The sequence below is a fragment of the Brienomyrus brachyistius genome, chromosome 4 (genome assembly GCF_023856365.1).
Source record: "Brienomyrus brachyistius isolate T26 chromosome 4, BBRACH_0.4, whole genome shotgun sequence".
Classification (NCBI taxonomy): domain Eukaryota; kingdom Metazoa; phylum Chordata; class Actinopteri; order Osteoglossiformes; family Mormyridae; genus Brienomyrus; species Brienomyrus brachyistius.
Window position 1 is genome coordinate 24,632,139 of NC_064536.1, and position 860,000 is coordinate 25,492,138.

General features: G+C 44.8%; 19 protein-coding genes, 6 long non-coding RNA genes and 5 other non-coding genes across 85 annotated transcripts; 15 read left to right on the plus strand and 15 right to left on the minus strand.

The window, feature by feature from the left end:
- Window positions 1-28,526: 28,526 nt before the first annotated feature.
- LOC125739860 (uncharacterized) lies at window positions 28,527-437,799 on the minus strand. Its single transcript, XM_049010379.1, has 27 exons — window positions 437,637-437,799; window positions 430,820-431,143; window positions 430,089-430,409; window positions 392,653-392,979; window positions 375,233-375,541; window positions 313,149-313,463; window positions 312,428-312,745; window positions 308,084-308,407; window positions 298,810-299,082; window positions 216,376-216,417; window positions 178,641-178,672; window positions 107,264-107,552; window positions 102,118-102,441; window positions 94,649-94,963; window positions 85,494-85,808; window positions 76,065-76,379; window positions 44,179-44,493; window positions 43,340-43,648; window positions 42,619-42,933; window positions 41,468-41,501; window positions 40,761-40,843; window positions 40,430-40,476; window positions 40,178-40,246; window positions 39,585-39,644; window positions 39,234-39,320; window positions 38,074-38,095; window positions 28,527-28,774 (listed from the first exon to the last, which is right to left on the minus strand). The coding sequence occupies exons 1-27, from the start codon at window positions 437,680-437,682 to the stop codon at window positions 28,527-28,529; spliced, it is 5,778 nt and encodes a 1,925-aa protein (XP_048866336.1). The 5' UTR covers window positions 437,683-437,799.
- LOC125740071 (uncharacterized) lies at window positions 62,736-64,076 on the plus strand. The gene is made up of 3 exons (XR_007397435.1): window positions 62,736-62,831; window positions 63,214-63,415; window positions 63,873-64,076. It is a non-coding gene; the product is annotated as an uncharacterized LOC125740071 (long non-coding RNA).
- trnar-ccg (transfer RNA arginine (anticodon CCG)) lies at window positions 64,680-64,752 on the minus strand. Its single transcript has one exon. It is a non-coding gene; the product is annotated as a tRNA-Arg (tRNA).
- LOC125740072 (uncharacterized) lies at window positions 122,183-123,723 on the plus strand. The gene is made up of 3 exons (XR_007397436.1): window positions 122,183-122,278; window positions 122,661-122,862; window positions 123,320-123,723. It is a non-coding gene; the product is annotated as an uncharacterized LOC125740072 (long non-coding RNA).
- trnar-gcg (transfer RNA arginine (anticodon GCG)) lies at window positions 124,127-124,199 on the minus strand. The gene has a single exon. It is a non-coding gene; the product is annotated as a tRNA-Arg (tRNA).
- LOC125740074 (uncharacterized) lies at window positions 131,788-133,846 on the minus strand. Its single transcript, XR_007397440.1, has 3 exons — window positions 133,703-133,846; window positions 132,988-133,062; window positions 131,788-131,832 (listed from the first exon to the last, which is right to left on the minus strand). It is a non-coding gene; the product is annotated as an uncharacterized LOC125740074 (long non-coding RNA).
- trnar-ccg (transfer RNA arginine (anticodon CCG)) lies at window positions 206,787-206,859 on the minus strand. The gene has a single exon. It is a non-coding gene; the product is annotated as a tRNA-Arg (tRNA).
- LOC125740073 (uncharacterized) lies at window positions 235,302-246,547 on the plus strand. 3 transcript variants are annotated; one of them, XR_007397439.1, is made up of 4 exons: window positions 242,747-242,835; window positions 243,226-245,692; window positions 245,791-245,950; window positions 246,054-246,547. It is a non-coding gene; the product is annotated as an uncharacterized LOC125740073 (long non-coding RNA). The 3 variants fall into 3 exon arrangements; XR_007397438.1 differs by lacking the exon at window positions 242,747-242,835 and adding an exon at window positions 235,302-235,419 and having other exon boundaries at window positions 245,791-246,547; XR_007397437.1 differs by having other exon boundaries at window positions 245,791-246,547.
- Window positions 335,389-340,094, minus strand: LOC125740070 (CMRF35-like molecule 1). The gene is made up of 8 exons (XM_049010784.1): window positions 339,780-340,094; window positions 338,638-338,671; window positions 337,934-338,016; window positions 337,239-337,285; window positions 336,989-337,057; window positions 336,754-336,813; window positions 336,397-336,486; window positions 335,389-336,070 (listed from the first exon to the last, which is right to left on the minus strand). The coding sequence occupies exons 1-8, from the start codon at window positions 340,021-340,023 to the stop codon at window positions 336,068-336,070; spliced, it is 630 nt and encodes a 209-aa protein (XP_048866741.1). The 5' UTR covers window positions 340,024-340,094; the 3' UTR covers window positions 335,389-336,067.
- trnaw-cca (transfer RNA tryptophan (anticodon CCA)) lies at window positions 366,276-366,348 on the minus strand. The gene has a single exon. It is a non-coding gene; the product is annotated as a tRNA-Trp (tRNA).
- Window positions 417,594-417,666, minus strand: trnar-ccg (transfer RNA arginine (anticodon CCG)). The gene has a single exon. It is a non-coding gene; the product is annotated as a tRNA-Arg (tRNA).
- A 7,126-nt stretch (window positions 437,800-444,925) lies between the features above and the next one.
- pycr3 (pyrroline-5-carboxylate reductase 3) lies at window positions 444,926-451,071 on the minus strand. 2 transcript variants are annotated; one of them, XM_049011806.1, is made up of 8 exons: window positions 450,864-451,071; window positions 450,495-450,587; window positions 450,182-450,264; window positions 449,737-449,801; window positions 449,142-449,321; window positions 448,836-449,048; window positions 448,666-448,758; window positions 444,926-447,148 (listed from the first exon to the last, which is right to left on the minus strand). In XM_049011806.1, exons 3-8 carry the CDS (start codon window positions 450,261-450,263, stop codon window positions 446,966-446,968), a joined length of 816 nt encoding a protein of 271 aa, XP_048867763.1. In that variant the 5' UTR covers window position 450,264; window positions 450,495-450,587; window positions 450,864-451,071; the 3' UTR covers window positions 444,926-446,965. The 2 variants fall into 2 exon arrangements, with proteins under 2 accessions (XP_048867763.1, XP_048867762.1); XM_049011805.1 differs by lacking the exon at window positions 450,864-451,071 and having other exon boundaries at window positions 450,495-450,850.
- Window positions 451,072-451,118: 47 nt separating this feature from the next.
- Window positions 451,119-455,659, plus strand: bmb (brambleberry). 3 transcript variants are annotated; one of them, XM_049011802.1, is made up of 13 exons: window positions 451,119-451,239; window positions 451,573-451,818; window positions 452,349-452,477; window positions 452,572-452,757; window positions 452,941-453,163; window positions 453,327-453,443; window positions 453,555-453,734; window positions 453,857-454,063; window positions 454,153-454,297; window positions 454,382-454,449; window positions 454,835-454,950; window positions 455,066-455,169; window positions 455,322-455,659. In XM_049011802.1, the coding sequence occupies exons 2-13, from the start codon at window positions 451,573-451,575 to the stop codon at window positions 455,494-455,496; spliced, it is 1,896 nt and encodes a 631-aa protein (XP_048867759.1). In that variant the 5' UTR covers window positions 451,119-451,239; the 3' UTR covers window positions 455,497-455,659. The 3 variants fall into 3 exon arrangements, with proteins under 3 accessions (XP_048867759.1, XP_048867760.1, XP_048867761.1); XM_049011803.1 differs by having other exon boundaries at window positions 454,863-454,950; window positions 455,322-455,460; XM_049011804.1 differs by lacking the exon at window positions 451,119-451,239 and adding an exon at window positions 451,971-452,041 and having other exon boundaries at window positions 451,682-451,818.
- A 784-nt stretch (window positions 455,660-456,443) lies between these two features.
- Window positions 456,444-460,758, minus strand: gfus.1 (GDP-L-fucose synthase, tandem duplicate 1). 2 transcript variants are annotated; one of them, XM_049011358.1, is made up of 11 exons: window positions 460,633-460,758; window positions 459,524-459,683; window positions 459,321-459,435; window positions 459,047-459,175; window positions 458,820-458,893; window positions 458,359-458,492; window positions 457,940-458,004; window positions 457,728-457,794; window positions 457,319-457,398; window positions 457,055-457,154; window positions 456,444-456,836 (listed from the first exon to the last, which is right to left on the minus strand). In XM_049011358.1, exons 1-11 carry the CDS (start codon window positions 460,739-460,741, stop codon window positions 456,781-456,783), a joined length of 1,089 nt encoding a protein of 362 aa, XP_048867315.1. In that variant the 5' UTR covers window positions 460,742-460,758; the 3' UTR covers window positions 456,444-456,780. The 2 variants fall into 2 exon arrangements, with proteins under 2 accessions (XP_048867315.1, XP_048867316.1); XM_049011359.1 differs by lacking the exon at window positions 460,633-460,758 and adding an exon at window positions 460,467-460,586.
- A 2,839-nt stretch (window positions 460,759-463,597) lies between these two features.
- Window positions 463,598-515,166, minus strand: arhgap39 (Rho GTPase activating protein 39). 2 transcript variants are annotated; one of them, XM_049011356.1, is made up of 11 exons: window positions 515,034-515,166; window positions 483,839-484,273; window positions 478,593-479,877; window positions 476,751-476,915; window positions 476,086-476,485; window positions 475,407-475,499; window positions 472,231-472,304; window positions 469,777-469,976; window positions 468,953-469,044; window positions 467,951-468,120; window positions 463,598-467,310 (listed from the first exon to the last, which is right to left on the minus strand). In XM_049011356.1, exons 1-11 carry the CDS (start codon window positions 515,042-515,044, stop codon window positions 467,116-467,118), a joined length of 3,120 nt encoding a protein of 1,039 aa, XP_048867313.1. In that variant the 5' UTR covers window positions 515,045-515,166; the 3' UTR covers window positions 463,598-467,115. The 2 variants fall into 2 exon arrangements, with proteins under 2 accessions (XP_048867313.1, XP_048867314.1); XM_049011357.1 differs by lacking the exon at window positions 475,407-475,499.
- A 2,898-nt stretch (window positions 515,167-518,064) lies between these two features.
- On the plus strand, window positions 518,065-520,416 carry c4h8orf82 (chromosome 4 C8orf82 homolog). The gene is made up of 3 exons (XM_049012364.1): window positions 518,065-518,447; window positions 518,563-518,611; window positions 519,775-520,416. Exons 1-3 carry the CDS (start codon window positions 518,250-518,252, stop codon window positions 520,257-520,259), a joined length of 732 nt encoding a protein of 243 aa, XP_048868321.1. The 5' UTR covers window positions 518,065-518,249; the 3' UTR covers window positions 520,260-520,416.
- A 5,172-nt stretch (window positions 520,417-525,588) lies between these two features.
- LOC125740147 (1-phosphatidylinositol 4,5-bisphosphate phosphodiesterase gamma-1-like) lies at window positions 525,589-560,391 on the plus strand. 3 transcript variants are annotated; one of them, XM_049010990.1, is made up of 34 exons: window positions 525,589-526,561; window positions 526,648-526,774; window positions 527,115-527,462; window positions 535,280-535,429; window positions 535,928-536,021; window positions 537,302-537,349; window positions 539,978-540,062; window positions 541,890-541,970; window positions 542,111-542,145; window positions 542,533-542,605; window positions 543,381-543,476; window positions 543,731-543,849; window positions 544,099-544,184; window positions 544,589-544,709; window positions 545,169-545,337; window positions 545,724-545,843; window positions 546,110-546,217; window positions 546,371-546,555; window positions 546,671-546,871; window positions 547,063-547,182; window positions 548,304-548,487; window positions 548,576-548,653; window positions 549,078-549,181; window positions 552,204-552,318; window positions 552,488-552,554; window positions 552,883-553,049; window positions 553,144-553,240; window positions 553,947-554,171; window positions 554,597-554,742; window positions 555,169-555,283; window positions 555,377-555,538; window positions 557,562-557,650; window positions 557,738-557,916; window positions 557,989-560,391. In XM_049010990.1, exons 3-34 carry the CDS (start codon window positions 527,237-527,239, stop codon window positions 558,047-558,049), a joined length of 3,906 nt encoding a protein of 1,301 aa, XP_048866947.1. In that variant the 5' UTR covers window positions 525,589-526,561; window positions 526,648-526,774; window positions 527,115-527,236; the 3' UTR covers window positions 558,050-560,391. The 3 variants fall into 3 exon arrangements, with proteins under 3 accessions (XP_048866947.1, XP_048866946.1, XP_048866948.1); XM_049010989.1 differs by having other exon boundaries at window positions 525,589-526,774; XM_049010991.1 differs by having other exon boundaries at window positions 525,589-526,774; window positions 552,204-552,300.
- Window positions 560,392-561,584: 1,193 nt separating this feature from the next.
- Window positions 561,585-576,283, plus strand: rhpn1 (rhophilin, Rho GTPase binding protein 1). Of its 2 annotated transcripts, XM_049011854.1 has the most exons (16): window positions 561,585-561,885; window positions 562,026-562,183; window positions 565,076-565,191; window positions 568,645-568,773; window positions 569,247-569,322; window positions 570,310-570,387; window positions 570,557-570,681; window positions 570,809-570,975; window positions 571,111-571,301; window positions 571,431-571,587; window positions 571,850-571,969; window positions 572,253-572,447; window positions 572,538-572,614; window positions 572,815-572,961; window positions 573,235-573,393; window positions 573,510-576,283. In XM_049011854.1, exons 2-16 carry the CDS (start codon window positions 562,127-562,129, stop codon window positions 573,708-573,710), a joined length of 1,995 nt encoding a protein of 664 aa, XP_048867811.1. In that variant the 5' UTR covers window positions 561,585-561,885; window positions 562,026-562,126; the 3' UTR covers window positions 573,711-576,283. The 2 variants fall into 2 exon arrangements, with proteins under 2 accessions (XP_048867811.1, XP_048867813.1); XM_049011856.1 differs by lacking the exons at window positions 561,585-561,885; window positions 562,026-562,183; window positions 565,076-565,191; window positions 568,645-568,773 and adding an exon at window positions 568,912-568,971.
- An 18,338-nt stretch (window positions 576,284-594,621) lies between these two features.
- On the plus strand, window positions 594,622-668,200 carry LOC125740572 (mitochondrial nicotinamide adenine dinucleotide transporter SLC25A51-like). 24 transcript variants are annotated; one of them, XM_049011876.1, is made up of 5 exons: window positions 594,622-594,712; window positions 595,299-596,018; window positions 620,123-620,332; window positions 621,169-621,292; window positions 621,460-621,553. In XM_049011876.1, exons 2-3 carry the CDS (start codon window positions 595,299-595,301, stop codon window positions 620,258-620,260), a joined length of 858 nt encoding a protein of 285 aa, XP_048867833.1. In that variant the 5' UTR covers window positions 594,622-594,712; the 3' UTR covers window positions 620,261-620,332; window positions 621,169-621,292; window positions 621,460-621,553. The 24 variants fall into 24 exon arrangements, with proteins under 24 accessions (XP_048867833.1, XP_048867837.1, XP_048867836.1 ...); XM_049011880.1 differs by lacking the exon at window positions 620,123-620,332 and adding an exon at window positions 608,400-608,639 and having other exon boundaries at window positions 595,299-595,988; XM_049011879.1 differs by lacking the exons at window positions 620,123-620,332; window positions 621,169-621,292; window positions 621,460-621,553 and adding exons at window positions 608,400-608,639; window positions 609,476-609,599; window positions 609,767-609,904 and having other exon boundaries at window positions 595,299-595,988.
- On the plus strand, window positions 618,837-668,200 carry LOC125740573 (mitochondrial nicotinamide adenine dinucleotide transporter SLC25A51-like). 8 transcript variants are annotated; one of them, XM_049011886.1, is made up of 5 exons: window positions 618,837-619,242; window positions 630,406-631,419; window positions 641,859-641,939; window positions 642,779-642,902; window positions 643,070-643,209. In XM_049011886.1, exons 2-3 carry the CDS (start codon window positions 630,571-630,573, stop codon window positions 641,865-641,867), a joined length of 858 nt encoding a protein of 285 aa, XP_048867843.1. In that variant the 5' UTR covers window positions 618,837-619,242; window positions 630,406-630,570; the 3' UTR covers window positions 641,868-641,939; window positions 642,779-642,902; window positions 643,070-643,209. The 8 variants fall into 8 exon arrangements, with proteins under 8 accessions (XP_048867843.1, XP_048867844.1, XP_048867849.1 ...); XM_049011887.1 differs by lacking the exon at window positions 641,859-641,939 and having other exon boundaries at window positions 630,406-631,500; XM_049011892.1 differs by lacking the exon at window positions 642,779-642,902.
- On the plus strand, window positions 640,722-641,852 carry LOC125740575 (mitochondrial nicotinamide adenine dinucleotide transporter SLC25A51-like; the record flags this gene model as incomplete). The annotated part of the gene is made up of 1 exon (XM_049011895.1): window positions 640,722-641,852. A coding segment is annotated over exon 1 (843 nt), but the record flags the coding sequence as incomplete, so codon positions are not given.
- Window positions 652,022-668,200, plus strand: LOC125740574 (mitochondrial nicotinamide adenine dinucleotide transporter SLC25A51-like). 2 transcript variants are annotated; one of them, XM_049011894.1, is made up of 3 exons: window positions 652,022-652,112; window positions 666,404-667,333; window positions 668,061-668,200. In XM_049011894.1, exon 2 carries the CDS (start codon window positions 666,404-666,406, stop codon window positions 667,259-667,261), a length of 858 nt encoding a protein of 285 aa, XP_048867851.1. In that variant the 5' UTR covers window positions 652,022-652,112; the 3' UTR covers window positions 667,262-667,333; window positions 668,061-668,200. The 2 variants fall into 2 exon arrangements, with proteins under 2 accessions (XP_048867851.1, XP_048867850.1); XM_049011893.1 differs by lacking the exon at window positions 652,022-652,112 and adding an exon at window positions 665,727-665,817.
- Window positions 668,201-674,544: 6,344 nt separating this feature from the next.
- On the plus strand, window positions 674,545-678,330 carry LOC125740785 (uncharacterized). Of its 3 annotated transcripts, none has more exons than XR_007397768.1 (4): window positions 674,545-675,759; window positions 676,068-676,226; window positions 676,599-676,728; window positions 677,634-678,330. It is a non-coding gene; the product is annotated as an uncharacterized LOC125740785 (long non-coding RNA). The 3 variants fall into 3 exon arrangements; XR_007397767.1 differs by having other exon boundaries at window positions 674,545-675,400; window positions 675,593-675,759; window positions 676,068-676,728; XR_007397766.1 differs by having other exon boundaries at window positions 676,068-676,728.
- A 12,899-nt stretch (window positions 678,331-691,229) lies between these two features.
- On the minus strand, window positions 691,230-699,455 carry LOC125740652 (NLR family CARD domain-containing protein 3-like). The gene is made up of 5 exons (XM_049012106.1): window positions 697,699-699,455; window positions 694,845-695,018; window positions 692,862-693,035; window positions 692,697-692,743; window positions 691,230-691,879 (listed from the first exon to the last, which is right to left on the minus strand). Exons 1-5 carry the CDS (start codon window positions 699,453-699,455, stop codon window positions 691,347-691,349), a joined length of 2,685 nt encoding a protein of 894 aa, XP_048868063.1. The 3' UTR covers window positions 691,230-691,346.
- A 31,560-nt stretch (window positions 699,456-731,015) lies between these two features.
- LOC125739882 (NACHT, LRR and PYD domains-containing protein 3-like) lies at window positions 731,016-760,390 on the plus strand. 4 transcript variants are annotated; one of them, XR_007397361.1, is made up of 14 exons: window positions 731,016-731,167; window positions 735,172-735,282; window positions 738,669-738,761; window positions 738,887-738,964; window positions 739,063-739,132; window positions 739,730-739,997; window positions 740,161-740,202; window positions 740,371-742,135; window positions 743,362-743,535; window positions 743,956-744,129; window positions 744,244-744,290; window positions 744,393-744,416; window positions 756,781-757,386; window positions 759,015-760,390. XR_007397361.1 is itself a non-coding variant. In XM_049010416.1 (13 exons), the coding sequence occupies exons 5-13, from the start codon at window positions 739,118-739,120 to the stop codon at window positions 757,311-757,313; spliced, it is 3,042 nt and encodes a 1,013-aa protein (XP_048866373.1). In that variant the 5' UTR covers window positions 731,016-731,167; window positions 735,172-735,282; window positions 738,669-738,761; window positions 738,887-738,964; window positions 739,063-739,117; the 3' UTR covers window positions 757,314-757,605. The 4 variants fall into 4 exon arrangements, 2 of the variants coding, with proteins under 2 accessions (XP_048866373.1, XP_048866374.1); XR_007397362.1 differs by having other exon boundaries at window positions 759,885-760,390; XM_049010416.1 differs by lacking the exon at window positions 759,015-760,390 and having other exon boundaries at window positions 756,781-757,605.
- A 10,677-nt stretch (window positions 760,391-771,067) lies between these two features.
- On the plus strand, window positions 771,068-842,804 carry LOC125739881 (NACHT, LRR and PYD domains-containing protein 12-like). Of its 2 annotated transcripts, XM_049010414.1 has the most exons (16): window positions 771,068-771,120; window positions 795,580-795,664; window positions 795,790-795,867; window positions 795,967-796,036; window positions 796,620-796,887; window positions 797,047-797,088; window positions 797,321-799,073; window positions 801,927-802,100; window positions 804,244-804,417; window positions 830,054-830,227; window positions 832,725-832,898; window positions 833,614-833,787; window positions 837,770-837,943; window positions 839,978-840,151; window positions 840,266-840,312; window positions 841,664-842,804. In XM_049010414.1, exons 4-16 carry the CDS (start codon window positions 796,022-796,024, stop codon window positions 842,191-842,193), a joined length of 3,873 nt encoding a protein of 1,290 aa, XP_048866371.1. In that variant the 5' UTR covers window positions 771,068-771,120; window positions 795,580-795,664; window positions 795,790-795,867; window positions 795,967-796,021; the 3' UTR covers window positions 842,194-842,804. The 2 variants fall into 2 exon arrangements, with proteins under 2 accessions (XP_048866371.1, XP_048866372.1); XM_049010415.1 differs by lacking the exons at window positions 771,068-771,120; window positions 795,580-795,664; window positions 795,790-795,867; ... (4 more) ...; window positions 801,927-802,100; window positions 804,244-804,417 and adding exons at window positions 825,292-825,525; window positions 825,685-825,726; window positions 825,926-827,678.
- LOC125739899 (uncharacterized) lies at window positions 790,870-792,277 on the plus strand. The gene has a single exon (XM_049010453.1). It carries the CDS (start codon window positions 791,046-791,048, stop codon window positions 792,117-792,119), a length of 1,074 nt encoding a protein of 357 aa, XP_048866410.1. The 5' UTR covers window positions 790,870-791,045; the 3' UTR covers window positions 792,120-792,277.
- LOC125739903 (uncharacterized) lies at window positions 820,167-822,564 on the minus strand. Of its 9 annotated transcripts, none has more exons than XR_007397371.1 (4): window positions 822,215-822,564; window positions 821,753-821,844; window positions 821,605-821,678; window positions 821,363-821,456 (listed from the first exon to the last, which is right to left on the minus strand). It is a non-coding gene; the product is annotated as an uncharacterized LOC125739903 (long non-coding RNA). The 9 variants fall into 9 exon arrangements; XR_007397370.1 differs by having other exon boundaries at window positions 821,435-821,530; XR_007397365.1 differs by lacking the exons at window positions 821,363-821,456; window positions 821,605-821,678 and adding an exon at window positions 820,167-820,790 and having other exon boundaries at window positions 822,215-822,563.
- A 5,397-nt stretch (window positions 842,805-848,201) lies between the features above and the next one.
- Window positions 848,202-854,142, minus strand: LOC125739885 (uncharacterized). The gene is made up of 7 exons (XM_049010420.1): window positions 854,108-854,142; window positions 853,593-853,698; window positions 853,310-853,380; window positions 851,192-853,151; window positions 850,931-851,116; window positions 849,985-850,038; window positions 848,202-849,155 (listed from the first exon to the last, which is right to left on the minus strand). The coding sequence occupies exons 4-7, from the start codon at window positions 853,053-853,055 to the stop codon at window positions 848,905-848,907; spliced, it is 2,355 nt and encodes a 784-aa protein (XP_048866377.1). The 5' UTR covers window positions 853,056-853,151; window positions 853,310-853,380; window positions 853,593-853,698; window positions 854,108-854,142; the 3' UTR covers window positions 848,202-848,904.
- Window positions 854,143-854,179: 37 nt separating this feature from the next.
- Window positions 854,180-859,776, minus strand: LOC125739864 (histone-lysine N-methyltransferase set-1-like). The gene is made up of 6 exons (XM_049010386.1): window positions 859,202-859,776; window positions 858,953-859,115; window positions 858,577-858,769; window positions 856,784-856,855; window positions 854,994-855,065; window positions 854,180-854,200 (listed from the first exon to the last, which is right to left on the minus strand). Exons 1-6 carry the CDS (start codon window positions 859,305-859,307, stop codon window positions 854,180-854,182), a joined length of 627 nt encoding a protein of 208 aa, XP_048866343.1. The 5' UTR covers window positions 859,308-859,776.
- Between the last annotated feature and the right edge of the window lie 224 nt (window positions 859,777-860,000).

Below are 860,000 nucleotides of genomic sequence, written 5' to 3' on the forward strand. Positions count from 1 at the left end.
TCCTATCAGACTGAGAGCTGTTTGTGTTTCTCTCAGCCCCCGAAAGACACAGATGCCCAAATTCACAGCCTGTCGTTTCATTACAGATTATGATTCTCCATACTGTCACTGTTTCTCTGTCTGTGACCCATGACTCCTTAAATCCAATGAAAAACCGACTTTCTCCCCTCCGCTTGGTTTATACAGGTTCTGCACTCTTCTGTTCTGTACATGGGGTGTCGCTCCTTCTCTCCAACTGACCACAAACTTTATCCTCATGCTGCCTTTGCACAGCCCACCTGACCAACATCATCACTTACAGCAATGGCTGGCTGTGGCATGTGTGGCTGGGGCTCTACATCAGCAGGAAACTGTCTGCAGGACAATAAACCCTGCAGCTTGCAGGTAGCTTATTGGCTGGGGGGTGGTACCTGGTCTGGACTGACTTCCTGTCCTGAGAAGCTGGGGGGGTCAGTGCTGGTGCTGGATCAGTGTCATTCTTAGTCTTAATGCAGCCTTTGGCAAAGTTCTCTTAGGATCCCATTCCTGCTGGATTTCCTGTTACTTTAACTATGCAACTATGCAATTTTGTTCCTAAAGAAAAGTGCATAATATAATTCTGTCATACTTTAATATACTGTACATATACTATAATATACTGTAATATACTATACATAATTTAATATACTGTTGTAAGTAATTCGCTCCTGCCTAGATCGAAGACACAAAGCTGGAGGCAAAATTCCATGCTATCAGGGTATATGAATGTATACACACATCAGCCAGACAGAATAAGACCATTCCTGTATACTGCTGCCACATGGTGGACACAAACAAGACTGCAGTCAAGTGTAAAATCATTCTGTCAGGCTGCATTTAACCTCTGCACTACAAACAGGAAGTGTTTAAACCACAATAGGTCACACATTATTCTATACTGTATGTAATGAAAAGAAATTGTTCAATAAACATCTACCTTTTCTGCTTATTTGTGACTACAGATTACTGTGAGTATTTGATTATACAGCAGAGGTCAGAGATATTACCTGGTACCTTGGGCGGAGCTTAATTCTCCGCTTCTGACGTCATAAGAGGAAGTGGCTTATCCTTGATGCTGATTGGTCGAGGGTTTATGCCCATATATGGTATCAATACATGCTTATGCCACGTTTTGCCGATAGGGGGCGATATGGTTTTGGGAGATTGCCGTTATGTCCATATATGGTATCAATACATGCTTATGCCACGTGTTGCCGATAGGGGGGGTTTGGGAGATTAAACTTTAATAGAATAAAAATACATTACATGTATTTTATCAATGTGGTTTTTTAATTACGTTTTTAAGGAATAATAAAACATAGAGCAGGATAATGGCAAGCTAGCGCATACACGTTCAGCGGGGGCGTCCGTCCGGCCCTGTGTTGTTAGTAAGCACCGCGGCGTATTTTAAAAGAAAGCACCCAAATGTTTTAAAAGAAGAAAGCACCAAGTGTGTTAAAGAAGAAAACCCTTAGGGTTATTTTAAAAGAAAAAGCAGGGGTGAATTTAAACAATCATGCCCGAAAGAAGCAGCAGAAGAGCAAATGTAAACAAGCGAAACCAACAAACATACACCCCGCCGTTTTAAAAGAAGAGTACACTCATTACATTTAACCAACACGAAAGACTTTAGTTATATTTACCAGGTTGAAGAAAGCATGCAAGCGGCAAACTTTTAGAAGAAATAAGACGAAACGATCCCGGAGCTCTGCCACATGCGACTACTCTGTTTGAACAACGCGGGGCGGAATGGCCGATCGCTAGTCCGGCGCTTGGCGCATGCGCACCCACGCCGCCTCCCCTTTCAAAATGGCGACGCCGGCGGAGCGCCTGTTTTAGCAAATTAAACCCCTATAACCGTAATGTTTTTAAGTAATGAAGCACATTTCTGTCAATGTGAATAATAAAGTAAAGCGCTCTGAGCGTTTTCGATAGCAATAATCGGTGAATAACGCGGTTAATTCTTGTTTAAACGAATGCATGCTCTCACTCTTGTGTGGCGCACGCGCGTAGATCCACACAGCATTTCCTTTATTGAGCCAGCTCGTTGCGTGAAGCAGCGGTCAAATGGCTACCAGCGGAAATTGTTGTCGTGATGCGAACCGTTGGCCTGGATTGTGAGAAGCATGCTGCCATTCTGGCAGAATGCACACTAATTCTATATTTTATATGCTTATTTGTAAATAGTGTAAAATAATATATTTCTAATTTAAATAAAAGTCGATCTCTAACACAACACCCCCGGATTGCTTAGCTACATTTAGCTAAATTTATCTACGTATGGTTAATCAAAAGGTATAAACAGAACTTGAAAAGATGTATGACAACACATGCTGATCTTTTATTTCAAATAAGCCTCTTTAACCTCATCGTTTTTAAGCAATGAAACTCTTTTCGGCTAATGTGTTATTTAAAATAAAACAGCTTAAGCATTTCGACAACAAGAATCAAGGAATAACGCTGGCGATCCTTGTTAAAATAACTCTCCATGTCGCGCTTGTGCGGGCAGCCACGACACCCACACACCACTGTCTTTTATTGAAAACAGCTGAGGCAAGTCGTTTTCGGAACTGTAAAGTGTGTATACAATAAGTAAACGTGTGTAAAAGAAGTATAAAATGTGTTATAAAGTACATAGCCAACATTAATTAATAAAGAATTTAAGCATAATAGCCCAGACGTACCACGGCCTATAGCCGGTAGAAAGAGAGCTATCCTACGGCCTACAAGATAAAAGCATATGGCACCAAATTGGAATCAGTAGTCTTTAAAAGAATAAAATACATTATATGAATTTATCAATGCGACATTTTAAATACGTTTTAAGGCATAATCATTTTAAGGGGTCACCGGACGCGTCGAGCTTTTCTAGCTAGAGAGGAAAGAGAGTCGGGCAGTTTTGAATGGTAAAAGCAGTAGTTGTGTATTGTTAACGGTTTATTTTTAACAAAATGTCCTATTTTATAACGATAAAAACACAGCAATCCTGTTTTTATGGGGATTTATGCGTATTGCATGTCTAGACATGTCGATCAGCTAATGTCCGCGGCAGTGAGCGATAAGCCTATGAGAAGGAAGCGTCAATTGACAAATTGACAAATTGTTGCAGAGTGCGTGTAACATCTCGTTTAACCGCTGGTCCTGAGTGTGACAAGCAGACAGACAGCGTTCACGCCCCGGCAGAAAGCACATTACGTCTATTTGTTAATCTGTTTTATTCGTAAATAGTATAAAATAATATATGTCTAATTGAAATAAAAGTCGATGTCTAACACCACAGCTCTGGGACTCTAGTATAGCCCCGGGCGCCCCGCTGCGGGCCTGTGGGGCTGGATGAAGTATCTAACTTCAATGGCTTAATCAGCAGGGTAAAGTGCCGTAACTTAAACGGGGGTATGACAAATTATTATAAAGTTTAAGCCAATAAGATTTAATTAATAAAATAATTTAGTTGTATTTTGTTCGTTTTATTTTCAATAAAACACACCCAGCACATTATTAATGTAATAGATGCAGGAACTAGTGAGCGGTATTTAGCTACGTACTTCAAAAACATTTAAAAAACTTTCTTAGACTAATACCTTAGTTATTTTAATAATTTAAGGGATAAAAACATTTGTCGTGTTTGTCAATGTGTTATTTTAAGTAAATGCGTTATTTTCCAACGCCAAAAGCCCTGTCATGTTTTAAGTGAGAAATGATATGGACCAGCAACTCTCTCTGGGGGGAGCAACCCCGGTTAGGTACTATTAAGCAGCATTTAGTGACATGCATCAAAACACATTTGTAAAAACTTTGAAAGAATAAAGTCTTAGTTATTTTAATAAATACGTTTTTCAGTAAATACTTAGTCGTTTACTAACTTATCGTGAAAAACAGACAGAAATAGACTTGTAAATTCTAAAGAAAAGACATTAACTGTATTTTGTTAATGTTTAAAGGTATACAAACTACAGTTGTATCGGACACGCACACAAAAACACTAAAAGAGTTTTGCTCAGTCAAAAAAACACCAAACATGTATTGTTCATGCTTTTTATTAAAATGTATAAGGATTGGTTTGTTATAGGGAAATTTTAAATTAATATGAGTGGGATATAAGTCATTTAGGCAACAAGATTTGAGGAAGAACCTAAATAGTGGCTGGAAATTACCAACAAGGCAGGCAGAAGTGTGCTTTCCTTATCTCACAAGTCATGGATGGGTGGGGTGGGGGGACACATAAGTGGGGGGTAGGAACTGTGGAATCAGGCAAGAGTGTAAGAATTTAGGATATAGTCTTGTTATTTTAAAGAAGGTGTACATGATTATTTAATTACTTTTAATAGGAACCAGTAAGATGCATTTAGCACCATGTTGCAAATACACATTAAAAACTTTAAAGAATAAGGTCATAGTTATTTTAATAAAGGCATCCTACAAGGTGCCCACGGCCCTAACTTATTAAAGTTAGGCCCTAACTCTACAAGCTTGATCCGAGATGCTTGCTGGAGTACAATGCTAAGTTGACATCGGTAACGGAGCTGCAGCCTGTTTGATAGTTAATGAAACATAGTTCAAATTCAACAGTGTCAGCAGTCATCCACGATGCAGGGAGACTACAGATTGACTATAACGACCCCGTTTATCAGCTGGCATTATTTAATTTTTTTTGACAGAATAAAGCCTTAGTTATTTTAATAAATATGTTTTTCAGTAAATGTATACTCATGCTCATGTGCACAAACACACACACACACACACACACCGGTGGTCAGGAGCTTTAGAGTTTAACTTTAGGTCTGTGAAAGTATAGGACTGCAATGTGTATACAGACCCCAAAGCACCCTAACTTAGTCGTTTACTAACTTATCACGAAAAAACAGACAGAAATAAACTTGTAAATTTTAAAGAAAAGACATTAACTGTTTTTGTTAATGTTTAAAGGTATACAAACTACAGTTGTATCGGACACGCACACAAAAACACTAAAAGAGTTTTGCTCAGTCAAAAAAAAAAAAACACCAAACATATATTGTTCACGTTTTTTTATTAAAATGTATAAGGATTGGTTTGTTATAGCGAAATTTTAAATTAATAGGAGTGTGATATAAGTCATTTAGGCAACAAGATTTGAGGAAGAACCTAAATAGAGGCTAGAAATGACTGACCAGGCAGGCAGAAGTGTGCTTTCCTTATCTCACAAGTCATGGAAGGCTGGGATGGGGGACACATAAGTGGGGGGTAGGAACTGTGGAATCAGGCAAGGGTGTAAGAATTTAGGATATAGTCTTGTTATTTTAAAGAAGGTGTACATGATTATTTTAATTGCATTTAATAGGAACCAGTAAGCTGCATTTAGCACCATGCTGCAAATACACATTAAAAACTTTAAAGAATAAGGTCTTAGTTATTTTAATAAAGACATCCTACAAGGTGCCCACGGCCCCAGCTTATATAATCTACAAGCTTGATCTGAGATGCTTGCTGGTGTACAATGCTAAGTTGACAACGGTAACGGTGCTGCAGCCTGTTTGATAGTTAATGAAACACAGTTCAAATTCAACAGTGTCAGTAGTCATCCACTATGCAGGGAGACTACAGATTGACTATAACGACCCGTTTAACGGGCTTGTTAGAGGATTAGAGGAGATAGAACTATGTTTTGGCTCTGCTCTCTCGATTATCTGAGTTCTGGACAGACATATTCAAAGCCATTGAGCAGGACATCAACATAGTTCTATCTCCTCTAATCCTCTAACAAACCCGTTCGACATTCCACCATCCGATACCATACCTCTCTTACTGGCCAGGCACTTCATTCTTTTAAAATATACACCTTGAAATGTTACAAATTTCATTGCAGGGGTCATCCCATCAAGTACTTAAACAGCATCAGTCTCCTATAGTGTAAGAACCTGGTCTTTGATAAACCTCAGGACCTGGCCTCCAAGTCTTATGAAAGGTCTTTAAGGACCATCCAGTTCTGGTGGCCGTTTGGGAAATGAGGAAACAACTTTTGCACAAAGTGTCTGCTTTGAAATAAATGAAAGAGATGTTTCTTTGGCATGTTATGCTTGCCTGCTAGGATTGTGACTGTTGCGAACACCCCATCCTCATATAAACTAATAGTGTTGATCCAATTTTTCTGGCCATTTAAGAAAAGCAGCTAAAGTTTTTATACATTTCAACATTAACAAAAGCTGTTAATGTCTTTTCTTTAAAATTTACAAGTCTATTTTGTCGGTTTTTCACAATAAGACTCATGAACGACTAAGTTAATATGTTTTGGGGTCTGAATACACATAACGATCCTATACTTTCACTGACCTAAAGTTAAACTCTAAAGCCCCTGACCACCGATGTGTGTGTGTGTTTGTGCACATGAATATGAACAACCATGTACTGGAAAAAAAACGTATTTATTAAATTAACTAAGGCTTCATTCTGTCAAAATTCTTAAAAAATAAGGACCAACGGTTAAATGGGGTACTATAGTCACTCTCTAGTCTCCCTGCATGCAGGCTGCATCTCAGTTACCATTGTCAACTTAACATGGTACTCCATCTAGCCTCTCAAATCATGATAGTAGACGCTATAAGCTTGGGCCGTGGTGTACCTTGTAGGATGTCTTTATTAAAATAACTATGCCTGATTCCACAGTTCCTACACTCCCCTACACTTCCATGACTTGTGAGATAAGAAAAGCAGACTTCTGTCTGCCTGGTCGATCATTTCTAGCCGCTACTTCCTCAAATCTTGTTGCCTAAATGACTTATATCACAATCATACTAATTTAAAATTGTGCTCTAACAGAGCGATCCTTACACATTTTAATAAAAAACATAAACTATATGGGTCTGATGTTTTTTTGATTGAGCAAACTCTAAAAGCCCACCTTTGGTTGTGTGCTTGTGCGCATGCTTGGGGCTTTGCTGTGTGTGTGTGTGTGTCTGTCTGTCTGTGTTTGTAGGTTGTTCATCTTGCGTCCAAAGTTAAGGTTATATTTTATACTACTTTAAAATAACACATTTTTGTTTGACTGTTTAACAAATACATCTAAAGTTTTTATACATTTAAACATTAACAAAAGCAGTTAATGTCTTTTCTTTAAAATTTACGTCTATTTTGCGTGGTTTTTCACAATAAGACTCATGAACAACTAAGTTAATATGTTTTGGGGCCTGTATACACATCGCGGTCCTATACTTTCACAGACCTAAAGTTAAACTCTAAAGCCCCTGACCATCGTTGTGTGTGTGTGTTTGTGCACATGAGCATGAATACACATTTACTGAAAAAACATATTTATTAAAATAACTAAGGCTTTATTCTGTCAAAAAAAATAAATTAATTAATTAAATAATGACAGCAGATAAACGGGTCATTATAGTCAATCTGTAGTCTCCCTGCATAGTGGATGACTACTGACACTGTTGAATTTGAACTGTGTTTCATTAACTATCAAACAGGCTGCAGCACCGTTACCGTTGTCAACTTAGCATTGTACACCAGCAAGCATCTCAGATCAAGCTTGTAGATTATATAAGCTGGGGCCGTGGGCACCTTGTAGGATGTCTTTATTAAAATAACTAAGACCTTATTCTTTAAAGTTTTTAATGTGTATTTGCAGCATGGTGCTAAATGCAGCTTACTGGTTCCTATTAAATGCAATTAAAATAATCATGTACACCTTCTTTAAAATAACAAGACTATATCCTAAATTCTTACACCCTTGCCTGATTCCACAGTTCCTACCCCCCACTTATGTGTCCCCCATCCCAGCCTTCCATGACTTGTGAGATAAGGAAAGCACACTTCTGCCTGCCTGGTCAGTCATTTCTAGCCTCTATTTAGGTTCTTCCTCAAATCTTGTTGCCTAAATGACTTATATCACACTCCTATTAATTTAAAATTTCGCTATAACAAACCAATCCTTATACATTTTAATAAAAAAACGTGAACAATATATGTTTGGTGTTTTTTTTTTTTTGACTGAGCAAAACTCTTTTAGTGTTTTTGTGTGCGTGTCCGATACAACTGTAGTTTGTATACCTTTAAACATTAACAAAAACAGTTAATGTCTTTTCTTTAAAATTTACAAGTTTATTTCTGTCTGTTTTTTCGTGATAAGTTAGTAAACGACTAAGTTAGGGTGCTTTGGGGTCTGTATACACATTGCAGTCCTATACTTTCACAGACCTAAAGTTAAACTCTAAAGCTCCTGACCACCGGTGTGTGTGTGTGTGTGTGTTTGTGCACATGAGCATGAGTATACATTTACTGAAAAACATATTTATTAAAATAACTAAGGCTTTATTCTGTCAAAAAAAATTAAATAATGCCAGCTGATAAACGGGGTCGTTATAGTCAATCTGTAGTCTCCCTGCATCGTGGATGACTGCTGACACTGTTGAATTTGAACTATGTTTCATTAACTATCAAACAGGCTGCAGCTCCGTTACCGATGTCAACTTAGCATTGTACTCCAGCAAGCATCTCGGATCAAGCTTGTAGAGTTAGGGCCTAACTTTAATAAGTTAGGGCCGTGGGCACCTTGTAGGATGCCTTTATTAAAATAACTATGACCTTATTCTTTAAAGTTTTTAATGTGTATTTGCAACATGGTGCTAAATGCATCTTACTGGTTCCTATTAAAAGTAATTAAATAATCATGTACACCTTCTTTAAAATAACAAGACTATATCCTAAATTCTTACACTCTTGCCTGATTCCACAGTTCCTACCCCCCACTTATGTGTCCCCCCACCCCACCCATCCATGACTTGTGAGATAAGGAAAGCACACTTCTGCCTGGCTTGTTGGTAATTTCCAGCCACTATTTAGGTTCTTCCTCAAATCTTGTTGCCTAAATGACTTATATCCCACTCATATTAATTTAAAATTTCCCTATAACAAACCAATCCTTATACATTTTAATAAAAAGCATGAACAATACATGTTTGGTGTTTTTTTGACTGAGCAAAACTCTTTTAGTGTTTTTGTGTGCGTGTCCGATACAACTGTAGTTTGTATACCTTTAAACATTAACAAAATACAGTTAATGTCTTTTCTTTAGAATTTACAAGTCTATTTCTGTCTGTTTTTCACGATAAGTTAGTAAACGACTAAGTATTTACTGAAAAACGTATTTATTAAAATAACTAAGACTTTATTCTTTCAAAGTTTTTACAAATGTGTTTTGATGCATGTCACTAAATGCTGCTTAATAGTACCTAACCGGGGTTGCTCCCCCCAGAGAGAGTTGCTGGTCCATATCATTTCTCACTTAAAACATGACAGGGCTTTTGGCGTTGGAAAATAACGCATTTACTTAAAATAACACATTGACAAACACGACAAATGTTTTTATCCCTTAAATTATTAAAATAACTAAGGTATTAGTCTAAGAAAGTTTTTTAAATGTTTTTGAAGTACGTAGCTAAATACCGCTCACTAGTTCCTGCATCTATTACATTAATAATGTGCTGGGTGTGTTTTATTGAAAATAAAACGAACAAAATACAACTAAATTATTTTATTAATTAAATCTTATTGGCTTAAACTTTATAATAATTTGTCATACCCCCGTTTAAGTTACGGCACTTTACCCTGCTGATTAAGCCATTGAAGTTAGATACTTCATCCAGCCCCACAGGCCCGCAGCGGGGCGCCCGGGGCTATACTAGAGTCCCAGAGCTGTGGTGTTAGACATCGACTTTTATTTCAATTAGACATATATTATTTTATACTATTTACGAATAAAACAGATTAACAAATAGACGTAATGTGCTTTCTGCCGGGGCGTGAACGCTGTCTGTCTGCTTGTCACACTCAGGACCAGCGGTTAAACGAGATGTTACACGCACTCTGCAACAATTTGTCAATTTGTCAATTGACGCTTCCTTCTCATAGGCTTATCGCTCACTGCCGCGGACATTAGCTGATCGACATGTCTAGACATGCAATACGCATAAATCCCCATAAAAACAGGATTGCTGTGTTTTTATCGTTATAAAATATGACATTTTGTTAAAAATAAACCGTTAACAATACACAACTACTGCTTTTACCATTCAAAACTGCCCGACTCTCTTTCCTCTCTAGCTAGAAAAGCTCGACGCGTCCGGTGACCCCTTAAAATGATTATGCCTTAAAACGTATTTAAAATGTCGCATTGATAAATTCATATAATGTATTTTATTCTTTTAAAGACTACTGATTCCAATTTGGTGCCATATGCTTTTATCTTGTAGGCCGTAGGATAGCTCTCTTTCTACCGGCTATAGGCCGTGGTACGTCTGGGCTATTATGCTTAAATTCTTTATTAATTAATGTTGGCTATGTACTTTATAACACATTTTATACTTCTTTTACACACGTTTACTTATTGTATACACACTTTACAGTTCCGAAAACGACTTGCCTCAGCTGTTTTCAATAAAAGACAGTGGTGTGTGGGTGTCGTGGCTGCCCGCACAAGCGCGACATGGAGAGTTATTTTAACAAGGATCGCCAGCGTTATTCCTTGATTCTTGTTGTCGAAATGCTTAAGCTGTTTTATTTTAAATAACACATTAGCCGAAAAGAGTTTCATTGCTTAAAAACGATGAGGTTAAAGAGGCTTATTTGAAATAAAAGATCAGCATGTGTTGTCATACATCTTTTCAAGTTCTGTTTATACCTTTTGATTAACCATACGTAGATAAATTTAGCTAAATGTAGCTAAGCAATCCGGGGGTGTTGTGTTAGAGATCGACTTTTATTTAAATTAGAAATATATTATTTTACACTATTTACAAATAAGCATATAAAATATAGAATTAGTGTGCATTCTGCCAGAATGGCAGCATGCTTCTCACAATCCAGGCCAACGGTTCGCATCACGACAACAATTTCCGCTGGTAGCCATTTGACCGCTGCTTCACGCAACGAGCTGGCTCAATAAAGGAAATGCTGTGTGGATCTACGCGCGTGCGCCACACAAGAGTGAGAGCATGCATTCGTTTAAACAAGAATTAACCGCGTTATTCACCGATTATTGCTATCGAAAACGCTCAGAGCGCTTTACTTTATTATTCACATTGACAGAAATGTGCTTCATTACTTAAAAACATTACGGTTATAGGGGTTTAATTTGCTAAAACAGGCGCTCCGCCGGCGTCGCCATTTTGAAAGGGGAGGCGGCGTGGGTGCGCATGCGCCAAGCGCCGGACTAGCGATCGGCCATTCCGCCCCGCGTTGTTCAAACAGAGTAGTCGCATGTGGCAGAGCTCCGGGATCGTTTCGTCTTATTTCTTCTAAAAGTTTGCCGCTTGCATGCTTTCTTCAACCTGGTAAATATAACTAAAGTCTTTCGTGTTGGTTAAATGTAATGAGTGTACTCTTCTTTTAAAACGGCGGGGTGTATGTTTGTTGGTTTCGCTTGTTTACATTTGCTCTTCTGCTGCTTCTTTCGGGCATGATTGTTTAAATTCACCCCTGCTTTTTCTTTTAAAATAACCCTAAGGGTTTTCTTCTTTAACACACTTGGTGCTTTCTTCTTTTAAAACATTTGGGTGCTTTCTTTTAAAATACGCCGCGGTGCTTACTAACAACACAGGGCCGGACGGACGCCCCCGCTGAACGTGTATGCGCTAGCTTGCCATTATCCTGCTCTATGTTTTATTATTCCTTAAAAACGTAATTAAAAAACCACATTGATAAAATACATGTAATGTATTTTTATTCTATTAAAGTTTAATCTCCCAAACCCCCCCTATCGGCAACACGTGGCATAAGCATGTATTGATACCATATATGGACATAACGGCAATCTCCCAAAACCATATCGCCCCCTATCGGCAAAACGTGGCATAAGCATGTATTGATACCATATATGGGCATAAACCCTCGACCAATCAGCATCAAGGATAAGCCACTTCCTCTTATGACGTCAGAAGCGGAGAATTAAGCTCCGCCCAAGGTACCAGGTAATATCTCTGAGGTCATTCATTCATTCATCCGTCCTCCAGCTGCTTATCCTGTTTCTTCATCTTAATCATGAAATTGTGATTTAGTGCAAGTACTAATCTCCCATGACCATTTTACTTTATGTTCTGGTGACATGCAGTAATTTTCATTTCCATAGATTTATTGTGGAAGTAATTTACATCGTTTCACCGCCAGAGGGCTGACATTTTCATTAACATGTTTACAGTGGATATAATAGTTACACAACCCTGTTAAAATACCTGGCATTTGTAATGTAAAAAATGAGGCCAAAATGAATCATTTCAAACCTTTTCCCACCTTTAATGTTACCTGTAATCTGCACAATTCAATTGAAAAGCAAACAAATCTGTTAGGGGGAAACTATAAAAATATGCAAGTTGCATACAGTAAGTCTGCACTCCCTTAAACTTATACTTTGATGAAGCACCTTTTGATTTCATTACAGCATACAGTCTTTTTGGGTTCACACCTGCAGGCAATTAAAGTGACGCTAATTAACCCCAGATGAAGTTCAGCTGTTCTAGTAGGATTTTCCTGACATGGTTCACATAGAGCTTACAAAGCATCAAAGGGATCTCATTCCTGAAAGGTATCAGTCAGTAGAAGGGTACAAAAAAATTCCATGACATTACCATGGAACACAGGGAACGGGACAGACAGAACCGGGAGGCGAAATAATGAGGGAGGTAGGACAGACAGGGTAAACAGGAACTGGGATGGGGCCACCAGATGAGGGAACACAGTTGGGAACAGACCTTGGGGACCAGGGACCTATAAACTGGGAACAGGACACGGGAACTGAGGGACAGAACCAGAGAGAGACCAGTTGGAAACAGGATGTGAGGACTGAGGGACAGGAACAGGAACAAGAGGCCAGGACCAGGAAAGAGAAGGGGAACTGAAAGGGAAAGGAAAGAAAATGAGCCTGATGGGACAACAGGCTCAGGAACCGAGGAGGAAGGGACTGGGTAGTAATAGACTGGGGTCAAAGGGACACTGGAAGGTTGCCAGAGTGGGGACGAGATACACAAGGATGGGGTGAATGGATCACCACAGGCCTAGATGAAGAATGAGCAGCTGCAATTTAGGAGATGGAGGCAAGTCAAGTGTGTGGATGGAAACCACAGCATGGGAACTGGAGGGCGATGAGGAGACTATAGAATGGGAGCTGGAGGGTGACAGGGGGACTGGAGGGTGACAGGGGGACTGCAGGACGGTAATAGGCAGGAGAGTTGGAAACTGGTCCTGGACGGCTGGCATGAGTGATATGTCCCTGTCTCCCCCTTTGAAAGACAGAGAACCAGCCTGGCCCTGTACTGCTCCCCTGTCTGCACCACAGATAGAACAGGTGCTTGGGGCCTAATCAGCCCAAGCCTCAGGTGGAGGCTGGAGCCTGAAACGTGGGACTCAGGACCAGGTCCAAGGGTTCCCACTCCAAGTCCTCTGGAGTGGTATCCTCCACGTCCATCCCCACTAGGATGGGGGTGACCTCAGGCCAATATGCAGGGCCCAAGGCAAACTCGGGTGGAGCTACAGGGGCAAAGTCAGGATGAGTGGCCTCCTGTCGGCCGGAATCAATAGTTAACAATGAAGTCAGAGGGAAGTTCCCCGAATTCTCTCAGAAACAAAGTGTATGATCCCGGTGGTCTGTGTACTATAAGAATATAGATGGGGGGGTCGGACACCATGTGAATTATCATTGAAATCTTTGATAATCTTGGGTTCAATTTTCAACAGTGAGTTAAAATAGCTGCCAGGCCACCTCCGCGCCCAGAGCCATGTGGTTTCTGTATAGAACTAAACCCATCAGGTGAGGCTTCAACAAGAGTTACAGTGTCTGTGTGTCTCAGTCAGGTTTTAGTTAAAAAGCACAGGTCTGCACCAGTGTCCAGCACCATATCATTAACAAGAAGTAATTTACTTCCCAAAGAGCAAATGTTCAATAGTGCGCATTTTATGGTGGGTTTATGTTGTGACTCATTCAGTCTTATTAATGGGATTGATATTAAGTTATCCACACAAAAGCCCCCAGTGGAACATTTAGATCTAAGTCTTGGTCTAACAATACTTACAATATCCTTTCTATGCTCACTCAACTGTTTCTAAATAGTTTCCGTGTGATGGAGCACCTGGGTGAAGACCGAACATGATCTAAAGATGGGAGAATAAACAGCCTTTGATTTAAGATGGCAAAGCTGAGGTCTGGATGCTGCTTTCAGTCAGGCAGGTAATTTACTCGCCATTCTGGGATAACATAAATGATCCTCTCCAGTTAGGGTGAAGACCGTCCCGTTTATAAAAACCAGGCTGTTCCCAGAAAAGATAAAATCTTTTATGTATTTATATATTGAATTTTTCTTTTTTACTCCTACTTTACTTTTTACTTATTTTTTCTTATATTTTTGCGCAGCCAAATAGGGTGACTCAGAGACTGTATGTGACGAATAAACCTCTTGAATCTTCAATCTAATTATAAATGAAGGCAATGTTTTGAGATGTGCACCAAGTCTCTAAGCAGCGGTTTAGGGAGAGTAGGGTACTATAGGTTACATCCTCTCTACAGAGAATTGGTAAGTGGGGCAGGGGGGAGTGATGGACAATCCATGTTGCAGCTCACAGAAACAACAAGGGACTTTATTGTATCTGAACTCAAAACAAAGAGAAACAAAAGGAAGCATGAGGGGTATAAAGACAGGCAGGTAGAAGACAAGAATGAAAGCAGGGAGAAGCACAGGAGAAAACAATGCAGAACACAGAGAAAGGCAGGGAGTGAGCAGCCGCACGCAGCAACAAATACAATGGCCGACTCGGGAACAGGGTGGGGGCAGGCACTTAAATACTAGGGATGCAACGGTACTCAGTAAAATACCGGACTTTACGCGCTAAACGGTCCAGTACGCCCTTTGTGTACCGCGGTATTTTGGTTTTGCAGTTCCTTTTGAAAATGGCACTTAATGCTTATCAGGTTACTGTTATGCAGTAAGCGCCAATGAGAGGAAGCCCTCCACCGTGAGTTAATGTACAATCACTGTTGTGGCTCCACCCACTCGCCCTCTCTCACACTGACGTAACTGGAGCTGAGCTCGCAGCTCGGTACACAGACACGGAAATAAAGGAAAACACACAAGCATGACCAGCACTAGCGGAACAGCTGAGAGGCACAAGTCTGAAGAAGCACCGGCTTCGTACAAATCTCCAGGATGGATTTTTTTCGGGTTCACAGCAGAATACAATGACCAGGGAGTCAAAACAGTTCATAGAAATGTCACTGTTTGTAAACATTGCCTAATACGTGTCCCATACGTTAATGGAAACACGAGCAATATGGCTAAGCATCTCAAGCATAGTCATGCTGATATAACGGTTCCTGAATGAAGGACAGACGAAAAGGTAACTGCAGGTAAACAAGTATCTATCGAAAAAGCTTTTCAACAGACAGACCCTGCCACATCCGATAAACATAAGAAAATAACCCGTGCAGTGGGAACATTCATCGCTAAAGATTTGCAACCCTTTTCTGTTGTCGAAGATGCGGGGTTTTGCCATGTAATTAAAACGCTCGAACCACGTTACGTTGTGCCCTGCCGTACACATTTCAGCGAAGTTATAATTCCGGACCTCTATGACAAAGTGCGCAAAGCCATCTAAAACTATTTGGCTCAAGCACAGAGCCTTGCACTGACCACGGATAGTTGAACCTCCTGAACAACAGAGAGTTACTTGTCTGTGACGGTCCACTATACACTATACAGATGAAGAGCGCAGTACTGCAGACTCGTCCCCTGTGTGAAAGCCACGCAATTGCACACTTGGCAGAGGAATTGAGAAATGTAGTGACTGATTGGAAGCTGGAGCAGCCCAATATGACCATACCAGTTTCCACAGATAACGCAGCAAATATTATGAATGCAGTCAATGAAACAGACAGATGGGGACCAGATATAGGCTGCTTTGCTCACACTGTAAACCTCGCAGCCAAGAAAGCACTGTCAATCAATGGGGTGTCCCGCCTCCTTGGGAAAGTTATGAAAGTTGTCACCTTTTTCCACAAAAGCACCACAGCCCACCAGGCACTGACTGTGAAACCAGAGATGTTAAATCTTCCTAAGCACAATTTAATTCACGATGTTACAACTCGGAGGAACACAGCACACGACATGTTGGCACGATATGCAGAACAGCAGCCTGCCATCTATTCTGCATTAACAATGGACAAAAACCTGAGGAATCACGTGAACGAGGACATGGCAGAACAACTTATTGAAGTACTCAAACTACTGAAAACTGTGACAACTCTCATGAGCAGTGAAACAAACCCACCATATCAATGATCCTCCCTCTGAAGGAAATGATGAAGACAGTACAGCAATCAAAGAAGCCAAAGTAGCCATTGGACGGGACCTGGAATAAAGGTACACAGATCCTGATCTTCAGAAGTACCTCCAAAAGGCTACAGCCCTCGATCCCAGGCTTAAATCCCTGCCTTCTCTTGATGAACCCTACAAGGATCTCGCCACAGAAATCCTGGAACATGAACCACAGGTATTATTTGATTATCATGTTTTGTGTGATTTTTTGATTGCAAATTTAATTATTAATTTTGTATTGTAAAAAATGCATATAAATTATTCACCATACATACTTGTACATACCTGTCAATACGATAGAACACAAAAAAGCAGTAGACATTTATGGCTTTTAATATATATTAAATATTTGTCATTGTTCTTGCAGAGCCAAGCAGAGTCAGGGCCTTCCACAGAGGGACAAGAGCTATCACCCCCCCTTCAAAGAAGAAGACAGGCATGGCAGAGATATTTGGAGAGGTTTACAAAAAACATGAACAGGTTATTCCCCTTTCCCAGGTAGTTGAGTGTGAAGTCATACAGGTTAGCAGACTCTATTAATGTAGATGCTGATCCTTTCATGTGGTGGGGGGCAAATGAGAGCAAGTTCCCCCATGTCGCAAAAGTTGCACGATGTCACCTCTGTGTCCCAGGAACTTCTGCTGCAAGTGAGAGAATTTTCTGCACTGCAGGGGACATTGTAAGTGCAAGTTGCTCTCGACTTGCAGCTGGCAATGTTGACAGGCTTATCTTCTTACAGAAGAATCTGATAATAGCAGAGGAATAAATACCTCATGCCCATAATGGTAATGAATGATAGTGCACTTTACATCGTGAATGTAGCCGATTCTGAAAGTATGTTCACTCTGATTACAGTGTTGTGTTTAGAGCACTTTAAGAGGCACTTTAACATTTTTTAAAGTATTTTTGTTTACATTTTGTAAGTTTGAGATTTCTACATCTATACATATTTTATACGCACATAATAAGTTTATTTTTTGTTTTGTTGTGTTTAAACTGAACCAAAACCGTGACCCAAATGCCAAGGTACGTACCGTACCGTGGGATACCAGTACCGTCGCACCTCTAATACTGTACATATACTGTATATTATTATCACTATAGCAAACTTCTGCCAGAACATATGTAAAACGGGTTACATGTAAAAACTACACTGAGAAACAAAGTTAAGATAATGTCACCTTACACAGTCTGTTGTGGAATTTCTGGGATTTCGAATCTCCATTTCTCCAACTGGGCCCAGCCTAACACCCAATATGGCATAACAATAGCTATAATGTATACAGTTGACATGTTAAATGACATACCAGTGTCCTTGGTTTATGCCAGATCTGCTCAGGGTCTGTGCAGCTGTGTACCGGGGGTGCAGCAGGGATGTTTATCTGCGAATAATGAGCAGTCTGATAAAGAAGGGCAACCAAATGATTGCATGAGGCACAGCCCCCACACAGGAACAATGGGTGCTCACCAAAACATCAGGTTTTGAGTGATTTAATACTATCTAGGGAGAAAAAGAAGCTTGGATGAGATATTGCTTTACAGCTATAGCATTAATAAGAACAATTATACTGAATTCTACATGAGGCTAACAGACAAAATATATTAATTCATAGAAATATCATATATTTTGCTTGGATAATATTACTTTTAAGCTGACAAGCACTTTATCAGCTTGCCTAATCATTGCCCTAATAATGACCCTGCTCTCAAGTCGTGTGGCTTTTCACTTTTCCTCATCGATCTATGGCAGACTGCCCTCACGCTGAGCTCTCCTGTCACCTTGTTTATCATTGACACTGGGAGGAAGGACGGTGAGCACACAATTTGAGACAGTAACGTTACATTTTTATACAGTATCTTGATAGTATTTGTATGAAAGAAAACACACCAACTCACAATCAAAAGTTAGCTAACAAGTCTGTCGGTCATATTCAAACAAAACAGCTACATTTTACTTTAGCTATCTAAACAACAACAACAACAACAACAAATTTATTTTTATATAGCGCATTATCACAACATTACATTGTCTCAAAGCGCTTTACAGTATCCTCACCCAAAGCCCCCAGTGAGTAAGCCATAGGCGACAGTGGCAAGGAAAAACTCCCTAGAAGGAAGAAACCTTGAGAGGGACCAGACTCAAAGGGGGAGCCCATCCTCCAGGGGCCGGCAGGGATAGTCAAATAGAGAGAGGAGAGCAAGGAAGATAAGCCAATGCCGAAGCCGAGTCTTCTTCCAATTGCCAGGCAACCAGAGGTAAGGCAGCGGGTCATACATGGAAGATCAGAACGGCGAGCTGGATGCAGGGACGTCACTGGTGGTAGTTGGGTGTGCTGGATATCTTGATAGATTGAGGTCTCCAGGCATCACCCCCCAGGAGGAGTAGGGGAAATAAAATGTACAATTAGGCATAGTAGAGGAGGCTATTGGCAGTGCTAAAAGCTAGGTGAGTACAATATGAAGTGCAATCTGCAAGCTCCGGCAGATATGGCTATGGCAGCATCAGTAGGAGGGAGAGGCAAGTGGGAATGCCGGCATGGGGAGTCCCTGAAATGTCAGCACTCCAGTTCCACAAGAGATTGCAAAGCTAGAGTGACAGCACTGACAATCCAGTTCATCCAAAGCCAATGGCACCGATCCCCACCCAGCTCTACACCTCACACTACAGGTCTGACTGGGAGTGAAGAGTTAGCTAGGGCTAGAACTAGTGTCCCTATACGCTAAACTAAACAGGTGTGTTTTTAGTCTGGACTTGAATATTGAGAGTGAACCTGAAACCCGCACATCCGGTGGAAGACCATTCCACAGCTGAGGAGCTTTGTAGGAGAAAGCTCTGCAGCCTGCCGTAGCTCTTTCTACCCTAGGCACTAACAGATATCCCATGGCTTGAGAGCGAAGCAAGCGTGGAGGGTTGTATGTGGTCAGCAGTTCACTAAGGTATTCTGGTGCAAGGCCATTTAGTGCTTTATAAGTTAATAGCAGTATTTTATAGTCAATTCGAGACTTAACTGGCAGCCAATGAAGAGAGGATAAGACCGGTGTAATATGATCAAATTTTTTAGTGTTTGTTAGAACTCTGGCTGCAGCATTCTGTACCATCTGAAGTTTATGCAAGGATCCAGACGGGCAACCCGATAGGAGGGCATTACAGTAATCCAGTCTGGAACTTACGAAGGCATGTATTAGTTTTTCTGCATCATTAAGTGAGAGCATCTTACGAAGCTTGGCTATGTTCCGTAGATGATAAAATGCAGTTCTAGTAATACTTCTTATGTGAGCATCAAAGCATAGATCTGAATCGACAAGAACGCCAAGATTTCTAACTACCATGTTAGGTTGTGTAGGAAGGTTACCAACGTTGAGGTGGTGGAACTTATTTCTAGCAGCCTTGGGACCAATTACCAGAACTTCTGTTTTTTCTGTGTTTAACATAAGGAAATTTTTTGCCATCCAGCACTGGATATCTAATAGACAGTCTTCTAACCGAGATAGCAGTGATATATCATCAGGGTTAACAGATATGTACAACTGTGTATCATCTGCATAACAATGAAACCCAATACCATCATTTCTAATAATGTTACCAAGAGGTAGCATGTACAGGGTAAACAGTAGCGGGCCCAGGACTGATCCCTGTGGGACACCATATTCAACTTTAGTGGCCTTGGATGATTCATTGTTCACATGGGCATACTGATAGCGATCAGACAAATATGAGCGGAACCAAGAAAGTGCTGTCCCTGTAATGCCAACTACACCTTCTAACCGGTCCAAGAGGATATTATGGTCCACAGTATCGAACGCTGCAGTTAAATCTAGCAATACCAACAGAGATACACAGCCACGGTCAGAAGCCACAAGTAAATCATTCATTACTTTGACTAGAGCAGTTTCTGTGCTATGGTTTGGTCTAAAGCCAGACTGATATAATTCATTGGCATTTAAACGATAGCATTGTAACGCTAGCTGCTACGACGTAACATTTCAGCGTAACGACTTACCCTCATAATTGTCGATGTTGCTGCTGATTGTCATGCCCGGCTCGTCCGCTCCTCCTGTGTGCCACGCCCCCTGATTACCCACGTGTTTTCTCCCGATTGTACCCAGCTGTATCTAGTTCATTTGCTCAGTCCTGTGTATTTCAGTCCGTGTCTTACCTGAGTCCTTGGTCCGTCATTGATGTTACCTAGTGTACGTCTACGAGCGATGTTTCCTGTGTCCGGTCCGTCCAATAAATCCCCGTTTACCCTTCTTTTGCCTGCTCGCCTGCCAGCGCACTCGCTCTGCCCGCGATCTCCCGTGACACTGATATACATCTTAAATCCCTTTTCCCGTTTGCTGGAGGGAGTGAGGCATGATGTCCTGACAAGTCTGTCCACATCATTGACTGTCAGACGAGGTCCGTCTTGAAGAGCCATGTCTGTCGCGCCGGTGTAACCGGAAGTTAATCAGCTGGTATAAACCAACCCGGAACTGTGACGTGCACTGAGCATATTAGCTGCCCCCTACTATGTCACGAGGTCACATATGGGTTAAATGCAGAGGACACGTTTCCTCGTTGTGCACTGTGTGCTGTGGTGTGTCAACAATGACAATTAATCACTAAATTCTAGTAGTCATGAGTAAACAAATATACAGGGTATATAAAAGCAACTAAAAGAAACTTTCTTTGGGGTCTTGGGTGAGTTCATAGTATGTAAGGCAGGATGGACGGGGAGGAGGATGTGTGCTAAGTCAAGGGACCCCTGTCCTTCAGGTCCACTCTGCTGTCCGTAGGTCGCTAAATTTTTGGTGCATAAAAGTTAGAATGCTGGCCTCCCTTGTTATCTGTGTGTCGGTGTGTGTGTATGTGTGAGATCACTAACCCCCCTTTTGTGCCTTGGCCATTGAGTACCTCTCATACCAGACTGGTCCTTGCCTCAGGCGCACTGGAATCTCAGCCCTGTTGTATGTGCGTGTGTGATCCTACTGTACAACTGTAGGTGCACACAAGGATAACCAGACACAGGTACAAAAACAAGAACCAATACAGAGACAACCAGAATGCAAGGTAACAATGGGAAAAAAACAAAAACTCAAAATGTCAAACAAAATGAAGCTGGGCTCTGGAGAGCCTCAAACCCATGGCAGAGAAAATGTTTGGTTTTCTGCTAAACATTCAGCCCATTCAGCCACACAGCAGCCCAGGTAGCAGTGGAACACACTAGGACCTGTGAAGCATAATAGACCAGGGGAACAGAAAGTGGAATGACCAGCGACACCAGCTGGACAAAGAGGGAAACAGGGACAGATATTGACAGCTCTGTGTTACATCACTCTCTGACAGGGTCACTGATTGGTGGCTCTGGCATGGAAAAGTTACCCGAAAACCACAAAAACATTCACTTTAAGCTTGAAAAATTCTTCTTTTTAATCATTTTAATAATCCCAGAAAATACAAAATGCATGGTAAACCATATCTATATCAATCATTTATTAAATCAGAACAAATAATTTTACTTTCACTAATGAGTAAATTATTATTAACACTTATACTACAGTTATACCAGCAGGTGGCAGCAAAGCGCATGTGAAGCAAAGGCTATCGGTCGTACAAAGCACTGGCTCTACTGGTTCCCATCCGATAATCCAACACTGCAGACCAACCTCTCTATATTCCACTGACTCTCATGGTATGACTGGACAGACTGAGCAGGGCCGTGTGAGAGAGGCCTCACTGCAGTTAGCATAACCATTAATTTTCCTGCTCTTCTGACTCATTCTGCTCCACAAAGGTCCCCCCCCCCAGATTCCTCTGCAACATTGAGATTCATGCACAAAAAATGGCTAAAACATTAACAGAGCTACGTATGTGAAGACACATTTCATACAAGCACAGCATGACCCTGCTGATACAGCCTTAAGGTTTGTTCATTTACAGTATATGAGCTAATAGAGGCTGTAGGCCTCATTTTATCAGGATAAACAAGCTTGTATATTTAATTAGAATTTCTTAAGACCCGTGGTTTGTTTTGGCTCCTCCCTCTGCTTCTCTCTGATTGGATCCCCTCTTTCTACAGGAGCTCCAGTGCAGCTGAATGGCGATGATGGTGCAGATCAGATAAAACACACCAGTCCCAGCTTTCAGTACAGCATCCAGAACCTGCTCCCACCTGTCAGAGAGCGTCACATCAGTGTGTCTGTCAGTCACACGTAACAGTTTAATCTGAAGAACAATGCAGTGAATCTATTCTGATAGAATTATAAGCATGAACAGCAGCACCAATAAGCCCAGTCCTACATACAGAGAGAGCTGGAGCAGAGAGCTGAATTAGAGGCTGGATTTGAACAGTAAAGTCTGACATGCTTTATAACAACACGGTACAGCCACATCTGTACTATTACACAGGCTGCATGTGAGTAACAGGAGACATTAACAAAATAATATGAAAATAGCTACAGAATTTTAACTGCCAGTTAGGCACAACTGCCATACAGTAGGGCACAAAGCAGGGCCTCAACCTGGATGTGATGCCATCACAGGGAAATTATAATTAAGGAATAAAAGAAAAACAATGTTCCCATAAAATAACAGAAGTTTCCCATCACTGTGTGATCAGGGAGACGCTCATAGCTGGACACCACACTGCTGTAAGTGCTGCTGGATGCTTACCTCTGTTTTTCATTATTTCCTCCTTCTTCATCATCTGCCAAAAATGGACAGCAGTGGAAACAAGAGAAAGGATTGTTACATAAAAAATAAACATCCCTCTTTGCGGGGGCCACTACAGATTTTGGGCCCCTGAAAGCATATCAGATTGGGCCCCCAGCCCGGACCAATCCAATCATGTTCCTATTTTCTTAGCGCCCCATCAATTGGGGATCCATGAAATCATCTTAACTCTACCCCCCCTTTTTACAGCACCTCTGCCCTGATCTGTCAGTTAGTACAGACTGTGCAAGGTCATTTCTAAAACTGAAAATGAATAACCAGAAATATTCTTAAAATATCTGTTTGGATGCAGAATAATAAATTAGGGCTGTGACCAAAGTGTCCACATCCCAGGGCCCTGATAGTGGGCAGGTGAGATAAATAATGTTATTAATAAATCATAATGTATTTATGATGGAACTGGGTCAGATATTACAGAGTGTAACTGTAACACTGGCCTTTGCTGCAGTTAGAAACTACCTCCAGACAATCACCCAGTCTGTACAGCTTTAGTAACAACTAATCCCTACAAATGTCTGAAATTTGAAGGGAATAAAGTTTTTGATGTATGACGGTAAAAACCTACATGTAACGTTTTCCAAACATTGCACACATGATAAATGGCTGTAAGATGAATATGTCTGTCTGTCTGTTTCCTGTAAGCTGATGCCTGTGATGTTTTATGAAAGACATCTGACTGGGTGTCTGACTGAGAAAATAGATCTGTAATATTTTTCATATTATACAAATGTGTCATAAACTAGAAATATGTGAATCCTGAGGCCTCTGTACAGCTGCCAGGTGTAACATGCAGATCAGACACTCATGTATTTGATAAAGGGCAGAACCTGTATCTGATGAGGTTATCAGGCTGTATTTTGGGATGTCTCTCATAGAGTTAATACTAATGTCTAAGTTAATCTTTCTGTACATTCATAGATACACTAACAGTATAGTATAATCAATCAGTAACTGACAACAAATTGTTTCAAAATATTAATATTAAAAATATTCTCTCCTGTGTTTGTGTTAATGTCCTTCCTTTCTGCCTGAATGACATGTTACATAATGTCCATCTCATTGGCTACAGTCTGCAGTACAGACATCTTACCCTCAGTGACTGACAGGTAAACCCGTGTTCCCACAGCTGAACCTCTGCTGATCTCCACACCACACCAGTAGTAACCAGAGTCCCCATCTGTCAGATTGTTCATGGTCACAGTGAAGACTCGCTGGTCAGGATCATCTCTGATTGACACTTCACTACTTATCTTTGAAGAGTCAGTGCGTACTATGGGAGTACATGAACTCCAGTCACTCCCATTGCACCAGTATTTCACATGTGCTTTATAACTGTCATCATAGGGACATAGGATGGTGACAGATCCTCCTCTCTGTACAGTCACCGTTTTCAGTGTGGACACACCTGCAGGGACAGTATGAAAATTGCTGAACTGAACCCCGTGCAGAACTTTAAACTGCATGAGCCCCAATCAAGTCAAAGTGAACTTTATTGTCAAAATTCAGTTCATTGCAACTTTGTCCATTTTATTACCTCATATTCATGTAATAAATATACAAATGTTACTGCATCCCTCACAAGCTCCACAACAATCATTATTCCCTCCCGACTGACACAGTATCCTTTAAGTAACGCAGCGTTCCTTTAATGTATCATGATATTGCGATGTGATTTGCCAGCAGCCATTTGCTGCTGTTTGTGAAATGCTCTTAGTGACTTAGGAGTTCTCTCAATTACTTTTTAGTCCTCTTAGACTTAGCTGCTACATTGAGCGCTAAGGGGATTTGTGAATTGCTCTTAGGACTATCACAGACACATTATTTTGTAGGAGTTTCTCCTAAATAGGCAACTTAGGATCAACTTTTAGCCTTAAAAATTTGAGCACAGCACAATTGGATTTAATTTGTACTGTAGGGTTGTCACTATGGATTAATTAGTCATAGTCCATCCATCCATCCATTTTCGAAACCACCTATCCTACTGGGTCACGGGGGGTCTGGAGCCTATCCTGGAACCTATGGGCACAAGGCAGAGAACAACCCAGGACAGGGGGCTAGCCTGTCACAGGGCACACTCACACACCATTCACACACCATTCACACACACACCATTCACTCCTAACTGGAGTTTAGTAACTCCCATTAGCTTCAGTATGTCTTTAGACTGTGGGGGGACACTGGAGTACCCGGAGAAAACCCCACGACGACATGGGGAGAACATGCAAACACTACACACATGCAACCCCGGCAGAGACTCGAACCCAGGTCCCAGAGGTGTGAGGCAACAGTGCTAACCACTGTACCCCCATGCCGCCCCCTTGCATCCATCATCTAGAGTTTATTGCATCATTTTCTGATGCAATGCAGTACTGCTGCCAGGAGGCTGCTGAAGTAAGCTGACGTCAGCAGTGTACTATATAAAGCCCAGTCGGAAAGGTTGAGCATTTAAAATATTTCAGACTTCGTGGGATACAGGTTAGGCTACTGTTACATAAAACTGTTATTACTTTATCCATTTAGTTACAGTACAGAACAGTAATACCGTGGACAGTCTTTGCTACATTTGTAGGGAAGGGACATTTGTCAAGCAGAAGAAAAGTATCACTTCTCAAGTGAAGAAGGCATATCATCTATACTGGGATGAGAAGATTGGCGACCAAGACGAGCCTCTAGCCCCACATATATGCTGTGCTACATGTACAACACAGCTTTCACAGTGGTTGAACGGCAAAAGACCATCAATGCCGTTTGCAGTCCCCGTGGTGTGGAGAGAGCCAGGCAACCGCACAAATGACTGTTTCTTCTGCTTGGTTCCTCCTCTTTCCGTTGGGATAACGAAGCAAAAGACGTCGAGAAAGTCTACCCCAAGACTTCGTCTGCATTGAGACCAGTTCCACATGGTGAGGGACTTCCTATTCCAGAACCTCCAGCAGAATATTCTCTTGATTCAGCTGCTGAGGACGAGGGTGAGCCGACCTGTTCTTCTCCTGGTCCGTCAGCATGCAGTGATCCAGATTTTCACTGTGGTGCATCATCATCAACCATACACAGAATAACACAGGAATTTGGGATGTAAACAATAATTATTGCAAATTACAAAAAAACTAGAACCAATTTTGCATTTTCACTGTCATATTCGTGTTGAGCACATAAAAATCGATAAAGGAATTTTATCTCAGTAACAAGAATTTTGTAAAAATTTGTTGAATAGTGTTAACTTCCGGGTCAAAACATTTTGTGTAATGTAATTTTGTCATACTGTCTTTAGTATGAAATTCACTCCTGCCTAAATCCCTGACATAAATTTGGAGACAGAATTCCATGTTATCAGGGTATATGAATTTATACACGAGACAGAATAAGACCATTCCTGTATACTGCTGCCACATAGTGGACACAAAGAAAACTGCAGTGAATTCTAAAATTACTGTCAGGATACAATTTAAGCTAGGTACACTACAAACAGGAAGTGACCAATTATACTATAAGAGGTATAACTGTTTTGCATGTAATAAAAAAATTCAATAAATGTCTGTCTGTTCAGCTTATTTGTGATTACAGAATAATTGATTTTACATCCATGCCTCCTCCAGCTGCTGGTCAGGGCACCAGTTTTCATGATTGGTTGCAGGGGCAGAAGTCAGGGAAAACCAAGGAAGTTTATTTAAACAAATCAAACAGGAAACAAAACAGGATCACACAGGAACAAAAAGGGACCCTAGACATGGACAACAGGAATGCACAACATCAATGCTGGAACTGGTCCCCCACAAGACTGGGAAGCAGTTAAATACTGGATTAATGAGGGAGCAAACAGGAAGCAGCTGGGCATGATCAACATGAGTACAGGGGTGGATCTCAATACCAAGAATGCAAAGACCGTACTTGTGGTCTTGGCAAAACTGGTCTTGTGAATTTTCCTTCCAAGCATGATCTCACAAGATCATGAAAACAGAGAACACTATGAGTCTTCAGCTTTTAAGAAGCACAAGCTGACTGATGCCACTGGACATCTGCAGGACAAGGTCTGTTCCCAGCATGACAAACCCCTGGAGGTCTGCTGCCGTACCGACCAGCAGTGTATCTGTTATCTCTGTACCATGGATAAACACAGAGGCCATGATACAGCCTCAGCTGCTGCAGGAAGGGCAGATATACAGGTCAGACCAGAAACTGTCTTGTATGTATTATATTGTATGTTTAAAATGAACATGAAAATGTAAGGTTATCTGTCTGTTTCTGTGTTAGTGTGTCGGCTTTGAAGACACAGAAATTTAGTTTGGCTATATAAGCTGCAAGGATGATATACAGAAAATGAGTTACTGTGAATTTCCTATTACTATAATCAGTTGCTGTTTTTTCAATGATGCAAAATATCTGATGTTACTATAAAGTGCAAAATGGTCTGACTGAATTCATAATGAAAACTGCTTCAAACAGTCAAAGTTATTAACTGTGGTCATGCTAACCACACTTTATTGCTAAGCACACATTTTAAGTGCGGAGGATTTTACCAAGTATCAGCACATACAAAATTACAGTATCAAATCACACATAGGAAAATGGTTCACGATGTACTGTCATATGTATGAAGTACAGGATAAAGCACAGGACTTCACTATACTTGGATTCCTTTAACAGTAACTGTGGTTTCAGCTTGAAACATATGAAACAGATTATGTGCCACCTTGAAATGCGAACACAACTTACTATGCGGAAGAAAAACAATCGACAAAATGTATTAATTTTCAGTACGCGGCATGCAGAAACCATGCTGTACAATAAACTAGCATATCAAGGCAACACCCCAACAGAAGTAGGAGCAACGGCGGAAAAACACACAGCAACAAAACGCAATAAATTGAACCCATGACTGGAGGGTTAACAGTACCCACTGAGCTATGCCGTGGTGTGGGAAACCGGGGAAAACACACTAGGGACTGAAGGGTAGGAGACATGAAGGGTGGAGTCGGATGGGTGCTGGCCTTGACTGTACCCCCCCACCAAAGGCGGGAACACTGGGCATGCAAGGGCACCGCCAGGGCCAGAAAGACTAGGAGAATAAAAAACTTAAAGCACAGAACAGGAGGTGAAAAAAACCCACTAACGGGAGCTAAGGAACTGGACAGACAGAGCCAGGAGGTGAAATAATGGAGCATGGACAGAAAGGCCAAACACATGGAATTGTGGTAGGACCACCAGATGAGGGAACCAGACAAGAAACAGACCAATGGGACCAGGAACACATAAATTGGGGACAGGATGAGTGACATGAGGTGGGGACTGGGATGGAGTACAGGAAATGGAAGGGTTAGGGTACAAAAGGTGCTCGATGTGGGGGCCAGACTCGGGAACAGAGGAGGAAGGCACTGGGTAAAAACAGACCAGGGTCGAAAGGACACTGGAGGGTTTGATAGACCGGGAATGAGACACAAAAAGACAGGGTGAGTTGACCGTCATAAGTCTAAATGAAGGATCTCCTGGGCTGAGCGGCGGCATGGCTGGATCCAGTGGGCGCTTGGGGACAACAGGACAGGAGCAGAAGGGTGATGAGGGGACTGCAGGATGGGAACAGAGGGCCGATGAAGAGACTGCAGGACTGCAACAGGAACTAGGATCAGAGGGTATTGAAGGACCTGCAGGATGAAGACAAGGCAGCCCCGAGGGCCCTGCAGGACAGGAGTACTCCAAGGGGACTGCAGGGCTGGAGCAGGAGGGAGACATGAGACCTGGGTCAGGGTGGCTGGCCCAACTCCTCCAGGATTCCGCATCAATACGTACCTTTGCCAGAAAGTTTGCTGTGTCTCTCAGCACAGTCTGAAAAGCATGGAGGAGATTCCAGGAGACAGGCAGTTACTCTAGAAGAGCTGGACAGGGCAGTAGAAGGTCCTTAACCAGGGCTGGACTGGGACAAAAAAAGGGCCCTGGCATTTTCGCTTAGTCCGGCCCACCACAATCGGTCGGACACAACCAACAAGTACACCATCGTTGCGGTCCCTGTAGATATGCATATCTACTGTTCCATTCCCAAAAATTGACTATACATAAGGACAGAGAGAAATGATTGAATAATTAAAATAATCAAATAGCATCATCTAAGTTTTTCTAGAGAAGGGCTGTCGACGGCCGTTATGTGTTTTAAAGGGTTACCATTAGAATAGTCAGCAGAAGTTGCAATTGAATAAGTTAACTCTGCTAACCTAGCTACAAAAACAATGCAAAATAGCTTATGCTGTGTAATTTGACATTAGCTGACTGAGTCGCTAGTGCAGTAACAGACTGATAATATGACAGACTTTATAATAGTGACAACGATTAGTTTGTTTTATTATAATTAGGGGTGGCCATGGATTATTTTTTTTAATCTAGATTAATTTAGAAATTAATCATTTGAATTCTGCCAAAGACATTCAGAATATCTGTGCTACCTAAATAATGATTAAAAGTAACTAGTGTTTCAGGGGGTCGTTAGAGAATGTTTTGTTTCACAGACGTACTTGGTGATTTTAATCCCTTCCGAATCTGCTATGTCTGTGTTTTTCTCTCACAACCTCTGTGATAATTTCCAAATGCAATGTCTTTGATATACTTTTTCATTCTTTCATCATAGCTTGCATAGTATAAGACCCAGCTCCCAACTTTGTGAATAGATTAACGGCAATATTTTTTTTTAATCGCGCAATAAGAGAATCGCATTAACACAGCACGTTAACGCCGATAACGGCCCACCATTAATTATAATATTCATTAATTTAGGTAAATCATCATCTTCCTCGAGGCCCAGCCAGGCCCACACACGCTATCCTGCTGCATCCGCCCTGTTTAACACTCCCTCCCTGTTAAATCATGTAGCTACCATGCTTACCGTTTCAACTACACTCTCCTCCTGCTCACTCTGTCTCTGTCCCTCCTTGACTTCACTGTCAGACACCTGCTCCTCTGCCTGGGTGCCGCCATGACTAGTCACCTCTCCTCCATGTGCTATGTTCACCTGTTTAGTGTCGTCAGGCAACGTTACTGTTGGCTTGGAAACCGAAGCTACAGCACTAAACATGTCGGTTATTTTTGCACATGTTGAGGCATCAACCTCTAGATTTTATTTTTTTTTTGGCCCGCAACTTCTCTGCACCCCCCTTGCGCTTTTGCTTCTCCATCCTAAATCCACTGATTTCTGGCTCTGGCCACTGACTGCATCTGACACAAGAAACAGAGGGGGAGGGGTGGAGCCTGTTAAGAGATGATTAGATCAGCCCAGTGTCAGTATAGAAAATGAACCAATGGGCCGATGTCCCTGCTTTATGGGCCGGTCGTTGGCCAATTAAAAAAATATATATATTCTTATTAAATCAACCAGCCCCCAAGTGCGTCGGCCCACCGGGCATTTGCCAGGTATGCCAGATTACCAGTCCAGCCCTGTCCTTAACTCATCTGCAGGCACTGTGCTCACTGCCCGGCACCATGCACCCTGAGCACATGTGACAGATGTGAAAGGGTATGGAGAAGCTGTGGAGAACATTATGCTGCCTGTATCATTGTTCAGCATGACCGGTTTGGTGGTGGGTCAGTGATGGTCTGGGGAGGCATATCCATGGAGGGACACACAGACCTCTACAGGCTAGACAACGGCACCTTGACTGCCATAAGTTATTGGGATGAAATCCTTGGACCCATTGTAAGACCCAACACTGGTGCAGTGGGTCCTGGGTTCCCGTTGGTGCATAACAATCCCGGCCTCATGTGGCAAGATGTATGCAGGCAGTTCCTGGAGAATGAAGGAATTGATACGATTGACTGGCCCCCATGCTCGCCTGAAATCCAATATGACACCTCTGGGACATTATGTTTTGGGCCATCCGGCCCTGCCAGGTTGCACCTCAGACTGTCCAGAAGCTCAGTGATGCCCTGGTTCAGATCTGGGAGGAGATCCCCCAGGACACCCTCAGTCGTCTCATTAGAAGCATGCCCCGACATTGTCAGGAATGCATACAAGCACGTGGGGGCCATACAAACTAAAGAGTACAATTCTGAAATGAAATTTCTGCAAGACACATTACCCAGTCCGTATCTGTATAGATATCCAGCATTATTTTTTCCCATTAAGATCTGATGTGTTTTCAAAGTGTTCCATTTTATAATGTTTACACAAAAAGAGCTTTTACTGTGTTTACATTTTACACATCCTAGAACGTGCTTACAGTATGCATTTTATTATTCTTTGATTGGAAGGTGATGAGATGTGACAGAATTTGATGATCCACATTTTCAGCACCATGGACAGCATCCACTTACTGTGTCATTTATAATCAGAAATCACTTTGTGAGAATTCACTGACCAGGTACATCTGCATGTTCACCTGTTTTGGCAATGTGGGTACATACATTCATAGACAACACAGAACATAAATTTAGAAAAATAGAATAAGTAAAAATAAAATAAAACCAATAAAATAGATGTGAGTATGGAACAAGTATTACTGTACTTAGACCCAGGTCGGTAAAAAATACAGATGGTCAATTTATGGTTCATCCATCCATCCATTTTCTGTAACCACTTGTACTATTTAGGGTTGGGGGGGATCTGGGATGCCCAGGATGGGGTGCCAGCCCATTGTAGGGCAAACTCACAGCTATGAACATCTTGGTAACTTCAGTTAACCTCAGTGGGTTTTTGGACTGTTGGGGGACACCGGAGTAGCCAGAAGAAACCCCACAACATCACGGGCAGAACATGCTAACTCCACACACATGGAGCCATTTCAGAGAGTCAAACACTGGTCCTGTGTGAGGTAACAGTGCTGACCACTGCACCACCGTGCCGCCCACAATTTATGATAATTATATTATATATATATATATATATATATATATATATATATATATATATATATATATATATGTGTGTGCAGACATAGCAGCAGCAATATGCAAAAACTGCAAAGGATCTGGAGATAGTGTGTGGGCAGGACAGTGCAAACAATGTGGGGATAAGCTCAAGCCTGATCAGCATTATTACACATAGAAGTGGCTGTTTAAATCATGTTTTGATTTATGTTTGCTTTGTCAGTTACTGATGAGGTCATTTAATGGGTGTTAAACCAGAAACCAATAGATTACACTTGGATATTTTCATTTGGTGTAGACAAATAGGTGTATGATGTCTTTATTTAAAATTTTGATCTGTCCCCCATGGTGGTGCAGTGGTTAGCACTGTTGCCTCACACCTCTGGGACCCAGGTTCAAGTCTCCACCTGTGTCACATGTGTGCGGAGTTTGCATCTTCTCCCCATGTCGTCGTGGGGTTTCCTCTGGGTACTCCGGTTTCCCCCACAGTCCAAAAACATGCTGAGGCTAATTGGAGTTGCTAAATTGCCCATAGGAGTGAATGCGTGAGTGAATGGTGTGTGAGTGTGCCCTGCGATGAGCTGGCCCCCCATCCTCGGCTGTTCCCTGCCTTGTGCCCATTGCTTCCGGAATAGGCTCCGGGCCCCCGCAACCCAGTAGGGTAAGCGGTTTGGAAAATGGATGGATGGATGGATGGATCTGTCCCCTTTTCCCCTTGATTTATGGGCTGCTGTTAGCTGACATGGGCTGGCATGGATTTACTGTAGGGTGACAAATGAGTGGTCCTGGTTTTGCGTGTTACATCACACTCTGAGAGGCCCACTGATTGGTGGGCCCTGGCTGGGAGGTGTGACCTGAAAACCACAAACCATTTACTTCACGTTTGAAAGATTCTCCATTTTTAATGGTGCTTCCTCCTAGCCAGGGAGACTGTGGTTTATGATTATGACTGAGAAAACTCTGCTCTGCCAGTCAGTAAGGACTCCTAAGAAAAATATTTTAAACCTGAAATGCGAATAATGTGAAATATACAGTAGAGCAGCTGGTTGGATGCAGAATAATAAACGAGGGTTAATGGGCAGGTGAGATGAAGCATTTCATACATCATAATGTGTTTCTTTGTCGGGGCTCGTGACCCGGGACAGTCACTGTTTGGCTCTGGGAACATTCCAGAAAGAAAGAGAGAGAGAGAGAGAGAGAGAGAGAGAGAGAGAGAGAGAGAGAGCAGAGCCAGTGCCTGCTACCGTGCTGTCAGTGTGGGAACAGACTGCTCTGTCCTGCCCGACTCCCGTGGGTTTGCTGGATGTGTGGCAGGACAGAGCAGGAGAATGGGCATGTGGGAAGCGCTCCAGGCTCCCGCTGAGGCCACAGCAAGAGGGCGCTAACATGGAACAGGCGATGACATCCCGGTTATTACTCAGAAACATAGGCGACTGTAGGCTTTCCTCCCAGGGCGTGAAAGGGGAGAGAGCCCAACCAGTTATGCATCCATAGTAAACATGGTATATAGTCCCAAATACGTATTCTGACACATTGACATTGTCAAATATAACTTTGCACTGTAACTTTATTTAATTTAACTTAATATATAATAATAACATTTTCATCAGACCAGTAGGGGGTAAATTTCACCTTGCAACCTTGGCACAAATGACATATTCATGAGTGCCCCGCACAAGTCCTTAAGAACACGCAGAACACCAGCTAACCTTTTCTCTATCACTTTTTCACCACCATCTTTCTTCCAGTTCTCGGCTCCTGCTTCCTCCCATGCTCACTAATGCCCAGCCCACCTTGGCTGTATCGGCCTGCTTTTCGCTTGATGGAGTTAATCTCCCATCCTGTGGATATGCGGCAGCCATGTTTAACAAGCATTTGTGTTTGTATGTGTGGGAAAGTCATTCCAACGTTTATATCTACAGAGGCTGCTGAATCCCAGGATCCTATAGCTGTGGACAAAAACAGACAATTTTAGTATAAAATAAAACAAGCAGTCAGTATTACCCAATGCATACACTTCAAGTCTACAAAGAGCCTTAAATAATTGTTACTTGGTGGGAGACCATAATACCCCATAACACCACAGATTAACAATCCCAGTTAAATCTTCCAGTTTTCCCATTGTGTACTTCCATGGTGCTAATTGGAAAATACAGAACTTGGTGTAAAAGAACTCCTGAAGAGTCACTGTGGGAATATTAGCCGGTCAATACGCTCAGCTCTGCCTGTAAAGTACCATGAATTTTAAAAGGATTTAATATGCTGTGCACATTTTGATCTGAGCATAGAGCAAGAATTTGTATTTTCTGATTTTTTTAATTATTTGTTTATTACTACCCAATGCCCATCCCACACTCCACAGCACTGCATCAAAAAAAAATAAAAATTGACAAATTTAATACCAGCAGTATCACTTTACAGGATCTTGCAGATAGAAGCACACAGGACTGCAAAGTCTCCAGAATCTGTCTGATTTATGGTTCAGATCATGTGTCAATTTCTCCTTCAGGAGAAGGGCTGATATCTGTGACATCCTCATATAGGAACATGGGGAATGGATCTGAGAAGCAAAATGCATTTTTGCTAAAAACAATAGTGTCAGGATCGCGGGTGTAGTGACAGGCTGGCTGGCAGGAAGGAACAGGCAGGCAGGCGGAATACGGGAAAACTGGGGATTTATTAGGGGATAGAGGGCTAAGGGAATAGCAGGACATCGCTCAGACACTAACATCAATGACGGACAACCAGGCAGGGCAAGACGTGGACTAATAAAGAAAAGACATGGCGAAATAACAAGGAACAGCTGGGTACGATCGGGGAAGCACACGTGGATAATCAGGGGGGCGTGGCACACATGAGGATCAGATGGGTCGGGCATGACAAATAGAGTAGTGAGCAAATTTTAAAATCCCCTGGTCCAATATATAAAAGAGAGAGGATATTGTAAATTGCTTCTCAAGAATGTCTTGCATTAGAGACTGAACCTCTTTCCAGAACTTTTATATATGTTCACAAGACCAAAACAGGTGGAAAAATGATCCAGCATGTGCTTTGCATTTATACCACAGATTTGAAATATTAGGGAACATTCTATGGAGGCGGGCTGCTGTGTAATATGTCTTATGAAAAAACTAAACATTTTGTTCATGTATTGAAATCGAGGTATATTTGGGAAAGATCTTGGTACAAACCGTGTTCCAGTCTGCAGGGCTAAATAATACATCCAGGTCATGTTGCCAAATTGGGTTAAAAGCAGCAAAAGACGATGCATTACAGGAGTAAGAAATAAATCTCAGAAATATTACTTGAAATGTTCTGGCAGAGAGTAAGAGATTTTCAAGTTCTGAAAGCTTCTAACATGTCCCATTCTCCTTTAACAGAAAGTCAATAAAGTCTCGTATCTGAAAGAACTTTAAAAAAAAATCATTATTTGCGATGCTATAATTGGTCCTAAGTTACTTAAAAGACTTTAGGGAGTCATCAATCAGTAGATCTGAAATATATAACAGATTGTTCAACAAATAAACCAGTGATTCTTAACTGTACATGAAAATCAGGATGTAAAGTCAAAGGTGAATGTAAGGAGAAAGTCCAGGGGATTTTAAAATATCTTTTCTCATCTCTACATAGCAACAAATTGTAATATGTAATAATATTATCTCTAACAGAGATTGCCTGATGAAAGGTTGAGATTTAAGCAAATGCTGGTGGCTGGGTAAAGACTCCAAACCAATCCATAAAGAATCGTGTTGATTCATCAACCAAGTCAACACTATATTGGACCTGTGCCTCTCCACTACATATTTCAAGTACAATGAATGTTTTTACAGACAAAAACACGGCTGTGCCATGAGTTCACCTGTGTCCCCTATTGTGGCCAATCTCTACATGGAAGAAGTAGAGATCAGAGCCCTGAGCTCGTTCCTAGGGATCATACCCTACCACTGGTTCAGGTACCGTATGTGGATGGTACCTGAGTCAACATAAAAACAGGGTGAGGTGGAGAATTTCACCACACACATCAACGCTGTGGACATTAACATCAAATTCACTCGAGAAGATGTCACAGGCAATAGCTTGGCCTTCTTGGACTGTGCGCTACACATTGAGGAGAACAGGAACCTCAACACTGAAGTGTACAGGAAACCCAGACATGATCAGGAGGATTTTCAACAAACACGGCATCCCTGTATATTTCAAAGCAGGCAACACACTGAGACAGAAACTGGTCCACACCAAGGACAAGACACACGGACACAGAGCAACGTCGTATATGCAGTTCAGTGCAGTGTGGAATGTACATATCTGTACACAGGAGAAACCAAACAGCAGCTCCAGAAACGCAAGGCTCAACACAGAAGAGCCAGCTAATCAGGACAAGACTCAGCAGTTCATCTACATCTGAAAGTCAAGGGCCACTCCTTTGGTGACCAGGACGTTAAGATTCTAGACCGGGAGGCTGACTGCTTCAAACGAGGTGTGAGAGAAACAGTTTACTGCAAGATTGAAGGACCCTCGTTAAACAGAGGAGGTGGCCTTAGGCATAATTTATCACCCATTTACAATGCAGTTCTTTCATCTCTACTGAGACGGTTTCATAATCATTCACACCCTGGCCCAGGTGGTCACAGTGACATACATGAAAGCCAAAGGAAACAACAACCCACAGGTGACCATCAAGTATTAACGACTTGAGGGCTTTATAAAGGATTTATAAACCTGCTACTCTAACCAGTCAGGCAGAATTCAGAAAGTCCTCTGGGTTGAAGGGAGAGATGTTTTCAATGAACTAAACAAGTCCAGTTGTCACTGAATCAGCGTTCTTTGGATAACCATGACCTGGATGACTGAGAATCTTCACAATCAACATATTTTTAATTGTGGCAGAACAACAGTAGTGTTGTAAATCAGGCAAGGATAATCCCCCAGATCTGTTGGTTTGGTAAGTTTATAAAACTTGACTCTCGGGTGTTTATTGTTCCAGGCGTAACGATAAATGAAAGAATTTAAAATAAAAAAAAAATGTCTTCATGATACAGCATGGGAAATTCTGAAATAAATAGTTTAGTCAAGGAAGTAAGTTCATTTTTATAACATTAATTCTGGCAAGAAAGGAGGTTGGTGAAGATGGACATTTCTTCAAATCCCTTTTAATTCTTTGTACTAAAGGAGAAAAATTTAACTCAAATTCTTGTGCCACCTGTGGTTTTCTAAATTGTCACCTACTAGCAGAAGCCAGTCCCCTGTTTTCTGCAGGCTGAGTAAGTCGATGTTGTGACGGTCGTAGCTATCATCCTTACTGGAGATTCTACTCTCAGCCTCGCATAAATGCCTTTCTACACTAGTCACTAGGTTATAAAGGTTTGAAAGAGAATGTTTCAGTGAGGTAGCAGACGTCTTTATGTCGTTTACGGCACCATCCATGCCCTCTAGAGGAGTTCTGACAGATTCCTCCAAGCAATTTAAACGAGTGGCCATGGGTTTAACCTCCGACAAAATCTGCTCCATAGTTACTGGACTAGCTGTCTGCAGCATACTGACCTCAACAGCCTGACCGTCATCAGCAGTGCATGCAGCTACCTGCTGAGCTGCTCTTCTCTTCCCAATGTGAGAATGAGTGAACGATGAAAGTGGGCAATCGTTGTGAGCAAGACTCTCTGCAGCATGCAGAAAGATCTGAATTTGTCTAATGACCGAAGCAGAGCAAATTCAAGTCACCTGCCTTTCCGACTTTAATATTTACATTGTACCATAATATCTCATACCTCATAAAAACAAACCAGATCCATCCATTCACTAAGATTCCAGCTGTTTATTCTGGTCAGAATGGTGGCCATCAATGATCCATATGAATATGAAGATTTACATATAGGAAGAACCCAAAATGCATTGAAACGTTTAATTTACTTTCTGTTTGTATTTCTGTATAAATATGCTGGAATGTGGAGTAAGAGAGGGTGAGACCCTGTCCCAGAGTAAGTGATCCTCACCTGGAGGCCCATCAGTGAAGAAGAGGAGCATCAGAGGAGCCTTATGTGTGTGCCGCTGACCTCAGATCTGTGCAGACTGACACTCACTTCCTGATTCCCTGTAACTTCACTGCCTCCCCTTTTATGGGTTTTAAATGTTTAAAAATCATCCATCTATCTTTCTCCCTCTTACCCAGGCTGGGGTCACTGTCAGTCTGGGGCACATCCCAGGAAGAACGGGACACAAATCGGGGGACTCAACACCACACTGAGATCCGAGGCAGAATTCAAACCCAAACCCCAGAAAGTATGAGGCGTCCGTGTTACACACTGATACACCACTGCAGCTTGTAGGATTAATGAAAAGCATCTTTATTAACAGTATGTATGATGAGCCACACAGTCTGTGGTCTGCATTTTAAATAATACTCAATTTATCAATAAGCAAATGTCTAAAATTCTGTGGAAACCTAAAGCTAAAGCTTTTATCATAAAATGTGACATAATGGTAACAGGTCAGCTTCTAATTCCACAGTCAGAGGAGAGCAGGGAGGCAGCGAAATAGCAAAGCTGCTCCAGCAGGGGGCAGTGAAGTGCGCAAGAAGAGCATAAAATTAAAGCCGGAGCCCTTAGACCTCAGTAAATGCTCAACAGTACAAGAGACAAACAGACACTGGCAAATACCCTGAAAATGATGCATATTGAAATAGCAAACATTTTATTTTATACTAAACAAACAGCATAGCTAATGATAGTTTTTCCATTTATATGAATGAAAAGTGACAATTCACAGACCAAGATAATACCTTACATTTACATTTATTCCATCATGTCCAAAGCAACGTACAAGTGAGGCAAACATTGATCATACTATAATGTGAGAGAGCTGCATGCTATTTAAATACAGCTCACATCACTGTAAGATGCTCCTGTCTGGTGATGATCACTGCAGTATCTGTGTCTCCCTCACAGCCCTCATCCAGAGCAGCAGCTCCCCATATGTAGAGGAGCCTCTCTGTGTTGCTGCCCCCTACTGGAAAAGGAACAGATAAGCATTAACATCGGCTACTTGATTCATCATTTCAGCTTCTGAGGCAGCTTCCTTAGCATTTCAGGCAGTGTGGTGTGTTAATGTTACTGCTACAGGAACCGGAAATGAACCAGAGCAATAGATTAATCTAGGAAGCCTCTTTAGTTCACTTTCATCTGGTTTATAATTTGAAGCCGAAGTAGCTGCGTATATGATGTTGGAATTGTGGCTCTATGCAGCGTCAAAGGAAACATACGACATACATGAAGCATCACGGACTAAATGTATCACAGCTCATGTTAGAGCAGATTCTCCAAACTCACCTCTCTGTCCTTCAGGGTGACTGAGCTGTAGACCACATCACTGGCTGGGGTTACAGCAGGACGATGTGAAGAACATCTAGAGGACACCTGCTGAGAGTATTTAGCTGCTTACAGTGGAGGTACGAGACCAACCTTTGCACAGAAACCACAAATCCATGAATTCCCAAAACCTCCCCTCCAAATCACTGTGAAATATCAGGGGTATCATGGTACATTACAGCTAATTCTGATACACATGGATCTGACAGATCAGCTGAGGTGTAGATGTAGCCAGTGAGGACATTATTGATATATGTTTTACTCTCATTGTGACACTCATGCTGAACACTGATTTACATAAAACCATCTTACCTGTGGATCTGGCAGGAGAATGGAGCTGTAGGTGACATCAGCACCAGGCTCCACAGAGGCCTGAGAGAGGAACATGTTATTTGCTTTTAGAAAACATTTTAACTGCAACTTAACAACTGGCTTATGAGAATGTGCCTTATAAAATGCTGTCTGTTCATACAGTAATAACATCACATGTTTGCAGATGGAACGGTATGGTGTTGCAGTGGTTAGTACTGTTGCCTCACACCTCTGGGACCCGGGTTCAAGTCTCTGCCTGGATCAAACATGTGATGTTGCATGTTCTCCCCATGTTGTCGCGGGGTTTCCTCCAGGTACTCCGGTTTCCCCCCCACAGTCCAAAAACATGCTGAGTTGCTAAATTGCCTGTAGGTGTGCATGTGTGAGTGAATGGTGTGTGAGTGTGCCCTGTGATGGGCTGGCCCCCCATCCTGGGTTGTTCCCTGCCTCGTGCCCATTGCTTCCGGGATAGGCTCCAGACCCCCACGACCCAGTAGGATAAGCGGTTTTGAAAATGGATGGATGGATGGATGTTTGGAGACAGGGGCTACAGTCATAAATACCAGCATAAGTATGTTATTTCTGTGCTTTACCTGCTCTGCCGGGTCTCCCTTGGTGATGCCAGTTCTGTCTATGACGGCGTATTCATGGTCTGGGTTCAACTAGAAAAAAGCCACAACTCAGCGTTCAAACCAATCACTCCTCACATCAGCGTTATTTACAGAGATAAACTTCTTAATGAGTTACTGGCTGTTAACAGTTTCGTTTCTGTTTTTGTTCTTTTTTAAAAGACAAAACCTTGTTGAATTTTCTACAGTTCCTCCCCATATTAAACATGAACTCACTGTTAATTCTGTACTTCCTGCATTTTGGTTCATGGCCCTTTTTTTCTCTACAGGGAAAGAAATGAGAAATAAAGTCAAAGAAATTTATTCTGATCACATCACTCACTTTCAGCTGATTCTGTTAATTTGCTGTATGACAAACACACGGTCATTTCCTCTTGGTTATCATGTACATATGTGTGTGTAAATGTGTGTCTGTGTCTCTGTCCAGCCGTCTTTGGAAAAGGATAAAAGCATGAAGTAGCTGCTGCTTACAGGAGTGCAGAGGGACATGCATCACTGCATAGACACTCAGGTCACTTACACACCGTCTGCATCAGCAGATACTCACTGCGTTTGTCCCACACTTTCCATGTGATGATGATGATGATCAACAGCAGCACCAATGAGCCCAGCCCTACATACAGAAACAAGCTGGACCAGAGAGCTGAATGAGAGGGTGGATGTGAACAGTAAAGTCTTATATGCTTTATAGCAACACGATTCAGCCACATCTGTACTATTACACAGGACACATGTGAGTAACAGGAGACATTAACAAAGAGTATGAAAAGAGCCAGAGAATTTTAACTGTCAGTTTTACTGTTAATGTTGTACATATATTAATATTTATATATTTCCACTTGTACATATATAGTTTTTATCATATTGTTGTTAATTTTTGCTGCTCTATTCTTGTACTGTCCACTTACTGCCATGACTATGCAAATTTCCCACTTGTGGGACCAATAAAGGATTATCTTATCATCTTATCTTATCTTATCTTATCTTATCTTATCTTTTTTACTATGATTTTAAAGAACATTTTATATCTATCCATCCATCCATCTTCCAAACTGGCCTTCAGCCTTTCCCCAGCAGCATAGGGCACAAAGCAGGGGCTCAACCTGGATGTGATGCCATCACAGGGAAATTATAATTAAGGAATAAAAGAAAAACAATGTTCCCATAAAGTAACAGAAGTTTCCCATCACTGTGTGATCAGGGAGACGCTCATAGCTGGACACCACACTGCTGTAAGTGCTGCTGGATGCTTACCTCTGTTTTTCATTATTCCCTCCTTCTTCATCATCTGCCAAGAATGGACAGCAGTGGAAACAAGAGAGAGGTTTGTTACATAAAAAATAAACATCCCTCTTTGCGGGGGCCACTACAGATTTTGGGCCCCTGAAAGCATATCAGATTGGGCACCCAGTCTGGACCAATCCAATTATGTTCCTAATTTCTTAGCATCCCATTGATTGGGGATGCATGAAATCATCCTAACTCCGCGCCCCCCTTTACAGCACCTCTGCCCTGTTCTGTCAGCCAGTATAGACTGTGAAAGGTCATTTCTAAAACTGAAAACAAATAACGAAAATTATTCAATTAAACATCTGTTTTGATGCAGAATAAATTAGGATTGTGAGCAAAGAGTCCACATCCCATGGCCCTAATAGTGGGCAGGTAAATAATGTTATTAATATATCATAATGTATGTATGGTTTAACTGGATCAGTTATTACAGAGTGTTACTGTATCACTGGCCTTTGCTGAAGTTAGAAACTACCTGCAGACAATCACCCAGTCTGTACACCTTTAGTAACAATTAATCCCTACAATCCCTACAAATGTGTGAAATATGAAGGGCAAAAAATAAAGTTTTTAATTTATGAAAGTAAAAACCTACATGTAACGTTTTTAAAACATTGCACACATGATAAATGGCTGTAAGATGAATATGTCTGTATGTCTGATTCCAGTAAGCTGATGCCTGTGATGTTTTATGAAAGACATCTGACTGGGTGTCTGACTGAGAAAATAGTCAGATCTGTAATATTTGTCATATTATACAAATGTGTCATAAACTAGAAATATGTGAATCCTGAGGCCTCTGTACAGCTGCCAGGTGTAACATGCAGATCAGACACTCATGTATTTAATAAAGACCAAAACCTATATATGATGAGGTCATCAGGCTGTATTATGGGATGTCTCCCTTAGAGGCAATACTGATATGCAAGTTAATTTTACTGTACATTCATACAGACACTTGAAATTATAGCCATCAAACATACGTAACAGTGAATTAAGTTTCATGAAATTGATATTGAAAACATTTTCCGCGTTAATGTCCTTCCTTTTTACCTGAATGACATCTTACATACTGTGCATCTCATTGGCTACAGTCTGCAGTACAGACATCTTACCCTCAGTGACTGACAGGTAAACCTGTGTTCCCACAGCTGAACCTCTGCTGATCTCCACACCACACCAGTAGGTACCAGAGTCCACAGCTGTCAGATTGTTCATGGTCACATTGAAGACTCGCTGGTCAGGATGAACTCTGATTGACACTTCACTACTTATCTTAGGGGAATCAGTACGTACTATGGGAGTACATGAACTCCAGTCACTCCCTCTGCACCAGTATTTCACATGTGCTTTATAACTGTCATCATAGTAACATGTGATGGTGACATTTCCTCCTCTCTGTACAGACACCGTGTTCAGTGTGGACACACCTGCAGGGACAGTATGAAAATTACCCAGCTGATTAACTCTCACTCCCTCTTACACCATTTATACGCATATTCACTTGTCTTTCTACTCCTCACCTGGTTGCTGCCACACTTTTGTTGCCAGAGGTTTAGCCATTAATGGCTGTGTGTTTAGGGGACAGCAAATTTACACTGTTATACAAGCTTTACACTGTCTACTTTACATTGTATAAAGTGTCATATCTTCAGTATTTTCCAATGAAAAGACATGATGAAATATTTTAAAGAATTTGAGGGGTGTCCTCACTTTTGTGAGATAATATATTAAAATATTATTTTCTGTATTTGTGTTAATGTCCTTCCTTTCTGCCTGAATAACATCTTACATACTGTGCATCTTATTGGCTAGTCTGCAGTACAGACATCTTACCCTCAGTGACTGACAGGGAAACCCGTGTTCCCACAGCTGCACCTCCGCTGATGTCCACACCACACCAGTAGTAACCAGTAGCTCTCAGATTGTTCATGGTCACAGTGAAGACTGGCTTAACAGGATCATCTCTGATTGACACTTCACCATTTTTCTTTGGAGAGTCAGTGCGTACTATGGGAGTACATGAACTCCAGTCACTCCCATTGCACCAGTATTTCACATGTTTTTGATGTATGTTGCCATAGGGACATGGGATGGTGACAGATCCTCCTCTCTGTACAGACACTGTGTTCACTGTGGACACACCTGCAGGGACAGTATGAAAATTACCCAGCTGATTAACTCTCACTCCCTCTTACACCATTTATACACATATTCATGAAGTCAATACCAGTATACTGTAGGCTGCAGTACTTTACTCTGCAGAATATTAACATTTGTTTTGAGTGAATGTTGTATTTAATATCACTATAGTTGCAAAAATATGAAATAGCTCAGGTAAATCTTAGTCATTACATAAGAAAAAACTTATATGATTCTTCATACAAGTAAAACTTCAATGAAAACAAATCAAATTGAGGACGACTTCCTTCCTTGAAATTCTCGTGTTCATCTGTTCCACCTTTAGGCTTTTTCCAGGCCACAGATAACAAAGGTCAAGCAAACCATTAAAAATTATGCCAGCTCACTTCATGCTGAAGCCGGAAGTCCCCAGTGAAGCTTTAAAATATTGAAACATAATATTTTCTAAAACATTTTCTCCTTCCTTTCTACCTGAATGACATGTTACATACTGTGCATCTCATTGGCTACAGTCTGCAGTACAGACATCTTACCCTCAGTGACTGACAGGGAAACCCGTGTTCCCACAGCTGCACCTCCGCTGATGTCCACACCACACCAGTAGTAACCAGAGTCCACAGCTGTCAGATTGTTCATAGTCACATTGAAGACTCGCTGGTTAGGATCATCTCTGATTGACACATCACCACTTTTCTTTGGAGAGTCAGTGCGTACTATGGGAGTACATGAGCTCCAGTCACTCCCTTTGCACCAGTATTTCACATGTTTTTGATACATGTTGTCATAGTAACATGGGACGGTGACAGATCCTCCTCTGTGTACAGTCACCGTGTTCAGTGTGGACACACCTGCAGGGACAGTATGAAAATTACCCAGCTGATTAACTCTCGCTCCCTCTTACACCATTTATACACATATTCATGAAGTCAATACCAGTATACTGTAGGCTGCAGTACTTTACTCTGCAGAATATTAACATTTGTTTTGAGTGAATGTTGTATTTAATATCACTATAGTTGCAAAAATACGAAAACTGATCAGATAAAATAAAATTAGCCTGCAAAAAACCTTATTGGCTTATAGTTGCTTCTTTATGTCAGCAGCCATGACACATGCAAGTTAGGACCTGGCCAGTACTTGCATGGGAGACCAAAATAAGTAACTGCTGTAAGAGGTGTAGGTGTGACCAACAGGTTAACCCATCCTGTGGTCTGTGTGGGTCCCAATGGCCCAGTTCAGTGACGGGGACACTGTGCTGTAAAAATGGTGCCGTCATTCAGATGTGATGTAAAACCCAGGTCCTGTATCTTGGATGTCATAAGTGATTCCTCTGCATCTTTCAAAAGAGTAGGGCTGGAACCCGATGCCCTGGCTAAACTGCCCACTGCGGCCCTTTCAAATCTGGCCTCCTAATCATCCCCTGTATCTAATTAGTGAGTTCTCTCCTACGCCTTCACCACCTTATCTACTGTGTGGTGAGCAGAATGGCTACCATTGCATCATCCAGGTGGGGGCTACACAGTGGTGGTGTTTGAAGCGGCTCCCCTTTGCTTCCATAATATGGTGCTTTGGGTGTCATGAAAAGTGATATATAAATGCAACATTCATTCTCATACATTATAGTTATTTAAATTTACATATATAGGTCAAATATAAGACCCTCCAGCACAAAACCGTACGGAAGTTGCATGGCCGTATGTTTTATATATTTTTTGTGCTCTTTCATTTGATACCATAATCCTAATTTTTGACCCAAGTGTAGAGATTTGTGCTGGAAGGTCACAATTATGATGGAAGGTAACCCCCGAGTTCAGTGACACGTGCTGTCTAACACGGCGGGGGGGGGGACGCGCCGCCCGTACCTCGCAGAGGGTGGGCGTGGCTACACGTCAGGAAAGTGCTCCGGGCGCGAGCCACACGTTCCCCGTCTGCTGATTATCGATGGTCGTCGCGCGAGGAACCGCAGATCTCAGAGCGCGAGGCAGCTTGTAGCGCTGGCGGCACTATAATGTGACTGTTACCCACGTGCTCTGCTCGAGAGCAAAAGGAACAAAGCTCTTTGTGTGTGACCCTACAGCACAAAACTGTACCTTAGCGTAAAAAATTAGAAATTAGGATTATGGTATCAAATGAAAGAGCAGAAAAAAACCTCAAAAAAATATCTAAAAATACAGCCATGCGACTTCCGTACGGTTTGAGCTGGAGGGTCACAAATAGTCAGATCTGTAATATTTGTCATATTATACAAATGTATCATAAACTAGAAATTTGTGAATCCTGAGGCCTCTGTACAGCTGCCAGGTGTAACATGCAGATCAGACACTCATGTATTTGATAAAGAGCATAACCTGTATCTGATGAGGTCATCAGGCTGTATTATGGGATGTCTCCCTTAGAGGCAATACTGATATGCAAGTTAATTTTCCTGTACATTCATACAAACACTTGAAATTATAACCATCAAGCATCAGTAACTGGCAGTAAATTATGTTTTAAAATGTTGATATTGAATGTATTTTCTCCGGTGTTTGTATTAATATCCTTCCTTTCTGTCTGCATGATATTTTACATACTGTGCATCTCATTGGCTACAGTCTGCAGTACAGACATCTTACCCTCAGTGACTGACAGGTAAACCCGTGTTCCCACAGCTGCACCTCCGCTGATGTCCACACCACACCAGTAGTAACCAGTAGCTCTCAGATTGTTGATGGTCACAGTGAAGACTGGCTTAACAGGATCATCTCTGATTGACACTTCACTTATCTTTGGATAATTACTGTGTACTATGGGAGTACATGAACTCCAGTCACTCCCTTTGCACCAGTATTTCACCTGCTGTTGATACATGTTGTCATAGAAACATGGGATGGTGACAGATCCTCCTCTCTGTACAGTCACCGTGTTCACTCTGGACACACCTGCAGGGACAGTATGAAAATTACCCAGCTGATTAACCCTCACTCCCTCTTACACCATTTATACACATTAATAAAAAGTCAGTCAGCTGTAGGTTGCAGTACTTCATTTAGCAGAATATTATCATTTTGCGGCACAGATGCCAGACATGGTGATCCCAGTGATAATAAAGAGTCACAGACAGGTACTGATTTATGCCGTATATACTCACAGCACACAGACACTGGCCACTGTGCTGAGGGTCCCAGCTACTCTCACTACACATGGTGGCCCAAACAATGATATTTACAATAATTAACATTAATACTATACCTGACATTAACGTACAGCACAATAACATCACAATACATGATAAATACACAGAGCTTTTTACATTATTCACAATATTTACATTGCTGGCACCGGTCCAGCACGCCACTGCGCTGCCTGACAGGAATCTCCAGTGCTACACTGCCCCCCTTCTGGGAGGGACCCAACCTGGTACCCCCACAAAGTCCTGGCAGTGCTCCAGACAGCACTGAGCCCTCTGTGGCCACTGGGCCCAAGGTTCCCCACCGTCCTTCTCAGTTCCAGCTGCTGGGAAACTCATCCCAGGTCCTGCTGATAGTATCACCAAATGGGCCAAGGGTTGGTATGGAAGCAGCCGGTCTCAATACAACATGACAGTTCTGCTTCAGAGATTCACTTCAGGACCTCCTGGGGGTCCCTCCAGTGGCTGTCCAGCTTGGGTAACCACCCCTTTTTCCAGATGGGCCAGTACACCCAGAGTCCCCAGTTTGAAAGACCTGTCCCCAGCAGCGGATGTCATAGGCTCACCTCTGTCTGACTCTGGCCATGTCCTGATGTGACCTGGCCAGCTCATGCACGGTCCGCACATGGTCCTGGAGCTGGAGCAGATAATCCAGTCCTGGTGTCTCCGGCAGCTCCGGGCCAGGGGGTGAGGCAAACACCAGCTCTACTGGGGTCCACAGCCTACAGCTATACATGAGGGACGCAGGGGCACAGCCAGTGCTCTCCTGTACTGCTGCATGATAAGTCCACAGAACCAGGGGAAGGTGAGTGTCCCAATCATGCTGGTGCTCACCAACGAGGATTGTCTGCTGGGGAGCTGGGATGCGATTCAGCCTCTTCACCAGCCTGTCACTCTGCTGATGGGGGGGGGGGGGGGCGTGTGTGTGTGTGTGTGTGTGTGTGGGGGGGGGGGGGGGCGTGGTACGGGTCTTCACAATCCCTAGCAGCCACTTTGTGAAGTAGTCCATGACCACAAGAATGTACTGATTCCTGGCCTCAGTGTGGGGAAAGGGGCCCAGGACATCGACCCCCACATGCTCCCCTAGGTACAGCTGGAGGGCAGACCGGCACTGCCAGCTAGGACCCCTCTGAGCCGCACATTCAGCACAGCAATGCAGGAACATCTGGGCGTCCTGCTGGCAGCCGGCCAGGTGAAGCGCTGCCACAGCTTCCTCAGCATCTTCTTTACGCCGTACTGCCCGGCCCCGACGGCTCCGTGCACTGACCTCAGCATGAGAGAGTACAGGTGTAGCGCCCCCTTCAGGCCTTTTGCTGGGCCCCAGTTAACAATCACTTGACGGGGGCCCTGAGTTCACTATGGTGTCTGTCTGTAGGCTATATGTTCCCTTCAAAACTAACCCAGGGCTAACATGCCCACCCTAAATACTTTAGTTACCTTATTGAACAACTACACAATATAAAATTATGCAGTTAAATTTAAGAACTTTACTACATAAAGGCTAATCTTAAGACAAAATATTCATAAAATATATACAATGTAAACAGTATTTATAATAGTTCGCACTCCATTATTGCCCACTGAAAAACCTAAAATTGCAGCCTGATCTGGCTGCTCTCAGGAGCCGTAGCAAGTGACTCGTCAGGCACTCGGTCCCTCACCGCCGTGAATCGAATAGCTGTCTCTCATCTTGCAGATGTACTCTGGAATTTAGTAGCTTCAGCAGTAAGCTTGCTGAGAGTGTGGAAGAAAGACATGCAGTCTTATCACTTCTCCCTCGTGTCCCCTGTCTCCTGGGTCGATCCCAGACCTTAGCGTGGATTCATGGGATTACTCCCATTGGCACATATTAAATGAATAAGTCATTAAATTATATTTAACAAGCAATGAAAAGAACATAAAACACAAGTGATGCCGAGCATGTGTCAGCTCAGTACATAAGGAATTTATAAACGAGAGGAGGCCATTCGGCCCATCAAGCTCGTTTGGGGAGAACTTAACTAATAGCTCAGAGATGTTAAAATCTTATCTAACTCTGATTTAAAGGAACCAAAGGTTTTAGCTTGCACTACACTAACAGGAAGACTATTCCATACTCTAACTACATGCTCTGTGAAGAAGTGCTTTCTCAAATTCAGTTTAAAATGTTCTCTCGCTAATTTCCACATATGGCTAACACTGAAGTAGCCATTTGGCTGAACAGCATCCAGACCTGTTAGAATCTTATATACCTGGATCATGCCCCCTTAGTCTCCTTTGCTCGAGGCTAAACAGATTCAGCTCAGCTAACCTCTCCTCATAAGACATTCCTCTAAGACCAGGAATCATAGAGTGGGACATGGAAGCATCAACATATACTGTAGAATCGAAGTCTCTCACACACACCAAGATCTTTCTCATAATCAGCTACCTTTATTTCAGTGGAACCCATAAAATATCTGTACTTTATATTTCTGCTCCCTGCATGGATTATCTTACATTTATCTGTGTTAAATTTCAGCTGCCAGGTATCAGCCCAGCCACTAATTCAAAATCATGTTGTAGCCTCTGTGCTGCTAGTTCAGTATCTGCTGCATCCTCCCCAACACAATACAAATCAGATTAATCATATACACTTTACCTAAACAAAAGAACCAGACACTGGGTTACACAGGCTCTGGGGCACCAGCAGCTGCTCCCCTGCACCGTCCAGCGATCAGCTGAGGCTTAACAGCAGGCCCTCGTGTTCCTCAGGGTGCCCCACTGGGTGTGGTAGGCCTTGTTCTCTGGACCAGAGGCTGATATCACCTCCCGACCCAGTAACCCTCCTTCATCCAGCTGCTCCCTCACCCTGGCCAGCATGGGGCTGCTCTGCTGCTCTGTGATGATCTGCTGGCAAAAGAAGTCTTGGTGGTGGCCTGGTTCTCCTGCACTGTGAGATGCTGCAGTGGCAGTGAGACAGAGTGTCCACGTTTCCATGCAGCTTCCCAGGGTGATGTTGGACCTCAAACTCAAACTCAGCCATTACCTCCAACCAACAGACCAGCTGTCCCTCTGAGTACCAGAAACTCAGGATCCCCAAGTGATTTGTGGTCCTTCCACAACCAGAACCACTGGCCACTGAGGTACAGACGGAAGTTCTTGCCGGCCTAGATAGAAGCTCCCTTCACGGTCCTGCCTGTGATTGCACAGCACCCAGCCCCTCGTTGCTAGTGTCCATGTCCAGAATGAAAAGGAGATGAGGGTCCAGGTACTCTAGCATGGGGACATCGGTGAGCGTCACACAGAGCTGGTTAAAAGCCGCGGCTCAGGTATCTGTCCACGCAAACCACTTCCCTTTTCTGTAGACGGTGCATTGTGTTTGCCATGCTGGCGAAGTCCTTACAAAGTGTTATAATATGACACTAACCCCAGGAAGCTGTGCAGCTCTGCTACAGTCTGTGCAGGGGGCCAGTCTCACACAGCAGCCGTCTTCTGCGGGTCGGTGTCCACGCCCTCCCTCTGATGATGTGGCCCTGGAAGAGCATCATGCACTGGAGGAGGGAGCACTTCCGGGGGTTCAGCCACAACCCTGCGCAGAGGGTCCCTGCAAACACTGTCTTTAAGTTCCACAATGTCCCGGCAAAATCAGCGGCATGGAGTAGCAGATCATCAGTGTTGATGACACATTAGGTCCAGGTGAGCTGGAACATTAGCCTCCATTAGCCTCTCGAAGGTGACCAGGCTGTTACAGGGGCTGAATGAAACTGACTGAACTGTCATAGCCTGTGACCGATGGTGAACACAGTCGTAGGGTGGTTTACTGGGGACAGTTCGACCTGCCAGTAGCCACTCCGGAGGTTTAAGGAGCTGAACCATGTTGACCCAGTGATGCATGGAAGCACATAGGAGTCCCTCCTTGTCACCTCATTCAATGGTTGATAGTTGAAGCAAAATTAACATGACCCGTCCTTGTTGGTGACAAGGTCCGTGCCACTTATGGACTGTGGGAAGGCTTCATGACTCTTGTCTGCCATTTCTTGGATCTGCTGCTCAGACACTTGTAGTGTCACCAGAAGCAGTTGGTGCAGATGCAGATGGATGAACAGGGCTAATTGCTGTACTGCCACAGTTGCTGCACAGCCTGCACTGTCTATGGAGACGGTCCTGCTGTGGTGCTGCCGTTCAGCGCAGTCTGGACTGGAGTTGCAGTCATTTGGCTGGTGGAGACTTTCCCTCAGGAGCTGTGGGCAGATCTTTTCCCCCCACCGGGTGGACGGCTCTCCTCCTCTCTTCCCCCATCGCTACCCCTGGCCGCTGCTCTCATGCTGGAGGACCCCCACATCTGTACCCAAAGCAGAGGGCTGCCTCCAGCAGATTGATGGTGACCCCTAGCTGTACTAGTAAGTCCAGTCTGATAACACAGGGGTCAGCAGTGCTGGCTAGTCAGACCTCTTGTACCACCGACTGTCCTGTCAGCGTGACTTTCAGCTGCCCCCCCCCCATGGCCATGCGCACGATGGGTGCAGCTCAGCTGTAGGGGTAGGGCTCTGCTTAATAGAGCTCGCAGTGCCTCCTCTTCCAGTGGCATCACCAGGTGCCCCCATCTTGGGGGACCAGTGATTGGGCCGTGCCACCAGCCGGACCGGAACTTGGGAGGGTTCCAGGGGCCATTACCCACTGTACCGGGGCAGCTTTAGGGGGGTCTTCACTGCGATCGGCCGTGTCCCACGTCATGCTGCTCCCTGCTGAGCTCTGTCACCTTTATCCTCAGGTCTGACACCAGTGTGGTTCAGGTACCAGAGTCACAGATAAGCACAGGAAGGCTACAAAGATGGGGTTTCCTGATGTCTGCCAGTCATACTCACAACAGACACACAACACAATACATGGTAAATACACAGAGCTATTTACACTATTTACACTGATGGCACCAGCCCAACATGCGATCTTGCTGTCCGATGGGCCCCAGTGCAACAACTTGTTTTGATTAAATGTTGTACTTACTATCACTGATTATTTAGTATAGAATTAGCCTGCAATAACCTTTTGCTTGCTTACAGTTATTTAAATTTACATTTATATGCCAACAAAAGTAACCGACAGCCCAATTGACGCTCTTTTACAGTATGTTTATTTATATATTTATGCTTTTATGAATTTAACATTCACTTAAAAATATACCAAAGATTATAGCTTCTCATATTAAACCCTCTGAAGTAGCACATTCATTGTTATTTCTCCCAGGTGTCATTCAATCAAACTAAAATTTGGTTCCTCTTGTATATTAAAATATTTTCTCCTGTGTTTGTGTTAATGTCCTTCCTTTCTGCCTGAATGACATATTACATACTGTGCATCTCATTGGCTACGGTCTGCAGTACAGACATCTTACCTTCAGTGACTGACAGCTGGATCCGTGTTCCCACATCAGAATCTCCGCTGATCTCCACACCACACCAGTAGTAATCAGAGTCCCCAGTTTGCAGATTGTTCATGCTCACAGTAAAGACTCGCTGGTCAGGATCATCTCTGATTGACACTTCATTCCTCTTCTGTAGAGAGTCACTGCGTACTATGGAAGTACATGGATCTGAAGAATAATAATCTCTGCACCAGTATTTCACATGTGTTTTATAACTATCTTCATAGGAACATGGTATAGTGACAGATCCTCCTCTCTGTACAGACACCCGTTCCACTGAGGAGACACAGTCAGCACCTGTGGGGAAAACAACCAACTTAATTCACATTTTCAGCATCACAGTATCTCTGGTTAATATTATATATTATCAGTTTGTGTAACACTTGTACCAGGAGTCATGGCACAGAGAGATTGGTTTAAGAGGACAGTGAGGAGGTGAAACAGCAAGACTGTCATTTTGCCATAAGAACAAGGGAAAGACACAGGAAAACAAAGCAGGTGTGTTCTAGGGGAGGGTCACTCAGCTATCATCCCCATCAGGGGCACATAGCCAAGGTCCACATCATTTACTGACTAGGGATGGGGGGGATGCTTTGAATTCTGTTTCAGTCCAGAGCTTTCCATTTGGGCAGCCCTCTTTTAGGGTCTGAGAGGAAGCCAGGACCTTTCTTCCAAAAGTTTATCCATTACAGGGTCAGTACAGTACAGGGAGCATGGAGCTGATCTGAGGCAGCACAGGGCACAACACAGGGGAACATCCAGGACAGCATGCCAGTCTGTCATAAAGGCAGGGGAACACCCAGGACAGGATGCCAGCCTGTCACAAAGGGAGGGGAACACCCAGGACAGGATGGCAGTCTGTCACAAAGGCAGGGGAACACCCAGAACAGGATGCCAGTCTGTCACAAAGGCAGGGGAACACCCAGGACAGGATGCCAGTCTGTCACAAAGGCAGGGGAACACCCAGGACAGGATGCCAGTCTGTCACAAAGGCAGGGGAACACCCAGGACATGATGTCAGCCTGTCACAAAGGCAGGGGAACACCCAGGACAGGATGCCAGTCTGTCACAAAGGCAGGGGAACACCCAGAACAGGATGTCAGTCTGTCACAAAGGCAGGGGAACACCCAGGACAGGATGCCAGTCTGTCACAAAGGCAGGGGAACACCCAGGACAGGATGCCAGTCTGTCACAAAGACAGGGGAACACCCAGGACAGGATGGCAGTCTGTCACAAAGGCAGGGGAACACCCAGAACAGGATGCCAGTCTGTCACAAAGGTAGGGGAACACCCAGGACAGGATGCCAGTCTGTCACAAAGGCAGGGGAACATCCAGGACAGGATGCCAGTCTGTCACAAAGACAGGGGAACACCCAGGACAGGATGCCAGTCTGTCACAAAGGCAGGGGAACATCCAGGACAGGATGCCAGTCTGTCACAAAGGCAGGGGAACACCCAGGACAGGATGCCAGTCTGTCACAAAGGCAGGGGAACACCCAGGACAGGATGCCAGTCTGTCACAAAGACAGGGGAACACCCAGGACAGGATGCCAGTCTGTCACAAAGGCAGGGGAACATCCAGGACAGGATGCCAGTCTGTCACAAAGGCAGGGGAACACCCAGGACAGGATGTCAGTCTGTCACAAAGGCAGGGGAACACCCAGGACAGGATGCCAGTCTGTCACAAAGACAGGGGAACACCCAGGACAGGATGCCAGTCTGTCACAAAGACAGGGGAACACCCAGGACAGGATGCCAGTCTGTCACAAAGGCAGGGGAACACCCAGGACAGGGTGCCAGTCTGTCATAAAGGCAGGGGAACACCCAGGACATGATGCCAGCCTGTCACAAAGGCAGGGGAACACCCAGGACAGGATGCCAGTCTGTCACAAAGGCAGGGGAACACCCAGGACAGGATGCCAGTCTGTCACAAAGACAGGGGAACACCCAGGACAGGATGCCAGTCTGTCACAAAGGCAGGGGAACACCCAGGACAGGATGCCAGTCTGTCATAAAGACAGGGGAACACCCAGGACAGGATGCCAGTCTGTCACAAAGGCAGGGGAACACCCAGGACAGGATGCCAGTCTGTCACAAAGGCAGGGGAACACCCAGGACAGGATGCCAGTCTGTCACAAAGGCAGGGGAACACCCAGGACAGGATGCCAGTCTGTCACAAAGGCAGAGGAACACCCAGGACAGGATGCCAGTCTGTTACAAGGCAAACACTCATACACAGTCACTATGGGCACTTTTAGAGGCACCAATCCACCTAGACCATGTGACTTTAGATATGAAACCAGAGACCTCATTGGAAACCAGTATATATACAGGAAGAACATGCAAACTCTACACAGAGAGCTGGGCCAGATACCAAAACCACAAGCCTGGAGGTGTGAGGCCCCCACGCTGCCTCCAGTGTCTAACAGCTAGAGCTTAACTAGCTCTGCAAACCTGCTGCAGAGCGAAAGACAAGCAGGTCTAATCTCCACCACTGAAGACCAATTTATACTTTCAGTATCACACAGGGTGAGGTGACATAAATTTCGTCATCAAGGGATTACGCCAGATGGCTGTTGATGATGCATGTTTATCCCTGATTTTTTGTTTGGTGGAGATCATGGTGCATATTGACTGTTTGTAAAAGATAACTGACTAGATCTTTCCAGTAGGTGGCAGCACTGACTTTCAGAGGGCAACCAAAAAATAGCAGAGGAAGAGGAATTGTTGTAAGAGGTGAGGAGCTATCTATTTTTACAATTTTACTGTGCAGACAATTTATACTGTCATTATACAGCTATATATGGTCTTTTGAAAAGCAACTGCCCAAGTCTCTACTATAAATTAATATACTATTTGTAAAAAGTTTACCCATTTCACTTCACTGCTTTTGTGCTTTTTGCAACATATCTGCTCTCTCTGGGTCTGGTGGAATATCACTGCTGCATGCAGACACAGACCATGATAATCTGCATAAAGAAATAAATGCAGCATGAACACAAGCTGCTGCGCGCATGACCGCCTGCAGCCTGAAAGCCACATGGAAAAGGGAAGAATGAAGTGGGCTTGAGGCTGATCTTGAGCCCTGATAAGCAGAGACCTGCTGCAGCAGCACATGAAGCTGGGTGTTTAGACCCCTCTGACTGTACACACAGAAATGACTGACGGCATCCCGGCTGTCTGCTCACATAACCACCTGTGCTGCTGAAATGACCCCAGTAAGATAATCGTACACAACACAGAACATCAAAGCATACAAAGGACAAGGGCATTTTATCTGCACTAACGGTTCTTAACTCCCTCACTTTTCTCTTGTGCATGAGCATAAAGCACCTAAATCATTAGCATGATATAGAAAATATTCTCAGACACTTATTCTGAAAAGCAGAAATGTCGTCATACAGGATGTGAGGGTGAGACTCTGCAGAAACACTGTGTGCTGTATACAGAGGGTCTGTCCTCAGGCCTTTGGTTCAGCCTTTATTATGTTTTATACAGTTTTCTATAGTGCCACTGTAGTAGGTCCTTTTAATATCTGTGGATTAGTAGAAAACAAGAGGCCTAATAAGAAGGTGTCACTGTAAGACAGGGGTGGGGGCTGTCCTGGGGGGGCAAAGTCAGATGATGAGCACATGGATTCACTTCATCTGGACCTTATCAGCAGTCCACTCAGATTGAACGCTTTGTGTTTCTCTCAGTCCCTGACAGACACACGCAGACACAGATGCTCAAATTCACACCCGGTCATTTCATTACACAGATTATGATTCTCCATACTGTCACTGTTTCTCTGTCTGTGACCCAGGACTCCTTAAATCCAATAAAAAACCCACTTTCTCCCCTCCGCTTGGTTTATACAGGTTCTGCACTCATCTGTTGGGTTTACATGGGGTGTCGCTCCTTCTCACCAACTGACCACAAACTTTATCGTCATGCTGCCTTTGCACAGCCCACCTGACCAACATCATCACTTACAGTAATGCCTGGCTGTGGCATGTGTGGCTGGGGCTCTACATCAGCAGGAAACTGTCTGCAGGACAATAGACTTCCTTTGCAATTCCTTTTTCATTCATCCAGCCTTCCTCCATCCTTCTTAAGCTGCTTATTGTCTTCAGGGTCCTAGTCATCAAGAATAATCAGTCACAATTTTACATGACGCACACATACAATGATCTTCACTATTTCCATTTTCATGGACTTACTGCCGAAGTAGTTTACATTGTTTCACCACAAGAGGGCAGACATTTTCATTTTCTACATTTACATAGAGTGTCATATACTCTGCCTTTCTCCACCCTTTCAAATCCCTTTCTAAAACTGAAATAAAAGTTATGAAAATATTTAATAGAGTAGCTGACTGGATACAGAATAATAAATTAGGATTATGACAAAAGTGTTCATATGCCATGTCACCCACAGTCAAACTGAGATTAATTATTTCATTAATATATCATAATAAATTTATGATGGACCTGGATTAACTAATACAGAGTACAACTGTAACACTGGCTTTTGCTGTAATTATTAACCATCTATAATCACCCATTCTGCAAAGCTTTAGTAACAATCCCTACATGGCAGAAAAATGTCTGAAATAGTCTTTAACGTCTGACAATAAAACCAAAATTTTTACTAAATTAACAAGTTTTAAAATATGGATTTAAATGAATATACACAAAACACATGGCTGTATCACTGGTGTCTGTCTGTGGGAAAAGTCTGAGTATTTGTCATTTTACAAAGATTTATCATACTGTAAACTAGAATTAGCCAAATCCAGAGGTTTTAGTTCAGCTCCCAGGTGTAACATGTAGATCAGACACTCATGTATTTGATAAAGAGCAGGACCTGTATTATGGGATGTCTCCCTTAGGGGTAATGCTGATATGAAAGTAAACCTTTTATTCCAGTCATACAGACACATAAAACAATCAGGGCACAGGGATGGAGTACATCCTGGATGGGACACCAGTCAGTCACAGGGCACACAGACTCACATTCCTATTTAGAGACACCAATTAGCCTGACTGCATGTCTTTGAACAACACAAGGAAACACACACAACTTACAGAGAACATGCAAACTCCATAAATACAGCATTAGTGAGATTCAAACATGGAGGTGTGAAGCAACAGCACCATCTACTGGGCCACTGGGCCACTCGCATAGACACTATTGTCTCAGCAAATTGCCCTATTCAACAACAGTTGAAAAATGTTAACAATTCCCATCCCTACATATCCCTGTATCCTTACCTCATATTCAAGCCACTCGGACAGGTGACAGAGGGCCAGTATGGGAGTGACAATAGGGTTAACCCACAGGCATGTTTTCGGAAACAAACGAATTATGTATACATTTGTTTCATCCATTTTGGAAGATGAGATGCAGGGTGGCAGTGATAACTCCTCTGAGGCAGCAATCGCGTCATGCCCAGAAAAACGAAACCCGTTCATGGTAGCTTTCCAGGCAGCGAAATGTGATGAGCAGAGGGTGAAGCTGCCACCGGCTGTGACAACGTTCGTGGTGCAAGGTTTGCATCCTTTCACCACAGTAGAGCAAAAAGCTTTTTGGTTGGTACTAGTAGTGAAATGCTTTCATTAGTAAGTTTAAGTAAGTTTAACATGTTCGAGTGCTAAGAAGATGGCCTGGTTTTGTGGTAATGTGCCCGTGTGCTTGTTACTACAGTGTAATACGAAATATTGGTACCACTTTACAATAAGGCTCCCCTTTGCCACTTAGAAATGGTACTGACTCATTAATAAATAGAAAACTGTAGTATAACTTGTTTATAATTGTCTATTAATGATTTATGAAGTGTTACAACTTAATTTATAACCCGCTTATAAACCATTCATAACCCCTTTATAAGGGTAGCCTTATTGTAAAGTGGTACCGAAATATTTTTATTTTAACTTACTCATAGCTGACTCTTAGAGTAACAGCCAGTACCCATACAGTGACACAATGAGAGCCCACATTGAACTGTATGGACAACCACAGCCTTACAGCATATTGTTATGCTGGTAGATGGGCCTAACATTAGATCCAGAGATCTTAGAGGGTTCAGCAAGTTGTCATTGACTGTACGGACACTCATAGAAATGCCAAATCAGCTTGGTCAAGAGGGTCTGACAGAGTTGAGTTGTGGGTCTCATGTCTCCACATTACTAAATCTGTTCAACGTGAAATGCCCCACGAGAGGGAATAACACCTTGGACCATGTATACACAAATATCAAGCGAGCCTACAGATCTGTTCCCCTCCCCCATCTGGGTATGTCTGATCACCTCTCCCTGCTTGCTGTCCCAGCATACATACCATTGAAGAAAAAGACAAAGCCCATCACCAAGACTATTAACACCTTGTCTGATGTAGCTCTGGCTCAGCTGCAGGACTGTTTCGCCCTTACAGAGTGGAGTGTTTTTGAACATGATGACCTAGAGACTTATACCTCTGCAGTGCTGGGTAACATCACGCATTGCATGGACACTGTCACCATGGAAACACGGGTCCGGGTCTACCCCAACCGTAAACCCTGGATGACGGGTAAGGTTCAGGCACTGTTAAAAGCACGTAATTCTGCTTATAAATCTGGGGACCAGGATATGTACAGGAGAGCAAGAGCAGACCTTAAAAAAGGCATCAGAGAAGCAAAATGGGCCTCAAGTAAGCTATCGAATGACCTCTCAGACAATAATCCCAGAAAGGTATGGGAGGGATTGAAACAAATTACTAATTACAAAGGCAGCGGGACATTATGGGAAACATGGACATTTCATTAGCAGAGGAATTAAACCACTTCTTTGCTCGCTTTGGGAGAACTGTACAGTAGATACTCCTTCCATGCAAACTGCCCTGCCCATAGCGTCCTCTGAGCTCAGCCCAGACACACTCACCCTTCAAGAATATCAGGTCCGTAATATATTCAGAGCAGTAAATCAGAGGAAAGCTGTTGGCCCTGACGGAATACCTGGGAGAGTGCTCAAAGTCTGCGCTGAGCAGTTGTCTCCTGTGTTCACCACACTTTTTAACGTATCCCTGTCACAAGCCAGTGTCCCTCACTGCCTGAAATCTGCAATAATAGTTACAGTCCCCAAGTCCTCCACTGTCAGTAGCCTCAATGACTACAGACCCATTGCACTGACAGCTGTGGTTGCAAAGTGTTTTGAGAAGCTGGTCCTAAAGCACATAAAGGACTGCCTCCCACCTGGCTTTGACCCATTGGCCTCCACTCTGCTCTGCAACATCTAGAGAATCCTAGGACTTCAGTAAGGAAGCTCTTCATCGATTTTAATTCAGCTCTTAATGCCATCATCCCGGACATCCTTATAGCCAAGCTGGTTAACATGGACACCCCCCCCCCCCCCCCCCCCCCCCCCCCCGCTACATGTGCATGGAACAAAAACTTTCTGACTGACCGGCAACAATATGTCAAAGTTGATGACGGGAGATCATCCACCCTGTCACTCAGCACTGGCTCACCACAAGCATGTGTGCTGAGCCCTCTTTTGTTCACCATCTACGCCAGCGACTGCATCCTCATGCACTCTTACAGCACCATTATCAAATTCGCAGATGGCTGGGGGGCAAGACCTCGCCTGGGCTGACTTCCTGTCAACGTGGGGGGTCAGTGCTGGTGGTGGGTCAGTGTCATTCTTACAGTCTTGATGCAGCTTTTAGCAAATTTCTCTTAAGATCCCAATTCTGTTGGATTACCTGTTACTTTAACTATGTATACCTACATCAAAAGGTGGAGATTTCAGGTCCAGAGAGTACAAATCCAGACCAAGATTTTGTTTCAAGCAACCAGTTGAGTACTCTGTGACTATGACTATTTATACTCAACTGGTTGGTTGAAACAAAATCTTGGTCTGGATTTGTACTCTCTGGACTTGAAATCTCCACTTTTGCATAGATCTGCAAATCTGAATAATTTTCAGATTAATTTCCTGGTGAAAACATTTTGTATAATTTAATATACTGTTGTTAGTATGTAATTCGCTCCTGCCTAGATCCGAGACACAAAGCTGGAGGAAAAATTCCTTGCTATCAGGGTATATGAATGTATACACACATCAGCCACGAGACAGAATAAGACCATTCCTGTATACTGCTGCCATATAGTGGACACAAACAAGACTGCAGTCAAGTGTAAAATCATTCTGTTAGTCTGCATTTAACTTCTGCACTAAAAACAGGAAGTGACTAAACCATAATAGATCATCCGTTTTTCTGTATGTAATAAAAAAAAAAAACATTTAATAAACGTCTATCTGTTTGGCCTATTTGTGATTACGGAATACTGAGAGTATTTGATTTTACAGCAGGGTTCATTCATTCATTCATTCATTCATTCATTCATCATCCAGCTGTTTATCCTGGTCAGGGCACCAGTCATCAAGGAGCAATTAGAAATTAAACATATAAATCTATTACGAATGTTATTCGTAATGTATTGAAAAGTCTCTGTTGTCTGTATGTTTATCTTAAACATGCAACTGTGATCGAGAGCGGGTACTTGTCTCTAGTCACTATTTTATTTTACGTTCCCCAGCGCCCGCATACAATAATCTACAGTACCTTTCATTTCCATAGACTGACTGCAAAGGGCTGTGACCAAAGGGCTCACATTCTCATTTACTACGTTGACACACAGTGTCCATAGCTTTGCTTCCCTCGTGTGGCTGTGAACTGTAATTTCAGCCTGTGCTTTTCTTGAAAGTACTCAAGGTAGTAAAAGCTATTTGTCCATTAGACTGACAATATTTTCATTAGTCATGAAATATCAAATATCATCTTAGATAAATCCAAGACATTTCTCTGGTAAACTGTAAGTTATGCATGAAAATCAGGTGACAAACCAAAAAAATGTATATAATGTCAGTTTCGAATTCAAGCAGGCTTTTTATGCATTGATAGCGATAACATGCATTGATGCCAAGAGCAATAGAATGGATAATATATTCATTATTTTGCTGATACTGGAACAATACAATTTGTATAGATATTTAAAAAAAAGATGTTTTATTTGCCATATTCTACAACTGCATTGGAAAGCTCACTTGTTCAGACATAGTATACAAAGAATGACAAACAGCACCCAAATAAATATTAACAGACAACTGATAGACATGCAGAACTGCAGAGAAATACCTTTGTAACTCCACAGATGCAAACATCTAAAGTCAAAATTTGTGACGCTGTGAAATATCCTATGAGGCCCCAGGGCTGAGAGCAGCTTGTGGTCGCTGTGGTTTGGGTCCCGTGATGCACTTTGCTGCAGCAGTGGTCAGTGTATATCCATGAAATGGATGGAAGTTGTCAGGGGTAACGCTAGACCCCTCAATTTTAAGTAGATTATGCAGAAAATATGTAAAAATCAAATCTGTGGATTAACAAAAGTTATATTATAAAAGCCACTTCTATCTAAATCTGACACAGTCCATATTACACAGACCTGCATATTGTACCTGATACCACGTGATAGTTTCAAATCCCGTGACCCTTTTGCTGTAAGTCTACATCATCTGGGGAATCATATAATAATATATGATCAGATGAACTTAATTGATCCTGGGGGGAAATTTTTCATACAGCAGCAAGATACACAAACTGCAAACGTGATCGGAAGGTCGCCAGTTCGAACCCCGGTCTCGGCAGAATAGTCACATGTCTGTGGGTCCTTGACCAAGGCCCATAACCCCCAGCTCCAGGGGGCCACACATCGGCTGCCCCTGTACCATCAGCCCTGAGCTATGGAGAGCAAGATGGGGGAAGGCAAGAATTAGATTCCAACTCGTACTCATGCAATGTGATATTGGCGATTAATAAATGTGTGCAAATAATTAATAAAGGTCTACACATATTTTAGATCATTCATTCATTCATTAATTTTCTACATACTTATCCAGTACAGAGTCAGTAAAGTACAGGGAGCATTGAGCTGATATAAGGCAGCACAGGGCACAAGGCAGAGGAAAATCCAGGACAGGATGCCAGTCTGTCACAGGGCAAACACTCACACACAGTCACTATGGGCACTTTTAGAGGCACCAATCCACCTAGACCATGTGACTTTAGATATGAAACCAGAGACCTCATAGGAAACCAGTATATATCCAGGAAGAACATGCAACCTCTACACAGAGAGCTGGGCCAGATACCAAAACCACAATCCTGGAGGTGTGAGGCCCCCACGCTGCCCCCAGTGTCTAACAGCTAGAGGTTAACTAGCTCTGCAAACCTGCTGCAGAATGAAAGACAAGCAGGTCTAATCTCCACCCCTGAAGACCAATTTATACTTTCAGTATCACACAGGGTGAGGTGACATAAATTTCGTCATGAAGGGATTACGCCAGATATCTGTTGATGATGCATGTTTAGCCCAGATTTTTTGTTTGGTGGAGATCATGCACATTGGTGCACGTCGACTGCGCTTGTGCAAGATAACGGACTAGATCTTTAAAGTAGGTGGCAGCACTGACTTTCATAGACCAACCAAAATACAGCAAAGGAAGAAGAATTGTTGTAAGAGGAGGTATCCGTTGACGGGGTATGAATAGCCTGGGGATTTCGTGTAAGCCGTTCTGAAGGGAGCGGACCGTACGTGGAGAGACGTGCGATACTGAAATGTAAGTTAAAAAGAGCGCTATTGTTCATTACTGTGTTAAATGACTGTATGTCTTAGTATTTACAACCAACGGTTGTACGTATTTTTGTATTTCCTTGTGCAGTTCCAGTCCACTGCCGTATTTTACACACGGTAAAAAAAAGAAAAGTTAGATTTATTTTTTTTAGAGTATTTGCTGCTGGGGAAAGCTGATTTGCACCCGTGTGTTGTAGCCATTGTACCGCACGGTAAAACTTATAAAGGAAAGAACGGGAAAACTCCACTCAGTTTCCCTTCTATTTTCTTTTAGGCATCTAGCAAATAAAGAACCCCAAATTATTTGTGTTTGTCTGTGTGATGTTAATTGCACTGGCTACATATATTTTTATATTTTTACTGTGCAGATAATTTATGACAGCCTGCAGCCTGAAAGCCACATGGAAAAGGGAAGAATGAAGTGGGCTTAATTGAGGCTGATCTTGAGCCCTGATAAGCAGAGACCTGCTGCAGTAGCACGTGAAGCTGGGTGTTTAGACCCCTCTGACTGTACACACAGAAATGACTGACGGCATCCCGGCTGTCTGCTCACATGCTGAAATGACCCCAGTAAGATAATCGTACACAACACAGAATATCAAAGCATGCAAAGGACAAGGGCATTTTATCTGCACTAACAGTCTTTGTACTGTTTGGTTACTAAAGAAACACATGGCAGTATTACAGTGAATACTTAGATATTAAATTTATATTATCAATAACCTGTTACATGCAAATATTAGCATAGCAATTACAAATGTTTTGATACAAACACCCAGGGGAGTTTCCAGCTACTGAAAAGATCAGGGACTGAGTCAAGTTACCAGGGGTTTGACTATTTTCTCTTTTAAAGGAAGATTGACATTGGGGGTAAAATACTCAGAGCTACAGCCCTGACTGATCTGGCCTAACGACGCCCATGAATACAACCATAGGAATCCAAAAAATATTCAAAATTTCCAAGACAACGTTACACAAGGCAGGTGAATCTCTTCAAAATTGATATTTTGCTATTTCTCCTGACCAGATCTCCATCCTGATCTCCATACTGTGGCTGACAGTGTGTGAGGAGCAGGAGAGAGATCTCTACTCAGTTCACTGTAATGAGTGACACTCACCTGTGAGCCCAGCGATGAGAAGAAACAGGAGCATCAGAGGATCCATACGTGTGTGTGTCACTGAGCCCAGATCTGTGGAGACTGACTCTCACTTCCTCATCCTCTGTACCTTCACTGGCTCTGTCCTTTCTATTGTTACACACAGCAGGCAGAGTGAGCGGGGAGTGTACATTTTAAAGAGGAAGTGAGAAAACCAGAAGGCTGAATGTTTAGCCCTTCAGAAAGTCAGACCATTATTATTAGTGTGTAGAGAATTAAATCAACTATCAATGCACAGACTCAGTTCACAAAATAAAAAATCTGCATGAATAAAGAAGACCATGAATTTCTCTGTTTATCATAGTTATTTATTATTAGTATAATTATCTGGATCCTAATGCTGGAAGCACACAGTGTAAAGTGAGGTAAACCTTCAACAGCACGTCAGTCCATCGCAGGGCACTGGAAGGTGGAGAAATGCCATGTGATAATAATAATAATAATAATCATTGATACTTTATTGATCCCCATAGGGAAATTGTCTTTACACCTCCCACAACTTGTTCTTTTTTCATAGGGTAAGTTGTCTACTAAGGGCTGCCACCCATAGCGGCGCCCAGGGAGCTGGGGGTTAAGGGCCTCGCTCAAGGACCCACAGGCTGAGGCTGGGTTTGAACCTGCAACCTTCTGATTATAGGCACACAGGCTTAGCCCACAGAGCCACACGCTGCCCCCAATAACCCAGATGGGACTCGAACCCACGATCCCCAGCTCCGGAGGCTGATGCCTTATCCATTAGGCCACTGGGTCAGTGATATCAGTGATCAGAGGAAGGATCAGAGGAAGCCTGCAAACTGCAGAGAGACACAGTCATGGTCACATTCAAAGCCAACACTCAGGAGTGCTGAGATAGCAGGTGTATCAGTCAGATATCTAATATCATGATGAGCTAAAGACACAGAGGGGCTTTGAGGAAGCACAGCAAGACCAACAGAAGACATGGGCTCCTGACAGTAAGGCCTCAAGATCCATCATTTCACTGTTGCAGTCCAGTTGCTCTTAGCTGCAATTGCAGCCAAAGAAAAAAAAACGTAAATCTTCAGCTTGCCTACTTTCCTGTGTTAGTCATGTGACTCACAGCAATTTTCTGCAGCTTCACAAGTAAACTGAAATAAACTGCGAGGTATAAAACAGTGATGTCACATCCTGCCTGCCATGTCTGCCTGACCCTCCTGTCTCCTCCCTCACGTGACCATGATGGGCTACACCTGGTGCTTGTTGCCCCTCATTAGTCTATGTATACAAGGACCTGTTTGTCTCACCATTGCTTGTCTGGTGATAAACATCACTTGTCCTGTCAGTCCATGTCCTTCTTTGTCCTAACCTTCTCATTCTGATCCCTGCAGTCGTGTTAATTTGCAATCCCTGTGTGTTTAGTTTAATAAAAACCCCCTTTTTGTTTTGCCAAACACCTGTCATGGAGTCCCGCATGTTGTGACGGAATGATTGAACAATTCAATTCAATTCAATTCAATTGTGCAGTACATTTCCCATTACAGTGTCTCTGGGCACTTTATATTATCGCTGCCCAAACCCCACAGTGAGGAAGCCAGAGGTAACAGTGGCAAGGAAAATCTCCCTAGAAGACAGAAACTTTTGAGGAACCAGACGCAGAGGTGGAGCCCATCCTCCAGGGGGCCGGCAGAGGACATCAAATGAGCAAGATAACAGGTATCCCTGGGAACCTCCTTCGCTTCACCTCTCCACCTGCACACTTTCCACTGACCTCCTCCTAGTATTTGAGCTTCACGCACAATGATGGTTGGTAGACAATCCCCTCATTGACCCACTGAGCGAGAGCGACCTCGAGGACCCTGAGGAGTCGCCCGGCGGGTGGATCACCCCACCCATGTGGGGGTCATACTGGGCTCACCTTCACTACGGAGAAGACACCCCCACATTGACCCTCCAGAGCCCCACGTCTCCAAGGTGGGCTGGTTTGACACTCTATCCTCTATCCTAAGTCCCGGTGCAGTCAGCAGTATCTCCTGGGCTGCAGTAGAGGGGCTGGCTGAGTCTCCGTCTCCAACAGAGGGAGATGTGGGACACACTGTCTGGATCAGTCACCCAGACTCTTGTCTAATCGACGTTATCCCGCCTGACGACACTCCTGCTGCGGCTGAGAGGAGAGGAGCCACGCCGTCCTCCTGCTCCTGCCCTGCAGTTCTCTCAGCACCCTGCGGCCTCACTGGCCCTCTGAGCCTCTCAGGTCCTCTCGAGAATCATTGTAGCTCAGAGAATAAAAATACATGCAAGTGAAGCAAATATGTCAGATTTATCTCTGAACTGTTTGATTTCCTTGTTTTTCACTCACGCATGAGCAGAAAGCAGCTAAATCATTAGCATGATGCAGAAAATATTTTTACACTTATTCTGAAAAGCAGAAATGTCGTCATACAGCATGTGAGGGTGAGACTCTGTATAAACACTGTGTGCTGCATACAGAGGGTCTGTCCTCAGGCCTTTGGTTCAGCCTTTATTATGTGTTATACAGTTTTCTATAGTGTCACTGCAGTAGGTCCTTTTAATCTCTGTGGATCAGTAGGAAACAAGAGGCCTAATAGGATGGTGTCACTGTAAGACAGGGGTGGGGCCGTCCTGGGGGGGGGAAAGTCAGGTGATGAGCACATTGATTCACTTCACCTGGGCCATAGCAGCCGTCCTATCAGACTGAGAGCTGTTTGTGTTTCTCTCAGCTTCCGACAGACACACGCAGACACAGACACTCAAGTTCACAGCCTGTCGTTTCATAACACAGATTATGATTCTCCACATCTTCGCTGTTTCTCTGTCTCTGTCTGTGACCCAGGACTCCTGGAGTCCAATGAAAACCCACTTTCTCCCCTCCGCTTGGTTTATACAGGTTCTGCACTCTTCTGTTCGGTTTACATGGGGTGTCGCTCCTTCTCACCAACTGACCACAAACTTTATTGTCATGCTGCCTTTGCACAGCCCACCTGACCAACATCATCACTTACAGTAATGGCTGGCTGTGGCATGTGTGGCTGGGGCTCTACATCAGCAGGAAACTGTCTACAAGACAATAGACTTCCTTTGCAAGAGAGACAAAGTATAGCAGCACTGAGATACAGTGACTGATAATTAAGTTAGCTGTCCTCATCCTGCACTTTACACTTCTACTTCCTGTTGCTTCCCCCTCTATTGTGACCATGCTGCTCCCAACACCCAGATCACCCAGTGCTGTCTAGCTGAACCACCCTGCAGCTTCCAGGTAGCTTATTGGCTGGGGGGTGCTGTTTGGTCTGGGCTGACTTCCTGTTGTGTGAAGCTGGGGGGGTCAGTGCTGGTGGTGGATCAGTGTCATTCTTACAGTCTTGTTTCAGCTTTTGGCAAGTTCTCTTAGGATCCCAGTCCTGCTGGATTTCCTGTTACTTTAACTATGCAATTTTGTTCCTAAAGGAAAGTGCATAATATAATTCTGTCATACTTTAATATACTGTACATACTGCTATAATATACTGTAATATACTATACATAATTTAATATACTGTTGTTAGTATGTAATTCACTCCTGCCTCTGAGGCACAGAGTTGGAGGCAGAATTCCATGCTATCAGGGTATATGAATGTATACACGAGACAGAATAAGACCATTCCTGTATACTGCTGCCACATGGTGGACACAAACAAGACTGCAGTCAAGTGTAAAATCATTCTGTCAGGCTGCATTTAACCTCTGCACTACAAACAGGAAGTGTTTAAACCACAATAGGTCACACATTATTCTATACTGTATGTAATGGAAAAAAAATTGTTCACTAAACATCTACCTGTTCTGCTTATTTGTGACTACAGATTACTGTGAGTATTTGATTATACAGCAGAGGTCATTCATTCATTCATTCATTCATTCATTCACCCATCCTCCAGTTGCTTATCCTGTTTCTTCATATTCATTATGAAATTGTGATTTAGTGCAAGTACTAGTCTCCCATCACGATTTTACTTTATGTTCTGGTGACATGCAGTAATTTTCATTTCCATAGATTGATTGTGGAAGTAATTTACATCGTTTCACCGCCAAAGGGCTGAAATTTTCATTTACCATGTTTACAGTGGATATAAAAAGTTACACAACCCTGTTAAAATGCCAAGCTTTTGTAATGTAAAAAAATGAGGCCAAAATGAATCATTTCAAAACTTTTCCCACCTTTAATGTGACCTGTAATCTGCAAACAAATCTGTTAGGGGGGAAACTATAAAAAATATGCAAGTTGCACAAGTCTGCACTTCCTTAAACTTATACTTTGTTGAAGCACCTTTTGATTTCATTACAGCATACAGTCTTTTTGGGTTCACGTCTGCAGGCAATTAAAGTGACGCTGATTAACCCCAGATAAACTTCAGCTATTCTAGCAGGATTTTCCAGACATTTATTCAGTTGCATCCTGCAGCAAAAGCCATGGTTCACATAGAGCTTGCAAAGCATCAAAGGGATCTCATTGCTGAAAGGTATCAGTCAGTCAGTAGAAGGGTACAAAAAAATTCCATGGCATTAGATATACCATGGAACACAGGGAATGGGACAGACAGAACCAGGAGGTGAATTAATGAGGGCGGTAGGACAGACAGGGTAAACAGGAACTGGGATGGGGCCACCAGATGAGGGAACACAGCTGGGAACAGACCTTGGGGACCAGGGACCTATAAACTGGGAACAGGACACGGGAACTGAGGGACAGAACCAGAGAGAGACCAGTTGGAAACAGGATGTGAGGACTGAGGGACAGGAACAGGAACAAGAGGCCAGGACCAGGAAAGAGAAGGGGAACTGAAAGGGAAAGGAAAGAAAATGAGCCTGATGGGACAACGGGCTCAGGAACCGAGGAGGAAGGGACTGGGTAGTAATAGACTGGGGTCAAAGGGACACTGGAAGGTTGCCAGAGTGGGGACGAGATACACAAGGATGGGGTGAATGGATCACCACAGGCCTAGATGAAGAATGAGCAGCTGCAATTTAGGAGATGGAGGCAAGTCAAGTGTGTGGATGGAAACCACAGGATGGGAACTGGAGGGCGATGAGGAGACTATAGAATGGGAGCTGGAGGGTGACAGGGGGACTGGAGGGTGACAGGGGGACTGGAGGGTGACAGGGGGACTGCAGGACGGTAACAGGCAGGAGAGTTGGGAACTGGTCCTGGACGGCTGGCATGAGTGATACGTCCCTGTCTCCCCCTTTGAAAGACAGAGAACCAGCCTGGCCCTGTACTGCTCCCCTGTCTGCACCACAGATGGAACAGGTGCTTGGGGCCTAATCAGCCCAAGCCTCAGGTGGAGGCTGGAGCCTGAAACGTGGGACTCAGGACCAGGTCCAAGGGTTCCCACTCCAAGTCCTCTGGAGCGGTATCCTCCAGGTCCATCCCCACTAGGATGGGGGTGACCTCAGGCCAATATGCAGGACCCAAGGCAAACTTGGGCGGAGCTACAGGGGCAAAGTCAGGATGAGTGGCCCCCTGTGGGCCGGAATCGGGAGTTAATAACTAAGTCAGAGGGAAGTTCCCCGAATTCTCTCAGAAACAAAGTGTATGATCCCGGTGGTCTGTGTACTATAAGAATATAGATGGGCGGGTCGGACACCATGTGGATTATCTTTGATAATCTTGGGTTCAATTTTCATCAGTGAGTTAAAATAGCTGCCAGGCCGCCTCCGCGCCCAGAGCCACGTGGTTTCTGTATAGAACTAAACCCATCAGGTGAGGCTTCAACAAGAGTTACAGTGTCTGTGTGTCTCAGTCAGGTTTCAGTTAAAAAGCACAGGTCTGCACCAGTGTCCAGCACCATGTCATTAACAAGAAGTAATTTACTTCCCAAAGAGCGAATGTTCAATAGTGCGCATTTTATGGTGGGTTTATGTTGTGACTCATTCAGTCTTATTAATGGGATTGATATTAAGTTATCCACACAAAAGCCCCCAGTGGAACATTTAGATCTAAGTCTTGGTCTAACAATACTTACAATATCCTTTCTATGCTCACTCAACTGTTTCTAAATAGTTGCCGTGTGACGGAGCACCTGGGTGAAGACCGAACATGATCTAAAGGTGGGAGAATAAACAGCCTTTGATTTAAGATGGCAAAGCTGAGGTCTGGGTGCTGCTCTCAGTCAGGCAGGTAATATACTCGCCATTCTGGGATAACATAAATGATCCTCCCCAATTAGGGTGAAACCAGGCTGTTCCCAGAAAAGATCCTAATTTTTATGTATTTATATATTGAATTTTTCTTTTGTACTCCTACTTTACTTTTTACTTATTTTTTCTTATATTTTTACACAGCCAAATAGGGTGACTCAGAGACTGTATGTGACGAATAACCCTCTGGAATCTTCAATCTAATTATAAATGAAGGCAATGTTTTGAGATGTGCACCAAGTCTCTAAGCAGCGGTTTAGGGAGAGTAGCGTACTATAGGTTACATCCCCTCTATAGAGAATTGGTAAGTGGGGCATGGGGGAGTGATGGACGATCCATGTTGCAGCTCACAGAAACAACAAGGGACTTTATTGTATCTGAACTCAAAACAAAGAGAAACAAAAGGAAGCATGAGGGGTATAAAGACAGGCGGGTAGAAAACAAGAATGAAAGCAGGGAGAAGCACAGAAGAAAACAATGCAGAACACAGAGAAAGGCAGGGAGTGAGCAGCCGCACGCAGGAACAAATACTATGGCCGACTCGGGAACAGGGTGGGGGCAGGCACTTAAATACTGCAACGGTACTCAGTAAAATACCGGACCGTACGCGCTAAACGGTCCAGTACGCCCTTTGTGTACCGCGGTATTTTGGTTTTGCAGTTCCTTTTGAAAATGGCGCTTAATGCTTATCAGGTTACTGTTATGCAGTAAGCGCCAATGAGAGGAAGCCCTCCACCGTGAGTTAATGTACAATCACTGTTGTGGCTCCACCCACTCGCCCTCTCTCACACTGACGTAACTGGAGCTGAGCTCGCAGCTCAGTACACAGACACAGAAAGAAAGGAAAACACACAAGCATGACCAGCACTAGCGGAACAGCTGAGAGGCACAAGTCTGAAGAAGCACCGGCTTCGTACAAATCTCCAGGATGGATTTTTTTCGGGTTCACAGCAGAATACAATGACCAGGGAGTCAAAACAGTTCATAGAAATGTCACTGTTTGTAAACATTGCCTAATACGTGTCCCATACGTTAATGGAAACACGAGCAATATGGCTAAGCATCTCAAGCATAGTCATGCTGATATAACGGTTCCGGAATGGAGTACAGACGAAAAAGTAACTGCAGGTAAACAAGTATCTATCGAAAAAGCTTTTCAACAGACAGACCCTGCCACATCCGATAAACATAAGAAAATAACCCGTGCAGTGGGAACATTCATCGCTAAAGATTTGCAACCCTTTTCTGTTGTCGAAGATGCGGGGTTTTGCCATGTAATTAAAACGCTCGAACCACGTTACGTTGTGCCCTGCCGTACACATTTCAACGAAGTTATAATTCTGGACCTCTATGACAAAGCGCGCAAAGCCATCAAAAACTATTTGGCTCAAGCACAGAGCCTTGCACTGACCACGGATAGTTGAACCTCCTGAACAACAGAGTTACTTGACTGTGACGGTCCACTATACACTATACAGATGAAGAGCGCAGAATATTATGAATGCAGTCAATGAAACAGACGGACTGGGACTAGATATGGGCTGCTTTGCTCACACTGTAAACCTCGCAGCCAAGAAAGCACTGTCAATCAATGGGGTGTCCCGCCTCCTTGGGAAAGTTATGAAAGTTGTCACCTTTTTCCACAAAAGCACCACAGCCCACCAGGCACTGACTGTGAAACCAGAGATGTTAAATCTTCCTAAGCACAATTTAATTCACGATGTTACAACTCGGAGGAACACAGCACACGACATGTTGGCACGATATGCAGAACAGCAACCTGCCATCTATTCTGCATTAACAATGGACAAAAACCTGAGGAATCACGTGAACGAGGACATGGCAGAACAACTCATTGAAGTACTCAAACTACTGAAAATTGTGACAACTCTCATGAGCAGTGAAACAAACCCACCATATCAATGATCCTCCCTCTGAAGGAAATGATTGTCAAATCCATGACACCAGGAGATGAAGACAGTACAGCAATCAAAGAAGCCAAAGTAGCCATTGGACGGGACCTGGAATAAAGGTACACAGATCCTGATCTTCAGAAGTACCTCCAAAAGGCTACAGCCCTGGATCCCAGGTTTAAATCCCTGCCTTCTCTTGATGAACCCTATAAGGATCTCGCCACAGAAATCCTGGAACATGAACCACAGGTATTATTTGATTATCATGTTTTGTGTGATTTTTTGATTGCAAATTTAATTATTAATTTTGTATTGTAAAAAATGCATATAAATTATTCAACATACATACTTGTAAATACCTGTCAATACGATAGAACACAAAAAAGCAGTAGACATTTATGGCTTTTAATATATATTAAATATTTGTCATTGTTCTTGCAGAGCCAAGTAGGGTCAGGGCCTTCCACAGAGGAACAAGAGCTATCAACAAGAGCTATGTCGATGTTGCTGCCGATATACATCTTAAATCCCTTTTCCCATTTGCTGGAGGGAGTGGGGCATGATGTCCTGACAAGTCTGTCCACATCATTGACTGCCAGACGAGGTCCGTCTTGAAGAGCCATGTCTGTCGCGCCGGTGTAACAGGAAGTTAATCAGCTGGTATAAACTGTGACGTGCACTGAGCGTATTAGCTGCCCCCTACTACATCACGAGGTCACATATGGGTTAAATGCAGAGGACACGTTTTGTCATTGTGCACTGTGTGCTGTGGTGTGTCAACAATGACAATTAATCACTAAATTCTAGTAGTCATGAGTAAACAAATATACAGGGTATATAAAAGCAACTAAAAGAAACTTTCTTTGGGGTCTTGGGTGAGTTCATGGTATGTAAGGCAGGATGGACGGGGAGGAGGATGTGTGCTAAGTCAAGGGACCCCTGTCCTTCAGGTCTACTCTGCTGTCCGTAGGTCGCTAAATTTTTGGGGCATAAAAGTTAGAATGCTGGCCTCCCTTGTTATCTGTGTGTGGGTGTGTGTGTGTATGTGTGAGATCACTAACCCCCCTTTTGTGCCTTGGCCATTGAGTACCTCTCATACCAGGCTGGTCCTTGCCTCAGGCACCCTGGAATCTCAGCCCTGTTGTATGTGCGTGTGTGATCCTACTGTACAACTGTAGGTGCACACAAGGATAACCAGACACAGGTACAGAAACAAGAACCAATACAGAGACAACCAGAATGCAAGGTAACAATGGGAAAAAAACAAAAACTCAAAATGTCAAAGTGAAGCTGGCCTCTGGAGAGCCTCAAATCCATGGCAGAGAAAATGCTTGGTTTTCTGCTAAACATTCAGCCCATTCAGCCACACAGCAGCCCAGGTAGCAGTGGAACACACTAGGACCTGTGAAGCATAATAGACTAGGGGAACAGAAAGTGGAATGACCAGCGACACCAGCTGGACAAAGAGGGAAACAGGGACAGGTATTGACAGCTCTGTGTTACATCACTCTCTGACAGGGTCACTGATTGGTGGCTCTGGCATGGAAAAGTTACCCGAAAACCACAAAAACATTCACTTTAAGCTTGAAAAATTCTTCTTTTTAATCATTTTAATAATCCCAGAAAATACAAAATGCACGGTAAACCATATCTATATCAATCATTTATTAAATCAGAACAAATAATTTTACTTTCACTAATGAGTAAATTATTATTAACACTTATACTACAGTTAAACCAGCAGGTGGCAGCAAAGCGCATGTGAAGCAAAGGCTATCGGTCGTACAAAGCACTGGCTCTACTGGTTCCCATCAGATAATCCAACACTGCAGACCAACCTCTTTATATTTAACTGACTCTCATGGTATGACTGGACAGACTGAGCAGGGCCGTGTGAGAGAGGCCTCACTGCAGTTAGCATAACCATTAATTTTCCTGCTCTTCTGACTCGTTCTGCTCCACAAAGGTCCCCCCCCCCCCAGATTCCTCTGCAACATTGAGATTCATGCACAAAAAATGGCTAAAACATTAACAGAGCTACGAATGTGAAGACACATTTCATACAAGCACAGCATGACCCTGCTGATACAGCCTTAAGGTTTGTTCATTTACAGTATATGAGCTAATAGAGGCTGTAGGCCTCATTTTATCAGGATAAACAAGCTTGTATATTTAATTAGAATTTCTTAAGACCCGTGGTTTGTTTTGGCTCCTCCCTCTGCTTCTCTCTGATTGGATCCCCTCTTTCTACAGGAGCTCCAGTGCAGCTGAATGGCGATGATGGTGCAGATCAGATAAAACACACCAGTCCCAGCTTTCAGTACAGCATCCAGAACCTGCTCCCACCTGTCAGACATATAATACATCAGTGTGTCTGTCAGTCACACGTAACACATTTTAATCTGAAGAACAGTGCAGTGAATCTATTCTGATAGAATTATAAGCATGAACAGCAGCACCAATAAGCCCAGTCCTACATACAGAGAAAGCTGGACCAGAGAGCTGAATAAGAGGCTGGATTTGAACAGTAAAGTCTGATATGCTTTATAACAACATGGTAGAGCCAAATCTGTACTGTTACACAGGATACATGTGAGTAACAGGAGACATTAACAAATAATATGAAAATAGCTACAGAATTTTAACTGCCAGTTAGGCACAACTGCCATACAGTAGGGCACAAAGCAGGGGCTCAACCTGGATGTGATGCCATCACAGGGAAATTATAATTAAGGAATAAAAGAAAATCAATATTCCCATAAAATAACAGAAGTTTCCCATCACTGTGTGATCAGGGAGACGCTCATAGCTGGACACCACACTGCTGTAAGTGCTGCTGGATGCTTACCTCTGTTTTTCATTATTCCCTCCTTCTTCATCATCTGCCAAGAATGGACAGCAGTGGAAACAAGAGAAAGGATTGTTACATAAAAAATAAACATCCCTCTTTGCGGGGGCCACTACAGATTTTGGGCCCCTGAAAGCATATCAGATTGGGCCCCCAGCCCGGACTAATCCAATCATGTTCCTATTTTCTTAGCGCCCCATCAATTGGGGATCCATGAAATCATCCTAACTCTACCCCCCCCCCTTTACAGCACCCCTGCCCTGTTCTGTCAGCCAGTACAGACTGTGAAAGGTCATTTCTAAAACTGAAAAAGAATAACCAAAATTATTCAATTAAATATCTGTTTTGATGCAGAATAATAAATTAGGGCTGTGACCAAAGTGTCCACATCCCAGGGCCCTGATAGTGGGCAGGTGAGATAAATAATGTTATTAATAAATCATAATGTATTTATGCTGGAACTGGATCAGTTATTACAGAGTGTAGCTGTAACACTGGCCTTTGCTGCAGTTAGAAACTACCTGCAGACAATCACCAAGTCTGTACACCTTTAGTAACAATTAATCCCTACAAATGTCTGAAATCTGAAGGGAATTAAGTTTTTGATGTATGACGGTAAAAACCTACATGCAACGTTTTCCAAACATTGCACACATCATAAATGGCTGTAAGATGAATATGTCTGTCTGTCTGTTTCCTGTAAGCTGATGCCTGTGATGTTTTATGAAAGACATCTGACTGGGTGTCTGACTGAGAAAATAGTCAGATCTGTAATATTTGTCATATTATACAAATGAGTCATAAACTAGAAATATGTGAATCCTGAGGCCTCTGTACAGCTGCCAGGTGTAACATGCAGATCAGACACTCATGTATTTGATAAAGAGCAGAACTCATATCTGATGAGGTCATCAGGCTGTATTATGGGATGTCTCCCTTAGAAGTAATGTTGATATGCAAGTTAATTTTCCTGTACATTCATACGAACACTTGAAATTATAGCCATCAAACATACGTAACTGACAGTAAATTAAATTTCATAAAATTGATATTGAAAACATTTTCCGCGTTAATGTCCTTCCTTTTTACCTGAATGACATGTTATATACTGAGCATCTCATTGGCTACAGTCTGCAGTACAGACATCTTACCCTCAGTGACTGACAGGTAAACCCGTGTTCCCACAGCTGCACCTCCGCTGATCTCCACACCACACCAGTAGGTACCAGAGTCCACAGTTGTCAGCTTGTTCATAGTCACATTGAAGACTCGCTGGTCAGGATCATCTCTGATTGACACTTCACCACTTATCTGTGTAGAGTCACTGTGTACAATGGGAGTACATGAACTCCAGTCACTCCCTCTGCACCAGTATTTCACATGTTGTTGATACATGTTGTCATAGTAACATGGGATGGTGACAGATCCTCCTCTCTGTACAGTCACCGTGTTCAGTGTGGACACACCTGCAGGGACAGTATGAAAATTACCCAGCTGATTAACTCTCACTCCCTCTTACACCATTTATACACATATTCATGAAGTCAGTATCAGTCTACTGTAGGCTGCAGTACTTCACTCTGCAGAATATTAAAATTTGTTTTTAATAAATGTTCTGTTTACTATCACTGTATTGGTAAAAAACAAAACAGTGTAATGAATGATTAACTGAACTGATCATTCAGCAGAAAATTAGCCTGCAGAAACCTCATTTGCCAGCTTACACATTTAAGTTCATATATTTACGTCACCAATTAACAGCATGCATGCATGCATGCACCAATTAACAGCATGCATGCATGCATGGCCACCCCTGTGCCCCCCCTAAATGCACATATTGCTTGGGTGTGAAATAAATGTAATATTACTGGTAAAAAGTATAAAATGTAACTGCAAAGCTTTTCATAAAGAGCTGATCGGTATTCAAAAGATTGTCAGACAGGTACTGATTTTTGCCATATATGCTCACAACACACAGACACTGGCCACTGTACTGAGGGTCCCAGCTACTCTCACTACACATGGTGGCCCAAACAATGATAACTGCAACAATTAACATTAATACTATACCTGACATTAACGTACAGCACAATAACAACCACAATACATGATAAATACACAGAGCTATTTACATCATTCACACTATATACACTGCTGGCACCGGTCCAGCACGCCACTGCGCTGCCTGACAGGAATCTCCAGTGCTACACTGCCGCCCTTCTGAGGAGGACCCAACCTGGTACCCCCCAAAGTCCTGGCAGTGCTCCAGACAGCACTGAGCCCTCTGTGGCCACAGGGCCCCAGGTTCCCCACCGTCCTCCTCAGTTCCTGCTGCTGGGAAACTCATCCCAGGTCCTGCTGATGGTTTCTCCAAGTGGGCCAAGGGTTGGTATGGAGCCAGCTGGTCTCAATGCAACATGACAGTCCTGCTTCGGAGATTCACTTCAGGACCTCCTGGGGGTCCCTCCAGTGGCTGTCCAGCTTGGGCAACCACCCCTTTTTCCTGATGGGCCAGTACACCCAGAGTCCCCAGGCTGGGAGACCTGTCCCCAGCAGCGGATGTCATAGGCTCACTCTGTCTGACTCTGGCCATGTCCTGATGTGACCTGGCCAGCTCATGCACGGTCCGCACATGGTCCTGGAGCTGGAGCAGATAATCCAGTCCTGGTGTCTCCGGCAGCTCCGGGCCAGGGGGTGAGGCAAACACCAGCTCTACTGGGGTCCACAGCCTACAGCTATACATGAGGGACGCAGGGGCACAGCCAGTGCTCTCCTGTACTGCTGCATGATAAGTCCACAGAACTAGGGGAAGGTGAGTGTCCCAATCATGCTGGTGCTCACCAACGAGGATTGTCTGCTGGAGAGCTGAGATGCGATTCAGCCTCTTCACCAGCCTGTCACTCTGCTGATGGGGGTGTGTGTGTGGGGAGGGGGGGCAGGGGTCTTCAGCAGCCAGCTCCCTAGCAGCCAGCTGACCTCACAGAACACCAGCACCTTGAAGTTTTTCTCCTGGACACTGTACAGCTGCTCTGAAGCCCCAAAGCTCCTAGAGCTGTTTTCTGCCATGGTGGTCAGGTCACACTCTGCTCTGGAACCATGTGACCCTCAGCCCACTTTGTGAAGTAGTCCATGACCACAAGAATGTAGTGATTCCCAGCCTCAGCGTGGGGAAAGGGGCCCAGGACATCGACCCCCACATGCTCCCCTAGGTACAGCTGGAGGGCAGACCGGCACTGCCAGCTAGGACCCCTCTGAGCCGCACATGCAGCACAGCAATGCAGGAACATCTGGGCGTCCTGCTGGCAGCCGGCCAGGTGAAGCGCTGCCACAGCTTCCTCAGCATCTTCTTTACGCCGTACTGCCCGGCCCCGACGGCTCCGTGCACTGACCTCAGCATGAGAGAGCACAGGTGTAGCGCCCCCTTCAGGCCTTTTGCTGGGCCCCAGTTAACAATCACTTGACGGGGGCCCTGAGTTCACTATGGTGTCTGTCTGTAGGCTATATGCTCCCTTCAAAACTAACCCAGGGCTAACATGCCCACCCTAAATACTTTCGTCACCTTATTTAACAACTACGCAATATAAAATTATGCAGTTAAATTTAAGAACTTTACTACATAAAGGCTAATATTAAGACAAAACATTCATAAAATATATACAATGTAAACAGTATTCATAATAGTTCGCACTCCTTTATTGTCCACTGAAAAACCTAAAATTGCAGCCTGATCTGGCTGCTCTCAGGAGCCGTAGCAAGTGACTCGTCAGGCACTCGGTCCTTCACCGCCGTGAATCGAATAGCTGTCTCTCTACTCGCAGATGTACTCTGGAATTTAGTAGCTTCAGCAGTAAGCTTGCTGAGAGTGTGGAAGGAAGACATGCAGTCTTATCACTTCTCCCACGTATACCATATCTCCTGGGTTGATCCCAGCCCTTTACGGGGATTCATGGGATTACTCCCATTGGCAGATATTAAATGTCACGATCGGGGTGCAGCAGACGGGCGATCGTGCGGGTAAGGAGCAGGCAGGCAAGCGGGATACGGGAAAACGGGGTTTTAATAAGGATATCCGGGGCAGGGAACACTGGACGGCAACAGACATCAGGAAACATCAATGACGGACAAAGGACTCGGGTAAGACACGGACTGAAATACACAGGACTGAGCAAATAAACTAGATACAGCTGGGTACAATCGGGAGAAAACACGTGGGTAATCAGGGGGCGTGGCACACAGGAGGAGCGGACGAGCCGGGCATGACATAAAAGAAAAACTCATTAAATTATATTTAACAAGCAATAAAAAGAATATAAAACACAAATGATGCAGAGCATGTGTCAGCTCAGTACATAAGAAATTTACAAACGAGAGGAAGCCATTCGGCCCATCAAGCTCGTTTGGGGAGAACTTAACTAATACATCAGAGTTGTTAAAATTTTATCCAGGTCTAATTTAAAGGAACCCAGGGTTTTAGCTTGCACTACACTAACAGTAAGACTATTCCATACTCTAACTACACGCTCTGTGAAGAAGTGCTTTCTCAAATCCATTCTAAAATGTTCTCCCGCTAATTTCCACCTATGGATAATACTGAAGTAGATATTTGGTTGAACAGCATCCAGACCTATTAGAATCTTATATACCTGGATCATGTCCCCCCTTAGTCTCCTTTCCTCGAAGCTGAACAGATTCAGCTCAGCTAACCTCTCATCATAAGACATTCCTCTAAGTCCAGGAATCATTCTCGTAGTCCTACGCTGCACCCTTTCTAAGGCAGCAATGTCCTTTTTAAGGTAAGGTGACCAAACCTGCACACAATATTCTAGGTGGGGTCTTACAGTACCAAGGAATTGTATAATTGTAGCATCACCTCCCTTGACTTAAACTCCAGACACCTAGAGATGTAACCTAACATCCTATTGGCCTTTTTAATTGTTTCCCCACACTGGTGAGAGTGGGACATGGAAGCATCAACATACACACTGAAGTGTTTCTCATAATCAGCTACCTTTATTTCAGTGGAATCCATAAATTGTCTGTACTTTATGTTTCTACTCCCTGCATGGATTACCTTACATTTATCTACGTTAAATTTCAGCTACTAGCTATCTGTCCAGCCACTAATTAATTCAAAATCACGTTGTAACCTCAGTACTACTACTGTAGTTCAGTATCTGCTACATCCTCCCCAAAATTATACAAATCAGATTAATCATATACACTTTACCTAAACAAAAGAACTAGACACTGGGTTACACAGGCTCTGGGGCACCAGCAGCTGCACCCCTGCACCGTCCAGCGATCAGCTGCGGCTTAACAGCAGGCCCTCGTGTTCCTCAGGGTGCCCCACTGGGTGTGGTAGACCTTGTTCTCTGGACCAGAGGCTGATATCGCCTCCCAACCCAGTCACCCTCCTTGATCCAGCTGCTCCCTCACCCTGGTCAGCATGGGGCTGCTCTGCTGCTCTGTGATGATCTGCTGGCAAATGAAGTCTTGGTGGTGGCCTGGTGGTCCTGCACTGTGAGCTGCTTCAGGGTCAGTGAGACAGAGTGTCCACGTTTCCATATAGCTTCCCAGGGTGATGTTGGACCTCAAAGTCAAACTCTGCCATTACCTCCAACCAACAGACCAGCTGTCCTTCTGAGTGCCAGAAACTCAGGAGCCACCCAAGCGATTTGTGGTCCTTCTACAACCAGAACCACTGGCCACTGAGGTACAGACGGAAGTTCTTGCCGGCCTAGATAGAAGCTCCCTTCACGGTCCTGCTTGTGATTGCACAGCACCCAGCCCCTCGTTGCTAGTGTCCGTGTCCAGAATAAAAAAGAGATGAGGGTCCAGGTACTCTAGCATGAGGACATCAGTGAGCGTCACACAGAGCTGGTTAAAAGCCGCGGCTCAGGCATCTGTCCAAGCAAAGCCACTTCCCTTTTCTCTAGACGGTGCATTGTGTTTGCCATGCTGGCGAAGTCCTTAACAAAGTGTTATAATATGACACTAACCCCAGGAAGCTGTGCAGCTCTGCTACAGTCTGTGCAGGGGGCCAGTCTCACACAGCTGCCATCTTCTGCGGATGGGTGGCCACGCCCTCCCTCTGATGATGTGGCCCTGGAAGAGCATCATGCACTGGAGGAGGGAGCACTTCTGAGGGTTCAGCCACAACCCTGCACAGAGGGTCCCTGCAAACACTGTCTTTAAGTTCCACAATGTCCGGGCAAAATCAGCAGCGTGGAGCAGCAGATCATCAGTGTTGATGACGCATTAGGTCCAGGTGAGCTGGGACATTAGCCTCCATTAGCCTCTCGAAGGTGACCAGGCTGTTACAGGCGCTGAATGAAACTGACCAGAAGTGTCACAGCCTGTGACCGATGGTGAACACGGTCTTGGGGTGGTTTACTGGGGACAGTACGACCTGCCAGTAGCCACTCCGGAGGTCTAAGGAGCTGAACCATGTTGACCCAGTGATGCATGGAAGCACATAAGAGTCCCTCCTTGTCACCTCATTCAATGGTTGATAGTTGAAGCAAAAGCAACATGACCCGTCCTTGTTGGTGACAAGGTCTGGCTGTGCCGCTTACGGACTGTGGGAAGGCTTGATGACTCCTGTGTGTCATTTCTTGGATCTGCTGCTCAGACACTTGTAGTTTCACCAGAAGCAGTTGGTGCAGATGCAGATGGGTGAACAGGGCTGATTGCTGTACTGCCACAGTTGCTGCACAGCCTGCACTGTCTATATGGAGACGGTCCTGCTGTGGTGCTGCCATTCAGCACAGTCTGGACTGGAGTTGCAGTCGTGTGGCTGGTGGAGACTTTCCCTCAGGAGCTGTGGGCAGATCTTTTCCCCCCACCGGGTGGACGGCTCTCCTCCTCACTTCCCCCATCGCTATCCCTGGCCGCTGCTGGCCACTGCTCTCATGCTGGAGGACCCCCACATTTACATTTACATTTACATTTACATTTACAGGATTTGGCAGACGCCCTTAGCCAGAGCGACTTACATAAGTGCTTTGAGACTCTGCAATGAATTTCCGATTACTAGTGTTGAGTTTTAGCTGGTGAGTGGTCATCCAAGATGAGATGTCTGCCAAGCATGTAGAGATCTTAGTGGAGACATGAGTGTCTGAGGGAGGGAAGGAGAGGATGAGTTGAGTGTCATCGGCATAGCAGTGGTAGGAGAAGCCATGTGAGGATATAACTTCGCCAAGAGATTTAGTGTAGAGGGAGAATAGGAGAGGGCCAAGAACCGAGCCCTGAGGGACACCGGTGGAAAGACAACGTGGAGTAGATGTGGATCCATTCCATGTCACTTGGTATGTTCGGCCTTCTAGGTAGGAAGCCAGCCAGCGCCAGGCCAGGCCACCAATGCCAAGACTCCTAAGGATGGATAGGAGAGTTTTGTGGTTGACCGTGTCAAATGCTGCTGATAGGTCAAGAAGGATGAGGACAGATGACAGTTTGGCTGATCTGGCAGTATGTAGCTTCTCAGTGACTGCTAAGAGGGCAGTCTCTGTAGAGTGAGCTGCTTTAAAGCCAGACTGATTAGGATCCTGGAGGTTGTTCTGAGAGAGATAGAGAGAAAGCTGGTTGTAGACTGTACGTTCGAGGATTTTTGAAAGGAAGGAAAGAAGCGATACTGGTCGGTAGCTGCAAGTGTCTGAGGGATTTAGAGTGGGTTTTTTTAGGATGGGAATGACCCTGGCTATTTTGAATGCTGTTGGTACATGACCGGAGGTTATGGAGCCATTAATGATAGTCGTGATGAAGGGGAGAAGGTCTAGAGAGATTGTCTGAAATAATGCAGAAGGGATTGGATCAAGTGGGCAGGTGGTAGGGTTGGAAGATGAGATGACTTTCATGATCTCATCTGCCGTAAGACCAGAAAACTGGGCCAGTGAGGGGGGAGGGAAATCCTTAGTGTGTAGTGTAGTGGATGAGGGAGAGAATGTCTGACAGATTCTGTCAATCTTCTCGGCAAAGAAGTTGGCAAAATCTTCAGCAGTCAGGAAGGAAGGAGCAGGAGGAGGGGGAGGGTTGAGAAGAGACGAAAAGATGTTATGGAGTTTGCGAGGATCTCGTGAGGATAATTCTAGTTTGTCTTTGTAAAAGGAAGTTTTAACTGCAGTCACGTCCATAGAGAATTTGGATAGCAGAGTATGGTAGGAAGACAGATCTGCATCAAGCTTAGATTTCTTCCACGTTCTCTCTGCTACCCGCAATTCTCTTCGGTTAGTACGTAATGCAGCTGAAAGCCAAGGAGTAGGCCGAGTTTTCCTTGGTTTGGAAGACAGCGGGCAGAGGTTGTCCAAGGATGTGTAAAGTGAGGAGGTGAGAGTATCAGTTGCAGACTCCAGTGCCAAGGAGGAAAAGGAGTCAGGGTCAGGAAGGTGAGACAGGGTGCAGGAAGCAACAGAAGAAGCGGAGACAGAGTGGAGGTTTGGTCGAGTGGGGAGGAAACGTTGAAAACTGGGATTGGGCAAGACGGGTAGGGCAATGGTAAAGGATACAAAGTGGTGATCAGAAATGTGTAGAGGAGTAGAAGAGATGTCAGTAGCCGGAGAGGGCCGGATGAAAACCAGGTCGAGGATGTTACCTCCTTTGTGTGTAGGAGAGGAGCTGTTGGATGTTAGAGAGAAGGAATCGAGAAAAGGGAGGAGACCAGAAGAAGGGAGCTTGTCATGGGGGAGGTTGAAGTCACCAAGGAGAATGAGAGAGGAGCTGTCAGTGGGGAAGAGACTGAGGAGAGTATCAAGCTCCTCTAGAAAGCAGCCTAGGGGGCCAGGAGGGCGGTAGACAACAATGATCCGAATATCAAGTGGAGAGGTAACAGCAACTCCATGGAATTCAAAGGATGAAATGTTGAGATGGGGCAGAGAGAGGGGCGTGTAGCACCAGTTCCGAGTTACTAATAGACCTGTGCCACCGCCCCTGCCAGTCTGGCGAGGAGAGTGAGAGAAAGCATAAGCAGAGGAGAGAGCTGCCGGGGTAGCCAAGTTCTCAGGCGATATCCAGGTCTCCGTCAGAGCCAGAAAGTCAAGAGAGTGGTGTGAAGCAAGGGCGGAAATGAAATCAGCCTTCTTTACAGCAGACTGGCAATTCCAGAGGCCACCCAACACGCTTCGCTGGGACTGGGGTGTTATGGGAGGGTAGACAAGATTACTGAGAGTGCGGCGCCTGGATGTTGGATGAGATATTCTAGGTCTCAAAGATAAGCGTACTGGTATACGTCTAAGGCACATGTCTGTAGTGATGGTGTGAGAGATTGCGAAGTAGAGGATAGGATAGAGTAGGAGAGAAAGGTTTAGAAGCAGTAGTAACAACTAGACCGTTTACCTTTATCCGCCACAGACACTGTGGCGGTGTCCCTTCAATTTAAACTCAGTAAGCCCTGCCCCCTAATTAACATCTTCAGGGAGACCGAAACTACACACAACAACAGTTCAGGGAGACCGAAACTACGCTTGATTGCCAGAAACTACACACAACCACATCTGTACCCAAAGCAGATGGTGGCCCCCAGCAGATCGATGGCGGCCCCTAGCTATACTAGTAAGTCCAGTCTGATGACACAGGGGTCAGTAGTGCTGGCTAGTCAGACCTCTTGTACCACCGACTGTCCTATCAGCGTGACTTTCAGCTGCCCCTCCCCCATGGCCATGTGCACGATGGGTGCAGCTCAGCTGTAGGGGTAGGGCTCTGCTTAATAGAGCTCGCAGTGCCTCCTCTTCCAGTGGCATCACCAGGTGCCCCCATCTTGGGGGACCAGTGATTGGGCCGTGCCACCAGCCGGACCGGTACTTGGGAGGGTTCCAGGGGCCATTACCCACTGTACCGGGGCAGCTTTAGGGGGGTCTTCACTGCGATCGGCCGTGTCCCACGTCATGCTGCTCCCTGCTGAGCTCTGTCACCTTTATCCTCAGGTCTGACACCAGTGTGGTTCAGGTACCAGAGTCACAGATAAGCACAGGAAGGCTACAAAGATGGGGTTTCCTGATGTCTGCCAGTCATACTCACAACAGACACACAACACAATACATGGTAAATACACAGAGCTATTTACACTATTTACACTGATGGCACCAGCCCAACATGCGACCTTGCTGTCCGATGGGCCCCCAATGAAACAACTTGTTTTGATTAAATGTTGTACTTACTATCACTGTATTTGCAAAAATAAAAGTTTAATGAATGATTAACTGATTATAGTATAGAATTAGCCTGCAATATCCTATTTTGCTTTCCTGTTTATTTCGATTTCCATGTATATGCCAATAACAGTAACCGACAGCCCAACTGAGCCTCTTTTACTGTATGTTTATTTGTATATTTATGCTTTTATGAATTTAACATTCACTTAAAACTAAACCAAAGAATGTTACTCCTCATATTAAACCCCATGAAGTAGCACATTAACTCTTATTTCTCCCAGGTGTCATTTAAGGTGTTGTTCAATACTAAAATTTGGTTCATCTTATATATTAAAATATTTTCTCCTGTGTTTGTGTTAATGTCCTTCCTTTAAGTCTGAATGACATGCTACATACTGTGCATCTCACTGGCTACAGTCTGCAGTACAGACATCTTACCCTCAGTGACTGACAGGGAAACCCGTGTTCCCACAACTGAACCTCTGCTGATCTCCACGCCACACCAGTACGAACCAAAGTCCACAGCTGTCAGATTGTTCATGATCACAGTGAAGACTGGCTGGTCAGGATCATCTCTGATTGACACTTCACCCTTCGTCTGTGGAGAGTCACTGCGTACTATGCGAGTACATGAGCTCCAGTCACTCCCTTTGCACCAGTATTTCACATGTTTTTGATATATGTTGTCATAGGAACATGGGATGGTGACAGATCCTCCTCTCTGTACAGTCACCATGTTCAGTGTGGACACACCTGCAGGGACAGTATGAAAATTACCCAGCAGATTAACTCTTACTCCTTCTTACACCATTTATACACATATTCATGAAGTCAGTTGCAGTCTACTGTAGGCTGCAGTACTTTAGTCTGCAGAATATTAAAATTTGTTTTTAAACAATGATCTATTTACTATCACTGTGTTTGCAAAAACAGAACAAGTATATTATTTCTCATATTTAACCCCTTGAAGTAGCACATTTACTGTTATTTGTCGCAGGTCTCATTTATGGTGTCCGTCTTATATATTAAAATATTATTTTCTTTATTTCTGTTAATGTCCTTCCTTTCTGACTGAATGACATGTTACATACTGAGCATCTCACTGGCTACAGTCTGCAGTACAGACATCTTACCCTCAGTGACTGACAGGGAAACCCGTGTTCCCACAACTGAACCTCTGCTGATCTCCACACCACACCAGTAGGAAACAGAATCCACAGGTTTTACATTATTAATGGTCACGGCGAAGACTCGCTGGTCAGGATCATCTCTGATTGACACTTCACCACTTATCTGTGTAGAGTCAGTGCGTACTATGGGAGTACATGAACTCCAGTCACTCCCTTTGCACCAATATTTCACATGTGTTTTATATCTGTCACCATAGGAACACGGGATGGTGACAGATCCTCCTCTCTGTACAGTCACCGTGTTCAGTGTGGACACACCTGCAGGGACAGTATGAAAATTACCCAGCTGATTAACCCTCACTCCCTCTTACACCATTTATACACATATTCATAAAGTCAGTACCCATCTCCTGTAGGTTACAGTACATTACTTCCATTTGTGAATTTGAATATTAGTTTGTTTTGATTAATCACTGTATTTACTATCATTGAGTTTGTAAAGGTTAAGCAGTGTAATAAATTATTAATTTTATCATTTTAACTAAATAAATTATTGTTTTGTTTAAGATTAACCTGCAAAAACCTCCTTTGCTAATGTGCAATTATTTTAATTGAAATGTACATGGGGCGGCATGTTGGTGCAGTGGTTAGCAATGTTGCCTCACACCTCTGGGACCCGGGTTTGAATCTCCGCCTGGGTCACATGTGTGGAGTTTGCATGTTCTCCCCATGTTGTCGTGGGGTTTCCTTCGGGTACTCTGGTTTCCCCCCGCAGTTCAAAAACATGCTAAGGCTAATTGGAGTTACTAAACTGCCCATAGGAGTGTGTGTGTGTGTGTGTGTGAGACTGGTGTTTGAGTGTGCCCTGTGATGGGCTGGCCCCCCATACTGGGTTTTGCTCTCTCTTCCTGTATATATTAAAATATTTTCTCTTCTGTTTGTGTTAATGTCCTTCCTTTCTGTCTGAATGACATGTTACATACTGTGCATCTCACTGGCTACAGTCTGCAGTACAGACATCTTACCCTCAGTGACTGACAGGGAAACCCATGTTCCCACAGCTGAACCTCTGCTGATCTCCACGCCACACCAATACGGACCAAAGTCCACAGCTGTCAGATTGTTCATGATCACAGTGAAGACTCGCTGGTCAGGATCATCTCTGATTGAGACTTCACCCTTCGTCTGTGGAGAGTCAGTGCGTACTATGGGAGTACATGAACTCCAGTCACTCCCTTTGCACCAATATTTCACATTTGTTTTATATCTGTCATCATAGTAACATGGGATGGTGACAGATCCTCCTCTCTGTACAGACACCGTGTTCAGTCTGGACACACCTGCAGGAACAGTATGAAAATTACCACGCTGATTAACTCTCACTCCCTCTTACACCATTTATACACATTAATAAAAAGTCAGTCAGCTGTAGGTTACAGTACTTCATTTCGCAGAATATTATCCTTTTGCGGCACAGATGCCAGACATGGTGATCCCAGTGATAATAAAGAGTCACAGACAGGTACTGATTTTTGCCATATATGCTCACAACACACAGACACTGGCCACTGTGCTGAGGGTCCCAGCTACTCTCACTACACATGGTGGCCCAAACAATGATAATTACAACAATTAACATTAATACTATACCTGACATTAACGTACAGCACAATAACAACATAATACATGGTAAATACACAGAGCTATTTACATCATTCACACTATATACACTGCTGGCACTGGTCCAGCACGCCACTGCGCTGCCCGACAGGAATCCCCAGTGCTACACTGCCGCCCTTCTGAGGAGGACCCAACCTGGTACCCCCCAAAGTCCTGGCAGTGCTCCAGACAGCACTGAGCCCTCTGTGGCCACTGGGCCCCAGGTTCCCCACCGTCCACCTTAGTTCCTGCTGCTGGGAAACTCATCCCAGGTCCTGCTGATGGTTTCTCCAAGTGGGCCAAGGGTTGGTATGGAGCCAGCCGGTCTCAATGTAACATGACAGCCCTGCTTCATATATTCACTTCAGGACCTCCTGGGGGTCCCTCCAGTGGCTGTCCAGCTTGGGCAGCCACCCCTTTTTCCTGATGGGCCAGTACACCCAGAGTCCCCAGGCTGGGAGACCTGTCCCCAGTAGCGGATGTCATAGGCTCACCTCTGTCTGACTCTGGCCATGTCCTGATGTTACCTGGCCAGCTCATGCACGGTCCGCACATGGTCCTGGAGCTGGAGCAGATAATCCAGTTCTGGTGTTTCTGGTAGCTCCGGGCCAGGGGGTGAGGCAAACACCAGCTCTACCTGGGTCCACAGCCTACAGCTGTACATGAGGGAAGCTGGGGCACAGCCAGTGCCAGTGAGTGTCCCAATCATGCTGGTGCTCACCAATGAGGATTGTCTGCTGGGGAGCTGGAATGCGATTCAGACTCTTCAGCAGCCTGTCACTCTGCTGGTGAGTCGGGGGGGTGGGTGGGTGGGGGGGGGGCTGGTGCGGGTGTTCACAATCCCTAGCAGCCAGCTGACCTCACAGAACACCAGCACCTTGAAGTTTCTCCCCTGGATGCCGTACAGCTGCTCTGAAGCCCGAAGCTCCTAGAGCTGTTTTCTGCCATGGTGGTCAGGTCACACTCTGCTCTGGAACCATGTGACCCTCAGCCCACTTTGTGAAGTAGTCCATGACCACAAGAATGTAGTGATTCCCAGCCTCAGTGTGGGGAAAGGGGCCCAGGACATCGACCCCCACATGCTCCCCTAGGTACAGCTGGAGGGCAGACCGGCACTGCCAGCTAGGACCCCTCTGAGCCGCACATGCAGCACAGCAATGCAGGAACATCTGGGCGTCCTGCTGGCAGCCGGCCAGGTGAAGCGCTGCCACAGCTTCCTCAGCATCTTCTTTACGCCGTACTGCCCGGCCCCGACGGCTCCGTGCACTGACCTCAGCATGAGAGAGCACAGGTGTAGCGCCCCCTTCAGGCCTTTTGCTGGGCCCCAGTTAACAATCACTTGACAGGGGCCCTGAGTTCACTATGGTGTCTGTCTGTAGGCTATATGCTCCCTTCAAAACTAACCCAGGGCTAACATGCCCACCCTAAATACTTTCGTCACCTTATTTAACAACTACGCAATATAAAATTATGCAGTTAAATTTAAGAACTTTACTACATAAAGGCTAATATTAAGACAAAACATTCATAAAATATATACAATGTAAACAGTATTTATAATAGTTCGCACTCCTTTATTGTCCACTGAAAAACCTAAAATTGCAGCCTGATCTGGCTGCTCTCAGGAGCCGTAGCAAGTGACTCGTCAGGCACTCGGTCCTTCACCGCCGTGAATCGAATAGCTGTCTCTCTACTCGCAGATGTACTCTGGAATTTAGTAGCTTCAGCAGTAAGCTTGCTGAGAGTGTGGAAGGAAGACATGCAGTCTTATCACTTCTCCCACGTATACCATATCTCCTGGGTTGATCCCAGCCCTTTACGGGGATTCATGGGATTACTCCCATTGGCAGATATTAAATGTCACGATCGGGGTGCAGCAGACGGGCGATCGTGCGGGTAAGGAGCAGGCAGGCAAGCGGGATACGGGAAAACGGGGTTTTAATAAGGATATCCGGGGCAGGGAACACTGGACGGCAACAGACATCAGGAAACATCAATGACGGACAAAGGACTCGGGTAAGACACGGACTGAAATACACAGGACTGAGCAAATAAACTAGATACAGCTGGGTACAATCGGGAGAAAACACGTGGGTAATCAGGGGGCGTGGCACACAGGAGGAGCGGACGAGCCGGGCATGACATAAATGAAAAACTCATTAAATTATATTTAACAAGCAATAAAAAGAATATAAAACACAAATGATGCAGAGCATGTGTCAGCTCAGTACATAAGAAATTTACAAACGAGAGGAAGCCATTCGGCCCATCAAGCTCGTTTGGGGAGAACTTAACTAATACATCAGAGTTGTTAAAATTTTATCCAGGTCTAATTTAAAGGAACCCAGGGTTTTAGCTTGCACTACACTAACAGTAAGACTATTCCATACTCTAACTACACGCTCTGTGAAGAAGTGCTTTCTCAAATCCATTCTAAAATGTTCTCCCGCTAATTTCCACCTATGGATAATACTGAAGTAGATATTTGGTTGAACAGCATCCAGACCTATTAGAATCTTATATACCTGGATCATGTCCCCCCTTAGTCTCCTTTCCTCGAAGCTGAACAGATTCAGCTCAGCTAACCTCTCATCATAAGACATTCCTCTAAGTCCAGGAATCATTCTCGTAGTCCTACGCTGCACCCTTTCTAAGGCAGCAATGTCCTTTTTAAGGTAAGGTGACCAAACCTGCACACAATATTCTAGGTGGGGTCTTACAGTACCAAGGAATTGTATAATTGTAGCATCACCTCCCTTGACTTAAACTCCACACACGTAGAGATGAAACCTAACATCCTATTGGCCTTTTTAATTGTTTCCCCACACTGGTGAGAGTGGGACATGGAGGCATCAACATACACACTGAGGTCTTTCTCATAATCAGCTACCTTTATTTCAGTGGAATCCATAAATTGTCTGTACTTTATATTTCTACTCCCTGCATGGATTACCTTACATTTATCTACGTTAAATTTCAGCTTCCAGGTATCTACCCAGCCACTAATTAATTCAAAATCACGTTGTAACCTCAGTACTACTACTACTGTAGTTCAGTATCTGCTACATCCTCCCCAAAATTATACAAATCAGATTAATCATATACACTTTACCTAAACAAAAGAACCAGACACTGGGTTACACAGGCTCTGGGGCACCAGTAGCTGCTCCCCTGCGCCGTCCAGCGATCAGCTGCAGCTTAACAGCAGGCCCTCGTGTTCCTCAGGGTGCCCCACTGGGTGTGATAGGCCTTGTTCTCTGGACCGGAGGCTGATATCGCCTCCCAACCTAGTCACCCTCCTTCATCCAGCTGCTCCCTCACCCTGGTCAGCATGGGGCTGCTCTGCTGCTCTGTGATGATCTGCTGGCAAATTAAGTCTTGGTGGTGGCCTGGTTCTCCTGCACTGTGAGCTGGTTCAGGGTCAGTGAGACAGAATGTCCAGGTTTCCATGCAGCTTCCCAGGGTGATGTTGGACCTCAAAGTCAAACTCTGCCATTACCTCCAACCAACAGACCAGCTGTCCTTCTGAGTGCCAGAAACTCAGGAGCCACCCAAGCGATTTGTGGTCCTTCTACAACCAGAACCACTGGCCACTGAGGTACAGACGGAAGTTCTTGCCGGCCTAGATAGAAGCTCCCTTCACGGTCCTGCCTGTGATTGCACAGCACCCAGCCCTTCGTTGCTAGTGTCCGTGTCCAGAATGACAAGGAGATGAGGGTCCAGGTACTCTAGCATGGGAACATCGGTGAGCGTCACACAGAGCTGGTTAAAAGCCGCGGCTCAGGCATCTGTCCACGCAAAGCCACTTCCCTTTTCTGTAGACGGTGCATTGTGTTTGCCATGCTGGCGAAGTCCTTACAAAGTGTTGGTAATATGACACTAACCCCAGGAAGCTGTGCAGCTCTGCTACAGTCTGTGCAGGGGGCCAGTCTCACACAGCTGCTGTCTTCTGCGGGTCGGTGGCCACGCCCTCCCTCTGATGATGTGGCCCTGGAAGAGCATCATGCACTGGAGGAGGGAGCACTTCTGGGGGTTCAGCCACAACCCTGCACAGAGGGTCCCTGCAAACACTGTCTTTAAGTTCCACAATGTCTTGGCAAAATCAGAGGCGTGGAGCAGCAGGTCATCAGTGTTGATGACACATTAGGTCCAGGTGAGCTGGGACATTAGCCTCCATTAGCCTCTCGAAGGTGACCAGGCTGTTACAGGGGCTGAATGAAACTGACCAGAAGTGTCACAGCCTGTGACCGATGGTGAACACGGTCTTGGGGTGGTTTACTGGGGACAGTTCGACCTGCCAGTAGCCACTCCGGAGGTCTAAGGAGCTGAACCATGTTGACCCAGTGATGCATGGAAGCACATAGGAGTCCCTCCTTGTCACCTCATTCAATGGTTGATAGTTGACGCAAAATTAACATGACCCATCCTTGTTGGTGACAAGGTCCGTGCCGCTTATGGACTGTGGGAAGGCTTGATGACTCCTGTGTGTCTTTTCTTGGATCTGCTGCTCAGACACTTGTAGTTTCACCAGAAGCAGTTAGTGCAGATGCAGATGGGTAAACAGGGCTGATTGCTGTACTGACACAGTTGCTGCACAGCCTGCACTGTCTATGGAGACGGTCCTGCTGTGGTGCTGCCGTTCAGCACAGTCTGGACTGGAGTTGCAGTCGTGTGGCTGGTGGAGACTTTCCCTCAGGAGCTGTGGGCAGCTCTTTTCCCCCCACTGGGTGGACGGCTCTCCTCCTCTCTTCCCCCATTGCTACCCCTGGCCGCTGCTGGCCACTGCTCTCATACTGGAGGACCCCCACATCTGTACCCAAAGCAGAGGGCTGTCCCCAGCAGATCTATGGTGGCCCCTAGCTATACTAGTAAGTCCAGCCTGATGACACAGGGGTCAGCAGTGCTGGCTAGTCAGACCTCTTGTACCACCGATTGTCCTGTCAGCGTGACTTTCAGCTGCCCCCCCCCCATGGCCATGCGCACGATGGGTGCAGCTCAGCTGTAGGGGTAGGGCTCTGCTTAATAGAGCTCGCAGTGCCTCCTCTTCCAGTGGCATCACCAGGTGCCCCCATCTTGGGGGACCAGTGATTGGGCCGTGCCACCAGCCGGACCGGTACTTGGGAGGGTTCCAGGGGCCATTACCCACTGTACCGGGGCAGCTTTAGGGGGGTCTTCACTGCGATCGGCCGTGTCCCACGTCATGCTGCTCCCTGCTGAGCTCTGTCACCTTTATCCTCAGGTCTGACACCAGTGTGGTTCAGGTACCAGAGTCACAGATAAGCACAGGAAGGCTACAAAGATGGGGTTTCCTGATGTCTGCCAGTCATACTCACAACAGACACACAACACAATACATGGTAAATACACAGAGCTATTTACACTATTTACACTGATGGCACCAGCCCAACATGCGACCTTGCTGTCCGATGGGCCCCCAATGAAACAACTTGTTTTGATTAAATGTTGTACTTACTATCACTGTATTTGCAAAAATAAAAGTTTCATGAATGATTAACTGATTATAGTATAGAATTAGCCTGCAATATCCTGTTTTGCTTTCCTGTTTATTTCGATTTCCATGTGTATGCCAATAACAGTAACCGACAGCCCAACTGAGCCTCTTTTACTGTATGTTGATTTGTATATTTATGCTTTTATGAATTTAACATTCACTTAAAACTAAACCAAAGAATGTTACTTCTCATATTAAACCCCCTGAAGTAGCACATTAACTCTTATTTCTCCCAGGTGTCATTTAAGGTGTTGTTCAATACTAAAATTTGGTTCCTCTTATATATTAAAATATTTTCTCCTGTGTTTGTGTTAATGTCCTTCCTTTCTGTCTGAATGACATGTTACATACTGTGCATCTCATTGGCTACAGTCTGCAGTACAGACATCTTACCCTTAGTGACTGACAGCTGCATCAATGTTCCCACAGCTGAACCTCTGCTGATCTCCACACCACACCAGTATGAACCAGAGTCCACAGCTGTCAGATTGTTCATGATCACAGTGAAGACTGGCTGGTCAGGATCATCTATGATTGACACTTCATCCTTCGTCTGTGGAGAGTCAGTGCGTACTATGGGAGTACATGAACTCCAGTCACTCCCTTTGCACCAGTATTTCACCTGCTGTTGATACATGTTGTCATAGAAACATGGGATGGTGACAGATCCTCCTCTCTGTACAGTCACTGTGTTCACTGTGGACACACCTGCAGGGACAGTATGAAAATTACCCAGCTGATTAACTCTCACTCCCTCTTACACCATTTATACACATATTCATGAAGTCAGTTGCAGTCTACTGTAGGCTGCAGTACTTTACTCTGCAGAATATTAAAATTTGTTTTTAAACAATGATCTATTTACTATCACTGTGTTTGCAAAAACAAAACAGTGTAATGAAAGAATTACTGATTATTCAGAATAAAATTAGCTGCAAAAATCTGCTTTGTGGTATTATTGTCATTTAATTTTCATATATAGATCAAGCATCAGCAACAGAGTCAAACTGATGCTCTTTTACATTATTTTAACATATATTTATACTTTTCAATTGAATTTATGAATTTCTTTAAAATTCACTTGATGCTAAGCCAAAGTATATTATTTCTCATATTTAACCCCTTGAAGTAGCACATTTACTGTTTTTTGTCCCCGGTCTCATTTATGGTGTCCGTCTTATATATTAAAATATTATTTTCTTTGTTTCTGTTAATGTCCTTCCTTTAAGTCTGAATGACATGTTACATACTGAGCATCTCACTGGCTACAGTCTGCAGTACAGACATCTTACCCTCAGTGACTGACAGGGAAACCCGTGTTCCCACAGCTGAACCTCTGCTGATCTCCACACCACACCAGTAGGAACCAGAGTCCACAGCTGTCAGATTGTTCATGGTCACTTTGAAGACTCGCTGGTCAGGATCATCTCTGATTGACACTTCACCACTTATCTGTGTAGAGTCAGTGTGTACTATGGGAGTACATGAACTCCAGAAATTCCCTTTGCACCAGTATTTCTCATATTGTTGATACATGTTGTCATAGAAACATGGGATGGTGACAGATCCTCCTCTGTGTACAGTCACCGTGTTCAGTGTGGACACACCTGCAGGGACAGTATGAAAATTACCCAGCTGATTAACTCTCAGTCCCTCTTACACCATATATACACATATTCATAAAGTCAGTACCCGTCTCCTGTAGGTTACAGTACATTACTTCCATTTGTGAATTTGAATATTAAAGTTTGTTTTGATTAATCGCTGTATTTACTATCATTGAGTTTCTAAAGGTTAAGCAGTGTAATAAATTATTAATTTTATCATTTAAAATAAATTATTGTTTTGTTTAAGATTAACCTGCAAAAACCTCCTTTGCTAATGTGCAATTATTTAAATTTAAATGTATAGGGGGCAGCATGGTGGTGCAGTGGTTAGCAATGTTGCCTCACACCTCTGGGACCCGGGTTCGAGTCTCCGCCTGGGTCACATATGTGTGGAGTTTGCATGTTCTCCCCATGTCGTCGTGGGGTTTCTTCCGGGTACTCCGGTTTCCCTCCGCAGTTCAAAAACATGCTGAAGCTAATTGGAGTTACTGAATTGCCTGTGTGTGTGTGTGTGTGCGCATGTGTGTGCGTGTGTGAGAGAGAGAGACTGGTGTCTGAGTGTTCCCTGTGATGGGCTGGCCCCCCATCCTGGGTTGTTCCCTGCCTCGTGCCTATTGCTTCCAGGATAAGCTCCGGACCCCCCGCAACCCAGTAGGAAAAAGCTATTTGGAAGATGTATGGATGTATAGGTGAAACATGAGTAATAGAGCCAAACTGATCTTCTTTTACAGTGTGTTAATTTACATATGTGTGCTTTTCAATGAAATTGATTAATTTATTTTAAATTCACTTAAAAAAAAATAAAGGATATTTCATAACATATTACTTATCATATTTAACCCCTAAAAGAGCACATTTAAACTGAAATTGTTATTACTCCCTGGTCTCATTTATGATATTGATCAAAACAAAAATTTTGCTCTCTCTTACTGTATATATTAAAATATTTTCTCTTCTGTTTGTGTTAATATCCTTCCTTTCTGTCTGAATGACATGTTACATACTGTGCATCTCATTGGCTACAGTCTGCAGTACAGACATCTTACCCTCAGTGACTGACAGGTAAACCCGTGTTCCCACAGCTGCACCTCCGCTGATCTCCACACCACACCAGTAGGAACCAGAGTCCAAAGTTGTCAGCTTGTTCATGGTCACAGTGAAGACTCGCTGGTCAGGATCATCTATGATTGACACTTCACCACTTAGCTGTGTAGAGTAAGTATGTACTATGGGAGTACATGAACTCCAGTCACTCCCATTGCACCAGTATTTCACATGTGTTTGATACATGTTGTCATAGGAACATGGGATGGTGACAGATCCTCCTCTCTGTACAGTCACCGTGTTCAGTGTGGACACACCTGCAGGGACAGTATGAAAATTACCCAGCTGATTAACTCTCACTCCCTCTTCCAGCATTTATACACATTAATAAAAAGTCAGTCCACTGTAGGTTACAGTATTTCATTTAGCAGAATATTATCATTTTGCAGCACAGATACCAGACATGGTGATCCCAGTGATAATAAAGAGTCACAGAGAGGTACTGATTTTTGCCATATATGCTCACAACACAGACACTGGCCACTGTGCTGAGGGTCCCAGCTACTCCCACTACACATGGTGGCCCAAACAATGATAATCACAACAATTAACATTAATACTATACCTGACATTAACATGTGGCACAATAACAACATAATACATGGTAAATACACAGAGCTTTTTACATTATTCACACTATTTACACTGCTGGCACCGGTCCGGCACGCCACTGCGCTGCCCGACAGGGATCCCCAATTCTACACTGCCCCCCTTCTGGGGGGGACCCAACCTGGTACCCCCCAAAGTCCTGGCAGTGCTCCAGACAGCACTGAGCCCTCTGTGGCCACTGGGCCCCAGGTTCCCCACCGTCCTCCTCAGTTCCTGCTGCTGGGAAACTCATCCCAGGTCCTGCTGATGGTTTCTCCAAGTGGGCCAAGGGTTGGTATGGAGCCAGCTGGTCTCAATGCAACATGACAGTCCTGCTTCATAGATTCACTTCAGGACCTCCTGGGGGTCCCTCCAGTGGCTGTCCAGCTTGAGCAGACACCCCTTTTTCCTGATGGGCCAGTACACCCAGAGTCCCCAGGCTGGGAGACCTGTCCCCAGCAGCGGATGTTATAGGCTCACCTCTGTCTGACTCTGACCATGTCCTGATGTGACCTGGCCAGCTCATGCACGGTCCGCACATGGTCCTGGAGCTGGAGCAGATAATCCAGTCCTGGTGTCTCCGGCAGCTCCGGCCCAGGGGGTGAGGCAAACACCAGCTCTACCTGGGTCCACAGCCTACAGCTATACATGAGGGAAGCAGGGGCACAGCCAGTGCCAGTGAGTGTCCCAATCATGCTGGTGCTCACCAATGAGGATTGTCTGCTGGGGAGCTGGAATGCGATTCAGACTCTTCAGCAGCCTGTCACTCTGCTGGTGAGTCGGGGGGGTGGGTGGGTGGGGGGGGGGGCTGGTGCGGGTCTTCACAATCCCTAGTAGCCAGCTGACCTCACAGAACACCAGAACCTTGAAGCTTCTCCCCTGGATGCTGTACAGCTGCTCTGAAGCCCGAAGCTCCTACAGCTGTTTTCTGCCATGGTGGTCAGGTCACACTCTGCTCAGGAACCATGTGACCCTCAGCCCACTTTGTGAAGTAGTCCATGACCACAAGAATGTAGTGATTCCCGGCCTCAGCGTGGGGAAAGGGGCCCAGGACATCGACCCCCACATGCTCCCCTAGGTACAGCTGGAGGGCAGAGCGGCACTGCCAGCTAGGACCCCTCTGAGCCGCACATGCAGCACAGCAATGCAGGAACATCTGGGCGTCCTGCTGGCAGCCGGCCAGGTGAAGCGCTGCCACAGCTTCCTCAGCATCTTCTTTACGCCGTACTGCCCGGCCCCGACGGCTCCGTGCACTGACCTCAGCATGAGAGAGCACAGGTGTAGCGCCCCCTTCAGGCCTTTTTGATGGGCCAAAGTTAACATTCACTTGACGAGGGGCCTGAGTTCACTATGGTGTCTGTCTGTAGGCTATATGTTCCCTTCAAAATTAACCCAGGGCTAACATGCCCACCCTAAATACTTTTGTCACCTTATTCAACAACTACACTATATAAAACGATGCAGTTAAATTTAACAACTTTACTAGATAAATGCTAAAATTAAAAAGAAATATTTATAAGAAAAAATACGTACAATGTAAACAGTAGTTACAATAGTTCACACTCCATTATTACCCACTGAAAAACCTAATCTGGCAAATAATTAAACTAAAGAAAAATTGTAGCAGGCCTGATCTGACTGCTCTCTCGATCGTCCTGGAGCCGGAGCAAGTGACTCGTCAGGCACTCGGTCCTTCACCGCCGTGAATCGAATAGCTGTCTCTCATCTTGCAGATGTACTCTGGAATTTAGTAGCTTCAGCAGTAAGCTTGCCGAGAGTGTGGAAGAAAGACATGCAGTCTTATCTCTTCTCCCTCGTATCCCCTGTCTCCTGGGTCGATCCCAGACCTTAGCGTGGATTCATGGGATTACTCCCATTGGCACATATTAAATGAATAAGTTATTAAATTATATTTAACAAGCAATGAAAAGAACATAAATCACAAATGATGCAGAGCATGTGTCAGCTCAGTACATAAGAAATTTATAAACGAGAGGAGGCCATTCGGCCCATCAAGCTCGTTTGGGGAGAACTTAACTAATAGCTCAGAGATGTTAAAATCTTATCCAACTCTGATTTAAATGAACCAAAGGTTTTAGCTTGCACTACACTAACAGGAAGACTATTCCATACTCTAACTACACGCTCTGTGAAGAAGTGCTTTCTCAAATTCAGTTTAAAATGTCCTCTCGCTAATTTCCACCTATGGCTAATACTGAAGTAGCCATTTGGCTGAACAGCATCCAGACCTATTAGAATCTTATATACCTGGATCATGTCCCCCTTAGTCTCCTTTGCTCGAGGCTAAACAGATTCAGCTCAGCTAACCTCTCCTCATAAGACATTCCTCTAAGACCAGGAATCATAGAGTGAGACATGGAAGCATCAACATATACTGTAGAATCGAAGTCTCCCATACACACCAAGATCTTTCTCATAATCAGCTACCTTTATTTCAGTGGAACATCTAAAAAATATCTATAAAATATCTGTACTTTATATTTCTGCTCCCTGCATGGATTATCTTACATTTATCTGTGTTAAATTTCAGCTGCCAGGTATCAGCCCAGCCACTAATTCAAAATCATGTTGTAGCCTCTGTGCTGCTAGTTCAGTATCTGCTGCATCCTCCCCAACACAATACAAATCAGATTAATCATATACACTTTACCTAAACAAAAGAACCAGACACTGGGTTACACAGGCTCTGGGGCACCAGCAGCTGCTCCCCTGCACCATCCAGCGATCAGCTGCGGCTTAACAGCAGGCCCTCGTGTTCCTCAGGGTGCCCCACTGGGTGTGATAGGCCTTGTTCTCTGGACCAGAGGCTGATATCGCCTCCCAACCCAGTCATCCTCCTTCGTCCAGCTACTCCCTCACCCTGGCCAGCATGGGGCTGCTGTGCTGCTCTGTGATGATCTGCTGGCAAATTAAGTCTTGGTGGTGGCCTGGTTCTCCTGCACTGTGAGCTGCTGCAGGGTCAGTGAGACAGAGTGTCCATGTTTCCATGCAGCTTCCCAGGGTGATGTTGGACCTCAAACTCAAACTCTGCCATTACCTCCAACCAACAGACCAGCTGTCCCTCTGAGTACCAGAAACTCAGGACCCCCAAGTGATTTGTGGTCCTTCCACAACCAGAACCACTGGCCACTGAGGTACAGACGGAAGTTCTTGCCGGCCTAGATAGAAGCTCCCTTCACGGTCCTGCCTGTGATTGCACAGCACCCAGCCCCTCGTTGCTAGTGTCCATGTCCAGAATGAAAAGGAGATAAGGATCCAGGTACTCTAGCATGGGAACATCGGTGAGCGTCACACAGAGCTGGTTAAAAGCCGCGGCTCAGGCATCTGTCCACGCAAAGCCACTTCCCTTTTCTGTAGACGGTGCATTGTGTTTGCCATGCTGGCGAAGTCCTTAACAAAGTGTTGGTAATATGACACTAACCCCAGGAAGCTGTGCAGCTCTGCTACAGTCTGTGCAGGGGGCCAGTCTCACACAGCTGCCGTCTTCTGCGGGTCGGTGGCCACGCCCTCCCTCTGATGATGTGGCCCTGGAAGAGCATCATGCACTGGAGGAGGGAGCACTTCCGGGGGTTCAGCCACAACCCTGCGCAGAGGGTCCCTGCAAACACTGTCTTTAAGTTCCACAATGTCCAGGCAAAATCAGCGGCGTGGAGCAGCAGATCATCAGTGTTGATGAAACACTAGGTGCAGGTCAGCTGGGACATTAGCCTCCATTAGCCTCTCGAAGGTGACCAGGCTGTTACAGGGGCTGAATGAAATTGACCAGAACTGTCATAGCCTGTGACCAATGGTGAACACGGTCTTGGGGTGGTTTACTGGGGACAGTTCGACCTGCCAGTAGCCACTCCAGAGGTCTAAGGAGCTGAACCATGTTGACCCAGTGATGCATGGAAGCACATAGGAGTCCTTCCTTGTCATCTCATTCAATGGTTGATAGTTGAAGCAAAAGCAACATGACCCGTCCTTGTTGGTGACAAGGTCCGTGCCGTTTATGGACTGTGGGAAGGCTTCATGACTCCTGTGTGTCATTTCTTGGATCTGCTGCTCAGACACTTGCAGTTTCAGCAGAAGCAGTCAATGTGGATGCAGATAGATGAACAGGGCTGATTGCTGTACTGCCACAGTTGCTGCACAGCCTGCACTGTCTATGGAGACGGTCCTGCTGTGGTGCTGCCGTTCAGCACAGTCTGGACTGGAGTTGCAGTCGTGTGGCTGGTGGAGACTTTCCCTCAGGAGCTGTGGGCAGCTCTTTTCCCCCCACTGGGTGGACGGCTCTCCTCCTCTCTTCCCCCATTGCTACCCCTGGCCGCTGCTGGCCACTGCTCTCATACTGGAGGACCCCCACATCTGTACCCAAAGCAGATGGCTGCCCCCAGCAGATCGATGGCGGCCCCTAGCTATACTAGTAAGTCCAGTCTGATAACACAGGGGTCAGCAGTGCTGGCTAGTCAGACCTCTTGTACCACCGATTGTCCTGTCAGCGTGACTTTCAGCTGCCCCCCCCCATGGCCATGCGCACGATGGGTGCAGCTCAGCTGTAGGGGTAGGGCTCTGCTTAATAGAGCTCGCAGTGCCTCCTCTTCCAGTGGCATCACCAGGTGCCCCCATCTTGGGGGACCAGTGATTGGGCCGTGCCACCAGCCGGACCGGTACTTGGGAGGGTTCCAGGGGCCATTACCCACTGTACCGGGGCAGCTTTAGGGGGGTCTTCACTGCGATCGGCCGTGTCCCACGTCATGCTGCTCCCTGCTGAGCTCTGTCACCTTTATCCTCAGGTCTGACACCAGTGTGGTTCAGGTACCAGAGTCACAGATAAGCACAGGAAGGCTACAAAGATGGGGTTTCCTGATGTCTGCCAGTCATACTCACAACAGACACACAACACAATACATGGTAAATACACAGAGCTATTTACACTATTTACACTGATGGCACCAGCCCAACATGCGACCTTGCTGTCCGATGGGCCCCCAATGAAACAACTTGTTTTGATTAAATGTTGTACTTACTATCACTGTATTTGCAAAAATAAAAGTTTAATGAATGATTAACTGATTATAGTATAGAATTAGCCTGCAATATCCTGTTTTGCTTTCCTGTTTATTTCGATTTCCATGTATATGCCAATAACAGTAACCGACAGCCCAACTGAGCCTCTTTTACTGTATGTTTATTTATATATTTATGCTTTTATGAATTTAACATTCACTTAAAACTAAACCAAAGAATGTTACTTCTCATATTAAACCCCCTGAAGTAGCACATTAACTCTTATTTCTCACAGGTGTTATTTATGGTGTTGATCAAAACTAAAATTTGGTTCCTCTTGTATATTTAAATATTTTCTCCTGTGTTTGTGTTAATGTCCTTCCTTTCTGACTGAATGACATGTTACATACTGTGCATCTCATTGGTTACAGTCTGCAGTACAGACATCTTACCCGCAGTGACTGACAGCTGCATCCATGTTCCCACAGCTGAACCTCTGCTGATCTCCACACCACACCAGTAGTAATCAGAGTCCCCAGCTGTCAGATTGTTCATGGTCACAGTGAAGACTCGCTGGTCAGGATAATCTCTGATTGACACATCATCCTTCGTCTGTGGAGAGTCACTGCGTACGATGGGAGTACATGGATGGCTATAAGCCGATCTGCACCAGTATTTCACATGTTGCTGATATCTGTTGTTATAGAAACATGGGATGGTGACAGATCTTCCTCTCTGTACAGACACCCATCTCACTGAGGACACACTGTCAGCACCTGTGGGGAAAACAACCAACTGAATTCACATTTTCAGCATCACAATGTCTCTGGTTAATATTATATATTATCAGTTTGTGTAACACTTGTACCAGGAGTCAAAGCACAGAGAGATGGGTTTAAGAGGACAGTGAGGAGGTGAAACAGCAAGACTGTCATTTTGCCATAAGAACAAGGGAAAGACACAGGAAAACAAAGCAGGTGTGTTCTAGGGGAGGGTCACTCAGCTATCATCCCCATCAGGGGAACATAGCCATGGTCCACATCATTTATTGAGCAGGGATGGGTGGGGACTGGATTGAATTGTTTCAGTGCAGCATTTGCCATTTGGGCAGCCCTGTTTTAGGGTCTGAGAGGAAAACCAGTAGCTTAAGTAGCTGGTAATAAAGGCACAGTGAGGAGAATGAATGGGATCATCACTTTGTGGTGACCACACCCCTTTAACACTAAGGCTGTAATTGTAAATAAATCAAATTCAGTTCATTTTTTACTTTTGAATGGCATACGGTAAGTACTGAACTGCATTTTAGCTTAGTGATCCATTTTCCACATGCGTATCCAGTACAGAATCAGTGGAGCTGATCTGAGGCAGTACAGGGCACAAGGGAGGGGAACACCCAGGACAGGATGCCAGTCTGTCACAAACGCAGGGGAACACCCAGGACAGGATGCCAGTCTGTCATAAAGGCAGGGGAACACCCAGGACAGGATGCCAGTCTGTCACAAAGGCAGGGGAACACCCAGGACAGGATGCCAGTCTGTCACAAAGGCAGGGGAACACCCAGGACAGGATGCCAGTCTGTCACAAAGACAGGGGAACACCCAGGCCAGGATGCCAGTCTGTCACAAAGGCAGGGGAACACCCAGGACAGGATGCCAGTCTGTCACAAAGGCAGGGGAACACCCAGGACAGGATGCCAGTCTGTCACAAAGGCAGGGGAACACCCAGGACAGGATGCCAGTCTGTCACAAAGACAGGGGAACACCCAGGCCAGGATGCCAGTCTGTCACAAAGGCAGGGGAACACCCAGGACAGGATGCCAGTCTGTCACAAAGGCAGGGGAACACCCAGGACAGGATGCCAGTCTGTCACAAAGACAGGGGAACACCCAGGCCAGGATGCCAGTCTGTCACAAAGGCAGGGGAACACCCAGGACTGGATGCCAGTCTGTCACAAAGGCAGGGGAACACCCAGGACAGGATGCCAGTCTGTCACAAAGGCAGGGGAACACCCAGGACAGGATGCCAGTCTGTCACAAAGGCAGGGGAACACCCAGGACAGGATGGCAGTCTGTCATAAAGGCAGGGGAACACCCAGGACAGGATGCCAGTCTGTCACAAAGGCAGGGGAACACCCAGGACAGGATGCCAGTCTGTCACAAAGGCAGGGAAACACCCAGGACAGGATGGCAGTCTGTCATAAAGGCAGGGGAACACCCAGGACAGGATGCCAGTCTGTCACAAAGGCAGGGGAACACCCAGGACAGGCTGCCAGTCTGTCATAAAGGCAGGGGAACACCCAGGACAGGCTGCCAGTCTGTCATAAAGGCAGGGGAACACCTAGGACAGGATGCCAGTCTGTCACAAAGGCAGGGGAACACCTAGGACAGGATGCCAGTCTGTCACAAAGGCAGGGGAACACCCAGGACAGGCTGCCAGTCTGTCATAAAGGCAAGGGAACACCCAGGACAGGCTGCCAGTCTGTCATAAAGGCAGGGGAACACCTAGGACAGGATGCCAGTCTGTCACAAAGGCAGGGGAACACCTAGGACAGGATGCCAGTCTGTCACAAAGGCAGGGGAACACCCAGGACAGGCTGCCAGTCTGTCATAAAGGCAGGGGAACACCCAGGACAGGCTGCCAGTCTGTCACAAAGTTCTCTTAGGAATCCATTCCTGTCAGATTTCCTGTTCTTTTAACTACGCATGGCTATATCTGCAAATCTGAATATTTTTCTGATTAACATTATGGTCAAAATATCGTGTTACGCGCCGTAAGGTTTGGGGAGGGATTGTCCTGATCGTTGTCCGGCTGCCTGTGACTCCGCCTCCCGGACCTGGCCACGCCCCGAGCTTCGACGCTACTTCCGCCTTTATGATTGAAAAAGCCGTGGCGGGAGAGTAGCAGCAGCTCTGCTCTTGGTTGGTTTTTGTTGTTGGTTTGATTGCATTCTTTTGGATTACTCGTGTGTGACAGTTTTTGGTTTCCTGGTTTTTGTCTCTTGCCTTATCCTTCTGTACCTTTGCCTTCAGTTTTGACTACTTTCTGGTTTTTTATCTCTTGCCTTCCTCCTGACTACTCTCTTTGCCTCGCCCCTTTGGTTACTGTATTTCGGCTTTGGTGTTCTGTATGTTCGTTTCTGTTAAGTACGTAGGGAGTGACTGCTATTTTGTTTTGTGTACGAGTGGCTTATTCTGTGTTTTGGTTAGGGAGTCAGGCTTAGTCTGTATCATTTCTTTTCTCATCTTTTTAGTTTTGTTTAGAATTAGTTTAGTTGTGGATGGGTTCGGTAGTGCTGTTTTGTTTATTGTTTTGGCGGTGTCACTCCTGAAGTCTGTTACCCTATTGTTTGTGAAAGTCTTTGTGAATAAATATAAAAAAATACAAAAAAATATCCCTGTGTTTCCCGTGTTCCCTTTTCCCATACCCTGGTTGTCTCGTTTTCCCCTCTCCTTTCCCTTTACCTTTCTGACGGTCCTCAACCCTAGACTGAGGATCGTAACAATCGTGTATAATATAATTCTGACATACTGTTGTTAATATATAATTCACTCCAACCTAAATCCGTAAGACAAAGTTGGATGCAGAATTCCATGCTATCTAGGTATATGAATTTATACACACATCAGCCACAAGACAGAATAAGACCATTCCTGTATACTGCTGCCGCATAGTGGACAAAAAGAAGACTGCAGTCAGTTCTGAAATCATCCGGTCAGTCTACATTTAACCTCTGCACTATAAAGAGGAAGTGACAAAAACCATAATAGGTGATCCCTTGTTCTGCATTTAATGAAAAAGAGAGAGAGTGGTAAGGAGCGTATGCTGATACAGCAGATTACCTCAGCACCACACTGGTTTGGATGGAGTGGAACAGTATTACGTTGTTTTTTTTCCAGTGGCTGGAGGTCATTACCAATCCTTCACTGCCCCAGTGAAACCCGTTGCTCAGCAGTCTGACAGGGCAGCCAGCAGAGGCTGCAGCCCCATGGCTGATGATTTTAGAGCAGCTGAACTGAAACTCCTCTGACGTGTGGAGATTGAGTCTCCCTGAAGAGTACGCTTGTCTTGAAGCTCTACCTATCAACAGTAGGTTGGTGTAGCTCACACCTTAGTTTGACACAAGCCTAATTAGGATAGGAAGCCGCCTACACACATGCCATGGCAGAGCCCAGGATGCAGTGTTAGTGAAGACTGGTAAGAGACAGGAGAATTACTGGGAAATCATTTATAAGTGTCTCACTACAAGAGTGCTGTACCTAGATGTCATGCTTAGCCTTGACACAGACTCATTCCTCGTCATTATGTAACTGTACTGCATGGAGAGGGAAGCCAGGGCACAAATTTTAAGGGAGCCACTGTAGTACTGTGCTGAGAGGCTCTTAATGCTTTAGGATCCTCTATAAAGGAGCAACTGGCAGCCCAGAAAATCATTTCCCCGCATTAATCCACCTAGTGCTCCACCTGCTCAGTGAAGGCAGCCTTGTACAGCACCTTAATCCCACATGCTGCGGACTGTACTAGCTAAGGAAGAAGGGATTAAGTATCCTAGGATGTAGCTGATCCTGATCCCATCTCACCCAATACTCCCCTGATGGGGCGGCCAAATTCAGCCCTTCCTCAGGTGATCTACCCCACATCAGAGCGACTCAGCCGAAGGAGATGGAGCCAGGTACTTGCTGACCAGCTCTGGAGGAGCTTCATCAGGGACGACCTGCTAACCCTCCAGACCAGGTATGACCTACTAACCCTCCAGAACAGGCAGAAATGGCAGATGGACGCAGCCAACCTGGCGAATGGGACTAAGGTTATGATTGTGGATCCTCAAACAAGGTCAGTGTGGTTAACATGGTTAACATCCACATATGTGTTCTAATCGGCTCCCTGCTGAGATCATCTCCATGTATAAACTGGCATCTCCAGTATCTAAATTGTCCTCCCCTCTTTACATTTGGTTTCACTTATTTCTCAGTTTACGGGAAAGTGTCTCTGTATAATGTACTTTTTCTGGTAAACTCCAACCTGGCTCTTCCCTGTTTCTCATTGATGAAAAGCCTCTTACTTGCTTTATTCCTTGCACTTCACACCATTTAATGTTCTTTAAGGTCACATGAGGTCATACTCTGATTTCTGAGTCACAGCCGTATAAGCTGACAGTCGTCTCTGGCATTAAAAAGCTGCTTCTACCCTCTACATGGATACTGTAGTTTCTGGTCGTTCCCAGTGTCTCCTGCTTTGTTTTGTTCTTGTTACTGCTGTCTTAGTAACTTTGAGCCTGGAAGCAGCCTACTGCGCAGTGTAACCTTCTGCCAGCAGATCCAGGATTAAACCAGGATTTTAAGAAGCTGATCGGTTTAAAAATATAGGAGTGATATCTTAATTTTTTCCAGAGCTGTATAATATAGAGCCTTGTGCTGATTGGGTGTCAGACAGCGGTTGGATCTGCCCTGGTTATTCCCTGGAAAACAACCCCCCCACCACCAATTTATCCAGCAAAACACACAGGCCCCCTTCATGAGAAAGGCTGTTGGGCTCATTTACTATTTATCTAAGCAAATTTAAGCATAAATGATTCACAATCATATTTTAGGTAAATACTTACGTTCAGTGCTAGTTGTGGTTGTAGTTCTCAGACTGACAGTAATATGAACTGGGATCTGCCAGTATCCATCATCATCACACCAGTACCAGCCTGTGTCCTTCCTCTCCAGTCCCCTCATTGTCACACTGAAGACTTTCTTTACTTTGTCATCCCTGATCAGGACAGGCCTCCCATCCAAACCCGAAGACCTTGATACACAGGAGCGCCTGACCTTACACCACCGCTTCTGACTGTAACTGTCCGTATAGCGACACTGAACAGTGACACTGTCTCCTTCCACACCCGTCACCTCCTGTTTGTCCACTGACAGCCCTGGGGAACCTGAAAACAGATTAGGAAGGAACACTGTGACATTTACATAACAATAAAATAGTCATGAATATGAGCCAGTTATGTTAATTTTATACACATATATTTCATACGCATATGAAGCTAAAGCAAAGGACAAAAGGATAAAAAATAAAATTCTCTCTTTATTCTGACATTTAACAAAAACAAAAAAAATTGCTGATCCTAACTGACCTAAAACAGATTTACTCTGATTAAATGTCCGGCAGTGAGAAAAAACGTTTTTGTGTCTTTTTCTGAAGGTTATGTAAATTTTTGGTTTCAACTATTTATTAAAATATTTTCTCCTGTATTTGTGTTAATGTCCTTCCTTTCTGTCTGAATGACATGTTACATACTGAGCATCTCATTGGCTACAGTCTGCAGTACAGACATCTTACCCTCAGTGACTGACAGGGAAACCCGTGTTCCCACAGCTGAACCTCCGCTGACCTCCACACCACACCAGTAGTAACCAGAGTACCCAGGTTTCAGATTGCTGATGGTCACAGTGAAGACTGTCTGGTCAGGATCATCTTTGATCGACACTTCACCACTTATCTGTGTAGAGTCACTGTGTACTATGGGAGTACATGAACTCCAGTCACTCCCTCTGCACCAGTATTTCTCATGTTGTTGATACATATTGTCATAGGAACATGGGATGGTGACAGATCCTCCTCTCTGTACAGTCACCGTGTTCAGTGTGGACACACCTGCAGGGACAGTATGAAAATTACCCAGCTGATTAACTCTCACTCCCTCTTACACCATTTATACACATATTAATAAAAGGTCAGTACCAGCCCACTGCATGTCACATTATGTCATTCTGTAGATTATTTAAATTTGTTGTATTAATTTCCTGCCACTATATTTGCCAAAATAAAAATGCAATAAATTATTAACTTATCATTTAGATTAAGATTAGTTCACAAAATCCTCCTTTGCTGGAATACACTTATTCAAATTTATATATATTGGCCAAACATCAGTAACAGAGCTGAACAGATGCTTCTTTGCTGTATGTTAATTTATATATTAATCTGTTTCTATTAAATTTATTTAAAATCAATTTACACTAAAGGACACATCTTAGCACATTACTTATCATATTTAACACCCTGAAGTAACCCATTTAAACTGACACTGTTACTTCTCCCAGGTCTCATTCATGGTACTGATCAAACGTAAAATTTGGTGCCTCTTGTATATTAAAATATTTTCACTTGAATTTTTGTGTTAATGTCCTTCCTTTCTGCCTGAATGACATGTGCATCTCATTGGCTACAGTCTGCAGTACAGACATCTTACCCCCAATGACTGACAGATAAACCTGTGTTCTCACAGCTGGACCTCTGCTGATCTCCACACCACACCAGTAGTAACCAGAGTCCACAGCTGTCAGATTGTTCATGGTCACAGTGAAGACTCGCTGGTCAGGATCATCTCTGATTGACACTTCATTGCTCTTCTGTAGAGAGTCACTGCGTACTATGGGAGTATATGAATCTGAAGAGTAATAATCTCTGCACCAGTATTTCACATGTTGCTGATATATGTTGTCATAGAAACATGGGATGGTGACAGATCCTCCTCTCTGTACAGACACCCATCTCACTGAGGACACACTGTCAGCACCTGTGGGGAAAACAACCAACTGAATTCACATTTTCAGCATCACAATATCTCTGGTTAATATTATATATTATCAGTTTGTGTAACACTTGTACCAGGAGTCATGACACAGAGAGATGGGTTTAAGAGGACAGTGAGGAAACAGCAAGACTGTCATTTTGCATAAGAACAAGGGAAAGACACAGGAAAACAAAGCAGGTGTGTTCTAGGGGAGGGTCACTCAGCTATCATCCCCATCAGGGGCACACAGCCAAGGTCCACATCATTTACTGACTAGGGATGGGGGGGCGACTGGACTGAATTGTGTTTTAGTCCAGAATTTGCCATTTGGGCAGCCCTGTTTTAGGGCCAGAGAGCAAACCAGGTCCTTTCTTCCACATCTTACACAGGGTCAGTACAGTACAGGGAGCATGGAGCTGATCTCAGGCAGCAAAGGGCACAACGCAGGGGAACACCCAGGACAGGATGCCAGTCTGTCATAAATGCAGGGGAACACCCAGGACAGGATGCCAGTCTGTCACAAAGGCAAGGGAACACCCAGGATAGGATGCCAGTCTGTCACAAAGGGAAGGGAACACCCAGGACAGGATGCCAGTCTGTCACAAAGGCAAGGGAACACCCAGGATAGGATGCCAGTCTGTCACAAAGGGAAGGGAACACCCAGGAGAGGATGCCAGTCTGTCACAAAGACAGGGGAACACCCAGGACAGGATGCCAGTCTGTCACAAAGGCAAGGGAACACCCAGGACAGGATGCCAGTCTGTCACAAAGGCAAGGGAACACCCAGGACAGGATGCCAGTCTGTCACAAAGGCAAGGGAACACCCAGGACAGGATGCCAGTCTGTCACAAAGACAGGGGAACACCCAGGACAGGATGCCAGTCTGTCACAAAGGCAGGGGAACACCCAGGACAGGATGCCAGTCTGTCACAAAGGCAGGGGAACACCCAGGACAGGATGCCAGTCTGTCACAAAGACAGGGGAACACCCAGGACAGGATGCCAGTCTGTCACAAAGGCAGGGGAACACCCAGGACAGGATGCCAGTCTGTCACAAAGGCAGGGGAACACCCAGGACAGGATGCCAGTCTGTCACAAAGACAGGGGAATACCCAGGACAGGATGCCAGTCTGTCACAAAGACGGAGGAACACCCAGGACAGGATGCCAGTCTGTCACAAAGGCAGCGGAACACCCAGGACAGGATGCCAGTCTGTCACAAAGACGGAGGAACACCCAGGACAGGATGCCAGTCTGTCACAAAGGCAGCGGAACACCCAGGACAGGATGCCAGTCTGTCACAAAGACAGGGGAACACCCAGGACAGGATGCCAGTCTGTCATTAAGGCAGGGGAACACCCAGGACAGGATGCCAGTCTGTCACAAAGGCGGGGGAACACCCAGGACAGGATGCCAGTCTGTCACAAAGGCAGGGGAACACCCAGGACAGGATGCCAGTCTGTCATAAAGGCAGGGGAACACCCAGGACAGGATGCCAGTCTGTCACAAAGGCAGGGGAACACCCAGGACAGGATGCCAGTCTGTCATAAAGGCAGGGGAACACCCAGGACAGGATGCCAGTCTGTCACAAAGGCAGGGGAACACCCAGGACAGGATGCCAGTCTGTCACAAAGGCGGGGGAACACCCAGGACAGGATGCCAGTCTGTCACAAAGGCAGGGGAACACCCAGGACAGGATGCCAGTCTGTCATAAAGGCAGGGGAACACCCAGGACAGGATGCCAGTCTGTCACAAAGGCAGGGGAACACCCAGGACAGGATGCCAGTCTGTCACAAAGGCGGGGGAACACCCAGGACAGGATGCCAGTCTGTCACAAAGGCAGGGGAACCCCCAGGACAGGATGCCAGTCTGTCATAAAGGCAGGGGAACACCCAGGACAGGATGCCAGTCTGTCACAAAGGCAGGGGAACACCCAGGACAGGATGCCAGTCTATCACAGGGCAAACACTCACACACAGTCACTATGGGCACTTTTACAGGAATCAATTCACCTGGACTATGTATTCTTGAATATAAAACCAGAGAGCTCATAGGAAACCAGTGCAGATACAGGGAGACCATGCAAACTCCCCACAGAGAGCTGGGCCAGATACTGGAACCAGAAGCCTGGAGGTGTGAAGCCTCCATGCTGCCCCCAGTCTCTACCAGCTAGAGCTTAGTTACTTCTCCAAACCTGCTGCAGAATAAAATACAACCAGGTCTAATACGAAGGCCAATTCATACTTTCCTTTTCTGCAGGTGATGTAAGATCTGGTGAGGTGACGTAAATTTCATCATCAGGAGCCTGTAGCCCAGATTTATTTTTTTATCTGCCGGAGATTGACTAGATGTTTCCAGTACGTGGCAGCCCTGACTTTTACAGAGCAGAGGTCAACCAAGAAATAGCAGAAGAAGAATAATTGTTGCAGGAGATGTGCAGGTATCCGCTTATCTATTTTTTACATTTTTACTGTCCAGATCATTTTTACTGTCCAGACATTATACCACGGTATACGGTATTTTCAAAAACAATACTACTCTGCCCAAGCCCCTACTAACAACTTTAAAACTGTTTGTAAAATTCAATTCAAAAGCAGCCTCACTAAAATAAAAATACATGCATACATAGTTATGTAGACAAGCATGTGACATAAAGTTTAGTTAAAGTGCAACTTTACAAGCTACACTGACCATCACCTGCACTGTTACTGTTCACCAGTCTGATGGCTTCTGGAACAAACACAAACTTCCTCCTATTTGTTTTACATACATGGGGTCTGAATCACATTCCTGATGGCAACATCTGAAAGTCACCATATAGGACATGGGTGGGGTCATTGATAACCTTACATGCCTTTTAAGGACTTGTTCAGAATTAAACTGCACTAGAGATCTATGTGTTTGTCAAATAAAGGTTAACAACGCCATGTAGTTGATTGTTATCTATTTGACAGATTTAAACCAGCAAATAAATAAAAACATTAAAATACTTTCAATAAAAGAAGAATAAAACATTGTCTGTAGTCTTTTATCTACTCCAAAGGGGTTTAATTTACGTAGGAAATACAGTCACTGCTGGACTTTTCCACAGTGATCTCTGTATTGTCACTAAATCTCAGTCTGTTATCAAACACAGTACCCAAGTATTTGTAGGTCTGGGCAACTCTGACATTAGTGCCATGAATTGCTGTTGCGGGATGTGAATGTGGTTTAGTGAGAGGATCATATCTTTTGATTTGAACACATTTCAATCCAGAAAGGATTTATCACACCAGTCTACAGATTCTTGTATTATGGGTTCATGCGAATGATCTGACCAACTGAGAAGAGGCATGATGACACTGTTATCAGCAGTATGCAGAGTAAAAAGTAAAGGAGAAAGTACACAACTCTGCAGTGAGCCAGTGGAGGCAGAAATGGATTCAGATGTTCAGTCATATATAACTACTGTCTGAGTTCTGTTACAGAGGAAACTGATAATCCACCTCATGAGCTGACGATCCAAATGAAAACAAGATATAAGCTGTCTGACAAGTATGTGAGGTTGTACTGTTGTGCTGCCCTCATTACACGTCCTGTATGACTAGACAGCCAGCTAACTCTTTCCCACATCAAGACTCTGAAGACAGCGTGTTCCTTTGTACACAGGTTTACTGAGCAGGGAAAGTGTAAAACTGAAAGTACAAAAACGCTACCATTTACTTACAGGCGAGTTTGCGTTTCATGTACATACCTAAACAGTGCAATATACAAATATAAGTTTATCGCTCTGTTCTTTACTGCAAATATATGTTTAACCAAAAATATAGTGCTACAGTATCAAACATCAAAACAAGGATCGGTGCTCGCAGATAAAATAACACTACATACCCACGATGCTACTGAAGGCGCAAGATGTTTGCAGACGCTGTAGTAAGAGCAGATTTAACAGTGTTTGTGTGCAGCTCATTCCACTACTAGCTCTAATGCGCAAGTGTGATTACGTGGTGAATACGCAAGCAAGTAGTAGTGATGGGAATTCCGGCTCTTTTAAAAGAGACGGCTCTTTCGGCTCCCAAGTGGCTCTTCAGAATTTTTTTGGTGCTTAAATGAATTTATTACCAGAAATAATGTAAATTTATTAGTGAAATGAATTACTATGGTTGGAAATCACGTGCAATCATTTTAGCCAGTTCCTCATCAATTGTTTTCTGTTTTACTGGAGTCATAGCTTTTTGCACAAACTGTCTCTTAAAGCTCTAGGTTCTTAACTCCCTCACTTTTCTCTTGTGCATGAGCATAAAGCACCTAAATCATTAGCATGATATAGAAAATATTCTCAGACACTTATTCTGAAAAGCAGAAATGTCATCATACAGCATGTGAGGGTGAGACTCTGTATAAACACTGTGCTGCATACAGAGGGTCTGTCCTCAGGCCTTTGGTTCAGTCTTTACTATGTTTTATACAGTTTAAGTACCACTTCAGTAGGTCCTTTTAATATCTGTGGATCAGTAGGAAACAATATGTGTAATAGGAAGGTGTCTCTGTAAGACATGGGTGGGGGGTGTCCTGGGGGGGCAAAGTCAGGTGATGAGCACATTGATTCACTTCACCTGGGTCTTATCAGCAGTCCCTTCAGACTGAGAGCTGTTTGTGTTTCTCTCAGCTTCCAACAGACACACACAGACCCCCAAGTTCACAGCCTGTTGTTTCATTACAGAGATTCTTACAGATAAAACACAGATAAAATACACTTATTTGGGTCTTACTGACCTCAGGTCTGTGGAGACTGACACTCCCTCCTGGATTCTCCATATTTTCACTGTTTCTCTGTCTCTGTCTTTGACCAGGACTCCTGGAGTCCAATAAAAACCCACTTTCTCCCCTCCGCTTGGTTTATACAGGTTCCCGGTCAACTGACCACAAACTTTATGGTCATGCTGCCTTTGCACAGCCCACCTGACCAACATCATCACTTACAGTAATGGCTGGCTGTGGCATGTGTGGCTGGGGCTCTACATCAGCAGGAAACTGTCGGAAAGACAATAAACTTCCCATTCAAGAAAGACAAAGTATAGCAGCACTGAGATACAGTGACTGATAATTAAGTGAGCTGTCCTCACCTTCTGCTTCTATACTCAGCAAAAAAAGAAATGTCCCTTTTTCAGGACTGTGTATTTCAACAATAATGTTGTAAAAATCCAAATAACTTTACAGATCGTCATTGTAAAGGGTTTAAACAATGTTTTCCATGCATGTTCAATTAACCATAATCAATTAATTAACATGCACCTGTGGAATGGTCGTTAAGACCTTAACAGCTTACAGAAAGTAGGCATTTAAGGTCACAGGTCTAAAAATGCAGGACACTAAAGAGACTTGTCTACCGACTGTGAAAAACACCCAAAGAAAGATGCCCAGGGTCCCTGCTCATCTGCGTGAACGTGCATTGGGCATGCTGCAGGGAGGCATGAGGACTGCTGATGTGGCTAGGGCAATAAGGGCCATGTCCGCACTGTGAGACGCCTAAGACAGCGCTACAGGGAGACAGGAAGGACAGCTGATCATCCTCGCAGTGGAAGACCACGTGTAACAACACCTGCACAGGATCGGTACATCCGAATATCACACCTGCATGACAGGTACAGGATGGCCACAACAACTGCCCGAGTCACACCAGGAACACACAATCCCTCCATCAGTGCTCACATCACCATCGGACTGAGCTTGTTGTCATTGCAGGCAATCTCAATGCCTTGCGGTACAGGGAAGACATCCTCCTCCTTCAAGTGGTACCCTTTATGCATGCTCATCCGGACATGATCCTCCAGCAGGACAATGCCACCAGCCATACTGCTCGTTCTGTGCGTGAGTTTCTGCATGACAGCAATGTCAGTGTTCTGCCAAGGCCAGCGAAGAGCCCGGATCTCAATCCCATTGAGCACGTCTGGGACCTGTTGGATCGCAGGGTGAGGGTTAGGGCCTTTCTCCCCAGAAATGGCCAGGAACTTGCAGATGCCTTGGTGGAAGAGTGGGGTAACATCTTCCGGCAAGAACTGACAAATCTGGTCCAGTCCATGAGGAGGAGATGCACTGCAGTACTTCAAGCAGCTGGTGGCCACACCAGATACTGACTGGTACCTTTGATTTTGAGCCTCCCTTCATTCAGGGACACATTGTGAAACATTTTTAGTTTATGTCTTATGCTGTTGACTCTTAGTGTTCATACAAATACATTTATTTACACATTCAGTTTACTGAAAGTAAAAACAGTTGAAAGAGGACGTTTCTTTTCTTGCTGAGTATACTTCCTGGGGGGAACTTCTCCCTCTGTTGTGACCATACCCCTCTCCCCCCGCGCCCCCAACACCCAGATCACCTAGTGCTGTCTAACTGGACCAGCCGTAAGCTTCTAGGCGGCCTGTTGGCTGGGGGGCAGGGCCCGGTCTGGACTGACTTCCTGATGAACAGCTCATTCAATAAACAACTATCTGTTCAGCTTATTCATGATTACGGAATATAAAGAAGATTTGATTTTACAGTCTGGGTCGGTCATTCATTCATTCATTCATCCATCCTTTGGAGAAAAATATCTGCGGGGAACAAGGATACGTATTTCACTATTATACATTGTTTCACCGCAAGAGGGCAGACATTTTCATTTTCTACATTTACATAGAGTGTCATATACTCTGCCTTTCTCCTCCTTGTCAAAGTCCTTTCTAAAACTGAAATAAAAATTCTGAAAATATTTAATAGGCTGGTTGGATACAGAATAATAAATTACGGTTATGACAAAAGTGTTCATATGCCATGTCACCCACAGTCAAACTGAGATTAAATATTTCATTAATATATCATAATAAATTTATGATGGACCTGGATTAACTAATACAGAGTACAACTGTAACACTGGCCTTTACTGTAATTATTAACCATCTATAATCACCCATTCTGCAAAGCTTTAGTAACAATCCCTACATGGCAGAAAAATGTCTGAAATAGTCTTTAACGTCTGACAATAAAACCTAAATTTTTACTAAATTAACAAGTTTTAAAATATGGATTTAAATGAATATACACAAAACACATGGCTGTATCACTGGTGCCTGTCTGTGGGAAAAGTCTGAGTATTTGTCATTTTACAAAGATTCATCATAAACTAGAATTAGCCAAATCCAGAGGCTTTAGTTCAGCTCCCAGGTGTAACATGTAGATCAGACACTCATGTATTTGATAAAGAGCAGGACATGTATTATGGGATGTCTCCCTTAGGGGTAATGCTGATATGAAAGTAAACCTTTTATTACAGTCATACAGACACATAAAACAATCAGGGCACAGGGATGGAGTACATCCTGGATGGGACACCAGTCAGTCACAGGGCACACAGACTCACATTCTTTTTTAGAGACACCAATTAGCCTGACTGCATGTCTTTGAACAACACAAGGAAACACACACAACTTATAGAGAACATGCAAACTCCATAAAGACAGCATTAGTGAGATTCAAACATGGAGGTGTGAAGCAACAGCACCATCTACTGGGCCACTGGGCCACCCGCATAGACACTATTGTCTCAGCAAATTGCCCTATTCAACAACAGTTGAAAAATGTTAACAATTCCCATCCCTACATATCCCTGTATCCTTACCTCATATTCAAGCCACTCGGACAGGTGACAGAGGGCCGGTATGGGAGTGACAATAGGGTTAACCCACAGGCATGTTTTCGGAAACAAACGAATTATGTATACATTTGTTTCGTCCATTTTGGAAGATGAGATGCAGGGTGGCAGTGATAACTCCTCTGAGGCAGCAATCGCGTCACGCCCAGAAAAACGAAACCCGTTCATGGTAGCTTTCCAGGCAGCGAAATGTGATGAGCAGAGGGTGAAGCTGCCACCGGCTGTGACAACGTTCGTGGTGCAAGGTTTGCATCCTTTCACCACAGTAGAGCAAAAAGCTTTTTGGTTGGTACTAGTAGTGAAATGCTTTCATTAGTAAGTTTAAGTAAGTTTAACATGTTCGAGTGTTAAGAAGATGGCCTGGTTTTGTGGTAATGTGCCCGTGTGCTTGTTACTACAGTGTAATACGAAATATTGGTACCACTTTACAATAAGGCTCCCCTTTGCCACTTAGAAATGGTACTGACTCATTAATAAATAGAAAACTGTAGTATAACTTGTTTATAATTGTCTATTAATGATTTATGAAGTGTTACAACTTAATTTATAACCCGCTTATAAACCATTCATAACCCCTTTATAAGGGTAGCCTTATTGTAAAGTGGTACCGAAATATTTTTATTGTAACTTACTCATAGCTGAGTCTAAGAGTAACAGCCAGTACCCATACAGTGACACAATGAGAGCCCTCATTGAACTGTATAGACAACCACAGCCTTACAGCATATTGTTATGCTGGTAGATGGGCCTAACATTAGATCCAGAGATCTTAGAGGGTTCAGCAAGTTGTCATTGACTGTACGGACACTCATAGAAATGCCAAATCAGCTTGGTCAAGAGGGTCTGACAGAGTTGAGTTGTGGGTCTCATGTCTCCACATTACTAAATCTGTTCAACGTGAAATGCCCCACGAGAGGGAATAACACCTTGGACCATGTATACACAAATATCAAGCGAGCCTACAGATCTGTTCCCCTCCCCCATCCGGGTATGTCTGATCACCTCTCCCTGCTTGCTGTCCCGGCATACATACCACTGAAGAAAAAGACAAAGCCCATCACCAAGACAATTAACACCTTGTCTGATGTAGCTCTGGCTCAGCTGCAGGACTGTTTCGCCCTTACAGAGTGGAGTGTTTTTGAACATGATGACCTAGAGACTTATACCTCTGCAGTGCTGGGTAACATCACGCATTGCATGGACACTGTCACCATGGAAACTTGGGTCCGGGTCTACCCCAACCATAACCCTGGATGACGGGTAAGGTTCAGGCACTGTTAAAAGCACGTAATTCTGCTCATAAATCTGGGGACCAGGATATGTACAGGAGAGCAAGAGCAGACCTTAAAAAAGGCATCAGAGAAGCAAAATAGGCCTATTCAAGTAAGCTATCGAATGACCTCTCAGACAATAATCCCAGAAAGGTATGGGAGGGATTGAAACAAATTAGTAATTACAAAGGCAGCGGGACATTATGGGAAACATGGACATTTCATTAGCAGAGGAATTAAACCACTTCTTTGCTCGCTTTGGGAGAACTGTACAGTAGATACTCCTTCCATGCAAACTGCCCTGCCCATAGCCTCCCCTGAGCTCAGCCCAGACACACTCACCCTTCAAGAATATCAGGTCCATAATATATTCAGAGCAGTAAATCAGAGGAAAGCTGTTGGCCCTGACGGAATACCTGGGAGAGTGCTCAAAGTCTGCGCTTACCAGTTGTCTCCTGTGTTCACCACACTTTTTAACGTATCCCTGTCACAAGCCAGTGTCCCTCACTGCCTGAAATCTGCAATAATAGTTACAGTCCCCAAGTCCTCCACTGTCAGTAGCCTCAATGACTACAGACCCATTGCACTGACAGCTGTGGTTGCAAAGTGTTTTGAGAAGCTGGTCCTAAAGCACATAAAGGACTGCCTCCCACCTGGCTTTGACCCCCATCAGTTTGCCTATAAGGTAGACAGGGCCACCGAGATTTCCATTGGCCTCCACTCTGCTCTGCAACATCTAGAGAATCCAAGGACTTCAGTAAGGAAGCTCTTCATCGATTGTAATTCAGCTCTTAATGCCATCATCCCGGACATCCTTATAGCCAAGCTGGTTAACATGGACCCCCCCCCCCCCCCCCCCGCCCCGCTACATGTGCATGGAACAAAAACTTTCTGACTGACCGGCAACAACATGTCAAAGTTGGTGACCGGAGATCATCCACCCTGTCACTCAGCACTGGCTCACCACAAGCATGTGTGCTGAGCCCTCTTTTGTTCACCATCTACGCCAGCGACTGCATCCTCATGCACTCTTACAGCACCATTATCAAATTCGCAGATGGCTGGGGGGCAAGACCTCGCCTGGGCTGACTTCCTGTCAACGTGGGGGGTCAGTGCTGGTGGTGGGTCAGTGTCATTCTTACAGTCTTGATGCAGCTTTTGGCAAATTTCTCTTAAGATCCCAATTCTGTTGGATTACCTGTTACTTTAACTATGTATACCTACATCAAAAGGTGGAGATTTCAAGTCCAGAGAGTACAAATCCAGACCAAGATTTTGTTTCAAGCAACCAGCTGAGTACTCTGTGACTATGACTATTTATACTCAACTGGTTGGTTGAAACAAAATCTTGGTCTGGATTTGTACTCTCTGGACTTGAAATCTCCACTTTTGCATAGATCTGCAAATCTGAATAATTTTCAGATTAATTTCCTGGTGAAAACATTTTGTATAATTTAATATACTGTTGTTAGTATGTAATTCGCTCCTGCCTAGATCCGAGACACAAAGCTGGAGGAAAAATTCCTTGCTATCAGGGTATATGAATGTATACACACATCAGCCACGAGACAGAATAAGACCATTCCTGTATACTGCTGCCATATAGTGGACACAAACAAGACTGCAGTCAAGTGTAAAATCATTCTGTTAGTCTGCATTTAACTTCTGCACTAAAAACAGGAAGTGACTAAACCATAATAGATCATCCGTTTTTCTGTATGTAATCAAAAAAAAAAACATTCAATAAACGTCTATCTGTTTGGCCTATTTGTGATTACGGAATACTGAGAGTATTTGATTTTACTGCAGGGTTCATTCATTCATTCATTCATTCATCATCCAGCTGTTTATCCTGGTCAGGGCACCAGTCATCAAGGAGCAATTAGAAATTAAACATATAAATCTATTACGAATGTTATTCGTAATGTATTAAAAAGTCTCTGTTGTCTGTATGTTTACCTTAAACATGCAACTGTGATCGAGAGCGGGTACTTGTCTCTAGTCACTATTTTATTTTACGTTCCCCAGCGCCCGCATACAATAATCTACAGTACCTTTCATTTCCATAGACTGACTGCAAAGGGCTGTGACCAAAGGGCTCACATTCTCATTTACTACGTTGACACACAGTGTCCATAGCTTTGCTTCCCTCGTGTGGCTGTGAACTGTAATTTCAGCCTGTGCTTTTCTTGAAAGTACTCAAGGTAGTAAAAGCTATTTGTCCATTAGACTGACAATATTTTCATTAGTCATGAAATATCAAATATCATCTTAGATAAATCCAAGACATTTCTCTGGTAAACTGTAAGTTATGTATGAAAATCAGGTGACAAACCAAAAAAATGTATATAATGTCAGTTTCGAATTCAAGCAGGCTTTTTATGCATTGATAGCGATAACATGCATTGATGCCAAGAGCAATAGAATGGATAATATATTCATTATTTTGCTGATACTGGAACAATACAATTTGTATAGATATTTAAAAAAAAGATGTTTTATTTGCCATATTCTACAACTGCATTGGAAAGCTCACTTGTTCAGACATAGTATACAAAGAATGACAAACAGCACCCAAATAAATATTAACAGACAACTGATAGACATGCAGAACTGCAGAGAAATACCTTTGTAACTCCACAGATGCAAACATCTAAAGTCAAAATTTGTGACGCTGTGAAATATCCTATGAAACTCCAGGGTTGAGACCAGCTTGTGGTCGCTGTGGTTTGGGTCCCGTGATGCACTTTGCTGCAGCAGTGGTCAGTGTATATCCATGAAATGGATGGAAGTTGTCAGGGGTAACGCTAGACCCCTCAATTTTAAGTAGATTATGCAGAAAATATGTAAAAATCAAATCTGTGGATTAACAAAAGTTATATTATAAAAGCCACTTCTATCTAAATCTGACCCAGTCCATATTACACAGACCTGCATATTGTACCTGATACCACGTGATAGTTTCAAATCCCGTGACCCTTTTGCTGTAAGTCTACATCATCTGGGGAATCATATAATAATATATGATCAGATGAACTTAATTGATCCTGGGGGGAAATTTTTCATACAGCAGCAAGATACACAAACTGCAAACGTGATCGGAAGGTCGCCAGTTCGAACCCCGGTCTCGGCAGAATAGTCACATGTCTGTGGGTCCTTGACCAAGGCCCATAACCCCCAGCTCCAGGGGGCCACACATCGGCTGCCCCTGTACCATCAGCCCTGAGCTATGGAGAGCAAGATGGGGGAAGGCAAGAATTAGATTCCAACTCGTACTCATGCAATGTGATATTGGCGATTAATAAATGTGTGCAAATAATTAATAAAGGTCTACACATATTTTAGATCATTCATTCATTCATTAATTTTCTACATACTTATCCAGTACAGAGTCAGTAAAGTACAGGGAGCATTCATTAAGCTGATATAAGGCAGCACAGGGCACAAGGCAGAGGAAAATCCAGGACAGGATGCCAGTCTGTCACAGGGCAAACACTCACACACAGTCACTATGGGCACTTTTAGAGGCACCAATCCACCTAGACCATGAGACTTTAGATATGAAACCAGAGACCTCATAGGAAACCAGTATATATCCAGGAAGAACATGCAACCTCTACACAGAGAGCTGGGCCAGATACCAAAACCACAATCCTGGAGGTGTGAGGCCCCCACGCTGCCCCCAGTGTCTAACAGCTAGAGGTTAACTAGCTCTGCAAACCTGCTGCAGAGTGAAAGACAAGCAGGTCTAATCTCCACCCCTGAAGACCAATTTATACTTTCAGTATCACACAGGGTGAGGTGACATAAATTTCGTCATGAAGGGATTACGCCAGATATCTGTTGATGATGCATGTTTAGCCCAGATTTTTTGTTTGGTGGAGATCATGCACATTGGTGCACGTCGACTGCGCTTGTGCAAGATAACGGACTAGATCTTTCCAGTAGGTGGCAGCACTGACTTTCATAGACCAACCAAAATACAGCAAAGGAAGAAGAATTGTTGTAAGAGGAGGTATCCGTTGACGGGGTATGAATAGCCTGGGGATTTCGTGTAAGCCGTTCTGAAGGGAGCGGACCGTACGTGGAGAGACGTGCGATACTGAAATGTAAGTTAAAAAGAGCGCTATTGTTCATTTCTGTGTTAAATGACTGTATGTCTTAGTATTTACAACCAACGGTTGTACGTATTTTTGTATTTCCTTGTGCAGTTCCAGTCCACTGCCGTATTTTACACACGGTAAAAAAAAGAAAAGTTAGATTTATTTTTTTTAGAGTATTTGCTGCTGGGGAAAGCTGATTTGCACCCGTGTGTTGTAGCCATTGTACCGCACGGTAAAACTTATAAAGGAAAGAACGGGAAAACTCCACTCAGTTTCCCTTCTATTTTCTTTTAGGCATCTAGCAAATAAAGAACCCCAAATTATTTGTGTTTGTCTGTGTGATGTTAATTGCACTGGCTACATATATTTTTATATTTTTACTGTGCAGATAATTTATGACAGCCTGCAGCCTGAAAGCCACATGGAAAAGGGAAGAATGAAGTGGGCTTAATTGAGGCTGATCTTGAGCCCTGATAAGCAGAGACCTGCTGCAGTAGCACGTGAAGCTGGGTGTTTAGACCCCTCTGACTGTACACACAGAAATGACTGACGGCATCCCGGCTGTCTGCTCACATGCTGAAATGACCCCAGTAAGATAATCGTACACAACACAGAATATCAAAGCATGCAAAGGACAAGGGCATTTTATCTGCACTAACAGTCTTTGTACTGTTTGGTTACTAAAGAAACACATGGCAGTATTACAGTGAATACTTAGATATTAAATTTATATTATCAATAACCTGTTACATGCAAATATTAGCATAGCAATTACAAATGTTTTGATACAAACACCCAGGGGAGTTTCCAGCTACTGAAAAGATCAGGGACTGAGTCAAGTTACCAGGGGTTTGACTATTTTCTCTTTTAAAGGAAGATTGACATTGGGGGTAAAATACTCAGAGCTACAGCCCTGACTGATCTGGCCTAACGACGCCCATGAATACAACCATAGGAATCCAAAAAATATTCAAAATTTCCAAGACAACGTTACACAAGGCAGGTGAATCTCTTCAAAATTGATATTTTGCTATTTCTCCTGACCAGATCTCCATCCTGATCTCCATACTGTGGCTGACAGTGTGTGAGGAGCAGGAGAGAGATCTCTACTCAGTTCACTGTAATGAGTGACACTCACCTGTGAGCCCAGCGATGAGAAGAAACAGGAGCATCAGAGGATCCATACGTGTGTGTGTCACTGAGCCCAGATCTGTGGAGACTGACTCTCACTTCCTCATCCTCTGTACCTTCACTGGCTCTGTCGTTTCTATTGTTACACACAGCAGGCAGAGTGAGCGGGGAGTGTACATTTTAAAGAGGAAGTGAGAAAACCAGAAGGCTGAATGTTTAGCCCTTCAGAAAGTCAGACCATTATTATTAGTGTGTAGAGAATTAAATCAACTATCAATGCACAGACTCAGTTCACAAAATAAAAAATCTGCATGAATAAAGAAGACCATGAATTTCTCTGTTTATCATAGTTATTTATTATTAGTATAATTATCTGGATCCTAATGCTGGAAGCACACAGTGTAAAGTGAGGTAAACCTTCAACAGCACGTCAGTCCATCGCAGGGCACTGGAAGTTGGAGAAATGCCATGTGATAATAATAATAATAATAATCATTGATACTTTATTGATCCCCATAGGGAAATTGTCTTTACACCTCCCACAACTTGCTCTTTTTTCATAGGGTAAGTTGTCTACTAAGGGCTGCCACCCATAGCGGCGCCCAGGGAGCTGGGGGTTAAGGGCCTCGCTCAAGGACCCACAGGCTGAGGCTGGGTTTGAACCTGCAACCTTCTGATTATAGGCACACAGGCTTAGCCCACAGAGCCACACGCTGCCCCCAATAACCCAGATGGGACTCGAACCCACCATCCCCAGCTCCGCAGGCTGATGCCTTATCCATTAGGCCACTGGGTCAGTGATATCAGTGATCAGAGGAAGGATCAGAGGAAGCCTGCAAACTGCAGAGAGACACAGTCATGGTCACATTGAAAGCCAACACTCAGGAGTGCTGAGATAGCAGGTGTATCAGTCAGATATCTAATATCATGATGAGCTAAAGACACAGAGGGGCTTTGAGGAAGCACAGCAAGACCAACAGAAGACATGGGCTCCTGACAGTAAGGCCTCAAGATCCATCATTTCACTGTTGCAGTCCAGTTGCTCTTAGCTGCAATTGCAGCCAAAGAAAAAAAAACGTAAATCTTCAGCTTGCCTACTTTCCTGTGTTAGTCATGTGACTCACAGCAATTTTCTGCAGCTTCACAAGTAAACTGAAATAAACTGCGAGGTATAAAACAGTGATGTCACATCCTGCCTGCCATGTCTGCCTGACCCTCCTGTCTCCTCCCTCACGTGACCATGATGGGCTACACCTGGTGCTTGTTGCCCCTCATTAGTCTATGTATACAAGCACCTGTTTGTCTCACCATTGCTTGTCTGGTGATAAACATCACTTGTCCTGTCAGTCCATGTCCTTCTTTGTCCTAACCTTCTCATTCTGATCCCTGCAGTCGTGTTAATTTGCAATCCCTGTGTGTTTAGTTTAATAAAAACCCCCTTTTTGTTTTGCCAAACACCTGTCATGGAGTCCCGCATGTTGTGACGGAATGATTGAACAATTCAATTCAATTCAATTCAATTGTGCAGTACATTTCCCATTACAGTGTCTCTGGGCACTTTATATTATCGCTGCCCAAACCCCACAGTGAGGAAGCCAGAGGTAACAGTGGCAAGGAAAATCTCCCTAGAAGACAGAAACTTTTGAGGAACCAGACGCAGAGGTGGAGCCCATCCTCCAGGGGGCCGGCAGAGGACATCAAATGAGCAAGATAACAGGTATCCCTGGGAACCTCCTTCGCTTCACCTCTCCACCTGCACACTTTCCACTGACCTCCTCCTAGTATTTGAGCTTCACGCACAATGATGGTTGGTAGACAATCCCCTCATTGACCCACTGAGCGAGAGCGACCTCGAGGACCCTGAGGAGTCGCCCGGCGGGTGGATCACCCCACCCATGTGGGGGTCATACTGGGCTCACCTTCACTACGGAGAAGACACCCCCACATTGACCCTCCAGAGCCCCACGTCTCCAAGGTGGGCTGGTTTGACACTCTATCCTCTATCCTAAGTCCCGGTGCAGTCAGCAGTATCTCCTGGGCTGCAGTAGAGGGGCTGGCTGAGTCTCCGTCTCCAACAGAGGGAGATGTGGGACACACTGTCTGGATCAGTCACCCAGACTCTTGTCTAATCGACGTTATCCCGCCTGACGACACTCCTGCTGCGGCTGAGAGGAGAGGAGCCACGCCGTCCTCCTGCTCCTGCCCTGCAGTTCTCTCAGCACCCTGCGGCCTCACTGGCCCTCTGAGCCTCTCAGGTCCTCTCGAGAATCATTGTAGCTCAGAGAATAAAAATACATGCAAGTGAAGCAAATATGTCAGATTTATCTCTGAACTGTTTGATTTCCTTGTTTTTCACTCACGCATGAGCAGAAAGCAGCTAAATCATTAGCATGATGCAGAAAATATTTTTACACTTATTCTGAAAAGCAGAAATGTCATACAGCATGTGAGGGTGAGACTCTGCAGAAACACTGTGTGCTGTATACAGAGGGTCTGTCCTCAGGCCTTTGGTTCAGCCTTTATTATGTGTTATACAGTTTTCTATAGTGTCACTGCAGTAGGTCCTTTTAATCTCTGTGGATCAGTAGGAAACAAGAGGCCTAATAGGAAGGTGTCTCTGTAAGACAGGGGTGGGGGCTGTCCTGGGGGGGGGGAAAGTCAGGTGATGAGCACATTGATTCACTTCACTTGGGCCTTATCAGCCGTCCTATCAGACTGAGAGCTATTTGTGTTTCTCTCAGCCCCCGACAGACACAGATGCCCAAATTCACAGCCTGTCATTTCATTATAGATTATGATTCTCCATACTGTCACTGTTTCTCTGTCTGTGACCCAGGACTCCTTAAATCCAATGAAAAACCCACTTTCTCCCCTCCGCTTGGTTTATACAGGTTCTGCACTCATCTGTTCCGTTTACATGGGGTGTCGCTCCTTCTCTCCAACTGACCACAAACTTTATGGTCATGCTGCCTTTGCACAGCCCACCTGACCAACATCATCACTTACAGTAATGCCTGGCTGTGGCATGTGTGGCTGGGGCTCTACATCAGCAGGAAACTGTCTGCAAGACAATAGACTTCCTTTGCAAGAGAGACAAAGTATAGCAGCACTGAGATACAGTGACTGATAATTAAGTGAGCTGCCCTCATCCTGCACTTTACACTTCTACTTCCTGTTGCTTCCCCCTCTATTGTGACCATGCTGCTCCCCCCCCCCCCCCCCCAACACCCAGATCACCCAGTGCTGTCTAGCTGAACCACCCTGCAGCTTCCAGGTAGCTTACTGGCTGGGGGCTGGGGGGTGCTGTTTGGTCTGGGCTGACTTCCTGTTCTGAGAAGCTGGGGGGGTCAGTGCTGGTGGTGGATCAGTATCATTCTTACAGTCTTGTTTCAGCTTTTGGCAAAGTTCTCTTAGGATCCCATTCCTGCTGGATTTCCTGTTACTTTAACTATGCAATTTTGTTCCTAAAGGAAAGTGCATAATATAATTCTGTCATACTTTAATATACTGTACATACTGCTATAATATACTGTAATATACTATACATAATTTAATATACTGTTGTTAGTATGTAATTCACTCCTGCCTCTGAGGCACAGAGTTGGAGGCAGAATTCCATGCTATCAGGGTATATGAATGTATACACGAGACAGAATAAGACCATTCCTGTATACTGCTGCCACATGGTGGACACAAACAAGACTGCAGTCAAGTGTAAAATCATTCTGTCAGGCTGCATTTAACCTCTGCACTACAAACAGGAAGTGTTTAAACCACAATAGGTCACACATTATTCTATACTGTATGTAATGGAAAAAAAATTGTTCACTAAACATCTACCTGTTCTGCTTATTTGTGACTACAGATTACTGTGAGTATTTGATTATACAGCAGAGGTCATTCATTCATTCATTCATTCATTCATCCATCCTCCAGCTGCTTATCCTGTTTCTTCATATTCATTATGAAATTGTGATTTAGTGCAAGTACTAGTCTCCCATCACGATTTTACTTTATGTTCTGGTGACATGCAGTAATTTTCATTTCCATAGATTGATTGTGGAAGTAATTTACATCGTTTCACCGCCAAAGGGCTGAAATTTTCATTTACCATGTTTACAGTGGATATAAAAAGTTACACAACCCTGTTAAAATGCCAAGCTTTTGTAATGTAAAAAAATGAGGCCAAAATGAATCATTTCAAAACTTTTCCCACCTTGTTACCTGTAATCTGCACAATTCAATTGAAAAGCAAACAAATCTGTTAGGGGGAAACTATAAAAAAATATGCAAGTTGCATACAGTAAGTCTGCACTCCCTTAAACTTATACTTTGATGAAGCACCTTTTGATTTCATTACAGCATACAGTCTTTTTGGGTTCACGTCTGCAGGCAATTAAAGTGACGCTAATTAACCCCAGATAAACTTCAGCTATTCTAGCAGGATTTTCCAGACATTTATTCAGTTGCATCCTGCAGCAAAAGCCATGGTTCACATAGAGCTTGCAAAGCATCAAAGGGATCTCATTGCTGAAAGGTATCAGTCAGTCAGTCAGTAGAAGGGTACAAAAAAATTCCATGGCATTAGATATACCATGGAACACAGGGAATGGGACAGACAGAACCAGGAGGTGAATTAATGAGGGCGGTAGGACAGACAGGGTAAACAGGAACTGGGATGGGGCCACCAGATGAGGGAACACAGCTGGGAACAGACCTTGGGGACCAGGGACCTATAAACTGGGAACAGGACACGGGAACTGAGGGACAGAACCAGAGAGAGACCAGTTGGAAACAGGATGTGAGGACTGAGGGACAGGAACAGGAACAAGAGGCCAGGACCAGGAAACAGAAGGGGAACTGAAAGGGAAAGGAAAGAAAATGAGCCTGATGGGACAACAGGCTCAGGAACCGAGGAGGAAGGGACTGGGTAGTAATAGACTGGGGTCAAAGGGACAGTGGAAGGTTGCCAGAGTGGGGACGAGACACACAAGGATGGGGTGAATGGATCACCACAGGCCTAGATGAAGAATGAGCAGCTGCAATTTAGGAGATGGAGGCAAGTCAAGTGTGTGGATGGAAACCACAGCATGGGAACTGGAGGGCGATGAGGAGACTACAGAATGGGAGCTGGAGGGTGACAGGGGGACTGGAGGGTGACAGGGGGACTGCAGGACGGTAATAGGCAGGAGAGTTGGAAACTGGTCCTGGACGGCTGGCATGAGTGATACGTCCCTGTCTCCCCCTTTGAAAGACAGAGAACCAGCCTGGCCCTGTACTGCTCCCCTGTCTGCACCACAGATGGAGCAGGTGCTTGGGGCCTAATCAGCCCAAGCCTCAGGTGGAGGCTGGAGCCTGAAACGTGGGACTCAGGACCAGGTCCAAGGGTTCCCACTCCAAGTCCTCTGGAGCGGTATCCTCCAGGTCCATCCCCTCTAGGATGGGGGTGACCTCAGGCCAATATGCAGGACCCAAGGCAAACTCGAGTGGAGCTACAGGGGCAAAGTCAGGATGAGTGGCCTCCTGTCGGCCGGAATCGGGAGTTAATAACTAAGTCAGAGGGAAGTTCCCCGAATTCTCTCAGAAACAAAGTGTATGATCCCGGTGGTCTGTGTACTATAAGAATATAGATGGGCGGGTCGGACACCATGTGGATTATCTTTGATAATCTTGGGTTCAATTTTCATCAGTGAGTTAAAATAGCTGCCAGGCCGCCTCCGCGCCCAGAGCCACGTGGTTTCTATATAGAACTAAACCCATCAGGTGAGGCTTCAACAAGAGTTACAGTGTCTGTGTGTCTCAGTCAGGTTTCAGTTAAAAAGCACAGGTCTGCACCAGTGTCCAGCACCATGTCATTAACAAGAAGTAATTTACTTCCCAAAGAGCGAATGTTCAATAGTGCGCATTTTATGGTGGGTTTATGTTGTGACTCATTCAGTCTTATTAATGGGATTGATATTAAGTTATCCACACAAAAGCCCCCAGTGGAACATTTAGATCTAAGTCTTGGTCTAACAATACTTACAATATCCTTTCTATGCTCACTCAACTGTTTCTAAATAGTTGCCGTGTGACGGAGCACCTGGGTGAAGACCGAACATGATCTAAAGGTGGGAGAATAAACAGCCTTTGATTTAAGATGGCAAAGCTGAGGTCTGGGTGCTGCTCTCAGTCAGGCAGGTAATATACTCGCCATTCTGGGATAACATAAATGATCCTCTCCAGTTAGGGTGAAACCAGGCTGTTCCCAGAAAAGATCCTAATTTTTATGTATTTATATATTGAATTTTTCTTTTGTACTCCTACTTTACTTTTTACTTATTTTTTCTTATATTTTTACACAGCCAAATAGGGTGACTCAGAGACTGTATGTGACGAATAACCCTCTGGAATCTTCAATCTAATTATAAATGAAGGCAATGTTTTGAGATGTGCACCAAGTCTCTAAGCAGCGGTTTAGGGAGAGTAGCGTACTATAGGTTACATCCCCTCTATAGAGAATTGGTAAGTGGGGCATGGGGGAGTGATGGACGATCCATGTTGCAGCTCACAGAAACAACAAGGGACTTTATTGTATCTGAACTCAAAACAAAGAGAAACAAAAGGAAGCATGAGGGGTAGAAAACAAGAATGAAAGCAGGGAGAAGCACAGAAGAAAACAATGCAGAACACAGAGAAAGGCAGGGAGTGAGCAGCCGCACGCAGGAACAAATACTATGGCCGACTCGGGAACAGGGTGGGGGCAGGCACTTAAATACTGCAACGGTACTCAGTAAAATACCGGACCGTACGCGCTAAATGGTCCAGTACGCCCTTTGTGTACCGCGGTATTTTGGTTTTGCAGTTCCTTTTGAAAATGGCGCTTAATGCTTATCAGGTTACTGTTATGCAGTAAGCGCCAATGAGAGGAAGCCCTCCACCGTGAGTTAATGTACAATCACTGTTGTGGCTCCACCCACTCGCCCTCTCTCACACTGACGTAACTGGAGCTGAGCTCGCAGCTCGGTACACAGACACGGAAAGAAAGGGAAACACACAAGCATGACCAGCACTAGCGGAACAGCTGAGAGGCACAAGTCTGAAGAAGCACCGGCTTCGTACAAATCTCCAGGATGGATTTTTTTCGGGTTCACAGCAGAATACAATGACCTGTTTGTAAACATTGCCTAATACGTGTCCCATACGTTAATGGAAACACGAGCAATATGGCTAAGCATCTCAAGCATAGTCATGCTGATATAACGGTTCCTGAATGGAGGACAGACGAAAAGGTAACTGCAGGTAAACAAGTATCTATCGAAAAAGCTTTTCAACAGACAGACCCTGCCACATCCGATAAACATAAGAAAATAACCCGTGCAGTGGGAACATTCATCGCTAAAGATTTGCAACCCTTTTCTGTTGTCGAAGATGCGGGGTTTTGCCATGTAATTAAAACCCTCGACCCACGTTACGTTGTGCCCTGCCGTACACATTTCAACAAAGTTATAATTCCGGACCTCTATGACAAAGCGCGCAAAGCCATCTAAAACTATTTGGCTCAAGCACAGAGCCTTGCACTGACCACGGATAGTTGAACCTCCTGAACAACAGAGTTACTTGACTGTGACGGTCCACTATACACTATACAGATGAAGAGCGCAGTACTGCAGACTCGTCCCCTGTGTGAAAGCCACACAATTGCACACTTGGCAGAGGAATTGAGAAATGTAGTGACTGATTGGAAGCTGGAGCAGCCCAATATGACCATACCAGTTTCCACAGATAACGCAGCAAATATTATGAATGCAGTCAATGAAACAGACGGACTGGGACCAGATATGGGCTGCTTTGCTCACACTGTAAACCTCGCAGCCAAGAAAGCACTGTCAATCAATGGGGTGTCCCGCCTCCTTGGGAAAGTTATGAATGTTGTCACCTTTTTCCACAAAAGCACCACAGCCCACCAGGCACTGACTGTGAAACCAGAGATGTTAAATCTTCCTAAGCACAATTTAATTCACGATGTTACAACTCGGTGGAACACAGCACACGACATGTTGGCACGATATGCAAGAACAGCAGCCTGCCATCTATTCTGCATTAACAATGGACAAAAACCTGAGGAATCACGTGAACGAGGACATGGCAGAACAACTTATTGAAGTACTCAAACTACTGAAAACTGTGACAACTCTCATGAGCAGTGAAACAAACCCACCATATCAATGATCCTCCCTCTGAAGGAAATGATTGTCAAATCCATGACACCAGGAGATGAAGACAGTACAGCAATCAAAGAAGCCAAAGTAGCCATTGGACGGGACCTGGAATAAAGGTACACAGATCCTGATCTTCAGAAGTACTTCCAAAAGGCTACAGCCCTGGATCCCAGGTTTAAATCCCTGCCTTCTCTTGATGAACCCTATAAGGATCTCGCCACAGAAATCCTGGAACATGAACCACAGGTATTATTTGATTATCATGTTTTGTGTGATTTTTTAATTGCCAATTTAATTATTAATTTTGTATTGTAAAAAATGCATTTAAATTATTCAACATACATACTTGTAAATACCTGTCAATACGATAGAACACAAAAAAGCAGTAGACATTTATGGCTTTTAATATATATTAAATATTTGTCATTGTTCTTGCAGAGCCAAGCAGAGTCAGGGCCTTCCACAGAGGGACAAGAGCTATCACCCCCCCTTCAAAGAAGAAGACAGGCATGGCAGAGATATTTGGAGAGGTTTACAAAAAACATGAACAGGTTATTCCCCTTTCCCAGGTAGTTGAGTGTGAAGTTATACAGGTTAGCAGACTCTATTAATGTAGATGCTGATCCTTTCATGTGGTGGGGGGCAAATGAGAGCAAGTTCCCCCATGTCGCAAAAGTTGCACGATGTCACCTCTGTGTCCCAGGAACTTCTGTTGCAAGTGAGAGAATTTTCTGCATTGCAGGGGACATTGTAAGTGCAAGTTGCTCTCGACTTGCAGCTGGCAATGTTGACAGGCTTATCTTCTTACAGAAGAATCTGATAATAGCAGAGGAATAAATACCTCATGCCCATAATGGTAATGAATGATAGTGCACCTTACATCGTGAATGTAGCCGATTCTGAAAGTATGTTCACTCTGATTACTGTGTTGTGTTTAGAGCACTTTAAGAGGCACTTTAACATTTTGTAAGTTTGAGATTTCTACATCTATTATACATTTATACTATTATACTAGTTATACATTTCTACATATTTTATACGCAAATAAGAGGCAGTTTATTTTTTGTTTTGTTGTGTTTAAACTGAACCAAAACCGTGACCCAAATACCAAGGTACGTACCGTACTGTGGGATACCAGTACCGTCGCACCTCAAATACTGTATATATACTGTATATTATTATCACTATAGCAAACTTCTGCCAGAACATATGTAAAACGGGTTACATGTAAAAACTACAAAGTTAAGATAATGTCACCTTACACAGTCTGTTGTGGAATTTCTGGGATATCGAATCTCCATTTCTCCAACTGGGCCCAGCCTAACACCCAACATGGCATAACAATAGCTATAATGTATACAGTTGACATGTTAAATGACATACCAGTGTCCTTGGTTTATGCCAGAACTGCTCAGGATCTGTGCAGCTGTGTACTGGGGATGCAGCAGGGATGTTTAGCTGCGAATAATGAGCAGTCTGATAAAGAAGGGCAACCAAATGATTGCATGAGGCACAGCCCCCACACAGGAACAATGGGTGCTCACCAAAACATCAGGTTGAGTGATTTAATACTATCTAGGGAGAAAAAGAAGCTTGGATGAGATATTGCTTTACAGCTATAGCATTAATAAGAACAATTATACTGAATTCTATATGAGGCTAACAGAGAAAATATATTAATTCATAGAAATATCATATATTTTGCTTGGATAATATTACTTTTAAGCTGACAAGCACTTTATCAGCTTGCCTAATCATTGCCCTAATAATGACCCTGCTCTCAAGTCGTGTGGCTTTTCACTTTTCCTCATCGATCTATGACAGACTGCCCTCACGCTGAGCTCTCCTGTCACCTTGTTTATCATTGACACTGGGAGGAAGGACGGTGAGCACACAATTTGAGACAGTAACGTTACATTTTTATACAGTATCTTGATAGTATCTGCATGAAAGAAAACACACCAACTCACAATCGAAAGTTAGCTAACAAGTCTGTCGGTCATATTCAAACAAAACAGCTGCATTTTACTTTAGCCATCTAAACGATAGCATTGTAACGCTAGCTGCTACGACGTAACATTTCAGCGTAACGACTTACCCTCATAATTGTCGATGTTGCTGCCGATATACATCTTAAATTCCTTTTCCCGTTTGCTGGAGGGAGTGGGGCATGATGTCCTGACAAGTCTGTCCACATCATTGACTGTCAGACGAGGTCCGTCTTGAAGAGCCATGTCTGTCGCGCCGGGGTAACCGGAAGTTAATCAGCTGGTATAAACCAACCCGGAACTGTGACGTGCACTGAGCGTATTAGCTGCCCCCTACTACATCACGAGGTCACATATGGGTTAAATGCAGAGGACACGTTTCGTCATTGTGCACTGTGTGCTGTGGTGTGTCAACAATGACAATTAATCACTAAATTCTAGTAGTCATGAGTAAACAAATATACAGGGTATATAAAAGCAACTAAAAGAAACTTTCTTCGGGGTCTTGGGTGAGTTCATGGTATGTAAGGCAGGATGGACGGGGAGGAGGATGTGTGCTAAGTCAAGGGACCCCTGTCCTTCAGGTCTACTCTGCTGTCCGTAGGTCGCTAAATTTTTGGGGCATAAAAGTTAGAATGCTGGCCTCCCTTGTTATCTGTGTGTGGGTGTGTGTGTGTATGTGTGAGATCACTAACCCCCCTTTTGTGCCTTGGCCATTGAGTACCTCTCATACCAGGCTGGTCCTTGCCTCAGGCGCCCTGGAATCTCAGCCCTGTTGTATGTGCGTGTGTGATCCTACTGTACAACTGTAGGTGCACACAAGGATAACCAGACACAGGTACAGAAACAAGAACCAATACAGAGACAACCAGAATGCAAGGTAACAATGGGAAAAAAACAAAAACTCAAAATGTCAAAGTGAAGCTGGCCTCTGGAGAGCCTCAAATCCATGGCAGAGAAAATGCTTGGTTTTCTGCTAAACATTCAGCCCATTCAGCCACACAAGAGCCCAGGCAGCAGTGGAACACACTAGGACCTGTGAAGCATAATAGACCAGGGGAACAGAAAGTGGAATGACCAGCGACACCAGCTGGACAAAGAGGGAAACTGGGACAGATATTGACAGCTCTGTGTTACATCACTCTCTGACAGGGTCACTGATTGGTGGCTCTGGCATGGAAAAGTTACCCGAAAACCACAAAAACATTCACTTTAAGCTTGAAAAATGCTTCTTCTTTTTAATCAGTTTAATAACTCCAGAAAATACAAACTGCACAGTAAACCATATCTATATCAATCATTTATTAAATCAGAACAAATAATTTTACTTTCACTAATGAGTAAATTATTATTAAACCTTATACTACAGTTATACCAGCAGGTGGCAGCAAAGCGCATGTGAAGCAAAGGCTATCGGTCGTACAAAGCACTGGCTCTACTGGTTCCCATCAGGTAATCCAACACTGCAGACCAACCTCTCTATATTCCACTGACTCTCATGGTATGACTGTACAGACTGAGCAGGGCCGTGTGAGAGAGGCCTCACTGCAGTTAGCATAACCATTAATTTTCCTGCTCTTCTGACTCGTTCTGCTCCACAAAGGTCCCCCCCCCCCCCGCCAGATTCCTCTGCAACATTGATATTCATGCACAAAAAATGGCTAAAACATTAACAGAGCTACGTATATGAAGACACATTTCATACAAGCACAGCATGACCCTGCTGATACAGCCTTAAGGTTTGTTCATTTACAGTATATGAGCTAATAGAGGCTGTACGTTACTCATTTTATCAGGATAAACAAGCTTGTATATTTAATTAGAATTTCTTAAGACCCGTGGTTTGTTTTGGCTCCTCCCTCTGCTTCTCTCTGATTGGATCCCCTCTTTCTGCAGGAGCTCCAGTGCAGCTGAATGGCGATGATGGTGCAGATCAGATAAAACACACCAGTCCCAGCTTTCAGTACAGCATCCAGAACCTGCTCCCACCTGTCAGAGAGCGTCACATCAGTGTGTCTGTCAGTCACACGTAACACATTTTAATCTGAAGAACAATGCAGTGAATCTATTCTGATAGAATTATAAGCATGAACAGCAGCACCAATAAGCCCAGTCCTACATACAGAGAGAGCTGGAGCAGAGAGCTGAATTAGAGGCTGGATTTGAACAGTAAAGTCTGACATGCTTTATAACAACACGGTACAGCCACATCTGTAGTATTACACAGGCTGCATGTGAGTAACAGGAGACATTAACAAAATAATATGAAAATAGCTACAGAATTTTAACTGCCAGTTAGGCACAACTGCCATACAGTAGGGCACAAAGCAGGGCCTCAACCTGGATGTGATGCCATCACAGGGAAATTATAATTAAGGAATAAAAGAAAAACAATGTTCCCATAAAATAACAGAAGTTTCCCATCACTGTGTGATCAGGGAGACGCTCATAGCTGGACACCCCACTGCTGTAAGTGCTGCTGGATGCTTACCTCTGTTTTTCATTATTCCCTCCTTCTTCATCATCTGCCAAAAATGGACAGCAGTGGAAACAAGAGAAAGGATTGTTACATAACAAATAAACATCCCTGTTCCTGGGGGCCACTACAGATTTTGGGCCCCTGAAAGCATATCAGATTGGGCCCCCAGCCCGGACCAATCCAATCATGTTCCTATTTTCTTAGCGCCCCATCAATTGGGGATCCATGAAATCATCTTAACTCTACCCCCCCTTTTTACAGCACCTCTGCCCTGATCTGTCAGTTAGTACAGACTGTGCAAGGTCATTTCTAAAACTGAAAATGAATAACCAGAAATATTCTTAAAATATCTGTTTGGATGCAGAATAATAAATTAGGGCTGTGACCAAAGTGTCCACATCCCAGGGCCCTGATAGTGGGCAGGTGAGATAAATAATGTTATTAATAAATCATAATGTATTTATGATGGAACTGGGTCAGATATTACAGAGTGTAACTGTAACACTGGCCTTTGCTGCAGTTAGAAACTACCTCCAGACAATCACCCAGTCTGTACAGCTTTAGTAACAACTAATCCCTACAAATGTCTGAAATTTGAAGGGAATAAAGTTTTTGATGTATGACGGTAAAAACCTACATGTAACGTTTTCCAAACATTGCACACATGATAAATGGCTGTAAGATGAATATGTCTGTCTGTCTGTTTCCTGTAAGCTGATGCCTGTGATGTTTTATGAAAGACATCTGACTGGGTGTCTGACTGAGAAAATAGATCTGTAATATTTGTCATATTATACAAATGTGTCATAAACTAGAAATATGTGAATCCTGAGGCCTCTGTACAGCTGCCAGGTGTAACATGCAGATCAGACACTCATGTATTTGATAAAGGGCAGAACCTGTATCTGATGAGGTTATCAGGCTGTATTTTGGGATGTCTCTCATAGAGTTAATACTAATGTCTAAGTTAATCTTTCTGTACATTCATAGATACACTAACAGTATAGTATAATCAATCAGTAACTGACAACAAATTGTTTCAAAATATTAATATTAAAAATATTCTCTCCTGTGTTTGTGTTAATGTCCTTCCTTTCTGCCTGAATGACATGTTACATAATGTCCATCTCATTGGCTACAGTCTGCAGTACAGACATCTTACCCTCAGTGACTGACAGGTAAACCCGTGTTCCCACAGCTGAACCTCTGCTGATCTCCACACCACACCAGTAGTAACCAGAGTCCCCATCTGTCAGATTGTTCATGGTCACAGTGAAGACTCGCTGGTCAGGATCATCTCTGATTGACACTTCACTACTTATCTTTGAAGAGTCAGTGCGTACTATGGGAGTACATGAACTCCAGTCACTCCCATTGCACCAGTATTTCACATGTGCTTTATAACTGTCATCATAGGGACATAGGATGGTGACAGATCCTCCTCTCTGTACAGTCACCGTTTTCAGTGTGGACACACCTGCAGGGACAGTATGAAAATTGCTGAACTGAACCCCGTGCAGAACTTTAAACTGCATGAGCCCTAATCAAGTCAAAGTGAACTTTATTGTCAAAATTCAGTTCATTGCAACTTTGTCCATTTTATTACCTCATATTCATGTAATAAATATACAAATGTTACTGCATCCCTCACAAGCTCCACAACAATCATTATTCCCTCCCGACTGACACAGTATCCTTTAAGTAACGCAGCGTTCCTTTAATGTATCATGATATTGCGATGTGATTTGCCAGCAGCCATTTGCTGCTGTTTGTGAAATGCTCTTAGTGACTTAGGAGTTCTCTCAATTACTTTTTAGTCCTCTTAGACTTAGCTGCTACATTGAGCGCTAAGGGGATTTGTGAATTGCTCTTAGGACTATCACAGACACATTATTTTTCTCCTAAATAGGCAACTTAGGATCAACTTTTAGCCTTAAAAATTTGAGCACAGCACAATTGGATTTAATTTGTACTGTAGGGTTGTCACTATGGATTAATTAGTCATAGTCCATCCATCCATCCATTTTTGAAACCACCTATCCTACTGGGTCACGGGGGGTCTGGAGCCTATCCTGTAACCTATGGGCACAAGGCAGAGAACAACCCAGGACAGGGGGCTAGCCTGTCACAGGGCACACTCACACACCATTCACACACCATTCACACACACACCATTCATGTGGCCCTCACTATACTTGGATTCCTTTAACAGTAACTGTGGTCTCAGCTTGAAACATATGAAACAGATTATGTGCCACCTTGAAATGCGAACACAACTTACTATGCGGAAGAAATACAATCGACAAAATGTATTAATTTTCAGTACGCGGCATGCAGAAACCAAGCTTTACAATAAACTAGCATATCAAGGCAACACCCCCAACAGAAGTAGGAGCATCGGCGGAAAAACACACAGCAACAAAACGCAATGAATTGAACCCATGACTGGAGGGTTAACAGTACCCACTGAGCTATGCCGTGGTGTGGGAAACCGGGGAAAACACACTAGGGACTGAAGGGTAGGAGACATGAAGGGTGGAGTCGGATGGGTGCTGGCCTTGACTGTACCCCCCCACCAAAGGCGGGAACGCTGGGCATGCAAGGGCACCGCCAGGGCCAGAAAGACTAGGAGAATAAAAGACTTAAAGCACAGAACAGGAGGCGAAAAAAACCCCACTAACGGGAGCTAAGGAACTGGACAGACAGAGCCAGGAGGTGAAATAATGGAGCATGGACAGAAAGGCCAAACACATGGAATTGTGGTAGGACCACCAGATGAGGGAACCAGACAAGAAACAGATCAATGGGACCAGGAACACATAAATTGGGGACAGGATGAGTGACATGAGGTGGGGACTGGGATGGAGTACAGGAAATGGAAGGGAAGGGTACAAAAGGTGCTCAATGTGAGGGCCAGACTCGGGAACAGAGGAGGAAGGCACTGGGTAAAAACAGACCAGGGTCGAAAGGACACTGGAGGGTTTGATAGACCGGGAATGAGACACAAAAAGACAGGGTGAGTTGACCGTCATAAGTCTAAATGAAGGATCTCCTGGGCTGAGCGGCGGCATGGCTGGATCCAGTGGGCTCCTGGGGACGACAGGACAGGAGCAGACGGGTGATGAGGGGACTGCAGGATGGGAACAGAGGGCCGATGAAGAGACTGCAGGACTGCAACAGGAACTAGGATCAGAGGGTATTGAAGGACCTGCAGGATGAAGACAAGGGAGCCCCGAGGGCCCTGCAGGACAGGAGTACTCCAAGGGGACTGCAGGGCTGGAGCAGGAGGGAGACATGAGACCTGGGTCAGGGTGGCTGGCCCAACTCCTCCAGGATTCCGCATCGATACGTACCTTTGCCAGAAAGTTTGCTGTGTCTCTCAGCACAGTCTGAAAGGCATGGAGGAGATTCCAGGAGACAGGCAGTTACTCTAGAAGAGCTGGACAGGGCCGTAGAAGGTCCTTAACCCATCTGCAGGCGCTGTGCTCACTGCCCGGCACCGTGCACCCTGAGCACATGTGACAGATGTGAAAGGGTCTGGAGAAGCTGTGGAGAACATTATGCTGCCTGTATCATTGTTCAGTATGACCAGTTTGGTGGTGGGTCAGTGATGGTCTCGGGAGGCATATCCATGGAGGGACACACAGACCTCTACAGGCTAGACAACGGCACCTTGACTGCCATAAGTTATTGGGATGAAATCCTTGGACCCATTGTCAGACCCGACACTGGTGGAGGAGTTCCCGTTGGTGCATAACAATCCCGGCCTCATGTGGCAAGATGTATGCAGGCAGTTCCTGGAGAATGAAGGAATTGATACGATTGACTGGCCCCCATGCTCGCCTGACCGAAATCCAATATGACACCTCTGGGACATTATGTTTCGGGCCATCCGGCCCTGCCAGGTTGCACCTCAGACTGTCCAGAAGCTCAGTGATGCACTGGTTCAGATCTGGGAGGAGATCCCCCAGGACACCCTCAGTCGTCTCATTAGAAGCATGCCCCAACATTGTCAGGAATGCATACAAGCACGTGGGGGCCATACAAACTACTGAGTACGATTCTGAAATGAAATTTCTGCAAGACACATTACCCAGTCCGTATCTGTATAGATATCCAGTACTATTTTTTCCCATTAAGATCTGATGTGTTTTCAAAGTGTTCCATTTTATAATGTTTACACAAAAAGAGCTTTTACTGTGTTTACATTTTACACATCCTAGAACGTGCTTACAGTATGCATTTTATTCTTCTTTGATTGGAAGGTGATGAGATATGACAGAATTTGATGGTCCAGGTTTTCAGCACCATGGACAGCATCCACTTACTGTGTCATTTATAATCAGAAATCACTTTGTCAGAATTCACTGGCCAGGTACATCTGCATGTTCGCCTGTTTTGGCAATGTGGGTGCATACATTCATAGACAACACAGAACATAAATTAAGAAAAATAGAATAAGTAAAAATAAAATAAAACCAATAAAATCTATGTGAGTATGGAACAAGTATTACTGTACTTAGATCCAGGTCGGTAAAAAATACAGATGGTCAATTTATGGTTCATCCATCCATCCATTTTCTGTAACCACTTGTACTATTTAGGGTTGGGGGGAGATCTTGGATGCCCAGGATGGGGCGCCAGCCCATTGTAGGGCACACTCACAGCTATGAACATTTTGGTAACTTCAGTTAACCTCAGTGGGTTTTTGGACTGTGGGGGGACACCGGAGTACCCAGAAGAAACCCCACAACATCACGGGCAGAACATGCTAACTCCACACACATGGAGCCATTTCAGAGAGTCAAACACTGGTCCTGTGTGAGGTAACAGTGCTGACCACTGCACCACCATGCCGCCCCATATATATATATGTATATATATATATATATATATATATATATATATATATATAGAGAGAGAGAGAGAGAGAGAGAGAGAGAGAGAGAGAGATATAGAGATATATATATGTGCAGACATAGCAGCAGCAATATGCAAAAACTGCAAAGGATCTGGAGATAGTGTGTGGGCAGGACAGTGCAAACAATGTGGGGATAAGCTCAAGCCTGATCAGCATTATTACACATAGAAGTGGCTGTTTAAATCATGTTTTGATTCATGTTTGCTTTGTCAGTTACTGATGAGGTCATTTAATGGGTGTTAAACCAGAAACCAATAGATTACACTTGGATATTTTCATTTGGTGTAGACAAATAGGTGTATGATGTCTTTATTTAAAATTTTGATCTGTCCCCCTGGGCGGCATGGTGGTGCAGTGGTTAGCACTGTTGCCTCACACCTCTGGGACCCAGGTTCAAGTCTCCACCTGTGTCACATGTGTGCGGAGTTTGTATGTTCTCCCCATGTCGTCGTGGGGTTTCCTCTGGGTACTCCGGTTTCCCCCACAGTCCAAAAACATGCTGAGGCTAATTGGAGTTGCCCATAGGAGTGAATGCATGAGTGAATGGTGTGTGAGTGTGCCCTGCGATGAGCTGGCCCCCCATCCTCGGCTGTTCCCTGCCTTGTGCCCATTGCTTCCGGAATAGGCTCCGGACCCCCCGCAACCCAGTAGGGTAAGCGGTTTGTAAAATGGATGGATGGATGAATGGATGGATCTGTCCCCTTTTCCTCTTGATTCATGGGCTGGCATGGATTTACTGTAGGGTGACAAATGAGTGGTCCTGGTTTTGCGTGTTACATCACACTCTGAGAGGCCCACTGATTGGTGGGCCCTGGCTGGGAGGTGTGACCTGAAAACCACAAACCATTTACTTCACGTTTGAAAGATTCTCCATTTTTAATGGTGCTTCCTCTGAGCCAGGGAGACTGTGGTTTATGATTATGACTGAGAAAACTCTGCTCTGCCAGTCAGTAAACCTGAAATGCGAATAATGTGAAATATACAGTAGAGCAGCTGGTTGGATGTAGAATAATAAACGAGGGTTAATGGGCAGGTGAGATGAAGCATTTCATACATCATAATGTGTTTCTTTGTCGGGGCTCGTAACCCGGGACAGTCACTGTTTGGCTCTGGGAACATTCCAGAAAGAAAGAGAGAGAGAGAGAGAGAGAGAGAGAGAGAGAGCAGAGCCAGTGCCTGCTACCGTGCTGTCAGTGTGGGAACAGACTGCTCTGTCCTGCCCAACTCCCGTGGGTTTGCTGGATGTGTGGCAGGACAGAGCAGGAGAATGGGCATGTGGGAAGGGCTCCAGGCTCCCGCTGAGGCCACAGCAAGAGGGCGCTAACATGGAACAGGCGATGATATCCCGGTTATTACTCAGAAACATAGGCGACTGTAGGCTTTCCTCCCAGGGCGTGAAAGGGGAGAGAGCCCAACCAGTTATGCATCCATAGTAAACATGGTATATAGTCCCAAATACTTATTCTGACACATTGACATTGTCAAATATAACTTTGCACTGTAACTTTATTTAATTTAACTTAATATATAATAATAACATTTTCATCAGACCAGTAGGGGGTAAATTTCACCTTGCAACCTTGGCACAAGTGACATATTCATGAGCGCCCCGCACAAGTCCTTAAGAACACGCAGAACACCAGCTAACCTTTTCTCCATCACTTTTTCACCACCATCTTTCTTCCAGTTCTCGACTCCTGCTTCCTCCCATGCTCACTAATGCCCAGCCCACCTTGGCTGTATCGGCCTGCTTTTCGCTTGATGGAGTTAATCTCCCATCCTATGGATATGCGGCAGGCATGTTTAACAAGCATTTGTGTTTGTATGTGTGGGAAAGTCATCCCAACGTTCATATCTACAGAGGCTGCTGAATCCCAGGATCCTATAGCTGTGGACAAAAACAGACAATTTTAGTATAAAATAAAACATGCAGTCAGTATTACCCAATGCATACACTTCAAGTCTACAAAGAGCCTTAAATAATTGTTACTTGGTGGGAGAGCATAATACCCATGAACACCACAGATTAACAATCCCAGTTAAATCTTCCAGTTTTCCCATTGTGTACTTTCATGGTGCTAATTGGAAAATACAGAACTTGGTGTAAAAGAACTCCTGAAGAGTCACTGTGGGAATATTAGCCGGTCAATCCGCTCAGCTCTGCCTGTAAAGTGCCATGAATTTTAAAAGATTTAATATGCTGTGCACATTTTGATCTGAGCATAGAGCAAGAATTTGTCTTTTCTGATTTTTTTAATTATTTGTTTATTACTACCCAATGCCCATCCCACACTCCACAGCACTGCATCAAAAAAAAAAAAAAAATTGACAAATTTAATACCAGCAGTATCACTTTACAGGATCTTGCAGATAGAAGCACACAGGACTGCAAAGTCTCCAGAATCTGTCTGATTTATGGTTCAGATCATGTGTCAATTTCTCCTTCAGGAGAAGGGCTGATATCTGTGACATCCTCACATAGGAACAAGGGGAATGGATCTGAGAAGCAAAATGCATTTTTGCTAAAAACAATAGTGTCAGGATCGCGGGTGTAGCGACGGGCTGGCTGGCAGGAAGGAACAGGCAGGCAGGCGGAATACGGGAAAACTGGGGATTTATTAGGGGATAGAGGGCTAAGGGAATAGCAGGACATCGCTCAGACACTAACATCAATGACGGACAACCAGGCAGGGCAAGACGTGGACTAATAAAGAAAAGACATGGCGAAATAACAAGGAACAGCTGGGTACGATCGGGGAAGCACACGTGGATAATCAGAGGGGCGTGGCACACATGAGGATCAGAGGGGCCGGGCATGACAAATAGAGTAGTGAGCAAATTTTAAAATCCCCTGGTCCAATATATAAAAGAGAGAGGATATTGTAAATTGCTTCTCAAGAATGTCTTGCATTAGAGACTGAACCTCTTTCCAGAACTTTTATATATGTTCACAAGACCAAAACAGGTGGAAAAATGATCCAGCATGTGCTTTGCATTTATACCACAGGTTTGAAATATTAGGGAACATTCTATGGAGGCGGGCTGCTGTGTAATATGTCTTATGAAAAAACTAAACATTTTGTTCATGTATTGAAATCGAGGTATATTTGGGAAAGATCTTGGTACAAACCGTGTTCCAGTCTGCAGGGCTAAATAATACATCCAGGTCATGTTGCCAAATTGGGTTAAAAGCAGCAAAAGACTATGCATTACAGGAGTAAGAAATAAATCTCAGAAATATTACTTGAAATGTTCTGGCAGAGAGTAAGAGATTTTCAAGTTCTGAAAGCTTCTAACATGTCCCATTCTCCTTTAACAGAAAGTCAATAAAGTCTCGTATCTGAAAGAACTTTAAAAAAAAATCATTATTTGCGATGCTATAATTGGTCCTAAGTTACTTAAAAGACTTTAGGGAGTCATCAATCAGTAGATCTGAAATATATAACAGATTGTTCAACAAATAAACCAGTGATTCTTAACTGTACATGAAAATCAGGATGTAAAGTCAAAGGTGAATGTAAGGAGAAAGTCCAGGGGATTTTAAAATATCTTTTCTCATCTCAACATAGCAACAAAGTGTAATATGTAATAATATTATCTCTAACAGAGATTGCCTGATGAAAGGTTGAGATTTAAGCAAATGCTGGTGGCTGGGTAAAGACTCCAAACCAATCCATAAAGAATCGTGTTGATTCATCAACCAAGTCAACACTATATTGGACCTGTGCCTCTCCACTACATATTTCAAGTACAATGAATGTTTTTACAGACAAAAACACGGCTGTGCCATGAGTTCACCTGTGTCCCCTATTGTGGCCAATCTCTACATGGAAGAAGTAGAGATCAGAGCCCTGAGCTCGTTCCTAGTGATCATACCCTACCACTGGTTCAGGTACCGTATGTGGATGGTACCTGAGTCAACATAAAAACAGGGTGAGGTGGAGAATTTCACCACACACATCAACGCTGTGGACATTAACATCAAATTCACTCGAGAAGATGTCACAGGCAATAGCTTGGCCTTCTTGGACTGTGCGCTACACATTGAGGAGGACAGGAACCTCAACACTGAAGTGTACAGGAAACCCAGACATGCTCAGGAGGATTTTCAACAAACACGGCATCCCTGTATATTTCAAAGCAGGCAACACACTGAGACAGAAACTGGTCCACACCAAGGACAAGACACACGGACACAGAGCAACGTCGTATATGCAGTTCAGTGCAGTGTGGAATGTACATATCTGTACACAGGAGAAACCAAACAGCAGCTCCAGAAACGCAAGGCTCAACACAGAAGAGCCAGCTAATCAGGACAAGACTCAGCAGTTCATCTACATCTGAAAGTCAAGGGCCACTCCTTTGGTGACCAGGACGTTAAGATTCTAGACAGTGAGGCTGACTGCTTCAAACGAGGTGTGAGAGAAGCAGTTTACTGCAAGATTGAAGGACCCTCGTTAAACAGAGGAGGTGGCCTTAGGCATAATTTATCACCCATTTACAATGCAGTTCTTTCATCTCTACTGAGATGGTTTCATAATCATTCACACCCTGGCCCAGGTGGTCACAGTGACATACATGAAAGCCAAAGGAAACAACAACCCACAGGTGACCATCAAGTATTAACGACTTGAGGGCTTTATAAAGGATTTATAAACCTGCTACTCTAACCAGTCAGGCAGAATTCAGAAAGTCCTCTGGGTTGAAGGGAGAGATGTTTTCAATGAACTAAACAAGTCCAGTTGTCACTGAATCAGCGTTCTTTGGATAACCATGACCTGGATGACTGAGAATCTTCACAATCAACATATTTTTAATTGTGGCAGAACAACAGTAGTGTTGTAAATCAGGCAAGGATAATCCCCCAGATCTGTTGGTTTGGTAAGTTTATAAAACTTGACTCTCGGGTGTTTATTGTTCCAGGTGTAACGATAAATGAAAGAATTTAAAATAAAAAAAAATGTCTTCATGATACAGCATGGGAAATTCTGAAATAAATAGTTTAGTCAAGGAAGTAAGTTCATTTTTATAACATTAATTCTGGCAAGAAAGGAGGTTGGTGAAGATGGACATTTCTTCAAATCCCTTTTAATTCTTTGTACTAAAGGAGAAAAATTAAACTCAAATTCTTGTGCCACCTGTGGTTTTCTAAATTGTCACCTACTAGCAGAAGCCAGTCCCCTGTTTTCTGCAGGCTGAGTAAGTCGATGTTGTGACGGTCGTAGCTATCATCCTTACTGGAGATTCTGCTCTCAGCCTCGCATAAATGCCTTTCTACACTAGTCACTAGGTTATAAAGGTTTGAAAGAGAATGTTTCAGTGAGGTAGCAGACGTCTTTATGTCGTTTACGGCACCATCCATGCCCTCTAGAGGAGTTCTGACAGATTCCTCCAAGCAATTTAAACGAGTGGTCATGGGTTTAACCTCCGACAAAATCTGCTCCATAGTTACTGGACTAGCTGTCTGCAGCATACTGACCTCAACAGCTTGACCGTCATCAGCAGTGCATGCAGCTACCTGCTGAGCTGCTCTTCTCTTCCCAATGTGAGAATGAGTGAACGATGAAAGTGGGAAATTGTGGTGAGCAAGACTCTCTGCAGCATGCAGAAAGATCTGAATTTGTCTAATGACCGAAGCAGAGCAAATTCTTAAAGTCACCTGCCTTTCCGACTTTAATATTTACATTGTACCATAATATCTCATACCTCATAAAAACAAACCAGATCCATCCATTCACTAAGATTCCAGCTGTTTATTCTGGTCAGAATGGTGGCCATCAATGATCCATATGAATATAAAGATTTACATGTAGGAAGAACCCAAAATGCATTGAAATGTTTCATTTACTTTCTGTTTGTATTTCTGTATAAATATGCCGGAATGTGGAGTAAGAGAGGGTGAGACCCTGTCCCAGAGTAAGTGATCCTCACCTGGAGGCCCATCAGTGAAGAAGAGGAGCATCAGAGGAGCCTTATGTGTGTGCCGCTGACCTCAGATCTGTGCAGACTGACACTCACTTCCTGATTCCCTGTAACTTCACTGCCTCCCCTTTTATGGGTTTTAAATGTTTAAAAATCATCCATCTATCTTTCTCCCTCTTACCCAGGCTGGGGTCACTGTCAGTCTGGGGCACATCCCAGGAAGCACGGGACACAAATCGGGGGACTCAACACCACACTGAGATCCGAGGCAGAATTCAAACCCAAACCCCAGAAAGTATGAGGCGTCCGTGTTACACACTGATACACCACTGCAGCTTGTAGGATTAATGAAAAGCATCTTTATTAACAGTATGTATGATGAGCCACACAGTCTGTGGTCTGCATTTTAAATAATACTCAATTTATCAATAAGCAAACGCCTAAAATTCTGTGGAAACCTAAAGCTAAAGCTTTTATCATAAAATGTGATATAATGCTAACAGGTCAGCTTCTAATTCCACAGTCAGAGGAGAGCAGGGAGGCAGCGAAATAGCAAAGCTGCTCCAGCAGGGGGCAGTGAAGTGCGCAAGAAGAGCATAAAATTAAAGCCGGAGCCCTTAGACCTCAGTAAATGCTCAACAGTACAAGAGACAAACAGACACTGGCAAATACCTTGAAAATGATGCATATTGAAATAGCAAACATTTTATTTTATACTAAATAAACAGCACAGCTAATCATATTTTTCCATTTATATGAATGAAAAGTGACAATTCACAGACCAAGATAATACCTTACATTTACATTTATTCCATCATGTCCAAAGCAATGTACAAGTGAGGTAAACAGCACATTGATCATACTATAATGTGAGAGAGCTGCATGCTATTTAAATACAGCTCACATCACTGTAAGATGCTCCTCCCTGGTGATGATCACTGCAGTATCTGTGTCTCCCTCACAGCCCTCATCCAGAGCAGCAGCTCCCCACATGTAGAGGAGCCTCTCTGTGTTGCTGCCCCCTACTGGAAAAGGAACAGATAAGCATTAACATCGGCTACATGATTCATCATTTCAGCTTCTGAGGCAGCTTCCTTAGCATTTCAGGCAGTGTGGTGTGTTAATGTTACTGCTACAGGAACCGGAAATGAACCAGAGCAATAGATTAATCTAGGAAACTTCTTTAGTTCACTTTCATCTGCTTTATAATTTGAAGCCGAAGTAGCTGCGTATATGATGTTGGAATTGTGGCTCTATGCAGCGTCAAAGGAAACATACGACACACATGAAGCATCACAGACTAAATGTATCACAGCTCACGTTAGAGCAGATTCTTCAAACTCACCTCTCTGTGCTTCAGGGCGACTGAGCTGTAGACCACATCGCTGGCTGGGGTTCTAGCAGGATGGTGTGAAGAACATCTAGAGGACACCTGCTGAGAGTATTTAGCTGCTTACAGTGGAGGTACGAGACCAACCTTTGCACAGAAACCACAAACCCATGAACTCCCAAAACCTCTCCTCCAAATCACTGTGAAATATCAGGGGTATCATGGTACTTCTTGGTACATTACAGCTAATTCTGATACACATGGATCTGAGAGATCAGCTGAGGTGTAGATGTAGCCAGTGAGGACATTATTGATATATGTTTTACTCTCATTGTGATACTCATGCTGAACACTGATTTACATAAAACCATCTTACCTGAGGATCTGGCAGGAGAATGGAGCTGTAGGTGACATCAGCACCAGGCTCCACAGAGGCCTGAGAGAGGAACATGTTATTTGCTTTTAGAAAACATTTTAACTGCAACTTAACAACTGGCTTATGAGAATGTGCCTTATAAAATGCTGTCTGTTCATACAGTAATAACATCACATGTTTGCAGATGGAACGGTATGGTGTTGCAGTGGTTAGTACTGTTGCCTCACACCTCTGGGACCCGGGTTCAAGTCTCTGCCTGGATCAAACATGTGATGTTGCATGTTCTCCCCATGTTGTCGCGGGGTTTCCTCCAGGTACTCCGGTTTCCCCCCCACAGTCCAAAAACATGCTGAGTTGCTAAATTGCCTGTAGGTGTGCATGTGTGAGTGAATGGTGTGTGAGTGTGCCCTGTGATGGGCTGGCCCCCCATCCTGGGTTGTTCCCTGCCTCGTGCCCATTGCTTCCGGGATAGGCTCCGGACCCCCACGACCCAGTAGGATAAGTGGTTTTGAAAATGGATGGATGGATGGATGTTTGGAGACAGGGGCTACAGTCATAAATACCAGCATAAGTATGTTATTTCTGTGCTTTACCTGCTCTGCCGGGTCTCCCTTGGTGATGCTAGTTCTGTCTATGACGGCGTATTCATGGTCTGGGTTCAACTAGAAAAAAGCCACAACTCAGCATTCAAACCAATCACTCCTCACATCAGCGTTATTTACAGAGATAAACTTCTTAATGAGTTACTGGCTGTTAACAGTTTCGTTTCTGTTTTTGTTCTTTTTTAAAAGACAAAACCTTGTTGAATTTTCTACAGTTCCTCCCCATATTAAACATGAACTCACTGTTAATTCTGTACTTCCTGCATTTTGGTTCATGGCCCTTTTTTTCTCTACAGGGAAAGAAATGAGAAATAAAGTCAAAGAAATTTATTCTGATCACATCACTCACTTTCAGCTGATTCTGTTAATTTGCTGTATGACAAACACACGGTCATTTCCTCTTGGTTATCATGTACATATGTGTGTAAATGTGTGTCTGTGTCTCTGTCCAGCCGTCTTTGGAAAAGGATAAAAGCATGAAGTAGCTGCTGCTTACAGGAGTGCAGAGGGACATGCATCACTGCTCAGACACTCAGGTCACTTACACACCGTCTGCATCAGCAGATACTCACTGTGTTTGTCCCACACTTTCCATGTGATGATGATGATGATCAACAGCAGCACCAATGAGCCCAGTCCTACATACAGAAACAAGCTGGACCAGAGAGCTGAATGAGAGGGTGGATGTGAACAGTAAAGTCTTATATGCTTTATAGCAACACGATTCAGCCACATCTGTACTATTACACAGGACACATGTGAGTAACAGGAGACATTAACAAAGAGTATGAAAAGAGCCAGAGAATTTTAACTGTCAGTTTTACTGTTAATGTTGTACATATATTAATATTTATATATTTCCACTTGTACATATATAGTTTTTATCATATTGTTGTTAATTTTTGCTGCTCTATTCTTGTACTGTCCACTTACTGCCATGACTATGCAAATTTCCCACTTGTGGGACTAATAAAGGATTATCTTATCATCTTATCTTATCTTATCTTATCTTATCTTTTTACTATGATTTTAAAGAACATTTTATATCCATCCATCCATCTATCCATCCATCCATCCATCCATCTTCCAAGCTGGCCTTCAGCCTTTCCCCAGCAGCATAGGGCACAAAGCAGGGGCTCAACCTGGATGTGATGCCATCACAGGGAAATTATAATTAAGGAATAAAAGAAAAACAATGTTCCCATAAAGTAACAGAAGTTTCCCATCACTGTGTGATCAGGGAGACGCTCATAGCTGGACACCACACTGCTGTAAGTGCTGCTGGATGCTTACCTCTGTTTTTCATTATTCCCTCCTTCTTCATCATCTGCCAAGAATGGACAGCAGTGGAAACAAGAGAAAGGATTGTTACATAAAAAATAAACATCCCTCTTTGCGGGGGCCACTACAGATTTTGGGCCCCTGAAAGCATATCAGATTGGGCACCCAGTCTGGACCAATCCAATGATGTTCCTAATTTCTTAGCATCCCATTGATTGGGGATGCATGAAATCATCCTAACTCCGCGCCCCCCTTTACAGCACCTCTGCCCTGTTCTGTCAGCCAGTATAGACTGTGAAAGGTCATTTCTAAAACTGAAAACAAATAACGAAAATTATTCAATTAAACATCTGTTTTGATGCAGAATAAATTAGGATTGTGAGCAAAGAGTCCACATCCCATGGCCCTAATAGTGGGCAGGTAAATAATGTTATTAATATATCATAATGTATGTATGGTTTAACTGGATCAGTTATTACAGAGTGTAACTGTATCACTGGCCTTTGCTGAAGTTAGAAACTACCTGCAGACAATCACCCAGTCTGTACACCTTTAGTAACAATTAATCCCTACAATCCCTACAAATGTGTGAAATATGAAGGGCAAAAAATAAAGTTTTTAATTTATGAAAGTAAAAACCTACATGTAACGTTTTTAAAACATTGCACACATGATAAATGGCTGTAAGATGAATATGTATGTATGTCTGATTCCAGTAAGCTGATGCCTGTGATGTTTTATGAAAGACATCTGACTGGGTGTCTGACTGAGAAAATAGTCAGATCTGTAATATTTGTCATATTATACAAATGTGTCATAAACTAGAAATATGTGAATCCTGAGGCCTCTGTACAGCTGCCAGGTGTAATATGCAGATCAGACACTCATGTATTTAATAAAGACCAAAACCTATATATGATGAGGTCATCAGGCTGTATTATGGGATGTCTCCCTTAGAGGAAATACTGATATGCAAGTTAATTTTACTGTACATTCATACAGACACTTGAAATTATAGCCATCAAACATACGTAACAGTGAATTAAGTTTCATGAAATTGATATTGAAAACATTTTCCGCGTTAATGTCCTTCCTTTTTACCTGAATGACATCTTACATACTGTGCATCTCATTGGCTACAGTCTGCAGTACAGACATCTTACCCTCAGTGACTGACAGGTAAACCTGTGTTCCCACAGCTGAACCTCTGCTGATCTCCACACCACACCAGTAGGTACCAGAGTCCACAGCTGTCAGATTGTTCATGGTCACATTGAAGACTCGCTGGTCAGGATGAACTCTGATTGACACTTCACTACTTATCTTAGGGGAATCAGTACGTACTATGGGAGTACATGAACTCCAGTCACTCCCTCTGCACCAGTATTTCACATGTGCTTTATAACTGTCATCATAGTAACATGTGATGGTGACATTTCCTCCTCTCTGTACAGACACCGTGTTCAGTGTGGACACACCTGCAGGGACAGTATGAAAATTACCCAGCTGATTAACTCTCACTCCCTCTTACACCATTTATACACATATTCATGAAGTCAATACCAGTATACTGTAGGCTGCAGTACTTTACTCTGCAGAATATTAACATTTGTTTTGAGTAAATGTTGTATTTAATATCACTATAGTTGCAAAAATACGAAAACTGATCAGATAAAATAAAATTAGCCTGCAAAAAACCTTATTGGCTTATAGTTGCTTCTTTATGTCAGCAGCCATAACACCTGCAAGTTAGGACCTGGCCAGTACTTGCATGGGAGACCAAAATAAGTAACTGCTGTAAGAGGTGGGTGTGACCAACAGGTTAACCCATCCTGTGGTCTGTGTGGGTCCCAATGGCCCAGTGCAGTGACGGGGACACTGTGCTGTAAAAATGGTGCCGTCATTCAGATGTGATGTAAAACCCAGGTCCTGTATCTTGGATGTCATAAGCGATTCCTCTGCATCTTTCAAAAGAGTAGGGCTGGAACCCGATGCCCAGGCTAAACTGCCCACTGCGGCCCTTTCAAATCTGGCCTCCTAATCATCCCCTATGTCTAATTAGTGAGTTCTCTCCTACGCCTTCACCACCTTATCTACTGTGTGGTGAGCAGAATGGCTACCATTGCATCATCCAGGTGGGGGCTACACAGTGGTGGTGTTTGAAGCGGCTCCCCATTGCTTCCGTAATATGGTGCTTTGGGTGTCATGAAAAGTGATATATAAATGCAACATTCATTCTCATACATTATAGTTATTTAAATTTACATATATAGGTCAAATATAAGACCCTCCAGCACAAAACCGTACGGAAGTCGCATGGCCGTATGTTTTATATATTTTTTGAGGATTTTTTTGTGCTCTTTCATTTGATACCATAATCCTATTTTTTAACCCAAGTGTAGAGATTTGTGCTGGAAGGTCACAATTATGATGGAAGGTAACCCCCGAGTTCAGTGACACGTGCTGTCTAACACGGCGGGGGGGGGGGACGCGCCGCCCGTACCTCGCAGAGGGTGGGCGTGGCTACACGTCAGGAAAGTGCTCCGGGCGCGAGCCACACGTTCCCCGTCTGCTGATTATCGATGGTCGTCGCGCGAGGAACCGCAGATCTCAGAGCGCGAGGCAGCTTGTAGCGCTGGCGGCACTATAATGTGACTGTTACCCACGTGCTCTGCTCGAGAGCAAAAGGAACAAAGCTCTTTGTGTGTGACCCTACAGCACAAAACTGTACATTAGCGTCAAAAATTAGAAATTAGGATCATGGTATCAAATGAAAGAGCAGAAAAAAACCTCAAAAAAATATCTAAAAATACAGCCATGCGACTTCCGTACGGTTTGTGCTGGAGGGTCACAAATAGTCAGACCTGTAATATTTGTCATATTATACAAATGTATCATAAACTAGAAATATGTGAATCCTGAGGCCTCTGTACAGCTGCCAGGTGTAACATGCAGATCAGACACTCATGTATTTGATAAAGAGCAGAACCTGTATCTGATGAGGCCATCAGAGCTGTATTATGGTATGTCTCCCTTAGAGGTAATACTGATATGCAAGTGTGGAATTAAAATTGGACGTCGGTAGGCCCAGGAGGTTGGCATATTGGGTCTGTGTGTGTCTTAGGCCTTAGGCAAGAAGAGATTGTTTTGAATACAGTGTGACCTCGCTTCGCGATAGCTGCCTGCAGTAAGTTCCGCAGACCCTGAGGAAAGTTCGGGCCTTGTAGAGGCAGACAGCGGAAAAAAAGGGGGAGAAACCACTTGCAGGAAGAGATTCGAAGCTGCCCCAACTGGTGCACAGCGAGTTATAGCTTTATAGAATAGTTGTGGCAGACAATATATAGCAAGCTATGCGGTAGTGCAAATGTATAAGTAATTGTTAATCATACTAATCATATGTTAACCATGTATTGGCAGTGATTCAATGACAGTACGTCAATACGTTAATCATTAATCAAAGGACAACCGAGTATTTACAGTGATTCAATGTCATGTAATCAATATCTATATTCATATCTCCAGTAGGAGCCTAGCAGTCGAGACATGTTCTGGTAAACTGAGCAGAATGGGTGGACTTTACCTTGCCACCAAGGTGAACCAAATAGAGTTACACCAATAGAATTCGAGAACTGTGTTTGTTATATGTTTGAGCTTGGTTCATTGGTGGTTTGTGACCAATCAGGATTTAGACACCCTTACTGTGAAGTGGGAGTTATGGTTTATCAACTGGTTGCTCGGAGAGCTCCGGAGGATTTGGTACCGAATGCCAGAGTGTGATGAGAGCGCTTTGCTGAGTTGCTAGAATAAAAGAGATTTCCTTTACCTCATCAAACTAAGAGGTCCGACTTTTATTGTAAGTATTATATTTAAAATTTTTCTACCACACAAGTTAATCATTCTCTAAATTCATAGAGACACTTGAAATTATAACCATCAAGCATCAGTAACTGGCAGTAAATTATGTTTTAAAATGTTGATATTGAATGTATTTTCTCCGGTGTTTGTATTAATATCCTTCCTTTCTGTCTGCATGATATTTTACATACTGTGCATCTCATTGGCTACAGTCTGCAGTACAGACATCTTACCCTCAGTGACTGACAGGTAAACCCGTGTTCCCACAGCTGCACCTCCGCTGATGTCCACACCACACCAGTAGTAACCAGTAGCTCTCAGATTGTTGATGGTCACAGTGAAGACTGGCTTAACAGGATCATCTCTGATTGACACTTCACCGCTTTTCTTTGGAAAGTCAGTGCGTACTATGGGAGTACATGAACTCCAGTCACTCCCATTGCACCAGTATTTCACATGTTGTTGATACATGTTGTTATAGAAACATGGGATGGTGACAGATCCTCCTCTCTGTACAGACACTGTGTTCACTGTGGACACACCTGCAGGGACAGTATGAAAATTACCCAGCTGATTAACTCTCGCTCCCTCTTACACCATTTATACACATATTCATGAAGTCAATACCAGTATACTGTAGGCTGCAGTACTTTACTCTGCAGAATATTAACATTTGTTTTGAGTGAATGTTGTATTTAATATCACTATAGTTGCAAATATACGAAAACTGATCAGATAAAATAAAATTAGCCTGCAAAAAACCTTTTTGGCTTATAGTTGCTTCTTTATGTCAGCAGCCATAACACATGCAAGTTAGGACCTGGCCAGTACTTGCATGGGAGACCAAAATAAGTAACTGCTGTAAGAGGTGGGTGTGACCAACAGGTTAACCCATCCTGTGGTCTGTGTGGGTCCCAATGGCCCAGTGCAGTGACGGGGACACTGTGCTGTAAAAATGGTGCCGTCATTCAGATGTGATGTAAAACCCAGGTCCTGTATCTTGGATGTCATAAGCGATTCCTCTGCATCTTTCAAAAGAGTAGGGCTGGAACCCGATGCCCAGGCTAAACTGCCCACTGCGGCCCTTTCAAATCTGGCCTCCTAATCATCCCCTATGTCTAATTAGTGAGTTCTCTCCTACGCCTTCACCACCTTATCTACTGTGTGGTGAGCAGAATGGCTACCATTGCATCATCCAGGTGGGGGCTACACAGTGGTGGTGTTTGAAGCGGCTCCCCATTGCTTCCGTAATATGGTGCTTTGGGTGTCATGAAAAGTGATATATAAATGCAACATTCATTCTCATACATTATAGTTATTTAAATTTACATATATAGGTCAAATATAAGACCCTCCAGCACAAAACCGTACGGAAGTCGCATGGCCGTATGTTTTATATATTTTTTGAGGATTTTTTTGTGCTCTTTCATTTGATACCATAATCCTATTTTTTAACCCAAGTGTAGAGATTTGTGCTGGAAGGTCACAATTATGATGGAAGGTAACCCCCGAGTTCAGTGACACGTGCTGTCTAACACGGCGGGGGGGGGGGGACGCGCCGCCCGTACCTCGCAGAGGGTGGGCGTGGCTACACGTCAGGAAAGTGCTCCGGGCGCGAGCCACACGTTCCCCGTCTGCTGATTATCGATGGTCGTCGCGCGAGGAACCGCAGATCTCAGAGCGCGAGGCAGCTTGTAGCGCTGGCGGCACTATAATGTGACTGTTACCCACGTGCTCTGCTCGAGAGCAAAAGGAACAAAGCTCTTTGTGTGTGACCCTACAGCACAAAACTGTACATTAGCGTCAAAAATTAGAAATTAGGATCATGGTATCAAATGAAAGAGCAGAAAAAAACCTCAAAAAAATATCTAAAAATACAGCCATGCGACTTCCGTACGGTTTGTGCTGGAGGGTCACAAATAGTCAGACCTGTAATATTTGTCATATTATACAAATGTATCATAAACTAGAAATATGTGAATCCTGAGGCCTCTGTACAGCTGCCAGGTGTAACATGCAGATCAGACACTCATGTATTTGATAAAGAGCAGAACCTGTATCTGATGAGGCCATCAGAGCTGTATTATGGGATGTCTCCCTTAGAGGTAATACTGATATGCAAGTTAATCATTCTGTAAATTCATAGAGACACTTGAAATTATAACCATCAAGCATCAGTAACTGGCAGTAAATTATGTTTTAAAATGTTGATATTGAATGTATTTTCTCCGGTGTTCGTATTAATATCCTTCCTTTCTGTCTGCATGATATTTTACATACTGTGCATCTTATTGGTTACAGTCTGCAGTACAGACATCTTACCCTCAGTGACTGACAGGGAAACCCGTGTTCCCACAGCTGCACCTCTGCTGATGTCCACAGCACACCAGTAGTAACCAGTAGCTCTCAGATTGTTGATGGTCACAGTGAAGACTGGCTTAACAGGATCATTTCTGATTGACACTTCACCGCTTTTCTTTGGAAAGTCAGTGCGTACTATGGGAGTACATGAGCTCCAGTCACTCCCATTGCACCAGTATTTCACATGTGTTTTATATTTGTCATCATAGGGACATGGGATGGTGACAGATCCTCCTCTCTGTACAGTCACCGTGTTCAGTGTGGACACACCTGCAGGGACAGTATGAAAATTACCCAGCTGATTAACTCTCACTCCCTCTTACACCATTTATACACATATTCATGAAGTCAATACCAGTATACTGTAGGCTGCAGTACTTTACTCTGCAGAATATTAACATTTGTTTTGAGTGAATGTTGTATTTAATATCACTATAGTTGCAAAAATATGAAAACCGATCAGATAAAATAAAATTAGCCTGCAAAAAACCTTATTGCCTTATAGTTGCTTCTTTATGTCAGCAGCCATAACACCTGCAAGTTAGGACCTGGCCAGTACTTGCATGGGAGACCAAAATAAGTAACTGCTGTAAGAGGTAGGTGTGACCAACAGGTTAACCCATCCTGTGGTCTGTGTGGGTCCCAATGGCCCAGTGCAGTGTCAGGGACACTGTGCTGTAAAAATGGTGCCGTCATTCAGATGTGATGTAAAACCCAGGTCCTGTATCTTGGATGTCATAAGCGATTCCTCAACATCTTTCAAATAAGTAGGGCTGGAACCCAATGCCCTGACTAAATTGTCCACTGTGGCCCTTTCAAATCTGGCCTCCTAATCATTCCATATGTCTAATTAGTGAGTTCTCTCCTACGCCTTCACCACCTTATCTACTGTGTGGTGAGCAGAATGGCTACCATTGCATCATCCAGGTGGGGGCTACGCAGTGGTGGTGTTTGAAGCGGCTCACCATTGCTTCCATAAGATGCTTTGGGTGTCTTGAAAAGTGCCATATAAATGCAACATTCACTGCGCAGAGGGTGGGCGAGGGCACACGTCAGGGAAGCACTGGGGGTGCGATCCGCACATTCCCCGCCCGCTGATTATCGATGGTCGTCGCGCGAGGAACCGTAGGTCACTCCCTCTTACACAATTTATACACATATTCATAAAGAGTCAGTACCAGTCCACTGTCGGTTACACTACTTTAATTTTCAGAATATTAAAATTTGTTTTTAATCATCTTACTATCACTGTATTGGTAAAAACCAAAACAATGTAATGAATGATTAACTGAACTGATCATTCAGCAGAAAATTAGCCTGCAGAAACCTCATTTGCCGGCTTACACATTTAAGTTCACATATTTAGGTCAAAAAATAGGAATTGAGAGCCAAACAAATGATAGGATATTCTCACCCCTGAAGTAGCCCATTGAAAAAGACACTGTTACTTGCCCCTCCCATATATCAATGAAGTTTTATTTTTTGTTTATTTTCCTATTAAGGAATGATATGATGCATGTACAATAATGCATAACATTCCCATTTCAGCATTTATAACAGGAGTCCCCTCACCCGACCCAAATGGACCTTGGCAGCAGGGCCGTTTCAGGGCGAGGGGACAACACACATGGCCACCCCTGTGCCCCCCCTAAATACACATGCTGCTTGGGTGTGAAATAAATGTAATATTACTGGTAAAAAGTACAAAATGTAACTGCAAAGCTTTTCATAAAGAGCTGATCGGTTTTCAAAAGATTGTCAGACAGGTACTGATTTTTGCCATATATACTCACAGCACACAGACACTGGCCACTGTGCTGAGGGTCCCAGCTACTCTCACTACACATGGTGGCCCAAACAATGATAATTACAACAATTAACATTAATACTATACCTGACATTAACATACAGCACAATAACAACCACAATACATGATAAATACACAGAGCTATTTACATTATTCACACTATTTACACTGCTGGCACTGGTCCAGCACGCCACTGCGCTGCCCGACAGGAATTTCCAGTGCTACACTGCCCCCCTTCTGGGGGGCACCCAACCTGGTACCCCCCCAAAGTCCTGGCAGTGCTCCAGACAGCACTGAGCCCTCTGTGGCCACAGGGCCCCAGGTTCCCCACCGTCCTCCTCAGTTCCAGCTGCTGGGAAACTCATCCCAGGTCCTGCTGATGGTTTCTCCAAATGGGCCAAGGGTTGGTATATAACCAGCTGGTCTCAATGTAACATGACAGTCCTGCTTCAGAGATTCACTTCAGGACCTCCTGGGGGTCCCTCCAGTGGCTGTCCAGATTGGGCAGCCACCCCTTTTTCCTGATGGGCCAGTACACCCAGAGTCCCCAGGCTGGGAGACCTGTCCCCAGCAGCGGATGTCATAGGCTCACTCTGTCTGACTCTGCCCATGTCCTGATGTTACCTGGCCAGCTCATGGTCCGCACATGGTCCTGGAGCTGGAGCAGATAATCCAGTCCTGGTGTCTCCGGCAGCTCCGGCCCAGGGGGTGAGGCAAACACCAGCTCTACCTGAGTCCACAGCCTACAGCTGTACATGAGGGAAGCAGGGGCACAGCCAGTGCCAGTGAGTGTCCCAATCATGCTGGTGCTCACCAATGAGGATTGTCTGCTGGGGAGCTGGAATGCGATTCAGCCACTTCGGCAGCCTGTCACTCTGCTGGTGGGGGGGGGGGGGGGGGGCTGGTGCAGTTCTTCACAATCCCTAGTAGCCAGCTGACCTCACAGAACAGCAGCACCTTGAAGCTTCTCCCCTGGATGCTGTACAGCTGCTCTGAATCCCCGAAGCTCCTAGAGCTGTTTTCTGCCATGGTGGTCAGGTCACACTCTGCTCTGGAACCATGTGACCCTCAGCCCACTTTGTGAAGTAGTCCATGACCACAAGTATGTAGTGATTCCCGGCCTCAGTGTGGGGAAAGGGGCCCAGGACATCGACCCCCACATGCTCCCCTAGGTACAGCTGGAGGGCAGACTGGCACTGCCAGCTAGGACCCCTCTGAGCCGCACATGCAGCACAGCAATGCAGGAACATCTGGGCGTCCTGCTGGCAGCCGGCCAGGTGAAGCGCTGCCACAGCTTCCTCAGCATCTTCTTTACGCCGTACTGCCCGGCCCCGACGGCTCCGTGCACTGACCTCAGCATGAGAGAGCACAGGTGTAGCGCCCCCTTCAGGCCTTTTGCTGGGCCCCAGTTAACAATCACTTGACGGGGGCCCTGAGTTCACTATGGTGTCTGTCTGTAGGCTATATGCTCCCTTCAAAACTAACCCAGGGCTAACATGCCCACCCTAAATACTTTAGTCACCTTATTCAACAACTACACAATATAAAATTATGCAGTTAAATTTAAGAACTTTACAACATAAAGGCTAATATTAAGACAAAATATTAATAAAATATATACAATGTAAACAGTATTTATAATAGTTCGCACTCCATTATTGCCCACTGAAAAACCTAAAATTGCAGCCTGATCTGGCTGCTCTCAGGAGCCGTAGCAAGTGACTCGTCAGGCACTCGGTCCTTCACCGCCGTGAATCGAATAGCTCTCTCTCTACTCGCAGATGTACTCTGGAATTTAGTAGCTTCAGCAGTAAGCTTGCTGCGAGTGTGGAAGGAAGACATGCAGTCTTATCACTTCTCCCACATATACCATATCTCCTGGGTTGATCCCAGCCCTTTACGGGGATTCATGGGATTACTCTCATTGGCAGATATTAAATGAATAACTCATTAAATTATATTTAACAAGCAATAAAAAGAATATAAAACACAAATGATGCAGAGCATGTGTCAGCTCAGTACATAAGAAATTTACAAACGAGAGGAGGCCATTCGGCCCATCAAGCTCGTTTGGGGAGAACTTAACTAATACATCAGAGTTGTTAATATTTTATCCAGGTCTAATTTAAAGGAACCCAGGGTTTTAGCTTGCACTACACTAACAGTAAGACTATTCCATACTCTAACTACACACTCTGTGAAGAAGTGCTTTCTCAAATCCATTTTAAAATGTTCTCCCGCTAATTTCCACCTATGGATAATACTGAAGTAGCTATTTGGTGGAACAGCATCCAGACCTATTAGAATCTTATATACCTGGATCATGTCCCCCCTTAGTCTCCTTTCCTCGAGGCTGAACAGATTCAGCTCAGCTAACCTCTCATCATAAGACATTCCTCTAAGTCCAGGAATCATTCTCCTAGTCCTACGCTGCACCCTTTCTAAGGCAGCAATGTCCTTTTTTAGGTAAGGTGACCAAACCTGCACACAATATTCTAGGTGGGGTCTTACAGTGCCAAGGAATTGTATAATTGTAGCATCACCTCCCTTGACTTAAACTCCACACACCTAGAGATGTAACCTAACATCCTATTGGCCTTTTTAATTGTTTCCCCACACTGGTGAGAGTGGGACATGGAAGCATCAACATACACACTGAAGTGTTTCTCATAATCAGCTACCTTTATTTCAGTGGAACCCATAAATTGTCTATACTTTATATTTCTGCTCCCTGCATGGATTACCTTACATTTATCTACGTTAAATTTCAGCTACTAGCTATCTGTCCATCCACTAATTAATTCAAAATCACGTTGTAACCTCTGTACTACTACTGTAGTTCAGTATCTGCTACATCCTCCCCAAAATTATACAAATCAGATTAATCATATACACTTTACCTAAACAAAAGAACCAGACACTGGGTTACACAGGCTCTGGGGCACCAGCAGCTGCTCCCCTGCGCTGTCCAGCGATCAGTTGAGGCTTAACAGCAGGCCCTCGTGTTCCTCCACGGTGCCCCACTGGGTGTGATAGGCCTTGTTCTCTGGACCGGAGGCTGATATCGCCTCCCAACCCAGTCATCCTCCTTCATCCAGCTGCTCCCTCACCCTGGTCAGCATGGGGCTGCTCTGCTGCTCTGTGATGATCTGCTGGCAAATTAAGTCTTGGTGGTGGCCTGGTGGTCCTGCACTGTGAGCTGCTGCAGTGGCAGTGAGACAGAGTGTCCACGTTTCCATGCAGCTTCCCAGGGTGATGTTAAACCTCAAAGTCAAACTCTGCCATTACCTCCAACCAACAGACCAGCTGTCCTTCTGAGTGCCAGAAACTCAGGAGCCACCCAAGTGATTTGTGGTTCTTCTACAACCAGAACCACTGGCCACTGAGGTACAGATGGAAGTTCTTGCCGGCCTAGATAGAAGCTCCCTTCACGGTCCTGCCTGTGATTGTACAGCACCCAGCCCCTCGTTGCTAGTGTCCGTGTCCAGAATAAAAAGGAGATGAGGGTCCAGGTACTCTAGCATGGGAACATCGGTGAGCGTCACACAGAGCTGGTTAAAAGCTGCGGCTCAGGCTTCTGTCCACGCAAAGCCACTTCCCTTTTCTGTAGACGGTGCATTGTGTTTGCCATGCTGGCGAAGTCCTTACAAAGTGTTATAATATGACACTAACCCCAGGAAGCTGTGCAGCTCTGCTACAGTCTGTGCAGGGGGCCAGTCTCACAGAGCTGCCGTCTTCTGCGGGTCGGTGGCCACGCCCTCCCTCTGATGATGTGGCCCTGGAAGAGCATCATGCACTGGAGGAGGGAGCACTTCCGGGGGTTCAGCCACAACCCTGCGCAGAGGGTCCCTGCAAACACTGTCTTTAAGTTCCACAATGTCCGGGCAAAATCAGCGGCGTAGAGCAGCAGATAATCAGTGTTGATGACGCATTAGGTCCAGGTGAGCTGGGACATTAGCCTCCATTAGCCTCTCGAAGGTGACCAGGCTGTTACAGGGGCTGAATGAAACTGACCAGAAGTGTCACAGCCTGTGACCGATGGTGAACACGGTCTTAGGGTGGTTTACTGGGGACAGTTCGACCTGCCAGTAGCCACTCCGGAGGTCTAAGGAGCTGAACCATGTTGACCCAGTGATGCATGAAAGCACATAGAAGTCCCTCCTTGTCACCTCATTCAATTGTTGATAGTTGAAGCAAAATTAACATGACCCATCCTTGTTGGTGACAAGGTCACTTATGGACTGTGGGAAGGCTTCATGACTCCTGTCTGCCATTTGACACTTGTAGTTTCACCAGAAGCAGTTGGTGCAGATGCAGATGGATGAACAGGACTGATTGCTGTACTGCCACAGTTGCTGCACAGCCTGCACTGTCTATGGAGACGGTCCTGCTGTGGTGCTGCCGTTCAGCACAGTCTGGACTGGAGTTGCAGTCGTGTGGCTGGTGGAGACTTTCCCTCAGGAGCTGTGGGCAGATCTTTTCCCCCCACCGGGTGGACGGCTCTCCTCCTCTCTTCCCCCATTGCTATCCCTGGCCGCTGCTCTCATACTGGAGGACCCCCACATCTGTACCCAAAGCAGATGGCTGCCCCCAGCAGATCGATGGCGGCCCCTAGCTGTACTAGTAAGTCCAGTCTGATAACACAGGGGTCAGCAGTGCTGGCTAGTCAGACCTCTTGTACCACCGATTGTCCTGTCAGCGTGACTTTCAGCTGCCCCTCCCCCATGGCCATGCGCACGATGGGTGCAGATCAGCTGTAGGGGTGGGGCTCTGCTTAATAGAGCTCGCAGTGCCTCCTCTTCCAGTGGCATCACCAGGTGCCCCCCATCTTGGGGGACCAGTGATTGGGCCGTGCCACCAGCCGGACTGGTACTTGGGAGGGTTCCAGGGGCCATTACCCACTGTACCGGGGCAGCTTTAGGGGGGTCTTCACTGCGATCGGCCGTGTCCCACGTCATGCTGCTCCCTGCTGAGCTCTGTCACCTTTATCCTCAGGTCTGACACCAGTGTGGTTCAGGTACCAGAGTCACAGATAAGCACAGGAAGGCTACAAAGATGGGGTTTCCTGATGTTTGCCAATCATACTCACAACAGACACACAAGACAATACATAGTAAATAAGCAGAGCTATTTACACTATTTACACTGAGGGCACCAGCCCAACATGCGACCTTGCTGTCCGATGGGGCCCCAGTGCAACAATTTGTTTTGATTAAATGTTGTACTTACTATCACTGATTATTTAGTATAGAATTAGCCTGCAATAACCTTTTGCTTGCTTACAGTTATTTAAATTTACATTTATATGCCAACAACAGTAACCGACAGCCCAACTGAGGCTCTTTTACAGTATGTTTATTTATATATTTATGCTTTTATGAATTTAACATTCACTTTAAACCAAAGAATATTACTTCTCATATTAAACCCCATGAAGTAGCACATTCATTGTTATTTCTCCCAGGTGTCATTTATGGTGTTGATCAAAACTAAATTTTGGTTCCTCTTGTATATTACAATATTTTCTCCTGTGTTTGTGTTAATGTCCTTCCTTTAAGTCTGAATGACATGTTACATACTGTGCATCTCATTGGCTACAGTCTGCAGTACAGACATCTTACCTTCAGTGACTGACAGCTGGATCCATGTTCCCACAGCTGAACCTCCGCTGATCTCCACACCACTCCAGTAGTAACCAGAGTCCCCATCTGTCAGATTGTTCATAGTCACATTGAAGACTCGCTGGTCAGGATCATCTCTGATTGACACTTCATTCCTCTTCTGTAGAGAGTCACTGCGTACTATGGGAGTACATGGATCCGAAGAATAATTTTCTCTGCACCAGTATTTCACATATGTTTTATAACTGTCTTCATAGAAACATGGGATGGTGACAGATCCTCCTCTCTGTACAGTCACCCGTCCCACTGAGGACACACTGTTAGCACCTGTGGGGAAAACAAGCAACTGAATTCACATTTTCAGCATCACAGTATCTCTGGTTAATATTATATATTATCAGTTTGTGTAACACTTGTACCAGGAGTCATGGCAGAGAGAGATGGGTTTAAGAGGACAGTGAGGAGGTGAAACAGCAAGACTGTCATTTTGGTATAAGAACAAGGGAAAGACCAGGGGCGCCGCTAGCAATTTTGGGCCCTATGACAAAATATGAGGTTGGGCCCCCCTACCACACCCATTCAGATCTCTGGGGGCCCCTAAAGGGCGTGGGCCCTTAGAATTGTCCCTACTTTCCCCCCCTTAGCGGCGCCCCTGGGAAAGACACAGGAAAACAAAGCAGGTGTGTTCTAGGGGAGGGTCACTCAGCTATCATCCCCATCAGGGGTACATATTGTAACAGAGTTGAGATGGGGGGGTGGTGATTCCCAGCATGCACTGCTCCTGCTACGTTTGTTCGGGTTGTTTTGGGTCTGGTTTTAAAAGGTTAAATTAGTTATTGTTAAAGTTCTTGTGTTTCGTGTCATGGGGAATGTGTAGGAGATCATTTCACTTAGTTTCATTTAAAGTGTGGAAGTCACCGTCGGTGAACTGCCATGTTGTTTGTATGCCTTGGGCAATGTTTCGGCCAAAGGGAAGGCAAGTGTGTGCTGAGCGTGAATTTATCCAATTTATCTGCTTGGTGCTAGTTGCAAAATAAAAGCGGAGGATTATTTCTTTTTGAAATTATTCAGTGTTGGTGTCATTTTATATGACGATGTGTGGAACAAGAAAAATCATCACAATATTGACCAAAGATTGGTCTCCCAACACCCCTGCCTCTGACTATTGCCCGATCCACAGAGCACCAGACCCCCAGGGTCCAACCCAGAGGTGTTGGGCCCACAGGATGACAAACCCATATAACTCTTTTGTGCTATGCCCAGGTTTTCGTCCTGGTCCTTGGACAGAGCTCCTTACCCTCATAAGGATTCTGGAAGGAGATTGGGAATGTGAATTGGCTGCAATGAGGACCAGCACCTCTAAGTCGGAGGTCATGGTTCTCAGCCGGATAAGGGTGGACTGTTCCCTCAGGATAGTGGATGAGTTACTGCTTCAAGTGGAGGAGTTTAAGTATCTCAGGCTCTTGTTTACATGTGAGGGAAGAATGGAGCTGGAGATTGGCAGTCGGATTGGTGTGGCATCAGAAGTTATACGTTGTTCCGGTCAGTGAAAAGACCCGAAAAATATAAAAATAAAAAACATGCGATAAACTATCTGCATAAGTGTGCACACCCTTAAAGTAAAACACTTAAAGTGTTTTGTTGGAGCACCTTTTGACTTAATTACAGAATTCAGTCTTCTTGGATATGAGGAGTCGAAGGAGGAGGAGGAGGAGGAGGAGGAGTACAAAGCAGCGCCGTCGCTCCTCCTCATGGAAAGAAGCCAGGTGAGATGCTTCAGACATCTGTCTAGGATGCCTCTTGGACGTCTCCCTGGGGAGGTGTTTCTGGCATGTGCAACCTGGAGGAGATCCTGGCAACCCCAGGACATGCTGGAGGGATTATATCTCTCAACTGGCCTATGAATGCCTTAGTATCTCCTAGGAGGAGCGGAAGGGGGGGTAGCTGGGGAAAGAGAAGTCTGGGCATCTCTGTTCAGACTGCTGCTCCCATAACCTGGAACTGGATGAGCGGCAGAGAATGAAAGGATGGATGGATGGATGGATGGATGGATATATGCATATATAGCTCTGAAAACATTTACTGGACCATAGCAGCATATTTAATGTTACAATGGCCAGCTCTTCTGGATTCTTCTGCTTGATTCACGTCTGCATGCTGAGACTGATAATGCGATGCTGTATCACATGTGCATCTGTATGTAGGACTGTGACACCATGTGACAGAATGTGGGGTCACGTTGGGGGTCACCTCCACCCTGATAATTACATTTTCAGTTAGTTTGCGTGGGTTTTCACTCTGTGCGGTTCAGGTTAGAAGTGTGTATGGTCTGTAGGTTCAGGGTTTTAGTTTGGGTTGCTGCAGTGGGATAATAAACTCCTGGGTAACACATCCACCTGTGTGCTCTAATCAGGGCTCTGCTCAGATTGTATCCCAGTATAAATCAGCATCTCCACTATCAAAATTCTTCTCCCCTCTTTATATTTAGTTACACTTATCTCTCTCTTTATGGGAATCTGTCTCTGTGAAATTTATATTTTATACATGGCTGTTTCATGCTTCTCACTGATGGAGGGTTTCTTCTTTGTTTTATGGATCTTTAAGGTGCTAGCAGTGCTGACTGTCCTAGCAGTGTTGACTCTCCTAGCAGTGCTGACTGTCCTAGCAGTGCTGACTGTCCTAGCAGTGCTGACTCTCCTAGCAGTGCACTTCACACCACTTAATGTTTCCCATTCTTTCTGAAGGCCACTTGAGGTCATCCTCTGATTCATGTTGGATAAGTTGACAGTCATCTCTGGCATTAGAAAGTTGCTTCTGCCCTTTACCTGGCTGATTTTTGGTTATTGACAGTGTCTCCTGCTTCACCTTGCTCCTGCTTCACCTTGCTCCACTGCTGCCTTAGAAATTTTGAGCCTGGATGCAACCTGCCGTGCATTGCAGCCTTCTACCAGCAGAACTGGGATTAAACCAGGATTTACAAATGCAGATTCGTTTAAAAATACACAGTGGACTTGTAATTTTTCCCGTGTATAGTATGTATAGTATAATATGTATTTTATATATTTTTATGACTTTGTCTATTGCTGATCGTGCCCCAGACAGCTGTTGGATCTGCCCTGCTAATACCCTGTAAAACACAGCCACCAACCCCCCCCCCCATTATTTACATTTACATTTACATTTACAGGATTTGGCAGACGCCCTTAGCCAGAGCGACTTACATAAGTGCTTCGAGACTCTGCAATGAATTTCCGATGCTAGCTCAATAAGGACCCAAGCTATGAATACTATCTCTGAGAACTCCATTGAGTAGTGCAGAATTTTTTTTTTTTTTTTATTATTTTTTTTTTTTTTTTAAACACACCAGAATAAGAGTCGAGAAAGAATATAGAAGTTCTACGTCAAGTATTTCTGAAAAAGAAATGTTTTGAGTCGTCGCTTGAAGACAGTCAAGGATTCAGCTGTTCGGACATCTAGGGGGAGTTCATTCCACCAATTAGGTGCCAGGACAGAGAAGAGCCGAGATGCGTGTCTTCCTTGTGCCTTGAGGGGAGGAGGGACCAGTCGAGCAGTGCTGGAGGATCGGAGAGATCGTGGTGCAGAGCGTGGTACACAGAATACACAGAATTCATGGTGCAGAGCGTGGTACACAGAATACACAGAATACACACACCCCCTTCACGAGTGACACTGTTGGGCTCATTTAGCATTTACCTATGCAGACTTAAGCATAAAAGATTCACAGCCAGATTTTAGGTAGTTACTTACCATTAGTGCTGGTTGTGGTTGCAGTTCTCAGACTGACAGTAATATGAACTGGGATCTGCCAGTATCCATCATCATCACACCAGTACCAGCCTGTGTCCTTCCTCTCCAGTCCCCTCATTGTCACACTGAAGACTTTCTTTACTTTGTCATGCCTGATCAGGACAGGCCTCCCATCCAAACCCGAAGACCTTGACACACAGGAGCCCCCCATCCTACACCATGACAGACTGTAATAGTAGTTAGAGTGACACTGAACAGTGACACTGTCTCCTTCCACACCCGTCACCTCCTGTTTGTCCACTGACAGCCCTGGGGAACCTGAACACAGATTAGGAAGGAACACTGTGATATTTACATAACAATAAAATAGTCATGAATATGAGCCAGATATGTTAATATTATACCCATATATTTCATACCCATATGAATCTGAAGCAAAGGACAAAAGGATAAAAAATAAAATTGCTGAACCTAACTGACCTAAAACAGATTTACTCTGATTAAATGTCCGTCAGTGAGAAAAATAAGTTTTTGTGTCTTTTTCTGAAGTGTTTGTAAACTTCTGGTTTCAACTATTTATTAAAATATTTTCTCTTGTGTTTGTGTTAATGTCCTTTCCTTCTGCCTGAATGACATGTTATATACTGTGCATCTCATTGGCTACAGTCTGCAGTACAGACATCTTACCCTCAGTGACTGACAGGTAAACCCATGTTCCCACAGCTGAACCTCTGCTGATCTCCACACCACACCAGCTGATTAACTCTCACTCCCTCTTACACCATTTATACACATTAATAAAAAGTCAGTCCACTGTAGGTTGCAGTACTTCATTTAGCAGAATATTATAATTTTGCGGCACAGATACCAGACATGGTGATCCCAGTGATAATAAAGAGTCACAGACAGGTACTGATTTATGCCATATATACTCACAGCACACAGACACTGGCCACTGTGCTGAGGGTCCCAGCTACTCTCACTACACATGGTGGCCCAAACAATGATAATTACAACAATTAACATTAATACTATACCTGACATTAACATGTGGCACAATAACAACACAATACATGGTAAATACACAGAGCTATTTACATCATCCACACTATTTACACTGCTGGCACCGGTCCAGTACGCCACTGCCCTGCCCGACAGGAATCCCCAGTGCTACACTGCCCCCCTTCTGGGGGGGACCCAACCTGGTACCCCCCCCAAAGTCCTGGCAGTGCTCCAGACAGCACTGAGCCCTCTGTGGCCACTGGGCCCCAGGTTCCCCACCGTCCTCCTCAGTTCCAGCTGCTGGGAAACTCATCCCAGGTCCTGCTGATGGTTTCTCCAAGTGGGCCAAGGGTTGGTATGGAGCAAGCTGGTCTCAATGCAACATGACAGTCCTGGTTCATAGATTCACTTCAGGACCTCCTGGGGGTCCCTCCAGTGGCTGTCCAGCTTGGGCAACCACCCCTTTTTCCTGATGGGCCAGTACACCCAGAGTCCCCAGGCTGGGAGACCTGTCCCCAGCAGTGGATGTCATAGGCTCACCTCTGTCTGTCTCTGACCATGTCCTGATGTTACCTGGCCAGCTCATGCACGGTCCGCACATGGTCCTGGAGCTGGAGCAGATAATCCAGTCCTGGTGTCTCCGGCAGCTCCGGCCCAGGGGGTGAGGCAAACACCAGCTCTACCTGGGTCCACAGCCTAAAGCAATACATGCGGGAAGCAGGGGCACAGCCAGTGCTCTCCTGTACTGCTTGCATGATAAGTCCACAGAACCAGGGGAAGGTGAGTGTCCCAATCATGCTGGTGCTCACCAATGAGGATTGTCTGCTGGGGAGCTGAGATGCGATTCAGTCTCTTCACCAGCCTGTCACTCTGCTGATGGGGGTGTGTGTGTGGGGAGGGGGGGCAGGGGTCTTCAGCAGCCAGCTCCCTAGTAGCCAGCTGACCTCATAGAACACCAGCACCTTGAAGTTTCTCCCCTGGATGCCGTACAGCTGCTCTGAAGCCCCAAAGCTCCTAGAGCTGTTTTCTGCCATGGTGGTCAGGTCACACTCTGCTCTGGAACCATGTGACCCTCAGCCCACTTTGTGAAGTAGTCCATGACCACAAGAATGTAGTGATTCCCAGCCTCAGTGTGGGGAAAGGGGCCCAGGACATCGACCCCCACATGCTCCCCTAGGTACAGCTGGAGGGCAGACTGGCACTGCCAGCTAGGACCCCTCTGAGCCGCACATGCAGCACAGCAATGCAGGAACATCTGGGCTTCCTGCTGGCAGCCGGCCAGGTGAAGCGCTGCCACAGCTTCCTCAGCATCTTCTTTACGCCGTACTGCCCGGCCCCGACGGCTCCGTGCACTGACCTCAGCATGAGAGAGCACAGGTGTAGCGCCCCCTTCAGGCCTTTTGCTGGGCGCCAATTAACAATCACTTGACGGGGGCCCTGAGTTCACTATGGTGTCTGTCTGTAGGCTATATGTTCCCTTCAAAACTAACCCAGGGCTAACATGCCCACCCTAAATACTTTCGTCACCTTATTTAACAACTACGCAATATAATACAATGAAGTTAAATTTAAGAACTTTACTATATAAATTCTAAAATTAAGACGACAAAATATATACAATGTAAACAGTAGCTACAATAGTTCACACTCCATTATTGCCCACTGAAAAACCTAAGCTGGCAAATAATTAAACTAAAGAAAAATTGCAGCAGGCCTGATCTGACTGCTCTCTCGATCGTCCTGGAACCGGAGCAAATGACTCGTCAGGCACTCGGTCCTTCACCACCGTGAATCGAATAGCTCTCTCTCTACTCGCAGATGTCCTCTGGAATTTAGTAGCTTCAGCAGTAAGCTTGCTGCGAGTGTGGAAGGAAGACATGCAGTCTTATCTCTTCTCCCTCGTATCCCGTATCTCCTGGGTCGATCCCAGCCCTTCATGGGGATTCATGGGATTACTCCCATTGGCAGATATTAAATGAATAACTCATTAAATTATATTTAACAAGCAATAAAAAGAATATAAAACCCAAATGATATAGAGCGTGTGTCAGCTCAGTACATAAGAAATTTACAAATGAGAGGAGGCCATTCGGCCCATCAAGCTCGTTTGGGGAGAACTTAACTAATACATCAGAGTTGATAAAATTTTATCCAGCTCTAATTAAAAGGAACCAAAGGTAATGCTTGCACTACACTAAGAGGGAGAATATTCCATACTCTAACTACACGACGTGTAAAGAAGTGCTTTCTCAAATCCATTTTAAAATTATTCTAATTTCCACCTATGGCTAATACTGAAGTAGCTATTTGGCTGAACAGCATCCAGACCTGTTAGAATCTTATATACCTGGATCATGTCCCCCCTTAGTCTCCTTTGCTCAAGCATGAAGAGATTCAGCTCAGCTAACCTCTCATTATAAAGCATTCCTCTAAGTCCAGGAATAATTCTTGTAGCCCTACGCTGCACCCTTTCGAAGGCAGCAATGTCCTTCTTAAGGTATGGTGACAAAACCTGCACACAATAATCTGGGTGGGGTCTTACAGTACCAAGGAATTATATAATTGTAGCATCACCTCCCTTGACTTAAACTCCACACACCAAGAGATGTAACCTAACATGCTATTGGCCTTTTTAATTGTTTCCCCACACTGGTGAGAGTGGGACATGGAGACATCAACATACACACTGAGGTCTTTCTCATAATCAGTGGAACCCATAAATTGTCTGTACTTTATATTTCTGCTCCCTGCATGGATTACCTTACATTTATCTACGTTAAATTTCAGCTACTAGCTATCTGACCAGCCACTAATTAATTCAAAATCACGTTGTAGCCTCTGTGCTGCTAGTTCAGTATCTGCTGCATCCTCCCCAACACAATACAAATCAGATTAATCATATACACTTTACCTAAACAAAAGAACCAGACACTGGGTTACACAGGCTCTGGGGCACCAGCAGCTGCTCCCTTGCACCGTCCAGCGATCACCTGTGGCTTACCAGCAGGCCCTCGTGTTCCTCCATGGTGCCCCACTGAGTGTGATAGGCCTTGTTCTCTGGACCAGAGGCTGATATCACCTCCCAACCCAGTCACCCTCCTTCGTCTAGCTACTCCCTCACCCTGGCCAGCATGGGGCTGCTGTGCTGCTCTGTGATGATCTGCTGGCAAATGAAGTCTTGGTGGTGGCCTGGTTGTCCTGCACTGTGAGCTGCTGCAGGGTCAGTGAGACAGAGTGTCCACGTTTCCATGCAGCTTCCCAGGGTGATGTTGGACCTCAAAGTCAAACTCTGCCATTACCTCCAACCAACAGACCAGCTGTCCTTCTGAGTGTCAGAAACTCAGGAGCCACCCAAGTGATTTGTGGTTTTTCTACAACCAGAACCACTGGCCACTGAGGTACAGACGGAAGTTCTTGCCGGCCTAGATAGAAGCTCCCTTCACGGTCCTGCCTGTGATTGCACAGCACCCAGCCCCTCGTTGCTAGTGTCCGTGTCCAGAATGAAAAGGAGATGAGGGTCCAGGTACTCTAGCATGGGAACATCGGTGAGCGTCACACAGAGCTGGTTAAAAGCCGCGGCTCAGGCATCTGTCCAAGCAAAGCCACTTCCCTTTTCTGTAGACGGTGCATTGTGTTTGCCATGCTGGCGAAGTCCTTACAAAGTGTTGGTAATATGACACTAACCCCAGGAAGCTGTGCAGCTCTGCTACAGTCTGTGCAGGGGGCCAGTCTCACACAGCGGCCGTCTTCTGCGGGTCGGTGGCCACGCCCTTCCTCTGATGATGTGGCCCTGGAAGAGCATCATGCACTGGAGGAGGGAGCACTTCCGGGGGTTCAGCCACAACCCTGCGCAGAGGGTCCCTGCAAACACTGTCTTTAAGTTCCACAATGTCCGGGCAAAATCAGCGGCGTGGAGCAGTAGATCATCAGTGTTGATGACGCATTAGGTCCAGGTGAGCTGCGACATTAGCCTCCATTAGCCTCTCGAAGGTGACCAGGCTGTTACAGGGGCTGAATGAAACTGACCAGAAGTGTCATAGCCTGTGACCGATGGTGAACACGGTCTTGGGGTGGTTTACTGGGGACAGGTCGACCTGCCAGTAGCCACTCCGGAGGTCTAAGGAGCTGAACCATGTTGACCCAGTGATGCATGGAAGCACATAGGATTCCCTCCTTGTCACCTCATTCAATGGTTGATAGTTGAAGCAAAATTAACATGACCCATCCTTGTTGGTGACAAGGTCCGTGCCGCTTATGGACTGTGGGAAGGCTTCATGACTCCTGTCTGCCATTTCTTGGATCTGCTGCTCAGACACTTGTAGTTTCACCAGAAGCAGTTGGTGCAGATGCAGATGGGTGAACAGGGCTGATTGCTGTACTGCCACAGTTGCTGCACAGCCTGCACTGTCTATGGAGACGGTCCTGCTGTGGTGCTGCCGTTCAGCGCAGTTTGGACTGGAGTTGCAGTCATGTGGCTGGTGGAGACTTTCCCTCAGGAGCTGTGGGCAGCTCTTTTCCCCCCACCGGGTGGACGGCTCTCCTCCTCTCTTCTCCCATTGCTATCCCTGGCCGCTGCTCTCATACTGGAGGACCCCCACATCTGTACCCAAAGCAGATGGTGGCCCCTAGCTGTACTAGTAAGTCCAGTCTGATAACACAGGGGTCAGCAGTGCTGGCTAGTCAGACCTCTTGTACCACCGACTGTCCTGTCAGCGTGACTTTCAGCTGCCCCCCCCCCCCCCAATGCCATGCGCACGATGGGTGCAGATCAGCTGTAGGGGTGGGGCTCTGCTTAATAGAGCTCGCAGTGCCTCCTCTTCCAGTGGCATCACCAGGTGCCCCCATCTTGGGGGACCAGTGATTGGGCCGTGCCACCAGCCGGACCGGTACTTGGGAGGGTTCCAGGGGCCATTACCCACTGTACCGGGGCAGCTTTAGGGGGGTCTTCACTGCGATCGGCCGTGTCCCACGTCATGCTGCTCCCTGCTGAGCTCTGTCACCTTTATCCTCAGGTCTGACACCAGTGTGGTTCAGGTACCAGAGTCACAGATAAGCACAGGAAGGCTACAAAGATGGGGTTTCCTGATGTCTGCCAGTCATACTCACAACAGACACACAACACAATACATGGTAAATACACAGAGCTATTTACACTATTTACACTGAGGGCACCAGCCCAACATGCGACCTTGCTGTCCTATGGGCCCCAGTGCAAGTTTATTTATATATTTATGCTTTTGTGAATTTAACATTCACTTTAAACTAAACCAAAGAATATTACTTCTCATATTAAACCCCATGAAGTAGCACATTCATTGTTATTTCTCCCAGGTGTCATTTGTGGTGTTGATCAAAACTAAAATTTGGTTCCTCTTGTATATTAAAATATTTTCTCCTGTGTTTGTGTTAATGTCCTTCCTTTAAATCTCAATGACATGTTACATACTGTGCATCTCATTGGCGACAGTCTGCAGTACAGACATCTTACCTTCAGTGACTGACAGCTGGATCCATGTTCCGACATCTGGACCTCTGCTGATCTCCACACCACACCAGTAGTAACCAAAGTCCACAGCTGTCAGATTGTTCATAGTCACATTGAAGACTCGCTGGTTAGGATCATCTCTGATTGACACTTCATCCTTCATCTGTGGAGAGTCACTGCGTACGATGGGAGTACATGGATGGCTATAAGCCCATCTGCACCAGTATTTCACATGTGCTTTATAACGGTCTTTATAGGAACATGGGATGGTGACAGATCCTCCTCTCTGTACAGACACCCATCTCACTGAGGACACACTGTCAGCACCTGTGGGGAAAACAACCAACTGAATTCACATTTTCAGCATCACAGTATCTCTGGTTAATATTATATATTATCAGTTTGTGTAACACTTGTACCAGGAGTCATGGCACAGAGAGATGGGTTTAAGAGGACAGTGAGGAGGTGAAACAGCAAGACTGTCATTTTGCCATAAGAACAAGGGAAAGACACTGGAAAACAAAGCAGGTGTGTCCTAGGGGAGGGTCACACAGCTATCATCCCCATCAGGGGCACATAGCCAAGGTCCTCATCATTTACTGACCAGGGATGGGGGGGCGACTGGACTGAATTGTGTTTTAGTCCAGAATTTGCCATTTGGGCAGCCCTGTTTTAGGGTCTGAGAGGAAAACCAGTAGCTTAAGTCGCTGGTAATAAAGGCACAGTGAGGAGAATGAATGGGATCATCACTTTGTGGTGACCACACCCCTTTAACACTAAGGCTGTAATTGTAAATACATCAAATTCAGTCATTTTTGACTTTTGAATGGCATACGGTAAGTACTGAACTGCATTTTAGCTTAGTGATCCATCTTCCACATGCGTATCAAGTACAGAATCAGTGGAGCTGATCTGAGGCAGTACAGGGCACAAGGCAGGGAAACACCCAGGACAGGATGCCAGTCTGTCACAAAGTTCTCTTAGGAATCCATTCCTGTCAGATTTCCTGTTCCTTTAACTACGCATGGCTATATCTGCAAATCTGAATATTTTTTTGATTAACATTCTGGTCAAAATATCGTTTTACGTGCCGTAAGGTTTGGGGAGGGATTGTCCTGATCGTTGTCCGGCTGCCTTCGATTCCGCCTCCCGGACCTGGCCACGCCCCGAGCTTCGACGCTACACCCGCCTTTATGATTGAAAAAGCCGTGGCGGGAGAGTAGCAGCAGCTCTGCTCTTGGTTGGTTTTTGTTGTTGGTTTGATTGCATTCTTTTGGATTACTCGTGTGTGACAGTTTTGGTTTCCTGGTTTTCGTCTCTTGCCTTATCCTTCTGTACCTTTGCCTTCGGTTTTGACTGGTTTTTGATCTCTTGCCTTCCTCCTGACTACTCTCTTTGCCTCGCCCCTTTGGTTACTGTGTTTCGGCTTTGGTGTGTTCTGTATGTTCATTTCTGTTAAGTACGTAGGGAGTGACTGCTATTTTGTTTTGTGTACGAGTGGCTTATTCTGTGTTTTGGTTAGGGAGTTAGGCTTAGTCTGTGTCATTTCTTTTCTCATCTTTTTCGTTTTGTTTAGAATTAGTTTAGTCGTGGACGGGTTCGGTAGTGCTGTTTTGTTTATTGTTTTGGCGGTGTCACTCCCAAAGTCTGTTACCCTATTGTTTGTGAAAGTGTTTGTGAATAAATATAAAAAAATACAAAAAAAATATCCCTGTGTTTCCCGTGTTCCCTTTTCCCATGCCCTGGTTGTCTCGTTTTCCCCTCTCCTTTCCCTTTACCTTTCTGACGGTCCTCAACCCTAGACTGAGGATCGTAACAATCGTGTATAATATAATTCTGACATACTGTTGTTAATATATAATTCACTCCAACCTAAATCCATAAGACAAAGTTGGATGCAGAATTCTATGCTATCTAGGTATATGAATTTATACACACATCAGCCACAAGACAGAATAAGACCATTCCTGTATACTGCTGCCACATAGTGGACAAAAAGAAGACTGCAGTCAGTTCTGAAATCATCCGGTCAGTCTACATTTAACCTCTGCACTACAAAGAGGAAGTGACAAAAACCATAATAGGTGATCCCTTGTTCTGCATTTAATGAAAAAGAGAGAGAGTGGTAAGGAGCGTATGCTGATACAGCAGATTACCTCAGCACCACACTGGTTTGGGATGGAGTGGAACAGTATTACGTTTTTTTTTTTCCAGTGGCTGAAGGTCATTACCAATCCTTCACTGCCCCAGTGAAACCCGTTGCTCAGCAGTCTGACAGGGCAGCCAGCAGGGGCTGCAGCCCCATGGCTGATGATTTTAGAGCAGCTGAACTGAAACTCCTCTGACGTGTAGAGCTGGAGTCTCCCTGAAGAGTACGCTTCTCTTGAAGCTCTGACTATCAACAGTAGGTTGGTGTAGCTCACACCTTAGTTTGACACAAGCCTAATTAGGATAGGAAGCCGCCTACACACATGCCATGGCAGAGCCCAGGATGCAGTGTTAGTGAAGACTGGTAAGAGACAGGAGAATCACTGGGGAATCATTTATAAGTGTCTCACTACAAGAGTGTTGTACCTAGATGTCATGCTTAGCCTTGACACAGACTCATTCCTCGTCATTATGTAACTGTACTGCATGGAGAGGGAAGCCAGGGCACCAAGTTTAAGGGAGCCACTGTAGTACTGAGCTGAGAGGCTCTTAATGCTTTAGGATCCTCTATAAAGGAGCAACTGGCAGCCCAGAAAATCACTTACCGCATTAATCCACCTAGTGCTCCACCTGCTCAGTGAAGGCAGCCTTGTACAGCACCTTAGGCCCACATACTGTGGACTGTACTAGCTAAGGAAGAAGGGATTAAGTGTCCTGGGATGTAACTGATCCTGATCCCATCTCACCCAATACTCTCCTGATGGGGCGGCCAAATTCAGCCCTTCCTCAGGTGATCTACCCCACATCAGAGCGACTCAGCCGAAGGAGATGGAGCCAGGTACTTGCTGACCAGCTCTGGAGGAGCTTCATCAGGGACGACCTGCTAACCCTCCAGACCAGGGATGACCTGCTAACCCTCCAGACCAGGTTTGACCTACTAACCCTCCAGAACAGGCAGAAATGGCAGATGGACGCAGCCAACCTGGCGAATGGGACTAAGGTTATGATTGTGGATCCTCAAAAACCTCAAGCAAGGTCAGTGTGGTTAACATGGTTAACATCCACATATGTGTTCTAATCGGCTCCCTGCTGAGATCATCTGCATGTATAAACTTGCATCTCCAGTATCTAAATTCTCCTCCCCTCTTTACATTTGGTTTCACTTATTTCTCAGTTTTTGGGAAAGTGTCTCTGTATAATGTACTTTTTCTGGTAAACTCCAACCTATCTCTTCCCTGTTTCTCAATGATGAAAAGCCTCTTACTTGCTTTATTCCTTGCACTTCACACCATTTAATGTTCTTTAAGGTCACATGAGGTCATCCTCTGATTTATGAGTCACAGCTGTACAAGTTGACAGTCGTCTCTGGCATTAAAAAGCTGCTTCTACCCTCTACATGGATACTGTAGTTTCTGGTCGTTCCCAGTGTCTCCTGCTTTGTTTTGTTCTTGTTACTGCTGTCTTAGTAACTTTGAGCCTGGAAGCAGCCTGCTGCGCAGTGTAACCTTCTGCCAGCAGATCCAGGATTAAACCAGGATTTTAAGAAGCTGATCGGTTTAAAAATTTAGGAGTGATATCTTAATTTTTTCCAGAGCTGTATAATATAGAGCCTTGTGCTGATTGGGTGTCAGACAGCGGTTGGATCTGCCCTGGTTATTCCCTGGAAAACAACCCCCCCACCACCAATTTATCCAGCAAAACACACAGACCCCCTTCATGAGTAAGGCTGTTGGGCTCATTTAGTATTTATCTAAGCAAATTTAAGCATAAATGATTCACAATCAGATTTTAGGTTAATACTTACTTTCAGTGCTGGTTGTGGTTGTAGTTCTCAGAATGACAGTAATATGAACTGGGATCTGCACTTTTCCAGTATCACACCAGTACCAGCCTGTGTCCTTCCTCTCCAGTCCCATCATTGTCACACTGAAGACTTTCTTTACTTTGTCATCCTTGATCAGAACAGGCCTCCCATCCAAACCCCAAGAACCTGATACACAGGAGTGCCTGTCCTTACACCACCGCTTCTGACTGTAACTGTCTGTATAGCGACACTGAACAGTGACACTGTCTCCTTCCACACCCGTCACCTCCTGTTTGTCCACTGACAGCTCTGGGGAACCTGAACACACAGATTAGGAACAAACACTGTGATATTTACATAACAATAAAATAGTCATGAATATGAGCCAGTTATGTTAATATTATACACATATATTTCATACCCATGTGAACAAAGGACAAAATGATAAAAAATAAAATTCTCTCTTTATTCTGACATTTAACAAATACAAAAAAAATTGCTGATCCTAACTGATCCTAAAAACAGATTTACTCTGATTAAATGTCCGGCAGTGAGAAAAAAACGTTTTTGTGTCTTTTTCTGAAGGTTATGTAAATTTTTGGTTTCAACTATTTATTAAAATATTTTCTCCTGTATTCGTGTTAATGTCCTTCCTTTCTGTCTGAATGACATGTTACATACTGAGCATCTCACTGGCTACAGTCTGCAGTACAGACATCTTACCCTCAGTGACTGACAGGTAAACCCGTGTTCCCATAGCTGAACCTCTGCTGATCTCAACACCACACCAGTAGTAACCAGAGTCCCCAGGTTTCAGATTGTTGATGGTCACAGTGAAGACTCGCTGGTCAGGATCATCTCTGATCGACACTTCACCGCTTTTCTGTGGAGAGTCACTGTGTACTATGGGAGTACATGAACTCCAGTCACTCCCTTTACACCAGTATTTCACATGTTGTTGATACATGTTGTCATAGGAACATGGGATGGTGACAGATCCTCCTCTCTGTACAGTCACCGTGTTCAGTGTGGACACACCTGCAGGGACAGTATGAAAATTACCCAGCTGATTAACTCTTACTCCCTCTTACACCATTTATACACATATTAATAAAAGGTCAGTACCAGCCCACTGCAGGTCATATTATGTCATTCTGTAGATTATTTAAATTTGTTGTATTAATTTCCTGCCACTATATTTGCCAAAATAAAAATGCAATAAATTATTAACTTATCATTTAGATTAAGATTAGTTCACAAAATCCTCCTTTGCTGGAATACACTTATTCAAATTTATATATATTGGCCAAACATCAATAACAGAGCTGAACAGATGCTTCTTTGCTGTATGTTAATTTATATATTAATCTGTTTCTATTAAATTTATTTAAAATCAATTTACACTAAAGGACACATCTTAGCATATTACTTATCATATTTAACACCCTGAAGTAGCCCATTTAAACTGACACTGTGACTTCTCCCAGGTCTCATTCATGGTACTGATCAAACGTAAAATTTGGTGCCTCTTGTATATTAAAATATTTTCACTTGAATTTATGTGTTAATGTCCTTCCTTTCTGCCTGAATGACATGGGCATCTCATTGGCTACAGTCTGCAGTACAGACATCTTACCCCCAATGACTGACAGATAAACCCGTGTTCTCACAGCTGGACCTCTGCTGATCTCCACACCACACCAGTAGTAACCAGAGTCCCCATCTGTCAGATTGTTCATGGTCACATTGAAGACTCGCTGGTCAGGATCATCTCTGATTGACACTTCATTGCTCTTCTGTAGAGAGTCACTGCGTACTATGGGAGTATATGAATCTGAAGAATAATAATCTCTGCACCAGTATTTCACATGTTGCTGATATATGTTGTCATAGAAACATGGGATGGTGACAGATCCTCCTCTCTGTACAGACACCCATCTCACTGAGGACACACTGTCAGCACCTGTGGGGAAAACAACCAACTAAATTCACATTTTCAGCATCACAATATCTCTGGTTAATATTATATATTATCAGTTTGTGTAACACTTGTACCAGGAGTCATGGCACAGAGAGATGGGTTTAAGAGGACAGTGAGGAAATAGCAAGACTGTCATTTTGCATAAAAACAAGGGAAAGACACAGGAAAACAAAGCAGGTGTGTCCTAGGGGAGGGTCACACAGCTATCATCCCCATCAGGGGCACATAGCCAAGGTCCTCATCATTTACTGACCAGGGATGGGGGGGCGACTGGACTGAATTGTGTTTTAGTCCAGAATTTGCCCTGTTTTAGGGCCAGAGAGCAAACCAGGTCCTTTCTTCCACATTTACACAGGGTCAGTACAGTACAGGGAGCATGGAGCTGATCTGAGGCAGCACAGGGCACAAGGCAGGGGAACACCCAGGACAGGATGCCAGTCTGTCATAAATGCAGGGGAACACCCAGGACAGGATGCCAGTCTGTCACAAAGGTAAGGGAACACCCAGGATAGGATGCCAGTCTGTCACAAAGGCAAGGGAACACCCAGGACAGGATGCCAGTCTGTCACAAAGGCAAGGGAACACCCAGGACAGGATGCCAGTCTGTCACAAAGACAGGGGAACACCCAGGACAGGGTTCCAGTCTGTCACAAAGACAGGGGAACACCCAGGACAGGATGCCAGTCTGTCACAAAGGCAAGGGAACACCCAGGACAGGATGCCAGTCTGTCACAAAGACAGGGGAACACCCAGGACAGGGTGCCAGTCTGTCACAAAGACAGGGGAACACCCAGGACAGGATGCCAGTCTGTCATAAAGGCAAGGGAACACCCAGGACAGGATGCCAGTCTGTCACAAAGACGGGGGAACACCCAGGACAGGATGCCAGTCTGTCACAAAGACGGGGGAACACCCAGGACAGGATGCCAGTCTGTCACAAAGGCAGGGGAACACCCAGGACAAGATGCCAGTCTGTCACAAAGACGGGGGAACACCCAGGACAGGATGCCAGTCTGTCACAAAGACAGGGGAACACCCAGGACAGGATGCCAGTCTGTCATAAAGGCAGGGGAACACCCAGGACAGGATGCCAGTCTGTCACAAAGGCAGGGGAACACCCAGGACAGGATGCCAGTCTGTCACAAAGGCAGCGGAACACCCAAGACAGGATGCCAGTCTGTCACAAAGACAGGGGAACACCCAGGACAGGATGCCAGTCTGTCAAAAAGACGGGGGAACACCCAGGACAGGATGCCAGTCTGTCACAAAGGCAGCGGAACACCCAGGATAGGATGCCAGTCTGTCACAAAGGCAGGGGAACACCCAGGACAGGATGCCAGTCTGTCACAAAGACAGGGAAACACCCAGGACAGGATGCCAGTCTGTCACAAAGACAGGGGAATACCCAGGACAGGATGCCAGTCTGTCACAAAGACGGGGGAACACCCAGGACAGGATGCCAGTCTGTCACAAAGGCGGGGGAACACCCAGGACAAGATGCCAGTCTGTCACAAAGGCAGGGGAACACCCAGGACAGGATGCCAGTCTATCACAGGGCAAACACTCACACACAGTCACTATGGGCACTTTTACAGGAATCAATTCACCTGGACTATGTATTCTTGAATATAAAACCAGAGAGCTCATAGGAAACCAGTGCAGATACAGGGAGACCATGCAAACTCCCCACAGAGAGCTGGGCCAGATACTGGAACCACAAGCCTGGAGGTGTGAAGCCCCCATGCTGCCCCCAGTCTCTACCAGCTAGAGCTTAATTACTTCTCCAAACCTGCTGCAGAATAAAATACAACCAGGTCTAATCTGAAAGCCAATTCATACTTTCCTTTTCTGCAGGTGACGTAAGATCTGGTGAGGTGACGTAAATTTCATCATCAGGAGCCTGTAGCCCAGATTTATTTTTTTTATCTGCCGGAGATTGACTAGATGTTTCCAGTACGTGGCAGCCCTGACTTTTACAGAGCAGAGGTCAACCAAGAAATAGCAGAAGAAGAATAATTGTTGCAGGAGATGTGCAGGTATCCGCTTATCTATTTTTTATATTTTTACTGTCCAGATCATTTTTACTGTCCAGACATTATACCACGGTATACGGTATTTTCAAAAACAATACTACTCTGCCCAAGCCCCTACTAACAACTTTAAAACTGTTTGTAAAATTCAATTCAAAAGCAGCCTCACTAAAATAAAAATACATGCATACATAGTTATGTAGACAAGCATGTGATATTAAGTTTAGTTAAAGTGCAACTTTACAAGCTACACTGACCATCACCTACACTGTTACTGTTCACCAGTCTGATGGCTTCTGGAACAAACCCAAACTTCCTCCTATTTGTTTTGCATACATGGGGTCTGAATCACATTCCTGATGGCAACATATGAAAGTCACCATATAGGACATGGGTGGGGTCATTGATAACCTTACATGCCTTTTAAGGACTTGTTCAGAATTAAACTGCACTAGAGATCTATGTGTTTGTCAAATAAAGGTTAACAACGCCATGTAGTTGATTGTTATCTATTTGACAGATTTAAACCAGCAAATAAATAAAAACATTAAAATACTTTCAATAAAAGAAGAATAAAACATTGTCTGTAGTCTTTGATCTACTCCAAAGGGATTTAATTTATGTAGGAAATACAGTCACTGCTGGACTTTTCCACAGTGATCTCTGTATTGTCACTAAATCTCAGTCTGTTATCAAACACAGTACCCAAGTATTTGTAGGTCTGGGCAACTCTAACATTAGTGCCCTGAATTGCTTTTGCGGGATGTGAATGTGGTTTAGTGAGAGGATCATATCTTTTGATTTGAACACATTTCAATCCAGAAAGGATTTATCACACCAGTCTACAGATTCTTGTATTATGGGTTCATGCGAATGATCTGACCAACTGTGAAGAGGCATGATGACACTGTTATCAGCAGTATGCAGAGTAAAAAGTAAAGGAGAAAGTACACAACTCTGCAGTGAGCCAGTGGAGGCAGAGATGGATTCAGATGTTCAGCCATATATAACTACTGTCTGAGTTCTGTTACAGAGGAAACTGATAATCCATCTCATGAGCTGACGATCCAAATGAAAACAAGATATAAGCTGTCTGACAAGTATGTGAGGTTGTACTGTTGTGCTGCCCTCATTACACATCCTGTATGACTAGACAGCCAGCTAACTCTTTCCCACATCAAGACTCTGAAGACAGCGTGTTCCTTTGTACACAGGTTTACTGATCAGGGAAAATGTAAAACTGAAAGTACAAAAACGCTACCATTTACTTACAGGCGAGTTTGCGTTTCATGTACATACCTAAACAGTGCAATATACAAATATAAGTTTATCACTCTGTTCTTTACTGCAAATATATGTTTAACCAAAAATATAGTGCTACAGTATCAAACATCAAAACAAGGATCGGTGCTCGCAGATAAAATAACACTACATACCCACGATGCTACTGAAGGCGCAAGGTGTTTGCAGACGCTGTAGTAAGAGCAGATTTAACAGTGTTTGTGTGCAGCTCATTCCACTACTAGCTCTAATGCGCAAGTGTGGTTACGTGGTGAATATGCAAACAAGTAGTAGTGATGGGAATTCCGGCTCTTTTTAAAGAGAAAGAATTCCGGCTCTTTCGGCTCCCAAGTGGCTCTTCAGAATTTTTTTGGTGCTTAAATGAATTTATTACCAGAAATAATGTAAAATTATTAGTGAAATGAATTACTATGGTTGGAAATCACGTGCAATCATTTTAGCCAGTTCCTCATCAATTGTTTTCTGTTTTACTGGAGTCGTAGCTTTTTGCACAAACTGTCTCATAGAGCTCTAGGTTCTTAACTCCCTCACTTTTCTCTTGTGCATGAGCATAAAGCACCTAAATCATTAGCATGATATAGAAAATATTCTCAGACACTTATTCTGAACAGCAGAAATGTCGTCATACAGCATGTGAGGGTGAGACTCTGTATAAACACTGTGCTGTATACAGAGGGTCTGTCCTCAGGCCTTTGGTTCAGTCTTTACTATGTTTTATACAGTTTAAGTACCACTTCAGTAGGTCCTTTTAATATCTGTGGATCAGTAGGAAACAAGAGGTGTAATAGGAAAGTGTCTCTGTAAGACATGGGTGGGGGGTGTCCTGGGGGGGGGGGGGGCAAAGTCAGGTAATGAGCACATTGATTCTCTTCACCTGGGTCTTATCAGCAGTCCTATCAGACTGAGAGCTGTTTGTGTTTCTCTCAGCTTCCAACAGACACAATCACACACAGACGCCCAAGTTCACAGCCTGTTGTTTCATTACAGAGATTCTTACAGATAAAACACAGATAAAATACACTTATTTGGGTCTTACTGACCTCAGGTCTGTGGAGACTGACACTCCCTCCCGGATTCTCCATATTTTCACTGTTTCTCTGTCTCTGTCTGTGACCAGGACTCCTGGAGTCCAATAAAAACCTACTTTCTCCCCTCCGCTTGGTTTATACAGGTTCTGCACTCATCTGTTCCGTTTACATGGGGTGTCGGCTCCTTCTCACTAACTGACCACAAACTTTATCGTCATACAGCCCACCTGACCAACATCATCACTTACAGTAATGGCTGGCTGTGGCATGTGTGACTGGGGCTCTACATCAGCAGGAAACTGTCGGCAAGACAATAAACTTCCCTTGCAAGAAAGACAAAGTATAGCAGCACTGAGATACAGTGACTGATAATTAAGTGAGCTGTCCTCACCTTCTGCTTCTATACTCAGCAAAAAAAGAAATGTCCCTTTTTCAGGGCTGTGTATTTCAACAATAATGTTGTAAAAATCCAAATAACTTTACAGATCGTCATTGTAAAGGGTTTAAACAATGTTTTCCATGCAATTAACCATAATCAATTAATTAACATGCACCTGTGGAATGGTCGTTAAGACCTTAACAGCTTACAGAAAGTAGGCATTTAAGGTCACAGCTCTAAAAGCGCAGGACACTAAAGAGACTTGTCTACCGACTATGAAAAACACCCAAAGAAAAATGCCCAGGGTCCCTGCTCATCTGCGTGAACGTGCATTGGGCATGCTGCAGGGAGGCATGAGGACTGCTGATGTGGCTAGGGCAATAAGGGCCATGTCCGCACTGTGAGACGCCTAAGACAGCACTACAGGGAGACAGGAAGGACAGCTGATCCTCGCAGTGGAAGACCACGTGTAACAACACCTGCACAGGATCGGTACATCCGAATATCACACCTGCGTGACAGGTACAGGATGGCCACAACAACTGCCCGAGTCACACCAGGAACACACAATCCCTCCATCAGTGCTCACATCACCATCGGACTGAGCTTGTTGTCATTGCAGGCAATCTCTATGCCTTGCGGTACAGGGAAGACATCCTCCTCCTTCATGTGGTACCCTTTCTGCATGCTCATCCGGACATGATCCTCCAGCAGGACAATACCACCAGCCATACTGCTCGTACTGTGCGTGAGTTTCTGCATGACAGCAATGTCAGTGTTCTGCCATGGCCAGCGAAGAGCCCAGATCTCAATCCCATTGAGCACGTCTGGGACCTGTTGGATCGCAGGGTGAGGGTTAGGGCCGTTCCCCCCAGAAATGTCCAGGAACTTGCAGGTGCCTTGGTGGAAGAGTGGGGTAACATCTCACGGCAAGAACTGAGAAATCTGGTCCAGTCCATGAGGAGGAGATGCACTGCAGTACTTCAAGCAGCTGGTGGCCACACCACATACTGACTGGTACCTTTGATTTTGAGCCTCCCTTCATTCAGGGACACATTGTGAAACATTTTTAGTTTATGTCTTATGCTGTTGACTCTTAGTGTTTATACAAATACATTTATGTTACATTCAGTTTACTGAAAGTAAAAACAGTTGAAAGTCAGAGGACATTTCTTTTTTTGCTGAGTATACTTCCTGGGGGGAACTTCTCCCTCTGTTGTGACCATACCCCTCTCCCACCGCGCCCCCAACACCCAGATCACCTAGTGCTGTCTAACTGGACCAGCCGTAAGCTTCTAGGCGGCCTGTTGGCTGGGGGGCAGGGCCTGGTTTGGACTGACTTCCTGATGAACAGCTCATTCAATAAACAACTATCTGTTCAGCTTATTCATGATTACGGAATATAAAGCAGATTTCATTTTACAGTCTGGGTCGGTCATTCATTCATTCATCCATCCTTTGGAGAAAAATATCTGCGGGGAACAAGGAGACGTATTTCACTATTATACATTGTTTCACCACAAGAGGGCAGACATTTTCATTTTTTACATTTACATAGAGTGTCATATACTCTGCCTTTCTCCTCCTTGTCAAAGTCCTTTCTAAAACTGAAATAAAAATTCTGAAAATATTTAATAGGCTGGTTGGATACAGAATAATAAATTACGGTTATGACAAAAGTGTTCATATGCCATGTCACCCACAGTCAAACTGAGATTAAATATTTCATTAATATATCATAATAAATTTATGATGGACCTGGATTAACTAATACAGAGTACAACTGTAACACTGGCCTTTGCTGTAATTATTAACCATCTATAATAACCCATTCTGCAAAGCTTTAGTAACAATCCCTACATGGCAGAAAAATGTCTGAAATAGTCTTTAACGTCTGACAATAAAACCTAAATTTTTACTAAATTAACAAGTTTTAAAATATGGATTTAAATGAATATACACAAAACATATGGCTGTATCTCTGGTGTCTGTCTGTGGGAAAAGTCTGTGTATTTGTCATTTTACAAAGATTCATCATAAACTAGAATTAGCCAAATCCAGAGGCTTTAGTTCAGCTCCCAGGTGTAACATGTAGATCAGGCACTCATGTATTTGATAAAGAGCAGGACCTGTATTATGGGATGTCTCCCTTAGGGGTAATGCTGATATGAAAGTAAACCTTTTATTCCAGTCATACAGACACATAAAACAATCAGGGCACAGGGATGGAGTACATCCTGGATGGGACACCAGTCAGTCACAGGGCACACAGACTCACATTCCTTTTTAGAGACACCAATTAGCCTGACTACATGTCTTTGAACAATACAAGGAAACACACACAACTTATAGAGAACATGCAAACTCCATAAAGACAGCATTAGTGAGATTCAAACATGGAGGTGTGAAGCAACAGCACCATCTACTGGGCCACTGGGCCACCCGCATAGACACTATTGTCTCAGCAAATTGCCCTATTCAACAACAGTTGAAAAATGTTAACAATTCCCATCCCTACATATCCCTGTATCCTTACCTCATATTCAAGCCACTCGGACAGGTGACAGAGGGCCGGTATGGGAGTGACAATAGGGTTAACCCACAGGCATGTTTTCAGAAACAAACGGATTATGTATACATTTGTTTCATCCATTTTGGAAGATGAGATGCAGGGTGGCAGTGATAACTCCTCTGAGGCAGCAATCGCGTCACGCCCGGAAAAACGAAACCCGTTCATGGTAGCTTTCCAGGCAGCGAAATGTGATGAGCAGAGGGTGAAGCTGCCACCGGCTGTGACAACGTTCGTGGTGCAAGGTTTGCATCCTTTCACCACAGTAGAGCAAAAAGCTTTTTGGTTGGTACTAGTAGTGAAATGCTTTCATTAGTAAGTTTAAGTAAGTTTAACATGTTCGAGTGTTAAGAAGATGGCCTGGTTTTGTGGTAATGTGCCCGTGTGCTTGTTACTACAGTGTAATACGAAATATTGGTACCACTTTACAATAAGGCTCCCCTTTGCCACTTAGAAATGGTACTGACTCATTAATAAATAGAAAACTGTAGTATAACTTGTTTATAATTGTCTATTAATGATTTATGAAGTGTTACAACTTAATTTATAACCCGCTTATAAACCATTCATAACCCCTTTATAAGGGTTGCCTTATTGTAAAGTGGTACCGAAATATTTTTATTTTAACTTACTCATAGCTGATTCTTAGAGTAACAGCCAGTACCCATACAGTGACACAATGAGAGCCCTCATCGAACTGTATGGACAACCACAGCCTTACAGCATATTGTTATGCTGGTAGATGGGCCTAACATTAGATCCAGAGATCTTAGAGGGTTCAGCAAGTTTTCATTGACTGTACGGACACTCATAGGAATGTCAAATCAGCTTGGTCAAGAGGGTCTGACAGAGTTGAGTTGTGGGTCTCATGTCTCCACATTACTGGTTAAGCTGCCATATGATCTGAGAGCTAACTTTAGGAGATACATTAAGGCACCGTAGGTAAAGTTACCCGTGACTATGGAGACACAGAATATCCTAGACATGCATGATATCCTGGATGACAGCTGGTGTTAAGGAAGCGAGGCATAGTGCAGGCAGAAAAAGAAGGTGACAATCCACTGGCAGCTCTGAGACATGGGGGGGGGGGGTTATTACAGAAACTAAAGCACTGGTAAAACTACAAAGGAAAGGACCACAAGGGGTCAAAAAGCAAAATAGGGAAAACAATGACTAACTACAAGGAATGACAAGGAAATAAGATCTAGGAACAAAGCAACACAGGAACAAGGAGCAGGAACAAGGTAGGGAACTCATACTGCACCACACGGTACCATCTAACATTCCAACACAATAACCTACTCAGAGAAAAGAACACAAGCAGGCACTAAAATACACAGATAACGAGTGCTAACAAAAGGCAGTTGTGAATACACAAAACAATCAATAAATTAGAACAGACACTTTAAATAGGACACAGGTGGAATTCACTAGCAAAATCACAGAATAAAGATACTGACAGAGAAAAATGGAAACAAGGCTCATCACACAGTACAGACAGGAGACTGAGGCAGTTAAGAGACTCGAGGATTGTACAGTTAAAGTTTCAGTTAAAGGCGTTGACCGATATGAGACTCGACTTCAGTGGAAAACCAGTTTTCCTCCTTTAGCAGTCAATATGGAAGCTATTCCTGCTCACCTTAGAGGAGCTGAGAAGCATCTAGCTAGAGGCTCTGATACAGCTACAGATTATTGTAGGAAAATCACTAAATTAGTTGAAGCTGGCTATGTGTGTAAGGTTCCACCAGCCACCGCTGAGGGCAGTCCTGGGTGGAACATCCCACGCCAGTTAGTTTAGCATAACGGCAAGAACAGACTTGTCTTTTATTGCTCTTTCACCTACAGGGGAATGAGCCTAAATGAATATCTTTGGCCGTCACTTGATGCTTTGCTGTTTTGATTCCTCCTCCGTTTCCAGGAGTGCAAAGTAGCCATTAGTGGTGATGAAAAGAGCATGTTTCTCCAGCTGTGAATGCTTAAGGAGGACCAGCCCCATCTCAGCTTCCTGTGACACAATCTGAACATGGTAAACCTACCTGATGTTTATCAGCAACAGTTTCTGCACTTTGGGACTGCCTGCAGTCCGTGCTACACCACCTTCGTGTATTATAAGCATGTGATGGAGCAAAGTCAGTCGGGAGTAGATTGACGCTCCTCACTTGAACACTGTTTTTATGTAGACAACTGCGTTCAGATCTTAGCTACACCCATGGAGGCTAAGGAACATGGGATATAACAGCCAGATTCCTGTTACCAATCATTATCCGAGGCTCAACAACATCCCCCCGGAGATAGCGAGATCATCGGGCGCTCCGTGGATTGTTATCGTTCCGCCAAGCGACGGAGGCGGCGGAAGGAACGAAAACAAAAGCGGGGCTGCGGGTCAGGCGTGTTAGTCAGGCCAAAGAAGCAGCCTTCTAATCCTCCGCTTCCCAGCATCTTTCTGACCAACGCACGGTCGATCGTCAACAAAATCGACGAACTGAACCTCCTACTAACCGGACATCCACTCGTCCGCGATTGCTGTGGCTTGGTCGTCACGGAGACGTGGCTACGAGAGGAAATTCCCGACGCCTCGATGCAGCTAGCAGACCGCACAATGCACTGCAGCGACATGAAGGCTGCAGCCGGAAAAAGCAGAGGTGGAGGTTTGTGCATTTACACACATAACAACTGGTGCACAAACACTAAGATCATCACCACAGTCTGCTCCCCGGACATAGAGGCAATGTCTGTTGTGTGCAGACCATTTTACTTGCCTAGGGAACTGCCTGTAGTGTTAATAACCGCTGTTTATATACCTCCGGATGCTATTGTTAGCTCCGCCCTTGCCTATCTGCATGATTCAATTTCTGAACAGCAGCGGACATATCCAGAGGGAGTACACATCATCGTAGGGGATTTTAAAAAAGCATGCTTAAGCACTGTGCTGCCTAAATCTGTTCAACGTGAAATGCCCCACGAGAGGGAATAACACCTTGGACCATGTATACACAAATATCAAGCGAGCCTACAGATCTGTTCCCCTCCCCCATCTGGGTATGTCTGATCACCTCTCCCTGCTTCCTGTCCCGGCATACATACCACTCAAAAAAAAGACAAAGCCCATCACCAACATTTTACATTTACATTACATTTACAGGATTTGGCAGACGCCCTTAGCCAGAGCGACTTACATAAGTGCTTTGAGACTCTGCAATGAATTTCCGATGCTAGCTCAATAAGGACCCAAGCTATGAATACTATCTCTGAGAACTCCATTGAGTAGTGCAGAATTTATTTATTTATTTATTTATTTATTTATTTTTTAAACACACACCAGAAAAAGAATCGAGTAAGAATATAGAAGTTCTACGTCAGGTATTTCTGAAAAAGGAAAGTTTTGAGTCGTCGCTTGAAGACAGTCAAGGATTCAGCTGTTCGGACATCTAGGGGGAGTTCATTCCACCAGTTAGGTGCCAGGACAGAGAAGAGCCGAGATGCGTGTCTTCCTTGTGCCTTGAGGGGAGGTGGGACCAGTCGAGCAGTGCTGGAGGATCGGAGAGATCGTGGTGCAGAGCGGGGTGTGATGAGGTCCTTTAGGTAGGATGGTGCCAGAGAATTTTTGGCTTTGTATGCGAGCATCAGTGTTTTGAATCTGATGCGTGCAGCTACAGGAAGCCAGGGAAGGGAGCGCAGCAAAGGAGTGGTGTGGGAGAACTTGGGAAGGTTGAAAACAAGACGAGCAGCTGCATTCTGAATCAGTTGGAGGGGACGGATGGTGCTCAGTGGTAAACCCGCTAGAAGCGAGTTACAGTAGTCAAGGCGTGAGATGACGAGGGACTGGATGAGTATCTGGGTAGCCTGAGTGGAAAGAAATGGACGTATCCTCCTGATGTTAAAGAGGAGAAACCGACAAGAGCGAGAAAGACTGGCGATATGTGAGGAAAATGACAACCGATCATCTATGGTAACTCCAAGGTTTCTAGCAGAAGCCGAAGGACGGATCAGGGAGTTTTCAAAAGAGATCGCAAGGTCCTGGAGGGGGGATGAGTCAGCCGGGATGTAAAGCAGCTCAGTTTTACTAGTGTTGAGTTTTAGCTGGTGAGTGGTCATCCAAGATGAGATGTCTGCCAAGCATGTAGAGATCTTAGTGGAGACATGAGTGTCTGAGGGAGGGAAGGAGAGGATGAGTTGAGTGTCATCGGCATAGCAGTGGTAGGAGAAGCCATGTGAGGATATGACTTCGCCAAGAGATTTAGTGTAGAGGGAGAATAGGAGAGGGCCAAGAACCGAGCCCTGAGGGACACCAGTGGAAAGACAACGTGGAGTAGATGTGGATCCATTCCATGTCACTTGGTATGTTCGGCCTTCTAGGTAGGAAGCCAGCCAGCGCCAGGCCAGGCCACCAATGCCAAGACTCCTAAGGATGGATAGGAGAGTTTTGTGGTTGACCGTGTCAAATGCTGCTGATAGGTCAAGAAGGAAGAGGACAGATGACAGTTTGGCTGATCTGGCAGCATGTAGCTTCTCAGTGACTGCTAAGAGGGCAGTCTCTGTAGAGTGAGCTGCTTTAAAGCCAGACTGATTAGGATCCTGGAGGTTGTTCTGAGAAAGATAGAGAGAAAGCTGGTTGTAGACTGTACGTTCGAGGATTTTTGAAAGGAAGGAAAGAAGTGATACTGGTCGGTAGCTGCAAGTGTCTGAGGGATTCAGAGTGGGTTTTTTTAGGATGGGAATCCAAGACTATTAACACCTTGTCTGATGTAGCTCTGGCTCAGCTGCAGGACTGTTTCGCCCTTACAGAGTGGAGTGTTTTTGAACATGATGACCTAGAGACTTATACCTCTGCAGTGCTGGGTTACATCACGCATTGCACGGACACTGTCACCATGGAAACGTGGGTCACGGGTCTACCCCAACCGTAAACCCTGGATGACGGGTAAGGTTCAGGCACTGTTAAAAGCACGTAATTCTGCTTATAAATCTGGGGACCAGGATATGTACAGGAGAGCAAGAGCAGACCTTAAAAAAGGCATCAGAGAAGCAAAATGGGCCTATTCAAGTACACTATCGAATGACCTCTCAGACAATAACCCCAGAAAGGTATGGGAGGGGCTGAAACAAATTACTAATTACAAAGGCAGCGGGACATTATGGGAAACATGGACATTTCATTAGCAGAGGAATTAAACCACTTCTTTGCTCGCTTTGGGAGAATTGTACAGTAGATACTCCTTCCATGCAAACTGCCCTGCCCATTGCGTCCTCTGAGCTCAGCCCAGACACACTCACCCTTCAAGAATATCAGGTCCGTAATATATTCAGAGCAGTAAATCAGAGGAAAGCTGTTGGCCCTGACGGAATACCTGGGAGAGTGCTCAAAGTCTGCGCTGACCAGTTGTCTCCAGTGTTCACCACACTTTTTAACGTATCCCTGTCACAAGCCAGTGTCCCTCACTGCCTGAAATCTGCAATAATAGTTACAGTCCCCAAGTCCTCCACTGTCAGTAGCCTCAATGACTACAGACCCATTGCACTGACACCTGTGGTTGCAAAGTGTTTTGAGAAGCTGGTTCTAAAGCACATAAAGGACTGCCTCCCACCTGGCTTTGACCCCCATCAGTTTGCCTATAAGGCAGACAGGTCCACCGAGATTTCCATTGGCCTCCACTCTGCTCTGCAACATCTAGAGAATCCTAGGACTTCAGTAAGGATGCTCTTTGTCGATTTTAATTCAGCTCTTAATGCCATCATCCCGGACATCCTTATAGCCAAGCTGGTTAACATGGACCGCCCCCCCCCCCCCCGCCCCGCTACATGTGCATGGAACAAGAACTTTCTTACTGACCGGCAACAATATGTCAAAGTTCGTGATCGGAGATCATCCACCCTGCCACTCAGCACTGGCTCACCACAAGGATGTGTGCTGAGCCGTCTGTTGTTCACCATCTACACCAGCGCCTGCATCCTCATGCACTCTTACAGCACCATTATCAAATTCGCAGATGACACCACCCTGGTTAGGCTCATCACTAACGATGATGACACCGCCTATAGAGATGAGGTCCAGCGTCTGACAGAATGGTGTGACTACAAGAACCTAACCCTCAACACTAGGTAAACCAAGGAAGTGGTCATGGACGTCCGTAAGGCAAAAGCTGATCCCCCTCCCCTCTACATAAAAGGTGATTGCGTGGAGAAGGTGTCCTCCTTGAAGTTCCACGGGACTTACATCTCCAAGGACCTGTCATGGACTACAAACACAACCGCCCTAGAGAAGAAAGCCCAGCAGCGCCTCCATTTCCTGAGGGTCCTGAGATGGAATAGGCTGCAGACCGATCTGCTGGTGTCCTTCTCCTGAGCCACAATCGAGAGTGTGCTGATGCACGCCATCCCCGTGTGGTATGCTGGTTGTACAGGTACCGACAAGAAGAGACTCCAGAGAGTCAATAGTACAGAAGAGAAGGTGAGTGGCTGCCCACTCCCCTCCTTAGATTCCATTGCCAGCTCTAGATGTCTCTCTAAAGCTAGGGCGATTATAAAAGACCATTGACATCCAAACCATCACCTATTCATCAAACTGCCTTAAATGCGTCAGAACTATAAATGCATCAGACCCATGACATCGTTCCTCCCCATTATTGCTATCTCTGGGAACATACGGTGATCGTAAGTGTATGTGGGTAGGTGAGTGGGAGGGAGTATGTGTAGATCTGCTCCATATAGTCATTTTAACAGCTGCTATTTTAACTGTTGTGTTATTTATTTATTTATTTATTTATTTATCTATTTATTTATTAATCTTGTAAAGTCTCTGTCACTTGCATCTTTGTGGTCTGTCAGTTAATTTTGTTGTCCAGGCAACTGAACAATGACAATAAAAGTCTTGAATCTTGAACCCCTCAGTAAGTTGCAACGCCTTCTACCTGTGGGAGGATTTAGCTAACGCAAATGGGCTTGTAACTACCCAGAGGTCACCCAAAATCTCAGTCTAGAGCCCAAAGCAAAGAGTACTAAGGTCTGGCTCATGCAGCCAAGCTCTGACCCACAGCAGCACATCCTCAGGTTACGCTGGCAGTGCTAATCAGACACCTTGGGATATGAATATAGCCAGACAGAGAGAGCTGAACCCACAATGTGGGGGGTTTACCAAGTCCTCACCAGCCAGTATGACCCACTTGGGTTCATAGTCCCATATACCACCCGAGACAAGGTCCTGGTCTAGAAACTCTGGAGCAAGAAAAGTCTGCCTTCTTAGCCAGGAGGTCCAGAGCTGTACCTAAGCGGCAGCAGTCAATCTGTAGACTGGAGCTCTGTGCAGCTCTGACTGCAGCCGAGTTAGTGGCAGTACTACAGAAGGACCGTACTGTAGGGATCCATGACGTCAGCTACTGGACGGACTCTATGACTATTCTTACTTGGCATCAGTTCGAATCCTTTCATTTTAACGCATTTGTAGGGACTAGGATTGCGGAGATACAGGAGCTGACAGATTGTCAGTCATGGCGAAATGTCGATAACAATATTAACCCAGCTGACGACATCACCAGTGGACTGACACTATCTCAGATAGCTGGAATCAACTGGTGGAGCCGAGGTCCTGAGTTTCTACAGAGGTCTCGGTCACACTGGCCCCCAGGACCCACGGTGGTTCAGTTGGATGAGTCTGAGGAGCATTAAAGGGTCACCTTCTGCAGGTCAGCATCAGCAGGGCTGAACAGTCAGGTTCCATATATCGGTCCCAGCCACACGGCTGATGATTTTTGAGCAGCCGAACTGAAACTCCTCTGACGTGGGCAGACCAACAGTTTCATTCTCTCCTGTTGGGTTTACATGGGGTGTCGCTCCTTCTCACCAAATGACCACAAACTTTATGGTCATGCTGCCTTTGCACAGCCCACCTGACCAACATCATCACTTACAGTAATGGCTGGCTGTGGCATGTATGGCTGGGGCTCTACATCAGCAGGAAACTGTCTGCAAGACAATAAAATTGCCTTGCAAGAGAGACAAAGTATAGCAGCACTGAGTAACAGTGACTGATAATTAAGTGAGCTGTCCTCACCCTCCATTTCTTCTTACTTCCCCTTCTATTCTGACCATACTGCCCCCCCCCCAACACCCAGATCACCCAATGCTTTCTATCTGGACCAACCCTGAGCTGTTAGGCGGCCTATTGGCTGGGGGGCAGGACCTCGCCTGGGCTGACTTCCTGTCCCAAGAACGTGGGGGGTCAGTGCTGGTGGTGGGTCAGTGTCATTCTTACAGTCTTGATGCAGCTTTTGACAAGTACCCACTATAATTCACAAACTCCACAGATGCAAACATCTAAAGTCAAAATTTGTGACGCTGTGAAATATCCTATGAGGCCCCAGGGCTGAGAGCAGCTTGTGGTCGCTGTGGTTTGGGTCCCGTGATGCACTTTGCTGCAGCAGTGGTCAGTGTATATCCATGCAATGGATGGAAGTTGTCAGGGGTAACGCTAGACCCCTCAATTTTAACCAGATTATGCAGAAAATATGTAAAAATCAAATCTGTGGATTAATGAAAGTTATATTATAAAAGCCAGTTCTATCTAAATCTGACACAGTCCATATTACACAGACCTGCATGTTGTACCTGATACCACATGATAGTTTAAAATCCCGTGACCCTTTTGCTGTAAGTCTACATCATCTGGGGAATCATATAATAATATATGATCAGATGAACTTAATTGATCCTGGGGGGATATTTTTCATACAGCAGCAAGATACATAAACTGCAAACGTGATCGGAAGGTCGCCAGTTCGAGACCCAGCCTCAGCAGAACAGTCACATGTCTGTGGGTCCTTGACCAAGGCCCATAACCCCCAGCTCCAGGGGGCCACACATCGGCTGCCCCTGTGCCATCAGGCCTGAGCTATGGAGAGCAAGATGGGGGAAGGCAGGAAGAAGATTCCAACTCGTACTCATGCAATGTGATATTGGCGATTAATAAATGTGTGCAAATAACAATTAATAAAGGTCTACACATATTTTAGATCATTCATTCATTCATTCATTCATTTTCTACATACTTATCCAGTACAGAGTCAGTAAAGTACAGGGAGCATTGAGCTGATATAAGGCAGCACAGGGCACAAGGCAGAGGAAAATCCAGGACAGGATGCCAGTCTGTCACAAGGCAAACACTCACATACAGTCACTATGGGCACTTTTAGAGGCACCAATCCACCTAGACCATGAGTCTATAGATATGAAACCAGAGACCTCGTAGGAAACCAGTATATACAGTTGAAACCAAAAGTTTACATACACTGTATAAAAAGACATATAACTTTTTTTTTAAGAAAAAAATCTTAAAAAATCTTTTTTGAGAAAAAAAAAGTTAAGTCTTTTTATACAGTGTATGTAAACTTTTGGTTTCAACTGTATACAGGAAGAACATGCAAACTCTACACAGAGAGCTGGGCCAGATACCAAAACCACAAGCCTGGAGGTGTGAGGCCCCCACGCTACCCCCAGTGTCTAACAGCTAGAGTGTAACTAGCTCTGCAAACCTGCTGCAGAGTGAAAGACAAGCAGGTCTAATCTCCACCCCTGAAGACCAATTTATACTTTCAGTATCACACAGTGTGAGGTGACATAAATTTCGTCTTCAAGTGATTACGGCAGATATCTGTTGATGATGCATGTTTAGCCCAGATTTTTTGTTTGGTGGAGATCATGAACATTGTTGCATGTCGACTGCGCTTGTGCAAGATAACGGACTTCCAGTAGGTGGCAGCACTGACTTTCATAGACCAACCAAAAAACACAAAGGAAGAAGAATTGGTGTAAGAGGAGGTATCCGTTGACGGGGTATGAATAGCCTGGGGATTTCGTGTAAGCCGTTCTGAAGGGAGCAGGCCGTACGTGGAGAGACGCGCGATACTGAAATGTAAGTTAAAAAGAGCGCTGTTGTTCATTTCTGTGTTAAATGACTGTATGTCTTAGTATTCACAACCAACGATTGTACGTATTTTTGTATTTCCTTGTGCAGTTCCAGTCCACTGCCGTATTTTACACACGGTAAAAAAAGAAAAGTTAGATTCATTTTATTTAGAGTATTTGCTGCTGGGGAAAGCTGATTAGCACCCGTGTGTTGTAGCCATTGTACCGCACGGTAAAACTTATAAAGGAAAGAACGGGAAAACTCCGCTCAGTTTCCCTTCCATTTTCTTTTGGGCATCCAGCAAAGAACCGCAAATTATTTGTGTTTGTCTGTGTGATGTTAATTGCACTGGCTACATATATTTTTATATTTTTACTGTGCAGATAATTTATGACTGCCTGCAGCCTGAAAGCCACATGGAAAAGGGAAGTATGAACGGGGCTTAATTGAGGCAGATCTTGAGCCCTGATAAGCAGAGACCTACTGCAGTAGCACGTGAAGCTGGGTGTTTAGACCCCTCTGACTGTACACACAGAAATGACTGACGGCATCCCGGCTGTCTGCTCACATAACCACCTGTGCTGCTGAAATGACCCCAGTAAGATAATCGTACACAACACAGAATATCAAAGCATGCAAAGGACAAGGGCATTTTATCTGCACTAACAGTCTTTGTACTGTTTGGTTACTAAAGAAACACATGGCAGTATTACAATGAATACTTAGATATTAAATTTATATTATCAATAACCTGTTGCATGCAAATATTAGCATAGCAATTGCAAATGTTTTGATACAAACACCCAGGGGAGTTTCCAGCTACTGAACAGATCAGGGACTGAGTCAAGTTACCAGGGGTTTGACTTTTTTCTCTTTTGAAGGAAGATTGGCATCGGGGGTAAAATACTCAGAGCTATAGCCCTGACTGATCTGGCCTAAGGACACCCATGAATACAACCATAGGAATCCAAAAAATATTCACAATTTCAGAGACAATGTTATGTAAAGCATCTGAATCTTTTCACAACTGACATTTAGCGATTTCTCCTGACCAGATCTCCATCCTGATCTCCATACTGTATCTGACAGTGTGTGAGGAGCAGGAGAGAGATCTCTACTCAGTTCACTGAAATGAGTGACACTCACCTGTGCGCCCAGCAATGAGAAGAAACAGGAGCATCAGAGGATCCATACGTGTGTGTGTCACTGAGCCCAGATCTGTGGAGACTGACACTCACTTCCTCATCCTCTGTACCTTCACTGTCTCTGTCGTTTCTATTCTTACACACAGCAGGCAGAGTGAAGGGGGAGTGGACATTTTAAAGAAGAAGTGAGAAAACCACAAGGCTGAATGTTTAGCCCTTCAGAAAGTCAGACCATTATTATTAGTGTGTAGAGAATTAAATCAACTATCAATGCACAGACTCAATTCACAAAATAAAAAATCTGCATGAATAAAGAAGACCATGAATTTCTCTGTTTATCATAGTTATTTATTATTAATATAATTATCTGGATTCTAATGCTGGAAGCACACAGTGTAAAGTGAGGTAAACCTTCAACAGCATGTCAGTCCATTGCAGGGCACTGGAAGGTGGAGAAATGCCATGTGATAATAATAATCGATACTTTATTGATCCCCGTAGGGAAATTGTCTTTACGCCTCCCACAACTTGCTCTTTTTTCATAGAGTAAGTTGTCTGCTAAGGGCTGCCACCTGTAGTGGCGCCCTGGGAGCTGGGGGTTAAGGGCCTCGCTCAAGGACCCATAGGCTGAGGCTGGGTTTGAACCTGCAACCTTCTGATTACAGGCACAGCCCACAGAGCCACACGCTGCCCCCAATAACCCAGAAGGGATTCGAACCCACAATCCCCAGCTCCGGAGGCTGATGCCTTATCCATTAGGCCCCAGGGTCAGTGATATCAGTGATCAGAGGAAGGATCAGAGGAAGCCTGCAAACTGCAGAGAGACACAGTCATGGTCACATTCAAAGCCAACACTCAGGAGTGCTGAGATAGCAGGTGTATCAGTCAGATATATAATATCATGATGAGCTAAAGACACAGAGGGACTTTGAGGAACCACAGCAAGACCAACAGAAGACATGGGCTCCTGACAGTTAGGCCTCAAGATCCATCAGTTCACTGTTGCAGTCCAGTTGCTCTTAGTTGCAATTGCAGCCAAAGAGAAAAAAAAAAACGTAAATCTTCAGCTTGCCCACTTTCCTGTGTTAGTCATGTGACTCACAGCCATTTTCTGCAGCTTCACAAGTAAACTGAAATAAACTGCGAGGTATAAAACAGTGATGTCACACCCTGCCTGCCATGTCTGCCTGACCCTCCTGTCCTCCCTCACGTGACCATGATGGGCTACACCTGGTGCTTGTTGCCCCTCATTAGTCTATGTATACAAGTACCCGTTTGTCTAGGCATTGCTTGTCTGGTGATAAACATCACTTGTCCTGTCAGTCCATGTCCTTCTTTGTCCTAACCTTCTCATTCTGATGCCTGCAGTCGTGTTAATTTGCAGTCCCTGTGTGTTTACTTTAATTCAAACTCCTTTCTGTTCTATTCCCGCATGTTGTGACAGAATGATTGAACAATTCGATTCAATTCAATTCCAATCCATTTATTTATACAGTGCATTTTCCCATTACACTGTCTCAAGGCACTTTGTATTAACCCTGAAAAAGCCCCCAGTGAGCAAGCCAGAGGTAACAGTGGAAAGGAAAATCTCCCTAGAAGGAAGAAACCTTTTGAGGAACCAAACTCAGAGGTGGAGCCCATCCTCCAGCGGCTGGCAGAGGAAGTCAAATGAGCAAGATAACAGGTATCTCAGGGAACCTCCTTCGCTTCACATCTCCACCTGCACACTCTCCCCTGCACCTGACCTCCTCCTGGTATCTGAGCCTCATGCACAGTGATGGTTGGTGGACAATCAAGCGACCTCGACGACCCTGAGGAGTCGCCCGGCGGGTGGATCACCCCACCCATGTGGGGGTCATACTGGGCTCACCTTCACTACGGAGAAGACACCCCCACATTGACCCTCCAGAGCCCCGTGTCTCCAAGGTGGGCTGGTTTGACACTCTATCCTCTATCCTAAGTCCCGGTGCAGTCAGCAGTATCTCCTGGGCTGCAGTAGAGGGGCTGGCTGAGTCTCCGTCTCCAACAGAGGGAGATGGGGGACACACTGTCTGGATCAGTCACCCAGACTCTTGTCTAATCGACGTTATCCCGCCTGACGACACTCCTGCTGCGGCTGAGAGGAGAGGAGCCACGCCGTCCTCCTGCTCCTGCCCTGCAGTTCTCTCAGCACCCTGCAGCCTCACTGGCCCTCCGAGCCTCTCAGGTCCTCTCCAGAATCATTGTAGCTCAGAGAATAAAAATACATGCAAGTGAAGCAAATATGTCAGATTTATCTCTGAACTGTTTGATTTCCTTGTTTTTCACTCATGCATGAGCAGAAAGCAGCTAAATCATTAGCATGATGCAGAAAATATTTTAACACTTATTCTGAAAAGCAGAAATGTCGTCATACAGCATGTGAGGGTGAGACTCTGCAGAAACACTGTGTGCTGTATACTGAGGGTATGTCCTCTGGCCTTTGGTTCAGCCTTTACTATGTTTTATACAGTTTTCTATAGTGCCACTGTAGTAGGTCCTTTTAATCTCTGTGGATCAGTAGAAAACAAGAGGCCTAATAGGAAGGTGTCACTGTAAGACAGGGGTGGGGGCTGTCCTGGGGGGGCAAAGTCAGGTGATGAGCACATTGATTCACTTCACCTGGGCCTTATCAGCCGTCCTACCAGACTGAGAGCTGTTTGTGTTCTTCTCAGCCCCCGACAGACACAGATGCCCAAATTCACAGCCTGTCGTTTCATTATAGATTATGATTCTCCATACTGTCACTGTTTCTCTGTCTGTGACCCAGGACTCCTTAAATCCAATGAAAAACCGACTTTCTCCCCTCCGCTTGGTTTATACAGGTTCTGCACTCATCTGTTCGGTTTGCATGGGGTGTCGCCCCTTTTCACCAACTGACCACAAACTTTATCGTCATGCTGCCTTTGCACAGCCCACCTGACCAACATCATCACTTACAGTAATGCCTGGCTGTGGCATGTGTGGCTGGGGCTCTACATCAGCAGGATACTGTCTGCAAGACAATAAACTTCCTTTGCAAGAAAGACAAAGTATAGCAGCACTGAGATACAGTGACTGATAATTAAGTGAGCTGTCCTCACCTTCTGCTTCTACTTCCTGGGGGGAACTTCTCCCTCTGTTGTGACCATACCCCTCCCCCCCCCACCCGCGCCCCCAACACCCAGATCACCTAGTGCTGTCTAACTGGACCAGCCGTAAGCTTCTAGGCGGCCTGTTGGCTGGGGGGCAGGGCCTGGTCTGGGCTGACTTCCTGTCCCAAGAACGTGGGGGGTCAGTGCTGGTGGTGGGTCAGTGTCATTCTTACAGTCTTGATGCGGCCTTTGGCAAAGTTCTCTTAGGATCCCAATTCTGTTGGATTACCTGTTACTTTAACTATGTATACCTACATCCAAAGGTGGAGATTTCAGGTCCAGAGAGTACAAATCCAGACCAACTCTCTGTACTCTCTGGACCTGAAATGTCCACTTTTGCATACATCTGCAAATCTGAATAATTTTCAGATTAATTTCCTGGTGAAAACATTTTGTATAATTTAATATACTGTTGTTAGTTTGTAATTCGCTCCTGCCTAGATCCGAGACACAAAGCTGGAAGAAAAATTCCTTGCTTTCAGGGTATATGAATGTATACACACATCAGCCACGAGACAGAATAAGACCATTCCTGTACACTGCTGCCACATAGTGGACACAAACAAGACTGCACAAAAATGTAAAATCATTCCATTAGTCTGCATTTAACCTCTGCACTAAAAACAGGAATTGACTAAACCATAATAGATCATCCGTTTCTCTGTATGTAATAAAAAAAAAATTCAATAAACGTCTATCTGTTTGGCCTATTTGTGATTACGGAATACTGAGAGTATTTGATTTTACAGCATTCATTCATTCAATCATTCATTCATCCATCCATCATCCAGCTGTTTATCCTGGTCAGGGCACCAGTCATCAAGGAGCAATTAGAATTTAAACATATAAATCTATTACGAATGTTATTCGTAATGTATTGAAAAGTCTCTGTTGTCTGTATGTTTACCTTAAACATGCAACTGTAATCGAGAGAGGGTACTTGTCTCTAGTCACTATTTTATTTTACGTTTCCCAGCGCCCGCATACAATGATCTACAGTACCTTTCATTTTCATAGACTGACTGCAAATGTATTTATACTGTTTCACCACCAGAGGGCTCACATTCTCATTTACTACATTGACACACAGTGTCCATAGCTTTGCTGCCCTCGTGTGGCTGTGAACTGTAATTTCAGCCTGTGCTTTTCTTGAAAGTACTCAAGGTAGTAAAAGCTATTTGTCCATTAGACTGACAATATTTTCATTAGTCATGAAATATCAAATATCATCTTAGATAAATCCAAGACATTTCTCTGGTAAACTGTAAGTTATGCATGAAAATCAGGTGACAAACCAAAAAAATTTATATAATGTCAGTTTCGAATTCAAGCAGGCTTTTTATGCATTGATAGCGATAACATGCATTGATGCCAAGAGCTATAGAATGGATAATATATTAATTATTTTGCTGATACTAGAGCAATAAAATTTGTATAGATATTTAAAAAAAAGATGTTTTATTTGCCATATTCTACAACTGCATTGGAAAGCTCACTTGTTTAGACATAGTATACAAAGAATGACAAACAGCACCCAAATAAATATTAACAGACAACTGATAGACATGCAGAACTGCAGAGAAATACCCTTGTGATACATTTATCATTATAATTCACAAACTCCACAGATGCAAACATCTAAAGTCAAAATTGTGACGCTGTGAAATATCCTATGAGGCTCCAGGGCTGAGACCAGCTTGTGGTCGCTGTGGTTTGGGTCCCGTGATGCACTTTGCTGCAGCAGTGGTCAGTGTATATCCATGCAATGGATGGAAGTTGTCAGGGGTAACGCTAAACCCCTCAATTTTAACCAGATTATGCAGAAAATATGTAAAAATCAAATCTGTGGATTAATGAAAGTTATATTATAAAAGCCACTTCTATCTAAATCTGACACAGTCCATATTGCACAGACCCGAATGTTGTACCTGATACCACATGATAGTTTCAAATCCCGTGACCTTTTGCTGTAAGTCTACATCATCTGGGGAATCATATAATAATATATGATCAGATGAACTTAATTGATCCTGGGGGGAAATTTTTCATACAGCAGCAAGATACATAAACTGCAAACGTGATCTGAAGGTCGCCAGTTCGAACCCCGGCCTCAGCAGAATAGTCACATGTCTGTGGGTCCTTGACCAAGGCCCATAACCCCCAGCTCCAGGGGGCCACACATCGGCTGCCCCTGTGCCATCAGCCCTGAGCTATGGAGAGCAAGATGGGGGAAGGCAAGAATTAGATTCCAACTCGTAATCATGCAATGTGATATTGGCGATTAATAAATGTGTGCAAATAACAATTAATAAAGGTCTACACATATTTTAGATCATTCATTCATTCATTTTCTACATACTTATCTAGTACAGAGTCAGTAAAGTACAGGGAGCATTGAGCTGATATAAGGCAGCACAGGGCACAAGGCAGAGGAAAATCCAGGACAGGATGCCAGTCTGTCACAAGGCAAACACTCACACACAGTCACTACGGGCACTTTTAGAGGCACCAATTCACCTAGAACATGTGACTTTAGATATGAAACCAGAGACCTCATAGGAAACCAGTATATATACAGGAAGAACATGCAAACTCTACACAGAGAGCTGGGCCAGATACCAAAACCACAAGCCTGGAGGTGTGAGGCCCCCACGCTGCCCCCAGTGTCTAACAGCTAGAGCTTAACTAGCTCTGCAAACCTGCTGCAGAGTGAAAGACAAGCAGGTCTAATCTCCACCCCTGAAGACCAGTTTATACTTTCAGTATCACACAGGGTGAGGTGACATAAATTTCGTCATCAAGGGATTACGCCAGATATCTGTTGATGATGCATGTTTAGCCCAGATTTTTCGTTTGGTGGAGGTCATGCACATTGGTGCATGTCGACTGCGCTTGTGCAAGATAACGGACTAGATCTTTCCAGTAGGTGGCAGCACTGACTTTCATAGACCAACCAAAATACAGCAAAGGAAGAATTGTTGTAAGAGGATGTATCCGTTGACGGGGTATGAATAGCCTGGGGATTTCGTGTAAGCCGTTCTGAAGGGAGCGGACCGTACGTGGAGAGACGTGCGATACTGAAATGTAAGTTAAAAAGAGCGCTATTGTTCATTTCTGTGTTAAATGAATGTATGTCTTTGTATTCACAACCAACGGTTGTACGTATTTTTGTATTTCCTTGTGCAGTTCCAGTCCACTGCCGTATTTTACACACGGTAAAAAAAAGAAAAGTTAGATTTATTTTATTTAGAGTATTTGCTGCTGGGGAAAGCTGATTTGCACCCGTGTGTTGTAGCCATTGTACCGCACGGTAAAACTTATAAAGGAAAGAAAGGAAAGAAGGGGAAAACTCCGCTCAGTTGCCCTTCCATTTTCTTTTGGGCATCTAGCAAATAAAGAACCCCAAATTATTTGTGTTTGTCTGTGTGATGTTAATTGCACTGGCTACATATATTTTTATATTTTTACTGTGCAGATAATTTATGACTGCCTGCAGCCTGAAAGCCACATGGAAAAGGGAAGTATGAACGGGGCTTAATTGAGGCTGATCTTGAGCCCTGATAAGCAGAGACCTGCTGCAGTAGCACGTGAAGCTGGGTGTTTAGACCCCTCTGACTGTACACACAGAAATGACTGACGGCATCCCGGCTGTCTGCTCACATAACCACCTGTGCTGCTGAAATGACCCCAGTAAGATAATCGTACACAACACAGAATATCAAAGCATGCAAAGGACAAGGGCATTTTATCTGCACTAACAGTCTTTGTACTGTTTGGTTACTAAAGAAACACATGGCAGTATTACAGTGAATACTTAGATATTAAATTTATATTATCAATAACCTGTTACATGCAAATATTAGCATAGCAATTACAAATGTTTTGATACAAACACCCAGGGGAGTTTCCAGCTACTGAAAAGATCAGGGACTGAGTCAAGTTACCAGGGGTTTGACTATTTTCTCTTTTAAAGGAAGATTGACATTGGGGGTAAAATACTCAGAGCTACAGCCCTGACTGATCTGGCCTAACGACGCCCATGAATACAACCATAGGAATCCAAAAAATATTCAAAATTTCCAAGACAACGTTACACAAGGCAGGTGAATCTCTTCAAAATTGATATTTTGCTATTTCTCCTGACCAGATCTCCATCCTGATCTCCATACTGTGGCTGACAGTGTGTGAGGAGCAGGAGAGAGATCTCTACTCAGTTCACTGTAATGAGTGACACTCACCTGTGAGCCCAGCGATGAGAAGAAACAGGAGCATCAGAGGATCCATACGTGTGTGTGTCACTGAGCCCAGATCTGTGGAGAGTGACACTCACTTCCTCATCCTCTGTACCTTCACTGTTTTTGTCATTTCTATTGTTACACACAGCAGGCAGAGTGAAGGAGGAGTGTACATTTTAAAGAGGAAGTGAGAAAACCACAAGGCTGAATGTTTAGCCCTTCAGAAAGTCTGACCATTATTATTAGTGTGTAGAGAATTAAATCAACTATCAATGCACAGACTCAATTCACAAAATAAAAAATCTGCATGAATAAAGAAGACCATGAATTTCTCTGTTTATCATAGTTATTTATTATTAGTATAATTATCTGGATCCTAATGCTGGAAGCACACAGTGTAAAGTGAGGTAAACCTTCAACAGCACGTCAGTCCACTGCAGGGCACTGGAAGGTGGAGAAATGCCATGTGATAATAATAATAATCATTGATACTTTATTGATCCCCGTAGGGAAATTGTCTTCATGCCTTCCACAACTTGCTCTTTTTTCATAGGGTAAGTTGTCTACTAAGGGCTGCCACCCATAGCGGCGCCCAGGGAGCTGGGGGTTAAGGGCCTCACTCAAGGACCCACAGGCTGAGGCTGGGTTTGAACCTGCAACCTTCTGATTACAGGCACACAGGCTTAGCCCACAGAGCCACATGCTGCCCCCAATAACCCAGATGGGACTCAAACCCACGATCCCCAGCTCCGGAGGCTGATGCCTTATCCATTAGGCCACTGGGTCAGTGATATTAGTGATCAGAGGAAGCCTGCAAACATCAGAGAGACACAGTCATGGTCACATTCAAAGCCAACACTCAGGAGTGCTGAGATAGCAGGTGTATCAGTCAGATATCTAATATCATGATGAGCTAAAAACACAGAGGGACTTTGAGGAAGCACAGCAAGACCAACAGAAGACATGGGCTCCTGACATTAAGGCCTCAAGATCCATCATTTCACTGTTGCAGTCCAGTTGCTCTTAGCTGCAATTGCAGCCAAAGAAAAAAAAACGTAAATTTTCAGCTTGCCTACTTTCCTGTGTTAGTCATGTGACTCACAGCAATTTTCTGCAGCTTCACAAGTAAACTGAAATAAACTGCGAGGTATAAAACAGTGATGTCACATCCTGCCTGCCATGTCTGCCTGACCCTCCTGTCTCCTCATTCACGTGACCATGATGGGCTACACCTGGTGCTTGTTGCCCCTCATTAGTCTATGTATACAAGCACCTGTTTGTCTCACCATTGCTTGTCTGGTGATAAACATCACTTGTCCTGTCAGTCCATGTCCTTTTTTGTCCTAACCTTCTCATTCTGATCCCTGCAGTCGTGTTAATTTGCAATCCCTGTGTGTTTACTTTAATTAAACCTCTTTTCTGTTTTGCCAAACACCTGCCATGGAGTCCCGCATGTTGTGACGGAATGATTGAACAATTCAATTCAATTCAATTCAATTGTGCAGTACATTTCCCATTACAGTATCTCTAGGCACTTTACATTATCGCTGCCCAAACCCCACAGTGAGGAAGCCAGAGGTAACAGTGGTAAGGAAAATCTCCCTAGAAGACAGAAACTTTTGAGGAACCAGACGCAGAGGGGGAGCCCATCCTCCAGGGGGCCGGCAGAGGACATCAAATGAGCAAGATAACAGGTATCCCTGGGAACCTCCTTCGCTTCACATCTCCACCTGCACACTTTCCACTGACCTCCTACTAGTATTTGAGCTTCACGCACAGTGATGGTTGGTAGACAATCCCCTCATTGACCCACTGAGCGAGAGCGACCTCGAGGACCCTGAGGAGTCGCCCGGCGGGTGGATCACCCCACCCATGTGGGGGTCATACTGGGCTCACCTTCACTACGGAGAAGACACCCCCACATTGACCCTCCAGAGCCCCACGTCTCCAAGGTGGGCTGGTTTGACACTCTATCCTCTATCCTAAGTCCCGGTGCAGTCAGCAGTATCTCCTGGGTTGCAGTAGAGGGGCTGGCTGAGTCTCCGTCTCCGACAGAGGGAGATGGGGGACACACTATCTGGATCAGTCACCCAGACTCTTGTCTAATCGACGTTATTCCGCCTGACGACACTCCTGCTGCGGCTGAGAGGAGAGGAGCCACGCCGTCCTCCTGCTCCTGTCCTGCAGTTCTCTCAGCACCCTGCAGCCTCACTGGCCCTCCGAGCCTCTCAGGTCCTCTCCAGAATCATTGTAGCTCAGAGAATAAAAATACATGCAAGTGAAGCAAATATGTCAGATTTATCTCTGAACTGTTTGATTTCCTTGTTTTTCACTCATGCATGTGCAGAAAGCAGCTAAATCATTAGCATGATGCAGAAAATATTTTTACACTTATTCTGAAAAGCAGAAATGTCGTCATACAGGATGTGAGGGTGAGACTCTGCAGAAACACTGCTGTATACAGAGGGTCTGTCCTCAGGCCTTTGGTTCAGCCTTTATTATGTGTTATACAGTTTTCTATAGTGTCACTGCAGTAGGTCCTTTTAATCTCTGCGGATCAGTAGGAAACAAGAGGCCTAATAGGAAGGTGTCTCTGTAAGACAGGGGTGGGGGCCGTCCTGGGGGGGCAAAGTCAGGTGTTGAGCACATTGATTCACTTCACCTGGGCCTTATCAGCCGTCCTGTCAGACTGAGAGCTGTTTGTGTTTCTCTCATCCCCAGACAGACACAGATGCCCAAATTCACAGCCTGTCGTTTCATTACACAGATTATGATTCTCCACATCTTCACTGTTTCTCTGTCTCCATTTGTGACCCAGGACTCCTGGAGTCCAATGAAAACCCACTTTCTCCCCTCCGCTTGGTTTATACAGGTTCTGCACTCTTCTGTTCCGTTTACATGGGGTGTCGCTCCTTCTCACTAACTGACCACAAACTTTATTGTCATGCTGCCTTTGCACAGCCCACCTGACCAACATCATCACTTACAGTAATGCCTGGCTGTGGCATGTGTGGCTGGGGCTCTACATCAGCAGGAAACTGTCTGCAAGACAATAAACTTCCTTTGCAAGAGAGACAAAGTGTAGCAGCACTGAGATACAGTGACTGATAATTAAGTGAGCTGCCCTCATCCTGCACTTTACACTTCTACTTCCTGTTGCTTCCCCCTCTATTGTGACCATGCTGCTCCCCCCCCCCCAACACCCAGATCACCCAGTGCTGTCTAGCTGAACCACCCTGCAGCTTCCAGGTAGCTTACTGGCTGGGGGCTGGGGGGTGCTGTTTGGTCTGGGCTGACTTCCTGTTCTGAGAAGCTGGGGGGGTCAGTGCTGGTGCTGGGTCAGTATCATTCTTACAGTCTTGTTTCAGCTTTTGGCAAAGTTCTCTTAGGATCCCATTCCTGCTGGATTTCCTGTTACTTTAACTATGCAACTATGCAATTTTGTTCCTAAAGGAAAGTGCATAATATAATTCTGTCATACTTTAATATACTGTACATACTGCTATAATATACTGTAATATACTATACATAATTTAATATACTGTTGTTAGTATGTAATTCACTCCTGCCTTGGTCCCTGAGGCACAGAGTTGGAGGCAGAATTCCATGCTATCAGGGTATATGAATTTATACACACACCAGCCACTAACACAAAATAAGACCATTCCTTTATACTGCTGCCACATAGTGGACAGAAAGAAGACTGCAGTCAAGTGTAAAATCATTCTGTCAGTCCACATTTAACCTCTGCACTACAAACAGGAAGTGTTTAAACCACAATAGGTCACACATTATTCTATACTGTATGTAATGGAAAAAAAATTGTTCACTAAACATCTACCTTTTCTGCTTATTTGTGACTACAGATTACTGTGAGTATTTGATTATACAGCAGAGGTCATTCATTCATTCATTCATCCGTCCTCCAGCTGCTTATCCTGTTTCTTCATCTTCATTATAAAATTGTGATTTAGTGCAAGTACTAGTCTCCCATCACGATTTTACTTTATGTTCTGGTGACATGCAGTAATTTTCATTTCCATAGATTGATTGTGGAAGTAATTTACATCGTTTCACCGCCAGAGGGCTGAAATTTTCATTTACCATGTTTACAGTGGATATAATAGTTACACAACCCTGTTAAAATGCCAAGCTTTTGTAATGTAAAAAAATGAGGCCAAAATGAATCATTTCAAAACTTTTCCCACCTTTAATGTTACCTGTAATCTGCACAATTCGATTTAAAAGCAAACAAATCTGTTAGGGGGGAAACTATAAAAAAATATGCAAGTTGCACAAGTCTGCACTTCCTTAAACTTATACTTTTTTGAAGCACCTTTTGATTTCATTACAGCAGACAGTCTTTTTGGGTTCAAACCTGCAGGCAATTAAAGTGATGCTGATTAACCCCAGATGAAGTTCAGCTGTTCTAGCAGGATTTTCCAGGCATTTATTCAGTTGCATCCTGCAGCAAAAGCCATGGTTCACATAGAGCTTGCAAAGCATCAAAGGGATCTCATTGCTGAAAGGTATCAGTCAGTCAGTCAGTAGAAGGGTACAAAAAAATTCCATGGCATTAGATATACCATGGAACACAGGGAATGGGACAGACAGAACCAGGAGGTGAATTAATGAGGGCGGTAGGACAGACAGGGTAAACAGGAACTGGGATGGGGCCACCAGATGAGGGAACACAGCTGGGAACAGACCTTGGGGACCAGGGACCTATAAACTGGGAACAGGACACGGGAACTGAGGGACAGAACCAGAGAGAGACCAGTTGGAAACAGGATGTGAGGACTGAGGGACAGGAACAGGAACAAGAGGCCAGGACCAGGAAAGAGAAGGGGAACTGAAAGGGAAAGGAAAGAAAATGAGCCTGATGGGACAACAGGCTCAGGAACCGAGGAGGAAGGGACTGGGTAGTAATAGACTGGGATCAAAGGGACAGTGGAAGGTTGCCAGAGTGGGGACGAGATACACAAGGATGGGGTGAATGGATCACCACAGGCCTAGATGAAGAATGAGCAGCTGCAATTTAGGAGATGGAGGCAAGTCAAGTGTGTGGATGGAAACCACAGGATGGGAACTGGAGGGCGATGAGGAGACTACAGAATGGGAGCTGGAGGGTGACAGGGGGACTGGAGGGTGACAGGGGGACTGCAGGACGGTAATAGGCAGGAGAGTTGGAAACTGGTCCTGGACGGCTGGCATGAGTGATATGTCCCTGTCTCCCCCTTTGAAAGACAGAGAACCAGCCTGGCCCTGTACTGCTCCCCTGTCTGCACCACAGATGGAACAGGTGCTTGGGGCCTAATCAGCCCAAGCCTCAGGTGGAGGCTGGAGCCTGAAACGTGGGACTCAGGACCAGGTCCAAGGGTTCCCACTCCAAGTCCTCTGGAGCGGTATCCTCCAGGTCCATCCCCACTAGGATGGGGGTGACCTCAGGCCAATATGCAGGACCCAAGGCAAACTCGAGTGGAGCTACAGGGGCAAAGTCAGGATGAGTGGCCTCCTGTCGGCCGGAATCGATAGTTAACAATGAAGTCAGAGGGAAGTTCCCCGAATTCTCTCAGAAACAAAGTGTATGATCCCGGTGGTCTGTGTACTATAAGAATATAGATGGGCGGGTCGGACACCATGTGAATTATCATTGCTTCAAATGTTGTGAAATCCTTGATAATCTTGCGTTCAGTTTTCAACAGTGAGTTAAAATAGCTGCCAGGCCGCCTCCGCGCCCAGAGCCGCGTGGTTTCTGTACAGAACTAAACCCATCAGGTGAGGCTTCAACAAGAGGTACAGTGTCTGTGTGTCTCAGTCAGGTTTCAGTTAAAAATCACAGGTCTGCACCAGTGTCCAGCACCATGTCATTAACAAAAAGTGATTTACTTCCCAAAGAGCGAATGTTCAATAGTGCACATTTTATGGTGGGTTTATGTTGTGATTCAATCGGTCTTATTAATGGCATTTATATTAAGTTATCCACACAAAAGCCTCCAGTGGAACATTTAGATCTAAGTCTTGGTCTAACAATACCCTTCCTATACTCACTCAACTGTTCCTAAATAGTTTCCGTGTGACGGAGCACCTGGGTGAAGACCGAACATGATCTAAAGGTGGGAGAATAAACAGCCTTTGATTTAAGATGGCAAGGCTGAGGCCTGGGTGCTGCTCTCAGTCAGGCAGGTAATTTACTCGCCATTCTGGGATAACATAAATGATCCTCCCCAATTAGGGTGAAGACCGTCCCGTTTATAAAATCCAGGCTGTTCCCAGAAGAGATCCTAATTTTTATGTATTTATATTTTGAATTTTTCTTTTTTACTCCTACTTTACTTTTTACTTATTTTTTCTTATATTTTTACACAGCCAAATAGGGTGACTCAGAGACTGCATGTGACGAATAAACCTCTTGAATCTTCAATCTAATTATAAATGAAGGCAATGTTTTGAGATGTGCACCAAGTCTCTAAGCAGCGGTTTAGGGAGAGTAGGGTACTATAGGTTACATCCCCTCTATAGAGAATTGGTAAGTGTGGCATGGGGGAGTGATGGACGATCCATGTTGCAGCTTACAGAAACAACAAGGGACTTTATTGTATCTGAACTCAAAACAAAGAGAAACAAAAGGAAGCATGAGGGGTATAAAGACAGGCAGGTAGAAAACAAGAATGAAAGCAGGGAGAAGCACAGAATAAAACAATGCAGAACACAGAGAAAGACAGGGAGTGAGCAGCCGCACGCAGGAACAAATACAATGGCCGACTCGGGAACAGGGTGGGGGCAGGCACTTAAATACACATAATAACGAGGGCTTCCACAAAGGACAGGTGGGGGCTATAACTAAACGAGAGGCTGTGGGCAATGAAGAACAGGTGAGGGTAATCACCATCAATTACACACTAGGGAGTAAGGCTACACTGGAGATAAAGGGAACACAGGTGAAATAATTACAAAACTACTGCAGATAACCAGACACAAACAAAAACAAGATCCGATACAGAAATAACCAGAATGCAAGGTAACAATGGGAAAAAAACAAAAACTCAAAATGTCAAACAAAGTGAAGCTGGGCTCTGGAGAGCCTCAAACCCATGACAGGGAAAATGCTTGGTTTTCTGCTAAACATTCAACCCATTCAGCCACACAGCAGCCCAGGCAGCAGTGGAACACACTAGGACCTGTGTAGCATAAAAGACTAGGGGAACAGAAAGTGGAATGACCAGCGACACCAGCTGGACAAAGAGGGAAACAGGGACAGATATTGACAGCCCTGTGTTACATCACTCTCTGACAGGGTCACTGATTGGTGTGATCTGGTAGTGCAACGTGAGCTGAAAACCACAAAAACTTTCACTTCTTTTTAATAATTTTAATAACCCCAGAAAATACAAAATGCACAGTAAACCATATCTATATCAATCATTAATTAAATCAGAATAAATAATTTAAAATTTCACTAATGAGTAAATTATTATAAACTACTTATACTACAGTTAGCATAACCATTAATCACCCCCCCTCCCCCCAAAAAAAGTAATCTCTAACAGGGAGATTTATGCACAAAAAAAGGCTATAACATTAACAGAGTTACGTATATGAAGACACATTTCATACAAGCACAGCATGACCCTGCTGATACAGCCTTAAGGTTTGTTCATTTTTATGTGCTAAGAGGCTGCACAAAAGATAAACAAGCTTGTATATTTTAACAGAATTTCTTAAGACCCGTGGTTTGTATTGGCTCCTCCCTCTGCTTCTCTCTGATTGGATCCCCTCTTTCTACAGGAGCTCCAGTGCAGCTGAATGGCGATGATGGTGCAGATCAGATAAAACACACCAGTCCCAGCTTTCAGTACAGCATCCAGAACCTGCTCCCACCTGTCAGACATATAATACATCAGTGTGTCTGTCAGTCACACGTATCACATTTACACCTGAAGAACAATGCAGTGAATCTAGAATTATGGCCATCAACAGCAGCACCAATAAGCCCAGTCCTACATACAGAGCCAGCAAGTGATGGCTTCCGGTTTGGAACCGGATCTTATTGCTGCAAAAAACCGGAATCATACACCCCTGATTCCTCTAACGATTCATCAAGAGAGTCTAGCTGCAGATGCCTGTAGAGTGGAGCTCCACCGGAAATACGTCACCTCCACAGGAAACACGTGATCTTTAAGGACGTAAAGTGGAGCTCCGGTTAGGGTTAAGGTTAAGGTTAGGGTCTATTCGGTGTAACACAGAGTTGAGGTCACGTGTTTCCTGTGGAGCTCCACTCTACAGGCGTCTGCAGCTGGACCCTCTCCGATTCATACGGACTTTTTGAGTCGCGCAAAATGATGCTGCGACCTGAAATCCACATGATGAAGCGCAGGAAACGGTCCAGGGCATGGCAGCACTTTACAAAGAAGGACGACCATTGTGCAGTGTGCAGCCAATGCAAAGCCGATGTCACCTCTAAGGGTGGTAACACTAGTATATATAACACTAGTATATATAACACTAGTATATATAACACTAGCTTAAGCATTTAAGCTGCCAACACGGCATTACATTTAAAGATCGGCATGTGTTCCCCTCTCTGCCGAGCGCAAGCTCCGTGGTCTCCATAGTCACGGGTAACTTTAACTACGGTGCCTTAACCTACAGGCACCTTTTCTGAAACATCGATAAGAAGAATCAATGATGGCACCGATATCAATAATTTCTTAACGATTCCAACTCCTAGAGCCAGCTGGACAAAGGAGCTGAATAAGATTGTGAATTTCAACAGTAAAGTCTGACATGCTTTATAGCAATACGATTCAGTCACATCTGTACTATTACACAAGCTGCATGTGAGGAACAGGAGACATTAACAATGAATATAAAAATAGCTAGAGTGTTTTACTATGGTTATTTAAAAACATGGTATATTATTTTGTAAAATCAATCCATCCACCCATCTTCCAAACTGGCCTGCAGTCTTTCCCCAGCAGCATAGGGCACAAAGCAGGGGCTCAACCTGGATGTGATGCCATCACAGGGAAATTATGATTAAGGAATAAAAGAAAAACAATGTTCCCATAAAGTAACAGAAGTTTCCCATCACTGTGTGATCAGGGAGACACTCATAGCTGGACCCCACACTGCTGTAAGTGCTGCTGGATGCTTACCTCTGTTTTTCATTATTCCCTCCTTCTTCATCATCTGCCAAGAATGGACAGCAGTGGAAACAAGAGAAAGGATTGTTACATAAAATATAAACGTCCCTGTTCCTGGGGGCCACTACAGATTTTGGGCCCCTGAAAGCATATCAGATTGGGCCCCCAGCCCAGACCAATACGATTATGTTCCTAATGTCTTAGAGGCCTGTCACTTAGGGGTCCAAGAAATTATCTTAACTCCCCCCCCCCCCCCCTTTTACAGCACCCCTGCCACATCTGTCAGCCAGTACAGACTGTGAAAGGTCATTTCTAAAACTGAAAAAGAATAACCAGAAATATTCAGTAAAATATCTGTTTGGATGCAGAATAATAAATTAGGGCTGTGACCAAAGTGTCCACATCCCAGGGCCCTGATAGTGGGCAGGTGAGATAAATAATGTTATTAATAAATCATAATGTATTTATGATGGAACTGGGTCAGATATTACAGAGTGTAACTGTAACATTGGCCTTTGCTGCAGTTAGAAACTACCTGCAGACAATCACCCAGTCTGTACACCTTTAGTAACAATTAATCCCTACAAATGTCTGAAATCTGAAGGGAATAAAGTTTTTGATGTATGACGGTAAAAACCTACATGTAACATTTTCCGAACATTGCACACATGATAAATGGCTGTAAGATGAATATGTCTGTCTGTCTGTTTCCAGTAACTGATGCCTGTGATGTTTTATGAAAGACATCTGACTGGGTGTCTGACTGAGAAAATAGTCAGATCTGTAATATTTGTCATATTATACAAATGTGTCATAAACTAGAAATATGTGAATCCTGAGGCCTCTGTACAGCTGCCAGGTGTAACATGCAGATCAGACACTCATGTATTTAATAAAGAGCAGAACCTGTATCTGATGAGGTCATCAGGCTGTATTATGGGATGTCTCCCTTAGAGGTAATTCTGATATGTAAGTTAATCTTTCTGTACATTCTTAGAGACACATGAAATTAATGCCATCAAACATCAGTAACTGGCAGTAAATTATGTTTTCAAATGTTGATTTTGAATGTATTTTCTCCGGTGTTTGTGTTTATGTCCTTCCTTTCTGTCTGCATGATATTTTACATACTGTGCATCTCATCATCTTATCTTACCCTCAGTGACTGACAGGTAAACCCGTGTTCCCACAGCTGAACCTCTGCTGATCTCCACACCACACCAGTAGGTACCAGAGTCCCCATCTGTCAGATTGTTCATGGTCACATTGAAGACTCGCTGGTCAGGATCATCTCTGATTGGCACATCACCCTTTGTCTGTAGAGAGTCAGTACGTACTATGGGAGTACATGAACTCCAGTCACTCCCTCTGCACCAGTATTTCACCTGCTGTTGATATATGTTGTTATAGAAACATGGGATGGTGACAGATCCTCCTCTCTGTACAGTCACCATGTTCAGTGTAGACACACCTGCAGGGACAGTATGAAAATTACCCAGCTGATTAACTCTCACTCCCTCTTACACCATTTATACACATATTAACACAGAGTCAGTACCAGTCTACTGTAGGTTACACTGCTTCAATTTGCAGCATATTAAAATTTCTTTAATTAAATGTTCTATTTACTCTGTATTTGCAAAAACAAAACAGTGTAATGAAACATTAACTCATTATTCAGAATAAAATTACCTGAAAAAACCTGCTTTTCCGGACTATTGTCATTTAATTTTCATGTAAAGGTCAAGCATCAGCAACAGAGTCAAACTGACTCTCGATAATGATGATGATGATGATGAAAACCCTTTATTGCTGTTGCAATATACCATGTCACTAGTTACGAGTACCAGCAAAAAAACTGGCCATCAACCCGACCATACATATACACAAACATCACAGTAGGGGGTTGACCAGTCGGGAGACAGGGGCAAACAGAGAGAAGAAAAGAAACAGAATAACGTGAGGAGAGAGGAGGAGAATAAAAAAAAAAACAGCCCCCAGGCTGTACTCCAGTGGGGAGGACATTGTGGGAACCGAAAAAAACACCTCAGCAACATAAGCACATGATCACTACACCTTACAACATAAAAATGACACGACTCGCAACGGGTGAGGGAAAAGGGGTGGTGGAGGTAGTCCAGCAGAGACAGACAGCCATCCGGTCCTGCAGCCATGGAGGCGCTGGTCAACAGACATTTGACAGTGTCTGTTCACGCTGGGGGTATGAAGCGGCGAAGGCGTTGGATGGGGGGAGGGTGCGGTAAGTCCTTGGGATCGGGGGAGAGGAATGCAAGAGAGTCTCACTGCCTTGTTCTTCTGGGGGAGTTGTTAGTTCAGCAGCGGCCTTGGCCGAGGCCAGTGCTGATTAGGGGGAGCCAAAACCTGATAGAATAGGGTTGTTTGGGTTTCCGTACGAGAAGCTGTAATTTCCAGCTCCACTAATGTCCACGCTGGTCTCTGCCATCCAATAAGTTTTGCAAAGCTGTGAGCTTCTCCATGATGTTATCCAGTTTCACAGTCTGAGTGCTAACAGCTCTGCCCACTCCATCAATCATTCCGGCCAGCCTAGTGGGGCTTTGAGCGGCTGTCACCGTCTTCTTCAATCTTTGATAAACCAGGGCAATGCCTAATCCAATCAGCATAATACCTGTAATCATAGTTCCGAATAGGTAGATGTCTTCAATGTCCTCCACGGAAAGAGCTGCCAGGCACACGACCCTCCACCGCTCCCATCCGTCCATCGTGTAGCCAGCCGCGTACGTTCCCGCTGGACAGTTAGGTTCCCCCGAACCCAGGCTTCTCGTTGAGAAGATGGTGTCAATTGCGTTGAGAGACCAGCTGATCAAATCCATCGTTTTTCGTAATTTGGAGAGCAGGGCTGAGAGAGTCTCTCAAGTATAAGACAGTAGACTAGACGAGACGAGAGGAGCGAAGCAGGGAAGATAAGGGGAGGGAGAGGGAGAGAAGTGCGACCGCCTCCGCTGAGAGCCAAACGAGACTCTCCTTATGCTTGCACTCACCTAACTGTCTGCACTGCCTCTAATTTCCTCTACTTTAGCTAATTGCAGGGCGGCATGATGGTGCAGTGGTTAGCACTGTTGCCTCACACCCCTGGGACCCGGGTTCGAGTCTCCGCCTGGGTCACATGTGTGCGGAGTTTGCATGTTCTCCCCATGTCGTCGTGGGGTTTCCTCCGGGTACTCCGGTTTCCCCCCACAGTCCAAAAACATGCTGAGGCTAATTGGAGTTACTAAATTGTCCATAGGAGTGCATGCGTGAGTGACTGGTGTGTGAGTGTGCCCTGCGATGGGCTGGCCCCCCATCCTGGGTTGTTCCCTGCCTCGTGCCCATTGCTTCCGGGATAGGCTCTGGACCCCCCCGCGACCCAGTAGGATAAGCGGTTTGGAAAATGGATGGATGGCTAATTGCACTTTCCTCTACCCTTCCTGGAGTGTGCTGCACTGACTCGCACCCAGCTCTGCACCTCACACTATAGGTCTATCTGGGAGTGAGCAGTTAGCTAGAGCTAGACGATACAAATGTGCTTTTTATCCATGATGATACGTTTTCATCAGCTTCAGGTCTGCAGTGTGCTGCCTGGAGACCTCATAATATCAAGATATTCTGTTGTCGGAGACGCCTCTACTACCTGTAGTGTCTTTTCCTGCCTGCTTGCTCGTCTATCTGAGGTGTCTCTCCTGCATGCCATGCTGCTGTACCACTGTTCCTCCTGCCATCAGAAGCAGTACCAGCACCTGCCTGCCTCCCGCTTTAATACTCAAATGTGAAAATTTGGTCTGTGTGAATTGAGACTTTGTCATCCTGCTCATTTGACTTCCTCTGCCGCCCCTGGAGGATGGGCTCCCCCTTTGAGGCTGGTTCCTCCCAAGGCTTCTTCCTTCTAGGGAGATTTTCCTTGCCACTGTTGGCTCTGACTTGATCACTGGGGCATTGGACTTTGAGCAGGGATAATGTAGGCGATGTAATCTTGCGGAAATGCAATATACAGATAAAATGGAATTCAACTGAATTAACACTTTATACATCCCAGTGGAGAAAATATCCTTGCCACTGTCCCCTCTGGCTTGCTCACTGAGGGCTTTGGGTGGGGATAATTACAATTTTATTTATCTTTTTTTAACCACAAAATCCCATTGAGATTAAAATCTGTTTTACAAGAGAGAACTGGAGACGGTAGCAGAAATATGGATGTAAAAACTGCCGCTCCAGTGTGGTAATTAGGGCCCCACAGTCCTCCTGCTCTCAAGGAGAGAAGCGTCAGCTCCCCCCTCCAGCAACACTGCCAGGTGACCCGCTGTTTGCTGGGGGATTAGACACTGAGCCTGAACTATGTACAAGGTTGGCGCCAGTCCAATATGCCGCTCTGCCCTGTGGTACCTACTGTGCTATAATATATCCATGTATATGCATGTTTCAAACAAATTAATGTGTTAAAATGATATGGTTGTCATGCCCAGCTCATACGATCCTCCTGTGTGCCACGCCCCCCTGATTATCCACGTCTGCTTCCCCGATCGTACCCAGCTGTACCTTGTTGTTTTGCTCTGTCTTGTCTATTTCAGTCCCTGTTTTGCCTTAGTTCATTGTCTGTCATTGATGTTAGTCGATGTTCGAGCCACTGTTTTGTCCTGCCCATCCCGTACCTAATAAATCCCCAGTTTACCCCGTGCTTTGCCTGCCTGCCTGCTCCTTGCTTACTCGCCTGCCTGAATGATCACCCATTCACGCACAGGATCCTGACAATGATAGTTATTCTTTTCAATTTTCTTCTCTTATTTCTGATTTTTTTATTTGACGTGTTAATTTATTTTTCACAGAGGGCTTGTGAACATGAACAGGAACCTTGTGTTCATTCCCAGTAATATGTGAAACTGCGCCCCCTGGAGTCACACATTGTGACAGCCACAAAATATGGTGTAACACTGGCATTCATAAAGGAAGTGATAAGCTCAGAGGCGCACGATTCTGATGCTTTGGACAATTTGGTTCTCAATTCCCATCCCTAGTACTACGTCCATTAAGCCCCTTTACTTTCCAAGATATAAACTTCACAGGATGGCTCCTATAGCAACAACCATGTTAGCCATAATAAAAGACATTCACAGCCTGTGACCCAAAACACTGCAAGGGTACAGACTGCATGTGAGCACATGCAATGAAAAATAAGTCTGGTCCCTTCATAACACTGAAAAGGAGACGCTGCCATGGTAACACCCAGAACATCCCCCCCCATCTCCTTATAAGGACAAGAAAGAACATTTAACCCGAAAAGCTGTATCTTCTTCCCCAGCTGAGGTAAATCTTAGCCATTACATAACGAAAAACGTATATGATTCCTCATACAACTGAATCAAATCAAATTGAAGGTGCCCCCCCCTTGATATTTGTATCTCTTCTACTTTTATTTACAGGTCAAAGAGAATGCAGGTCAAGCAAAGTATTAAAAATTATATCAGCTCACTTCATGCTCAACCTGGAAGTCCCCAATGAAGCTTTAAAATATTTAAATATAATGTTTTCTAAAATATTTTCTCCTGTGTTTGTGTTAATGTCCTTCCTTTCTACCTGAATGACATGTTACATAATGTGCATCTCATTGGCTACAGTCTGCAGTACAGACATCTTACCCTCAGTGACTGACAGGTAAACCCGTGTTCCCACAGCTGAACCTCTGCTGATCTCCACACCACACCAGTAGTAACCAGAGTCCCCAGTTGTCAGCTTGTTCATGGTCACATTGAAGACTCGCTGGTCAGGATCATCTCTGATTGACACTTCACCACTTTTCTGTGGAGAGTCACTGCGTACTATGGGAGTACATGAACTCCAGTCACTCCCATTGCACCAGTATTTCTCATGTTGTTGATACATGTTGTCATAGAAACATGGGATGGTGACAGATCCTTCTCTCTGTACAGACACCGTGTTCAGTGTGGACACACCTGCAGGGACAGTATGAAAATTACCCAGCTGATTAACTCTCACTCCCTCTTACACCATTTATACACATATTCATAAAGTCAGTATCCGTCTACTGTAGGTTACAGTACATTACTTCCATTTCTGAATTTGAATATTAAAGTTTGTTTTGATTAATCATTGTATTTACTATCACTGAATTTGTAAAGGTTAAGCAGTGTAATAAATTATTAATGGTTTCATTTGTATAAGATTAACCTGCAAAAACCTCCTTTGCTGGTTTGCAGTCAAATAACTTTAAATGTATATGTCAAACATCAGTAACAAGCCAAACTGAAGCCCTTTTACAGCATGTTTATTTGCATATTTACGCTTTTCAATGAAATTCATGAATTAATTTTAAATTAAATTAAATAAACAAACTAAAGGATATTTCATAACATGTTACTTATCATATTTAACCCCCTGAAGTAGCACATTTAAACTGACACTGTTATTTCTCCCAGGTGCCATTTATACTGTTTATCAAAATAAAAATTTTGGTCCCTCTTATATATTAAAATATTTTCTCCTGTGTTTCTGTTAATGTCCTTCCTTTCTGACTGAATGACATGTTACATACTGTGCATCTCATTGGCTACAGTCTGCAGTATAGACATCCAAAGACATGCTGAGGCTAATTGGAGTTGCTAAATTGGCCGTAGGAGTGCGCATGTGAGTGACTGGTGTGTGAGTGTGTCCTGCGATGGGCTGCCCCCCCATCATGGGTTGTTCCCTGCCTCATGCCCATTGCTTCCGGGATAGGCTCCGGACCCCCCGTGACCCCGTAGGATAAGCACTTTGGAAAATGGATGTTTGTGTTAATGTCCTTACATTCTGATTGAATGACATGTTACATACTGTGTATCTCATTGGCTACAGTCTACAGTACAGACATCTTACCCTCAGTGACTGACAGGTAAACCCGTCTTCCCACAGCTGAACCTCTGCTGATCTCCACACCACACCAGTAGGTACCAGAGTCCCCAGTTGTCAGATTGTTCATAGTCACATTGAAGACTCGCTGGTCAGGATCATCTCTGATTGACACTTCACCACTTTTCTTTGGAGAGTCAGTACGTACTATGGGAGTACATGAACTCCAGTCACTCCCATTGCACCAGTATTTCTCATGTTTTTTATATATGTTGTCATAGAAACATGGGATGGTGACAGATCCTCCTCTCTGTACAGACACCGTGTTCAGTGTGGACACACCTGCAGGGACAGTATGAAAATTACCAAGCTGATTAACTCTCACTCCCTCTTACACCATTTATACACATATTCATGAAGTCAGTACTAGTCTACTGTAAATTGCAGTACTTTACTCTGCAGAATATTGAAAATTGTTTTTTTATAATTTTGTATTTACTTTTGTATTTAATAAAATAAAAGTGAAATAGATGATTAACTGATCATTTAAAATAAAATTAGCCTGCAGAAACCTCCATTGCTGATTTACAGTTATTTGCACCTGCAGTATGAAAATTACCCAGCTGATTAACTCTCACTCCCTCTTACACCATTTATACACATTAATAAAAAGTCAGTCCACTGTAGGTTACAGTACTTCATTTAGCAGAATATTATCCTTTTGTGGCACAGATACCAGACATGGTGATCCCAGTGATAATAAAGAGTCACAGACAGGTACTGATTTATGCCATATATACTCACAGCACACAGACACAGGCCACTGTGCTGAGGGTCCCAGCTACTCTCACTACACATGGTGGCCCAAACAATGATAATCACAACAATTAACATTAACACTACAGTTGACATTGGGAGCTGGGATGCAATTCAGCCTCTTCACCAGCCTGTCACTCTGCTGATGGGGGTGGGGGAGGGGGGGGGGGGGGGGGGTGGAGGGGTCTTCACAATCCCTAGCAGCCAGCTGACCTCACAGAACAGCAGCACCTTGAAGCTTCTCCCCTGGATGCTGTACAGCTGCTCTGAAGCCCGAAGCTCCTACAGCTGTTTTCTGCCATGGTGGTCAGGTCACACTCTGCTCTGGAACCATGTGACCCTCAGCCCACGTTGTGAAGTAGTCCATGACCACAAGAATGTAGTGATTCCCAGCCTCAGTGTGGGGAAAGGGGCCCAGGACATCGACCCCCACATGCTCCCCTAGGTACAGCTGGAGGGCAGACTGGCACTGCCAGCTAGGACCCCTCTGAGCCGCACATGCAGCACAGCAATGCAGGAACATCTGGGCGTCCTGCTGGCAGCCGGCCAGGTGAAGCGCTGCCACAGCTTCCTCAGCATCTTCTTTACGCCGTACTGCCCGGCCCCGACGGCTCCGTGCACTGACCTCAGCATGAGAGAGCACAGGTGTAGCGCCCCCTTCAGGCCTTTTGCTGGGCCCAAGTTAATCACTTGATGGGGGACTGAGTTCACAATGGTGTCTGTCTGTAGGCTATATGTTCCCTTCAAAACTAACGCAGGGCTAACATGCCACCCTAAATACTTTTGTCACCTTATTCAACAACTACACTATATAAAACGATGCAGTTAAATTTAACAACTTCACTAGAGAAATGCTAAAATAAAAAAAAAATATTTATAAGACAAAATATATACAATGTAAACAGTAGCTACAATAGTTCACACTCCATTATTGCCCACTGAAAAACCTAAGCTGGCAAATAATTAAACTAAAGAAAAATTGTAGCCTGATCTGACTGCTCTCTCTATCGTCCTGGAGCCGGAGCAAGTGACTCGTCAGGCACTCGGTCCCTCACCGCCGTGAATCGAAAAGCTCTCTCTCTACTCGCAGATGTACTCTGGAATTTAGTAGCTTCAGCAGTAAGCTTGCTGAGAGTGTGGAAGGAAGACATGCAGTCTTATCACTTCTCCCACGTATCCCGTATCTCCTGGGTCGATCCCAGACCTTAGCGGGGATTCATGGGATTACTCCCATTGGCACATATTAAATGAATAAGTTATTAAATTATATTTAACAAGCAATGAAAAGAACATAAAACACAAATGATGCAGAGCATGTGTCAGCTCAGTACATAAGAAATTTACAAACGAGAGGAGGCCATTCGGCCCATCAAGCTCGTTTGGGGAGAACTTAACTAATAGCTCAGAGATGTTAAAATCTTATCTAACTCTGATTTAAAGGAACCAAAGGTTTTAGCTTGCACTACACTAACAGGAAGACTATTCCATACTCTAACTACACGCTCTGTGAAGAAGTGCTTTCTCAAATTCAGTTCTCTCGCTAATTTCCACATATGGCTAACACTGAAGTAGCCATTTGGTTGAACAGCATCCAGACCTATAAGAATCTTATATACCTGGATCATGCCCCCCCTTAGTCTCCTTTGCTCAAGGCTAAACAGATTCAGCTCAGCTAACCTCTCATCATAAGACATTCCTCTAAGACCAGGAATCATAGAGGGGGACATGGAAGCATCAAGATATACAACTGAAGTCTCTCACACACACTGAGGTCTTTCTGTTAATCAGCTACCTTTATTTCAGTGGAACTCATAAAATATCTGTACTTTATATTTCTGCTCCCTACATGGATTACCTTACATTTATCAACGTAAAATTTCAGCTGCCAGGTATCAGCCCAGCTACTAATTCAAAATCATGTTGTAGCCTCTGTGCTGCTAGTTCAGTATCTGCTACATCCTCCCCAAAATTATACAAATAAGATTAATCATATACACTTTACCTAAACAAAAGAACCAGACACTGGGTTACACAGGCTCTGGGGCACCAGCAGCTACTCCCCTGCACCATCCAGCGATCACCTGCGGCTTAACAGCAGGCCCTCGTGTTCCTCAGGGTGCCCCACTGGGTGTGGTAGGCCTTGTTCTCTGGACCGGAGGCTGATATCACCTCCCGACCCAGTCACCCTCCTTCATCCAGCTACTCCCTCACCCTGGCCAGCATGGGGCTGCTGTGCTGGTCTGTGACGATCTGCTGGCAAATGAAGTCTTGGTGGTGGCCTGGTTGTCCTGCACTGTGAGCTGCTGCAGGGTCAGTGAGACAGAGTGTCCACGTTTCCATGCAGCTTCCCAGGGTGATGTTGGACCTCAAACTCAAACTCTGCCATTACCTCCAACCAACAGACCAGCTGTCCTTCTGAGTGCCAGAAACTCAGGAGCCACCCAAGCGATTTGTGGTCCTTCTACAACCAGAACCACTGGCCACTGAGGTACAGACGGAAGTTCTTGCAGACCTGCTCCACAGATAGCAGCTCCCTTCAGGTTGCACGATACTTGCACTCCTACCTATTTAGCATTTAGCTAAAATATGCCACTTCACACTCACCTTCACGGTCCTGCCTGTGATAGCATAGCATCTAGCCCTTTGTTGCTAACGTCCATGTCCAGAATGACAAGGAGATGAGGGAACATCGGTGAGCGTCACACAGAGCTGGTTTAAAGCTGCAGCTCAGACATCTGTCCACGCAAACCACTTCCCTTTTCTGTAGACAGTGCATTGTGTTTGCCATGCTGGCGAAGTCCTTAACAAAGTGTTGGTAATATGACACTAACCCCAGGAAGCTGTGCAGCTCTGCTATAGTCTGTGCAGGGGGCCAGTCTCACACAGCTGCTGTCTTCTGCGGGTCGGTGTCCACGCCCTCCCTCTGATGATGTGGACCTGGAAGAGCATCATGCACTGGAGGAGGGAGCACTTCCGGGGGTTCAGCCACAACCCTGCGCAGAGGGTCCCTGCAAACACTGTCTTTAAGTTCTGCAATGTCCAGGCAAAATCAGCGGCGTGGAGCAGAAGATCAACAGTGTTGATGATGCATTAGGTCCAGGTGAGCTGGGACATTCGCCGCCATTAGCCTCTCGAAGGTGACCAGGCTGTTACAGGAGCTGAATGAAACTGACCAGAAGTGTCATAGCCTGTGACCGATGGTGAACACGGTCTTAGGGTGGTTTACTGGGGACAGTTCGACCTGCCAGTAGCCACTCCGGAGGTCTAAGGAGCTGAACCATGTTGACCCAGTGATGCATGGAAGCACATAGGAGTCCCTCCTTGTCACCTCATTCAATGGTTGATAGTTGAAGCAAAAGCAACATGACCCGTCCTTGTTGGTGACAAGGTCTGCCTGTGCCGCTTATGGACTGTGGGAAGGCTTGATGACTCCTGTGTGTCTTTTCTTGGATCTGCTGCTCAGACACTTGTAGTTTCACCAGAAGCAGTTAGTGCAGATGCAGATGGGTAAACAGGGCTGATTGCTGTACTGACACAGTTGCTGCACAGCCTGCACTGTCTATGGAGACGGTCCTGCTGTGGTGCTGCCGTTCAGCACAGTCTGGACTGGAGTTGCAGTCGTGTGGCTGGTGGAGACTTTCCCTCAGGAGCTGTGGGCAGCTCTTTTCCCCCCACTGGGTGGACGGCTCTCCTCCTCTCTTCCCCCATTGCTACCCCTGGCCGCTGCTGGCCACTGCTCTCATACTGGAGGACCCCCACATCTGTACCCAAAGCAGAGGGCTGTCCCCAGCAGATCTATGGTGGCCCCTAGCTATACTAGTAAGTCCAGTCTGATAACACAGGGGTCAGCAGTGCTGGCTAGTCAGACCTCTTGTACCACCGACTGTCCTGTCAGCGTGACTTTCAGCTGCCCCCCCCCCATGGCCATGCGCACGATGGGTGCAGCTCAGCTGTAGGGGTGGGGCTCTGCTTAATAGAGCTCGCAGTGCCTCCTCTTCCAGTGGCATCACCAGGTGCCCCCATCTTGGGGGACCAGTGATTGGGCCGTGCCACCAGCCGGACCGGTACTTGGGAGGGTTCCAGGGGCCATTACCCACTGTACCGGGGCAGCTTTAGGGGGGTCTTCACTGCGATCGGCCGTGTCCCACGTCATGCTGCTCCCTGCTGAGCTCTGTCACCTTTATCCTCAGGTCTGACACCAGTGTGGTTCAGGTACCAGAGTCACAGATAAGCACAGGAAGGCTACAAAGATGGGGTTTCCTGATGTCTGCCAGTCATACTCACAACAGACACACAACACAATACATGGTAAATACACAGAGCTATTTACACTATTTACACTGATGGCACCAGCCCAACATGCGACCTTGCTGTCCGATGGGCCCCAGTGCAACAATTTGTTTTGATTAAATGTTGTACTTACTATCACTGTATTTCCAAAAATAAAAGTTTAATGAATGATTAACTGATTCTTTAGTATAGATTTAACCTGCAATAACCTGTTTTGCTGGCGTACAGTTATTTCGACTTACATATACAGTACAGGCCAAAAGTTTGGACACACCTTCTCATTCAATGTGTTGTCTTTATTTTCATGACCATTTATATTGGTAGATTGTCACTGAAGGCATCAAAACTATGAATGAACACATGTGGAGTTATATACTTAACAAAAAAAGGTGACATAACTGAAAACATGTTTTATATTCTAGTTTCTTCAAAATAGTCAACCTTTGCTCTGATTACTGCTTTGCACACTTGCTAAACACCTCTGGGAACTCCTTCAAGACTGTTGGAAAACCATTTCAGGTGACTACCTCTTGAAGCTCATCGGGAGAATGCCAAGATTGTGCAAAGCAGACAAAGCAGACAACACATTGAATGAGAAAATGTGTCCAAACTTTTGGCCTGTACTGTACACTCATCAGCCACTTTATTAGGCACACCTGTCCAACTGCTCGTTGACACAAATTACTGATCAGCCAAAAGAAAGGTGATTTAAGTGACTTTCAACGTGGCATGGTTGTTGGTGCCAGACGGGCTTGTCTGAGTATTGCAGAAACTGCTGATCTTCTGGGATTGTCATGCACAACCATCTCTAGGGTTTACAGAGAATGGTCTGAAAAAGGGAAAACATCCAATGAGCGGCAGTTCTGTGGGCGAAAATGCCTTGTTGATGCCAGAGGTCAGAGCAGAATGGCCAGAGTGGTTCGAGCTGATAGAAAGGCAACAGTAACTCAAATAACCACTCGTTACAACCAAGGTATGCAGAAGAGCATCTCTGAATGCACAACAGGAACCTTAAAGCAGATGGGCTACAGCAGCAGAAGACCACACCGGGTACCACTCCTGTCAGCAAAGAACAGGAAACTGAGGCTACAATTCACACAGGCTCACCGAAATTGGACATTAGAGGATTTGAAAAATGTTGCCTGGTCTGATGAGTCTCGATTTCTGCTGCGACATTCGAATGGTAGGGTCAGAATTTGGCGTCAACAACATGAAAGCATGGATCCATCCTGCCTTGTATCAACGGTTCAGGCTGCTGGTGGTGGTGTAATGGTGTGGGGGACATTTTCTTTGCACACTTTGGGCCCCTTAGTACTAATTGATCATCGTTGCAACGCCACAGCCTACCTGAGTATTGTTGCTGACCATGTCCATCCCTTTATGACCACAGTGTACCCATCTTCTGATGGCTACTTCCAGCAGGATAATGCACCATGTCATAAAGCTCGAATCATCTCAGACTGGATTCTTGAACATGACAATGAGTTCACTGTACTTAAATGGCCTCCACAGTCACCAGATCTCAATCCAATACAGCACCTTTGGGATGTGGTGGAACGGGAGATTCGCATCGTGGATGTGCATCCGACAAATCTGCAGCAACTGCATGATGCTATCATGTTAATATGGACCAATATCTCTGAAGAATGTTTCCAGTACCTTGTTGAATCTATGCCACGAAGGATTAAGGCAGTTCTGAAGGCAAAAGGGGGTACAACCCGGTAATAGAAAAGGTGTACCTAATAAAGTGGCCGGGGTCCCTCTTATTTATTTAAATATTTTCTCCTGTGTTTGTGTTAATGTCCTTCCTTTAAGTCTGAATGACAAGTTACATATTGTGCATCTCATTGGCTACAGTCTGCAGTACAGACATCTTACCCTCAGTGACTGACAGCTGGATCCATGTTCCCACAGCTGCACCTCCGCTGATCTCCACACCACACCAGTAGTGATCTGAGTCCCCAGCTGTCAGATTGTTCATGATCACAGTGAAGACTCTGGTCAGGATCATCTCTGATTGACACTTCACCACTTATCTGTGGAGAGTCAGTGCGTACGATGGGAGGATATAAACTCCAGTAACTCCGTTTCCACCAGAATTTCACATGTGTTTTATAACTGTCTTCATAGAAACATGGGATGGTGACAGATCCTCCTCTCTGTACAGACACCGATCCCACTGAGGACACACTGTCAGCACCTGTGGGGAAAACAACCAACTGAATTCACATTTTCAGCATCACAGTATCTCTGGTTAATATTATATATTATCAGTTTGTGTAACACTTGTACCAGGAGTCATGGCACAGAGAGATGGGTTTAAGAGGACAGTGAGGAGGTGAAACAGCAAGACTGTCATTTTGCCATAAGAACAAGGGAAAGACACAGAAAAACCAAGCAAGTGTGTTCTAGGGGAGGGTCACTCAGCTATCATCCCCATCAGGGGCACATAGCCAAGATCCACATCATTTACTGAGCAGGGATGGGGGGGGGACTGGATTTAATTGTTTCAGTGCAGTGTTTGCCATTTGGGCAGCCCTGTTTTAGGGTCTGATAGGAAAAGCAGGTCTTTTCCTCCACATGTTTAAAGGGCCAGTACAGTACAGGGAGCATGGAGCTGATCTGAGGAAGCACAGGGCACAAGGCAGGGAACCAGCCAGGACAGGATGCCAGTCTGTCACAAAGGCAGGGGAACACCCAGGACAGGATGGCAGTCTGTCACAAAGGCAGGGGAACACCCAGGACAGGATGGCAGTCTGTCACAAATGCATGGGAACACCCAGGACAGGATGCCAGTCTGTCACAAAGGCAGGGGAACACCCAGGACAGGATGCCAGTCTGTCACAAAGGCAGGGGAACACCCAGGACAGGATGGCAGTCTGTCACAAAGGCAGGGGAACACCCAGGACAGGATGGCAGTCTGTCACAAATGCATGGGAACACCCAGGACAGGATGCCAGTCTGTCACAAAGGCAGGGGAACACCCAGGACAGGATGCCAGTCTGTCACAAAGGCATGGGAACACCCAGGACAGGATGCCATTCTGTCACAAAGGCAGGGGAACACCCAGGGCAGGATGCCAGTCTGTCACAAAGGCAGGGGAACACCCAGGACAGGATGCCAGTCTGTCACAAAGGCAGGGGAACACCCAGAACAGGATGGCAGTCTGTCACAAAGGCAGGGAAACACCCAGGACAGGATGGCAGTCTGTCACAAAGGCAGGGGAACACCCAGGACAGGATGCCATTCTGTCACAAAGGCAGGGGAACACCCAGGGCAGGATGCCAGTCTGTCACAAAGGCAGGGGAACACCCAGGACAGGATGCCATTCTGTCACAAAGGCAGGGGAACACCCAGGACAGGATGCCAGTCTGTCACAAAGGCAGGGGAACACCCAGGACAGGATGCCATTCTGTCACAAAGGCAGGGGAACACCCAGGGCAGGATGCCAGTCTGTCACAAAGGCAGGGGAACACCCAGGACAGGATGCCAGTCTGTCACAAAGGAAGGGGAACACCCAGGACAGGATGCCAGTCTGTCAGAGGGCAAACACTCACACACAATCACTATGGGAACTTTTAGAGGGACCAATTCGCCTGGACCATGCGTCTTTGAACTGCCACACTGAACACACAGAAATGACTGACGGCATCCCGGCTGCCTGCTCACATAACCACCTGTGCTGCTGAAATGAACCCAGTAAGATAATCGTGCACCTCACAGAATATCAAAGTAGGCAAAAGACAAGGGCATTTTATCTACACTAACGGTTCTTAACTCCCTCACTTTTCTCTTCTGCATGAGCATAAAGCAGCCAAAGCAATTGCATGATATAGAAAATATTCTCAGACACTTATTCTGAAAAGCTCTCCCTTAGAGATAGGGTGAGGAGCTCAGTCATTCGGGAGGGACTCAGAGTAGAGCCGCTGCTCCTCCGCATCGAGAGGAGCCAGATGAGGTGGCTCGGGCATCTGATCAGGATGCCTCCGGGACGCCTCCCTGGGGAGGTATTCCGGGCATGTCCCACTGGGAGGAGGCCCCGGGGAAGACCCAGGACACGCTGGAGAGACTATGTCTCTCGGCTGGCCTGGGAACGCCTCGGGGTCCCCCCAGAGGAGCTAGACGAAGTGGCCGGGGAGAGGGAAGTCTGGGTCTCCCTGCTGAGGCTGCTGCCCCCGCGACCCGACTCCGGATTAAGCGGGAGATGATGGATGGATGGATGGACTTATTCTGAAAAGCAGAAATGTCGTCATACAGCATGTGAGGGTGAGACTCTGCAGAAACACTGTGCTGTATACAGAGGGTCTGTCCTCAGGCCTTTGGTTCAGCCTTTATTATGTGTTATATAGTTTTCTATAGTGATGTGACTGAAGGGTGTCACATAACCAGCTGTGCTGCTTAACTGACTACAGCAAGATCAGGGCCTTATCAGGCCCTGTTTCTCCCGGCCCCTGAAAGACACATACAGACACAGACACCCAAGTTCACAGCCTGTTGTTTCATTACAGAGATTCTTACAGATAAAACACAGATAAAATGCACTTATTTGTGTCTCACTGACCTCAGGTCTGTGGAGACTGACACTCCCTCTCGGATTCTCCATATTTTCACTGTTTCTCTGTCTCTGTCTGTAACCCAGGACTCCTGGAGTCCAATGAAAAACCCACTTTCTCCCCTCTGCTTGGTTTATACAGGTTCTGCACTCTTCTGTTCCGTTTACATGGGGTGTCGCTCCTTCTCACCAACTGACCACAAACTTTATCGTCATGCTGCCTTTGCACAGCCCACCTGACCAACATCATCACTTACAGTAATGGCTGGCTGTGGCATGTGTGGCTGGGGCTCTACATCAGCAGGAAACTGTCTGCAAGACAATAAACGTCCTTTGCAAGAGAAACAAAGTATAGCAGCACTGAGTAACAGTGACGGATAATTAAGTGAGCTGTCCTCACCTTCTGCTTCTACTTTCTGGGGAGGTACTTCCCCCTCTGTTATGACCATGTCGTGTCCACCCCCCCCCCCCCCCCCCTACAACCAGATCACCCAATGCTGTCTTGCTGGACCAACCATTAGCTACTAGGCGGCCTATTGGCTGGGGGGCAGGACATGGTCTGGGCTGACTTCCTGTCCCAAGAACGTGGGGGGTCAGTGCTGGTGCTGGATCAGTGTCATTCTTACAGTCTTGATGCAGCCTTTGGAAAAGTTCTCTTAGGATCCCATTCCTGCTGGATTTCCTGTTACTTTAACTATGTATACCTACATCTAAAGGTGAAGATTTCAGGTCCAGAGAGTATAAATCTACACCAAGATTTTGTTTCATCCAACCAGTTGAGTACTCTGTGACTGTGTCTCTTTATACTGAACTGGTTGGTTGAAACAAAATCTTGGTCTAGATTTGTACTCTCTGGACCTGAAATCTCCACTTCTGCCTACATCTGCAAATCTGAATAATTTTCAGATTAATTTTCTGGTGAAAACATTCTGTATAATTTAATATACTGTTGTTAGTATGTAATTCGCTCCTGCCTAGATCCAAGACACAAAGCTGGAGGCAGAATTCCGTGCTATCAGGGTATATGAACGTATACACACATCAGCCACGAGACAGAATAAGACCATTCCTGTATACTGCTGCCACATGGTGGACACAAACAAGACTGCAGTCAATTGTAAAATCATTCTGTCAGGCTACATTTAACCTCTGCACTACAAACAGGAAGTGACTAAACCATAATAAATCATCTGTTTTTCTGCATGTAATGTAAAAACAAAAATCATTCAATAAATGTCTATCTGTTTGGCTTATTTGTGATTACAGAATACTGAGAGTTTTTGATTTTAAAGCAGGGGTCATTCATTCATTCATTCATTCATCATCCAGGTACTTATCCTGCTCAGGGCACCAGTCATCAAGGAGCAATTAGAATTTAAACTTATAAATGTATTAAGATTATTATTTATAATGTATTAAAAAGTCTCTGCTGTCTGTCTGTTAACCTTAAATATGCAATTGTGATCTAGAGCGGGTACTACTCTCTAGTCACTATTTTATTTTACGCTCCCCAGCGCCCACATACGATAGTCTACAGTATTTTTCATTTTCATAGAATGACTGCAAAAGTATTTACACTGTTTCACCACCAGAGGGCTCACAAGTGTCTTCTTTACATCTCATTTACTACGTTGACACACAGTGTCCATAGCTATGCTACTCTCGTGAGGCTGTGAAATGTAATTTCAGCCTGTGATTTTCTTAAAAGTACTCGAGGTAGTAAAAGATATTTTGAATAGTCATGAAATATGAAATATCATCTTAGATAAATCCAAGACATTTCTCTGGTAAACTGTAAGTTATGCATGAAAATCAGACGAACCAAAAACTTTATATAATGTCAGTTTAGAATTCAAGGTGGCTTTTTATGCATTGATACTGATAACATGCATTGATGCCAAGAGCTATAGAATTGATAATATATTAATTATTTTGCTGATACTGGAATACAATTTATATAGAAAATTGAAAAAAAAGATGTTTTATTTGCCATATTCTACAACTGCATTGGAAAGCTTACTTGTTCAGACATAGTATACAAAGAATGACAAACAGCACCCAAATAAATATTAACAGACAACTGATAGACATGCAGAACTGCAGAGAAATACCCTTGTGATACATTTATCACTATAATTCACAAACTCCACAGGTGCAAACAATTTTATAGCAGCCTGGATTTAGCTGTTAATGATGAGGATGGTTTGGGGGAAGAAACTATTCTTGAATCTAAAGCCAAAATTCTGATGCTGTGAAATATCCTATGAAACTCCAGGGCTGAGACCAACTTGTGGTCGCTGTGGTTTGGGTCCCGTGATGCACTTTGCTGCAGCAGTGGTCAGTGTATATCCATGCAATGGATGGAAGTTGTCAGGGGTAACGCTAGACCCCTCAATTGTAACCAGATTATGCAGAAAATATGTAAAAATCAAATCTGTGGATTAATGAAAGTTATATTATAAAAGCCAGTTCTATCTAAATCTGACACAGTCCATATTGCACAGACCCGAATGTTGTACCTGATACCACATGATAGTTTCAAATCCCGTGACCCTTTTGCTGTAAGTCTACATCATCTGGGGAATCATATAATAATATATGATCAGATGAACTTAATTGATCCTGGGGGGAAATTTTTCATACAGCAGCAAAATACATAAACTGCAAACGTGATCGGAAGGTCGCCAGTTCGAACCCCGGCCTCAGCAGAATAGTCACATGTCTGTGGGTCCTTGACCAAGGCCCATAACCCCCAGCTCCAGGGGGCCACACATCGGCTGCCCCTGTGCCATCAGCCCTGAGCTATGGAGAGAAAGATGGGGGAAGGCAAGAATTAGATTCCAACTCGTACTCATGCAATGTGATATTGGCGATTAATAAATGTGTGCAAATAACAATTAATAAAGGTCTACACATATTTTAGATCATTCATTTATTCATTCATTCATTTTCTACATGCTTATCCAGTACAGAGTCAGTAAAGTACAGGGAGCATTGAGCTGATATAAGGAAGCACAGGGCACAAGGCAGAGGAAAATCCAGGACAGGATGCCAGTCTGTCACAAGGCAAACACTCACACACAGTCACTATGGGCACTTTTAGAGGCACCAATCCACCTAGACCATGTGTCTATAGATATGAAACCAGAGACCTCATAGGAAACCAGTATATATACAGGAAGAACATGCAACCTCTACACAGAGAGCTGGACCAGATACCAAAACAACAAGCCTGGAGGTGTGAGGCCCCCACGCTGCCCCCAGTGTCTAATAGCTAGAGTGTAACTAGCTCTGCAAACCTGCTGCAGAGTGAAAGACAAGCAGGTCTAATCTCCACCCTTGAAGACCAATATATACTTTCAGTATCACACAGGGTGAGGTGACATAAATTTCGTCATGAAGGGATTACGCCAGATATCTGTTGATGATGCATGTTTAGCCCAGATTTTTTGTTTGGTGGAGATCATGCACATTGGTGCACGTCGACTGCGCTTGTGCAAAATAACGGACTAGATCTTTCCAGTAGGTGGCAGCACTGACTTTCATAGACCAACCAAAATACAGCAAAGGAAGAAGAATTGTTGTAAGAGGAGGTATCCGTTGACGGGGTATGAATAGCCTGGGGATTTCGTGTAAGCCGTTCTGAAGGGAGCGGGCCGTACGTGGAGAGACGCGCGATACTGAAATGTAAGTTAAAAAGAGCGCTATTGTTCATTTCTGTGTTAAATGAATGTATGTCTTTGTATTCACAACCAACGGTTGTACGTATTTTTGTATTTCCTTGTGCAGTTCCAGTCCACTGCCGTATTTTACACACGGTAAAAAAAAGAAAAGTTAGATTCATTTTATTTAGAGTATTTGCTGCTGGGGAAAGCTGATTAGCACCCGTGTGTTGTAGCCATTGTACCGCACGGTAAAACTTATAAAGGAAAGAAAGGAAAGAAGGGGAAAACTCCGCTCAGTTGCCCTTCCATTTTCTTTTGGGCATCTAGCAAATAAAGAACCCCAAATTATTTGTGTTTGTCTGTGTGATGTTAATTGCACTGGCTACATATATTTTTATATTTTTACTGTGCAGATAATTTATGACTGCCTGCAGCCTGAAAGCCACATGGAAAAGGGAAGTATGAACGGGGCTTAATTGAGGCTGATCTTGAGCCCTGATAAGCAGAGACCTGCTGCAGTAGCACATGAAGCTGGGTGTTTAGACCCCTCTGACTGTACACACAGAAATGACTGACGGCATCCCGGCTGTCTGCTCACATAACCACCTGTGCTGCTGAAATGACCCCAGTAAGATAATCGTACACAACACAGAACATCAAAGCATACAAAGGACAAGGGCATTTTATCTGCACTAACAGTATTTGTACTGTTTGGTTACTAAAGAAACACATGGCAGTATTACAATGAATACTTAGATATTAAATTTATATTATCAATAACCTGTTACATGCAAATATTAGCATAGCAATTGCAAATGTTTTGATACAAACACCCAGGGGAGTTTCCAGCCACTGAAAAGATCAGGGACTGAGTCAAGTTACCAGGGGTTTGACTATTTTCTCTTTTAAAGGAAGATTGGCATCGGGGGTAAAATACTCAGAGCTACAGCCCTGACTGATCTGGCCTAACGATGCCCATGAATACAACCATAGGAATCCAAAAACTATTCACAATTTCAGAGACAATGTTATGTAAAGCATCTGAATCTTTTCACAACTGACATTTAGCGATTTCTCCTGACCAGATCTCCATCCTGATCTCCATACTGTATCTGACAGTGTGTGAGGAGCAGGAGAGAGATCTCTACTCAGTTCACTGTAATGAGTGACACTCACCTGTGCTCCCAGCAATGAGAAGAAACAGGAGCATCAGAGGATCCATGCGTGTGTGTGTCACTGAGCCCAGATCTGTGGAGAGTGACACTCACTTCCTCATCCTCTGTACCTTCACTGTCTCTGTCGTTTCTATTCTTACACACAGCAGGCAGAGTGAAGGGGGAGTGGACACTTTAAACAGGAAGTGAGAAAACCACAAGGCTGAATGTTTAGCCCTTCAGAAAGTCAGACCATTATTATTAGTGTGTAGAGAATTAAATCAACTATCAATGCACAGACTCAATTCACAAAATAAAAAATCTGCATGAATAAAGAAGACCATGAATTTCTCTGTTTATCATAGTTATTTATTATTAGTATAATTATCTGGATTCTAATGCTGGAAGCACACAGTGTAAAGTGAGGTAAACCTTCAACAGCACGTCAGTCCATCGCAGGGCACTGGAATGTGGAGAAATGCCATGTGATAATAATAATCGATACTTTATTGATCCCCGTATGGAAATTGTCTTTACACCTCCCACAACTTGCTCTTTTTTCATAGAGTAAGTTGTCTGCTAAGGGCTGCCACCTGTAGTGGCGCCCTGGGAGCTGGGGGTTAAGGGCCTCGCTCAAGGACCCATAGGCTGAGGTTGGGTTTGAACCTGCAACCTTCTGATTACAGGCACAGCCCACAGAGCCACACGCTGCCCCCAATAACCCAGAAGGGATTCGAACCCACAATCCCCAGCTCTGGAGGCTGATGCCTTATCCATTAGGCCCCAGGGTCAGTGATATCAGTGATCAGAGGAAGGATCAGAGGAAGCCTGCAAACTGCAGAGAGACACAGTCATGGTTTCATTCAAAGCCAACACTCAGGAGTGCTGAGATAGCAGGTGTATCAGTCAGATATATAATATCATGATGAGCTAAAGACACAGAGGGACTTTGAGGAACCACAGCAAGACCAACAGAAGACATGGGCTCCTGACAGTTAGGCCTCAAGATCCATCAGTTCACTGTTGCAGTCCAGTTGCTCTTAGTTGCAATTGCAGCCAAAGAGAAAAAAAAAACGTAAATCTTCAGCTTGCCCACTTTCCTGTGTTAGTCATGTGACTCACAGCCATTTTCTGCAGCTTCACAAGTAAACTTAAATAAACTGTGAGGTATAAAACAGTGATGTCACATCCTGCCTGCCATGTCTGCCTGACCCTCCTGTCTCCTCCCTCACGTGACCATGATGGGCTACACCTGGTGCTTGTTGCCCCTCATCAGTCAATGTATACAAGCACCTGTTTCTCTCGTCATTGCTTGTCTGGTGATAAACATCACTTGTCCTGTCAGTCCATGTCCTTCTTTGTCCTAACCTTCTCATTCTGATCCCTGCGGTCGTGTTAATTTGCAGTCCCTGTGTGTTTACTTTAATTCAAACTCATTTCTGTTTTGCCAAACACCTGCCCGGGATTCCCGCATGTTGTGACAGAATGACTGAACAATTCGATTCAATTCAATTCCAATCCATTTATTTATACAGTGCATTTTCCCATTACACTGTCTCAAGGCACTTTGTATTAACCCTGAAAAAGCCCCCAGTGAGGTAGCCAGAGGTGGCAGTAGAAAGGAAAATCTCCCTAGAAGGAAGAAACCTTTTGAGGAACCAAACTCAGAGGTGGAGCCCATCCTCCAGCGGCTGGCAGAGGAAGTCAAATGAGCAAGATAACAGGTATCTCTGGGAACCTCCTTCGCTTCACATCTCCACCTGCACACTCTCCCCTGCACCTGACCTCCTCCTGGTATCTGAGCCTCATGCACAGTGATGGTTGGTGGACAATCGAGCAACCTCGACGACCCTGAGGAGTCGCCCGGCGGGTGGATCACCCCACCCATATGGGGGTCATACTGGGCTCACCTTCACTACGGAGAAGACACCCCCACATTGACCCTCCAGAGCCCCGTGTCTCCAAGGTGGGCTGGTTTGACACTCTATCCTCTATCCTAAGTCCCGGTGCAGTCAGCAGTATCTCCTGGGCTGCAGTAGAGGGGCTGGCTGAGTCTCCGTCTCCAACAGAGGGAGATGGGGGACACACTGTCTGCATCAGTCACCCAGACTCTTGTCTAATCGACGTTATCTCGCCTGACGACACTCCTGCTGCGGCTGAGAGGAGAGGAGCCACGCCGTCCTCCTGCTCCTGCCCTGCAGTTCTCTCAGCACCCTGCAGCCTCACTGGCCCTCCGAGCCTCTCAGGTCCTCTCCAGAATCATTGTAGCTCAGAGAATAAAAATACATGCAAGTGAAGCAAATATGTCAGATTTATCTCTGAACTGTTTGATTTCCTTGTTTTTCACTCATGCATGAGCAGAAAGCAGCTAAATCATTAGCATGATGCAGAAAATATTTTAACACTTATTCTGAAAAGCAGAAATGTCGTCATACAGCATGTGAGGGTGAGACTCTGCAGAAACACTGTGTGCTGTATACAGAGGGTCTGTCCTCAGGCCTTTGGTTCAGCCTTTACTATGTTTTATACAGTTTTCTATAGTGCCACTGTAGTAGGTCCTTTTAATCTCTGTGGATCAGTAGAAAACAAGAGGCCTAATAGGAAGGTGTCACTGTAAGACAGGGGTGGGGGCTGTCCTGGGGGGGCAAAGTCAGGTGATGAGCACATTGATTCACTTCACCTGGGCCTTATCAGCCGTCCTACCAGACTGAGAGCTGTTTGTGTTCTTCTCAGCCCCCGACAGACACAGATGCCCAAATTCACAGCCTGTCGTTTCATTATAGATTATGATTCTCCATACTGTCACTGTTTCTCTGTGACCCAGGACTCCTTAAATCCAATGAAAAACCGACTTTCTCCCCTCCGCTTGGTTTATACAGGTTCTGCACTCTTCTGTTCGGTTTGCATGGGGTGTCGCCCCTTCTCACCAACTGACCACAAACTTTATTGTCATGCTGCCTTTGCACAGCCCACCTGACCAACATCATCACTTACAGTAATGGCTGGCTGTGGCATGTGTGGCTGGGGCTCTACATCAGCAGGATACTGTCTGCAAGACAATAAACTTCCTTTGCAAGAAAGACAAAGTATAGCAGCACTGAGATACAGTGACTGATAATTAAGTGAGCTGTCCTCACCTTCTGCTTCTACTTCCTGGGGGGGACTTCTCCCTCTGTTGTGACCATACCCCTCCCCCCCCCACCCGCGCCCCCAACACCCAGATCACCTAGTGCTGTCTAACTGGACCAGCCGTAAGCTTCTAGGCGGCCTGTTGGCTGGGGGGCAGGGCCTGGTCTGGGCTGACTTCCTGTCCCAAGAACGTGGGGGTTTAGTGCTGGTGGTGGGTCAGTGTCATTCTTACAGTCTTGATGCGGCCTTTGGCAAAGTTCTCTTAGGATCCCAATTCTGTTGGATTACCTGTTACTTTAACTATGTATACCTACATCCAAAGGTGGAGATTTCAGGTCCAGAGAGTACAAATCCAGACCAACTCTCTGTACTCTCTGGACCTGAAATGTCCACTTTTGCATACATCTGCAAATCTGAATAATTTTCAGATTAATTTCCTGGTGAAAACATTTTGTATAATTTAATATACTGTTGTTAGTTTGTAATTCGCTCCTGCCTAGATCCGAGACACAAAGCTGGAAGAAAAATTCCTTGCTTTCAGGGTATATGAATGTATACACACATCAGCCACGAGACAGAATAAGACCATTCCTGTACACTGCTGCCACATAGTGGACACAAACAAGACTGCACAAAAATGTAAAATCATTCCATTAGTCTGCATTTAACCTCTGCACTAAAAACAGGAATTGACTAAACCATAATAGATCATCCGTTTCTCTGTATGTAATAAAAAAAAAATTCAATAAACGTCTATCTGTTTGGCCTATTTGTGATTACGGAATACTGAGAGTATTTGATTTTACAGCATTCATTCATTCAATCATTCATTCATCCATCCATCATCCAGCTGTTTATCCTGGTCAGGGCACCAGTCATCAAGGAGCAATTAGAATTTAAACATATAAATCTATTACGAATGTTATTCGTAATGTATTGAAAAGTCTCTGTTGTCTGTATGTTTACCTTAAACATGCAACTGTAATCGAGAGAGGATACTTGTCTCTAGTCACTATTTTATTTTACGTTCCCCAGCGCCCGCATACAATGATCTACAGTACCTTTCATTTTCATAGACTGACTGCAAATGTATTTACACTGTTTCACCACCAGAGGGCTCACATTCTCATTTACTACGTTGACACACAGTGTCCATAGCTTTGCTGCCCTCGTGTGGCTATGAACTGTAATTTCAGCCTGTGCTTTTCTTGAAAGTACTCAAGGTAGTAAAAGCTATTTGTCCATTAGACTGACAATATTTTCATTAGTCATGAAATATCAAATATCATCTTAGATAAATCCAAGACATTTCTCTGGTAAACTGTAAGTTATGCATGAAAATCAGGTGACAAACCAAAAAAATTTATATAATGTCAGTTTCGAATTCAAGCAGGCTTTTTATGCATTGATAGCGATAACATGCATTGATGCCAAGAGCTATAGAATGGATAATATATTAATTATTTTGCTGATACTAGAGCAATAAAATTTGTATAGATATTTTTAAAAAAAAAAGACGTTTTATTTGCCATATTCTACAACTGCATTGGAAAGCTCACTTGTTTAGACATAGTATACAAAGAATGACAAACAGCACCCAAATAAATATTAACAGACAACTGATAGACATGCAGAACTGCAGAGAAATACCCTTGTGATACATTTATCATTATAATTCACAAACTCCACAGATGCAAACATCTAAAGTCAAAATTTGTGACGCTGTGAAATATCCTATGAGGCTCCAGGGCTGAGACCAGCTTGTGGTCGCTGTGGTTTGGGTCCCGTGATGCACTTTGCTGCAGCAGTGGTCAGTGTATATCCATGCAATGGATGGAAGTTGTCAGGGGTAACGCTAGACCCCTCAATTTTAACCAGATTATGCAGAAAATATGTAAAAATCAAATCTGTGGATTAATGAAAGTTATATTATAAAAGCCACTTCTATCTAAATCTGACACAGTCCATATTGCACAGACCTGAATGTTGTACCTGATACCACATGATAGTTTCAAATCCCGTGACCTTTTGCTGTAAGTCTACATCATCTGGGGAATCATATAATAATATATGGTCAGATGAACTTAATTGATCCTGGGGGGAAATTTTTCATAAAGCAGCAAGATACATAAACTGCAAACGTGATCGGAAGGTCGCCAGTTCGAACCCCGGCCTCAGCAGAATAGTCACATGTCTGTGGGTCCTTGACCAAGGCCCATAACCCCCAGCTCCAGGGGGCCACACATCGGCTGCCCCTGTGCTATCAGCCCTGAGCTATGGAGAGCAAGATGGGGGAAGGCAAGAATTAGATTCCAACTCGTAATCATGCAATGTGATATTGGCGATTAATAAATGTGTGCAAATAACAATTAATAAAGGTCTACACATATTTTAGATCATTCATTCATTCATTCATTTTCTACATACTTATCTAGTACAGAGTCAGTAAAGTACAGGGAGCATTGAGCTGATATAAGGCAGCACAGGGCACAAGGCAGAGGAAAATCCAGGACAGGATGCCAGTCTGTCACAAGGCAAACACTCACACACAGTCACTACGGGCACTTTTAGAGGCACCAATTCACCTAGAACATGTGACTTTAGATATGAAACCAGAGACCTCATAGGAAACCAGTATATATACAGGAAGAACATGCAAACTCTACACAGAGAGCTGGGCCAGATACCAAAACCACAAGCCTGGAGGTGTGAGGCCCCCACGCTGCCCCCAGTGTCTAACAGCTAGAGCTTAACTAGCTCTGCAAACCTGCTGCAGAGTGAAAGACAAGCAGGTCTAATCTCCACCCCTGAAGACCAATTTATACTTTCAGTATCACACAGGGTGAGGTGACATAAATTTCGTCATCAAGGGATTACGCCAGATATCTGTTGATGATGCATGTTTAGCCCAGATTTTTCGTTTGGTGGAGGTCATGCACATTGGTGCATGTCGACTGCGCTTGTGCAAGTTAACGGACTAGATCTTTCCAGTAGGTGGCAGCACTGACTTTCATAGACCAACCAAAATACAGCAAAGGAAGAAGAATTGTTGTAAGAGGAGGTATCCGTTGACGGGGTATGAATAGCCTGGGGATTTCGTGTAAGCCGTTCTGAAGGGAGCGGACCGTACGTGGAGTGACGTGCGATACTGAAATGTAAGTTAAAAAGAGCGCTATTGTTCATTTCTGTGTTAAATGAATGTATGTCTTTGTATTCACAACCAACGGTTGTACGTATTTTTGTATTTCCTTGTGCAGTTCCAGTCCACTGCCGTATTTTACACACGGTAAAAAAAGAAAAGTTAGATTTATTTTATTTAGAGTATTTGCTGCTGGGGAAAGCTGATTTGCACCCGTGTGTTGTAGCCATTGTACCGCACGGTAAAACTTATAAAGGAAAGAAAGGAAAGAAGGGGAAAACTCCGCTCAGTTGCCCTTCCATTTTCTTTTGGGCATCTAGCAAATAAAGAACCCCAAATTATTTGTGTTTGTCTGTGTGATGTTAATTGCACTGGCTACATATATTTTTATATTTTTACTGTGCAGATAATTTATGACTGCCTGCAGCCTGAAAGCCACATGGAAAAGGGAAGTATGAACGGGGCTTAATTGAGGCAGATCTTGAGCCCTGATAAGCAGAGACCTGCTGCAGTAGCACGTGAAGCTGGGTGTTTAGACCCCTCTGACTGTACACACAGAAATGACTGACGGCATCCCGGCTGTCTGCTCACATAACCACCTGTGCTGCTGAAATGACCCCAGTAAGATAATCGTACACAACACAGAATATCAAAGCATGCAAAGGACAAGGGCATTTTATCTGCACTAACAGTCTTTGTACTGTTTGGTTACTAAAGAAACACATGGCAGTATTACAGTGAATACTTAGATATTAAATTTATATTATCAATAACCTGTTACATGCAAATATTAGCATAGCAATTACAAATGTTTTGATACAAACACCCAGGGGAGTTTCCAGCTACTGAAAAGATCAGGGACTGAGTCAAGTTACCAGGGGTTTGACTATTTTCTCTTTTAAAGGAAGATTGACATTGGGGGTAAAATACTCAGAGCTACAGCCCTGACTGATCTGGCCTAACGACGCCCATGAATACAACCATAGGAATCCAAAAAATATTCAAAATTTCCAAGACAACGTTACACAAGGCAGGTGAATCTCTTCAAAATTGATATTTTGCTATTTCTCCTGACCAGATCTCCATCCTGATCTCCATACTGTGGCTGACAGTGTGTGAGGAGCAGGAGAGAGATCTCTACTCAGTTCACTGTAATGAGTGACACTCACCTGTGAGCCCAGCGATGAGAAGAAACACGAGCATCAGAGGATCCATACGTGTGTGTGTCACTGAGCCCAGACCTGTGCAGAGTGACTCTCACTTCCTCATCCTCTGTACCTTCACTGTTTTTGTCATTTCTATTGTTACACACAGCAGGCAGAGTGAAGGAGGAGTGTACATTTTAAAGAGGAAGTGAGAAAACCACAAGGCTGAATGTTTAGCCCTTCAGAAAGTCTGACCATTATTATTAGTGTGTAGAGAATTAAATCAACTATCAATGCACAGACTCAATTCACAAAATAAAAAATCTGCATGAATAAAGAAGACCATGAATTTCTCTGTTTATCATAGTTATTTATTATTAGTATAATTATCTGGATCCTAATGCTGGAAGCACACAGTGTAAAGTGAGGTAAACCTTCAACAGCACGTCAGTCCACTGCAGGGCACTGGAAGCTGGAGAAATGCCATGTGATAATAATAATAATAATAATCATTGATACTTTATTGATCCCCGTAGGTAAATTGTCTTTATGCCTTCCACAACTTGCTCTTTTTTCATAGGGTAAGTTGTCTACTAAGGACTGCCACCCATAGCGGCGCCCAGGGAGCTGGGGGTTAAGGGCCTCACTCAAGGACCCACAGGCTGAGGCTGGGTTTGAACCTGCAACCTTCTGATTACAGGCACACAGGCTTAGCCCACAGAGCCACATGCTGCCCCCAATAACCCAGATGGGACTCAAACCCACGATCCGCAGCTCCGGAGGCTGATGCCTTATCCATTAGGCCACTGGGTCAGTGATATCAGTGATCAGAGGAAGGATCAGAGGAAGCCTGCAAACTGCAGAGAGACACAGTCATGGTCACATTCAAAGCCAACACTCAGGAGTGCTGAGATAGCAGGTGTATCAGTCAGATATCTAATATCATGATGAGCTAAAAACACAGAGGGACTTTGAGGAAGCACAGCAAGACCAACAGAAGACATGGGCTCCTGACAGTAAGGCCTCAAGATCCATCATTTTACTGTTGCAGTCCAGTTGCTCTTAGCTGCAATTGCAGCCAAAGAAAAAAAAATGTAAATTTTCAGCTTGCCTACTTTCCTGTGTTAGTCATGTGACTCACAGCAATTTTCTGCAGCTTCACAAGTAAACTGAAATAAACTGTGAGGTATAAAACAGTGATGTCACATCCTGCCTGCCATGTCTGCCTGACCCTCCTGTCTCCTCCCTCACGTGACCATGATGGGCTACACCTGGTGCTTGTTGCCCCTCATTAGTCTATGTATACAAGCACCTGTTTGTCTCACCATTGCTTGTCTGGTGATAAACATCACTTGTCCTGTCAGTCCATGTCCTTCTTTGTCCTAACCTTCTCATTCTGATCCCTGCAGTCGTGTTAATTTGCAATCCCTGTGTGTTTACTTTAATTAAACCTCTTTTCTGTTTTGCCAAACACCTGCCATGGAGTCCCGCATGTTGTGACGGAATGATTGAACAATTCAATTCAATTCAATTGTGCAGTACATTTCCCATTACAGTATCTCTAGGCACTTTACATTATCGCTGCCCAAACCCCACAGTGAGGAAGCCAGAGGTAACAGTGGTAAGGAAAATCTCCCTAGAAGACAGAAACTTTTGAGGAACCAGACGCAGAGGGGGAGCCCATCCTCCAGGGGGCCGGCAGAGGACATCAAATGAGCAAGATAACAGGTATCCCTGGGAACCTCCTTCGCTTCACATCTCCACCTGCACACTTTCCACTGACCTCCTACTAGTATTTGAGCTTCACGCACAATGATGGTTGGTAGACAATCCTCTCATCGACCCACTGAGCGAGAGCGACCTCGAGGACCCTGAGGAGTCGCCCGGCGGGTGGATCACCCCACCCATGTGGGGGTCATACTGGGCTCACCTTCACTACGGAGAAGACACCCCCACATTGACCCTCCAGAGCCCCACGTCTCCAAGGTGGGTTGGTTTGACACTCTATCCTCTATCCTAAGTCCCGGTGCAGTCAGCAGTATCTCCTGGGCTGCAGTAGAGGGGCTGGCTGAGTCTCCGTCTCCAACAGAGGGAGATGGGGGACACACTATCTGGATCAGTCACCCAGACTCTTGTCTAATCGACGTTATTCCGCCTGACGACACTCCTGCTGCGGCTGAGAGGAGAGGAGCCACGCCGTCCTCCTGCTCCTGTCCTGCAGTTCTCTCAGCACCCTGCAGCCTCACTGGCCCTCCGAGCCTCTCAGGTCCTCTCCAGAATCATTGTAGCTCAGAGAATAAAAATACATGCAAGTGAAGCAAATATGTCAGATTTATCTCTGAACTGTTTGATTTCCTTGTTTTTCACTCATGCATGTGCAGAAAGCAGCTAAATCATTAGCATGATGCAGAAAATATTTTTACACTTATTCTGAAAAGCAGAAATGTCGTCATACAGGATGTGAGGGTGAGACTCTGCAGAAACACTGTGCTGTATACAGAGGGTCTGTCCTCAGGCCTTTGGTTCAGCCTTTATTATGTGTTATACAGTTTTCTATAGTGCCACTGTAGTAGGTCCTTTTAATCTCTGCAGATCAGTAGGAAACAAGAGGCCTAATAGGAAGGTGTCTCTGTAAGACAGGGGTGGGGGCCGTCCTGGGGGGGCAAAGTCAGGTGTTGAGCACATTGATTCACTTCACCTGGGCCTTATCAGCCGTCCTGTCAGACTGAGAGCTGTTTGTGTTTCTCTCATCCCCAGACAGACACAGATGCCCAAATTCACAGCTTGTCGTTTCATTACACAGATTATGATTCTCCACATCTTCACTGTTTCTCTGTCTCTGTCTGTGACCAGGACTCCTGGAGTCCAATGAAAACCCACTTTCTCCCCTCCGCTTGGTTTATACAGGTTCTGCACTCTTCTGTTCCGTTTACATGGGGTGTCGCTCCTTCTCAGCAACTGACCACAAACTTTATCGTCATGCTGCCTTTGCACAGCCCACCTGACCAACATCATCACTTACAGCAATGGCTGGCTGTGGCATGTGTGGCTGGGGCTCTACATCAGCAGGAAACTGTCTGCAAGACAATAGACTTCCTTTGCAAGAGAGACAAAGTATAGCAGCACTGAGATACAGTGACTGATAATTAAGTGAGCTGCCCTCATCCTGCACTTTACACTTCTACTTCCTGTTGCTTCCCCCTCTATTGTGACCATGCTGCTCCCCCCCCCCCCCCCCCCAACACCCAGATCACCCAGTGCTGTCTAGCTGAACCACCCTGCAGCTTCCAGGTAGCTTACTGGCTGGGGGCTGGGGGGTGCTGTTTGGTCTGGGCTGACTTCCTGTTCTGAGAAGCTGGGGGGGTCAGTGCTGGTGCTGGGTCAGTATCATTCTTACAGTCTTGTTTCAGCTTTTGGCAAAGTTCTCTTAGGATCCCATTCCTGCTGGTTTTCCTGTTACTTTAACTATGCAACTATGCAATTTTGTTCCTAAAGGAAAGTGCATAATATAATTCTGTCATACTTTAATATACTGTACATACTGCTATAATATACTGTAATATACTATACATAATTTAATATACTGTTGTTAGTATGTAATTCACTCCTGCCTTGATCCCTGAGGCACAGAGTTGGAGGCAGAATTCCATGCTATCAGGGTATATGAATGTATACACACACCAGCCACTAACACAAAATAAGACCATTCCTGTATACTGCTGCCACATAGTGGACAGAAAGAAGACTGCAGTCAAGTGTAAAATCATTCTGTCAGGCTGCATTTAACCTCTGCACTACAAACAGGAAGTGTTCAAACCACAATAGGTCACACATTATTCTATACTGTATGTAATGGAAAAAAAATTGTTCACTAAGCATCTACCTTTTCTGCTTATTTGTGACTACAGATTACTGTGAGTATTTGATTATACAGCAGAGGTCATTCATTCATTCATCCGTCCTCCAGTTACTTATCCTGTTTCTTCATCTTCATTATAAAATTGTGATTTAGTGCAAGTACTAGTCTCCCATCACGATTTTACTTTATGTTCTGGTGACATGCAGTAATTTTCATTTCCATAGATTGATTGTGGAAGTAATTTACATCGTTTCACCGCCAGAGGGCTGAAATTTTCATTTACCATGTTTACAGTGGATATAAAAAGTTACACACCCCTGTTAAAATGCCAAGCTTTTGTAATGTAAAAAAATGAGGCCAAAATGAATCATCACAAAACTTTTCCCACCTTTAATGTTACCTGTAATCTGCACAATTCAATTGAAAAGCAAACAAATCTGTTAGGGGGGAAACTATAAAAAAATATGCAAGTTGCACAAGTCTGCACTTCCTTAAACTTATACTTTTTTGAAGCACCTTTTGATTTCATTACAGCATACAGTCTTTTTGGGTTCAAACCTGCAGGCAATTAAAGTGATGCTGATTAACCCCAGATGAAGTTCAGCTGTTCTAGCAGGATTTTCCAGACATTTATTCAGTTGCATCCTGCAGCAAAAGCCATGGTTCACATAGAGCTTGCAAAGCATCAAAGGGATCTCATTGCTGAAAGGTATCAGTCAGTAGAAGGGTACAAAAAAATTCCATGGCATTAGATATACCATGGAACACAGGGAATGGGACAGACAGAACCAGGAGGCGAATTAATGAGGGAGGTAGGACAGACAGGGTAAACAGGAACTGGGATGGGGCCACCAGATGAGGGAACACAGCTGGGAACAGACCTTGGGGACCAGGGACCTATAAACTGGGAACAGGACACGGGAACTGAGGGACAGAACCAGAGAGAGACCAGCTGGAAACAGGATGTGAGGACTGAGGGACAGGAACAGGAACAAGAGGCCAGGACCAGGAAACAGAAGGGGAACTGAAAGGGAAAGGAAAGAAAATGAGCCTGATGGGACAACAGGCTCAGGAACCGAGGAGGAAGGGACTGGGTAGTAATAGACTGGGATCAAAGGGACAGTGGAAGGTTGCCAGAGTGGGGACGAGATACACAAGGATGGGGTGAATGGATCACCACAGGCCTAGATGAAGAATGAGCAGCTGCAATTTAGGAGATGGAGGCAAGTCAAGTGTGTGGATGGAAACCACAGGATGGGAACTGGAGGGCGATGAGGAGACTACAGAATGGGAGCTGGAGGGTGACAGGGGGACTGGAGGGTGACAGGGGGACTGCAGGACGGTAATAGGCAGGAGAGTTGGAAACTGGTCCTGGACGGCTGGCATGAGTGATATGTCCCTGTCTCCCCCTTTGAAAGACAGAGAACCAGCCTGGCCCTGTACTGCTCCCCTGTCTGCACCACAGATGGAACAGGTGCTTGGGGCCTAATCAGCCCAAGCCTCAGGTGGAGGCTGGAGCCTGAAACGTGGGACTCAGGACCAGGTCCAAGGGTTCCCACTCCAAGTCCTCTGGAGCGGTATCCTCCAGGTCCATCCCCACTAGGATGGGGGTGACCTCAGGCCAATATGCAGGACCCAAGGCAAACTCGAGTGGAGCTACAGGGGCAAAGTCAGGATGAGTGGCCTCCTGTCGGCCGGAATCGATAGTTAACAATGAAGTCAGAGGGAAGTTCCCCGAATTCTCTCAGAAACAAAGTGTATGATCCCGGTGGTCTGTGTACTATAAGAATATAGATGGGCGGGTCGGACACCATGTGAATTATCATTGCTTCAAATGTTGTGAAATCCTTGATAATCTTGCGTTCAGTTTTCAACAGTGAGTTAAAATAGCTGCCAGGCCGCCTCCGCGCCCAGAGCCGCGTGGTTTCTGTACAGAACTAAACCCATCAGGTGAGGCTTCAACAAGAGGTACAGTGTCTGTGTGTCTCAGTCAGGTTTCAGTTAAAAAGCACAGGTCTGCACCAGTGTCCAGCACCATGTCATTAACAAAAAGTGATTTACTTCCCAAAGAGCGAATGTTCAATAGTGCACATTTTATGGTGGGTTTATGTTGTGATTCAATCGGTCTTATTAATGGCATTGATATTAAGTTATCCACACAAAAGCCCCCAGTGGAACATTTAGATCTAAGTCTTGGTCTAACAATATCCTTCCTAATCTCACTCAACTGTTCCTAAATAGTTGCCGTGTGACGGAGCACCTGGGTGAAGACCGAACATGATCTAAACGTGGGAGAATAAACAGCCTTTGATTTAAGATGGCAAGGCTGAGGCCTGGGTGCTGCTCTCAGTCAGGCAGGTAATTTACTCGCCATTCTGGGATAACATAAATGATCCTCCCCAATTAGGGTGAAGACCGTCCCGTTTATAAAAACCAGGCTGTTCCCAGAAGAGATCCTAATTTTTATGTATTTATATTTTGAATTTTTCTTTTTTACTCCTACTTTACTTTTTACTTATTTTTTCTTATATTTTTACACAGCCAAATAGGGTGACTCAGAGACTGCATGTGACAAATAAACCTCTTGAATCTTCAATCTAATTATAAATAAAGGCAATGTTTTGAGATGTGCACCAAGTCTCTAAGCAGCGGTTTAGGGAGAGTAGCGTACTATAGGTTACATCCCCTCTACAGAGAATTGGTAAGTGTGGCAGGGGGGAGTGATGGACGATCCATGTTGCAGCTCACAGAAACAACAAGGGACTTTATTGTATCTGAACTCAAAACAAAGAGAAACAAAAGGAAGCATGAGGGGTATAAAGACAGGCAGGTAGAAAACAAGAATGAAAGCAGGGAGAAGCACAGAAGAAAACAATGCAGAACACAGAGAAAGGCAGGGAGTGAGCAGCCGCACGCAGGAACAAATACAATGGCCGACTCGGGAACAGGGTGGGGGCAGGCACTTAAATACACATAATAACGAGGGCTTCCACAAAGGACAGGTGGGGGCTATAACTAAACGAGAGGCTATGGGCAATGAAGAAGAGGTGAGGGTAATCACCATCAATTACACACTAGGGACTAAGGCTACACTGGAGATAAAGGGAACACAGGTGAAATAATTACAAAACTACTGCAGATAACCAGACACAAACTAAAACAAGATCCGATACAGAAATAACCAGAATGCAAGGTAACAATGGGAAAACAAACAAAAACTCAAAATGTCAAACAAAGTGAAGCTGGGCTCTGGAGAGCCTCAAACCCATGACAGGGAAAATGCTTGGTTTTCTGCTAAACATTCAACCCATTCAGCCACACAGCAGCCCAGACAGCAGTGGAACACACTAGGACCTGTGAAGCATAAAAGACTAGGGGAACAGAAAGTGGGATGACCAGCGACACTGACAGGGTCACTGATTGGTGGGATCTGGTAGTGCAACGTGACCTGAAAACCACAAAAACATTCACTTTAAGCTTGAAAAATTCTTCTTCTTTTCAATCAGTTTAATAACTCCAGAAAATACAAACTGCACAGTAAACCATATCTATATCAATCATTTATTAAATCAGAACAAACAATTTAAGTTTCACTAATGAGTAAATTATTATTAACACTTATACTACAGTTAACCAGCAGGTGGCAGCAAAGCGTTTGTGAAGCAAAAGCTATCGGTCATACAAAGCACTGGCTCTACTGGTTCCCATCCGATAATCCAACACTGCAGACCAACCTCTCTATATTCCACTGACTCTCATGGTATGACTGGACAGACTGAGCAGGGCCGTGTGAGAGAGGCCTCACTGCAGTTACAGTAGCATGACCATACAGTGGTACCTCAGTTCACGAAATTAACTCGTTCGAGGACTCAGTTCGTGACCCGAAAATTTTTCGACCTGAATCAATTTTTCCTATTTAAAATAATGTAAATACAAAAAAATCATAAAAATAACATGTTTACGGAAGGCGGACCAACACACAACTGAGCATACGCTTCTTAGCAGGCTGGTCGCTCGAAAGACGCCAAAACACGGAAAAGAACCACAAAACATCCCCCCCAAAAACTAAATAATTAACATTAAAAGACAGCGTAAACAACAATACAGTACTTTCGAAAACGTGATTTTTTTATTATACTGTACATTATTTTCATATTGTCACGATAACGCTCGACGATCGCGGGCAGAGCGGCGATCGTTCGAGGCGAACGGGCAAGAAGGATGCAGGCAGGCGGAAGTCGGGGATTGACGAGGGTTTAATATACAAACTGGGAGCAGGAGACATGTAACGCCAACTAACATCAACTGACATTAATGACAGACAAACTAACCGGGGAGACCAGGACTTAAATACACGGAACAAGGCAGCAGGAAACAAGACACGACTGGGCAGGATCAGGAAATCACACGTGGGTAATTAGGGGGCGTGGCACACACGAGGAGCGGACGAGCCGGGCATGACAGAACCCCCCCCCAAAGGCGCGCTACTCCGGGCGCGCCAAGGAAGGGGGCGACGGACGGGACGAGGCAGGACAGGACCTGGAAAACAAGAACAGAATTAACGCAGGACGGGGAACAGGACCGAAGCACAAAACAAAGCCAGGGACAAGACGTGCGACAAGAGCTGACAAAGGGATGGGAAGGCAGACAGACAGATCAGGAAGGGCGAAGCAGAGGGCACAGGCGGGACACAAGGGCCAGGAGTGAACGGAGGGAACACAGGAGGACGAGGAGCAGAGACGGGAGGAACGAAGCGAGGGGGAGCAAAAAACGAAGGGGCAGAGACAGGCGGGACAAAGGCAGGGGCGTAGGGAGACAAGGAGGGGGAACAAAGGGGAGCCCGAGGGAGACCCAGCGGGCGACGGGCGGCAGCCGGAGGGGCCGCAGGCGGCCGGGAGGCCGGAGCCGGAGGGGACCGAGAAGGGGCAGAGGAGACAGGGCGAGGGACCCGCGGAGGGGCCAGGGAGGGAGCAGGAGGGAGCACCAGGGAAGGGGACGAGGGAGCAGGAAGGGGCCAGGGCGAAGGTCCGGAGGAGGGGGGAGCCGCAGCAGGCGGCGACGTCCGGAGGAGGGCCGGAGGTAGGGGCCCCGCAGGCAACCGAGGAGCCGCCGTCGGGGAACCCCCAGGCGACCGACCAGGCACCGGAGGGGGGAGCGAGGCAGGGCGACGAGGCATCGGAGAGGGACCCGCAGGCGACAGCCGACCCGGAGGGCCAGGACCCGCAGGCGCCAACCGAGCCCCAGCGCAGGCGAGGCAGGGCGAGCCAGGGGGCAGGGCGGGCGGGACCCCAGCCCTGCGTCTGTGTCCCCTCCCTTTACGGGACACAGACATGATGACCCCCGGTCGGGGTCGAGTTCGCCGGGACGAGGGAGAAAAAGTCACTGGGGGAGAAGGGACAGGAGCTGGAGCTGCAGCAGGCGGAGGGGGCGCCTCTGCAGGAACTGGAGGTGGCTGCAGTGGGGGCGCCGGCCCGGGAGCTGCAGCAGGCGGCTGCAGAGGGGGCGCCTGCCCGGGAGCTGCAGCAGGCGGCTGCAGAGGGGGCGCCTCTGCAGGAACTGGAGCGCGGTCAGGAACTAGAGCGCGGTCAGGAACAGGAGGTGGCTGCAGTGGGGGCGCCGGCCCGGGAGCTGCAGCAGGCGGCTGCAGAGGGGGCGCCTGCCCGGGAGCTGCAGCAGGCGGCTGCAGAGGGGGCGCCTCTGCAGGAACTGGAGCGCGGTCAGGAACTGGAGCGCGGTCAGGAACTGGAGCTGCAGCAGGCGGCTGCAGAGGGGGCGCCTCTGCAGGAACAGGAGCGCGGTCAGGAACAGGAGCACTGACGGGAGCTGCAGCAGGCGGCTGCAGAGGGGGCGCCGGCCCGGGAGCTGCAGCAGGCGGCTGCAGAGGGGGCGCCTGCCCGGGAGCTGCAGCAGGCGGCTGCAGAGGGGGCGCCTCTGCAGGAACTGGAGTGCGGTCAGGAACTAGAGCGCGGTCAGGAACAGGAGGTGGCTGCAGTGGGGGCGCCGGCCCGGGAGCTGCAGCAGGCGGCTGCAGAGGGGGCGCCTGCCCGGGAGCTGCAGCAGGCGGCTGCAGAGGGGGCGCCTCTGCAGGAACTGGAGCGCGGTCAGGAACTGGAGCGCGGTCAGGAACTGGAGCGCGGTCAGGAACTGGAGCGCGGTCAGGAACAGGAGCGCGGTCAGGAACAGGAGCGCGGTCAGGAACAGGAGCTGGCTGCAGAGGGGGCGCCTGCCCGGGAGCTGCAGCAGGCGGCTGCAGAGGGGGCGCCGGCCCGGGAGCTGCAGCAGGCGGCTGCAGAGGGGGCGCCTGCTCGGGAGCTGCAGGCGTTCTCCGGAGTTGGATTAGCCTCCGGAGGTCCTCAGCCATTTTCTCCAGATCTGAAAAAGGGGATTCTGGAGTAAAGGAGTCGAAGTCCTGCCCCAGCTGTGCGGCGAGTCTTTCCCCCTCCAGGGGGGCCTGTGGGGCCGGTTCTCCCATCACCCTCCAATAAAGCCCCTGGAGGGTGAAGTATCGGTCAGCTAGGACCGCGGGTGGCGGCGGCAGCGAAGGCGGCTGCGCAGGCGGCGGCGGCAGCTGCACGGGAGCGGGGTCCGCCGGCAGCGGCGGCCGCACGGGAGCGGGGTCCGCCGGCAGGGACGGAGGGAGGTCCTCCGTACTGGCGATCGCCGTTCTCCTCCGTCTCCCTCGCTGGCGCCTGGCGGTTGCGGGAGGCGGCGCGATGTCCGTGAAAACGGACGGTGGAAGATAGGCTTCTGGCTCCGGGTAGTGGAAGGGCTCCTCGTCCTCGTCCTCACTAGAGAGCCAGTACTTCCACGCAGGATCGGGGACGCGTGTGGTCGGCCCCCGGGCTGGAGGTAGGGCAGGTACCTCCCTCTCGTCCTCCGCCGGAAGCCAAAGCCTGGAGAGCGAGCAGGCGCCGAGAGAGATCGGCTCTTGAGGGAGCCTCTTCCTCCCTCTCCGCTTCTTTTTGTGGTCTGTCATTCTGTCACGATAACGCTCGACGATCGCGGGCAGAGCGGCGATCGTTCGAGGCGAACGGGCAAGAAGGATGCAGGCAGGCGGAAGTCGGGGATTGACGAGGGTTTAATATACAAACTGGGAGCAGGAGACATGTAACGCCAACTAACATCAACTGACATTAATGACAGACAAACTAACCGGGGAGACCAGGACTTAAATACACGGAACAAGGCAGCAGGAAACAAGACACGACTGGGCAGGATCAGGAAATCACACGTGGGTAATTAGGGGGCGTGGCACACACGAGGAGCGGACGAGCCGGGCATGACACATATGCCTGAATTTTTTATGCACATTTCGTACTGCCACGCGCTGTATGCCGATAGACATCTTTGTTTGTACTGCAAACAAACAATACGCAGTTGTCACTATGTGTGAATGGAGAATATAACAGAAGTAGGAGTTACTTAATAATTTGTTATTAATGAAGTACTGTGATTTTATGCATTGATATGTGACTGTTAAAAACCATCACAAAAACTATGACAGAACGTTCTCTCTATTTTTTTTTTTCAAATATTCAATCCCTGAAGAAATATAGTAAAGACATTCATCTACGACAAGTTTTTGATACATTCCACAACCGTTATAATGTTCACTTATTCGTGTTTCAGGTGGTTCTTTGGAGCACTTTCAATGGACCCGTTTGGGGGATGTTTGTGTTCGCAGCCTGAAACACGGTTCGCGAACCAGTACAAAAATTTTCGAACATCTGGTTTGTAACACGATTTGTTCGTGAACAGGACTGTTCGTGGCTCGAGGTACCACTGTACTTTCTTGCTCTTCTGATTACAGCATAAACAAAACTATATGGAGACACATTTCATACAAGCACAGCAGGACCCTGCTGATACAGCCTTATGGTTTTTCATTTATATGCGCTAATAGAAGCTGTACATTAATCATTTTAACAGGATAAACAAGCTTGTATATTTCTTGTAAATTAAGCTTGTATATCAGAATTTCTTAAGACCCATTTTCACCCCTCCCTAATTTTCTCTCTGATTGGATCCCCTCTTTCTATAGGTGCTCCAGTGCAGCTGAATGGCGATGATGGTGCAGATCAGATAAAACACACCAGTCCCAGCTTTCAGTACAGCATCCAGAACCTGCTCCCACCTGTCAGACATATAATACATCAGTGTGTCTGTCAGTCACACGTAACACATTTTAATCTGAAGAACAGTGCAGTGAATCTAATCTGATAGAATTATAAGCATGAACAGCAGCACCAATAAACCAAGTCCTACATACAGAGAGAGCTGGACCAAGGAGCTGAATAAAAGGCTGGATTTAAACAGTAAAATCTGACATGCTTTATAACAACATGGTACAGCCAAATCTGTACTGTTACACAGGATACATGTGAGTAACAGGAGACATTAACAAATAATATGAAAATAGCTACAGAATTTTAACTGCCAGTTTTACTGTTAATGTTGTACATTTATTAATATTTATATATTTCCACTTGTACATATATAGTTTTTATCATATTTCTGTTAATTTTTGCTACTCTATTCTTGTACTGTCCACTTTCTGCTGTGACTATGCAAATTTCCCGCTTGTGGGACTAATAAAGGATTCTCTTATTATCTTATCTTTCTTGCTGTGACTTTAAACAACATTTTATATCCATCCATCTATCCATCCATCCATCCATCCATCCATCCATCTTCTAAGCTGGCCTTCAGCCTTTCCCCAGCAGCATAGAGCACAAAGCAGGGGCTCAACCTGGATGTGATGCCATCACAGGGAAATTATAATTAAGGAATAAAAGAAAATCAATGTTCCCATAAAGTAACAGAAGTTTCCCATCACTGTGTGATCAGGGAGACGCTCATAGCTGGACACCACACTGCTGTAAGTGCTGCTGGATGCTTACCTCTGTTTTTCATTATTCCCTCCTTCTTCATCATCTGCCAAGAATGGACAGCAGTGGAAACAAGAGAAAGGATTGTTACATAAAATATAAACATCCCTGTTCCTGGGGGCCACTACAGATTTTGGGCCCCTGAAAGCATATCATATTGGGCCCCCAGCCTGGACCAATCCGATTATGTTCCTAATTTCTTTCCGTCACATCAATTGGGGGTCCATGGAATCATCCTAACTCTACCCCCCTTTTTACAGCACCTCTGCCCTGATCTGTCAGTCAGTATAGACTGTGAAAGGTCATTTCTAAAACTGAAAAAGAATAACCAGATATATTCAGTAAAATATCTGTTTGGATGCAGAATAATAAATTACGGTTGTGACCAGAGTGTCCACATCCCAGGGCCCGGATAGTGGGCAGGTGAGATAAATAATGTTATTAATAAATCATAATGTATTCATGCTGGAACTGGATCAGTTATTACAGAGTGTAACTGTAACACTGGCCTTTGCTGCAGTTAGAAACTACCTGCAGACAATCACCCAGTCTGTACACCTTTAGTAACAACTAATCCCTACAAATGTCTGAAATCTGAATGGAAGTTTTTGATGTATGAGAGTAAAAACCTACATTTTATGTTTTCCAAACATTGCACACATGATAAATGGCTGTAAGATGAATATGTCTGTATGTCTGTTTTCAGTAAGCTGATGCCTGTGATGTTTTATGAAAGACATCTGACTGGGTGTCTGATGGAGAAAATAGTCAGATCTGTAATATTTGTCATATTATACAAATGTATCATAAACTAGAAATATGTGAATCCTGAGGCCTCTATACAGCTGCCAGGTGTAACATGCAGATCAGACACAGAGCAGAACCTGTATCTGATGAGGTCATCAGGCTGTATTATGGGATGTCTCCCTTAGAGTTAATACTAATATGCAAGTTAATTTTCCTGTACATTCATACAGACACTTTAAATTATAGCCATTAAACATACATAACTGATAGTAAATTAAGTTTCATAAAATTGATATTGAAAACATTTTCCATGTTAATGTCCTTCCTTCCTTTCTGCCTGACTGACATGTTACATACTGTGCATCTTATTGGCTACAGTCTGCAGTACAGACATCTTACCCTCAGTGACTGACAGGTAAACCCGTGTTCCCACAGCTGCACCTCCGGTGATGTCCACACCACACCAGTAGGAACCAGTAGCTGTCAGATTGTTCATGGTCACATTGAAGACTCGCTGGTCAGGATCATCTATGATTGACACTTCACCACTTATCTGTGTAGAGTCACTGCGTACTATGGGAGTACATGAACTCCAGTCACTCCCATTGCACCAGTATTTCACATGTGTTTTATATCTCTCATCATAGGAACATGGGATGGTGACAGATCCTCCTCTCTGTACAGACACCGTGTTCAGTGTGGACACACCTGCAGGGACAGTATGAAAATCACCCAGCTGATTAACTCTCACTCCCTATTACACCATTTATACACATATTAATAAAGAGTCAGTATCAGTCTACTGTAGGCTGCAGTACTTTACTCTGCAGAATATTAAAATTTGTTTTTAATAAATGTTCTGTTTACTATCACTGTATTGGTAAAAACCAAAACAATGTAATGAATGATTAACTGAACTGATCATTCAGCAGAAAATTAGCCTGCAGAAACCTCATTTGCCAGCTCACACATTTAAGTTCACATATTTAGGTCAAAAATTAGGAACTGAGAGCCAATCAAATGATAGGATATTCTCACCCCTGAAGTAGCCCATTGAAAAAGACACTGTTACTTGCCCCTCCCATATATCAATGAAGTTTAATTTTTTGTTTATTTTCCCTTTACGAATGATATGATGCATGTACAATAATGCGTAACATTCCCATTTCAGCATTTACAACAGGAGTCCCCTCACCCGACCCAAATGGACCTTGGCAGCAGGGCTGTTTTGGGGCGAGGGGAGGGGGGACAACATACATGGCCACCCCTGTACTCCCCCCCCCCCCCCCCCAAATGCACATGCTGCTTGGCTGTCAAATAAATGTACTATTACTGGTAAAAAGTGTAAAATGTAACTGCAAACATTACATAAATAGCTGATCGGTTTTCAATAGTGTCCTTTGCCCCTTAATACTGACGATCTAATGTACGTGATATTTCGGGGACATGAAGGTCAAATGCATCTGTCCCCCCCATCAGAACAATTGGCCGCTGTCTGCCCCCCTCCCGACCATTAAAATGATCTAGAACTGCCGCTGATGTGTTCAAAAATGTACATTTTCATAGCCAAACCCCAACATGCGTCCAAGGCTCAGACACACATATACCCAACATATATGTGAGATGGTCCAGAATACACTCACTCACAATGTACCAGCCGTCCTGTGAGGTAATCAAATGAATATACAAAAATGGGGGGGTCCTCCAGTTACAATCAGAGACCCTCACCGAGTGCGTAGTTCCCTAAGATTCACCAAGAATGACAGGAAAGGTTCCCATCTGGAGTAGAGCTTTTTCACAGACCCCTCAGCCTACATTTAATCTCTTTCTAGCTGTATGAAGTGAGTTATGTCTTCCAGACAAGCAGCAGCACACGGAGGAGTGGGAGATTTCCAGGGCAGCCAAATTCTCCTACAGGCCAAAAGCGACATGAATGCAACGATGACAGATTGGTTTATATTTAAATCAAAGTCGTCATCTGCTACCCTGTTATGGCAGAGCATGGCGAATGAGAGACGATCCACATAGCAGCTCCAACCAACCAGAAAACAAGAGCAGCCAGCATGTGCTAGATCAGCTGGAGAAAGGAGCCCCTGTCACAGCCAGCATCCCTCCCAGGATATATGTCAGCAAGCCTGGCTTTGCTGAACTGAACCCCGTGCAAAACTTTAAATCTCAGCATGCTACAGTGTTTTAGACCAGTATTCCACAGTCAGATCCACACCAAGTTCATTCTCCCACCTAGTTTAATATTTCCTAGGTTTTGATCTGCAAAACACATCAGTTGAGAGTATAATGCTGAGATCAATCCTTCATTCTCAAAGTAAAGAGTGTTTTTCCAGCACCATAGTGTCACGATCATATGGTCGTACGGAACAGTGATCATGCGGGCAGGCGGGTAAGGACCAGGCAGACAGGGCAGATACGGGGCAAAACTAGGGTTTTAATCGGGTCTGGGAACGGGGAACACCAAACGGGCAGCAGGAAGCATCAGACCACAACAAACTACAATGACGAACAAGGAGAACAGGTCAGACCAGGACTTAAATACACGAAGACTAAGCATGTGTCACGCCCGGCTCGTCCGCTCCTCCTGTGTGCCACGCCCCCTTGCTTACCCACGTGTGTTTCCCGAATTGTACCCAGCTGTTTCCGTTTGCTGTCATTCAGTCTTGTGTATTTAAGTCCTGGTCTCCCCAGTTTGCTTTGTCTGTCATTGATGTCTCCTGATGTTCATGGATGTTTGTTTGCGTGAGATCCCCGTATTCCCGAATAAACCCCGTTCGTCCCGTATCCTGCCTGCCTGCTTCCTCCTTCCGCACAATCGCCGCTCTCCGCCGCGCTCGCGCACCACGACCCGTGACAGAATGACGGACCTTAAAAAGAAAAGTAAGCGGCGAGGAAGGAGGATCCCTGAGGAGCCGATCCGCCTGGGAGCCTGGGAGCTCTCCAGGCTTTGGATCGCGCCAGAGGAAGAGGTACCCGTCCGGTCTCCAGCCCGGGGGCCGCTCCCGCGAGGTACCTGCCCAGTCTCGATGTTCTGGCCCTCGAGTGAGGACGAGGAGGAACAGCCCTTACTCTTCCCTTACCGGGAGCGGGAGTCGGTGTTTTCGCCGTCTGTTTTTGCAGACATCGCGCCACCTCCCGCTGCCACCAGGCGCCAGAAGAGCAAGGAGGAGTCCTTCGAATACCCGGACCCACTGCTCATCCCCCCTGCAGCAGCCACCCCGGAGGCGCCGTCCGCGCCTCAACCAGGGAAGTCGGCCGACTGCATCTCCCAGTTCTTCGCCCTCCAGGGGCTATTCTGGAGGATCTGGGAGGGACTGGGCACTCCAGTGAGTCCGGAGGCAGAGGACATTATAACGCGGCTCCAGAAAGACTTTGCCGCGTTTACTCCCGCCTCCGACCGGGGGGATCTGGAGAAAATGGCAGAGGGGGTTCGGCAGCTCCTCCAGCTCCAGAGGGCTGCGGACCCCGCTCCCGTGCAGCCGCCATTGCCGGCGGACCCCGCTCCCGTGCAGCCGCCATTGCCGGCGGACCCCGCTCCCGTGCAGCCGCCATTGCCGGCGGACCCCGCTCCCGTGCCGCAGCCGCCTTCACTGCAGCAACCTGCAGCTCCCGGGCAGGCGCCCCCACTGCAGCAACCTGCAGCTCCCGGGCAGGCGCCCCCACTGCAGCCAGCTCCTGTTCCTGACCGCGCTCCTGTTCCTGTCCAGGCGCCCCCACTGCAGCCACCTGCAGCTCCCGGGCCGGCGCCCCCTCTGCAGCCACCTGCAGCTCCCGGGCCGGCGCCCCCTCTGCAGCCACCTGCAGCTCCCGACCGCGCTCCAAGTCCCGACCGCGCTCCTGTCCCTTCTCCCCCAGTGACGGTTTCTCCCTCGCCCCGGCGAACTCGACCCCGACCTGGGGTCATGTCTGTGTCCCGTAAAGGGAGGGGACACAGACGCAGGGCTGGGGTCCCGCCCGCCCTGCCCCCTGGCTCGCCCTGCCTCGCCTGCGCTGGGGCTCGGTTGGCGCCTGCGGGTCCTGGCCCTCCGGGTCGGCTGTCGCCAGCGGGTCCCTCTCCGATGCCTCGTCGCCCTGCCTCGCTCCCCCCTCCGGTGCCTGGTCGGTCGCCTGGGGGTTCCCCGACGGCGGCTCCTCGGTCGCTTGCAGGGCCCCTACCTGCGGCCCGTCGGAGGACGTCGCCGCCTGCAGCGGCTCCCCCCCTCCCCTTGCCTTCGCCCTGGCCCCTTCCAGCTCCCTCGTCCCCTTCCCTGGTGCTCCCTCCTGCTCCCTCCCTGGCCCCTCCGCGGGTCCCTCGCCCTGTCTCCTCTGCCCCTCCGTGGTCCCCTCCGGCTCCGGCCTCCCGGCCGCCTGCGGCCCCTCCGGCTGCCTCCCGTCGCCCGCTGGGGCTCCCACGGGCTCCCCTTTGTTCCCCCGCCTTCTCTCCCTTCTCTCCTGCCCTGGTCCCTCCTTTGTTTGTTCCTCCTGCCGTCTTTCCTCCTTTCTCCGTTCCTCGTTCCGTTGTTCCTCCCGTCTCTGCTCCTCGTGTTCCTCCTTTTCCCTCTGGGTTCCCTCCGTTCACTCCCGGTCCTTTTGTCCCGCCTGTTCCCTCTGTGTCCCCTTTTCTGGTCTGTTTGTCCGCTTTTCCTGTCCTGTGTAGTGTCCTGTCTTGGCTTCTGCCTTTGTGTCAGTTTTGCCTGTCTGTCTTGTTCCCTGTCCCTCGTTGATGGTTTTGGTTCTTGTTTTTCAGGTTTTGGTTCCCTGGTCTCGTCCCGTCCTTCGCCTCCTCCCGGGCGCGCCCGGTGCAGCGCGCCTTTGGGGGGGGGGTTCTGTCACGCCCGGCTCGTCCGCTCCTCCTGTGTGCCACGCCCCCTGCTTACCCACGTGTGTTTCCCGAATTGTACCCAGCTGTTTCCGTTTGCTGTCATTCAGTCTTGTGTATTTAAGTCCTGGTCTCCCCAGTTTGCTTTGTCTGTCATTGATGTCTCCTGATGTTCATGGATGTTTGTTTGCGTGAGATCCCCGTATTCCCGAATAAACCCCGTTCGTCCCGTATCCTGCCTGCCTGCTTCCTCCTTCCGCACAATCACCGCTCTCCGCCGCGCTCGCGCACCACGACCCGTGACAGCATGGAAATCAGACAACACTGGAGACAATCAGGTTAGTACATGTGGGTAATCAGGGGGCGTGGCACACACGAGGAGCGGACGAGCCGGGCATGACACATAGCAGGTGGGAAATCAGAAAAAGAGGGAAATTTTGTGACAAATCTGTAGGTATTTAAAGAAATTATTATGTGGTAGGCCATATTTTCTACACAGGCTATCAATACTATCAAAAGATGTAGTTGGTCTATAAATCCTTAACACACATAAGATCATTCAAATCTCACTGTCCGAACTGATTGTCTCCAGTGTGTCTTTGTGTATGTAAACAGATGGTGTGGGGATATGCAGGGTGTTGAAAAGTTGTTCAGCAGACACTGAACTGTTAATGGTAAACTGCAGACCCATTTACCTCCCAAGGGTGTAGTGTAATGAGGGGGCGGCATGGTGGTGCAGTGGTTAGAACCGTTGCCTCACACCTCTGGGACCCGGCTTCGAGTCTCCGCCTGGGTTACATGTGTGCAGAGTTTGCATGTTCTCCCCATGTCGTCGTGGGGTTTCCTCCGGGTACTCCGGTTTCCCCCCACAGTCCAAAAACATGCTGAGGCTAATTGGACTTGCTAAATTGCATAGGAGTGCACGTGTGTGTGAATGGTGTGTGCGTGTGCCCTGCGATGGGCTGGCCCCCCATCCTGGGTTGTTCCCTACCTCGTGCCCATTGCTTCCGGGATAGGCTCCGGATCCCCCGCGACCCAGTAGGACAAGCGGTTTGGAAAATGGATGGATGGATGGGAGTGTAATGAGTGATGAGTACTACAATTCCCAGGATGCTTTGTAAGAGTCAGGGGGTTTTGCAGAAATAAATTGTTACCTGCATGTTGGCAGTACAGGGTCTCTGCGTCTCATTTATGCCTGACGTTACATGGTGTCAGAAATGGGATTTTTTTGCCGAAATACAGTGCAAGCGTTCATGAAACTCGCGCTTCATCTGCATAGGAAAAAAAAAACAAAAAGAAAAAAAAAACACGTAGTAGTGGCGCGAGTTACTAAAGGCTTGAGCTTCTCCATTTTTTTTCCCATAGGGAAGAAGAAAAAAATTAAAAAATTAAAAATGGCTTTAGCAGCAGTGCAAATGGCTCTTCTGGAGCCTTTCGATTTTTCCAAACCGGCTGAATGGCCACGTTGGATACGACGATTTGAATGAGACAGTTAAAAAACAGCAGGTAGTACTACATGGACCGGACACAAGAGGCGGGGCTAACACAAATGTAGATGCAATAAAAGGAAAACTAGTACAGAAGAAATCCTCCCAGTTTTATAATTACAACAGAAAAGACAAGAAAATGACTAATAGACACAAGCCAAAAATTCAAAATGATTGGACCGAGTCCATCACACAGCCAATAAGTAACTTCACAGCTGCCTACCCTTCAGTGTTTACTGGACTGGGGCTGTTACGAGAGCCGTACCGCATTGAGCTGGTGAGTGGCGTTACACCATATGCACTGTCCACACCTCGACAAGTACCTCTCCCTCTCTGAACAAAAGTTAAAGAAGAGCTTAACAGGATGGAGAGAATGGGCGTCATTTCTAAGGTGAACAGCCCTACCGAATGGTATGCAGGGATGGTAGTGGTCCCCAAACCAAGTGGTGCAATACGTATTTGTGTTGACCTCACAAACTTAAACAAGTGGGTCAAGAGGGAACGACACATTCTTCCAGCTATAGACCAGTCATTGGCTCTGCTTTCAGATGCACATGTCTTCTACAAATTGGCTGCAAAGGCAAGATCCCTCTCACAGAAGACAAAGCCTCTCACCACCTTCATCACTCCATTTGGGAGAAACTTTTTCAACCGTCTCCCATTTGGAATAGCGTCAGCACCAGAACACTTCCAAAGGCGCATGACCCAACTACTGGAAGATCTGGTAGGGGTGATTTGCCATGCGGACGACATTCTAGTCTTTGGACAGGACAAGGAAAAACACGATTTGCGTGTACACCGAGTTCTACAGAAGCTCCAGTCTGAGGGGTTAACCCTCAATGAAAAGTGTGAGTTTGGTAAGTCAGCATTGCACTTCGTGGGTCACAAAATCACGCACAGTGGCATAGAAGCCGATCCATCCAAAGTCAAGGCCATTCTTCAGATGCCAGATCCAACATGTATTGCGGACGTACGCAGACTGCTGGGCATGGCTAACTTCTTGGCCAAATTCCTCCCTGAGTTATCCACTGTTACTGTACCATTAAATCAGCTACTTAAACAGGAAAATGAATGGTGTTGGGACGTGCCACAACAGCAGTCCTTTCACAGACTTAAGGAACACTTGAGTTCTCCCAAGATTCTGGCCCAATACTCGCCTGACAAAGACACTAGAGTTGAAGCCGATGCTTCTTCGTACGGCTTAGGTGCAATGCTTACATAGAAACAGCAGGATTGTACATGGAAGCCTGTTACATATATATCAAGAAGTCTGAGCGATGCAGAAAAGCGCTATGCTCAAATTGAGAAGGAGGCTTTGGCAGTAACGTGGGCCTGCGAAAGACTGTCAACATACATAATGGGCCTGCACTTTACTATACTCACGGATCACAAGCCTCTCATTCCTCTTCTCAGTTCCAGAGGCCTTGATGACTTGCCACCGAGAACCCTTAGATTCCACCTTCGTCTCCTGAGATTCAGGAGATGATATACAGCATGTTCCAGGAAAACCCTCATCACAGCTGATACGCTCTCCCGAGCCCCCACCAGAGAGGGGCTGACTCATGCTGAAGAACAGCTGGAAAAAGAGGCTCAGGTCTTTGTGGACACAATGGTGTCTTCCCTGCCAGCAACAGAGACTCATCTGACACAAATAGCCAAGGCCCAGGCAGCAGATGAAATCTGCAGGTCACTGAAGATATTCTGTTTGTCGGGCTGGCCTGACAAACATGCAGTAAGGAAGAATCTCATGCCCTTCTGGCAAGTCCAAGGAGAACTGACAGTAGCAAATGACCTCCTCTTAAAAGGAGACAGGATTCTGATTCCAGGAGCATTACAAAATGAGATGCTCAAAAAAGATTCACGAGGGCCACCAGGACATTTCTAAATACCGCACCCGAGCCCAGCATTCCATATGGTGGCCGGGCTTCTCATCACAGATCCGCCAGATGGTTGATCAGTGCACAACTTGTCAGGAGCACAGGGTGCCCCACTATGAACCACTGCTGCTCACCGTAGATCCCAAAAGACCATGGGAAAAGGTTGGAATAGACGTTTTTGAGTGGGAAAAGCAAAATTACTTGCTCATTATCGATTATTTCTCCAGATTTATTGAGGTGGCACACCTTAGAACAACTTCATCAGAGACCACAATCAGCGCCCTCAAAGACGTTTTTGCACGTCATGGTATTCCTGAGGAAGTTGTCTCGGACAATGGTCCTCAATTCCTGTCAGAGGTCTTCCGTCAGTTTGCCAGGGCTTTAGACTTCAGACACACTACAGCAAACCCGCATTATCCTCAGGCAAATGGGGAGGCTGAGAGGGGGGTGTATACAGTAAAAGAACTGTGGGCTAAAGAGAAAGAGCATAGCAAAGCACTGCTTGTCTACAGGTCCACACTACAGCACGGCTTCTCTCCCTCACAACTGCTTATGGGCAAATGATTACGCGCAACCCTTCCCCAGACGTCTGGTAACTTGGACCCTCTGAGGCCAGACATTCAGGAATTCCAGCAAAAAGATCGTCAGGTACGACAGAAACAAGTACAGCACTACAACTCTTGCCATGGCTGCCGTCCACTTCCCAAGCTCCACTCTGGGCAGACGGTCTGGCTGGCAGCAGAGAACTGCATGGATCTGTCATGGGTCCAGCTCACACTCCAAGGTCCTACTTTGTGGAAACTGAAAGCGGAGGTTTGTTTAGAAGGAACCGTAGGCATTTATGGCCCTCGGGTTTTATTACTAGATCAGGGCGGCATAGTAAAGCTCCTGAAAGACTGAACTTGTGAGGAAAAAAAAACAGAAATAGGAGAAGTGTGTTAAATGATTATTTCTCTGGATGTTACTCATGACTATTCCTCAGGGGGTAGGATGTTTTGTTGGTTCTTTTCCAGTTACTTAGTTACATGTTCTTCTCAAGTAATAGTACATGTTTAGATACAAAGGAGAATGTGGGATTATATATTCTTGGGGAAGAATCGCTTGGCTAAAAGGCGGAGGTGTAATGAGTGATGAGTACTACAATTCCCAGGATGCTTTGTAAGGGTCAGGGGGTTTTGCAGAAATAAATGCTTACCTGCATGTTGGCAGTACAGGGTCTCTGCCTCTCATTTATGCCTGATGTTACAGGGAGTTTACCTGTTTCTGCTGGCTGTTTACATTCCGCCACAGCCGGATCATGTGACCGTGCTCAGGATATTACATGACGTCATTAGCACGTGGGAGACTGCACATCCAGATGCTGTGTCCATTGTGGCAGGTGATTTTAACCACTGCAACCTCAGGAATGTCCTCCCCATGTACCAACAACTTGTATAGCAACGTGGAGGACGCCTATAAGGCTGTGCCCCAGCCACACTTCAGTCAGTCAGTCAGAGCACTTCTCAGCGTTCCTCTACCCAACCCTACAGCCAACTCCCCAAGCCAGCTCCCCCAATAAGTAAAACTATTAAAATGTGGACTGAAGAATCAGAACTGCTATTTTGTGACTTCTTTGACAGCACAAACTGGGGAGTGTTTAGTACTGCTGCTATGATGAGGGACTCTACAGTTGACTTACAGCGGTACACTGCAGCTGCAACTGGCTATATTAGCACATGCTCTGAGAACATTATTCCCACAAAACACTGTAAGTCCCAGTGATAAACCCTGGATTAACTGGGGAGTTCGGTCTATGCTACATGCTCCATTGGGTTTATCTCAGGTGAGGCTGAGGACTATAAAACAGCCAAACACAACCTGCACAGACCAATCAGGCCAAGAGGTAGTACAGACTGAAGGTGGAGGGATATTACACCACTGCTGATTCCCGGTGCATGTGCAGGACCTGCAACACATTACAGGGCATCAGGAGAAGAGCCGGGGGATCATAACCAGCGAAATCACACCCCCCAGATGAGTTGAATGAGTTTTATGCTCGATTAGATGCCTTCAACACCAACCAGCTGGGCAGGATTCTGGCCACAGAGGGCATGCTGAACACACTACTGTCTGCGCCATCTTCCCAGATAGTGTCATCACCAGCACAATCACAGTGTGGCATGGAAGCTGCTCTGCCTACGGACAGGAAGGCTCTCCAGCGTGTGATAAAATCTGCACAGTTTCTCTCTGCAACAGCCTTCCCATCACTCCAGGACATCTACACCATCGGGGTAATCAGGAAGGCCCACAGCATTATTAAGGACAGCACACACCCACAACATGGGCTCCTCACACTTCTGCTGTCAGGAAGCAGATACAGGAGGGTGAAATCAAGGACAACCAGTCTCACAAATAGCCCATCAGACTCATGTACCATGCATCCAACACTGCTTCAGTTACTCATAACTTTCATTGACTGTTACCTCATTTGTAGCAATGCACAGAACACTTTACTTTTACATTCCTTACTGTCGTTGTTTATAAGCAAATGGCAAAGTAAGAATTACATTGCATGGTCTGAACGTTCTCTTTTTACTGTGTATTTGACAATTAACTTCTCACACTTGAAATGGTTTATAAGTGGGACCCAGAACTGAAGCTGATGAGAAGGTATCATCATTGATAAAAAGCACATTTGTATCGTCTAGCTCTAGCTAACTGCTCACTCCCAGATAGACCTATAGTGTGAGGTGCAGAGCTGGGTGGGAGTCAGTGCTGGGCTCACTGCTGTTCACTTTATATATGCTACCACTTGGTAACATAACTGGAAATCATAGTGTTAAGTTCCATTGCCATGCTGATGATACATAGTGTACATATGTTTAAGCAAAAGATGCATTGTGTTTGCCCATCAGGATCCTTACCCAAACTTCAGTTAGTACAAAATGCAGCAACTACAGTTCTCACAAAAACCTAAAAATGTGATCATATTTGCCCTGTTCTGTATTCCCTTCACTGACTTCCAGTTAAGTCTCAAATTGACAACAAAATAATGCTAATAATTTATAAAGCACTAAATGGTCTTGTACCAAAATACCTTCAAGATCTACTAGCCGCTTACAGCCCTCCCTGCTTGCTTCAGTTTTGATGTCTGTTAGTATCTAAGGTAGAAAGAGCTACGGCAGGCAGCAGAGCAATCTCTTAAAGAGATCCACAAATATTAAAATTTGGTCTGTGTGAATTGGTACTTTGCCATCCTGCTCATTTGACTTCCTTTGCCGGCCCCTGGAGGATAGGCTCCCCCTCTGAGTCTGGTTCCTCAAAAATTTCTGTCTTCTAGGGAGTTTTTCCTTGCCGCCGTCCCCTCTGGCTTCCTCACTGGGGGCTTTGGGTGGGGATAATTTAAATTATATTTATCTTTTTTTAACCACAAAGTCCCATGGAGATTAAAATCTGTTTTACAAGAGAGAACAGGTGACGGTAGCAGCATATAACGTTAAAATACAACATATTTATGCCTATATTTTTGTCTGCTTTTCAGGTGTTTGATGCGACATATTTTCAGACACACACTCTCTGTCCACTGGTGGAAGTGTGCTCACCTGTGTGTGCGTGCAAGTGTTTGTGCACGCGCATCGGAGCGGAGCTCCGCCATGCGCGATACAGAGAGCAGAGGAGATCTGTAAACGCGCAACTGTGTAGAGAAAAAAAATGACAATCTGTTATGTAAATAAGATAAGGCTATTTAGTTTGTTTAATAAAAGGACAACGTATAGACCTGTTCTATAGGAAAGGTAACCTTAAATGACTTCTGTTGTGATCTGGCACTATATAGAGAATAAAATAAAATTTACTTGACCTTCAAGGGGGGCGGGGCACCCCCTATTATAATGGTAGGGAAAACACTGCCTTGTGATGCTTTGCCTGGACTTTACTGCAGCTGTCTTCAGTTGTTGCTTGTTAGTGGGTCTTTCTGCCTTAAGTTTTGTCTTTAGTAAGTGAAATGCAGCTCGGTCGGGTTGAGATCTGGTGATTGACTCGGCCATTGCAGAATATTCCACTTTTTTGCCTTAAATCGCGGTATGTTTTAGGTCATTGTCCATCTCTACCGTGAAGAGCCGCCCAATCAACTTTGCTGCATTTGGCTGAATCTGAGCAGAAAGTAAATCCCTTATACACTGCAGAATTCATCCGGCTGCTTCTGTCTTCTGTCACATCATCGATAACCACTAGTGACCCAGTGCCACTGGAAGCCCTGCACGCCCATGCCATCACACTGCCTCCACCATGTTTTACAGAAGATGTGGTGAGCTTTGGATCATCAGCCATTCCAAGCCTTCTCCACACTTTCTTCTTCCCATCATTCTGGTACAGGTTGATCTTAGTTTCTTCTGTCCACAGAATGCTGCTCCAGCACTAGGCTGGCTTCTTTAGATGTTTTTTGGCAAAGTCTAATCTGGCCTTTCTAGTTTTGGGGCTGATTAATGGTTTGCAACTTGTAGTGAACTCTCTGTATTTGCTCTCATTAAGTCTTCTCTTTATGGTAGACTTACTGTAGATACTTTTACATCTACTTCCTGGAGAGCATTCTTCACTTGGGTGGATGTTGTGAAGCCTTCAGCACCTCCAGCAGCATTGCCAGGTGACCCGCTGTTTTGCTGAGGGATTAGACACTGAGCCGGGCCGCCAGTCGGACCTGGGTCAGATAGGGCTCCAAGGGACCTTTTCCATCATAGCGGGGCAGCTTTAGGAGGGTCTTCATTGTGACTGGCTGTATCCCCGTGCTGCACCACTCACCGGGGCAGGTGGGGGCGCTAGTGCCATCAGGTTGCTTCAGGAAGGCAAAGCACTCGGTTCTCACAGTAAATTTGTTAAGACAGGATACTTATTCATTTCAATTCTCTTGTTTTTTTACGTGTTAATTTATTTTTCACAGAGGGCTTGTGAACATGAACCGGAACCTTGCGTTCATTCCCAGTAATATGTGAAACAGCGCCCCCTGTGGTCACATTGTGACAGTCACGAAATATGGTGTAACACTGGCATTGATAAAGGAAGTGATAAGCTCAGAGGGGTACAATTGATGCTTTGGAAAATTTCGAACCGGTTCTCAATTGCCATCCCTAGTACCAGGTCCATTAAGCCCCTTTAAGATATAAACGTCACAGGATGGCTCCTACAGCAACAGCCATGTTAGCCATAATAAAAGACATTCACAGCATGTGACCCAAAACAGCAGAAGGGTACAAGCTGCATGTGAGGACATGCAATGAAAAATAAGTTTGGTTCCTTTGTAAAACTGAAAAGGAGACGCTGCCATGGTAATACCCAGAACATCCCCCCGATCTCCATAAGGAAGAGAGACCATTCAACCCCAAAAGCGGTATCTTCTTCCCCATGTAGCGAGTGATGTAATGCAATACTGCCAAATGGTACCATTGTTTGGTACTAATAGGCACAGATTAGCCCGACTACGCCAACCCAGGTATCACACCCAGAGAAAGTTCAATCGCCCTACCCCCGGGCAAAGGCACACTGGTCCGTTCACCATATAAGCGGAGAGACGTTGTTCCAAACAATTTATTAAGTAAAACCATGAAAGGAGTAGTCCGTCAATCGGAACACCATCGGCTTGAAATACCGCCCGCGTATCAGCAGCCACTTCTTGCCGGTCTAAACCTGGGCGCTTGAACACAAGACAGCACAGCTGAACCAGCAAAAATCATGCGGGTCACAGGTGGGAAGGGAAAAGGTACAACTGCATACCACAATAATAAATCACACAAAACCCAAAAGGGAAAAAACACTGCAGACTAAAAAGTACAAAACCATTTACATTGATATACAATAAGGACATTACTCAAAACATGACACCAAATACCGAACAAAACGAACATAATACAATTAAAAAAAGGAAAAAACACAAACCTTTGAGGAGCGGGGAGACCAGTCAGCCCCTCCAACACCCGCTCTCACGCATGTGGACACACACACCCAGCCAAACAGTTCCCCAGCTAAGGACCCGCTAATGAATCAGCCTGCTACAGGCTGAACAAGACAAACCGAAAACGCACAAAGCGCAAAACCATGCGAGCGTCACTAAACAGCAGCAGTAAGGCAGAGCAGAGCCGCCGCTAGGCAGAGCAGAGCCGCCGCTAGGCAGAGCAGAGCCGCCGCTAGGCAGAGCAGAGCCGCCGCTAGGCAGAGCAGAGCCGCCGCTAGGCAGAGCAGAGCCGCCGCCCCACGCAAGATGAAGCAGCCGTCACCGCCAGGCCACAACACACGGGACCCTGTAATAATAAGATAAGGCAAGGGCTGCTTATAATAACACGCTATCTGCCCACATACAAACCAGGCAAAGATGTTTAACTCACACCTCGGGAGAAATCCAGCCGTATTAATCCCAGCGTCAGGCGTCCTATCGCAGCTTGTAACATTCACCGTCAGGGAGCTAAACACGCCGGTATGAGCGGTCCCAACCACTAGTCCACGGACGAACAGAGAATCCAGCAATTGAAATGACTGCCGAAGAACGCCTGTGCCGGGGTAACCCTTATAGTCTGAGCGCCCTCGCCTATTGGCTACTCACCACCAGAACTTAATTGGGCACCCACCTCGTTTTCTCCTCCTGCTACACCCAGCTGAGGTAAATCGTATCCATTACGTAACGAAAAACTTATATGATTCCCCATACAAGTAAAACTTCAATGAAAACAAATCAAACTGAGGACGACTCCCTTCCTTGAAATTTCCACGTTCATCTGTTCCACCTTTAGGGTTTCTCAAGGCCACAGATAACAAAGGTCAAGCAAACCATTAAAAACTATGGCAGCTCACTTCATGCTCAAGCCGGAAGACCCCAGTGAAGTTTTAAAACATTGAAATAGTAGAAAATTTTCTAAAATATTTTCGCCTTCCTTTCTACCTGAATGACATGTTTCATACTGAGCATCTCATTGGCTACAGTCTGCAGTACAGACATCTTACCCTCAGTGACTGACAGCTGCATCCATGTTCCCACAGCTGAACCTCTGCTGATCTCCACACCACACCAGTAGTAACCAGAATCCGCAGGTTTTACATTATTAATGGTAAGGGCGAAGACTGGCTGGTTAGGATCATCTCTGAGTGACACTTCACTTATCTTTGGATAATTAGTGTGTACTATGGGAGTACATGAACTCCAGTAATTCCCTTTGCACCAGTATTTCTCATGTTTTTGATATATGTTGTCATAGTAACATGCGATGGTGACAGATCCTCCTCTCTGTACAGTCACCGTGTTCAGTGTGGACACACCTGCAGGGACAGTATGAAAATTACCCAGCTGATTAACTCTCACTCCCTCTTACACCATTTATACACATATTCATAAAGTCAGTGCCAGTCTACTGTCTGCTGCAGTACTTTACGCTGCAGAATTTTAACATTTGCTTTGAGTAAATGTTGTATTTAATATCACTATATTTGCAAAAATATGAAAACTAATCAGATAAAATAGCATTAGCCTGCAAAAAAAAACTTTTTGGCGTATACTGTAGTTGCTTTTTTAGGTCAGCAGCTATAGCACCTGCAGGTCAGACTAGCTAATCCACCAGCAGCTAAGCAGGTTAGAACTTGCCCAGTACTTGGGTTGGAGACCAAGTACAAAAAAAGGTAACTGCTGGATGGTGCCGTCATTCAGATGTGATGTAAAACCCAGGTATTGTAACTCGGATGTCATAAGCAGTTCTGGTGCATCTTTCAAAAGAGTAGGGGTGGTACCCGATGCCCTGGCTAAATTGCCCACTGTGACCCTTTCACATCTGGTCTAGGGGCGTGGTCTGGTGTTCCTGGCGGCATTTCTGTATGCGACGGGGATGGCTGGGGGCTGCTAGTTATCCTGTGTCGGGCTGCAGTGCAAGGTACTAAGTGATGATGGTTGAATGGTGTGGTGATGTGTGTTTTGTATGTAATAAGTACCAATCTTGTCGTAGACTGGTTGCCAAGTGACGGGCGCATGTCTGGGGTTGTACCAAAGCCCAGGTAAGATGCATGCATTTATATTGTACCTATGATTCTAAATTTGTATGTATATCAAGGTTATGATGTAAATTGTGTGCACATGTTTGCAGGAGTTGCCATTGCTGTTTTGCCTGTTTTGTTCTATTCCTTTTTGTTTGTTGTGTGTGATAAGGTTTGGTTTGTTGCTCACAACCACACCAGAACTAATAAGTGAGTGGCAACTACTAAGGTTAATTGAGTACCGGCCGGTCCAATTGGCGTGGGTTCTGAGGGTAGATATTTACCATTGATTCTCTCTTCATCCAGAGAGCCGAAGAGTGTGGTGCTGGAGTTTCGGGGGGTGGTTGGTGTGTCTTTCTCTGCACTGCATGGAGTGATTGAGGGGGGAATTAAGGAACATGTGCTCCATGCGGGGGTTTGCCGTGATTAGGTGTTAGGAACTGGCACCTGGATACTTGAGCTCTTGGTGTGGTTTGCTGTGGTATCTCCTTTCCTTTCCCCATTGGCTGGCTCATTGGATGAGGTGTAACCATAAAATCGGACTGCCAGTACCAGGTCTATTTCAACGACTCTTTTTTGTTTTAATGATCTGGTTTTAGTCATGCTGTGGGATGTTGGCAATTTATGCTATTTAGAGGCTTGGTATTATCGTCGTGGGGTTTCCTCCAGGTACTCTGGTTTCCCCCCCACAGTCCAAAAACATGCTGAGGCTAATTGGAGTTACTAAATTGCCCATAGGAGTGTGTGTGTGTGTGTGTGAGTGTGAGTGAGCCCTGCGATGGGCTGGCCCCCCCATACTGGGCTGTTCCCTGCCTCGTGCCCATTGCTTCCAGGATAAGCTCCGGACCCCCCGCAACCCAGTAGGAAAAAGCTATTTGGAAGATGGATGGATGTATAGGTGAACCATGAGTAATAGAGCCAAACTGATCTTCTTTTACAGTATGTTAATTTACATATGTGTGCTTTTCAATAAAATTGATTATTTTAAATTTACTTAAAAAAAATAAAGGATATTTCATAACATATTACTTATCATATTTAACCCCCTAAAATAGCACATTTAAACTGAAATTATTTCTCCCAGGTCTCAATTATGATATTGATCAAAACAAAAATTTTGCTCTCTCTTACTGTATATATTAAAATATTTTCTCTTCTGTTTGTGTTAATGTCCTTCCATTCTGTCTGAATGACATGTTACATACTGTGCATCTCACTGGCTACAGTCTGCAGGACAGACATCTTACCCTCAGTGACTGACAGGGAAACCCGTGTTCCCACAGCTGAACCTCTGCTGATCTCCACACCACACCAGTAGGAACCAGAGTCCCCCGCTGTCAGCTTGTTCATGGTCACAGTGAAGACTCGCTGGTCAGGATCATCTCTGATTGACACTTCACTTATCTTTGGATAATTAGTGCGTACTATGGGAGTACATGAGCTCCAGTCACTCCCATTGCACCAGTATTTCGCCTGCTGTTGATACATGTTGCCATAGGGACATGGGATGGTGACAGATCCTCCTCTCTGTACAGACACTGTGTTCACTGTGGACACACCTGCAGGGACAGTATGAAAATTACCCAGCTGATTAACTCTCACTCCCTCTTACACCATTTATACACATTAATAAAAAGTCAGTCCACTGTAGGTTACAGTACTTCATTTAGCAGAATATTATCCTTTTGCGGCACAGATACCAGACTTGGTGATCCCAGTGATAATAAAGAGTCACAGACAGGTACTGATTTATGCCATATATACTCACAACACACAGACACTGGCCACTGTGCTGAGGGTCCCAGCTACTCTCACTACACATGGTGGCCCAAACAATGATAACTACAACAATTAACATTAATACTATACCTGACATTAACGTACAGCACAATAACAACATAATACATGATAAATACACAGAGCTATTTACATTATTCACACTATTTACACTGTTGGCACCGGTCCAGCACGCCACTGCGCTGTCCGACAGGAATCCCCAGTGCTACACTGCCCCCCTTCTGGGAGGGACCCAACCTGGTACCCCCCCAAAGTCCTGGCAGTGCTCCAGACAGCACTGAGCCCTCTGTGGCCACTGGGCCCCAGGTTCCCCGCTGTCCTCCTCAGTTCCATCTACTGGGAAACTCATCCCAGGTCCTGCTGATGGTTTCTCCAAGTGGGCCAAGGGTTGGTATAGAAGCAGCCGAAATCAATGTAACATGACAGCCCTGCTTCGGAGATTCACTTCAGGACCTCCTGGGGGTCCCTCCAGTGGCTGTCCAGCTTGGGCAGACACCCCTTTTTCCTGATGGGCCAGTACACCCAGAGTCCCCAGGCTGGGAGACCTGTCCCCAGCAGTGGATGTCATAGGTTCACCTCTGTCTGACTCTGATCATGTCCTGATGTTACCTGGCCAGCTCATGCACGGTCCGCACATGGTCCTGGAGCTGGAGCAGATAATCCAGTCCTGGTGTCTCCGGAAGCTCCGGCCCATGGGGTAAGAGAAACACCAGCTCTACTGGGGTCCACAGCCTACAGCTGTACATGAGGGACGCAGGGGCACAGCCAGTGCTCTCCTGTACTGCTGCATGATAAGTCCACAGAACCAGGGGAAGGAGAGTGTCCCAATCATGCTGGTGCTCACCAACGAGGATTGTCTGCTGGGGAGCTGGGATGCGATTCAGCCTCTTCACCAGCCTGTCACTCTGCTGATGGGGGTGTGTGTGTGTGTGTGTGTGTGTGGGGGGGGGGGGGGGGCGTAGTATGGGTCTTCACAATCCCTAGCAGCCACGTTGTGAAGTAGTCCATGACCACAAGAATGTAGTGATTCCCAGCCTCAGTGTGGGGAAAGGGGCCCAGGACATCGACCCCCACATGCTCCCCTAGGTACAGCTGGAGGGCAGACCGGCACTGCCAGCTAGGACCCCTCTGAGCCGCACATGCAGCACAGCAATGCAGGAACATCTGGGCGTCCTGCTGGCAGCCGGCCAGGTGAAGCGCTGCCACAGCTTCCTCAGCATCTTCTTTACGCCGTACTGCCCGGCCCCGACGGCTCCGTGCACTGACCTCAGCATGAGAGAGCACAGGTGTAGCGCCCCCTTCAGGCCTTTTGCTGGGCCCCAGTTAACAATCACTTGATGGGGGGCCTGAGTTCACTATGGTGTCTGTCTGTAGGCTATATCCTTCGAAACTAACGCAGGGCTAACATGCCCACCCTAAATACTTTTGTCACCTTATTCAACAACTACACTATATAAAACGATGCAGTTAAATTTAACAACTTTACTAGAGAAATGCTAAAATTAAAAAAAAATATTTATAAGACAAAATATATACAATGTAAACAGTAGCTACAATAGTTCACACTCCATTATTGCCCACTGAAAAACCTAAGCTGGCAAATAATTAAACTAAAGAAAAATTGCAGCAGGCCTGATCTGACTGCTCTCTCTATCGTCCTGGAGCCGGAGCAAGTGACTCGTCAGGCACTCGGTCCTTCACCGCCGTGAATCGAATAGCTCTCTCTCTACTCGCAGATGTACTCTGGAATTTAGTAGCTTCAGCAGTAAGCTTGCTGAGAGTGTGGAAGGAAGACATGCAGTCTTATCACTTCTCCCACGTATCCCGTATCTCCTGGGTCGATCCCAGACCTTAGCGGGGATTCATGGGATTACTCCCATTGGCACATATTAAATGAATAAGTTATTAAATTATATTTAACAAGCAATGAAAAGAACATAAATCACAAATGATGCAGAGCATGTGTCAGCTCAGTACATAAGAAATTTACAAACGAGAGGAGGCCATTCGGCCCATCAAGCTCGTTTGGGGAGAACTTAACTAATAGCTCAGAGATGTTAAAATCTTATCTAACTCTGATTTAAAGGAACCAAAGGTTTTAGCTTGCACTACACTAACAGGAAGACTATTCCATACTCTAACTACACGCTCTGTGAAGAAGTGCTTTCTCAAATTCAGTTCTCTTGCTAATTTCCACATATGGCTAACACTGAAGTAGCCATTTGGCTGAACAGTATCCAGACCTATTAGAATCTTATATACCTGGATCATGTCCCCCCTTAGTCTCCTTTGCTCAAGGCTAAACAGATTCAGCTCAGCTAACCTCTCATCATAAGACATTCCTCTAAGTCCAGGAATCATAGAGGGGGACATGGAAGCATCAAGATATACAACTGAAGTCTCTCACACACACTGAGGTCTTTCTATTAATCAGCTACCTTTATTTCAGTGGAACTTATAAAATATCTGTACTTTATATTTCTGCTCCCTGCATGGATTACCTTACATTTATCAATGTAAAATTTCAGCTGCCAGGTATCAGCCCAGCTACTAATTCAAAATCATGTTGTAGCCTCTGTGCTGCTAGTTCAGTATCTGCTACATCCTCCCCAAAATTATACAAATCAGATTAATCATATACACTTTACCTAAACAAAAGAACCAGACACTGGGTTACACAGGCTCTGGGGCACCAGCAGCTACTCCCCTGCACCATCCAGCGATCACCTGCGGCTTAACAGCAGGCCCTCGTGTTCCTCAGGGTGCCCCACTGGGTGTGGTAGGCCTTGTTCTCTGGACCGGAGGCTGATATCGCCTCCCGACCCAGTCACCCTCCTTCATCCAGCTGCTCCCTCACCCTGGCCAGCATGGGGCTGCTGTGCTGGTCTGTGACGATCTGCTGGCAAATGAAGTCTTGGTGGTGGCCTGGTTGTCCTGCACTGTGAGCTGCTGCAGGGTCAGTGAGACAGAGTGTCCTCGTTTCCATATAGCTTCCCAGGGTGATGTTGGACCTCAAAGTCAAACTCTGCCATTACCTCCAACCAACAGACCAGCTGTCCTTCTGAGTGCCAGAAACTCAGGAGCCACCCAAGCGATTTGTGGTCCTTCTACAACCAGAACCACTGGCCACTGAGGTACAGACGGAAGTTCTTGCAGACCTGCTCCACAGATAGCAGCTCCCTTCAGGTTGCACGATACTTGCACTCCTGCCTATTTAGCATTTAGCTAAAATATGCCACTTCACACTCACCTTCACGGTCCTGCCTGTAATAGCACAGCATCTAGCCCTTTGTTGCTAACGTCCATGTCCAGAATGACAAGGAGATGAGGGAACATCGGTGAGCGTCACACAGAGCTGGTTAAAAGCTGCAGCTCAGACATCTGTCCACGCAAACCACTTCCCTTTTCTGTAGACAGTGCATTGTGTTTGCCATGCTGGCGAAGTCCTTAACAAAGTGTTGGTAATATGACACTAACCCCAGGAAGCTGTGCAGCTCTGCTATAGTCTGTGCAGGGGGCCAGTCTCACACAGCTGCCGTCTTCTGCGGGTCGGTGGCCACGCCCTCCCTCTGATGATGTGGCCCTGGAAGAGCATCATGCACTGGAGGAGGGAGCACTTCCGGGGGTTCAGCCACAACCCTGCGCAGAGGGTCCCTGCAAACACTGTCTTTAAGTTCTGCAATGTCCAGGAAAATCAGCGGCGTGGAGCAGCAGATCATCAGTGTTGATGACGCATTAGGTCCAGGTGAGCTGGGACATTAGCCTCCATTAGCCTCTCGAAGGTGACCAGGCTGTTACAGGGGCTGAATGAAACTGACCAGAAGTGTCATAGCCTCTGACCGATGGTGAACACGGTATTAGGGTGGTTTACTGGGGACAGTTCGACCTGCCAGTAGCCACTCTGGAGGTCTAAGGAGCTGAACCATGTTGACCCAGTGATGCATGGAAGCACATAGGAGTCCCTCCTTGTCACCTCATTCAATGGTTGATAGTTGAAGCAAAAGCAACATGACCCGTCCTTGTTGGTGACAAGGTCTGCCTGTGCCGCTTACGGACTGTGGGAAGGCTTGATGACTCCTGTGTGTCATTTCTTGGATCTGCTGCTCAGACACTTGTAGTTTCACCAGAAGCAGTCGATGTGGATGCAGATGGGTGAACAGGGCTGATTGCTGTACTGCCACAGTTGCTGCACAGCCTGCACTGTCTATGGAGACGGTCCTGCTGTGGTGCTGCCATTCAGCACAGTCTGGACTGGAGTTGCAGTCATGTGGCTGGTGGAGACTTTCCCTCAGGAGCTGTGGGCAGATCTTTTCCCCCCACTGGGTGGACGGCTCTCCTCCTCTCTTCCCCCATCGCTACCCCTGGCCGCTGCTGGCCACTGCTCTCATACTGGAGGACCCCCACATCTGTACCCAAAGCAGATGGCTGCCCCCAGCAGATCGATGGCGGCCCCTGGCTGTACTAGTAAGTCCAGTCTGATAACACAGGGGTCAGCAGTGCTGGCTAGTCAGACTTTTTGTACCACCGATTGTCCTGTCAGCGTGACTTTCAGCTGCCTGCCTTACTGCTTTGCACACTTGCTAAACACCTCTGGGAACTCCTTCAAGACTGTTGGAAAACCATTTCAGGTGACTACCTCTTGAAGCTCATCGGGAGAATGCCAAGAGTGTGCAAAGCAGTAATCAGAGCAAAGGGTGGCTATTTTGAAGAAACTAGAATATAAAACATGTTTCAGTTATGTCACCTTTTTTTGTTAAGTATATAACTCCACATGTGTTCATTCATAGTTTTGATGCCTTCAGTGAGAATCTACCAATGTAAATGGTCATGAAAATAAAGACAACACATTGAATGAGAAAATGTGTCCAAACTTTTGGCCTGTACTGTACACTCATCAGCCACTTTATTAGGCACACCTGTCCAACTGCTCGGTGACACAAATTACTGATCAGCCAAAAGAAAGGTGATTTAAGTGACTTTCAACGTGGCATGGTTGTTGGTGCCAGACGGGCTTGTCTGAGTATTGCAGAAACTGCTGATCTTCTGGGATTGTCATGCACAACCATCTCTAGGGTTTACAGAGAATGGTCCGAAAAAGGGAAAACATCCAGTGAGCGGCAGTTCTGTGGGCAAAAATGCCTTGTTGATGCCAGAGGTCAGAGGAGAACGGCCAGAGTGGGTCAAGCTTATAGAAAGGCAACAGTTACTCAAATAACCACTCATTACAACCAAGGTATGCAGAAGAGCATCTCTGAATGCACAACAGGAACCTTAAAGCAGATGGGCTACAGCAGCAGAAGACCACACCGGGTACCACTCCTGTCAGCAAAGAACAGGAAACTGAGGCTACAATTCACACAGGCTCACCGAAATTGGACATTAGAGGATTTGAAAAATGTTGCCTGGTCTGATGAGTCTCGATTTCTGCTGCGACATTCGAATGGTAGGGTCAGAATTTGGCGTCAACAACATGAAAGCATGGATCCATCCTGCCTTGTATCAACGGTTCAGGCTGCTGGTGGTGGTGTAATGGTGTGGGGGACATTTTCTTTGCACACTTTGGGCCCCTTAGTACTAATTGATCATCGTTGCAACGCCACAGCCTACCTGAGTATTGTTGCTGACCATGTCCATCCCTTTATGACCACAGTGTACCCATCTTCTGATGGCTACTTCCAGCAGGATAATGCACCATGTCATAAAGCTCGAATCATCTCAGACTGGATTCTTGAACATGACAATGAGTTCACAGTACTGAAATGGCCTCCACAGTCACCAGATCTCAATCCAATAGAGCACCTTTGGGATGTGATGGAACGGGAGATTCGCATTGTGGATGTGCATCCGACAAATCTGCAGCAACTGCGTGATGCTATCATGTTAATATGGACCAATATCTCTGAAGAATGTTTCCAGTACCTTGTTGAATCTATGCCACGAAGGATTAAGGCAGTTCTGAAGGCAAAAGGGGGTACAACCCGGTAATAGAAAAGGTGTACCTAATAAAGTGGCCGGGGAGTGTATATGCCAACAGTAACCGACAGCCCAACTGAGGCTTTTTTTACAGTATGTTTATATATTTATGGTTTTATGAATTTGACATTCACTTAAAACTAAACCAAAGAATGTTGCTTCTCATATTTAACTCCCTGAAGTAGCACATTAACTGTTATTTCTCCCAAGTGCCATTTATGGTGTTGTTCAATACTAAACTTTGGTCCCTCTTATTTATTTAAATATTTTCTCCTGTGTTTGTGTTAATGTCCTTCCTTTAAGTCTGAATGACAAGTTACATATTGTGCATCTCATTGGCTACAGTCTGCAGTACAGACATCTTACCTTCAGTGATTGACAGCTGGATCCATGTTCCCACAGCTGCACCTCCGCTGATCTCCACACCACACCAGTAGTGATCAGAGTCCCCAGCCGTCAGATTGTTCATGGTCACAGTGAAGACTCTCTGGTCAGGATCATCTCTGATTGACACTTCACCACTTATCTGTGGAGAGTCAGTGCGTACGATGGGAGGATATGAACTCCAGTAACTCCGTTTCCACCAGTATTTCACATGTGTTTTATAACTGTCTTCATAGAAACATGGGATGGTGACAGATCCTCCTCTCTGTACAGACACCGATCCCACTGAGGACACACTGTCAGCACCTGTGGGGAAAACAACCAACTGAATTCACATTTTCAGCATCACAGTATCTCTGGTTAATATTATATATTATCGGGTTGTGTAACACTTGTACCAGGAGTCATGGCACAGAGAGATGGGTTTAAGAGGACAGTGAGGAGGTGAAACAGCAAGACTGTCATTTTGCCATAAGAACAAGGGAAAGACACAGAAAAACCAAGCAAGTGTGTTCTAGGGGAAGGTCACTCAGCTATCATCCCCATCAGGGGCACATAGCCAAGGTCCACATCATTTACTGAGCAGGGATGGGGGGGGGACTGGATTTAATTGTTTCAGTGCAGTGTTTGCCATTTGGGCAGCCCTGTTTTAGGGTCTGATAGGAAAAGCAGGTCTTTTCCTCCACATGTTTAAAGGGCCAGTACAGTACAGGGAGCATGGAGCTGATCTGAGGCAGCACAGGGCACAAGGCAGGGAACCAGCCAGGACAGGATGCCAGTCTGTCACAAAGGCAGGGGAACACCCAGGACAGGATGCCAGTCTGTCACAAAGGCAGGGGAACACCCAGGACAGGATGTCAGTCTGTCACAAAGGCAGGGGAACACCCAGGACAGGATGCCAGTCTGTCACAAAGGCAGGGGAACACCCAGGACAGGATGCCAGTCTGTCACAAAGGCAGGGGAACACCCAGGACAGGATGGCAGTCTGTCACAAAGGCAGGGGAACACCCAGGACAGGATGGCAGTCTGTCACAAATGCATGGGAACACCCAGGACAGGATGCCAGTCTGTCACAAAGGCATGGGAACACCCAGGACAGGATGCCAGTCTGTCATAAAGGCAGGGGAACACCCAGGGCAGGATGCCAGTCTGTCACAAAGGCAGGGGAACACCCAGGACAGGATGCCAGTCTGTCACAAAGGCAGGGGAACACCCAGAACAGGATGGCAGTCTGTCACAAAGGCAGGGAAACACCCAGGACAGGATGGCAGTCTGTCACAAAGGCAGGGGAACACCCAGGACAGGATGCCATTCTGTCACAAAGGCAGGGGAACACCCAGGGCAGGATGCCAGTCTGTCACAAAGGCAGGGGAACACCCAGGGCAGGATGCCAGTCTGTCACAAAGGCAGGGGAACACCCAGGGCAGGATGCCAGTCTGTCACAAAGGCAGGGGAACACCCAGGACAGGATGCCATTCTGTCACAAAGGCAGGGGAACACCCAGGACAGGATGCCATTCTGTCACAAAGGCAGGGGAACACCCAGGGCAGGATGCCAGTCTGTCACAAAGGCAGGGGAACACCCATGACAGGATGCCATTCTGTCACAAAGGCAGGGGAACACCCAGGACAGGATGCCAGTCCGTCACAAAGGCAGGGGAACACCCAGGACAGGATGCCAGTCTGTCACAAAGGAAGGGGAACACCCAGGACAGGATGCCAGTCTGTCAGAGGGCAAACACTCACACACAATCACTATGGGAACTTTTAGAGGGACCAATTCGCCTGGACCATGCGTCTTTGAACTGCCACACTGAACACACAGAAATGACTGACGGCATCCCGGCTGCCTGCTCACATAACCACCTGTGCTGCTGAAATGAACCCAGTAAGATAATCGTGCACCTCACAGAATATCAAAGTAGGCAAAAGACAAGGGCATTTTATCTACACTAACGGTTCTTAACTCCCTCACTTTTCTCTTCTGCATGAGCATAAAGCAGCCAAAGCAATTGCATGATATAGAAAATATTCTCAGACACTTATTCTGAAAAGCTCTCCCTTAGAGATAGGGTGAGGAGCTCAGTCATTCGGGAAGGACTCAGAGTAGAGCCGCTGCTCCTCCGCATCGAGAGGAGCCAGATGAGGTGGCTCGGGCATCTGATCAGGATGCCTCCGGGACGCCTCCCTGGGGAGGTATTCCGGGCATGTCCCACTGGGAGGAGACCCCGGGGAAGACCCAGGACACGCTGGAGACACTATGTCTCTCGGCTGGCCTGGGAACGCCTCGGGGTCCCCCCAGAGGAGCTAGACGAAGTGGCCGGGGAGAGGGAAGTCTGGGTCTCCCTGCTGAGGCTGCTGCCCCCGCGACCCGACTCCGGATTAAGCGGGAGATGATGGATGGATGGATGGAGTTATTCTGAAAAGCAGAAATGTCGTCATACAGCATGTGAGGGTGAGACTCTGCAGAAACACTGTGCTGTATACAGAGGGTCTGTCCTCAGGCCTTTGGTTCAGCCTTTATTATGTGTTATATAGTTTTCTATAGTGATGTGACTGAAGGGTGTCACATAACCAGCTGTGCTGCTTAACTGACTACAGCAAGATCAGGGCCTTATCAGCCGTCCAATCAGACTGAGTTTCTCCCGGCCCCTGAAAGACACATACAGACACAGACACCCAAGTCCTCAGCCTGTGGTTTCATTACAGAGATTCTTACAGATAAAACACAGATAAAATACACTTATTTGTGTCTCACTGACCTCAGGTCTGTGGAGACTGACACTCCCTCTCGGATTCTCCATATTTTCACTGTTTCTCTGTCTCTGTCTGTAACCCAGGACTCCTGGAGTCCAATGAAAAACCCACTTTCTCCCCTCTGCTTGGTTTATACAGGTTCTGCACTCTTCTGTTCCGTTTACATGGGGTGTCGGCTCCTTCTCACCAACTGACCACAAACTTTATGGTCATGCTGCCTTTGCACAGCCCACCTGACCAACATCATCACTTACAGTAATGCCTGGCTGTGGCATGTGTGGCTGGGGCTCTACATCAGCAGGAAACTGTCTGCAAGACAATAAACGTCCTTTGCAAGAGAAACAAAGTATAGCAGCACTGAGTAACAGTGACGGATAATTAAGTAAGCTGTCCTCACCTTCTGCTTCTACTTTCTGGGGAGGTACTTCCCCCTCTGTTATGACCATGTCGTGTCCACCCCCCCCCCCCCCCTACAACCAGATCACCCAATGCTGTCTTGCTGGACCAACCATTAGCTACTAGGCGGCCTATTGGCTGGGGGGCAGGACATGGTCTGGGCTGACTTCCTGTCCCAAGAACGTGGGGGGTCAGTGCTGGTGCTGGATCAGTGTCATTCTTACAGTCTTGATGCAGCCTTTGGAAAAGTTCTCTTAGGATCCCATTCCTGCTGGATTTCCTGTTACTTTAACTATGTATACCTACATCCAAAGGTGAAGATTTCAGGTCCAGAGAGTATAAATCTACACCAAGATTTTGTTTCAAGCAACCAGTTGAGTACTCTGTGACTGTGTCTCTTTATACTGAACTGGTTGGTTGAAACAAAATCTTGGTCTAGATTTGTACTCTCTGGACCTGAAATCTCCACTTCTGTCTACATCTGCAAATCTGAATAATTTTCAGATTAATTTTCTGGTGAAAACATTCTGTATAATTTAATATACTGTTGTTAGTATGTAATTCGCTCCTGCCTAGATCGAAGACACAAAGCTGGAGGCAGAATTCCGTGCTATCAGGGTATATGAACGTATACACACATCAGCCACGAGACAGAATAAGACCATTCCTGTATACTGCTGCCACATGGTGGACACAAACAAGACTGCAGTCAATTGTAAAATCATTCTGTCAGGCTACATTTAACCTCTGCACTACAAACAGGAAGTGACTAAACCATAATAAATCATCCGTTTTTCTGCATGTAATGTAAAAACAAAAATCATTCAATAAATGTCTATCTGTTTGGCTTATTTGTGATTACAGAATACTGAGAGTTTTTGATTTTAAAGCAGGGGTCATTCATTCATTCATTCATTCATCATCCAGGTACTTATCCTGCTCAGGGCACCAGTCAATAAAGGAGCAATTAGAATTTAAACTTATAAATGTATTAAGATTATTATTTATAATGTATTAAAAAGTCTCTGCTGTCTGTCTGTTTACCTTAAATATGCAATTGTGATCTAGAGCGGGTACTACTCTCTAGTCACTATTTTATTTTACGCTCCCCAGCGCCCACATACGATAGTCTACAGTATTTTTCATTTTCATAGAATGACTGCAAAAGTATTTACACTGTTTCACCACCAGAGGGCTCACAAGTGTCTTCTTTACATCTCATTTACTACGTTGACACACAGTGTCCATAGCTATGCTACTCTCGTGAGGCTGTGAAATGTAATTTCAGCCTGTGATTTTCTTAAAAGTACTCGAGGTAGTAAAAGATATTTTGAATAGTCATGAAATATGAAATATCATCTTAGATAAATCCAAGACATTTCTCTGGTAAACTGTAAGTTATGCATGAAAATCAGACGAACCAAAAACTTTATATAATGTCAGTTTAGAATTCAAGGTGGCTTTTTATGCATTGATACTGATAACATGCATTGATGCCAAGAGCTATAGAATTGATAATATATTAATTATTTTGCTGATACTGGAATACAATTTATATAGAAAATTGAAAAAAAAGATGTTTTATTTGCCATATTCTACAACTGCATTGGAAAGCTTACTTGTTCAGACATAGTATACAAAGAATGACAAACAGCACCCAAATAAATATTAACAGACAACTGATAGACATGCAGAACTGCAGAGAAATACCCTTGTGATACATTTATCACTATAATTCACAAACTCCACAGGTGCAAACAATTTTATAGCAGCCTGGATTTAGCTGTTAATGATGAGGATGGTTTGGGGGAAGAAACTATTCTTGAATCTAAAGCCAAAATTCTGATGCTGTGAAATATCCTATGAAACTCCAGGGCTGAGACCAGCTTGTGGTCGCTGTGGTTTGGGTCCCGTGATGCACTTTGCTGCAGCAGTGGTCAGTGTATATCCATGCAATGGATGGAAGTTGTCAGGGGTAACGCTAGACCCCTCAATTTTAACCAGATTATGCAGAAAATATGTAAAAATCAAATCTGTGGATTAATGAAAGTTATATTATAAAAGCCAGTTCTATCTAAATCTGACACAGTCCATATTGCACAGACCCGAATGTTGTACCTGATACCACATAATAGTTTCAAATCCCGTGACCCTTTTGCTGTAAGTCAACATCATCTGGGGAATCATATAATAATATATGATCAGATGAACTTAATTGATCCTGGGGGGAAATTTTTCATACAGCAGCAAGATACATAAACTGCAAACGTGATCGGAAGGTCGCCAGTTCGAGCCCCGGCCTCAGCAGAATAGTCACATGTCTGTGGGTCCTTGACCAAGGCCCATAACCCCCAGCTCCAGGGGGCCACACATCGGCTGCCCCTGTGCCATCAGCCCTGAGCTATGGAGAGCAAGATGGGGGAAGGCAGGAATTAGATTCCAACTCGTACTCATGCAATGTGATATTGGCGATTAATAAATGTGTGCAAATAACAATTAATAAAGGTCTACACATATTTTAGTTCATTCATTCATTCATTCATTCATTATCTACATACTTATCCAGTACAGAGTCAGTAAAATACAGGGAGCACTGGGCTGATATAAGGAAGCACAGGGCACAAGGCAGAGGAAAATCCAGGACAGGATGCCAGTCTGTCACAGGGCAAACACTCACACACAGTCACTATGGCCACTTTTAGAGGCACCAATCCACCTAGACCATGTGACTTTAGATATGAAACCAGAGACCTCATAGGAAACCAGTATATATACAGGAAGAACATGCAAACTCTACACAGAGAGCTGGGCCAGATACCAAAACCACAAGCCTGGAGGTGTGAGACCCCCACGCTGCCCCCAGTCTCTACCAGCTAGAGCTTAACTAGCTCTCCAAACCTGCTGCAGAGTGAAAGACAACCAGCTCCAATCTTCAGCTCTGAAGGCCAATTTATACTTTCAGTACCACACAGGGTGAGGTGACATAAATTTCGTCATCAAGGGTTTACGCCAGATGACTATTGATGATGCATGTTTAGCCCAAATTTTTAGTTTGGTGGAGATCATGCACATTGGTGCACGTCAACTGTACTTGTGTAAGATAACTGACTAGATCTTTCCAGCAGGTGGCAGCACTGACTTTCATAGACCAACCAAATACAGCAGAGGAAGAAGAATTGTTGTAAGAGGAGGTATCTGCATATCTATTTTAAAATTTTGACTATGCAGGTAATTTATGACTGTCTGCACCCTGAAAGCCACATGGAAAAGGCAAGAATGAAGTGGGCTTGAGGCTGATCTTCACCCCTTATAAACAGAGACCTGCTCCAGTAGCACATGAAGCTGGGTGTTTAGACCCCTCTGACTGTACACACAGAAATGACTGACGGCATCCCGGCTGCCTGCTCACATAACCACTTGTGCTGCTGAAATGACCCCAGTAAGATAATCGTACACAACACAGAACATCAAAGCATACAAAGGACAAGGGCATTTTATCTGCACTAACACTCTTTGTACTGTTTGGTTACTAAAGAAAGACAGGGCAGTATTACAATGAATACTTAGATATTAAATTTATATCATCAATAACCTGTTACATGCAAATATTAGCATAGCAATTGCAAATGTTTTGATACAAACACCCAGGGGAGTTTCCAGCTACTGAACAGATCAGGGACTGAGTCAAGTTACCAGGGGTTTGACTTTTTTCTCTTTTGAAGGAAGATTGGCATCGGGGGTAAAATACTCAGAGCTACAGCCCTGACTGATCTGGCCTAACGACGCCCATGAATACAACCATAGGAATCCAAAAAATATTCAAAATTTCCAAGACAACGTTACACAAGGCAGGTGAATCTCTTCAAAATTGATATTTTGCTATTTCTCCTGACCAGATCTCCATCCTGATCTCCATACTCTATCTGACGGTGTGTGAGGAGCAGGAGAGAGATCTCTACTCAGTTCACTGTAATGAGAGACACTCACCTGTGCGCCCAGCAATGAGAAGAAACAGGAGCATCAGAGGATCCATACGTGTGTGTGTCACTGAGCCCAGATCTGTGGAGACTGACACTCACTTCCTCATCCTCTGTACCTTCACTGTCTCTGTCGTTTCTATTCTTACACACAGCAAACAGAGCGAAGGGGGAGTGGACATTTTAAACAGGAAGTGACAAAACCACAAGGCTGAATGTTTAGCCCTTCAGAAAGTCAGACCATTATTATTAGTGTGTAGAGAATTAAATCAACTATCAATGCACAGACTCAATTCACAAAATAAAAAATCTGCATGAATAAAGAAGACCATGAATTTCTCTGTTCATCATAGTTATTTATTATTAGTATAATTATCTGGATTCTAATGCTGGAAGCACACAGTGTAAAGTCAGGTTAACCTTCAACAGCACGTCAGTCCATTGCAGGGCACTGGAAGGTGGAGAAACGCCATGTGATAATTATAACATTCGATACTTTATTGATACTTTATTGAAATTGTCTTCACACCTCCCACAAGTTGCTCTTTTTTCATAGAGTAAGTTGTCTACGAAGGGCTGCCACCCATAGCGGCGCCCAGGGAGCTGGGGGTTAAGGGCCTCGCTTAAAGACCCACAGGCTGAGGCTGGGTTTGAACCTGCAACCTTCTGATTACAGGCACACAGGCTTAGCCCACAGAGCCACACGCTGCCCCCAATAACCCAGATGGGACTCGAACCCACAATCCCCAGCTCTGAAGGCTGATGCCTTATCCATTAGGCCACTGGGTCAGTGATATCAGTGATCAGAGGAAGGATCAGAGGAAGCCTGCAAACTGCAGAGAGACACAGTCATGGTCACATTCAAAGGCAACACTCAGGAGTGCTGAGATAGCAGGTGAATCAGTCAGATATCTAATATCATGATGAGCTAAAGACACAGAGGGACTTTGAGGAACCACAGCAAGACCAACAGGAGACATGGGCTCCTGACAGTAAGGTATCAATATCCATAAGTTCACTGTTGCAGTCCAGTTGCTCTTAGCTGCAGCTGCAGCCAAAGAAAAAAAAAACGTAAATCTTCTGCTTGCCCACTTTCCTGTGTTAGTCTGCGAGGTATAAAACAGTGATGTCACATCCTGCCTGCCATGTCTGCCTGACCCTCCTGTCTCCTCCCTCACGTGACCATGATAGGCTACACCTGGTGCTTGTTGCCCCTCATTAGTCTATGTATACAAGTACCCGTTTGTCTCACCATTGCTTGTCTGGTGATAAACATCACTTGTCCTGTCAGTCCGTGTCCTTCTTTGTCCTAACCTTCTCATTCTGATCCCTGCAGTTGTGTTAATTTGCAGTCCCTGTGTGAATAGTTTAATTAAACCTCCTTTCTGTTTTGCGAAACACCTATCCGGGATTCCCGCATGTTGTGACAGAATGATTGAACAATTCAATTAAATTCTTCAGTGCATTTTCCCATTACAGTGTCTCTAGGCACTTTACATTATCGCTGCCCAAAGCCCCCAGTGAGGAAGCCAGAGGCAACAGTGGCAAGAAAAATCTCCCTAGAAGAAAGAAACTTTTGAGGAACCAGACGCAGAGGTGGAGCCCATCCTCCAGGGGCCGGCAGAGGACATCAAATGAGCAAGATAACAGGTATCCCTGGGAACCTCCTTCGCTTCACATCTCCACCTGCACACTTTCCACTGACCTCCTCCTAGTATCTGAGCTTCACGCACAGTGATGGTTGGTAGACAATCCCCTCATCGACCCACTGAGCGAGAGCGACCTCGAGGACCCTGAGGAGTCGCCCGGCGGGTGGATCACCCCACCCATGTGGGGGTCATACTGGGCTCACCTTCACTACGGAGAAGACACCCCCACATTGACCCTCCAGAGCCCCACGCCTCCAAGGTGGGCTGGTTTGACACTATCCTCTATCCTAAGTCCCGGTGCAGTCAGCAGTATCTCCTGGGCTGCAGTAGAGGGGCTGGCTGAGTCTCCGTCTCCAACAGAGGGAGATGGGGGACACTATCTGGATCAGTCACCCAAACTCTTGTCTAATCGACGTTATCCCGCCTGACGACACTCCTGCTGCGGCTGAGAGGAGAGGAGCCACGCCGTCCTCCTGCTCCTGCCCTGCAGTTCTCTCAGCACCCTGCGGCCTCACTGGCCCTCTAAGCCTCTCAGGTCCTCTCCAGAATCATTGTAGCTCAGAGAATAAAAATACATGCAAGTGAAGCAAATATGTCAGATTTATCTCTGAACTGTTTGATTTCCTTGTTTTTCACTCATGCATGAGCAGAAAGCAGCTAAATCATTAGCATTATGCAGAAAATATTTTTACACTTATTCTGAAAAGCAGAAATGTCGTCATACAGGATGTGAGGGTGAGACTCTGCAGAAACACTGTGCTGTATACAGAGGGTCTGTCCTCAGGCCTTTGGTTCAGCCTTTATTATGTGTTATACAGTTTTCTATAGTGTCACTGCAGTAGGTCCTTTTAATCTCTGTGGATCAGTAGGAAACAAGAGGCCTAATAGGAAGGTGTCACTGTAAGACAGGGGTGGGGGCTGTCCTGGGGGGGCAAAGTCAGGTGATGAGCACATTGATTCACTTCACCTGGGCCTTATCAGCTGTCCTATCAGACTGAGAGCTGTTTGTGTTTCTCTCAGCCCCCGACAGACACAGATGCCCAAATTCACAGCCTGTCGTTTCATTACAGATTATGATTCTCCATACTGTCACTGTTTCTCTGTCTGTGACCCAGGACTCCTTAAATCCAATGAAAAACCCACTTTCTCCCCTCCGCTTGGTTTATACAGGTTCTGCACTCATCTGTTCGGTTTGCATGGGGTGTCACTCCTTCTCTCCAACTGACCACAAACTTTATGGTCATGCTGCCTTTGCACAGCCCACCTGACCAACATCATCACTTACAGTAATGGCTGGCTGTGGCATGTGTGGCTGGGGCTCTACATCACCAGGAAACTGTCTGCAGGACAATAAACCCTGCAGCTTGCAGGTAGCTTATTGGCTGGGGGGTGGTACCTGGTCTGGACTGACTTCCTGTCCTGAGAAGCTGGGGGGGGTCAGTGCTGGTGCTGGATCAGTGTCATTCTTACAGTCTTAATGCAGCCTTTGGCAAAGTTCTCCTAGGATCCCATTCCTGCTGGATTTCCTGTTACTTTAACTATGCAACTATGCAATTTTGTTCCTAAAGGAAAGTGCATAATATAATTCTGTCATACTTTAATATACTGTACATATACTATAATATACTGTAATATACTATACATAATTTAACATACTGTTGTTGGTATGTAATTCGCTCCTGCCTAGATCAAAGACACAAAGCTGGAGGCAAAATTCCATGCTATCAGGGTATATGAATGTATACACACCTCAGCCACGAGACAGAATAAGACCATTCCTGTATACTGCTGCCACATGCTGGACACAAACAAGACTGCAGTCAAGTGTAAAATCATTCTGTCAGGCTGCATTTAACCTCTGCACTACAAACAGGAAGTGTTTAAACCACAATAGGTCACACATTATTCTATACTGTATGTAATGGAAAAAAATTGTTCAATAAACATCTACCTTTTCTGCTTATTTGTGACTACAGATTACTGTGAGTATTTGATTATACAGCAGAGGTCATTCATTCATCCATCCTCCAGCTGCTTATCCTGTTTCTTCATCTTAATCATGAAATTGTGATTTAGTGCAAGTACTAGTCTCCCATGACCATTTTACTTTATGTTCTGGTGACATGCAGTAATTTTCATTTCCATAGATTTATTGTGGAAGTAATTTACATCGTTTCACCGCCAGAGGGCTGACATTTTCATTAACATGTTTACAGTGGATATAAAAGTTACACAACCCTGTTAAAATACCTGGCATTTGTAATGTAAAAAATGAGGCCAAAATGAATCATTTCAAAACTTTTCCCACCTTTAATGTTACCTGTAATCTGCACAATTCAATTGAAAAGCAAACAAATCTGTTAGGGGGAAACTATAAAAAATATGCAAGTTGCATACAGTAAGTCTGCACTCCCTTAAACTTATACTTTGATGAAGCACCTTTTGATTTCATTACAGCATACAGTCTTTTTGGGTTCACACCTGCAGGCAATTAAAGTGACGCTGATTAACCCCAGATGAAGTTCAGCTGTTCTAGTAGGATTTTCCTGACATGATTCACATAGAGCTTACAAAGCATCAAAGGGATCTCACTCCTGAAAGGTATCAGTCAGTAGAAGGGTACAAAAAAATTCCATGACATTAGATATACCATGGAACACAGGGAACGGGACAGACAGAACCAGGAGGCGAAATAATGAGGGAGGTAGGACAGACAGGGTACACAGGAACTGGGATGGGGCCACCAGATGAGGGAACACAGCTGGGAACAGACCTTGGGGACCAGGGACCTATAAACTGGGAACAGGACACAGGAACTGAGGGACAGAACCAGAGAGAGACCAGTTGGAAACAGGATGTGAGGACTGAGGGACAGGAACAGGAACAAGAGGCCAGGACCAGGAAAGAGAAGGGGAACTGAAAGGGAAAGGAAAGAAAATGAGCCTGATGGGACAACAGGCTCAGGAACCGAAGAGGAAGGGACTGGGTAGTAATAGACTGGGGTCAAAGGGACACTGGAAGGTTGCCAGAGTGGGGACGAGATACACAAGGATGGGGTGAATGGATCACCACAGGCCTAGATGAAGAATGAGCAGCTGCAATTTAGGAGATGGAGGCAAGTCAAGTGTGTGGATGGAAACCACAGGATGGGAACTGGAGGGCGATGAGGAGACTACAGAATGGGAGCTGGAGGGTGACAGGGGGACTGGAGGGTGACAGGGGGACTGGAGGGTGACAGGGGGACTGCAGGACGGTAATAGGCAGGAGAGATGGAAACTGGTCCTGGACGGCTGGCATGAGTGATACGTCCCTGTTTCCCCCTTTGAAAGACAGAGAACCAGCCTGGCCCTGTACTGCTCCCCTGTCTGCACCACAGATGGAACAGGTGCTTGGGGCCTAATCAGCCCAAGCCTCAGATGGATGTTGGAGCCTGAAACGTGGGACTCAGGACCAGGTCCAAGGGCTGCCACTCCAAGTCTTCTGGAGCGGTATCCTCCAGGTCCATCCCCACTAGGATGGGGGTGACCTCGTGCCAATATGCAGGGCCCAAGGCAAACTTGGGCGGAGCTACAGGGGCCAGGGTGACCTCGGGCAGAGCTACAGGGGTAAAGTCAGGATGAGTGGCCCCCTGTGGGCCGGAATCGGGAGTTAATAAAAGTCCGAGAAGTTCCCCGAATTCTCTCAGAAGCAAAGTGTATGATCCCGGTGGTCTGTGTACTATAACAATATATATGGGCGGGTCGGACACCATGTGAATTATCATTGCTTCACATGTTCAAATAGGGTGACTCGGAGATACATTTCACTACAAGTTCTACTGTATGTGATGAATAAACCTCTTGAATCTTGAATCTAATTATAAATAAAGGCAATGTTTTGAGATGTGCACCAAGTCTCTAAGCAGCGGTTTAGGGAGAGTAGCGTACTATAGGTTACATCCCCTCTACAGAGAATTGGTAAGTGTGGCAGGGGGGAGTGATGGACGATCCATGTTGCAGCTCACAGAAACAACAAGGGACTTTATTGTATCTGAACTCAAAACAAAGAGAAACAAAAGGAAGCATGAGAGGTATAAAGACAGGCAGGTAGAAAACAAGAATGAAAGCAGGGAGAAGCACAGAAGAAAACAATGCAGAACACAGAGAAAGGCAGGGAGTGAGCAGCCGCACGCAGGAACAAATACAATGGCCGACTCGGGAACAGGGTGGGGGCAGGCACTTAAATACACATAATAACGAGGGCTTCCACAAAGGACAGGTGGGGGCTATAACTAAACGAGAGGCTGTGGGCAATGAAGAACAGGTGAGGGTAGTCACCATCAATTACACACTAGGGACTAAGGCTACACTGGAGATAAAGGGAACACAGGTGAAATAATTACAAAACTACTGCAGATAACCAGACACAAACAAAAACAAGATCCGATACAGAAATAACCAGAATGCAAGGTAACAATGGGAAAAAAACAAAAACTCAAAATGTCAAACAAAGTGAAGCTGGGCTCTGGAGAGCCTCAAACCCATGACAGGGAAAATGCTTGGTTTTCTGTTAAACATTCAACCCATTCAGCCACACAGCAACCCAGGTAGCAGTGGAACACACTAGGACCTGTGAAGCATAATAGACCAGGGGAACAGAAAGTGGAATGCCCAGCGACACCAGTTGGACAAAGAGGGAAACTGGGACAGATATTGACAGCTCTGTGTTACATCACTCTCTGACAGGGTCACTGATTGGTGGGATCTGGTAGTGCAACGTGACCTGAAAACCACAAAAACATTCACTTTAAGCTTGAAAAATTCTTCTTCTTTTTAATCAGATTAATATCTCCAGAAAATACAAACTGCACAGTAAACCATATCTATATCAATCATTTATTAAATCAGAACAAACAATTTAAGTTTCACTAATGAGTAAATTATTATTAACACTTATACTACAGTTAACCAGCAGGTGGCAGCAAAGCGTTTGTGAAGCAAAAGCTATCGGTCATACAAAGCACTGGTTCTACTGGTTCCCATCAGATAATCCAACACTGCAGACCAACCTCTCTATATTCCACTGACTCTCATAGTATGACTGGACAGACTGAGCAGGGCCGTGTGAGAGAGGCCTCACTGCAGTTACAGTAGCATGACCATACAGTGGTACCTCAGTTCACGAAATTAATTCGTTCGAGGGCTCAGTTCGTGACCCGAAAATTTTGCGACCTGAATCAATTTTTCCTATTTAAAATAATGTAAATACAAAAGAATCATAAAAATAACATGTTTACGGAAGACAGACCAATAACCAACTGAGCATACGCTTGTTGGCAGGCTGGTCGCTCGAAAGACGCCAAAACACGGAAAAGAACCACAAAACATCCCCCCAAAATACTAACATTAAAAGACAGAGTAAACAACAATACAGTACTTTCGAAAATGTGATTTTTTTATTACACTGTACATTATTTTCATATGCCTGAATTTTTTATGCACATCTCATACTGCCACGCGCTGTATGGCGATGGACATCTTTGTTTGTACTGCAAACAAACAATACGCAGTTGTCACTATGTGTGAATGGAGAATATAACAGAAGTAGGAGTTACTTAATAATTTGTTATTAATGAAGTACTGTGATTTTATGCATTGATATGTGACTGTTAAAAACCATCACAAAAACTATGACAGAACGTTTTCTCTATTTTTTTTTCAAATATTCAATCCCTGAAGAAATATAGTAAAGACATTCATCTACGACAAGTTTTTGATACATTCCGCAACCGTTATAATGTTCACTTATTCGTGTTTCAGGTGGTTCTTTGGAGCGCTTTCAATGGACCCGTTTGGGGGATGTTTGTGTTCGCAGCCTGAAACACGGTTCGCGAGCCAGTACAAAGATTTTCGAAGATCTGGTTTGTAACCCGATTTGTTCGTGAACAGGACTGTTCGTGGGTCGAGGTACCACTGTACTTTCTTGCTCTTCTGATTACAGCATAAACAAAACTATATGGAGACACATTTCATACAAGCACAGCAGGAACCTGCTGATACACCCTTATGGTTTTTCATTTATATGCGCTAATAGAAGCTGTACATTAATCATTTTAACAGGATAAACAAGCTTGTATATTTCTTGTAAATTAAGCTTGTATATCAGAATTTCTTAAGACCCATTTTCACCCCTACCTAATTTTCTCTCTGATTGGATCCCCTCTTTCTACAGGAGCTCCAGTGCAGCTGAATGGCGATGATGGTGCAGATCAGATAAAACACACCAGTCCCAGCTTTCAGAACAGCACACAGAACCTGCTCCCACCTGTCAGACATATAATACATCAGTGTGTCTGTCAGTCACACGTATCACATTTTAATCTGAAGAACAATGCAGTGAATCTATTCTGATAGAATTATAAGCATGAACAGCAGCACCAATAAGCCCAGTCCTACATACAGAGAGAGCTGGACCAAGGAGCTGAATAAGAGGCTGGATTTGAACAGTAAAGTCTGATATGCTTTATAACAACATGGTACAGCCAAATCTGTACTGTTACACAGGATACATGTAACAGGAGACATTAACAAATAATATGAAAATAGCTACAGAATTTTAACTGGCAGTTTTACTGTTAATGTTTATTAATAATACATTTATTAATATTTATATATTTCCACTTGTACATATATAGTTTTTATCATATTTCTGTTAATTTTTGCTGCTCTATTCTTGTACTGTCCACTTTCTGCTGTGACTATGCAAATTTCCCACTTGTGGGACTAATAAAGGATTATCTTATTATCTTATCTTTCTTACTGTGACTTTAAACAACATTTTATATCCATCCATCCATCCATCCCTCCCTCCATCCATTCATCTTCCAAGCTGGCCTGTAGCCTTTCCCCAGCAGCATAGGGCACAAAGCAGGGGCTCAACCTGGATGTGATGCCATCACAGGGAAATTATAATTAAGGAATAAAAGAAAATCAATGTTCCCATAAAGTAACAGAAGTTTCCCATCACTGTGTGATCAGGGAGACGCTCCTGGCTGGACACCACACTGCTGTAAGTGCTGCTGGATGCTTACCTCTGTTTTTCATTATTCCCTCCTTCTTCATCATCTGCCAAGAATGGACAGCAGTGGAAACAAGAGAAAATATTGTTACATAAAAAATAAACATCCCTGTTCCAGGAGGCCAGTAGCGATTTTGGGCCCCTGAAAGCATATCAGATTGGGCCCCCAGCCTGGACCAACCCGATTATGTTCCTAATTTCTTTATGTCACATCAATTGGGGGTCCATGGAATTATCCTAACTCTACCCCCCTTTTTACAGCACCTCTGCCCTGATCTGTCAGTCAGTACAGACTGTGAAAGGTCATTTCTAAAACTGAAAATGAATAACCAGAAATATTCAGTAAAATATCTGTTTGGATGCAGAATAATAAATTAAGGTTGTGACCAGAGTGTCCACATCCCAGGGCCCTGATAGTGGGCAAGTGAGATAAATAATGTTATTAATATATCATAATGTATTAATGCTGGAACTGGATCAGTTATTACAGTGTAACTGTAACATTGGCCTTTGCTGCAATTAGAAACTACCTGCAGACAATCACCCAGTCTGTACACCTTTAGTAACAATTAATCCCTACAAATGTCAGAAATACGAAGGGAATAAAGTTTTTGATGTATGACGGTAAAAACCTACATGTAACGTTTTCCAAACATTGCACACATGATAAATGGCTGTAAGATGAATATGTCTGTCTGTCTGTTTCCTGTAAGCTGATGCCTGTGATGTTTTATGAAAGACATCTGACTGGGTGTCTGACTGAGAAAATAGTCAGATCTGTAATATTTGTCATATTATACAAATGTATCATAAACTAGAAATATGTGAATCCTGAGGCTTCTGTACAGCTGCCAAAGTAACATGCAGATCAGACACTCATGTATTTAATAAAGAGCAGAACCTGTATCTAATGAGGTCATCAGAGCTGTATTATGGGATGTCTCCCTTAGAGGTAATACTAATATGTAAGTTAATCTTTCTGTACATTCATAGATACACTTACAGTATAGTATAATCAATCAGTAACTGACAACAAATTAAGTTTCAAAATATCAATATTAAAAATATTTTCTCCTGTGTTTGTGTTAATGTCCTTCCTTTCTATCTGAATGACATGTTACATACTGTGCATCTCATTGGCTACAGTCTGCAGTACAGACATCTTACCCTCAGTGACTGACAGGTAAACCCGTGTTCCCATAGCTGAACCTCTGCTGATCTCCACACCACACCAGTAGGAACCAGAGTCCCCAGCTGTCAGATTGTTCATGGTCACATTGAAGACTCGCTGGTCAGGATCATCTCTGATTGACACTTCACCACTTATCTGTGGAGAGTCACTGCGTACTTTGGGAGTACATGAACTCCAGTCACTCCCATTGCACCAGTATTTCACATGTTGTTGATACATGTTGTCATAGTAACATGGGATGGTGACAGATCCTCCTCTCTGTACAGACACCGTGTTCACTCTGGACACACCTGCAGGGACAGTATGAAAATTACCCAGCTGATTAACTCTCACTCCCTCTTACACCATTTATACACATATTCATAAAGTCAGTGCCAGTCTACTGTAGGTTACAATACCTCACAATATAAATATTTGTTTTGATTATTCGCTGTGTTTACAGTCAATGTATTTGAGGAAGTTAAATAGTGTGATAAATTATCTGATTATTTAGTATTAAATTAGGCTCCAAAAAACCTCCTTTGCTGGTTTACAGTTTAAGTAACATAAATAGGTCAAACGTCACAGAGCCAAACTGATCACCTTTCACAGTATGTTTATTTACGGATTTATGCTTCTCATTGAAAATAATGAATTTATTGCAAACTCCCTTAATATTATACCAAAGAAAATGTATTAACATATTACATATCACATTTGACCCCTTGAAGTAGCCTATTTATACTGACACTGTTACTTCTCCCAGGTCTCATTTGAGGTATTGATAAAAACTACACAACTAAAACTCAAAACTAAACTAAAACTAAAATTCAGTCTCTCTTATATATTCAAATATCTTCTCCTGTGTTTGCGTTAATGTCCTTCCTTTCTGACTGAATGACATGTTACATAATGTGCATCTCATTGGCTACAGTCTGCAGTACAGACATCTTACCCTCAGTGACTGACAGGTAAACCCGTGTTCCCACAGCTGAACCTCTGCTGATCTCCACACCACACCAGTAGGAACCAGAGTCCACAGTTGTCAGCTTGTTCATGGTCACAGTGAAGACTCGCTGGTCAGGATCATCTCTGATTGACACTTCACCACTTATCTGTTTAGAGTCAGTGCGTACTATGGGAGTACATGAACTCCAGTCACTCCCATTGCACCAGTATTTCACATGTTGTTGATACATGTTGTCATAGTAACATGGGATGGTGACAGATCCTCCTCTCTGTACAGACACCGTGTTCAGTGTGGACACACCTGCAGGGACAGTATGAAAATTACCCAGCTGATTAACCCTCACTCCCGATTACACCATTTTTACACATATTAATAAAGAGTCAGTCCACTGCCAGTTACACTACTTCAATTTGCAGAATATTAAAATTTGTTTTAAACTACTTTGTTCAAATTACTATCACTGCATTTGCATAAACAAAACAGTGTAAATAATGAATGATTATTCAGAATAAAATTATCCGGAAAAACATGCTTTGCAGAATTATTCTCATTTAATTTTCATATATTGGTCAAGCGGGGCGGCATGGTGGTGCAGTGGTTAGCACTGTCGCCTCACACCTCTGGGACCCGGGTTCGAGTCTCCGCCTGGGTCACATGTGTGCGGAGTTTGCATGTTCTCCCCGTGTCGTCGTGGGGTTTCCTCCGGGTACTCCGGTTTCCCCCCACAGTCCAAAAACATGCTGAGGCTAATTGGAGTTGCTGAATTGCCCGTAGGTGTGCATGTGTGAGTGAATGGTGTGTGAGTGTGCCCTGCGATGGGCTGGCCCCCCATCCTGGGTTGTTCCCTGCCTCGTGCCCATTGATTCCGGGATAGGCTCCGGACCCCCCGCGACCCAATAGGATAAGCGGTTTGGAAAATGGATGGATGGATATTGGTCAAGCATCAGCAGCAGAGTCAAACCGATGGCCTTTTACGGTATATTAATACATATGTATGCTTTTCTATGGAATTTATGCATTTATTTAAAATTCACTTAACCAAAGAACATCACTTCTCATATCTAACCTCCTGAAACAGCCCATTTACTGTTATTCCTCCCAGGTCTCATTCATGCTGTCCCTCTTATATACAGTATCTCACAAAAGTGAGTACAACCCTCACATTCTTGTAAATATTTTATTCTATCTTTTCATGGGACAACACTGAAGATATGACACTTTATACAATGTAAAGTAGTCAGTGTACAGCTTGTTTAACAGTGTAAATTTGCTGTCCCCTCAAAATAATTAAACACGCAGCCATTCATATATAAACAGCTGACAAGAAAACTGAGTACAGCCCTAAGTGAAAATGTCCAAATTGTGCACAAAGTGTCAAAATTTTGTATGGCCACCATTATTGTCCCAGACTGCCTTAACTCTCTTGGGCATGGAGTTCACTAGAGCTTCACAGGTTGTCACTGGAATCCTCTTCTACTCCTCCATGACGACATCATGGAGCCGTTAGAGACCTCGCGCTTCTCCACCTTCCGTTTGAGGATGCCCCACAGACGCTCAATAGGGTTTAGGTCTGGAGACATGCTTGGCCAGTCCAGCACCTTTTCCCTCAGTTTCTTCAGCAAGGCAGTGGTCGCCTTGGAGGTGCGTTTGGGGTCGGTATCATGTTGGAATACTGCCCTGCAGCCCAGTGTCCGAAGGGAGGGGATCATGCTCTTCTTCAGTATGTCACAGTACATGTTGGCATTCATGATTCCCTCAATGAACCTCCTCAGAGCTCCTCAGAGCCAGCAGCACTCATGCAGCCTCAAACCATGACACTCCCACCACCATACTTAGCTGTAGGTTAAGACACACTTGTCTTTGTACTCCTCACCTGGTTGATGTCACACACGCTTGACACCATCTGAACCAAATAAGTTGATCTTGGTCTTATTAGACCTCAGGACCGGGTTCCACTAATCCATGTCCTCAGTCTGCTTGTGTTCAGCAAACTGTTTGCAGGCTTTTTGTGCATCATCTTTAGAAGAGGGTTCCTTCCGGGATGACAGCCATGCAGACCAATTTGATGCACTGTGCAGCGTATGGTCTGAGCACTGACAGGCTGACCCCCCCACCCCTTCAACCTCTGCAGCAATGCTGACAGCATTCATACGTCTGTTTTTAAAAGACAACCTCTGGATATGACGCTCAGCATGTGCACTCAGCTTCTTTGGTTGACCATGACGAGGCCTGTTCTGAGTGCAAGCTGTCCTGTATGGTTTTGACCACTATGCTGCAGCTCAGCTTCAAGGTGTTGGCAGTCTTCTTATGGCCAAGGCCATCTTTATGTAGAGCAACAATTCTTTTTCTTAGATCCTCAGAGTTCTTTGCCATGAGGTGAATTTCCAGTGAGCAGTATGAGAGAGTGTGAGAGCTATAACACCAAGTTTAACACACCTGCTGCCCATTCACACCTGGGACCTTGTAACACTAATGAGTCACATGACACCGGGGAGGGAAAATGGCTAATTGGGCACAATTTGGACATTTTCACTTAGGGTTGTACTCACTTTTGTTACCAGCAGTTTAGACATTAATGGCTGTGTGTATAGGGGACAGCAAATTTACACTGTTATACAAGCTGTACACTGACTACTTTACATAGTATAAAGTGTCATATCTTCAGTGTTGTCCCATGAAAAGATATAATAAAATATTTAAAAGAATTTGAGGAGTGTCCTCAGTTTTGTGAGATACTGTATTAAAATATTATTTTCTGTGTTTGTGTTAATGTCCTTCCTTTATACCTGAATGACATGTTACATACTGTGCATCTCACTGGCTACAGTCTGCAGTACAGACATCTTACCCTCAGTGACTGACAGGGAAACCCGTGTTCCCACAGCTGCACCTCCGCTGATCTCCACACCACACCAGTAGGAACCAGAGTCCCCAGGTTTCAGATTGTTAATGGTCACATTGAAGACTCGCTGGTCAGGATCATCTCTGATTGACACCTTATCGCTTATCTCTGGAGAGTCAGTACGTACTATGGGAGTACATGAACTCCAGTCACTCCCTCTGCACCAGTATTTCTCATGTTTTTCATATATGTTGTCATAGAAACATGGTATGGTGACAGATCCTCCTCTCTGTACAGACACCGTGTTCAGTGTGGACACACCTGCAGGGACAGTATGAAAATTACCCAGCTGATTAACGCTCACTCCCTCTTACACCATTTATATGCATATTAATAAAGAGTCAGTACCAGTCTACTGTAGACTGCAGTACTTTACTCTGCAGAATATTACATTTTGTTTTAAATATGTGTTCCATTTACTATCACTGCATTAGTTAAAAAACAAAATAGTATAATTAATGATTAACGAAACTAATTATTTAGTATAAAATTATCCCGCAAAAACCTCATTTGCTGACTTACACATTTAAGTTCACATATTTAGGTTAAAAATCAGTACCTGAGAGCCAAACTAATGATCATTTACAATATGTATATTTATGTATTTATGTTTTTCTATGAAATTTATGAGTTTACATAAAATGTACTGAAAACTGAATGATAGGATATTCTCAGCCCTGAAGATTTAAAAGATTTAAAAGCCCATTTAAAAAGACACTGTTACTTGTTATTTTCCTTTAATGGAATGGTACGATACATGTAAAATAATGCATTACATTCCCATTTCAGCATTTATAAAGAGTCCCCTCACCCGACCCAAATGGACCTTGACAGCAGGGGAGGGGGCATACAGCATGCATGGCCACCCCTGTGCCCCCCCTAAATGCACATGCTACTTGGGTATGTGTAAAAGTGTAAAATGTAACTGCAAACATTACATAAATAGCTGATCTAGTTTAAAAAGTGTGTTTTGCTCCTAATGCTGACAATCTAATGTACGTGATACTTGATGGACACGGAGGTCACATGCATCTGTCCCCACCCCCCACAGAACAATTGGCCGCTGTCTGCCTCCCCCACCATTAAAACGGTTTAGAATCGTCACTGTTTGGTAGCTGATGTGTTCAAACATACGAGATCAAAAATGTACATTTTCACAGCCAAACCCCAACACGCTTCCAAGGCTCAGACACACATATACCCAACACACACATATACCCATATATGGTCCAGAATACACTCACTCACAATGTACCGACCGTCCTGAGAGGTAATCAAATTAATGGGGGTGGGGTGGGGGGGGTCCTCCAGTTACAATCAGAGACCCTCACCGAGTGTGTAGTTCCCTAAGATTCACCAAGAATGACAGGAAAGGTTCCCATCTGGAGTAGAGCTTTTTCACAGACCCCTCAGCCTACATTTAATCTCTTTCTAGCTGTATGAAGTGAGTTATGTCTTCCAGACAAGCAGCAGCACACGGAGGAGTGGGAGATTTCCAGGGCAGCCAAATTCTCCTACAGGCCAAAAGCGACATGAATGCAACGATGACAGATTGGTTTATATTTAAATCAAAGTCGTCATCTGCTACCCTGTTATGGCAGAGCATGGCGAATGAGAGACGATCCACATAGCAGCTCCAACCAACCAGAAAGCAAGAGCAGCCAGCATGTGCTAGATCAGCTGGAGAAAGGAGCCCCTGTCACAGCCAGCATACCTCCCAGGATATATGTCAGCAAGCCTGGCTTTGCTGAACTGAACCCCGTGCAAAACTTTAAATCTCAGCATGCTACAGTGTTTTAGACCAGTATTCCACAGTCAGATCCACACCGAGTTCATTCTCCCACCTTGTTTAATATTTCCTAGGTTTTGATCTGCAAAACACATCAGTTGAGAGTATAATGCTGAGATCAGTCCTTCATTCTCAAAGTAAAGAGTGTTTTTCTAACACCAATCAGAAAAAGAGGCATGTTATAAATGACATGTTATATACTGTGCATCTCATTGGCTACAGTCTGCAGTACAGACATCTTACCCTCAGTGACTGACAGGGAAACCCGTGATCCCACAGCTGCACCTCTGCTGATCTCCACACCACACCAGTAGGTACCAGAGTCCCCAGGTTTCAGATTGTTCATGGTTACATTGAAGACTCGCTTGTTACGATCATCTCTGATTGACACTTCACCACTTTTCTTTGGAGAGTCACTGCGTACTATGGGAGTACATGAACTCCAGTCACTCCCATTGCACCAGTATTTCTCATGATTTTTATATATGTTGTCATACAAACATGGTATGGTGACAGATCCTCCTCTCTGTACAGACACCGTGTTCAGTCTGGACACACCTGCAGGGACAGTATGAAAATTACCCAGCTGATCAACTCTCACTCCCTCTTACACCATTTATACACATTAATAAAAAGTCAGTCCACTGTAGGTTACAGTACTTCATTTAGCAGAATATTATCATTTTGCGGCACAGATACCAGACATGGTGATCCCAGTGATAATGAAGAGTCACAGACAGGTACTGATTTATGCCATATATACTCACAACACACAGACACTGGCCACTGTGCTGAGGGTCCCAGCTACTCTCACTACACATGGTGGCCCAAACAATGATAATCACAACAATTAACATTAACACTACAGTTGACATTGGGAGCTGGGATGCAATTCAGCCTCTTCACCAGCCTGTCACTCTGCTGATGGGGGTGGGGGAGGGGGAGGGGGGGGGGGAGGGGTCTTCACAATCCCTAGCAGCCAGCTGACCTCACAGAACAGCAGCACCTTGAAGCTTCTCCCCTGGATGCTGTACAGCTGCTCTGAAGCCCGAAGCTCCTACAGCTGTTTTCTGCCATGGTGGTCAGGTCACACTCTGCTCTGGAACCATGTGACCCTCAGCCCACGTTGTGAAGTAGTCCATGACCACAAGAATGTAGTGATTCCCGGCCTCAGTTTGGGGAAAGGGGCCCAGGACATCGACCCCCACATGCTCCCCTAGGTACAGCTGGAGGGCAGACCGGCACTGCCAGCTAGGACCCCTCTGAGCCGCACATGCAGCACAGCAATGCAGGAACATCTGGGCGTCCTGCTGGCAGCCGGCCAGGTGAAGCGCTGCCACAGCTTCCTCAGCATCTTCTTTACGCCGTACTGCCCGGCCCCGACGGCTCCGTGCACTGACCTCAGCATGAGAGAGCACAGGTGTAGCGCCCCCTTCAGGCCTTTTGCTGGGCCCCAGTTAACAATCACTTGATGGGGGGCCTGAGTTCACTATGGTGTCTGTCTGTAGGCTATATGTTCCCTTAAAAGCAAACGCAGGGCTAACATGTCCACCCTAAATACACAAAACCCCTTCCCTTTTCTGTAGATGGTGCATTGTGTTTGCTATGCTGGCGAAGTCCTTAACAAAGTGTTGGTAATATGGCACTAACCCCAGGAAGGTGTGCAGCTCTGCTACAGTCTGTGCAGGGGGCCAGTCTCACACAGCTGTCATCTTCTGCGGGTGGGTGGCCACGCCCTCCCTCTGATGATATGGACCTGGAAGAGCATCATGCACTGGAGGAGGGAGCACTTCCGGGGGTTCAGCCACAACCCTGCACAGAGAGTCCCTGCAAAAACTCCTTTAACTTCTGCAATGTCCAGGCAAAATCAGCGGCGTTGAGCAGCAGATCATCAGTGTTGATGACACATTAGGTCCAGGTGAGCTGGGACATTAGCCTCCATTAGCCTCTCGAAGGTGACCAGGCTGTTACAGGGGCTGAATGAAACTGACTGAACTGTCATAGCCTGTGACCGATGGTGAACACGGTCTTAGGGTGGTTTACTGGGGACAGTTCGACCTGCCAGTAGCCACTCCGGAGGTTTAAGGAGCTGAACCATGTTGACCCAGTGATGCATGGAAGCACATAGGAGTCCTTCCTTGTCACCTCATTCAATGGTTGATAGTTGAAGCAAAATTAACATGACCCGTCCTTGTTGGTGACAAGGTCTGCCTGTGCCGCTTACGGACTGTGGGAAGGCTTCATGACTCCTGTCTGCCATTTGACACTTGTAGTTTCACCAGAAGCAGTTGGTGCAGATGCAGATGGGTGAACAGGGCTGATTGCTGTACTGCCACAGTTGCTGCACAGCCTGCACTGTCTATGGAGACGGTCCTGCTGTGGTGCTGCCGTTCAGCACAGTCTGGACTGGAGTTGCAGTCGTGTGGCTGGTGGAGACTTTCCCTCAGGAGCTGTGGGCAGATCTTTCCACCCCACCGGGTGGACGGCTCTCCTTCTCTCTTCCCCCATTGCTATCCCTGGCCGCTGCTCTCATACTGGAGGACCCCCACATCTGTACCCAAAGCAGATGGCTGCCCCCAGCAGATCGATGGTGGCCCCTAGCTATACTAGTAAGTCCAGTCTGATAACACAGGGGTCAGCAGTGCTGGCTAGTCAGACCTCTTGTACCACCGACTGTCCTGTCAGCGTGACTTTCAGCTGCCCCCCCCCCCCCCCAATGCCATGCGCACGATGGGTGCAGATCAGCTGTAGGGGTAGGGCTCTGCTTAATAGAGCTCGCAGTGCCTCCTCTTCCAGTGGCATCACCAGGTGCCCCCATCTTGGGGGACCAGTGATTGGGCCGTGCCACCAGCCGGACCGGTACTTGGGAGGGTTCCAGGGGCCATTACCCACTGTACCGGGGCAGCTTTAGGGGGGTCTTCACTGCGATCGGCCGTGTCCCACGTCATGCTGCTCCCTGCTGAGCTCTGTCACCTTTATCCTCAGGTCTGACACCAGTGTGGTTCAGGTACCAGAGTCACAGATAAGCACAGGAAGGCTACAAAGATGGGGTTTCCTGATGTCTGCCAGTCATACTCACAACAGACACACAACACAATACATGGTAAATACACAGAGCTATTTACACTATTTACACTGATGGCACCAGCCCAACATGCGACCTTGCTGTCCGATGGGCCCCCAATGAAACAACTTGTTTTGATTAAATGTTGTACTTACTATCACTGTATTTGCAAAAATAAAAGTTTAATGAATGATTAACTGATTATAGTATAGAATTAGCCTGCAATATCCTGTTTTGCTTTCCTGTTTATTTCGATTTCCATGTATATGCCAATAACAGTAACCGACAGCCCAACTGAGCCTCTTTTACTGTATGTTTATTTATATATTTATGCTTTTATGAATTTAACATTCACTTAAAACTACACCAAAGAATATTGCTTCTCATGTTAAACCCTCTGAAGTAGCACATTCATTGTTATTTCTCCCAGGTGTCATTTATGGTGTTGATCAAAACTAAAATTTGGTTCCTCTTGTATATTAAAATATTTTCTTCTGTGTTTGTGTTAATGTCCTTCCTTTAAGTCTGAATGACATGTTACATACTGTGCATCTCATTGGCTACAGTCTGCAGTACAGACATCTTACCCGCAGTGACTGACAGCTGCATCCATGTTCCCACTGCTGAACCTCTGCTGATCTGCACACCACACCAGTAGTAATCAGAGTCCCCAGTTTGCAGATTGTTCATGCTCACAGTGAAGACTCGCTGGTTAGGATCATCTCTGATTGACACATCATCCTTCGTCTGTGGAGAGTCACTGCGTACGATGGGAGTACATAGATGGCTATAAGCCCATCTGCACCAGTATTTCACATGTTGCTGATATCTGTTGTTATAGAAACATGGGATGGTGACAGATCCTCCTCTCTGTACAGACACCCATCTCACTGAGGACACACTGTCAGCACCTGTGGGGAAAACAACCAACTGAATTCACATTTTCAGCATCACAGTATCTCTGGTTAATATTATATATTATCAGTTTGTGTAACACTTGTACCAGGAGTCATGGCACAGAGAGATGGGTTTAAGAGGACAGTGAGGAGGTGAAACAGCAAGACTGTCATTTTGCATAAGAACAAGGGAAAGACACAGGAAAACAAAGCAGGTGTGTTCTAGGGGAGGGTCACTCAGCTATCATCCCCATCAGGGGCACATAGCCAAGGTCCACATCATTTACTGACCAGGGATGGGGGGGGACTGGATTGAATTGTTTCAGTGCAGCATTTGCCATTTGGGCAGCCCTGTTTTAGGGTCTGAGAGGAAAACCAGTAGCTTAAGTCGCTGGTAATAAAGGCACAGTGAGGAGAATGAATGGGATCATCACTTTGTGGTGACCACACCCCTTTAACACTAAGGCTGTAATTGTAAATACATCAAATTCAGTCATTTTTGACTTTTGAATGGCATACGGTACGTACTGAACTGCATTTTAGCTTAGTGATCCACCTTCCACATGCGTATCCAGTACAGAATCAGTGGAGCTGATCTGAGGCAGTACAGGGCACAAGGCAGGGGAACACCCAGGACAGGATGCCAGTCTGTCACAAAGACAGGGGAACACCCAGGACAGGATGCCAGTCTGTCACAAAGACAGGGGAACACCCAGGACAGGATGCCAGTCTGTCACAAAGGCAGGGGAACACCCAGGACAGGATGCCAGTCTGTCACAAAGGCAGGGGAACACCCAGGACAGGATGCCAGTCTGTCACAAAGGCAGGGGAACACCCAGGACAGGATGCCAGTCTGTCACAAAGGCAGGGGAACACCCAGGACAGGATGCCAGTCTGTCACAAAGGCAGGGGAACACCCAGGACAGGATGGCAGTCTGTCACAAAGGCAGGGGAACACCCAGGACAGGATGCCAGTCTGTCACAAAGGCAGGGGAACACCCAGGACAGGATGCCAGTCTGTCACAAAGGCAGGGGAACACCCAGGACAGGATTCCAGTCTGTCACAAAGTTCTCTTAGGAATCCATTCCTGTCAGATTTCCTGTTCCTTTAACTACTCATGGCTATATCTGCAAATCTGAATATTTTTCTGATTAACATTCTGGTCAAAATATTGTGTGACGTGCCGTAAGGTTTGGGGAGGGATTGTCCTGATCGTTGTCCGGCTGCCTTCGACTCCGCCTCCCGGACCTGGCCACGCCCTGAGCCTCGACGCTACTTCCGCCTTTATGATTGAAAAAGCCGTGGCGGGAGAGTAGCAGCAGCTCTGCTCTTGGTTGGTTTTTGTTGTTGGTTTGATTGCATTCTTTTGGATTACTAGTGTATGACAGTTTTTGGTTTCCTGGCTTTTGTCTATTGCCTTATCCTTCTGTACCTTTGCCTTCGGTTTTGACTGCTTTCTGGTTTTTGATCTCTTGCCTTCCTCCTGACTATTCTCTTTTCCTCGCCCCTTTGGTTACTGTGTTTCGGCTTTGGTGTGTTCTGTATGTTCATTTCTGTTAAGTGCGTAGGGAGTGACTGCTATTTTGTTTTGTGTACGTGTGGCTTATTCTGTGTTTTGGTTAGGGAATTAGGATTAGTCTGTGTCATTTCTTTTCTCATCTTTTTCGTTTTGTTTAGAATTAGTTTAGTCGTGGACGGGTTCGGTAGTGCTGTTTTGTTTATTGTTTTGGCTATGTCACTCCCGAAGTCTGTTGCCCTATTGTTTGTGAAGGTCTTTGTGAATAAATATAAAAAAATACAAAAAAATATCCCTGTGTTTCCCGTGTTCCCTTTTCCCATCCCCTGGTTGTCTCGTTTTCCCCTCTCCTTTCCCTTTACCTTTCTGACGGTCCTCAACCCTAGACTGAGGATCGTAACAATCGTGTATAATATAATTCTGACATACTGTTGTTAATATATAATTCACTCCAACCTAAATCCGTAAAGTTGGATGCAGAATTCCATTCTATCTAGGTACATGAATTTATACACACATCAGCCACAAGACAGAATAAGACCATTCCTGTATACTGCTGCCACATAGTGGACAAAAAGAAGACTGCAGTCAGTTCTGAAATCATCCGGTCAGTCTACATTTAACCTCTGCACTACAAAGAGGAAGTGACAAAAACCATAATAGGTGATCCCTTGTTCTGCATTTAATGAAAAAGAGAGAGAGTGGTAAGGAGCGTATGCTGATACAGCAGATTACCTCAGCACCACACTGGTTTGGGATGGAGTGGAACAGTATTACGTTTTTTTTTTCCAAGTGGCTGGAGGTCATTACCAATCCTTCACTGCCCCAGTGAAACCCGTTGCTCAGCAGTCTGACAGGGCAGCCAGCAGAGGCTGCAGCCCCATGGCTGATGATTTTAGAGCAGCTGAACTGAAACTCCTCTGACGTGTGGAGATTGAGTCTCCCTGAAGAGTACGCTTGTCTTGAAGCTCTACCTATCAGCAGTAGGTTGGTGTAGCTCACACCTTAGTTTGACACAAGCCTAATTAGAATAGGAAGCCGCCTACACACGCCATGGCAGAGCCCAGGATGCAGTGTTAGTGAAGACTGGTAAGAGACAGGAGAATCACTGGGGAATCATTTATAAGTGTCTCACTACAAGAGTGTTGTACCTAGATCTCATGCTTAGCCTTGACAGACTCATTCCTCGTCATTTTGTAACTGTACTGCATGGAGAGGGAAGCCAGGGCACCAAGTTTAAGGGAGCCACTGTAGTACTGAGCTGAGAGGCTCTTAATGCTTTAGGATCCTCTATAAAGGAGCAACTGGCAGCCCAGAAAATCACTTACCGCATTAATCCACCTAGTGCTCCACCTGCTCAGTGAAGGCAGCCTTGTACAGCACCTAAGGCCCACATACTGCGGACTGTACTAGCTAAGGAAGAAGGGATTAAGTGTCCTAGGATGTAACTGATCCTGATCCCATCTCACCCAATACTCCCCTGATGGGGCGGCCAAATTCAGCCATTCCTCAGGTGATCTACCCCACATCAGAGCGACTCTGATGGAACCAGGTACTTGCTGACCAGCTCTGGAGGAGCTTCATCAGGGACGACCTGCTAACCCTCCAGACCAGGGATGACCTGCTAACCCTCCAGACCAGGTATGACCTACTAACCCTCCAGAACAGGCAGAAATGGCAGATGGACGCAGCCAACCTGGCGAATGGGACTAAGGTTATGATTGTGGATCCTCAAACACCTCAAGCACGGTCAGTGTGGTTAACATGGTTAACATCCACATATGTGTTCTAATCGGCTCCCTGCTGAGATCATCTCCATGTATAAACTGGCATCTCCAGTATCTAAATTCTCCTCCCCTCTTTACATTTGGTTTCACTTATTTCTCAGTTTTTGGGAAAGTGTCTCTGTATAATGTACTTTTTCTGGTAAACTCCAACCTGGCTCTTCCCTGTTTCTCATTGATGAAAAGCCTCTTACTTGCTTTATTCCTTGCACTTCACACCATTTAATGTTCTTTAAGGTCACATGAGGTCATCCTCTGATTTCTGAGTCACAGCCGTATAAGCTGACAGTTGTCTCTGGCATTAAAAAGCTGCTTCTACCCTCTACATGGATACTGTAGTTTCTGGTCGTTCCCAGTGTCTCCTGCTTTGTTTTGTTCTTGTTACTGCTGTCTTAGTAACTTTGAGCCTGGAAGCAGCCTGCTGTGCGGTGTAACCTTCTGCCAGCAGATCCAGGATTAAACCAGGATTTTAAGAAGCTGATCGGTTTAAAAATATAGGAGTGATATCTTAATTTTTTCCAGAGCTGTATAATATAGAGCCTTGTGCTGATTGGGTGTCAGACAGTGGTTGGATCTGCCCTGGTTATTCCCTGGAAAACAACCCCCCCACCACCAATTTATCCAACAAAACACACAGACCCCCTTCATGAGTAAGGCTGTTGGGCTCATTTACTATTTATCTAAGCAAATTTAAGCATAAATGATTCACAATCATATTTTAGGTCAATACTTACGTTCAGTGCTAGTTGTGGTTGTAGTTCTCAGACTGACAGTAATATGAACTGGGATCTGCACGTTTCCAGTATCACACCAATACCAGCCTGTGTCCTTCCTCTCCAGTCCCCTCATTGTCACACTGAAGACTTTCTTTACTTTGTCATCCGTGATCAGGACAGGCCTCCCATCCAAACCCGAAGACCTTGATACACAGGAGCGCCTGACCTTACACCACCGCTTCTGACTGTAACTGTCTGTATAGCGACACTGAACAGTGACACTGTCTCCTTCCACACCCGTCACCTCCTGTTTGTCCACTGACAGCTCTGGGGAACCTGAACACACAGATTAGGAACAAACACTGTGATATTTACAAAACAATAAAATAGTCATGAATATGAGCCAGTTATGTTAATATTATACATATATTTCACACCCATGTGAAGCTAAAGCAAAGGACAAAATGATAAAAAATGTCAGAATAAAGAGAGAATTTTAACAAATACAAAAAAAATTGCTGATCCTAACTGACCTAAAACAGATTTACTCTGATTAAATGTCCGGCATTGAGAAAAAACGTTTTTGTGTCTTTTTCTGAAGTGTATCTAAACTTCTGGTTTCAACTATTTATTAAAATATTGTCTCCCGTATTTGTGTTAATATCCTTTCTTTCTACCTGAATGACATGTTACATACTGTGAATCTAATTGGCTACGATCTGCAGTACAGACATCTTACCCTCACTGACTGACAGGTAAACCCGTGTTCCCACAGCTGAACCTCTGCTGATCTCCACACCACACCAGTAGGAACCAGAGTCCCCAGGTTTCAGATTGTTCATGGTCACATTGAAGACTCGCTGGTCAGGATCATCTCTGATTGACACTTCACCACTTATCTGTGTAGAGTCAGTACGTACTTTGGGAGTACATGAGCTCCAGTCACTCCCATTGCACCAGTATTTCACATGTTGTTGATACATGTTGTCATAGAAACATGGGATGGCGACAGATCCTCCTCTCTGTACAGACACCATGTTCAGTGTGGACACACCTGCAGGGACAGTATGAAAATTACCCAGCTGATCAACTCTTACTCCTTCTTACATAATTTATACACATATTAATAAAAGGTCAGCACCAGTCCACTGCAGGTCACATTATGTCATTCTGTAGATTATTTAAATTTGTTGTATTAATTTCCTGCCACTATATTTGCCAAAATAAAAGTGCAATAAATTATTAACATCATTTAGATTAGTTCACAAAATCCATCTTTGATGGAATACACTTGTTCAAATTTATATATATTGGCCAAACATCAGAAACAGAGCTGAACAGATGCTTCTTTGCTGTATGTTAATTTACATATTAATCTGTTTCTATTAAATTTATTTTAAATCAATTTACACTAAAGGGCACATCTTAGCATATTACTTATCATATTTAACCCCCTGAAGTAGCCCATTTAAACTGACACTGTTACTTTTCCCAGGTCTCATTCATGGTACTGATCAAAAGTAAAATTTGGTGCCTCTTGTATATTAAAATATTTTCACTTGAATTTTTGTATCAATGTCCTTCCTTTCTGCCTGAATGACATGTTACATACTGTGCATCTCATTGCCTACAGTCTGCAGTACAGACATCTTACCCCCAATGACTGACAGATAAACCCGTGATCCCACAGCTGCACCTCCGCTGATCCCCACACCACACCAGTAGTAACCAGAGTCCCCAGGTTTCAGATTGTTGATGGTCACATTGAAGACTCGCTGGTCAGGATCATCTCTGATTGACACATCACCATTAATATGTGGATAGTCAGTGTGTACTATGGGAGTACATGAACTCCAGTCACTCCCTTTGCACCAGTATTTCTCATGTTGTTGATACATGTTGTCATAGGAACATGGGATGGTGACAGATCCTCCTCTCTGTACAGACACCCGAATCACTGAGGACACACTGTCAGCACCTGTGGGGAAAACAACCAACTGAATTCACATTTTCAGCATCACAGTATCTCTGGTTAATATCATATATTATCGGTGTGTAACAATTGTACCAGGAGTCATGGCACAGAGAGATGCACTGGAAACCAGTATACGGAACAAAAACCAAGAATGACAAAAGTGTCCCTCCTACTTGTCCACCGAGAGGAGTTTGGTTTGCTGGGCGGGAATCTTCAGTCTCGGTTCCCGTGGGATCGGTTCGCCATCGTAGGAAAAAAAACGAACGTGCTCCAAAGGAAAAAAAACTGACCTGTTCGAGCAACAGGCTCAATTAATGCCTAAATTAACATTTCTTTCCATAAACTCAAGTCAAAATTAAATCGGCACACTCTATAAAAATATACATACATAAAATAACTTCTCTCCATATCGCATTCCCCACAATTCAGGCAAGAATAATCTTTCCCCTCCATTTTTCCCTTTAAACGAAAAGGGAAAAAAGTGCGCGCCTGTCTTTCCACAAAAACAAACTAAATTCAACATAATGAGAAATATTTTGCTCATTGTACTGGCCTCGCTAAGTCTCGCTGCCTAGCTATCGGGTCAGCTAAACACGTAAAAGGCATGAAGAATCACGAATGCCGCTTGATCCGTCCCTTCTGTCCTTATTCTTTATTTTTGTAAAACTGAAACACAATAAAATGTACTTTAACTCGCATACGTCTTGTGCACTTGTATATTATTACAGATTACCATCAATTCAAGCGGTTTAGCCGACCACAACCAGACGCCATTACATTCAAGGTAAAATGCTTTATCAGAAATCTACTGCACCAAAGTTACCCTTCATACCCTAGCGAAACACAATACATAATCACAATGCACTACCCCCAAATGGCACGAAGTTTAAACCGCTATGAACACCGCCTTGAAACAACAGAAAAAATGACGGACCGCCGTCCTGCTTCGCCTCTCCCAATTTACATAATATCAAACCAAACCAAAAGCAATATTCCCTCCATTACCAACACTGACCAGCAGATGGCGGCCGTGCATCACAGATATCAGCACAGAAATTCTGCTACAAAACTGCAAAAAATGCACCTCTGGTCTTCTAAGACCATGACACTCATTCTATTAACGATAACAAACTCAACGTTGAAATCACAATCCCATACCTCAACGACATTCAGCGTTTCACCGTATCAGCTGAAGAAACCGGAGCGAAGACGACTGTCATTTAAATGAGCTTATCGTCCACTAATATATATCACAGCCCATCTGGCCTTCTCTCCACCACCCAAAACCAGGAGTTTTAGGCTAGAATTGTTCGGTGGGCAGGTTTTTTCCTATTTTTTTTTTTATTTTTATTTCCCTGTATGTGTATACAGTCGTCCCTCGCCACTTCACGCTTCGACATTCGCGGCTTCACTCTCTCGCGGTTTTTTGTATATTCATTAAAAAGTTGATCAAGACAGTTAAAATGATGCATCGGAAGCATCTGTGCTCTCCGTAATTAAATGTACAATAATAATGTGATACTTGTAACGTCTAATATATCATATTTTCTCCTATTTTGTGTAATATATTGGGTAATAGGAGTGTAATTTAAAGTGCTTTAAAAATATTTTAGCAGTTTGGGAGTAAGAACATTATTTCCGAGAGACAAACACGAACTAGTCAAACCACATTCAAAACCTTATGAAATACACTTTAGTACATTCATGGTGATATTCTTTTTCGAGAGGCAAACAAACCAAAAACATTAACAATTTTCTTGTCCGAATTGCCCCTGTGCTTCCATAAGCTTGGCAATAAACTCGATTCTGATTCCTCGATTCTAGATTCGACATGGTCGAACCAACTAATGTAGATCCACTAACAAATGTGCCCAGGACTGAAGTAAAATAACTGCCCCATTTAGCCAAGTCATCTCGCCTCACTAAGACGAAATACTGCTCAAATTATAGCGTTTCTCAATTTTTAACTCAAATATACATTCGCTCGCAATGGTCATATATAAAGTAAAAAACATGCTGCAAACAGACTGGTTTATATATTCACCCGTTTTTCACTTGCACAAAGAAAGCACGTTTTAACAGTTTACTTACAGTGTAAGAAGGTCGAAGCTCTCATCCTTTAAAGTCTCGCTGTCCAAGTCAGTCCGAGCTGTAACCGATGAACGGCTTGAAATGAGCGCGTACGATGTGACTGTACGATGGAGGCGGGCTGTAAGGAGGCGGGCTGTAAGGAGGCGGGCTGTAAGGGCCGTATAGGTTAGGGGCCATACTTTTAGCGTACGCACGGAGGGGGAGGGGGGGAATTTAACCGAATTTTACGTACGTGTGCGTATGCTGGGGGGGGGGGAGTGAATCAACTTGAGAAATTTAAAAATTAAGTGTTTCGTTCACGATACCTGACCTGCTGAATTGCACTCCATACATGCATATAACTCAACTACCCAGCGTATGTGTGCGTACAGGCGGGGGGGGGGGGGGGGGTGTCCAAAAAAATCTGTAAAATGTGCGTACGTACAGGGGCGCTGTAAAGGGGGGGGGGGGGGTAAACGATGACGATTCTCGGGGCCCATGACTGAGAGGGGGCCCAGAGAAGCCCCCAATAAACTGTGTTGGGGGCCTGTCAAGATTCTTTTCATGGGGCACAAAATCCTTAGCAGCGCCCCTGCGTACGTATACTAAAAGTATGGCCCCTTAGGCGCATGTCGTATATGAGTTGGCTATTATGGCGGATCTACCGACTTGAGGGCGGATCCGCCGCTGATTCTATACTGCAAAGTCTTTATAGCCACATGATACGTCTGTGAGAAATTTGGTGATTATTAATCACTGTTTTGATACATTAAACCACATGAAGCTTTTTCACGTTAAGCGTTTTAGAATGTCCCATCGTTCAGGTTGGCAAAAAATACTTGTTGAATTCTTTGTAATTTTTTAAAAACATTTTTAAATTTCAAAAATGGAAAATATCTATACCTCTGATGTTAAAAAAATAAAATAATATTCCGCTGAATTCAAGGACGGTCTTTTACTTTAATTTACTTTAAATTTAATTTTTATATATATAATTTAATATAATCTACAGTAACGTGCTGTACATAACATATACAGCAATGAACTATCAAAAATACAGTAAATTAGTGCAAAAACAGCAAAAAGTATGGAAATCTACAGTAACATACTGTACACAACAAATACAGCAATGAACTGTTGAGAATGCAGTAATTTTACTGTGAAAACAACAAAAATCAGTTACAGTGTGGTTCATACTGGTGGGTAGGGCCAGGGCAGGAACTGATCGAGATAGGAGGTCCGCAGCAATATTATCTCGGCCTGGTGTAAACTGCAGGGTGTAGTTATACTGGCTTAAATGATCATACCAATGGTGCAATCTCAGGGGCTTGTGGCCAGTACCTGCAGAGGACAGCAGAATTGTCAGAGCCTGGTGGTCCGTCCTCAATGTGAAGTGGCGACCATACAGGTAAAAGTGCCATGCCCAGATGCAGGCAAGTTCCTCGCACTCCCCAACCCAATACCGTTGCTCAGTTTGGTTGAGGCCCCGAGAAGCAAATGAAGGGCCACCTGGAGATAACCTCCTCTGAAGTCCAGCTTAGAAAACACTGTGGAGCCATGGAATTGCGCCATGAGTTCCTCTAGCATTGGTAGTGGGTATCTGTCCGGGATTACTGATTTGTTTACTGCGCACATATCCACGCAGACACACAGAGCACCTAATATCTTTCGGACCACAAACTAGATTGGACACCCATGGTGAAGCATCAACTGGTTCAATAATTCCGGCATCCAGAATTCGTCAGAGACACCATTCCTCAAGGCTAGTGGGATACAATGCAGTTGCTGAATTACCGGAGTCACCAGTATGAGTGGCTGATGGGCGAATGCTGAGAACCAGCCTAGCCCTACAAACAGGGGAGACCAATTACGATATTGTCCAACAGCAATAGCGAGGATGGCAGCGCCTCCTGTGTCCATTAGTGAAAATTTCAAAGCAGTCAGCATGTCCAGCCCCCTTAAGTTGCCCCTTATTATGCGATGTCACTTCAATGGAACCCAACAGATCAATTTTGGAATCCCCATAACCGCGCAGTACAGCAACAGGCATGGATAATGGTAAGTCATGGAAGAAGGTATGGTACGTATTAGCGTTCAGTAGAGGGATGCTTGCGTTTGTGTCTAGCATCAGGGGAAGACACACTTCATTTATGTTGACTGTACAAGACTTGAATTTTATGGGCCCCGCCATCACCTGGTGTATTATGGTGGGTGAAACCCGGAAAGCGTGTCTGTCCAGCCTGGGGGGAGCTGAGCGACACATTTTAGCAAAATGATTTTTTTTCCACAGTTACGGCATGTTTGCTAACGAGCTGGGCAGTCCTGTGCTCTGGTGGCATGTGATTTTGAACCACAGTTGCCACATAAGAGAAGCTGTTGTCGTAGTTGCGGGCTCCGTTGTCTTGTAAGATGCATGACCGGGTCTAATGTTAAGTCCGGTATGTCCCCGTCTGGGCTGGATGGTGGCGGCCGCACCTCGCATGGTGGTGGTACACTTATATATACAGCTTGGCTCAGCGTAGATTACATCTGCCTCAGTTTAGCTGCGCATTCAGCCGCGCTCTCAATTTGGAACATAATGGCAACGGCTCTAGCTAGTGTCAGATCGTCTGATTCGAGTAACAACGTCTCCCGTATTTTAGGATTAGTAATGCATTCAATCAGCTAATCACGGATCATCTCCTCCATCAATATGCTGAACTTACACGAGCTGGCTAAGCCTTTCAGGTTAGAGACATATTGCTGGGCTGACTCACCCAGGAGCTGCTGGCGCTGTCTGAATAGAAAGCGCCGCAGCAGTGCACTCTGCGGGGTGGCGAACTGGCCTTTCAGAAGCCGCACGGTCGCCGTGTAGCTCGTTTCGGTGTCACTGCTGCGCAGCATATCTAGCACCCGTTGTCCTTCGATTCCCAAACACTGCTTCAGCAATGCCGTTTTCCGTAAGTCACTGACACCGGCTAAATCTGCAGCTGCCAGGTATGGTTTCGAAAGACTGGTGGCAATGGGTCCACAGAATGGAAGGCTCGCCAGGCAGTGCGAGGATGGGGGGGGGGGGGGGGCGTCGGTAGAGATAAAGCAGCCATCCTCGTCGCCAAAATATTGTATGCTTAAGGAGACGCTGGACGGAGAGATTCAGCTAAGCAAAATCACTTTAATCAACAACTGGAAACACCCTCACCGCCCACCCCTCACCGCGATTAGGCATCACCTATCAATCACAGATCAGTTAGTCCTGAATGGACATAACAGAACCCACGATCTCTTGGTCCAGAGGCAAGCGTCCTAACCATGCAACACCATGCAAGCTACCCAGAGAGAGCTGTGCCAGATATCAAAACCACAAGCCTGAGGGTGTGAGGCCCCCACGCTGCCCCCAGTCTCTACCAGCTAGAGGTTAGCTAGCTCTCCAAACCTGCCGTAGAGTGAAACACAACCAGGTCTAATCTCCACCCCTGACGTCCAATTCATACTTCTACTAACAACTTTAAAACTATTTGAAAAAAGTTTACCCATTTCACTACACTGGTTTTGTGTTTGTTGCAACATATCTGTCCTCTCCTGGTCTGCTGGAATATCACTACCATAGCCATGCACTGACCGAGACCATGTGCATCCACCGATAAATGTAGTACTGTATAAACACGCTGCTGCATGCATGACTGTCTGCAGCCTGAAAGCGCACGTGAAAAGAGAAGTATGAAATGGGCAACTGTAGGCCTCAGAGAACATCAGAGCATGCAAAAGACAAGGGCATTTCATCTGCACTAACACTCTTTGTACTGTTTGATTACTAAAGAAAGACATAACGGTATTGCAGTATTTAGGTATTAAATCTGTATTATCAATAACCTATTACATGCAACAGTGTTTAAAATATTACCAAAGCAACTACAAATGTTTTGATACAAACACCCAGGGCAGTTTCCAGCTACTGAACAGATCAGGGACTGAGTCAAGTTACCAGGGGTTTGACTTTTTTCTCTCGAACCCGGGTCCCAGAGGTGTAAGGCAACAGTGCTAACCACTGCACCACCATGACGCCCCTGAATACAACCATAAGAATCCAAAAAATATTCACAGTTTTCAAGGCAACGTAACACAAAGCATCTGAATCTTTTCACAACTGACATTTTGCGATTTCTTCTGACCAGATCTCCATCCTGATCTCCATACTCTATCTGACGGTGTGTGAGGAGCAGGAGAGAGATCTCTACTCAGTTCACTGTAATGAGTGACACTCACCTGTGAGCCCAGTGATGAGAAGAAACAGGAGCATCAGAGGATCCATATCTGTGTGTCACTGAGCACAGATCTGTGGAGACTGACACTCACTTCCTCATCCTCTCTACCTTCACTGTCTCTGTCGTTTCTATTCTTACACACAGCAGGCAGAGTGAAGGGGGAGTGGACACTTTAAACAGGAAGTGACAAAACCACAAGGCTGAATGTTTAGCACTTCAGAAAGTCAGACTATTAGTATTAGTCTAGAGAAAATGAAATAAACTGTCTATGCATAGACTCCATCATTAACTTAAGATTTCATGAATTGTAGTTACCTTGTATTAATAGAATGTTCTAATAAGACCTAAAATTTAGTTGGATTTAGGTGATAAACCTTCAACAGCACATCAGTCCTTTGCAGGGCACTGGAAGCTGGAGAAATGCCATGTGATCAGAGGAAGCCTGCAAACTGCAGAGAGACACAGTCATGGTCACATTCAAAGCCAACAGTCAGCAGTGCTGAGATAGCAGATGTATCAGTCAGATATCTAATATCATGATGAGCTAAAGACACAGAGGGACTTTGAGGAACCACAGCAAGACCAACAGAAGACATGGGCTCCTGACAGTTAGGCCTCAAGATCCATCAGTTCACTGTTGCTGTCCAGTTGCTCTTAGCTGCAATTGCAGCCAAAGAAAAAAAAAAAAACGTAAATCTTCAGCTTGCCCACTTTCCTGTGTTAGTCATGTGACTCAGCCATTTTCTGCAGCTTCACAAGTAAACTGAAATAAACTGCGAGGTATAAAACAGTGATGTCACATCCTGCCTGCCATGTCTGCCTGACCCTCCTGTCTCCTCCCTCACGTGACCATGATGGGCTACACCTGGTGCTTGTTGCCCCTCATTAGTCTATGTATACAAGCACCTGTTTGTCTAGTCATTGCTTGTCTGGTGATAAACATCACTTCTCCTGTTAGCCCATGTCCTTCTTTGTCCTAACCTTCTTATTCTGATCCCTGCGGTCGTTAATTTGCAGTCCCTGTGTGAATAGTTTAATAAAAACCCCCTTTTTGTTTTGCCAAACACCTGCCCTGAAGTCCATCCATCCATCCATTTTCCAAACCACTTATCCTATTGGGTCGCGGGGGGTCCGGAGCCTATCCCGGAAGCAATGGGCACGAGGCAGGGAACAACCCAGGATGGGGGGCCAGCCCATCCTGCCCTGAAGTCATTTCATCCCATATGTTGTGACAGAATGTCTGGACAATTCAATTCAGTTTTATTTGTACAGTGCATTTTCACATTACACTGTCTCAAGGCACTTTGCATTTTCCCTGCCCAAAGCCCCCGGTGAGCAAGCCAGAGGCAACTGTGGCAAGGAAAATCTCCCTAGAAGACAGAAACTTTTGAGGAACCAGACTCAAATGACCGAGGAAGTCAAATGAGCGTGAAACAGGTATCTCTGGGAGCTTCTTTCACTTCACATCTCCACCTGCATGCTTTCCCCAGCGCCTGACCTCCTCTTGGTGTCTGAGTCTTGCTCGTAACGATAGTTAGTGGACAATCCTTCAGGACCCTAAGGAGTCTCCCAGCATGTGGGTCGCCCCGCCCATGTGGAGGTCATTCTGGGCTCACCTCCACTATGAAGGAGATATGTCCGTATTGACCCTCCAGAGCCCCACGTCTCGAAGGTGGCCTGGTTTGCCGCTTTCCTGCTGCATGAAGCCACTCAGTCTGCCGCCTCTCTGCTACATGAAGGTGGTCATCCCGCTGCCTCTCCACAGGGTGAAGCAGCTCAGTCTCTTGACTGAGGGTGGGGGCTGGGGGGTGTCCTAGGGAGGGGCAAAGTCAGGTGATGAGCACATTGATTCACTTAATCTGGGCCTTATCAACAGTCCTATCAGACTAAGCGCTTTTGTGTTTCTCTCAGCCCCCGACAGACACATGCAGACACAGATGCTCGCAGCCTGTAGTTTCACTACAGAGATTCTTACAGATAAAATACACTTATTTGTGTCTCACTGACCTCAGGTCTGTGTCTGGTGACTGACACTCACTTCCTTATTCTCCATATCTTCACTGTTTCTCTGTCTCTGTCTGTGACCCAGGACTCCTAGAGTCTGTTGAAAAACCCCTCCTGTCTGCTTGGCTTAGACTGGTTCTGCACTCTTATGTTCTGTTTGCGTGGGGTGTCGCCCCTTCTCACCAACTGACCACAAACTTTATCGTCATGCTGCCTTTGCACAGCCCACCTCACCAACATCATCACTTACAGTAATGGCTGGCTGTTTTATTTTCTATGTTTTACCGTGTACATTTATCCAGTAGGACTGTAACGACAACCTAAATAAGCCTAGAATTATGTTATATTGCATCATGCACACATCATCCATCCATCCATCCATTTTCCAAACCACCTATCCTACTGGTTCACGGGGGGTCTGGAGCCTATCCTGGAACCTATGGGCACAAGGCAGGGAACATCCCAGGACGGGGGGCTAGCCTGTCACAGGGCACACTCACACACCATTCACACACACACCATTCACTCCTAACTGGAGTTTAGTAACTCCCATTAGCTTCAGTATGTCTTTAGACTGTGGGGGGACACTGGAGTACCCAGAGGAAACCCCACGACGACATGGGGAGAACATGCAAACACTACACACATGCAACCCCGGCAGAGACTCGAACCCAGGTCTCAGAGGTGTGAGGCAACAGTGCTAACCACTGTACCCCCATGCCGCCCCCTTGCATATATCATCTAGAGTTTATTGCATCATTTTCTGATGCAATGCAGTACTGCTGCCAGGAGGCTGCTGAAGTAAGCTGACGTCAGCAGTGTACTATATAAAGCCCAGTCGGAAAGGTTGAGCATTTAAAATACTTCAGACTTCGTGGGATACAGGTTAGGCTACTGTTACATAAAACTGTTATTACTTTATCCATTTAGTTACAGTACAGAACAGTAATACCGTGGACAATCTTTGCTAAATTTGTAAGGAAGGGACATTTGTCAAGCAGAAGAAAAGTATCACTTCTCAAGTGAAGAAGGCATATCATCTATACTGGGATGCAAGATTGGCGACCAAGACGAGCCTCGAGCCCCACATATATGCTGTGCTACATGTACAACACAGCTTTCACAGTGGTTGAACGGCAAAAGACCATCAATGCCGTTTGCAGTCCCCGTGGTGTGGAGAGAGCCAGGCAACCGCACAAATGACTCTTTCTTCTGCTTGGTTCCTCCTCTTTCCATTGGGATAACGAAGCAAAAGACGTCGAGAATAATTTTGCATTTTCACTGTAATATTCGTGTTGAGCAAATAAAAATCGATAAAGGAATTTTATCTCAGTAACAAGAATTTTGTAAAAATTTGTTGAATAGTGTTAACTTCCGGGTCAAAACATTTTGTGTAATGTAATTTTGTCATACTGTCTTTAGTATGAAATTCACTCCTGCCTAAATCCCTGACATAAATTTGGAGACAGAATTCCATGTTATCAGGGTATATGAATTTATACACGAGACAGAATAAGACCATTCCTGTATACTGCTGCCACATAGTGGACACAAAGAAAACTGCAGTGAATTCTAAAATTACCGTCAGGATACAATTTAAGCTAGGTACACTACAAACAGGAAGTGACCAATTATACTATAAGAGGTATAACTGTTTTGCATGTAATAATAAAATTCAATAAATGTCTGTCTGTTCAGCTTATTTGTGATTACAGAATAATGAGAATAATTGATTTTACATCCATGCCTCCTCCAGCTGCTGGTCAGGGCACCAGTTTTCATGATTGGTTGCAGGGGCAGGAGTCAGGGAAAACCAAGGAAGTTTATTTAAACAAATCAAACAGGAAACAAAACAGGATCACACACGAACAAAAAGGGACCCTAGACATGGACAACAGGAATGCACAACATCAATGATGGAACTGGTCCCCCACAAGACTGGGAAGCAGTTAAATACTGGATTAATGAGGGAGCAAACAGGAAGCAGCTGGGCATGATCAACATGAGTACAGGGGTGGATCTCAATACCAAGAATGCAAAGACCGTACTTGTGGTCTTGGCAAAACTGGTCTTGTGAATTTTCCTTCCAAGCATGATCTCACAAGATCATGAAAACAGAGAACACTATGAGTCTTCAGCTTTTAAGAAGCACAAGCTGACTGATGCCACTGGACATCTGCAGGACAAGGTCTGTCCCCAGCATGACAAACCCCTGGAGGTCTGCTGCCGTACCGACCAGCAGTGTATCTGTTATCTCTGTACGATGGATAAACACAGAGGCCATGATACAGTCTCAGCTGCTGCAGGAAGGGCAGATATACAGGTCAGACCAGAACTGTCTTGTATATATTATATTATATGTTTAAAATGAACATGAAAATGTAAGGTTTTCTGTCTGTTTCTGTGTTAGTGTGTCGGCTTTGAAGACACAGAAATTTAGTTTGGCTATATAAGCTGCAAGGATGATATACAGAAAATTAGTTACTGTGAATTTCCTATTAATATAATCAGTTGCTGTTTTTTCAATGATGCAAAATATCTGATGTTACTATAAAGTGCAAAATGGTCTGACTGAATTCATAATGAAAACTGCTTCAAACAGTCAGTTATTAACTGTGGTCATGCTAACCACACTTTATTGGTAACCACACATTTTAAGTGCGGATGATTTTACCAAGTATCAGCACATACAAAATTACAGTATCAGATCACGCATAGGAAAATGGTTCACGATGTACTGTCATATGTATGAAGTACAGGATAAAGCACAGGACTTCACTATACTTGGATTCCTTTAACAGTAACTGTGGTTTCAGCTTGAAGCATATGAAACAGATTATGTGCCACCTTGAAATGCAAACACAACTTACTATGCGGAAGAAAAACAATCGACAAAATGTATTAATTTTCAGTACGCGGCATGCAGAAACCATGCTGTACAATAAACTAGCATATCAAGGCAACACCCCAACAGAAGTAGGAGCAACGGCGGAAAAACACACAGCAACAAAACGCAATGAATTGAACCCATGACTGGAGGGTTAACAGTACCCACTGAGCTATGCCGTGGTGTGGGAAACCGGGGAAAACACACTAGGGACTGAAGGGTAGGACACATGAAGGGTAGGAGACATGAAGGGTGGAGTCGGATGGGTGCTGGCCTTGACTGTACCCCCCCACCAAAGGCGGGAACACTGGGCTTGCAAGGGCACCGCCAGGGCCAGAAAGACTAGGAGAATAAAAGACTTAAAGCACAGAACAGAAGGCGAAAAAAAACCCACTAACGGGAGCTAAGGAACTGGACAGACAGAGCCAGGAGGTGAAATAATGGAGCATGGACAGAAAGGCCAAACACATGGAATTGTGGTAGGACCACCAGATGAGGGAACCAGACAAGAAACAGATCAATGGGACCAGGAACACATAAATTGGGGACAGGATGAGTGACATGAGGTGGGGACTGGGATGGAGTACAGGAAATGAAAGGGAAGGGTACAAAAGGTGCTCGATGTGGGGGCCAGACTCGGGAACAGAGGAGGAAGGCACTGGGTAAAAACAGACCAGGGTCGAAAGGACACTGGAGGGTTTGATAGACCGGGAATGAGACACAAAAAGACAGGGTGAGTTGACCGTCATAAGTCTAAATGAAGGATCTCCTGGGCTGAGCAGCGGCATGGCTGGATCCAGTGGGCGCCTGGGGACGACAGGACAGGAGCAGACGGGTGATGAGGGGACTGCAGGATGGGAACAGAGGGCCGATGAAGAGACTGCAGGACTGCAACAGGAACTAGGATCAGAGGGTATTGAAGGACCTGCAGGATAAAGACAAGGAAGCCCCGAGGGCCCTGCAGGACAGGAGTACTCCAAGGGGACTGCAGGGCTGGAGCAGGAGGGAGACATGAGACCTGGGTCAGGGTGGCTGGCCCAACTCCTCCAGGATTCCGCATCAATACGTACCTTTGCCAGAAAGTTTGCTGTGTCTCTCAGCACAGTCTGAAAAGCATGGAGGAGATTCCAGGAGACAGGCAGTTACTCTAGAAGAGCTGGACAGGGCAGTAGAAGGTCCTTAACCAGGGCTGGACTGGGACAAAAAAAGGGCCCTGGCATTTTCGCTTAGTCCGGCCCACCACGATCGGTCGGACACAACCAACAAGTACACCATCATTGCGGTCCCTGTAGATATGCATATCTACTGTTCCATTCCCAAAAATTGACTATACATAAGGACAGAGAGAAATGATTGAATAATTAAAATAATCAAATAGCATCATCTAAGTTTTTCTAGAGAAGGGCTGTCGACGGCCGTTATGTGTTTTAAAGGGTTACCATTAGAATAGTCAGCAGAAGTTGCAATTGAATAAGTTAACTCTGCTAACCTAGCTACAAAAACAATGCAAAATAGCTTATGCTGTGTAATTTGACATTAGCTGACTGAGTCGCTAGTGCAGTAACAGACTGATAATATGACAGACTTTATAATAGTGACAACGATTAGTTTGTTTTATTATAATTAGGGGTGGCCATGGATAATTTTTTTTAATCTAGATTAATTTAGAAATTAATCATTTGAATTCTGCCAAAGACATTCAGAATATCTGTGCTACCTAAATAATGATTAAAAGTAACTAGTGTTTCAGGGGGTTGTTAGAGAATGTTTTGTTTCACAGACGTACTTGGTGATTTTAATCCCTTCCGAATCTGCTATGTCTGTGTTTTTCTCTCACAACCTCTGTAATAATTTCCGAATGCGATGTCTTTGATATACTTTTTCATTCTTTCATCATAGCTTGCATAGTATAAGACCCAGCTCCCAACTTAGTGAATAGATTAACGGCAATATATTTTTTTTATCGCGCAATAAGAGAATCGCATTAACACAGCACGTTAACGCCGATAACGGCCCACCATTAATTATAATATTCATTAATTTAGGTAAATCATCATCTTCCTCGAGGCCCAGCCAGGCCCACACACGCTATCCTGCTGCATCCGCCCTGTTTAACACTCCCTCCCTGTTAAATGATGTAGCTACCATGCTTACCGTTTCAACTACACTCTCCTCCTGCTCACTCTGTCTCTGTCCCTCCTTGACTTCATTGTCAGACACCTGCTCCTCTGCCTGGGTGCCGCCATGACTAGTCACCTCTCCTCCATGTGCTATGTTCACCTGTTTAGTGTTGTCAGGTAACGTTACTGTTGGCTTGGAAACCGAAGCTACAGCACTAAACATGTCGGTTATTTTTGCACATGTTGAGGCATCAACCTCTAGATTTTATTTTTTTTTTGGCCCGCAACTTCTCTGCACCCCCCTTGCGCTTTTGCTTCTCCATCCTAAATCCACTGATTTCTGGCTCTGGCCACTGACTGCATCTGACACAAGAAACAGAGGGGGAGGGGTGGAGCCTGTTAAGAGATGATTAGGCCAGCCCAGTGTCAGTACAGAAAATGAACCAATGGGCCGATGTCCCTGCTTTATGGGCCGGTCGTTGGCCAATTAAAAAATATATATATATTCTTATTAAATCAACCAGCCCCCAAGTGCGTCGGCCCACCGGGCATTTGCCAGGTATGCCAGATTACCAGTCCAGCCCTGTCCTTAACCCATCTGCAGGCACTGTGCTCACTGCCCGGCACCATGCACCCTGAGCACATGTGACAGATGTGAAAGGGTATGGAGAAGCTGTGGAGAACATTATGCTGCCTGTATCATTGTTCAGCATGACCGGTTTGGTGGTGGGTCAGTGATGGTCTGGGGAGGCATATCCATGGAGGGACACACAGACCTCTACAGGCTAGACAACGGCACCTTGACTGCCATAAGTTATTGGGATGAAATCCTTGGACCCATTGTAAGACCCAACACTGGTGCAGTGGGTCCTGGGTTCCCGTTGGTGCATAACAATCCCGGCCTCATGTGGCAAGATGTATGCAGGCAGTTCCTGGAGAATGAAGGAATTGATACGATTGACTGGCCCCCATGCTCGCCTGACCGAAATCCAATATGACACCTCTGGGACATTATGCTTTGGGCCATCCGGCCCTGCCAGGTTGCACCTCAGACTGTCCAGAAGCTCAGTGATGCCCTGGTTCAGATCTGGGAGGAGATCCCCCAGGACACCCTCAGTCGTCTCATTAGAAGCATGCCCCGACATTGTCAGGAATGCATACAAGCACGTGGGGGCCATACAAACTACCGAGTACGATTCTGAAATGAAATTTCTGCAAGACACATTACCCAGTCCGTATCTGTATAGATATCCAGCATTATTTTTTTCCCATTAAGATCTGATGTGTTTTCAAAGTGTTCCATTTTATAATGTTTACACAAAAAGAGCTTTTACTGTGGTTACATTTTACACATTCTAGAACGTACTTACAGTATGCATTTTATTCTTCTTTGATTGGAAGGTGATGAGATATGACAGAATTTGATGGTCCAGGTTTTCAGCACCATGGACAGCATCCACTTACTGTGTCATTTATAATCTGAAATCACTTTGTCAGAATTCACTGGCCAGGTACATCTGCATGTTCACCTGTTTTGGCAATGTGGGTGCATACATTCATAGACAACACAGAACATAAATTAAGAAAAATAGAATAAGTAAAAATAAAATAAAACCAATAAAATAGATGTGAGTATGGAACAAGTATTACTGTACTTAGACCCAGGTCGGTAAAAAATACAGATGGTCAATTTATGGTTCATCCATCCATCCATTTTCTGTAACCACTTGTACTATTTAGGGTTGGGGGGGATCTGGGATGCCCAGGATGGGGCGCCAGCCCATTGTAGGGCAAACTCACAGCTATGAACATTTTGGTAACTTCAGTTAACCTCAGTGGGTTTTCGGACTGTGGGGGGACACCGGAGTACCCAGAAGAAACCCCACAACATCACGGGCAGAACATGCTAACTCCACACACATGGAGCCATTGCAGAGAGTCAGCAGGTAACAGTGCTGACCACTGCACCACCGTGCCGTCCACAATTTATGATAATTATATTATATATATATATATATATATATATATATATATATATATATATATATATATATATATATATATATATATATATATATATATATATATATATATATATATATATATATATATATATATAGATACATATATGTGCAGACATAGCAGCAGCAATATGCAAAAACTGCAAAGGATCTGGAGATAGTGTGTGGGCAGAACAGTGCAAACAATGTGGGGATAAGCTCAAGCCTGATCAGCATTATTACACATAGAAGTGGCTGTTTAAATCATGTTTTGATTTATGTTTGCTTTGTCAGTTACTGATGAGGTCATTTAATGGGTGTTAAACCAGAAACCATTGGATATTTTCATTTGGTGTAGACAAATAGGTGTATGATGTCTTTATTTTAAATTTTGATCTGTCCTCCGGTGCGGCATGGTGGTGCAGTGGTTAGCACTGTTGCCTCACACCTCTGGGACCTGGGTTCAAGTCTCCACCTGCATCACATGTGTACGGAGTTTGCATGTTCTTCCCATGTCGTCGTGGGGTTTCCTCTGGGTACTCCGGTTTCCTCCACAGTCCAAAAACATGCTGAGGCTAATTGGAGTTGCTAAATTGCACATAGGAGTGAATGCGTGAGTGAATAGTGTGTGAGTGTGCCCTGTGATGGGCTGGCCCCCCATCCTGGGCTGTTCCCTGCCTTGTGCCCATTGCTTCCGGAATAGGCTCTGGACCCCCCGCAACCCAGTAGGATAAGCGGTTTGGAAAATGGATGGATGGATCTGTCCCCTTTTCCCCTTGATTTATGGGCTGCTGTTAGCTGACATGGGCTGGCATGGTTTTACTGTAGGGTGACAAATGAGTGGTCCTGGTTTTGCGTGTTACATCACACTCTGAGAGGCCCACTGATTGGTGGGCCCTGGCTGGGAGGCGTGACCTGAAAACCACAAACCATTTACTTCACGTTTAAAAGATTCTTCATTTTTAATGGTGCTTCCTCTGAGCCAGGGAGACTGTGGTTTATGATTATGACTGAGAAAACTCTGTTCTGCCAGTCAGTAAGGACTCCTAAGAAAAATATTTTAAACCTGAAATGCGAATAATGTGAAATATACAGTAGAGCAGCTGGTTGGATGCAGAATAATAAATGAGGGTTAATGGGCAGGTGAGATGAAGCATTTCATACATCATAATGTGTTTCTTTGTCGGGGCTTGTGACCCGGGACAGTCACTGTTTGGCTCTGGGAACATTCCAGAAAGAAAGAGAGAGAGAGAGAGAGAGAGAGAGAGAGAGAGAGAGAGAGAGAGCAGAGCCAGTGCCTGCTACCATGCTGTCAGTGTGGGAACAGACTGCTCTGTCCTGCCCGACTCCCGTGGGTTTGCTGGATGTGTGGCAGGACAGAGCAGGAGAATGGGCATGTGGGAAGGGCTCCAGGCTCCCGCTGAGGCCACAGCAAGAGGGCGCTAACATGGAACAGGCGATGACATCCCGGTTATTACTCAGAAACATAGGCGACTGTAGGCTTTCCTCCCAGGGCGTGAAAGGGGAGAGAGCCCAACCAGTTATGCATCCATAGTAAACATGGTATATAGTCCCAAATACTTATTCTGACACATTGACATTGTCAAATATAACTTTGCACTGTAACTTTATTTAATTTAACTTAATATATAATAATAACATTTTCATCAGACCAGTAGGGGGTAAATTTCACCTTGCAACCTTGGCACAAGTGACATATTCATGAGCACCCCGCACAAGTCCTTAAGAACACGCAGAACACCAGCTAACCTTTTCTCTATCACTTTTTCACCACCATCTTTCTTCCAGTTCTCGGCTCCTGCTTCCTCCCTCACTAACTAAGCCCCGCCCACCTTGGCTGTATCGGCCTGCTTTTCGCTTGATGGAGTTAATCTCCCATCCTGTGGATATGCGGCAGGCATGTTTAACAAGCATTTGTGTTTGTATGTGTGGGAAAGTCATCCCAACGTTTATATCTACAGAGGCTGCTGAATCCCAGGATCCTATAGCTGTAAAATAAAACATGCAGTCAGTATTACCCAATGCATACACTTCAAGTCTACAAAGAGCCTTAAATAATTGTTACTTGGTGGGAGAGCATAATACCCATGAACACCACAGATAAACAATCCCAGTTAAATCTTCCAGTTTTCCCATTGTGTACTTTCATGGTGCTAATTGGAAAATACAGAACTTGGTGTAAAAGAACTCCTGAAGAGTCACTGTGGGAATATTAGCCGGTCAATCCGCTCAGCTCTGCCTGTAAAGTGCCATGAATTTTAAAAGGATTTAATATGCTGTGCACATTTTGATCTGAGCATAGAGCAAGAATTTGTCTTTTCTGATGTTTTTAATTGTTTGTTTATTACTACCCAATGCCCATCCCACACTCCACAGCACTGCATAAAAAAAAATAAAAAATTGACTAATTTAATACCAGCAGTATCACTTTACAGGATCTTGCAGATAGAAGCACACAGGACTGCAAAGTCTCCAGAATCTGTCTGATTTATGGTTCAGGTCATGTGTCAATTTCTCCTTCAGGAGAAGGGCTGATATCTGTGACATCCTCATATAGGAACATGGGGAATGGATCTGAGAAGCAAAATGCATTTTTGCTAAAAACAATAGTGTCAGGATCGCGGGTGTAGTGACAGGCTGGCTGGCAGGAAGGAACAGGCAGGCAGGCGGAATACGGGAAAACTGGGGATTTATTAGGGGATAGAGGGCTAAGGGAATAGCAGGACATCGCTCAGACACTAACATCAATGACGGACAACCAGGCAGGGCAAGACGTGGACTAATAAAGAAAAGACATGGCGAAATAACAAGGAACAGCTGGGTAGGATCGGGGAAGCACACGTGGATAATCAGAGGGGCGTGGCACACACGAGGATCAGATGGGCCGGGCATGACAAATAGAGTAGTGAGCAAATTTTAAAATCCCCTGGTCCAATAAATAAAAGAGAGAGGATATTGTAAATTGCTTCTCAAGAATGTCTTGCATTAGAGACTGAACCTCTTTCCAGAACTTTTATATATGTTCACAAGACCAAAACAGGTGGAAAAATGATCCAGCATGTGCTTTGCATTTATACCACAGATTTGAAATATTAGGGAACATTCTATGGAGGCGGACTGGTGTGTAATATGTCTTATGAAAAAACTAAACATTTTGTTCATGTATTGAAATCGAGGTATATTTGGGAAAGATCTTGGTACAAACCGTGTTCCAGTCTGCAGGGCTAAATCATACATCCAGGTCATGTTGCCAAATTGGGTTAAAAGCAGCAAAATACGATGCATCGGAGTACAGGAGTAAGAAATAAATCACAGAAATATTACCTGAAATGTTCTGGCAGAGAGTAAGAGATTTTCAAGTTCTGAAAGCTTCTAACATGTCCCATTCTCCTTTAACAGAAAGTCAATAAAGTCTCATATCTGAAAGAACTTCATTATTTAAAAAAATCATTATTTGAGATGCTATAATAGGTCCTAAGTTACTTAAAAGACTTTAGGGAGTCATCAATCAGTAGATCTGAAATATCTAACAGATTGTTCAACAAATAAACCAGTGATTCTTAACTGTACATGAAAATCAGGATGTAAAGTCAAAGGTGAATGTAAGGAGAAAGTCCAGGGGATTTTAAAATATCTTTTCTCATCTCTACATAGCAACAATGTGTTATATGTAATAATATTATCTCTAACAGAGATTGCCTGATGAAAGGTTGAGATTTAAGCAAATGCTAGTGGCTGGGTAAAGACTCCAAACCAATCCATAAAGAATCGTGTTGATTCATCAACCAAGTCAACACTATATTGGACCTGTGCCTCTCCACTACATATTTCAAGTACAATGAATGTTTTTACAGACAAAAACATGGCTGTGCCATGAGTTCACCTGTGTCCCCTATTGTGGCCAATCTCTGCGTGGAAGAAGTAGAGATCAGAGCCCTGAGCTCGTTCCTAGGGATCATACCCTACCACTGGTTCAGGTACTGCATGTGGATGGTACCTGAGTCAAAATAAAAAAGGGTGAGGTGGAGAATTTCACCACACACATCAACGCTGTGGACATTAACATCAAATTCACTCGAGAAGATGTCACAGGCAATAGCTTGGCCTTCTTGGACTGTGCGCTACACAGTGAGGAGGAGAGGAACCTCAACACTGAAGTGTACAGGAAACCCAGACATACTGACCAGTATTTGCTCTTTGACTCTCACCACCCGCTGGATCACAAACAGAGTAATCAGAACCCTACACCATCGGGCAAAAAATGTCCCAGCTTGAACAGAGGGAAAGGAGAAGGAACACAAACATATCAAGGAGTCTCTCAAAACATGTGGATATCCTAACTGGGCTTCCTTGAAATCTATGAGAAGATCAAATAAGAGCAGTACTACAATGGACAGGAAAGAGAACAAACGTAAGAGCGTTGTCATCGCTTATGTTGCAGGGGTGGCTGAAAAGCTCAGGAGGATTTTCAACAAACACGGCATCCCTGTATATTTCAAAGCAGGCAACACACTGAGACAGAAACTGGTCCACACCAAGGACAAGATACACGAACACAGAGCAACGTCGTATATGCAGTTCAGTGCAGTGTGGAATGTACATATCTGTACACAGGAGAAACCAAACAGCAGCTCCAGAAACGCAAGGCTCAACACAGGAGAGCCAGCTAATCAGGACAAGACTCAGCAGTTCACCTACATCTGAAAGTCAAGGGCCACTCCTTTGGTGACCAGAACGTTAAGATTCTAGACCGGGAGGCTGACTGCTTCAAACGAGGTGTGAGAAAAGCAGTTTACTGCAAGATTGAAGGACCCTCGTTAAACAGAGGAGGTGGCCTTAGGCATAATTTATCACCCATTTACAATGCAGTTCTTTCATCTCTGCCCAGACGGTTTCATAGTCGTTCACACCCTGGCCCAGGTGGTCACAGTGACATACATGAAAGCCAAAGGAAACAACAACCCACAGGTGACCATTAAGTATTAACGACTTGAGGACTTTATAAAGTATTTATAAACCTGCTACTCTAACCTTTGTCTAATGACCGAAGCAGAGCAAATTCTTAAAGTCACCTGCCTTTCCGACTTTAATATTTACATTGTACCATATTATCTCATACCTCATAAAAACAAACCAGATCCATCCATTCACTAAGATTCCAGCTGTTTATCCTGGTCAGAATGGTGGCCATCAATGATCCATATGAATATGAAGATTTACATATAGGAAGAACCCAAAATGCATTGAAATATTTCATTTACTTTCTGTTTAAATATGCTGGAATGTGGAGTAAGAGAGGGTGAGACCCTGTCCCAGAGTAAGTGATCCTCACCTGGAGGTCCATCAGTGAAGAAGAGGATGAAGAGGAGCATCAGAGGAGCCTTATGTGTGTGTCACTGACCTCAGATCTGTGGAGACTGACGCTCACTTCCTGATTCCCTGTAACTTCACTGCCTCCCTTTTATGGGTTTTAAATGTTTAAAAATCATCCATCTGTCTTTCACCCTCTTACCCAGGATGGGGTCACTGTCAGTCTGGGGCACATCCCAGGAAGCACAGGACACAAATCGGGGGACTCAACACCACACTGAGATCCGAGGCAGAATTCAAACCCCAGAAAGTATGAGGCGTCCGTGTTACACACTGATACACCACTGCAGCTTGTAGGCTTAATGAAAAGCATCTTTATTAACAGTATGTATGATGGGCCACACAGTCTGTGGTCTGCATTTTAAATAATACTCAATTTATCAATAAGCAAACGCCTAAAATTCTGTGGAAACCTAAAGCTAAAGCTTTTATCCTGAAATGTGATATGATGGTAACAGGTCAGCTTCTAATTCCACAGTCAGAGGAGAGCAGGGTTGCGAAATAGCAAAGCTGCTCCAGCAGGGGGCAGTGAAGTGCGCAAGAAGAGCATAAAATTAAAGCCGGAGCCCTTAGACCTCAGTAAATGCTCAACAGTACAAGAGACAAACAGACACTGGCAAATACCCTGAAAATGATGCATATTGAAATAGCAAACATTTTATTTTATACTAAACAAACAGCATAGCTAATGATAATTTTTCCATTTATATGAATGAAAAGTGACAATTCACAGACCAAGATAATATCTTACATTTACATTTATTCCATCTTGTCCAAAGCAACGTACAAGTGAGGCAAACATTGATCATACTATAATGTGAGAGAGCTGCATGCTATTTAAATACAGCTCACATCACTGTAAGATGCTCCTCCCTGGTGATGATCACTGTAGTATCTGTGTCTCCCTCACAGCTCTCATCCAGAGCAGCAGCTCCCCACATGTAGAGGAGCCTCTCTGTGTTGCTGCCCCCTACTGGAAAAGGAACAGATAAGCATTAACATCGGCTACTTGATTCATCATTTTAGCTTCTGAGGCACCAGCACCTTCCTTAGCATTTCAGGCAGTGTGGTGTGTTAATGTTACTGCTACAGAAACAGGAAATGAAGCAGAGCAATAGCTTAATCTAGGAAACCTCTTTAGTTCACTTTCATCTGGTTTATAATTTGAAGCCAAAGTAGCTGCGTATATGATGTTGGAATTGTGGCTCTATGCAGCGTCAAAGGAAACATACGACACACATGAAGCATCACAGACTAAATGTATCACAGCTCACGTTAGAGCAGATTCTCCAAACTCACCTCTCTGTGCTTCAGGGCGACTGAGCTGTAGATCACATCACTGGCTGGGGTTACAGCAGGATGGTGTGAAGAACATCTAGAGGACACCTGCTGAGAGTATTTAGCTGCTTACAGTGGAGGTACGAGACCAACCTTTGTACAGAAACCACAAATCCAAACCCAAAACCTCCCCTCCAAATCACTGTGAAATATCAGGGGTATCATGGTACTTCTTGGTACATTACAGCTAATTCTGATACACATGGATCTGACAGATCAGCTGAGGTGTAGATGTAGCCAGTGAGGACATTATTGATATATGTTTTACTCTCACTGTGATACTCATGCTGAACACTGATTTACATAAAACCATCTTACCTGTGGATCTGGCAGGAGAATGGAGCTGTAGGTGACATCAGCACCAGGCTCCACAGAGGCCTGAGAGAGGAACATGTTATTTGCTTTTAGAAAACATTTTAACTGCGACTTAACAACTGGCTTATGAGAAAGTGTCTTACAAAATGCTGTCTCTTCACACACTAATAACATCACGTTTGGAGACAGGGGCTACAGTCATAAATACCATCATAAGTATGTTATTTCTGTGCTTTACCTGCTCTGCCGGGTCTCCCTTGGTGATGCCAGTTCTGTCTATGACGGCGTATTCATGGTCTGGGTTCAACTAGAAAAAAGCCACAACTCAACATTCAAACCAATCACTCCTCACATCAGCGTTATTTACAGAGATAAACTTCTTAATGAGTTACTGGCTGTTAACAGTTTGGTTTCTGTTTTTGTTCTTTTTTAAGAGAAAACCTTGCTGAATTTTCTACAGTTTCTCCCCATATTAAACATGAACTCACTGTTAATTCTGTACTTCCTGCATTTTGGTTCATGGCCCTTTTTTTCTCTACAGGGAAAGAAATGAGAAATAAAGTCAAAGAAATTTATTCTGATCACATCACTCACTTTCAGCTGATTCTGTTAATTTGCTGTATGACAAACACACGGTCATTTCCTCTTGGTTATCATGTACATATGTGTGTAAATGTTACCCAGTCTAATAACTGTATAAAACTACACAAATGTATATGAGCAATTGGCAACTCAGGTGAAATCTGATTACCAGCCTGCACTTACTGGTAACCCAGTTAATGGTGCTCAGTTGGCCCTGGTTGGAATAACTAACTTGTTTGGGGTTTTATAAGCTCAGCTGGGTGGACACAGACCCAGAGGGTCAGAGGAAAGTCTGCAGGATCATGGAGGAAGGATCCTTCAGGGCTGCTGTGCTCTGATGTCCTGTTTGCTCCACAGTGGGTTTTAGCTCTGCGCTGTTTTTAGTCTGTGTTCCCAAAGGAGCTATGACCATGTTTTGTGTTTTAATGTTACTGTATAACCTGTGTGTCTGAATGCTGCTGTCTGTGTCTCTGTCCAGCCGTCTTTGGAAAAGGATAAAAGCATGAAGTTGTATCTGCTGCTTACAGGAGTGCAGAGGGACATGCATCACTGCTCAGACACTCAGGTCACTTATACACCGTCTGCATCAGCAGATACTCACTGTGTTTGTCCCACACTTTCCATGTGATGATGATGATGATCAACAGCAGCACCAATAAGCCCAGTCCTACATACAGAAACAAGCTGGACCAAAGAGCTGAATGAGAGGGTGGATGTGAACAGTAAAGTCTTACATGCTTTATAGCAACACGATTCAGCCTCATCTGTACCATTACACAGGATACATGTGAGAAACAGGAGACATTAACAAAGAGCATGAAAAGAAGCAGAGAATTTCAACTGCCAGTTTTACTGTTAATTTTGTACATATATTAATATTTATATATTTCCACTTGTACATATATAGTTTTTATCATATTGTTGTTAATTGTTGCTGCTCTGTTCTTGTACTGTCCACTTACTGCCATGACTATGCAAATTTCCCACTTGTGAGACTAATAAATGATTATCTTATCATCTTATCTTATCTTATCTTTCTTATTATGATTTTAAACAACATTTTATATCCATCCATCCATGCATCCATCCGCCCATCTTCCAAACTGGCCTTCAGCCTTTCCCCAGCAGCATAGGGCACAAAGCAGGGGCTCAACCTGGATGTGATGCCATCACAGGGAAATTATAATTAAGGAATAAAAGAAAATCAATGTTCCCATAAAATAACAGAAGTTTCCCATCACTGTGTGATCAGGGAGACGCTCATAGCTGGACACCACACTGCTGTAAGTGCTGCTGGATGCTTACCTCTGTTTTTCATTATTCCCTCCTTCTTCATCATCTGCCAAAAATGGACAGCAGTGGAAACAAGAGAAAGGATTGTTACATAACAAATAAACATCCCTGTTCCTGGGGGCCACTACAGATTTTGGGCCCCTGAAAGCATATCAGATTGGGCCCTCAGCCCAGACCAATACGATTATGTTCCTAATTTCTTAGTGTCCCATCAATTGGGGATGCATGAAATCATCCTAACTCCGCGCCCCCCTTTACAGCACCTCTGCCCTGTTCTGTCAGCCAGTATAGACTGTGAAAGGTCATTTCTAAAACTGAAAACAAATAATGAAAATTATTCAATTAAACATCTGTTTTGATGCAGAATAAATTAGGATTGTGAGCAAAGAATCCACATCCCAGGGCCCTAATAGTGGGCAGGTAAATAATGTTATTAATATATCATAATGTATTTATGGTTTAACTGGATCAGTTATTACAGAGTGTAACTGTAACACTGGCCTTTGCTGCAGTTAGAAACTACCTGCAGACAATCACCAAGTCTGTACAGCTTTAGTAACAATTAATCCCTACAAATGTCTGAAATCTGAAGGGAATAAAGTTTTTGATGTATGACGGTAAAAACCTACATGTAACATTTTCCAAACATTGCACACATGATAAATGGCTGTAAGATGAATATGTCTGTCTGTCTGTTTCCTGTAAGCTGATGCCTGTGATGTTTTATGAAAGACATCTGACTGGGTGTCTGACTGAGAAAATAGTCAGATCTGTAATATTTGTCATATTATACAAATGTGTCATAAACTAGAAATATGTGAATCCTGAGGCCTCTGTACAGCTGCCAGGTGTAACATGCAGATCAGACACTCATGTATTTGATAAGGAGTAGAACCTGTATATGATGAGGTCATTAGGCTGTATTATGGGATGTCTCCCTTAGAAGTAATGCTGATATTCAAGTTAATTTTCCTGTACATTCATACAAACACTTGAAATTATAGCCATCAAACATACGCAACTAACAGTAAATTAAGTTTCATAAAATTGATATTGAAAACATTTTCTGCGTTAATGTCCATCCTTTTTTACCTGAATGACATGTTACATACTGTGCATCTCACTGGCTACAGTCTGCAGTACAGACATCTTACCCTCAGTGACTGACAGGTAAACCCGTGATCCCACAGCTGAACCTCTGCTGATCTCCACACCACACCAGTAGGAACCAGAGTCCACAGCTGTCAGATTGTTCATGGTCACATTGAAGACTCGCTGGTCAGGATCATCTCTGATTGACACTTCACCAATTATCTGTGTAGAGTCAGTACGTACTTTGGGAGTACATGAACTCCAGTCACTCCCATTGCACCAGTATTTCACATGTTGTTGATACATGTTGTCATAGAAACATGCAATGGTGACAGATCCTCCTCTCTGTACAGTCACCGTGTTCACTGTGGACACACCTGCAGGGACAGTATGAAAATTACCCAGCTGATTAACTCTTACTCCCTCTTACACCATTTATACACATATTCATGAAGTCAATACCAGTATACTGTAGGCTGCTGTACTTTACTCTGCAGGATATTAACATTTGTTTTGAGTGAATGTTGTATTTAATATCACTATATTTGCAAAAATATGAAAACTGATTAGATAAAATAAAATTAGCCTGCAAAAAACCTTATTTCCTTATAGTTGCTTCTTTATGTCAGCAGCCATAACACCTGCAAGTTAGGACCTGGCCAGTACTTGCATGGGAGACCAAAATAAGTAACTGCTGTAAGAGGTGGGTGTGACCAACAGGTTAACCCATCCTGTGGTCTGTGTGGGTCCCAATGGCCCAGTGCAGTGACGGGGACACTGTGCTGTAAAAATGGTGCCGTAATTCAGATGTGATGTAAAACCCAGGTTCTGTATCTTGGATGTCATAAGTGATTCCTCCGCATCTTTCAAAAGAGTAGGGCTGGAACCCAATGCCCTGGCTAAACTTCCCACTGTGGCCCTTTCAAATCTGGCCTCCTGATCATCCCCTATGTCTAATTAGTGAGTTCTCTCCTACGCCTTCACCACCTTATCTACTGTGTGGTGAGCAGAATGGCTACCATTGCATCATCCAGGTGGGGGCTACACAGTGGTGGTGTTTGAAGCGGCTCACCATTGCTTCCATAAGATGCTTTGGGTGTCATATAAATGCAACATTCACTGCGCAGAGGGTGGGTGGGGGCACACGTCAGGAAAGCACTGGGGGTGCGATCTGCACATTCCCCGCCCGCTGATTATCGATGGTCGTCGCGCGAGGAACCGTAGATCACTCCCTCTTACGCCATTTATACACATATTCATAAAGAGTCAGTACCAGTCCACTGTCGGTTACACTACTTTAATTTTCAGAATATTAAAATTTGTTTTTAATAAATGTTCTGTTTACTATCACTGTATTGGTAAAAACCAAAACAATGTAATGAATGATTAACTGAACTGATCATTCAGCAGAAAATTAGCCTGCAGAAACCTCATTTGCCAGCTTACACATTTAAGTTCACATATTTAGGTCAAAAATTAGGAACTGAGAGCCAAACAAATGATAGGATATTCTCACCCCTGAAGTAGCCCATTGAAAAAGACACTGTTACTCGCCCCTCCCGTATATCAATGAAGTTTTATTTTTTGTTTATTTTCCTATTAAGGAATGATATGATGCATGTACAATAATGCATAACATTCCCATTTCAGCATTTATAACAGGAGTCCCCTCACCCGACCCAAATGGACCTTGGCAGCAGGGCCGTTTCAGGGCGAGGGGACAACACACATGGCCACCCCTGTGCCCCCCCTAAATACACATGCTGCTTGGGTGTGAAATAAATGTAATATTACTGGTAAAAAGCATAAAATGTAACTGCAAAGCTTTTCATAAAGAGCTGATCGGTTTTCAAAAGATTGTCAGACAGGTACTGATTTATGCCATATATACTCACAACACACAGACACTGGCCACTATGCTGAGGGTCCCAGCTACTCTCACTACACATGGTGGCCCAAACAATGATAATTACAACAATTAACATTAATACTATACCTGACATTAACGTACAGCACAATAACAACATAATACATGATAAATACACAGAGCTATTTACATCATTCACACTATTTACACTGCTGGCACCGGTCCAGCACGCCACTGCGCTGCCCGACAGGAATCTCCAGTCCTACACTGCCCCCCTTTTGGGAGGGACCCAACCTGGTACCCCCCAAAGTCCTGGCAGTGCTCCAGACAGCACTGAGCCCTCTGTGGCCACTGGGCCCCAGGTTCCCCACCGTCCTCCTCAGTTCCATCTGCTGGGAAACTCATCCCAGGTCCTGCTGATAGTTTCACCAAATGGGCCAAGGGTTGGTATATAACCAGCTGGTCTCAATGTAACATGACAGTCCTGCTTCAGAGATTCACTTCAGGACCTCCTGGGGGTCCCTCCAGTGGCTGTCCAGCTTGGGCAACCACCCCTTTTTCCAGATGGGCCAGTACACCCAGAGTCCCCAGTTTGAAAGACCTGTCCCCAGCAGCGGATGTCATAGGCTCACCTCTGTCTGTCTCTGCCCATGTCCTGATGTGACCTGGCCAGCTCATGCACGGACCGCACATGGTCCTGGAGCTGGAGCAGATAATCCAGTCCTGGTGTCTCCGGCTGCTCCGGGCCAGGGGGTGAGGCAAACACCAGCTCTACCTGGGTCGACAGCCTACAGCTATACATGAGGGACGCAGGGGCACAGCCAGTGCTCTCCTGTACTGCTGCATGATAAGTCCACAGAACCAGGGGAAGGTGAGTGTCCCAATCATGCTGGTGCTCACCAACGAGGATTGTCTGCTGAGGAGCTGGGATGCGATTCAGCCTCTTCACCAGCCTGTCACTCTGCTGATGGGGGTGTGGGGAGGGGGGGCAGGGGTCTTCAGCAGCCAGCTCCCTAGCAGCCAGCTGACCTCACAGAACAGCAGCACCTTGAAGCTTCTCCCCTGGATGCTGTACAGCTGCTCTGAAGCCCCAAAGCTCCTAGAGCTGTTTTCTGCCATGGTGGTCAGGTCACACTCTGCTCTGGAACCATGTGACCCTCAGCCCACTTTGTGAAGTAGTCCATGACCACAAGTATGTAGTGATTCCCAGCCTCAGTGTGGGGAAAGGGGCCCAGGACATCGACCCCCACATGCTCCCCTAGGTACAGCTGGAGGGCAGACCGGCACTGCCAGCTAGGACCCCTCTGAGCCGCACATGCAGCACAGCAATGCAGGAACATCTGGGCGTCCTGCTGGCAGCCGGCCAGGTGAAGCGCTGCCACAGCTTCCTCAGCATCTTCTTTACGCCGTACTGCCCGGCCCCGACGGCTCCGTGCACTGACCACAGCATGAGAGAGCACAGGTGTAGCGCCCCCTTCAGGCCTTTTGCTGGGCCCCAGTTAACAATCACTTGACGGGGGCCCTGAGTTCACTATGGTGTCTGTCTGTAGACTATATGTTCCCTTCAAAACTAACCCAGGGCTAACATGCCCACCCTAAATACTTTAGTTACCTTATTCAACAACTACACAATATAAAATTATGCAGTTAAATTTAAGAACTTACTACATAAAGGCTAATATTAAGACAAAATATTAATAAAATATATACAATGTAAACAGTATTTATAATAGTTCGCACTCCATTATTGCCCACTGAAAAACCTAAAATTGTAGCCTGATCTGGCTGCTCTCAGGAGCCGTAGCAAGTGACTCGTCAGGCACTCGGTCCTTCACCGCCGTGAATCGAATAGCTCTCTCTCTACTCGCTGATGTACTCTGGAATTTAGTAGCTTCAGCAGTAAGCTTGCTGAGAGTGTGGAAGGAAGACATGCAGTCTTATCACTTCTCCCTCGTATCCCGTATCTCCTGGGTTGATCCCAGCCCTTTACGGGGATTCATAGGATTACTCCCATTGGCAGATATTAAATGAATAAGTTATTAAATTATATTTAACAAGCAATAAAAAGAATATAAAACACAAATGATGCAGAGCATGTGTCAGCTCAGTACAAAAGAAATTTACAAACGAGAGAAGGCCATTCGGCCCATTAAGCTCGTTTGGGGAGAACTTAACTAACAGCTCAGAGATGTTAAAATCTTATCTAACTCTGATTTAAAGGAACCAAAGGTTTTAGCTTGCACTACACTAACAGTATGACTATTCCATACTCTAACTACATGCTCTGTGAAGAAGTGCTTTCTCAAATCCATTTTAAAATGTTCTCCCACTAATTTCCACCTATGGATAATACTGAAGTAGCTATTTGGTTGAACAGCATCCAGACCTATTAGAATTTTATATACCTGGATCATGTCCCCCCTTAGTCTCCTTTCCTCGAGGCTGAACAGATTCAGCTCAGCTAACCTCTCATCATAAGACATTCCTCTAAGTCCAGGAATCATTCTCGTAGTCCTACGCTGCACCCTTTCTAAGGCAGCAATGTCCTTTTTAAGGTAAGGTGACCAAACCTGCACACAATATTCTAGGTGGGGTCTTACAGTGCCAAGGAATTGTAATTGTAATTGTAGCATCACCTCCCTTGACTTAAACTCCACACACCTAGAGATGTAACCTAACATCCTATTGGCCTTTTTAATTGTTTCCCCACACTGGTGAGATTGGGACATGGAAGCATCAACATACACACTGAAGTGTTTCGCATAATCAGCTACCTTTATTTCAGTGGAACCCATAAATTGTCTGTACTTTATATTTCTACTCCCTGCATGGATTACCTTACATTTATCTACGTTAAATTTCAGCTACTAGCTATCTGTCCATCCATTAATTAATTCAAAATCACGTTGTAACCTCTGTACTACTACTGTAGTTCAGTATCTGCTACATCCTCCCCAAAATTATACAAATCAGATTAATCATATATACTTTACCTAAATAAAAGAACCAGACACTGGGTTACACAGGCTATGGGGCACCAGCAGCTGCTCCCCTGCACCATCCAGCGATCAGCTGAGGCTTAACAGCAGGCCCTCGTGTTCCTCCACGGTGCCCCACTGGGTGTGGTAGGCCTTGTTCTCTGGACCGGAGGCTGATATCGCCTCCCAACCCAGTCATCTTCCTTCATCCAGCTGCTCCCTCACCCTGGTCAGCATGGGGCTGCTCTGCTGCTCTGTGATAATCTGCTGGCAAATGAAGTCTTGGTGGTGGCCTGGTGGTCCTGCACTGTGAGCTGCTGCAGGGGCAGTGAGACAGAGTGTCCACGTTTCCATATAGCTTCCCAGGGTGATGTTGAACCTCAAAGTCAAACTCTGCCATTACCTCCAACCAACAGACCAGCTGTCCTTCTGAGTGCCAGAAACTCAGGAGCCACCCAAGCGATTTGTGGTCCTTCTACAACCAGAACCACTGGCCACTGAAGTACAGACGGAAGTTCTTGCCGGCCTAGATAGAAGCTCCCTTCACGGTCCTGCCTGTGATTGCACAGCACCCAGCCCTTCGTTGCTAGTGTCCATGTCCAGAATGAAAAGGAGATGAGGGTCCAGGTACTCTAGCATGGGGACATCGGTGAGCGTCACACAGAGCTGGTTAAAAGCCGCGGCTCAGGCATCTGTCCATGCAAAACCACTTCCCTTTTCTGTAGACGGTGCATTGTGTTTGCCATGCTGGCGAAGTCCTTAACAAAGTGTTGGTAATATGACACTAACCCCAGGAAGCTGTGCAGCTCTGCTACAGTCTGTGCAGGGGGCCAGTCTCACACAGCGGCCGTCTTCTGCGGGTCGGTGTCCACGGCCTCCCTCTGATGATGTGGCCCTGGAAGAGCATCATGCACTGGAGGAGGGAGCACTTCTGGGGGTTCGGCCACAACCCTGCGCAGAGGGTCCCTGCAAACACTGTCTTTAAGTTCCACAATGTCTGGGCAAAATCAGTGGCGTTGAGCAGCAGATCATCAATGTTGATGACGCATTAGGTCCAGGTGAGCTGGGACATTATCCTCCATTAGCCTCTCGAAGGTGACCAGGCTGTTACAGGAGCTGAATGAAACTGACTGAACTGTCATAGCCTGTGACCGATGGTGAACACGGTCTTAGGGTGGTTTACTGGGGACAGTACGACCTGCCAGTAGCCACTCCAGAGGTCTAAGGAGCTGAACCATGTTGACCCAGTGATGCATGGAAGCACATAGGAGTCCTTCCTTGTCACCTCATTCAATGGTTGATAGTTGAAGCAAAATTAACATGACCCATCCTTGTTGGTGACAAGGTCTGGCTGTGCCGCTTATGGACTGTGGGAAGGCTTGATGACTCCTGTCTGCCATTTGACACTTGCAGTTTCACCAGAAGCAGTTGGTGCAGATGCAGATGGGTGAACAGGGCTGATTGCTGTACTGCCACAGTTGCTGCACAGCCTGCACTGTCTATGGAGACGGTCCTGCTGTGGTGCTGCCGTTCAGCACAGTCTGGACTGGAGTTGCAGTCGTGTGGCTGGTGGAGACTTTCCCTCAGGAGCTGTGGGCAGATCTTTTCCCCCGACCGGGTGGACGGCTCTCCTCCTCTCTACCCCCATCGCTATCCCTGGCCACTGCTCTCATACTGGAGGACCCCCACATCTGTACCCAAAGCAGATGGCTGCCCCCAGCAGATCGATGGTGGCCCCTAGCTATACTAGTAAGTCCAGCCTGATGACACAGGGGTCAGCAGTGCTGGCTAGTCAGACCTCTTGTACCACCGACTGTCCTGTCAGCGTGACTTTAAGCTGCCCCCCCCCATGGCCATGCGCACGATGGGTGCAGATCAGCTGTAGGGGTGGGGCTCTGCTTAATAGAGCTCGCAGTGCCTCCTCTTCCAGTGGCATCACCAGGTGTGTGTCCCCCCCCATCTTGGGGGACCAGTGATTGGGCCGTGCCACCAGCCGGACCTGTACGAGGGAGGGTTCCAGGGGCCATTACCCACTGTACCGGGGCAGCTTTAGGGGGGTCTTCACTGCGATCGGCCGTGTCCCACGTCATGCTGCTCCCTGCTGAGCTCTGTCACCTTTATCCTCATGTCTGACACCAGTGTGGTTCAGGTACCAGAGTCACAGATAAGCACAGGAAGGCTACAAAGATGGGGTTTCCTGATGTCTGCCAGTCATACTCACAACAGACACACAACACAATACATGATAAATATCCATCCATCCATCCATATTCCAAACTGCTTATCCTATTGGGTCGCGGGGGGTCCGGAGCCAATCCCGGAAGCAATGGGCACGAGGCAGGGAACAACCCAGGATGGGGGACCAGCCCATCGCAGGGCACACTCACACACCATTTACTCACACATGCACACCTATGGGCAATTTAGCGACTCCAATTAGCCCCAGCATGTTTTTGAACTGTGGGGGGAAACCGGAGTACCCGGAGGAAACCCCACGACGACATGGGGAGAACCTGCAAACTCCACACACATGTGACCCAGGCAGAGACTCGAACCCGGGTCCCAGAGGTGTGAGGCAACAGTGCTAACAACTGCACCACCATGCCGCCCCTTACATGATAAATATGCAGAGCTATTTACACTATTTACACTGATGGCACCAGCCCAACATGCGACCTTGCTGTCCGATGGGCCCCCAATGAAACAACTTGTTTTGATTAAATGTTGTACTTACTATCACTGTATTTGCAAAAATAAAAGTTTAATGAATGATTAACTGATTATAGTATAGAATTAGACTGCAATATCCTGTTTTGCTTTCCTGTTTATTTCGATTTCCATGTATATGCCAATAACAGTAACCGACAGCCCAACTGAGCCTGAGTTTATTTATATATTTATGCTTTTATGAATTTAACATTCACTTAAAACTAAACCAAAGAATGTTACTTCTCATATTAAACCCCCTGAAGTAGCACATTAACTCTTATTTCTCACAGGTGTCATTTAAGGTGTTGTTCAATACAAAAATTTGGTTCCTTTTATATATTAAAATATTTTCTCCTGTGTTTGTATTAATGTACTTCCTTTAAGTCTGAATGACATGTTACATACTGTGCATCTCATTGGCTACAGTCTGCAGTACAGAAATCTTACCCTCAGTGACTGACAGCTGGATCCATGTTCCCACAGCTGGACCTCCGCTGATCCACACACCGCACCAGTAGGAACCAGAGTCCCCAGCCGTCAGATTGTTCATGGTCAGAGTGAAGACTCTCTGGTCAGGATCATCTCTGATTGACACTTTACCGCTTTTCTTTGGAGAGTCACTGCGTAGTATGGGAGTACATGAGTTCCAGTCACTCCGTTTCCACCAGCATTTCACATGTGTTTTATATCTGTCATCATAGAAACATGGGATGGTGACAGATCCTCCTCTCTGTACAGACACTGATCCCACTGAGGACACACTGTCAGCACCTGTGGGGAAAACAACCAACTGAATTCACATTTTCAGCATCACAGTATCTCTGGTTAATATTATATATTATCAGTTTGTGTAACACTTGTACCAGGAGTCATGGCACAGAGAGATGGGTTTAAGAGGACAGTGAGGAGGTGAAACAGCAAGACTGTCATTTTGCATAAGAACAAGGGAAAGACACAGGAAAACAAAACAGGTGTTTTCTAGGGGAGGGTCACTCAGCTATCATCCCCATCAGGGGCACATAGCCAAGGTCCACATCATTTACTGACCAGGGATGGGGGGGCGACTGGACTGAATTGTGTTTCAGTCCAGAATTTGCCATTTGGGCAGCCCTGTTTTAGGGCCAGAGAGGAAACCAGGTCCTTTCTTCCACATCTTCCACAGGGTCAGTACAGTACAGGGAGCATGGAGCTGATCTGAGTCAGAACAGGGCACAAGGCAGGGGAACACCCAGGACAGGATGCCTGTCTGTCATAAAGACAGGGGAACACCCAGGACAGGATGCCAGTCTGTCACAAAGGCAGGGGAACACCCAGGACAGGATGGCAGTCTGTCACAAAGGCAGGGGAACACCCAGGATAGGATGCCAGTCTGTCACAAAGGAAGGGGAACACCCAGGACAGGATGCCAGTCTGTCACAAAGGCAGGGGAACACCCAGGACAGGATGCCAGTCTGTCACAAAGGCAGGGGAACACCCAGGATAGGATGCCAGTCTGTCACAAAGGCAGGGGAACACCCAGGATAGGATGCCAGTCTGTCACAAAGGAAGGGGAACACCCAGTACAGGATGCCAGTCTGTCACAAAGGCAGGGGAACACCCAGGACAGGATGCCAGTCTGTCACAAAGGCAGGGGAACACCCAGGATAGGATGCCAGTCTGTCACAAAGGAAGGGGAACACCCAGGACAGGATGCCAGTCTGTCACAAAGGCAGGGGAACACCCAGGACAGGATGGCAGTCTGTCACAAAGGCAGGGGAACACCCAGGACAGGATGCCAGTCTGTCACAAAGGCAGGGGAACACCCAGGACAGGATGGCAGTCTGTCACAAAGGCAGGGGAACACCCAGGATAGGATGCCAGTCTGTCACAAAGGAAGGGGAACACCCAGGACAGGATGCCAGTCTGTCACAAAGAAAGGGCAACACCCAGGACAGGATGGCAGTCTGTCACAAAGGCAGGGGAACACCCAGGATAGGATGCCAGTCTGTCACAAAGGAAGGGGAACACCCAGGATAGGATGCCAGTCTGTCACAAAGGCAGGGGAACACCCAGGATAGGATGCCAGTCTGTCACAAAGGCAGGGGAACACCCAGGACAGGATGGCAGTCTGTCACAAAGGCAGGGGAACACCCAGGACAGGATGCCAGTCTGTCACAAAGGCATGGGAACACCCAGGACAGGATGCCAGTCTGTCACAAAGGCAGGGGAACACCCAGGATAGGATGCCAGTCTGTCACAAAGGAAGGGGAACACCCAGGACAGGATGCCAGTCTGTCACAAAGGCAGGGGAACACCCAGGATAGGATGCCAGTCTGTCACAAAGGAAGGGGAACACCCAGGACAGGATGCCAGTCTGTCACAAAGGCAGGGGAACACCCAGGACAGGATGGCAGTCTGTCACAAAGGCAGGGGAACACCCAGGATAGGATGCCAGTCTGTCACAAAGGAAGGCGAACACCCAGGACAGGATGCCAGTCTGTCACAAAGGCAGGGGAACACCCAGGACAGGATGGCAGTCTGTCACAAAGGCAGGGGAACACCCAGGATAGGATGCCAGTCTGTCACAAAGGTAGGGGAACACCCAGGACAGGATGGCAGTCTGTCACAAAGGCAGGGGAACACCCAGGACAGGATGGCAGTCTGTCACAAAGGCAGGGGAACACCCAGGACAAGATGCCAGTCTGTTACAGGGCAAACACTCACACACAGTCACTATGGGCACTTTTACAGGCATCAATTCACCTGGACTATGTATTCTTGAATATAAAACCAGAGAGCTCATAGGAAACCAGTGCAGATACAGGGAGAACATGCAAACTCCCCACAGAGATCTGGGCCAGATACTGGAACCACAAGCCTGGAGGTGTGAAGCCCCCATGCTGCCCCCAGTCTCTACCAGCTAGAGCTTAATTACTTCTCCAAACCTGCTGCAGAATAAAATACAACCAGGTCTAATCTGAAGGCCAATTTTTACTTTCCTTTTCTGCAGGTGACGTAAGATCTGGTGAGGTGATGTAAATTTCATCATCAGGTGCGTGTAGCCCAGATTTATTTTTTTCTGCCGGAGATTGACTAGATGTTTCCAGTACGTGGCAGCCCTGACTTTTACAGAGCAGAGGTCAACCAAGAAATAGCAGAAGAAGAATAATTGTTGCAGGAGATGTGCAGGTATCCGCTTATCTATTTTTTACATTTTTACTGTCCAGATCATTTTTACTGTCCAGACATTATACCACGGTATGCGGTATTTTCAAAAACAATACTACTCTGCCTAAGCCCCTACTAACAACTTTAAAACTGTTTGTAAAATTCAATTCAAAAGCAGCCTCACTAAAATAAAAATACATGAATACATAGTTATGTAGACAAGCATGTGACATTAAGTTTAGTTAAAGTGCAACTTTACAAGCTACACTGACCATCACCTGCACTGTTACTGTTCACCAGTCTGATGGCTTCTGGAACAAACCCAAACTTCCTCCTATTTGTTTTACATACATGGCGTCTCAATCACATTCCTAATGGCAACGTATGAAAGTCACCATATAGGACATGGGTGGGGTCATTGATAACCTTACATGCCTTTTAAGGACTTGTTCAGAATTAAACTGCACTAGAGATCTTTGTGTTTGTCCAATAAAGGTTAACAACGCCATGTAGTTGATTGTTATCTATTTGACAGATTTAAACCAGCAAATAAATAAAAACATTAAAATACTTTCAATAAAAGAAGAATAAAACATTGTTTGTAGTCTTTGATCTACTCCTAATGGATTTAATTTACGTAGGAAATACAGTCACTGCTGGACTTTTCCACAGTGATCTCTGTATTGTCACTAAATCTCAGTCTGTCATCAAACACAGTACCCAAGTATTTGTAGGTCTGGGCAACTCTAACATTAGTGCCATGAATTGCTGTTGCGGGATGTGAATGTGGTTTAGTGAGAGGATCATATCTTTTTATTTGGACACATTTCAATCCAGAAAGGATTTATCACACCAGTCTACAGATTCTTGTATTATGGGTTCATGCGAATGATCTGACCAACTGTGAAGAGGCATGATGACACTGTTATCAGCAGTATGCAGAGTACAAAGTAAAGGAGAAAGTACACAACTCTGCAGTGAGCCAGTGGAGGCAGAGATGGATTCAGATATTCAGCCATATATAACTACTGTCTGAGTTCTGTTAGAGAGGAAACTGATAATCCATCTCATGAGCTGACGATCCAAATGAAAACAAGATATAAGCTGTCTGACAAGTATGTGAGGTTGTACTGTTGTGCTGCCCTCATTACACGTCCTGTACATGACTAGACAGCCAGCTAACTCTTTCCCACATCAAGACTCTGAAGACAGCGTGTTCCTTTGTACACAGGTTTACTGAGCAGGGAAAGTGTAAAACTGAAAGTACAAAACGCTACCATTTACTTACAGGCGAGTTTGCGTTTCATGTACATACCTAAACAGTGCAATATACAAATATAAGTTTATCACTCTGTTCTTTACTGCAAATATATGTTTAACCAAAAATATAGTGCTATAGTATCAAACATCAAAACAAGGATCGGTGCAGATAAAATAACACAATACATACCCACGATGCTACTGAAGGCGCAAGATGTTTGCAGACGCTGTAGTAAGAGCAGATTTAACAGTGTTTGTGTGCAGCTCATTCCACTACTAGCTCTAATGCGCAAGTGTGGTTATGTGGTGAATATGCAAGCAAGTAGTAGTGATGGGAATTCCGGCTCTTTCGGCTCCCAAGTGGCTCTTCAGAATTTTTTTGGTGCTTAAATGAATTTATTACCAGAAATAATGTAAAATTGTTAGTGAAATGAATTACTATGGTTGGAAATCACGTGCAATCATTTTAGCCAGTTCCTCATCAATTGTTTTCTGTTTTACTGGAGTCGTAGCTTTTTGCACAAACTGTCTCATAGAGCTCTAGGTTCTTAACTCCCTCACTTTTCTCTTGTGCATGAGCATAAAGCACCTAAATCATTAGCATGATATAGAAAATATTCTCAGACACACTTATTCTGAACAGCAGAAATGTCGTCATACAGCATGTGAGGGTGAGACTCTGTATAAACACTGTGTGCTGTATACAGAGGGTCTGACCTCAGGCCTTTGGTTCAGTCTTTACTATGTTTTATACAGTTTAAGTACCACTTCAGTAGGTCCTTTTAATATCTGTGGATCAGTAGGAAACAAGAGGTGTAATAGGAAGGTGTCTCTGTAAGACATGGGTGGGGGGTGTCCTGGGGGGGCAAAGTCAGGTGATGAGCACATTGATTCTCTTCACCTGGGTCTTATCAGCCGTCCTATCAGACTGAGAGCTGTTTGTGTTTCTCTCAGCTTCCAACAGACACACGCAGACACAGACGCCCAAGTTCACAGCCTGTTATTTCCATCCATCCATCCATCCATTTTCCAAACCGCTTATCCTATTGGGTCGCGGGGGGTCCGGAGCCTATCCCGGAAACAATGGGCACGAGGCTGGGAACAACCCAGGATGGGGGGCCAGCCCATCGCAGGGCACACTCACACACCATTCACTCTCACATGCATTCCTACGGGCAATTTAGCAAGTCCAATCAGCCTCAGCATGTTTTTGGACTGTGGGGGGAAACCGGAGTACCCGGAGGAAACCCCACGACGACATGGGGAGAACATGCAAACTCCACACACATGTGACCCAGGCGGAGATTCGAACCCGGGTCCCAGAGGTGTGAGGCGACAGTGCTAACCACTGCACCACCATGCCACCCCTGCCTGTTATTTCATTACAGAAATTCTTACAGATAAAACACAGATAAAATACACTTATTTGGGTCTTACTGACCTCAGGTCTGTGGAGTCTGACACTCCCTTCCGGATTCTCCATATTTTCACTGTTTCTCTGTCTCTGTCTGTGACCAGGACTCCTGGAGTCCAATAAAAACCCACTTTCTCCCCTCCGCTTGGTTTATACAGGTTCTGCACTCTTCTGTTCGGTTTACATGGGGTGTCGCTCCTTCTCACCAACTGACCACAAACTTTATTGTCATGCTGCCTTTGCACAGCCCACCTGACCAACATCCTCACTTACAGCAATGGCTGGCTGTGGCATGTGTGGCTGGGGCTCTACATCAGCAGGAAACTGTCGGCAAGACAATAAACTTCCTTTGCAAGAAAGACAAAGTATAGCAGCACTGAGATAGAGTGACTGATAATTAAGTGAGCTGTCCTCACCTTCTGCTTCTATACTCAGCAAAAAAAGAAATGTCCCTTTTTCAGGACTGTGTATTTCAACAATAATGTTGTAAAAATCCAAATAACTTTACAGATCGTCATTGTAAATGGTTTAAACAATGTTTTCCATGCATGTTCAATTAACCATAATCAATTAATTAACATGCACCTGTGGAATAGTCGTTAAGACCTTAACAGCTTACAGAAAGTAGGTATTTAAGGTCACAGGTCTAAAAACGTAGGACACTAAAGAGACTTGTCTACCGACTGTGAAAAACACCCAAAGAAAGATGCCCAGGGTCCCTGCTCATCTGCGTGAACGTGCATTAGGCATGCTGCAGGGAGGCATGAGGACTGCTGATGCGGCTAGGGCAATAAGGGCCATGTCCGCACTGTGAGATGCATAAGACAGCGCTACAGGGAGACAGGAAGGACAGCTGCTCATCCTCGCAGTGGAAGACCACGTGTAACAACACCTGCACAGGATCGGTACATCCGAATATCACACCTGCGTGACAGGTACAGGATGGCCACAACAACTGCCCGAGTCACACCAGGAACACACAATCCCTCCATCAGTGCTCACATCACCATCGGACTGAGCTTGTTGTCATTGCAGGCAATCTCAATGCCTTGCGGTACAGGGAAGACATCCTCCTCCCTCATGTGGTACCCTTTATGCATGCTCATCCGGACATGATCCTCCAGCAGGACAATGCCACCAGCCATACTGCTCGTTCTGTGCGTGAGTTTCTGCATGACAGCAATGTCAGTGTTCTGCCATGGCCAGTGAAGAGCCCGGATCTCAATCCCGTTCAGCACGTCTGGGACCTGTTGGATCGCAGGGTGAGGGCTAGGGCCGTTCCCCCCAGAAATGTCCAGGAACTTGCAGGTGCCTTGGTGGAAGAGTGGGGTAACATCTCACAGCAAGAACTGACAAATCTGGTCCAGTCCATGAGGAGGAGATGCACTGCAGTACTTCAAGCAGCTGGTGGCCACACCAGATACTGACTGGTACCTTTGATTTTGAGCCTCCCTTCATTCAGGGACACATTGTGAAACATTTTTAGTTTATGTCTTATGGTGTTGACTCTTAGTGTTCATACAAATACATTTATTTACACATTAAGTTTACTGAAAGTAAAAACAGTTGAAAGTCAGAGGACGTTTCTTTTTTTGCTGAGTATACTTCCTGGGGGGAACTTCTCCCTCTGTTGTGACCATACCCCTCTCCCCCCGCGCCCCCAACACCCAGATCACCTAGTGCTGTCTAACTGGACCAGCCGTAATCTTCTAGGCGGCCTGTTGGCTGGGGGGCAGGGCCTGGTCTGGACTGACTTCCTGATGAACAGCTCATTCAATAAACAATTATCTGTTCAGTTTATTCATGATTACGGAATATAAAGAAGATTTGATTTTACAGTCTGGGTCGGTCATTCATTCATTCATTCATTCATCCATCCTTTGGAGAAAAATATCTGCAGGGGAACAAGGACACGTATTTCACTATTATACATTGTTTCACCACAAGAGGGCAGACATTTTCATTTTCTACATTTACATAGAGTGTCATATACTCTGCCTTTCTCCTCCTTGTCAAAGTCCTTTCTAAAACTGAAATAAAAATTCTGAAAATATTTAATAGACTGGTTGGATACAGAATAATAAATTACGGTTATGACAAAAGTGTTCATATGCCATGTCACCCAGAGTCAAACTGAGATTAATTATTTCATTAATATATCATAATAAATTTATGATGGACTTGGATTAACTAATACAGAGTACAACTGTAACACTGGCCTTTGCTATAATTATTAACCATCTATAATCACCCATTCTGCAAAGCTTTAGTAACAATCCCTACATGGCAGAAAAAATGTCTGAAATAGTCTTTAACGTCTGACAATAAAACCTAAATTTTTACTAAATTAACAAGTTTTAAAATATGGATTTAAATGAATATACACAAAACACATGGCTGTATCACTGGTGTCTGTCTGTGGGAAAAGTCTGAGTATTTGTCATTTTACAAAGATTCATCATAAACTAGACTTAGCCAAATCCAGAGGATTTAGTTCAGCTCCCAGGTGTAACATGTTTATCAGACACTCATGTATTTGATAAAGAGCAGGACCTGTATTATGGGATGTCTCCCTTAGGGGTAATGCTGATATGAAAGTAAACCTTTTATTCCAGTCATACAGACACATAAAACAATCAGGGCACAGGGATGGAGTACATCCTGGATGGGACACCAGTCAGTCACAGGGCACACAGACTCACATTCTTTTTTAGAGACACCAATTAGCCTGACTGCATGTCTTTGAACAACACAAGGAAACACACACAACTTATAGAGAACATGCAAACTCCATAAAGACAGCATTAGTGAGATTCAAACATGGAGGTGTGAAGCAACAGCACCATCTACTGGGCCACTGGGCCACCCGCATAGACACTATTGTCTCAGCAAATTGCCCTATTCAACAACAGTTGAAAAATGTTAACAATTCCCATCCCTACATATCCCTGTATCCTTACCTCATATTCAAGCCACTCGGACAGGTGACAGAGGGCCGGTATGGGAGTGACAATAGGGTTAACCCACAGGCATGTTTTCAGAAACAAACGGATTATGTATACATCTGTTTCATCCATTTTGGAAGATGAGATGCAGGGTGGCAGTGATAACTCCTCTGAGGCAGCAATCGCGTCACGCCCAGAAAAACGAAACCCGTTCATGGTAGCTTTCCAGGCAGCGAAATGTGATGAGCAGAGGGTGAAGCTGCCACCGGCTGTGACAACGTCCGTGGTGCAAGGTTTGCATCCTTTCACCACAGTAGAGCAAAAAGCTTTTTGGTTGGTACTAGTAGTGAAATGCTTTCATTAGTAAGTTTAAGTAAGTTTAACATGTTCGAGTGTTAAGAAGATGGCCTGGTTTTGTGGTAATGTGCCCGTGTGCTTGTTACTACAGTGTAATACGAAATATAGGTACCACTTTACAATAAGGCTCCCCTTTGCCAGTTAGAAATGGTACTGACTCATTAAGAAATAGAAAACTGTAGTATAACTTGTTTATAATTGTCTATTAATGATTTATGAAGTGTTACAACTTAATTTATAACCCGCTTATAAACCATTCATAACCCCTTTATAAGGGTAGCCTTATTGTAAAGTGGTACCGAAATATTTTTATTTTAACTTACTCATAGCTGACTCTTAGAGTAACAGCCAGTACCCATACAGTGACACAATGCGAGCCCTCATCGAACTGTATGGACAACCACAGCCTTACAGCATATTGTTATGCTGGTAGATGGGCCTAACATTAGATCCAGAGATCTTAGAGGGTTCAGCAAGTTGTCATTGACTGTACGGACACTCATAGGAATGTCAAATCAGCCTGGTCAAGAGGGTCTGACAGAGTTGAGTTGTGGGTCTCATGTCTCCACATTACTGGTTAAGCTGCCATATGATCTGAGAGCTAACTTTAGGAGATACATTAAGGCACCATAGGTAAAATTACTCGTGACTGTGGAGACACAGAATACCCTAGACATGCATGATATCCTGGATGATAGCTGGTGTTAAGGAAGCGAGGCATAGTGCAGGCAGAAAAAGAGGGTGACAATCCACTGGCAGCTCTGAGACATGGGCGGGGGGGTTATTACAGAAACTAAAGCACTGGTAAAACTACAAAGGAAAGGACCACAAGGGGTCAAAAAGCAAAATAGGGAAAACAATGACTAACTACAAGGAATGACAAGGAAATAAGATCTAGGAACAAAGCAACACAGGAACAAGGAGCAGGAACAAGGTAGGGAACTCATACTGCACCACACGGTACCATCTAACATTCCAACACAATAACCTACTCAGAGAAAAGAACACAAGCAGGCACTAAAATACACAGATAACGAGTACTAACAAAAGGCAGTTGTGAATACACAAAACAATCAATCAATTAGAACAGACACTTTAAATAGGACACAGGTGGAATTCACTAACAAAATCACGGAATAAAGATACTGACAGAGAAAAATGGAAACAAGGCTCATCACTCAGTACAGACAGGAGACTGAGGCAGTTAAGAGACTCGAGGATTGTACAGTTAAAGTTTCAGTCAAAGGCGTTGACCGATATGAGACTCGACTTCGGTGGAAAACAAGTTTTCCTCCTTTAGCAGTCAATATGGAAGCTATTCCTGCTCACCTTAGAGGAGCTGAGAAGCATCTAGCTAGAGGCTCTGATACAGCTACAGATTATTGTAGGAAAATCACTGAATTAGTTGAAGCTGGCTATGTGTGTAAGGTTCCACCAGCCACCGCTGAGGGCAGTCCTGGGTGGAACATCCCACGCCAGTTAGTTTAGCATAACGGCAAGAACAGACTTGTCTTTTATTGCTCTTTCACCTACAGGGGAATGAGCCTAAATGAATATCTTTGGCCGTCACTTGATGCTTTGCTGTTTTGATTCCTCCTCCATTTCCAGGAGTGCAAAGTAGCCATTAGTGGTGATGAAAAGAGCATGTTTCTCCAGCTGTGAATGCTTAAGGAGGACCAGCCCCATCTCAGCTTCCTGTGACACAATCTGAACAGGGAAAACCTACCTGATGGCCAAAGAAGCAGCCTTTTAATCCTCCGCTTCCCAGCATCTTTCTGACCAACGCATGGTCGATCGTCAACAAAATCGACGAACTGAACCTCCTACTATCCGGACATCCACTCGTCCGCGATTGCTGTGGCTTGGTCGTCACGGAGACGTGGCTACGAGAGGAAATTCCCGACACCTCGATGCAGCTAGCAGACCGCACAATGCACCGCAGCGACATGAAGGCTGCAGCCGGAAAAAGCAGAGGTGGAGGTTTGTGCATTTACACACATAACAACTGGTGCACAAACACTAAGATCATCACCACAGTCTGCTCCCCGGACATAGAGGCAATGTCTGTTGTGTGCAGACCATTTTACTTGCCTAGGGAACTGCCTGTAGTGTTAATAACCGCTGTTTATATACCTCCGGATGCTATTGTTAGCTCCGCCCTTGCCTATCTGCATGATTCAATTTCTGAACAGCAGTGGACATATCCAGAGGGAGTACACATCATCGTAGGGGATTTAAAAAAAGCATGCTTAAGCACTGTGCTGCCTAAATTTGTTCAACATGAAATGCCCCACGAGAGGGAATAACACCTTAGACCATGTATACACAAATATCAAGCGAGCCTACAGATCTGTTCCCCTCCCCCAGCTGGGTATGTCTGATCACCTCTCCCTGCTTGCTGTCCCGGGATACATACCATTGAAGAAAAAGACAAAGCCCATCACCAAGACTATTAACACCTTGTCTGATGTAGCTTTGGCTCAGCTGCAGGACTGTTTCGCCCTTACAGAGTGGAGTGTTTTTGAACATGATGACCTAGAGACTTATACCTCTGCAGTGCTGGGTTACATCACGCATTGCATGGACACTGTCACCATGGAAACACGGGTCCGGGTCTACCCCAACCGTAAACCCTGGATGACGGGTAAGGTAAGGCACTGTTAAAAGCACGTAATTCTGCTTATAAATCTGGGGACCAGGATATGTACAGGAGAGCAAGAGCAGACCTTAAAAAAGGCATCAGAGAAGCAAAATGGGCCTATTCAAGTACACTATCGAATGACCTCTCAGACAATAACCCCAGAAAGGTATGGGAGGGGCTGAAACAAATTACTAATTACAAAGGCAGCGGGAAATTATGGGAAACATGGACATTTCATTAGCAGAGGAATTAAACCACTTCTTTGCTCGCTTTGGGAGAACTGTACAGTAGATACTCCTTCCATGCAAACTGCCCTGCCCATAGCCTCCTCTGAGCTCAGCCCACACACACTCACCCTTCAAGAATATCAGGTCCGTAATATATTCAGAGCAGTAAATCAGAGGAAAGCTGTTGGCCCTGACGGAATACCTGGGAGAGTGCTCAAAGTCTGCGCTGACCAGTTGTCTCCTGTGTTCACCACACTTTTTATCATATCCCTGTCACAAGCCAGTGTCCCTCACTGCCTGAAATCTGCAATAATAGTCCCAGTCCCCAAGTCCTCCACTGTAAGTAGCCTCAATGACTACAGACCCATTGCACTGACACCTGTGGTTGCAAAGTGTTTTGAGAAGCTGGTCCTAAAGCACATAAAGGACTGCCTCCCACCTGGCTTTGACCCCCATCAGTTTGCCTATAAGGCAGACAGGTCCACCGAGATTTCCATTGGCCTCCACTCTGCTCTGCAACATCTAGAGAATCCTAGGACTTCAGTAAGGATGCTCTTCATCGATTTTAATTCAGCTCTTAATGCCATCATCCCGGACATCCTTATAGCCAAGCTGGTTAACATGGACCCCCCCGCCCCGCTACATGTGCATGGAACAAGAACTTTCTTACTGACTGGCAACAATATGTCAAAGTTGGTGACCGGAGATCATCCACCCTTTCACTCAGCACTGGCTCACCACAAGGATGTGTACTGAGCCGTCTGTTGTTCACCATCTACACCAGCGACTGCATCCTCATGCACTCTTACAGCACCATTATCAAATTCGCAGATGACACCACCCTGGTTGGGCTCATCACTAACGATGTTGACACCGCCTATAGAGATGAGGTCCAGCGTCTGACAGAATGGTGTGACTACAACAACCTAACCCTCAACACTAGGTAAACCAAGGAAGTGGTCATGGACGTCCGTAAGGCAAAAGCTGATCCCCCTCCCCTCTACATAAAGGTGACTGCGTGGAGAAGGTGTCCTCCTTGAAGTTCCATGGGACTTACATCTCCAAGGACCTGTCATGGACCACAAACACAACCGCCTTGGTGAAGAAAGCCCAGCAGCGCCTCCATTTCCTGAGGGTCCTGAGATGGAATAGGCTGCAGACCGATCTGCTGGTGTCCTTCTACTGAGCCACAATCGAGAGTGTGCTGATGCACGCCATCCCCGTGTGGTACGCTGGTTGTACAGGTACCGACAAGAAGAGACTCCAGAGAGTCAATAGTACAGCAGAGAAGGTGATTGGCTGCCCACTCCCCTCCTTAGATTCCATTGCCAGCTCTAGATGTCTCTCTAGAGCCAGGGCGATTATAAAAGACCATTGACATCCAAACCATCACCTATTCATCAAACTGTCTTAAATGCGTCAGAACTATAAATGCATCAGACCCATGACATTGTTCCTCCCCATTATTGCTATGGAAACATACGGTGATCGTAAGTGTATGTGGGTAGGTGAGTGGGAGGGAGTATGTGTAGATCTGCTCCATATAATCATTTTAACAGCTGCTATTTTAACTGTTGTGTTATTTATTTATTTATCTATTTATTTATTAATCTTGTAAAGTCTCTGTCACTTGCATCTTTGTGGTCTGTCAGTTAATTTTGTTGTCCAGGCAACTGAACAATGACAATAAAAGTCTTGAATCTTGAACTCCTCAGTAAGTTGCAACGCCTTCTACCTGTGGGAGGATTTAACTAACGCAAATGGGCTTGTAACTACCCAGAGGTCACCCAAAATCTCAGTCTAGAGCCCAAAGCAGAGAGTACTAAGGTCTGGCTCATGCAGCCAAGCTCTGACCCACAGCAGCACATCCTCAGGTTACGCTGGCAGTGCTAATCAGACACCTTGGGATATGAATATAGCCAGACAGAGAGAGCTGAACCCACAATGTGGGGGGTTTACCAAGTCCTCACCAGCCAGTATGACCCACTTGGGTTCATAGTCCCATATACCACCCGAGACAAGGTCCTGGTCTAGAAACTCTGGAGCAAGAAAAGTCTGCCTTCTTAGCCAGGAGGTCCAGAGCTGTACCTAAGCGGCAGCAGTCAATCTGTAGACTGGAGCTCTGTGCAGCTCTGACTGCAGTCGAGTTAGTGGCAGTACTACAGAAGGACCGTACTGTAGGGATCTGTGACGTCAGCTACTGGATGGACTCTATGACTGTTCTTACTTGGCATCAGTTCGAATCCTTTCATTTTAACGCATTTGTAGGGACTAGGATTGCGGAGATACAGGAGCTGACAGATTGTCAGTCATGGCAAAATGTAGATAACAATATTAACCCAGCTGACGACATCACCAGGGGACTGACACTATCTCAGATAGCTGGAATCAACTGGTGGAGCCGAGGTCCTGAGTACCTACAGAGGCCTCGGTCACAGCCGAAGGCCCCTGGAGGATGAGCAGTCGAACTGAAACTCCTCTGACGTGGGCAGACCAACAGTTTCATTCTCTCCTGTTGGGTTTACATGGGGTGTCGCTCCTTCTCACCAACTGACCACAAACTTTATGGTCATGCTGCCTTTGCACAGCCCACCTGACCAACATCATCACTTACAGTAATGGCTGGCTGTGGCATGTGTGGCTGGGGCTCTACATCAGCAGGAAACTGTCTGCAAGACAATAAAATTGCCATGATTTGCATACAGTATAGCAGCACTGAGATAGTGTGACTGATAATTAATTGAGCTGTCCTCACTCTCCACTTCTACTTCCTGGGGAAGTACTTCCCCTCTGTTCTGACCATACTGCCCCCCCCCACCCCTACCACCCAGATCACCCAGTGCTGTACCATCAGCTACTAGGCGGCGAATTGGCTGGGGGGCAAGACCTCGCCTGGGCTGACTTCCTGTCAACGTGGGGGGTCAGTGCAGGTGGTGGGTCAGTGTCATTCTTACAGTCTTGATGCAGCTTTTGGCAAAGTTCTCTTAGGATCCCAATTCTGTTGGATTACCTGTTACTTTAACTATGTATACCTACATCCAAAGGTGGAGATTTCACGTCCAGAGAGTATAAATCTACACCAATATTTTGTTTCAAGCAACCAGTTGAGTACTCTGTGACTGTGACTATTTATACTCAACTGGTTGGTTGAAACAAAATCTTGGTCTGGATTTGTACTCTCTGGACCTGAAATCTACACTTTTGCATACATCTGCAAATCTGAATAATTTTCAGATTAATTTCCTGGTGAAAACATTTTGTATAATTTAATATACTGTTGTTGGTATGTAATTCGCTCCTGCCTAGATCCGAGACACAAAGCTGCATTTAACTTCTGCACTAAAAACAGGAAGTGACTAAACCATAATAGATCATCCATTTTTCTGTATGTAATAAAAAAAAAAATTCAACAAACGTCTATCTGTTTGGCCTATTTGTGATTACGGAATACTGAGAGTTTTTGATTTTACTGCAGGGTTCATTCATTCATTCATTCAATCATTCATTCATCCATCCATCATCCAGCTGTTTATCCTGGTCAGGGCACCAGTCATCAAGGAGCAATTAGAATTTAAACATATAAATCTATTACGAATGTTATTCGTAATGTATTGAAAAGTCTCTGTTGTCTGTATGTTTACCTTAAACATGCAACTGTGATCGAGAGCGGGTACTTGTCTCTAGTCACTATTTAATTTTACGTTCCCCAGCGCCGGCATGCAATGATCTACAGTACCTTTCATTTTCATAGACTGACTGCAAAAGTTTTTATACTGTTTCACCACCAGAAGGCTCACATTCTCATTTACTACGTTGACACACAGTGTCCATAGCTTTGCTGCCCTCGTGTGGCTGTGAACTGTAATTTCAGCCTGTGCTTTTCTTTAAAGTACTCAAGGTAGTAAAAACTATTTGTCCATTAGACTGACAATATTTTCATTAGTCATGAAATATCAAATATCATCTTAGATAAATCCAAGACATTTCTCTGGTAAACTGTAAGTTATGCATGAAAATCAGGTGACAAACCAAAAAAATTTATATAATGTCAGTTTCGAATTGAAGCAGGCTTTTTATGCATTGATAGTGATAACATGCATTGATGCCAAGAGCTATAGAATAGATAATATATGAATTATTTTGCTGATACTAGAACAATAAAATTTGTATAGATATTTTTAAAAAAAGACGTTTTATTTGCCATATTCTACAACTGCATTGGAAAGCTTACTTGTTTAGACATAGTATACAAAGAATGACAAACAGCACCCAAATAAATATTAATAGACAACTGATAGACATGCAGAACTGCAGAGAAATACCCTTGTGATACATTTATCATTATAATTCACAAATTCCACAGATGCAAACATCTAAAGTTAAAATTTGTGACGCTGTGAAATATCCTATGAGGCTCCAGGGCTGAGACCAGCTTGTGGTCGCTGTGGTTTGGGTCCCGTGATGCACTTTGCTGCAGCAGTGGTCAGTGTATATCCATGCAATGGATGGAAGTTGTCAGGGGTAACGCTAGATCCCTCAATTTTAACCAGATTATGCAGAAAATATGTAAAAATCAAATCTGTGGATTAATGAAAGTTATATTATAAAAGGCACTTCTATCTAAATCTGACACATTCCATATTGCACAGACCTGCATGTTGTACCTGATACCACATGATAGTTTCAAATCCCGTGACCCTTTTGCTGTAAGTCTACATCATTTGGGGAATCATATAATAATATATGATCAGATTAACTTAATTGATCCTGGGGGGAAATTTTTCATACAGCAGCAAGATACATAAACTGCAAACGTGATCGGAAGGTCGCCAGTTCGAAGCCCGGCCTTGGCAGAATAGTCACATGTCTGTGGGTCCTTGCCCATAACCCCCAGCTGCAGGGGGCCACACATCGGCTGCCCCTGTGCCATCAGCCCTGAGCTATGGAGAGCAAGATGGGGGAAGGCAAGAATTAGATTCCAACTCGTACTCATGCAATGTGATATTGGCGATTAATAAATGTGTGCAAATAACAATTAATAAAGGTCTACACATATTTTAGATCATTCATTCATTCATTCATTTTCTACATAATTATCCAGTACAGAGTCAGTAACGTACAAGGAGCATTGAGCTGATATAAGGCAGCACAGGGCACAAGGCAGAGGAAAATCCAGGACAGGATGCCAGTCTGTCACAGGGCAAACACTCACACACAGTCACTATGGGCACTTTTAGAGGCACCACTTCACCTAGAACATGTGACTTTAGATATGAAACCAGAGACGTCATAGGAAACCAGTATATATACAGGAATAACATGCAACCTCTACACAGAGAGCTGGGCCAGATACCAAAACCACAAGCCTGGAGGTGTGAGGCCCCCACGCTGCCCCCAGTGTCTAACAGCTAGAGCTTAACTAGCCCTGCAAACCTGGTGTAGAGTGAAAGACAAGCAGGTCTAATCTCCACCCCTGAAGAGCAATTTATTCTTTCAGTATCATACAGGGTGAGGTGACATGAATTTCGTTATCAAGGGATTACGCCAGATATCTGTTGATGATGCATGTTTAGCCCAGATTTTTTGTTTGGTGAAGATCATGCACATTGTTGCATGTCGACTGCGCTTGTGCAAGATAACGGACTAGATCTTTCCAGTAGGTGGCAGCACTGACTTTCATAGACCAACCAAAATACAGCAAAGCCACATGGAAAAGGAAAGTATGAACGGGGCTTAATTGAGGCTGATCTTGAGCCCTGATAAGCAGAGACCTGCTGCAGTAGCACGTGAAGCTGGGTGTTTAGACCCCTCTGACTGTACACACAGAAATGACTGACGGCATCCCGGCTGTCTGCTCACATAACCACCTGTGCTGCTGAAATGACCCCAGTAAGATAATCGTACACAACACAGAACATCAAAGCATGCAGAAGACAAGGGCATTTTATCTGCACTAACAGTCTTTGTACTGTTTGGTTACTAAAGAAACACATGGCAGTATTACAATGAATACTTAGATATTACATTTATATTATCAATAACCTGTTACATGCAAATATTAGCATAGCAATTGCAAATGTTTTGATACAAACACCCAGGGGAGTTTCCAGCTACTGAACAGATCAGGGACTGAGTCAAGTTACCAGGGGTTTGACTTTTTTCTCTTTTGAAGGAAGATTGGCATCGGGCGTAAAATACTCAGAGCTACAGCCCTGATTGATCTGGCCTAACGACGCCCATGAATACAACCATAGGAATCCAAAAAATATTCAAAATTTCCAAGACAACGTTACACAAGGCAAGTGAATCTCTTCAAAATTGATATTTTGCTATTTCTCCTGACCAGATCTCCATCCTGATCTCCATACTGTGGCTGACAGTGTGTGAGGAGCAGGAGAGAGATCTCTACTCAGTTCACTGTAATGAGTGACACTCACCTGTGAGCCCAGCAATGAGAAGAAACAGGAGCATCAGAGGATCCATACGTGTGTGTGTCACTGAGCCCAGACCTGTGGAGAGTGACTCTCACTTCCTCATCCTCTGTACCTTCACTGTCTCTGTCGTTTCTATTCTTACACACAGCAGGCAGAGTGAGCGGGGAGTGGACATTTTAAACAGGAAGTGAGAATTTAATGAACTATCAATGCACAGACTCTATTTACAAAATAAAAAATCTGCATGAATAAAGAAGACCATGAATTTCTCTGTTTATCATAGTTATTTATTAGTATAATTATCTGGATTCTAATGCTGGAAGCACACAGTGTAAAGTGAGGTAAACCTTCAACAGCACGTCAGTCCACTGCAGGGCACTGGAAGGTGGAGAAATGCCATGTGATAATAATAATCAATACTTTATTGATCCCCGTAGGGAAATTGTCTTTACGCCTCCCACAACAGCTGGGGGTTAAGGGCCTCGCTCAAGGACCCACAGGCTGAGGCTGGGTTTGAACCTGCAACCTTCTGATTACAGGCACACAGACTTAGCCCACAGAGCCACACGCTGCCCCCAATAACCCAGATGGGACTTGAACCCACAATCCCCAGCTCTGGAGGCTGATGCCTTATCCATTAGGCCACTGGGTCAGTGATATCAGTGATCAGAGGAAGGATCAGAGGAAGCCTGCAAACTGCAGAGAGACACAGTCATGGTTACATTCAAAGCCAACACTCAGGAGTGCTGAGATAGCAGGTGAATCAGTCAGATATCTAATATCATGATGAGCTAAAGACACAGAGGGACTTTGAGGAACCACAGCAAGACCAACAGAAGACATGGTCTCCTGACAGTAAGGCCTCAAGATCCATCATTTCACTGTTGCAGTCCAGTTGCTCTTAGCTGCAGCTGCAGCCAAAGAAAAAAAAAACGTAAATCTTCAGCTTGCCCACTTTCCTGTGTTAGTCATGTGACTCACAGCCATTTTCTGCAGCTTCACAAGTAAACTGAAATAAACTGCGAGGTATAAAACAGTGATGTCACATCCTGCCTGCCATGTCTGCCTGACCCTCCTGTCTCCTCCCTCACGTGACCATGATGGGCTACACCTGATGCTTGTTGCCCCTCATTAGTCTATGTATGCAAGCACCTGTTTGTCTAGTCATTGCTTGTCTGGTGATTAACATCACTTCTCCTGTCAGTCCGTGTCCTTCTTTGTCCTAACCTTCTTATTCTGATCCCTGCAGTCGTGTTAATTTGCAGTCCCTGTGTGAATAGTTTAATTAAACCTCCTTTCTGTTTTGCGAAACACCTATCCGGGATTCCCGCATGTTATGACAGAATGATTGAACAATTCAATCCTTCAGTGCATTTTCCCATTACAGTGTCTCTAGGCACTTTACATTATCGCTGCCCAAAGCCCCCAGTGAGGAAGCCAGAGGCAACAGTGGCAAGAAAAATCTCCCTAGAAGAAAGAAACTTTTGAGGAACCAGACGCAGAGGTGGAGCCCATCCTCCAGGGGCCGGCAGAGGAAGTCAAATGAGCAAGATAACAGGTATCTCTGGAAACCTCCTTCGCTTCACATCTCCACCTGTACACTCTCCCCTGACCTCCTCCTAGTTTCTGAGCTTCACGCACAGTGATGGTTGGTAGACAATCCCCTCATCGACCCACTGAGCAAGAGCGACCTCGAGGACCCTGAGGAGTCGCCCGGCGGGTGGATCACCCCACCCATACTGGGCTCACCTCCACGATGAAGAAGACACCCCTACATTGACCCTCCAGAGCCCCGTGTCTCCATGGTGGGCTGGTTTGACACTCTGTCCTCTATCCTAAGTCCCGGTGCAGTCAGCAGTATCTCCTGGGCTGCAGTAGAGGGGCTGGCTGAGTCTCCGTTTCCAACAGAGGGAGATGGGGGACACTATCTGGATCAGTCACCCAGACTCTTGTCTACTCGACGTTATCCCGCCTGACGACACTCCTGCTGCGGCTGAGAGGAGAGGAGCCACGCCGTCCTCCTGCTCCTGCCCTGCAGTTCTCTCAGTACCCTGCGGCCTCACTGGCCCTCCGAGCCTCTCAGGTCCTCTCCAGAATCATTGTAGCTCAGAGAATAAAAATACATGCAAGTGATGCAAATATGTCCTTGTTTTTCACTCATGCGCATAAAGCATAAAGCAGCTAAATCATTAGCATGATGCAGAAAATATTCTCAGACACTTATTCTGAGAAGCAGAAATGTCGTCATACAGGATGTGAGTGTGACACTCTGCAGAAACACTGTGTGCTGCATACAGAGGGTCTGTCCTCAGGCCTTTGGTTCAGCCTTTATTATGTGTTATACAGTTTTCTATAGTGCCACTGTAGTAGGTCCTTTTAATATCTGTGGATCAGTAGGAAACAAGAGGCCTAATAGGAAGGTGTCACTGTAAGACAGGGGTGGGGGCTGTCCTGGGGGGGGCAAAGTCAGGTGATGAGCACATTGATTCACTTCACCTGGGCCTTATCAGCCGTCCTATCAGACTGAGAGCTATTTGTGTTTCTCTCAGCCCCCGACAGACACAGATGCCCAAATTCACAGCCTGTCATTTCATTATAGATATAGATCCTTCTCACCAACTGACCACAAACTTTATTGTCATGCTGCCTTTGCACAGCCCACTTGACCAACATCATCACTTACAGTAATGGCTGGCTGTGACATGTGTGGCTGGGGCTCTACAACAGCAGGAAACTGTCTGCAGGACAATAAACCCTGCAGCTTGCAGGTAGCTTATTGGCTGGGGGGTGGTACCTGGTCTGGACTGACTTCCTGTCCTGAGAAGCTGGGGGGGTCAGTGCTGGTGCTGGATCAGTGTCATTCTTACAGTCTTGATGCAGTCTTTGGCAAAGTTCTCTTAAGATCCCAGTCCTGCTGGATTTCCTGTTACTTTAACTATGCAACTATGCAATTTTGTTCCTAAAGAAAAGTGCATAATATAATTCTGTCATACTTTAATATACTGTACATATACTATAATATACTGTAATATACTATACATAATTTAATATACTGTTGTTGGTAGGTAATTCGCTCCTGCCTAGATCGAAGACACAAAGCTGGAGGCAAAATTCCATGCTATCAGGGTATATGAATGTATACACACATCAGCCACGAGACAGAATAAGACCATTCCTGTATACTGCTGCCACATGGTGGACACAAACAAGACTGCAGTCATGTGTAAAATCATTCTGTCAGGCTGCATTTAACCTCTGCACTACAAACAGGAAGTGTTTAAACCACAATAGGTCACACATTATTCTATACTGTATGTAATGGAAAAAAAATGTTCACTAAACATCTACCTTTTCTGCTTATTTGTGACTACAGATTACTGTGAGTATTTGATTATACAGCAGAGGTCATTCATTCATTCATCCGTCCTCCAGCTGCTTATCCTGTTTCTTTATATTGATTATAATATTGTGATTTAGTGCAAGTACTAATCTCCCATGACCATTTTACTTTATGTTCTGGTGACATGCAGTAATTTTCATTTCCATAGTTTGATTGTGGAAGTAATTTACATCGTTTCACCGCCAGACGGCTGACATTTTCATTAACATGTTTACAGTGGATATAAAAGTTACACAACCCTGTTAAAATACCTGGCATTTGTAATGTAAAAAATGAGGCCAAAATGAATCATTTCAAAACTTTTCCCACCTTTAATGTTACCTGTAATCTGCACAATTCAATTGAAAAGCAAACAAATCTGTTAGGGGGAAACTATAAAAAATATGCAAGTTGCATACAGTAAGTCTGCACTTCCTTAAACTTATACTTTGATGAAGCACCTTTTGATTTCATTACAGCATACAGTCTTTTTGGGTTCACACCTGCAGGCAATTAAAGTGATGCTGATTAACCCCAGATGAAGTTCAGCTGTTCTAGTAGGATTTTCCTGACATGATTCACATAGAGCTTACAAAGCATCAAAGGGATCTCATTCCTGAAAGGTATCAGTCAGTAGAAGGGTACAAAAAAATTCCATGACATTAGATATACCATGGAACACAGGGAACGGGACAGACAGAACCAGGAGGCGAAACAATAAGGGAGGTAGGACAGACAGGGTAAACAGGAACTGGGATGGGGCCAGCAGATGAGGGAACACAGCTGGGAACAGACCTTGGGGACCAGGGACCTATAAACTGGGAACAGGACACAGGAACTGAGGGACAGAACCAGAGAGAGACCAGTTGGAAACAGGATGTGAGGACTGAGGGACAAGAACAGGAACAAGAGGCCAGGACCAGGAAAGAGAAGGGGAACTGAAAGGGAAAGGAAAAAAATGAGCCTGATGGGACAACAGGCTCAGGAACCGAGGAGGAAGGGACTGGGTAGTAATAGACTGGGGTCAAAGGGACACTGGAAGGTTGCCAGAGTGGGGACGAGATACACAAGGATGGGGTGAATGGATCACCACAGGCCTAGATGAAGAATGAGCAGCTGCAATTTAGGAGATGGAGGCAAGTCAAGTGTGTGGATGGAAACCACAGGATGGGAACTGGAGGGCGATGAGGAGACTACAGAATGGGAGCTGGAGGGTGACAGGGGGACTGGAGGGTGACAGGGGGACTGCAGGACGGTAATAGGCAGGAGAGTTGGAAACTGGTCCTGGACGGCTGGCATGAGTGATACGTCCCTGTCTCCCCCTTTGAAAGACAGTGAACCAGCCTGGCCCTGTACTGCTCCCCTGTCTGCACCACAGATGGAACAGGTGCTTGGGGCCTAATCAGCCCAAGCCTCAGGTGGAGGCTAGAGCCTGAAACGTGGGACTCAGGACCAGGTCCAAGGGCTGCCAATCCAAGTCTTCTGGAGCGGTATCCTCCAGGTCCATCCCCACTAGGATGGGGGTGACCTCGTGCCAATATGCAGGGCCCAAGGCAAACTTGGGCGGAGCTACAGGGGCCAGGGTGACCTCGGGCGGAGCTACAGGGGCGAAGACAGGATGAGTGGCCCCATGTGGGCCGGAATCGGGAGTTAATAAAAGTCCGAGAGAAGTTCCCCGAATTCTCTCAGAAGGAAAATGTATGATCGCAGTGGTCTGTGTACTATAAGAATATATATGGGCGGGTCGGTCACCATATGAATTATCATTGCTTCAAATGTTCAAATAGGGTGACTCGGAGATACATTTCACTACAAGTTCTACTGTACGTGATGAATAAACCTCTTGAATCTTGAATCTAATTATAAATGAAGGCAATGTTTTGAGATGTGCACCAAGTCTCTAAGCAGCGGTTTAGGGAGAGTAGCGTACTTTAGGTTACATCCCCTCTACAGAGAATTGGTAAGTGGGGCAGGGGGGAGTGATGGACGATCCATGTTGCAGCTCACAGAAACAACAAGGGACTTTATTGTATCTGAACTCAAAACAAAGAGAAACAAAAGGAAGCATGAGGGGTATAAAGACAGGCAGGTAGAAAACAAGAATGAAAGCAGGGAGAAGCACAGAAGAAAACAATGCAGAACACAGAGAAAGGCAGGGAGTGAGCAGCCGCACGCAGGAACAAATACAATGGCCGACTCGGGAACAGGGTGGGGGCAGGCACTTAAATACACATAATAACGAGGGCTTCCACAAAGGACAGGTGGGGGCTATAACTAAACGAGAGCCTGTGGGCAATGAAGAACAGGTGAGGGTAATCACCATCAATTACACACTAGGGACTAAGGCTACACTGGAGATAAAGGGAACACAGGTGAAATAATTACAAAACTACTGCAGATAACCAGACACAAACAAAAACAAGATCCGATACAGAAATAACCAGAATGCAAGGTAACAATGGGAAAAAAACAAAAACTCAAAATGTCAAAGTGAAGCTGGGCTCTGGAGAGCCTCAAACCCATGACAGGGAAAATGCTTGGTTTTCTGCTAAACATTCAACCCATTCAGCCACACAGCAGCCCAGACAGCAGTGGAACACACTAGGACCTGTGAAGCATAAAAGACTAGGGGAACAGAAAGTGGAATGACCAGCGACACTGACAGGGTCACTGATTGGTGGGATCTGGTACTGCAACGTGAGCTGAAAACCACAAAAACATTCACTTTAAGCTTGAAAAATGCTTCTTCTTTTTAATCAGTTTAATAACTCCAGAAAATAAAAACTGCACAGTAAACCAAATCTATATCAATCATTTATTAAATCAGAACAAACAATTTAAGTTTCACTAATGAGTAAATTATTATTAACACTTATACTACAGTTAACCAGCAGGTGGCAGCAACGCGTTTGTGAAGCAAAAGCTATCAGTCATACAAAGCACTGGCTCTACTGGTTCCCATCCGATAATCCAACACTGCAGACCAACCTCTCTATATTCCACTGACTCTCATGGTATGACTGGACAGACTGAGCAGGGCCGTGTGAGAGAGGCCTCACTGCAGTTACAGTAGCATGACCATACAGTGGTACCTCAGTTCACGAAATTAATTCGTTCGAGGACTCAGTTCGTGACCCGAAAATTTTGCGACCTGAATCAATTTTTCCTATTTAAAATAATGTAAATACAAAAAAATCATAAAAATAACATGTTTACGGAAGGCGGACCAATAACCAACTGAGCATACGCTTGTTGGCAGGCTGGTCGCTCGAAAGACGCCAAAACACGGAAAAGAACCACAAAACATCCCCCCCAAAAACTAAATAATTAACATTAAAAGACAGAGTAAACAACAATACAGTACTTTCGAAAATGTGATTTTTTTATTACACTGTACATTATTTTCATATGCCTGAATTTTTTATGCACATCTCATACTGCCACGCGCTGTATGGCGATGGACATCTTTGTTTGTACTGCAAACAAACAATACGCAGTTGTCACTATGTGTGAATGGAGAATATAACAGAAGTAGGAGTTACTTAATAATTTGTTATTAATGAAGTACTGTGATTTTATGCATTGATATGTGACTGTTAAAAACCATCACAAAAGCTATGACAGAACGTTCTCTCTATTTTTTTTTTTTCAAATATTCAATCCCTGAAGAAATATAGTAAAGACATGCATCTACGACAAGTTTTTGATACATTCCACAACCGTTATAATGTTCCCTTATTCGTGTTTCAGGTGGTTCTTTGGAGCGCTTTCAATGGACCCGTTTGGGGGATGTTTGTGTTCGCAGCCTGAAACACGGTTCGCGAGCCAGTACAAAAATTTTAGAACATCTGGTTTGTAACCCGATTTGTTCGTGAACAGGACTGTTCGTGGGTCGAGGTACCACTGTACTTTCTTGCTCTTCTGATTACAGCATAAACAAAACTATATGGAGACACATTTCATACAAGCACAGCAGGAACCTGCTGATACAGCCTTATGGTTTTTCATTTATATGCGCTAATAGAAGCTGTACATTAATCATTTTAACAGGATAAACAAGCTTGTATATTTCTTGTAAATTAAGCTTGTATATCAGAATTTCTTAAGACCCATTTTCACCCCTCCCTAATTTTCTCTCTGATTGGATCCCCTCTTTCTATAGGTGCTCCAGTGCAGCTGAATGGCGATGATGGTGCAGATCAGATAAAACACACCAGTCCCAGCTTTCAGTACAGCATCCAGAACCTGCTCCCACCTGTCAGACATATAATACATCAGTGTGTCTGTCAGTCACACGTAACACATTTTAATCTGAAGAACAGTGCAGTGAATCTAATCTGATAGAATTATAAGCATGAACAGCAGCACCAATAAACCAAGTCCTACATACAGAGAGAGCTGGACCAAGGAGCTGAATAAAAGGCTGGATTTAAACAGTAAAATCTGACATGCTTTATAACAACATGGTACAGCCAAATCTGTACTGTTACACAGGATACATGTGAGTAACAGGAGACATTAACAAATAATATGAAAATAGCTACAGAATTTTAACTGCCAGTTTTACTGTTAATGTTGTACATTTATTAATATTTATATATTTCCACTTGTACATATATAGTTTTTATCATATTTCTGTTAATTTTTGCTACTCTATTCTTGTACTGTCCACTTTCTGCTGTGACTATGCAAATTTCCCGCTTGTGGGACTAATAAAGGATTCTCTTATTATCTTATCTTTCTTGCTGTGACTTTAAACAACATTTTATATCCATCCATCTATCCATCCATCCATCCATCCATCCATCCATCCATCTTCTAAGCTGGCCTTCAGCCTTTCCCCAGCAGCATAGAGCACAAAGCAGGGGCTCAACCTGGATGTGATGCCATCACAGGGAAATTATAATTAAGGAATAAAAGAAAATCAATGTTCCCATAAAGTAACAGAAGTTTCCCATCACTGTGTGATCAGGGAGACGCTCATAGCTGGACACCACACTGCTGTAAGTGCTGCTGGATGCTTACCTCTGTTTTTCATTATTCCCTCCTTCTTCATCATGTGCCAAGAATGGACAGCAGTGGAAACAAGAGAAAGGATTGTTACATAACAAATAAACATCCCTGTTCCTGGGGGCCACTACAGATTTTGGGCCCCTGAAAGCATATCAGATTGGGCCCTCAGCCCAGACCAATACGATTATGTTCCTAATTTCTTAGTGTCCCATCAATTGGGGGTCCATGGAATCATCCTAACTCTACCCCCCTTTTTACAGCACCTCTGCCCTGATCTGTCAGTCAGTACAGACTGTGAAAGGTCATTTCTAAAACTGAAAATGAATAACCAGATATATTCAGTAAAATATCTGTTTGGATGCAGAATAATAAATTACGGTTGTGACCAGAGTGTCCACATCCCAGGGCCCGGATAGTGGGCAGGTGAGATAAATAATGTTATTAATAAATCATAATGTATTCATGCTGGAACTGGATCAGTTATTACAGAGTGTAACTGTAACACTGGCCTTTGCTGCAGTTAGAAACTACCTGCAGACAATCACCCAGTCTGTACACCTTTAGTAACAACTAATCCCTACAAATGTCTGAAATCTGAATGGAAGTTTTTGATGTATGAGAGTAAAAACCTACATTTTATGTTTTCCAAACATTGCACACATGATAAATGGCTGTAAGATGAATATGTCTGTATGTCTGTTTTCAGTAAGCTGATGCCTGTGATGTTTTATGAAAGACATCTGACTGGGTGTCTGATGGAGAAAATAGTCAGATCTGTAATATTTGTCATATTATACAAATGTATCAAACTAGAAATATGTGAATCCTGAGGCCTCTATACAGCTGCCAGGTGTAACATGCAGATCAGACACAGAGCAGAACCTGTATCTGATGAGGTCATCAGGCTGTATTATGGGATGTCTCCCTTAGAGTTAATACTAATATGCAAGTTAATTTTCCTGTACATTCATACAGACACTTTAAATTAAAGCCATTAAACATACATAACTGATAGTAAATTAAGTTTCATAAAATTGATATTGAAAACATTTTCCATGTTAATGTCCTTCCTTCCTTTCTGCCTGACTGACATGTTACATACTGTGCATCTTATTGGCTACAGTCTGCAGTACAGACATCTTACCCTCAGTGACTGACAGGTAAACCCGTGTTCCCACAGCTGCACCTCCGGTGATGTCCACACCACACCAGTAGGAACCAGTAGCTGTCAGATTGTTCATGGTCACATTGAAGACTCGCTGGTCAGGATCATCTATGATTGACACTTCACCACTTATCTGTGTAGAGTCACTGCGTACTATGGGAGTACATGAGCTCCAGTCACTCCCATTGCACCAGTATTTCACATGTGTTTTATATCTCTCATCATAGGAACATGGGATGGTGACAGATCCTCCTCTCTGTACAGACACCGTGTTCAGTGTGGACACACCTGCAGGGACAGTATGAAAATCACCCAGCTGATTAACTCTCACTCCCTATTACACCATTTATACACATATTAATAAAGAGTCAGTATCAGTCTACTGTAGGCTGCAGTACTTTACTCTGCAGAATATTAAAATTTGTTTTTAATAAATGTTCTGTTTACTATCACTGTATTGGTAAAAACCAAAACAATGTAATGAATGATTAACTGAACTGATCATTCAGCAGAAAATTAGCCTGCAGAAACCTCATTTGCCAGCTCACACATTTAAGTTCACATATTTAGGTAAAAAATTAGGAACTGAGAGCCAATCAAATGATAGGATATTCTCACCCCTGAAGTAGCCCATTGAAAAAGAAACTGTTACTTGCCCCTCCCATATATCAATGAAGTTTAATTTTTTGTTTATTTTCCCTTTAGGAATGATATGATGCATGTACAATAATGCGTAACATTCCCATTTCAGCATTTACAACAGGAGTCCCCTCACCCGACCCAAATGGACCTTGGCAGCAGGGCTGTTTTGGGGCGAAGGGAGGGGGGACAACATACATGGCCACCCCTGTACTCCCCCCCCCCCCCCCCCCCCAAATGCACATGCTGCTTGGCTGTCAAATAAATGTACTATTACTGGTAAAAAGTGTAAAATGTAACTGCAAACATTACATAAATAGCTGATCGGTTTTCAAAAGTGTCCTTTGCCCCTTAATACTGACAATCTAATGTACGTGATACTTCGGGGACATGAAGGTCAAATGCATCTGTCCCCCCCATCAGAACAATTGGCCGCTGTCTGCCCCCCTCCCGACCATTAAAATGATCTAGAACTGCCGCTGATGTGTTCAAAAATGTACATTTTCATAGCCAAACCCCAACATGCGTCAAAGGCTCAGACACACATATACCCAACATATATGTGAGATGGTCCAGAATACACTCACTCACAATGTACCAGCCGTCCTGTGAGGTAATCAAATGAATATACAAAAATGGGGGGGTCCTCCAGTTACAATCAGAGACCCTCACCGAGTGCGTAGTTCCCTAAGATTCACCAAGAATGACAGGAAAGGTTCCCATCTGGAGTAGAGCTTTTTCACAGACCCCTCAGCCTACATTTAATCTCTTTCTAGCTGTATGAAGTGAGTTATGTCTTCCAGACAAGCAGCAGCACACGGAGGAGTGGGAGATTTCCAGGGCAGCCAAATTCTCCTACAGGCCAAAAGCGACATGAATGCAACGATGACAGATTGGTTTATATTTAAATCAAAGTCGTCATCTGCTACCCTGTTATGGCAGAGCATGGCGAATGAGAAACGATCCACATAGCAGCTCCAACCAACCAGAAAGCAAGAGCAGCCAGCATGTGCTAGATCAGCTGGAGAAAGGAGCCCCTGTCACAGGCAGCATCCCTCCCAGGATATATGTCAGCAAGCCTGGCTTTGCTGAACTGAACCCCGTGCAGAACTTTAAATCTCAGCATGCTACAGTGTTTTAGACCAGTATTCCACAGTCAGATCCACACCGAGTTCATTCTCCCACCTAGTTTAATATTTCCTAGGTTTTGATCTGCAAAACACATCAGTTGAGAGTATAATGCTGAGATCAATCCTTCATTCTCAAAGTAAAGAGTGTTTTTCCAGCACCATAGTGTCACGATCATACGGTCGTACGGAACAGTGATCATGCGGGCAGGCGGGTAAGGACCAGGCAGACAGGGCAGATACGGGGCAAAACTAGGGTTTTAATCGGGTCTGGGAACGGGGAACACCAAACGGGCAAGCATCAGACCACAACAAACTACAATGACGAACAAGGAGAACAGGTCAGACCAGGACTTAAATACACGAAGACTAAGCATGGAAATCAGACAACACTGGAGACAATCAGGTTAGTACATGTGGGTAATCAGGGGGCGTGGCACACACGAGGAGCGGACGAGCCGGGCATGACACATAGCAGGTGGGAAATCAGAAAAAGAGGGAAATTTTGTGACAAATCTGTAGGTATTTAAAGAAATTATTATGTGGGAGGCCATATTTTCTACACAGGCTATCAATACTATCAAAAGATGTAGTTGGTCTATAAATCCTTAACACACATAAGATCATTCAAACCTCACTGTCCGAACTGATTGTCTCCAGTGTGTCTTTGTGTATGTAAACAGATGGTGTGGGGATATGCAGGGTGTTGAAAAGTTGTTCAGCAGACACTGAACTGTTAATGGTAAACTGCAGACCCATTTACCTCCCAAGGGTGTAGTGTAATGAGGGGGCGGCATGGTGGTGCAGTGGTTAGAACTGTTGCCTCACACCTCTGGGACCCGGCTTCGAGTCTCCGCCTGGGTTACATGTGTGCAGAGTTTGCATGTTCTCCCCATGTCGTCGTGGGGTTTCCTCCGGGTACTCCGGTTTCCCCCCACAGTCCAAAAACATGCTGAGGCTAATTGGACTTGCTAAATTGCATAGGAGTGCACGTGTGTGTGAATGGTGTGTGCGTGTGCCCTGCGATGGGCTGGCCCCCCATCCTGGGTTGTTCCCTACCTCGTGCCCATTGCTTCCGGGATAGGCTCCGGACCCCCAGCGACCCAGTAGGACAAGCGGTTTGGAAAATGGATGGATGGATGGGAGTGTAATGAGTGATGAGTACTACAATTCCCAGGATGCTTTGTAAGGGTCAGGGGGTTTTGCAGAAATAAATGCTTACCTGCATGTTGGCAGTACAGGGTCTCTGCGTCTCATTTATGCCTGATGTTACAGGGAGTGTACCTCTGTTTCTGCTGGCTGTTTACATTCCGCCACAGCCGGATCATGTGACCGTGCTCAGGATATTACATGACGTCATTAGCACGTGGGAGACTGCACATCCAGATGCTGTGTCCATTGTGGCAGGTGATTTTAACCACTGCAACCTCAGGAATGTCCTCCCCATGTACCAACAACTTGTATAGCAACGTGGAGGACGCCTATAAGGCTGTGCCACAGCCACACTTCAGTCAGTCAGACCACTTCTCAGCGTTCCACTACCCAACCCTACAGCCAACTCCCCAAGCCAGCTCCCCCAGTAAGTAAAACCATTGAAGTGTGGACTGAAGAATCAGAACTGCTATTTTGTGACTTCCTTGACAGCACAAACTGGGGAGTGTTTAGTACTGCTGCTATGATGAGGGACTCTACAGTTGACTTACAGCGGTACGCTGCAGCTGCAACTGGCTATATTAGCACATGCTCTGAGAACATTGTTCCCATAAAACACTGCAAGACCTCCTGTCCCAGTGATAAACCCTGGATTAAATGGGGAGTGCGGTCTATGCTACATGCTCCATTGGGTTTATCTCAGGTGAGGCTGAGGACTATAAAACAGCCAGACACAACCTGCACAGACCAATCAGGCCAAGAGGCAGTACAGACTGAAGGTGGAGGGATATTACACCACTGCTGATTCCCGGTGCATGTGCAGGACCTGCAACACATTACAGGGCATCAGGAGAAGAGCCGGGGGATCATAACCAGCGAAATCACACCCCCCAGATGAGTTGAATGAGTTTTATGCTCAATTAGATGCCTTCAACACCAACCAGCTGGGCAGGATTCTGGCCACAGAGGGCATGCTGAACACACCACTGTCTGCGCCATCTTCCCAGATAGTGTCATCACCAGCACAATCACAGTGTGGCATGGAAGCTGCTCTGCCTAGGGACAGGAAGGCTCTCCAGCGTGTGATAAAATCTGCACAGTTTATCTCTGGAACAGCCTTCCCATCACTCCAGGACATCTACACCACCGGGGTAATCAGGAAGGCCCACAGCATTATTAAGGACAGCACACACCCACAACATGGGCTCCTCACACTTCTGCTGTCAGGAAGCTGATACAGGAGGGTGAAATCAAGGACAACCAGGCTCACAAATAGCCCATCAGACTCATGTACCATGCATCCAACACTGCTTCAGTTACTCATAACTTTCATTGACTGTTACCTCATTTGTAGCAATGCACAGAACACTTTACTTTTACATTCCTTATTGTCGCTGTTTATAAGCAGATGGCAAAGTAAGAATTACATTGCATGGTCTGAATGTTCTCTTTTTACTGTGTATTTGACAATTAACTTCTCACACTTGAAATGGTTTATAAGTGGGACCCAGAACTGAAGCTGATGAGAAGGTATCATCATTGATAAAAAGCACATTTGTATCATCTAGCTCTAGCTAACTGCTCACTCCCAGATAGACCTATAGTGTGAGGTGCAGAGCTGGGTGGGAGTCAGTGCTGGGCTCACTGCTGTTCACTTTATATATGCTACCACTTGGTAACATAACTGGAAATCATAGTGTTAAGTTCCATTGCCATGCTGATGATACATAGTGTGTGTGTGTGTGAGATAAATTATTTATATATATATATATAAATAATTTAAGCAGAAGATGCATTGTGTTTGCCCATCAGGATCCTTACCCAAACTTCAGTTAGTACAAAATGCAGCAACTACAGTTCTCACAAAAACCTAAAAATGTGATCATATTTGCCCTGTTCTGTATTCCCTTCACTGACTTCCAGTTAAGTCTCAAATTGACAACAAAATAATGCTAATAACTTATAAAGCACTAAATGGTCTTGTACCAAAATACCTTCAAGATCTACTAGCCGCTTACAGCCCTCCCTGCTTGCTTCAGTTTTGATGTCTGTTAGTATCTAAGGTAGAAAGAGCTACGGTAGGCATCAGAGCATTCTCTTAAAGAGATCCACAAATCTTAAAATTTGGTCTGTGTGAATTGCTACTTTGCCATCCTGCTCATTTGACTTCCTTTGCTGGCCCCTGGAGGATAGGCTCCCCTCTGAGTCTGGTTCCTCAAAAATTTCTGTCTTCTAGGGAGTTTTTCCTTGCCGCTGTCCCCTCTGGCTTCCTCACTGGGGGCTTTGGGTGGGGATAATTTAAATTATGTTTCTTTTTTTAACCACAAAGTCCCATTGAGATTAAAATCTGTTTTACAAGAGAGAACAGGTGATGGTAGCAGCATATAACATTAAAATACAACATATTTATGCCTATATTTTTGTCTGCTTTTCAGGTGTTTGACGCGACATATTTTCAGACGCACGCTCTCTGTCCACTGGTGGAAGTGTGCTCACCTGTGTGTCCGCACAAGTGTTTGTGCACGCGCATCGGAGTGGAACTCCGCCATGCGCGATACAGAGAGCAGAGGAGAACTGTAAACGCGCAACTGTGTAGAGAAAAAAATGACAATCTGTTATGTAAATAAGATAAGGCTATTTAGTTTGTTTAATAAAAGGACAACGTATAGACCTGTTCTATAGGAAAGGTAACCATAAGTGACTTCTATTGTGATCTGGCACTATATACTGTAGAAAATAAAATTAAATTAACTTGACCTTCAAGGGGGGGCGGGAGGTGCCGTTGTTGGGGGGGGCGGGGCGCCCCCTATTATAATGGTAGGGAAACACTGCCTTGTGATGCTTTGCCTGGACTTTACTGCAGCTGTCTTCAGTTGTTGCTTGTTAGTGGGTCTTTCTGCCTTAAGTTTTGTCTTTAGTAAGTGAAATGCAGCTCGGTCGGGTTGAGATCTGGTGATTGACTCGGCCATTGCAGAATATTCCACTTTTTTGCCTTAAATAACTTCTGGGTTGCTTTCGCGGTATGTTTTAGGTCATTGTCCATCTCTACTTTGAAGAGCCGCCCAATCAACTTTGCTGCGTTTGGCTGAATCTGAGCAGAAAGTAAATCCCTTATACACTGCAGAATTCATCCGGCTGCTTCCGTCTTCTGTCACATCATCGATAAACACTAGTGAGCCAGTGCCACTGGAAGCCCTGCACGCCCATGCCATCACACTGCCTCCACCATGTTTTACAGAAGATGTGGTGAGCTTTGGATCATCAGCCATTCCAAGTCTTCTCCACACTTTCTTCTTCCCATCATTCTGGTACAGGTTGATCTTAGTTTCTTCTGTCCACAGAATGCTGCTCCAGAACTGGGCTGGCTTCTTTAGATGTTTTTTGGCAAAGTCTAATCTGGCCTTTCTAGTTTTGAGGCTGATTAATGGTTTGCAACTTGTAGTGAACTCTCTGTATTTGCTCTCATTAAGTCTTCTTTATGGTAGACTTACTGTAGATACTTTTACATCTAGTTCCTGGAGAGCATTCTTCACTTGGGTGGATGTTGTGAAGCCTTCAGCACCTCCCCCTCCAGCAGCATTGCCAGGTGACCCGCTGTTTTGCTGAGGGATTAGACACTGAGCCGGGCCGCCAGTCTTACCTGGGTCAGGTAGGGCTCCAAGGGACCTTTTCCATCATAGCGGGGCAGCTTTAGGAGGGTCTTCATAGCGACTGGCTGTATCCCCGTGCCGCACCACTGTCACCTGGGCAGGTGGGGGCGCTAGTGCCATCAGGTTGCTTCAGGAAGGCAAAGCACTCGGTTCTCGCAGGTCCCCTGGAGCTGGCTGCTCCCCTTATGGTGTCGGCATCTTGGAGCTCCTCTCGAGCTCCTCGATTATCATCCCCAGCTCTGACACCAATGTAGCGCATCATCTAACCATGGTGTGGAAAGAGTAATATGCAAGAGGCGATGGGATTCAACTACTAGGTGTTTGTTTCACCAGTGCCAGTCACTAACAAAACACCCACACTGCCTACTGTGCCCATCACCCCGCTTACTCCTAACCCACACGGTGGGCACACACACACACACACACACACAATGTACCACAATTAACATTACACACGACCCTAGGATACAGCACAAGACGATGTCTGGAAATCACAGAACTATGTACAAGGTTGGCACCAGTCCAATATGCTGCTCTGCCCTGTGGTACCTACTGTGCTATAATATATTCATGTATGTAAATACATATTTCAAATAAATTTGTTAAGACATGATACTTATTCATTTCAATTTTCTTGTTTTTTGACGTGTTTATTTTACAGAGGGCTTGTGAACATGAACCTTGCGTTTATACCCAGTAATATGTGAAACAGCGCCCCCTGGAGTCACATTGTGACAGTCACAAAATATGGTGTAACACTGGCATTCATAAAGGAAGTGATAAGCTCAGAGGCGTACGATTCTGATGCTGTGGAAAATTTGAAACCTGTTCCCAATTCCAATCCCTAGTACCAGGTCCATTAAGTCCCTTTACTTTAAGATATAAACTGCACAGGATGGCCTCCTATAGCAACAGCCATGTTAGCCATAATAAAAGACATTCACAGACTGTAACCCAAAACAGCAGAAGGATACAAGCTGCATGTGAGCACATGCAATAAAAATATAAGTTTGGTTCCTTCATAACACTGAAAAGGAGACGCTGCCATGGTAATACACAGAACATCCCCCCCAATTTCCATAAGGAAAAGAGACCATTCAACCCCAAAAGCGGTATCTTCTTTCCCCATGTAGCGAGTGATGTAATGCAATGCAATACTGCCAAATGGTACCATTGTTTGGTACTAACAGCCACAAATTAGCCCGACTACGCCACCCCAGGTATCACACCCAGAGAAAGTTCAATCGCCCTACCCCCGGACAAAGGCACACCGGTCCGTTCACCATATAAGCGGAGAGACGTTCCAAACAATTTTTATTAAAAAGTAAAACCATAAAAGGAGTAGTCCGTCTATCGCAACACCATCGGCTTGAAATACCGCCCGCGTATCAGCAGCCGGTCTAAAAACTGGGCGCTTGAACACAAGACAGCACAGCTGAACCAGCAAAAATCATGCGGGTCACAGGTGGGAAGGGAAAAGGTACAACTGCATGCCATAATAAATAAATCACACAAAACCCAAAAAGGAAAAAAAAAAAAAAAAACACTGCAGACTACAAAGGAAAAAAAAGTACAAAACCATTTACATTGATATACAATAAGGACATTACTCAAAACATGACACCAAATACCGAACAAAACGAACATAATACAATTAAAAAAAAGGAAAAACCACAAACCTTTGAAGAGCGGGGAGACCAGTCAGCCCCTCCAACACCCGCTCTCACGCATGTGGACACACACACCCAGCCAAACAGTTCCCCAGCTAAGGACCCGCTAATGAATCAGCCTGCTACAGGCTGAACAAGACAAACCGAAAACGCACAAAGCGCAAAACCGTGCGAGCGTCACTAAACAGCAGCAGTAAGGCAGAGCAGAGCCGCCGCTAGGCAGAGCAGAGCCGCCGTCCCACGTAAGATGAAGCAGCCGTCACCGCCACGCCACAACACACAGGACCCTGTAATAATAAGATAAGGCAAGGGCTGATTATAATAACACGCTATCTGCCCACATACAAACCAGGCAAAGATGTTTAACTCACACCTCGGGAGAAATCCAGCCGTATTAATCCCAGCGTCAGGCGTCCTATCACAGCTCGTAACATTCACCGTCAGGGAGCTAAACACGCCGGTATGAGAGGTCCCAACCACTAGTCCACGGACGAACAGGGAATCCAGCAATTGAAATGACTGCCGAAGAACGCCTGTGCCGGGGTAACCCTTATAGTCTGAGCGCCCTCGCCTATAGGCTACTCACCACCAGAACTTAATTGGGCACCCACCTCGTTTTCTCCTCCTGCTACACCCAGCTGAAGTAAATCGTATCCATTACGTAACGAAAAACTTATATGATTCCCCATACAAGTAAAACTTCAATGAAAACAAATCAAACTGAGGACGACTCCCTTCCTTGAAATTTCCACGTTCATCTGTTCCACCTGTAACCAAGGTTAATATCACCCCCACACGTTAACGTTGCCGTAATGTGGGCTTTTAATATCTGGGTCAGTAATTATGTCTAGGTTCAACTTTCGGAGTGAATTGGTCACAACCACTAGTCGACAGGGAAAAACAGTAACAATTTTTTATTAACAATATTCCACGAGAATGAGAATCACGTTCGGAACAATGAAATAAGAAACAATTCCTCCCTCCCTACAACAGTCGGTCAGAACATATGCAGTTCAGTTCACTTTAAATTCTCTGGTATACATATAATCCTATATACACTCACGAGTTCTTTCTTTTTTTTCCTATTGGGAGGGCTACATATATAATAATACTAACCAGGTAATTAAAAAAAAACAAACATATGTATTAGACTGGAGATCTCATCTATCTTATCTGTGCCCAGGAGATAACTGCATCCGCCGACTGGGAGGTAGGCTGACTGGTCTCGAACGTAGCTGGGCACTTCACAGCTCTAATACGTAGAATCGGTGGCTCGCCATCACATGTCGTAGAATATAACAAAGAAAAGAAAAGAAATCCAATCGGAGAATCGCTCGAAAGTTAACCCAACTAGATAATGCAACACGAGCGCTTCTGGTGCACTTATCAATGACAATAATTAAAATTTACTTTTAAACATAAACCCTTTTTTTCTTTCTTTCTCTTCTCTCACCTGATGCATAAATCAGCTTTTTCACCTGCAGCGGCTTCTCTCTCTCTCCCTTTCTTTCCCGCGATCAGAGAGATAACTAAGTTAACCCGGGCGATCGCGATAAAAGAGCTCAACCGAACTAAAGACAGTGCCATCTATGGGACTGGAGAACCACGACACCCTTGGTCCTGCTCACTTTAAGTGGGTTACACACCTTTAGGGTTTTTCAAAGCCACAGATAACAAAGGTCAAGCAAACCATTAAAAACTATGCCAGCTCACTTCCCAGTGAAGTTTTAAAACATTGAAATAGTAGAATATTTTCTAAAATATTTTCTCCTTCCTTTCTACCTGAATGACATGTTTTATACTGAGCATATCATTGGCTACAGTCTGCAGTACAGACATCTTACCCTCAGTGACTGACAGGGAAACCCGTGTTCCCACAGCTGCACCTCTGCTGATCTCCACACCACACCAGTAGGAACCAAAGTCCCCAGGTTTCAGATTGTTCATGGTCACGGTGAAGACTCGCTGGTCAGGATCATCTCTGATTGACACTTCATCCTTCGTCTGTGGAGAGTCACTGCGTACTTTGGGAGTACATGAACTCCAGTCACTCCCTTTGCACCAGTATTTCACCTGCTGTTGATACATGTTGTCATAGAAACATGGGATGGTGACAGATCCTCCTCTCTGTACAGTCACCGTGTTCAGTGTGGACACACCTGCAAGGACAGTATGAAAATTACCCAGCTGATTAACTCTCACTCCCTCTTACACCATTTATACACATATTCATGAAATCATTTGCAGTCTACTGTAGGCTGCAGTACTTTACTCTGCAGAATATTAAAATTTGTTTTTAAACAATGATCTATTTACTATCACTGTGTTTGCAAAAACAAAACAGTGTAATGAATAAATTACTGATTATTCAGAATAAAATTAGCTGCAAAAATCTGCTTTGTGGTATTATTGTCATTTAATTTTCATATATAGATCAAGCATCAGCAACAGAGTCATACTGATGCTCTTTTACATTATTTTAACATATATTTATACTTTTCAATTGAATTTATGAATTTCTTTAAAAGTCACTTAATGCTAAACCAAAGTATATGATTTCTCATATTTAACCCCTTGAAGTAGCACATTTACTGTTATTTGTGCCAGGTCTCATTTATGGTGTTCGTCTTATATATTAAAATATTATTTTCTTTATTTCTGTTAATGTCCTTCCTTTCTGATTGAATGACATGTTACATACTGAGCATCTCACTGGCTACATTCTGCAGTACAGACATCTTACCCGCAGTGACAGACAGCTGCATCCATGTTCCCACAGCTGAACCTCTGCTGATCTCCACACCACACCAGTAGTAACCAGAATCCGCAGGTTTTACATTATTAATGGTAAGGGCGAAGACTGGCTGGTTAGGATCATCTCTGATTGACACTTCACTTATCTTTGGATAATTAGTGTGTACTATGGGAGTACATGAACTCCAGTCACTTCCCCTGCACCAGTATTTCACATGTTGTTGATACATGTTGTCATAGTAACATGCGATGGTAACAGTTCCTCCTCTCTGTACAGACACCCTGTTCAGTGTGGACACACCTGCAGGGACAGTATGAAAATTACCCAGCTGATTAACCCTCACTCCCTCTTACACCATTTATACACATTAATAAAAAGTCAGTCAGCTGTAGGGTACAGTATTTCATTTCGCAGAGTATTAAAATGTTGCGGCACAGATACCAGACATGGTGATCCCAGTGATAATAAAGAGTCACAGACAGGTACTAATTTATGCCATATATACTCACAACACACAGACACTGGCCACTGTGCTGAGGGTCCCAGCTACTCTCACTACACATGGTGGCCCAAACAATGATAACTACAACAATTAACATTAATACTATACCTGACATTAACGTACAGCACAATAACAACATAATACATAATAAATACACAGAGCTATTTACATTATTCACACTATTTACATTACTGGCACCGGTCCAGCACGCCACTGCGCTGCCCAACAGGAATCCCCAGTGCTACACTGCCCCCCTTCTGGGGGGGACCCAACCTGGTACCCCCACAAAGTCCTGGCAGTGCTCCAGACAGCACTGAGCCCTCTGTGGCCACAGGGCCCCAGGTTCCCCACCGTCCTCCTCAGTTCCAGCTGCTGGGAAACTCATCCCAGGTCCTGCTGATAGTTTCACCAAATGGGCCAAGGGTTGGTATAGAAGCAGCTGGTCTCAATGCAACATGACAGTCCTGCTTCGGAGATTCACTTCAGGACCTCCTGGGGGTCCCTCCAGTGGCTGTCCAGCTTGGGCAACCACCCCTTTTTCCTGATGGGCCAGTACACCCAGAGTCCCCAGGCTGGGAGACCTGTCCCCAGCAGCGGATGTCATAGGCTCACCTCTGTCTGACTCTGGCCATGTCCTGATGTTACCTGGCCAGCTCATGCACGGTCCACACATGGTCCTGGAGCTGGAGCAGATAATCCAGTCCTGGTGTCTCCGGCAGCTCCGGCCCAGGGGGTGAGGCAAACACCAGCTCTACTGGGGTCCACAGCCTACAGCTATACATGAGGGAAGCAGTGGCACAGCCAGTGCTCTCCTGTACTGCTGCATGATAAGTCCACAGAACCAGGGGAAGGTGAGTGTCCCAATCATGCTGGTGCTCACCAACGAGGATTGTCTGCTAGGGAGCTGAGATGCGATTCTCTTCACCAGCCTGTCACTCTGCGGATGGGGGTGTGTGTGTGGGGAGGGGGGGCAGGGGTCTTCAGCAGCCAGCTCCCTAGCAGCCAGCTGACCTCATAGAACACCAGCACCTTGAAGTTTCTCTCCTGGACACTGTACAGCTGCTCTGAAGCCCCAAAGCTCCTAGAGCTGTTTTCTGCCATGGTGGTCAGGTCACACTCTGCTCTGGAACCATGTGACCCTCAGCCCACTTTGTGAAGTAGTCCATGACCACGAGAATGTAGTGATTCCCAGCCTCAGTGTGGGGAAAGGGGCCCAGGACATCGACCCCCACATGCTCCCCTAGGTACAGCTGGAGGGCAGACCGGCACTGCCAGCTAGGACCCCTCTGAGCCGCACATGCAGCACAGCAATGCAGGAACATCTGGGCGTCCTGCTGGCTGCCGGCCAGGTGAAGCGCTGCCACAGCTTCCTCAGCATCTTCTTTACGCCGTACTGCCCGGCCCCGACGGCTCCGTGCACTGACCTCAGCATGAGAGAGCACAGGTGTAGCGCCCCCTTCAGGCCTTTTGCTGGGCCCCAGTTAACAATCACTTGACGGGGGGCCTGAGTTCACTATGGTGTCTGTCTGTAGGCTATATGTTCCCTTCAAAACTAACCCAGGGCTAACATGCCCACCCTAAATACTTTAGTCACCTTATTCAACAACTACACAATATAAAATTATGCAGTTAAATTTAAAAACTTTACAACATAAAGGCTAATATTAAGACAAAATATTAATAAAATATATACAATGTAAGCAGTATTTATAATAGTTCGCACTCCATTATTGCCCACTGAAAAACCTAAAATTGCAGCCTGATCTGGCTGCTCTCAGGAGCCGTAGCAAGTGACTCGTCAGGCACTCGGTCCTTTACCACCGTGAATGGAATAGCTCTCTCTCTACTCGCAGATGTACTCTGGAATTTAGTAGCTTCAGCAGTAAGCTTGCTGAGAGTGTGGAAGGAAGACATGCAGTCTTATCACTTCTCCCACGTATCCCGTATCTCCTGGGTTGATCCCAGCCCTTTACGGGGATTCATGGGATTACTCCCATTGGCAGATATTAAATGAATAACTCATTAAATTATATTTAACAAGCAATAAAAAGAATATAAAACACAATTGATGCAGAGGATGTGTCAGCTCAGTACATAAGAAATTTACATTCGGCCCATCAAGCTTGATTGGGGAGAACTTAACTAATACATCAGAGTTTTTTTTTTTTTTTTTTATTCACCTTTATTTAACCAGGCAAGACAGATTAAGAACATGTTTCTTATTTACAACTGTGGCCTGGAAAGGGCAAAGCCTTTAAAAAAAATGTAAAATAAAACATTTTAAGAAAAATACATATATACAATATAAACAAGTTTACGAAAGGAAAAGAAAATAGAAAAAAATAAATAATAATAATAATAATAATAGTTATTAAAATTTTATCCAGGTCTAATTTAAAGGAACCCAGGGTTTTAGCTTGCACTACACTAACAGTAAGACTATTCCATACTCTAACTACACGCTCTGTGAAGAAGTGCTTTCTCAAATCCATTTTAAAATGTTCTCCCGTTAATTTCCACCTATGGATAATACTGAAGTAGCTATTTGGTTGAACAGCATCCAGACCTATTAGAATCTTATATACCTGGATCATGTCCCCCCTTAGTCTCCTTTCCTCAAGGCTGAACAGATTCAGCTCAGCTAACCTCTCATCATAAGACATTCCTCTAAGTCCAGGAATCATTCTCGTAGTCCTACGCTGCACCCTTTCTAAGGCAGCAATGTCCTTTTTAAGGTAAGGTGACCAAACCTGCACACAATATTCTAGGTGGGGTCTTACAGTGCCAAGGAATTGTATAATTGTAGCATCACCTCCCTTGACTTAAACTCCACACACCTAGAGATGTAACCTAACATCCTATTGGCCTTTTTAATTGTTTCCCCACACTGGTGAGAGTGGGACATGGAGGCATCAACATACACACCGAGGTCTTTCTCATAATCAGCTACCTTTATTTCAGTGGAACCCATAAATTGTCTGTACTTTATATTTCTGCTCCCTGCATGGATTACCTTACATTTATCTACGTTAAACTTCAGCTACTAGCTATCTGTCCATCCACTAATTAATTCAAAATCACGTTGTAACCTCTGTGCTGCTAGTTCAGTATCTGCTACATCCTCCACAAAACTATACAAATCAGATTAATCATATACACTTTACCTAAACAAAAGAACCAGACACTGGGTTACACAGGCTCTGGGGCACCAGCAGCTGCTCCCCTGTGCTGTCCAGCGATCAGCTGCGGCTTAACAGCAGGCCCTCGTGTTCCTCCATGGTGCCCCACTGGGTGTGGTAGGCCTTGTTCTCTGGACCGGAGGCTGATATCACCTCCCAACCCAGTCATCCTCCTTCATCCAGCTGCTCCCTCACCCTGGTCAGCATGGGGCTGCTCTGCTGCTTTGTGATGATCTGCTGGCAAACAAAGTCTTGGTGGTGACCTGGTGGTCCTGTACTGTGAGCTGCTTCAGGGTCAGTGAGACAGAATGTCCAGGTTTCCATGCAGCTTCCCAGGGTGATGTTGGACCTCAAAGTCAAACTCTGCCATTACCTCCAACCAACAGACCAGCTGTCCCTCTAAGTGCCAGAAACTCAGGAGCCACCCCAGCGATTTGTGGTCCTTCTACAACCAGAACCACTGGCCACTGAGGTACAGACGGAAGTTCTTGCCGGCCTAGATAGAAGCTCCCTTCACGGTCCTGCCTGTGATTGCAAAGCACCCAGCCCCTCGTTGCTAGTGTCTGTGTCCAGCATGACAAGGAGATGAGGGTCCAGGTACTCTAGCATGGGAACATCGGTGAGCGTCACACAGAGCTGGTTAAAAGCCGCGGCTCAGGCATCTGTCCACGCAAAACCACTTCCCTTTTCTGTAGACGGTGCATTGTGTTTGCCATGCTGGCGAAGTCCTTACAAAGTGTTGGTAATATGACACTAACCCCAGGAAGCTGGGCAGCTCAGCTACAGTCTGTGCAGGGGGCCAGTCTCACACAGCTGCCATCTTTTGCGGGTCGGTGGCCACGCCCTCCCTCTGATGATGTGGCCCTGGAAGAGCATCATGCACTGGAGGAGGGAACATTTCCGGGGGTTCAGCCACAACCCTGCGCAGAGGGTCCCTGCAAACACTGTCTTTAAGTTCCACAATGTCCGGGCAAAATCAGCGGCGTTGAGCAGCAGATCATCAATGTTGATGACACATTAGGTCCAGGTGAGCTGGGACATTAGCCTCCATTAGCCTCTCGAAGGTGACCAGGCTGTTACAGGGGCTGAATGAAACTGACCAGAAGTGTCATAGCCTATGACCGATGGTGAACACGGTCTTAGGGTGGTTTACTGGGGACAGGTCGACCTGCCAGAAGCCACTCCGGAGGTCTAGGGAGCTGAACCATGTTGACCCAGTGATGCATGGAAGCACATAGGAGTCTTTCCTTGTCACCTCATTCAATGGTTGATAGTTGACGCAAAATCAACATGACCCGTCCTTGTTGGTGACAAGGTCCATGCCGCTTATGGACTGTGGGAAGGCTTCATGACTCTTGTCTGCCATTTCTTGAATCTGCTGCTCAGACACTTGTAGTTTCACCAGTAGCAGTTGGTTCAGATGCAGATGGGTGAACAGGGCTGATTGCTGTACTGCCACAGTTGCTGCACATCCTGCACTGTCTAAGGAGACGGTCCTGCTGTGGTGCTGCCATTCAGCACAGTCTGGACTGGAGTTGCAGTCATGTGGCTGGTGGAGACTTTCCCTCAGGAGCTGTGAGCAGATCTTTTCCCCCCACCGGGTGGACGGCTCTCCTCCTCTCTTCCCCCATCGCTATCCCTGGCCACTGCTCTCATACTGGAGGACACCCACATCTGTACCCAAAGCAGATGGCTGCCCCCAGCAGATCGATGGCGGCCCCTAGCTGTACTAGTAAGTCCAGTCTGATAACACAGGGGTCAGCAGTGCTGGCTAGTCAGACCTCTTGTACCACCAACTGTCCTGTCAGCGTAACTGTCAGCTGCCCCTCCCCCATGGCCATGCGCACGATGGGTGCAGATCAGCTGTAGGGGTGGGGCTCTGCTTAATAGAGCTCGCAGTGCCTCCTCTTCCAGTGGCATCACCAGGTGCCTCCCATCTTGGGGGACCAGTGATTGGGCCGTGCCACCAGCCGGACCGGTACTTGGGAGGGTTCCAGGGGCCATTACCCACTGTACCGGGGCAGCTTTAGGGGGGTCTTCACTGCGATCGGCCGTGTCCCACGTCATGCTGCTCCCTGCTGAGCTCTGTCACCTTTATCCTCAGGTCTGACACCAGTGTGGTTCAGGTACCAGAGTCACAGATAAGCACAGGAAGGCTACAAAGATGGGGTTTCCTGATGTCTGCCAGTCATACTCACAACAGACACACAACACAATACATGGTAAATACACAGAGCTATTTACACTATTTACACTGATGGCACCAGCCCAACATGCGACCTTGCTGTCCGATGGGCCCCAGTGCAACAATTTGTTTTGATTAAATGTTGTACTTACTATCACTGATTATTTAGTTTAGAATTAGCCTGCAATAACCTTTTGCTTGCTTACAGTTATTTAAATTTAAATTTATATGCCAACAACAGTAACCGACAGCCCAACTGAGGCTCTTTTACAGTATGTTTATTTATATATTTATGCTTTTATGAATTTAACATTCACTTAAAACTAAACCAAAGAACATTGCTTCTCATATTAAACCCTCTGAAGTAGCACATTCATTGTTATTTCTCCCAGGTGTCATTCAATCAAACTAAAATTTGGTTCCTCTTGTATATTAAAATATTTTCTCCTGTGTTTGTGTTAATGTCCTTCCTTTCTGACTGAATGACATGTTACATACTGTGCATCTCATTGTCTACAGTCTGCAGTACAGACATCTTACCTTCAGTGACTGACAGCTGGATCCATGTTCCCACAGCTGCACCTCCGCTGATCCCCACACCACACCAGTAGTAATCAGAGTCCCCAGTTGTCAGACTGTTCATGGTCACAGTGAAGACTCGCTGGTCAGGATAATCTCTGATTGACACTTCATTCCTCTTCTGTAGAGAGTCACTGCGTACTATGGGAGTACATGGATCCGAAGAATAATAATCTCTGCAGCAGTATTTCACATGTGCTTTATAACGGTCTTCATAGGAACATGGGATGGTGACAGATCCTCCACTCTGTACAGACACTGATCCCACTGAGGACACACTGTCAGCACCTGTGGGGAAAACAACCAACTGAATTCACATTTTCAGCATCACAGTATCTCTGGTTAATATTATATATTATCAGTTTGTGTAACACTTGTACCAGGAGTCATGGCACAGAGAGATGGGTTTAAGAGGACAGTAAGGAGGTGAAACAGCAAGACTGTCATTTTGCCATAAGAACAAGGGAAAGACATAGGAAAACAAAGCAGGTGTGTTCTAGGGGAGGGTCACTCAGCTATCATCCCCATCAGGGGCACATAGCCAAGGTCCACATCATTTACTGACCAGGGCTGGGGGGGGGATGCATTGAATTCTGTTTCAGTCCAGAATTTGCCATTTGGGCAGCCCTCTTTTAGGGTCTGAGAGGAAGCCAGGACCTTTCTTCCACAAGTTTATCCAGTACAGGGTCAGTACAGTACAGGGAGCATGGAGCTGATCTGAGGCAGCACAGGGCACAATGCAGGGGAACATCCAGGACAGCATGCCAGTCTGTCATAAAGGCAGGGGAACACCCAGGACAGGATGCCAGCCTGTCACAAAGGGAGGGGAACACCCAGGACAGGATGCCAGTCTGTCACAAAGGGAGGGGAACACCCAGGACTGGATGTCAGTCTGTCACAAAGGCAGGGGAACAGCCAGGACAGGATGCCAGTCTGTCACAAAGGCAGGGGAACACCCAGGACAGGATTCCAGTCTGTCACAAAGGCAGGGGAACACCCAGGACTGGATGCCAGTCTGTCACAAAGGCAGGGGAACACCCAGGATTGGATGCCAGTCTGTCACAAAGGCAGGGGAACAACCAGGACAGGATGCCAGCCTGTCACAAAGGCAGGGGAACACCCAGGACTGGATGCCAGTCTGTCACAAAGGCAGGGGAACACCCAGGACAGGATGCCAGTCTGTCACAAAGGCAGGGGAACACCCAGGATTGGATGCCAGTCTGTCACAAAGGCAGGGGAACACCCAGGACTGGATGCCAGTCTGTCACAAAGGCAGGGGAACAACCAGGACTGGATGCCAGTCTGTCACAAAGGCAGGGGAACAGCCAGGACAGGATGCCAGTCTGTCACAAAGGCAGGGGAACACCCAGGACAGGATTCCAGTCTGTCACAAAGGCAGGGGAACACCCAGGACTGGATGCCAGTCTGTCACAAAGGCAGGGGAACACCCAGGATTGGATGCCAGTCTGTCACAAAGGCAGGGGAACACCCAGGACAGGATGCAGGTCTGTCACAAAGGCAGGGGAACAACCAGGACAGGATGGCAGTCTGTCACAAAGGCAGGGGAACACCCAGGACAGGATGCCAGTCTGTCACAAAGGCAGGGGAACACCCAGGACAGGATGCCAGTCTGTCACAAAGGCTGGGGAACACCCAGGACAGGTTGCCAGTCTGTCACAAAGGCAGGGGAACACCCAGGACAGGATGCCAGTCTGTCACAAAGGCAGGGGAACACCCAGGACAGGATGCCAGTCTGTCACAAAGGCAGGGGAACACCCAGGACAGGATGCCAGTCTGTCACAAAGGCAGGGGAACACAGAGGACAGGATGTCAGTCTGTCACAAAGGCAGGGGAACACCCAGGATAGGATGCCAGTCTGTCACAAAGGCAGGGGAACACCCAGGACAGGATGCACATCTATCACAGGGCAAAAACTCACACACAGTCACTATGGGCACTTTTACAGGCATCAATTCACCTGGACTATGTATTCTTGAATATAAAACCAGAGAGCTCATAGGAAACCAGTGCAGATACAGGGAGACCATGCAAACTCCCAACAGAGAGCTGGGCCAGATACTGGAACCACAAGCCTGGAGGTGTGAAGCCCCCATGCTGCCCCCAGTCTCTACCAGCTAGAGCTTAATTACTTCTCCAAACCTGCTGCAGAATAAAATACAACCAGGTCTAATCTGAAGGCCAATTCATACTTTCCTTTTCTGCAGGTGACGTAAGATCTGGTGAGGTGACGTAAATTTCATCATCAGGTGCGTGTAGCCCAGATTTATTTTTTTTATCTGCCGGAGATTGACTAGATGTTTCCAGTACGTGGCAGCCCTGACTTTTACAGAGCAGTGGTCAACCAAGAAATAGCAGAAGAAGAATAATTGTTGCAGGAGATGTGCAGGTATCCGCTTATCTATTTTTTACATTTTTACTGTCCAGATCATTTTTACTGTCCAGACATTATACCACGGTATACGGTATTTTCAAAAACAATACTACTCTGCCCAAGCCCCTACTAACAACTTTAAAACTGTTCGTAAAATTCAATTCAAAAGCAGCCTCACTAAAATAAAAATACATGCATACATAGTTATGTAGACAAGCATGTGACATTAAGTTTAGTTAAAGTGCAACTTTACAAGCTACACTGACCATCACATGCACTGTTGCTGTTCACCAGTCTGATGACTTCGGGAACAAACCCAAACTTCCTCCTATTTGTTTTGCATACATGGGGTCTGAATCACATTCCTGATGGCAAGATCTGAAAGTCACCATATAGGACAAGGGTGGGGTCATTGATAACCTTACATGCCTTTTAAGGACTTGTTCAGAATTAAACTGCACTAGAGATCTATGTGTTTGTCCAGTAAAGGTTAACAACGCCATGTAGTTGATTGTTATCTATTTGACAGATTTAAACCAGCAAATAAATAAAAACATTAAAATACTTTCAATAAAAGAAGAATAAAACATTGTCTGTAGTCTTTGATCTACTCCAAAGGGCTTTCATTTACATAGGAAATACAGTCACTGCTGGACTTTTCCACAGTGATCTCTGTATTGTCACTAAATCTCAGTCTGTTATCAAACACAGTACCCAAGTATTTGTAGGTCTGGGCAACTCTAACATTAGTGCCATGAATTGCTGTTGCGGGATGTGAATGTGGTTTAGTGAGAGGATCATATCTTTTGATTTGGACACATTTCAATCCAGAAAGGATTTATCACACCAGTCTACAGATTCTTGTATTATGGGTTCATGCGAATGATCTGACCAACTGAGAAGAGGCATGATGACACTGTTATCAGCAGTATGCAGAGTAAAAAGTAAAGGAGAAAGTACACAACTGCAGTGAGCCAGTGGAGGCAGAGATGGATTCAGATGTTCAGCCATATATAACTACTGTCTGAGTTCTGTTAGAGAGGAAACTGATAATCCATCTAATGAGTTGATGATCCAAATGAAAACAAGTTATAAGCTGTCTGACAAGTATGTGAGGTTGTACTGTTGTGCTGCCCTCATTACACGTCCTGTATGACTAGACAGCCAGCTAACTATTTCCCACATCAAGACTCTGAAGACAACGTGTTCCTTTGTACACATGTTTACTGAGCAGGGAAAGTGTAAAACTGAAAGTACAAAAACGCTACCATTTACTTACAGGCGAGTTTGCGTTTCATGTACATACCTAAACAGTGCAATATACAAATATAAGTTTATCGCTCTGTTCTTTACTGCAAATATATGTTTAACCAAAAATATAGTGCTACAGTATCAAACATCAAAACAAGGATCGGTGCTCGCAGATAAAATAACACTACATACCCACGATGCTACTGAAGGCGCAAGATGTTTGCAGACGCTGTAGTAAGAGCAGATTTAACAGTGTTTGTGTGCAGCTCATTCCACTACTAGCTCTAATGCGCAAGTGTGGTTACGTGGTGAATATGCAAGCAAGTAGTAGTGATGGGAATTCCGGCTCTTTTAAAAGAGAAAGAATTCCGGCTCTTTCGGCTCCCAAGTGGCTCTTCAGAATTTTTTTGGTGCTTAAATGAATTTATTACCAGAAATAATGTAAAATTGTTAGTGAAATGAATTACTATGGTTGGAAATCACGTGCAATCATTTTAGCCAATTCCTCATCAATTGTTTTCTGTTTTACTGGAGTCGTAGCTTTTTGCACAAACTGTCTCATAGAGCTCTAGGTTCTTAACTCCCTCACTTTTCTCTTGTGCATGAGCATAAAGCACCTAAATCATTAGCATGATATAGAAAATATTCTCAGACACTTATTCTGAACAGCAGAAATGTCGTCATACAGCATGTGAGGGTGAGACTCTGTATAAACACTGTGTGCTGCATACAGAGGGTCTGTCCTCAGGCCTTTGGTTCAGTCTTTACTATGTTTTATACAGTTTAAGTACCACTTCAGTAGGTCCTTTTAATATCTGTGGATCAGTAGGAAACAAGAGGTGTAATAGGAAGGTGTCTCTGTAAGACATGGGTGGGGGGTGTCCTGGGAGGGGGGGGGGGCAAAGTCAGGTGATGAGCACATTGATTCTCTTCACCTGGGTCTTATCAGCAGTCCTATCAGACTGAGAGCTGTTTGTGTTTCTCTCAGCTTCCAACAGACACACACAGACCCCCAAGTTCACAGCCTGTTGTTTCATTACAGAGATTCTTACAGATAAAACACAGATAAAATACACTTATTTGGGTCTTACTGACCTCAGGTCTGTGGAGACTGACACTCCCTCCTGGATTCTCCATATTTTCACTGTTTCTCTGTCTCTGTCTATGACCAGGACTCCTGGAGTCCAATAAAAACCCACTTTCTCCCCTCCGCTTGGTTTATACAGGTTCTGCACTCTTCTGTTCCGTTTACATGGGGTGTCGGCTCCTTCTCACTAACTGACCGCAAACTTTATCGTCATGCTGCCTTTGCACAGCCCACCTGACCAACATCATCACGTACAGTAATGGCTGGCTGTGGTATGTGTGGCTGGGGCTCTACATCAGCAAGAAACTGTTGGCAAGACAATAAACTTCCCTGTCAAGAAAGACAAAGTATAGCAGCACTGAGATACAGTGACTGATAATTAAGTGAGCTGTCCTCACCTTCTGCTTCTATACTCAGCAAAAAAAGAAATGTCCCTTTTTCAGGACTGTGTATTTCAACAATAATGTTGTAAAAATCCAAATAACTTTACAGATCGTCATTGTAAAGGGTTTAAACAATGTTTTCCATGCATGTTCAATTAACCATAATCAATTAATTAACATGCACCTGTGGAATGGTCGTTAAGACCTTAACAGCTTACAGAAAGTAGGCATTTAAGGTCACAGCTCTAAAAACGCAGGACACTAAAGAGACTTGTCTACCGACTGTGAAAAACACCCAAAGAAAGATGCCCAGGGTCCCTGCTCATCTGCGTGAACGTGCATTGGGCATGCTGCAGGGAGGCATGAGGACTGCTGATGTGGCTAGGGCAATAAGGGCCATGTCCGCACTGTGAGACGCCTAAGACAGCGCTACAGGGAGGCAGGAAGGACAGCTGATCATCCTCGCAGTGGAAGACCACGTGTAACAACACCTGCACAGGATCGGTACATCCGAATATCACACCTGCGTGACTGGTACAGGATGGCCACAACAACTGCCCGAGTCACACCAGGAACACACAATCCCTCCATCAGTGCTCACATCACCATCGGACTGAGCTTGTTGTCATTGCAGGCAATCTCAATGCCTTGCGGTACAGGGAAGACATCCTCCTCCCTCATGTGGTACCCTTTATGCATGCTCATCCGGACATGATCCTCCAGCAGGACAATGCCACCAGCCATACTGCTCGTTCTGTGTGTGAGTTTCTGCATGACAGCAATGTCAGTGTTCTGCCATGGCCAGCGAGGAGCCCAGATCTCAATCCCATTGAGCACGTCTGGGACCTGTTGGATCGAGGGCTAGGGCCGTTCCCCCCAGAAATGTCCAGGAACTTGCAGATGCCTTGGTGGAAGAGTGGGGTAACATCTTACGGCAAGAACTGACAAATCTGGTCCAGTCCATGAGGAGGAGATGCACTGCAGTACTTCAAGCAGCTGGTGGCCACACCACATACTGACTGGTACCTTTGATTTTGAGCCTCCCTTCATTCAGGGACACATTGTGAAACATTTTTAGTTTATGTCTTATGCTGTTGACTCTTAGTGTTTATACAAATACATTTATTTACACATTCAGTTTACTGAAAGTAAAAACAGTTGAAAGAGGACGTTTCTTTTCTTGCTGAGTATACTTCCTGGGGGGAACTTCTCCCTCTGTTGTGACCATACCCCTCTCCCCCCGCGCCCCCAACACCCAGATCACCTAGTGCTGTCTAACTGGACCAGCCGTAAGCATCTAGGCGGCCTGTTGGCTGGGGGGCAGGGCCTGGTCTGGACTGACTTCCTGATGAACAGCTCATTCAATAAACAACTATCTGTTCAGCTTATTCATGATTACGGAATATAAAGAAGATTTGATTTTACAGTCTGGGTCGGTCATTCATTCATTCATTCATCCATCCTTTGGAGAAAAATATCTGCGGGGAACAAGGATACGTATTTCACTATTATACATTGTTTCACCGCAAGAGGGCAGACATTTTCATTTTCTACATTTACATAGAGTGTCATATACTCTGCCTTTCTCCTCCTTGTCAAAGTCCTTTCTAAAACTGAAATAAAAATTCTGAAAATATTTAATAGGCTGGTTGGATACAGAATAATAAATTACGGTTATGACAAAAGTGTTCTTATGCCATGTCACCCACAGTCAAACTGAGATTAAATATTTCATTAATATATCATAATAAATTTATGATGGACCTGGATTAACTAATACAGAGTACAACTGTAACACTGGCCTTTTCTGTAATTATTAACCATCTATAATAACCCATTCTGCAAAGCTTTAGTAACAATCCCTACATGGCAGAAAAATATGGATATAAATATGGTTTTAAAATATGGATTTAATTGAATATACACAAAACACATGGCTGTATCACTGGTGTCTGTCTGTGGGAAAAGTCTGTGTATTTGTCATTTTACAAAGATTCATCATAAACTAGAATTAGCCAAATCCAGAGGCTTTAGTTCAGCTCCCAGGTGTAACATGTAGATCAGACACTCATGTATTTGATAAAGAGCAGGACCTGTATTATGGGATGTCTCCCTTAGGGGTAATGCTGATATGAAAGTAAACCTTTTATTCCAGTCATACAGACACATAAAACAATCAGGGCACAGGGATGGAGTACATCCTGGATGGGACACCAGTCAGTCACAGGGCACACAGACTCACATTCCTTTTTAGAGACACCAATTAGCCTGACTGCATGTCTTTGAACAACACAAGGAAACACACACAACTTATAGAGAACATGCAAACTCCATAAAGACAGCATTAGTGAGATTCAAACATGGAGGTGTGAAGCAACAGCACCATCTACTGGGCCACTGGGCCACCCGCATAGACACTATTGTCTCAGCAAATTGCCCTATTCAACAACAGTTGAAAAATGTTAACAATTCCCATCCCTACATATCCCTGTATCCTTACCTCATATTCAAGCCACTCGGACAGGTGACAGAGGGCCGGTATGGGAGTGACAATAGGGTTAACCCACAGGCATGTTTTCGGAAACAAACGAATTATGTATACATTTGTTTCGTCCATTTTGGAAGATGAGATGCAGGGTGGCAGTGATAACTCCTCTGAGGCAGCAATCGCGTCACGCCCAGAAAAACGAAACCCGTTCATGGTAGCTTTCCAGGCAGCGAAATGTGATGAGCAGAGGGTGAAGCTGCCGCCGGGCTGTGACAACGTTCGTGGTGCAAGGTTTGCATCCTTTCACCACAGTAGAGCAAAAAGCTTTTTGGTTGGTACTAGTAGTGAAATGCTTTCATTAGTAAGTTTAAGTAAGTTTAACATGTTCGAGTGTTAAGAAGATGGCCTGGTTTTGTGGTAATGTGCCCGTGTGCTTGTTACTACAGTGTTATACAAAATATTGGTACCACTTTACAATAAGGCTCCCCTTTGCCACTTAGAAATGGTACTGACTCATTAATAAATAGAAAACTGTAGTATAACTTGTTTATAATTGTCTATTAATGATTTATGAAGTGTTACAACTTAATTTATAACCCGCTTATAAACCATTCATAACCCCTTTATAAGGGTAGCCTTATTGTAAAGTGGTACCGAAATATTTTTATTTTAACTTACTCATAGCTGACTCTTAGAGTAACAGCCAGTACCCATACAGTGACACAATGAGAGCCCTCATCGAACTGTATGGACAACCACAGCCTTACAGCATATTGTTATGCTGGTGGATGGGCCTAACATTAGATCCAGAGATCTTAGAGGGTTCAGCAAGTTGTCATTGACTGTACGGACACTCATAGGAATGTCAAATCAGCTTGGTCAAGAGGGTCTGACAGAGTTGAGTTGTGGGTCTCATGTCTCCACATTACTGGTTAAGCTGCCATATGATCTGAGAGCTAACTTTAGGAGATACATTAAGGCACCATAGGTAAAGTTACCCGTGACTATGGAGACACAGAATACCCTAGACATGCATGATCTCCTGGATGACAGCTGGTGTTAAGGAAGCGAGGCATAGTGCAGGCAGAAAAAGAAGGTGACAATCCACTGGCAGCTCTGAGACATGGGCGGGGGGGTTATTACAGAAACTAAAGCACTGGTAAAACTACAAAGGAAAGGACCACAAGGGGTCAAAAAGCAAAACAGGGAAAACAATGACTAACTACAAGGAATGACAAGGAAATAAGATCTAGGAACAAAGCAACACAGGAACAAGGAGCAGGAACAAGGTAGGGAACTCATACTGCACCACACGGTACCATCTAACATTCCAACACAATAACCTACTCAGAGAAAAGAACACAAGCAGGCACTAAAATACACAGATAACGAGTACTAACCAAAGGTAGGTGTGAATACACAAAACAATCAATCAATTAGAACAGACACTTTAAATAGGACACAGGTGGAATTCACTAACAAAATCACAGAATTAAGATACTGACAGAGAAAAATGGAAACAAGGCTCATCACTCAGTACAGACAGGAGACTGAGGCAGTTAAGAGACTCGAGGATTGTACAGTTAAAGTTTCAGTTAAAGGCGTTGACCGATATGAGACTCGACTTCGGTGGAAAACCAGTTTTCCTCCTTTAGCAGTCAATATGAAAGCTATTCCTGCTCACCTTAGAGGAGCTGAGAAGCATCTAGCTAGAGGCTCTGATACACCTACAGATTATTGTAGGAAAATTATTGAATTAGTTGAAGCTGGCTATGTGTGTAAGGTTCCACCAGCCACCGCTGAGGGCAGTCCTGGGTGGAACATCCCACCCCAGTTAGTTCAGCATAACGGCAAGAACAGACTTGTCTTTTATTGCTCTTTCACCTACATGGGAATGAGCCTAAATGAATATCTTTGGCCGTCACTTGATGCTTTGCTGTTTTGATTCCTCCTCCATTTCCAGGAGTGCAAAGTAGCCATTAGTGGTGATGAAAAGAGCATGTTTCTCCAGCTGTGAATGCTTAAGGAGGACCAGCCCCATCTCAGCTTCCTGTGGCACAATCTGAACAGGGAAAACCTACCTGATGTTTATCAGCAGCAGTTTCTGCACTTTGGGACTGCCTGCAGTCCGTGCTACACCACCTTCGTGTATTATAAGCATGTGATGGACCAAAGTCAGTCGGGAGTAGATGGACGCTCCTCACTTGAACACTGTTTTTATGTGGACAACTGCCTTCAGAGCCTAGCTACACCCATGGAGGCTAAGGAACACGGGATATAACAGCCAGATTCCTGTTACCAGTCATTATCCGAGGCTCAACAACATCCCCCCGGAGATAGCGAGATCATTGGGCGCTCCGTGGATTGTTATCGTTCCGGCAAGCGACGGAGGCAGCGGAAGGAACGAAAACAAAAGCGGGGCTGCCGGTCAGGCGTGTTAGTCAGGCCAAAGAAGCAGCCTTCTAATCCTCCACTTCCCAGCATCTTTCTGACCAACGCACGGTCGATCGTCAACAAAATCGATGAACTGAACCTCCTACTAACGGGACATCCACTCGTCCGCGATTGCTGTGGCTTGGTAGTCACGGAGACGTGGCAATTTCCGACGCCCCGATGCAGCTATCAGACCGCACAATGCACCGCAGCGACATGAAGGCTGCAGCCGGAAAAAGCAGAGGTGTAGGTTTGTGCATTTACACACATAGTAACTGGTGCACAAACACTGAGATCATCACCACAGTCTGCTCCCCGGACATAGAGGCAATGTCTCTTGTGTGCAGACCATTTTACTTGCCTAGGGAACTTGCCTGTAGTGTTAATAACTGCTGTTTATATACCTCCGGATGCTATTGTTAGCTCCGCCCTTGCCTATCTGCATGATTCAATTTCTGAACAGCAGTGGACATATCCAGAGGGAGTACACATCATCGTAGGGGATTTTAAAAAAGTATGCTTAAGCACTGTGCTGCCTAAATTTGTTCAACGTGAAATGCCCCACGAGAGGGAATAACACCTTGGACCATGTATACACAAATATCAAGCGAGCCTACAGATCTGTTCCCCTCCCCCATCTGGGTATGTCTGATCACCTCTCCCTGCTTGCTGTCCCGGCATACATACCACTGAAGAAAAAGACAAAGCCCATCACCAAGACTATTAACACCTTGTCTGATGTAGCTCTGGCTCAGCTGCAGGACTGTTTCGCCCTTACAGAGTGGAGTGTTTTTGAACATGATGACCTAGAGACTTATACCTCTGCAGTGCTGGGTAACATCACGCATTGCATGGACACTGTCACCATGGAAACACGGGTCCGGGTCTACCCCAACCGTAAACCCTGGATGATGGGTAAGGTTCAGGCACTGTTAAAAGCACGTAATTCTGCTTATAAATCTGGGGACCAGGATATGTACAGGAGAGCAAGAGCAGACCTTAAAAAAGGCATCAGAGAAGCAAAATGGGCCTATTCAAGTAAACTATCGAATGACCTCTCAGACAATAATCCCAGAAAGGTATGGGAGGGATTGAAACAAATTACTAATTACAAAGGCAGTGGGACATTATGGGAAACATGGACATTTCATTAGCAGAGGAATTAAACCACTTCTTTGCTCGCTTTGGGAGAACTGTACAGTAGATACTCCTTCCATGCAAACTGCCCTGCCCATTGCGTCCTCTGAGCTCAGCCCAGACACACTCACCCTTCAAGAATATCAGGTCCGTAATATATTCAGAGCAGTAAATCAGAGGAAAGCTGTTGGCCCTGACTGAATACCTGGGAGAGTGCTCAAAGTCTGCGCTGACCAGTTGTCTCCTGTGTTCACCACACTTTTTAACGTATCCCTGTCACAAGCCAGTGTCCCTCACTGCCTGAAATCTGCAATAATAGTTACAGTCCCCAAGTCCTCCACTGTCAGTAGCCTCAATGACTACAGACCCATTGCACTGACACCTGTGGTTGCAAAGTGTTTTGAGAAGCTGGTCCTAAAGCACATAAAGGACTGCCTCCCACTTGGCTTTGACCCCCATCAGTTTGCCTATAAGGCAGACAGGTCCACCGAGATTTCCATTGGCCTCCACTCTGCTCTGCAACATCTAGAGAATCCTAGGACTTCAGTAAGGAAGCTCTTCATCGATTGTAATTCAGCTCTTAATGCCATCATCCCGGACATCCTTATAGCCAAGCTGGCTAACATGGACCCCACCCCCCCCCCCCCCCCCACCCCGCTACATGTGCATGGAACAAGAACTTTCTTACTGACCGGCAACAATATGTCAAAGTTGGTGACCGGAGATCATCCACCCTGTCACTCAGCACTGGCTCACCACAAGGATGTGTGCTGAGCCGTCTGTTGTTCACCATCTACACCAGTGACTGCATCCTCATGCACTCTTACAGCACCATTATCAAATTCGCAGATGACACCACCCTGGTTGGGCTCATCACTAACGATGATGACACCGCCTATAGAGATGAGGTCCAGCGTCTGACAGAATGGTGTGACTACAACAACCTAACCCTCAACACTAGGTAAACCAAGGAAGTGGTCATGGACGTCCGTAAGGCAAAAGCTGATCCCCCTCCCCTCTACGTAAAAGGTGACTGCGTGGAGAAGGTGTCCTCCTTGAAGTTCCACGGGACTTACATCTCCAAGGACCTGTCATGGACCACAAACACAACCGCCTTGGTGAAGAAAGTCCAGCAGCGCCTCCATTTCTTGAGGGTCCTGAGATGGAATAGGCTGCAGACCGATCTGCTGGTGTCCTTCTACTGAGCCACAATCGAGAGTGTGCTGATGTACGCCATCCCCGTGTGGTACGCTGGTTGTACAGGTACCGACAAGAAGAGACTCCAGAGAGTCAATAGTACAGCAGAGAAGGTGATTGGCTGCCCACTCCCCTCCTTAGATTCCATTGCCAGCTCTAGATGTCTCTCTAGAGCCAGGGCGATTATAAATAACCATTGACATCCAAGCCATCGCCTATTCATCAAACTGCCTTAAATGTGTCAGAACTATAAATGCATCAGACCCATGACATCGTTCCTCCCCATTATTGCTATGGAAACATACGGTGATCGTAAGTGTATGTGGGTAGGTGAGTGGGAGGGAGTATGTGTAGATCTGCTCCATATAGTCATTTTAACAAATGCTATTTTAACTGTTGTGTTATTTATTTAATTATTTAACTATTTATTTATTAATCTTGTAAAGTCTCTGTCACTTGCATCTTTGTGGTCTGTCAGCTAATTTTGTTGTCCAGGCAACTGAACAATGACAATAAAAGTCTTGAATCTTGAATCTTGAACTCCTCAGTAAGTTGCAACGCCTTCTACCTGTGGGAGGATTTAACTAACGCAAATGGGCTTGTAACTACCCAGAGGTCACCCAAAATCTCAGTCTAGAGCCCAAAGCAAAGAGTACTAAGGTCTGGCTCATGCAGCCAAGCTCTGACCCACAGCAGCACATCCTCAGGTTACGCTGGCAGTGCTAATCAGACACCTTGGGATATGAATATAGCCAGACAGAGAGAGCTGAACCCACAATGTGGGGGGTTTACCAAGTCCTCACCAGCCAGTATGACCCACTTGGGTTCATAGTCCCATATACCACCCGAGACAAGGTCCTGGTCTAGAAACTCTGGAGCAAGAAAAGTCTGCCTTCTTAGCCAGGAGGTCCAGAGCTGTACCTAAGCGGCAGCAGTCAATCTGTAGACTGGAGCTCTGTGCAGCTCTGACTGCAGCTGAGTTAGTAGCAGTACTACAGAAGGACCGTACTGTAGGGATCTATGATGTCAGCTACTGGACGGACTCTATGTTCTTACTTGGCATCAGTTAGAATCCTGTCATTTTATCGCATTTGTAGGGACTAGGATTGCAGAGATACAGGAGCTGACAGATTGTCAGTCATGGCAAAATGTAGATAACAATATTAACCCAGCTGACGACATCACCAGGGGACTGACACTATCTCAGATAGCTGGAATCAACTGGTGGAGCCGAGGTCCTGAGTACCTACAGAGGCCTCGGTCACACTGGCCCCCAGGACCCACGGTGGTTCAGGTGGATGAGTCTGAGGAGCATTAAAGGGTCACCTTCTGCAGGTCAGCATCAGCAGGGCTGTACAGTCAGGTTCCATATATCGGTCCCAGCCACACGGCTGATGATTTTTGAGCAGCCGAACTGAAACTCCTCTGACGTGGGCAGACCAACAGTTTCATTCTCTCCTGTTGGGTTTACATGGGGTGTCGCTCCTTCTCACCAACTGACCACAAACTTTATGGTCATGCTGCCTTTGCACAGCCCACCTGACCAACATCATCATTTACAGTAATGGCTGGCTGTGGCATGTGTGGCTGGGGCTCTACATCAGCAGGAAACTGTCTGCAAGACAATAAAATTGCCGTGATTTGCATACAGTATAGCAGCACTGAGATAGTGTGACTGATAATTAAGTGAGCTGTCCTCACTCTCCACTTCTGCTTCCTGGGGAGGTACTTCCCTCTCTGTTCTGACCATACTGCCCCGCCCCACCCCCAACACCCAGATCACCCAGTGCTGTACCATCAGCTACTAGGCGGCCTATTGGCTGGGGGGCAAGACCTCGCCTGGGCTGACTTCCTGTCAACGTGGGGGGTCAGTGCTGGTGGTGGGTCAGTGTCATTCTTACAGTCTTGATGCGGCCTTTGGCAAAGTTCTCTTAGGATCCCAATTCTGTTGGATTACCTGTTACTTTAACTATGTATACCTACATCCAAAGGTGGAGATTTCAGGTCCAGAGAGTATAAATCTACACCAATATTTTGTTTCAAGCAACCAGTTGAGTAATCTGTGACTGTGACTATTTATACTCAACTGGTTGGTTGAAACAAAATCTTGGTCTGGATTTGTACTCTCTGGACCTGAAATCGCCACTTTTGCATACATCTGTAAATCTGAATAATTTTTAGATTAATTTCCTGGTGAAAACATTTTGTATAATTTAATATAGTGTTGTTGGTATGTAATTCGCTCCTGCCTAGATCCGAGACACAAAGCTGGAGGAAAAATTCCTTGCTATCAGGGTATATGAATGTATACACACATCAGCCACGAGACAGAATAAGACCATTCCTGTATACTGCTGCCACATGGTGGACACAATCAAGACTGCAGTCAAGTGTAAAATCATTCTGTCAGGCTACATTTAACCTCCGCACTAAAAACAGGAAGCGACTAAACCATAATAGATCATCCGTTTTTCTGTATGTAATAAAAAAAAAAAATCACTAAACGTCTATCTGTTTGGCCTATTTGTGATTACGTAATACTGAGAGTATTTCATTTTACAGCAGGGTTCATTCATTCATTCATTCATCCATCCATCATCCAGCTGTTTATCCTGGTCAGGGCACCAGTCATCAAGGAGCAATTAGAATTTAAACATATAAATCTATTACGAATGTTATTCGTAATCTATTGAAAAGTCTCTGTTGTCTGTATGTTTACCTTAAACATGCAACTGTGATCGAGAGCGGGTACTTGTCTCTAGTCACTATTTTATTTTACGTTCCCTAGCGCCCGCATACAATGATCTACAGTACCTTTCATTTCCTTAGACTGACTGCAAAGGGCTGTGACCAGAGGGCTCACATTCTCATTTACTACGTTGGCACACAGTGTCCATAGCTTTGCTGCCCTCGTGTGGCTGTAAACTGTAATTTCAGCCTGTGCTTTTCTTGAAAGTACTCAACGTAGTAAAAGCTATTTGTCCATTAGACTGACAACATTTTCATTAGTCATGAAATATTAAATATCATCTTAGATAAAGCCAAGACATTTCTCTGGTAAACTGTAAGTTATGCATGAAAATCAGGTGACAAACCAAAAAAAATTATATAATGTCAGTTTCGAATTCAAGCAGGCTTTTTATGCATTGATACTGATAACATGCATTGATGCCAAGAGCTATAAAATGGATAATATATTAATTATTTTGCTGATACTAGAACAATAAAATTTGTATAGATATTTTAAAAAAATGACGTTTTATTTGCCATATTCTACAACTGCATTGGAAAGCTTACTTCTTCAGACATAGTATACAAAGAATGACAAACAGCACCCAAATAAATATTAACAGCCAACTGATAGACATGCAAAACTGCAGATAAATACCTTTGTGATACATTTATCATTATAATTCACAAACTCCACAGATGCAAACATCTAAAGTCAAAATTTGTGACGCTGTGAAATATCCTATGAGGCTCCAGGGCTGAGACCAGCTTGTGGTCGCTGTGGTTTGAGTCCCGTGATGCACTTTGCTGCAGCAGTGGTCAGTGTATATCCATGCAATGGATGGAAGTTGTCAGGGGTAACGCTAGACCCCTCAATTTTAACCAGATTATGCAGAAAATATGTAAAAATCAAATCTGTGGATTAATGAAAGTTATATTATAAAAGGCACTTCTATCTAAATCTGACACAGTCCATATTACACAGACCTGCATGTTGTACCTGATACCACATGATAGTTTCAAATCCCGTGACCCTTTTGCTGTAAGTCAACATCATCTGGGGAATCATATAATAATATATGATCAGATGTACTTAATTGATCCTGTGGGGAAATTTTTCATACAGCAGCAAGATACATAAACTGCAAACGTGATCGGAAGGTCGCCAGTTCGAGCCCCGGCCTCGGCAGAATAGTCACATGTCTGTGGGTCCTTGACCAAGACCCATAACCCCCAGCTCCAGGGGGCCATACATCGGCTGCCCCTGTGCCATCAGCCCTGAGCTATGGAGAGCAAGATGGAGGAAGGCAAGAATTAGATTCCAACTCATACTCATGCAATGTGATATTGGCGATTATACTACGGGACCGTTGAATGCTTGTATCTGATTGGCTGACGAACGTTCTGAGGTGTGCAATTATTTTCAGATAAACGCACGGCGAACGTAGTTCCAGGTAGCTCTCTTGACCGCATTACAGTTCCATATCACTTCGCATAGTTAACTGTAATAACGGAAATTAGCATACAGTACCTATACAGCACACAGGACTAACAAAAACAACAACATGACAGACGATTTTCCGAAAGTAAATTTTAATATTTGCGGTGAATATGAAACTTTCAACAACTGGGCTGCAGCAGTATTAGTTAGCCTAGTGTACCAACTTAAAGGCTACACATGACATTTCTCACTAGCGAGGTAATAACAGCGCTGCATCTTAAAGCAGACTTACAGTTTAGAGACGGTGCTTCAGAACACTGTTGAGGGACACACAGAGGTAGCCTAATTCATACAAGCTCTCTCTCTCTCTCTGTTTCTCTTTCTCTGTGTCTCTGTCTCTCGCTATCTTTCTAATAACTTCATTATTAACTGCATTAGTCTGCCATCAACGGCTCAAGCCTCCATTGCCAGCTTTAAAATGACGTTTTGGAACTAGCAAAAGAGTCGTTGGATGAGAATCGGAAGAAATAATCCTACTCACAACAGCGATTTAAGTAGAAAAACCGGACGAATCCCTTGAAATATATCATCTGATCGATGTCTTGAGGTGTGGCAACCGTAGTATAAGCGGAATAATTGACGACGGGCCGTTGAATTATTAGAAAATAATGCACACCCGAGGTGGTAATGCGGCCACGACGCGAAGCGGAATTTTCTAATAATTCAACGGCCCGTCGTCAATTATTCCTTACTTAATAAATGTGTGCAAATAACAATTAATAAAGGTCTACACATATTTTAGATCATTCATTCATTCATTCATTTTCTACATACTTATCCAGTACAGAGTCAGTAAAGTACAGGGAGCATTGAGCTGATATAAGGCAGCACAGGGCACAAGGCAGAGGAAAATCCAGGACAGGATGCCAGTCTGTCACAGGGCAAACACTCACACACAGTCACTATGGGCACTTTTAGAGGCACCAATCCACCTAGACCATGTGACTTTAGATATGAAACCAGAGACCTCATAGGAAACCAGTATATACAGTTGAAACCAAAAGTTTACATACACTGTATAAAAAGACATAACTTTTTTTCTCTTACTGTCTGATATTAAATCATACAAAACCCTTTCAGTGTTAGGCCCATTCGGATTCCCAAAATAATTTATATTTGCTAAATGTCAAGATAATGTGTGAGAGATTTTTTTAGTACTTTCTTCAAAGTCAAAAGTTTACATACACTAAGGTTACCATGCCTTTAAACTAATTGGGAAAGCCCATATGATGATGTCATGGCTTTGGAAGCGTCTGATAGGTTAACTGACACCACTTGAGTTGATTGGAGGCACACCTGTGGATGTATTTAAAGGCACACCTCAACACACAACAACACGGGAATGTCCAGCCATCATACCGCTCAGGAAGGAGACGGCTCCTGAGTCCAAGAGATGAATGTGTTTTGGTGCGGAATGTGCGTATCAATCCCAGAACAAAAGCAAAAGACCTTGTGAGGATGCTGGCTGAAGCTGGTAAGAGTGTATCACTATCCACAGTGAAACGAGTCCTGTACCGACATGCGCTGAAAGGCTACTCAGCGAGGAAAAAGCCATTACTCCAAAAGCGACATAAAAAAGCCAGATTACACTTTGCAAATACACACAGGGACAAAGACCCTAATTTCTGGAGACACGTCCTGTGGTCTGACGAAACAAAAATTGAACTGTTTGGCCATAACGACCATTGTCATATTTGGAGGAAAAAGGGGGAAGCCTTCAAGCCTGAGAACACCATCCCAACTGTGAAGTACGGAGGTGGCAGCATCATGTTGTGGGGGTGTTTTGCTGCAGGAGGGACTGGTGCTCTTCACAAAATAGATGGCATCATGAAGAAAGAACGGTATGTTGAAATATTGAAGCAGCATCTCAAGACATCAGCCAGGAAGTTAAAGCTTGGGCGCAAATGGGTCTTCCAAATGGACAATGACCCTAAGCATACTGCATAATTGGTTACAAAGTGGCTTAAGGGCAACAAAGTCAATGTTTTGGAGTGGCCATCACAAAGCCCTGATCTCAATCCAATAGAAAATTTGTGGTCAGAGCTGAAAAGACGTGTGAGAGCAAGGTGGCCTACAAACCTGACTCAATTACACCAGTTCTGTCAGGAGGAATGGGCCAAAATTCCATTAAACTGTTGTGAGAAGCTTGTGGACGGATACCCAAAGCGTTTGCGTCAAGTCATTCAGTTTAAAGGCAATTCTACCAAATACTAAGCAAATTTTACATTTACATTTACAGGATTTGGCAGACGCCCTTAGCCAGAGCGACTTACAAAAGTGCTTTGAGACTCTGCAATGAATTTCCGATGCTAGCTCAATAAGGACCCAAGCTATGAATACTATCTCTGAGAACTCCATTGAGTAGTGCAGAATTTTTTTTTTTTTTAAAACACACACCAGAATAAGAGTCGAGAAAGAATATAGAAGTTCTACGTCAGGTATTTCTGAAAAAGAAAAGTTTTGAGTCGTCGCTTGAAGACAGACTGGAGTTCATTCCACCAATTAGGTGCCAGGACAGAGAAGAGCCGAGATGCGTGTCTTCCTTGTGCCTTGAGGGGAGGAGGGACCAGTCGAGCAGTGCTGGAGGATCGGAGAGATCGTGGTGCGGAGCGGGGTGTGATGAGGTCCTTTAGGTAGGATGGTGCCAGAGAATTTTTGGCTTTGTATGCGAGCATCAGTGTTTTGAATCTGATGCGTGCAGCTACAGGAAGCCAGTGGAGGGAGCGCAGCAAAGGAGTGGTGTGGGAGAACTTGGGAAGGTTGAAAACAAGACGAGCAGCTGCATTCTGAATCAGTTGGAGGGGACGGATGGCGCTCAGTGGTAAACCCGCTAGAAGCGAGTTACAGTAGTCAAGGCGTGAGATGACGAGGGACTGGACGAGTATCTGGGTAGCCTGAGTGGAAAGAAATGAACGTATCCTCCTGATGTTAAAGAGGAGAAACCGACAAGAGCGAGAAAGACTGGCGATATGTGAGGAAAATGACAACCGATCATCTATGGTAACTCCAAGGTTTCTAGCAGAAACCGAAGGACGGATCAGAGAGTTGTCGAAAGAGATCGCAAGGTCCTGGAGGGGGGATGAGTCAGCCGGGATGTAAAGCAGCTCAGTTTTACTAGTGTTGAGTTTTAGCTGGTGAGTGGTCATCCAAGATGAGATGTCTGCCAAGCATGTAGAGATCTTAGTGGAGACATGAGTGTCTGAGGGAGGGAAGGAGAGGATGAGTTGAGTGTCATCGGCATAGCAGTGGTAGGAGAAGCCATGTGAGGATATAACTTCGCCAAGAGATTTAGTGTAGAGGGAGAATAGGAGAGGGCCAAGAACCGAGCCCTGAGGGACACCGGTGGAAAGACAACGTGGAGTAGATGTGGATCCATTCCATGTCACTTGGTATGTTCGGCCTTCTAGGTAGGAAGCCAGCCAGCGCCAGGCCAGGCCACCAATGCCAAGACTCCTAAGGATGGATAGGAGAGTTTTGTGGTTGACCGTGTCAAATGCTGCTGATAGGTCAAGAAGGATGAGGACAGATGACAGTTTAGCCGATCTGGCAGCATGTAGCTTCTCAGTGACTGCTAAGAGGGCAGTCTCTGTAGAGTGAGCTGCTTTAAAGCCAGACTGATTAGGATCCTGGAGGTTGTTCTGAGAGAGATAGAGAGAAAGCTGGTTATAGACTGTACGTTTGAGGATTTTTGAAAGGAAGGAAAGAAGCGATACTGGTCGGTAGCTGCAAGTGTCTGAGGGATTTAGAGTGGGTTTTTTTAGGATGGGAATGACCCTGGCTATTTTGAATGCTGTTGGTACATGACCGGAGGTTATGGAGCCATTAATGATAGTCGTGATGAAGGGGAGAAGGTCTAGAGAGATTGTCTGAAACAATGCAGAAGGGATTGGATCAAGTGGGCAGGTGGTAGGGTTGGAAGATGAGATGACTTTCATGATCTCATCTGCTGTAAGACCGGAAAACTGGGCCAGTGAGGGGGGAGGGAAATCCTTAGTGTGTAGTGTAGTGGATGAGGGAGAGAATGTCTGACAGATTCTGTCAATCTTCTCGGCAAAGAAGTTGGCAAAATCTTCAGCAGTCAGGAAGGAAGGAGCAGGAGGAGGGGGAGGGTTGAGAAGAGACGAAAAGATGTTATGGAGTTTGCGAGGATCTCGTGAGGATAATTCTAGTTTGTCTTTGTAAAAGGCAGTTTTAGCTGCAGTCACGTCCATAGAGAATTTGGATAGCAGAGTACGGTAGGAAGACAGATCTGCATCAAGCTTAGATTTCTTCCACGTCCTCTCTGCTACCCGCAATTCTCTTCGGTTAGTACGTAATGCAGCTGAAAGCCAAGGAGTAGGCCGAGTTTTCCTTGGTTTGGAAGACAGCGGGCAGAGGTTGTCCAAGGATGTGTAAAGTGAGGAGATGAGAGTATCAGTTGCAGACTCCAGTGCCAAGGAGGAAAAGGAGTCAGGGTCAGGAAGGTAAGACAGGGTGCAGGAAGCAACAGAAGAAGCGGAGACAGAGTGGAGGTTTGGTCGAGTGGGGAGGAAACGTTGAAAACTGGGATTGGGCAAGACGGGTAGGGCAATGGTAAAGGATACAAAGTGGTGATCAGAAATGTGTAGCGGAGTAGAAGAGATGTCAGTAGCCGGAGAGGGGTGGCTGAAAACCAGGTCGAGGACGTTACCTCCTTTGTGTGTAGGAGAGGAGCTGTTGGATGTTAGAGAGAAGGAATCGAAAAAAGGGAGGAGACCAGAAGAAGGGAGCTTGTCATGGGGGAGGTTGAAGTCACCAAGGAGAATGAGAGCGGAGCTGTCAGTGGGGAAGAGACTGAGGAGAGTATCAAGCTCCTCTAGAAAGCAGCCTAGGGGGCCAGGAGGGCGGTAGACAACAATGATCCGAATATCGAGTGGAGAGGTAACAGCAACTCCATGGAATTCAAAGGATGAAATGTTGAGATGGGGCAGAGAGAGGGGTGTGTAGCACCAGTTCCAAGTTACCAATAGACCTGTGCCACCGCCCCTGCCAGTCTGGCGAGGAGAGTGAGAGAAAGCATAAGCAGAGGAGAGGGCTGCCGGGGTAGCCGAGTTCTCAGGCGATATCCAGGTCTCCGTCAGAGCCAGAAAGTCAAGAGAGTGGTGTGAAGCAAGGGCAGAAATGAAATCAGCCTTCTTTACAGCAGACTGGCAATTCCAGAGGCCACCCAACACGCTTCGCTGGGATTGGGGTGTTATGGGAGGGTAGACAAGATTACTGAGAGTGCGGCGCCTGGATGTTGGATGAGATATTCTAGGTCTCAAAGATAAGTGTACTGGTATACGTCTAAGGCACATGTCTGTAGTGATGGTGTGAGAGATTGCAAAGTAGAGGATAGGATATAGTAGGAGAGAAAGGTTTAGAAGCAGTAGTAACAACTAGACTGTTTACCTTTATCCGCCACAGACACAGGTGTATGTGGTTGTGTCACCTTCAATTTAAACTCAGTAAGCCCTGCCCCCTAATTAACACCTTCAGGGAGACCGAAACTACGCTTGATTGCCAGAAACTACACACAACAACAGTTTCAACAGACAGTAAACAGAAAGCAAACAGAGTCCTACCTTACTAGCAGAGAAGTAATCCACAAACAGAGCTTGAAGCACACTGAGTATTGAGCTGGAGTCACCTTCAATTTAAACTCAGTAAGCCCTGCCCCCTAATTAACACCTTCAGGGAGACCGAAACTACACACAACAACAGTTCAGGGAGACCGAAACTACGCTTGATTGCCAGAAACTACATACAACAACAGTTTCAACAGACAGTAAACAGAAAGCAAACAGAGTCCTACCTTACTAGCAGAGAAGTAATCCACAAACAGAGCTTGAAGCACACAGCAAATGTATGTAAACTTTTGACTTTGAAGAAAGTACTAAAAAAATCTCAAAAAAATTCTCTCACACATTATCTTGACATTTAGCAAATATAAATTATTTTGGGAATCCGAACGGGCCTAAAACTGAAAGGGTTTTGTATGATTTAATATCAGACAGTAAGAAAAAAAAATATGTCTTTTTATACAGTGTATGTAAACTTTTGGTTTCAACTGTATAGAGGAAGAACATGCAAACTCTACACAGAGAGCTGGGCCAGATACCAAAACCACAAGCCTGGAGGTGTGAGGCCCCCACGCTGCCCCCAGTGTCTAACAGCTAGAGCTTAACTAGCTCTGCAAACCTGCTGCAGAGTGAAAGACAAGCAGGTCTAATCTCCACCCCTGAAGACCAATTTATACTTTCAGTATCACACAGTGTGAGGTGACATAAATTTCGTCTTCAAGGGATTACGCCAGATATCTGTTGATGATGCATGTTTAGCCCAGATTTTTTGTTTGGTGGAGATCATGCACATTGTTGCATGTCGACTGCGCTTGTGCAAGATAACGGACTAGATCTTTCCAGTAGGTGGCACCACTGACTTTCATAGACCAACCAAAATACAGCAAAGGAAGAATTGTTGTAAGAGGAGGTATCCGTTGACGGGGTATGAATAGCCTGGGGATTTCGTGTAAGCCGTTCTGAAGGGAGCGGGCCGTACGTGGAGAGACGTGCGATACTGAAATGTATGTTAAAAAGAGCGCTATTGTTCATTTTTGTGTTAAATGACTGTATATCTTAGTATTCACAACCAACGGTTGTACGTATTTTTGTATTTCCTTGTGCAGTTCCAGTCCACTGCCGTATTTTACACACGGTAAAAAAACGAAAAGTTAGATTTATTTTATTTAGAGTATTTGCTGCTGGGGAAAGCTGATTTGCACCCGTGTGTTGTAGCCATTGTACCGCACGGTAAAACTTATAAAGGAAAGAACGGGAAAACTCCGCTCAGTTTCCCTTCCATTTTCTTTTGGGCATCTAGCAAATAAAGAACCCCAAATTATTTGTGTTTGTCTGTGTGATGTTAATTGCACTGGCTACATATATTTTTATAATTTTACTGTGCAGATAATTTATGACAGCCAGCAGCCTGAAAGCCACATGGAAAAGGGAAGTATGAACGGGGCTTAATTGAGGCTGATCTTGAGCCCTGATAAGCAGAGACCTGCTGCAGTAGCACGTGAAGCTGGGTGTTTAGACCCCTCTGACTGTACACACAGAAATGACTGACGGCATCCCGGCTGTCTGCTCACATAACCACCTGTGCTGCTGAAATGACCCCAGTAAGATAATCGTACACAACACAGAATATTAAAGCATGCAAATTACAAGGGCATTTTATCTGCACTAACGGTCTTAGTACTGTTTGGTTATTAAAGAAACACATGGCAGTATTACAATGAATACTTAGATATTAAATTTATATTATTAATTAACTGTTACATGCAAATATTAGCATAGCAATTGCAAATGTTTTGATACAAACACCCAGGGGAGTTTCCAGCTACTGAACAGATCAGGGACTGAGTCAAGTTACCAGGGGTTTGACTATTTTCTCTATTGAAGGAAGATCAGGGGCATCAGAGCTACAGCCCTGACTGATCTGGCCTAACGACGCCCCTGAATACAACCATAGGAATCCAAAAAATATTTAAAATTTCCAAGACAACGTTACACAAGGCAGGTGAATCTCTTCAAAATTGATATTTTGCTATTTCTCCTGACCAGATCTCCATCCTGATCTCCAAACTGTAGCTGACAGTGTGTTAGGAGCAGGAGAGAGATCTCTACTAAGTTCACTGTAATGAGTGACACTCACCTGTGAGCCCAGCGATGAGAAGAAACAGGAGCATCAGAGGATCCATGCGTGTGTGTGTCACTGAGCCCAGATCTGTGGAGACTGACACTCACTTCCTCATCCTCTGTACCTTCACTGTCTCTGTCGTTTCTATTCTTACACACAGAGGCAGAGTAAAGGGGGAGTGGACATTTTAAACAGGAAGTGAGAAAACCACAAGGCTGAATGTTTAGCCCTTCAGAAAGTCAGACCATTATTATTAGTGTGTAGAGAATTAAATCAACTATCAATGCACAGACTCAATTCACAAAATAAAAAATCTGTATGAATAAAGAAGACCATGAATGCTGGAAGCACACAGTGTAAAGTGAGGTGGACCTTCAACAGCACGTCAGTCCACTGCAGGGCACTGGAAGGTGGAGAAATGCCATGTGATAATAATAATAATCGATACTTTATTGATCCCCATAGGGAAATTGTCTTTACGCCTCCCACAACTTGTTCTTTTTTCATAGAGTAAGTTGTACGTATTCAGGCTGGGTTTGAACCTGCGACCTTCTGATTACAGGCACACAGGCTTAGCCCACAGAGCCACACGCTGCCCCCAATAACTCAGATGGGATTCGAACCCACAATCCCCAGCTCCGGAGGCTGATGCCTTATCCATTAGGCCACTGGGTTAGTGATATCAGTGATCAGAGGAAGGATCAGAGGAAGCCTGCAAACTGCAGAGAGACACAGTCATGGTCACATTCAAAGCCAACACTCAGGAGTGCTGAGATAGCAGGTGTATCAGTCAGATATCTAATATCATGATGAGCTAAAGACACAGAGGGACTTTGAGGAAGCACAGCAAGACCAACAGAAGACATGGGCTCCTGACAGTAAGGCCTCAAGATCCATCAGTTCACTGTTGTAGTCCAGTTGCTCTTAGCTGCAGCTGCAGCCAAAGAAAAAAAAAAGTAAATCTTCAGCTTGCCTACTTTCCTGTGTTAGTCATGTGACTCACAGCCATTTTCTGCAGCTTCACAAGTAAACTGAAATAAACTGCGAGGTATAAAACAGTGATGTCACATCATGTCTGCCTGACCCTCCTGTCTCCTCCCTCACGTGACCATGATGGGCTACACCTGGTGCTTGTTGCCCCTCATTAGTCTATGTATACAAGCACCTGTTTGTCTCGTCATTGCTTGTCTGGTGATTAACATCACTTCTCCTGTCAGTCCGTGTCATTCTTTGTCCTAACCTTCTCATTCTGATCCCTGCAGTCGTGTTAATTTGTAGTCCCTGTGTGAATAGTTTAATTAAACCTCCTTTCTGTTTTGCGAAACATCTATCCGGGATTCCCGCATGTTGTGACAGAATGATTGAACAATTCAATTTTTCAGTGCATTTTCCCATTACAGTGTCTCTAGGCACTTTACATTATCGCTGCCCAAAGCCCCCAGTGAGGAAGCCAGAGGCAACAATCTGGCAAGAACAATCTGCCTAGAAGAAAGAAACTTTTGAGGAACCAGACGCAGAGGTGGAGCCCATCCTCCAGGGGGCCTTCAGAGGACATCAAATGAGCAAGATAACAAGTTCAAGGGCATTTTATAATTCAGGTTCACCCTTCAAACCTGAGACAACTGGAGCAGTTTGCTCATGAGGAGTGTGCCAAAATACCTGCTGAGAAGTGCAGAAGTCTCATTGACAGTGACAGGAATCGTTTGATTGCAGTGATTGCCTCAAAAGGTTGTGCAACAAAATATTAAGTTAGGGGTACCATCATTTTTGTCCAGGCCTGTTTCATGAGTTTTTTTTTATTAATTCTGTTGAAGCATGGTTGAAAATCAATGTCTGACTTTTATTAGTTAAATTTCATAGAATTTTTATTTATTATTACTTTTGTCAGATTAAAGTTATTTCTGTGACCATTGTGAGTTTTTCTTTCATTGACTGAAGGGTACCAACAATTTTGTCCACGTGTGTATCCCTGGGAACCTCCTTCACTTCACATCTCCACCTGTATACTTTCCACTGACCTCCTCCTAGTATCTGAGCTTCACGCACAGTGATGGTTGGTAGACAATCCCCTCATCGACCCACTGAGCGAGAGCGACCTCGAGGACCCTGAGGAGTCGCCCGGCGGGTGGATCACCCCACCCATACTGGGCTCACCTCCACGACGAACAAGACACCCCCACATTGACCCTCCAGAGCCCCGTGTCTCCATGGTGGGCTGGTTTGACACTCTATCCTCTATCCTAAGTCCCGGTGCAGTCAGCAGTATCTCCTGGGCTGCAGTAGAGGGGCTGGCTGAGTCTCCGTCTCCAACAGAGGGAGATGGGGGACACTATCTGGATCAGTCACCCAGACTCTTGTCTAATCGACGTTATTCCGCCTGACAACACTCCTGCTGCGGCTGAGAGGAGAGGAGCCACGCCGTCCTCCTGCCCTGCAGTTCTCTCAGCACCCTGCGGCCTCACTGGCCCTCCGAGCCTCTCAGGTCCTCTCCAGAATCATTGTAGCTCAGAGAATAAAAATACATGCAAGTGAAGCAAATATGTCAGATTTATCTCTGAACTGTTTGATTTCCTTGTTTTTCACTCATGCATGAGCAGAAAGCAGCTAAATCATTAGCATGATGCAGAAAATATTTTAACACTTATTCTGAAAAGCAGAAATGTCGTCATACAGCATGTGAGGGTGAGACTCTGCAGAAACACTGTGTGCTGCATACAGAGGGTCTGTCCTCAGGCCTTTGGTTCAGCCTTTACTATGTTTTATACAGTTTTCTATAGTGCCACTGTAGTAGGTCCTTTTAATCTCTGTGGATCAGTAGAAAACAAGAGGCCTAATAGGAAGGTGTCACTGTAAGACAGGGGTGGGGGCTGTCCTGGGGGGGCAAAGTCAGGTGATGAGCACATTGATTCACTTCACCTGGGCCTTATCAGCCGTCCTATCAGACTGAGAGCTGTTTGTGTTTCTCTCAGCCCCCGACAGACACAGATGCCCAAATTCACAGCCTGTAGTTTCATTATAGATTATGATTCTCCATACTGTCACTGTTTCTCTGTCTGTGACCCAGGACTCCTTAAATCCAATAAAAACCGACTTCCTCCCCTCCGCTTGGTTTATACAGGTTCTGCACTCATCTATTCGGTTTACATGGGGTGTCGCTCCTTCTCACCAACTGACCACAAACTTTATTGTCATGCTGCCTTTGCACAGCCCACCTGACCAACATCATCACTTACAGTAATGGCTGGCTGTGGCATGTGTGGCTGGGGCTCTACATCAGCAGGATACTGTCTGCAAGACAATAAACTTCCTTTGCAAGAAAGACAAAGTATAGCAGCACTGAGATACAGTGACTGATAATTAAGTGAGCTGTCCTCACCTTCTGCTTCTACTTCCTGGGGGGGACTTCTCACTCTGTTGTGTCCCCCCCCCCGCGCCCCCAACACCCAGATCACCTAGTGCTGTCTAACTGGACCAGCCGTAAGCTTCTAGGCGGCCTGTTGGCTGGGGGGCAGGGCCTGGTCTGGGCTGACTTCCTGTCCTGAGAAGCTGGGGGGGGTCAGTGCTGGTGGTGGGTCAGTGTCATTCTTACAGTCTTGTTTCAGCTTTTGGCAAAGTTCTCTTAAGATCCCATTCCTGCTGGATTTCCTGTTACTTTAACTATGCAACTATGCAATTTTGTTCCTAAAGAAAAGTGCATAATATAATTCTGTCATACTTTAATATACTGTACATACTACTATAATATACTGTAATATACTATACATAATTTAATATACTGTTGTTAGTAAGTAATTCGCTCCTGCCTAGATCGAAGACACAAAGCTGGAGGCAAAATTCCATGCTATCAGGGTATATGAATGTATACACACATCAGCCACGAGACAGAATAAGACCATTCCTGTATACTGCTGCCACATGGTGGACACAAACAAGACTGCAGTCAAGTGTAAAATCATTCTGTCAGGCTGCATTTAACCTCTGCACTACAAACAGGAAGTGTTTAAACCACAATAGGTCACACATTATTCTATACTGTATGTAATGGACAAAAATTGTTCAATAAACATCTACCTTTTCTGCTTATTTGTGACTACAGATTACTGTGAGTATTTGATTATACAGCAGAGGTCATTCATTCATTCATCCATCCTCCAGCTGCTTATCCTGTTTCTTCATCTTAATCATGAAATTGTGATTTAGTGCAAGTACTAGTCTCCCATGATGATTTTACTTTATGTTCTGGTGACATGCAGTAATTTTCATTTCCATAGATTGATTGTGGAAGTAATTTACATCGTTTCACCGCCAGAGAGCTGACATTTTCATTAACATGTTTACAGTGGATATAAAAGTTACACAACCCTGTTAAAATACCTGGCATTTGTAATGTAAAAAATGAGGAAAAAATTAATCATTTCAAAACTTTTCCCACCTTTAATGTTACCTGTAATCTGCACAATTCAATTGAAAAGCAAACAAATCTGTTAGGGGGAAACTATAAAAAATATGTAAGTTGCATACAGTAAGTCTGCACTCCCTTAAACTTATACTTTGATGAAGCACCTTTTGATTTCATTACAGCAGACAGTCTTTTTGGGTTCACACCTGCAGGCAATTAAAGTGACGCTGATTAACCCCAGATGAAGTTCAGCTGTTCTAGTAGGGTTTTTCCTGACATGATTCACATAGAGCTCACAAAGCATCAAAGGGATCTCATTCCTGAAAGGTATCAGTCAGTAGAAGGGTACAAAAAAATTCCATGACATTAGATATACCATGGAACACAGGGAACGGGACAGACAGAACCAGGAGGCGAAATAATGAGGGAGGTAGGACAGACAGGGTAAACAGGAACTAGGATGGTGCCACCAGATGAGGGAACACAGCTGGGAACAGACCTTGGGGACCAGGGACCTATAAACTGGGAACAGGACACAGGAACTGAGGGACAGAACCAGAGAGAGACCAGTTGGAAACAGGATGTGAGGACTGAGGGACAGGAACAGGAACAAAAGGCCAGAACCAGGAAAGAGAAGGGGAACCGAAAGGGTAAGGAAAGAAATGAGCCTGATGGGACAACAGGCTCAGGAACCGATGAGGAAGGGACTGGGTAGTAATTGACTGGGGTCAAAGGGACACTGGAAGGTTGCCAGAGTGGGGACGAGATACACAAGGATGGGGTGAATGGATCACCTCAGGCCTAGATGAAGAATGAGCAGCTGCAATTTAGGAGATGGAGGCAAGTCAAGTGTGTGGATGGAAACCACAGCATGGGAACTGGAGGGCGATGAGGAGACTATAGAATGGGAGCTGGAGGGTGACAGGGGGACTGGAGGGTGACAGGGGGACTGTAGGACGGTAATAGGCAGGAGAGTTGGGAACTGGTCCTGGATGGCTGGCATGAGTGATATGTCCCTGTCTCCCCCTTTGAAAGACAGAGAACCAGCCTGGCCCTGTACTGCTCCCCTGTCTGCACCACAGATGGAACAGGTGCTTGGGGCCTAATCAGCCCAAGCCTCAGGTGGAGGCTGGAGCCTGAAACGTGGGACTCAGGACCAGGTCCAAGGGCTGCCACTCCAAGTCTTCTGGAGCGGTATCCTCCAGGTCCATCCCCACTAGGATGGGGGTGACCTCAGGCCAATATGCAGGGCCCAAGGCAAACTTGGGCGGAGCTACAGGGGCCAGGGTGACCTCAGGCAGAGCTACAGGGGTAAAGTCAGGATGAGTGGCCCCATGTGGGCTGGAATCGGGAGTTAATAAAAGTCCGAGAGAAGTTCCCCTGAATTCTCTCAGAAGCAAAGTGTATGATCCCGGTGGTCTGTGTACTATAAGAATATATATGGGCGGGTCGGACACCATGTGAATTATCATTGCTTCGAATGTTCAAATATGGTGACTCGGAGATACATTTCACTACAAGTTCTACTGTATGTGATGAATAAACCTCTTGAATCTTGAATCAAATTATAAATGAAGGCAATGTTTTGAGATGTGCACCAAGTCTCTAAGCAGCGGTTTAGGGAGAGTAGCGTACTTTAGGTTACATCCCCTCTACAGAGAATTGGTAAGTGTGGCAGGGGGGAGTGATGGATGATCCATGTTGCAGCTCACAGAAACAACAAGGGACTTTATTGTATCTGAACTCAAAACAAAGAGAAACAAAAGGAAGCATGAGGGGTATAAAGACAGGCAGGTAGAAAACAAGAATGAAAGCAGGGAGAAGCACAGAAGAAAACAATGCAGAACACAGAGAAAGGCAGGGAGTGAGCAGCCGCACGCAGGAACAAATACTATGGCCGACTCGGGAACAGGGTGGGGGCAGGCACTTAAATACACATAATAACGAGGGCTTCCACAAAGGACAGGTGGGGGCTATAACTAAACGAGAGGCTATGGGCAATGAAGAACAGGTGAGGGTAATCACCATCAATTACACACTAGGGAGTAAGGCTACACTGGAGATAAAGGGAACACAGGTGAAATAATTACAAAACTACTGCAGATAACCAGATACAAACAAAAACAAGATCCGATACAGAAATAACCAGAATGCAAGGTAACAATGGGAAAAAAACAAAAACTCAAAATGTCAAACAAAGTGAAGCTGGGCTCTGGAGAGCCTCAAACCCATGACAGGGAAAATGCTTGGTTTTCTGCTAAACATTCAGCCCATTCAGCCACACAGCAGCCCAGGCAGCAGTGGAACACACTAGGACCTGTGAAGCATAATAGACCAGGGGAACAGAAAGTGGGATGACCAGCGACACCAGCTGGACAAAGAGGGAAACTGGGACAGGTATTGACAGCTCTGTGTTACATCACTCTCTGACAGGGTCACTGATTGGTGGCTCTGGCATGGAAAAGTTACCCGAAAACCACAAAAACATTCACTTTAAGTTTTTAAGTTTTTAATCAGTTTAATAACTCCAGAAAATACAAACTGCACAGTAAACCATATCTATATCAATCATTTATTAAATCAGAACAAACAATTTAAGTTTCACTAATGAGTAAATTATTATTAACGCTTATACTACAGTTAACCAGCAGGTGGCAGCAAAGCGCATGTGAAGCAAAGGCTATTGGTCGTACAAAGCACTGGCTCTACTGGTTCCCATCAGGTAATCCAACACTGCAGACCAACCTCTCTATATTCCACTGACTCTCATGGTATGACTGGACAGACTGAGCAGGGCCGTGTGAGAGAGGCCTCACTGCAGTTACAGTAGCATGACCATACAGTGGTACCTCAATTCACGAAATTAATTTGTCCGAGGACTCAGTTCGTGACCCGAAAATTTTGCAACCTGAATCAATTTTTCCTATTTAAAATAATGTAAATACAAAAAAAATCATAAAAATAACATGTTTACGGAAGGCGGACCAATAACCAACTGAGCATACGCTTGTTGGCAGGCTGGTCGCTCGAAAGACACCAAAACACGGAAAAGAACCACAAAACATCCCCCCCAAAAACGAAATAATTAACATTAAAAGACAGAGTAAACAACAATACAGTACTTTCGAAAACGTGATTTTTTTATTACACTGTACATTATTTTCATATGCCTGAATTTTTTATGCACATTTCGTACTGCCACGCGCTGTATGCCGATAGACATCTTTGTTTGTACTGCAAACAAACAATACGCAGTTGTCACTTTGTGTGAATGGAGAATATAACAGAAGTAGGAGTTACTTAATAATTTGTTATTAATGAAGTACTGTGATTTTATGCATTGATATGTGACTGTTAAAAACCATCACAAAAACTATGACAGAACGTTCTCTCTATTTTTTTTTTCAAATATTCAATCCCTGAAGAAATATAGTAAAGACATGCATCTACGACAAGTTTTTGATACATTCCACAACCGTTATAATGTTCACTTATTCGTGTTTCAGGTGGTTCTTTGGAGCGCTTTCAATGGACCCGTTTGGGGGATGTTTGTGTTCGCAGCCTGAAACACGGTTCGCGAGCCAGTACAAAAATTTTCGAACATCTGATTTGTAACCCGATTTGTTCGTGAACAGGACTGTTCGTGGGTCGAGGTACCACTGTACTTTCTTGCTCTTCTAATTACAGCATAAACAAAACTATATGGAGACACATTTCATACAAGCACAGCAGGAATCTGCTGATACAGCCTTATGGTTTTTCATTTATATGCGCTAATAGAAGCTGTACATTAATCATTTTAACAGGATAAACAAGCTTGTATATTTCTTGTAAATTAAGCTTGTATATCAGAATTTCTTAAGACCCATTTTCACCCCTCCCTAATTTTCTCTCTGATTGGATCCCCTCTTTCTACAGGAGCTCCAGTGCAGCTGAATGGCGATGATGGTGCAGATCAGATAAAACACACCAGTCCCAGCTTTCAGTACAGCATCCAGAACCTGCTCCCACCTGTCAGACATATAATACATCAGTGTGTCTGTAAGTCACACGTAACACATTTTAATCTGAAGAACAATGCAGTGAATCTATTCTGATAGAATTATAAGCATGAACAGCAGCACCAATAAACCCAGTCCTACATACAGAGAGAGCTGGACCAAGGAGCTGAATAAAAGGCTGGATTTGATCAGTAAAGTCTGATATGCTTTAAAACAACATGGTACAGCCACATCTGTACTATTAAACAGGCTGCATGTGAGTAACAGGAGACATTAACAAATAATATGAAAATAGCTACAGAATTTTAACTGTCAGTTTTACTGTTAATGTAGTACATATATTAATGTTTATATATTTCCACTTGTAGCTATATAGTTTTTATCATATTGTTGTTAATTTTTGCTGCTCTATTCTTGTACTTTCCACTTTCTGCCGTGACAATGAAAATTTCCCACTTGTGGGACTAATAAAGGATTATGTTATGTTATCTTATCTTTCTTACTATAATATATACATGGATATACATCCATCCATCCATCCATCCATTCATATTCCAAGCTGGCCTTCAGCCTTTCCCCAGCAGCATAGGGCACAAAGCAGGGGCTCAACCTGGATGTGATGCCATCACAGGGAAATTATAATTAAGGAATAAAAGAAAATCAATGTTCCCATAAAATAACAGAAGTTTCCCATCACTGTGTGATCAGGGAGACGCTCATAGCTGGACACCACACTGCTGTAAGTGCTGCTGGATGCTTACCTCTGTTTTTCATTATTCCCTCCTTCTTCATCATGTGCCAAGAATGGACAGCAGTGGAAACAAGAGAAAGGATTGTTACATAAAAAATAAACATCCCTGTTCCTGGGGGCCACTACAGATTTTGGGCCCCTGAAAGCATATCAGATTGGGCCCCCAGTCTGGACCAATCCAATTATGTTCCTAATTTCTTAGAGCCCTGTCACTTAGGGGTCCACGGAATCATCCTAAATCCCCCCCCCTCCCCTTTACAGCACCCATGCCCTGTTCTGTCAGCCAGTATAGACTGTGAAAGGTCATTTCTAAAACTGAAAAAGAATAACCAAAATTATTCAATTAAATATCTGTTTGGATGCAGAATAATAAATTAGGGCTGTGACCAAAGTGTCCACATCCCAGGGCCCTGATAGTGGGCAGGTGAGATAAATAATGTTATTAATAAATCATAATGTATTTATGATGGAACTGGGTCAGATATTACAGAGTGTAACTGTAACACTGGCCTTTGCTGCAGTTAGAAACTACCTGCAGACAATCACCCAGTCTGTACACCTTTAGTAACAATTAATCCCTACAAATGTCTGAAATCTGAAGGGAATAAAGTTTTTGATGTATGACGGTAAAAACCTACATGTAACATTTTCCAAACATTGCACACATGATAAATGACTGTAAGATGAATATGTCTGTCTGTCTGTTTCCAGTAACTGATGCCTGTGATGTTTTATGAAAGACATCTGACTGGGTGTCTGACTGAGAAAATAGTCAGATCTGTAATATTTGTCATATTATACAAATGTGTCATAAACTAGAAATATGTGAATCCTGAGGCCTCTGTACAGCTGCCAGGTGTAACATGCAGATCAGACACTCATGTATTTAATAAAGAGTAGAACCTGTATCTGATGAGGTCATCAGGCTGTATTATGGGATGTCTCCCTTAGAGGTCCTTCCTTTCTGCCTGAATGACATGTTACATAATGTGCATCTCATTGGCTACAGTCTGCAGTACAGACATCTTACCCTCAGTGACTGAGAGGTAAACCCGTGTTCCCACAGCTGAACCTCCGCTGATCTCCACACCACACCAGTAGGAACCAGAGTCCCCAGCTGTCAGATTGTTCATAGTCACAGTAAAGACTCGCTGGTCAGGATCATCTATGATTGACACTTCACCACTTATCTGTAGAGAGTCACTGCGTACTATGGGAGTACATGGATCCGAAGAATAATTTTCTTTGCACCAGTATTTCACATGTGTTTTATAACGGCCTTCATAGGAACATGGGATGGTGACAGATCCTCCTCTCTGTACAGACACCCGTCCCACTGAGGACACACTGTCAGCACCTGTGGGGAAAACAACCAACTGAATTCACATTTTCAGCATCACAGTATCTCTGGTTAATATTATATATTATCAGTTTGTGTAACACTTGTACCAGGAGTCATGGCACAGAGAGATGGGTTTAAGAGGACAGTGAGGAGGTGAAACAGCAAGACTGTCATTTTGCCATAAGAACAAGGGAAAGACACAGGAAAACAAAGCAGGTGTGTTCTAGGGGAGGGTCACTCAGCTATCATCCCCATCAGGGGCACATAGCCAAGGTCCACATCATTCACTGACCAGGGGTGGGGGGGGGTGGGGGGCAATGGACTGAATTGGCAGCCCTGTTTTAGGGTCTGAGAGGAAATCCAGGTCTTTAAGTCGCTGGTAATAAGGTACAGTGATGATAATGACTGGGATCATTACTTTGTGGTGACCACACCCCTTTAACATTAAGGCTGTGATGTGTAAATACATCAAATTCATGTATTCATTTTCGACTATTGAATGACATAGAGTAAGTGCTGAACTGTATTTTAGCTCAGTCGTCCATCTTCCACATGCTTATCCAGTACAGAGTCAGTGGAGCTGATCTGAGGAAGCACAGGGCACAAGGCAGGGGAACACCCATAACAGGATGCCAGTCTGTCACGAAGGCAGGGGAACACCCAGGACAGGATGCCAGTCTGTCACAAAGGCAGGGGAACACCCAGGACAGGATGCCAGTCTGTCACAAAGGCAGGGGAACACCCAGGACAGGATGCCAGTCTGTCACAAAGGCAGGGGAACACCCAGGACAGGATGCCAGTCTGTCACGAAGGCAGGGGAACACCCAGGACAAGATGCCAGTCTGTCACGAAGGCAGGGGAACACCCAGGACAGGATGCCAGTCTGTCATAAAGACAGGGGAACACCCAGGACAGGATGGCAGTCTGTCACAAAGACAGGGGAACACCCAGGAAAGGATGCCAGTCTGTCACGAAGGCAGGGGAACACCCAGGACAGGATGCCAGTCTGTCACAAAGGCAGGGGAACACCCAGGTTAGGATGCCAGTCTGTCACAAAGACAGGGGAATGCCCAGGACAGGATGCCAGTCTGTCACAAAGGCAGAGGAACACCCAGGACAGGATGCCAGTCTGTCACAAAGGCAGGGGAACGCCCAGGACAGGATGCCAGTCTGTCACGAAGGCAGGGGAACACCCAGGACAGGACGCCAGTCTGTCACGAAGGCAGGGGAACAGCCAGGACTGGATGCCAGTCTGTCACGAAGGCAGGGGAACACCCAGGACTGGATGCCAGTCTGTCACGAAGGCAGGGGAACACCCAGGACAGGATGCCAGTCTGTCACGAAGGCAGGGGAACAGCCAGGACAGGATGCCAGTCTGTCACAAAGGCAGGGGAACAGCCAGGACTGGATGCCAGTCTGTCACAAAGGCAGGGGAACAGCCAGGACTGGATGCCAGTCTGTCACGAAGGCAGGGGAACAGCCAGGACAGGATGCCAGTCTGTCACAAAGGCAGGGGAACACCCAGGACAGGATGCCAGTCTGTCACAAAGGCAAGGGAACACCCAGGACAGGATGCCAGTCTGTCACAAAGGCAGGGGAACGCCCAGGACAGGATGCCAGTCTGTCACAAATGCAGGGGAACGCCCAGGACAGGATGCCAGTCTGTCACAAAGGCAGGGGATCACCCAGGACAGGATGCCAGGCTGTGACAAAGTTTTCTTAGGAACCCATTCCTGTCAGATTTCCTGTTCCTTTAACTATGCATGACTATATCTGCAAATCTGAATATTTTTGTGATTAACATTCTGGTAAAAATATTGTGTATTATATTATTCTGACATACTGTTGTTAGTATGTAATTCACTCCAACCTAAATCCCTAAGACAAAGTTGGATGCAGAATTCCATGCTATCAGGGTAGATGAATTTATACACACACCAGCCACAAGACAGAATAAGACCACTCCTGTATACTGCTGCTACATAACTGACAAAAAGAATACTGCAGTCAGTTCTGAAATCATCCGGTCATCTCCATGTATAAACTGGCATCTCCAGTACCTAAATCCTTCTCCCCTCTTCTCATTTGGTTTCACTTATTTCTCAGTTTATGGGAAAGCGTCTGTGCATAATGTACTTTCTTTGGCAAACTCCAACCTATCTCTTCCCTGTTTCTCATTGATGAAAAGCCTCTTACTTGCTTTATTCCTTGCACTTCACACCATTTAATGTTCTTTAAAGTCACATGAGGTCATCCTCTGATTTATGAGTCACAGCCGTATAAGTTGAAAGTCGTCTCTGGCATTAAAAAACTTGCTTCTACCCTCTACATAGATTTTAAAAAAGGTGACTGGTTTAAAAATATAGCAGTGACATCTTAATTTTTTCCAGAGCTGTATAATATAGAGGCTTGTGCTGAATGGGTGCCAGACAGCAGTTGGATCTGGCCTTGTAATGCCCTGGGAAAGCCTACCCCCCCCCCCCCAATTTATCCAACAAAACAGACAGACTCCCTTCTTTAGTAAGACTGTTAGGCTCATAAATTATTTATCGAAGCAAATTTAAGCATAAATGATTTATAGTCAGATTTTAGGTTAATACTTACATTCAGTGCTGGTTGTGGTTGCAGTTCTCAGACTGACAGTAATATGAACTGGGATCTGCTGGTATCTATCATCATCACACCAGTACCAGCCTGTGTCCTTCCTCTCCAGTCCCCTCATTGTCACACTGAAGACTTTCTTTACTTTGTCATCCCTGATCAGGACAGGCCTCCCATCCAAACCCGAAGAACTTGACACACAGGAGCGCCTGACCTTACACCACTGCTTCTGACTGTAACTGTCTGTATAGCGACACTGAACAGTGACACTGTCTCCTTCCACACCCGTCACCTCCTGTTTGTCCACTGACAGCCCTGGGGAACCTGAACACACAGATTAGGAACAAACACTGTGATATTTACATAACAATAAAATAGTTATGAATATGAGCCAGTTATGTTAATATTATACACATATATTTCATACCCATGTGAAGCTAAAGCAAAGGACAAAAGGATAAAAAAAAAAAATTCTCTCTTTATTCTGACATTTAACAAATACAAAAAAAATTTGCTGATCCTAACTGACCTAAAATAGATTTACTCTGATTAAATGTCCAGCAGTGAGAAAAAAAAGTTTTTGTCTTTTTCTGAAGTTTATGTAAACTTGTGTTTTCAACTATTTATTAAAATATTTTCTCCCGTATTTGTGTTAATATCCTTCCTTTCTACCTGAATGACATGTTACATACTGTGAATCTAATTGGCTACGATCTGCAGTACAGATATCTTACCCTCAGTGACTGACAGATAAACCTGTGTTCCCACAGCTGAATTTCTGCTGTTCTCCACACCACACCAGTAGGAACCAGAGTCCACAGCTGTCAGATTGTTCATGGTCACAGTGAAGACTCGCTGGTCAGGATCATCTCTGATTGACACTTTACCCTTCGTCTGTGGAGAGTCAGTGTGTACTATGGGAGTACATGTATACCTATAACCCCTTCTGCACCAGTATTTCACATGTGTTTTATAACTGTCTTCATAGGAACATGGGATGGTGACAGATCCTCCTCTCTGTACAGACACCTCTCCTACTGAGGACACACTGTCAGCACCTGTGGGGAAAACAATGAACTGAATTCGCAATTTCAGAATCACAGTATCTCTGGTTAATATTATATATTATCAGTTTGTGTAACACTTGTACCAGGAGTCATGGCACGGAGAGATGGGTTTAAGAGGACAGTGAGGAGGTGAAACAGCAAGACTGTTATTTTTCCATAAGAACAAGGGAAAGTCACAGGAAAACAAAGCAGGTGTGTTCTAGGGGAGGGTCACTCAGCTATAATCCCCAACAGAGCAACATAGCCAAGGTCCACATCATTTACTGACGAGGGATGGGGGGGAATGTATTGAATTGTGTTTCAGTCTAGAGTTTACCATTTAGGCAACCCTGTTTTAGGGTCTGAGAGGAAACCACTTTATTAAATACACAGTCAGTAAAGTACAGGGAGCATGGAGCTAATCTGAGGCAGCACAGGACAGGATGCCAGTCTGTCACAAAGGCAGGGGAACACCCAGGACAGGATGCCAGTCTCTCACAAAGGCAGGGGAACACCCAGGACAGGATGCCAGCCTGTCACAAAGGCAGGGGAACACCCAGGACAGGATGCCAATCTGTCACAAAGGCAGGGGAACACCCAGGACAGGATGCCAGTCTGTCACAAAGGCAGGGGAACACCCAGGACAGGATGCCAGTCTATCACAGGGTAAACACTAACAAAGTCACTATGGGCACTTTTAGAGGCACCAATTCACCTGAACTATGTACCCTTGGAATGTGAGAGGAAACCAGAGAACTCAGAGGAAATAAATACAGATACAGGAAGAACATGCAAACTCTACACAGAGAGCTGGGCCAGATACCAAAACCACAAGCCTGGAGGTGTGAGGCCCCCATGCTGCCCCCAGTGTCTAAACAGCTAGAGCTTAACTAGCTCTGCAAACCTGCTACTGAGTGAAAGACAAGCAGGTCTAATCTCCACCCCTGAAGGCCAGTTCATACTTCAGTTTTCTGCGTGCGCTTTTGGTTACGCACAGGGTGATAACAAATTTCTTCTCATTTCTGGGTTCAGTGGAGGGGCAGGTAGGCAGGGCATGGCATGTTGAATATGGCATGTTTTATTTATTTTTTTTCTATATTAATGGCACCATTCCAGTATAAGAAAAATGATGATTATATTATCGATTATGTAGACCTTGGTTATCATTATCAATGCATAAAAAACCATCCTGAATTCGAAACTGACTTTATGTAGATTTTATTGGTCTGTGTGTTGATTTTGTGCATAACCTACAATTTGCCTTGGAAATCACTTGGATTTATATATAATTTAATGTTTAATATTTTATGACTAATCAACATATTGTCAGTTTAAAGTACAAATTCAGTAGCTTTTAGTATCTTGAATTCTTAAAAAACACTCAGACTGAGATTGACAGCCATATGAAGGTACTTTACGTAAATGTAGTAAATGAACATGAGAGCCCTCTGGTGGTGAAACAATATAAATTACTTCCATAGCCAGTCTATGAAAATGAAAAGTACTGTAGATCATTGTATTTGTGCACTGCGTAACTTAAAATCGTAACAAGTGAGGAGTACGGTCCACTCTCGATCATAATAGCATAGTTCAGATGAAGAGACAGACAACAGATACATTGAAAAATATTCTTCATACATTTATATTTTTAAGTTCTGACTGATCCTTGATGACTGGTGTCATGACCTGCCCTGCCTGACCCTCCTGCCTCCTTCCTGACTCTAACACGCTACACCTTGTGCTCTTTAGTCTCACCTGTCATTCCTGCACTGAATCTCAATATGCATACTTGACCGTACTTGCGTTCTCGTATACCCGTTTTACGTCATCCTCCTTTAGGATGGTAAAAATCCCCAGATGTTGGTCTTGCTGTGCCCCAAATGTCAAGGATGCATCGGGTTAATCCTTGCCAAATGAGAACAATCCCATGATTCTTTGTGTGCTGTTGCGGTGGCGAAGGAAGAAGGCGCGAACCATAACTAGTTAGTAAGGTAGTACTTAATTGGAGGTACCTTAATCAGAGTAACATTTCTGCTGTTTCTTTCAGATAGTATTTTCCCACTGTTTTCACTTTTTTGACTCGTGGAGATTGGCAAACAGGAATGGTTAATATACACGTGTATAGTGTTTGTATGGAGTTGAAATAAATACAAATATTGTAAATGTAAACTTTATTTGTGAAAAAAGCCCAAGTAATCATACTAGGAATAATTAGTCATTTTGACTGGACATTTCAGTTCTTGGAAGGCAAGTTTGAAAGACCGTTTTGCCAAGACCACAAGTATGATCTTTGCGTTCTTGGTATTAAGATCCATCCCTGTACTCATGTTGATCATGCCCAACTGCTTCCTGTTTGCTCCCTCATTAATCCAGTATTTAACTGCTTCCCCGTCTTGTGGTCCCCAGTTCCATCATTGATGTTGTGCATTCCTGTTGTCCATGTCTTAGGCTTCCTTTTTGTTCCTGTGTGATCCTGTTTTGTTTCCTGTTTGATTTGTTTAAATAAACTTCCTTTGTTTGCCCTGACTCCTGCTCCTGTGTCCTCCATTCCACCCAATCATGACAACAGGTACCCTGACCAGATTAAGCAGCTGGGGGATGGATGGATGTAAAATCAATTACTTTCATTACTCTGTAATCACAAATAAGCTGAACAGACAAACATTTATTGAATGATTTTTTTTGTCATTACATGCAAAACAATTATACCTGTTATGGTTTTGTCACTTTATAGGGTACAGAGGCTAAATTGTATACTGACAATGATTTTAGAATTGACTGCAGTTTTCTTTATGTCCACTGTGTGGCAGTAGTATACAGACTGGCATGAGTATAAATTCATTTACCCTGATAGCATGGAATTATGCTTTCTAATTTGGGTCAGGGATTTAGGCAGGAGTGAATTTCATACTAACAACACTGACAGCATTATAGACAATGTTTTGAACAGGAAAGTAATCATAAAAATATCCAGATTTGTGGATGCAGGTATACATAATTGAAGTTCCTAAGAGAACTTTGCCAAAAGCTTCAACAAGACTGTAAGAACGACACGGATCCAGCACCAGTACTGACCCCCTACCTTCTTGGGACAGGAAGTCAACCCGGACCAGGTCCCACCCCCTAGCCAACTAGCAGCGAAGAAGAAGGGTGGTCCAGCTAGACCGCAATGAGTGATCTGGGTGTTGGGGGGTGGGGGAGGCAGACATCAAAATAGAGGGGGAAGTCTTCCCCCTTGGCGGAGCCAAAGGGGTGTCAGGGGTGGCAAACAGAGCCCTTGCCACCCCCAGTGTCAGCCCGCTGAAAATGGTTAACATTAAAATATACCAATGAGGAGATCGGGAAAGATTTGAGGGGAAAACTGTAATTTCTGAGTGCCCCTGAACGCATACCGACGCAGCAGTACCCTGTGCGTGCTGCTTACTAACACGTCGTTGGCTAAAAGCTCTGGCAGCGGCACGCGCTCCTACATGATCCAAAACACACCCGCGGTATTCATAACAGCGGAAGTTAAGCAGGTATTTATAACATATTACACTGTATTACCTTCCCAATGAGAAATGCTCACACACTTGCAGTACATAAAAAATATCAACATGACAGCGTTGCGCACTGTTAGCAGAAATACATGCTACAGCGGTTATGGCGTGTAAAATATTATACTAAGCCGAATATATAAACCTTTATGGAGGACTGACACACACACGTTAAACTCCTGTCTCTTTACCGTCAAGAGGAAAAACTTTATTAACACTTTTCAACATCGGCTTAGCTCACAGCTGCCACCCATCGGTCATCAATACAAACTCATTTACATATTTGCACTTCACAATTTGAGAGCACATTATTCATTTCTGTGAACACGCACTGTCTGCTTCACGTCTCGTTTAAATTAGCCACGAGCCCTGCTCGTGCTGATATAGATCGTCCTTTAGACAGTGTCTTTGTACGTATGTATGTTTTAGTGCATATGCTGAATTATAATGTTGTTTTATTATTTTAGCAAAGCTAGCCCTTGCTTGAAGTCTGTACGTGTGGTAAATGTATATGTGGAGAACCAGTCATTATATAGTTTTCTACTGCATGTAAGCGGGCTATGCATGTCATATTAAAGTTTTAAATCAACTCCATTATACTGTGATGCGAGGGTTTAATTAGCTGCCTAGATTCATTAATTTAATTAATCGATTTTAATTTAGCAATAGCTAGCTACATGGAATAAAAAGAAAACTAGTTAAAATACAGTAGTGTTTCTAATTGTGTCTCTGCTAGCAATCATGATGAAGTGTAACCACCAGGCTGTGTCTTATTTTGTATAGAGACAGAATGAAGAGAAAAGGGGATTTTTCCCATTTCTTTAAAAAGAAGCAGAAATCAGGGCCTGTTTATTATGTTTATTATGAGTGTTTACGAGAAAAAAAAATCCTTCATTTATCATATTGTAATGACCAGATTAAAGAAAATAAGATCTCCGAGGGTTGCTACAGAACGTGGATTTATTAACAGTAAGCGGCTGCGGTTATATCCACACACACTAGTTGAACGGAACAAAACAATCATAATCCCTACACCCGACCGACTCACTCGCATCCCGCTCTCCGAACCTCACGCACCCCCCGGACTCTCTCTCCCTCACATCCCAAGTCACACGCAATTCCATAACCACACCCACATAAGTACAGAACCTAACTTAACAGAATAGCATGGAACACATAATACCTGAAGGTATTACAATATTTATATGGACTCCTCTGAGAAACGCTTGCTCACCCTTTGGCCACCGCTTAAATAAAAGTCTAGCTCCGCCAATGACCCTCTTCTTCCCCTCCCTCTCGTCTCTCTCACGCCATCCACGATTCTTTTCAAAGGTAAAGTGCAGGTTACTTTGTTTTATGTATTTTTACTTTATATTTTGTATTAATAATTTTTGTATTAATATTTTTGGGTTGTGGAATCATCTGATTTTGCATTATTTCTAATGGGAAAAATCGCTTTGATATACGACTGCTTTGGATTACAAGCACGTTTCTGGAAAGAATTATTCTCGCAATCCGAAGTTTTGCTGTACAGAGGTCTCGCTGATTTTTTGCTTGTCGGAGTCCATGCATATCGATGCGCTTCAAATGCGCTTGTGTAAGATAATTGACTAGATGTTTCCAGCAGGTGGAAGCACTGACTTTCACAGAGCAGAAGTCAACCAAGAAATAGTAGAGAAAGAAGAATTGCAAGAGGTGAGGAGTTATCCGCATATCTATTTTTACATTTTTACTGCACAGATAATTCATATTGTCCAGACATTGTAGCGCGGTATATGGTATTTTCAAAAGTATCACTATTCTGCCCAAGCCTCTACTAACAACTTTATTCATAAAAAGTAAAAAGAATTTGTGTTTGTTGCAACACATCTGCCCTCTACTGGTCTGGTGGAATATCACTGCTGCATGCAGACACTGACCGTGATAATCTGCATTCACCAATAAATGCAGCATGAACACAAGCTGCTGCGCGCATGACCGCCTGCAGCCTGAAAGCCACATGGAAAAGGGAAGAATGAAGTGGGCTTGAGGCTGATCTTGAGCCCTGATAAGCAGAGACCTGCTGCAGTAGCACATGAAGCTGGGTGTTTAGACCCCTCTGACTGTACACACAGAAATGACTGACGGCATCCCGGCTGTCTGCTCACATAACCACCTGTGCTGCTGAAATGACCCCAGTAAGATAATCGTACACAACACAGAACATCAAAGGATGCAAAAGACAAGGGCATTTTATTTGCAATAACACTCTTTGTACTGTTCGATTACTAAAGAAACACATGACAGTATTACAATGAATACTTAGATATTAAATTTATATTATCAATAACGTGCCACATGGTACACTGATGTTTAAAATATTAGCATAGTGTCATGCCCGGTTTGTCCGATCCTCGTGTGTGCCACGCCCCCTGATTATCCACGTGTGCTTTCCCGATCTTGCCCAGCTGTGTCCTATTATTTCTGCCCAGTCTTGTCTATTTCAGTCTGTGTCTTACCTCAGTTCCCTGTCGGTCATTGACGTTGTGTTCCTGTGACCATGTTCCCTTGTCGTTTCCCCAATAAATCCCCAGTTTTCCCCATCTTTTGCCTGCCTGCATCATCCTTCCCTACCTCCAGCCTGCCTACCTGCCCTTCTTCACACGCGGATCACAACACATAGCAATTACAAATGTCTTCATATAAACACCAAGTTGAGTTTCTTGTTACTGAACAGATCAGGGACTGAGTCAAGTTTACCTGGGGCTCGACTATTTTCTCAGGAAGATTAACATCGGGGCTAAAATACTCAGGCTTAGGCTTAAAATAGCCCCGACTGATCTGACCTAACGACGCCCATGCAAACACCCATAAGAATCCAAAAAGTTTTGACAATTTCCAAGACAACGTTACACAAAGCAGCTGAATCTTGTCACAATTGACATCCTGATCTCCATACTGTATCTGACACTGTAATGAGTGACACCCACCTGTGAGCCCAGCAATGAGAAGAAACAGGAGCATCAGAGGATCCATACGTGTGTGTGTCACTGAGCCCAGATCTGTGGAGAGTGACACTCACTTCCTCATCCTCTGTACCTTCACTGTCTCTGTCGTTTCTATTCTTACACACAGCAAACAGAGTGAAGGCGGAGTGGAGACTTTAAAGAGGAAGTGAGAAAACCACAAGGCTGAATGTTTAGCACTTCAGAAAGTCAGACCATTATTATTAGTCTATAGAGAATAAAATAAACTATCAATGCATAGAAATTATCCATTCACAAAATAAAAAATCTGCATGAATAAAGAAGACTTCATGAATTTGAGTTACTGTGTATATATAGAATGCTCTAATAAGACATAAAATTTAGTTGGATCTCCCTAATGATAAAGATTTATCTCTGTTTTATAATAGTTATTTATCAGCAGTATAATTATCTGGATCCTAATGCTGGAAGCACACAGTGTAAAGTGAGCTAAACCTTCAACTGCACATCAGTCCATTGCAGGGCACTGGAAGCTGGAGAAATGCCATGTGAACAAAGGAAGCCTGCAAACTGCACACAGACACAGTCATGGTCACATTCAAAGCCAGCAGTCAGCAGTGCTGGGATGGCAGGTGTGTGAGTCAGACATCTAATATCAGGATAAACTAAAGACACAGAGGGACTTTGGGGAAGCACAGCAAGACCAACAGAAGACATGGGCTCCTGACAGTAAGGCATCAAAATCCATCAGTTTGCTGGCAATGTCTAGTTGCACTGAACTGCAAGTACAGCCAAAGTGCAACATTTAAAGAAGCCTTTAGCTTGCAGCTTGCCTGCTTTCTGTGTTATACATGTGACCTATGGCTATTTTCTTCAGCTTCACAACTAAACTGAAATGAAGAACTGAGAGGGAGAGACGCTGTAGAAAACAGTGAGGGTCAGTACATACTGTCAAAGGCTATAATCTTTATAACGAGAGTGTTTGTATGTGTACTGATGCATTTCTGTGCCTTAAACTTGTTGTCCTGCCAATTACAGGAATAAATAGTTTAATATCTGGAATCTTATTATAGAAACATAACTTAAAAATGAAACAATTAATAGTTGGTCTTTATAATTATATAAGTAGCTCAGAGATTAAAAAGACATACAAGTAAAGCAAATATGTCAAATTTCTTTTTGAACTGTATAACTTCCTCATTTTTCTCTTCTGCATGAGCATAAAGCAGCTAAATCATTAGCATTATGCAGAAAATATTCTCAGACACTTATTCTGAAAAGCAGAAATGTCGTCATACAGCATGTGAGGGTGTATAAACACTGTGTGCTGCATACAGAGGGTCTGTCCTCAGGCCTTTGGTTCAGCCATTATTATGTGTTATATAGTTTTCTATAGTGCCACTGCAGTATATGTTAATCTCTGTGGATCAGTAGGAAACAAGAGGCCTAATAGGAAGGTGTCTCTGTAAGACAGGGGTGGGGGCTGTCCTGGGGGGGCAAAGTCAGATGATGAGTACATGGATTCACTTCATCTGGACCTTATCTGCAGTCCACTCAGATTGAACGCTTTGTGTTTCTCTCAGCCCCCGACAGACACAGATGCCCAAATTCACACCCGGTCATTTCATTACACAGATTATGATTCTCCATACTGTCACTGTTTCTCTGTCTGTGACCCAGGACTTAAATCCAATGAAAACCCACTTTCTCCCCTCCGCTTGGTTTATACAGGTTCTGCACTCTCCTGTTCGGTTTAAATGGGGTGTTGCTCCTTCTCACCAACTGACCATAAACTTTATGGTCATGCTGCCTTTGCAGAGCCCACCTGACCAACATCATCACTTACAGCAATGGCTGGCTGTGACATGTGTGGCTGGGGCTCTACATCAGCAGGAAACTGTCTGCAAGACAATAAAATTGCCTTGATTTGCATACAAAGTGAGCTGTCCTCACCCTCCAATTCTACTTCCTGTGGGGGGGGGGGGTACTCCCCCTGTGCTATGACCATGGTCCCCACAACACCCCTTCAGGGCCATAGACAGGAATTAAAATAGTGAGGTCTAAGACCCGGAGGTGGGAGGTTGGGTATCGATCACACATTGCATACAGGAGGCCTATTGCTCTTTACAAGAAATATTATTTGTGGTGAAAACCTGTAAAAGACAAATTCTAAAAAATACCATACATCCTGTATGTGCCAAGAGTAAGAGGAATTTTTAACAGTCCACTCTGGGTGACCTTGACAGAGCAGAGAGCCAAAACACTCTGATATGTCATATCGAGGGAACGTAGGAAACGGGAGCAGGCAAGACTCAAAACATTTTATTCAATTGAGGCAACAGAAAAACAGGATCATGAGGGATCTGAACAGGGGAAGCAGGAAGGCAAGGAAAAGACAACACAGGGTAACATCAATGACAGACCTGGGAATGCTGGACTGGGAAGCACTTAAATACAAGACTAACAAGGGAGTAAACAGGAGGCAGATGGGAGTGATAAAATAAGGGCAGGAACAAGAGGTAAGGTTAATGAGCACCAGGAGTGGCTTGTTAAAGCTACAGCAGGGAGGACACAAGAGGATCAGGCAGAGATGATGGGCAGTATATGCGAGCACCTCCCAAAAAGCATGGCCTCTGGGCACAAAGGACAAGCTGGAGAGAGGACCCAAAAGGGCAGAACAGACAGGGTATGGAAGGATACACTGGGCCAGCACCAAGGTAGGATGGGACAGAACAAACATCCAACAGGAACCAAACTGAGGCACAGAACCACACACAAGACATAAGTATGGGCAGGACAAGGACAACACAGGGAACCACCAACATACCCCAGGATAGCGTGGACAGAAACTAAGATAGGGACCACAGGGAATACAGGCCACCACATAATTGATGTGGGACAAGGCAAAGGGACCAGAACTGAGGTATGGCTGATGAAGATGGGTAAAATCCAGGGAGTCTTCCAGTCCCCATGAAGCCAGGCATCAGTCCTGGGGAGCCAGGTACCGACCTAGGAACACAGTTCCTCTTGGGTTTCAGAGGACCGACAGGACTGGGTGGCACTGAGGTGTCAGCGGGACAGGAGGGTGACGAGGGGACTGCAGGACAGGGGCAGGAGGATAACAAGGGACCTTCAGAATTAAAACAGAGACAGGAATGGTAGCACAGCACTGCAGTTATGGCAGAAACCTCACCCAGGAGGGGCACAGGAGCAGCCTCTCTTGGGCCGGGCATGTCAAGGATGCTCTGACGTGAGTTCAATATGCTGCTTCAGTCTCCGCTTCCTGCATTGGGCATCAGTGAGTCAATGGACTGATCAGCAACTGGTTCCCGTGAGCCAGCAGTTTGATCAGCGGTGAGGTGGACAACATCTGCTCTACTTTCATGAACAACGTGCTCTCCTCAAGCACTCACCTCACTGCAGGGGTTGGAACTAGATGACAGGTGTTGGTGAAGGAGGACAAAGTAGTGTTCGGCAGTGGAGCATGCATACCAGAGGTTCATGCAGAGGTAGGAGGCTGGTCGTAGGGGGATACTGCTCCTAAAGAGACAGAGCACAAAAGGCTCCTATGAAGAGCTGGTCTGTTATAATCGAGGGAACAGAGGACGCAAGAGCAGGCAATATTCAGGCAGTTTTATTGAATTAAGGAAACAAACAGAAAATAAACAGGATCACAATAGATCCAAACATGGGACCCAGGAAAGCAGGGGCCAAACAACGCAGGGTAACAAGGTCAATGACAGACCTGGGGAATGCTGGACTGGGAAGCTCTTAAATACAAGACTAACAAGGGAGTAAACAGGAGGCAGATGGGAGTGATCAACAGAAGGGAAGGAAGAGGTAAGACTATGAGCACCGGGTGTGGCATGTTGTGTCCAGGAAGCACACAAGAGGATCAGGGTCAGGCAGATAAGGTGGGCAGGACATGACACACTAACCCTCCTCTATTAAATTTTCAACCAATCAAATGCCATAGCTGGCTGAAATAATTATTAGTCCCAAATGAGCATATCAAAAGTATAGAGGTAGGTATAGCAAATAAAATGTAATACAATAAAACACAAACCATAAATAGACATTTGCCTATCCTAGAGATGGCATACATAAAATAACAATATGTGGAGCTATTATACAGTATGAATGTGCCTTACTGAATGGATTTAGGTTGTCATAACAACATTACAAAGCAGTAAAATAATATGGGTATGAAGCATGTAACGTTTGTAACCATATATAAACATAAAAAATGAAAGAGAAATGCTTGATATTAACACACCATTACAAGCTAACATCAAATACACTTGTTTTGATATCCAAATTTGGCTTTGAAATGTCTCTATGGACAGTATTACTGATACTGTTCCCTTCACAACCCCTATCCTGGAAGCAATGGGCACGAGGCAGGGAACAACCCAGGATGGGGGGCCAGCCCATCGCAGGGCACACTCACACACCATTCACTCACACATGCACACCTATGGGCAATTTAGCAAGTTCAATTATGTGAAACATTAGTTAGCCTAATGTAGCCCATTAGGCGTAACATGGAAAAAACCCAACCTTTAACATGGCCAGAGCAGGCCACTAGGGTGAATGTCTCTGCCCAAGTAATCAGAAACAGACTTCATGAGGGTGGCCTGAGGGCCTCTAGTGGGCCCTGTGCTCACTGCCCAACACCATGGAGCTCGATTGGCATTTACCATAGAATACCAGAATTGGCAGGTCCACCACTGGTGCCCTGTACTTTTCACAGATGGGAGCAGGTTCACCCTGAGCACACGTGACAGACGTTAAAGGGTCTGGAGAAGTTGTGGAGAACGTTATGCTGCCTGCAACATTGTTCAACATGACCGGTTTGGTGGTGGGTCAGTGATGTTCTGAGGAGGCATATCCATGGAGGGACGCACAGATCTCTACAGGCTAGACAACAGCACCTTGACTGCCATTAGGTATTAGGATGGTAAATGGACTGCATTTATATAGCATTTTTCTACTCCTATGAGTACTCAAAGCGCTGTACATTTTATGCCTGACATTCACCCATCCACACACCACATTCATACACCGGCGACAGAGGCTGCCATGCAAGGCGCCAACCTGCTCACCGGGAGCAATTTGGGGTTCAGTGTCTTGCTCAAGGACACTGATGGGGTCAGGAGGAACCAAGAACTAATGATAGTAAGAGGAAACAGCTGGTGAACACAGGGAATCCACATGCGGTAGATGAGGGGGCGTGGCACACGGGAGGATCGGACGAGTGGGGAATCACAGATAGACTGTTTGGCATAATTTAAACGTTATTCTTGTCAAAGTAAATAATTTGGCCTATATTTTATTTAAAGGAGGCCAGCTGACGGCTTTTATCATGCGCTGGAACGGGCTGACTAGCTTTTAATTTAAATTGATATCAGATAAGTACAAACAAGAAAGTCATTAATACAGACGTAGAACATTTGAGCCCGGGGGGGTGGGGGGCTTTCCAATGACATTAAACAGGGAGCATATATTGATCTTTTTCACAGTTGTCTTATTTTTAGAAGTAAAAATTGTTTGAAAATGAAACAAAGCAGTATATTAAAATACTATACATGAAGTTGTACAATGGCTAAATTTTGATTTATGTATATGAAATTTAGCTAAAATAATTATTACATGTATGACATAGAATTCTTTAGATTATTTTTTACCAATGTCAACATATAAACCAAACGGTATACAGTAGCTTGAAAAAGTATTCAACCCTCCTGATAAATATGTACACAGTTTTCTCAAACAACACGAAGTCCTTTGTTCCTGTATATTTTCAAATGAGAAAATAATGTCTGCTAACACTATCAAGATAAAAATAAAAACCTAATATGTGCTATTTGCAGAAGTATTCAAACCCCTGTGGATAAACAAAGCCATCAGATTTGGTTTCTGATCACTGGGTGGCTCGATTTTTTGTTTTTGAATAAGGTCAATACAAGTTATTAAATTATATATATGTACATAATTTTATCAAACAACATTTATGTTAACTCTTTTGTTCCAGTATATTTTCAAATGGCAAATATATTTACAGTATATTTACACAAATGACAAATGCATCACAAACAACACAAAAGTGACACAACAGACCATAATTAAACATAATTATGTACTACTTAGTCTAGATGTTTCTCTCTGTATATAAATATAAATGCATCCTTTGGTAGGGCCTGTCACGCCTGGCTCGTCTGATCCTCGTGTGTGCCACGCCCCCTGATCATCCACGTGTGCTTCCCTGATCATGCCCAGCTGTTTCTTGTTATTTTTCGACTCGTCTTTCATATTTAGTCCGCGTCAGAGTCCATCTTCCCCAGATTTGTCATTCTGTCAGGTTGCAGGTTGAACGGGCGAGCAGGCAGGCAGGCAGACAATTCAGGGTTTTTATTATGGATCGGAACGGACTCTGGTTTCCCCCCACAGTCCAAAAACATGCTGAGGCTAATTGGAGTTGCTAAATTGCCCGTAGGTGTGCATGTGTGAGTGAATGGTGTGTGAGTGTGCCCTGCGATGGGCTGGCCCCCCATCCTGGATTGTTCCCTGCTTCGTGCCCATTGCTTCCGGGATAGGCTCCGGACCCCCCGCGACCCAGTAGGATAAACGGTTTGGAAAATGGATGGATGGAAGGAACGGAACGGAAGAGACAGGGCAGACAGTGACAAACTCCGAGCAACTCACATTAACTAACATTAATGATGGACGAAAACCAAGGCAAGACGTGGACTCAAATAGACAGGACTGGGCAAAAATAATAGGACACAGCTGGGCTAGATCGGGGAAGCACACGTGGATAATCAGGGGGCGTGGCACACACGAGGATCGTACGAGCCGGGCATGACGGGGCCATTGTCTTTATTAGACAATCACTGCAAAAATGAAGACAAAGGAGCATTCTGCTGATGTGAGAAACAAAGTCATTCAAATGCATGAGGCAGGAAATGGCTACAAACAAATATCACAGAGTTTGAATGTCCTATTAAGCACCGTTGGATCCATCATCTGAAAGTGATATTTAGAATATAGATAAAATATTATGGGGTTCGTATGGTGAAGAAATTATGAGGCGGATGGTAAAGTTCAGTTTTTAGCAATACTGCACGATCCTTAAAATGGCAGCAGTAAAACAGTAAGTGGGAATAAACTAACATACACAGACAGACAACATTACGGAGACAAAAGCGGATACAGGCAGTAGAGACAGTACACAGTGTCATGCTCCCCAGAAACCTTTTTTTGGTTCAGCAAAATAAATTAAAAAAACGAAATACAGATTAAGCTTTACTTTATTCCCATTTCCACCTAAGTGACATTTCTGTTCCATTCCTTTTTGAAATCAGTGGAAACGCAGGCTGGTTCTCAAACCACGCCGAGCCAGAATCAGCCGTATGCTGAATTCTGAATTCAGCACATGCTGAAATGTGAAGTGAGCTGATAGAGCACAGACTGAAATGTGAAGTGAGCTGATAGAGCACAGGCTGAAATGTGAAGTGAGCTGATAGAGCACAGGCTGAAATGTGAAGTGAGCTGATAGAGCACAGGCTGAAATGTGAAGTGAGCTGATAGAGCACAGGCTGAAATGTGAAGTGAGCTGATAGAGCACAGGCTGAAATGTGAAGTGAGCTAATAGAGCACATTGAAGTGGCACGAAGAAATATTCCTGCTCATCTTCGTTAAAGCTGTACCTGAATAAGACAAAGAAACAGACTCGAGTAAATCATGCCTGCCATGGATTTCCTCCTGTAGCGTAACAGCAATGCCTTTCACTTTGTGCCAAATAACTTTGTGCCATCTCTAATGAAAACTGCATTAATCACGTATGTTTTTGCAGTTATTCAACATATGTTCTAGAAGGTAATGATCTTTTTATTTTTCTAATATACACATTTGGTTTGATGCAGCGTTTTAACCTGATTATGTGTGTATCACATCACAGCCATCACACACACACACAAACACACATTTGTAATTATATCTTTCTGGGGACTTTCCATTCATTTCTATGGGGAAAAATCTAATCCCAAAATGACCCAACCCAGCCCCGAAAATATGAGATGTTTGGCATTTTTAGATTCTTGACTGCAATCACAGATCTTTGTGGTGACCTGAAGTGGTCTCCATAACGTCAAAATAACAGGTTTTTATTGCATTGTGGGGGACATTTGACAGTGCACTTGGATACAACGACAAGTCTGGGCGTTTGTACTGCTCATGGTCCACTTACTCATTCCAACACAATAAAGTAGAATGTGCAGTATCTGCCCCTCCCCCTCCTCCAGGACTGGGGTGTACCTGGATCCCAGGGCAGTGACTCTGTCCTTCTACAGCGTCTCTCACACAGTGACCCTCATGCACAGGGCCCAGACCACATTCACCAAGCCCCTCTATCCTGGGTTTGATCTTTATTATAGTACAGTGAAACTGTGCTGACTGGGTTAGTAGGCTGTTAAATGTACCCCCCACCCCAAACACACACCCCCAAAAAAATAATTAAGTAATACCAGAAAACATGATTACTGGCTAAACAGTGTTTGCTTGTGTATCAGGGTACAGCACAAGCCGAAGTGCGTCCTCCAGGGCTGGGGACACCCTGCATGGGATGTGGGCAATTTACAGACAGCAGATAGCCTGGAGGACACCCATACTGACATGGGCGGAACATGCCAACTCCGCACACACAGAGCCAGGGGTGGGAGTCGAACCCAGAACCCTGGGGGTGTGAAGCCCCTGTGCAGCTAACTGAAACACCATGTTTTACCCATCATCATTATTCCCTCAAGGACAGAGTCCAGACCACATTCACCGAGACCCTCTGTCCTGCATTGTCATTACAGAAGCATGCTGCATACAGGTTTCCAATAATGCACAGCATGAAATATGTTACATTAACAGATTACAGCAGTAGTACATTAATAGGATCTTCAGTTAAACTGAGTGAGACAGAATGAAGCTCTACGTAATTAGCTGTCGTCAGACTACAGCATAAGGGAACGAGGAAGCGCATCTCTTAAAATCTTTTTTAAGTAAAAGGTGGACAAAATGATCACAATAAATAAAAGGTCCAAATACAACAATTTTTCTTTCCAGAAATGTGAAATGGTCACAGTTACTCAGACAGTTAGCTTACAGTCAAATGAAAAAAATTACTGGAAGTAATCACATTAAGCTAATGAACTAATTGACATCAATCCACATTGTGTTGTCATGGAGATTAAGGGGTTCCAGCACCTATTAACATGCAGGATGCCATCTCGTTACCATGCCAACGCCGCCACATCACCAGGATTCCCACCCATGTCTCTGTGAGCTCACTTCCTGCCCAGCTCCCTGGCCCTCTCTGTAGCCGCCTCCACAGCCCCCATCACCGCAGCCCGGAGTCCCCCCAGCTCCAGGGCATGCAGTCCATAGATGGTGGTGCCCCCTGGTGTGCAGACGTCAGAGCGCAGCTGGGCCGGGTGCCTTCCGGAGTCCTGCAGAAGCCGGCCGGCTCCCTGTGGACGGGAGGACATCCAGGAGAGGTGAGGGTTATGCTGCGTCCGAGGGACATGATTCAGGGTCAGGGAGTGGGCGTGTCTCACATGGTGCCGTCCAATTGCGTCGCTCTTGCCTCCTGCCCTAGAATGACTGACACTACATCCATCCTCTCACCTCACAAGTCCCTCACCTTCTTCCAGTCTATCTGCCTCTCTGGCATCACTGCGTCTACACAGGACTAATCAGTCCACACTGCTGTTCTTAAGGAGGTTATGAAGGTCTCCATTCATTGGATTATTTCTACTCAACTGATTCAGGATCAGCCAGACATCATCCCTCGGTCACCTAAACTAAAAATGATGACGCTTACCCACCTAAAATGGTGATAATAATAATAATAGATACTTTATTGATCCCCATGGGGAAATGATCTGTCCGTGAAGGGCAGCCACCTGTTGGGGCGCCCAGGTAGCTGGGGGTTAAGGGCCGTGCTCAGGGACCTGCAGACGTGCTGAGGCTGGGTTTGACCTGGTGACCTTCTGAATACTGAGCCACACGCTGACCCTGTGATGATGTTTCCCCACAATGATCATTTCCTAAAGGTATGTGCTTATACTAGTGAAATTTGAAACAGGGTTTAGAAACATTTCAAAACATTTATGATACTTCTGTATTGGAACGTTTTCGAATTTTTAACATAGCAGCCTATATTGCGGTCCGTTCAGAAGTATGAGTTGTCTGTAAGTCGGACAACTCATACTTAATAGTGGCAATTATGTAGGAGTTTAACACCTAGCTAACCCTGGTATGCTTCAACAGGCTGTAACAAGATGCCGAGAATGATTATGCCTAATTCTGTAAGAAAGGTTATGTTGCCCTCTGGTGTTTCAAATTTTAAAACATCACATTCATCCATTTCTACCAAGTTAAGTACAGGTAGCACAAAATCTGCTCCCTAAGTCTGTCTTTAAGTCAGATTTGTGGGTGCGAAAAAATAAGAATGAAGTACATAAAAAAAGAATTATAGTTACTGTAAACCTCGAGTCGACGAGCTGCTGTAACCGTGCAATGTTCACGGACATCACAAAGTAGTGAGTGCGTCTTATTAAAAACCACTGCACTTAACCTACATTTTTAACATAGGCTTCATGACCAACCATTTATAAGTATGAGTTGTTTGTAAAATTGGACGTTCTTAACACGGGGACTGCCTGTTATGTGTTCACTGAACATACCTTTACTAATATCACATGCATTTCTACACATTTCTCCAAGACAGTGTCTGCGGAGCACTATTTGGCTGCTAGAAACGATGTTTCAAACTTTCTCCCAAATCAATTTTTTCCCAATTGTTTCGATGTCTCAGAAGCCCCATTTTTATTATCACTAATTTACATGGTCGAATAGAAGCAGCACATGTTTTTTTGAAAATAAAATTAACTTGACATACAAATAAGGCAGAGACACACTGATACAGAAAGGCTGACATCACAGCTATGAGAGAGACACAGACAGGCACACAGAGAGAACTGACCAGGACGGTCTGTGCTGCGATGCGCTGGGCCAGAGCGCTGGGCATGCCCATCTTCACCCCGCCGTCAGCGAGCGCCTCTGCAAACAGGTACACCTGGGGGCACCAGTCCAGTCACTCAGAGTATTACGACCGGCCAGACTATCAGCCACAAGCAGCCCCCCGGGACTCACAAAGGCCACGCCGCTGCCGCTCAGCCCGGTGTGGGCATCGATCCAGGATTCAGGCCCCTCCTCCACCAGGCCACAGGGCCGCAGCAGGGTCTTCAGCAGCGCTCCCTCATCGGGCCCTGCCCTGGAGCCCCGCGAGAAGAGTAAGGCCCCTTCCTGGACCATGCAGGGGAGGTTGGGCATAAGGCGAAGGACAACAGACTCGGGAGGGAGGAGCTGGCCAGAAAGGGGAGGGGGGTCACAATTCAGTACCAATGTTTAAACCTACGTCCCCCATCCAGCAGAAAAGTCAGAAAAGATGCTCCTCACTTCCTCCAGTGTTGCTATGGTTACGCCCGCAGCTACAGAGACGACAACGTGCTCGCGGGTAACGCGAGGGGCGACCTCACGCAGGATCGCCGGGACCAGGTGGGGCTTCACAGCGAGGAAGATGAGGCGCGAGGCAGCTACTGCTTCAGTATTACAGTGGGTCACAGCTGCGCCCAGCTCCTGAGAGGGAAAGGCAATAAGGGGGCTCGGGCTGAGGGAGATGCAAAGGAATTATTACTGTAACTATAACCATAATTACAGCATTATACAATCCTCCTTCGCATGTTAAATAAGAGCGATTGTAGTACCTCTGCGATTTTTCAGATCAAATTATGAAACGTCATTAAGTAACTGTGAAATAACAAATGTTATTTTCGTGTAAAAAGAGATTTTCTCTCTTCATTGGAAAAATGCACTAATTGTGATATTGTAAAAATATATTACCTTCTTGCCTACTAATTTTTTTCATCAGCATCACTCACCACTGATGCTAATTGTGTGAAACAAAATGTAAATAAAGCGTTTTTTCCCCCTAAGGATAGTTAGGCACGAAAAAAAGAGAGGAAACATATAGCAGGCTGAGCACTTTAAGTACCTTAAAGCGTCCCAGGTTGTTGGAGGAGGGAGCGCTCACCGTCACGTTCGTGGCTAGGACGCCCCCTGTAGGGCAGCACACGGGAGTAAGGAGACGGCTGCAAAGGGGCTGCTGTACCAGCAGGGGGCGCACTCGCTTAGGAAATTAAGCTAGACGAAACAAGATTGTGTTCCTCGGGGCGGGGCTTGCAGTTTAACGATATAATTCAGTTAGCAAAACGTATATCTACCGGCATACAAAGTTATCAGTGTAAACTTACAGGGATAGAAGAGCTAGAAAAGCAATAATAGACGTAAATTAAAAAAAATGTGCCGAAAAAATCTTTCAGGAAATAATTTTATTTGATTATTTAATAATAAATTTTAATTATTTCATTTATTTTGATTATTAGGACTATTATACAGACTTACAGGTATTTACTAGGTAAAACCTTGGACATCCTTACCTGAAAGTAAGATCCCCTTAGCAATGCCAAAGGCCATACTTCCAGCACCAATAAACCCTATCTTCACCTCGGATGGCTCCATTCTGTAATAGAAAAACCTTGTTGTGAGGTGCATTAGTCCAGATGTGAATATATAATATCTGAAAAAGATCAACACGCATCGATGTTATGCGCGATATCAAGCATTGAACTTCATAATCGCCAGTTAACGTGTCTTTGAGCGTCGCCTGTTATGCACATTAGTAACATATCCATGGATAAATGCCGACACGATTAACAACGTGAAAAACACCTAATTGACGGAAACCCCTACCTGTTCCAGGATCCCTCTGGTCTGGTTCCACCAATCTAATAATTATTATCAGATCAGGAAAATTGCTACACGTATGTCCTTGTCAGCGCGGAACTGTAAAGTAACGATCCTCAGTAATCAATAAGACAACTTGTGTTACCCGAAGCTGTTAAATAGCATGTACTCCTAATATCGCGATCTTTAGGTTAAGTTCAATGTAACGCAAATTTAACAGGTGACTTGGTAGTATTTAAAACTACAATATCAGTTATCCGTAGTTAGTCTCGTATGACATTAAAAGATTTCAAAGACTCATTTGACTTGATAGTAAAAAGCGTTTTACACAACAGATGCACACGTTAGTTGAAAATGGGACGACTACTTACTAACCCGGGGTAATACTGAGTGCCCGTAACTTTGCGGACAACTGAACACTTTCTCGGAGTTTCAACTTTTCGATCAAACATTAAGTCGTTGATCATAATGGCGGTGATATGATTATCATTACATCATTATCATATTCGTGCTGTTGGGTTGTTTTCTTACATAAGATTATTACATGCGTTTACATGCGATCTGAGTGAAATATTTATAATAAAACATGAACTGATGGGAACGTGGGGGGGGGGGGGGGGGGGGGCTGGGGTAGCATTGATCTGATTGGCTGCGCCGTTGGGATTTAAATTGTGTAACACGGTTTGATTCTGATGGGGATCGTATTGTTGTGTGGGTTTGCTGGAATAAAGTAGCAGGTTATTTCGATAAGGTGAGTGTGATCGTGGTTATTCTACCATGCAAGTACTGCGCGACATTTTTGGTTACAAGTAATTAATTGCACTAAAAAGTGTGATGAGACTACAGGCTCCAGTTTCGAACATGCCCGGGCATGAGGTGGAGTAGTTTCAGTGTAGACTGGGGTCTGTAGTCTTTATGCATTATTTACTTAAACATACTTATTTGCGCTCTCTGATAACTTTCTAGCAGTATATTTTGCGTTAGGGGCTTTGCTCTGCATCGCCCGGCAGGATCAGTGCTGCTTTTCCATCAGGCACTGCATTGCATTTCTCGATCGGACTGTCCTCCTTCCTCTCCCTGTTAGATGAAGCTGCCCCACCTGCCTTGCATATTGTGGTGGGCACTGGCGCTATGGACGCTGGCCTCTCACTGTGGGCCGGCGGGGGCCTTTTTCAGCTGGCTGAGGAAGGCGGCTGTCCCCCCGGCTCCCGTGGCCCCTGACCCGGTGGGCGATGCAGTGCCTCAGTTCGAGATGGCACTAGCCGATGAGAAGTTCCTGGCGGAGGCTAAACTGATGGAGCTGAGTCCCCTGGACAGCTGCCATTATCGGGTATGGCTACGGGGGGCCTGGGCGCATGTCACCGTTTAAGATCTTCAAAATAAACAGTTGAAACGTTCAGAAAATAGTGTCCCGTTTAGCGTTTAGTCAGAGAATGCTTGTATTAATTAAGAAGCATAGATGACTTTAGACTTTTCTTACAGGGGGGTGCAACGTGAGAGAGCCCGACCAGTCATTCATTACAGGCAACGCCAAACTGAGCTACACATATGACGTACTTTGTATAAGATTTACCATGTTGCATACATTTATAATGCATTATTTTTATACATTGATATGAGTAATCCAAGTCACATTTTTAATAAAATTACATGGTATTGTACTTAATGTGTTTGAATATTTTCATCTGACCGATAGGGGGTGTAATTGCTCCGCCGTTAAAATCACCCAAATTAAAAAGGCCGTTTTAAATGTTAGCGGCCTAATAGCAGGTGCATTGCGTGGAAAGGACTCGAAACCAATGTGCCTGTGTTTAACATGGGGAGGAGTCTACCCCAGTGTAAAGCTGCCCCTCCCACCAGGTCATCGCCCAGCTGAAGAGCACGTGCAGTAGCCTATCAGAGGAGCAGCTCGCCAAGCTGGGTGTGGTCTTGTTCAACTGCCAATCTGAGGTGGAGGGACGCAGGACTTACCCCTGCACTGAGGAGATGGTATGGCCCGGGTGTGAAATTCTTCAGTTCTGTGTCCAGTGAAGACAGTGAAGCCCCAGGTGCATTCAGCTCACTCCCCCCCCCCCCCCCCAAGACTCTAAAGCAGTGCACGGCAGACATGGACGCGGACACATGGAACGCCTACCACATCGTGAGCAACCGGGCGCGCTCCGTCTGCTACGCCACACGCCAGCAGCACTTCCGCAGGAGGGCCGAGGTCACCGTCAACGCGCTCATCGCCACTGCCACCAACCAGCTGGACGCCATGAAGGACCTCAAGGTGCGGCCTGTCCCGGCGTCAGCTCCGCGCTGCCGTCTCCCCTGTGGTCCATGTGTCGCCGCTCCCCCTCTCCTAAAATCAGCTCGAGAATAACCAAAGTCCTCAATGGTCTCTGAGCTGCTCAGCCGGTCGTCGATCTGTCTTTTGACTCTTGACCTCTGGCGTTGTCCCGTGTCCCCAAAGGAAGGCCAGCAGGAGCTGAAGGAGCTGACGGCGGCCTCGCTGGAGAAGCTGCTGCTCGGCCATGGCGCCCTGCAGGAGCAGCAGGGCCAGCTGCGGGTGGGCCAGGAGCAGATGGAGAGCTCCATCACCTCCAACCTGGAGCGGCTCAACCAGGAGAGGGCGCTCATCGCCTCGGGGCAGGAGCTGGTGGCTAGGCTCATCCAGGGGATCACCCAGAGGATGGGTGAGGAGATGTGGACCACCCAAAGTTTCTGAACCTAGTCCTGTAATTAATCTTCCTGAACATCCCAGTTAAAGCAGAAACCAGTATGCGTATTGTGTTCTGGGAGCTTTGTAGAAGGAATATAACCATGGAAAACGTCCACATCACATCTTGCTCTGTACAGAAAATGTCACCAATCAGCTAAAAGGTCAGGGGTCAGACCTGCACGATGGACACAGGGCTATTCTGGAGGACCTGGCTGAGGTCAGGGGTCGTGCTCAGGACATCTATAGCAAAATGGGTAAGTTAAAGCTGATTCCCCTAATGCCCTTAAAGTGGCCGCGTTGCCGATAATCTGTTTATGGTTGCCGCACGTTATGCGCACTGTTTTTGTCACCTGTACCTTTGCCAGAAGACAACCTGTCAGGGTTCCTGAAGTACCAGAACCGCACGGCCCAGTACTACACGGAGCTGATGGGCAAGCTGGAGCGCATGAATGGCACGTTGGGATACATGCTGCGGTATCTGGACGGCATGCAGGGCCGGCTGGAGGAGCGGCTGTACCTCATCCAGAGCTACTTGGGCTGGGCGGGTGCGTGACAGTCAGCAGGCCCCACGTCCAGTGGAGGTCATCTCTCAGTCCTCTGAAAAGAAATCCAAATACTTTTCAGGAGTATGGGAATAGAGCTTTTTTTTTCTTTTTGTGGTTTCCAGGCATGAGTCTGTCTGCCCTATGGGTATGTGCAGTGCATGCTGGGTACTTTCTCCTAGTAGCACTGCTGCTCTGCTTTCTGCACTGCCCCTGCTTCTCCCGCGCCGCCCTGCTGGTCAGCGTGCCCCTCAACGCCGCAGCGGAGCTCAGCCATCAGCCCTCGCTGGACATGATGGGACTCAGCCTTCTCCTCGTCTCGCTCTCCTTGGGTGAGGCTGGGCATGGAGCTGTTTGATGTTAAGTGGACTGGACCATTTATCGTGACGGGGGGGGAATCACTGTAGTCTTTTTGCCCCAGGTCACTGGTTCCTCCTGCAGCTGCTTAGGGGTGTGTCCAGACTCGGGGTGAAAAAGCCTGCCCTTGCCCCTCCTTTAGCTCAGTACCTAGATGCCCGACCCAAGAGCCCCAAACGTCCACGTCTGAGCCACTCCACACCTGAGAGGCAAGTGGCATCATTTTCAGTGTTTTGCATCTTCTGCTACCTCGACACCACATCGACTGACCTGTAGGTCCCTCTTGCTCCCAGATATGCTGTTGGCAGCAGCCTGGCCCTGGATCACGGTCCCCTGCTGGCTCGGGACAGCTTTTCCTACGGTGTGTAAATTCACAATAACCTTCTTCCTACCCATAATCCTCTAGTCTCCTGGTCTGTGACATGCATGCCGGGCTGTCATGGGGGCATGGACACCTTGCAACACCGCAACCCCCTCCAGGAAATATTTTTCCAGATGGCCCTGAATTTATAACTATTTTTGCCCCTGTGTACATGCATTGGGTGTGGTGTTCTAATCCCACACTGGGATAGTCCACCTTCTTCCTTGGAACCATACAGGAGTGCACTTTTATCTCCATGCACCTCTGGTAACATCTACATGAACGTCAACATTTAGTAGACGTACCACACTCCAGCCGCAACAGGGTTATGTCATCTAGTTCGAACTTACTGCACTCGCCACCCCCCCCCCCCCCCCCCAAACAGATGACCATTGCCTGACTGGCACTGACAGGATCTGTGAGGCCCAGTTCATTGTACCCAACCTGGGCTCCCCAAGCCACTCTACTCCCAGGACCAAAAGACGGCCTAGTCTCCCTGCGGTAAGCCTGAATGTGAAGCACTCATTGTCTCCTCTTGATCTTGCATGCCTGGATTTAGGTCATATTGGTTGAATGGCTCCTGATCTAAAATGGGCATGTCACCGGTTGTTGGCAGGGGGTGCTGGAGGGTTTTGCGCAAAGGCACCTGGGGGCCGTACTGGATGCTGTAGGCGAGTCTTCATGCTGTTCCAGCCCCAACCAGTCACTCGGTAGCAACAGGTACGTTCCCTGTACACCGTGGCGCTAGCCCCGATCCTTCCGGAAACATCCGACGCTCTGGATCTGTGCTGCTCCAGCTGTTATTCGTTCAGTAGTATGTATATGCATGCAGGACCACAGTGTGACTCTTCCTCCTCTCTCTCCCTCTTTAGTTCTGCCTCCGGGAGACGTCTCTGCCAGGGCACCACCAAGACGGGCCACCCCTGTAAGAAGAGGGCCATTCTCGGCCAGGACTACTGCAGGATCCACGAGGGAGGCCACACCTCCTACGCACCCCTCACCCCCACGCCACTGACCTCAAAACCAGAGGCTCCTCCCATATCTTAAATGTACTAATGTTATGCTTTTCAAACCCCTAGGGCAGGGCTAAGATCAACGTTTTAACAATTTTATGTGGTAGTTCACTGAATGCGCTTTGTGTACAACGTCTAAGTAGCTGTAGTATTTAAAATGTGTGGTTTTATTTAAAATAAATGATTTGTACATCGTGTCTAGCCGTACTGTGCTTTGGGTTTCTGATATGGGCTGGCCACCCTGTCCCAGAGATGACTGCGGACTTCAGCACCAAATGCATCCCAGTGACCCCCTTGCCTTATCTTTGAAGTGCTCTGCATGCATGCCAGGGAATCGGACTGAGCTGATTCGGGGACCTTTAGCGATCAGCTTGGCCCTCCAATGAGGACTGCAAACCTGGACTTCAGGAGCTGCAGTTCTACAGCTGTGCCAGATACACAGATGGTGTATAGTGGCGCAGGAGGTAGTGCTATCGTTCGGCAACCGGAGGGTTGCAGGTTCGAGCCTTAGTTCCTCCTGACCCCATCAAAGTCTCCTTGAGCAAGACACTGAACTCCAAATTGCTCCCTGTGAGCAGGTTGGCGCCTTGCATGGCAGCCTCTGCCACTGGTGTGTGAATGTGAGGCATGAAATGTAAAGTGCTTTGAGTACTCGTAGAGGAGAAAAGCGCGATATAAATGCAGTCCATTTACCATATATGGTCTAGCGGCTCTGAGCTGAACCAGTTTGGAAACTGTGGACCAGAACCATAAGCGTGTGTGTGTGTGGGGGGAGGGTGTTGTTAATTTAAGACAAGTGACTAGCAGATTTGAGTAATACCATCTTAATCCCAGATCCAGCTTGCTGGGACACAGTCAATGAGTCAATACTATTTAAAGATGACCATGAATGTTTGGAAGCTTCTGTGCACTGCATACAGGATGGAATGTTAAACATCATAGATTTCTCTATTGGGGGGACAGTAACAGACCTGCAGAGAATTACAAGTCATCAGTCTGTCTTTATTCAGCCTTGGTTTAGCTCCAGTACAGCAGTTTAACATACTATAAATACAAATTAAAAATGATTATCAAAGCCATTACCCCATTAAGGGGGTGTGTCTTCCCTGTAGTTTCTGTCTGACTGGATTGTTGTAGTGAGTTAAAGGGGGAGGCTACAGAAAAACTGCTGTCCTAGAAGAAGTCTGGGTGCCATCTTCGTTCCAGTTAATGATGCACGTCTAATGCAACAGTTTTTTCCTCTTCTGAGGGTGCTGCCTCCAGAGGCCAGGTGACATAGAAAGGCAGTTCTGTCCACCAATCAGATGACAGTTCGGGCTCACTTGCGGGCAGTGTCGTAGTTGGCCACAAACCAATCGCAAGTCTCCTTCACCGCTGGAAAGCCAATAGAAAACAAGTCAGGCAAAGCAGCACGTAAAACCTTAAATAAAATGGTATGCAGATTCTCACATCCACATTAATAAAGTGCTTCTATACTACTATTATTTTGGACACAAGTTCGAATTTGTCATCCAAATAATGCACAATAACTCCAAAAGTTTCAGATAAAATAAGTCATGTGACAGAATACGAATCTGCCCCCAAGTCCTGACCTTGAGCGAATGGGGTGAAGGTGAAATCGGGGAGGTGACGTCGCAGCTTGGCGTTGCTGGCAGTCTTCTTAAACTGCCCATCTGCTTTGCTGGTGTCAAACTGAGGTCAAAGGTCAGGGGCAAATGCTTAAAGCTTAGTGAGCCAGACAGGCCTGTTGGTGTTTCATGAATGAGAAGGAGTTTGCATATCTCAAAACTAAAAGAGGACATCAAGAGGCTACATCACCTAAGATTTCAACAAATCTGACCCCACGAAAAGGATACGACTACTTGACCTTTGAACCCTAGGGCTTCGACAACACTCTCTGCCACTTCCTTGATGGAAACTTCTTCCTCTTCGCCCACTGCAATTGTTACAAAAACATAGTTAATTTTAGATCTTATTTAAGAATAAATCACAGCCTCTAATCAACAGCATTTTCTGATTTCATAATACAAGTGTGCCCGCAAAGTATCTTCTGTAAAAATGGTGACTGCACTGTCAAACACGTAGAATGTCTGTATGGTGAAGGACTTAAACATATATTCCCGAAGACGCCTAAGCAATGTGTGAAACTGGAGAATTTATAATTACCAGCTAAGGAGAACATTCAGTAACCGTCGGCTGAAATGCCGGATTCTTCCAAGTAGGTCTAGGAACCCAGCCCTGATTATGTAACTATAGAGCACTCACCAGACAGTATGATGGGGTCGATCTCATCGTACTCCCTCAGCACCCAGACGAACAAACGCGCCAGGTCCTGTGGGAGGAATTCAGATCATTAACATTCAGGTCTCATTTTGTTAGTGGCTGTAGAGGGTGGAAGATTCACCCCCAATTCATGAAACAATGACATGAACTGTGTCCATACTGTCACAGGTAGGGGAGGGACACTGACAGCTCACCAAGGAGTAGATGAACTGTCTCCTAGGAGTTCCAGTGCCCCAGACTTGCAGTGGAGACCCCTCCTCTGCAGTGGCGGGGGGGGGGGGGGGGTTGCGAGGTTAGGTGACATGAGTTGAACAACCAATAACAGTTACTACACCAACAGAACTGGGTTGCATGAATGTGTAGTGAAACTATCGAGTTTCCATTGAAAACAAAAATTATGTTGTCCGATACGAACACAAGGTGGTGTAATCTTTAATGAAATCAGCACAAAATCTGCTCTTAATCACTGTTTATTTGCCTGTGTTTATTTTAGCTTGCTGATTTATATAGTTACTGCTATACCCTCATGCATTAACTGGAGAAAAACAAACACAAATGTCAGTTGGATGTGCATGAGTGTGAGTGTGTGTGTGTGTCTATATGGGCTACGCACTGTGGGCGATGTAGGCCTTGTGAATGAGTCCAGGCAGCACGTGTCCGTCCTCAATGTTGAAGTTGTCGTGGGGCCCGAACACGTTGGTAGGGATGACTGCAGTGAAGCGTCGGCCATGCTGCTGGAAATAAGCCCTGATCTCACACACACACACACACACATTAATTAGTTAATCCCAGGAAAAGGTCAACCAGGGAAAAATAAGTACTCCACTACCCCCCAACTACCTGACCCACCAAGCACGTTGTGTAGCACGTTGTGTAGCACGTTGTGTAGCACGTTGTGCTTACCCTGTAGCTATAGCAGGCATCACACCCCCCAAAACTTTCCACCCCCCACTTCTGCAATATGTCGAGCCTGGCGACTGACGGATCACACTGTTAACCATGGTCGAGTTGGGGACTAAACCAGGTCAATGCTTCTGGTACTGGCAGAGGGAGAGCGGGAGGGGAGCGGCTCACCTGTTCTGGACATCGATCATCCTTTTTGCGTACGAGTAACCGAAGTTGGAGTTGTGTGGGGGACCATTATGGATCTATGGGGCCAGAGAATTCAATTCTAATTTCACACCTTTATCATCCGTAGAACAGATTTTATCTACACAGATTATATGTCTGCAAGTATTTCTGGTCTGTATCCATAACGCCCCCTTGTGGCCTTGTGTTGTCGCAACACAACCAGAGCTTACCATGGTCTCATCTATAGGGTAGGTGGTCTTGTCAGGGAAGATGCAGGTGGACAGGCAGGACACCACTTTGACCACGCCCATCTCATGGGCTGTCTGTAGCACGTTGTCATTTATGTGGATGTTGTTCCTCTGTGGGGGGGGGGGGCAATTTTCTCAAAACAACCAATTTTAGTCGCAACAGCATTCTAGAGTCTCCCATCTTTTGTGAGGAGGAAAAGATGTTTTAAAAACATTTTTATTATTTATCCAAACAGCCAGGGGGGTTTCTCCCTACCCAAAAGTCCAAGTTCTCCCTCATGTTCCGGAACAAGCCCCCCACCATGGCGGCCAAGTGGATGACATGAGTGGGCCGGTGCTTTTTGAAGACAGCCCGCGTCTCAGCCAGATCCCTGCCCCAAAGAGGACGGACTTCAGTCAGCACGCGCCCGCCCACACGGACACAGACATGACGACGACCCCACAGCAGCAAACACCCACCTGAGGTCCGCATCCTGGGAGGAGAGGAAGATCCACTGCTCCACTTCCCCACACCCCCCCTGGGCCTGGACCACCTGCTCGATCGCCCGGCCCACCAGGCCTGTCCCGCCTGTCACCAGTACGCACATTGGCGCCCTCTGCGTTTCCATCTGCGTGGTTTCTGGGGAGCAGAGGCAACGGTTGGCATTTACTGTCAGGCTAGATCCTGGTCATGCTGTGCAAAGTGACAAGAAGTCCCCAAGAGAAAAGTGTTAAGGACAATTGGTTACCTAACAATAAAAAAAGCACAATCCAAATTGTCCATCTTCTCACTTGAGCCTATCAGAGGCAGCATGGGGTACACCCTGCATGGGGTGCTAGTCCATCATCGGGCACATACACACTAACACACACAGCTACACAAAGCAGCCATAGTTGGAGTTTAAAACCCCAGAGCTGGAGGTATGAGGCAACAGCACTACCCACTAAACCATAATGTCATCCAACAGCACATTGTAGCTTATAAAAAGGTCCAATGCTGCTTTTTGCTGTTGGAAAGAGAAAAACATGACCGTAAACTCAGTAAATGAGAAAAAGGGTTTTTAGGCACATTCGGAAAATTCAAGGAAAATTCATAGATAGCTCAATGTCAGAGTATATCTGTCAAAATTATTGTTAGATTTACTAAGAAGCTAGAGTATTTTAATTCAGAGTACAATATAGGCTTGCCACGTCAGTGCTCTGTCATGTGCCTGAACGTGTTTTTCCTGTTTATGCCACAACTTGGTCAAAGGCAACTTAAAGTATCAGGACTCTGCTGCAACTTCCTCACACCACCAAGTCATTTCGGGAACTGTAGCTTAATAGCGTACAAAAAAAATCGGATTTGTACAATCCATGATACAATCCATCAACCAATATTTCAATCGATGAGGGCGAAGCTCATCTGAGATCTTTGACTTACTTTATGAACAACGGACAACAACTGGAGGCGACTGAAGAAAGGGTTACGTGAACAATGTCCAGCCGGAGGCACGCAATCGGCTACCAACATTATTAAAGAATTTAGCGCGAATGCATAAAACAATAATGTTAATAAAACAGCGAAGATAATGCAATGGCATGCTTACCGGTTACAGTGTCACATGTGTCTAAGTGAGGCACATCTTCCCTCTTCCGGATTTTGATGCCGGATTGTTTACACGAGTACGAGGCGGAACTTCCGGCTGACATTGTCATGTGACCGTGTGGCAGCCGCGTGGTTCGCGCAGCCATCTCTGATTGGCTACGCTTCGCCGACCAAAGCTCTAACGTATTAACCCTCGAATTGGACGTACGTATATGCAGTAACTATACTATATGTGATGTTAAATGCGTGAGAAGTTTGAAATTTAACATGATTTTTATCATTCGATATCTTTTCGGAAACCTTGCACTATAGCACACATGCCTATTGAGAGAAAGGCCGATTTGGTTAATATATTTTCAACAGTTCTTAATCCTTGTGTTAAATCGCTACAGCAGCTTACCCTTACATCGTATCTGATTTATTTAAAGGGATATTAATTCACTGTTTTCCTGTAATGTGTCTGCTTGCCTTCTTGTGAAGGTGGAGTCACTTTGCTGTAAGGGCCATTAGCAGAAGAAAGGGTGATTTTATAGAGAAAGCACTCATGTGGTTTGGTAACCCTGTGAGTCATGTTACATAATGAACTTGAAACTGCTGTCAAAATGTGAGCCTGTCTGGACTGGGGTTAAATATTGATTGAACCTGGACTTTGGGGTCCCTCAAGAGAAATTTTCCAGGGGTGGGGGGCTTTGGTAGGGTCCCTCAGGATACATTTTGCTGGTTCGTTAACCTGTTGGCCCACCAGGAACCTGTCCATCCACTCTGGAGCAGTAGGAGAGGTACATCAACATGATCAAGAGTCCCTGGGTTATTTTAGTTTGTTAGAGCCCCCCTTACTGTGTTCTTCAATGGGAGGTTGGGGATAAAAGTAGCCCCTGCATATAAGGCTGTACATGAAAGAACCACAGTGCTCCAGTCTGTAATCACAGAAGGAAAGAAATGACCAGCAGGCAAGTTCACTGGTGAGAGGAAATTTCTTTTTTAGTATTTTAATAGGAATGTAGCTGATGGACAGACCGGAATGGTTCACATAACACCTTCACCCGAGATGGCAACTTCGGTGAGGTCCAGCGCTTCCAGAAGCTCATTAAATCTGGATTTAGGGCTGCATCTGCTACCACTGGCCGGTGGCTGAAATTTCCATGCAATTAGCGAGTCCTCGATGACATAATGAATACTGGGCCGCTTCTGAGCGGCCGCCAATGAACCGCAGCCATTTTCTTCAGCTCCGATTCCGAAACGGCCGATAATGAGGCATAATTAAAAAAAAAAAAACCTTAATCTTCATACTCAAACCTCCAGGCATTAATTACCAGTAGTGTGCTTCACTTGACTGACCCGAACAGGGAAGCTAAGCATTCGTGATGCATGTTTGACTTGCCCAGTGCTAATGCTAGTAGTTTTAACATGGTACGAATCCTTCCAGGCAGGATGGTGGACAGAAGCTTGTGACAGAGGGATGGCAGGAAGAAAGAAGGACTGTATTTGGAGATGGAGGAGAAGCATAAGCGAAACAACAGCAGGGAGGCCTGAAAACAAAAGACGGCAGTTTTGGCATCAACACAGGGGGGAAACACACAACAAAACAGGTGTTGGGTCTCTGACGTCGGGAGGTTGGTGCGTTTTCTGAGGGTGATAGTCTATGTGGGCACCTCGCAGCTCGCTACCACAGAGGAGACCTGTATGGATTTCCCGAGGGTGATAGTCTATGTGGGCACCTCGCAGCTCGCTACCACAGAGGAGACCTGTATGGATTTCCCGAGGGTGATAGTCTATGTGGGCACCTCGTAGCTCGCTTCCACAGAGGAGACCTGTATGGATTTCCCGAGGGTGATAGTCTATGTGGGCACCTCGTAGCTCGCTTCCACAGAGGAGACCTGTATGGATTTCCCGAGGGTGATAGTCTATGTGGGCACCTCGCAGCTCGCTACCACAGAGGAGACCTGTATGGATTTCCCGAGGGTGATAGTCTATGTGGGCACCTCGCAGCTCGCTACCACAGAGGAGACCTGTATGGATTTCCCGAGGGTGATAGTCTATGTGGGCACCTCGCAGCTCGCTACCACAGAGGAGACCTGTATGGATTTCCCGAGGGTGATAGTCTATGTGGGCACCTCGCAGCTCGCTACCACAGAGGAGACCTGTATGGATTTCCCGAGGGTGATAGTCTATGTGGGCACCTCGCAGCTCGCTACCACAGAGGAGACCTGTATGGATTTCCCGAGGGTGATAGTCTATGTGGGCACCTCGTAGCTCGCTTCCACAGAGGAGACCTGTATGGATTTCCCGAGGGTGATAGTCTATGTGGGCACCTCGCAGCTCGCTTCCACAGAGGAGACATGTATGGATTTCCCGCGGGAGATAGACTATGTGGGCACCTCACTCATAGTTCGCTTCCACAGAGGAGACCTGTATGGATTTTGCATGGTGCCGATGGGCCTTTCTGAAGAGTCGCAAAAGGTCCTCGAAGGCATCCTGTGTGCACCTTGGGGGACACCATCTAGATCCAAAGAACTTGACGGCATGTGAAATTTAGTCAGATGATTACAACTGAATGTCAGATCCCTACAGGTTACCATTCTGAGGCAGGAGAGCCTGAAGACGACGTATCAGTCTGAGAAAAAGGCTTGTACATGATTAATGATTGTGAACGGGCCGTTTGTACATGATTAATGATCGTGAACGGGCCATTTATACATGATTAATGATCGTGAACGGGCCGTTTCTAAATAGGCTGATGCTGACATTTTTTTTAAGCATCACAAACTCTAGTCTTCACAGTCCACATCCAAGCCAGATGTCAGCCCCTGTAATTCTGCCGCAGGTCTGGCATTCCCCATCCTGTCACCGGCATCCTGGACGAGGGAATCCCAGTTCCGGCTAGGTAACCCCATTGTTTTTATCAGACGGTATCCTTTAAACATCAGGTCGACTATATCAGTGGAAAAAAACAATCTGGACAAAAGTCATATTTCAGTCTTTTATTAAATAATGTCCTGTTTCCTCCCTTAACTGCTGCTTTCACACGGAGGGCGAGGAGAGAGTGTCCTTTTTCTGTAAAACAGAAACCTTTGGAATGGGAGTGTATAAAGCGGCAGCAGGGGGTCACTGTGGGGGGGGGGTATTTCTGCTGCCTTTCTGTTTATAATCAATAATAACTATATATATGTCATAACAATATGGGTATTGGCAGTCAAACGAACATCAACAGGAGTGACAATAAAAAAAGTACAGGAAATATACTAAATAAATAACACAAACATTTTTGGAAACATTTTAAAAAGCTAAAAGATTTTTTTTTTCCAGTTACATTTCTAACTTGTTAAACCGTTGCCTGTTTTTGTTTAAAACATGGAACCGACTGGTGACTCCGAGGCATCAGTGTACTCCACGGATGCCAGCTGTGAGGACCTCCACCCAGAATCTGCACCCCCCCCACACCCGTCACCACAAGCAGCGCCCCTTCAGTGAGTTATTGTACAGACTGAGATGTACATACCAGCACAGGCAGCAGTTTAGACTCAGGCACTGTGTAGCGCATGTGCGTTGCTATGGCGACTCTGAGATCAATGGCAGACACACGGGTTACACATTGAAAAGACATCTTGCAACTTTGAACAGAATGGTGTACTGTAGATATTCAGAACCATCTCATAAAGACCCACAAGGGCATAGATTTGAATTCATATCTCTTTAACTCTTCATTTTTCATATATTAACAAAAAAAGACACAATAACACATTATTCACTTCATATCTGCAGATCTAAACCCTGTTCTCTTGACTTGTGTTGGTTTAAACTTTCTTTACATGTGTTATTCACAGATGATTTACTTTTTACAAACCTGTAAATAACTTAAAATGAACATAGAGCTGTCAGGCTCATTGTATAACAAGAGCTGCCCAACTGACATATTATGATACTCCTAATTTGTGGGGTGTGGCTATACTGTGGGTGGGGATATGCTGACCAATCAGGTTCTAGAGAAAAAATGGCAGGGGCGTGGCCTCCCCATCCCATTTATATATCAATGTACTGACATCAAGTGTGATGCCTTTGACACCTGGTGAAACACTCCAGGACACACGTGGGAGTTTTCTCACACATCATAGGATCGTAGCCAAATGTAACCATGTTCTCACGTGCTAAAAATGCATTTGCCAGAGCTGTCGAGATGGATCAACTAAACAGTCCCTGAAAAAAATGTAAAACCCTCCAAAAAACAACAATCTTATAAACAATTCCAGTAATAATATAAAAATGACACCCATACCACATAATCACCTTAAACAGGCTCACGAGAGCCTGGCTGTCTCACAATCAGACAGACTGACCAGCAGACTAGATGGGGCATTTCAGCGAAATCCGTCGTGTAACGGCGCATTGTACAGTACAAGAAATATGTTGTATGAAACCGTTTCTGAAACGTGAAGTCCAAAATATACTAACTGTGGATTTACTATGCAGGTTTCCTGTAAAATCATTTCTGAATATTCATACTGTGAAACACCCTTTAAATGTATAAATCTTATACATAAAAGTGGCAGTTAATATATTTTCACTCTGACATATTAAAAATATTTTCCGTGTACTTTGTGATGTCATGTAAAATAGCTGATTCCTGTATTTCACTATGTCCTGGTGCTAATTAAACCATCAGACCAGTTTTCACTCAGTTCAAACCAAACTTTATGGACTCTTGTCACTAAGTACGTAACTGTTAACGACATCATAAACTAAGGCAGTTTACTTGTAGCTTTGTGTTAGAAGTGGAATGGAATGTCTAAGAGAACAAAATGTGAGTCATGGAATGTAATGGAACAGAACAGAGGAATATCAGGATATGGGATGTTAAAGCACACCATGGAATGGAATATCGGGATATGGGATGTTAAAGCACACCATGGAATGGAATATCGGGATATGGGACGTTAAAGCACACAATGGAATGGAATATCAGGATATGGGATGTTAAAGCACACCATGGATTGGAATATCAGGATATGGGACGTTAAAGCACACCATGGAATGGAATATCGGGATATGGGACGTTAAAGCACACCATGGAATGGAATATCGGGATATGGGATGTTAAAGCACACCATGGATTGGAATATCGGGATATGGATGTTAAAGCGGGGCGGCATGGTGGTGCAGTGGTTAGCACTGTTGCCTTACACCTCTGAGACCCGGGTTCGAGTCTCCGCCTGGGTCACGTGTGTGGAGTTCTCCCCATGTTCTCCCCATGTCGTCGTGGGGTTTCCTCCAGGTACTCCGGTTTCCCCCCACAGTCCAAAAACATGCTGAGGCTAATTGGACTTGCTAAATTGCCCATAGGCGTGCATGTGTGTGTGTGTGAATGGTGTGTGAGTGTGCCCTGCGATGGGCTGGCCCCCCATCCTGGGTTGTTCCCTGCCTCGTGCCCATTGCTTCCGGGATAGGCTCCGGACCCCCCGCGACCCAGTAGGATAAGCGGTTTGGAAAATGGATTGATGGATGGGATGTTAAAGCACACTATGGAATGGAATATCAGGATATGGGACGTTAAAGCACACTATGGAATGGAATATCAGGATATGGGATGGGAAGGAGTTTCTGGGAATAGAGTCAGATAACTGAATCAAGGCTGTGAGACGGTGGCCAATTAGCTAGGACTGACAGGACGGTATAAGGCAGGCAGCAGTGAAATTCAGCTATGAGCTTAATAGTGCCAGTCAAAACCTGACCCACGATTCAAGCTACCACTTCGATGACCCAGCAAACGCAAGCCGGGCCCAGGTGAAGGCTGGGGGTCCTGGAACCTGAGCAAACCTGGAGCTTGGCTTAACGGCAGACCCACCGGGCCTCGGTAACCAAACTACCGACACCACCCTGTTGTATCGTACTTAAACAGCTTAAACTACGGGAGGAAATAAAGAGGGAATCCTGCAGAATTCCTCCGACAGCATTGGTCCTTGGAAGTAACGGAAGCTCCTCCTCCCCCATTAAAAGCCTACAGAAAGTGTCCTCCTCTCTCACTGACGTCATTTCTGTTTTGCAGAAGCCTGTGAGTCACTCTGTAAATCTCATATTTAGACAGACCCTTTTCAGCTAAGCCAGTCCAGATCAAGTGCCCACCTAAGGGTACAACAGCAGCTTCCCTCAGGATAGGGTTTGTACAGAACTGGAATCGGAGTCACCTGCCTGCCTGTCTGTGTGTCCAACTGTCCCTTTGTGGTTTGGTGACATAACGATAATATTGCAATATTAGCGCATGTGCGTGCGGATGCATTCTGGAAAACAATGTTCGGTGTCTTTGATATCGGCTTTTGTCTTGACATGTTAATATCAAAGATGGCACTTTTGTGTGTGTGTGTTTGTGTGTGTGTGGGTGGGAAGGTGAACACTCACGTGACCCTATGCTCCTCTGTGCACATGCTTATGCGTGACCCTGCAGGACCCTGTGTGTGTGTGTGTGTGTGTGTGTGCGTGTATCTCGCATCAGCTATAGGACTCCGTCCATGAAGCTGGTGTCCAGCCTCTGGATCAGCATGCGGATGAAGGACATCTCCTTGCGAGTGTTCTCGAAAATGACCCGCGGGTCGTCCGACTGGCAGCGCAGGCAGTTGGGCGCCATCACCATGGCCAGGTTGTTTATGTCCATTTTGGTGATGACCACGTTGGCGGGCTGGGCGAACACCTGGATGCAGGTGCGAGGGGTGAAAGAGAGAGGGAGAAAGAGACACGTGTCATGTTCGGCTGGGGGTTAATTCATGCTAATTAACAGTTGGAAGTCGCTGGCAGAGAGAGGGCGAGAAGGGGCGGGGGATACTATCAGTGAGGTCAGGGGTGGGAGATGGGATAGGACAGAGTGACAAGTTGGAGAATTGGAGAGAAGCACAAGGTGAGAGGTCAAATGCATCTCAAACGACAAAAAAGGAAGTGGATTAGGTAGGAAGGGATAGGTGGGATTGACAAAAGAGGAAGTGGGTAAGGTAAGGAGGGACCAGTGGGATGTGCAAACAGGAAGTAGGTAAGGTAAAGGGGGCCAATGGGATGTGCAAGCAGGAAGTGGGTAAGGTAAGGAGGGGCCAATGGGATGTGCAAGCAGGAAGTGGGTAGGTTAAGGAGGGACCAGTGAGATGTGCAAACAGGAAGTGGGTAAGGAAAGGAGGGACCTATGGGATGTGCAAGCAGGAAGTGGGTATGTGAAGGAGGGACCAGTGGGATGTGCAAGCAGGAAATGGGTGAAGTAGGGAGGGACCAGTGGGATGGATAAACAAGAAGTGGGTGAGGCACCACAGGAACAGACAGGCTGAAAGACAGGAAGCAGCACTGACCTGCAGGAAGCGGATGAGGTAGCACAGCACCAGCTTGTTGATGTGAGGCAGCCCCAGCACCACCCCGACGGCAGCCTCGGGGCTGTCATAGTTTGAGATGCAGTCTTCATAGAACTCGTGAGGGATAAGCGGCTCCTCCAGCTCCCGGTACCACAGCTTGAGCAGGGAGGCTGGGGAGGTGGACCACGCCCAGGCGGGCAATCACTCAACACAGTCAGCTGTGAGCTCACAGACCCTGCACTAGACATCCAAACAGCACGCAACTAAGACGGCACTCTATCACATACACATATTTCTATGCTCACTAACCACAAGTCCTGGAGAGAATACTTCCCAAGGTCCAGTCTCGCTGGGTAACCATGTCATGCAGATTACGTAAACTGTCTAGAAGGTACACTACCCAGGAGATACTAGCTAAGGTGGGAACACTGATTTTAGTTGGATTTCTACAGTATTCCAGCATTCCTGACTGTTCCACGCTCTACTCTCCACCTTGGAGAGGTCACAACTGCCTGGTCCCATTTACGGAGGGGCCTGATTCACACTTATCCTCTTATCTTAGATCATGGAGTATTACCAGAGCGGGTCACAGATGCTGTCAGACCTGCCTGTGTGTGCTGCATTTCAGTCCCAGCTGCCCCTGCCATTGACAGGGTTTATACATCTATATGAGTGTGTAATCCTTTGAGATTATACGTGTGACCATGACCTGGAACCAGGGAGTGAGGAAAAACGCTCTGTTTTTCATCTTGGGGATTTACAATAAAGCCTGTGGGATCATGTTAATGATGCGGGTCCCAGGATTGTACCTGTAGACAATCTGTATGTTTATAAGCAGGGCCTAGTGCTAGAACAGGAGAAAAGAATGTATCTAGGGGTGTGTGAGCTCCCATCACAGGTGTTTCTCACACGTGCCTGTTGCTGGCTCTCTCCGACATGAACCCCATGGGATTGCTGCCAAAAGATTTGGACACAGAGCTCAGGATGACGGATTGGGCGCACCTGGGATATGTGGGTCCTCCAGGCCCGTGGGCACCTTCCATTGGTCCACCTGGAGCTTGAGGGCGTTCACCTCGTCGATGTCACCGGGGACCCTGCAAAACAGGGCACAGAAAGCAGCATCTCACTTTAGCTCACGTAAAAACAATGAAAGCTACGGTGATTCCAGGTCATAGATATGGGCCAATCTTAACATTAGCCAATGATATCTTTTGAGTTAATAAGTGATGGAAAGTGGGCTTGTCAACTTTCAGCTGTATACTCCCCTGATCTGCAGCCATGGAATAAACCTAACCCCCCTCCCCACTGTTAGGTTGAAGAAACTGTTAGTAATCATTTGTTATCATTTCTGTATAATCAGCAATGAGTGTAAATATGTATATACATTATTTTGTTTTTCTTTACCTTCATACTTTAGATTATATTAGTTTACACGTATCCTGAGCACGTGTTTAAATAGTTGTCTACCTGAGGAAAACCAGAACTTCTTCTTACTCTCACAGTCTTTTCTTTGTTCTCACTCCAAGACCCCTGCCCCCCATTGACTATAAATAAAGGTGCCAAGGGGAACCACCCTTTGTAACACATTCCTTTGTAGCCTACCATGCAGAGAGTGTGGTTACCCTTGTGCAAGTAAAACTCTAAGTGTGTTGTCTCGTAATTAATGGTGTGTACAGAGTTGGAGTGGAAAGCCTGTCGCTTTCTCCAACATATACTGTATTGTAGTTTGGTCCTGTGTGCAGAGTTGGAGTGGAAAGCCTGACGCTTTCTCCAACACCCACCATAGCCCTGAATCCCATGCCCCACCTGCACTCCCTGCCCCTCACCTGAAGATACCCTCAGTCTGGTCCCCATTGAGGCCCAGCACCTCCTCGGAGAGGCGCGTCTGCACCCAAGGTAGCTGCCGGTCGGGGTAGAGGTCCCTCTGCAGAGCCATGACCTCCTCCAGCGTGCTGCCAAACATGGAGGGGCTGAAGATGGCGGTGCAGGCGTGTGCGATCTCCTCGAGGCTTGGCTTCTGCAGGCCCTGGGGAGGGGCGAGACCAGGTGGCCGCATGTTAACACGGTGCCCAGGTCTGGCAGCATACAAAAGTACAAAACAAATATTACAACATAAGGCTTTATTACTGTTTTTCCATTGGGGGTGGGCAGGGAGGTAAAAAGTATAAGATAAGTACCACAAAACAAGGATGTCTTACTAATGGGAGCTGGCTTTTCCATGTCGGAGGGGTAAAAGTAAAAAATAAATGCTGTAAAATAGGGATGTCGTACTGAAGACAATAAGCTTTCCTGTGCTGGGGGTGTGGGTGGAGCAAAAGTATTGAATATAAACTACAAAATAAGATGACTGTCTTCCTGATTTTCCTATTTTTTTGTTTTCCAGCCCCCCCCCCCCCCAAACCTCACATGTGGCACCGTTTAACACATCAGCCCACGCAGTTCTGTCTAATGACACTCACTCATCCTGGGGTCACTGCACGTCACTCATTCCCTATTTAATAATGCATCAAAGGCTGCGCTAATTAAGAACAACAATGTGATTAAGGAAAACTGCCTGGGGAAGTCATTAAAATCCTACTGCGACACTGGGATGGTTCTGATCCGCGAGGGACATGGGTGGGAACAGCACTAATCTTATGGCTCGGCAAACATCCATTTCTACACAAAGCAGGAGAAAACACACACACACACACAAATACACACTCTCATGTCATGCCGAAAAAATTATGAATTCTTAATCAAAGGCATATGGACTGTTATTAATTAGGGTGCAATGAAGATAATCCCCCATGGTACAAGCTCTCTCCCAAGGAATTTGGCTAGTGCTGTCTGATCAAATAATTTGGCTATTGCTGTCTGATTATTAATTAATCAATCCACAATACATCCCAGTCATTGAACAGACCGGCATGCGCATGTCCACAAACATTATTAGATGTCTTAGTTATAGTCCCTGTCTTTCTCTGGCACACAACACAGGCACTGAACTCACTCGTGATAATAAATCCATCACCGTTATCCAGCCTGGGTGCTCTGGATTACTCTTTGACATGTCAGGTCATTTGAATGCCTAATGTTCAGTAGAGACTGACTGCAAACCCTTCAGACCAAACTCCTGCTCAACCAGGCAGCTACCTTCATTCAATCTGACCTGTATTAGGGCAAAGGGCCAGCAGAACCCCATATACATCACTGCTGTCCAATGGACACAGTGTATGTCCACTTGTTGACGATTGTGCCTTTTTACTGCAGATGGAGAACATCTGATTGACCATTGACAAGATGTTTTATGAAGTTAACTATTTAACAGGTCTTTATGGCTGCATTAGTTAAAACTTGTATCCATGATGGTTGTTTGTGTGTATTTATTTAATTAATTTTAACAATTTAATATTGACAGCTAACTAATTAACATCATTTTTGATTGTGAATATAAAGCAAGATTAGTTGGTATCTAGTTGACACTGACACATTTGCCCTGTTGATAACAGTCCATGAAAGTCCATTTAAAACATTAAATCGTTCACTGACGGCTCGGTAAATGTACTATTTGTGGCGCTAAGACTGTCTCCTTACCTTGTTTTACATATTCAGTCATGTGCCACATTATGATGCCTTGTTCAACAATGGACCGCATATATGATGATTGTCCCATAAGATTATAATGGAGCTGAAAAATCCCCATTGCCCAGTGACGTTGTAGCATAACACTCACATGTTTGTGGTGGCACTGGTGTAGTATATAATACATTATAATGATAAACAACTATGCTACTGGTTTATGTATTTATTATTCTGTGCCTTTTATTGTTATTTAGGCTATATCATATAGCCTAGGTGTGTGTTAAGTATTTCATCTATGTTTGTGTAAGTACGCTCTATGATGTTTTCAGAATGGCAAAATCACTTAACGACACATTTCTTGGAATCTATCCCCATCATTAAGTGATACATGACCTTATTTTTTGCAAGGCAGTTGCTGAGAAAATGTTTTTTCACACTTCTGAAACAATGGAATTTTGAGGATATGTGTTTTCAATTGGACAGTGATATTATGTGGGTTATGTTAGTTGTGATCTTCCCTTATACATTTACGGCCTAAAGCAAAAAACTCGGCCCACAAGTATTAGTACAGCACTTACACCAATGGACATTTTAAATTTTAAATGGGCTGTTTAAAAGGAAATCCTTCTCTCAAGGGTTTATAACGTACATGCTCCTTCCTCCACGTGATTGGTTGGTGACAGCATGCGGCGGCCAATGGCAGGCCGAGCACATACCTTTTTGGCACCCGTCAAAGCAGCCTTCTGCAGCTTGCGATGGCAGTACTTAGCGTAACTGCTGATGGCCACGCCTGTAAGAGAGACACGGCAGAGTTGGGAAGGACTCAAAGCCCGTGGCTGGAGCCTCAATCAGCCCAAACGGAAGCTGCATCAATCGTGATGAGCCAGGAAAGCAAGAAACCCAGGAGAGAGGATCTCCCAGTCACTGGCTGTATCTGTCCCCAGGAGTCTGAGGATTTAGCATCAGAAAAAATTACAACTACTTACCAAACGTTTGAATTGCCATGAATGTTGAACCAAGAGCTTGAAACAAGCAACACGTTTACTTAGGCCATACCTTTGTTAAACACCTCACTCTCCATCAAGCCAGCTGTCATCCATCTACCCATTTTCAGATACTAACTGTGACCCCAAATGTAATATTTAATGGGTGGGGGTGGGGTGGGGAGGATGCTGGGTCAAACAGCAGGCCCTTTCACTTGCCATTGTTGATGTTTTACCGACCATGTAGGATTGGACCCATGTTGTTATTGAAACATCCTTCACAAGCCCAGCATCTTTCTCCTGCAGTGCACAGTTCTCTGATGTGGTAGGTGGCGGGGGGTTAGGTGGCCTAGGGTGGATTTCACAACAAGGGTGGTTGGTCCTCTTCAGTAAATTTTGCTGACTTGGGGGTGAGGGGGGGGGGGGTCACGCTCTGTAAACTTTGCATGAATATCAGGCATTCAAAAAGGGAATTTCATGCCTCAAATGGGGGGCACTTTCCATCATAATGGCAAAAGGGACCCAAACCTAGTCTCCTGTATGTCTCCCTGACACAAAGATGTCTGTCCTTCACTTTCATCCCCTCTGTGCCATTCTGTGAAACCCTTCCACGCTCCTGTACCCAAATTAAGTCCCTGTGCATCAGCTGTGCAAGACACATCCCAATTCATTAATTCAGTCACAAACTGAAAGCTGCACACAGATGCCACCAGACATGGAGCAACTGGAAACTGACAAAACACTGGGGGGGGGGGAATCCTGTTTTTCCAAGAATGGAGGTGCTTCTGTTTAGACATCACCTCTAGGCAGATTTATCCTGCTCATTAGTGCATGAGACACCTCTGTGCTAAAAACATATTTTTAAAGCATGAGTAATTCAACTTCATCAGTTTGAACCAAACGGGAGTGGATGGGGTGATAGAGAGAGAGAGAGAGAGAGAGAGAGACCGTGTCAGGAGGGACTGGGTGTTAATTCATGCTAATTAACAGCTGGAAGTCGCTGGTACATCACCGAACCTGATGAGTGGTTGGTCTTGCAGTGCTACTGGATGAGACCCGGCTATAGCTATAGCATTGAGCCTGTATTTACCGAATCCTAGGTAACACCACCAGCCTGGAAACGCTCCTCAACTCCTCAAACCTTCCTGTACGCATATATTCTCATGCCTTCATACTCGTTCTTCATTTCAATGCTGCTGAAACCAATATTATCCCTAACTGGCCAAAAGGGGGCACCAGAGTTACATTTGAAAGCATCGACAAGAACTGTGGAAAGATATTTTGGCTTGTGGACATATGAGCATGTCTGACCTACAATGAAGCTGTGGTTCGAGCCAAACCCGCTGCCATGCTAAGTATAACACACACATTTGGAGGGGGGGGGACGGCATTGCGACGGATAACAGTTGAGCAGACATACGTGCAAACGTGTGAGCCCACAATTAAACGTGCACACGTAAAACACAGAAACATGCATGTTACACGGGAGCAGTGAAACTCAGCTCTAACCAATCAGAAGTGAGCTGCAAAAATAACCAATCAGGGGTGAGCTATCAAAATAACCAACCATAAATGAGGTGTCAAACGAGGCACCAAAGAGGCAGATAAAGAAGTGAAATAACAATTTCACGCCTTCAAAGCACTATAATTCACATTTATGGCCAGAACTCCTTATATCCAACATTGGAGCATTAAGCGGACCAATAAAATACTGGCATCGACAATCAGACACAACAAATTAAATGTAGAATTCGCAAAATATATACATACATATAAAGCTATAGTAACATGGTGCCAGATATGTATACAAATGTGTAACATGATACATACCCAATAAAAGGCAGAGTTTGTTGGATATGTGTGAATAACGACCATGGTGTTCACTAACCAAATGAAAGGAAATGTGGTGATATACCAGCTACCCCCACAGCAAAGGGATGGTTATACCGAATCATCTTTAAAAATGCACTTGTGCTCAGGCAGCACATCTTAACAGCAAGTAAGGCTTGCTAAGCAGAATGCTCCCTGGCAGTTATGGCTCCAGACTTGCGATCAAAAAGTTGCAGTGATCATGAAGGTAATTTTAGGATAGCTCTGGAGGGGTCTATATTAACATAGACATTCAGTATCCAATTACGAACTGAAGCAGTCAGTCAAACAGGTTATAGATCTTTCAGAGGGGGAGGGACTGGAGCCAACAACCTTTTTGTTCGCAAGTTGCTAAGGTATTCCTCAGGACAGACGTGAAGAATTTAGGCCATACAAAAACATCTTCAGCGAGGTCACATGCACACACACACGCACACAGTTATAATTATATCTTTTTGGGGACCGATTATTCATTTCTTTGGGAAAAATGCTAATGCTAACTATGACAGCCTTAACCCCTGCCCAGCCCAAACATAACCATAAGTAACCAAGCAAAATACAAGCGTTTTCGCAGTTTTAGTTTTTTCATTGCAGTGACAGATTTTTTTAAAATAGAGTTTTTCCATATGGGGACCAGGAAACTCGTCCCCATAAGGCAAAAAAACAGGTATTCATCACATTGTGGGGACATTTGGTCCTCACAAGGTAAGGTATGCGTGGACCACACACACACACACAGACATAGGTCAGGGTTACAGATTTTAAACCTAAAGTTAAACAGGCCGGGTAGTAACGGCATACAGGATAAGCGTCATGGTACAGAAAAGGGGGGTAGGGTCGCAGCAAGAAACCGCCGTCGAATTCGCACGTGCCAGCAGGGTGCGCTGATGGGTAACTGGCGACACACGGAAAGAGCCTCTTAGCGGGACTGAGACAGAGAACGAACGGCACACGGGACACAGGAAGCCCAGCACGGCGTCAGGCAGGCGCAGAATAGCAAGAGGGATGTTATGTGCCTCTGCAGACAGGGGGCACCCTACCCTCGGCCGGCTCCCCGGTGCACTTGCCCTTCCGCCGCAGTCTGTGCCTCCTCTGGTCCCAGGCCACCAGCAGCTGGCTAATGTGCTGCATCACTGCAGAACACAGCACGGCAGCGTCACCACCACAGGCAGCGCTCAGCACACGTCTCACGCAGCACTGGCACGCAAATGCATGGACACGGAACCGGCACATGACACGCATGGCAGTAACGCAAAGAGACACGGCACTGACGGGTCACCACACAGCGCAGAGAGACGGTAACCAACATCCTGGTAGAGAAGATGAAAGGAGATGGTACCGAAGACAGCAGAAATGAAACACAAAACACACAGACACACACAAAGCTACAGCGTGCACACACACACACAAACACACTGAGCCTGGCCTCCCATTGGGCATCGACGGTCGGTCCTCTACCTACTTTATTCAGAACTCCAAAATAAGGCACATTTCTGAACAGAGAAGGTAACCGGTCAACAAGAAGCCAGCCAAACCACAGCTTCGTCCCTCTATCCCCTAGACTCCAATCCCTTCCCCCCCATCCATCCATTCTTGTCACCCCCTTCAACCAGAATGAGGGGGTGTGGTCAAGAAACACAGTGACCGCACCTCCTAACTGGTCTTCCTGCCTTGACCAATCAGATTCTTTGGCATTAGGACCCGCCCCCTTGGTCTCACCCTTGGTGTCATTGAGCGGGTCCATGTGCCGGTAGATGTATCCCTCCAGGTAGGAGTGGAATTTGGGCGTAGGTGGGAAGAAGGCCAGGCAGATGGCCATCAGCTCCCAGCCGCGCTCCAGGCTGTCATAGCGGAAGTTCTCCGTGGTCTGTCGGCACAGCTGGATGTAGAGCTCGTCACGGAGACCTTGGCAGCTCCAGCCGCGTACCACGATCTCCAGCGCCACACTCAGAGGTTCCAGCTTGGTGCGCCGGTCGCCCATATACATCTGGATGAGCTTGAAGATCTCCACGGCCTCCTTCTTCACGGTGCGGTCTGAGGTGACGATCATGGGCTTCTTAATGGGCTCGCTGCTCCACGCCAGCATGTTAGCGATGGAGACCTTACGCCGGAACAGACCCTGGGGGGCGAGAGGGGAGAGACGTCAGAGGGATATTTAACTGTAGGTGGTTTTTCTCCTAAGGGATGCAAGATGAGAGAGTCCAACCAGTCGTTCATCCAGGTAAATGAATTTGTAATATATATATATATTTACAATATGGTTATGGCACTAATGAGGAACGCAAGCCACATTTTCAAATATAACTTAATATAGGAAAATTTTATTGAACTTGACGTGTTCCTGATGTGTTTTCAACTGAGCAGTAGGGGGTGTGATTTCATACCTGCGTGTGCTTATTGAAGTGCTTGGATGCCCAGTTCTCAATGTCCGTCTCGGAGGACGGCTTGCGCAGGCTGAACTCGGGGAAAACTCCGCAGCTGGCACTGCCCATCATGTTGCGGGTGTTCCTGAGGGCATCAAACTGGGCACACGCACCCAGATCCTCCGACTGGGGTGGAGGGTTTGGTGGGGGGGGGGGGCACAATGGAGAGAGGCATTAAGACAGGACAAGAAATCAAAGGAATAAGAGAAGAGGAGGGAAATAAACACAGGGGGGAAGAGAGAGAGCGGATGTAATGATGAATAACGTATTTAAAAAGGACTCATTCTGAATATTGTGTTTGTATGGAAGAAGGAGCTTCTGGGGATGCTGCTGCTTTGGGTCTCCACACTGGTCCTGCCCAGCTACCCAGAATGCCCCTGTGGTTGAGGGCGGAGCGATGAGGGCAATGCTGATATCTGATTGGGTCTGCAGTGGAACATCGTGACTTGTGATTGGTCTGACTGTAGCAGTTCTTTGGAGATATAACTTTGTAGGGAATGGCTGTGCGCTGGAAATAACTGTGCTATATTCTGCTGACATTACAGGCAAAGGAGAGTAAAAGTGGAAAGAGCAGAAGGGTCAAAGAGTCTTTTTGCTTCCTTTGGGATTTGAAGCTTGATCCAAGTTGGTGCCCCCTCTGCAGCTGCCCCCGCCCCTCTAGCCTGGAGGTCCAGAAAACAAGGGTGAGGGTGTGACTAAGGTGATGCTCCTCTTTAAGAGCAACTCACCCTCTGCACCCATCCCTCCTCCCATTATAGCCTCACCCCCCCAGGCTGTTTCTGTGACAGCGGGGGAGGTGGAGTGCGCATGGGGGGGGCGGGCACTCAGCATCCCGTTGTCTGCGGTGTGGTATGCTCTATTCAACTCACGTCCCATAATCCCACATCCCAGGCCAGGTGCACACTGGGATATGTGCATTACCCGCACGGCCTGAACACAGACATGCACACCGCAGCCAGCATAGGCAACATCATGTCAAGATACGGACCTCCATACGTAGCCCGTAGCAGTGTGTCTGCCTCAACTGCCTCAAGCAGAAACACCAAACTCCTGTCATAACTGGCAGGGGAGTTGGAATTGGGGGGAAAGTGTCACCCCCCCCCCCCCATTAGTTAATTTGGTTCATTCACCCCCACCCCCCCACCCCCGAAAGACCTTTATAATTCAATTACAGTACTAAGCTGCTTCCCCATAATAACAAACTCTCTCCTACACCCTTGAGACCTGGCAATCTGGGCTGGATGCCCCCTCCCCCCCATGCCAATCTGGTTCCATTAGCTCCCCCCATCATAAAAATTTGGTGACGCCATCAGTGTCAGAAAACACTCTGAAATGAACTGCGTAATTCCATCAGAACATCACTGGCAGTTATACCTAGGCTGGCCACAAGGGGGCAGGCGGCAGGGCGCCTCCCAGAGGCAGGTGGATACCGGAAAGCTCAGGTCCCCCTGCTGGGAGGCAGAGGGGTAAGGGGTCGAAATCCCTGTCAGCTCTCACTCACTCAGTTAGGATGCTGTGGCCACTATTAGAAGGTGAATCCCAGGGACGACAGAGTGATTTAACCATTGGGTCCCTTAGCAAGGCCCTTTACGCACAACTACTCCAGGGACTGATCTTGCTTTCTCAGATATGTTTAATGTTTAATTAATATGTCTACTAAATAAGTAAATAAAATATAGAAATGCCAGTCTCACACATTTAGGTGTCTGGCTATTTCCCCCGAGCCCCGCAGGTTCATTCCTCCGGACCTCATCCTCCGGACCTCATCCTCCGGTCCTCAGAGCGAATGGCTCCCCTCCTCACCTGCGAGGGGTGCAGGTAGGGCTCGGGGGAGGCCAGGCTTGTCTGCATGGACAGGCTCTTCTCGAGCAGCGCCTGGGGGAAGCCCAGCTTCTCAAAGGCGCCACGTTTCCAGGGGTGTCCGTCGTGCTGGGCCAGCGCCTCGTCCTCGCTGAAGGCCCGCACCACAGGCCCGGGCAGGGGCGGAGGCATAGCGCCATCGCTCTCGTACCCGTCGCCGCCTCCACTACCGCCGCCGCCGCCAGGCTGCCCCGAATCCCAGCTGCTGCGCTGCTTCATCAGGTGGACCTGCTGCGCTTCCCAGGCCAACCGCGCCTGAGCCGCCGCCACGTCAGCCGCAAACGCCCGGGGTGAGTCCGGCCCGCCCGCCACGACCTCCCCACAGTGCGCCAGCACCTCCGGCGGGAGCGAGGGCTTGCGGGTCTTGCGCTTGCGGTGACCGCCCGGCGAGTAGCCGCCATGGCCCGGCACGGAGGCCCAGGATGCGGCGTCCTCATACGGTCCCCTCTGGTGGCCGCTTCTCACCGCTTCACCTGGCTCCGGGTCGGGCAGTGAGCGCGGGTCACGGATCAGCGACTGGCTGTGCTGTAGCGTGTGTGAGCCACCAGGGGCACCATAGCCTGCTGATGCCTGGTAGCGGGCTGGCCGGTCCACCGTGCGGAAGCGGGGGCTGCAGCTCGACTGCTCCACATACACCAGTTGCTTGACATACTCCCTGCCTGCCGGGCTGTACTCCAGGGTCTGTGCTGCCTCAGAGCCGCGCTGCCGGGTCAGAACCAGATGCTGGTAGGGGGACTGGGCCTGCTTGGGGGAGTGGAAGAAGGAGGACGATGGTTGGGGTTTGCGGGCTGGGGAGGCTTTGAGAGCTTCGCTGCGCATGTCGGCTGGCGGCTCCTCGTAGATGGGCGGGGCCTGGCATTCCGGGGGCGGCTCTTCGTAGAGCGGTGGCTCATAGCCATAGCGAGGGGAGGGCGGCTGCGAGTCAGCAGAGGGTCGGCGGAAGGTGCCGCCCCCCCCCTCGCCACGAGACAACGGCGACCCCAGCAGGTCCGCCCGCTTCAGAAAGGGAGACTGGCGCCGGTCGGGGTAGAGAACGGGGGGGCTGTCAGGGTCTGGGTTCCCCGAGGAGCGGCGGGAGCAGGACAGGGCGCCACCACCACCCCCGGCGGGGCCCCCCTCGCATGGGATGAAGCCGTCATCCTGCTGGGACAGGAAGCTGGGGTCGCGGTCTGTCACCTTGATCAGCATTCGCTCCTTGGTGCCAGTATTCCAGCGGAATGGGGACGTCCTGGAAAATAGAAGGGAGGGGGGCGGACATGGAAACCGGTCAGGGATACCAGAATGGGAAATTTTAATTTGTAGATGGGAGGGCTTTTATTTCGAAGCATTTAAGTATGGATGGCCAACCCCAGTCCAGGAGTGTCAAGGTCCTGTCGGATTTGGGAAATGCATCTAAAAAGCTAACATTTTGCCGACAGCAGTGATGATATGGGAGAAACAGGAGGGAATGAAGCTGCTTTGCGCGATGCTAGACCAAACTCCGGCATGCCTAGGGCGGGAGATGGCTCTGAGGGCGGAGATGGCTCTGAGGGGGGAGATGGCTCTGAGGGCGGAGATGGCTCTGAGGGCGGAGATGGCTCTGAGGGCGGAGATGGCTCTGAGGGCGGAGATGGCGGAGAACCGAGGAATGGAGCACAGAGGGGATCAGAGCATGTGAACATCTGGGACTTTATCTCAGAGGGAGGGGCCCCCATCAGAGGGAGGGGCCCCCATCAGAGGGAGGGGCCCCCATCAGAGGGAGGGGCCCCCATCAGAGGGAGGGGCCTTTGGAGATTCCATCTTTTATATTTTTATAAACACATTTCCAAGCTCTTTATTTTTATGCCGGTTTTGGCTCCGTAACTTCAGAGAGATAATGTTCCACAGAGTGACGTTTCTCAAGTTTCCTGAGGTGGGCACCCTCCCTCCCCCCCACCACCGCCCCCCCATGAGTAACACAGAAACAGGCACGAAGTAAAGAGCACACTTTCTCTTTTGATAAGAGAGGCTGAGAGAGAGAAAAAGACACACACACACACACCCAGCCCTATTCCCACCTCCCCATGGCTGGCCTTTCTTCCTGACTGCCTTCAGTGGAACACCCCCCAGCAAAGTGAAAACTGTCCCCCCCACCAGCATTAATGATTCATACACATTTGACCTCCAAATCAATTTACACATTCTCTCCCTCCGCATCACTATATCGCCCTCTCTCTCTCTCTCTGACTCACTCCTGTCTCTCATCAACCAGTCTGTCATCTTCTCATATATCCACCCCCTGGCTCTGCCAGAAACTTCTGGAAAGAGTGGGCATGTGTTAGTGAAATGTGTGCGTGTACAAGTCTGTAATTCCAGGAGTTTTTGTCTTTAAGTAAATGGAGTCCCTCTAAAGGTCCTCCTCACCAACAGGTGGCAGCGTCTACTGATCTGAAGCTAGCAGACTCTATCCCAATGTTAAAGTAACACTGTACAGACTCAATGTGTGCATATATGTGTGTTTCAATGAGCTTATGTATGTGTACTGTATGTGCGTGATGATAGACTCTCACCCACTTACTTAGATCTACATTTTCCACAGAAACAAAAGACTTTGTGTACAACTATGAACCACAGTCTAATACAGTCTCTCTCCCTGAGCATCTGAAGCACAGTATAACAAAGCCTCTGTCTTCTATTCCCTGAAGCACAGTCTAAAACCCTCTCTCTCCCTGACCATTTGAAACCCGGTCTGACATAGTCCCTGTCCCTGATTCCCCAAAGCCCAGTCTAACACAGTCTCAGTCCTTACCACCTAAAACACAAACACAATCTATGTCCCTGACCACCTGAAGCACAGTCTAACAAAATCTCCATCCTTCATTCCCCAAAGCACAGTCTAACAGCCTCTGCCCCTGACCACCTGAAGCACAGCCTAACACAATATCTGGCCCTCACTAATAATAACACAACAGTTTTCTCACCTATTTCAAAGAGACCCTCCTTTCCCTGACCATCTGATTCTGTACAGCTGAGCTTCCCCATAAACTCAACCCCTTAAACTACAACCTAGATCAGCAGGCCAGAAGAGGAGAAATTACCCGGGACCAACAAAACCCCTCCCCACCTCCCAGTGAACCTCCACAAGTCCCAAACGCTTCCGAGACAACAAGGGAGTTAATCGGGTGGAGGGATTAAAATACACTTTAAGAAGCACAAATTACAGTGACATGTGGAATGAACCATGTGGTCAGAGAGGACAGGGGTGGATAAGACAAAGTGCTGAGGACAGCAACACTGGACAAACCATAGGACTGAAGCGACACTTATCCAGAAGGAAAAAGTTGAAGGTTCTTGTAGAGGGTACAGAGGGAAGTGACTGAGGAGGACGGGGGTGAAAGCTGGGAATAGAAATCACGGGAGGGTCACCCTTGACAATGTGTCCTACCTGATCCAGCCCAGTGTCAGAGACACAAGTGAGATGACCAATCCCATCTTAGATGAAACAAAAAAAATCTACATTTCTCTCCAGGACCTGGTGGTTTTTCCACGCTCCCCGAAGCAGTTTACCTGTGTGCTCGACGAGCAGGAGGCCTTTACAAGAGCTGCTTTTCATAAACGCTGCTAGCAAAGGAAGCCTTTCCCAGAATTCCCTGAGCCGCATGCCGGTGGTGAGTCACAGTTGCAGCTGCCCACCGCAGGCCGGCCTTTGACTGCTCGCTGTTCATTGGGTCGACCGACGCCCACGCATCTTTGCACGAAAACAAGGGCCCGTTTCATGGGTCCACTGCCCCCCACGTGGAGCTGGGATATCGCCAGCCAACGGGACAATACCCCACGTCTTCTAATGCCCCCCCCACTCCACACCCATAGGGGAGAGTGGGTCCAACGAGGTAGCCCACAGTGAGACCAGCCCTCCGAAACAGGAAGCGGACTGGGAGCAACATGTCCATTGGTCAGGAGCCTCGCTGACCCCGCTGATCTCTACTGGCATGTCGCCATGGGAACAGAAAGCTTGGGGTGGCTCTGTGTGCGGGTCTCAAAGTGCTTCTTCACCAGGAAGGGCAAAAGGTCACCTCTCCCTCCCCATCAACTTCTTTGAGGCCGTGTAAAATCAAGGCCTGTCGTTTAAATGCTCCCTGGCCCCATGGACACCCCCTCACCTCTTGTGAACTCTCCTCCTTCAGCGTACTCATTCATTCTTTTTCTTCCAACCTGTAAGGCATTTCTACCTCGTCAGGATCTTAAGCCTTAATCCTCCCCCGGCTTCTCCTCTGCCAATCAGTGATAGCACAGACTGACCCCGAAATAGGAGAAAGCCAATCAATTGACAAATCGATTGTTCAATCTCTTAATGGTCCCAACTAAGATGTGAGCTCTGTTTTAGGCCTCCACGAATAAGCCCTCCTACCACTGCACTCTGTGCTGCCCCAGAATCATGGCTCTCCAATGCTGCCCGGGCTGATGCGCTGGCCCATTTTCACAGCACTAAGCTAATTGGATTTAGCGAACAGTAGCTAAGTGGTACTGGGCTGTGAGGGCCCAAGCATCCTGTGACTCATTATTGTCCCCTAGTGTTCTGTCTCCAGGATGAATGGAAGCGAAATGTAAAAACACAAGCTGGCACAGGAGAGGGAATGTGTGCTTCCTGTGCACGGCTGGTCACGCTACACACCCATGGAAACCATGGTGATGGATGCAGGAGAAGTGACAATTAAACAGTAAGGTGAGGTGGATGGGAGGGAGTCGCCATTATATCACAGGAATGCAAAACGAAAGGAGAGAAATGCTGGAATGAGAGAGCATGTTTGTGGGAAGGAGAGCAGGAAGGATCATGGGAGATTCCTCAGTGTCCCCCCCCGTCCTCCCCACTGTGTTACTGGATGCCCCTGCTGAGCTCCTGACAATGAGCCTGCGAGGTGTCCAGAACATTCCAGGTTTCTGCTCCCAAATTCGCATGCATGCTGCTTCAGACGTCACCCACCTCCCCATACTACTCCATTGGAGGATGCTGGGAAACCCTACATCACTGCTACAGGCTCGGCGGAGGGGGTAGGGGGGTGGATCTAAGGTAGCCCTTCAAGGTTGACCCCTTCAACCTTCTATTTCTACTTTATTCATGCACCAATGTTTCTTTACTGAAGGAATTCAGGGTCATTTGTGGATCAAAAGGTACAACAGATTGTCCCTCTTTCAGATTTCATATGTCCACACCTTCACCCCTAGCTCCTTACCTTTCCCCCTCTGCATTGGTGGTGGTGGTGCTCTGCTTGTCTGCCAGCTCCTGGTCCAGCGAGGAGGAGGTGCTGACTGCACTGCCCCGGCCAGGGCTACTGTCGGCAGAGGCGCGTCGGCGGCGGGGGGGTTGGCGCTGTTGCCGTGGAGGAGAGGCGGGAATGGGCTCGCCATCGGCGCTCTGCTTGAGAGTCTGCAGCTTGGCAAGTGGGATGATGTCACAGTCGCGGGGCCGGTGCCACACGGTGCGCTGGGACGCTGCGCTGTAGTAGTAGAACCTCGACGTGTTTGGGTCGAACAGCTCCCACCACTGGTCCTCGCCCGAGCGCTTGATACGCACGCCCTGCGGCGGGTCCCACACGCACTCGCCCGTCAGCAGGTTGGCGTACATGCGCTCCCGCGTGCGCGGCTCGATGATCTCCACCCACTCCAGCCTGCAGGGGGCGACAGAGAGCTGAGTGAGCATGGCGCATGCGTGTACGGGTATTAGGGTCAGGGTGAGAGGGTAAGTGCATGCAAAGGGTAGACTGTCAGCATCCCTGCTGCCAGACCACAGACACCTCCCACCCCAGTGGTGTTCGGGTGCAGGTAGGGTGCTGCCTTCCCACATCTGTGCCTGGTTACTAGGTGCCATGGCAACAGGGGCCGGCGTTGCAGGCGATGAAATCATATTGGTATCGCACTCATGGGTGAGGCTGGGTGTGATTGACTCCCCCCTCCACTAAGAGGGTGCTCATCTGCTGACCTCTGCGCCTCTTCCCCGGGTGAGAGGGAGGAAAAAGGGAATCTGCTAGGTCTCCATTGGCAGGCTCGTCACGTCGCAGGGGAGAGGAGCTGGGCTTGGGGGGGGGGGGCATCGCACGGCTGGGAGTGCGGCGAGGCGGACCAGCTGATGTGCCTGCCATCATAATGCTGGCGAGGGGGGGGGGGTTTAGACTCAGAGAGGCGCTCTCCTCAGTGATGACTTTTCAACAGCTCTGCATCAGAAACAGAGAGCTCTCTCACACGCACACGTATACACCCTGCCCGGCAGCTCTGTGACTCACGCCGTTTGCATCCTGACGCCTTCATTCTGGATGGAGTTCCCTCACACATTCCCCGCCCACTGCCGGTGGTGCAAAGCCATCCGATTGGCTAGCTGGGAGCCAATCATCACAACACCTCCATCTCGCCCACCCTCAAAGACCCCTGGCACTCCAATCGCATTATTAATTAACCATGTTCGTTCTGCCCTTCATTTTTATTTCATTTTGCACTTCAATTTAAGGACAAGGCCACATGCTGCTGGCCCTGAATGAGTTCTCCAAACAGGGCTTTGCTGTTGGACCCTTGTAGAAATAAGTGTTTCACTCACCAGGACAATAACAACTTCAACTTCATTTATGGGGAAACCACATTAATTTATCCATTAATCCACTAGGGCACTGCTGTCCTACCCTAATGCACATCAGCCCAATGCCCCTCTTCCAGGCCACCAGAGTCTGATCTCGGAGGACATACGGAAAACGGTGCCATTCATGGAAACCCTCGACCCCACCCCTCATCTCAAAAGCCTCCTAGCCATGTTGGTTATCAGAAAAACTCTATTGCCATCGTTGGTTCCGACACAGCATCTCAGCTCGTACATCCTGTAACCAGGGCGATGCATGGAGTCTGGTGTTTTGTCAAACGGCTGTGGTTCGGTGAGTCTCTGTGAATGAGATCGCCATTCGTTTGGATAGAATATTCAGGGATGCATTAAATGCGTTGTGGGGGGGCAGGGTAGGTAGAGAAAGAGAAAACCCTCTCAGACACACCTCTGCTTTATATTACGTTCTGCTCTTTGCATACCCAGCCTCAAATATAAGCCAAAAATGTCACACGGTAAAATTCAAATGAAGTTTGATTTAAACTTAGGAATGTGACACTAGTTCACTTTAGGAATGGAACACTAGCTCACTTTAGGAATGGGACACTAGCTCACTTTAGGAATGGGACACTAACTCACTTTCAAAGGAATTTAAAAGAGGGGAAATTCAGGCTGCCTCCATTTGTATGTTTCTTCTGTTTGTTATTGTGACAGATGCGTTAAAAAGAAATTTAAAAAATATTTAAATTTCCTATACACTGTGTCAGGAATTAAATGGTCACAGCCGCTGTTTCCAGAATGATCTGGATTTTACTCCTGAAGAGTTGTTTCAGAAAGCCCCTGACCCTCTCACAAGGTGCCCCTGGTAGAAAAAAAAACACCCCCTCCAGGGCAAAGTAGCAGTTTCCTGTTGTACAAATCCCCCAACTAAAGGAACTGAAATTTTTATGAAATGAAGAATAAATTAGCCATTATACACAGAATAGATCCACAATTACACTCCTGATCCTCCTACATATATATACACACACACACACACACGCACGCACACACAGAGGCCTGTATAGACACACTGTATTAAGATAAGCACTTGTGCAGTTTAACCAAAGCAAACTTGATTTGGGACCCAAATTCAACTATCTTAGAATATGTCATCAAACATCTTGCAGCACATCAATTCTAACTGGGTTTGACAGAATGAGGGACAGGACAGCTGTGTCCATGACAAGCAGCTGGCTCTGTGACAAGAAGGGGATCTCATCAGGTGGGTCAGGGTGAATTAGGAGCCTGTTAATCTGTAAGCAGTCGATCACTCGAGACGACAGGCAAAGCCTGTTTTCTGTAATGAGTCGAGTGTACAAACAACATTGTGGTGCTAGTGTAATATCCTCTATACTCTCCCTGATCCTGGCGTGTTTTTGGCAAGAAGTCAAAACACAGCCATACTGGCACAACACCGAGAGCCACAGACAGAGAGAAGCAGAATGCAGACACAGGCACAGACAGACACAGAGAAACATAATGCAGACGGAAATGCACAGCTTGACAGACCCAGAAAAACATAATGCAGACATAAAGGTACAGGCTGACACACACACAGAAACAGAATGCAGACAGAAAGGTACAGACTGACAGACACAGAAAAACATAATGCAGACATAAAGGTACAGACTGACAGACACAGAGAAACAAAATGCAGACAGAAATGCACAACTTGACAGACCCAGAGAAACATTGCACACAGAAAGGCACAGGCTGACACACACACAGAAATAGAATGCAGACAGAATGGTACAGACTGACAGACACAGAGAAACGGAATGCAGACATAGGTACAGGCTGACAGACACAGAGAAACATAATGCACACAGAAAGGTACAGGCTGACACACACACAGAAATAGAATGCAGACAGAAAGGTACAGGCTGACACACACAGAGAAACAGAATGCAGACAGAAAGGTACAGACTGACAGACAGAGAAATAGAATGCAGACATAGGTACAGGCTGACAGACACAGAGAAACATAATGCAGACAGAAAGGTACAGGCTGACACACACAGAGAAACAGAATGCAGACAGAAAGGTACAGACTGACAGACAGAGAAACGGAATGCAGACATAGGTACAGGCTGACAGACACAGAGAAACATTGCACACAGAAAGGCACAGGCTGACACACACACAGAAATAGAATGCAGACAGAAAGGTACAGACTGACAGACACAGAGAAACGGAATGCAGACATAGGTACAGGCTGACAGACACAGAGAAACATAATGCATACAGAAAGGTACAGGCTGACACACACACAGAAATAGAATGCAGACAGAAAGGTACAGACTGACAGACACAGAGAAACGGAATGCAGACATAGGTACAGGCTGACAGACACAGAGAAACATAATGCAGACAGAAAAGCACAGCTTGACAGACCCAGAGAAACAATGCAGACAGTAAGGCACAGCTTGACACAAACAGAAAAACAGAATGCAGACAGATAGGCACAGAATTTTTCTTCTCCTGTCTCTACAGGAACTTCCATTTGACTCAATTTTAATGTGATTATTGGCTTAAAATACCCCACCTCCCCTCCCGAGAATAAAACATTCCAGGCATATTTGCACTCATTCATCAACACAGAGCCTGATTTTCAGGAAGTACTATCTTAGGGGAGCCAGAAAAACCCATAAACAGACAGACAGACAGACACACACATATACAGACAGAGAGATACTGAGAGAGGCACAGTCATGGAGAAACAGAATGCAGACATACAGGCACAAGCAGGCAGACAGACAGACACAGTGATGCAGACAGATGGTAGGGTTCTCCCCCAAGGGCGTCCCGGTCACTCCACTGAAAGAGTCCTGCATTCACAGCTGTTCCTCCAATTCAGCACTAAAAAGACACAGCAGGCAGCAAAGAGGTGGCCTACCTCATTAAATATGAGGCCCAACTCCACTGCCTAGCCAAGAGGGCCTATTACTACAGCATTACTGACTGTGTGTGTATGTGTGTGTGTGGGGGGGGTTCAGATAAGTGCTCACTGAGTGGGTGTGGGAGGGGGCTTTGGGAACCTGACATGGAGAGTCCTTACAATCCAGATGGGGGTGCTAGCAGCCTCCCTGCCCCCGCTCCCCCCTCCACACACACACACACACACACACACACATGCACAGTCACACTCTGCTATCTGGTACTTGAGCTTGTATTCACGTTTGCGTTTTTGTTTATTTGAGTCACACTTGTGTCTTGTTTTTGTTTTGTTTCTAAAAGTCTTTCGCCTGTATTTCTGTTTTTTTGTTTACTTGCATCATCCTTGTGTATGTTTTGGTTATTTGTGTATTTGCGTTTATCGGCATGTGTGTTTGTTTCTGCAGCGGCTTTTCGAGTCCATGCGTGTCGCCGTGTTTTGTTATCATGCCCATTTACCTGCTTGGGGTTTTCGGTGTCTCTCTGTTTGTTTGTGTTTCGTTCGTGTCCATGTGTAGGCCTGTGTGTTTCCCACGGTGTTGTTTCATTTTCGAGAATTTGTCTGGTTTTTTTTCTGGCTGATCTGCGCTTATTTCGCTGGTAGTTTTCAGCTGCACCAACTAACCACACAAGTGTGTTCATGTAAACTGTCAAGTAAAAAAACAACCAGCCACAAGGCACCTGGGCTGTAATGCATAAAAATCTGTCTCAATTTAAATCACGCAAATGAACTTACAGTACATCACCAGTTTCCGGCAGACAATCTCCAACCATCTGCTCCACACAAGGTCAGAGGATAGTCCTCCTGCTGGCATATCTAGGTCTTTTTCCACTGTGGTACTTGTGCCTTACTGATGCTGGGAGACAGAAGACTGGTGGTGTGAATGTGAGACTGATTAGCCACTAATACAGAGGGATCACAGCCACAGCCATGTGTAAATCTGTTACAAGCTGTCCAGTGTGCATCAAGTCACAAAGACCGAAAACTCAAGACAACATTCAACAGTTCAGACCGGGCAAAATAACCATCTAACCATCTTCCAAAACAAACGTCCAACACAAGCTGGAAATTTCAGGTCCAGAGAGTACAAATCCAGACCAAGATTTTGTTTCAACCAACCAGTTGAGTACTCTGTGACTGTGACTCTTTATACTCAACTGGTTGATTGAAACAAAATCTTGATCATGATTTTTACTTTCTGGGCCTGAAATATCCACCTCTGGTAAGGACCGACCAGGGTACCATTCTCTGGGCAGTGGGAGGGAACTTCACCTGGGAGCCAGATGCGATTCGACAGCCCTGGAGGTGTGAGGCTACGGTGAAATATGTATCAGTTTTATTGATAAGAACCATGTCTCAGCCTGAGCTTCCATCAAAGTGGTTCCAAAAGGTGAAAAGTGCAGAGTATTTCATAAAAAACAGACCAATGGCATGTGAGTTTTATCCCCATTGGATAGAGCACGCATAGCGCTGACCAGTCAAGTCTTTGTAGGTAACTGTTTTCATAGCAACAGATGTAACAACAGCATGGGATGGGAAGAGGAATCTGTGTTTATCCTCACGTTCCCGTCAAGCCGGCTGTAATCGAGACGCCCAGCCTTTCAGAGATACGCACAAACATAGCGAGTGCAAATTCATCCACTCTGAAATGCGATTGCTGTCACGGACACTGCAGAGGAAAGAGCAAACGCTCGGTATTTTTATCACTGCTTCCAGAAAATTACTGACCCCGTGCCGGTTGGGGAAATTCAAAGTGAAATTGGCAGGAATTCCATATGGATCACTCTAGATTTAATTTGTTCACTTCTATCCTGTACACAGCTGCCATACTCTGATGTGTACAATAGACGCCGATGTGGTGGCTGCAATATTGGGACGAATTTGTACCAATCACCTACTCCACAGACAAAGTCTAAGCCAACAAATGAAGACTTTTCGGGAATCCAGCCAACTGTACCCCATCTCCAAAACGGTGCTGACCTTTAATCCTTTAGTTCAATACCGGGGCTCCCCCCTCCAGTGTCTCCCATGGTGCTCAATCCCACAATCCCTTTGGATCCAGCACCATTAGTCAATTACACATCCCCAGTGTGACTTTTCATACAGACACCTCACTTTTCAGGGAAAATGAGCTGCGAAGCTCATCAAACAGGAAAGGCGCTATATAGAAACTGTAACGACACTCTGCCCACCCACCCCCCCCCCCTCCACTTTTCTCCCAGTTGACACCAGTTGGTAGCAGTAATCATCACATTTATCTGCGTTATTTGTTAAATTCATTTAGTGGTTTCCACGGGAGGATCGAGGCACCCCCTCGAGGAAGCAGATGCCATCATCTGTACCGTTGGATAAACAATAAGACCGTTTTCATTGGGAGGGTTTGGGCAAACAGCAGACCAAAGGAGCCTAGAGGCTTCGATTTTTTACACTCACTCATTTTTAAAGCTATAAAGTAAAAGGTTCAGACTCACATCTAACACCATTTCTATCTAACAGTGAGCACTTTGCACCAGCCATGTTGTAAGCAGTGTTATGCATAAAAAATAAACTGAATTCACCTACATTTATCTAATTTTATGTCTAATTGACTTTCACAATATTGCTCCCAAATTCCCAGCTGGTACTGTCTCTTAAATATGATTATTCCAAGTCAGCATGCTGTAGGGGTCAAATTTTATAAGCATCCTGCAGTGAGGTGTGGGTGATTTGGCCTATTTCGTTCATTTCCGCTTTGATTTTGTTTGAAGTCTTCGCAACATGCTGTTCGTAAAAAGGTGCCTGGGAAGATACAGGGTTTAAAGCAGGTTCATCTCATATGTGCATAAATGCCCGACTGTCCATTACCTTGCCCGGTTCCCCCACCCCAGCTCCATAGCCAATAGAAGCCCAGCGGTATCTCTGAGAAAAGCCCATCTCCCACCACCCATCCTCTCGACGTCCTACAGAGGGACTATTGTGAGCATCTTGAGGAGCTGCGTTACTGTTTGGTTTGGGAATTGCAGTGTCACAGATCACAAGACCTTCATCGGACAGTGAGGACAGCTGAGAAGATCATTGGACTGTGGACATTCACAGAACACGCTGCATCCGCAAAGCGGCCAGCACTGTGGATGACCCCACGCACACCTCACACAGATTCTTTACCCTCCTGCCATCTGGAAAAACGTACCGATGCATTTGAGCCTTTACAGCCAGACTGTGTAACAGACACACACACACGCACACACACAGCTCTGGAAAAAATTAAGAAAACACTATATATATTTTTTTTTAAATCTGCATTTGTAAATTCTGGGTTAATCCTGGTTCTTCTGGCAGAAGGCTACACGGCATGACACGCTACTTCCAGGCTCAAAGTTTCTAAGACAGCAGCACACAAGAACAAGGTGATGCAGGAGACACTGGTAATGACCAGAAACCAGCCATGTAGAGGGCAGAAGCAACTTTCTAATGCCAGAGATGACCGTCGACTTATCCAGCAGTGCCTCATAAATCAGAGAATAACCTCAAGTGATCATCAAAAAGAATGCAAGAGATTAAGTGCAGGTGTGAAGTGCACTGCTAGGCTAGTTTGTATCAGGCTCCTAGAAGCAGGACTGAAGACCCATAAAGCAAGGAAGAAGCCCTTCATCACTGAGAAGCAGGGAAGACCCAGGCTGCAGCTGCATTTTATTTATGTATCGTTACTTGTCATTTCTTCCATTGTCATGTTTACAATTGTTTTTATTAATACACTGCTGCATCTCTGCACAACCTGCTACATTTTGCACCTGTAAATATCAGAGCTGAGCTCTGGTCAGGGCTGTACTGTCTTGTCTCATTGCACTGTCCTGCAATGTCTGCACACACCTGCACTTTATGTCGTTCTGTGTAGCTATTGTACCCATGTTGTTTTATGTAACACCATTGTCCTGTAGCAACATTCTTTTATTCATTTTCTTTCACTGTGTACCAGGATTTGGGCCATTCCGAAATGCATTCATCAATTCCAGTGCAAATCCGGAAATGGAACTGGAGTTGGAATTAAAATCTCCCTGAAATTCAAATTCAATTCCAATTCTGTTCCCCGTAGTTTTTTCCCCCAATCTCAACTCCAGTTCCAGTTCCTCATTTGTATTGGAATTGATGAATGCATTTCGGGATGGCCCCGACGCTGCTGTGTACTGAACCAACTGTAAATGATATAATGACAAGAAAAAGCCACTTGAATTGACTATCATTCAAAGATGTTTCTCAAAGGTCCAACAACAGCGTGAATCAAAAACAGTGCTCCCAACTAGACTAGTTGGTGCAACTAGACAACACCATCCCAAAGTAGAGTCATCACCAAAAGTAATCAAAGCTAGACTCATTAACGACACTCTACCAAGGTAAAGTCATTGACAATACTGCCCCTAAACTAGTAATCAACAACAGTGCCTCAAAACTAGCATCATCACCAAAAGCTATCTAAGCTAGGACAACACTGCCCTAAACTATACTCATCTTTTAGGTCAAAGGTCATTATTATGATTTATGAAAACTTCCATTGGATATATTGAGTTTTATAATAATTCATGCAAACTGGTTTCACAAATATTTTGAGACCTACAAATTTTCACAGCATCATGGAGGCTATTCACAACCACCCCCCCCCCCACACACACCTCCACCCATGTCTCCATATCCAGATGGGGGATCAACTGCTTGCCTCGACAACCGGGTGGGATCCAACCGGCGAGCTTCTAACAAACGGGCAATCAGACCCTGCAGGGACGCTCCCTGCCCGCTCTGAGCATATGGGCGCGCATGTGTTTACACAAACGTTCATCTCAGCGGCGCCATGGCAGCCGACAGCCGCGTCTCTGTCACTTGTCATCTTATTTCTCATCCATCGCATTTTTCTGAGGCAATCTGTGCTGTTTACCCAACCACACAGTTGGTTTTACTGGTTTAAATATTCCGCCCTAGGGTACAACAGCATCCCCCGCTGCGGCATGGGTATTTAGCAGCACCCCCCCAGAGGCGCTAATTCGGATGTTTGGCACATCACACTCATTCTGTGATCCGGAACATCTTCAGATGAGCCGGCGGAAGTGACCGCGGTAGAACAATAGGCTGAGAAGTGCGGAATGTTAAATATTAAATGGGCCGGGACAGGGGCCACTACGGGCCCATTGTCTGAGCATGGGGAGCGTCTCCGATTTCACGACATGGCGCAGTGAGTGCGGAGTGTTGCCATGGGGACCAGAGGGAGGGGGGAGAAACAGGTGGGGGTGTGGGTGGAGGGTGTGCACGAATACACAAACACCAGTGCACAGGTGCATGTGTGTATTTCGGCACACTCAGACTCACACATATCTATATCGCGGAGGTGAGCCCAAAGCCCACTGCTTCCTTGCCATCGAAAACGCTCGGAAACACAAGTAGAGGGCCCAGCTTTCTATGACATATCAGGCATGAGATTCTGGAATCCTGAGTGGCACTATCAACCTGTTGCGTTCACAAAAATCATGGAAAAATACAAATAAGATGGCAAAAACAAGGCAGAGCTGTCGGATTCAGTCAGTACCCGTCCCGAGTCGGCTGTTGCCGTGGAGACCCAGGTGAAGCATGCCTTCCGCAGGGAGGGAGATGGAAAACAGGACAGGCTCCGTCAGCGCAAAACACGAGGGAAGATCTTGTGCCGGGGGTAAACATGAGCAGGGAGGGGTACATGGGGTTTAGCGCCCCCTGTGGCAGCAGCGGGAGATTGAAAGAGCTTCACAGAGATTCAGCCACCCACATGCAAAATCACCTCCATACACCACATACTCCCTCAGCTGGCCACTATTCAAATTCGAAAAGCTTTATGACCATGAGGACGGCAGCAGGAGGTAGCCAAAGCGTCGTGATTAAGGGTCATGGTCGAGAACGGTCAACGAGCAACTAGATGGATCTTATTCATGCAGGTGACTGTAGTGGTTCCCATTGAGACATGCCAATCAGTGGTCGACAGCGTGAGTTGCTTTCCCATCACCATGGAAACGCAGACTCGACATGGGGGGTGAGGGGCAGGGGTGCATATGAGACGCCAGAAAACACCGCCCAAAAAAGTGACCTCTCTGTCACGTGTGCAGCGCCCCCTGACCACGAACAGAATGCGTGGATTCTGCCCCCGAGCTCCACAGGATGAACTCTAAAGGGGCCCCAAATCTAAGACCCCCCCCAAATAAACCCAAATCTGGCATGAAATGTAATTCAAATGAAATTTGTTCTTAGCTCCCATTATGTAAATAAACCCATATCTGGCCGTAATGAGATCGCCAGACCTGACAACACAACCCCCCCCCCCAACCCCCCGACTCTCCGATCCTGCTACTGTCTGTCAGATTAACCCCATATCCCTCAAACTGAGCCAATACAAAGAGGCTCCATTCTATTAAAGGAAACCATTACTCACATAGTGATACACACAAACACTCTCACACACACAGAGCCAGAAACACACACACACACTCTCACACACAGAGCCTCAAACACACACAGAGCCAGAAACACACACACACACTCTCACACACACAGAGCCTCAAACACACACAGAGCCAGAAACACACACACACACTCTCACACACACAGAGCCTCAAACACACACACACACTCTCACACACACAGAGCCTCAAACACACACAGAGCCAGAAACACACACACACACTCTCACACACACAGAGCCTCAAACACACACACACACTCTCACACACACAGAGCCTCAAACACACACAGAGCCAGAAACACACACACACACTCTCACACACAGAGCCTCAAACACACACACACAGAGCCTCAAACACATACACACACTCTCACACACACAGAGCCTCAAACACACACACAGAGCCTCAAACACACACAAACACTCTCACACACACAGAGCCAGAAACACACACACACACTCTCACACACAGAGCCTCAAACACACACAGAGCCAGAAACACACACACACACTCTCACACACACAGAGCCTCAAACACACACAGAGCCAGAAACACACACACACACTCTCACACACACAGAGCCTCAAACACACACACACACTCTCACACACACAGAGCCTCAAACACACACAGAGCCAGAAACACACACACACACTCTCACACACACAGAGCCTCAAACACACACACACACTCTCACACACACAGAGCCTCAAACACACACAGAGCCAGAAACACACACACACACTCTCACACACAGAGCCTCAAACACACACACACAGAGCCTCAAACACATACACACACTCTCACACACACAGAGCCTCAAACACACACACAGAGCCTCAAACACATACACACACTCTCACACACACAGAGCCTCAAACACACACAGAGCCAGAAACACACACACACACTCTCACACACACAGAGCCTCAAACACACACACACACACACGCACGTTTGTATTAATATCTTTGAGGGGACCATCCATTGATTTCTTTGGGAAAAACCCTAAACCCAGCAGTGACACCCTTACCCCTACCGAGCCCTAACCCTAACCCTAACCATAAGTAACCAAACAAAATACAAGACTTTTGTTGGCACTTTTAGTTTTTTGATTGCAGTCACAGACTTTTAGAAAATTGAGATTTATATTGTGAGGATTATTTGTGTGTGTATTTTATGTGGGGACATTTGGCCCCCAAAATGTAATATACGCATGCCCCCCCCCCCCCACCATCACCACACACACACACACACACACACACACACACACACACACACACACGTCTCCTGGCTTTGTTCTAAAATCCCATTTACGGAACACTAAGCCACTAAAAATATCCACATGGCTCTTGTGGTAAATTGCTTTTCCACCCCAATGCCCCCCCCCCCCCCCCTGCACTTTCAGGTACACAGATATTTTCCCGATACCTTTACTGGCAACCAATATGCCTAAAACAATCCAGCATATAAAGGCCTCCTTTCCGTTACAGCTCTGTTTTTTCGTTTCCATCTCCATTTCCCCCCCTCTCTCTCTCCCCCCCCCCAGCCTACAACCCCCCCTCCCCCCCTTCTAGTTTAATGAGACAGGATAATGGGAAATGTGCTCATGGGTTACTGGAGCCCAACAAGAGTAACCCCCAAATGTAACTATGGGGGCGGAGCCAGAAGGCAGGCTGGGGAGACATGGGGATTGGGAGGGAGTGGGGGGCACCCATATCAGTGGAGGTATCTGCCCTAGCGGACCTTCATGTCTGAAGGTTTCCCCCACATCTGGGCCCGCCACCACAGAGAACATTCCGGAAGCGCCATTTTGACAACTGTTCCACCTGTTTACGGAACAGCATTAAAATCTCAGGCTGGCTGCCATGCGTGGAAGGATGACACGTCTAAGGAACCAATCCTACGTGTTTGTGTTTATGAGCGTGGGTAGCATTATGACACATACTGTAAACACGGAGGAAAAGCCTTCCCATCCTGTCATCACAGCGGTAATTTCCTAATCTAAGGTGCAATGACTTGGCCAGCTTGTGCTCGGGTGCAGTCGCGTGTGAAATTGGGAATTTGACTGACACCGAGGTTTTCCGGTCCGTGACTCCAAGGAACTGTCCTCTGTCACGATGAGAATGAAATGACAAGGTCATTCCTCACCAATGGATACTCCAAATCATGATATATCACCTTCCACTGCTCCACATCTGACAATGAGAAGTGGGTGTGCTGACCCCATACGTCCACATGAGGTTCCTCTGCAGTGTCTAAGGTCATCACTTCTGCTAGGCTCTATATAAAACACTTTAATGATGTTTACAGTTTTGCTGGGTATTTTTAACTGTCCTGGTTTAGAAGAGAAGAAACTCACTGTTCTAGATTTGATCTTGTGCATCTCTAGTCTAGATTTGACCCTGTGCATCTCTGGCTGAAATTTGACCCCGTGCATCTCAGGTCTAGATTTGTTCCTGTGTTTTCCTGGTCTAGATTTGACCCTGTGTATCCCTAGTGTAGACTTGACCCAGAGTGTCCTTAGTCTAGATTTTACCCTCCTGGGTCAACAGAAGATAATATACCACATACAACAGCATCTATTAATACTAATCACCAAGTCTAGGATAGACCCAAAGTTTCACATGTCTTTGATCCTGTCTGGGATAGTCTCCAGACCCTCCCAACCCTGACCAGGATGAGCAGTTGGAAGATGATCCCCATTATCATTGGTCTAGCTTACACCCTAAGATTCACTACTCTAGATTTGAACCCTATCATCAACAGTTTAAGTAAGACCAAGTTTTCGCAACCTTTGGTCTGTGATTCTATAATAATTAAACATGATTTGGTCTGTAATGGGCTACCACAGGGGCTCCATTGCCCAATGTAAAATTCTTGAAAGGGAACCCCCTGTAGGTCAGCGAAAATTTCCGAGGGGGACTCCCTCCCCTGGTCGGCGAAATTTCAGAGGTTACCAGATTTACCCGGTGGGCAACCAACACATTGTAACGGTCAACAGTCAGGCCTTGTGATTGAAAAGGTTGAGAATCCTACTGTTACATCCTAATATTCACTCGTCCAGATATAATCCGAGGCACCACAAGTCTAATCCCTTGACTGCTGGCCCACCTGCAGGACACAGTAACATACTTACCCTGCCGGTATGTCTCCTCCTGCGTTCCCATCCTGCAGCCTTCTGCTCAAATTTCTATTTCTTACTACGCAGAACTTGGATAATCTTGGCGAAAAATCTGGCCACGAGTTTAATAAACACAGGATGTAACCAACAAACCGGCAAGAGGCATAAACAGCCGGTCACCACTAATCCTTCAGGGTTGTGATATTTCAGGAGGAAATACTCCAGTACTTCACCTCCGTGTTTAGCATGAGGGTGGTAACAGGCAGGCCGACGGCTCCACTGTACAGTGAAGGCCCCATAGAGGACCCCGCTTTATCAATTGTAAACCATTTTAGTTATTTTGTGGGGGGAGGGGGGCAACATTCTTCAGCTAACAGCAGAAACAATGGGATTAATGGCTGGGAAAAAGGCTTTGGATAGCCGGACCCTACTGTGCCCCCCCAAATCAAGCTTTATTCTCTTTTCTATTACTACCAGCACCAACGGACCCCAGGACCTGCACCCACTCACGCCCTGCATAACAAAGAAGGCCACTAATCCATCACCCCATCTTTGGCTTCCTGCTGGGGAGGGGTTATCAAAAGCAGAGGTGGGGGTGGTTTAGATTAACCTCTTACATGTCACAGGAAATAGGGGGGGGTGGGTCACGTGAGTCAAATCTGAGCTGTCTGAACACCCAGGTTCCTCAGGATTATGGAATTGACTGTATCCCTATCCAACAAACCCATCCTGACAGCTGACAGCCATTCGCCGTAAGCCTGGGTCACGCTCCAAGTCTATAAATAAGCCAAAAAGCCCCCATACAACCCTGCATGCTCGTCCTGGGGCACTCCTGAGGAAAAGTACGCCATGAATTCTTATCTCAAGGTATCGGGGAACCTGCAGAAGCTGAACTTTCACTCTCTATAAACTTGAACACCTTTTACATCAGTGGTGGGACCTGCGTAGTACAGTTTCACATTGTTGGGGGTCTTTGTGTATTTGCACATGACACAGATGTACCTTCAGGACCAAACACCATACAGGGAAATTCCTACATGGATTAAGTCTTTGCTTAGGATTCTGTTATAGGAATGCCTGCGTATTCCCATGAGAATTGTGCTCCATATGGAAACCTAAATCTACTTAAAAATGTCCGCCTTGCACATTTTCCCTTTCACGCCTGCTCTGGGTATTTGATCAATTCTACACTTTCTTAGAGCTGCTCGCTTTAAGGGTTTTACACCCCAGGCTGCCAGATCTGTGCCCCCTTAGGAGGAGATTCCTCCACATGCACCGAGTGTCCCCAGGGCACTGATCCAGGATCAGGAAGACCAAGCTAATCCTGGCCCCAGCTGCTCCATGTGATTACACACAGACACTTACTTATGGTGTTTGTGCTCGATGATTCCAGAGCACGCTAATGGCAGATGCTAGCATGGAAGAGAGGTTTACTTTTGCTTTTGTCCACGTCAGCTTCTGCACTGCATTCGCTTCACAACAACTGGAAAACAGAAGCATCCTGACTCACACAACACACTCATACACGCATAACACAGATAACACTCTTACATATGCATGGCACTCACAACACACTCGCAAACGCATGACACACACAACATACTCACACAAATAACACACGCACGTATGAAACTCACACTCTCACATAGACATAACACACTCACAGAGGCATGACAGTCACAACACTCTCACACATGTATAACACACATAACACACTCACACATGCATGGCACTAACACACATAACACACTCACACAGGCATGACACGAACACACATAACACACTCACAGAGGCATGACACTAACACACATAACACACTCACACATGCATGGCACTAACACACATAACACACACACATGCATGGCATTAACACACATAACACACACACATGCATGGCACTAACACACACAACACACTCACACAGGCATGACACTAACACACATAACACAGACACATGCATGGCATTAACACACATAACACACACACATGCATGGCACTAACACACACAACACACTCACACATGCATGGCACTAACACACATAACAGAGGCATGACAGTAACACACACAACAAACTCACACATGCATGGCACTAACACACATAACACAGGCTTGACAGTAACACATATAACACACACATGCATGGCACTCATAACACTCTCACACATATATAACATACATAACACACTCACACACATAATACACTCACCATACACACACACACACACACACACAACACACTTATCTCCTTAGAAGCAAGCATCTATGCATGTTCCGGACAAGGTCAGAAACACACACACATACACAAGCACACAAGCTAACCAACAAGCCAGCACACTGGCAGATGGGGAGATGGTATAAGAGACCAAAATCAAGCTGGTGGGGGCTGTCATACAGTAGATTATTTCAGATTACTGACCAGTTACCCATTTCAAAGCACCATCTCCCATGTGTAACCCCAACCCCCACCATGTGGCACCAGTCATGGTCCAGTGTGCCCATGTCACCTCATAACCCCCCAGGCACTATAAGGAGGACTAAATATGCTGCATGCTGCTATGGCTGAGTGTGAGTGTTCACCCCATATTTCATGGGCCTTACTCTGCGTCCCTTACATGTCTCCTGGGATTTAACTGATTTATTAGGACATATACGCAATATTGTATTTCTCACCCTACCAATAACTAGCACAGTATAAGCAATGCACCAGTGCTACACAGATAGATTATAGCCATCCATGCAGGGTGGATGATTATATGAACAGGACCACGGCATCATAAGAAGCCTCGTATACCTTCTTCCCTGAAGTATTTGTGAAGCATCAGCACATTAATGAATTATGGGTTGTATTCATGAGTGTATTCATATAGGTCCACCCATCCTCACATCCTGGTCAAGGAAGCTTGGAGCCATTGATAGGCAGCACAGGGCACAAGGCTGGGGTCTTCCTTGGGTGGCATGCCAGCCCCAGCCCTGACTGACAAAGGGTACACACACACACATACACGCACACACACATACACAAATGCTTGAATTCATATCTTTGTGGGGACTCTCCATTCATTTCTATGGGTATAACCTTAATCCCAGCAATCACAGACCAAATCTTAACCATAAGTGACCAAACAAAACACAAGACTTTTGCTGGCATTTTTAGTTTTTTGATTGCAGTCACAGATTTCTATAAAGTTGAGGTTTATATTGTGGGGACCTGAAAAATATTCCCACAAGATAAAAAGCAGCAGGTTTTACCACAATGTGAGGACTTTTGATCCATCTCAATCTCTTCCTCTACCTCCTTCCTCTCTCTCTCCACCTCCTTCCTCTCTCTCTCCACCTCCTTCCTCTCTCTCTCCTCCTGTCTTCCTCTCCCTCTCACCCCGTTTCCTTTCTCTCCCCCTCATTTGCTGTACCTTCATCCCCCCTCTGTCTCTCTCTCTCTTTCTCTCTCTCTCCTGGTATCAGTCGCTCCCTCATGCCAAAACTACCCCCCCCCCCCCCCCCCGGGTGTGCACACCCACCTGACAGACTGCCAGCTGCGAATCAGAAGCCGCCCCGCTCCCCTAACTCCCGCAAGGAGAGCGCTGCGCCCCGGAGCGACCCACCAGGAATGTTAATTACCGCATCGACCGCTTCCTCGTTCCCCGAGATCACCGGTGGCATTTCGTCCTGGGGGCTCTCCAACGGCCCCCCATGGATCCTTCGCACAAAGCTACTGTTTTCTTCTTAATCACTTCAGCTCCTCTGTTATACTGATAATCCCTATTTTTATTTACCTTAACCATACCTGGAAAGGTACATTTTATAATAAATAGAGAACTTTGGCTAAGTAGCATCTGAATATTGGCCATAGCGTGTGTTTGTATTGTGTGTGTGGGCCATGTATATATTACATTGTGGGGACCAAATGTCCCCGCATTATGATAAAAACCTGTTATTTTGACTTTGTGGGGACCACCTATTGGTTCCCGCAAGAAGAAACTCAGTTTTATAAAAATATGTGACTACAACCAAAAAACTAAAAATGCCAAAAATGATGTATTTTGTTTGGTTACTTATGGCTAACATTAGGGTTGGGTAGGGGGTAAGGTTGTCACTGTTGGTGTTAGGGCTTTTCCCAAGGAAATGAATGGATGTCCCCCCCAAAGATATTAATACAAAAACGTGTGTGTGTGTGTGTGTGTGTGTGTGTGTGTGTGTGTGTGTGAGTGTGTGAGCATGTGTAGCTGCTCCCTCGCCTGTCATCCTTCTCGCAGCAAACACCCAAAGCGAAGCCTCTGATGTCACAGCGTCAGATATCAGAAGCGGTGCTGAGCTTTGGCACGCTGGTGCACCGGCGCCATGACACACCATGCGAGCAGCGACTGTGGATCTCTGAGTAGGGGGCCGGACCCCATGTCACAGGCGCTGACACTCCAAACCTGCATTACACTGGCTGATGGAGCCTCTAGTGCAGTGCTTCTCAAACTCGGTCCTCGGGCCACACTGCCCTGCCTGTTATCCTGCTATCCCTGCCCCACACACAGGTCCCAGCTGTCCTTCAGCTTCTGATTGACTGAACACACCTGATCCAGGTAATCAGCAGTGTGTAGGGCAGGGATAGCTGGAAAACAAGCAGGGCAGTGGGGCCTGAGGCCCGAGTTTGAGAACTACTGCTCTAGAGGAAGACCTTGCACCCCCTCCCCCCTGCAAATAACACATTTGTTACAAATGATGGCAGTATATGAGGTCTTAAGAAGAGCCCAGCTCAGAAAACTTTGACGGTATAACCCAAGGGAAACACAGATTGCGCCCAGCCAAGCAATGCCTACTGGTGGGATAGCCGTGGAACATTCCGGAGCCAATCGGAGGCCCCGTACACTCGCCCGCTACACCAAACAGCCCACCGTGGCTGATGAGTGACAAAGGGGAGACCAGCAGTGTAGGTCGCCCATTACTGAAACCTCCACAATATCCCCGTCGGATTCTAGCGCAATGCAACTAAATTACGCTCCTCCTGGGCAGCAGGCTACCTGGCACTAAGAAAAACCCCGAGCCAGAGAAGCCTAGAACCAGCACATTGAGAACTAGCAGAAGCCATGTATAGGAAATGCTGTGTGTCCCTGGTAACCAATCGGTTACACAACTTTATTAAGGCCACACCCCCAAAGCCACACCCCTGCCTTATGCCATGTTCTGGCCCAGCCCACAATCCCTGATGCAAACAGCTTTAAACAAACTCATATTGGATGGGGGCCTGTGAGAGATTGAACACAAAACAGACTGGCCCAGACATTACCTGTATGGCACAGGTTGGTCCACCTGCTTCCCTGATCAGTAAGAGCTATCCGTGTGGTCACATGGTCAGCAGATGGATTAAGGGCTGCCGTCTCCGTGGCGACAATCACCCGGCAGTGACTGAGCGAGCTGTTCATCCAGACAGACCTTGTGCAGACCTTGGATTAGAAGATAACCATCCCTCCCTCCACGTCCACCACCAAAGTCCAGTCCACCCCCCCATCTCTTGCATCAGCACACTGCCAGAACAAACCTCCTCACTCCCACTACCTCTAAATCTTCTCATTATAACGAATAAAACTTAAATTCTACCTGTGAAATGTAAGACTTCCAAACTAATGCATTATAATTTTTAAAAATCAGTTTTAATTCATGCTAATCTTACTTTCTATAAATAAAGTTCTAATCACCTTTCAATCATTCACATAAACACGCATCAATATTAGACTACTAGCCTCTGATCTCTGACTGCACAGGTGACACTTACAGGGATACACCAGCTGGAAGTTTACATTAAAACGTTTATGCATCATATATTTCACACAAACACACACTTTTCACTGGGAGCCTCCCTGGACTCCCTTGTCTTCTCCCTCTAAATTCCCACATCCACGGAAGCAGCATGCCATTGGTTACCTGTCTGCGATGTTGCCAGGATGTCCTTAGCAACCAATACGGCGGTACCCGTCACCGAGAGAGTGCCCGTGACCATGCCTCGAGCATCCCCGCCCTCTTCCGCATCTAGCCTCTGGGGGGCAGCATTTGTGAGAAGTGATGGGACAGTGTGTGTGTGTGTGTGCGAGCGGGTATACCTATCCTTATGGGGACACAATGTCTCCATAACGTGATAAATATCCATTTTTTTTTCCCCTTATGGGGACCGGTTTCCTGGTCCCCATAAGGGAAAACTCTATTTTATAAAAATCAGTAACTGCCATGAAACAACTAAAAATGCAAAAACTCTTGTATTTTGCTTGCTTACTTTTGGTTATGCTTAGGGCAGGGTCGGGGCTAAGGTTGTCATAGTTAGCGTTAGCATTTTTCCCATAGAAGTGAATGAGCGGGCCCCATAAGGATAGGTATACCCTACATGTGCGTGCGTGTGTGTTTGTGTGTGTGTGTGTGTGTGTGTGTGTGTGTGTGTGTGTGCACATGTGAGCGACTGCACATGAGGCAGGTACAGTGGAACACAGTGTGGGAGTTTCACAGCTTCTCTGAACGCGTGTGTGTGTGTGCGTGAGTGTGAGTGACCATGCGTAAAGCAGGTACAGCGGAATGCAGCAGGTGAGACACAGTGTGGGAGTTTCACAGCTTCTCCAAAGCGTGTGAGTGTGTGCGTGCACTGGGCATCTGAGCTGGAGAAGCATCTGAAAAAACTGAAGTAAACCTTGCCGAACGGCGCCTCCCAGATCCATGCATGATGCACTGGCGAGTGCAGAGCGCCACCTTAATAAGCTTAGCGGAAAAAGGGAACATTAATCCACAGGTAACATCGTAGGGCAATTACACATCCCATAAAGTCGATCCTCAAGGAAACCAGCAAGCGAGAAGGCATCCCACACGAGGATTACCCGCCACGTAAGACTGAGGTCATCCAGTTACAACATGGCGTGGCTCGTACGTCTAACTGAACTCCGCTACCTGGCTTTTAAGGGAGCAGAAGGCATTCTACACCTCTGCCTTTAATGACCTGGCCAAACGCAGTCCAGGACACAGCGGCTCAATGCATCACCCTACTGTGTTTGCCCTTCCAGGAAACTCTCTCTGTCCCGTTTACTTGTTTTCTTGATCATTTACTTGATTTTTTGTTTGTGTCACTAAATAATTCAACCAGAAGATAGGTAGTTAAAAACAGGGAGCTGCTGTTGAACCCTAGAGTGTGATTAATCTAAATTGCCTTAGTAAAGGACGGTAATGTATTCAGATTAAGGGTCCGTTGTTTACGACAGATAAACAGCAGCTCCAGAGCAACAAAATACCATTTATGTCTTTATTATTGATTGTTATTTTTTGAGTGCATGAATTTCACAGAATATATGGCACGGCAGATGTAAGTGTGTGATGTACACTTAGAACCCCCATTTCTGCCTCTGGCTGTATGTGTGGGTATGCGACCCCTGGCGCAGTCTTTCCCAGAAGGCCTCTCTCTCTAGCTCTGTAGGGGGTGGTTCACTCCACCCCCGTTTATCTCTCCCTCCATTTCACCTCCTTCATCTCCATCTTGGCTCCCTGCCTATCGCCCCCGCAGCAGAGCACAAAAAGAGACAGGTCAGTTTGAAAGAGGGGGCAAAAATTTCCCAGAGAATCACAGTTGCGTGATGGCAGCCCCCCCCCCCCTCTGAAAAGAGGTGATGGGTCCTGGCCACCAGCTCTTCTTAAACTTGTGAGCATTTTACCCCCTTTTCACCCAGAATTTGCACATAGATGTGTGAATAATGCCAAGAAAAAAGTTGTGAAGTTTCAAAACACACATTCAATTCTTACTCCTCACATAACACATCACATGACGCTAGCCTCCCTCTCATTAGCATGTTGGCGGTCTTTAGCATTTTAGCAGCTGTTACCACATTAGCATGTCAGCGAACGTTAGCACGTTAGCACGTTAGCGGTGGTTAGAGAACGTTCCACATTAGCGTTTGTTAGAGAACGTTCCACGTTCGCGGTGCTTAGACAACGTTCCACGTTAGTGGTTGTTAGAAAATGTTCCATTCTCTGCCCTGCAAGCTCACAAGTGACCACCACGTCTTGGTCCTCGTCGTCACTCGTGTTCTCGCTAGCGGGGTGACACCAGGTGGGACTAAGCATAACGCGGCTGCTAGGGGAAGCACGACTCTGACAAACTGGCATTTATAAGCACATGGTTTCTTTGTGGTGCTGCTGACAGCACCACTGCTGTGGGCGCAGGCAACGATGCACCAACATTGCTGGAGATTAGAGAATTTAAGTGCATTTATCCCGTGTTCCCAGGGGGTTGGGTCTAGCTCCCAAACACCCTATATTGGACCCTTGGTAACAGGCGGATGGAGCGATATGTAAACAGTCTGTTTCTTTGGCGAAATAATGTTAATTCCAAGGCATTACGGTGCAAGTGTCATTGGAAAATTTCAGGGCCAATGAAAAACAGCTTATTAGCATAAGATACACCCCCTCCGGGATGGAATGCTAGAAAAGAGGAAGCTGGTCAGGCACACGGCAGCCCGCAGCAGCCTCACATCTTGGTAACTGCTAAGCAGGCGTTACCGACGCAGTGAGAAATCTGTGACATGGGCGTATAAGAGATTGCATTGCTTCAAAGGGAGCTGGTCTCGATGAGCCTCTGGACAGGGGGGGGTTTAAAAACGCCACAGCTGGACTAGCACAGTGTGAATCCCATGTGAGGTGAGAAACGGGGCCTCCTCACAAGCGGAGCAGGTGGTTTCACAGATGCTGGAGGCATAACTAGGATGTATTCTCTACTGGCATTCACACACATTATGCCAGGTCCTGTGGACAGGATTCACACCCCCCCAGGAAGCCAGAATGGTCCCTCCCAAGCACACAGGCAGAAAGCAGGAATATGTGTGCGTGTGTCCATGTGTGCACAAGATAAAAAGACATAGACACACATTCATATAAAGAGAGAAAGTGCATTCTGGGTAGATAAATACTGGACACCATTGTGTCCCTCCTGTTGCAACACAAAGCAGCAGGCAGCTTAGCCTTTATGTCCCTGAAGAATGCTGGTCCAAGTCAGCGCCGGATGGACGGGGGGAACACATCTGCACACGCCCCCCGCAGGCTGACATGAGGCTTGCACTGCTGCCCACTCTGAGGTTGATGCACCGATGGAGGAGGAGGGGGTGCCCTGTGGTACGAGCCCAGTGACAGGCCATCATGTGACCTCCCCACCTCAGCTGAACAATCGGATCACGCCGGAAGAACTCTGGATCAGAAAAGCAGCTGCTGACAGTCTGAGACCCCTCAGTCTGTATGCAGCATTGCTGGGAGGGGGTAGGGGGTTGGATCCTCCCCCCGCACATTACATGGACAGTCCTGCCTGACAGCCGCGTCACCCCCTGAGTGTGTCAGCAGGATGGGATAAGCCTGAGACCTGCCTCACAATGCCTATCCACACCCCCACACCTCCACCCCTGGCGGGTTGTAATGAGGCCCCCCAGGAAAAGAAGCTCTGCCATCACCAGGCAAGTCCCCCCCCCCCCCTGCCCCCCACGAGTGCCCCAGTTATATTTATTAAAAATGCAGAAATGCTAAATGTGTTACGAGCAATCAATCACAGGTGCAGTTAACCTCCGCCCCCCCCCCCCCCCCCCCCCAGCCTCAGCCAACACCAGGCCATTCCACGCGATCTGGACATGCCTTTTCAGAGAGTGGAGCTCGGTGCAATGGCAGATATATCTCCCCCAAGACTAATGGCTCATTAGTGCTACCCCCCACCCATATTAGCCACCACTGCCCCCTGCAGTTCTGTAGGGTGCCCAGGAGGGGTCACTGTAAAGTGCTAAGAGGGAAGAGGGAGTGGCAGGGGGAGCCCAGCTAACGCTGGATCTGAGGTACTATTTTATTTGAAAGCAGAGAAAGAGACGACGAGGAAAGCAGGGTGGCCATCGACGCGATAGAGGGACGATGAGGGAGAGAGAGAAAGAATGAGAGAAAGAGAGAGAGAGAGAGAGAGAGAGAGAGAGAGAGAGACAGCAGGGGAAATGGAGCAGGTCTTGGGGACGGCTGTGCATTTGTGCTCCTTAACTGAGAGTGACGTGCGGCTGGCTGCAGAGGGGCTTGTGGGGGGGGGTTATTGATCCAGCCTGCTGTCGCTCTCAGAGAGTATGGGGGGTGGAGAGGTGTACACACACACACACACACACACACACACACACACACACACACACACACACACACACACAGCATCAGCACAGCACCACATGGATAAACACCTCCCCAGCTCTTCTCTCCAGGTAGTAGCAGACAGCTGCAGCAGAGGTTAATTGATTGGATCGATAGCCAATCACCTGTGACGTGCTGCCCAACTCGCTCGCCACCTGCGGCCTCCACTTGGCGGTGCATATGAATGTATGTCTATGACCACTTTTGCCCCCCCTCCGGAGCTGCCGCAGTGGCGTTTAGTGCTGCCATAGAGCCTTGACTGTCAACGTAAGGTCCCAGCCCGCTTACCGCCAGAGGTGGGACTCACCACAGCAACTTCTTGTTCATTTATTTATCCCATCCAGCACCATAAATTGGACTGGAACCGGCACCCTTTGGAAGCACCAATCATGTGGAGGAATATGCTGGCAAAACTACCTCGCTGAAGTACCGTGACCCACCAGCAGAGGACCGTGGGCATCCAGAGCAAACTCACAGACCAGCGAAATTCCCTCTGTGTCCTGGGGGATGTGTAACCCCTTTCCTAAAACTCAAAGCTGACGGCATTGGGTGCAGTCCTCCTGCATACACTACACCAGCACCCCAAGGGTAAAGCCAAAAAAGCAAAGAGGGGTTATTTTGGGGTCTCTTCTCGATCGGAGACTAAAGCGATATGGAGTCCAACCCAGCATAGATAGACAAGCAGGTGGGCCTCTGCTTAGAAAGCGGGTCGGGGCAGAGCGGCCTGCTCAGAGAGGAGGGTTACACACAGAGACACTTTATCCTGCAATGAGGGGGGGGGAGAGGGGTGGAATCACCCAAACGAGTAAAACGCGTTTTTAGGAAATCAGCACATCTCTCCCATGCTTCACTACTTGAATGCCTGAGTCAGGCCACACGTACCAGGCACAGGGATGGAGCATGTGAGAATATACCCCCACCTTCGTGAACACTGCCCGCGAATGTATTCATCATTTCCAGCTTTAAATTACACTGTCATTATTTGAACACGTTTATGACCGTAATGCTCTGTCAATATTACTCTCATTTTGTACCAATGAAACTTGAGAGTGAGCAGGTTGGAGAGAGATGGGTCTGGAACGCTACCCTGTGCTGTCAGGCTAATCGGGAAGCACCTCAGCGAGGAGGCATCCGGGTTAAAGGTGACAGGCCCCATGACCGGGCTGGCTGGGGTCCTGTGTCTGGGGCTTATAGGCTGACCGATCAGGTGCATGCGTGAGAGGAAGGGGCTACCTGTGACAGGTACACAAGCCCGGGCTGCCTCCTCCTTCCTGTGGCGAAGATCTGTTACACACAGGTTTGTCAGCAGCGACTCACAGTCAGGGAGGATGAAAAAAATATGTTAATGAACGGCACGAGGAAATCAATGGATCCATTTATAATCTCAGTTACAAACAACGGCACAGTAAGTGACCCAGACGGGCATCGGTTTTCTGTGGTGATGCCGTCTGGCAGCTCCTCCGCACAAAAGGGACCGGTGCCTGGTCTCCTAGCAACCCCTGCAATCCCATCCCTCCTCGTTGCGCTCTCTCTGCCTCTCCCTCCCTCTCTCTCTCTCCCATTCTTCTGGAATTCTGCGCTTATCGGGAATCGGACTGAGCACAGATCTGCCAGAACGTCGGTGCATTTTCTGGAGCTGAGAGCTTGAACTTCGGCAAAATGGGACCTCTTCGGAGACAGACCAGTCAAGTTAACTTAGACGGAATGTGCAAAACACCGGGAAACATCTGGATTTCTACATTCAGACAACAGCGGACCTTGGAAAGCAGACCGGAGTTAGTGTCCACATGTCGGCTATAAGATGACAAAAGAGCTCTTGTTTCCGTATTCCTCATTGTTTAAATCCAGGGATGTTCATTTTTTTTCACCCCGACATGTTTCCTGGTTTACAGGTGGAGAACCCGTGCTACCGTAACCTTGGGAACAGTACCCCAATATGAAATACCATGAAAAGTGATGGTACGGCAGGCCCGAGAGACAGCAGCATCCCATGGTGGACAGTCCGGCCAGTAGCCTGACCACTAACGGCCCAGTCAGAGTCATGCAACAGTCCCTTAAGGCTGTTCTCTGATTGATTGGCCCAGTTCTGCATCATCCACCTCGCCACACGTTGTTGTGACTCCAGACTAGACTGTGTTCATTTTCACAATTAATTCAATATAAGGATGGAAAAGTAGAAGGATGAGAAATTTCACCCCACAGAGAGTGAGACAGAGAGGTGAGTCTGCAGCATAAGTAGTGGGGCACGTTCCCCTGGCAAAGCCCTGACCGGCTACAAAAATACCCCCTCCCACTACTCTCGACTCCAGATTGTCTCATGTGGTGCGGGCAGCGCTCAGCGCTTCCCCAGAATTGACATCGAGTTCTGTCCGAATGGGATGGTGCCCTGATCCCTCCCTGCTCTGTGTGTGCTGGAGGAAGAGAAAAAGCAGGCAGACAGACATGGAATCATGATGTGGAGACAGCAGCGCTGGCAAGAAAAGCCACACAAACACACTCGCGCTCACAAAGGGAATGTGCAAAGCTGTCCGGTACTCCACCGAGAACCACATCAGCTTAAGAAGTATGCTAAGAAAAAATGTAGCATCACTTAGACAGGCTGTGCCAGGGTCAGAGGCAGGCAGGTCATGGAAAGATGTGGAGCCACAAACCACGGAAGCCTGAAACATGCCTGACAAACAAGCTCTTAATCACCGGCTAATCGCCACATCACCGTCGCCAGATAAGCAGGACTAATGATAACCAGTACAGAAACATCTACTCCATTTCAGACAATTCGCTACATTTAAATTGTCCATAAACAGTGTCTAATAGCCCCTGGCTCCCACACGGCCAATTTTATCGTAAAAGAATGATGCTTATTAGTCTGATTTACAGAGGGAAACGAGATTTCGTTCACAGGCTGCCAAACCTCGTCTCAGTTCGAGAATGAAAACAGGGGGAAAGGAAGAGACATCCGCGCTCGACGATTAGGAAGGGCTGTCGAGGCATGCAGCAGACATGTCCCGGAAAGAGTCACCAGCCCATGGAGTAATGTAGGCCACATCCAGAGGAATTCTGGGTAATGGACCTTTCAGCCATTCCTGGGTTATGCGCCAGGTGGGCCAGGCAAAGTGACCCTCGCTGTCCGGAAAATGACTCGACGAAGCGATTTGGATTAAACTCACCTCTCCCCCCCCCCCACGCATGCATTCCTCACAGCTTTCAATTAGGGAAACAATTACGGCACGGTCCAGGGAGAGCGGATTCTACTCAAGGTGACATGCGGACCAGTAGCTCATGCACAAGACCTAACAGGCTGCCTGGTGCCGAAACCACCACCCAAAGGGAGTCGACCGGTGGCGTCTCGCTGGCCTCTATCACCGTAGAATATTAACAGGCGTCATGCCCAAAGCTGGGGCGGCATGGTGGTGCAGTGGTTAGCACTGTTGCCTCACACCTCTGGGACCCGGGTTCGAGTCTCCGCCTGGGTCACATGTATGTGGAGTTTGCATTTTCATCCCATATCATCGTGGGGTTTCCTCCGGGTACTCCGGTTTCCCCCCACAGTCCAAAAACATGCTGAGGCTAATTGGACTTACTAAATTGCCCGTAGGTGTGCATGTGTGAGTGAATGGTGTGTGAGTGTGCCCTGCGATGGGCTGGCCCCCCATGCTGGGTTGTTCCCTGCCTCGTGCCCATTTCTTCCGCGACAGGCTCCGGAAAATGGATGGATGGATGGATGCCCAAAGCTCTGCTCATAACTTCTCAGCTTCGCCCATGATATTGTCATTATATGGGGCATGTAATGTAAAGGAAATCACAGATACGAACAAACCGAAACTGATTGCCTGAAAAATTGCAGTCATTCATTGCTGCCGGAGAAGTCAGCTCTCAGCCCCTCAGAGGTGTTTCGCTGCTTCCAGGTGCCAGGATCCCCCCCCCCCCCCCCCATGGCATCTAAGACACACAGGTGGCTGGAAACAACACAGCATTCACACTCCCCATTGCCTGGCATCCAGCAGGAACGTCCTCCGGCCAACGAGACTACCTACCCCCCGTTTCGGTATCTGTGGTCTTAGCCCCATCCTAGGCACTGGCTTGATGGCACAGACCATCCCGAGCTTCCCGGGGAGAGATCGATAGTGGTGAAGTCCTGCGATTGAAGCTGAACTAGGCCCCCGTAGAGATTCCATCAATGTATCCCTCAGGATAGTGGTCGGCAACTGGTCGATCGTTATCATCAGCTCGATCTTCAAGACGATTCCTAGTCGATCGTGACAATCAGACCGTCACCTTCAATGCCCCCCCCCACACCCCCAGCAAAATATTGGTATCTCTCCAGATTATTTTCTTTGTATAAGCACCTCTCATTTAAAAAATAAATGGTTGGAGACTCTTGCCTCAGGAGGTGGGACTGGCTAAAGACGTTCAGTCCATTATTTCATTGCTGTTCTTTTCCTAAAAGGTTAATAAAGGGAAGCTTGGTTTCAGTATGGATAAGTGTGCCAAACTTCTGCTGTTAACATTCTGGGTGATCCCTAATTGGCCTGACACCTGGATGTCGTCCATCAGGAATGTGGATTTGGATCTGGCTGAACTTTACTGATCAAACGCAGAACTGAAGACCCTTCACATCAGAGGAATCGATCCCACGGTCTGCACACTTTAATGGGAATTCAGGTATGATGTGAATGTTTCGGAAAGGACTGCGGATGGTTAGGGTTGTGGACAGACACCCTTGCTTAGGGGAACAGAGAAAGGAAACCCAGCGTCGCGATAGGACAAGACACCCAGAAAGCTTCTGCTTGGAGGACAAAGGCCAGGGCATAATCACGTCATGCTCATTATTCATCTGGGGGTGGGGACAGTGAGGACAGGAAGCCAGTGGACTTCATAGGGCTGCCACCTCCTCTGCCCCACCCGCCTGTCTCACTCTCTCTCACTCTGACCCCACACACAGATTAAAGGCAAGTCGAATTTTCAGGCGTTTCTCCCTAATCCTATTAGCAAAGATTAAACACACTTCCCCATTGCCTCCTCCTTGCACACCTACACTGTAATCGATATTATTTCAGCCACTGCGCAGCTCTGCACCTGGGAAATAGAACTGTACACATATAAACTGTTAGAAAAAAAAATAAACAGCATTCAAAGGGGGTGTTCCGTGAAGGATTGCGATAATAAAACTACCATAGGTGATCAGAATTCATTACCGCTGTTTCTGCATCGCATAAACTAAATATGACGAAGCACTTAAGCGTCGGGCGTACGTAAATCGATAGGGGAGAACCTGTGAGGCCATTTCAGAGCGCAGTCTGCGCGGCCCGTCGTTAGGAGGCCGGCTGAGTGCTGCGATCGATAGGAAATTAGCTGATGACAGTGTACCGTTATCCAGACACGGGAGGCTTGCCATGGAAATGCCCCACTTTTGAAGAAGATAATGCCTGCTTAGACTGAAGAGGGTGGCTACTCCGTGGACAAGCGACCTCCAGTGCAGAAACCTGTGCTTGGTTATATGAGTTTAGATCGGATTAAGTTAAGTTGTATAAAGCATGCAGTATTTTAAAGCCGGGAGACGGACGCTCAGTTCATGGCAAATGCACCGTACACCACTCCTGGTGAGGACAACATAGAAAAAACAGCATTTGATCTGGGCCCAGCATATACTAACGCTAAAACAAAATGCAATTACAAAACGTCTGTACGTTTATAATTTCATCGGGCGTGCGTGTGTGGGAGGCTGTAATCTCAATTAGGACGTGCCTTTTCCTACGAGATCAATTAATGCAGAATTACTGGCGTTTAGAGAACCGAAAATGAATGAATGGATAAATGAGCTAAATGGGCCGGGAAGCACGCAGGAGGAGAAGATAGTTTGTCATTTTAGATGCAAATACGTGCAGAAAGTGGGAGAAACGACAGGTGTAGCGTCCGGCTCAGGGCGGCGGCGCTTCGCTCTGCAGCTGTCACACCTTCCAGAAGGCGAAAAATGCCCATTATCCACATCCATTGCGTAAATACTGCCAAACAACCCCTTTTCTTGGGAATGCGTATTAATTTAGCGGCTCCACTCCCTCGCAACCTCCATCTACCCCCGACCCTGATGACAGCTCCCACTAATTGCTTTTGCGTTCATAATTAATTGTATTAAAACCTTTATCATGTTTATAGGCGAATGGGGTGCACCTGCCTTTCCGCTATTTTCTTTTTAATGTTATGCCACGGACAGCCGCGAAATCCATCTGTGCAAGCGAACTGAAAACAAAGCCTCGCCTTTTCGGCAACTAATAAGTCTGACATGCTGTGTAGCAGCTTCCAGATGTGGATCCCTCTCGGCACGGTTCATAATTATATAATCCGAATCCTGAGTGTGTGCTACTGTGGGTGTTAAAATTACCAACGGCTCGTTTGGCACAACTCGTCGCATCTTATGTGTCTGTGTGTGTGTGGAGGCCTCTATATATATATATATATATATATATATATATATATATATATATATATATATATAATTGAATTATGCTCTTATGTTAATTTCTCAATGGACAATGTCTGTATCGGGCTTATCGTTGCTTTACCACTGAAATGCTCGCACCATCCGAGGTCTCTTGACAGCACGCAACCAATGGCTAATTAATAATTAAGTGAACATACATGGGCTCGGTTTTGTTAGTCATACGCGCTAATGACATTTCATAAACTGCACGAGCAAACATGCAAGGAAGCCGGGTGCTTTTCTGAAGCGGTGGGAGAGGAGCGCTTGCATGGCTGCGGGGATGTAGGACCAGACCCCGGACGGAGCGGCTCCGGACTAATGCGTTTGTTGCCGGCTCCTCATGAGCGCCAGGCTCATTTCTGTCCACCGATTGAAGCGGAAAACCCCACCGGGGTTTGCCAAGCCCAGCACGGTTCGGAGTGTCCGGGAAACAAGTCATATCTAAAAGCACTGCGGGTCATGTGCAAGCTTGGGGCGGATTTCGCGTATTTAAATACTGGCATCTAATAGACGCGAGCTGCGAGGGTGTAAGTAACCAGCCCCCGTTATGTATGAAGCGAGAGACATGAACGCATTTCTTCTAATTCAACTTCCAGCCGTCATCTAGATATGCTAAGATGCGTCAGAAAATAAGCAGGCAGACAGGCATGCGGTCTTACCTTTCAGCCATTTCCAGTACTTTCCCGTTAAAACCTGATATTAATAATCCCTGGGATGTCACCCATGGTGCCCGTGGGCTCTGCAGCCGCAGTCAGTCGCTCCCCGTCGATGAAGCGCGCGCTGCCCCTCCGCGGCTCCGTCACCAGCGACAACCTGACATCACGCAGCGGGCACGTTTCCATGGCAGCACGCTTACGCAATATTTTAATAGTGATATTTGTCGGTGCGACCGTCACTACAGCTTTAAGCACGCTTTATAACATAATGTGTATTTTTATATATGTACTTTAAAATGAACTTCAGGTTTCACTAAATAGCAACAGCAACATATTACTAAATATTTGCAAACTAAAATTGTTTTTGGTAAGTTTTGGAGTGTAAACGCAAAAAAATTAAATCAAGTATTTCATTTTTCATTTTATGGATAATATTAAGTAATACATAAGTAATACATAATATTGCTTATGTTGTTTTTTTTTATTTGAATGAATTCATCCACCTTCACACGGCTCGTACTTGACAGGGTCTCAAGCAGTTTAATTCTGGGCAGGATTAATTTGTTCTCAGCTCATTGGTGAGGCACGAGGCACCTTAAGTGTAGAATGAGGTGTTAATCACGGACATCTGGTGTAGAACACTGCGTGAGTTAAGGAAAGTGTAAATATAGCGACCTCTGGTGGCAATATTGATGAATTGAGTTTGTCCCCGACGCTGTCCCTGACATGGTGCAGGCATTCACTACTAAATATATATATATATATATATATATATATATATATATATATATATATACACACACACACACATGTATGGCACTCAATGGTTTGGACAAAACAAGCAGCATACAAAGGAGAGCGATAGTGCCACATCACATGATTTAGACACCCATGGAAAATGGTTTTGGAAGAGAGGCACACTCACACACCATTCACACACACACGCACACCTACGGGCAATTTGGCAAGTCCAATCAGCCTTAGCATGTTTTTGGACTGTGGGGGGAAACTGTAGTACCTGGAGGAAACCCCACGACGACATGGGGAGAACATGCAAACTCCACACACACACATATGTATATATAAATATATATGCATTTACACAATCATACTTTGAATTTTCTTGCGAAAAAAAAGGTTTTCATTTACAGTGGAACTGAATTTAGCGGAAGCTAATTAATCCGCTAACGCTTTTCAGGGGCACCTCGGCAATTTCAGTCCGCTACCGAAAAAGTTAGTTTCGCTAGTTAGCGGATTAGAAGAACCCCGCCCAGCACTACTATTGATGCTGTGGGGGCTCTGCGTGGAAGAAACCCATCAAACGTAACACAGATTAAATAATTCTGTGGTTGTCAGAGACTGGTAGATGTTTATAGAAAACGTCTCAACGTTATTTCAGTCAAAGGAAGGAATACTAGCTATTCGGGTACAGAATTTAGTGATGAATTGTCATTGTTGACGCACCACAGTGCACAATAACAAAATGCATTCTCTGCATTTAACCCATATGTGACAATGTAACATAGCGCCTAGGGGCAGTGCCTTGCGTAGGGCACTTCAGTAGTGCCTTGTTGGTTGGGGATTCAAACCTGCAATCTTTCAATTACAAGTATGCATCCCTAACCATTAAATTAAGCCACCACTGTCCCGTCCTAACCCTTGTATAGGAACTGGCATCTTTGTTAATTTGTCTAGTTGAATATGTGAATTTGTTGTGGAATTTGTTGTTGTGTTTTGTATAGGTGATGCAATAACATCAACAACAATTTTAAAGAAGATCCAATATTGTTATGCTCATATTTCTTACTAAAAAACTAAATAATGTGTCCTAATTTTGTCAAGCGCAGTCCACAGGGCAGGGCAGTCATTGCAAAATGGAGTGACAGCATTCATTGTTTAACGTTCCTTTTACCCTGTACAAATTTCCCACTTTACCAGCATCAAAGCCCACCCCCCCCCCCCCCCCATAGACCATCACACATACGCTTGGTGTTAGGCAGTTCATCTTTCAGTTTGTTCTCTGCCTCACACATGTTCCTCAAACTTAGACTCCTCTGTCCATAACACCTTCTCCCATCATCTTTGGTCCAATGTCTGTGTTCTTTTGCCATTTTTAAGTCTTTCCTTAGCCAGTCTCACAGCTTTTTCTTCACAACTCTTCTTTATTGTTAAAGATGATATTAGTGTTTAATGGGTATTATTTCACAAAGCTGCCAATTTAGGACCTGTGAGATGTCCATTTCTCAGACTAGAGTCTCTCATGGATTGTTCCTCCTGCACAGCTGTGCAACAGCGCCTCCCACTTCTCTTTCTATCTGTTAGGTCCAGTTTGTGCTGTTTGGTGAAGTGAGTAATGCACACCTTTGTAAGAAATCTTCAGTTTCTTGGCAACTGCCTACATGGAGTAGAATTCACTTCTCAAAACAACAGTAATGCTGATGGTTTCTGAAGAAAGGTCATTCTTTTTGAAAGCTCATGCTACAGACATTTAACAACCCAAAGAAGACTGCTTTTACTGTTTTACTGAGCTACTGAATTATCCTTTTAACATAACGTAGGATTCGCTGACACAACTACTGTGTCACCGGTACATAGGAGTGATGGTTGCTGAAAATTTTCCTTTGTATGCCTTTATAGATATTTACTAAAAATCATGTTCTTGCAGTGGTATCATTGTCATCTACAACAATACCAATGTCTAAGCTATCTTTTGTATTCGTAGAATGTTATTTTGATTGAAGCAAATTTGAAACAAAATTTCTTTCAAAAACCAGAAAAATTCTCAGTGATTCCAAAATTTGAATGTGTTATCCTTGTTGTTGTTGTTGTTGTCTTTGTCATTGTTATTTATAGTAGTTTAGTTGATATGTACAATGACAAAACTAAATATATTCTATTCTATTCTATTCTATTCTATTCTATTCTATTCTATTCTATTCTATTCTATTCTATTCATAAATTACATTTGAAGAACGGGGGGGCGGAACTGAAATGTAGGGCCTGTATTTCATTATCCGGTGTCACAGTCGGACCGTTCCCCCTACTTCGACTCAATACGACGCAGAACCGTTCAGTACGCAGTGTCTTTGGAGGACGAATGTGACAGTATATTAGTATTCCTATTTTATTTTATTATTAAACCGTCATGTTGGTAGCCTCGGTACATTATCCATTGTTTGGGCAGCCCCTCGGCAAATCTAATATGAATCGAAAGGAGTAATGTTTTTCCTCCGGGCAGTGAAGCAGAAAGTTGCGGTTGCCGCCTTCCCCCTACGAAATGTTGGACGGAGACGGCGGCTGTTGGATGCGGCGAGGACGGTCGAGTGCTGCGCTCGGCGAAACGCCGCGTATGTGCAAGGACAGGCCCCCGAGCCCCACATACGGGAGTACTTCTACTACATCGACCACCAGGGACAGGTGACAATGCTGGCTTTTTCTGACCTAAAAATGGTTGTTCTGACACTTCGTTATCATTGAGTCCTCATGTGCTTGCGTTGCAGCTTTACTTTTTTACTTTTATTTTTTTTGCCAGCTCTTCCTAGATGACACTAAAGTGAAGAACTTCATCACTTGTTTCAAAGGTCAGTTGCGCTGAAAGTAGCAGACTTTCCAAAACACTTATTATGAAGCACTTACTCCCACTTTACTAGTATCAAGTATGGTTGTGCCATATTGTTGCTTCGGTTGTGGGTGAAGCTTTTCTTTTTATCTTCTAATGGGTCCTTATGCAGGGGAAAAAGTTTAACATACAGTACAAATTTTAGTATACATTATTCCTTGGACTACGCATTCAGTCTTTTCATAGTAGATTGCATTTATGATCGTGCTTAGTCCTTGTTTTGGTTTGTCCTTTGCGGTGAGACAACGATATGGCATAACCACATAGGCCATATATATTGCGTAGTATCAGTAAAGTAGATTTGGTGCTTGTAGGTGTATGTCTAGTGACATTTATATAATACTAATTCTTCTTTTCATGGGTCCTTATAGAGAGTGCGGAGCGTTAAACGCTTTAGAATGTCCCCGGAAGTAGCTGCTGGGTGCTTCAGCGCCCCCTCTTGTCTGTTTCGTCGAAGAAGAACTTAGCATTAGTCATGTGGTTATCCGTTGCTTTTGAGTAATCGTTACTACCGAGTACTCGGCAGTCCAGTATTACTTACTTAATACTTGCTACCCAATACTCGGTACTACTTGGGTTGGCTATGCATACAATAATGAATGCTGCTACCTATACTGTACCATAGTCCGTAAGCCTACAGTGCTTAGCAGCGTCACGTTAGTGTGGGTAATTTAATTGATGCTATTGCTGGTCGTAAGAACTACAATCACGATTGCTTTCTCAAAATTGACAGCGTATATAAAAATATGGCCCACTGAATAAAGATTATAAGAAAGGAAAATCTGAAAGTTATCATTTCTATTATGAATATTTAAGCAATATGTCTAAAAAATATTCATTATCTCCAACGGCTCAGAGACGACTTTCATTATTTCTCCAAAAAGAGTATCGTTATTAGCTGTTGATAACTATGGATGATACAAAAGAACGTCTGTGATGTTTACTCGTCGTTTTCTACGTTTGTTGATGTTGTTATACCTTCTCTGCACTCACACATGGACCTTATTGAAACTGTCACTCCTTTGATGAGTTTATGCACATCAACAGGTTGTTCACAGTTATTATGCGGGCATAGGTGTTGTCATTATGAGAAGTTGGCACTCTTCTTATTTTTCTTCTGTGCAGATAAACAGTTCTTGATCTTCTTCTTCACCCGTCTGCGGCCCAACGAAACCGGCCGCTATCAGGATCAGTTTCCCTTCCTGGCTCTGTGCGGGAGAGAGAGGAACTTCCTGCGCTGTGATGACAGGCCCCTGGTGTTCACCCACCTGTTGCCGGGGGTGGGGCTTGGTGAAAGGGGCGGTGCCTCTGAGATGCTTTCATTCTGTGGGGGTGGGGATAAGCTGACTGCGCCGTTCCGCCCAGAAGCTCTGTTCATGCATCCGCGCACGGGGCGGCTCTACCACCCCTGTGCCGACCGGGCAGGGTCAGTAGGGCTGGTGCGCTCTGCCCTGGCCTTCGAGCTCAGCCCCCACTTTGAATACCCCCCTGATCAGCCCCATGGCGGGCAACCCACCCACTTCATGTGGGCAGGAAAGCGACATTCTCTGACCAATGAGTTGGCCAGACATTTTCCTGAGGACGAAAAGGAACTAACTGGGACTAATTGAGCTAATTTAGATTGCAATCACCAGGCAAATTTTTCTATTGTGGATTGAGATCCAGGCATTTAACGGACTTGTGGTAAAACTGATGAAATATGCAGTACAGTGTTTGCTGTTGTTTTTTGTTTGTTTTCATAAAACAGTAAATGACATTTATATTGTCTTATGGTGTCAGTATTTTTAATATTTGTTTGAGAGTCATAACGGGTAGATGTGTGCCTGTAAAAGGTCAGTATAAGATTCAGTGCTGGGGAGTGTTCGGGGATTTCTCAGTTAGCTGGACTAACTTAAGCTAGAAGTCTTGATTGACCAATAGGAATGCTCCTGACCTAAACTCTTGTTGCACAAGCATGACTGTTAGCTTAAGTCAACACACTAACTGTGAAATGCTGCTTCGTGGAACAGCCCCTAGTTTTGGTAAAATTTTGTTCTGGTGTCAGAGTGCCCACTAGTGAGCAGTCAGAATTAATATAAGCAATATAAGCAATAATTCTCTCCCCCCCGGGTGCAAGGTGAGAGAGCCCAAACAGTCATTCATCGAGACGAATGAATTTGTAAAATAAATTTAAGAAAAATCATCATTGCACCTTGATGTAACTAAACAATCCACATTTTCAAATATAACGGTACAATATCATTTGTTTAATTTTATTTAACTTGATATGTTCCATTGGCATTTTCATCTGACCAATAGGGGGTGCAGTTGCAGTAAAATCGCCTATGAGTGTAAGAAAAATGTGAAGTTAAAAATGTGTTCATTGTCTATAAACTATACACAGTCGCACAGTGTTCTATGAATTTGTAATTGGATGCTCCTATCCCAGTAAAGTGATAAGCCCACACCGGCCATTAGTACAGGCAGATAGCTCCTGTATGTTATATCATATTAAGTGCCTCTTTCGAGAGTCTTACCTGCTCACTAGATAGTGACTTTGTATCCCTGTGCACGTTTTCACATTCTGGTATACAGACATTGAAGAAATCAGTCAGAACCTCCACGATCCAATTCCCATTCAATGGGACAACACAATAATTGTCTCAATGTTGTGAAAAACACAAAACAATAGCACAGTAGGTGAGCATATGAAATATAATTGCCACAAATTAAAAAAAAAAATTGAAAAAAGTAGTTACTAGTGTAAAATATACAAAATGTACAAAAGTTAACAAAAATGCATAGAATGCAAAGCAGAGAGCTGTCAGAGGAGCTCAGAGGAGATTATAGACACCCATGTCAAAGGTAAAGGCTATAAGACCATCTCCAAGCAGCTTCATGTTCCTGTGACCACAGTTGCCAATATTATTAAAAAGTATAAGGTTGATGGGACTGTAGCCAACCTCATGGGACGTGCATGCAAGAGGAGATGCAAGCCCAGGCTGATCAGAAGGATAGTGTGGATGGTAGAGAAAGAGCCAAAGAAACCATCCAAAACCATTGGCATTTTAAACAATAACGGGCTCTATGGAAGAAGACTCAGGAGGGCTCCACTACTGACGGAAATACATAAAAAAAAGTCCGAGTGGAATTTGCCAAAATGCATGTCGACAAGCCCAGAAGTTTCTGGAAGAAAATGACAGAATGTCCTTTGGACCGATGAGACAAAACTGGAGCTTTTTGGCCAGTCACATCAGCTCTATGTTTACAGAAGGAAAATGAAACTTTGAAAGAAAAGAACTCCATACCTACTGTGACACATGGGGGGGCTCAGTTTTGTTTTGGGGCTGATTTGATGCATCTGGCACAGGGAACCTTGAATCTCTGCAGGACATAGTGAAGCCTCAAGAAAAAAACATTGGATTATTCTTAAATGGCCCTCCATGAATCAAGATCTAAATCCTGCTGAACATCTATGGAAAGATCTGAACATTGCAGTGTGAAGATGCCACCCTTCAATCCTGAGACAGCTTGAGCAGTTTTTCTCAGGAAGAGTGGGCCAGACTACCTGCTGGCAAATGCAGACACCTCACTGTGAAGTACAGAGGTCACTTGTTGGCAGCGATTGCTGCAAAAGGTGGTGCCACAAAATATTAAATTAAGTAATCTTTAATTAAATTAAATGTAGTAAATTAAGTAATTGGCGACCATCTTTTTTTCTGAGCCATTTTCATTTGTTTGATTATGTAAAATATTCAACTGAATCAAAAGCAAAGTCTGATTTGTGTTAAATATGGAATAAACAATAAGGGATGCCATTAAACTTTGGTCAGTTCCAAGTTATTTCAGTGATAGTTGTGTTTTTTTGTTGTTTGTGGACGGGTACTGACAAATTTGTCCACGTCTGTATGCATGCGTATATATATGTTTGGAATGGAATATATAGTGTTTAAAAATACACACACGACATGCATCCCACGCACTAGAAAAAGAACAAACACACACACACACAGGTCAGGTACACGCCAGCCAGCCGCATGTATATACATGCATTAATTCACACATGTTCATGTTTATATGTGAGCTTATTGCCCTGGTTGCGTTGCATTTATCACACCTTCCACATGGTGGCAGTGTCAGCATGGGTCTTCACTTAGCTGCTCCAAAAAGACCTGCTGTGACAGTTAGTTCCTGCTTGCCTGCTGAGAGGGAGCGATCACAGAACATCTGGACGTGGTCTTCTGATACGGCTAAATGAAGCAAAACACCTGAGAGTCAAAGATTCACCTTCTAAGCATACTTTTAGCCTCACGTAACTAATATCTTACTGTCTTACACTGTCATGTTATAATCTAGTAAAAACAACAGACCATTTGAACCTCACTAATAAGTACTCTTATTAATCTTTAAACCAAGTGGTGTAATTTTTTTTATAACCTGACAATTATCATTATTAAAACCTGGACATAATTCTCTGTGTAAATGATGTCATTGATGAATCATTTAATGACTAGTTTTCATTTCTATAAGACAGATTTACTTCTGCTACGGAGTTGTCCTGCTTTTCATAGCCTGATGTTTTGGTGAATGTTTAAATGCAGCAATAAAATAAGAAGAGCACGCACTGCAAACTCCTTTTTGCCTCGTGTAGACTTTGGGCTTTTGAAAGCGATCTTCAGTGGAATTCCGTTTAGTGCTGCGTTGTGAATCGGGTTTCTAGTTTTGAGGCTCTTTCTTCTCCCTGGATCCTCTTTAATTCCTTGATCTTTAGCCAGAGAATAAAAGCTCCAGACAAAGCAGATTTCAGCGGAGGACTCCAGATGTGAACGCCAGCAAAACGTTGTCTCAGCTGCACTTAGATAACGCTGGTCGGTACTGATGAGAAAACAAGGCCTTTGAGGGCCCCATGGGGGGTGGGGGTTATCGTTCTGTCAGCGCGGTCTGAGCTGAAGGGAATTCGGAACAGAACGTGAGGTAAACCACTCAGGATCTGGCAGCGATCTGATGCGGATGGACATGCATTTCTCCATTCTGCATAAACACAAAGAGTACGACCAACAGATTCTCCTGTCAGAAAGCCAGCATGAAAACCTGAGGGCCTTATGAACAGGCCCTGGGCCTCATGTTTTGTCAGGCCTGAATTAAACGTGGTATCATGGTTTGCCTAAAAGAATGAGATCATGGATACACGCATTGAAAATTAGCTTCCTTTGAAGGCTGTCTGGCCTCAGCCTTAGGGACTGGGTGAGAAGCACAGACGTTCGGGAGGGACTTGAAGTAGAGCTGCTGTTTCTTTGCATCGCAAGGAACCTGCCGATGGCATCTATCAAGGATGCCTCCCGGGCACCTCCCTGGGCACAGCCTCAGGGACGCCAACTTTGGTCAGCTGGCCGGAGTGAGATTTTAAATTCAAGTCTGCATACACATGCACACGCATTAACAGTTTTATTACCTTGCAAATAGTCTGCCATGTTTGCCTACTGCCCCAACGCGTTTGATGTAGGTCTACAATCAAATAATTTAGATTTGCCACAAGATTGCTTGAGTGAGAATAGTCCAGATATGTAACATTTGGCAACCCTGGATGCCTCGGGCATGTCTATTGGGGAGGTTGCCCCGGGGCACTTCGCGCTGGCCTGGGAATGCTTTGGTATCCCCTTGGAGAAGCTGAAGGTGGTAGCAGTGGCGGGGGAGAGGGAGGTCTGGGCATCTCTGCTCAGAGTTCTCTTCCCACAACCATGGACCAGGGCAAGTGGCAGAAAATGAATGGATGGACAGTTTACCAGGTGCTGACCAGTCTTAAGAAATGTAACCAGCAGTACATTTGAATATTATAGGTAGCGTTATCCTTCATGTTAGTACTGAGAATGTGCTTCATTTAGCCAACACTTCCAGGATTTTTTTGCTATGTTTCTGTGTGATTGCATCCCCTCCCTACTTGCCTGTTGTTTTTCATTTTAAGTTTAAATATTTCTATTGTTGTCCCACTCTGTGTATGTTTTTCATGATAAAAATAATTAATGTAATTGTAACCATAATGAAGTCCTCTGGTAGAAGGAATGCTAGGCGTGATTGACAATCTCCCAGCCAATCAAAATTAAGCCAGTTCCTCTTCTGACCTCCTTTCCCCGCCCCCAGTCATTTCCTTTATTCCTGCCCCCTCTTCTCCCCTGCTGCAGCTGACAGTGGGAGTGCTGTGTGCGCCCTGTGATTGGCCTCTCAGTGACCAGTAGGCTGGGGCTCCTGCACACGCCCAGTCGGGGGCATATGGACTTGATCAGGGATTGCTATGTAGTGATGTCACACACACACACACACACACTCCAGTGTATAGACACACAGCTGGATGTGGTGATGGTTGAGAGAAACACTCACAGCACACGTGTGAGCAAACCCGTCTGAGTTAACATGATTGGCGCTAATCCAAAGGCGCTAAAGTAGAAGTAGCAGAATATCATTTAAATTAAACATGGAGGAATTTCTATAAGATAGATTGCCCAAGTGAGTTAAATGGCCTCAGTAAACATTGACAGAAGTTACACTTAACCAGTAACATAAAAAGACCTTTATTGCCATTATACTGTAGTACAACAATATTGTGTGGACATCTCTGTTTGTGCAGCAGTTGTCAAAAACAATACGTACAATAGAAAAACACTAATTTAAGATTGACTATAACAATGGGAATTGTACAAACTTCTTCCTACAATACACTGATTCATGTCCGTTTCTGAAAGGCTTTAGTGTGTCCATGTAACTGCCGGGTATGGGCTGAGGGTGTGCTGATGCTCTTCCAGCTCTCGGCCACCAGGGCGGCCTGCACTTAGGTGGCACTAAAATCACAACGTTGGGAGCGGTGACCTACATAATCAAAGATGGATTAAGTTGCTTGCTTATCACCTATGCAAATCTGAAAATGCTATCTGGGATGTTTTCGCCTACGGTGACCTAACTTTAACTCAAGAAATTAAAAATACAACTAGGTCAGTTGCTGGAGAAGGCCTACCGCAGAGGGGTCCACTGAGAATGGTTTTGGAAACTACTGGCTTAAATTGATAAGCCAGCGATCAAAAATGTGGGTCGCTGAGGCCCAAACGGGGGCTGGTTTTAACCTGAGCAGTGCTCGGTGTCCCTCACTGCGCTTCTGAAGGTGGCCCACTATAGATGAAGTCACCCAAGATGCCCCTAGGTGTCGCAGTTTCTCCTCCGTAAGCTTTGCTTTCAATTTCTCCGGTTTTCCACTCCGTTCCCCCCCCCTAACCCTTCGCCGTACTCCCTGCATCTTTACTGTGATATAGAATCCAGGAAGAAAAAAATCCAGCTGATCTCTTTCCGGCCTGCTGCGCCTGTATTTCCTTTCAAGGCGAACCGCATTCTCGTACACAGAACTGTGGGCCAGCAACGGCTGCTGGCGGGGAGGCGACACGCGTCCGCAATAGGCGAAGGAGCATATTTTATATTATTTATAATATATAGGGATCCGAGGCGGACGGGAGGGACACCGTGCGCATCGAAGTAGCGCCGGCCAGGGGATCTCCTGCCGACGTTGAGGTGTTAGGAGCGGGGATTTACAGGAATGCCTCGGCTGCATGGAAGGCGCGGAACACCGACGATCGCGCCGGACTTCTGCACCGGCTCGCCTCCGCTGATCACCGCGGAATGAACGGCCGCCCGCGTCGTGTTGCCTCTGCGTTTCATATCGCCGCCGTCCTACCTCCACATTCATCTGTCGCCTCAAAGAGGACCGCCTCTGCTCCTATAAACATCGCACACGTACGATCCGCTTATTCCTGGTGCACACGCATTGGGGAAAATCGTACGTATAAATTCCGCACTAGCGATCTTGAAGATTTGGATTTTTTTTCTTCCTCCCCCCTTTCGCGGAGGTTGCAGAGACGTGCGTGTCGGGCTGTTCTTGGTATACACGCCGGCTGTAAGTGTTTATTCACGGTGTTTATTTGTATGCCTGCGGTTGGGCGCAACAGTAACCCAAGTGCACAAACTATTGTCGTACAACAGCCGTCAGAGGGATCGGATCTTGGAAGGATGTTAATACCCAGGATGGAAAATACACCTTAATTACTTTAAATTATCTGGCTCTCTGCCAGAAGCATCTGGAAAGGATAACACGGAGATAAAATTCCAGGTTGGAAAAAATAAATATTTGATTGTTTTTTTTCTTTTTGGGTTGGGGATATATATCCAATTAAATGAATGTGTGACGATATTTTGTTTCACGTGGCTGTTTTTAAATTATTGCACAAACGACTGTAAGTTAATGTTTATTTTAAAAACAAAGTGAAACGAAGCAGTTTTTCAGTTTTTAGCGTAAACGGCATATGGAGAGGGAAAAATCATAACATCTATTCTCGTGTTTTGATTTATTTTACTTGGTCAGCGTAGAGGCTGGATATTTAGGTTATGCGTAGCTGGCTGTTTAGACACGCTTTTTAAAAAACATTGACATTATTTTTCCCCCCTACAAGCCGCGATCCCTGGACTTGTTCTTGTGGCACCCGGGCACCGTTATTGACGGAATCACCGAAGCGCACCGGGCCAGACGGCCACCAGTATCCGCGGCCCCGATAGCTGGCATGCAGATGTGAGGATGTGCGCTGCGAGGTTCGGGGGGAGCGTCAATGGCTGCGCCGAAGAGCCTGCAGCCGGCACCGGGACCGGCCTGGAACGGATCCTGCACAGCCTGGAAATCGGCACGGTGCTCACCGTCTTCTACCAGAAGAAATCGCAGCGACCCGAGAGGAGAACCTTCCAGATTAAGCAGGACACCAGGCAAATCATCTGGACGCGGAACCCCGATAAGATCGAGGGCGAAAGTAAGTATTTCTGCGCGATTTGCCGACGGCGAAGACAAATATTGTGCTGTTCTCTTCGCGGCTGGGTGTCCTCAACTCCACCCACCCTGACAGGCGATGCTGCCCCTCTGAGAAAGAAACCCTCTCCGGACTGTCGTAATCACGCTCTCAATACTGCCCCTTTTCTAACTTTCAGTGCGATTGCAAGGTTGATGAGCTCTAACTGGAATTTAGCAGTCAGTAAGAGGAAATCTACTCATATTTTATAAGACAAGATGGCATAAAGTGTTTATCACGGCCGCGATTTTACGTACATATCATATTCATACATAGGCCTAGCGGAAAACGTGATTTTATATGGAGAAGAAATCCATTCAAAAGTTTGCACCATCTATTAGTCACTTAGTTGTAACATTTCATTTTTAGGAAAGGGGCAATTATCCTGTTTCAGTTTGAATTAGATCTCACCAGATGACAGAGTTACATTTCAAAGCGCTGTTTGATGTTTAAAACCGCGCCGTATGAGCGTAGAGGCCGCGGATTTTACCCGTGTTGCTTAGCAAAATTTTCAACAGGATGAGTCTCTTCTGTTTTTACAGCTGTGTGTTATATTGGTTCAATTTCTTTATCACTTGTGTAAGAATTCGGTGTCCAAACTTTCAGTGGCCATTTAATTAACCACTTCACTACCTACTGGCGTCCCATTGGAAATGCAGTTGTCAGTCAGCTGTTGGAACTCAAGCCCCCGGGAACAATGTGTGTGACTCCAGACCCGCAAGCAAACTGATCCTGAGAATTAAAGCTTCTTTATGCTCCCATGGCACCTGCCCCCCAGGTGCACACTTTTTCCAGACATATTCTGATCTACTCTCTCTCTCTCTCTCTCTCTCTCTCTCTCTTTTGCTGCAACTTACTAATTAGAGGACTGATTGGCTGAAGAGTCCTCACACCTGGGTTTGAACAGCTGACCTAAAGGTTACCCCAAAATCCCGCATAAACACCGGCCCTTTACGGATAAGATCTGCCATCCTTGCTCTAGCCTCTTGTTCTATGGATCCTCTTCCACATGCATAGTGCTGAGTCACGTTTAGCGGAGAAGGGGTCTTTTCTCCCCGTGCGCTGAAAGCTGTTATTTATTCAGCGTTTAGAATACAAGGGCGGTCTGAGGATTCCGAACCAGTACGTTCCCTACTGCCAGCTTATGCTGTTTCACTTTGCGGCCGGATGTCGCACTGTATGGAATGGTTATCCTGAGGACAGCTCGAGTCATGATTTTGCTTCTGCCAGAACCTCTACCCCTCCAACAGAACTGAGAGACCTGGAGCTTTAACTGTAAATATTTGACTGCTGTAGGCTGAGGTGCGTCAGATGGCCTTGTCTTGGGCATGATGCCACCAGAAGGATAAGGTTTGACCAAACAGTGGCAGGTTGAAACACGTTTGTTGATCAGAAGTAAGGCAGACGATCACCCTTACTAGTTACTGAAAAGCTGCCTCGAGCTGTAAGTGACCTGCGTCTTAAATGGGTAAACGAATGTCTGGGGCTCGGGGCTTGTTTTGCTCCGGCATGTTCGTGGGACGTGCTAACAGGAAGTAGCTGGCCGTGGTACTTCCTGAGGAGGGGTGTAGCTGGAGGACCGTTGAGCTCTCTGTCAGTATGCAGCGACCGTGCAGAGCTCAGCTGCCCCCCCCCGGTTCAGAGTCACAGAGCCCGGCTCGTGGCCCATAGCCCCCCCGGCCAAGCCAGCGCCTCCTTCCAGCAGTCACCCACGCCCTGCGCTGCGTGTGACCGCAGGAGCGCCTGGTAAATCATTCAGTGCGGGGGGGCGGCGGGTGCGAACCGTCTCCCCCTCTCCTCATCAATTACAGCAGCCGGCCACTCGCCTGCCTGCCCCCCCCGCTGATGTGGGTGATGCCAGAATCCCCCCCCCCACCTAACCACATGGGGGCACATTCCAAGAACCTCATGTGTGCGTCTCCTCTCCCCCCCATTACTCCTCCCCCGCCTCCTCTCCACTATCCCCTTCTCGCTCGAGGTTGAACTTTCGTCTCCTCTTCCTTAGTCCTGGGTCTGCTCTTTCATTCTAGGCTTTTTCTTCTTTCCTTTCCTCTCCCCCTTTATTCCAACCCCCCCCCAACTCCATTCCTCTTTGCCACTCCTTCCTTCCGCCCTCTTTAAATTACGGGGTGTTTGGCTTTTTCCGCTCCGACATTCCTGACGGGACGGAGCGTGAACCCGCACGTCCGTCTCCTCCCCGCTTCCCCTCGCGGGCCACTCTCTCTCTCTCACAGCTATCTAGGCATCGTCTATTTCTGACCTCCTTTGGCTGGATGGAAAAAGGCACAGAGGCACCCCAGCCCGGGAAGGTCTCCTGCAGGACCCCTCAGTGTCTCCTGCACTGGCCCCATTCTGTAAAACCTTCACCGGGTGCTTTTGTGTGGTTATACTTTAACACCATTGTTCTTTGCTCAGAAATATAAAGCCGTACAGTACCAGTCAAAAATCTGGGCACACCTGTTTTAATGCATCGGTGTTACTCACCTTATAGTCACCTTATATAATGGGCTCCAGGCAATGCAGTACAGTAATACATATGAAATATTACGATGACCAAGCAAAGTTTAACATCTCAAAACTTCCTCAGATTTTACACTTTTCTAAATAGCCCCCTTGACAGCATTGAAGACTCTCGGCATTCTTTCAGCTAGCTTGCAGATGTAGCCACCTGGGATGCTTCTCCAACAGTCCCGAAGAAGTTTCCACAAATTCTGGCCACAAGCTAGCTTGCTCTTACTCTTTGGTCCAACTCATCCCAGACCAGCTCTGCAGAGTTTAGGTCGGGGGATTGTGGGGGCCAGGTCATCTGACACAGCACTCCATCTCTTTTCTTCTTCACAAGATAATACCTACTGCATAACCAGAAAGTGTGCTTAGGTCCGTTATCTTGTTGAAACACAAATGATTTCTAGTGGGAGTGTCCAGATTATCGACTGGTCCTGTAGAAAGACAAATATACACAAATCCGCAACATATACAGTATTGTGTAAAGTCTTAGGCAGTCGAAGAAAATTGACCTTGGCAGTAAGTGTGTATTTGCTCAGCAAAAAAGCACACAATTTACTATCGGAATATTTGCAAATTAGCAGTGGCAATAACAATAAAAGCAGAATTTCTTCTGTTCTCCAAAAAGTCACAGGCATCTTGTTGGACGGCTATATGAACATAGCTTCAGTTCCCAAACCTCTCCTCACGGGCGCCCCAGCCATCCATCCATTTTCCAAACCGCTTATCCTACTGGGTTGCGGGGGGTCTGGAGCCTATCCCGGAAGCAATGGGCAAGAGGCAGGGAACAACCCTGGATGGGGGGCCAGCCCATCGCAGGGCACACCCACACACCATTCATTCACACATGCACACCTACGGGCAATTTAGCAAGTCCAATTAGCCTCAGCATGTCTTTGGACTGTGGGGGGAAACCGGAGTACCCGGAGGAAACCCCATGACGACATGGGGAGTACATGCAAACTCCGCACACCTGTGACCCAGGCGGAGACTCGAACCCGGGTCCCAGAGGTGTGAGGCAACAGTGCGAACCACTGCACCACCATGCCACCCCCCACAGTACTATATATACATTATTATTAATAAAAAAACACAGATATACCGAAAGACCCCATAAACACGCATAGCCCAGCCCTAACCTTAACCACAGGTAACCTAACAAGATACAAGACTTTTGGAATTTTTATTTTTTTGATTATAGTCGTGGATTTCTATAAGATTGAGGTTTATATTGTGGGCACCTAAAAAGTACCAGGTTTTACAACATTGTGGGGATCCTGTCTCATGGAGAGCAGGATGAAGTAGGTAAAGAGAAGCATTCCCGCGCAAATGCCTGTGCAAATGGCCGAGAAAGGTTTTTGCATCCCATCCAGCGTGGACCCCAGCCTTGTGCTCAGTGCTGCCCTGTGCTGCCTGGGATAGGACTCCCGGGACCCTGACTGGGATAAGAGGCGTGAAGATGGATGGATGTATACTTAGGACATAGAGTGTGCCGTGTGTGTTTAAAAGAGGGGTGTGTCGTGGGGGCGTTTTGATGGATGGGTCCGTGATGCAGAAACCTGGACTCAGCATTCTGGCTACAGTGGTGATAGCTTACCTGCAACGCCACTTACTGTCCATGACCTGTATAGCTCCACATATGCTTTGCATTTAAAGCTGACTAGTATGACTTAAAGCTGCTGTAACATGGAACTTGGTATAATATCCCCTTTAGGTAGGTTCTAGATTTTAGGCCACTTAGTTAAATGCTGCTGAAATGACCATTGCCTCTGAGTGAGTCCCTGCTTTCAGCTGCGCTTGTAATAAGCTCGTGGGAGTTTTACTTACACAAAAATGCTCTGAGGGCAGAACAAAAATGATTGGTTCAGAGAGATGCCCAATCATATTATAGAGGAGGTGCGACCAAGAGATCTAATTAGTTGGTTCCACCTCCTCTACAATCTGATTGGTTATCTCTCTAAACCAATCATTTCTTTGTTCTGCCCTTAGAACATTTTTGTGTAAGTAAAACTCCCATGAGATTGTAATAAATTACGTGTGAATGGGAGTACCTTTAATTAATCATGATGTGGTTGGTTTGGCATTCTGTGAATTTTCGGGTGTTTGTTCTGAAAGAGACTGTAAAGAGTTATTTTGTTTCATTTATCTGAACCATCCATATCGTCCTAGCCTACTTACCATTCAGCATAGTTTTGAATACAATTATGATCAATAATGAGATCATTCACTTTATTCACCATTATTCCATAGTCCCCAGGTCAGATGTAAATCATAGTAATTGTATAATTTATTCCTTTAAATTAAACTGAGTATTAATTAGGAATAATTTGTTATAATGAACAGAGCCAACAAAAATGAGGGCTCTCAATTGTGACTGAGGTATGTGAATCTGTAGCCAGTAAGTTTGTTTCATATGTATGTATGTTGTTTTATAATAAGCCAGCTCATGATTGGCTGATGGTGCCGTGGTCCCCCTGGCTGGGCTGTGTGTGTACATGTGTGATTGCATGTGTCTTGTGTCAGATAGCAGACTGTTTTTTTTTTTTTGGGGGGGGCAAAAGGGGCCATGCAGGAAGAAGGGGGGGAAGACTGAGGTTATCCTTGGGAAGGATGCTGTCATTCAGGAAGATAAGAAGACTTCAAAAACAAAGGGGAGAGGAAGGATTAGCGTAAGGATTTTCTTAGTGTTGGTCTGTCCCTGCGTGATGCCATTTACCATTTAACCGCAGTATGTGGATCGGTCACGGTTAGCGTTTTGGTCTAACTATAGCTGCACTAGTAGAATGTGTGCTGTAGACTGGGGCATGGCATTTTCAGTCGTATCCCACAATGCACCTGTAACTGAGCTTCAAGTTTGCGATTCCACTTTAAATAGTGTTGCTTGTACTGGGTGGAGAGGGTGAGCCTTGGGCTGGATCATGTGTCTGATGGTGGCATTGTTGGTGTTGTTGTTGTTGGTCATTTTCCTTTTTCGTTCGGCGTGTGTTTTTGGGCTCGAGGACCTGGACTCGTCTGCAAAAGTCTATGTGGTCAAGTCTCTACAAAGCAGGCCCTGGCACTTGTTCTGAACCGTAACGGATTTGGCGAGTTTGAGGGTGAAACGGCAGGTCACTTGAAACTAGATTAAATCCGCCCATCGGTCGTGTGAAGGACAGACTGAGTGCTGTTGGCCTGTCCTGCCGCCGTCCAGTCAGCGGGGGCCACCGCAGCCCCCCCTGGCGTGACCTGGACCCCTCAGGGGATGGAAAAAGGCGGATATCGTGGATGGAAAAAAAAGCAGGACAGACAAAGGAGGTGGGCTATGCAGGCAGCCTGGAGTACGTCAGTGGTCCACTTTTCAGTCAGCACCAGAACCAGAGCACGTCTCCTGGGCCTTGCTGTGAGACTGGGACTGAAAGAAATGGGTCTCAGGCTGGATTCTGGTGCCTCCCTGTCGGGTCAGAGACCCTGTGTTGTTCCTGTCTGGTCCAATGCACATTATGCAGCTGGTACTGTTGGATCACCGTGTGTGATACTCTGTCAGTACAGACATGCAGAAGCCACGCCCCTCCTATCCCTCCCTCCTATGCCTCCTCCTGTTGCCCTCCTGCACATGATTTTCATCATCCTCTCATTTACGGCTCTTTGTAGATGGAAATGAACGAGTGTGTGTGTGTGAGAGAGAGAGACAGACAACACCCCCAAAAGTTTGCCTTCCCTTCTTTCCTGTCCTCTCTCCCTGCCTCTATCTCCCACTCTATCTCTATCCTTCCCCCTCTCCCTCACCCCTAGCACATGCACAATCTTCCCTCTGCCACCAGTTGGCACTCGCCCTTCCCAGTTTGGTGCTCGCTTGCCCCACAGAGCCTGGAAGCGTGTGCGCTTCCACGGCTACCTCGTTTAGGGTTATGGCCCCCTCCTGAAACTCGAACCCCTCACCCTCCCTGACTCTGCCGGACCCCGCCCCTCCTGAGTCAGGTCGGCGTGTGGCGCGGCTGTTATTGCTGTTGCGTTTTCGTCGCTTCGGAGATATCAAAGGGATTTTTTTTAGCTTTTATTCAGCTGTAGAGCAAATGGCCACTTAGGGTTAGTCTCAGAGGCGCTGCAGGACCCCTCCCTGGGTCTGAACCTGCAGCCTCCCGCTTGGGGTGGCCCAGGACGAAGGGTGTGGGCCCGGACACAGCCGGGGCCTGTGGCTGGGTGGCGCCGTGGTGAAGGAGGTGTGGCCACCGCACGGATCTGTCTGCGTGCCTGTGGCATGCTTCTGTTTCGCCTGCATGCCCGTGTGTGTGTGTGTGTGTGTATGTGTGTCCAGCATGGGACAGTACAGATCGTTGTTGCCAGATGTATGCAGAGACGACCTTTGTCCCTCTCCATGTTTATTTAGCACTCCGCAGAGATATTAACCTCATACACAGGGGGCACATTCTGTCACCAGCTGTGCTGCCTTAGGGGGTCATCACTGGGAGTGATTATTACTTACATACTGCCCATTTATTATATACTTTTTATTGTACTGTTTTTGTTATGTACAGTACTGTGCAAAAGTCTTAGGCAGTCCAAAGAAATGTTTAAAGCTGTTTATCTGGGTAGCAAGTATACTTTGGCTTAGAACAAAAAACATTAGAACTTTTAACATTAGAACTTGTGCAAATTAAGAGTAACACAATAAAAACTAGTAATAATTTCTTCTGTTTTCTAAAAAGTTACTGATATCTAGTTGGATGGCTAGATGAACACCGCTTCAGTTCCCAAACTTCTCCTCAGGGGCACCTCAGTCGTTCCACGATTTTGTTAAATTTCACCGACAGCTCAATTAAATAATTAAATATATTGGTTTAAAAAGTCAGTGACAGATTGACTAGCTGTATGAGCTGTGCTAGTGGCCAAGTCAAAAAATACATGACTGCACTGGACGGTCACTGCAAATACTAGGATGATTTTAGCAGAGGTTCTGAAATGACTAAGCTGACACACTTTGACAGGCATATCATAGTTTTACACCAACACGAGGATAATCTAAACATCATTTTCTTTGCCTGCCTAAGACTTTTGTACAGTACTGTACGTTTTAAAGCTTTCTTATTCCGGTGTGTATATATACAGAATAAATTCTGGGGATCAAAGTTCTGGGACTGGACCCTATAACCACCTGCTGAAAAAATCCCAGGTTAATCTGATTGACTTGATGCCAGGTGATGTCATGGGTATTGAGGTGCTCTCTTTGGCTGAGTTTTACCGGGGGGCGGGCGTTGATGACCTGCAGTCCTCTGACTCTGACTCTGATTGGCCGGCAGTCGACATCCGGGAGATCAAGGAGCTGCGATTGGGCAAGGCCTCACGGGACTTCGAGCGCTACCCAGAGGAGGCCCGCAAGCTGGACTCGGCGCTCTGCTTCATTGTACTTTACGGCCTCGAGTTCCGGCTGAAGACCCTCAGCGTGGCTGGTCCGTCCCCTCGCCTTGCCCCTCCCGCTGCCCTCGCTCCTTCCTTTCCCCCACACCTCCTCGCCTACTTGCATGTTACTGGGTCATCCTCACTGCTTATACATCTTGCATCAGGCTCTTTTAGATAGCTCTCTTCTGCCTGAACATCTCTCATCATCATCAGGACAAGCCTGAAGATCCAGAATGTTTTTTATGGTTTTACTTTAATATTTTTGGCTAATGTGAGGTATCACACATTCACAGCTGCATTAATCCTGAGGTTAGTTCCAGGCCATGACCACATACCCTCCTGGGGCAGACTAGCCACTTTCAGGTTCCTGGTCTCAACCCATAACCACCAGCTTCCTGTATACTTTCATCTTTTGGTATAGCAGCAGTTTCCCTGCTGGGTTTTGGATCTGGGACCCGTTTGATCTCAGGTCCAGATCCCTGCGCCGATGGCCACCCAGTAAGGTGTTAAGTGTGTCTCTCTGGCTGTTTCCCATCCCTGCCCCCCAGCCTTTAGTGAGGAGGAGGTGAACATGTGGATCACGGGTTTGAACTGGCTGATAGCGGACACCCAGAGGTCCTCAACCCCACAGCACATCGACAGGTGAGCCGAGGTGATGGGGAAGTCAGTCCTCTGTGGAGAAGCAACCTTACTAAGCAGATGCTTTTATCCAAAGCAGTTTAGAGAGCCAGGCCAGCTAGTCCCTAAAGCAAATGGGTGGTAAGGACCTTACTTAGGGGCTCACTTTGCTGACACTGGGGTTTGAACCAACAACCACCTGAAGATTGACACACCATTTTGCTATTACTACTGTTATTTCCTGATTTATTCCTGTCATTAAATTTACCCAGTTTATACCCAGTAATTCAGGGCCAGTGTTACATACAGGCATGTGTTAGGTTCCAGTCCTGTCTTCTTATTCAGTATGTTGCCTTATTTCTCATATGGGACATGAGGCCCCGAATCTCCCTAGCGGTTGTGCTCCATTTAAACGGAACTCAGCCAATAGGAAGCCCCATTCCTAATATTTTTGGGTCTAGACCTAAAAGATGATGTGCCTGCCTCCCTCGCTGCCAGGATTCGACCCCAAGTCGCGACATCTTGGCGGCTGTAAACAAACAGCTGGGGCCGTGGGGGTCAGTCGCATTGGGGTGGGAGGATGTCTGACTGCGGAGTTTAATGCAGGCCTTTCTGTGTCGTACTCCATGAATAATAAATAGATTTTTTTTTTGGAGTGTGGTTCAATTTGGAAACAGATTTTTGGAATGGGAGAGGGGTGGGCTGGGGGGTTTGGGACAAGACAGGCCGGAAAAATCCCCCTGGTGTTTATTTAATCTCACCTTTGTTTGTCCAGTTAATTCGGTCTGGAGTAAACACACATCTTCTTGGACCTTCATAAACAAATGTCCTGTTTGGCTGCTTCTCCGTCGCCTTCGTGCCCCCTATCATGCATGTGGCGCGTCCTGCCAGCCACTCGGGGTGAATTTAATGTGAGTTGCTTAAGGGAGCCTTTGTGCGTGGCTGGGGGGGTGGCGGCGGAGAGGTTTGGGGGGGGTGGAGGGCTGGTTTTGCATATTCCATGTACACTTCCCTTCACACAGCTTGACTTTTTTTATTATTATTCTTTTTTAATCCTTCTCCAGTTTAATTCTGTACTCGCCCATCCTGTCACAGAGTCTGCTGAACTTGGTCTAACCTAGAACAAGGAGCTAACCCCCCCCCGCACCCCAGCCCTGAATGGGGGGGGGGGGCGCAATATGAGCTGTGCTCTTTCCGGTTATGGTCTCCACAGCTCCAGATTTCTGTTTGACAAATGTATCGGGTTCCTTAGCCGTCCGGCCCCCTAGCTGCCATCTCACACACCTTGTCTTCCTCTCTCACAGGTGGCTGAGGAAGCAGTTCGAAGCCATGGACCGCAACCATGAGGGCAGGTGGGTGAGGCCGGTCACCCCAGGCGGCAAAATGTTCCAGGTTTTTCCGTCACTCCCCATGGGCTGGGCTCTCTTCTTGCCTGTCTCAAGGCCGACAGAAGCGTTGAGGACCCGACGGCTCTTAGTGGTGCCTGGTTAAGAATCACCCGCCCCACCGCAAAGCATTTCCCCCTCATGTTCCCTGAAGTCTCGTGTTTAACTCCGTCCTGCTCTCCGTCGCTTCGGCTCCCTGAGTCGGCCTGCTCCCGGAGGCCGTGCCATCCGCTGTAGGTTGGGGCTTTCCTGGAAAAACCCCCACCTCTCTGGAGCTATTAACAGCCAAGACAAACTCACCAAGCTCAGTTTCTCCTAAACAACTTCTGAATGAAATCCAGCCTTAGGTGTTTACATGTGAAATTCAATACAAGTTGAATTAGCAAAACCATTATTATTCATATATTCCAAATCGTCTGCTTCGTCAGTGTGTTGATTTTAAACAGGTGAATCATAATTAACTTTATTTAATAATACACATGTTCTGTAATGCTGGTGTAACAGTGCAAAGTGACGTATTTTTATCACTTTAACAAATGTTTTAATTGTTTAATTTTGAACAGGTGAATCGTAAATAGCTTTATTTAACACATATTCTGTAATGCTGATATAACAGTGCACAGTGACATATTTTTCTAATTTATATAAATATTTTTTTATATTTTTCCTTACATATTTCAGGACTTGCCTAAGTGGTATATTGAGTTGAGGTTGTGCTAATAAGGAAATCATGGTCAAGAAATCGTCTCTTAGAACTGATTGGATGAGGGTTTGAGGGGCGGGATCTAGGCCGTTATACGCCGAAGCTCTCATGTTGCCAGGCAATCAGCAGCTAACCAATGAAATCAGCTGGTCAGCCAGAGCTTGAGATGTCGTAGCTCTTGGTAAACGTGATGCCAACAAGGCCACGCAGGGCTGAGGGCGGCATTGGCACCACGACGCCCCCCTGCACAGAGGGGGCCCCGTTTATTTTCATTTTGGCTGCGGCTCTCAGTGCCTCAAGAAACAATAGAGGTGAAGTTTGGTGGCAGGAGGGTGGGGGGGGATGTAATGTCAGAGAGGGGCCTTGCAATTCAAACGTTGGGTGAAGGGGGGGACGGAATTGCTGGATGCATAAGAGCAGAATGTTAAAATAAAATGAAAAAGAATCCCCCCCCAAGAAAAAAAAAAAAAAAAAGAAAATTAAATTAAAAGCCAGATCCAGCCCCACCCTAGCAGGAAGTGAGGTCCGGAACAAGCAGCAGGCCTGCCCTGGCCCGATAAGACCGGCCGCCCCGCGCAACAGGAAGTGATGCGGCATGGCCTGCTTCCCAGCTCCATGCACGAAAAGCAATGGTCAGGTCAGAGTGGGGGGCAAGGAGTGCAAATACGAGTAAGCAAGTCCCCGCACGCACGCCAGCATAGAGTTCCCATGGCTATTTCTCACCCGGAACATTCCGGCACCTGTAATTCCTGTCACGGATGTCATCCGGCAGCTCATTAACTAATTTCTTCTCAACTTCTTTACATTACTTTATATAAATATCGCTTGAATCAGCCACATAGCAGCAGCCTTTGCATTGGAGCGGCGTGTGGCTTGTGTCAGAAGAGCTGCGGGTTATTTGCTGGCTTTACTGGATCTGCCTCCCATTGTCCTTTGTCCGTTTCTGTTTGGATTGAGACGGAACACCAGTCGAGGGTTTCCGTTGGCTGTATTTTCTTTTCATGGAAATCACCCCCCTGGAGGCCAAAAATAGGAACTGCAGCCCAAACCAACAACACAGTCCCCGGCAACAATGGACCGGCTATAAAGTTTTCCAAATGCTGTCGATCGTATTTCGTCCAGAGGCCTCGGCCTGTTTCACAAGCAGGCGTGCCGAAAAGTGCTCCACGGGGATTTTCCAGGAGGAAGTCAAGAAAGAAAGAAAAGCAAAAAAAGCCAGTGGAAACATAACGCCTTGGAAATTGTACATAAATATCACAACAAACAGGGAGATTAAGATAAGGTGGACAGGCAAAAAAGTGACAGATACTGATCGCTATACGCATTACAGCAGTAAGTTTTCACGCACGTGAAGTCGGCTCTTTTTCAGCAAAACTAGATTCCGGGGAGCCGTGTAACGGGGGTTTGCTGTTTTCCAGCTGTGTTTCTGGCTGCCTCTCTGTGTGACTGACAGACTGACACAGCATCTTAGTGTGACAGTTTCATTCCTGCACGCGTGATAATGATGCATGTGCGTTTGCACGCCTGGGTTTTATTTCATTCTTAAGGAGAAGGCGTCCCCGCAGAAATACCTCCTGAATAACACTGTGGGCCAGCTTGTTACAGCACCCGCAACAGGCTGCTTATTGGGGATGTTTCCCTGAGTTAAAATGTTGCATTTTGAAAGCTTTTGTTAATAATCAGATTCTCATTTTTCAAGGTCATGTGCCCACCCCCCCACCCCCCGCACTCTCCTTGTCCAATGCTGACCTCCTATGCTCGCTCCCTGAAGTCCTTATAGGAAAATGAAAGAAGACGGGGGGATGGGGGCAGTTCTCAAAAGGGGGATGTAATGGGGGTTTTTGAGACTCAGAGACACAGCGTCCTTCTGTCCGTCTCCTTGCCCCCTGCAGCATCACCGTCAAGGACGTGAAGGTGCTGCTGCCCCAGATCAACTACCGCGTTCCCAACATGCGCTTCCTGAAGGACAAGCTGCAGGTGAGCCAATCACAGTGCTCGTAGCCCCATGTGACACATGTGTTAAAGCTGCACGTCCTATATCTGGCCAAAATATGCCATTAATATTCAACTATACAGCATGAAGTACCTAAATTCTCCCGCACACATTTTATAATAGAAACATGAGGATTAATTATGACAACAGAAGCCTTTTTATATGTATAAATAACATTAGTTACGTTTTTTTCACCACGATGGGTTGGTGCCCTGTCCTGGGTTATTCCCAGCCTTGTGCCTGTAGCTTCTGGGATAGGCTCTGGACCCCCTTCCTTCAACCTTGCATAGGATGAGTAGGTGCAGGTGATGCATGGATGGATGGATAAATGGACGTTTTATCCACCATATCTTCATATAGTGGGATATTTTTCTGAAGGTTCCGTAGAACTTGGATCTGCAACCTTCGATTCCAAAGCTGTGATCCCAACCTGTAAACCTGCTTGGTTGCAAATTTTAGGCCCTGGAAAGTAACGTTAAAATGTGGATATTAAGATTTAAGACCCTTTAAGCTGCATAGTCTTACCAGAACCTGATAAATAAATGCGTCATACACCAACAGGTAGCGTGGTCGTGGATTCCAGAGAGATCCCTGCTCTGTATTTCATGACTGCCACGGCGATGGCTGATTGGGTGTGGGGTGATTCATGGAGGCAGCTGATTGGGCGCAGGGTGGTTCGCAGTGGCGGCTGATTGGACACAGGGTGATTCATATCGGCGGTCAATTGGCCGTAGGATGAATCACAGCGACGAGTGAACGTGCTGCTATTTATACGGTGCTAGACAGCTGACGCATCGCCGGCAAGTTACTGTCAGCGAGAACGGCGTCCACGCGATGCGGTCGGTGATCAGGACCCCGAGCAGAACTGGCGTGATTTCGCCTCACAATTGTTCCTTTTAGTACCTGCACTGTGCTTTCATTCATAGTGGTGTGTGGAGGGCACATTTCGAAACTTTATTTATAGCACGGTGTGTTTACAGGGAACCTGTCGGTACTTTAGCCTCTGGCCTGGTCACAAGCTGACTTGTTTAGTCAGAGTATTGGCTGGTAGATAGGTAGCTAACTGAGTGTCTGGTGGAGGCGGGGATGTATTCAGGGGCCGGGCCACAAGGGTACTGGCCCCAGCTGAAAGCTGATTGGTTCCCCTGTCAGTCATTGATTCAGATCACATCATTGGTTAATAAAATAGATGGCCCCACTGTTTGAATTATGACCCCTCTTATACTCCCCCCCCCACCACCTTAAATGAAATCCCATAATCACCCCTAGGTTAGGAAGTGTTTGGAGTGAGAGGTCTGTGGTTTTGGAACGTGCCTGATGGATCGAGGAGAGTCTGGAGAGTCCCGGACAGGGAGTCACGGCTGTGTTTTGCTTGGTAACCGTGTCTGGTTTGCTTCTCTCCTGGGCCAGTATCATTGTGAGTTGTCAGCTGTGTGCTTTTCTTCCTCAGATGTGTGGGTTATTGCTCTGAGAGGAGGGTCTCAGTTTCCTGGTGTGTGTGTGGGGGGGGTTGTATTTACCACATTGTGGGGACCAAATGTCCCCGCAATGTGTTACATCCTGTTACTTTTTAATGGGGATATTTCTCAGGTCCCCACAACATACACCTCACATTTGTAAAAAAATCTTTGAATGCACAGAAGTAAACTAAAAGCCTTGTATTTTGTTTGGTTCCTTACGTTTAAGGTTAGGGCTGGATATGGGTCAAAGTTATCATAGTTAGGATTAATATGCCCATAGTAATGAATGGAGAGTCCCCACAGTGATGGGAATACATGGATTGTGTTTGTGGTCGTTTGTTTGTGTCCCAGGAGGTGGAGGCCCGCTGCGAGCTCTCCTACCCCCACTTCGCCCAGCTGTACAGGACGCTGATGTTCGACACTCAGAGGAGTGTGAGTCCAGCTCGGCACTCGTCCCACAATGCAACAGGCACACACCCACACATGCCACGCACCAGAGGTACTTTTCCTGGCAATCTGTAGCGCCGCCCTTGTGTCCCACCCCTTACAGTACGCCTCCTCTCTCCCCTCAGATCATCGAACAGCTGGAGCTGTCCTTCCCCCTGCGGTAAGCCCCCCCTCCCTCACCCCACTGATCCCCCTCCACCCCCGCCCCCGATCCCTGCAGTTCCATCGCAGTTGTTCTGGTTTTCATTTTCACCATTCTCCTCTCCTCCTCCTCATCCCTGTCCCCCTCCTCGCTTCTTCTCCCCTGCCTCTGATCCTTTTCTTTTCCACCTCTCATCCCTTTTCTCCTTCACTCACCCAGATCCCTGCTCGCTTTTGGCGCTTTGCTGCCCCCTGCTGGTACAAACTTTCTGCGCATAACATGCACCCACGTACTGCAGCTGGTTTGAGATTACTTTCATAAATATAATTTATACCGCCCTGCTATGACAGATGTCATGGTTATTGATGTCTGTGTTTGCACACATGTGTGTGTTTTTCCAAACAGAAATGTGGATCGACCTGAGCTGTGCCAGATCTCTCTTTATGACTTCCAGAAATTCCTACAGCTGGACCAGAAGGTACGAAGGAGACAATGTGAAATAAAATCAGCCTTAGTGGGCCTGCAATTTTCTGTGACCCTACATCACTACCCCACTTGCTGCACAAAAAAATGAATTACGCCGGATTCCATTAGCGCTTTTGGTACTGCCGTCCACTCAGTGTTGATCTCAAAGCTCAGGTGGGAACAAATGACATTTAGTTTATACTTTTTTAACACCAGGTTGAGATGCACGGTATATTGGTCAGCATATCCATACTGGCCGATATTTGTTAAAAAAAGCACCACCAGAACTAAAGATACAACTGGTGAAATAATGGAGATTGCACTGGGCAATCAGCCATTTCCCATAGGGAAGGACAAGGGATTTCATTGCCTCATTTATCACTTAGAAAAGGTGTCAAAGTACCTGCCCACGTTTTATGACTAAATCTGGCCCTAAGGTCAATCTGAAATGATTGACACATCAGACTGATGCTTGTATTTTTTAACCAGTATATTGTGCAATTCTAGTGATAGGTGTAATTTGTAGACAGCCCCTAAGGCCAAGGGGTGCTCGGATATTGTGAGCCCCATTAGCCTGGAAGTAACATATATTAATAACTTATACTGCTAGAAAGCTGAGACCTTCCAGTGGTGCTCATTGACTCTGAAGAGCTGGTTCAGATGACACGTTTTATCATCCCGGTCACAGACGACCCCTAACTGCAAATGTATTTGGCAAAGAAAGATTCCAGTGAGCCGACTTCGACTCTGGCTGCTCCACTTAGTGGGTTTCATCAATCATGTTGCAGGAAGCCTGGGCTGTGGACCTGAGCCGGGTCAGAGAGTTCCTGTCAGGGTACCTGAGGTGCGGGGCCCAGTTGGACCCCACGCTTCAGCTGGATGAGGTGTGTCCCCCCCCCCACTAGGACACACACACTCCCCACATGCTCTGCACACAGGAGGACCAGCACGCACATACACATGCAAACATCCAAACGTGTTCTTCACGATTACACTAATGACCTTTGTGCAGATACACACAGACAGGGTTACCTGCAATGTAAACATGAATGACCTTTTTACCAGCACACACCCAGAAGATTAAATGACATAAACCTTACCCTCGCCAGTGCTAGCCTCTCTCTCTCTTTTCCTCCAGTTCCTCACGTTCCTGTTCTCCAAGGAGAACTCCATCTGCGAGCCACACCCCCAGCCGGTCTCCTCTGAGGACATGAAAAGGCCCCTGTCCCAGTACTGGATCTCTTCCTCGCACAACACGTATGTGACACCTCCCCTCCTGCGGGGGGCGATGTTCCCCCTGCCCGACCCACATGGACATTCTATGGGGAGCTCTGCTTACTGCTGTGTTGCGTGACAAAATGGCTGTCAGAGCTGCATAAACGATGTGTGGCAGGTCACGACTGCCGAAGGCCTGCTTGACTGTGACCCAGGAGTCAGTCGGCAAGGGGGTACGGTGTATTTATCAGCTCTTTCTCACGCCTTACGGTGCTTAAAATCCCATCCTAGGTACCTGACGGGTGACCAGTTCTCCAGTGAGTCGTCTCTTGAGGCTTACGCCCGCTGTCTCCGTATGGGCTGTCGCTGCATCGAACGTAAGGAGAGCTGCTCCGGTCTCCCATCACTCCCTTTCTGTCTCTCTCTTTTACTATTGTGATCCTTTTAAGATCCCTTGTTATATCAATAATATATTTCTTCCATTTTTGCCACTAATTACGACAGTAAACTCTGTCCTTCCATGACTGCAGGAGAGAAATGGACAAAATGGACAGATAATACAGGTGTAGAGTAACACTGTTTGTGCTGTAATCGTTAAGTAATTTTTGGATGGCTGTGGAATTCAGCCAGCCAGTCTCCTGCTACGTGCCAACCTCAGCCCCTTGACATTATTGCACTTTTTCCCTCCATCCTTGTCTCTCTTTCTGTCCTCCCCCTACTCTGCGGTTGCCTTGCCCCGCGCACGTCTGTGTCCGTCACACCCTGCCTCTCCATGCTGCAGTGGATTGCTGGGACGGCCCCGACGACCTGCCCATCATCTACCACGGCCACACCCTCACCTCCAAGATCAAGTTCCTGGACGTTCTGCACACCATCAAAGAGCATGCCTTCGTCACGTCCGAGTGAGTGTGTCAACCCGCCCTTTTGCCCCCAGCTGTTTCTGTTGCCTCCTTTTCTCCCTTTTATGGTAGACTATGCCCTCCCACTCCACCTCATGGTTCACTACACTGCCTCTCCAATCTCAAATCATACCTGTATAGGTCTATAGATACCCCTAACTCCTCCCCCAGGGCCATCTGGCTCCTCCCCCTCCTTCCTATTTAGTTCTATACATCCTCTCATCTTTTCCCAGGCATAAGCCCCACCCATGTTCTCTACTGCTTTAGCTCCACCCAAGATTCCCTAACTCCTCCCACAGGGCCATCTGGCTCCTCCTGCTAATTATTTCAATATCCCCTTTTCAAGCATAAATCCCCTTCATCTCCTCCAGGTACCGCTCTGGCCCCGCCTACACCCACTAACCCCTCCCATCCATGGTCATCGTTGACTAAAGGTGCCTGTGACCCTCTCCCTCTCGGCAGGTACCCCGTGATCCTCTCCATTGAAGACCACTGTAGCGTGGTGCAGCAGAGGAACATGGCCACCCATTTTAAGAAGGTGTTTGGGGAGCTGCTGCTAACCAAGGCAGTGGATTCTTCTGCAGATGAGCTGCCCTCACCCTACCAGCTCAGGAGGAAGATCCTTATTAAGGTGAGGAGCTGTCAGGGGCCCCTGGAAACCGGCCATGAAGAATAAGAACAGCAGCCATCATCTTACATCTGTCTATCCATCCATCCATCTGTCCATCCTTCTGTCTGCCCACATAAGCTGTGCATGAGTAAAATGTACAGAAATTATTAGGGGGAGGACCGAGAATGCTATGTGGGAGGAGTTATATGGGGCTAGAGAGATATATATATATATATAGAGGAGTTGGTAGATATTAATGGTTGAAGAAAGATGAGAGGATGTTTAGAAATAATTCAGCCAGTAGGAACGACTACACAGGTATACAGATATGAGGAGGGGCGGTGTAGAGGCATGTAGCGTGTTCTAAGCATGTGAGCTAAGCCGCCATATCCCCTGCCTCCTGTCAGCACAAGAAGCTGGCGGAGGGGACACTGTATGAGGAGGTGACGTCGGCCAGCTACTCCGAGAGCGACATCAGCAACTCGCTCTGCAATGGCATCCTGTACCTGGAGGACCCCATCGACCACGTAAGAGTTGGCCTGGGCCTGTTGGGGGGGGGGGGGGGGGGGGGCGCTGTATACTTCAGGAGGGGCATGAGATTGGCTGGCATTGACCACACCCCCTTGTTCAAGTAAGGGCCTAATTAACCATTTAGCAAAACTTATTAGCAATTAATCTCAGCAGTGCCACACAGGCTGAAATGTCTGTAGCAGCTAATTGTGTGTGTGTCTATGTGTGTGTGTGTGTCTGTTGTGTGTCTGTGTGTTTGTTTGTCTGTGTGTGTGTCTTTCAGACTTGGACCCCACACTACTTTGTTCTGACCAGCAATAAGATCTACTACTCAGAGGAGACATCCCGCTATCAGAGTGGCGAGGAAGAGGAGGACGACGAGAATAAGGAGGTGAGTCTGGTGGGGCCGATCCGCCTTTGCGTTTGGGCCCTGGGCTGGACTGAGACAGGCCCCTCCATGGTGCTCCACGCCTTCATGCCTCACTCTGCTCCCTTTCCTCATTACTCTCTCGTCCTTCTCATTCTCTATCCCACCCCCCGACAGGAGTTTAACAACAACGAGCAGCACTGTGCGGAGCGCTGGTTCCATGGCAAACTGGGGGGGGGGCGCGATGGTCGGCAGGTGGCCGAGAAGCTGCTGCAGGACTACTGCGAGGGCGGGGGCAAGGATGGCACCTTCCTGGTGCGGGAGAGTGAAACCTTTGTGGGCGACTACACCCTCTCTTTCTGGTGAGTGCCCTTTGCAGGCTTCTCTCCTTTCCATCTTCTCCTTCTCTTTTATTCACTCCTTTTTTCTTGCAAGTGTGAAGATCATACTAAAACCTGTGATTCCCCCCCCCCCCAGGCGCTCAGGGCGCGTCCAACACTGCCGCATCCACTCCCGGCAGGAGTCGGGCTCGACCCGGTTCTACCTGACGGACAACCTGGTGTTCGACAGCCTGTACCATCTGATCAGCCACTACCGGGATATACCACTGCGCTGCAATGAGTTCGAGATGCGGCTGGGGAACCCTGTGCCCCAACCCAACGCCCACGAGAGCCGCGAGTGAGCAGGGAGCGCGCGGCAGTCAGGGGACAGGGGAGGGGAAAGGTCAAGGGTGGGCACACTGAAGCCACAGGGGTCAGGGGAGGTGAAAGGTCAAGAGTGGCTGCAGTAAGGCATCATACAGTTTTTGGCGAGACGTGATAGGTGGAGGGCTGGGCATCGTGAGCTGACCGTGCAGCTGTCTTTTGCAGGTGGTTCCACTCCTGCCTGTCGCGGGTGCAGGCTGAGCATATGCTGATGCGCGTGCCACGGGACGGAGCCTTCCTGGTGCGCAAACGCAGCGAGGCTAATTCCTATGCCATCTCCTTCAGGTGTGCCTGATTCTCCTAATGTTAGCCTGTAGCTAATTACTCCCAGTGATATCCTGTACCTCATTCCTCAATGTTAGCATGTAGCTAATTACTCCCAATGATATCCTGTACCTCATTCCTCAATGTTAGCCTGTAGCTAATTACTCCCAGTGATATCCTGTACCTTATTCCTCAATGTTAGCTTGCAGCTAATTACTACCAATCATAGACTGAACCTCATTCCTCGGTGTTAGCCTGTAGCTAATTACTCCCAATGATATCCTGTACCTCATTCCTCAATGTTAGCATGTAGCTAATTACTCCCAATGATATCCTGTACCTCATTCCTCAATGTTAGCCTGTAGCTAATTACTCCCAATGATATCCTGTACCTCATTCCTCAATGTTAGCCTGTAGCTAATTACTCCCAATGATATCCTGTACCTCATTCCTCAATGTTAGCTTGTAGCTAATTACTACCAATCATAGACTGAACCTCATTCTTCGGTGTTAGCATGTAGCTAATTTCTTTCAGTGGTGGCCTGTGCCTTATTCATTTGTGAGAGTTTTACTTATACAAAAATGATAAACAGGTTGTAGATAAGGTGGGTCCAAGCAACATCTGATTAGCTGGTCCCGCCTCCTCTAGTCGGTTAGTGTGTTCTGCCCTCAGAACATTTTTGTGTAAGTAAAAGACCCATGAGCTTATTATTCCTCAGTGTTAGCTTGTAGCTAATTACTCCCAATGATAGCATGTACATCATTCCTCAGTGTTAGCATGTAACAATTTCTTTCAATAATAGCCTGCACCTTTATCCTCAGTGTTAGCTTATAGGTAATTAATCCCAATGATAGCCTGTATCACATTCCTCAATACAATCCTGTAGCTTATTCCTCATGATGTTAGCCTGCACCTCATTCCTCAGTGTTAGCCTATAGCTTATTACTCCAAATAATGGCCTGCATCTCATTCCTCAGTGTTAGCTTGTAGCTAATTTCGCCCAGTAATAGTCTGCCCCTCATTCTTCAGAGTGTTAATTACTTCCAAAGATAAACTGTGCCACTTTCCTCACTGTTAGCATATAGCTGATTTCTCTCAGTGCTACTTGATGTTATCCCAACACCCCATTCCTTGCCTCCAGGGCCGAGGGGAAGATCAAGCACTGCCGGATTCAGCAAGAGGGCCGCCTCTTCATGCTGGGTAGCTCGGCAGAGTTCGAGAGCCTGGTGGATCTCGTTAGCTACTATGAGAAGCACCCGCTATACCGCAAGATGAGACTACGCTACCCCATTAATGAGGACACACTGGACCGCATGGGCACCACGGTAATACCTCAATGGACCAAATAGGACCAGGCCCAGAACAAAGCATTCTGGGATGCTTGACATGGCTTCTCCCTCTGTTGGTCTCCAGGAGCTGGATTATGGGGCCCTTTATGAGGTCCGCACGCCACACTTCTACGTGGAGGCCAACAAGATGCCCACTGCTAGGGTAGGTCAAAGGTCATGTGCGAGCCAGGTTATTCAGTAGCAAGCCTGGTCCGCACACACTACAATTTAGACCTACAAGTTTTGTGAGGTGCATTCAGGAATCCTGTATCAAGAAATAGCTTGAATGTAAACCCACAGGATTCATTCTGCCATCATATAGTTCCAGGCCAGCCCAACCCTTTTCAGGGCCCTAAGCAAAATGTGATTAACCAGGTTGTCATTTGCCATTCTGACAGTCTGAACAGATAAGGGGGCCTCCTGGTGGCCACTGGACCCTAAGCAGCCGCCTCGTTCGCTTATACCTTGGGTCGGCCCTGTATACTGCCATTAAAATTCCTTATATTTCAATAGTTTATTTTCCAGAAAGAAAAGCTAGCTAATGTAATGTTGTCATGGTTACCAACTGATTGTGCTCCCCGGCACAGTGCACCGTCAAGGCACTATACGACTACCGGGCACAGAGGGAGGACGAGCTGTCCTTCCCCAAGCAGGCCCTCATCCTCAACGTGGATAAGCAGGAAGGAGGCTGGTAGGGGCGCCGTCTACGATGGACAGCTGGACCAAGAGAAATCTGACATCAAGGCTGGGTTGCACCAACCTGGATTAAATTAATCCTGGTTTAGACTTAATCTACAGTTAGTAAGTCTAGGTTTAAACTGGTTTTTAATTAATCAGAGATGTGTTGCGCATCTTAAATTTAACCCTGGATTAGTTATCCAGTTTAAACTATGATTAAAATTGGATTAATTAAACTTCAGTGTCCGCCATGATGCGTCCTAGGCTAAATAAATATGGTCCTAAATAAAGTTGACGCAAATTTCACGAACTTTGTTTTTTTAATAAAATCCATTATTTTTTACTGCTATCGCTGGTGTTAACCCTGCGCTCCCTCTGATATATCATTTTGTCACTTATTTTTTAGGTATTGAGGTATAGTTCGCGATCAAAATGCGACATATTTATATTTTACTTACCTGACCCGCGCCATGTTTATGATTCAAATTAGAGTTACCCATCAATCTTTTGTTTTCCAGAGAATAAAAAAATGGTGTAACGTTATCCAGCTAATAGGCGCAGGCTAATTACATTGGCGATATTAGATAAAAGAATATTAGTTAGCGATCAAAGTATCCAATGCAGACATGAGCAAAAAACGTATTAATTTATATACTAAATGTAACTAGGATACAAAAATAATTGCGTCTGCTTTTGCACTTAAGTGCAACTTCCATGTTAGCGCCAGTGCTTGTGGTCAACTAATCAGTAAGCAATGGCGATGCGAAAGCGCCTATTTCTGCAGAACTCCTAAAAGATCCACACCAACCATCTGATAATTCCCTGTAGCATAAAAATGCTAAGTTACTAGGAGCTGGATAAGTCGAGGTGCAGCGGAGTTCCTCTCACTTCCGTGCATGACAGCTGGTCCAACCTTTCCACTGAGATGTATGTAATACACTCTTTTGAAAATCGATGCCGCATGGACAACTCACTATTGCTGTAAAAAAATCAATTGGGTTTATCCTGTCTCGAATTTTCCTACATGGGATTCTTTCCTCTGATCCCACCCAACAAAGAAATGCAGTCATATTTTAAATAAAACTAAAACAGACCGAACATAAAACTCCTCGAGGGGCGGTTTAAATATGACTTTGAATATCTTTATACTTGATTTAAATTCACTGGTGCAACAGGCTTGAATTTAATCTAAGTTTAAGTGGAAATTAAACTAAGATTAACAAAGGTTTAGATTTAATCAAGATTAACTGTAAACTAAATTTAAACTAGGTTTAAACTTTGGTGCAACAGGATTAGTAAATGAATATTGATTTAATCCAGTTTAAAAGTTAAACCATGTTGGTGCAACCCAGCCCAAATCCTGGTGCAACCCAGCCCAAAAGCTTACAGTCATGTGAAAAAGAAAGTACACCCTTTTTCCTTTCTGTGGTTTTACATATCAGGACATTAAAAAAATCAGATAATATCTAACCGCATGTGTAAAACAACACACAACAGATTCCACTGTGTAATTATTTATTTAGCGAAAATGAAGCCAAAATGGAGAAGTCATGTGTGGAAAAACTAAGTACACCGCGTGATTCAATAGCTTGCAGGACCACTTTTAGCAGGAGTAACTTGAAGTAATCGCTTTCTGCATCACTTTATCAGTCTGTCACATTGCTGTGTAGGAACTTTGGCCTTCTCTTCTATACAGTGCTGCTTCAGTTCATTAAGTTTTGTGGGCATTTATTTATGCACAGCTCTCCTAAGGTCCTGCCACAGCACTTCCATCGGGTTGAGGTCTGGACTTTGACTGGGCCGTTGCAACACAGTGATTCTTTTCTGTTTCAGCCATTCAGTAGTAGCTTTGCTGGTGTGTTTGGGATCATTGTTCTATTGCATGCAAGTTTCGGGCAAGATTTAGGTGTTGGATAGATGGGCTCACATTTGACTCTACAATACCTTGGTATACAGAGGAGATTGTGGTCGACACAATGACTGCAAGGTGCCCAGGTCCTGTGGCTGCGAAACAAGTCCAAATCATCACCCCTCCACTGCCGTGCTTGACAGGTGTTTGTGCTAATATGCTGTTTGGTTTTCAACAAACATGGTGCTGTGCATCATGCCCAAAACATCTCCAAAATAAAAAAAAAAATCAAACATCTCCATCTCTGCCCAAAGGACAGTTCCAGAAGTCTTCTTGTTTGTTCAGATGCAATTCTTCATCTTTTTCTTATTGTACTGTCATGAACTTTAACCCGCAAACTGAGGCCTGTAGAGTCTGGGATGTAGCTCTTCTGTTTTTTGCAATTTCTCTGACCTGGGGTAAATTTGACTTGAATGTGAGTGAATGTTTTCCACTCGTGAATAATATTTCTCACTGGAGAATGCTGGACTTCAAATTGTTTGGAAATGGCCTTATAACCCTTCCCAGACTGATGGGCAGCAACAAATGCTTCTCCAAGATCACTGCTGATGTCTTTCCTCCTTGTCATTGTGGTAACACACACCTGAATGCTCCAGATAAGCAAACTGCCAAAACTTCTGCTTTTATAGAGGTGATCACACTTGCTGATGATCAGTTAATTAAGGACATTTGATGGGCAGCACTTGTTTGCTACTTACTCTCTTAATTGCTATGGAAGCAGTGAGAGTGCACACACTGCTTCTGCATTTTGCCGTTGTTTTTGTTAAATCAATAATGACACTGTGTAATATGTCATATGCTGTTGTGCATCTGAGGTTGCATTTACTTCATTATAAGACCTGCTAAGGACTAGATGATTTCTTATGTCCTGACATGTAAACCTTAGAATTGACCGAGAGTGTACTTCATTTTTCACGACTGTATTTGAAAGTCTGTATCTACAGTGCCTAGGCAGCAGGGGGCGTAGTGGTTAAGGGTGCCAGTTCAGACACTAAGAGAGGGTTAACAACTATTGTAATAAATATCCTGTAAATACAGAGGAGCAGATCTGTAGTTGGTATCTGAGGAAGATGTCAGCTGAGCAATAAAATATATCTCTACCTTCCTCTTGCCTGTTTGCCTCTAGGTGGCGGGGTGACTATGGGGGCAGGAAACAGCTGTGGTTCCCAGCCAACTACGTGGAAGAACTGCCCAGCTCTCCGCTGCGGGAGCCGGACGAGGCGGTGGGTCCTCAAAACGGGGTGGGGTTAACTAAATTTCTGTGATGTTTTTCTCTTGGTTGAAGTTTAATGTGAATTTTAGTGAGAAAGCCTGAATGTATAAAACAATCTGGTGAGCTCACTAATTATTATTATTATTATTATTATATTTGTCCATACGTCAATTTTCCTTTCTTGTTCTTTCCCACAGTCCTCTGAGAGCAGTCCCCTGGGCACGTTCCTCAAAGGCTTCATCGACGTGCCCACCTGCCAAGTGGGTGAGTTGAACTGGACCTGTTTGAGGGGCCTGTGGGGATTTTTGGGGGCGGTCAGCATGTCCCCGTTGCTGAAAAACCCTGACGGCACATTTTTTATGAGTTTACTACAGATTTTAAACAATGCAGAGAACAGAGTCTGCTTAACTATTAGGATTTCCTCCTTAAACCCAACCCTAAACCTCAATCCTCAACCCCAACTCATCACTGTCACTTTAGATTCAAACCCTCCTCCATCCAAGTGCCTGGCCTAAGCTGAACCTCATTCTAAGTCATGTCCCTGGCCCGTAATGCCAGGACTAACATAATGTGACTCACTGTCGCCCCCTAGTGGTACAGAAAGAAGGGAAGCATGCAAGACCCTTCGTGTTCACCCTGCACTCCCAGCAGATGTCCTCCCACCCAGTGCAGACCCTGGACGTGGCCGCTGACTCCCTGGAGGACCTCAATGCCTGGGTGGCTAAGATCCGTGAGGCAGCCCAAAATGCGGATGCACGGGTCAGTGCCAGAATTGGACAAATGCTCGTACGGTGGTGGGGCCGGCAGGTGACACATGGGAGGTGCTGATGCTATGCTGCTCCCATGGCAACAGATGCAGGAGGAGAAACAGATGGAGAGGCGGAAGAAGATAGCGCTGGAACTGTCGGAGCTCGTGGTGTACTGTCGACCCGTGCCCTTCAACGAAGAGAGTGAGGATCGCTGGCCTTCCTGTCCTACCTATCTCTGCACCTTCCCTCATACCATTTTATTCAGTTTGGTCAGCCCTTAGTCCTCCAGCTTTCACAGGAAATGTCACTGTGTTATTCGATCACTTAACATGACGGCAAGATTGATGTAGTATTTAGAGGGCAAATTGACTGTGATTAATGCTGTGTTTTTTATTATTAAAATTATGATTAAACAACACAGAGCAGGGGTACGCAATTGACTGACAATTTAATGCAGAAAATTTAATTGGCGGCATTGGACCTTGGCCTTGTGTTGCAGATAGAATGTGGAAATGATTGGGTACCATTGCTGGAGGGACAGGGAACTTTAAGTTATTATACATGGATGGATGGGTGGATGGATGGATGGATGGATGGATGGATGGATGGATGGATGGATGGATGGATGGGTGGGTGTGCTTTCCAATGTATGAAACTAAATAAAAGAGTACATTAGCACAGCACACATTTAGACAATAATAAACAGTAAATAATATTTCCCTTAGACTATTTAAAAGTAATACTCTCCATCCATCCACCCACACGTTATCTATGCCCGCTTGTTCTATAAGATTGTTCAAGCTATAATACTAATCACCATTTTAGGCTTTTTAATGACGCTTTCAGACTCATTAACTGCCCTTGTATGCCACCTGTTTGCTTGTGGCCCCGCCCCCACTGCCGGCAGAGATCGGAACGGAGAGGGCCTGCTACCGGGACATGTCGTCCTTCCCGGAGACCAAGGCCGAGAAGTTCGCCACGCGGGGCCGCGGCAAGCGCTTCCTGCGGTACAACCGGCGTCAGCTGTCGCGCGTCTACCCCAAGGGTCAGCGCCTCGACTCGTCCAACTACGACTCCCTGCCCATGTGGCTGTGCGGCTGCCAGCTGGTGGCGCTCAACTTCCAGACCCCCGGTATGACGTACGTCTGTGTCTGCGCTCTGCTCCATTTATGCTCAATTTATGCAGGAAATATGAAAAATACTCCCACATTGCAGGCAAGGATACTGTTTCCAGAATAATCTGTCTTTAAGGTCAGGATGTGCTCAGCAGTGCCATGTAGACTTGGGCCAGCCACTCAAATGGAAGGGCAGAAGCCCCCCCCCCCCCCCCCCCCCCTTATTACGCCCCTCAGCCCCAAACACAGATTTCTGGTGCTCAGCCAGTCAGACTGACAAACCTTGGCAAGGTGCTTGTGGAGGGTGGGGGGGGAGATACAGCATCTTTTGCAGAGAGTAGCAGGAAACCCGCAGTTGCCAGACACTCCTGTAGGGGGTGCTGATACACCTGAATAAGACTTAAGCAGAGCTCCGCCCTGCCATCCTGTGTTTCTGCCACAGACAAACCCATGCAGCTCAACCAGGCCCTGTTCACCCTTGGGGGGAGCAGCGGTTATGTCCCACAGCCCGACATCATGAGAGACGAGAACTTCGACCCCTTCGACAAGGACACTCTGCTCGTGGAGCCAATCACTATCCAGCTGCAGGTAGGTGCCAAGGTCTTGAGCCAATCACGATCTAGCCACAGGTAAGTGCTGAGGTCTCCAGCCAGTAACCATTCAGATGCAGGATGGTGCTGAGGTCTCCAGCCAATCACAACACCGAATGTTAGCTAATATACAGTCATGTCCGAAATTATCGGCAATCGTGGAATTTTTCCAGAAAATGCACCATTTCTCCCAGAAAATTGTTGCAATTAGAAATGTTTTGGTATACACATGTTTATTTCCTTTATGTGCATTGGATCAATACAAAAAAAAACAGGAAAAAGCCTTTCACACAGAACTCCAAAAATGCCAAAACATTTTTAATTGTAACAATTTTCTGGGAGAAATGGTGCATTTTCTGGAAAAATTCCAGGGGTGCCGATAACTTCATTGTCACTGTCTGTGCCCCTCTGTCCCCATCTCTAGGTACTTGGAGCCCGCCATCTCCCCAAGAATGGCCGCAGCATCGTCTGCCCCTTTGTGGAGGTGGAGGTGTGCGGGGCAGACTTTGACTGCAGCAAGAGCAAGACAGATGTAGTGGGTACGTTGTGGTACGTCAAGGGCACTTTACCTAGTGGTCTGACTGAACCAGAGAACCAGAGTGACTGCCTGATTTCTCTCTCTCTCTCTCCAGCTGATAATGGACTGAATCCCGTGTGGATGCAGAAACAGGTCGTGTTTGACATCCATAACCCCACCTTCTCCTTCCTGCGATTCATGGTGTATGAAGAGGACATGTTCAGCGACCCAAACTTCCTGGCCCAGGCCGTCTACCCTGTCCGAGCTCTCAAGACTGGTAGGCTCACCTGTGTGTGTTACTAACACATAGATGCAAGTAGGCACTCAGTATTACTCTCCGTGCACGTCATTATCATGTAGCTGCAAGTAGGCACACAGTATTACTCTCCGTGCACGTCATTATCATGTAGATGCAAGTAGGCACTCAGTATTACTCTCTGTGCACGTCATTATCATGTAGATGCAAGTAGGCACACAGTATTACTCTCCGTGCACGTCATTATCATGTAGATGCAAGTAGGCACTCAGTATTACTCTCCGTGCACGTCATTATCATGTAGATGCAAGTAGGCACTCAGTATTACTCTCCGTGCACGTCATTATCATGTAGCTGCAAGTAGGCACTCAGTATTACTCTCCGTGCACGTCATTATCATGTAGATGCAAGTAGGCACTCAGTATTACTCTCCGTGCACGTCATTATCATGTAGATGCAAGTAGGCACTCAGTATTACTCTCCGTGCACGTCATTATCATATAGATGCAAGTAGGCACTCAGTATTACTCTCCGTGCGTGATTAAAACTTAGATGCAAGTAGGCACACAGTATTACTCCCTGTGCGTTATTAGTACATACATGCAAGTAGACATTCTGTATTACTGTGTGTGTGTGTGTGTGTTATTAACACGTAGATGCGAGTAGGCACTCTGTATTACTCTCTGTGTGCGTTATTAACACGTAGATGCGAGTAGGCATTCTGTATTACTCTGTGTGTGTGTTATTAACACGTAGATGCGAGTAGGCATTCTGTATTACTCTCTGTGTGCGTTATTAACACGTAGATGCGAGTAGGCACTCTATTACTCTCTGGGTGCGTTATTAACACGTAGATGCGAGTAGGCATTCTGTATTACTTTCTGTGTGCGTTATTAACACGTAGATGCGAGTAGGCATTCTGTATTACTCTCTGTGTGCGTTATTAACACGTAGATGCGAGTAGGCATTCTGTATTACTCTCTGTGTGCGTTATTAACACGTAGATGCGAGTAGGCACTCTTTATTACTCTCTGTGTGCGTTATTAACACGTAGATGCGAGTAGGCATTCTGTATTACTCTGTGTGTGTGTTATTAACACGTAGATGCGAGTAGGCATTCTGTATTACTCTCTGTGTGCGTTATTAACACATAGATGCGAGTAGGCATTCTGTATTACTCTGTGTGTACGTTATTTACACGTAGATGCGAGTAGGCATTCTGTATTACTCTGTGTGTGTGTTATTAACACGTAGATGCGAGTAGGCATTCTGTATTACTCTGTGTGTGTGTTATTAACACGTAGATGCGAGTAGGCACTCTATTACTCTCTGTGTGCGTTATTAACACGTAGATGCGAGTAGGCACTCTATTACTCTCTGTGTGTGTTATTAACACGTAGATGCGAGTAGGCATTCTGTATTACTCTGTGTGTGTGTTATTAACACGTAGATGCGAGTAGGCACTCTATTACTCTCTGTGTGCGTTATTAATACTGAAATAGCTATAAAAAATGATAGTAACATTCATTTTTAAAGAGCTGCCATATCATTTACTAATACAGCTCGACCTTTCTCCGCAATGTTTTTATTTTTTTTTAACATCTTCATGTGAGTGTGCTGCATCAAAAACATTCTGCGCCCTCAAGCATTGTGGAGTTTGCAATATTCATTATCTACCACCCCCCCCCTCCCCAAATAAAAAAATAATACATTTGTTTTTTGGAACGTTTGCTCTTTGATACACTCATTGTAATCTTATTGCTAGTTAAATTATTGTATGTTCTAGTGAAGTAAAGTTTTTTTCCTTATAAAATTAAGATGTGGTATTTTAAAAACTTTTTTCGAAAAATACTTGCCAAAAAGTGGGGGGTCGTCTTACAATCAGGGTGATCATATATGCAGGCCAACACGGTACTCTCTATGTGCGTCTGTTGGCTCACTTATACATATACATGTATAAAAAGATGACTCATTAGTTTGTTAGCATGTTAGCTCTATCGCATGTTAGTGTGTGACTATCACAAACTTGCTGATGTGCTCACAGGTTACAGGAGTATCCCTCTGAAGAACTGCTACAGTGAGGAGCTGGAGCTGGCCTCACTGTTGGTACACATCGAGATTGTCAATGCCAAGGTCAGCTGCTCTTCACCCGTGCTTAATTCAGTCTGCACTTTAGCCCCTCCCACATGGGCCGATCTGATTGTTCTGTTGTGTCCACAGGACGATGAGAACCTGTACTTGTCGATCCAACGTTTACGGGAGCGAACCAACGAACTGTCCAATCAGGTGTCTATCCTGGAGAGGGCGGGGTCATCCGACCACAGCTACCAGCAGAGCCTGGATGAACTACGTGCTGTACAGGACCAGCTGACTGAACTGATGGAGGCACGCAACCACAGGTGTGAGCCATACACAATCATGCTTATACACACAGTCTACGTTTGCCTCTCCCTGACTCTCTCGTCCCACAGGCTGACAGAGAATAAGAAAAGAGAGAAGATGAGGCAGCAGATGGGGATGAAACGTAGTTAAATCCTCCGGCCATCAGTGGGCAGCAGAAAAATATGGGCCGAAACTAGAGGGCAGGAAGTTGCACATGGTGGTGATGTCGCCCTCCATACTCCAGAGCTCCACTTTGCCGTCTCATGACGAAACACAAGAACTAACTGGAATTACAGTCTTCAGTTACTAGGTGACATATTGATATGCTACAGGAACATACTGGAAAAAATTACAGGACGATGTATGTCAAAGGCCAACACAAGACCACATGGACCCACGGTCTCAAACTCTTCTTGGACATAATATGGTAACAAAAAAAAAAGACAAACATTTAAACGGTTAAAGAAGTAGGCAGAGAATATGGGTCGCTTACAATGCCCAGTAAGAAACTGGAATGAAAGCAAATGGTGAGAGAAGAGCATAGGGATCTAAGGAAAGTATGAATGGGTTTTGTGCCTTCAAACTATACAAATACACGTTCACACGTCTGTGAGTTTCAGGTTACTGTGCAGGGCACCGCAGGCCTACTGCTCTAAGGAACTTCTCCACAACTCTGCACTTTTAAATCTGCAGGCCGCTCTACAAACCGGAGGGAATGATGGGTAAAACCCTGACCCTTCTTCAGAAACAGGTAGTAAGTGGTACGTTATACATATGTAGCTGTTTGGTTAGTATTATTAGGGTTAGACCACAGAGTGGGATTAACACACGTACCCCTGCAACAGGAGCGGGAGGAAGGTTACTCGATAAACTATTAATTTTTTTGAAGGGCGTAATAATTGTAATGCAATAAATAACATTAGCAAAGGTATATGATTTGTTTTGAAGAGTAGCCCCCTGAGAAGGCCGTGGTCCGGCATTTCGTCCCAGGCGAGGGTGGAAGCGCGTTTCAGGATTCAGCATTTATTCGAGAACCGTGACTCGTTTTCACGCTTGCCCTCACTTTGCCACAATATGCATGTACACGCCCACTATCAATTGGCACTTTTTTCAAAATATCCTCATGTCTGTACTGTTCTATTCCCTCTCTGCTCTTACGTTCTGCCTTCGCCATGTCCCTGTGTTCTCGGCGCAGCATTTTTCATTGGCACAAACACACAAATTCCCCACACCACCGGGGTAACCGGAGCTCCTGGGTGGTTATGGGTTCGAATCCCAGCTTGGAAAACCCTGTGGCTTATGGTCCGCTTTTTGTTTGGAGGATGCGTAATGTGGCACAAGGGGCAGAACAACTCTCTTGTGATCCAGGTAGTCTCAAAGCCCAGATCTCAGACCACTTTACTACTGGATCAATATGCAGAATATCACCGGCCATGCACATGTGCGAGTGGCTCTGGAGGAAGGACTCGCAGCCAGGTCATGCCAGTCTGATGAGTGGAACACAGAGACTTTGCTGAGCAAGAGTGAACAGCAGAGCCCAGAGATCCCACGGAGTCTATTCACCTGCCTCCCCTAATCTGGAGCAGCATAACCTACATCGGACTGCCCGTGTCTGGGAAACACCTCTTATATTGTTAGGGCAGCAGGGGGCGTACTGACTAAGGAACCCAGTTTTAGCTTCGAGTCTTCAGAAGGGCCCTGGTGTTTTACCTTTGAGAGGGGCGTTTAATCTTGATTTGTTACCAGAAGGTAAGCAATGCCAGCTGCTTTGGATGGTATATGCTGAGCAACTGTATACTACTAATAATAATAATATAGTGATGATTAGCAAAGCGAGTCCTCATGAAGTCATCATCTCAGGAGCCCTGGGAGGATCAAACTGGATTAGCAGCTCAGAGGCCACCAGCTTCTTGGCGGGTTGGGGGCAACACTGGCTCCCAAATGTAGCCCCTACCCACCTGCTGGAGTGGGCGGGGTGGCTGTACCTTGGCCAGAGCTTGGTGTTTTTTTTATGGTCTCAGTTCATCCTCTGTGCCATTAATTGGGTTAACAAAGTTTTACACACACATGCAGACACACTTAAAAGGGCTATGACAAAAAAGAAAAGGACACTTTACCTCATGCCTGATCATTCTGAATGTGCTGGAATGTTCTCTTACACCCCCCCCCCCCCCCCATGTTACCCACCAGAGCAGGTGTCACCCAAAACAGGGAGAGAACAGCATGAGGATGTGAAGATGCAGTAATTCAACGTGTGATATATGAGCAAAGCGACGTGTATAACATTCCCTTTAAATGCCCCCCTCCTCCCACTCCACGTGGCACCAAGATGGACTGTCTATGCAAAGCTGATTATCTCCACCTGACCCAAAATAATTCTGGCTGTCTTTTGTCTTTGCATTTACCTGTATTTAACTGAATATCTATTTCAAGCTGTCCAGTATAATGCCACCCCAAAGACCTGTACAAGTGTCCATTGAAATAAAAAAAAAAAAACATTTTAGGTATCTTAAGGTTCAGCCTTTTTGTTGTGTTCTGCAACATTTTTTATGCTTATAGTCACACTGCGGGAAATTGCTCCAGGTTCCCCGGAGTATAACGTTCACATTTCTGGTGGCAACTGTTAGTGTGAAACCTTTTAAAAACCAGGGCAAAAATGAAACTGCTACGGCTGAAAGCTGATTTATCATAATGGCGACGTTTTTGTGAACGTGCTGCTTGATGGCGTTACTGTTTCAGGTGAATTTTAATGTAGAATGTTAATTCCACGAATAGCCACATGAGGGAAGTGTGCATCCAGGTTTGGGAGTTCTACTGTTACGAAGACTCAAGCTAATCTACCCCCCACGCCCCCAAAAGAAAGTCAGATAAAAACCTAACAGAAGCCTGCTCCTGTTTTTGTTTCTGTGTTTCGTGGAACAGAATAGCCAATTTTCGACACTAGAGGTTCTTACAAAACCGGTAAATAAAAAGTTGCCGATTTCCCTTAACGTTAAGCATTTATTAACTCGGCCAGCTGCCGACACTGGAGTCCAGAGTTGAATAGAATTCTGCCTGTATTCCGGGAAAAACCCGGAGTGTCCCAGAGAGGGGTGGGTCGGGACAGAACGCACATTATTAAGTAAAAGGGGATGGCGTCATCTTCCACCCGCCTCTGCGAGTCACACAGGATGGAAAAAGTCACATAAAACAAATAAATAATAATACAATTCCGCAGTAGTTATCACTGTCTTCACCCACTTTTATATATAATAAGAGCAATTAGAAGAGTAAACTTGAGTTTAAATAAATTGCCCTTTATTCGTCCATTGAAAGAAATTCAATTAATGCGGCTAAAACTGTATCACTGGGTGACCCCGCACTCTCCAATCACGATTGTGCGTTTCTTAGCTAAAAACCTTTTCTTTACTCTAAACGGTTTTCCGAGTTGCGGCGGCCACCCCCGCATGGTGCGGCTCGTCCTGCGTAATCCTCGCCCCTTTGTTCGGGCGGCGATCGCCGGTCTGGCCCGCGGCTCCGGACCACTGTCCCGCCCCTGGATGCCTCTGCGTTGCCAAGGGCAACGCCAACTCTTCTGTCCCAGCCTGTAACGCCGGCCCCAGTTGGAGGAAACAACCCGACAGTCATTGCAATTCGCCTTCTGATTGGTTATTCCGTGCCTACAAGTCCCTCCTCCCACGCGAAGTCCCCAGTGGGTAACAATCAGCTGCGCTACACTGTGGCAAGTAAATAAGAAGTAACAAGTGGAGCGATCAAAAGTAATACCGGGAACTTTATTGTAACAGTATTCAGTCCAGTACGTTATAGCATCAACGTTTCTTTTTGCTTTTTACCAGGCAGCCGGTTTCTCCATTTCGAGCAGGACGGGTCAGAAGTTCGCTTTGTATCCCAGCTCATACTGGCTCTTTCTCGACATCTTGTGTGTGTATATATATAAGAACACCTGCATCTCTGCCGTGCGCTTCGTCTCCGGCGTAAAAGCCAAGGTATGCATGAACTCTCACGCTGTTTTCCGTCATGCTGAGACAGTAATGGTGTAAATGAATGGGAGTAGGAGGCTCTGTTAATCCGTTCGTCATGCACGCTGTGGGTCTCACTTTTCTAACTTATTTTGCACCTCGAACAGGCTATCTGACAGTCGCAAGTAGACAGAAGGGCAGTCGTCGATGGACTTTTTTTGAGCTTTCGCCTCACTCCTTCCCTGCTCGGTTCGCGGAAGAGGTGGAGATGAGTGACGCTTGGCCGAAGGACGAGCTCAGCAGTCCAGCAGGGAGCACGCGAAAGGTACGGGATTGGCACCGCGGATCCTGCATTTAGTTTCCACGTAATCAACTTTAGATGTCCTACAGGTTGCCACTATGCATTGGACACCTGCATATTTCTGCTGAAACCATTCTCGTGGGCTCAACGAGCCAGCGATACCGGAGCGCTAATTCCGGTTATCATGCCCTTTCCCGGATCTGGACCTGTCACAGTTGATGACAGTCACCAGAGTCCCAGAGCCGGTGTTATGTGGAGGTCAGCTACTTTGTCGCGTTAGGCTACCGTCGTGCTAATCGATAGCCCTAACCCTATCCCTTACCATACCCCCTCAAAAAAACCCTAAAGCACTTACCCTAACCCCTTAAACCTAAACCTAATCCCAAAACGGTGGAACTGCACATGCGCAGAAAGGCTCGATAGCAAGTCTAGATAGGTAGCTCAACTCGTCAGAACACCTGCTCCCTTATTAAGCCTCAGCTGTGTTTCAGAAAAGGCCGGTTTGTTTATTGATGCATTATTAACTGCTGTTAAAGCATTTTTTTTCTGAAAGAACTAGCATGGCATGCAACTTAAAACCATCTGAATAATGTCTGCTTTGGGTGTAGGTCTGTAACTAGTAACAGAGAAGGCAGGCAGTCGGGGTTGGGGGGTGAGGTGAAAAAAGATGAAGATATGCTATAGCCTGTGGGGGCTGGTATTCTCTCCTATAGAAGAGTGATGCTCCACGCACATAGGACCATGTAGGTGGTGGGGGAGCTGTGTCACGCTATGTTATGCTATGTTTCCCTTGGTAGGGGGTATATTGAATAAGATCTGCAAATTCTAGATGCCATCTGAACACTGCTGCCTCCCAGTGGTTAATTAGGAAACTAGCAAACATCCAGGGCTGCAATCTCCCTGGTCACAGGGGAGATTAGGTTTAAGGGATCATAACACAAACAGAGTGGCCGGGGAGGGAGTAGTACGGCCGCTGTGCAGGGCTGGGGTCAGCTATGGGAGATGTTCTGACTGCTCATCTGGCATCGGGGCCCCTAGTTGCCATGGCAAGGTGGGCAAGCCATTTCATTACATTGGTGCCCAGGAGAACCCTGCCACCCTGTTGGCTTAGATGAAGCACATTTTGTGCACCTGTTGACCAGTGACTCTGGAAGGCTCCGCCTACATTTTCCCCGCATATCTCAGAATGGATGACATGACAGGCATTTCACTGTCGTATAATGGAATACTAAGGAGGTCTTTTAGTGTCACTGGGCTTGAATCATACAATCTTCAAGCTTATTCTCCATCTAATAGGATTCCCATTGCTGTCTGTATCCACCAATAGGGCGAGCCCTTCAGCAGCCTCCATTGGAAAAGGGCAACAGTGGCAATGTGGATTCCTCTCTCGTTGTCTAATTGTCTGATTTTCCCCATGGAGAAATCAGTGACCCCAAATGACCCACCTATGTTCCGCTAGCTGACGTTCAGACCCCCCACCCCCCCAATCTGGAATTAATTTAGAGTGATCTCAGAGGCTTCCCATTCCACGTCACGCCAAACTGGCCTGGAGTCTGAGTACTGCCACGGTGTCCCATTTTCTGTTTGTGCTGTGACATGCCATTCGGCTTGGCTTTCGTTCAAGACTGAGGATCCCTCCCTGGGCTGGAAACTCATGGGGAGGGGGGTGTTTTTGTTCACTGATTGTGTAGAAATACATAATAAGTGTTTGACGGACTCAGCAGACCATTAAGAGCCAGTGTTTGGCCCAGCACTGGCACAATCGGGCCATTGTCTCAAAGCCGCAAACGTTTTTATTTTTTAATTTAATTTTTTTTCCCATGTGCATTGACCTTGTTTCATTGTGCTTACAACTGACAAGTGGCTCTTGTTTCCTCCGCTGGCCGCTGATTGATCCACTCCAGCCAGATTTTTACTAGCTGTTGTTCCCCGGGGCAGCTTTTGGTGGGAGGGGTTTTCTCCAGAGCTGCCAATCAAAGTGTTTGTTTGGAGACGATGCTCCCTACATGTGTTAGGTGGAGGAGGAGCCTTGATTTTGCTATCAGGGTGTTGAAGGTCATCCAGAACTAAGTGTCCCCTTTTCCACGAATCTGACATCAGACCCAGGCAGTCAGACCTGTTATCAGCTCCCTCTTCAGCATCTCCATCAGACTTATATGAGGCTTTATATGAGGCTTTGTATGAGGCCGCAGGCTGTTTAGACTTCTCCTAAACCCCTGAATGCCCACCGTAAAGGTCTTCAACCCACGTTTATATAAAAACTTAAAGTATACTGATCTATGGCTTGTAGATTTTCGGATGCTCTGGAAGTTGTTAAAGGTTGGAGGTTGTTAAACCCCCCCCCCCCCCCCAGAAAGAAAGATCAGGCCATTACACAGTCCTCTGCGGAGTACTAATTTAGCATTGAAACACGAGTGTAAATAAACAGTTAGTAAGGTACAGATTGCGTTTCTCTGGTTGGACCCCACTGTGTTCTGCGCGTGTGTTTCATACAGCACCGGGTTGCTTAGCGATCAGACATCTGGACCTGTGACCCACTGCAATCAGCCACCTGTCATGTGCTGTTATGTGACCTAAGCTGCTTCAGGAAAAGCCCTAATATGCATAAGTGGGTCAGTCTGAGACTTATGTGGGAACTTAAATCATTCTGGCCGACTCAGCAATGAACAGTCAACAACGGGAGGTTTCAGCAGCAGTGCCAGCCGCATCTGCTGCTTCGTAAGAAGGTGCTGACCAGAAGGCTTTTAGCTTCTGATGCTGCAAACAGCTCACTACCCTTAATCACTGTATGCTTGTTCTTGTGACTCCGGTATTCACTGAGAGTTACCCATTGATTGGTATTGTTGGTGTGGTCATGTGACATAAATCCTCTAACTGGAACTGGATTTTTTTTTGCTCCCACCCCCCGCCACACAGGCATGCGACCCCCCACAGGTGACTCTGCGCAGTCGGCTGCAGCACCAGAGGGCTCGCATCCACCAGCAAATCAACAAGGAGATGCTGATGCGTGCCGGAGCAGAGAACCTATTCAGGTGAGGGGCGGCAGGGAGGAGTAGGCTTGGCTGGGGGCTGTGAGGCGGTGGGGTTGATACCTTTAGGAGGTTTGCTTTCTAAAGGAGGGGGGAGGGGGCATGGCATCTGGATGTTTTCAGTGTGTACCGGCACTCTCATCATTAATAATAATTAATACAGTGGTCGTATCCACACTAGGCCTCACTTAGTCCAACGCCTGCCCATCTATTATTTATCATGAATTCCAGCCTTCCCAGTATCTGCATTTTCCCTCCCATCTATTCTCATGGCTTTTTTTGTTTCCCTCTAAAAAAATCATGGGCTCATGAGGTTCAGTTTCTCGACACTGCTTTGGCTCAGGCCAGACTGGACACTGCTTTGCTTCAGGCCAGACTGGACACTGCTTTGGCTCAGGTCAGACTGGACACTGCTTTGGCTCAGGCCAGACTGGACACTGCTTTGGCTCAGGCCAGGCTGGACACTGCTTTGGCTCAGGCCAGGCTGGACACTGCTTTGGCTCAGGCCAGACTGGACACTCCTTTGGCTCAGGCCAGACTGGACACTGCTTTGGCTCAGGCCAGACTGGACACTGCTTTGGCTCAGGCCAGACTGGACACTGCTTTGGCTCAGCCCAGACTGGACACTGCTTTGGCTCAGGTCAGGCTGGACACTGCTTTGGCTCAGGCCAGACTGGACACTGCTTTGGCTCAGGCCAGACTGGACACTGCTTTGGCTCAGGCCAGACTGGACACTGCTTTGGCTCAGCCCAGACTGAACACTGCTTTGGCTCAGGCCAGACTGGACACTGCTTTGGCTCAGGCCAGACTGGACACTGCTTTGGCTCAGCCCAGACTGGACACTGCTTTGGCTCAGGTCAGGCTGGACACTGCTTTGGCTCAGGCCAGACTCGACACTGCTTTGGCTCAGGCCAGACTGGACACTGCTTTGGCTCAGCCCAGACTGGACACTGCTTTGGCTCAGGCCAGACTCGACACTGCTTTGGCTTAGGCCAGACTCACACCTGCTGACTGGCAGTTGTTTCTTGTGCAAGATGATGACTGTAGCTTTTCTGCTGCCGTGGGGGCACATGGCTGTCAGGGTGGGGGGGCGGGAGCTGTTTGTCATGGGGGGAGGTCCGTGGTGTGCGTCCTGTTTCTTGTTATTCATCTGGGGAGTTTCCTCACAGTCAGCGGTTTACGAAATGCCTGCCTGGCTTCAGATAATATTACTAATGCACACCAGTTCGCCGATATGCGTGCCTGTACTGGGAAGACTGGGGAAACACTGACATGGAATATCTCTGCCACAGTGTAAAGAATAACAGATTATGTTTCTGAGTGATGATGATTTATATTTTTGGTTCCAGGGAACATCTGGCACACGCCAAGTTTTATTGCTTTGTGGGGGGGTGTGTGATTGCCATTGGTCAGTGTTCTGTGAGGTTGTACCCTAATGCCATTGGTCAGTTTGTGTTCTGTGAGGTGGTACCCATGGTAGAGCCTGATGTGCCATATCATCACAGAGATAGAATCTCAGGGCTCTTGACAGGCTGGAATCTGACTGGCCACTCAGTTCCAATCTTAGCGGTCAGGGCACAAAGGAAGCACATTGAGGTTTTTCATTTGACTTTCTTGGGGGACCAGCTCACCCACATGTGTCATGCAGTGACCGTCAGTGACAGTAACACACACAGCTTCCTGTTCGGGACATTTTCAGTTTGGGATGGGGGGGGGGTTAAATTCCTCTATCAGGCCCTTTTTATACTCGTTTTGGGTTTGTGGGAAGCTCAGCTTATCATTGTTTGGTTTTGCTTTGGGGATTAGAGCACGGTTCAGTCTTGTACATGTGTCCGTGTATCTTTGTGCCTTGGGGGAGGGGGGGGGTCTTTTTCTCAGTCAGAAATGGCTGCCACTCCCTCCATTCAGCTCTGGTTACTCACCTTCCCCCATCAAAGACTCAGAAACAAAAACATCCCACACTGCACCACCTCCCCCCCAGGTTAGCTAGTTGTTTTCAAGGGGGTGGGTATGCAGTGAGCCCTCGGGCTATATACACACCCCACTGAGTCTGTTACTGTAAATCCCCCCCCCCTGACACACACACGCTGCCATTTCTTGACCCCTCCCACGCACCCGGCCCACCCTGTCCACCCCCCCTCCCCCGTCCACCCCCCCCCCTCCCTCCCTGGCTTCTAATTCTGTCTGTTCTAAAGGAGGCCTGCCCTCCCACAGAATGAGTTACTGGGCCCAAGTGTGTAACTGTAAATGGTGAAAATTAGCCCTGGGGAGGATGGGGGAGGGGGCAGCATCAATAAAACCCCATTAAACGTTGGAGCAAAGCCACTCCAACTGGGGAGTGAAAATATAAATCATTTTCCTTAAATGACAGTTCTTTCACTTGAACGTGTCTGATGAATGCGGTTTTAAAAATCCCTGCTTTGGGGCTTTTCTGATCAAAGTCTGTGCAAAAAGGTTCATGATGTAGATGCGGGAGGGGGGCCAACAGGAGAATGGGGGCAGGATGAATTATTAGGAATCGCTAATTACCAAACTTGAATGCGGTCCAGTCTGCCGCATTCAAAATTCGGCCTGATGAAATAATAGCTGCCTCTAATTACCATAGAATGGGGCAATCAGGGTTGCTGATCAAGAGAACTGCACTTCACAGGATTATAGTTTAAGGTTCCCTGCTAATCACCCTGTGAATGCCCCCCCCCCCCACCAAGGTAAGCCGCACCCTCCGCCTGCAGGCCACCGTCTTCATAATCATTTAATGTCTTGATGGAGTCCTGCACCCAGTCTCTCATCCCTCGGACTCCATATCGGATGCAGCTCGGGGGTTCCCACGCAGTTGTGGGTACCCACACAGCTCAACGCACATAGTCTTATGAGTGTTATTCTCCTCCCACTGCATCTGGAAATGCTGAAACGAGGACAGTGGTTCTGCTGTGGCACCACAGTCTGCCTGCTAAGTCTAAGACTCCCTCGAGGCGGCCTGGGCCAATCGTAAGAGCCGGCGCTTTGACCACCGTGCCGCGGCCTGTGCTACGCCGGAGCAAGCCCCGACTGAGCCTGGCCTGACGTAGCCGGTGGCGCTGTCAGTGCTTCCTGTCGGCAGAGTGCTGCACCATGGGGGTGTGGTTTTTAGGGTTTTTTCTAAGGTGCTAACGACACATTTCTTTTTGTTCTGTCTGACCAGTCTGAGGAATGTGGTAACAGATGAATCAAAAGTGAATTATGTTTATGGGTCATATGGCACTTCTCGGTAAGGGAGGGGCCTGCAGAGTTTTGGTGGGGCTGTGGGGGCTGTTCATGGTGCCCTAGTCGGCATGCGGGTGTTTGGGGGCTGGGTTAGACCCCCAGACCTGGATAGTGGCTGATTGCTTGAACTGAAATTCCAGTGATTTCCCATCATATCCATGTCCCTGTCCGCTAGAGTGACTTTGCTGACCCGAGGCACCTTTTGTCCTCCAGGGCCACCACCAACCACAAGGTGAGGGAGACTGTGGCCCTTGAGCTGAGCATCGTCAACTCCAATCTGCAGCTGCTCAAAGAGGAGCTGGAAGAGCTCAACAGCAATGTGGGAGTCTACCAGACTGAGAGGTGGGACGCAACACCCCACACAATACTACACTCGCACAATGACATGGGGGTCTACCAGACTGAGAGGTGGGACGCGACACCCCACACAATACTACACTCGCACAATGACATGGGGGTCTACCAGACTGAGAGGTGGGACACGACACCCCACACAATACTACACTCACACAGCGACATGGGGGTCTACCAGACTGAGAGGTGGGACGCAACACCCCACACAATTCTATACTCACACAGCGACATGGGGATCTAGTAGACTGGGAGGTGGGACTACAACACCCCACATGATACTACACTCACACAGTAACATGGGGGTCTACCTGACCAAGGTGGAACTGCGACACCCCACACAATGCTATACTCATGCAGTGACAAGGAGGGTCTACCAGACACACAGACCTCTCCCACACTCTCCCCTCCCCTTCCTAGACCTACAAGGCCACATCCTAATATTCCTGTCATGTTTCCAACAGCGAGGCAGTCAACGTTCCCATGATCCCTCTGGGCCTGAAGGAGACAAAGGAAGTGGACTTCTCACTTCCTTTGAAGGCAAGGGCGTAGGTTTGATTTTAACACTGGTAGGGACTATCATCCCCGAACCCCCCGCCCCCCTAAACACACATGATAATCCCACAACATTGGTAGAGACTATCCATACCCAAATCTACGCCTATGTTTGAAGGTGAGGTGGAAAACAGCTCCATCCTCTTTGCTGGCAGACTGTCTTTGGAGGGTGGTGCAATGGGGGCGTGGCCAAAGGGATATTATACAGTCAAGCCTCGGATTGCGAGTAACTTGGTTTATGAGAATTTTGCAAGATGAGTAAAATTTTAAAATAAATTTTAACTTGATAAACGAGCGAGGTCTTGCAATATGAGTATTATGTATACGCTTTGTCTGCCGAGCGTCACACAATCACAACTGAGCCGAAGGTTCTCCTCTCTCTCTGGCTGCGGGATTGTATGCAATTATCTCCCATGCTCGGTCTCAGTCAGCGTGCCTCACTCGTATAGTCAAAATTTAGTAGAAAAGCACCACCCAAATAAGGGTGTAGCAATGCGAGCGATGAATCTATTTAACGACAATGCCTCATTTCCACGAAATCGAAAAAGAGGCAAAAGCAGTTGTCATTGGATAGGTTCCTTGTTAAAGTCACACAAAAAGATTGCAATAAGCCAATAGATGGTAGTGATTCCGTTAGTTATAGTGGAAATCGTCCAACAAAATAACCCTCCTCTTCTCCTCTCTCTTGTCTCCCACACACCATCCACGATCCTTTTCAAAGGTAAAGTGCAGATTCATTTGCTTTATATATTTTTACTTTATATTTTGTATTAATCATTTATATATGAATATTTTTGGGTTGTGGAACGAATCATCTGAGTTTCCATTATTTCTAATGGGAAAATTCGCTTTGATATACGAGTGCTTTGGATTACGAGCACGTTTCTGGAACGAATTATGCTTGCAATCTGAGGTTTTACTGTATTATCATGATGGTGAATCCACACTCATTCCAACTGTGTCTCCACATAGGATTTCATCTGCCGGCACTATGGTGAGGCAGCTTCGCAGTACGAGGCAGAGATTAAGGAGCTTAATGAGCTTCGGCAGGTGAGATCCGGCTTCGCTTTGTGGTTCATTCTTCAGGACTTATTTTAAAACCTGGGTTTGTATTACTGTTAGTGAAGAGTGTGTCAGTCAATGTCGCCCTCTAGTGGTTGACAGGCTATTTGCAGAAATTGCAACCGGGATATCTTCATTCAAATGTGTGTCGTATCAGGCCATGCGTACCCCCAGCCGGAATGAGGCAGGTCTGGAGCTGTTGATAGAGTACTACAACCAGCTCTACTTCCTGGAACAGCGCTTTTTTCACCCCGGAAATATGCTGGCTGTTCAGTTCCACTGGTAAGACCTTGTTCCCTTAGGAAGCTCTTAATTAAAGTTACCATGGTAACCCTGTCTCATGCCTAAGAACCAGCTAATGGTATAACAGCAGGTTCTGAATTAGCTGTTTGCTACGCCTCCTTCAAAGGTACGACTCCCTGACGGGTGTGCCATCCAGCCAGCGGGCCCTGGCCTTCGAGAAGGGCAGCGTGCTGTTCAATGTGGGGGCACTCTACACCCAGATCGGCACTCGACAGAACCGCAGCAGCGCCCAGGGCATCGGCAATGCCATCGATGCCTTTCAGTGTGCTGCCGGTACGGACAATGCTCACACCGATGACTGGAAGTTCTGAAAGTGTATCCATGAGATTCTGGACCAGCCCCTCTTCACAAGGAGGACCTACAACGGTGCATTGAATCCAGCAATATCTGTTTGTCACCCCCCCCCAGGTGCATTCAGTTACCTGAAGGAAAACTTCTCCAATGCTCCCAGTCTGGATATGAGTGGCGCCTCGCTGGAAATGCTGGTACGGCTGATGTTGGCACAGGTGCAGGAGTGTGTCTTCGAGCGGGTGCTGCTACTCGTGCTGGAGGACAGCGATTTCTCCTCCCTCCTGCAGGTGGCGCAGGAGGCCGCACGGGTCAGTTCATAGGTCGCGCATGTGACTTCATTTCCATTTGTGCCTCTGAGTGTGATGTGACTATACTGACCGCGCGTGTCTGCTGTGACCATGCTGACCGTGTATTGACCGTGACCCTGTTCCCAGCAGGTGTCCGACATGTACTGGCTGGCTCTCCAGACCATGCAGCAGGCCCCGGTGAAGGACTATGTTCCTTTCTCCTGGGTGACACTGGCACAGGTCAAGAATGAGCACTTCCGCGCACTTTCTCACTACTACGCTGGCCTGGCCCTGTGCAACCATGCCCGTGAGTTCCCTGGCACGTCTCGGTCATAGCGGTGGGGAGCATTTATCTCCATGACAGACTATAGGTCATTTTTAAGGTCCCTGTTTCTGCCACGTAGCGATGAACCTTTTACTTTTAACTTTTCCACCCTCTCAGTACAAGATCTATCATAACGAGAGTTTTTTTGGGCCCCCTGTGTAATTAAGGGTGTGGAAATGGAGCTTATGTGTTTATATGTGTCAGTCGACCTCCTGGTGCTCAGCCTGTATCTGTTGCCCCCTAGAGTCCAGTGAATGGGATGACGGCCTGGGGGAGCGGATGCTGCACCAGCTTCACAGCAGCAAGCTGACAGGACCCCCCCCGGGCATAATGCTGAAGGACCCTGAGGAGAGGCGAAGGCTGGGTGAGGAGAGGGGGGAGGGGAGTCATAATGGCACCTGGGAGTGTGTGATCGCTTAGCTGCAGGTACAATTATAGCTCACAGGTAGCTGGTTAGTGGTGGTTTTGGGTGACATCACCGTGCTGACTGACTGGCTAGCGGTGACTGTGTGTGACATCACTGTGCTGACTAGCTGGTTACCGGTTGCTGTGTGTGACATCACCGTACTGACTAGCTGGTTAGCAGTGGCTGCGCATAACCTCACTGGTGCTGACTAGCTGGTTAGCTGTAGCTGTGTGTTGCACAGGTAAAGCACACTTACGGCGGGCGGTGATCCGCCATGAGGAGGCTATGCGCATCCACGGCCTCTGCAGGGTCTTGCGCAAGATGGACATCCTGCAGGAGGTGCTGGCATCCGTGCACAAGCGCTCGCTCAGCGCCTATTCGCAGATCGACCGTGAGGACGACTTCTGCCAGACGGCCGAGGCCCCCAACATCCAGCGTGAGCCCTGTGCCTACATGTCAGATAGGTTATCCACCACCAGAAGACGGCGTCTCACCTTCCCTCCCCCTGTCCTCCTCTCTGTCTCAGCCAAGACTCAACATAAGCCAGATGTGAAGACCCCTGACTTCTCAAAAGTGCGGGTGACAGATATCTTTCAACAACTGGTACGTTCACCATCCCCCTGCAGTGGGCTCTTGAGGCATCAAGAGATTTTAGCGGAGGCCATTAAATAACTTTGCTCGGGGCTTCTTCGATAAAATACCAAGCAACAGCTGGCAGAAGAAATATTGGTATCAAATGGTATTAAATGCTGGTTACAGTTCTATGATGACAGTGCATCCCCTGTATTCCCCTTCCCTTACAGGGACCACTGTCCGTGTTTTCAGCCCGGAACCAGTGGCGCCCACAAAGGCGCATTAGGCTGGTACGAGCCAACAGCGGTCTGGGCCTAACACTGCGGGGAGACTCACCTGTGCTTGTGGCTGGGGTGGTACCAGGGGGCAGTGCCTCGGTGAGACCACACCCACTTCTCAAGCACTTTGTCCCACACACAAAATCCCAATCAGCAGATCTCTTTCGCCCCGCCCCTTCAATCCCAACCTCTGAAACTGATTACCCTTTAAGCCCCTCCCCCTTTAATTTCCTCCCTTCTTCACTATTTGATGATAAACTGATGAATATTAATGAACAAACTGATGAACATTGGAAGGGTTCTTTGTGAAGTGGTTCCTGCTGGGAGGCAGGAAGTGGAGGGGAGAAGTGACACGTGTACCCGACATGGCAGGAGGCGGGGCTCTGCGAGGGTGATTACATCGTAGCGGTGAACGGGACAGACTGTAAGTGGGCGAAGCACGTGGAGGTGGTGCAGGCGCTAAAGGCATGCAGCGACGGGGGAGTGGAGCTCGGCATTGTCACAATGCTGTCACCCAAGACGCTAGGACAGGTACATGCACACTTAAACAACCACACATTTGCTTGTAGGTCTGATGATTAGTTCCTAAGTGCTCTCTTTTTCCACCTGTCTCTCTCTCTGTCTTCCTCTCCCTCTTTGATGTGCAGCGGTCTGTCTTTCTCACTCCATGTGGCATCAATGAGAGCGCTGTTCACCCGCGGAATCCAAACCCCAGCAAGGGGGCCAGCCCCACCTCCCTCCTCACCTGGACCCGAAAGAAAGGTGGGGCAGGGGGCGGGGTTTCCAAGAGACTAAGCTCCGCCTTCAGTCTGTCCTTTGGAGCCCCACGGGACGCGGAGGCCTTGTGACCACTGATACAGGCCAATGAGAGAGAAACCGAGAGCGCATGTTGGGGAAGAGCAATAAACGGTGCTCAGGAAGTGATCAAGCACTGGCAGGAGTCAGACAGAAGCTGTCAGGAGACTCCCCAGGAAGAGGGAGAGTCACAGCGCTGTGAGATTTGATCTTGAGCCTTCAGCAGGGAACTAAGGGCGCTTTTCCACCACACAAAGTACGGTACTTTCGGTACTTTCACTTTTTCATTGACTTCCGGTCGAGTACCAGTACTGAAAGTTCCAGTACTGAAAGTGCCAAACCAGCTGGGGTTACGTCTTTGGTACTTTGGGGTGGGACTTGCAAACGTATTTGCTGCCGATTGGTTATGCAAATAGCCTGCCGCTGAAACACAAGACACAACCGGCATCTTTTGAAACACACAGCGAACAGCGAGAAACAAAATAAAAAGCAACAGAAACATCCATCCATCCATTTTCCAAACCGCTTATCCTACTGGGTCGCGGGGGGTCCGGAGCCTATCCCGGAAGCTATGGGCACGAGGCAGGGAACAACCCAGGATGGGGGGCCAGCCCATCGCAGGGCACTCACACACCATTCACTCACACATGCACTCCTACGGGCAATTTAGCAACTCCAATTAGCTTTAGCATGTTTTTGGACTGTGGGGGAAACCGGCGTACCCGGAGGAAACCTCACGACGACATGGGGAGAACATGCAAACTCCACACACATGTGACCCAGGCGGAGACTCAAACCTGGATCCCAGAGGTGTGAGGCAACAGTGCTAACCACTGCACCACCAGGCCGTCCGCAACAGAAACAAAAATATAAAAAATGTAACATGTGAGGATGGACATACGAGGAAACACAGGCTTTCATCGCCATATGGTTGGACGAACAGATCCAGCGGGATTTGGATGGCTCGACTCGAAATAAAAAAGTATTTGCCGTAATAGCTAGCTGTCACGATAGCCTGAACAGAGAGACCGGGATCCAGGTATGCAAGCCGCTGAGTGCTTTATTTGGATAAACCAAACAGAGGCACCGAAAGGGACGGGCAAGAGGTAAGGTCGAAATACAGGCAGGGAGGTCGTAAGCCGGGGAGTCAGTCCTACAGGGAAACACGAGACAAGATCACACGGGGTAGCGGGAACGAGACGAGCCGGAGCAGGCAGGGTAGACGGGTCTGGAACGGGGGAGAGAGAGGTAAGGAGAGGACACGAGGCAAACAGGCAGAGTTAGGTTTCAGGGAGAGACGATCGACAAGAAAGTGCTCGGTATGGCTTCTAAACATCAGCGCAATACTTCGCAATGGGCAAGTGTCTTCTGGCTGGTTTTATCCCTAGACTCATTATGCGTAACGAGCCGCAGCCGGTGGTATCCGCCTGCGTGGGCGTGACACAAGCCACTTGGAAGAAATGGGGCACACGCGAAACACCGAACAATGTCGCTTGAAAATAAAAAAACTTAAGGAGGACTACAGGAAAGTGAAGGATCATAATAAGAGGAGTGGCGCCGACAGGAAAACCAACACATGGTTTGAGGCACTGGACGCCGTCAGTCAGGGTTGGTCACTGATGATGTCATTTGGTGCCGGTACCGGTTTTTACGCTGTTGGAAAACCAACACAATAGAAGTACCATACTTTTGGTACTTTTATGGAAGTACCGAAAGTACAGTACCTGATGCGGTGGAAACGCGCCCTAAGCAGACCTCGGAGACCCGAGTGCTGATGAAATGGACATCCCGGAAGGAATTTTCTTGAACACGTGACTGTGTGAGACAGTGGCTTTGGGCAAGGCCAATTAAGGACTCCCAGAAGTGGCCCATGGGCAGGGATTTTTCTGCAGGAGGAAGAAGGCAGGGGTAGCACTCAGCCTTGGACAGGAAGATCATTATCAATGCTGCTGAACAGGGGAGTCTGAACACACGTCTCTCCAAGGTGTGAACTGGCTTTACTTGGATAAGACTGTCTGCTTTGACTGAAACCTTGCCTGTGAATGAAACTTGGGATCTTGGAAATTTGTTCTGCTAAATAATGAGTGAATACATTCAACTAATATATGTAACAAGGCAGCTCTAAGGGAACCACCCCCCCCCCCCCCCCCCGCAATCTGAAAACATGCGTTTAGAAGTAGACCTGAATTGAAAAGCTGAAATGTCACTTACAGTTTTCCAACATGCACTACAATCTTTTGTGTCTGGTAAGGGGATTTGGTTTATTTCTGATACAAATTAGCCTCTGGTCCCAAATCTGGTGGAGCTGTTTGTGGACCTTATGACCTATCTATGAGAGAGCTGATTTGCTGCCATCCGTAAGCATTCCTGTGGAGAACTGGTGTCACATGACAAACAACTCATGCTGTGGTAAAAAAGTGAGCTTAGTGTCACTGATATCTTAACTTAATATGATTCCTTTGTTATCTACTGCACGTTTTGTTCATTTATCTCTTTGTTTCATGTATAAACACTGTAGGGGATCTAACTTCACCTCATCTGTCTTTGTTCCTGACACTTAGTTTGTTTAAAACTACATGGAAATAGTCTTTACTGGTGCCATCACAGTCGTTCAAATCACAATTAAAACGGCATGATTGAACATATATTCAAGTCTCAACACGATTGGTTTCCTAATTTGCATTTAGACTGAGATAAAAGGCCACGATTCAGGTACAGTACTTACTGCAGTAGCTCCATGTTCTCATCACAGTTACGATGATGCAGATTAAGTAAAGACCAACAGCAGTGTGCAGAGTATGCAGCGCTCGCCCTCTAGTGGAAATTATTAGGAAGCGCAGTCTAACCAGAATCACAGAATCAGCCTGTATCACAATAAGCCTCCTGTCAGAACTCAATACTATGAAACAGGGAATCATATTAATATCAGCTATAGGTAAATAAATTCTATTATTCCTTGGTTAAAATTTTATTTAATAGCAATGTCTTATAATACCATTATAATAACAATACAGATTTTTTTTTTTTTAGGAAATTCATTATGGTTTTACTAAAACAATCCTTCATTTGCCATTTGCACAGGTACATTCCAGTGCTTCCCACTGTCTCCCCCATATTACACTGCATGAAACGCACAGATACATACAGGAGAGCAAGCTTGGGGTCTCAGCACAAGGTCAGCCAGTGTGCAGCACCACTGGGGCTGGGGGTTAAGGGCCTTGCTCAGGGACACACAGACATGTGGCTACTCTGCCAAGGCTGAGGCTTGAACCAATGACCTTCTGATCACAGGCACAGAGACTGAGCCACTCACTGCCCCCCCCCCCCCCCATTTTATTTAAAAAAAATCTTTCAATGTCTCACATGGTTGAATAACTACTCAGTACCAACAGAAATGCTACATTCTTTGTCAACAAGTAATCTTACCTTAAATCAGACTTAATGAAGCACATGCCTGGGTCAGTGGTGATGTCATCCATTCTGTCTGTTGCGTAGTTGTTCAGTTACTGTCAAGGATCATGCGAAAGACCACAGGATTAGTCCAACAACAACGAAAACAGAATGTGGCACCATCGCCAAATGGAGATACACACCAACAAACACAGTGCAGGGATACAGGATATATCATATGATATTATATTACATACTAGGACTGGGTGATGATATATCGATGTATGTGATTATATAATTAATAATCACCAGGGGCCTCATGTATATCGATGTGCGTAGAAGTCACACTAAAACATGGCGTATGGACAAAACTAGGAATGTGCATAAGCAAGAAAACATCCAGATGCATAAAATTTTCCGTAAGCACAGATCGACGCACATTCCCTTTATAAATGCCAATGAGCGCGAAATGTTACGTACGTGAACGAGCCCACAGCCACTCCCCCGACTCGCCCATGATTATGCATATTTGCATATGTAAATATTGCATATTGTTCTGATTTCTTAAACAACAATGGATAAACCACGTGGGAAAAAATAAGTATTTTAGCGAGTGCGAAGTGGAGGTCATGTTAACAGAAATCGAGAAAAGAAAAGTGATATTTGGTGGTTTAAGTAGTGGCATCAGCACTAAAGTTGACGGAGCGGCAGAACGTGGTGGAGTCAGTTAAAAGTGTTTTTATCTATTCGCACGGTGGCCGAAATTAAAAAGAAGCGGTCGGACATTGAAGTCGACGTGACAAAACGAGTGGCTGCTCACCGTAAGAGTCTTAACAGCACAGGCGGAGGGAGCGGAATCCCCGGTCTCTCACTTTATCAGGTGAGGGAGACGCCGATGTCAGCGCGGGTAAGTTTTTCTCGTAGCATACTTGTTTGAATTACTTGCATGTTTATGAATAACAAGTAGGGCGCAGATGCGGTGTTACTTTTGTTTATTCTCTTTGTTTATTCTTACAGACAATAGTACAAGAGGTGCCCCAAGTGCCGTGGACGACACAAGCGGTGACGGTGCTGCTGTGCCGAGCACATGTTTGGGCACTGCTCAGCTAGCATTGGTTCGTTGGGCCGACGTCGGCTGTTGGTCGTTATGTCGATGGTCAAAAGTGGACGTCGACACAACGTCTGGCCAACATAATGGTCTACATAATGAAAATAAGATTTTTGGATATTATTGTTTGTTAGATACACTAACTGCCTTTTAATAGGCTAATTTCCTTTCTTTCTGAATTGATGAAATACACTTGATGTCGTCCAAATTTTTCATAGGTGTAACGTCTGGCAGACGTCTCATAGACCTTTACTCTATGTCCAAGATCGAATTTATACAGATTTCTTTTCAGATCACGATGAACTGTACAAACCTATACCTCCACAGAAAAAGTTTAAAGGATTCCATAACAATCCCTTTTCTTTGTTGGCTTCATGTCCTGACAACGTCAGGACTTTGTCCAGACGTGCAGCCAACGTCCAGAATGTACAGTATACCACAACCATGACAGCTTCCCAGCTAACATTTAACGTTGGCCCAACGTTGGTAGAACGTCGGACATAACGTCGGCCCAACTTCATTAGCAGATGTTGGCCGGACGTGCATCTGCACATCGGGTTTACATCAACTCAACGTCTGCAGCGAACGTCAAATGCACGTTGTACCAACGTGCAGTAAAGCAAATAGTGATAATGAAGAAGAAAACCTGGCGAATAACCAGACATGTACTTTCAAAAGGTAAAATAAGATATCTTCTAGGGTAAAGACAGAGTTATCTCTCATCAACTTTAAAATTATAGAACTTCATTTGGCAGAAAAATGGTTTGTGTACAAAACTAAATCATTGTGTAAAATATTGGTTAATGGAAGTACCCATAAATGTGCTCTTTACATCTCATCATCACTTTTGTCACTCAAGACAAATAGGATAGGTTTAGGATAGGTTTTGGTAATTACTATCGTAGTTTTCATTAGTTTTGTAAACTAGATGTTTCTATTTTTTCTAAGACCGGTCTGTATACTTAGTCTTGGGTTGATAATTAGATTCACTAAACTATTTACCTTCTTCCCTTCAGTAACTCTCAATCTGAAAGAGTCTGCAACTCTTACTATAGCGCCTTTCTTGAATGTACTGACCTTTTAAATCAGTGTTCTTTTAGGATACTGCTGAAAATATACTATTCAACTCAAACCATATGAACAACATGGCCATGGCTTAAATGTTAGCTGGGTGGTTGCACACATTCCCGTGCCTAGGAAACCGGGGGGCGACCATCCGGCCGTATGCTAACTGAAGCTGTGCTGCAGTCACAAAATGCAATAGCACATGCTGTAAGAGATGTTGCCAATGAATTAAAACATCTAAATGATACGCTGTGTGATATTAACAACACATTAAAAGAATTAGTAAAAAAATAAATGCAGTGTTTGGTTACCTGCTTTACATTCTTGCTATTACATTAATATAATCTATATTATCTATATCTATAATATAATAACATAATTTGTACATTAATAGGGTGAAAGTGCTTTCTATTAACATAAGCAAGTTCGTTCTCTGAAGGTTCTTTTATAGCAATGTGAGTGCTGTTGATGGCTCCGATTACATTGGGAAAACCTGACATCGCTGCAAATTACGCTTTAATGTTTGCCTGTTCAACCACAGTGTAACAAAAATGTATATATCTGTCAATATATAAGTGGATTATGCCGTCCCATACAGCTGGCATGGCGCGACTTGGTGTTGACTAAATCACTATGATCCCTGAATACACGCTCTCTTCCAATTCTTCCATAAGCTACGTCTTCCAATAATGCAAGAGCTGCCATGGCAGTTGTAATAGTGTGGTCATTTTCTGCACCGTTTTATTGTTACAAATTGAATAAAAATCAGGTGCCGTACATTTGTAAACAACATACAGTTAATGTCGGTGTATTGGATAAAGTCAGCGTCATGATTGTGAGTTTAAAAAGGGAAACTAGCAATGACTTACCACTGAGAGCCGTCCGTGTACAAAACCGAGCAGAAACGTGCGTACGCCATGTGTGGAGCTGCGTGAGAATGTGCGTAGCGGTACGCCAAGTTTCGTTTTTATACATCTCGACGTGAGCGTGGAAACGGACGTACGCAACATTTTCGTACGTACGCACCGTTTATACACGAGGCCCCAGGACTTCAGATGACGAGCGAAACATTTGGCCAGATGCCAGCTTTTCAGTACTTTACAGAGATTTACTTACGCACACAATTTGTTAAGCAGATTAGTAGTATAGCATTATATTAATATTGTAAATCACAAATATTACTATATGAAAAGATAAAACTCCGCTATTTGCAGTTTTCCCCCATTTGAGGGCACTACAGTACAGTAGGAACATGGGCAGTGATCCTACCAGTCACCTTAATTATGATTCCATCCACTTCATGCATATATTCTTAGCGAGAAAACAAAAAGAATGTGCATAAAAACCGTTTGGCAAATTTCTAGTAATCATTACGTTTTCATAAATTGACATTTATCGATTAAAAAGGTATGCATAGTGACGTCATATCCAGAGAAAATCTGTGTCACACTAATTACCTTATCGCCAAGAAAAATCCTTTCTGCCACGTAATAATAATAATAATTGACACTTTTATTGATCCCCATAGGGAAATTGTCTTTTATGCCTCCCACAACTTGCTCTTTTTTCATAGAGGAAGTTGTCTGTGAAGGGCTGCCACCCGTAGCGGCGCCCAGGGAGCTGGGGGTTAAGGGCCTTGCTCAAGGACCCACAGGCTGAGGCTGGGTTTGAACCTGCAACCTTCTGATTACAGGCACACAGGCTTAGCCCACTGAGCCACACGCTGCCCTCTTACGTTTCTACCTGGAACTGCACATACTGTATATTGATAAAATGTTTACGTTTGACTTCTCATTTCCATACCCAAAATACAAGGGGGGGCGGCATGGTGGTGCAGTGGTTAGCACTATTGCCTCTCACCTCTGGATCCCAGGTTTGAGTCTCTGCCTAGGTTACATGTGTGTGGAGTTTGCATGTTCTCCCCATGTCGTCGTGGGGTTTCCTCCGGGTTCTCCGGTTTCCCCCTACAGTCCTAAAACATGCTGAGGCTAATTGGAGTTGCTAAATTGCCCGTAGGTGTGCATGTGTGAGTGAATGGTGTGTGAGTGTGCCCTGCGATGGGCTGGCCCCCATCCTGGGTTGTTCCCTGCCTCGTGCCCATTGCTTCCGGGATAGGCTCCGGACCCCCCGCTACCCAGTAGGATAAGCGGTTTTGAAAATGGATGGATGGAAAATACAAGGATGACAGGACAAAATGGGAAGGATATACAGGGAAGTAAAGTGCTTTGGCCATCTCCTCATGATCATAAGTCCAATTGTCTCTCTCACCATACTCTGTGATAAAAGTGGTGTCAACAAAGACTTTATTCACTCAAACTAAATGGAAAAAGTTTGTGTCAACATTTAGATAATTATAGCATTAAACAATGTTCCCATTTCCACTTTTTAGTGTCAAAGTGTTTTTTCTGTATAAAATCTCTTGGATGGAAGCCTGCCTCATGTTTGTGGAGGAGAACCACACGCCCACATTGCACTGCAAGAGCAATTGAGAATTAACAGAATAAATGAACTTTTGCTGGTACCGAATACCACGTGGCTGGTGTCAACGTCTGTCCCACTCATATCTAAATAGACAGAGGTAGAAACGTCCCACACAATAATTTAACTGAATGAATCAGAAAATAAAACATGGCAGCAATCAAAAAGACAACACAAGGAACAAACGTCAGAGCTGAAGGAAGCACACCAAAGGCCACGGCTGCAGAGGTTGGTACTAAGTTGCTAGAAGTCACTATACTGTACCTCGCTGCACTGACCAGTGAGTGACCTCAAATCACTGGAATAGGCAACAAGGTTTCACTTCACACCAAGGGCATCGGTTCATTTTTAACACTGATAGAGACCAAATCAGCCCCTGCCCCCCCAGCCTCCTAAACAAACCAGACAGAACAGGGCACGGCAGGACTGACAGGGCACACGGGACAGACACCACAGAAGATCAGAGGAAAGAGGAAAGAAGCATGTAGATGCACTGAAAAACACCTATGGGAATGGATGGCGCACATCCCACCAAGCGAAAGTGAAACGATGCAACAGATCTTATACTGTATATCTTATAGAACACATGATTTGAACATTGTTTCAGTATCATATCATTATCATTACGTATAGGCATTGGTGACTGTGTCTGCATGACAAAAGAGGGTAAAAGGGCATAAAGGACACGCAACAGCGAGGTGGACAACGATTGGAAAAGCGGACTGACCACCCAGACATATGGTCACCCTATGTGTACAGCACAACGCACGTTTTCATCAGCACATCCCGCGTTTGCTGCAATGTGATGCTACATTTTCATGGCAGTATTAGGGCTATATGTGGTGGCAGACGTAATTTTGATTGGGTGCAGGTTTGGCCACCAGGCACTCGTCATCAAGCCCCACTCCCAGGCCTGTTTCCAGGGGTGGTCTAATGAGCCACACTTCGTCTGGTGCCTCACCGAGGACCTGCCTTGGGAGACCCTTGAGAGATCCTACCAGGAATTGCATAGAATAAAAAAACATTGATATATAAAACTCTGGGCAACATCCCACAGAAGACTTTGTCTATAATTAATCACAATCTGCAGAATTGTGAGAAGCCATACTCTATCTATCTATCTATCTATCTATCTATCTATCTATCTATCTATCTATCTATCTATCTATCTATCTATCTATCTATCTGTCTGTCTGTCTGTCTGTCTGTCTGTCTGTGTCTTGTTCTACAATTATTATTATTGTCATTGTTGTTGGTGGTGTTGGTGATGTTGGTCATGTGTGGTCTCGTTATCCTGATTGCATGCTTATGAAATACTACGTTATTTCAGTAATTTCAGGGTATTTAAGGAACAAAATGTAATTTTAAGAGTAATTCTGCAATTCACTTTTGCCACTCTATGCAATTACTGACTGAGGGTCAAGCTGCTTATCCATACAGAAGTTCTCTATTTTTCAAAACTCAAATAAATGCATTGCTTTCTTTTGTATCATTTTGTTTAATGTTCAAATGTGTATTTGTCAGTTTTAATTTATTGTGCGTTTTCAATTTCTGTGCATGTAGGATTAAAACCATCAATGCGTAAAAAAGAAACGAGAGGATTTCTGTGCATGTTCACGTCTCTGGGAACTTTTCTTTTGGGCTCAGCGACCGCCTGTAATTTATACTTTTCACAGGAGAAAACACAGGAGGCCAGAAGGTAAAGGACGGGTGGGAGACCCGTAAGTGACCGCTGAGCAGGTACCCGGGGAACCACAGGCAACTGCGAAGCAGGAGCCGAAGGATCTGCAGGTGCCCCTCGAGCCACTGCCAGAGAGACTGTCGGTGAGCTAGGGGGCAGGGCAGGAGGGACACGACCTCGGCGCAGGTGTCCCCTCCCCTTTCGGGTGTCCCCTCCCAGGTGTTCCTGGTTCGACCCCCATGGTTCCTGTGCCGGCAGTGGAGGTTCTGACCCCGGTATTCCTGGCCCTATGGCTTCAGCTGCGGCCCCGGAGGTTCCTGCGGCGCCCGTTTTGGCTGCGCCCCCAGAAGTTCTTGTTCCCGTCTCTGAGGTTCTGGCTGCACCTGAGGCCCCTGCGCCCGAAGTTCCTGTTCCAGCGCCTGAGGCCCCCATGCCTGAGGCCCATGTTCCAGCGCCTGAGGTTCAGGTTCTGGTGGCCGACGTGCCGCCTACCCGGCTTCCAGTCCCCATAATGCCCGGGCTTGAGGTCCCAGTTCTGGTGGTCGATGCACCGCCCAGTGAGGCCCCAGTCCTGGCGGCTGACGCACCGCCCAGCAAGGCTCCAGTCCCAACGACCAACGCATCACCTAACGATACCCCAGTCCTGGCGGATGACGATCCGCCCCCAGCAGCTCCCGCGCTGGCATTTGACACTCCAGCCGCAGCGGTTCCCATCCTGGCAACCCTTGCACCACCTTCCTTTGGCCTTGGTCTCCCCAATTCCAGTCCCTCACATTCCCAACTTTCCGCCAGTCCTCCTGATTCTTGGCCCTGCTCCAGTATTCCTGACTTCTATGGCCTCAGTCCCTGTCTCCGAGAAGGTCCCTAAGAGCCTGATCGCCACTCCTCCCTCCTTGATGGACCAGGAGGAGGAGCTTGGGTCCAGGTCCCCATCTGTCGGTCTCCTGGGTATGGAGAGGACACCGACGCTGAGATCGGGTACCACTTGTCCAGCTCCCTGGTTCACCTTCGCTGCCCTTGACTTTGGCTCGACGGTCGCCTACGGGTCTTCAGGCTCCTGTTTGGTGTCGCCTATGGCATCTCATCAGCCGGCTGCAGCCTAGTCTCCGGCACCTCGTAGGTCGCCTGCGGGTTCCCCACCTGCAGCTCATCGGTTGCCTGGGCCTGCTGTGCCTCTGCCTGCCATAGCTATGGTTCCCTTTTTTCCTCTGCCACAGTCCCCTTCGCCTCCCTCCTCGCCTTCTCCACCAGCCCCTTTGCCCTCTTTCTTGCCACCTCCAATGTCCCTTTCAGCTCCTGCTCCAGCCTCACGGTCGCCTGCTGCTCCGACGGCTTCCGCCTCACGTCTGCTGAGGGTCCCTCCAGCTCCCAGTTTCCCCTCGCCGTTTGGTTCCTTGTCCCCAGTGTTTCCTCCCCGTCTTGCTTCATCGTTGTTCCCTTCTGGTCCTTTTGTGCCCCCTGTGCTCTCTCCTCGTCCTGCTCCACCGTCATTCCCCTCTAGTTCCTTCGTGTCCCCTGTGTTTGCTCCCCGTCCCTCCGTGCCTTTGTTCCCTTCTGGTTCCTTTATGCCCCCTGTGTTTCCTTCCTGTCCCTCTGTGTCTCCATTCCCTGCAGGTCCCTCTGTGTCCCCTGTTTCCTCCTCATCCCTCTGTGCCTTTGTTCCCTTCTGGCCAAAAACAGATATGTTCCCAACAAAGCAGCTGATTTTTCCCATTTGTAAAATCTCCTTAATATGGGAGAATAAACTTTATTTAATAGCAAAGTAAAGCATTCCATACATCCATTTTCTGAAACCTCTTGTCCTGTTCAGGGTTGTGGGGGTCCAGAGCCTATGGGCACATGGCAAGTCACAACCCAGGATAGAGCACTAACCCATTGCAGGACAGAGTAACATGCACACCTACAGGTAATTTGATCATTCTGATTAGCCTCAGCATGTTTTTGGATTATGTGTGGAAACCTGAGTACCCAGAGGAAACTCCACGATGACAAAGGAGAACATGCAAACTCCACACATGAAGCTATGTAGTTACCACCTGAGACACTCTCCCATAATCCTAAGGACTTTTTCCTTTGGTGCTGTGGGAACAAAAGGACAGGAAGGACACACGGGAGGCACAAAGGAACCAAAAGAGGACAAAGACTCAGAGGGACATGGAAGAGACACACGGGGCACAAAGGGAACAACCAGAGATGAATGCACAGAGAGACGGGGAGAAAATGGGGGTCTACAAAGGGATTAACGGGCACTGAGGGACAAGGGGGAAACCAGGGGCCACATAGGTACCAGAAGGGAGCAAAGGCACGAAGGGATGAGGAGCAAACATTGAGGGCACAATGGACCTAGAGGGGAATGAAGGTGGAGTGGGATGGGGAGTGAACATATGGGGCAAGGCAGCTAAGGGCAAGGGGAAACTGGGAGCTGAAGGGACCCTCAGTGGGCATAAGGCGGGGGCTGCAGGAAGAGCAGGCAACTGTGAGACCGGAACCAGGGCTGACGGGGATGCCGAGGGTGGCAAGGAAGTGGGTAATCAAGGTGGAGAAAGGTGGAGAAAGCAAGGAGGGAACCGTAGCCACGGCAAGCGGGGGCGCAGCCTCAGCCAGCCCAGGTGTAGGTGATCAATGAGCTGCCAGCCGGGGAACCCGCAGGCGACTGACAAGGCACTTGAGACCGAGCCACAACCAGCCGACAAGGCTCCATGTGTGAGGTCGGGGGAATCCGCTGAGAGAGAGCCTAGGGGAGCTCAGGCGAACCAGGGAGTCGATCCCGACATCGGTGTCCCCTCCCTTTCTGGGAGACCGAGAGGTAGGAACCTGGTCAAAAGCCGCTACAAAAAGGTGGTGTCGGCCAGGGTAACCTCCTGGAGGAGTCCAAGGGGACAGTCAGGGTGAACCCTGAGGGGTCCATTATGGAGGAAGGAGCAGGGGTCAGGTCGTCAGGGACCTCCTCGGGGACAGGGACTGAGGTCAAGGAAGCCAAGGGCACAGGAGCAGGGTCAGGAACCTGGGGAACTGTGACTGACGGAGCTGGGACCAGGGAGACTGAGGCCGAAGGGTCAAGGATCCCGGGGGCTGCAGCTGGGGTGTCATAGACCACGGGAGCTTCAGCTGGGGTATACGGGACCAGGGGGACTGCAGCCAGGGTGTCATAGACCACGGGGGCTGCAGCCGTGTTGTCCGGAACCACTGGGGGCGTTGCATCAACAGGCAGGACTGGGGCTTCGCTGGACGGTGTGTCAACCTCTGAGACTGGGGCCTCGGGAGCAGCCATCATGGGGACTGGAGTAGGGGCAGTGATGCAGCAGGTAGCAGAATCGGGGCCTCGGGTGTTACAACTAAAACTGCTGGACCAGGAGACATGGGAGACAGGGCAGGACCTGGAGCCAGGGCAGTGACCACGGCGAGCTGAGCGAGGACACGGATGGAACAGGCGGGACGAAAGGGCCAGGAGTGAACAGAGGGAACACTGGGGGACTAGGAGCCAAGACGGGAGGAACAAAGGGACAAGGAGCAAACAAAGGAGGGACAAAGACAGACCAGGGAGAGAAGGAGGGGGAATAAAGAGGAACCCGAGGGAGCCCCAGTGGGCGATGGGCAGGGGCCGCAGGTGGCCGGGAGACCAGAGCGGGAGGGAACCTCGGAGGGACTGAGGAGGCAGGGCGAGGGACAGATGAAGGGGTCGAGGAGAGAATCAGAGGGAGCACCAGGGAAGGGGACGAGGGAGCTGGAGGGGACACCGGCGAAGGTAAGGAGAGAGGGGGAGCTGCATCAGGCGATGGCAAGGCCGAAGTCGGCTAAGGCGACGTCCCGGGACGCATTGGAATGGGGTGAACCGCAGGCGACCGAGGAGACGCAGCAGGGGAGCCCGCAGGCGACCGACGAGGCGTTGGAGGTGGGAGTGAGGCAGGGCGACGAGGCTTCGGAGGGGGACCCGTAGGCGACAGCCGACCCGGAGGCCCAGGACCCGCAGGCACTTTCCGAGCCCCAGCACAGGCAAGGGAGAGCGAGCCAGGGGGCAGGGTGGGAGGGACCCCAGCCCTGTGTCTATGTCCTCTCCCCTTTTTGGACACAGACATAGGGACCCTTGGCCAGGGTTGAGCTCGCCGGGGCGAGGGCGGAGGAGTGACAAGGAGGGTCTCCGAGGGGTCCCATTCAAGCTCCTCCACCTCCAAGGAGGGAGGAGCAATGGTCGGACTGTCCGGGACCTCCTCGGGGACTGGGTCAGGAGGGACAGGAGCTGGAGGGACTAGAGCGGGGGTCAGGGCCAGGATTAACAGGGATTACAGTCACTCGGGTAGGTTGAGGGAGAGGAGGTTGCTTGGGCCACGGACATGCAGGCAGAGGCGAAGGGAGCGCCTCGGGCCGGGCGGCTGCAGCAGGCAGAGGCGAAGGGAGCGCCTCGGGCATAGTTGCCGCAGGTGGCGGGACTGGCAGGTTCCGTGCAGGCGAAATGGGCGTGGCCCCTTTAGGAATCCGGGGCACACGTGGGATAGCGTCCCGCACTGCGCTGGCCCCCTTGTTGGCTAATCACTCAGGCCGGTAGGAGTACCGCTCAAGGGGAGGTGGTAGCTCCTCAGCGGCCCGGCGTTTTCCCCGGACGGGAGAAGCTGCCTGCGAGGGCAGCTTAGCAGCGCTGGGGATGTCATGATCGGCTGGGGAGTCCTCCTGTTCCCCGGCTAGGAGGGAAGCGGGGACGAGCGCGCACTGCCCCAGAACGATTGTTGGGGCGATCGCTTGCTTCTTCCTCCTTCTCCAACGTCGAGTCACGGTTTCTGCGGGAGCCTGTCCCAAGTCCGGCAGGGCGGACAGTTGGAGGACAGTCCCAGGCTCCCGCGGTGTGACCCACCACTCCGTCCGGAGCTCGGTCAGCCACTGGAAGTTCTCGACAATTTTCTTTAAAAGGACAATGTAAAACATTAAAATTGGTGCGAAAAAAGATACTCGGGCTCTGGGGCCGCGGAGGCGGCTGCTCAGGATGTGTAGGCAGGGGCAGCTGCACCAGCGCGGGGTCCGCCAGCAGAGGCGGCTGCACCAGTTCTGGAGCCGAACTTTTCCGGAGCTGGATGAGTCTCCTTACGCCCTCTGCCAAGCGCTCGAGGTCCCCTTGATCAGAGGACGGGGTGAAGGCATCAAAGTCCCTCCTGAGCTGTCCGATGAGCTTGTCTAGCTCTGGGCTACCCGGGGTGGCTGAATCTGCAATCACCCTCCATAGAGCCCTTGGCGAGGGCCGCGGGTGAAATGGGCGTGGCCACTTTAAGAGAACGGGGCACTGGCGGGATGGCTTCCCGCACCGCTCTGGCCCCTCCGTTGGCCAGCCGCTCTGGCCGGAAGAAACACCACTCAGAGGGCGGTGGTCGCTCTGCGGTGGCCGGCTCCAGTTCTCGGAGTTGGAGGGGTTCCTCCTCCTTGCTCCCAGTCGGGAGCCTCAGCCTGGTGAGAGAGCAAGCCCCTAGGCGGATTGTCAGCTCCTCCGGTTTCGTCCCTCTCCTCTGCTTCTTCTTGTGGTCTGTCATTCTGTCACGATCACGGTCGGACGGAACGGCAATCGTGCGGGTAAGCGGGTAAGGAGCAGGCAAGGTAGGCAAGGTAGGCAAAAGTCGGGCAAACGGGGGTTTATTAGGAAGACTAGAGCAGGACGGAACGCAGGCATCGACGAACATCAGGTAACATCAATGACAGACAAGGGAAACAGGTAAGACCAGGACTTAAAATAGGACAGGACTAATCAAAGTAAGTGGACAAAGCTGGAGACGATCAGGGAAGCACACGTGGGTAATCAGGGGGCGTGGCACACACGAGGAGTGGACGAGCCGGGCATGACACACGGATAGCCATTATTATTAAGTAATATTTCAATTATATTTAATTTTAAAAGTTGAAATTCAAAACCATGGACTATGATCATCTTAAATCAGAATGAGAATCGTATCAGTTCCCTACATCCACACAAATATTTCTCATTATTTTCAGGGATGGTTTCACCTGGTGATAGAACCTGGGCCAGATAGAGACAGGGATTGGTTAAGATGGTGAGAAAGAAAAGAGAGAGAGAAAATATAGACAGTGGCTTTTTGTATGATATTAAAATTGTTATTAGACTTCATTTCAGTTATGAATATTAAATTTGTCATTTGCATTGTTTATTGAGATTTTTTTTCCACATTCGGCTCACAGACGAAAATGCCATTCACCTGTTACGATCTGTAAAAGCAACGCTGCACTTTGGCGATATATCTCTTACATATATATCCTGCCAATAAAGCACTTTGAATAAAAGCAGAAAGAGCAAGAGAGTGATATAGAAAAGGGAGAGAAAGGGGGATAGATAGACAAAGTATTCGCTGTTCACCGGTTGTTGGATGCCCGTCGCAGGGGACGGGGCCTCCAGGACCTGGTGGACTGGCAGGGTTATGGCCCTGAGGAACGCTCCTAGGAGCCAGCCCATTTTATCCTTGATCCGTCTTTGATTTCAGACCTTCATCATCATTGTCCGAACCTCTTGTCTCATCCACCTGGAGGCGGTCGTCAGAGGGGGGGCACTGTCATGGATCACCCTGGAAAATCCCCATGTCATTTCAGCCACGCCCCCCAGGAGATTCTGACCGATACGGCTTCCTCGAGGCTTCGTGCCCTGTTGTCTAGTTTGTCTAGTTTTACCGGTTGCTCCGGTCTCAGCCAATCCTCTCCCAGCTGTTCCTAGTTTCCCCTTGTTTTGCTGCACTATATCTGGCAACTCGGTTGTGTGATCTGTGTGAGATCTTCATGGTGTGCCCTGAGTTTCAGCGTTTCTCCTATTGTCGATTTTCCCATGTACCGACCTCTGCTTCGTGTTCCAGACCCCGAACCTCGCCTGCCCCCTTTTTACTACCGACGCCGATCGCCCGTCTCCCTGTGCCGTGCCTTCAGCCACCTTTTCCATCTCAGGGTCTGCTGAGTTTTATTGGAAGCCTTATTTTATGCTGCTTATTTTCTAATGGCTCATCCTGCAATGAAAGCGCTTACCTGAACTCGGTTTGCGTCAGCGTCCATCCTCTGCATCTGTCACACTAACGGCTTATAAGTGATGCTCTTTGTGTATGTGTGTTTACTATGGTTGTTTTTCAAAAAATCTATGATGGATAACATACAGTACAGACAGCTGGAAGAGGAAGAGGGAGAGGAAGATAAAGACCTGTAATATCAGATCATGGTTTGACAATGAGCGAAGCTGGGCTACCTGTGCATTCGTACTTTTAGAATTGAGAACGGGTAAAGCACTTTATGACAATTAGCAGACTTATTTTGCGTAATTACAGGGACAGTTTCTACACATTAATGGTTCTGTACTTAGATCTCACACCATGTTTTTAGTACAATGGATACAATATTAATATTCATTGTGTGTGTTTTGCATGTAGAACTGATAATAATAGGAACTTCTCTTGTTACCTCAAGATGTGCAAAATTATTCTTTGAAAAATGACCCAGATTTTACCAAAATACAGTGTCCTCCACAATTATTGGCACTCCATGTACAGTATATATGTTTAAAAAAGGGTTAGAAAAATTCTACCTTTCAGTGAAGTAGCTTCATTTCACAGTGAAAAAGGAAAAATCCAACCTTTCTTTAAAATAAAATTATTCAAAGAAAAACAAATCCTCCGTCAAGAAATAATTATTTTCAACAATAACACATGTGCCATGATTATTGGCAGCCCTGCTTTCAATACTTTGTACAACCTCCCTTTGCCAATATAACAGCACTGAGTCTCCTATAACATTTAATAAGGTTGGAGAATACCAAGCAGGGCTTCCTCTTTACAGAATCTCTCCAGATCGTCCAGGGTCCTAGGCCCTCTCTTGTGCACTCTGCTCTTCAGCTCAGCCCACAGGGTTTCAATGGGGTTAAGGTCAGGGGACTGAGATGGCCATGGCAGAAGCTTGATTCTCAGATCAGCTAACTATTTTTGTGTTGATTTGGACATGTGCTTATGATCATTGTCCTGCTGGAAGATCCCGTATTGGCCCAACTGGATAGCCCAGTTTTAGTGGCCTGGTACAGGCAGCAAAATTTTGATTTCAAATATCCTGACATTTCATGGAGTCCATAATGCCAAGTATCATAACAAGGTTTCCAGGGCCTTTGGAGGAAAAACAGTCTCACATCTCTGAACCTCCACCATATTTTAGATGGGATCAGGTTCTTTTTACTACAACCATTTTTCTTTTTACACCAGACCTACCTTGAATGTTTATTACTAAAAAGCTCCATTTTTGTTTCATCAGACTATTGAATTTTGGTTCCAGTCAAAGTTGTACAGTAATACTCTTTCGCAAACTCCAGGTGTTTACGTTTGTGGTTAACTGCCAAAAAAAGTTTTTTTCTGGCATACTATCCAAATTATCCGTTAGAATGAATGTGACTGAAGGATGTTTCCCCGACGGGTAACCCCTAGATTTTACTTTGTCTTGTAATTCACCACCAGAGATCCTTCGGGATTTTTTGTCAACACACTACTCCCTCATTTGGTTTGTATGTTTCTTATCTTTGCCATGTTGATGGATCACTAAGGGAATTTGGCCTCGGTCACCTCATGTGTGTACCCCAGTTAATCAGGAAGTCATGGATGACAGCTTGAATGTTCCTTTTCACTCCAATCAACTCAAAGATGTACAATTTACAGGGGAAACATGCTTCAGTTGCATTGTGTTCACTGTAATTTCCAGGGCTGCCAATAATCGTGGCACATGTATTTTTGTTATAAAATAATTATTTCTTAATGAAGGATTTGTTTTTTCTTTGAATAAATTTATTTCAAAGAAAGGTTGGATTTTTCAAATTTTTTTCAGTGTGAGATGAAGCTACTTCACTGAAAGGTAGATTTTTTCTAACCCTTTTTAAAATCTTTACAACGGGTGCCAATAATTGTGGAGAGCGATGTAATACAAATTATTTTTATCATAATAGTAATCATTCGAGGGGGTGGCATGGTGGTGCAGTGGTTAGCGCTGTTGCCTCACACCTCTGGGTCCCAGGCTCGAGTCTCTGCCTGGGTCACATGTGTGTGGCGTTTGCATGTTCTCCCCATGACGTCGTGGGGTTTCCTCAGGGTACTCCAGTTTCCCCCCACAGTCCAAAGACATGCTGAGGCTAATTGGACTTGCTAAATTGCCCCTAGGAGTGCATGTGTGAGTGAATGGTGTGTGAGTGTGCCATGTGATGGGCTGGTCCCCCATCCTGGGTTGTTCCCTGCCTCGTGCCCATTGTTTCCGGGATAGGCTCCGGACCCCCCGCGACCCAGTAGGATAAGCGGTTTGGAAAATGGATGGATGTATAGTAATCATTCTATGTGTCCAAGACTAAAACGATGCATTTGCTAATTTCAACAGGTAAATGAATGAGTTTTATACCTCTCTAAATATTGTTTTTTTCATTCAAAAAGAATGTGATTGCAGCCTATCCGAAAGCCATAAACAATTTAATAAACATATGCATTTTAAAACATTCACGTGAACTTTTAAAATCCAACAATCAGTTACCCTCGTGAATCTTATCATTGAATTTAACCTCAGACTACCTCCCGCTTATTTCACTGCGCGTTTCCTGCACTGTAGTCTGCAGCGTGTCTTTTTGTTGCGGGAAAAACCAAATCGAGTTGAACTGCCTTCCTTTGTTAATGGACTTTAGAAGAAACATAATTTACTTATTCAGGGGCTCAGCTCCCTAATTTAGAAATCCTAGAATCGCCCCTGGTATGGAGTATGGATGGAAATATTAATTTCTAGCTGGTGATTTGTGTTATGTATTAGGCATTTCAAGTAGACTTACTAGTTGAATTTTCCCAGTCGTTATTAGAATGATATTTCATTTAGCCCTGTCCTCAACACACAAACACCACACACACAGAGAAACGTTTAAGGACTATGGATTGAAACGTTTATTTCGTTCAATGCAAAACGAGATATTACTCTTTGCTGCCAAATGACAATGTAAAACATTAAAAATGGCGCGAGTACATTATTCTGAAATTGAAATAGGTTCAATACATTAGCATGCTGCATTTACAGGCTGAATTTCGCATTTTTTGTGATTATTTTTTATCGTTATTAATTGTTGCTGTTGATGATCTTATTTTAATTCTTGCATTTTCTTTGGCTTGTGGTAGTGATGTAAATTTTCACTCTTTTTATTGAGCAAGACCATTAGGCTCAGCTCAGCAATAAGAACCTGCTCTTTCGGTTCCCAAACGACTCGCCATTTAGTATCACTTCTGGCTTTTATTATTCAGTCAGATTTAACAATGTTGGGCCCATGCTTGGTATGGATGTGTGTATGCCACTTAAAGTATTCAAAGTAATTATACTAAACCTTTTAATTAGGTTGCCCCACTGGCATATAATATGCATGCAATGTATTAATTAATAACTGTTGGAGAGAAAGTTATTCTGCAAATCTAAGGGGTGTGCATTGTCCCACAGAGTCCACTGATCAAGGCACACTTCATAGGACATGGCTGTGTCATTTTGTTTCAGAGCTATTAACCCCTTAGCGTGTTGCCCCATTGCACTCTAAATGGATGCAATATAATGATTAATAACTATGGCAGACAAAAATAATCTGAAAATCCAAGGGGTGTGCATTGTTCCCTGTCAAAGCACACTTCACTAGATGTGCCTATTTTGTCTAGTTTTAAAGTTATTAATCCATTCATGTATTTTCCCATTGCACAATATACGGATACATTTGAACATTAAAATTAATTAATTAAAAATCGTACGTAAAGCAATCTGGGAAACAAAGGAGTGTGCAATGAGCCGAAAATGCTAAAGCACCATGTCATTACAGTCGACAGGGCCTATTATATTAGCTATTAACACGATTTTGCACAAATCACGAAATGCGCAAAAATATTTCGTGTGCTTCGTTTTCTGTGTACTGGATATCACGATTCTGTCATTAAAACGCCCCACCTTACCTCCGTTAAAAGTTATTAATGCCAGAAAACTGAATATCGAATATGAGGCTAACTTAACCGCGTTCTGGACATTACAATTCTGTCATTCAAAACGCCGCACCTTACTTCCGTTAAAAGTTATTAAAAGTTATTAAAGCCAGAAAACTAAATATCGAATATGAGGCTAACTTAACGGCGGTCTCATACCCAAAAATGTAGGTTACGGTAGAGGTGTCATCCAGTTAAAACACGGAGTCTAGTGTACATTCGATTCGATGTTCATTTTATTATTATTTAAAAAAAAAAAACGCAGTTCTAGAACTATGACGTAAAGATCACAATCTCGCCACTATAAATACTGACCGCGACCAACCTCTGTCATTTACGACCAACTTCGAGGTAAGGCAGCTTGCTAAGTAAACTGGTAAATCGCGTGGTTTATAAAGCATCGCTCGAACTCTTTTGAGGGAACTCGCTTTGTTGCAACGGCGCTATGTCAAAATAATGGGAAGAATACTGTCTCGGGAGATGATCGCTTCTGATTACAATTGTCTCTGGATTGACTCTTTGACAATATCGCCAAACACAGGATATTAGATAATTTAAAATGTTAAATTACAGAGTGTATAGACCTGTATCACGATCCCCATAAGCAAGAAATTTCATTTTTTTTTCTTTTGATGTGATAAGTAGACATCTTAAGGATTGCAGAAAGGTATCATATGTGGGTTACATAAATTAGGTTAATGTTTCAATGGCCACTAGAATTCAAAATGGCATAAAATGTCCCACTTTACCTGAATTCACCCTATACCTGTAGGTGCAGGACAACATGACTATATGGGCGACCCCCTAAACCATATGGGTTGTTTTTGTGCTTCTGTTGGTTTTATTTTAACTAGTACAGCATGAGTGTACACATGAAATTCTTATGAATTCTCTCCTTTGCAGTATCAAAGCACTGAAAAATTGTTTCCCTTGACAGATGGCAGAGAAACGGCAAGAGCGTCCTGAGAGCGAGACACCAAACGGGCGAGGGAAGCAGTATGTCTGCGGCGGCTGTGCTGGGATGGTGAACATCATGGTCACCTTCCCAGTACAAAAGGTCCTCTTCCGCCAGCAGCTCTATGGTTTAAACACGACTGAGGCCATCCGACAGCTGCAGAGGGATGGTTTGCGGACTCTGTACCGTGGCCTGCTGCCTCCACTTCTGCAGAAGACGACTTCGATGGCCATAATGTTCGGATTTTCCAACGACATGTCTCGGCTGCTGTCGCGACCCGGCAGCAGCCCAGGGCTATTGACCAGCAGCATGGCGGCCGTGTTGGCAGGCACAATGGAGGCCAGTCTGACCCCCTTTGAGCGAGTACAAACGCTGCTCCAAGACCAGCGGCACCACGTGCGGTTTAACAATACCTTCCATACATTCCGGACCCTGGTGCGGGAAAATGGTGTTCCTGAGCTGTACCGCGGCCTAGTGCCCATCCTGCTGCGCAATGGGCCCAGCAGTGCGCTTTTCCTAGGCCTCCGCGGACCGATCAGGAACAGCCTGCCTCAGGCAGAGACCTACGCTGGCCAGTTGGCCAGTGATTTTGTATCTGGTGGCCTTCTGGGAGCAACACTGGGGTTTTTGTATTACCCCCTAAACGTACTGAAAGCTCGTAAGCAGTCAAAGGTGGGTGGAGACTTTGAGTCTTCCTTCAAGGTGATGCGTACTATCTGGACCGAACGGGGAGGAAAACTCAGCCATCTGTACAGAGGGGCACATCTCAATTATCACCGCTCCATGCTGTCTTGGGGAATTACAAACGCGGCGTACGAGATTTTAATGAAGGTCGTGTGAGCTGCTGGAAAGCCAGGGGAGCCTCTAATGCCCCCATCTCAGTATTCAGGATTGCTGCTCCACGCATGAATAGTAAGTGAAACCTCTAATTCTTTACTGTTTGTTGGCACTTCTCTTTTATTTGTACATTTTTCGTATCTAAATGCAGTACAGACGCTCCTCTACTAACGAGCTTTCAATTTAGAAACTTGCAGACATACGAACAAAGAGGACTATAAGTCCAAATTGTGTTCATTGGGCTCCCATTTCCTGTCTGCAAACATCTTTTCTGCACGCCAATTCTGCCTAGTACAACTTCCAGCCGCTACTGTCGCTGTACAGCAGCGTAGCATACATACTCCCAGTATCCTAGTTCTTTGTACCTGCGTATACCCTTAGAATGATGTTGAATAACGACTTACAAACATTTCAAGTTGTGAACGGCCGTTCGGAATGTATCTCATTCGTAAGTAGAGGAGCGTCTGTACTGTCCAACTTCTATCGATGGAAATGGTGCTATACTGTTTGTATGAGCAAAATACTGGATATTTAATTCTTATCAACTGGTATTTCTGACAGTGGCTAACGCTGGACCTGGCTAGAATTGGTATTGCTAATAATGGCTTAGATCATGTAAAAAGGGACATATTTTGGATAGATTTGTCTAAAACACTGGTAAAGGTTTGTCAAATTGGTGTTGGTTTTAGCATTACTTTGGCTGTTAGCTGTTTATGTGGAAAATGTTTTGAAATAGTATACAATTAATCTATGACTAAGTTTTGAACAGTAAGTAGTACTGTGTTGTTTCGAAATATTGTTTTTTGGTGAATAAATAACATAAATCCAAGTGCTCTATGAAGCTGTGATGTTAACAGTGTGTGTTTAAAATCTATTTGGTCGTGATCAGTGAAATGTTTTTGGATCTCCAGAGGAGGACATCATTCCCTGGTCCTTCATACCAGGAGGCAGAAGACCCCACCACATACTGTTTGAATGACGACTTAACAGACGTGGCCACCCTGGTTTAAGCTGGAGTCTTTCATGCCATAACAGGTTAGAAATAATAATAATCATGATAATGAAAATTGTAATAATGTTACTAATGTTACACCTGCTAAGCTTTTACTATTCCTTGAACAGATGGGTGCTTGAAGAGTCTAAGCTCTGTGCCAGTTGTGACAATGTGCGGTGCAGTCATGCTCTCTACTGCTCTTTTACAGATGATGGGTGCAGCACACGTGCTGTACAACAGGAAGTGCAGGGGCAGTAGTAACCAGAAGCCGGGAAAGGCGGCTCATGACAGTGTGCGCTGACATGAAATAACACTGTGCTGTCAATAAATTACAGATGTACTTATCCAGATGCTTGTCATTGTTGTTTTTCATTTGGTCTGGTACCTGAGTAACAGTGGTTGATGCAGTAAAGCCTGCACTCTGAACAGCTTTCTGGATCCTCAAGGATAATAGAGAAACACATTTTCTACACACATAAAAAAATTCTAGTGCACAGATCGTGTTGTGATCAAAAGGGTTTGCATTTCTCAAAAGGTCACTTTGGGGAAGCTGTAGAAAGAATCCTTATTTTAAGCTTCCTTGCTCACGGTTTAATAGCTTGTCATGTCCATAGTGGCAAGGAGGAGTAAAAGCCACAGAGACAAACTTCGCACAAGTAAAAACCACGAAGGGGACTTTATTAAGGAAACTACAGAGGGGAGTAGATCCTGATGTGGAGCTACGGAGAGTTCAGAGTCATAACAGGTAATAAAGCCAGGACTGGGGAATACAGGATTGAGGGGCGCAAATAATCACTGTTAACAAGGAGAACACAAATGATAGATGTCAGATAATGACATTTATATTGAATGAGGCATAAATTACTTAAAACCTCAATGGACAAGAATGCAGCACTTGGAAGCTAGACATTGGGCTGATTATGCTATATATTGTATAGTATATAGTATATATATGCTATATATATAGTGTACAATTTCAAGAAGAGATTTGTATTATTGGATGGGCATTTCAGGTAGAATTCCTAGTCAATTTTTTCCAGTAGTTACTACAATAATTTTCCATTTAGTCCTGTTCTCAACCCACACCCACGACATAGATCAAGAAACGTGTGGATTGAGGACAAAATATTTATTTCTTTTCATGCAAAACAAAATATTACTTTATTTGCTTGAAAAGGACAATGTAAAACATTAAAATTGGTGCGAATAAATTCATTTCAAGCTAAAATTAAAGTAGAGATACTTACAATGCATTAGCATGATGCACTTACAGGCTGAATTTCATGTTTTAGGTGTTCATTATTAAGGGTCTAAAGCATGTAGTGCAATGGACCCTTATTGTATTTCTTAGGATTTTCCTCTTTTATAATTTTTCTTCCCTAAAACTGAATGGGCAGCTTAAGCCGTAAGACCGAGGCTGACCAAATTTAGCAGGAAGGCTATTTCTACCCGCTACTCAAATCATCCGACCCAAGTCAGTCAGATGGTGCCCCCCCCGCCAACACGTTTTGGTCAATATCTCCTGACCCGTTACTCCTACATTATAAATTTTTTTCTGCAGATATAGACTTGCCATTTGGACTGTTAAGCTATGCCTACTTAATTTGCATAATATCCTACTTCTGCCTTAATGTCCTACCCCATCCGACCAAATGAGACAAATGAGGTGTCAAACCAATCAGTCGTCTGAGCTGATGAAGAGTTACTAATAAAAGTCTGACATTTGTCTATCGTATGGGCACTAGCCATACCCAAACCCCACCTAAATTTGGCCCATTTGGCCATGCCTTGGCCTACCGTAACCAAATTGGAAATCCTACCTCCCTGCACCATTCTGGGAACACCGTACAAGGCGGGCAACATTTTGTCAATGCACTGTAAATACCAACTTCCAATATCTCTTGAATTGCTAGGCAAATCCCAGTGAAATTTGGCATATGCCTACTATGGCCAAACCTGAGGTCATACCCTTACTATGGCAGTCATAAGTCATAAAACTGTGGCCATAATTAGGCAATCAAAATCAAGCATACATTTTACAGGCCTAGCAATCACCAATCTGACATAAATCTGGATGGTCCATTTGTCCTCACCCTGGCAAGGCCATCCTAGTCTGCCAGTTGGGGGCACTACAGTGACAACTTTTGCATTTCTGCCTATTTCTCCAGAATTGTCAGGCCTACAGTTGACAAAATAAATGGCATATTCCTATAACTCCTAGAATCTCCAGCTCAGTTAGGTACTTGTGGTAGCAGGTGAATCAGGATACTGCCCTTAAAAAAGCTTCACCTGCCTGTACAGTATGGCCACTAGCCACACCCAAGCTGCACCATTTCCATGCCCATTTAAATCATGCAGCTTAATCTCAGGCCTGCTTCAGCCAATCCTCACCAAATCTGATCCGCTAATGCAGCACTGGACCTCAGGCAAACTCTCCAACTTTCGTATTGATCTTTTAAACAGGGGCACTGCGGTCACTGTCCATATACCTCGAAGAGCCACCTTGGCTAATTCAGCTAAAATGTCCTTATTTTTCATAAAACCTTCAGAGGTTCATCACCTTTCCCTTCAGCTATTTCCATGATTTTAATTGCTTGTCATTTTCCTGCCATTTGAATTTTAGAAATTTATCAACATTCAGTGATACTTCAGCCTGTGCAAACTGGGGTTTAGGTTTTATTTTGTTTGTGTTTATGTCCAAATATAAGACAGGCATGCTTTTAAAAGAATATGTACAAAAATGACCATACTGAGTTTATAGCTATTTTTTCGGCACCACGGACAAGTACCGGTGGGTCACAATTAGATTAATAGGGATTTCAGAACCACGGACAGCTGCCATCTGCAGTTATTTCCCCAAAAATCGGTTTCAGAAACACGGTGTCACGATCACGGTCGGACGGAACGGCGATCGTGCGGGTAAGCGGGTAAGGAGCAGGCAAGGTAGGCAAAAGTCGGGCAAACGGGGGTTTATTAGGAAGACTAGGGCAGGACGGAACGCAGGCATCGACGAACATCAGGTAACATCAATGACAGACAAGGGAAACAGGTAAGACCAGGACTTAAAATTGGACAGGACTAATCAAAGTAAGTGGACAAAGCTGGAGACGATCAGGGAAGCACACGTGGGTAATCAGGGGGCGTGGCACACACGAGGAGCGGACGAGCCGGGCATGACAGAACCCACCGGAGTGGGGAGCGAGGCAGGGCGACGAGGCCGCGGAGGGGGACCCGCAGGCGACAGCCGACCAGGAGGGCCAGGACCCGCAGGCGCCGACCGAGCCCCAGCACAGGCAAAGGAGGGCAAGCCAGGGGGCAGGGCGGGTGGGACCCCAGCCCTGCGTCTGTGTCCCCTCCCCTTATGGGAGGTAGACATTATGACCCTCGGTCGGGGTCGAGTTCGCCGGAGTGAGGGCGTAGGAGTCACAGGGGTTATAGTCTCAAGGGTAGGTAGTGGAGGGGGCGCCTGCCCGGGAGCTGCAGGCTGCTGCAGAGGGGGCGCCTCGGGTGTGGGCGTGATAGCTGCAGGCAGGGGCGGCTGCGCAGGTGGCTGCGCAGGTTCTGGGGCCGCAGGGGGCAGCGGAGGCGGCTGCTCGGGATGCGCAGGCAGGGGCGGCTGCACCGGCACGGGGTCCGCCGGCAGAGGCGGCTGCACCGGTTCTGGACCCGAACTTTTCCGGAGCTGGATGAGTCTCCTTACGCCCTCTGCCAAGCGCTCGAGGTCCCCTTGATCAGAGGAGGGGGTGAAGGCATCAAAGTCCCTCCTGAGCTGTCCGATGAGCTTGTCTATCTCCGGGCTACCCGGGGTGGCTGAATCTGCAATCACCCTCCAGTAGAGTCCTTGGAGGGTGAAGAATCGATCCACGAGGGCCGCGGGTGAAATGGGCGTGGCCCCTTTAAGAGAACGGGGCACTTGCGGGATGGCTTCCCGCACCACTCTGGCCCCTCCGTTGGCCAGCCGCTCTGGCCGGAAGAAACACCACTCAGAGGGCGGTGGTCGCTCTGCGGTGGCCGGCTCCAGTTCTCAGAGTTGGAGGGGTTCCTCCTCCTTGCTCCCAGTCGGGAGCCTCAGCCTGGTGAGAGAGCAAGCCCCCAGGCGGATTGTCAGCTCCTCCGGTTTCGTCCCTCTCTTCTGCTTCTTCTTGTGGTCTGTCATTCTGTCACGATCACGGTCGGACGGAACGGCAATCGTGCGGGTAAGCGGGTAAGGAGCAGGCAAGGTAGGCAAGGTAGGCAAAAGTCGGGCAAACGGGGGTTTATTAGGAAGACTAGAGCAGGACGGAACGCAGGCATCGACGAACATCAGGTAACATCAATGACAGACAAGGGAAACAGGTAAGACCAGGACTTAAAATAGGACAGGACTAATCAAAGTAAGTGGACAAAGCTGGAGACGATCAGGGAAGCACACGTGGGTAATCAGGGGGCGTGGCACACACGAGGAGCGGACGAGCCGGGCATGACACACGGATAGCCATTATTATTAAGTAATATTTCAATTATATTTAATTTTAAAAGTTGAAATTCAAAACCATGGACTATGATCATCTTAAATCAGAATGAGAATCGTATCAGTTCCCTACATCCACACAAATATTTCTCATTATTTTCAGGGATGGTTTCACCTGGTGATAGAACCTGGGCCAGAGAGACAGGGATTGGTTAAGATGGTGAGAAAGAAAAGAGAGAGAGAAAATATAGACAGTGGCTTTTTGTATGATATTAAAATTGTTATTAGACTTCATTTCAGTTATGAATATTAAATTTGTCATTTGCATTGTTTATTGAGATTTTTTTTCCACATTCGGCTCTGAGACGAAAATGCCATTCACCTGTTACGATCTGTAATAGCAGCGCTGCACTTTGGCGATATATCTCTTACATATATATCCTGCCAATAAAGCACTTTGAATAAAACCAGAGAGAGCAAGAGAGTGATATAGAAAAGGGAGAGAAAGGGGGATAGAGAGACAAAGTATTCGCTGTTCACCGGTTGTTGGATGCCCGTCGCTGGGGACAGGATATCGGGACCTGGTGGACTGGCAGGGTTATGGCCCTGAGGAACGCCCCTAGGAGCCAGCCCATTTTATCCTTCATCTGTCTTTGATTTCAGACCTTCATCATCATTGTCCGAACCTCTTGTCTCATCCACCTGGAGGCGGTCGTCAGAGGGGGGGTACTGTCATGGATCACCCTGGAAAATCCCCATGTCATTTCAGCCACGCCCCCCGGAGATTCTGACCAATACGGCTTCCTCGAGGCTTCGTGCCCTGTTGTCTAGTTTGTCTAGTTTTACCGGTTGCTCCGGTCTCAGACAATCCTCTCCCAGCTGTTCCTAGTTTCCCCTTGTTTTGCTGCACTATATCTGGCAACTCGGTTTTGTGATCTGTGTGAGATCTTCATGGTGTGCCCTGAGTTTGAGCGTTTCTCCTATTGTCGGTTTTCCCATGTACCGACCTCTGCTTCGTGTTCCAGACCCCGAACCTCGCCTGCCCCCTTTTTACTACCGACGCCGATCGCCCGTCTCCCTGTGCCGTGCCTTCAGCCACCTTTTCCATCTCAGGGTCTGCTGAGTTTTATTGGAAGCCTTATTCTATGCTGGTTATTTTCTATTGGCTCGTCCTGCAATGAAAGCGCTTACCTGAACTCGGTCTGCGTCAGCGTCCATCCTCTGCATCTGTCACACTAACGGCTTATAAGTGATGCTCTTTGTGTATGTGTGTTTACTATGGTTGTTTTTCAAAAAATCTATGATGGATAACATACAGTACAGACAGCTGGAAGAGGAAGAGGGAGAGGAAGATAAAGACCTGTAATATCAGATCATGGTTTGACAATGAGCGAAGCTGGGCTACCTGTGCATTCGTACTTTTAGAATTGAGAACGGGTAAAGCACTTTATGACAATTAGCAGACTTATTTTGCGTAATTACAGGGACAGTTTCTACACATTAATGGTTCTGTACTTAGATCTCACACCATGTTTTTAGTACAATGGATACAATATTAATATTCATTGTGTGTGTTTTGCATGTAGAACTGATAATAATAGGAACTTCTCTTGTTACCTCAAGATGTGCAAAATTATTCTTTGAAAAATGACCCAGATTTTACCAAAATACAGTGTCCTCCACAATTATTGGCACTCCATGTACAGTATATATGTTTAAAAAAGGGTTAGAAAAATTCTACCTTTCAGTGAAGTAGCTTCATTTCACAGTGAAAAAGGAAAAATCCAACCTTTCTTTAAAATAAAATTATTCAAAGAAAAACAAATCCTCCGTCAAGAAATAATTATTTTCAACAATAACACATGTGCCATGATTATTGGCAGCCCTGCTTTCAATACTTTGTACAACCTCCCTTTGCCAATATAACAGCACTGAGTCTCCTATAACATTTAATAAGGTTGGAGAATACCAAGCAGGGCTTCCTCTTTACAGAATCTCTCCAGATCGTCCAGGGTCCTAGGCCCTCTCTTGTGCACTCTGCTCTTCAGCTCAGCCCACAGGGTTTCAATGGGGTTAAGGTCAGGGGACTGAGATGGCCATGGCAGAAGCTTGATTCTCAGATCAGCTAACTATTTTTGTGTTGATTTGGACATGTGCTTATGATCATTGTCCTGCTGGAAGATCCCGTATTGGCCCAACTGGATAGCCCAGTTTTAGTGGCCTGGTACAGGCAGCAAAATTTTGATTTCAAATATCCTGACATTTCATGGAGTCCATAATGCCAAGTATCATAACAAGGTTTCCAGGGCCTTTGGAGGAAAAACAGTCTCACATCTCTGAACCTCCACCATATTTTAGATGGGATCAGGTTCTTTTTACTACAACCATTTTTCTTTTTACACCAGACCTACCTTGAATGTTTATTACTAAAAAGCTCCATTTTTGTTTCATCAGACTATTGAATTTTGGTTCCAGTCAAAGTTGTACAGTAATACTCTTTCGCAAACTCCAGGTGTTTACGTTTGTGGTTAACTGCCAAAAAAAGTTTTTTTCTGGCATACTATCCAAATTATCCGTTAGAATGAATGTGACTGAAGGATGTTTCCCCGACGGGTAACCCCTAGATTTTACTTTGTCTTGTAATTCACCACCAGAGATCCTTCGGGATTTTTTGTCAACACACTACTCCCTCATTTGGTTTGTATGTTTCTTATCTTTGCCATGTTGATGGATCACTAAGGGAATTTGGCCTCGGTCACCTCATGTGTGTACCCCAGTTAATCAGGAAGTCATGGATGACAGCTTGAATGTTCCTTTTCACTCCAATCAACTCAAAGATGTACAATTTACAGGGGAAACATGCTTCAGTTGCATTGTGTTCACTGTAATTTCCAGGGCTGCCAATAATCGTGGCACATGTGTTTTTGTTATAACATAATTATTTCTTAATGAAGGATTTGTTTTTTCTTTGAATAAATTTATTTCAAAGAAAGTTTGGATTTTTCAAAATTTTTTCAGTGTGAGATGAAGCTACTTCACTGAAAGGTAGATTTTTTCTAACCCTTTTTACAAATCTTTACAACGGCTGCCAATAATTGTGGAGAGCGATGTAATACAAATTATTTTTATCATAATAGTAATCATTCGAGGGGGTGGCATGGTGGTGCAGTGGTTAGCGCTGTTGCCTCACACCTCTGGGTCCCAGGCTCGAGTCTCTGCCTGGGTCACATGTGTGTGGAGTTTGCATGTTCTCCCCATGTCGTCGTGGGGTTTCCTCTGGGTACTCCAGTTTCCCCCCACAGTCCAAAGACATGCTGAGGCTAATTGGACTTGCTAAATTGCCCCTAGGAGTGCATGTGTGAGTGAATGGTGTGTGAGTGTGCCATGTGATGGGCTGGTCCCCCATCCTGGGTTGTTCCCTGCCTCGTGTCCATTGCTTCCGGGATAGGCTCCGGACCCCCCGCGACCCAGTAGGATAAGCGGTTTGGAAAATGGATGGATGTATAGTAATCATTCTATGTGTCCAAGACTAAAACGATGCATTTGCTAATTTCAACAGGTAAATGAATGAGTTTTATACCTCTCTAAATAGTTTTTTTCATTCAAAAAGAATGTGATTGCAGCCTATCCGAAAGCCATAAACAATTTAATAAACATATGCATTTTAAAACATTCACGTGAACTTTTAAAATCCAACAATCAGTTACCCTCGTGAATCTTATCATTGAATTTAACCTCAGACTACCTCCCGCTTTTTTCACTGCGCGTTTCCTGCACTGTAGTTTGCAGCGTGTCTTTTTGTTGCGGGAAAAACCGAATCTAGTTGAATTGCCTTCCTTTGTTAATGGACTTTAGAAGAAACATAATTTACTTATTCAGGGGCTCAGCTCCCTAATTTAGAAATCCTAGAATCGCCCCTGGTATGGAGTATGGATGGAAATATTAATTTCTTGCTGGTGATTTGTGTTATGTATTGGGCATTTCAAGTAGACTTACTAGTTGAATTTTTCCAGTCGTTATTAGAATGATATTCCATTTAGCCCTGTTCTCAACAAACAAATACCACACACACACAGAAACGTTTATGGACTATGGATTGAAACGTTTATTTATTTCAATGCAAAATGAGATATTACTCTTTGCTGCCAAAGGACAATGTAAAACATTAAAATTGGCGTGAGCACATTAATCTGAAATTGAAATAGGTTCAATGCATTAGCATGCTGCATTTACAGGCTGAATTTCGCATTTTTTGTGATTATTTTTTATCGTTATTAATTGTTGCTGTTGATGATCTTATTTTAATTCTTGCATTTTCTTTGGCTTGTGGTAGTGATGTAAATGTTGACTCTTTTTATTGAGCAAGACCATTAGGCTCAGCTCAGCAATAAGAACCTGCTCTTTCGGTTCCTAAACGACTCGCCATTTAGTATCACTTCTGGCTTTTATTATTCAGTCAGATTTAACAATGTTGGGCCCATGCTTGGTATGGATGTGTGTTTGCCACTTAAAGTATTCAGAGTTATTATACTAAACCTTTTAATTAGGTTGCCCCACTGGCATATAATATGCATGCAATGTATTAATTAATAACTGTTAGAGAGAAAGTTATTCTGCAAATCTAAGGGGTGTGCATTGTCCCACAGAGTCCACTGATCAAGGCACACTTCACAGGACATGGCTGTCTCATTTTGTTTCAGAGCTATTAACCCCTTAGCGTGTTGCCCCATTGCACTCTAAATGGATGCAATATAATGATTAATAACTATGGCAGACAAAAATAATCTGAAAATCCAAGGGGTGTGCATTGTTCCCTGTCAAAGCACACTTCACTACATGTGCCTATTTTGTCTAGTTTTAAAGTTATTAATCCATTCATGTATTTTCCCATTGCACAATATACGGATACATTTGAACATTAAAATTAATTAATTAAAAATCGTACGTAAAGCAATCTGGGAAACAAAGGAGTGTGCAATGAGCCGAAAATGCTAAAGCACCATGTCATTACAGCCGACAGGGCCTATTATATTAGCTATTAACACGATTTTGCACAAATCACGAAATGCGCAAAAATATTTCGTGTGCTTCGTTTTCTGTGTACTGGATATCACGATTCTGTCATTAAAAACGCCCCACCTTACCTCCGTTAAAAGTTATTAATGCCAGAAAACTGAATATCGAATATGAGGCTAACTTAACCGCGTTCTGGACATTACAATTCTGTCATTCAAAACGCCGCACCTTACTTCCGTTAAAAGTTATTAAAAGTTATTAAAGCCAGAAAACTAAATATCGAATATGAGGCTAACTTAACGGCGGTCTCATACCCAAAAATGTAGGTTACGGTAGAGGTGTCATCCAGTTAGAACACGCAGTCTAGTGTACGTTCGATTCGATGTTCATTTTATTATTATTTAAAAAAAAAAAAAAAACGCAGTTCTAGAACTATGACGTAAAGATCACAATCTCGCCACTATAAATACTGACCGCGACCAACCTCTGTCATTTACGACCAACTTCGAGGTAAGGCAGCTTGCTAAGTAAACTGGTAAATCGCGTGGTTTATAAAGCATCGCTCGAACTCTTTTGAGGGAACTCGCTGTGTTGCAACGGCGCTATGTCAAAATAATGGGAAGAGTACTGTCTCGGGAGATGATCGCTTCTGATTACAATTGTCTCTGGATTGACTCTTTGACAATATCGCCAAACACAGGATATTAGATCATTTAAAATGTTAAATTACAGAGTGTATAGACCTGTATCACGACCCCCATAAGCAAGAAATTTCATTTTTTTTTCTTTTGATGTGATAAGTAGACATCTTAAGGATTGCAGAAAGGTATCATATGTGGGTTACGTAAATTAGGTTAATGTTTCAATGGCCACTAGAATTCAAAATGGCATAAAATGTCCCACTTTACCTGAATTCACCCTATCCCTGTAGGTGCAGGACAACATGACTATATGGGCGACCCCCTAAACCATATGGGTTGTTTTTGTGCTTCTGTTGGCTTCATTTTAACTAGTACAGCATGAGTGTACACATGAAATTCTTATGAATTCTCTCCTTTGCAGTATCAAAGCACTAAAAACTTGTTTCCCTTGACAGATGGCAGAGAAACGGCAAGAGCGTCCTGAGAGCGAGACACCAAACGGGCGAGGGAAGCAGTATGTCTGCGGCGGCTGTGCTGGGATGGTGAACATCATGGTCACCTTCCCAGTACAAAAGGTCCTCTTCCGCCAGCAGCTCTATGGTTTAAACACGACTGAGGCCATCCGACAGCTGCAGAGGGATGGTTTGCGGACTCTGTACCGTGGCCTGCTGCCTCCACTTCTGCAGAAGACGACTTCGATGGCCATAATGTTCGGATTTTCCAACGACATGTCTCGGCTGCTGTCGCGACCCGGCAGCAGCCCGGGGCTATTGACCAGCAGCATGGCGGCCGTGTTGGCAGGCACAATGGAGGCCAGTCTGACCCCCTTTGAGCGAGTACAAACGCTGCTCCAAGACCAGCGGCACCACGTGCGGTTTAACAACACCTTCCACACATTTCGGACCCTGGTGCGGGAAAATGGTGTTCCTGAGCTGTACCGCGGCCTAGTGCCCATCCTGCTGCGCAATGGGCCCAGCAGTGCTCTTTTCCTAGGCCTCCGCGGACCGATCAGGAACAGCCTGCCTCAGGCCGAGACCTACGCTGGCCAGTTGGCCAGTGATTTTGTATCTGGTGGCCTTCTGGGAGCAACACTGGGGTTTTTCTATTACCCCCTAAACGTACTGAAAGCTCGTAAGCAGTCAAAGGTGGGTGGAGACTTTGAGTCTTCCTGGAAAGTGATGCGTACCATCTGGACCGAGCGGGGAGGAAAACTCAGCCATCTATACAAAGGGGCACTTCTCAATTATCACCGCTCCATGCTGTCTTGGGGAATTACAAACGCGGCGTACGAGATTTTAATGAAGGTCGTGTGAGCTGCTGGAAAGCCAGGGGAGCCTCTAATGCCCCCATCTCAGTATTCAGGATTGCTGCTCCACGCATGAATAGTAAGTGAAACCTCTAATTCTTTACTGTTTGTTGGCACTTCTCTTTTATTTGTACCTTTTTTGTATCTAAATGCAGTATAGATGCTCCTCTACTAACGAGCTTTCAACTTACAAACTTGCAGACATACGAACAAAGAGGACTATAAGTCCAAATTGTGTTCATTGGGCTCCCATTTCCTGTCTGCAAACATCTTTTCTGTACGCCAATTCTGCCTAGTACAACTTCCAGCCGCTACTGTCGCTGTACAGCAGCGTAGCATGCATACACCCAGTATCCTAGTTCTTTGTACCTGCGTATACCCTTAGAATGATGTTGAATAACGACTTACAAACATTTCAAGTAGTGAACGGCCGTTCGGAATGTATCTCATTCGTAAGTAGAGGAGCGTCTGTACTGTCCAACTTCTATCGATGGATGTGGTGCTATACTGTTTGTATGCGCAAAATACTGGATATTTAATTCTTATCAACTGGTATTTCTGACAGTGGCTAACGCTGGACCTGGCTAGAATTGGTATTGCTAATAATGGCTTAGATCATGTAAAAAGGGACATATTTTGGGTAGATTTGTCTAAAACACTGGTAAAGGTTTGTCAAATTGGTGTTGGTTTTAGCATTACTTTGGCTGTTAGCTGTTTATGTGGAAAATGTTTTGAAATAGTATACAATTAATCTATGACTAACTTTTGAACAGTAAGTAGTACTGTGTTGTTTCGAAATATTGTTTTTAGGTGAATAAATAACATAAATCCAAGAGCTCTATGAAGCTGTGATGTTAACAGTGTGTGTTTAAAATCTATTTGGTCGTGATCAGTGAATTGTTTTTGGATCTCCAGAGGAGGACATCATTCCCTGGTCCTTTATACCAGGAGGCAGAAGACCCCACCACATACTGTTTGAATGACGACTTAACAGACGTGGCCACCCTGGTTTAAGCTGGAGTCTTTCATGCCATAACAGGTTAGAAATAATAATAATCATGATAATGAAAATTGTAATAATGTTACTAATGTTACACCTGCTAAGCTTTTACTATTCCTTGAACAGATGGGTGCTTGAAGAGTCTAAGCTCTGTGCCAGTTGTGACAATGTGCGGTGCAGTCATGCTCTCTACTGCTCTTTTACAGATGATGGGTGCAGCACACGTGCTGTACAACAGGAAGTGCAGGGGCAGCAGTAACCAGAAGCCGGGAAAGGCGGCTCATGACAGTGTGCTCTGACATGAAATATCACTGTGCTGTCAATAAATTACAGATGTACTTATCCAGATGCTTGTCATTGTTGTTTTTCATTTGGTCTGGTACCTGAGTAACAGTGGTTGATGCAGTAAAGCCTGCACTCTGAACAGCTTTCTGGATCCTCAAGGATAATAGAGAAACACATTTTCTACACACATAAAAAAATTCTAGTGCACAGATCGTGTTGTGATCAAAAGGGTTTGCATTTCTCAAAAAGTCACTTTGGGGAAGCTGTAGAAAGAATCCTTATTTTAAGCTTCCTTGCTCACGGTTTAATAGCTTGTCATGTCCATAGTGGCAAGGAGGAGTAAAAGCCACAGAGACAAACTTCGCACAAGTAAAAACCATGAAGGGGACTTTATTAAGGAAACTACAGAGGGGAGTAGATCCTGATGTGGACCTACGGAGAGTTCAGAGTCATAACAGGTAATAAAGCCAGGACTGGGGAATACAGGATTGAGGGGCGCAAATAATCACTGTTAACAAGGAGCACACAAAGGATAGATGTCAGATAATGACATTTATATTGAAGGAGGCATAAATTACTTAAAACCTCAATGGACAAGAATGCAGCACTTGGAAGCGAGACGTTGGGCTGATTATGCTATATATTGTATAGTATTTAGTATATATATGCTATATATATAGTGTACAATTTCAAGAAGAGATTTGTATTATTGGATGGGCATTTCAGGTAGAATTCCTAGTCAATTTTTTCCAGTAGTTGCTACAATAATATTCCATTTAGTCCTGTTCTCAACCCACACCCACGACATAGATCAAGAAACGTGTGGATTGAGGACAAAATATTTATTTCTTTTCATGCAAAATAAAATATTACTTTATTTGCTTGAAAAGGACAATGTAAAACATTAAAATTGGTGCGAATAATTTCATTTCAAGCAAAAATTAAAGTAGAGATACTTACAATGCATTAGCATGATGCCCTTACAGGCTGAATTTCATGTTTTAGGTGTTCATTATTAAGGGTCTAAAGCAGGTAGTGCAATGGACCCTTACTGTATTTCTTAGGATTTTCCTCTTTTATTATTTTCCTGCCTTAAAACTGAATGGGCAGCTTAAACCGTAAGACCGAGGCTGACCAAATTTAGCAGGAAGGCTATTTCTACCCGCTACTCAAATCATCCGACCCAAGTCAGTCAGATGGAGGAGCTGTAGCGCCCCCCCCCCCAACACGTTTTGGTCAATATCTCCTGACCCGTTACTCCTACATCATAAATTTTTTTCTGCAGATATAGACTTGCCATTTGGACTGTTAAGCTATGCCTACTTAATTTGCATAATATCCTACTTCTGCCTTAAAGTCCTACCCCATCCGACCAAATGAGACAAATGAGGTGTCAAACCAATCAGTCGTCTGAGCTGATGAAGAGTTATTAATAAAAGTCTGACATTTGTCTATCGTATGGGCACTAGCCATACCCAAACCCCACCTAAATTTGGCCCAATTGGCCATGCCTTGGCCTACCGTAACCAAATTGGAAATCCTACCTCCCTGCACCATTCTGGAAACACCATACAAGGTGGGCCGCATTTTGTCAATGCGCTATAAATACCAGCTTCCAATATCTCCTGAACTGCTAAGCCAATCCCAGTGAAATTTGATATATGCCTACTTTGGCCAAACCTGAGGTCATACCCTTACTATGGCAGTCATAAGTCATAAAACTGTGGCCATAATTAGGCAATCAAAATCAAGCATCCATTTTACAGGCCTAGCAATGACCAATCTGACAGAAATCTGGATGGTCCATTTGTCCTCACCCTGGCAAGGCCATCCCAGTCTGCCAGTTGGGGGCACTACAGTGACAGCTTTTGCATTTCTGCCTATTTCTCCAGAATTGTCAGGCCTACAGTTGACACAACAAATGACATATTCGTATAACTCCTAGAATCTCCACCCCAGTTAGGTATTTGTGGTAGCAGGTGAATCAGGATACTGCCCTTAAAAAAGCTTCACCTGCCTGTACAGTATGGCCACCAGCCACACCCAAGCTGCACCATTTCCATGCCCATTTAAATCATGCAGCTTAATCTCAGGCCTGCTTCAGCCAATCCTCACCAAATCTGATCCGCTAATGCAGCACTGGACCTCAGGCAAACTCTCCAACTTTCGTATTGATCTTTCAAACAGGGGCACTGCGGTCACTGTCCATATACCCCGAAGACCCACCTTGGCTAATTCAGCTAAAATGTCCTTATTTTTCATAAAACCTTCAGAGGTTCATCACCTTTCCCTTCAGCTATTTCCATGTTTTTAATTGCTTGTCATTTTCCTGCCATTTGAATTTTAGAAATTTATCAACATTCAGTGATACTTCAGCCTGTGCAAACTGGGGTTTAGGTTTTATTTTGTTTGTGCTTATGTCCAAATATAAGACAGGCATGCTTTTAAAAGAATATGTACAATAATGACCATACTGAGTTTATAGCTATTTTTTCGGCACCACGGACAAGTAACGGTGGGTCACAATTAGATTAATAGGGATTTCAGAACCACGGACAGCTGCCATCTGCAGTTATTTCCCCAAAAATCGGTTTCAGAAACACGGTGTCACGATCACGGTCGGACGGAACGGCGATCGTGCGGGTAAGCGGGTAAGGAGCAGGCAAGGTAGGCAAAAGTCGGGCAAACGGGGGTTTATTAGGAAGACTAGGGCAGGACGGAACGCAGGCATCGACGAACATCAGGTAACATCAATGATAGATAAGGGAAACAGGTAAGACCAGGACTTAAAATTGGACAGGACTAATCAAAGTAAGTGGACAAAGCTGGAGACGATCAGGGAAGCACACGTGGGTAATCATGGGGCGTGGCACACACGAGGAGCGGACGAGCCGGGCATGACAGAACCCACCGGAGTGGGGAGCGAGGCAGGGCGACGAGGCCGCGGAGGGGGACCCGCAGGCGACAGCCGACCAGGAGGGCCAGGACCCGCAGGCGCCGACCGAGCCCCAGCACAGGCAAAGGAGGGCAAGCCAGGGGGCAGGGCGGGTGGGACCCCAGCCCTGCGTCTGTGTCCCCTCCCCTTATGGGAGGCAGACATTATGACCCTCGGTCGGGGTCGAGTTCGCCGGAGTGAGGGCGTATCAGTCACAGGGGTTATAGTCTCATGGGTAGGTAGTGGAGGGGGCGCCTGCCCGGGAGCTGCAGGCTGCTGCAGAGGGGGCGCCTCGGGTGTGGGCGTGATAGCTGCAGGCAGGGGCGGCTGCGCAGGTGGCTGCGCAGGTTCTGGGGCCGCAGGGGGCAGCGGAGGCGGCTGCTCGGGATGCGCAGGCAGGGGCGGCTGCACCGGTTCTGGAGCCGAACTTTTCCGGAGCTGGATGAGTCTCCTTACGCCCTCTGCCAAGCGCTCGAGGTCCCCTTGATCAGAGGAGGGGGTGAAGGCATCAAAGTCCCTCCTGAGCTGTCCGATGAGCTTGTCTAGCTCTTGGCTACCTGGGGTGGCTGAATCTGCAATCACCCTCCATAGAGCCCTTGGCGAGGGCCGCGGGTGAAATGGGCGTTGCCACTTTAAGAGAACGGGGCACTCGCGGGATGGCTTCCCACACCGCTCTGGCCCCTCCGTTGGCCAGCCGCTCTGGCCGGAAGAAACACCACTCAGGGGGTGGCGGTCGCTCTGCGGTGGCCGGCTCCAGTTCTCGGAGTTGGAGGGGTTCCTCCTCCTTGCTCCCAGGCGGGAGCCTCAGCCTGGTGAGAGAGCAAGCCCCCAGGCGGATTGTCAGCTCCTCCGGTTTCGTCCCTCTCCTCTGCTTCTTCTTGTGGTCTGTCATTCTGTCACGATCATGGTCGGACTGATCGGCAATCGTGCGGGTAAGCGGGTAAGGAGCAGGCAAGGTAGGCAAGGTAGGCAAAAGTCGGGCAAACGGGGGTTTATTAGGAAGACTAGAGCAGGACGGAACGCAGGCATCGACTAACATCAGGTAACATCAATGACAGACAAGGGAAACAGGTAAGACCAGGACTTAAAATAGTACAGGACTAATCAAAGTAAGTGGACAAAGCTGGAGACGATCAGGGAAGCACACGTGGGTAATCAGGGGGCGTGGCACACACGAGGAGCGGACGAGCCGGGCATGACACACGGATAGCCATTATTATTAAGTAATATTTCAATTATACTTAATTTTAAAAGTTGAAATTCAAAACCATGGACTAAGATCATCTTAAATCAGAATGAGAATCGTATCAGTTCCCTACATCCACACAAATATTTCTCATTATTTTCAGGGATGGTTTCACCTGGTGATAGAACCTGGGCCAGAGAGAGACAGGGATTGGTTAAGATGGTGAGAAAGAAAAGAGAGAGAGAAAATATAGACAGTGGCTTTTTGTATATTAAAATTGTTATTAGACTTCATTTCAGTTATCGATTTTCCCATGTACCGACCTCTGCTTCGTGTTCCAGACCCCGAGCCTCGCCTGCCCCCTTTTTACTACCGACGCCGATCGCCCGTCTCCCTGTGCCGTGCCTTCAGCCACCTTTTCCATCTCAGGGTCTGCTGAGTTTTATTGGAAGCCTTATTCTATGCTGCTTATTTTCTAATGGCTCGTCCTGCAATGAAAGCGCTTACATGAACTCGGTCTGCGTTAGCGTCCATCCTCTGCATCTGTCACACTAACGGCTTATAAGTGATGCTCTTTGTGTATGTGTGTTTACTATGGTTGTTTTTCAAAAAATCTATGATGGATAACATACAGTACAGAGAGCTGGAAGAGGAAGAGGGAGAGGAAGATGAAGACCTGTAATATCAGATCATGGTTTGACAATGAGCGAAGCTGGGCTACCTGTGCATTCGTACTTTTAGAATTGAGAACGGGTAAAGCACTTTATGACAATTAGCAGACTTATTTTGCGTAATTACAGGGACAGTTTCTACACATTAATGGTTCTGTACTTAGATCTCACACCATGTTTTTAGTACAATGGATACAATATTAATATTCATTGTGTGTGTTTTGCATGTAGAACTGATAATAATAGGAACTTCTCTTGTTACCTCAAGATGTGCAAAATTATTCTTTGAAAAATGACCCAGATTTTACCAAAATACAGTGTCCTCCACAATTATTGGCACTCCATGTACAGTATATATGTTTAAAAAAGGGTTAGAAAAATTCTACCTTTCAGTGAAGTAGCTTCATTTCACAGTGAAAAAAGAAAAATCCAACCTTTCTTTAAAATAAAATTATTCAAAGAAAAACAAATCCTCCGTCAAGAAATAATTATTTTCAACAATAACACATGTGCCATGATTATTGGCAGCCCTGCTTTCAATACTTTGTACAACCTCCCTTTGCCAGTACAACAGCACCGAGTCTCCTATAACATTTAATAAGGTTGGAGAATACCAAGCAGGGCTTCCTCTTTACAGAACCTCTCCAGATCGTCCAGGGTCCTAGGCCCTCTATTGTGCACTCTGCTCTTCAGCTCAGCCCACAGGGTTTCAATGGGGTTAAGGTCAGGGGACTGAGATGGCCATGGCAGAAGCTTGAGTCTGAGATCAGCTAACGATTTTTGCGTTGATTTAGACATATGCTTATGATCATTGTCCTGCTGGAAGATCCCGTATTGGCCCAACTGGATAGCCCAGTTTTAGTGGCCTGGTACAGGCAGCAAAATTTTGATTTCAAATATCCTGACATTTCATGGAGTCCATAATGCCAAGTATCATAACGAGGTTTCCAGGGCCTTTGGAGGAAAAACAGTCTCACATCTCTGAACCTCCACCATATTTTAGATGGGATCAGGTTCTTTTTACTACAACCATTTTTCTTTTTACACCAGACCTACCTTGAATGTTTATTACCAAAAAGCTCAATTTTTGTTTCATCAGACTATTGAATTTTGGTTCCAGTCAAAGTTGTACAGTAAAACTCTTTCGCAAACTCCAGGTGTTTACGTTTGTGGTTAACTGCCAAAAAAAGTTTTTTTCTGGCATACTATCCAAATTATCCGTTAGAATGAATGTGACTGAAGGATGTTTCCCCGACGGGTAACCCCTAGATTTTACTTTGTCTTGTAATTCACCACCAGAGATCCTTCGGGATTTTTTGTCAACACACTACTCCCTCATTTGGTTTGTATGTTTCTTATCTTTGCCATGTTGATGGATCACTAAGGGAATTTGGCCTCGGTCACCTCATGTGTGTACCCCAGTTAATCAGGAAGTCATGGATGACAGCTTGAATGTTCCTTTTCACTCCAATAAACTCAAAGATGTACAATTTACAGGAGAAACATGTTTCAGTTACATTGTGTTCACTGTAATTTCCAGGGCTGCCAATAATCGTGGCACATGTGTTTTTGTTATAAAATAATTATTTCTTAATGAAGGATTTGTTTTTTCTTTGAATAAATTTATTTCAAAGAAAGGTTGGATTTTTCAAAAATTTTTCAGTGTGAGATGAAGCTACTTCACTGAAAGGTAGATTTTTTCTAACCCTTTTTACAAATCTTTACAACGGCTGCCAATAATTGTGGAGAGCGATGTAATACAAATTATTTTCATCATAATAGTAATCATTCGAGGGGGTGGCATGGTGGTGCAGTGGTTAGCGCTGTTGCCTCACACCTCTGGGTCCCAGGCTCGAGTCTCTGCCTGGGTCACATGTGTGTGGAGTTTGCATGTTCTCCCCATGTCGTCGTGGGGTTTCCTCAGGGTACTCCAGTTTCCCCCCACAGTCCAAAGACATGCTGAGGCTAAATGGACTTGCTAAATTGCCCCTAGGAGTGCATGTGTGAGTGAATGGTGTGTGAGTGTGCCATGTGATGGGCTGGTCCCCCATCCTGGGTTGTTCCCTGTCTCGTGCCCATTGCTTCCGGGATAGGCTCCAGACCCCCCGCGACCCAGTAGGATAAGCGGTTTGGAAAATGGATGGATGTATAGTAATCATTCTATGTGTCCAAGACTAAAACGATGCATTTGCTAATTTCAACAGGTAAATGAATGAGTTTTATACCTCTCTAAATATTGTTTTTTTCATTCAAAAAGAATGTGATTGCAGCCTATCCGAAAGCCATAAACAATTTAATAAACATATGCATTTTAAAACATTCACGTGAACTTTTAAAATCCAACAATCAGTTACCCTCGTGAATCTTATCATTGAATTTAACCTCAGACTGCCTCCTGCTTTTTTCACTGCGCGTTTCCTGCACTGTAGTTTGCAGCGTGTCTTTTTGTTATGGGAAAAACTGAATCTAGTTGAATTGCCTTCCTTTGTTAATGGACTTTAGAAGAAACATAATTTACTTATTCAGGGGCTGAGCTCCCTAATTTAGAAATCCTAGAATCGCCCCTGGTATGGAGTATGGATGGAAATATTAATTTCTAGCAGGTGATTTGTGTTATGTATTGGGCATTTCAAGTAGACTTGCTAGTTGAATTTTTCCAGTCGTTATTAGAATGATATTCCATTTAGCCCTGTTCTCAACACACAAATACCACACACACAGAGAAACGTTTATGGACTATGGATTGAAACGTTTATTTCTTTCAATGCAAAACGAGATATTACTCTTTGCTGCCAAATGACAATGTAAAACATTAAAAATGGCACGAGTACATTATTCTGAAATTGAAATAGGTTCAATGCATCAGCATGCTGCATTTACAGGCTGAATTTCGCATTTTTTGTGATTATTTTTTATCGTTATTAATTGTTGCTGTTGATGATATTATTTTAATTCTTGCATTTTCTTTGGCTTGTGGTAGTGATGTAAATTTTCACTCTTTTTATTGAGCAAGATCATTAGGCTCAGCTCAGCAATAAGAACCTGCTCTTTCGGTTCCCAAACGACTCGCCATTTAGTATCACTTCTGGCTTTTATTATTCAGTCAGATTTAACAATGTTGGGCCCATGCTTGGTATGGATGTGTGTATGCCACTTAAAGTATTCAAAGTAATTATACTAAACCTTTTAATTAGGTTGCCCCACTGGCATATAATATGCATGCAATGTATTAATTAATAACTGTTAGAGAGAAAGTTATTCTGCAAATCTAAGGGGTGTGCATTGTCCCACAGAGTCCACTGATCAAGGCACACTTCACAGGACATGGCTGTCTCATTTTGTTTCAGAGCTATTAACCCCTTAGCGTGTTGCCCCATTGCACTAGTGCTAAATGGATGCAATATAATGATTAATAACTGTGCCGGACAAAAATAATCTGAAAATCCAAGGGGTGTGCATTGTTCCCTGTCAAAGCACACTTCACTAGATGTGCCTATTTTGTCTAGTTTTAAAGTTATTAATCCATTCATGTATTTTCCCATTGCACAATATACGGATACATTTGAACATTAAAATTAATTAATAAAAAATCGTACGTAAAGCATTCTGGGAAACAAAGGAGTGTGCAACAGTCGCCATGAGCCCAAAATGCTAAACCACCATGTCATTACAGCCGACAGGGCCTATTATATTAGCTATTAACACGATTTTGCACAAATCACGAAATGCGCAAAAATATTTCGTGTGCATCGTTTTCTGTGTACTGGACATCACGATTCTGTCATTAAAAACGCCCCACCTTACCTCCGTTAAAAGTTATTAATGCCAGAAAACTGAATATCGAATATGAGGCTAACTTAACCGCGTTCTGGACATTACAATTCTGTCATTCAAAACGCCGCACCTTACTTCCGTTAAAAGTTATTAAAAGTTATTAAAGCCAGAAAACTAAATATCGAATATGAGGCTAACTTAACGGCGGTCTCATACCCAAAAATATAGGTTACGTTAGAGGTGTCATCCAGTTAGAACACGCAGTCTAGTGTACATTCGATTCGATGTTCATTTTATTATTATTTAAAAAAAAAAAAAAAAAAACGCAGTTCTAGAACTATGACGTAAAGATCACAATCTCGCCACTATAAATACTGACCGCGACCAACCTCTGTCATTTACGACCAACTTCGAGGTAAGGCAGCTTGCTAAGTAAACTGGTAAATCGCGTGGTTTATAAAGCATCGCTCGAACTCTTTTGAGGGAACTCGCTGTGTTGCAACGGCGCTATGTCAAAATAATGGGAAGAGTACTGTCTCGGGAGATGATCGCTTCTGATTACAATTGTCTCTGGATTGACTCTTGACAATATCGCCAAACACAGGATATTAGATCATTTAAAATGTTAAATTACAGAGTGTATAGACCTGTATCACGACCCCCATAAGCAAGAAATTTCATTTTTTTTTCTTTTGATGTGATAAGTAGACATCTTAAGGATTGCAGAAAGGTATCATATGTGGGTTACATAAATTAGGTTAATGTTTCAATGGCCACTAGAATTCAAAATGGCATAAAATGTCCCACTTTACCTGAATTCACCCTATACCTGTAGGTGCAGGACAACATGACTATATGGGCGACCCCCTAAACCATATGGGTTGTTTTTGTGCTTCTGTTGGTTTTATTTTAACTAGTACAGCATGAGTGTACAGAATGAAATTCTCTCCTTTGCAGTATCAAAGCACTGAAAAATTGTTTCCCTTGACAGATGGCAGAGAAACGGCAAGAGCGTCCTGAGAGCGAGACACCAAACGGGCGAGGGAAGCAGTATGTCTGCGGCGGCTGTGCTGGGATGGTGAACATCATGGTCACCTTCCCAGTACAAAAGGTCCTCTTCCGCCAGCAGCTCTATGGTTTAAACACGACTGAGGCCATCCGACAGCTGCAGAGGGATGGTTTGCGGACTCTGTACCGTGGCCTGCTGCCTCCACTTCTGCAGAAGACGACTTCGATGGCCATAATGTTCGGATTTTCCAACGACATGTCTCGGCTGCTGTCGCGACCCGGCAGCAGCCCGGGGCTATTGACCAGCAGCATGGCGGCCGTGTTGGCAGGCACAATGGAGGCCAGTCTGACCCCCTTTGAGCGAGTACAAACGCTGCTCCAAGACCAGCGGCACCACGTGCGGTTTAACAACACCTTCCACACATTTCGGACCCTGGTGCGGGAAAATGGTGTTCCTGAGCTGTACCGCGGCCTAGTGCCCATCCTGCTGCGCAATGGCCCCAGCAGTGCGCTTTTCCTAGGCCTCCGCGGACCGATCAGGAACAGCCTGCCTCAGGCCGAGACCTACGCTGGCCAGTTGGCCAGCGATTTTATATCTGGTGGCCTTCTGGGAGCTACACTGGGGTTTTTCTATTACCCCCTAAACGTACTGAAAGCTCATAAGCAGTCAAAGGTGGGTGGAGACTTTGAGTCTTCCTGGAAGGTGATGCATACCATCTGGACCGAGCGGGGAGGAAAACTCAGCCATCTATACAAAGGGGCACATCTTAATTATCACCGCTCCATGCTGTCTTGGGGGATTACAAACGCGGCGTACGAAATTTTAATGAAGGTCGTGTGAGCTGCTGGAAAGCCAGGGGAGCCTCTAATGCCCCCATCTCAGTATTCAGGATTGCTGCTCCACGCATGAATAGTAAGTGAAACCTCTAATTCTTTACTGTTTGTTGGCACTTCTCTTTTATTTGTACATTTTTCGTATCTAAACGCAGTACAGACGCTCCTCTACTAACGAGCTTTCAACTTACAAACTTGCAGACATACGAACAAAGAGGACTATAAGTCCAAATTGTGTTCATTGGGCTCCCATTTCCTGTCTGCAAACATCTTTTCTGCACGCCAATTCTGCCTAGTACAACTTCCAGCCGCTACTGTCGCTGTACAGCAGCGTAGCATGCATACTCCCAGTATCCTAGTTCTTTGTACCTGCATATACCCTTAGGATAATGTTGAATAACCACTTACAAACATTTCAAGTTGTGAACGGCTGTTCGAAACGTATCTCATTTGTAAGTAGAGGAGCGTCTGTACTGTCCAATTACTATCTATGGATGTGGTGCTATACTGTTTGTATGCGCAAAATACTGGATACTTAATTCTTATCAACTGGTATTTCTGACAGTGGCTAACGCTGGACCTGGCTAGAATTGGTATTGCTAATAATGGCTTAGATCATGTAAAGAGGGACATATTTTGGGTAGATATGTCTAAAACACTGGTAAAGGTTTGTCAAATTGGTGTTGGTTTTAGCATTACTTTGGCTGTTAGCTGTTTATGTGGAAAATGATTTGAAATAGTATACAATTAATCTATGACTAACTTTTGAACAGTAAGTAGTACTGTGTTGTTTCGAAATATTGTTTTTTGGTGAATAAATAACATAAATCCAAGTGCTCTATGAAGCTGTGATGTTAACAGTGTGTGTTTAAAATCTATTTGGTCGTGATCAGTGAAATGTTTTTGGATCTCCAGAGGAGGACATCATTCCCTGGTCCTTCATACCAGGAGGCAGAAGACCCCACCACATACTGTTTGAATGACGACTTAACAGACGTGGCCACCCTGGTTTAAGCTGGAGTCTTTCATGCCATAACAGGTTAGAAATAATAATAATCATGATAATGAAAATTGTAATAATGTTACTAATGTTACACCTGCTAAGCTTTTACTATTCCTTGAACAGATGGGTGCTTGAAGAGTCTAAGCTCTGTGCCAGTTGTGACAATGTGCGGTGCAGTCATGCTCTCTACTGCTCTTTTACAGATGATGGGTGCAGCACACGTGCTGTACAACAGGAAGTGCAGGGGCAGCAGTAACCAGAAGCCGGGAAAGGCGGCTCATGACAGTGTGCGCTGACATGAAATAACTTTGTGCTGTCAATAAATTACAGATGTACTTATCCAGATGCTTGTCATTGTTGTTTTTCATTTTATCTGGTACCTGAGTAACAGTGGTTGATGCAGTAAAGCCTGCACTCTGAACAGCTTTCTGGATCCTCAAGGATAATAGAGAAACACATTTTCTACACACATAAAAAAATTCTAGTGCACAGATCGTGTTGTGATCAAAAGGGTTTGCATTTCTCAAAAAGTCACTTTGGGGAAGCTGTAGAAAGAATCCTTATTTTAAGCTTCCTTGCTCACGGTTTAATAGCTTGTCATGTCCATAGTGGCAAGGAGGAGTAAAAGCCACAGAGACAAACTTCGCACAAGTAAAAACCATGAAGGGGACTTTATTAAGGAAACTACAGAGGGGAGTAGATCCTGATGTGGAGCTACGGAGAGTACAGAGTCATAACAGGTAATAAAGCCAGGACTGGGGAATGCAGGATTGAGGGGCGCAAATAATCACTGTTAACAAGGAGCACACAAAGGATAGATGTCAGATAATGACATTTATATTGAATGAGGCATAAATTGCTGAAAACCTCAATGGACAAGAATGCAGCACTTGGAAGCGAGACGTTGGGCTGATTATGCTATATATTGTATAGTATTTAGTATATATATGCTATATATATAGTGTACAATTTCAAGAAGAGATTTGTATTATTGGATGGGCATTTCAGGTAGAATTCCTAGTCAATTTTTTCCAGTAGTTACTACAATAATATTCCATTTAGTCCTGTTCTCAACCCACACCCACGACATAGATCAAGAAACGTGTGGATTGAGGACAAAATATTTATTTCTTTTCATGCAAAATAAAATATTACTTTATTTGCTTGAAAAGGACAATGTAAAACATTAAAATTGGTGCGAATAAATTCATTTCAAGCTAAAATTAAAGTAGAGATACTTACAATGCATTAGCATGATGCCCTTACAGGCTGAATTTCATGTTTTAGGTGTTCATTATTAAGGGTCTAAAGCAGGTAGTGCAATGGACCCTTACTGTATTTCTTAGGATTTTCCTCTTTTATAATTTTTCTTTCCTAAAACTGAATGGGCAGCTTAAACCGTAAGACCGAGGCTGACCAAATTTAGCAGGAAGGCTATTTCTACCCGCTACTCAAATCATCCGACCCAAGTCAGTCAGATGGAGGAGCTGTAGCGCCCCCCCCCCCCCCCCCCCCAACACGTTTTGGTCAATATCTCCTGACCCGTTACTCCTACATTATAATTTTTTTTCTGCAGATATAGACTTGCCATTTGGACTGTTAAGCTATGCCTACTTAATTTGCATAATATCCTACTTCTGCCTTAAAGTCCTACCCCATCCGACCAAATGAGACAAATGAGGTGTCAAACCAATCAGTCGTCTGAGTTGATGAAGAGTTATTAATAAAAGTCTGACATTTGTCTATCGTATGGGCACTAGCCATACCCAAACCCCACCTAAATTTGGCCCATTTGGCCATGCCTTGGCCTACCGTAACCAAATTGGAAATCCTACCTCCCTGCACCATTCTGGGAACACCGTACAAGGCGGGCCACATTTTGTCAATGCACTATAAATACCAACTTCCAATATCTCTTGAATTGCTAGGCAAATCCCAGTGAAATTTGGCATATGCCTACTATGGCCAAACCTGAGGTCATACCCTTACTATGGCAGTCATAATTCATAAAACTGTGGCCATAATTAGGCAATCAAAATCAAGCATCCATTTGACAGGCCTAGCAATCACCAATCTGACAGAAATCTGGATGGTCCATTTGTCCTCACCCTGGCAAGGCCATCCCAGTCTGCCAGTTGGGGGCACTACAGTGACAGCTTTTGCATTTCTGCCTATTTCTCCAGAATTGTCAGGCCTACAGTTGACACAACAAATGACATATTTGTATAACTCCTAGAATCTCCAGCTCAGTTAGGTACTTGTGGTAGCAGGTGAATCAGGATACTGCCCTTAAAAAAGCTTCACCTGCCTGTACAGTATGGCCACTAGCCACACCCAAGCTGCACCATTTCCATGCCCATTTAAATCATGCAGCTTAATCTCAGGCCTGCTTCAGCCAATCCTCACCAAATCTGATCCGCTAATGCAGCACTGGACCTCAGGCAAACTCTCCAACTTTCGTATTGATCTTTCAAACAGGGGCACTGCGGTCACTGTCCATATACCCCGAAGACCCACCTTGGCTAATTCAGCTGAAATGTCCTTATTTTTCATAAAACCTTCAGAGGTTCATCACCTTTCCCTTCAGCTATTTCCATGTTTTTAATTGCTTGTCATTTTCCATACCTTCTTGAATTTTAGAAATTTATCAACATTCAGTGATACTTCAGCCTGTGCAAACTGGGGTTTAGGTTTTATTTTGTTTGTGTTTATGTCCAAATATAAGACAGGCATGCTTTTAAAAGAATATGTACAATAATGACCATACTGAGTTTATAGCTATTTTTTCGGCACCACGGACAAGTACCGGTGGGTCACAATTAGATTAATAGGGATTTCAGAACCACGGACAGCTGCCATATGCAGTTATTTCCCCAAAAATCGGTTTCAGAAACACGGTATCACGATCACGGTCGGACGGAACGGCGATCGTGCGGGTAAGCGGGTAAGGAGCAGGCAAGGTAGGCAAAAGTCGGGCAAACGGGGGTTTATTAGGAAGACTAGGGCAGGACGGAACGCAGGCATCGACGAACATCAGGTAACATCAATGACAGACAAGGGAAACAGGTAAGACCAGGACTTAAAATTGGACAGGACTAATCAAAGTAAGTGGACAAAGCTGGAGACGATCAGGGAAGCACACGTGGGTAATCAGGGGGCGTGGCACACACGAGGAGTGGACGAGCCGGGCATGACACACGGATAGCCATTATTATTAAGTATTATTTCAATTATATTTAATTTTAAAAGTTGAAATTCAAAACCATGGACTATGATCATCTTAAATCAGAATGAGAATCGTATCAGTTCCCTACATCCACACAAATATTTCTCATTATTTTCAGGGATGGTTTCACCTGGTGATAGAACCTGGGCCAGAGAGAGACAGGGATTGGTTAAGAAGGTGAGAAAGAAAAGAGAGAGAGAAAATATAGACAGTGGCTTTTTGTATGATATTAAAATTGTTATTAGACTTCATTTCAGTTATGAATATTAAATTTGTCATTTGCATTGTCTATTGAGATTTTTTTTCCACATTCGGCTCAGAGACGAAAATGCCATTCATCTGTTACGATCTGTAAAAGCAACGCTGCACTTTGGCGATATATCTCTTACATATATATCCTGCCAATAAAGCACTTTGAATAAAACCAGAGCGAGCGAGAGAGTGATATAGAAAAGGGAGAGATAGGGGGATAGAGAGACAAAGTATTCGCTGTTCATCGGTTGTTGGATGGTCGTCACTGGGGACGGGGCCTCCGGGACCTGGTGGACTGGCAGGGTTATGGCCCTGAGGAACGCCCCTAGGAGCCAGCCCATTTTATCCTTCATCTGTCTTTGATTTCAGACCTTCATCATCATTGTCCGAACCTCTTGTCTCGTCCACCTGGAGGCGGTCGTCAGAGGGGGGGTACTGTCATGGATCACCCTGGAAAATCCCCATGTCATTTCAGCCACGCCCCCCGGGAGATTCCGACCGATACGGCTTCCTCGAGGCTTCGTGCCCTGTTGTCCAGTTTATCTAGTTTTACCAGTTGCTCCGGTCTCAGACAATCCTCTCCCAGCTGTTCCTAGTTTCCCCTTGTTTTGCTGCACTATATCTGGCAACTCGGTTTTGTGATCTGTGTGAGATCTTCATGGTGTGCCCTGAGTTTGAGCGTTACTCCTATTGTCGATTATCCCATGTACCGACCTCTGCTTCGTGTTCCAGACCCCGAGCCTCGCCTGCCCCCTTTTTACTACCGACGCCGATCGCCCGTCTCCCTGTGCTGTGCCTTCAGCCACCTTTTCCATCTCAGGGTCTGCTGAGTTTTATTGGAAGCCTTATTCTATGCTGGTTATTTTCTAATGGCTCGTCCTGCAATGAAAGCGCTTACCTGAACTCGGTCTGCGTCAGCGTCCATCCTCTGCATCTGTCACACTAACGGCTTATAAGTGATGCTCTTTGTGTGTGTGTGTGTGTGTGTGTGTGTGTGTTTACTATGGTTGTTTTTCAAAAAATATATGATGGATAACATATACAGAGAGTGGGAAGAGGAAGAGGGAGAGGAAGATGAAGACCTGTAATATCAGATCATGGTTTTACAATGAGAGAAGCTGGGCTACCTGCCCATCCGTACTTTTAGAACTGAGAACGGGTAAAGCACTTTATGACAATTAGCAGACTTATTTTGCGTAATTACAGGGACAGTTTCTACACATTAATGGTTCTGTACTTAGATCTCACACCATGTTTTTAGTACAATGGATACAATATTAATATTCATTGTGTGTGTTTTGCATGTAGAACTGATAATAATAGGAACTTCTCTTGTTACCTCAAGATGTGCAAAATTATTCTTTGAAAAATGACCCAGATTTTACCAAAATACAGTGTCCTCCACAATTATTGGCACTCCATGTACAGTATATATGTTTAAAAAAGGGTTAGAAAAATTCTACCTTTCAGTGAAGTAGCTTCATTTCACAGTGAAAAAAGAAAAATCCAACCTTTCTTTAAAATAAAATTATTCAAAGAAAAACAAATCCTCCGTCAAGAAATAATTATTTTCAACAATAACACATGTGCCATGATTATTGGCAGCCCTGCTTTCAATACTTTGTACAACCTCCCTTTGCCAATATAACAGCACTGAGTCTCCTATAACATTTAATAAGGTTGGAGAATACCAAGCAGGGCTTCCTCTTTACAGAATCTCTCCAGATCGTCCAGGGTCCTAGGCCCTCTCTTGTGCACTCTGCTCTTCAGCTCAGCCCACAGGGTTTCAATGGGGTTAAGGTCAGGGGACTGAGATGGCCATGGCAGAAGCTTGATTCTGAGATCAGCTAACTATTTTTGTGTTGATTTGGACATGTGCTTATGATCATTGTCCTGCTGGAAGATCCCGTATTGGCCCAACTGGATAGCCCAGTTTTAGTGGCCTGGTACAGGCAGCAAAATTTTGATTTCAAATATCCTGACATTTCATGGAGTCCATAATGCCAAGTATCATAACAAGGTTTCCAGGGCCTTTGGAGGAAAAACAGTCTCACATCTCTGAACCTCCACCATATTTTAGATGGGATCAGGGTCTTTTTACTACAACCATTTTTCTTTTTACACCAGACCTACCTTGAATGTTTCTTACTAAAAAGCTCCATTTTTGTTTCATCAGACTATTGAATTTTGGTTCCAGTCAAAGTTGTACAGTAATACTCTTTCGCAAACTCCAGGTGTTTACGTTTGTGGTTAACTGCCAAAAAAAGTTTTTTTCTGGCATACTATCCAAATTATCCGTTAGAATGAATGTGACTGAAGGATGTTTCCCCGACGGGTAACCCCTAGATTTTACTTTGTCTTGTAATTCACCACCAGAGATCCTTCGGGATTTTTTGTCAACACACTACTCCCTCATTTGGTTTGTATGTTTCTTATCTTTGCCATGTTGATGGATCACTAAGGGAATTTGGCCTCGGTCACCTCATGTGTGTACCCCAGTTAATCAGGAAGTCATGGATGACAGCTTGAATGTTCCTTTTCACTCCAATCAACTCAAAGATGTACAATTTACAGGGGAAACATGCTTCAGTTGCATTGTGTTCACTGTAATTTCCAGGGCTGCCAATAATCGTGGCACATGTGTTTTTGTTATAACATAATTATTTCTTAATGAAGGATTTGTTTTTTCTTTGAATAAATTTATTTCAAAGAAAGTTTGGATTTTTCAAAATTTTTTCAGTGTGAGATGAAGCTACTTCACTGAAAGGTAGATTTTTTCTAACCCTTTTTACAAATCTTTACAACGGGTGCCAATAATTGTGGAGAGCGATGTAATACAAATTATTTTTATCATAATAGTAATCATTCGAGGGGGTGGCATGGTGGTGCAGTGGTTAGCGCTGTTGCCTCACACCTCTGGGTCCCAGGCTCGAGTCTCTGCCTGGGTCACATGTGTGTGGAGTTTGCATGTTCTCCCCATGTCGTCGTGGGGTTTCCTCTGGGTACTCCAGTTTCCCCCCACAGTCCAAAGACATGCTGAGGCTAATTGGACTTGCTAAATTGCCCCTAGGAGTGCATGTGTGAGTGAATGGTGTGTGAGTGTGCCATGTGATGGGCTGGTCCCCCATCCTGGGTTGTTCCTTGCCTCGTGCCCATTGCTTCCGGGATAGGCTCCGGACCCCCCGCGACCCAGTAGGATAAGCGGTTTGGAAAATGGATGGATGTATAGTAATCATTCTATGTGTCCAAGACTAAAACGATGCATTTGCTAATTTCAACAGGTAAATGAATGAGTTTTATACCTCTCTAAATAGTTTTTTTCATTCAAAAAGAATGTGATTGCAGCCTATCCGAAAGCCATAAACAATTTAATAAACATATGCATTTTAAAACATTCACGTGAACTTTTAAAATCCAACAATCAGTTACCCTCGTGAATCTTATCATTGAATTTAACCTCAGACTACCTCCCGCTTTTTTCACTGCGCGTTTCCTGCACTGTAGTTTGCAGCGTGTCTTTTTGTTGCGGGAAAAACCGAATCTAGTTGAATTGCCTTCCTTTGTTAATGGACTTTAGAAGAAACATAATTTACTTATTCAGGGGCTCAGCTCCCTAATTTAGAAATCCTAGAATCGCCCCTGGTATGGAGTATGGATGGAAATATTAATTTCTTGCTGGTGATTTGTGTTATGTATTGGGCATTTCAAGTAGACTTACTAGTTGAATTTTTCCAGTCGTTATTAGAATGATATTCCATTTAGCCCTGTTCTCAACAAACAAATACCACACACACACAGAAACGTTTATGGACTATGGATTGAAACGTTTATTTATTTCAATGCAAAATGAGATATTACTCTTTGCTGCCAAAGGACAATGTAAAACATTAAAAATGGCGTGAGCACATTAATCTGAAATTGAAATAGGTTCAATGCATTAGCATGCTGCATTTACAGGCTGAATTTCGCATTTTTTGTGATTATTTTTTATCGTTATTAATTGTTGCTGTTGATGATCTTATTTTAATTCTTGCATTTTCTTTGGCTTGTGGTAGTGATGTAAATGTTGACTCTTTTTATTGAGCAAGACCATTAGGCTCAGCTCAGCAATAAGAACCTGCTCTTTCGGTTCCTAAACGACTCGCCATTTAGTATCACTTCTGGCTTTTATTATTCAGTCAGATTTAACAATGTTGGGCCCATGCTTGGTATGGATGTGTGTTTGCCACTTAAAGTATTCAGAGTTATTATACTAAACCTTTTAATTAGGTTGCCCCACTGGCATATAATATGCATGCAATGTATTAATTAATAACTGTTAGAGAGAAAGTTATTCTGCAAATCTAAGGGGTGTGCATTGTCCCACAGAGTCCACTGATCAAGGCACACTTCACAGGACATGGCTGTCTCATTTTGTTTCAGAGCTATTAACCCCTTAGCGTGTTGCCCCATTGCACTCTAAATGGATGCAATATAATGATTAATAACTATGGCAGACAAAAATAATCTGAAAATCCAAGGGGTGTGCATTGTTCCCTGTCAAAGCACACTTCACTACATGTGCCTATTTTGTCTAGTTTTAAAGTTATTAATCCATTCATGTATTTTCCCATTGCACAATATACGGATACATTTGAACATTAAAATTAATTAATTAAAAATCGTACGTAAAGCAATCTGGGAAACAAAGGAGTGTGCAATGAGCCGAAAATGCTAAACCACCATGTCATTACAGCCGACAGGGCCTATTATATTAGCTATTAACACGATTTTGCACAAATCACGAAATGCGCAAAAATATTTCGTGTGCTTCGTTTTCTGTGTACTGGATATCACGATTCTGTCATTAAAAACGCCCCACCTTACCTCCGTTAAAAGTTATTAATGCCAGAAAACTGAATATCGAATATGACGCTAACTTAACCGCGTTCTGGACATTACAATTCTGTCATTCAAAACGCCGCACCTTACTTCCGTTAAAAGTTATTAAAAGTTATTAAAGCCAGAAAACTAAATATCGAATATGAGGCTAACTTAACGGCGGTCTCATACCCAAAAATATAGGTTACGTTAGAGGTGTCATCCAGTTAGAACACGCAGTCTAGTGTACATTCGATTCGATGTTCATTTTATTATTATTTAAAAAAAAAAAAAAAAAACGCAGTTCTAGAACTATGACGTAAAGATCACAATCTCGCCACTATAAATACTGACCGCGACCAACCTCTGTCATTTACGACCAACTTCGAGGTAAGGCAGCTTGCTAAGTAAACTGGTAAATCGCGTGGTTTATAAAGCATCGCTCGAACTCTTTTGAGGGAACTCGTTGTGTTGCAACGGCGCTATGTCAAAATAATGGGAAGAGTACTGTCTCGGGAGATGATCGCTTCTGATTACAATTGTCTCTGGATTGACTCTTTGACAATATCGCCAAACACAGGATATTAGATCATTTAAAATGTTAAATTACAGAGTGTATAGACCTGTATCACGACCCCCATAAGCAAGAAATTTCATTTTTTTTTCTTTTGATGTGATAAGTAGACATCTTAAGGATTGCAGAAAGGTATCATATGTGGGTTACGTAAATTAGGTTAATGTTTCAATGGCCACTAGAATTCAAAATGGCATAAAATGTCCCACTTTACCTGAATTCACCCTATCCCTGTAGGTGCAGGACAACATGACTATATGGGCGACCCCCTAAACCATATGGGTTGTTTTTGTGCTTCTGTTGGCTTCATTTTAACTAGTACAGCATGAGTGTACACATGAAATTCTTATGAATTCTCTCCTTTGCAGTATCAAAGCACTGAAAAATTGTTTCCCTTGACAGATGGCAGAGAAACGGCAAGAGCGTCCTGAGAGCGAGACACCAAACGGGCGAGGGAAGCAGTATGTATGCGGCGGCTGTGCTGGGATGGTGAACATCATGGTCACCTTCCCAGTACAAAAGGTCCTCTTCCGCCAGCAGCTCTATGGTTTAAACACGACTGAGGCCATCCGACAGCTGCAGAGGGATGGTTTGCGGACTCTGTACCGTGGCCTGCTGCCTCCACTTCTGCAGAAGACGACTTCGATGGCCATAATGTTTGGATTTTCCAACGACATGTCTCGGCTGCTGTCGCGACCCGGCAGCAGCCCGGGGCTATTGACCAACAGCATGGCGGCCGTGTTGGCAGGCACAATGGAAGCCAGTCTGACCCCCTTTGAGCGAGTACAAACGCTGCTCCAAGACCAGCGGCACCACGTGCGGTTTAACAATACCTTCCATACATTCCGGACCCTGGTGCGGGAAAATGGTGTTCCTGAGCTGTACCGCGGCCTAGTGCCCATCCTGCTGCGCAATGGCCCCAGCAGTGCGCTTTTCCTAGGCCTCCGCGGACCGATCAGGAACAGCCTGCCTCAGGCCGAGACCTACGCTGGCCAGTTGGCCAGTGATTTTGTATCTGGTGGCCTTCTGGGAGCAACACTGGGGTTTTTCTATTACCCCCTAAACGTACTGAAAGCTCATAAGCAGTCAAAGGTGGGTGGAGACTTTGAGTCTTCCTGGAAAGTGATGCGTACCATCTGGACCGAGCGGGGAGGAAAACTCAGCCATCTATACAAAGGGGCACATCTTAATTATCACCGCTCCATGCTGTCTTGGGGGATTACAAACGCGGCGTACGAGATTTTAATGAAGGTCGTGTGAGCTGCTGGAAAGCCAGGGGAGCCTCTAATGCCCCCATCTCAGAATTCAGGATTGCTGCTCCACGCATGAATAGTAAGTGAAACCTCTAATTCTTTACTGTTTGTTGGCACTTCTCTTTTATTTGTACCTTTTTTGTATCTAAATGCAGTACAGACGCTCCTCTACTAACGAGCTTTCAACTTACAAACTTGCAGACATACGAACAAAGAGGACTATAAGTCCAAATTGTGTTCATTGGGCTCCCATTTCCTGTCTGCAAACATCTTTTCTGCACGCCAATTCTGCCTAGTACAACTTCTAGCCGCTACTGTCGCTGTACAGCAGCAGCGTAGCGTGTGTACACCCAGTATCCTAGTTCTTTGTACCTGCGTATACCCTTAGAATGATGTTGAATAACGACTTACAAACATTTGAAGTTGTGAACGGCCGTTCGGAATGTATCTCATTCGTAAGTAGAGGAGCGTCTGTACTGTCCAACTTCTATCGATGGATGTGGTGCTATACTGTTTGTATGAGCAAAATACTGGATATTTAATTCTTATCAACTGGTATTTCTGACAGTGGCTAACGCTGGACCTGGCTAGAATTGGTATTGCTAATAATGGCTTAGATCATGTAAAAAGGGACATATTTTGGGTAGATTTGTCTAAAACACTGGTAAAGGTTTGTCAAATTGGTGTTGGTTTTAGCATTACTTTGGCTGTTAGCTGTTTATGTGGATGGGTGCTTGAAGAGTCTAAGCTCTGTGCCAGTTGTGACAATGTGCGGTGCAGTCATGCTCTCTACTGCTCTTTTACAGATGATGGGTGCAGCACACGTGCTGTACAACAGGAAGTGCAGGGGCAGCAGTAACCAGAAGCCGGGAAAGGCGGCTCATGACAGTGTGCTCTGACATGAAATAACACTGTGCTGTCAATAAATTACAGATGTACTTATCCAGATGCTTGTCATTGTTGTTTTTCATTTGATCTGGTACCTGAGTAACAGTGGTTGATGCAGTAAAGCCTGCACTCTGAACAGCTTTCTGGATCCTCAAGGATAGTAGAGAAACACATTTTCTACACACATAAAAAAATTCTAGTGCACAGATCGTGTTGTGATCAAAAGGGTTGCATTTCTCAAAAAGTCACTTAGGGGAAGCTGTAGAAAGAATCCTTATTTTAAGCTTCCTTGCTCACGGTTTAATAGCTTGTCATGTCCATAGTGGCAAGGAGGAGTAAAAGCCACAGAGACAAACTTCGCACAAGTAAAAACCACGAAGGGGACTTTATTAAGGAAACTACAGAGGGGAGTAGATCCTGATGTGGAGCTACGGAGAGTTCAGAGTCATAACAGGTAATAAAGCCAGGACTGGGGAATGCAGGATTGAGGGGCGCAAATAATCACTGTTAACAAGGAGCACACAAAGGATAGATGTCAGATAATGACATTTATATTGAATGAGGCATAAATTACTTAAAACCTCAATGGACAAGAATGCAGCACTTGGAAGCGAGACGTTGGGCTGATTATGCTATATATTGTATAGTATTTAGTATATATGTGCTATATATATAGTGTACAATTTCAAGAAGAGATTTGTATTATTGGATGGGCATTTCAGGTAGAATTCCTAGTCAATTTTTTCCAGTAGTTACTACAATAATATTCCATTTAGTCCTGTTCTCAACCCACACCCACGACATAGATCAAGAAACGTGTGGATTGAGGACAAAATATTTATTTCTTTTCATGCAAAATAAAATATTACTTTATTTGCTTGAAAAGGACAATGTAAAACATTAAAATTGGTGCGAATAATTTCATTTCAAGCTAAAATTAAAGTAGAGATACTTACAATGCATTAGCATGATGCCCTTACAGGCTGAATTTCATGTTTTAGGTGTTCATTATTAAGGGTCTAAAGCAGGTAGTGCAATGGACCCTTACTGTATTTCTTAGGATTTTCCTCTTTTATTATTTTCCTGCCCTAAAACTGAATGGGCAGCTTAAGCCGTAAGACCGAGGCTGACCAAATTTAGCAGGAAGGCTATTTCTACCCGCTACTCAAATCATCCGACCCAAGTCAGTCAGATGGAGGAGCTGTAGCGCCCCCCCCCCCCCAACACGTTTTGGTCAATATCTCCTGACCCGTTACTCCTACATTATAAATTTTTTTCTGCAGATATAGACTTGCCATTTGGACTGTTAAGCTATGCCTACTTAATTTGCATAATATCCTACTTCTGCCTTAAAGTCCTACCCCATCCGACCAAATGAGACAAATGAGGTGTCAAACCAATCAATCGTCTGAGCTGATGAAGAGTTATTAATAAAAGTCTGACATTTGTCTATCGTATGGGCACTAGCCATACCCAAACCCCACCTAAATTTGGCCCATTTGGCCATGCCTTGGCCTACCGTAACCAAATTGGAAATCCTACCTCCCTGCACCAATCTGGGAACACCGTACAAGGCGGGCCACATTTTGTCAATGCACTGTAAATACCAACTTCCAATATCTCTTGAATTGCTAGGCAAATCCCAGTGAAATTTGGCATATGCCTACTATGGCCAAACCTGAGGTCATACCCTTACTATGGCAGTCATAAGTCATAAAACTGTGGCCATAATTAGGCAATCAAAATCAAGCATACATTTTACAGGCCTAGCAATCACCAATCTGACATAAATCTGGATGGTCCATTTGTCCTCACCCTGGCAAGGCCATCCCAGTCTGCCAGTTGGGGGCACTACAGTGACAACTTTTGCATTTCTGCCTATTTCTCCAGAATTGTCAGGCCTACAGTTGACAAAATAAATGGCATATTCCTATAACTCCTAGAATCTCCAGCTCAGTTAGGTATTTGTGGTAGCAGGTGAATCAGGATGCTGCCCAGGATGCTTCACCTGCCTGTACAGTATGGCCACTAGCCACACCCAAGCTGCACCATTTCCATGCCCATTTAAATCATGCAGCTTAATCTCAGGCCTGCTTCAGCCAATCCTCACCAAATCTGATCCGCTAATGCAGCACTGGACCTCAGGCAAACTCTCCAACTTTCGTATTGATCTTTTAAACACGGGCACTGCGGTCACTGTCCATATACCCCGAAGACCCACCTTGGCTAATTCAGCTAAAATGTCCTTATTTTTCATAAAACCTTCAGAGGTTCATCACCTTTCCCTTCAGCTATTTCCATGATTTTAATTGCTTGTCATTTTCCTGCCATTTGAATTTTAGAAATTTATCAACATTCAGTGATACTTCAGCCTGTGCAAACTGGGGTTTAGGTTTTATTTTGTTTGTGTTTATGTCCAAATATAAGACAGGCATGCTTTTAAAAGAATATGTACAATAATGACCATACTTAGTTTATAGCTATTTTTTCGGCACCATGGACAAGTACCGGTGGGTCACAATTAGATTAATAGGGATTTCAGAACCACGGACAGCTGCCATCTGCAGTTATTTCCCCAAAAATCGGTTTCAGAAACACGGTGTCACGATCACGGTCGGACGGAACGGCGATCGTGCGGGTAAGCGGGTAAGGAGCAGGCAAGGTAGGCAAAAGTCGGGCAAACGGGGGTTTATTAGAAAGACTAGAGCAGGACGGAACGCAGGCATCGACGAACATCAGGTAACATCAATGACAGACAAGGGAAACAGGTAAGACCAGGACTTAAAATTGGACAGGACTAATCAAAGTAAGTGGACAAAGCTGGAGACGATCAGGGAAGCACACGTGGGTAATCAGGGGGCGTGGCACACACGAGGAGTGGACAAGCCGGGCATGACACACGGATAGCCATTATTATTAAGTAATATTTCAATTATATTTAATTTTAAAAGTTGAAATTCAAAACCATGGACTATGATCATCTTAAATCAGAATGAGAATCGTATCAGTTCCCTACATCCACACAAATATTTCTCATTATTTTCAGGGATGGTTTCACCTGGTGATAGAACCTGGGCCAGAGAGAGACAGGGATTGGTTAAGATGGTGAGAAAGAAAAGAGAGAGAGAAAATATAGACAGTGGCTTTTTGTATGATATTAAAATTGTTATTAGACTTCATTTCAGTTATGAATATTAAATTTGTCATTTGCATTGTCTATTGAGATTTTTTTTCCACATTCAGCTCTGAGACGAAAATGCCATTCACCTGTTACGATCTGTAAAAGCAACGCTGCACTTTGGCGATATATCTCTTACATATATATCCTGCCAATAAAGCACTTTGAATAAAACCAGAGAGAGCAAGAGAGTGATATAGAAAAGGGAGAGAAAGGGGGATAGAGAGACAAAGTATCTAGTTTGTCTAGTTTTACCGGTTGCTCCTGTCTCAGACAATCCTCTCCCAGCTGTTCCTAGTTTCCCCTTGTTTTGCTGCACTATATCTGGCAACTCGGTTTTGTGATCTGTGTGAGATCTTCATGGTGTGCCCTGAGTTTCAGCGTTTCTCCTATTGTCGATTTTCCCATGTACCGACCTCTGCTTCATGTTCCAGACCCCGAGCCTCGCCTGCCCCCTTTTTACTACCGACGCCGATCGCCCGTCTCCCTGTGCTGTGCCTTCAGCCACCTTTTCCATCTCAGGGTCTGCTGAGTTTTATTGGAAGCCTTATTCTATGCTGGTTATTTTCTATTGGCTCGTCCTGCAATGAAAGCGCTTACCTGAACTCGGTCTGCGTCAGCGTCTATCCTCTGCATCTGTCACACTAACGGCTTATAAGTGATGCTCTTTGTGTGTGTGTGTGTGTGTGTGTGTGTGTTTACTATGGTTGTTTTTCAAAAAATATATGATGGATAACATATACAGAGAGTGGGAAGAGGAAGAGGGAGAGGAAGATGAAGACCTGTAATATCAGATCATGGTTTGACAATGAGCGAAGCTGGGCTACCTGTGCATTCGTACTTTTAGAATTGAGAACGGGTAAAGCACTTTATGACAATTAGCAGACTTATTTTGCGTAATTACAGGGACAGTTTCTACACATTAATGGTTCTGTACTTAGATCTCACACCATGTTTTTAGTACAATGGATACAATATTAATATTCATTGTGTGTGTTTTGCATGTAGAACTGATAATAATAGGAACTTCTCTTGTTACCTCAAGATGTGCAAAATTATTCTTTGAAAAATGACCCAGATTTTACCAAAATACAGTGTCCTCCACAATTATTGGCACTCCATGTACAGTATATATGTTTAAAAAAGGGTTAGAAAAATTCTACCTTTCAGTGAAGTAGCTTCATTTCACAGTGAAAAAAGAAAAATCCAACCTTACTTTAAAATAAAATTATTCAAAGAAAAACAAATCCTCCGTCAAGAAATAATTATTTTCAACAATAACACATGTGCCATGATTATTGGCAGCCCTGCTTTCAATACTTTGTACAACCTCCCTTTGCCAGTACAACAGCACCGAGTCTCCTATAACATTTAATAAGGTTGGAGAATACCAAGCAGGGCTTCCTCTTTACAGAACCTCTCCAGATCGTCCAGGGTCCTAGGCCCTCTATTGTGCACTCTGCTCTTCAGCTCAGCCCACAGGGTTTCAATGGGGTTAAGGTCAGGGGACTGAGATGGCCATGGCAGAAGCTTGATTCTGAGATCAGCTAACTATTTTTGCGTTGATTTAGACATGTGCTTATGATCATTGTCCTGCTGGAAGATCCCGTATTGGCCCAACTGGATAGCCCAGTTTTAGTGGCCTGGTACAGGCAGCAAAATTTTGATTTCAAATATCCTGACATTTCATGGAGTCCATAATGCCAAGTATCATAACAAGGTTTCCAGGGCCTTTGGAGGAAAAACAGTCTCACATCACTGAACCTCCACCATATTTTAGTTGGGATCAGGTTCTTTTTACTACAACCATTTTTCTTTTTATACCAGACCTACCTTGAATGTTTATTACTAAAAAGCTCCATTTTTGTTTCATCAGACTATTGAATTTTGGTTCCAGTCAAAGTTGTACAGTAATACTCTTTCGCAAACTCCAGGTGTTTACGTTTGTGGTTAACTGCCAAAAAAAGTTTTTTTCTGGCATACTATCCAAATTATCCGTTAGAATGAATGTGACTGAAGGATGTTTCCCCGACGGGTAACCCCTAGATTTTACTTTGTCTTGTAATTCACCACCAGAGATCCTTCGGGATTTTTTGTCAACACACTACTCCCTCATTTGGTTTGTATGTTTGTTATCTTTGCCATGTTGATGGATCACTAAGGGAATTTGGCCTCGGTCACCTCATGTGTGTACCCCAGTTAATCAGGAAGTCATGGATGACAGCTTGAATGTTCCTTTTCACTCCAATCAACTCAAAGATGTACAATTTACAGGGGAAACATGCTTCAGTTGCATTGTGTTCACTGTAATTTCCAGGGCTGCCAATAATCGTGGCACATGTATTTTTGTTATAAAATAATTATTTCTTAATGAAGGATTTGTTTTTTCTTTGAATAAATTTATTTCAAAGAAAGGTTGGATTTTTCAAATTTTTTTCAGTGTGAGATGAAGCTACTTCACTGAAAGGTAGATTTTTTCTAACCTTTTTTACAAATCTTTACAACGGGTGCCAATAATTGTGGAGAGTGATGTAATACAAATTATTTTTATCATAATAGTAATCATTCGAGGGGGTGGCATGGTGGTGCAGTGGTTAGCGCTGTTGCCTCACACCTCTGGGTCCCAGGCTCGAGTCTCTGCCTGGGTCACATGTGTGTGGCGTTTGCATGTTCTCCCCATGACGTCGTGGGGTTTCCTCAGGGTACTCCAGTTTCCCCCCACAGTCCAAAGACATGCTGAGGCTAATTGGACTTGCTAAATTGCCCCTAGGAGTGCATGTGTGAGTGAATGGTGTGTGAGTGTGCCATGTGATGGGCTGGTCCCCCATCCTGGGTTGTTCCCTGCCTCGTGCCCATTGCTTCCAGGATAGGCTCCGGACCCCCCGCGACCCAGTAGGATAAGCGGTTTGGAAAATGGATGGATGTATAGTAATCATTCTATGTGTCCAAGACTAAAACGATGCATTTGCTAATTTCAACAGGTAAATGAATGAGTTTTATACCTCTCTAAATAGTTTTTTTCATTCAAAAAGAATGTGATTGCAGCCTATCCGAAAGCCATAAACAATTTAATAAACATATGCATTTTAAAACATTCACGTGAACTTTTAAAATCCAACAATCAGTTACCCTCGTGAATCTTATCATTGAATTTAACCTCAGACTACCTCCCGCTTTTTTCACTGCGCGTTTCCTGCACTGTAGTTTGCAGCGTGTCTTTTTGTTGCGGGAAAAACCGAATCTAGTTGAACTGCCTTCCTTTGTTAATGGACTTTAGAAGAAACATAATTTACTTATTCAGGGGCTCAGCTCCCTAATTTAGAAATCCTAGAATCGCCCCTGGTATGGAGTATGGATGGAAATATTAATTTCTAGCTGGTGATTTGTGTTATGTATTAGGCATTTCAAGTAGACTTACTAGTTGAATTTTCCCAGTCGTTATTAGAATGATATTCCATTTAGCCCTGTCCTCAACACACAAACACCACACACACAGAGAAACGTTTATGGACTATGGATTGAAACGTTTATTTTGTTCAATGCAAAACGAGATATTACTCTTTGCTGCCAAATGACAATGTAAAACATTAAAAATGGCGCGAGTACATTATTCTGAAATTGAAATAGGTTCAATGCATTAGCATGCTGCATTTACAGGCTGAATTTTGCATTTTTTGTGATTATTTTTTATCGTTATTAATTGTTGCTGTTGATGATCTTATTTTAATTCTTGCATTTTCTTTGGCTTGTGGTAGTGATGTAAATTTTGACTCTTTTTATTGAGCAAGACCATTAGGCTCAGCTCAGCAATAAGAACCTGCTCTTTCGGTTCCCAAACGACTCGCCATTTAGTATCACTTCTGGCTTTTATTATTCACTCAGATTTAACAATGTTGGGCCCATGCTTGGTATGGATGTGTGTATGCCACTTAAAGTATTCAAAGTAATTATACTAAACCTTTTAATTAGGTTGCCCCACTGGCATATAATATGCATGCAATGTATTAATTAATAACTGTTGGAGAGAAAGTTATTCTGCAAATCTAAGGGGTGTGCATTGTCCCACAGAGTCCACTGATCAAGGCACACTTCATAGGACATGGCTGTGTCATTTTGTTTCAGAGCTATTAACCCCTTAGCGTGTTGCCCCATTGCACTCTAAATGGATGCAATATAATGATTAATAACTATGGCAGACAAAAATAATCTGAAAATCCAAGGCGTGTGCATTGTTCCCTGTCAAAGCACACTTCACTAGATGTGCCTATTTTGTCTAGTTTTAAAGTTATTAATCCATTCATGTATTTTCCCATTGCACAATATACGGATACATTTGAACATTAAAATTAATTAATTAAAAATCGTACGTAAAGCAATCTGGGAAACAAAGGAGTGTGCAATGAGCCGAAAATGCTAAAGCACCATGTCATTACAGCCGACAGGGCCTATTATATTAGCTATTAACACGATTTTGCACAAATCACGAAATGCGCAAAAATATTTCGTGTGCTTCGTTTTCTGTGTACTGGATATCACGATTCTGTCATTAAAAATGCCCCACCTTACCTCCGTTAAAAGTTATTAATGCCAGAAAACTGAATATCGAATATGAGGCTAACTTAACCGCGTTCTGGACATTACAATTCTGTCATTCAAAACGCCGCACCTTACTTCCGTTAAAAGTTATTAAAGCCAGAAAACTAAATATCGAATATGAGGCTAACTTAACGGCGGTCTCATACCCAAAAATATAGGTTACGTTAGAGGTGTCATCCAGTTAGAACACGCAGTCTAGTGTACGTTCGATTCGATGTTCATTTTATTATTATTTAAAAAAAAAAAAAAAAAAAACGCAGTTCTAGAACTATGACGTAAAGATCACAATCTCGCCACTATAAATACTGACCGCGACCAACCTCTGTCATTTACGACCAACTTCGAGGTAAGGCAGCTTGCTAAGTAAACTGGTAAATCGCGTGGTTTATAAAGCATCGCTCGAACTCTTTTGAGGGAACTCGCTGTGTTGCAACGGCGCTATGTCAAAATAATGGGAAGAGTACTGTCTCGGGAGATGATCGCTTCTGATTACAATTGTCTCTGGATTGACTCTGACAATATCGCCAAACACAGGATATTAGATAATTTAAAATGTTAAATTACAGAGTGTATAGACCTGTATCACGACCCCCATAAGCAAGAAATTTCATTTTTTTTTCTTTTGATGTGATAAGTAGACATCTTAAGGATTGCAGAAAGGTATCATATGTGGGTTACGTAAATTAGGTTAATGTTTCAATGACCACTAGAATTCAAAATGGCATAAAATGTCCCACTTTACCTGAATTCACCCTATGCAGGTGCAGGATAACATGACAATATTGGCGACCCCCTAAACCATAGGGGTTGTTTTTGTGCTTCTGTTGGTTTTATTTTAACTAGTACAGCATGAGTGTACACATGAAATTCTTATGAATTCTCTCCTTTGCAGTATCAAAGCACTGAAAAATTGTTTCCCTTGACAGATGGCAGAGAAACAGCAAGAGCGTCCTGAGAGCGAGACACCAAACGGGCGAGGGAAGCAGTATGTCTGCGGCGGCTGTGCTGGGATGGTGAACATCATGGTCACCTTCCCAGTACAAAAGGTCCTCTTCCGCCAGCAGCTCTATGGTTTAAACACGACTGAGGCCATCCGACAGCTGCAGAGGGATGGTTTGCGGACTCTGTACCGTGGCCTGCTGCCTCCACTTCTGCAGAAGACGACTTCGATGGCCATAATGTTTGGATTTTCCAACGACATGTCTCGGCTGCTGTCGCGACCCGGCAGCAGCCCGGGGCTATTGACCAGCAGCATGGCGGCCGTGTTGGCAGGCACAATGGAGGCCAGTCTGACCCCCTTTGAGCGAGTACAAACGCTGCTCCAAGACCAGCGGCACCACGTGCGGTTTAACAATACCTTCCACACATTTCGGACCCTGGTGCGGGAAAATGGTGTTCCTGAGCTGTACCGCGGCCTAGTGCCCATCCTGCTGCGCAATGGGCCCAGCAGTGCGCTTTTCCTAGGCCTCCGCGGACCGATCAGGAACAGCCTGCCTCAGGCCGAGACCTACGCTGGCCAGTTGGCCAGTGATTTTGTATCTGGTGGCCTTCTGGGAGCAACATTGGGGTTTTTGTATTACCCCCTAAACGTACTCAAAGCTCGAAAGCAGTCAAAGGTGGGTGGAGACTTTGAGTCTTCCTGGAAAGTGATGCATACCATCTGGACCGAGCGGGGAGGAAAACTGAGCCATCTATACAAAGGGGCACATCTTAATTATCACCGCTCCATGCTGTCTTGGGGGATTACAAACGCGGCGTACGAAATTTTAATGAAGGTTGTGTGAGCTGCTGGAAAGCCAGGGGAGCCTCTAATGCCCCCATCTCAGTATTCAGGATTGCTGCTCCACGCATGAATAGTAAGTGAAACCTCTAATTCTTTACTGTTTGTTGGCACTTCTCTTTTATTTGTACCTTTTTTGTATCTAAATGCAGTACAGACGCTCCTCTACTAACGAGCTTTCAACTTAGAAACTTGCAGACATACGAACAAAGAGGACTATAAGTCCAAATTGTGTTCATTGGGCTCCCATTTCCTGTCTGCAAACATCTTTTCTGCACGCCAATTCTGCCTAGTACAACTTCTAGCCGCTACTGTCACTGTACAGCAGCAGCGTAGCGTGTGTACACCCAGTATCCTAGTTCTTTGTACCTGCGTATACCCTTAGAATGATGTTGAATAACAACTTACAAACATTTCAAGTTGTGAACGGCCATTCGGAACGTATCTCATTCGTAAGTAGAGGAGCGTCTGTACTGTCCAACTTCTATCGATGGATGTGGTGCTATACTGTTTGTATGCGCAAAATACTGGATATTTAATTGTTATCAACTGGTATTTCTGACAGTGGCTAACGCTGGACCTGGCTAGAATTGGTATTGCTAATAATGGCTTAGATCATGTAAAAAGGGACATATTTTGGGTAGATTTGTCTAAAACACTGGTAAAGGTTTGTCAAATTGGTGTTGGTTTTAGCATTACTTTGGCTGTTAGCTGTTTATGTGGAAAATGTTTTGAAATAGTATACAATTAATCTATGACTAACTTTTGAACAGTAAGTAGTACTGTGTTGTTTCGAAATATTGTTTTTTGGTGAATAAATAACATAAATCCAAGTGCTCTATGAAGCTGTGATGTTAACAGTGTGTGTTTAAAATCTATTTGGTCGTGATCAGTGAAATGTTTTTGGATCTCCAGAGGAGGACATCATTCCCTGGTCCTTCATACCAGGAGGCAGAAGACCACACCACATACTGTTTGAATGACGACTTAACAGACGTGGCCACCCTGGTTTAAGCTGGAGTCTTTCATGCCATAACAGGTTAGAAATAATAATAATCATGATAATGAAAATTGTAATAATGTTACTAATGTTACACCTGCTAAGCTTTTACTATTCCTTGAACAGATGGGTGCTTGAAGAGTCTAAGCTCTGTGCCAGTTGTGACAATGTGCGGTGCAGTCATGCTCTCTACTGCTCTTTTACAGATGATGGGTGCAGCACACGTGCTGTACAACAGGAAGTGCAGGGGCAGCAGTAACCAGAAGCCGGGAAAGGCGGCTCATGACAGTGTGCTCTGACATGAAATAACACTGTGCTGTCAATAAATTACAGATGTACTTATCCAGATGCTTGTCATTGTTGTTTTTCATTTGGTCTGGTACCTGAGTAACAGTGGTTGATGCAGTAAAGCCTGCACTCTGAACAGCTTTCTGGATCCTCAAGGATAATAGAGAAACACATTTTCTACACACATAAAAAAATTCTAGTGCACAGATCGTGTTGTGATCAAAAGGGTTGCATTTCTCAAAAAGTCACTTAGGGGAAGCTGTAGAAAGAATCCTTATTTTAAGCTTCCTTGCTCACGGTTTAATAGCTTGTCATGTCCATAGTGGCAAGGAGGAGTAAAAGCCACAGAGACAAACTTCGCACAAGTAAAAACCACGAAGGGGACTTTATTAAGGAAACTACAGAGGGGAGTAGATCCTGATGTGGAGCTACGGAGAGTACAGAGTCATAACAGGTAATAAAGCCAGGACTGGGGAATGCAGGATTGAGGGGCGCAAATAATCACTGTTAACAAGGAGCACACAAAGGATAGATGTCAGATAATGACATTTATATTGAATGAGGCATAAATTACTTAAAACCTCAATGGACAAGAATGCAGCACTTGGAAGCGAGACGTTGGGCTGATTATGCTATATATTGTATAGTATATAGTATATATATATGCTATATATATAGTGTACAATTTCAAGAAGAGATTTGTATTATTGGATGGGCATTTCAGGTAGAATTCCTAGTCAATTTTTTCCAGTAGTTACTACAATAATATTCCATTTAGTCCTGTTCTCAACCCACACCCACGACATAGATCAAGAAACGTGTGGATTGAGGACAAAATATTTATTTCTTTTCATGCAAAATAAAATATTACTTTATTTGCTTGAAAAGGACAATGTAAAACATTAAAATTGGTGCGAATAAATTCATTTCAAGCTAAAATTAAAGTAGAGATACTTACAATGCATTAGCATGATGCCCTTACAGGCTGAATTTCATGTTTTAGGTGTTCATTATTAAGGGTCTAAAGCAGGTAGTGCAATGGACCCTTATTGTATTTCTTAGGATTTTCCTCTTTTATAATTTTTCTTCCCTAAAACTGAATGGGCAGCTTAAACCGTAAGACCGAGGCTGACCAAATTTAGCAGGACGGCTATTTCTACCCGCTACTCAAATCATCCGACCCAAGTCAGTCAGATGGTGCCCCCCCCGCCAACACGTTTTGGTCAATATCTCCTGACCCGTTACTCCTACATTATAAATTTTTTTCTGCAGATATAGACTTGCCATTTGGACTGTTAAGCTATGCCTACTTAATTTGCATAATATCCTACTTCTGCCTTAAAGTCCTCCCCCATCCGACCAAATGAGACAAATGAGGTGTCAAACCAATCAGTCGTCTGAGCTGATGAAGAGTTATTAATAAAAGTCTGACATTTGTCTATCGTATGGGCACTAGCCATACCCAAACCCCACCTAAATTTGGCCCATTTGGCCATGCCTTTGCCTACCGTAACCAAATTGGAAATCCTACCTCCCTGCACCATTCTGGGAACACCGTACAAGGCGGGCCACATTTTGTCAATGCACTGTAAATACCAACTTCCAATATCTCTTGAATTGCTAGGCAAATCCCAGTGAAATTTGGCATATGCCTACTATGGCCAAACCTGAGGTCATACCCTTACTATGGCAGTCATAAGTCATAAAACTGTGGCCATAATTAGGCAATCAAAATCAAGCATACATTTTACAGGCCTAGCAATCACCAATCTGACAGAAATCTGGATGGTCCATTTGTCCTCACCCTGGCAAGGCCATCCCAGTCTGCCAGTTGGGGGCAGTACAGTGACAACTTTTGCATTTCTGCCTATTTCTCCAGAATTATCAGGCCTACAGTTGACAAAATAAATGGCATATTCCTATAACTCCTAGAATCTCCAGCTCAGTTAGGTACTTGTGGTAGCAGGTGAATCAGGATACTCTTAAAAAAGCTTCACCTGCCTGTACAGTATGGCCACTAGCCACACCCAAGCTGCACCATTTCCATGCCCATTTCAATCATGCAGCTTAATCTCAGGCCTGCTTCAGCCAATCCTCACCAAATCTGATTCGCTAATGCAGCACTGGACCTCAGGCAAACTCTCCAACTTTCGTATTGATCTTTTAAACAGGGGCACTGCGGTCACTGTCCATATACCCCGAAGACCCACCTTGGCTAATTTAGCTAAAATGTCCTTATTTTTCATAAAACCTTCAGAGGTTCATCACCTTTCCCTTCAGCTATTTCCATGATTTTAATTGCTTGTCATTTTCCTGCCATTTGAATTTTAGAAATTTATCAACATTCAGTGATACTTCAGCCTGTGTAAACTGGGGTTTAGGTTTTATTTTGTTTGTGTTTATGTCCAAATATAAGACAGGCATGCTTTTAAAAGAATATGTACAATAATGACCATACTGAGTTTATAGCTATTTTTTCGGCACCACGGACAAGTACCGGTGGGTCACAATTAGATTAATAGGGATTTCAGAACCACGGACAGCTGCCATCTGCAGTTATTTCCCCAAAAATCGGTTTCAGAAACACGGTGTCACGATCACGGTCGGACGGAACGGCGATCGTGCGGGTAAGCGGGTAAGGAGCAGGCAAGGTAGGCAAAAGTCGGGCAAACGGGGGTTTATTAGGAAGACTAGGGCAGGACGGAACGCAGGCATCGACGAACATCAGGTAACATCAATGACAGACAAGGGAAACAGGTAAGACCAGGACTTAAAATTGGACAGGACTAATCAAAGTAAGTGGACAAAGCTGGAGACGATCAGGGAAGCACACGTGGGTAATCAGGGGGCGTGGCACACACGAGGAGCGGACGAGCCGGGCATAACAGAACCCACCGGAGTGGGGAGCGAGGCAGGGCGACGAGGCCGCGGAGGGGGACCCGCAGGCGACAGCCGACCAGGAGGGCCAGGACCCACAGGTGCCGACCGAGCCCCAGCACAGGCAAAGGAGGGCGAGCCAGGGGGCAGGGTGGGTGGGACCCCAGCCCTGCGTCTGTGTCCCCTCCCCTTATGGGAGGCAGACATTATGACCCTCGGTCGGGGTCGAGTTCGCCGGAGTGAGGGCGTAGGAGTCACAGGGGTTATAGTCTCAAGGGTAGGTAGTGGAGGGGGCGCCTGCCCGGGAGCTGCAGGCTGCTGCAGAGGGGGCGCCTCGGGTGTGGGCGTGATAGCTGCAGGCAGGGGCGGCTGCGCAGGTGGCTGCGCAGGTTCTGGGGCCGCAGGGGGCAGCGGAGGCGGCTGCTCGGGATGCGCAGGCAGGGGCGGCTGCACCGGTTCTGGAGCCGAACTTTTCCGGAGCTGGATGAGTCTCCTTACGCCCTCTGCCAAGCGCTCGAGGTCCCCTTGATCAGAGGAGGGGGTGAAGGCATCAAAGTCCCTCCTGAGCTGTCCGATGAGCTTGTCTAGCTCTGGGCTACCCGGGGTGGCTGAATCTGCAATCACCCTCCATAGAGCCCTTGGCGAGGGCCGCGGGTGAAATGGGCGTTGCCACTTTAAGAGAACGGGGCACTCGCGGGATGGCTTCCCACACCGCTCTGGCCCCTCCGTTGGCCAGCCGCTCTGGCCGGAAGAAACACCACTCAGGGGGCGGCGGTCGCTCTGCGGTGGCCGGCTCCGGTTCTCGGAGTTGGAGGGGTTCCTCCTCCTTGCTCCCAGGCGGGAGCCTCAGCCTGGTGAGAGAGCAAGCCCCCAGGCGGATTGTCAGCTCCTCCGGTTTCGTCCCTCTCCTCTGCTTCTTCTTGTGGTCTGTCATTCTGTCACGATCATGGTCGGACGGATCGGCAATCGTGCGGGTAAGCGGGTAAGGAGCAGGCAAGGTAGGCAAGGTAGGCAAAAGTCGGGCAAACGGGGGTTTATTAGGAAGACGAGAGCAGGACGGAACGCAGGCATCGACTAACATCAGGTAACATCAATGACAGACAAGGGAAACAGGTAAGACCAGGACTTAAAATAGTACAGGACTAATCAAAGTAAGTGGACAAAGCTGGAGACGATCAGGGAAGCACACGTGGGTAATCAGGGGCCGTGACACACACGAGGAGCGGACGAGCCGGGCATGACACCCTGATAGCCATTATTATTAAGTAATATTTCAATTATATTTAATTTTAAAAGTTGAAATTCAAAACCATGGACTATGATCATCTTAAATCAGAATGAGAATCGTATCAGTTCCCTACATCCACACAAATATTTCTCATTATTTTCAGGGATGGTTTCACCTGGTGATAGAACCTGGGCCAGAGAGAGACAGGGATTGGTTAAGATGGTGAGAAAGAAAAGAGAGAGAGAAAATATAGACAGTGGCTTTTTGTATGATATTAAAATTGTTATTAGACTTCATTTCAGTTATCGATTATCCCATGTACCGACCTCTGCTTCGTGTTCCAGACCCCGAACCTCGCCTGCCCCCTTTTTACTACCGACGCCGATCGCCCGTCTCCCTGTGCCGAGCCTTCAGCCACCTTTTCCATCTCAGGGTCTGCTGAGTTTTATTGGAAGCCTTATTCTATGCTGGTTATTTTCTAATGGCTCGTCCTGCAATGAAAGCGCTTACCTGAACTCGGTCTGCGTCAGCGTCCATCCTCTGCATCTGTCACACTAACGGCTTATAAGTGATGCTCTTTGTGTATGTGTGTTTACTATGGTTGTTTTTCAAAAAATCTATGATGGATAACATACAGTACAGAGAGCTGGAAGAGGAAGAGGGAGAGGAAGATGAAGACCTGTAATATCAGATCATGGTTTGACAATGAGCGAAGCTGGGCTACCTGTGCATTCGTACTTTTAGAATTGAGAACGGGTAAAGCACTTTATGACAATTAGCAGACTTATTTTGCGTAATTACAGGGACAGTTTCTACACATTAATGGTTCTGTACTTAGATCTCACACCATGTTTTTAGTACAATGGATACAATATTAATATTCATTGTGTGTGTTTTGCATGTAGAACTGATAATAATAGGAACTTCTCTTGTTACCTCAAGATGTGCAAAATTATTCTTTGAAAAATGACCCAGATTTTACCAAAATACAGTGTCCTCCACAATTATTGGCACTCCATGTACAGTATATATGTTTAAAAAAGGGTTAGAAAAATTCTACCTTTCAGTGAAGTAGCTTCATTTCACAGTGAAAAAAGAAAAATCCAACCTTTCTTTAAAATAAAATTATTCAAAGAAAAACAAATCCTCCGTCAAGAAATAATTATTTTCAACAATAACACATGTGCCATGATTATTGGCAGCCCTGCTTTCAATACTTTGTACAACCTCCCTTTGCCAGTACAACAGCACCGAGTCTCCTATAACATTTAATAAGGTTGGAGAATACCAAGCAGGGCTTCCTCTTTACAGAACCTCTCCAGATCGTCCAGGGTCCTAGGCCCTCTCTTGTGCACTCTGCTCTTCAGCTCAGCCCACAGGGTTTCAATGGGGTTAAGGTCAGGGGACTGAGATGGCCATGGCAGAAGCTTGAGTCTGAGATCAGCTAACGATTTTTGCGTTGATTTAGACATGTGCTTATGATCATTGTCCTGCTGGAAGATCCCGTATTGGCCCAACTGGATAGCCCAGTTTTAGTGGCCTGGTACAGGCAGCAAAATTTTGATTTCAAATATCCTGACATTTCATGGAGTCCATAATGCCAAGTATCATAACAAGGTTTCCAGGGCCTTTGGAGGAAAAACAGTCTCACATCTCTGAACCTCCACCATATTTTAGATGGGATCAGGTTCTTTTTACTACAACCATTTTTCTTTTTACACCAGACCTACCTTGAATGTTTATTACTAAAAAGCTCCATTTTTGTTTCATCAGACTATTGAATTTTGGTTCCAGTCAAAGTTGTACAGTAATACTCTTTCGCAAACTCCAGGTGTTTACGTTTGTGGTTAACTGCCAAAAAAAGTTTTTTTCTGGCATACTATCCAAATTATCCGTTAGAATGAATGTGACTGAAGGATGTTTCCCCGACGGGTAAGCCCTAGATTTTACTTTGTCTTGTAATTCACCACCAGAGATCCTTCGGGATTTTTTGTCAACACACTACTCCCTCATTTGGTTTGTATGTTTCTTATCTTTGCCATGTTGATGGATCACTAAGGGAATTTGGCCTCGGTCACCTCATGTGTGTACCCCAGTTAATCAGGAAGTCATGGATGACAGCTTGAATGTTCCTTTTCACTCCAATAAACTCAAAGATGTACAATTTACAGGAGAAACATGTTTCAGTTACATTGTGTTCACTGTAATTTCCAGGGCTGCCAATAATCGTGGCACATGTGTTTTTGTTATAAAATAATTATTTCTTAATGAAGGATTTGTTTTTTCTTTGAATAAATTTATTTCAAAGAAAGGTTGGATTTTTCAAAATTTTTTCAGTGTGAGATGAAGCTACTTCACTGAAAGGTAGATTTTTTCTAACCCTTTTTACAAATCTTTACAACGGCTGCCAATAATTGTGGAGAGCGATGTAATACAAATTATTTTCATCATAATAGTAATCATTCGAGGGGGTGGCATGGTGGTGCAGTGGTTAGCGCTGTTGCCTCACACCTCTGGGTCCCAGGCTCGAGTCTCTGCCTGGGTCACATGTGTGTGGAGTTTGCATGTTCTCCCCATGTCGTCGTGGGGTTTCCTCAGGGTACTCCAGTTTCCCCCCACAGTCCAAAGACATGCTGAGGCTAAATGGACTTGCTAAATTGCCCCTAGGAGTGCATGTGTGAGTGAATGGTGTGTGAGTGTGCCATGTGATGGGCTGGTCCCCCATCCTGGGTTGTTCCCTGTCTCGTGCCCATTGCTTCCGGGATAGGCTCCGGACCCCCCGCGACCCAGTAGGATAAGCGGTTTGGAAAATGGATGGATGTATAGTAATCATTCTATGTGTCCAAGACTAAAACGATGCATTTGCTAATTTCAACAGGTAAATGAATGAGTTTTATACCTCTCTAAATAGTTTTTTTCATTCAAAAAGAATGTGATTGCAGCCTATCCGAAAGCCATAAACAATTTAATAAACATATGCATTTTAAAACATTCACGTGAACTTTTAAAATCCAACAATCAGTTACCCTCGTGAATCTTATCATTGAATTTAACCTCAGACTACCTCCCGCTTTTTTCACTGCGCGTTTCTTGCACTGTAGTTTGCAGCGTGTCTTTTTGTTGCGGGAAAAACCGAATCTAGTTGAATTGCCTTCTTTTGTTAATGGACTTTAGAAGAGACATACTTTACTTATTCAGGGGCTGAGCTCCCTAATTTAGAAATCCTAGAATCGCCCCTGGTATGGAGTATGGATGGAAATATTAATTTCTAGCTGGTGATTTGTGTTATGTATTGGGCATTTCAAGTAGACTTGCTAGTTGAATTTTTCCAGTCGTTATTAGAATGATATTCCATTTAGCCCTGTTCTCAACACACAAATACCACACACACAGAGAAACGTTTATGGACTATGGATTGAAACGTTTATTTCTTTCAATGCAAAACGAGATATTACTCTTTGCTGCCAAATGACAATGTAAAACATTAAAAATGGCACGAGTACATTATTCTGAAATTGAAATAGGTTCAATGCATCAGCATGCTGCATTTACAGGCTGAATTTCGCATTTTTTGTGATTATTTTTTATCGTTATTAATTGTTGCTGTTGATGATCTTATTTTAATTCTTGCATTTTCTTTGGCTTGTGGTAGTGATGTAAATTTTCACTCTTTTTATTGAGCAAGATCATTAGGCTCAGCTCAGCAATAAGAACCTGCTCTTTCGGTTCCCAAACGACTCGCCATTTAGTATCACTTCTGGCTTTTATTATTCAGTCAGATTTAACAATGTTGGGCCCATGCTTGGTATGGATGTGTGTATGCCACTTAAAGTATTCAAAGTAATTATACTAAACCTTTTAATTAGGTTGCCCCACTGGCATATAATATGCATGCAATGTATTAATTAATAACTGTTAGAGAGAAAGTTATTCTGCAAATCTAAGGGGTGTGCATTGTCCCACAGAGTCCACTGATCAAGGCACACTTCACAGGACATGGCTGTCTCATTTTGTTTCAGAGCTATTAACCCCTTAGCGTGTTGCCCCATTGCACTCTAAATGGATGCAATATAATGATTAATAACTGTGCCGGACAAAAATAATCTGAAAATCCAAGGGGTGTGCATTGTTCCCTGTCAAAGCACACTTCACTAGATGTGCCTATTTTGTCTAGTTTTAAAGTTATTAATCCATTCATGTATTTTCCCATTGCACAATATACGGATACATTTGAACATTAAAATTAATTAATAAAAAATCGTACGTAAAGCAATCTGGGAAACAAAGGAGTGTGCAACAGTCGCCATGAGCCCAAAATGCTAAACCACCATGTCATTACAGCCGACAGGGCCTATTATATTAGCTATTAACACGATTTTGCACAAATCACCAAATGCGCAAAAATATTTCGTGTGCATCGTTTTCTGTGTACTGGACATCACGATTCTGTCATTAAAAACGCCCCACCTTACCTCCGTTAAAAGTTATTAATGCCAGAAAACTGAATATCGAATATGAGGCTAACTTAACCGCGTTCTGGACATTACAATTCTGTCATTCAAAACGCCGCACCTTACTTCCGTTAAAAGTTATTAAAAGTTATTAAAGCCAGAAAACTAAATATCGAATATGAGGCTAACTTAACGGCGGTCTCATACCCAAAAATATAGGTTACGTTAGAGGTGTCATCCAGTTAGAACACGCAGTCTAGTGTACATTCGATTCGATGTTCATTTTATTATTATTTTAAAAAAAAAAAAAAAAACGCAGTTCTAGAACTATGACGTAAAGATCACAATCTCGCCACTATAAATACTGACCGCGACCAACCTCTGTCATTTACGACCAACTTCGAGGTAAGGCAGCTTGCTAACTAAACTGGTAAATCGCGTGGTTTATAAAGCATCGCTCGAACTCTTTTGAGGGAACTCGCTGTGTTGCAACGGCGCTATGTCAAAATAATGGGAAGAGTACTGTCTCGGGAGATGATCGCTTCTGATTACAATTGTCTCTGGATTGACTCTTTGACAATATCGCCAAACACAGGATATTTGATAATTAAAAATGTTAAATTACAGAGTCTATAGAGCTGTATCACGACCCCCATAAGCAAGAAATTTCATTTTTTTTCTTTTGATGTGATAAGTAGACATCTTAAGGATTGCAGAAAGGTATCATATGTGGGTTACGTAAATTAGGTTAATGTTTCAATGGCCACTAGAATTCAAAATGGCATAAAATGTCACACTTTACCTGAATTCACCCTATACCTGTAGGTGCAGGACAACATGTCAATATGGGCGACCCCCTAAACCATATGGGTTGTTTTTGTGCTTCTGTTGGTTTTATTTTAACTAGTACAGCATGAGTGTACACATGAAATTCTTATGAATTCTCTCCTTTGCAGTATCAAAGCACTGAAAAATTGTTTCCCTTGACAGATGGCAGAGAAACGGCAAGAGCGTCCTGAGAGCGAGACACCAAACGGGCGAGGGAAGCAGTATGTCTGCGGCGGCTGTGCTGGGATGGTGAACATCATGGTCACCTTCCCAGTACAAAAGGTCCTCTTCCGCCAGCAGCTCTATGGTTTAAACACGACTGAGGCCATCCGACAGCTGCAGAGGGATGGTTTGCGGACTCTGTACCGTGGCCTGCTGCCTCCACTTCTGCAGAAGACGACTTCGATGGCCATAATGTTCGGATTTTCCAACGACATGTCTCGGCTGCTGTCGCGACCCGGCAGCAGCCCGGGGCTATTGACCAGCAGCATGGCGGCCGTGTTGGCAGGCACAATGGAGGCCAGTCTGACCCCCTTTGAGCGAGTACAAACGCTGCTCCAAGACCAGCGGCACCACGTGCGGTTTAACAACACCTTCCACACATTTCGGACCCTGGTGCGGGAAAATGGTGTTCCTGAGCTGTACCGCGGCCTAGTGCCCATCCTGCTGCGCAATGGCCCCAGCAGTGCGCTTTTCCTAGGCCTCCGCGGACCGATCAGGAACAGCCTGCCTCAGGCCGAGACCTACGCTGGCCAGTTGGCCAGCGATTTTATATCTGGTGGCCTTCTGGGAGCTACACTGGGGTTTTTCTATTACCCCCTAAACGTACTGAAAGCTCATAAGCAGTCAAAGGTGGGTGGAGACTTTGAGTCTTCCTGGAAGGTGATGCATACCATCTGGACCGAGCGGGGAGGAAAACTCAGCCATCTATACAAAGGGGCACATCTTAATTATCACCGCTCCATGCTGTCTTGGGGGATTACAAACGCGGCGTACGAAATTTTAATGAAGGTCGTGTGAGCTGCTGGAAAGCCAGGGGAGCCTCTAATGCCCCCATCTCAGTATTCAGGATTGCTGCTCCACGCATGAATAGTAAGTGAAACCTCTAATTCTTTACTGTTTGTTGGCACTTCTCTTTTATTTGTACATTTTTCGTATCTAAACGCAGTACAGACGCTCCTCTACTAACGAGCTTTCAACTTACAAACTTGCAGACATACGAACAAAGAGGACTATAAGTCCAAATTGTGTTCATTGGGCTCCCATTTCCTGTCTGCAAACATCTTTTCTGCACGCCAATTCTGCCTAGTACAACTTCCAGCCGCTACTGTCGCTGTACAGCAGCGTAGCATGCATACTCCCAGTATCCTAGTTCTTTGTACCTGCATATACCCTTAGGATAATGTTGAATAACCACTTACAAACATTTCAAGTTGTGAACGGCTGTTCGAAACGTATCTCATTTGTAAGTAGAGGAGCGTCTGTACTGTCCAACTACTATCTATGGATGTGGTGCTATACTGTTTGTATGCGCAAAATACTGGATACTTAATCCTTATCAACTGGTATTTCTGACAGTGGCTAACGCTGGACCTGGCTAGAATTGGTATTGCTAATAATGGCTTAGATCATGTAAAGAGGGACATATTTTGGGTAGATATGTCTAAAACACTGGTAAAGGTTTGTCAAATTGGTGTTGGTTTTAGCATTACTTTGGCTGTTAGCTGTTTATGTGGAAAATGATTTGAAATAGTATACAATTAATCTATGACTAACTTTTGAACAGTAAGTAGTACTGTGTTGTTTCGAAATATTGTTTTTTGGTGAATAAATAACATAAATCCAAGTGCTCTATGAAGCTGTGATGTTAACAGTGTGTGTTTAAAATCTATTTGGTCGTGATCAGTGAAATGTTTTTGGATCTCCAGAGGAGGACATCATTCCCTGGTCCTTCATACCAGGAGGCAGAAGACCCCACCACATACTGTTTGAATGACGACTTAACAGACGTGGCCACCCTGGTTTAAGCTGGAGTCTTTCATGCCATAACAGGTTAGAAATAATAATAATCATGATAATGAAAATTGTAATAATGTTACTAATGTTACACCTGCTAAGCTTTTACTATTCCTTGAACAGATGGGTGCTTGAAGAGTCTAAGCTCTGTGCCAGTTGTGACAATGTGCGGTGCAGTCATGCTCTCTACTGCTCTTTTACAGATGATGGGTGCAGCACACGTGCTGTACAACAGGAAGTGCAGGGGCAGCAGTAACCAGAAGCCGGGAAAGGCGGCTCATGACAGTGTGCGCTGACATGAAATAACACTGTGCTGTCAATAAATTACAGATGTACTTATCCAGATGCTTGTCATTGTTGTTTTTCATTTGGTCTGGTACCTGAGTAACAGTGGTTGATGCAGTAAAGCCTGCACTCTGAACAGCTTTCTGGATCCTCAAGGATAATAGAGAAACACATTTTCTACACACATAAAAAAATTCTAGTGCACAGATCGTGTTGTGATCAAAAGGGTTTGCATTTCTCAAAAAGTCACTTTGGGGAAGCTGTAGAAAGAATCCTTATTTTAAGCTTCCTTGCTCACGGTTTAACAGCTTGTCATGTCCATAGTGGCAAGGAGGAGTAAAAGCCACAGAGACAAACTTCGCACAAGTAAAAACCACGAAGGGGACTTTATTAAGGAAACTACAGAGGGGAGTAGATCCTGATGTGGACCTACGGAGAGTACAGAGTCATAACAGGTAATAAAGCCAGGACTGGGGAACACAGGATTGAGGGGCGCAAATAATCACTGTTAACAAGGAGCACACAAAGGATAGATGTCAGATAATGACATTTATATTGAATGAGGCATAAATTGCTGAAAACCTCAATGGACAAGAATGCAGCACTTGGAAGCGAGACATTGGGCTGATTATGCTATATATTGTATAGTATATAGTATATATATGCTATATATATAGTGTACAATTTCAAGAAGAGATTTGTATTATTGGATGGGCATTTCAGGTAGAATTCCTAGTCAATTTTTTCCAGTAGTTACTACAATAATATTCCATTTAGTCCTGTTCTCAACCCACACCCACGACATAGATCAAGAAACGTGTGGATTGAGGACAAAATATCTATTTCTTTTCATGCAAAATAAAATATTACTTTATTTGCTTGAAAAGGACAATGGAAAACATTAACATTGGTGCGAATAAATTCATTTCAAGCTAAAATTAAAGTAGAGATACTTACAATGCATTAGCATGATGCCCTTACAGGCTGAATTTCATGTTTTAGGTGTTCATTATTAAGGGTCCAAAGCAGGTAGTGCAATGGACCCTTACTGTATTTCTTAGGATTTTCCTCTTTTATTATTTTCCTGCCCTAAAACTGAATGGGCAGGTTAAACCGTAAGACCGAGGCTGACCAAATTTAGCAGGACGGCTATTTCTACCCGCTACTCAAATCATCCGACCCAAGTCAGTCAGATGGAGGAGCTGTAGCGCCCCCCCCCCCCCAACACGTTTTGGTCAATATCTCCTGACCCGTTACTCCTACATTATAATTTTTTTTTCTGCAGATATAGACTTGCCATTTGGACTGTTAAGCTATGCCTACTTAATTTGCATAATATCCTACTTCTGCCTTAAAGTCCTACCCCATCCGACCAAATGAGACAAATGAGGTGTCAAACTAATCAGTCGTCTGAGCTGATGAAGAGTTATTAATAAAAGTCTGACATTTGTCTATCGTATGGCCACTAGCCCTACCCAAACCCCACCTAAATTTGGCCCATTTTAGTTTGACTGCTATAACATGGCCATGCCTTTGCCTACCGTAACCAAATTGGAAATCCTACCTCCCTGCACCATTCTGGGAACACCGTATAAGGCGGGCCACATTTTGTCAATGCGCTATAAATACCAACTTCCAATATCTCTTGAATTGCTAGGCAAATCCCAGTGAAATTTGGCATATGCCTACTATGGCCAAACCTGAGGTCATACCCTTACTATGGCAGTCATAAGTCATAAAACTGTGGCCATAATTAGGCAATCGAAATCAAGCATCCATTTGACAGGCCTAGCAATCACCAATCTGACAGAAATCTGGATGGTCCATTTGTCCTCACCCTGGCAAGGCCATCCCAGTCTGCCAGTTGGGGGCACTACAGTGACAGCTTTTGCATTTCTGCCTATTTCTCCAGAATTGTCAGGCCTACAGTTGACACAACAAATGACATATTCGTATAACTCCTGTGACGCCCGCTCCGTCCGCTCCTCGTGTGTGCCACGCCCCCTAATTACCCACGTGTGATTTCCTGATCGTGCCCAGTCGTGTCTTGTTTCCTGCTGCCTTGTTTCTTGTATTTAAGTTCCTGTTGTGTACTAATCCAGTGTCTGTCATTGATGTTAGTTGGCGTCTTCTGTTCCCTGCCCCGTTATTCTTAATTAACCCCTTGTTTGCCCTGATTACGGCTTGTCTGCCCGTTTCTGCCTGCTCGCCCGCACGATCGCCGCTCTGCCCGCGATCGAGTGTGACAACTCCTAGAATCTCCACCCCAGTTAGGTATTTGTGGTAGCAGGTGAATCAGGATACTGCCCTTAAAAAAGCTTCACCTGCCTGTACAGTATGGCCACTAGCCACACCCAAGCTGCAGCATTTCCATGCCCATTTCAATCATGCAGCTTAATCTCAGGCCTGCTTCAGCCAATCCTCACCAAATCTGATCCGCTAATGCAGCACTGGACCTCAGGCAAACTCTCCAACTTTCGTATTGATCTTTCAAACAGGGGCACTGCGGTCACTGTCCATATACCCCGAAGACCCACCTTGGCTAATTCAGCTGAAATGTCCTTATTTTTCATAAAACCTTCAGAGGTTCATCACCTTTCCCTTCAGCTATTTCCATGTTTTTAATTGCTTGTCATTTTCCTGCCATTTGAATTTTAGAAATTTATCAACATTCAGTGATACTTCAGCCTGTGCAAACTGGGGTTTAGGTTTTATTTTGTTTGTGTTTATGTCCAAATATAAGACAGGCATGCTTTTAAAAGAATATGTACAATAATGACCATACTGAGTTTATAGCTATTTTTTCGGCACCACGGACAAGTACCGGTGGGTCACAATTAGATTAATAGGGATTTCAGAACCACGGACAGCTGCCATCTGCAGTTATTTCCCCAAAAATCGGTTTCAGAAACACGGTGTCACGATCACGGTCGGACGGAACGGCGATCGTGCGGGTAAGCGGGTAAGCGGGTAAGGAGCAGGCAAGGTAGGCAAAAGTCGGGGAAACGGGGGTTTATTAGGAAGACTAGGGCTGGACGGAACGCAGGCATCGACGGACATCAGGTAACATCAATGACAGACAAGGGAAACAGGTAAGACCAGGACTTAAAATTGGACAGGACTAATCAAAGTAAGTGGACAAAGCTGGAGACGATCAGGGAAGCACACGTGGGTAATCAGGGGGCGTGGCACACACGAGGAGCGGACGAGCCAGGCATGACACACGGATAGCCATTATTATTAAGTAATATTTCAATTATATTTAATTTTAAAAGTTGAAATTCAAAACCATGGACTATGATCATCTTAAATCAGAATGAGAATCGTATCAGTTCCCTACATCCACACAAATATTTCTCATTATTTTCAGGGATGGTTTCACCTGGAGGGGCGGCATGGTGGTGCAGTGGTTAGCACTGTTGCCTCACACCTCTGGGACCCGGGTTCGAATCTCCGCCTGGGTCACATGTGTGTGGAGTTTGCATGTTCTCCCCATGTCATCGTGGGGTTTCCTCCGGGTACTCCGGTTTCCCCCCACAGTCCAAAAACATGTTGAGGCTAATTGGACTTGCTAAATTGCCCGTAGGAATGCATGTGAGAGTGAATGGTGTGTGAGTGTGCCCTGCGATGGGCTGGCCCCCCATCCTGGGTTGTTCCCAGCCTCGTGCCCATTGCTTCCGGGATTGGCTCCGGACCCCCCGCGACCCAATAGGATAAGCGGTTTGGAAAATGGATGGATGGTTTCACCTGGTGATAGAACCTGGGCCAGAGAGACAGGGATTGGTTAAGATGGTGAGAAAGAAAAGAGAGAGAGAAAATATAGACAGTGGCTTTTTGTATGATATTAAAATTGTTATTAGACTTCATTTCAGTTATGAATATTAAATTTGTCATTTGCATTGTCTATTGAGATTCTTTTTCCACATTCGGCTCTGAGACGAAAATGCCATTCACCTGTTACGATCTGTAAAAGCAACGCTGCACTTTGGCGATATATCTCTTACATATATATCCTGCCAATAAAGCACTTTGAATAAAACCAGAGAGAGCAAGAGAGTGATATAGAAAAGGGAGAGAAAGGGGGATAGATAGACAAAGTATTCGCTGTTCACCGGTTGTTGGATGCCCGTCGCTGGGGACGGGGCCTCCAGGATCTGGTGGACTGGCAGGGTTATGGCCCTGAGGAACGCCCCTAGGAGCCAGCCCATTTTATCCTTGATCCGTCTTTGATTTCAGACCTTCATCATCATTGTCCGAACCTCTTGTCTCGTCCACCTGGAGGCGGTCGTCAGAGGGGGGGTACTGTCAGGGATCACCCTGGAAAATCCCCATGTCATTTCAGCCACGCCCCCCGGAGATTCTGACCAATACGGCTTCCTCGAGGCTTCGTGCCCTGTTGTCTAGTTTGTCTAGTTTTACCGGTTGCTCCGGTCTCAGCCAATCCTCTCCCAGCTGTTCCTAGTTTCCCCTTGTTTTGCTGCACTATATCTGGCAACTCGGTTTTGTGATCTGTGTGAGATCTTCATGGTGTGCCCTGAGTTTCAGCGTTTCTCCTATTGTCGATTTTCCCATGTACCGACCTCTGCTTCGTGTTCCAGACCCCGAACCTCGCCTGCCCCCTTTTTACTACCGACGCCGATCGCCCGTCTCCCTGTGCCGTGCCTTCAGCCACCTTGTCCATCTCAGGGTCTGCTGAGTTTTATTGGAAGCCTTATTCTATGCTGGTTATTTTCTATTGGCTCGTCCTGCAATGAAAGCGCTTACCTGAACTCGGTCTGCGTCAGCGTCCATCCTCTGCATCTGTCACACTAACGGCTTATAAGTGATGCTCTTTGTGTGTGTGTGTGTGTGTGTGTGTGTGTTTACTATGGTTGTTTTTCAAAAAATATATGATGGATAACATATACAGAGAGTGGGAAGAGGAAGAGGGAGAGGAAGATGAAGACCTGTAATATCAGATCATGGTTTTACAATGAGAGAAGCTGGGCTACCTGCCCATCCGTACTTTTAGAACTGAGAACGGGTAAAGCACTTTATGACAATTAGCAGACTTATTTTGCGTAATTACAGGGACAGTTTCTACACATTAATGGTTCTGTACTTAGATCTCACACCATGTTTTTAGTACAATGGATACAATATTAATATTCATTGTGTGTGTTTTGCATGTAGAACTGATAATAATAGGAACTTCTCTTGTTACCTCAAGATGTGCAAAATTATTCTTTGAAAAATGACCCAGATTTTACCAAAATACAGTGTCCTCCACAATTATTGGCACTCCATGTACAGTATATATGTTTAAAAAAGGGTTAGAAAAATTCTACCTTTCAGTGAAGTAGTGTAGGAATTATTAGCTCAGGTAAATTTTAATATCTCCACCAATATGTTTTGAAATTAATTAACTTTTAATTAATTATTAATTAATGCTGATTATTAACCAATTGTTATGCCGAATGGTCGGCTCCTCCAAACTCAATTGCGAATCCCCGATATCTGTTAATGTGAGACTTAAATGGGATTCATTAATAACCAGTATCGCTTAATAACCTGGGTTAGGAAGCTCGTCCAGCGAGCTGCGTCACCAGGTAATGTAAACGATCGGTAGCGAAGCTCCCCTCACGGCCGATGAGAGAGAGTCTCGCGATATTTCAGGAGAGTTTAGAGGTTTCAGAGCGTAGTAGCCAGATCGCACAGAGGCAGGGACTATTGTGAGCACTCAATGACGGAGGCTGAAGTTGTGTAAAAAGACATGCATTTATTCCTACAACTAACATAAGACAGACATTACACCTGACAAACAATAAACATGAAATAACGGAATAGACACAAACGATGTAATCATGAAAATGCAATGACCAGATTTAAAATGATTAACCTGAAAAGGGAAAAACTGTTCTGCAAAGCAAGCAGTTTGTAAGGATTATATACCTAAAGGAATATAGCAGGTGAATAGGACAGTTCAGGTTGTTAGAAAGGAAAGGAAGTTGGTTTACTTGGATGCAGGAAAGAGGGAGGTCTTTGCAGTTGGTTGCAGTGGCTGATGAGCTGATGGGTGATGGCTCTCAGGGAGGCGCGGTGTTTGCAGCGGTTGTTGGAGTGGAGTCCCTCCGGTTCTTTCTTCTGGTGAAGCTTGGGCTGAGTTGCAGTTCTTTGGGTCTTCACCGACGGGCTTTAAGAACGCTGCTTGTTTCTCCTTTTTCTTCCCTGTTTCTCCGCTTTTCTCCGCTGATTTTCTCCTGGCTTTGTTCTGAGGTGCCAGGTTTTATAGTGTAAGGTTCGTGATTAGGAGTGACCAGGAATTCGAGTCCTGGACCAATGGCTGACCATCCATTTGGCGGGCTTTCGGAAGGGGGTCGGTATCAGTCCTTTTGGGATTTATGACCAGACTGACTTCTCTGGTAATGATGATTATCATTAGGCTGGTGTAACTTTTGATATATCCACTTTTGTGGTAACCATTGACCAGATTTGGAAACTGGAGTGATTTTCCTTCGGTTTGATACCAAACATGCCGTACCAGCCCAGCGGTTCACACCAAATACCATCTGTGATGATTAATTAATGATTACTTATATTATGCTATTATGTTATGTTCTATTACTCACACCAGTATATGGTACAGGTGGTTTAGGTTGTACCTCAACAGATATTACCCTTTATACAGACATTATATGACATATTCTCATGTCATAAGCACATCTTACCCTTAGATAGGCATGGTAGAATACAAAGATCAGATAAGGGTTGCCGAGGAATGTGGCAAAGAAAAGGGGAGGGAGAAGGTTTGTCAAACAAAGAAAAAGAATCTCCAAAAGTTAAGACACATTCGAACATAACCTGTACATATCTGTATATTAAGACTAGTAGTCAAGAGTAAATACATATACAGATATACAAAAGCCAAACTTAAAAGAAACTTTCTGTGGGGTGCTGGGTGAGTGGTATGTAAGGCAGGACGTCGGGGGATGGGGTTGTATGCCAAGTCGAGGGGCCCCTGTCCCTGGGGATCCACTCTGCTATCTGTAGGTTGTTAAAGCTTTGGGCAATAAAAGTTGGAGTGCTGGCCTCCCTGGTTATCTATGTGTGTGGGGTCACAAACCCCCCTTTGGGGCCTAGGTCGATGTGTGCCTTCTCGTACCAGGGTAGGCCTTGTCTCAGGCCACCTGGAATTTAAGCTTTGTGATATGTGCATGTGTGATCCTACAGTAGCTTCATTTCACAGTGAAAAAAGAAAAATCCAACCTTTCTTTAAAATAAAATTATTCAAAGAAAAACAAATCCTCCGTCAAGAAATAATTATTTTCAACAATAACACATGTGCCATGATTATTGGCAGCCCTGCTTTCAATACTTTGTACAACCTCCCTTTGCCAATATAACAGCACTGAGTCTCCTATAACATTTAATAAGGTTGGAGAATACCAAGCAGGGCTTCCTCTTTACAGAATCTCTCCAGATCGTCCAGGGTCCTAGGCCCTCTCTTGTGCACTCTGCTCTTCAGCTCAGCCCACAGGGTTTCAATGGGGTTAAGGTCAGGGGACTGAGATGGCCATGGCAGAAGCTTGATTCTCAGATCAGCTAACTATTTTTGTGTTGATTTGGACATGTGCTTATGATCATTGTCCTGCTGGAAGATCCCGTATTGGCCCAACTGGATAGCCCAGTTTTAGTGGCCTGGTACAGGCAGCAAAATTTTGATTTCAAATATCCTGACATTTCATGGAGTCCATAATGCCAAGTATCATAACAAGGTTTCCAGGGCCTTTGGAGGAAAAACAGTCTCACATCTCTGAACCTCCACCATATTTTAGATGGGATCAGGTTCTTTTTACTACAACCATTTTTCTTTTTACACCAGACCTACCTTGAATGTTTATTACTAAAAAGCTCCATTTTTGTTTCATCAGACTATTGAATTTTGGTTCCAGTCAAAGTTGTACAGTAATACTCTTTCGCAAACTCCAGGTGTTTACGTTTGTGGTTAACTGCCAAAAAAAGTTTTTTTCTGGCATACTATCCAAATTATCCGTTAGAATGAATGTGACTGAAGGATGTTTCCCCGACGGGTAACCCCTAGATTTTACTTTGTCTTGTAATTCACCACCAGAGATCCTTCGGGATTTTTTGTCAACACACTACTCCCTCATTTGGTTTGTATGTTTCTTATCTTTGCCATGTTGATGGATCACTAAGGGAATTTGGCCTCGGTCACCTCATGTGTGTACCCCAGTTAATCAGGAAGTCATGGATGACAGCTTGAATGTTCCTTTTCACTCCAATCAACTCAAAGATGTACAATTTACAGGGGAAACATGCTTCAGTTGCATTGTGTTCACTGTAATTTCCAGGGCTGCCAATAATCGTGGCACATGTGTTTTTGTTATAACATAATTATTTCTTAATGAAGGATTTGTTTTTTCTTTGAATAAATTTATTTCAAAGAAAGTTTGGATTTTTCAAAATTTTTTCAGTGTGAGATGAAGCTACTTCACTGAAAGGTAGATTTTTTCTAACCCTTTTTACAAATCTTTACAACGGGTGCCAATAATTGTGGAGAGCGATGTAATACAAATTATTTTTATCATAATAGTAATCATTCGAGGGGGTGGCATGGTGGTGCAGTGGTTAGCGCTGTTGCCTCACACCTCTGGGTCCCAGGCTCGAGTCTCTGCCTGGGTCACATGTGTGTGGAGTTTGCATGTTCTCCCCATGTCGTCGTGGGGTTTCCTCTGGGTACTCCAGTTTCCCCCCACAGTCCAAAGACATGCTGAGGCTAATTGGACTTGCTAAATTGCCCCTAGGAGTGCATGTGTGAGTGAATGGTGTGTGAGTGTGCCATGTGATGGGCTGGTCCCCCATCCTGGGTTGTTCCCTGCCTCGTGTCCATTGCTTCCGGGATAGGCTCCGGACCCCCCGCGACCCAGTAGGATAAGCGGTTTGGAAAATGGATGGATGTATAGTAATCATTCTATGTGTCCAAGACTAAAACGATGCATTTGCTAATTTCAACAGGTAAATGAATGAGTTTTATACCTCTCTAAATAGTTTTTTTCATTCAAAAAGAATGTGATTGCAGCCTATCCGAAAGCCATAAACAATTTAATAAACATATGCATTTTAAAACATTCACGTGAACTTTTAAAATCCAACAATCAGTTACCCTCGTGAATCTTATCATTGAATTTAACCTCAGACTACCTCCCGCTTTTTTCACTGCGCGTTTCCTGCACTGTAGTTTGCAGCGTGTCTTTTTGTTGCGGGAAAAACCGAATCTAGTTGAATTGCCTTCCTTTGTTAATGGACTTTAGAAGAAACATAATTTACTTATTCAGGGGCTCAGCTCCCTAATTTAGAAATCCTAGAATCGCCCCTGGTATGGAGTATGGATGGAAATATTAATTTCTTGCTGGTGATTTGTGTTATGTATTGGGCATTTCAAGTAGACTTACTAGTTGAATTTTTCCAGTCGTTATTAGAATGATATTCCATTTAGCCCTGTTCTCAACAAACAAATACCACACACACACAGAAACGTTTATGGACTATGGATTGAAACGTTTATTTATTTCAATGCAAAATGAGATATTACTCTTTGCTGCCAAAGGACAATGTAAAACATTAAAAATGGCGTGAGCACATTAATCTGAAATTGAAATAGGTTCAATGCATTAGCATGCTGCATTTACAGGCTGAATTTCGCATTTTTTGTGATTATTTTTTATCGTTATTAATTGTTGCTGTTGATGATCTTATTTTAATTCTTGCATTTTCTTTGGCTTGTGGTAGTGATGTAAATGTTGACTCTTTTTATTGAGCAAGACCATTAGGCTCAGCTCAGCAATAAGAACCTGCTCTTTCGGTTCCTAAACGACTCGCCATTTAGTATCACTTCTGGCTTTTATTATTCAGTCAGATTTAACAATGTTGGGCCCATGCTTGGTATGGATGTGTGTTTGCCACTTAAAGTATTCAGAGTTATTATACTAAACCTTTTAATTAGGTTGCCCCACTGGCATATAATATGCATGCAATGTATTAATTAATAACTGTTAGAGAGAAAGTTATTCTGCAAATCTAAGAGGTGTGCATTGTCCCACAGAGTCCACTGATCAAGGCACACTTCACAGGACATGGCTGTCTCATTTTGTTTCAGAGCTATTAACCCCTTAGCGTGTTGCCCCATTGCACTCTAAATGGATGCAATATAATGATTAATAACTATGGCAGACAAAAATAATCTGAAAATCCAAGGGGTGTGCATTGTTCCCTGTCAAAGCACACTTTTCTAGATGTGCCTATTTTGTCTAGTTTTAAAGTTATTAATCCATTCATGTATTTTCCCATTGCACAATATACGGATACATTTGAACATTAAAATTAATTAATTAAAAATCGTACGTAAAGCAATTTGGGAAACAAAGGAGTGTGCAATGAGCCGAAAATGCTAAAGCACCATGTCATTACAGCCGACAGGGCCTATTATATTAGCTATTAACACGATTTTGCACAAATCACGAAATGCGCAAAAATATTTCGTGTGCTTCGTTTTCTGTGTACTGGATATCACGATTCTGTCATTAAAAACGCCCCACCTTACCTCCGTTAAAAGTTATTAATGCCAGAAAACTGAATATCGAATATGAGGCTAACTTAACCGCGTTCTGGACATTACAATTCTGTCATTCAAAACGCCGCACCTTACTTCCGTTAAAAGTTATTAAAAGTTATTAAAGCCAGAAAACTAAATATCGAATATGAGGCTAACTTAACGGCGGTCTCATACCCAAAAATATAGGTTACGTTAGAGGTGTCATCCAGTTAGAACACGCAGTCTAGTGTACATTCGATTCGATGTTCATTTTATTATTATTTAAAAAAAAAAAAAAACGCAGTTCTAGAACTATGACGTAAAGATCACAATCTCGCCACTATAAATACTGACCGCGACCAACCTCTGTCATTTACGACCAACTTCGAGGTAAGGCAGCTTGCTAAGTAAACTGGTAAATCGCGTGGTTTATAAAGCATCGCTCGAACTCTTTTGAGGGAACTCGCTGTGTTGCAACGGCGCTATGTCAAAATAATGGGAAGAGTACTGTCTCGGGAGATGATCGCTTCTGATTACAATTGTCTCTAGATTGACTCTTTGACAATATCGCCAAACACAGGATATTAGATCATTTAAAATGTTAAATTACAGAGTGTATAGACCTGTATCACGACCCCCATAAGCAAGAAATTTCATTTTTTTTTCTTTTGATGTGATAAGTAGACATCTTAAGGATTGCAGAAAGGTATCATATGTGGGTTACGTAAATTAGGTTAATGTTTCAATGGCCACTAGAATTCAAAATGGCATAAAATGTCCCACTTTACCTGAATTCACCCTATCCCTGTAGGTGCAGGACAACATGACTATATGGGCGACCCCCTAAACCATATGGGTTGTTTTTGTGCTTCTGTTGGCTTTATTTTAACTAGTACAGCATGAGTGTACACATGAAATTCTTATGAATTCTCTCCTTTGCAGTATCAAAGCACTGAAAAATTGTTTCCCTTGACAGATGGCAGAGAAACGGCAAGAGCGTCCTGAGAGCGAGACACCAAACGGGCGAGGGAAGCAGTATGTCTGCGGCGGCTGTGCTGGGATGGTGAACATCATGGTCACCTTCCCAGTACAAAAGGTCCTCTTCCGCCAGCAGCTCTATGGTTTAAACACGACTGAGGCCATCCGACAGCTGCAGAGGGATGGTTTGCGGACTCTGTACCGTGGCCTGCTGCCTCCACTTCTGCAGAAGATGACTTCGATGGCCATAATGTTTGGATTTTCCAACGACATGTCTCGGCTGCTGTCGCGACCCGGCAGCAGCCCGGGGCTATTGACCAACAGCATGGCGGCCGTGTTGGCAGGCACAATGGAAGCCAGTCTGACCCCCTTTGAGCGAGTACAAACGCTGCTCCAAGACCAGCGGCACCACGTGCGGTTTAACAATACCTTCCATACATTCCGGACCCTGGTGCGGGAAAATGGTGTTCCTGAGCTGTACCGCGGCCTAGTGCCCATCCTGCTGCGCAATGGCCCCAGCAGTGCGCTTTTCCTAGGCCTCCGCGGACCGATCAGGAACAGCCTGCCTCAGGCCGAGACCTACGCTGGCCAGTTGGCCAGTGATTTTGTATCTGGTGGCCTTCTGGGAGCAACACTGGGGTTTTTCTATTACCCCCTAAACATACTGAAAGCTCATAAGCAGTCAAAGGTGGGTGGAGACTTTGAGTCTTCCTGGAAAGTGATGCGTACCATCTGGACCGAGCGGGGAGGAAAACTCAGCCATCTATACAAAGGGGCACATCTTAATTATCACCGCTCCATGCTGTCTTGGGGGATTACAAACGCGGCGTACGAGATTTTAATGAAGGTCGTGTGAGCTGCTGGAAAGCCAGGGGAGCCTCTAATGCCCCCATCTCAGAATTCAGGATTGCTGCTCCACGCATGAATAGTAAGTGAAACCTCTAATTCTTTACTGTTTGTTGGCACTTCTCTTTTATTTGTACCTTTTTTGTATCTAAATGCAGTATAGATGCTCCTCTACTAACGAGCTTTCAACTTACAAACTTGCAGACATACGAACAAAGAGGACTATAAGTCCAAATTGTGTTCATTGGGCTCCCATTTCCTGTCTGCAAACATCTTTTCTGCACGCCAATTCTGCCTAGTACAACTTCTAGCCGCTACTGTCGCTGTACAGCAGCAGCGTAGCGTGTGTACACCCAGTATCCTAGTTCTTTGTACCTGCGTATACCCTTAGAATGATGTTGAATAACGACTTACAAACATTTCAAGTTGTGAACGGCCGTTCGGAATGTATCTCATTCGTAAGTAGAGGAGCGTCTGTACTGTCCAACTTCTATCGATGGATGTGGTGCTATACTGTTTGTATGAGCAAAATACTGGATATTTAATTCTTATCAACTGGTATTTCTGACAGTGGCTAACGCTGGACCTGGCTAGAATTGGTATTGCTAATAATGGCTTAGATCATGTAAAAAGGGACATATTTTGGGTAGATTTGTCTAAAACACTGGTAAAGGTTTGTCAAATTGGTGTTGGTTTTAGCATTACTTTGGCTGTTAGCTGTTTATGTGGATGGGTGCTTGAAGAGTCTAAGCTCTGTGCCAGTTGTGAAAATGTGCGGTGCAGTCATGCTCTCTACTGCTCTTTTACAGATGATGGGTGCAGCACACGTGCTGTACAACAGGAAGTGCAGGGGCAGCAGTAACCAGAAGCCGGGAAAGGCGGCTCATGACAGTGTGCGCTGACATGAAATAACACTGTGCTGTCAATAAATTACAGATGTACTTATCCAGATGCTTGTTATTGTTGTTTTTCATTTGGTCTGGTACCTGAGTAACAGTGGTTGATGCAGTAAAGCCTGCACTCTGAACAGCTTTCTGGGTCCTCAAGGATAATAGAGAAACACATTTTCTACACACATAAAAAAATTCTAGTGCACAGATCGTGTTGTGATCAAAAAGGTTTGCATTTCTCAAAAAGTCACTTTGGGGAAGCTGTAGAAAGAATCCTTATTTTAAGCTTCCTTGCTCACGGTTTAACAGCTTGTCATGTCCATAGTGGCAAGGAGGAGTAAAAGCCACAGAGACAAACTTCGCACAAGTAAAAACCATGAAGGGGACTTTATTAAGGAAACTACAGAGGGGAGTAGATCCTGATGTGGAGCTACGGAGAGTTCAGAGTCATAACAGGTAATATAGCTAGGACTGGGGAATGCAGGATTGAGGGGCGCAAATAATCACTGTTAACAAGGAGAACACAAAGGATAGATGTCAGATAATGACATTTATATTGAATGAGGCATAAATTGCTTAAAACCTCAATGGACAAGAATGCAGCACTTGAAAGCGAGACACTGGGCTGATTATGCTATATATAGTATAGTGTATATAGTATATATAGAAGAGATTTGTATTATTGGATGGGCATTTCGGGTAGAATTCCTAGTCAATTTTTTCCAGTAGTTACTACAATAATATTCCATTTAGTCCTGTTCTCAACCCACACCCACGACATAGATCAAGAAACGTGTGGATTGAGGACAAAATATTTATTTCTTTTCATGCAAAATAAAATATTACTTTATTTGCTTGAAAAGGACAATGTAAAACATTAAAATTGGTGCGAATAATTTCATTTCAAGCTAAAATTAAAGTAGAGATACTTACAATGCATTAGCATGATGCCATTACAGGCTGAATTTCATGTTTTAGGTGTTCATTATTAAGGGTCCAAAGCAGGTAGTGCAATGGACCCTTACTGTATTTCTTAGGATTTTCCTCTTTTATTATTTTCCTGCCCTAAAACTGAATGGGCAGCTTAAGCCGTAAGACCGAGGCTGAACAAATTTAGCAGGACGGCTATTTCTACCCGCTACTCATATCATCCGACCCAAGTCAGTCAGATGGAGGAGCTGTACCACCCCCCCCCCCCCCCCCCCCCAACACGTTTTGGTCAATATCTCCTGACCCGTTACTCCTACATTATAAAATTTTTTCTGCGGATATAGACTTGCCATTTGGACTGTTAAGCTATGCCTACTTAATTTGCATAATATCCTACTTCTGCCTTAAAGTCCTACCCCATCCGACCAAATGAGACAAATGAGGTGTCAAACCAATCAGTCGTCTGAGCTGATGAAGAGTTATTAATAAAAGTCTGACATTTGTCTATCGTATGGCCACTAGCCATACCCAAACCCCACCTAAATTTGGCCCATTTGGCCATGCCTTGGCCTACCGTAACCAAATTGGAAATCCTACCTCCCTGCACCATTCTGGGAACACCGTACAAGGCGGGCCACATTTTGTCAATCCGCTTTAAAGACCAATTTCCAATATCTCTTGAATTGCTAGGCCAGTCCCAGTGAAATTTGGCATATGCCTACTATGGCCAAACCTGAGGTCATACCCTTACTATGGCAGTCATAAGTCATAAAACTGTGGCCATAATTAGGCAATCAAAATCAAGCATCCATTTGACAGGCCTAGCAATCACCAATCTGACAGAAATCTGGATGGTCCATTTGTCCTCACCCTGGCAAGGCCATCCCAGTCTGCCAGTTGGGGGCACTACAGTGACAGCTTTTGCATTTCTGCCTATTTCTCCAGAATTGTCAGGCCTACAGTTGACACAACAAATGACATATTCGTATAACTCCTAGAATCTCCACCCCAGTTAGGTATTTGTGGTAGCAGGTGAATCAGGATGCTGCCCTTAAAAAAGCTTCACCTGCCTGTACAGTATGGCCACCAGCCACACCCAAGCTGCACCATTTCCATGCCCATTTAAATCATGCAGCTTAATCTCAGGCCTGCTTCAGCCAATCCTCACCAAATCTGATCCGCTAATGCAGCACTGGACCTCAGGCAAACTCTCCAACTTTCGTATTGATCTTTCAAACAGGGGCACTGCGGTCACTGTCCATATACCCCGAAGACCCACCTTGGCTAATTCAGCTGAAATGTCCTTATTTTTCATAAAACCTTCAGAGGTTCATCACCTTTCCCTTCAGCTATTTCCATGTTTTTAATTGCTTGTCATTTTCCTGCTATTTGAATTTTAGAAATTTATCAACATTCAGTGATACTTCAGCCTGTGCAAACTGGGGTTTAGGTTTTATTTTGTTTGTGTTTATGTCCAAATATAAGACAGGCATGCTTTTAAAAGAATATGTACAATAATGACCATACTGAGTTTATAGCTATTTTTTCGGCACCACGGACAAGTACCGGTGGGTCACAATTAGATTAATAGGGATTTCAGAACCACGGACAGCTGCCATCTGCAGTTATTTCCCCAAAAATCGGTTTCAGAAACACGGTGTCACGATCACGGTCGGACGGAACGGCGATCGTGCGGGTAAGCGGGTAAGGAGCAGGCAAGGTAGGCAAAAGTCGGGCAAACGGGGGTTTATTAGGAAGACTAGGGCTGGACGGAACGCAGGCATCGACGAACATCAGGTAACATCAATGACAGACAAGGGAAACAGGTAAGACCAGGACTTAAAATTGGACAGGACTAATCAAAGTAAGTGGACAAAGCTGGAGACGATCAGGGAAGCACACGTGGGTAATCAGGGGGCGTGGCACACACGAGGAGTGGACGAGCCGGGCATGACACACGGATAGCCATTATTATTAAGTAATATTTCAATTATATTTAATTTTAAAAGTTGAAATTCAAAACCATGGACTATGATCATCTTAAATCAGAATGAGAATCGTATCAGTTCCCTACATCCACACAAATATTTCTCATTATTTTCAGGGATGGTTTCACCTGGTGATAGAACCTGGGCCAGAGAGACAGGGATTGGTTAAGATGGTGAGAAAGAAAAGAGAGAGAGAAAATAGACAGTGGCTTTTTGTATGATATTAAAATTGTTATTAGACTTAATTTCAGTTATCCATTCATCCATTTTCCAAACTGCTTATACTACTGGGTTGGGGGGGGGTCTGGAGTGTATCCCAGAAGCAATTGGCAAGAGGAGGGGGGCCAGCCCATCGCAGGGCACACTCACACACCATTCACTCACACTTGCACTCCTACAGGCAATTTAGCAAGTCCAATTAGCCTCAGCATGTCTTTGGACTGTGGGGGACAACCGGAGAACCTAAAGAAAACCCCACGACGACATGGGGAGAACATGCAAACTCCACACACATGTAACCCAGTCGGAGACTCGAACCTGGGTCCCAGAGGTGTGAGGCAACAGTGCTAACCACTGCATCACCATGCCACCCCTGGTGATGTATCTCTTACATATATATCCTGCCAATAAAAGCACTTTGCATAAAACCAGAGCGAGCAAGAGAGTGATAGAAAAAAGTGAGAGAAAGGGTGATAGAGAGACGAGTGTGGTGGAGGGGAAGATGGAGAATGAGAGAAGCAGGCAAATGATTACCGTCCTAATGACAATGGAGACTTCAGTTAGGTGAATGTGCGATACAGTCTCACAACACTAGCTTGGAGTAAAAAAACACCATTTTAACATCTTTTGTTCTTCCTTTTTTAACTCTGAAAATACAAAGGAAGTGGTCACCATACTGGGATGTAAAATCATAGAGATACTTAGATAAACAGACAGAAATAAGAGGAACACATGAATAGAATCCCCACCAGTGTAAATATATCAGAGAGAAATGTTACCGTTTAACTCATGTACCTTTTTATGCAGCATATTTCCATCTGCTTACTTTAAACTTAAGATGTCTTTGACTGTCATTTTTATTCACATCATAATTATTGTGCAATTACTGAGTTCTTCAAAATGAACCGGTAATGTTAGAAAACATAACAATAATGCAATAAATACGGCTATTATAACTTAGTTATGCCAGGATTTGGTGTCAATGATCAGTCCTGAGGTCTGACCGCAGTAAATAACAGAATTTGAATGTTCCTCAGTCTTCCGGACCCAAAACTTCAGGAGCGTCTTTGTCTAGACTCGTATGCTCTTCTTTTCCTGGCGGAGAAGGTGGTCAGGCACAGGGAGAGAGAGAGCGGAGGACGGGCGGGAGGGAAGGCGCGGCAAGTGCGTTCATTTGATCCATAATTGATCGTCTTTGTGAATTAGCGTTTCCCGTGGTAACGAGCGAGTCTCTCTGACCGCAGGTTGAAGTGGCGAGCGTGCGAGCGCACTCCCCACCCACCTTTGATGTTTTTCTCCTCTCTTTGCTCTTTAAGGAATGTCAGGATGACGGTTTTCAATAAGGAAGTGAGCTGCGGAGTAACAAAAACAACAAGAAAACTATGGAGTGAGATCAGTGTCAATACGAGAGCGCGGATGCATAGCTAAACCGAGCAAAACAGACGGGCGCGCAGAATGACGGAAAACCGAGCAAATGAAGAAGCGACGAGAGCAAAGGATAAGCACTGTACCTTTGAAACGCAGATAAGAGCACTCGATTCTCGCAGCCTCGCGATCGATTCTCACGGCCTTATGCACGCTCAGCCACTAACTTCAGGTGCACGCTCAGCAACAACGGCAAGTGCTCCCGTTTTCTAATTGCTAAGTTAGTGCTGAGTTGCCAATTATGAACGGTATGAAATATTTTTAATCTGGTCTTTGTTGGTTTATTAAAATGTTAGATTTTAAATACCAGATTAAGTTAATCAAGCTAAATGCTCGCCTGTTATTCTTGTAATTATTAGCATAGTGGCCGTCGTAACGTATAGCGAGAACACTGATGTTCAGATCCTGCTACTTTATTTTTTTTCCGCGCTCTTGTCTGCGTTTGAAAGGCGCAATGCTTCCTCTAATTCCATCTCTCCGCAAAGACGTCCATCTTCCTTACGCATAAACAGCTCGTGGTCTCGCCGTTGTTGCTCCATGACTGAAGATATTAGGGTGGTTATCTCCTTCACAATGTTCTTCTTGCCTAGTTTAGTTGCTAGTTTTTGGACAACCAGCGGTTGGAGTGATCGCTTTGGATGTAACAGTTGGTTTGCTACTCACTTCACCTGGAGAATCCGAAGTGTATGGAGGTGCTTGCTGCCCCTTCTCCATCTTCTGGATCATTGTTCGTGAAATCACCAAAACCGCTCTCCCACTTATGTCATATAATGTGTACGTGTAAATGGTGCGATGCAGCTTTATGTGCGTTTATGTTTACACCATGGGTAACACGCATGGGTAGCAACGCACATCTCTACGTTAGTCTTACATTGTGGAAAAGAAGACGTTCATACCAATTGCCCGTCTGTATTACTTGTTTGCAAGGCTATAAAATTATAATCTTCACTGCACTCTAAGTCTGTGTGGACATTGAATTCTTTTCATAGTGTCAGAAGAGCTTGATGGACACATCACCTCGGACAGATAGCCAAGTTTAATCCCCCGGGGTGTTTCGCTTTTGATTGTCCGAATGAATGGGACGACTGGAAGCAATGTTTCCAGCGATTGAAAATGGTGACAGAACTGAACAAAGAAGATGACGAAGTTCAGGTCAGTTCATTGATTTATGCCATGGGGACTGAGGAAGAGAACATTTTCAAATCCTTCACCTTTGGGGAGTAGGTGGATATTGTCACGCCCAAGAAAGGGTCGATGGGCGATCGGGGCTCGGACGGCTCAGAGAGCGATCGAAAGCAGGCAAGATACAGGACTAACGGGGATTTAATGGGGAGATTCGGGGTAAGGAACATTTGACGGCAACTGACATCAATGACAGACAAGCGGTACAGGCACGACTGTGACTTAAATACACCAGACGAAGCAAAAAAATAACAAGACACAGCTGGGTACGATCAGGGAATCACTCGTGGATAATCAGGGGCGTGGCACACACGAGTAGCGTACGAGCCGGGCATGACAGATATAATGAAGTTTGATATTGTGTTAAGGAAATATAAGTACTTCTATCCTAAACAAAATGTGATTCACAAGCACGCCTGGTTTTACCAGAGAGTGCAGCGGCCCGGTGGAAAAGCTGAAATGTTTATCAGAGCCCTTTACGAGATGTCAGAACTCTGTGACCGCATTGTTGTGGGCATTCTTGATAAAGACCTGTCAAGTAAATTGCAGCTGATGGTTGATTTTACACTTGCCCAAACGACCAGCAGGGGGAGGCATACACCTCAGTGAAGGAGATACGAGAAAAAAGTTGCAGACAGAGGAAAGCCCAATAGGCCGTAAGGTGAAGCAGCTTTTCGTTTCATTCCGTTCCCATATATGGGGCACTACACTCTTTTTATTCCAATAAAAAGATCAATTGGTATAGAATGAAAAAATAAAAGTTCTCCCTGTATAATCCAGCAGTTATTTTTTAACAAGTGTATAAAGTTGGCAATAGTCCCATCCTCGCGTAATAATTTTTTAAAGGTGAGAGATGCGGCTTCGCGTCACGTGCTTGCCGCTAGACCAATGAGATGGCATAACGTCGGAACGACATGTAAACATGGTCCAAGATGGCAGCGCCCTTGTCGTCACTATCGAGAAGCGAAGAGGATAAAATTATTGTCAGACCTCCACCAAAAGTCAGTAAAAGGGTTTATAAACAATGCTATATGCATCTCACGTCCATAAAAAAAGAAGAAGCGAAGGATTTTACACGCACACGGTGGGATACATTTAGAAACTGCATCAAACGGTGGCTTGACTTGCAGGGTGAGAGTCAGAAAATAGCAGAAACATATAAACATTGTCTAGAAATCGAGTTTGACCGTGTGCCCGAAGACGCAGGGTTTCACTCCATTTGCTACCGGCGTTTTATTGACAAAAAGCGCTTGGATGCGGCCGAGAAACGAGTTTCACGGCGTCCTGAAGCTGGTGATGATCATAACACAGACCAGTCTGTGTCATCGGGAAATAGTATTTCGTCAACGTATTGCCCAACAAAAAAACTTAGGTCCAGTACCGGACTGCTGATAGCTTGTTCGGGTCCTGTACTTCCTGCTTTGTGCATAATTTGCAAGAAAACGGACAAGTACATCACTGTGGCAGGCAAACGCCAGAAGGACAATCTTTCACAAGCGGAGACGCTGTCGGCAGGTATAAAGCACACAAGCACACGTTTGAACTTAAAGTTATATGCCATATGCTGAGAACCATAACTAACTTTCAAATACATCAATATTTACATTACATGTACATTATAATGTTTATAGTGCAGTCAGTTTTTGCATACACATATGCATGAACAGTCAGAACTGTTATGTTTTTTTAAATACATATTTATTACAGGCCAGTTGCTCAAAGCAGCTGAGATGAAGGAAGACACTAGCATTCTTGTGCATATTAAAGACAAAGACTGTGTCTCTGGAAGTATGATATCACAAGTCCTGTTACAGACAGTACACCAGGTTCTTGACAAAGTCTACTGGAACAAATACACAGACCTCAGAAGAACAGTAAGTTGTTATATTGCATTTTAAAATAATTCATAATTGATTTGAATGATTGCTAATTTGAAAAGAAATTAATCATTAATCTACATGGACAGCTTGTTACAATAATTCAGCATAAAATGTCTAGTCATTTGTGAGGGCAAAAGAATATTTAAAATAATTTATTGTAAATATTTTCTTTCTGAAGAATAAAAAAAACTCAATTGGTTTGTCAGTTGCTTTTAGTTTGTACATGCATACAATATATGCATTCCAAATATAGAAGCCAATGTAATAGTTACAGAACATAAAATATTTTATGCTTTTAATAGCAATGAGCCAACCTATGATGTCAGCTACAAGATCTTCTCTGAGAGAATCATCTGCCATCGAATAATTGTAAACCAAGAGGTGATGACAATGACACAGCTAAGAAAAATGTTTTTAAATCTTGTAAAAAGCCATGAAGATCTTGATGCTTCAAACTACAGGTAATTTAAATACCCTAAGTTTATTTTGCAGATTTGGAATAAACATTTACGCAAACTTTTTCTCAGAAAAATTTAATAAATAATAATATTCATATTATTATTATTATCATATTAAATATTCATATAATATTCTGTTTAGTTGACAGAGTACCAGTAAATGGAGCTATACTTTTTGATGGCATGGCAGTCATTCAAGCCATTCAGTCCATACCAAGTACCTTCGGGGAGCTTGCTGACACTATTCTACAGTACTTAGTCAAGCTTGCTCTCAAGCACAACTGTACACGGATAGATTTTGTGATAGACAAGTATCCAGAAATTAGTATTAAAAATGTAGAATGATCACGCAGAGCTGTTGGTGGCACACAACAGGTAAAAATTTATGGACGGGATCAAAAGACACCAACACAATGGAAGAAGTTTCTGTCGGATGGGACAAACAAAGAAGCACTGGCAGAATTCCTCTATGTAATGTGGCGAGACGCTGATCTTACCATTTTAGGTAAGGACTTACATTTATACATAACACATGGAGACCTATGTCACTGCATGGCTGTAACAGAGGATTTACAAACTGTCAGTGATGTTGAAAATCTGACATGTGATCATGAGGAATGTGACACCAGGTTGTTTTTTCATGCAAAACATGCTGCACAGGAACACCAAACTGTAGTCATCAAGAGCCCTGATACTGATGTGGCAGTGATTGCATTAAGTCTGCAGCCAGATTTACCATGCAGATTGTATTTTTTCACTGGGGTTGGCAACAAAACGAGGATCATTGACTTATGTAAGGTGTCATCAGCTCTCGGCAACAGTGTATGTTTGGCACTTATTGGGATCCATACCTTCTCAGGCTGTGACTCTACAAGTGCCTTTTATGGCAAGGGGAAAAAAAAGTCATTTTCTGTTGCTTGCGAGAAAGAGGAATACCTGACTGCATTTAGAAATCTGGGTAGCAGTTTTAATTTGGACCAGTCTACCTTTGAAGTGCTTTGCAAATATGTCTGTCACCTATATGGCCAATCATGTGCTAAAAGTCTGAACGATGCACGATACAAAGCATTCTGCATGGCATCATCAGCTTTGCCAGAATGATCCATGCCTCCGACAAGTGATGCTTTGTACCAACACTGCAAAAGGGCAAACTACCAAGCAGCCATAATGAGACATTCTCTGAAAGATAAAATGTGTGCCCCTTCACCTGTTGGCAATGGAAAGCACCTCGAGGATGGGGAGTTAACAGTGACGTGGATGACTAGAAATCCAGCCCCTGATAGTGTGTTGCAGGTTGTCCACTGCAGTTGCAAGCAAGGCAAATGTGAGACTGGAAGATGTTCCTGTATGTCTGCAAATCTGTCCTGTACAGATTTATGCCGCTGTCTCAATTGCACAAATGTTTTCCAGGAAACAGAGGAAAGAGCTACATGTGAAGATGGTTCTGATGAAAGTGATAAGGATAGTAGTGATGAGTAAAGGTGATCTGTGTCACAGGTTACTTGGATTTGAGCTGTAATGAAGCTGCTGTAAATGTTTAATATTTGTCGTTATTGAAAAATTAGTGCAGCAGTCCAGCATTTCAAGTCATTTTAGCCAACTTGGACCAAAAACTGTTTTTATCTTTAATTTTGTGTGATTCCTAAGTGCCTACTGAACATTTTGATACATACAACATAACAAAAATGTTTAAGTTTCAATTTGTTCTTCAGTTTTATTTGGTGCGAATAGGTGAAGTTGAAGTGCGTTATAAAAAAAAAATTAATTATTTCATGGTCTTCCTTCAAAATTGAGTTGATTAATGCACCAATACTTGTCTCAGATATGTAGCTACATGTATAAATGTGGATTTGACATATATTTTGTTTTGATTAAATGCGTATTAATAAAGTTACAGGCCAAACTAGCAGCATGAGATTTTCGTTTTTTGTAAATTCCTAATTATACACATTTTTGCATCCTGACAAAAAACTGCAGTATTTTTTGTGGAGAACTTTTAACATAGAAGCCATAAGACTGTTGTCTATCCAGAAATTCATTAAAAAAGTAGTGCCCAGACGTGGGAACGAAAAGTGATTTCTAGCCACTTTTTATATGTTCACCTTATGGCCTAAGTAGTTCAATTTTACTTAAACAATCAGGTGTAACTTCAGAGAGCAGAATGTCGCGTCCGCCCACCACTGCCATCCTGTGGTTCTCAACTCCAGCCCTGGGGACTCACTGTTATTGGCTGACAGAGATCATCCAATCCACGGATCAGGCTCCCCACCTCTGCTTTATGCACAAACATTTCTGTCCCATCTGTGATTTACATGCAAACAGGAATATTTATCCTTCTGGTAGCCCAAACACAGACATTTACTGTCTTCAAAAACATACAAATAACTTTTTAAATAACAGTTCTGTCATGTTACCGTGACATAGATTTTTGTTCATATCCACATCATTCAACGCGTCAGACTTTTGCGCCTCTTACCACAAGGTAGTGGATTACACGGGGAAATTACGACCAAGGGAAATTTTACCTGTTTTTCCACTACATGAAGTCAATGACTTCACCCAGGATTCCGCTGTGGATTATTTTTTAACTACTTTGCTTGCAAGTCGTGTGAATGGACTGGAGAATGCCGACACATTGTGCGGGACGCCGTAATGCCTTTCTTTTAAATGTGTCGTGGTGGATTTCCATGGTGGAACGTTCCGAACCTCACTGTGCTGGACTTGCTGTTTTTCCTGGTCCTGTTGTTCCTGTTACTTCTGCCGTGTCAGCGGGCCATATTTTGTCCAAGGTGAATATAAATGTTCCCGTTAAGGACAGCGATGCAGATGACGCTGTTTCCTCTGTTAGTAGCCGCCGCTCCAGTAGATCGTGCAAATCAAGTGCCTCAAGTTCAACGCTCGTTTGTGCGGGTGCGGAGCGTGCTGCATTACTGGCCAAGGTTGCTGGGTTGCAGGAAAAACATGCTTTAGAAAAGGAACAAGAACAACTTAAGCAGAAAAAGGAAGAACTTAGAAAAAGAAGAGAAACACTAGATCTACGTACAGAATTGGCAGCAAATACAGGGCAAATTGAATACCTCAGGACTGCAGTATATTCAGTTTCTGGAAATAATGCAGAAAAGGGGCAAACAGATGCAATGGATGAGTATTTTGATGCAGCACAGAAAGCATCACAGTCTGATGCTATCAGAGAACTAGTCACACGGCCTAAACATGGTGCCCAGTTGCAGTTTATTGCGGCTCATGGAAATGAAATTGGCCAACAGATATTCAGAGCCTCTTCATGGTAGTTCGCAGACTCCTTTTACACAGACCACCCACAATATAGAGCAAGTTAATGGTCAAGCCAGTGTTCACTCAAGTAGTCAAGCGAGTAGTCAGTCAGTTCCTATAATGAACCCACATCAGGGTCTATCTGATGTTCTTAGAAGACAGAATGAGTTGACTAACACTCTTGTCAAACAGAATGTTCTTTCCACTTTACCACAAGGAAGTCTCATACCCTTTGATGGGGACATTCTCCAATAAGTCTTTTCTCCATTCTGTTGAACATAGAATTGAAAGAAAAACGGATGATAATCAAGACGGGTTAGAGTTTCTCATTCAATACACCAAGGGACAAGCTCAGGAACTCGTGAGAAGTTATCAACATATGCATCCAAACAGAAGTTATCAGAACATTATTAAAACAACAATTTGGACATGAATACAGAATTTTGTGTGGCTATATGGAACAATTCTTTGTGGCTAGTTATCAAATCTGAAGACTCAAAAGATTTTTGTGACTTTGCATTGTTTCTTAGAACCTGTTGGACCACTATGGAAGAAAAGGGGCACATTGGAGAATTTGATACCATCATAAACATGAGGAATATAGTTCTTAATCTCCCATATAAACTCAGGGAAAGGTGGCGTTCAAAGCCTTATGAGTTGCAATGTACTGGTAAAGCCAAAATGGCTAATCTTGTCTCCTTCATAGAAAATCAAGCCAGACTCATGTCAGATCCCATATTTGGTAATACACAGGACTTGAAATCTGCCGCCACAAAGCCTAAGGTAATATCAAAATCCAAATTTAAAGAAAGCTTTGCCACAAATGTTAATGTGGAATTACACCAGCAACTTAAAGAACATAGTGTATGTTTGTTCTGCAAAGGTGATCACGAATTGAAATCATGCCTTAAATTTGAGAACCTTAAACATAAGGAAAAGATCACATGCCTACAGCAAAGTGGAGTCTGTTTTGAATGCTTATTGAAAGCAGGGCATGTGAGTAAAGACTGCAGAGGATGTCTTAGTTGCTCTATATGCAAGAAAAATCATCCAAGTATTTTCCACATTAAGTCAGAGAAGCCAGTGATAAAACCTATAATTAATAGTGGGCTGGTGTCACTTGGAGCTCGAGAGCATTCTGGGGCCGGTGACAAGGATGTCAGTAAAGAATGTATGCTTTCGATTGTTCCAGTAAAAGTGAAACGCAGCAAAGGAAGTAAGGTGATACATACATATGCATTTCTTCATCTTGGTAGCTCTGCAGCCTTCTGCACAAGGAGCCTGGCCAACAAGATGAACATAACTGGGAGAAAAAACAATATTTTGCTCCGAACCATGTCACAGGAGAAGACTGAACTTGGACATCATCACAGGCTTGGAGGTTTCTGCTATAGATCAAACCCATTTTATTTCATTGCCTGAGGTCTATACTCAAAGATGCATGCCAGTAGACATAAGTAGCATTCCCAACAATGACGATCATTTTAGATTTTCCTATCTTAATGATGTTAGAATCCCTAAAATTAACATTGATGCTTATGTAGAATCGTTGATAGGCAACAATGTTCCAAAGGCTCTTGAGCCATGGGAGGTGGTTAATAGCCAAGAAGATGGACCATATGCAGTTAGGACCATTTTAGGGTGGATTGTTAATGGCCCAATTAATGATAGTTACAGGTCCAGCATGCCTACTGTCACTGCAAACAGAATATCAATTGGAAATTTGGAAGAACTGTTACTGCAACAATATAACCATGATTTCAATGAGAGTACAGAGGACAAAGCCGAAATGTCTGTTGAAGACAAAAAATTCATGGTAACAGCAGAGACTTCTGTTTGTCTGTGGAATGGACATTATACTTTGAACTTTCCATTTAGGAAAAAAGATGTAATTATGCCAAATAACCATCAGGTGGCAGCACAGCATTTAACCAATCTGAAGAAAACGTTTCTGAAGAATGAACAGTTTAAAACAGAATATACCAAATTTCTTATAGAGGTAATTGATAAAGGACACGCAGAAGTCGTGCACCAGGACGAACTGAAAAGATCAGATGGTCATGGAGTGGATCATCCCAAGAAAGGTACCATTAGAGTTGTATTTGACTGCAGTGCTCTATTTCCTGGCATATCACTGAATTCTCAGCTGCTGCAGGGTCCAGATTTAACTAGTTCTCTTTTGGGTGTTCTTACACGATTTTGTCAAGAGCCTGTTGCTATCATGACTGACATCCAGGCAATGTTCCATCAGGTCCAAGTGTCAAAAGATCATATTGACCTCTTAAGATGTCTTTGGTGGCCTAATGGTGATATTCATAAGGCTCCAGTTGAGCACCGCATGTTGGTGCATCTTTTTGGAGCAGTATCATCTCGCAGTTGTTCAAATTTTGCACTTCGACAGACCGCTAAAGATCACAGGGGCATGTTCCACCCCAATACAATCAGTACAGTCAGGGACGGATTATGGGCTGTGTGGGCCCCTGGGCAAAACACTCGCGAGGGCCCCCCCCCCCCACCATCAGCACCACCACCACAACCACCACAATTCAAGGGCCCTTGGCAGCCAAACGCCCTCCCTATAGGGTCAGGGGCCCTTGTAGGCAGAGGATCAAAGAATGTAGGCCCTCTAAAATAGACAAACCAAAATACATTGTTGATAAGCGTTGCAAATTGTTTTGGGCTAGGGGCCCCACGGGCCCCCTGCACCCCAAGGGCCCCTGGGCAGCGGCCCCGCTGGCCCGGTCCGTAATCCGTCCCTGAGTACAGTTATGAATAGTGTCTGCTGAAAACCATATGCTTTGTTATGAATAGGCTGCAAAGTACACTACAGGTAGGATGTACTTACTGAATTTTTACTCCATTTTTATTTATATACAGTACAGGATATATATGTTATAATTACAGTAATACATTGTTGTTAATAGTTTAGCATAGAAAAATGCTTATTTCAACACAAAAAGCTGTCAAAAACCCATAAAAAACGATCGCTATAAAACTGCAGATTTCCGCGATAGAAAATGACATATGTTCCATAGAAAAATCCGCAATACAGCAGGGACGTAATAGCTGAAACACAGTATAGCTGTGGATCACTGTATAATAAAAATTATGGGAGGCGTTGGGGTTCATGGGCCCCCATGAGCTTCATAGACCCCAGAGCTATGTGCCAGCCGCACCCCTCTCTCCTCGGGCCTGTACAAAGCACACACACACTGCCCAGTTCCAGCGCACCTACACATTCACACAGTTCCCAGTTACAGCACACACACACACACACAGTGGCTAATTACAGCACACTCACACATTCATACAGTTCCCAGTTACAGCACACATGTACAACCACACACACAGTGCCCAATTACAGTGCGCCCACACATTCACACAGTTCCCAGTTACAGCACACATGTACAACCACACACACAGTGCCCAATTACAGTGCGCCCACACATTCACACAGTTCCCAGTTACAGCACACATGTACAACCACACACACAGTGCCCAATTACAGTGCGCCCACACATTCACATAGTTCCCAGATGCACCGCACATGGACACACAGTGTGATTGGAGAGCACACATACAGTTCACAATTACAGCTCACATGCACACACACATAAACAGACAGTGCTCAGATACAGCGCACACACGTGCACACACAGTGCCCAATTCCAGCACACCCACACATTCACACAGTGCCCAGTTGCACCGCACATGCACACACACACACACACACACACACACACACACACACACTTACACAGTCGTGTAAACATATGTTTATGGGGAACGCTCATTCATTTCTATGGGAAAAATGCTAATGGTACCTATAACAACCTTACCCCATACCCAGCCCTAACCATGACCATAAGTAACCAAACAAAATACAAGAGTTTTTATATTTTTAGTTCTTTGATTGCAGTCACAGATTTGTATAAAATTGAGTTTTCCCTTATAGGGACCAATTTCCTGGTTAAAAAAAAAAAAAAACTGGTATTCATCACATTGTGGGGACATTTGGTCCCCACAAGGTAAGCTATACCTGGACCACATACACACACAGGTTTGTAGTTAGATCTTTGTGGGGACTCTCCATTCATTTCACCTCTAATCCCAACATGACGACCTTAACCGCTACCCAGTCCTAACCTTAACCTTAAGTAAGCAAATAAAATTCTAGATTTTTAGGATTATTATTTTTTGATAGCCTTCTCAGATCTTTGTGGGGACCTGAAAGATGGAGTCCCAGGCAGCAGAAGGCAGGGCTCACCGTGGATGGGATTCCAGTCCATCGCCGGTCACACACAATTCAGTGACTGCAATTATATAATCAGTTCTGCTGTACATATTAATCCCATTATAAAACTGCTTCAAAAGTAATTACGTGCATTGGGTGTTTTAGTTAAACAAGGTGGCAGCTGTTTTGTTAATGAATCTTAGCACCAAACATCTCTAGGGCTGCAACGATTAATCGAGTAACTTGATTACAAAAAATCCTCGATGCAAATTCTTTGCTTTGATGCTTCGTGTAATCCGCACGACTATGCACTGCTTAGTGATCAGCGTGTTTCACTCGGAGGATTATTACTGTTGCACAGTGTGCTTACGCTGCATCACGTGTAGCGGGTTTGATTTGATGGTGCGATGGAGGAAGACGGGGGAAATAGCGAGGAAAGTCAGAGATGTCTAAAGTTTGGAACCATTTCAAACAAAAGGAAAGCGAAAATACTGTACAGTGTGTCCATTGTAAAACCGAATTACCTTACCACAGTAGCACAAGATTCAACAGAAAGCACCCAGTCTATACATCCAATCCACAGAGCAGAACCAATACAACAGTGATTCCCAACCGGGGGTACGCGTACCCCTAGTGGTACGCGAGCACATTACAGGGGGTACGTGGAAAAAATTTTTATATTTAATTTCCCTGATGATGGGTAAATATTATCAGCCATTCCATTAGCTGTGCCCTGGTATAGAAAGAAAATCTATCTGGGATGTGTTGCTTAATGAATTAAATGTTCAAGTTATGGAGATTTAATAAAATGTTTTAAATTTGATAATCAGTTGTACGTTCTACTTTTATTGAATCATCAACACATTTGACAAAGGGGGTACTTGTGGTATGAGAAAATCTCTCAGGGGGTACACAATTCAAAAAAGGTTGGGAAACACTGCAATACAAGGTAAGCGCGAGTGTTTTACTCACGTTTGCAGGTAAAAATAGACCTGCGATAGAAACCTATTTATGGGCATATGTGTGAATAAAAAACGTATAACAAGATTCAGGCCAAGCAGCCGCTTTTTTTCCTCAACAAAAACAAAGGCTGACACACACATTCGTTCTCTAATCCACTTAAACACACACACTCTCACTCACATTCACTTACACACATGAACATGCACATATCATTCCTGCCTCATCCAGGAGATACAATCCTGTCAGAACTTTTTTTATGCCTCCTATAAATGTATGCCTTAGTTGATATATGTATACTTTTTTTCAGTAATTTTATTTGACATTATTTTATTTATTTTTGCATTTAAGAAAGCGGTTTTTTTTTTAAAAAAAATTAAAAAAAAATACTTACATAAAATGGTTTAGTTCTTTTGTCAGTTGTTATATGGAGTTCAATCATTAAAAATGTTCCAAAACAGGAAACCCATGAGTTTTTTTAATGGGACCTGTATATTTTTTCTTTTTTGAATAATTACTATTGCTCTTTAATACGACAAAAGTATTTCTTATCCAATTAATTGATTGAATAATCGATAGAATACTCGATTACTAAAATAATCGATAGCGGCAGCCCTACTAAGAATCTACCTTTCCTTTGTGTTCAGTCATATATCTGTATTGCTGCAATGGCACTGTGAGTGCATCGGGCTCTCTCCCTTAGAGATAGGGTGAGGAGCTCACTCATTCGGGAGGGACTCAGAGTAGAGCCGCTGCTCCTCCGCATCGAGAGGAGCCAGATGAGGTGGCTCGGGCATCTGATCCGGATGCCTCCGGGACGCCTCCCTGGGGAGGTATTCCGGGCATGTCCCACTGGGAGGAGACCCCGGGGAAGACCCAGGACACGCTGGAGAGACTATGTCTCCCGGCTGGCCTGGGAACGCCTCGGGGTCCCCCCAGAGGAGCTGGACGAAGTGGCCGGGGAGAGGGAAGTCTGGGTCTCCCTGCTGAGGCTGCTGCCCCCGCGACCCGACTCCGGATAAGTGGAGGATGATGGATGGATGGATGGCACTGTGAGTGTGGGTTACATTGTAGCTGGTTATTTTATTCTTAAATTGTGTGGAATAAAATAAACTCAAACTAAAATAAAGTCAATCAGGAACCCCAAGAAAGAGAATATATGCATTTTTTTAACATGCAGTGCATCACTGATAATAAAACATGTTGTGAAATCGGAAAACTATTCACTTTAGCCAGACATAAAATATAATAAAATAAAAAATCATACAGGCTGCAGTCAGAATAGCAAATAATTTCAACTATGTCCATTCTCATTGTTCTTAAATATGCTCATATAGCAAAGTTACATTTTTTTAACTTCACCAAATTTAAGTTGCAGTACTTTTATCTTAGAGTAATTTTTTATCAGATTAATGTTTTATTGTACGTTAAATAATAACTGTACATGTTGGGACTGAGGGAAGGCTCTCATATTACACCTGATTGTAAAAATGTTTTAAGTTTTGATTTTTAAAATTGAATTACTTGTTTTGCCATTAATTTACGCAGTAATGAGTTGTTTTTTAATTATCCTTTACTCGTGATTGAATACGGGTGAGAGAGTCGGTGGCCATATGTTAGTAAACTTTTTTAGGTATGGCAGTTCACGTTTAGGAAACCTGCTTGTTGTATTTTGGTAATTGAGTGTAATTTGTGTTACTAATGTTTTTTCCTTTGCGTTCGCAGTTATGTCTCCTGTTAAGCGGTTATTATATACAGCAATGTCCGTGTCTCACATGAACCCTGTGCGATCCTGGCGTGTCCCTAGTTATTGTGTAAATCACCCGCCGGTTGCGCCTCACCGTCCGGCGTCTGTTTCCCCGTTATAGTTTGTTCGCTGCCCCTGTTAATCATTTTAAGGAGCTGTAATAAAAGGGCGTATTCGCTCTTTAAAGGAGCCTCATTGTCAATCGCTGCCACGATGCATCGGTCTGCCAGTTATGACAGTATGTTAATTTAGTGTCATTGTGATACATGTAGTTATAGTAGTGAAGTTAATTTAGCAGAGAGTGCTGTTTAATTATGTTAAATCCATCCATTTTCCAAACTGCTTAGCTTTCTTTCTGGGTTGCAGGGGGTCCGGAGCCTATCCCGGAAGTTACTGGCACAAGGCGGGGAACAACCCAGGATGGGGGGCCAGCCCATCGCAGGGCACACTCACACCCCATTCACTCACACATGCACACCTATGGGCAATTTAGTAACTCCAATTAGCCTCAGCATATCTTTGGACTGTGGGGGGAAACCGGAGTACCCGGACAAAATATTAAATAAAATGTTTCAACCAGGACATTATTGGGAAGCTTTTATTACCATTGTACGTGTAGCAAATACAATATATTGACAGAAATATATATATATATACGTATAGAATGTACATATATGGGGGAGGGGGAGCCCCCCCATCAGGATCACATTTCATTGTATTTTAAACGGAGAGAAAAACAGTCATTTTCCATGTTTGTTCAGCTTGCAAAACTCAGTCATTTATTTTTGTCTAACATATGTCACACTTCAGACAGAGTAAAAAGGGTTATACTGGTTAACACTAGAACTGCCAAATCTACGCAAATTTGCGTAAATTCCCTGGGCCTAACACCTACTGGCATCCCTGCTGAGAGTTTCTTGGGCCATTGTCCTCCTGCTTTTGTTGTGCAAACACACCCATTACCTGTGAGGCCTGGCACATTTGCATTTTTTTACTCAGAGCAGCTAAAATCCAAGGCAGGCTAAACCTCTGTGTGTGACATGGAAACCTTCACAAAAGTCTGCCATATCTATACCAAATATCCCACATGCTGACTGACCTGCAAATATGAAAGACACACATTCACAAAATATATGGAAGCACAAGTCTGTTTTATTTATAAAAAAAATTGAGTGTTTCAAACTTTGCAGTGTTTGCAGACCTCGCAAGTGAGTTCGCAAGTGAATTTGTAACACTTTGCACAGGTAAACCTGCTGCGGTTTCTGTTGCAGTTCTCCTGTACCTGACACTGAGTTGTCCATACAAGTCCTGGCACAGCAGCAGCCTTCCTCTGTCCCCATAGCCTTTTGTGGCATAAATTGGCAATGGAGTTCCTTGGCTAGATGACTCAAAAATAATCTTCTTTTGCCTTCCCACCCTGTACATGCCTTGTACAGAACGTAGGAATTTACCACCACCAGGTCCAGCATGTTGTAAAATACAGCTACTGGCCACCTGCATGTTGCTGCTCTTACGGAATACATGCGCGCCATTTGGTCCAACACATTTACACCACACTATAACAGCAGAGAGAGAGAGAGTCATGAGTGTATTTGCTTTTTTTCTACCTTCTTTCTATATAGGCCTGTATAGTACATATCAGAAAACATTGTAGCACTGATGTAAAATTATACACACATTCACATACCTTCATGTGGTTATAGTCTGTTATCGTGTTGGGTTTCCTCTTTCTGCCTTCACAGATCGCCACATCTTGGTCCAAGGAACTCAGAACACACACAATCTTGTTTTTTTAGGTGCATAAATTGTCAAGGAGACACTGCCACTTCTAAGCACTGACGCGGAGAATTCCTCTTGCTGTGCAGTGTCCTTTGAAATTGGAGGAAGTTCATACCAAACTTTATTCCCTGTGCTCAGTAGTGTTGTTTTGCGCTGAAGCAGTCTGTGTGACAGTGCCAGTGAGGTGAAGAAATTGTCCGTTGTGACATTTCTCCCGTCATCCAGAAATGGCTCCATCAGACTCATGACCATGTTCTCTGCCAGCCTCTCCCTTTTCTGGTGACTGGGGTCCTTTCCCAAGTTAGGGGACACGTTGCAGACGTATTTGGTCTCCAAATCCGTGGCCATCCAGAACTTGATCCCAAATTTGTCCGGCTTGGATGCGATATACCAAGTGACATGGAATGGATCCACATCTACTCCACGTTGTCTTTCCACCGGTGTCCCTCAGGGCTCGGTTCTTGGCCCTCTCCTATTCTCCCTCTACACTAAATCTCTTGGCGAAGTTATATCCTCACATGGCTTCTCCTACCACTGCTATGCCGATGACACTCAACTCATCCTCTCCTTCCCTCCCTCAGACACTCATGTCTCCACTAAGATCTCTACATGCTTGGCAGACATCTCATCTTGGATGACCACTCACCAGCTAAAACTCAAAACTAGTAAAACTGAGTTGCTTTACATCCCAGCTGACTCATCCCCCCTCCAGGACCTTGCGATCTCCTTTGACAACTCCCTGATCCGTCCTTCGGTTTCTGCTAGAAACCTTGGAGTTACCATAGATGATCGGTTGTCATTTTCCTCACATATCACCAGTCTTTCTCGCTCTTGTCGGTTTCTCCTCTTTAACATCAGGAGGATACGTCCATTTCTTTCCACCCAGGCTACCCAGATACTCGTCCAGTCCCTCGTCATCTCACGCCTTGACTACTGCAACTCGCTTCTAGCGGGTTTACCACTGAGCGCCATCCGTCCCCTCCAACTGATTCAGAATGCAGCTGCTCGTCTTGTTTTCATCCTTCCCAAGTTCTCCCACACCACTCCTTTGCTGCGCTCCCTCCACTGGCTTCCTGTAGCTGCACGCATCAGATTCAAAACACTGATGCTCGCATACAAAGCCAAAAATTCTCTGGCACCATCCTACCTAAAGGACCTCATCACACCCCGCTCTGCACCACGATCTCTCCGATCCTCCAGCACTGCTCGACTGGTCCCACCTCCCCTCAAGGCACAAGGAAGACACGCATCTCGGCTCTTCTCTGTCCTGGCACCTAATTGATGGAATGAACTCCCCCTAGATGTCCGAACAGCTGAATCCTTGAATGTCTTCAAGCGACGACTCAAAACTTTTCTTTTTCAGAAATACCTGACGTAGAACTTCTATATTCTTACTCGACTCTTTTTCTGGTGTGTGTTTTAAAAAAATAAAATAAAATAAAAATTCTGCACTACTCAATGGCGTTCTCAGAGATAGTATTCGTAGCTGGGGTCCTTATTGAGCTAGCATCGGAAATTCATTGCAGAGTCTCAAAGCACTTATGTAAGTCGCTCTGGCTAAGGGCGTCTGCCAAATCCTGTAAATGTAAATGTAAATATACTGCATGGACAATGAACCTTGGTCGAGAACAGCTGTACATCTATGTTCATGTGTTCTCCTGGAGTGAAACTTTCAGCACAGTTCTTGGTGAAGGCTGGCAGAGAACGTGGTCATGAGTCTGATGGAGTCATTTCTGGATGACGGGAGAAATGTCACAATGGACAATTTCTTCACCTCACTGTCACTGTCACACAGACTGCTTCACTTTACTGGGCATGGTGAATAACGTTTGCCGTGAACTTCCTCCATTGGCAAAGGACACTGCACAGGGAGAGGAATTCTCCACGTCAGTGTTTAGAATGGCGCGCATGTATTCAGTACGAGCAGCAACAAGCAAGTGGCCAGTAGCTGTGTTTTACAACATGCTGGACTTGGTGGCGGTGAATGCCTACGTTCTGTACAAAGCATCTACAGGGTGGAAAGGAAAAAGAAGATTGTTTCCGATTCTTCTAGCCAAGGAACTCCATTGCCAAATACAGGGATGATGGTCACTGGGTTTTCAAACGCTGCAAACACAGACTTTGAAAGATAGACAGACTGTGTGGGACAGTAACCACTGAGACAAAAGGCAGAAAGATGACGAAGAGATGAACCTGGAACTGAGGCACGGATACATCAATTTTTACATGAACAGCCAAACATGCAAAGCTGGAGAGATCACACAAAAACAAAATTCACTTTTGGTGTTATAATTCAGTGATGGCCAATGAAAATGAAATGACATTTTATTCTGTATGTGTATGAGCATGTCAAAAACCATGGACCATGACTTCACTCAGCTTATGACATTTATATACAAACATGCATTGGAGACTGAAGTGTTAGCATGTTTTCATTTTATTCATTTCATTCTATTAGCAACTTTTCATTCTATTTTCACTCAATTTGTTTTATAAATAACACAGACTTGTGTTTCCATATATTTTGTGAATGTGCGTCTTTCATATTTGCAGGTCAGTCAGCGTGTGGGATATTTGGTATAGATATGGCAGACTTTTGTGAAGGTTTCCATGTCACACACAGAGGTTTAGCCTGCCTTGGATTTGAGCTACTCTGAGTAAAAAATGCAAATGCGCCAGGCCTCACAGGTAATGGGTGTGTTTGCACAACAAAAGCAGGAGGAGGATGGGGCTGAAGACCTGCGAAAATCACAGCAGGGGTGACAAACACCTTGGGACTCTCAGCAGAGAATAAAAACTCGGTAAATCTAGTGTACGTGTAGCAAATACAATATATTGACAGAAATATATATATATATACGTATAGAATGTACATATATGGGGGAGGGGGAGCCCCCCCATCAGGATCACATTTCATTGTATTTTAAACGGAGAGAAAAACAGTCATTTTCCATGTTTGTTCAGCTTGCAAAACTCAGTCATTTATTTTTGTCTAACATATGTCACACTTCAGACAGAGTAAAAAGGGTTATACTGGTTAAAAAGCAGAGATTTTACCTTTTTGCCATGGAGAAGTAGCGACATGTGACACTCTGGTAAGGTAAAAATGATTCCTCCAGCACACAGTGAGCTATCCCAGCATGCACAGCGACACGGAGGAGTGTATATAAACCCTAAGCCCTAGATAAAGGGGTTCAGTGAATGAGGAGGTGAAGCTGTACAGGAGGGTCAGTCCATCAGAGGAGACTCTGTAGAAGGACAGAGAACCAGCTGCCTGGTCCAGATACACTCCTACTCTGCGGGAGTCTGAGGGCTCTATGGGTATGTCAGTCTGTTTATCATTGTGCCGGACAGAGTAACTGTCAGGATAGCAGCGCAGCATCCATGACTTGTCATTGGCTCCAAGCTGACAGTCAGCACTCCTTCCTTTCCTCTCTATTCCTTTATAAGTCACTCCTATCAGGGCTCCATTTCCACTCCACTCAGCCTCACAGTAACAGCGATCAGTCAGACTCTCCTTGTACAGAACTTGGGGCCAGCTGTCAAATCTCTCTGGAAGATCAGGATATGGCTGCTTTGCCCCCCATGTCACCTTCCTGTTTCCCTCTGACAGAGACAGGCGTCTGTTTACTGTGTTGGGGTCCAACGTCAGCTGGCAGGAGTCTGTAGGCAAGAGGAAGAGCGATTAATCCTATGACGAAGCCCAGCATCTCCATCATTATCACTGTCACACCTCACACACTCACTAACACAGAACTCGCTCCAATACACACATTTTATTCCCAATATACTCATGTAGCTGCCCGAGTCTGCGGCGCTCCGGCTGCCCCCTGCGCTGTGAGACAAGCCGCGCTGAGAGACTCGCTGGAGACCGAACTGCACTTTAGTGCGAAAGCTATTATTCTGTACGATACATAAAATATAAAAACAGCACAGCGTCCCCTAATGAAGCAGGAATTGAAGTATGTGAAATAGCTCAAGAAATGTCGGACGGCCGTGCAACACCGGCGGGAAAACGCACCAAAATGCTGCACGTGCTAAATTAATGAGCTTAATTATCAATTACAGGGGTTCTAACCCCCCCAGCCAATCATGTTTCCCGCAAGGCTTTTTCTGTGGAATAGAAGATGCACAGATGTTTCAGTATGTATTTTACCCTGTTGCATTCTCACATAAATAAAAGCATGATTTAAGCAGCTGTAAAGTATTTGTTTGTACCCAGATACTATTTATATTTAAGAAACCAGTCATATATAAACCCAAACCCAGAAGTTTGATTAAAACAAGAACTGATGAATTAATAATGTTTTTCATGATGTCTGCTTTGTTTTTAAACCTTTAGATGTTATCTAAATTGACACTCACCAAAACATAAAGATAGAAATCCATGTACTGTACATACAGCACAGAAAACCAGACCCATTTAAAAAACTGCAGTATTAATACTATTATTAATAAAAAAACATGCAAACAAACTTACATTTCTGGAAGCCTTGTCTGGTCCTGCACTCTCCACTGTGATCCACACTATAGGAGAAGCAGAATGACATAGTACTGCTGTATCCATTTATTTATTTATTGGTGCCTCTTCTTCACATACATGCATAAGTATCTGCAGCGTGTCAGACACACACTCTCTACTCACTTCAGCTTCTCCAGTTTACAGCTGGGATCCTCCAGTACAGCAGAGAGCAGCTTCACTCCTGAGTATCCTGGGTGATTGTAGCTCAGGTCCAGCTCTCTCAGATGTGAGGGGTTTGATCTCAGAGCTGAAGCCAGGAAAGTACAGCCTCCCTCTGTGACTCTACAGCCTGACAGCCTATAGAAAGGAAATCACAAAATTTTGGACAAAATACAACGGCGTACAAATGGCAACGATTCTTCAGAATGCCAGTGCTGATGTGCCCAAAACGACTAGCGACTGGCCTGGACCCACCAGACAAACAGCCCATCAGCACCTCCCCCTTTTCCTCCATCCCTGTTCTTCCTGTTCCTGATAAAAAGCTGCCATTCGGGGGTAATATTCTGTACCCAGGTTTGCCTGTGCGTCTCTGTTCCTGCGGCTGCCACACAAAGTCCACTGAAGCTCATCTTGTAGCCCCACTGACTGTGCAGTAATAAACATAAATGATCAGCTCAGTTCAAAATTATACTATCCAGTGATAGCAATTAACTGCATGAAACTTAGAACAACTGGATTCCCTGGACTCCTGGCACAAGAAGAGCACTGATGGTAGAGAGGATGATGCCCTGGGGTGACGCCAAGAGCAAACGGTGTGATGTCACAGGTGCAGGAAAGTTGGCTAAATCCCAAAGGGTGACGATCAGCACCACAGCACTGGACAGAAACCGCTAGATCCCCACAGTTAGACAGAAACACCCGTGAGGAAGTGAGGAATGCCAACAGGAGGCGACCAGCAGCTGATAAGAGCTCTAGAGAGGGGGCAGTATCGCCTCCCCCAGCACGATTCAAAGCCAGCATTGTGGACAGCAAGGGGGGAGTCCAACTGATGAGCAGGTCGCTTGTTGTCTCTCTCTCTCTCTCTCTCTCTGAAGACAGACGGCCTGGAGGACGACCACCCGGAAAGGACTGCTGCTTCCCACCTGCTCAGCCCGTGACCAAGGAGCCGGGCCCAGCCGTGTGCCCTTTATAAATGTACTCCCTTTCCCCCCTAAAATAAGCACTGCCCTTTTGGGGTGTCCACTGCAACCCTGTGTCTCCTAACGTTTTACGCAACACAGGAGACTAACCTGCGAAAGATTAACCTTCACATCCAGATCAGAACAGAGCTGGGAAACACCCCCATCTGACTGCCCCCCAAGGAGAGGGCTGTACAGAGCCTCCCATGTTCTGGCTGTGAAAACACTGGCAGCAGGAGAATATGTGTACAGTGGATGTCAAAAGCTGACACACCCCTATTGTATCTGTGCGCCGACCTGAAGCTTTTCAAGTCATTTTCTTGAAATAGTTCCCCTTCTTTTCCACCAAATATAGCTGCCATTGTTTATTTTCATTTCAGCCTTTACCTAAACAGAAGGTGACGTTTCAATAAGTGTGGATTTGTGATTTTAATAAGCAATGGGAAAATGATATGCGACTCCTCTCATAACATATTCAGATCAATGAAGCTGCTTCCACTGCAGCCATCAGGCGTCTTTCTGCCAGGGGACCCCAAACTCACTAGTAACTCTGAAAGGAGGAGATGTGAACATCCCTAGCAGTTAATGCAGGCCTGGCAGGCTGTGTTAGTTATCGTTCCAGTCTAGCTGATGCATTGCTTGTTTTAGATTTAAATTGTACAAATTCTGAATTTAAAAGTTAATCAAAATTCAGCAGGATGCAAAAAATTCAGGATGCAACAGTACTTTCAGGAATCCTGTTTGAGAGACCTTAGCATATCAACATTTTAAACACTGTGCTCCACGCAGATCTGTACAGTACAGTGAGAGCTGATTACAGCAGTGATTCATCTCTCATAGCTGACAGTCGGATAATGTGACGCAGGAAGGTGTGAAATGAAAAGGTGTGAGTGCAGCGGTTCGCTTGTCTGACTTGTATTGCAGCATCAGAAACACTTTATAATATTAAAGTACCAGTTTAGTATTTGTACTGTCAAACTGGACTGACCTCAGTATCTCCAGCTTACAGTGTGAATCCCCCAGTCCAGCAGAGAGCAGCTTCACTCCTGAATCCTGCAGGTCATTGTTACTCAGGTCCAGCTCTCTCAGGGGTGAGGAGTTTGATCTGAGAGTTAAAGCCAACGTGTCACAGCATGACTCTGTGAGATTACAGATGTTCAGCCTGGAAAAAGAAAACATGTTAAGACACAGACACATATATAACCTACACATTGTTAATAGTACTGACAGCAACATTAAAACAAGTGAGCAGCACAGGCCACTGGGGCACTCAGAGGGGGAATGCGGGGTTAGTCACTGCCCTAGTGCCCCCATGGCTGAAAAAACATCACTAAATTTCTCTATGGAATGGTGAAAATACCACTAGTAGCTGCCCATCGCACAATTTAGCACCATCTAGACCAAGAAGATGTAATGAAGTGTATTAATGAGAGCTCTTCAAGTGCAGAGAATGTGATGTAGTGCCCTACAGTATAAGGTGCACTTGGTCTAGACAATGGTCTAAATGTCTAATGGAAGAGGGTACCATTATGAAGAGCGCTTCTTGTGGTGGATATGTGATGGGGTGCCCTAAAAGGTGCCTATATAATGCTACGAGCGGTCCATATGTGTATCCTTTCAATAGAAAATGATCCTAGACCAACCTATCCCGGGCCATCATAGTGGCAAAGTATGCAAATGCTCAGAGAATCCATGGTCACTTCCAAAACACTGAGGACGTACGACACATATGGCAGGTCATCTAAGTCATCACCGACTACAGGGCATCTCCACCTGTCTGTGACAGTGAGACCTCTCTTCCACTTGTGCTGAATCACATCTATGCACTAAATGACATGGCAGCAAGGATGTTCACCCCTCCCCCCAACGACCAGGTGCTCCGCCTGACCATGACTGATGTGAGGAGAACTCTGTTCAGAATCAACCCACAGAAGGCTGCCGGACCAGACAACATTCCTGCTCTTCTGCTCATGGGATGTGCAGACCAGCTGGCAGATGTCCTTACAGACGTCTTCAATATCTCTCTGAGCACCACTATCGTTCCAACATCCTTCAAAGCCACCACCATCATCTCTCTGCCAAATGAGTCTTGTGTCCGGCCTCAATAACTACCATTCACACCCATCATCATGAAGTGCTTCGAGAAATCACCGATGCGCCCTTCACTGGAACCCCAGCAGTTTGCGTATCGTCCCACCCGCTCATCAGATGATACCATCACCACCACCTCCATCTGACCTTCACCCACCTGGACAAAAAGGACACTTAATGCTGTTCAGCATTCAACACAATCATTTCTTAGCAGCTGACAGGAAAGCTGAGACTACTGGGTCTCTGCAACTGGATCCTGTACTTCCTGAGTGGGAGACCTCAGTCAGTGAGGATCAGCAGTAACATCTCCAGTATCACCAAGCTGAGCACAGGAGTCCCTCAGGGCTGTGTGCTCAACCCTCTGCTGTTTACGCTGTTGATCCTCAATTGTGCAGTAATGCACAGCTCAATCCACATCATTAAGTTCACTAATGAGACAACCTTGGTGAGTCTGATCAGTAAGAATGATGAGGTAGCATAATGATAGGAGGTGTAACGGCTAATGGACTGGTGTGGAACCAGCAACCTCTCTCTGAATGTAGACAAGACATTGTGGTTGTTGACTTCAGGAGGGCAAGCTGTGACCATTCTCTGCTAAATATCAATGGTTCTTCAGAGGAGATCGTCCAGAGCACCAAGGTCCTTGGTATCCACATCGGGAAAAACCTCACATGGACCCTCAACACCAGCTCCATCACGAAGAAGGCCCAGTAGCATCTCGACTTCCTGTGGAGACTATGGACACCCTCCCAATGGCAGAGGGTGCGGTTCTGAAGTGCTCTTCTATTGGCGGATATGTAATGCACCCCCAAGATTTCAGATGTGCCTTACAGCTTTTCTTATGAATATTGGTACTTCATTCATCTCCATGAGGAAATTGTCTTTTTTACCTTCCCCATCTTGCTCTCCATGAAGCTCAGAGACACATACACAGCTGAGAATAGGCTTGGGGGTAACAGCAAAGATTTGGCCAGTATACAGCACCTCAGCAGCAGCTGGCATTAAGGGACTTGCTCAAGGGGTCCGGTGATGACATCACTCTGCCAACGAGATCTGAACCACTCACGGAGTCAAACTCGAAGAGTCACGAACCACACTCAGTATTTCCAGAAATGCTTCCTCTAGTGTCCAAACAGCAGTCTTCTGGAAGCTCCCAGCTTTGGGGTCCATCGTATGAACACACCTGCTGACAATAACACTCACATAGCACTTCTATGGAGCTGGTGTGTGGCTCAGCAGGCTAAGCCTCTGGACCTGTGGTCAGAAGACTGATGGTTCAAGATTCGGCAGAATAGTCACATGTCTGTGGGCTGATAAAGACCCTTAAACCTCCAGTTCCAGGGGTGCTGGACGCCAGCCAACCCAGTGCTGTGACCCATAAGCTTGTTCTCCCTGTAAATGTGTCTCTCATGGAGAGTGAGAAGAGAAGCATAGCAATATACCTGTAGTTGTGCAAATAAAGGATCATTTCACTTGTAAACCCTCCAGATAAAGAGCCCTCTTGGTTTCTGCAGCAGGTTAGGATGCTGTTCCAGTTATCAGAAGGCAAAGTGAATGTTAGTGTCACTTTTGGGTTTTTTACTACATCACTACTTTCAGTCATTAGAAAGTCTGCGTTCAGAATATCAAAAAACAAATCTAGTCAAGTCATTAATCCATGAATAGGAAGAAGCTGTATGTTTGATATATTTCAAACAATGTTAATGTTTAACTGCCAGACAAGACATGTTTTACATCCTCTCATCACTTACAGAGCTGTCTTGGATGTCTTGACCACAGGCAGCAGCCTCCAGTGCTCATTATCTGATCTGAAGAATTTCTTCAGATCAAACACATCCAGCTCCTCATCTGACATCAGTAACACAAAGGCCAGAGCTGAATACTGTACAGATGACAGACCTTCTGCTGAAAGACTTCCTGAATTCAAATATCTTTGTACCTCCTCTACTAGAGAATTGTCACCCAGTTCATTCAGACAGTGGAACAGGTTGATGGTCCTTTCTGGAGATAATTTCTTTTTTATTTTCCCCTTGATGTATTCGGCTGTTTTCCCAATGTTATGTGAGCTGAATCCTGTCTGACCCAGTAGCCTTTCTAAGAGAGTCTTACTGGAGTCTGTTGAAAGGCCCAGGAGGAAGCGGAGGTAGAGGTCCAAGTGTCCATTCTTGCTCTTTAATGCCTGATCCACTGCAGTCTTCAGTAGGGTAGCTGATGACTTTGACAGAAAGACGTATAAAGCAGCGAGATACTCCTGGATGCTCAGATGCACAAAGCAGAACATCTTTGTCTGATACAACCCATATTCCTCCTTAAAGACTTCTGTGCACACTCCAGAGTAAACTGAAGCTTCTCTGATGTCAAGATCACTCTGTTCCAGATCTTTCTCATAAAATATGAGATTGCATTTCTCAAGGTTATAAAAAGCCAGTTTACCCAGTTTTAGAAGGAAGCATCTAATATTGTTAGTTTCATTCTTTTTCATTAATCCATCCTTCAGTTTGCTGTACCAGCTTGTCCTATTCTGGGTTGCGGAGGTCTGGGGTCTATACTTGTTTTTAATTAATCTTGTCTGAAAGATCAGGAAGTGTGTGTACATTTCAGTCAAAGTCCTTGGAATTTCTCCACTGCCAGTTTCGCTAAAAAGACTCTCAAGGACAGTGGCTGAAATACAGCAGAACACAGGTATGTGGCACATGATGAAGAGGCTCCTTGATGATTTCACATGTCTGATAATCCTTTCAGCCAGGCTCTCATCATTAAATCTCTTCCTGAAATACTCATCCTTCTGGGCATCACTGAACCCTCGTATCTCTGTCACCTGGTCGATGAATTCAGTAGGTATCTGACTGGTTGCTGCTGGCCGGGAGGTTATCCAGAGGAGAGCGGATGGAAGCAGATTCCCATTAACTAGGTTAGTCAACAGCACATCCAGTGACGTTTTCTTTGTTACATCACTAAAGCTCTTATTGTTCTTAAAATTTAGAAGAAGGCGACACTCATCTAGACCATCAAAGATAAACAACACTTTGTACTTAAGCAGTTCAGTTGATTGAAATGACTTTAGTTCTGGATCAAAGTGGTGAAGCAGTTCAATCAGACTGAATTCACCTTCAAGCAAATTCAGGTCCCGGAAAGGAAGAGCAAATATGACATGAATGTCCTGGTTTGCTTTTCCTTCTGCCCAGTCGAGAATAAATTTCTGCACAGAGACTGTTTTCCCGATACCTGCAACCCCTTTAGTGAGTACAGTTCTGATAGGTGTCTCACGCCCACATAAGGGTTTAAATATATCATTGCACTTGACTGTAGTATCTTCTGTTACCCTTTTCTTGGATGCTGTTTCAATCTGTCTCACTTCATGTTCATCATTGACTCCTCCAGTTCCACCTTTAGTTATGTAGAGTTCTGTGTAAATCTCTTTGAGAAGTGTTGACTGCCCTTCCTTAGCTTTCCCTTCAAATACAGACTCAAATTTCTTCTTCAGGTTACATTTTATTCTGTGCAACATCAGGTCCCCTGTAGAAATATGGGGGGGAAATGCACAATTTCTCACCAGGATTCTCACTAGTATGAAAGGAAGAATATAAACACACACACACACATGTAGGGTATACCTATCCTTATGGAGCCCGCTCATTCACTTCTATGGGAAAAATGCTAATGCTAAATATGACAACCTTAACCCCCACCCTGCCCTAACCATAACCATAAGTAACCAAACAAGATACAAGATTTTTTGCATTTTTAGTTTTTTCATAGTAGTCACTGATTTTTATAAAATAGAGTTTTCCGTTATGGGGACCAGGACACTGGTCCCCATAAGGGAAAAAAAAACGAATATTTGTCACATTATAGGGACATTGTGTCCCCATAAGGGTAGGTATATCCACTCGCACACACACACGTTTTTCACTATTTAATTATGATAAACAAAACTTTAAATTTCACATCATACTCGTTATTTCTGAAACACCACATTCATGTAGATAATAGCATACAGCTCTTACTTTTCTCTGATACGTCACCCAGCTCACTTTCTGCTTGATTACCTAAAATGAGAAAGAATTTCAAAGTCATTTCTATCTTCGACATCAGTATGTAACAATCTCTTCATCTATATTCCTATATAGTGCTATATAATAAATACATTTTTAGAGCTTAAAAAAGGTTACATTTTATATGAAAAACCAGAAAGGTTAAAAATATGATTACACTTCTGCAGGTCTTCCTTCAGTCTCTCAGCAAGGTCATTTAGGGTCATATTCTTCAGGATTTCTAGTGTGACTTCAAGAGCACCAGCTTCCCTGTAGGAACTTATCATCGTGTCAGCGAGGTCTGTTCTATCCAAGTGCTTCACCTGACCCCTAGGAAGGGGCTTTAACTCATTATACTTTGTGTGACTCAGTCTCCATTTAAAGTTCTTCAGCTGTTCACCATCGAGTTCCTCCAGATACTCCAGCAAGAGGTCAGTGAGCGAGATCTGAGTGTGCAGAATGTGGGAGATGAGTCCATGAGATCTCACAGACCTGTTTATGGTCACTCACACACATGTGCTGAACTTTCCCTTAACAGAAGTCAGTTTTCCTGCTCACAGTCTAATGTGGCTGCTCAGGACACCTCATATGATTTTCTATTACTATAGGAAACACGCGTGTTTATTTCTGCATTATTATTTAACCAGGTGAGTCTCTGATTTGAAGAATCTCTTTCAAAAGAGAGACCTGTCCAATTTATATAATTTACATTTAAGACCCAATAGAGCATATTAATAAAAAATCAAAACAGACTGCAAACATCATGATAAGGCAGCATCCAATATAATTTATATATTTTAGATTGTTACTCTGTTACAGTACGAAGTAGCCTGGGGACGAGCTCTGCGGAGAGGGAGCTTTTTGTCTGCATTTTCAGCAACCTTCAGCTTAAGCTTCCCTGCCTTTCAGTGTCTGGTATTTATAGACAAAATGCATCAAATGCCGAAATGCTGTAGCCAAACCTCTTGGTGAGCCATTGCTTAGATGTTTATGGATGTAAAGAAACCAGTTCCTGTGTATCACAGAGTGACTCTGTAATAAAAACCAAAAGTAATGTTAGCTTTATATTCAAAAGTAAGTTACCAGCTGTAATATCTTACAACCAAAGCAAACTGGTCTGTTATTACTCACATAGGCAGTTTGCAGTCACAGGCAGAGACGTCCACTGACCATTTGGACTCATAACTATGGGCCATATTTCACCCTGTGCTTAAGTCCAAAAAGGGTATAAGCGTTACACTGCATGTTCCTTCAATATTCAATGGGTACTTTGGAAATGAAACTATACATGTTTCTATCAATGTATTCAGTGCTTGAAGTGGGTCAGTACTCACAGGTATGCAGTACCAGCACCTCTCTGTTTGTCTCTTCAGAGTACCGGCACCTTACAGTATCTGCTGAGAGTACTGGCTCTTGAGACTGAATAACAACAGAATAGAATAGAATAGTAGCATTACTGTCATTGTATAAAAAATACACAAGAAAACTAAGCATGCTACTTCTATTCAATGCAATAAAGAATCAGAAAAACAGTCAAACAAATAAATACTTGTCTGTGTATGTATATGTAAGAAACAGCCGACTAACAGAGGCAAGTAGCAAAAATCAATCCTTCTGAAGAATAAGATGAATAGAAATGGATCAGTATTATTAAACTGGTTTCTATAATAACTAAAGACTAATATTGCGCATGAATTATTTTCAGTTCAGTAATCTTATGGTCCAAGGGAAGACACTGTCCTTGAGTCTGGAGGTGCGTGTTTAGATGGACCTGTAGCACCTACCAGAGGGCAGCAGGTCAAACAAGTGGTGGGCGGGACAGGCAGAGTCTCTGAGGATGTTTGGGCTATGGAGAGACAGAGGGAGCTGGCGATGGCTTCCAAGGGTGGCAGAGAGCAGCTGATGGTTTTTTTGGACAGAGTTTCTAACCCTGTAGAGGACTGTCCTCTCTGCAGATGAGTATTCGGCATAATACTCTGTAATGCAGTACGCCAGCATACCACACGGTAATGCAGAACAGCGGCATACCACACTGTAACGCAGTCCGCTGGCATACCATACTGTAATGCAGTATACCGGCATACCACACTGTATTGCAGTACAGCGGCATACCACACTGTAACACAGTACACCGGCATGCCACACTCTAATGCAGTACATCGGCATACCACACTGCAATGCAGCATGCCGGCATATCACACTTTAATGCAGTACGCCAGCATACCACACTGTAATGCAGTACTGCGGCATATCACACTGTAACGCAGTACGCCAGAATACCACACTGTAATGCAGTACACCGGCATACCACACTGTAATGCAGTACACCGGCATACCACACTGTAATGCAGTACACCAGGATAGATTTGATGGCGGAGTGATGAAGCAGCTTCAGATCCAGCTTGTTTCTCCTGAGTACTCTCAGACAGTGTCACTGCTGTGCCTCCTTAGCAACCCTCAGCAATTTGATGGACTGATCCCTTTCTACACAGAATTCATTTGTGTAAATTGGGGAATGATCACCTCTGTGCTACCTGAGATCAATGACGGCTTCCTTTGTCTTTGTGGTGTTTAGCACCAGGTAGTATGTTGAACTCCATCCTGTCAGTTTCTGAACCTCATCTCTGGAGACTGACTTATCTCCTCTTGAGCCTGAACACCGTGGTGTCGTCCATGAATTTCATGATGTTATTTGTGGGATGGCTGAGACTGCAGTCATAGGTATACAGGGCATAGAGTAGTGGGCTTGGCACACAGCCTTGTGGAGAGCCAGTGCTGAGTGTGAGGGAGGAGGAGAAAAAGGAGACACATCTAATGGACTTGGGCCAGTTTGTGAGGAACCATTTTACCCAGGCACAGGTTCTGTGTGTCTGGGGGGGGGGGGGGGGGTAGGTCTAGCAGTTTCCTGACCAGGATATCCGGGATGATTGTATTAAAAGCTGAGCTATAGTCTATGAAGAACATTCTTGCATAGTTTCTGGGGTGTTCAAGGTGATTCAGCATGGTGTGGAGCACTGTGGCGATGACATCATCAGTGGGCTGGTTTGATCTGTAGGCAAGCTGGTGGGGATTGAAGGAGGGTGGGAGGCTGGCCTGGATGTGATGTGCAACCAACCCCTCAATGCACTTCATCACCACTGAGGTGAGTGCAATTGGCCTGTAATCGTTGAGGTAGGTTATGTCGGACTTTTTTGGGACAGGGATGATGGTGGATGACCTCAAACAGGGAGGGATGGTGGATTGGGAAAAGGAGAGATTGAAGATCTTGGTGAGGATGCCAGACAGCTGGGAAGCACATGTTTTGAGTACTTTCTCTGATCCTCTATCAGGACTACCAGCTTTTCTTGGGTTGACTTGCCTGAATGCACATCTCACTTGGTGTTCCTGCAGAGTGAGTGTGTGAGTGCTGGAGGCCTGGGGGGTGGGGTGGGGTGCAGTGTGGTTGTGTCTGACCTGTGTGGGTCAAAGCGACCAAAGAAGTTGTTTAGCTCCTCTGCTCATTAGGCGTCTGCATTAACAGTAGCGATGTTACTGCCCTTGAACTTTGTGATCTGCTGTATTCCCTGTCACACCCACCATGGTTGCTGTCTGTAAAGTTGTTCTCTATTTTCAGTTTATGTTCCATCTTAGCAGCTTTTATGCCCTTTGCACAGAAATAGTACATTAGAGACAGGTCTGTAATTGCTGAGCTCTCGTGGGTCCAAACTCAGTTCCTTCAGATGTGGTCTGATTACTGCTCCTTTAAATTTTCCAGGGACATTGTCTGAGGACAGGGACACATTCATTATGGCAGTTATAGGTCTTGCTAGAACTCCTAAGATGTCATGGCCTGCTCGTTTTTATCTTCTCGTGTGCCACGCCCCCTCAGTAACCTCATGTGTAATCCCGATTGTTCCCAGCTGATTCTTGTTTTTTCATTCAGTCCTGTGTATTTAAGTCCATGTCAGGATTTGTTTCCAGTCCTGTCATTGACGTCGTTAGTCGTGTGTTGCCTCGGCTGCTCAATAAACCCCATATTCCCATATTCTCCTGATTTCCTGCTCGCCCGACGGCGCTTCTGACACAAGGATTCTTTAGGAGACACTGATCAACACTGAAATTGTTACTGACTTAAAATGGTCCTATTCGGTATTATATTGGTGTGCTGAACACAAATATGACCATGAAAAATTGTTTTTCACCATGTAAATTTATCCAGTAGGACTGTAACAACATCCTAAATAAGCCTAGAATGATGTAATATTGCATCACATTGCATAATACAATCATTCACACGTCATCTAGAGTTTATTGCATCATTTTCTGATGCAATGCAGTACTGCTGCCAGGCGGCTGCTGAAGTAAGCTGACGTCAGTAGTGTACTATATAAAGCCCGATCGGAAAGGTTGAGCATTTAAAATATTTCAGACTTCGTGGGATACAGGTTAGGCTACTGTTACATAAAACTGTTATTACTTTATACATTTAGTTACAATACAGAGCAGTAATGCCTCGAATGTGCATTAATACCGTGGACAATCTTTGCTACATTTGTGGAGAAGTGACATTTGTCAACCAGAAGAAAAGTATCACTTCTCAAGTGAAGAATGCATATCATCTATACTTGGGATGCAAGATTGGCGACCAAGACGAGCCTCGAGCCCCACATATTTGCTGTGCTACATGTACAACACAGCTTTCACAGTGGTTGAACGGCAAAAGACCATCAATGCCGTTTGCAGTCCCCGTGGTGTGGAGAGAGCCAGGCAACCGCACAAATGACTGTTATATATCTCTAAAGATCCACTTCCTTAAATCCCATCTGGATTTCTTTAATGACAACCGTGGTATGGTTAGTGATGAACATGGTGAACGTTTTCATCAAGATATCGCAACCATGTGTAATCCCCATAAATAACATGGTTACGAATGGAGAGAGGTTTTCCATAAACTAATTAAATTATTTAAATAAAGCTTTTCATTATTTTTAGAAATTATTTCCATGTATGGAGAGAAAAAAATATGATCCTTGGTTTGACTTTATATCCCGTTTTATTAAAAAGCGGCAAAGGTTTTTATATAATCCCTTTTTCTCTGGTCTAGTTTTGAATGGTGGAGGCACAGGTGTGCACTTCTCCTTGCAAGAGAACCAGCATAGTGATTAAACAAAACTTGATTTTTTTTCTTTTAATTGAAGATTACATTGCGGTTAAAAGATCGCTTACGTTATGTTTGTATTCCCCTTTGTCCATTTTTGATAATTATGGTGAGTAGTAAATGGCATAGCAATTAGCTTGTCTATGCAAAGTTAATTTTGAACATGACTGATGTATTACTTTTGAGTTGAGATATTTAGATGGGTATATTTAGCCCAGGGGGCGGCATGGTGGTGCAGTGGTTAGCGCTGTTGCCTCACACCTCTGGGACCCGGGTTCGGGTCTCCGCCTGGGTCACATGTGTGTGGAGTTTGCATGTTCTCCCCATGTCGTCGTGGGGTTTCCAGCTGAGGCTACTTGGACTTGCTAAATTGCCCATAGGTGTGCATGCATGAGTGAATGGTGTGTGTGTGCCCTGCGATGGGCTGGCCCCCCCATCCTGGGCTGTTTCCTGCCTCGTGCCCATTGCCTCCGGGATAGGCTCCAGACCCCCCACAACCCAGTAGGATAAGTGGTTTGGAGAATGAATGAATGAATTTGAAAATAATCTGATGATCCACAGCACCATTGACTTCTAGATAAATGTCATAAAATTGCACTAAATGTTGAAAAAGTGGCAAGTACAAAAATGTTTAGTACCTTTACAAATGGCACCCCATAAACCAGAACCCTCTAAATGAATCTCCAGTGTGGTCAGATGAATGTATTACGTTATAAAATATGTAAGATGCAGCATGTTGGTGTTTCTTGCGGATTCTTATGATGTGTAATTGACGTGGTTGAAAAGGTAATTGCTTCATCTAGCTAGGAAGCTCAGATCTGATTATTCTTTAAGATTGAGGAATTGTGTTCATGCGATATAAAGAGAAGCTTGTTCCTCTTGTCTCTTACCTTGTGATTTCATGCTGGCATTGAGTCAAGGACTCTTGGAGATTTATGAAAGGGATAGAGTGATGAATCAGTGTATGTGACATAATTTCAATTACCAGTCTTGACCATGTGGCCTTGTATGCCGGGTAAGACATGCAGAAAGGTGTTAGGAGAGTTTGACACCCTTTGCTGTGCAGCTACTGGAACCTGCCACTCCCCTGCAGACCAGTGGTGCTGGATGTATATTTGCATAGTATGAAATAACGTTGCCTTTCATTTAACAGTTTTTTTTTCTTTTCTTAAATCTATCACGATGCTGCTGAATACAGCAAGAGAACAAAAACCTCAGATGAACAGTTTTGCTGCTGGTTACAGCTGCAGAAATGGGTTTTACTGGAATCTAATCTTTTGTGTTGCTCTGTGGCAGGATTTGGCCTATGTGAGGTTTTTGGAGCTTCCTGGTGCCATGGAGGGAAGGACATGCAAAGAAAAAGCAGGACTAACTACCCGTCCCACTTCTCCACCCCCAGGAGGAACACTGTAAGTGCTGTTCTTGATACCCAGAATGCAGCACAAGCACTGAAAAGTATTTTTGGAAACTGTTTCTGGGTTACACACCTACCATCACTGCTGCAGCACCAAAACCAACTGACATACACCAACTAGCTCACCAACTAACACAATAAACCTTCATATACTCCGGTAGAGACTAATACCCTTTACATGCCATTCTCACTGACACCCCTGCTGAGAGGTAGGTAAGTTAGTTAAGTTACATGACCAATTGCATACAACTGTTTAATAGTAAATTCTCACTTTTTTTGTAAATTTCTTCCAAACTGGAACCATATATTTTGTCCATTTTTATATCACAGGTGATGATAGCGAGCTGTCCAAATATTATCTTACCTTAAAATTTGAAGGTAGCACAGTAACAGTGTTTTATATGTTGGAACAATTTTTTTTTACAGTGATAATACCTTCAATGCACTCATAAGAACATAAGAACTATACAAACGAGAGGAGGCCATTCGGCCCATCAAGCTCGCTTGGGGAGAACTAAACTAATACATCAGAGTCGTTAAAATCTTATCTAGCTCTGATTTAAAGGAACCCAAGGATTCAGCTTGCACTACATTATCAGGAAGGCTATTCCATACTCTGACTACACGCTGTGTAAAGAAGTGCTTCCTTAAATCCAGCTTGAAATGTTCTCCCGCTAATTTCCACCTATGGCCACGAGTTCGTGCATTTAAACTAATGCTGAAGTAACTATTTGGTTGAACAGCATCCAAACCTGTTAGAATCTTATATACCTGGATCATGTCCCCCCTCAGTCTCCTTTGCTTGAGACTGAACAGATTTAGCTCAAGTAACTGTTCCTCGTATGACATTCCTCTAAGACCAGGAATCATTTTTGTGGCCCTACGCTGCACCTTTTCTAAGGTCACAATGTCCTTTTTAAGATATGGTGACCAAACCTGCACACAATATTCTAGGTGAGGTCTCACCAAGGAATTGTATAATCTTAGCATTACCTCCCTGGACTTAAACTCCACACACCTGGAGATATACCCCAACATCCTGTAACATCCTATTGGCCTTTTTTATTGCTTCCCCACACTGGCGAGAATGGGACATGGAAGCATCAACATACACACCAAGGTCTTTCTCATGATCAGCTACCTTTATTTCAGTGACACCCATGAAATACCTGTACTTTATATTTCTGCTCCCTAGATGGAGTACCTTACATTTATCGACGTTAAATTTCATCTGCCAGGTATCGGCCCAGTCACTAATTAAATCAAGATCCCGCTGTAGCTGCTGAGCCGCTAATTCAGTATCTGCTACACCACCCACCTTGGTGTCATCTGCAAATTTCACCAGTTTACTGTATATATTGGTATCCATATCATTTATGTAAATTAGGAACAATAGTGGTCCTAAAATCGAACCCTGCGGTACCCCACTATGAACGCAAGCCCACTGTGACATTGTGCCTCTTATAACTACTCGCTGTTTCCTATCTGTTAACCAGTTATCAATCCATCTCGCTACGGTACCTAAAATACCTGTCGCTTTGAGTTTAAGTAGGAGCCTCGTGTGGGGCACAACATCAAAAGTACACAAAAGTACTCAAATTAAGTACATTGCAAATAATACACTGAAACAACTGAAAATCAGAATAATTTGTTACAGTGTCCTGGCTCCGATTCCGCATTCACACACACCTCCATACAGAACTGGCAGCTACTGCTCCACTAAAATCATAGTGGGTTATTGTTCTTCTGCATATGTGGGTCACTTCAGGACTGTGACCAGTTCACACTGGAGTCTGATACTGGCCACAATTTTAAAATCATGGGAATCAGGTTAACAGAAAAATCAGATCTGAGCAGTAAGTCTGAATTGAGCACCTGGGACATGTCATGACCTCTTGGGTGCCACGCCCTCTCATTTTCCTGATTGTTAACAGCTGTTTCATGTTATTTCCGGCTTTTCCTGTGTATGTCAGTCCACGTTCAAGTACGTTTCCCTAGGTCTGTCATTGATGTTGCTGTGTTTTGGAGTTTTACCCTGTAATAAACCCCGTTTGTTTATATTCACGGCTTCCTTCGCCCGCTTGCCTGCACCTGATGTAACAGGATTGCTGTGTTGTCACCTTTGATTCATATTTTTGTTTCAAGTTTTTTTTTTTCTTTTTTACTTATGACATCAATTTGAAACAACTCATATTTTGAAGGCATTCAGGAAGCTAATTTTTGTAAGTTTAACCTGTGGATTTTCTTTACAGTGTATTAGTGAAAATCGAGTGAAGCTTTTTGTATGTTGTGTTAGGGAAATTTAAAACGTATGATGCAATATTAAATTGTATTTGTACTCTGTGCTGCGGCTGGTCAGACAGGCCCTGCAAGTTATACAGGAGCAGGAAGTTTGTGTAACACGTACATGAAGATAACAAGCCCTCTGTTTATTACTATTATCACATTGGCCTATTCAGTAACTAATGTAACAAAGTACTGTGTAAGTAAGAATTCCTGCACAAAACAGCTTACAGAGGAACACTGAGACACTCACACAAAGACATGGCAACATTCTTATGTGGCTAATTATACTGATTTAAAATAATTAATCCTTAAGAGTTTCTTTAACATTATTCTTAATTGGGTCTTAAGTATGTCACACTTGTAGTCTAGGAAATAAAAATCATAAACTGCTACAAAAGTAACTAAAATCATTTTGCTAAAATATTCTCCGTCTTACCTTGTGAACTGAACAGGGAGGCAGACAAAGTCACCCAGTGATACTGGTTTTGGAGGGAGAAATCTCTAGTTCTAAAGATGTTGAAACTTCTTTTAGGTAGTTGGGGGTGGGACAGAGCACATGAAAGTGTGAAAGGAGGCTGGAACAGTTCAGTGGATGGATGGACAGATAGATATACCCATAGCCCCACACGACACCTCTACCACCAATAGCCCCCCACGACACCTCGACCACCAAAAGCCCCCTACGACACCTCTACCACCCATAGCCCCCCACGACACCTCGACCACCCATATGCCCCACAGGCTCTCTTTACTGTCCCACAAACACCCCCATCCACCCTTGCAGGCAGATGCCCCGGCAACCTGCCCAGGTTAAGATTTGGAGCCGGAGCACTGAGTGGAAGGCAGCTGAAGCCTTGGCCAGGGAACAGGGTCTCCCCATCCCACCTCCTGTGACCCATCAGCACTACACCTGCAAGCAGTGTGGGCAGCCGCAGAAGCAGGAGTTTGGTTACAGAAGGTTCAAAAATAAATTCTGTGAAAAGGCAGACGGGACGTCATTCGGAGAGCTGAAGGCACAGTACAAGGAGCCATGTTAATTAAATGCTTTTTATAATTAATTACATTTTTATAATTGATGTTTTTATGTTGTGTAATTAAATATATAATAGATTATTATTATTATTGCATTATTATATAGTTTATATAATTTGTATAAATAAAAAATATTACGTAATAAAGTTTTGCTGAAGTAAGGTGTATGTAAGACTTTGTTTCTGAATTAAAAGCTAAGTAAGTTATTTTTACAGTTATTTTCAGAGGTACGACTGGAGCTGGATTCGGACCCACAAGCTGTTGGTCCTGAGCCCAGTGTTTCACCCTTAGGCAGATGTCTTAAAGGGGCAACGGCACTGGGGTATGTGGGGCCCATAACCACTGCCTATTTGACAAGTCAGCTTCACAGTGACAAATCAGACTATACATGGTGAATTTCAGAGGCCCTCATGACAAGTGGGGCCCTGCTTGATAATTTTTTCTCTATCATTCCACTTTTAGTATATATGCTACCATAACGAGCAAAATGCTTCTGTTTTTGCACGTAAGTACATTTATAAGCAGCTTCTCACAGTCTACACAGATCATAACCCTTTAGTGAGTCTTTTTAGTCCAAAGTTGTTTTGCCCAAGGCCTCTGCAACAATTACGCACGGGGTATAACCTTGTCTGCATACCAGTTCCACATAATATACAAGGCAAGGAGTGAATAAGGACATACGCAGTCATTCCATCATCTCACACTTCCAGACAGCCCTGACACATAACTACCACCTGACATTGTGTTCCTGCAGGTTAGACTGTCAAATTCCCAATGACGACAAAGCAAATCAAAATGCAGACAATGAAAGACCCAGTACTGTCACTGGTAAAAAGGTGTGTGATGCAGGACTGGAATACTAGATATGAATACTCTACATAGCAGAGAAATTCCAAACGTTACGAAGAGGTCACCCAAAGTGCGGATACAGACAAACTGCTCTAACAAGTCAATCAGGCTCAGGTGTGCAGGAATTTGAGCTATTAGTTAAGTTCTCCCCAAACGAGTTTGTTGGACCGAATGGCCTCCTCTCCTTTGTAAATTTCTTATGTTCTTCCCATGTGAGCAGTCTGGTGTGACGGAATGGAGGCTTAATTGATCCAGCAGCAAGTTACTGCCCACTGTGCTGCGCTGCTATTACAGTCCATTTGTAAAAATACATGACATCCGTGTAAATTCCAAGCAGCCATTTACTGTTATATGGAACCATATTTATTTTTTGTGTTTATTTAAAAACTTTTTATTTATAAAAAGACAGGCATTGCATGATGCTCAATAAATCAATTCAGCAACTTCTTCTTGAGCTTATATGAATCAAAAAGCTTGGGACATAATCATTCCTGTACAAATACTGTCTAAATAATTTGCTTATATTAATCAAGTATTCCACTTACAGTGATCATTTTGGGTTTTTGACAACATATTGGAAAAATTAAAACATGTTTTTTTTTTTTTTTTTACTTTACTTTACTTTACTTCGCCCTCCTTTGCCTTGCAGTGACCCGGCAACTTCTGGTTACATGAGGCTAATGCTGCCTACACAGAAAACATCAGGGGGAAAAGAAAGTCGTTTTCTGAGTGACAAATATAGAGTCGTCAAAGCTTATGATGAACTAGAAACTAACCAACGAGAAGCAGCAAAGAAATTGCAATAATGCCGTGATCCGCCAAAAATATGAAACCGCACCGGCGTGTTTAACAAAGGGCCTGACACCGCAGTTAGCGGGGGATTAGCTCTCTGAGTGTGACTGTCTGAGCGTGTGGGGGCCACGTTTGAAATCACCACAAATTCAGTGTCACTTGGAGGGAGTGTGGAGTTATTTTATTCTCCTATAACAAGTTACACAGGTGTCATTGTCTGCAGTGATGTTTTCTGAAAACAGATGGCTGGTAATCCCAGTTTGGAGCCAACAAAGGCAAGAGAGGAGGACTGAAATATCTTCATTGCAAGTGTGTGACAGTCTTTAACCCTCTGGAGTCCATGGCATGGTTTGCAATGCAGCGTATCTTTGTCGTGTATTTCAGTTCATAACTCGCTGAAATCTTCATGTAGAAACATGAAAAAATGTCAGTTGTTGGAAGTATTAAAGTTTTTAAAATTAGGTTAAATTGGCAGAAAAGTAAACCATGTCATCTTACTTTGTTTTACCTGCATCAGGGGTGTGTAGTACCGATCTCACCTGAAGATCGCTATTTGCATTATAAATAGCCGCATTAGCGCGTATTCAAATCACATTCGCATGGTAATTTTCTGAACAACGCAACAGTGAAACGAGATCCAGATACATCTCGATCAGCGCCATAAAAGGGGGGGGGGGGGGGATGTGGCCAGGTGTGAATGGCTCATGGCTAAACATGAAAATCACTACATATTCAATGAAAGGAGCCCAGAAATATTGACAGTTTCTCGTATTTATTTATCCAACAGAATGTTGCAGCTACACTATTTATTCATATTCATGTAGCCAAGACTTTGATGATCAGACATCTGGGCAAAACAAACTGCCACCATTGCTTACTATGTACTTTTATAATGTTTCTGAAAGTGTTCAAAACTACATTTTGCAATGTCTATACTTTGATGATCTCAGATCAGCCATTCAGCTTCTATGTTCAGATTTCGATTCTCTGCTCTTTCCTCTGCACAACTGAATCCATCACTCATTTAACCAGTGACAAACATTCTACACATATACACTGTAACCACCATGGGTGGGGGAGGGGTGTACCATTACAGGCTATAATAAAGGTGGGTACCGACCGCCACCCCAGCATGGCGACCCTGTGCCTGTGTCGGGTCCTGCCTGCGGTTCCTCTGGCTCCGGCTCAATGGTTGTCTGCGGTGGCCCCTGTGGTGACTCGACGGTCTCCTATGGTCCCACCTCCGGTATCTTGTCGATCATCTGCGGTTCCCCCAGCTCCATCTCGTTGGTCACCTGTGCATTCGTCGGCTGTGGCTGCACTTTCACCTGCAACAGTCCTCACTTCATCCAGTGTCCCTTTCGCCTCCCTCCTCACCTCCTCCAACAGTCCCTCCACCTTCCTCCTCGCCTCCCTCAGTGTCCGCTCCGACCTCACGGTTGCCTGTGACCCCTGTGGCTCCCACCTTCCGCCCACCGGGGTTCCCTCCGGCTACCTGGTGCCCCCACCCTTTGCCTCCTTGCCCTCTGGTTTTATGGTTTTAAAGTTGTCTTAGCATGGTCATAAACACGTATAGGACTGCTACAGACACCCCTCGGTTAATATTCATGGACTTTAAAAATCACATACCTTGGATTCCTCCAGGGGTGGAGCATAACTGAAAGACACGTTCGTGTAGACTAGCTGCCACAAATGGGTGGGGGGGGGGGGGGGGGAGACCCGAAAACTACGAAGAACCACAAGGTGGAACATCTAAAAAGACGCACCACCCAACAAGCTGCCTCGCCCCCCAAACTCTTTCTTGATCATCTCATCACCTCCATATAAGCTTCCAGAGGCTCCATCCACAACCGTAAAAACAAGTCACTAAGAACAATTTCTTCATTGATGGCCGTGGCAAAAGGCAGAAGCACCTTTTGAGGACAATGGTTACAGATATACAGACGCACATACAGTAAACAAATAAAACAAACACAATAATATAAATACAAAATACATACAATATTTTCACCTGTAATTATCAATAATTATTCACATATGGAACAACTACACACACACACACACACATATATATATATATATCCATCCATCCATCCATCCATTTTCCAAACCGCTTATCCTATTGGGTCGCGGGGGGTCCGGAGCCTATCCCGGAATCAATGGGCACGAGGCAGGGAACAACCCAGGATGGGGGGGCCAGCCCATCACAGGGCACACTCACACACCATTCACTCACACATGCACACCTACGGGCAATTCAGCAACTCCAATTAGCCTCAGCATGTTTTTGGACTGTGGGGGGAAACCGGAGTACCCGGAGGAAACCCCACGATGACACGGGGAGAACATGCAAACTCCGCACACATGTGACCCAGGCGGAGACTCGAACCCGGGTCCCAGAGGTGTGAGGCGACAGTGCTAACCACTGCACCACCATGCCGCCCCCTATATATATATATATGAAAGTCTTTAATTAGATTTTTAAAAGCTAGCAACAACACAATTTTTGTAATTTTAATGTTTTGCAAATTGTTCCAGTGTCTGGCGGCAGCAGTCTGGAATGATAACAAACCAAAGTTTGTGTTTGCTTTAGGGACTCAATTACATGAGTTTGACAGGATGGATATTGTAAGCAAAAGTTGTTTTTTTGCAGTAGGGGACACAAATACAGAGATATTTTTCCCTTTATAGTTTTTTACATTTTTAGATTGTTGAGGTTTTTTAGTACTTATAGATTTTCTCAGAAAATGTAAAGTGCATTATAAATAAAATCTATTATTATTATTACAAACATAGAAGAGTTTTATAGATGAACATGAACCAATGTATATTTTGACGTGTGTGTAAAGGTGGCTAATTTACAGAAGAATAAGGTGTGAAACAGCGATGAGTTTTGAAGGGAGCACTTATTGCAAATCAGATAGCAGAATAATAAAGGACATCAAACTTCTGAAGCACATCCTTACAAGCTGATTTGTAAATCACTATAATCAAGCTTGGGAAGAATAATTATTTTAACAAGCAGCAGTTTTGTTGAATGAGTAAGAGTATAAAGAATTCTATACAAGAAAAAAATGTTCTCAATTTAACTTGGACTGTAAACAGATTATGTGAAAATGAGCGACCCAAAAGAGAGCGATCCAGCCAGATACCCAGGTATTTGTACTCTGTGACATAGTCTAGAAGAGTCCCATCAATAGCAGTACATTTATGGGCCTGGGGGTGGGGTGGGGGGTTTCTGCAAAACCAGGTAACCTTAGTCTTTGTTACATTAAAAGCTAGGTCTTGAGTAGAGAAAACCTGTTGGGCACTAAAAACTATCCTGAAGTGTTACAAATACTGTATTAGGAGATGAATCAGAGGTAAATTACTGAATTACTGTCAAATATCCTGTTCTACAGCAAGTTGACCCACAGCTGTCGTACCTGTCTCTCGAGATCCTAGAGATTGGCGCTGGGTCTCAGTTGACTTCCGAGCTGATCTCACACATGTTTGATTGAAAAAGGATTGAGGGACCTGGCTGGCCATGGGAGGACCTCAACATGACGTGCTGTGTGTGGACGGGCGTTGTCTTGTACCAGGGTGCTGTCTCAGGAGGGGTAAGACAATCGGATGCAGGATGTGACTGACATAGCGCTATGCTGTCAGGGTCCCTCGAATCACTACCAGAGATGACCTGTAGTCATACCCTATGGCTCCCCACACCATGATGTCATATCCTAAGGCTCCCCACACCATGATGTCATACCCTATGGCTCCCCACACCATGATGTCATACCCTATGGCTCCCCACACCATTATGTCATACCCTATGGCTCCCCACACCATGATGTCATACCCTAAGGCTCCCCACACCATGATGTCATACCCTATGGCTCCCCACACCATTATGTCATACCCTATGGCTCACCACACCATGATGTCATACCCTAAGGCTCCCCACACCATGATGTCATACCCTATGGCTCCCCACACCATGATGTCATACCCTATGGCTCCCCACACCATGATGTCATACCCTATGGCTCCCCACACCATTATGTCATACCCTATGGCTCCCCACACCATGATGTCATACCCTATGGCTCCCCACACCATGATGCCATACCCTATGGCTCCCACACCATGATGTCATACCCTATGTCTCCCCACACCATGATGTCATACCCTATGGCTCCCCACACCATGATGTCATACCCTAAGGCTCCCCACACCATGATGTCATACACTATGGCTCCCCACACCATGATGTCATACCCTATGGCTCCCCACACCATGATGTCATACCCTATGGCTCCCCACACCATTATGTCATACCCTATGGCTCCCACACCATGATGCCATACCCTATGGCTCCCCACAACATGATGTCATACCCTATGGCTCCCCACACCATGATGTCATACCCTATGGCTCCCCACACCATTATGTCATACCCTATGGCTCCCACACCATGATGCCATACCCTATGGCTCCCCACACCATTATGTCATACCCTATGGCTCCCACACCATGATGCCATACCCTATGGCTCCCCACACCATGATGTCATACCCTATGGCTCCCCACACCATGATGTCATACCCTATGGCTCCCCACACCATGATGTCATACCCTATGGCTCCCCACACCATGATGCTAAGAGTAACACCGGTGTATCTCTCCACAACATTGGCAGGATTGTTTCTCTTCCCTCGACACTGGCAAACGCATACACAACGGTCATCCATGGTAATGCAGAACCGAGATTCATCACTGAATCTTACAATTACGACACCACTTCAAACGCAGCTATCTCTGTGCTGGCGTTAACGGCATCCTACACATGGGATGGTGAAACCATAGTCTAACTGATGCCAGTCGTACCTTATCGAAGTATCAAAAGTACAGTATGTGGTGTGGTGGAAAAGCGTCCATTAGTTGAGCAGTGAATTGGACAGCTTTACAGCGCTGTATGTTTCATATATGCTGTACGTTATGCTTTTTTTTTCCTTTTTTCAAATGAGATGCACGCTATTCCTTGTGACTACGGTGTTATCTGAAGGCAGACGCCACTGCCATTTTGGTGCAGGAACGCGCCAACAACAAAACCACTGCTACGCTCCATGCTTGTTCTGTGTACCGACTTTTTCTGTTATTTCCGGGTCAAAGCCTCGGGGGGAAATTATGAAGCATGTGCAGAGCTCCTAGGACAATTTGAGTCCGACTGAACGTTTACATGCAGGAGTTTATCGACTCCTGATTGCACTGGTTGTTTTAGTCCGATTAAGAGAAAATGGATTTAGTATGATTTCAGCTGGGCTAACATGTTTACATGTAATTTAAAGGTCCGGTTTTAGTCGGTCTATCATAATAATTTGACCGTAGTAGACTGGAGTAGAGCTGAGCATATGAGGTAAGAGGATGTGTGGAATGTTAATATAGGAAAGGGAATACTTTGTCTGTCATATGTGCGTGCATTATGATGGATCGGAAATGAACTTGCTATAATTTCATTCTATTTTCTAATTTATCATTGTAATTGCATTTTGTATTCTTAAGAACAAAAACATCCTACAGAATCTTCTAGAGTTGCTTCCCATATTAATATTAAATATTAACACTGCTAATTGTGTATTTCCTGGATGTTGGTTCCTCAATTTCTTTCTCTACAAGCAAAGAACTCAGAATAAAAGAAACAGAAAATTACTCTTCTCACAGTAGTCTCTCTGCTCTTAACTGATAGTTGTTTTACTGTGTAACACAGGGCCATTCCCTCTTAATTAACAAGGACATGGATCTAAAAATATTATCCAGTCTAATAATTATAAAACATAGTGACAGTGAAAACTCGCTGGTCAGGATGATCTCTGAATGACACTTTACCCTCCTGAGGAGAGTCAGCACGTACTACAGGAATGCATCATTTCTTAGAATGCTTTATCTTTGCTACCATAGACACATGGGATGGTGACAGATCCTCCTCTCCATTCAGACACCCAGCTCACTGCGGACACACTGTCAGCACCTGCAGGGAAAATAATCAAAGGAATAAAGATCCACATCACAGCATCTCTAAGTAATGATGCTTGGTTTGTATAATACTTGCATTAGGGTCACGTGTTTAGCAGATGCATGGGGATGCTGTAAAAGACACAGACTGTCATTCTGGCATAAGAACATGAAAAGACACAGGAAAACAAAACAGGTGTAGGATCTTGGGAAGGGCTACAGCAGGATGTGGGATCGGGAATCTGAGCCTGGCAGTGTGTTCTAGGGTCTGAGAGGAAAACCAGGACCTTAAATCCCTAGTAAAAGGCCCAGATGAGGTGATTGAATGGACTCGTCATTGTGTGGGATGGCCACACCCCTTCAGTACTGTCTGCTCACACAACCACTTGTGCTGCTGAAATGACCCCAGTAAGATCAATCATAGGCCTCAAAGAGCATCAAAGGATACAAGGGACAAGGGCATTTATCTGCACTAACGGAGTCTTTATACTGCTTGAACGATACTAGTGAGACAATATAAAACAGCACAGTTCGATATAGTGCTTAAAATATCTTTAAAATGATCAGATGTTAAATACCACTGTACTGTTAATACTTTGCAAACACCTCAAAAGACAATTGAGCTGTACTTTAATTTTTTGTAAGCACAAATTCATTAAATTATATTTTTACATTTTGAATCCTAGACGACTCAGGCAACACATATGTTTTTAATGAGCTGTTTGCCTCACTTGTGTGTCCCTTTGGAAAAAGCAACTGCTAAACACGGATATAATGACATTCGTAAGGGCAGAGGGTTGTTCTACCATACACACAATTAAATATCAAAAAATACAACTCTTCCACTAAAAAAAAAAGAATCACACAACGCATGATATAGAATTTATTTTATTCTGTTTATTCATTAAAATCTCAGCTGGAGAAAACGTTTCTTTCAAAGGGAAGTTTATCTCCTACAGTTATTTTCATTATTACCTGCGATCTAACGCTGTGCATAAGGTACTGAAATAGTTTCATCTCCAGGCCTGTAGATGGCACTCCAAGAGTGGTGGGATTGGGAGACGGGTAATGGCTAGACGCAGAATAAAATGAGTTGAAAGCCATTTGCTGCGAAAATTGATGTGTCTTCTTATTTTCCATCACAGGTATTATTTATGCTACAGCACCACACACGCACGGGCGTGGTGGTACCATAAGAATCCAAAAAACATTTTCAATTTCCAAAACAAAGTTATTGTAACTCAAAGCAGCCATCTAAAGATCATTTCACAATCTACAGATAGCAATTTCTTCTTATGTAGCACCAGGTTTCCATCATGATCTCCATACTGTAGGTGACAGTGTGTGAGGAGCAGGAGAGAGATCTCTACTCAGTTCACTGTAATGAGTGACACTCACCTGTGAGCTCAGCAAGGAGGAGAAACCGGAGCATCAGAGGATCCATACGTGTGTGTGTCACTGAGCCCAGATCTGTGGAGACTGACACTCACTTCCTCATCCTCTGTACCTTCACTGTCTCTGTCGTTTCTATTCTCACACACAGAGGCAGAGTGAAGGGGGAGTGGACACTTTAAACAGGAAGTGACAAAACCACAAGGCTGAATGTTTAGCCCTTTAGCGAGTCATTATTATTAGACTGTAGAGTATAAAATTAACTATCAATGGACTCCTGCATCAATAAAATAAACATTTCAGCATGAATTAAGAAGGTGCATGAATTAGAGTAAAGGTCTAATTAAACAGTGTTATAACTAATAATAAATATTTGCCCTGTTGCTACAAATTAATCTTAAGTATTAAAATCTAGATGCTAACCCTAGAAGCACACAGTGTAAAGTGAGGTAAACCTTCAACAGCACGTCAGTCCATTGCAGGGCACTGGAAGCTGGAGAAATGCCATGTAAACAGAGGAAGCCTGCAAACTGCACACAGAAAACAGTCATGGCCACATTCAAAGCCAACAGTCAGGAGTGGTGACGCACAAACTTTAGCTTTAGGAGCGCACACAGTTAACTGTCCAGCATGAAGTTCACCTCCGTTTTCTCTCTACAGCAACTAATGCAGATGAGGGCATGGGAATTACATGAAGCAACTTCCTATAGGCTAATACAGTTAACTGACAGATGAGGGAGAATTGTGATTGGTTATTGCCATCAAACGCTATTGATTAAAAGATGGCAGAGTTCAGGGGGTTTTCAGTAGTAGAATGTTGGCCTTTATAGTAACAGTGATGCAGACATGTGGCTACTCTATCACACTCAGGCTCGAACCACTGACCTTCTGATCACAGACACAGAGACTTAGCCAGCTGAGTCATGCACTGCCCCCCCATTCATTTTTTTTTTGAAAATTGAATGTCTAACATGGTTGAAGTCAATAAAGATGCATTCTGAGGGAAACTCTTACAGTCTTTGTAAGCCAGTAATCTTACCTTAAGTCAGACATGAATTCCTGTCACCTTTTACTAAATACCACATATGTATGTTTATTCATCCATTTTATGAAACCGCTCATCCTATTCAGGGTCGTAGAGGGTCTGGAGCTTATGGACACAAGACAAGGAATGACCCAGGATGGGGCACCAACCCATCGTAGGGCACAGTCAAACGCACACACCTACAGACAACTTGACTAGCCTTGACTTGTCAAGAACCTTGAGAAAACCCACTGGATTAGTTTATCATCAATGTAGACTGAGAATGTGGCACCAGCATCAAATGTAAATACACAAAGAGACACAGTGCAGGGATGCATGTTAAACAGCCAGCATGTGAGTCTGCTATCTGATATAGACCTTAGCTTCCATTCACGCTGATATGTATACAAAGCAAACTGCATTACAGCTACAGACTGTGTTCATATACAGTAAGACCTGCATTAATGTTGATATCTGTCTTTGAGTGATAGCATTAAACTCTGGTTCTTATTGGTTGATGCTGAGTGTGTCAAAGGTAGAGAAACACCCTCTGACTTTAGGACAGTGTGACAGGCAGAAGCACATGGTCACCATGGACTCATTTAGTGTGAATCACAGCCCAAGAACAGCTCTCTCCCTCTGTGTGCCTCAGGGTCAAACAGAAGCACCTTCAGGAACCGACATCTTACCTTCCCGGACTATCAGGGGCGTAAAGGCACGATGGCTTTGTGCTGCAGACGCCTCCACAGCACACCAGTAATAGTCAAAGTCCTCCTCCTGCAAGTCCCTCATGGTCACTTTAAACACCATTTGGTCACCGTCATCAGAGACTGACACTGTCCCTCTACTCTGTTCCCCATCTGACTGTGCTATTCTGGAGCAGGAATCCCATTCATATCCTCTGCACAGGTATTTGGTTTTATCTTTATCATTTTGGTCATAGTAACATGGGATGGTGACAGGTCGTCCTCTCTGAGCAGAAACCCAGGTCTCAGTCCTATGGGGAGAGAACATGAATGACGGAGCATCAGACACATATAATACAGAACGAATATGCAGGTAACAAATGACTGTAGAATCAGGGAGGAACAACCAAGTGAGATGAAATGTCCTTGTCAATAAAGGATTAACAGATTGGAAAAATGTATGAATCACCCAGCTTCCATCTGCTTATCATACATACATCTGCACATGTACTATTGGGGGCCGTGTGTAAATGTCCAGGTATTCAGGCTCCTGTAGGAATATTTAAGATAAAAGAGGAGGCGTGAATCCTCCCGATGCAGCAGCCATCACCCCCAGCCAGGAGGCGTCAGGACGGCGTTTCATTGTAAAAACAGGCAGCACCAGTCTGTCATTATGTCACCTGCACATGCACCACATGCTGATTCACTTTCATTTGTTTATTTCTCATTAATATTGTTCACACTATTTTTACACTTCATCTTTGTTATTCCCTTTTGTGTTTTAATCTCTACACCTCATGTATCACACTGTATTATTTGGTCTTATTTTAGCCAGCACTGTGCGAAGAATACATTTTAAAATAATTGTTATGTTGCTCGTAATGCAAATGATTTATTCCTAAGGCACTACAAATGAAGGTGCTTTTAGGAAGGAGATTAAACATACCTGTAGTATTCAGCATGTATTCTTCATCAGAGGTGGCCTTATGTATCTGACCATCATCCACAGCGCACCAGTACCAGCCTTCATCCAACTCCTCATTTCACTAACAGGTCCAAAGCTGCTGACAGTGACTGCTGTTCTATCAGATTGATGCCTGTACCATTGATGCCTAATGCTGCACAGCAATCTTAAAAAAGGTTACCTGGTACCTTGGGTAATTCTCCGCTTCTGACGTCATAAGGTCCTATACTTTCACAGACCTAAAGTTAAACTCTAAAGCCCCTGACCACCAGTGTGTGTGTGTGTGTGTGTTTGTGCACATGAGCATGAATACACATTTACTGAAAAAACATATTTAATAAAATAACTAAGGCTTTATTCTGTCAAAAAAATTAAAATAATGCCAGCAGATAAACGGGTTGTTATAGTCAATCTGTAGTCTCCCTGCATCGTGGATGACTGCTGACACTGTTGAATTTGAACTATGTTTCATTAACTATCAAACAGGCTGCAGCTCCGTTACCGATGTCAATTTAGCATTGTACTCCAGCAAGCATCTCGGATTAAGCTTGTAGATTATATAAGCTGGGGCCGTGGGCACCTTGTAGGATGTCTTTATTAAAATAACTAAGACCTTTATTCTTTAAAGTTTTTAATGTGTATTTGCAGCATGGTGCTAAATGCAGCTTACTGGTTCATATTAAATGCAATTAAAATAATCATGTACACCTTCTTTAAAATAACAAGACTATATCCTAAATTCTTGCACCCTTGCCTGATTCCACAGTTCCTACCCCACACTTATGTGTCCCCCATCCCACCCTTCCATGACTTGTGAGATAAGGAAAGCACACTTCTACCTGCCTGGTCGGTCATTTCAAGCTGCTATTTAGGTTCTTCCTCAAATCTTGTTGCCTAAATGACTTATAGCCCACTCATATTAATTTAAAATTTCCCTATACCAAAACAATCCTTATACATTTTAATAAAAAGCGTGAACAATATATGTTTGGTGTTTTTTTGACTGAGCAAAACTCTTTTAGTGTTTTTGTGTGCGTGTCCGATACAACTGTAGTTTGTATACCTTTAAACATTAACAAAAAACAGTTAATGTCTTTTCTTTAGAATTTACAAGTCTATTTCTGTCTGTTTTTCGCGATAAGTTAGTAAACGACTAAGTTAGGGTGCTTTGGGGTTTGGTCACACATTGCGATCCGCAACCTAAAGTTAAACTCTAAAGCCCCCCGACCGGCCGGGGTGTGTGTGTGTTTGTGTGCATGCGCGTGAATAAACATTTACTGAAAAACGTATTTCTTAAAATAACTAAGACTTTATTCTTTCAAAGTTTTTAAAAATGTGTTTTGATGCATGTCACTAAATGCTGCTTAATAGTACCTAGCCGGGGTTGCTCCCCCCAGAGAGAGTTGCTGGTCCATATCATTTCTCACTTAAAACATGACAGGGCTTTTGGCGTTGGAAAATAACGCATTTACTTAAAATAACACATTGACAAACACGACAAATGTTTTTATCCCTTAAATTATTAAAATAACTAAGGTATTAGTCTAACAAAGTTTTTTAAATGTTTTTGAAGTACGTAGCTAAATACCGCTCACTAGTTCCTGCATCTATTAAATTAATAATGCGCTGGGTGTGTTTTATTGAAAATAAAACTAACAAAATACAACTAAATTATTTTATTAATTAAATCTTATTGGCTTAAAACTTTATACTAATTTGTCATACCCCCGTTTAAGTTACGGCACTTTACCCCGCTGATTAAGCAATTGAAGTTAGATACTTCATCCAGCCCCACAGGCCCGCAGCGGGGCGCCCGGGGCTATGCTAGAGTCCCAGAGCTGTGGTGTTAGACATCGACTTTTATTTCAATTAGACATATATTACTTTATACTATGTACGAATAAATCAGATTAACAAATAGACGTAATGTGCTTTCTGCCGGGTGTGAATGCTGTCTGTCTGCTTGTCACACTCAGGACCAGCGGTTAAACGAGATGTTACGCGCACTCTGCAACAATTTGTCAATTTGTCAATTGACGCTTCCTTCTCATAGGCTTATCGCTCACGGCTCCAAAAGCGCCTACGACCCGTTTCCCACTGCCGCGGACATTAGCTGATCGACATGCCTAGACATGCAATACGCATAAATCTCCCCTAAAAACAGGATTGCTGTGTTTTTACCGTTATAAAATAGGTCATTTTGTTAAAAAATAAACCGTTAACAATACACAACTACTGCTTTTACCATTGAAAACTGCCCACTACTGATTCCAATTTGGTGCCATATACTTTTATCTTGTAGGCCGTAGGATAGCTCTCTTTCTACCGGCTATAGGCCGTGGTACGTCTGGGCTATTATGCTTAAATTCTTTATTAATTAATGTTGGCTATGTGCTTTATAACACATTTTATACTTCTTTTACACACATTTACTTGTTGTATACACACTTTAAAGTTCCGAAAACGACTTCCCTCTGCTGTTTTCAATAAAAGACAGTGGTGTGTGGGTATCGTGGCTGCACGCACAAGCGCGACATGGAGAGTTATTTTAACAAGGATCGCCAGCGTTATTCCTTGATTCTTGTTGTCGAAATGCTTAAGATGTTTTATTTTAAATAACACATTAGCCGAAAAGAGTTTCATTGCTTAAAAACGATGAGGTTAAAGAGGCTTATTTGAAATAAAAGATCAGCATGTGTTGTCATACATCTTTTCAAGTTCTGTTTATACCTTTTGATTAACCATACGTAGATAAATGTAGCTAAGCAATCCGGGGGTGTTGTGTTAGAGATCGACTTTTATTTAAATTAGAAATAGATTATTTTACACTATTTACAAATAAGCATATAAAATATACAATTAGTGTGCATTCTGCCAGAATGGCGGCATGCTTCTCACAATCCAGGCCAACGGTTCGCATCACGACAACAATTTCCGCTGGTAGCCATTTGACAGCTGCTTCACGCAACGAGCTGGCTCAATAAAGGAAATGCTGTGTGGATCTACGCGCGTGCGCCACACGAGAGTGAGCGCATGCATTCGTTTAAACAAGAATTAACCGCGTTATTTCCTGATTATTGCTATCGAAAATGCTCAGAGCGCTTTACTTTATTATTCACATTGACAGAAGAGTGCTTCATTACTTAAAAAGGGGTTTTATTTGCTAAAACAGGCGCTCCGCCGGCGTAGCCATTTTGAAAGGGGCGTCGTTGTGGGTGCGCATGCGCCAAACGCCGGACTAGCGATCGTCCATTCCGACCCGCGTTGTTCAAACAGAGTAGTCGCATGTGGCGAGTCTCCGGGATCGTTTCGTCCTATTTCTTCTAAAAGTTTGCCGCTTATATGCTTTCTCCAACCTGGTAAATATAACTAAAGTCTTTCGTGTTGGTTAAATGTAATGAGTGCTCGCTTTTTTAAAACGACGGGGCTGTATGTTCATAGGTTTCGCTTGCACTTGCTTAAATTTGCTCTGCTCTGCTGCTTCTTTCGGGCATGTTTGTTTAAATTCACACTGCTTTTCTTTTTAAATAACACTAATGGTTTTCATTCTTTTGGTGCTTTCTTCTTTAAAACATTTTGGTGCTTTCTTTTAAAATACGCCGTGGCGCTTCCTAACAACACGCGGCTACGGGCCGGACGGACGCCCCCCCTGAAGGTGTATGCGCTAGCTTGCCTTCATCCTGCTCTGTTTTATTATTCCTTAACGTAATATAAAAAAGCACATTATTAAATGTTTGCTCAGGAATTTAGTTTGTAATAGGTCCGGTTTCTGTTTGTAATTATGGAAATACCGGATGGAATGATTTCATTTTGTTTTGTTTCTTTGATATTGTGTTTATTCTGATTGTTTTGCTTTAATACATGTAATGTATTTTTAGTCTATTAAAGTTTAATCTCCCAAACCACCCTATCGGCAACACGTGGCATAAGCATGTATTGATACCATATATGGACATAACGGCAGTCTCCCAAAACCATATCGCCCCCTATCGGCAGCATGTGGCATAAGCATGTATTAATACCATATATGGGCATAAACCCTCGACGAATCAGAATCAAGGATACGCCACTTACTCTTATGACGTCAGAAGCGGAGAGTTAAGCTCCGCCCAAGGTACCAGGTAACCTTTTTTTAATCTTGGCCGAGAAGGCTAGTGCCATGTCCCTGCACCACTAATAGAGGGAGGGGGAAGCTTATGTTCCGATACATCACCTCGACAACCACTTTCCCCAACACCTTTAGGGGTGCACTCGACCACTGTCTTAAGACACGAGTGTCCTGAGTTAACAAAGACGCTTGAATAAGCCAGAGAACCCAGTAAGTATCTTCACTGATAAGTGAGCATGCAGCACCTGAGTCCACCTCCATTTGTAGTTCCCTCCCATTCTCTGTTATTGTAACAGGCTATTGTAATAGGCTCCGGACCCCCCGCGACCCAATAGGATAAGCGGTATGGAAAATGGATGGATGGATGCAATGTATTTACTTGTTTTGTATTTGGATTTTTTTGTGTGTGTTTTTGACCACCCAAATTTCACATTTTATTAAGCATTTTTAAAGGCCCATGTTCTTAGATATTTTGTATGTTGTAAAGTGCTTTAAATGCCTCATCTGTCTGTTGAAGTTACAAAGTGAAGTGTAATTAAATATAAATCAGTAGTTTGTTGAAAAGTAGTTATATATTGTTTATAGTAAAAGTAAAAATAAACTTTATTGATATGAATTGTGGTTTATGATGTCACTGGGCCTGTTATGGCCCAAATTAGGTAGAACCATGTCTGGGCCGTCACTGGGCCTGTTATGGCCCAAATCAGGTAGAACCATGTCTGGGCCGTCACTGGGCCTGTTATGGCCCAAATCAGGTAGAACCATGTCTGGGCCGTCACTGGGCCTGTTATGGCCCAAATCAGAAAAACCATCTCTGGGCCGTCATTCTTTGAGGTGTCTGGGCCAGAGGAAAATTAATAGTGTGGGCCGGATCTGGCCCAAAAGAATTTTGCTGTCTGGGTGGTTTCCTCACTCCCTTACAGTCCTGTGTGGTATTAGCCCCTTGTCTAGCTTGTGGTTGTGTGACGTGGGCTTCAGGTGTAGCCGAGTCTGACAGGAGCAGTTCCGCTGGGCGAAGCATACGTGAGTTGGAAGAGGCACTCTGCAGCTAACTCCTTCTCCACAGCCAGTGCAAAGGTCGAATGAGGCTCAGCTAGAAGGCAGCGCTGCAAATCAGCATCAAAGGCACCTCAAACGATGCAGTCTTCAAGCATATTATTCATCTGCTCACCAAACTTGCAACACACCAATTTCTTTGCTCAGGAATTTAGTTTGTAATAGGTCCGGTTTCTGTTTGTAATTATGGAAATACCGGATGGAATGATTTCATTTTGTTTTGTTTCTTTGATATTGTGTTTATTCTGATTGTTTTGCTTATTTGGTTATTTTGAATTTTGTGGGCAGCTGGGTAGGAATGGCGCTCAAGCTATTCTCGGCAGTAGTTGGGTGAGAACGTAGTGTGGTCATTTGGGACACTCATTACCGTCCCTCAGAAACTAAAGTGATGTATGCTGGGGGTTCGGCAGTAAGTGTAATTCACGTGTGCGGGAAGCTGTGTTATATTGCCGGTAAGCTCCTGTTAATAAAGATCGTCCTGCAATTACAAAATTACCAGCATTGCCTGTAAAAGAGCCATGCGTTGATAGGGATGACGGTCATAGACCTTCCAGCGTCAGGCAGAGAAGAACTCTTCAATCGGATTCCAGAATGGAGAGTAAGGCGGGAGGTTGAGTACAGTGAAGAGTGGGTGATCTGTAAACCAGTTGCGGACCAAAGCAGCCCTATGGAAACTTAACATTGTCCCATATGATGACGTACCTGGTCTGCTCTGGTCTCTGAACAGCGAGCGTATAATGTAGGCTGTCCAGGAATGTAATAATGTGTGCAGTGTTACATGGGCCCAGGGTTGCATGATCAACAGTGAACAGCACCGTTTTGACTTATAGCCGCACACATAGTTATGTTACCACCACGTTGTCCTAGGACATTGGTGTCCAATAATGTTCCTGCCACGTCTCTTCGTTTTAGTGAGGTTAAAACCTGCCTCATCCACAAAAATCAGCTCATGACCCATGGCATCTGCCTCTAGCTCCATCACTCTCTGGAAAAGACAAACAAATGCAGCACAGCAGGCCCATGCACAGCACTACAGTTTGCACTTCCAGATTCAATATCAATGATACTATAGCTTACCTGCACATAGTCATATTGCAGTTGTTTTACACGTTCACTGTTTCTTTCAAAAGGGACTCTGTAAATGTGCTTCATCCTGATTCTGTTGCATGCCAGTACACGAGATAATGCAGAGATGCTCGCATTGTTTATGTTTCAGGAGGTGATGTCATCCTCTATTATGCGCTGCTGTATTTCTCGTAGCCTAATGGAATTATTTGTGATCACCATATTGACTATATGGGTCTCTCGTTCTTCAGTGAACATTCTTCCTCTGCCCCCAGATTCTGGATGTCTAGCAATTCTGTAGAGTAACAATTTCAGTTTTTACCTGTACAGTATTGTTTCTCATTAGAGTATGGTACTACTACAAAACGTAGTGTGAAGTAACTGTAATAACCGATTCTCATTTCGAAATGTCCTTATGATGCCTGCTACAGTGTAGCGGTTCAGGTAAGGCTGAACCCGTTGGCCAACTTCCCTCAGGGTCATTCCATGGTTGATCACATGATCCACTATTGTAGCTCTGATGACATTAGTTATTCTATTTCTTCTTACCCTTCCTCCTTCCTCTTCATCTCCTCGTCCTCTTCCTCTAAATTCACCTCCTAGTCTTCGTCCTCTTACTTGCCCTCCTCTAATTCATGCTCTTCTCAGTCTTCCTTCTCCCTCCATTGTTCTCCACACTGAAAGCTTACCTGTGGCTTATTTATAGCACTCATGCTGATTGCAAAGTGAACTAATTATCTATCGTATGGGACTGAAAGTACCCAAATGGCAAAAGCAGCCAGACATCAAGAAAATCCACTCTACTGATTTCATAATTAATATGTGAACAGACCCCTAAATCAGCAGCCCAAGACTGTACTGATATGAAATGTTTGCTGCTAAGATTCATTAACAAAACAGCTGTCAACTTGTTTAACTAAAACATCCAATGCACTTAATTACCTTTGAAGCAGCTTTAATGGGATTAATATGAAATTTATGTTTCTCTGCAGTTTGTATAGGAGAATTGATTATATGACCTGCAATGGACTGGCGTCCCATCCAGGGTGAGCCCTGCCTTCTGCCTGGCGCTGACTGGGACAGACTCCATCTTTCAGGTCCCCAGAAAGATCTGTGAATGCAAGGATGTCCTGTATTTTTACATACTGTATGGATTGTAATAGCAGCACAGCACAATACACTGGATATAAAAAGTGTACACACCCCTGCTAAAATGCCAGGTATTTGTGATGTAACAAGAACAGGCCACGATAAGTCATATCCTGTACAATTCAACTGAAAAACAAACAAATCTGTTTGGGTGAAAAAATGTAAAAAATAAAAAACATACAATAAGCTGGTTGCATAAGAGTTCACACCCTTAAACTAATTTTGTGTTGATGCACGATTTAATTACAGCATTGTAATGCTGTAATGGTAGGCTAGAAGATGTGGACTGGAGTACCTATTGTACAGAGGAACCAGAAGATGTAACCTTCAGGTATCTGCTAGAAAGCTGAAGATGAATACTGTAATTAAATCAAAAGGTGCTTCAACAAAGTATTACTTTAAAGGTCTACAGAGAGTTCTGGCCAGCAGAACCCTACATCAGATCAGATTGACAGTTTCTGTAGGACATTTACACCAGGAGATGCAAGACCAGAACAACTAGGATTGTCAAAGATCTGTCTCACCTCAGTAACTGCCTGCTCAACCTGCTTAAATCAGGCAAACACTTCAGGGATATTATGGCAACAACAGAGAGGCTCAGGAACAGCTTCTGTCCTCAGGCCATAAGACTCAGTCAGGACAAATCAGGACATGCCACCTTAGCTTTTTAACTGTTAATAATGACATACTCTGAACTCTCAAGGAAGCCTACCTCACCTGCTATTATGACATCTGTGTCTTAGGTCTATTTACATCACAGCAACTAACACAATGTACTTCACAATACAAATACATGACTATTTATGAGATATATATTCAGTTATACTGTACATCGCTTAGATATTATCCATAATTGTAATGTTTATTTAGATGTATTTTTTCTATATATTCACTGCCTTTGTCTTAGCCCCTTCATATTTATCTTTAATTTAATTCGTTAATTTAATTACTTTAGCTGTAGGTAAATGTACGTTTTAAGGTACAGAAATGGACTCTGAGGAACATTATCATACCATTGGGGCTACATGTTGTTTGTCCCTTGGGGAACAGAAGTGTACCAGGGCTGTATCCATTTTTCTGAGTATCTATCTATCAATCTATCAATCTAATCTAATCTATCTAAACCATGTAAAAACAAACATTTTGCTTGCTATGGTAGGACATATACTAAAAGTGGAACGATAGAGTGAAGATTAGCTGGTCCCCATAGGCACCCCACTTGCCATGAGGACCCCTGAAATTCACCATGGATGGTCGACTTTGTCGCTCACAGGCAGGGGTTATGGGCCCCACATACCCCAGTGCCGTTGCCCCTTTAAGACGTCTGACTAGGGGTGAAACACTGCGCTCTGGACCAACAGCTCATGGGTCCGAATCCAGTTCCAGTCGTACCTCTCAAAATAACTGTAAAAATAACTTACTTAGCTTTTAATTGGGAAACAAAGTCTTACATACACCTTACTTCAGCAAAACTTTATTATATATATTTTTTATTTATAAACTATATAATAATGCAATGATAATAATAGTAATGATTTATTATATAATATATTCATTTAAATTACACAATGTAAGAAACATCAATCATAAAAAAAAAATATTGTAAAAATCATTTAATTAACATGGCTCCTTGTAGTGTGCATTCAACTCTCCGAATGACCTTCCTTCCATCTTTTCATAGAAGAATTTATTTTGAACCTTCTGTGCCCAAACTCCTGCTTCTGCGGCTGCCCACACTGCTTGCAGGTGTAGTGCTGATGGGTCACAGGAGGTGGGATGGGGAGACCCTGTGCCCTGGCCAAGGCTTCAGCTGCCTTCCACTCAGTGCTCCGGCTCCAAATCTTAACCTGGGCAGGTTGCCGGGGCATCTGCCTGCAAGGGTGGATACGGGTGTTTGTGGTATGGTTTAGGGAGACTGTGGTGTTGGTGGGGGGCTATGGGTGGTTGAGGTGTCGTGGGGGGCATGTAAGGGGGCAGGCGGGACTGATGCAGGGAGCAGAGAGGCAGGCTGGGGTTGCGGAATAGGAACAGTGGCAGCTCGCTGCCTTCTCTGTGCAGCCTGCCCAGACAGGTCTGGAGGGTAGGTGGAGGAGAGCTGTTCCACCCTCCTTTCACACTTTCATGTGATCTGTCCAACTCCATAACTACCTTGAAGAAGTTTCAACGTCTTTAGAACTAGAGATTTCTCCCTCCAAAACCAGCATCACTGGGTTTTGTCTGCTTCCCTGTTCAGTTCTTAAGGTAAGACGGAGAATATTTTAGCAAACTGATATTAGTTAAATTATAACAGTTTATGATTTTAAATTCTAGGACTAGATGTGTGACATGCTTAAGACCCAAGTAAAAATAATGTTAAAAATATATATTTTAAATCAGCTACATAAAATGTTGCTAATGTATTTCTTTGCGTGGGTGTCTCAGTGTTCCTCTGCAAGCTGCTTGTGCAGGAATTCTTACTTACACAGTACTTTGTTACAGTACTTAATGAATAGACCAATGTGATAATATTAATAAACACAGGGCTTGTTTTCTTCGTAATGTACATGTTACACATACTTCCTGCTCCTGGAGAGCTTGCAGGAACTACAAAGTACAAAATGGAAACTTATCCATTTATTTTCCTATTTTAAGAGCAATTGACTTCTAAAGCAGGAAAAATAATACAATTTTTGCATGGCATGGTGGTGCAGTGGTTAGCACTGTTGCCTCACACCTCTGGAACCCGGGTTCAAGTCTCGCCTGGCTTACATGTGTGTGGAGTTTGCATGTTCTCCCCATGTCATCGTGGGGTTTCCTCTGGGTACTCCAGTTTCCCCCCACAGTCCAAAAACATGCTGAGGCTAATTGGACTTGCTAAATTGCCCGTAGGAGTGCATGTGTGTGTGAATTATGTGTGAGTGTGCCCTGCGATTAGCTGCCCCCCCATCCTGGGTTGTTCCCTGCCTCATGCCCATAGCATAGGCTCCAGACCCCTCACGACTCAGTAGGATAAGCGGTTTGGAAAATGGATGGATGGCTGCCCTTCATAACTAATGAGCAAGTTTGCAGGAGGCATGATGAGAATTCCCCCACACAGCAATAGCTCTAAGTAATCATTTTCTGTTTGACTTTATCAGTCACTCATATCATTGTGGAGGAGTATTGACCCACTCTTCTTTACGACGTTGCTTGAGCATTTCAGTCGAGTTTATGTCTGGACTTTGGGCCGTTGCAACAATGATCCTTTTCTGATTCAGCCATTCTGTTGTAGATTTGCTGGTGTGCTTGGGATCATTGTCCTGTTACATGACCCATTTTTGGCTGAGCTTTATCTGTCAGACAGATGGCCACACATATGACTCTACAATGCTTAGGTATACAGAGGAGATTGTGGTCGACACAATGACTGCAAGGTGCCCGGGGCTTGTGGCTGCAAAACAAGCCAAAATCACCACCATGCTTAACAATTGATATGAAGTGTTTGTGCTAATATGTTGTTTCATTTTCTCCAGACATGGTGCTGTGCATCATGGCCAAACATCTCCACTTTGGTCTTGTCTGTCCAAAAGTCTTGTGGTTTGTTTAGACGCAACTTGCAAACCAAACCCTACTTGGTATTTTTTGTACTGTAATGTTGCACTTAATGTCTTGTTAATTGTCAATAGTTTTTGGTGAAGGCATTCAAACAAGAATTTCATCGTACTTTCACTGTACTATAGTTTGCACACATGACAATGCCTTCTTAGCTCAGATTGAGCTCGGGAGCAGAAGAAACTTAAGCTTCCATTAAAGCTGTACAGGGAGGCACAGAATAGTCTTCAGAATATTTTTTCTCCTGTGTATGAAAATAATTTGTTGTAACTTCTGATCATTTACTTAAAAAAAAAAAATGATGCGATGCTACTTTTATATTAAATCTGTACAGTATATAAACACATAGTTCTGTAACAAAAGGTGACCAATCTGCCTCCAAGATTTTTGGTGGTACTGCATCTCGCACATGCATGGCCTTAATTCCATGAGTAGATGCACAAACGACGCGTGGAATGAATGTGGAATATATCTGATGGCCATGATGCATAAGCAAACTCATTGTGAATGTTGAGTATAAGCCTTCGATAGTCTTTGATGTGCAGCTCCTGGACCCACCCACTCCCCTGTAGACCAGTGGCCCTGGGCGTGTATCTGCATAGCATGTCATGGTCCTGCCTTTGATATACCATTGTTTTTTTCTAAATCCACTGCAATGGTGTTGGTTGATTAGGGTAAGAATATAAAACGCCATATATATAGCAGACCCCTGCTTTCTAATTGCAGCGACAGAAATGAATTTGCTTTTGTGTGTTGATCTGCAGCTAGTTTGAAAGGCTTTGGTCTCTGTAAGGGCTTCCTGTGTAGGGCGTCTAAATATTAAAATGCTTTCTGTTTTTGTGAAGAAAGAGTACTGATTATATTACTCCCTTTGAGTTCACCCAAAATTAATTGGCTAATTTGCTGAATAAGACGTTTTTCATTTGCTCACTTTAATTGCCTGTCCAGTATAATTGTTTGATGTATGATAATTCCCATGTTCTTGAATTAATATTACATTCATTAACTGTTTGCTGTATTATCTGGGTTTCCTTGGACCAAATTGACTTTATTTGCCAGCTAGGAAGTACACCATCTCCTCCTAATTCAGATTTGTACAGTGATCGGTTAGACTGTTTATGGTAAAGGTTTGTGTTTTACGTTGTCTGCACCACAGCATGAGTGGTCTTCTGCTGGTTCTTGACCAGTCACTGAATTTCACTCCAAGCCACTGCTCTATGTCTGTATATTAAGGGCTGGTTAACATCCACAGTGTGGCAGTGAATTGTTCCAACCTTTGGTGCAGTCAAATGCATGCAGTACTTGAAGTGGGGAAAACAGGTGCCAATACTCCCCTTGTTATTCTGAGCTTCGTGCAGGTACCTTCCTTGTTATTCAGTTTTACGTGCTGTTACTCCCCTTGTTATTCAGTGCCAGGTGCCAATACTCCCTTTCTTATTCAGTACCAGGTGCCAATACTCCCTTTCTTATTCAGTGCCAGGTGCCAGTACTCCCCTTGTTATTCAGTGCCAGGTGCCAGTACTCCCCTTGTTATTCAGTGCCAGGTGCTAGTACTCCCCTTGTTATTCAGTGCCAGGTGCCAGTACTCCCCTTGTTATTCAGTGCCAGGTGCCAGTACTCCCCTTCTTATTCAGTATCAGGTGCCAGTACTCCCCTTCTTATTCAGAATCAGGTACCAGTACTCCCCTTCTTATTAAGTGCCAAGTACCATTACTCCCCTTCTTATTCAGTACTAGGTGCCAGTACTCCCCTTCTTATTCAGTGTCAGGTACTAGTACTCCCCTTGTTATTCAGTACTAGGTGCCAGTACTCCCCATGTTTTTCAGTGCCAGTACTCCCCTTCTTATTCAGTGCCAGGTGCCAGTACTCCCCTTGTTATTCAGTACCAGGTACCAGTACTCCCCTTCTTATTCAGTGCCAGGTGCCAGTACTCCCCTTCTTATTCAGTATCAGGTGCCAGTACTCCCCTTCTTATTCAGAATCAGGTACCAGTACTCCCCTTCTTATTAAGTGCCAAGTACCATTACTCCCCTTCTTATTCAGAATCAGGTACCAGTACTCCCCTTCATATTCAGTACCAGGTGCTGGTGCTTCCCTTGTCACCTTTCACTTTTCACATGGTCGAACCACAGTCACTCTTCTCACGATTTGGCTCTGTCAGTCATGTGCAAACCTTTTTATTTCCTGAGATAGCTAACCATAGTAATTATTACGGCTGTTTACATCCCTGTGGATGCCAGTGTTTGCACTGCCCAGAATCCACTATACAGTGTAATGAAAAGCAGCAGTGGTCTCATCCTGATGAAATTAATATCATAGCTGCTGAATTCTCACATGCCTAAAGAGTTTACTCCCCAAATTCACTCAGTACATGAACTGTGCCACCAGGGGGCAAAACACACTTGACAGTGTTTATTCTAACAGCAAGCATGGCTACAGAACTGAGCCTTTACGTCATTTATGCCAGATGCTGCTTCTTCCCAGCTACAGACAATGAGTGGGGTGTTTTTGAATATCAGGACTTAGAGCAGTACACACAAACGGTGCTGTTCTACATTGCAAGCTGTGCTGACAATGTTACTGTAAAGAAACCTGTCCAGATTTTTCCCAGAAACCCTGGATAATGAGAGAAGTCCACTCACTCATCAGGAACCGTGACATTGCCTTCTGGACAGGGGACAGGGTACAGTACTGCACAGGGAGAGCTGACCTGAGGAAGGGGATCAAAGCTGCCAAGACGGAACATAAACTGAAAATAGAGGACCACTTCACAGACAGCAACCATGGTGGGTGTGGCAGGGAATACAGCAGATCACAAAGTTCAAGGGCAGCAACATCGCTACTGTTAATGCAGACGCCTAATGAGCAGAGGAGCTAAACAGCTTCTTTGCTCGCTTTGAGCAACAATGGTCAGACACAACCACACTAACCCCCCCCCCCAGCTTCCAGCACCCACACACTCACTCTGCAGGAGCATCAAGTGAGATGTGCATTCAGGCAAGTCAACCCTAGGAAAGCTGTTGCTCCTGACAGAGGATCAGGGAAAGTACTTAAAGCATATGCTTATCAGCTCTCTAGCATCCTCACCAAGATCTTCAATCTCTCCTTATCACCACTCACCATCCCTCCCTGCTTGAGGTCATCTACCATCATCCCTGTTCCAAAAAAAGTCTGACATAACCTACCTTAACGATTACAGGCCAATCGCTCTCACCTCAATGGTGATGAAGTGCTTTGAGGGGCTGGTTGCACATCACATCCAGGCCAGCCTAACACCCTCCTTCGATCTCCACCAGTTTGCCTAGAGATCAAACCAGCCCACTGAGAGTAATCAGGAAAAACAAGCTGGGTCAGAAGCTGCTTGTGGCCTTTGATCGCTCCGCCATCAGATGCATCCTAGCGTACTGCATTACAGTGTGGTATGCTGCCGTACTGCATTACAGTGTGGTATGCTGGCGTACTGCATTACAGTGTGGTATGCCGGCGTACTGCGTTACAGTGTGGTATGCCGGCGTACCGCGTTACAGGGTGGCATGCCGGCGTACCGCATTACAGTGTGGTATGCCGGCGTACTGTGTTACAGCGTGGTATGCCGGCGTACCGCGTTACAGGGTGGCATGCCGGCGTACTGCGTTACAGTGTGGTATGCCGGCGTACCGCATTACAGTGTGGTATGCCGGTGTACTGCATTACAGTGTGGTATGCCGCTGTACTGCGTCACAGTGTGGTATGCCGGCGTACCGTGTTACAGTGTGGTATGCCGGCGTACTGCGTTACAGTGTGGTATGCCGGCGCACTGCATTACAGTGTGGTATGCTGGCGTACTGTATTACAGTGTGGTATGCCGCTGTTCTGCATTATAGTGTGGTATGCCGCTGTTCTGCATTATAGTGTGGTATGCCGCTGTTCTGCATTATAGTGTGGTATGCTGGCGTACTGCATTACAATGTGTTATGCCGGGTGCTAATCTGCAGAGAGGACAGTCCTCTAGAGGGTTAGAAACTCTGCCCAAAAAACCATCAGCCACTCTCTGCCACCCTTGGAAGCCATCGCCAGCTCCCCCTGTCTCTCCAGAGCCCAAACATCCTTAGAGACTCTGCCTGTCCTGCCCACCACTTGTTTAACCTGCTGCCCTCTGGTAGGTGCTACAGGTCCATCTAAACACGCACCTCCAGACTCAAGGACAGTGTCTTCCCTTGGACCATAAGATCACTGAACAACAACAAAAAATAATCCTTGCGCAATAATAGTCTTTAGTTATTATAGAAATCAATTTAATAATACTGATCCATTACTATTCATCTTATTCTTCAGAAGGATTGATTTTTGCTACTTGCCTCTGTTTCTTACATATACAGTCCCTGACAAAAGGCTTGTCGCTTATCTATTTTGTAGAAACACCTGCTATTAACCTGACTTTTAATTAATCAATTGATGTTACAAATAGCTCATATGAAAAGCTAAAACCCTACCAAATGATGTTTAATGCATTGAAATTAAGTAGTTTCACTGAAAAAAAGATTTATCATTTAATCAAGACAGAAAGGTCAAATTTTGGCAAGACAAAAGTATTGTCGCCTATACAGAAATTGACCAAATGTACTGCAAATACAAAAATATGTCAGCAAATTAAGTAGTGGTGCTGTGAGATCCAAATTTAATATCTTGTATGACTTCCATGAGCTTGAAGGACTGCATCCATGCGGTTTGGCAAGGATTCATACAATTTATTGATGAAGTCATCAGGAATAGCAAAGAAAGCAGTCTTGCATGCCTCCCAGAGTTCATCAATATTCTTAGGTTTCATCTTCCATGCTTCCTCTTTCATCCTACCTCACACATGCTCAATGATGTTCATGTCTGGTGACTGGGCTGGCCAATCCTGGAGCATCTTGATCTTCTTCGCCTTGAGAAACTTTGATGTGGAGATGGAAGTATGTGATGGAGCACCATCCTGCTGCAGAATTTGGCCTCTTTTATGGTTGGGAATATAAAAGATAGCTAAGATTTCTTGGTATGTCAGACTATTGATGTTGCCTTCCACCCTGCAGATCTCTCGCACACCCCCATACTGGATGTAACCCCAGACCATGATCTTTCCATCACCAAACTTCACTGTTTTCTGGGTGAATCTTGGATCCATGCGGGCTCCAGTAGGTCTCCTGCAATATTTGTGGCGACTGTGGTGTAATTCAACAGAAGATTCATCTGAAAAATCCACCTTCTGCCACTTTTCCAGCGTCCATCCTTTTAGCAGGCTGTGGGCCTTGGCAAATGCCACACGGTTTTTCAATTGTCTTTTGTTTAGTGCTGGCTTCTGGGCACTGATTCGACCATGGAGGCCATTTCGAGACAGAATCCGACAAACTGTTCTGGTTGACACAGGGACTTCAGGTGACCAGGTCTCGTGGAGCTCTGCTGCAGTGGAAAATGGGCTGGCCTTGGATTTTCGAACCAACAAACGGTCCTCTCGAGCAGTTGTCTTGCGGGGTCTGCCTGACCTGGGCTTGTCAAAAACGTCTCCAGTCTCTTCAAATCTTTTTTTTATCCTCTGTACTTGACGCTGAGACACATTGAAGGTGTCTGCCACATCAGCAGTGGATCCGGTCTTCAGCCTCTTGATGATCAACACTTTAGGGTGAATCTTAGGCATGTTTGCAGAGGACTAGTTGCAGGGTGAATCTTAGGCATGTTTGCAGAGGTCTAGTTGCAGTTGATGTGAAGGTCTAGTGTAGTGGGGTTCTTTTTATACACACCTGAGACCTAATTGATCCATTATTAGTCACAGGTGAAGCTCATATGACAAGGCGACAACACTTATGTCTTTGAAAAAATTGACTCAATGGCTTTACCAAGCTTTGAATATTAGAATACTTTTTGACAGTTTCGTTTTGCACTGAAACATTACTACAAAAGCTGTTGGGAATAAAATGAGCCATTTCTTGTAAAAAAAAATCTTGATTAGAAATATATTTCAGCGGCACTTGAGGTCAATTTGTACACAAGCAACAAGACTTTTGTCAGGGACTGTACATACACAGACAAGTATTTATTTGTTTGACTGTTTTTTTGATTCTTTATTGCATTGAATAGAAGCAGCACGTTTAATTTTCTTGTGTATTTTTTATACAATGACAGTAATGCTACTATTCTATTCTATTCTAATCTATAGTCATTCATTCTCAGGTGCCAGTACTCTCAGCAGATATTGTGAGGTGTCTGTACTCTGAAGAGACAAACAAAGAGGTGCTGGTACTGCATACCTGTGAGTACTGACCCACTTAAAGCACTGAATACATTGATAGAAAAGCGTATAGTTTCACTTCCAAAGTACCCATTGAATACTGAAGGAACATGCAGTGTAACGGTTATACCCTTTTTGGACTTAAGCACAGGGTGAAATATGGCCCATAGCTATGAGTCCAAATGGTCAGTGGACGTCTCTGCCTGTGACTGCAAACTGCCTGTGTGAGTAATAACTGACCAGTTTGCTTTGGTTGTAAGATATTACAGCTGGTAACTGGCTTTTGAATATAAAGCTAACATTACTTTGGTTTTTATTACAGAGTCAGATTGTGATACACGGGAACTGGTTTCTTTACAGCCATAATCATCTAAACAATGGCTCACCAAGAGGTTTGGCTACAGCATTTCGGCATTTGATGCATTTTGTCCATAAATACCAGACACTGAAAGGCAGGGAAGCTTAAGCTGAGTAACTATTTTCAGCTGAAGGTTGCTGAAAGTAGCAGATAAAAAACTCCCTCTCCGCAGAGCTCGTCCCCAGGCTACTTCCATACCGTACCGCCCTGCAGCAAATGTTACAGACGTACTGTAACAGAATAACTTCATCTAAAATATGTATAATTATATTGGATGCTGCCTTATCATGATGTTTGCAGTCTGTTTTGACTCTGACCCTATTTTATTAATATGCTCTATTGGGTCTTAACTTTAAACTGTTTATATTGGACAGGGCTCTCTTTTAAAAGAGATTTTTAAAATCAGTGAGACTAACCTGGTTAAACAAGGGTTAATAATAATGGAAAATGAACACAGACACGGTTATTATAATAATGAAAAAAAATAATAGCAGGTGTCTTCAGCAGCCACATTAGACTGTGAGCAGGAAAACTGACTTCTGTTAAGGGAAAGTTCAGCACATGTGTGTGAGTGACCATAAACAGGTTTGCGAGATCTCATGGACTCACTTCTGACATTCTGCACACTCAGAACTCGCTCACCGACCTCTTGCTGGAGAATCTGAAGGAGCTCGATGATGAAGAGCTGAAGGAGTTTAAATGGAAACTGAGTCACACAAAGTATAATGAGTTAAAGCCCCTTCCCAGGGGTCAGGTGAAGCACTTGGATAGAACAGACCTCGCCGACACGATGATAAGTTCCTACAGGGAAGTTGGTGCTCTTGAAGTCACACTAGAAATCCTGAAGAATATGACCCTGAATGACCTTGCTGAGAGACTGAAGGAAGACCTGCAGAAGTGTAATCATATTTTTAACCTTTCTTGTTTTTCATATAAAATGTAACCTTTTTTAAGCTCTAAAAATTTATTTATTATATAGCACTATATAGGATTATAGATGAAGAGATTGTTACATACTGATGTCGAAGATAGAAATGACTTAGAAATTCTTTCTCATTTTAGGTAATCAATTAGTAAATGAGCGGGGTGACGTATCAGAGAAAAGTAAGAGTTGTATGCTATTATCTACATGATTGTGGTGTTTCAGAAATAATGTGTATGATGTGAAACTTAAAGTTTTATTCATATTACTGTGAAATTGTAAAAAAATCTGTGTCTATGTGGTCAGGATTCTGTTAAAAAATTGTCCATTTTCCTTTCATATTTCTTCAGGGGAGCTAATTTTGCACAGAATAAAATGTAACCTGAAGAAGAAATTTGAGTGTGTATTTCAAGGGAAAGCTAAGGAAGGACAGTCAACACTTCTCAAAGAGATTTACACAGAAGTCTGCATAATTGAAGGGGGAGCTGGAGGAGTCAATGATGAACATGAAGTGAGACAGATTGAAACAGCATCCAAGAAAAGGCGAACAGAAGATACTACAGTCAAGTGCAATGATATATTTAAACCCTTATGTAGGCGTGAGACACCTATCAGAACTGTACTCACTAAAGGGGTTGCAGGTATCGGGAAAACAGTCTCTGTGCAGAAATTTATTCTAGACTGGGCAGATGGAAAAGCAAACCAGGACATTCACTTCATATTTGCTCTTCCTTTCCGGAACCTGAATTTGCTTGAGGGTGAATTCAGTCTGATTGAACTGCTTCACCACTTTGATCAAGAACTAAAGTCATTTCAATCTACTGAGCTGTTTAGGTGCAAAGTCTTGATCATCTTTGATGGTCTAGATGAGTGTCGTCTTCTTCTTAATTTTAAGAACAATAAGAGCTTTTCTGATGTAACAAAGAAAACATCACTGGATGTGCTGTTGACTAACCTCATTAAAGGAAATTTGCTCCCATCCGCTCTCCTCTGGATAACCTCCCGGCCAGCAGCAACCAGTCAGATACCTCTTGAGTACATCGACCAGGTGACAGAGATACGAGGGTTCAGTGATGCCCAGAAGGAGGAGTATTTCAAGAAGAGATTTAATGATGAGAGCCTGGCTGAAAGGATTATCAGACATATGAAATCATCAAGGAGCCTCTTCATCATGTGCCACATACCTGTGTTCTGCTGTATTTCAGCCACTGTCCTTGAGAGTCTTTTTAGCAAAACTGACATTGGTGAAATTCCAAAGACTTTTACTGAAATGTACACACACTTCCTAATCTTTCAGACAAGTTTAAAACATAGCAAGTATGTGCTCCAGACCCCTGTGACCGAGAAGAGGACAAGCTGGTTCAGAAAATTGAAGGATGGATGGGGGGAAAGAAATGAAACCAACCATATTAAATGCTTCCTTCTAAAACTTGGTAAACTGGCTTTTCATAACCTTCAGAAAAGCAATATCATATTTTATGAAAAAGATCTTGAACAGAGTGACCTTGACGTCAGAGAAACTTCAGTTTACTCTGGAGTGTGCACAGAAGTCTTTAAGGAGGAATATGGGTTGTATCAGACAAAGGTTTACTGCTTTGTGCATCTGAGCATTCAGGAGTATTTCGCTGCTTTATATGTCTTTCTATCAAAGTCATCAGCTAACCTACTGAAGACTGCAGTGAATCAGGCATTAAAGAGCAAGAATGGACACTTGGACCTCTACCTCCGCTTCCTCCTGGGCCTTTCAACAGACTCCAGTAAGACTCTCTTAGAAAGGCTACTGGGACAGACAGGATTCAGCTCACATAACATTGGGAAAACAGCCGAATACATCAAGAGTAAAATAAATAAGAATTTATCTCCAGAAAGGACCATCAACCTGTTCCACTGTCTAAATGAACTGGGTGACAATTCTTTAGTAGAGGAGGTACAAAGATACCTGAATTCAGGAAATCTTTCAGCAGAAGATCTCTCACCTGCACAGTATTCAGCTCTGGCCTTTGTGTTACTGATGTCAGATGAGGAGCTGGATGTGTTTGATCTGAATAAATTCTTCAGATCAGATAATGAGCACTGGAGGCTGTTGCCTGTGGTCAAGACATCCAAGACAGCTCTGTAAGTGATGTGAGGATGTAAAACATGTCTTGTCTGGCAGTTCAATATTAACATTGTTTGAAATATATCAAACATAGAGTTTCTTCCTGTTCATGGATTAATAACTTGGCTAGATTTGTTTTTCGATATTCTGAACGCATATTTTATAATGACTGAAGGTAGTGATGTAGTAAAACCCAAAAGTGACACTAACATTCACTTTGCCTTCTGATAACTGGAACAGCATCCTAACCTGCTATAGAAACAAAGAGGGCTTTTTATCTGGAGGGTTTACAAGTGAAATGATCCTTTATTTGCACAAGTACAGGTATATTGCTATGCTTCTCTTCTCACTCTCCATGAGAGACACATTTACAGGGAGAACAAGCTTATGGGTCACAGCACTGGGTTGGTTGGCATCCAGCACCCCTGCAACTGGAGGATTAAGGGCCTTGCTAATGGGCCAACAGACATGCGACTAATCTCCCGAATCTTGAACCAGCAGTCTTCTGACCATAGGCCCAGAGGCTTAACCTGCTCCACCAGAAATGTCACAGAAATGCTATGTGACTTTTACCCTGTGGGGGCCCCTGTGCTCAGCTTAGTGATACTGGAGATGTTGCTGCTGATCCTGACTGACTGAGGTCTCCCAGTCAGGAAATACAGGATCCAGTTGCAGAGGGAGGTGTTCAGGCCCAGTAATTCCTGTCAGCTGCTGAGGAATGATTGTGTTGAATGCTGAAGAGCAATCTCACATAAGTGTCCTTTTTGTCCAGGTGGGTGAGGGTTAGGTGGTGGGTGGTGGTGATGGCATCATCTGTTGAGTGGGTGGTACGATACGCAAACTGGCGGGGTTACAGTGAAGTGGGCATCTGTGATTTTATTTAGTTCATTATGAGCTTCTCAAAACACTTCATGATGATGGGTGTGAATGGTAGTTATTGAGGCAGGACACAAGACCTCTTTGGCATGGAGATGATGGTGGTGGCTTTGAAGGATGTTTGAACAACAGTGTCTGTAAGGACAGCTAATCTGCACATCCCCTGACCACACAACGAGGAATGTTGTCTGTGGGTTGATTCTCAACATAGTTCTCCTCACATCAGTCATGGTCAGGCAGAGCATCTGCTCGTTGAGGGGAGGGGTGATCTTCCTTGCTTCCATGTCATTCTGTGCTTCAAACTGTGTAGGTTAACATTGTGTAGGTTATATATGTGTCTGTGTCTTAACATGTTTTCTTTTTCCAGGCTGAACAGCTGTAGTCTCACAGAGTCATGCTGTGACACGTTGGCTTTAACTCTCAGATCAAACTCCTCACCCCTGAGAGAGCTGGACCTGAGTAACAATGACCTGCAGGATTCAGGAGTGAAGCTGCTCTCTGCTGGACTGGGGGATTCACACTGCAAATTGGAGATACTGAGGTCAGTCCAGTTTGACAGTATAAATACTAAACTTTAATATTATAAAGTGTTTCTGTGGCTACAAGGAAAGTCAGACAAGCGAACCGCTGCACTCACACCATTTCATTCCCACTAAGCAGGTATCAATTTACACTTTTTACTTTTCAGTTCTTTATATTTTTCAGATAAGAGGACATGATGCACATTTTTCAGTTCTTTATATTTTTCAGATAAGAGTACATGATGCACATGTTTTATTTTAGTTTTGTCATACTGACTTAATATTGTTATATTAAGCATAATATTGTTGTAGCTTTGAGGGGGAGGTGCTGATAGGGCTGTTTGGTCGCTTTGGGCACATCAGCACTGGCATTCTGAAGAATCGTTGCCATTTGTACGCCGCTGTATTTTGTCCAAAATTTTGTGATTTCCTTTCTATAGGCTGTCAGGCTGTAGAGTCAAAGAGAGAGGCTGTACTTCCCTGGCTTCAGCTCTGAGATCAAACCCCTCACATCTGAGAGAGCTGGACCTGAGCTACAATCACCCAGGAGACTCAGGGGTGAAGCTGCTCTATGCTGTACTGGAGGATCCCAGCTGTAAACTGGAGAAGCTGAAGTGAGTAGAGATCGTGTGTCTGACACGCTGCAGATACTTATTCATGTATGTGAAGAAGAGGCACCAATAAATAAATGGATACAGCAGTACTATGTCATTCTGCTTCTCCTATAGTGTGGATCACAGTGGAGAGTGCAGGACCAGACCAGGCTTACAGAAATGTAAGTTTGTTTGCATGTCTTTATTAATAATACCATTATTACTCATTTATTATTGTATTCATGCAGATTTTAAAATGAATGTTTTTTTTGCACTGTATGTAGATGGATTTCCAAGTTCATGTTTTGGTGAGTTTCTCTGTATCATGTTAGACAACATCCAAAGGTGTAAAAACAAAGCAGACATCACAAAAAAGATTATTGATTCATCAGTTCTTGTTTTAAACAAACGTCTAGGTTTGGGTTTATACATTACTTGTTTCTTAAATAAAAATAGTATCTGGGTACAAACAAATACTTTACAGCTACTTATATTGTGCTTGTGTGAGAATATAACAGGGTGAAATACATTCTGAAATGGCCGTGCATCTTTAATTGCACAAGAAAGCCTTCCCATTTCTTCTTCTTTCGCATGCGCTAAGCGTACTTTCATTAGTATTGTCCTATGATGGCACCCGTAGTCTCCCCCAAAATGGCTGTGACACTGAGCGTCTCCTCAGTAGTTCTGCTAAGCGACTTTGTCGCTAATTCTAGTGAATTATTAGACACTTTTTAGCGAATTCTTTTTCTAAAAGCTCCTAGCAGCAGGAGGTGCCAAATGTAGTGACATTTTTGACAAACCTTAGCTACGTTTTGGACAACGTTGTCATCGATTTGGAAGTCAGCTGAGCTCCCTGTTACTAAGCTCCCTGTTACCCTCGCCTCTCAGAGGGAGTTCACCTGCTGAGCTGATCATTCTCACAGACATACTGTATGTGGAGTTCTGTCTAAGGACACTCAATGATCTTGAATAGAAATCAGATCAAATAACCAACTGTAGTTTTGTTCCTTTTGTAAATATGGCCAGAATTCACGTGTATGACCTTTAAATTAAGACGTAAAATGTGGCAGCAAAAACCTGACCTTGAGCACACAATTTCCTATCCATTGACTGTTAACAGTTAATAACAGAGAGAATATAAGGGCATTGGGGCGGAGCTTAGTAGGGGTTGGTTGATGACGTCATTAGCGGGGGGGTGGGGGTCGTATCCATTTATTCTGATTGGTCCAGTGTCATGTCCGTATATGGTATCACATGTGCTTGGCAGTTAGAGGTCACGTGGGGTGAATATGTCATTATGTTGATAAGGGGAACGTGGTTTGTCAGACACGGAGCTGTTAAAGTTTAAGAGAATAAAAATACATTATATGTGTTTATTAAGTAAGGAATAATTGACGACGGGCCGTTGAATTATTAGAAAATAATGCACACCCGAGGTGGTAATGCGGCCACGACGTGAAGCGGAGTGGCCGTTACACCTCGGGTGTGCATTATTTTCTAATAATTCAACGGTCCGGAGTCAATTATTCTGCTTATACTACGGTTGCCACACCTCAAGACATCGATCAGATGATATATTTCAAGGGATTCGTCCGGTTTTTCTACTTAAATCGCTATTGTGAGTAGGATTATTTCTTCCGCATCTCATCCAACGACTCTTTTGCTAGTTCCAAAATGTCATTTTAAAGCTGGCAATGGAGGCTTGAGCCGTTGATAGCAGACTAATGCAGTTAATAATGAAGTTATTAGAAAGAGAGCGAGAGAGACAGCTTGTATGAATTAGGCTACCTCTGTGTGTCCCTCAACAGTGTTCTGAAGCACCGTCTCTAAACTGTAAGTCTGCTTTAAGATGCAGCGCTGTTATTACCTCGCTAGTGAGAAATGTCATGTGTAGCCTTTAAGTTGGTACACTAGGCTAACTAATACTGCTGCAGCCCAGTTGTTGAAAGTTTCATATTCACCGTAAATATTAAAATTTACTTTCGGAAAATCGTCTGTCATGTTGTTGTTTTTGTTAGTCCTGTGTGCTGTATAGGTACTGTATGCTAATTTCCGTTATTACAGTTAACTATGCGAAGTGATATGGAACTGTAATGCGGTCAAGAGAGCTACCTGGAACTACGTTCGCCGTGCGTTTATCTGAAAATAATTGCACACCTCAGAACATTCGTCAGCCAATCAGATTCAAGCATTCAGCGGTCCCGTAGTATAATGTGTTATTTTTGATTGCGTTTTAAGGAATAATAAAAAAACGTATAGCAGGATGAATGTAAACTAGAGCATATGCGTCCAGCCCTTCTATAACGGGTGTCAGGCCGAGGCCACTTGCTGTTAGGAGTCTGAATCCACACATTCGTCCTGACTTTCCATATTTTAAAAGAAGAAAGCACTTAAACTCATTATATTTAACCAACATGTTGTTGCAATCCCCAGTCTAGGGTTGTGGATCGACAGAAAGGTAAGGGAAAGAGAGAGGGGAAGACGAGACAACCAGCTTTTGCTCAATGCTTAAATTGCTTAACACTAGAACTGCCAAATCTACGCAAATTTGCGTAAATTCCCTGGGCCTAACACCTACTAGCATCCCTGCTGAGAGTTTCTTGGGCCATTGTCCTCCTGCTTTTGTTGTGCAAACACACCCATTACCTGTGAGGCCTGGCGCATTTGCATTTTTTTACTCAGAGCAGCTAAAATCCAAGGCAGGCTAAACCTCTGTGTGTGACATGGAAACCTTCACAAAAGTCTGCCATATCTATACCAAATATCCCACATGCTGACTGACCTGCAAATATGAAAGACACACATTCACAAAATATATGGAAGCACAAGTCTGTTTTATTTATAAAAAAAATTGAGTGTTTCAAACTTTGCAGTGTTTGCAGACCCAGTGACCATCATCCCTGCATTTGGCGCAAGTGAATTTGTAACACTTTGCACTGGTAAACCTGCTGCGGTTTCTGTTGCAGTTCTCCTGTACCTGACACTGAGTTGTCCATACAAGTCCTGGCACAGCAGCAGCCTTCCTCTGTCCCCATAGCCTTTTGTGGCATAAATTGGCAATGGAGTTCCTTGGCTAGATGACTCAAAAATAATCTTCTTTTGCCTTCCCACCCTGTACATGCCTTGTACAGAACGTAGGAATTTGCCACCACCAGGTCCAGCATGTTGTAAAATACAGCTACTGGCCACCTGCATGTTGCTGCTCTTACGGAATACATGCGCGCCATTTGGTCCAACACATTTACACCACACTATAACAGCAGAGAGAGAGAGAGTCATGAGTGTATTTGCTTTTTTTCTACCTTCTTTCTATATAGGCCTGTATAGTACATATCAGAAAACATTGTAGCACTGATGTAAAATTATACACACATTCACATACCTTCATGTGGTTATAGTCTGTTATCGTGTTGGGTTTCCTCTTTCTGCCTTCACAGATCGCCACATCTTGGTCCAAGGAACTCAGAACACACACAATCTTGTTTTTTTAGGTGCATAAATTGTCAAGGAGACACTGCCACTTCTAAGCACTGACGCGGAGAATTCCTCTTGCTGTGCAGTGTCCTTTGAAATTGGAGGAAGTTCATACCAAACTTTATTCCCTGTGCTCAGTAGTGTTGTTTTGCGCTGAAGCAGTCTGTGTGACAGTGCCAGTGAGGTGAAGAAATTGTCCGTTGTGACATTTCTCCCGTCATCCAGAAATGGCTCCATCAGACTCATGACCATGTTCTCTGCCAGCCTCTCCCTTTTCTGGTGACTGGGGTCCTTTCCCAAGTTAGGGGACACGTTGCAGACGTATTTGGTCTCCAAATCCGTGGCCATCCAGAACTTGATCCCAAATTTGTCCGGCTTGGATGCGATATACCAAGTGACATGGAATGGATCCACATCTACTCCACGTTGTCTTTCCACCGGTGTCCCTCAGGGCTCGGTTCTTGGCCCTCTCCTATTCTCCCTCTACACTAAATCTCTTGGCGAAGTTATATCCTCACATGGCTTCTCCTACCACTGCTATGCCGATGACACTCAACTCATCCTCTCCTTCCCTCCCTCAGACACTCATGTCTCCACTAAGATCTCTACATGCTTGGCAGACATCTCATCTTGGATTACCACTCACCAGCTAAAACTCAAAACTAGTAAAACTGAGTTGCTTTACATCCCGGCTGACTCATCCCCCCTCCAGGACCTTGCGATCTCCTTTGACAACTCCCTGATCCGTCCTTCGGTTTCTGCTAGAAACCTTGGAGTTACCATAGATGATCGGTTGTCATTTTCCTCACATATCACCAGTCTTTCTCGCTCTTGTCGGTTTCTCCTCTTTAACATCAGGAGGATACGTCCATTTCTTTCCACCCAGGCTACCCAGATACTCGTCCAGTCCCTCGTCATCTCACGCCTTGACTACTGCAACTCGCTTCTAGCGGGTTTACCACTGAGCGCCATCCGTCCCCTCCAACTGATTCAGAATGCAGCTGCTCGTCTTGTTTTCATCCTTCCCAAGTTCTCCCACACCACTCCTTTGCTGCGCTCCCTCCACTGGCTTCCTGTAGCTGCACGCATCAGATTCAAAACACTGATGCTCGCATACAAAGCCAAAAATTCTCTGGCACCATCCTACCTAAAGGACCTCATCACACCCCGCTCTGCACCACGATCTCTCCGATCCTCCAGCACTGCTCGACTGGTCCCACCTCCCCTCAAGGCACAAGGAAGACACGCATCTCGGCTCTTCTCTGTCCTGGCACCTAATTGATGGAATGAACTCCCCCTAGATGTCCGAACAGCTGAATCCTTGAATGTCTTCAAGCGACGACTCAAAACTTTTCTTTTTCAGAAATACCTGACGTAGAACTTCTATATTCTTACTCGACTCTTTTTCTGGTGTGTGTTTTAAAAAAATAAAATAAAATAAAAATTCTGCACTACTCAATGGCGTTCTCAGAGATAGTATTCGTAGCTGGGGTCCTTATTGAGCTAGCATCGGAAATTCATTGCAGAGTCTCAAAGCACTTATGTAAGTCGCTCTGGCTAAGGGCGTCTGCCAAATCCTGTAAATGTAAATGTAAATATACTGCATGGACAATGAACCTTGGTCGAGAACAGCTGTACATCTATGTTCATGTGTTCTCCTGGAGTGAAACTTTCAGCACAGTTCTTGGTGAAGGCTGGCAGAGAACGTGGTCATGAGTCTGATGGAGTCATTTCTGGATGACGGGAGAAATGTCACAATGGACAATTTCTTCACCTCACTGTCACTGTCACACAGACTGCTTCACTTTACTGGGCATGGTGAATAACGTTTGCCGTGAACTTCCTCCATTGGCAAAGGACACTGCACAGGGAGAGGAATTCTCCACGTCAGTGTTTAGAATGGCGCGCATGTATTCAGTACGAGCAGCAACAAGCAAGTGGCCAGTAGCTGTGTTTTACAACATGCTGGACTTGGTGGCGGTGAATGCCTACGTTCTGTACAAAGCATCTACAGGGTGGAAAGGAAAAAGAAGATTGTTTCCGATTCTTCTAGCCAAGGAACTCCATTGCCAAATACAGGGATGATGGTCACTGGGTTTTCAAACGCTGCAAACACAGACTTTGAAAGATAGACAGACTGTGTGGGACAGTAACCACTGAGACAAAAGGCAGAAAGATGACGAAGAGATGAACCTGGAACTGAGGCACGGATACATCAATTTTTACATGAACAGCCAAACATGCAAAGCTGGAGAGATCACACTAAAACAAAATTCACTTTTGGTGTTATAATTCAGTGATGGCCAATGAAAATGAAATGACATTTTATTCTGTATGTGTATGAGCATGTCAAAAACCATGGACCATGACTTCACTCAGCTTATGACATTTATATACAAACATGCATTGGAGACTGAAGTGTTAGCATGTTTTCATTTTATTCATTTCATTCTATTAGCAACTTTTCATTCTATTTTCACTCAATTTGTTTTATAAATAACACAGACTTGTGTTTCCATATATTTTGTGAATGTGCGTCTTTCATATTTGCAGGTCAGTCAGCGTGTGGGATATTTGGTATAGATATGGCAGACTTTTGTGAAGGTTTCCATGTCACACACACAGGTTTAGCCTGCCTTGGATTTGAGCTACTCTGAGTAAAAAATGCAAATGCGCCAGGCCTCACAGGTAATGGGTGTGTTTGCACAACAAAAGCAGGAGGAGGATGGGGCTGAAGACCTGCGAAAATCACAGCAGGGGTGACAAACACCTTGGGACTCTCAGCAGAGAATAAAAACTCGGTAAATCTAGTGTTAAGCAATTTCCTCCTGTGATGTCCGACATTCCGTAAGCAGGCAGGAAGTGGGGAATCACGAATCGGGCAGACAATGATCCAAATACGGGGTTTTAATGGGGATAAAATGGACTAGACAGGACAGCACGGTACATACGTCAATGATAGATCTGGGTAAACTGACTTGGATGCAGACTTAAATACACAGGACTACACAGGCGAAGCAGGATACAGCTGGTAACAATCAGGGTTTCACACGAGGTAAATGAGAGGGCGTAGCACACAGGAGGGTCGGCCGAGCCGGGCATGACAGAACACCCCTCCCCCCCAAAAGGCGCGCACTCCGGGTGCACCTCAGGGGAGGCGAACTACACAGTCCCTGGGGAATACAAAATCAAAAACATCAATGAGGGACCGAGAACAGGATGGACACACAAAACAGGCACAAGGGCAAAAACCAGGACAACACCTGACACAGAACAGGAAACTCGGACAGGCAAACCAAGAAAGGAGACATTGGGGGAACACCAGCTGGAGGGAGACAGGGACTGGGAGTGAACAGAGGAAACACCGATGGACGTGGAGCAGATACAGGAGGGACAAAACAAGGAGGCAGAAAAGCAGAGGATGACGGACAACAGGGAGCACAGCGGGTGAGGGGTTGCAGCCGGGGGGCCACAGGCAACCGTGAAGCTGGAGCCGAGGAGGACCTCATAGGGAGTGAGGAGGTAGGCCGAGGGACAGGTGCAGAAGGCGAGGAGGAAGTCGGAGGGGGCACCGGGGGAGACGAGGAGGGAGATGGAGGGGACCACAGCGCAGGAGAAGCCGCTGTCCACTGACGAGCTGGAGTGGTGGGAACCTCAGGCGACCGAGGAGTCTACACAGGGGAACCCGCAGGTGAACAACAAGGCGTTGGAGGTGGGACTGAAGGCGGGCAACGAATCCTCGGAGGGCGACCCGCAGACGACCACCGAACAGGAGCCGGAGGATTCGTAGGCGCCCCCGAGCCCCAGGCAAGGCGAGCAAGTTCGAGCTAGGGGGCAGGGCAGGCGGTACCCGGCCCCTGCGCATGTGTCCTCTCCCCTTTTGGGACACCGAAAGGTGGGGACCTGGCCGGAATCCACCGTGCTGGGGCGATGGTGGAGGAGTCATTACCCTGGAGGGGTCCGTTGAAGCCATCAGGGAAATCCCCGAGGGGTCCCATTCGAGCTCCTCCTCTCCCTCCATCAATGAGGAATGAGGAGTGATGGTCAGGCAGTTCAGGACCTCCTCAGGGACAGGGACTGGAGTCCTGGAAGCTGATGGTGTTGGAGTTGGGTGAGGAATTGGGGGGACTGGAGTATGAGGTACAGGGGCCGGATCAGGGATGGGTGAAGCAGAGGTGGGCGGAGCCGGGACCTTGGGCGCGGGCGGATTAATAGATGATGCCGGTCATCACAGAATGACAGGTAGGAACTGTGGAATCTGGCAAAGGGTAAGAATTTAGGATATATTTTAAATAAGGTGGACATGATTACATTTAATAGGAGCTAGTAAAGCTGCATTTAACGTCATGCATCAAATACACATTAAAAAACTTAAAAGAATAATTCCTTAGTTATTTTAATAAAGACATTCTTCAGTAAATGTCAGGCATCCTACATGGTGTCCCTCACGGCCCCTGCTTTTATCATCTACAAGCTTGATTTGAGATGCTTGCTGGAGCAGCATCTTATAGTAAGTTGACAACGGTAACTGAGCTGCAGCCTACTTGATAGTTAATGAAACATAGTCCAAATTCAACAGTGTCAGCGGTCATCCACTATGCAGCGAGACTATAGTTATAGTTATAGTGACTATAACGACCCGTTTAACCGCCGGTCCTTATTATATATATATATTTAAAAAAAAAAAAAAAAACTTTGACAGAATAAAGTCTTAGTTATTTTAATAAACACGCTTTTTTCAGTAAATGTTTGTTCACGCTCATGTGTGACAGAAAAATTATAAATCAACCTCTCTGATAACACAGAGAGTCACTTAGAATAAAAGTCTGGACCTCTCAGTTTGGTAAGTAAAGAAAATCTCTTTTATTCCAGCAATCCAGCCCCATCACACTCTGGCACTTGGTACCAAGTCACCCGGAGCACACAGAGCAACCAGTTGATAAACCATAACTCCCAATTACCAATAAGAACTTCTAAGTCCTGATTGGTCACGAAGCACCAACAAACCGAGCTCAAACGTATAACAAACACAATTCTCCTGCTCTATTGATTCACCTTGGTAGCAAGGTCTCAATTTACCAAAATCTGTCTTGGCGTGTAGACTCTGCTTGAGATATGTATATAGATATTAATTATATGACATTGAATCACTGTTAATGTTTGGATGTCCCATTGATTAATGATTAACACATTGACGTCATTGTCATTGAATCACCTCATTTTTATGGTTAACATATGATTAGTATGATTAACATGATTACTTATACATTTTCAGTACCGCATAGCTTGCTATATATCGTCTGCCACAACTATTTTATAAAGCTATAACTCTTTGTGCACCAGTTGGGGCAGCTTCGAATCTCTTCCTGCAGGTGGTTTCTCCCCCCCTTTTGTTCCACCGTCTGATTCTCCAAGGCCCGAGCTTTCCTCAGGGTCTGCGGAACTTACTGCAGGCAGCTATCGCGAAGCGAGGTCACACAGTATTCAAAACAACCTCTTCTTGCCTAAGGCCTAAGACATAACAGACCCAATATGCCTCCCTCTCGGGCTACCAATGTCCAATTTTACTTCCACACATGCGCACATACAAATGTACCTTAGGTCAGGGCTTTAGAGTTTAACTTTAGGTCAGTGAAAGCAGGCATAATTATTTGTCAGGATCACAATGTATATTCACACCCCAAAACGCTCCAACTTAGGCGTTCATGCACCTTATTTTGATTGAGTTTGATTATCAAACTCTAAAGGCCAACCCTTGGGTGCATGCCCGGGGCTTTGCTGTGTGTGTCTTTGTGTTAAGTTAAGGCTATATTTTTATACTAATTTATAATAACACATTTTTGTTTGCCTATTTAACAAATACACCTAAAGTTTTTATACCTTTAAACATTAACAAAAACAGTTAATGTCTTTTCTCTAAAATTTAAAAGTCTATTTCTGTCTGGTTTTTCGCAATTAAGTTAGTGAACGACTAAGTTAGTGTGCTTTGGGGCTTGGATACTCATTGCAATCCTACTTTCACAGACCTAAAGTTAAACTCTATACATATACCCTTAAAATGATGTTGAATAATGACTTATGAACATTTCAAGTTAAGAACAGCCATTCAGAACATAACTCATTCATAAGTAAGGGAGGATCTGTACATACTTATCCCTGGAAAATATGCACATAGTTTAAAAGGTAACTGCAACATTAAATGGTTTTGTGGGTATGTGTATAGCCTGTGATTTTCCAGTGATTCTTCCAGTACAGTGGTAAATAATATAAATAAACATAAATAAAATAGGTAATAAATAGGTAATAATAAATTAAATATTTTGAGCTGATTTAAAATACAGCAGCCTATGTAAGTATTGGGTATAGAGTAGGAGAAAAGAGAACAGAATATGGTGACACTTGATTGAACATGAATGCAAACTTAATGGCGTCATAAATATGCAAATTAGCATGTGACATCATCTAGTGACATCTAGCGACTCTCGGTATGGTTCAGCTTAGTGTTGCCAACTTAGTGACTTTGTCGCTATATTTAGCGAGTTTTTAGATCCCTCTAGCGACTCGTTTTCAAAAAGCAACTAGTGACAAACCTAGCGACTTTATCTAGTGTTATTGGAAACTATTGGAGACTCCTAACCCATCCCAAAGCACTCACAGGAGACCAGTTGTCACCCCGCCCAGCTGCAGTCAGAGCAGGAGATGTTCACCCCTCCGTGTCCAGACTGTAAATGAATCGCGCATGTGCAAAGCCGTCGCTAGCTGATTCTACCCTGGTAAGTCAGGGTGGGATGTAAATGTAAAACTTTCTTTGTCTAAAATAAATGACTGCACTAAAATAAATCACCGATTTGACTCATGCAGTCTCAGTCACTTACCTTGTCCACTGTGTGTGCCTCTCTGTGACAAACAATATACATTCATCATGTCTCAGTCTAAAGTGTACTCTCAGAAATACAGAAAGGAGTGGGAATTAAACCCTGAATTCAAAGGCTGGTTGAAGCTGTGTATTGGAGATGCTACACGGGCAAACTGCCTGTATTGTAAGGCTGATTTCTATGCCAAACTTAGTGATATAAAAAATACACGACAACTCAAAACAGTTCCACCCAAACCACACTGCCATCAATGGTTAAAAACATTAACCATTTAGACATTTCTTTAGTTATATGTGTATGAGGCTGCTATCGCTGAACACTGTCCTATGCTGGCATGTGATCACACTGGAGAAGCATGTAGAGCTGCTTTCCCAGACTCCACTGCTGCTACCCACTTCAAAATGCACAGGGCAATGTGTACAGAAATTATTAATGGTGTTCTAGCACCATACTTTCTAAAAACTTTGGTCGCATCATTTCAGCCTCCTCCTCCATGGTTCCACAGATGTGTGTCTAAGTACCTGGTGTTGTAATAAGGTACTTTAGTGACACCAAGCAGACAATTGTGTCAACATTTCTGGGGATTGTTGAGTTGGAGGGAGGAGATGCTGAGTCTACAGCCAGTGCTGTTGTGACTTTCTGTCTTACAAAAGAGAAACTCCTGGGGATAGGGACTGACAATACCTCTGTTATGAAGGGGATTAACAATGCGGTCCGTAAAGTGCTGAAGGAGGAGTATGGCCTCAAAGATCTGCTTCTTATTCGCTATGTGTGCCACTCTGCAGCTTGCTGTAAGTCATGCTTCCAATAACACCCTCCCCCATAGTGTGAAGTATTTGGTACGAGAGACTTATAACTGGTTTTCAGTGTCTCCAAAGCACAGGGAGGTCTACAAGGCCATATATAACACCATCAACTGTGGGGAGAAACCCTTACAGATATCCAAGGTCTATACCACACATTGGCTCTCCATTGATCCCATAGTTACGTACATTTTGGACCAGTGGGAGGAGCTTATACTGCATTTCGAAGTCACTTCTATATGACTGAGGTTTTATACTCCTTGTACAGTGATCCACAAAACATCTTGTATCTGACTTTTTTTAAGTCTGTGCTGGGTGAGGTACAGTTGGCCATCAAGGCTTTTGAGGGAGAGCAGGTAGAACCTCTTAAGCTACTCGACAGCTTGGTTAGCCTGATCAAGTCTGCGGGCAGCTGGGTCCTGAATCCGCTGATAAATGTTGATGTACTCAAAGGGCCAATAGATGGATACATCAGTCCCAAACCGTACCTCGGTTACCTTTTTGAGTTAAAAGCAGCTGAGCTCCACCTTGCCCCTTTGGATGAAAACACTGTCAGAAAGCAGTGTGTAGCCTTCACCATCTCCCTCACCAATGAGCTGAGGGTGAGATTGCCAGACAACATTGAAGCATTGCAGCACATGTCAGTTTTCAATGTGGAGGAAACTCTAAAGTACAATAAGAACCCTGGAGAAATAGTAAAAGTATCCAAGCTCCTTGCCTACTCCCCTGCAAAGATAGACAAGATTGTCCGGCAATGGTGTGACATCCCTCTCAGTAAATGGAATGAGACACAAAACACACTGGACTTCTGGAGTGAGATTTGTAAGTTCAGGGAAGCGGCTGATATCAACCCGTTTCAGGAACCTGCCCTGGCTGCTGTGTCTGTGTTGTCCTTGACCCACTCAACTGCTGAAGCAGAGAGAGTATTCAGCCAGATCACTGTGGTAAAAAATAAACTTAGAAATTGGATATCATTGCAGAGCCTTAACTCTATCTTGTACATCCGATATGGACTGAAGCTGTCTGTCGAGGCTTGCTATGAGCACCAACTGCCTGAGAATGTTCTGCAAATTTTTGCCACATCAGCTGTTTATTCATTTAAGTCAGCATCTCAGTTGCTGAACGTAACATAGAGAACCTTAACTAAATGATGATGACCCAGTCTTTCTGTTAGCACTTAATTTAGCACACGTTTTCCCGCCTGCGTCGCGCGGGTGTCCGACATTTCCTGAGCTATTTCACATACTTGAATTCCTGATTCGTTTTTATATTTTATGTATCGTACAGAATAATAGAGCGCATGCTAAAGTGCTGTTGGGTCCTCAGCGAGTCTCTCAGCGCGGCGTGTCTCACAGCGCAGGGGGCAGCCGGAGCGCCGCAGACTCGGGCGGCTACATGAGTATATTGGGAATAAAATGTGTGTATTGGAGCGAGTTCTGTGTTAGTGAGTGTGTGAGGGGTGACAGTGATAATGATGGAGATGCTGGGCTTCGATTAATCGCTCTTCCTCTTGCCTACAGACTCCTGCCAGCTGACGCTGGACCCCAACACAGCAAACAGACTCCTGTCTCTGTCAGAGGGGAACAGGAAGGTGACACGGGGGGCAGAGCAGCCATATCCTGATCATCCAGAGCGATTTGACAGCTGTAACCAAGTTCTGTGCAGAGAGAGTCTGACTGGTCGCTGTTACTGGGAGGCTGAGTGGAGTGGAGGTGGAGCTGATATAGCAGTGACTTATAAAGGAATAGAGAGGAAAGGACAGAGTGCTAGCTCTTCACTTGGAGCCAATGACAAGTCATGGATGCTGACCTGCCTTTCTGACAGTTACTCTGTCCAGCACAATGATAAACAGACTGACATACCCATAAAGCCCTCAGGCTCCCGCAGAGTAGGAGTGTATCTGGACCAGGCGGCTGGTACTCTGTCCTTCTACAGAGTCTCCTCTGATGGACTGACCCTCCTGTACAGCTTCACCTCCTCATTCACTGAACCCCTCTATCCAGGGTTTTGGGTTCATTATGTCTCCTCCATGTCACTGTGCATGCTGGGATAGCTCACTGTGTGCTGCAGGAATCATTTTTACCTTATCAGAGTGTCAGATGACGCTGCTTCTCCCTGGCAAAAAGGTAAAATCTCTGCTTTTTAACCAGTATAACCCTTTTTACTCTGTCTTAAGTGTGACGTATGTTACAGAAAAATAGATGACTGGGTTTTGCAAGCTGAACAAACATGTAAAATGACAATTAAAATGTAATGTAATCCTGATGGGGGGACTTTTCTCCTCCCCTGTATATGTACATTAAATATTTATTTCTGTCTGTACAGTAAAATCCAGTTATACCAGACTTCAAGGTTGCTTTAAAGTCCCTTATATTCATAGTTGCTGTATGCCCATAACACAACTACAGGACACCATTTACTCATGCAACACCCCAGCAGAAAAGCTTGTGCTATAGATTATTATACTGTACATGTAGTACTGTACATCCAACTAAACTCAACAAAAATCATGTTATGTCACAAACACACATATCTTCCATTCTTACTAATGTGAATGAATGTATAGCAAATGACAAGAGGCATTCTAATACCCTACACTAAATGATGTTCTAAAGCAGTGTATTTCAACCTTTTTTGAGCCACGGCACATTTTTGACACTATAAAAATCCCATGACACACCACCAGCCAAAAGTGTTACAAAATAACACTCTGTAGCCCAGTAATGACAAAATAATCCCTCAATTTACTCACTCAGTGTGAAACCTGAGCCTGTTTGGATGAACACAAACCTGATAATTCTGGCAGGAATTGAAGACAGACAGACACAAAGCTCTTCCTACAGTAAACAGCTCTCAATCTCTCTCTGTTTTTAGTTTTTATATAAGCCAGGCTTGAAGAACTCAGACAGATATGTCATGGAAAATGGGAGTAGAGTGATCCCCCGCCTATCACGGAAGATGAGTTCCACACCAAAATCCACGATATAGAAAGACCATATAAATAAACATTTTTTTTTAATTGTTTAAGCCTTAAAATACCCCTCCCACACAATTTAAACACATGTAAATGTATTAAAACAACACATATGATATGTGGATGTCGGGCCAGGGACGGATTACGGACCGGGCCAGAGGGGCCACTGCCCAGGGGCCCTTGGGGTGCAGGGGGCCCATGGGGCCCCTAGCCCAAAACAATTTGCAATGCTTATCAACAATATATTTTCGTTTGTCTATTTTAGAGGGCCTACATTCTTTGATCCTCTGCCTACAAGGGCCCCTGACCCTATAGGGAGGGCGTTTGGCTGCCAAGGGCCCTTGAATTGTGGTGGTTGTGGTGGTGGTGTTGGTGGTGGTGGTGGTGGTGGTGGGGGGGGGGGGGGTCCTCGCAAACGTTTTGCCCAGGGGCCCACACAACCCATAATCTGTCCCTGTGTCGGGCTAACATAATAATAATGACAATAATAATAATAATAATGAATAATGTTTATAATAATAATAATATGTAAAGTATACGTATGTGATTCCATTTTAACGATGGCTTTATTCCGAGGAGTTCCCACCCTCTTACTTTCTGTTTGATTAAAGGAATGTGATGCGGTGGCTCTTATATTCTTTTCATTCTTCTTGATGTATCGTACCGTTGATTCATTTAAGCGATAATAGCAAGTGACGTCCACGTAACGCTTTCCTTCCTGAAGCATATCCAGGAGTTTTACCTTCTCCTGAATGGTCAAGTTCTTCCTCTGGTGCTTAGGCTCACTACTAGCAGAAGGCTTAGAAGATGCAGGACGACTGGGAGCCATCGTAGGGCTTAAAACAAAATGAAAACAATCGGACCACAAGCAAGGTACGCGATACGCAGAGAACTGTGACGCATTAGGGAAAAATCCGCGATATAGCGGGGATCACTGTATTGTTGAAATAGCTTTGTTTGTTTAGAATACATAACTATTACAGCACAGACACTCAACAATGGCATATTATTTGCAAATAATAAAAAAAATTCCAAAAAGTTTTTTAGACCAATTAAGTGAAATTGGATAATTTCTCACAGCATGCTAGTGTGCCACGGCACAGTGGTTGAAAATCACTGTTCTAAAGCATTATGTCGAACTGTACGCAAATTATTAGGAAGAAAAAATAATCTGTCATTTTCTTCTGGGTTGCATTTCTTTCAGAGGTTTTAAAGATATACGTGTAATGGGGTGGAGCTGGAGGGTGCGATCTTGTTGGGGCATGGTAATTTAATTAACCTGATTGGTTAATTGTTACGGCCAGCCTGCATATATAGGACCCGGTTGTGGTTGCGTGCGTGACTGCTCTGTAACCGGTGACGTGACTTCCTTGCGCCAGTATCTCCTTTTTTAAGTTGTGGGTATATCCAACGCTGCAGGTAGGGTACCAGTGGACGGCGTCGTTTGCTTGCTGTATGGGTCGTTGTAATGTGTTTTTTGGTATATTTCTTTACAGTTGCGAGGGCTCGGTATATCTAGCTGCTTGCGGTTGCTCCTGCTTTTAAGGTTTTCCTTTTAATACCGCGTGTAATCTGCCAGGTATGTCTCGTCTCCTTTTACTAACAATGTTTGGGTAGTAGGGGCATGCCTAATAATGTTTGTATTTGTAGTGGATCGCGACTTGGACTGTTCCTGGACCGACGTGAGCCAGACAATCGGCGGGAAAACTAAGCCACTACAATTGCTGCTGTTTTGCCCGGATGTTTTTATGTTTTGTTTCGTGTTTTAATTGGTTTTAAGTATTAATGTGTTGGATGTAAACTGTGGGGCGCCGGTGGTGGAGGTTTGGTGTTGGGAGGTGAGGATCTGTTTTGGGCTGCGTGCGTGGTCGCTTTGCCTTTTTAGCCCACCCTTTGGGTGGATGTACTTACGCCATGTGATGCGGTGACCCCTTGGAGTACTTTCTGACGGTTCGCCTCCCATTCCCCTCCCCATAACAGCTGCTGGGTTTGGGTTTTTTTTTTTTTTTTTTTTTTTTTTTTTTTGTACAATTGGAGTGTTTTAACATGATTTGATTTGCACTATTTGTGGTGTGATTAAGTAATTTGTTTGCTGTTTGGTTTTTTTCTTTGAGTGCGAACTAAACAGCACCCTAATAAAGGGAGTGTTCATGGTCTTCAAGTCTCTCAGGTGGTGATTACAAATCTGTCCTTTTTATATTGGAGTGGGTTGCCAACTCCTGTGTTAATTCTCTGGGTGAAATTCCCAGAGTGGCGTAGTCGGGTTGCCCATTTCCATATCCCTCGCTGCTTCCTCCCTTAGAAATGCCACATGCGCATCAAGTTTTCCAACGCAATTCATCAATGTCTGCTTCAACATCATAGGTGGAGTAGAGCCATCTGCAAACCGCAAGGAAGTCTTGTACTGGTTGTACATGTAGACTGGTTGGGGAAACTCTCCAAGACCCTGCTGAGAGTATAGAGCTGGTCCACTGTTCCACACTGCTCCTCCTGAATTCGAGGTTCGACAATCGGACGGACCCTCTCCAGAACCCCGAATAGACCTTACCAGGGAGGCTGAGGCGTGTGATTTCCCCTATAGTTGGAGCACACCCTCTGGTCCCCCTTAAAAAATGAACTGAATTCAATGGGATTGTGACCCGTGGAAGCTGAATAAATGCTCATTCATGATGAACATCAAGGTCTGACAAAATGCAGAGAACAGGCCTATATGACTGTATGGTGGCCTGGCATCTCATCTGTAAACAAACGCAAGGTCCAATACTGCCAGTTGTGTTATGAGATGAAACCTACTCAGTGAAAGGAACCTCTGCTCTCAACCCCTCTAACTGACCAGCCTTGGAAGAGACTCACTATTGACCTGTGTGATCATAACAAACATTGTGGTGTCAGACTATTTCTCCAGATTCCTTCAAATATTCCATTTGCCAACAACCATTGCCTCACAGGTAATCTTCAAGCTGAAGGCAGTGTTTGTGAGATGCGGTTGTCTGGATGAGGTCGTATCCGATAACGGGCCTCATTTTTCATGCCAGGAGTTTAAAGACTTTGCTAGAGAGTTTGACCTTTATACACATAATAGAAAACCCAAATGCGGACCTAACCTGGGAAGCAGAGATTTATTGTAGCTGGTGATAATCGTAGTTGGACAGTCCAGATCAATACCAGAAAAGACTAAATTAATTTCCAAATTCCTGGGTGTGATCAGAGTTGCTGAAAACAGGCAACAGTCATGCGATTAGTAAACAGGGCAAGACAAAAGAAAGAAGCAACAAAAGCAGAAAAAAAATCAGAATTGTACACAGGGAAACAAATGCTTGGACTCTCAGAAAACATGATTTCACAACATGCTTCCAGAACAGAAGCAATGGGAACAACCAGTAACACACGCCACAGCTGGGAAGAGGCGTGGCTGCACAGAATGAAATCACAGGCGATCCTGGGGTGTGGTGTGTGTGTGTAGAGTCTCCCTGAGTGAATAGGAATCGTTGGCTGTGATCCCTGGGGGGGGAGGGGGGGGTGGCCAAGGAGGGAGTGACAATGTATTATCCTGTGTTTCTTGGTAAGATTACGTAATGTTATGTTAAACTCTGTCCCGTGATCTGTTTGCCACTTTTTGTGGATCCTGCCTTCTGAGAGCATGTTTTCAAACGCTTTCTTTACCTCTATGCCGGTCTTGTTTTTAAGAATCTGCATCGACACATATTTTGATAGAATATCTATACATGTTAGCAGGTATTTACTGTTTGAAGTCCTCATCAAACGACAGCTGCAGGTATGCAGGCACAGACTAGTCAGTGGGAAGGTTGGGAATTTTCCTGGTGGGTCAGTCATGTCAGGACCAGTCATTGATCCTAAACAGCTGTGTAATATAGCATATATGATTGCGAATGGCAAAATATCGCAAGCTCCCCACCGACAGCACATTCCTGAACTGATTTTTGCTGCCATTCCATCCCTGCTGGTATGTGTGACTCATGTAAAGCTTTGTAAATGTTTGTCCACCTGCCAATGAGGCAAAAGGATCCTCCTCCCGTGGTAGAGGGTGTGCATGCAACCTGGCGGCGTGGTTCCTGGGAGTTTGTCATCCCCACTACACACGCAGTGACACCCTCTGGTAAGACAGGAACGACAGAAGCTGCCCAGTGGGAGAATTCTATAGGTCCAGTATCACCTACCTGCTGTGTCATGTCCAATTCTGCCTCCGCATTGTCATTCAGGGCTTAGGCTGCTGTTGTGTGGTTTGAAGAAGCAGGGTTGTGCTTGTAAGTCAGCACACAGTTTCTCTGTTGTTGCATGGAGGTTCCCAATGTCACGACTGGCTTGTAGATTGTGGCAAAGAAGAGGAAATAATGTGCAATTTGCAAAGGCAAATTGATTTAATAACAATGAAGAATATGAAGTCAGAATTCACGTTCATGTCCTTCTACCAAGCCACAGCACAAGCAGAGACATGAGTGTGTGGTAATCCGCGTCTGACATATTTTTCTTGGCTGAGGTGCCTAAGTGGGAGGGGGACGAACGCATAGGTTTTCCTTTCTATAACCTTTATAGAATCATGGAACTCCATGGAGGGCAAAGCCTCCCACCCAGTCGCTGCCCAGCACCTTAGAGCAGATCCCACCAAGACACATTCCTATGGCTGCAGTCGGCATCAAACATATCTAGTTATATCTGGGGATTTTATACTCTTGCCTTATTTAACATTGCAGATTAAAATAATACATCAAACACAGGACTATGCAAATATATATCCAACAACAGTAGTCTACAGGGGAGCGGGTGGTTCCAGAGGTACACAGCCCAGGGGATCACAACTCCCCTGATGTAATCTACATGTGTTTAAGGCCATATCTAGTAATAAAAACAGACTTACATCAACAAACATACCAGCACTGAATTTCAGGAAGAATGACAGCAGCTGAAATTATAAACAGAATATGCAGTAAGATCAGTATTCTTTAGGACGGTGGGAGAAATAAACCACAGCTCCTATTAGATTATATACCTAATTTAAATTAAATTTAAAGTGATTCTCTTGGTTTATCATACATGAGAAAATTCTGTGAGATTAACTCAAACAGGTTCCCAGAACACAGAGTGAATGCATCAACTTAGAATTTTCAAAATATTCATTTTAGTTGCGTTGAAACACTGTCCACTATTCAACTGAGTTCATCCAATGAATTATGCATAAATATAATACATTTACATCAGATCATCATTATGTATTTGATTAACACCAACAAGTGTTGGTTGTTAATCCAACAAATTGAATCCAATCCTTTTTTTCAGGGTATCATCTAGAAAGTAAATTTGTTATATAATTACCACCCCATTTCCAAAATAGTTGGGATGCTGTAAAAAAGTAAATAAAATTAGAATTCAATTGAATTTGATGCCAGCAACACATTTCAAAAAAGTTGGGACAGGGGCAACAAAATACTGGAAGAGTTGTGTAATGCTAAAACAAAATACCTGGTTGAATATTTTACAACTAATTAGGTTAATTGGCAACAGGTCAATAAGATGATTGGGTATAAAAAGACCCTTTCAAGTATAGGCTGACCAGATACAGTGATCCATGTCAGTGAGGACACTTCAAACTACTGTAGTTTAAAACTGAAAGGCACCTCTGCTTGGCTAAATAGCTCACGTCTTCTTGTGCTTTGATTGGTCTAATTGAGAAACTCATCCAGCTGTTACAGATGAACATTAGTGGCATATGCATGATTATAGGAGACTGACCAATCAGTGCGCAGCAAGAACTCTGCGCTTAACTGAGATCCAGGTTCTTTTAATTAACGTGGTATTTTAAAAATCATGTCCTAGTTCAATGTGTCTTCCCTAACATGGATTAACTGATCACCCTATTCAAGTAGTCTTTCAACAAGACGATGCCTGTCCATTCATGGTATGGGTGTAGGACTGCCTGCATCATGTTGTGGTCCTCCTGTGGCCAGCCATTTCCGCCTTCCCCCAGTTGAACATATGTAGGATCAGTTTGAATGTCAGCTCAGACTCAATGCCAATCTGCAGGATCTTAAGGGCCAGTTGCAACAGCTGTGGGCTGACATGCCAAAGGAGAGGATACAAGGGCTGTACGACTCCCTTCCACACTGTATCACTGCATGTATCCAGGCCTGGGAGGGGGGGAGGTGCCACACCCTACTGACCTGGGACCAGCAGTGTGCCCATACTGCCAACTCTGTTGTCCGTTTGATCTGATGTTATAATCATTGTGATATAGTCACATGATCTTTCACCATGTGCAGATTCATTTCATTTCCACTTTTTTTCTCATTGAATGCATATAAACTCCTTCTTCTACCCTCAATGCTAAGACTGAATACAAATACAGCTGGATGGTTTGAAGAAAGGCTGGCAGGGGAAAACTGGAAATATCGGCATTTAGCCAATATGATTCCTCACTGTGGCAGTATAAACACTCCCAGATGGCTGCAAACTGAAATAAAATGCATTTATTACAGTGACACCATCTAACTGTCTGTGTCCTTGCATCACTGTTATTATAGTTATGATTTTTTAATTTAGTTTTTGTATTATTTTCAATTTGAAGTCCAGTTTAGTTTTAGTTTTCGGTCTGTTGTTATTCGTCTTTATTTTCAACATACATCTATTCGGTGTTTTATATATTTTAGTTTTGGGTTAAGTTTTAGTCATTTTATTTCAAGGGATAGATGGAATATTATAGAGCCGCCTCCAGCTATACAGACCCAGTCCAGTTCATCTACTGACCCAACACTGATCTCAACCATGTGGACGAGGAAAATGGGAACTATGTGAGATTGCTGTGACTGTAGATCAGCTACAGTCAATACTATAGCCTCCTATAGACTGTTTACCAAGCTGAGTGGCCTGGGACTGAATACTTGTCTGTGTGCCTGAGTTTTTAACTTCTTCACAGAGAGACCACAGGTGGGAAGAGTTGGTGGTTGTGTCTCCAACACCATTACACTCAATATAAGAGTGCATCAAGGCTGTGTACTTAGCTCTCTCGTCTACACTTTCTACACCCATCACGCTGTGGCCGTACACAGCTCTAACTACATTGCCAAATTTGCTAATGAAACAGTGCCGCTGGGCTTCATGATGATGAGACAGCTTACATGGAGGAGGTGGGAACCTGACATCATGGACTTCATCCTACATTCCTGTCAGCATCAATGGGACTGCTGTGGAGAGGGTGAGCAGCGTCATATATCTGGGTGTTCACATCGCCGAGCATCTGACATGGTCTGTACATGCACAAGCCCTGTCCAAGGCAGCGTCTCAAACACCTGAGGAAGTTTCGGCTCTCTCCCGTGACCCTAAGGACTTTTTACTCTGATGCTGTGGAAAGTGTGGAAAGTGTCTTTAACCAGAACTTCCTTTACCCGTCCTCAAGTAACTGCCTGTTTGACCTGCTTAAATACGGCAAACACTTCAGGGATATTATGGCAACAACAGAGAGGCTCAGGAACACTTTCTGTCCTCAGGACATAAGATTCAGTCAGGACAAATCAGGACATGCCACCTTAGCTTTTTAACTGTTAATAATGACATACTCGGAACTCTCAAGGAACTCTACCTCGCCTGCTGTTATGACATCTGTGTCTTAGGTCTATTTACATCACAGCAACTAACACAATGTACTTCACAATACAAATACATGAGTATATATATTCTGTTATACTGTACACCGTTTAGATATTATCCATAATTGTAATGCTTATTTAGATGTTTTTTTTTCCATATATTTTCACTCCCTTCATCTTAGCCTCTTCATATTTATCTTTAATTTAACTTGTTAAACTTTATTGCAGAGTCTCAGGACTAAATCAGGGTACATTTCACTATGCTGTACTTCTATAACTGTGTATGTGACAAATATGGCAGCCAATTGTACCTTAGCTGTAGGTAAATGTACCTTTTATGGTACCGAAATGGACTCTGAGGAACATTATTGTACCATTGGCGCTACATGTTGTTTGTACCTTGGGGAATAAAAGTGCACAAGGGCTCTATCCATTTTTCTGAGAATCAATCAATCAATCAATCAATCAATCAATCAATCTATCTATCTATCTATCTATCTATCTATCTATCACGTGTCTCTCTGTATGTCTGTCTATCCATCCATCTGTCCACTGAACTGTTCCACCCTTCTTTCACACTTTCATGTGCTCTGTCCCACCCTATAATTACAAAAAAGGAAGTTGCAACATCTTTAGAACTAGTAATTTCTCTCTCCTAAATCAGTATCACTGAGTTTTGTCTGCCTCCCTGTTCAGTTCTCAAGGTAAGATGGAGAATATTTTAGCAAAATGATTTTTGTTACTTATGTAGCAGTTTATGATTTTTAATTCCAGGACTAGATGTGTGACATGCTTAAGACCCAAGTAAAAATAAAGTCAAAAACTTACGAATTAATAATTTTTAATTAGCCACATTAGAATTTTACTCTTTCTGTGTATCAAGCTGTTTTGTGCAGGAATTATTACTTACACAGTACTTTGTTACATTAGTTACTGAATAGATCAATGTGATAATAGTAATAAACAGAGGGCTTGTTATCTTCATGTACATGTTACACATACTTCCTGCTCCTGTATAACGTGCAGGAACTGTCTGACCAGCCGCAGCACAAAGTACAAAATGGAAACTTATACATTTATTTTAAGAGTATTTGACCTCTAAAATAATTTTTTTTATTTAATTTCGCTTCATACGTTTTGAATTTCACTACAACGTACAAAAAGTAGTGTGCCCTGCGATGGGCTGGCCCCCCATCCTGGGTTGTTCCCTGCCTCGTGCCCATAGCTTCCGGGATAGGCTCCGGACCCCCCGCGACCCAGTAGGATAAGCGGTTTGGAAAATGGATGGATGGATGGATGGATGGATACCATTTTTTCTGATGTTTCTTTACCAGTGTCTTTGTAACATTTTTGAAATTCTTTATGGTTTTTTGTGAACAATTGTTTTTATTTTATATTCAAGAATGTACAGTATAACACAGAATTCAGAAGGCAAACAATTATCTCCCACCCATCCCACCCTAAAAAGAAGAAAGAAAAGAACAAAAAATAAATCAACACTGTCATGACCTGTGTCAGGGTTCAGCGAGTGTGGCAGGCAGGAGGCAGGGAAAAACGAGGCAGGTAGCCGCACGCCGGGAAAACCGGGATTTATTAAAGGGCAGGACAGACCAGAACAGAACAATAGCACTGACATCGACTAACATCAATGACGGACAAAAGGCAGGGCAAGACGTGAACTCATATAGACAAAAGACATGGCGAAATAACAAGACACAGCTGGGCATGATTGGGGAAGCACACATTGATAATCAGGGGGCGTGGCACACACGAGGATCGGACTAGCCGAGCATGACAACCTGTGCGTCCGATCCTCGTGTGTGCCACGCCCCCCTGATCATCCATGCGTGCTTCCCCGATTGTGCCCAGCTGTTTCCTGTTCTTTTCAGCTTTGTCTTGTGTATATCAGTCTGAGTCATTAATGTTTTTGCTACATTGTTCCGTGACTTCCCCGGTCCCTTTAATAAACCTCTGTATCAGGACTTTCACTTGTCCGCCTCGTCCTTGCTCGCTGCCGGCCTGCTCCACGGACAGCGAACTATAACAGACCCTCAGGTAAACAGAGTGGGAGTTAATGAAAAATCCCTACCTATTAGAAAATGACTTATTCTAATTCATCATGTATCCTGAAAGATAGCTAAAATGGGCAAACAGTTCCAAAATGTGCGGAATCCGCTGAACGGGCTTATTAATATACAAGAAAATATCATTGGCATATAAAGAGATGTGGTGAAAAGTGTTCTTGATGGAGATGGGATAAATAGGTTTAGACTGCCGAACAGCCTGAGCTAGCTGTTCAAGTGACAAAGCAATTGGTAAAGGAGAAAGAGGACGGCCTTGACGAGTTCCTCTCCCCAAAGAGAGAGACTGCGAACATACTTGTCTCGTTAACACCATCGCTTTCGGGTTATAAAACTTTAATCATATTAATAAAACCGCTACCACGACCCATACTGTCATGCCCGGCTCGTCCGCTCCTCGTGTGTGCCACGCACCCCTGATTATCCACGTGTGCTTCCCTGATCGTACCCAGCTGTGTCCGATTACTTTGATTAGTCCTGTCCTATTTTAAGTCCTGGTCTTACCTGTTTCCCTGGTCTGTTATTGATGTTTGTCGATGGCTGTATTCCGTCCTGCCCTTGCCCCAATTAAACCCCCGAATTCGCTTGCCTTTCCTGTTTCCTGCTCGCTCGCTCGCTTGCCTGCTCGCCTTACCCCCGGTCAGCGATCGTGACACATATGCTACAGCACTGACCAAAGACCAAAGATAATTAAATTCAAGACGGTAGAAGGCCTTCATGGCATCTAAAGAAAATACGCAACATGGGGAATTAGACTGATCAGCAGTATCAACTACGTGGTACCAGTTGCTAGTCCATATAATGTTAGACCATATAATTTCGTCCCTAAAACATGATGACAGTGCTTTTGCCGTTAGAAAATAACGCATTTGCTTAAAATAACACATTGACAAACACAACAGATGTTCTTTTTATCCCTTAAATTATTACAATAACCAAGGTATTATTCTAACAAAGTTTTTAAAATGTTTTTGAAGTATGTAGCTAAATTCCGCTCACTAGTTCCAACAGCTATTAAATGTAATTAAATAACCAGGACCGGGTGCCGGACGAGCGAGCTGGATGCACGAAAGCAGGATCAGGGAGACCGGAATCCAGGACAACGGGGTTTATTCGGGAGTACAGGTAGACAGGGGAGCACTCGGTACACACGTCAATGACCGGACTGGGGAAACAGACTTGAACGCAGTCTAAATACACAAGACTAGCTACATATAACATCAAACTGCTGAAAACAATCAGGGTTTCACACGAGGTTTATGAGGGGGTGTGTCACACAGGAGGATCATATGAGCCGGTCATGACAGCATCTTATTTAAAATAAATCTAACAAAATTCAACTAAATAGTTTTATTCCTTAGATCTTATTGGTTTAAAAATGTATACTAATTTGTCATACAACCATTTACGTTACGGCACTTTATCCCACTGACTAAACAATTGTAGTTAGATACCTTATCAATTTTGTTTCATTGACGCTACCTTCTCGTAGGCTTATCGCTCACGGCTCCAAAAGCTCTTGCGCCGACGCCCCGTTACCCACTGCCGCGGACATTAGCTGACCAACATGTCTAGACATGCAATACGCATAAATACCCTTAAAAAAGAGGATGGCTGTGTTTTTACCGATATAAAATAGTGCATTTTATTTAAAGAATAACCCTTTAACAGTACATAACTACTGCTTTTACCATTAAAAACTGTCATACCCTCTTTTTATTCAGTGCTAGGTGCCAGTACTCCCCTTCTTATTCAGTGCCAGGTGCCAGTAGTCCCCTTGTTATTCAGTGCCAGGTACGAGTACTCCCCTTGTTATTCAGTGCCAGTTACCTGTACTCCCCTTGTTATTCAGTACTAGGTGCCGGTACTCCCCTTCTTATTCCGTGCCAGGTACCAGTACTCCCCTTGTCGCCTTTCAGTTTACAGACAGCCAAACCAGACAGTCACTTTTCTTCTGAAATTCACTCAATACATGAACTGTGCCACCAGGGGCCAAGACACACTTGACAGTGATTATTCTAACATCAAGCATGGCTACAGAACTGTGCCTTTACCACATTTAGGCCAGTCAGACCACCTTGCTCTTCTCCTCATACCGGCCTGTATCCCCCTCAGGAAGAAATGAAGACTTTGCCCAAGGGTGCTACACAGGATGAGTGGGGTCTTGTTGAATATCAGGACTTAGAACAGGACACACAAACTCTTTTACATTGCAAGCTGTTCCGACAATGTCACTGTCAACAAACCCGCCCAGGTTTTTCCAAATCATAAACCCTGGATGATGAGAAAAGCCCACTCAATTATCAGGAACCATGACACTGCCTTCAGGACAGGGGACAGGGTACAGTACTGCACAGGAAGAGCTGACCTGAGGAAGGGCATCAAAGCTGCCAAGATGGCACATAAACAGAAAATAGAGGACCACTTCACAGACAGCAACCATGACGGGTGTGGCAGGGAATACAGCAGATCACAAAGTTCAAGGGCAGTAACATCGCTACTGTTAATGCAGACGCCTAATGAGCAGAGGAGCTAAACAGCTTCTTCACCAAGTGAGATGTGCACTCAGGCATGTCAAGCCAAGGAAAGTTGCTGCTCATGACAGAGGATCAGGGAAAGTACTTAAAGCGTGTGCTTATCAGCTCTCTGGTATCCTCACCAAGATCTTCAATCTCTGCTTATCCCAACTCACCATCCCTCTCTGCTTGAGGTCATCCACCATCATCCCTGTCCTAAAAAACTCTGACATAACTTACCTCAACGATTACAGGCCAATCGCTCTCACCTCAGTGGTGATGAAGTGCTTTGAGGGGGTGGTTGCTCATTATATCAATGCCAGCCTCCCTCCCTCCTTCGGTCCCCATCATCAAATTCCTGAAGATACACATCTCTGAGAAGCTCTCCTGGTCTACCTGCACCTCGTCACTTGCTAAGAAGGCACAGCAGTGACTCAGAATAAACAACCTGGATCAGAAGCTGCTTGTGGCCTTTGATCACTCAGCCATCAGATACATCTACATTAGAGTGTGGTATGCTGGCGTACAGCGTTACTGTGTGGTATGCCGGGGGCTCATCTGCGAAGAGGACAGTCCTCTAGAAGGTTAGAAACTCAAAAAACCATCAATAAAACATCCTCCGAGACTAGTGTACTGCATTACAGTGTGGTATGCTGGGGGCTCATCTGCAGAGAGGACAGTCCTCTAGAAGGTTAGAAACTCAAAGCCCAAAAAACTATCAATAAAACATCCTCCGAGACTCTGCCCATCCCACACACCACTAGATTAACCTGCTGCCCTCTGGTAGCTGCTACAGGTCCATCAAAACACGCTCATTCAGACTCAAGGACAGTGTCTTCCCTTGGACCATAAGATTACTGGACAAGAACAAAAAGTAATTCACGTATAATGTTAGTCTTTACTGATTACAAAAACCAGTTTAATAATACTGATCCATTTCTATTCATTTTATTCTCCAGAAGGATTGATTTTTGCTGCTTGCCTCTGTTAGCTGTTTTTTACATGTAAAAACACCAAATATTAATTTGTTTGACTGTGTTTCTATTCTTTATTGCATTGAACAGGAGCAGCACGACTAGTTTTGTTGTGTATTTTATATAGAATGACAGTAATGCTTCTATTCTATTCTATTCTATTCTATTCTATAGTCATTCAGTTTCAGGTGCCAGGACTCTCAGCAGATATTGTGAGGTGTCTGTACTCTGAAGAGACAAACAAAGAGGTGCTGGTACTGCATACCTGTGAGTACTGACCCACTTCAAGCACTAAATGCATTGATACAAAAGCGTATAGTTTCATTTCCAAAGTGCCCATTGAATACTGAAGGAACATGCAGTGTAACGGTTATACCCTTTTAGGACTTCAGCACAGGGTGAAATATGGCCCATAGCTATGAGTCCAAATGGTCAGTGGACGTCTCTGCCTGTGACTGCAAACTGCCTGTGTGAGTAATAACTGACCAGTTTGCTTTGGTTGTAAGATATTACAGCTGGTAACTTACTTTTGAATATAAAGCTAACATTACTTTTGGTTTTTATTACAGGGTCAGGCTGTGATACACGGGAACTGGTTTCTTTACAGCCATAAACATCTAAGCAATGGCTCACCAAGAGGTTTGGCTACAGTATTTCGGCATTTGATGCATTTTGTCCATAAATACCAGACACTGAAAGGCAGGGAAGCTTAAGCTGAAGGTTGCTGAAAGTAGCAGACAAAAAACTCCCTCTCCGCAGAGCTCGTCCCCAGGCTACTTCCGTACCGTACCGCCCTGCAGCAAATGTTACAGACGTACTGTAACAGAGTAACTTCATCTAAAATATGTATAATTATATTGGATGCTGCCTTATCATGATGTTTGCAGTCTGTTTTGACTCTGACCCTATTTTATTAATATGCTCTATTGGGTCTTAACTTTAAACTGTTTATATTGCACAGGTCTCTCTTTTAAAAGATATTTTTAAAATCAGTGAGACTAACCTGGTTAAATAAAGGTTAATAATAATGGAAGAAAATAAACGCAGACATGCTTATTATAATAATGAAATAAATCATATCAGGTGTCTTCAGCAGCCACATTAGACAGTGAGCAGGAAAACTGACTTCTGTTAAGGGAAAGTTCAGCACATGTGTGTGAGTGACCATAAACAGGTCTGTGAGATCTCATGTACTCACTTCTGACATTCTGCACACTCAGAACTCACTTGCTAACCTCTTGCTGGAATATCTGGAAGAACTTGATGATGAAGAGCTGAAGAAGTTTAAATGGAGACTGAGTCACACAAAGTATAATGAGTTAAAGCCCCTTCCCAGGGGTCAGGTGAAGCACTTGGATAGAACAGACCTCGCCGACATGATGATAAGTTCCTACAGGGAAGCTGGTGCTCTTGAAGTCACACTAGAAATCCTGAAGAATATGACCCTGAATGACCTTGCTGAGAGACTGAAGGAAGACCTGCAGAAGTGTAATTATATTTTTAACCTTTCTTGTTTTTCATATAAAATGTAACCTTTTTAAGCTCTTAAATGCGTATATTATATAGCATTATATGGGAAATGATGAACAGTTTCTTACAAACTGATGTTGAAGATAGAAATTAATTTGAAATTCTTTCTAATTTTAGGTAACCAAGTAGTAAGCGAGCTGGGTGACATGTTGGAGAAAAGTGAGAGATTTATGTTATTACCTCCATGTATGTTGTGTTTCAGAAATAAATGCGAAACTTAAAGTTTCATTCATCACAGGGAAATAGTGAAAAACATCTGTGTGTGTATGTGCGTGTGTGTGTGTGCATGTGTGTGTGTTTATATTAGTCCTCTCATACTGGTCAGGCACTTCTTGAGAAATTGTTCATTTTCCTCCTATATTTCTTCAGGGGAACTCATGTTGCACAGAATCAAATGTAACCTGAAGAAGAAATATGAGTGTGTATTTGAAGGGAAAGCTAAGGAAGGACAGTCAACACTTCTCAAAGAGATTTACACAGAACTCTACATAACTAAAGGAGGAACTGGAGGAGTCAATGATGAACATGAAGTGAGACAGATTGAAACAGCATCCACGAAAAGGCGAACAGAAGATACTACAGTCAAGTGCAATGATATATTTAAACCCTTATGTGGGCGTGAGACACCTATCAGAACTGTACTCACTAAAGGGGTTGCAGGCGTTGGGAAAACAGTCTCTGTGCATAAATTTATTCTAGACTGGGCAGAAGGACAAGCAAACCAGGACATTCACTTCATATTTGCTCTTCCTTTCCGGAACCTGAATTTGCTTGAAGGTGAATTCAGTCTGATTCAAGTGATTCACCACTTTTATTCAGAACTAAAGTCAATTCAATCTACTGAGCTGTTTAGGTGCAAAGTCATGTTCATCTTTGACGGTCTGGATGAGTGTCGCCTTCCTTTAGATTTTCAGAACAATGAGACCTGGTCTGATGTAACAAAGAAAACATCACTGGATGTGCTGTTGACGCACCTCATTAAGGGGAATCTGCTTCCATCCGCTCTCCTCTGGATAACCTCCCGGCCAGCAGCAACCAGTCAGATACCTCCTGAGTACATCGACCAGGTGACAGAGATACGAGGGTTCAGTGATGCCCAGAAGGAGGAGTATTTCAGGAAGAGATTTAATGATGAAAACCTGGCTGAAAGGATTATCACACATGTGAAATCATCAAAGAGCCTCTTCATCATGTGCCACATACCTGTGTTTTGCTGGATTTCAGCCTCTGTCCTTGAAAGTCTTTTTACCGAAACTGGCAGTGGAGAAATTCCAAAGACTCTGACTCAAATGTACACACACTTCCTGATCTTTCAGACAGAATTAATTAAAAACAGGTATAGACCCCAGACCTCTGTGTCAAGCTGGTACAGGAAACTGAAGGATGGATTGATGAAAAAGAATGAAACTAATGATATTAGACGCCTCCTTCTAAAACTTGGTAAACTGGCTTTTCATAACCTTGAGAAATGCAATCTTATCTTTTATGAGAAAGATCTGGAACAGAGTGACCTTGACGTCAGAGAAGCTTCAGTTTACTCTGGAGTGTGCACAGAAGTCTTTAAGGAGGAATATGGGTTGTATCGGACAAAGGTTTACTGCTTTGTGCATCTGAGCATCCAGGAGTATCTCGCTGCTTTATACGTCTTTCTATCAAAGTCATCAGGTAACCTACTGAAGACTGCAGTGGATCAGGCATTAAAGAGCAAGAATGGACACTTGGACCTCTACCTCCGCTTCCTCCTGGGCCTTTCAACAGACTCCAGTAAGACTCTGTTAGAAAGGCTACTGGGACAGAGAAGATTCAGCTCACATAACATTGAGAAAACAGCTGAATACATCAAGGGGAAAATAAAGAAGAATTTATCTCCAGAAAGGACCATCAACCTGTTCCACTGTCTGAATGAACTGGGTGACAATTCTCTAGTAGTGGAGGCACAAAGATACCTGAATTCAGGAAGTCTTTCAGCAGCAGACCTCTCACCTGCACAGTATTCAGCTCTGGCCTTTGTGTTACTGATGTCAGATGAGGAACCAGGTGTGTTTGATTTGAAGAAATTCTTCAGATCAGATAATGAGCACTGGAGGTTGTTGCCTGTGGTCAAGACATCCAAGACAGCTCTGTAAGTGATGAGTGGATGTAAAAACATGTCTTGTCTAGCAGTAATACATTAGCATTGTTTGAAATATATCAAACATACAATTTCTACCTCATCATTGATTAATAACTTGACTAGATTTGTTTTTCGATATTCTGAACGCATTTTATAATGACTGAAGGTAGTGATGTAGTAAAAAACCCGAAAGTGACACTAACATTCACTTTGCCTTCTGATAACTGGAACAGCATCCTAACCTGCTATAGAAACAAAGAGGGCTTTTTATCTGCAGGGTTTACAAGTGAAATGATCCTTTATATGCACAACTACAGGTATATTGCTATGCTTCTCTTCTCACTCTCCATGAGAGACACAGACACATTTACAGGGAGAACAAGCTCATGGGTCACAGTACAGGGTTGGCTGGCGTCCAAAACCCCTGGAACTGGAGGTTTAAGGGCCTTTATGGGTCCACAGACATGTGACTATTCTGCCTAATCTTGAACCATCAGTCTTCTGACCACAGGTCCAGAGGCTTAGCCTGCTGAGCCACACACCAGCTCCATAGAAATGCTATGTGAGTGTTATTGTCAGCAGGTGTGTTCATATGATGGACCCCAAAGCTGGGAGTGTAGAGAAAACTGTTGTCTCTGGCTGCTCACTGGCACCCTCTGCTGGGCTCAGCTGCTCCTGCTTAATGATGTGACAACACGTCTAGTTTTGCAAAAGTGACCAGTTTTCCATAACTGTCCTTTGTGTGAAAAACAGCCAAGAGCCAGAATTTCACAGAATGTTCCATTTTGTCTTAATACTGGGCAAACCACTTCAGTTCTGGACACCGGAAGAAGAATTTCTGAAAATACTGGGTGTGGTACGTGACTCTTTGGGTTTTAACTCAGTGCCCACGAGTGGAAGGCTGTTGGTTCAGATCTCCTGGCCGGCAGGGTGATGTCATCACTGGTCCCCTTGAGCAAGTCCCTTAATGCCAGTCACTGCAGAGACGCTGAATACTGGCCAACCCTTTGCTGTTACCCCCAAACTTTCTCTCACTTGTGTATGTGTCTGAGTTTCATGGACAGTAAGATGGTGGAGGTGAAAAGATGCATCATGCGGAGTACCTGGTCATTGAGGGGAGGGCTGATCTTCCTTGCCGCCATTCATTCTGTGCTTCAAACTGTGCATAGATGTGATTCAGCACATCTGGAAGAGAGGTCTCACTGTCACAGGCAGGTGGACATGACCTGTAGTGGGTGATGGCTCAGATGCCCTATAGTGGGTGACGGCCCACATGCCCTGTAGTGGGTGATGGCCTACATGCCCTGTAGTGGGTGATGGCCTACATGCCCTGTAGTGGGTGACGGCCCAGATGCCCTGTAGTGGGTGACGGCCCACATGCCCTGTAGTGGGTGATGGCCCAGATGCCCTGTAGTGGGTGACGGCCCAGATGCCCTGTAGTGGGTGATGACTTAGATGACCTGCCACATGTGTCGTACGTCCTCAGTGTTTTGGAAGTGACCATGGATTCTCTGAGCATTTGCATACTTTGCCGCTCTGATGGCCCGGGATAGGTTGGTCTAGTATCATTTTTTATTGAAAGGATACACATATGGACCGCTCGTAGCATTATATAGGCACCTTATAGGGCACCACATCACATAGCCTCCACTAGAAGATCTCTTCATAATGGTAGCTTCTTCCATTAGACATTTAGACCATTGTCTAGACCAAGTGCACCTTATACTATAGGGCACTACATCACATTCTCTGCACTAGAAGAGCTCTCATTAATACACTTCATTTCATCTTCTTGCTCTGTAAGGCACCATCTCCCATGAAGGGGGCATCCTAGATGGTGCTAAATTGTGCGATGGGCAGCTAATAGTGGCATTTTCACCATTCCATAGAGAAATTTAGTGATGTTTTGTCAGCCATGGGGGCACTAAGGTGGCAACTGCTCCCCCCCCCCCATTCCCCCTCTGAGCCCCGCAGTGGCCTGTGCTGCTAGCTTCTTTTAATGTTGCTGTCAGTACTATTAACACTGTAGGTTATACATGTGTCTGTGTCTTAACATGTTTTCTTTTTCCAGGCTGAATAGCTGTAATCTCACAGAGTCATGCTGTGATACATTGGCTTTAACTCTCAGATCAAACTCCTCACCCCTGAGAGAGCTGGACCTGAGTAACAATGACCTGCAGGATTCAGGAGTGAAGCTGCTCTCTGCTGGACTGGGGGATTCACACTGTAAGCTGGAGATACTGAGGTCAGTCCAGTTTGACAGTATAAATACTAAACTATCCATCCATCCATTTTCCAAACCGCTTATCCTACTGGGTCGCGGGGGGTCCGGAGTCTATCCCGGAAGCAATGGGCACGAGGCAGGGAACAACCCAGGATGGGGGGCCAGCCCATCGCAGGGCACACTCACACACCATTCACTCTCACACGCAGACCTATGGGCAATTTAGTAACTCCAATTAGCCTCAGCATGTTTTTGGACTGTGGGGGGAAACCGGAGTACCCGGAGGAAACCCCACGACGACATGGGGAGAACATGCAAACTCTACACACATGTAACCCAGGCGGAGACTCTAACCCGGGTCACAGAGGTGTGAGGCAACAGTACTAACCACTGCACCACCATGCCGCCCCAATACTAAACTAGTACTTTAATATTATAAAGTGTTTCTGTGGCTACAAGGAAAGTCAGACAAGTGAACTGCTGCACTCATACCATTTAATTCCCACTAAGTAGGTATATATTTACGCTTTTTTCCTCACGGGTGTTTCTGCAGCTGACTGTGGGGATCTAGCGGTTTCTGTCCAGTGCCTTGGTGCTGATCGTCACCCTTTGGGGTTTAGTCGACTTTCCTGCACCTGTGACATCACACCGTTTGCTCTTGGCGTCACCCCAGGGCCTCATCCTCTCTGCCATCAGTGCTCTTCTTGTGGCAGGAGTCCAGGGAGTCCAGTTGTTCTAAGTTTCGTGCAGTGGGTCACCGTCACTGAATAGTTTAATTTTGAACTGAGCTGATCACTGATGTCTGTTACTACACAGTCAGTGGGGCTAAAAGATGAGATTCAGTGGACTTTGTATGGCAGCCGCAGGAACAGAGACAAACAGGCAAACCTGGGTACAGAATATTACCCCCGAATGGCAGCTTTTTATCAGGAACAGGAAGAACAGGGATGGAGGAAAAGGGGGAGGTGCTGATGGGCTGTTTGTCTGGTGGGTCCAGGTCAGTCGCTGGTCGCTTTGGGCACATCAGCACTGGCATTCTGAAGAATCGTTGCCATTTGTACGCCGCTGTATTTTGTCCAAAATTTGATGATTTCCTTTCTATAGGCTGTCAGGCTGTAGAGTCACAGAGGGAGGCTGTACTTTCCTGCATTCAGCTCTAAGGTCAAACCCCTCACATCTGAGAGAGCTGGACCTGAGCTACAATCACCCAGGAGACTCAGGAGTGAAGCTGCTCTCTGCTCTACTGGAGGATCCCAGCTGTAAACTGGAGAAGCTGAAGTGAGTAGAGATCGTGTGTCTGACACGCTGCAGATACTTATGCATGTATGTGAGGAATAGGCACCAATAAATAAATGGATACAGCAGCACTATGTCATTCTGCTTCTCCTATAGTGTGGATCACAGTGGAGAGTGCAGGACCATACCAGGGATACAGAAATGTAAGTTTGTTTGCAAGTGTAATATTCGTGCAGAATATATTGCATAATTTGTTAGACACGGAATTGATTATTCAAATGATGTATACATGTTTGATAGAAGCTTTATGTTGATTGGTTAATGTGCACCTGATCTGTTTATGCATACTCGCTGAGAGTCAGTCGGAGTAGTTCTACCTACCTGTGTGGAGTACAAGATATCCTCCGTGTCATTCAATAAAGATCGTGCACAGCTATCCTGCCGTAATTATTTATAATCAAGAAGACAAAACAGCATGTCTTTATTAATAATAGCATTAACACTGCTTTATAATTGTTTTCATGCAGTATTTAAAATGAGTCCTTTTTTTGCACTCTATGTAGATAGATTTCCACGTTTATGTTTTGGTGAGTTTCCCTGTGTGTCATTTTAGACAACATTCAAAGGTGAAAGACAAAACAGACATCACCAAATAGATTATTAATTCATCAGTTATTTTTCTAAACATGCTGCTGCGGTTGGGTTCATACATGACTGATTTCTTAACCTTCCTGTGGTGTTGGGGTCGGCACCAACCTGATTTTAAGTGTAAAATGCACCACATAAATTTGTGTACTGCATCAGGAACCTCTATTTAAACAAAATGAATAAATAAATAAAAAATCATCACTAGGCAAGGCATGGCCAGACATATAAGGCAAGGTAAGACCAATTCAGTTTATTTGTATAATTCACTTGAGGTTTATTTTACCATATTTTTTTTTTATTGAATACGAGAGGTATACTGTCAAAAGAAAGGTACAGGAAGCCACGTCAAAAATATTAAAACTGATCTTTTCATGGATAAGGAAGCCTAACAAAGTAACCAAGAGGTAAGAAACAAACTGGATGATAAATAATTGTTCTGGGGGTATTTTATGGCTGATTTAACACACGGGTCGGCACCCGTTTAACAAAAGATAGGAACAGAAAGCTAAGATAATCCGAAGGTTAAGTATAAATAGCATCTGTGAACAAACAAACACTTTACGGGGGGGGTTGAGGTCTCCGCTCATTTTGGGGGAGACATGATTATTCGGGGGGTTAGAACCCCCCTCCCATCCCCGAGTAATTTACACCCATAATTAAGCCTGTTAATTTAGAACGCACAACATTTCGGTGCGTTTTCCCGCCAGCGTCGCGCCGGAGTCCGACATTTCCAGAGCTTTTTCACATATTTCAATTCCTGCTTCATTAGAGGACGCTGTGCTGTTTTTATATTTTATGTATCATACAGAATAATAGAGCGCAGGCTAAAGTGCAGTTGGGTCCCCAGCGAGTCTCAGCGCGGCGTGTCTCACAGCGCAGGGGGCAGCCGGAGCGCCGCAGACTCGGGCGGCTACATGAGTATATTGGGAATAAAATGTGTGTATTGGAGCGAGTTCTGTGTTAGTGAGTGTGTGAGGTGTGACAGTGATAATGATGGAGATGCTGGGCTTCGTCATGGGATTAATCGCTCTTCCTCTTGCCTACAGACTCCTGCCAGCCGACGCTGGACCCCAACACTGCATACAGATTCCTGTCTCTGTCAGAGGGGAACAGGAAGGTGACATGGGGGGCAGAGCAGCCATATCCTGATCATCCAGAGAGATTTGACTGGTGGTTCCAAGTTCTGTGCAGAGAGAGTCTGACTGGTCGCTGTTACTGGGAGGCTGAGTGGAGTGGATTTCAAGCCATGATAGGAGTGACTTATAAAGGAATCGGGAGGAAAGGAAACAGTTATGACTGTCAGCTTGGAGCCAATGACAAGTCATGGATGCTGAGCTGCTCTCCTGACAGTTACTCTGTCTGGCACAATAATAAACGGACTGCCATACCCATAGAGCCCTCAGACTACCGCAGAGTAGGAGTGTATCTGGACCGGGCGGCTGGTACTCTGTCCTTCTACAGAGTCTCCTCTGATGGACTGACCCTCCTGTACAGCTTCACCTCCTCATTCACTGAACCCCTCTATCCAGGGTTTTTTATTTATCCAAACTCCCCCGTGTCACTGTGCATGCTGGGATAGCTCACTGTGTGCTGGAGGAATCATTTTTACCTTATTAGAGTTTCACATGTCGCTGCTTCTCCGTGGCAAAAAGGTAAAATCTCTGCTTTTTAACCAGTATAACCCTTTTTACTGTGTCTGAAGTGTGACGTATGTTAGACAGAAATAAGTTACTGGGTTTTTCAAGCTGAACAAACATGGAAAATGACTTTTTGGAAAATGTTTTTCCCTCATATTAAAATGTAATGAAATGTAATCCTCAAGGGGATTGGGGTGGGGGGGGGGGGTTCCCCTCCCATGTATATGTACATTATATATATTTCTGTCTATGTATTGTATTTTCTGTATACCTGTATAATGGCAATTAAGGCTTCCTATTAATGTCCTGCTTCAAGCATTTTATTTAATATTTAACATAATTAAACAGCACTCCCTGGTAAATTAACTTCACTCCTATAACTACATGTATCACAATGACACTAAATTTACATACTGTCATAACTGGCAGACCGATGCATCGCGGCAGCGATTGACAATGAGGCTCCTTTAAAGAGCGAAGACGCCCTTTTACTACAGCTCCTTAAAATGATTACCAGGGGCAACGAACAAACTATAACGGGGAAACAGACGCCGGACGGTGAGGCGCAAGCGGCGGGTCATTTACACAATAACTGGGGACACGCCAGGATCCCATGCTGTATTCGGCACAGTCCATTTGTTGGAGGGGTGAATCGCGGGCTCACACAAACTGACAGAACAGATATCTGAAATGTTCTTTTTGACTAGGAAGAATTGAATTAGAGATATCTGCAATAGGGGCGGCATGGTGGTGCAGTGGTTAGCACTGTTGCCTCACACCTGGTGCTTGGACACCAGTCTCCGCCTGGGTCACATGTGTGTGGAGTTTGCATGTTCTCCCCATGTCGTCGTGGGGTTTCCTCCGGGTACTCCGGTTTCCCCCCACAGTCCAAAAACATGCTGAGGCTAATTGGAATTGCTAAATTGCCCGTAGGTGTGCATGTGAGAGTGAATGGTGTGTGAGTGTGCCCTGCGATGGGCTGGCCCCCCATCCAGAGTTGTTCCCTGCCTCGTGCCCATTGCTTCCGGGATAGGCTCCGGACCCCCCGCGACCCAGTAGGATAAGCGGTTTGGAAAATGGATGGATGGATATCTGCAATACATATCCAGTCTAGCAATTAAATGTTAAAACAGCTTGTCATACTTTTCTATGTATTTTTCCTGTGCTGCAGTATTAAACGATTTTAAGATGCGAAATAATTATTCTGTGATTGCATTGTTTATTTTTTCCCACGTATTTTAAAGAAATCTAACAATAAAAAAAAAAACTGCAAAAACATGGAACGGATCAGGCAGTGACAGTCAATCAGCTACCTGAGGTCATTATCTAGTGACCGAGGAACATTTTTCTCTTCTTGCAATGACTGTCTGCAGGGCTTCCCCTCAAAAACTGATAAAGTGGTAGCATCCAATTTTAAACCACTTAAAACGTTGAAATTGGCCGCGTTAACACGTAGTTTTAAGACATATTAAGACGTCCAAACGGCTTAACACATAAATAATGTACGTTTTAAGACGTAATTTGTTTTTACGTGTTAACACAGACGTCAAAGTAGACGTCAAGTCCCAAATGGCCTTCCATAGTTTTAAGATGTGTTAATACGTCCGAATGGCTTAACACATAAATAATGTACGCGTTAAGACGTAATTTGTTTGACGTGTTGACATGGACGTCAAAGTAGACGCTAAGTCCCAAATGGCCTTCCATAAGACACGGGCATTGCCGTATGTAATAACTGCTTAACAGGAGACATAACAACAAGCAGGTTTCTAACCGTGAACTGCCATACCTGAAAATTGACAGGTTTATTATCATATGGCCACCGACTCTCTCACCCGTATTAAAACACTGGAAAGGCGTAAAAGAACTGAACTTATTACTGCATAAATTAATGGCAAAAGAAGTAATTAAATTTAAAAATCAACACGTTACACATTTTTACTTAATCGTGTGTAACTTGAGAGAGCAGCATCTCGCGTGCGCCCCCTACTGCCGTCCTGCTGCAACTGCTTGTTTCCTGTCCGTCGCAGGGTGTGAGACGCTGCTTTCCTTCAGTTAACGTCCCCACATGTACAGCTATCATTTAACGCACAATGTCGTGTGATAAAAATTACTCTAAAATAAAAGTGCTGCAACTGAAATTTGGCAAAATTTAAGTTAAAATGTAACTTTGCTATACGAGCATATTTAAGTACAATGAGAATGGACATAGTGGAAATGATTTGCTATTCTGACTGCAGCCTGTCTGTTTTTCAAATTTTTATTTTATTATCATTTATGTCTGGCTGAAAAGACTAAGGTGAATACTTTTTTAATTTCACAATATGTTTTATTATCAGTGATGCACTGCATGTGAAAAAATGCATAATCTTTCTTGCTGAATACTGATTTAACTTAAGCTTTCTGTTAAGTTTAGGTTTTGCACTGACTGTGTGATACATGCTTCAGTTATTTCAGGCTGATGTTGATGATTATATGGGGGGGGGGTGAATAATTAATTAATACATTTTCCATTAAAGCCTCTTTAATCCCACTGACCCCCCCCCCCTCCCCCACACCCCAGACATCAATCACTCTACTCTTGACAGTAACTGGCAGCTGTGTACATTACAGTATGTAACCCCACTAATGAGGACCAATCAGATGCCAGCGCGTCGCCCACACCACTACAGCAGCCGGAAATAGCCATGGGGGGTTTGGGGGGGGCGGGGGGGTATGGGACTTTCTGAAAGTACCTAAATGGCAAAAGCAGCCAGACATCAAGAAAATCCACTCTACTGATTTCATAATTAATATGTGAACAGACCCCTAAATCAGCAGCCCATGACTGTACTGATATGAGATGTTTGCTGCTAAGATTCATTAACAAAACAGCTGTCAACTTGTTTAATTAAAACATCCAATGTACTTAATTACCTTTGAAGCAGCTTTAATGGGATTAATATGAAATTTATGTTTCTCTGCAGTTTGTATAGGAGAATTGATTATATGACCTGCAATGGACTGGCGTCCCATCCAGGGTGAGCCCTGCCTTCTGCCTGGCGCTGACTGGGACAGACTCCATCTTTCAGGTCCCCAGAAAGATCTGTGAATGCAAGGATGTCCTGTATTTTTACATACTGTATGGATTGTAATAGCAGCACAGCACAATACACTGGATATAAAAAGTGTACACACCCCTGCTAAAATGCCAGGTGTTTGTGATGTAACAAAAACAGGCCACGATAAGTCATATCCTGTACAATTCAACTGAAAAACAAACAAATCTGTTTGGGTGAAAAAATGTAAAAAATAAAAAACATACAATAAGCTGGTTGCATAAGAGTTCACACCCTTAAACTAATTTTGTGTTGATGCACGGCTTAATTACAGCATTGATTTTTTGGGTACACATCTGCCAACAATTATAGTGACTCTGATTAACCCCAAATAAAGTCCAGCTGTTCTAGCAGGATTTTCCTGATATTTATTCAGTTGCATCCTACAGCAAAAGTCATGGTTCACATAGAACTTACAAAACATCAAAGGGATCTCATTGCTGAAAGGTATCAGTCAGTAGAAGGATACAAAAAAATTCCATGGCATTAGATATACCATGGAACACAGTCATCAAGAAGTGAAGAAAATATGGGACAACAGTGACTTTACAGAGAAGTGGATGTTTCTCTAAAATTGTTGAAAAGACAAGATGAAAACTGGACAGGGAGGCTGCCAAGAGGCCTACAGCAACACCAAAGGAGCTGCAGGAATTTCTTGCAAGTACTGATTGTGTACTGCATTTGACAGCAATCTCCAGTATTCAGTATTTGTCATTGTCCGATGAAACCAAGGCTGAACTTTTTGGTCACAATTCCAAAAGGTATGTTTGGCAAAAAACAACACTGCATCACCAAAAGAAGACCAAAGTGAAGCATGATAATGGAAGCAACATGCTTTGGGGTTGCTTTTCTTCAGGAAGAACTGGGTATTTAGACAAGGTGGAATGTTAAGACCTGTGTAAGGGTGGAATGTATATAAATTTGATTCTAAGCAACGGTGTTACACAGGGCAAGGTGCAAGTCGTAGTCCAGTATACAAGCAAAAAGAGGTCAGTAAATACCAGAGAGCTCCAATACAAAACCTAACAAATAAAACCTAAACAAAAGTCTTCTGGCTTTATAGGTCGCTGCAATAAGATGGAAGACAGGCAGAGACTTCTGGGAAATGGTAGGCTGGAAGTTGTGGACTGGACTGCCTTTTACAGAGGAACCAGAGGATGTAACAGGAAGAAATTGTGAAGTGTTCCAAATACCAATCAATTTCGCCCCAAAACCTTCAGGTATCTGCTAGAAAGCTGAAAATGAATTCTGTAATTAAATTAAAAGTATTAGTTTAAAGGTGGGGGCATCATGGTGACGCAGTGGTTAGCACTGTTGCCTCACAGGTTCGAGTCCCCACCTGGGTCACATGTGTGCGGAATTTGCATGTTCTCCCCATGTCGTCGTGGGGTTTCCTCCGGGTACTCCGGTTTCCCCCCACAGTCCAAAAACATGCTGAGTCTAATTGGAGTTGCTAAATTGCCCGTAGGTGTGCATGTGTGAGTGAATGGTGTGTGAGTGTGCCCTGCGATGGGCTGGCCCCCCAACCTGGGTTGTTCCCTGCCTCGTGCCCATTGCTTCCAGGATAGGCTCCGGACCCCCCGCGACCCAGTAGGATAAGCAGTTTGGAAAATGGATGGATGGATGTTTATAGTGCTAAGGAATACTTCAAAGACCTCCTCAATCCCACCAACACGCCTTCCAATGAGGAAGCAGAGTCTGGGGACTTGGGGATGGACTCACCTATCTCTAGGGCGGAGGTCACTGAGGTGGTTAAAAAGCCCTCTTCAAGAAAGGGGACCAGATGGTGTGTTCCAGCTATAAGGGGATCACACTCCTCAGTCTCCCTGGTAAGGTCTATTCGAGGTTGCTGGAGAGGAGGGTCCATTGGATAGTCGAACCTTGGATTCAGGAGGAGCAGTGTGGTTTTCTCCCTGGTCGTGGAACAGTGAACCTGCTCTATTCTCTCTGCAGGGTCCTGGAGGGTGTGTGGGAGTTAGCCCAACCAGTCTACATGTGCTTTGTGGACATGGAGAAGGCATTCGACTGCGTCCCTCGGTGAGTCCTGTGGGGAGTGCTCTGGGAGTATGGGGTGCCAGGCTACCTTATAAGGGCTGTTCGGTCCCTGTATGACCGGTGTCAGAGCTTGGTCCGCATGGTCGGCAGTAAGTCGGACTCGTTTCCGGTGAGGGTTGGAGTTTGCCAGGGCTGCGCTTTGTCACCGATTCTGTTCATAACTTTTATGGACAGAATTTCTAGGCACAGCCAGGATGTTGAGGGTGTCTGGTTTGGTGGCCTCAGGATTAGGTCTCTGCTTTTTGCAGATGATGTGGTTCTGTTGGCCTCATCGGACCTTGACCTTCAGCTCTCACTGGAGCAGTTCACAGCCAAGTGTGAAGCGGCTGGGATGAAAATCAGCACCTCCAAATCCGAGACTATGGTCCTCTGCCGGAAAAGGGTGGAGTGCTCTCTTTGGGTCGGGTAGGAGGTCCTTCCCCAAGTGGAGGAGTTTAAGTATCTCAGGGTCTTGTTCAAGAGTGAGGGAAGGATGGAGCGGGAGATCGACAGGGGGATTGGTGCGGTGTCAGCAGTAATGGATGAAGTGGCCGGGGAGAGGGAAGTCTGGGTTTCCCTGTTGAGACTGCTGCCCCTACGGCCCGAACTCGGATAAACGGAAGATGATGGATGGATGCTGCATCTGTATATGTGTCATTCATCTGTGCAATTACCCTCATGCAATTCCCCTACTGACTGTCCACTATGTATGATTGTTTTTACACTGCGCAATATCCACTGTACATATGCCACTTGTACTTGATATAACAGCCTGAGAAGTATAACAGCAATAGGAAAAAACAAACCAAAAACTACTAAAGCAAAACAGAAACAAATAAGAAAGAAAAACAATAAAAAACTCACACACATAATTACTCATATTGCACATATAATGTAGGCAGTTGCATGGATGATACATGTACAGATATTGCACCGAGTGGATATAAATATACATTTCCCCGTTCTGGGATCAATAAAGAGTTATCTTATCTTACCTTATCTGTTCCACCCTCCTTTTATTTTCATGTGCTCTGCCCTGCCCTGTAACTTCGAAAAAGGAAGTCGCAACAGCGATTTTTCTCTCCAAGCCACTATCACCGGTTTTCTCTGCCTTCCTGCTCAGTTCTCAAGGTAATACACAGAATATTTTATATGATATCAGTTACTTTAGTACGAGTTCATGATTTTTAATTCCAGGCCTAGAAGTGTGACATGCTAAAGGCCCAAGTAAAAATGATGTTAAAAAATATACATATTAAATCAGCATAATTAGCCACATAAGAATGTTGCCATGTCTTTGCCTGGTGTCTCGGTGTTCCTCTGTAAGCTGTTTTGTGCAGGAATTCTTACTTACACAGTACTTTGTTACATTAGTTACTGAATGTTACAATATGATAATAGTAATAAACACAGGGCTTGTTTTCTTCATGTACGTGTTACACATACTTCCTGCTCCTGGAGGTCTTACCAGCCTCGGCACAGACTACAAAATGGAAACTTATCCATTTACTTTCCTATTTTAAGAGCAATTGACCTCTAAAGCTGAAAGAATATATATAAAAAATTTAATTTTGCATGGCTGCCCTTCACAACTAATGAGCAAGTTTGCGGGAGGCAGGATGAGAATTTCCCCACACAGATCAATATAAAAACAAACAACAGTTCAGCATGTTATTATTTATTTCTTATTTATAAGAAAATGAAACCAAACTGAAGAAGCTGTGTGTGAAAAACTACGTACAATTATTCAATAGCTTATTCAATCACTCATATTATTGTGGAGGAGTATTGACCCACTCTTCTTTATGACATTGCTTTAGTATTTCAGTCGGGTTTATGTCTGGACTTTGACTGGGCTGTTGCAACAATGATCCTTTTCTGTTTCAGCCATTCTGTTGTAGATTTGCTGGTGTGCTTGGGATCATTGTCCTGTTACATGACCCATTTTTGGCTGAGCTTTACCTGTCAGACAGATGGCCACACATATGACTCTACAATGCTTAGGTATACAGGGGAGTTCATGCTTGACTCACTGAGTGCAAGGTGCCCAGGTCCTGTGGCTGTAAAAAAAGCCCAAATCACCACCTTGCTTGACAGTTAGTATGAGGTGTTTGTCCTGTGTAAGAGGTGTTTGTGCTGTGTATGAGGTGTTTGTGCTGTGTATGAGGTGTTTGTGCTGTGTATGAGGTGTTTGTGCTGTGTATGATGTGTTTGTGCTGTGTATGAGGTGTTTGTGCTGTGTATGAGGTGTTTGTGCTGTGTATGAGGTGTTTGTGCTGTGTACGAGGTGTTTGTGCTGATATGCTGTTTCATTTTATCCAGACGTGGTGCTGTGCATCATGGCCAAACATCTTCACTTTGGTCTTGTCTGTCCTGTGGTTTGTTCAGACGCAACTCGCAAACCAAACCCTACTGTAATTGTAATGTACTGTAATGTTGCACTTAATGTCTTGTTAATTGTCAATAGTTTTTGGTGAAGGCATTCAAACAAGAATTTCATCGTACTTTCACTGTACTATAGTTTGCACACATGACAATGCCTTCTTAGCTCAGATTGAGCTCGGGAGCAGAAGAAACTTAAGCTTCCATTAAAGCTGTACAGGGAGGCACACAATAGTCTTCAGAATATTTTTTCTCCTGTGTATGAAAATAATTTGTTGTATCTTCTGACCATTTACTTTAAAAAAATGATGCGATGCTACTTTTATATTAAATCTGTACAGTATATAAACACATAGTTCTGTAGCAAAAGGTGACCAATCTGCCTCCAAGATTTTTGGTGGTACTGCATCTCGCACATGCATGGCCTTAATTCCATGAGTAGATGCACAAACGACGCGTGGAATGAATGTGGAATATATCTGATGGCCATGATGCATAAGCAAACTCATTGTGAATGTTGAGTATAAGCCTTCGATAGTCTTTGATGTGCAGCTCCTGGAACCACCTTCTCCCCTGTAGACCAGTGGCCCTGGGTGTGTATCTGCATAGCATGTCATGGTCCTGCCTTTGATATACCACTGTTTTTTTCTAAATCCACTGCAATGGTGTTGGTTGATTAGGGTAAGAATATAAAACGCCATATATATAGCAGACCACTGCTTTCTAATTGCAGCGACAGAAATGAATTAGCTTTTGTGTGTTGATCTGCAGCTAGTTTGAAAGGCTTTGGTCTCTGTAAGGGCTTCCTGTGTAGGACGTCTATATATTAAAATGCTTTGTTTTTTTGTGAAGAAAGAGTACTGATTATATTACTCTTTTTGAGTTCACCCAAAATGAATTGGCTAATTTGCTGATTAAGACGTTTTTCATTTGCTCACTTTAATTGCCTGTCCAGTATAATTGTTTTATGTATGAAAATTCCATGTTCTTGAACTAACTGTGTAATAAATATTACATTCATTAACTGTTTGCTGTATTATGTGAGTGTACTTGGGCCAATTTCACTTTATTTGCCAGCTAGGAAGTACACCATCTCCTCCTAATTCAGATTTGTACAGTGATCGGTTAGACTGTTTATAGTAAAGGTTCATGTTTTACATTGTCTGCACCATGGCAGGTCTGGTTTTATGCTGGTTCTCACCCGATTGCCGTATTTTACTCCCAGTCACGGCTCTGTGTCTGTATGTTAAAGACTGGTTAACGTCCACGAAAGTGCGGCTGTGAGTTATTACAACCTTTAGCGCAGTGAAATGCATTCAGTGCTTGAAGTCGAGAAAAATAGGTGCCGATACTCCCCTTGTTATTCTGAGCTTTGTGCAGGTACCTTCCTTGTTATTCAGTTTTACATGCTGTTACTCCTCTTGTTATTCAGAATCAGTTGCCGGTGTTCCCCTTATTATTCAGTATCAGGTGCCAGTACTCCCCTTATTATTCAGTATCAGGTGACAGTACTCCCCTTGTTATTCAGTATCAGGTGCCAGTACTCCCCTTCTTATTCAGTGTCAGGTACCAGTACTCCACTTGTTGATCAGTACTAGGTGCCAGTACTCCCCTTGTTATTCAGTATCAGGTGCCAGTACTCCCCTTCTTATTCAGTACCAGGTACCAGTACTCCCCTTATTATTCAGTATCAGGTGCCAGTACTCCCCTTGTTATTCAGTATCAGGTGCCAGTACTCCCCTTCTTATTCAGTGTCAGGTACCAGTACTCCACTTGTTGATCAGTACTAGGTGCCAGTACTCCCCTTTTTATTCAGTGTCAGGTACCAGTACTCCCCTTGTTATTCAGTACTAGGTGCCAGTACTCCCCTTGTTATTCAGTGTCAGGTACCAGGACTCCCCTTTTTATTCAGTACTAGGTGCCAGTACTCCCCTTGTTATTCAGTGCCAGGTGCCAGTACTCCCCTTCTTATTCAGTGCCAGGTACCAGTACTCCCCTTCTTATTCAGTACTAGGTGCCAGTACTCCCCTTCCTATTCAGTGCCAGGTACCAGTACTCCCCTTCTTATTCAGTACTAGGTGCCAGTACTCCCCTTCTTATTCAGTGCCAGGTACCAGTACTCCCCTTCTTATTCAGTGCCCTGTCTCTCCAGAGCCCAAACATTCTCAGAGACTCTGCCCATCCCCCACACCACTTGTTTGACCTGCTGCCCTCTGGTAGGTGCTGCAGGTCCATCTAAACATGCACCTCCAGACTCAAGGACAGTGTCTTCCCTTGGGCCATAAGATCACTGAAAACAATAAAAATAATCCATGTGTACTATTAGTCTTTAGTGATTACAGACACCAGTTTAATAATACTGATCCATTTCTATTCATCTTATTCTTCAGGAGGATTGATTATTGCTACTGTAGTAGATGATGGAGTGTTATATTAAGAATCAGCCCAGACTGTAGGGGGCAATATTAATATATTGAGCAAAGGTAAACACGGCGGAGTGAATCTATGGCTGTTAAAAAGTGTATTCATGTTTGGTGACAACGTGGTCTCGATATAAAGTTGGATTATACCTCCATACTCTGGGGTCCGCCTTATCCTTAAATGAAAGAATATTACATTTGGCGACGAGGATAACGGGTGAGCTCGGCAGCCGCTGGGAAGTGGACGAATAGGGTGAAGTGTCAGCAACGCTGGATCTTAGCTGGAGTAGCACCTAGAAGAAGCTAACGGATGCGGCGAAATGGCTACTTCAATGGTAGGAACACTTACTGCTTTCGACGGTCAGACTCAGGCTTGGGAAGAATACTGCGAAATGTTGGACCATTTCTTTGAAGCTAATGGCATTGCTGATGAAGCACGTAAGAGGGCTATATTATTGAGTTCGGTCGGCGGCAAGACGTACAGTTTAATGAGGAACTTGCTGAGCCCAGACAAGCCGGGTGCTAAATCATATAAGGACTTAATGGACCTGCTTCAGTCACACTACAACCTAAAGCCCAGCGAAATAGTCCAGAGATTCAAATTTAATTCTCGGATTAGGGCAGCGACGGAGACGGTGTCGGAGTATGTGGCGGTGTTAAGGGAACTAGCACAGCACTGCAATTATGGAGAAAAGTTAAAAGAAATGCTGTGCGACAGGTTGGTGTGCGGTATCGCAGACGACCACATACAAAGACGGCTGTTGGCGGAGCCAGAGCTAACTTTCGACAAAGCTTTGGCAGTCGCGCAAGCCATGGAAACGGCAAACAGAGATGTTCATGACCTGCAATTGCAATCGATGGCACTGGCCGGTACTATAGGTAAAGATACTTCTCCGCTGTCGGTGCATAAGGTAAATATGGGGCAAGGCAAAGCGGCCTCAGTGGTTTGTTATAGGTGTGGTGGTGACCACTGGGCACGAAACTGTCGGGGCATAAATGACAAATGTTATGGTTGTGGAAAAAAAGGTCATGTGAAGAAGATGTGCAAGTCCTCAGCTCCCATAGGCAAGCAGCAATTTATGGGGGGAGGGAGGCATAAGAATGTAGATAGTGAGAGTAGGAAGGAAAAAAGGCAGTCAACACATCACATGAGCGAATCACCTGATACGCAAGCCAGCAATGATGAAGTGTTTACTATGCATAATCTGGAAGATTCGGAAATAACAAAAGTGGACCCCATCACCACACAACTAGAGATAAATGGGAAAATAGTGGATTTTGAAGTGGATACAGGATGTGGTGTGACAATTATGACAAAGTCAGAGTGTGGCAAACTGTGGACAACAGGAAATGCACAGGAGCTGCAAGATTGTTCTTGGACATTGAAAACATAAACAGGCGAAAGAGTAACTATACTAGGCAGGGCAGTTGTTACAGTAAAGTACAAGGACATAGTTAAGCAGTTATGCATAGTAGTGGTAGCAGGAAAGGGGCCAAACCTGTTAGGCAGAGGATGGTTAAAGGATTTGGGTTGGAACAGTGTACAGGTACATAAGATGGAGCAACCTCGCCTGACCTTACAGAAGGTGCTGAAACAAAATGAAGAGGTATTTAAAGAGGAACTGGGGACCTGGAGAGGCCCACCAGCAAAAATATACATAAATGAAGCCGTTGCTCCAAAGTTCTACAAGCCCAGGCCAATACCCTACGCCATGAGAATGAAAGTGGAGAGTGAGTTAGAAAGACTTACAAAACAGGGCATAATTGAGCCAGTGAAGTTTTCAGAGTGGGCGGCACCAATAGTGCCAGTGTTGAAACCAGATAAGTCTGTGCGCATCTGTGGAGACTACAAGCTCACCGTGAACCTAGTCTCCAAGCTTGAACAGTATCCGATACCAAAATTGAAAGACTTATTTGAGAAGTTGACAGGAGGTGGAAAGTTTAGTAAACTCGACCTGAGTCATGCATATCAACAAGTCACTCTGGATGAGGGGTCCAAGCCATATGTCACAATTAACACGCACAAGGGGCTTTTCCAGGTGAATCGCCTTCCATTCGGCGTTTCCTCCAGTCCAGCAATTTTCCAACGAATGATGGAGAGTCTGGTTGCAGGAATCCCTAATGTCGCTGTTTATTTAGATGACATTATGCTGACAGGACGGAGTGACCGGGAGCATCTGGAAACGTTGAACGAGGTCTTGAGACGGCTACGAGAGGCAGGCCTTCGTTTAAAGCGTAACAAGTGTGCCTTCATGGAACAGGAGGCAGAGTTCCTAGGACACCAGGTGGATGCCTCGGGGCTCCACCCCATCCCACACAAGGTATTGGCAATACAGAAGGCCCCAGCGCCAGCAAATGTATCAGAACTCAGAGCGTACCTGGGCCTGCTGAATTATTACAATAGGTTTTTGCCAAACTTGTCAACCTTGCTCTTTCCCTTGCACAAACTGTTATGGAAAGACAGCAAATGGGAATGGACGGAGGAGCAAGAGAGAGCTTTTGAAGAGTCTAAAAGACTCATGCAGTTGTCGGATGTGTTAGTGCATTACGACAGCCAGAAACCACTAATTCTGTCCTGTGATGCATCACCTTATGGAGTGGGGGCTGTGCTATCACATCGCATGTCAGATGGGCAGGAGAGACCCATCGGTTTCATGTCGCGGACGCTCACATCAGCGGAAGCCAATTACTCACAACTAGACAAGGAAGGTCTGGCAGTAATATTCAGCATTCAGCGCTTCCATAAATATTTATATGGAAGGAAGTTTGTAATTTGCACAGACCATAGACCTCTACTGTCTCTCTTCAATGAGATGAAGGCAGTGCCTCAAATGGCATCTCCTCGTATTCAACGATGGGCGGTGACCTTGACAGCATATGAGTACGAGATCGTGTATAAACCAGGGAAAGACCACGGCAACGCTGACGCTCTGAGCCGACTTCCTCTGCCTCAGCTATCAGAAAAGGGAGAGCAAGAGGATCGAGTGTTGTTGATGGAGGAGGTAGTACTGGTGGTAGCAGAGGAAGTGTGTCAGTGGACACGCAAAGACCCAGTGCTGTCCAGAGTGGTTCAGTTCGTCCTGCAGGGGTGGCCACCTAGTAACTCATACCCTGTTTTCCAGCCCTATGTTGTGAGGAAATGTGAGTTAAGTGTGCAAGATGGTTGTGTATTGTGGGGGTCACGGGTGGTAGTACCGCCCCCGGGGTGGGAAGCATTGCTACGTCAACTGCATTATGGACATCCAGGCATCACCAGAATGAAAGCATTAGCAAGAAGCTACTTCTGGTGGCCAAAGTTAGATGTTGATATTGAAGCAGTAGTGAAAGGTTGTAGCACTTGCCAAGAACATAGCAACTTGCCAGCCCCCGCACCTCTCCATCCTTGGGAGTGGCCAAGTAAACCATGGCAGAGGTTACACATAGATTATGCTGGACCTTTTATGGGTCATATGTTTTTGATTGTGGTGGATGCCCATTCCAAATGGATGGATGCATACGTGGTTACCTCAGCAACAGCAGTCAATACGATTGAATGTCTACGGAAGAGTTTCAGCGCTCAGGGACTACCCGAGATGATTGTGTCAGATAATGGCTCGTGTTTTCTGAGTGCAGAATTCAAGGAATTCATGGAGAAGAACGGTACTGATCACATCACCTCGGCACCTTACCATGCTTCTTCGAACGGCTGTGCGGAGAGGGCTGTCCAAACATTTAAGTCATTGATGAGGAAGGCAGGTGAAGGGAACATCACTACCAAAATATCTAGAGTGTTGTTTAATTACCGCATTACCCCTCACTCCACCACGGGGTTATCACCTGCTGAACTGTTACAAGGCAGGAGATTACGATCCACACTAGACTTAGTGCATCCTGACCTTAGAACTAAAGTACAACGGAAGCAGGGTGCACAAAAGAGACATCATGACAAGCAAAGATCAGAGAGAAGTTTTCAAGGGGGGGATGCAGTACTTATAAGGAATTTCAGTCATGGACCAAAGTGGATACCAGGTTTTATTGTGAAAGTCACTAGTCCAGTGTCTTACAGAGTCATGTTGGGCGATGGCAGGATTGTGCGTAGACATGTAGACCAGGTACTGGCTAGACCAGAAGTCAGAGACGTAATAGCTCCTAGTTACAGAGTTACAGAACCACCGGTCGGGCCTACGCCACCAGCTGAAACAGTGACATGCTCCGGAATCCGGGAATCCGGCTGCAGTGGGGAATGGATGGCACAGCAATGGAGGCACCACCGAATAAATCACTTACGCCGGCCAGACGGTCACAAAGGACTGTGACTAAACGTAGTTATTTGAAGGACTATGATTGTTAACTACAATTGTGTTTGTCTTGGTTAACCTAAGGTGGTGATACGGTTCAGTATTGTGATGTCTATTTTTTATTATGTTTTATATGTTCATATATCTTTATTTAAAAAAAAAAAAAACGTTAAGGGGGATATGTTAGCTTAAGGGGGGAGGAATGTAGTAGATGATGGAATGTTATATTAAGAATCAGCCCAGACTGTAGGGGGCAATATTAATATATTGAGCAAAGGTAAACACGGTGGAGTGAATCTATGGCTGTATTCATGTTTGGTGACAACGTGGTCTCGATATAAAGTTGGATTATACCTCCATACTCTGGGGTCCGCCTTATCCTTAAATGAAAGAATATTACAGCTACTTGCCTCTGTTAGTTGGCTGTTTTTTACATATACATACACAGACAAGTATTTATTTGTTTGACTGTTTTTCTGATTCTTTATTGCATTGAACAGGAGCAGCATGCTTAGTATTGTTGTGTATTTTATGTACAGTGACAGTAAAGCTTCTATTCTATTCTGTTGTTATTCAGTCTCAGGTGCCGGTACTCTCAGCAGATACTGTAAGGTGCCAGTACTCTGAAGAGACAAACAGAGAGGTGCTGGTACTGCATACCTGTGAGTACTGACCCATTTCAAGCACTGAATACATTGATAGAAACATGTATAGTTTCATTTCCAAAGTACCCATTGAATACTGAAGGAACATGCAGTGAAACGGTTATACCCTTTTTGGACTTAAGCACAGGGTGAAATATGGCCCATAGCTATGAGTCCAAATGGTCAGTGGACGTCTCTGCCTGTCACTGCAAACTGCTTGTGTGAGTAATAACTGACCAGTTTGATTTGGTTGTAAGATATTACAGCTGGTACCTGACTTTTGAATATAAAGCTAACATTACTTTTGGTTTTTATTACAGGGTCAGACTGTGATACACGGGAACTGGTTTCTTTACAGCCATAAACATCTAAGCAATGGCTCACCAAGAGGTTTGGCTACAGTATTTCGGCATTTGATGCATTTTGTCCATAAATACCAGACACTGAAAGGCAGGGAAGCTTAAGCTGAGTAACTATTTTCAGCTGAAGGTTGCTGAAAGTAGCAGATAAAAAACTCCCTCTCCGCAGAGCTCGTCCCCAGGCTACTTCCATACCGTACCGCCCTGCAGCAAATGTTACAGACGTACTGTAACAGAGTAACTTCATCTAAAATATGTATAATTATATTGGATGCTGCCTTATCATGACGTTTGCAGTCTGTTTTGACTCTGACCCTATTTTATTAATATGCTCTATTGGGTCTTAACTTTAAACTGTTTATAACTTTTAAAAGAGATTTTTAAAATCAGTCAGACTAACCGGCTTAAATATAGATTAAATAATAATACAGAAATAAACACACATGTCTTTCCTATAGTAATAGAAAATCATAGCAGGTGTCTTCAGCAGTCACATTAGACAGTGAGCAGGAAAACTGACTTCAGTTAAAGGAAAGTTCAGTGCATGTGTATGAGTGACCATAAACAGGTCTGTGAGATCTCATGGACTCATCTCCCACGTTCTGCGCACTCAGAACTCGCTCACCGACCTCTTGCTGGAGAATCTGGAAAAACTCGATGATGAAGAGCTGAAGAACTTTAAATGGAGACTGAGTCACACAAAGTATAATGAGTTAAAGCCTCTTCCCAGGGGTCAGGTGAAGCACTTGGATAGAACAGACCTCGCCGACACGATGATAAGTTCCTACAGGGAAGCTGGTGCTCTTGAAGTCACACTAGAAATCCTGAAGAATATGACCCTGAATGACCTTGCTGAGAGACTGAAGGAAGACCTGCAGAAATGTAATTGTATTTTTAACCTTTCTTGATTTTCATATATAATGTAATCTTTTTAAGCTCTTAAATGCGTATATTATATAGCATTATATGGGAAATGATGAACAGTTTCTTACAGACTAATGTTGAAGATAGAAATTAATTTGAAATTCTTTCTAATTTCAGGTAACCAAGTAGTAAGCGAGCTGGGTGACATGTTGGAGAAAAGTGAGAGATTTATGTTATTACCTCCATGTATGTTGTGTTTCAGAAATAAATGCGAAACTTAAAGTTTCATTCATCACAGGGAAATAGTGAAAAACATGTGTGTGTGTGTGTGTGTGTGTGTGTGTGTGTGTGTGTGTGTGTGTGTGTGCATGTGTGTGTGTTTATATTAGTCCTCTCATACTGGTCAGGCTCTTCTTGAGAAATTGTGCATTTTCCTCCCATATTTCTTCAGGGGAACTCATGTTGCACAGAATCAAATGTAACCTGAAGAAGAAATATGAGTGTGTATTTGAAGGGAAAGCTAAGGAAGGACAGTCAACACTTCTCAAAGAGATTTACACAGAACTCTATATAACTAAAGGAGGAACTGGAGGAGTCAATGATGAACATGAAGTGAGACAGATTGAAACATCATCCAAGAAAAGGCGAACAGAAGATACTACAGTGAAGTGTAATGATATATTTAAACCCTTATGTGGGCGTGAGACACCTATCAGAACTGTACTCACAAAAGGGGTTGCAGGTATCGGGAAAACAGTCTCTGTGCAGAAATTTATTCTAGATTGGGCAGAAGGAAAAGCAAACCAGGACATTCACTTCATATTTGCTCTTCCTTTCCGCAACCTGAATTTGCTTGAGGGTAAATTCAGTCTGACTGAACTGCTTCACCACTTTGATCCAGAACTAAAATCAATTCCATCCACTGAGCTGTTAAGGTACAAAGTCTTGTTCATCTTTGATGGTCTTGATGAGTGTCGCCTTCCTCTAGATTTTCATAACAATGAGAGCTGGTTTGATGTAACAAAGAAAACATCATTGAATGTGCTGTTGACCCACCTCATTAAGGGGAATCTGCTTCCATCTGCTCTCCTCTGGATAACCTCCCGGCCAGCAGCAACCAGTCAGATACCTCCTGAATGCATCGACCAGGTGACAGAGATACGAGGGTTTAGTGATGCCCAGAAGGAGGAGTATTTCAGGAAGAGAATTAATGATGAGAGTCTGACTGAAAGGATTATCAAACATGTGAAATCATCAAGGAGCCTCTTCATCATGTGCCACATACCTGTGTTCTGCTCGATTTCAGCCTCTGTCCTTGAGAGTATTTTTAGGGAAACTGGCAGTGGAGAAATTCCAAGGACTTTGACTGAAATGTACACACACTTCCTGATCTTTCAGACAAGATTAATTAAAAACAAGTATAGACCCCAGATCTCTGCGTCAAGCTGGTACAAGAAACTTAAGGATGGATTGATGAAAAAGAATGAAACTAATGATATTAGACTCCTCCTTCTAAAACTAGGTAAACTGGCTTTTCATAATCTTGAGAAATGCAATCTCATATTTTACAAGAAAGATCTTGAACAGAGTGACCTTGACATCAGAGAAGCTTCAGTTTACTCTGGAGTGTGCACAGAAGTCTTTAAGGAGGAATATGGGTTGTATCAGACAAAGGTTTACTGCTTTGTGCATCTGAGCATCCAGGAGTATCTCGCTGCTTTATATGTCTTTCTGTCAAAGTCATCAGCTAACCTACTGAAGACTGCAGTGGATCAGGCATTAAAGAGCAAGAACGGACACTTGGACCTCTACCTCCGCTTCCTCCTGGGCCTTTCAACAGACTCCAGTAAGACTCTGTTAGAAAGGCTACTGGGACAGAGAAGATTCAGCTCACATAACATTGGGAAAACAGCTGAATACATCAAGGGGAAAATAAAGAAGAATTTATCTCTAGAAAGGACCATCAACCTGTTCCATTGTCTAAATGAACTGGGTGACAATTCTCTAGTAGAGGAGGTACAAAGATACCTGAATTCAGGAAGTCTTTCAGCAGCAGACCTCTCACCTGCACAGTATTCAGCTCTGGCCTTTGTGTTACTGATGTCAGATGAGGAACTGGATGTGTTTGATCTGAAGAAATTCTTCAGATCAGATAATGAGCACTGGAGGCTGCTGCCTGTGGTCAAGACATCTAGGACAGCTCTGTAAGTGATGAGAGGATGCAAAAACATGTCTTGAGAGTAGTGATGTAGTAAAAGACACAAAAGTGACATTTCCACTAACATTCACTATGCCTTCTGATAACTGGAACAGCATCCCAACCTGCTATAGAAACAAAGGGGGCTTTTTATCTGGAGGGTTTACAAGTGAAATGATCCTTTATGTGCACAAGTACAGGTATATTGCTATGCTTCTCTTCTCACTCTCCATGAGAGACACAGACACATTTAGAGGGAGAACAAGCTTATGGGTCACAGCACTGGGTTGGCTGGCGTCCAAAACCCCTGGAACTGGAGGTTTAAGGGCCTTTATGGGCCCACAGACATGTGACTATTCTGCCGAATCTTGAACCATCAGTCTTCTGACCACAGGTCCAGAGGCTTAGCCTGCTGATCCACACACCAGCTCCATAGAAGTGCTATGTGAGTGTTATTGTCAGCAGGTGTGTTCATACGATGGACCCCAAAGCTGGGAGCTTCCAGAATACTGCTGTCACTGGCTGCTCACTGGCGCCCTATGCTGGCCTCAGCTGCTCCTGCTTAAGGATGTGACAACACATCTAGTTTTGCAGTAGTAGAGATACACTGTATTAAATATATATTGAAACTGCATAAGTATATAATTTATTTCCCCCTCCTGGATTTATAACCAACCTCGATTTTTTTTTCGGAATTCGGGTTTTCTATTGGCTGAAGTTCAAATTGCCCGTAGGTGTGTGTGGGTGTGTGAATGGTGTGTGATTCTGCCCTGCGATGGATTGTCAGCTCATCCTGGTTTGTTCCCTGTCTTGTGCCCGTAGCCTCTGGGATTGGCTCCAGATCACCATGATCCTGAATAGGAAAACTATTTTCAGAAAATGGATAGATGGGCGGCATGGTGGTGCAGTGGTTAGCACTGTTGCCTCACACCTCTGGGACCCGGGTTTGAGGCTCCGCCTGGGTCACATGTGTGTGGAGTTTGCATGTTCTCCCCATGTCGTCGTGGGGTTTCCTCCGGGTACTCCGGTTTCCCCCCATAGTCCAAAAACATGCTGACGCTAATTGGAGTTGCTAAATTGCCCATAGGAGTGCATGTGTGAGTGAATGGTGTGTGAGTGTGCCCTGCGATGGGCTGGCCCCCATCCTGGGTTGTTCACTGCCTCGTGCCCATTGCTTCCGGGATAGTCTCCGGACCCCCGCGACCCAGTAGGATAAGCGGTTTGGAAAATGGATGGATGGATGGATGGATGGATAGATGGGCGGATATTGGCTGAAGATAGTTATGCAGTAAAAAAGTGACCGGTTTTCCACAATCATCCTTTGTGTGAAAAACAGCCAAGAGCCAGAATTTCACAGAATGTTCCAGTTTGTCTTAATACTGGGCAAACCACTTCAGTTCTGGACACCGGAAGAAGCATTTCTGGAAATACTGGGTGTGGTATGTGACTCTTTGGGTTTGAACTCAGTGCCCGTGAGTGAAAGGCTATTGGTTCAGATCTCCTGGCCAGCAGGGTGATGTCATCACTGGTCCCCTTGAGCAAGTCCCTTAATGCCAGTCGCTGCAGAGACGCTGAATACTGGCCAACCCTTTGCTGTTACCTCCAAACTTTCTCTCACTTGTGTGTGTCTGAGTTTCATGGACAGCAAGATGGTGGAGGTGAAAAGATGAATCATGCGGAGTACCTGTTCATTGGGGGGAGGGCTGATCTTCCATGCTGCCATTCATTCTGTGTCTCAATCCGTGCATAGATGTGATTCAACACATCTGGAAGAGATGTCTCACTGTCACAGGCAGGTGGAGATGACCTGTAGTGGGTGATGGCCCAGATGCCCTGTAGTGGGTGACGGCCCAGATGCCCTGTAGTGGGTGATGGCTCAGATGCCCTGTAGTAGGTGACGGCCCAGATGCCCTGTAGTGGGTGACGGCCCAGATGCCCTGTAGTGGGTGATGGCCCAGATGCCCTGTAGTGGGTGACGGCCCAGATGCCCTGTAGTGGGTGACGGCCCAGATGCCCTGTAGTGGGTGATGGCTCAGATACCCTGTAGTGGGTGACGGCCCAGATGCCCTGTAGTGGGTGACGGCCCAGATGCCCTGTAGTGGGTGACGGACCACATGCCCTGTAGCGGGTGACGGCCCAGATGCCCTGTAGTGGGTGACGGCCCAGATGCCCTGTAGTGGGTGACGGACCACATGCCCTGTAGCGGGTGACGGCCCAGATGCCCTGTAGCGGGTGACGGCCCAGATGCCCTATAATGGGTGACGGCCCACATGCCCTGTAGCGGGTGACGGCCCAGATGCCCTGTAGTGGGTGACGGCCCAGATGCCCTGTAGTGGGTGACGGCCCAGATGCCCTGTCACATGTGTCGTACGTCCCCAGTGTTTTGGATGTGGCTGTTCATTCTCTGAGCATTCGCACAGTTTGCCGCTCTGATGGCCCAGGATAGGTTGGCCCAGCACCCTTTTCTGTTGAAAGGATACACATAGGGACCCCGTATACAGTACCATTGTATTGGTACTTTTGAGGGCACCACATCACATATCTCCACTAGAAGGGCTCTTGTTAATACACTTCATCTTCTTGCTCTGTAAGGCACCATCTTCCGTGAAGGGGGCATCCTAGATGGTGTTAAATCGTGCGATGGGCAGCTAATAGTGGCATTTTAACCATTTCATAGGGAAATTTAGTGATGTTTTGTCAGCCATGGGGGCACTAAGGTGGCAACTGCTCCCCCCCCCCATTCCCCCTCTGAGCCCCGCAGTGGCCTGTGCTGCTCGCTTGTTTTAATGTTGCTGTCAGTACTATTAACACTGTGTATGTTATATATGTGTCTGTGTCTTAACATGTTTTCTTTTTCCAGGCTGAACATCTGTAATCTCACAGAGTCATGCTGTGACACGTTGGCTTTAACTCTCAGATCAAACTCCTCACCCCTGAGAGAGCTGGACCTGAGTAACAATGACCTGCAGGATTCAGGAGTGAAGCTGCTCTCTGCTGGACTGGGGGATTCACACTGTAAGCTGGAGATACTGAGGTCAGTCTAGTTTGACAGTATAAATACTAAACTGGTACTTTAATATTATAAAGTGTTTCTTTGGTCTGAATATGTCATGGGAGGAGTCGCATATAATTTTTCCATTGCTTGCTAAAATCATAAATCCACAGTTAATGAAACATCACCTTCTGTTTATGTAAAGGCTGAAATGAAAATAAACAATGGCAGCTATATTTGGTGGAAAAGAAGGGGAACTATTTCAAGAAAATCGCTTGAAAAGCTTCAGGTCGGCGCACAGATACAATAGGGGTGTGTCAGCTTTTGACATCCACTGTACACATATTCTCCTGCTGCCAGTGTTTTCACAGCCAGAACATGGGAGGCTCTGTACAGCCCTCTCCTTGGGGGGCAGTCAGATGGGGGTGTTTCCCAGCTCTGTTCTGGTCTGGATGTGAAGGTTAATCTTTCCCAAGTTAGTCTCCTGTGTTGGGTAAGGAGGCAGGAGACACAGGGTTGCAGTGGACACCCCAAAAGAGCCGTGTTTATTTTAGGGGGGAAAGGGGGTACATTTATAAAGGGCACACGGCTGGGCCCGGCTCCTTGGTCACAGGCTGAGCAGATGGGAGGCGGCAGTCCTTTCCGGGTGGTCGTCCTCCAGGCTGTCTGTCTTCAGAGAGAGAGAGATGACAAAGCAGCCTGCTCACCAGTCGGCCTCCCCTCTCCTGCCCACAAACCACACTGGGGGAGGCAATCCTGCCCCCTCTCTAAAGCTCTTTTCAACTGTCAGCCACCTCCCATTGACATTCCTCACTTCCTCATGCGTGTTTCTGTGGCCAACTGTGGGGATCTAGCAGTTTCTGTCCAGTGCTGTGGTGCTGATCGTCACCCATTGGGGTTTAGCAGACTTTCCTGCACCTGTGACATCACACCGTTTGCTCTTGGCGTCACCCCAGGGCCTCATCCTCTCTCTGCCATCAGCGCTCTTCTTGTGGCAGGAGTCCAGGGAATCCAGTTGTTCATGCAGTGAAGTTTCATGCAGTGGGTCGCCGTCACTGGATAGTATAATTTTGAACTCAGCTGATCATTTATGTCTGTTACTACACAGTCAGTGGGGCTAAAAGATGAGCTTCAGTGAACTGTGTGTGAGTTGATCCTCGAGGTCACGAACCTCGACCATGAGCGAGTCCACTAACTTACATCGCTCGCAGATGAAGTCCGATTGGACGCAAACATCCAGAAGGGCAAACTTCTTTCAAACACAACACTGAGCTGACCCCATAATTACCTAACTCATTATGACCCCGTCCTTTACTCCCAGCCCAGTATATTAATATAGTGTACAGTATTTAAACTTTTAGTTGATCTAATTAATGTACAGGACTGGCGAACGAGCAAAGCTTAGGAGCAACTGTCCTTTTCTGAGTTAACGTTACCGATATTAAATGTTATACCCCGCAGCATTTTTTTGCGAAGGTACGTGGCAGAAATGCCGCTCGCGTGACACCCGCAGCTATCGATAACACTCGCACTGTCTATTAACAAAAGGACAGACAAGTACTCATGTAAACCGAAAGAAAATAAATAATAAATACATTTTAAAAATGAAACAACAACCAACCACGTAACCGTACTGGCACACAAACACTCAAATATACTTACAAATAATCCAGTGAACCGCTTCAACAGGTGCACAACACAACACAAATTCACACAGCATCAACAGCACTCCCACACAGTGCAGCAATCCCAGCAGCCTCTACAGAGTCCCAGAGTCACTAGTGAAACTCACTTCAGCCATACGATTGAATCCCTTGGTTGGATTGGTAAACTAGTAATATTTTCTGGCAAAATTTCATGTTGATGGGTGTGACTGATAGTTATTTAGGCAGGACACAAGTCATCTTTGGCACAGAGATGATGGTGGTGGCTTTGAAGGATGTTGAAATGACTGTGGTGCTCAGAGTGATATTGAAGACGTCTGTAAGGACAGCTGGTCTGCACATCTCCTGAGCAGAAGACCAGGAATGTTGTCTGGTCCGGTGGTCTTCTGTGGGTTGATTCTGAACAGAGTTCTCCTCACATCAGTCATGGTCAGATGGAGCACCAGGTCATTGGGGGGAGGGGTGATCTTCCTTGCTGCCATGTCATTGTGTCTGTGTATTAACATATTTTCTTTTTCCAGGTTGAACAGCTGTAATCTCACAGAGTCATGCTGTGACACGTTGGCTTTAACTCTCAGATCAAACTCCTCACCCCTGAGAGAGCTGGACCTGAGTGAAAATGACCTGCAGGATTCAGGAGTGAAGCTGCTCTCTGCTGGACTGGGGGATTCACATTGTAAGCTGGAGATACTGAGGTCAGTCCAGTTTGACAGTGTAAATACTAAACTGGTACTTTAATATTATAAAGTGTTTCTGTGGCTACAACAAAAGTCAGATAAGTGAACCGCTGCACTCACACCATTTCATTCCAACTAATTAGGTATATATCGACATTTTTTTGCTCATGGGTGTTTCTGTGGCCGACTGTGGGGATCTAGCGGTTTCTATCCAGTGCTGTGGTGCTGATCGTCACCCTTTGGGGTTTAGTCGACTTTCCTGCACCTGTGACATCACACCGTTTGCTCTTGGCGTCACCCCAGGGCATCATCCTCTCTACCATCAGTGCTCTTCTTGTGGCAGGAGTCCAGGGAATCCAGTTGTTCTAAGTTTCATCCAGTTAATTGCTATCACTGGATAGTTTAATTTTGAACTGAGTTGATCATTTATGTTTATTACTGCACAGTCAGTGGGGCTACAAGATGAGCTTCAGTGGACTTTGTGTGGCAGCCGCAGGAACAGAGACACACAGGCAAACCTGGGTCTAGAATATTACCCCCGACTGACAGCTTTTTATCAGGAACTGGAAGAACAGGGATGGAGGAAAAGGGGGAGGTGCTGATGGGCTGTTTGTCTGGTGGGTCCAGGCCAGTTGCTGCTCGCTTCGGGCACATCAGCACTGGCATTCTGAAGAATCGTTGCCACCTGCATTTTGTCTGAATTATTTTTTATTCCCTTTCTATAGGCTGTCAGGCTGTAGAGTCACAGAGGGAGGCTGTACTTTCCTGGCTACAGCTCTGAGGTCAAACCCCTCACATCTGAGAGAGCTGGACCTGAGCTACAATCACCCAGGAGACTCAGGAGTGAAGCTGCTCTCTGCTGTACTGGAAGATCCCAGCTGTAATCTGGAGAAGCTGAAGTGAGTAGAGAGTGTGTGTCTGACACGCTGCAGATACTTATTCATGTATGTGAAGAAGAGGCACCAATAAATAAATGGATACAGCAGTACTATGTCATTCTGCTTCTCCTATAGTGTGGATCAAAGTGGAGAGTGCAGGACCAGACCAGGCATACAGAAATGTAAGTTTGTTTGCATGTCTTTATTAATAATAGCATTAATGCTGCTTTATAATTGTATTCTTGCAGTTTTTAAAATGAGTGTTTTTTGCACTGTATATAGATAGATTTCCACGTTTATGTTTTGGTGAGTTTCTCTGTGTGTCTTTTTAGGCAACATTCAAAGGTGAAAGACAAAACAGACATCACCAAAAAGATTATCAGTCTCCCCCAAACTGGCTGTAATGCCAAGCATCTCCTCAGTCTGCGCTTAGTGCATCTGGAGGGAGCTGAGTGTCCGATGGGGTTAGAGAGAAATTGATATTTTGAAGTAAAGACAAGCTCAATTCATCAGTTATTTTTTTTTAAACATGCTCCTGCGGTTGGGTTCATACATGACTGGTTTCTTAACCTTCCTGTGGTGTTGGGGTCGGCACCAACCTGATTTTAAGTTTAAAATGCACCACATAAATTTGTGTACTGCATCAGGAACCTCTGTTTAAACAAAAATGAATAAATAATTATCACTAGGCAAGGCATGGCCAGACATATAAGGCAAGATAAGACCAATTCAGTTTATTTGTATAATTCACTTGAGGTTTATTTTACCATATTTTTTTATTGAATACGAGGGGTATACTGTCAAAAGAAAGGTCCAGGAAGCCACACAGAAAATATTAAAACTGATCTTTTCATGGATAAGGAAGCCTAACAAAGTAACCAAGAGGTAAGAAACAAATTGGATGATAAATAATTGTTCTGAGGGTATTTTATGGCTGATTTAAAACATGGGTCGGCACCCGTCTAACAAAAGATAGGAACAGAAAGCTAAGATAATCCGAAGGTTAAGTATAAATAGCATCTGTGAACAATCAAATACTTTACAACTGCTTATATCGTTCTTGTATTTATGTCAGAATGGAAGAGGATGAAATACATTCTGAAATGGCCGTGCATCTTTAATTCCAGATAAAAGCCTTTCCGTTTCTTCTTCTTGCACATGCGCTCAGTGTAGTGTTTTGAGATTCGTCAGTATTGTCCTAAGACTATACACCCAAAAACACGTGCCAAGAGAGTCTCATCTTGGGTATGCGCACTCACCACCAAACCCTGCGTGCATGAGAAAGGGAGAATTCTGCTTAAATGGTAGGAGCCCCTACAATATTAAAAATAACAAGAATCCACAGACAAAAGTTCATTGGAGTTGTAAACGTATTTAGGGTGTGTTTAACCACTTTTCCTCTCCCACATTTTTCCTCTCTACTACAGCATCCATTACAATTACATGCATATTGCACTTTATGCAAATGAGGTGATTTCTAGCGAGTTTTGGGACAGCCAATAGCTACTTTCCTTGCTGAGCAACAGTGGTGCTTAGTGCAGCTGGAGGGAGTTGAGTGTCCGAAAGGGTTAGAGGGAAATTGATGTTTTGAAGTGGACAAACTCACTTTAAGTGGTAATCTTTGGTGTACAATATTATGGTTAATAAGTGTGATGAATGAAATTTTATTTACCTGCAATTAAGCCAAAGGGCGTAACTTTGATTTGAATATTGGGGGTGGGGGGGGGGTTGAGGTCTCCACCCATTTTGCATTAGACATGATCATTGGGAGTGTTTAAAACCCCCTTCCCATCACCCCGTAATTTACGCCCATAATTAAGCCTGTTAATTTAGCACGAGCAGCATTTCGACATGTTTTCCCACCGGCATCGCGTGGCCATCCAACATTTCCTTCTGAGTGTTTGTGTAAAATGTGTGTATTGGAGCGAGTTCTGTGTTAGTGAGTGTGTGAGGTGTGACAGTGATAATGATGGAGATGCTGGGCTTCGTCATGGGATTAATCGCTCTTCCTCTTGCCTACAGACTTCTGCCAGCTGACGCTGGACCCCAACACAGCACACAGAGACCTGTCTCTGTCAGAGGGGAACAGGAAGGTGACATGGGGGACAGAGCAGCCATATCCTGATCATTCAGAAAGATTTGACAGTTGGAGCCAAGTTCTGTGCAGAGAGAGTCTGACTGGTCACTGTTACTGGGAGGCTGAGTGGAGTGGAGTAGCCATGATAGGAGTGACTTATAAAGGAATCGGGAGGAAAGGAGACAGTGCTGACTGTCGGCTTGGATTCAATGACAAGTCATGGAGTTTGTTTTGCTCTCAGCATTACTCTGTCCGACACAATAATAAAGAGACTGACATACCCATAAAGCCCTCAGACTCCAGCAGAGTAGGAGTGTATCTGGACCAGGCGGCTGGTACTCTGTCCTTCTACAGAGTCTCCTCTGATGGAATGACCCTCCTGTACAGCTTCACCTCCTCATTCACTGAACCCCTCTATCCAGGGTTTGGGGTTTATTCTATAAACTCCTTCATGTCCCTGTGCATGCTGGGATAGCTCACTGTGTGCTGGAGGAATCATTTTTACCTTATCAGAGTGTCACATGTCGCTGCTTCTCCGTGGCAAAAAGGTAAAATCTCTGCTTTATAACCAGTGTAATCCTTTTCAGTTTGTCTAAAGTGTGACATATGTTAGACAAAAATAAGTGACTGGAATTCACAAGCTGAACAAACATGGAAAATGACTGATTTTCTTTCTAATTAAAATATAATGAAATGTAATCCTGATGGGGGGTTTCCCTTCCCCTGTATATGTATATTAAATGATTAGCAGGAGCAGCAAACAAACTATAACGAGGAAACAGACGGCAGACGGTGAGGCACAACCGGCGGGTCATTTACACAATAACTAGGGACACGCCAGGATCGCACAGGGTTCACGTGAGACACGGGTATTGCAGTATATAATAACCGCTTAACAGGAGACATAACTGCGAACGCAAAGGAAAAAATATTAGTAACACAAATTACACTCAATGACCAAAATACAAGCAGGTTTCTAACCGTGAACTGCCATACCTGAAAATCGACAAGTTTATTATCATGCGGCCACCGACTCTCTCACCCGTATTAAAAGTTAGCATGGGAGGAGTGGAGATAGAAAAAAGAAAATAAAAAAAAAAAAACAAAACTTAACACATTTTTACTTATGCTTATCGGTAACTCGAGAGAGAGCAGCGTCTCACGTCCTGCGGTAACTGCAGGCTTCTCGTCGGTCGCAGGATGTGATACGCTGCGTTCCCTCAATTAACGTCCCCACATGTACATTCATTATTTAACGTACAATAAAACATTAACATGATAAAAAATTACTCTAAAATAAAAGTACTGCAACATAAATTTAGTGAAGTTTAAAAAATGTAACTGTGCTATATGAGCGTGTTTAAGAACAAAGAGAATGGACATAGTCAAAATGATTTGCTATTCTAACTGCACCTGTATGTTTTTTTATGTTACTATTATTTATGTCTGTGAATAGTTTTCTCATTTCACTACATTTTTTATTATCAGTGATGCATTGCATGTAAAAAAAATGCATATATTTTCTTTCTTGGGTAATCCTCATTTACTTCATTTTAGTTTGAGTTGCCACTCGAGAATAGAGGAGGCAGACCCCAGAATGCAGAAGCAAAATGGTTTATTAAATAAAAAGGGTTCAGACAAATCAAAAGGGACAATCCATAATCGGAGTCGGGTCACAGGCGAGGGTCGAATCCAGGGGTGGTCAGTCCTACGTAGAGAGACAAGACGGGGTTCTGACGGGACAGGAGGAACGGGACCATTGAGGGAGTCAGGGCAGGCAGGCAGGGCAGGACAGAGTAGGTAGGTCGGAGGAACAGATGGGGCGAGCAAGGGAGGCATGGGAGGCAGGCAGGAGACAACAGGCAGAACGAACCAGGAGGACAAAAGACAGCGATAGTACTTAGTAAGGCTCATACGGAATGGCAACAATACTTTGCAAAGCATGACGGGTCCGCTGGTCTTAAGTAGCGGAGCAATCAGCTGTTGATTGCCTGCTGGTGCATGGTCCCGCCCATGTGGGCGTGACATTTTTTTTATCCCACACGATTTAAGAATAAGATAACCAACTATAATGTGACCTACAATATACTCACAGTGGCATCGCAGCAATACAGATATATTACTGAACACAGTGGAAAGGTGGATTCTTACTCTGACGTCCCTCCCCATTCTCTAGTGACGAGCTCCACATTCTGTGCTGCTGCCTCTGCTGGCCGCGTGTTTGTTTCTCTCCCCCCTGTCTAATTTAGACATGGTGCACTTGTTCCCCTGGGGGTGGGTGTATAAGGTGGGTTCCCAGCTAAGGGGGGAGGAATCGATCCTGTGGCAGCCACCATGCCGGCTTCGACTCTGCATCAGTGTTTCATTCTCCTTTTCTGTTCTGTTCTCTCCTGTTTGTGCTCTTTGTTAATAAATCACCCCTGACAATCCAGCATCCCGGGTCTGAGTCTGATTATATCTGGCAGTAGCTGGACCATAACACTTACGGAGACCAAAATGCATGTGCATGAGATTTTACAGCCTTATTGCAGGGGTGGGAAGCCTGTTCCATGGGGGGTCGCTGTGGGTTCAGGTTTTTTGGATGACCTCTCAATCAGCCAATAACAGTCGGCCCCCAGGACTGGAGTTGAGAACCACAGTTTTATTATTGGCTGACTGAGAGGTCATCCCAAAAACCCACAGCGGCCCTCCATGGATCAGGCTCCCACCTCTGCTTTATGCACAAACATTTCTCTCCCATCTGTGACTTACATGCAAACAGGAATATTTATCCTTCTGGTAGCCCAAACACAGGGGCTTTTTGAAAGTTCCCAAATCGCAAAAGCAGCCACTCGTCAAGAAAATCCACTCCACTGATTTCATAATTAATATGTGAACAGACCCCTAAATCAGCAGCCCATGACTGCACTGTAAGGCAGTGATTTTCAACACTAGTGTGCCATGAGAGATTGTAAGGTGGACTGTTGGAAATGATCCAGTTTCACTTAATTGGTCAAAAAAAAACGTTTTTGAAAATTAATTATTATTTGCAAATAATATGCTATTGTCGAGTGTCTGTGCTGTAATAGTGATGCATTCTAAACAAACAAAGCTATTTCAACATTACTCCCATTTTCCACGACATATAAACGTGTATGAATTTTTCATTTGAAAACATTTAAATAATTTTTTTCCCTCCTTGCAAAACTTCATCTTGATCTCGAAATGACAGCAATAAAAGAGAAAAATATTTTCCCACAGAATTTTTCTCTGTTTTATATGGTAATTTTCTTGGAAAACCTGGTACCATGTTTCATTAGCTCATTGCACAGCGTGAACATATGTCTTTAAAAATGATATGATTTGACTCTGGGGAAAATAGTTTTTTCCACTTTTTATGCTGCCACCTGGTGGCCAAAATTGAGTACTGCCATTTAAAAACATTCAAATTTCCCCGTAATTGCTCTACTTACTTTGGGCCACGAGATGTCAGGAGGAAATTTGAAACATTTATGCTTTTATTGCCGTTTCTATGGTAATGTAGTATATTTTTTTCACTACGCAGCATCAGGAACAGAACCTGTAGACAGACAAACAGCTTTTTTTCAGAGGCCATGAGACTGATAAACTCTGCGGCTCAGTTATAAACACTTAACAGGACTACATCTCATATTAGTTGTCAGGGCTTCTGGCACTTCTGTGAATTGTATGACCTGTCATCCGCGGTACAGCACTGCTGTAAATAATCAGTATTACATGGCAGGTTACATTGCTGCGATAGTTACCTTCAGTGCTGCACGTTATTACGGTAATTTTGCACTCGTACGTTGCAGCTTTTTTCTACACCCACGCTGCTCACTTTCCATTCATAGTTAGAATCTCCAAATGTTATTAATTAATCACAGTGTTACTAATTTATTCATATTCTTTATTTATTACCTTAATTTTATTCAATTAATTATTTTTTTTGCGTTTGATTTCTATTTTATCATCACGCCCAATATCAGACCTTAGTACCTCATTTTGTTGCTATCATGTGCAACATGTTTTGAAATTACAGTAAAGCATAATTTTAATTATTCTTTAAAAGACTGGTGCCGTGTAAAATAATATTTAGAAATTTGTTTTATTGGCTTCTTATATAGAGTAAAAAGGTTTTTGTTTCGTAATTATATGTTTTGACCGTGAGAAAAGTCTTTTCTCACTTTTTATGCTGCCATCTCGTGGTGGAATTTGAGTACTGCCATTTAATAACATTAAAATTCTCTTTCATGGTAATTGCAATACTTACATTGGACCAGGAGATGGCAGCCAGGAAATTGAAAAATAATTTTCCCACGGTTCATTTGATAATTCATATTGTAAATTTATTGTGTGTGTGTGTGTGTGTGTGTGTGTGTGTGTGTGTGTGTGTGTGTGTGTGGCTTGAGCCATGTTAAATGACGTTACTCAATGTATGTTTGATTAGTGCCTCGTGCAGCATTGTCTTGAGCCCGGTAGCCTGGTGAGTAGCTTCCCTTCTCTTTGTTTTCAGTTTCTCTTCATTAACATTAACCTTCCTGACCAGTAAAGTCAGTTTACTGATTTGACTTCTGAATCTTCCATACTGTGGATCATAACTCAGTTCTGCATGGAGTAAATTACCACGGTCACTTACACTGCACACCTAACCTGCTCAGAGTTGCTTTTCCTGCAGGCTTTCAGCTTAAAACAGACATAAGTCCCCAATACAATCTGACACAAATGAAATGTTTCAATCCAGATACTAAAATACACACGTGGACAAAATTGTTGGTACCCTTCAGTCAATGAAAGAAAAACTCACAATGGTCACAGAAATAACTTTAATCTGACAAAAGTAATAATAAATAAAAATTCTATGAAATTTAACTAATAAAAGTCACACATTGATTTTTAACCATGCTTCAACAGAATTAATAAAAAAAAAAAAAAAAATGATGGTACCCCTAACTTAATATTTTGTTGCACAACATTTTGAGGCAATCACTGCAATCAAACGATTCCTGTAACTGTCAATGAGACTTCTGCACTTCTCAGCAGGTATTTTGGCCCACTCCTCATGAGCAAACTGCTCCAGTTGTCTCAGGTTTGAAGGGTGCCTTTTCCAGACGGCATGTTTCAGCTCTTTCCAAAGAAGCTCAATAGGATTGAGGTCAGGGCTCATAGAAGGCCACTTTAGAATAGTCCAATGTTTTCCTCGTAGCCATTCTTGGGTGTTTTTAGCTGTGTGTTTTGGGTCATTGTCCTGTTGCAAGACCCATGACCTGCGACTGAGACCAAGCTTTCTGACACTGGCCAGCACATTTCTCTCTAGAATCCCTTGATAGTCTTGAGATTTCATTGTACCCTGCACAGATTCAAGACACCCTGTGCCAGATGCAGCAAAGCAGCCCCAGAACATAACAGAGCCTCCTCCATGTTTCACAGAAGGGACAGTGTTCTTTTCTTGATATGCTTCATTTTTCCGTCTGTGAACATAGAGCTGATGTGCCTTGGCAAAAAGTTCAATTTCTGTCTCATCTGTCCATAGGACATTCTCCCAGAATCTTTGTGGCTTGTCCAGATGTAGTTTGGCAAATTCCAGTCTGGCTTTTTTATGACTTGTTTGCAACAATGGTGTCCTCCTTGGTCGTCTCCCATGAAGTCCACTTTGGCTCAAACAACGACGGATGGTGCGATCTGACACTGATGTTCCTTGAGCTTGAAGTTCACCTTGGATCTCTTTAGAAGTTTTTCTGGGCTCTTTTGTTACCATTCGTATTATCCGTCTCTTTGATTTGTCATCAATTTTCCTCCTGCGGCCACGTCCAGGGAGGTTGGCTACAGTCCCATGGATCTTAAATTTCTGAATAATATGTGCAACTGTAGTCACAGGAACATCAAGCTGCTTCGAGATGGTCTTATAGCCTTTACCTTTGACATGCTTGTCTATAATTTTCTTTCTAATCTCCTGAGACAACTCTTTCCTTCGCTTCCTCTGGTCCATGTTGTGGTACACACCATGTCACCAAACAACACAGTGACTACCTGGAGCCCTATATATAGGTCCACTGACTGATTACAAAATTGTAGACACCTGTGATGCTAATTAGTGGACACACCTTGGATTAACATGTCCCTTTGGTCACATTATTTTCAGTATTTTCTAGGGGTACCATCATTTTTGTCCAGGCCTGTTTCATGAGTTTTTTTTTTATTAATTCTGTTGAAGCATGGTTGAAAATCAATGTCTGACTTTTATTAGTTAAATTTCATAGAATTTTTATTTATTATTACTTTTGTCAGATTAAAGTTATTTCTGTGACCATTGTGAGTTTTTCTTTCATTGACTGAAGGGTACCAACAATTTTGTCCACGTGTGTATATATAATGATTTTTGCACTTGGGGATGCCAAACAACTACATCATATTCACCCTATGTGTTAACTCATGTATCCGGTGCATACATAACCTATTGTTTTGCCCATCTATAGGGCACCGACAAGCCGCACATGCAAAAGTGCAAAGTGAACACAATTACAACCTCAGAATAGTATTGATTCACTGAGTCTGAACAGTAAACAACTGCATTCAAGCAAGTGACCAAAACCATTGCTAGATCTGTGCATGACACATGTGAAACATTTAAAACTCAATACAATGATGCTGGTCATTGCAATGCTGGTCATCCCAATTAATTGCAATTACAACTCGGGTGAATGGGGAGGGGCACTGCCCCCAGCTGCCCCCCCTTCCAAATTCCACCCATGGTGGTAACAGTGTATATGTGTCACTGGTTAAATGAGTGATGGGTTAATTTGTGGAGAGGAAAAGGCAGAGAATCAAGATCTGAACACAGAAGCTGACTGGCACCCACCCCATGAGGGGGGGCAGGCTGGTCTGATGAGAACTTGAAGAACGGCCTCTTAAGGGTGGGGTGGAATATCAGGGAGGGGGCAGCGAAAGTCACAGAGAGCCAGTGACCATTCAGTGTGAGTTTCCTGTCTTGTGAGTCGGGTCTCACCTCCAGCCTCTGGGGTAATTAATAACCGAAATCCAAACTGGGGTTTAGTTTTTATTTTGTTAGTGTTTAATGTTTGTGCTTTTTAAAATCATTTATCATGTCGATCTGATGAGTTATTAATGATCTTTAATGGCTCATCAAAATAAAACATCAAGTCATCTTTCCTGCATCCATCTTTAGCAGTAGGATGGGCTGATTATGTAGGTGGGTTAGTGTCACCTGTGACTGTGTGTGACTGAGGGGAGTGTCTCTGTCACACTCTCCCACCTGTTCTGGATACTTGGAAGCCCACCGGAAGCTACATAGGGAAGAACCCCCCCATACCCTAAAAGACTGTCACATACTTGTGATGAAGATGTTTCAGTCCTCCTCTCTTTCCTATGTTGGCTCCAGACCGGGATTACCAGCCATCTGTTTTCAGAAAACATCACTGCAGACAATGACACCTATGTAACTTGTCATAGGAGAATAACTCCGCACTCCCTCCATGTGACATTGAATTTGTGGTGATTTCAAACGTGGCCCTCACACGCTCAGACAGTCACACTCAGAGAGCTAATCCCCCACTAACTGTGGTGTCAGGCCCTTTGTTAAACACGCCGGTGCGGTTTCATGTTTTCTGTGCAGGAAGCATTAGCCTCATGTAACCAGAAGCTGTCGGGTCAATGCAAGACAAAGGAGGGCGATCAAAGTAGCAGTTTTCATAGCAATTTGCTGCATCACTATAACAATCAAATGACAACTGTATGCTGTGACATCACAATCAATGTGATAATTATCGTCTGCGGTGCCTAATCCCAGAATGTTTTGTAAACCAATGAGGATTTTGTTTACTTATGCGGATGATTATATAGTTTTTAATATAATGTGCCTCATTCTTTACCTTCATCTCGTTGCCTAGAAGCAAAATTCATAATTAACATAATCTAATGTGATGGTTGCATATTACAGTAATCGGCTGCTTTGTATTTACACGGATGTCCTGTATTTTTACATATGAACTGCAATAGTAGCGCAGCACAGTGGGCAGTAACTTGCTGTTGGATCAGTGATGCCTCCATTCCGTCGCACCAGCCTGGCCACACCCCTCCTCGCTCAAATTCCTGCACACCTGAGCCTGATTGACTTGTTAGAGCGGTTTGTCTGTATCAGCACTTTAGATCATCTCTTCGTAATGTTTGGCATTTCTCTGCTATGTAGAGCAGTAATTTTCAGTTTTCCAGTACTTCATCACATACCTTTTTACCAGTGACCGTACTGGGTCTTTCACTCTCTGCATTTTGATTTGCTTTGCTGTCACTGGGAATATGACAGTCTAACCAGCAGGAACACAGTGTCAGGTGGTAGTTATGTGTCAGGGCTCTCTGGAAGTGGAAGATGATTAAATAAATGCCCATTTGCTTGTTCACTCCCTGCTTTGTATATTATGTGGAACTCAGACTCATTAAAGGGTTATGATTTGTGTAAACTGTGAGAAGCTGCTTATAAATGTACTTACATGTAAAAATAGAAGCATTTTGCTCGTTATGGCAGCACATATACTCACTTGCCATGAGGGACCCTGGAATTCACCGCGGATGATCTGCTTCGTCACTGTGAAGCTGACTTGTCAAATAGGCAGTGGTTATGGGCTCCACATACCCCAGTGCCATTGCCCCTTTAAGACGTCTGCCTAGGGGTGAAACACTGGGCTCCGGGCCAAGAGCCCCGAATCCAGATCTATCTGTCTAATCTATCCTTCCACTCACTGAACTGCTCCACCCTCCTTTCATACTTTCATGTCCCACCTCAACTATAAAGGAAGTTGCAACATCTTTAGCACTAGCAATTTCTCTCTCCAAAACTAGTATCACCGGGTTTTGTCTGCCTTCCTGTTCAATTCTTAAGGTAAAACAGCAAAATGATTTTACTTGCTTTTGTAGAAGTTTATAATTTAATATTCCTGGACTAGCAGTGTGACATACTTAAGAACCAAGTAAAAATAATGTTAAAAACTTAACATTACAAATATTTCTTTTTAAATCATTGTAATTAGCCAAATAAGAATTTTACTGTCTATTTGCATATGTCTCAGTGTTCCTCTGTAAGCTGTTTTGTGCAGGAATTTTTACTTACACAGTACTTTGTTACATTAGTTACTGAATAAAGTAAATGGAAGGAAAAACGGGATTCAGCCTTTGCTGGTCATGAGTATTTGTATTTTCTCTCAGCTTAACTCCCTCCCATAAAAATACGGTATCATGACCCACTGATTTTCTTGACTTGCAGGGGCAGAGTGGGAACAGAAGTCCAGGGAGTCAGAGAAATGAGGCCTTTATTGGGGGAGAATACCTCCACAAACAAAAGACTGACGTCAATGACCAGACTGGGGAAAACATACCTAACACAGACTTAAATACATTGAACTAATGACAGCAACAAGAAACAGCTGATGACACGGGGATTCTGCATGAGGTTAACGAGGGGGTGTGGCACACGGGAGGATCGGTCGAGCGAGGCAGGACACTGATACTAATCTTGATGGACCACACCCGTTGAACAGAATCTTTTGGAGTTACACTCCTATAAGTACTACTGCAATACTAACGTCAGCATACGCTAATTAACTCAGGCAACCAAAATGACCGTGAGACATAACTCACCTTAAAACGTGGTAGAGACTAATATTTTTGGTAAACCATCCTCAATCACGGTAAGTTTATATTAAATTACATATTAAACATATTAAAATGCTTTGTTTTTTGTGGAAAAAAGAGTATTAATTATATTACTCCTTTTGAGTTTACCCAAAATTAATTGGCTAATTGCTTGAATAAGAAGTTTTTCATTTGCTCAGTTGCCTGTCCAACATAATTGTTTTATGTAAGACAATTATGTGTTGTTGAATTAACTGTGGAATTAATAATACATTCATTAACCATTGTTGGCTATATTGGTTGATTTTTAGTTGGGCCAATTTGACTTTATTTGTCAGCCGAAAAGTACAGCATTTCCTTCTAATTCAGATCTGATTGCTACAATTTGTCATTAGAATTTTGAGCAAGGTCAAAAGTACTATCTTAACCAGATACTTAAGAATGTCTCATCTGAAGGAGGAAGTTCTTTTTTACAGTACAGTGATGTATTAGATCATTTATGGTTTGGGTTGATTGGCTGAATGAGACCATTTTCATTTGCTCCATTTAGTCTGTCCAACATTGTTCTTTTAGGTATGACAGTTACATGGTGTTGGTTTAACTGTGTAACTATTACATCCCTTAACTGCTGTTGGCTTTATTACTGTACTTGATTTTAGTTAGGCCAATTCAGTCCAAAATATAACATTTCCTTCTCATTTATATCTGTTTACTACAGTTAGTCATTAGAATGTTGGTCAAAGTCAAAAGTGTTATTGTAATCAGTGACTTAAGTTTTAAAAGGAATGAGGAAATACTTTTTTGCAAAACAGTGATCTATTAGACTGTTTATGGTAAAGGTTCATGTTTTACATTGTCTGCACCACAGCATGAGTGGTTTTATGCTGGTTCTCACCCGATCGCCGTATTTTACTCCCAGTCACGGCTCTGTGTCTGTATGTTAAAGGCTGGTTAACGTCCACGAAAGTGCGGCTGTGAGTTATTACAACCTTTAGCGCAGTGAAATGCATTCAGTGCTTGAAGTGGAGAAAAATAGGTGTGATACTCCCCTTGTTATTCAATACTATGTGCAAGTACATGACTGACCCCCACCGTGCCATGACCCCTTCAGACTCTTTCTCTGTGTTCCACATGGACAGAACAGCAGAGTCTAACAAAGCTAAAGGTGGGCGAGTCTGTTTCATGATAAACAACAAGTGGTGCGATGCCAGGAGTGTTTTTACCTTCTCCAGCGGCTGCTCGCCTCACCTAGAACATCTCAGCATAAAGTGTCGTCCTTTCTACCTGCCTCAGGAGTTCACCTCGGTCATCACCACGGCGGTCTACATCCCTCCCCACGCGGACACAGGTTCGGCTTTGTCCGAGCTCCACGATGCGTTGTGTGCTCCAAAACAAACACCAAGTCGCAGCACTCATTCTGGCAGGGGACTTTAATAAAGCAAACCTCAGACAAGTTATGCCGAACTTTTACCAGCATGTTACATGTCCGACAAGAGGAGTAAATACACTGAATCACTGTTACACACCATACAAGCAAGGCTACAAAGCTATTTCACATCCAGCATTTGGGAAGTCCGACCATAACGACGTTTTCCTTATGCTGGAATATAAGACGATGGTCCAGCTGCAGACGCCTGTAGAGTGGAGCTCCACCGGAAGTACGTCACCGCCACAGGAAACGCGTGACCTCATCTCTGTGTTACAGCGAATAAACCCTAACCTTAACCCTAACCGGAGCTCCACTTTACGTCCTTAAAGATCACTAGACCCTCTTGGAATATAAACAAAGCTTTCAATGTGAAGTTCCGATCAAGAGGGAGGTGCAGCGCTGGTCTGCCCAAACAGAAGCCATGCTGCAGGACGCGCTCGGTGACGTAGATTGGGAGATGTTCCAAGCCTGCGCAGATGACATCAACAAGTTTGTGAATGTAGCAGTTACTTTCGTTAGCATGCTTGCTAATGCAGTTGTCCCTATGGTGAGAATCAAAACGTTCCCGAATCAGAAACCGTGGGTTGACAGATCGATCCACGCTGAAGTGAACGCCCGGACCGCTGCTTATAATGCTGGTCTCACCACCGGCGATATGAGTGACTACAAAGTGGCTTCCTACAGCGTTCAGCGTGGTGAGAGACGCGGAACGCTGGTACCGGTCCGTCTCACTTCCACCGCGGCGACTCGCGTAGCATGTGTCTTGGACTGTGCACAATAACGGACCACAAGGCCAAAGACATCGTGACGGGGAGTGCCAACTCTGTTTTTGCCGATGAGCTCAACACGTTCTACACCTGTTTTGAGGTCAGCCAGGGGGCGGGTTCTACCTACAGCCTGACAACAGAGGATGGTGACGTCATCAGCGATGAACGCACCATCAGCATCGCAAAGCAAGACGTGCGTGTGGCACTGTGGTGGGTGAATATCAGAAAAGCTGCTGGTCCTGACGGCATCTCCGTACGCCTGCTGTGCTGACCAGCTGTCAGGTGTGCTGACCACCATCGACAACGAGTCCCTAGCGCAGTCTGTGGTCCCCACACGTTTCAAAAGGTCCACCATCGTCCCCTTACCCAAAAAACAGTAAGGCCTCATGCCCGAATGACTACTGGCCTGTTGCATTAACACCGGTGATCATGAAAGTGTTTGACAGGCTCCTGAAGGACACCATCTCCTCCTCCATCCCCCTCATCACTGACCCCCTGCAATTCGCCTACCGCTTCAACAAATCAACAGAGGACGCCATCTCTCATGTCCTGTACACGACCCTCAGCCATGTGGACAAGAAACTGGGCAACCATGTGGATTGCTGTTCATTGATTACAGTTCACCATTTAACACAGTAGTGCCCAGCAGACTGTTCTCTAAACTGAGGAGCTTAGGAGTAAATAACTGACTGTGTGCGTGGAAGCTGGACTTTCCCACTGGAAGGTCACAGGTGCTGAGGGTTGGGAGCTGCGTCTCCAACAGCATCACCATCAACACAGGATCTCCACAAGGGTGCGTACTCAGTCCATTACTGTACACACTTTACACATGACTGTAAGGCCACTCATAGCTCCAACACCAGTATTAAGTTTGTGGACGACACAGTGGTGCTGGGGCTCATAACCAACAATCATGAATCAGCCTACATGGCTGAGGTGGATAAACTGTCAGCATGGTGTGATGACAACAGTCTCCAGCTGAATGTCGACAAGACAAAGGAGCTGGTGGTGGACTTCAGTAGGAGGCAACAGAGGGCCTACACTACCCTCACCATCAATGGATCTCCTGTGGAGAAGTTGAGGAGTTTTAAATATCTGGGTGTCCACATTTCTGAGGACCTGACGTGGGCTGTTCACATCCAGGTCCAGTCCAAAAGGGCTAAGCAGCACCTGTACCACCTGTGACAGCTGAGGAAGTTCAGGGTCCCTCCAATGATCCTACGGACTTTCTACTCAGGCGCTGAGGAGAGCATCCTGACTCGGAACATTACTTCCTGGTTCGGGAATAGCTACGTTCAGGATCGAAAAGCGCTCCAGAGGGTGATCCGTGCAGCAGAACTTCCATCTCTTCAGGACATTCACATCAAGAAATGTAGCAGCAGGGCCTTCAGGATCATGAAGGACACATCCCACCCCAATAACAGCCTGTTTTAGCTTCTGAAATCAGGAGAGAGACTCTGGAACATCATGGCCAGGACTGAGAGGCTTAGGAGGCGTTTCTACCCCCAGGCCATAAGGCTTCTGAACCTGGACATGTCACTGCACCTCACACCCTGATGTACACTGTGCTCTTGTACCCCCAGGCCATAAGGCTTCTGAACCTGGACATGCCACTGCACCACACACCCTGATGTACACTGTGCTCTTGTACCCCCAGGCCATAAGGCTTCTGAAGCTGGACATGCCACTGCACCACACACCCTGATGTACACTGTGCTATTGTACCCCCAGGCCAAAAGACTTCTGAACCTGCACATGCCACTGCACCACACACCCTGATGTACACTGTGCTCTTGTACCCCCAGGCCATAAGGCTTCTGAACCTGGACATGCCACTGCACCACACACCCTGATGTACACTGTGCTCTTGTACCCCCAGGCCATAAGGCTTCTGAACCTGGACATGCCACTGCACCACACACCCTGATGTACACTGTGCTCTTGTACCCCCAGGCCATAAGGCTTCTGAACCTGGACATGCCACTGCACCACACACCCTGATGTACACTGTGCTCTTGTACCCCCAGGCCATAAGGCTTCTGATCCTGGACATGCCACTGCACCACACACCCTGATGTACACTGTGCTCTTGTACCCCCAGGCCATAAGGCTTCTGATCCTGGACATGCCACTGCACCACACACCCTGATGTACACTGTGCTCTTGTACCCCCAGGCCATAAGGCTTCTGAACCTGGACATGCCACTGCACCTCACTCCCTGATGTACACTGTGCTCTTGTACCCCCAGGCCATAAGGCTTCTGAACCTGGACATGCCACTGTACCTCACACCCTGATGTACACTGTGCTATTCTACCCCCAGGCCATAAGGCTTCTGAACCTGCACATGCCACTGCACCACACACCCTGATGTACACTGTGCTCTTGTATCCCCAGGCCATAAGGCTTCTGAACCTGGACATGCCACTGCACCACACACCCTGATGTACACTGTGCTCTTGTACCCCCAGGCCATAAGGCTTCTGAACCTGGACATGCCACTGCACCACACACCCTGATGTACACTGTGCTCTTGTACCCCCAGGCCATAAGGCTTCTTAACCTGGACATGTCACTGCACCTCACACCCTGATGTACACTGTGCTCTTGTACCCCCAGGCCATAAGGCTTCTGAACCTGGACATGTCACTGCACCTCACTCCCTGATGTACACTGTGCTCTTGTACCCCCAGGCCATAAGGCTTCTGAACCTGGACATGCCACTGTACCTCACACCCTGATGTACACTGTGCTATTGTACCCCCAGGCCATAAGACTTCTGAACCTGGACATGCCACTGCACCACACACCCTGATGTACACTGTGCTCTTGTACCCCCAGGCCGTAAGGCTTCTGAACCTGGACATGCCACTGCACCACACACCCTGATGTACACTGTGCTCTTATACCCCCAGGCCGTAAGGCTTCTGAACCTGGACATGTCACTGCACCTCACACCCTGATGTACACTGTGCTCTTGTACCCCCAGGCCATAAGGCTTCTGAACCTGAACATGTCACTGCACCTCACACCCTGATGTACACTGTGCTCTTGTACCCCCAGGCCATAAGGCTTCTGAACCTGGACATGTCACTGCACCTCACACCCTGATGTACACTCTGCTCTTGTACCCATCACCATATCCGCACTGTCACACTGGTCACTTTTTTAATATCGATGTTACCGTTCATTTTGAACATACGTCTCTGCTTGCATTTTTAGCTTGCATTTGAGTTTTTTGCACTTTAACTAGTTTACATAATTGGATTTTTAACTTGCACAGTCAAAAAAAAGAGTGGTTCAGGATGCATTTAAGTACGTGTTGTACTTTGTATGTACAATTAAAGAATCTTGAACCGTAGTAATTGTTACGGTTGTTCAACTCCCTTTGTATGCCAGTGTTTGCACTGCACTGAAACAACTGAAACAAGCAGCAGTGGGCTCATCCTGTCCCTATACCACATTTATGCCAGTCAGACCACCTTTCCCTTCTCATACCAGCCTAGATCCCACTCAGGAAGAAATTTAAGCCCGGTACAAAGACAATTAAGACTTGGCCAGATGGTGCTTTTTCCCGGCTACACACAATGAGTGGAGTGTTTTTCAATATCTGGACTTAGAGCAGTACACACACACTGTGCTGTTCTACATTGCAAGCCACTGACAATGTCACTGTCAAAAAACCCGCCCACGTTTTTCCAAATCAGAAACCATGGATGACGAGAGAAGACCACTCACTCATCAGGAACCGTGACGCTGCCTTCAGGACAGGGGACAGGGTACAGTACTGCACAGGGAGAGCTGACCTGAGGAAGGGCATCAAAGCTGCCAAGATGGAACATAAACAGAAAATAGAGGACCACTTCACAGACAGCAACCATGGTGGGTGTGGCAGGAAATACAGCAGATCACAAAATTCAAGGGCAGTAACATCGCTACTGTTAATGCAGACACCTAATGAGCAGAGGAGCTAAACAGCTTCTTCACCAAGTGAGATGTGCACTCAGGCAAGTCAACCCAAGGAAAATTGCTGATCCTGACAGAGGATCAGGGAAAGTACTCAAAGCATGTGCTTAACAGCTCTCTGGTATCCTCACCAAGATTTTCAATCTCTGCTTATCCCAACTCACCATCCCTCTCTGCTTGAGGTCATCCACCGTCATCCCTGTCCCAAAAAAGTCTGACATAACCTACCTCAACGATTACAGGCCAATCGCTCTCACCTCAGTGGTGATGAAGTGGTTTGAGAGGGTGGTTGCTCATCACATCAATGCCAGCCTCCCTCCCTCCTTCGGTCCTCATCATCAAATTCCTGAAGATACACATCTCTGAGAAGCTCTCCTGGTCTACCTGCACCTCGTCACTTGCTAAGAAGGCACAGCAGTGACTGGGATCAGAAGCTGCTTGTGGCCTTTGATTGCCCTGCCATCAGATGCATCCTGGCGTACTGCATGACAGCGTGGTATGCCGGTGGCTCATCTGCAGAGAGGACAGTCCTCTAGAAGGTTAGAAACTCTGCCCAAAAAACCATCAATAAAACATCCTCCGAGACTCTGCCCGTCCCGCACGCCACTAGTTTAACCTGCTGCCCTCTGGTAGCTGCTACAGGTCCATCAGAACACGTTCAATCAGACTCAAGGACAGTGTCTTCCCTTGGACCAAAAGATCACTGAACAACACAAAAAATAATCTGTGTGCAATATTAGTCTTTAGTGATTACAGACACCAGTTTAATAATACTGATCCATTTCCATTCATCTCATTCTTCAGAAGGATTCATTTTTGCTACTTGCCTCTGTTAGTCGGCTGTTTCTTACATATACAAACACAGACAAATATTTATTTGTTTGACTGTGTTTCTGATTCTTTATTGAATTGAACAGGAGCAGCACGACTAGTTTTGTGTATTTTATTTACAGTGATAATAAAGCTTCTGTTCCATTCTATTCTATTTTATTGTTATTCAGTCTCAGGTGCCAGTACTCTCAGCAGATACTGTAAGGTGCCGGTACTCTCAGCAGATACTGTAAGGTGCCAGTACTCTCAGCAGATACTGTAAGGTGCCGGTACTCTGAAGAGACAAACAAAGAGGTGCTGGTACTGCATACCTGTGAGTACTGACCCACTTCAAGCACTGAATACATTGATAGAAACATGTATAGTTTCATTTCCAAAGTACCCATTGAATACTGAAGGAACATGCAGCGTAACGGTTATACCCTTTTTGGACTTAAGCACAGGGTGAAATATGGCCCATAGCTATGAGTCCAAATGGTCAGTGGACGTCTCTGCCTGTGACTGCAAACTGCCTGTGTGAGTAATAACTGACCAGCTTGCTTTGTTTGTAAGATATTACAGCTGGTAACTGGCTTTTGAATATAAAGCTAACATTACTTTGGTTTTTATTACAGAGTCAGACTGTGATACACGGGAACTGGTTTCTTTACAGCCATAAACATCTAAACAATGGCTCACCAAGAGGTTTGGCTACAGCATTTCGGCATTTGATGCATTTTGTCCATAAATACCAGACACTGAAAGGCAGGGAAGCTTAAGCTGAGTAACTATTTTCACCTGAAGGTTGCTGAAAGTAGCAGACAAAAAGCTCCCTCTCCGCAGAGCTCGTCCCCAGGCTACTTCCGTACCGTACCGCCCTGCAGCAAATGTTACAGACGTACTGTAACAGAGTAACTTCATCTAAAATATGTATAATTATATTGGATGCTGCCTTAACATGATGTTAGCAGTCTGTTTTGATTTTGACCCTATTTTATTAATATGCTCTATTGGGTCTTTAAACTTTAAACTCTTTATATTGGACAGATCTTTCTTTTATAAGAGATTTTTCAAATCAGAGAGACTCACCTGATTAAATAATAATGCAGAAATGAACATACGTGTGTTTCCTATAGTAATAGAAAATCATAGCAGGTGTCTTCAGCAGCCACATTAGACAGTTAGCAATAAAACTGACTTCAGTTAAGGGAAAGTTCAGCACATGTGTGTGAGTGACCATAAACAGGTCTGTGAAATCTCATGGACTCATCTCCCACATTCTGCACACTCAGATCTCGCTCTCTGACCTCTTGCTGGAGAATCTGAAGGAGCTCGATGATGAAGAGCTGAAGGAGTTTAAATGGAAACTGAGTCACATAAAGTTTAATGAGTTTAAGCCCCTTCCCAGGGGTCAGGTGAAGCACTTGGATAGAACAGACCTCGCTGACACGATGATAAGTTCCTACATGGAAGTAGGTGCTCTTGAAGTCACACTAGAAATCCTGAAGAATATGACCCTGAATGACCTTGCTGAGAGACTGAAGGAAGACCTGCAGAAGTGTAATTATATTTTTAACCTTTCTTGTTTTTCATATAAAATGTAACCTTTTTAAGCTCTTAAATGTGTATATTATATAGCATTATATGGGAAATGATGAACAGTTTCTTACAGACTGATGTGGAAGATAGAAATTAATTTGAAATTCTTTCTAATTTCAGGTAACCAAGTAGTAAGCGAGCTGGGTGACGTATTGGAGAAAAGTAAGAGATTCATGTTATTACCTCCATGTATGTTGTGTTTCAGAAGTAAATGTGCATGATATGAAACTTAAAGTTTCATTCATCACAGGGAAATAGTGAAAAACATCTGTGTGTGTGTGTGCGTGTGTTTATATTCCTCTTCTTATACTGGACAGGATCTTCTTGAGAAATTGTGCATTTTCCTCTCATATTTCTTCAGGGGAGCTAATTTTGCACAGAATAAAATGTAACCTGAAGAAGAAATTTGAGTCTGTATTTGAAGGGAAAGCTAAGGAAGGACAGTCAACACTTCTGAAAGAGATTTACACAGAACTGTACATAACTAAAGGTGGAACTGGAGGAGTCAATGATGAACATGAAGTGAGACAGATTGAAAGATCATCCAAGAAAAGGCGAACAGAAGATACTACAGTCAAGTGCAATGATATATTTAAACCCTTATGTGGGCGTGAGACACCTATCAGAACTGTACTCGCTAAAGGGGTGGCAGGTATCGGGAAAACAGTCTCTGTGCAGAAATTTATTCTAGACTGGGCAGATGGAAAAGCAAACCAGGACATTCACTTCATATTTGCTCTTCCTTTCCGGAACCTGAATTTGCTTGAGGGCAAATTCAGTCTGATTCAACTGGTTCACCACTTTGATCCAGAGCTAAAGTCAATTCAATCTACTGAGCTGTTTAGGTACAAAGTCATGTTCATCTTTGATGGTCTAGATGAGTGTCGCCTTCCTTTAGATTTTCATAACAATGAGAGCTGGTCTGATGTAACAAAGAAAACATCACTGGATGTGCTGTTGACGCACCTCATTAAGGGGAATCTGCTTCCATCCGCTCTCCTCTGGATAACCTCCCGGCCAGCAGCAACCAGTCAGATACCTCCTGAATTCATCGACCAGGTGACAGAGATACGAGGGTTCAGTGATGCCCAGAAGGAGGAGTATTTCAGGAAGAGATTTAATGATGAGAGCCTGGCTGAAAGGATTATCAAACATGTGAAATCATCAAGGAGCCTCTTCATCATGTGCCACATACCTGTGTTCTGCTCGATTTCAGCCTCTGTCCTTGAAAGTCTTTTTACCAAAACTAACAGTGGAGAAATTCCAAAGACACTGACTGAAATGTACACACACTTCCTGATCTTTCAGACAGGATTAATTAAAAACAAGTATAGACCCCAGACCTCTGTGTCAAGCTGGTACAGGAAACTTAAGGATGGATTGATGAAAAAGAATGAAACTAATGATATTAGATGCCTCCTTCTAAAACTTGGTAAACTGGCTTTTCATAACCTTGAAGAATGCAATCTCATATTTTATAAGAAAGATCTGGAACAGAGTGACCTTGACGTCAGAGAAGCTTCAGTTTACTCTGGAGTGTGCACAGAAGTCTTTAAGGAGGAATATGGGTTGTATCAGACAAAGGTTTACTGCTTTGTGCATCTGAGCATCCAGGAGTATCTCGCTGCTTTATACGTCTGTCTATCAAAGTCATCAGCTAACCTACTGAAGACTACAGTGGATCAGGCATTAGAGAGCAAGAATGGACACTTGGACCTCTACCTCCGCTTCCTCCTGGGCCTTTCAACAGACTCCAGTAAGACTCTGTTAGAAAGGCTACTGGGACAGAGAAGATACAGCTCACATAACATTGGGAAAACAGTCGAATACATCAAGGGGAAAATAAAGGAGAATTTATCTCTAGAAAGGACCATCAACCTGTTCCACTGTCTGAATGAACTGGGTGACAATTTTCTAGTAGAGGAGGTACAAAGATACCTGAATTCAGGAAGTCTTTCAGCAGAAGACCTCTCACCTGCACAGTATTCAGCTCTGGCCTTTGTGTTACTGATATCAGATGAGGAGCTGGATGTGTTTAATCTGAACAAATTCTTCAGATCAGATAATGAGCACTGGAGGCTGCTGCCTGTGGTCAAGACATCCAAGACAGCTCTGTAAGTGATGAGAGGATGTAAAAACATGTCTTGTCTGGCAGTAAATCATTAAAATTCTTTGAAATATATCAAATATACAGTTTCTTCCTCTTCATGGATTAATGATTGAGCTAGATTTGTTACACTATACTTCTGATAACTGGGACAGCATCCTAACCTGCTATAGAAACAAAGCGGGCTTTTTATCTGGAGGGTTTACAAGTGAATGATCCATTATTTGCACAAGTACAGGTATATTGCTATGCTTCTCTTCTCACTCTCCATGAGAGACACAGACACATTTACAGGGAGAACAAGCTTATGGGTCACAGCACAGGGTTGGCTGGCATCCAGCACCCCTGGAACTGGAGGTTTAAGGGCCTTTATGGGCCCACAGACATGTGACTATTCTGCCGAATCTTGAACCATCAGTCTTCTGACCACAGGTCCAGAAGCTTAGCCTGCTGAGCCATATACCAGCTCCATAGAAGTGCTATGTGAGTGTTATTGTCAGCAGGTGTGTTCATGAGATGGACCCCAAAGCTGGGAGCTTCCAGAATACTGCTGTCTCTGGCTGCTCACTGGCGCCATCTGCTGGCCTCAGCTACTCCTGCTTAAGGATGTGACAACACGTCTAGTTTTGCAGTAGTAGAGATACACTGTATTAAATATATATAGAAACTGCATAAGTATGTAATTTATTTCCCCCTCCTGGATTTTTAACCAACCTCGATTTTTATTTATTTATTTTTTTGGAATTCAGGTTTTATATTGGCTGAAGTTCAAATTCCCCATAGGTGTGTGTGGGTGTGTGAATGGTGTGTGATTCTGCCCTGCAATGGATTGCCACTTCATCCTGGTTTGTTCCCTGTCTTGTGCCCATAGCTTCTGGGATTGGCTGCGGATCCCCGTGAGCCTGAATAGTAAAAGCGGTTTCAGAATATGGATGGATGGATATTGGCTGAAGTTAGCAATGCAGGAAAAATTGACCGGTTCTCCATAACTGTCCTTTGTGTGAAAAACAGCCAAGAGCCAGAATTTCACAGAATGTTCCAGTTTGTCTTAATACTGGGCAAACCACTTCAGTTCTGGACACCGGAAGAAGAATTTCTGAAAATACTGGGTGTGGTACGTGACTCTTTGGGTTTGAACTCAGTGCTCATGAGTGGAAGGCTGTTGGTTCAGATCTCCTGGCTGGCAGGGTGATGTCATCACTGGGCCCCTTGAGCAAGTCCCTTAATGCCAGTCGCTGCAGAGACGCTGAATACTGGCCAACCCTTTGCTGTTACCCCCAAACTTTCTCACTCTTGTGTATGTGTCTGAGTTTCATGGACAGCAAGATGGTGGAGGTGAAAAGATGCATCATGTAGAGTACCTGGTCATTGGGGGGAGGGCTGATCTTCCTTGCTGTCATGTCATTTTGTGTTTCAATCCATGCATAGATGTGATTCAGCGTATCTGGAAGAGAGGTCTCACTGTCACAGGCAGGTGGAGATGCCCTGTAGTGGGTGACGGCCCAGATGCCCTGCAGTGGGTGACGGCCCAGATGCCCTGCAGTGGGTGACGGCCCACATGCCCTGTAGCGGGTGACGGCCCACATGCCCTGTAGCGGGTGACGGCCCAGATGCCCTGTAGCGGGTGACGGCCCAGATGCCCTGTAGCGGGTGACGGCCCAGATGCCCTGTAGCGGGTGACGGCCCAGATGCCCTGTAGCGGGTGACGGCCCACATGCCCTGTAGCGGGTGACGGCCCACATGCCCTGTAGCGGGTGACGGCCCACATGCCCTGTCACATGTGTCGTACGTCCCCAGTGTTTTGATGTGGCTGTTGATTCTCTGAGCATTTGCACAGTTTCCCGCTCTGATGGCCCAGGATAGGTTGGTCTAGCACCCTTTTCTATTGAAAGGATACACATAGGGACCACTTATATCATTGTAAGGGCACCTTATAGGGAACCACATCACATAGCCTTCACTAGAAGGGGTCTTCATAATGGTGCCTTCTTCCATTAGAAGGGTATCCATTGGAACCGTTTAGACCATTGTAAGGGCACTTTATAGGCCATTGCATTACATTCTCTCCACCAGAAGGGCTCTCATCGATACACTTCATTACATCTTCTTGCTTTATAAGGCACCATCTCCCATGAAGGGGGCATCCTAGATGGTGCTAAATCGTGCGATGGGCAGCTAATAGTTGCATTTTCACCGTTCCATAGAAAAATTTAGTGATGTTTTTTCAGCCTTGGGGGCACGAAGGTGGCAACTGACCCCCGCGTTCCCCTCTTAGTCCCCCAGTGACCTCTGCTGCTCACTTGATTTAATGTTGCTGGCAGTACTATTAACAATGTGTAGGTTATATATGTGTCTGTGTCTTAACATATTTTCTTTTTCCAGGCTGAACAGCTGTAATCTCACAGAGTCATGCTGTGACACGTTGGCTTTAACTCTCAGATCAAACTCCTCTCCCCTGAGAGAGCTGGACCTGAGTAACAATGACCTGCAGGATTCAGGAGTGAATCTGCTCTCTCCTGCACTGGGGGATTCACACTGTAAGCTGGAGATACTGAGGTCAGTCCAGTTTAACAGTATAAATACTAAACTGGTACTTTAATATTATAAAGTGTTTCTGTGGCTGCAAAAAAAGTCAGACAAGCAGATCGCTGCACTCATACCATTTCATTAACACTAAGCAGGTATCAATTTACATTTTTTATACTAGAGTAAATGCATGGGCTGGACTTTTCACAGTTTCATATCAGAGGAACCTAAATCACATTTTCTCAGGTGGAATTACACCAAATAAAATTCTCTTTTATTTTGTGTAGCTGCTGCTTGGGCACCTTCCTGTGTCACATCAGCTGCCTGTCAGATATGAGAGATGAATCACTGCTGTAATCAGCTCTCTCTGTACTGTGCAGATCTGTGTGGACCACAGTGTTTAAAATGTTCAGGTGCTAAGGTCTCTCAATCAGAATTCCTGAAAGTACTGTTGCATTCTGAATTTATCAATTAACTTTTAAGTTAATAATTTGTACACTTTAAATATAAAACAAGTCACCCATTACCAAGGTTGGAACGAGAACTAACACAGCATGTCAGGCCTGCATTAGCTGCTGGGGATGTTCACATCTCCTCCTTTCAGAGTTACTAGTGAGTTTGGGGTCCCCTGGCAGAAAGACGGCTGATGGCTGCAGTGGAAGCAGTTTCATTGGTCTGAATATGTCATGGGAGGAGTCGCATATAATTTTTGCATTGCTTACTAAAATCAAAAATCCACACTTATTGAAACATCACCTTCTGTTTATGTGAAATGAAATTAAACAATGGCAGATATATCTGGTGGAAAAGAAGGGGAACTATTTCAAGAAAATGGCTTGAACAGCTTCAGGTCGGCGCACAGATACAATAGGGGTGTGTCAGCTTTTGACTTCCACTGTACACATATTCTCCTGCTGCCAGTGTTTTCACAGCCAGAACATGGGAGGCTCTGTACAGCCCTCTCCTTGGGGGGCAGTCAGATGGGGGTGTTTCCCAGCTCTGTTCTGATCTGGATGTGAAGGTTGTTGGGGAAAGCGCCCGCCGTTTCCACCCCAACTCCACATTTACGAGACACACACAGGTTACAGTTTTACTTGCAAGGGTACCCACACTCTCTGCAATGCAAACTACAGCAGAATGTGTTACAAAGGGTGGTTCCCCTTGACTCCTTTATTTATAGTCAGTGGGAGGCGCAAGAGTCATGCAGAATAGGGAGGTGAGAGAAAGTTCTGGTTTTGCTAAGGTGGGAATGCTATTATTAATGTAATCTAAAGTATGAGGCTTGGGGAAAACAAAATAATGTATATACATATTTACATTCATTGCTGATCATACAGGAGTGATAACAAAATGATTTTGTGATAACAGTTTCTTCAACCTAACAAAGGTTAATCTTTCCCAAGTTAGTCTCCTGTGTTGGGTATTGAGGAAGGAGACACAGGGTTGCAGTGGACACCCCAAAAGGGCCGTGTTTATTTTAGGGGGGAAAGGGGGTACATTTATAAAGGGCACACGGCTGGGCCCGGCTCCTTGGTCACGGGCTGAGCAGATGGGAGGCGGCAGTCCTTTCCGTGTGGTCGTCCTCCAGGCTGTCTGTCTACAGAAAGAGGGAGATGACAAAGCAGCCTGATCACCAGTCGGCCTCCCCTCTCCTGCCCACAAACCACACTGGGGGAGGCAATCCTGCCACCTCTCTAAAGCTCTTTTCAGCTGTCAGCCACCTCCCATTGGCATTCCTCACTTCCTCATGCGTGTTTCTGTGGCCAACTGTGGGGATCTAGCAGTTTCTGTCCAGTGCTGTGGTGCTGATCGTCACCCATTGGGGTTTAGCAGACTTTCCTGCACCTGTGACATCACACCGTTTGTTCTTGGCATCACCCCAGGGCCTCATCCTCTCTGCCATCAGCGCTCTTCTTGTGGCAGGAGTCCAGGGAATCCAGTTGGTCTAAATTTCATGCAGCTATCGATAACAATCACAACGTCTATTAACAAAAGGACAGACAAGTACTCACACAGACCAAAGGAAATTTTTTATTTTTTTTTATGAAATAACAACCAACCACGTAACCGTACTGGCACAAAAACACTCAAATATACTTATAAATAATCCAGTGAACCGCTTCAACAGGTGCACAACACAACACAAGTTCACACAGCATCTACAGCACTCCCACACAGTGCAGCAATCCCAGCAGCCTCTACAGAGTCCCAGAGTCACTATACGATTGAATCCCTTGGTTGAATTGGTAAACTGGTAATATTTTCTGGCAAAATATTCATGGCAAAATTTCATGATGATGGGTGTGAATGATAGTTATTTAGGCAGGACACAAGACCTCTTTGGCACAGAGATGATGGTGGTGGCTTTGTCTGGTCTGGTGACCTTCTGTGGGTTGATCCTTAACAGAGTTCTCCTCACATCAGTCATGGTCAGATGGAGCACCTGGTCGTTGGGGGGAGGGGGGGGGGTGATCTTCCTTGCTGCCATGTCACTGTGTCTGTGTCTTAACATATTTTCTTTTTCCAGGATGAACAGCTGTCGTCTCACAGATAAATGCTGTGACACATTGGCTTTAACTCTCAGATCCAACTCCTCACCCCTGAGAGAGCTGGACCTGAGTGACAATGACCTGCAGGATTCAGGAGTGAAGCTGCTCTCTGCTGCACTGGGGGATTCACACTGCAAACTGGAGATACTGAGGTCAGTCCAGTTTGACAGTATAAATACTAAACTAGTACTTTAATATTATAAAGTGTTTCTGTAGCTGCAAGGAAAGTCAGACAAGTGAACCGCTGCACTTACCATTTTCATTCTCAGTAAGTAGGCATTTATTTACATTTTTTTCCTCAAGGTTGTTTCTGTGGCTGACTTTGGGGATCTAGATGTTTCTATCCAGTGCCTTGGTGCTGATCGTCACCCTTTGGGGTTTAGTCGACTTTCCTGCACCTGTGACATCACACTATTTGCTCTTGGCATCACCCCAGGGCCTCATCCTCTCTGCCATCAGTGCTCTTCTTGTGGCAGGAGTCCAGGGAATCCAGTTCTTCTAAATTTCGTGCAGTGGGTCGCCGTCACTGGATAGTATAATTTTGAACTGAGCTGATCATTTATGTCTATTACTACATAGTCAGTGGGGCTAAAAGATGAGCTTCAGTGAACTGTGTGTAGTGGCTGCAGGAACAGAGTCAAACAGGCAAACCTGGGTGCAGAATATTACCCCCGAATGGCAGATTTTTATCAGGAACAGAAAGAACATGGATGGAGGAAAAGGGGGAGGTGCTGATGGGCTGTTTGTCTGGTGGGTCCAGGCCAGTCGCTGGTCGCTTTGGGCACATCAGCACTGGCATTCTGAAGAATCGTTGCCATTTGTACGCCGCTGTATTTTGTCCAAAATTTTGTGATTTCCTTCCTATAGGCTGTCAGGCTGTAGAGTCACAAAGGGAGGCTGTACTTCCCTGGCTTCAGCTCTGAGGTCAAACCCCTCACATCTGAGAGAGCTGGAGCTGAGCTACAATCACCCAGCAGATTCAGGAGTGAAGCTGCTCTCTGCTGTACTGGAGGATCCCAGCTGTAAACTGGAGAAGCTGAAGTGAGTAGAGATAGTATGTGCGACACTAACATTCACTTTGCCTTCTGATAACTGGGACAGCATCCTAACCTGCTATAGAAACAAAGAGGGCTTTTTATCTGGAGGGTTTACAAGTGAAATGATCCTTTATTTGCACAAGTACAGGTATATTGCTATGCTTCTCTTCTCACTCTCCATGAGAGACACATTTACAGGGAGAACAAGCTTATGGGTCACAGCACTGGGTTGGCTGGCATCCAAAACCCCTGGAACTGGAGGTTTAAAAGTCTTTATCGGCCCACAGACATGTGACTATTCTGCCGAATCTTGAACCATCAGTCTTCTGACCACTGGTCCAGAGGCTTAGCCTGCTGAGCCACACACCAGCTCCATAGAAATGCTATGTGAGTGTTATTGTCAGCAGGTGTGTTCATACGATGGACCCCAAAGCTGGGAGCTTCCAGAATACTGCTGTCTCTGGCTGCTCACTGGCGCCATCTGCTGGCCTCAGCTGCTCCTGCTTAAGGATCTGACAACACGTCTAGTTTTGCAGTAGTAGAGATACACTGTATTAAATATATATAGAAACTGCATAAGTATGTAATTTATTTCCCCCTCCTGGAATTATAACCAACCTCGATTTTTTTTTTTCTGGAATTCAGGTTTCATATTGGCTGAAGTTCAAATTGCCCGTAGGTGTGTGTGGGTGTGTGAATGGGGAGTGATTCTGCCCTGCAATCGATTGCCGCCTCATCCTGGTTTGTTCCCTGTCTTGTGCCCATAGCTTCTGGGATTGGCTGCGGATCCCCGTGAGCCCGAATAGTAAAAGCGGTTTCAGAATATGGATGGATGGATATTGGCTGAAGTTAGCAATGCAGTAAAAAAGTGACCAGTTCTCCATAACTGTCCTTTGTGTGAAAAACAGCCAAGAGCCAGAATTTCACAGAATGTTCCAGTTTGTCTTAATACTGGGCAAACCACTTCAGTTCTGGACACCGGAAGAAGAATTTCTGAAAATACTGGGTGTGGTACGTGACTCTTTGGGTTTGAACTCAGTGCCCATGAGTGAAAGGCTGTTGGTTCAGATCTCCTGGCCAGCAGGGTGATGTCATCACTGGTCCCCTTGAGCAAGTCCCTTAATGCCAGTCGCTGCAGAGACGCTGAATACTGGCCAACCCTTTGCTGTTACCCCCAAACTTTCTCTCACTTGCGTATTTGTCTGAGTTTCATGGACAGCAAGATGGTGGAGGTGAAAAGATGCATCATGCGGAGTACCTGGTCATTGGGGGGAGGGCTGATCTTCCTTGCTGTCATGTCATTTTGTGTTTCAATCCAAGCATAGATGTGATTCAGCGCATCTGGAAGAGAGGTCTCACTGTCACAGGCAGGTGGAGATGCCCTGTAGTGGGTGACGGCCCAGATGCCCTGTAGTGGGTGACGGCCCAGATGCCCTGTAGTGGGTGACGGCCCAGATGCCCTGTAGCGGGTGACGGCCCACATGCCTTGCAGCGGGTGACGGCCCAGATGCCCTGTAGCGGGTGACGGCCCAGATGCCCTGTAGCGGGTGACGGCCCAGATGCCCTGTAGCGGGTGACGGCCCAGATGCCCTGTAGCGGGTGACGGCCCACATGCCTTGCAGCGGGTGACGGCCCAGATGCCCTGTAGCGGGTGACGGCCCACATGCCTTGCAGCGGGTGACGGCCCAGATGCCCTGTAGCGGGTGACGGCCCAGATGCCCTGTAGTGGGTGACGGACCAGATGCCCTGTAGCGGGTGACGGCCCAGATGCCCTGTAGTGGGTGACGGCCCACATGCCTTGTAGCGGGTGACGGCCCACATGCCCTGTAGCGGGTGACGGCCCAGATGCCCTGTAGCGGGTGACGGCCCAGATGCCCTGTAGCGGGTGACGGCCCACATGCCCTGTAGCGGGTGACGGCCCACATGCCCTGTAGCGGGTGACGGCCCACATGCCCTGTAGCGGGTGACGGCCCACATGCCCTGTAGCGGGTGACGGCCCAGATGCCCTGTAGTGGGTGACGGCCCAGATGCCCTGTCACATGTGTCGTACGTCCCCAGTGTTTTGATGTGGCTGTTGATTCTCTGAGCATTTGCACAGTTTGCCGCTCTGATGGCCCAGGATAGGTTGGTCTAGCACCCTTTTCTATTGAAAGGATACACATAGGGACCACTTATACCATTGTATGGGCACCTTATAGGGCACTACATCACATAGCCTTCACTAGAAGGGGTCTTTAAATATAAAACAAGTCACCCATTACCAAGGTTGGAACGAGAACTAACACAGCATGTCAGGCCTGCATTAGCTGCTGAGGATGTTCACATCTCCTACATTCAGATTTACTGGTCAGTTTCGGGCCAACTGGCAGAAAGACGGCTGATGGTTGAAGTGGAAGCAGTTTCATCGGTCTGAATAAGTCAGAACATGTTTGCATATCTTACGAAAATCATAAATCCATACTTATTGAAATGTCACCTTCTGTTTATGTAAAGGCTGAAATGAAAATAAACAATGGCAGCTATATTTGGTGGAAAAGAAGGGGAACTATTTCAAGAAAATCGCTTGAACAGCTTCAGGTCGGCGAACAGATACAATAGGGGTGTGTCAGCTTTTGACATCCACTGTACACATATTCTCCTGCTGCCAGTGTTTTCACAGCCAGAACATGGGAGGCTCTGTACAGCCCTCTCCTTTGGGGGCAGTCAGATGGGGGTGTTTCCCAGCTCTGTTCTGATCTGGATGTGAAGGTTAATCTTTCCCAAGTTACTCTCCTGTGTTGGGTATTGAGGAAGGAGACACAGGGTTGCAATGGACACCCCAAAAGAGCCGTGTTTATTTTAGGGGGGAAAGGGTGTACATTTATAAAGGGCACACGGCTGGGCCCGGCTCCTTGGTCATGGGCTGAGCAGATGGGAAGCGGCAGTCCTTTCCGTGTGGTCGTCCTCCGGGCTGTCTGTCATCAGAGAGAGAGAGATGACAAAGCAGCCTGCTCACCTGTCAGCCTCCCCTCTCCTGCCCACAAACCACACTGGGGGAGGCAATCCTGCCCCCTCTCTAAAGCTCTTTTCAGCTGTCAGCCACCACCCATTGGCATTCCTCACTTCCTCATGCGTGTTTCTGTGGCCAACTGTGGGGATCTAGCAGTTTCTGTCCAGTGCTGTGGTGCTGATCGTCACCCATTGGGGTTTAGCCGACTTTCCTGCACCTGTGACATCACACCGTTTGCTCTTGGCGTCACCCCAGGGCCTCATCCTCTCTGCCATCAGTGCTCTTCTTGTGCCAGGAGTCCAGGGAATCCAGTTGGTCTAAATTTCATGCAGCTATCGATAACAATCACACCGTCTATTAACAAAAGGACAGACAAGTACTCACACAGACTAAAGGAAATTTTTTTTTTTTTTTTAATGAAATAACAACCAACCACGTAACCGTACTGGCACAAAAACACTCAAATATACTTATAAATAATCCAGTGAACCGCTTCAACAGGTGCACAACACAACACAAGTTCACACAGCATCTACAGCACTCCCACACAGTGCAGCAATCCCAGCAGCCTCTACAGAGTCCCAGAGTCACTAGTGAAACTCACTTCAGCCATACGATTGAATCCCTTGGTTGGATTGGTAAACTGGTAATATTTTCTGGTAAAATTTCATGATGATGGGTGTGAATGGTAGCTATTGAGGCCGGACAGAAGACTCATTTGGCACAGAGGTGATGGTGGTGGCTTTGAAGGATGTTGGAACGACCGTGGTGCTCAGAGAGATATTGAAGATCTCTGTAAGGACAGCTGGTCTGCACAATCCCTGGGCTTAAGGCCAGGAATGTTGTCTGGTCCGGTGGTCTTCTGTGGGTTGATTCTGAACAGAGTTCTCCTCACATCAGTCATGGTCAGATGGAGGACCTGGTCGTTGGGGGGAGGGGTGATCTTGCTTGCTGCCATGTCATTGTGTCTGTGTATTAACATATTTTCTTTTTCCAGGCTGAACAGCTGTAGTCTCACAGAGTCATGCTGTGACACGTTGGCTTTAACTCTCAGATCAAACTCCTCACCCCTGAGAGAGCTGGACCTGAGTGACAATGACCTGCAGGATTCAGGAGTGAATCTGCTCTCTGCTGGACTGGGGGATTCACACTGTAAGCTGGAGATACTGAGGTCAGTCCAATTTGACAGTACAAATACTAAACTAGTACTTTAATATTATAAAGTGTTTCTGTGGCTACAAGGAAAGTCAGACAAGTGAACCGCTGCACTCAGACCATTTAATTCCCACTAAGTAGGTATATATTTACACTTTTTTTCTCACGGGTGTTTCTGTGGATGACTGTGGGGATCTAGCGGTTTCTGTCCAGTGCTGTAGTGTTGATCGTCACCCTTTGGGGTTTAACCGACTTTCCTGCACCTGTGACATCACACTTTTTGCTCTTGGCGTCACCCCAGGGCCTCATCCTTTCTGCCATCAGTGCTCTTCTTGTGGCAGGAGTCCAGGGAATCCAGTTGTTCCAAGTTTCGTGCAGTTGGTCGCCGTCACTGAATAGTTTAATTTTGAACTGAGCTGATCACTGATGTCTGTTACTACACAGTCAGTGGGGCTAAAAGATGAGCTTCAGTGAACTGTGTGTAGTGGCTGCAGGAACAGAGACACACAGGCAAACCTGGGTACAGAATATTACCCCCGAATGGCAGATTTTTATCAGGAACAGGAAGAACAGGGATGGGGGAAAAGGGGGAGGTGTTGATGGGCTGTTTGTCTGGTGGGTCCAGGCCAGTCGCTGGTCGCTTTGGGCACATCAGCACCGGCATTCTGAAGAATCCTTGCCATTTGTACGTGTGACGGTGCGTCACGACGTAACGTGGCTGCGTATAGCAGGGCAGTGGAGTTGGCGGGAGAGAGAGGGGGGAAAGGAGGTTGTTTTTGGTTCATTCGGGTGAGAACGGGTGATGTAGAGTAAGTAGGGAGAATTCCTTAATGTAGTCGACCGGTACACAGGACCAGATTAGTCTGAAGGCAGGTTCGAGCCACGTTGGTGCTCCGGAGAAGGGAAATTGCTGTGTGTTACCAGAACGACAGACGAGAGCTGCTCCCGGTGCCACGCAGAGGGAACCGGAGCTTGGAGGGATCGCGGTAGCTTCCCTGTTATACAGAGACGACTCATCAGCTCCAGCACCAAGGACGACGCAGGTGATATTTAATAAAGTTTATTTCGGCGAATGTACATCAGGGTGATCCGCAACTTGGCCAAGAAGTAGAAGACTTCTGCTAACGTGACGGACACTAAGCGGAGTTTTAAAAGATCGCTGCTGCACACCCCATTTTCTGCGCACGCTACCACCTGGCAGGGCAGGCCCGCTATGTTCTAACTGCATGCCCAGATGCCTGATTTCTCTGGCGGCCATTTTTGGAAGTAAATGTACTGAACAGACTTTCGCATGGGAGTGTTGAAGTTGATCAGATGGATTATTACAATGTGCCAGTAGTATAAAGTGCTAAATGAATAAGGTTCATTTCTGTTATGAGGTTGTTATGCATGTGTAATATGAATGTGTCCTGTTGTAAGGTTACTACGAACGTGTAATATGAAGGGTAAAAAATATCCCGTCGGAGGTAAACGGGAGTTCTTACTTGAAGCCTCCACCGTTAGACACTGAGCGCTCAGTAGGGTGACTGGGAGGGGAGTCAGGTGGTTGATGAAACTCAATTTGGTAATTGCAGTCCTTTGTTGTATGTGAGCTTTGGTTCTTTCCATCTAATAATTTGGTAATCATCTTACAGAGAATAAACTGCCTATGTGTTCAATTTACCCTATCCTGGTGTACAGTGGTTACCCTGCTTCTATTATTTAGGCTCTCTCCGGAGTAGGGGCGTCTCACCTGCTACTGCTGGGTACTTCGGTCGGGGGGTGGGGGTACAGTGTGGGTACTTAAATATCACGCTATCCCCAACAGTACTACACTCCAAGTTGGCACCGTGACGCTGATAGGGAAGTCCTGGAGCCTTAGCCGATCTGCTCATGTAGTGCATGTAGCAGACTAGGGAGGCGATTGGTGAGGGTACAGGGACCTAGATCCTGCTGTACCTTCTCCATCCAGAGGATTGGGCAGCCTAGACCCCTACTACGCAGGCTGTGGCCCAGTCTGTTACATACGCTGTTGTATTTTGTCCAAAATTTTGTGATTTCCTTTCTATAGGCTGTCATTCTGTAGAGTCACAGAGGGAGGCTGTACTTCCCTGGCTTCAGCTCTGAGGTCAAACCCCTCACATCTGAGAGAGCTGGACCTGAGCTACAATCACCCAGGAGACTCAGGAGTGAAGCTGCTCTCTGCTGTACTGGAGGATCCCAGCTGTAAACTGGAGAAGCTGAAGTGAGTAGAGAGTGTGTGTCTGACACGCTGCAGATACTTATTCATGTATGTGAAGAAGAGGCACCAATAAATAAATGGATACAGCAGCACTATGTCATTCTGCTTCTCCTATAGTGTGGACCAAAGTGGAGAGTACAGGACCAGACCAGGCATACAGAAATGTAAGTTTGTTTGCATGTTTTTATTAATAATAGCATTAATGCTGCTTTATAATTGTTTTCATGCAGTTTTTAAAATGAGTCTGGTTTTTGCACTGTATGTCGATAGATTTACACATTTATACTTTGGTGAGTTTCTCTGTGTGTCTTTTTAGACAACATTCAAAAGTGAAAGACAAAGCAGACATCACCAAAAAGATTATCAGTCTCCCCCAAACTGGCTGTAATGCCAAGCATCTCCTCAGTCTGCGCTTAGCGCATCTGGAGGGAGCTGAGTGTCCGATGAGGTTAGAGAGAAATTGATATCTTGAAGTAAAGACAAGCTCAATTCATCAGTTATTTTTTTTTTTAAACATGCTGCTGCGGTTGGGTTCATACATGACTGGTTTCTTAACCTTCCTGTGGTGTTGGGGTCGGCACCAACCTGATTTTAAGTTTAAAATGCACCACATAAATTTGTGTACTGCATCAGGAACCTCTATTTAAACAAAATGAATAAATAATTATCACTAGGCAAGGCATGGCCAGACATATAAGGCAAGATAAGACCAATTCAGTTTATTTGTATAATTCACTTGAGTTTTATTTTACCATATTTTTTTATTGAACACGAGAGGTATACTGTCAAAAGAAAGGTCCAGGAAGCCACACCGAAAATATTAAAACTGATCTTTTAATGGATAAGGAAGCCTAACAAAGTAACCAAGAGGTAAGAAACAAATTGGATGATAAATAATTGTTCTGGGGATATTTTATGGCTGATTTAAGACACGAGTCGGCACCCGTCTAACAAAAGATAGGAACAGAAAGCTAAGATAATCCGAAGGTTAAGTATAAATAGCATCTGTGAACAAACACACACTTTATGGGGGGGGGTTGAGGTCTCCGCTCATTTTGGGGGAGACATGATTATTCGGGGGGTTAGAACCCCCCTCCCATCCCCGAGTAATTTACACCCATAATTAAGCCTGTTAATTTAGCCCGCACAACATTTCGGTGCGTTTTCCCGCCAGCGTCGCGCAGGCGTCCGACATTAACTGAGCTTTTTCACATACTTGAATTCCTGCTTCATTAGGGGACGCTGTGCTGGTTTTATATTTTATGTATCGTACAGAATAATAGAGCGCAGGCTAAAGTGCAGTTGGGTCCCCAGCGAGTCTCTCAGCGCGGCGTGTCTCACAGCGCAGGGGGCAGCCGGAGCGCCGCAGACTCGGGCGGCTACATGAGTATATTGGGAATAAAATGTGTGTATTGGAGTGAGTTCTGTGTTAGTGAGTGTGTGAGGTGTGACAGTGATAATGATGGAGATGCTGGGCTTCGTCATGGGATTAATCGCTCTTCCTCTTGCCTACAGACTCCTGCCAGCTGACGCTGGACCCCAACACAGCACACAGCCGCCTGTCTCTGTCAGAGAGGAACAGGAAGGTGACATGGGGGACAGAGCAGCCATATCCTGATCATCCAGAGAGATTTCACTACTGTCTCCAAGTTCTGTGCAGAGAGAGTCTGACTGGTCGCTGTTACTGGGAGGCTGAGTGGAGTGGAGTAGCCATGATAGGAGTGACTTATAAAGGAATCGGGAGGAAAGGAAACAGTTATGACTGTCAGCTTGGAGCCAATGACAAGTCATGGATGCTGCGCTGCTCTGCTGACAGTTACTCTGTCTGGCACAATAATAAACGGACTGTCATACCCATAGAGCCCTCAGACTCCCGCAGAGTAGGAGTGTATCTGGACCGGGCGGCTGGTACTCTGTCCTTCTACAGAGTCTCCTCTGATAGAATGACCCTCCTGTACAGCTTCACCTCCTCATTCACTGAACCCCTCTATCCAGGGTTTGGGGTTTGTGCAAACTCCCCCGTGTCGCTGTGCATGCTGGAATAGCTCACTGCGTGCTGGAGGAATCATTTTTACCTTATCAGAGTGTCACATACATGTCGCTGCTTCTCCATGGCAAAAAAGTAAAATCTCTGCTTTTTAACCAGTATAACCCTTTTTACTCAGTCTGAAGTGAGACACATGTTAGACAAAAATAAGTCACTGGGTTTTGCAAGCTGAAGAAACATGGAAAATGACTTTTTTTCTCTCCGTTTAAAATACAATGAAATGTAATCCTCATGGGGGGGTTCCCCTCCCATGTACAGTACAGGCCAAAAGTTTGGACACACCTTCTCATTCAATGTGTTGTCTTTATTTTCATGACCATTTGGTAGATTCTCACTGAAGGCATCAAATCTATGAATGAACACATGTGGAGTTATGTACTTAACAAAAAAAAGTGGCATAACTGAAAACATGTTTTCACATGTTTTGCACACTCTTGGCATTCTCTCGATGAGCTTCAAGAGGTAGTCACCTAAAAATGGTTTTCCAACAGTCTTGAAGGAGTTCCCAGAGGTATTTAGCAAGTGTGCAAAGCAGTAATCAGAGCAAAGGGTGGCAATTTTGAAGAAACTAGAATATAAAAAATGTTTTCAGTCATGTCACCTTTTTTTGTAAATGGTCATGAAAATAAAGACAACACATTGAATGAGAATGTGTGTCCAAACTTTTGGCCTGTACTGTATATGTACATTATATATATTTCTGTCTATGTATTGTATTTTCTACCTGTATAATGGCAATTAAGGCTTCCTATTAATGTCCTGCTTCAAACATTATATTTAATATTTAACATAATTAAGCAGCACTCTCTGGTAAATTAACTTCACTACTATAACTACATGTATCACAATGACACTAAATTTACATACTGTAATAACTGGCAGACCGATGCATCGCGGCAGCGATTGACAATGAAGCTCCTTTAAAGAGCGAAGACGCCCTTTTACTACAGCTCCTTAAAATGATTACCAGGGGCAACGAACAAACTATAACGGGGAAACAGACGCCGGATGGTGAGGCGCAAGCGGCGAGTCATTTACACAATAACTAGGGACACGCCAGGATCGCATGCTGTATTCGGCACAGTCCATTTGTTGGAGGGGTGGATCGCGGGTTTATTTAAACTAACAGAACAGATATCTGAAATGTTCTTTTTGACTAGGAAGAATTGAATTAGAGATATCAGCAATACATATCCAGTCTAGCAATTAAATGTTAAAACACCTTGTCATACTTTTCCATGTATTTTTCCTGTGCTGCAGTATTTAACATTTTTTAAATGCAAAATAATTATTCTGTGATTGCATTGTTTATTTTTTCCACGTATTTTAAACAAATCTAATAAAAAAAGACTAAAAACATGGAACGGATCAGGCAGTGACAGTCAATCAGCTACCTGAGGTCATTATCTAGTGACCGAGGAACATTTTTCTCTTCTTGCAATGACTGTCTGCAGGGCTTCCCCTCAAAAACTGAAAGTGGTAGCACCCAATATTAAACGTCTTAAGACGTTCAAATTGGTCGCGTTAACACGTACTTTTAAGACGTATTAAGACGTCCGAACGGCTTAACACATAAATAATGTACGTGTTAATGCGTAATTTGTTTGACATGTTGACACGGACGTCAAAGTAGACGTTAAGTCCCAAATGGCCTTCCATAAGACACGGGCATTGCCGTATATAATAACTGCTTAACAGGAGACATAACAACAAGCAGGTTTATAACCGTGAACTGCCATACCTGAAAATTGACAGGTTTATTATCATATGGCCACCGACTCTCTCACCCGTATTAAAACATGGGAAAGGGGTAAAAAAACTGAACTCATTACTGCATAAATTAATCGCAAAAGAAGTAATTACATTTAAAAATCAACACGTAACACATTTTTACTTAATCATGTGTAACTTGAGAGAGCAGCATCTCGCGTGCGCCCCCTACTACCGTCCTGCTGCAACTGCTTGTTTCCTGTCTGTCGCAGGGTGTGAGACATTGCTTTCCTTCAATTAACGTCCCCACATGTACAGCTATCATTTAATGCATAATGTCATGTGATAAAAATTATTCTAAAATAAAAGTGCTGCAACTGAAATTTGGCAAAATTTAAGTTAAAATGTAACTTTGCTATAGGAGCATATTTAAGTACAATGAGAATGGACATAGTCGAAATGATTTGCTATTCTGACTGCAGAATTTAATTAAAATTTTTATTTTATTATCATTTATGTCTGGCTGAAAAGACTAAGGTGAATACTTTTCTAATTTCACAATATGTTTTATTATCAGCGATGCACTGCATGTGAGAAAATGCATATATTCTCTTGCTGAATCCTGATTTACTTTGAGTTTGAGTTTTTTTATTGCAGAATTTAAGAATAAGATAACCAACTATAATGTGTCCCACAATATAGTGACAGTGCCACTGCAGCAATACAGATATATCACTGAACACAAAGGAAAGGTGGATTCTGTTCAGTGAGGAACACAAACAGACAGATGTTTCTGTTCCTTTACAGACACGTGCAGAAACACAGCGCCCACTTAGAGCACACACACACACACACACACACACACACACACACACACACACACACACACAGGTTTGTAATTATATCTTTGTGGGGTCTCTCCATTCATTTCTATGGGTAAAACACTAATCCCAACATGACATCCCTAACTCCAACCCAGCTCTAACCTTAACAAACTCTTACCAAACAAAATACGAGACTTTTGGAATTTTTAGCTTTTTGATTGCATTCACAGATCTTTGTGGGGACCTGAAAAATTGTCCCCACAATGCCAAAATAACAGTTTTTTATCACATTCTGTGGACATTTGCAATGTAATATAAACATAATACAGACACACACTGTCCAGTTACAGCTCACACACACACATGGGTGGGTGTTACCTGCCTCCTACCTATCAAAAGGTGGCTCTGAGTTTAGAGATCGGGAGTGTAAATGATGCCCCGCCTTCCCCCTGTCACTTGGCATCACTACATACCACACAGTTCTTTAGAGTGATAGTTTTCCCAGCTGGGTTCTATTGAACCAGTATCAGGATGATACTGATGAAACTTCTAAGCACTTATGTAAGTCGCTCTGCCTCAGGGCATCTGCCTTATACCGTAAATGTAATGTAGATACTGGTGGACTGAGGTTGTCATGGGATCCCATATGCCAGTTGAACAGGTACACAGTGCCCCTGCTGGACATACTTGCCCAGGCACACACACACACACACACACACACACACACACACACACACACACACACACACACACACACACACACACACATACGGGTTTATGTGGCTTAGAAGGACATTTTTCTCAAACCCGCCCCGCTGTGGTTTACAGGGACTACCCTTTCCTCAGCTCCTAGAGCTGTGACACATGGATATAACTGCTTCAAAAAATCAGGGCTACAGAAAGCTCACTTTAGATTTGTTATACACCCTACACAGACCTATACACATCACCCTTAAGTTATGGTGGTTTGCAAGCCCTTGTCTCTTGGTGACATGTACATGTCTTATAAGGTCAAAACAATCATTAGAAGGACTTTAAAGGGCAATTTAAATGGCACTTAATATGCACACACACAAACCTGATAGGATACGGCATTATGAGGACAGGCACTTGAATTACTACAGAAACATACACTCTCTTACTAAATAAGGCTGTATTTCGTACTGGATGAAGAACCGTATTTGGGAAATTCAACAAACATCCAAAATGACCTCCCCATGCCTGGCCCTGAGGTCGGGGAACTACATTTGTCCCAGTCCATCAGCAAACATCAGTCAATGTCACTGATCAATCAGCAGAAGAATGGTGGTTGTGCGCCCCCTACCTACTCCCACATCTACAGTCATCAAACATCGAAACTAACAATGGTAAGTCGATGATACTCACATTATATGGTTGAGCTAAATATTGATATAGCTGTTACATGCATAGGATTTCTAGAAATTAGTGAATTTTTGGCATGAAAAATGGTGTGACCATATTTGATCCCCCCCCCCATACACCCAAGTAGGACATAAGTCCATTATTAGACATATGCCTGATGTGTCTAGTAAGCCATACTTTGGGATTTTATTTAAATTTTTTTACACAAATAATGTATTATAATCTTGTAATCTTACTCAATATGTCACCAGTGATGATGATGAATCCTGGCCCTCAGAAGGAAGGACAACAAGATCATCACTCTGCTGTCAAGAGACATGGGGGTGGAGCCATACCTTTGGGGTGTGAAACCTGATCCATGGAGATCCGGTGTGGGGCGGGTTTTTGGGATTACCCCTCAGTCAGCCAATAACAGTAAGCCCCCAGGACTGGGGTGGGGAACCACTGCTTTATTACTGGCTGATTGAGAGGTCATCCCAAAAACCTACACGCACAATGGGTCTCCATAGATCAGGTTTCACAACCCCTGGTCTACCAGTACTGCAGTGACAGGTGGTACTGCAAGGCTCTTGCTGTGGATGATCTGTCACTAAAGAACTTCAAGATCAGGGGTGCCAGCAGCCAGAAGCAATCATGCATCTCACCTGAAGAAGCTCAGCATTTCCAGGCAGCCCCAGGACCTCTGCTGATATCCCCAAACCTGTCCAGGGACGCCGCAGGCAAGCCCCAGATGGCTCTGTACAGTTTGACCTGTCCCTATTCCATACCTCTGTCTACAGCAAACGCCAGACCTGCAAGTACTAAGTCTGGAAGGGAAACATCTCAAGGTGAAACGCAGTCTACAGGGTCTACAAGGTCTACTTGTCCCCCAATGTTGTGTGCTACTTTATCAAGTACCATGAAGCTGTTGCTGGACTGGACTTTGATATGTGTGAAAACTGAAAGAAGACAAGAAAAATGTTCCTAACAAGAAAAAAAAAATCCTAAATAAATGTTCCATTACGCGCTCCTCACAAAGTATTGTTGCCTTCCATGCACATTACCGAGCACTTAATCTTTGTCTCCCTTTTCTCTCCTGCTTGCCTATCCTACCTTCCTTGCCTGCCCTGCCTACCATGCCTGCCTGCCCTGACAACCACGCCCGCTTTTCCTGCCTGCCTGTCTTCCTGTCTGGCGTATTTCCCAAAGACTGATCCTATCGGCTACCGACCTTCTGGAACTGTCCCGCGACATCGGCTCTTTTCTCTCGTTTTAGCGTTGGTTGTTATGGATCCAGTAATAAACTCCAGGTCTCCTGCATATTGGGGTCTGTGTCCTATCTGCTTCCCCGTTATCACAGAAGTAATAAAGTAAAGTAATATCCTCAATAACAGTCTAGAGTTGAAAATTTGAATTTCCAAGTATTTCAATTAGTGCCTATAAAGGGTTAAGTTACATGAAGTAAAATAATGTAACTAATGTAGTAAACTAAAAAAGGAGTACTTCGACTTTTGCTTTTTAGCTTTTGTATCCACAAGAACATGTTAAAGCACAGCATTAAAAGATTAATAACCGAAGAAAATGCTGAAAAATACTCTCGTTGCTACAATACAATTTACTACGAAGGATTAAGAAATTTACAGCCTAAAAAATAAAAATGCTGCTTTCTTATACAAGGCACAATAAGTTTCAAATGGTCTCTAGTCCTTGAGAACGAAAATGTGAATGTTCGCCCAAAAAATAAATGTCACATTGACTTTAGCGTTGTGTTAATGGCTTAGCCTCTGTGCCAGTGGTCGGAAGGTTGCCGGTTCACACCTCGACAGAACAGTTACATGTCTGTGGGCCTTGAATAAGGCCCTCAACCCCCAGCTCCAGGGATGCGCATGTTGGTTGACCCTGAGCTGTGAACCCCAAGCTATGGAAAGCAAGACGGGGTAGGCAAAGAGAAGAACTTTGGTGTATCTATACTCCAAATGCCAAATAAAGGATTCTTTATTTATCAGGTACAGTATTACAAAATTTAGTGCCTTAAAACCATTAACAAAAATATTCTTACTGAAGAATCCAAGTATTAAAAGTTAACTAATCTTAAAACACAAAAGCCTTAATGTAGCAACAGAAATATATCACACTGGCTTATGTAGTATATTAGCTTAGTGCTTGCAAATCCTTTAAATAAAGCACTCCGATATGTAGTACCGAAAAATGAAAAGCTCTTAATGACTAAGGCAGTACAACAATGCAATTTACTATGGAGTATTAAGAAATTTACAGCCTAAAAAAATAAGTTCCTTTCCTATACAAGGCATAATATGTTTTAAATGATCTCTAGTCCTTCAAGAGAACAAATATATGAATGTTCTAACAAAAAAGTACAGAATTACAAAATTTAGTTAAAACCATTAACAAAAAAGCTCTGCTCTGCTTGAAAACCCTTTAAATCAGAAATGTAGTACCAAAAAAATTGAAAGCTCTTAATGACTAAGGCAGTACAACAATGCAATTTACTGTGAAGTTTTAAGAATTTACAGCCTAAAAAATAAGTTCCTTTCCTATTGAAGGCAGAATAAGCCCTTGAAGGACGTTAGCATTGTGTTAATGCTGACAAAACACTCAGAAATGTAGTCCCTAAAAATAAAAAGCTCTTAATGACCATGGCAGTACCCAAAAGATCACTAATACCCCAAAAAATGTTAGTGATGGAAACATCACCAAAATGTTATATTATGCTTACAGTACAGTAAAATTGCTGACAGGATGCCAAATTAAACACTACATCGATTGCTGTTAGCATTAAGTCCCCATATAATCTATAATTTTTTCTCTGACTGCCTTTTCAATGTTATACCCCTGTTCCTAACAAAGTCTCTAATATTTTGAGTTGTTCTATCATCTAAAACTGGATGCTCAGCCAGTTTACACTGGAGGCATTCATTTTTAGTTGCCAGCTTTCCTCTTGTTACATGATTTTTAAAATGCTTCATCACAGCAGCAATCTCTGCTTTGGACCATGCTTTCTTCTTCTTCTTTGAAACATCAATGCCCTTACTGGCATTACTTCCTAAAAGAGATACAAAAAAGGTTACAAAAATCATACTTTTACTACTAATATACTAAACTAATGTCATAACTAAACAGAACAATTCAGTCAAGTGTGGATAATGACCATCAACATAATTTAACAGCATCACCCCCTGAAAACATCTTGTTTAATAGTCACAAAATTATTTCTGGTTCTTTACTAGATGAATGAATGAATTTACTAGGTTTCAGTTGATTTGGAAAACATGGTGATTGCACAGCTAACAGCCATGCGGCTGTGAGGAATGGTGTTAAACATCACCAGGTGCTTACTACATATGGAGCTCATTATTATAGTAATACAAACCTGTATACCCTGTTACTCTATGCTACATATCATATAGCATCATCCTAGATAAAGAATTTATACTAAACTGTACTGTATCAGCATTTGTGGGCAACTGACCACTTGGACTTTTTTCCAGTTAAAAATGCCCAATAAGATTAACTCTCAATTGTTTTAATGACTATGAAATAGTCATTAATGTCTTTGTATCATCTAAGCTTGATTACTGTAACTCGCTGCACTTTGGAGTGAATATATCTGTTTTATCTGACTTGCAGCTTGTCCGAGTGCAGCAGCTAGGCTAGGACTCGTAAATGTGAGCACATTACTTCTATCTTGGCTTCTTTGTATTGGCTGCCTGTTAGTTTTAGGTTGGAACTATCAACTAAAAAAAGGCCTCTTGTGAAATTTCACAACGTATATAAATTATAAACTGAGCAGATGTGTGGATATGTGAGACTTAAACTGCATGTCCGGTTTTTTAGTTTCTTGCCGCATGCGTGTGGTGCAGTTTATTTTTTACCCTCAGGGATGGTAGGTCTCTCATTAATGTTGGTAGATGATACCAAATCCATGCCTGCAAAAAGCAAAATATATAATTCCAAAATAAAATTCAAACTCATAATTTTCCATACACCTCAATTTTAAAACGAGGTTTGATCTGATTATTTTAGTCACACACTACACTGTCTCCTTATTACTCGTTTGTCAGACTAAGCTTAAAATTACCTAGCTAACCACTAAAACAGGCCTCTGGGCTGCTTAGTGTGACACTTGCACTGCTGCATGTTTCAAGCTTGCAAAAAACCACCTACATGTTCTACAATGTTTCTGGGAGAGTGTTTTGTGACCAATGGATACAAAGGCTGAAAAATTTGGCCTAAAGCATGGCTATAAAATGCAAAATCCAGGTATGGATGCTTGTTGAGGAAATAATAAATTCATAATTATATTTATATGTAAATTACATACAATGGATTTTAAACAGGGTCAGATTATTGATCTGTTGATTTTATAGATGCCACCAGACAATAATCCAAATCAAAAGCAATAGAAATGAATACAAAAGAAAACTTGTGTTTTGAAATAAGTCTAGACCCAACTGGGATGGTCCGGCATGACCCGAGGAGGGGTGTTCATGCTTCTTCCTATGGTCATGCCACAGTATACTGATGTCATGTCAAGAAGTTTTCCTTCAGCTGCTCATCACACTTGCAAGGAATTTTACACCAGTGTTTCCTACAAAACTATGCTGTTAATGATATTGTTGTTAAAAGATAGTTGGATAGTTACTAAATACAATGCTTCACATACTTCCATTCTTGAGTGTAAATGAATAAAAAATGTTATATATGATATTGGAAGTTTGTGTATTATTAAAGTCATGACTGACTGTGACATAGATCATTTCTAATGATACGTGGCCTTAAAGGTTAAGTAAAATTTAAACATTTTCTAGGAAAACTTACCAATATCCGCAGAGGCACAAAACACATGGTCATCCATTTCTGATTCAGGCACAGCAGTCATACGATCACAATCTGATGCATCAACCATAGGTTCAGTGATGCCAGACTGTGTTATTGCAGACACACTGTCCTCAGCTTCACTTTCATCTTTGTCATCAAGTTCAGAGTCACTTACTTCAATTTCACCTGGAAAATATTATTAAAGAGATATGAATGTGTGTGTTTTTTTCTCTTTAAAATTGTAGCATTTTTAATACTAACCATCAATTTCGATTTCATCAAGCGATTTCCCTTGCACACTGGAAAGTTGCCCTTTTTCCATTGTCAAAAGTAGTTTGGAAATTTTAGCCAGTTGTGTGGTGGGAACAGGTAACCTGTAGAAATCGCGATGAACACGGAGGTCATGACCAAGGAAGTCCGCGAGTTGGTCCAGTTCATTGTTTTTTAAATTGAGCACTTGAGACAGTGTAGCCACATGTTTTCGGAGTTGGGTCGACCTGAGGTGCTCAGGATTTTTTGCTCCACACCGACTTGCATGGATGCGTAAACAGTCCTGCCCTCTGTAATAGCTCAGTGATTTAGGTCTTGCAAACAAGAATACATTTGTATCACAGACACCGCATTCAGGTCTCTTACTGACCAATAGTGACAAGGCATCCACCATGATTGGTGTAAGTAGAACAGCAACTTTCCTGCCTCTTTTACCCACAAACTCAATCCGGCTGAAATAGTTGCAGAGCTTCTGTTCAGTCTCTGATAATCCCATAGCAATGTCTTCATGGAGGTCTGTTTGGTCTCTCTCGTGAAAACTCTGGATTCGCATTTTGGAGACTTCTCCAGAACGTCTTCTATTGAAAACAATTATTTGTGAAAGGGTAACCTTTGCAAGTTCAGCATAGCTCTGAGGAGTTGCTGCCTCTTTCAAGCTGCAAATGGCGTCATTTGCAGATTTTTGAAGGTGTCTGTGAAGAAGTTTAACATCTTCCGTAAAGGGCAATGTCAAAGGCTTGTTGTACTTAGCATTATTTAATGTGTTCAGTGCAGTGTGTGACACCAGCTCAGACCACTTGCAGGAGTACAACTTTTTGAACATTTCAGTGGACTTTACTAGTTCACCATCCTCTGCTATGAGGGCCCTACAATGAATTATATCACTTATTTTCTGCAATGTATGTCCTAATTTTAAAGCTAGGCTGGGTGTGTGGTAGCAGTGTTTCTCTTCATCATATCCCGAAACTTTCTTAACAGCTTGAACAACTCTATAAAAATTAGCTGGCTTAACAGATTCCTCCATGCTGTGTATTGACGATTCTTTTCGTAGAATCAACAAAAAACGACCAACTTCTCTGAGTTTCTGTCTTACATATTCATATTTTGTAGGGTCATGGCCATGTTTGTTATAGAGAGACTGGGCAAGCTGAATGATACAAAAATCATTTCGCACAGTCGAAGCAATCTCATCTTGTTTCATGGAAGCCAGCAGCTTCCACACTCCACTTGAGATTTGCTGAGAGTATGCAGACTCTGCATGTGTCGCCAAACCAAGTACTTTGGTTCTACCAGGGTTCTCATCCTTTGCTTGTGGCTTACAATGACATCTGCGAACATGTCTCCAAAGCTCCTTCCGCACAAACATGCCTTTGCAGTACATGCAGTGAATGAATTTTCCAGTTATTTCCTTGGTTCCAGTCCTTGGTTTCCTCCTCACTTTGAGTGATCCAGTTGTGTTCATTAAAACATCACTATTATGTTGATAATTTCCTTTATTTCTCAGTTTTTCTAATAATAATCTGCGCTCTTTTGAGTGTGCAGGGAATGAAAACGCATGTTCAATTTCAGAGTGTGTCTTGTGTGTTTTCAAGTGCCGAGCTATTTTTGATTGTGGTTTACCACAAAGAAAACAATAATTTTTACTAATCATTGTCAGAGATGCTGGTACTGGTACATCTTTCTCAACCTCAGGTATTTCCTGAGATGGATCTTCAGCATTCAATGTTGCCGCAGCATCTGATGATACAGCAAAATCAGCTGGAACTTCCTTAGGAAGCTGGATGCTTATGTCTGAACCATTATCACTTTCCGACTCGGAATTTGGTACATAATCCTCATCAGTCCCTGATAACATATCACATTCAGTGAGCCTATCTTCATCTGATGCGTTGTCTTTTAAATCTTGTTTGTCTGTAAACAGCTCATCCTCAGAACGACAAGAATCCGATACCTGCTAAAACAGTGATAGAGATAGTTTTTACAAGTGATAGAAGGCACTATTTAACTATAAAATATTTTTAAAACACACACATTATATATTATATTATGTATTATATTATATTATATAAAAAGCATACAGCAGAAAGTGTTTACCACGTATTTACTCACCCTAGATGAGCATTTGAGTTGATTATCTATAAATTGTTTGAAGCAAGATTTATGCCAGATCCCAGAACACGCTATAACAAAACATAAAACATGTAGAACTGCAAATCTTTTAAAGTTTCTCACCACAGTACCACTAAAATGTCTGTTGGGGAATTACAAAATATTTTCCAACATTTTAATCTGCTTGGGTTCAAGGTTTGTAATAAATACATAAAACAAAACATGCAAGACTTATAAACTTTTCCTGCCATTGTTCTTTGCACTGTTTGATAAAATTCCCTACCTGTGCATTTATATCCAAGCCATTTAAATGCAGATACAGATCCTGTGCACTCCAGACATTTGTCCAGGCAGGATACTGTTGCGCATACCAGTTGATGTTTTTGGCACTGTAAAAAAAATAAAAAAATTCAATATTAAACCAATTAATTGTACTGTGAATGATAACAAATGATACAGAGTACTATAAATATCTGTGAAGTGATATTTATATTTATCTATGATACGATTTTTAAATATTCTGCTGAAAATGGAATTGTATTTCAAAACTTTTACAAGCTGTTAGATCTCAATAAGGCCAGCATCAAAAGTCTCTTTTAAATAACCATACTGTGTCTTACTTAATCGTAAATTGATTTTAAAAAAATGTCCATGGGTTAATTCATACGTGTTTCCATTTTCACATTTCTCGAGGGTTAGCCTTAAACTAGAAGTCTTTGAAATTTTGTATTAGGTTAGGGTTTAAAAAAGTTACGAGTAAATAAAATCTTTCCATAAGTTTTTGCATCACGAGTTTACCTTTTCTGGACACAGTGTTGGAGTCTTCTCAGTGGTCATCTGCAACAAAGAATAAACATAGTGTCGGCAGGCTCAATAGTTAACCTGAATACCCTAAGCAAATCAACAAAGAGAAAACATAACTGGGAAAAAACGGTGATATTGCTGCATTCATAATTCACTGTACATTATAGGGTTGGGTGATGTCTAGCTTCTTCGCTTATGATAATGTCTACAGTGAAACAATTGGACCATGACATGGGGGGAATGGTGGTGGTTTGGTGGTCTTATAAATGTACTGCAAATTTTTATAAAGTTTCTTTTACACTATTTAATGACTATTTACAAATTCATCAAGTACTTCAATACTATTAATTTATTTCATTTATTACCATACTGTAGTTACAGTAATCTCAAAGCTGACATTTCAGATTTACCTTTTTAGAAGGTATAGATGTTGAAACACACAGGAGAAGTAGGTCCCCATAAATCACCAGGGCCTCACATAACATCCTGGTTCACACCATACTCAACACCACATCTAGTGTGTGTGTGTGTGTGTGTGTTTACAGTAACATGGCTTATCAGAACACCTGTTAGTAAGGACCTTCGGTACCAAGAGGTTTTTCTGAAAGGTGAGAGTGGACAAGCAAGTCCCTATAATCCACATGGGCTTCATATAACACATTCTAGATGACACCTTAATATACACACACATAAGGCCCTTACTTGTGTTCCCATAAAATATCATCAACTGGAGCATGTCAAAAACAGCAGGCACCATATCACATTGATATAGATCAAGTTGTAAAGTGATGAACATTATTTTATTACACATAAGGCTGTCCAAACTGAGTTTCCACACTGATCAACGGTGTTATTAAGCACTGGATTAACTGCAAATTACCTTTTCAACACTGCTGACCAGACCAGGCCCTGAATGACTTGCGGCTTCATTTTGGTTGCATTCTGTGGCCGTCTACAACAGAAAGTGCAGAACAATATAACAAAAAAAATCAGGATTAGGCATAAAGACTCTGTGTAAAACAACTGCAATTGCAATTACCTCTGAAAGCCCTGCTGAAAATGCACCAGGCTCTTTCAAAGGACTGTTTAACAAGGCCTCTCCCAAACTGGATTGTGTCTCAGAAGGTGCTTCCTGTTTGGAAAAGTTGAAAGTTATACTTTTTGTAAGGAAAATGTTTTATACTTAAATACTACACAGGTCATTTTGAGACATATTTAGGGTACAGTACTGCACAAAAGTCTGGATTAACTGTAAATTACCTTTTCAACACTATTGACCAGACCAGGCCCTGAATGACTTGCGGCTTCATTTTGGTTGCATTCTGTGGCCGTCTACAACAGAAAGTGCAGAACAATATAACAAAAAAAAAATCAGGATTAGGCATAAAGACTCTGTAAAACAACTGCAATATATTTAGGGTACAGTACTGCACAAAAGTCTTAGGCAGTCTAAGAAAATTATGTTTAATCTTCCTTCTGGTGTAAAACTATGATGTATCTCAAAGCATGTTAGCTTAACCATTTCAAAACCTCTCCTGAATCCACCCAAGTATTTGCAGCAAACATCCAATACACCCATGTATTTCTTGACTTAATCACCGGTACACCTCAAAAGGCAAATCAATACGTTGACAACCATTTAAACGAATTCAACTAATTAATTAATTAATTAATTAATTAATTAAGTGAGCTGGTGCTGAAATTTAATTTAAAAAATGGAATGGCTAAGATGCCACTGAGGAGAGGTTTGGACATTAGATTTACATTTTTAGGATACATACACATATATAATTAAAGAATGAGTCTCAACTGGATGAAGATTTTGTTTCTCAGAAAGTTGTACTTGAAAACATGAGCAGAAGACCAAGAATAATTTTGCTTTGTTTTCCATTGGATGAAACAAATAGAAACTAATGCTGAACCACAAAACCAAAACTACATTCTAAGCTTAAACAACACCATACACAAATGAAATAATCAAGTCTAACAATATAAGAAATATATTGGAAAAATTGAACTCAACATTCAAACACCAATTTTTTATCTAACCCTATCCCAACTGCAGACAAATTTATAAAAGCCAAACTTGACACCAAACTGCACAGTTATTACTCAAAGTCTTCCAAAACTTTTAGGATTGAAGTAGATTGAAATGAAATATTTACAGTAATCCCAAAGCTGACATTTCAGATTTACCTCTTTAGAAGGTATAGATGTTGAAACACACAGGAGAAGTAGGTCCCCATAAATCACCAGGGCCTCACATAACATCCTGGTTCACACCATACTCAACACCACATCTAGTGTGTGTGTGTGTGTGTGTGTGTGTTTACAGTAACATGGCTTATCAGAACACCTGTTAGTAAGGACCTTCGGTACCAAGAGGTTTTTCTGAAAGGTGAGAGTGGACAAGCAAGTCCCTATAATCCACATGGGCTTCATATAACACATTCTAGATGACACCTTAATATACACACACATAAGGCCCTTACTTGTGTTCCCATAAAATATCATCAACTGGAGCATGTCAAAAACAGCAGGCACCATATCACATTGATATAGATCAAGTTGTAAAGTGATGAACATTATTTTATTACACATAAGGCTGTCCAAACTGAGTTTCCACACTGATCAACGGTGTTATTAAGCACTGGATTAACTGCAAATTACCTTTTCAACACTGCTGACCAGACCAGGCCCTGAATGACTTGCGGCTTCATTTTGGTTGCATTCTGTGGCCGTCTACAACAGAAAGTGCAGAACAATATAACAAAAAAAAATCAGGATTAGGCATAAAGACTCTGTAAAACAACTGCAATTGCAATTACCTCTGAAAGCCCTGCTGAAAATGCACCAGGCTCTTTCAAAGGACTGTTTAACAAGGCCTCTCCCAAACTGGATTGTGTCTCAGAAGGTGCTTCCTGTTTGGAAAAGTTGAAAGTTATACTTTTTGTAAGGAAAATGTTTTATACTTAAATACTACACAGGTCATTTTGAGACATATTTAGGGTACAGTACTGCACAAAAGTCTGGATTAACTGTAAATTACCTTTTCAACACTATTGACCAGACCAGGCCCTGAATGACTTGCGGCTTCATTTTGGTTGCATTCTGTGGCCGTCTACAACAGAAAGTGCAGAACAATATAACAAAAAAAAAATCAGGATTAGGCATAAAGACTCTGTAAAACAACTGCAATATATTTAGGGTACAGTACTGCACAAAAGTCTTAGGCAGTCTAAGAAAATTATGTTTAATCTTCCTTCTGGTGTAAAACTATGATGTCTCTCAAAGCATGTTAGCTTAACCATTTCAAAACCTCTCCTGAATCCACCCAAGTATTTGCAGCAAACATCCAATACACCCATGTATTTCTTGACTTAATCACCGGTACACCTCAAAAGGCAAATCAATACGTTGACAACCATTTAAACGAATTCAACTAATTAATTAATTAATTAAGTAAGTAAGTGAACTGGTGCTGAAATTTAATTTAAAAAATGGAATGGCTAAGATGCCACTGAGGAGAGGTTTGGACATTAGATTTACATTTTTAGGATACATACACATATATAATTATAGAATGAGTCTCAACTGGATGAAGATTTTGTTTCTCAGAAAGTTGTACTTGAAAACATGAGCAGAAGACCAAGAATAATTTTGCTTTGTTTTCCATTGGATGAAACAAATAGAAACTAATGCTGAACTACAAAACCAAAACTACATTCTAAGCTTAAACAACACCATAGACAAATGAAATAATCAAATCTAACAATATAAGAAATATATAGGAAAAATTGAACTCAACATTCAAACACCAATTCTTCATCTAACCCTATCCCAACTGCAGACAAATCTATAAAAGTCAAACTTGACACCAAACTGTACAGTTATTACTCAAAGTCTTCCAGTACTTTCAGGATTGAAATAGACTGAAATAAAATAGTTACAGTAATCCCAAATCTGACATTTCAGATTTACCTCTTTAGAAGGTATTTTACTGGAATGTAGGATATTATTCAAATATTATGTTTCACATTACCTAGATTCCAGACACTAAACTCCAAACAGCAAGCACTCTGTTGCGGCTTTAAACTCAAAAGTCTCAAAACTCCCACAAATAGTTCTTAAACGCAGACTTTGCAAAGAAACAAAATGTTCATCCATTGCATGAAACAAATGGAAAATAGTGCTGAACTACAAAACTAAACTTTGAAAGCAAACATAAATAAAGCTAATATAAATAAAGCCCCCCCTAAAGTATATCCTTTTTTGTTTTTTGGGGGGCTTGCCCCTTTAAGTTCCTCCAGTTTACAGACCAGTCAATCAGTTTAAAAGCCCCAGTAGGTTCAACTGTAATAAAATTTCAGCAGTGAGTTGTAATTGAATTAGCCGGTTATGTTTATTCCATTTGGATTAAGAAACAGTCATTTTTAAAAGTCAAAATTTAAACTTTGACATACCGTGCATCTCCATGGCCAATCCGAATCACCATAATTATAGGTGATTTCCTCTCCTGGACTTATGCTCTTCAAAGTGAACAAGCACAGATAGGGTTTCCCATCCACCTTTAGGTTCTTCATTGTTGCATTAGGATTAATATGGTTATCATTTACCAGTCTTCCAAGTGACCCATCCTCCTTTGCTGCATCAATGCTACAAGCATATAATACTTTACTTTATGACTGAACAGTGCACAGTGTTCTAAGTAAGTATTCGAAGTAAACAAGAGACAGATTTAGGTCACCACATTTAATAAGGCTTCAGAAAATATACAACACTTAAAGTAATACAGAATATAATTTGAAAATATGTCCATTACTTTGCTCTGATACATACCACCATAGTTTTCCATTAAAACGGAACTCAAACATGAAGACTCTAAGACTGTCATGGTAAAGCCTTTGTCTGCTCTCACATTCCTGCTTGCTTATTAGTTCACCTCTATATTCCAATAGAAATTCTCCTTTTTCAAATGATACAGTACTGAAGACACCACGGCCTATTTAAAAAAACAAAAAACAAAATGAGTAAGGCACAGTAATAAGAGTTGTAATCATGATCAGCCACACAAAGGATTTCACTCACCTTTAATAGGATTGATGTATTTAACATCCAGTCCTGCTTTATCTGTCCCTTTAGTGACATGAAATTTGGCCTCATCTTTAGGATTCATGCATCTTTTCCGGGGCATTTTCTATTTTCTGATGCAGACCTTTCTGAATTACCAACAAAAAACTGTACAGATTACCACTGTTATGATCCAATCAGGTCAAATAATGACTGCATGTTGGAATAAGATCCAACATCACAGTATAAACTGTAACTTGGCAAAGTTGGCATGGTAGTTAGTAGTGCTCACAACTGCAAAACACGTACTTTTTGCTGTTTATATTTTGACATTGGTAAACTTTTTATTGCACACAGAAAGGACAGTGTGCCAGACACTTGTACATAAGTCAAACAGTAGTTAAGCACCTCTGACTGAAAATAACAAACTGGTTGACATGTCTATAGCACGCTGCCAGAAATACACCTATATGTATATATACATCGGTATTTTTTTGTAGAAGCTTATACAGAAGATGGGGTTATATATAAAGGTAATGTTTTCAGGAACTACTCATTATCTAGTGATATCGAACATGGTTTGCCTAAACCTTGACCAAATATGTTTAAAAAAAGTTCGCTGTAACATACATAGAAAGAAATATACATATACCAGATACTTAAGTCACTAAAGTGCGCTACAGATTGAGCGAATATACCGATTAAATATATTACTAAAATTTGTTAAGAATTATCAACAGCAAAAAAACTGTAATAACTACACCTAAGCACAGTTTAATTACAATATTAAAGCCCAGCGATACGCTGAGAAGTCATG

What these genes read in the sequence shown, in the direction of transcription:
- LOC125740572 (XM_049011862.1), top strand. Translation starts at nt 595,299, where the DNA reads ATGGCAGAGAAACGGCAAGAGCGTCCTGAGAGCGAGACACCAAACGGG.
- bmb (XM_049011802.1), top strand. Translation starts at nt 451,573, where the DNA reads ATGAAGCTGCCCCACCTGCCTTGCATATTGTGGTGGGCACTGGCGCTA. An exon ending in CCTCGTCTCGCTCTCCTTGG is followed by an intron (nt 454,064 to 454,152) that starts GTGAGGCTGGGC and finishes TTTTTGCCCCAG; the next exon opens with GTCACTGGTTCCTCCTGCAG. An exon ending in CAGTCACTCGGTAGCAACAG is followed by an intron (nt 455,170 to 455,321) that starts GTACGTTCCCTG and finishes CTCCCTCTTTAG; the next exon opens with TTCTGCCTCCGGGAGACGTC.
- gfus.1 (XM_049011358.1), bottom strand. Translation starts at nt 460,741, where the DNA reads ATGACAATGTCAGCCGGAAGTTCCGCCTCGTACTCGTGTAAACAATCC. An exon ending in CACATGTGACACTGTAACCG is followed by an intron (nt 459,684 to 460,632) that starts GTAAGCATGCCA and finishes TCTGCTCCCCAG; the next exon opens with AAACCACGCAGATGGAAACG. An exon ending in CAAGGCCTACATCGCCCACA is followed by an intron (nt 458,005 to 458,358) that starts GTGCGTAGCCCA and finishes CCGCCACTGCAG; the next exon opens with AGGAGGGGTCTCCACTGCAA.
- LOC125739885 (XM_049010420.1), bottom strand. Translation starts at nt 853,055, where the DNA reads ATGTTATCAGGGACTGATGAGGATTATGTACCAAATTCCGAGTCGGAA. An exon ending in TGATGAAATCGAAATTGATG is followed by an intron (nt 851,117 to 851,191) that starts GTTAGTATTAAA and finishes AATATTTTCCAG; the next exon opens with GTGAAATTGAAGTAAGTGAC. An exon ending in GAGACCTACCATCCCTGAGG is followed by an intron (nt 849,156 to 849,984) that starts GTAAAAAATAAA and finishes TATCTCTTTTAG; the next exon opens with GAAGTAATGCCAGTAAGGGC.
- LOC125739881 (XM_049010414.1), top strand. An exon ending in TGTAAGCTGGAGATACTGAG is followed by an intron (nt 830,228 to 832,724) that starts GTCAGTCCAGTT and finishes TTCTTTTTCCAG; the next exon opens with GATGAACAGCTGTCGTCTCA. An exon ending in TGCAAACTGGAGATACTGAG is followed by an intron (nt 832,899 to 833,613) that starts GTCAGTCCAGTT and finishes TCCTTCCTATAG; the next exon opens with GCTGTCAGGCTGTAGAGTCA.
- LOC125739864 (XM_049010386.1), bottom strand. Translation starts at nt 859,307, where the DNA reads ATGCCCCGGAAAAGATGCATGAATCCTAAAGATGAGGCCAAATTTCAT. An exon ending in TTTAATGGAAAACTATGGTG is followed by an intron (nt 858,770 to 858,952) that starts GTATGTATCAGA and finishes ATATGCTTGTAG; the next exon opens with CATTGATGCAGCAAAGGAGG. An exon ending in ATTGGCCATGGAGATGCACG is followed by an intron (nt 856,856 to 858,576) that starts GTATGTCAAAGT and finishes TTTCTGTTGTAG; the next exon opens with ACGGCCACAGAATGCAACCA.
- LOC125739860 (XM_049010379.1), bottom strand. Translation starts at nt 437,682, where the DNA reads ATGGATCCTCTGATGCTCCTGTTTCTTCTCATTGCTGGGCTCACAG. An exon ending in AACCACAACCAGCACTGAAT is followed by an intron (nt 392,980 to 430,088) that starts GTAAGTATTAAC and finishes TTTTCCCCACAG; the next exon opens with GTGCTGACAGTGTGTCCTCA. An exon ending in CAGGAAGTACAGAATTAACA is followed by an intron (nt 40,247 to 40,429) that starts GTGAGTTCATGT and finishes GCTTTTTTCTAG; the next exon opens with TTGAACCCAGACCATGAATA.
- LOC125740070 (XM_049010784.1), bottom strand. Translation starts at nt 340,023, where the DNA reads ATGTATCAACAACATGTGAAATACTGGTGCAATGGGAGTGACTGGAGT. An exon ending in GAAAGTGTGGGACAAACACA is followed by an intron (nt 337,286 to 337,933) that starts GTGAGTATCTGC and finishes CTTTCCCTGTAG; the next exon opens with AGAAAAAAAGGGCCATGAAC. An exon ending in TTCTCCTGCCAGATCCACAG is followed by an intron (nt 336,487 to 336,753) that starts GTAAGATGGTTT and finishes AAATACTCTCAG; the next exon opens with CAGGTGTCCTCTAGATGTTC.
- c4h8orf82 (XM_049012364.1), top strand. Translation starts at nt 518,250, where the DNA reads ATGTTTTTCCTCCGGGCAGTGAAGCAGAAAGTTGCGGTTGCCGCCTTC. An exon ending in ACATCGACCACCAGGGACAG is followed by an intron (nt 518,448 to 518,562) that starts GTGACAATGCTG and finishes TTTTTTTGCCAG; the next exon opens with CTCTTCCTAGATGACACTAA. An exon ending in CTTCATCACTTGTTTCAAAG is followed by an intron (nt 518,612 to 519,774) that starts GTCAGTTGCGCT and finishes TCTTCTGTGCAG; the next exon opens with ATAAACAGTTCTTGATCTTC.
- pycr3 (XM_049011806.1), bottom strand. Translation starts at nt 450,263, where the DNA reads ATGGAGCCATCCGAGGTGAAGATAGGGTTTATTGGTGCTGGAAGTATG. An exon ending in TAAGGGGATCTTACTTTCAG is followed by an intron (nt 449,802 to 450,181) that starts GTAAGGATGTCC and finishes GCTGCCCTACAG; the next exon opens with GGGGCGTCCTAGCCACGAAC. An exon ending in ACAACCTGGGACGCTTTAAG is followed by an intron (nt 449,322 to 449,736) that starts GTACTTAAAGTG and finishes TTTCCCTCTCAG; the next exon opens with GAGCTGGGCGCAGCTGTGAC.
- arhgap39 (XM_049011356.1), bottom strand. An exon ending in ACTTCAATAAGCACACGCAG is followed by an intron (nt 476,486 to 476,750) that starts GTATGAAATCAC and finishes CTCGCCCCCCAG; the next exon opens with GGTCTGTTCCGGCGTAAGGT. An exon ending in CCCGCTCAATGACACCAAGG is followed by an intron (nt 475,500 to 476,085) that starts GTGAGACCAAGG and finishes TGTGTTCTGCAG; the next exon opens with TGATGCAGCACATTAGCCAG.
- LOC125739899 (XM_049010453.1), top strand. Translation starts at nt 791,046, where the DNA reads ATGGCTACTTCAATGGTAGGAACACTTACTGCTTTCGACGGTCAGACT.
- LOC125740652 (XM_049012106.1), bottom strand. Translation starts at nt 699,455, where the DNA reads ATGTTGCACAGAATAAAATGTAACCTGAAGAAGAAATTTGAGTCTGTA. An exon ending in TGTAAACTGGAGAAGCTGAA is followed by an intron (nt 692,744 to 692,861) that starts GTGAGTAGAGAG and finishes CTTCTCCTATAG; the next exon opens with TGTGGATCACAGTGGAGAGT. An exon ending in CAGACAAGGCTTCCAGAAAT is followed by an intron (nt 691,880 to 692,696) that starts GTAAGTTTGTTT and finishes TCTTGCCTACAG; the next exon opens with ACTCCTGCCAGCTGACGTTG.
- LOC125740574 (XM_049011894.1), top strand. Translation starts at nt 666,404, where the DNA reads ATGGCAGAGAAACGGCAAGAGCGTCCTGAGAGCGAGACACCAAACGGG.
- LOC125740147 (XM_049010989.1), top strand. Translation starts at nt 527,237, where the DNA reads ATGTGCGCTGCGAGGTTCGGGGGGAGCGTCAATGGCTGCGCCGAAGAG. An exon ending in CGTGCCCTTCAACGAAGAGA is followed by an intron (nt 553,241 to 553,946) that starts GTGAGGATCGCT and finishes CACTGCCGGCAG; the next exon opens with AGATCGGAACGGAGAGGGCC. An exon ending in ATGGAGGCACGCAACCACAG is followed by an intron (nt 557,917 to 557,988) that starts GTGTGAGCCATA and finishes CTCGTCCCACAG; the next exon opens with GCTGACAGAGAATAAGAAAA.
- LOC125739882 (XM_049010416.1), top strand. An exon ending in AAGACATCCAAGACAGCTCT is followed by an intron (nt 742,136 to 743,361) that starts GTAAGTGATGTG and finishes TTCTTTTTCCAG; the next exon opens with GCTGAACAGCTGTAGTCTCA. An exon ending in ATTTCCAAGTTCATGTTTTG is followed by an intron (nt 744,417 to 756,780) that starts GTGAGTTTCTCT and finishes TCTTGCCTACAG; the next exon opens with ACTCCTGCCAGCTGACGCTG.
- LOC125740573 (XM_049011891.1), top strand. Translation starts at nt 630,571, where the DNA reads ATGGCAGAGAAACGGCAAGAGCGTCCTGAGAGCGAGACACCAAACGGG.
- rhpn1 (XM_049011854.1), top strand. Translation starts at nt 562,127, where the DNA reads ATGAGTGACGCTTGGCCGAAGGACGAGCTCAGCAGTCCAGCAGGGAGC. An exon ending in GGCCCTGTGCAACCATGCCC is followed by an intron (nt 571,588 to 571,849) that starts GTGAGTTCCCTG and finishes GTTGCCCCCTAG; the next exon opens with AGTCCAGTGAATGGGATGAC. An exon ending in CAGATATCTTTCAACAACTG is followed by an intron (nt 572,615 to 572,814) that starts GTACGTTCACCA and finishes CTTCCCTTACAG; the next exon opens with GGACCACTGTCCGTGTTTTC.